General features: G+C 42.6%; 8 protein-coding genes and 2 non-coding genes across 21 annotated transcripts; 6 read left to right on the top strand and 4 right to left on the bottom strand.

The window, feature by feature from the left end:
* The first annotated feature begins 233,419 nt into the window (after positions 1–233,419).
* Positions 233,420–288,914, top strand: Rxfp2 (relaxin family peptide receptor 2). The gene is made up of 18 exons (XM_051205329.1): positions 233,420–233,571; positions 248,738–248,884; positions 251,268–251,345; positions 256,092–256,197; positions 257,354–257,425; positions 262,624–262,695; positions 263,372–263,443; positions 265,901–265,972; positions 267,225–267,296; positions 270,749–270,820; positions 271,479–271,550; positions 273,160–273,231; positions 273,342–273,413; positions 276,182–276,253; positions 278,692–278,921; positions 279,592–280,002; positions 283,123–283,341; positions 288,543–288,914. The coding sequence occupies exons 1-18, from the start codon at positions 233,529–233,531 to the stop codon at positions 288,800–288,802; spliced, it is 2,214 nt and encodes a 737-aa protein (XP_051061286.1). The 5' UTR covers positions 233,420–233,528; the 3' UTR covers positions 288,803–288,914.
* Positions 288,915–313,756: 24,842 nt separating this feature from the next.
* Fry (FRY microtubule binding protein) lies at positions 313,757–670,201 on the top strand. 9 transcript variants are annotated; one of them, XM_051205273.1, is made up of 63 exons: positions 313,757–313,900; positions 391,916–392,088; positions 493,934–494,133; positions 511,834–511,887; positions 523,327–523,466; positions 527,405–527,495; positions 527,691–527,770; positions 527,886–527,966; positions 535,695–535,863; positions 540,287–540,379; positions 540,474–540,572; positions 541,818–541,919; positions 551,380–551,483; positions 551,951–552,059; positions 553,901–553,987; positions 556,091–556,262; positions 557,970–558,102; positions 559,752–559,859; positions 568,508–568,766; positions 570,948–571,130; positions 573,052–573,138; positions 574,979–575,238; positions 575,639–575,828; positions 576,411–576,535; positions 578,929–578,986; positions 580,920–581,011; positions 581,261–581,433; positions 582,920–583,080; positions 585,002–585,112; positions 585,884–586,038; positions 587,404–587,503; positions 587,733–587,904; positions 594,291–594,547; positions 595,806–595,952; positions 597,641–597,809; positions 599,311–599,401; positions 602,090–602,172; positions 604,834–604,984; positions 605,687–605,790; positions 607,204–607,389; positions 608,543–608,741; positions 610,679–610,800; positions 612,700–612,887; positions 613,901–613,995; positions 616,736–617,343; positions 618,962–619,059; positions 619,768–619,938; positions 621,335–621,475; positions 623,455–623,634; positions 625,223–625,384; positions 627,832–627,906; positions 630,656–630,826; positions 639,127–639,327; positions 639,600–639,761; positions 642,496–642,662; positions 644,173–644,362; positions 648,516–648,665; positions 649,661–649,759; positions 653,154–653,237; positions 659,936–659,953; positions 661,498–661,608; positions 667,775–667,977; positions 668,724–670,201. In XM_051205273.1, the coding sequence occupies exons 3-63, from the start codon at positions 494,014–494,016 to the stop codon at positions 668,980–668,982; spliced, it is 8,910 nt and encodes a 2,969-aa protein (XP_051061230.1). In that variant the 5' UTR covers positions 313,757–313,900; positions 391,916–392,088; positions 493,934–494,013; the 3' UTR covers positions 668,983–670,201. The 9 variants fall into 9 exon arrangements, with proteins under 9 accessions (XP_051061230.1, XP_051061231.1, XP_051061225.1 ...); XM_051205274.1 differs by lacking the exon at positions 391,916–392,088 and having other exon boundaries at positions 313,766–313,900; XM_051205268.1 differs by lacking the exon at positions 313,757–313,900 and having other exon boundaries at positions 391,800–392,088; positions 642,496–642,647.
* A 3,383-nt stretch (positions 670,202–673,584) lies between these two features.
* On the bottom strand, positions 673,585–682,984 carry Zar1l (zygote arrest 1 like). The gene is made up of 4 exons (XM_051205582.1): positions 682,400–682,984; positions 681,800–681,892; positions 677,941–678,015; positions 673,585–673,792 (listed from the first exon to the last, which is right to left on the bottom strand). Exons 1-4 carry the CDS (start codon positions 682,982–682,984, stop codon positions 673,649–673,651), a joined length of 897 nt encoding a protein of 298 aa, XP_051061539.1. The 3' UTR covers positions 673,585–673,648.
* Positions 682,985–687,482: 4,498 nt separating this feature from the next.
* Positions 687,483–729,969, top strand: Brca2 (BRCA2 DNA repair associated). Its single transcript, XM_051205150.1, is given in 28 exon segments — positions 687,483–687,571; positions 688,073–688,177; positions 692,183–692,410; positions 694,247–694,355; positions 694,933–694,982; positions 696,082–696,122; positions 696,294–696,405; positions 697,807–697,856; positions 698,700–698,811; positions 699,482–700,564; positions 701,763–706,625; positions 708,076–708,171; positions 711,582–711,651; positions 712,102–712,511; positions 713,877–714,058; positions 715,245–715,432; positions 716,381–716,551; positions 717,432–717,786; positions 718,977–719,132; positions 719,217–719,361; positions 720,937–721,058; positions 722,305–722,497; positions 722,901–723,064; positions 723,154–723,292; positions 727,261–727,502; positions 728,011–728,163; positions 729,229–729,693; positions 729,695–729,969. Coding segments are annotated over 27 exon segments (10,017 nt in total). The 5' UTR covers positions 687,483–687,571; positions 688,073–688,110; the 3' UTR covers positions 729,746–729,969.
* Positions 710,769–710,912, bottom strand: LOC127237361 (U4 spliceosomal RNA). The gene has a single exon (XR_007835842.1). It is a non-coding gene; the product is annotated as a U4 spliceosomal RNA (small nuclear RNA).
* LOC127237364 (U6 spliceosomal RNA) lies at positions 715,973–716,076 on the top strand. The gene has a single exon (XR_007835844.1). It is a non-coding gene; the product is annotated as a U6 spliceosomal RNA (small nuclear RNA).
* A 1,577-nt stretch (positions 729,970–731,546) lies between the features above and the next one.
* N4bp2l1 (NEDD4 binding protein 2 like 1) lies at positions 731,547–754,343 on the bottom strand. Its single transcript, XM_051205148.1, has 5 exons — positions 753,954–754,343; positions 736,372–736,499; positions 735,975–736,063; positions 733,884–733,960; positions 731,547–732,897 (listed from the first exon to the last, which is right to left on the bottom strand). The coding sequence occupies exons 1-5, from the start codon at positions 754,127–754,129 to the stop codon at positions 732,648–732,650; spliced, it is 720 nt and encodes a 239-aa protein (XP_051061105.1). The 5' UTR covers positions 754,130–754,343; the 3' UTR covers positions 731,547–732,647.
* Positions 754,344–760,997: 6,654 nt separating this feature from the next.
* N4bp2l2 (NEDD4 binding protein 2 like 2) lies at positions 760,998–822,217 on the bottom strand. Of its 2 annotated transcripts, none has more exons than XM_051205147.1 (8): positions 821,740–821,918; positions 819,087–820,330; positions 811,253–811,377; positions 808,195–808,283; positions 807,745–807,821; positions 804,035–804,181; positions 763,238–764,958; positions 760,998–761,303 (listed from the first exon to the last, which is right to left on the bottom strand). In XM_051205147.1, the coding sequence occupies exons 2-8, from the start codon at positions 820,328–820,330 to the stop codon at positions 761,275–761,277; spliced, it is 3,432 nt and encodes a 1,143-aa protein (XP_051061104.1). In that variant the 5' UTR covers positions 821,740–821,918; the 3' UTR covers positions 760,998–761,274. The 2 variants fall into 2 exon arrangements, with proteins under 2 accessions (XP_051061104.1, XP_051061103.1); XM_051205146.1 differs by lacking the exon at positions 821,740–821,918 and adding an exon at positions 822,055–822,217 and having other exon boundaries at positions 761,000–761,303.
* An 8,981-nt stretch (positions 822,218–831,198) lies between these two features.
* Positions 831,199–960,196, top strand: Pds5b (PDS5 cohesin associated factor B). 3 transcript variants are annotated; one of them, XM_051205143.1, is made up of 35 exons: positions 831,199–831,347; positions 871,581–871,707; positions 876,126–876,329; positions 879,462–879,548; positions 879,650–879,747; positions 880,587–880,713; positions 885,949–886,029; positions 891,820–891,960; positions 893,662–893,777; positions 898,215–898,309; positions 900,481–900,626; positions 901,348–901,499; positions 903,092–903,205; positions 907,498–907,579; positions 908,198–908,246; positions 910,428–910,567; positions 912,531–912,646; positions 916,290–916,395; positions 921,591–921,751; positions 927,927–928,050; positions 930,660–930,818; positions 934,980–935,048; positions 936,356–936,492; positions 938,943–939,066; positions 943,581–943,785; positions 945,986–946,100; positions 947,636–947,768; positions 948,111–948,230; positions 949,068–949,130; positions 949,818–949,963; positions 951,595–951,694; positions 955,646–956,085; positions 956,188–956,298; positions 958,638–958,776; positions 960,122–960,196. In XM_051205143.1, the coding sequence occupies exons 2-35, from the start codon at positions 871,600–871,602 to the stop codon at positions 960,155–960,157; spliced, it is 4,344 nt and encodes a 1,447-aa protein (XP_051061100.1). In that variant the 5' UTR covers positions 831,199–831,347; positions 871,581–871,599; the 3' UTR covers positions 960,158–960,196. The 3 variants fall into 3 exon arrangements, with proteins under 3 accessions (XP_051061100.1, XP_051061101.1, XP_051061102.1); XM_051205144.1 differs by having other exon boundaries at positions 831,200–831,347; positions 956,191–956,298; positions 960,122–960,190; XM_051205145.1 differs by lacking the exon at positions 956,188–956,298 and having other exon boundaries at positions 831,200–831,347.
* A 135,439-nt stretch (positions 960,197–1,095,635) lies between these two features.
* Kl (klotho) lies at positions 1,095,636–1,129,094 on the top strand. Its single transcript, XM_051205291.1, has 5 exons — positions 1,095,636–1,096,486; positions 1,118,913–1,119,423; positions 1,120,750–1,121,018; positions 1,126,382–1,127,483; positions 1,127,880–1,129,094. The coding sequence occupies exons 1-5, from the start codon at positions 1,095,662–1,095,664 to the stop codon at positions 1,128,215–1,128,217; spliced, it is 3,045 nt and encodes a 1,014-aa protein (XP_051061248.1). The 5' UTR covers positions 1,095,636–1,095,661; the 3' UTR covers positions 1,128,218–1,129,094.
* Positions 1,129,095–1,153,433: the final 24,339 nt, after the last annotated feature.

The following is a 1,153,433-nucleotide window of genomic DNA, read 5'->3' as shown; positions in this document are numbered from 1 at the left end:
TGGGAGAGAGAGAGAGAGAGAGAGAGAGAGAGAGAAGGAGAGAGAGAGAGAGAGAGAGAGTTCCAGGACAGGCTCCAAAGCTACACAGAAAAACCCTGTCTCGAAAAACCAAAAAACAATTTTCTTAAATAAAAAAGATCAATGAAGGGAAAATACAAGTTCATACCCAGAACATGCAGAAAATTCCTGCAAAAAAGGAACATAACTCATTGAAGGTTTCCAGTTTTGGCAAAGATATAAACAGTGCATTTCCTAGAAGGCAGAACCTAAGTGGTTGACAAATGTGCTCAACCTTCATCAATCTCCACAAAAATTCAAATCCAAGCAGCACAGACATTACTACACACTGGAATAGTGAGACAGACAAATACTATTTCCACACAAAGCCAGTAAGTTCAGTCCTGTGGAGTGGTATCTGTGGATGGAAATGCAGTCATGCCCAGCAAGGCCACTTGATAGCAAATGTTCCATTAGTGCCTGCTTGCTGAAGCATCATCAGATCAACTCTCTGCTAGCTTCTGTTAACAGTTAAACATCAGCTTCCAGATGCCTGAACACAATTGGTGGAGGAGAGATCTAAGATTGAAAAATTATTTTCAGTCCATAGTGTTTCTCTCCCTGGATAACTGGGCTAAGATTGTTGTGGTAATTTTAGCATCTGAACATATTTGCTCAATTCATCTGTTGCAGTCCCTCGGAGGGCTGCTGTGTTAGTAGAACGTGGAAGCAACATACGGGTGTGAGAAACCCTGTCTCCCACATTCTCTCTCCTCCTCCTCCTCCCCAACCCCTCTGCAAACATTTGTTCAGCTCAAAGGTATGGGGTTTTTAGTTTCTTTGCCACGTTGACTCAGAAGCCAGTGAATTCTGTGTGGTTTGACAGCCTTGTTAGTTCTTGCTACAATTTAAACAAATAGAAAATAAGTAAATAGTGTTAGTATAGTACCCATACCTGTTCACAGTATGTAGCATTAAGGGGTAAAAGTGCATGGGAAAATGTCAGCCTACTTAGGTGGATGTCAACATTTCAGGTGGAGTTGTAAGGAAAGCTGCCTCATGTGATGACCACCATGATCAGCTTGGCCTGTAGCATACCTGCATGGGTAGTTTCTTAATTGCTGATTGGTATGGGAGGGCTCAGCCCACTGTGGGTAGAACCACCCATAGGCAAATGGACCTGGGCTGCTGAAGAAAGGTAGCTGAGCACACGAGCCTGGGAGGAAGCCCATAACCCGAGTCCTATAGCTTCTGCTTCAAGCTCCTCCTCTGAGTTCCTGCCCTGCCTTCCCTCCGTGATGGACCTTTTAAGTGAAATAGCAACTTTTCTCCCAAAGTTTTTTTTGGTCATTGCGTTTATCAAAGCAACAGAGATGGATGATTCTGCCTCTGAGAACTGTTAGAATCACTGAGCTGGAAGTAGAATCCAGTCCACAGAACCTACAAAGTCCTAGTCAAGACAGACGAAAGCCAATCTCTCTGCCCCCGCCCCTGCTTGCCGCAGCGGCACTTGACATCCACCATAGGCTTGGATGGCCAGGGATGACTGCTGAGCTGCCTGGAGAATCTCTACAAACTTCTCTCAGAGTCAACTGCTGTTCACTCCTACACCCAAGCATCTTTCTCCATGTGAATGGCCCAGTGTCCCGTCCCCAGTGAGGGAAGCATTTCAGACAAATCAAAGGTCAAACCCAGCAGGGCAACACCAACTCCTGCACTCTCACAGCCAGCACCTTGGCCTCATGGCGAATCATCTATGTTCTGGAAGCCCCACCCCTCCAGCTTTGCCACCTGTATGACACCTTATTGAACATTATCACCAAACCATTCTTTGGAACTCGTCCATATACAAGCAGTTTCCAGTTATGTGATTTTGAGGTGTGTGTGCATGCCTGTGTGTGGCGTGTGCCCGAAGTTCACCAGTTAGGCTGAGTTGACAGAGCATCTGGGACCCTCCTGTTTGTTTTTTGAGACAGGGTTTCAATGTATTGCTTTAGAGCCTGTCCTGGAACTCTCTCTGCAGATGAGGCAGAGAGAGCTGGGATTAAAGGTGTGTGCCAACACCCAGTGGCCTTCCTTTTATTGTCTCCCCGTCTCAGGGGTTACAAGCATGGACCACCATGTTAGGCATTTTTACCCGGCCTGGGATCTGAACCCAGGGCTTCATGCTCTCAAGTCCAGCACTTTACTTACTGTGTATTTCATTTTTGTTTAAGGCTATTAGAAACCACAGTTTCTAGCTGTTAGCTGCTGGTGAGTAGAAACACTTATTACAGCCTCCTTTTTTAGTGTTCTCAGTTCATAAAGGAGCTCTTCAGATTTTCTGTGTACAGTTAGGTCAGGTGTAATGGAGTCGGACGTCTTTTGCTTTTGATGTCTTCTGTTTTTGCCTTCTTGGCCTGACTGGAGTCTTTTGACAGTGTTGACTAGACCCTGATGGTGTACATGCCACTTCTAACATATGGGGGAGAAAATATCAGTACAGCAGCATGGGAGGTAAGGACAGCATGGGGTTGTGTTGCAGCAACACGGCTGTATTGAAGAATGTAACTTCTATTTTTACTTTCCTCGGAAGACTTTTTCTTTTAAATTACTTTTTATGAGTTCTTTGAGAGTCTATGTTTTGATCATATTCACTCCCCAAGCTAGAATCTTTTGCTACTCACTAATTTAATGTCGTTTTCTTTAAAAAAGAAAGAAAAAGATACCCTTACATATTCAAGATCAGTTTGTGCTGCCCAAATATTATTGAATGTGTGGCCTCCCACTTGAAGTGCAGTCAGCTTACTGAGGGCTACACTCTCAGAGAAAACCACCTCTCCCTCTCCCAGCAGCTAACAGCTGTCAATAGCTTAACTGCTAGGGGTGGCATTTCATGCTCGGCTCCCTCTCCCTGCTGAGCTTTGGTTTGGGATTGCACAGGTTTTGTGCATGCTATTGCAGCCACTATTGGCTCCTATGTCCAGAAGACACTGTCCTTGTAGTCATCACCTGCCTCCTCTGTCTCTCACACTCTTTCTGTCCCCTCTTCCTCAATGATCACCGAACCTTGGGAGGAGGGGCTATAGTGTAGATGTCCCTTTAAGGCTGAGCATTCTGTGGTCTCTTACTTTCTGCACCTTGGCCCATTGTGCATCTCTGTGTCCATCACACCTTGGCCCATTGTGGGTCTGTGTCAATTACCAGCCACTGCAAATAGGAGCCTCTCAGGTGAGGTGCATTGATGGGTGTAGCTGTAAGTCATCAGGAGCTGTTTTAATATGTGCCCATTTTATGAGAAGGTGTTTTAAAAACACACTTAATGTTGTAGTCATCCTTCTATCACTGTGAAGAGACACATGACCATGGAAACTCTTAGAAGAGTAAGCATTTAATTGGGGCTGGCTTACAGTTTCAGAGGTTTCAGTCCATTAGCATCACCGTGGGGACCATGGAGGCACACAGGCTGGTCCTGGAGCAGTAGCTAAGAGCGCTACTCACATGGGGGGTGGGGTGGGGATCTGGGCCTAAAGACAACCCCCTATGACATACAACAAGGCCTTCCTCCAACAAGACCACAGTTCCTAATTCTCACATGGTGCCACTCCCTACTAAGCATTCATATATATGAGCTTACAGGGTGCATTCTTATTCAAACCACCACAGCCATTTTAATATATCAAATGCCCCCTGCCCCCACTTTTTACAAAGTTACTGAAATTGTCATGTAAACTCTTTAAAGCCTTTATTCCTTGACTGTGGTAATGACTTGAGAGTTTAACACCCCACCTGCCTCTTGCATTAACCCTGTGGCTTCCATTTACTATCCCTTTTATTCCCCCATTGGACATTTTACAGTATCACTGGATTTCATTGTATTTAGGATTTCTGTCATTATGTCCATGAAAGATATTGGTCTATGTTTTGTTTTTAATTTTTCTGATTTTGATATTAGGGAAATTTTGTCTCTATAAATGAGTTTGGAAAATATTTTCCTTTTACTGTGCTTTGGATAAATGTCTGTAACATCAACTATTATGTAAATTTTTTTCTCAAATGCTGGGTAGAAATCACTGCTGAGATACCCTCTCCCTAGAGTTTTATAAGAAAATTTTAAATTAAACAATTCTTTTCCTTAAAGTATGGTCTAAGTATGTTCTATTAGGATTACATATATATATATATATATATATATATATATATATATATAAAAATCAAAAAAGCTGCTTTTGTTGAATGTAGTGTTTTGTAATCCTTAACAATTAACACTGGTAGCAAAGTTTTATTAACCTTTGAACCTCTGTTAGAACTCAACTCACTGAAATATGATAACATTCCAAGCTATGCTTATAGATATGCCCAGTCTTTCAATATTGTTAATCTTTATAGATTTTGAATTCATATTATGTTGCATTCCAAATTAGGGCAGGTGTGTCTTCCAACTGAATTGGCCCTTTTATGTATACAAAATATTATCTAAAAATCTTTTGTCCCAAATCCACTTTGTTGATGTTAACATAGCAAGTGAGTTTTTTGTTTCCTTGGTCCCATGTGCTCAGAACATGGTCCCATCCCTTGCAAGGGGTCCTTTACTTAATGCTGTTCACTAGGAGTTTAGCTTTAGTCCTGTGTACTTATTTTTTAATCTATATTTTGCTTGGTTGTCCTTTTGATGATGGTGGTGGTGATGGTGGTGATGTGTACTTACATGATGTGTGTTGTGGGGAGGGAGCACATGTCTGCCATGGTGCACATGTGGATGTCAGTTGTGGAGTTGGTTTTCTGTTTCCTGTATCATGTGGGCTCTGAGAACCAGATTCTAGTCACCAGTCTTGCATGGCAAGCACCTTCACCTACTGAGCCATCCTACTGGCCCCGTTTATGTTGTTGGACTAACTTTGCCGCAATAAAAGCAACTCCATATGGAGGTTCTTCAAGGCCCACCATCTTTTCTTTTTGAAGTAGATTGGTGCTGCCAGGAACAGACATATCTCACTATCATGAAAAGCCTTATGTTATTAAAACACCTTAAGTGTCATATTCTGTAGCTCTCTGAAGTGTTTGAAGACCACCTTCCTACCTAAAATATATCTTTGACCTTGAAAACCTCTTTAACATAACTGCAAGTTTGATTGTTATAGATGACTCACTACTAACCTGCATGTCTTAATTATTCTAAGCAGTTTGTAATAATAGCTTCCAAGGACTAGAACTTTACATTTTTAAATGAGCAGCATAGGTACAATACATTAAATGAGTAGAAACACATATACAGTATGTATAAACAAAAATAACCTTAAATTTGTATTAAGATACAAAAATCCACAGCAATGTGAAATATTTGATACTAGTAGGCTTTTTAGTTTAAAAGTAGATTCAATAATCTACCTTTTTGCTGGGCATTGGTGGCACTCGCCTTTAATCCCAGCACTTGGGAGACAGAGGATCTCTGTGAGTTCAAAGCCAGCCTGGTCTACAGAGCGAGTTCCAGGACAGGCTCCAAAGCTATACAGAGAAACCCTGTCTCAAATCCATCCCCCCCAAATCTACATTTTTATCCTATCATTCCCATATCCCCTGTTTTGTTTTCAGAAAAAAGATCCCCAAGCCTGATCTCCTTTGCTTAGTTTTTTCCTTGACTGTGACCATAACAATTTGCAACCAACTCCGCCCCCCAAATGATGACAAACATCTATAACCCAATGATCAAAGACCACTCATCCTACCTCTTGGGAATGTGGGCATTGTGTTCTTAAAATTATTTCCTTCTGTTTGGAGGTGATGGCATTTTTAGGGAACCCGGGAAACTGGATTAATGGGAGAGATAGCTGTAGTCTGGCCTCAGTGTGAGTGCAGAGCTTATCTGAAGTCCTGGCTGCAATAGTCTGTGAAGCAGGACCATCTTATCTAGCCACTTCGAAGTTGCTCTAGATGCAGAACTCAAATGTAACTGAGACATTCTGAGAGGCTGGGCCACATGGGCATTGTCTTCATCAGCATCTGGTCCTTTTTTTCTGAAAACACACAATTTTCAGGTGACATATATCTGTGTTAACACAAGTATGGAATGTGTAGTGTGCACAAATCAGCTAAAGATGCTTTTTTTTATTTTTTTTTTTTTTTGTTCTATGCTTGAGCAGATAAAAGGCATCTGTCAACTTTATAAATCTGTTTGGACTGCATAACCAAACCCTAATATAAATCTTCATCCATGCCATATGAAAGGATAGCATGAAATAAGTAAGTCATGAGAACTATGTAGTTAACATGATTTGTCATGTTTTATCCAGTCTGAGAGCTGTTCCCATGCAAGGGGCCAGCATATGCATCACTTGTCCTGTAGTCCCTCCTGGTTTCTTCCTTTATGTCTGCAGCCAAGATTTTCAGGACGTCTCCCAAGTCAAATCTGATCTTTATTAATTTAGAAGGAACCCACAGATTTTCATTTCCTGTGAAAACAAAAGCGTAACCTCTCCCCCAATTCAACACATTTCCTGACTTCTATTATGAAGTTAAAGCACCCTTAAAATACATACACTGGTTTAATTCAGTAGCTTTTTTCTACTATCCAATGTCTCTCAGCAGCTGCCAATTTTGTTCATTAGCATTTAAAACATTTAAATTTTTATGTGACCTTCTTTTTAAGATTACTTTTTTCTTTAAAGACTTTATTTTTAAACTATTTTTTTCATGACTGTCTATATCCATTTTCTTTTGTTTCTTCAACACCTAAGCACATTTTCAAGCATACTGTACCTGTTCAGAGGTTTTTTTTTTTTTTTTTTTTTTCCTCAGTCTGTCCCTGGCTTTTTTGCATGCCTGCAGTGTTCTCTGACCACATGAGTCAAACCTTAAATGGCCAGGCTGTCTGCTGCACATGACACTGGCAGCTGGCTCTGCCCTTTTAGGGTTGGTCCAGCAGGCTACCCCACTGATTCTGGGCTGCAACCACTGTTTGCTCTTTTGTGACAGCCGAGCCTCAAGCACACAGGTACTGGCAGGAAGCAGTTTACCTACCCCAGCTCTGGGAAGTTGGGGGGCCTATACCAAAGCAGTCCTTTCTACCTAGCTCTGGCTTCAAGTCCTTAGCTACACAGCAGGGCCTTCTAAAGGAGGTGTGCCTCTGTACGCTACAAGCATTGGGTTTGCTTGGGAGACAACAGTTACTAAGAAGCTGTCCAGCTCCGTGTTTGGTCCCTTTTCTTCAGCTTTCTCAGGCCCTATATGGATATATGTGGCCTGTATGTTGAACACCAAATGTTGCCAGTCTTTCTTGTTGGACTTTCTTTGGACAACCAACTCCCAAGTAGTGACACAGAGACTTATTCATTATGAAAGTCTGACATTAATTTAGGTTTGCTCCTAACTAGCTTTTATAACTTAACATTTCTATCAATCTACATTCTACCATGTGGTTCTTTAACTCTCCTCCATTCTGTACATCTCTCACTGGGGAAATCCATGCACCTCAGATTCTTCCAAGTTCTCTTCTCTCCCAAGAAGTTCCACCTATCCTGTCCTGCATAGATATTGGCCATTCAGCTCTTTATTAATCTAATTAGAAGGTACCTTAGTCAGAGACACATCTTCACAGTGTACAAAAGACTATTCCACAACACTCCCCCATTCACACATGGGTATAAGAAACACAAATTCACCAAAGGACATCAAATCCTGCTGTGAACAGGGTGAAAAAAATGGTTTTTTGGTTTTGTTTTTGTTTTGTACACTCCATGGTAGGGATGAATAAGAAATAGTACAGTCATCATAAAAGTTTCTGTAGAGGCTTTTGAAAAATTGAGAGTGATCACATGATCTACTACTGAATATAGATTTGATGGATATGAAACCAATCTGAGACACAGCTGCACCCTCAAATCACTGTAGCACCCTTTATGATCTCAAGTGTCCATCAGCTGGTGAATGGGTAATGGAAATGCATTATATATGCAGAAGAGGCCTCCATTCAGTCACAAGATCAAATCATGCAATTCTGACTTGTAATGAAGCACACAGTGTTATGTCACACAAACTAAGCAAGAAACTGAAAGATGCTGCATGACCTTGGAGTTGAAAAGGGTAAGGGCTGTAAAAATCAAAAGCACAGTGTTTCCCAGAAGATGTGCTTTATGAGATGAGGCAAATTTCTCAGGGGACCTTAAGTCACCATTAGTAACAGGAATAACTGGTGATCTGTTGCAGGATAGAGTGATGATAGAGGGTAGTAACGATAAAAAAGGTATGTTTGTAGGAAACTAGAACTTCTTTGAATATGTTAAACACAGAGAAATGTATGAGGAGATGTGTGTATACACTGACCTTTATGAAGATTGTTCCCTATGCACAAATTTCAAAACATCATGTACTAGGGCTGGAAAGATGGCCCAGTTGGTGAAGCTCCGGCCACACAAGCCTGAGGGCCTGCATTGGATCCTTACTATACACTAACAGCCATGTGTGTCGGTGCAGGTAGAGAAGTGGAGGCTTGGTCAGCCAGTCTAGCAGGATCAGCTAGATCCAGGTTCAGTGAGAGACCCTGCCTCAAAAAATGAGGTGGAGAATGACAAAGGAGGGCATTGGTCATCAACCTCTGGCCACACACACACCAGCGTGCACGGCCCCCACCCCCCCCACATCCATGCACAGACATCCAATCACATATTGTTCCATAATATTTTGAGCATCTGGCTCAGAGGTTAAGAGAACTTCTTGCAGAGGACCTGGGCTCTGCTCCTAGCATTATGTGGTAGCTTGCAACCATCCCTAACTCCTTTCCAGGGATCTGACATATTCTGTTGACCTTCTGGGCCACTGGGCAGCATGTGGTACACACACATACATGCAAACAAACACACATAAGTTTAAAAAAATTCAAAATCTGCTTAAATTGATGGAAAATATGAACATTAGTTCAAAGGAATCACTCTATGGCATTACAAAAGCTATGTGTAAATTATAGAAATAGGGGATTACAGAAACCATCCCTATGTGTAATTATCACAACATACACAATTTGACAGGATCTTTGTGTTCCCTCTGTGATAATAGACTTAGAAAAACACCATCAGATTCAAAGCCTGAGTCCACAGTTATAAGATTCCAAAGAAAACATCTTATAGCACCAAACCCAGGAGACCTTTCTAGTCTAAAGTTCTTTTATCAGTAATACCAATAAACACAGAATTTCCCAGAAAATCTAGTCTCATGTTTATTATAGTGCTGGTGTGATGTAGATAGCGAAGCCTCCCAATGCTGGCTTGGTCCTCTGGAATACAATAGACAGCCAATGGGCTGAGCTCATGAGTTGATTAACACCATTGTGTGTTTGCATCTTGTCTTTGCCGCAAAGGTGAGCTCTGTTCTTTGCTTTCCTACTCTAAGCACCTGCTCATATTAAAACTACACAATACCAAGAGAGTAGGTAATATATATATATATATATATATATATATATATATATATATGAAATTCTGTGATACAATGGATATACTGATTGGCTTCATTGTGGTAGCCATTTCAGAATATATACATTCATAAAACATGCACACAGTGAGCTCATGTAATTTTTGTTGAGTAAACCTTAATAAAGCTGAAAACTTTTCAAATACCTAGAAATAATTTAATAAAATAATGGCAAGAGCTTGGTGCTAGAAATTATAAAATGTTGAAGAATAAAAGAATAAAAAGATATTTATGATTTCATATACCCAAATAGTCCTGTTTGGACTGTAATGATCTCATATTGATCTGCAGCTTGTGTTCTAGTCGGACTCCCAGAAGAAGGCCAAGGATGGTACCCACTGGTACAGCACTGGCCTATAATGCACAAGGCCTTGATCAACAATCCAAACATCATTAAATAACTACCCCAAAGGATCTCTGTGTGCATGTGCATATGCGTGTGTTTACCTGGAGACTGGACTATCCCTTTGTTGTGTGACAGACTTTTCCTGCACGCACGCACGTGCACGTACACACACACACACACACACACACCCCTACTCACCAAATAGATAGGGAACCCATGACAGACCAAAGTATGGATCACACCAAAGTTCCATTTGGTGAACCAGTGAGTTGCATTGGGTTTACTTAAAGGAATATTGGTGAGGGCTTATTTACAGGAGCAGAAATGAGTCAAAGACAGCTGCATCACCAAAGCCCACCCCAACACGGTGACCGCTCATAAAAACTGGAGATCACTGCACAGCCTACAGGCAGCTTAACACATTGGACAGTGTCCTTTCCCAGTGGCCCAGTTGTTCTGAGCCTCTACAGGCAACTTGGCTAATCTCTGCTTCTCTAGGGGTTTGTTGGGAGTGACTCCAGCAACCTTTACTGGTTGTATTTTCTTTGTGGGAAAGGGAGCCTAGTGAATCTGCTTGGTTTCAAGGACTTCCTGGGGCTATTTCAAGTTATTTACTGAGCTTCCCTGAAGAGTGGAGTGCTCAGATCTCAGAAGAAACAGTTACACAATGCCCCTGAAGGAAGAGAACCATTTCTTGGCTAGCTTAGACCTGTGGTCATGATGGGAAACACCATGTAGTAAGACATGGAGGAAGACAGCCTTCAAGAATCGTATGGTACTCAGGCCCTAAAACTGACACCTTTCTAGGAGCTGAAGGCTGCTGGCAGCCATGTGAGAATGCAAACAGGTTCTTTGCCATGTGACACATGCATGAGACTTTACTCCGGGTTGCTAGCCTGACTACAGCTTCCTGACAGGCCCTGGGCAGAGGACCTGGTAAGCTGCTCTCTGGCTCTTCATCCACAGAAACTGTCAGATAATAATGAGTATGTGGCAATCCACAGTCCAGATTCATAACCAGAATGTGTCCTGCAGATGGGAGATGAGTTCAATCCATCAAAAATGTACCCAGAGATTTCCATCAACATATTTGAGGGGTTAATATACAGATTGAAGGCGCTTGGCATCATGAGTATCATGGGATCACAAGTAAAAACCACAACCAGTACAATGGCCAAAACAAGACCGGCAAAGTTGAGAAGCAATCATCTTGCTTTTGCAACACATTGCTCAGCACGTTAAAGGGACAGCCTCTAGGGAAACCATGTTGCATGCTCGGTTAGAACAAACCAAACACCTACAACAGCACTGCAGAAATAGGCTGGGTTTTGTAGACAAAACTGCTTTTGTAAATAAAATGTTGTAACACAGGTAGGCTTATTAGTCTTTGCATTGCTTAGGACTCATCACAATAGAATATACGGCTTGCAGACTCCCCCCCCCCCCACCCCAGTGTTTGCTATCTGGCGTTTACAGTAAATTTCCTGAGCCACAATCTTGACTATCCCTGCTGCTCTTCTCAGCCTCGTTCCTTAAAGCAAGATGCTCAAGGAAGTACAAGAGGCTGTGTTCAATGACCACAGCTGGAGCCCAAGTTCACTCCAAGAAGAAAATGGGTACTTGGTGTTGCATCTACGCAGCAGCGCACTTCACAGCTGTTAAAAGGGAGCAAATGGAGCCCGCTGCCTGGGCACCCTGGAAGAGGACGGACACACAAGTGCCCGCTCCGGTGCTACTACGATGAACAAATATATAATGGAGAGATAGAAAAGATAGAGTGCACGATGTAGAGATGGTAGAGAAAGAAAAGGGGAGCAGTTTGTGTGCTGTGGAGACAGGTGGGACTGGAGATGCAATGGCGGTGAGGAACAGGCCCACGTGAAGAGCCCGTGGGGCTACTTGAAGCCATGGGGATGCCTGGACCTAGGCTGCTGCCCAGGGCCATGTCTGGGTCCGTGACTCTGCCACAGATGGGGTCTGTGTTGATGTCCGTGGCACCTGTTAACCACCAAGGGCTACTCAGGTATCCATGATCTGGGCTGCTGCCTGAATTCACATTGATGTCCCAGTACTGTGCTTAGCTGGTTTGGTCCCTCAAGGTGTTGGCATGGGAAAACTGGCCCCAGAGGGTGTGAGCTCTGCAGAGCTAGTCTAACCCTCCTTCACTGTGCTGTGGGAGAGCTGGCCCTCCCCCTTGCTGGCTGTAGCACCCGACAGAGCGGCTCAGCAGAGTTCACCCTGCTGGTATGGACTTGGCAGAACTGGTCTACCACTTCCAATGCTAGACTTTTCTTTTTTCGTTTGTTCTCTTTTGCTGGGGAGGTTGTGGAGGGACGGGGAGATGAATGGGATTAGGGTGCGGGCTGTGAAATTCACAGAGGATTGATAAAAAGTGTTTTAAAAGAAGGAACAAAATGGTGGCTGGACATCAGATGTGGATAATTCTCACAGCTGTGTTGAGCAAGAGAAGACAAGAGAGATCGTAATCCGGCTCCATTTACATGAAGTTCAAGAATAGGTGGCTATTAAGTGGCTGATACGAGACACAAGAATGACAAAAGTCATGTCTTCACAGCACACCCACCTAACAGGGCGCATCTTAGATCCTGGCATCGTTTGATGTCTTAATGTCTATCTCCAAGTAAGACATGAAGTTCTGTGTTTTCTGTACATGATGATATCATAAAATCCTTTCTTTCAAAATGCATGTTTTTAAGCATATTAGCAAATTAAACTAGCAAATTCAATGAAGAATTCATTAGGTCATGGGTAATCCCAGTTCAGAGGTCAATCGCTCAGAGTACTTTGTGAGTTGAGACCCATTTATGGTTTTGGTCTTCTGGCCTACTGGAAAGAATTCAAGAACTGACCAAAGACATCCTTGGCCTTTTCCCTCAGATTCCTTATGAATGGGAGTCCTGGGGTTCAAACGTGTCCCCCAAATTTTATGTGTTGGAAGATGAATCCCCAGTGCAACTGTCTTGGTGAGTGGAGATAGGGAGGAGGCATTCAATGAGGTTGGCTGTGCCCCCCTCCAGGAATGAATGAGTGAATGAATGAATACCACTCTCATGGGAGTAGGCTCCTTATTCTGGAAGTTTCTACCCTTACAAGAAATGAGCCCAGTTGGTCCTCACCCTCTTGCCTTTAGCTATGGGATGGCACATTAAGAAACACCCTTATCAGCTGCCAGCACCTTGATCATGGACTTTCAGGCCTCCAGAACTCTGAGAAATACAGTTCTGTTCTTTATAAGTGAACCAGTCTGTGGTATTCCATTGTAGCAACACAAGAACGATCAAGACAGGATAGCTCTTCCCCCAAACAAAGAGACCAGCTTACATTATAACTATGTAAATTTGGGAGGCTCTAGCCATACACACAATTCATACAACATACATATCACAGCCCCATTGCATTTTACCCACTGCCCAGACTCTCTCTCTCTCCCAAGATCCTAAGAGATTATGCTGTATTTATTGTCATGTCTCATTAGCCTTCTTCACCTGTTATCTTAGATGAGCATAAAGAATACAGGATCTCTGGGTTGGTTGGATTTTCCCTTAACCATTTCCAACCCACATTTTTTTTTTTTAAGACGTAACACGGAAAGGGTGCTGGTGCCCTATAGGTGGGCTTGTGGTCCCCTCTGATCTCTCCGAAACCTTGTGGTCAGCCAGGCAAATTTGTGTCAACCAGCCCCAACTACCTCCACAGAAAGCTGCTATTTGGGCATCCCTCCTCACAGCATTTTGTGAAGTGTTCCAAAGGTTTTCTCTTTTTCTTCCCTTGTATCCTCTTCTCATCAGTTGACAAATTGTTCACAAACCACTTGATTCTGTGATGGTTTTCCCTCCCAACACATGTCTGTTAATTATGCATGCCAGTTAATTCTCTTCTAAAGGGGCGGGACTTTCCATCATGTCCTCATTCATCACCTTCGTATAGACCTGTGGGATACTATTTCATTCAATGGCTTGTCATTCTGAACTGTGCAGACGTCTCAAGACAGGGACAGCAATGCAAGCTCAATCTGTTTTGACTTTTTCAAGAGATAGGGTTCCCTTCTCCATTAACTAGCAAGGCAAAGAAACGTCAAAATGCACAAGGCAGACAGATTTCCTTCTTAATGGTCACCAGCATATGTCTGGCACATGCCAGTAAAGAGGAGGGGTGGGAAGGTTCTAGCCACTTTCAGGATCTCCATTCACTATGGAGCCCAATAATGGTGAAGAGGTGAGGCATCTATCAGAGAGGAGGGTGCTCCATTGGAGAAGTTTCCTGGACCCTTAACAGCACATTCCTAGCAGAGCCAACAAGTTCCAAGTAGGGAGACATTTTTTTAACCCAGTCTAACAGGTGGAGCAAGCACCAGTTCTCCCTTCCCTGCACAAAGGTATCCACTTCGTAGCTTAGAAAATAAGAATAAATAGGGAGTATAGTCCCTCCCAGACTGTAACCGGGAAGTAGGCCAGCTGCTCAAGAATCTGTCTATCACAAAGTCATTGTAAGAACTGCATTGGTTCTAAACAAAGAGAATCTTCTTGAGGTGAACCAAACAAATGGCTATTTTGTTTTCCAACCCAAGTTGGTTGTGTGATTGTGTGTGTGTGTGTGTGTGTGTGTGTGTGTGTGTCTGACAAAAGTATGTGGGTTGGGTGCAAGGTATTTGTCATTATTGCAAGATCAAATTTTAATTTCTGATCTTTTGTTTGCTTTAAGTATTATTTTCAGTGAGACTCTGCCAGGGCTTGTACAGCAGGGTCTCTGGAAAGATGCTCACGCCTATGACCTGGTGCTCAGGTCACACTCAAATACTCGGGCTCTGACCCAGAGGCCTTAGGGTAACTGAACATAGCCTTGCCAAATGCACTCATTGGGCCTTCTGTTGGGGAAGACTCCAGAGTGATTGTTTGTCCTCACTGTTTCCCAGCAGAAGAGAGGACATCTATGATGTGTGTTGATCTCAACAAGTAGCAGAGAGGGCCCTCTTAAGAATTACCATGTTTGGCCAATGTTTCCTGTATTAATGTTAAAATGGTCATCTTATCTATGACCCTTTCTGTGTTTGCCAAAAGGAAAACGCTCTAGCATCCAGAAGAAAAAATGAGTAACTCAGGTTCCTACGCTTTTTTTTTTTTTTTTCATATTTCCTCTGTGAGGACAGAGAGAAGCAAACCTAGGGGTCCAAGCTCATCTCCAAAGACTGGCCTCACAGGCTGTGTGGAGTGGCAAAATGTGGTAGCTAGATAGATTGTTCATTCGTTATCTAGTTGTATGTTGACACATTTTTAAGGACTGTTCACATTTTTGCCCACCTAAGTTTTGGAGCAGTTTCTTATTTTCTATACCCACCTATCTGTCTCCACCCCACCTTCCACCACACACACACACACACACACACACACACACAATCAAAGAGAAAGAAAAGATATCTTTTTCTTAACTCAGCCATGAAACCAGGTATTTCTAAGGGACCGTGTGTGATTCTTTGTAGTGGCGGATGATGCGTAGAAACCAAGTTTGAGTGTCAGTGTTGTCATCAGGCTGTCATTACATGCAGCTATGGCACAGGGATACCATTCTGAGACAGGCGCTGACATTTTCCAATGATCTGGAGGGTGAGGTAGATTCTGTAGTGATGCTCAGACCAATATCAAAGCTGCCATTTTCCTTGTCTCTTTGTTCATACACACAAAGAGGAAAGTAGTTATTGAACATGAAGGAAAGATACTTAGAAGTGTCAAAACTGGAATTGGAGAAAGACGCCTGACCGTGAACAACTCTGGGTGGTGTTACACTACACAGAAAAGGAACTTGGAAGCCACAAGACCAAGGTGAAAGCCAGCATGTCAATTAAACTTATCTTTTGCCTTAATTTCTTTCTTAATAGAATTGTGAATTAAAGTAACTGCATGGAACAGCTTTATCTGGGGGAAATGATTTATTTAATATCTGCTCCTAAAAATCTCCATATATCTTTTTGCTGAAACAAGAAAAAGATTTGCAAGTGTCACTCTGTGTGTTACCCCTGTCACATTATATCAAGTTAGACTTCTTCCAAAAACTGATTTCCAATTTAATTTCTACACTTGATGGCTGAGTGTAGTAAAAGAATATTAACATGTGGCTGTTTATGTCCCCCAAATTTGATTTGTGTGACTAAACAGGATTTATGCAATCATTTCTATCAATTATCTTATTGCTGAAGTCTGTAACTAAAGTTATTTAGTTAATGCATTTTCAAACTTAGAAGGCTTTTGGGTGGGTGTTTAGAGTAAGTCATAATTGCCAGCCTGGGTGTCTATATGCAGAAGATATTTCTCATAGAAGGGGTTTATCCACAGGTCTCTTCTCTAAGTAGAAGGGCTTTCTGAGACCAGAATGGTGGCTCATAGTTGCTTTGTTACACAGAATAAAGGAGGGTGCTGTGGTGATATATTGTTTATGATCTAATAAAGCTTGCATGAAGACCAGAAAAACAAAGCGGCCATCCACCAGAGAGTTCCCATCTCTACCAATGTTCAGATTGCATCTCTAGACTGCACTGCTCCTCACCAAATCTCAGACTGCTCCTGAGACTGCACTGAGCTCCTTATAGTCTCTCTAGTGCTGGGATCACAGGTGTGAGTTCTGTTTCTCTTTTAGACAGATTCACTGTCATGTAGCCCTGGGTGGCCTTGAACTCACAGAGATCTGTTTGCCTCTGTCTCCTGAGTCCTGGGATTAAAGATATGTGCTATCCCCTCCCAGCTTCTATGGCTGTAGCTAGCTTTGCATTCTGATCTCCAGGCAAGCTTTATTAGATAATAAACAGTGTGTCCCCACAGGGTACACGAAACCTGAATGTGGCCCCGAGTTTGGTAGCATGATGGTAGAAGGCAGGAGGTAATGAAAGGATGTAGCCCTGAGAAAAGAATTCTTCACACTCACAGTCTAACTTCCATAGCCTCTGTGTTTCTTACACCCATTTGCAGAAGCCAACAAGTGTCATATGGGTTCCTGGCACTGCCACAAGTAGCTTGTTCAATGTCACCTTGTGGTCTCAGTTCTCTCCCTCTGTCCCATGGCAGCCATGCTGCTAGTGTCAGGGTCTGCCATTGTCTTTTTTTACTGGGATACTGGGTGGTGATGTTACAGTCTCTTGGTTGAATAAGTTTTCAAAATTCTCAGTGTTCAAGTAACCCTCCAGCTTTCTGGTTTTTATTGAGAAAGGTGAAAATGTAGAAACAAGGGACACACATCCACACACACCTTCATATACACAGAGGAGGCAAGTGTTCCCCAGAATGGCACAAGAGGGGCTTCTCAGAGGGTAGCGCCCATTCTGCCCTTCATTTCCTTTGGTTCCATCACCATTTCTTTTACTTTAGGGGCAACTTCTATGGCCAATTGTCTCCTTTGTGAGCAGAACTCAAGCAATGAGAAGGAAAAACTCTGGGCCATTTGGGTTGAGGTGACAGAGGGGGATGAACAGGAGGGAATAGAAGTACGCAAAAGCTGACTCTCGGGATTGACTTGGACACAAAATGAGAAGACAAACGGAACTTTTTTTTTTTTTTTTTTTTTTTTTTTTTTTAGCATCTTACCCCTTTCCTTCTCTCCTGTACCCAGTAAACCAAGGAAGGACAAAGCTGTGTGGCAGAAAGGCTCAGAGAGAGTGGTGTCCAAGGGGGTATTACTTCATAAGGAGACATTCAAAACATGCCTCTTCCTGTAATCCCAACACTTGGGAGGCAGAGGCCAGTCTGATCTATAGTCTATATAGTGAATTCCAGGCTAGCTTGTGGTACAAAAAGAGACCCCATCTCAAAACAAAACAAACAACAAAAACAAACAAACAAACAAAAAAACCACCAAAAACCCAACAGCAAAACAACAGGAAAGTGCAGGAAGAAGCTAAACACACATTTCCCAGAGATCCCTTTGCAGAACTGTACCCAGTAGCAGCTAGACACACACAAGCAGAGATGTCCCTCACCCCATCTAACTCTGTTCCTAACTCTTCCTGTCCATCCCTGTCTTCTACTCAGCCTCTTCCATTGTCTAAAAAGTAATAGTAGAAGATTCTGATGACTTCCAAGATGGATGGGTTACATCCTAGAAGGAGCCTGAGTGATGTCACTATGTGGGTAGTGTGCCAGTCAGGCCTCATTGTACACTACTGGGAGAAAGAAAGAAATGCCTGTGGTTTCTTGCTGCTGGCGCGTTAAGAGTTCCTTAGGCAGCTGCTATGCGTATCTCTTGTCCAGATCACTGGATTTGATTCATGAACAGATTATCTATTACCAAGGTACTTCCAGAAGTTCCCTTTCAAGTCAAATTTCTCAACAACTTCTAAGTCCCTTTCGTCACATCTTTGCATCTTTGCCAGTGTCATTTCTGCCTCAGAAATTCAGGTCAACTGCCAAGTCCAACTTTGATTTATGCTCCTGGGTATGTATGGCATCATTAAGCATGCTCTGTCTGGATGCCCTTCCTCTACCCTGGTTCCAGAAACATGCTGTTTTCTATTCCAACACCACCACTCATAGAGCAGCAGCTGGCTGAGGGGTGGGAGGAGGGGAGAACTGGTCCTACTACCTCAGGGGAAACCCAAGGCAAGTAGGCCAGGGAGGGAGGAGGGAACGCTAGTTCCAACAGAAACAATGTCCTCTGAGAACTGAAGAATGGTCAGCCTTGTAAAGTGGCACTGGGAGCTAAAGGTATTTGTTCACAGGCACACTGTTGTCCCCATCATAACCTGGCCATTCTCTAGAGAGTTGCTTTGGGCACGGTCTCAGGGTTATGTTAGTGACACTGAGTCGGACAGACCTGATTCCTCTGTACACTGAACACCAAGGCATGCCATTCAAGGTCCTTAACTACCCTTTCTTAAATACAGCCATATCAGCCATACCAGGAATCAATCTGGCTAGCTTTTTTTGTTTTGTTTTGTTTTGTTTTAAGATGGATTTTCTAGGGTTATGAGCCCCAGGACATTGGACCCTTCCTTGAGAAGTTTTCAAAAAAGAGCTCCCAGCTCCTCTGATAGGGCAGGCTGGTGGGCCTAGGGTTAGTGGCAGCAGGTTGAGACACCACTTCAGCTAAGATAGATTTGAGTTACTGAGCTTAACAGCCCCGAGAGAGCTCCAGGACATTGGGTCTTACTCCTTAGGACAAAAGAATGCCAAGGAAGACAAAGGGAGACCCCAGGTACAGCGGCTACACTATGACAAATTGGAGACATTCTAGAGTAGGCTTAACTCTTGATGACAGGTTCCAGGGGTGACTGGGGACAGCTATGGAGTTTCTGTCATTACCCTTATGGAGGGTAGTGTTGTTCCTGGGACCTCTGGCCCCTCAGAGGTTCTGGTTGCTGTCTTTGCTATGAAAGACCATTAGGGATGAGATGGAGACATCTGTACCTTGTAAAGTGAAGATTTGGCACTAGGCTCTTTTAAACTAAAGTTTTTAGTTAGTATTCAAAATAATGGGTCTCATTATGACATTTTCATAAATATATATCTGTACCTTACTCATATTTACCTCCGTACTACCTGACCCATTTTCACCGATACATTCTGTTTTTTCACATACCCCCCCCCACCTTTGCTTTCATGCTGTCTGTCTCATTAGATTCAACTTTTTAGACATGGTTATGAAGTCTGAGTGTTTTATGGACCTGAAATCAATGCTATACATAAATTAACCAATATATCCCCTCAAAATTTCCCCTCAAATCTACCCCTAGTCCTTTTGGGGGATGAGTATGTACAGTAGCAATATCTGCCTTCTCTCTTCCTGACTTGTAGGACCCTTAAACTGTAGAGGCTTCTAAAACCTAATAAAATGACCAATGGTTTCTACGTGAAATGGAGATTTGGATCATGGTCATTTCATAGCTAGATAAGTTTTTTTAAAAAAATAAGGTTTGATGTGCAAAATAAGTACCATATATGTTTAGTGGATTTACAAAGGTGAAATTTATGTGCTTTTCCTACACTTCTCTTTCTAGTCTGAACCCAAGCAACAAAATGGCTCATAAATCAGACCATAGTGTCTATTCTTAATCCTAACATAGAAGGGGTGCTGTCACCCTCACCTCTGCATTTCTGTGGTGTACCACAAGAGAGTGGCTGTGTCCTCAATGCTCAAGAGGGACTTTTTCAGTGGAAAAATATTTTTTAGTCTTTAGTCTTGATGTGTTCTTCTTTGACCTCTCTCTCTCTCTCTCTCTCTCTCTCTCTCTCTCTCTCTCTCCTAGCTATTCCAAGTGTATGGGTGTGGGACCTAGAGATAGGGCGACAGTCAAGTTGCATGTCTCCTCTCAGTGGGGGCTCATGGCTCGTTATCTTTCTTTTTCCATAGGGAAGAGTTTGAGATCATTTCCTTAGACATTGTAGTGGGCTTTTGGGGGGTACTTTTGGAAGCCCAGGTCCCCAGGGTTCAGTGGAGAGCACAATTTGGAGTCTCAGGCTCACTCTCAGCCTCATCACTCTTGGCCCGTTCTACATCCAGAGCCCCCCTACTGGTGACTTGTGTGTGAATTCATCTTCACAGACAAACTGGATTAATTCCAGAAGAGGGGCAGTGATTCCCTCGAAGGTAGCAACTAGCTCCATTTGAGAGCGAGATGCTAATTAAAGTTGAAAGAGCCCTCGTCAATGTCACGTGGTATCTTCTGCCCAATCCTACCTCCCCATCTCCAAACCATAATCAACCAATGATCAAATGCAGCAGTCATTACCTCAGACCAGTAGTTGTTCAAAGAGAAAATATCACTATTGAAAAGCCCACAAAGAATATTAATCACTCAAGGGTGTACCCAATTTCTTGGCAGTAAATATGTATGGGTTTGTTCCCCCCCACCCACCCAGAGGTAACAAAATGTCCAGAGTGTACCCTTTGTTTTTCAGATTCCTGACAACTTATTGATCATTTCCCCTGGGCTATTATATTCACTTATGACTTTGGTCATCATTAAAGTATGTCATCACTAAGCATGCTATGTATTATGAAAGCATTATTTATGTGTATTAATGTTTCATATAAAAGTGGCACTTGTCCATTTGCTTTACAAAGAATGCTATATGACATATGTCCTTGCATCAACATCCATCATACATTTAAGTAACCATGTTCCATTTTTTTTGAAGATTTAGTTTTATTATTTTTTATGTATGCATGTGTGTATGTGGGTATATGCAGATGAATGCAGGTGCCTTATCCAAGGCCAGAAGGGAGTGTTGCATCTCTTGGAGCTGTAGTTACAGGCAGTTGTGAGCCACCCGGTGTGCTGGGAATTGAACTTGAGTCCACTGGCAGAGCAATCAGTGCTCTTAACCACTGAGCCATCTTTCTAGATTCCCTACTCCACTTTCTTCCATAGAGACCCACTCTTACCCTGTGAGACAGATTGCTATCCCTTTTGGAGGTGAAGACACTGCCCAATAGATTCAGTGACTTGATCAAGATTGCACAGTTGGTTACTCAATAGATGAATAATCAGCCCTCTGGTTTATCAGGTTGTCGTTACCCCCCCCCCCCCACTGACCAACTTGTTCCCTGAAAGGACATGAGAATCTTAGACCCTGGTGTGTATTTGCAGGACACGCTGGGTTTGATTCTTTTGCATTCTCCATAGCCAGAGTGTGTCTCTGCCTTGTTCCCAGACTATTATGGTAAACTGCTCAGTCTGGTCACAGAGAAGTGGCCTGAATGCAGTGCAGCATGGTGGGTGAGAGCCAAGGAAGGAGCACAGACTTGCTCCTTTGGTGCTTTGAGGAACAGACGGTAGTACAAGTTGACATGGATTAAACCATTTCCTAGAAGGTCCTAGAACCTGGCTTAGTGATGTCTCCTGATTTCAAAGGAGTATTGTAGAAGATATAATTTCAACCATTTGTTTAAGGGGTTTGTTTGGAAGCTGTGTGTGTGAGGCAGAGAAGACTCAGGCACAGACTCTGGGGAGTGGAATGGGACCCAGGCACTGTAAGTCTGCAAGTCTGCAATGATTTGTTCTTGGTCAAAGACCAAGCTGCACAAAAGGGCATATGGACGTCACCATGAATTTATAGGAAAGGCTATATTATGGTTTATTATGCTAGAAACTTAAAGTCAAACATCAGGAAACATCTTAGAAATCTTCCAAAATAGTTTCCACATCAAAATTGCCAGTAAATGCCTCTCATACCCAATCTGTGCTGCCCTTGGGGCACTTTTGACATTGCTCTCTTACATAGACCTTATACAGGGACAGAAAACTTAAAAGCATTGCAATAGTGAAGGATTCGTGAAGTAGTGGTGTCTGTATTATGCCTTCTAATGATCAGTAATAAAAATAGCACAAAGTGGGAACTGGACAGCTTGGAACAAACTGGTAAACATTTAATGGTCATTGTTATGGACATTCCCACCAGGTTCCCCAAGGGTACCATTTCCCTTTGCAAAACTCAGTGTTCAGTGGGTGTCAGGGTGCTCAACAAGCATTGTCTTTGTAATGGTTCTTTATGCCATCTACGCTGGACAGCCACATTTCCTTCTAATGGCTTTGCTATTAGGCTCATTAGGCAGAACTACATACATTCCCAGAATGCACTCTTCTCCTGAGTTTCCTGTTGTTGCAGGCCACAAAGGGAAGTTCTTTCTTGAGGGTTAGAGGAAGGAGGGGAGGAACTGAGGAATTTGTAGCATGTGCACATTGTTTCTTGGCAAGCGCTCTGCCATTGAGCCATAGACTCAACCCTTACACAGTGTCTCTAATCCATTGGTCCACTGTCTTGGTGTGAAGTAACAACTTGACCTGTGACAACTCTCCCTTTCTGCTCGACCCTCCCTTTATTTTCTCCCCCAGGCCTGTTAGGTCAATCTGTGTTCAGTTGTTGGCGCAGAAAGAACCCTGGCTTCGACAGGATATCCCTGTTGTCAAAGTCAGAAAAAAACAAACTGAAATGGATCAGACTGGCTAGGGAGGTGGCATGGCCTCCCTGCCTATTGCCCTAGAAGTTCCATTCTGCTTATGCTCTACTTTCCTGACACCAATGTGTGAGCTTTAGGCTCCAGCATTAACTGCAGAGATGGTTTTACAGAGGCACTTTGGTACGATATCCCAAGTGCTTAAAATCTGTACGTTTCTGTCTCCACAGTCTCTGCCTCTATGATTGAACCCTGACTGATATGTGCTTCTGGACCCATGAGCCTTTGTCATGGCTGGACTCCACAGGCCTGCTTTCATCTCCACTTGAAGCCTTTCCTGGCTGAGGACCCATTACTCAGGCATGTGCCATGCAGTTAAGTTCCCTGCCATGGTAGGACCCATGACTCCCTGACCCATCTTAGTGGGACAGGGATGCTGTATGGGCTCTGTTATCTTTCTGCCTGATTAGCAAAGGCTGTTTCTTAGTAGCTATGGCCTTTCACAGAAGATGAGAAGAAGGCATGAGCTCAGGGCCTTTCTTGCATCCCCAGAAAAGCCTCACTGTGTAACCTTGTCTTCTTGCAGCCGAGATGTCAGAGTGTGAGAAAAAAAAGGAAACGAGTACAGGTCCCTCCCACCATTATCCCATCTTAAGAGCTCAGAACTGAAGATAGGTCCAGAGGTGAGGTGTTCCTCAGCTAGTGGTTCCAAAGGCCACAAACATCCTTCTCAAACTCTCCATCTCCAAATGCAGACCTCCCAAGCCAGGGTCCTGGCAATCTGTAACTAAAATATGTTGCACAGCTGAATTAAGAATGGCTGCCTCCCACCGTATTCTCAATACTGCATCTAATTGTGAGTAGAGCCTCTCTGACGGTAGTGGCTAGCCCTTAGCCACTACAAGACTTTGGCTTGCTGGCCAAATCATACGGCTACATACGCAGTTACGTGCACCGGAAGTCAAAGGAATCAGAGATAGGATTGACAGTCTATTGTGAAAATTGAGAAAAATCTAATCTACTGTTCTCCTGTAATTGGGAGACCACTGCACCTGTAGGAGAACATTGACTACAAAGGTTACTGTCAAATAACATGAGTGTCAGGGTAGATTGGGCAGTGGCTGTCTTTGCAGCTCACAGATAGGGGATGATATAGGAGCCAGATACAGATGTAGCTTCTAAGAAGTAACAGGAGGTTGAAGACAGAAAAATTGATGAAGATGAAGTAGTTGAAGATAACTTCAACAAAAGTCTGGCCACCCATGGTCCTGTCCTCAGAAAGTTTTAAAAGAAGGAATTTGATGAAGTCTTTACAAAGGAAACAGTTGAATCCGTGAGTCTTCCTTCCACGGACATGGCACCTTGGGACCCTTTCCTAGGTTGGTTTTAGATAAGCCAAAGCTGTTGCCCAGTGCTAAGACATCTGAAGAGGAGAAGCCACTAACATGCTGCAGCTTTTAGCCTCAGCATGGACAGAGGCCTTAGAGGACCAGGAGAGGCAGGCTTGCACAGAGGAGATGGAACTCAAGAAACTAGCTTTCCAACTAATAGTAGCAGAGTTCAGATGACTCCTGTGGCCATGCGCCCAGCAGCATGTAACATAGGGACTTGAGAGTTTTATGAAATGGGTGTAATGATAGCTCTGCCTAGGACACGGGAAGGAGTCTGTTTGGCTAGTGGATTTACTGAATTCAACTTGTTGCCAGGGAGGCTTGTTTCAACATAGCAGCCCTTTGCTAGGAGGGCAAGTACAGATTTGGTTAGGCAGGACTAGGCGCTGAAGCAATGAATGGCTTTAACCACAAGCCTCTCTCTCAAAAGTGTTCAAACTCACAGAGGATGCTCTTTATAAGATACAAGGGGCCTCAATTGCTGCCCCAATTCTTCAGTGCTCTTAGGTCCTCCTCAGGTCCTCAGAGGCTTCAGAGGCTCTGTCGATGACCCATCCACAGAGCCGGTGAGAGAAGGCTTGGGGAAACCAGGAGCTTCTGCCTACTGTTTAATAAACTCAAAGTGGGGGAACCCTTGAGCTTTGCATCTTAATTTAATGACTGCACATACAGCAGAACTGGAGAGCGTCTCTTTTTGGTTGAAAACTAGCATGGAAAGCTCCCCTCCTGGACTCCACCACACAAGCTTTATCTGGCTTTTGTTTTTTTACGTCTGCTTCCTTGGAATGTTCTCAACTCAAGACTGAGTGATCCAAGATTGAGAACGTGGCTAAAGGACAGACAGGCCCTCAGATGACCCAGGGAGCTGCTGTGATATTAGCAGGCATTGTGAATCGCTCCTGCAGGAAACTGAAAACTACACCTCCACTAGCAGGCTGAGTTTTGATTTTTCTTTTTCAGAGTTACTCTGTCAAATGGAGAGCAAGCTCTTAACTGAGAATGACTCAGAAGACATGTCGAGACACACAGAAATTGATCAGCAGTCTGGTGCTCAAAGGGCCACGAGGCAAAGCCTCAGACCTGGCAGTATTTTGTGTCATCACCTGTCAGCAAGGACTCAGCATAGTACTTGCCCTGGCTTCAAAGGTATGTGGGGCTGAAGTTTCTAACTTCTCAGGAAGAGCTCTTCCCAGTGCAAAAAACCTGCAGTGAAAAGTAAAATGACAACACTGTTGCTGTGGGATGTCTGCTGCAAACATGATAGACAGCAAACCATCCTCTTCTTCCCAACTTTTCCCTTGAATAACAATTGGTCAACAATACTGGAAAATATGTAAAATAAAAAAAAAAAACTTTAATTTTTTTTTATCAAGTAAAGATGAATTCTCTAAGCGGATCCCCGTCCTTCCTGGCAAGCCCTTGTTGTGGATAGCACACAAGAGGCCCGCATCGGCTGAGTCCAGGGACCGTTTCCTTCACCTCATGTTCCTGTTGCTTGTCTGAGTCCAGGGACCATTTTCTTCATCTCATGTTCCTGTTGTCTGTCTGTACGTGGGGGAGGGGTGGTGGTATGGGGTACTTGCTATTTAAAAGCAGTATCTGATGTTCATAAAGTGAGGTTATCTGGACTGCATATTAATGTTGAGAACTGGTACAAGGCAGCTTAACTGTCCAACCTCAGATTGGAGGTGAAGGTAATTTGTTCATGTTTATTAGATGGGCTCTGAGAGGTTCCCCTCTCCCTTCCTTTGTAGTTTTAAAAAATAGAGTCGAGAAGTGTGCAGTGTTAGGGGAAAAGAAAAATCAGTCTATTTTGAAAGGCAAATATATTTCTGGGATATTTTGTTTGTGAGTCCTCTAAGTGGTTTGGGAGAGGAAGGACCACTTGAAATCTCATCTTCTCTAACACACACAGTCACACACAGCTGGAATAACTGTTTCCTTGGACCAAGTTTAAGATGGCAATAGTACAGATTTCAGACCAAAGTGCAGAGTAGACTGAACCCTTCAGAGCAAGCGTCTTCCTTCTTTGTTAGCCTTCACTGGGCGTAGGTGTTGCTCTTTATCTTTTCAATGCACTTTAATCACACATTCCAATGCTTGGAGTGTCCCACATTTGAAATTTGAATAGCTGACCAGCTGCAGGCCGGGGGTGGGGAATGGGTGGCGGTGGGGTGGGGTGGGGTGGATGGAGCTTGGATTTAACAATGCATCTTTCTGACCGGACCAATTAGCAGCTGAGCACTTCTGGAGCAAAGCTGGCCTACTCCATTCCATGCCAGCTCCCACCATGGCAGAGTAGAAGGATGGCGATCTGAGGGACAAGCCCTGGCATGGGAGAGCTCAGATAGGTCAAACAGTCACTCTAAGAGAGGGGAGAGCCTGTGCTGCTCTAAATCTCAAGCACAAATTTGATTAAGCTTTTAGGACTAAACTCCATCTTAATGGAAATGCAGGGAGCAGTGAGAGAAAGGGATGCTCTGGATATGAAAGTAACCGACACTGCACCAGTTACCTGCCTTTGTTCTCTGCGCATGTGTGTGTGTGTGTGTGTGTGTGTGTGTGTGTGTGTGTGTGTGTGTTTAACTGCAAAATTCTGAGGTCTACTAGGGAAATTGTAGCATAGACTAATAGATGATATTTGAAGCACTCTTTAATTTTTCAAGGCCTAACAATGACACTGTCACAGTTTGGATACATTATCACAGTACGTGCTAAGTGTTCAAAGGTCTAATGATGTCTATCCTATATTTACAATAATCTGACAACAAGAAAATCCCAAATAAGAGATCGTATAACTATATAAATATATGGCACATATTTATGAAGCAGATATGGTAGACTTACTGTTTGGCCACTTAATCCAGCTGACAGGCATGCTTTATGTTCTAGAGACTTTACATTTTTTCAATAGGAAAGGAAGTTACAAAAAAGGGGAGAGGCGTGGGGAGCCCCCTGACTTGAGCACAGAGGCAGCTTTTTCTTCCTGAGAGCTGGAAGCCGTTATTTCTTCCCACATTTTCTATCCAAGATCTGGGATCTCCCATTGCAGAACTTCTGAGTCAGAAACAGGAGTGACGTTTCCCTTTCCTCTGTGTCAGCATGTACCACAGTCCCCAAGTTCTTCTAAGTAAGTCAAGAATCTATTCGTATCTTTTGTCATTATCCTGGGATGTAAGGGCGAAGTCAGCCTGCTTACCAATCACACTGGTCCCTGACCATCTTCACATCAGTTTAGCCTTTAGAGCCATCTCTCTAGTATGTTTTCCATGCTGCTGCTTTCTTGTGACTCCCCATTGCTTAGAGGATAAAGTCCAAGCCCCTAACATAGTGTGTGATGCCCCATGAATGATGTGGTGTGTCAACCAGCCCTGCTTCACAGGGTGTGGTGCCTCCCAGCTCCGGGCATCTTTTCTCCTGGCTACTCTTTGCCTACTCTACCCTGGATGCTTTCTCATGAGCATGGGGAAATGTCTAAACTCAGGAAGTAAGCTTATATGTACATTTCAAACAGTACCTGGCACATTATAAGCACTCAGTAAATGTTAACTGCTAACTAGGGCCGTTTCCACTTCCTCACACTATGGTGAGGTCCTTGAATTCCATCCAACCCTCCCCAGTGATGTAAATGGCAGTTGTTCTTCCCTCCCTCCCTCCCCCTCCCTTCTTTTTTCTTCCTCCCCACTTTTCCTTCCTTCCACATCTAGTTTAGTGCCAAATGTGTGCTACCATCTCCATTTTACAGATGTGAAACTGACCTGCAGAGTGGCGTGTTCATATGCACACGGCTAGCTCACCTGCAGCTGGGAAACCCTGAATGCATGTGTGGCCACACCCTGTTATTATCCATACCAGGTACCCTCCTGACTGCTGGTGGTTCCCAGCAAGTATTTGTGAACTGAATGAATGAATGAAAGAGTATGAATACATTAAATGTGGGACAAATGAGTATGGGCATGATGAGCTCCAGGTTTGGGCGAAAAGACACCATCTTTTTAAAATACCTGTAGCAGCGGTCTTTGGGCTGTATGATGTCACAACCAACAATGCCCTGAGTAGGTGAAGGAACCTCGATGATATGCGCACCAGGCTATTAAGTCTTGTATTCTGCCAAGAATTCACATTAACGGTGGACTCAAATCCTCACATTTGTTTCCTCCTGTGTGTGTGTGGGGGAGTAATTGGCATATTTATTTGGGGCTCATTTTGTCCCCCATAATTCCTTGGTGTTCAAGATTGTGCGCCTCTAAATTCTCTTAAGACTTTTGTACTTCCGAGCAAAGACATGAAGTGATTAGCTGCTGGAGCCTCTCTCACTCACTCTCTCATCCCCTCCAGTGCTTTTTTTTTTTTTTTTTTTTTTTTTTTTTTTGCGCTACCTCTGCGGGGACTTTCCAGTTTGAAGTGCACTCTCCGGGATGCTGCTACTCTGGTTAGACAAGCCTGCTCATTCCCGTTTTGTGGGAAGCAGAAGGAAAACCCTACTTCTTCAGAGAAGCCCTCTTTCACTATCCCATCTGGACTTCCCTCAGTACTCATGGTTGTCATATTAGCCTGCCCTGTGGCCACAAGAACATTTCCTTCCTTACAAAGTCTCTTAAGCTGTCAAAGCACGGCAGCGGTGTTTTCATCAGAAGGCAAGCTCTCGAGGGGGAAAGCCAAATGCAACCTGTGCGGCACAGGTATGTGTCCTGAAGACCATCATAATCAGGCTTTTGCTGAATGAATGAATTGGGGATGGCGAGAGACAGAGAGAAGTGACACACCGTGGAAGAAGCACACCGTGGAGAAGCAACACCTTGGGCCTTGAGGGTGCTGGATTTCCCTGTCAAAGCTGTTCCCATCTCTCTTTTATTTCATTGTCTTCTGACCTACCCCATCACTAGTCTGCAGAAGTCAGGAATTTAATCACACTTCCTTTCTTACTCATTTCTTTATAAAATAGCATTGAGTTTGACTCGACTAAACAGTGTGCTGGGAGCTGGGGGTCCTTATGTAGTAATAAGAAGAGGGGCAAAAACTTGTCAGGCCCTCTCTTCTAACTTCACGGCCGTGATCCTGGCTGAGCCAGCAGAGCAGCTGCCTTTCCTTCGGCTGTTGACTGTGGGAGAACAGTCTGCTCCCCAAAGCCCGGCAGTCCCAAGGAGCCACAGTCAACCTGTTGATGAGGTAAAGACTTTTAGTTAATTCAAGAAGACACTGTGCTCAGGAGGCTGACTAGGTTTCAACAAGGCTAGTTGTGCTTTTTTGTTTTGGGGTTTTTTTGTTTTGTTTTGTTTTGTTCTTCTTGGCAATTAGAAGTAGATTAATTTGTGTTGCAAACTTTAAGCTCAGGCCAATGGCTTCTGTTTTTCATGTTTGTGGTAATACTTCACTTATTTTACTTTTTTGTTTAAAAGATGAACCATGTTTGGGATGTATATGAACCTTTTTTTTTTTTTTTTTTTTTAATTTCTAAGAAGTCCATCATCAGTGTAGTTTTTATCTGTGGTCCAAACCGAAGGTGCTGGCTTTGAAGGTGATACTCATGTTTGATGTTCAGAACAGCATCCCTGAAATGCCCATGAGCTGCTTCTTGGCAGTATTTACAGCTACTCCCTTTCCATCTCCCCCACCTGTACCCCCACAGCCCACCTCCTCCTCCCTTTACAAGCTTGTCTTCTGCCCATAGGGGCTCCTCCCCTCAAACTCATCCTTCGCTGGTGTGACCTTTCCCCACCGCTCTCCTCTTACCCTACCCCACACCTCCTAAACCACCTCTTTCCCCTCCCTCCGCAACAGTGAACACACATCCCCTTGGTGTGGGGTCTCCATAGATCAAAAGTGAGTTTCCCGGAGTCTTCCTCCCTACTACACACACCCTTCCCACAACTCCTTGCAAAAGGTGTGTGGGGTGCTCTCCCGGCAGCAACCCTGAGTGGTCACTTCCTGGGTGTGGTTTCCATTCCAGTTTCCTTAAGACATGGTAGAATTAACAGTGAACAAACTGCTCACTGAAAGTGTGACACGAGTACACTTTCCAAATCATTAGCAAGATCAGAGGAAGAACTAGTCTCCCCAAGTTTCTTTGTACCTCTCTACGCAGTGTTACCCTCACAGTTCTTGAAGCCCCTATCTCCAGGTAAGCTCTGACCTGCTTTCTGTCACTACAGATGAATTTGCCTAGTCTACGGTTTTAAGAAACTGTGAGCATTCCTATTTGTCTGCTTTCACTTAGTCTATTATTACCATGTTAATCATTACAAGAGAATGAAATTCACTATATTTGATACATGTGTGGTTTGTCCACTGATGGTGGCCATAAGCCCTTCCATACTTTCCTGTTCTCCCCCACCCCTTCCCAGCCCCCTTTCCTAGTCCTTGTGAAGCACCCTGGTATTTCGTCTCTCTAATTTTCATTTTTGTACATGCATTGAAACACATGCTATCCTCCCTCTTTGTGTGTGGTTTATTTTGCTTAATATGGCTATCGTCCAGCTGTGCTTTTCTCCCCCAATGCAGGATCCATTCTTTATTCCTCTCTTCACCTTAGCTATCCCCCCAGGAAGCCTTTCCCAGTTTCCTACACTAGGTCATGTGCATCTCTCATTATATATATAGCACCCTATCATCCCATCCTTACGTCTGTTCTCACATTGTGAGGCCAAAGACCATGCTTTACTCCTATTCTCACCATCTGGCATAAAGTACTTGTTGAATGGATAAACTGCTAGATGCTACAAAGGAGGACCATGCTGGCTTCCGTGGATCGTGAAAAACTTGAGAGGGGCAGATTGGTGGCTCTGAGTATGTGGCACTATGGGACAAGGGAACTTTTTATAAGGTTGTTTGGTTAGAGTTCCCAACTCTCATGGATAAACTGGTGTGACACGGCCCATAGGTCTGTGAGCACTCTAGAATATGGCGGAGATATACCAAATCCCAGGCTCCCAGAGCAAGGGGAGGGGTGAAGTCATCAGGAAAAGAGCTCGGTTTTTGTCTGGAGGTCTTCAGTGCCTGAAGATTGTGTTGGGCTAAGGACAATATTGGGACTGAGGTCTTGGGAGGCTATTGGAGGATTGCATGGAGGGCAGGCTGAAGGACAGCTATCCGACATACTCCAGTGGTCCATGTCTGGGATGAAACTGACACAGGTCTAGAAACCAAAATGAAGTTAGCGCTGTGTGTTCCCTGAGTCTGAAGAGTGGTTATGGAAAGCTTCGGAGACAGTTAAAAGGGCTTGGGTCTGTCCTGCTCGAGGGGTCTGTCAGTGTGGAAGGAGGCCCATGTAGCTTGGGGTGAATATAGCACTGCTTGATTCTCAGCTCTCTGTGGCTAGCTTCTGGACCTAGAACATGTATATTTCTCTGGGGCATTTTGGACACTCTAAGAGTTAGCATCTGTAGCTTGGGGCATTCCTGTAAAGACAGAAACCTTCCAGGAGTCCTGGGGCTGAGAAGTATCCAGAGAGCCTGGAGCTGCCATCACATACTCTGTGCAATTCCGCCCCTTTCGGGTAGGTGTCCCCATGGCTAGCTAACTCAGGTGAGTAGTAGAAGCTAAAGAATAAATAAAATAAAACTTCTTGCTGAATGGTTCAAAATGAGGCCACCCCCAGCCACCTTAATCTCTACTAAGACTCCTGGGGCCCTAGAAGAGAGAAGTGCAGAATGGTGTTGCCCACAGCTCATGATGCTAGTGGGAATGGAAGGCAGTTTTCCATTTCTCAAGATCCTACATTCATTTCCTAGAACATCCTATTTCCTGGCCTCTTCCCAGCCTCTAGCTACTCACCGCTCATCGTCATTGTAGGCTCTCTGTGTTCTGCACAATGTCTGTCCTTCCCCACACATCCGCCCTCAGCCCTGTCCAGGTCAAAATGTATGCTCCTTTTTAAAATGCAGATTTCTGCTCTGGATTCCTAGCTAGCAGAACTATCCAAGTGCCCCCAGGGGCCTCATCTTCAGCACACCTCTCCCCCTCTTTCCTACCCCCAGCAGCCCTGAGTGTCTTCAATGGCACCCTTTGAGTTTGCTGGTACAGACGGGTTGGTACCAGGAGTCTCTCTTGAACTTTCCCCTTTCTTTAGTGAAGTATCAAATTGCTCTGGCTTTCCACATTTCCCTTCTTCCTTGAGGATGCTTATGCCCTGGACAGTTAAGAAGGTTTGTGGCTTCTGTGACTCAAAAGCCGCCACCTATGACCTACTTTTACTGCTATTTTTGTGACTTTTCAAAGGGAAAAGTGCATCTGCTAAATGGCTTTTGAGTCTCAAAGCAATGCTTTCCTTCCCCAGTGGACTCTGGGGGGACACACCCTCCTGTGTGCAGATTCTCAGGTCTATACTGCTTGTTGCTATCTCAGTGTCTTTCAAGTCCCAGGTCCCCTACTTCTATCATTCCCTTCACCACGAATTATAAATCTATCAAGCCAGCGAGAACTGGGTATGAACAAATGGCGTTATTTTCTTATACTGAACTTGACTTAACTGGTTTTTTTTGGTTTTGTTTTTTGTTTTCTTTCTTTCTTTTTTCTTTGTTTGTTTTTAAGTCATACTACACACATTTTTCCAATCATTATCAAATTCAAACTGCATCGCCAACTCTTGGGTTTTCTTCTCCTTCTTCTCCCTGTTTTTCTTCTTAGAGGTGATATAAATGCCTGGAGATAGGGGCAGGGACTATAGTTATTTTACAGCCCCCCTCCCCTCTTCTCTCTCTTTCTCTCAAAAAAAGAAAACAGGTGTCTGAAGATGAGTGGGCATCCTTAAGTTGCTCAGCCCTGTCCAGGCGTATGAGTATGACTTGGTACTGTTAGTGCTTGCTGTGAATCAGTGTGGTAGACTGGGCATCAGGTATGCAAAGCTGTGACTCACCAGGATATAGGTCTCTTGTCAGCTGGCCAGAGTCCCTGAGTTTCCACCGTTGTCCTCTGCAACTTACCCCCCTCTGAGCAAGAGGACCCTTGCAGGATTAACACTCTTCCTTTCAGAACTCCAAATCTCTCCTTGGGGATTTAGAAACATTCATCTACTCCCAGCCCTAACCAGAACCCATGGGAATGCAAGGGTGGGGTACAGTTCTGAGGGTCCTCTTCAGCCCCCCCATCATACCATGCCATGGGCAGCCACACACCAAACGTGAAAACACAAACCCTTTAAAAACTCAACTCTCAACTATTGCAACCTCTTTCCCACCATTGCACTAAACTTGTTAGTGAAGAGGTCATCTTCAGCATCAATTCCCATAGCACTGCCCCCCCCCATGGTTCATGGTTTGCATGCTGTTAAGTGCGCACGAGACACATGTGTGTCTTGGGGTCATAGACCCCAGCAATCATTTTCAAATGTAAAGCTCACTTTATCTTGTAACTATCCATTTGAGATAACAGGAAAATCAGGAATTCCTTTCCTCCTTGGGTGCTTGGCCCAGGGGCTCGTCAGAAGAGCCAGTGAAGCCCACCCATCTCCTGCAGTAGCTATCTGTACAGTGTCCACTGGGGTGCCCACTGTTGCACTGGCCCACAGTTGGAAGTCCTAGGGAAACTAAGGCATATGTCTCTGGGCCCCACTGCACAGTGACCTTTCAGCCCCATTGATTGACAGTGTCTAAGGCACACAGCACAAACCCAGATTCCAGTTTTGAGCTAATCTGAGCCGTGTGGAAGTTTCTGAGGGTGGCCTAAGGACATTTCTTTATAGATACCCCCATTATCCATTTATCTAGCTTATTTTTTCTTGAAGTCTTCTACTTCTCTTAAGGATTTCTCTGGGGAGTAAAACCTTCTGGTCCCTCACCAGCCTCATTGGACTTGACCTGGAACACGGCATATGTAGGTCATCCCTCATGTTCTCTTCCAACCCCAGCAGAAGTCTTTTGTTATCACATGGTGGGACACCTGCTACTAGCTCCTTTAGTTTACTCCTGAATCTTCCAAGTCAAAGGTTGCCATAAGACCTAGAAAGAAGTCTTTAGGCTTTTGAAATGCAAGAGGTACAGCATCTTTCTTATTTTTTCCTTTTGCCTTTGCTAGCCACCTTTTAACTCTCTTTGCCCAGTGCTTTGAGACAGACTTACCTGGAGATATCTTTCTTGCACAAACAAAGCCTGTCTGGGGGTCAGAGAATGGAGCTTACCACTAGCTAACCATAGAGACCTGAGGTCTATATAGACAGACAGGAAGTGACATAGCTGGGCAGATATAAGATATAAGCAGGGAGAAACAGGAAATCGCTCTCTTCTCTGCTGAGATGCTTAGGAGGTAAGGTGTGCTGTGGCTTGCCCCTTCTCTCTGATCTCTCAGCATTTCCCTCTATATCTGACTCTGGCCTTTTATTACCTAGACCAATTAAGAGCTCCTTTCACATGCTTGAATGTTGGAAAGTTGGAGCTGGCTAGTGACAACCTAACATGAGCCCTTTGCTGTGTCTGCATCTCTGCACTAACTTGCCAAATGAGGAAAGCCTAAGTGTAAGTATAGTGACACGTGTACCTTGACCTATCTGACTCCGGTCTGAGGAAAGTTTGTCAGAGCCAAATGAAAGAGCTGAGCGTGGCATTTGATGCCTTTTAATTCTCTAATGTGAGATGCCCTCTAAGGTCTCATCCTCTGAGAAAGAACAGAGTGGTGGGTGACAACAGGTGGCAATGGTAGGACAAGTGCCCCCTTCCAAACTGATACCTGCTCTTTGTTCACCTGGGTTAGGTGGCTCTGGATTCTACGTACCCCAAAGAGAACAGTTAAGTGGGGTTTGGCCTGGGGAAGCAGGTCCCTATCTGTCGTAAGAAGGTCTCTACAATTTCTCATGGATTTAAAACCATGGTGAAGAGGCTCAGAGTAAATAAGTCATGAATCAAAGAGGAGAAAGCATGGCTTCTCCTCAGAGCCAGGCTGTCATATCTGCAGAGGATGGCCACCTTTCCTCAGATCATGACCCCTCCTCCACTGCTCCCCCTTCCTCATCTCCAGGGGTCCACTCCTCCTGCTGCTGGCCAGCATTCACTGAGTGCACACTCTATGCCAGGCACTGCTCCCTCAGGGACCTCAGATGAGTTAACCCATTTCATCTTCACAACAACTCTATGAGGTAAGTCTAGCTATAACCTTCCTCCTTTCGATTCTTCAGGATTTGTCTGATGTGAGAATGGCCCAGAATGAAGGCTGTCACAGGGTGGCAGAACTGGGACATATAGTCCCAGGTAGAATGGACCTGTGGCTCCTGGTGTGATTATCTCCATGGCACCTTCAGTGACTTTTCTTGTGGATGCTAATAAGGTCAGAGAGTATCCCCCGAGACTGGGACTTAAAGAGACTGTGATTCAAACGTTTAGACCACAGTGAATTCATATTGTTTTCCTCTTCCTGACATGGACCATGCTCTTCCGTACCCCACTGGATGCCAGCCCAGAGGACTGACTCCCATTTTTGGCAGCTTCATTATTTTGTTGTAATTTCAGGTAGTTTTGTAGCTAACTCCACAATATAACCATGTTTGTACTCCCACAATGTTGATGGGTAGCTACCATAGCTACAAGTTGATTTGGTCCAGGCCTGTCAATAAAAAACATCTACTTCTCTGAAGGTTAGAGAAGAAATCTTGGCAAGCAGGGCAGACAGAAGAGAGAACAGCCAGGCCCTCCAAGGACAGGTAGGGACGTGCCTCATTTCCAGGACCTCAGTGTAAGCTCCTGACAGCAAATTCACAGCCCTTGAACACTATTCCCTGCAAGCCTGCACTTAAGAGACTGAAGATTGGGTAATGCCGAGGTTCTGGGGACCTTTCCCTGAGCCACAAGCATGCTGTTACATAAATTATACTAGATGTAGCACAAGGGACTAATGGACATATGCTGGCATGAACACTCCACTAACTGGCCACACTTAGCTCTCCCTGAGCCTCTCAACCTCCCCTCCTGATCCTGTGGATTCCAACAAGGATCTGACATCCAGGATTCCTTTGGAGCACATTATGGGAACAATACTGCAGAGTAAAAAAATAAATAAATAAAAGCAAACACAGTTAGTGAACACTTTAGGAAAATACACACATTTTTATTTTTTAATGGCCCAATTATTCCTGACCGTTTATACTGCCTGTTTCCAGGTCTGAGCACCAAGCCTTATTTTTCCCAGAAGCCTGGAAGATTGCCTGACAGTACCAGGGTTACGAGCATAAGGGATACTGTGGGATAACAATTTCCATAGTGCCCGTGAACTTAGCTCAAGGACAGAGTCATCTATGCCACTCATATTCCTTGTGTCCAGAATCCCCACCCCCATGGATGACTAGCTCACGCTTGCCCATAGAGCAGAATAGTTCAGGCTCTTTAAGCCCATGTGCACACACAGAATGAAAGTTTCACAATAGGAGAAACTGAACTGTGTCAGCTGCATTGATCTCCCAGGTCCTCAGACTCACTGTCTGTTCAAGTTACTGTTTCTCACTGACAGACGGACACTCGTACAGGGACTTCAGAGTATTGGCAGCTATATTTCATGTGGAGTGAGAAGGCCGCCCAGGGAAGATGGAGTCACCTCTATATTCACACACTGATGTACCCTTCAACCACAACAAAAGCCACCCAAAGCCCTTGTTACTCTTCCAGCTAAAATATATTTTAGGCAGTGAGCCTAGAATGTGTTTTCACCCTATCCAACCCTGTAGAAACAGTTAGGTGAACCCACATTTTGCATCTTTCTATAGTCATGATTGGCTGACCAGCAGTTCTAGCCAGTGCACTCTTTAAATCATGCCTTCACGCCTGCCTTACAGTTACAGTCTCATGAGATGACCTTTCTCTGGATTCATCCCCAGGGAGTTGAGGGTGTCTGTAGGCATCCCAGCCTGCAGTAAGCTGGCATCAGAGGACCCTGTCAGCACTGCTGCGTAGGGCAGGCTTATGTCCTTCAAGGCCCTAAGGTCTCAGACCTTAAGTCCCACCTCTCAAGGCTCCAGGACACAGGGCATCTCCCTTTGCCTGCTGACACATTTTTTTCCATCCGTGGCTGGGCACAGCATGGTCTCCTCACAAGGACCGTCACAGATTGTCAGTTTAGGACAAGAACGCGACATTTCAGTGGCCTTTGTTTCAATTTCTGATGCTCGAAGTGCTAAGATGCAAGGAAGGAGGAAGGGCCTTTCTTTTACACCCTTGTGCCGTCTCCTTTTCAAAACTTTTTTAACACTGTAGAATAAACTTGAGGACCGAGAAAACAGAGTGTAGAGATCCATGGAGTCAAGTTAGTTTTTTTCTTTTTGTTTTGGGGGTGTGTGTGTGTGCGTGTGTGTGCTGTGTTGTGTGCTGTGTGTGACACTCACACCTGTGTAGTGACTGCTGAGGCCAAGGAGAGGAAATTCATAAGATCCAAGAGGAGCTCTTGTGCTCCTTTCCTGTCCTCCCTCCTCCCCATCCCTTCCCTGATTGATGAGAGGTTTGGTAATGAGAATGGGGTCTTGCCTTTGGTCCACACAACTTGTAAGTGATCAGATATGGCTGCTTTAAAGGACTTCCATCAGGCAGTGTGTAACTTTCCAGTAGCACAGTGAACCTAGCCCTGGAGAGTTGCAAAGACATCCTCACCACTGCCCACCTGCTTCCATATCCCACCACCACCTCACCGAGGATGCATGAGTTCCTTCCCCCTACCCCCTCCCAGGCTGCTTGCACTTTGCCAGGACAGAGAAGAAGGCTGGCCACGGTGAGACTTTTCCCAACCATGTACTTCTATGTCCTTCAACTATTTTTTTTTTAATCCATTTGATTCTTTTTCTCTTTGTGCCTCTAGGCTCTTTCCCATAAACACTTGCAAAGCCGTGCTGGTAACCTGTCTCTGGCTAGATTGCATATGTTTCTACTCATGTTCAGGAAGGACTCTTGTCCCTTCCTGGACAAATGCTTGAGTTTGGTTTAACTTCATTTTAAACTTGTTTTCAAGTCATTATGAAATGGCTGGGTGGATTCTTTAGGATCAACTTATCTTGAAACATCCTCATTTGTGGATCGGATATATTGATGCAGGGGAGGGAAGAAGGCAAAAGGCCCGTCTGTCCCTGCCATCTGGAGTAGGGTTTCCCAGGTAGAGAAGTGGCATTGGGGCCATCTCTGGGCCACTCCAGCCTCCTGCCTACTGTCTAGTCCCGTCATCACTTCTCACCAATAGACTGGTTCAAATTAGCTCTAGGAGATCTTGAGCAGTTTGCAACTAGGAATGCTGGGTAAGTTCTGTTTGGATCATAATTGTACCCAACTTGTTTTGGGGAATTCTGTAAGCAGTTATCTTTTGGACTTCATGTCATAAGTCCCTCACTCTCTTGTCCCATCTGCATAGGACATTCTCCTGACTGTGTGTCAAGCAACCTGGGAAGCATCAAACATCAAGGGTCAACCTCAATCGCCCAAAATTTTGCAGCAGTTGGGAAGATGCGACACATATAAAAGTGAACGCACAAGATGCCTCAACATAAAAATGGAAATGAATCCCAGTGCTTGGGGTGGAAGACAACAGATGCCTTTGGAAGAAGGGCTGGTATAGGAAACACCACAAGTGAGGACCAGAAAGGGCTCCCAGTCAAAGAACAAAATAAAAGGCTGACAACAGCCTGCCTTTCCCAGGACTCTGAACATATAAACACCCTGCCATACCCTGGCACACCTATTAATCAGCCAGAAAAATTCATGTACGTGAAGGTGTTTCCAAGGAGTCAATTCATGAGGATGTAGTAGATTGAATGTGAGTTACATAAGAAGATTCTTGTGGTATTAAGACAACTTCAAATTGAATATAGGTCATTAACCGGGTTTTTTGAAGTCATGAAGTCAATGAAAAATTTAAATTCCAACTAAATAAGTGGGCCAGGGTTATAATAGTAGGGATAAGAGCCACAGGTTAGGGAGATAGCACATCAGAATGTGAAATTATCTTCCTGAGTAACTCCAGAAGTACAATGCTTTTCCTGAGTGCCCATGAAAACTGTCATATTTATCACTGGTCAGTAGGATGAATCATAGCTTGTTTCCCCACATTATCCTCTTAAGAATTTAGAAAATGCAACAACTAGGTGCTCACTTTGGTGAGGTGGGTACGAGGACCACTACACTGCAGAAATTTGTGATCTCTTTGGTGAATTGTGCATCTTGTCAATGTGATCCTTTGTTTAGTCAAGACCAAGCCAAATCAAACAGACAGATGAAGAGAACACACTCATATCATTAGTGGACAGAGCCATTGCCCTGGGAGAGTTTGGCCTTGAATTTGAAATCAGTTTTTCTTTTCTTTCATGTCACCCACCACTCAGATTTGTCAAGAAAAGGGGAGGCAGTAATCAATGCACACATACCCTGATAGTTTATGTTGTGATATGGAGTAGCTGAATCCCATTCAGTCCCCACCCAAGGACCTCATTCAGACATGCAGACACAAACATGCTTGTAACTTATGTCAAAGGGAGGGTGTGGGAACAGAAGAGGAGGGGACAAAATTCCAAAGACAGAGAGACAAGAGTGCATACAGGCTGCCTGGTTGGTCTCTAGTGTGACTGGAGAGCAGAAGAGATTGTAGATGATTCTGGGAGGTGAGAAGGTTAACTAAAGCAGAAAGGCACTTATCTAGGACTAGATCATGCAGGGACTTGTAAGCCAAAATGAGGAATTTGGACTTCATCCTAGGAGCAATGGAGGACCTTCGAGTGCATTTAAGCTGGGGAGAGACATGGTCAGGTTTTCTCTGTACAGGACAGAGGAGCTAGGAGGGAATTTGGATAGCAGAGGAAAGGGATGGGGTCGCTACCATTCTTCAGCAGTCATATGTCTGGGAAATATACCAACAAAGTAAAAATAGAGAGGAAATGATAAATTGAAAGGCTATTTGATGAACTGTATCAGGCAGATTTTGACGTTAGTATCAAAGCCCTCCACCTTGGGCTCCCTCTGGTAGCTGTCTGAACAGAGTGTTCTAGGATGAAATTGTCATAGGCGTGGCCCCCTTCTCCAAATGTCTGGGAAGCACTAGGCTTTAACTAGGTTAAAGAAGGCAAACACTGGTATCTATCAATAATCATAGTAAATGAATTCTAGCCCCAACCTGTAGGTACTGTCAGCAAGACCCCGGGCTTCATAAAGGGTTGTATTTGAGAGTCATTTTGGCTTTGGAAAGATTTGCCTTTCTCAACAGAATTAACTTAGACAAAGTAGGATGTCTTGTACTTCCTTGTCCAATCTTGACTGGCAAGTTAATAGTACAATGTTAATGATTTTCTTAGGATTTTAAAGTTTGGGTATGAAGGCTTTCCTCTGAAGAGAAGAGGGAAGCCTTCTCTCAAAGGTTGTCCTCCACCACACCCCCATAATTTCACAGCACACTGGCAACCTACACTGTGTCTGTCTTCTGAGGAACTCTGCTCCTTGTGATATGTAAATGTTATTAGTTTCCTGGGAATTGATGGTAAGAGCCACCAAACTGCCACCAGCAGCTTCCTCTACTCTTTAAAGAGCATTCTCAATTACCCATAATTAGTCCTGCTCAGCCTTTGTTCATTGGAAAATCACTTGAGATCCAGACATTCTTTTCCAAACACAGATAAGCCAAGACTTTTATTATGTAATTTGGCACCTAGGAGATATCCAGGAAAATAAATTTTGTATTGAAATATCTACCCTGCTAATATGTGGGGGGGAAAAAAACATGCTTTGAACTTGGAGAACCAGAGTTTGTCTAAAGAGGCCCTGTACAGATTGTAGCTCTTGACCTCTACAGGTATAGCCCAGGCCATTCTTTTTCTCTTATTCCCAGAGAAAGAGCTTCACCTGTCTCTAGGTTCGGACTTGGTCATGCAGTAATACAACTGATACTGGTCAGAAGACCTGCATGCAAAAGGCAGTTGAAGATACACAGAGATAAAAAAAAAAAAAAGTGTGGCCAAGGGAGATATGTGTCAGGGTCAGAAAGAAAAGTTAAGGCTGACACATCTTCATATAGTTGGGTTCATGTGTTTATCTGTTCCCACATTTTATTCAACATGCACCTTATGGCTTCCTGTGTGTGCACTATCTGGCAATGTGTGTGTGACATGAAATCCAAGGACCATTCCTAACACTTTACAAAGAAATTGGCCAGGTGAAGATTAAGCCGTAAGAGGCTTAGGAAGAATGGAGGGTATTTAATGGGGTAGGTCAAGTTAGGTGTCATGGAGGAAAGCAGGGAGGATCACATAGTAGTGCTGATGTAGTTATTTATGGCAGAGACTTACTTGCCTTATAAACAGAGGGGTATTAACCAGAAAGACTAGGAACTATAGCACAGTCCAAAGCATAGAAACATGGCAAAGTTTAGTCTGGTGAGCCTTGATTAGAGGAATGGAGTAGGAGAAAGTAACAGGATATCACGATAGAGAAGGGAAAGCTTGGGCCAGACTGTGAAGAATCAAAAATTTTATGCCAAAGAGGATTTTTTTTCCCCAACAGTAGACCATCATGCAATGTTCTGAACCGAGAGAGCACTATACTGTAGTGAGATATTCACTTTGTCCACATCTGTGGCACTGACCAAGCCCAATGGGGGGTGGAGACAGGGGCAGAAATGACCTGGGGAACTAGGTCTGAGGAGGAACCTGGGAGCACTCTCTTGCTGGCAGGATGTGGAGAGGAGAGCATCCTGTGGAACCTGATGGTGTTCATCTATTTAGGTTGTAAGTTATTTCTCCCTGAATAAACATCTGTTCGGCCTATTTGTTTATCCTGATCCTTATTAAACCACAATACTATACACCTCACAAAGCGCATATGTTATAATACACAACATTTAAAATGACCAAAAGAAAAATTGAGGCCACTCTGGTACCAGACTTGTGCACCATGTTTTGCAGGCAAAGCTCTGCTGTGTTCAGCATGCTAAGGCATATGATGACCAAGAAGATATGTATGGAGGCATGGCCGCTACCAGACCCTCTCTAGCTCAGGGTGGGGGGTGTGTCTTGAATATCTTGGAAGCAAATGGCTTACTGAACTTCCCAAGTCAGGAGACACCAGAAGACATCATTGTCATTTTAAAGGACTTTCTCCTGCTCACACAGGAGCAGGACTCACAAAGCAGCATGGGAGGTCATGCTTAGCACCTTACCGGTCCTTACTTTTCTACCTCTAAATCTGAAGATCCACAGAGATCCCAAGAATCCCAGAATCCCAAGAATAGGAGTTTCCTAGTCTCCCAAATCTGGATAAAGGACCAAGATTAGAGTTTGGCCTGGCCAAACTCATCCAACAGATGACATGAAAATAATGCCCTCAATATCACAGGTCTCTCACCAGAAGAGCCAACACCACTGAAGGAACTTTATAAGAACCCAGAGTCTCCAAAATTCTTCCAGTGACTATACAATGTGTCAACGTTAATGTTAATTTCTCACTTAACCAGCTCAGGAGTTCAACATCCAGACCACACTTTCTAGAACTTCCCTACTATAAGCTAACTCCTTTGCAATCAAGGTCAAACCTGGGACAAATGGCTAACTGGGGTGCTTATTTAACATATCAAAGTGGGCCTGGCCAGCAGGCTCTCCAGCATCCTTCAATTCCTACCTCTTACAAGGGGTACTCAACCCTTTACTCTTCTAAACTCCTCAACTTTACCCTCTGACCCTACTCTATTTGTTCCAACAGATTTCCTATCAACTAAAGACTGCAAAGGGCTCCAAACAGCACTAGGTGCTCCTGAAGGAATTCCAACCAGCAGGAGCCTTGGCATCTTAGCAGCCTTGGCATCTTAGCAGACTCCAGAGCAGCTAGCCCCAGATGGTCCTGCAGAGCCTGGACAGTGAGTGAAACAGCCTGCTCCTCCCAGCCTTGGCCGGTGGGGTGGGTCCTCTAGCTTCGAAGACAACAAGGGTGAAGGGCAGTCAGGGCTGAGTCCAGTCCCAACAACAGATTAAGTATCAGGATGCTGTGTGGCATGTTAAGAAACAAAGAAGCAAAACGATGAGACGTGGCCCAGGACATCTTTAACGGTTAGAACTGGCCTTGAGTGATCTCCTCTGCAGGAATCACAGGCACTGAGGTGGCAAAAATAATAAAATAAAATAAATGTTTAAAACTGACTACTTTGGCCGGGATATATAAGGTAGATGTAAAGGAAGAGAGCATAGAAAACGTGCTATCGCCAAAGGAAGGCAAACTGGCTGGGGCCAGGCAGCCAGAGGGCAGCCCACAGAGGCCCTTGCTAACCTCAGCATAGAGAGGTGAAAAGAGGGTTCTGAAATATAAACTAACCCCAAAGACATTCCACTTAGAGTCTGTTCTCCCAGCAGCTACCTGATATTCAACAGCCTTGATTAGTGGGGACTTCAGAAGGCATTGATCTTCCTATAGTAGAAGTTATAGATTAGATAATTGGTCAAATAAGACACAGCTTAGTAGTATAATTTTCTTTTAAAAACACACTGACCAGGAATGCGCTCATCTAGTGAAGAGAAAAGGTAAGCTGCCCTCCTGCTGTCCATCTGCCCCTGGATGGGAGGCTGCACCCTCCCTTGAATACTTGCTGAGTCTGAGTGATTGTAAACCCTCACCCTTTCCTCACCCCTTTCTCAGAAAGGGCTGAAAGCCAGGAGAGCAGCTCCAGGGAGGAGCAGATCTATGAAACATGAGAGAAGCCAGCCTGGGCCAGGATGACTCCTTTATCCACCCTGGCTGTGGCACATCAATCCCTCAGAAGAATTCCAGATTCATACCAGTCAGGCCCCTGTACACAATGTCTAGTGCCCCTGCTCATTTACCAGCCAGTGCAAACAGTCTTCTGCCTGGGCTCCTGGCATGGTGGTGGTGTGGGAATTATAAAAGCAAAGGCAATGAGCTCCACAGCCTCTAGACACCCACTATACACACCCAAGCCCCACACTGCATCACCTCTATCCGGGTTCCCGCTCTGCTAGACTGGACCACCACTCCATATGTGGAGTTATGTATGTGGCAGCTTATGCCACTCCACCCCAACCCTCTCCTTTCTGAACACATTCTTCCTCTGGGCTGAGAGTGGCAGCAGGGACAGCTACAGTAGCCTTGTTCAGCTCAGTTTGCCTCTGAGCCCCACAGTTCCGCTGCTTGGCGGACAGGCATTGACGCTCCATCACATTCAACTGGCTGAATTTCTTTATTGGCACGAGTTTTCTCTAAGGACACTCCTCCTCATCCTCCTCTGTTTTCCTTCAGGATCACATGGTATAGCAGAAATGTCCTAACATAGTTTGGTTTCAAAGGACACTCAGGGGTCCTGCTTCTTCAGGTTTAAAAAGAGATCTGACTGGATAGGCTGTTGGTGGCAGTTAAGAACTCTCCCAGTATTCTGTGGCAGTTAAGGGGCAGGTGTGCCTGTAGTAATTGAAGCTGTCCTCAGGGGTCAGAGGTCACAGATCTTAAAGTTTCTTGGTTTCTGGCCTAGAAAAAAAAAGGGGGGTAGGGGGCAATTTTTATAGCTTTCATTTTGAAGTATGTGCTCATTTTAACTATAATTTTTGTTAGTCTCCTTAAAGTCCTAATAAATAATTTTCAAAATCCCTCAATGCCCATACTCAGGGTTCTCTTGACTTTACTGACACAAGTGACTTTGAGGCTCTAGGAATCCATACCTGCATGGGATGAGTGGTGTGGCCTGGTAGATAAGGCCGTGAGCAGATGGGACAAGCCCCATCAACAAGGCAAGAAGAATTCAAATTTTCCTCATCGTATAACTTCTTCACTTTTGCAGATGTGATACTGAAGAATATATACAAAAAAGGGAGTAATTATTGAGCTGTTAGCCATGTCACCCTGCGTGTGTTCTACCGAGAAGAGTCTTGCTTGTCTTTGAGTAGTGCGTAGCTTGTGAGGCAGTGAGTGGGAGGGAACCCTGGAATTAAGTGTGCGGTGGCATGAGTTTAGGGCAAGCAGGAAGGGAGATGGGTCTCATGTGTCCCATCAGGTCATCAGAGACTGAGCCAAACATACACTAACCAAGCATGATATGAGGCCATGCTCTAGGAGCAGGTCTGTTCCTAGTTTCTCAATCCTGTACATGGACACTGCATGTCATCCCAAGGAGCTGCAATCTCTTCATCTGTCACATAAGGCAATGGGACAACCCCCTACTCCCCGTGACTGCTGTCTAAAATTGAAAGCATTCAGTTCAGTTCTTTGAAGTATGAATATTATCACATTTAAACTATATGCTTCTCTTCTGTTTTCACGTTGTGTAATGTAATGGACTCTCTTTTACTATCACCAGAAAGTGGAATCTGATCGTAGATCTGAATTATCTTGGGGATTTAGGACAGGTGTGGGGATGTCTGATCATCTCCCAAACATCTGGTTAAGATTAGCTGACATGAACAGCTGTTGATAGAGAAAGCTCGATTTGGGTTTTTTTTTTTTTTTGTTTTTTTTAATTACAGACACATTCCTCACCTAAGGAAGGGCATGTTTGCCCTTTAATACTAGACTTTGTTCCTTTCCTCCTTCTTCTTGTAAACACCGGTCAAGAGATACTTCTTAGGTGGTTTTGTTATTAAAGAGTTATTTATTTTCCCTCCATGTGTTGTATGTACTTAAGTTTCCACCATCTCTGCTATAGTCCAAAGGGGTCTCAACTCACCACATTACCACCTATTTTGCTAGATTTAACACTTCCACTTATATTTATTAAAAATTCTGTAATTAGGGCCTGGAGAGATATCAGAGTGGTTAAGAGCATTAGCTGATCTTGCAAAGAGACCTGGATTCAGTTCCAAGCACATGGTGGCTCACAAACATCTGTAACTCCAGGTCCAGGGAGGTCCAGCACCCTTACCTGGCCTCTGCAGCACTTTTTGCACACGGCACACAGACATACATGGAGGCTGAATACTCACACATTTAAAACAAATCTTAAAAACAATTCTACAATTGAAGAAGTGTGTATAAAGGAAATAACAGCTGTACCCAGAAACCAATGGATGATACGTGCAGCTTGAGTGTACCTTATCAGGCCCAAGAGTAGGATGACCCATCTTCATGTCACTCTTATCTTAAAGCAGCCACCGACTTAGTTCTACCGAATGCAGATTTGCCTAAAACAACGAGAAAGGCTGTTCTTGGTTTGCCTTAAGTTTCTATTAGGTAATAATATATGAAGCAAATACAGCATGAAGAGCAGATCACAAATGAGAGACAGAGCATAGAGGGAGCCTTAGTGCTGCTCCTGGGGCAGCTCTTCCCACCCTCCCCATTGCTGAAGTGAATTTGGTTGCCACAACCATTCCGGCCCCAGCCACTGGGGCGAAGGCCCAAATCTATAGTCTGTGCTTCCAGAGAGATGGCCCAGAAGATCCACATATAGCTTATCATTTAGCTGCACCTCTCCAATCTCCCAGTGAAAAGATCAGGAAATCTACCTAGCTGGGTGGCCATGGGGCCAGCAGACTTTGAGAGTGTTCTGTTTCTACAAAGAAAATCACCGAAAGGTCACCATGAGACCTTAGCAGCCTGGTATCTGCATGGAGACCCTCCCCCCACATATACACACATGCAGCTTTATAAGATAATGCCAGGTTGTTTTCAGAGCATTTAACTTCAGTTTTACCCATCAGCAGAGCATACAATTTCCATTAATAAATGTCTTTAACAATCCAGTGCTCGTTGAATGTCTTGTTTTAGTCTGTGCTTAATAGGAATAAATTGATATTTTATTATGATCTTAAGTTGTATTCTAATGAGACTGGGTGTGTAATGCGCAATTGTATTTTCTACTAGGTGAAATAAATACCTGCTAAAATCTTTGGTTCACTTAAGCTCCTATTTGGCTATTTAACTTTTTATTCATTTGTGAAGCATTTAAAGATGTTTGTATAAATTGTTTCATCGTGGCCATCCATTCGATTACCTTTTGTGGTCCTGAATTATCTTTTCACTTTAAAATGACATTCGTCTAACATAAGTTCTGTTTGTTTTGTTTTTCAGGATAGGATTTCTTTCTATAACAGCCCTGGCTGTCCTGGAGCTCACTCTGTAGACCGCCTGCCTCTGCTTCTGAGTCCTGGGATTAGAGGCCTGAGCCACTACCACCTGGCAACAGAGGTTCTTAATCTTAGGGTCACAATAATTTGAGAGCACCCTCAAATCATCATGATCATCTTCTCCCAGACGCGGCAGTTTTTATGATGTCAGTACAACATCAAATTTGAGACACAGATGTTGTTGCCGTGTTGTTGGCTTGGGTGCACATTTACTTAGTTCCCATTGGTTTCATATGAGCTTATTTTGTGTATTTGATCTGGCTTCACAGGGCAAGCTATACCAAGCACATTTTAGAGTGTGCTGTAATAAATTGTAACTTTCATAGAGATATGACTTTTGTTACATGTATACATATGGGAATACATGTGTGTTCACATGCATGTAGACGCCAGAGGACAAACTTAGGTTGTTTTTTGGACATTTCAGGCATAGTCCATCTTTAAAAGTTGTTTTTTTGTTTGTTTTTTAAAGATGATCTCTCATTGGCGTGGAACTGTCCTAATGAATGCTAGTTTAGCTGGCCCATGAGCCCCAGGGACGTGCCTGCGTCTGCCTTCCCAGTGCTGGAAATTGCATTTTACTTTGTATGTTTCTCCATAGAAATAAGTGATTAGTGTCTTTGAAAGAAAGTGAAAAAATGGAGCAACATGAGCTGGGACCCTCGCACTGCAGAGGCAGACAGAGACACGATGTGGCCTTCAAAATCTCGTTTCAGTAAAAAATCTGCTCAGTGTTAGTTCAAGATTTTCATTCTGGGAATCTGGCATTCAAGCCAAGGCTCAAGGGAATTCTTAATCTGTTTTTGGTTAAAATAATCAGTGAAATTCCAAGTCACAATTATAACTGAAATATGTGCAGCATCCACTAAGACAGCAAGACAACATCTGGACATCGTCAGGAAGGTGAGAAGATTTGAACAAGTGTTGTGGCTTGAATGCTAATGACCCCCAGAGGCTGCTGTATTTGGATGCTTGGCCTTCAGATGTTTTAGGATTAGGAGTGTGTCTTCGTTGGGGGCAGGAATGTCACTGGCCGTGGGCTTTGAGGTTTCAAAAGCCCATGTCAGTCCCAGTATCTCTCTCTCTCTCTGACTCTGTCTCTCTCTGTGTCTCTCTACCTCTCTGTCCTGTCTCTGTCTTTCAGTCTGTCTCTCTGTGTGAGTCTCTTTGCCTCTCTGTGTCTCTCTCCATCTCTGTCTCTCTGCCTCTGTCTCTCTCTGCCTTTGTGTATGTGGATCAAGATGTTAGCTCGTAAGCTCTTAGCTGTTGCTCCGGTGCCCTGGCTACGAGACTGCCACCATGCTCCCTGTCATGATGGTCTTGATCTCTACCGCCCTCTGGAGCTGTTATCCTGCACATTCAATGTTTTCTTTTATAAGTTTTCTTGGTCATGGTGTCTCTTCACATCAATAGAAAAGTAACCGAGACAACAAGTGACTCTGAAATTATTTCAAAAGAGAGGCTAAAAAATATGGGCTGATTTTCCTACCTTCATTCTTGTTTCCCTTATTGTTTTGTAACTCTAAAATTGTTCCAGAGTAAAAAACCACATGAGCCCATTTCCTTTGGCTTTGCATTTTATTTCTTCTTAGATTCTCCGGTGAAGTGGATGCAAAGCGTGGAGCACCCACACATCTCGTTTTTGTCCACAGGCAGGCACGGAGTTCCACAGAAGGCCCCAGTAAAGATGCAGCTTCACCCTGCTCCTTCTAAGCTTTGCTCTGTGAACTTTGATAGCCACAATGGCAAGAATTGTGTATAGCACATGGGTAGTGGCTCCAAAACCAGCCTAAGGAGGTTACCATTGTCCTTCCTCAGAAAACCATCTTAACACACCAAGTCAAGTATATATGACTTTTGACCATCATCAAAGGGGTATCTCCTGGGTGATGGACCTGTTGACAGGAGGCAGGCTCTGGAGTGCCATGGCAACACATCCTGCAAGCTTTACACTTAGGGGTTTAATGCCAGTGGACAACCACTTTGATTTCATCTGGCGCCATCACTCCAAGGTTACATCTCCACTCCCTGCCATTTTGGAGAGCACTCTGTACTCGAGTTTAAAACTCCCTCAGCTCCCAAGCATAGAGACAGGCGTACAAATGACTGGAGGAGACCTTCTTGTTCCTTGTCTGGCTAATGCCATTTTAAGTGCACTCAGCCTGCCGTGTGGCCCTTTTGGCATGTCACTTTAATGGATTACTGGACAGAAGCTATAAAAGGAAGTACTATGCTTGGAGACCATATCCAAGAGAGTGGAAGACATGATTAATAGGAGGCTTTTAGCTTTTATGGAATGCCATCTTTCTTCAAGTGGGCTGCTAAAGGTTTTCAAAATAAACTACCTTGTGAAATGACACAGGTTCATACATCCTGGTTTTTCGAGGGATGGTGGACCCTGTTTCATTCATGCAATGCTTTAGGAAACTAAAAGCCCATTTTCTTTTGTTTTTCTTTTTGTTTGTTTGTTTGTTTGTTTTTTGTATTCCAAAGTGGAAATGACAGAAATGCTGTCATTCACTCCCTTTTCTGCCATTGACATAGATGGATGTCTTAACTGGGCTGGTGGTTTTGGAGCACTTCCAGTCCCCTCCCCCCCTTCTACTTGTGATTGTATCAATTTGCAGTGTCACCGACAAATATTCATTTATCCTACAAATATGCCATCTTATCTCTCTTATTGTCCACTCTTTGAAAAACAGGTGATGTTTAAGTATAAATAAAGCATTTTTTTTGCAGCTCATGGTCTTTATTTGAAGTGCCACCCCCCACACACACACGTTGAGGGCTCACATCTTTTTCTTGCCTCTTATCATCTCCAGTCTCCCAGCCTTGAGGTGAAGGAGCTCTAATGACATCCCCACTCCCCTTGAGTTTCTTTTTCTCCAGCCATACACGAGGAGCTCATAAAATGGAAGCTGGAGTCCTGGCTGACAAGCAAAAATTTCTATTCCTGGCTCTCACCTCATTACATTTCAATTTAATAATTGACAATGACTTGCAAGCCATTTGAAGAGAGTCGGACAGTGTTGGTTGACTCTCCAGCTTACGGTGGTTTGCTCGAAGACACCAGGAAATACTTGTCTGAGCCTGGAGCCATAGGGACAGTGTGACATGCTGCACTTCCCTTTGTTCCCTGTCTGTGGCGCTGTGCACAACTAAGCCAGAGTTATCCCAGACATTTTCAACATCCCTTGCTTCAAAGGAACCACAATTATTCAGAGTTGGTCCTCTAGATGAAAGCCACTGACCATCTTTGAGCCGACATATAGAAAGCTATAAAATCTATAGAGGTATCTCAATACTGGGTGGATTCTGGTGACTTCTTACAGCCACCATGCTCCTGCCCCTGGTTCCCATCCATTGCTCTGAAAGTAAGCCACATAAACTTTGGTGCTTCTGGGTGAACTTTGGTGGACTCACACCTTGATTTGTCGTCGAAGCCATAGGATGAACTGGAAGCTGGCATGCTTTGGGTTTTTTTTGAACCACTGCTTACTTAATAATTACAGGGCCCAGAGAGACAGCTCACTATCTGCAGGTAAAGGTCTCTAACACGAAGACCTGAGTTTGCTCTCCTGGATTGGGGGAGGGGGCACTTGGTGGAAGGAGAGACCTGACTCCCACATCCAAACTAACTAAATAAATAATAGAGGGGGGAGATGAATTATGGGCTTGTGTGGCCAATAATAAAAATACAGATTTATAGAAAATGATTTTTTAAAAATTTATTATTTATTCATTTGTATGTATGCGAGTGTTTATCTGCATGTATGCTCTTTGTTACACAGGATCAGTGCTCGTTGAGGCCAGAGAAGAATTCTTGCTAATGAAATTATGGACAGTTGTGAGATGCCATATGGGTGCTGGAAACTGAATCTGGGTATAAGAGCAGCCAGTGCTCTTAACCACTGAGCCATCTCTCCAACCCTGATTTTTTTTTTTTTAAAGAAGGACTCACTATGCAGCTGATGCTGGTCTCAGACTCTACCTGTTTCCACACCTCAAGTCCCAAGATTAATTTATTGATAACATTTCATCATTTCATGGGATTTCCCAGGGGATGGCTTTCAAGTACCTATATAGGCAGAAGGACTACAGTCAAAACCCCTGTGCACTTTGCCGAGCAGGCACTGTAAACCAAATGGAGAAGATTTGCTGGTGCTGCTTCATCTCTACATGGCTAATTGAGAATCCACGATGTGGTGTGACAAGTCAGTGAATTTGTATTGTATACTGGAAACTTCCACAGATATTAAAGCCAAGTATGTTGTTTAATGTTACCCAGTGAAAATTATTTCTCCAACATATGTGATTGCATTTTTGGTAAGTTAATATAGACTTTTTTCTCCTGGTACAGCTTTACATTTAATTAATTTCAAATATAATGAACTGATTTGTATCCTGAAGAGTTTTAGACTTAATGTTTATTTGATACAAGTACAACTGCATTCCATCTCTGTGATAGTTAGTTTTTTTCCAAGTTGACTACAGTCATCCAAGAAGGAACCTTCATCAGAAAATGCCTCTTCAGATTGGCCCTAAGCAAGTCTGTATGGCATATTCTTGATTAAAAATGATTGATGTTAAAGGGTCCAGCCCACTGTGGGTGGGGCAATCTCTGGATTGGTGGATACTATAAGACAGCAAATGAGCAAGCCATGGGGAGCAACCCAGTAAGCAGCCTGGGAAGGAAAGGGTTTATTTAGCTTACATATTCCTGGCCATATTCTACTGAGAGACTTCAGGGCAGGAACTGATTGATGCAGAGGACATGGAGGGCTGCTGCTTACTGGGTTGCTCCCCATGGCTTGTTGGTGGTTGACCCTCCCCCTGGGAGGGTTGGGATGGGGAGGGAGACGGGATCCCCATCTGAGTATTCAGCTGGCCCTCCTGACCAGCTAGCTGTGTGTGGTTCTGCCCTAACTGCATGTAGCTGCAGGATAGGGGTCAGAGTAAATAGATGGGAGGGAACTCCCATCTACACAGCTATGTAGGAGTTTATAGGAACAGCCGCAGCATGTGGATCCTTAGTTATGTGTTCTAATTATGCCAGTTCCACAGAGAAGCTGAGAGCTTGTCCTACTTTGCATCAGAGAGAGAATCGGTGATCACAGCCTGTTCTCTCATTTGTCTAGACAAATGCCTGCTGGTGAAGTTTTAAAGCATCATCGTTTGGGGGTACTTGTTGTATAGGGAGACACAGGAATGGCAGATTGATTTAGGGAGACGGTGCCTGCAAGTGGGAGCTGTGAACATCTGGGTAGTTGCTACACCTACAGATTTCTCCCGTGCAGAGTCTGACTCCCTGGATTACTGTAGAGGAAACCAGGGAAGAAGACCCCATGCCCATGGCTGTGAACACCCTGTCATACACTCTCACAGCTGGGGCAAACAAACCAGACAAGGTATGAAAAGTACCCCTTACCCCCTTTGAGGCAGTATCTGACTAGTTAGCCCTGGCTGGCCTGGAATTCACTATATAGACCAGGCTGTTCTCAATCTCACGTTGCCTCTACTTCCGGAGTGCTAAAGCAATACACCACCATGCCCAGTTTGTACCATCCTTCTTATTCAGACTCTTTCATAATATAACTTAACTTAAAGATGTTTTACTATTCTTATTAATCTTTTAAAAAAAACTATGACAATATATATGTATGTATGTATAATGAATTTTAGTAATTTTTCGCCTCCATTCCCACCTTTCCTCACCTTCTCTGTCCCACTGAACTCCTTCTCACAAAGTTTCCCTCCTATTTCATTTCTTCTTTTCATGTGTGACCCACAGAGTGTCACTAGAGTCACTTACATAAGTGGGAGGAGAGGAGAGTTATTTACTGGAGCACAAGGCTGTACCAAGGAAGAAAGTGACATTCCCTTCCCTCACAACCACTAACTGAATCTTGGCTGTTTGATTTGTTCCTCAGGCTACCCAGTACAGGCTAGTCAGAGGCCAGAAGGCCAGGGAGCTTCTGAAGTATGCAGATAAACCCCTTCTTAGGAGGACTTGAAGGCTGAGCTGAACCCGAGGTTTCAACTTCTAGAGGCACCTGCTTGGTTTACAACCACCTCTGTGTTCTTTGAGTTTCATCTTTAGTTCTTTGGTACCAAGTCTCTCAGCAACCCAAGCAAGCTTGTGTGTGTGTGTGTGTGTGTGTGTGTGTGTGTGTGTGTGTGTGTGTGTGTGCACTTTAAGGAAATGAAATGAAGCTAAAGATGATTCATTCCTGGTAATGATAAGCCTTGCACAGAGAGGCACATCCGTCTCAACTTTTCCCTATTGTTAGAGGTAGATGTCTCTCTCCAGTTATGTGGTAAGAAGGACTCTACTGGTTTCTGTTTATTCTTGGTGGGAATTGATCCACATGCAGGTGTTTGTACGGTGCATCCATGAAACAATAACAAGGACCTTTGTATTCTTTGGAGCTGTGCTGCAGAATATTAGTTTAAGATTTATTACATTAATTATGCTGTGGAATATTTGTTTAATGATACAAAGATGTGTTCCTTCCATTCTTTCATGTTTCATTTGTTCAACATTTGCATTTGTTCAGCATTTTGCTGGTCTAAAACACCTGATTGGTCTAATAAAGAGCTGAATAGTCAATAGCTATGCAGAAGAGAAAAATAGGTGGGACTGGTGGGCATAGAGAATATGTATGAGGGGAAAACCAGGGAATAGATCAAGGAATGAAAGAAGGTGAAGGAGAAGAGGATACAAGGGGCCAGCCCCCCACAGCCACACCCTAGCCATGGAGTAAAAAGGAAAGAAATATATTAAAGATATATAGAATAAAGAAAGATAAAAGCCCAGTTAAAGAGAAACGGGAGAATTTAAGTTAGAAAAGCTGGCTAGAAAGAAGCCAAACTAAGGCCAGGTACTCATAAGTAAGAATATGTCTCTGTGTATTTATTTGAGAACTGGGTGGTGGGGCCCCAAAGAGGAAAAAAACCAAAAACAACTACAGTGACGTTGTTACTTTTCAGGAATATATATATATATATATATATATATATATATATATATATATGTGTGTGTGCGCGCGTGTGTGTGTGTGTGTGTATGTATGTATGTATGTATGTATAAAATTTTCAGTATGATATAATGAATTTTAAGATCATAATATCCTGAAGTTAAGGAGATTATTCTAGAAAAATACATTTTAAGATCAATATACATATATAATAGTATACAGTTAAATGGCTACTAAAATTTAAGTGGTAAAGATTTGATGTAGGTGCGTTGTTTTCCAAAATAAATTTTAAAGAGTAAGTGGCACAGTTGGTATAGTTTATACACAATGCTTTTATATTTTTCTCCAAATAGGACTTCTTTTCTACATAAGACATCACATATTTTTGACTCCTGCATAAAAACATTTCTAAAACATCTAGTAAAAAAAAACCCTCTCTCTGTCCCATCTTTTCTAGATGGTTGAACATGCTACAGGCCAGCCACACGGTCCACAATTGCTTCTTCGACATTAAAATGATTGAATTCCCCGAGCAGAAAATGAAAACCATGAAACGGGCAGAAAAACAAGAATTTACTTCTGTTCCATCAAATACAGGGTTTAAACACACAATTACAGAGCTTTGGATTTTTGTGTTTTAACATTTAAATTTTATCCTATCCAATCACGGCAACTATCCTGTGGAAAATGGCCAACTTGACACCAACTGAAATGAGCCTGGTGGTCTCCGGGATAAGTGGAGTTAGCCAAGCGGTACCGGAAAAGCCCATTCTTGTGTATAATTTTGAGAAAAAGCTGTTAGTGCTTTGCGTTTGTATTGTGGCTGACAGTTAAAATAATATAGCCCACGAGAAGAGCAGAAATACGATGCCCTTACTCTCTCTAACTTCAGCCCCATCCAACCAGCAATTTCCACAGAACTGTCCCCCAAAATGTCAAGACATTTGCAAGGACAAGATGTTCATGGGCTACAATTGAGCCTCAACATGTCTAAAAGGAACACTAACTGGTCTTTGGAGTCCTTGACCCTCAAAGTGTAGTCCCAACATCAGGGCCAACATCAGGGACAGGGTCCCCGGAGCTTGGAGGAGGGCAACCCTGTTTATCTCCCTCCTAAGTGACTTCCAGTTAAGATTCAAGATCAGTCCAGTAGTTTTGTTTTAAGCTCCCTGAAGGAGGCTGTATCAGATTATGAGATAATTTCATATTTCCAGAGGTTCCTTGCCGCAGGGTGGTGGTGGGATGTTTGTCAGCTCTGCAGTTGAACTGCACATGTAGGCTAAGTATGAGAAGGAAGAGGCATCCAAGAGTGTACTGGCAGAGCTATCCATAAATGGGTCATAAATGGGCACCTGCAGTCCCTGGAGGCTTCTGGGATGTTTTTCAAGCCCCAGGGCAATAAATTCACAAATCCACCTGACTACAGCTGTACACACATGGAATTAATAATGATTCGGGGGGGGGGCTGTTTACCACTTTATGTTTAGTGTTGCACCAAGGGAAAAGTGACTCACCCTACAATCTGTCAGACCTTTTACCTTTTAATTATACGAACAGGGTCTCCCTCCCTCCGGAAGAGGGACACAGGATGAAAAGCTTTCTTTCATAATCCAGGACCAGGGCAGGTGGTAACTGAGTGGGGGAAATGGTCCAAACTCACCCTCGCTCCAGTTTCCCAAAGTGGGATCTTGGTCCAAGTCTGCAGACTCCCCTAAGGCCCGCCCCCTCCCCTGTTACACTCTGTGCTGTACAAGGAGCTCCTGCCCGTGTTAGCAGCTGGCAGGCAAGGATCTTCTACTCTGTTTCAAAATTAATTCTCTAGCTCAAACCTTGTAATCTTTGTTCCCAAAGTCTTTAAGGAGAGAACAGAGGGGTCCAGATGTTGAAGACAAGCTGAAGTCCAGGTGGTCAAGTGATCTCACCCGAGATCACCCAGGTTGTCCCACTGGCTTGGGTTTCTGTGTCTCCTCTGTGCTGACCTCCAGTTGACTCAGCAGCATGACATATAAATGATACTGACTAGGGAAGCTTAGCCACCTGCTTTAGTTCATTGCTCACTCTGTCATTTTAAGAGGTTCTTTCTGGGTTCTTAGATTCCCCCATCCAAAAAAAAATGTGTTCAAAAATTTGTTTTTTTATGAGTCACCCCAATGTTTCTGAAAATTGAATCATGTGGAGCCTTCATGGTCTCCCTAAGTCCCATGTCTTGATACTGAAGATCGTAAGAGACAGTGAGATGTACATCCCTTTGAAGCAAGACACACTGTGTGAGTGTGTGTGTGTGTGTGTGTGTGTGTGTGTGTGTGTGTGTGTGTGTGTGTGTGTAGATCAGAGGGCAGCTTGCCAGAGTTTGTTCTGCCTTCCACCATGTGGATGCCAGGGATTGAACTCAGGTCTCTGGCTTGGCAGCAACCACCTTGATCCACCAAACCATCTTGCTGGGGCATCTTGCATTTCTCTGAGCCTTACCTCAAAGTAATAAATAACACCTATTGTACAGTCTGCTGTGAGGATTTAAAGACACAATAAATGCAAGTCACTTTGTAAAGCACTGGCTCTGGCAGGAATGTAGAGGGTTCCCTTAACTTTTCTTGGTTTGGAACAAGGTTTTGCTAGCCTCATTTCTTTAGAAAGCAGAGCCCAAGACAGAACTTTTGTGTAAACTTTGTCACTGGTGGACAATGTAGAGAAACACATGTGAAGGAATCAGGTGAGTGAGGTAGAGAAGGCAGCAGCTAAGTCACAGGATGTATTAACAAACTGTCCCAAAGTGATTAGGATGCATGCAGGGCACTCAGTAGCATGGAGCATCGCCAGAGAGGTCAAGCAGACTTCTCTTAGGGAGGAGAAGGGGGAATGTCTCCCTCGACTCCTTTCTGTCTCCTCCACACTTGTCAAAGCGACGTCCATCCGTCCAACATTGGAGCCAGGGGTAGGAGCCGCAAGCTTTTTATCGATTTGCTTTCCCTTGTGGTTCTGTCTCGCAAAGTCTGTGAGATGGGAACTCGGGACGTGCCTGGCACTTGGACCTTGGCAATGGCGGCAAAGCTCCAAGGCAGGAGGCAAGGGCACTGCAGCAGAAATTGCAGGTAAGGGGCTAGGGACAAGCTGAACTTGTCCAAGGGTAGCCACTTCAGCTGCTTCCCAGAGCATCACCGACTACTGGGCAATCAGAGGCTCCCCCCAGAGAGGATGGACAGCTCCATGTAGCAGCAAGGATGCTGTTGCTAACAAATCTTCCCTGAGGGTGGTTTCCATACTACTGATCAGAAAATGGCGGCTACACAAATCCAAGTCTGTTGTGAGAACCTGTGTGGCAGGTTACAAAACTGGCTCATGACACTGCCATAGCGTTCATCTGATGAAAGCCCAGAACAATGGGTGGATTTAGAGGTTCTGATTTGCAGAATCAGGTGGACAGTCAACCACATCTCTGTATCTACTCTCAGGACAAAAGCTGGTGATGAAGCTGGGGGTCTACACAGCATTAAGTAGCTGGTACAGGTATGAGGACCCGGGATACTATAGACCAGAAAAGGCAAGATGAGGCATGGGAACACGGAGGATAGGGTAGATAAAACCTTACATTGAGAGCTGGGTCTGTCTATATTACCATCACTTGAGAGATGGAAATAGTAGGTCAGCATCATCCCAACTGAGCAAAGCACCCTGGGAGAGCACCTGTGATGGAAACTTTCTGCCAAGAAGATGTTTCTGTGATCATTGTTCTGAATAACCTGACTCTCCCTCCATGAAATGAATGTTTATAGTGTCTGTTTGTAATAATAATAAAAAAAAACCCTTCATGGTGAGATTGTAGAGACCAGTGCTGTGAACAATGTGTATACAAACTGTTACTATTCTCAGTAGACTTACATACAGCAAAAGGAGACATGTAGCATCCTAAATCTGACCAAAGGGATCAAGAGGCCAGGTTTCCAGTATCTGTCTCCTGGAGATTGTAGAGACCCAAAGTGGAGCTTTGTGAAGATCCTGATTGTCATAATAGATGGGGAGTCTGAAGTAAGCTATGCTTCCAGTCCAGAGACCCACTGCCAAGCCATCTGTTTGCTCCCATTGATTCAGGCCACTACCTCTGGGATGGATGAGACAAGCCAAGAGTTTCAGGTCCTGCATCCATGTATTAAATCTATTGTATAGCACAAGTTTTTGAAAAATAAGGCATTTGTACTCAACATGTACAGACTTTTTTTTCTCGTTAAACAACACATAGCAAGTGCCCTCTTAGAATGTTACATTACATCCATAATCTATTATAAGTGACCTATAAATGGCTTAAAGTACCCAGGAGGATATGTGGCTTATGCACAAATCACATGCCATTTTACATAGGGGACTTGAGCACTCATGGATTTGGGTATCCGTGGATGGTAGAGCCAGGAGCCACCCATCTGTGGATACTGAGGGGACAGCTGCATGGGGTGTCCAGTACCAACTCTTCTCTACCAGTGAGCTGTTTTCACTATTTCACAGTGATGGGAGATGTCTTTCTGTAAATCCGTTTCTCTCATTGGTTAATGAATAAAGCACTATTAGCCAATAGGAAAGCAAAATAGGTGGGATTAGGAGACAAGGAGGATTCAGGGAGAGATAGGAGGAGATTCAACATGTAGGACCAAGAGAGCAGAGGTCTGGATCCTCTCTCCAGGAAGCCAAGACCACATGAAATAATTAGATTAATAGAAATGGGTTAATATTTAAGACAGAGCTAGCCAATAAGAAACACTAGTAACAGGCCAACAGCTTTATATCTAATACAGCGTCTCTGTGTGTTATTTGGGGCTAGCCCAGCTGTGGGGCCAGGATGTTGGGGGGGGGAGGAGGGGAGAAACTACTTATAACATCACAGATTTTCAGTATAAATGACAACAAACACCAAACATCATGCTATATGCTTTTGGAAAGTATAGAAATACTGTATCCGATTTTTTAAAAAATTACATGTGATGTATTCTACAGAGACAGTCACAGTTACTCTTTCTAAGCCTTAATCAATGATTAATAAAAAACATAAGCTGTGGTCTGGAGAGATGGCTCAGTGGTCAGAAGCACTTGTTACTCTTCCAGAAGACTTGAGTCCAGTTTCCAGTACCCATACCAGGCAGCTCCACGGGATCTGATGCTCTCTTCAGGTCTCAGGGCATATCTGCCCCCCCACCCCTTCTCACTCTTTTTCTCTTGCAGACACAATTAAAATTCAGCAGTTAAGAGCACAGCTTGCAGAGGACCTGGGTTCAGATCTGAGTACCAGCACAGTGGTTCACTGTAATCTCAGTTCTAGGAGATCCCATACCTTCTGGCTTCTACAGGCACTGCACACACGCAGTACACAGACATCTGTGCAGACAAAACATCCATGCACATAAAATAATTACAATTATATTTTAAAAGTAAGCTGCAATGTTATGTGATAGTGTCAGTCTTGGATTCACCTCCTGCTTCTACTAAGGCCTCATTGTGCAATTTCAACAGTGGAATTGTTCTGAATCTTTTTTCTCATCTGCAAGACAGACAGAAGCAATACTCTACTTTTGAGGGAAGTCTTTGGTAGGCTGTTTGTCTGTTTTTGACATAGGATCTCCCGGTATAACCAGGCAGGTCTCAAACTTGAGACTCTCCTGTCCCAGTGATCAGGGATTCCCAGGTTCCTTGTTTCTCACTCAAAGAGATAAAGGCCCACGTGAATTTGCAAAGGTAGCAAGGTGACTGGATAGAATGGGCCAAGTATACTGTTAGGGGTGACAGTGGCCACATTTGTGGAAAAGTACCAACCCAATGGGGCTCCAGGTTACTTCTTTTTATGGGGTCTTAAGGAGAGAGAAGATTAAATTAGTTACCAGGGTGATATAGCATGGTTGGGTCTCTATTTTGATAGGCTTGTGTTAGGCCTCTGCTAACTGCACAAGACTCTTTCCATGATTCACCTGACTTTATCACACACACACACACACACACACACACACACACACACAAAGAGAGAGAGAGAGAGAGAGTATGTAAGAATAAGATGACAAATAGGGAATTCTCCCCAAAAGTTCACTTTGAGGACACAGCTTGCCTTATTGTTCATTCACTCCAAACCGGTTCAGGCTGGATTGCCCCTCTAGTCTCCTACTTGAACACAACTGACTGAATAAAATTTAAACTTGATGGCTGTTAAGGGGAGAATAAATTTACACGATTGTTCAAAGTGGGGTGTTCATGTGGCTTGGTGCAAGTGGGGTCTAGGTTGCTAACAGGTTGCTAGGTGCATTTTTAGGAGAGAGATATGTGCATAGCCCATACCAAATGGAGCCCTAGGCTGCTAAATTATTCCCCATGTTTACCTACTTCACTCCAGCTACAGCCTCTTGATTACTAGAACTATAGTCATGTGATATGGTGAGGCAGCTACTACAGCTGGTCCCTAAGGGTTATTGTGGAACGATACCGCCAAATTGTAGTGGCAGGTGTATAAAAAGCATGTTGTTAATAAGTGAGCACCTGGACACATGAGACATTTTAAACCTCAAATTTTGTTTGCTCTGAAGTACAGTGAAGACCATAAAATGTACACCCATGTTTATTACTTCAGTATTCACAATGGTTGAGTCATGGAACTGGCACAGGTGCCCATCAATTGCTGAGCAGATAAGGAAAATGAGACATGTATAGAGAATTGCACAATCCTTGGCCATTAGTAAGAACAAAAGCATGTTGGTTGCAGGGCTTGAGGTGGGAGGGATGGACAGAAATGCAGATCACCAGGGTAAGCAAGATAAATCAGATCCAAAAGATAAATACCACCCAAGTGTGGAACTAGAAGGAAGCTACTTAGGGGTGTGGAAGGGAAGGAGAGAAGTCAGATAAAGTGTTACACATGGTAAATCCAATCATAGCAAAAACTATTACCTACTTATAATGAATAAATATAAGAGACAAGTCAGTTTGCTGCATGGTTTACACCAAAAGCATTAATTGATGAAAATAATTCTTAAAATTCTTGTGGGATCGCACAACAGGATTGAATATAAAAGTAACCAATGCATTTGAACAAGTGAGGTTGGTCAGCCTGTCCCTGCCAGGCTTTCCCTCATGGTTTATTTATTTATTTATTTTTTTTTTGCCTGTTATTGCCCTTGTTTATTTGTTTGTTTGTTTCTTTCTTTCTTTGCCTCAAACAATCCACTGTGACTCTTTCCCCCTCAGTGGCCTCTGGAAATTTACAACTGCTTTTTGGAATGGCCACACGGAGAGTCATTGAGCACTGGCTATGACATTAAAGTTGACATGTGGTGATAATTCTCTTTTAAAAACACGATTATAGGGAATAAGAGTAGTTAATTAAAAGTTTTAGTATACATTGAATATAAAACACCTATTTATGTGAACTCTTTCAAAAGAATCTGTCTTTTAGGTTTTAACTTTTCCACTGCATTCAGCTACTAGTATTATAATAAAACCAACGAGCCTTACTGTTAAAAGTTGTGAAATACAACGTACAAATATAAAAAACAGTGCATAATTGACCAGAATAATTTGTTGGCCTCATTCACTGCACTGCAGCTCCTGGATACGTGGTTCAAATTCAACCTTGAGTTCTAGACATTTCCTTGGCCAAGATAAGGATAGTGTCTTCATAGTAGGGCATACCGGGCTCTGCTTATGTGAATAAGTCATTTGTGAAAGGTAACCCTGTAGAAAATATGGTGTCTCAGGAAACAAAGATTCCTCCCAAGTAACTGGGCAGCTGGTGCCCTGCTGTTTCCTTCCAGCCACTTAAAAACCAGGAAGGAGCAGGTGGCCATCATACATACAGCCTGCAAAGCCTACCCTTATGTACCAGGAACCGGTAGCCCAGGCATAGAAACCAATGTGCAAGCTAGAGTCACCTGAGAGGAGGGAGCCTCAGTGGAGGGATTGCCTTCATCAGGTTGGCCTGTGGGCACACGTGTGGGGCATTTTCTTGTTTGCTGATTGACGTAGGAGGGCCCAGCCCACCATGGGTGAAACCACCCCTGGGCAGGCTGTCCTGGGTTATATACAAAAGCAGGCTGAGCATGGCATGGGGAGCAAGCCAGTGAGTGCCTTCATGGTCTGTGCCTTCATGGTCTGTGTTTCAGTCCCTGATTCCAGGTTCCTGCTTTGACTTTCCGCATTGATGGACTGTAAGATGCAATAAGCCCCTATCTCCCCAAATTACCACAGCAACAGAAAGCCAACTACTATAAAGAACACAGCAAGAAAGTTTATACTCTCTTGCTCATATTTCAAGACTAGACAGCTTACTGTATGCTGCTCTGTTGATGACCAGACCAGCATATGTCCCCCCCAGCTCAAGAGAAAGGACTGCTCTATCCATTAAGCTCAAGCAGGGAGATCTTGGGGACACATTCACTCCCTGAACCCTGAAAACACCTATGCATTTTGCTAGCAGTGAGTTACAGATGCTTTTCTTTCACCAGCTGATACTTCAGAAGCTGACAGTAGGTGATCCCCGGGAAAGTGGCCCTGCGTCTTTGACTATGGTGCCTACAAGAGTTCAGAGGAGCCCTGAGCATTTTTATCGCTTATTTTCAAAAGATTTCCTGGAGGAAGCTTGCAATCTCCACATGGCCTGATTTTTCTCTCTGCTCTGAAAGCTGCATTCAGATTCACCCTGAAGCTACGGATCATGCATCAAAGGCTTCCATATAAGATGAGAGAAATTGCCTTTTCAATAGAAGTGATGAAAATAACTTAAATTTCCATGGTGCCTGTTTCTGAAGAGCTCATAAGGCCTCTACATGGCTTGGTGAAAAGGCGGAGGTTCCCCCTCCCTCCACTCCTCAGAAAATCTTCTAAGGCATTTGATTAGTAAAGTTTCTCAAAAGTTTAAATGTATTTCTCAATATCTCTCTCATCTTGTGATGCTATGTCTTCAGGTTCAGCACATTTCAGTTTCACTTACAGACATCTCTCTTTAAGGAGAATAAATTTGTGTAAGTGTTGACTCGTTTTTCTTAGTTCTCAGAGGCTTCAACACCTCTGAAGAGCCATTTCTTAGCTCTTTCTTCTGGATCAGTTGCTGCCAACTTTGTTCTTCATCTTATTTGGGATGGTCTCAGCCTGGGCCAACGAGACGATGGTACTGCAGTCCTGGGTGACAGCCTCAGGTGCCATTCTTCATAGCATTAGAATACTATATTCTTGACCTGATGTTTGATATCCTTGCACTTGGTTCCACTAGGTAGGTGAGAGCTGCGATTGTTAGTCAGGAGACTGTTGGTGTGAGAAAGACCATGGCCAAAAGCAACTTGAGGAATGTCTTAATTAGGGTTTACTCTGGCTGTGAAGAGACACCATAACCACAGCAACTCTTACAGAGGAAACATTTAGTTGAGGGGGCTTGTTTACAGTTCAGAGGTTCAGTCCATCATGGCGGGGAGCATGACAGTATGCAGGTAGTCATGGTACTGGATAAATAGCAGAGTGTCCTACATCTTGCAGGCAGCAGGAAGTTAACTGACTGTCACACTGAGGAAAGCTTGAGAAAAAGACCTCAAAGCCAACCCCCACAGTGATGCACTTCCAACAGAAGGTGTGGCCCAGGTCAAAGGTGTGTCCTCCAGCCCCCTCCAACAAGACCACACCTCCTAATAGTGCCACTTTCTGTGAGCATATGGAGGCCAAAAAACGTCCAAAACTACCACAGAGAGGAAAGAGTTTATTTCATCTTACAGCTTATAGTCCTTCCCCGAGGGAAGCGACCTCTTCTATAATCCAGGCCCACCTGCCCAGGAGTGGCAGCTGCCCAGAGTGGGCGGGGCCCTTCCACATCTGTCATTAACCAAGAACTGCCCCCACAAACTCGCCTATGGGCCAATCTGATGGAGGTCACTTTTCAGTTGCAGTTCCCCGCTCTCAGATGCCTCAGATGTATCAAGTTGACAAAAGGCTGTCTGATGCACGTCGTTATGACAATGTCCATGTTTTTGCTTTTAACCGCTTAAAACAAAACTCAGCATTCAACACATACCTTAGTGAGATGAAGTTTAAAATTAATTGGAACAGTAATACCAGATTATCTGGCATGAGGCACCAAGTACTTGCAGATTCTACATCTGATATAATTTTATGAGCATTTTTCCAGTTCTTATTACTTTAAAAAAATAGGCTCTGAAAATGGCATGAGTTTATTGGGAGAAAGAACTCTTAAGTTCCCCTTGACTCTGGATGTTGAGTCGATTGCAACACCTGACTCCCTGGGAGGAAAAAAACAGCCACGGACAAATGTTTCTGAAAATGAAGGGGTGCCCTGCTTGAAGACACATCTCAGGATAAATGCAATCAGACATCTCCAGAACAGACCATGATTACAGGTTTGTTTTAAGAAACTGGTACAAATGGTTTTGTAGTGGCAGGTCTGACCTCTGCCAGGCAGGCACCTGGGGACTCAGACAAGAGCTGGAGGCTCAGGTAGCACTTCCGAGTTACCATTCCACATTAAAGTCGACAAACTCGGCTTATAATTAGGCCTTTAAGAGATGGATTAATTCCCCTGCTGGTATTTTTCATCTACATGAAGAGATGATGTTCTTCCCCATAGCGTCTGTAGATTTCCAGCCAAAACATTAGGCTTCTAGAAGGGGAAGGGGACGTAGACTTTAGATCAAACCAGATGCTCTATCAACATCTGACTTGAACAGCATCCCAGAAGGAAAACATCAGAAGTCTCATGAACTTCACAGAAATATCTGGAATACCAGTTGAGCCCAGGGCTTGCCTAAACGTGTTGGCGCCACACAAGGGTATGATCCATGTGTGAGGAGTTCGGGGCATAGGGTTTGGTGGGATGAAGATGCTAAGCCACAGAGTCTGAATAACAAATGACAGAAGGGAAATGAAAAACATCAAATCTGGAGGGTGAGGAGAGGAACACACACACACACACACACACACACACACACGCGCGCGCGCACATGTGGGAGCAAAGGCAATTCTGACAGTTCTGTGATGGAATTCAGGGGGATGCACACAGGCGGCATGTGAGCCGTGAAGCAGGGCTCTTCAGTACAAGATACAGAAATGAGTTTTTATGAGACAAAACAGAGGTTTGGGGGACCAAAGGTTTCATCATCGCAGCATAAGATGACAATGGTGCTTCTGATGAAGGACTACCCGTAGTTACTGTCTCTGGAGAACTCAGAAGGTTCTGAAGTGTGTGCTGAATATCTTCCAGCTTGTACCTCATTAAACAGAGATAAGGGAGAAGGAGCTACTTATTGACGGCTCCTACCCTCACGGGGAGAGCTGGCTACAGTGGAAATGGAGGGAGACAAGAGAGGTTCAAGGAAAAGTCATTTGAGAAATTGGGACACTGGAGGACTAGAGCACAGTCAGCCCTCTCCTGGACTCTCACATGGCTTCCCTTTATAAGGACACTGGCTACATTAGATTGGGACCCTTCCCAATTATCTCATTTTACTCTGGAACCTTCTCTCTGAATGAAGTCATAGACTGAGGTATTACAGTTTAGGACCTCAGTGTGTGAGTTTGGGAGATGACATAATTCAGCCTAGAACTATACCCCCCCTCTCTCTCTCTGTGTAGTCTCAATTTTAAGCCTAGGTGGGTTTTCTAAAAGTCAGTTAAATTTTTAGCAAAACTTCCTAGTACAGGAACTTTACAAAATATCCTGTGAGAAGAAATCTCGAGAGAGCATGGCCAGGTCCCTCGGCGTCTGTGTCCTTGAGAAAGTTGGATGTGTCATCACCTTGGGAAAGGCACTCCTGAAATGCTGAGACCCTGTAAGTGGTGGTTTGGATGAGAAATTGCCTGCATAGGCTCTTATGTTTGAACACATGGCTCCCATTTGCTGGACTGTTTAGGAGGAGTTAGGAGGTATGGCCTCGTTGAAGGAGGTGAGTCCCTGAGGGTGGGTGTGTTCCATGCCATTCCCACTTTGTTCTCTGCCTCTTGCTTGCAGATAAGGACATAGGTAGGCTCTCAGTTACAGCTCCAGTGACATGCTTGCCTGCTTGCTGCCGCACTCCCTGCCATGATGGCCATGGACTGCAACCTTCTAGAGCCTTGAGTCCCAATGAACTCTTCTATAAGTTGCCTGCTTGCTGCTATGCTCCCTGCCATGATGGCCATGGACTATAACCTTCTAGAGCCTTGAGTCCCAATGAACTCTTCTATAAGTTGCCTTGGTCAGGGTGTCTCCTTACAATAGATAAGTGACTAAGACACATTAGGCTCTTAGGGAAATTTTGTGTTGTTCAAGGTGTTGTCAACTCTTCATGGCTAGGGAAATAATACATGGTGAATAAATGAACCTATCGATGTATACCACCTTCCTGGGAGCTCCTGGGCCACTGCTCAGAAGATGTTTTTGTGACTCATTTTTGTTCATCATACAATTTTCCAGCATGAAATTATCATCTGCTTTGTGGGCTATGAGGCTGGACCTTGGAGATGTTTCTTTGCTTTGTTTTTAGGCAAAACCTGGTTGTGCATTTTCCTTCATGTAAAACCTGAGGCAGTGAGCAGCCCCATTGGATGGAAGGGAGAATGGCCCATTTTTAGCAAGCACAGTATGACACAAAGAATATACCAAGATGTCTGACAAGGGAGGAGGCCAAGAGATCTGCAGGCTTTGGGGAGAGTAGGAGGCGAGCCCTGAAAGATGGGCCAGGGGGATATATTTAGTTACTGAATGTGAAATGACTAGTTCTCTTCCAGGAAATGAGTCAAGGGTGTAGAAGGCCAGGTGGCAGTTTTATGTAGCAGAAGAAAAGAGCTTAATGAACTGTGATGAGGAACGTCCCAGCAGACATTTGTGAAATAAATCTCTCAGGACCAGGAGGTTCTAGTGTAAGTTCACCCAGAGGGAAGTTACATCTTCAATGTTACTTAATGCTTGGTGTGTCAGAATGGACTGTACTCTTTGAAAAGACAATCCTGCCCACTTCTTTACTGCCATCACAGGAAACCACATGAGCTCACCACCACCCTTTATAGAATCCTTCTTCCCTGTTCTTTTGCCAGCCGTACTGGTCAGTTTCACAAAACTACAGGTATTTGCAGTGTGTTGTCTGTATGTTTTCACCTGGTGTCCCTTTCTGTCTTTTGAACATTCCTTTGATCTCTCAAAGGCTTGATAAATTCCCACTCCTTTACAAAGATTCCCTTGATCCTTCTAATTTGAATACTTTCCTATGCCTCCTCTTGAGACCTTATAGAATTTTATAGTCATGATAACGTACAACCCACAACATCACCTACTGGGAAGGGGGAGGTGTTCGGTCTCTATTAGAGTTCTAATGGATTATTTAATTTCACAAAGCTATAGACATTGGCTTTCATTTTCTTTGAAGCCTTGCCTATAGAACAATTCCTGTGCATAGAGGTGCCTATTAAATGCCCACTGAATGAAATAGAATCATTGTCTGTTGGATGATATTGAATGGGTGGGAGAAAACAACTTCCTTTCTGTGAGAATTTGCTTTATTGGGACGCAGGGCCTGAGTTTCACAGAGCATGGAAGTTCTAGGGGAGCCTAGACTGGAAATGTGAATGGGGTGGGTTTGGTGCTGGGCTGTAAACTTTGAAGAGCATGAAGTTTAGACATGTTTGCCCACTGTCTTGTTACAGTTTTATCAGTGCAGGTCGGTAGACTGTTTCACCAAGGAGTCAATAGAGGGTCATTTTAATGATGTAGTTAGAGTGAAATTTCCTTTCACAGCAAGCCTCAACATGTTCTTCCAACTCTGTTATCCATAAGTTGGTAAACTGGATGACATGGGGGCTTTCTTTACCCCTGGATCAGTGAAGTAGCCTAGACGAATCAAGGGTAACTGCCCTCTTACTAATCGACAGCTGAACTCATCCAAACCCCTAGAATCTGATTGTGGAGTAGTATCTCTTTTGCCTTCAGTTTTGAGTATGTGTGTACATACGGGTGTGTGAAGGGAGCTTATATGTGTGTATGTATTCGTTGACAAGTGTGTGGAGGTCAGGGAGGTGCCATCCATTTCTTTTTGTTTATTTTGGGTTTTGAGACAGTCTCTTATTGATTTAGAATTCACTCAAGTAAATCAAGCTGGCCAGACAGTGAGCTCCAGGGATCCTCCTGCCTCTGTCTCCTCAGTTCTAGGATTAAAAGCACGAACCAGCATGTCCCACTTTTTCTGTGGGTGGTAGGGATCAACTTAAGCCCTTAAGCTCACATGGCAAACACTTTTCTGGCTGAACTGTCTCTAGCCTGACTTTGATTTTCCTCGGGGTTTTAGATCTGGTGGCTGTGGTGATGTGTGCAAAAAGAGTTCAGAAATGAAACAAATGCATACCCCCAACTTCAGGTGGATTTCCCTTTTTGTTATTTCAGAATTTTTAAAAATTATTTTTTCTTAGTTTACATATTGATCCCAATTCCCTCTCCCTCCCTTTCATGCTCCTTGACCCCCATCCCATCTCATTCCGCCCCCCTCACTCCACAGGGAGGGTGAAGCCTTCCAGGAGGGATCAACAAAATCTGTCAAGTCATTTGGAGTAGGGACTAGGCCCTCTCTCCTGCCTCTAGGCTAAGGGAGTATCCCTCCATGGGGAATGTGCTCCCAAAGTCCTTTCATGCACCAGGGATATATCCTGTTTCCACTGTCTGAGGTCCCTTCTAACTGAGACCCATGTTCAGGGGGTCTGAGTCAGTCCAATGTTGGTTTCCCAGCTATCAGTCTGTGGGTCTATGAGCTCCCCCTTGTTCATGTCAGCTGTCTCTGTGGGTTTCTGTAGCCTGGTCTTGACCCCATTTTCTTATCACTCCTCTCTCTTTGCATCTGGATTCTAGATTCTAGGAGTTCAGCTCAGTGTTTAGCTGTAGGTGTCTACTTCTGTTTCCATCAGCTACTAGATGAGGGCTCTATGATGTCAGATAAATTAGTTATCAATCTCATTACCAGAGAAGGGCATTTAAGGTAGCCTTTCCATTGTTGCTCAGATTGTTAGTTGGGGTCATCCTTGTAGGTCTCTGGACATTTTTCTAGAGTCAGTTTTCTCTTCAAACCTATAATGGCTCCCTCTATTATGGTATCTCTTTGTGTTTAAGTTGTGACAATAATCACAGCTAATCCTTTCAGGAAAATCTCGATCCTAATCACTTGGTGTAATACAAGCCCAAGGGCCTTTAGTTCATTTAATTGTTAGCTCTTGAGCAGCTACTTGGGGTTAGGGTTAGGACAGCAAGACTGATACCCCCAAATACCACTTTCTGTCTTTGTGTTTCTCTCCCCATGAATTCATCTTGCCATCAGGAATCAATACTTTCCACAAATTTCTGCAAGTCTGTGAAATCTAAGAATGCTGCAGGTTGATAAGTAGAACTCAGCTCTCTGGATTTGATAAGCAATCCTGTAAAAATGAAGCTGGTTTAGGAACAAGAGAAATCATTTGATGGGTATTTGCCCGGGGTAAAATGAAGGTAACACTTGAGGGATTTGTGGCCTGAGAAGGGGCCAGAGATTTAAGCTGGCACTGGCTACACAGCCTTCTGCAAACCTGAACCAGACAACAAAGCAAAGTCCAGGACCTGGGTGACTTTCATACCACGCCTGCCCTCTAGTGGCTGCAATCCACGATCTCTTTGTGGAAACCGGGACTTGCAGGAGCTGAAAAGAGGAAGCTGGCTGGGTGAGCCAAATATTCAGTAGCAAGTCAGCCTTACCTGTGGCCACCTCCTCTTCCGGAGAATGCCCAAATTCCTCTAACCTGTTCCCAGTGCTTGGCATAGGAGAAGGCTCAGAGGTAAGAAACCACGATTCCATCTTTAGTCATTAAGAGGACTCAATTTACCTAGCCTCTTACTGTCTTAACCAAGAAGAATAATATCCAGTTTGAGAGTTGTGAAGATTCTATGAGCCAATTTATGTAAAACAGCCTGGCCTGGAGATGGCACATTTTAAACATAAGTTTAGGAATCACATACCCTTTAATCTTTATTCACTTTTTGAGTGCATAAACTTGGGGAGCTGAGAAAATATATTGATTCCTATTCAAATTACCTTTGAAGTGTCTCCAAGTAGCAGAATGTTCCATCTCTATCCTCTTCAAAGAGAAAATGGTCCTCTCAGATCGATAAGCTCTCAAGATTGCAGGTTTTGATGAATGGATCATCAAGTTTTTCTACCATCTTTCTCTTCAGATATACAAGTCTGCTGTTCCTTCTCAGCTGCAGACTGCATCCCAGTCACCCAGTCTCTCTCTCTCTCTCTCTCTCTCTCTGTGTGTGTGTGTGTGTGTTTGTGTGTGTGTGTGTGTGTGTGTGTGTGTGTGTGTGTGTAGTTTTGGTTGAGACAGGGTTTCTGTAGCCCAGGCTATCAAGGAACTCAATATATAGCCCAGGATGGCCTTGGCCATGTGGTGATCCCATTGAAGCATCCTGAGTGCTAGGATTACGGGCACGAACCACCACATCTTGCTCCAAAATGTATTTGAGTAGAATTTCTTGGGATCCACTTCTGAGGTGAAGGGCCGTCTTTCTGGGTAGGCACATGGCTGGAGTCAGTTTCTTCCCAGAGCAGAGCACAGGGCAGGAGGTGAGAGGAGGGAGGGTGCTCCCTAGCTAATACTGCCTCACCTTGCAGCTGGCCCACACCCTATAGTCAGGGCCTGAGGGGAGTCACAGCACTTCCCCTGAGCTTTGCTGGAAAGGGGCATATTAAAGTAAGACAGTCAGAAGCTGGCAAACTGCTTCCCCCACCCCCACCCCCCAACCCCATCCCCCACCCCCAGCAGATGTTGTGGTGGCATCAGAGGTGTTTAGGCATTATGAGGAGCTAGATCTGGAAACCTCACACATCTCAAAGTGATCCAGGCAAATGACAGCTTCTTGATCATGTGCTGTCATATGTGAGCTGGTTTGTGGGAGCTTGTACATCCCCTCCATCCCATGCTGCAGCAGAGAGCTGAAGGAACAAAGAGAAGAAGTTATGGATCTACAGGGGTGAGGATGGGGGTGGGGAGTGGGGAGGGGAGGGTCAGAATTCTCCAGGCTAGAGGGAACAAACAAGTATCTGGCATCTTTGGAAGCCTTGAGAAGGATGCTGTGCCTGGAGAACAGAGAGTGCATGTGTATAGGTGCATGCGTGCATATGAGAGAGAGAGAGAGAGAGAGAGAGAGAGAGAGAGAGAGAGAGAGGTCTAAGTTGAAGAACCCCTTCACCTTGTGAAAGTTCTGGCTTCTTCTGATAAGACAGAAATAAGATTTGAGTAGAAGAGTAAGCAGTCATATGTAACAGGATTGTGTTGTTTCTATTAAGCCAAGACTGAAGGAGAGAAGGCATGGAAACATAGAATTGGGAATTCTAGCACTCTCCAAGCAAGGCATGGGTAAAGTTTGTAGTTTCTATCTGTGTATTGAATCTGGAGTCTCCCAAAGCCCTATGTGCTAAAGGACAGGTCACCAGCCTGTGGTACTCTATGGAGTGGTGGAAGCGTTAAGGGATAGGACACAGTCACAAGTTGGTCTTTGAGGGTGTGGCTTTGAAAGGGACCCTTGTCTCTTTCTTTGCTTCCTGGTTAGCATAAGGTAAACTGGCCTCAGCCAGGAGCTCCTGTCCTGCCGTAATTCCAAAGCATCGGGACCAAGAGACCAAGGACTGCAACTGCTAACCGGCTGCCACATGAATCTTTTCTCTTCTAACTTCTTTTCTCGGCAACAGGAGGCTGACTGACTTGAAGAGAGGATGAGATTGTGGATGTCATAAGGCACCAGAGCCCAGGCTGCTCATTGTGAAAGAGTGTCAGATAGGATAGCTCACCTGTGGGGGCCGGAAGAAGCAGGCAATGAAAGACAAATGCAAGTGGTTTGGCTTGAGCCTCTGAAAAGATCAAGTTGCAGCTGATAAGGTGGGAAGGGTTGCTTTCCTGAGGGAGTTATGAGGTGGTGTTTTTTTTTTTTTTTTTAGACGTGTTATGTTTCAAGGTGCTAAGTCCTAACGCAAATGTCAGTGTGAAATTGTTTACACGACCTAAAAATTGGGCAGAATGATAAAGCCTGTGATCAGAATGTAAATGAGTTCTGCATACAGATGGCATTTAAGCTAGAAATTTGATGAGGTCACTGGGGAAATACAGACAGGAGAAATCCAATTATGGAACTCCAGGGCACTTCTGTGTTTAGAAGTAATGCGGGGCCATCAAACAAGACTAAGGAGGTCTATAGTCAACATGACAGAAGTTAAACTAGGTGGTGAGAAAGAGAGATTTGTAAAAGTGGGAACAGCTACTCCAAATGGTACTGACAGGCCAAGCAAGCCACATGAGGACATAGTATTGACAACCTAGCAAGGAAATTATTAGTGATAGTCATAATTTCCATGGAGCCTAAATCCAGATTATGAAGTCAACTTTGAAGCTAGTTAATTTTGTTCATCTTTTTAAAATAAGAACATGTAAGCTTTGGTCGGGTGTTGGTGGTGCATGCCTTTAGTCCCAGCACTCAGGAGGCAGAGGCAGGCATATCTCTGTGAGTTTGAGGCCAGCCTGGTCTACAGAGCTAGTTCCAGGACAGGAGGACAAGTTCCAAAACAATACAGAGAAACCCTGTCTCAAAAAGCAAACAAACAAATAAATAAAGACTATGTAAGCTTCTCAGATAGAACGAATATGATAGTTCACTCATGTCTTGTGTCCCAGAATGCTAAAAAGGGGTATTTGATAAATGCAAGAAAAGGAATATTCTAGACATTGGCCTTTGTGGCTGTTTGAATGAGATGCATCCCACATTTTTAAGGCATTTGAATGCTTGGCTGGTGGCACTGTTTGGAGAGGCTGGGAGGGTGTGCTCTTTTGGAGGACATGTGTTACTGGAGGCCAGCTGAAAGACTCACAGCATCTCTAGTTTGCTTTCTCTGACTCTTTATTGTGGCTCAGTGTGTGAGCCCTTTGTCTCCCATTTCTGTTGCCATGCTTTTGATCCACTATCATGGACTGTACTCCTCTGGAACTGTAAGCACAAATAAACTCTTCTGTAAATTGCCTTGGTTGTGGTGTTTTATTACAGCAACAGAATTGGAGTTACAGAGAGTTGTGAGTTGCCATGTGGGTGCTGGGAATTGAATCCAGGTTCTCTGAAAGAGCAGCCAGTACTCTTTACCACTGAACCATCCCTCCAGTCCCCTGGCCATTATCTCCATGGTCAGACTTCCAAGGACCTCTGATATCTTCTTTCTATACTTTATGCCTTCCTTGCTTCCTTTAATATTGAATTGGAGATGTTTATTGAATGGGACCATGGGTCATCTCTATGTTCCTCTTTGAAGATACAATGGTAAGAATGTTGAGCATGGTGACTGCCTCCACAGAACTTTCAGTGTAATGAGATTATATGGTAACAACCTTAAATGAGCCCTTATGATAAAGGTGACAAATGAAAGATGCCCTCTTTGTTCATGGTTTCCAGGGTTACCCTAGGTCCTCCTCTTCTCACTCTAGATATGTCCTCAGGGGAGCACAGTCCACCTCTTGGATTCCATGCATTACTCCCCAAAGTTGCCTCTGAGACCAATTTCTCCAAATATATCCAACTCATGCATATTTGACCTGCCTTGTTGGAGATCTCACAACCACCCTCAAAGTCTACAGAGAAAAGATAAAGGCAATTGCTCTCACAATGAGGCCAACACACACACACACACACACACACACACACACACACACACACACACAGACTCTCCTCCAGTGCCTGGTTCACCATCATCCACAATAACATTCCTGAGCCTGTTGCCTACTTGAACACAAGAACTTTAATTTGGACCTCCTGGTCAACCTCATCCCATTTTTATCAACCCACTATTATCTCTAATACTTACTTTTCTTCTTCATGTGTCTCTTGATGTAACCATTAAATGAGAACCATTAAATGCCACCATTTTATGATGTACCAGGCTCTGTAGTAAGTGCATTGATATGTTTCCTCAGAACAGCCCTAGGAGCACTGGGAATAAGCTCAAGTTAGCAACAGCAATGGTTTCATTTTGGAGGTAAGGAAGCTGAGGTACAGGAAGACTAAGGACTTTTCAAGTCACATGGATGTCAAAGGAAAGAACACAGCAGTATGGATCTATGTCATTAACTGTTGAGAATGTACTCAAGGTAGCCATCATCTTTTCTCAGGATTTCTACGACAACCTCTCACCATGTCCTTCTTAAGCTTTACACATACTATAAAAATATTTTGTTGTTTTTTGCTTTTTTGGAGACCAGATCTTACACTGTAGCCCAGGCTAAGCTAGAACTCACTGTGCAGCCCAGGCTTCCCTCAAATACACAACAAACCCCATCAGCCTCCAGAGTGATTGGGATTATAGGTTTGTGGTAGTGTGAATGAAATTGGTCCCTGTAACCTCATAGGGAATGGCACTACTAGGAGGTGAGGCTTTGTTGGAGCAGAAATGACCTTGTTGGAAGAAGTGTGTCACTGTGGGGGCTGGCTTTGAGGTTTCCTATGCTCAGTGTCTTAATTGACTTCTTGCCTACAAGATATAGGACTCTCAGCTCCTTCTCTGGCACCATGTCTGCCTGCATGCCTCCATGCTCCCCAACATGATGATGATGGACTGAACCTCTGTAACTGTAAGCCAACCCCAATTCAATGTTTTCCTTTATAAGAATTACCATGGTCACAGTGTCTTTTCACAGCAATGGAAACCCTAAGACAAGGCTGAACTTCCCCACTTAAAAATCTTCCTTTATTTTCTTTGTTTACTAAAGTAATTTTTTAAGTTAACATACAGCATAATGGTTTTTACCACAGAATCTGTGTGTGTGTGTGTACTGTTATATTTTATTCTCATCCACTCCCCTCTCCCATTATGCTGCCTTGTGTCCCACAACCCATCTTGTTTCCTTCCTTTCCCAGTTGGTCCCAGCTTCTGCTTTCTTTCACATGTTTCCCATATCTCTAGTCTCTCCTAAGAGCTCTTCATTCTTGTCCAAGATATCCGACCCCCTTCACCCTCCCCACCCCATTGTAGGCTCCACATGTAAGGGAAGACCCGAGTCATTAGACTTTCCCAGTCTGTCTTATTTCATTTAGCACAGTGCCTTTCATTTGCTTCTATTTTGCTGCAAGTGTCTCGATTCCATATCCTTCAAGATGCCATTTCTATTTAAAGTGCTTTGGTTGGTCCCTGTTGCCCTTGGGATAAATTCCATAGTCCACAATGAAGCTTTCAAAATTGCTCTCCAGTCTTCTGTTTGCCTTTTAGAACTTTCTGATCCCCGCCACCCCTCCCCTGAACAGCTCCAAAACACTTCGCTTTTAAAACTTTTATTACTTTTTCCAAAAGGAAATTACATTTTGAGCCATTTTTCTTATTGTAATATCTCCTCTCTAGGGCCACAGATTCTTTAAAATGCATTTTCCCTTTTTCACATTTATAATCAAGAAACAGTCATTATGTATATTATGGAGCAAGATTTGTTGTTTTGATGTATGTAAATATTATGGAGTGATTGAATCAAATGAATGAATGTTTCTAGCCCCTCATACTTTATCGTCATGAAAGCACTTAAAATCCCTTGGCAGTGTTCAAATATACAATACATTGTTATTCATTATAGTGGCATGCTGTGCAATCAATCTCCCCCCCAAAATCTTCCTTCCTAACCAAAACTTTGCACTACTTTATCAACATCCTTCTGCCCCCATCCCACCGAGCTCCCAGAACCCACTCATCCCCTGTGCCTGAATTAGTTCAGTTTTTAAATTTCATATATGAGGAGCATCATGTGGTTCTTGTCTTTCTGTTCCTGGTTTGTTTCACTTAGCCTAATATTTCTCCAGGTTTGTCCATTTTGTCATAGACACCAACTTTCTGTCTACTTAAAAGTCAAATTTACAAAGTTGTGGTGACTAATCTTGGTTGCCAGCTTGACTACATCTGCTATCAACTAAAACACAAGCAGCTGGGCAAGAGTACAAGGGATTTTCTTGATTTGATCATTTGAGGTTGGAAGACCCACCCTAAGTCTTGGCCACATCTTCTGGTGGCAGCCCCACACAAAGCATATGCAGGGGGCTTTTGCTTTTTGCCTCTTTGCCCTCGCTCTCCCTGGAAGGTTCATCTGTCCTGCTGCTGAGGCATCCCTTCCTTGGTGTTAGAACTGACTTCTTCAGGATGCAATACAGCAGCTCCCCAGGAATCCTCTAGGACTCCAGCACCACACAGGGATACTGGGATATCCACCCTCATGGAATGACCTATTCTTACTCTTTGTGTTGGGAGACAGCCATCACTGGACTAGCTGAACCACAGTCTGTGAAACACTCTGGTAAATCTTGTGGGGTGTTTGTGCAAGTGTGTGTGGTGTGGGCATGTGAGCATGTGTGTCTGTGTATTCATTCTATCAGCGCTGTCCTCTACAGAACCCTGGATTATACCAAAGATATTCCATTGTGCATATATATGTACTGCATCTTTTGGTTTGTACCTTGGACACTGAGGATGCTTCCATAGCTAGGTTATTGAAATGGATGCTGTAATGAACACAGACATCTCAACAAGATGCTGGTATCATTTCCTTGGAGCACATTTTTACAGTGGGCTTGGTGATACTATTCACTTTGATGCAAATAACATATATCACAGTGGAGATAATAGTGGTTTTAGGCCATGGCTTTAGGACCAGTGCTTCTGGGTTCTGGTGAGGACCATCCTGGTGTAGATGACATGATAAATTATATTTACCTCATGGTGGCCAGAAAGCAGAAGGGAGCGCTAGGAAGGGGCCAGAGACAAGGCTACCTTTCAAAGTGACACCCTAGTCATCTACTTCCTCCACTCTGGTTTCAGATCTTAATACCTTATATGATAATGGATTAAATTATTGATGAAATCAGTTTCTTCATGATACAGTGCCACCAGCCAGGGACCAAGCCTTCAACACAGGAGCCTTGGGGAGGCTTGTTTTCAAGACACCACAGCTGGTTCATTTGGCAACCCCATATTTTGATTTTGTTGTTGTTTTAAGTATCTACAAATCGATTTCTGTGGTGGCTGAATTAATTTTTATTCTAGCAGATGGTTAAAGTGTACTATTTAGTCTATACCCTTGTCTATTACACTAATTTTGTAGTACTGTCTCACTGTGGTTTAAATTTCTATTTCACCAGTAATTAGTAACTCTGAGTAACCCATATACCTGTGTATTCATTTCTTTTCTGTTACTGTGATAAAAACGCCATGAGCAAGGCAGCTTCGAGAAGGAGGGCTTTATCTGGTTTACAGTTCCAGAGGGGTCAGAGTCTGTTATAGTGGGGAGGCTTGGCAGCGAAGAGCAGGCAGAGCACATGGAGAAGGAAGCTGAGTGTTCATAGCCTTTAGAGTAAAAGCATGAAGCAGAGAGAGAATTAGAAATAGCAGGAGTCTTTAAACTCCCAAAGTCTCCCTCCAGTGACATCATTCCTCCAATAAGACCACACCTCCACAACAGCACAGCGAACTGAGGACTGTGTTCAGATACATGAGCCTGTGGGAGACATTCTTATTCAAAACACCACAACCTGCTTGGTTGGTAGTATTGCCCTCTTCCGAAATGCTTATTCATTCATCTGTTTTCCCATTCTTGATTGGGGTTTTAATTTTTATGCTATTGAATGTTTTAAATATTTTGGATATTAATTTCCAGTGTACAGTGTGCAGTTCTACCCTTCCAATCTTTAGAGCATCTCTTACTTTATCAACATTTTCCTCCGAATTAAGGAAGCATTTTTAGTTTGATATAATTTAGCTGCCCATCTTTTGTTTTATTCCCCAACCATTTGGGGTCACATTCAAAACATCCTTATCCAGGCCAATACCATGTGGTTTTCTTCCAGTTTTATAGTTTCTTGTCTTACGCTGTGTCCTCTAATTCAGTCTGGGTTGATTTCTGTTGATATGAGCAAATAGTTCAATTCCATTTTTCTGCATGAGGATATTCACATCTCCCACTGTCATTTACTGGAGACTGCTCTTTGTTTATTGTGTCTGTACCTGTGTTGAAATCAATTGGCTGTGTGTTGGTTTCTGGCCCAGAGTACTTTCTTTATTGCATCAAATATGCTTTACTTCTGAATCTCCTCATGGATTTCTTCTTTGGGGGAAACCTCCCTGTGACTGACCTGCTTCCTTCACTCCATGGTCTTTTCCTACTGGAAATACATATTATATAGTAGTTAGCAAATTAAATTTCTCTCCTACAGAGCCTCTCCAAATCTCCATGTCCAATAAGATGATGCTTTAGGTAGCATAATGGTGCCACAAAGATGCTCATGTCATAATGCAGATAAATTACCTCATATGGTAAAGCAATCCATTCTTTATTACTACAGCTAAACATCAGAGGCAGGCTGCCTTTGTAAAGAACAGTATATTTTTCACTTACAGTTTATAAACTGATTATTTGAAGAGCAGGGCACAAGCTTTGGCCAAACTCCACTGTAGGGACAGGCCAAGCCAGAGAGCCTGGATGGGGATAGGTGCAGGCTTGTATACCAAAGCTCTTGAGGACTAGCCATAGTCTTGTGAGAAGAAATATGGCATTGCCTTCTGAATGTGCCCACACTGCCCTGAGCACTGGGCACTGATCCCTACCTGCTAAAGGCCCCTCCACTTCTGATCACCACCACATTGGGCATTGTGCTTCCAACAAATGAGGAGTGTCCAAGTCACAGATAACCCACAGCACAGGGCAAGAGGGCCTGTGTGGATATGACAACTTAATGAGAGTGAGACTGGGATTTGATGTTGGGTTATCCAGGTGGGCCTAATGTAGCCCAAGTCTCTACTGAGTCAGGAGAGTCAGAATGAGAAGGCAATGAGACAATGGAAACCCCCAGCATCTGGAAGGGCTAACAAAACACATTCTTTCCTCCAGCTTCCAAAAGGAACCCAGCTCCAAGGAAATCTTGAGTCAATCATATTGGGGTGTCTTAAAGCAAATTCTTCTATGGTCTCAACTGGACACACAGACCCAGGTGTCTAGGAGAGGGATCAGCGCTGAAGCCTTTAAGAACACATGGTACACATCTTTAATCTCAGCACTCGGGAGGCAGAGGCAGGCAGATCAAGACAACCCACTGCTCTGTGAGGACAGCTGTCACACTTGCCATTAGATGTCAGGCTTTGCCCTCCTCCCTGCTAGCCACCTCCCCTCCAGTCCCCCCCTCACCCCCCCTTCCCAGAATTTAGAATGTTTGATTTTCATTGCTCCAACTAGCCACACACGTTCACTGCAGTTTCGGGGAGCCGCAACTCACATTTACAGTTGAGGAAATGGAGGTCTAGACACTAACTCAGTCACCAGTTAGACTGGAGAAATGACAGGAAGTGACATTCCATTTAGCCATACCATGCTGCCTTAATCTAGTCAGGTGCTTTGAGCCTGTGGATGTTTAACATAAGAACAGAGAAACAAAACACATGGCCCTAAGGAGAGAACCAAGAGAAAACTTTATGTTCCTTTCAAAGAAGTCTTACTACAACATTGCCATCCACCTTAGTTTTAGTCCTACTTTCATAAAAAGGAAAGGGGAAATCTTTTAAAGAGTTAAATATGGTGACTTCAAATTTTCTGAATACTCTTTGGATGAATAAACCAAGGTATAGTACTGAACATGTTGGAAGACATTCTGCGTGGCCTCTAATAGAAGAAGTTTGGTCTCTGAAACCAGGAAATATAAGACCCTAAGTCAGGTCTGTCCAAACCTACTGTGTCATCAGTGTGGTTGTTGAGGTATGGATGGTGTGTGTGTGTGTGTGTGTGTGTGTGTGTGTGTGTGTAAGGGAGAATGTTGGGGAAGATGAGCAAGGAAACTTCCTGCTTTTTGGCTCCTAAAAATTCCAACTGTTATGAACTTTGTGTTGATACTTCCCCTAGGATTCTGATTGAAAATCTCTATCACCACTAGCAAGCAAACACTCTCAACCCAGACCAATTCCCCAGATTCAGAGGGAAATGGTAATATTTTGGTTAGGATTCTCATCAACTTTATCAACATAAATAGGCACATTGATTTAATCTCATGAAGAAAAAACATCATAGAACAATTAGCTTGATCTAAAGGCTATTTAAGCAGGAAAATCTGGGCAGTTTTCTCTTCTGTTCCATCTTTTCCCTTGTCACATTCCAATAGGATTAACACAAATTATAGGACCAAAAAATAAGCCAATCTCTCTGTCCCAAATATATACAAACAACAGGAGCTTAGGAGCTTAGGGACACTCAGTGTTGAGATGAGGCTTACCCCAACAGCTCTATCATCAGTGACCCAAAACCCAAAGAAACCACCTGTCTTCTCTTTGGGAACTCTATTTTCCTCTGGAGTTCTGGGAAACCCAAGTGTCTAGTCCATCCAGCTTCCAGGCAAGGCCTTCTTGACAGGGCCCTGTAACTCTCTTAGGACCATCCTGTATGGTCTCTCCTTAAGCCACACCCATCTCGTCTTTGCATAAAGGACTATGCCTTTGAGAGCAGAAAGCCATTTCCTTCCTGAGGAAGCATATAGCTACATTCCCAGCCCTTAGGACAATCAGCCACAACAAGGCTTCTGTGCTGTAAGGAATGGGGATCATGAAAACAAAATCACCACACAGCTCTGTTAAGAACAATTTTCATTGTTTTCCTGCTTCCTCCTGGTTTCAAGTCCAAGTGTGCATACTTGAATAGTCCTGCATTTGGTTATTTGAAGATGAAGGGTTCTGTCCCACCTGGTCCTACAGTGGCTTTGCCCCAAATAAACACACAGACACTATATTAATTATTAAACTGTTGGTTATGGCTAGGGCTTCTTATTGGCTAGCTCTGTCTTAATTATTAATTCATTTCTATTAATCTATGTATTGTCATGAGTCCGAGGCTTACCTGTAATCTGGCATGTTCCTTTGGCAGCATGGTGTCTCTTTGTGGCCACCCTCTGCCCTCCTCTCCCCAGGCTTCTCCTGGTCTGGTAACCCTGCCTATTCTTCCTGCCTGGCTACTGGCCAATCAGTGTTTTATTAATCAACCAATAAGAGAAACATATATGCAGAAGGACATTCTCCCAAGAGTTAGTATTCATTTTACTTGGTTAGTTCTTTGCATCTTGAGGAAGGACAGCTCGCTGACTTGTAATGTAAATGGTAGGTGGTCCCTGAGCCCTGGGCCCTCCCTCCTTCAGTTTCCCTTCTGACAACCAGTAAGGTCATCCCATATTCATATCTGATTTCCTTTGGATTTGTAACACTTAACTGTGGAGGAAATGACTTTCCCATCGGAGTGTGTGTTTCATGAAGCTAAGACCCTAAAATGCACTCCCAACTAACAGTTCAGTAAGTTCGTTGGGAAGCAGAGAAGGAACAGGGGTAGACAGGGTCAGCATGTGAACTATGGTGACATCACTGACCATGGCCAGTCTTTGGAATTGAATGTGAGGCCTGCTTAGAGCCACTCTTGGTCTCCCTCTGGATGTTCAACTCAGTACCACAACCCAGACACCCAGATGCTTCCAGAATGTTTGATGACCAGGCCATTTCTTCCTTTGGTTCCTGGGATTGTCCAGTTCAGGTAATTGGGTCACAAGGTTAGCAAGAACCCAATCTCTTAGAGTGTCAAAAGCTCTTCGGGGATACAGAAAACATTTCTTGCATTGCAATTCTAGAGACAGAGACACAGAGTAATGAAAACTCATCAGGCTTTTTGCTGGGGATTCTGGCTGTTACACTCCCTTCCTCTCCTCTGCTGTCCTAAGTTCTTGGAAAAGCAACTCAAATGCAGAGCACACACGGGACTAGATGAGCGGTGCTGGAGACTTAGGGCTTTTGAAAGTGAAGTGGATTTTTTCTTGCTAAAAAAAGTCAACAATTTCCAATTTTAAAGAACTATGTTAAGGATAATTTAGCAAATAAAAGCTCACTTTTAGAACCTGCTAAGGGATATTGCATCGACTTAATGAGTTTTTAACTCAACAAAATGGCTTTTAGGAACCAACTGGTGGTGCTTTGTTTGTTTGTATGTGTATTTTATAAACTCAGGTTTTCTTCAAAAAGACTTTAGATTTCCTGACATAAATGGCATCTTCTGCAGTGGATTTTGGTGTGAATGTAGATAGTTCTCAAATCCTTATATTGATACTCCAGTTCTTTGTTCTTAAGTGGGCATTGAGCTAGGCAAATTCTTTTATTTACACAATTTCATTCAGCTGAAGAAAAATTGCCAACTCTTCAAGACTTAACGAATAATGAAATACTGAGTGTCATCAAGGGACAGATGAAATAAAAGGTTTTAGAAGCAGTTTTGACAGCTGCTGGTCTTGATTATCCCTGTCCTGTAATGTGCTGGGGTTGTTCCCTATGTAAGAGTGGTCCAGTGAGGTTCCATGCAGCCAGATCAGAGTCTACTGTACAATATTATAGAATGCTCTACGTCTTAGTCAGGGTTTCTATTGCTGTGAAGAGATGTCATGACCACGTCAACTCTTAGAAAGGAAAACATTCATTGGGGTGGCTCGCTTACATTTTCAGAAGTTCAGTCCATTATCATCTTGTGGGGAAATGGTGGTATGCAGGCAGATATGGGGGGAGATGGTGGTGTGCAGGCAGACATGGTTCTGGAGAAGTAGCTGTGAGTCCTACATCTTGCAGGCAACAGGAAATTGTCACACTGGGCAGTATCTTGAACATATATGAGACTTCAAAGCCTGCCTCCATAGTGACACACTTTCTCCAACAAGTGATAACTACTCCAACAAGGCCACACCTCCTAATAGTGCCATTCCCTTTGGGGTCATTTTCTTTCAAACCTCCACACTCTGGCACCTCACAATGTTGTAATCTTACCAGAGGGTGGTGAGCTTCCAGTGACCCAGGTTGTCATGTTTGTGTCACAAGCACTTTTACCTGCTGATTCATCTTCTCAGCCTTGTGATTAATTTTAATAGGAAACTCTAAATCACAGATTTTCATTGTCTTATGAGTCAGAGTGGATTAAATGACATATACCATATAATTACAATTAATATGCCAGGGATAGAAGTATCTATCATTATTCAATTTGTGTTAAATTGCCCATTGTGCTCAATTTGTATAGAGCCCAAAGTAGACTCAGAAGTGGTGGGATGAAGGAATTGGATTGTGGTTCTGGGATGGGTTTTTGTTTTTCCTCTTGTTGCTTTGGAATTTCAGATAGCGATTTGCAGGGAGTACCTGCCTCCCTCTTGTAGAGGTTGCTGGGGGTTATAGCTGTGAAGCAAATTAGAAATAAATTCCTGAGGGGTTTACCAGTTGTCCCCAGAACACTGCTAGGCTAATTAAGGCAGTCTCTTTAATTACTATCAGGTCCATTCACTGGCAAGCACTGTCCAATACACCCTGGTTTACATCCTGATCCACAGGCTTCTTGCTATCATGACCACTCTCAGTGTCACATAGGGCCCATTGATAGTCACTTCTGCACACAATTGCTTTCTGCTCTGGGTACCAATCTGCCCCAACAGAACAACCAGTTAGGATTATCTTTCCTTTTGAAAAAAAGAAAGAAGAAGAAAAAAAAAAAAAAAAAAAAAAAAAAAAAGAAAGGAAGGAAGAAAGAAAAGACAAAGAAAAACATCATCCAGCTGTAATGTGCTGTTTAGACCTCAGGCATTTGACTCAAAAATGGGTTTTCCTGGCTCCTAGATATTTAAGATCCTTTTTTGATAAAGAGGTGATGGACATATCTCTTGTAATATATTGGGCAGCACTCCAAAAATACTAGATTTGTTGGTTCATGATATATGTCTCCCCCCCCCATATTCTCAATACCTTTAGTTCCCTTACACCCATAGGCATATATTATAGTCATTAAGCAAGGCTACCCTACAGCGTAAGGTATGGTAGGAATCTAGACAGTACCAGATTTGCCTGTCCAGATGGTGGAGGTAGTCCACATTGTGGTATATAAGAAATAGATTCAGGGAGTTCTGATTGGTACCCAGCACCCACATGGAGGCTTATAATCACCTATAACTCCAGTTACAGAGGATCTGATATCCCTCTTCTGGCCTACATGGGTACCACATGTACATGGTGCATACACATACAGGGAGGCAAAATAAATCTAAAAAGGGAAATAGATTCAGGGCATTGCCCTAACTTCATACATGTAAATATGAGCCAACATAAATTGTAACTTAAAACCAGCAGATCATGACTGTAATAACAGTATCAAGATAGTGGCCTCTGATTTCTCATTTATTCCCAGCTGGAAATGTTTGACTTTATAAGAGCATGACTTTGGAATCTTTCAATTTTCTAGTTAAAGCCTTCTACCAATGATCATATTTTCTTCTGGTCACTTCAGCTTCACCTCTATGAATTCCTATCCAGTGTGTTGTCTCTTGCTAGCTGCGGTTTTTCCAGATTTACTGGTATATTTACTCTGTCCAGAATGCAATAATCATTCATCAAATCTCTTTTCTATTATGGCTTTTCAGGTACCAGCATTTTCTATGAAGCAAGATTGCGATTTGCATTTATAGTATCACATAAAGGATGCTGAATTTCATTCATCAGTGACTTTGCTGTATTTTTATATTTATTGTGATATCAATGTATTTCATGTTAGCCATCTGGTCTTATTCCTTTGCCTGGGATTATTGCACTATTGTGGCATCTACAGAATTATGATTTTTCTATTAGTTCCAGTAAATATACACCATATTTTTATGAGTAAAATAACATGTCTCCTATAAAATGACAATAAAATCACTCTCAATGCTAAAGCATGATAAAATATTTAATTTGGCCCCAAACTCATAAAATTTAGAAGTATCTTATACCTAGGCATGAACTATCTGTGTTTGTTTTCTATTGCTATAAACACCACCTCCACATTCAGTCTTGAAGCATTTATGAGACCGATGCCTTACCACTTGGCCACCATGCCTGCTCAGCTGCATTTACGTGGGACCTTTGGAATATCTCTATCACATACACGGCACATGCACATGGACACACACACATATGCACACATGCATACTTCTGCAGCAGGGCAGTTCAAATCTTCACCAGTCACAGTGTGGGGAGTGGTCCTGGAATGAACTCCCACAATGCATGTAGGATTTTCTGCAACCCCCAGGGCCAAGTTTCATCTCATCACCAGACTTTCTGCCATTGCTTCCCCTGAGCCAGAAATCTCACTGTAGGAGCGACATTCTTAAAAGTGTGACATGAGTGAATCTGTTGTCCTGGGCATGTTCGTATCAATGGGATCTGGGTTTTTAATTGGCTCTTAGTTGTTGCATCCATTTGAATTTCTGACTCTTTCATTCCTGTGTCAAAGTCACCTTCACTTAGCAAAGTTGTGTGTATCTTGAGTCATTTTTTTTTCCGGTTCAAATTCATGCACACTTTGAAGGGGAAAACTGTAGTGTGTGTTTTATGGCATTAGTGTAACACCATGCAAAAATGTCTCATTTATTTATAACGTGAGATTTATGCCACCATCCAATTCCAAAAGGGATCTGAGGTGGCTCACGGAGATGTTGACTTTGCTCTATCCAAACGCCTGAAACTGTAATTTATGTTGAGGACTCTGTCTCATCTATCTGCCTTTTCTCGGCATTTGGTGATTAATGTCGGTGAGTGGAAGAAAACTCCTACTGAAGATATAAAACATCTTCTCATTTGTGAGATTTTTGGCAAACCCTGGGAAAACTGCAAGAGAAAATGATTTGAAATTGCACACCAGGCAAGACAGAGTCAAATGGCAATTTAAATTTTAAAGAGGAATGTTGATTGAAAGATAAAAATCACCTTTAAAGAAGACGTTTCTAACTAGAAAACTGTAAATGCCTCCTGTAGCACCCACATGTATGTGACAATCCTTTGAGAGCTGGAAATGCCACTGAGGTAAAGAAAGTTTTTCATTTTAGTCACCACTGTGTTGTCACAATGACACACTGCAAAGCTGTTTTTATTTATTTACTTATTTTATTCTTTTTTTTTTTTTTAAAGAGTCAAGTTTGAGATTGGTCAAGAATGCAACTTTTGGGTTAATCTTTCTTCCTATATTTTGTCACATCCCACATTGAGGAGTGAAATGCAGATGACAAGGAATGGGGAAGGTGGAGAAAGGTTGGTTAGGCTGGAGGGAAAAAATAGCTAAATCAGATGTTTGTGCTATGTTTTATTAGGTAGCAGGCCAGCCACACATTTCATAGGCTGACAGATAGCTGATGGTTCTTCAACACAAGTTGACTGGATGTTCTGTCTCAGTAATGACAGAATTGTTAAGGAATTGAAGTTGTATTCACTATCCATACAGTCGCTAATCTGTGGCACCTTAACCAGTACCAATATGCTTTCCCCTTTGTCCCAGATACTCTTCTGGAAGCACATCGCACTTCTCACTGAGTGGGGACAGGACACACCCAGGGAGTATCCTAGACACTGAAGGGGGGAGTAGGCCATGTAGGGATGCAGCAACAGTCATCAGCTCCCATCTGTGAGGTAGGGCAGAGGACCATTGGGTGGGGGATTCCCATGCCTCATTCTTAGCTCCCACCTTTGCAGTGTTGGGAAGCATGAATGGATAACTATGATTCTGAGCACAGGGCTCAGTGTAAAGCCATTTTCCTGAGCTCTGTCACACACAAGTAAATCACCATCCCTCTTGGGAGGGTGTGTGGCTTTGAATTTTTAACAGCACCCACATCACAGTGATTTGGACAGATCTTAAATCTGGTGCCCACTGAACCCAAATAGATCATTTCTTGGTTTCCATTTTGTGCAAATATTCCATGGTTCCAAGGCCACTTGAATTTGCCTTACTTTGTCCCTTTAGGGAGAAGTCCTGACCACAAATGTCCAGTAGTCTCTGAGGACCCATCTTCATCAGCCCTAAGCTCTGCACATGGCTTCTTCGATGCATCATGGCTTGGCAGACATTGTATGCAGGTGTGGATGGGTCATGGTCCCAATTCCTGTGGAGACAGAAGTACTGGGGCAAGATTCCACTGGGAATGGTTCAAATGCAGCCCAGCTGTGGCTCTCTGATAATGGACAACCAGTTGGCATCAAGAGACACCTAGGAGAGGCAAAATGAAGCACCCTGCCTGCTGGGCGAGCAGGTGACTGCTCTCCAAAGAAAGACCATGCAACAAGATAGGGAATCAGGTCAGGTTGGAGAGAGAATATTGTGGATGGCATCAAGACTGCCAGGAAACAGAGAAAAAAGCATGTTGTGCTTGACCAGACCCCAAAACCTAGAAATGTCAGAAGTAAAGGCAGCCTATCCCTGGGGAACCACAGAGCCTTGCATAATTACCCACATTTTGGGGCTTCTGAGATGCTGTGGGGTACAGGAAGGGCTTGCCACCCCAAGCAGTCCCATTGACGTCAAGTTCTAGAATCACAGCCAGGGCTCTGACAGGAGCTAGGTCATCCTGTGAGTACCCCCTATGTCCCCTCTTTCCTGTTCCATGTCTCATTGGAATAAAATGCAGCTTGTGCTCTCTGGGCCTTCGTCTCCTCACCTGTAAGATGATGCAGAACTAGATCATCTGATGATATGGCCCAGAGCTGAGTTGCTATGGAAACAAAACAAATAACAGACAGGAAAAAAAAAAGGAAGAAACAGACCTGCTAAGTAAGATGGTTATGAGGAAGGAGAGAATTGTGTAGAGAGAAAAGCTGCTAAGAGGGAGAAAGGAATCTTATTGAAGACCAGGTAGAGCACAAATACTCCTGAATACACACATGCACACACACACGCATGCACACATACATACACATGCATTCACAGACACATATGCACACAGACACACACATATGCATGCACACGCATGCATACACACATACATGCACACACATGCATGCACACAAACACAGACACACATCCATGCACACAGACACACATGCATTCACACAGACACACAGATGCACACAGACCACACACACATGCATGCACACATGCATACACATGCACACACAGGAGCACGAATGCACTTGGGGTTTGGTATTTGAGAGAAGTGGAGGTGAGTGCTCACTTTGAAGCCATCTAAGGTCAAGATAGAAGCTAACTTATTCAACACTAGGGTATCTGCCAAAACAAACAGCCCCACACAAGGCAGAAAGCAAGAGAGGTTCAAACACCAGGCTTGCATTTTTAAATGACAACTTGCAGGAACTAATTAGGGTCCTACAAGAACTACATTAATCTCCATTGCAGTCCATGTCCCTAGTGATGTATCTACTCACAAACATCACTTTACACCACCATCTCAACACCTCCACCTTGGGGACCAAGCTTCTGGCACACAAACCCTAGGCTAAAGATACCTAAAATTGTATTCAAACTAGGATAGCCATCAAACCTTCTCTTTCGATAAGCTCTTTGGTTGTCAGACTTACCCCTCCTAAACACCCAGCAACAATCATGGAAGCCTCCCCTGGCTGAGTTCTAGCTGTCCATCTTGGGCTTGAAGAGACTTCCAGGTCACCCTTCCAATGGTTCACATTAGAATATAGGGGCGTGGTCACTGAATTGCTCTGAACTGCAGGCCCACACCCCCTCCTGTTTGTCGTCTGTACCTGAACATGAGGACATCAAAAGGGAGTCACTTCCCCTATTGGTTTAGATTTGTCACTGTGGTGGAGTAGATTGTGTGCTCCTGGACAGTGGATGACTGCATATGTAAATGTCAGTGTAGAGAAGGGAAAGGCAGGGCACACATGCCCTTAAAAAGACCTGCAGAGGAGGATGCTAAACGAGGCCTGGAGAGCTTAACTAGAACCAAAGTGGCAGATAGTAGGACTGTCCTTGAGGAAAAGGCCTGACCTACTATGTGTTTTATTTCCAGTATGAACTGGACTGAAATGAGCAAATTACTCAGCTTCCTTCAGCTCTGCCATACCTGCAGTTTATGTAGCTTTTGAAACCTTCAAATCTCCCTGTTTTCATTCCAAATGTGAAGCTCATTCTCTTTCCTTGCACTTGTACACGTTTCATTTCTCCTCGTTTCTGTTTTATGGGATATATTTTTTTTTCTAGTGTGAAGATGGCTTGTTTATCTTTTTTCCTCTTAGAACTTTTCTCCAACTTTAAGGCTTTGCCAAAAATAATCTCTGAAATTCATTCTTCAGCACATTCATGTTTTAATAGGTTGTTTTGTGGGCTGTCTCTTGGTATTGGATTTCAGGAGGTGTCTGTTTCTTCATCAAGGGTAGCAGATTTGCTTGTCCTGGTACTCTAGGCTTCTAGGAGCCAGAGAGGTTGAGAGTGCCATGGGCTGCTTGCTTCCCTGTGACGCGGAGACAGTTCTCATAGAGGACAAGCTTGCAGATGGTGTCATTCTGTCCTCGGCTCTAGGTTTTTGTTTATTCTCATTTCAGGACTAGGAAGAGTCTCTCCTCTGGCCCTGACTTCTAGTCAGGACCCCGCTTCCTACCCTGTGAGGGGAATTCTGGTCACCTCATCTCCCAGGAACTTTGTCTCAGGGAGCCCCTTGTGGTGTGAGCACAGCTGGCTCAGCGTTTTACACCTCTGGTCCACGGAACTTTTCTCATGCTTCTGGTTCTAAGTTGTTTTGTTTTCCTTTTAGGATCTCATCCACCTTCATTGCTGTTTCACTTATTTGACATCAGAGAGTCTGGCAGGAGTGCCAAAATGTGGTCAGAGTTTCAGGCTAACCTATGACAATCATTGTTCTACCTTGACAAGTTTCACAAACCTCACAATACAAACAGGCCATCTCCAAGTTCTGTGTGACTGTCCCTGTGGAGATATATCGAAGTTTAATAAGGATCAGGATAAACAAATAGGCCGAATAGATGTTTATTCAGGGAGAAATAACTTACAACCTAGACAGATGAACACCAGCAAGTTTGACCAGATGCCCTCTTCTCCACAACCCGCCAGCATTCCCCAGCTCCTCCTCAGACCTAGTTGCCCAGATCACTTCCACCCCTGGCTCCACCCCCAATGGGCATGGTCACAGGCACAGAAGGAGACAAAGTGAATAACCCACCACAGAGATAGCTGAGGGAAGGGTGACATTAGCCACTTGCAGCTCTTCATCATCAGGGATTAACTTTTACACTAAAATAAATATAATGCAAACACTACTACACCATATTCTGAACCCCAAAGCAGAAACTGTGATTGTAATTGAACAAATTTTCTAGTCCACATTCCCATTTGAAAAATTGTACAAAGGAATCATCCACTGTGGGGTTTTTACTATTGTTGTTGTTGCTGTTACTGTTTGAGGTGAAGTTGAAGTTTATTAAGAAAAGGTATGTTTTTTATTTATTCTCATCATTTTTTAAAGGTTTATTTATTTACTATGCGTACTGTGTTCTGGCTGCAGGTCAGAAGAGGGGGCACCAGATCTCATTACAGATGGTTGTGAACCACCATGTGGTTGCTGGGAATTGAACTCAGGACCTTTGAAAGACCAGCTAGTGCTTTTAACAACAGGGTAATTTCTCCAGCCCCATATTTTCATTATTTTTAATTATGTGCATTTGGGTATCTGTGTGTGAGTATGTGAACGTGAGTACAGGTGTCCATGGAGGCCAGAAGAGGGTGTTGGATCTCCTAAAGCTGGAGTTACAGGTGCTTGTGAGCCACCCAGTGTGGGTGCTGGGGACTGAACTCTGGTCCTTTACAAGAGTGGTATCCCTCTTAGCCACTGAGCCACCCCTGGTTCTGCTTTAGCATAGGAGAGAGGGGCAGGCTTAGGAAAGTAAGCATCTACTACTTTGAATTATTTTGACAATTAAATCATATACTCAACCATGGTGATTTGAACGAGAATGGCTGCCATAGGATAATTTATTTGAATACTTGTTCCTAGTTGGTGAACTCTGTAGGAAGGATTAGCAGGGATGCTCTTATTGGAGGTGTGTCACTGGGGGTGAAAAGCCTGGTCCCTCCCTGCCCCCCCCCACTCTCTCTGCCTCCAGCTTTTAGATCAGGTGGAAACTCCTCCAGCATGATGCCTGGCAGCCATCACACTCCCCACTGTGATGGTCATGAACTCAACCTCTGACACTAAGCAATCTCCCAATTAAATGTTAAACATAAGTTTCCTTTGTTGTGGTGTCTCTTAGTGACTAAGACACCAACTAAGAGACTTAGCTCAGTATCTGGCACAAAACTATTAGTTACCACTATGTCAAAGGCTCTATGCCTTTGGAGATCATGAACACTGGTCTGAGAAGAGACACAGACAGCAACACGAACAGAGATTGTTCTCAGAAATTGTTCTACGCTGGCATTGATACAGAGATACAATTGCCTATGCACATGATGGAGCTGTTTCTGGTAACAGGCTGTCCTGGCATCCGCTGCAGAAATAGTGAGCAGCGTTGGATTTCACAGGGGCAAAATCTTCCCCTGGAGTTCGGTGTCCTGGTATATCAGGGGCCATGGGATGCTTAGGTCACCATGGCAAAGGGAAGTATGAAGGCTAGTGCTTCTGGAAGCCACAGGAGTTTCAGTTCAGGAGGTGTCCTGCAGAATCTCCTTCAGACAAGACAAGTTAGAGCAGCAGAAAGATACACCTTCAGGCTCAGTGGCTCATCTGTGAAATGCTTGGGGTCTGAAGCATTACCCACCGGGAAGGTTTCTGATTTAGTATGACTTTTCCACTTGGGGCATTGTGGTGAGACTCACCAAGTTTATTTGGGATTTTGTTTCAGGGACCCTCTCAGCCTGCAGGTAAAGCTGAGATGCTTCTAGAAAGCCTAAAGTAAGTGGACACAGAGTAAGGTAAATGCCACCCATGTTGCTGGGCAAGAGAAAGCTCAAAATGACCAAAGAGGGTCCGTGCATGTTGTGCTCCTGTGCCTTTGGAAGGGATTTCCCAGTGACATGAAGTTGGACTACTGATGCACGAAGTACCAAGAAGCTAAGTTTTTATTTACTTATTTTTCCAGGTTCTATAACCACAAGCAGGCTCTTGGATGGTGGCCCACTGTGAACCAAAATGAGGAAGATGTAAAGGAGGCAAAGGACCTGTCCATGTATCCGAGTGCCAGTGAGATGCTATCTGACACATCTAGATCTTTCTAGAGGAAAAGGAAACCTTAAACACAGCCCAAGGGTTAGTGCATATTTAAAGAGGAAAAACCACCAGCAGCCACCTTCATTTAAAGTTCCTTGAGACTTTTGTTGTTTGGTGCACTGTTATTTTGATCACATTCATTCCTAACTCATCCCCTTACCTATTCCCAGATCTGCCCCACATTCCTACCCCCATGCTTGATGTTCTCTTTGTAAAAATGTTCATCCATAGTAACCTGTGAAGTCCAGTTTGTGCTTCCCTCAAACTCCTGGGTGTGGCACCATCCAATGGGTCATGGACTACCTACCAGGAGCCATGCCCTTAAAAAATTAACTTCCTAACCCAGAGGCCATCAACTGTCCACAGCTCATCAGCTAGGGTGAGGCATCACGAGCTCTTCCCACTCCACACTAGAACACTGACAGTGTCTTCTAGATAGGTTAGGGCTGCTTTGCTCATAAACAGATAGCCCTATGGTAGCCTGCTTAGTGGATCAAGCTACCTTCATTTTTATAGTCTAAAGGGGTCAGCACAAGATGGTTTTCTTTGATGTGCTGTGCATTGTTTAAAGTGCTCTTGGACTTGGTGTTGGCTAGGTGGAAGGTAACTGTTGAATTTTTAGCAGGGAGAATTTATTGGACACACTCAACTCCTAGGTATTGGGCAGCATCCCAAAGCTTCTGCAGGTGTAGCATGATTTTCTGTTTCCTCCCTGCCAGATGCTGAAGCTGGGGCTTTATTAATAGCCCCATGTAAGGAACTAGAATTCAAACAAAACAAACACTTTCCTTCTAACTCTCATCTCCCCTACCATGCAGTTTAAAAAGTTAAAATAACTCTTTCTGGAGTCGCAAATGGACAATTACCTTCTCATCTGGAAAGATCTTCCATTGCCTAGATGGACTCGGGCTTACTGGGGTTATGGGTGGTCTGACTCCCTGCTGTTCAGATTTATGTTTCCTTCTAGGAGTTTTAAAAATAAATTAAGACCCACTAAAAATGAAGCATGTGACCATTTCAGGCAGTCTAAAATGAAAGAAGTTAATTTAGAGCAATGGCAGTGTTTGCATTTAGCATAAATCTCATGTGACAAAACCCACAGAAGGCCAAACCCTAACCACAAACAGAGCAACACTGAGTCCTTTGGTCAAGCCCACGCCTGGAACACCCAGGTTTGGGATGGCTCAGGTTTTGTTTTCAAATTTGATCTGTTTCTCTATAGTCCCACCAGTACCAAGGCAATGTCAACGTTCATTCCTCCTACTGAATGAACAAGGGCAAGGCTGCCTGTACGGAAGAAGGTGATGAATCACATGTGGGAGAATGAAAGCACAGGTTTAGAAAGCTTTCCACCATTAGCAGACTTTCATCTCTACTCGAAAAGCCTTGGTGCCCGTAACATCTCCCACTCTAGTCTTCTTTCCATAGTCCATTAAAAATAGCATCAAATTGGGGTTGAAGAGATGGCTTAGTGCTTAAGAGAATGGACTATTCTTCCAGAGGACCTGGGTTCAATTCCCAGCCCCCACATGACAGCACACACTGTTTGTAATTCCAGTTTCAGAAGATGCATTGTCTTTTTTTTTTTTTTTTTTTTTTTTTTTGATCTCTGAAGGCACTAGACACACAAATGGTACACAGATATACATGCAGGTGAAACGCCAGTGCACATTAAATAAATAAATCTAAAACAATTCTAAAAAATTAACAATGTACACCTTTAAAGAAATACAGAAATATACTCTTTGTGAGCAATTCAAGCAATATAGGTTAGGCTAGTATTCTTTGACCTACCACTGCCAGTCCTGCCTTCCTTCTGAGCTAGAATTTTCCACTCTTATCAGTATTTAATCTCAGATCATGTGTAATCAGTTGACCTCTGAGTGCTAAGCAAAATGAATAACCCATTCATTTGAGCACAGAAGTCATGAAAATGTCTAACTCCTCGTCTTTTAAGTTGGCGTCTATGATGGCTAATCTCGTTGCCAACTGAACTGGATGGAGAGATGCCTCACAGAGTATTAGTAAAGCAAACTCGTGGGTGTGCCTGTGAGGGTGCTTCTTGAGAGGACTGGTATGTGGGACTGCAAGGGAGAGGAAAAGACCCTATTTAAATTTGGGTGACGCCATCCAATAAGGCTGGCAGCTATCGGATGGTTGGAATAGGAGGGCAGAAGAGGGAGCCGGCGAGGGCTGCACTGTCTGAGTGTGTGTGTCTATAGCTGCAGCCATGCCCGTGCACCAGAATGCAGCTCCTTTGGCAGCTCTCCTGAAGTTCCAGGCTTTGTCCTCAGACTTGGATGCATCACTGGTTCCCTTGCTCTGAGGGTTACAGCTTCTCTGACTGAGCAGCTAATAAGTTCTCTGACTCCCCAGCATGTAGCCAGCCATTTTTAGAATATCCAGCTACTCACATAATTGACTTATAAGCAAATAAATGACTTATAAAAATGCTTCTGAAAGTTAAATAGAAAAATATTCCTCCAAAATATGATGGTACACCAGCCCTCTGGAGTCTGAGGCAGGAGGATTGTGAACTCAAAGCCAGCCCAAACTACATGGAGAGACACTATTCTATACAGAATTAGAAAAACAAACTTAATTTTCACAAGGAAGCACAATTGATCTCAAATAGCCCTAAGCAAACAAAGTAAGGAGGAAAAAAATCATAATACCTGATTTCAAACTACAATAGAGAGCTACAGTACCAAAACTAGCATGGTCCTAGAACAGAATCAGGCATGTGGGCTGATGGAATACAATACAGGACCCAGAAGTAAACAAACACATGCAGTTATGGTGACTTCATTTTGACACAGATGTCAAAAACATCTATTGAAGAAAAGACAGATTCTTCAACTCACAGTGCTGGGGGGAAAATTGGTCCTACAGGTAGAAACAAACAAACAAACAAACAAAAAAACCACACAATCAGTTTCATGTCTATTACCTTGTACAAAGAGTTTTAAGTCAAGAGTGAGGAAATGACATAATTATGTTACAATCTCAAAAAAAGAAAACATTTTTAAAAATTCATATTCAAAATGGGTCCAGGACCTTATTGTAAGACCTGAGACTCTAGCACAGCTTGAGGGAAATATAGAGAAAACACTTGCAGATCCTGGAACGGACAAGAACAGTCTGGCTAGGACCGAACATTAACAGGAAAAGGTAACAAATAGGATCACAGGAAATTTAAAAGCAACTGCACAGTCAAGGGAACAATTCTCTGATTGAAGAGGCAGCCTACAGAATACGAGGAAAAGTTTTCTAGTTATTCATCTCACAGAGAATTAATGTGTATGATACATAAAGAACTGAACACTAGTAAATCATTTTGGTGAATAACTGGTTAAGTGAACTGAATTCTTTCAAAGGGAGAGGCACAAATTATAGTCACGTTAATGAGAAAATATTTCCCATCCTTGGCCATGAGGGAACTGAAAATCGAAAGCGAATGAGTCCATCTCACCCCAGTCAGGGTGACCATTGTTAAGAAATCAATCAAACAAACAAACAACAAAAAACCGCCCCTAATTATGTGGAAAGGGAAAGGAGCCGTCATATCTTGCCTCCATGTAAATTGGTAAGTTCTGTAACAGTTATATTTTGATGCTGTGATAAAAACACCATGACCAAAAATGACTTACAGAAGTTTGTTTTGGCTTTATGTTTCCAGAGAGGGAGTCTAGGATGGTGGGCAAAGCATAGCAACTTGTAGTGGCATCTTGCTTCGCAAGCTCGCTGTCGAAGCTCTGAGCACAATCCAAGAGATCGAGCCAGCTTCTCCTCTTCCTTATAAGGGGCCGCCACTGCACACCTGAAGCCATGCCCCTAGGATGTGGCCACCATTACAAGTTCACAAGCAAAGCAAGATGCCACTACAGCAACAGGCATGGTGGTGGCAGCAGGGAACGGAGAGATCACATGCTCACATTGAGAGAGAAAACTGGAAGTGGGGAAAGGCTTTAAAGCTTCAAAGCCTACCTCTAGTGACACATTTCCTTCAGCAATGTTCCGGCTCCTAAAGCAGTGGTTCTCAACCTGTGGGTCCTAAACCCTTGGGGGCAGGAATCAAATAACCTTTCACAGGGGTGACCTAAGACCATCAGAAAACATAGATATTTAGATTAAATTATGATTTGTAATGGTAGCAAATAGTTATGAAATAAAATTAAAAAATTCTGTGGTGGTGGGGGGCGTCACCACAACACGAGGAACTGTTTTAATAGGTGGCCGAGTTAAGATGGCTGAGGACCACTGTCCTTGAGGTTCCATAACCTCCCAAAACAGAGCAATCAGCTGGAACCAAGTGGTCTAATACCAGAGCCAAGAAAATGGCTTCAGCATGTTGTTGGCACAGCTGAATGAAAATGCGGTGTCATAGCAGCCTCAGTTGTCACCTTGGACCTTGGGCACATCTGGAAAGCGTTATGAATTTCCCCATCTGATTGGCCGATAGGTCATTTTTTTTTTTTTTTTGATCGTAGTACCACTGTGGGCGGTACTACCACCACCTTTAAACAGGTGATCCCAGGTTGCTTAAGAAAGACTGGGCAAGCCAGGGGAGCAAGCCAGTAAGCAGCACTCCTCCGTGTCCTCTTTCAGTTTCTGCCTCCAGGTTCCTGTCCTGGCTTCCCTGAATGACAGGCTGTGAGCTGTAAACAGAAACTAAGCCTTTCCTCCCCAGGTTGCTTTTATCATAGCAGCAGAGAACCAACTAGAACACATTGAAAATCAGTTATGTTCAAGTTCCCTTCTGTGGGAAGATCGACTCTGGCAGGTAACTTTGTGGTTCACAGTGAGCTGATCAGAACTTTGCAACAGGCAGTTGCAACAGAACTTTGCAACTGTTTCCTTTCAGTATGAACACTTCTAGAGCAGTTTGATGAATTCTGGTTTTATAAAACAAACATGCTCACCTACACCACCAGTGTGTGTGTGTGTGTATGCGTGTGTGCATATGTGTGTGCGCACTCATATGCGTGCGCTCATTGTTTAAGTATTTCATTTTTTACTTATTGAAATGTGGGTATCCACATATATAAGACATTTGTGTAACTTTCTCCTACTGCAAACCGTGGTCTTCATGAGGTGGTGGCCAATTAAATATGGAAAAGTCCTATCTGTGCAGACTTCTCTCTGTCATATAAAAATGATCTCATTCAAATCATACACTATTAGTGCAAGAATCATTGGAAATGTGTGAATGGGGCAGGGCCTGCGAGTGGGAGAAAAGTAGTATGGGGAGAGGCCCAAGACATGCTTGCTGGTAATTTTGACCAGAGTGCTTTTCATGGCCAATTTAGAGTGCAGGATTCTTGCTGTTTCCCTATTTTAAAAATGTCAAGCCAATTACTGGCTTTTGATGTTGCAGAGCCTGCTGGCAGATCAAATCCAAACTCCTTTCTTGGTTCTAATAGGCCCTATAAGAAAAGAACTAAGCCTGTCTGATCCTTAGCTGCTCTAACACTGAGAGTAGGGTATAGTCTGCAGAGGAGGCCCATGGTGTACAGGGAAAATGGAGAGGACCCAGCTCCATCACCTCTGCATCAGAGGTCCATGGTACACAAGAGTGATGGGGAGGACCCAGCTCCATCACCTCTGCATCAGAGGTCCATGGTATACAGAAGCAATAGGAAGAATTTGGTTCCATCATCTCTGCAGTGGGTGACAATTCATGGCATACAGGAACAAAGGGATAGACTCTGTTCTACCATCCATGCACAGCTGGCTAGATGTCTTTCTGGAATTCTAGTTCGGGGGTGTCTCATCTGGTAGGTTCTGACGTTTCCAGAGCTTTTGTCCACACAACATTTTTCTTTTTAATAAATGAATTACTAATATTTCAGTATAATATTTTTAATTAAAATCTGGATTCTTCAGGCTCTGGAAATATCAAAGGATCTAATGACATTAGATTTCTGCCCCCCACCCGTAACACCTGGCCACATAGACAAAACTGATCCTTCCTCTTTGAGGCCTCCTTGGGTTCTCTCCTGCTTCCTAGTTCTGAGGCCACACAGCATGTGGTAACCATGGTGCCAGCATCTCCCACAGCAGCTCAGCCTTTTTGGTTTTCTTAGTATGAAGCCAGATCCCAACACATAATAATATATGAAGCAATTCCATGTATGCCACTAACATTTGGAATTCTAAGTATAAGATTATAATAGCATTACAACAAGAATAATAGGTGATGTCATTTACAATTATAGATGGATCCAAGACCAAGAGTGGTACAGTTTGCTAAGAGAAACTCTATGGCTACCATTAAAAAAAACCCAAGGAGCATCCCCAATTAAACAACATCAGAGAAATATTCCAAAAGGGAGTACATACTCTCCCTTTTCAGTGTAGGTAGAAAATGTGATCACACTCTGGGGAGGGTCTATCTATGCTACAGACCTTGGAGATTCCATACACAAAGTCTCTGGACTGTTGGTTTTCAGAAATGGAGACTGAACCAAAAATATTAATAGAATAGAACCCTGTCTTATGATAGTCAGGAAGCCATCACATGACACTACTGGGCTTTATGTACCTATTAAGAACATCTGTCTTCCCTGGCCACTCTATCCTCTTTTGTTAATAATTTGTATGCTACCTTCCAGCTTGGAGGTCCTGGGAATCAGTGGATGAAACAGTTAATATTGCAAGGACAAGGGATCAGGATGTTACCAGGTCTTGCCTCACCTGCTTCCCAAGGTACCAAAGCATCTTTGAAGGATGCGGAGTCTGGTAAAATGAGTTTCAAAATATGGGTAAATATCATTGTAAAAGGCAGGGGAGGGGGGATATCAGGCAGACCAGAGTATGCCTACTGGTGAGAGGTTGATTGACATCTTGGGAGGGCAAGGCAGAAGCTTAGAGATCCCAGGAAGCCTGCAAGATGAATGAGTTACATTTTAGGGTAGAGAATTTAAGCTTAGGACCAGGAACATAGCTGAGTGGTTTGTGACTTAGTATGTACAAGGTCATGGGTCCAATTCCCAGCACTGGAAAATAAAAGAGAGGGGGAGAGAGAAGGAGAGGGAGAGAGGGAGGGAGGAAGAGAGAGAGAGAGAGAGAGAGAGAGAGAGAGAGAGAGAGAGAGAGAGAGAGAGAACTTAGTCTTAATCCAGAAAATAGTATTTTCTCTGGTCAATTCTACCGATCACGTTATACCCCTATATACCCTCTCCCCACAACACTAATGACTAAGTCTCTGAAACCACTTGGATCTAGTAGCATTGGAGTCTTAAAAGAATTGCTTGCAGCCTAAAGTTCATTAGGATATGATAACTGCAATTGATGATGCCCAGCTGTAATGACATTCAGCTACCCATCAGACAAGCATCCTTATAGACAGACTCATTTTTCTTTTTAAGCTAGTGCCTGAAGGCGTCCTGCAGTTTGAATGCGGTCTGCTTGAGTCCTAGGTCCTTTGTGATCTTCAGCTACTCTTCTCCCACGTCTGTCCGCCATGGATCAGAATAGAAAGAAGCAAAGTGAATCAACTGTCCAGCTCTCTGCCTGCTGCACCGCCCACCCACTTATTTCCAAACTGTAGGCAGGGTGTCATTTCTTATGTGGATGAAAAGTTTGATATTGCACATCCTAGGGCCTCTTACCTCTTTTTAAAAAGAGAGTGAAAGCTGAACTGTAATCATTACACTGGCAGCGTAGAATTGAGGCCATGAGATCCAAAAGGTTTCCAAGACAGTTTAAAACAGAAAAAATGAAACCAGCAGCTCCCCAGACATCATGGCTGCCCTAAGTGTTCCAGAGCACTGAGCTAGGCATACTTCCTTCAGCCCTCCACAGGGCCATCACAAGTTTTGTTCAATTACTTTTTATTCCATGGATTTGAAAACTCATGGAACTTAGCAGGATGCTTGCCATCAGAAGTCAGTGCCAGACTCAGTTTGAAATCCCTTCAAAACAAAGTAGGGCCCATCATATGCACTGTTGTCTGCATTCTGAGAACCACACTCATTCATCTGGAGGCTTCAATGCATCCCATTCTGCTTTGGAAATGGACCACAGAGAGCTTAATTAGTAAGGATAACTCAGAGCAAAGAAAAATGCCAGTCACCCTAAGGCCTGTGTGCATGGGCAGCATGGGCCCACACTTCATGTGGAGAGCAGACAAGGACATCAGATCACATGGAACTGGAATTACAGAGGGTTGGGAGTCACTGTTTGGGTCTGGGTGAGCCACCTCTACAGCCCCTTCAAACATTTTAATATTTATTAGTCTTTTTTGGTTAGTGAGACTGGATCTTGCTACATAGTCCAGGCTGACTTTGATCTTGGCAATCCTCCTGCCTCAGTGTACTGAGGCTGAAGATTATGGGTGTGAGTCACCACATCCATCTTTCCTGGGGAAAGAGAGGGACGGGATGGAGGACTGAATATGCTTGAATTGTTTGGCCCCATCATTTTGGTACCTGGGAAAACTGATGGTGTGGATGGTGGAAAATCAACCTAAGTCTATCAGATTCACGGATCAGCAGATGCCCTATGCCATTGCCAAGAGGAGAAACTAGACATTAAAACAGCCCAGCAGCCCTGGGCTCTCCCTAAGCTATGTCCTACTTAGCACAATAAGCCCTTGATCTAAGCAAGCAGATTAAAAAAAAAAAAAAACAAATTATACCTTAATTGCAAGGGAGATTCTACTTAAAGAATTCTACCCTTCAAACTATCCTCTATCATTTCCAAAGCACTATGTCTTTTTAAAGCAAACTGAAAGTCAGGCTATGTCACTCATCTTCCTGCTGGAAATGTCAGTGATAACTTGTAGCCTCCCCTTAATCTGTCTTCCGAACCTTCAATTTCTCGACTCCAATTATACCCACAAGTTCCTTGGTCCTGTGGCATTGTAGTTAGTGGTACAAGAGCCTTTAGCTATTATATTTAAGCGGTCCTTCTATGCTGGAGGACAATGCATGCAGAGGAAACTATGGTTACACGGTGTCTTTTTTTTTTTTTTTTTTTTTTTTTTTTTTTGTATTCACTTTTCTATTCTGCCATCCTTGAGGCAAGTTATCCTCTAGTGAACCTATTCATTTACACTGGAAACATCCCATTTTTTTTTTAACTTGCCCTGATCCTGCATCCATTAGCTGTTCTGCCCTGTAATCTGACAGTACTGGACCTTTATTGTAACAGTTGAGTGCAATTAATCCAGGCATCTCCATCACTCCTGAGCATCCTAGCCTGAGGCAGTGGGCCTTTTAAATTCAGTTTTGCATCCACGATGCCTGGAATATGCCACTATTTAACTGTTAAAAACAATTTATAAGAGTGAATTGTTTTGTAAAACCAAGAATTGTTTGTGTGACTCAAATAGCCATTCCTAAATCCTTCTGGGTATTTGTCTGTTAGGATTTCCTACACCGGAGTACAGCAATATGCCATGTGGTTTTGGAGTGGATGAAAAGACAAATTATGCACCATAGTTCCACACCAGATACAGTGACTCATCTACTCTAATTTCAAAGGTGACATGAAAGGAAAACCCTTATCTTTAGTACTTTTTTTTCAGACTGGAAAATGTGGAACCAAATTGGCTGGTTTGAGTTTTTTCCTCTCTCGATCCCTAGGAGAGCCATTTTTGAAGTTGTTGCTGCTTATACATTTTCAGCTGCCAGTTGTCAGCATCCTTCACTTTCTGGCTAGCAGCTCAGGTTCAGCAACAACACCTGTCAAAAATCTCAACATAGTCTCATTTAGAAAGCCTCCTATGCTGCCAACAAGCATATGCTTTAAACAAATATTTTCTATTTGTGGGTCTGTCTGTATGTGTGCCTGAGTGAGGTTTTGTGCACCAGGAGGGTGCTGGTGCCCATGGATCTCAAGGTGTATCAGATCCTCAGGATCTGGGATTTACAGGCAGTTGTAAGTGACTATGTAGGTGATGAACAAGCCCTGGCCCTTTGCAAGAGTTCTAAGCATTTGTAACAGCTGAGCCATGTTTCCCAGCCCTGAAAAAAAAGTCCCTCTTTTTTGGGAAACAGGGTCTCACTATGTAATCTGGGCTCCTCTGCCTCCTCTGCATAGGGCTGAGGGATGCACCAATGTGCCTGACCTTTTCCCAAACATTCTTAAGTATTTAACATGTCTTCCAAAGATCCCCAATTATATGGGCTCTTTCTCCAGGGAAAACATGCATATTCCATGTCTCCAATCCTCTTCCCACACACTAACACAGCTTACATGGCTCTACCTCACGTGAACCAGCTGAATATTCATGTCTAGATTTGTCAGCCCTCTTTGCAATAATCCTCCCACCCAGGGAATTACACATGCTTTTTAATTTGAATGATTCCTACCTCCCCAACACTCCTCAAAATCAATCAGGACTTCCAAATTGCTACAAAATCCTGTGATGGTGTATTCCCTAGCAGGCCAGGACACCTTGTGCCCTGTGTCACTTTGAGTTATTTTGAATCTCTTGTCAATTTGCTCATGTAGGAAGTGGGAGTTCTAATAGCATGCCACTGCCACCAATTGGGTGTAAGGGTTATTTACACAGAACAGGAACAGCCCTTGGTGCATCTACCCTTGTACACACCATGCAGGACACACTCTGTGTTGTGTCTGTGAACGAGCTCTCTGAGAGGAGACTTAACCCAAGCTGTCTGCCTGTCTCTGTGGAGTTAAATGTTCTGTGTTTCCATTTCAGTGACTGACTAGCAAGATGCAACGGAAGGAAAGGAAGTCTCTTTTGGCTCACAATTCAGAGGGTCCTGTCCATCATGTCAGCAGAAGCATGGCCCTAAAGGGAAAGCAAAAGAATGGAAATATCAGTGCTCACCAGCCTCTCTTATTCAGTCTAGACCTTGGGATGGTGCCACTCAAGTTTAGGATGGTGTCTTTGTTTGGGGTTTGTTTGTTTGTTTTATTGCTGTGAAGAGACATCATGACTACGGCAACTCTTACAAAGTAAACATTTAATTGGGCGCTGGCTTACAGTTCAGAGGTTCATTATCATTACAACAGGGAGCAGGACAGTATGCAGTCAGACATGGTGCTGGCTACATCTTGATCATAAGGCAACAGGAAGTCAACTGAGTGTCATACTGAATGAAACTTGAGAAAAGAGCCCTCAAAGTCCACCCCCACAGTGACACACTTCCTCCAATAGTGCAACACCCTTTGGGGGGCCATTTTCTTTCAAACCACCACAGATGGGTCTTCCTTCCTTGGTGAAACCTCTCTAGAAATGTCTTCACAGACATACCTAGAGGTCTGTCTCCTAGGTGCTTCTAATGTCAATCAAGTTGGTAATGAAGATTAATGACCACACCCTCCCAGTCGATTTCATGTTATATACTTAGAGACTTCCTGAGTGTCCTTGTTACAGGGTGACTTCAGTAACACATACAGCAGTAAGTGCATACATCTTAGGCACTGAGGTCATTGGACGGGAACATAATACAATGGCAAATCAGCCATTGTCAACGGCACAGACTGATGTTCATCCTCACCGTATATTACATAGTCCTTTCCTTATTATAAATAACTGGTTTGCCATGTGTGGATGCCATGAAATCAGGAAAATCCTGACAACCTATTTTTTTTAAAGACATGAATATCTTTCTATTTTCAACATCTAAGTACAATGATTGTGTGATACCATGGCCACCCAGCTAGAATTAATTGGCAACAGCACTTTCAGATGACTGTTCTATGTTTTAAATGGCACACAAAAATCTGGAGTAACAATTATTACTCTAGCCGGGGTTTAATGAATGCTATTCTGTGCTTCCTCACAATCGCCCAGTGCAATGTGTGTTTACTATTCCTCATGTTAGACCATAGGGGAGGGAACCCCAGTTCCTCAGCAGACAGAGGGAAGAGCAGGAATGTGACTTCACATGGCCTGCTGCCAGCCACCAAAGGTCAGCTCTTCCTATTTTCTGCAAACTGACTTCAGCCCATGTAAACCTATTCTGCAGGTGGGGTTAGCTAGTTGGGTGTACCATGGTGTATGCAGCTCTGTTAGTTTCTACTGTTGACTTTACAGCAGGGGGCCTTCTTGACAAAGACTACTCATTAAAGTAGGAAGCAGGTTCCTTTTTATTAACGGCTCATATACTCACCTTATCATCTGATTTAATTTAGATTTTTTTTCCCCTGTATGGTAATTGCAGGTCTTCCAGAACTTGATGTGTCAAGATTGAAGGAAAGGCAGAATACACATTGCACAAAGGCCTTTGCCTCTTTACTGTCCACATGGTGCTTCTGTCTCTGACCCCAAACAAGTTTTATTTGAGCTTTGATTTTTTAATTACCTTGGCTATCCTACAAACTGAACTCCACCGCCCCCCCCAAAAAAAAAAACCACAATAAGAGAAGAGAACAGAAACTCACATTAAGAGCTGTTAGGTTAGCAAGGAACATCACCAATGGTGTGAATTTGGAAGACAAATCATGTTTTTAAATGAGTTATATCATAAAAGGAGACAGAACATGGGCTGAAAATAATGTTTGCAACAATCTGAAAGCTTGAGTCTGGGCTACACTCGATGAAACACTAGGAAGAACACTGCTTTGAATTCAGTTTCATGCTATTGGCTTCTGAAGGGAAGAATTATCCTGTTGTGCTGATTGCTTAGTTGTCAAGGTGATTCTCTGAAGGGTTTGGGAAGGGAGAAACACTTGCAAGCCTGTGGAAGGGGCTTACCTATCTGTGGTAGTTTGAAAGAAAATGGCCCCCAAAGGGAGTAGCATTAATGTGAGGAGTAGCTTTGTTGGGGTAGGTGTTGAAGGAAATGTGTCACTGTAGAGGTGGGCTTTGAGGTCTCCTATGTTCTAGCTTCTCCCAGTGAGACAGACTACTTCCTGTTGCTTACAAGTCAAGATATAGGGTATTCAGTTACCTCTCCAGCACCACGTCTGCCTGTACACTACCATGATGACAATGGACTAAACCTATGAACATGTAAGCCTGCCCCAATTAATTTTTTTTCATTTATAAGAGTTGCCATGGTCATGGTGTCTCTTCATAGCAATAGAAACCCTAAGACACCATCTTTGCATGAAATGTATCACCAAACTTCCTTGTCAGAATACACTAATGAAAATATTTTCTGAGTCACTCTTCAATTTTGGCTGTATGCATAAAAATGTAAACATGATCTTCTTACAATATGCTGGTTAGTTTTTTTGTTGTGTTGACACAAGATAGGATCATCCTGGAAGAGGGGAAACTCAATTTAGGAAAGGCCTCCATCAGACTGGTCTATAGGCAAGTCTGTGGAGCATTTTCTTTTTGATTGATGATTGATGTGGGAAGGCCAAGCCCACTGTGGGTGGTGCCACCTCTAGGCTTGTGGTTCTGGGTGTTATAAGAAAACAGCTTGGACAAGCTCATGGACAGTGAGCCAATAGCAGCATTCCTCCACAGCTTCTGCTTTAGTTCCTGCCTCCAGGTTCCTGCCTTGATTCCTGCCCTGACTTCCCTTGATGACCATGACCCAGGTGTGTCAGGCGAATAAACCCTATCCCCCCACAAGACATTTTGGTTATGACATTCTCACAGCAATAGAAAGCAAACCAGGGCATGTAAGTAGCTATTGCTCTAAAAGCTGGATTTGATCTATAACTTCTTAGCACCTGGACCCTACAAGCAAGCAAAAGTTAAAAACCAAAACAAAACATTGAACTGGATGTGTTTTCACAAAATTTCAAATCATTCAAGCAACACAGAAGGGCTTAAATCAGATGGCTAGTTATCTCCTGGGAGTGGTAGAGGAGCTAGGGGCCTAACCATAAAGGATGAAGCAAAATCCTGAGATTCTTTTCCTTGACAATGAACAAAAGGCAAATCATCAAATCATTAATATATTAATTACTTCCCAACTTTAGAATTCCTTTGCACATATGAATGTTTTGCTTTGTTACATAACAGTTTCCTCCTAGACTGAAACATCCCATTCAGCTGAGAAGCTCCTTAAGCAGGGAGGTAAACCATTTAAACAACTTCAGGAAGTCCCGAAACCCAACCAGATTCACTGGGTTTCTCCCTCCCAGAATAACCAATAAAAGCTGAGCGTCCCCTCAGACAGAAAGAAGCAAAGCAGCACAGACTCTAAGACCAGCCATGCTGCTTGGAAGAAAAGGTTTAGACTAGAGTTACTTGGAAAGGACACACTCCAACCTGTTGAGCTGCCTGCAGGCTGTGCACTATGCTCCAGGTTTTCCAATTTTTGTAAGCTGTCATCCACGCTGAGGTGGGCTTTGGGAATGCACCCATCTTCCAGTCATTTCTGCTCCTGTAAATGACCCCTAGCCCATATTTCTGTAGGTAACCCCTGTTAGTATTCAGGCATCTGTACTGACCTGTCATTGGGGTTCTGATAGGATACACCTCAGCTGTAGCTACTAAGAGCACCACCTGTGCACATTCACTATGTTTCCTTTTAAAAGGACCCTGCCCACTTCCAATCTTCCTCTCTTTCTGCTTCTCTGCCTATCTCTATGTCTCCTTCTCTCTCTCTTCCTCTCTCTCTCTTTCTCCTTTCTCCCTCCCTCCACCCTCTCTCTCTCTCTCTCTCTATCTCTCTCTGTTCTCTTTTGCTGCTCCTGTCCCCAGAGGCCAGTCTCCTCTCTCCCTTCCCCCCTTTCCCATTCACTTTCCCCTAATAAAAATCCCTCCACTCAAGCTCTGTCAAATGTCATCTTTCATACACCACTTTTTAAAAATTGTAGCAACCCCAATAAAACTCATTGACTCACCAAGTTGAACTTTGGTGGTATCAGTACTTTGTTTCTGTAGTGAGTTCCCTACCTGATGTGAGTAGAAATGTGTGTTACATCTCACCAGGAGAAGTTTTGTCACACAACATGACTGCACACACGTCTATGCCCTCTGTGGGTGCAGGGCCCACAGAGACCAGAAGAGAACATCAGATCCCCTGGCTTGTAGGTGCTGGGAACCAAACCTGGGTTCTCTACAAGTGCAGTCAGTGCTTTTAATCACTGAACTATCTCTCCAGCCCTACTTCTCAACTCTTATAGCTAATTTAGCAAATGATTATTTCATAGTTACAATCTGTAAACATGACAATCCTTCTGCTATCAAATGAAAGGGTAAAAAAAGAAGAATGTTCAAACACTCTAAACTGGAAGCCCAGATATAACCTAAAGTTGATGGAACAAGCAACAGAAGTTTAGTTTTGACATTTAAAGTTATAAAGACAAATGATAGTGCTGATATAACTGTCAAAAAACTGGACAGACAGAAGTTTGGATAACTTAAGGTATCACTGGGGAAATGGTTCCATTCTGGGTTCTTAGTCTTGTGCATAAAAATTTTTTAAACTAACTTTGAAGAAAGATAAAGGATGATTTGTTAGCATTTGAAAGAAAAACAGCAGAAATGGAAAGCTATAAATCTCTGCAATGGTCAGGAGGAGGGGGACAATGGAGATGAAGGAGAGGTGGGGGGGACCTGCCCTAATGTGGGTAGTAGCAACAATAACTAATGGTTTGATTCTCTATTTTACAAAACTAACAGCTCCATACCTCAGCCTGTGCCCTTTAATTCAGAACCAGTGTTAAAGCATGAATTGATGAAGTGTCTCATTTTGGGAGCCATTATATTTTTCTAGCTTCGAGGACTGCTACAGGATCAACACCTCATCCCATCTATGTTCATTTAATACCAGAGAAATGCTTACAATGCTTCTCATCAAACAACGATGGGAAATTCATCCATTTATTCATTTATACTTTATATCTGGAAACCTTGAGAGTTTATTTTTCTTGGTCTTGACTCTCCTATCGATGCTTTGCCTCCAACTCTCATCCTTGCTCATGTCCATTGCTGGTGTTTCTATTTATTTACTTATTTGGTTGGTTGGTTGGTTTTGGTTTTTTGAGACAGTGTTTCTCTGTGTAACAGCCCTGGCTATCCTAGAACTCACTCTGTAGACCAGACTGGCCCCAAACTCACAGAGATCTGCCTGCCTCTACCTCCTAAATGCTGAGATTGAACCCCCTGGCTCCCTTAACTTTTGAATGGTGAATTGTCCCACCATTGTGACTGACTGTGGAAGACCTAAGACAGCTTCTGGATCTGTCCTGAGTCAAGGACATCAGAATGCATTTTCTCAGTGGCCACAGGCTCATCTGGTCCAGAGGGGCCCTGGTACATGCCAACAACTCATTCCCAAGTTGCTGAAACTTCAGCCTGGGTTATTTAGTGAGTTCCAGGCTGTCCAGAGCTACAGCATGAGACCTTGTCTCAAATATGTGAATAAATGAGTGAACAGATAAATACAAAATTGCCCTAGATTCTCCACTGCCCTACAGAAAATATTGCTGGACTTTAGTCCCATCCTTTACAATGAAGTATAATCACTTTATAAAATCATTTTTATTTTCCTTACATCATATCACTTTCACTTCATTGTCCCTATGAGGCCATCTCAGTATACCTAACCATTGATTAAGTTTCAGTTTCCATATGACACTATAATCACCTCTACAAACTATTGGGCAGAATTTCCCTACTATTATAAATACAATTTTTAATATAATGCTATTAGCTACTGTATTAGCTACCTGTCCTTTTATGTGTTTCTTCACAAAGCTTAAAAGAGATGATAAACAAGAATGCTTTCTTCTTTATTTACAAAATGTTGAAGCAGGAATGTCCTTACCTCTGGCAAGATCAAGGACATGTGCGTATATACAACATCATAGAGATCTTCACTCAGATTGCCAGTAGTGATTGTGTCTGGTGAGTGCACAATACCTTTTTAAATGAATGTATTTTTCATATAAAAGACACTGTCTTGCTTTTGAAATTTATAGCAAAGTGCTTAGGATTAAGGACAACACTAAACATTTAGAACATGTTCATTTGAAGACTGAAGAAATCTTTGAGAGCAGAACTATAGGCAATTGTTCATTAGAAATTCCATAGAAGCAAGTAGCCTACCGTAGAAATGTTTATCCCATATAATCGCAATCTTTTCAATTCCAGAAAAACATTAAAAATTAGTTAGCTGTCCATTGACAGGAGGTACATTAAAAATTGTGGAGCATTCACTTGTTAGAATAACAAATGGTGTATGCATGGATGGTGGGAAAAGAAACAGATTCTATTTACATGAATTTGAAGAATTGGCAAAGGAATGTCTGTGGATGGAGGGTGGAAAGTTGTGTTGGCATGAGGAAGACTAAATGGAAGGAAACTTTCTGGGCAAATGCAAAGTTCTGTAACTTGATTTTGGGTGACACAGACACTTGTCAAACCTCATTCAATCAGACGTTTAAGATGCATTGTTTGCATGTTACACAGCAATGACAAAGAACAATAGTTCAGAAATTTTTACATCAGAGGTGTAAGTGATGGCAACCCTGGACATGTCCTAACCTTTATGGAGTTATTTTCCCAGCACATAATTTGGTTTTGATATCACAGAGTTCATGAAAGCCTTTGATGACATCTTGCTGTCCTTGAGAAAGAGGGTACCCTTGCATCAGTTTGTGTGAAGAGACTGGTAGGCTCCCATTATTACCTGGTTATCCACCTGGAAGATCAGCTGAGAAAAAAGTGGGAGGCCTCCCTTCACTGATTTATTGTTGATGATGTTGAGGCAAACATTGCCAGAGAAACCAAAATTCAGTCCAAGGATGAGAGCCACATTTGGTCATGATAGACCATGCAGGTATATCTCTGGATACCTCCTATACACAACTACTCACAGAATCCTGCCATGTCTCAGTCCCACCTATGAAGAATTGTGTGGCTATCTTGACTAATTACTTATTTCCTTTGGCTTATTTATGATGTGATAATGAACAAATACTCCAATACTGACTGTGTGGATGGTCCTAAATAATCAACTCATATATGCAGCCTTGTCCTGTGACTCTGTAGTCCAATGCTACTCTAACATTTAGCTTAGCTTTGCAATATCTTTTAACTAGTAAATCACCTAGCAGAGCTGAAGTTGACCACAATTTCATGATGGAGCCCAGTAAAAAAACAGAATAGCTGTCCAGTTGAGTCCAACCCAAATCATTATTTCAGAGTCATGAAGTAAATTTAGTAAGTTTAGAGTAGTTGGTTATGCAAATAGCTAATACATTGATATATGATAATAAGTAAAAATTCATTTTGCTTTTTAAACAAGAAGAACAAGATGCCAATAAAGAGGTGGTGTGGTTCAAAACTACTTACTAAAGATTACTCCTTGTGAAATATATTTATAATGAGGAAGGTGAGGGGACTGGAGAGATGGCTCAGTTGTTAAGAGCACTGGCTTCTCTTCCAGAGGGCCAGGGTTCAATTCCCAGCACCCACATGGCAATTCACAACTATCTATAACCCCAGTTCCAATGCACCCTCATACCAATGCACATAAAATAAAGTTAAATTAAAATTAAAAAAAGAGGAAAGTAAAAAAGTCTTAAAATGGAAATTGTACTTTGCTGTGACGGTGGAGATGTAGAGAACTACTGTACCCTGGTATGAATGAACATTCTCACGGCATGCCCACAACTTTGTCAATGATCTCAGTGCCTCAGAACTATGGGAATGGCAAGGAGATCCATTGATGAGAGTATGGATGTTGACAAGAGTGTGCAGTCATTGTCAACCACACATTTTCCTCCACCATGACTGCAGCCTGAGATTATTCCCCTATTGAAATGCACTAATTGGCTTCCTCATTCAGCTACATATAGTTTCTAGGCTGCTTATGCGTCCCCATCAGAGTCCATGGACCACCAGCTTTTCAGTATATGTGTCTGTTACTGTTCCTTTAATCCCTGTAGCTCCAGTCAGATCAAGTGCAAAGCCATGCAGCTCATGATAAGGAGGCAATGTTCAAACAGCCATAGGAGGAGTGAATCAAGTTGTCCTGTGGTGGGGATCAAAATCAGTAAGAACAGAAGACAATGGAATGGCCTGGAAGCTCACTGGAAAAGGTGACTGCAGCTTATGCTCCAAGGTCACAGAAAGCCACGAGAATACTCAGTGGTGCCATATGCATATGTGAAGGGCAATGGAAGTCTGAGAGTGAAAAACCAAAGTGCTGGACAGAGTCATAGGGAAATTTGAGGCTAGGTAAAACAGAGACTGTTATAGCTATGGCATTAAATATTCTCACAATTGATTTCACACTCTTTGTTTCTATTTGAAGAGACTATGTTGTCAAGTAAGTAGATAGTTTACTGTCTCAGGTTTGTATAAGAAAAACACGCAAGACCAGAAAGAAAAAGCAATGTAAAGTCAAGGAAGAACTGTTAGAACTAAGGAGGACACAGTGGCATTCACACGTGAGAATAGTAAACCGAGATCTGTGCTTACGGCCATATTGCCACAGTGTTGTTATGCTCCCCAAAGTCTTGTGTTGGGAGTATTCTCCAATGCCACAGTGTCCATAAGTGAGGCCTTTGGGATGTGTTGATGCCCAGTAGAGAAACCCAGAAGCAGGGCTAGAGAGATAGGTGTATTAGTGGTTAAGTGGCTGCCCTTGCAGATGGCTTGGGTCTGTACCCTGCAATCACATGGCACATCACAACAGTCCTTACCTCCAGTTCCAGGGGATCAAACACCCTCTTCTGACTGCTTGTATATGGTGCATAAGACATGTGCAGGCAAACACCCATACATATAGAACTAAAACAAAATAAAAACAGGAAAAGTGAACAGAGAATTTCTAGGACCATTCACTGATAGATGGAAATGACCAATAAGCATAGCACTTCATCAGTATCACTGATGGTCAAGATGTCCAAGGAAGAATCAAAGGCTGAGACACTCTGGGTTTAGATTATTGAAGAATGTGCTAGGAGAGAACCTGACACAGGAACCAAAATGTCCACATTTGTTCTTGTGATTGTCACCTGAGTTAGGTTATTTATATTGGAAGAGTGCAAGCACTTAACATAAATTTGAACTGCAAAACAGTGCCTTTAATACCTTGCAATTATTATGCATGGATACTTCAAGTAAGAATTATTTTGTGTGCAGAAGATTGCCTGTTATGCACTTAATAGGCCAGCCAATAAACAGTGACATCCAATGCTATAAAATCTGATCTCTGTCCTGTAATTTTCAAAGCTTGGAGAGGCAGCAGGAACAATTTGAACCAAATGGTCATGCAACCTTTTCTTGAGGACCTTGGGAATATAAACACCACCAATAAAACAGAAAAGAAAAATAAGAAACTCCTACATGTAGAATGCAGATTATATCAGAAAGTGGAAAAGCTAGAAGCAGAAAGACAAGTTCGAGGTTGACTCCAGTAGCCCAGGAGAGACAGGCAGGGGTAGGTCTGAGCTAAGAGACAAAGGGAGGAGCCAAAAGGCAGAGGTGAAAAAGACAGATGCAACTGAGTCTGACAATTGCACACCTAACGTTCCCGGTTCCCAAAGAAGGTGTATACAGGAGTGGTTCTGAATTTGCAAAGTGAGAGGCTGAATACAGAAACAGTAATCCTCAGACCTGGGGTGGGAAAAGATGTTGTTTCTGGACCACGTTGAGTCAGAGCAGGTGAGGAACCCATATGTGTCCTCTGACCATTGCTTCTTATTCTCCCCCATCCCTCCCTCCCTCCTCATTTCCATCCTTTCCTCCTTCCATCCTTTACGCCCTCCCTTTCTTTCTTCTTCCCTCATTCCTCTTTCTTTCTTTTTCTGGCCCAGTACTTTCCATTGTCTTTTATGTACCTCACAGATGACCCTTTTAGAAATGGATACTTTAAAACAGTTAGTAGGACTTTACACCCTAACACACTATGCTTTAAAGTGGGATTTTAAATCAGCCCCCCTCCCAGCCCCATTACTAGGGAGAGAAAAGCAAGTCATTGAAAAGTACCATTTTCATGGCCTTTTGTTAGCTAGTCAAGTGCTAATCAGAATTGATTTACTCTGCCCCAGAGGCTCAATGCAGAGACTCACACCCCCCCCCAATAGAGAAGTAAAACTCCCTCTTCCTGGATTGACAAGAGTCATGTATTCAGGGACAAAAAGAAAAGAAAGATACAAGGAAGCAACACTTGCTTATAGGTTTGCAACCTGCTAAAGTCAGTTTACATAAAATTAATATAAATTTTAAAACAATACTATTTATTACTATCATTGTTGTGTGCATCTGATATATGCATATGAACACATAGGTGCATGTACATCACCAAAGTAAATTGCTCTAGGGTCTACAGGAATACATTGGGACCAAGGTAGACCTTTGGAGTCCTCAAATAGTTTGATGAATGAAGAATAATTGAGGCCTGGCACTCAAGGCCATTCACACAAGTAGCCTGTTCTTAGTGAAACAAACCACCATGGCTACATCTGGGTGCATGTTCATGGGAGCAGGGAGGAGGGGGAAGGGCTGGGAGCTGTTGATCAATTGAGAGCTCTGTCTAGGTTCTAAGGCAATGGTGCAGTTCCCACCTCTAAAGCAACAGGGAATCCATCCCCACTGTCCCTCAGGGAATTCCATCCCCACTGTCCCCCAGGGAGTCTTGCTGTGGGGTCTCTGGTCCACATGGTCATTTAGAGGCTCAGGGCCCTGATTCTGTCTTGCCGCTTCACCCACACCAAGGTTGCCGGTCTCGTTTCAAATCCTCGTGTTATCCCTGTATTAGATCACACAATGAGTGTTTTTAAAGAATAAGTGACATGCTGCTCATTTTATTATCCCCAATTGAAATAGCCTTAGGAGAACTGAATGTAATATAATCTTACCACACTAGCTTAAAAATGTTTAAAGGGAGGGGGTACAATAGTTTCCTTAGTCACTGTAAACTATCAAATAAAAACACAGGTGCGAGCCTTTAATCCCAGAAATGGGAGGCAGAGGCAGGCAGAGCTCTGAGTTTGAGGCCAGCCTTGTATTCACAGTGAGTTCCAGGACTGTCAGAGCTACTCAGATAAATCTTGTCTTGAAAAAAAAATAGTTAAAAAAACAAGCCCAGGGACGGGTATGAGTTATCTCTTTGGCTTTTTGGTCAATGGGGTCCCATAGACTTCCCCCAAACATTATAGGCTGTTGGTTACCTCCCAGAACCTAACAATAAGACCCTATCACTGAAAATACCACATGCCTGAGCCACAGAGCATAAAGAAAGCAAGATGGTACCAACCTGGAAATTTCATCCCTACAGGCAAGGGATGCAGTGCTGGAAGGCTCATTCCTACAGGCTAAAGATGCAGTTCTGGAAGGATATTTTTATGATACTTGGAGAGGAAAGTCCTCAACAGTCTTACTCATCTGTGAAACCTGGGAGCTACATTATCAGCTGGTTTGGTAAGTATATACTCAATGGTGCAATAATGGTACTAACATTATGAAGGCAACCAACCGCATTCTGCTTGGTTTTAAAGCCTGCTCCACAAGATGAAAACCATGCTTGGTAATGTTAATTGGACCACAGCCCTGTGGCTGAGCAGGCCATAGGCTCTAGGGGAGAACCCATCATGTTATTCTACTGGATAGACATAGTAACAACTGCCCATTGAGTTCTTATCTTTTTACATGTAGAATAGCACACCTCTCAGCCCTCACCACACTTCTTTTTGCAGTAGATGGCAATTGATACAGAGATCTACAAGCAGTAAATATGCAGAAAATGAGAGACAATGGAGTGCTTAGCCCAGAATGGGACACATCTATCACACTCTCTTCCCCAAGGTTCAGCTTATCATGGAAGAGGGTGTGGAAAGAATGTAAGAGCCAGGGAGATAGGTAGATGTCTGAAGAGGAACAGTGTTTGCCAGATGTGACAGTGCAATTGCACACATGAACACACAATGGCCATTACTGCATGCTTACTACACAACAGCAAGTTAGCCAAACTCCCAGCATGAATGAAGGGTTTATGAAGTCCTACCCTAGCTGAAGAGTAAGCAGACATTGAGGCTTCTGAGAGGGATGGGGGAGGAAAGGAGGGAGAAAGGGATAGAAAGAGAGAGGAGGAGAGAGAGGAAGTTAAAATGAAATTGGAAATAAAAAGTGGTGGGATGGGTAGAATTGGGGGGGAGAAATGGGGATGGTTTGATGCAAATACATTATATGCATATATAAATATTAAATATATTATATTTTAAAAGACATATCTGTCAACCAGAGGAGTCCACAGGCTTGTTCCCCTCAGGGTCTTAGTCACTGCTATATGCCATTGCCACCCGAGAGGCAACTGCCTGCTCAGAGGCTTCATGGCTGAGAAATCATCCTTGCAGAACCCACTTAAGGGAAGCTAAGGATTACAGTTTCCAATTAGGTTGGCCTTGGGCTCAATGTAATCTACATTAACATGGGGAGAAAGGAAAACCCAGTCACAGACTATTATAAATGAGCCTGATCCCTTAGCTATAAAGATTGGACAGCACACAGCCACAGAACAAGAGTCAGTCTGCTCCAGCTTCTAGAAATATGCAAATCAATGGATTAGTAAATATGTATCCACACAGACATAATGAGATCATGTTGTTCTGATAAAATCAGGAGGCTGTATTTGAATTACATTTCAATAATATTTCTCCTGACAAACAGAGGAAAAGTTCATTTATTCTTCCTGGTATAAGCACAAGGCAAAGTATTAAAATATAGCAATTTGCTTAACATTTGGAGAACCTATATTTATACAACAAGAGCATTATTCATGTACACACTGACATTTCCTTGGAGACTTTTAGCCCAAGGCCAACACTAATGAAAAAATATTTTTATACGGAGCAGCATTATGTAAGAATCCAGGGGCAAGCCCTCCTTTCTACCAATTTTCAATCAAATATGCAATGGTTGATAGAGACACCAGGGACACTGCTATTTTTGGTGACAGTCACAATTATCATCATTAATGTCAAAGAAGTCATTAATTACTCAGCCTCATCTGTCTAGTTTTATCTTATAACTAGGTGTTTAGCACTTCACTAATTGACAGGAGCGATGAGTATAATGCCAGGTGCAGATTGTCAGCATTTTGTATGGGTTTCTCTCCTGTTATTTTGGCTTCTCTTTCATGTATGCTATCTTGCAGGGCATAAATGAAGTTGGAATTCTAATTATCTGCATATGCTAGTTCCCATGAGAATAAGAAGTTCATTTCTTTCTAGTAAGAGGGGTTATTTACAAGACAGAATTGCAAACAGGAGTGTTTTCTTCTGTTTGAAAATGTGGATGGAGGGGCTGGAGAGATGGTTGGTTGGTTAAAAGCACTTGCTACCCTTGCAAAAGACCCAGTTTATTTCCCAGTGTTGTCATAGCAGCTCATAAAGCGTTCTAGAGGATCTGACACCCTCTTCTGGCCTCCATAGGAATTGCATGCACGTGGTGCACAGAGAACACATGCAGGCAAAAACGTCTACACAAATAAAAACAAATCACCGAAAAGATTCAAAACAGAAAGTGTTGATCGGCTACTGTTTGCATAGGCGGGAGGTCACACCCAAACAAAAGCGTGGTCGACTGTACTTGTCAGATCACTTGTCACTGTGCCAAGTCCCAGCTGACCACGGTAAAGAATGGTCAGTGCGCGTGCTGGTCTGAGTGAAAAAGGCCTTCCACAGACTTGTGCACTGGAACACCTGGTCCACAGTGGTGCTGTTTGGGAAGGTTTAAGCAGCTCAGCCTTGGTGGAGGAAGTACGTCATGGGGGCGGGACTTTACAATTGTGAGCTGTCCACTGCTTCCCACTCTCCCCACTCTCTCTATGTCTCATGCTTGCAGTTGAAGATGTGGGCTCTCAGGTTCCCGGCCCAGCCACGATGCCCACCTGCTGCCATGGGCCCCTGCCATAATGGATTCTTATTCCTCCGGAACCACAAACCAAAATAAACTCTTCCTTAACTTCCCTTGGTCATCATGTTTTATAACAGCAACAGAAAAGTAATTAACACAACTTCGTAGGAACAAAAGGGGAATTCAATCTATATGGTATATAGCATAGGGCAAGACAATTGATAGAAATGTCAGGAATCGATTTTCTGCTAATGTGTGGCCGCTTCGAAGAAAAGATCCACCTAAGTCACAGACTTCCAGAATTTTTCCTCTCAGGTTAAGCCTTGGTATCTGATTAATTCCCCAAGGCTTGTTTCTTCACCATCCCTGATGATCTGGGTGCTTCCGGTGGAGTCTGTGTCAGTACCTTCTGCCCGTCCAGTAGTGGCTGGTGTCTCTTACACGTTTTACTTCTCCTCATTATCTTTCCTGGAACAACAGAATATAAATCTGTCCTCATTTCCACGTTATTACTGGGTATTCAAGGAATGTCATTTTCCCAGTGAGACAGTTTCACGGTCACGGTAAGTGTGTCTAATCGCTTCTGTGCTCATGTGTTGAAATGGTTTCCCACCCCATTACAATTTTGACCATCTTCCCTGGACTCACATTTGTGTTTCCTTTTCTGTCATGGAGGATAGGGGAGTAGAGCTCGTCTTAGAAATCTAGTAACATGGTCTTCAGTGAACCAGGTATTAAGCATTTGTTGGTGAGAGGGACACTGTTTCATTAGCTCTTCCACCCCGCTGGCCTTATTGGAATGACATGTGGCAAGCTCCTCCTGGCCTTTTAGGAGTCTGCATTTCAATCTGAGATGTAGAGCAGGTTGTGAGGGCTAACATTATGTTTTAAGTTGTACATACTGTGCTTAGGGTTTCATATTGAATAAATGTTGTTCAGTCTCCAATGTGTTTATATTTATTTGTTTATGGGCCTGGACACTTTAATAATTTTTGTTATTTTACTTCCATATTGTTGTTCTTTTGCTTCAATTCCAGGATAAAGCTGGAGGTGTGTGCTTGTTGGGGGGGGGGGGTTCCGTGGCAGGTGAGGGTGACTGAGGTGGAGGGATCAACACTCCAGGCAGACAGAGCTTGAGTGAGAAGTTTTATTAGAAAGGGGAGTGAGGGGGAAGAAAAAAGAGGTAAAGAGACATAAAGATACAGGGAGGAGAAGAGAGGGGGGCGCTTGCTTAAACGGGGAAGCCTGCGCATGCACACTGAGTCCTTACACAGTTACACAGCCCCCTCATGAGTGATGTAGCTATGAGGTGGCGGGTGTGGCGGGTCGGGGAGGGGTGGAGATGTGTGTCCTGCCTATCCTTAGGGGGCAGGGTCAGCAAGATGCCACTTTCCAACATATATGACAGTATTCATAATAATATCCAATAACACTAAACAGTTGCTTTTGTCCTTTTAAAACTACTTTTTGTGTGCTGGGCACATAGCTCTATGTAGAAAGCTTGCCCAGTGTGCACAAGGCCCTGGGTAGATTTCCATCCCCCACAAATGAGCAGCATGAATATGCTCATTGGACAATGATCTAAATGCTGCTCCCAAATCTAACAGCCAGGAGTTCTAGAGTAGATTCCTTGTAATTCTGGAGGGAATAAAGCTCTGATAGTGTTTCCACACTAAAGAATGGGGTCCCATAAGCCTGCAATAGCTCCCCCTGCACACAGAGTCGTGCTGTTTGCTCATCCCCCACGCTATGCATTTATAGCTCCTTTTAACTCTTCATCTGCACAAGCCACTAATGGCTCTAAAATGTCTACCATGTCTCTGTACCTCTCACTGTATATTCAAATGAGAACATCTCTGGCTTCATCTTAGCCCCTATGACTTTAACTCATTCCTCTAAGCAGGGCTATAGGTTTTCTACAAAGATATTGACTGACATATAATCCTTTGTCTTTGTCTGCACTGCCGTTTGCTCTCCATGTAAGTTCATCATGCATTTTGCAGAATTATTAATATTCAGCTTAACTCCTCAAGTAGCTGTGGAAGTTTTATACACTGTGCCAGCATCTCAAGAGAAAGCCTGCCTAAAAACACAGACCCTACCTTCAAAGAGTATTTCTCAACCAGGTGACAGTTATTGGATCTACAGACACCTCTCTAAGACACCCAAATACATTCATGAAACTTAATGGACATTCTCAGTCTTTCAACATTTAGCGGGCATAGTAAAGATTTATTTGAAAAAACAAACATTAAATCTGAAACAAAAATGGAATTCTCTAGTACAAGGGCTCTCTCCATCACTCCTCTCTCCCCACCACATCCATTAATGCTTTTTCTTATTCACTGGTGGTGCCACCTCATTTCAACCATGTTGCTTTTGTAATAACTGCTTCACACAAGGCGGTAAAAAGCTCTGTCGATCTTTACCCTCTTGCTCACTCTACTGCGGCCTCTGATAGCCCTCCACCCACTTTCCTGGGTTTTCCCTTCTTTTCTGAGATATAGAAAAGTAATCTCAAAGAGAGATTTCAGAACCAAGCTTTGCACACTGAACCTTTGCCTCCGTAATTTCAAGTTGCCTCCTAGCCTTGTGCTTCTTAAGGGGAATTCTACTTTCAAAGGAGGGGTGTTTTTCTTGTGTCCAGAGCAATTTCAGCCCTACCCGCTGACCCTTAAGCATCTTAATCACTATTAAGATGTACAATGCTAGGCATGGTGACACACAGCTTGTATAGTATTTGTCATATACGTGCATCTGCATACTCTGTTTTTCGGGGTTTAAATAACTAAATTCTTAGAAGTACCATCTCAAGCAGGTACTGATATTTGGTTGATTTTTATAGCTAAAAGAGGGGAGCTTAGAAAGGACAACTAACAAAGTCATAGAGCTAAACGATAGGTAGAGTGGACGTGATGCTCAGTTAAAGCTGCTCAACATTCTATTCCAGAACACGTTACTGCTTCTTATTTATTTTCCCATCTCATTACCATCAAATACACCCAATCATCATCTACACACAGGCTTCAAATCCTGGAGTATTTTAGATCATACTTTCTTTCTTTTTCCTCTTCCATTGCATTCCATGCCCACATCTAGGGAAAAGAATTTCACATTAGTGGGCCTATACAGGACTGTGATGGCATGCAGCCTGGACTAGCCAAGACCCTGCCTCAAAAATGGGGGAAAATAAAATCACAAAGAAGAAAGGCCTTTAATTAGCTCCGAGCTTTTGGCTTTACTTTAGCATGATTTCATGTTACCTGGGATGCAGGCATGGAAGCAGACTCATTTTTCTCGTTTGCTTTCACATTTCCTGTCTGTATTCATAATTTGGTACTTTACCATAAAACCATACTGACCAGGAAAGATATTTGGTTCCTCATGAATACAAGACACAAGACAAGGTGGAGAGCTTTGCTGGCTGTGCACTAGACTTGACTGTGTTTGACATTGTATTTAAAAGTCACTATAGGCTGCTGCATACATTGACCAAGTCTGTGACCACATCCCTTGATCTGGTAAAATAATAAGATTCATTTCATGTTGTTGTAAGCAAGTCCCTTTTAGCTATTACAGAAGGAAAAACGAGGAAGAGTGGTCCAAATTCATGATCTAAACTGATAGTACATGTAAAAATCATGGTATTTAACATGAACTTGTTTTCATAATTTTTTTTGAGACAGAATCTCACTATGTAGATCTGTAACTCTCTATGTAGACCAGGCTGGCCTTGATCTCACAGAGATCTAGCTATCTATGCCTCCTGAGATTAAAGGTATGTACCACCACTTCATTTTGACTCTTTAGTGGGCTAGACATGAACACACAACTATAAGATTAAAGTGGAATGGGTGGGTAGGCTAGGGAATCTGTGTGTCCCTCTTTATTAAATAATATAAAATTGCTTTCCAGATTAGATGGACCAATTTATAGATTATTATTATTATTATTATTATTATTATTATTATTTGCATATGGGCATTTGCCTGCATGTATGTTTGTGCACTGTGTGGGTGCACTGACCACAGGTCCTGGAAGAGGGTGTCATATTTCCTAGAATTAGAGTTTCAGATGGTTGTGAGACACTATGTGTGTGCTGGGAACTGAACCTGGGTCCTCTGCAAAAGCAGTCAGTGATCTTAACCTCTGAGCCATCACTCCAGCCTTGTGAGATGGACAAATGTATAGGCCATACATTCTAGAAACACACGAGGACTCCTGTTATTCCAACAGTCGGTATTGTCATTGAAGTTTGAAGGATCCTCTCATTTAATGACAAACTGGCATTTATGGCACTTCCTTCCTGAATGCCTGTTACAGGAAGACCAGCTTTTCACGCCTCTCCAGAGAAAGCAACCTGCCTTATAGCTCTCTCATAAGAGTCTACTTACTCAGCTGACTTCTTTCAGTTTCACCTCTGCAGGTCACTTCTTGTCAATGCCCATCTTCAAGGAACTTCAGAGCAAACACTAAATGACACTGTCCCAGTGGTGGTATTGGTGAGGATAATGCAAGAGATAGGGTTATGGAGGTGTTCTAGTTGGCTTTCCCTTGTTGTGATGAACACCATGATCAAAAGCAACTTAAGGACGGGGAGAGTTTATTTAGCTTACACATCTATGTCTTCTAGGCCACAATCAATCACTGAAGGAAGTAAGGACCAAAATTCAAGACAAAAATCTGGATGCAGGGACCTTGGAGAAATGACACTTTCTGGCTTACTCTCTGGATTTCCTAGCTAGCTTTCTCATACAATGCAGGATCACCTCCCTAGGGATGGTACCTGCATATCAATTAGCAATCAGAGCAATGCCTTATAGACACAGGCTAATCTGATGGAGGCAATTCCTCAAAAGAGATTCCCTCTTCCCAGGTGATTCTAGGTTGTGTTACGTTAACGGCAAAACTATCATTGTATAGTGGGTAAAGAATGGATGAAGATGGCTCATGCCTTTAATCCCAGTACTCCAGAGGTAGAGACAGGCTGATCTTGGTGAGTTTGAGACCAGCCTGTTATGAGCGGTTTTTCCCGCCAGCCTGGTCCCAGTTGCCAGCCCCAAACACACAGAGGTTCTATATTAGATATAAAGCTGTTGGCCTGTTAGTAGCATTTCTTATTGCCTAGCTCTGTCTTAAATATTAACCCATTTTTATTAATCTAAGTATTTCCATGTGGTCTCATCTTACTGGAGAGAGGGTCTGGAGTTCTTCTCTCTCAGTCCTACATTTTGAATCTCCCCCCTACTACTTCCCGAATCCTTCTTGTCTCCTAGTCCCACCTACGTTGCTTTCCTATTGGAAAACACCAGCTTGGTCTACAAGAGCTAGCTCCAGAATAGCCTCCAAAATCACAGAGAAACCTGTCTTAAAAACAAACAAACAAACAAACCCCAAACCAAACAAAAGAATGGATGAAAGGTTCTAAAGTTGTGATGCACATTGCCACCATTGCAAAACAGTTCCAAGCCCTCTTGGAAAACATGTGTAGGTTCTTCTCTGGGCCTGCTGTCATGGAGATATTACCTGGGTGTGTGTATGTAGGCCCAGACACCCGAGAGGTGAGTATTGACAGGCCTTGTGAATGCCTTGTGTATATGAGGGCATTGGGGGTCTCCAGGCCTGTGTGAAATCTTTTTCTTCTTTTGGACTTAACAGTAAGTGAGGACAGGGAAGGCAGCTTAGAGGAACCAAGAACTTGGACCAGCTGTCTGTACTACTTTGTGCTACTTTAAGACTGAAAGAATTTTGAGAGTGTCGCATGGGAGTCACTAGTCAGGTAGGGGAATAAGACATCTTTTAGTCGAGTTAAGGAATGAAACATCTTTTAGTTAATTGTTTTATTATTTTTGCTTGTTTACTGTCCTTGCACTTGAACCAAAGCTTGGTTCAGCCAACTGAGGGGACATTTCAAACTTTGTACCCAGGCTGCCTCTTCAGTGCCATTCTGGCTCCCAGCTCAAGCGTCTTCTTAAACCCTATAGGTGTTGTTATTTCCTGGAAGAGTTCCTAAGTCCTTCTAGGATCTCTTTTTGCTTCACACCTTGTGTAGAAGTTTCTAGAGGTTGTAACCCTGCACTTTAAGCATCTTAGATCCTAGCAACCATGGCTCTTGATAATAATAGAGAGGACCGCTTGCTTCAGTCACCTTTACTAACTACTAAGGATATCTCCATGGGCTTCCTGATTAAGCACAGAATTATCTTAGATGGGAAGATTAATTATTAACCACTTCTTTAATAACTCAGAGAAACTGAGACCAAGAAAACCCTTCTATTGCCAGGAATCTCTCTCAGATAACACCCCACAATATATACTCAAAAGCTGGGCAGTCATTACCCAGTGCAACTGGTAATTAGAGAAAAAAAATTGTGTTGACTTTCAGGACAATTTAGAGTTACAGAAGATGTGGGACTTTCCTGTGGGTAGAACTGGGGCTCTGTGATCTAATCTCACTACACACAAATGATTGTCTACTGGCTTCGGTCACCTGGTATAAAACATGAAGGCATCAGCAAAGCAGCTCCGAATCCACCCACATTCACTCTCCGCTCCTGTGATGAGAGATAGGTGAAGAATTCACATGTGAAGGTAAAACAATGTTTTGGGGGCTGATGGAAAAATCTTTCTTGATCAGAGGGACACACAGAACACTGATGACTTCCTCTCTGTGCAGTGGGAAGGTGGCTTGGGTCGGTGTTGGAATTCATTGCTAGCTGGTTAGGGGCTGCAGTCTGCCATAGCCTAGCAGCTTTCTCTCTCTAAGCTGGGCAGTATGGAAACACCCTCCCTCCCCAGCAAGGCTTCCTGTTCTCTACCTGCTCTTATCTGGAGAATGTCCCTGTGCCTGGAGGATTGACCTTACCTGTCTCTAAAACCAGGTGCCTGATTCATCATTAGCTTGACCCTTGATACAGATCCCTGAGCTAGAGGCTCTGCAATAGGACCCTGATGCCACATACTAAGCCTCTTGATAGGAGCATGCCACTTAATGCAAATTAGGGTTTGTTCCCAGGCTCTCCAAACCTATATATTCCTTATACACTGGAATAAAGTTGAACTGGTTCCCGGAAGTTTGTCTCCCAGAGGCCCTCCCTCCATCCCTGCTCATGGGTCACATACAAAGCTTTCTGTCACCCCTTCTGCCTCTTTCCCTTCTCAGACTGATGGCCCGTAGGCCAAGAGAAAGAGGACTCCCACAGGTTGGGGTGAGGAAAATGGATTTTAAGCCAGAGGGGCAGCCTTTGAAGGGAGAAGTAAAAACCAGAGGGCAGCCAGCTGCAGGAATCATGGGAGACAATTAGGGTAGGGTGGGTGGGGATTGCCAAAAGTTCTTGGACTCCAAGGCTGAGAAAGGATTTCAAATGATGCCCTATTCCTTCCCTGCCTTGAAAGTGATGGAGTAAGACATCTGTACAGAAGAGTACTTCATAGCAATAGTATTAGTGGGAATCAGGAAAGAGAGACTGTGGGTGCTTAGGTCAGAATAAGATGAAAACCAAACACCTATCAGAGGAGAAATGCAAAAGAGCTGGAAAATCCTCACAGGCAAGAGATAAGAATGTGGGATACAGAAATGCACCTCCTTTACAATCCCTGAAATCTGGTGATGATGTCATTCCCTCTCATTTTTGGACAAGTAGATTTCAATATAAACACGGAAGGTCAAAATTTGGGTGCAGTCACATGATGGCACCAAGTCAGCTTTCACAGAATGAAGAACTTACAGAGTTGGTTAAAATTGTTTCATTCATTACTGAACACAAAGCTTCAAAGTTAATAGATGTGCAGACTACGGACTATAAGCAACCAATGGCATTTATGTCCCCAACATCATACCTGTGCTGTGGGGGACGGAGAGATCCTGTGTCAGGCTGAGTTGCAGTTCTGCAGCTGATGACACAGGTAGATGCATTACAGGGTCCCTTGTTCAAGTGTGTAATGTGACAACAGCTGAAATTCAGAGAGAGGAGGTAACAGAGAAGATTTGGATACTCAAAATTCTGGCTGTGAGCCAGACTGTAGGAGGAAGCTGGAATCACACATATGCGGGGACTCTGAACTCACAAAGGATGTCATATTCCCATGAAATGAACTAGTTGTTCTGGGCTCTTCCCCAGAGTGGCAGTTGGGTCTTGAGGTGCTTTTGTTTGTGGGGCAAGGGTGATAAAGAACACTTTGGAATACTGGATAAGGGTCTAGGAAAAGCAACAGGGAGCCACTGTGTAATACAGAGGGAAGAAAACTGAAGGAAGGGAATTTTTGAAAGACAGTCCGGCCGCAGGCTGCAGGATGGCTACGTAAATGAGAGACTGGATGAGGTGACGAAAAGAGTGGCTCTGATCCAGTCGGGAGTGGCATATAATGGGACCAGGATTACAGCTCAGTCAGGGGAGCAGGGCAGATTAGTTTTTACACTTGCAGCCCTACACTTGCAGCCCAGTAGACTTAGCATCACACCTTTAAAATCTTCCGAGTACAAAAATAAAACATGTGACAGAGATGTGGCTGTCACTGCACTTACAGAGCCAACATATTTTAAACTTCCTTCAGTTTAAACAAATCCTTCATTCAACTTTATGACAGAAGCCTATCTAGAAATGTCACCCGCTCATTAACTTTCCTGGTCATGCAGTTTTAGAAACTCAAGACACCTCCTTTCTCCAGTTCTCCTGCATCAAAGGCCTTTGGTAGAGAAGACTGACACGCAGTGTTTTATCTATGTGGCTTCCGTGAGTGGTAGCCATGGGAGTGGCATGCGGGCCGACTGCAAGCTCTCTGCTGCACTAAGGTTGTATGTGTCAGGGTTGGTGACCATGCCGTGGTTTTGTTGTGATGTTTAAAGCTTGATGGATGACCACAGAATGCCTAGCTGGTATTGTGTGAGTGATTATGGTGTTATTTATGTTCCAAATGTGAAACCCCAATAAGTCAATAAATTCAGTGTCAGGGCAATCCCAGATGTCAGGCCACTCTGCAAAGTGAGTACACGGGCCTCTGTGAATTTATGAGCACCGATTCTCACCCCTCCTTCCATTTGAAGATTGGTTCATCTCTTTAACTCTGTGCTGCAAAGATGTGGAGGTTACAGCTGCCTCAGGACTTTCCTCCTCATTAATCTTGGGATTCGTCTCTGCATTTGAAAATGCTAAGATGCCAGAATGCTAAAAAGAAAAACAAAATGGTGTTGCTTGCTGTTTTGTTCATCACTCATATCTTTGATCCTAGAGATAAGTGCAGCATTCCTAAAACATTCAGGGAAGACTTTCCCATGTTGATTGAAATGAGTTTCTGAAGTCACTTTTAAAAAGTACAAGATGCTTGTTTGCTTATTATTCTGCATTTACTATTAGCAGAGGATTATTTCTCACCTTATGTTCTTATAATTCAAGCTATCATTTTAGTCCTTAATTAAAAAGGAGTTAGGAAATAGGCAGATATTATAGAAAAAAAGCTTTAATTCTATTTACATGAAATTGTTTTTTCAAATGTAAACAGAATTTAGATGAAGGCAGAGAGATGGAAACTACTTGTCAATATCCCCAGAGCAATGGGTAAGTGGGATAAAAGGCTCTCTGAGATGCTGGTCTGGGCCCTATGTGCTTTACGTCTAACAAAGCTAAGCCTCAGGGTGCAGGATATTTTGCTTTTTCTTTTCAGCCACAAAGCTTGCAAGTTGGTATTTGTGTCTGATGAATGACATAAAGAAGCCAGGGTTTCCAAAGGTACCTTGGTTGGAGTGAAGATGATTTAACGAATATAATTGCACTCAAATAGCTCAGCATAAGCAATTATCTCTAATTACTGATAGAATTTCCCTCTCCTTCCTAATGAAGAGTACCAAGGGAGGGAGCTTATCTCCAGGCACCAATTTCATTTCAGAGTTAATGGGAAGAGTTCGTTCTGCCTGAAAGATTTTGATGAATTTTCATTTCCTCCAACCCCGTTCTAACGAGGAATTGCTGATGTCTTTAGGCCCCAGCTTTCCTGAAGCCCTATCTTTCCTGAGGCCCTTCCTCTGGGCATGTTCTAGTCCCTGCTACCATCTGCAAACCTAAGTGGCTCAGAAAGCTCCAGTAATCAGTGACAAATGCCTGGCAGCAGGTTCTGGAAGACAGCAAGATTTAGCTTCTGAAGACTTCAATCAAGAATTCAGTGCATCACCAATTGGAGGCATTGCTGCTGCTGCTGCTGCTGGTGTGTGTGTGTGTGTGTGTGTGTGTGTGTGTGTGTGTGTGTCTGTGTATCTGTGTGTGTCTGTGTATGTGTCTCCCAGCACTTAAAACAAATGCCTGTTAAATGCTTAATGAGTTTCCTCAAAGAAGGGTCAATGCAAGTTTTTAGTGTGTGTTTGGATTTGGGTATTTGAGTCATTTCTTTTCCTTTTTCTTCTCCTCCTCCTTGTCTCTTCTTTTTTTCTCCTCCTCCCCTTCTCTCCCTCCTCTTTTCCTCCTCCTCTTCTTTCAGAAAGAAGAAGGTTACTTTATGACTACAATAACTTGACACATAAAAACTGGTTGAAAACAATGACATATAAAATTGTCTATTGCTCCAACTGCCACCACCAAAACCACCTCTGGCCACAGTAAAGAAGTATTGGAAGTTCTGAGGCACCATCCCTCTCTGCCCCAAACCCCAAGAGATTTCTAGTTAGATTCTTTATCTCCATAATTTTAATCTTCATTAACCTCCTGCTTGAGTCACAAGAAAACCCATCTTACAGTTTTCTCAGAAGCCAAGAACAATGGAGAAGTGGGAAGACAGATTCTTTTCAGAACCTTCTAGTTCTAATGGTATCCTTAGTGGAGGTGTGTGTGTGTGTGTGTGTGTGTGTGTGTGTGTGTGCGTGTGTGTGCGTGTGTGTGCATGTGTGCGTGTGTGCGTGTGTGTGCACACGCACACATGCACATGAATGTGTGTATGTGTGAATGTGTGTTTGAGTGTATGAATGTGAGTGCCTGTATGTGTGTTTGAGTGTATGTATAGTGTGTGTGTATGTGTGTGGTATGTGTGAATGTGGTGTGTGTGTGTATGTGTGTAGTATGTGTGAATGTGGTGTGTATGTGTGTGTGTAGTATGTGTGAATGTGGTGTGTTGTGTGTGTATGTGTGTGTGTGGTATGTGTGAATGTGGTGTGTTGTGTGTGTATGAGTGTGTGTGGTATGTGTGAATGTGGTGTGTGTGTGTGTGTGTGTGTTTTGACAAAGGTGAAGAGAGACATACATATAGAGCAGGAGGGTCAGGAAAGCAAAGCCAAGGGGATGGAGGTAGTTAAGAGTACTGGCTGTTCTTGCAGAGAACCTGGGTTTGGTTTCCAGCACCCATGTGACAGCTCACAACCACCTGTAACTCTAGTTCCAGGGAACCCAGTGCCATTTCCTGGCTTCTTCTAGCATCGTGTGCACATGGTGTACAGTCATACATACAAGCAAACACTCATATGTGCAAAAGAAAAGTAAATAACTCTTTAAAAAAATAAGCTGTTAAAACAAAGTAAGAAGAAAACAAAAAGAAAGCCAAAATACATCTATCTAACTAGCCATTCATCTGCCCATCTGTCCATTCATCCACCCATCATCTAAATATCAATTCATCCATCCATCCATCCATCCAACTGTCCAACTACCTGTCTGTCCATCCATCCATCCATCCATCCATCATCTAGCTATTCATTCATCTGCCCACCCATCTATCCATTATCTAAACTATCTACCTAACAATCATCTCCTCATTCTGAGTCTCTGGCAATGGATTTTTGAGGAATTTTTTTTTAACTAAAAAGCCTGGTAATTAGTTTGGTCAAGTCCTTGCCTCTGCAGATTGTTGAAGTGCTTTGATGGCATAAAGTAGGAAGGAAAACAGGAAGATCTAACTTGGCAGGAGAGTAAACAGTTCAATGGACGTTTTCGAGTTTGACAGGCTGGCCTTGCTTTCTGAATCCTTTTAAGCAAAACTGACAAGGTTAAAATAAATGGTCCTGTTTCCTGGGATCAGGCCCCATACAAGTGGACACCAGGGTTTCTTCAAAACTTGATGAAAATGGAAATTCCTTTATACAGAGAAGCTGAGGATATTATGGAGGGAGTTTGGCACTGAGCTTACTTTGTGAATTTGGAGAGAGTGTAGTTGAGAACCCTGGATCCCTTGGAATTTGCTCTTGTCAAATGCTCTCCAGGAAGTGGAAGCTCCCCTGCTCCTCTGGGTCCTCAGTGTTTCCTGGCAAACACCTGTATCATTCATTCATCTAACCAAAAACCACCACACATTTTTTTTTCCAAGACAGTGTTTCTCTGTGTAGCCCTGGCTGTCCTGGAACTAGCTCTTGTAGACCAGGCTGGTCTCAAACTCACAAAGATCTGCCTGCCTCTGCCTCCCCAGTGCTGGGATTAAAGGCATGTACCACTGCTGCCTGGCTCCAACACACATCTTTAGCTAGCTTTTGTTTCCTCCCCAGTTCTCTAGTGCCTGAGATTCATTCTACACAAACCAGCTGTGCAAGTTTACATTGTTTCTTAGAATTCCCCTTACAGTCAGGCTATGTAATCTATGACAGTGACTAATCTTTTGTATCAACATCAAGTTTGGAAATTGTATTTCTAGAGCTCCTGGCAAGGTGACATTCCTGGCTCCCCTTTTTAAAATCTGCTTGGCTATGTTTCATCCTTGGGAACCCATCATTTCTTTACAAAGACACTTTGAAACAATTTCCTTTTGAGATAGGTTCTCACTCGGCATCCCAGGTTGGCCTAGAACTCACAACCCTCCTCCTCCGCCTCCCAAGTGTTGGAAACAGGGCTTCATTCCCGTGTCTGGATGTTTCTCACCTATTTTATTTTTGGTTGTGAGCCCAGCTTTTAACAGCTGAGCCGTCTCTCTCCAGCCCTATCCTTGTTTTAAAACAATGTTCCTAATGCCTGGTGAACACACAAAAGTTATACATTGTTTCAGATACAATTAATTTTCCATCCTCACAGTCAAAGAACACACACACCAACCAGTTTCTCAGACCTCTTCCTCAGCCAAACTAGAAATTCCATTTTCTTGTTGTTTAGTCATTACTTGGTGAGTTCCAGTATTATAGTAAGTGGCATTTTCCATCATAATGGATGTAAATGAGCTCATCACCTAATGTAAAACCATGTGGTTTGGAAATAGTGAAAAGTATTTTTTTTTCTACTAATCCATTTACTTCTGAATTCAGTTTTGAGCCAGTCATCAGTTGACTATTCTAGAACATGCCAAATAGTAAGATTATAGCAGTTACCTTGACTTTACACTAAGTTGCCATTTTAAGCATGGTGCTATCCTATCTTCTTGTTTTTTTTTCCAAGTGAGAAAGTCCCTAAGATGCCTCCAATGACTCCTGTCTTTTTGTATCCATGTCTATGTGCACTGCCTTCCCCCATTTAATTAAGGAGATGTGTAACCAACGAGAATCAAAGGGCATGGTGTTTTAGTCTAGTTCACAGCTGCCATAATAGTTTCTATTGGTAATTTTGCCAACTGTTCCTTCTTCTAGAGGAAGCCAGGGCAATAATTCGAGAACACTCAAGCAGTCCCGTAATGATGAGAAACAGACACTTCCTGTCAATAGCTAGCTCTAACTGGCTAGGAATGTGAGTGAGCCTCCTTGGAAGCCAACTTCTCTGGCTCCAGCCTACTCTCCAGGTGACTGAATCCCAGGACAATTACTTTATTGCACTCCCTGAACCACCCTTGAGCAAGAACATCCCACTAAGTCATTCCTGATTCCTTGGCCCATAAAAACTCTATAAATTAGTAAATTCCTGCTGTTTCAAACTGCTGATTTGGATAGGGCAATTTGCTACACAGCAGTAGATAAGGATCACACTTTCAAAGTTGAATTCAGAGATTCCATGGCAGATGTGGGGTTGAAGATGAAATTCTTAGGTGCACAGGGCTCTGCTCTCAGTCTCCAGCATCACTAGACTAACAGGTAAATAATCTTGTTTGACCATTAAGGCAGCTATCACATTGAAAATAGGATAGGACTTTTTCTCCAGTTGTCTGTCATATGGATCAAAGGTTGCCCAGGCTGGTCTTGAACTAATTACTCAAGCTCAAATAAGCCTCTCCCCTAATCATCCTGAGTAGTTGGAATTGCAGCTATATGTCACTGTTCTAATCTGGTTAGATTGCTATTTTAATAGACTTCATGAATTTTTCGAGGCATGGTGGCACACTCCTTTAATCCTAACACCCAGGAGATGAGACAGGGTGTCCTCTGTTAGTTCAATATCAGCTTGTTCTATACAGAGTTTTAGGCCGGCCAGAGCTACACAGTAATAACTTGTACCAAAAGAAGTAAAACAAAATTCTTTGACTTTATAATCTAGGTCTCTTTTTTGGAATTTTGTATATAGCTGTGGGGGTCTTAGCCCAGCCACCGAAAACTGAGCTAGGTCCTAGGAAAGGTAAGCCCCAGCCTCCAAGAATCTCACAGAAATCAGACGCAGCAGATCTAGTCAAGCAGGAACTTGTGTTTTGGCCTATAGCAGGCACCTTTTAAAGGAAAAAACCGTGTGTGTGTGTGGGGGGAGTGCACGGCCAATGGTTTTAAAGGTTAATATATCACATAACTAGGCACCTTTATGGTTTACCCAGTGATCAGGAGCTGTTCTGGCAGTGACCTCATCTGGTTTGATCTAGGCAACCAATCATCTTTCTTTCTTTCTTTCTTTCTTTCTTTCTTTCTTTTTTTCTTTGTAACTATCTCAGGACTTGCTCTCTTGACTTCCGCTCAGCACCATCTTTGACTGGCTTGTGTACCCTGCATATGACAGTCACCAGGATTGGCTTGTGCCTTTCCAGTTACTAAGCTAAGACTATTAGTAGTACTTTCACAAATTATGAGTTTTTTCCCCCTACACTTAGAATTCAAAAAGAATCATCCATCTCTTAGAAGCTAAAGGAACTTTATCATGGGGCCCTCTTAGCTAGGACTTTGTTGATAATTTTTTTCAATCCCTTCACTGCCATTCGTCTATCCAGATTTCTGCTTGAATCAACTTTTCAGGTCTGCTAGACCTTAAAGTCAATTAGGAAGTGTTTATGAAATTATCTTTCATATTACTGACCTATAGTTTTTCTTCTGTTATGAATTTTATAGTTTTTACAAATCTCGTTGAGATAAGATGGATTATCAGAATTAATCATGTAGGGGGAGGAATGGCTATTTGTGTGTGTGTGTGTGTGTGTGTGTGTGTGTGTGTGTGTGTGTGTGTGTGTTTCACTTAAGTGCAGTTCCCAAAGTGGCCAGAAGAGGGTGACAGATCCCCAGGGGCTGGTATCAGTTGTTATTGAGCCACCAATGTGGGTGTTGGGAAATGAACAGTTTCTTTGGGAAGCAGCAATCACTCTTAAGCACTGAGTCAGCTCTCCAGCCCCCTGGAGGTGACAATTGTCTGATGCAGGCTCTATAGTAAGGCATAGTCCAGGGTAAATGACTTGTCTACTTCACTAAATGATGATATAGTCAATATACAGTAGAAAGACTCTAAGAAATTGATCAGTAGAATGCTTGAAGCTAAGTTATTAAAGAAACATGCTCAAGCATTTTGCTTGTCATTCCTAAAGAAATAATGCTTTATTACTGATAGTTAAAGGAAGTTATACGGAAACATGGAGGCCCTGGCAAAGGGATTATATGCATGGTAGTAGTCATTCTTGCTAGCATGAGGTATCAAACGAAGTAAAAGGAAAGTTGAATGTATTAACAGGGATTTAGCAAGAATTTTCATTGTATGGTACTTCTCTTTATCCTTTACCCATGGAGAATTCTAAGAACTGTATGAATGCCAGAAAACACAGAGGGACCAAATTCTGAAGTTATCATATGTTCCATATATATGCTATGATAAAATTTAACTTATAAGTTAGGCACAGTGAGATATAATGATGGCTAATAATAGTCATGCTTGGCAATGCACTGTAACAGAAGTTATGTGGAGGTGATCTATGTATGTATACATGCATGCACATCTATAACTATATGTTGTAATTTTTCAAAGTGACCCAAGAGAGAAAGACACCATACAACAGAGAGAAAGATGGGAATGGGCAGAGCCCTTTTAAAAGGGAACATAGTGAATGTGTTCAAGTGGCGCTCTTAACAGCTGCAGCTGGGGCGCATCCTGTCACAACTCCCAAGGATAGGCCTGTACAGATGCCTGAATACTATACAGTGCCAAGTACTAACACTATATGTATAATCTTTCAATGCCTCTTTCTGGTTTATACTCAGCCTTCTTCTTGTGATGGTATGTGTTAATACAATATTTGTGTGATAAGATGAAGTAATGTGAAAGATACACACACATTGTGATGTTATGTGACTGTACAAGGGTTATATGGTCACAAGTACCATGAAACAGCAGCAGTCTCAGAGCAGAGATGACTACAGAGTGATTAGCATGAGGGTAACATATATAGTATGGATGCACTGAGTAGAGGAACCGTTCACACTTTGGGTGTGATAAGGCAGGATAATACGTGATTCCATCATGCTACTACAAATACCATGCAATTAAAAACTTTGTACTGTTTATCCATAGAATTTTCCATTTAGTGTTAGGATCACTGGACCATAGGTAACTGAAACTACAGAAAGCCAAGGCATGGATAAAGAGGGATTACTGCATTCCTTCATTGGAATAGTGGCACATGCCCTCTCTCCTGTCCTAGAGGGATACTACCCACAGCTCCATGCTGGCCACAGTTTCTCCTCCCACTCAGTATTCTCTCTGACATCTCAGTGGATGTGAAATAAAGGCTTCCCTTGGCCTATGACATTTAGAGCTATTCTTTATGGGATGGCTTGAACTAACTGAGCTCTGCTGCTTGCTCAGCACTTGAAGCTGCATCTAGAGAGAGGGTTAGACAGTCACTCCAAGTTTTCCCTTCCTTAAGACGTCTCTTAAAAAATTCTATCTAAGCAGAGGCTCAGTTTAGACATACGTTTTGACCCCACACTCTTGCAATTAATCAGCACTTGGAGAAGCCTTTGCTTCTCTGGTACAATTTATCTCAACATGTGAAATTCCACATGAGCTTCCTGGTAGACCACACACTGCAAGGACCCCCTGCAGGAGGAGGGTCTTCTCAATCATGTCCTGTGGCAACTCTCCCCTACCAAGCGAGACTGTCACCTTCCCGGTGGCTGGGGACATTGATGAACGCGCCACTGTTTCCCAAAGAGGTCATAACTCCAGAGCCTAGACTTTCTGGGGGGATATGTTTTTGAAGGCTCTCTCTCTCTCTCTTTCTCTCTCTCTCCCACCTTCCCTCCCCCTCCCTTGAAGATTTTTCTTGACATAACCAGTTTTCTGCTCACACCTGCAGAGGAACTGCAACCCATCCTCATTTGCTGAGTGTTCCCAAGGCCATGAGTCATGGCAGTCTCTGCTCATGACTCCCGGAACTACATGACAGTTGTCATGTCTTACCATTCTACATCAGTGGATTTTTTTTTAAATATATTAGTGATGCAAGGGCCTTACCATCATCACATTAAACTATAACTAAAAATGTAAGCCTCTGCCATCTAGAAGAACTTTCAGTGCTGACACTCGACATCAGATAGGAGGCTCAGGGCCTGTTTCCTTCATTGCCCTGTGACCATCACCCTGGCTGATGTGGTTTTGGAGGAGCCATCCTTTTTAAGAAGTCTGCTCTTGCAAACTGTGTCATGTAGTTTTTCTCTGCAAATAAGAATTTCCTTGTTCGGATTCAAATCACCTACCTCATTATGGGCTATTAACATATTTAGTTGTTAATGAAGATGTCCTTAGAGATGACCTTGCAAAGGGCTCTCTAAGTCACAGGGAAACTAATTAGGAAGGGTTCGATATATCACCAAAGCAGAGGTCAGGACTTTGACTCCATCCCAGCCTCCATCACTGTAGGACAAGTGTCCTTAGGATTGTCGGGGTTGGAGCATTGACCTCTTCCTGGCTTCCATCATGGTAAAATGGGATGGTAATTATAATACCTTCCCAGTTTGCTTCATAAAATATCAGATAACATAACATACTCAAATGTGTTTTATGAAGTAAAAATATCACAGGGTTGTTGCTGGAGTTTCTTCCCAGTCTGATCCCACCATGCTTCAGCCCCAAATAAACACATGGACGCTATATTAATTATAAAACTGTTGGCTGATTGATAGGGCTTCTTATTGATTAGCTCTATATTAATTATTAACCCATTTCTATAAATCTATGTATTTCTAAGTGGTCTTATCTCCTGGAGAATGCCCAGATCTATTACTCCTTCCTCGGCTATCTCCTCGGTTTCTCTCTCTGCCTACTTTTCCCAGAATTCTCCTCATCTCTTAGTCCCGCCTATCTTCCTGCCTCTATTGGCCAAACAGTGTTTCATTCATCAACCAATAAGAGAAACACTATACAGAAGCCATCCCTCTCAGAAGGTGTCAGAAAGTCTCTCAGCCTCTGGTGCGTGGAAGCATATGGCCATTGTTTATGGAGATTCTGCACCTGGAGAAGGCTCTAGAGTTATTCACAGCCAGGCCATCAGCATCATCAGTGTAACAGATACTGCCGCCCGCATCCCGTGTTTAAATATCTTGTATTGGTGTGAACTTGCACTGTTGCCTGTGGCTTAGAAAATGTAGTCCTAAGATGTCTTCTTTAGCTCTTGGCTTCCTGGCTGCTCCAAAGTGATGCTTCTGCTGTGAAGAACTGTGATGTCACAGACACAAATTCTCCAGAGACTGTGGCCTCCCCAAACCTCTGATACCATGAGCCCAAACAAGTCTTTCCCCCATTTAAAGATGACTAGCAGGGGATGAGGCCAGAAAGAGGAGAGAGGCTTCCTTTATCTTGGGGACTTTTACTCCAAGACACCATGCTGTTGACCCCAATTGCAAGTAGAGGGACCTCAGCAGCCTCGCAGCTTCCCTCACATTGTGCCTGTGTCACTCGCATGCTCCAACCCTGGATAAGCTTAGAACCCACAGCTCCAGTGAGCTTCCCCGCGCCCCCGCCCTGCCCTGCCCCACCCCTGTCATACGCAGTCATTCCAGCATAGGGAAGCCTCTCAGATTTCTCCACCAAAGAAGCTCCGCAATTGTTGTTCTCCCAGGAAGCTGCTTCCACACCTCTACCCGAGGACAAAGACAATCTCAGATCCCAAAGCTCCTTCATACTGAGCTGTGAACATGCCTGGGAACTCTGAACTGAACCGAGACTTTACTGTACCCTGAATAGAGTAGCGCATGCGGTAGTTACAATGATTCTCCCTGCCTGGATAAGTACATGAGACTCGGAGCAGAAACAATTCCTGGGGGAGGGGGTTGCGGGAGGAGCATACATAGGTTTGGAGTTCAGCTCCAGGAGGCCTCGAGTTCATTATTTACTTACTAATGATGTATTTTCCATCCATTGTGTGTCTGCAAAGGGCCTGGCGACAGGGCCACTGCATTGAGTAAGCGCTATGAAGATCACTATGGCAGCTTTGGGTGATGGAGGGAGACATCAGGTTCTGATGGGCACGGGCTGCTGGGTGTGGGATAGCTGGGTGGGTATGATGCACATGGCCTGTGGACACTGCATCAGCATGGATGAGGCAGATTCGATGCCATCACATCTCTCACTCAGAAAAGGCTTTCGGAAAGCCGTAGTATGGATCCATAGCGATGCCTTCTTGCGGTTTACTTACTGATGATCTATGATTGGAAATGTCAATCCAGGCATGCCAGGAGTCTGGCTTCCTTTCTTTGTTCCTGCCTCTTCTCAAGAAGGACCCAGTAGAGAGACAAACCAGCCAGAAACACTTCCTAGAGAGCACACCATCGAATAGTGTTAATTCTCCTCCAGCCAGGAGACAAAAACACTTGGACTTCAGCTGAATTGAAAAAGTAAGTTCGAATAAAACACCTGATACAAACACAGAAGTGCCTGTTGGCAAAATTCACACCGTGTTTCAAAATTAATTTCCAAGCATGCTAGCATTCATCTTTGCTTTAGAAGGAGGAAAATAGGCCTTCCTTTCCATTTTTTAATTTTATTTGACTATTACAGGGGAAAATTAGAGTGTATGGAATATAGAAATTGAATTAGAACCCAGTACAATGAACTTCTTTTTCCAGAAAATCAAATGCTATTTGCATTTAAGCTGACGTGTTCCTTTGAGATCCCTATAAAGATTTTACCCTTTCTTCCTCAAATACTGCTCAAATTAAATCGTCGAGACTTAATTCGACTTCAGTTGTTTTCTTTTTGTACAGACAGGGCTATTACAGTTATCAGGCTCTCCAAGATAAAAGTGGGCCATGCATTTCCAAAGACAGTTTAGAGTTCACAAAGAATGACTAGAAGTTCCTGGGGAAAAAAAAATAACATCCAGGCATTTGATGATGGTGGTGAAAATCTGGTTCTGCCTAAAGTGGTACACGAGCCACTGGGTTTAGAAACCAGGGCCCATCAATTTTTGACTTTAGAAAACCCTATGGCTATTTAGTGAGATTTATATCAATTCCTACTTTTTTTCTGATTACAATCATTATTCTAAATATGTATGGAGAGGGAGTTGGCTCACTATGCAATAGGACTATGGAGGGAAATCCAGCAGAGTTCACTCCCTGGCCTAGTTGGGCCACAATGACTCCTAAGACAGAGTTTCTAGCTACCAATAACTAGTGTGTGACAGAAACACAGTAAGATGGCCATCAATGCAACACAAGCATTTTGTGGAAAAAAAATAAAAGGAGGAGGCAGTAGATCAGTAAATGTGATGTCAGAAAGGAGACATCAAAGGCAGGGAATTCATGGGGCTGGAGGTTAAGGGCACTGGCTGTTCCTCAAGAGGACCTGGGTTCAATTCCCAACACCAACACGACAGCTCACAGCCATCTATAACTCCAGTTCTAGGAGACCTGATCCTCTCTGTTGGACTCCACGGGTATTGCATGTATGTGATGTGCAAATATGTGTTTGATTCAGGCACACACACAGGCACATAAATATTTTTATTAAGAATTAAATAAAATAGATGTTGGTTTGAAACCCAAACTTGTGGCAGCTGTTCCTCTCATGAACTGGTTGGGGCTATAGACATAGAACATTACTTCTCTTGAGGAGCAGGGCTGAGAGCCAAGCTCGTGACTGCACAGAGAAGAATTCTCCTGGCCATCCTGGTAGACCTCATAATGAGATTTGTCACTTATGAGTCATTGAAATAACAGTGAGGCGAGGTCAAACTGCCCCAGTCAATTGAGTCGTCACATTTGTGGATATTTTAAGCTCACCATGTCCAAATTTGCTGTCATTTCCCCCTCTTAGGCTAGGTACAGAACTTAGTGGTCGTAGATTTAAAAAGACAAACAAACAAAAACTGATTAAAAACTGAAATTCCCGTTTTGGGGCAATTTCTATCATATTTAATAAATAGGCTGATTGTTAGATTTTTTTCTTCCTAAGCTAAACCTTACTTAACCAACTAGTTGTTATTATGAGTTTATGTTGTTCTAGGTGTGAGGATTTAGTGTGTGTGTGTGTGTGTGTGTGTGTGTGTGTGTGTGGTGTATGCATGGTGTGTATGTGTATTGTGTGTGTGGCATGTGGTATATGGTGTGTGTGTGTATGGTGTCTGTGTTGTTGTGTGATGTCTTTGTGTGTGGTGTGTATTGCTGTGTATATGGTGTGTATGTATGGTGCATATATGTGGTGTGTGTGAGTGTGTGTATTTGTGGTATGTATGCATTGTGTGTGTTGTGTGTATGGTATATGTTGTTGTGTTGTAGCATGTGGTGTGTGTTTGTATGTGGTGTGCATGTGGTATGTATTCATTGTGTGTGTTGTATTTGTGGTATATGTGTGTGGTGTGTGGTATATGTGTGGTGTATGTTGTATATGAGTATATGTGTGTTGTGTTGTGGCGTGTGGTGTGTGTGTGTCTGTGTGTGTGTGTATGTGTTCTGTGCTAGATGAGAATGAAATGGCAGTGACAAAAATCTGTGAAGACAAACAATGCAGAAAGGAGTGCAGGACAGAGGAGGTGACCTTAGAACCAAGACCTGAATGAGAAGAAAGGTGAAGAGCCCAGGCACTGATGGCCACACTGATTTGCATTTTTCCTTGCTATAAGATGATTATTCTGTACTCTATTTGATTAGGTCACTGGCTTTCTCAGACCATTCTGCTCATATCCGTCTCTTAGTCCTCGGATCCTCCGCAGAGCATCAGTCTTTGGTACTGAGAACGGTGTCAATGAGGACAGTCACTCAACCTCAGTTTGTCATTCTGGCTTCCAACTTCCCCTTTTGTTCATGCCTCTGGCTCTTTGCTTTACATTTCTGTTGACTGCTCTTCATCAACTTGACACAAACCTATGCAAGTCTGGGAAGAGGGACTGTCAACTGAGGAGCTGCCCCATCAGCCTATCCTATGGGCATGTCTGTGGGGTGTTTTTCTGCTTAATGATTATTATAGGAGGGCTCAGCCCACTGTGGGGGTGCATCCCCTGGCAGGTGGCCCTGAAGCATGCTGATCAGAGCAAGCCATGAGGGACAAGCCAGCAATCAGTGCTCCTCCATGGCCTCTGCTTCCAGATTCCTGCCCCGATTCCCTTCATTGTGGATTTTGATTAGGCTGTGTAAGCCAAACAAACCCTTTCTCCCCAAGTTTGATCTGGTCATGGTCTTTATCACAGCAATAGAAAACAAGCTAGAACAACATTTAAACAGATCTTTTCCTATTTTATTCTTTGCTTTTAGATGTGGTCTTTAAGCAGTCCATAATATGCTGGAAACACTCCCTGCCTTACCTAGATGAAGAAACTCACATAGGTTAGTCCTGAGGCCCCTGCTTTATTTGAAGAAAATTAAAATTTTGGTCAACTAACTGATTAGTTACTCACATCACTCTTCTGTAAATGAAGTTTTTATTTTGGGTGCTGGAGGTCAAGCCTGGGACCTATGTAGGTATCTGGTCTGTGGACCTGTAACGGTGGCCACGCCCCTTTGGGTTGTGGTTTCAGGTGGACTGAAAGAGAGGAGCTTGAGGCATGGTTTTCCTTTGTGCCCCCTTTCTGGTGGGTCAGCGGATCCAGTAGGAAGACCAGGGAAATGCTCAAGTGGTTCTTTGTATTTTTCTATGTAATTGTTCCCCAGTAAACACCCATTTATCATTTACCTTGGGTCTAGTGATATAATCACATCCTGGCCTTCAGGCCTAGCAAACGTTCTAGCTAGCACTTTGTAAATTCTTTCTGCCATTTTCTAACTCATCCTCCCTCTTCCCTTGTCATTTCATCCTTAGCCCTTTTCATTGATCAACTAGAGATCAAAGGCTTCATTTCCATTCTAAGGGCGATTGTCCCTAAAAGTTAACACACTTTCAAAACCATCCAATGGTAAACAGCATTTCAACCTTACTCCAGAAATTCGGAATATTTTAACTCTCACATCCCCCTCACTATCTGCCATGTTACAATTGTCTGGCCCCAGACTTCACCTAGAAAATTAATCATGTTGTAGGATATTTGTAGTCAGTGTTTACCCTGAAACATCAGAAACTTTATCCTTCATTCTGGCTAAGTACTTTTCCCTCCTTCATTCTGGCTAAGTACTTTTCCCTCACACTCCTAGCTCTTTTATGTTCTCCTTCTACATGTGTGGACAGTGTGAGCAGTGTGTGTCATTAATCATCCTCGTGTTTTTAATTTCCTATGATATCACTGCTCTGTGGTTATTGTGGAATGATATTTAGCACGTATGTCTGTGTGTCACCTGCATGCAGTGTTGGGGGAAGCCAGAAGGAGTCACAACTCCCTGGGACAGGGGTTCCAGATGGTTGTAAACTGCTATGTGGGTGCTGGGAATCCAGCCTAGGCCCCCTTCAAGAACAACCCATGCTCTTATCCACTGAGCTTTCTTTCCAGTGCCCCCCAGTTATGTTCTTAACCAGGTTTCCCACCACCTTTCCGGTGTCATGGATTGAGATATCACACACGTTCATGTTTAGTGCCAAGGTGAGCTATTGCTACCTTTTCCTCGGTTTCTCATGCTTACCCACCTGCATTAAATTTTTTCAGAGTTATTATAACAAATTAGCCTAGGCTAAGTGATTTAGCAGACAGAAATGTATTAGCTCACAGTTCTAGAGATCTCAAGTCTGAACCCAAGGTGTAGTGTGTTTGATTTCTCCTGAAGTCTGCCCTTTTGCTTTGCAGAAGGCCACCTTCTCATGGCGTGCTTCTGATGTTAAACGATTGTTAAGGCAACAGAATCTAGAATCACCTAGGAAACAACCTGGGGCATGTCTGTGAACGGTTTCTAGATTGAGTTAATTAAGGGGAAGAGAGCCACCTTAAACATAGGTGGTGTCATCCCATGGGCTGGGGTCCTGCGCTGAGTAAACAGGAGAATGTGAGCAGAGCATCCAGAACTCCCCACTTCCTGTCTGCGGGCACAGGGTCACAGCTGTCTCAGGCTCATGTTGCTATGCTTCCCGGCACCCCCACACTTCCAGTCAGAACAGACCCTTCCTTAATTTGCTTTTGCTATTTTGTTGCTGTTGCTATGCTGAAGCAACAAGAAAAGAAAGTGTTGTAATGGTCAAGTAGGTTTTCCTAAGTGCCTGTTATGATTGCTCTTCTTCTGAAGCCACTGGGTGCCTGTTGAGTTAGTAATAAGGGATGTCCTTCTGTACGCTGTGATATGTGTTGCTTTTATTGGTTGATGAATAAAGCTATTTCAGCCAATGGCCAGGCAGAATAGAGCCAGGTGGAAAATCTAAACAGAGCTACAGAGAGAAAGAAGGTGTAGTCGGGGAGATGCCATGTAGCCAGTCACTGGAGAGGCAAGATGTGAGGTAAGAAGCCACGAGCATTATGGTAAAATATAGAATAGTAGAAATGAATTAATTTATAGGTAGAGTTAGCCAGGAAGAAGCCTGAGTCATTGGCCAAATAATTGTAATGAATATTAAGTCTTAGGGTGGTTATTTGGGAACTGGCAGGCAGGACCAGAAACCTCCAACTACAGGTTAGAGAGCCCTGACTGTCTTGTTTTAATTTCATCTCCTTTCTAAAGGCCCTAACTCAAATTCTCCAGTCCCATTCTGAAGTAATAGGAGTCAGGACTTCAAGATTTTTATCTTGGAATATTACTTAGCCCATACCATGGTCCATTTCCTGTTTTATTGTCTCCAAATCTACTCTTATTTTCTATTTAATACACACATCTCTCCTGGTGGCAGTTATTCAGAATGTTTAACCTTTAATCCTATCATATCCAGTGTTAACTGGACCATACTTTGACCTGCATCATCTCTCACACGATCTTCTTAAAATCCAAAGTATCATTATTTTCTAACTTCCTAGGTAGGGAAACTGGATTGCAGGGGACCATTTAGTCACCTCAGGCTGGTGACTCATGAAGAGCATGCTCACAGCCACTAACCCCCTCCCCATCTCTGTATAGGAAGAACACCAGCAGGAAACATACCCCAGTGCAGATAATTCAGTCACTTTCCTGCCTGCTGCCATCATTGAACTTTTCCATGCTCTCCGCAGGCTGGGAACCCATGTTTGCAAACCCCCTTGGAGAAACCACTGCGTGACCATGGCCTCTGTTTTGCTTATTCAAATCAGCACCAAAATTCCTTAGACCTCACCACAGTAGGAAGACCTGCCCTCTGATATGCTCTCTGTGCTGCGGCATTAAAAGCCTTGAGTTTATTGTCTGGAATTTCCAGTACATACTTTTTTTTTTTTTTTTTTGCATAAACCACCACAAAAGCAATAGCTTGGTGGAGGCTCCACAGCGTTGCAGGATGAGATACCACCTTGATAATTTTCTATCAAGAAACTTGTATATTTGTTATCAGAGTCCAAACTGGTACACTGACATAAAAATCATCACCTCAGGAGATTGTCTTGGCTCTGGTCTTTATAATGGACATTTCCTGCAGCCTTAAAAAAGCCTTACCTTCATCACAGAAGAGGGAATTGAGAAACACTTTTTAAAACTCACCCTGCTTTGCCTATGGCTTCAGGAATATGAAAAATGATCAGAAGTGGAAATTGTAGCTTTTCTTATCACTTGGCAGCCTACATCTTTAAAGAAAAAGAAAGAAAAAATGAATCAGGCACATGGGGACTATCATTGAAGGGCTTTAAAACCTTATTCCTAGGCTCTTTTACAAAGGGGAATCCTGCGCTATGCAGGTTCTCAAGGCTGGGATTCATAGAACAGAGCTACATTTTGGATTTCAATGGGTCTGATGGGCAGCTGTGGGTAGATCCCCATAAGCTTGGGCTTTTCCTGCTCTGCCTCTCAATATCCAACAGCCATACTTAGCATCTTTAGGTCTGGAAACACTCACCCTGCCACTCCAGAGAATTCTAATTGTACTTCAGTCGAAGCTCACTTAAATACCACTGGCCATGGGGAGAAAGGAAATAGATGATGCCTCTAATTTCTACACAGAGTTGGATGACCATCTGTTAGTTGCTCCATCACTGTCCTAGAGTCAGGTGACCATCTGTTAGCTGCTCCATCACTGTCCTAGAGTCAGGTGACCATCTGTTAGCTGCTCCATCACTGTCCTAGAGTCAGGTGACCATCTGTTAGCTGCTCCATCACTGTCCTAGAGTCAGGTGACCATCTGTTAGCTGCTCCATCACTGTCCTAGAGTCAGGTGACCATCTGTTAGCTGCTCCATCACTGTCCTAGAGTCAGGTGACCATCTGTTAGCTTCTCCATCACAGTCAGACAGGTGGCTTTTGGGGTGAAAAGCATACTGGGCACGCAAAGTAAATTTAGATAGAAAAAGTAAATTTGTGTGTGTGTGTGTGTGTGTGTGTGTGTGTGTGTGTGTGTGTGTGCCTGTGCCTTGTACTTCCTGACTCTTCTGGAAGTAGCTATTTCACTTTCATGAGTTGCTAGAAATCTAATCTCAAGAAAGGACATTTGAGACATCTGAATTTTGTTGTGAATTTATTGTTCTCTTGAGCATCTCCCACCAGGGGTTTTTTTCCCTCAGTCTTGCTGGAGGGTTAGTTCCAGAAAAACCCCCTCTATCACAAAGTACACAAACCTACTTATGGTCAAAGCTTCTTTGGAAAATGGTGTAGGATTTTCACAGAGCATACAGGTACCTCCATAAATCATTTCCAGAGGACTCATGAAACACTGAATACTCCACACGTTTCTTCTGATGTGCAGCTTAAAAAATGTTGACAAGCTATGAAGGACTTGAGGTATTCAGCACAGATACAATTTTTTTTCAACATGATTACTTGAATCTAAGGATATGGGGGTCTGGCTGCAAACATCACATAACATATTTAGGAGAAGAATGTTCAAAGCTGTATACTATTGCTGAGAGATTTTTTTTAATCCCCCAAAGAAAACAGCTGACACACATTCACAAAAATAGTTTTAGCTTCAGTGACAAGAAAAATAAATCCCTTGCAGAAAGATGGAAGAAACCACTGAAAAACAAGGAATTATACTTTACCGAAGACAAATTAATTCAGGGATGTTTGTTTTAAAAGCATCCTGTGCTTTCCACATGACTTAGCATAGAAGAAATGACCAAGTCAAAAGAGGATCTCGTGTGTACTAAAGCAAGCAGGATGCTCACAGACTGGCAGTCAGTTCTACCCATTACCTTCCTAAATCCTTGTTTTATGAATTCCTCATACTCCATATGACTTCTGTCCCTCCCATCCTGCTCAGAGCAGAGCACGCAGGGCCAAATCCAAGTGCTCTGTGGCTGTGTCCACCTGGAGATGAGAAGTGGCTTATTCAGACCCAGACCCTCTCACCTTTACATCTCACTAACTGATCTACAGTCAGGGAACTCAGCCTTGTTGATCCCAAATATAAGCTATTGATTGGTGAAACAATGCCACCACGGTGAATCATTGAATAATTATTCATGAGGCACCTTAATTGTCTTCTACTCCTTGGGACCCTGTGGAATACCCTTTATCTACCCTATAACTAATGCTATTGTGATTGGGAAGATGCGCTGTTTAATATGTATTAGACATGAAACAATGAGTTGGTTGTGCAGATCAATATTTTTAATACAGGGAATGTCGCAGAGATGAAACTTTCTTAGACTCACAGAATAGGAAGATCCTTGAGGATGTAAATAATTTAGGAAGGTTTCAATCTAAAAGGAGACCAAATGAACTGAAAAGGAAAGTAGATGCATTGATGGTTAAATAAATGCACAAATCTACTGAGGCAATATTTTTGAAATGTGGTAGCAAAATAGAGCAGGAAAGCCTTTTTTTTTTTTTAATGGTATCCTAGTTTGCTTTCTGTTACTGTGATAAAAACACTCTGTCACCAAATACTAGGGCAGAACTCTAAGCAGGAACTAAGGCAGAGAGCATGGAGGAATGCTGTTTACTCGCTTGCTCCCCTTGGCTTGCTCAGCCACTCTCTAATGCAATACACCCTCATCTGCCCCAAAGTGACAACACCCACGGTGGGTTTGACTCTCCTTCATCAATTAGCAATCAAAAAAAAAACAAAACAAAAATGTTCCATGGACATGTGATAGGAGAATCTGATGGAAGTTTCTTCTACCAATATTCCCTCATGTCAAACGTTTCTATTGGACAACCAAAAGTAGCCATCATGATGGGAAGTGAGACAGAAGGACAATATAGGGCCATCCTCCATGCTGAGAATGTGCCTTGTTGTACTTCCTGACTCATCTGTAGATTCTTACAAAGATTTCTATGCATCCACACATTTTTGTTACTTCTCATTGTATTCACTCATTTCACATTCATCACCCAAGAAACATTTGCAGAGTGCTCACCTGGTGCTAATACTGTCCTGAGGGATGAAGTTAGAAGAATGAATTTTGTAGTCAAATAAGCATGAAGTGAATTTCTTCCAGGGACTAACTGAGCAATTACTAACAGCCTTCTGCTTCCATGAGTAGTTGCACATCTACAGACTAAATCAATTATGAATCAAAAATAATTTTCAAAGCTTACACCTGTACTAACTATGTGCAGAATATGAAAAATGATTAGTCCTTAAGCCACACAGTGTAGCAGCTATTTACACAGCATTTGCATTGCGTTAGCTTGTACATGAATCATCTAGAGGTGACTTAAGGCTTATAGCAGGCTGTGTACAGACTCAAAGAAGATACTATAGCAGTTTATACAAGGGCAAATAAATACCCGTGCATTTTAGCATCCATGTGGGGGCCTAGAACCAATCCCCCACTGATACTGACAGCTATGTGTAATTTATCAGAGCGTCAATTAAACCTTATTTATTGGTGACAAAATTGTTTGGATTGTGGTAGTGCTTCCTTCTCCCTTGTCGGTATTCTATTATGGAATGATTCCTCTGTTTTCCATGAAGCTTTTGGATGTGTTCCCTGGAGAGTGTTTGACTTTTTGAGCCACACTGTGACAGTGTTCTCTTAGATGCTCATGAGAGCTTCCTGATTCTCATCTATCCAGCACCCTGGGCATTGAATTGCCTTTGATTCCATGAATTATCCCCATTTCTATACTCTCCCATATATAATTCTTGTTGGGCTATTTAAGTTAATGGGTATCAGAGTGTATTGACAATGGCTGTAGACCCTGAGATTGTCAAATAAGTTAAGCCCCATGGGAGATCCAGTAGAACAAATGACATGTGAATTCAGGACTGCTGTTTTCATCATGTTCTTTATTAAGGTCTCATGACCTCAGCTCTCATGTTCCCTATTGCCCAGTAGGTGTAGAAGGGTGAAGTGGGGACATGATGAGACTGATAATTTGGAGACAAAGAGATTCTTGGTGCATAGAGAAAAGGGAATTTACCCAGGCTAGGGCACTGGGGAATGATGATGCTAAGGGGGCATGATGCAAGATGAAAGATGACAGAAACAGAAGGCCTACAATCTGGGAGGCAAAAGTACCACTGAAGAGTGGGAGATGTGGCTGGAGAGCTGGAAGGAAGGGCATGCACACCCTGGTGGGATGCAAGCTTAACCTGATTCAGAGTCTACAGAACTAAATTAAGCTAAGGAATTTGCAGTTTACATTAAGGGCCAGGGAGAATTACAGAAGAAATATTTTATGATGCAGAAGAAACAAGGCCTCGTGTTTAGCTGGAGTTACAGCTACATAACCTAGCGATCCCCTCTCCAATGCCAGCATTAATACATGGAAATAATCAGGCTGGGTAGTCAAAGTACATCATCAAAACAGCAAATTCACATGGCATTCTTGGGTTGAAATCAATTAGAAAAAGAACCAGTCTTTTTACAATGTGAGGGGAAGAACACAATCTTCTATAAGAAATAATACAGTGTAAATTGCTAACTGGTTCAGCTCTGTAACTCAGAAAACCATTTGCCACAGAAAGCCCCTGTAGCTCTGCAGATCCCTGGAAATATAGAGAGACACTCCTGAGAGTGACAGCAAGGAGGTGCTATATGATTTTAACCTTTAGAAATCAGACCCCCCCACACACACAAACACACACACACACATACAACACATGTATACACACACACACACACACACACACACTCTCACACTGGCTGCCTTCCAGTGGTGCTTGTAACTTGTCTCTGTGGCCACAGGAAAGGAAGCATGCCATGACCTCTTCCTTGTCACCCACTGGAAGAGTAATCTCAGGGCAGCACTAATACTGTCATGTACATGTGTCCTCACTCGTCTTTCCAGAAGGATCACAGGCTATTGCACTAAGCACGCCTTCGTTAGCTTGCACATTCCTTTAAAAGTCCTAACACTTCACTTCAAAAGCAGTCACATTCTTAAGAACTGGAGCTTGGGGATTCACAATCGGGGTGCACGATTGAGTCCACAAGCATCACTACCCCTAGCTCTCCTGAGACAATGCTCACCTATTTTCCCGAGACAAGGGTAGGAGATGTAAGACAGTCATCGGATCCTTCTGGTGCTTAATTAACAGCCAGATTAATAACAATTAACTTAAGTTGAGCACTTACTGTTTACTAGATACTAACTAGGCAAAGAAGCTAAATCTTGGCGGCCAATGTGGCAGACTGGAGCAACCCAGGGGGGATGATGTAGTAGCTACCAAGACTGGTGTGGACTCACACCAGTGATGCATTGCATCTCAGGGGATCTGACTCTTAGGAATCTTGAACTCTTGAAATCCCACCTGTTCCAGCTTTTCATTGCAGGCATCTCAAGACCTCTCTAGGCCTGGCCTCCGACAACAGAAGCCCTTTGCAGTGAATGTCAGACCAAAGCGCGAGTCCCTGCAGAACCAATGCATACCAGCTCCATGCTGCTTGGGGAGAGGTACCTGCAGACTCCAGAGAACTGGAAGGTGACCCTACACACCACATGAGGAGGAGGGACTAGATGGCATCAATGCATTCCATGTGTCTGACAAGCAGATTGGTGGCAGAAGCAATGACTTTGGAATAGGGGGTGATTTGGGGGAGGTGAACGAGGGGATCTGGGACCCTTGACCTACACCTTAACCTTTGATATCGTGGATGTGGAACAAAAGATTCAGATTACAGAGAAAATAACTGTCAAGCACAGCAACTTGGTTTTAAGGGAAATTATTACTAATAAGTGTAGCCAAGGAGCCACCTCTAGCTTTATGGTTTTAGCATTTGTGGCTGTTTAAGACTTTTTTTCTAAGCAACACTATCCACACAAATCCCTGAGGCCATACCTCCTGTCAGGGTCTTTGCCGTGATGCTGCTTGACATCAGAAGTTGTGTCTGGCTTGGTTGAATGAAAGGGAAGCTAGCACTTATGATGCTTCCGAGATGGTTTCTTCCCTGCAATTGGTGGTCAGAGTTCTGGATTACGTTCCCCAGGCCTTCAGTCCTTTTTTTCTGCTTTGCATCCTGAAGGAATTACACACAGCAACCTTGCCCAAACATACCACCTGCAAATCAAAAAGACTTCTTAGTTCATGCCAAAACACAGCTCCCTTCTTCATAGGATGCCTGCTGTTCTAATTTTATGGGATTTTATTTTATTTTAAAGGAGGCTTAAATTACTTTGCTTGAACACTAATTTAGAGGCTTATAGCCTAAAGATCACAAATCCGGTAGACTCCAAGATTTCAGCTAATAGTGTCCGTATTTCTTTTTACCAAGGGTCTCATTTAAGGAAATACTAACTAAAAGAGATTTGTAACCACTGTAAGGTTATCTCAGAAGCAGTGCATCCATTTAAGTGTAGTTAATACAGAGTCTGAAACAATAAAAAAATATTTATATACATATATAAAGCTATCTGGGGAATCTACACTGAATGTTAAGACTCAAAACTACAGAGGTGAGAGCAAGAACAGGATATGGACAAATCTGGAACCTTTAGAAGTTCATGCTGGGGTTGGGGATTGTCTGGTTGTTTGGTGGTTCTTTTAGAATTCTTAATAGTACTTATTTGTGATTATGTGGTATATTCTTACAGCTAGTGAGCCAATATTGGCATGTTGGTACATTGACTGAGGCCCATAGCTGGCATTGTGTTGGGCAGTCTGTGGGGTTTGGACAAATGCATATTACATGTACCCATCATTAAATGGTCACATAGAACAGATTCTATACCCTAAAAACTTCCCTTCTGAGTTCTTCAGGAATTATTAGAGTTTATCACCTTATATTTAGGTATATGACCTGAATTTGTCTCTATTTTCCTCTTGCTGGAGAGTTTTATATTTTGATTTTGTCTTCTTCATATCCTCTTCCAGCATGGAGACTTGCCCTGAGTGTATCGTATAGGAAAGGTCTGTGGCAGAGACATCCAGCTTTTGCTAGGAGTATCATGGTCCCTCCATGTCTAGAGGACTTCTGGGCTGTGTGCAGTATCTGAGTTGGGAGGTTTTCTTCTTTCCCAGTTCTAAGAGAATCTTCTCATGCTCTCTCTGTTGAGAAATTTGGTGTGTGTGTGTGTGTGAGAGAGAGAGAGAGAGAGAGAGAGAGAGACAGACAGACAGACAGACAGACAGACAAAGGGGGTATCTTTCTTTTCTCTTGCTACCTTGCAAATCTTTTCTCTATCCTTCATTCTTGAGGGCTTTGTTAAAGTCCAGGCAGGAAAGACCTGGCTGAATTCAACATGACTTATAGCCTTTATGCTTCCCTCATTTCGATGTTTCTTATCTTGCTGTGGGTTAAGAGGTGCCTTGCCATCATCTCTTTAAATACGCTGTTTGCAACTCGCTCATTTTCAAATATTTCCCAATATCACTCACACAAATGTTTGTTTTTCAAAAGGCCTCTCAAAGTTCTTACAAGCTTTTGTTACTTATCTTTATTCCTATTTACTTATTTCTCTCAGTAGACAATATGTTTTCAAACAGACTGTATTTGATATCACTATTCTTCCTTTTGATCTTCTGTCATGTTTTTAATTTTGCTAGTTGTATTTTTCAGCTCAAGAATTTTTGTTTGTTTGTTTGTTTTTTCACAAACAAAACAAAACAGTGTTCCCACCAGTGCTAGTTGTGTTTTTGATCAACTTGAATAAGTCAGAGCCATCTGGGAAGCTGAAACCACAATTAAGAAAATGTCTCCATCAGATTGGCCAATGTACTTGTAGGTGGGTCATGTTTTTGATTGATGTGAGAGGGCCCAGCCCGCTGTAGGTAGTACCTCACCTGGGTAGGTAGTCCTGGGTGGTATATGGAAACAGGCCAAACAAGCTATAGCAGCCAGCCAGGAGGCAGTGTCTATCCATGGACTCAGTTCCAGCCCCAGGTGCCTGCTTAAATTTCTGCCTTGGCTTCCCTTAATGAGGAACAATGAATCATATATATTCTTCTAGAAGCCTGTTTACTGCTCTAGAGGCTGAGGGACCTGGGAAAATGGAGCTGATGAGTGAGATGGACTGAAGTCTCATGCAATAGCTAACTTTGTTTAGAGCATCAGACAATTTATATAAGAAAGGTCATATGAATAAAGTTCACATGCGTTCAGGCTGTCAACAATAGCTTGCTGCAATGGGCAATCTGAGCCAAAACCACTCCTCTCTGCTACACCTGGAAGGGCATGAAGCACATTCCAGAAACATTCCCATGGTTTTTAAGAAACTGAGGTCACAAGAGTCTTGTCCTGTTTTCTTGGAGTATTCTCACAAGCTCTCAGAATCCTCCTCTTACAGCTTCATTCCTGGACCTTGTTTGGACAGAAGCCTACCAAGCTTTCTTTAAGATGGATACTTTGAACTCTTTTGTTCAGCATTTCCCCATGCTATGGCATCTGCTCAGCTTTCGTTACCTGATTTTGACCATTAGGTGAGGCTATTGTTTCCTGAAGTTGTAGATACCTGTTGCCGTGTGATGTCACCTTATGCCGGGTACTTCATCCCCATCTTTCCAGCAGGCATAAGAGGGCTGCTTATTTTACCATCTCACCCCCATGTAGTACTCCATGCTGGCTTCTGCTATCTTACCACCACATAGAACTCTGTGCTGAGATTTTCTGTGGGTGTGATGTTGGTGCATTCCTACTATTTTAGTTGTGAAGGGTAGCAGAAGCCGATGTTTGTTTCAAATAGGGAGTAGGTGTGTCTGATATAAACAAGGGTACCTAAAGGGCTTATCTTTCCCTTCAAGTATCTTCATTGAATTTCAAACCCTCTAACTCACTCTTTTGTATTCAGCCCTTGTACTACTGTCTCTCAGAGCACCTGTTATTGGTTACTTTTCACATTGCCCTGACAAAATGCCTGGCAGAAGGGGGGGAGTTTACTTTGGCTCTTAGTTATGGGGGGTGGGGCGGGTGTTCGATGCATAATCACATGGTTAATCTGTATGCTGGTGTGGCATTGTGACCACAGGAGGATGTGGGAGAGGAAAACTATTCTCCCATGGCTAGTCAGGACAGAGAAAGGTAAATGCTAGATTCCAACCACATTTCTCCCTTTTCTCTTTTTATTCTATGCAGTTTTCATCACATAGGATAGTATCACCAAATCCAAGGTGTGACTCCCCCATCCATTACTACTGTGTGGGAATGCCCTCACAGGCTCACCATAAGTATGCTCTGACAACCTCCAAGATTTTAAATCCATCAAGTTGACAATGAAGGTCAACCATCATGTCTGATTTTTATTGCTAGAAATGAGCTTTGACTTTTCTATACATTTTGTTGCCTCCTCTTTATTCTTTGCCCTAGGATTTTTTTTTCCGTGGGTTTCTTTGTTTTGTCTATGTGGCTGCAAGAATGGAGTCTTATTTTTTTCATTGATTAGTAATATTCCATTGTATATGTATATGTATTATTCAACTGCTCACTCTCCCAGGGAAAATCATTTAGGTTGGTTTTTAGTTAGGGGCTCCAACAAATACAATGACTGTGAAAATTCATGAGCATGTTATTATTAAATATGTTTGTAAGTAAGTAAGTAGAGTTAAGTTAAAAGCACTGGCTGTTCTTAAAGAGGACTTGGGTTCAAAACCCAGAATCTACTTGGTGGCTCACAACCATCTGTAACTCCAGTCCAGAAGATTTGATGACCTCTTCTGACCTCTACAGACACTGTATACACATAATGTATAGACAAATATGCAGGTGAAATAATCATACACATAAAAATTTAAATAAAAAGAAAATAGAACTATAAGTAAGTCTATTGAATAATGAAAATAGCAAAACTCCAAATTGAACTATACCAAAAGCATTTCACAGCAAAACTTGTGTGAATGTAGCAAAATCATGCTTTGACGGAGATTAATATGCTACTATGTTATCATTTATCATCGTAACCACAAAAGAAAATCATAAGCTAAAACACATGAACAAATTAGGATTTAGTACTTGCCACGAGGGAGTACAATGCCTCATTTATCCTTTGATCACATACCTTCCCACTTTAATAAAATATATGAAGCAGCCATTTTCAGCCAATGGACAATAGGCACCTCAAAGTTCTCATTCTTGAGAATAAAAACCTGGACAACGTAAGCCCATATCTATCCTTGCCTCCAAATTCCAGCGCGCGCGCACGCACGCACGCACGCACGCACGCACACACACACACACACACACACACACACACACACACAAAGCAGATCATATCTTGTTACAGTTTGGATCCTCGGTGTCCCTCCAGAGCTCATGTCCCCTCAGACTAAGCTCCCCACTTAGTCTCTATCTAAATGCACTATCAGGGATTGGTAGGATCAGGGAAGCCTATCAGGAGGAGGGAGATCACTTGAGCATATATTTGACCTTTATCCTCATCCTTGGTTCCTGCTCACCATGAAGAGTGCACCCTTGTCATGCAGGGGGTAGGGGGTGCTGCACCCCACTTTGCCACGGACCCACAATAATGGGATCAAGCAAACACAGAACCTCTGAAGCTATGAACCAAAGCAAAGTTTTCCCCTGTGGTGGTTTGGATGAGAACATGTGCCCCCCCCAACCCCTGAGCTGCACCCCAAGCCTCAGCATTTGATCAGTTGATTCCCAGTTGGTGGAGCAGTTTGGGAGGTTCAGACCGACTGTGCAGCCTTTCTGGAGAAGTGTGCCATTGGGGAGGGCTTTGAGGGCATATATCCTCACCCTACTTCCAAGTCCCTGTCTCACTACTGTGAGCTTGCATTTGAATATGTGAGCTTGCAGCAGCTTTCTGCTTCTGTTGCCATGCCTGCCCCTGGCTGCTGTGCCTCTCATCCCTCTGGGTCCATTAGCCCAAATAAACTCGCTCTTTTGTAACTTGCTTTCTGTCGTGGTGTTTTTGTCACAGCAACAGAGAAATGGATAATAGCAAATAAGTGTGCTATAGTAATGGGCAGCTGACATATTTGTCACATAATCAGAAGCAGCAGTGGGGTAACAGGGAGGAAAAAAAAAAATCATCCACCTTCTAAAAAACCCATCTGCCTTCAATGCTACCAATGTAACAGAGCACTTAAACTGGGAGTCACATTACAACTCAGAAACTTGCATTGACATCCCATTCAGACCTTAAACACATATCAACCTGACTACACGTTTTATGAGGCTGGAATTATGAACAGGTCTGTAAAGCTTTTTAAACCATCATAATTTTATGCACATAAAGCCCATTAGGATTTATCTAAATACTTTGCATCTTCTTGTCTACCCATATGGTTTTGTTTTCCAGACTGTCCTTGTAGAATCATTTCCCCGGGTTTGAAGGAAATAATTTAACACTTCTCTCAGAAATAAGTCTTGTTAGTGAAGGCCCCCATTTTCTACATTTACAGAGTTTACTTTTATTCCTGCATCCTAGCTATACAGGATGGAGACTGGCTTCTTTTGTCTGTGTATTTTCAAATTATGAAGTCCAATGGATTTTAACCACTTTTTTTTTTTTTGTCACTGAGAAAGTTGCTCAGAAGTTACCATAGTGTGTGTGTGTATGTGTGTGTGTGTGTGTGTGTGTGTGTGTGTGTGTGTTTCTGGGTCAGTTTATAAACCAAGTTTTGTCTTTGGTTTGATGTTTTGAAGTTCCTCTACCATGTGTCCAAGCATAGCTATCTTTTTAGGATGCTGTGTGTGATAGAGTATGCTTCCTGGAAACATGTAATGTTTTTAAGGCTTGAAAACTTCTCAGTCATTATTATTTAAAACATTTCCTCTGATTTATTCCTCAGTTTTATTCTTTTAAGACTCCATTCATTACCACATTAAAGTTTCTCCTTCAATCCCTTTTGTTTCTTAGCCACTTCTGTTCCTCCCCTCTTTTTTCCTTTTAATTAAATGCTGGTTAAATTTTCCTGACATCCCTTCTCTTTGGCTGTATATGAGCTGCTATTGGGCACACTCATTGCATTTTGATGCAATTATAGTCTCCTGTCCCTGTTAATTCCTGGCATTTCCTTTTTGTTTTATTTATAGTCACTGTTCTGCCTCGATCTGATTGCTCTATCTAGACTTGCTGGCCTCAACTCACTGTCTACTGGTCCTGTGATTCCCAGCCAGTGTATCTTCTCATCTGTGTGTCTCCTGTTTTCTAAGTCACATCCCATTTTAGTCCTTTAGGCCTAAGTGGAAACCTTCCTTCATTCTTTCAGTAGAGTATGCCTTCTTCTGGGGACAATTCTGCCCTCTCCCTCTCCAGTGTTCCCATGAGACAGAAACACAATTCTCCAGGTCTACATTCACCTTCACTCAGCTAGCATCTAATAGACAACTTTATGTGCCTTGAGCAATTCTACATGCTTACAATGTGCTTTGAGTCTGTATCATCCATACCATCTGTATCTTCTATCTATCTATCATCTATCTACCTATCTTTCTATCTACCTATCTTTCTATCAATTACCTATCTCATTATAATTTACTTTGAAAAAATTACAGCAAAATTAGTGTATTGAACTATGTAGGCTGTTCTTAAGTTTTGAATAAGGTAGGAGCAGCAGCAGATGTGGTGCTCCTGAGGTAGAAGCATGTTTGAAACAAAGAAATCAACACAGTTGGAGGGGAAGGAGCATGGAGCAGAGTGGCTGAAGATGAGGTCAGAAAAGAAAGGAATCAAATCCTTAGGGTATCATGGGCAATTTATGGATGTTGAGGTTTACTTTGCATCAGATGGGTAGGCATTGGACATTTTGTGCAAAGATGTTCCTATCTGACTTAGGGTCTCACAGGACTGCTCTAGATTCTGTTAGGAGGGTCAGTCAGAAGATGACAGCAGTATTCCAGGTGACAAAGAACAGCAGCCTTGAGCACAATCGTACCAGTGGAGGTCAGCAGAAGCAATCAGATTCCGGATGCAGTCTGAAGGCTGAGCTGACAGGAGATGCTGATGGATGGGCTGTGGGATGAGACTGGGGACAAAGGATCCAAGATGGCTCCGAGGTTCTGAGCAGTCAGCAGAATGGACTCTTTGAGATGCCAAAATCTGCTGGAGGAGCAGATATTGTCATGGGGGAGGACAAAAAATGATAAATTTTGAGGATGAGTTTGAGACATTTATTAGACGTCCAAATAGAGATGCCAAATAATTAGTCAGATATATGGATGTGAAGTTCAAGGAGAGGTCTGGCCTGAAGAAATGAACTGGGAGTCATCAGTGCATTTTAGTACCTACATGCATGTATGACTGATTGGTATTATCTTACGATTGGATGGATTAGCTGGTCGGGGGCTGTGGGGAGTGTGAGGAATAAAGTCTTGGACTTTCCAACATTAAGGGGTTGGGGAACAGGAATAGGCCTAAGTATGAGAAAGACATACAAGAATCCCAACAAGCAAGTGGGCCAAAGAGGAGACAATGTACAGCCCCAGTGAGTGTAGCTGCATGGCCAAGTATAACGAAGACTAAGATTTGGCTTTTTGAAGATGGCTCAAGAGGCGTCGGAAGCTGTCTTTGTGGGGCTGCAATTGGAACCGGCTGAGCAGCCCCAAGTTCATACCTGATGGGGCAAGGGGAGAGAGGGGGATGTGGATGAAGGAAAGGCTAACTATAGATGATAAAGAAAAAACAGAGACACAGAATAAAATCAGGAGGGCAGATTCAATTAATACTGAATCCATGAGTTTATTTTTCACCACTCTTATATACCTTAACCAAAAAAGGGAAACATGGTATCATGTATACAGAATAAACAGGCTTTTCTTCCTCCTTTCTCTAATGGTTCAGTAACCACACCTTAGATTCATCTTCTTGTTCCCTAGCCTTGAGGGTCAGGAGTGGCCACACCTCAGACCAGTTCTGTTCTTATTTAGAAAAAGACAAACAAACACCCTACTGTAGCCACACCTTTGACTTTTACTATGACTTGGCCTTGAGCCAAGAGGGAGTGCATCCATCTTTATGGGCACCGGCAAAGAGGAAGTGGGCAGCAAATCTAAATGAGCCATAAAATTCACTATGCTTTAAAAGGAAGAAAAGAAATCCCAAGTATTCTTTGGGAGAAATGTGAGAGTGAGAGACAGTTCTTCCTCATAAGTGGGAAAAATTATAGACTGTTCTATAGAGATGGGAAGGGGCATTTTTAAAGTGATGTCATAGAAAAGAGGTTGATGGAATAGTCACTAGAAACACGGATGGCTAATTCCTATCAGGAGGGAGAGCAGGTGTTGAGATGGATGCTCATGAAGTATTGAACTTTCCCTGCTGAGAACTGTCCTCTGCAGCCCAGGAAGATGATAGTGCTGCCTGGCATTGTCAACCCAGGAAACAAATCTCAGTGAGTGCTTGTCTAGGTTGGCTTGTGGGCATGTGAATGGGGGAACACCTCAGTTGGTAGGAAGACCCATTCATTGTGTGTGGCAACATTCCCAGGGCACAGAATTCCAGGTTGTACCATAGTAGAAGCAGCTGCCTGAGCAGCATGCATGCCATTTGGCTGTTGTTCTCTGCCCTTGATGGTGGATGTAATAAGATGAGTTCTTTCAGGGTCCTGTCACTATGATCCCCCTGCCATGATATAACCTGAAGCTATGGGCCCAACAAACCTTCTCTCTCCAGTTGCTTTATTCAGAATATTTTATCATGGCAATAGAAAACAAAGATGGCAACTCATCCCCTTTCCTCAACTATAAGAACTACTGACTCTACAAAAACTTTTGCTCTAGGCCATAGGAAGAGAAATTTCTCTGAGACAGGATCTGCTAATGCTCAGAACTTCAAGTGTGGTGTGTCTAACTCTGTGGTTGGGAGAAGGTTCCTACTGGAGTGAAATTCACGAGGAATGAGCACACTTAGGGCCTGTGATGTTAGGCAATACTAACTGGGTTCTGTGCCTTCAAAGGAAAAGATTGGTGGAAACTAAAGTCATTGAGGCCCTTAGAACCCTAGAAGAAGAGCCAGTGATGAGTAATACTGCTTTTGTTCTTAACACAAATTTAAGCTGTGTCTGTATTACCAGAATGTTTGTAGAAAGGTGTTTTTTCTATGATCAGGATGTGTGAAAGTGTAAGTGCTTTTGTGGTTCTGAATTAGGTTTATTTCCCTCAAGTTCCCACATGGTTATTTAGGATGTTCAGAATGTTCTGTTGGACAGTACAAATGGGACATAATCTATTGTGAAAAGAAATGAGACCGCATCAGTTTCATGAGCATTGATTTAAAAAAAAAAAAAAAAAAAAAAAACTTCTAACACATCATTTTCCTAATGAAATACTCAGTTTTCTCTTATGAAATATAATTGGGATGTGATTAAATTATTTTTGCCCTCATTTTATTCTTCATCTAGTTTGCTTTGTAATTTCTCATTTCTACCACAGGTCCGTGCATCATAGACATTCAATATATTTTTTAAATGAATGAGTCTAGTCTAATTTTAAGCTTTTAAGTTTTTTCCCTTAATTCCCATTATTGCTTGATAGTAATACATCAGTTTGGGGAGGTACTTCTAAAGATAAAGGTTTTAAGATTAACAACATAAAACCTAAATCTTGCTAGAACAAATTAAGTATTGAAAGTCCAAATCAATTTGCATGACTGAATTGATGCATAAACACAAGCTTTAGTCATAGGATAGTAAATCTAAATATGTTATAGAAAGAGATTGGCATGCAGTTCAGAGGTAGAGATTAGTCTAACAAGCATAATGCCTGCATTTGAGTTCCAGACTGAGAAATATAAATTAAATAAGGTTGCATAAAATTCAATAGAGCTAGTGATGTCTAGGTAGCCATTGGATGAAGGGAGTGGGGAAGGAAGGAAGGAGATAGACTCAGAGTTGAAACTGGAATTTTTTATAATTTTATTCTACATTCAACTGTGTGTCTGTGCACCACCAGTGTGCTTGAACTTGTGGAGACCACTAGAGGGCGTCTGATCCTCTGGAACTGGAGTTACAGATGCTTGTGAGCTGCCATGAGTGCTGGGCTCTGCAATAGCAACCAGCACTCTTAACTGTTGAGCTTTCTCTCCAGCCCCGTATACTGGAGAAGTTCAGCTTGAATTATTTAGATTAGTTGTCAGAGTGTTTCCTACATGCAGCCTTTTTGCTTGTTTTCCTTTCTTCCTTCCTTCCATCCTTCCTTCCTCCCCTCCCTCCCTCTTCCCCTTCCTCCCTCCTTCCCTCTCTCCCTCCTTGTCTCTCTTTCCTTTTCTTTTCTTTTTATTTCTTTAATACTGGCTGCTTTGTTCAACTGAAGCCCTAACTTTTCTCTGGACAGAGCAGTACTGTACAGGCCTATGTTCCATTGCTGGGGCATATGTTCAGTCTGTTGCCTTTAGATGTGTCTGGGACTGTTGTGTTTAACACGTTTTCCTCTGCTTCTTCATTCCTCCTGACCTAGCCTCATAGAAAAGTCCTTTCTTTGATGTACAATCAAGAACGGAGATGACTCCATTTTGGAAAGCTAATTAATAAATTATAGAAATAATTGGAAAAACAACCAGTGTCTTTGAAGCATAGACAGAGGAGGGTGGCTCTCCAGTTCAGTTCTTCGGTACTAGGTTAACAGATCCAGCTCTAGAATGGCAGACTGAGGTCTTGGGAAAAGTTGAACCTCTAGAAAAGCAGCCGGAGCACTCACACAACTAGCAAAATCTGTTTTTTTTTTTTCTTTCTGGAGTCTGGAATTAACCAAGGTGCTGCTAAAACTACCAGGGGCTTGCCATGGAGTCAAGATCAGAGTGTGTGTGAGCTGGTGAGCCTAGTAGTTTTTACTTCCCTATTCCCAGTGGCCATTACTTGCTTCCCTGTAGCTTTGAAAAAGCAAACTGTGATAGCTGAAAAGCATTTGCCTCAGCTACAGGAAGGCAGGGATGCAGCTGAGCACCCAAAGCCCCATCCCATAGGGCTGTCTCTACTTGACTTGAATGGCCGCTCCCTTCAAAGCTCTTTCCTCAGCTGTCTTTATTTGAGCTCTCTCAGAATTGGTTCAGTGCAAACAGTTTCATACCTGAGGCATTTTTCAAAAACAACCTTAGCTGCCTGAGGGGAAAAGGCATTTGGAAAGAAGAAAGGACTGGAAATCTCTTTTTTTTTTTCAAGATTTATTTTTTTTTTCAGTTATGTGTATGGGCATTTGTCTTTGGGTGGCAATGTGCACATGAGTGCAAGTGCCTGTAGAGGCCAAAACAAAGCATTGGAACACATGGAGCTGGAGACACAGGCATTTGTGAGCCCCAACATGGGTGTTGGGGACTAAGTCAACTCTGGAAGAGCAGACACACTCTTGATCGCTGAGCCATCTCTCCAGCCCCTGAATCAGAATCTTAAAAGGCAAAATTTGAATGATACAGTCACTGTGTGATGTGAAAAAACTCTGACACATTCCTGGGGATTCAGAAAACCATGTTCAAATGTCCTTAGGGATAACCTCAGGTGACCCCAAAATCTCATTTCTTGGTAGCTTTATATCTTTAGGCAAGGAGTAAGTGATGGTTGGATAGTTTCTGAAATGCTTGCTGGAATGTGGACATTCCTTAATGTCTATATTAATTTCCACAAAGAGTGAAGTCAGTGCTTGTAAGGAGCTGGCCTTTGAATTATTGGCTGACCATAAAGCTAATGAAACAGAGATCTCCGTGGCCACATGAGACCGAGCAAAGACTTTGAAGAACAACTCCACATAAACAACCAGCCACAACATGAAACCCCAGGATTGATGGGGAATGCCCTTCTGTATATGTGTTTCTCTTATTGGTTGATGTATGAAGCACTGTCCAATAGAGACAGGAAGATAGGTGGGACTAGGAGACAAGGAGAATTCTGGGAAAGGTAGGCAGGGAGAGACCACAAAGAGATGCCATGTAGCTTTGAAATAAGTAACAGGTCTGGGCATTCTCTGGTAAGTCAAGGCCATGTAGAAATATATAGGTGAGTAGTTATAGGCTAATAATCAAGAGAGGGCTAGCTAGTAAGAAGCCCTAGCCATCGGCCAACAGTTTAATAATTACTATAAGTCTCTGTGTGCTTATTTGGGGCTAAGGTGGCAGCAGGACCAGGCTGAAAAGAAACTCAAACAACAAATGAAAGTGATGCTGTCTTGACCAAATAACTACATGCTTCCTTTCTAGACAGCGTGTCTTAATGGCATAAATCTCAGAGCTGTGGCAGCTCTTCTGTCACTTGAGACTAAGAACAATGGAAGATGTACAACAGTGGAGTGGGGGTATCAAGCCAGGCTCCAGCCATACCAGGGATCCATGCATGTGTTGATTGAATACTTTAATTTCTTTTTCTCTCTTCTTGGGCCTGAGATTAATCAATTTATTTACAAGCAGCTAAGACTATTGATACAAATTTTCAGTTGATACCAAATTGGGTAAACTTCCTCATCCACCCCCATTTCCCACCTTCACAACCCAGAGACACATTTCATTTACAGGTTATTTGGTATTGTTCCTTACATTTAAAATCTGCCTACCTACACTAAGGCATATCTAACTTTTTTCCCCTCCATGCTTTTTTCTCATTTGGAATCATGCCACAATACATTTGTGTGATTGGGTTAAACAAATTCTTGATTTTGCTGTTGGATTTATCCCAGTTCTGGCAATGATCTCAGGGTAGGGGTTTTGGGTTCACCCTGCTGAATGTTAATGATTGGACTCATAACAGCAGGATAGCCTTATTTTAAAATCATAGCTTGGGGCCAGAGAAACAACCTTGTTGTGGTCTATAAGGCTAGGTCTGGAAAGTAAGTCATGGTTTGAGGCATAGCAAGCTTCTCAGACTTAAGATACATACAAATCACTAGAGGTCATTGTTAAAATGCAGATTGGGGTTCAGGAAGAACTTTGTATTTCTGTATTTTAATAGGATCCCAGGTGATGCCTGGTCCATAGAGGATCTTGTAACCACAGAGGGGAGGGAGTGCTTCCTCATTAGAAACAGGTGTGTCCAATGGTGAGCGTCGAGGTCAGGTGGCAGAGAGAGCTGCACCTGCATTGAGTGTTAGAGTTAATATAACATGAGCTCTCAAGCTGGAAAGTGGGTGGGTGGCCAACAGCTTCCCGTTCCACCTGACCCACCAAGCATGGACAACTAGGATCCAAGGGTCACTTCCCCAAAGCAAAGTCTTTGTCCTGTTTTTCAGACCCCAGCCAGTTTTGAGAGTTGGGACACAAGGACAGAGAGGAGATGGCTGGCCTCAGAGAAAGGAAATGCCACTGTGACGACAGCAAGTGGGGTGGTGTTTTGGGCTGAGTTTCTATCCCCTACATGGCGAAAATTCTGCCAATAAACAAATATGGATTTTCTAAGTCTTGAAGTGCTAAACCTTTCAGGATAACGTCCCTTTCTCCTGGGCACTAAATCATGTTGATAGTCAGGGCACGGCACACGTCTACATGCATACTTCGCTTTTAAAACAGGAATTCTGTAGTTTTAAAAATACACTGGCAGGTGCTAGGCAGCACTGAAAAACAAAACAAATGTAGAAATAGCTAAATCGTGGAGAAACAGCTCCGAGCTGGATTGTAAAGTAACATGAGCAGAGCAAAGTCACGAAAGATCGATTTGGCTCTGGCAAACAAAAGAGGAAGTCATCCTGGCCACTTTGGGTCTGAGCAGGGCTCCTTCAGCTGTATTTTAAAAGGGGAATTCTTGGCCCCATGCCTGTTCCTATACACTGTTTTACTTATTTCATATAATTGACTGTTTATGAACCCTTCAGCCTTCCTAACTTGGTGATCAGACAGACCCAGCTAGCCTTGCTTATTTCCGGTTGAATGGCTGCCCGGTGGCACGTCCCAGGTAGTTGAAATCATGTTCCAAGACTAGGCCAAGATTTGGCTTTCAGTGGGTGCATCATTTCTGTAAATATCTCCCCAACCTTGGGCATCGATAGGGAGACTCTTCCTTTAGAATCTGCTGTGAATTCCACATGACATCCTTCCTTCCACTGATGCTATACGATCTGCAGCACAGCCTGGACCTGCTGGAGGATTCTTTCTTTTCCTTGGGGACAAGCAGAGCTGGAAGCCATTAAATGGCTCAGAACAGCATCTCCACATATATCTCACACAGCTACTGAACTTAAAGTTAAAACAAAGCTGATTTTGCAAAAGGTCTGCAATTGCCCTATGCTTATATAACAGGCTTTTATATATATACACACGAATTTAATAAGGATCTGAAGGGTGGTATTGTCTCTTAGTTGTTTGAGAATGACGTTAAATTTTGTCATGACTCATCTGCTTTTGCCAGAAAGGTAGCCTCCTCTACCAGTTCTTACTCACAGGCAAAACATTTGTGAATGTCTATGTCCGTTTTAATAATAATAGGTAGACTAGGGAGGCCAGTGGATCCTACTGTGAGCTGTACCTGGGGAAATGCTCCATTTGCTTCCTAGCCTGTAACAGTCCTACTTTTTTGTAGGTAGGTCTGGCTCTAATAGTCTTCTGCCTAAACACTGGCCCTCCTATAAATTGAGAGTGGGAAACAAGGGCCTTCAGGGCCATTTAGCAATGATGGTATGTTTCACCACAATCTTGAGAGCTAATCCCAAAGGAATGTTTTCAAAGCCTGAATGTTCTTGGAGACTCACGGACTGACTCTGGCTTTGCAAAGTCCTCATTTATCTGTTCTCATCTGACTAGTGTGCAATGCACATTCCCAGGTAAACCCTGCTTTTGCAGTCACATAATTAATACACGATTTCCTGGCCCATCCTAAGGACCAGGGCAGGTAGACCTTGCTCTGTGTTTAGCTGCAAAATGGACCACAACTCAGGCAGTCTGTTTAGTTTAGCTACCTACACTCTTGGGGTTAATTTCCACAGGCACTCAGATGATGTCTACAACTCACAGAAAACATGCTGAAATCTGGTATGACAGTAGTTTTGCTTTGTTTTGGTTTTGTCTTTGATTTTTTGAGACAGGGTTTCTCTGTGTAGCTTTGGAGCCTGCCCTGAAACTCGCTCAATAGCGCAGGCTGGCCTCGAACTCACAGAGATCTGCCTGCCTCTGCCTCCCAAGTTCTAGGATTAAAGGAATGCACCACCACTGCCCAGCATGACAGAGATTTTTAAAGCCATATTTTTCCTGTTTCCTTTGGCTGTGTAAGCTTAGTAACTTCTGTTTGTTCAGCCATCTGTATTTACCTTTGAGCTATGAAAAGAATGGAAAACCTCTACTCTCTCTACATAGTTCCGTGGAATGAAAGCAGGGCAATGTGTGTGCTAAGCACACATTCTCTCGTGGAGCCATATCTCCAGTGCCACCCATGGCCTTTTGATGACATCAGGCTATTACTGAAGCTATTGAAAGGACACTTCATTGTTTTGAGTTCACCCAGGGTTTGAATTCATCTCTCCCTCTCCTGTGTTCCCAAATACATGAATAGCATTGTCCCCGAAGAAGCTCACATTTAGGAGTGAGATTTGAAAGATCTGGGAATATTTTTATAACTATTTTTGTTGTTGTTGTTGTTTGTTCTTTGAGACCAAAGATTCTATGCTGATGGAAAAGTTTGGAATTAACAGCTCATTGCTGTGCTGCAGGGACCTACTGCTGAGGCCACTCGCTCTCTAGAAGGAAACCACTGCCCTCAAAGATCCTGCAAGTAGTGTAATTCTTCAGGTGGGAATGTACTGGCCACAGCTGGGTGAATCCAGACGGCTTCTGTCCATGAACATCCTTTGTGGTGCTGATGGAAAGCTTAAGGGCAGAAAACAAAAATAAACTAAACAAATTAAGTTTCCAAAGGGCCTAGGAATACTTTTATTGTCAGCTATATTTCTACTTTTTAAAAGATACTATTAAAATGAGTACAATGAGTTATTTCCTAATTCTTCCATAAGTATCCATTTGCCAGCACCCCTCGGGAATACAAGCACCTTTGGAGTTTTCACTCCTTGTTTTGGGTTTTCTATTGCTGTTTTTTGCATGCCTGTGTATGGGGGTGGAGTTTGCCTATGTGTTGGTGGGGACTGGTGGTGGAAGCAAGAGGAACCTTGGGTGCTATCTATCTTGTTTTTATACAAGATAGATGTTTTTTATACTTTCCATTGGCCCGGAGCTTGGTGGTTAGGCTAGACTGGCTGGCCTGGAACCTGCCTTATTTACCACTACAGGCTGGGGATGATAAGCATCTGGCTCTTTTGTTCTTTCTTTTCTTTCTTTCTTTTTTTTAAATGTGGGTTCTGTGTATCAATGTGATGTCCTCATGCTTGGACAGCACACACTTTACTGATGGAGCCATCTCTCTTGATGTTATGTGGCTCTGATGCCCCTACTGCTTTTAAACGTAGCCCGTCACTTGCATCTGGTTTTGGATTATGACTTCTGTCGGACTGTCAGCCTGATGCATGCAATATGCTATGTTTAAATTTTTATGCAGTGGGTCATGAAGGAGTCTTCCAGGTCATCACTGTGAGAATTAAAGGAAAGGCTAATTCATATCTGATTATTGGAAAGTTTCCTATCACTTTAAAATCTATGCCCCCGTCGCTGTTGTCAACTGCCTTCATCTATCTGAGTGTCAGGCCAAACAGAATTGGTTTGATTCCTCCTCAAGTCATTTGAAATAGCTGCTGTGGCTCAAATCATCTCCCCATAGGGCTGTGTCTTCCCTTGGTTTGCCAAACTCTCTTCATTGAAAAGGTTTGCAATTTTCCCTATTGACATCCCCATTTCTTTGGGGTCCATTGTTTCAAATATCTAATGCTGAGATTGAGTGTTTCTTTGGGTTGTTCTGCCATGCCTGTTATAGTGGGTACCCATACACAGACACACACACACACACACACACACACAGAGAGAGAGAGAGAGAGAGAGAGAGAGAGAGAGAGAGAGAGAGCACATGCCAAACTCACACCAGGTTTTACATACTTAATGTTTGTTCAGCTCTTATGTGCCAGTCATGGCAGGAGATTTAAAAGCATGATCATGTGTAGCAGGACCTCACTGAAGTAGACATGCATAATGACACACGCAGTATGGATGCAAGGCAGGTGATCTATCTTCCTAAGGTCAATCAGGAAGAGACGAGCCAAGTCTTGGACGGGACTTCTTGACCTCAATTCCTAGTCATTCTTACTGAATGTTCTGTTTCTACTTGCTTTGACTAACAGGATTCTTCCAGGACAGTTTTGCTCATGGAACATAGGAGGGTCACAGCAAACTTATGGAGACAGCCTAAAATACCTGTCTGGTCATTCTCAATGTCTGTTTCTGACTCACCCACACCCACATGCTTTAAGTATCACAAGGTCCATAATTTCTGAGATCTGACCTAGACCTGATCTGAGGACTACTGCTGCCAATGGGGAGGTGTTTTTCTCCAGGCCAGGTGTTACCACCCTCTTTCTAGCTTGGAAATTTTGGTATGTGTGGCCACCACATGGATCACCAACATAGTTGGTTACAGCAAGATGGCTCCACTCAGCAGGTCGCAAGAACAAAAGAAACGGGATCAATGTGTTTACTTGGGTTGAATGTCCAAGTACATGTATTGAATCGGCTCTCAGGTTTCTCAGAGAGTGTCTTTGTTGAAGAACAAAGAGTTCTTTTCCTCAGACAGGCATTCATTCTCACACTTGACTTTTAGGAAGCAAAACAACAAAATCCACTGAAGAAAAAGGGTGTGGCTCCAGTAGGCTCCTTGGAGCCAATGGTCCCAGGCATCCAGGAGACTGTTTCCTTCCGGCCTAGATAAGCGTCCCTGTTTTCCAGGAAATGCTGAGGCTCTCGTTTGCATTTGGCCAACAATTGTGCACCTCTTTCCTTATCAAAATCTGTTCTTAAAGGTTATTATTTTAAATTATATATGTATGTGTGTGTGTGTGTGTGTGTGTGTGTGTATGTGTGTGTTGGGAGGGATGTGTGCTCATCCTCATGGGGTGTCGAACCTCCTTCCTGTAACTGCAGTTACAGGTAGCTATGAGCCACAGGACTTGGGTGCTGAGAACCTGACCCATGTCTGCTAGGAGAACAATAAGTACCCTTAACCACTGAACCATCTTTCCAACCCCTCAAACTCCACTCTTACATAGTAGCCAAAGTGACTATGGATTCTCAAGGTCTCCTTAACAGGGAAATGCCAGGAAATGAAGGGAAAGAAGTAGTATCTTCCTTGGTTACATGCAAGTGGCTTTAACATGCAGCATGTGAAACAAAGTCTAAGGGGTTTTGATCGTCCATCCTTCAGGCAGAGCCAGTGCTATCTTCAGCTATGACAAAGTAATGACCTGCCTTTTCCATATCAAGATTGAAAGCATACTGAGGCTGGAGAGATGGTTCAGCAGTCAAGAACACACACTGCCTTCTACAAGGTTGTTTCCCAGCACTCAAGTTAGGCATCTCACAACCTCCCATAATTTTAGCATCTGAGGATCCAAGCCTTCTGGACTTTGTGGAGATCTGCACTCAGATACACAAACCCTCCTGAAACACACACACACAATTAAAAATAAGTTAATTAAAAATTTAGTGTGGTGGCACAAGCTTTTACTGCAGGTACCCAAGAAGTAGAGGCAGGAGGCTGGTATGGTCTACATAGTGAGTTCTAGGACTGCCAGGACTACAGTGAAACCCTATCTCAAAAACAATTGAGACAAAAAATATGTACACATTGAGATGAAGGGATCACTTTTCTAGACCTGGTTGTAACAAGGAGCCATTGAGTGGCTTAAGCAACAGAAGCTTATTGTCTCGAAGCCCAGTGTTGTCAGGTTAGTTCCCCTGGGGGCTGTGGGAAGGATTTATCCCAGGATCCCATCCATCTACACCTTGCCCCATGGTCACCTTCTTCCTTTCTCTTCACACAGTTTTGCTTTCCTCATATATCTTTCTATCCATATTTTCTCTTGCCATGATGTCATGAGTCATACTAGGTGAGAGTTCACACTAGAACTTACACTTTAAGTATCCTTCCTCTAAGTACCCTCTCTCCATAGGGTGGGTTATTGGGTCTTCCTGGGACTATGGAGGGAATAAATCTCAGTATTGCAAACTATTGCATCTTCTAATGACCCACAGGAGTTATGATTTCTTTATGACTTTGTTGGCATTTTTATTTTCCTTTTTTCTTGATTAGAGTTGTAAGAAATCCATGACATTTTTTTTCTTCTTTCCAAACAACTATTTATTTTATTAATAGACTCCATTAATTTTTATAGTCATTTTAGTATTTATCCAAGACTTTCTTATTAATTTGTGTGTGTGTGTGTGTGTGTGTGTGTGTGTGTGTGTGTGTGTGTGTGTACAACATGCACAAGTATATATGGTCTGAGAATCAAACCCAGGACCTAGTGAATACTGGGTAATTAAGGGCTCTCTCTACCACTGAATGCCACTTGTAGCCCTACTCTTTAGTTTTGTAATAAAAATGTTCAGGTCTATGAATTGACTTTAGATTCTGATTTAGATTATAAAGGACACAACAACCACTTGATCATGGGAGTCAGACAATGTGGGTTCAAATGTTACCTCTGTCTGTAATCTCTTAAGACTATGGTTAAAAAGCAAAGTAAGATCATTTGACAATTCTTGGTCCAACACTTCAGTAATTTGCTTGTCAGGGATTGTTACAGTAGTTTAATTATAGGAGTTTAATTATTTTGCATTTATCTTTCATTTTGTGTGTATGAATGTTTTGCTTGTATGTATGTCTGTGCACCATGTGCATGCCTGGTGTCCACAGAGGTCAGAAGAAGGTATTGGATTACTGGAACTGAAGTTATATATGGTTTTACCATGTGGGTGCTGCAATTCAAACTCAAGTCTTCTAGAAGAGCCACAGTGCTCTCAACCATCTTCCCAGCCCACTAAAATCATATTGAACTGAAGTTTTTCTGACCATGTGTTTTCTCTATAGTGCTCATCACTCTCTCCCTCAAACCTAGGAACTTTGCACAGCCTTCAGCATCTAGCTTAGGGATCATGCTAAACATGAAATTATGGGCAAGCTGTGAAAAACATGTCCCTACATAGACCATAGAAATGATACATGTTTATAGTATGAGAGCTAAAGCAGGAAAAATAAGTCACAGCTATATGTTTAACAGAGGATTAATGCATCTCTCAACCCCCATCAAAAAAGTTTTTTTTTTTTCCTGCTGTAGATAATGATTAACATGGAGGCCTACAAACAACTTACATGCAGCGAATAAGAGACTGTGGAATGTCAGCTCTAAATGTGACATCTGTCACAACCCTGTTTCCCAAGACACTGTGCATGCACAGGTAAGAATTAATAAGAAAGTCTTGAAATGATAAATACTAAAAGGACTGCAAAAAATTAAAACAGTAGCATTCATTGATAAAATCAATAGCTCTTTGAAAACAGAAAAATGGCATGAATTTCTATAAACTGTGCTGACTAGTCTTATGTCAACTTGACACACAAGCTAGAGTTGTCTGAAAGGAGGAACCTTCAGTTGAGAAAAATGCCTCCATGAAAATGCCTCCATAAGATCCACAGTAGGGCATTTTCTATGATTGATGGAGGAGAGCCCAGACCATTGTGGGTGGTGCCATCTCTGGGCAGGTGGTCCTGGGTTCTATAAGAAAGCAGGTTGAGCAAGCCATGAGAAGAAAGCCAGTAAGCAGTACCCCTCCATGGCCTTTGCATCAACTTCTGCCTCCAGGTTCCTGTCCTTTCTGAGTTCCTGTCCTGACTTCCTTTGATGATGAACAGCAATGTGAAATTGTAAGCTGAATAAACCCTTCCCTCCCCAACCTGCTTTTGGTCATGGTGTTTCATCGAAGCAACAAAAACCCTAAGACATAAACCTAATCAAGCAAAAAGAAAATAAAAGTGCCAAGGAAGAGGAAAGAGTGTAAGAGTCTGAGCTAGTGGATAACAACAAAAACAAACAAACAAACAAACAAACAAAAAAACAGTATTTTCTTGATACAAAAGGGTTGTTGTGCATAGGAGATCACAGCAATTATCAAAGCATGCACAAAACCAGCACAAGCTAAAGCCAGATCCCAGTGGGGGGGAGGGGCAGGAAGTATCACCCCCAACTGAGGAACTATTGGCAACTGACAGCTGCTGAGGAGGAAGAGAGTCAGTTTTCTTTGAGTGGCAGCTTGCTCTGATGGATGGTCAAACCCAAGAGTAAATGAACAGCACAAATTAGACTTGATGTGTTTCAAAACATGTGAGGACAAAAATTAGGAGGGGGTGGGTCTTGGAGGAATTGGGGAAGAGACATATGTCATCAAAATACATAGCAGAAAATTCTCAAAGAATTAATTCTTTAAAAAAGAACAAATTGAATTGTTGCTCTGCTCACAGCTGATATTTTGCTACTCTGTACATATCTCTATACACATCACCATGAGGGGTGCAGGGAGTTATAGGTGAATTTTGCAAGTCAGGTGACTAGCAAATTCTGGATCTGTGAATGAGGCCAAATGTGCATGCAATGGAAAATTACAAAGTCTACAGGTCAGTAGAAGGGAATACACACTATTCCAGGAATGAATGACATGGAGGAGTGATATGTGTTATTACATGAACGGGCTATGGAAGCATTATTCTAAGTGAAACAAGTCAGATAGTAAAAAACAAACTTATATAATTCCTCTTGCAGGAAATTTCTCCAATAAATAAGTTTATAGAAATCAAAAATGAAAACTACATATCCATATGTAGGTAGAGCACTGATTTTCAATCTGTGGGTTGTGACTCTTTTGGGTCTATTGTAACAATGAAAATATACCCTGCATATAGGATATTTACATTACAATTCATAACAGCAGCAAAATTACAGTTATGAAGTAGCAATGAAAGTAATTTTAGGGTTGGGGGTCACAACAACATGAAGAACTGTATTCAAGGGTCACAGCATTAGGAAAGTTGAGAACCTCTGGGCTAAACTTTTTCTCTCACTCTACACAAAAGAGCAACTCCAAATGGCAGACACAGTTGTAGCACTCCTGGCAGTTTAGCCAAAGAACTATATGAACATCCTACCACAGAGACATTTGCCCATCTATGTTCATTGTTCACTGTTGTTTGTGTCATGGTAGCAAGGAAACGAAACCAGCATAGCTGTCCATCAAATGATGAGTGGATAATGGAAATGTGGTACATATACACAATGGGATTTTATCCAACCTTAAAGAAAAATGAAATTATGCAATCTGTAGGGAAATGGATGGAACTGCAAAATATCATATTCAATGAGGCCACCCAGGTTCAGAAGGATAACCAGTCACTCTGTGGTCTCTCCTATGCGGAACTCTAGTTTCTGTTTATATGTGTATGTCTATGTGGGAGTTAGCAGGGCAGTTGTTCAGAAACTGAGGGAGAGAAATGACTTTCAGCAGAAAATTACCTTATAATTCAATATTAGTCATTTTTCTCTGCACTGTATTTAAAATGGAACAAGTCATGATTGATTGGATTAGGATCCGACCACTTATAAGAAACTTTAAATTCTTGATTGTGTGCTGTCACAGATTGCTGATCATATTTGCTTCTAGACAAACTTCTGATTAGCCATTTGATTTAAAAAAAAAAGTTGTAGTGTTCTGTTATTGCACATTTAACCATTCCCACTGAGTCTTGTTTTCATGACTTTTGTATTTCATTAGTTCTCATTACATACATTTAATCTAATAAAACTTTAAGAAAATAAAGTAAAAAACAAAACATTTTATTCATTAAGGATAAATATTTTAGGTTAGACAAAATATCTCTATATAATATACATCCAAAATCCATATATATGTGTTGTGTATTTACAACTGTAATAAAAATCATGCATATAATTTTAATACATAGTATACTTATATATAAATATACTTTACTATTATAATATACTTTAATCATATATATGATTTTTACTAAGGTTGTGAAACATAGAAAATGGCAGCTATGTATGTTTGCCAAAGATCTTATGTTTGATTCTGTTTTCACAATGAAATTACAGAAGAGCACAGCCCTATGAATGGTTGCATTCAGACTCTGGGTTAGCTCACTCTGTAGGTAATAGAAAATGAACTGAGGGCTGGGCTATTGCATGGTAAATAAGAATCTGGGAAATGATAGGCTGAAGGTTGTTTATTCAGGAAGAAATCACTTACACCAGAAACAGATGCCTCCGATGCTGTCTGTCTCCGATCAGGAAACAAGAGGGTGAATTGGGAATCCAGGACACCAGACCTAGTCCCCCAGGTGAATCCTGCACCTGTCCCCACTTCCCAATGGACCTGGTCAGTGTGATGGGTGCAGGCAGGGTGGATATTTCACTACACTGGGCTGTGGTGGCTCATGCCTTTAATCCTAGCATTTGAGAGGCAGAAGCAGAAGCAGGAGGAGCTCTGTGAGTTTCAGGCCAGCCTGGTCTACAAAGCGAATTCCAGGACAGTTAGAACTGTTACACAAAGAAAGCATGTCTCAAAAACATTTTTAATACATACATACATACATACATACATACATACATACAAGTAAAAAAAAAAAGAAAGAAAGAAAATGTGCTGAGCTTTTTCCGTTTCATGAGGAAGAGAGAAAAGCCATTTGAAGGGTAATTGGATTGCTGGTGCTGGGTCCTTCCAAAAGTATTAAAGCCAAAGGTGATGAAGAAGGAGGTTCTTGACACTAGCTAAGCGTCTTTTTATCTTGGCTCCAACTTATATTCCTTTTATAATACTGATTTCAGACAATGACTAATTTTAAGAATTTTTGCACAAGGTAAAACATATCATTGAAACCCCTCAAAGTTGAGGACTAAAAACAGGAAGAAGAGAACTGTAACCATCCCAGCAGGAGACTCTGAGGGGCCACACCTGGGCTCTTCCCTTCTGTCGTCATGAAATCGAGGTGATGGATCCCAAAGAATTAAAACTTCCCCTGGGCATCTCATGCTACAATGAGAGATGGGGGTGAAGATTTCACACAATTCTGAGCTGCTCAGATGGCCCTCTCTGCTCTGCCTCCCAAATGCATGAGCTAAGTAAGCCTCAAGATGCTGTTCAGACAATGGCCTCTAATGCCTGCCACCTAGAGATCCTCTACAGAATCTGAATCATAGCAACAATGTGACACATGACAGTTAAATTCTCTACATGGGGATAGCAATGTACTTTTAAGTGGAAAAACTGAGTTCTATGGCCCACCTAGGGAGCTGTTAATAAGGTACAAATAAGCAAGTTACTGGTGTTAACCAGTCCTGGGAGCATCCTGCTTCTCAACACATGGTCACATCCACACCATGCTCCTTCATTTTGTATTGATCCAGTCCCCTGCCTTGGTTCTGACTACTTCTCAGAGGTGAGGGGAGAACATATCGATCCCGGAAGGCAGCTCGGAGAGGCCCTGCTTTATCTAAAAGTGATCGATGGCAACAATTTTTATCTTTGTTACTCTCTCATTCTGAGAGGCTGAGCTTCAAAAAGCTTTGCAGAAAAGAAACAGCTAGCAAATGGGAGCATAATGGGAACATATGGTTCATACCTCAGGGGCAGGAGCTTGGAGGAGATTCCTGGATGGTACAAGGAGACATTCAAAATACAACTGGTGTGTTCGCCAGGGAAAGGATTTATAATGATGTTGGAACCAAAGCTGCATCTTTCATGTCAGATGTATATTCAGAAAGTGAGATTGGCTCTTGAGTTCCAAATGCAAATAACTGTTTTTCCCATGTTTTCTGGGAAACCCAGTCATTGCCTTCTGTTCTCGGGAGATGGGTGCTCTGATTATATTTTTCCATTAAGAAAAGTAGAGTGAGGCCTCTGTGGGGGCATTGGGCACCTGATGTACTTTGCCTTTCCTACAGTTTCTCCTACTTTTGTCCAGATGAGGAAATGTGCCCTTTGCTATTTTACTACTGAACTTTTTCATTCTAGTTCTGTATCATATAATGAATATGTATTTAGATGTTTATAATGGACTGAATGTTGGTGTTGCACTTCTCAACCAGATTCTTCTGTCAAAATCCTATGCCCAGTCAATAATTTAGACAATGAAGTCTTATGAAGGAGAAAAAAGCTTCTTGGGGTAGAAGCCACTTTGAATGAGGTTAGTTATGAAAGAGATGCTAGAGGTTATCTCACATTCTTTCTATTGTGTGAGATACAAGAGCTTAAAGGGTGCTTCACAGAAGCCTGGCCATCCTGGAATCTCCATTCAAATTTTCAATATCGAGATCTGAGAATTTTTTGTTCCCTGTATGACACTCAGCCAGCCTATAGTAATAATGTGTTACAGTAGCCCAGAAGACTAATGTAATATTGAAATGAACATCTTCATTCTTCAATCCAGTCGGGGGAGGGAGGATAGCAATCTTAAATCACGTTAAACTAAGAATTTGCTATTAGAGAATTAGGTGTTAACTTTGTTATTTCCATATCTTGTGACACCAGTTCAAACCTCTCACTGGTGATAAAGGATAGCTTTGTCTACCACTACAGTAAGTCAGGAGCAATAGGGAACTTTGCTCTCTGTATACCTTGTTATGTGTTCACAAACACGAGTCTCTTTTCTTTTTCTATTTATAAAACTAGACCCTGGAAGTCAGGCCAATTAGGGACCAATCAGCTGGGTCTCAGAAGTCATGTTCACTATGGTGACAGAGCCATCATAACAAGGAGAACTCCCTTTACTCTATAATTGTCTCCATTCTGGCTTTCTTCCCTCAACCTAACCTCGCTTTCACACTTTAGAATTTCAAGCCACAAAGTGACATAATGCCTGTAGTTTCCAGTCAAGATTGCTTTTAAAAAATTGCTAAATAGTGACATCTATTTTTTCAAAATTAGTAGTAAGTTTTAGCTCAATATTTTGGAAGGCAGGGTATAAGACAGACACTGATATTTTTTAGTGGTGTGCATATCTTTTAGGCAGTATTGTTCTACCCACAATCCCAAGCCCATCCACTTCTTGTTCACATCTATGGAAAGGTCAGTCAAATGTCCACATTGGAGGCTTCAGAGCAGACTGGAGCCATGGGTGAACACCAGAAACAGAGCCAATAAGAGGGGCACATGGTTAGATTGTGTGTGCGTGTGTGTGTGTGTGTGTGTGTGTGTGCCTAGTGCACCATATTGCATGTGATTTTACTATCAGCAATTGGTTCATATAATTATGGAGGTCAAAGAGACCCAGGAGAGCTGACAGTCTAGTTTAAGCCTGAGAAACTAAAATTTCAACTATGTAAATCCTAATTAGAGTTCAGACTCAAAAACAGAAGGCTGATGGCCCAATTTGAATATAATCTGTCAGGGGAAGCAAAATTTCCCTTACTTTAGCATTTCTTTTCAACAGATTGGATGGAGTCCACTCATACTGAAGAAGGCATTCTGCCTTACTCAATCTTTCAGTTCCAGAAATACCCTCACAGAGGCTGGAGAGATGGCTCAGTGGTTAAGAGCACTGGCTGCTCCTACAGAGGTCCTGGGTTCTGTTCCAATCACCCATATAGTGGCTCACAACCATCTGGAATTCCAGTTCCAGGGGGATCTGATGCCTTCTTCTGACTTCTGCTGGCACTGCATATACATACATGTTACCAGGCATATATTCATGAACATAAAATAAATAAATCCTTAAGAAACATCTTACATGCAATATTAAACACACATTCTTTTTTTTTTTTTTTTTTTAAGAAAAAGGAATGCCTCACAAAGTCAGTAAAGTTGACACAGGCTGAACCATCCCATTGCCAGTTTCCTCTCCATCCCTGGGACAGACTTTGGTGGCCGTCTTGAACTGTGCCTTCCAGTTTCACACCCTACATGAGCCCCTGTATCTAAATTTGGCCACGACATTAGTACATGTGACAAATGGGAATACATGTGACAAATGGGAAGCTTCTCTACTCACTTGTAGGAGGGTGTTTGTACTCTTAGAATATGCCATTCTGAAAATCAGCACCATGCTCTCCAGGAAGCCCAAAAAGCCTCGTGGAGGTTTGCATGTGGAGAACTGAGACATCTGGGTGAAACCCCAAGCAGTTACTGGCTAGTGGCCTGTGCCAATACCAGCCATGTGGATTAAATGACTTTAAACCCTCAGAGTATCCCATAATCCCACTTGATAGCATCACACAAAAGGACCTACCCATCACAAAAAAAAAAAAAAAATGCTAATTGTTGTTAGAAGCCATTTCATCTTAGGGAGTTCTATACCTTACTGGGTAACTGAAGCAAGCCCCTGCATTCTGCTTATCGGTCCAGATACTTGTCAACTTCCTCCTGGGCTACTGTCACAATCTTGCAAGTTGCACTCTGTGTTCAGTCACTCTGGTGCACACTCAACAAAGAAATCTTTCTTTAAAAAAAAAAAATCAACAGCTGGCTCCCTGGGGCCAAGCAGAGAAAGCCTCCGTTACAATGTGGAATTGTGGAATGTAAATATTCTAACCTAGGTCTGATTCACCTGTCCAGTTCATTCTGTCCCATTCACCTGTCCCATTGCTTCATTCTTCAGGTGCCAACCATAGTGGATTTCATTCTGCTTTGTCAAGGGCCAGGTTCTCTTGAATACTCCTACCCATATTCTCCTCACCCTGCCAACTCCCCTTTGACCCTCAGGACCCTTCAGTTCTCTGCCTTTCTCTAGCACAGTACTCACCTCCCACAGCAACTGTGTCTTTTTCTTATCTCCTTTCTTCCTTTCACTATCATAGTACTCACCTCCCGCAGTGACTGTGTCCATTTTCTGACCCCCTTCCTTGACAAATTATAGATTGAGAACATAGAGTAATTAATATGTTAGTTCCAAATCTAGAGTCGTCCACAGAGCTCAGACTATTCATGAGCCCATAATGTGTCCCCTCCATGAATCTTGTTTACTCCCTTGTCATTGTCCCCATATGACACTAAATTTTGCCTGGAACAGGCAGGAAAACTACTTCAAGACTGATTTGACTGAGTGTGACCTAGTGAGGCTGAATCACTGTGACTACATAAATTCCCTACAGAAACCACTTCAAGTAGGAGGGATGTATTTAGGTTCACTGTTCCAGAGAGCTGGCTCCATGTTTCTGGGTCCTCTGTGAGATAGTGATCTTTGAGGTGGTACAATATCCTGGCTGGTTTTATGTCAACTTGACACAAGCTGAAGTCATCTGAAAAGGAGGAAACCTAAATTGAGAATATGCCTCCATAAAATCCTCTGTAACAGCTGGGTGTTGGTGGCTCATGTTTTTAATCCCAGCACTCGGGAGGCAGAGGCAGGTGGATCTCTGTGAGTTCGAGGCCAGCCTGGTCTATAGAGCGAGTTTCAGGAAGGCTCTAAAGAAACCCTGTCTCAACCCCCTCCCCCCCCAAAAAAAAAGAAAAGAAAAAAAAAAAAAACCACTGCAAGGCATTTTCTTAATTAATGATTGATGGAGGAAGAGTCCAGCTACTGTAGGTAGTGCCACCCCTGGGCTAGTGGTCCTGGGTTGTGTACAAAAGCAGGCTGAGCAAGTCATGATGAGCAAGCCAGTAAGCAGAATACCTCCATGGCCTCCGTATCAGCCCCTGCCTCCAGGTTCCCACCCTGTGTGGTGACTTCCCTCAGTGATGAACTGTTTATACCTGGAAGTTTAACTGAAATAAACCCTTTTCTCCCCAAGTTGCTTTGGTCAAAGTGTTTCATCTCTGCAATAGTATCTCTAACTAGCCCATTAGGGTTTATTGTTACTATTTTGTTTATTTGGTTTTGGTGGAAGGAAGCACTGATGCTTGATGATGGGAACATGGAAGCTAATGACCTACTTTGCCAGCTTATATAAAATCACCCATCACTCTCCATACTTGCTTGGTTTTGTGTATCCCCTGATCACCTTTCTCTTCAGCCATTGCTGTGGCTACTGGCTTCATGCAAGTGTAGACATGTCACATTTCCCTTTATTGCCCCTAGCTGGGCTGGTGGAGTGTAAACAACAATAGCACATTCTAACCCTAGAACCAAATTGGAGAAACTCTTTTATCTATAGGGATGGGAGTGATGGGTGAAGTCTGCAGTCTTCACTTTATAAAGTGAAGTGACCATTATAAAGCGCATTCAATAAAGTTGCCATTATCCCATGGAGCTTGAGTCCCAGTCATTTACAATAATGTCCCTTAAGGAGAGGTTTCCCTCCTTTACTGTCTATGCCTTACAATTATCTAACCCCGTTTTGAGGACTCTACTCTCTGGGACAATTATACTTAAGTTACCGCCTTAGGTTGATGTGGTGATCAAGTTGGACACTTCATAACTGTTCTTTTTTATTCTTAGCATTTGTGGTGTGGTTTGAATTAGAATGAACCTCATAGGCTCATATGTTTGAATACTTGATTCCCAGTTGGTGGAACTGTTTGGAAAGGATTAGGGGATGTGGCTTTGTTGGTGGAGGTGTGGCCTTGTCATTAAGCCAGGCTTTGAAATTTCAAATGACTCACACCATTCCTAGTACCTCCACTTGCCTCCCATTTGCTGAGTTTGAGATTTGAGCTCTCAGCTGCAACTCCAGGCAACATGCTTGCTGCTGCCACGATGGACTCTAACCCTCTGGAACCACAGGCATAATTAAACACTTTGTAAGTTGGTTGTGGTGTTTTATCACAGCAATAGAAAAACAGCTGAGCTGTATCTCTGAGATACATCTCTGATCGATTTTATGTCTCTTTGTTTTCCTGTTCTGGAATATAAACAGAGTAGGGTTAGGTACCCTTCTTAATTTAGTAACACATTGCCAGTATTTTGCATAATGCTTACCACTTAGCACTCAATAAATACTTATTTTTTTTTAAGATTTTATTTATTTTTATTTCATGTGTGTTAGTGTTATGCCTGCATGTATGTCTGTATACCATGTATGTTTAACATCTATGGAGATCAGAAGAGGGCATCAAATTCCCCAGAACTGGAGTCACAGATGGCTGTGAGCCCCCATGTATGTATTGGGAATCAAATTAAGGTCCTCTACAAGATCAATCAGTGTGCTTAACCAGTGAGTCATCTCTCCAGCCCCTCAATAAATACTCCCTAATTGACCTGTTGGATGCTTTGGCTACATCCCAAACACTTTCATCAGTATGAATGTGAGTTAGTCAAGCTTATCACAAAACGTTGCTGGGGAGTGGGGTTCAGTTAATATATCCACAGTTAGTTGGGTTCTCCTGCTACCTTAAGAATGTAGTCTCTTTAAGCACTGTGCTGAGTGCCAAGAGTTTGGAGGAAGAAAGGGGGGAAGGTTTCTGCAAGCCAGGGGTGGGTAGAATGCAGGGCTCTCCTCAAAGTAGACAAAGTATCAAAGTTCCACACCACAGTTCAGACATAGCTGCCCCGCCCCATGTCTGGCCCGCCTAGTTAGTGTCCCAAAAGACAATATAAAAGACAATGTACTTGGAATCAGACTTAGTCCTGGTATTTGTAAGAAGGCATGAATGGTCCCACACTGAGCCTCCAGCCTCTTGTTCAAAGTGGAGCTGAGCAGTGCCTGGGCAGGTTGGGTTGGTTTCCATAGCATAAAGAAGAGAAGTTTCTCTCTTGGGGAGTGGGGGAGTCATAAATGCCAATGAGAGGGTGGCTGAACTCTGAAGGGGGACGTTTAGAGAATTAAGAGTGGGGATAGTGGGAACATTCAGGACCCAACAGATAGAGGCAGAGATGTTGCCTCTGGGCTTTCTCCTCACATTCCAGGCTAGTGATTGAGTCATAGTTTATACACTATCAAAAGGACAAGAAAGGGGTGGGATAGACCAGCTTCAAATACAGGTGTGGGGTGCCCAAAATACACAATACAGAAAATGACCAAGGCTCGTAGCCTAAGGAATAGCAGATTATGGATGAAAGGGGGACACTACTGTGGGATGTGTGGTCACCAGTTATGCTGGGTCACTCTTTGCATATTATCTCCTAGAATACTATAAAGTTTTATGTCTGTGAATTGCATTTAAAATTATTATTCATTATGCATGTGTGTGCACACATGCCGAATTGCGCCCTTAGAGGTCAGAGGACAACTTTGTGAGGTTGAGTCTCTCCTTCCACCTTTACACAAGTTCTGAGGATCAATTTCAGGTCATCAGGCATGTACAGCAAGAGCCTTTCTACCCACCCACCATCTCTCAGGCCCTGGGAACTGCAGTTTCTAACACTCTGTGTAGAGAGACTTCCGAGCCAGCCAGTCACAAAATGCTGCCTCTTTGCAAGTACCTACAATTGCTTAGAAAGAAAATGCCCCAAAACTGCCTGGAGAGCTTGATAAAAAAAAAAAATGCAAATTCCAGAGCATCATCTCAGCAGCGCCCTGATAAGTAGAGAATCAGCCTACAACCCAGCTCCCCGGGGCCCTTTGATGTAGGCTGCTGAGCGATCAGCTGAGGAAGGCTGGTTAATATGCAGCATGACTTCTCTACACAAGAGCTTTTCAAACGCATTGACATTTAAGAGGTGTACAGCAGTAAACAACTCTATAATTCTTGTGTCCCCGGACACTATTGCTTTCATCATCAGATGGAGTGACATGGCTTAGCATTCACAGCTCACACCGAACACTTCATTGATATTCTGAAACATACACAGCAGAGGGGCTTCGTTATGTTTCTGCTTTGATCAACTAAGAATAAAAATCTGTAACTCTCCAGCCGCGCCAAACCTCTCTAGAAAGCCTTGGAGGCTAGGGAGGTACAAACACACCTAAACAGATCAAGCAAGCAAAGTCATTAACGGATATTTCCAGAAAGTTTTTTCTTAGGCTTTGAACTCTGAACCCAGGAAATTCCAAGAAGGCAAAGTTTACTCTTGTGGGCTGAAGAGATGGTTCTGCCATTGTGAGTACTTGTTGCTGTTTCAAAGGACCAAGGTTCAATTTCCTATATGCACATGGAGGCTCGAGGTCACCTACAACTATACCAGATCATCTTCTTCCTTCCTGGCTGATGACTCATGGAATAAGACTTATTCTCTACCACTTAACCCAAAGTAAAGTGTATCTTCTCTGCCTGAGTAGACTCCCTGTGGCTCAATACAGCCTGTTGCTGTTCTAGAAGGTTCCATTGTCAGATCCAAGGTCAATGATGCAGGGCTTTACCCTCTAGCCAACTACACCATCTAACTGGTGTCCTCCGCCAGCTGGTACTATACAGTGTGTGCTGCTTGGAGTAAGAGAGATGATGGTCAGAGATGTCTGTATTACAGTGACGTCACCCTACACAGTGGATGTACATGACTAGATGCCCTCATTGCTTTTAAAGGTGTAGAGATGCCAATATTTGGTTGGAAATCAGGGCTTCTGGGGACTCGCTGTATTTCAACTATACCCTAGAATGTGTTGTTGTCCACAGGAAGTGCCCCCAGAAAAATCAAAGCTTGTTTTTTCTGTAATAGGCATTGCTTGGTTGGGACTGTGGCTTGCAGGTCAAGGGACCACCTCCAGAGCCTCGCTGCCTCTGACCTCAGTCTTCTGGCGATGCTCCCAATGTCTGTCATTGCAACAGTCCATCCGGCTCTGGCTCTTCTGCCTGGGCCTGCAGGTTCCAGCTGCCTTGCCCTAACACCTGTTAGGCCTCTCTTCAGGTTTCCTCCTCTGCGCGGAGTGGCCTGGTATGGGTCTCCTTCAGGAAGCAGAGCCTTCCTGTACCCCTGCTCTGCAGGCGTCTTCTGTGGGTGATCCTCACTCTCCCACTTCCCTTCGGCCTGAGAGTAGTAAGGACTCTGGCTTCTCTTAGTGCTAAGGAATCACTTCTTGTCTGCGAGAACTTGATTTTCTTTTAATCTGGTTGCACAGCTATTTAAGGACTCAGGCCTTCCTTCCTGCCTCACAGCCATGGCCTCCAACACATTGCTGGCCTAGTACAGCTGCAAGATATCTCAATACCAATGGATCTTCATCTCCTTCAGCTTGTGGCCCAGACTGAGCCAACACCACCAACGTCCATTGAGGCACTCTGCACTCACATTAAAGTTTTCTGGGACTTTCCAATGTCATGTATTGTTCAGTTCTTTTCGCTGTGGCTTGGCATTAGTTAAGGTTCTCTATAGGAACAGAACTGATAGGATCTGGCATGTAGAGGCCTGAAGGATCCCTGGAAGAAATTGGTTCTCATGCTGGCAAAGGAATGCCTCAGTGACAGTATAGATGAATTCATCAGTAAGAGTGTGGACAAGCAGGCAAAAAATGCCCACAAAAAATCTCCTTTATGTTAATAACCCAGATTAGTCATGCCTGGGCTGGAGAAATGGCTCAGTCATTAAAAGTAAGGCCCACGGCTTAAATATCAAGAATAACCCTTGCATCTTTCTGGTTTTCCATTTCTGAAACCATGTGGGTTACTTTCCATATTTACTTTTTGTCTTTATATAAATAACACTATACTAACCATTTTAAGTTAAGACCTGTAAGTTCATAGGAAATATTTTATATGTTATGGATGGAACTCCCTTCTGTTATGTGTGCTATGAGAGTGTAGCTTCAAGACTGCTTTATCTTTAGCCAGTCTATATGTATCAGTCCTTGGGCTTTTGTTATGTACCTGTTTATTTTTTGTTTCAATCAAAAAAGTCCCTAACCCCAAAGTCAAAATGGCACACCCCGATGTTGTCTTTAAAATTATCTTATGTTCTTTCAATCTCAAAATTTTAATCTAGCTGAAGTTAATTTTGAGCTGTATGTGAGCTACAGTGACAATGTCCCAGTGTACCTGTGCCTTGTCCCTCCATCCCCACCACATGCAGAACACACATACCACATACACAATATGCACACACACACACACACACACACACACACACACACACACACAACTACCACATATACCACATACAGAACACACATACCACACACACAATACATAAACATTATATATATTACTAGCTTCGTTTGGTTTGTCTATTTTAGGATTGTTTTCCTTTATCTTTCATGAATGAGGTTAGCATTACATTTTTCTTGTTCAGAATCTGTGTGAATTTTTTATCAGTATTAGACAATGTATTGTAAGGAGAGGCCTGTACATGACTAGAAAGCTTTATCTTGAATCCACGGTACAACTTCCTTTCAAGCCTCATGCTTTAGCTCCAGACAGAGATTTATGTTTTGTGTATTGCTTGCATCAACAATTTAAGGTAAGAGACCCCCAAAGATGTTATATAACTATCCTGAGACTAAGTTTGATCCTTGGGACCCTTGTGGTAGATAGGAGAGAACCAACTCCTACAAGTTGTCCTCTGACCCCCATATGTGCACTGTGGCAACACACTTACACATAGCAATGAATTTCTTAAAAATAATTAAAGAAATGATTGAGGAGACAAGATGTCATTAAAGCATAGAACACCTTTCTTAGCTGGGGGAAGGAACACTAAGCATGCTAGTGTATGACAACAGTGTCTAATTTGCCATACCAAAGGCAACAAAGCTGGATTGGTATACAGGGCGATAACAACAGTGCCAGGATGTGCTCCAGCCATGCTTTCTGTTCTTCACACATGATGCCACTGAATCTACATTCCTCTGTGAGATAGATAGTGTTTCTATCCCTGTTTTCCAAAGGGAAGATGCTGTGTGAAATTTCCTCTAGAGATGTGAGATTTTTCTGTCATCCTAGATAGATGCCAGGCTTATGTCAGATCAAAGACAGTATTCTGCCCAAGTCTAACCTGATGATACTTGGTAAACATGGATGGGGGCAGATATTACAGGAACATGAGTGACCCAAAGGCATCTGTATCGCCAGAATACACCTCCAAGCATAGTTAATGACTATCAGATGTGTGAGCCTCCTGCAAAGTATTCAGACAGCTCTACCAGAAAGGGTCCTCTCTCACAGCAGCTGCCTGTGGTTTATGTGACCCTATGGAAATTTTGTGAGTCTTGCCAGTGTCTCAAGCTTAGGAACCCTCCTCCTCCCTCCAGCAAGAAGTGGAAATAGACACACTACATTCCATCCTTTCATCTGGCTCTTAGGCTCTTTCTCTGCAATGTCCTCTAAACCTTTGAAGAAATGATATTGATATCTGATTATTTTCCTTCCTTTATTACCAAACATGGAACCACTATACCATGGCAAGCTAGCCACAGAATTTGAGACTGGATCCCAGAAACAAACATGGATTACCTCCTGTGACACAGGCCTTAAATCCATTTGGGAAGCAGTTGGTTGTATCCACTAATAGTCATACCACTGTTGCACAAGTGCACATATCCTGCCTGGCATGTTGGTAGAGCAGCACACGAGATCTGTGATGAGTAAGACTGTTAGCTATAGTTCTCACCCAGTCTGTACAATACATTTTTGCATTATTAAATCAGGCATCAAGGAGGAAGCCACCTGCTCTGTTCCAGCCAGATTTCTCCATGTTCTGCAGCCAAACCTTGTGGTGATTTCAGAATTTGTAACTGATGCCAAAAGACTGAATGTATTTACGTGTAAATTCACAGAATAAAAGATGAGAAAGCTGAATACTGCTGGGATTATAGAATATATTTTTAACCATTCCCTTGCTCATCTGTGAACTGATTCTGTTTCACAAAAGTATTTGCTTTGCATTCTGAGCTTGTCTTGTGAAACATGCCTCATAGACCCTCGGGAGCCATTCACCTCTCTTCTGTGGAATCTATGGTGTTTTATTTCACTCCAAACTCAAATAAAACCAATGTCACCCTAGAGTCTGAATTTCCTCTTTTGAGTGCCCTGCAGGAAGCTTAGCTAGAAAGAAGTCTTGGTGGAAGCCAATTATTTCTATAGCAGCTATTTAAATGAAGTAATTTCGTTCACACGATGAAGAGTGAGAAAAGCTGAACCATCTGGAATGTGGAAAATTACAGAAATGCATTGTGTGCAAAACAACCGGAAAGTGGAGAGGAAGGAGCCATTGACTTTAACAAGGAGTGGCTTAGAAATAACTTCTCTGAGGGTCCAACCTTGCCATACACATTCCAGAAAAGATAGTTTCTGATGAGTTCTACAGACCTACTCATCAGAGAAGCAACTATAACTTCAAAAACGAAAGTAGAAAACTACTGTCTTCTCCATCCTATTGACATATAGAACAAAGAGTTGTTCCAAACAACAGAAGACTGTCACTTAATTCATACCCTATTCAGCAGGATGTGAAAGCCACTCTGGGTGGGTGTGGCCAAAACAAGAGTCCTTTCCCCTAGAAACCTCAGTGAAGGCTGCTAAGTCTGCAGAAAGAACAGGGTACCAGTATTTTTTCATTCTCAGTTTCATGTTGGCAGATGTTAAATCCAAAGACGTGCTTTAATAATGGCAACATGGAAACTGATTTTACACACACAATTCCCACTAGAAGATTCTACTGTTAAGTCTCAAATCCTGGAACAAATGGCTGAGAAGTCTATTTAAAATGTCAAAGTGAACCTAGCCACCAAGTTCTCCCAGCAACCTTCAGCCCTGTTACAGGGCTCTTCTGGCTATCATACCCTGACCCCTACCCTGAACTCTCCAGCCCAGAGGATGGGCTGCCCTTCCTATATAAGCCGGCCATTCTGGTTACCCTTTCCCCTTTGGGCCTCCTGGCTGCTGCACCTGGTTCCCATCTTCCCCCTCTCTCTTGCCTTACCCCTGTTCCCACGTGGTTCAGGGTCATGTCCACTCTGGACTCTCCCAAATGTCCCTGACTCTGACCATGCTCCCTCCTTTATCTACAATAAACTTTCTCCTCCACCATACCTAGGAGCAGCCATGTTCTTTCCTTTGTATTTATTTTTTCATTCACTACCACAAATATATTAGAGACTCTTGAGGCACAACTGTCTACATGCCATCTTGTTCATAGTATGACCAGCCTTAGGGTTAGTGTATTTTGTAAAATTGTAATGCTGATTTTGAAAATAATTTAATTGAATCTATAGATTGTGAGACAGTGCTGACATTGTGTTACACTACATACACCTACCTGAGAGCCTGGGCTTCCTTTCTATTTGGTAATCTCTTTCAGCACTGTGTTTTTAGCTTTCATTGTACAAATCGATCAGGTCTTGGCTAACTTAATCACTGGGTATGTCATTCTTTCTACTGCTACTATAGACAAAAATATTTCCTAGTCTTCCTTCCCTCTCATTCTTTGTTACTATACAGAAACACAGGTAACTTTTGGGTGTTGGTTTTGCATCCTGGACAAATGCATTTTTAAAAAATGTACTTTTTTATGGGTATGAATGTTTGCCTCTGTGTGTGTGTGTGTGTGTGTGTATACATATATATATATATATATATATATATATATATATATATGTACACTACATTCATGACATGCCCATAGAGGTCAGAAGAAGGCATCAGATCCCCTGGAATTGGAGTTATTGACAGTTGTGAGCTGTCACATGGGTACTGGGAACTGAACACTGGCCCCCTATAAGAGCAGCAAGAACTCATAACTACTGAGTCATCTCTTCACCCCCTGGCAAATGTGTTTTCATGATTGTCTTTTGGTATATTTGTCTTTCAATAGTCCTACCATATCAGCTTTTAGTGAGACAGCTGAGAATCAGATACAGGGCTGTGAAACCTAGAGTTGATGCTCTATTCTCTAAGCCAATTTCCTTCCAATGCATCAAGTTCCCAATGAGAACTGTCTCATGTATATGTAGTGATGTCCAAATGTGGGATTCAAATGTTCAGATGTAGCTGAAAACTTTTATGTATACTACCCAGTCATGTATCCTCTTATAAAACTCTGAGGCTTAATATTAATTATAATCATTTGGTCAATGGCTCAGACACATTACTAACTAGTTCTCACAACTAAATTAGTCCATCTTTACTAATCTAAGTATCACCACTGGCCATGGCTTACTGGTAATGCTCTGGCATCTAACTGCTCTGGCAGTTACATGGCATCTCCCCAACTCTGCCTTCTTTCTCTGTGTATCTCTGTTTGGATTTCTTGTCTAGCCATATTCTGCCTGGCCATTGGCCAGATCAGCTTCTTTATTAACCAATAGTAATAAAACATACTTGTAACATACAGGGAGAATCCCACATCATTTGGAGCCGGGGATGAAATGTCTGGACAAGTGTGCTTGAAGTAAACTCCCTAAGTTTCAGTCAATAGAATATGCTGCAGCAGAATTTACCAAGACACACAACTACTAACCAAGACCCTATATTTACAAGTATATTCAATCTAGTCAATCATCAAGTAACTACTTTTGATGTGATGTTGGTGACACTAAGAGCTCCCTAGGAGAACCAGACGAGGGTTTGGCTATCCCTGGAAGAGATCTGGGGGATGACAAGATCTTTAGAGTTGACTTTCTGATTGGCAACTGGCTTCTTCATCACACTTCCATTCCCAAGATATCTTTAAATCCATTTGAAGTTCCCCAAATCTGTACTCTTAAATTAGACTTTCTTCAACCAACCCATTTGCTTCCTTGTATCTAAGAGACCGTCATGTTCCTAAGGAGCACAAACATGTGCTTTCTGGAGGCATTTTCCACAGCTGTTCAAACACTAGAAACGACAATATGAATAGAGTTCTTGCACAAGTACTATTTCTTAATTTAAAAGTATGGAGTAGATCCATATGAGAATTTGAAATATATATATATATATATATATACATATATATATATATATACCATTAAATGAAGATGTGGTCTACAAAAGAAATATATACATATTTGTGAACCCATGCACAAAAGCAAGCACAGAGATGAAACTCCTCCATGGACATCAACTCTACTCTTGCCAATCAGCATCATCTATGTTACCTGACAATTCTGAACCCCTGCCTCATTTTTATTTTATTGGCCAAAGTACATAAACATATCAGATGACAGCACCATTTTCCACTTAATAGATGGTGGGGAAAGTATGGGAAAAGTCTTGAGACATATTACCAAACCTCTGTTTGTATTAACCAAAAATTGAGGTTTCCCAACTATCAAAGCTCTAGGTAGACATTCCAAAGAGCCATGGCACTATGGAAGACAAAGCCAACACCACTGGAAAGCACAGGGAAGTGTTGTAAATGTATTCCGAGGTGAAAGGCTTAGAGAAAAGAAAGGAAGTTTGATTTGGGGGTTGATTTTTAAGGTTGATTTAATGTGTCAGCTCAAGTGTATTGATTGGCCTTACTGCCTGCAGGTTTCTGGAATCAATAAGATGGGAATCTTATAAACCAAAGTGGGTTTGAAAATGAACAATTAATAAAAAGGAACCAGTGTCAACTTGCAACCTCTGCCATCATGGCTTCTTTGCTGGAAAGCCACTGAGAATGTCTTAGAAAGACAAAGGAACAGAATTGATTGACATCCACCAAGTCAGCCATTTGCCTCCCTGTAAGGTGTTCGGTTTTTCTACCCGCAGCCTGGTCTTGTCCTGCCGCCGCGCCAGCCCCAATTAACACACAGAGACTCTGTATTTGATATTATGCTGTTGGCCAGGTGCTAGTTTCTTATCGGCTAGCTCTGTCTTAATTATTAACCCATTTCTATGTATTTCCACGTGGTCTTACCGAGAGCGGAGGAATGGCTGTTCTGTTCTCTCCAGGCTCTCCATCCTGACTCCTCCTCCCTACTTCCTATTTCCTCCTTGTCTCCTAGTCCCTCCTATCTTCCTTTCCTATTGTCCAACAGTGCTTTATTTATTAGCCAGTATGAGAAACATATACAGAATGACATCTCCCATCACCTCCCTGATTTGGAGCATTCCCTGGGCTTCGGAGCTCTCAGGGAAGTGCATGTGTGGAATTCAAGCTCTTACACTCTAACCTTTTCTAATATTCCATCCGCATAGCTATTCCCCAGTGCCCTTTTCACTGCACTTCCTACTTCATCCCATGTTTCAGTTTCCCAAAAGGGCCATTAGAACTAGAGTCATGATTCACTGAGATCATTTGAGGCGAAATAATTTAAATTTCTGTGCACAGGAGGATTTGCACTTACCACTGCCCTTCCGTGTCACCCCAATTAAGTCCAGTTCTACAGACACCAGTTCCTGGAGTTCACATATCATTTGGGGATAATTCCTGGAGGATCTACAATTAATGATACACTTACCTTCAGCCCATCTGGTGATAGATAATGCCCTAGAGTTCTCTGGGAGTGGGATGATGAAGGGGTATGGGCCTCTGGGGTTTCCAGGGTGACAGTCACTGAATTTCATAGGATATTATTACTGTATTATATTTCTCTGTAATCCCCGGTTCTCCCTTTTACTCAAACAATTCAGATCTTTGAAATGACTAGAAACAGCTATGACTACTATACTAGTTCAAGTTGATCCTGTGCAACCCAACTTAGGTGATTTTTCATGTTCCAATCGCCTTTAGTTTACAAAATGTTCAACTTCCTGATTCTAGAAACTCCAAAATCATTCAGGTGCCACTAAGGCCAAGCAATAAATAGGCTTGAACTGACATATTGAATCAAGCCTAAAATCTCATTCTTTTCTTCCTTGTACTCAGAAGTTTCTATCCCACATGCCACTCTGAAGTAACCACACAGAGGCTTAATATTAACTATAAATGCCCAGCAATAGCTCAGGCTTGTTACTAGCTAGCTCTTTACATTTTCAATTAACCCATATTTCTTATCTACTTTGCCATGAGGCTTAGTATCTTTTCTTAGTATGGCAGGTCAATTTTGTTTCTCTCTGCATCTGTTCCTCAATACAAAAGGACTAAGATCTTCTCTCAGCCTGCCTTACTACTTCCTGTCTCCTATCTGTCCCCAGTCCTCCAAGACTGCTATGGTTGGTTTTGGTTGGCTAGTGGCTAGCTCCACCCTTCTGACTCAAAGTAAACTTTATTGTCCATTAGAATGCAATCAAAATATCAAATAACACTTCCAAACCCATTTCCGGTATTTTCCGTGCACTTTTTGTTGATGTATGAGCACATAAGCATTGTTCTCTCTAGTAAAACTTTGTCACATTCCCTCCATGCCACATTGAGGTTAAACTCTGGTAATCGGTATAAATGGAAGAGAAAGTAGAATGTATGGGCTTTGCATTCCAGGTGCCATAGCTTTTTAAAATGCCCAGCCATAGCACTGGTAGATGGAAACCTGGATTTCAGGCTCATACAAGTATAAGCTTGGGTGATACATCTCTGGTCTCTCCCTTCACCCTCTTTTGTAGTCTCAGGTCCCTTTGTTCTCTATAGCTTAAGAAATAGAATTCTAGGCTTATTCCTAAATATCTAGCTACCATTGAGTTAAAAGCTATAGAGAAACTGAATTTATAAATATAATAACCAATCTAATATAAATCTAGCACTCTCACTCAGAATCTATGTGTCAAGTCTGAGAAATTAGATCATAACTTCTACAGCTACAGAGCCAAAGAAGACGGGATGTGTTCATAACTTACAGCTCCTGGGTTTATTTGTTTCCTATTTGGGATTCTCTAGAAAAGGCCAAACTGGCTCTGCCACTCACACACCCTCATTTGAGAGGATTTACGACTTTCACACCCTTCCATGACAGGCAGTATGGCCCTCCAAAGCCCCACCTCAACTGGTATTTCATCACATACAGATACTAATGATATTTTGTGGTTTGTCAATTATTATTTTTAAGGTGTATGGGTATTTTGTCTGTATACATGTGTGCACTCCATGTGTATGCCTGGTGCCTGCAGAGGCCAGAAGAAGACATCAAATCTCTGAGTTACAGATGGTTGTGAGTTGCTGTGTGGTGCTGGAAATCAAACCCAGGTCCTCAGAAAGAGTAGCCAGTGCCCTTAACCTCTGAGCCGCCTTTCTGGGACCAATATTTTGCTTTTTGGATTACTGAGAGACATAGTAGTCAGATTTCCATCCATGAATACTGGTTGGGATGTTACTGCCTTCAATTGTAAACCAGCTAGATAACCTCAGGTTGCATGAGTTTGTTTAAAATATAGTGCCAGCAACCATGTCTGTTACTGTGTATCTCCATCTCATTTGGGGAGGAGAGGGAGAAGGTAAAGAGTCAGAAGGCGTTGGAGAGGAGACAGCAGAAAAGAGAGAAGATAGAGAAAGGAAAAGGAGGAAGAAAGGAAAGGAGAAAAGAGATGTTACAAAGAGGATATTAGCCAGGTGGTGGTGGCACACACCTTTAATCCCAGCACTTGGGAGGCAAAGGCAAGTAGATCTGTGAGTTTGAGGCCAGCCTGGTCTACAGAGCAAGTTCCAAGACAGGCAGGACTGTCATACAGAGAAACCCTGTCTGGAAAAACCAAAATCCAAACCAAAACAAAAACAAAGAAGATGTTGAATCACTGTCAATCAACTAAAGTAGACAGGCTTGGGAAAATGGGCAAAACTGAGAAAGGGTCAAAGAAAACAAACCTCTCCTTCCAAAGAGATGGCAAGCATACCATCCATTCCCAACATTGGTAGACAGGGATGCCCCAGCATAGCTGCTTGCTCCATGATGGAACCCCCAGTGTGGTGATCACCATCACTTCCTGCCTCCAGAACTAGTCCCCATAGCTCCTGTCTCTTCACCTGTCTGGATCCTAGTTCAACAATTGAAACCAATGCTTCTGGTTGAAGAGTCAGCTTGAGGCCACCTACTCATGCCTAATCTACATGGGTTAAAAAAAAAAAGATGTCAAAGTAGAATTTTCAGTTTCCACAGCAGGAGGCTAGCTTCTAATGGAAACTTAGGAAGAGGTTGAAAATCATAACACATGTCTATTACAATTGTGTGGCTAGTGGGCACTTGATTTCTTGTGTTGGAAAAACCAAGGGATCAGGGCTACAACTGAATCCTATCAACATTCAGTAGTTTGAGTCTATACACAGGCATAGTTACCTTCAGAGAAGAGAGAAAGGCATCCAGTTATAGCTGGAGTTTTATTTTAGTATTTATTTTTATTTGCATATGTGTGGGTACCACATGCATGCATGGTACCCACAGAGGCCAGGAGAAGGTGACCCCCAACTGGGCTTATAGACAGTTGTGAGCCACCACATGGGTTGTGTTAACCAAACCTGGGTCCCCTGCAAGAGCAACCCATTCTCTTAACTCTGAGCCACCTCTCCAACAAATATTGCTATTTTTAAACAGTCGTGCGTGCAATGGTCATGGTTTAACTGATGTCTTCAGACCTTCCCACAACGTTTCTCTGTTGATGGCAAAGATGAGACACATTGGCCTTTCTGTGTTAGTGTGAATTCAACCTGTCATTTCTCTCCTTGCATCCTTTTGATTTTGTTTTCGCTACAGAATGGAGTTATATTTTAAATTTATTACTTCTGCCTTGAAGTGAACTTCACACTATTTGGTTTTACTTACGAGAAAAGGTAATGAACTCTCCAGGAATGTGCAAGATCACACTGGCAATTCAGAGGACATGACTTTCATTCATCTTGCTGACAGCCAGTACTCCTTACAGAGAACCTTCCCTGGATCTTTCCAGTTTCAGGCCAGAGGACACTGGCAGACAGATTTCTAAATATACCCTTCATTCAGAAAAACGCAGGCGTTGACTTCCACATCTCTGCTGTTCCTTATTTTTCCTTGAGCTCTGTAACCATCTGTGCACATATCCGACTTTTACATTACAATGCTTGAATTTACATAATATTCTACTTTGATAGTTTTAAAGAAGTAGCCAGAAAGATTCCATGATCTGCTCTAGTCTAGTGGTGGAATCAAGACTCATTCTTGCTACGCGTCTCTACTCTTCCTGGGCTCACATAGAGTATGTAATAGATGCATGCTGTTTGCAAAAGTAACTTGAAAATCAAATTAAGATGTGCCAAAATGTGCCTTGTAGTCTCTAGCTTCTTGGTTATAAAGGCCTAAGATATGTAAATCAATTAATTAAAATTCACTATTGATAATTACAAAGTGCTTAGTTAACACCTTCACTGTCTTGAAAGTCTGATGCACTGGTAATTAACTCAGAGCCTTCAGAGAATTACCTTAAATTTCTCGGTGTGTTGCATGCTTGAAAAATGCAGATGCTGTTTTGTCTGTTGGTTAACATGGAATCTAGGAGTGTGAATGAATCTTTAAGCTGGGAGCAGATGTTCATTCAGTCTTATCTTGAATCCTGATAAGGAGGATAACCTACAAATTGGTTAATTTATCAGATGTACCAGGCTTTTTTCTTTGGGACCACCAACCAGCTCCCAAATCATGACATGGAGACTTATTATTAGTTTTTGAAATTAGCCTGTTTCTTTTCATCTACCTTTTGTCTTGGGGCTTTTTACTTCTCTTTCTGCATGCCTTACTTTTACTGCTTCTCCTGTCTGTCTGTCTGTCTGTCTGCCTGTCAGGCAATAGCTGCTTGGCTTCTTGGCTCAGGCATCTCCTCCTTCTTCTCCCGAGCCTAGATTTCTCCTATTTATTCTGTCTGCCTGCCAGCCCCACTTATCCTTTCTCCTGTCTAGCTATTGGTTGTTCAGCTCTTTATTAAGACAATCAGGCACCTTAGGCAGACAAAGTGAAACAAATACCACACATCTTTACATAATTAAACAAATGCAGAATAAACAAAAGTAACATAACTTTACACAGTTAAAGTAGTATTCTGTAGCAAAAACAAATGTAATATGTCTTTGCCTAGTTAAAATAATATTTCACTACAGAATGATGTATTTATTGAGTGAACAAAACAGAAAATGGAAAGCAGGGAACGATTGTTCATAAAGGACACTGTAGGGAGTCAAAAGGAGGTAAATGCTACAGGACAATTAAAACAGAACAAAGTGAAAGTGAATTGGTAGGAGCAAGATGTGATGTGGTTTTTAAATAAGTGACTAGGCTAACTAAGGAGACCTTTGAACAAAAGAAACTTGACAACACAAATTTCTGACAAGAGGTTGTGACAGAGCAATAACTCTGAGGTAGGTTGTACTTGGTGTGTCTGAGGAACAAGAAGCAACTTAGTATGCCTGGATTACAGGGAGAGGAAGAGGTGTGTAGGAGAAAGCCAGGCATGGCCGTGCCCTCTCGTAATCCTAATAATCTGGAGGCTAAGGCAGGAGGATTAGCCATGAATCTGAGGTCCTATGAGCTACACAGTGTGGGCAAGGCCAGCATGAACATAGAATACATACTGAGATATTGGAGCAGGGGTGGGGGGGGGTGGGAGGGAGTGAAGGGATGGGGGAGACCAGCTATGGTGATTTCTGAAGGCAGGGGAAATACAGAATGGTTAGTGGAGGAAAGTACCAGCTATGACCCTGTGACCAGTTATAGTAGTGTGATTATTACCTGGGACTGAGTCATTAGCATGTCTTCCTAACTCATTACAAACATTCAAAGATAAAATATATGTAGATGGGGACATATTAAATATTTTTGTTTTATTTGTTCTCATTCCTTTGCAATATTACATAAGATGAATTGTCATAGTGTTTAAATGTTGTTTTAAGAAGAAAATATTACCTAAGGGCTTTACTTTGGAGAAGGTGTATTAATCAGGTTCTCTAGAGTCACAGAACTTTTGGTATATACACATATATATTTAAATGTAATTTTTATATGAGGAATAAATATATGTAATATATACATACATACACACACACACACACACACACATATATATACATATATATATGAAATTTATTGGAATAGCTTATAGCCTGCAGTCCAACAATGGATGACTGTGAATAGAAAGTCCAAGAATCTAATAGGTGCTCAGTCCTATGGTGCTGTGTGTCTCAGCTGGTCTTCAGTACATGCTGGAATCCCAAAGAAGCAGGCTCCAATGCCAGTGAAGGAAAGGATGTCCTGGCAGGGTGAGGGCCAGCAGGGGAAGAACATACCTTCCTTCTTCCCTTGTTCTTATATAGGCTCCCAGTAGAAAACATAGCCCAGATTAAAGGTGTGCATTCCTGCCTCAAGATCTGGATTGAAGGTTATGCATCATCCCACCTCAAGATCCAAATCACAGGTGTGCCCTCCATTTCTGGATTGTAGTTCATTCCAGATATAGTCAAGTTGACAAACAAAAACAGCTGTCCCAGAAGGCATTAGTATATTTTAGGTTATAAATAAGATAGTTGTATCATGTTAGACCAGATTATAATGTTGTTGTTATTGTCTTTATTTGGAGATTTAGTGTGGTTTATAGATATGCATATAGGCACCAATATGACAAGGAGTGTATTCATGATGAATATTTTATGTGTCAACTTGACTGCAACATGGCATACCTACATTATTTCTGTGTGGGTTTTGAACTGTGTCTGAGTATTTATGGAAGGTGTCACCACTTGAATTAGTTGGCTGGTTACGTGCCAATGGTCATCGTCTGACCCACCAATGGCCTGACAGTGATAAGAAGCTGCAGGAAGCCTGGAGATTTCCCTTTGCCAGCTACATGAGCCAGGATATCCGACTCATCCTGACTCCAACCAGGATTTAGCTATCTGAGCTCTTGCTTCTCAGGTGTTCGGCCTCAGACTGGAATTCATCCCCATTGGCTTTCTCATTTGCAAATGGAAGATGATGGAACATCTAAGCTCTTGTAAATACAAGTAGCAATTCCTCCCCATAAATCTTATCACACATTACACACACACACACACACACACACACACACACACACACACACACACACAGTTCCTTTGGAAACTCTAATTAATAAAATAGTAGCAGCCCAAAGCTCTTTCTTCATAAACCTTGTAATATTAATTGCATCCACATTTTGCTAGAGGTAAAAATTAATGATAAAACAATGAGATATATAAAATGTTGCAACATGGTTTGAATTGTTTTTTAAAAAAAAATTGATTGTACAGACTATACAGCAACTATCTTTTGCTAGAACTTTTGTAAAACTTGCTTGCCCCAACTTTTGTTAGGAAGTTTTCAGATCTTTTAAAAGTAGTGCAGAGGAGCTGGTGTAGAAAGCATGGATGTCTCACAGGGATTGGTGCCTCAAAAGCAGAGCAAAGCCCCAGGCATCCAGGAGACTCCAGTGGAAGAGTCTGCAATGAGTTTCTTGGGAAGCAGGCCTGATAGAGTCTGCTCTGATAGTTCCCTACAGGAAGATGCTCTTGGGTCCATCTGGTCCCCTGTCAGCTCTACAGCCCACTGACAGCTACTGTTGCTATACAGGCTGCTCCTGTGGAGTTCTACGGCCCCAGTGATGCTGAGGGTTAATCTGCCACAGCCAGAACTCGAAGTTTGGCATACATGGCATGGATGAAGCTAGGTTTTGGGCCAGGATTCACACTTTCTTTAAAATAGCTAAAATTAGTCCAGGTGGAGACAGAGTGTACTGTAGTTCTTTTGTTCTATAAAAACAAAAATCTGTGATTGTTTAAAATGGGAAAACAAGTAATATGTTTCCTAAATGAAAAATTGGATAGTGTAGTATCCTAAGAATGGATAGCCTGGCTTATGTTAAGTCAAGAGAAACAGATACATTTTTACAGTCAAATGAAATTCTTTGTTAAATGCATTATTGTCCAAAAGCCATGGCAAGGCGCTAACCTGGCCCTGACCAAGAGAAGAAGTCCAAACTGCTGGCCATTTAAAGGGAAGATGCGTGTGCACATGTCCAGAGACGCAAATTCAAAATAATCCAGATATGCCCTCGTTTCCCAAGTATCCACCAAGTTAAGACAACCTGAAAATAGACCTTTAAAGGATATTGTACGTTATTTGTTCCTCCCAGGAGAATGCTCAGAAATGTCTGTTTCCTTCTCCATACCCTTTTCATACAAAGAGCATTACATTCTATATGTAAAACAGATGAATGAAGAAACAAGAAAGTATATGCTTAGAGCAGGCATAGAAGTTAGGAAAATGAGAAGTAAAAGCATAATCTCATAGTTGTCATATTGACCTGCTGGAACAATAAAAAATGAGGACCAGGAAAAAAACAAAAACATAAACAAATGTAACCGTCAAAAGAACAAAAGCCAGAATGTATGTTCTTAGCAAAAACAAACACCTTGTTATTTTTTAATTTTTAGTTTTAATTTTTATGTGTATGGGTGTTTTGCCTTCATGTATGTCTGTGTGCCCCATGTATGCCTGTTGCCCGTGGAATCAAGAAGAGGGTATTGAATCACCTGGAGCTGGAGTTACAGACAGGTATGAGCTACCCTGTAGGTGCTGGGAAGGGAACCCAGGTCCTCTGTGAGAGCAGCCAGTGCTGTTAACTGCAGAACCATCTCTCCAGCCCCTTTTATTCTGTTTTGTTTACCCTTTTGTTGGTGGTGATGGATTAGCTCTTGCGAGGCTATTCCATACTGTACCTCACGACACTTTTTTGGTTGTAAGCCTAGCCTTTAACGGCTGAGCCATCTCTCCAGCCCGCCTCAGGGTACTTTTTAACCATCTTTCCGATCTTAGGGAAGCAAATTATTTGAATACAGCTGTATTTTTAGTGATTTAACTTTTAAAAAAAGATAATCCTGTATTGGTTTAACACACCAAATGGGTGTGAGGACCATTTGGGAATTAAGTGGCTTTTCTTACTTTAAAAACAAGTTGGGAGCGGATGAGTGGGGGGTCGATACAAAGCCTAGTTTGTTTACCAGCCTGTGAAAATAGCTAAATTCAGACCCATGTTCTACAGTGCCACCCTGTGGTCTTGAGGGGCAGGTTTCTGAACAGGGGGTGGATGTGACAGTCTCAGACATCTGATGGGCAGATACTAGCTTTCTTTGTTTAGTGAGGAGGACAGCAGTGGTGGGTGGCCTCAGGGAGGGCTGGGCTGCTGAGGCCACTTGGCGGGTCCCCCTTGCGCATGCGCCTATCAAGTCTGGACTGGGTTCTTTCCTAAAGCCCGAAGTCAGGGCCATTGAACTGGGTTTCCACATGCCTGTTATAAAACTGCCCAGCTGATTTGGAGATTTTCCTGTCTGAGGATGAGATACAGAAAACAACAGACCAATAGATATGTACTTTTATGCGCATGTGATTGCCAAGTCCTTGTACAAGATGCGTCAAGAGCTGGCCTCATTCTCAAATCATGCTCCGGGTTTCAAGTATCAATTGGTTATGACAACGGACATTGCTATTTGATTCACAAGTTGCCTGCAGTTTCCAGGACTGCCACTGCTGCCTGGACCCTTCAGAAACCATTCCTTACTGCTACCAACCTGCATTCTAAAACAGTTAAACAGCAGTCCTGGTATAAATTATTTAGAGATTTCTCTTGGCCCTTGGCACAAAGTCCAGTGTTCCTCGAAATACATAAGGTCCCTTAGTGTCCACCGTTATCTGTCTCCCACCCAAACCAACCCTGTGAGTGTCCACCTTGCTCCATCCTCCTACTGGAATATTCTTGGTCCTGGTTCAATTTCATTGTGAACTTCACACAGCCCAGAGTCACCTGGGAAGAAGGGATTCTCAGCTGAGGGATCTCCAGATCACATTGGCCTGCAGCCCATATCTGGGAAAGATTATCTTGGTTGATAATTAATATGGGAGGGTCCAGCCCACTGCGATGGCACCAGCCCTGGGCAGGTAAGCTAAGAAAACAGGCCGAGAAGTGGACTAGGGTAGGGCTGAGGGGAGGTAGGAGGAGGGGTGGGAGGGAGAACTGTGGTTAGTAAGTAAAATGAAAATCAAAAATTTTAAAGTGGAAAAAGAAAGAAAGAAAGAAAGCAGGCTGAGCATGAGTCGTTAGCCAGGAAGTAGTAGCCTTCCACCCCCATTTCTTCAGTTTCTGTTGAAGTTCCTGCCCTGACTTCCCTCAATGGCGAATTGTGGCAACCGAAAGCCAATGAGGACACTCTTCCCTCCCTGTTCTCATCGGTGTCATTCCTGCTTGTGCTCTCCCCACTGCCCCAGAGTGTGCCACGGATCGTCAATGCGTTCTTTAATATACTGCTTAATCATTGCCTGTATTTCTGCCCCCATTAGCCTGTTGACTCCTGGAAGATGCGCCCTGCATCTCAGCACCTCGACCGGTGCCAGAGACACACTTTAGCTTGATCAATAGTTCAGAAAAAGAAGGTGTGGATGTGGCCGAGCCCCCTAACATAACCAGTCAATCGGCTTAGTTCCAAAGGTAAGTTTAGCATCAGTCCTCCAGGGATTTAGCCGTGTCTATTAAACTGTAGAAACCAAAGGAAGTGTGTTGCATTCCCCAAAAAGCGCATAGTAGTGCACCCCCAGGTCCTGCACTAAGAAAACTGAGGCTCTGCTGCCTGAGGATTTGGGGACAGTTTCTCTAAAGGTTCTTAATTAGGGAAATTAGTAAGACTAAAATCTCTTAAACATTTTCCAGTAAACATGACAGGTGGATTTTCAAAGGAATAAACTAAAAATAATAATAATAAAATAATTAGTTAAAATATTAGCTCTAGCCAGGCTGTGGTAGCACAGGCCTTTAATCCCAGCACTCAGGAGGCAGAGGCAGGTGGATCTCTGTGAGTTTGAGGCCAGCCTGATCTACAGAGCAAGTTCCATCAGGATAGCCAGGGCTACACAGAGAAACCCTGTCTCAAAAATCCCAAATACCAAACATACATGCACACACACACACACACACACACACACACACACACACACACACACTATAAAAAGTTCTAAAACACCTTAAAATTAAGTTGTTTCCCTTCCAAAAATTCTATTTGAAATTGTTGTCAATATTTTATGAACACAAAATGCACTACTCCGGCTTCTTTTTTATTTTTTAGTGTTTAAAAAGTTTATTTTTATTCTTTTTTAGGATTTTTGGTTTGTTTGTTTGTTTGTTTGTTTGTTTGTTTGTTGTTTTTGAGACAGACTCTCACTATGTAGTTCTGATTGTCCTGAAACTCAATCTGTAGATCAGGCTGGCCTCAAACTTACAAAGATCCACCTGCCTCTGCCCCACAAGTGCTGGGATTAAAGGTGGGCATCACCACACTAGTTTCACATTTAAAAAAAAAAAGCTGTACTTCATATAAATTAACTCAAATATGAACCCCTTCCACATATTTTTTTAAGGAAAAGATTTGAGCTTAAATTATTGCTTCATTTTTTTCACAGTAGAAAACTGCGACTTGTATCTGGAAAAGCTGCCACCCCGTCCTTGATAAATACTAGCAATTTCCATTGGTTTAAATTGAAGTCCTTCTTCTTTATTTCCAATCAAATACTGATACAGAAGTAAATTAGATTATCACGGAAAAATATTAGGAAGTAATTTAATGTATTTGGTGTTGAACAAATAAGACAAATTTTCATGTTCTTCTCAATTGTATTGAAATGGAGAAAGCCACGGAGTTCTAAAATAAATATACAAAATGTATTTCAGGTCTCATAGAACTTATTTGGAGGCAATCAAGTTTTATATTGCGTGTCAGCATTTTTATTGGACTACTGACAAGTCTATTGCAGATGGAAGTTTTTACACATTCAATGTGCCAAGCCTGAGACTTTCCTCCATAGAAAATTTCATGAAAAATGTGGGGTTTTTTTCATATTTATATGAAACAGACTGAATGGGCTTTTAAATATCTTGAGTGGTCTTTAAACCCACCTTTGTGGGAGTTTGCATAGCAATACAGTTCTGCCACTGAAGTTTCAGGTTCCTTGCTTGTGGCATCCTAAAGATGTTTTACGGCATCTAAAAAGATCCTGTTGTCTGTTGTTCAATCCCCAAGACAGCTTACTTCAGAAAGGCCCATGAGCTGGAGTCAAATGTGCTTTCCATTACCCCTACTGAGCTGCTGAGCACAAATCACACGGATATCTATTTGATTTATCAAAGTATGTCCCAAATGCACAAATCTCAGTTGGCATCAAGCTATTTGTTCAGTGAATAAAGAGCCAGGGGACTGAGTCATGTGTTCTGGCCTCTTTCTTTCTAAGAAGCAATGTGATATGGGTAGCTTTGGAACCCTCCTTTATCACATAAATTAGACTACATGATCTAGTCTCCTTGTTTGCATCCATCATGAAATGATGTTTGAGATGCCATCATGTAAAAATTACACTTCACAGTAGTCCTATAATTTCCTTTCTTGAGTCACCAAATAATTTTACATTTTAGTAATTCAGAATTCACATGGGTTGTTCTCTGCAATGTTTAATTTAACTTAAAAAATATATATCATTGGAACCTATAAGGAGAAAGTACTGATCTCATTTTGTTCTGTGAAGTTATAACCAGAAGAATTTTACCCACCTGCTCTTTGCCAAAAATCTCCCAAGTTTTCCATTGACCACTGGCTCTCTGGTGAGTTTGCAAAAGTCTGCTCAGAGAAAGAGTCCTGATGTCAATGGTTTGGCCAAGTGATGGGTCAACAAGATTAAGGGATCTCATTACTACTTTCAAAACACTAAAAGGCGGGTGTAAATCAGATGTTTCAGCATAGGAAGCGGGGACACTGTCAAGTGTTGGCTTACTGCCTGGTCAGTCTTGTCCCATAGCTTCCAGAGTGAGAGACCAGATCCGTGGCCAGAACAGCCATGTGTACATATGATAAACCAGACTCTGTATTGGTAAGAGAAATTGGGAGAGCTGACCTTCAGTCAGTCCAGACAGGTTTAAGTTAAGGGATCTTCAGATGAATGTAAAACAAACAAACAAAAAAAAAACCACCAACTAACAAGCAAACAAACAAACAAACAAACAAAAAAACCTGCAAATTAGAGATGAGCAGAATGGAAAGGACTTCTGGAGGTAGTGGGTTGTGATCCCAGGCAACAACAGAGGCCACTGGGAAATGAAGAAACAAAGCATTATTCTTTATATATGAAGGGCAGAAAGGCCCCTTTGTAGAAGGAGTTTCATGGTGCATCTCTGCCATCTGTTCCCTTTTCTGAAAGAGTATGAAATGGCATTTACACAAGGCAGGAGTGGAGGTGAGATCGAGGGCATGGCCTCTGGGCCAAGGCTAAAAGCAGAGACCAGAGAAAGATTGCTGCATCTAGCCCTCTGAATCCCTAGCACGGCCTGGCCCCCTGAAACTTCACAGAGCCAATCTCATGAAGAAAGCAGCATAATGCAGAGATATGAGCACACAAGGCCTTGGGGTCAGCTCCTGAGTGAGTCATCAACCTTAGGACAAATTTATGTATGCCACATAAATCAGAGTTGTGCCTACATGGGGTCTTAAAGTCCCATAAAATTACGGCCTTAAGAACGGTTATAGAATGCTCTCCTAAGAACTGAGTTGGCCCACACAAAGAAATTCATGGGCATTATAATAAAGGGTATTTTGTATTATTACTAGGGCCAATTTAATTCTTGAAGCATTGCCAAACCTATCCTTCTATTTGAATCTTGCAATACTGTATAAATTATAGAGTGTTATGCTTGTATTCTTAAGACCAAGAAACCAAATCACATAGCATTTGAACAACCTGTAGCTAAAACTTCTATCACAAGAGAGGCTGGGTTTCAGTCAGATTCCACCATAGACTAACCCCGTAATAACAAGTAACTCAACCTGCCCTATCTCCGTTTCACATTCTCTAAAATGGAAATGGTCCACACCTCACAACGCGGTGGCCAATCAGAGAGTTCATCATAGGAAAGCCCTCATCGCAAAGCCTGACAAGTTGGAGGAATCAGGGTTCTTGCTATTTCTCCTACATTCTCTCCTCTAACCAGTCCTATTTTTGACCTTATTGTTTGGAAGAATAACTAGTTCACAGAGATGGTCAGTCATATTTCACTGAATGAACACACCCTAGAAGAAAAGATGGAGTGCCTCGAAGAAGTCTAGGAGATCGTGTGAAGGCAGTGGGACTTAGGTGGGTTTCACAAATGTTTGGAACTTAAATACAGTGTTGAAAGGGCCGGAGAGATACCTGGGAGTACAGCTCCCAGCACCCACATAAAAAGCTGGGTGTGCCCAATGCAGAGCACCTGTAACCCCAGTGTTCGCCATTATGGTGGACAGCAACCAAAGGCTCACTGGGCCTGGGGTGCCTGTCTAGCTCCAGGTTCAATGAAAGGCCCTGTCTCTAAAGGATAAGCAAGGGAGTGATGGTGCAAGACACCCAGACTCCTCCTCTGGCCTCTGTGCACACCCACCTGCACACACATACACATACATCACACATGCATCCACATAAATACCCACACACAAAATAAATGTGTGAAAATACATATTCACACACCTAGAGATGAAAGAAGAAAATGCATGTACTACCCATATGGTCTGCAATTACTCCAGGATTTAATCAATTCTACATTCCACTACTCTGTTTCCTTTGTTCCTATTCAATTAATGGTGAAAGCTGTTCAAAGTGCATTCTAGGATGTGAGGGCAATCTAGATGCTGTAAGACCCACGGAGGGCGTGGACCCTCACGCCCCAACTCAGGAAAGGCGCCCCCCCCAAATCACTCACGAGAAGCGGTCTTGATGCGAAAGCATGAGGTCTTTTATATTCCAGTGCACTGGGGTCCGCAGCCATACTCCACGTGGGGTACAGGACTGGGAACCCTGGGTACAGGGTTCAGACAGCTTTTATAGGGTTACAACAAAGCCCGCGCATTACAAACCAATCATCTAAATAGCATCCAGTGTGGACCAATCAATTTGAACTATCCAAGCCCGCGCTTTGCCCAGGAAGTCTGCCTTCGCTAGGGCTCCTGGGTAGTGTGGCATGGCTCATTTCCTGTTTTCATTCACTCACAGGTGCTGTCAGTAACCCAGCCTGTCGTAAAACAGTCAAGAATGACCTTTTGCTTACTCACTGCTAGGGGGCGGAGTCTAGGGAAAATTGGGCTAAATTTTTCCATCCTTACAATGCCACATCTGTCACCCCATTGATTGCCAGGGCTAATGTGACTGATCTGATTGGCTTGGGGAGTGTCCCCCTCCATCAGCAACCCATGCATGTCCCTCCAGAACTGAGATTCTTTTTTTTTTTTTTTTTTTTTTTTTTTTTTTTTTTTTTTTGAGACAATGTTTCTCTGTAGCTTTGGAGCTTGCTTGAACTCACAGAGATCCACCTGCCTCTGCCTACTGAGTGCTGGGATCAAAGATGTGTGCCACTGCCCAGCCAGAACTGAGGTCTTTAGTCAACTATATACACATACCTTCACTCTCCATCTAGAACCTCCAGACAAGTTCTCAGAATACAAGTTCTCTATTCTAAAATAGAGCATCATCTTATACTTAGATTTTAGTGTGCTTTTGGCAAATTTTACTTTATGTAATCAGACATCAAACTGAATTCATCATCATTATAAGACATTAAAAAAAAAATCAAAGCAAACAACCCTAGGGATACCATTCAGCTGCAGCAAGAAAATGATGTGCAATAATTTAATGGAGAACTCTCATTTCAGCTAAATGTTACCTTTGCTAAGTGAGTTAAATTACAGCTGTTTTGGTTTTTTTCTCTTTTCTCCCTGTCTGTAGGTTGGGATCTTTGTAATGGTCATTAGGCAAAATGGCTACGTCTCATCTACCTAGACTAAAACTCCCTCTTTAACTGTCAAACATTTCAGCTATTTGTATGTTTTCAGTTGCAATTTCCTCCCTCCCTGTAGGGTGTTGATTGCTTCATTCTCTAAGTGTTTGCCATTGCCATTGGGGACATCCTCATCACCCAGTAGCACACTTAACACCGGAAACATACCTGACACAGAAAGTACAGAGGGCCATTTTAATTTTTCCCTTTAACTTCGCGTTTGCTGCGTCTCCAGTAAAACATGAACCCGATTGAAAGTTCACACACATGGATGCCAACTGATCGTCAGCTCCGTTGGTGGTAGCCTCAGTGTAACCATGCCTGCAGATTTGACCTCCCCGCATACTTGTGTGGGTGGGTGTCTGACCTACACTGCCTGTACATGAGGAAGAAAGAAGTGGCGTGCTTCCTCTAATTTTCTCCACCTTATTTTATAAGACAAGGTTTGTCACAGGACCCGAAACTCGCCATTCGGTTAGACTGCCCTGTGGGGAGCCCTGAGCATCCATCCACCTGTCCCTTTATCCCTAGTGCTGGTCATAAGATGTGCACTGCCACACCTGGACTTTGTGTGGCTGCTGGTAACCTGAACTCCCACATTCTCGTTGCACAATGACCGCTTTACCAGCTGAGCCATCTCTCCAGCCTCTCTTGTCACTCTTGGCTCTTGTCCTTGTCTCAGATCCCTTCCTCTACTAGGAAGTTTGAATTTGTCAGCAGAGCTCCTTCTCCCATACCCCTCCTCTGCTAATATTCTTAACAACCTCATTGTCTACACAGCATCCAGGTTGGCCTCTCAAAGGCTTGGGCTTTATGCCTCCAATGATCGGGCCCTTTCTCCAGGCTCAGCAGGGTTTCTGGAACCTTTTAACAGACTTCCTCCATGACACCCACATTCTTTCCTTCCAGCTCAGCTCTCCCTCAGTGCCACTGGAGAAATTCTTGAACTACCAAAGCTTCAAGCCAACCACTTCCTGCCCGCACCCTTCACCTGGTATCTTATGGTCTTTCTAACTCAGAAGACAACTATCACGTTTAGAACTGACCCATTTTTTTTCAGTCTGTTATTTGCACCCTTTTTGGTGTGAAGAAATGTTTGGTAACCAATGTGGGGCACAACAGAGGCAAAGATGAGTTTTGAAGAAGCTCTTGTCAGTATCTGCTGTACATAAATAGACAAAAACCACCGGAGCAGCGGCAATTCCAATATGGCCGCTCTTCCCATGTGGAAAAGATTAGCATGCTTTCTTACTGCATTAATAGTTGCATTGTTCCTGCTATGAATAAATGATTTGCAAATGAGGTCTATCTGTGTATGTGTTGGGTGGGGACTCTAGGACATCAATTTTCCTATATGTGATATGGAGTGTGTTGTAATTTTAAAAAGTGGCTCAAGAGAAAGACACCATTCTACAGAGCTCACGTGGAGGGATGTTTTATTGGAGGAAAGTGAGGGAGACCGGCCTCTGGGAACAGGAGCAGCAGAAGAGAAAAGAGAAGTGGGGGCAGGGATAGAGACAGGCAAAGAAGCAGAGACACAGAGAGAAAGGAACAGAGAGAAAGAGATAGGAGGTGGGCAGGGCCTTTTTAGAAGGGAATAAAGTAAATGTGCACAGGAGGTGCTCTTAGTGGCTGCAGTTGAGGATGCATCCTGTCAGAACCCCAGTACAGATGCCTGAATACTAACAGAGTGGCAAGTCTCCTTGACAAATGAGGTCTGCCATCAGCATGTGGAAGTACCCTAAATGGCAGTTGGACTGGAGAATATAATACAATCTATAGGGATCAAAGCTAAGGGGGAAAAAACCCTGCCCCATGACTTGACCCAGAGCCCCTGAGGCTTGGAGTTTCCAGCCTCTATGACTTGGCATTATTGGCCAAAAAATAACCAGCTGTGCTGTATCTCTCTACTAGCTCACTACACATGCTCCAAGAACCCCATAAAAGCCTTCCATTCGCTCTGTCTCTGCTGATGCTCTTCCCGTTCACAGGCAGCCACCACCTTGTATTTCCCCCCAGATCTTTTGTGTGAGATTTGTTGCACAGTGTGACTTTGTGATATTTCTTGGTTCTGGGTTGCTAAGATACCCTTGTACCAGAAAAATCCTTACACAATCCCTAAAAGAACCATAATTAAAATGAGAGTATGAGCAGGGCGGTGGTAGCTCCTGCCTTTGATCCCACCTCTTGGAAGGTTGAGGAGGGTAGATCTATGTGAGTTCCAGGCCCAGCCTGCTCTACAGAGAGTTCCAGGACAGGCTCCAGAGCCTCAGAGAAACTCTGTCTCAAAAAATTAAACTAAACTAAATTAAACTAAACTAAACTAAAATGAGATTATAAAAGGGCCGTGGCATGGGTTGCATGGCCTTTGCTACAGGCAATAAGACACACTACTGTAGTTGAGCTGCCCTAACCCTACTCCATCAGAGAGACCTTGCAATGAGGAAAAGACATGCAGAAGCTCTTCTCTGGTCTAGCTTCAGAATTGGTAGGAAGGGTAAGGGGGGGGGGGGGAGAAGGGTAAGGAGTGGGGGAGGGGAGGGGTGGAGAGATGGGTAAGGGGGTAGAGGGAATGGGAGGGTGGGAAGGGGGAGGAGTGCGGGAAGGGGAAATTGTGAAGGGGTGGGGGAAGGGCAAGGGGTAATGGAAGAGGTAGAAATGTTGATTTATTGTTTCTTGTGACAGAAGGAGGTGGGAGACACAGGGAAGGGCACAAAATCAGCCTGTGCTAAGTATCACCTTGTAGACCCCCAAAACTTGCTTATGTGTGTGTATATATTTCTGTGAATGTACGCTGGGGGTGCTTGTGGAAGCCAGACTTAGGGGTTGGATTTCCCGGGGCTGGGGTTACAGGACATCCTGAGCTCTTTGATAAAGTGGGTCCTCTAGAAGGACAGACAGTGCTCTTAACCTTGGTGTCTCTCCAGCCCCCCCCCCACGTTGTTGTTGTTGTTTTTTCTTTTTAATCTGATCCTAGAGAGCTATGTTTTCAAGACACTGTGTGTGTGTGTGTGTGTGTGTGTGTGTGTGTGTGTTCTTATGTTGAGGTTTACATCTGGTGGGGGAAATATTCCTATCATGTTTGTACGGTGACCTCCTAGAGGGTAGCTTTCTCCTGAATGTGTCTTAGTCAGTTTTGCAATGTTCCCTTCAATTCTATCTGGACACCAAGTATAGTTTTCCTGAAGCTTCTTTGACTGGGACGAATGACTTTAGTTAGCTGCAGTGTGTTCCAGGTAGAGACACCGCCATCTTCAGAGGCCCTGCATGAGTGGGAGAATACTAGCCTTTCAGGTGGCTGCAATGTGGAAAATGACTGGTGTAAGATGCCCACTTTGTGGCTACTCCTACAGAGGGAGAGGTGACCCCTGCTGGGCAGTGGGTAGCTCCCTCCAGCACTGTGGGTTCTAGCTGCATTATTGGAAAAAGGATCTGGAGGTGGCAGTCCCAGCAGAGGGCAGGGGCCAGAAGCATCTGTATCTTAATGGGTCAGCACCATAGCCCTGCATGAGAGAGATGGGAGCTGGAGTGCAGGTAGCATCTGTTCTGTGTGGGAGTGACTGTTCGGGGAAACTATAGGTGGGACACCAAAGGACCTGTGACAGTTTGTACCACTCTGGTATGAGTGTCTGCAGAAGCAGGACACTGGCTACAGACAGACCAAGTTGCTTTTGATTCACTCAGTCCCCTGCTCCTACATCTCCCAACCCCCTCAGCTCGGCTCACTGACAGCTATGCATGCCCAGGCAGGACAACAGACAAAGCCACTGAGGCCCTCAAAATGAGAACCATGGATTTTCCTCCTTCCCAGCTGGTCAGTAATAAATGCAGAGCATGATGCAGTCAGTGGAGTGGCGGAACAAGAGGGGCGCCTGCCTCTTCAGTCCTGGCCATTGCACATTCCACGTGTGGTTATATTGCCTTGATCTTGGAGGGCAAGAGCCCAGATCTGATTCTCAATGGTGGTGTCCTCCATTCTCCTTCATGCCACAGCCCGCATTCCATAATGCACAAACCTAAAGGACTTCCCTTGTAGTCACTGTGCTGAGGCCAGGTTAGGGCTACGAGGCCCCTCCCCCACAGCTACTGCCCTAAATGTTTAAGGAGTCCTAGAGTTGGGGATGTGCAAAGGTTTCTGCCTCCTGCATCTGCCCAAGTTCAGATAACTGCTCCCTTCTCGGGACAGCTCCTGTCTATAGTGTCCTCGGGTCACTGGGAGGTGATAGGTGCTCTAGTCAGCTTTTCTGTTGTTGGGATAAACACTGTGGGCCAACATCACCTCAGGGAGGGAAAGGTTTACTTCATCTTTCAGGCCATAGCATGTCACTGAGGGAAGCTGAGGCAGGAATCTGCAGCAGAAACTGAAGTAGAGACCTTGGAGGAACACCTCTTACATGCTTGCTCTGGGTTGCTCAGCTACCTTTCTGATAGGGTCCAGTCCAACTTGTCTAGGGATAACACCGCCCACAGTAGGCTGGACCCGTCCACATCAATTAGCAATCACGAAAGTGCCTCATAGGCATGTCCAGAGGCCAATCTGAAGGAGGCAATTCTCGGCTGAGATTCCCTCTTCCTAGATAAGTCAGACTGACTACTAACTAAAGCTATCTATGACGGTATGGCTTCTGTTTCTAAAGCAAGGCTACTGGTTAGGTCTCACTTCAGTGACCCAAATGGGCAGTAAGCCTGTAAGGACTGCAGAATTTTCCAGCAGCTTGTTTGCTGGGACTCTCATCCCCGATCAGCCTTTCCTGCAAGAAGGATTTCCCCTTGTCTAGCCACAGCACCACAGTGGCAAAGGACACACAGACTGCTTCTCTTCCATCACTGTTGTTCAAAGCCTCTGAGTCCTCCACAGTTCCCGTTTCTCTTCTGCTGATGCTGTGTTTCCATGGTGACTTATCTCAAACTGTAGCCGTACTTTGCCTATCCCTTCTTTGCAGAGGTGATTGCTGGGAAGGGGGGGTGTGTCTCTTATTTTCCCATCTCAGCATACTTTGCTTTGATTGAGAACCAATGAATGCATTCATCACTAATGAGAATGCTAGGCAACTCCTCTATTTATCTTCCCACAGGCTAGTATGGCCTCACTAAGCAAGAGCAATGAAAACATGTTTCTTTTTTACATACGCATTGATCAAGGAGAATTCTTAATAAGATAATTAGCCTTTGTAAATTGAAGTAAGAGAAAGAAAAATGTGTTTAATTTTTTTTTGTGGCCTCTGGGGAAGTGATCTATTCACTGCCAAAGCTCTTACCTTCTGAAAGTTTGGGCCATCATCTAGGAAACAGTGTTCTGCTTCCAAACACGGTCTCTATCATGTTTTCACCCCTGTTTTCCATTTGACCTTTACCTCCTGACCTCTACAAGTATATCTGAAATATACTCTGAAAATAAGTCCAAGTCTTCGGTACTTACAGTGTCCTTGCCAGCATCTCAAAGAGTCTAGAAGAACACTCTTCACTGGTCATTACCATGACTCATTCCCGTGTGTATGAGCTGGGATGGACCGTCTCATCCCAAGGGCCACACCTTGTATTTGATGAAACAGCAACAGCAGCAAGGTCATTCTGCCCTTCCACTTTCTCTCCATCCCTGAGGCAGGTCACTGAAGCCCTCTTCCCAGAGGTGACCTGCCTGTGATCACAGAGGAAGTATCTTCATCCTCATAGATAGGAAAGCACCAAGATATACCTGAACAAACTAGCTTAACTCACTTCCCCCAGTTGGTCATTATTGCACTGAATCCCATTTGTCCAACTATCAAGCTTCGAATAAATATACAAAGGGTCTCATGTTGTCCTAGGGTCTCTTTGCTTAAGGCTGTCCCTCACAGCATTTACATGACAAATCAAAACGGATCGTGTGGTTTAATATAGATAAAGCCTTCTTATTTCTCAGCAGCCAGATATGTACCAATAGAGAGACATCAACCCTTGACAAAAACTAATTGTGGTAGTGTTTGAGTGATATAAAATTTCTTCACCTTTTCTTCTACTCTGAGCTCTCAAACCCCTTTGTTTTGATTTGATTTGACTCATATTTATAAAATATACTTGCTACATTTACTATATTTAGTGTGCCTATTGATTCTCTACAGTGTGATTTGGCATACCATGCTTGGGTCACATTTTCTATAAACAAAAATTCTCTGTATGCATATTGAAGAAAATAAAAGAGTTCTGGGCATTTGTCATTAACTTGTGGATTTTTAAAAGTTCATTTATTTATTTTTATTTTGTATGAGTGTTTGCCTACATGTGTATACATATATGCACCATGTGCTTGCTGTGCCCACAGAGTCCAAAAGAGAGCAATAGATCCAGTAGAACCAAAGTTACACATGGTTGTAAGCCAGCATGTGGGTGCTGGGAGCCAAACCCTGGTCCTCTGAAAGATAAGCAAGTGCTCTTAACCACTGAGACATCTCTCCAACCCTTATTATTAATTTGTAATGGCTATGGCTGCTAAGATTTCTTAAAACTTAGGAAACCTTGAATGTTACACTCTAAAAATCTACTTCCTCCCTCTGAGTCATAATGACCAACAAGATAAACTTCCTCAAAGACACAACTAAGGACTTGACTGTGACAGATTCAATTTTTAGAGTATGATGATTTTCAAATCCTACAGAATGAAATTCAAAATTAAATGAAGAATTTGTATGCCTAGTCTTTCAAGTACATGTCCTTTATTTTTCCTTGAAGAGCTTTGGCTTTGATTATCTATAGAACTGTGTATGGGAAGAGATAAGTGTATTGATTACCAAGATAAACTCAATTATAAGAGATTTATTCTGCCATACCTAAAATGAGATTTGAAGTTCTGTTTTTGTAGCTTGAAGCCATGAATGTAATAAGATTTTGAAAGATTTGTGGATTCTTCCAAGAGTGAGTAAATTTCCTGAGAAACTTATGTTTATTATGGAGAAAGTGACTGTTATTTGTAACATTTTTATTTAATTCAGGAATCTTTAAATGAAGAAAAAATATTAACAAGTAAGAAAGATCAGGTTATCAGTAGATTGATGAGAAATGGAGCAGAAAATACACAAAAGGAGAAAATGGCTGTAGAAGTAGCAACAATAACAACAACCACAAATTGAAAAGTTATTGACAGAATTAATGCAGAGAAAACAACATTGTGTTAAACACAGATGGACTAATGTTGCTTTTAAAGGTGGCCTTCAGGAATAGCCAGGCTGAGTAAAAGGAGAATCGAATGGGTTAGAAGAAGGCAAAGAGAAGAGGGAGCCCAGCTCTAGCGATGAAGGGAGTGATGGGATGGTCTCAGTGCACTGGTGTACCCAAGAAGAAAAGGGGTTTATGGTAGTGTTGGGGAATACTTGGTTAATGTTTTAGTCTTATGTCATCTTTTATCAAGCTGAGATCTTCTCCTGCCATGACCTCCCCTTCTTGCCTCCTGGGTCTAACATGTTTAAGAGAAATAATGAAAAGGAGAGGAAGGGCCCACACCTCTGCTGATCTAAGCAACAAGATCAAGAAATACCCAGGGGACAAATGTATTGCAGAATAGAATATTTACCTAAGGATGTAAAGATGTGTTGTTGTTTCACCTTGCCTGCCTACGGCACCTGATGGGCCCAGTAAAAAGCTGAACAGCCAATAGCTAGTCAGAGGAGGGATAGGCAGGACTGATGGGAAGAGAGAAAAGGGCCAGCTTCCCAGGGACCAGCCAGCCAGAGTGATGGACAGACAGACAGACATGGAGAAAGCAGAAAAACAGGATGGACAGTATATAGATGAGGTTAATGAACCTCAGGGCAGCACAGAGATGAACAGAAATTGGTTAAGTTTAAGATTTTTAAAAAGCTAGCTAGAAACAAGAATAAGTGAAAAGCCAAGCTTTCAGAATTAATAAGAAGTCTCCATGTCATGATTTGGGAGCAGAGAAAGCCTGTTATACAAATAAGCCCCCCAGATGTCTAGAAGTGGGCTCAGAGGACAGTGTGTTTCCACCACCCAAATGGATTAGAGCAATTTTGATTTAAATAAGGTGGATCCACGTGAATTCAGTTCCCTGAAGAAATCTCAACACTCTACAGTGTGAGCACAGCCTTAGAAAAATAATAAAAGCTATTCAAATTAAAACAATGATGTATTAGGTGCTACTTAGTCCCCATGTAAAAAAGCTATTCAAATTAAAACAGTGATCTATCAGGTGCTAGCTAGTCCCCAGGTCAGAGAGAGAAAAGGAAGAGGCTGGGTGGTCTTGCCCTTTATAACACTCATATATTATTAAAGCAGGCAAATTTGGGGCTGGAGAAATGGCTCAGTAATTAAGAGCTCTGGATGTGCTTGCAAAGAACTAGGGTTCCATTCTCAATACCCACAGGCACACAACCATCTATAACTACAGTTCTGGGGGATCCAGTGCATTCTCCTGGCCTCTGTGCACATACATACTTCAGACAAAACATAAAAAGTATTTTTTTAAGAAAAAGAACTTAGTTCATTCCAACTTTAAGAAAAATGAGTTACAATTATATATCAAGATCAAGAGTCCTGTTAAATACATCAACCTCTCCATAAGCCTGCAATGCCACTGTGGAACTAGATCCTAAGCAAACAGTTCAGACAGGCGAACTGCAGCATCATCTGTACAAGTTAAAATGAACTGAGAATGACACATTTGAGGAAACTGTTTGATGCCACTTATTTGTCTTCCTTGTGTCCCCAAAATCCCATGGCAATTTCTAGGCATTTAACAACAACAAACTGTCAACTCTGAAAAACTTGTTATAAACAAGAAAAAAAAAGTGTAGTAATTGCCAGACTATGCAGAACTAAGAAGAGCAGACCCATATGTCAGCAGGACTTGGAAATGGATAGACAGGAGCTCCATGGAGCCCCTCAAACAAGCTCTGAACAAACCCCAAGGGCGGAAGAAAAAGAACCTCTGGCAAGTTCTGTCAATGTCTATGGATCTGGACATGCAGGAGCCTATGTTCCCATGCCTCCACTTCTAATCCCACTCCCAACTGAAGCACACAGATGAACTCATCATAAGAGGTATCCACAGGCATTCTTACATCCTTACACTCAGATGCTATGACTGGCCAGACCAGATGGTAATCTGCTATGAGTGATGGATGGATCTTGACACCGTCTTGGGTAGAAACCAGTGACAACATTGTGGGATTTCCTGCACGCACTGTAGACAAGTGTTGCTGATGTGAGATTGAGTCAGGAGCGATTTATAGAGGGAATGCATGATTTCATTATGCAGAAAACAGAACAGACAAAAGTTGATGTGTTCAGTACTGTCCTAGCTTTCTTTCTGTTGCTGTGGTGAATATTGGGACCAAAAGCAACTTGGGAAGAATAGGGTTCATTTGGCTTACAGTCAGTCCATCATTGAGGGAAGCCAATTAATTAATCACTAATCAAGAAAATGTCCCCACAGACTTGCTTACAAACAAATCTGATAGAGGCATGTTTTCAACTGATTCCCTCTCCCAGATGGCTGGAGTATAGACAAAATACTCCAGAGGCAGAGGCAGAGGCAGGGGCACAAAGCTGAAGTAAATGGGTTACTCTGAGATGGGGCTGTGTTTTATCATACAGGCACAGGTCACACAATGAGCCTTGTTTGTTTTAGGGAAATGACTCATTTGTACAATGAAGAGTGTGACATTGTGTCATACTTCACAGACTGGGATGTGAATCCAGTGAAGACAGCTCAAGGAAAGGCAATTCTAAGGTAATATGGGAGAGAGACCTTTTTCATCATAATTAAGCTTTACTTAATCAGGACACAACTGGTTTTGATTCATACCACATGTTTAGAATAGGGATATTTTCCTAAGCAATTTCTCTATCTTTGAAAGTTGAATTTAAAAAAAAAAAAAAGATTGATGATTTTTTTCTAGGCAGAGTTGTAATACATCCTTTTCATAAAAAAAAAATAACTGAAAAGCCACCAGAGACAGAAAAAAAGGAAATGATATTTCTTGGTAAACCCCATTGGCATCTGCAGTAGTTTTATAGCACAGTTAAGCATTCTAGATTTTATGACTACCATGACTACCTGCCTTCGGTTCCTTAGTTCCTCTTTATAGAGTTGCCAGTTGTGAACATGGACTTGACCTCAAGCAAAATCCTGAATTTGAGCTCACATGCAAGAGTTCAAATTCTATGTTAATGGTATAGTTCTAATTAAAAATACTTTCTTGGGACAATATGACAAACAAAACTGAAACACAAATGGTTATTTCTGCCATGTTGCAGACAAATTCCATAATGAGTTTCTTTGATGCCCATCTGCCTCTCTGATGTAATTGACATTGACATAAATTGTGTTTCATTGTTAAAAAAAAAAAAACCCTAATAAACCATTTTAAATGCCATATTCTATAGGTCTTTGAAAGGTTTTGAAGAACACCTATCTATTCAAAACACATCTCTATCTAGCTAGAAAGCCCAACCAATGTAAGTTTTTACTATTACAGGTCAAAATATAATCTGTATTTAATTATACATTACATTTTTAAAAGACTTAGATAATATCTAAACAAGAGTAGAAATATACATATAACAAAATTGACCTTAAATTTATATCAATAAGCCAAAATCCATACAAAGGCCAAGTATCCGTTTCTATATCAGTACCCGTTTCCCACAACTGCACTACTAACTACCAACAAAGGCAAGAGGACATTCAAAGCAGTGCTGAACTGGTTTGTCTGAATTCAGCATCCCAGTTTAGGAAAAGTGTGTTTAATTCAACAGTACTGAGAAATTGTGCCTAGACACAAATGTGCCAGAACAGAAAGAGGTACAAGGCAAGCTGAATTATAAAGCCACAGTGGGGACCGCAGGGATGGATCAACAGTTAAGAGCACTGGCTGATCTTATAGAAAACACAGGTTCGAATCCCAGATTTCACAGGGTGGCTCACCACCATCTGTAGCTCCAGTTCCAGGGAATCCGACACCCTATTCAGACCTTCTTGGGCACTGTATGCATGTGGTGCACAGACATATATGCAAGCAAGTCACCCATATACAATGTACAAAAAATCTTAAAAAAAAAAATAAAGCCACAGTGCACCATTAAAAAATCTTGAAAAGTGTGTATTATATATTGCAGTTTTCAAAGAAAACATTCATTTATTGAATAAGACTAGAAGGAATTTTGAAAGTTACTTATTATGATTTATTATATAATAAATCCATATCAACGTAGCATTTTATGTACATATATAAACATGTGTTTCTGTGTAACTGATTTATTTGACAAGCTTATCAGCTAGGTTTTATGCTTTTCTGGATCTGAAATTTGTGGGAATGGAGAAAAAACTACTTTTGACTTCAGCATTCCATTTCCCTCCAAACTAAGAAAGCCACATTTATTCTAGGTAGGCCTGGGTATCTCCTCACCCCTCAAAGACTTCCTTCTGGAATTTTCCTTCAAGGAAGCAGAGAAACAAGGTTAATGGGATTCTAGCTTGGTGCTGTTTAGTGCCATTTTGTCAATTGTTTCAACAAACAATTGTATTTCACTGTTTACACTAACTGGTGCAACATTTTAACAGGGACAATAAGCTCTTCTGTGACTGACTAAAATGAAACCAAATCAAACAAAAAAGAAATCCAGTGGCCTACTCTAACTATATGCAAAGCTTGAATTTCACATTTCAAAATAAATTAGAGGAAGACTACCTTCAGGGTCCGTGACTCTATCAATATCAGACTGTCACTAAAGGGGAGGGTGCATATGTAAAGCTGCAACAAAACGTTTGACTTATGCTTTTCCTAAAAGAAATGTATATCTGACTTTCCATCAAATTGGACAATTTTGCTATTTGTTGGCAAAATTTTATTAAGTTAGCATATAAGATTCTATAAGGGAAGAGCGTTTATCAGATTTAGCAAATAAAACTAAGACATGCTTTTAAAATAATTTTTGAAAATCTAAATGGCCATGAGTCTTCTGTTGGCAGAAATACACAGCCAGTCTTTGTAATCTTTGTATTTATGTAGATACATCAACATCTACATAAATAGACATAGATAAAGGTTTGAAATGTGAATCATGATGTGATGGTTAGTTTTGGTTGACTTGGAACAAACTCGAATCACTTCAAGAGATGTGTGGGGAAGGGAGACTCAGCTGAGGAATTGCCTCCATCAGACTGGCCCATGGGTAAGTCTGTGGACATTTTCTTGGTTGATGATTGGTACAGGTCACTATGGGTAGCATGGACCACAGGTGGGTGGTCTTGGGTTAAATAAGAAAACTAGCTGAGCAAGCTAAGAAAATCAGCAGGTATGCAGCACCCCCTCCATGGCCTCTGCTTCGGTTTCTGCCTTGAGTTCTTGCCTTGGCTTCTCTCATGATCGACCGTCACATGAACGCAAGCAAAAAGAACTCTTTCCTCCCCACAATGCTTTTATCGAAGTGACAGAGATGCAGACTATGACAGGCAGATTGTTTAAGGCCTTCCCGTAACAGTTTGAAGGAGAAAACAACTAAATGGGCACTTCTCAATGCTCATGATTGAGGCTCCCAGAACAGACTGAGTTCAAAGGGCAAGACTGTGGGGCAGTTTTCTTGTGTTCTTCTATTGTCTTAGGGTTTCTATTGCTGTGAAGAGACACCATGACCACGGCAATTCTTATAAAAGAAAACATTTAATTGGGGCTGGCTTACAGTTCAGAAGGTTCAGTCCATTATCATCATGGGGGCACATGGTAGCATGCAGGCAGACACAATGCTGGAGACAGAGCTCAGAGTCCTACATCTTGACTTGCAGTCAACAGGATGTAGCCTGAAACACTGGGCATGGTTTGAGCACATGTGAGACCTCAAAGCCCACCTCCACAGTGACACACTTCCACCATCAAGGCCACACCTACTCCAACAAAGTCATACCTCCTAATAGTGCCACTGCCTATGAGCTGGGGGCAGACAGTTAGAATCAAGTTGCTACACTAATGTAAGCTAAACAGTTAAGTTCCCTGTAAAGCCTGGGCATGTGAGCTTGGTATGTGACCACTGCCTCTAGACAGAATGTGCAATTGGTTCTCAGACTCATCTCTGTAACTACTGAAGACAGGCAATTCCCTCTGGCAAGAGTTCCAGGACACCCTCCCCTCCACCTAGCTCTCTTATCTTTCTTTGAAGTAATATATATATTAATATATATATATATATATATCCTCCCAAGAAACTACGTCAGACACAGCCTCTGGGACCTCTGTGAGATGATTAGAGGCCAAATTCAATTCTTCCACAGTGGTCCCTCCCAGCTGCAAATTCCAAAGAATCAGTGTGAAGCAATTGTCCTTCATAACTGACTTCCTTTACACTTTCACTCGAGGGAAAATTTTACTGATTCAATTGTGCTCATGTTCAGCAGGGATAGAAAGTGAAAAACAGATGGATTACTGGCTGGATCTAACTGGAGCAGCTCTAGCTAAGGTCTAAATGTTTAGTTTTAAAGACTAGATTACATAGAAGTGCCAGCGTTCTCCAATTTTACTCTTAAGTACCTTGTATGTTGCTGCAATCTGGGAATCCTATGTCATCACAAAGCCATTGCAAATGGAACAGGTTTCCTCTATTGTCTGAGTGGGGTGGTGGTTCACTATGCTAAAGTCAAGGCTGGTCTTCTATATGCAGTTTCCAGTCTCCTTGGCAGGGGTTCCCGTAGATGGCGAGCTACATCCAGCATAATGGGGTGACAACATTCCCCAGTGTCGGCAGTTAATTCTCTGATTTTGTTCCTTGGGACGCCCAGCATGAACTTGGACAAGTTCTGTGGGTGAGTTCCCACAGCTGGTGTACAATTAAAGTCAATGTAGAGAATGAAGGTGTGGCAGACACGACACTGAAGGGATTTTTCTCAGTTTGTTCTGCTGTAGATAAATCAGGACGTGGGTTCGGTGTGTTATCAGGAAAGTCAAGCTTGTCAGTGGATTTTTAGTTGCAGTGGAGACTGAGGACACACTGGTCAGTTCTCCTCTGCTGGGAGGGATGGCACACTGTTACAGCGGAAGCAAAGCTCCATAGCTTGAGACGTCTAAACACAGTGAATTCCCCACCAGGAATGTGAGCTCTCTGTTAGGCATGGGATCCCTTGAAATTGCGCAGTCCAGGTGCTGGATTTGGCCCCTTGATGGGATTCTCAACAAAAAGCTACCCCTGCACTTGGTGGTAACCGAATCCTTGCCTCCATCGGTGACATCCTGCCCTTTGGATTTAGAACCAAGCTCTGCTATCTTTCCCGGAACCCCCTGAAGCTTTGCCTCCTGTTCTCTCTAATCTGTGGATGATACTTCGACATCTTTCTCTTTGAAGCCGTTTTCCTTCCAAAACTCACTGCTCATGATAACTCAAGCTTTGGATGAAAATAATGATGTGAACTTTGATTTCCCCACAAATCTGTGTTCAAATCCACCAGGGTCCAACAGTGACTTACAAGAAAGTGCTGGCATGAAAAGGTAATATGAGCATCATCCATCTGCTCCACAGTGAATTTACAGGCACCACACACTTACCTGGTAACCGGTTCCTCCCGATAAAATGGTACTGGCCAGTCAGAGATTCATTAGTGTTCTCTCGGAGCTGGAATTTCTTCACCCTCATCAATCCCCAAATACCTATTCTTAATGTTGAAAATAATGTTCACGTTACATGTTTGTGCGTTACATGTTTGTGCGTTACATGTTTGTGCGTTACATGTTTGTGCGTTACATGTGTGCAGTGCCCTTGGAGACCAGAAGTGGACGTCAGAACCCATGGAACTGGAGTTTGTGAGCTGCCATGTGGGTGCTGGGGACTGAAACCAGTTCCTCTGCAAGAGCAACTGGTGCTCTAACCACTTAGCCATCTCTCCAGCTCCCTTTTGGTACTTTTAAATTAGTGCTATTGACTATTTGTAATAAGGGAACTAAAATGTTTCTCTTCACTTAATCATAATGAATAAAAAATATTTTTCTACCACAGACTTTAAATATCAAAGAGAATAATAAATCACAATATTTAATAGGCAATTTCCTGATAACTTTTACTGTTTTTGTTATTTTGTTTTTTGAGACAGGGTTTCTCTGTTTAGCTTTGGAGCCTATCCTGGCACTCGTTCTGTAGACCAGAGTGTCCTCAAGCTCATGCTCCACGTACCCAGCGTAGTACTAGAAGGAAGGTAGGAAAAGAAAAATGGGGGAAAGCATCATTTTGACCCAGAAGAGGTCAGGGGTTAAGTGCTGTCTGCCATAACTATGGAACATCAGGTGGTTTGTCACCTGAAGGTTGTCACCACCAGCCTTCGACAAGTTCTCATAGCACACCCTTAATCCTTCCTCAAATGGAATAATCCCAGAAATAAAACCATGATGGCAGCTTAGGGAGCCTCTGTCAAACCCACACTCATATAGAGGACTTTGGCCAAGAACCAAGTGAACCAGGACCAGGCAGGTCAAGTTTTGCCCATGGGCTAGAGGTCTGCCAAAGTCCAAAATGCTCCAATACATTCTTCCAACAAATATTCTGAAATGTGTGGTCATATCATGAGTTCACAGTTTGATGTCCTGAAAATAGATAAATCACAACCCCCTGAAAACACAGACAAGGGCACAAAGAGGCACTTGGTGTCCTCTGCTCAGGGCACTGGGGAACCTCTGACACCATAGTTTCGTTGACTTGGCAACTATATTCAACCAGCTTATTCAGCATTCAGACATTAAGCTAAAATGGGGGGAGGAGAGGGTGTAAATGTAGTTTTCTCATGTTTCTTCAAATCCTATTTGCAGTTTACAAAATTATTTTACTGGAATTGCAAAGATCTGTATATGTAAAATATTTAAAGGCTTTACTGTATCACCAAATATGGTTTTCATGATGTCCTAGGGCCAAATGAATTCTGGAGAAAGACAGTCCTGGCTCATAATGCAAATCAGTTGGCTTGTAAAACTCATTGGGAAGATTATTTTACAGATGCTGTGGTGGGGACTATTTCAATATCTTGCTGCATATTGCAAACTCTGACAAGATTTTTAGACAAGGCAGCTGCTGCTGAAATTCTGCAGTATGAGATCTCTGTCATGAAACGGAAACCCCACACCAGGTTTGGTAATGCATAGGGTGGTTCCTGCATTTGGGAGGCCAAAGCAAGATCTTGAGTTTGAGGCCAGCCTGAGAGGTATAGAGAGTCCTTCCAAATGTAGCAACCCTTCTCCTCACTCACTCTCTAGTTAACTTTGGGGACTGTAATTTGCAGCAGTAAAATACTGTACAGGTGAAAGTGGTGGCAGAAGTCCAATTGGTGTGACTCAGTGTCTGTGTGTCTGAATACAGGGAGCTGAACCCAGAGAGCAATGCACGGAAGTTCTAATACAATGGGTCCCAGAAAGGCTTTTCACGGGGCTGAATGCTACCAAAGGGAGGCTCACCTAGTGCAGATAGACGGCTCGCGATAGCACTTCTCCCTTCGTCCTAGCAACTGACTCCCAATTTGCAGTCCTGCAACCAAAAAGGAAGGCTCTGCTGCCCTCCTCCTCTTGAGGAGAGAATCTCTGGTGACATGTGTGGCTACTGGTCTGACCCTAGACAATCATCTCTTTTGAATTAGTTTGTGTAAGAAAAGAATACCTTTTTCTTTTACCCTGTTATTGGGCACTCATCAAGTGAGGCCAAGTCAAGCTGACCCTGGGGGCTAGAAGGAATAGATAAAAGGGCAAAAGGAGGAAGTGGCTGGCTGAAGAGATGAAAGCAAAGGCATGGAATCCTGAGGAGGGCAGAGTCCTTGGGGCAGTGCATGCCACCGCTGTAGCTGGTGCCCAGCAAAGGAAGCATCCTATATCCTGCTTCAGAACTGCAGGGCAGGCTCCTCAGCCAGGCCTAATCACAACAGATAAATGCAACCGTGACCCTTTAGCAAAGGCTTGCATGGATCAGTGTTCCTGTAGGGGATGCTCTCAGAGCAGAGGAGTGTCCTAAAGAAAGCGCCAGTGGTGGAGATGCACGTTAGTGCTAACAATGCTCAGTCGAAGAGAAAAATGTTACATGTTAGGGTGTTATCCATGGTCCCCAACCCGTTGTATAACATGATTGTATTGAATTATCACAACTCAGTCTTGAAAGGAAATGTGTTCTGGAAGTTTCCCTTGCTATTTGCTATATACCATACATTGGAAGAGAAAACGTCATCAGGTCTCTAAAGATGAACCCCTGAACCATATCTAAAGCTCCACTCTAAACATTTCATATTTCATATTTTATTTCTTGCCAACCTGTGTAAATTTACAATCCTTAAAAATCATTATATATGAAAAAAATGGCTTCTAACTTTAATGAATGCAATAAATAAATCCAAGACGATTCCAAAGCATATTATTATCAAACCGCTTAAAAACAGTGGCAAAAGGAATGTCTAATTAAAAAGAACTAAGAGAGTAAAAGTCTATATTACAGGGCTGGAAATGGTTCAGTGGTTAGAGCACTGGTTGTTCTTGCAGAGGACCTGGGTTCAATTCCCAGCTTCCACATGATCTGTAACTCCAGTTCTAGGAGATCTAACACCCCCTTCTGGCCTCATCACCATGGTAAACTCTCCAGCATCTCCCAGGCCAGCTTACCCTATGCAGTAAGTAGCAAGGGGTGGGGCCGGCTCTGGCTCTCATGCCCTCAGTGTCAGCTCATCTGCACCTGTACCAGCTGGGCCAGCTCTACTGTGTTGCCCAGACAAGGTGCAGGGGCCACTGTCCCAAGTGCCACACTGGTGAGGGGCAGGGCCAGCTCTCTCTGTTCTCATGACCTCAGAGCCAGCTCTCCCATCTGCTACAGGCTCAGGGGGAGGGTCGTTTTCATCGACCACACCACTGTATGGCAGATGAATGGGTGGAGCCAGATTCCCAAGATTGCACTCTTGGGCTGACTCACTCGAGCCCCAACCAACAGAGCTCTATGGTGCTTTCCAGGCAGGTGCAGAACCAGTGAGGTCTCCAGAGTGGTGCAGGTGGTGGCGGACAGGACCAGTTCTCCTCAGTGCTGCTGCCAGTGAGAGGCAGGGCCAACTTTGTGTAGCCCTATCCTCCCAGCCTTCGGTGAGAATAGGAGCCACGGACATCAACACAGACTGCTGTGGCAGGGTCATGGGCCCAGACACAGCCCTTGACAGTAGGCCAGGCCTAAACATCACCATGACCCCGAGTGGCAAGCAGGCCACCCACCTCAGCCGGCTCCTTGCAGCCTTCACCCCTTCAGACCTGCCTCTCTCCACAGGACGTGATCCCTTCTGCCTTTCTCTCCTCCATATGCCACCATAGATTTGCTCACCATAACAGTGCCCAATTACTGGGCACTGGGCGGGGCACTGGGCAGGGCATGTTTTCTCTTGCCCAGGGCCAACCAACCCCAGGTGGGTTTGTGAACCTTCTGCAGTCTTTATCAGAATCTTTTTTTTTTTTTGCCTATCAGCTTTGGGAGAAAAACAGTCTAAAAGAATTTTAGATAGCAAGAATAATGGACAAGACCCTTTTGACTTGATATAAAAAGTACACTTTTTTTAACAGTCCAAATATTTATTGAATTTGTTGAAGCCTTCAGCAAAGTTAGTGTAGAAGGAAACCCTTTACTCAGCAAAGGACACTGACAAAAAGTGTCACAGCAGCATTTGTGGTGCAGGGTGAATGTGACCCCCGTGGGTAAGAACAGGCACACCTGCCCATTCTTGTCACCCATGTGGTGCAGGGTGAATGCCTGCCCACCCTTGTCACTCAGTTCAATACAGCACTGTGCCTCAGTTATGTGACAAGAAAAATATAAATGTTCGACAATGAAGAAGTATTGCTGTCTTTGCAGACTGATGCTTTACCATTAGAAACTATAAGGCTACAAAAAGTCACCCCAGTTGCCCGAGTGTTTAGCAAAGTGTCTCTGTATGGCGTCAGTATGCAATTCCAATATTCCAGAAATAAGAATGAAGGCGGGGTTTAAATGAGATCACCAGACCCAAGATAAATGATAAATAGGTGTTTTCTTGGGGAAGCGCTTACACAGGTAAGAGTAAATGACCACCGCAGTCTTCCTTCTCCAGAAGATGTAGTCTCTGCCCTTCTGATGCTCTCCATGACCCAAGGGATCATGCACCCGCAGCTCCTCTCCCTTAAAGGGGGTCACATCCGTCTGTACTTGAGACCATGCCCAAAGGGTGTGGCTACTACTACAAGTTCAATGGCCAGGCAAGATGCCACTACATAAGGCCTCAGAAATAAATGTAAAAATACATATAACTGGGCCGGTGAGATGGTGCAGCAGGCATAGTGCTTTCCCAAGCCTGACAGTCTGAATTGGGTCCCCAGATCCCACATGATGGAAGCAGGGAGTCGACTCCTAAAGATTGTCCTCTGACAATCACACCCACAGCACACAGATGCTCACATAAACACACACTCACAACGGTCACATGCAATAATAATAAACCAATTTTAATTTAAATTTAAAATTATACAACATCCTAAAGAATGCCACACTTAAGGATAATTTCCAACAAATATGTACAAGTTCTGTGCAGTGCAAACCACAGAGCGCTGGGAGAGAAAATTAAAAAGAGGAAGTGAACGGGCACTAATAATATGCCTGTCTGTCAATCGGAAGACCCTACATCAAAATAAACCCTCTGATTTGTCTCTCCATAGATCCCGTGCTTGGGAAGAATGACAGCAGAGGTATAATTTGAGCTAATCTTGTGGAAATACAGACAGCTTGGACTATGAAGCAACCTTCAGGTCTTGGAGCAGGTGACTTAGAGACTTGTCTTGGAGCAGGTGACTTAGAGACTTATCATGAAGCTACGGTGATAAACACAATGTAATAGTGTGGAAATGATAGATGAGGGATCAGTGGCACAGCACACAAAGTCAGGAGATAGACTTACACACACATACGCAATTGATTTTGTAGCAAAGCTCTCAAGATAATTCAATAAGGCAACGACAGCCTTTCCAACACAGTTGCTGGAGTGATTGCATAGCCAGATGTGGGAAATTAGCCTTGATTCATCTGGCCAAAAGCAAAAGAAGTTGCAAAATTGATCATTATGTAAATGGGCATTTAGTTGTATATACTCCATAATTCAATAAAGTTGTTTTGGTGTGTATATATAAGCCCCATTGTTGTATAGAACCTATTTTTGCTATATTCAATATATTAATTGGTAGGGCTGCAGAGATGGCTCTGTGGGGAACCAGAGTCAGTATCCAATTCAAATTCTGCAATACCAGCTAAGAGCAATCTTGCTATTGCAGAGGACCTGAACTCAGGTCCTTATATACTTAAAAACAAAACAAAAAAGACAGTGGGAAAGGCAACGACAAACTCAAAATCACCCAGTTGTTACCTGACAGCAAGTATTATCAGAGGCTTTATTTTGAGGTCATCAACCTTCTGGAGCACCCAATGCACTCTGGATATTTACAGTTAGAATCAAGCTACTGTTTAACGAGTATTTATTACGTGGGGTTAGCACACATGGGCTCCATTTGGGCACAGCCAAGAAAATGAGTTGAGGAAAAAAAACACTTCAGATGCCGTTACCTTCAATGCATGGCATCTGAAGTGCTAAGTCACATCAGTAATTTCATGCTGGAGTTTAGGTAGCTACTACAGTGTTACACATTTGAAAGCTGGCATTTTGGGGGACATGGATAACTAGCAGATGAATAGCAAAAATGTGAAATGTTAAAAAACGCAGTGTGGCTGCGTGTTGGAGGCATACACTGGGGAGGCAGGGGCAGCCCGATCTCTGTCAGTTCAAGGCCAGCCTGATCTACAGAATGAATTTCAGAACAGGCTCCAAAGCTACACAGAGAAACATTGTCTCAAAAAAAAAAAAAAAAAAAAAAATCCAAACAAAAAGCTGTGTGTTTTCAGAGGCAGTAGGACAGTGGCTGGAGCAGAGAACTGACACTTTGAACACACAAAGCTGAGAAACACCTGGAACCCTCCATTCATCACAGCCCTGTCTCCTAGGCTCCTGTGTGTGGGTAAAGGCAGCTTCCCGTGCTCTTTGGTTTAGGAATCCCCTGAGTTCCAATGAGAACTAGAAACAGAAACGGAAGAGCATCAACTTGTGCTTTGACTCAAGCAAAAGGCAGTATACGATGCGGGGAGCTTGGCGATGATCTTGAGCATTCAGACTGAGCCGACAGATTCGGTGAGTCCAACCAAGCTTCTGGTTTTCATGAGCTTCTTTCTACAAAGGAAAGATGACACAGTGAATTTAAAAAGAACTAGATTAAAAACTGCTCTGTGACTGTTGGGTGTAAATCAAAGGTCACTGCCTCACCGTGCTCACACCGGGACTCGATTAAGCCAATGCCGACCCAGCACTGGCTTGTGTGATGGGGGGCGGGGGGGGGCGCTAAACAGCCCACTGGTAAACATCGGATTCATTTTGTTACCTGATGCTTTAAAATGGATCACCCAGAGCCTGAAAATGTGCGCGCCAGGGAACAGTGGCTGTCCACTAAGAGTACATTTACATTCAGTTACAATTATTTGCATAATTCCCAAAGAGGAAGAAGTTAGTTAATATTTCAGGAGTCCCTTTGTGAATATCAAAAGGAGTGCTAGCTCTCAGATTAATTCTTGAATATATTTTCAGAAATTTGAGTATATTTCAGAAATTTGAGTGGCTATTAGGGGGAAAATTCTGAATCGTACACTAGTTCTATTTTCTGGGGAATTATCACATTGACATCAGTTTACGCTCACATCAGCAAAGGATATGTGTTCTTTCCGCACATCCTTGCTAACATCTACTGCCATTTACAGCCCTAATAACAGTCTTTTTGACTGAGGGTACATGAACTCTTAATGAAGTTTTGATTTGCTGTTGATTATCTTTCATACATTTATTGAACACTCATACTTGTTCATTTCCCCACATATTGATTAGGTTATTTGATTTTGGCTTTACTTTCTTATTTACATGTTCTAGAAGTTATCCTCTATTGGATATGCAGCAGGCAAGTATTTTTTTTTTACAAGAATGTATGCTAATTGTTTCACTTGTTGGTCAGAATATTTTTAATTTAGTACAATCCCATTTGTCAAAAAATAATAAGAAGAGAAGAAAATGCCTATAAGGAAAATTAAATTTATATATTAACTGATTCCATTTACATAGCATACACTGGTTACTTTTCTGTTGTTGGTCCAACAGACTCAGCTTAAGGAAGGAAGGAAGGCTTGCTTTGGCTCATAGTTTCATAATACAGTCCTTCAAAGCAGAGAAAACATGGTGGCTAGAGTATGAGGCAGCTGACCTCGTTATGCCCACAATAAGACAGTAAAGAGAAGATGGATGCTGGGTCTCAGCCTCTTCCTTCCTTTGACTGTTTGGGCCTGCAGCCCATGGAATGGGACACCCATGTTCAGAATGGGTTTTCCACCACCTCAGTAAAAGCTTTTTGGAAACCCTCACAGGCATGCCCAGAGCTTCGCCTCCTAGAAGATTCTAAATGTGATCAAACTATCAAAGAAGGCTGGTGAACACAAGCCCCCTCAATTCCCTTGTTGTCTTGACAACCAAGCATCTCACTTTAAATCATGGCATTCTATCTCTGGTCCTTGAAGGTATCTCATAATGCAAAATGTGTTTGGTTCAACTTCAGAAAGTCCCCATAGTCTTTCATGGTCCTAACACTGTTGAAAAAAAAAATTCCACAAAGTATTTTGTGTACTCAAAACAAGGCGCTCCCAATGGTGAGTCTTTATACAATCAAGAAGTTGCATCCCATACATAATGGGTAAATGGTAAATATTCCCATTCCCAAAGAAATGAACAGGGAAAATATGAGCACAGAAAAACTTGATCAAAACAATATCAGAACTCACCAGGAAAAACACCAAACCCTACCTCACCATGTGTAATACCAGCAGCCTGTGGCAACACCATATGGACCCCAGTTGACTGACTTGGGTGGCCCTGCCCCTCCAATTCTTCCAGGGCTCAGGAGGCAGAGGCAGACAGATCTGAGTTAAGGCCAACCTGGTCTACGCAGTGAGTTCCAGGGCAGCCAGGGCTACACAGGGAAGCCTGTTTCAAAAAACAAAACAACAACAACAACAAAAAAAAAAAGATTGTCTAATCCACCAATCCATCATTCTTCAATGGTGGATACCTGGGTAACAGATTTTTGTTTTTTGGTTTTTGTTTTGTTTTGTTTTTTTGGCTTCTGTGCTCCTGATAGCAGCTCTTGCCAAGGGTGATGATTCTTGATAAATGGAGCGTGACTTAAATTATTTTAGGTTTAGGACAGCACAGTAAGAATGCGAATCTTTTGACTATACAAGAGTAGGTGACTGATTGTTCAACTATAGGACATAAAAGGCTTATGGGGTTGTGTAATTTGGCATTTCTTCTGCCTGAGGAGTACCAGTGAGTACCCCTCTGTGGTCACTTCTAATGTGGTTATATTAAACACCAGTTTAGTGACTAATGAGTTAATTCATGGCCCCACATTGAGAAGCTAACATATAATTATAGTCATAGATGCCATGCTTCTACAGCAGAATTACTTAGGTTTTCCCCATAACAGCTTATGCTAAGCAAATTAGCAAGGTGAATACTGTCACTGTTGACTTGCTACAGTAAGCTTTAATTTCTAGAGTTTATTATATAAATTCATCTTTGTGAGGAAAAGTCTTGTCTATTTATGTAATTATGCACGGGATATCAGGATGCCCTTTACCCTTCAAACAGAAAATCATATTAAACTGGTAATAAATTTAATTTGTGAATAAAGGCAGTAGAATCTTATAGTAGGACTTTCTTGTCAGACTTTTTTGGACTGCCATCTCCCAGATAATGATTATTGTTAATTATTAATTATGTATGAAAGTGTGGCCTTTGCTTAGGTTTGTTCCCAACTAGCTCTTAAAGTTTAAGTTATCCTGTTTATATTAATCTACATTCTGCCACGTGGCTCACTACCTCCCTCCATATTGCATGTCTGACTTCTCAGTGTCTCACTGGTATTTCCTGCATGCCTAGATTCATACCCTGAGTTCGTCTGCCCGGAAGTCCCATCTAACCTCTCCTATCTAGCTATGGGCCATTCAGCCGTTTTTAAAACCAATCACTATGATACATCTTCACACAGTGTACAAACATCCCACAATAGAATCTGTAGAGATGAAAGTGATTCCATGTCTATACCATTCTTAAGTATACTGGGAGTGTGATGGTTTGAATAAGAATGTCCCTCACAGGCCCCTGTATTTGAATGCTTGGCCACCAGGGAGTGGAGCTGTTTGAAGGGTTTAGAAGGATTAGGTGTGGCTTTGTTGGAGGAAGTGGGTCACTGGGGGTGGGCTTTCAGATTTCAAATGCCCATGGCAGACCCAGTTTCCCTCCCCCTCCCCCACCATCTGACTCTCTCTCTCTCTCCTCCCTCTCTCTTTCTTTCTTTTTTCTTTTTGGCATTTCAAGACAAGGTTTCTCTTCATAGCCCTGGCTATCCTGGCACTCTCTTGGTAGACCAGGCTGGCTTTGAACTCACAGGGATCCACTTGCTTCTGCCTCTCCAGAGCTGGGAATAAAGGCATTTACTACCACTGCCTCACTTAACAAACAAACCCCCAGTTAAATGGTATCTTTTATAAAAATTGCTTTGGTCATGTTGTCTCTTCACGGCCGTAGAGCAGTAACTACAACAGGGCATTTGCTAAATGCCTTAATTGAAAACATAGTTTGGCAAGATAGTAAACAGTATAGGCAACCAACAGAAAAGCCATCAAGAAGTTCTGAAATGATGTTAAAATCAAGGTTTTCTGAGCATAGTTAGGAAAGTTGTATTCTTGATTTTACAGTTTTTAATTTAGATGCAGGGGGAGAATTTGTCTTCCACCATGTGAAAGAATGTCTTCTTTTTTATTTTGTTTTTATTTGATTTTGATTTGCTTATTTATTTTATGGATGTGAGTATTTTCCCTGTTATTTATATGAGCATGCCATGTGTGTGCCTGGTGCGTGCAGAGGTTAGAGACAATATCAGATCCCCTAATTACAGATGGTTGTGAGCTGCCACATAGATGCTGGGAACCAAACCCAGGTCCTCTGTAAGAGCAGCCAGTGCTTTTAACTGCTGAGCCAGCTCTCCAGGCTGAAAAGTTATCTTCTAATATGACAGAACATTGCAGTTCCAGTCTCTCTATAATGGACTGTATGGAACTCTTTGCTAACAGACAAAAGAGAAAAGCATCCTGTCTGGCTACATTTTTCACAAAATTAAACTAAAGTTTGGTTAATTTGAAACTAAAGCAACAAATAGAGTATTTGATGGTCATCAAATACCTGAGAAAGGGCTCAATACCTTTTAGCACCAGGAAGATGCAAATTCAAACCACACTGAGATCCTGAACTACCTATATTATCAAGAAAGAAAACACTAGGCCAGATGTGGTGATGCACACCTTTAATCCTAGAACTCTAGAGGCAGAGGCAGGCTACAAGAGAGAGACAGAGAGACAAGAGACAGAGAGAACTTGGAAGGTTCCTAGTGAGCTGCTGGTCTCCAGTCTGTGATGGAAGCCTGGAAATATGCAGCAATGGGGTAAATCAACAGAGCATGGAGAGAGAGGGGAAGGCCAATCTAACAAAAGGCAGCCATCTTCTGCCATGCCCTTTGAATCTGAGCTGTTAGTTACCATATCGCTCAGCAAATTGACTAAATCAAGCAACCTACCAGCCCATCCCTCCCATTTCTGAGGTCAGAATTACTACAGCGATACCTGTGGGTCTGTCTTCCCAACTGTTAAATTGGAGACTCAGCTTAGACACCCACCAACAAGTGAATGGACACTTCCTCCAACAAGGCCACACCTACACAAAAAAAAGGCCAAACCTCCTAATAGTGCCATGCCTTATGGGCCTATGGGGGCCGTTTTATTCAATCCATCACACACAACAATATGGATGTAAAAGCCTAATAAACCCTCTTCACACCAAGTTGGTTTTGGACATGGTGTTTTATCACCACAATAGAAACCCTATCTAATAGGAGAGAAGCCCTAGTCCCTACTTCACAGGACCTGTCAGATCTGCATGACCCCAACTGGATGGCATTCCCCTACATATGGTATTGTGGTGGGGGGTTGGGAGGGGAGGGTGTTTAGAGTGCATGTGAGAGGGCAGAGAGGATAAAAGGGAGGGAAGGAGGGAGGAAGGGCTGGAGGGGAGGGAGGGAGGGAGGGAGAGGGAACTGGGATCGACATGTAAAATAATAAATTAAAAAAAAAAAAAAAAAAAAACGCTTTGACTCCAAAATTTAAGTTGAAGGACAAGTTACTGGGGAAAAGGATTTCTATTTTTGTTTCCACAGAAAATGAAAAGATGTGGATTCCTTCCAGACTAATGTGGTTTGATCACGCCAGACCGCCTGAAACAGAGTACAAGCTGATCCTACATTCCAAACAGCGGGACAAAACAGCCCTACAGACTACAGCTAGGATATCTGAATCTTCTTCGAATCCCCCAAGACAGCGCCCCTTACCAGCAGGAAGTAGTTTGGAAAGAACGATGCCCAAATTCCCAAATATTGTGTATAAATGTTTGTTTTCATTTAATTGGACTTTGTTATATAAAATTAAATAAAAAAAATTATATAAAAAAGAAAAGAAAAGAAAAAAATCTTTGAAAGAGAAAAGTGTCACACAAAGTAAAACAAAGCCAAGTACTCGCACATATTGCAGAGTGGAAAATTTTCCACCCTGATTATCAATTAATTGGGAACAGGGACAAGTTTTCTTGTATTACGCCATGCTGAAATAAAACATGTTCCATTCTCAAAAAAAAAAAAGAAAAAAAAAGAAACCCTATCTAAGACAACCACACATTCAAGGGTACACAGCAGCACAAACTGGACTTAATGGGTTTAAAAACAAAAAGTGAGCTACACAGTGGTGGCCCATGCCTTTATTCCCAGCACTTGGGAGACAGAGACAGATGTATTCTGATTTCGAGGCCAGCCTGGTCTATACAGCAGGACTTCCAGGACTGCCAGCACCACATAGAGCAACCCTGTCTCCCCCAACCTCCCCCAAAAAAGATACAATGTTGGGCTCTAAGTAAAGGAAGGAGATGTGTCTTGGAGGAGTTAGTGTAAGGGTAGGATGAGATGAATGTGACTAAAATACATTGCACACAACTCTCAAAGAACTAAAAGTGAAAAGAAAGGAAAGAATAATGAAGGGATGGTGAAGGTGATCAAAAGACATTTGCACGTGCACAAATGTCACAATGCAACTCATTTGTCTGATTAGTAAAATGTTCTCAAGGAAAAGGGGTAGAATTTTGTATTTACAGCAATCTCTACAATGTATATAAAAGTCACTGCAGCTTGGGCAGACTTCACCGCTTGTCCAGATAGAATCGGGTTCCTAAATTTTCATCACACAAACTCTCCTCAACTAGTAAGAAGCTCCTTGAATCGCACTGGTTAATAACTCCTGTATTTTACAAGAACTCCTGCAGTATTCTTATCAGAAAGATGCTACTGACAGGAGACTGTAATGGCGGAGGGGGCAGGGGCGGGGGATGAGTTGATTGGAGTAAAGATCACTAAGGCACAGGTGTACTTCTCTGAAGCAATTTACCTAGTTCCATCCTAGCTCTGCATGAAGCACCCCCACCCCTGATCCTCCTTGTGGAGTGGACCTTTAGGGAGGAACTGGATTCCTTCACCCCTGCTCACACACACATATCATATCCCTGTGCATTTCAACCTCTCCAGTTGCGGGTCATGCACCCAGAACACATCAAAGATAAAATTAATTGACTGCCTTCAGACGTCAGTAATGAGCTGAAGGTGTTCTTAATTATTATTTATAACTACTGCATTCTGGATCTTTCTGTGTTAACATTTCAAAGATTAACTTGGAGCAGCCTGATACAGATGAATTGGCTTTTGTAAATTCAGTTAATATTAAGTTTGGCTTTAGCATTAATGCAGAATTCTAAACTAAATTCTTTGAAGTCTAGACACTGTTTTCTTTCACAAAAGATACATTTGTGTGTGTGTGTGTGTGTGTAGAATATATGTGAACTTCAAATAGCCTTGTGATGGCCAATTAATGGTACTTAATAGCATTTTTGAAAATTTATGTTTTAAATTTTAACACCAGAATCTTAGCCTCCCTGATCCTGGCTGCACACAAATGTGAGATTATTTGATCAACATAATGGGAGGTTTTCGTTTTTTGTTTTTTGTTTTTTTTTTTTTTTTTTTTTTTTTTTTGTTTTTTGGTTTTTTTGTTTTTTTCAGTGACAGGGGTTTTATGTTGTTTTCGCTTCTATTTTGTTTTTGTTGTATCTTAAAACATAAAAACAAAAAAAAATAACTTTATGTTCAATGTTCAGTGAACAACAGCGAAAAAGTTTCTTTAAACGTAAGAAAACCCTTCATGTTTCCAGTCATGTTTGACTTTGTTGATTTTTTCCTCTGGGTTGAAAGTCAAAGGAGCCTGGACCTCAATGTATCATGACTGTCAGAATTTAGCTCACTGCTTAGAAGGCACAAGAATGATCTTCATTATGTGATAAGTAAAAGATTTTGTGTCTCAAATTCTGTTTGGGTTCTTAGTCTGTCAGAGGCTGGAAGGACAGAGGCCAACTCCACCTGCCCACAGCCAGTCACTACACGCAGGGTTCCCATCCCTTCCCAAAGCCTGTGCTCTGATCCACACTTCAGCCCTTCTCCACAGACTGTTCCCAGTTAGAGAGAGAGAGAGAGAGAGAGAGAGAGAGAGAGAGAGAGAGAGAGAGGGAGAGAGAGAGGGAGGGAGGCTATACTCTGCCAAGGAAATCCTGCTTTTTGGAACATTCTTTAGGATTACACACGGATCAGCTGAAGTCCCTACGGTAGCTTACACGAAGCCTGCTGTTTAAAAAGCTGCCTTTGGGTGTGCATGAGGAAGAAGCCACAGTGGCTTTGAGTAGGAGTGCAAGTCAGACTTGAATGCCAGCAGGAAGCTGTGTGCTTTAAAACTCGACTGTGGTTATGAGGAAACTAAGCAAAGTTTACAATATTATTGACTATTCACCTGTTGAACGCAAGGCCACACTTGGAACCCTTACCAACTGTCTGAATGTCACTTGAAAACCTCTCGGTATGGTCCCTAGTGTCCTTCATGTATGTGCTAGCGAGGAACTTTTTGCTCTCATTTGCATCTTGCTTGAATACTGCTTCTAAAGAGTCACCAGTGCCTTCTTGGTAGATCTACATTCCTTCACGCTTTGGGATTCATACATAAGTTCACACTAAGAATGGGTGCTAGCTGCTCCAAGGGATTTGAAGAAAAGCACTGAGCTATAGAAATATTGGTTATCTAATGAGGCTAAAGTGCTGTTTACATCACCCTTCTCACACCAGCACACCAGAATGAATGTAATGGCCAGGAACATGCCATTGTGTTTAAAATAAAGCAAAGCAAACAAAACATAAAGACAGAAAGGGGAAAAAAAAAAAAAAAAGGCAGGCTTCCTAGTGACAAGCGTCAGTGTCCCTTCATGCCAGGGAAGTTTCAGCTGAGCATGCTCAGACACATGGGAGGCACCAGACTCTATCAGAACTCCTTCCGAGGAGGGGAGCAAGCAGGACACGTCTAAGAACGCTATTGCTGCAAGCCTACAGCTCTGTCCTCTGATACTGGACACCTCTCTAGCACAGATTGATTGCAATGTGGCTCCTACTTCATGTCATCATCCTGACAGAGGTCAAAGGTAAGGCTGCTGCTTTCTTGCTTTAAATGACTAGGATCCCCAAAGATTAGAAAACCAGTCTGTAGTTCTGTGCTGTTTACAAAGACGCTATGCAGGGTTTGAAAACTAGACACCCTGGTGTACATCCTACAGAGGCAATCACTAAGAGCTTGAAGCACCATAGAGCCTCGCAATTTCCAGATGCAACAAGCCTCTCTCGAAAACTTGACTTTTCATGTTGTCAGAACTAAAGATGAGCTGTGTTTTAAAAATCAAGGTTGACATACCTATTATAGCAGAGAAAGATGCATTTTAGTGTTTCCTTCTGAGAGCAGGGTTCATTCATGAACGGAAAGAAGGTTTTGTGCAAATCTAGCCTGTCAAAATGTACCTATAAAATGCATGTAATCAGTTGTTGGTGGCTATTTTATTTTTGTTTTGTTTTGTATATTTGTTTGTTTGTGTTCATCTAAACTAGGGACTGCAAACCAGAAGCAACCAAAATACCAGGCTCTCTAAGAGTTCACCTATGTAAAATAGTTATTAAAATTTAAAAATGCACATTTATATATAACTTTCTTTCCTCCTCTGAGACTTGGGAAACTGATGTAAAGTGTTCCGCTCCCAATCAGTACCTTTCATGTTTTTAGAGCTTGGACAGCTAAACTGTTTGAAATTAAAGTAAAAATCTGATTTTTGCCACAAGTTTATACATGTAATATCCACTCCAATGGCATATGAACTCATTGCTACTTAAGTTGAAAATGTATCCAGTTAATACACAGTTTTTCTTTGAAACTTTTGATAATAAATATTAGAATTGGGAATTATTATTCACTCCTGGAAAAAAATAAACCTTTTTTTAAAAACTACTCCATTTAATTAAACAAGTTCCTAGTGAATAGTTTTCATCTTTAAGTAAAATGTACAGCTTAAGAGCACAAACAGACATAGTTTCTGAGTATAAAATGCAGTATTTAAGAACAACTACCAAAAGATTTTTAAATATTGCAATCTTATTTTGAATTTGCAATGACAGTAAAACTTTGTCTCAAATTATGCGTAAAAGGCCTTACCCCAGAGCATGCAGCACAGGTTTGGGTTTTGTGTTTTAACCTCTCTTACATGAAAATCTGTTCTCAAAAGAGAAACCGTAAATTCGTCTTTCGAGAAACCACAGCTTTAGAAGCAGGGGTCTGATTTGGTTTAAGATCTTAATTTGTAAGTCAGTGTTCTGTCTCCGTCCCTAACACTCAATTTTGAAGGATAATTAAGAATGGAGGAGTAAAAAAAGGTCCTTGCTCTCTTTAAAGAGCCCTCTGTGTTCAGACGGTCATCAACGTGTTCATTTTAGTGCGCTTGGGTGTGCTTACACTAACCTCTCTGACCGCCAAGTCACTGTAGCAGTGTAGATAGTGGTTTACTAAGCAATGGGCTCTGAAAGGGGGTGGAGAGAAGAAATTTAAAACATTATTTTGGATTTTTTTTTCTGAGAGCCTAATTTTAGACGTATACCTCAAACCTAATAAGTAAATCATTGGCTAATTACAATTCTCTGATAAATTCTAATCTTCTAAGTTTACATTACTTTCTCTTACCATAAACCCTGATATTTGCAATGAGGAGCTTTTAGAAGTGTTAGGCAAAGCTGGCATCGTACGAAATTAAAATTATCTGTCCTATAATTGCTAAAGCTTTTATATTTTTCATTTAATTCTTGACATTTGAAATAGTGAGGTTCTTTCTCATTACTGAACAAAGGCCATTATTTCTCATTCTCAGAATAAAAATTGCTTCTGAAGTTAAATGTGTGGTCAGTTTTTAGGGCAGTTTAAGCTACACGATTGTTTTTTCTTTGTGCCACGGTCACTCAAGTGTTCAAAAAGTGAATTATATTTATTGTCCCAGCCAACCACTTAAGTTGTCTTAGCCAGCAACCTCCAGGCCTCTATCACCAAGTACACTTTATTATTGATTAATTAATTCACTCTGGATTATTGCTAACCTGGCACAAACCACCTTTAAAAGGATTTTAATGAATGAATAGAGACAGTGTTACAAACCCAAACAGTGCGCCCCTGTAGAGAATTAAAGTATCAAGTTCGAAGAAGGCTATTTGCTAACTACCAACTGCTAATGTCCTCAAATCTTTCCCTTCTTTTCAATAAATGTGATCACAGCCTTGGCGGCATTTTATTGTGAGCAGTGTTTGAGTGCCCCCTAGTGGCCAAGTTGCAGCTAGGCCTTGGGGGTGCTTTCCAAACCATGGGTTCCTTAACGACGACTCAGACAAGCTTTCCCAAGAATATTTTAATTTCACACAATTGCATCCATGCTGTGCCTAGCTGTGAAAATCAATTGTACTTCAAGCCAAGCCTCTTGAAAATCTTTCTCGCCATTAATGGAAAAATAAATTTGCCTGCTTGAGGCAAAAACAGAGCCTGCTCGGAGTGGATAAGTAAGGTCAAAATACTCTCCGGTGTGTAACCTCCAGAGGCACTAGCTTGCAAGGCCGCTACAGGTGCTTCCTCACTGTGAAGACGGCTGGTCAGCTGTTAGCAAAGACTTCCTTCCACACCACCTTTCACCTGAATCCAAGATACTGCATTAGAGCTAACGCCAGAAAGGAGGGGGGGGGGAGGCTGAATGCTTTTCAAATCATGAACAATGCTGCGTCAAGTAAATTTCAGCTAATAACCAATTATTTGGGGGTAAATTAGTTATGTGAAAATAGAGACACGATGCTTTTAGAGTGAGCCAGCATCGCCAAACTTGATGTTTTACTTACCCAATAAATGTGTAACTTGCTAATTAAGCAGAATCGATGTGTTTGTTTTACACAAGAAATACTAGTGGAGGTAGGGGGATAAATTGTGTGGAAACAAAACAAAATCTGTGTGTGTTTAATTTGCTGTGCGTTGATTTCTCATGGCTGTACTTCCAGGGGAGGGGACCTTGGAGGGTCTTTGTATAAAACGTCCTCCAAAAACAATCGAGTTTGCATTCTCCAGATAAATAGGCATTTGAAAGCTAAGACTAAAAAGAAATTGCAGTTGAGAAGGGCCATGAAAATGAAGATGATCGACTCTTCTCCGGCCCTCCTGCCCACTGAGCCATGGCATGGTTCCTTGCCTCGGTTCCTGGTGGTGCCTGCTCCCTTCTCTCCTACTAAGTAGGAATGTTCTGATTTTGTTGTGTGTTGTTTTCATTTGTATTTCACTTTTTAATTGGCTTGTACAACTTGTATCCATTTAAGGCAGGGGGGGGAATCACAAGGTACATCTGTAAGTGTCCAGGAAGCGATGTTCAAATGGGAATAAACAAATACTTTCCACCTACTTTTCATTTCTTTAGAGCTAAATCCTTCAGAGTCTTTTGATTTTACCATCAGGCATTGATTGTGCACATCAGTGGGGCTCGGTGAGGAGTCCAGGGTGCACTGATCAAAGCAGGGTAATTTGAATTTCCCTGCCTTTCACGGCTCCTCATGCTTGCGGTGTGTGAGCTTGCCATCCACAGAGAAAAATAATGTTCATTGCCCAGTGCGGAAGATAAGGGGATCTTCCTTGAATGCAGAAGTTGCTAGAGGCTGAGAAGAAGCAAGGAAAGGAGACTAATAGAAGTCACCAAAAAAGAAGGGACATATCGGCAGTGGCCTGACCACAGGTCATCATGGCCTGTTAGGTATTGAGGAAGCCCAGGCTTCAGGGTTCACTCCCCATGTTTTTCCCCTCTGCTCACCTTTGTACCCCTTCCTATCATGTCTACACCCCAGATGAGCACTCTGCTTTTCTCCCTGGCCGCCTTCCCCTGCAGTCTTTCTGGTTTCTCGTGTCTGTGTTTCCCAGCCCCCTTGCTCCACCAGTCCCTATTTCTCTGCTCTCTGGCGACCCAGCCACATCCTGTCCTGACTCCCGGGTGTGCTCCATCAAGGCAGTTCACATCTGCATCTCCACGTGGGAACCCATCCCTTTCAGCAAAACCCTTCTTCAAATATGTCTAGCCTCTCATCACCTCCCCAAGGGCTTCCTGTAGCTTTCGACTTCCGGTTTAGCTCCATTTCCTTCCTGGAGTTTGTGGCTATCCCCTGACGTCCTGGCCTAGTCAACAGTCATCACTCAGATTGTGTGAGCTAAGATTGTGGCAAAAAAATTCCCAGACAGAGCCAAATGATCATTATATCTTAGCTGTTACTATTTCAATGTCGGCATGTTCTCTTAAGGTCCATAGCTATTTGTCCAGAATTCTGAAATATGGGAAGCATTGGGAACCTGAATCCAGGTCCACAGCATGAACACCTAGTGCCCTTAGTGGCTGAGCTCTTTCTCTAGCTCCAATGTACACATATAAGTATTTATGTAGCTAATGATTGCATACTATTTCCTGCCAATTAAGGCACATATTTTTCAGTCAACTGAATTAATTTTCTATAGCACAAATTAATGTATTTTTACAATACACATATAAAGAAGGATTCTAGATCATCTCTTGTTGATTTAAACTAAATTTGTAGACAAACTTGATTAAACTTCCTTCCCAACAACCCCATGGTGGCTTACAACCATCTGTAACTCCAGTTCTAGGGGATCTGATGCCTTCTTCTGGTATCTTTAGGTATTGAGCATCTGTTTTACCTGAATGTGTGCTATGTGCACCATGTGTGTAGCACCCCAAGAAGGCCAGAAAAGGGAATCAGATTCCCTGGAACTGGAGTTACAGATGGTTGTGAGCTGCCATTCAGGTGTTGGGAATTGAACTCTGGAAGAGTAGCCAATGCTGTTAACCACTGTCCTGTCTCCCTAGCCTCTATTCATTGAGGATTTTTGAGGATACAGATTTTAAACTACTATTTAAAGCTCTTTTATACCCTACTTCTCCAATACAAATTCTCCCTGTGCTTGGCCCTGAATCTGTTTGTGAGGTTGGAGGTTTCTTCTGGCTGTTGAAAAATGGGCTCATTGGTGTATCCACACAGGCAGCTCATTCTATTACTGCAGACATTTTGTCTCGTGGATGATCCAGCCCCAACCCCATGTCCTATTTACAAAGGCTCCCCATTGCTTTCCTTTGGCTACAAGCAAAGTGTTTTATTGAGATCACATTTTGGATGGCCAGTCAGAACAGTTCTCTCCTGGCCCATTCAGGGGCCCAGTATCGGCCCCTGCACTCAGCCTTCTCAAGCTATCATTGAACCAGACGCTGATCATATGAACAAAGGCGGGCTTTCATGGGGGAAGGTGATATGGAAGCATGTATGAAATTTACCCACAGTGGGGTCAGGTGCTTTTCTGTCAGAAGACACCACATGCATGTAGTGCCCATAAAGGCCAGAAGGGGGCACCAGATCCCCTTGAACTAGTGGTTGTGAGCCATCACGGAGGTGTTGTGACATGAACTGGGGCTCTCAATTTTGACTGCTAAGTCTGTGCTGTATCTAGAAGTAAACATGAGAGGGCTCAGCTAGAACGTCACTGAGTGAAGCTTGTTCCTGGGACAGAGGGCTGCATAGACAAGGTGGCACTCAGACGTGGAGGCTGACTTAGGGTCAGCTGATCAGTGTGAGGTCATAGCCCTGACTCTTTGGCTTTCAGCATAGCGAGTGCCAAATGCTCTGTGCCACAGCACTGGTATTGACACTAAAGTTCTACTACCAGTGATGGTGTTAAACAGGCCCCTGTGTGCCAGAGCCAGAAGATACAATTGGTGTGGGAGGGGCCTGAGATCTGCACAGTGAAGAAGACCACTGGGTGATTGTGTTGCTTGGATCCCAGAGGTCACCCTTCATTTGTGTACAAGCATGTCAAATATATTGATTTAAAATGTTTAATTTCATTATACACACACACACACACACACACACACAATGCCCACAGAGGCCAGAAGATGGTGCCAGATCTCATTTGGATTTACAGATGGTTGTGAGCGGAAATGTAGGTGCTGGAAACCAAACCCAGGTCCTCTGGAAGAGCAGCCAAGGCCCTTAACTACTGAGCCAACACTTCACCCCAAGTCATTTTTCAAAAGAAGAATATGATAATTTTCATTATCATAATCTGTGTGTATCTGGATGGCTAATTGAATCCAACTGGATTATTTATCCCTTTAATTCTATTTGTAAAGTCTTTTTATTTTTTCATTTGGAAATGACAGGGACAAATCAAATATTTGTCGAAGAAATTGTTAATCCCACACTAACAATCAACATATCTGCCTCTTAGCAGATATAGATATAGTAACTCAAAATTTGAATGTGCAAGTTCACCTACATGACAATCTTAATGCTAATTACCACTCCATCCTAGAGAAGAAATTAATTATCTCATAACAAATGGCAAGGGGAAAGGGCTTTCTACTTTGGGACCTGAGTCTCTCCATCATTCGCCTGGCATTCCTTATCCACATTTTGCTTGATTGTGGTTGAGATGGAGAACATCTGGTTAGTCACTGCTTTTACTCTGGCTCTTATTTTATAGGGGGATGAGGGGCTGGATTTGAACCCAGGGCTCTGTCCACTCTATCACTGAGCTACATCTCCAACCCATTTCTTCCCCTCACAGTTTCTCTGGGTCATTCTGAAAACAGTCTATCTCCTGCTGTAGGTATTTCTATGCCCAGCTCCCTTTTATGTGAGTGTGTGAGGTAGTTTGAAACACAGAAGCCCTAGGTTCTCTTCCATTCTATCAGAGGGGCTCAGGAAGTGACTTCTGGAAGGAAAGGAGATGAGAGAATCTCGATGTAACCCTCCTCACAGGCAGGAAGAGATTTAGGGTCTCTGCAGAGTTCACTGAAAACCGAACTCCTTTATTGAAGCCATTTCCTTGATAGCCGTTTCCTCTTTCCCACTTTCAAATGCTGCTCTCGCTGTAATAAAAGCTAAAATCATCTCCTGGGAAAGATAAGGGATCTCCCTAACAGGGCAGGGGTTCACAAATGCTGGAGTGGGTTGGCCTGCTTGTGTGTGGGAATTGTGTATGTGTTTGTTCCTCTCTTGCAGAAACCCTCTTCCTATTCCTGACTATTCCATGTGTAGATGGTAACTTGTGAGCCATGTGTCAGGCGCTAGAAATCGAGACGTTTCCTTGCCACAGGAACAATCAAAATGAGTAATTAATTTCTTTCCACTGAACAAGGCATGGTGTACTATGGGGGAAAAACAATTAGAATCCAATGCTATAAGGGTCATCAGGGGAAAACATGCAAGGTGGTTTGTGAGGGAAGCTCAAGATCTGGAGCAGTCTTGAAGTCTTTGGGAGGTTTTCCCAGAAATGAATGACAAATAAAGAGAAAGTGGAAAAGAAAAACAAAGTGTATTTCCAGTGCAAAGAACAGTGCCTGCTAAAATCGCAGTATCTTTCCATCACGAAAGGCACACTTCCAGGAATGTTTTCTTGCAAGAGACAAGATAGCCAGGAAAAGTGAAGGAGGCTTGGCCAGTGCTCCTGCTGGACCTAAAATCACTTTGACACTTTCCCTGGTTCCTTTCCCAGACTGCATAGTATGTCATTGAGGGATCCTGCCCCTATCTTTTACACGTCTTTCAAAGACATTTAGGGTGTTGCCAGTTTGGGACTCTGGTGAGTGATGCTTCTGAGACTGCCCTGGTGGGCACGGTGTGGGGTGTCCAGGCACACACTCTGGTGAGGGATGCTTCTGAGAATGTCCTGGTGATGGGGCAGGGGAGAGGAGTCCAGGAACACATTTCTGCAGACTCAAGAAAGAGCCTGATGATTCATACAGTAGATGGTGAGACTCTGTTTCCCAAAGCAGGTGTTCTCATGAGAATTCCCAGAAGTGTAGTAGAGTTTGCATGACTTCATAGCTTCCCCAAATCATGCATCATTGCTTTTAAAGGAGGGCTGGGGAGAAGGCTTGGGTGTTAAGAGCACTTGCTACTCTTCTGGAGGCCCTGGGTTCTTCTTCCAACACCTACACAGTGGCTAACAACCATCTGTAACTCCAGTTCCAGGGGTCTGATGCCCTCCTTCCCCCTTTATCACTTTCATGCCTTTTTCTTTTGTCTCATGGCCACTAATTTTTAACCCAAGTCGCCCTTGTAACCACACGTTTGGAAGTATCTGTTGGAACCTGGTGGGCTCACGTTAGATACATAGCTGGAAACAATGACCTTCCCTGCCCCAGAATCTACCCATAACCACCAGTTCAGCTGGGCAAGAAAGTGTTCCCAGGAGCCCCGCCCCATTCCATGATTGACTGTTGACAGGCCCAGTCTTGTGTAACAGGGCAGGCAGCCACTGTGAGATGGTCTTGGCAGTGGCTGAGTTATACCCTGGAGACAGCATCTGAAGTCCTTCTCTCTGTCTCCCAGCCCCTCCACTCTCTGTTTACATCATTGCTTTTTCTCAATGGTAGCATATATTTTTACATGAACACTTTGTGCATGTTTTGGGCTTATCTCTCAGGATGTGGCTGTTGGTGGTACAAAAGATGGTTGTGTTGGTCATTTTACTTTTGAATTGTTTGCTATTGTATACAGCTGACTGTGGGGAAGACCTTGCATGTCTCACTATTAGAGTACTCCAGCACAATCATCATCCACAAACAGCAACAATTGTAACCCCTTCTGGTATTTGTTACAGTGTTTCACTCTCTTGCTTCCCTCCTTCCGCTTAATGCTCCAGTACAATATTGAACCCGTAGGAGCAAGCATCGCTCGCTGCCTTCAGAAACCTATCATGAAGCAAGCCTTGACTGCACCGATTTAAAGCAACTCAGTTGCCTTTATTTTCTGTTTGCATAGTTATTTGAATGCCAGGGTGCAGGAGTTTCAGCCCTGGAGCCCCTCTTGTGCATGAAGTCGCAGACAAGTGACAAATGAGGAGGCTGTATGCCTGAGTTATAACAAGAGACCTGACCTCCCTGGAGAGTTCCAGCCACATTTCCAGACTGTTTTCTCAAACAACATTCCACACACTGTGTTCCAAAGCCCTGCTGCTGTCAGAAAGGAACTTCCCACAAGCTCCCCTCCCTGCCGGCCTGGTCCCCAGCCTGAATGTTAGTGTCCCAGAAAGCCGAAGGATGAGCTTGTCTTCTCTGGGGGAAGAGTCTTGCTAATTGGTGAGAGTAGAATACTGTTTTTCTAAACAATGTGAAATGTAAGGTAACAGAGATTCGAGAGCACCCTTAAAAAGCTAAAATATTAATGATTTTTTTTTTGCAAATTCTGGTAATGTGTTGTTCAAAAACCTAGAAAGCTCTGGCCTCCTGCCTATCAAGTGACCTCCAGGATGCTGCCTTGTCCTGCAATTTTTTTTTCAATTAAAAGCAAAAACAAAACAACAACAACAACAAAAAGCAAACGAGGGATCACAAAGCCAGGGAAGGTAGCACCCTCTTCTAATGAAGGTGCTGGAATTTGTCAGACATTTCAGGGGATCAGATGGGTAACAGAAGAGGACATTAGGCACACATCTTTAGTCAAAGCACTTGGGAGGCAGAGGCAGGAGGATCTCTGTGAGTTTAACGTCAGCCTGGTCTATATAGCTAGTTCCAGGCTAGCCAGGGCTGCATAGTGAGACTTTATCTCAAAAAAGGAAGAAGGAGAATGGGAGAGAAAAAGAGAAGGACATCAAGCAGACAGGCATTATTGGTCCCGATAAAAACTCTGCCAGAGCAACAAGGCCAACAGCAGAAGCAATGGAGATAGTTAGTGGCTTTTGTGATTCATATGAGAAACGTCACTATAATGGAGAGAGAAGACTGTCTTGGTCCCAAAAGTGTCGGGGTATAATAGGATTTGGACTGGTTTGTTTGTTTACTGAAGGTGAGATCTGATGATTTTTCTGGTTTGTTTAGTGTGTGTGTGTGTGTGTATGTGTGTGTGTGTGTGTGTGTGTGTGTGTGCACATTGTGATGTGGAGATGGAACCTGGACCTCCTAGACAAGCACTCTATCTATAAGCTATGTCCAGTCTCTGTGCACTGACTAAATAAGACTAATGGGGCAGGAGTTTGACGTGAGAAGGAAAAGATACTGAAAACACAGAAAAGAAATGCTATAATTAATGTAGAGAGGTTTGAGATGCTGAGACAGCATACAGACTTGCGAGTGCAGGCAGACTTCTCTGTCCAAATAACCACACAGAGACTTAATATTAATTATAAATGCTCTGCCAATAGCTTAGGCTTGTTTTTGGCTAGCTCTGATAGCTTAAACTAATCCATTTCTATTCATCTATGTGCTCATTTATCTCAGGCATGTATTTCCCATCCTGCTTGCTCATGGCATCTCCTCCTCTGACTTTGTCCTTCTTCTCCCCAGCGTTCTCTCTGCCCTGAAAATCCCACCTACTTACTGGCCAGTCAGCTTGTTTATTAAACCAATCTTGGTGACATATATTCACACAGTGTAAAAGAATATTCCACAAGGGGGACTTCATAGTGAGCAAATAGGGAGGCCTTTGCCCTTCAGGCATCATCAAACATCATCCTTGACACTGGTCATGATCATGTGGCCTTCAAATGGCTCAGCACAGATGGTCTATGTGAGGGGTACCCTCCTTACATTTGTGCAAGGTACATCCTGCTCAAGTGCCTGGCAGGAGCCCTGGGCGCAGGTGACTTTGTGAACTAACATTAGTGGAATGTGGCTGAATCCTGTTCAGAGGCAGTACAGCCAATGACAGATCTAGGAGACAGGGACATCCACTCAGAAACTGAGGAGCAAGAGATGAGCAGAGGTCCCAGTGTTACCTGGGTCTGTCACCTTCCCACCCTGCCCTGCTCCTCTGCCCTTCACTCACCCTCTGGGCATTCTCTGAGTTCATCATTCTCAGGCAGCTTTCGGAAAGGAAGTAGACTCTGCAATCACACTGAACAAGATGGATATTTTAAACACTAGAACACAGCCCAGCAGGCTCGGTGATGCAGGCTTGTAATCTCAGCACCCATGAGGCTACTGTAGGAGAATTGTGAGTTTGTGGTCCGCCTGGACTCTAAACAACGCTTTTAGAGATGACCGGAATAGGACGGCTTCCAGAAAGTATGCCAATCCAGTGGGGGCTGCCTAGAGTGCTGCTGTATCCCACTTCATTGGAGTGTCCAGAGGGGGCAGCAGCACCTGTCTTGTTAACTGGCAACCAGTTAGCATCTCCTGGATGTTCCAATAATTAACTCTTAAATGAATGACAGAGGTCTTGTCTGTGACGTCTGCTGTGTCCCTACAGCTTCATGACCTCCCTCGGTGACAGTGTCACTCTCTCACAGGTGAGCAGCACCATTTAGCTTACCTAGGCCTCCTCAGCTAGTCGCTCCCATGGAACTTGCTCTCTGGCACCGGTGTGGGGAGTGTTACTCCCAAAGATGGGAGGAAAGAGACCACTGACCCAAATCACAGTGACCAAATTAATTAAAACATGCAATTAATTAAAGCAAGCTTTTTTTTTTTTTTTTTTTTTTTTTTTTTTTAGTCCTGTACAAGGGCTGCTTCCCCCTAAGGCAGGGTCAGAGAGGTCAGCATTGGACGTGTGGAAAACGAGGCTCGGGAGTCAGACGTTTTCAAATGGAGGAGTTGGTGGGCAAAAGAGGTGGGGTTGCAGGAGCAGAACATAAGAACAAGTAGGTGTAACCACCTCCTGAAACTAAAAGATTGCCAGGTGGTCAGAACAAGGTAGTCATAGCAACAGTTTGTCAAGGTAGTCGTAACCTTTTGAAACAAAGGTAGGTTTGCAAGATAGCCATTATAACTTTTTGAAACAAAGTCAGGATTGCCATTCCTAGAACAGGCAGTAAAGAACCATTTGTAGTTAAGGTTACAGGTGGGGCCTAGCCCAATGCTTGAGAACCACGTTTAATCATAGAGAAGAATGAATCTAGTTTGCTTTTAATATAATAAGCTTTCAAGCCCAAGATGGAGGCAGGCTGGCTCCGGAGAACCTCACTCAGTCCTTCCCCCAGTTTTTGAGGGTTTCCCTCAGATGTATTTAGTACAACTATTGTCAGGTAATCAGGACAGGGACCTGGCCATCTTTAATGATTCTTCCACAGAAAACCTAAACAGTCCTTCTAGAACACCACTTCTCAGAAGCCTAGGAAAATGTTGACTGAAAAAGCACTCCTGGGCACCAGTCCAGCTAGCTCCAAAAGGCATCTGCAGAAGAACCATTGTACAATGCCAGTGCATGGCCATGTCTGGAGTACTGACTAGAGATAGCAGGAACTGTGACAGCAGTTTCCTTTCATAAGTCCAAATCTCCTCTCTGATGTGAGTTTGGCTAAAGGGGGCCCCATAGAAACCTCTGGAAGCTACTAGTTTTGCTTTGATGTTGGCAGCCTCCGCTTTTATAATCTCCGAATTTCAATAAAACTGCCTCGCTCCACTTCCGCAGCTGACAGGAGCCACAGACTGTGGAATATGCCTCCCACAGATGGCCAGTGGGTCCCCTTCAGGATGTGCCAAACACAGCAGGGGCTCTTAATTATTATTCAAATTTCATGATTATGGGGCAGAATGATAAGTAGGGTACACAGAACACTGAGCACTGAATTTGATTCCATCAGAATTGAAGCCCGCAGCTTCAGGAAGGTTAATTTTGAAAGGGACTCTTTCCTTTTTCAGACCCCAAGGGGAATTTATCTTTTAAAAAGTTAATTGGGCACCAAGTAATACCAGTCACACAGGAGACAGAGGACAGAGACGGAGGAGGAGTTGAGTTCAGTCATTATTTTCTTTCTATATCCCGTTTATGCTTAAAATGTCCCCGGAAGAAGCCACTGCAGAATGGGAAACAGGCCCTCCTGACAGATGTGAGTAGCAGTTGGAGTCACTTGTGGTCAGCCTCTGTCCTCCACTTCTTTTGCCCCTCCCTCCCACATCCCCATCCACACCTCCAACAGACATTCTTCCATCTCGAGATTGGCCTCCTCGATTGGGAAAGTTCCGGAAGACGCATCTGTGACAGCCTCCAAGAGTGCTCCATGACATCACTGTCCCTGGGGAAGACCAGCTGCCCTGTTTTTGTGCTCTTGCTCCATCTCCAGGGTCATCTTGACTAACAAGATTAAAGTTCATGTAATCCAACTGCCCCTCTCCAACGATGGCCTTGGAAGCTTAGTGTGTGCCCTGAGTCAGACAGGCTGGGTGCCCACAACCAAATGCCTGCCTGTTAATAGATACAGCTTTGTGAGCAAGGAGGACCAGCAGGGAAGTCTCCAAAAATGTTTGTGGGATGCAGTCTCTGCAAGGCAGAAACCACTAGTGTTTCCCCAGACTCAGATAAGAGCATCTTTCCATAATGATTATATTACCAGTGGCTCCATTGCTTTTAGTATTCAATGAGATAATGAGGAAATACCCAGCACACAGACGATGCTCATGATGGCAAGTCCAGCTACAACCTATTAAATCCTATTGTTCTCTTCACTCCCCCAAATATCTTCCTGGTCATGATGGTGATTGTTGGAACCACTTGGCCAATACCTCTCCCCATTCCTTCAACAAATCCTAATAAACTGTAGCTGTTTCAGAGTCTGCTTGTTCTTTACATTTGTAACATTTCAGCATTGGACTTCTTATTTGTGCATTTATTTGCAGTGTCTAGTGGGGATGCTGTTGCTCTGTTATAGTGTGAACCAGTTAAACTCTTTGCTTGTGTGTATGTATGTGTTTGGATGGTAGGTTTCTATATGACTTTTTCGAAAGGCCTTCAGGCTACCTCTACTCCTTCCTCTACCCTGCCCTCTAACCCCTCACCCCACTTAAACCTTCCCCATCCCCCCCTCCACCCTTTATACCATTTCATTCTGTCTCCCCTCCCTTGAAATTTCCCAAGAGTACACAGGCAGCACGAATTGGACTTGATGGGTTTAAAGGTAAAAGAGGACACAGAGTTGGGTGGGAAAGGAGGGGGGAATCTGGGAGGAGTTAGGGGAGGTGATAAATGCAATCAAAACACATGGTACAACATTCCCAAAACATTATGAAGTTTCAGTTTGACCTCAAGACTTCCACAACTTTGTTAGCCAATGCATAAAAAGTATGTCTATTTTTCTGGAAGGCGTGCTCTTAAACTTGAATTCGTGTTTATTAGATCTAAGCATCTGGAATTGCTTCACGTACCCTGTTCCCTGCACTTTGTAAAGGGCCACTGGGTGTCTTGTTTGAACCCTTCTGTTCAGCTAGACGTGGCTACAGTGCTTGTCCATGTGTTAGGCCCTCTGCCCAAGACAATGGTTTTTAATTTGTCTTCATAAATGACTTCTCCTTTCTGAAAGGCAGATTCCAGAATGGATCAACTCTCTCCCAGCATAGTGGTTCCCAGTAGCCTTGGGAACCAGATGGGGGAACCAGACTTTAGCCAAGTCACTGAGGTGACAACAGCAGACAAGGTGCTTAGTTTACCCTCTGCTAAGACCCACAGCAAGATATAACACCTGCCCCACACTCTAGTGCAGTGATTCTCAACCTGTGGGCTGTGACCCCTCTGAGGGTCCAAGATCCTTTCACTGGGATAGGGGGTGCCCAAGACCATCGGAAAACACAGGTATTTACATTATGACTCATAACAGAAGCAAAATTACAATTGTGAAGCGGCAATGAAAATAATGTTATGGATGAGCATCCCCAGCATGAGGAACTGTGTTAAAGGGTCGCAGCATCCGGAAGGTTGAGAGGCACTGCTCTAGGGGGGAGTGAAGGAATAAATGAGATCGTTACCCAGCAGAATGCTGGCACTCAGTGACTCCTTAACATGAGAGGTTACTGCTAGGGTTGTCACCTTTATTTTAATGAAGGTCAGGCACTCTCGAGCTCCCCTTTAAATGGCCCTTCTGCATATGTACTAGGTCACCTTAAGTCTTTCTTATAAAAAAATTAATAGCTGCATAAATCAATTTCTTTGTTCCTAATTAAGCACGGTTTTACCCTCTGCCTCAAGCAGTGGATACCTCCCCAACTCCATGCAATAGTGGAGCAATACGTTTGGCTTTCTTTGCATTACCTCCCTGAATGAAAATTCAAGATGGGTCTTGTCTCACCCATGCTATGGCTACTGGGAAGTTAGACTGTGGTTACTGACAGTGCTGTTCCATATTGGTGCTCTAAGAATGACAAGCCTGGTGGAGTTCTTATCACATTAAATGGGATCTTGCCAGCAAGGCCTACCTGCATCCACATTTGGTTTCTCTTACGTGGGATTTTTTTTTAAATCTGCCCTGTCTCATCTCTCATGTAGACTTTGTACTGGCTGATGGCATTATGGTGGCTCCTCTGTGCCAAAAAGGGTATTTTCCTTGTGGGAATCTCACCAAGTGCTTGCCCCGAGCCTTTCACTGTGATGGCGTGGATGACTGTGAGAACGGTGCCGACGAGGACAACTGTGGTGAGTCCTGCCCCTTACTGTGCTCCACCGACCTATCTCACCACATGTGTCCCCAAAACCTGTGGGTCAGCCCGTGAGTGAGGCTAATAAATTGGGAGGAGTGGTCTAATAACCACTGCCGATGTGTTCGTGCCAATGACCTGAATATTAGGATATAGAGCTCGCTAAAGTAAAAAAGATGGTCCCATAAACATTGTAATGGCATTCTACATTCTACTCTGCTTCTCATAATTCAGTTTTAAGAGGCTTCCTTGTGGCCAATAGCTTTGTTCAGCTTTAAAAATATCTATAAGCTGCCCATGGACTAGCCCAGAAAACTAATAGATTCATGTCACCTATGGACAAGGACGTCACTGAGACACAGTGAACTCAAAAAGAAATAAGGAGGAAACAAGAACCTTGAGCTCATGGAACAACATATACTAAGAAAACAATAATGCTGTGCACAGATTACTGAGTACATCCAGAGGGAAAAGGGTCACAAATTGCAAACAAATAAAGAGACAGAAAAACATCTTAGAAATCCACTTGAAGGACAGAATCAAGGAAAACTTTCATTAAATTGACTTGAATTGAGAACAAAATGAAAGAAAAAAAGAAAGGAAGGAAGGAAGGAAAGAAGGGAGATATTCTGCAGGCACAGGAAAGATGAGCTGGCTGAATTAAGGTGAATAGGGTCAGTCTTGCAAAAGCAATGTGGCTTGAGCAAAGCCCACATCATACAAAATGTGAAGAGATTACACTGTTCATTACCAGTAGTCCCCCAGGCCAAGTTGAGGGCTGTGTGCTGAGACCATATATCTTGCTTGATCTAATCTGCTTATTTTCCCGTGAGGAGAACCGATGTCAGAGAGGTTGATATGTGAAGTTAGTCTCAGTCAACACCGGAACTCAGACCTTCTGAGTATGCCACACAAGGCCAGCTCTCTTCAGCAACAGTCAGTCAGCATCTGAGGGGGTGGCCATGTCCTGGCCCGCCAAGCAGCTATATTGCCCCTGAGTACTCATGCACCCTTTCTTTGGATGGGAAACAACTCTAACACCTTTCCACAGAGCACACCTACATGTTCCTTCCTTCACACTCAGTTCAGAGGTGTGGGATGCAGCTCAGGCAAGAATGCTTGCCTAGCGTGCAGGAGGGAGTATTAGGTTCAATCCAGAATAACTAAGACAAAAAAAAAAAAAAAAAAAAAAAAAAAGGAAAAAGACTCAGTTCCCTGAAGAGGACAAATCTCCCTCCATGTAGAGTCAGTCCTGCCTCTTTTCTGCCTCTTGGCAAATGTGAGTGCCCTGAGAAAAGGCCAGTCTTTGCTACCACCAGGATAGGACAGGAGCATACACAGTAGGCATTCAGTTTGTGCTCACTTTAGAGGCAGTTCTCCATTTGTCAGTGAACAAGCTACTCCAAGGGAGTTCTTTGCTACATGGAAATCAAGGATCACTCCCGTTTCTCTACCTGACGAGGATGTTCTGAACCCAACCTGAACAATGCACACGGAATAGTTTATAATATCACGATAGCTCCATTCAGGATATGAAAAAGGACAAAGATAAATTACAGATATCAGGGACCAATGGAATCTGCAACTGACTGCATGAATTTACTTCTTCCTTTGTATAGAGTTTGTTGCCATCTATTACGATGCAAATCTTACCATTTTTATAGCACATACTCAATTAAGGATGCTTCAAAATAGGCCCATTTTTGTAAATGTGAATATATACATTATTCATGTGTGATTTTTATAATATAAAAGAAATATCAAATATGAATATCATAATAGCTAACGACAAATTGACATTAAGGCACGAGAAACCAAGGCACTGTTATTTCTCTCAGTAGGATTCGACATTGTTCATTAAAAGGTATTTTGGCTTTTGCTCTCTTTAAAAATAAAACCTGGCAAGGAGTGACAGAGCCCATGCTGAGAGTATGTGAGACCCCGGGTTCAGTGTCCAGGAAGAAAGCAAGATAACAAAGGCTCAATTTTGTAAGAACTCAAGGCCCTCTCATGTTCACCCTGCAAGTGAAATCCAGAGTGTAGTAGTCATGTGAAACCACCAAAATCTACGTCAAAAATTCAAAACGTCAGCATTAGAAGTAGGTGCTATTTACCAAGACACTTAGGATTGCATGACATAATATTTGCATTACATATGTTGTGAAGCCAGGAATGCCCGCTTGTTCCTGTTTAACTCTTTCCTGCTATCTTCATATTTAAAAAAAAAAAAAAGAAGAAAGAAAGAAAACAGCAGTCACTCTGTTGCTTGACCAGGTTTTTTGTTTTGTTTTGTTTGATTTTGTGAAATTTTTATACTTTTGTTTTGTGGTATGCTATCTGATTTCTAGACTAACTGATGCGTATCAATCACCACCCCACAGGTGACACTAGTGGATGGGCGACCATATTTGGCACAGTCCATGGAAATGTCAATAGAGTGACATTAACACAGGAGTGCTGTAAGTGGTGTTGGTTCAAACATGGTATCGGCTTTGCAAAGAAAAAAAAAGTGATTGTGGCGCGTGGATTTATCCGGGAACAGCAGCCCCCTCTTATCTAAGGTTTTGCTGTTAATAGTTTCAATGAAATGCCAACAACTGTGGTCCCAAACAGTAAATGAACATTTTCAGGAGCTGGGACCCCAGCTCACAATGATGATGACGATGCCTTGAGACAGACAGACCTCATTCGCACAACATGGGTCATGGTGAATTGTTATGATTTCTCTATGAAGCTATTACTTACTCTTATTCTCAATGGCCTGATTTATAAATGGAACTTTTGCAGAGGCATGTAGGCATAGGGAAATCAGTAAATACAGGATTTGGTGTCATCTCTGGTTTCAAGCATCCACTGGGCATCTTGGAATATGTCCCATGTAGAAGGGGGGACTGCTGTAAAAGGTCAATTTTGTTTCAATGTACCCATTCTCCTGTCTGCCTGTGGGCCTGAGGGGAAAAATGGGAGAATAGATCCATCTCTATGCGTGCTCATTTCTCGTGTCACTGGATCAATCATGGGAATGCATAGAAAATCAATAATGGTGACAAATAACAAAATTCTATTTCCTTTGTTTTATTTTGCTTCCAACAAAGAGCTCATACTATGTTCCAGACACGGGAAGTACGGTACCAATTAAGGTGTGTCTCCAACTCACAAATAACTTACATGTAGCTGGAAAGACATTCTTACTAAGCTATGGTGATTCCAGGCTACATGGGGGAAGCCACTATAAGAAATGAGGGCTCTGCCAGAAATGGGAATATTCTCCCAATCAGTGCATTGGTGGGGGTGGGGTGGAGATGGGGGCAGGCTGGGAAGTCCCTGGATGGAGACAGAAGAGGTAAAACAAGATCGGCAGGTGAACAAGGCTAGGATGAGGTGCAGGTAGCGGTCCAATGCAAGTTGCACAAGGCCTTTACATAAGTGTGCTAAGATTCTTTAGGCATGAGCTGGGGGAGTAGAGGCTGCAGCATGTCTGCAGCTGTGGAGGTCAGCCTCTGTAGTGCTAGTGGAGTTCGATGTGTGTGTGTGTGTGTGTGCGGGGGGTGTGTATACGTGTACATATATAGATGAATATATAGGTTGATAAATGTTAGTACACACTTATGTGTGTAATGTGCATAAATTAAATACTATACTAACATTGGGCATGGCTGTGCACACCTTTAATCCCAGCACTCTGGGAGACAAGAGAAGGCAATTTCTGTGAGTTCCAGGCTAACCAGGACCACATAGTGAGACCCTGTCTCAAAAGCAAGCAAACAAAAAGCAACAACAACAAAACTCTGTACTAACAGCATATAGTCAGTGTACTCACATAGGGGTTACACAACTGTGCATTCAACCAAGGACAAATCAGAAATAGTCTGATGAAAACTGTACTGTGCTGAAATTGTACAAAAAATCATTAATATTATTATATATTATTCTATATTGTTATATTCTGTTATAGTCATATAACAATATAAAACATGTATATGGTGCAACAACGATATCACCAGATTTATATTATAATCAGTGTTCTGAAGTCTCTAGAGGTACACTAAAGGATGAGGGGTTTGTATGTGAGTTCTATGCGAATACTGCATCTTTTTTTAGAAGGGACTTGAGCATCTGTGAATTTAGGTATCTTTGAGGGCCCTGAACACAATCCCCATCCTGTACCTGAGAAAAACTGCAGTGTGTACTTCATAATACTAGTTCACAACTCATACACTTATACATGATTACATAATCTGCAAAAAAATGAAATTATGCCAGATATGATGCCATGCACTTCTAACCCCAGCAATCAAGAATCTGAGACTGGAGGATCCTGAGTTCAACGCCAACCAGGGCTGAGTAGTGAGTCCACATATCCAAAGATAAATGAAAAATTGGGGCTGAGGAGATGGCTTATTGGTTAAGAGCATTGGTTGTTCTTGCAGAAGACCTGGGTTTAATTCCCAGCACCCACACAGTGGCTCACAGCTGTCTGCAACTAAGATGATCTGACACCCTCTTCAGGCCTCTTCAGCACCACACACATGTGGGGCACACACACACACACACACACAAACACGCACGCGCACGCACGCACACGCACACGGGAATATTTTATAGCTGGAGGTAGAAATTGCCTAGGCAGTTTAGGGTAAAGACCCCAAAGAAAATGACCAGTTTCTTTCTTAGCTAAAAGCCAGAAATGTTCTTGGGACTCATGGTCCCTTGGTAGCTTCATCCTTGCCAGAGACCAAAGATACACCTTAAACTGTGCTGGTGAATAGATGTAATAATTCACTCTTTGTCCTAAGGGTCTAACTCAGACTTCTTGAGTCAGCTATAACTAAACAGTGCCCTGCAGTGTAGTAGTTTCTCACTCCCAGATAGGACAGAAGAAAGGAGCCTTCATCTCACAAGGTTTGAAGTGAAAAAAAAAAATGTTTAAAAGAGAAGGAATTGGTGAGGCTTTTAAATGAGTCTTTTCTCCCAAGGACTATACAAACTGTTTAAGAAGGGAATTCAAATCTTTTCATCTGCCCTACCTTGTATGCAAATGTCTTAATCCTGCCACCCCCACACCCTGAAAAACTTTTGTTTACACAAAGGCTCATTCTTGAGTTAAAGTGGCTGACCCCTTCTCCCTTTGTTTTCTTTGTGCCAATTCTTTAAAAAAGGAGCCCATCATGAAAAACCATGAGGTCAGGACCCCAGGCAAAGGGGAAAGCCACAGTCACCTGTGTGGGGAAAGCTAGTCACTTCCTGCCCAAAGTACATCTGCTTATCAAGACGAAAGTTTTGCCTCATTGAAACACTTTTTTTTTTTTTTTAAGTTTTCACTGCTTGGAAAAACAAAGCAACACAGAAAAAAATCTCATTTAGAAATGACAAGATTAGTAAGACATATAGCTGAAAATTCTAACAGCATCCTAATATGTCTCATTCAGGAGCTCACTTCATATACACTGGGAAATCAAATCACCAAATTTAGGGCTTTTCTGTGTGTTTGACTGGGTTGGGTCTTTGTTTTTGTGTTTTAGTTCCTAGTAGTAAAGACAGAAAGCTCAGAATAGACAAGATGTTTAAAAAGGGCCCCTTCAGACACAGAGCTTGGCTAAGAGAAGAAAGCCTTAGCTGGGTCACCATGCCTGGCTTTGACCGTTAGAATTCTTGGGTGGGTTGGATGGGTAGCTGCTGGCAGTGAGGTCATGAAGGCCAGGCAGGGACACCTGCCTTGTCTGGTGAGGACAGATCCACAACCAAGAGGGATCTGGGTCAAAACCATCACTGTGCCAGCTGAGCAGGAAGAATGAAGATGACATCGATGAGTATAGCATCAAGTGCAGACAAAGGCTACAAGTCTGAGCCCAAGGAATGTCTTGGGATGAGTGAGGTGGAAGGAGATGGGACAGGGAGGATGGAGAAAGACACACATTTCTGCCTTCTGAGGGATTTATTGATTTGTATCCTTTATGTTTGGATTTGACTGTATGCATGCTTACTGCCTGAGATGTCAGAAGAGGACACCAGACCCTCTAGAAATGGATTTATAAATGGTTGTGAGCCACCATGTGGGTGCTGGGAACTGAACCCAGGACCTCTGCAAGAACAGCCAGTGCTCTCAACCACTGAGCCATTGCTGCTTGAACCACTCAGCCCCATCATCAAGATACCCAACTTGACCATATCATATGAACTTCTTTTATTTACAAGTACTTTCTGGTCACAACCTTCACTCTAGTAATATGGCCATAACATTCCTGATATCAATAAATATTTTAAAAAATATATTAGCTCAACCCAGTAAAGATAACGCTAATATGTAGACCACATAATATCATGCAAAATGTTAAGTATTGAAACCATCTCTTGCATGAACTGGGGATCCAGGAATAACTGTGGTGGCTTTGCTGCCAAAATGCAGCTAAATTCACTTTAAATGTGATAGCAAAAAAAATAAATAAATAAATAAAAATAAAAAAGGATGGACAATTAGAAAGAATTTATACCCACAGTTCAATGCATAATAGTCATAGGCTGGGTCCACACCATGGCACATGCATTGAATGCCATCACTCAGCAGGTCAAGGCAGAAGGTAATATACTATAATGTACTATATAGCAAGACCCTGTGTCAAAACAGTTCACTAATTATAATAATAATGGAAATAGAAATTAATTTTCACTTTCTTACCTGCATCAAGTCAAATATTCATAGGGTCAGTGGAGAAATTAAAGATTCCATTAAAGTCCTCTCCATCTTTCTCTGCTCCTCTATCCCATATCCCATGTGACCTACTAAAGACAAATCAGTAAGCATTCAATTACCAGCTACTTCATACTATTGAACTCAGTTGGTCCAGCCATCACCATGGAGACTTACTCAAACAAATGATACTTTTCACTGAACAGAACTTTATCTTCTTTCAATGCCTGTTCTGATTTTATTTGTTTGCATCTGTGGTTTCTTCCTGTTCTTTGGGATGTTAAATGTCTTTGAGATGACTGCAGGAAGAAGTTAGAGATTAGCGGAACACCCCAGTGATCTATACTTGATTTGAAGAAAATTCTTATTTGTTATATGAAGGGATCAGGGTGTCTATTAATACATATGAATCATTAAGGAGTTGATTAAAAGAGAAAATTGTCAGTTGTTTTAATGCATAAATGTGTTGTCTTTTTTTGTTTGTTTTCTCATACAATTTTTTGTCTTTTTTCCCTAGTTCTCAGCCAGTATCCACAGCACTGTTACTGTAGAGAAAATGAACTGGAATGCATAAAAGCCAACTTAAAAGCTGTGCCAAAGGTTTCTAGCAATGTGACATTACTGTGAGTATGCTCTACATATTTGTACCTAAACTCACACACACAAAAAAACCCACAGAAAACTCTGTAGTGCCATAATAATAAAACATAAGTAATAAAATAAGCAAAAGATCAAAAGTACTTTTTAAAAAGATTTATTTATTTGTACTTTATATATGTATATGAGTGTTACCTTCACGGATATATGTGTACCACATGTCTGCAGTACCCACAGTGGTCAGAGGAGGGCGACAGAGATCCTGAAACTAGAGTTACAGATGGTTGTGAGCAAATACTGGGAATCAAACACAGGTCCTCAGCAAGAGCAACCAGTGCTCTTCAGCACTGAGCCATCTCTCCAGCCCCTGGAACTACTTCTAAACCAGTTACCAATGAGGTTTATATGCTCCATCTGCAGGAAAATACATTTTAAATATGATCTCCTAGATGAGCCTGGTTAATGTTCACCTCATGATGTCTGTCTGTGGCCGGGAGTGCTTTTCCACTATGCTCTGACTTGTGTACTATTACTGCTGTGGCCCTGCTGCTGAAGAGAAGGGAGCAGATTTAAGTCATCTTGTTTTTAAAGCTGACAATCCTCCTGAGACTGCAAGGATATAAAGATCTACAAAGTTAGCTGTTCTAGATCATGCCAACTCTCCTGAACTTTGTATAAAGATATTTAAGGCCAGGAAACTGTAGTCATGTCCTCGTCCAGCGTGTCTGAGATGGTTGGAGTCTTCTGTAGACATGCCCTCATTGGACATGCCCTAGGTGGTTGGGTTCTTGTGTAGTCATGCCCTCATTGGACATGTTTAAGATTGTTGGGATCTTGTTTAGTCATGTCCTCACTGGTTTGTCCAAGATGGTTGGGGTCTTCTGTAGACATGCCCTCTTTGGGCATGTCCTAGATGGTTGGAATCTTGTGTAGCTGGGCCTTCATGGAGCATGGATGAGGTGATTGGGATTTTCTGTTGTCTGGGCTTTTTCTTGTTCTTATGTTTTATTTACTTATCCAGAGATTAAGGAAGACAGTGAAATAATCATACCCTATCTAGTCTATTATACCAACTGGCTAAGGAAGAGGATGGAGACCAAGACAAGCCTGGGCTACAGAGTAGGACACATGAAAACTTGTTCCAAAGTAACAACAAAAAAATTGTTTTGATTTTTATTTCAGATCTCTTAAGAAAAACAAAATTCACAGACTTCCAGCCAAAGTTTTCAGCAAATACACAGAACTCGAAAAGATGTAAGTAACTATAAATAGTAGATTTATGGGGAGACGGTGGTGATGTTTTAAGGCACTTTTGATCTAAGAACAAAGTTGAATAGTTTTTGTATGTGTTACTAAATCTGGTCCTAAACCTAAGATTGGAAAGCAAAGCAATGAAAAGAAGGTGCTCTCATTTCATCATTTGGAGTATGGTTTCATTGAACCATTCTCAGAGGGTTGACTCGGACTTGAGGTAAATTATCTCACTACATAGTTTCAAGTTTTTCCTTAATATTATTTGAGAATGACACTGCAGGATCAGAGGGGCTGGATGTGCTTTTTAGTTTGAAAAAAAAAAAAAAGTGAAAGCATAGGCAAGAATAGTCATTGCTGTTAAAACATGTAAATAGGGTACAGCCTGAATCCCAGGATAATAGGATGATGATGATGATATTAGTATACTTGAAGAGAGAACATCAATAACTAGTGTGTGAATAAAATATAAATAGAAGTCAGTGAAAGAGACCGCATGCTTCCAGCATCCAAGAGAAGCAATAGCTGAGACTTGGAACTGGTAGTCATGAGAGACAGTCTTTTTTTTTTTTTTTTTTTTTTTTTACAGGGCAGGGTGGTGTGAGACAGGGTTTCTTTGTGTAACAGCTCTAGCTGTCCTGGAACTTGCCCAGTAGACCAGGCTTGCCTTGAACTCACAGAGATCTCCCTGCCTTTGCCTCTCAAGTGCTGGGAATAAAGGTGTGCGCCACCACCACCACCCAGCATCACTTTACTTTTTAAAAAGATGTTTTAAGTTTTTATTTTGTGTGTATGAGTCTTTTGCCTGCCTGTGTCTATGTGCACCAAATGCATACAGTGCCCATAGAGGCCAGAAGAGGGCATCAGATCTCTTGTAACTGGAGTTACACAGGGTTGTGAGCCACCATTGGGTGCTGGGAACCGAACCTGAGTCCTCTGGAAGAGCAGCTAGAGCTCTTAGTCACTGTGCCATCTCTCCAACCCCTCATTAACCTACTTAATATCTTCACAGTGGATTATTTAAAGAGTCACATTGGGTAGAGAATAATATTTCTACTAGTCAGCAATTGCCTCCTATTGATATGCGTGGGTAGGAAACTCACAGGTTCATAGTGTATTGGCCTTTTGTAGCTTGGGTGACTAGTCCTTCCAAGCCAAATTCCTCTGGGTCTCTAAAGATTCTGCACCTGGCAAGAGGACTGGTAATCAGTCTCATAATAATTTCAGCAAAGGGGTGTTGCACATGCTGGGTCCTTGGCAGAAATGGTTTCTTGTTTTATTCTTCAACACCTAGCATAAAAGAGAAGTCTCTGGAAACACTATCAGTGTCTCCACATTACAAAATTAAAGACAGGCACCCTCAAACAAGAAACAAAATCCCTGGAGGAAGACCGCTCACTAGAGCATCATCTTACTTGCTTTGGTTATCATGTATGTATTCCTAGACACTGCCAGTGCCTTCTGCTTTATCCTAGCATGTGTGATCATACTGTCATTGTCACACTGGCATAGCTAGGGATTAGCCCTAGGCCCTCTAGAGAGGAAATCAGAACCACAAAGCTTCTACATCTTAGCAATTCTTGAAGTCACATGTTCCTTCTGTCAATCAATCCTGTGCTTGCGGGCACACACAATATTCACCAAAGAAGCAATGGAACAGCAGTCACAGAAAGAATGGCAAGAACTTTATTTTTCAACCTCTGTTTAGTCAACTTTCCATCACTTATGCAAAGTACCTCAGGTGATCAATTTATTGAGAAGGAAGGTTTCATTGATCACAGCTTGGGAGGTTTCTGTGCAGAACATATTCTGGAATCATGCAGTGAGATGAAGGTGAACGTCCTTACCAAGAAACAGATGCGAATGAGGAGAAAGAAACTGGGGCCCCATTCTTTTCTTCAAAGTGACCTGAAGATCCCCCCTCTGGTCCGCATCTCTTAAAGACTGTGTTCCTCCCAACAGATGAGATGAAAGCCTTTGAGGGACATTTAGGATCCAAACTCTAGCATATTCTATTATTGGGTATCATATAAGTTGTTAAGAATTTCTAATTAGACTACCTTAGACTTGAGCCAGCCGAAGTGTACAAAGGGTAAGGGACTCAGTTAAGACCTGTAGTTAGCTAAGTCCTTCCTCATCTACTGTCCACATCCCTAGTTGAGGTAACTGCTATCCACTGGAAGGAGGAGTGCGGAAACAGTTGCATAGTTCAGCTCCCAAAGTTCCTCAGGGCCCCAAAAGTAGAGATTAACCCTCCTTGCTGAGACCACTGCTGTATATAAGCCTGTCACCCCTGAGACAGCATGGAACTTCCTGTCCACTGAGTCTCCAGTCTACATCCGTCTAAATCCCCATGGTAGAGCTGCGGTCATTCTGACATGGAGAGAAAAAAAATTGCTACATCAAAATTTCATTTTAATTGCCAGATGCATGAACATTGCTCAACGAATGTAAATTTTCTTTTACTATGGATCAATTTTGTTATCTTAACAATCTCCTAAAGTGCCAGGATTTTCTAAAGTTGAAGGAGAAGAAAAAAGTAGTTTGAGATGACCTTTCAAAGACATAAAATACAATTTATGGGGTTGACTCTAACGTTTTATCATCGCTGCCATGGAAACCAACAGCGATCTTGCTCCTCCTCATTGTAACAAGAACCTTATGAAAATTAGGTATTTCTTCTTAACCTGAATTCTTGTTGAATGCAATCAATCACTGGCAATGGGACATAATTAAAGGTACCTGCCTGGCTCTGAAGTACATAATACCACATTAAAAGTAGCTTATGAGCATGCAAGTCAGTAAGGTATTTATTTGCTTTAGTTTGGTACATAAGACCCTGGTGATAGCTGAAAGGGCCAGGATTCAGACAAGCTGTTTGGTGTGAGATACATTTAATGGACTCCTGTCTCGGTTTGGAATAGAAAGAGGCACCATTTGCCAAATTGTCATGTTTCCAGTCTCACATTCTCTAAATGGTTCTTCTGGAAAAAGAAAGTAGACACCAAGGAGAGGGCTTAAGTTCGGCAGTCTATGCCTGAGACCTGAGACCTAAGACTTGAAGTCTCTCCACAGCCACAGCCAACAGCTAAATCTAAGACTAGGGCCTCTCCATTATTAAAGGAACTGGATTCTTAGGTGATGTTGGTAAGAAGGAACCAGGTACAGGTGGCAGAGGGCTCAAACAGCTCCTCGGTCTGAATGTCTCTTTCCTTTGACTTCTAATGTGAAAGCACAAGGTCACATTCACAGTTTGCAATGGTATCCATCTCTTCACTAAGGAGGAAAAAGCATGTATTGTGCCCTAGGGTTAAAAATTATCTCAAATAAAATGGAACTGGCCTGACTGAGTAGTGGCCTTTATATTTCAGGGAAACTTCAGTGGGTCTTTACTAACATAGTATATGCTTTATTTGTTTCCCTTTGTTTTGCAATCTAATTCATCATATTCTCTTTCATTATGTCCAGACACTCCCTTGATGTTCAGACAGGTGCGATCTATGTCCCTCTGTCCTGTTCACGGTAGAATTATAAGCCCAAAGAAGGATTTCTGCTGTGTGTCTCTCCGCAAAGACATAGTACAAGAAGCAATTGGGCATTTGGGGTCACAGGGAGGGGTTAGGATGCACGAGCTCATACTTTCAGTCAAGTTTCCTTGGGATTGGTACTTTATAGGTGGGTGGAGGTGTGATACAGGTGCCCTAGATCAGGAACATTTTCCAAGTGAGGGTAAGAGTAGAAGTGTGATTGGTTTTGCCCTGAGGGTAACTAATAAACTAGAAGATGGTCTTGGCTTTGTGTCTTGCTGTCTTGAGGCATAAAGACATTCAACTCTTGTCCTTTTTTATAACACACTCATGACTCTAAGCCAAGGTTGGTATCTCAGTCACTGTTCTATTGCTGTGAAGAGACACCATGATCATGGCAATTCTTATAAAGGAAAACATTTAATTGGGGCTGGCTTACTGTTTCAGAGGTTTAGTCCATTATCATCATGATGGAAGCATGATGGTATGCAGGCACACATGGTTCTAGTTACATCTTGATCAGAAGGCAACATGAAGTGTCTGACACTGAAACAAAGCTTAAGCAAAAGAGACATCAAAGCCTGTGCCCACAGTGACACACTTCCTTCAACAAGGTCACATCTCCCAATAGTCCCACTCCTGTGGGTTTATGGGGACTGATTATATTCAAACTACCAGAGTTGGGAAGTTCTATTAGGGAATAATTTCAGCAGAATAAATTCATAGTATAGTTAGATACCAATCACATACATGTTATGTGCATGGTTTTATAGTAAAACACCATGACAATTAGCACAGCCTTGTGTGGTATTATAAGCATCAATTCAAATGGAAATGAGGGACGTCAAAGTCATAGATGATGTAGGGATTGGTGGTGTAGTTCAGTAGTAAAGCACTTGCCTTCACAAGGCCCTGGGTTCAGTCCTCAGCATATCACACACACACACACACACACACACACACACACACACACACACACACATACACACACACACACACACTACAAAAACAAAAACCACTTAAGTAGTAGTCACTACTGTTAGTATGGCTGTTTCCTGCCCCAGTCAACTTGAGAAGGTACAGATTTAGGGCTAACTTCTTATTTCATAATGAGAGCAGGAAGTGTATACTCTTACCATAGATTCCTCAACATGCTGTCATTGCTACTGGGACCCTGAGCACATGGCTGATTCCCTTGCTTCTTGCTTTACATCTAGAAAAGACTCAAAGAGTTCCTCCTTTGTCCATGAGAACACAATGAAGATGAATGAGGAACTAAAGGCTCAGCTTGGTACTAACGAGTTCAACAGAGGGGCAATTTGTCTCCCATGGCCAGCAGCTCCTACCAATTAGAAAAGAGGGTTGCTGAAGCTCTGAATTGAATAAAAGAAGACTAGATGCACCCACACACACACACACCACTAGCCTTTGGTAGTCCATATCACAGATAGTCAACCCTTGTTGCATGCCTTGTCTTACTTTGTAGCCACTATGCCTCCCTACAACATAAGAATAAAAATTCGTACTTTACAATCCAATTCCACCCTTCCTTTCGGTGGAAAAAGGGAAAAACTCATTGCACAGTGATTTAAGCTTAAAGCCTGTATACCAAAATCCCTTGACTTTCATACTTGACTTTCCAGATCACATGACTTTCCCTCCTTGTTCCTACAGATACCTCCAGCACAATTGCATCACACACATATCCAGGAAAGCATTTTTTGGATTATATAATCTACAGATATTGTGAGTAACTCCTTCATAAGTATATTGTGGGTATCATTTGAAGAAAGGACTACAAAGGTATCATTAGGGGTGTGTGTGAGGCGGGGAGAATGAAAGAAATCTTAAAGACTACAAGGTATTTGTGTTAAGGCTAGGGTGTAGCTCAGAGCAACTTGCCTAACATGTGACGTGAAAGACCCTGAGTTTGATCTCCTATATCACACAAAAGTACCTAAGTTCTTCATTGTACAAGAATAATTAATTATCCAAAGTTTCTCTCTTTAATATTGTCGTCTTCCTGTTCGATCACTTCCATAGATAGCATCTCAGTATTTTATTTTTCCCCTACCATTGCTCAATGAATATATATTTCTTAAAATAGTAACGTGCTAAGAATATGACCAAAAAAGGGCAGAAGTAAGAATTGGCCTACATATTAGTTGTCTTTCTCTCTACTCCAACCTAATGTAATATCGACCAATATTGTTCTTGGCCACGTTGCTTGCCCTGGTCACAGTGTGGCCCAGATTGGGCTTTTAGTTCTGGGTACCTTCTGGTCTCTCTAACCCCTGCTTCTGCTCCGTCAGAATGTGCTTGCAGAAGCAGGTACCCAGACTTCAAACTTGAATGGGTCTAATTGTGTGTGGCCGCCTGGGGTGTGGAGTTTGCCTAATGAATTCCCCCATACTGTTTGCAGATATCTCAGCCATAACTGCATTACAACTCTCAGGCCTGGAACATTCAAAGACTTGCATCACCTCACTTGGCTGTAAGTATCTTGGCTCCTCTCTCTCCTCCAAATGCTCCTGGTCTTAATGATTTACAACAATGCTTGGCTAGTTTCCAGGCTTGGATGTCTCTGGTTTTATTATGTTTCTGACTCACACACAATCAGATGTATTTTGCCCAAGCAATTCAGACACGAGTAGGTTGGGGAATGGCTTTATGGAAAAGAAACCTGACCGGGTTGTTACAGGGGAGACTCAGCATCCAATGGCATTCTTGCCAAGTCAGGCAGCCATCCAATGTCACCAAGAACAGAAAGTCCTTGACCCCAGCACTATTAACATCTTGACATCTTGACGTCTGTAATTCTTTGCTAAAAGCAGAGAAGACAGTGTGCCCCATGCATTGTAGGAGCCTCTGATCACTCGATGCCAGGAATGCAATTTCTCTCTGAGTTGTGACAACAGCAAAACATCTTCAGACGTTGCCAGGTGCCCATAGGAGGGTAGAATGGCCCTCTGTTAGAAACCTCTGAGTTAGGGAGCAAGAGGTTCAGGGCTTGCTCTGGTCCCCAGGGCATCCAGAGAAAGGCTGGAGAATCTAGTAACACCTGCCATTTCTTCACTTCCCCCTGAGCCAACAGCTCCATCTCCAGGCATTTCTCACCAGATGCTTGTGTTTTCCTTGGCACAATAAGCAAAGAGCCATGAAAGGCTCTGTGTTGTCTTGTTCATTGTCTGCAGATTGGCCTGGCTTGTGGAAAGTCAAGAGCTTCAGCTCCATCTAGACCTAGTGTGAGCCTGACCTCCATCTTAATAACTCCTTCTTTACAAGGACTGCTATGAGCTTCATTACATAACAAACAGGAAGTGACCAGGGCAGAGCTCCTGTCACATAGTAGGTGCTCTTGTAACTCTCTGCTTCTGATCCTGTGTACAAGGTGACACCCAGTCTCAAAGGTGGCTATTTCCCTTTGCCTTCTAAATAGAGTTTCAAACAGTGATTTGGCTGAACAACGTATTTTCTCTTCCCCCATCAAGGTTTCTTAAAAATGTGTTCATGTCCATTCGTTCACTTGCATAGACCTTACTGAATGCCTTATTTAGTCTCAAGATAAAGAAATCTTGATCTCAGGGCTGAAAAAAAAAAGCTCTGCTCAACGGTTAAGAGCACTTGCTGCTCTTGCAGAGGAACTGGGTTCAGTTTCCCGCACCCACATGGTTGCTCACAGCAGTCCAGAGGATTTGATACTCGCTCCCAGCTTCTGTGGACACCAGGCATGCAAATAGCACACACACTATACACCCAGGAAAAACACCCATGCACATGAAACAAAAATAATTTTTTATAATGTGATTCTCTAAGAATTTATACTATCATTTCTTCTTTTTGAAGGGCACAAGACAGCATTTGTTAAAGGACCACACCTGCCTGTTGGCGCTTTATTCATGTTGTCACAATTATTCCTCAGAAAAAATACATAGCAATTGAAAGGAGAGAAAGAAAAAAATGAGGAGAGGGAGAGGGCAAAACGTTAGCAAGCTCAAGTTAGACAAAATATCACAGCATGGAAGGGGGAGGTAGGCATGAAGTCCCACCCCACTGAGGAGCTGTTGGTAATTGATTGACAACTGCTAGGAGAGGGAGAATGGGTTTTCTTTAAGGGTGTGGCTGTTGGTGGGTCTGCCATTACCCTTCGGATGGCCCCATGGCAGAGAGTATATGGGCAGCACATACTGGACCCAAAATATTTTTATTTAAAAGGACATAAAGTTTGGGTAGGCAGAGAAGGGGGAGGGGAGGTGGATCTGGGAGAAGTTGGATGAGGGGAATATGATCAAACTACATTGTATAAAATCCTCAAAGAATTAATACAATTATTTTTAAATAAAAGAAAAAAAGCATAGATTTTTAGAAATAAAAAAATTAGCACTTGATATAGATAACCTATTTAGCCAGTCGCTAAGGAAGTACATCTTCTTATTTTTCTAACTGATCTATAAAAGCATTCAAGTTGTTCATAGTAGCAGGTACTATGTATGTAAACACTGGGTGATGTCTAAATCTGGTTCAACACATCTGTCTCTTCCATCATGTGTCTTTTCTTCTCTGTGATGAAGACATACATTTCCCTTCTACCTTTTAAAAATGAACCGTTCATAGCTGCTATGTGGCTTGAGGGGGAGTATGCAAATCCCCCCATCATTCAGCTAACCAGCAGACAGGGTGTTTGTGGAGACCATTTCAGCCAGTCAGTGCTTGTCAAGTGGATACAGAGAGAGATCAGTTCCCGCTGGGTAAGGGCTGGGAGAAGAGCTGCAGGAACTCAGAGAAAATAAGAGAAAACAGAATCTGCCCCCTCCTAGAATGAGAGCAAAGGCACCCAAGCCCCATGAGAAAGGAGTGAGCCAGGCATTGGTTTCTCGTGGTCCTTTTTTATTTTCCATGGGTTTATTTCAGGAATGTCTAACACTGGAAACATTTTGCTATGTCTTGTCAGAATTTTAGATGACAATCCAATCACCAGCATCTCGCAGAGGTCCTTTACAGGATTAAACTCTTTGTTCTTCTTGTAAGTATCCATCTCTTTTCCAGTACCCCTGCCTACGAAACAGAAGCCTTTGAGAAAATGCTCCAAACCAAAAACATCATGCCCATCTTTGCTGAACTTCAGTCCATAGTTACTGTTGCTAAGTCAAAGGCAATAGCAGGACTGATGGTGATGTGTAGCCTAAGATTCCTGCTCAATCCTATTTATCTTCTGTCATTTCCTAAAGCACCAAGTCATGTTGCTATTGGCAGTGGTTGAGCAAAGAGTTGTTTTTATTTCCTGACATCCTAGTTAAACTGAATGAAGAATAATAGACTCTCATGGGAACACAGTTCCAGCTCCATTTTTAAAAGACTGGTTCATTTTTATTTTTGCGTGTATGAGTATTTTGCCCACCTGTTTGCCTGTGTACCCTGTGCATGCAGTGGCCAGAAGAAGGCATTAGAACCCTTAGAATTACAGTTACAGGAGGTTGTGAGCTGCCATATTGATGCTGGCAACTGAACCAGGGTCCTCTGCAAAAACAGCCAGTGCTCTTAATCACTGAGCTGTCTTTCCAGCCTCCAACTCTGTTCTCACTAGAGAAAATATGCTTTTCCCCAAAGACAACCAATGAAAAGTCAAAATCTGGGCCCTACTGACAGATATTTTCAGAATTGTGCTTCTACTGTTAATATCCTAGGATGACTGACAGGCAGGGCATTTCCGTATTCCTTTACACTGGGTGATCCAACATCATGACTGGGCCATTTATCAAAGGGACTGCAGTATCATAAATTAATCAAGTCTCTTACCATGTTCACAAACTGTTTGCTCTCAATAATTCCCCTTGTTGTCACATCTCAGATTTAATGCCGTTTCCCATATGGTTTTTTAATGCTATAAATGATTAATGCATCCCTGAGAAAACATCTGAGAACTAATGGTGTTGAAAATCATTACAGGCTTGCAGTACACAAGGAAAATGATCATGAACTTCACAGTTACTGTCTGTGACTTGCTTTAGCTTTACCTCATAAAATTAAACTGAGCAACGATTTGTCTTAGGATGTGCACAGTACACACACAGCCATGGACTGACAGCACCTGACCCTTAGGCCTTGCCATACATACACTTAAACACTATTTGGAAGGTGTATATAGTTATATACAAAGACTTCATACTGAGATATAAATTATAGCAGACAATTTTAAAAATTGTAGTTGAGAAAAACCACTCTCTTTGATGTGGCATAATCATTGTGCATCTAATTGCCATTTTCTCTGTGTGGAGGTCCATGGTGAGTAACCAGCTAAAGGTCCTTCCCGAACGTCTGTGTAGCCAGATGCCTCAACTCAACTGGATGTGAGTATTCCTTAGGGATTGATCTTGTTGCATGCTAGGATTAAGGAGGCTAACTATAAATTTAATTCAGAATTGTCTTTAAAATGGATCTAAGATGTTTCTCCCAAACCGAGAGCTAATTGTTACTTACTGTTTTTAAAGACCTTGTTAGGAGAGTGAAGGCAAGCAGGGGACTGGGTGGGTGTACTCAAAGTACATTATACACTTGCATAAAAATGACCTTCCACCACCTTGTGAAATAAAATGATGAAATACCTTCCAAGAACAGCTGAAACACAGCACTTGGGAGACTGAGGCAGGAGGATTGAGGATTTAAGTCAAGCCTGTGTTACAGTGAGTTCTCTGTCTCCAAAAAAAAATATAAAAGAGAGCTGAAGAGACGGCTCAGTGGTTAAGAGCACTGGCTGCTCTTCCAGAGGACACTGGTTCAAGTCCCAGCACCCACACAGCAGCTCACACCACCTATAACTCCAGTTCCAGGGGATCTGATGCCCTCTTCTGTACTGCACAGGCACAGGACATATGCTACACAGACGTGAATACAGGAAAGACACTCCTGCATATTACATAAAAATAAATGAATCTTTAAAACCTGAAATAAACAAGAAAGTCCTCGGCATGTCCCCAAAGGCGTAAGGTCATGTTCAGTCTTCTCCCACCAAACTGTACCTGTCACATAGTCATCCTCCTACACAACATTTTCTGCTCATTCTTTTAACACCGGGCCTGGTCCCATGAGTCTGCTTTACCTTGCTCCATCTTCTCTCACTTGGTCTAACCAAACTGATAAACAGAAATCAATGGTGAGAGGGGCACTTCAAAGTCACCACATGTGGACTATGAAAAAGGCTTACTTTACTGAATCACTTTGTTTATTATCCCTGAACTATTTCCCCTGACATTGTCCACCCCTTGCCCATCTGCCCTTTGTAACCCCACCTTCCCCCACATGCCCTTCTGTCTAGATGTAGTAAACCACAGTTACAATTCTAAACCCATCTCTAGCCTCATGAGCGTCTCGAAGCTTGGAAAGTCTTTCTCCTTCATCCCTTTCAGTGTCCACTGAAATATCACCTCCAGATGCTGTCTCCACATACTGGTCAACTTGAGTAGATGTCTATGTGTTTCCACCACCCCTCACAGGAATCTACCATGCCCCATCAGGGCTGAGACCACGCCCACCACATTATAGGGGATCATTAAAACTTTACATAGAGGCGCTAAGCCACTCCCACTCTCTTGCCTTTTAACTACTACCTGCTTAGGAGTTTCATGACTTCACCAGCACCCATGATTCCCTGCTGTATACAGCTCTCTGATTTCCTCCAGCAACCCAAAGTTGCCCTAGTCATCAAACATATGCATCACCCCATAGCTCTTCTCATGGTCAAATTAGGTAACCCAGTCCCTGTAAATAGATAAAATGTCACTATCTCAGCTTTCACATTATCAGAATATGGGTGGGTTTGTGTTGATTTGCTGACTCTAACTTCTATGTATTTATTTATGTATGTTTCACTGAAAGGACTGTAAGCAATAGCAGTTTTATGTAAGTGTGTTACTATTAAAAACAACAGAAATGATCTAAAAACTATGGGAATAAAACTCATCAAAAATTAGTCATAGGTTTCTGTAGCTCACACCTGCAATCCCATCATTCAGGAGGCAAGAGGCAGAAGGATCAGGAGATCAAGGCCTTCCTCAGCCGCATAGTGAGTTCAAGGCCATCGAGCTACATGAGGATACTAGAATGGTGTGATTTTCTGGTTCCACTACATGTAAGGTGGAAAAGGAGGGGATCAGGAGTTCAAGGCCAGTCTCAGTTCCAGAGTCTGAGGCCAACCTGGGATCCATGAGACCTAATCCCAAAAATGCTTAGGAGTTGAGCACATTCATTTACATACAGGGAAACAAACAGAAGAGAGGGGGCAGATAGATCTCAAGGGGGAGGCCTGACCAGGTTGCATAGCTAGGCTCTGCCTCAAAAAGAGAGAGACCAGGTATGGTGGCAAACCCCTTTAATCCTAACACTCAGGAGGCAGAGGATGATCCATCTCTGTGAGTTCAAGGCCAGCCTGGTATACATTGAGTTCTAGGCCAGCCAGAGCTACATAGTGAGACCACACACACACACACACGCACACACGCGCAGAGAGAGGGAGAGAGAGAGAGAGGCATAGACAGAGATATTAAGGATGTTAGTAAAATGCCTGGGTTTTCTCACCCGCCTCACTACACTGTTGAAAGTGAGAGTTCCAGAGGTTCTAGAAGACATTTCCAGAGCATGTAGGATGCCGGCTGTGCCCAGGATCCAGCTGGTAGGAAGCAATCTCCCTGCTGGTGTTCATTGGAGTTCTAAGAATATTTCTGAGAAGCTCAAAGAGGAGGGCATGCTAAGAGGGGCTTCTGACCCAGCAGGCGCGGTGTGGAGCCTGGGAGTCTACACTTGTAGAAAGTTCTCCTGGTTCTGAGGCTGCGTCTCTGCACACTCACAGCTGTGCTATATTAGGCATTAGCACCCATGGGGCAGTGTAGAAAGGACCTACACTTTGAGATCATAGACCAAGATTTATGTCCTAAGGTTGGCGTACAGTGTGCGAAACAACTTTGGCTGGAGTTTCCCCTTCACTAAAACAGACTTACATGGGGAGGGAAATGGGACATTGGTCCAGACTGCCACAGTGTCGGGCTTCAGAAAACTCTGACTGGGAAAGGTTCTTCTGCCACCTAGCAACTGTATGGATGAGCCTGACTCACCTGTTAAACTAGAGATAATGATGGCAACCCTGCAGGGGTGCTCTCCTGGCAGTCCGTGGGGTGGTAGCTGATTAATCTGGCCAGCACTATACTGTCTTAGTCCTTTATGTTGCTGCCATAAACTGCTGTTCTTCCATTTCCAGAGGGTTAGAGTCTGTGATGTCAGTATGGAGTTGGCAGGCAGCAGGTGGCCAGAGCAGCGGTTCAGCACTCACATCTGGGATCACAGACAGGAAGTAAAGGACACAGTCTAAGTGGCAAAAGTCTTTTGAAAACTCAGTGCCCAACCCCCAGTGATATACTTCCTTCAGCAAGACCACATCTCCTAATCCTTCCCAACCAGCCACCAATGGGTACCAGGTGTTCAAATACCTGAGATTCATTAAAATCACAACTTACAGCTGACAGCATAGTGTCCAGCCCAGAGGGACTCTCCCATCCCAAAGAGTTAGCGTGCTTCCCTTTGGTTTTTGTGTTTTTGGTTTTGTTTTTAAGTTTTAGCACCAGTTGGAAAGAAGAAGGAAACATAATGTTAATTACAGAAATCCCACAAAAGTTAGGAAAGAAATATGAAAAAAAAAATGAAGGAAAGACAAAATTCAGAACTATTTTATCAACAACATCAACAAAAAAACACCCCTGAGCAAGTGGTTTATCCAAAGGTGTTTGAAGTGTTTTCCCTCCGTGGCTTTCAGGGATCTGGCAAACAATGAAATAAAGTACCTAACGAACTCCACCTTCCTTACGTGCGACTCGCTCACTGTTCTGTAAGTACACCGCACTCCAGTACGAGAGGAGCCCTGTAGCTGGGGAAAGTCAAGGAAAATGCTGGCCCTGGATTACAAAGTACTGTTTTGTCTCCAGCCTTGGTGTGACGGTTCAATAGTGGAAGGGGCGGGAGAAGTATTTATTTACTGTGAATTGAAATCCTTTATGTGAAATACTCATCAAGCTAGGTCCCCCCCCCCCCACACACACACACACGCCCGTCCCCTCCAAGAAAGTGGGAACCATCTAATGCATTCCGATTGGCCAAATAGTCTGACTGGCGATTCTGATGGCCGATTGTGCCTGTCCTGGGGGGGGGCGGGAGGGGAGGGTGAATGACCAATTGGCACATTTGCATTGGCAAGTCAAGAAACACAACTAGTTTGTAATTGTGGGTTTTCTGGAAATAGTAAGCACACAGCGATGCTTGTGACTAAAGAAAAATAGGGGACCAGGATTTTAAAAGAGACATATATAAACGTGATCAGAAAGCAAACAAAAATGTGACTTCACAGACCACACTGGGGGCCTGGAACTGTGCCCAGCATTACTTCCTAAGAGACAGGGGTATGACTTTCCCCAGTGGTGTCTTCCGGCAGGGCCTGACTGTGACCTCAGACAAAAACTCCCAGTGCTAATTCTCACCATGTTTTACAGGTTTCTGCCTAGAAATCAAATTAGTTTTGTTCCGGAGATGACATTTTCTTCATTAAGACATTTAGGAGAACTGTAAGTAGCACGCTCTACTGGGAAGAATATGGTTGATGAGGGAGATTGTCCTTCCACTTGGAACAATCAAACTTCTGTAGAATATTAGACATTTAAAACCAATTAAGGAAACCCACATGATCCTGAACTCAAGAACATGTTACAATCATATGCTGAGATTGACAGGGAGGTAGCCTGCCCTACTTTTTCTGCCTATCTTCCTTGGGTAAATTTTATGTGTATGTGTATGTGTGTATGTATATGTATGTGTGTTGGGGACTGGATGAGCATTCCATGGCCTCTTAAACACACGGATGGTATTTCTCTAAGGGCTGGTATGGTTAACTCTCAATGAATGCTGGATGAAACCAGACATGATTGCTGTGTTGTTAATTGATTATATCTAGCCAGAAGGACGACTGCTCTCAGTATTCCAAAGAGGTCGTGACTTCTGTAGCTGGTGAGGCAAAAAGACATGTACACAATGAGGACAGGCTCATGGCAAAATTTGAAGACACCTCACATAATTCTGTCCAAATACATATCTTATAGCTTTAAGACTTTGGAAAACATCTGTTTAGCCACAGAATTCATTGCTGCCCACATATCTGAGTCATTGGAAGTTAAAATTAAATCTGTGATATGATACACAATGGCAAGTAGGATAAAGAACTTACATTGCTGATGGGGACATTAAAATGGCTATTGATGCCTTAAGCAACCATTCCTCCATTTATTACGCCTGTCTCTGGAGGACTGGGGCTAATAACTCAATAAGGGTATTTTTAAAATAATTTTAATAATTTCATAAAATTAATGGTTATCATAAATGAAATCCAGAAATGTTTAAAGTGACTTATATAGACAATGTTCCATTCCTGAATTAAAAATCATTTTGTGACAAATTGCTCCAGACAGTTCATTCAGAAGGGAGTCTCCTGGGAGCTCACTCCTAGTCAGGTCTGGTGAAGGAACATGGATGTGGGTTACAGAAACCAGAGGCAGATGCCCAAGATGGTGAGGGGCTTACAGTGTGTGTGTGTGTGTGTGTGTGTGTGTGTGTGTGTGTGTGTGTACTCTGTCTCTGCCCTTCCTGGGCACATCGTCCTAGGTTTAATCCTCAGTCACAAGGGAGAAAAGATGTATTTAAGATATATAAATGTATCCACTCACGATTGTCTGAGTAGATGGTGAGTGGCTACCACTCATTTAGATGGAATGAAAAATAAATAGAAGATGCAAGTCTTCATCTCAAAAAGATTAGCTGGGCAAGCATTTGTGGAATATGGGAATCACAGACATGTAGGTGATAGATATGAGTCGAGTGTGCTTCAGACAGGAAAGTAATCAGGCATCTCAGAGCCAGAATGTATTGGCAAAGGGGTGAGCAGAAATTCCAGACAGGAACTGGATAAGCATGATGCCACATAGCCTGACAGTGATGACAAAACAAAAACAAAACAAAAACTCGGCTGACTCACAGAGTATTGTTGTGTCCCAAGTTCGAAGCCTGGTTGAACTGGATTCATATTTTCTCTTGCATCAAGTTGGAAGATGTTAACTGTGGGGAGAGATGCCCATGCCATTTATCCCCAGTGTAATTGCTTTCGGTTCTCACTGTTGTCAACAGGGATCTGTCTAGCAATATGATAACAAAACTACCAGCCCACATTTTCAGCAACCTGCATCTTCTCCAAAAACTGTAAGTTTCCTGCTTTGTCATCAGATTCAACGGGCAGCATCTTAGCCTTTCAAAATAATAATAACAGCCATACTTATCCCCCCTTCCCCTTCCTCTAATGGTAAAAAAAGGAACCTGTCATCCAACCCTCTTCTGTATGTCCACAAGAACCAGTTTGGAAGTCTCAAACAACTTCAGTCTCTGTAAGTAAAGCTCTCTGGTTATGCCTGTTATTACTGTCAGCCCCACGATGTATTTGATTCTAAGGGGCTGTTTCTCATGCTGGAGCAGGAGTTCCCATAAGGCATCCCTAGGAAATCCTGACCATCACTGTCCACTGCCAGTTATGAGCTAACTCACAGCAAAGTTGCTGTTATGACCACTCAATTGTACCACTTCTATCTGTGTTTGAAGTGGTACATGATCTGGACTTGTAGGGAAAATCCAGTCTCATGGTCTTCACAAAGAATTAAGTATGTAATAATTTTGTTTTGGAAAACAATGGCAAAAATAAATTCTCTAAGACTTCCTTCTTTTCCTCTGTCCTCTCTCCCTGGAGAACTTATAGGATAAAAATCGGTCTTTACGCTGAGTGGTGTGGCACATGCCTTTAATGCCAACACTTGGGAGGCAGAGGTGGGCAGATCTCTGAGTTCAAGGCCAGTCTACAGAGAGAGTTCTAGGACAGGCCTCAAAGCTACAGAGAAACCCTCTCTAGAAAAGCAAAAGGAAAATTGATCTTTATTTTTTCGTAAATGAAAAAGAACCCACAGAGACGAACATTTAAACAATTGGTGTTGTCTGGTATTTTATAACTTCAGCCAACTTAGGTTCTGTGGTGCCAAGATTTCTGCCAATTATTCTGCCAGTTACTCTTTAAAGTTTGTGGTTCCTTTCTCTGGTGGCCATCTGTTAACTAAAACATTGTTTGTTTGTCTGTTTGGTTTTTTTTAATCCAAGAACTGATGCCTTTATTTTGCTTTGCTTGTCTGACATGTAGTGACTTTATTTAATTTACTGAGACAGGGTCTCCCTGGCTCAGGCTAGCCTCAGTCTTACTCTGCAGCGAGGTTGACCTTGACTCCTAATCCTACTGCCTCCAACCTCCCCCCACACACATGCTAACATACCAGGCTCCTTCCAAAGACTAATTGTCAATATCACATTTCCATTTGTTAAATAGATTTCTATTAGGAATTAACAAAAGATTTTTTTAGCCAATATTAGTGGGCATCAGCTAATAGGCAGCATGATCTTTGCCCTTAGGAAGCTAGAGTATAAATAACCAGTCTATAAAATTATTATTGTGATTTTTTTAAAAGATTTATTGTTTATTTGTGGTGGAGGTAGCTATGTGGACATGCATGCCCGTGGTGGTGGAGGCCAGGGGAGGGCTTCAGATCTCAGGAACTGGAATGAGAGATGGCTGGGAACCACCATGCAGGGTCTGGGAGTGAGCCCCTGGTCCTCTGGAAGAGCAGCCAATGCTCTTTATCATGGAGCCAGCTCTCCTGCCCTAACCTGTTATTTGTAAACTTAACAGCAGACTTCAGGCTATGGACATGATTCTCCTCTAGGTGGACAATGCTATCATATTTCATTATAAATACTCAATTTCTTATAAAAAAAAGTAGTCCTGTGTAGGAAGATATTTAAAGCTCCGGGGAATGTAGCTTAGTGGCAGGGAACTTCACCAGCATAAGGTTCTAAGTTCACCAAGAGGAAGACTGTCCAGCCACCATATGGTCCCTTTCCAAAACTAGTTGCAGTTAAGTCCACAATCCTCTCTCTCTTTGTGCTCACATTTATTTATTGTCTAATTGCTGTTTCCAAGACTCACTGGTACATATACTTCACCCTGGACACCAACTCATAGATTGCACTGTTTAACACAAAGGATATAGTGGCCTCTACATTGTAGTAATCACACAGTCAGTCCACATAAAATGTCAATGGCAATAGTAAAGGAGAAAGCTGAGAATAGACAAAAGAAGGGGCAAAGGGCTTTTAGAAAGAACTTGGGGTGTTTTTCCAGAGCGGTCACACAATGATTCTGTAGTATCAATATCTCTTTAAGTTTTAATTCTGGTCTAGAAAGCAAGGGGACTCTTCTGTGAAGGAGCCAACGGGCCAAGGAAAACTCAAAACCGTGCTGCAAAATCTTCATTCGGGTCAGCCGAAAGCAACAGGGTAAACACCCGGGTTTTAAGGGCAGCTTCCAATCACATGCTGCATGCGGAAGGCTCTCGTGGCTTTACAGGGCCATTCCATGCTTGCTCCCGGAGAGGTCTGTGACTCTTCCTTCCCAGTGTCCTGAAGGACTCCGAGATCCATACCTTTAGAAGCTCCTGGAGAATTTCAGAATGTCCCGGTGCCTGCTGGGGCCCTTTGAAAATGCATTATAGAGCTTGGGGGGGGATAACACGAACAACGCTTCCTCTGGTTTCTGAGTAAATGATATCCTGAATAGTTGACTGGCTGATAGCTCTTCCCACTGCCTCTGTGGCCCCAGTCCCAGTGGACTCCCTTGAGTGATGTTTTCCAGTTAAAAGAACTAGCTGTGGAACAAAACCCTTTAACTTCCGAAGTATGAGAATAATGTTGTACTCACACCAGGCACCACTGCCATTTGACCTATAGATTGTTTATCACTTCTGGGGATGGATGCCAGAACCTTGTGTTTGTAGGGCGAGCATGTGACCACTGAGCCACTCTTCTGGCCCATTACCATTTCAGTATGTAACACTTCAGCATTATATTAGAACAGCATTCTGCTTTTAAGTGGAATGGAAGCTCCAACTTATAGGAGATTTTGTTGTGAATAATTATCTCAGAATGTCTATTTGAAATTTTTATCCATATTTGAGTTGCTAACAAAATTTCAAAGCATCAAATTTAAGGTGTGACAGTAAAATGAATAGTTTCGAAGTTTAGCCCTAAAGCCATTAAACCTATTGTATATATTTTCCAGAGACCTGGAAAGGATAGAGATTCCAAACATAAACACAGGCATGTTCCAGCCCATGAAGAACCTTTCTCACATGTATGTATGTCTGAAGAAATGGAGGGAAAAAAAGGCATGATGAGTTAATTCAAATAATCTCATGCTCAACTGTCTAATTATGGCTGAACTGTGTTTGTATGCAACCAACGTCTTCTTTCCTATTGAGAACTTTTTAATTTTGTCACCTTTGGTCCCTGTTCAAATAGAGTTCAATATAATGATGTGCCGACATGAATGACCCTTCTCTCTGGAAACACGATGTTTATCCAATTGAGGCCCAATAAGAGATCAGGGTACCAGAATGCCACATATTACATCAAATGAAGTCACTGGCTAAAGGGTACTCAGGAGACCTGGAAACATTAATTCACTTCACATGAGTGAGCAGTCGGCTGCTCTAAGATTTGGCCTATGTAGATTCCAGGTGTTGTTTCTCTTATTAAGTGCACTGCAAAATGGAGGTAATTAATCTTTATCGTAGTTTTGTTAAGTCACTTGAATATTTATGACTAAAGTGCACTGTGTAAGTTGTGTTCATATATGTGTTTTTTAACGTGATCATTTCTTTATCAACTGTATATAATCTATATGTTCCTAATTTCAAAATTAACCATTGTCATCCACAAAAATAGGGAGAAATGGATGTAAGATCCCAAGTTGGGTGCAGCCAGTCGATGAGAGAGTTGATGTGAATTCAGGTGCTCTTTCGGGGGAGAACACTTGGGTTCTGTCTGTGCCGGTGTGGTGCCTAAAAATCCAATGCCTAGCCCAATGCTTTTGCTCATTTTCCTTCCTGAGGCACCATTAGATAAATAATTAATGAGGCTATCCTTTACTTGCTACAGGCAGAAGGTGAGTTTTTCATAGACTAGAGAAATCCAACCTTTTCAGAATTTCTGAATGCCAAAGTCAAGGTCACAGACAGACCAACAAAAAATAGAAAACGAACTAGCTTAGCTACATCTCTGAGCTAGCTTAGCTACATCCCTATCAAATGGACTGCTTTCCTTTCCTTCCTTGGCCTTTGGTGGTTGAAACATCTCTACCTCCTCACCACATCCCTCCCTCCTGCCCCTGTGAGGACCAACAGGGCTCTCTCTGAAGATAATGGGCATAATGGGATCCTAAAAGAACCAAGGGGTCAAGTTGGTGCCAGGAGTCCAGAATAGGAAAAGAAAACAATCAAGTCAGATGCCAAATTCCTTTCATTGGATACCAACTGCTAGGAAGCTGGACTAGATATGGCACCTGGGGTAGAGGTTGCCTTACATGTCTCTGACACACCCAGCACTCAACAGTCCAAGGTCCTTTTGCTTATCTAAGAAATGTGGGTCCTTGGCATCTGACAGACACATAGTGATGCTGAGGACATAGTGATGGGAAAGAAGAATTGCCAGAAAACTTTCATTTAACTTTGAAATTAGAGTAATTGAGCCAATAAGTAAATGTCTATTAAATTCCCTGAAGATTCATGAAACAAAACAAAGAGATGGATGAGGGGTCTGGATGGTCAATCATGCGGCACTTGGGACAGTCCGAACACATCCAAAGGAAAAGCAGAGTCGAGGATCTTGGAAGGGGCCAGGCCTGGCTTGTGCAGGGGTTGGAAGGCCACCCTGTTAGGGTGGAAGGAAGGCAAGCAGCTAAGGACACCCAGGCAAACAATCTGAAGAAGGCTTCACATAGTGCAATGGAATCATCTAGTTGCTGGTGTGGAAACTGAGTTAGGAGGTGGTAAAAGTATATTGGGGGGGGGCAGGAGTAATGAACTGTAAGGTACCATAAAAAAAAGTTCAAATATAATGAGTACTATGGAAGAAAATCTAAATACACAAGTTTGGGGTGAGCTGGCCCATTCCAACCCTGAGATTCCCCATGCCCAGGTTACAAATGCATTGACCACAAACAAACCTTCATTTCCCTCTAGAATTTAAGTGTTTTGAAGAAATTCTGAAAGAGCCCAGCGTATAAGGTGACTGCATCTCCCATCTTCAGAAAGATGCAATATTCCTAGTCTCAGACTCTTCCCCTCTTGCCAGTATAAGGAGAAGGCTAGATACTCAGTGTTTGTTGAGGGTATTTTTGTGAATCATAGATCCCTTACAGTGAAAGCCTGGGATGTTGATTAGAGATTATATTCCTGACTGTGGTCTTCTTTGTAGAATACCTAATGAGAACAGAATACCGCATCCAATATGTTCAGAGACAATGTAGAACCCTGTGACTTCAGATGTCAACAGTCCCCCTACCCTTGAGTCTCTGCAGACACAGCCATGCACTTCTGAAGTCTGTGTCCCTAGGGTGCTAGTCATTTGAACAGTAACACCCAGACTAACAGATAGCATAAGAATAATAATACTTCAAGATAATAAACAAACTAGCAAAGCACCAACTCCTACTTCCCACCTGTAGGCCCGCTAGGAATCCCTCAATCACTGCTGCCAATGACTGTTGTCTTTCTCTCCTTTTGACTTCAGTTATTTGAAAACCTTTCGGTACTGCTCCTATGTTCCCCATGTCCGAATCTGTATGCCCTCGACTGACGGCATTTCTTCATCTGAGGACCTCTTGGCTAACAGTATCCTCAGAGTGTCTGTCTGGGTTATAGCTTTCATTACCAGCGTTGGGAATTTCCTTGTCATTGCTGTGAGGTCTCTTATTAAGGCTGAGAATACTACTCATGCTATGTCCATCAAAATCCTTTGTTGTAAGTATGTTTCTTATATAAAAAGATTGTCTTCAATCAGCTAATATGTATATATGTAATATATGTATGTGTATACATAAGTTTGTGTGTATTATATACAGGATTGTATATTCGACAAATATCCTTCAATCCAAATTGGCTTTGGTAGGCAAATGTTTCCTATATACGAATGGACTGCTCTTTGTGACTTTAAGTCACAGGCTTTTAGCATGAAACACAGCCCTGGGAATCAAGTTTTAGAAATGATATCACAGGTCAATGAGTGGGTAATGAAAAACACAGTAAGTTTTGAGATTTGTAAACTCACTTTTTAAAGTTTTAATATTATGAATTTAATTATTATTAATTTCAATTATAATAGCCCACATGCTTAGCAAGCTCAGATTCTCACTCTCTCCCCCCTCCCCCAATTAGGGAAAGGAGGGCTAGATATTCCTGTTAGTCACGACTATTTTGCTAATATACAAGTGGTACACTTTTACATTTTAGTACTCGCCCTCAGAAAATGTTACCTTTTCTGCCCTTTTAACTAGAAAACAAATTGGGCCCATTGGCTGGTTGGTAGTCTAGTAGGTAGTTACATTGGTTCGTTTAATACAGGAAGAAGAATCTGGGAAAATAAAAAGACTGATGCTGAATACAACTGCCATGGCTGCTTGGGTTCCCACAGGTGCCGACTGCCTGATGGGGGTGTACCTGTTCTTCGTGGGCGTTTTCGACATCAAGTACCGAGGGCAGTATCAGAAGTACGCGTTACTGTGGATGGAGAGTGTACCCTGCCGCCTCCTGGGCTTCCTGGCCACGCTCTCCACGGAGGTCTCCGTACTGCTGCTGACATTCCTGACCCTGGAGAAATTCCTGGTCATCGTATTCCCTTTCAGCAACCTGCGCCTGGGCAAGCGCCAGACTGCGGTGGTGCTCGCCAGCATCTGGGGGTTAGGCTTCCTCATAGCGGTCGTTCCCTTCACCAGCAACGATTATTTTGGCAACTTTTATGGGAAAAATGGAGTCTGCTTCCCACTTCATTATGACCAAACGGAAGATTTTGGAAGTAGAGGGTACTCCCTTGGGATCTTCCTAGGTAAATTTTATTTTTCGTTTCCCAGAGAGACACCGCCATCTTTCTAGAAATGAATCAAGCTATCAGATATGGATTTGTCCAGTCAGAAAGCAAAGTTCTTAGCATTTTGTAGGTGGGTTTTTTTTTTAATTAAATATTGTAATGCCAAGATTTAGAGTGAGAAACAAAGACAGACTCTCAGAGTCTTTGGGTGACTTTTTTTTTTTTTAAAGTCACCCCCTGCATCTTTTTTTTTCTTGCTTTTCATTTATAATAAACACGGTCTGGAAAAATTCTAAGGAAGTGTCTAGTCCTAAAACCCTACCAAATTACTCAAACTCCTTAATTTTTTTTAACAATGTAGTTACTACTTAAATAAATATTAATAAAATTCTATAATTTAAATATTTCAACATTAATAGAAACTCACAAGCAGGTTATCTAAGCCTGTGTTATGTAAACACAGCTCTTGAGACCACCCAGTACAAATCAAATCCTTTTCAACTTTCTTAATTCTCTGATTCTTTTTTCCCCTTAGAAATGGTGATATTTTCTGTTACAAATGAATGGCAGACTTAGACCTTGACATTAATTTCTTTATTACTATTGTGTGACACGTTTTCCTTGGAATGAAGGTTGATCCCAGAGCGCATATATACATATATATATATATATATATATATATATATATATATATATCATCACTTTCTTTCTTCCTCAACCTCCTCATGAACAAGCTCTTTGATGCTCTTTTGAAAATCATTTTCCTCTGCCTTTACGTCTCTACCGGCTGCTGACGCCTTGTGTGAGACCTTGCCTCTGCAATATATTCTTCCGCCTCCCACTGACTGTGACATCATCCCAGTGTCCCCTCCTCACGTATATCTGTTCGCCAGCCCTGTCACAACTGCCCTGGCTATGAAAACAACTGTTTCCCTCCCACCTGAAATTGTCAATGCCCCGGGGGCGACCCTGACCTCCGTTCCCTTTTCTCCATCTATTCCTTCTCCTTTTCTGAAAAGCAAAACTCTTTATTTACGCCATTTTGGTAATTCGCCTCAGATGTGTGTTCATAAGCATGTCCTTTCCAGGATGCTGTAGACTATTTGTGCTTCCTCTGGGGTCTCTTTTTTACAGCTCTTAGCACAGGTGAACCTCACAGAGATCTTCATGGATGTGCCTGTGAAACACATGCATGTGCCCACTAGAGTCTACTGACGGGGTCAGTGATTTACTGTGCATCTTCTATGAGCCGTACGCAATATTAAAAACTAGAGGCACACCGGCCCCAGCTCTCGCAGACATTAGAGAATAGGAAGTGGGATATAGACCCTCAGATGCATCCTTCTAGCACCTTGGGTGAAGAAAGAGTACAGGATATCCCCACATCTAAGGGCCAGCGAAGGCTTTGAAGGAGAAATGAAGCCCCAGAGACGGAAGCACAGCCAAGTGAAGACAGAGGATGGTGGGAGCGGGAGCTGTGTTCCAGGAAAAGAGTGGGTTCGCCAATTGCAGTGGTGTATTCCTTTACAGCGTTCAGGAGGCAGAGACAAGGGCCGGGCCCGGTAGAAGCGTTAAAGGAGTTGAGTCTGTCTGTATTTCCCAGCTAAGGCTAGGATTTGACTAAAATGGGTTAAGCACCTGCCACGGGATCATTTAGCTTTATGCCAAGCTAAACTTTCTGACGAGAGACCTCAGACAAACCAGGTTATAAAATTCTACTGTACCACAGTAGTGAGAGTCCGTGGACTAGGAAATGCTGTGGATAAAAATAACCTTGAATTTAAACCATGTTCCCTGCCATCACCAGTCTTCCACACAGTCTAAATTCAGATTAAGAATGTTTTTTAGCAGCTCTGGAAACATATGCAAATTTTATGCTTATTAGAAAGAATTTGATAATCACTGTTTTAGATTTTCTTTTTATTACATCAAGAATAAAGCAAGCTAAAGGAACAAGAAATTGATGTTATGGGAGATATCTGTGAAACTATTTGGCTCCAAAAGAGTGATTCATTTAGTTGTATTTTTAACATTTTTTTTTCTAAGTTGAGTTTAAAGGGATATGAACTACAATAGTTTAAATTACCAGAAGCAATCTAAGCAAAAGTAAATAAAAATGCATTTATTGAAGGGCCAAAACATTAAAAAAAACTGCTTCTGGGGCAATTATATTTATGATAAATTTTAAGATTCTTTTATTCATATGTATTAAGATAGGGAACTAAGATTGTTATGTACATTTTGAGACATGCACTATAATTACAGCAATACCTTAAGGGTTGACATTCCAGGAACTAAAAACAAAACTCTGTGTGTGTGTGTGTGTGTGTGTGTGTGTGTGTGTGTGTGTGTGTGTGTGTGAAGAGAAAGAGTGTGTGAGTAAGAGAGAGAGGGAGAGAGAGCATGAGTGTATTTTTGTGCTCTAGAAGAGCAGTCTCTCCGATTGCAGTGGTGTATTCCTTTACAGCATTCAGGAGGCAGAGACAAGCAGATGTCTGTGATTTCAAGGCCACCTAGGACTGCATAGTGTGACCTTGTCTTAGGAGATAAGAGGAGAGAGAGAGAGAGAGAGAGAGAGAGAGAGAGAGAGAGAGAGAGGGGGGGGGAGAGAGAGAGAGAGAGAGGAGGGGGAGGCAGTCTTGCTTCATAGTATTCCAGATCTGAATTTCCAGGCCTAACTCTTCATAAAGAACATATGCCTTTAATCAAAACCCAATTCTTGATTTTATTTCCTCAACTTGGGAAGTTCAACTCCACACTTGCCAGCACACAGGAGAAAGGGCTTCTGGGAAACCCCAATGCCAGACACAATAGTAATAGCCATGTAGCTAATGCTGACTTCCTGCTTGAAATGTCAAACTAGTGTACTTTTCCTGACAGGTGTGAACTTGTCCTCTTTCAGACAGGTGTGAACTTGTTGTGCTCTTCCTAACAGGTATGAGCTTGCTGTCCTCTTCCACACAGGTGTGAGCTTGATGTGCTTTTCCTGACAGGTGTGAGCTTGATGTGCTTTTTCTGACAGGTGTGAGCTTGATATGCTTTTTCTGACAGGTGTGAACTTGCTGTGCTCTTCCTGACAGGTGTGAACTTGCTGTGCTCTTCCAGACAGGTATGAACTTGCTGTGCTTTTCCCAACAGGTGTGAACTTGCTGGCTTTCCTCATCATTGTGTTCTCCTATGTCGCCATGTTCTGCTCCATTCAGAAAACAGCCCTTCAGACTGCAGAAGTGAGGAGCCACATTGGGAAGGAGGTGGCTGTTGCAAACCGGTTCTTCTTTATTGTATTCTCAGATGCCATCTGCTGGATCCCTGTGTTTGTCGTTAAAATCCTGTCTCTCCTTCAAGTGGAGGTACCAGGTGAGTCCCTTTCCTCATTCCCAGGTACATGTGCCTTCTTAGACCCTTTGTTTGACAAGACCAGAGTCTGGGAGAGTGTCTTCCATGTACCTATGTACCTATGGTGTCAATATGAAGAATTATCACCCCACCTCGGTGTTTTATAATTAATACTCTAAAGTGGGCAGTGGACAGTGGTACAGTCCAGTGGGGAAGAATAAAAAAACTAAAGCAAGAGAAAAAAATCAGTCTAAGTATCTTGCTTCTATCTGAGCTGGCTAGTGGTTCTTAGCCAAGATATGAGAAATAGATGATAGATAGATAGATAGATAGATAGATAGATAGATAGATAGATAGATAGATAGGACATACATAGATGATTTATAGAAGATAAATGATACATACATACATACATAGGTACATACTTAAGATAGATATGTAGATAGATGGGTGGATACATAGATATCCTGGTTCAAGCAGGACTTCTAGATTAATTCCTATAAACTAAAGCATGCACAAAAATATTCTGTCCAATTCCCCCACAGTTCAGATGCTCACTCCCAGATAGGACCACCAGCCCTGTTCCACAGTTCTCACCATGAAACATCATATCAGGCTTTGAAGTGCTATGTCACTCACAGAAACTGCTCAGAGTGGGAACTACATCTTAGTCATTGTGACAGCCTGAGTCCAGCACATGGGAAGTCCTGAGGCACACATGATAAACAGCTATGGAGAGCTCTTTTCCTTGGGCCCGTGCAGATATGTGGGGTCTGGTCAGATGCCCACTATAAACTGACACACAAGGCACAGTAGCCCCTCTGGCTTGTTCTCCACATCAAACACACATGTCCATCAAGTCATGTAAGATGTAAAATGGAGGATCCAGGAAGGTCAGGGCTGAGCACTTGGGAGACTTCACTGGTCTAGGCTAGCCAAGATCAAAGTATCTTCAGGTATTGTTTTTCCCAAGGCCTCTCATGTTGTCTTAAAGACAGCTGGCTGCCTTAAATACAGCCATTGTTTGCTATGTCTTCACCTGTGTAGTTTCTGTGTTCTTCTCCTAGGGTCTCTCCTTATTTGTCTAGTTCCTGAAAGGCTGTCTCCAAACCTAGTCACATTCAGGGGCACCGGCACTTTGCCCCATGGAATTTTCATTTTTGATGGTGGAAAGTGCATAAAATACATTAATACGGAAAGTATGAAATCCAAGCTCAATAGGTCCAGACAGGTTATTCTAATTATAGCAGTTCGTTGAGATGCACAGATTTCAGGTCTAATTAATTTCAGTGTGTGGTATTTTTTAATTTGTGAGGCTTTTATTGTAATAAAGCCTATTTTAAATTTTAAGGCAATAAGAATAGAAGTAACAGTTTGCAGAATACTTTCAGAGAATTTGCTTCTGTTTTGCCTTACAACAATCCAAATTTAGTCGATGAAACTCAAAAACACAAGTAATAAAACCTTGAATCCATAACTCCTTAAATATACTAGGCAGCATCCATATATACAGCATCAGCTGTAATGTGGTATGGGGTGTTGGATTTTGTCAAAGACTTTTTCTGCATCTAATGAAATAATCAATGTGGTTTTTGCTTTCAGTTTTTTTAATATTATTTTTATATTAATTTTTTGTATATTGAACCATTCCTAATTGATCATGTTGGATGATCTTTTTGATGTGTTCCTATATTCAGTTTTCAATTATTTTATTGAGTGATTTTACATCTATGTTCATAAGAAAAATTGGTCTGTAATTCTCTTTTTTTGTTGAGTCTTTATGTGGTTTGGGTATCAGGGTAACCATGGTCTCATATGATGAATTGGGCAATGTTCCTTCTGCCTTTATTTTGTGGAATAATTTGAGGAGTATTGGCATTAACCCTTCTTTGATAGTCTGGTAAATTTCTGTTCTAAAAGCATGTGGCCTTGGGGTGGTTTTTTGGGGGGGGGTTGTTTTTTGTTGTGGTGTTTTGTTGTTGTTGTTTGTTTTGTTGGGAGAATTTTAATGACTGTTTCTATTTCACTAGAACCTACAAGTCTATTTAAATTGTTTAGCTGATCTTGATTTAACGTTGGTAAGTGGTACCTATTGAGGAAATTGTCCATTTCTTTTAGATTTTCCAGTTTGGTGGAGTACAGGTCCTTAAAGTTTGTCTTTATGATTCTCTGGATTTCCTTGGTGTCTGTTGCTATGCCCCCCCTTTTTAGTTTCTGCTTTTGTTAATTTGGATATTCTTTCTGCCTATTAGTTAGTTTGGATAAGGATTTATCTATCTTGATTTTCTCAAACAATCAACTCTTTGTTTCATTGATTCTTTGTACTGTTTTCTTTATGTCTATTTTATTGGTTTCAGCCCTCGGTTTGATTATTTCTTGCTGTCCACTCCTCTTGGTATGCTTTCTTCTTTTGTTGTAGAGCTTTCAGGTGTGCTGCTGAGTCACTTGTGAAAGATTTCTCCAATCTTTTAACGCAGGCACATAGTGCTATGAAAATTCGGAGTACCACTTTCATTGTGTCCCGTAAGTCTGGGGATGCTGTGCATATTCATTTTCATTGAATTCTGGAAAGCCTTCAATTTCTTTACTTCTGTTTGTCTCATTTTTCATTCAGTAGAGAGTTGTTCAGTTTCCATGAGTTCGTAAGCTTTTTGTTGTTTCTGTCATTGATGGTATCTAATTTTAGTCCATGGTATCCTGACAGGATGCAGGGAGTTATTTCAGTTTTCTCGAGTCTGCTGATACTTGCTTTGTGCCCAAGAATGTGGTAAATTTTGGAGAGAGTTCCATGAGGTGCAGAGAAGAAGGTGTTTTCTTTTGTGCTATCTCCAGCATTTCTCTACTTAGTTTTTGTCTGGATGACCTGTCCATTGGAGAGAGTGGGACATTGAAGTCTCCCGCTGTTAGTGTGTGAGGGCCAATATGTATCTGAAGCTGTAGTAGTGTTTCTTTTACAAAAGTGGGTGCCCTTATGTTTGGGGCATAGATGTTAAGAATTGAAATGTCATCTTGGTGGATTTTTTTCCTTTGATGATTATATAGTACCCTTCTCTATCTCTTTTGATTCATTTTGTTTTGAAGTCTATTTTGGTAGCCAGCTTACTTTTTTGGTCCATTTGCTTGGGATATCTTTTTTCCAATTCTTTACCATAAGGTGATGTCTATCCTTAATGTTGAGATGTGTTTCTTGGATGCAGCAGAAGGATGGATCCTGGTTTTGTATCCATTCTGTTATTCTGTGTTTTCTTATTTGGAAATTAATACCATTGATATGGAGAGATATTAACAACCAATGATTGTTAATTACTGTTATTTTGTTGTTGGTAGTGGTGTGGCAGGTGGTGGTAAGTAGTGGAAACAAGATTACTTGTTTCCTGTGATTTCATGAGTGTAGTTAACCACCTTGGATTGGGGTTTTCTTTTTAGCAATTTCTGTAGGGATGGATTTGTAGGTAGATACATTTGACTTAGTCATGAAATATCTTATTTTCTCCATCTATGGTGATTGAAAGCTTTGTGTTGGATGTAGTAGTCTAGTCTGGCATCTCTGGTCTCTTAGAGTCTACAATACACATATATGACCTTCTGGCTTTCAGAGTCTCTATTGAGAAGTCGGGTGTAATTCTAATAGGTCTGTCTTCATATACTGCTTGATCTTTTTCATTTGCAACTCTTAATATTCTTTGTTTGTTCAGTGTTTTGATCCTTATATAACAAAGGGACTTTCTTTTCTGGTCTAATCTATTTGGTGTTCTGTATGCTTCTTGTATGTTTATAGACATCTCCTTCTTTAGGTTAGGAAAAAATTCTTCCATAGGTTAGGGAAATTTCTTCTATGATGTTGCTGAAAACATTTCTGGTCCTTCGAGCTGGGATTGTTTTCCTTCCTTTGTAACTATTATTTTTAGTTTTGGTTTTTATATGGTATTCCAAATTTCCTGAATGTTTTGTATCAGGAAATTTTTAGGTTCAACATCTTCTTTGACTGATGTATCAGTTTCTTCTAGTATATCTTCAATGCCTGAGATTCTCTCTCCCATCTCTTGTATTCTGTTGGCAAAGCTTGCCTCTGTATTTTCTGTTTGAATTCTTAAATTTTTCATTTCCAGAATTACCTCAGTTTGGTTTTCTTTATTGGCGGTATTTCCAATTTCAGGTTATGAACAGTTTTATTTCTTTTCTTACAACTGTTTGTTTGTGTTTTCCTGGATTTCTTTAAGGGATTTCCTCTTTAAGGGCTATCATATTCATGAAGGCTGTTTTAAGGTCTGTCTCCTGTGCTTCAGCTCTGTTGGAGTATTCAGAGCTTGCTGTGATAGGCTGGCTGAGCTCTGGTGGAAACATTGCCCTGGCTGTTGTTTTGTTTTTTTTATGCTGGCATCTGGGCATCTGGGGTCTAGGTGCTAATTTCTGGATTTGCTGTTTGGTGTTTGGTGTTTTTTCCTTGGTTTCAGTTTCCTCTCTGAATTTTTGGAGAGTGTGATTGCTGTGTTACCTGTTTTCCTGGCCTGCTCAGCTGCTGTGTTCCCAGGGAATGCTTGCTGGTGTTGGAGACTGGGATACTGGGATGAATTGGGGGAAAGAAGATTGGAGGAGAGGTCTTTGTGATCTGCTGGGAATGGGGTCAGACAGGAAATGGAGACCAGTAGGTTACCTGCTGGAGAGCTGGGGATGAGCCTGGGGGAGGGGTTATGCAGAGCAGAAGTGTGGGTTTGCCTGCAGCCTACTGGTTGCCCTGGAAGAGCTTCCTTTGGATTCTCAGATGATGCCTGCTGGAGTTGGAGTCTGGGATACAGTGACTATAGTGGTGGGAGGAAGGTTAGAAGGGGAAGATCTGTGAGGTCCACAGGAAACGGTATTTGCAGGGCAGGCAGGGAAGGCTGCTACAAATACTCTGCTGCAGAGCTGGGATGAGATTGCAGGCTTGGGTCTGGGGAGACAGAAGGAAGGGAGAAGGTCTATAGGCAGCCTTCCTGGTTTTCTCTCAGGCATAGCCTGTGGTTTAGCAGGAACTGTCTGCTGGAGTTGGGGGCTGGGATACAGCAACTAGAGCAGGGGTGGGTCTTGGGGCAGGGTAGGAGTGGGTGGTCTGTGAGACCATCAGGAGGTGGGGGTGTTGAAGCTGGTGTTATTTTGCAGTGCTAGGGAAGGGGATTGGGTCTGGGTAACAAAGAGGGGGGCACCACTTTCTATTGCTTTTCATACTCCGTTTCCTTCTCCAGGTACCATCACTTCCTGGATAGTGGTTTTTTTCCTTCCTGTAAACAGCGCCTTGAACCCAATCCTCTACACTCTCACCACCTCCTTCTTCAAGGACAAGTTGAAACAGTTGCTGCACAAGCATCGGAGGAAATCGATTTTCAAAGTCAAAAAGAAAAGCTTATCCACCTCCATTGTGTGGACCGACGACTCCTCACTTAAACTTGGAGTTTTGAACAGAATAGCCCTCGGGGACAGTATAATCAAGCCAGTTTCCCCATAGTGGCTCTGGATCATGGGACTCTGATGGTATTACCTAAAACAAGGTACAATTTGGGGAAGATGGTGTCCGAGACGGTTTCCATCTTGGCCAGCAGCCACCCTTTCAGCACCAAGGACACTGTGGAATGGCTGTCGACCCTGCATTCTGGTGACAGCTCTACGATCCATCGACCAAGCTGAGAACTGCACCAAACGCATCCCCTCTTCACCTGCCCAGGCCTGGCATACACAAGTGAATCCATGAAGGCTGACATACGGTGGATCTCCGGGTAGCTAGCACTGCCTGCCTACCCAGGAGTGTCCACATATAGCCACGGCCATGGCCTTCTTTTACATGGAGTCACTCTGTCTGTAAGTCAGGACATCCATGGCATCTTCTTCCAGTGTGGCCATCATGACACAGAATGTACATCTTTTTCCCTGCCCTTTCAGAGGCAAATGAACCTTCAACATCTTGCCGATGCGATGCCTCTGACAACTTTTGCAGGCTGCGGGAATAGTAACCTTGCACCTGGTTCTCCACACCAGTTATCATGCCTTACATGACCATGCTATGGGAGCTAGAGCGGGAGGCATGCTATGGGAGCTAGAGCCAGTCCCCTCTTGACTTCTACTAAGCTTCTATTTAAGCTCAGAAAAACAGAGATCTTAGATGCTTTTCTTAAAGTTACCCAAGGAGCAGAGGAAAATTAGGCACCCGAACAGTTGTGAGTTTCAAATATTTTAGAACAGTATTTCTATTGTGGGTAAGGTCTCTTTTCATTTAACACAGAGACAAGGAGAGTTAAAAAGAGACTAAAGGAGCCAGGCGTTGATGGTGCAAGCCTTTAATCCCAACACTCGGGAGGCAGAGGCAAGTGGATCTCTGTGAGTTCAAGGCCAGCCTGGTCTGCAGAGCTACTTCCAGGACAGGTTCCAAAACTGTACAGAGAAACCCTGTCTCAAAAAACCTAAAATAAATAAACAAATGAATAAGAGAGAGAGAGACTAAAGGAGATGGCTCTGATATAGGACCATTTGCTTAGTTGCACAAACTCCCATCTCCACACGAAAGGGTCAGATTTGTGCTTTGAAAGTGAAAAATGTTTATGAAGACTGGGACATTTTTATACTGGATGTTTATATAAGAGGGAAAGGATACTATGAGTAAATTTCTATTTTCCATTTGCCTGTATGCTGTTTTGAGCTTGACAAGGAATGTGGGTGTTTCCTGATGGCCTAGCGTGTTTGCCCAGGTAGGCAGTGGCACTTAGCGCTGAGTCTCACCGGACATGTCTTACATTTCTGTTCTTCCCATTGCCAAAGTGTGAAGCAGTAAGTGAATTTTATCACCTCCTCTCCCTTCTTTCTGAGTCCCTTGGAAGAAACAAAAATGCAAGCATCTTTCTGAACATACCATCTGTGTTGAGGGCATCTTCCCTTGAAAGGAAGAGCACACCCCCAAAAGTCCAGGGAAGCCTCAGATGGTAGTCTAGAAAGACGTGATAATTTTTTTTTTTCATTCTCAGATTCTTTTTCCTAACAGGGTTGTTTACACCCACCACACTGTCAAAAATGCCTACATTTTGGTCACAGGCAATCTGGTTAGTTTTTATCAACTTGCCACAAGCCTAGCCTGGAACACAAGCCAAACACACTTGGAAAGAATGAATCACAACTAAAGAATCGCCTTCATCAGATTGGACTGTGGGCATGTCAGGGTGGCTTTTCTTAATCGCTACTTGATATGGGAGGGCCTAGTCCACTGTGGACAGTGCCACCCCAAGCAGACAGGCCTGGGTTATATTAAAATACAGGCAGGGGGTGGGGAGAAGATGGGGGAGGGGAGGGGCAAGCAAGGCAGTAATCATCATTTCTCTGTGATTTGCTTCAGTTCCTGCCTCCAGGTTCCTGCCTTGAGCTCCTGCCTTGGTGTCCCTCCATGAACTGTAACCTATAAGCCACACTAACCCTCTCCTCCCCAAGTTGCTTTCTGTGATGATGTTTATCACAGCAACAGAAAGCAAACTACAACACAGGTTTTAAAGGTCTACAGATTTGAGCTTTACCTACAGACAATGGCAGCAGGACACATTTCTCATCCATCTTTAGGCCTCCACCTCAGCTCCTTTCATGTGGGCACCATAGCATGGGGAAGCCACACAGCTTCACGCTCTTACAGAAATTGAGAGCATTTTCAAGGGTCCTCTGGGGCCAGACTGAATCCATGATTGCTGATTCTTTTCCTCTTGTAGCACCCTCAGTCTAGTGAGCAATGTGCAGAGCTACAGAAAGCACACACACTAGCGAGCAGTGAGCAGAGCTGCCGGGTGACACACGGACATGAGACCCGAGTGACTTTTAACAAATACACGTAACCTAGACTCTCAGCTTCTAGCACCACCCAGGAACACATGTGAGGTGTGGAGATACATTGTGTTAGGGGCTTTTCGAAGAGCACAAGTGGACACTGTCATCATATTGCCACGAGTGGCCTCCAGTGGTCTGGATGAGAATGGTCTCCATGGGCTCACACACTTGGTTGCCAGTCGGTGGAACTGTTTGGGAAGGGACTAGGAGGAGCGTCACTGGGGATAGGCTGAGAGAGTTCAAAGCCCATGCCAGTCCCAGTTAGTGCTCTCCTCTCCCTCCTGCTATGGGTCAGAGATGAGCTCTCGGTTACTGCTCCAGCATCATGTCTGCCTGCTGCCTGTCATGATGATTGTGGAACTGTGAGCCTCCAAGTTACACACTTTCTTGTTTCTGTTGCCTTGGTCAAGGTGTTTTGTCTCAGTAATAGAAGAGTAACTAAGATCTCTGCACTTTGGAGACTGAAGCAGGGATGGCCACAAACTGAAGACTAGCCTGTGCTATTAGTTAGGGGCAGGAGGAAGGAAGGGAGGGAGGGAGGGACAGAAGGAGAGATGGAGGGACAGAGGGACGGAGGGACGGAAGGGTGGATGATTGAGGAAGAGCAGAGGGAGAGAAGGGGTTGGAGGGAGGGAGAGATGAATGAGGAAAGAAGAGAGGAAGTCAAAATACAGAAGGAGTTTCTGCTTTCTCTTTCCCTCATGAGTAATGATCACCAGTCTTTCCCTTTGTGTTTATCTATTCATATGCTTCTTACTAACATGGGTCTTTTGTCAGACATCCCATTGATACAAACAGCATATTTAACACTGATATTATTTATTTCTAAGCCACAAATTAAGGCTATCCTTTTATTTTAATTTATTTATTTTAACTTTGAATCTGGTTTTATATTCTTATTGAAAATAGATTTTTTTCATACAATATATTCTGATTGTAGTGTTCTTGTCCTTAGCACCTCCCAGTTCCTCCCAGCTCCTCTCTGGTCCTCCCCACTTCCCCACCCACCCAAACCCATGGCTTTTCTTACCCTCTCTCATTACAAAGCAGACATCTAAAGAAAAAACTAATAAGATGAAAACAAGCAGAAAAACAAAGAAGTGAAGAGAAATGCAAGAAACACATATAGATGCAGAGACACATATATTGGCAGGCACAGAAATACCATAAAAACACAAAATTGGGAGCCATAGCATATAAGCAATAGACCTGTAAGGTGAGAAAAAAATGCCCAGACAACAAACAAACTAAATTCATTTTGTATTGGCCATCTACTGCTGGGAATAGGGCCTGGTCTTAAAAGTTATTTGTATACCCAGTGTCACTCTGTTGAAGAAAGCTCATTTTTCCTTTGCAAGTAGTTATCAATTGGAGATAACTTCTGGGTTAGGGATGGGAGCCTGTGCCCACTTCCTCCCGCAGCACTAGAACCCCATCTGGCTTATACCTATGCAGGTCCTGTGCATGCTACCACAGCCTCTGTGGGTTCATGTGTGCATTGGTCCTGTTGTGTGTAGACAGCTTTGTTTCCTCCATCCCCTCTGGCTCTTAGACTATTTCTACCTCCTCCCATTGAATATGAAGAAGTTGAACTGGTACCTAGAGGCTTCACCCCAACTGACTAGCATTTAGGGTCCTGGAAAGTACTCTGCACTACACCAAAGAAGAAAGGTAAACACCAGAGTCACCTACAAACCCTATGATCTACAATGGTGACCTGCATGCAAGATAAGCTAGAGCTGTAGTGGCACAGGGCTTGTAGGAGTAACCAACCAATATTTGATTGACGTCTGATTGTACTTAAGGACCACTCCATGAGGTGGAACCCATCTCTGACATTGCTTGGATGACCAAGAACCTGAGACTAAACAGGCTAAGTACCAAAGGGAAAACCAAATTCTACTGTTCTGCTAAAGGAACATAGCAACAAAATGACTCATTGCTTATCAATTCTCTGTATTTGAGGGACTGTAGCAAGGGAGCTTGAGTCATTGTTGCATTGGGAATCAAAAACCAGCTCTGGCTACAGGAAAAACACATTTGGGACAATGAAACCCAGGGTGAGAAGAAAATGCAGCCTCACTTCAACCTACTACAGAACTGAGAAAAATCTCTCGGAGCTGCTTCCCTTGATGGCTGCTGAATTTCCTTGAAACTGCATCAGGTAAACGCATCCTATTCGCTCTCATGCGTATTTAGATAAATCCATACACAAAGGGGCTGCAGAGACAGTTCAGCAGTTAAGAGCACTGGCTGCTCTTACAGAGGACCAGAGTTCATTTCCCAGCACCCACATGGTGGCTCACAACTATCTGTAACTAAAGTTCCAAGGGACCTGATGTCCTCTCCTGACCTCTGTGGGTACCAGGCATGCACGGGATGAATGTTATCTACATTCAGGAAAACATTCATAGCCATAAAACAAAAATAAAATCTTAAATACACACAGACTGCCTAAGTGTAAACATTCACATTGAGTGTAAGATCACTCAATTGTTAACTTCCTTCAGTTATCACACACTCTTCAGGAAAACTTAAAGCCATGTGTGACACAGTCCTATATCACAGCTACTTGGGAAGCAGAGGCAGGCAGATCATGAGTTCTTAGGCCAGTTTGGGCAGTTTGTAGGAGCCTGTCCATCTTTTGTTGTCTTGGTGCTGGGGATCGAATCCAAGGCCCTGAACATGCTTGGTTGTCTTCATTACTGTCCTATTGCGGTGACAAAACACCGTGACAAAGACAACTTACAAAAGAAGGCGTTTAATTGGGCTTATGGTTCCAGAGAGTTAGAGTCCGTAGGTGGGCGACAGGCACAGTCAAGAATAGCTGAGGAGGGCTCACAAGTTCTGTAAGTAGGAGGCAGACAGGGAAAAACACTGGGGATCATGAAACCCCAAAGCTGGCCCTCAGTGACACACCTCCTCTAATAAGGTCACACCTCCTAATCTTTCCCACCAGCTGGGGACCGAGCATTCAATCCTGTGAGCCTTTGGGGGACATTTTCATTCAAACCTCCACAGAAGGCAATCACTGTACCCACAGGCCTTGACAGCCATTTTTTTCTTTTATTAATTTTATTGACAAATTATGCCATTGTTCTGTGTACATTTCTATCCTCCCCACTGAGAGTCAGCTACATTTATGACTGTGTGTCATGGTTGACTTGTGTAATCCCAGCACTTAGGAAGCTGAGGCAGGAGGATTGCCATGGGTTTGGGTCCAGCCTAGGGTACATAGAAAGAGTGTCTCAAAAAAAATATGATATGCTGTTACATATTTAATCAACTAATTTAAGACCTATGTAACTATCTTAACAGGCTAGAAAACTATACTTTTTTTTTTAATTTTTGGGTTTTGTTTGATTGCTTGTTTGTTTGTTGTGGTTTTTCAAGACAAGATTACTCTGTGTAGCTTTGGAGACTGTCCTGGAACTCACTCTGTAGAACCAGGCTGGCCTTGAAACTCACAGAGATCTGCCCGACTCTGCCTCACAAGTGCTGAGATTAAAGGCATTTGCTGTCACCACTGCCTGGTGAAAACTCTTACTTTTAAAAATAAAATTTCAGACTTGAGACCAGTGATAAAGATGCAGATAGCTATAAAGTCCCTCTCAAAGAATCCCATGTCAGTCTGGCCTCTCATGGCCCTAAGATGAGGATGCCCTAGGAATCAGCCATGGATAAAAGAGCAGGTTGCTGGGAGCCAAATCCTGCAGTAGTGGAATCTCCAACTAGAAAGTGCATAGGAAACCCTCGGCAGCTAAGAACAGATCTCCTAGCTGACAATAATGCTGGACTTTGCTATCACTGAGCCAACGCCATCAGATGGATCAGCCTCAGCTAGCCGTAGATCTGGAAAAGTCTGGAGCTCCAGCAGTGTGTTGGTACTGCAGTTGTCTCCCTCCAACAGGGTGATCAACACTGGTTAGTGAGAGTGTTCTGAAAGCACAAAGACAGGTCTTCCACCTCCCCACTTTGTGGTCACCTCCCATATTTACACTGCACTCGGAGGACAGCCATTTACAGGCTAAAACATTAGCCATCCCAGAGGATGCTATGTCTAAGGAGAGTCTGCCAGCCAGCCAGCCTAACACAGAGACTGCAAAGTTAGGTGTGGCCAGCAGAGGCCTCTAGTGGGCCGAGAAGAAACACGGCCAAGGTGAAGACAGCTCTGTTAGACATCAGGCTCCTGCCCAAGAGCCTGAAGGACAGAATAACCATAGAAAGACAACAGTCCACAAGCTGCGCTCCCTGTGCTGTGTAGGGTCTGGTAGTCCAGAATGTAGCTGCCTTAGACTTTTTTATTTTACTCTTTATGGCCCCACTTTTACTCTTTCTACTGCAATTTCAGCAGTAATGACACTATAGCATGCTTTAAATTTTTAATGCTTTTCTTATTCCCCTACATTCTTCTAATTCCATTTACTTATTGTATTTGTTATTGGCTAATGCTTTTTCCTCTCAATTTCTTTTTTATTCCATTTCTCTACGGGTCCTGATATTTTAGCATTACCTTTCTGATTATTACTTTTAATTCCCCTCCTTAGACTTTTTTCCAGGGTTTTTGTTTTGTTTTTTAACCTCATTATCTGCTCATATGTGCATGATATACATCTGCTTGCATGTGTTCTTGTGTGTACAGGTCATTAAACTATAAAAGAGACCATAGTAGGGTAGAAATAGACCTTAAGGGAGGGGAGAGAAAGAGAGAGGGATTAAGCACATATGACATCATAGCAAATGGAGGACTCTTGAGAGGCAGCCAACAAGATAGGCCAGGAAATGATGGGAAGAGGAACAGGTTACAATGCCATGTGCAGACACATGTAAAATACCACAAGTGAATCCTTTACTTTCCATGATGACTCAAAGAAAGAAAAAGAAGCAGAGTTTCTTCCCAACCCCTTTACTTTAATCTCAAGACAATAACATATGTAAAGTTCTTGCTTTTTCTTTATTTTATACAGTTCTGATAAGAATGCTCAAATACAGCCATTTAACATAGGAGTCCTTGTCAAGTCTAGTGGTTCATGGTTGGATTCCTAGAACGTAGAGCTGATGCAGGAGGATTGCTGTGAGTTTGGTGACAATATGGATTATACCAACTGTTCCTGCCAGGCTGGACTCCAGAGTGAAAACCTGTGTCAAAACACAGGAAAGGTGTGAGACCCTGACTGAAGGCGTGGCTCCCTGGTAAAATTCCTGTGTGAAGCCCTGAGTTCCAGCCAGAGCACCAACAAGCAAGCAAACCTACAGAAGTCCTTCCTTTAGCCAGATGTGTTTGTACCACCTGTCACTCCGGGGCTCAGGGAGGCTGAGGCAGGAAGAACATGAATTTGAGGTTAACCTATACTACATGCTGACTTCATGACCATCTGAACTACATAGTGAAGGTTAGCCACAAGGTTAGCCTGGGTTACATAACAAAGTATCATCTGAAATTTCTTTTTAAAAAAATTAAAAATTCATTGTTGACAGAGATTTCTGTCCTGCCCACTCAGTCCCCAGACTGTTTAATTCCAAATAAACACACAAAGGCTTATACTAATTATAAACTGTTTGGCCGATAGATCAGGCTTCTTATTGGCTAGCTCTCTTAATTATTAACTCATTTCTATTAATCAGTGTATCTCTACATGGTCTTGGCTTAGTGGTGATGCCAGGGTCCCTTTCTTCCTTGGTGACTACATGGTGTCCCTCTGACTCCGCCTACTACCTTTCTCTATCCCTGTTTGGATTTCCTGCCTGGCTAAATCCTGCCTGTCATTTGGCTGAAACAACTTTATTCATCAACCAATAAGAGGAACATATATTCCCAGCATACAGAAGGACCTCCCCCATCAAGTCCTTAAGTAAAAGAAGTACCAAGAAGCAATGACAAAGAGCATGATGTCAGTAGATCCCACTGGGGAGGGCTTACGGGCTGAAACACTGGTGCTGATCAGCTCTCCTTATTTTGTATTTTTGTTACAAGCCACAGAGACAAATATTCTTTTGCCTTTGATCCAGGAATCGTCCCAATGGGCTCTCATTCTGCAACTCATAGTCTTCCTCCTTATGAATTTTAAAAAGATTTCTAAATACTTATGTAGAGTGCCTATCTGCAACTCATAGTCTTCCTCATGAATTTTAAAAAGATTTTTAAATACTTATGTAGAGTGCCTATGTGTGTGGCACACAAGTGCAGTGCCCATGGAGGCCAGAAGATAGCGTCAGATCCCCTGGCTGGGGTTACAGTGGTGTTGATGCTGGGAACTGAACTTGGTTCCTTGGGGAACCTTGGGGAAAGCGAGCAGGACACACGCTTGAATGGTGAGCCATTTTTACAACTCCTCCTACATCAGCCAATAAGAAAAAAGTTGCACGTAAGGTTTGGCTCTAAAACAAGAATGTTTTTAAGAAAATGAATCACTCTATCTGGGCTGGAGAGATGGCTAAGTAACAGTTGGGAGCACTGACTGCTCTTCCAAAAGACCTGGGTTTGGTTTGCAGCATCCAAAGGACAGACCACAACTGGCTATAACTCTAGCTCTAGGGATCCATACTTGATAGTGTAGTCCTAAAGGCTTGGGAGTTGGGGTTTTAAAACTCTGTACTCCTAGCTGGATGTGGTGGCTCATAGCTGTAATCCCAGAATTTGGATAGCTGAGGCAGGAGGATTACAAGTTCACATTGAACATGGGCTGCAAACAAAACCCTGTGTCAGAAAACAGCTGGGTGTGTACATGCAGAGCTGATGTGCACTCTGTCTCCAGTAGGTACAGAACGCTCACGTGTATTTGATCAGATCCATGATAAGACAATGATTGGGCAGAGAGGCTACCAGGGAGGCACTAAGGAAGCTGCTCTCACACACACTACAGTGTCCCGAGTGAGATAAGCCAAATCCGTCTAGAGTAGGAGCATGCCACTGTATACCCAGCATGACTACTAGGGGTTTTATGAATTAAAGTACAAAACATACACTCCATGCTTAACTTTCTTTCATTCAATTTCTTCTTAAGGCTTCTTAAATTCAACTGTCTTTCTCATCGCATCCATTCATCTCCCTTTCCTAAACATTTGGGATACTCTAATCAAGACTCCTGAAAGCTGCCCTCAACTATTCTACTTCCGAGCCTCTCTCTACACTCCCCAGGCTGTGCTCTGATTCTGTGGAGCAAATGAGTCCTTCCCCTGCACTTTCTGAGAGCCGGGAACATTTTTTCCTTATGTTAGATTCATTAGATCTGTCATGCTTAGTATAGAAAGAACACTTCCATCCACACTCGCCCAAAGGAAAGACCATTTGGCACATAATGGTGGTTAGGCCAATTAAAACTAATATCCAAAAGACAATTATATTTCTGCATCTAGAAAGCTGAGGGAACTGTGTAATGTCATAAAAATGGGCATTCTTGCAAAAAGTATATAAATGAACGTTCTTGCACAATATAATTGTATGTATGCTAAGACCATGATGAAGGGTGTGTGTGTGTGTGTGTGTGTGTGTGTGTGTGTGTGTGTGTGTGTGTATTAAGGTTCAAAAAACTTACATCAGTGAAAACAGTTATTGTATTAAAATGGGGGGTTTATGGATGTTTTCATTTCTTTGTTTAAATTTCTTTCAAAAGTGCTATAATTTAGTTTGTGCAATAATAAGTATGTCATCCAAAGAAAAGAAAGCAAGCCACTAGTCTGTGGCTTTTCAAGCACAACAGTTGGCTCCAGAATGATCCTTGTGGGACCCTGCAGTAAGCTGGGATAAGAAGGTTCAGGACAGAACTACTAAATCCATCCAGTCATCCACCAGAGAATTCCCAGAAAGCTGTGCTTCAGCCCCAAAATGTGACTGTCGAATTACATCCCCAAGCACCTGTGAATACACATTAAGCGTAAGTTAATATATGGTCTACATTTGACAGCAGTTTAGAAGCTTCCTGTGGAAGCACAGCGAGGGTACTTGGAAGGATTGCTCAACCCGTAGGAAATGCTGAACCCTCCCCCCTGCACAAATCTCCGCCATCATATACACCTTTCGGGTGACTTAGTGACATCTGTCCTTTTTTTCCAAGGCAGGGATTGATTGCCAATAGGCATTATGTAACTAAAACAGACAACATGCTAGTTTCCTGCTTCTGGTTTTTGACAAAAGAAAAAATGCTTTTTAAAAAATATATCAGAGGAAAATAAAAATAACCCCTTCAACAAATGGTGCTGGAAAACTGGAATCCTCATGTAGAATAATTGAAACTAGATAAATATAGATGTGACCTACTGCTACTACTTCATGCATACTCTTTAATTTAGTTTTGTGTGTGAGTGGTTTGCCCACACATATGTCTGTGCACCTAGAGCACAGGCCACAAGAGGGTGTTGGATACCTAGAGCTGAGTTACAGATACTTGAAAGGAGCCATGTGGATGCTGGGAATCAGACCCAGGTCCTCTGCAAGAGAAGCTAGTGATCTTAACTACTGTGCCATCTCTCCAGCCACTATTTTCTCATTATTTTAATGGTATGTTTCATCTTTCCAAAGCACAAACATATAATGTTATGTCTTGATGCTGCTTCTCCAAAAGATACCTGCTTGAGCCTTAACCTCTGGCACCTGTAATTGTAACCTTATTGAAAAATAAAGTGTTAGCACAAGTAATCAAAGAAAGTAAGACCATTAGGTTGATCACTATGGCTGATGGACACAAGGAGATTGGAAACATGGACAGACATGAGTATATGAGGAATTTGGCCATGTAAAGATGGTGGCAGAGATGGTAAGGGTGTTGAAATAAGCACCTGAATGCCCAAAGCTACTAGAAACCAGAAGGAATTGTTTCTACCAGCTTTTGAGAAGAAACATTGACCATCAACACCAAGATTTCAGCCTTGTAGATTCCACCACTTTGGGAGAATTCATTTCTCACCTTGAGCTGGAAAGGGGCAGGGAGGTCACGATTAAGATACCAATTCAAAGAAGACCAAGTTAGATGAGAAATCTGGGATGCCTTGCTCTTCGAACTACAGGTCAGAGGAGTCAGCCACAGCAGTATTAACTGTGAAACCTGATGAAAATCAAGAATCAAGATCCTGGGCCCTACCCCAGAGCCCTGGGACATGGGTGACGGAATCCGGGATCATGGCCTTGATGGTGGACTTGTGTTATGTGTAAAGGTATCTGTTCTGATGCTTCTTAAGTACCTCTCTCATTCTCTGCCTGTCTTGGTTTCTCTGTCTTTATCTCTGTTCCCGCGTTCCAAAACCTACCTCCTCTTTATCCTCTGCAGTGGCTACCAAGATATGCCACCCACTTCCATGAACATACATACATATATACATACATACATACATGCAAACATATACATGTAAAATAAAAAAAATTTTAAACCTTTTAAAAACAACATAAACTTGAGTGGCTTACCTGTGGGTTTTATATAGCTACAAGTCTGTGTCTTAGTAGGTAACTATTGGACATTTTTACTTTACTTTACTTAATGTTTCTGGAAAAAACAGGAGGAGCTTTTATATTAGAAATGAGTTTAGTGAGTTGGACAGTGGTGTTGCATGCCCTTAATCTCAGAGCTCAGGAGACAGAGGCAGGCAGATCTCTGAATTCCAGGTCAGCCTGCTCTACAGAGCAAGTTCCGGAACAGCCAGGGCTACAAAGAGAAACCCTGTCTAAAATAAATAAATAAATAAATAAATAAATAAATAAATGATAAAAAGGAAGGAAGGGAGAAAGAGTATCATTGTCCTATGACTATATAGCAGATTAATTTTCTCAGTAATTTTTGAATAAACAAGATGATGGTCTGCAGTCAGGAAGACAAAGCCCACAGTTCTCTCTCATAAGTGGACCTTACCTTCTAACTCTTTTGTGTGTGTATCAATGAGACAGGGAGGATGGTAAATGCTAGGACTCCAAGCATGATAAAATGTCTTTTTACTTAGAACCCAGTCAGGGTTATCTGTGCTGTGTTTAAACCTGAAAAAGTCATGATTGATCGAATTAGCATCTGAGCCCTTATGGGAAACTCTAAATTTTTTATGAGATTCCTAAGAATTGCTGTTCACATTTCCTTCCAGATGCATTTCCTCTTCTCGTTAGTCACATGACTGAAGATGTTGTTAGTGGCGTAAAGTCTCTGCACATTCCTACGTATCTAACCATCCCCATGGTGATTCATTTTGACCATTATGCCTTTTGTTTTTTATTAGCCCTTATTACTAAATTTGACTCTTCTGATAAAGTTGTGGGGGGAAATTACCAATAACAAACAAACAAAACACCCTCTTACTACAGGACGATGATGGGGTTGGAGAGACAGCTCAGAGGTTAATACCATGTCTTACTGTCAAAGCAGACCTAAGTTCTGTTGCAGGTGCCCACACTGGGAGGCTCACAGCTGTTGGTTACTCCAGCTTCGAGGTTTCCAAATCTCTGACCCCTGCGGGCACCTGCACTCACGGTCACATAACTACCACACATATGTTTACATAATGGTTTTTTAACTTGCATTTTTATGGATTCTTTGGGAATTTCACATCATGCACCCAACCCACTCATTTCCCAGCCCCTCCATATCTGCAGTGTGTCAGCCCCACAAAAGAAAATAAAAACATTAATTTAAAAAAAATCAGTAAAAAACACTTAGCTCCAGCGTCTCCATCACCTCTTCATTGTCTCAGTGGCATTGGAGGCTGCAATGTACCCTTTCGTCCTGGCAGCTTTACTTGCAAACGTTCATTGTAATGAGTTGTTGGGCTAGTTCAAAGCTGCTGGTTTGGAGGGACTACCAGACAAATAATTCAAGATTATATGTGTGTTCAAGTAATTAAAAGAAGGCACAAATTTACTCCAAGAACTTAAAAATGAAAAGGTGAATGAAATAGAGAGGCCAATCCAAGATACAAAATGAAAAATAAAATTGCTAAAGAAAACTCAAACTGACACACTATGCTGGAAATGAAAACTCAGCTAAACTGAATTAAAAGCCCAGTAGAAATCCCCAGCAACAAAATCGGTCCTATAGAAAACAGAATCAAGGATGGGAGGCAAGGAAGAGGAACTGGAACAATCAGTAAAGGTCAACAATAGATTTAAGAAGAAATATTAACAGAAAATGGGAGGTGAAGGCTCGGAGTTATAATGAGTTCACCAAACCAAAATGAATGATAAATAGGTGTTTATTGGGGATGAACTTACACAGATAACAGTAAGTAACTGTCACCACATTCCTGCTCCAAGGATGTAGACCCTGCCTCTCCAAGGCTCTCTGCCACCCAAGGGGCTTCTGTGCCTTTCTCCTCTACCTCGGGGTCATGTCCTCACCTCTAACCACGCCCAAAGGGCGTGGCCACTGTTACAGGTTCACAGGCAAGGATTCCCAGATCCCACGAAAAGATCTATTTTTCAGATTATGGGTACAGAAGACAGCAGAATGTCACAGTGAAGGCATAGAGAATATTTTCAATAAAACGGCCCAAGCCTAAGGAAAAATATGCTTACCCAGGTACAGGAATCCTAACACAACTCCAAATATAGTCAAAAAAAGGAGCTCCTGTGATATCTCATGACTTATTATAGTTAAAAATACTAAAAGCAAGAAGGGATTTTTTTAAAGAATATTAAAAGCTGTGTGAGAGAAAGCTCAGCTACTTAGGTCTATCAAAATGACAACTGATTATGTGACAGAAAGTTTAAGCTAGAATGACCTAGAAAGATGTGTTATAAGTTCTGAATAACCATGAATGTCAACCCAGACTTTTATACCCAGGGAAACTAGCTATTAAAATTGAAGGAGAAATAAAAATGTTCCATGATAAAAACAGATCTATAGAAGTTATGTGAATGAATACTTCAATCAGAAGACAAGGATAAATATCTCAAGAGATCACAAGAAATAAATAATTCCAGAACAGTTAATCTAAGAGGTCTAAAGAAACACCACAAAACAGAATGACAGAAATTAATGCACATTATTCATTAATAACTTTTTTGTTTCGTTTTAGTTGTTGTTTTTCAAGACAGGGTTTCTCTGTGTAGTCCCAGCTGTCCTGGAACTCACGTTGTAGACCAGGGAGACCTTTAATCCAAGAACTCAGGAGGCAGAGGATGATGGATGTCTGAATTTGAGGCCAGTCTGATCTACATAGCTAAGATCCAAGAGAGCCAGGACTGTGTAGAGATCCTGTCTCAGAATAATAAAAGGAAGAAGGATGGAAAGAAGGAGGGAGGGAGGAAGGGAAGAAAGGAGGGAGGAAGGCAGTGATAGAAGAAGGGAGAGAGAGGGGGAGGGAGAGAGGGATGGAGGGAGGGAGATTATAAGAGTCAGAGGAAGTTGTCTGTGGAGAAACAGTGCTTCCCAGGTATGACAGTGCAGTTGCACACGTGAAGTCACAGTGGCTGTGACTGCATGCATGAGACCAGTACAAGAGCAATCCAGACAAAATCACAGCACAGATAGGGAGGGGCTCATGAAGACCACATCAGGCTGAGCAGTTATTGGCAATTGAAGGCTAACTGGGAATGGAGAGTCAGTTTTCTTCAGGGATGCAGGCTGAGGATCTGCCCTTCTCCAGTCCTACATGTGTGTGCATACAGGCAGCACGAAGTGGGTTCAATGAGTATCAAAAAGGGGCACATGGACTTGGGAGTCAGAAAGAGTAGAGGGATAGAGGAAAAACTGGAGAGGAAAGACTATGAGGTGGATTTGACCCAAGCACACATATGAATATTAAATAAAATAATTGTTTAAAGGGCAAAATAGAAAAAATATCTATGAAGAACAAGTGATAAATGATGAAAAGCATAATAAAAAACAAATATAATTTCAAGGTCACTTTAAAAATATATTTTTGAGACAGGGTCTTACTATGTAGACCAGTCTGGCCTTGAACTCACAAACATATGATTACTCTGCCTCCTGAATACTTCCTCACCCAGCTGTTCCTTGGAATATCCAAATACTGAAGGAGCATACTTATATCACTTTAGATCAGTGGTTCTCAACATCCCTAAGCTGTGCCCCTTTAATACAACTCCTCATGTTGTGGTGAATCCCCCCCAACCATATAATTATCACATTGTTGCTTCATAACTGTCATTTTGCTACTGTTATAAATTGTAATGTGAGTATCTGATTATGAAGGATATTTGATTTTTGACCCCTATGAAAGAGTCATGCAACCCCAGAGGGTCAAGTCAAGATGAACAGGTTGAGAACCACTGCTTTTGATGAAGTGCAACTTTTCAGCTTTCCTTTCTTTATTTTTAGAGGAATTGAGACTCTCTTTTTGAAGATTACACATTGCTCTGAGATTTTAAATGCATGCTCTGGTGTATAAATAGATGATAATCGACCTTGTTAATATGTTAATCTAATTCACGACAATCGGGCTGCTGCTGACTTGCCTTCTATTACACCACCACCTTCCTCTGAACTATGATGGAATCTAAAATTGACCCCCTTCCCCCAGAAGAGATGCTGAGAATTTTCTATTTATCTCTTTATTGTAGTACTGACAGTTGATCCCAGGTCCTCATGCATGCAAGGCAAGGGCTTCACCACTGAGCCAAATCCCTGCCCCTTTATCCCTTTATTTATTTCTAACAACTCATTAATAGCATCTTCAAATTCATCTAAATTCACTTGTCGACTCTGAGACACATTGAAAACTTGTAATTTGGGTATATTTTCACAATATTCCTATAAACTCCACATTTACAATTATTGTGGGGCTAGGAGAGTTTTTAAAGCATAGCCTCAAATCAGAAACCATATGTCTTAGCTTTCTATTGTGGTGACAAGACACTATGATACAGGGAACTTATAAAGGAAAATGTTTAATGGGACTCATGGTTCCAGAGGGTGAGAGTCCGTGACCATCATGATGGAGTTATAAGCATTGTGAGCATCCTGTTGTAGATGTTGAGACCCTAACTCAGGTCCTCTGGAAGAGCAGCAAGTGTCCTTAACCACTGAGCCATCTCTCCAGCCCCCACTGGAGACTTTAAGTGAAAAATGGTTGGAATTCTTGTCCTAACTTGATGCAAGCTTCCATTTGGCACCAAGTACTGTTTCTAACAGCCACACCCTGCTCTAATCAGACTCCTGTAACCCAGTCTTCACATGGGCAAGCACACTTGGGGTTGTTTCTCAAGTTCAAACTGAAAATCAAACAGAAAGAGAAAAAAGGAAAGAAATCTTTTATCTTTTAAAAATCATCCTTGTTTTCATATTTCCTAAGAAAAGCATTCAAATCACCCTCACCATTTTTGCATATCAAAAGGAAAACAAGACACATGCTGTTTCTGAAGGAGCTCATAGTTTGTGACAATGATTCTAAAAATTTGGGTCACTGATCTCTTTTGAATTGTAATGAGAGTCAATGCTCATCCTAGGAAAGTGAATGCATACATATAAATTCTCAAATAAATTTGTGGGGAGTAGATAATCACCTGTTTCCTGTCTTTGAAGCCCATTAGCAAACGAAATGCTTGTGTTCTACTAAAATTCATATTCTAACACAGAAATAGAATCTGGAGGTGGGGCTTCTGGACTCAATTAAGGGCTAGTTTAGCTCATAAAGCTGGACCTTGGCCTTATGTGAAAAAAAATGGGGGTGCAGGTGTAAAGGAAGAAGGGGAGACAGGAAAGGAGAGCTCTCGTGAGAAGCTAGAACATGCATATCTCCCTGGGAGAAGACAAAGGGAAGCCATGTACAAGGAACCCGCCTGGACTCCTGGCTGCTGCTTCTTTGGGCCTTTCCCTGTCAGGTTGTGCTGTGCTATACTGGATCCATAAACATGATGAGTTTCAGGCGGTTCTGTGAATCGCTCTAATGGGTTATCATAACTTGGGCATTTGGGTGATCCTCAGACTTGAACTTGGGGTGGTGTGTGAATGTTCTGTGTTTTGTGTTAGAAGTAAAGGTGCCTCCCTAAACTAGAACTTATCAACACCTTTAAACTCAGGCTGCATGATACTATTAATGGAAGTGGTGATGGGTAGGGTTCCTGGGGTAATTAGGACAATAACGGCCCATGAAACTAGTAAATAAATGGACATATAAGTATTTATTTTGCCTTAATTATATAAACTGTATCCCCAGGAAGTCAAATACTGGGTTAGAACAAGTGTACCATTTTACAAGTAATTCGAGTAAAAAAAAATGAGGCCACCATGGCAGAAGATGAGCTTTGCTACTTTGCAAGCCTTAATGAATTGATAGACCCGGGCACTGTAGATGTACGGTCCCTGAGTGACATAAACAGAAGCAAGCAGCTTTCCCTAATGAAGGGAGACCAGCAATGATTTTCCTAGTAACCAAGCCCTAGGGTAGACAAATATCCCAATGCAGCTGCCAATGAACAGGAAATAACAGTACTCTCTGCTCAGGGAAATTGTTCGTAGGTTTTTTTCTTGTGTTTCTTTCTCTTCCAGGAGAATGGCTAAAGTCGCTGTGGTTCACACTCACTCACTTACATAAGCCCTGGAAAATGAGGAAACAATCTGTAGGAAAGAACGGAAGTTTCTGCATGACAGCTTTGGAGAGGGAGGTCTGCAAATAAGAGCACCCCTGTTCCCATATTAATTACATTTATCACTGTGACCAGAGTACCAGACAGAAACAACTGACTGAGGGAAAGATATAGTTGGGTTCCTGTTTTCAGAGGGCCCAGATGTGATTATCTGTTCCTCATTTTTGATCAGGACGTCACGCCCGTGGAAGTGTAGGGCAAAAGAGAGCTTTTCACTTCATCGCCTACCGGAGCGGACACTCAGAGGACAGGGACAATATTCCCCATAGGACCTGCCCACTGTGGTCCACCTCCACAATTTCCCAAACTAGCATCACCAGCTAGGGGCTAACCACTCAAGTTGACAACCCATTGAGGGGGGCGGTGGTTGAAAACAATACCTATTCAAACAATGACAATTCCAAATATCACAAAATTGGTACATGAAGCCTAAAAGGTCCTAAGGATGAGTCAGTCATTCTTGTCCTCAGAGAAGCGAGTTCATTTTCACCAAAGCGGGTTCCTACAAAGCATGATGGGGCTTCCTCCGCTCTCTTTTCCTGCCTTTTTTTGTTCTTCAATTCACTAGGTTTGGAAGCAGTGACAAGGACTCCCAGAAGAGACTTTCAGTGTCCGTAACCATTAGCCAAACACATCTGGGTTCTCTCTAAATTACCTGTAGCTTTCTGTGGCAGCCATAGAAAATGGACTAGTGCAGACAATGCATCTGTATCTTAAGAGGGAAGCACATGCACGTTTCTTTCCTGGCTTACTTAGTCCATGGCTGTTGGTTATCTGAAACAGTGGCATAGACTATTGCCCAACTTGGTTACTTGGTTTTCTGCCCTACTCACACAGATGCTGCTAGCTCAAAGGTTTGCAGGTGGCATGCAGCGGTATAAATACATAAGTAGTCGGACACTAATAACTGTAGTTGGACATTAGCTTTACTAAGACCATTTAAATTAAAAAAGGGGGGATGGAGAGGTGGCTCCATGGTTAAGAGCACTGGCTGCTCTTCCAAAGGACTGGGTCCAATTCCCAGCACCCACATGACAGTTTGCAACTTCTTGTCACTCCAGTTCCAGAAGATCTGACACCCTCACACAGACACACATACAGGCAAAATATCAATGTATATAAAATACAAGCAAATAAATCATTTTAAAATTTTGAAACCCAACTTATGATATACTACAAACAAAGTATATCTAGCTTGTATCCTTTGTTTAATCAGGGTGATTTAAGGTTATTTTCCTGGCTACAAATTTGAAGTTTAAAGTAACCTAAGCACAAAATTCATTAAAGTTTATATGTCATACAAAGTAGGTTTAACCTAATATGTTATAACATGAGACTTAAAGACTCAGTGGCTCAGAAAGAAAATGGTAGTTGTTGCTTTCAAATGCATAGTCCTTCATGATGTCTTCTTGGGACTTGGGTCCCTCTGCCATACTGTTCTACCTCCTCTTGGTTCAACTTTCTTACCTTCTGAATCCTATAGAAAAGGAAAGGAAAGGAAAGGAAAGGAAAGGAAAGGAAAGGAAAGGAAAGGAAAGGAGGGGATGGGTGTTGGGAGGGAGGAAGCAATCTAGGGTCTGAACATAGCAGATATACCTAGCCTTGATAGAATCTAGGAAGTAGGGTCTCTACCCCAACTGCTTGACAAACAGCTAAAGCCTTGTAATGGAAAGAAGTTGGGGGGATGGTTTGCTAATTTGGGAAGCAATTAGCAACCTGTCACATTCACATTAGATGGATGTCTTTCTGATCTGTGATCCTACTTGGGGAAAGCCAGAGGGATGGTGGGACATCTGCTTTTCAGTGATCTTTGCATCACTCTGGAGGCACCTGTGCTCTAGTCAAAGTTTGTATGGCAACTAACTGCCCTAGGTCATTACTAGAGTCACTGTTACAGTAACAACCTTTGCTTTTGTTTGGAAAAATGAGGTTTACTTTTATAATTTTATCATCTCTGGAGAGCATTAACTCCTCCAAATTCTTCAAAGATCAATATGTCAATTTCCTTCCCACAAATTTCTGCTGCCATGAAATAGAATTCTCACAGATAAAGAGTTAGAAAAAAATATATATACTTTTAGCTAGCTGTTCTAGTTGGCTTTCTGTTGCTGATAAGCACTGAGACCAAGCAACTTGGGGAGGGAGGGATATATTTGGCTTATATGATCCAATTGCACTCCACACCTGAAAAAATTTGGAGCAGGAACCATGGAGGAAAGTTTCTTATTGGCTTGCTTTCCTTAGCTTGCTTACCTACCTTTAATTTTTATATACAAACAACAATTTTGGGGTTTCATTTATTTCTAGGTGATATATTGTGGTTTTGTCTACCTGCAAGTATGTGTAACGTGTATTGCAGTACCTGTGGAGGCCAGAAGAGGGCATCAGATCCCTTGAGATTGGCGTTTCAGACATTGTGAACCCCCATGTGGGTGCTGGGAGTAGAATTCTGATATTCTGAAAGATCAGACAGTGTTCTTAATCCCTGAGTCATCTCTCCAACTTCCAAGCTCCCTTTCTTATATTTATGGTTGTGAGCCTAGCCTTTAACAGCTGAGCTATCCCTCCAGCTCCCCCCCCCCCAGCAGCTCCCTTTCTTATACAGACCAGGCTGCCTTCCCAGGGATGGTATTGCCCACAGTGGACTGGGATCACCTATTTCTGATCAGCAATCAAGAAAATGCCACATAGGTATTCACAGACCAATCTGATTGAGGTAATTCCCCAGGCAAGAGTTCTTCTTCCTAAATATGTGTCAGGTTGAAAAAAATTGTGATGATAGTAATATAAGTAAGCAAAAGGGGTAGAGAGATAGCTAAAATTCTTTTTTAAAGAGATGTCTAGATACGGCAAGAAAAACCTTTAAATTATTCATCTTAAAGATGATTTCATGTTTACGTTTACGAGCACACATCTGTGGGGTGTGCTTTCTTCTATCATCCTCTGTGACGGTAGTTCTCAACCTTCCTAATGCTGCTACACTTTATGTTGTGGTGAACCTTAACCATAAAATTACTTTTTTGCTACTTCATAACTGTAATTTTGCTACTATTATGACTCATAAAGTAAATATCTGGTATGCAGGATATCTGATATGCAACCCCAAAGTGGTCACAACCCACAGGTTTAGAACCACTGCTCTAAGGTGACCAGAGCCACAATTGTCAGCTTTGGTGAGTAATTACTCCAAAGTTTTCCACAAGAAAGGGAAGGGCTGTCATCCTAATGTAAAGTTTTGGCTGTGTTCCCAGTCACATTTCACAAGAGTATCTGCCTTTGGGATATCTATTCTTTCTGTTCACAGAAGAGCCTCTTTATTGGAGATTCTGAATAATTGCATATTATGCTTTCCCTCCCTTCACATAACATGAAAATGGTTAATTTTCATTTTCTCTATGGTGATTGCTGGGATACTTCAAGCCTGTGTCTGTTCTCGCTAAAGTCTGTATCTGGTTTCCCAGGGCGTAAATCTGGAAATATATAAAAGCAGAGACAAGTGGGCTAGGTTAACAGAAGTGTGCATTTCAGGCTTCATCGCTGGGCATCCCCTCATTGACACAGTCCACTCTTCCCTGACACCAATGCACACCTTTCCATGCCGTGACTTTTCCAGTGCCATTTGTTCAGCATGGGATGTTTGCTCCTCTGCTTCGTAGACCTTTGCCCTGTCCATGTTTCCCCATCACCTCTGCATCCCTCTACATCATCATGCTCTCCAAGTCATCCCAGACAGGCCGTGTAGTCTTATTTCACCTAGGAGAGTGCTGTCTACCATTAATTGTTTAAAGAGTGTTGCTGTTGCTTATTTTTTAATTTTAAAACTTCACAGTTTCACATTTACACATCCGAGTCATTTTTAATTACTATTACATTATCTCTATGTGTTGATATGGTTCCTGTCTGCAAGATGAGCTGATGTTCCTAGAACAGCAAGGAACCCCAGCTAGGGGGCTGAAAGCACCAGGAGGCAAACAGCTTGTCAGGGAAGCAGTTTGGTCACCTCATGGTCTTGTTTTTGCTTGGCTTTCATCTACAGACACAAATCCCATAAGCATAGTAAGGGACAGCAGATGCTTGTGCCCATAACTCTGGCTAGTGACCTTGTAGAGGAAGGAGCCTGCCGGAGAAGGCTGCACAGCTACAGCTGTGGGGCAGAGTTGACAGCTGACAGCCAGCTAAGCCAAGCCAGTAGCACCCTTTCTCATTCCCACAGGCTACCATGTGGGGCTCAATTAGGTCAGTCTTTTTATTCAAATTAGCTTTCGCTGGCTAGAGTGAGAAAACTGTAGTAGGTACGTTTGTGCTTGGTTCTAGGAGTGAGATGTATTTATTTATTTACAGATCTACACAGCTAGTGCTAATACCATTTGATAGCATTCACAAAGTAGCTTGTGTAGTTTTATTATCTCTGTGTAGTTTTATTATCTCATTTCTTCCGACCCATAACTCCCTGGGGCGAGACAGCATCTGCTCCTGCAAGAGAAATAGCTGCAACCTTCTCCTTTTTTTTTTTTTTTTTCCTGAGCTTTTGACTCTTGGGAGATTAATACGCATTCATTCTTTTGGAGTCCCGGATTTCTGCACAGAAACCTAGAGACAGTCTATTATAATGCTGTTTGTTATATTTAAGACTCTTGTGGAAGAATTTTCTTAAAAAAAAAACAAAACAAAACAAAAGAACACGTGGGCCTAAGAAGAGGTATTGAAAAGGGATAAGAGGGAGTGGGATGTGACTAACTTGAGAGTGTTTGCCTAATATCCATGATCCCAGAAAGAGAATGTAAACAAGAAAAAAATTACTGCGTAGGAATTTAATCTCAGAGATTAAAGATCCCACATTAACTATCAATTTTTTTCTCTCCCAAATATTTAGACTATTTACTGCTAACATGGTAACACTGTGGTTTCTTAGACCAAGACTAAGTTAAATTTCAAGCATTTAGATTTAGCATTCAACCCATAGCTTGTTAAAGACACAGAAAGTGTTGACGTAATTCTCTAGTGATTTTGCAGTTGTCCCAAAGCTCGGGAGTGGGTATGCAACATGGGCCAATTAGTTTCTAAATTTCTTAGTGCATGTCAGCACTGTAGCCTGTTAGTGTGGGGAAATGAATTTCCTGTCTATGATAAAACTAGATTGGATGTTCACCCCAACTCCAAAAAGGATGAGAACAGGACAGGATGACAAGTGAAGAGAGAAAAATAAGGTTATCAAAACACAGTACAAGTCCTGCTTTTTAAAGGGGTTTAGACTCTCACCTGGGATGAAAGGAGATGTGGATGCAAAGGGAGCTAATGTGGGCATGCTGATGATTGCACCTGGCATTTGCCTGAGTATGTGTCCATGAACCACATTCATGCAATGCCTGCAGAGGCCAAAAAGGGCTTTAGAGCTCCCGGAACTGGAGTCATAGAGGGCTGTGAGCCCCCGAAGTGTGGGTGCTGGAAACTGAACGCAGGTCCTCTGCAAGAGCAGCCAGTGGTTCTTAACTGCTAAGTGGTCTCTCCAGTCCAGCAATGATGCATACACAGACCAGGATCCAGGGGTTTGCTAGGGAGTTAGATGAGTAGCTATGTTTTTTTTTCTGTCATATTTCTACTTCTCAATCAATAAATAAACAGGCCACCAGCCAATTTGAATGCTTCTGAGTACTTTGTATATCTGAGGAAGATTCCCAACTCCATAGACTGACAAGATAAAGAACAGGGAATGCATGGTCACCTCCAGCACTCAGAAGTCAAGGCCTTGAGCTCTGCCCACTCCACTCCAGTTCCTGGGAGAGAATTCAGAAAACTGCTTCTATTCTCTATGTTGAAACCGTACAATGGGTGCTTCCCTTGATCCTACAGGTGACAAAATGGGCTTAAATCAGCCCTGTTACCAATATCACACGCTGTGAGGAGTTAAGGAAACCCAGGAAGAGCCTCAAATTTACTTCTTAGTAAGCTACCTGTCTCTGGGCCATTTCTGTTCTGTCCCATGGCTGGTCAGCTGGGCTAACTGCCACACCTGTCATGCTTAGCTACCACCACTGCTCAGCCATGACTGGATCCAGAGCCTTCCTCTGGTTTCAGTTCTCTGGGTCTAGCACTTAGCTTCCTTTCTTACAGTAATTGTCACCTTGTTTTATTAACGACACCACACACACACACACACACACACACACACACCATCCCCGGGCTGGGCACCCTAAAGACTGAGACACATTTGAATCTTTGGTGAAGATGGAGGTAAGTTACTGATGCTTGGGTGGAAGCCAGCACATAAATCATATTTCTGCCCACCATGGACAAAATTGTGACGCACTCTACAGATCCATGTGGGTTTTATTGAACGCTATCAACTCAATACATTTTCTAACTATTTTATTGAGAGATAACTATAAAAAATTCACTACTTAAAATGGACAATCCAGGGGCTTATAACACAGTCAAGAGGCAGGTGTTCAGAGCCAACGGGGGGGGGGGTGGAGTGCAGTTTGCTCGTACCTCTCCCAAATAATGCCTATTCACTAGCAAGCACTCGCAATTCTGTGCTCCCCCCGCCCCACCCAGCAACCTCTGCTCCACTTCGATCACTATAGTGCTTCAATTAACTACTTGCTAGACAGCACATTGTACGTTAGAACAATCTCCGTCTAAGTCTACAACAGAACAACCAGCTCAATGACCTTGGCCGGGCAGGTTGTTTAAGTTGGTTTAGCTTCTTCATAGGATGAAGGAGTTGAGGTATGTGAGAACAATTTCAAGTTAGTTTGACAGGCAAGCCCACAAAACCACCCAGCCCCCAGCCCTCTAGCTACGATTTCAATATTCCACCCTAGGGAACCCGTCCGGTGGAGCCATGGCCCTCGCCCTGGAGAAGACGCTTCCTCTCTCGCCTTTCTTTGGAGCTGTCTATTTCTGGGTTGGCAAAGCAGAAGCTCCTGGTGCCCGCAGGAAGCCTCGCCCAGTTTGGGTCCCCACCCTCCAGCGCGCCCCTGGAGAGGGCCTGCCCCCGAGAGGCGGAGCCAGGCACTCCCGCAGCCAATGAGCGGGTGACTGGGCCGGCGCCGGGGGCGGGGCTGCACTTGACAGTGGCGGTCGCCGGGCAGCCGAGCGAGCGCAGCGGCAGAGCGCGGCGCGGGCACCAGGGAGGGCGCAATTCGGCGGCCCCGGGTGGAGGAGCTGGCGGCGGCAGTGCGATGCTGCGGGTGTTCCCGGGCTTTGGCATCGCGGCCTCTTCCTAAGGTACCAGCTCTGCTCAACCTCCCCCTCCTTTCTCGCCCCGAGAGACCCGCGCGCCTGGGCAGTGGCTTTGTGGAGCCGGTGGGTGGGGCTGGGCGGGGCCGCACCGTCGGGTCGCTTCCCTCTGAGGAAGAGGTGGGGGAGGAGAGCCGTCTCGCCAGCAGCTGACGGCATCCCCACGCTACGTGCACCTCCTGCCTTGTAGTGTTTTCAAGGAGGGTTTGTTAGACAAAGTTAGATGCGGAGAGTTTGATGGATCCCTGATTCCCGGGGCCCTGGAGGGACCGGTGGCGCTCTGCCCTGTACACCTACACCACGAGCTGAACTGTAGCGCAGCAGACCCATGCACTTTCGCACACGAGCCGCCCGGCTCATTTGGAACATTGCAAGAGGAAATTGCTCTGTGGGACCCTACCCGGGGGAGAAAGCTTTCTGCTGTCGCATCTACTGTTCAACCTGGTGGCTTTTGCTTTGCCACAATGCCCCAGGATAAAACGGGTTTAACCAGTGGCCTGTAAAATAGTCTTCATCAAGATTTATGGTTTAAAGGATTCAAATTTTATAACTCTTTTACTTTCGAACCAAAGATCCCAGATTCATTGAGCAAAACAGGCCAGCTACGTTTAATATTTCATTGCCCATTGGTTTGTATTGGCTAGTCTTTAATATTGCGACAGGTGCTGTGAAGCGCGCGGAGGGGGGGGCGGGGTGATAAGGTTTTCATCCACTTCTCAGGATGAGAAAGGAAAGCAAAGAATGCAGAATAATTGTCTCCATTTGAATATAGTCAAAGGTTTCAACTATCAAAGTAAGATGGATAGGATGAGCAGTATTTACAAGACGTGTAGAATAGATTCGACTTAACCATGCTTAAGAGAGATGGAGAGATGGCTCGGTGGTTAAGAGCGCTGGCTGATCTTGCAGAGGACCTGGACTGGATTCCCAGCATCACATGGCAGCTCACATCCCATGTAACCCCAGTTCTAGGGGATCCGATGCCCTCTTCTAATCTGCATGAGTACTGCACTACATAGCGCATATACTTATAGGTGAAACATCCATAAACATAAAATAAAAACAACTAGATCTTTAAAAAAAAACAAAAAACCCCGACTTAGCAAAGACTACAGGAATAAACCTATGATAAGATGACTGGGCAGCATTAGTAACATTTAGTTACTGCTTTGTCTTACACTTAGCAGATTTTAACAAACATGTCAAATTCTATCTGATTCTGATACTTTCCCAATGGCACATAGATTTTCACATTTATACTCTGCTTGTCATGATGCGTTCAGACTGTAAGACAACTTTCCAGTTTCCTTAACCAGGAACATCTTGTCCAGGTCCTTGTAATTTACTCCTCCACCCCAACACATCATGTCTCGCAAAAGCTCATCTAAGGAAACTTTCTGAAAGTGTGCAGCTCCAACTCCGCAGCAGGCACTCACTAGGTGGTATCTTTTTCCATTATCTCTCTTATATAGCATCATTGCCTTTCCAGAGTTGTCTTCCTGCATAGCTCAGGCTTCCCCTGCCTTCTCCTAAGGGGTGGGATTGCAGACTTGTGTCACCATATCCAGCTGCCTTGATTTTATTTTAGATAATTTCTAAAACCCATATAGCCAGTGAATTATCCAGGTAAGGTTTGAACCTGGGTCTTCTTGACTCCCTGCCACTGTTCTATGATGTCTCCCAACTTTTGAGAATGAGTAGCCTCATTATGATATAGTAGTGAATTGAAATGTATGTCATCTCCTGGCCTGACATGTCAGACTTCTTCATAGGATTTTTTTTCTCTCTCTCTCTGAGCTACTGTGTGCTCTGAGTATGGGAGGGTCTATCCCAGATCTTCCCTTACTCGCTGCTTCAGCCAATAGGGCTGATTTTGGGTGTCTAGATATCTGTGCTCTTGCTGTTTTCAAGCACCCCTTCCCACTTGCTTGGTGCTTAAGAAGCTAATCTACTGTCTCTGTCATCTGAGGCTATTTTAGGTCTGCATGGAGAAGCACACCTTTCCGATTGGCAGCAATACATCTCCTGCAGTGTTCACAATGACTCACGTGTCCTACTGTCCCACCTGTCAGAGAATTCATAACAGAGGCTGGCCTACTTAAAAGGAAAGACTGCAGTGAATTCAGTGGGGGGAAAGAAATATTAATCCAGGGGATCCCCAGACCCCCTAATACTGACCAAAAAGAAATGAATGTGGTACTCTATGGAGGGGAAGCAGGCCTCCTCTCCACAGTGGGAATGCCTCATCAACTTTGTGACCTATTAGCAACACTGCTGAGATATGTCTGTACTGACTTAGATACCCCTTTACCTGTTGTCTCGGTGGTGAATGTGGTAACAGACCCATTTCTAATTTGATATTTGCTTTTACACCAAGGGACTTGTCATTTGTCTGAACAGCATTAAAGCCTATGTCACAATTGTGAGCCAGTAAGTTTTGAAGCTGAGCCTGAGAAAATGAAGTCTGTTATAGTTTACTGTGTGTGTGTGTGTGTGTGTGTGTGTGTGTGTGTGTGTGTGTGTTCTTTGTGTGCTTTTCAACTCTCTTTGATTCAGAACGATTTCACAGCACTAAGGTTAAAAGGAAACAAATGCATTTTTGACTATGCTGTGACCACGCTGCCACGCTGCCTGGAAACATATCCTTGTTCTTGGCATCAGACTGCTTTCACCCTAAGTATTTAGAATCTCAAAGTCTATGCGGATACTTTGAGGTTTCAAATCGAGCCTCCTGTGCCATGATTTCCTCCCATCCTCTCCAGCCGCAATAAGGTTTGGGCATCTAACTCAGCCTTGGTATTCGCCGTCTCTTGCTTCTAAATCGGAGCACCAAATAACAAGGCAAGTAGAACATACAGTTTGATTGTTGTCACACTCTTGGCCCAGAATGGAAGAGGCGCCAAAAAAACATTTTTGGACTAAGTGTCACTAGACTTCTTTAAATGACTAGTGATCTGTGAAACTGTGTGTCACTAGTGACACTTTCCAGTTTCCTAAAGTATCCCATGCAAAGATGTCAAGCGCTTACAACTGTCTAAAGCCAACAGCCTTTCACTCAGTTCCTAAGACTTCTCAGTAAACAACTCATCTGTTTTCTTTAAAAAAAACTCGTATTTCATCAACTCTAAAATATCATCAGCTGGGAGACTCGGCATTATTTTTATGCCATATGAGAGAGTGACAATCTGGACAGTTTTATGGTATGTCACTCCTGACATTCTCTGTATAGAGCACAGCAGTTACCTGTGGTTTGGAGCCTCCTGCACAGTGTTGAAGCCGGCTTCCCCATTGCTGTGACTGGACACTCTGACACTCTGACCAAAAGCACCTTGGGGAGGAAAGGGCTCATTTGGTTTACAGGTTGCGCTGGTTAGTTTTTGTCAACTAGACACAAGGTAGAGTCATCTAGAAAGACAGGATGTCAACTGAGAACTTGCCTCCATTATAGTTGTTCATGGGTACATCTGTGAGGCATTTTCCTGATTAAGGATAGATGCAGGAGGGCCCAGCTCATTGTCTGTGTTGCCATACCCAGACAGGTCCTTGGTGGTGTTGGAAAGTAGCCTTGGAGAGCAAGCCAACAAGCAGCATGCTTCCATGGCTGGCTGTGTTAGTTCCTGCCTCCAGATTCCAGCCCCAAGCTCTTGACTTCCCCTGATGATAGACTGTAACCAAGCACTATTCTTCCCAATTTTCTTTTGGTCATAGTATTTATCTCAACAACAGAAACCAAACTAGGACACAGGTTTTTCTGTTACTGGGGGAAGCCTAGGTGTGAATCCGGAGGCAGTAATTGGAGCAGAGACTGCCTAGCAATACTGCTCACTGGCTTGCTGCCCCTGGCTCCTACTCAACCAGCTTTCTTACAAAACCCAGCACCACAAGCTCAGGGTTGGTACTTCTCACTAAGGATGGACTCTCCTATACCAGTTAGCGATCAAGAAAATGCCCTCACAGACATGCCTACAGGCCCATGTGATTGAGGCTATCCCTGAAGAGAGGTGAGCCCCCCCCAGCTCTGCTTGGCAGTGATGGGCAGATAATATATATGCATAAACCCAGTAGCCGACTGTAACAGCATCATCAGTGTCTTTCTTCAGTCTGCTGAAGCATTTATATCTTGCTTTGCAGAGCATGATGGAAATGCCAATCAAAGAGAAACCTGTTCTTTACTGATACGCTGTTTATGCCCCTCTGCTCTCTTACACACTTTGGCGCATACATAGTTAGATCTTGCAGTGCCAAGTTATACATACACTTTGTTAAAAAACAACTTAAACGATACATTGTTGCATTAACTTTCTGGGGGGGGGGATGTGAATGAATGTCTGTTCACTCCAAATAGAGCACCAGTGACAAACCAAAGGAATGATTTCCATGAGTTTAATTGGGGTTACTTGCAAGAGTGTAACAATTTACAGGTGCCTACTTCACTGGAGAAGATCCCCCCACCCACTCCCCGCAACTACCTGCTTATAGATCCTGGAGAGGAGTGGATCTTATACTGCCTATTGCAGTTTGCACAAGGGAATGTTAGCGGGCTCTATCTTGTGCTGGTCCACTCTGAGTAATCACAGTTGCTCTCATTTCAAGATAGCATTGTCATTGCGCCTAGGGGATGGAATCCTAAGACATACATGTGGGAAACAATGAAAACAAAATGGGCAGCTGTGGCTGAGCTAATGGACATGTGTGTGCTACCACTGTTGTCAAATTGTCATCCATGTTACTAGATTATCAGCCTTAAAACATACACGGTTTTCCTGTATGCTTAAGTGTGGATAAAACATCAACTTATGCTGATGTGCTCATTGGACTGTAGACTGTGGGAAGGCAAAGGCTATCTGTGTCCTGTCCTGTACTGATGGCCACCACTTGGGACAGTGATACACAGTAATCATGTATAGAATGATTGAGTTTGCATGCCTCATGGAAGGCATGGAAACTCTTCAAGTTGTCTTCAAATTCTGACATCCATAAAAATGCCAAACACAGGCCAGCAGTAAATCCTGCATCTGATCTACAGAGTCCCAGTTCGAGTTTTTGATGGTGTTACAAAGCTAGTATATAGTAGATTAAATTTCAGTGCTTTTGTTTTTTCTGTGGCAGAAATATATGTTTTCTATCTGGGCCTCTTTTATATGTTCGAAACTCTCTTTGTACTTGAACTCTATGCTTAGTCCAATTTCATGTGTCTCCCTTTTGTGCAGCCAGCATGTTGTGTAATGAGTAGAGAAATGAGGTTCCTTTTCTCCAGTTGAGCCACTGAAATGGGAGTCAGTGCCACTGTCTTCCCTGGATGTACAGCGTTGAGAACACATTGTGTGTTAATGCCAGAAAAAGCTATGTATATAGTTGACATGTTTCAGAGAAAAAGGAAGAATGGAAAGAGAGAAGGAAGATGGGAAAGAAAGGGAGAGAGGGACGGGAAAGAAGGAAAGAGAAGAAAGGCAGGCCAATCTTGCTGCACGGTGTAGACCTTCATCTGTCAGTGACTCAACCTCCTCACTGCACCTGTTTCAGCAGAAAGAACTTCTAGACCAGTGATGGGAAGATGGACAGTTGTGTCAACAGAAAGTGTGGTGACCATGCCAGCTCAGAAGCAGTCTCAGGGACCAGCAATGAATGCACATTAGTCCACATCATTACAGCTGAGCCTGCAAAGATACACCTGCTGTGGGGCCTGGACACATAGCTCACTCGTGGGTTTCTAAGAAACACCCAGGCTGCCCACTGAGGGGAGAATAATTGGTGTAGGTGGAAGGTCACCACAGAGTATCCCCGGCTCCGGGTGGCACAGTTAAATTGTAGGACTGTGAAGATAGACAAGGGCTAGGTCTTTTATCCAACAGGAAATAATTTTAAATGAATCTTTACATGCCAATAACATAGAGGATGGAATGACTGAAAGCTTATTCCACAATTTGGGGGAATGTTCTGATAACTCAGATCTGTTTTAACCTGGTGTACTATGGAACATAGAAATGATTGTCATTAAGCAAGATGTTTTTATTGCTCACATTCTCTTAGAAGGTTAGCTCGGCACAGTTACCAGCGCCTTCTACACACAGAAACACCAGGCCAGAAGGCAGAAGGAGAGCGGAGTAGTGTGGGCAGGGTAGGAGGGCAGGAGCTGGCTAGTTTGAAACATTTAAGCAGGAGAGGGACTGTCCCTGGCCCTGGAGTTATAGCAGCTTACAATATAAGTGCTACTGAAGGAGGTGGGATGGGCTCTGATTAGGTAGCAAGGCCTTGAGATGTCAGAATATCAGGATACAGAAACTAGAATCCGTAGTTAATACATGGGGGTTTTATTTTAATGTTTAACTAATGGATTAGGCCATTAGATACAGAGAATGTTCCATAAAAGAAGCAGAAACACCTACTTTGGGGTCTGATGGATGTACTCATTCAGTAAACATTAGGTATATGTGAGTCATCATTTGCCAGATGGTCTAGCCATGCTGCTCTTGGTCCTTAATGGCCATAGTAGTCAGGTGTGCAGTATTTATCCTGAGAAAGCCAGAGTGCATATACTGTATAATAAAGATCCCCGTGGGTAAGCCATCAGAATGAAGAGGAGGCATCACATGTATGTCCACTAAAAGCTAACAAACTGTGAACTTCCAGCTGTTGTGGTTGCCTGTACAAGATCTGTAGAAGATCAAGATGCTCAAAACTCCAGCCTGGAGATATTTGAAGTTGAAGTTGATGTCTGAGAGACAGAGAGTCGTTTTTCTTTGGGGTTATAGTCACTGTGCTCCAGTGGATGACCCCACCTCGTGTGCATGAAAATTTCTTAAGTATTTTCCACTTGCAACCTCTTGTCAGCCAACAGATTTTTACTTGGCCCTGAGTACAGAGGTGTTTTTATTACTCTTCTCTTTCTGTGAAAAAACACCATGACCAAGGCAACTCTTACAGAAGAAAGCCTTTAATTGAATCTTGCTTTAGTCCATTATCATCATGGTGGGGACCATGGTGGCAGGCATGGTGCTGCTGAGAGCAAGTCCTGATGTGTAGGCTGAGGGGGGGGGGCTTAGCAGGGCCTTTGAAACCTCAAAGCCCAACCATAACAATACACTTCCTCTAATTTGTTTAAGCCACACCTACTCAAGCAAGGCCACACCTCCTAGTCCTTCTAATCCTTCTCAAATAGTACCATTTCTTGGTGACTAAGCATTCAAATGTATGAGCCTATGGGGGCCATTCTTATTCAAACCACCACAGTAGGTATATGAAATAGATTTTAAAAAGTGAAGCGTTTACTAATAATAAATACATTTACTTTAAAACAATTCTTTGATGCACACACAGTTTTACCATTTATTAAAGGTTATGTCAAATTTGCATAATAATGGGATGAATCTGCTCATTTGTTTTGACATAAAGAATTAAATTGTGGACTAAATATTAGGTCCTACAGGACATGGTGCATCCACAGTATTTTTCAGAATTGATCCACATTTTGACTGATCCTCAATACTGACAATACTGCTTCTCATATATGCATAGTATAAAAGGATAGAAGTGTGTTAGAACCATCTTAGAAATGTTTGGGAATTCTGTTTTAAGCTTAGGTCAAAATTCTTTAGTGATTTCCTTTTTATAATTTTTATTTATTTATTTATTTGGGTATGAAGCTCAAGTCAGCAACACAAAGAGCAATTTTTAAAATCAATCATTCTAAGAACATGGTCCAAACATACACCAACGGGCGAGCTGCGTGATGGGGGACAATGGTAGGAAAATATTAAAATGCCTTTGTTTCCCATAACTAAGCCATTTACTTCTATAAAAACAAAAGGCTTTGCATGTTCAGTAAGAACACTACAATTGACAATGTGCTGCAGTCTCAAGTTAGAGTGGAGATGTTTCTGGCTTTGTCCCTTGGCGGACAGTGATAGCATGTGCTGTGCAGAGCATATTCTGTTCGCTGCCTACATCACAGTGAAATCACAGGACACAAGCGAATGCTGCTAGCAACATCCCAGACTTGTACAGGTTTGCTTTGGAATTCACTTTTGCTTGTTGTGTGTCCAGAAGCCTTTATACCATGACTACCTCTTTTGTCACTCACAGTTTGGGCAACTGGGTCCCGTGCAGTGATGTGGCTATCGGTATTTATCTGTGTTTATATCATATTTGGGTACTGCAAACCTTCTCTAGACATATGTAGGGCAAAATGCTTGTAATCCTATGCAAATCTACATCATTGTCTTTAAGAGGCTTAAGCATCCATGGATTCTGATATCCCTGAGGGTCCCATTCCCCTTGGATGATGATAACCGGTGTTCAGGGAGTTAAACAGATCTGGACTAGCTGTCCCCTTGTGCACAACATGAGAGGCAATCAATGTCTGTGGAAGGCTGTAGAGTTGGCATCACCCCAAGGGCTTTGCATTTCCTGTTTAGATCATTTAATCCCCCTGTGTGGTGGGGCCAGTTACTGTGGCTATCTTACAGACCAGGGAACTGGAGAGCAAACAGATTAGGCCTTTTCCCAGTAATGTGGGAGAAAGAGCCCAGCGTATCCTAAGAACTGTCACTTCAGCACCAGACAGTACTGTGCATGGGCACACAGGCTCCCTTGTCCATTACATGGGTTATTGACTCTACACGACACAGCCATTTGCATCAGGCATCCAATGCATGGATGCTTCCAATGCTACTGCTGATCTGCGATCACTCTTATATAATGATCTCATGACTGTTGAAGATGTTCTCTCTCAGATTCAGCCCAGCCTTGTCCACTGTCAAGGCAAGGCTCCCCTCGCCCTTCGCCAACACACATATGCACAACTCCCTTGCCTACCTCTTCAAGTCCTACTTAGAACTCTTTTCCCCCAGAAATCCATCTCTTCTCACATGAATAATTGGATGAGTGTGGGAGGCAGAAGGAAAATGAGGCACTTTTAAATGCAGGGGAGCAGAACACTCTCTATTCCCTTCAGGAGGCTGCACCCACTCCTATAGCAGTAGAATTGAATCCCCCAAAAGTAGAACAAGAGGAATGCGTCCATTCAAGACTCATGTGCCAAGACTGTCATCTTTATTTGCCAGCCTTTGAATTCTAGATTTGTTTTCCTCTTCAATAGCACAAAGGCCATATTTAGCTTCCAGTGTCCATTGAAGCAATAACTGAATAGTATATTTAATAGCAAAGTCCACAGCTCCAAGTACCCAGAGATCTTAAACATTCTTGCAAATATACTGGAGCCAGCCAGTGAAGGTATCACTGTGCTCCCTGGCCTTTCCTTAAAGAAATCTTTAGGTACTTGGGAATTCTGAGAAATCTGTTTTCACTTTGCTCTTTAATTCTCAGAAGCTGAGAAGTCCCCAATCGGTAAGTGACTTCTAGTCAATGCGATTTCAATTTTTGTTTTGTTTTGTTTTTCAAGACATCAGTTTTTTTTAAATGAAAATTCATTTTTGCAGGTGTATATGTATGTGATGTACATGCATATATATGTGTATATGTGTCCATGCATGTATAGGTGCATGGATGTGTGTGTGTGTGTGTGTGTGTGTGTGTGTGTGTGTGTGTGTGTGCACGTAGAGTCCCAAGGGTGGAGTAAGGAGCATTGGTCAGTCCTTCTCTACATTATTTACTCATTGAGATAGGATCTCTCGGTTGAGCCCAGAGCTTGCTGATATGGTTAACCTAACTTCCCAGCTTGCTCTAGGATCCCATCTTTGCACTCCAAGGGCTAAACTACAGCTAGCCACTACACCCACCCAACCCAATATGGGTTCAAGGGATCCAAACTCTGGGCTTCATTCTTACTTAGCAAGTGCTTTATATACACACAGGGCTATCTCTCCAGTTTTCAGTGCTAAAACATTTCTAGAATGTTCTCTTATGTAAGAAATGTATGTTCAATGAAGAAACATTTGAAGATTCAGATAACTAAATAGGAAAAGTAGGAACCATCCATCAGCCTATCTACCATGCATAATTGATACTTTACAAATTTTGATGTAATATTTACAAAAATAGATCCATTCAATATGTTGTTTAGTAAGCTGCTTTTTCCCCAGCAAAATTTATCCCAGATATCTCTCCATGACAGCAAATTATTATTAGATTATTTTAGGCAGACTGCCATTCCTGTGTTTGAGACACTGTAATAGTCACTTCTCAGGGCTGCAGAGATGGCCCAGTGGTTAAACGTGCTTACTGATCTTCCAGAGGACCTGGGTTTATTGCCTAGCACCCATATGGTGATTCACAATCCTTTGTAACTTCAGTTCCAGGCAATGCTACCTCTTCTGGGCTCTCTGGGATCCTGTACAGGGGTGCACATACATATACTCAGACACACCCACACAATACACATAAGCTAAATAATGAAAAGTATAAAAGAATAAGTAAATATAAAATAGTCACTTCTCAGTAACAAGGCATAAGTCTATATCCATCTTAACACCGAATGATTTGTGTGCCTCATGGACTGTTCTGGTAACCCAAGCTTGGCTTCTGCCTAAGTGAGACCTCTGCATTGGGGTCTCTTCTCTGCCCAGATCATAAGTCTCCCACTGTTTGTATGAAACTACATGGGGTCCCTGAGTTCCCAGTGGCTCTGACAAGGAAGTACAAATGGGCTTTTCCTGTTCAGCATCTAGCTGATGGATGAATGTCATGAGACACATGACCCATCTTAAAACCAAGGCCATCTGCCATGTGCCATTAAGAAAGCTGGCACTCCCCCCAACCCCCACCTCATCTCATAATTAACATTTCTTCAGCTGCCTTTTGAAGAGTACCTCTCCTGGGAGCAAAGCTACCAAAGGTAATGGAAGCCCATGGATGATACCCAAACTGCAGAGCCATTTAAGTCCCTGCATCAGTCTTGGGAACTGCTCACTATTGACTTTCTCTTCTATTGACTTTCCCTGGATTCAGAGTCTAATACACAGCTAAGTAGCCAAACTTTGGTTGCCAAAGAGACATTCAGAGGCAGCCTGTCCTCACTGCCAGCCCTCTGAGCAGCTCAGCATGTTACCAGTGAGACTTATTCCAGCATGGTTCTTCTACCTAGATACTGTGTCCTTGAACAAATGCATGTATCGATTTTGGTACCCAGTTTCTCCAAAAGCAGATCACAGCTCTTAAGCCATGTTCTAATTGGTATTCTTTTGTTTTAGGTGGGCATGACTTTGTTACTGTTGTTAATTTGATTTTCAAGACAGGGTTTCTCAGTGTAACAGCCCTGCCTGTCTTGAAATTTGCTTTGTAGACTAGACTGGCCTCAAACTCATGGAGATCCACTTGCCTCTGCCTCTGCCTCCTGAGTACTGGGATTAAAGGTGTGCACCACCACACCAGGCTTGACTTTCTCTTATCTGTGTCTTGTATCCACCTTGCCCCTCCAAAACTCCTGCTAAAACCACAAACAAACCAAAACAAAAACTATAAATGTAATATGTGGGTCTGGAGAGATGGCTCAGCCATTAAAGGCTAGGCTCACAACCAAAATAATAAATGTAATATGTGTGTATATACATAATCAATTTAATACATTAATGTACATGTTTTTAAATAAATGAGAGTGGTCCTTCTCTAGCCACAAATGGTTTTCCTCTTTTAGTTGCCCCATGGCTGAGCACCTTGAACTCACTATCCACGGAACTCGTTCTCCATCTAGCATTCCTTTTTTCTGGCCAGCATGAGTACTAATTCAACTGTCTCTCCATCCTTCCCCTCCTCTCCCAGAGTGAAGCCTAGGCCACCAGTTGTACTCTGTCAGCATCTTGGCTCTGAAACTTTGCCTGTTCTGCTTTTTTTGTCCCTCTCATCAATGACATGGATGTGTCTGAAAGAACAAAGTTTCCTGTATTTCCTGTGGCCATCCCAACTGTTAAGTTTCCCTGAGACTATATAACTAATGTAAAAGATCTTTATCCTTCAAGGATGGTGTTAACATTTCACATGGCAAGGTGCTTTGTGGCTAATTGGATGGAAGCCATAAGGAAGGGTCACGCCCTCTTACATCATGGGTGCTGCTCATTAGGGACCACAAAGCACTTATCTCCTAACATGATTTCCCCATCTTGGCTGTGTAAGTGCCTGATTCCTCTGCAGAAGTGGTTATTGGCCCAGGAGACTGCAGAAGCCTATTTAAATAACCCATCAATAACCATAAAATCCTCCAACACTGATGCACACCACCACTTACCGGCTAGTGCAAACTGGACAAGCACCTGCCTCGTGTTGTAGTTTCTCCGTTGTGTTTGCTTAAACAGACAGGATATTTATCAGAAACACCAATGACACACAAACACGTTATACTACATGCTTCTCCTTGGACATTTTTAACGGAAATTAAAACTTCATTCTTTGTTGTATTATGCCCTTCAGTCCACAAAGTAATACTAGTTGTGTTGAAGGAAAAATATGTGTGCTTCATCCCTAGTTAGGAGAAGAGAGTTGGAGCTGGTACAGCTTTCTGAGCTCCTAGGTGGGGCTGTCCAATGTAAGTCAGGAGGCAGCTAGAACAGGAGCCCTTCCTATTGTCCACTTCCATCTTGCACTAGCACAGCGCCTCAGTCCCACAGTCTAGAGTGATGGCCAATACTGGCTGGACACTCTCCCTAACCAGTAACATCAGTAGTGTCTTAAAGGACCCCAAAACCTAAGAAACAAAACCCTCATTCTCCATCTCCTGCAACCTCTTCCCTTCCCCCCACCCCTGATCAAATTTTACTCAAGTCTAGAAGAGAAGATATTTGAGTGGCCTCCTATACCCCTCAGTTCCACTGTGGGAAAGGGACAGACGGAAGGCATTTAAACCCAAATCCTTTGGCTTCCTAGCATAGAGTGAATCCAAGAAACCACAGATTTGAGGAAGGCTTAGGCTGTCCATACCCGGCATGGGCTTAAGGCTGGGGGAAGATAATAAGTTTCTTATGAATGGCCAAACCCATCTTTGTGAACAGCTCTTTATGGCTGTGGCTCAAGAGGACACATATCCCTACAACATTAGCTAAGACTCTGGATAGTTAGTCCAGGTATGCACTACTCAGAATTCTACAATTCTAAAGCACACCCTACAAGTGCAAACATTTGGATCCTGGACAAGAATCAATCACATTTATTTCATTTTATTCAGGCTGTGAGTTCCATATGAGTAATGACATTAGGTGATAGACTGACATAAATAAATACAACAAAACCTCCATTTAAAAAAAGGATGGGTCTGGGAACCAGAGAGATGGCTCAAGAGTCAAGAGAGCTTCCTGCTCCTCTGTAGGATAGTAATTGGGTTCCCAGAACCCACATCAGGAGGCTCCAGGGGGATCTGATGCACTGTCTGGCCTCCAAGGTCACCTGCACACACACACACACACACACACACACACACACACACACACACAACACTCACATAGACATACACCTACATAAAAATAAAATAATGAATCTTTTTTAATGACTTGTCTGAAATAGTGTATCTCAAAATCAAATAGAGTCACAAGCAAGCCCATTTTCTATTCAAATGGATCTTGAGAGCCTGAATACTGTTCTTTATTAGACCACACACCACCCGTGAAGAACTGAGCCAATTTATTCCCCAGGAATGGGGAATAAAAGCAAGAGTAGAGGTTATTTTATTCATTTTAGTGTCAGTTGTCAGTGCTGTAGAGAAGCCTCTATCATAAGAGGGGGATCCTTGGCAACTGAGTTTCCCTTTCTGAGCTTTTGAATGTTTAGGTCTACTCATGAGTCTTATATGTGAACTTGAGTGAAGTTTCTGACATTGTCCTAGTTTGAATCTGTTGCTGTGAGAAGAGGCTGACCAAAAGAAAATGGGGAGGGGTGGGGGTGGGTATCTTAGTTAAAGTGTCTGTAAAGGGATACCATGACACATGGCAACTCTTATAAAGGAAAACATTTAATTGGGTCTAGCTTACAGTTTCAGAGGTTGAGTCCATTTTCATTATGGCAGGGAGCATGGCCACATGCAGGCAGACATGGTGCTGGAGAAGGACCTGAGAGTCCTACATCTTGACTTGCAGGCAGCAGGGAGAGACTGTGTATCACACTGAGTATAGCTTGAACATATATGACCTCAAAGCTCTCCCCACAATGACGCACTTCCTCCAACGAGGCCACACTTCCTAATGAGCCTATGAGGCCATTCCTATTCAAACCACCACAGGTGGGAAAGGTTTATTTTAGCTTACAAGTTATAGTCCACCACCCAGGGAAACCAAGGCAGGAACTGAAGTAGAGGCCATGGAACAGGAAATCAAGAGTGTTGAAGAGCTCACATCACTACGCAGATAATGATACAGTTTTCACACACAGAGAGTTTTGAATATATGTAGAGTTGTGTGTGTATGTCAGATATGAAGTACTGGCCACGAATTAAACTGCTTGAGGCTTGGTGCATGTATGAGGAAGTCATCTTTCCTGACACACACTAACAATGGAACGAGTCGTTTTTATCCCTTTTCGATTGATTAATTCTTTGATGGAATAGGAACAGTCTGTCCATATTTTATTACACCTCTTACAGTGTTTATTCCATCTCTTGCTTTTTCAGTATTATGAGCAGACGCCTTTTAGCATGTGAGAAATTGAACATCTGTGGCTTGCTTAGTTAAAATTTCAATGCGGTGGTACAGCATTGGCTTAGGTAGGGTAATGGCATGCTGTTTTGTTAAAGCATGACAACTCTGTGACGTATGTTTGAGGCAGCAGCTTCCACTTTGGTCCATGGGTAGCACTGACCTTTTGCCCTACTTTCCAGTTCTAGACCAGAAGTGCTCAGCCTTTGCTTGTCTCTTTTCCACCCTGGCAGTCACCTGGAGACAACAATTGTTTGATAAAACTGATTGCTCAGCAAATTTAAACCAGGTCATTTAGGTCCCTGAACTGGACCGGGGAGATGGACAGATGTAATGGCTTTTCTTTATGACAACTGTTCTCAGGGTAATTACAAGCCACTCTTTCCTCATTTAAGTTTCTTTAGAGCACACAGTTCTCCATTCCTGTTCAGCTCAGTCTATTTTGTCCCATCATGAGCATATGTGATCATCATGCCAAACATCTCCACCTCCCTCACTGCTCAGTGAAGCTGTCCTGGGATTTACCATGTAAAATCTCTTCCCAGGCTGGGCAGTGGTGGTGTACACCTATAATCCCAGCACTCCGGAGGCAGAGGCAGGCCGATCTCTGTGAGTTTGAGGCCAGTCTGGTCTTCAGATCAAGTTCCAGGACAGCCAGGACTGTTACACAGAGAGACCCTGTCTCGGAAAAAAATAAAATAAAAAAAAAAAAGAGTTCTTCCCAGTTGTACTCAACTTTGAGAGTGGTGAGGGAAGGCAGTCCCTCTGTGTCATGGCCACCAGAGCAGAGTTCAATGCAGTGGATCCCTCAGTGTGTGGCCATTGCAGACAAAATGAGATTAGTTCCAGGGCACCCACTCTTCTCCAGAGTTCTGTGTGGTTCAGTTTCTATTGTGAGGGAACTCATGACCAAAGCAACTTTGGGGAAGAAATGATTTACCTCAGTTTGCACGTCTTGATAGCTGTCCATGGTTGAGGGGAGCCAGGGCAGGAACCTGGAGGCAGGAGCTGATGTGGAGGCCATAGAGGGGTGCTGCTTACTGGCTTGCTCTTCCTGGCATGCTCAGTTTACTTTCTTACACAACCCAGGCCCAGTTACCCACTGCTCACAATGAGCTGGGTCTTCCCACATCAATCATCATTAGTCAAGAAAATGATCCCATCCTGCATGCTGAAATGATGGTGGCATTTTCTTAACTGAGGTTCCCTCAACCCAGATGACTCTAGCTTGTGTCACAGTGACAAAAAAAATTAAGTAGGACAACTGTGGGGTTAAGAGGCCAGCAATAGGGACAGAGGAATTGCATTGCCAAATGGTAGAACCTGAACAGATAATTCCAGTGATCGGTTACTAATCTCACCCCCATGTCTGCACCAAAACCTGGCACATGTAGGTAGTTTGGTTTGGTCATTTACAAAATAGAGATTACTATGCCTGCTTCACAGATTTTTTTTTTTTTTTTGTAAAGGGCAAACGAGAGAGTGTGGACAGTGCCCTGAGTAGGTGAGCGGTTTAGATGCAGTGAAAAGTCGGGGCCATAGTGAGAGTTGTGTGCATCCCTGGGTACCACTCTTGATAGTCAGGAAAATCTATCTTCTTAGACAATGCCACTATGTCTGCTGTGTTCATCCCGTATCATCACACGTGAGTTGACCATAATGTCTTAACAAGACCTGTGGGGAGAATGATGTTCAGGGTGCTCATGTGTGTAAGTGACATCTTAATGACTCTGGCAATTACCCCAGGAAGATTCTCTAATCAGCTAGGCTATGCTGACTTATCGGCACCAGGCCATGGATTGTGTTTCTGCATTTCTCATGTGACTACCTGGAAACCCAAATCATTAAGGGTAAAGGCATCGTGTTTTGTGTCTTGATAGAGAACAAAAGACCAATGATACTTCCCTTCAGAAAATGATCCAATGCAGGAAACAATTTCTTCTCACTCATTCTATGTTCCAACCTCAAACAGCCCCACTGCGGTACTATAATTAGAAATACAATATTTGAATCCAGAAGCTAGGGGAAATGTCAGGCTCCTCTTCTGCTCCCCCATGTGCACTAGAAGTATTTGGTATGTTATTTTCTTGCCCAGTGAAGAAAATTTATTAAGCATGTATGCTAGAAAAAAAACTGAGTGGTTCATAGAACATATCATTTGGAGGTATATTAGACTTTTATCCTAGGTAATCATGTTTAGGGAAAGAAAATTGTTCTTGTGCTATTTCCATAATGACATTTCAGTCCACAGAAGTGTGTTGTATTTGAGCCCATGTAGCCAGTAAATATTACCCCCATGAGTGACTATAGGATGACAGTGGGACTTGTGGTACACGCAGGAGTGCCACAGGACACTGTGACCCAAGACATACCAAGCTGACGGTGCTGTTAGCTCTACTATGGTGAGACCAGCATTGGATCCAAAGGGACGCAAAACTGACCACTGACAAATAACTTCTGTTTACTATACTGATTTTTAAAGCCCACGACTTAGTGATTTCACTTCCAAATAACCTGCTGTTTGTTTGTTTGGGATATTTCTTTGGGAGGGAGGAGAGCTGTGCCTGTGGGAGCTATCAGACACCCTGGAGGTGGAATTACAGGTGGCTGTAAACCTCTCAGTGTGGATTCTGGGAACCAGACTCAGGTCCCTCTAGAGGAACAGCAAGTGGTCTTCACCACTGGGCCATTTTGAGGGCCCTCTTTCCAGACATTCTTTATTAGGCATGTTACCACAAGCAGACTCTGGTTTGTGGGAGCATTCCAGTATTGGGGGCAACTAGCTTCAAAGATAACCTTCACGCTGATGATAATTCTAGAAGAATGTAAGTTTCTTTGGACCTCAAGGCCTTGTACTCATAGACTATGTGCTAATCTCAGGATCCACTCACTTTTCCACTAACACAGCTCCTCACTCTGTTGATCATAACCCCATATGGGGTTCCAGAACTGAATATGCAGGTTGCAAAAGATTTGCCAGCAGTGAAAGGTTTCTGATTATACAATGGCCAAAATTTAATTGAAAACCAAATTCAGAAGGAGGCTGATGTTTTGGGCAGTGCTGGCTTGAGTTGCAGCCGGGGACTTCACAGCAGACTTGGGTCTGAGTGCACTGCCTGAAATACCTCAACTTGGATTTGAGGCCACTGTATGTTATAAATTGTGTGTTTTCCACACATGTGCAAAGACTTCTGCTCTTACAGAAACAGTGGTTTCATTACTGTAGGTGAGGGATTTTAAATTTTTCTTTCTGCCCATCATACTATAAATACCAGATTAATAATATGACTTTATGTTATATTGTGCCAGATGCACAAGAAAATCCATCTCATTAATGGGCAATTAATTTGCCTTCACTTTAAAAAAGATGATAAAGTTCCATGTGTACCAAAGGATTATTTTAAAATTAATTTTTCATGATTTATTATCAGAAAGTGGCCATAAAAGGCTCTCTAACTTCACCTGCTGTCACTTGTGTTCTGTGTCTGTAGCAAGAGTATATCTTTAACTGATGCTGGGAATCTGGGTTTTTGCCTAAATTCAATTTCTCCTTTCTAAAATACTTTTCAGTGGAGACGGTAACCTAACATGCCTACTCCAGTATAAACAGGAAATCTGACTGTGGTAACCAGACCAAGAGCAAACTTTACAAAGCCAAGTTTTAATGAGTTACTTGCAAAATCATTAATCAGGAAGTCATCATTCCTAGAAAACGGGGTAAGTGTACCCCAAACAGCTTCAGTGTCTTCTCTTGGCCACCAGAGGCCCCAGCTTCACATGGCTGATGCTCTGCCAGCCTGGTAAACGTCTCTGAGTGATCTGCCACTTCCAGAATTGGAAAAAGTTGTGAGCTCCAGGGTCCATGGTTTCATTGCTCTAAAAATGTTATTATCTATTAGTTTACTTTATGTATGTGGGTGTTTGCCTACATGCATATCTGTGCAACACTTGTGTGCAGTACCCATAGAAGCCAGAAGAGGGCATCAGGTCCTCTGGAACTGGAGTTACAGATTGTCATGGGCTGTCATGTAGGTGATGAGTAGAACCCAGGTCCTCTGGAAGAACAGCCAGTTCTCCAATCACTGAGTCTTCTCTCCAGCACCCACATTTCATTCTTGAGAATCTACAGAGTTAACTCACCAATGGATAAAAAAATTAGTTTTGTGAGTTAAGGTCAGCGAAAACAATTAAGTAGACTAGACTAGAAATACAAAGTGTTTACTGTGCCAGTTTGCAAAAACAAATTCTCTTGTGTATAGAGTAGCATAATGAAACGCATTATTTTGTATACCAACTTTAAAAAAAAATTTAAAAAGTATCTTTATACACTTATAATGCCTGTGTGGGTAGAGGTTCTAATCTACTATGGATATTGTTCAGAGAAATTTAGACCAGGGAAAGATGGCTCAGTTGATAAACCCTAACCCCCACAAGCATGAAGTCATGAGTTCAATCCCCAGAATCCACACAGAGTAGCTAGGTAGGAATGGTGGCTTGTATTATAGCCCCAGTGTTGGGGAGGTGGAAACGGGAAGATTCCTAGGCCTTGCTGGCCATGCTCTCAATCTCTCTCTCTCTCTCTCTCTTTCTGTCTCTGTCATTCCCACACACACACATACACACACACACACACACACACACACACACACACACACACACACACTTACATTCTTACATATCTACATGCATGCACGAAATTTCGGCACTGTTACTTTGGTATATTTTGTGAAGTCTGTTAGACATATTAATAGTATTTCTCCAACTACATTTGAGATACAAGCAATGCATGGGATGACTTATTTCTTTACTGGAAATGCCTTATAAAGAAGTTCTCCTAGGGGAATAAGGAGTGGACTTATGATTGCTATATTCAGATAAAATTAACTAATGCATTTATATCTTCCTAAAAAAAAAAAAGATATGTCACCAAGTGTAAGTTGGTAGAGATTTATACTATTGCAAGTATCCTCAAATATTTTAAAACTATACCTATAACTCTTTTATGTTGGCACTGTTAAAGTGTATGAAAGTCTATAATGACAACAAAAATGTTTCTAGATATTTAAACATTTTAGTCTTAAACAAAATTAAATAAATTCCGAAGCTGGAGAGATGGCTCATTGGTTAAGAGCACTGGCTGCCCTTACAGAGGACCTAAGTTCAGTTCCCAGCACCCATGTTGGGAAGCTTACAATCCCCTGGAACCAGAGCACCTGGTGCTCTCTTCTGGCCTCCTCATGCAACTGCACTCACATGCACATACCACACACAGACAGACACATAATTAAAAATAAAATTACATCTTTAATTCCTAGGCAGCCAGTTGGAAAATAGTGATGCGGGAAAGCTAAGCAGTAATTTGGTGACAGTGGAGGAAGTGCAAGAATGGGCTGTGGGGGTGACTGTTCAAGTAGTCCAAGCAAATTCTAGTCAGGAGGTGGCATTCATTCTGCATGGTAACCTGACTGGAGTTTCAGAAGGCTAGGATGACAGCGATGTAGCCACTCAGACAAGACTGCAGTGGCATCTGGAATTCTCAGTCCTGACCTATGCTGTCATTCCCACTTTAGTTTGCAAGCAATATTCTTATTCCTTTACTTCAGTACTTAGGCCATGCTTCAGAGAGTTTCAAATCATATTGGATACGTGGCGCAAATCCACTAAAGTTCATCGTGCCCATGAATGTGAAAGTCCTGGACCATTCCGGTATTGCAATCGTTTGTCACAATGTGCATTTGCTAATAAAGGTAGTACTTAAACATGGAGGCTGTTCTTTGAAGCCAATAGCTAGGATTCCAGGAGCCCTTTCAGGGGAATGGTATAACCCTCATTTCTTAATTATTGGTAAACAAACCCAAGCTGTGGGGATGTGAGTGTGAACCACTCAGGAAGCTGTGGGAACATGTTGGTTCCAAATGTCAGGCATGCCCATGCAGAACCAGTCATGTCTCCAAATAAATGGTCAGTGTGCTTGGGATGAGATGTGGTTACAGACTTGCTGTTAGATGGGAGGACCTGCGATGGGGTGCAGCGCCTGGGCTCTGTTACCCACCGAGATGGATGGGCAGGTGACTAAACCAGGGAGCTGACATCTGCCTCCTTCGTGTTCAGAACCCAACGAACTGAAATCATGTTCCAGCCATCAGCAAGCCTATAGTGATATCGTTTCTGTTCCCTGGGGTGGATGTAAAATGTCCCAAAACAAGCAGTGCTGAATGGACCACTACCAAAATGGCCTTGTGAAGCAAAAACCATGTGCCACAGAATGGAAACAATGGGAAGATTAGAGAGAGAAACTTCAAGAATGGCTCTTGAGTCAAAAGAGAAATGAATCCAGAGGGAAAGATAAGTGTAACACTTTGAAAAATAAAAGTGAGAAGGGTGCTGGGTGTTGGTGGCGCACGCCTTTAATCCCAGCACTCAGGAGGCAGAGGCAGGCGGATCTATGAGTTTGAGGCCAGCCTGGTCTACAGAGTGAGTTCCAGGACAGCCAGGATACACAGAGAAACCCTTTTTCAGGGGTTTGGGGGAGGTGAGTGAGGAGGTCAACATGATGCAAGCAGGAAGCATCATGATACAGAATTAAAATGAGGGATTGAAGCAGGCAGGGTTGCATTTCTTAGGTGATGGAGACATGGAAGGAAGCTGGGTCACACCCTCTGGGAAACAGGGACCAGTTCAGCAAGATCTGTTGAAAGGAAAGAGGGCCAGCCTCACTGAGAAAAGCAAAGCCATTTAAGAATGCACAGAAGTGACAATTCCAGGTTGGACCCAGGAAACCAAGGAGACTGAGTCAGCCCAGAATGCTGTGTTTAAAATACAATAAAGAAAGGTTGCTGTGTTGAGACCTCTAAGTTCTTATTAGCAGTGTGAATCTGGCTACTTTGGGACAGGAAATAAGAAAATAAGTAAATAATAAATAAAATATGATAAAGAAATTCCATCCTGGCTATAAGTCCCTTCTGGCAGGTGGTAGATATGCAAAGAGTAAGGAAATGTGTACATGACTCAAGAAGGTGACACAAAACAAAATAATAATAATAATAATAATGATAAAAGGACTGGAATAATAATAACAACAACAACAGGGCTGGACAGATGGCTTGGTATTGGACTTGCAGAGGGCCCAATTTCAGTTTCTAGCACCCACATAACAGCCCACAACTGTCTGTAACTCCAGTTCCAGAGGATCTGGTACCCTCTTCTAGCTTCTGTGGGCACTACACACATTATAGTGCACAAGCACACATACATACATGCAAGTAAAACACCCATACACAAAATAAAACTTATGAAAAAAAATTTAATTTAAAAAATGAGGGCCTCGCCAATTTGAACTAGGACTAGAGAGGGTGATAATGCCTGTTGGGATGGGGAAGTTTACAGAACACAACTTTTCCATAATAGGCCCTCTGGGTGTCGAGGCTGACCTCTGGACTCAGACCTTGTAGTTCCTGCCTGGCCGTGGCCTTGGTGAGATATGTGTTTGTGTTCCTACCTGTGAAAAAAAAGGGATTGGAATCAATGGAGCCTAAGATCCTTGCTATAATTCAAAATCCCTGTAAGGACATAAGGAATAGAAGCATACAAAGTGAACTTGGTGGATTTGCCCCTAGGAAATAAGGATCCATCTCTTATCATTTGGGGTTAGCCACATCACGTCATCTCTGACCTGGGTTCACAAAGGACGAGTCTCCCTCTTGTAGACTTTCTTGCAGAACTCCCTCACCTGCAAGAGATTTCTCTTCTGGTTTGAAAACCAAGAGGCACATTCCATGTGTGCAGGTACTTGTGTGCAGATTTCTCTGCCAATTGCACCCAGAGCAGTTCTATGAGGTGCTGGGAGCCTCTGGGGGTGTCACTGTTTGGTTGTGAGCCTAGCCTTTAACAGCTGAGCCATCTCTCCAGCCCGTGGATGTCACCTTTTAAGAATATATGCACCTGGGGCTGAGAGATAGCTCAGCAGTTAAGAGTACTGGCTGCTCTTGCAGAGGACCTGGATTCAATTCCCAGAACCCACATGGCAGCTCACAACTGTTTATAACTCCAGTTCCAGGGGATTTGACACCTTCACACCAATGCACATAATAGTAAAGTTAAATAAATTAAAAAAACAAGAAAGAATGTATTCATCCAACATTTAAATATTGTGTGGTGCATCATTTTGCTTTTGATGGTCCATAATCCAGAGTGGCTTGGAATGTGCCATGTAGCCCAGGCTAGCCTCAGCCTCCCAAGCTGGGATAACAGGTACAAGCCACAAAGTCCAGTCCCAGTTGTCTTTATACATTATCAAAGGCAAAGAAGAATCAAATGTTACTCTTTTCCGGTAACTGCATTGCAGCCAGGAAAGTGAAGGGTTGGGGGTGTGGCTTCTACACGTCTAACTTTGGAACTGTGCTGACTTTGTGTCCCCAGGTGCTAGGGCATCACAAAACCGGAGCCACTGTTCTTTTCCGTCTTCCAGAAGAATAGTGAGTTATTTAAGAGTGTTCTAGAGCCTTTCATAAAGATTCCCTCAGTGAGACCAAGGCTCGGTGGCCAGAAGGGCAAAACCATGAGAGTGGACCGGAGTCAGGTGACAGGGTTGAGAAGCTTTGCAGCAAAGTCTTAGACAACAATCTTGGTCAGGTTACATTTGAATTGCTGATGAGCTACTCAGAGGAGAGAACTCAGAGATCACAGGAAGAGATTCCACAGGATGAAGAGACCTGGCGGGTCATTAGGCTTGGGGACCTGCACTCATCCGGGCTGATGCTAGAACCGAGCGGATCACTAAGAAGGCAGATTGTAGGCCAACAGTGAAATCCGGTAGTTTTCAAACATTAATCCCAGCAAGAAAAGCAGTCTGGAAGGTTATGTCTACACCAAACTTGCAAGTGAAGTCAGAGGATCCGGAACATCTTTTGGTGATCACAGACATTCTGCAACCTGGAGTTACCCAAGAAATTTTTGAAGCGCATGCTCTGTCTGCATTCCAGGTAGGAGTCTGTCCTTGCTCTGGGGAATAACCAACTAAAGGGCAGTTGAGTTCCTTCAGGATCTGAAATAGGAGCCCTCTGATGGCACTGGTATGTAAGAGGCTTGCTTTAGCATGCAGCTGGTGACTCCTGGGAAACCCCAGGGTGAACCGTGCCATTGAAAACTGTTCCAGGACAGATACTTGACTATCTTTAAAATCCACCCCTTGTTTATTGAGCAGAAAAGTAGAATGGGGGCTATTAGCACTGTTTGCCAGGAGCCAAATGCTAACAAAACAGAGAGCAAGGGGAAAGCCCTCACTTAAAAATTCAGTAAAATACAAGAGAAGAAACTGGCAGTTAGCACATAAACTATCTCAGGTCTCTGTTAGAGAAGTGGGCTGCGAGTACTCGCAGAAACAGCTATGGGAGTCAGAGGAGATTTTTATGACAATTAGTTTGAGAATCTGACATTCTTAACAGATGTGTCAGAAGCTCAAAAACTATTGTCCGCACTCTAGCCTTTGTATTGAATTATGTACGGTCCCCGGAGTCACGTCAGGACAGTAAAGCTTTTGCAACATTCCTTCTCTTTCTCCAACTGAATATCATAGCATGGGGTGGGAGAGTGTTTGCATTATAGCATAGCATGGGGTTGGGGTGGGGTGCTTGGATTACATCATAGCATGGGGTGGGAGAGTGTTTGCATTACATCATAGCATGGGATGGGGGTGGGGTGCTTGGATTACATCATAGACCAGGGATGAGTTTGGGACTCCTAGACCACCTGTGAGAGTCTTAGCCTGAGTTTGCCTCATGAATAGGATTAAAGATGTGTTCAAAGGTCTTAGCATGTGGCTCAGCGATAGAATGCACAGGTCCCTTACATTGGACCTTAATACCTAAAACAAATATCAAATGCCAGCTGACTACATCTGCTCTAGTCCTTGGGGTTTTCTAAAAACTATTTATTTGTTTTTAATGTGCATTGGTGTTTTGTTTTACCCGTAAACTGTTTTGCCTGGAACTATAGTTACAGGCAGTTGTGAGCCACCATGTGTAGGTGCTGGGAACTGAACCTGGGTCCTTTGGAATAGCAGCCAATGCTGAGCGAGTTTAACATTTTTGTCTGATGGTTGCATATTAAGAAATTCTGTGTGCTATCAAAAAGGAATCTCATTTGAAATTTTAACTCTTTGAGATATACTCATTTTTCCCTTGCTAATATGGACAAATCCCCAGGGATCCCCCGTGGCCAGTCAGTTGGAAAAAAAATCTATTTTAGGAAGCAGCCTGACTATTTTTAAATAGTTTTCAACCATTTCTGAATCAGAGGCATGAATCTTGGTCTACTGCTTGGAGAAGTAAGCAAAAACTTAAGCATCAAGTGAAATGACAATAAATGCCTCTCATGTCCCATCCTTAAAGTCCTGTGATGATTTACTGAGGCTAAGACACATTTACATGGTACTGGCCATTTGTCTTAAGCACGGTGGTAAATGCTTTCTCTTGGATTTCAGATGTTTAAGAGGCATCTAGAATCCCACTGATAACTTGTGCTGGATAACTTGATCTGTGCTAGATAAAGTGTAGCTATGGGAAAGATATAGTTGGCAGAGAATAATGTCTCTCTAATCAGAGCCACAATTGACAGCTGCATGTGTTCATGTATCTACAAATATACGCAGGCCTTTAGCTTAAGTGTGGTTTAACCAACTGCAGATTAAGTAACAAATGGAATCGAGATGCAATAGAAACCTGAAACTACGTTAGATAGTAAGAACTAGCCTTACTCTGCAGCAGGGTGGGAGAGGAATCTGGGATCTCCATGTGATATGGAGCCCTGAAACTCAATGCCCACCTCCCCCACACCCCCGCCTGTGACGAGTCCTCAGCCTGGGCGTTCAGGCATGCATGCATAGAGTTTAAGCATCTCTCTCTATGCTGGTAGGATTCTTTCTGACTACTTCAGGGCTAAATAGATAGATCACAGATCATGCATAGTATGAATGTTTGCATAGAACATATGCACCTGTCGGTCTGTTTGTGAGTTTAATTTATGAATAGATGTGTACCTATAGATATAGTTGTGCATATTTAGATTTTGAAAACATAAAAAATTATTCTTGAGTTGTTTATCTGTGCTTCATTTACTTACTTATTTTTGAGACGAGGTCTTATAAAGGCCAGGCTAGCCTTACACTCCTGTATAACTGAGCTAGAATAATCACTGATCCCCCTCCCAAGGGCTGGGGTTACAGGTATGTGCCACCACACCCAACCTGCTTGCTCTTTTCTCAAGTACATTCCTGCACGACATGAAAGTGTTTATAAACAGCCCACAGCATGCAGAAGGAAGGTCAGTCTAGGTAGGGATGTGCCTGGCTGAAAGGACCCAGCTAGATAGGAAATATATGAGTATATTTACTAAAAATCTTGTGTGTGTGGTTTGGGATTTTGTTTTTGTTTTTGTTTTTTTGGTTTTTTTTTTTTTTTTTTTTTGAGACAAGGTCTCACATACCCCAGGCTGGCCCCAGACTTACTGGGTGGCCAGTGATGACCTTGAACCTCTTTACCTCCAAGTCCCAAATGTTGTGATTATTGGTTTGCTCCACCATACGATAGGGAAAATTTCAGGTGACTCTGGGTTGTTTTGTTTTGTTTTTGCATGTGAAATTGTTCCCAGTCCATCTTGAGTTGATATAGTACCCAGGACCAAACTGCAGTTCTCAGATTAGCTTTTCTAACTTGGCAACATTTCTAACTTTTCTGTATCCATCACATTTCTCATTTCTGTTTCTATTGGAAACTTTCGAGAGTCCCATGGTCATGAGCAATCCCGGTTCCCTCTTGAGGTTCTTAGTCTCATAAATAAAAGAATTTAAGACATCACAATCTAATATTAAAATATAAGTTCTGGAGAGATGGCTTGGCAGCCACCAGGGTGTACTGATCTTGTGTGTGACCCGAGTTCACTTACACATATCAGGTGTGTCACAACCACCTGTATCTCCAGCTCTAGGGGATCTGATGCCCTCTTCAGGACTCCAATGGCACCTGCATGTATGGGTACATGCTTATACACAGATACACAGGTATGCATGTAAATTAAAAATAAATTCTTAAAATTAGAATCCCATTTAATATTAATACATCACATTTGCTAAGAAAGTTGCAATGATGTGGGTGACTGTCTTTGTCCACACAGATCGTCAGATGTCAGACAGACAGACAGAAACACACTCACAGGCATACACACACACACACACACACACACACACACACACACACACACACACAATTCTTTACTCTTGGTTTAGAGCCAGTTCCTTCTGGAAACTAGTTTTGACTGTCAGTCTCCTACTTAAGTTTAAAAAGGTCTAGAAAGTAGTGAATTCACTAAGTAGTAAACTCTCTGAAGTGGCACATATGCTGTAATAGCAGCCTTAAGTGTTCAGTGAAAAGGGTTCACATGAAAAGACTAGGTTTCATTTGAAAATGCATGAACTACACAGGAACAGCTTAATGCATCACTTAAATGTTGGAGTGACAGTTAGGGATCAGTCAGTGAGCAATAAATGTGATTTAAAATAATGCAAGACTATGATGTCAGATTCTCCTACGTGCATAGCAGTTTGTTTAAAGAAATTGTCAGTCTTGGAACTGATTTCTTGCTTAGGTCATAGACTATTTTATTGTATGTTATAAAAAAAATTAGGACATATTTCAAATGACAATTTCTTAGGAGTAAAGTACCAGATGTGACATGCTGGCAGGGGCTATAGAGAATTGTCCAGTCAAAGAAGTATATAAGTTATGCGTATCATTTTACATTTTCCCATAGGCATATTATAAGGCAAAGAAAACAACTGAAATATTTTCATTATTAACAGTCTCACTATGCTACAGAGCATAGGCCAGGCTGAAACTCTTGATTCTCCTGCCTCAGTCTCCCTAGTGCTGGGAATTCAGGCCTGTGCCACAAACCTGCATGTAAATTACATATAACAGTACATTAAACAGTATGTCCAAGCTGGGCATCAAGGCACATGCCTTTAATCTCTGCACTCCGGAGGCAGAGTCAGGCAGATCTCTGTGAGTTGGAGGCCAGCCTGGTCTACAGACTATAGAGTGAGTTCCAGGACAGGCTTCAAAGCAATACAGAGAAGCCCTGCCTCAGAAAGAAAGAAAGAAAGAAAGAAAGAAAGAAAGAAAGAAAGAAAGGAAGGAAGGAAGGAAGGAAGGAAGGAAGGAAGGAAGGAAGGAAGGAAGGAAGGAAGAAAGAGATAGAGAGGGAGGGAGGGAGGGAGAGAGGGAGAGGGAAGGAGGAAGAAAGGAAGGAAGAAAAAAAGAAAGGAAAAGAAATGTAAATGGGCTTTTCTCCCTCTGCCCATCTTTGAAGTCTGGTGTGTGTTCTGTAAAAATGCATCTCCATCTCCATTCATACCAGCCAGGCTTCTTGTGTGTACGTCGTATGTGGTTTGTGGCAAGTGCTTGGAGCTCAGCAGTCAAGACAAACTATTCTCAGCTCAACTACTTAAAACCCTTCAGAACATCATAGGGGGCTGCCCTACAGGCTGCCAGTTAGCGTCCTCTGTTATTAGGTTTGGCCAAGGAGAGCAGAGAATCCATTTCTCATAAATAAAAATATATTTATGTGGTTTTTGACCACATGCATGTAGTTCCTGCAGAGGCCATGAAGACACTATAGGATCCTCAGAAAATGGAGTTACAGATGATTTGTGAGCCACCATGTTGGTTCCCAGTCCCCTCTAAGATCAGCCAGTGCTCTTCGGCCCCTAAATGTGAACTATGTTATATATCAGAGTCCACTGGGTGGACTCTGTGTGGCCATAGACGTAGAAGGTCTCTGAGACGCAGTTCTGACATTCAGCTTCACGCTCCCTTTTGTCACCCCTTCCCCCCACTCCCCCCCCCGTTCCTGTTCCATGGGGATCGAAGGTTTCTTGAGGGCAGGCAGGGTCTGTCTTGCTGTCCATTGTACCCCAGCACCTAAGTGTACTTACCGAATAGGGGCCTAGCAAACCAGGGAGCTTAAAATCCAAGAAGGATGTGTGGTGAGGAAGTGGAAAAATTAGAATCCTGTTCAGTGCTCTTAGGAATTTCAAATGCTATGGAAACCTGTCTGACAGTTCCTCAAAAAAAATTAAAAATAGAACTACGTTAGCAATTCTATTCCTGGTTCTAGAATTGAAATGGAAGAAACCAGAAGCAAGGATGTGGAGAGATAACTAAATGCCTACATTCTCAACAGTGCTGTTCACACCCAAAAGGTGGAAACAACATACTTTTGTCCAGGGATGAATGGGTCAATACAGTATGGTACACGTTTATGATGGAATGCCACTTTGCCTTAACAGGCAATCAGTCCATGCATGCCACATGTGAATTTAAAAAAAGAAACACTTTTATTTTTAATCATGTGTATAGATATGTCTCTGTGTGGGGATGTGCACATGGATTCATGTGCCCACATGACCTGGAGCAGGAGTTTCAGGTTGTGAAAAACCGATGTGGGTGCTGGGAAGTGAACTCGGGTCCTCTGGAAGAGCAGAATGTGTCTAACCACTGAGCCATCTTCACATGGTACATTATGTAAGTGAAATAAGCCATTGCAGAGAGCAAGTGCTCATGATTCCACTCATAAGAGATGCCCAGCGTGGGGAAATCATAGAGGAGGGAAGTCAGCTGGTGGCTGCCAGGCATGGGGTAAGGTAGGAGATGCTGAGCGCAGAGTTTCAAGTTTGGAAGGTAAGTTCTGTGGCTGGATGGTCATGATGGTTGTTTAGCAGTGTGACTGCTGTCACTGACCTGATACTTAACAGTGAAGGTGCTTGAAAAATTTTCAGAGGACTGTATGACTTTACCTAAGGTCACAGTACTGTGATCTGTAGCTTTTAAAACTAGTTCCAGGCTCTTCATAGTATGATTTGAATTCATATCATACTAGAAGAAAAGCAAGAGTTCAGAACACAAAAATCATGCCATTCTGGTTCACCGGCATCCTGTGTTGTTTCCTTGGGACTAGCTGATCAATAAGGCTAAGATGATAAAGTGAAATAGGCTTGATAAAAGTACATATACTAAATTAACCGGACTGCATTTACTGTGTGCTGGGAAAATAGTGGGTCAACCGTGATTTTAAAACACTTGGAAGGGTGGCAAAGATTCAAGAGCTTTATTGAAAGGAAGCCGCTATTCAGTAAAAAATGACTGAGTATGAAAGTTTGTGTGTCTTGAGCTCCAGTTCCGTGTTGTTTTTCATATGCAGATAATTTAAATATATTTCTACTCTATGCTCATACGTGCATGCGATGTATTTTGATCTTATCTATCCACACATCCCTCCAAGAACTCCTCCTAGACCCATACCTACCCCTTCCCAGTTTCATGTTTTGTTTTTCTTTTATATCCTACACAAACATCCGATTTGTGCTGCCCATGCTGGTGGGACCATTCAAAGGTCAACACCTGTGTCCCAGAAGCCACCAACTGTCAACAGCTCCTCAACTAGGGGTTGGGAGACTCCTGAACTCCTCTATCCTGGTGTGAACTGGCTTGATTTTATGGTCTTATACAGGCTGGCACAACTGTTGTGGGTTCATGGATGCAGTGATCCTTGTGTTCAAACCCCCTGATTGTGTTCAAATCCCCTGATTGTCCCCAATCTCCATCTCCTTTAGTCTTTCTACCCCTCTCTCCTTGATGGTCCCTGAGCCTTGGGGAGAGTGTGCGATGTCAATTTGTGTCACATTTGTGACTGAGCACTGCACACTCAAATGTTCTCTGCACTTTGATCTGCTGTGAAGGTCTGTGGTAACTGCCTTTCATTGCACAAAGACTTCTCTGAGGCCTGGGATCTACACCAGTCAATGGTTAGAGAGAGTTAGGACTTGAGAGGGAGTTTGGGACTGTAACCATTTAGCAAAACAATATTAGTCGGTTTACTTCTGGGACTTTTGAACCCCACAATTGTGTGCTCTTGTCCAAATTTAAGGTGGCAGGCATGTGTTTCTTCCTGTGGACTGGGCCTTAACTCCAATCAGGACATGTCTTAGCAACATCTGGACCACTATTGAACACACAGGAATATCTGTCATGCCGGTCATTGTAACTCACAAGGCTTGTGGCTGTGTAGGACTGTTGAAGACCCGTCTCCCGGAGTGTCTGCTACTATGAAAGTTAGTCAGCAGGGAGAAAGCTTCCAGGTCAATACCAGCTTGGTTTGTTCAAGTCCTGTCACCAAAGTGTGACAGTCTTCTGGTGGGCAGTTGTGTTGATTTGGTTTCTATTGCTGTGGTAAACACCGGGACCCAAATCTACTTGGGTAGGAAAGTATGTCTTCCTATACTTCCAAGTAATACTTACTCCCTGAGGGAATTCAGGGAAGGAACTCCAGGAGGGACCTGGAAGCTGGAGCTGACACAGAGGTCATGGAGGGGTGCTGCTTACTGGCTTGCTCCTCGTGACTTGCTCAGCCTGCTTTCTTATAGCAGCCAGGACCACAGTAGGCTGGGCCCTCCTCCATCAACCATTAATCAGGAAAATGCTCCCACAGACTTGCTTGTGGGCCCATCTGACCGAAGAGTTTTTCTCAGTTGAGGGTCCCTCTTCTCAAATGACCCTGGCTTGTGTGAAGCTGACAAAGCAACCACAATGACAAAACCTAAACCTGCACAGTAACCAAGAGCAATGACCATAGCCTGTATTGTTTAGTGGATCTCTAGAAAACTCTTGACCATCAACCTAAGGGGAGCGTCTTAGTTAGGGGCTTCTATTGCCATGATGAAATACTATGACCAAAAGCAACTTAGGGAGGAGAGGGTTTGTTTTGCAATATACTTCCAGGGAAGCCAAGGCAGGAACCCGGAGGCAGGAACTGATGCACAGGCCATGGAGAAATGCCACGTACTGATTTGCTCCCCATGGCTTGTTCAGCTTGTCTTCTTATAGCAGCTAGGACCACCTTCCCTGAGGTGGCACTAACCACAGGGACCCACTCATATCAATCATCAATTGAGAAAATGTCAAAGAGACTTGCCTACAGGCCAGTCCTATGGTGGTATTGTCTTAATTGAGGTCCTCCCTTGTAAATGACCCTAATTAAGTTAATACAAAAACTAGCCAGCACAGGGAGGGGTCATACACCTAGACTGGGGTTTTTATTTGGCAAACCTGTGGCTTCTGGGAAGAACCCTATCCCCTACCAAGAGTAATTCTAATTAAATTCATATGTAACATGATATGATATAATAAAAGTATATATACATATGTATGTATAAATGGAAGCTTGTAAAATAATAGGTACCAATATGACTTTGTCAAACATCTTTAAGGTTGGTTACCCCTCGGCCCACTCTTTCCTCTACTCCCCACTTAAACCTCATCCCCCACTAGTCCCCATATTTCCTTCTTGTTGACTTTATATGAATAACAAACTTCTTTAATCATCTTCCCCATGTGCTGAAACACCCAGGTCCTGAATTCTCTTCCTCCCGGAGCAGAGTGGGTGGAAAGAAAATCCCATGCAACAGACACGTTTTCTCTAGTAGCAGCACTGACCCCACTCTCAAGCCAGTGCCCCCAGTGGCCTTCCCTGACTCTTAAATCTGTGAATGTCTGTTATTCAAAGTAACCAGATTTCAACAATTGGGAAAAAACGATGTGAGAGGGAATTACTTTAGTAGCAAAGTAAAACTTGCAGTTTCTATCACATGCTGTCATGAGTTATAATTGTCCAGGAATGCATTATCTTGCAAAAGAATGCAAACAAGCCTCTCTGCCAGCTCTAAATTCATGCCCCAGTTTATCCACTCTGCTGCAAAAGTGGACACCGATGGATGTTTGCAAACATTTGTGAACAAGGAGCATCATCCGGTCTCTGACAGCTTTGTCATGTCATGCAGGAATTCAATTGGATTTTGAGGGTTGAAGTAGAACACAAGGCCATAAAGATCAATAAACATAATATATATGAAAAGCAAAGCTTTGTTTGTGGAAAGGATGCCAAGGCACCGATCAGTGAAAAAATATAAGAGAAAATGAAATGATATCATTTCTGAGTATGAGAAATCCAATAAAATATTTTTAAAAATACAATAAGAAGGATATACCTGCAGCAAAGATAGAGTTAGTGTTGAGTTGGTTTATATATTAGTCTTTCACATGGATTAAAAATCCTTAACATCTGTATTAGCTACTTTTTGGTCACTGTGACAAAACACCATGGTCAAGGTAACTTATAAAAGAGTTCGTTTGGGCTCAAGCCTCCAGAGGGCTGGAGTCCATGATGGCTGGACAAAGGCATGGCAGCGGGAGGAAGCTGAGGGCTCATACCTTAAACCGCAAGGGCAAATAGAACAGGCTGGAGCTCTAAATTCTTAAAGCCTAACCCGGGGACATACTTCCTACAGGATGGCCACACCTCTTAACCATCCCCAAGCACAACCAACAACTGGGGACCAAACATTCAAATGCCAGCGACTATGGGACCATCTTCAAACCGCCACACCATCATAATAAAACAGTGAGATAAGGTCAAGAATATGATGGGTTTCAGGAAAAAAAGAAAGGCAAATAGTTCATAAATATGAAAAAAAAAAAAACATCCTCAGGCTTTTTAGCAGTTGAAGGAATGAAAACTAAAATAAGATGAAGGCAGAGTCTTATCAAATTGCTCCCCCTACCCCTTTTATGATCAGTCTTGATTCGGGCCCAGTTTCAGGGGCCAGAATTCCTGCACTGTTTTGGGAGCAGGGCATGAGGTGATATAAGCTCTCTCAGTTGTTGAAAAACAAGCTGTAAGAGCTCTAAATGAGGAAGAGTGGTATGGGGGAGAGGAGGATGCCCTTTCAGGCACCTGAGCTTTGAGGTAATTGGCTGTGCCATAGAACTGTGTGGAAGGCTTTTCTCAGCAGGATATTGCATTGGTGAAAAGCTGGAGACCATGCAAAGCAACAAATGTAAATCATGACATTCAAAACTAGCAGTTTCAGAGCTGAAGAGGTGGCTCTGTGGCAAGAGCGCACACACAGCTCTTGCCGAGGACTCGGAGTTTGGTTCCCAGCATCCACACTGGGTTGTTCACAATCACCCGTTACTCCAGGGGATCTGGCATCTCTTCTGGCCTCTGTGGGCCATATGCACATCCCCACACATGAACACAAGTGCATACTTATTTTAAACTAAACCTTTTTAAAAAGGGAAAACTAGTTAGCAACGTTTATAACAGCAGCATTTATTTAAATGTGTTCACTGTTTAGTGGGGGGTTTTAATCCTTATTTAAATATGTTCAGTGTCATTTGTGAATGGTTCCATAATGTATGACTGTTTCTACAATTGTGCCATGTTACTGGCATGGTAGTACACCAATGTTATTAGATATAAGTGTATACAGTGGGGGGGATGCATAAAAGCAGGCAGCGTGTTAAAAACAGTTATCTCAGGATGGCCAGATGATGAGTAATTTTAGTTCCCTTTGTGCTTTCCTACCTGTTCTCAATTTTCTGGAATGTGCATGTGCAGTACTTCTTTTGTAAGTGGGAAATAAGGTTTTAGAGAACTAAATCATAAGCCAAGCCGAGTTTTTATGAAGAAGACATATACTCTTTGCCCACAGACTCTCTCTCTAGGCACCATTATCCACACAAGGTGTTTTCTTGCCTCTGTCATATTGTCAACTTCTGCCCTCTTCCTCTGCAGTGGCTTCTTTGAACTGGTTGACTGGTTGGTTTTGTTATTTTCTGTGTAACAGCCCTGGCTGTCCTGGTGCTCACTCTGTAAACCAGGCTGGCCTCGAACTCACAGAGATCCACCTGCCTCTGCCTCCCCAGTACGGGATTAAAGGTGTGTGCCACCATCTCATGGCTTCATTATTTGTACAAGGGCAGAAGCTTTCTCCAACTTCCCATAAGTTCCCTCCCCCAGCCTGGTGTCCAGCGTGCTCAAGGCATGCTTCTTAATTCCCCAGTCTTCAGCACACACCAGCTAGACTATACTGTGTTTTCATGTCTCTGAGATGTTCATTCTACCAGCAACCTCCGTTGTTCCTCTTTCCGCTCAATCCACAGACAGCAGCTGAGCAAATCCCATGTATTCAGGTACTATAGGATATACAGACAAATTATTGTAACTGTCTCCTGGGGGTGGGGAATGGTTTGCTGTGAACATACGTAGAATGCTTTTCACTTTTCTGTTACTATAACAAATACAAAGAAAATATTTGCTTTGACTCAAGTATGGAGGTGTGGCTGGCTGGCCTCGTCACTTAGAGCTTCAGGAAAGGTGCTGTTCATCTCAGGTCCAGGGAGCCAAGGAGCAGTTAAGGAAGGAAACAGAATTCCATGCTCTGCAATGACCTAAAGACCTCCAGTCCCCACTTCTTGAAGGTTCCACTGTTTCTGAGTAGCACATCCAGGGATCTAATATGGTCCAAATTCTACAAAGGAACAAAGATCTTTTCGTAAATGATACATCAGCTGGTTGTAGGACTGCTGCACTGGCCTCTAGAGCAAATCCACGTTGCTTTGGGACAGGATGGAATAGCTTGTGTGGCAGTCTGACACCGTGCAAATGGAGCTGGCTGCTGAGGGTGAGGAGGAGGTGAGGCGACATTGCCATTGTGTGTGCTCTGCTGACCTACTAAATCTATATCCTCTCACTAGCTAGAAAACAGTAATTAATAACTAATGTTCGTGTGCCCTGCACACCCTAATGTGGTTGATCCTGACAGAACCTCCCAGGGAAAAACAGTTCTATCATTTTATAGAGCAAGAAACTGAGACCCTAAAAATGTTAATTAAGTGATTTTCCCCCTGATTCACAGCAGTTATCAGCCTCAAGTCTAAGCTCCTTCATACTGTGTGTTACTAATTCATGTGTGTAGTTGTCTTGGTTCTACATATCACCATGCATGAAAAGTCAGACACCATCGCAGGCTCCATTAACCTAAGGACGCACAGTGTGCATGCAGGGAATGAATGAGGTGGAGTGAACCAGACACTTTCCAGGGCCTGATGAGATACTCCTACTAGCTTTGATAATTGTCCAGATCTATGCTTGGCAGATCACGGAGAGAAAGAAAACTGTACTCATCACACCATCACAAGCCCTTCCAAAGCATAACAAGTCAGAGCTGGCTGAATTCTCACACTTAGTCCCTACCTCGCAAGCTCCGGGTGTCTTTAAGTGGGAAGCCCTCATGGTGGGTGCCTTGTTGAACCTCCCACCCCTTCAAAACTGTGACTTGACTGCAAGGCTCCAAGAGCACAGTCTTATATGTGAGAGACTCAAGCCTTTTTCAAATATTCCTTTTTCTAAGCCGGAAGCTTTGGGGGAGGGGTGAGTGCGAGAGGCTGGATTCCGATAGAATAGAGTCATAACATACATGTTTGAAGGGGGTGCCAGGCAAACGAACACTTGCTTTGTCAGTGAACTCAAAGATAAACTGGCAAGCCAGGTGAGCATGCCGAATTGTATACGATGGGAACTAGTGGGCAGGCTGCAGGCCATGATGGAAATGCCGTTGAAGGCTTTCATGTCTGTGAAGAGTGACAGTGTAAGCCTTCTCTCTCCATCACTCACCCCCTCATCCTCGCTCACATTTGTGGGAGGCACCGGGAGGTCATGTAAGGACACTCAACCCATCTCATTCCACCCATAGCAAGGCATTTGTTTAAACAGTGCATGGAAGTGGAGAGGAGGGAGGGGGATGGTCACACACATGCCTGGCTAGTCCTAATGAGCCTACCCCACCCCATAAATGCCAGCTCTGGAGACCAGCCTCCGAGAACGGACTCTTTAATTACAGTGGTGGTTGGCATTAGTGGTGCTGCCCAGTGCTTTTCTATTCTCTGTGTTCTCGGGAGGTGAGCACATGTCACCTTGGAGTGATGTGCCGCCCCTGTCTGTTTTACTGCTTGTAGAGGCTAAGGCTCGGAGAAGCATGAATGGCCTGAGCTCCCAGTACCCAACAGAGGAGCTAAGGATCAGGTCCAAGTTTCTTACGCCTACCCAAGCCCAGACTTTTTGCCTGTGCACTCAACTTTCTTGGCCACTGAGCTCTGGCCTCTGTGCCCTCCCTGCTTTGTCCTTCTGCCAAATTCTCCCAAATTCCTACCGTGTTTGAGCTAACTGTCTTTGATGAGACTTGCCAGTTGTAACAGCTTATTACTGTCGTTTATGAACCTTGGTGTGTCTGCCACTTGTGAGGTATACCATCTGCAGACAAGATGTGGGAGATGGTGCTAATGAGGGCGGGTGGGAATTGAGGGATGTTCTGGGGTACAGATTTGCTAAAGGGCATATCCAAAAAAGATTGGATCATGGGTTCCTTAAAAACCAGGCAGATAACAGGGTATAGTCCTCCCATGCATCGTTCCCTCCATTCCCAGACCCCAGCCTCCCCCAAGAACCCTGCCCCTCTGAAGTTGTGAATGGCGTACTTTCCTCAGAACTCTTGCTCACAGCACAGACTTACCGCTCCCTCTCAGTTTGTTTCCTGTGGCGGAATCGAAGCTTCCTTAGATCCTTGAAGCTGACTTGAGAGACACCTCCACCTCCTTTCCCTTCACAGCCACACCAAAAGAGCTCATTGCTATTGGCTGTTCTTGTACAACACAGACTGACAGGCCATATGGATTCCCAAACACTGTGTGAAATGCCTGCTGCAGCTGTTCATTCTGCCAGGAATGCCCATTCCCCTGTCCCCTGTCCCCTGTCCCCTGTCTCACCTACTCATCCAGTTTGGGGCAGAGGAAAGATGTGCTGAGAGCAAACCTATTTCTGTAATTCCCCTACTCACCATCCTTAAACACATTTCTGGTGTACTGCTCAAGATTTTTGTATTTTTCTCTTTGATCATTTCCTAACCACTGGGTCTGAGCTATATGGGCACAATGTTTTCTTCATAACTCTACTAAAATAATTGTCAAAAAAGTTAGTAATGGGTGGGAGCCGGGGAATATAATTATCACCCCCGTTCAATATGCAGCCCACACAGGATGTCTAATCCTAGTGCCCATGCTACCAAGCCCTAATGTTAGGCAGTCATAAACTGGAGTGAGTTTGCCCTGAGGTTAGCCTACATGTACACGGACCTGTTAAAGGACAAGGCCTGCAGATGGCTTAGAAGGTACTACTCATTCCCACAGTGCAGCAAACACTTAGGACATCTGGAAAGTTGTCCTTGCATCTTGTTTCAGAAAGCTGCAAACTGCTACTCCCCAAAAGGAAAATTATAGCTTGTCTATGATATTCTTGCTAGAAAAAAAAATACCTAAGTTGGATTGCTTGGCCCCCTTGTGTGGTTATATTCCTACTCCAGCTCCTGCAGCCTAAGGGGGTAAATTCCCTGGGCTCCCATGGGGAGGAGATACTGATACTGTTCCTGGCACATCCTGTTGGACCTGATGCTCTGTGGCCATGGCCAAGGACAGGTGGGCTCATCTCTCTTGCTGCAATTCAGGAAGGCTACAAAGAAGTAACCCTATGTCTCCCAGTGCAGCTGATTGCCAATCAAAGCCTTGCTGGCTTTCCCAGGATGCACTGGCTTCTCACGGTGTCCATGTAGCTGCCCCTGCCCTCAGTATCATACTCTACCACTCAGGCTTCAGTGACATGCTGTCAGATGTCTCCCACATGGTCTGTGAGCTTTTTCCTGCCTCTTCATTGCACTTCATCATCCCAGCTTCGGTGGTGTGGCTTGTCTGATGTCACCCACAGGTTCTGTGAGAGTTTTCCCATCACTGCTACCACCTTCTGTGGAAAACATTTTAGAGGCCACTTTAAATTCTGAAAGCAACATCCCTTGATTGCCTAGGCCCTGGCAATAGATGAAATCCCTCTGGGCCTGTATCCTCCCAGTTGTCATGGCAACCCACTTATAAGTACCTCTTCCATCTGGTCTTGGTCAACTTTTGTTCACTCCCAAAAGAACTTCCAGCTTTCAAATAAACTACTAGGTGCGACTTGACCCCACCACACTCAGCCTGGGACATTATGTTCCAAATGTCAGCATATGAAGGGCATGGGATGGCATTCTTCTCCAACCCTGTGTACCCTGAGCCCAGGTATGGGTCAGTCTAACTCTGTAGACTTAGAAACATAGAAACAAGAGGAGGGATCTCACTCAAGATCCCACAAGTTTCTCTCAAGTCACTTAACTTTGTATGTATCTAGTCATCTCCTTTTGTTTGGAAAGTTGTTTGCTACTGATGTAAATTATTCATAAATAAGATGTGAATTGTTCATAAGTAAGCATTTGAAGAAAAATGTCTCTAATTTTTCCATACAGAAATAACTTAAGGAGTATTAAAATCATTTTTTCCAGAAGAAGAAGTTATAGAGATATGATCTGTAATTTGGCTGGTAGCATTAATCTCATAGAGAGAAATCCAGTGTCTCCCAACCCAGCATCGTCCACATGTATGGTGACATACATTTAGGGGTCTAGTTATCGCTTTTAATGGAGCAGAAATGAAGAAAAGAATTGTGGGTGCTCTATGTTTCCGAGGTGTTGTGAAGCTTTCAGTTAAGCTGTGTGTTTGCATATGTGTGTGCCCGCTGTGTGAGCATTTACGCATGCTCATTTGTGTGTGTCCCACGGGTACCGGGACTTTGTGCCTAAAGCACATCTCATCATGCTCCCCAGTCAAGCAAAGGCTGAGAGCTGCCTCCTAGGGGCCCCACAGCCTCCACCCAGCCACCTCTGTTGCCACTTCCCCTGGCCACTTTAGATGCTACTTCCCTTTCTCCAACTGAACTTTCAAATGGATTTCTTTTCGCTGAGAGCCAAGTCACGCATTCCTGACTGGTTGTGCCATCTTCGGGCCCTTGTTTTTTGTTCATTCTTACAAGATGACGGATGGGGGGAATTTCAGAAATTGCAATAGGCAAACACTAGATAAACGGCATTCGAGGTTCCCACTTGCGTATCATGTTACAAATGAGGCCTGCTACTATTTTTAAATGTTGCTCGACTTGATGTAGTGTTTCTGCTGTCTATTTGCATGCCTACAGACATGTGTAAGGCAGGCTGGTGCTATGTCATGGAGCCCTGATGAAGATTTGCAGACATCTGTCAGCTTTTGTGGTACTTGAGACAGGTCACTACAGAGTGGCCACAGCAATGCTGGGGGCTGTTGCAAAACAGCTGTCTTCACTACTGAATTTCTCTTTAGGAGTTATGCTGGTTTGCTGAGAAATATCTTCTGTAGACTTGGTATTTAAGCACTTGATCCCCAGTAGGTGGCAATGTTTGGGAAGATTATGGAATATTTAGGGGGTGCAACCTTGCTAGGGGAAGTACATCACTGGGGATGGGGCTTGCGGGTTTATAGCCCCGCCCCACTTCCAATACCCTCTCTCTGCTTCCTGTGCATGGAAAAAGATGCCATCAGCCAGTTTCCTATTTTTGGTGCTTTGCCATGCTGTCCCCAAAAATTACAAACCCTCTCTCTGGAACTGTCATCCAGCATCCATCCTTTCTTCTTTAAGTTTTTTTGGCCGTGGTGTTTTATCACAGCAACAGAAGAGTAACTAATACAGGAACTCATTGGGAACATGCAGTTCAGTGGTATCTGCGAACGGACATCTGAATGTTTGTAAAACTGGCAGACAGCTAAATGCCTCTAAGTGCCAGGCACTGAAGCCCATGCACACTGAGCTGGGTGACGTATGTAAATGAAAGGCCGAGAGGCCTCATTTAGTGCCTGGCAATTGCCATCAGACATGGCAGCTCATGTGCTTAAGACAGAACTCAGAGGTGACATGAAAAGGAATGAGACAGATCCAGCTTTCCAGCCCTTATCAACTTAAATATTAATGTAGACTTGGCATAAGGCAGTGTGCCTCCATTCAGGAGCCTTCGTGGTAGGGGCAGGCTTCAGGCTGGATATACGACGTTGCTAAATCTCCATTGGATTATACTTGATTGGTCATCATGGGTCCATGTCCTGAGGAGAGTGTGACAGATCAGTAAGGCATCACAAGGTATCAGCAGGTGGGGTGCAGGGGGAGTGGGGTTCTGCTGGACCTGGATTTCTTGCCCAAGTCTCCTGCTCCACTAAAATATAAAAGTAAGAGCATACATTTTAAAGGATGTGTTGCATACCATCACTTACAGAATTAGACAAAGGGCAACTCATAACTGCCTGTAACTCTAGCTCCATTTCCAGGGAATCCAGTATCTTGTGGCTTCATCAGACACACACCCACATACACACTTGACACACACACACACATATACACACACACACACACACTCAAAGATAAACACACATCCTTAAAAAAATAAAATTTTAAAGATTTAAATAAAGAGTGATTTATCTAAAAGTAAGAAGTGACATAAAAATGTTTTCAAAGCCAGGTACCATCAGAGGGGATTGTCTTACCAGGGAAGTGGTGGGGACCTCCAGCCCAGCCACTGTCCTGTCTGAGACACAATTCCTGCATCAATAATGCAGAGTAGCTCAGAGGAGATTGTGAGATGCTCTCGGGGCCTTTCCAGGCCCCTGAGCACCACTGTTGTTCTGTGGGCTGGCGAGCATCATGCCACCCACACAAACGAACAGACAAAACTGTCTCAATGGGGAACCCAGCTAGTGCTCCACGGTTAACAGACTAAAGCGGCAGGAAACATTTTTGCTAGGCTCCTTCTTTGCTGTTTGAGACTTTCTCAGAGACAACCTGTAAATTAGCTTTGCTAATCTTAGACCCCTGTCAGTTATTCCCTAGCTGGCTCCTCCTGTCCTTCTCCAATAGATGCCACAGGCCACAGTTGAAATAAATACATTATTATTAGTTTCTATGGCTTTGCTCTATTCTGTCAGCCCATTCTAAAAACATTTTCTCTCCTCTCTCCAAGCTTCACTTAGAGGAAACTTTCCATGATGGTTATGACTCTCACAGCAGGCTTTATCTCCTGCTCTTCGATACTGGTGATTACATTGTACTTCCAATGTATTGATCACTTAATGTTTGAGAGAAAAAGAGCATGGCTCACAACATTTCTATTTAACACGGTGTTGCTCACAGGGGTGAAGGGAAGGAAATAAAATGTCTCCATTTATCTAAGTAAATTTAACTCAAAAGTATACATACTACTCTATTACATTATTTGTATTGTGTAAGGAGACAGTTATGTAGAGTACCAGGCATCTATAAGCTTCATATGTAAAGACAGCTTGACCATTAAGTCCATGTTCAGAAAAATGTGAACATGGGAAATGCATCCTACTTGTCATTTTTCCTCGTTGAAAAAGCAAGGACATAATTAGTAAAGGACAACCACCTGAGGCAGGCACCATGTGGTGTTAATGGCTCTCTTGGCAGTATTCTCCAAGGTCTCAGATAAAAGATGGGATGGTTCCTAGACAGACTTGATCTGGCTCAGAAAGGGAACAGAGACTGTGCCGTTCCGTTAATAGTGTGTGAACTCACTTTTGGGGATGAGGCAGGGCCCTGGGTTCATACTCAGCCTTCAATGCCTATTGAGCAACTCCACTTTTTTTTTTTTTAAGGTTTTTGGAGACAGGGTTTCTCTGCAGCTGTGGAGGCTGTTCTAGAACTCATCCTGTAGACCAGGCTGGTCTAGAACTCACAGAGATAGTCCTCCTGCCTCCCAAGTGCTGGGTTAACAGCTACAAGAAAATCAAATCCGGAGATGATTCTTCACAAGGAGAGCACCATACTTAAGATCTGTCTGGGGGCTGGAGAGATGGCTCAGTGGTTAAGAGCACGTAATGCTCTTGCAAAGGCCTTGGGTTCAGGCCCAGCACCCACACTGCAGCTCACAATTGTCTGTAACTCAATTCCAGGACATGCATGTGGTGCACACACATGCACACAAGATAAACACTCCACATATGATATTTCAGAATAGAAGAGGTTTTTTTTTTTTTTTTTTTTTAATGCAGAGGGGGCCTGTTGTAAGGAGAGTCCTTTGTCACAGCAACAGCTGGCCTGTTGTGGATCTTTGTTCTGAAGCTCTTGTCCCTCCGAGGAGTGACTTTGTCTACTGAGCCAGGCAGGCCCACCTTCCATCCTGTTTGTGCTCCTGGAGGGGTTGTGAATGCTGTATTTTGACTGACAGTCCCTGCTGAAGAGAGAGCACAGGCTGTCTGACTGTTCAGTCCATAGCTTTGGGAGCAAGAACATTTCTCATCGTTTAGACTCCGCCCTGGAATCTGAGTCTTCGGAGCTACTCAGCTTAGTGGTCCCCAGAGGCTTCTGGGAGCTGAATGCCATAGGCCAACTTTCTCCAGACCTGGCATGGTTCTATGAAGAGATAATTTTAGACCTCAAACTTTGACCTAGTGAATAGAAGAATGATGTAAATTGGGAGAAACTTAAGAGGAAGGAACTCACAGAACAAAGCAGGAAATGATGGGATTTAAACTGTCTGTCTTGTGAGATGAGATCGTTTTTTCAAATTCCTTAGTAACTGATAGTGGAAAGGTTGATTCTTGTTTGATGATGCATTAATTTATGATGCTCCATGAGTTAAGAACTGCTAAATATTTGGTGCAGTTTTGAAATCCACTATAATTACATTTGGCTTTGTACCAATCAGTGTCTTCCATAACTACCCTGGGGCATTTATTTACTGTGGCCTCTGTGACAAATGCTGTAAAACAACAGTCATTCCTTTTACATTTAAGAGGTCAAACTGCATCTAAAAACCCTAAGCAAAATCCCTTTCCTTGACTGTTCTTGGCTCCAGATGACAGCCTGTCTTTCTGGACACCTAATGGCTTCCACTCTGGCCTCTGCTTGAACAGCTGCAGCCCCCTCTGACTCCAGCCCTCCCCACTTGATTTTATAAGCTCAGGGCCTTTGGGATTCACTTAGGACACACTCTAAATAATCCTGATCAATCTCTGCATTGCAATACCCTTGATCCCCAGAGAATGTTTTCTGCCACCTAAGGTAATACGTTCCCTTGCTCTTGGGATTACAATGCTGGCGCATCTTTAAAGAACAAAAAAACCTTGTGTTAAATTAGCAGCCTAGACAAAATCAACCAATTAAGAAAGGTGGAGCACAACAGTGGGAACTTTTGTGAGGCCAGTGGGTCCTTGTATAGTTTAGCACATGTATATGTCACAAAGAGAATCTTCAAGTGTTATGTGGGTCCTGGGGATCGAACTCAAGTCATCAGGCTTGGTGGCAAGTACCTTTACTTGCTGAGCCATCTCCGTGGTCCCTAGTCATTATTCTGCTGGTTTGACACATTGTCCACTTTTTCCAAGGGTCCACTATCCACCAGGGGCCTCCATAGACACCAAGCATCGGCTCATTTCCTCGGGCTATGCAATGTCTTTTCCTTGTATTCAGCATATAACTGGTTGTTAGCCCAGAGAAACAACATGAACTTGCAGCTTTGCATATCACTTCCTAGGAAAAGCAATAATGTTCTCTGGCTTCTCTTTGTGACTCCCTGAGCAACACAGTACAGAAGGCCCAGGAAGAGCTTTCTTAATAGATAGCTGCAGTCATGGACAAGGGAGCAGATACCACCATTGCCACAAAGAAAGTTCTGTCCTGGGTTGCTGGGTAACTGACACACAATGACAACACCTGAGGTGCTTTGTGTGTGAAGTCCCTGTGTTGAGGCAGATGGAAAAACTTGTAAAAGTTTGGCACTCCTGGGTGTTAAGCTGGGAACTTTAGAACAAACATCTGGTGACCATGGAGGGTGGGGGTGGCTTAATGACAGTGGGCGCAGAAGACCTCTGCAGCTCTATGGATGCCACTGGACTCACACCTCTCACCGAAGGGGCTTATATAGACATAGGTTTCTGTCCTGCCCGGTCCTGCAGCCAGTCAGTCCCAAATAACACACAGAGGCATATTTTAATTATAAACTGTTTGGCCTATTGCTCAGGCTTATTACTAATTAGCTCTTACAACTTATATTAACCCATTATCCTTATCTATGTTTAGCCACGTGGCTTGGTACCTTTTCTCAGTAAAGCATTTTTATCTTGCTTCCTTTGCCACTGGCTTGCAACTATCTCTCTGCCTTCCTCTTCCCAAAATTCTCCTAGTCTGGTAGCCCCACCTATACTTCTGGCCAATAAGCATTTCATTAAACCAATATGAGTGACCAATATTTACAGTGAACAAGAGCTTTATCCCATGTCAGACTTGTACCTGGCCTTTCTCCATCCTTACCTCTGTGGGGAGAACCAGGCTTCCCAGGGCTTCTTTCAATGGGTGATTGGAAACCAGCTCATGTCATAGGTTCCCCAACATATAGTGGAGATTTGTTGGGGTCTAATTAAAACTCATATTCATTAAGCATTTACTAATGGGTAGACATAGATATCGGCCCTTCATATAAATTAGAGCATTTAATACTCAGAACTATGTCAGGCTGATTCCACTATTTTAAAGAATAAATGGCCACAGGGTGACAAGGTAACTTTCCCAGGGCAACAGAGCTAATTCAAATTCTCACAAAACCCAAACAGCTTGGGGTTGAAGCCCACACGTTGCCAACCATTGTCCTACCAAAAGGCAGGAATGCTCATGTGTAAAGATTTTTTTTTAAAGAAAATTCTTCTGCTAAGTGGTGGTGGCACACACCTTTAATCCCAGAACTTGGGAGGCAGAGGCAGGAGTTCGAGACCAGCCTGGTCTACAAAGAGCTGGTATCAGGACAGGCTCCAAAGCTACATAAGAGAAACACTGTCTTGGTGGTTGGTGGGGGGGAGAGGGAGAGAGAGAGAGACAGAGAGAGAGAGAGAGAGAGAGAGAGAGAGAGAGAGAGAAAGTTCTTCTGGGACTGGAGAGATGGCAAGTTTGGCTCCCAGTACCCACATGGCAGCTCACAACCGTCAGTAACTCCAATTCTAAGAGTTCCTATACCCTCTTCTGACCTCTTCAGGTAGGAGGCATACACCGGGTGCACATGCATACGTGTAGACCAACACTCATGGACATAGAGTAAATCATTAGAAAGGAAAATTCTTATAATATTCAAAGTCTCTGAGGGTGTTGCATGTTCAAGTTCACTGGTTCTCTAAAAAGCCCAGATGCGTGTTTGGTTAGTTCCAACACATAGACGAAAACAGGTCTGTAGCTGCGACTCACTGGGCAGTTAACCAAAGCACTAGGAACGAGACTTCACCCTGAAACAGAAACACATTGGGACTGAGAGCAGAGGGAAAGACAGAAATAGCACCCAGGTTATATGCTAGCATGATGGAACTTACCAGGTTCTGCAAGGAACTCTGTCATACCAGGTACACACAGAGATATGAATCCAAGAAAGATAAAATCTCTCCCCAGTCCTCGGTGAGTTAGCAGCTGAGGCGGCTGGCTTCCATATGACCCACTGTAAGCACAGATAAGCTTCAAGACTCGGGAGACACCAAGGCAAGAGGACAAGGGCTCTAGAGTGTGTTTTCTAAAGACACAAGAAGATGTTATCTATGCACAGCCTCTTTCCCAAGAATATCATTGATAATCTGTGCCAAATAAAAGTTCAAGGGTGAGTGAAAGGAGTTGAGGGTGCTGGACATGAGGAAGGAGGTGATCTGGAGACAGAGATCCAGGAATGGTGATTTGAGAGGCAGAGGTGACCACATCAGGACTTCTGGGGCATGAACAAGGCAATGAAACAGATTTGAAATGGGCGATGACAATAATCAGTCCAAAACTTTTATGAAAGAGAGTAAGAAGTTATTGAATATGGAAGTTTAAAAACCAGAGTATCTGGGAGACTACAGTCCTGTATCTGGGGTCAACCCTCATCCTTAGTTCCAGTTTACAAAGAATCATCATTGGTGAGGTTCAGTTGAGTTTTTAAGTTACGATGATAGAACATGAGATCTGTGGACCAGAGTGGTGTTTACTGAGGAAAGGTGATGTGTTTCTTTCCCAGTGCTACCAACAAAGAGACACAGTGTAGTGGCTTAAGGAGGGGGATTATCCATGCTGGAGAGAGACTGTTCAGGCAAATTAGTTCTGAAGATTGATATAACCCCCACCCCCCATCTCATATAGTCCACTGAGGCCATAAAAATGTTCCAGGCAAGTGTGCCAACCAGGTCAAGACCTGGAACAGTGTGCATTCAATGTGTTCTAACTCTGTTATCTTTATCCCTGCTTCTCCGGGGTCTCACCATAGTTCTGAGCCCCAAAGAGGGACTCACTATTGCATCTATCCCCAGATGTCACCCCTCCCAGAGTAACCTCTTTCTCCCTAAAGCACTTGCCTTTCTAGGCTCAAAGATGCTATTCTTAGCTAGCACGATAGGGCACACCCAGAGTTCCAGCAGCCATGAGACAGACAAAACATTCAAGGCTATCTTGGCTCCATAGTGAGTTCCAGGTCATCCTCAGACACATAACAGGATACATAATGGGCTCTTCTTCAAAATGTAAACAAAAATTCTGTTTTCAGCCTCTTCTAAGGCAGTATCTTACAATTTCATGATTCTTTCCAAATTAAGGAAAATAAATGATGTAGAAAAATTAGACCTGTGATTTCAACTTGCTGTGTGTGCATAGTCACATGTACATACCTACAGACACATGCACTCACACATTCATGTCCATGTACATATTCATGTAGATACATACACCTAAATACATACATATGCATGCAGATACGACACATACATGCATGTACACATATATGCAGGCACACATACATAGACACAAACTCAAACACATACATACATACACACACACACATATATATACACACGTACAAATACATGCTACTATGGACACACACATGCATGTACACATGCATGCAGGCACATATACACACACATGTGTGTGTATATACACACACACACACATATACAGGCACAGGTGTATACACACATGTACACAATGTATGCGTACATAAATGTATGTATGCATGTATACACTCATGCCCATGCCCTTGAAAAGTTCTTTAAATTATTCAGAATTCTGCCTATGTGAAGTGATTAGAAATCACAACTTCACAGACACTCATCAATAGGCACCCAACCAAGAGGCTGCTGCAGGAAAACGTTCCCATTTTCTCTCCCCAGAGTGGACCAGAAGTAGACCAAACATTTGCTCATTATTTGCATGTCAGCTAAACACCATATAGTTTAGTCTGCTTTTACCAATATTTAGTTATTTCACACTGGTTTGTTAAAATACAGGTTCAAATTATTCTGAATAACACACAGATTAAAGGAATATTTTTATTTATGAACGCCTCATGAATCAAATTTTATTTTTGCCTTTGTATCAGATTGGTAATTCTGTGACTCTAAAGCTGCAGTAGATTGCATCACTCAGTGTGACCAAAATGACCCATACCCAGAAACACTTGCAGAACTAACATGCTTAGGAAAGATTCAGGCAGCAGTCAGGATGTCACAATTAGCATGAGTCTGGTCGGTCCGTCTTCTGACTGTATAAGCTACAGGGCTTAGGGATATTTGTTCTGACATGAGAATGCCCAGGCGGCTCACTGACCTCCGGGGTCACACTCAGCCAGCACAGTGCTGCCCTATAGACCCGTGGTTCTCAACCTTCCTAACTCTGCAACCCTTTAATACAGTACCTCATGCTATGCTAACCCCCCAATCATAAAATTATTTTAGTTGCTACTTCCTAACTGTAACTTTGCTACTGTTGTGTAATGTAAATCTTTTTGGAGATAAAGTTTGCCATAGGGGTCATAACCCATAGGTTGAGAACAGCTGCTTCGCATCCTCAGTGGCCTGTGTGTTCAACCATGTGGATGTCATAAGTATCACAAGGACAGGATGAGAAGGGCAGTCACCTCACGGTGTGAATCCCAGGATCCAACAATGTGTGCACGCACTTCAGCAGTCCTGAAACTGATGAGAACACGAGGAGCCATTATTAACTTTGTAGCTGGGACCTATGGCCTCAGACTCTTCATTGGGTGTTTCCATCATTACATGGAACTTTTGCTCTCCAATGTCCACTGAGGAAATGGAAGGTATGTTTCATTTACTCTCTACTTATTGAGGGATGGCTTGAAAATATAAAAAGTAAAAATGAGCCTAGCCTGATGATACAGATAATCCCAGCACTCAGTTGACTGAGGCGGGAAAGGCTAGCCTGGCCTAGTCTTTAAAAAGGGGTACAGCGAGGGCTGGAGAGGTGGCTCAGTGGTTAAGAGCACTGGCTGTTCTTGCAGGGGACAAAGTTTCAGCTCCCAGCACCCATATGGTGACTCACCACCATTTGTAACTCCAGCACCAGGATACCTGACCTGTTTCTGGCCTCAGGCACCATCAGACATAAAAATCAATAAATCCAAAAGCACAGTTTGAATAAGCAAAAGGCAGTTTTAATCTTTTAGTGTTGATTTCCTTATTTTTAACTGTGGGAGGAGTATGTACATGTAAGTATAGGTGTTGGATCTCATGAGTCTGGAGTCACAATCTGTTGTGAGTCCTCTAAAATGGTATTGGAAACTGATCTAGGACCCTTATAGGATGAATGAATTGTCTTAAGAACTGAGCCGTCTGTCCATCCCCAAAGGCTGTCATTGTTATGGGAGTTTTTTGTTTTGTTTTTAATTGTTTTGAGACAGGGTTTCTCTGTGTAACAGTTCTGGCTGTCCTGGAACTCACTCTGTAGACCAGGCTAGCCTCAAACTCACAGAAATCTACCTGCCTCTGCCTCCTAAGTGCTGGGATTAAAGGCATATGCCACCACTACTGTCCCCAAAGGCTGGTTTTGTTTTTTAAAGATTTAGTTATGTATTTAATGTTCATTGGTGTTTTGCCTGCATGTATCTCTGTATGAGGGTGTCTGATCCCCTGGAAGTAAGTCAGACAACAGTGAACTATCATGTAGGTGGTGGAAATTGAACACGGGTCTTTTGGGAAAGCAGCCAGTACTCTTGACCCTAAGCCATCTCTCCAGCATCCTCCAAAGCTTGTTTTTAAAGGAAGCTCTGAAAGGAAACAAGGGCGCATAATTTTTACAGATGTATTTATTATGTATGCAGTGTTCTGCCTGCACGCATGCCTACAGGCCAGGAGAGGGCACCAGATCTCATTACAGATGGTTGTGAGCCACCATGTGGTTGTTGGGAATTGAACTCAGGATCTTGGGGAGAGCAGCCAGTGCTCTTAACCTCTGAGTCATCTCTCCAGCCCAAGAGCACACACTTTTGCAGAGGGGCTCTTCAACTAGACACATATTAAAAAATCTAATGTCTTAGGCAAATGCCCCTTTTCTTGGTTTTTTCTCCTCTAAGAACAGGCTTTCCAGGTAACATTTCTTGTCCTGTCTCAGAATGAGATGAATTGTGAATTCTTCACTATGTTCCTGCTCAGACTTGACAGCTGAGTGTGACTGTCAACTAAAGCAAATGAGAACACCCCCCACCTTCTCTCTTCTGAGTGTGGGAGCAGCAGTATTAACTGCCTGTTGGGAAGGAGGTCATGTGGGGGAGGGGTTTTCCAAACAGCCTCAATGATGGGGGGAGGGGCAGTGATAACTCAGGACTGGGCCAACTCAGAAGGAACATCTTCATGAATCCATAAGCATGGAAGGAGTCACCTCCAGCAACTCCTCTCATGGTTCTACGTGATGGAATGTTCCAGGGCCTAAACTGTGAGGATCATGCAACCTCAGAAAACAGTTGTATGAATAAAGGCAAAACATGCAGGCGTTCTTTCTTGGCATGGGCACAAGCACGATCCTCAACGCTTACTAAGACTGCCAGTCAAACACCAGGCTGACTCTTGTTATCTGAGGAAAACGGATGTTGTCGGGGTCGTTGACACTCAGGAAAATTGTCAAATTTTATTTTAGCAAATGGCTTCAAGGTTTCTCAGGGAACATTGTTTTCAGTAAAAGGGAGAGTCCATGGTTGATACTAATTCGACCTCTCTCTTGAGCGTCGAACACCCTTACATCAAATAAGTAGCAGAGAAGGAAATGAAAGACAAGGGATATTAATAAACCAACTTCCAATGTATTCCATTGCAATCCAAGGTATTGCAATGCATTCTTATAAAGACAGAAATTTTTGAGTATGTATCTAGTTAGTTTGGCTACAGAAATTTCGTTGGCTGACCTTGGTTATCTATTTATCATTCCTGAAAGACAGAACCTCAAGTGAGGAATTGTCTCCATCAGATTAGCCCATGGGCACATCTGGGGGCACATTTTCTTGATTTATGATTGATGCGGGAGGGACCAGGACACTGTGGGTGGTGCCATCCTTAGGCAGGTTGTCCTGGGTAGTTGAGCAAACCAGATGAAGCAAGTCAAGAAGCATGTTCCTCCTCTGTCTCTGCTTGAGTTCCTGCCCTGGCTTCCCCTCGATGATACATAACCTGAAAGCTGACTAAACCCTTTCCTCACAGAGGTGATTTTTGTCAGTATTTTCTCTCAGCAACAGATGGCAAACAAGAACCGAACTAAACCTCACAGGACTTAGAATCTAGGTGTTTCAGGGCTTGTTTTATTTATTGTTGTTTTGAGACATGTAGACTAGGCTAACCACAAACGTATGTAGTCTGTGGCAGTCAAGTTCTCGTCTTTGAGTAGGCCAAGGCATCCTGCTAGTTGTAGTGTGGTTCCAGATTCCTTCTTCTGTTTGGCCAGTGCCTTATTCACCCTGCCCTCCATAGTCCCATAAGACCCCAGGAGTGGCTAAGTGGTGGCACTTCCCTCTTGTCTTGTCTGTCTGCTGTCTTAACCTGACATTCCTGACTTCTTCTTGGCCATCTTCTCTAGAAACCTCTTCTCTAGGAACCTCCACCCCTCTCTGCATATAATTCACTCCTCAGAAGTACCTCTCTGGTGCCCACCCTAAAACATAGTTGTTTACTAGCATGTTATTTGGCTTTTCTCTAGGCATCTGTTTCATTAACATTTTTGTATCCCTTCATTAATTTTTACTTATTGTTCTGGACCAGCAAGACCTCATCTGTCTTTCTCGTCGTGGTAACTTCAGGACTTAGGGCAGGGTTCATAGTAGATGCTCTTGTAAAATCCTCTTTGAACAATGAATGAACCACTTTAAGCAACAGAAAGACCAATGGAGACCTTTCCTCCTTCATCCTTTTAATGAGTTCTCTAGTTAGTCTAGCTACATTTCTAAGGACTGAGGAGAAAATGAAATGGATACTTATTCTCCTTGGCTGATTCCATTTTTTCTGACATCTGCATTTGTGGTCTGGGCCTCCATAAGGAGGCCTGGGCTGTGCCTGGTGATAGAACAGGCCTTCCAGTCCTTACCTTTATTTGGTCTTTCCTTGTGGGATACTATGGTAGACATAAACTCCAAGCTCTAACAGAAACAAAAAGCTTTCTGATGACTGTCCCAACTTGTCCCAATCCTCTCTACTTTTGACTGATGTCTGCAAGTAGGAAACACAGTAGGAAGACTAAATGGCCAGGTCCACTCGAGTTAACCTGTCAGAGACTCTCCCTCACCTAAGTGACGACAGCCCCTGACTCTCAGCCCACTACACCCTTCCCCTATGGGTATGGGTGAAGCCAAACCCATTGACCTGAGTAGAAATTCAGGGGTAAAGACTTTTTTGTTTATTTGTCCTTGAAAGTCTATTTATGGCATCTTAACCGTGTGACACTCTTGAGACTGTAGTTACAGTTTTGTTTGGGAAAAATCTAGAACATTCCTTGTTTTGATTTCTCCATTTGGGATTTTGTGTTAAGAACAGTCTTATCTCTGTAGGCCCCTCAGCATTAACTGGTAGCCAGTCCCCACCCCTCCTCCTTACACAGCCTCAGAGGCTACTGTGTGGTTTTCCTGATTTTGAAACACTCTTCCTGTTGCTAGGCAGCTGGACCAGATTGCATCAATTGTAGATTTCATAAGTGACAACGAAAAGGAGGGAATTGCAGGAGCTCCTTCTAGCATTGGGACTGGTCCTGGAGGATGGAGAGTAGAATGGCAGTGGGTGAGGTTTTGGGGAAGGAAGATAAAGGTGTATGGACTGATCAATCAGGAAAATCTGAAAACAAACCAAACTTCTCTTGCCCTAATTTTCTTTTTGTATATTTTAACAAACCCATGTGCAAGTTCATTCTCCATCATGGATGTTTATTTTTAAAAAATTTTTTCCTCTTTACAAAACAAATTTCCTGTCATGACCAATAGAAAGAAAAAAAAGATAAAAAGATTATAAGAGATAAATCACATGTAATTCTGCTTTATGTGTAGAAAAATTAACATTTGAATCTTTTCCCTCCTTGTTTTTAATAGTTCTTTGAGAATTTCATGTAATGTATGCTGTTAAGGACTTATTTATTTTTATTCATGTGTATAAGTGTTTTGTCTGCATATAAGTGTGTGCATTATGTGTGCAGTGCCCATGGAGACCAAAAGAGGGCATTAGATCCCTGGAACTACAAATACAGATGGTTGTGAGCCTCCATGTGGGTGCTGGGAATCAAACCCTGGACTTCTGGAAGATCAGTCAGTGCTCTTAACCTCTGAGCCATCTCTCCAGTCCTGCCTACAATTTATTTTAAGTGCATTCACTCCTCCTTCCTGAACTCTGCCCAGATTTACTCCTCCTTCCCTTCCTACCCAGCTCATTTGAGTCCCATTTTCTTGATACATTTGTACCCATTGTAATTTGGTATGGTTTTTTTTTTTTTCCTTCTGCATCTGTGGTGTGTATGTGCACTTGTGTGTGGTTATAATTTGCATACTTTTATCCCGTGTTTTAGAATATTTGCTGGATTTCAGTTAGCTCTTTAATACTTCCAGTCTGTTTGCCTTCTACATAGTAAGTCTATAGTTAGTCTAAATCTGTATTCACCAAAGGAGCATCTTTTTGTCCCTGAGGTGTGAACCAGGGCCTAGTGGCACTTTGGGATGTTAATTTTCACTCATTTTATCTGTTCAACTTCTTTATTTAGAGATAGGATCTTGTTGAGCAGCTGGAACCTCATTCCTCAGCCTTCTATGGGAATTACAGGTGTGTGTGTGTGTGTGTGTGTGCCACCACACCCAGCTATTCAACTTTTTAATGATAAAGTAAGTTTAATAATAGTGTTTCCCTTGAATATTCAGCTGTTATCAATCACCTGTGGCTTCTCCTAGAAATTTCCCACAAAACAAGCACTGTGTAGAATTCCAGAGATTTCCTTCGTGAGCCCCCGTATTTACCCACTGCATGTGACACCGGATCCAGTTCTATGTATGGGCATAATTAGCGTCTAGGCTGCTTATGATCTGTGTATGCCACGGGTTTGCTTTCCTTGATGTGTTCTTTAAACACATAGTTTCCCACAGTACAAATTTCCAAATGGCTATAGATGCAGCCAGTAATGACTGAAAAGAACACCAGAGGGCGCTAGAGGAACGCCCTGCCGTCATAAATAAGACATGAATTGCTTGTGGAGCCAGACCGGCCATGGAAAGCAGGTGATTTTATTTCCATCACACAGCAACGATAAGATGGAATTTCTGTAACCGTAAAAGGCTGGGCAAGGGCGGGGAGCAGGCAAGGCAAGAGACTGTCCGAAGTGGCCAGGATTAGATGATGGTGAGGTACTGAGAAATATTCTATGTGTGAACATGAACTGCCTACAGGGGGGCGCCCCAGGCTAGGTGCTTCACTGGCTATTGAGGTGCACTGTGTGCATTATGCCTGCTTTTCTAGAGGAATGCTGGCTGGTACTGTCCTGGTGGCCTAGCTGTATTTGCCTTTAAGGCCTAAATTCCATTTCTCCTCAGGGAGGCACAGCAGGAAATACATAGGAAAACATTGGAGCATTAGCTTCCCAGTCAGAAGGCCTTGGGATTGGGGTTGGGGGGGGGAATACTTTTCCCCCTGCATTTCCTGTTTGAAAATGGAGCCAAGTGGATCTGATCTCAGAATGGTGCAGTATGGGAACTAAAATGATTGATGCCCCTCCCCCTCTGTGAGCCTCTCTCTCTCTCTCTCAAATCTCAACAGAGGAAAGTGTGAGCAGTACATACTGCCTGAACAATCAGTCGGGATAATCTCACCCTATACCCAGTTCCTGCATGCACCCAAAGACTCTGAGAAAAATCAGCTGAGCGCGCACTCCAACAGCCAGATCCCAGGGCAGCACAAACAAATAAGCCCCCTGGCAGCAACAAAATGTTGCTGGCTAATGGAGAACACAAAGATCACCCATAAAAACAAAGGTAAAAAGTATCTAGGAATCAGTCTAAAACTTATTCAAGCTGGGCGATGGTGGTACACGGGAGGCAGAGGCAGGCGGATATCTGTGAGTTCGAGGCCAACTGGTCTACAGAAATCATTCTTGTTTAGCCAGGGCTACACAGAGAAGCCCTGTCTCTTAAAAAAAAAAAAAAGTTTTGCTAAAAGCCTGAGCCAGGTGCTTGTAACAGAGAGCTGAGGCTGTTTTCTTGGATGGGAGGTTGAAGATTGGAATCAGGTTTTACTACTGTGATTTTAAAGCTCCATAAAGCTCTAACCAGAGTCTAGAGGCTCTGTGCTGGCGTGTGAGCATAGAGTTTTATAAGTTGCTTCTAAAATTCTTACCAAAAGCACAGAACAAAACATTAATCAAAAAATTATAGAGAGCATTTTCAAAGACCTGTATCAAAATGTAATTTTTTAAAGATCTGATTTATTGTGTTTATGAGTGCTTCACTTTCATACGTGTATAGGGGCCACATGTGTGCAGAGCCAGGGGAATCCAGAAGAGGGCTTCATATTCCTTGGAACTGGAGTCACAGGTGGCTGTGAGCTGCCAAGTAGATGCTGGGAACTGAACTCTGATCCTCTGCAAGAGCAGACAGTGCTCTTAGCTGAGCTACTGAGCCATCTCTCCAGCTCTATCAAGTGTACTTTAAGTCTCTCTCTCTCTGTATCTCTCTCTCTCTCTCTCTCTCTCTGTGTGTGTGTGTGTGTGTGTGTGTGTGTGTGTGTGTGTGGTCATAGAAACAAAGACCAAACAAATAGTAAGGAGTGTATGCATGTGCCTGGCACTTGTCATCAGTGTCACAGATGACGACAGGAAATGACTGATGTTCAGTCATGGTACAGGGGCATTTGATTTTCTATACTGGAGATCATAGATGTTATATATAACGTATATGTGCATACAAATTTAAAGGGTGAGAGAACACAAATGCCTAACTCTTTCAACTTTGCTAACTGTAGAAAAATAATCCACTAGGGTAATGCAGAATTCTGTTCTTGACACACATCACACAAAGTTGTAGAGGAAAAAAAATGTAAATGAAACTCAGTGGTTCCAGGAGGCCCCACAAATGAACAAGACAAGGAGCACCCCAATTGGCAGACTGGGGGGAAATCTTAGGAGTCCAGGGTGCTGTGGATGGGGTGGACTGCATGCAGCCTGTGCCACCCTCTACTAATACAGCCTCAGTCCCAAGGCAAGCAGAGCCCAGAGGGAAGGTGGTGACCCCAAGGTGACCCAGCATGAACCCCGGGTCACCCGTGTCCACGCTGCAACCCTTTCTCAGATGATGCCATTTGCTTACTCAACCTAGTGCCCCTTGTAGTCTGTTGTAGATGCTTGAAGTATGCCAATGCATGAGATTCCTGTCCTCTTGGATCACCCATGCCACTGCAAAGGGGGAGATTTGTAAAGGATCCAATTAACAAGCAGCTTATTTACTCCAGCCCCCACCCAGGCATGCTACAATCCTAAGCCTCTGCATCTTTAAATATCACTCCATTACTTTGTTCACACATGAATGCTCGAGTGGCTGATGAGTCTAGGAATCCCTGGCCTTTGCATATGCAAAGCTCTGTTTAGTTGGTTGCAGTAGACCTGGCTTCATTCCAAAGCCAGACTGGACTTATGCTGCTTATGGGTGGTTATGACATCTCATGGAGGAGGCAGAAAAGGAACTTCTGAGCAAAGAAGCATTTGCCAAGTCATCCTTTGCCCTAGATATGCCTGTTTATTATACTAAGCAAACAGTGGCTACAATTATGGTGACTTTTAATAGCAGCCAGTGGTTTTATGATTTTTTTTACACACCTAGCTGCTTGAGATCTGTTCATTTTAGTTTTTCTATATCTGGTTATAACAAAAGCAGATCAAATCCTAACTGGGTATGGTGGGCCACGTCTTTAATCACAGCACTCAGGAGGCAGAGAGGCAGGTGAATCTTCGTGAGCTTAAAGCCATCCCATTATGCATAGTGTGTTCCAGGACAATCAGGGCTACACAGAGAGACCCTGTCTCAAAAAAAAAAAAAAAAAAAAAACATTCAAGATCTTTGATAACTAAAGGCACACTGTTTTCTTTATTGCTATTTTAAAAATAGGCAGGCTGGGTGGGGTGTTGTAAAGATGGCTGAGTTAAGAGCATTGGATGCTCTTGCAGAGGACCTGAGTTTGATTTCTAGCACCCACATGGTAGCTCACAATCATCTGTAATTTCAGTCCCAGGGGAATCTAATGTCCTCCTCTGGCCTCTACAGGCACTGCATGCACAAGATGTGTGTGTGTGAGTGTGTGTGTGTGTGTGTGTGTGTGTGTATGTGTATATGTATGTACACACACTCATACACATGATTGTTTTAAATGAAAAGGGAAAGAAGAGCAAGTACTAAGCAGCAAAGCTGATAATGGACAGTCCAAGCTGCCTGAGGTGCCTTCTGACCTCTATCCCACAACTTGCATTATTGACACTCTCAAAATGTTGTCTTCATGTTTCTCAATATCAATTCTATCCATTCTTTGAAGTCCAGTTTTTATTCTTCTCCATCAATAGTTCAGAAATGAAGTAATTGTCTTTCAATGTCACACAGCACCTGCAGCCTTTGTGATTCACTTTGAAATAAGCCAAGAGCTTTTCTGCAATTTAGATTGTTGTGCTTGTCTGCATGCATGCATATACACCTTGTGTATGCAGTGCCTGTAGAGGCCAGAAGAGGGCGCCAAATTTCCTGGAACCGGCATTATTGTCACATGGATGCGGGGAATAACCCGTATCCTGCTGGAAATGTAGTAGGTGTTCTTCACCACTGAGCCATCTCTCCAGCCCAATGTGTGTTTGGACATTTGTGCTGTATCTTTCACTGTAGTTTTAGGTTCTAGGGCTAAGAACAGTTTTAAGTACCCCAATGTCTATATAAAATACTTTGTCTTGTACAAGATAGTCATTCGGGTAAATACTTGTTGAATCTATAAATCTCTTCCCAAGGGTGAATCTAGTCTAAATTGTAACATTTGTGGCTGATAGCACACAGATGTCCCTTGTGGCATGGCTTCCAGATGAGAGCTTGAGATGGTAGGTAGAGGGTTGAAGCTGGATCATATTCATGGCAAGCAAGGTAAGTAGCCATCGCCGTCGAGAACAAGCAGAGAGGAATCTTGAGTTCAGATAGAATGCCACTTGTGTCCTGCATGGTGTTCCTCAGATAATGTTGTCCCTAAATATTTGAAAAAAGGTGACAAGTGTAGAGAGCCTTGTCACAAAATGAGAGAAAGTGTGAAACATAAAGGCTGTTTGTCCCATTGTAGGTAAGTTTAATAATGGGGAGCAATTTCATTGCCAGCAGTGTGGGATAGCTCACTACACGAAGATTACACCAGTTTGCTTTTGTGCAGTTTACCCAAGAAGAGATAGCTAGCAGGGACTAACAAATGACCAGGAGACACATCAGAGGGAGATCAAAGTTGCTTCTCCTGTGCATTATTTTTCCAAAGAAGGGTCCATCCATACATTGCACCCTTTCATTCTATCTTTTTCTATTTTATGAAAGAGAAAACAAAGTTATGTTACTGTTTGGTCTGTTTTTAATAATTCAACAAACCATTCCATGTATTATTGGGCCAACTGAATTCTACTGCCAAACTTCTAAGTGGGGGGGGAGCTGAAGCTGTCTGCAGAATTGAATTTTTTAGAAGATGGAAAAAGATAAAGCTAGACCCTTAAAGCTTGTCTCTGAGAAGTGCAGGCATCCTGTCTGTTCTCTGGCTTTTCTGGAGGTTCCCTTTGCTGCCAAGTTATTACTGAAAACTCCCTCACCTGCCTCTGTAGCCTGGAATAAACAGCAGGTAGGGTCCCAAGACTGAGCATGGATGGAGAGAGTTCCTACTCAAAATTTTGATTAAGATGTGACAAGAGATAGCTGACATCTCGAGGAAACAGGAGACTGTCTGGAAACAGCAGTTAAAATAACAAACCAGGTTACCAGCACCTGCCCTTCCAAGCAGGATCAGGTTGTTAGATGCCTCCCCACGACACACACACACACACACACATACTTTGCTTGTTTGGGGGAATGAATTGGGTATCTTTCTATCTTTTTCACTTCTTCAGAACAACTTGGAGAATATAGAAGCAAAAACATCCTTTTCTGGGGGGGCACAGTTCACGCAACAATTTGATACTAGTGATTTATGAGAAATTGTCTTGCTGTTTAATGATCGATACACTTCTCTAACGATTGGTATGTTGAGACATTGGAGTTTATGCCGGCCAGTTTTATGTCAGCTTGAAACAGGCTGAAGTCATCTGGGAGAAGGGAGCCTCAATTAAGAAAACACCTCCTTAAGTTCCGGCTGTAGGCAGACTTATAGGGCATTTTCTTAATTAGTGATATATGGGGTAGGGCCCAGGGCATTGTAGGTGGGGCATCCTGGGCTGGTGGTCCTGGGTTTTATAAGAAAGCCGGTTGAGCAAACCATGGGGAACAAGCCACTGAGCAGCACCCCTCCATGGCCTCTGCATCAGCTCCTGACTGCAGGTTCCTGCTCTGTGATGGAATATGACCTGGAAGTGTAAGCTGAAATAAACCGTCTCCTCCTCAGTTGCTTTGGTAATAGTGCTTAATCACAGCAAAGGTAACCCTAGCTGGGACAGAGTCCCTTCAGCTGCTTGGATACCAGCTTCTTCTGCAATTGTTGGCTTGGTTTTAAGTGTGTTAACTGCAGTTCACACAGGATCATCTCCGACCACCAGTGTGGCTGTCTCCTTTATTCCTAATGTCACATTATTCCTCAGTTTAACCTTAACATTAACATTTGGCAGTTTTGATCTTTTATTGTTTTAAAGAGCCAGCGCTTGGGCTGGAGAGATAACTCAGCAGTTAAGAGCAGGTATTCTTCTCACAGGGGACCTGAGTTCAATTCCCAGCACCCTCACTGAGTGGGTCATAACTGTCTATAGCTCCAGCTCCAGGGAATCTGGCCCCTTGTTCTGAACTCTATAGGAAGCATACACACACACACATACACTCACCTAAACACACACACACACACACACACACACACACACACACACACACACGCATGCGCGCGCGCACACACACACACTCATAATTAAAGAGAAAGCTCCAAAACTCATTGTGTCCACGTTTCTCTGAGTAATTTGCTTCCTATTTTGTCCTTTAAATCTTTTCCTGCCGGGCATTGGTGGTCCATGCCTTTAATCCCAGCGCTCTGAAGGCAGAGGCAAGCAGATCTTTGTGAGTTCAAAGCCAGCCTGGTCTACAGAGTGAGTTCCAGAACAACCTCTAAAGCAATACAGAGAAACACTGTCTCGAAAAACCAAAAGAGAAAAACCTTTCCTTGCTGTCTTTGGATTTCCTATTTCTTTACAATACTAAATCCTTTATTTAATTCACTTGCTTTACTTTGTTCCTGTTCAATAACTAAAATCTAAGATTTGTATTTATTTATTTATTTTTGGATGTTCGTCGTTAGGACCACATATTTCAAGTTTTTGCTATGCAGAATCTGAAGGCAAAAAGACTCAAAGTTTCCTGGCTTGATGTTTGAAGAACCAAAATGAGTTTCAAGTAATTTTCCAGTCCCCTCTTTCCCACTCCACCTGCCTTCTTAATCAAAACCCCCAGGAACAGGAAGCTAAAGTGACCGGTTCTGGTGGGATGTGGCCCATCTCTGCCATTCTGGCTGGGAGACCCTCCCCTGCCGCCACACCCCCCCCCCCGCCCCTCTCCCATGGCCAAGACATAAAGCAGCCAGCTGAGCACTTTCACACACAATTCTTTACCTTCTTCCTCCAAGACAGAGGTGAGTTGGTGTTGACACAAAAGGAATAAATAAAATGTGTTGAGTCAGGTAGGGCTCAGGGCACCCGTCTTAAAGCAGCCTCAGCACAATTCCTTCAGCTCTAAGCCGGAGTCCTGGTAAAGCAGAGGTCCGGTGTTGTTCTTTGCTTCACTGGGAGCCACAGGTGACCACACCCCTCACTGGGCACCATGGTTCTGTCATGTTGCTCTACATTTTTCTCCAGGACACTGGGGAAAGACTGCCACTTTTTTTCTGTTTTCAGAAAAACTTGCCATTGGAAGCAAATGCAAGCATCCAGGGATGCTTCCTCAGCAACAGCCCACTTGTGGCCTCCTCTTTCCTGTAGTGGGGCCAGCAGGAAACAGGTCTAGAGCAGACAGGGATGTGCAAGTGTGGTTTGCTTCCTTCAGTTATGTTAGATACTCGTGGAAGCCCGTGGTCTCTTAAATCCTGGAATTATACTAGGATGGGAGTATATACATCTATACAAAACATACATGGGAAGGCATATAGATAAGCATGTAGTATGCCTGTACATAGGCATGCACATATATGTATATACATATGTGTACATAACATCACACACACACACTCCCCACAATAGGAAAGTCTGAAACTCAAAGGAACCCTATAGAACCCCTTCATGTTAAGTGTGGAATGTTTTATTTTTTAAATAATTTATTTATTTTGATTTCATGTGCATTCATGTTTTGCCTATATGTATGTCTGTATAAAGATATCATATCCCCTGAAACTGGAGTTTACAGGCAGTTATGAACTGGCATGTGGGTGCTGGGAATTGAACCTTGGTCCTCTGGAAGAGCAGCCACTGCTCTTGACCATTGAGCTGTCTCTCCAGTCCCATGAGAATTGTTTTCATTCTCTTCTTTACATGTTGTCTTAGGATACTGTGACCATGGCAACTCTTACAAAGTAAACATTTAATTGGGGTGGTCCAGTTACAGTTTCAGGGGTTCAGTCCATCATCCGCATCATGACAAGGAGTATGGCAGTGCACAGGCAGACACGGTACTGGCTACAACGAGACCAGAAAGCAGCAAGAAGTTAACTAACTGTCACACCGAGAGAGGCTTGAGAAAAGAGCCCTCAAAGCCCTCCCCAACAGTGACACACTTCCTCCAAGACCACACCCCTAATATGCCACTCCCTTTGGAAATCATTTTCTTTCAAACCTCCGCAGGTCTTTCTTTTCTAGGCTTTCTGCATCTCATATAACCCAGAAAGGATTACAGCAGTTATATGTGTTCACATACTTTTTAATGCTCATTTATTTGTGTATACAAGATGGGCATACCACAGTGTACATGTAGAAGTCAGAGGACAAGTTGTGGAAGTCAGTTCTCACTTCCTGATGTGTGGACTCCAGGGATGGAACCAGTCAGATAGTCAGCAAACGCCCTGACATCTCTCTCTACCTCCCCCTCCCCTCCTCCCTCTTTTCCCTCCCTCCTTTTCTCCTTTCCTTTCCTGTCCTTCCTCTCTCCCCCCTCTCCCTCCCTCCTTCTCCCTCTACCACCCTCTCCCTTCCTTCCTCTTTGTCCCTCTGTCCCCTCCCTTACCCCACCCCCACCCTCCCGGCTCCTCTCCTGGAGTTACCTGTAACATTCTCTGCAAGTCTTTGCTTATTTCAGTGCCGAGCCCTGGACTTTCACCAGAGCCCTTTTGTCCCCCCCCCCCCCCCCCGTGTATCGATGCTATCACGTCCCCTTTAATAATAAAGACAGCATGCTGGAGAAGCTGCAGTGCCCACTCCCTATCACACAGCTAACAACACCAAAACCTATCTTCCAATTTCAAGTTTCCTAGTCCCCATACTGCCTCTGATGCAGCATCTTGCTGGATGGTAGAGCCTTTAAGGTCTAGGACACAGCCATGTCGGTCTTTGAATTATGTGTCTGTTGATGCTAATCTCCTGGGAGACTCTATATTGCTGCTTATAAGTGGCTTTTTTTAAAATCAGTGTTGCCTAAGCATTCTTGGAAAGGTCAGATAAAGCAACCGTTTTCTGACCCACCCTGCATTATGAGCTTCTGTTCCGGGATTATTCCCTTCCGTCTATATCAAATTTGAAAGGAGAGGAAATATGAAATGGCCTTAGCTTATCAATGCCCCAGGTCATGCTAGCTGAACTTGCTGGAGGTTATCTCATTTAATCTAAGGCCTGCAACTGGCCTAGTGTAGGATTCCTACCCCTGGGTGGAATCCACTTCACTGGGCTGATTTCCAGGGCTCGGGGAGGGAGACCCTGTTACTTTAGACTCTAAAGTCTAAATATGGGGCAATATTGTTAACAAGATGTCTGACCTGGCAAAGGAAAGCCTGGACTTTTTTGTTCTTCCTTCAAATTAGAAAACTGACCAGGTGGTGGCACACACCTTTAATTAATCCCAAAACTCAGGAGGCAGAAGTAGGTGGATCTCTGTGAGTTCAAGGCCAGCCTGTACACGACAGAGTGAGTTCCAGGACAGCCAGGGCTACACAGAGAAACCCTGTCTCCAAAACAAAACAAAAATATTAGAAAACTTAATGGCAGACACAAATCCACCCCCAAAAAGTTTTTAAAGGAAACGTACTGTTTTCCTCCTGCAACCGTGGTACTTCTTACTGTTTGATTTGAATGCTTTGAGGTTTTTAAATGTTAAGTTCTGTAGCTGTTTAGGAGCTACATGAGTTGTCCACAGTTGTAAGTCAGTGCTCTGGGGTATGTATTGCACAGCGTCTGTAGACAGAGTGACACAGAGATAACCCTGTGAACTTGAGAGCATCAGGCTGGTCTGCCTCACTGGTGGCATTCAGGGCCAAGCCTTGGTCATCTTGGCACAGGTTACGCTTATCAGTTTTATTCTGGTTTCCGTCCCCCGCTCAACTTGCCACAGCACGTACGCACATGGTGAACACTTGAGCTCGTCCTTCCCACTCCCTTTCTTGTTCTAGGGTCCCTCTCCACGGCTGTCCTTTATGTAACCAGGCAGTTCGCCTGGTCTTACAGCACCCTTCGTTCACTCATTACACTGTGTGTCCCCCACACGTGGGAACTCTCCCTCTCCCTTTACCCTGCCTCTCAACCTTGACGGAGACACATGGAGAACCCAGCTAAGTGCTACATGGAGAAGGACAGCACTGTCAGCCCTTTGTGGGTGGCCTGTTCCTACCTCTGCAGGCTCCAGACTCCTGGGGCAAACAGACTTCCAGAAGGCCTGTGGAGGTCATGGGAAAGGGGGGAGGGTTAGCACTCAGTCCAGGCATCCCATCCCATCTGCCTTCCCTTCCTCCTGCTGCTGAAGGTCTTGTCCTTTCCTTTGCTTTCCCCTTGGCATGGGCCGTTGTCCTTCTCCGAAGCTATTGTCATTACCCAGGGCCTAGAAATGTCCATTAAATGGAACAGCACTGACTCCACTTCCTGTTGTTTTGCCTCTTTTGTTTTTCCTCTGAAGTAGGAATTAAGAAAAAGTTGGGGGGGGGGGGAGCACTTTGAACTCATTTTGAAATATGACCAAAGCTGTTGTCGGAAGTTACCTTAGAGCCTTTTGTGACTCAAGATCAGCCTTAGGAGGCCGGGGTGCTGTGGTCTGGCATCTTGCCTGCTAGCCTTTGACCTGCATATTCCAGTTGGTCTTGAACTCTTCTTTTACCAGCTGCCTGTCCTCTGATGAAGTATCAGTATCAAGATGCAGAGCTGGGTTTACAGCCATGAGGCAGGGCCATAGAGGGGGGTGGAGGGAGCCACAAATGCCTCTTCATGGGAGCTGGGAGATGGTGGGGGTGGGGTGAGGACTGGGAATAGGGGAGTGATTTGGAGTCCAGGAAGAGGTGGAGTGGGGAGTCAGGCAGTACCTGAGAGCCAGCCAGATGTGGAGCTCCTGAGGGTCAACACCTGCAGTCAGGTTTATCAAGTGAGTGGCAGTCAAGAAATGGGTGTGGGGAGCAGAGGGGTCACAAAGGAAGTGCTTGGTCCCACATTAGGATGGAGCCGGCCCTGCACCAGGCTGTGGGGAGACATTCAGCTCTACCAACCGCAATGAATGGGCTTGCACTTGCCTTTCAGAGATTGCTATCCACATAACACTGAGAACAGTGCCTGAGAGGCAGAGCAATGCAGAAACGGTTGACAAATCCAGGCAGAGGTTAAAAGAGCTTTGTGTTGGGAGGAGGGTGCTGAGATACAGGATGTTATGAATTCTAAGAGTGGTTATTACTGGCATCTGGCTGTGGGATATATGTAGTGGGGTACAGGAGGGGGGTGTCAGATGATTTCCCAAATAAAAAATGCAGGTGACCAAGAAAATGCCAGCAGTTCAGAGGTCATAAAGATTCCCATTCTGGACAAGTTAAACCCGGGGGCCCTGAGTGCCCAGGTGCTCTGATGGGTAACTACCTATAAGAGCATGTGTCTTAGGCATTAATGAGGACTGGAGAACTGTGTGTATTTGAAATTTGAGAATGATAATATAGAGGTCAATTAACTTTAACCATTAATTAATAATACCAATTTAAAAATCCAAGGTTACATAAACATAGACAAAATAGGCATATAGCTGTGGTGTGTGTGTATGTGTGAGAGAGAGAGAGAGATATCTCATCCCTGCTAATGAGTAATATGAAATATTGTATGAAAACTTGCATCAGGAGATGTATTTGTGGGGCTAGAAAGGTGGCTCAGAGTTTAACAGTACTGACTTTTCTTCCAGGGGTCCTGAGTTCATTTCCCAGCAATCATATTGGGCATCTGTGACTCCAGATCCAGGGCATTCAGTGCCCTCTTCTGGCATCTGTGGGAACTGCATTCATATGCATGTGTTCCCACACAGACATATACCCAATGAGTAATTTAAAATAATAAAAATAAATCAAATTTTAAGTTCTACAGAGCACATGGGGAGGGGGACAATGAGTGGAGAGGGAACTAGGAGAAAGAGAAGGGGAGGAGAGGAAAGCATATGTGACTAGGAAGAGAAGACAGAAAAGAGAGAGAGAGAGAGAGAGAGAGAGAGAGAGGACATAAAAGAAGGAGCCATTATAGGATTGAAGAAAAAACTGAACCTAAAGAAATGTCCAGAGACCTACAAGACTGACCCCAACTAACAATTTGAGCAACAGTGGAAAGGCTACCCAAATGCCCTTCCCTGATAATGAGATTGATGACTAACTTATCCACCTTCATGGAGCCCTCATCTAATAACTGATGGAATCAGAAGCAAACACCCACAACTAAACACTGAGTCGAACTAGAATCCAGATGCAGAGAGGGAGGACAAGACCATGCTGCAGAAACACATAGAGACAGCTGACCTGAACAAGGAGCTAACAGGTCCCCAGACTGATAGCTGGGAATCCAGCATGGGACTGACACAGACCCCCTGAACATGGGTCTCAGTTAGAAGGCCTGGGCAGTGTAAGGGACCTCTGACAGTGGAACCAGGATGTATTCCTGGTGCACAAAAGGACCTTGTGGGCACATCCCCCATGGAGGGATACTCCCTTAACCTAGAGACAGGAGAGAAGTCCTAGTCCCTACTTCAAATGACTTGACAGATTTAGATGACCCCTCCTGGATGGCATCACCCTACCTGTGGAGTGGGGGTGGGTGGGAAGGGAGGGTGGTCAGGGTGCATGTGAGGTGGGGAGAGAGGGAAAGAGGGAATGAGGGAGGAAACTGGGATCGATATGTAAAATAAAAATAGAAAAAAAAATAAATCAATTTTTTTTTAGAAGATGAAGTGTTTGTGTGAGTCATGGTGATGCCTGCCTATAGTCCCAGTATAGAGAAACTGAGGCAGGGGAACTTTTATGAGTTTGAGGCCAGTGTGGGCCTAAATAATGAGTCTAGCACAGTCTAGGCTGCAAAGTGAGACCATGTTGGGGTGGACAAAACCAACATAAGCCAAAAGCCATACAACACTGGCCCTTAAAAAAAGAAAAACTATAGCCTTGGGCCCATGCCAAGACTGTGGGTTTTGTTTTGTTTTGTTTTGTTTGTGTGTGTGTGTGTGTGTGTGTTTTGTCTGCATGTATGTGTGTGCCTTGTGTGTGCAGTGCCTACAGAAGCCAGAAGAAGGCTTGAATTCCAGAGAACTTGTTATGGATGTTTATGAGCTGCCAAGTGGGTGCTGGGAACTGAAACAGGACCCTCTCCAAGAGTAGCCAGTGCTCTTTAGTGCTGAGCCAGCTCTCCCGCCCGAGGAAGACTTTTGAGAATGACACAATATGAAGAGGAGAAGACGAACACTTCATCAGTACACACCCCCCCCCCATCTGCTGATACTGACTGGCCACATTCCCCCACTAGGAGCTCTCACAGTGCATCTAATGTGCTCACCCCCTCCATGCTCCGTTGTCTCTCCTTAACCTGAAATCAAAACACCCTCTTTCTTTCAAATGTGCTTATCCAGGAGGGTTATTGTAAAGTTTTTATTTGTTTTTTGGTTTGTTTGTTTTTTTCCCCATTTGTATGTGTTGCTGTTGTTGTGTTTGTGTTTTAGTTTGTTTGCTTCTAGACAGGGTTTCTGAGTAACAGCCCTAGCTGTCCCAGAATTTGATCTGTAGACCAGGCTGGCCTTGAACTCACAGAGATCCATCTGCCTCTGCCTCCTGAGCTAGGCTTAAAAGTGTGTACCACCACTACTGGGCTATTTTAAAGTTTTAAAGAAGAAATTAAATCAGACGTTTTCAAGGGAAGAGTATGGGGTATGGTGCTTTCCAAACAGGATAAGGCACTTTTGTATTAAATATGGCTGGTATATACAAAGAACTTTTAAAACTATTTAATGAGTTTTACTTCTCATCTGCTTCCCCCAAATTGGCATAGGCTAAACATTCCTGTGACTCAGTTAAAATACTTGGAAACTATTCCTCTTAATTAATTAGTTAACTTATTTATTTATTGTACTGCTGAGAAGTGAAGCTAGGACCTCATACATGCTAGCCAAGTGCTGTACCATTAAATCACATCTCCAATTCCTGAAGAATAAACATTGAACAGTTGACAAATATGATATTTCAGTTTCATTTTAAAAAATGCATTATGAAACTCAGTTTGATTCTTTTAAAGGCGTTTCTGAAGATTTATTTTTAAGTATGTGTATGAGTGTGTGAGTGCCTAGGTGGATATGTGTACATGAGTGCCGATGTGTATATGTGTGTATGTGTGTATGTGAGGATGTGTGTGAGTGTATATGTGGTATGTGTGTAGATGTATGTGTGGTATATGTGTGAATGTTTGTGTGAGTGAGTGAGTGTGTGTGTGGTATGTGTGAGTGAGTGTGTGTGTGTAGTATGTGTGAGTGAGTATTGTGTGTGTGGTATATGTGTGAATGTTTGTGTGAGTGAGTGAGTGTGTGCGTGGTATGTGTGAGTGAGTGTGTGTGTGGTATGTGTGAGTGAGTGTGTGTGTGTAGTATGTGTGAGTGAGTATGTGTGTGTGTGGTATGTGTGAGTGTATGTGGGGGGGATGTGTGTGAATGTGTGTGTGTGTGTGTGTGTGATATGTGTGAATGTATGTTGGGGGCTGTGTGTGAGAGCAGGTGTGTGCAGAGGCCAGAACAGAGCAGGGCATCAGATGTCTTCGAGATGGAGTTACAGGGAGCTGGGAATTGAACCCAGGTCCTCTGGATGAGCAGCATGTACTCATAACCACTGAACCATTTTTCCAGCCCACTATATTTTTCAAAAGTCTTCCGTTTTTAAGAACTTTCAGTTGTCCCTCTACCATAAGTGTCTGAAGAATTTTCTCTCAATTTAGAAAGGCCAACTAATCCTAATAGTAAATAAGAGCCTGAAAAAAAGCATAAGAAAACTGGAGCTCAGGTATTTTGAGAAGAATCACTGTGGAAAACTGGGAAACCACAAGATAGTTTTTAGGAAATGACACATCAACCCCTGTGTCCTTGCAAAGGCTAAAATAAAGCCACGAGCACTCATCGGTGGAAAAAACCCAGCCTCCCTAATGGGATAACATTTCCTAGGAGTGGTGTAAGAGTTGATCCTTTGTGGACAAACTTGTTCAACAACAAGAAAAATACAGGTTTGTGTAGAGCAGAGGCATTACTGACTTAATGAGAACCTTGTTGACTTTTAGGCGTCTGCCAGCTCTGAGCACGATTGATGGAAAAGCATACATTGTATCATGACTTCACGTGCCTGCCGTGCAACAATGGACTCAGGGTAGTGAGGAGAAAAGTATTTCTTTGTCCACCAGTGTAAATTACAAAGTGAGCTCTTCCTGTTGTGTGGAACTCCTAAGCCTACTCTAAATTGTGTCAGGTTATTTCCCCAAGTCTACCTGACCATGAGTGAGAGCTGTTGGTTATGCATTAAGTGACCTGTAGGGACTGGGGATGGGAAGAACAGAATGCAAGAATTTAAGGCACACCTTAAAGCCTACTGCTAGTTCCCCAGAACTGCTCAGGTGGCTACTAGGAAAATGAAGCTGGTTGCAAATGCTGGATTTGTGGAAGAGCTAACCTGTGGGTCGTGACCCCCATTGGAGTCACAGATCAGATAGTTACATTACAATTCATAACAGTAGCAAAATTACAGTTGTGAAATAGCAACAAAATAATTTTATGGTTGGGGGTCACTACAACATGAGGAACTATATTACAGGATCACAGCATTAGGCAGGTTAAAACCACTGAATTAAAGGATAGTGATGATTGTTACAAAGGGAATGGGAAAGAAAGACTTGTATTGGCCTGCATTTGGGAAATGCTTAGGCTAGGTTGAGCAGGTTGGTTTGGGACTGCTGGAGTCCAGAGCTTTTTTGACAGGCTTCAGTTTGCGGAGTTTTCCATATATTTTTCACAAAGGTATATGTCTGAGGCTGGGACATTCAGTCACACTGTTTAAGAATAATGGCTGGGCGTGGTGGTGCTCGCCTTTAGTCCCAGCACTTGTGAAGGCAGAGGCAGGTGAGTCTCGAGTTTAAGCCAGCCAGGTCTACATAGCGGGGTCCAGGTCACCAGCTAATGCTATATAGAAAGACCCTGTCTCAAACAAAACAAAACATACAGCAGAAAAAGAAAAATAATGAGGAATTAGGTACTGACTTAAGACCTCTGGTGGAGATCTTTCTTTGTGGTTTCAGAAAGAAGACAAAACCAGAACACGCATACTATTTGGAAGGCTTTGGTCCACAAAATGTTTTTAAAATCTTAATAATGTTTACAAATTAGTTCATTTTATTATAAGATCTGGGTGACAGGTTTCTCTTTTAAATGGTAGGTGAGCTGGGTGTGGTCCTGTATTCCCAGTATTCAGGAGAAAGAGACACCTGGACCATAGTCAATTCCAGGACTGCCTAGGTTGCACAGCGAAACTCTGCTTTTAAATAAACAAATAAATATTGCACAGAGAAAGATGAAGTAAAGACGAGATAAACGTATGGACCTCTGTTCCTTCAGAGTCATGAGTCCCTGTCTTGGGGTCCATTGGGCCTTTGGGGGAAGGACATCTACCCCAGTTTTCATAGTGTCTTCCACTGTCCATTTGCCTTCGTCTCCTCCTCCTTCTAAGTTAGGATAATTAACATCCCATTTAATTTGTTAATATTTTATTCATTTTGTAGTGCTGGTGGGGTCCATCCTAGGGCCTCATGCATACAAGGTGAACCCTCTACCTCTGAGATCAGCCTCACGCCCTGCATTCCTTGCTTTTGACCCCAGCACAGCCTCTCTCACTCATGTCACTCAGTGGCTGGTGCCAGCTCCATTGGCTCCTCCGGGCCATCTGAGACACTTCACAGGGAGGCAGCTCCTCCGGGCCATCTGAGACACTACACAGGGAGGCAGCTCCTTCGGGCCACCTGAGACACTTCACAGGGAGGCAGCTCCTCCTGGACTGAGGCCAGGCTCTGGAATTGGACATGGGTGGGTAACAGAATGCTAGGCAAAGCCCAGTGGGAAACCAGAGATGTCAAAACGTCAGCATCACTAAGGCTGTGAGATTTCTTTTTCTGCTTCTTTTCCTTTCTTGACTTCATTGTGATTTCCAAATATTCTGCAAAAAAAAAAAAAAAAAACAAAAAAAAAAACAAAAACAAAAAAACAAAAAAAAAAAAAAAACCAAAACAAAACTATGTATTACTCCTAAAATCAAAAGAAAGTAAATGTTAAGATGGCTACATTATCTTAACTATGGATGTTTTCCACTTAGCTACCATAAAAGTATCACTCTTCTCTTACATCGTGGTCCAACTATGATTAAGATATTAATGGGGTGTAAGTTATTATGACTGGGTACAAGAACCAGCATTATATGGGCTTCTAGAGTTACTATAGGTTCTTGTCTCAATTATTCATTGTAAATTATAATATGTATTTATAGTTGTATCATACAAGAGTGGAAAATACTAGTTTGGTTTACATGGTTTGATATGAACCTTTCCTGGCCTCTAGGATATGACATAAAATGAATTACCTTTTTGTCTAGAAAGGGGGAAAAAGAACAGATGGATAAGCAGACTCACCTAAGTAAGAATTCTGAGGGAAATGAAAGTGAATATTTATTAAGGCCTTCCTTCTTGGAAGGAGGGTTGGCCGGTATTGATCAAGTGTCTTGATGCTGGGATTCAGGAAGAGACAGAGAAATGGACCACACATCACCATCTTACACAATACATGGTGTGTTCAGACTCTAACTTGGAATTTAATTTCGGGCAGAGGCAAAAATAAAATGATTGTACTTTTTTCCTTTTCTTTCTTTGCTTTTGTCAAGACAGGGTTTCTCTATGTAGCCCTGGCTATCCTGGAACTCACTCTGTAGACCAGGCTGGCCTCAAACTCGGAGATCCTCCTGCCTCACAAATGCTGGGATTAAAAGCATACACCATCACTGCCTGGTCAGATGGTACTTTTTACACTTGACAAGTAGCAAGGAAGTCCCCATTCTGCAAGGACACCTCTTGAAGTTTCCTGAACTTCCCCTAGTTGATCAGGAGTGGGAAACTAGGGGATGCTCTGTGTGTAGAGATTAGGGACCAGGGACAGAGGAGACAGAAGCAAAGAGTCTACAAGTCATTAAAAAAGCAAGTGTAAAGTGTGTGTGTGTGTGTGTGTGTGTGTGTGTGTGTGTGTGTGTGTGGCGGAGGAATGATACTTTTTTAGACTTTGACATTACAGAAAGACCAGTCTTGCCTGATGTTATTAACAGTTTCTCACATAGCTTTGTGGTCTCCTTTTTGGGTCTTCTGCTGGCCTGCATCTGCAGGGTTTCCTTCCATGATGCTGGGGAGGTTCCTTAGTCTTGGTACCCTGATTCGGAACATCAACCTCCAGTCAGATAAAATGTATATAGTAATGAGAAGGGTGCCATTTAAGTCGCCAGACACAACCACCTAGCATTTGTGTGTGTCCATGCTGTTATTACATGTTTTATGTGCCAATGACACCACTCATCTAAACATTCCAACCGTCACTTACTAGACTCCAGCAAGGCATGATGGAGAAATGAGCTGGCTTCCATTCCCTGGATCATAAAACCAAGACACCAGATCCTTAATGACTTGGGCCTAGTCGACAAGGATCTGTGTGTCTGTGCAGAGCCAAAAGTTTAGACTTTTAAGTCTGAATAAGAATGCTTTAAATACACAAAAAATTAACCCAAAATGGGGATAATATGAAAGATGTCTCTTAATGCCTTGCTGAGTTCTTTGCTAAAGTCCAGGTTTGAAAAGGTCCCCTTGTAACAGGGTAGGTGTTGAAGTTTGGGTCAACCCATTAATGCACAAGGGACGCAAGGCTTTAATAAAACTATGGTGGTGTCATATGAAGACACATGGCCATTCTTGCATTAGCCTTTGCCTCTCTGCCCTGGCCAGCAACCTCATTAGCACACCAGAGGTGTCCTGCCCAAGGCTGAGGTATGTTTTTAAGCAGGAGGGAAGCTATCAGGAGTGGCTTACCAAGGTATGATTGATCAAGAAGTCAGGATGGAGTGTGTAAGGAACTCAAGTCAGAGAGGTCAGGTCTGTGGGAGTCACAAGTGGCATTGGAAAGGGCAGGGGAACACCAACCAAAAGGACAGTTAAGAAGTAAACATGGCCTCATTTGGTGAGAGTCATCCCAAGCTCTTTATCACCTGGCAAACAGTAGTGTATTTCTGTCAAGTCAGAAATCCAGAAACTCGGGCACTGCACTCTAAAAGAACCTTTGACCCAGAATTGGATAGAATGCACTAGAGTGCTTTGATCCTGCGCTCTGTGCAGACAGTCAGGGACGGCTTAAATTTAGCTGCCGTGGGCACACAGGGGAAAGTTGAAATCTTCAGTTACAATAGCCATGATGACAGGCCACTGATGCTCCAGCCAGCTCGGTGACAGTAGTCACTCACCACTCTGGGTTTGGAAACCACCTTTCCCAGAACTAAAAATTTCACGAGGACAAAATATCTCAAAATCTTCCATTGTTTTAGGAGTGCAAACATCAGTTCCAACTACTCAGTACAAAAATAAAACATAAACTATTGGTCTTTTCCTGATGAGGGCCATGTGAGCGGATCAGAGGTAACCTAAGGTTTTTTGTGCTATGCCTGATTCTTAAAAGCATCTCCACATTCCCCTTTCCCTCCTAAAGAGTGTCCCCTTAGGCTTTTCCTTAGCTTGAGAAAAAGCCAGGCAAGGCCATTCCTGCAATTTTGCTGAAACTTATAAAACCGAATGAGGGAAAAGTGCAGGTGCAAATAAGTTGGGTTGCACGCCAGTCAGAGCTGGTCTGGGGCCATTTTTACAGGTTTTCTGTGCGTTGCATTATAAACCTGTGTAAGAGTGGGCCTTGGCTCATTCCCTTCAGTTCCTCAGATAAACAAAGATGGTTCAAGAGAAGGGTTACTGACTAGAACCAATTTTTTAAAATGTCTTTTTATATTTTATTAAGAATTACCAATTTGTTTTAAGCTTCTTAGTATGGAATACTTTTAAAAGTGATTATTTTCTACATGTCCAAATGACACTGCTGTTTAAAACATATGTTATAGGGGCTGGAGAGGTGTCTCAGGAGTTAAAATCACTTGCTGCTCTTCCAGAGGACACAAAGTGGGTTCCCAGCATCTATGTAGGTGGCTCACATCTACCTGTAACAGCAACTTCAGGGGATCCTGCAACCTCTTTTGCTTCTGTGGGCACCAATACACATAACCTATATACAGAGAGACATATAGATAAAACATTTAATATATATATATATGTAACTTTATGCAGACACATAAATAAAGTGTTTAATAAATATTTAATATATATATGTATGTATGTATATTAAACATGGAGTCGCATGGTTATTTTTCTGGCAGCCCCTCTGTTCTCTGGAATCACTCAATAGATCATTTTGCCAGTGTCTGTATTTTGTTTAATGAAAGGCCACATTGTATTTGTGAGATTACCTACCATATGGTTATCCCTCAGGAAGTTAGCTCCCAAACCCAAAGATGCTCAGGTCTCTTATTAAAAATAGCATAGTAGTCTACACATACCCTTCCATAGGTTTTTAAACCATCTGATGCTCTGTGCTGGCCCATCCAGCCTAAGTGCTATGTAAATAATAGTCCCATGTTTAGGAAGCAATGACAGAAACAACATGCTATTCATATATGTATGTATGTATGTACACACACACACACATATGTATATTCTCTGCTGATGAAATTACAAAATATTTTTTGTGTGTAGGCATGTGGTGTATGCACATGTGTCTGTGTATGTGGTATGTGTACCTATGTGTACACATCCATGTATGAATTCAGGGGCCAGAGGAGAGCATCATGTGTCCTGCCCTGTCACTCTCCACCTATTGCTTTGGGGCAGGGTCTCTTACTGAGCCTGTGGCTAGACTGGTACCTGGCAAGTGCTGTGATTCCTCCTCTCTCAACCCTTGTTTCAGATCCATTCCCCTCCCAATTGTTTCTTATTCTTAGATGTAAAGAGCTTGGACCAGACAGTAAGTACCTAATAAACAGGCATGCCTAAGAGGGAAAGCAAGTACAATATATTTTTATTGTTTCAGTACTGGGATTTGAACCCAGAGCCTCACACATGCTAAGCACATGTCCAGTGCTGTAGCTACAACCCTACCCCTGGAAAACAGACTTTGGAGAGCCCCTGAAGAATTTAGGCAGAAGAGAACTGAAGTGGGGATGGATAGATGGTAGAGAGAAAGCAGCCCCCAAAGAGCAGGAAATTCTAACATTAAGCATCTAGCATTTTTGTTAATTGTTATGAGCTATCTACCAAACATCTTCATTCCAGTTTTGGACTTGGTTTATTTTTAATTATGTATATGTGTAATCAGTCTTTCTCTGTACTGCCACCTCCCAAATAACGACATGGAGACTTCTTATGAATTAAAAAAGCTCGGTCTTTAGCTTAGGCTTGTCTCAACTAGGTCTTATAACTTAAATTAACCTGCTTTTATCAATCAATTTTTACCATGTGAATTTTACAATGGATAATTTATAATTTCTCAGGCTTCCTTCAGTCCAGAGCCTAACTCCTTCATTCTGTTAGCTGTCTGAGACAATAAATGAATAAAGTTCGACTTGGACACACTGGTAGAAAGTTTGTCTAGCAGGCATAAGGTGCTGAGTCCTGTCTCAAATGCTAGAAAACAAAAGCACAAAAACACAACAACAACCAAGAAAAAGGTGAAATTTCACTTTCACCTCTTGTCATAAAAAGAAAAGTCAAACTTAGCATCATAACTGAGAAACATTTGCATTTAAATAAACCAAGCTAAATTTTCTTTGGCTGAAGACCAGTCATAAGAACCAATTTAAATATTTCAAAAGGATCGTGTGTGTGTGTGTGTTCACAGATTCAATTGCAGTTTTGAATAAGTAAGAATATTTTTGTTTACAATGCCTTAAAAATTTAACAATGGCAAATTCAATATGTAGTCACTTTTCCCCTTAAGAAAATGTATTGATTGAGCGAGATTCCTGTCTGTTTGTATTCTTTTTAAGGGGAAGTGACTTGGGCAGGAAGGAAATTGTATATGGTATATTATGAATTAGCAGTTCTTCAAAATGTTAGAGAATTGGGATATCTAGGAGACATCAGGGATAGGATAGGACTTTGGTTAGTACTTTAATAATTTCCTTTCTAATTCTATTTATTTTTGAATTTCATTTATGTACTATATTTACATCATTTCTCCCTTTCTCCCTTCCCTCCAACCCCACTCCCCATGCCCCCACCCCACCAAAAACAGGGTTTCTTTTTCTTTTATTAGATACATTTGTTTTATCTTACATCTTACTTGCATGTCTGTGTGTGCTCCACATGTGGGCCTGGTGCCCTTGAAGGTCAGAAGAGGGTATCAGATCCTTTGTTGCCTCTGAGAGCCTCTTTGTTAGCTGAGCAAGCCTTGCCAATTCAGACCTGCAATTGCAACTGTAAGAATCTGCACTGAATCAAGAATTGTCCTAGGAAACTCTAGAGAGCCTTCCAATTCCCATTAGCATCAGGTCATCTAACTATGCCGTATGTGAGCAGTTATGTGATCTTGAAGAAGCCCAAATCTTGTCCCTGCAGCTCTATGTTAGCCCCTGTGTCTCAGGGTGCCCATCTATAAAACAGTTTATTGAGGGGAATCAGTGAGATGCCAGTACATGCCAAAGGCTTAGTGCAGGGCATGGCTAGCATTAAGCACTCAGCACACATTGGCTCTTAGAATGTGGTCCAGGCAAGTGCTCTCTCTGCCACAGAACCATAACCCAGTCTTTGAAGCTCAGGCTACATTTCAATTTGACGAAATAGTTCCCAGTCCTAGGTGGGGTGCCGCACAGGCAATTTTCAGACTCTGTTAACAAAATTTTAACCTTTCTTTCATTCTGTGTGTCTGACTCTCTCCATATCTCCTTTGCATCTCCTCTACACCTTGATTATCTCCTCTTACTTCCTCACAAATACTAGCTTGGTCAAAATGGCAACTCTAATCTGGACGAACTTGGGGAAAATACATTTCTCTTCAAAAAACCTGTCACAGACTTATTTCCAAAAAGGGCATAAGGAGATTGGAGGAGAACAAATAAAACTCTTGTCAGAGTGGTAGTGTGGCCTGGGTTAGGCAAAGAAATCCCATATCCAACCTACTTGGCGTTCAGGCAACCAGAGCAAGCAGGGATTTCTGAATCATCAGATCCTTTGTGATGCTTATGTCTACTGATCCCTGACACAGTTCAGAAAGAGAGAAGGAAGGAGAGAGAGAGAGAGACAGACAGACAGACAGACAGACAGACAGACAGACTGACTGACTCATGCAGCATGCAGCTAGAAAAGCTTGGTAGAGGTGTGTGTGTGTGTGTGTGTGTGTGTGTGTGTGTGTGACTGTGTGTGTGTGAACAAACAGCCATGGCCATGCATACACACAGATTGCTGATGGACACAGCCCTAGGGCCTGACTAAGGAGGATAAATAAAAGATTTAAAGTCTCTATACCAAGAAAAGAATGTAAGATATTACAACATAAATAGAGCAGAGGAGAAGGGAACATAGTACAGAAAAATGGAAAATCTGAAAGTGGAAGGAAGGAACTCTGTGACCACAGCAAGCAGGAAAGTGGATTTTCTCAGACTACCAACCCCTATGAGCATTTTAGTGGGAAGCCAGACAGCACCGGGCAAACAGCATTTATCTGTGGGCTGCCTGATGGAGGCTGCCGTCACTGCTGGGGTGGAGCCTGTGTTCTAGTCCTCTGGCTCTCCAGCCAGGCTTCCTGAACTTCTGGAGAAGCCATCTGCCAGGTGGAGCACAGGATGGAAGGGTGGGTCAGGGCAATCCAGGCTTCCCGGCACTGCAGGCTGACCGCACACACCCACAACCGGTTCCTTCCTGGTCACGGTGGCTGATCTCTCATCTCCCTCTTCCAGCCAACCTCAAGTTGGCTGCCGGCCAAATATGAATCAAGGAGGATGTGTTTGAGTGTGTAGTTTAAATCGCAAAGATAGAAGTGTAAAAATACTCCCCCTAAACTGGTTTTAAAAAAAAAAGATTAAACAACTAAGTGTTGTGGAAATCCTGGGTAATTATTATAGACTTGCAATTTGCATCGGCGTTTGTTGTGACTGGCTCATGTTTGCTTTTACAGCAGGACACCAATAAAACAGAAATCTCACACTTGATACCACTTTTACTGTCCGTACGCCTGTGTGTCACATCTGTTCTGATTCCCTAGTCTCCAGCACCAAATGATTTATTCTGGACACACCCCCACCCCTCCAACCCCACCCCTGTGCTATTGACTGTAGAGGGAGGGGCTATTTAGTAATTCTACACCTGTTCAAGTCTCCGCCCACCAACTTGTTAAGCTTCCCAAACAAGTGTAGGGCCAAGCATGAGAACTTCCAGGCTGGGGAGCTGGGGCAGGAGGTGGCTCTGGCTGCCGCTGGGTTTGGCTTCGGAGAGCTTTGGTCAGACCCTCCAATGAATCTACTACAATGGCAGTTGATGACAGTCATTTATATTCCAGAACAAGGAACAAGTTAAATTCATCGCAAAATGAGTATAAATCATTGAGACGGAGCAGCCTGCCGCCTGAACTTCCCATCGGAAATCACATTAAAGGAAAACTTCAAAGAAACATCAGAAACTTGGAACCTTTTCACCTGAGGCGCCCCAAAAAGAGACCATCCATATTCCCAGGTAGGAATTGTTTGAATGCATGTTTTCTTGTTAAAAATGAAGCAAACAAACAAACAACAATTATGTAACATATACAATCAAATTGAAACTAACTTAGGGCACTTTTGAAAACTGGAAATACCAAATAAATATGGCCTTAAGGAATCAGACCACCTTCCAATTATATTCTTCAAGACTTCCAACTGTCTTTGCATTTCAGAGCTCTGTGTCTTTTGCCTTTGATCTGATTGGCTGTGAGTCCTTCCAGGATCTGTTGTGGAGAGGTAGCTATGCTGTTTTAATTTGTTAGCATCCACGGGCTTGCAACCCTAAGAATTCTGTGTAGCATTTCCTGCCCAAGATCGGATTGTTGAGTGAAGATGATGTTGTGTGTGCACCAGAAACCACCAGCAATAAGAACTCTGCGCGTGCTTCAAATTCCAACCCTGCACCAGAGCCTGAGACCATTTGTAGTCACAGGCTCAATTCAGCAGTGGGGTCTGGGAAATGTAGTAGGTGACTGGAGAAGCATGAACCTCAGTCTTGACAAGGGATCCTGACATTGGCCTTTGGTGGTCTGCAGTGAGTTTGTAGAGAGAGGAAGACACCTGCTGCAGCGAAGCCTAACTGTTCACCCAGCTGAGCTAAGTGAGCTCTGCAGTCTGAATTATTTGCATGGCTTGATTTCAGTATCATTTGCATTGGAATTTCTAGGGAAAATTGGATGTAGCCTTTTTGTTGTCGTTCATTGTTTTATTTATTTTGTAGGGTTTTTTTTTTTTTTTAATGTAAAGTAGATGAGTGACAATGCTGAGGGCTGGCTCTGTTATGTTAGAAAATGGGAGAATAATTCAGTCCAGTATTATTTCATAAAAGGTATTCTAATTTCCCTAGTAGCTGACACTTCATACTGGCTTAGGCAACTAACTAGAAAATGATTTGGGGAGGTAGGGAAGCCAGATCACAAACCAAAGTTACATTTCTTTTATTTTTATTTTTGTCCATGAGTGTTTTGCCTTTGGGTATGTCTGCATCACTTTCATGCTTGGGGACTAGAGTTACAAGTAGTTGTGGGACACAGTGTAAGTGCCGAGAATCAAATCCAAATCTGTGCTCTTACAACTCCTCCCCCATATCACACACACACACACACACCACACACACACATACACATTCACACACCATACACACATACACATACACTATACACACACCACACACACACACACAAACCACACACACACCACCACCACCACCTCCACCACCACTAAAGAGAGACACTATTTTGTGGAGCTGTTACTTTCCTATTTCTTCCTGCTGTCTCTCTGGCATTGTGCTCTTTTGGTGGGGGATGAGAAGACCAAGGTTACAATGGGCCAGAGGGTGTGAGCCTTTGAATGTACTGGGTGAAGGGGAGGATGAGATGAAGGCTGCTAGGAGGGGTAGCATTTGGATGTCTAAGGTAAAGCCATCTTTGGACCCGGCGTCACTGTGACCTCCCAGTGGTGATTTGGTGGTTTGAGTAAGAATGCTTAGGGGGTGGCCCTGTTTGAAAGGATTGGAAGGTGTGGCCTTGTTAAAGGAAGCTTGAACCCAAAGCCAGACCCAGGGGCTCTTCCTTCTGCCTGTGGATCTGGATGTTGAACCTTCAAGCAAATTTCCAGCACCATGTCTGCCTGCCATGCTCCTTGCCATGATGACAATGAACTAAGCCTTTGAAACTGTAAGGCAGCCCCAGTTAAATAATTTCCTTTATAGGAGTTTCTGTGGTCAGGGTGTCTTTTCACAGCAATAGCACGCTAGAACGGGAACCAAGCGCTCACACTGGCCCTGTTTTCCTGATATCCATGGCGATCAGGAATCACTTTCTGATGGGCTGGGGATGGAAGGGGTTGGTTCTCAGACATTTCTTCTACAATCACCTGCTTTTTCTCCCTCCCTGCTGATGTTGGCTGGTAGTCAGACCTGGATTTACATATGTCAACGCCCTTCAGCTTTCTCTCACTATCTTCAGCCCAGCCTCTGCTCCACCACAGTCTTAGGGCACCTTGGGCCTGCAGCCATGATCCCTGCCTTGCCACACAGTCACCAGGCCCTGATGGGCGCAGCCTCTTATCCTGGACTTTGTGGAAATTTCCCTTTCTGACACTGAGTTGACAGAACTGACTTGGCAAAGTGGGAAAGGGTTACTGAGGCCTGAGGAGCTGGGCTGTGGGCTAGACAGTGCCCTCAGTTGACCCTGTATGCTACCAGCCTCCTCATAGGTTGCTAGAACCCACTATATTCTCATATCTGGCCCTGTGCTGTTTGTGGAGCATTTGTTTGTGTCTTTGTTTCTTTGTTTGTTTGGTTGGTTGGTTGGTTGGTTAGTGGTGTTTGCATTTCTAAGATTTGAACATAGTACCTCATGCATGTTCTGGGCAAGTACCCTACCCCAGACCTCTTTATAACTTTTTTAAAAGACTTTTATTTGTGTATGTATGTGTGCATGTGTGTGTGTGTGTATGGGTGTTTGCGAATGCATGTATGTGTGTGTGTGTGTGTGTGTGTGTGTATGTGTGTGCATGTATGTGAGTGTGTTTGGGTGTGTGTGTATTCATGTATGTGTGTATGTGTGTGCATGTATGTGTGTATGTATATACATGTAGACAGATGCCAGTGGAGGCTGGAGAGGGTGTCAGCTCCTCTAGAACTAGGGTTACAGGGGCTGTAGACCCTGATATAGGTGCCAGAAACTGAACTTGGGTCCTCTGGAAGACCTTAACTGCTCATCCATCCCTCCAGACCCCTCTTTTTGCTTTGTATTTTGAGACAAGGTCCACTAAACTAAGTTGATCAGTCTGGCCTTGATATCACTGTAGGCCAGGCTGCCTTGGATCTGTAATCCTCCTATCAGCTTCCAGAGCAGCTGGGGTGACAGGTCTGTGCAGCTGGACCCAGCTTGTTGGCCTATTTCTGCCCATAGTTCCTTCTATGGGCACAGCATCAGGAGATGGACTCTGTCCACCGCTGTCACCTTGATACTGGACAAATTAGAGTCACCTGCCCTAAGCCTGGACACACTGGCTGTTCGATGTCTACATTCCTCTCAGTTCAACTCTGGCTGTCAGCTAGGGAGCCTGCATGGGACGGACCTAGGTTGTCTGCATTTGTGTGATAGGTATGTAACTTGGTCTGTTTGTGGGGCTCCCAGTAGTGGGATCAGGACCTGTCCTTGTTGCTTAAGCTGGCTTGTGCTGGATTGCCTCCCTTGCCCAGCCTTGATGCCATGCTTTGTTGACTCCTATGGGAGGCCTACCCCTTTCTGCGTGGAGACAGAGGAGAAATGGATTGGGGGGAGGAGAGTTACTTGTTGGGTTGGGGAGGGAACAGGAGGAGAAGGGAGAGTAGAAGCAGGTCAGTATGTAAAATAAATGAAAAATGCACACAATTCAACACACAATACACTCAAGTGTGCACATACACACGTTATAAGCAAGTAGCTTTTGCCATTTCTTATGTAAAACTGATTTATCCCATCTCTTGCTGTGTGAGGGTTTTTTTTTGTTTGTTTGTTTTTGTTTTTTTTTTTTTGTTTTGTTTTGTTTTTTAGGAAATTATGGTAGGTATGAGAACTACAGCAGGAAGATGCTTTCTGACTGCTCTTAAGGTGAGCAGCCTCTGCCCAGGGAACTGCGGAGATGGGCAAGCAAACAGGCTACACTCAGAGCCTCTACCCAGGAGACTGTGGAGCTGGGCTAGCCCAAAGGTTTTGTTGTTGCTGTGGTTGTTGTTATTTTTTCTTTGTTTTGCTTTGTTCTCACTGTGAAGACCAGACTGGCCTCAAACTCACAGAGATCCACCTTCCTTTGCCTCCCTAGGAGAAAGGTGTGCACCACCACACCCTGCTCCAGGTTGAACACCCTCAATCCAAACATCAGATCCAGACTGTTCCTGACTATGAAACATTTTGGGTGTTAATGTGACACCTCATGTGGGAATGCTCTACCTGGCTTCCTGTAATGTCATGACCTAAATCAAAACCTAGGCTAAAATATTATGTAACTTAGCCTCCAGACTTTGTATAGAAGCTGGGTCCATAACTGAACCTAATCTGAGTTGGGTCCTGTCGTGTGTCTCCTCAAACCTTCTGCCATCTGAAACTGTTCTGGTCCCACTTCTGATGCTGGGTATTCACCTGAGCTATGTTCTCTGCTCTATTTTTTGTCATCTCAGCGTCCCACAGAGAGGAACAGTGGGTGGAAGGTCAGTGACATCTCTGGAGACAATGGAGAGTTTGGCCAGGCCCTTCATAAACACTGTTACAAAAGTGTTTCCTGGGGTTGTACTCAGTCACTTCAGACTCGGTGGCCATGATGGCATGGTGACAGCAGCTGTGGCTCCCTCCTCTGCACTGTCCCCACAACACCCACTCCAGTGCTTCTCCTGTGGAGGTGCTTACATGCTGCTGAAGTTGGCAGACCAGGGGGAAAGCTGGTGTGATGTGTGTCACGTGCCATGCCACCACCTCTCCAGCAGCCACACCCTGCCTATCTGGTCCAATGTCTTCTTTAGGAAGCCACTTAATTAAAAGCAAAATTTACTTATTGTCAAACGTAATAAGGGAATAAAGTTTTGACTTTGTTTTATATTTATATTAAATCAAATTTAATGATGCTCCACCACCTGTTTGAAGAACAAAATGCTAATAACTATGGTATTTTTTTTTAATTTATCGCCTATTTGCATATAAACAAGGAGAAATATTTTTATACATATACAGACTGACTGGGAGCAAGTGCAGGCAGAAAACTTCCGATTCCTGGCTCACTTTGAAGGTGCTTTCCTTGTGGAGCATGCATGTGTGTTTATGTCTACTACATAAGGTAGCCCTCTGGAAATATGTATGTCTCGAACTGTATTTATGGTTCTGAATTAACTGCTTTAACTGGGTCTGACCCAAACACTGCTCGTTCCATTTGTTGCTTTGCAGATAACATGTATGTGGGGGGAGCACTTGTACATGTCTGTGCGCCACAAGCCTGCAGTGCCCTTGGAGGCCAACAGAGGGCATCAGAGATGGTTGCAAGCCACTATGTGGGTTCTGGAAACTCAACAAGGGTCCTTTGGAAGGGCAGCCAGTGCTCTTGACCACCGAGCCATCTTTCCAGATCCTGAAGCATTATTTTAAGATTCCAAGTATCAAGAGTATACACTCAAAGGTAAATGGGGGAATACAAGACAGCCTCTGTTCAACAAAACCTGAACATCTTTTAGACAACATTTTATCACCTCTAAGAGGGCCTGTCTCTTTTTTTTTTTGCAAGACCATTGTTCCACACCTAAAAACCAAGTTCTACAAGTCTTGATAGACAATTTAAATGTTTTCTTATATGTATGAGTGTTTTGTCTGCATGTATGTTGTGTACATGTAGTACCTAAGCAGGCCAGAAGAGGGCATCAGCTCTCCTGGGATTGGAATCACAGATGGTTGTGACTCACATGTGAGTGCCAGAACTGAACTCAGAGCCTAGGCAAAAGCAGCCAGTATTCTGAACTACCAAGCCTTCTCTCCAGCTTCCAGTTCTGTTCTTACTTTTCAAATGATCGAATTTGTCACAGGCAGCCAGGGAATATTAAAAAAAAAAAAAAAAAAAAAAAAGACAATAGAAATAAGATAATGTGGCTGTCCCACCCAGGAGGGAGGCAGTAGATGAAGGAGAGAATAGATGAAGTGTCTATTATGAAAGGTTTGTTGACATAGCAGGGCAAGAGCATCTACAGATATGGACCTGTATCTGTGCTTGCCTGGAGCAAATGGGAAGCTTCCTAGATGTCACTTTACTTAGTTAGAAAGGGAGGGAGCAGTGAGTGGAATTGATGCTTTTCATGAGTATGTCTCTTTAAAAGGTTCTTCTGACCATTCCTGAATAGTTTAACAAGAGATCCAATGAAGTAAGAGGGAGAAGAGGGTATGGGTGGGTTATCAGCTCTGCAAAACAGCAAATGGGTCACAAATACCTAAATCTGTGGGGGTCTCATAGGAAAGTGGGAGAGATGGGGGATGCTGAGACATCTAAACAGTGTATGTGTGTGTGGGGGGGGGGGTGCTGAGACATCTAAACAGTAAGGGGGAGGGGCCTTTGTGTGGGTTTTTTGCCCCCTGTGTGATCTGAACCACACTGCTATCACAGTGACCACATCTCCCTGCGCTATCACTGGGCAAGAGAGTCAAGCATTCTTAACATAGGTAACTTAATTCCCCACACAGGAACAATGCAGGCTGCCTTTGCTGTCTTTGAAAGTAGAGTGTGTGGAGGGAGATGGAAAGTGTTCCGAAGTCCACTGCTCTATCGGGAGCCCAAGTTGGGTTACATATTTATGAGCTTAGCTTCTTTTAATGTGGACGTTTAGGATTTAAAACACCATGAAATGCATTAATGTGTGAAAGGGCTACACACGATCCACATTAGTCAGTCAGCCGGAACCCTGCCCCTTCCCTGAACCACAGTGTTTGTGAACCCTTAATCTCCTTACACTGTAATTACAATCTCAATGGACCACATTGCTGCATGCTACTCATTACTGAACAGGCTGGTTCCTAAGATCTGTTTCAATGTTGTGTAATAGACTGTGGAGTATCTTGGGACTTTTAAATAAAATTATAGAATGTGAAATGCCATGAATTTTATCCAGAATAGCAATGTCAGTGTTTCTCCTGTTAGTGTTTAAGCAATGTGATTAAGTAGTAGTCTTGGATGGGGGGGGGGGGGTAGGGAGAGGAGAGAGACTTACTCCTTTATTAGAAGCCACTCCTAACCCATTCACAAAATATTAGCATTAATCTGTTCTCAGGGTCTCTGCTCCTGCCCACTTGTCTGTGTATTTTGCTTTATCCTTGAGGCAGAATCTGCTATGTGGTCTCAGACTCAGTCCTACAGGCTGGCATGACAGAGGCTTCCACCAGAGTTAGCTAAATCCCTGCCTTTTATTACCACGCCCCCCAAATTAAACCAGCACAGGTTTGGAAGAAACATGCAAACCATAGAAATACTCCACTAAATTATTATATTTTGAATGATTATACTCTAAATTATATATTATTACAAAGATTATATAATACATAACATGTAATATAATAAAATAAATATATTCTGAATTAAATTATATTCTAAATTATTATTACTTGATTTTTGGGAAAATGGCATTTTTTTTTTATGCCCTTTGGAATCTTCAACCTGGGATCTTGCCAAGTCTGAACACCAATAGCTGTTTTAGTCATTTGTTATGGTCATTTTTCAAAGTCTAAAAGACTTGTGGTACCTCCCCAATAGACATTATTTTTTATTTAAATTTATATTTTGGGAGTTTCATACATGGGTGCTGTGTGTGAATACATCATTTCTATCCCTCCCTCTCTCCTTCAACTCCTCCCATGCCTGTCCATCCCTCTCACATGTATGACCTTTTTCTGTAACTATTATTACACACATACACAACCTACTGAGACCATTTAGTGTTGCTCATATGTACTTATGTTTAGGGCTGGGTACAGAGAGGGACTGGGTACCCTCTCTGGAGTCTGGACCCTGGTGAAAGTGGATTTCCCCCACCTTCATTTAGAAGTGGGCCCTGTGAAAGTTCTGCAACCTACACTGCTATGTTGACTGGTATTATCATTATGCGCCTTGTTTAAGTGACCATATTATTGATATTTCATGAGCTTCCCTGTCTCATCTAAAAACACTCTGTCCCAAAAAGTGCCCTGGTCATCTGGCTTACAATCCTTCTATCGCCTTCCCCCATGGTGTTCCCTGGGCCTTGTGTCTTCCTACTTATTAATTTTACAAGTGTGACTTTGAGTCTTGAAGATTATCTTCTATGGTTTTAATTGTAGAAAGGCATTGACGAGTTTTGAATTTTGGGTTTAAAAACATGTACAAGAAAGTAACTCCCTTGGTAGGAAACACAACACAGAATCAAAGATCCAATAAATTGTGAAAATATCCTCAGAGAAGGTCAGATTGAAGGCATTCTTTGTCAGATAGCTTGCATCGGGCTCTGCCAGAGTCCATCTGTGACATATTTCTCACAGAGACCCAGTGGGGACACCTGGAATATCTGTGGGCAGAAAGGGAAAGATTGAAAGGCACCCACACTTTTCTTGTAGGTCCAGGCATCACCCTACCATGACTAACATCGTATGTCCTTCACTGCTGCCCAGATACTGGAGGCTGAGTGCACTGGAGAGAGTGTGCCCTGGAGGGAGAGTGCACTGGAGGGAGAGTGCACTGGGGGGGGGAGAGTGCACTGGAGGATGAGTGCACTGGAGGGAGAGTGCACTGGAGGGAGAGTGCACTGGGGGGGGGGGGAGTGCACTGGAGGATGAGTGCACTGGAGGGAGAGTGCACTGGAGGGAGAGTGCACTGGAGGGAGAGTGCACTGGGGGGGAGAGTGCACTGGAGGATGAGTGCACTGGGGGGGGAGAGTGCACTGGAGGATGAGTGCACTGGAGGGAGAGTGCACTGGAGAGAGAGTGCACTGGAGGGAGAGTGCACTGGAGGGAGAGTGCACTGGAGGGAGAGTGCACTGGAGGGAGAGTGCACTGGCAGGGGGGGGGAGAGTGCACTGGAGGCTGAGTGCCCTGGAGAGAGAGTTCACTGGGGGGAGAGTGCCCAGGAGGGAGAGTGCACTGGAGGGAGAGTGCACTGGAGGCTGAGTGCACTGGAGAGAGTGTGCCCTGGAGAGAGAGTTCACTGGGGGGAGAGTGCACTGGGGGAGGGAGAGTGCACTGGGGGGGAAGAGTGCACTGGAGGGAGAGTGCACTGGAGAGAGAGTTCACTGGGGGGAGAGTGCACTGGAGAGAGAGTTCACTGGGGGGAGAGTTCACTGGGGGGAGAGTGCACTGGAGACTGAGTGCACTGGAGAGAGAGTGCACTGGAGGCTGAGTGCACTGGGGGGAGAGTGCACTGGAGGCTGAGTGCACTGGGGAGAGAGTGCACTGGAGGGAGAGTGCACTGGAGGCTGAGTGCACTGGGGGGAGAGTGCACTGGAGGCTGAGTGCACTGGGGGGAGAGTGCACTGGAGGGAGAGTGCACTGGAGAGAGAGTGCACTGGAGGCTGAGTGCACTGGGGGGAGAGTGCACTGGAGGGAGAGTGCACTGGAGAGAGAGTGCACTGGAGGGAGAGTGCACTGGAAGCTGAGTACACTGGAGAGAGAGTGCACTGGAGGCTGAGTGCACTGGAGGGAGAGTGCACTGGAGGCTGAGTGCACTGGGGGGGGGGGGGAGAGTGCACTGGAGGGAGAGTGCACTGGAAGCTGAGTGCACTGGAGGGAGAGTGCACTGGAGGGAGAGTGCACTGGAGGAAGACACATGGGTTGCAGCATCCATTTCTTAGGTGATCTCATTTGTCAGTCTGTTCTTCAGACAGAAAATATGTATTTCGTTGAAGAAAACAACATCATGTGGGAGAGAAAGGGTTTGATTTTCCTCAGAGATAGGAAGAACTCTCTGGACTCCCATATAAATATGTCTCTGGAGGTGAAAAGACAAGCCTTAGTTCATTGTTCTTGTTGACTAAAATCCTGACTCTTTCTCTCTGAGGAAACTCAGGCATATCTCACAAAATAACCTGGTAAAGATTAAGAAAGAAAATTTAATACAGGGCACAAAAAAAAAAAAAATACAACTTTGTAGTTTAGGGTTCACCTTCACTAGTAGTTTTATGTTCATTTCCATGTTCAAAATTGTATAATCAAAAGATTTTCAACCATGTGTTTTAATAGTTAAAATTTTAAAAGTACCACTTTCCTACACACAACATAACTAGATCTCTAATCATAAATCAGCCAGGCATGGTGGCACACACCTTTAATTCCAGTTCTGCAGAAGCTATAGATCTCTGTGGAGTTCAAGGTCAGCCTGGTCTACATAGTATGTTCCAGGCCAACAGTGGCTATGAGGATATACAGACTCAAAAAAAAAAAAAAAAAAAAAAAAAAAAAAAAAAAAAGAAAAAAAAGAAAAAGAAAAGAAAAGAAAAACAAGAAGAGGAGGTGGTGGCACATGCCTTTAATCTCAGCACTTAGGAAGCAGAGGAAAGTTGATCTCTGAGTTTGAGGCCAGCCTGGTCTATGGAGTGAGTTCTAGGACAGGTAGACCTACAGAGAAACCCTGTCACAAGGGGGGGAGGGATGCCTCTTGGTTAAAAGAGCAAAATGACTAGAGATGGAAATTTTTCTTCTGTCATTGAAAAGTGAGCACTGTGCAAGGAGAGGGTTCACTTCTGTTCTGTGGGTGATCAGATTTCAGTTAGCCTTACCAAAAGATGTTGCCTTATTGTTCTGTATGGTCTTCAGTTCTAAAAGCTATCCTCCTGAAAGCCCATGTATCGATGGAGAAGTGGTGAATGTTAATAAATATTTGGAAAAGAAAAAGAGAACACATTTGTAAACAAATAACCTAAACTCACTAAGTTCTGGAATGTGAAGATAAAGAAGGCATTGCTTCCTTTGATTTGGTGAACCTTAGTGGAGGCTGGGGAGGCTGCTCAGTGTAGACTGCTTAGCCTCTTTGCCCTCCCATTGTGCGCGTGCACGTGCACACAGAGGGGAGGGGGGAGAGAAAGAGAGACTGCTACTAAAAGGAAACAAAGCCAGAAAAGAACAATAGCAGAAGAGAATCAAAAGAACCCAAATGTAAGTTGGGGGCATTTTGCTCTGAAAGGTTTTTGTACCCCGATACTAAACCTCTCTGCCTACACAGCCAATCAAACCAAGCCGAATGTAGAATTAAAACTCCAGGTTTAATGAGCAAAGCAACTTTCTGGATGGTCTGGGGAAAAGAGAAAACCACATGGCTGATCAGAAGACTGCACCTCAGAAAGCCTTTGAACATGGTCTTGAGCATCTCTGAGGGAGGAGCCATGGATGCTGGGATGGTGGGCTTTCTCGGGGGTGGGTCTGCAATGGGAGAGGTGGGGCTGGGTGGAGTCTCCCAACATGCTCTCCTGGGCTATATAAAAATCAAGCAAGCTTCCCCTCAGTGCCTGTAGACAGTCTCCGGTCAGACCCCATGATTTCTGTGCTTTTCAAAGGTATGGTGTCATCCGGCTCCCTTGCTTGCTTCTACTAATGTTCTCCCTGTTCCACTCAGCCATTTATGGGTTTCTGTCTCACTGTCTTTCTTCTGTGGAGTCAGAAGTGAAATTCAAGTTCCTTCCTTGGTTTCTGTGAACAAAGCTCAACCATAAAAGTGTCTACACGCAAATTTCCCGGCTATCTGGAGAGAGCTGAATTTAGGGTTAATATACTCAGTAAAAGCAACTCTTGTTTTATTATTGTTTTTTGAGACAAGGTATCTCTGTGTAGTCCTTGCCAACCTGGAACTCGCTCTGTAGATCAGGCTGGTCTCAGACTCAGCCTGCCTTTGCCTCCTGAGTGCTGACACTAAAGGCATGGGCCACCACCACCCAGCAACTTTTATACTTTTTTGCTTTGCTTGCTTATTGACTTTCTTATTGTTTTGTTTAGATAAAGTTCTACTATGCTACCCTAGCTAATTTGGGCCTCTCTAGGTAGATCAGGCTGGCCTTGAACTCAGAGATCCTCTGCCTTCTGGGTGCTAGGATGAAAGGCTTTAACCACAACACCCTGTTATTTGTTCTGGTTTTATCTGGAGACAAGGTCTTACTATATAACCCAGTACAGCCTCAAACTCTTGGGCCTTATGTCAATATCGGGGTTGCAGGCATGTGTCACTGTGGCGGGCTAGAGTGCCTGCTTTTGAAAGGCCTTGTGGTCGGTCACCTTCCTGTCCGAGATTTCTTGGTACGTGCTCTCTCATTGTACTGCCATCTCTGCCAGTCACAGTGGGTCTTCAGATTCATGTTGGGCAATTCTGCTCTTTCCAGTGTCTGGACATACATGCTCTTTCTTCCCCCTGCCCCCCCCAGACCTGTCATTGACCTCCCAAAACCAATCAAACGGCTCATCAAAATCCAAGTCCATCGAGATTACTTCCTTTAAGCCTGTGGTCATCCTGAAAGGCCATGAGAGCCAACAGCCTATGCCTGGTGATAAATAAATAATTATGTATACATGTTATGTTTATATATGTAAATATATACTTAAATAAGTCTTGTGCACTGATATAAATAGAGCTTCATATATCTTCTTTTTTTTTTCTTAATTGTTTCAGTTTGGCTCTGGTAGAATGGGTCTTTCTAGAAAAGCTGTAGTCTGGGGAGGCTTTTCCTATACAAAGTGAACACCATCTTCTCTCCTTTAAACATACAACAAACCAGCTTGCAACTAGGTCAGCCTGTTTCCTAGGCCTCCTTACAGGGATCACAGTGTGTTAGAAGTCAGTAAAACTGTTCAGCACACTCCATTACTGAGGGTTAACACTCAGAATTTGCCTGCCTCAAGAGGATTTGCCTTGTTAAGAACACCTGATTCCACCTGAGCAGGCTCGGTGACCCTTTGAGCTAGGGTGCATAAATGACCTTTTGTTCTGGTAGAACCCAGTGAGCTCTGGGGCTCCCTGCCACCTGAGACTGTGGATGGTCTCAGAGGCCACCAGAGCATCCAGAGTTACCAGATTTCTACACTGTTTCGTAGTTTTAACATTCAGAGCAATCTGTGAGATATGAGGATTAACTTGGATGTTGTGTTGTAGGGAGGGTCCTTTTTTTTTTTTTTAACTCCAACTCAATTTATGCCTGTACCTCTATTGAAAGAAAAAATAATCACAGAACATCAGAAACTGATTGGAAGTCACTGCTAAGTATATTGCAAGATATTACACACCTATAAATCTTGTATAAATAATAATTTTATAAAAGAAGTAACTCAAAGTTTTCAAGAGCATACCAACTCTAATGCGTAAAGAAATACCTATATACACACATTCTTTCTAGAAATTTTTATTTATGCTCCTGGTATCTCCCTACCTTAAGTATTAGCATTTTCAAATTTTTATTATCTTTGATTACATTTATTTGGTGGGGGTGGTGGTATGTACACATGAGAGCAGGTGTCTGCAGAGGCCAGAGGATCCTGGACCCAGAGTTGCAGGTGGGTGTGAGTTGCCTGATGTGGGTCCTCTGAAGGAGCAGGACACACTCTTTACTGCTGAGTCATCTCTCCAGCTGTTTTGAATAGAACTGAGTTATTCTTTAATCTCCAGACATCTGTGCAGGTTTCTCCCAATGCACTCAGAAAATGCAGATGCCACCCTCCCCACAACAGCTGTACCAACTCTATCTTCTTTCTACCCATATATTAATAGAAGCCAATAGTTTGTCCCCATGCCTTAAGCCAGAGGTTCTCAACCTTCCTAACACTGTGACCCTTTAATACAATTCCTCCTGTTATGGTGACCCCAACCATAAAATTATAAAGTTATTTTCATTGCTACTTCATAACTGTAATTTTGATGCTCTTACAAATTGTAGTGTAAATATCTGTGTTTTCCAATGGTCTTAGATGACCCTGTCCCCCACCTCCCTGCCCAGGGTCAAATAATTCTCTGCCACTGGTAGATTATGTCCTGAAAGTGTGAGTTGGTTTTAATTTTGATTGTTTTTTTTTGGGGGGGGCGTGGATTGTGCCTCTCTTATGCTTAAGTCCTTTGGCTTTCAGAGTTGGGCCCTGTGAGCCTTTCCAGGTGGGCCCACGCACAGAGGCAAGGCTCTTATTCCTACCCCTTCTTCCAAAGTTGGTCAGGCCCCACTGAACCCCAGCTGCTCCCTCCCCGGATGTCTGCTCTTCACAAAGACACCCCTTCTTCATCTGTCTTCCTTCTCCTCTGACTCGTGTTCACCTTCAAGGCCAATCTCAAATACCATGTTTTGCTCAAACCCCTTTACAGCCTCACCCCCAGATAATGTATCACCCCTGTTGTCTCATGACATGATGCCTCTACACATCACGCTCTTAAGGCATCAGATTCCGTGTCTATGCCTTGGTATCACCACTTTCCACGGATGCCTCAAGCCTTTGAAGACAGAATCCATACACCACCAGAGTGAATGAGAGTGTGATGTGGGAACTCACAGAGGTAATAAAAACTGATTTGTTAAGGGGTGCAATGAAAAAAGGACAGACATGGATAGAGAGTAAGACTGAAGCTGCCACTGGCCCCACACTGCTTCTCGAATGCGTGGGTTTCCCACCATGCCAAGCACAAACCAGAGCAGGAGAGAGCGAGCAAGAGAGAGCATGCTTTCTCCTTCAGCCTTTCCAGTCCTCACATAGCACTCCAGGCCACGCCCCAAGGCTGGTACCCTATTGGTGGAAAGAATTCTCACAAGAAGAGTGAGTGGATGAATATTCTTCCTGTGGCCTCTTTAAATGTTCTTTTTCTGAGAAGTTCATGAAAGTACTGTATTTTCACTATTTTCATGGCTCCCTCTCCTCCTCCAACTCCTTCCATGACCCCCCTCACCCCCTCTCAAATCAGTAGCTTCTTCTGTAATTATTATTGTTATACATTTATGTATACACATACAACCTATGGAGATTACTTAATATTCCTGGTATATACATATGCTTAGGGCTAACCTTTGGGGGTTGATAATCAGGAATTCTCACTTAAGAAGACTGAGTCTCCCTCTCAGCAGCCGTTATTTACCTGTAATTATTCATCTAGGAGTAGAGCCTTGTGAGATTTCATGTCTATAGGTGTTGCCCTTATGCAGGTCTTGTTTAGGTGGCCATATTGTTGAGAACTCATGGGTGCCACTTCTCTGTCTCTGTTGTAACTCGCAGACATTATCTTCCAGCAGAATTCCCTGTCCTCTGGCTCTTATAATCACTCCACCCCCTCATCTATTACAGTCCCTGAAGCTTAGGTGTAAGGGCTGACACCTCACAGCCACTTGTTCTCGGCATTTTAACCAATTATGGCTTTGTGTAATGGTCCATTCATTGATGTTCACAGAGCCATTAATGACCAATTTTGCATATTCTTTTATTATAATAATCCCCTTCTCCAATCCCCTTGTTATTTGGGTTGTTGCCACTTCACTACTGCCTGGTCAATAGCAACTTTATTGGCTGTTCAAGCCCTGTGCAGATTTACGTAAGTGATAAATGTAATATTTTTCAGAAAAACTGAGCTAAGCAAAATGTTTTTTCTGTCAAAGGCAGTATCATGTTTTCTATTTCTCCTTCTCCCGCACCCTGGATAAAGCGGGTATCAGCTTATCACACATCAAATCAAATTGCCTAATGCTTTTTGACACATGTTCCTTCCTGATTTATCTGGTTCCTACATAGTACACTGCCCAAATCATCCAACAGTTTCTCTTCCAGAATCACATCACAGCTTTCCAGTGCACTTTCCTCCTTGCCGGATGCTGCCATTGGTGGGATTGGGCTGTAGTCACACAGAAGAATAAAGCAGAAAGAAGAAAAAGTGAAATTTGAAAACGATTACTATGGCCACAAGTACACAAAATGCTTGCACAGATAATTAAGTGCAACGTCTTCATGCTAAGAAAGCTTGTGAAAACGATAAGCTGTTGAGGGATGGACTGTTTACCTGATGAAGCACTGTAACACACATTTCCAGATGAACCAGCCTTATGGCTGACACAACTCCTTGGGGCAAGGACTTTATGTGTTTGGCACAAGCACACCTATTGTATATGAGTGCTGTTAAATATTTAATAACACTTCCACCCACACCTATTCCTGGCAAGGCTAGTCTTCCTGACTTCTCATGTCCATAATCAAATCTGGATATGTATATTAATCATGTGAGGTGTGGTGCCATTTTTTAAGTCCAAGTGAGGTGACACCATTTTCTGTAGGTCTGGGATCTGCTCTGAGTGATGACAATATTTGTAATTAGCAATAGACATTAAACAGTGGTCCTTTTTTCTGTCTTCTAATAAATCTTGATCTAGAGAGATGCCTCTGTGGTTAAAAACACTTGTCAAAGTATGTGACAGATAGATTGTTTATCTAGTGACCCACGGAACCCATGATGGGGGATGTCCTTCTGTATATATGTTTCTCTTACTAGTTGATGAATAAAACACTCTTTGGCCAATAGAGGCAGAAAGATAGGCAGGACTAGGAGACAAGGAAAATTCTGGGAAAGGTAGGCAGAGAGATGCAGCAAGAGATACCATGTAGCTGAGGAAGGAGTAACAGGTCCGGACCCTTCTCCAGTAAGATAAGACACGTGGAAATACTTAGATTAGCAGTTATGGGTAAAATAATAAAAGAGAGCTAGCCAGTAAGAAGCCCTAGCTATCAGCCAACAGTTTTATAATTAATATCGTGTCTCTGTGTGTTCATTTGAGGTTGAAGCAGCAGTGGGACATGGCAAGGAAAAACTAGAGCAAGAGACCCAGCTTTGATTCCCAGCACTCGTGTGGTAGCTCACAACCATCCATAATTCCAGTTCCAAGGGGTCTTCTACCTTCTACCTGACTTTACGGACTCTGTACACATGGTACACAGACATGCATGAGAGATATTCCTACAAAGTGAGCCACATTTTTGGAAGTGACTCTAGGCCTTGGGCTTTGTCATCCCAGTTCTGTAATTAGTGGTATGACTGTGAGTGGTTCACTTTAACTCTCTGAAAATCAGTTAACTAATCTTTGGATCAGTCCTACCAGACTCATCATAGCTCCCTACCTTATTGCCCATTCCCAGATGTGGAATTTGTGTTTATGGATTCAGAATGAAGAAATATGTTCATTTAAGCTTTTTGGATGAATACAAAGTGTGCTACTACTGTTTAATTTGCTAACTTACTCGTTTGTTTAAGGAGAATTTATCCAGTATTCATCATATGGAAGGCAGCAGTTGTGGCGATCAATAGAAATTCTGAAGTACATATGTAGAGAGAAACCTAATTATTTCATTATGTGCATTTTACATCAACAAGAGCCTAAACAAGATCTGAGAGATGATGATAATGGTTAACATGACACCATGGATGGGGCCCCCATTCCTAGATTATGAGCTATATATAATTAATGGCTGCTGAGAAAGGTAGAATAACTCTTCTCCAGGGATGAGCCCTCTAATTGGTTATCCAATCCCAAATGGTCAGCTCTAAAATCATATACATATGAACAATACCAAATGAACTCAACCAGTTATATTTATACATGCATTCATATGTGTGTGTCAACAATAATAATTAAAGGAAAAAAGGTTATGCATTTGAGAGGCATGTGAAGAAATGGAAAAACAGGAATAAATATAGCATATGTATTTATTTATAAAATAAATTTTAAAAAGTATGTGATGAGTATAAACAAATCAATGAGGCTTAAAATTATCAGAAAGAATAAAATCTCTTGCATCTGGGAGACAAAGTCTCCTAATCACGTGAACTCTGTCCTTTGGTTACTTTATCAGTAAAATGAAAATCTTATCTTTCTGTTTGCCAAAGAACAAGAAATGAAATAAATATATAGAGGCATAAAGGTTTGCTGTGTCCTTGAGCACTGGGCTTGAGAAGTTCCTTGTGTAAAGACACTACTTCAGTCTGGTGCTTTGAATTGTCCCTGTGGGAAAGCCTTCACCCCATGCACCCCTGTTCCCTCTCCCCTTCTCTCTTGTGATTTTTTTTTTTTTTTTGGTCAGATTCTTGGTGTCTGATAATGTTTGGAGCTTTCCACTTTTGCACATGCAAAATGGTACTTGTTACAGTGGTGCTGATGAATCCACAGAAGGATTTAATATGCCATTTCCCCCTGTGAACAGCCTCTTCCAAGCACCCAGGTTTGTCTGCCAAAAGTGATGTCATCAAGGCCCCTTGCAAAGGCTGTGGGAATCTCACTCTACTAGCCAGTCTTCTTTAGCTTAGCATCCAATGTTATGAACGTTTGTTTGTTCATGCTGATGTTTCCAAGGGTGACTCAGGTAAACTGGAAATATCTTATGGCACAGGCCAGCATATGCATCTTTTCTTCTCATAGCCACTTTCACAAAGCTAGACAACAGTCACAAAAAGTGAACCTCAATTATTTTTTCCTTGAGAACACCAAAAGCATGGCTTGCACTATGCCTTCAGTTAAATTATCTACAGTACCCCAACACTGTATGCCTTCAGTTAAACTATGTACTTCCCATTGGAATGACTGATGCCCGGGTTACCCTCACATTTAAGTTATTGATGCTACCAAGGAGCCTGTAACTCACACATTACAATTTTAAAGTGAAATATTCATCCTATTGAACACCTTTAACAATATCTATGTCTCATGTCATTGACAGGGATCACCTTGCATAACTCAGTCTCTATTTTCTGTTAATAATATTTGTAACTTTGTTAGGGTTTGCCTGTACTTTCCTTCCCATGATCATGATTCATAAATGCACACTAGATCATTCATGCATTCATTCTGCAAATGCTTTTTGAGTGTCTACTATGTGTCAAGCAATGGCCAAGAACTTGCTAGGAGGTACTAACATCTGCTATTACTATATCTAGAACCTTCTGTTTCTCCATTTCAATAATTTGCCTCCTATTTTTAAGAGTTGAATGATTATAGCATAGCATGTATATGTATCATTGATACATTTTCTAGGCAAAATGAACCTTTTACTGTTATGTCATTTCCCCCAAACTTACAGTCTATTTTTATATAATTTTCCCTCCTCTCTTAGAAACTATTTGTATAAAATATCTTTTTCCATTTTTTTCACTCTCAACATGTGTGTCCTTCCAGTACAACAAGTTCCTTTATTCTAGGATATAGCTGCTTTCTGTCAGCTTTTAAACTCCAATAGACCAATCTGTGTCTCTTGAATACGGAGTTTAAGCCATTAATATGTACAGCAAATGCTAATGGAAAAGGCTTCCTATTGACATTTTGGGTTTTTATTTCTTTGTTTTTTATAAGCCTTATGGTGTCCCCTCCTCTGTCCCTATCTGTTTAGTTGCTTGTGTGTGTGTGTGTGTGACAAGTTGGAACTCTCTACTTTCTCCTTTTTATATATTTGCCATGTCCTTCTGGTTACCATGGGGATTATTGTCATATTCTCCAGATTATAATCATATACTTAAAACTGACTGTGCACGCACATAAAAAGGTGTGATCTCATTTCTGCCCTACCCAGCTTGTGATATTGATGAGAGTGGAGAGACGGCTCATCAGTTAAGAGCACTTGCTGCTCTTGCAGAGGACCTGAATTTGAGTTTTAGCACTCACATGGCAGCTCACAATTATCTGTGACTCCAGTTCCAGGGGCCTCAGTGCCCCCTTCTTGTCTTTGTGGGCACTAAGCATGCATTACTACACATATAAGCATGTACACAAAACATCCCTACACATGAAATACAGTTTTAGAAAGAATTTAAAATTATCCCCTTAAATATTTAGTATACCCATTAACACAGGTCCATAGCAATAAAAATACCTTTATTTTTATGATCATATAAAAGACTAGTGAGGTTATAAACAAAAATGGCAATAATAGTTTTAAGTTTGACTGTGCATTTATCTTTATTGAAGATATCTCCATTTTCATGTGGGTTTGACTTAGCCTCTGATACCATCTTGTTTATCCTTTCCTATAGCATGCTTTGGGATAGATTCCTCCCTTTTTGTTTATACTGGAATAGCTCATACTTTCTTTTATTGTTTTCCTGATGTTTTGACAATGTCATTCAAGGGCATAGTATATTTTAATCATAACTTCCCATTGCTCTTTTGGCCCCTTCACCCCAGTATAATTGTTTTCCTCCTCCTAGCCAGTCCCTTTGCTAATGTCAAGTCTTTATTTTATTTAATAATTGATTTTTGTTTGTTTGTTTTTGGTGACCCACTGAGTAGTGTTTGCTTGCATGTACATGAGTGAGGGGTTATTTGCAGGAACATGTGTAGCTTTCCAGTGGCTGCACCACTGAAGAAAATGTAGACCACACCCAATAACCATTAACTACCTATAAATCCCCAGAGAGGGGTGGGACTTGGAAGTCCCTCTTCCAGCCATGAAGGGCTGGGGATGAGTCTAGTCCTGCTTGGGTCTGATGCAAGTAATGAGTAATCCATGTTGTAGTTCAGTAATGGAGTTCAGAAGCACAACAGCCATGTCATATCTGAGAGACCTGACTCCTCCTTTTCCTCTTACATTTTTTTCCATGCTGTCTTCTGTGATGTCCCCAAGTCTTGCAGGGGTAACATAAAGATCTCATTTAGGACTGAGCACTCAGCAGCCACTTACCCAGCACTTTAAGCTGTTATGAAACTCTACACAGAGAGGTTTCTCTGGTCAACACTAACTTTGTGTGTGTGTGTGTGTGTGTGTGTGTGTGTGTGTGTGTGTGCATGCGCTCAAGTGTGTGCATATGTGTGTTTGTGTGCACACATGTAAGCATTTGTGTTTAGTGGACTGGGAATTGTTGGAATTCCCTTTATTTGTCTGTCTGTGGTTCTCCTCAATGTTGGGAAGTTTTTCTTGTAGCATATGTTAGTCCCCTTGATAAGACTCTATAAATCTATTAGATTCTATTCACTTTATTTTTATGATTTTTTTTTGTTCTTGTGCATTATATTCAATAATACCAGAAGACTTTGTCTTCAGGAGTGTTGAGACCCTTCTGCATGTTTCAATGGGCTGTTGAGCCCTCTAGTAAAAATTTTAATTCAGTTTCTGTGCTTTCAGTTCCATAATTTCTGATTGGTTTCACTTTATTTCTCATTGCTTATAGAACCATTTTCTTGATTTTGTTTACTTAGTTGTCTTTATTCTTCTTCAGCTTGCTAAGCATATTTAATTTTTTTATACATTTATTTTGTTTGGGGAGGGGCGAGGCACATGTATGTCAAGACATACAAGAAGGTCACAGGACGACTTGTGGGTGTTAGTTCTCTCCCTTCCACCATGTGGCTTCCAGGATTGAACTCAGGCTGTCAGGCTTAGTGGCAGATGCCTTCACCTTCTGGGCCATCTTTGTCAGCCCTGTTGAACACATTTAAGACAGAGTTTTAAAGCCTTTGCCAAACCCAAGGCTGGTGTTTAATCTCTTTGTCCCTGGGAATGGACTCAACTTGTTTGCTTGTTTTTCTTGTGTTCATTTGTTGGTGCTACGACATGGTAATGCATGCCTGTACCCTGAGCTACTGAGGAGGCTGAGGCAGGAAGATTACAAGTTCAAGGCCAGCCAGGACATCTTAGAGAGACCCTATAGATGAACACCCTACATAGGGAGTTCATTTCAATGGGAAAACATTTGCCTACCATGTGTGACCTCCTGGGCACAACACCCAGTCCCACAATAAATAAATAAACAAATACATAAGTATATAAATGGGAAGGAGGGAAGAAAGACAGGCCTCCTTTCCCAGTCTTTACAGGCTCACTGCATGCAAGTGAAGGTCATCCAAAGCAGCCCACAGTCATGATGCCATTGGGTACTCTCTGACATTTTCTTGGAGTACATCTCCCTTGGGCCTGTGTATATAATTTTCCCTTGATCCCTGTGTGTGGAGGTGATTTTAAATGCATTGATTTCCCTTTGAGGATTTCTTCCTCTCCTCAGGACCACAGATCCACTGTATTCCTCTTCCCATAACTTCTGCTGTCAATGCTCACAGGGGCAGCATCTCTGCAGTTCTTACAACCCACAGCACTTGCCTCTAACTGCACAGCCTTCAACCTTATATCCGAGCTAACCTGTGCTACCTTTCTATTCAGTTCCCCTGCACCTGTCCCACACCAGACTGTCTGAACTGCTGCTCTGCAGCCGATGGGGGCGCTGCTGAGATAGACTGGGGAGAGTGAAAGGCCCTCTGGGAGTCTCAGATTGTGTTCTTTATATATGATAATAATAGACATTAGAAAGATCCTGTCTCAGGAGCTGTTCTAAAAATAAACTGTTTAAAGCATCTTAAAGTTACCATCAGGGTGGTGGTGGCACACACCTTTAATCCCGGCACTGGGGAGGCAGAGGCAGGCGGAGCTCTGTGAGGTCCAGGCTAGCCTGGTCTGCAGAGTAAGTTCCAGAACAGACTCCAAAGCTACACAGAGAAATCCTGTCTTGGAAACAAAACAAAAACAACAACAAAGTTACCATCAGGTTTCCAGAGCATCCTTGTTAAACTGAGCAAGGTAGCAAGTTCCTTTCAGCACCTGATAGACTCCCGTGGTTAGGTAAATTTGGAGCAAAATGATACATGTAATTTCTGCCTCTTGATGAGCTGATGCTCATTAGCATCTCTGAGTCCTTTTAAACATCCTGCAAGGCTTTCCTCCAAACAGCTCTGGTTTGACAGAATACGGCCTCATTGTCAATGCCTGTGCTTTCCTGGTGTTAGGTGTGGAAATTCTGAAAGGGAAATGAAAAGGGGGTTTCATCACCCCATTCCCTCCCACCCCTTATGAGCTTCAAATGGCGACATCTGAATGAAAGGATGTGTGTGCATGCACGCCTGCTGTCTTCTGAGGAAGATGGGTCTAGCTGAACCAATCCTAATGCATTTGTTTGCAAAGAATGAGAAATCATTCGAAAGTCCCTTCTCACAATGTTTCAAAACTGAGCAGGATAATTTACCTCGCCCCTGACAATTAGCCACCAGGATGTATATATTAGACTTTAAAAGGTGTTGTGTGTCAAGTATTCCGATCTGATGGGAGGCTGGCTTATAAATGTAACATCTAAAGGGCGAGAATGTCTCAGGCTTCTAACAAGGGTGGATATGTGTATTTGGTACAGTTCTACCCTGGGCCTCTGTCTCTAATCATATCCCACACTCTCTGTGCCACCAACAGTAGGAATTCTTCACAGTTTGGCATATCATGTATCATATTCTGTTTGTAATTCTTTTTGAGAGAAACCAAAGCTATGGAAATACCAAGTAGCAGCATGTAATTCCCCCCCCCCATGCTGTCATCTGTCCCGTATTGCCTGTCTTATCTCACGAAGTTGCCTCATATGTCAACAAAATGTCACCTCCCACACAGAACCAGCGTCCACTTTTTTTTTTTTTTTTTTTTTTTTTTTTTTTGGTCACAAAGCCTGATGTAACATAGATGGAATTCTTATTATAATTCAGTCTTATGTACAGAGAAATTTTAGGGGGAAGGAGGGAGTGCTCACAGCTGGAAAGACACAGCTGTGTCTTACCTGGTTCACGTGTGACATTGTATCACAGAGAGCTGCATTTGTTAGCAGTGATGCATGGATATGTAGACATAGGTAATCATTCTGCCTGGTTCAGCCCCATCTCTCTGAAGGCCTGGCCCAGACTCAGCCCAGCAATCCAGGCCTTCTGAACTCTTAGCAGGCACACTCAAAGCAATAGGCCATGGGGTGTTTGTTTTTGTTTTACCATCCCAGTCACCCAGGTACCCTCCCACTGATTTTGGGTTTTTGCTTTGTTTTACCATCTGAGCCATTCAGGTGCCTCCCCTCACTGGCTAGAATAGACCTGCTCCATCCTTGCTCCTCTGCTCTCCTTGTCCGGAGCTCAGCCTGGGGGCGAGGCCTTCAGGGAAGGTATGTTGCCATCCAGGCTGTATTGAGTCCCTTTCTAAACATGTCCCAGCAACTATGTAGGCCTTGATTAAAACCTGCCACCTACTTCCCTATCTGCCTTGCTGGATAGTGGGTGCTTCAAGGGTAAGAAATATCTAATTTGCCTGCTTATTAACAACACCTAAGCCAGGTTCAGTGGCACACCCTTTAGTCCAGAGGCAGAGGCAGACAGATTTCTGAGTTCAAGGTCAGCCTGATATACATAATGAGTTCTAAGGCATCCAAAGACTCTGTAGAAAGACCCTGTCTCAACACCCCTCCCCCCAAAAAAACATTTAAGAGAGTGCCTGGCTTCCAGACAGGATCTAATAAACATGTTAATGAAAAGGAAAGACTCAAATGAATGATTGAGTCTAGTCCTGTAAATGGGGCACTGCCATGTCTGTACAAGAATTATAATTATAACTAACTCTTATCAGCTTCCTCTGTGCACCAGGTATGGTAATTCTAACAGCCCCGCAAGGCAGATATGGCTAGGATTGTACCATTCAGCCTAGTTTCCACCTTAGACTTGTCCATACCTTTGTATCCAAGCTGTACTTGAAGTTAAAAGTCTGCTGATCTCTGAGTAAGTCAGCATCCTTAATGCTGAAAGGTAGATAAGAATCTGTCTTTTACCATATTAGCACAAAAAAAAAAAAAAAAAAAAAAAGACGTAGCCAATTGCCTGAACCCCTGAGCCATTTCTGATTTTCTGATGATACTCTCATGAATGTATTTGTGTCCATGGAGTCTGTGGTGTGTGTGTGTGTGTGTGTGTGTGAGAGAGTGTTTGCCTACATGTATGTCTCTGCACCAAGTATGTCCAATGCCTGTGGAAGCCAGAAGAGAGTGTAGAATCTCCACACTGGAGTTACAGATGGTTGTGAGTTGCCCTGTGGGGGCTGGGAATCAAACCCAGACCCTCTGCAAGAGCATCCAGTGCTCTAACCACTGACTCCTCTCTCCAGTCCTGACTGTGAATTTTGGCAAATGACTTTTTCTTGGCTTCTCAGAGGACTTGTGAACGACAGCCATAGGAATGGTTTGATAGTAAAAAGGCTCAGGGGTCAGGACACTTAGCATTATTTCTTGTTTCCAGAGATGCCCACTGTATGTAGGAGGAAAGACTTATGTAGGAATCCTTCGATTGACCTTATTAGCGACAAGCCCTTCTTAGAGACAAGACCTTGATCCACCAATTCACAAACCCAGACCCACAGCACAACACAGGGTAGAATCGGGTGAAAACAAGCATCCATCATGACCACAAATAGAAGTCAGGAGGACGTTGTTGGAGGAGGATCATATGTTTGGCCAAGTTTGTGTGGCCCTCTTGCATTGTGTTATAGTCTAGGGGACTTTACGCTGGAAATCCCCAGCTTCGGTCACTGACGTCTGCTTCTTCCACCCATGGCTTCAAGGCTTCAAGGTTGACTTAGGTTTCTTAAAGCCCACCAGACAGGGGACAAAGGGCCGTTTGGAATATTTCACACAATGTGTTCAACAGCGTATAGCGGATGCTTAGCCCAGTGCTGGCCACGTGGTGGGCACGTCACATTTGTCAGATGAATGATGGGCACAGAGCATTAAGTTAGAAACAGAAAGATGTGGCTTTGAAATTTAGATCTATCAACCGCTGGCTCTATGCAGAGTCCCTAGATGATAGGAGGACAAGATGAGTGACTTTACTAGGTGGCCTACACGATGCTCAGGTGCATGGAGACCAGTGAGGGCTGACGGCAAGATCCAGATTGCCTGTGGCAGAACAGCATTTTGAGTAAGAAATAAAGCAGATAAGATGATCTGAGAATGCACTGGAAATGTAACCTTACCCAGAAGAAAGGGACTGGGGGGAAGCATGGGGCAGAGAGGGCACAGAAAGACAACGTCTGTGCTCTTCTCTGGGACGCCTGACATTTTTTAACTTTCTTGTCACTTTCTAGGGTTCCTCATTCTTTTTTTAATGAATAAGAAACATTTCTACATTGAGATTTTGAAGTATTGTTTTGTGTTTTAGCAGTTCCTGTCATCATCATCACCATTGCTATTATAGAATGTGAGTTTTTTTGTTTTGTGTGTGTGTGTGTGTGTGTGTCTGTCTGTCTTAGGATTTCTGTTGCTGTGATAAAACACCATGCTCATCCACAACTTGGGGAGGAAAGGGTTTATTTAAGGTTATACTTCCAGGTAATAGTCCATCTCTGAGGGAAGTCAGGGCAGGAACTCAAGCAGGGCAGGAACCTGGAGGCAGGAGCTGATACAGAGACCATGGAGGGAAGCTGCTTACTGGCTTGCTCCCCATGGCTTGTTCAGTCTGCTGTCCTATACAACCCAGGACCACCTGCCCAGGGATGGCACCACCCACAGTAAGTTAGGCCTTCCCACTTAATTATTAATCAAGAAAATGCATCACAGATATGCTTACAGGCCAATCCAATGGGAAAATTTCCTTCATTAAGAGTCCTTCTTCCCAGATGGTCCTAGCTTGTGTCAAGTTGACATAAAAATTAGCCAGCATACTACATAGTACACCTTCATTTCTTTCCTGAATACTTTTATTAAATCTTGGAATATTTCACACAGTGTGTTTTGATCATAGTCATTCCTCATTCCTCCCTAGTCCCTTCCAAATCCACCCCTACCTTCCTACACCCTTAACGTCATGTCTTTTTATTTGTGTATGTATTTTAATTAAATAACCCATCAATTCCTACTTGTGCTGGGACTACCCAGTAGAATGTGGCTGACCTACCAGGAACCACACCCTTAAAGAACACTAGCTCTTCCTCCCCTAGAAGCCATCAAATGTCTGTCCATAGCACTCACATAGGGGGTGGAGATTCAGGAGTCCATTCCTACTCTATGCTAGACTTTTGTCTGGTGAAATCTGGTATTGTGATTCCTCAGAAAGAAAACTAGAAAGAGACCTACTGTATTATACTACCTCTGAACATTTACCCAAAAGACTCTATTTTCTACCAGAGACACTTGCCCTTGCTGCTTTGTTTACAAATAGCTAGGATATGGGAACAGCATAGACATCTGTCAACTGAGGGATAATGAAAATATGGTTCATGTCCACAATGGGATTCGGATCAGCTGTAGAGAAAATTAAAACCATGGCATTTGCAGGTGAATGCCCCCTAGTGCTGAGAGAGCTCATCTAGACTCAAGTTTGGTTTGAAATCCTCTTATCACTTCAAGGCACTTTCTGGAAAGCTTTTTAAGAAAATTAATCTGATGTAAATAGAGAGTACAGTTTGACCGGAATCCTTGATCCCGGTTTGTCTTTTGTTCTAGGAACAGCAGAGTTGGGTGTGGGCATAACCATGCATTACACAGACTTCGACACAACACTGGCAAATATTGGAAATGCTGGTGACTCTTAAGATACCTAAAGCTACAGCCAGGCATGGCAACTCGAGCTCACGGTGGCGGTGCATGCATGAGAGGCAGAGGCAGGAGAACCTCGTGAGTTCCAGGCCATCCTGGTCTACATTGTGAGATCATGTCTCAAAAATCCAAGCCAAAGAAAATCTACAACCTAAGATGACAAGTATTTAGAATATGGCAGATTTTTAGCATACTACTAACTAAATGAAAGCATGTAACTACATTAAATATTTTATAGTAATTTGGAATGAAAACACCTTTCCTTGCTTCTTTTACTTCCAAAAACAATTCTTTTTGAACTCTGAGGTTTTACTGAACTTTACACATTTTCTAAAATAAGTAAATAAGGACGTGAATGTTCGTGAGGGAAAGTATTTAGCATATGAACTCATGGATTTTAACAAGTTTATATTCTTTCCCTTCATGGTGGGTACTTTGTCTTCCTTTCTTACTGGAGCAGCTGCCTTTTATCTGGTTCTTACTCAAGACCACTCCTAAACTGTCGATTACGAGTAGTTGGGGGGATTGAAGCTGACTGACTCCTAGGAAGATGAGAGTAAATACTGGTTCATTTTCAAGCAATGCACTCTAGCCCCACATGGCCATTTTGCAGAGTCAATCTGTGATGAGACTCTGATCCTGTGTTAAGTTACAAACCTGTGTTCTCCTGTGTCCCTCGTGTCTGCAGCAACTTAATGTTGTTTGCTTTAAGGCCGCATAAATTTGTTTCTAAGTTTTCATTGTGAGGTTTGGGCATCCTTCCATAATGATCTTTATGCTCTGAGGCCATAATCAAACACAAAGATGCAGTGGCAAGATGTCTGGGATCTGCTACTCTGGGGATGAGGAGGGTTTCCTACACCACTGGCCAAGTCAAACATCCATCCACTCCATTCCTGGCAATTTCAAGTGGTGACGGAGGCTCTTTATTTTATTTAATTAGTTAATTTATTTGTTTTAAAAGATTTATTTTCTACGTATGAGTGTTTTTGCCTGCATACATGTCTGTGTCCCTTGTATGTGTAGTATGTGTAGAGGTCATAGGACCCTTAACAGCTGAAGCTAAAGACAGTTGGGAGCCAAACCCAGGTCCTCTGCAAAAATAACAAGTGCTCCTAAACACTGAGCCATCTCTCCAGTCTCTGAGACATTTTATTTTGAAAATCTTACTGGAAACTGTTGTTTCCCCCATTAAAAAATAATTTGCACTATGCCACTTAAGAGGATGAAAACAAGCTCAGGGAAACTGATTCTGTTGGAAAAGGAAGACCCCCTTTGAAAGGCAGGTTTCCACCCTCCTGCTGAGCACCAGTTGTAACTGGGACTTTCTTTTGAAGAGTTGCCATATGCAATGCGTAGCAGAGGAGACCAGGATCCTACTCTTTCTTCTGCTCCAGAATGCCGCCACGTGGCAGGGGGAGGGCAAGGACGATAAGACCACAGCTTTCTTCTGTTTGAAGAAAAGCAAGCTTTGTCCCAGCAGTGTGTACACATCCAGGTGCCATGGCAGTTGAGTGTTTTTTTTTTTTTTAACCCAGACAGATGGCTTTCCCTTCATGAGTTCCCTAGGACTTTGAGTGGGCCATCTCCAAAGCTGTAAGTCTACAACAGGGTGAGACGGGTTTGCAAGCAAAAAATGCAAGCCCTAGGAGCATGATCATGTGACAGCCACTCTGTGAGAACTCTAGATCTTATGGGATCACACCTGAGACAGCTCCCTGCTCCCTTGTATTCCCGAAACAAATATAAAATCTTTGTGATTTCTGTGGTTGTAGACAGTAGGCTGCAGATTATCTGCCTTACCCAACTCTTCAGGCTTTTCTCTTATTAGTTCCTGTCATTAATGTTCTTTATCCAAGAAGAAAAAAAAATTAATGAAAAGCCCCCAACCCCTCTCAAACACACCCTGTCTCTTTGGTAGCTCTCTTAGCAGCAGGCCGTTATCCATTTACACACTGATAATCTGTCTGTCTCTCCTTCCATTCCTTTCTCAGCATGTATTTCCTCTGCTTGAATTCCGTTTAATTGATAGGCACAGTTGGGAGAATTCACAAGTAGGAAGTCAAATGCCATCCCTGCTCTCCCAGAACTGTAATTAAATGATGTGTCAGAATTTTCCACTCCAGCTGCCTTAGCTCTTAATTGCAGGTACATCCCCTTCTTTTCTCTAGGCTAGATTCTGGGTCATTTTTTCAGATAATATCTATCAGCTCATCAAGTCTTTCTTTGAGCTCTCTTAAATTTGTCTTTCACTCCATCTGTTTACTTCTAATTTCAAAGACTAGATTTCACTCATGTCTAAAATTTCTCTCTCTCTTCTACTGTGTTTGTTTGGGTCATATATTTTAAAACATGTCTTTTATTTATTTATGGTCATTATGTAGTCTGTATCTCATAATACCATTGGGGTAAGGGGTGAGCCTATTTCCACGCTCTATTGTTTATACACATTATACTTTTAAAAATTATTTGCACCAAGCAGTGATAGTACATGCCTTTAATTTGAGCACCCAGGAGGCAAAGACAGACAGATCTCTGTGAGTTCAAGGTCAGTCTGGTCTATAGAGTGATTTCCAGGATAGCTAGGGCTACACAGAGAAACCCTATCTCAAACAAAAAAAAAATGCCTACATTTAAGTATGTGTGCCACCTGTGTGCAGTACCGGTAGAGGCCAGAAGAGGGCATCAGACCCCCCCCAGAACTGGAGTTACAGATGGTTGTAAACTGCCATATGAATAATGGGAAGCCAACACAGGTACTCTGTAAGAGCAGAGAGTTCTCTTCACTGCTCCAGCACCTCTAAAAGTTATTCTTTGTAATTCCCCGTTTCCTTGAATATTTAACTTGATAAATACTTAGGGGTGGGTTTTATTATATTTTTTCATCAACTACTTATTTTCCTTAGAATTTTTCATGGGAATTCTTTACACAAAGACAAGGCTGTGTGTTCCTTGGAGATGTTTTGCCTGTCCCTTTATCAGGAGAACTACCCGAGGGATCTTTTCAGTCAAGATTCATTCGAAATCAAATTTAGGGCCTGGTATATTTTGGACTAAGTAGTGTGAAACTGAAGCTCTAAGTTAAAATGAAGATGGACCTGTGAGTCCAAGTTTTCACTGGTAATCCTCCATCTCCCCTCAGTAGCACAATCTCAAACTCATACACACACACACACACACACACACACATACACACACACACGCGCGCACACACACACACATGACCTTGGCTTGGGCAGTAAGCTGTTTCTCACATTCCTAGACTCTCATTATGCAATGAAGCCAGCAGGCCTGTCTCTACAGGTCTCTATTCTCAAGGCACTGAACTGGCTTGTCCATGTAGCAGTCAAGATTCTGAGAGGCAAGAGAAAGCCTTTATGTCCTTACCTGGCCTTTGCTTGTGTCCTAATGGTTGTAGCAAGTCACTCACACAAGCTAAGGTTCTAGCAGATGAGTAGATTCGTCATCCTGATATTAGGTAAGTATAAGTCATATTGCAACAGATATGCAAGTGGAGATGGTTTGTGACATTTGTGTGCCATCTGCTCCAGCCATAGATGCCATTTCACAGAGAAAAGACATCTTACCCAAAAACCGTTAGAATAAAATTTCCTCAAATATAAAATAACTAGAATGAAGAAGAAAAACTAGTTGCCCTAACAAAACAAACAAAAAAAAATCTTAATATCCTGGACTACTGAGCATATCCCTTTTGGGAACATTTTTCTAGAGTGCAGAATTCTGTACTCTATGGTGTGACAATATAGTGTGGCAAATTTTTCTATGTTTGGAGGAAAGAGCAGAGCTCTATTGAGGAGACTGAACGAAATCCAGATGGATGGCAAGGGAAGGCCATGAGGTGGGTGAGTGGGTGGACCCTGGGATAACTAGGAAAGAGAAAATAAGACAGAGAATTGAGTTTATCAGCAGGAAAAGGTGGTGTGTGTGTGTGTGTGTGTGTGTGTGTGTGTGCGCGCGCGCGCGCGCGCGCGAGCACGCGCACGCACACACACCCCACCTGTTGCTTTACTACTGTTTGGCACATCATGTACTTAATGACATGGGAAGTTTGACCCTTTGCTCAAAGTCAGAACCAAAGTCTTGACCAACCTGAGCTCTCACCCAGAGACTCTGAGGACAATCTATTGCCTGGCTCATGCCAAGTACTGGCAACAATTCAAAGTGGTAATTCTTATTATTGGCCATCATGTTAGATGTGGTAACTAAGTACCACAGGCTAGGTGGCTTAGACAATCAACTTTTGCTTTCTAGCCATTATAAAGTGTGCCAGTGTAGTCAGGTATTATCAAGGTACATGGCAACTCCATCAACGTCTAATCACATGACACAGAGAGAAACAGAGAAGATTGCAGCTAGCACTTCTGTATGAGGCCACTAATTCTTTGAGACCAGGGTCCCACCCCCATGATGTCATCTAATCCTAGTAACATTCCCTAGGTCCCATCTCAAGACATCAGCACTCCCAGGGTTTGGACCTTCAATATAAACTATTTTGGGAAAATGATGTTTGGTACCTAACAGATAGATGTTTCTTCCCTTCTCTCATGGAACCTTCACCATGACTGGGACTTTGCATATCTCTCCCAGGCAGAGGAGTATGTTGTTGTCTGTGTTTATATACTTCCATGATTAGATTCTGCCCACCCAGAAAAATCTCATTTCATAGTGCAATCTTATTACAGTGTGGTTACCATATGTAAGAAGAAGAGAAAAACCTCACAGTGGACAGTCAGCCATTTAAGGATATCATAGAGAAGGTGGGCGGACTGAAAGTAAGCCTAGAGAGTCTGGAATTCTCCACTTAGGCTAGGAGACTTCAGGCATCCCTCTCCGTGTGTCCTAATTGCCACCACTAGGTGTCACTATATACAGCTGTGGAGAAGAACCACTCCCTCTGCCTCCTGGTTTATATATTCCAGTATGTTCACCCCTCATTCCTCGAGACACTCAGGAGCCTGAAATGATCTTGAGGAAAGTAGCCTTCCTCCATAGGTAGAGATTGCAGTCGCCTGGGGAAGGGACTTGTTGGCCTCACTGCACTGGAGCCAGGCAGATGAACTTGCAGCGCCTTCCTCTGACCCACACCACCCACTCCTGCATCCCAGGGCCTGGATTTTCTGTGGAGGTAGCCAAGTGCATTCTTGCCCTTCCAAATTTATCAGTGGACTTTGGCTACCCCTAGTCGGTGTGGTGCATATGAGCCAAGGCCAAATCCAAAATGCTGCTGACATTGACATCCTAGTGTTTTTCAGGGTCCAGGGGTGGTTCCTTGCGAAGTCTGCAGTGAAACTTGGTTTTCAGACCTTGGCCTGTGTTTATTACCAATTTTCACTGTGTGAGGCAAATAGACTACACAGATACAACTGGGAGCCTGGTGGTAGGGCGCAGAGGACCTCGGGAGACTGGGGTGCAGGATTAAGGGGTGGGTTAAAAGAATACGAATGATTTGCAAGAGACAGCCCTTGTCAAGAGCGCTCTCCCAAAGGGTTAAGGATGCAGACTTAGAGACAACTCTATAACTGTGTACTTGTTTTCTGCAGTAGGAAAATGAGCTACAGTAGGAAGGAATAAACGTCTTTGAAGGGTTCTTTAGAAATAAACGCTAATATTAAAAGGCTTTGGAAGTAACTATGTGTAGCGCTCCTGACCAGCACAGCTGAGATATACAGAAGCTTTACAGGCCAACTCTATTACATTTATTTATGGATGGGGATACTTGTCACAGCCTGTGGGTGGCAGTCACCCCCACTTCTTCCATCAGGGTTTGAACTGGCCCAGGGTGGCCAGAGCTTTACCTGAGTCACCTCCCTGGCCCCTACAATTCAATGTATTAATTTATTAATACTTTAATAACTTCACATGGGACATTTCAATATTTTAAGAAACCAGAGAATGTACAAAATACATTTTAAAGAAAATGGTGATTGTCTTTCTTTGGTTCATGACAAAACTGGACTTGAACGTTATCCCTGGGGCTGCTGGGTTTGTCGTACCATGGTGGAGTGTTTGCAGAGAAAATTCACGGCCCTGGGTTTAATCCCCAGCATAGCCAAACCAAGGAAAATGGAAACAAGCCACAAAAACTAGAATTATTCCTGGGAGCTGGGACCCACAACTTACTGGGGTCTTTATTTCGTTGTTTGTGGTACTGGGGATCAAGCCCTGGGACCCTCTTTCACTAAGACATGCCCAACATACCTCTGATGTTCCTTCCTCAGAAAGGAATTCAAATATGAGGAAATAACAGGAAAGATTGTTTGTTTTAGATCTGCCTGAGCAGCCACTGCAGTATCAAAAACAAATGAAAGATGGATCAAAACAATTAGCAGCTGGTCAGTCTGAGCCTTGCAGAGTGTCTGTAAAGGAGGGGGGGCAGGCAGAGCATGTGTGTGTGTGTGTGGGGGGTGCTGAATCCTGTCCTGGCTGCCTGCTGTCTGACAGGGACCTGTTTCCTTCTTTCTTCTTTCCTTCCTTCCTTCCTTCCTTCCTTCCTTCCTTCCTTCCTCCCTTCCTTCCTTCCTTCTTTTTTGGTTTTTTGAGACAGGGTTTCTCTGTGTAGTTCTTGTAGACCAGGCTGATCTTGAACTCACAGAGATCACCTGCCTCTGCCTCTCCAGTGCCGGGATTAAAGGCGTGCATCACCACTGCCTGGCAACACCTGTTTCTTTGCTAGTGAGTTTCCTTTCTGTCCAGAGAGTAAATCCCTGAAGTCGTGAAAGGGTGTAAATGTTCCCTTCTTTAAGATAGCTTATAATCAGATGATCCGCATTAGACCCAGAATATTTTTATAGTGGCAATGTGAATTTTGATGAGAGCACTAGCCAGGGCTTGCAAAGAAATTGGTGGTGCATGATGTTCTTTCAGGGAAATCACTGACCTTTCCCTTACATCACTGAGGTTGCCCTTTTTGTCTGTTTTTCAGTGGTCTATTTCAAAAGGTAGTATGGGTCTTCCAAAGCTTTGCATTCGAAACTGGTAAATGGATCTATTTTCTCCCCAGTTTACAGATCCTGGGGGATATTATGAACATGGGAAGGGATCATGTGTAGTCATAACCCATCTCAAACTATCTGCTAGCAGACACCATTACTAATATAATTATAGCTTAAACTTGTTCCTTACTGTACTGACAAAGCCTGAATCCCACTTTATCCTTCAAGTTCCCAAGGCATACTCTGATAAAGAATTAATACCTTTTAGTTCCTTTTAGTCTTGAGAAATGTTGTGTTTTGCTACCTGGCAGAAGTTCTCTGAGTTCTGTCTGTCTCCTGTGGAGGGAGGAGGGGTGGGACATCACTGATGCCAATCCTCAGGCGCTTGCTAACTCCTCTCCAAGATGGCATAGAATTGGCAAGCTTCTCTCCAGCTATGTGCAAGCAGCTCCCCTCAGCCTGGTGTATAGGAGCATTCTGACATACATTCTCTTAAACTTAGTTTATTATTTATGGGTGTTTTGTCTGCATGTGTGTCTATGTACCATGAATGTGTCTGATGCCTTCACAGGCCAGAAAAGGCATCAGATCCCCTGGAACTGGAGTTATAGATGGCTGTGAGCTACATGTAGGTGCTGGGAATTGAACCTGGGTCATCTGCAAGAGCAGCCAGTGCCCTTAACTGCTGAGCCATCTCTTTAGGCCCTTGAGATAATTCTCTCTCTCTCTCTCTCTCTCTCTCTCTCTCTCTCTCTCTCTCTGTGTGTGTGTGTGTGTGTGTGTGTGGGTGGGTGGGTGTCATCGTCGTCGTCATTGTAGTAGTTGTTATTTTAAGACAGGGTTTCTCTGTGTAGCCCTGGATATCCTGAAACTCTGTAGATCATGCTGGCCTTAAACTCAGAGTTCCTCCATCTGCCTCTGCCTCCTGAGTGCTGGGATCAAAGGTGTGCCTCATCACCACCAGCAAGGTACATTCTTAATCATATAGCAAAAACTATCTTCAAAGCAGGGGTTAGGGGGAAGGAAGTATGCTTCTTGGCCTTAATTCTGCTCTATTTCTGTATGCCAAAGCTCCCCTCGTAGACCCTTTTTTTCCTCTGGGAATGTGGGTTACACAGCTGAAACCGCAGTAAATCAAAGCTGGTCACCCAGACATCAGTGAGAGTGGTAGTGGCTGGCTCTGTGACAGTGACCTAATTACACAGAAGAACCCTGCTGATTGGCTCCACCTGGTAGCCATGGGGACAATCAAGTGTCACTTCAGAAACAGACAACAGGCCAGGGTGCTGTCCATGGTCAAAGCAGCCAAGCCACAAGTAACAAGCCTTCAAACTGACCACCCATAAGAGGGGGTTGTCCTTGTAAAGGCACTGCGATCCTTTGTTTTCTGTTGAAGGAGGAAAATTAAAGTTATATTTGCCTCCAAAGGCAGCAGGTTTCCTATTTCAGAAATAGTTAGGGTTAGTAAAACTATTAAAGCAGGGTTAAAATCACTTCAGCTGCTGATATGCTTGTGACCTAGCATGGTCCTTTTCTTCTTGATAACATTATTCTTTAGCTGTGATCTTTGTTCAGATAATTTGTCTAACTGTACACCCAGCTATCATGTTTTTACTTGACTGTCTTAAAATTCCAGGAATGTCTGTGTGACTCAGATTCTACTGAAAACTCCCTATGTACACCCCAAAGTCTAAAATTATACACCACAAGATAATCAGTATATAGAAGAGTACTTGCCTAACATGAGCGTTTCCTCTTTAATATTCTTAAGACCTTTAAAAATGGTTGTTTAAAATGTATATGTGTGTGCTCCTAAGTGTGTGTCTACGCACCACACACATAGTACCAGCAGAAGCCACAAGAGGGTGTTAGATCCCCTGTAACTGGAATTACAGTTGGTTGTGAGCTGCCAGGTAGGTGCTGGGAATTGAACCCAGATCTGCAAGAACAGCCATGTGCTTTTAACAGCTGAACCATCTCTCCAGCCCCTGATAGAGGACAGCTATCCCTGGTGAATGCTTGGAAGTCAGCATGTTCCTGCTCTTCCAACAGTACCTGATGACAAACTGATGGTTGACATGTCCTCTTTTGCAAAGCTGCCCTAACTGCACAGTGTTGCAGGTACAGACCAAATTAGGCAGACATGGCATTGCCTTCAATATTATAATCTTCCAAATCATCCACTGATTCCTGTTAACACCCCAAATAAGACAAGCCCCAGCCTTTCTCGGGGAAATGGAGAGAATATTAGTCTTGGGAAAAAAACAGTCTCATTTCCCTGTCAAACAGATTTCAGACTTACATCTTCAGATGTGAGTTATTTTCAATCAGTTGACAGTAAGGTGGTCCCGGTACACTTCTTCATTCTTCAGGGAAACTCCTCACCTGCAGAGTTGCTGTTAATTCCTCCACCTACCTATGAAACGCCAATATGGCCTTCGCCCATCTCTGAACAACCAAGCCCAAATCTGAAGAAGCTCACCCAGTGAGAAGCATGGGCACAGACCATTGAGGGTGCGAATAGACCTGATTCTATTTTATCAAAGAGTGTGGTTTCTTATAGAAACATACATGGCACACACTTCATGATGGTAGTGGCTGTTTGTCTTGCTACTAGCTTGTAGCCTTCTGAAGCCAAGACCACATCTTCCAGCACCCATGGAGGTACCACACAATGTTCAGGGAGTTAACTGGTGTGTGGAGTGAAGAAAGTCTTCTAGACATATACCCTGTTTTCAGAAGAATCGATAACATTTTCATTAGTAATACTCTCCATTGTCTATTAGACCTCATTGGTAAGATGTTGATAACAAACCATTCTTCACAGAATTGTGCAAACTAAACTAAACCAAAGAAGTCAGGCACCCTATAGTGATCTGTGCCTACTTGGAGCCAGCTTTTTGTTGACATTTTTGTTACTGTCATTTAAAATACAAGGTAAGAAAGAGGATGCCAGCAACATTTTACACTCTGTAGCTTTTTCCTAATTTTAAAAAAATTCTCCTTCCGGGATTGGAGAGATGGCTCAGTGGTTAGGAACGCCTGAGTCCAGTGGTTCCAGAGGGCCCAAGTCCGATCCCGCACTCATATCAGGCAGCTCACCACCTCCTGTAACTCCAGTTCCAGGGACCATACCCTCCCATCTGGCATCGCCAGGCACCCACACACTCTTGGTTTACATTCACACAAGTGCATACATAGACATAAATAAAAACAAATTTTTTTAATTTTATTTAATTTTATGTAACAGTCCAATTAAATGAAAACAAACATTTATACACAATATTTGGGAATTTGGGCGTCGTTCTTTCCAAACTACTTCCTGCTGGTAAGGGGCGCTGTCTTGGGGGATTCGAAGACGATTCAGATATCCTGGCTGTAGTCTGTAGGGCTGTTTTGTCCAGCTGTTTTGAATGTAGATAAAAACAAATTTTTAAAATTCTTTCTCCAGTATTATAACACTACGGAGATCTTGGGTTCAGTTGTGCAGAAAAATCAATAAAGAGGACCTATGTCTCCACGGATGTCATACCCGTTTGGAGAAACGGAATATGTGCCTAGAACAGTTATAGCTAATTACCAAGTACTGTACTGTGATGACATCATTAAACACTGGAGGGGATGGTAAGTCACCAGGAGACCCAGAAGCCTGTGGAATCTTAGCCCTTGAAGGGTAGAATTTTAATGAGCACAGAGGAGAAAAATTGGTCAGAGTTACCTTGAAAGATGTGATGTTAATTGTATGCTATATTTAAAAGAAATAGTCTATTCAGAGGTTGTTTACTTTAAATATATTTTTGTCAGTAAGGAATCATTTTAAGCAAAGTGTTCAAAGGCAAGAACTGGGTGAGAGAATATGTTATCTTTTGATGTTTATTCTATCATTTTACTGTTATCTTTTGTGATTTAATTTTTTATTAAGATGTTATTTTAAATTATTTTTACTTTCTTTTTTGATTGTTTGTTTTTTGTTTGTTTGTTTGTTTGTTTGTTTGTTTTTCAAGACAGGGTTTCTCTATGTATTCCTGGCTATCCTGGAACTCACTCTGTAGACCAGGCTGGCCTCAAACTCATAGAAATCTGCCTGCCTCTGCCTCCCTCATGCTGGGATTAAAGGCATGCACCACCATGCCGGTCTATTTTTAAATGTTTATGTGTGTTTCTGATGGTGATTTTTGTTGCCTTCATTTGTCTGCTGGAACTGACAAGACCACAAACAGGGAGTCTGGCTGCTGAGCCAGACATGAATTGGAAAAAAGCATCACCCATAACCATGCCACCTTCATCAGTAACCTGACTGATGAACTTCAATGTTCTCATCTTTAAAATGGGCATAATTCCTCGTTCATAAACACGACACACAAGTGTGTGGCTTGAGCGCAGTCATGGATGTAAACACCCATCAGGGTGCATGTGAAACAGAGTTAACACACATCTACTCTGTTGGTCAGGCAGCTGATTATTGAGGCTGGGATTCTCAGGTGATGTTTTTTGAGGGAGGGGGGAATGGGTGTGTGTGTGTGTGTGTGTGTGTGTGTGTGTGTGTGTGTGTGTGTGTGTGTGTTTTCCTTGTTTGTTTGGTTTTGCTTTCTACTACTCACTGGTTTCCAACCTATGTGAATCTTTAGGAAAGGGACATCCAAAGGCAAGGGCTACTCTGGCCCTTCGCAAAGGCAAGATGTAGCATGGCAGAAACTATGGAGAAAAACATAAAGGTACTTGTTTTGTTTGTTTTGTTTTTTTATTAGGTTCAAATAAGACATTCAGTCATGGAATCATTACACCTTATTAAAAAATGCATCTCATCGGGCAAGCATTCATTATGAGTAACCTGGAATTCACACTTTAGCCTCTCTGTCTATATAATAATGTGTCCAGATCATGTGAAGAGGGCATGAGATGTCCACACATGCTCTTTCTCGCTTTATCTCAGCTGTCCAGACTGGTGTGTACGGTTCATGTCTATTTTCACACGGGTAGGAGCTACCCTTCAGGGATGGCAGCCCACTTGCTCTAGAGCTCAAGCTTTCCATTTGGTTAGTTGATGTGGTTGCACTGGAATCCCAATCAGATATGGCTTCTACTACACAGATGCTGGCCTTTGCAACGTGCCAGGGCATACCTTTCCTTCAAATGCTGCTTTATGAAATGAGTTAAGTGACGGTTTTGAAGCCACTGAGCAGAATAATGAGCATTGCTGGACAGTTGTCACAGTATCTAGCATCTGTCCCCCAGAGCTTTCTATTTGATGATGAATTGAATGTGCAAAGCAGATCCACTGTCTGCAAATACTCCCTTTTAAAGGGACAGATCTCCTGAAGCAGACCCATTGTCTGCAGGTACTAGGGACAATTCTCCTGATCCCTTCACTGGAACCTGGGACTCTGGTGGGATGTATTGAACATAATCTACCCATGAGTACTGTGCATTACTTCCTGGGATTATAAATGTGTTTGATTCTCATCATCTATTTTTCTGAGCAAGCTTTTTAAACTGGTTGCCACCCAATGTTAGTAGTGTCTTTGGTCCCACCATGAATGGCAACAATCCTCCCTGAAGATACATATTTTGTAGAGACAACTAAAAGAAAAACAAAGGTACTGTATGCAAACTTTGGCATATGGTGGATTACTAAAGCTGCCATCTCAAATCTGTACATAGTATCTCTCTTGGCAAGTGACCAAATTTTAGCAAGTCGAAAATAAAGTTTATGGGAGCAGGTAAATGTTCAACATCTGCCAAAGTGAATGATGAAGAAAAAAATTATTTATTGAGGATGTTTATGTTGTTTAATTTCCTATACATCACTATGCATAGAATGCTGCAGTTTTAATTAAAAGTTTATTATTAAATTTTTTTATTTTATGTATATGGGTATTTTGTTTGCATGTGTTTCTGTGCACCACATATGTGCTATGCCTGCAGAGCCCAGAAGAGATTGTAGGATCCCCTGGAACTGGAGTTACAGATGACTGTGAGTACCATGTTAGTGATGGGAATTGAACCCAGGTCCTCTGTAAGAGCAGCCAATGCTCTTAACCACTGAATCATCTCTTCAGTCTAAGATGTAAGTCATGACAGTCTGCCTTGATTGGAGCTCACATTTGTAAGGAGTGGATATAAGAGGGAGCTCTGCCCTGTCCCTCTTTCTTTTACATTCAAGGACAGGCCTGTAAGTTTGACTGGTTTGGTTGGATGTTTGTTGTTGTTGTTTTAAAACTGAATTCCTGTGGGAAAGGATACAAGCTCATCTGCCAGTAAAGTCTGTGCCAAAAGGAACCTTTGGAATAACAACCGTAAAATGCTTGAGACTCTGTGAGATGCTGTTCTGTGAACACTGGCTGTCTTTAAGATCTATGGGCAGCCGCAGGCACAGCCAAGACCCACCATCTGCCACTGCTCTTGGGAGTAAGGGTAAGGAGATGATGATAATTTTTGATATTATTAATTATTCATCTTCAGGCATTTATTAAGACTCTACAGTCTTCTACCCTTGGAGCTCATGCTGGGAATTACACAGACATAAGAGACTGTGCTGGAGCCAGATGTACAGCTCCTTAAAAAGAAAAGAAAGGAAGGGGATGGGTTTTTAAATAAGCCATTTACAGGACTGGAGAGATGGCTTGGCAGTTAAGAGTGCTGGCTGCTCTTCTGGAGGACACTGGTTCAGTTCCCAACAACCAGTGTTCACTAGGCAATTAGCCTGTAACTCCAGTTCCAGGGAATCTGATGCCCTCTTCTGGCCCCCGAAGGCACACACACACACACACACACACACACACTTAAATAAAAATATTTTAAAAGAAAGCAATATTGAATATAACTTTATTTTTGCTCTTATATTAGGAGATGCAATGTGTAGCTAATACACTCAAGTTGAACAAATGCAAAATAGATCCTCAAAGAGAACAAAATATTTTCCAGAGAAATATATTAACACAAACCTTTCCTATGAGGAATAGTTGTGTTGTTTATCATCAAAGTAAAATCAGATTAATTACATTTCAACTTTGAAAAGTGTTCTTGAGTTGGGCAGTGGCTCAAACACCTTTAATCCCAAAACTTGGGAGGCAGAGGCAGGCGGATCTCTGTGAGTGTGAGGTCAGCCTGGTCTACAGAGTGAGTTCCAGGACAGCCAGGGCTACATAGAGAAACCCTGTCATGAAATGAGAGTAAAAGTGGTCCTTGAAGTAAGCTAAACTCCTGAGAATTAAGACACCCCTCAATGGCCTGGTCATCGGCTTAAATACCTCCATGATGAGAGACTCTATCCTGAGTCTCCACTTGGCTTAGTTACTAGTCATCTACTGTGTGCCTGTGCCTGATTCTATGGAGTTTGCATCTATCCAGAGATGCCAGACAATAGACAACTGACTAAGCAGGCCTGCTTGCAGATGCCTCAGTAAGAAGGTTTCCTTCCCATTTTAATTTAAATAGCTCTTTAAAGACCCTGATCTCAGGTCCAGTCACATTCTGGGGATGGAGTTTATTGCCTTTAGATTATTTTATTTTAGGTGTATCAGTGTTTTCCCTGCATGTATGTACACTGCACACATGCCTGGTGTCCATGGGTCCAGAATAGGACATCAGATTCCATGGAACTGGAAATAAGGGATGATTATGAACCACCATGTGGGCACTGGGAGTTAAATGTGGGTCCTCTGCAAGACCAGCCAGCACTCTAACCCACTGAGCCATCTCTCCAGCGCCCCAAGGATGGAGTTTACAACCTCAGAATATGAATGTAGGGAGATAGCACAGGTCCCTAAGCTTAAGCACATAGAATAGTGGGAGGAAGTCAGGCAGCGGCAGCCCCAGCCCATGATCCAGGCATAAATTACCTTCTCTGAGTTCAGCACTGTTGACTGAATCTGCAGTCGGATAAAAACCTGAGTCCCTAAGCACACTTGCTCCTAATGCTGTCACCCTTCCCCTCTGTATGTTTCATTCATTCATTCACTCACTCCTTCATTCATTCATTCAGTGACTCCCAAGAGCCCCCCTCCTGCCAGGCACACACTGGAGCATCATCAAGAGGACTGGCCAGTCTTTGTCTCCTTTGTAACTTACAGTGGGTGTCTGCTGCCTGGAGATCATCCTGAATTACTACCTCCCACTGACCCTTTCTTGCACATTACACTGTATGCACATGCACATCTGTTTACATGCGTGCATAGCTCTGTTACAGGCTATGATTTGCATATGAGTGAGACCACGTGGGCTGTCTTTCTTCCTGAGACTGCAAACACACGTCATGAAAGATGATAAAAAGCTAACTGATTTTCTAGGTTTAACACTCATTGATTTTTCATTTTGGGTGTGATGTGTGTGTGTGTGTGTTGGAGACGGAATTGATAGTGAAAGTGTAAGGTTCCGTGTGAACACTGCAGCTTCAAAATTGCTGTTCTAGCTGCATAGAAGTTCACTGGAGCCGGGCGTTGGTGGTGCATGCCTCTAATCCCAGCACTCGGGAGGCAGAGGCAGGCAGATCTCTGGGAGTTCCAGCCAGCCTGGTCTACAGAGTGAGTTCCAGGACAAGTCAGAGCTGTTCTACAGGAAACCCTGTCTCAACTAACAGAAACAAAAAACATTCACTGAGATGTACAGACTTTGAAGGCTGACTAATCTTGCTGCATTACAGTTCTCATTTGAAAGTCCTTTACTTTCATGAAGTTCTCATGGAAACTAATAAGAAATAAATTGGTAAAAAGCTGTCTGTAAGCAGGTGAGCAGCAAATGTGCAATTCCCCATGCTGGAGAATGAATGGCCATATCAGACACCTAAGCTGTGCCTTACCTTGGGTGGGAGTGGCTTTGGGCTCTTTTGGGTCTTTGTTGCTGTTTTTGCTAGGAGGTGTGGCCCAAATGCAGTTTGCCATTTCTTCTGCAATAAAATACTGTTTTGCATTTGATCTTGTGTCTCTCTAGACCTCAGCCATTAGAGAGACTGAAGGTCATTTGCTATTTTTAGTGCCCTCTACCCTCACCTCAGTCTCAACTGTAATCAGTGTGAAACCTCTGCCTTCATCCAACTTATGGGTGGGAACATCTAACGGGTCACAATAGCACCACTGTTCTTGCAGAACTAATATTTATATCCCTTCCATGCACACAGCCAAAGGGTTAGCCACCCTGTGTAAAAGGCCCTTCATTAGAAATATTATCAGAGTAAAGCCGCCCATGGCTGTTTCCTGAATCTTGAACTGAATGCTCCCCAGGCTGTCTCATTTACTGCAAAGGCCTTTCCAGTCATCTGCTTGAATCTTAAAAGGTCAAATCCATTTCAAGTGTCTCTTTCATCAGGTTGGAGAAAGAAAGTTGTTTTCAGGCTTAACCAGATAGAAGTCCATTTGCAAAATAGAACACGTGCATTTTGCACTGCCAAGGTTCCCAGAGGGGCCCAGCAGCTCTGTGTGGTCCTAAGCTGCAATGAAGACCATGTCCAGTCGTCAATGCCAACTTTGGGATGCGCTAGCGGCCCACCCTCTGCCCTGGGTTCCCAGCTTTACTGACCTGTCTGCACTCACCACCCTCTCTTAGCCTGCCCTCACCAGAAGACCCACCACAGGCACCCCAGATCTCCCACTGTGTGTACACAGAATGCCCTTTCTGATCTAGAGAAGGGGCATTTCATTCCATTTGGAAACCTAGGGCATAAGCAGATCTGCTGAGACATGAAGGCGCCTGGGGAGCCATGGGCTTTCTTGTAGCACGGGCTTGGGTGTCTTTTCCTTTCTTTTCTTTATATATGTTTATTTGTATTTTATGTACATTTATGTTTTGCCTGTATGAATGTCTGTGTGAGGGTGTCAGATCCCCCGAACCAGAGATATAAATAGTTGTAAGCTGCCATGTGGGTGCTGGGAATTGAAACTGGGTCCTCTGGAAGAGCAGCCAGTGATCTTAATAGGCTTGGCTTTCTTAAACTTTGTATGCTCAAAACTCCTTTACCTCTGAGAAACTTTAAACAACTTCCAGTGTATAGGTATGTAAAATAGCTATATAAATCAAACATTGGCTGACAAGAGATCATAAAGGAATTTATTTGAAAATTAGTGCTTTGATAAACTTACGGTTTTACCAGTTTTAATGACTACAGCAAGTTTGCATGCTAATGAGAGGATCCTCTGGAAGAGCAACCTATGTTCTTAATCTGCATCAGGTGGCTCACAACTGCCTGGAACTCTCTAGCTCCTGGGCTCATCCCCTTTAAGGAAAGTTAGGGAGCTGTGGTGCCCAGCACAGAGCTGGGGCTCACCTATCAGCACTGGTGGCTCAGGAAGCCTCCCTCATAACTGATTACTCTTCGATAGACAACAAAATGTTGTCAGCTAAACCGTATATGAGAATATTTGGCTGAGTCTATCTCTCCTCTGTGTGTGTGTGTGTGTGTGTGTGTACATGCATGCACCCACAAGCGTGCATATTGTACATGTTGGTGCTTGTGGATACAGGTTTCATTTTATGAAAATCGAAGAGAAATTTAGAGAAATGTTTTAATGGAAGAGCTTGGGACCAACCTGGTGGGTCCCCTCCTCTCAGTCTATCACAGAAACTGTTCTGAGACACCCTACCAGTGCTGTTGTTTGCATCCTACCCCGCCCCATGCACGCGCGCGCGCGCGCACACACACACACACACACACACACACACACACCCTCCGCCGTGGAGCACAGGCTGTGGATAAGGGCCAGTATGGAGCAGAAGAGCTCCTGCCCTTGCAGATTTCCCTACGCCTACATGTCTTTACTCAGGCGCTATCCCTAGGTAGTAGGTGATGAGATAAAGCAAGAAGTGGATGAGTTTCCCTCCTGGGGCCAGGCTTGTTTTCAGTTTTAGCTTGCCTCTGGCTCCTCTTGGCACATGCCTGGGCATTGCACATCCTTAGACATGACAGTTAGTTTTGTTTTTTTGTTTTGTTGGTTTTCATCCCAGTTACAATGCAAACAGATCACTGTTTTCCCAGTGTTTAAGTGTGCCAGGAGCAATAAAGCCACCTGGGTAGGAACAGAATGTGCAAAGGGGTTAGGCTTAGCTGGTGCCAACCCAGAATAGCCCTAGCTGTCCACCATCCTGTTAGGTACCACAGGGATTGGGGAGAGGTCTCAGATAACTGGCTGCTTTAGAAAATGACCCCATTTTCATTCTCAGGGTTCTGCGTAGAAGCTCACAATCAGTTGTGGGGGATCTGACACCCCCTTCCAGCCTCCATGGGCACTGTACATATACAGAGCAGAGACATCCTATTTGACTACTTCATATTCTTGATCTATAAAATCCAAAACGCTAAGGCGTATTAATTAGCTGGCCAACTATTGGCAAGAAAAGCATCCATTTGGGATGTTTCTTTATGGATGCCCAGCTAGATGGTTTAAGATGGTTTGCTCCAGTAAGGCTGGGCCTTCCCACTTGCAAGCAAACATTCCAGGGTTTACAGTCCCATCTTCCTTATTTCCAAGGGTTGAATATGCAGCATTTAAAGCAAGTTTAGATTTCAAAATTGGCTTCAGAAATCTCTACACTTTAATAACAACATATCCCATTCTGTTGTGCAATGTTTTGTTTTAATGAATTTGGCTTACAAGGGTTATGCTTCTGCCCTTTGCTTCTTCCCATGAAGACCCCCAACCCTGCCACTTTGCTCCAGCACCCATTATCTTTCTTACCCATCTGACAGTTGGGAGCAAGACGGACCCTCTTGCAAGAACAAACCATTTTGGTGTACGTTTTGTAAGCCCTTGCTGTCCTTGAAAATCCAAAAGGACAGGAGAACACCCACATGTGTTAACTGTGTTTCTTGGGCTGTCTTTTCTTAGCCTCATAGGAATACTGTGGTGGGGGCAGCTTGTGCCCATTGTACAGACAGATGATCCAACCCCAGAAAGCTTCAGAGAGCTTTAAGTCCATGTTAGGCCCGGCCTTGAAAACCACGCTTTTTCTCCTGCCTAGACACCCATGAGACAGCCATCCCCACTGGAGGTGTGGGCTGTGGCCTGGCTCTAGATCATGGTTCTCTGTGGTGTGGCAGGCAGGTGTCTTTGTCTCAGAGCCTGATACAAGGGGTTTTTGTCACTACGTGGAGATGGAGCAGCAACCCAAAGGGCAAGATGCAAATCGGAAGGTACCTGGTGACCAGCCTTCCCGAAGTGACTGACACACTTGTCCAGGGCGTCAAAGTGTCACGTCAGCAGCTCGTGTGTCACAAGGCTACACAGATGCCAACCTACTCAGCTCTCACACATTTCCGTCATTCCAGAAAGAAACCCCCTGACTATAAACCAGATTCCCCACACCCTTTCCAGTAACCCTGGCAACAGCCAGTCTGCACAGCCTGCAGTGTTTCTCTGGAGTCTTACCTATTCTGTATATTTCTTTCCTTTTTTTTTTTTTTTTTTTTTTTTTTTTGACACAGGGTTTCTTTGAGTAACAGCCTTGGCTGTCCTGGAACTCTATCTGTAGATCTGTAGATCAGTCTGGCCTTGAACTCTCAGAGATCTGCCTGCCTCTGCCTCCTGAGTGCTGAGATTAAAGACATGTGCCACCACCACCTGGCCTGTATATTTCTTATAAATGAGTTCATAAAATTATGAGTACCTGTGCCTTTAATCCTAGCAGTCGGGAGGCAGAGGCAGGTGGATCTCTGGAAATTTTTGGCCAGCCTGGTCTACAGAGCAAGTTCTAGGACAGGCTCCAACGCTACAGAGAAATCATATCAAAAAAAACCAAAAAAAAAAAAAAAATAGTTTTTGTCAACCTGGTACAAACCTCAGACATACTTGGGAAGAAAGAAGCTCACCTCCGTCTCACTGGCCCATGGGCGTGTCTGTGAGACATATTTTTAATTGCTAATTGGTGTGGGGGGGCAGCCTACTGGGGGTACTGTATCTCTGGGTGGGTGGGTGGGCCTGGGCTATATAAGGAAGGCAGCTAAGCAAGCCAGGGGAAGCAAGCCAGTCAGCAGTGTTCTTCTGTGGTCTCTGCTTCACTTCCTGCCTCTGGGTTCTCCAACACTCAGGGGAAGACTGGCAGATCCCTGGAGTTCATTGGCCAGGCAGCAGGCTCAATCAGTGAACTCCAGATTCAATGGAAGACCGTGTCTCAGAAAATAAAGTGGGAAGCCATGGAGGAGGACACGTGATGTCAACTTCCGGCCTTCATACACTTGCACACGCATGCACACCAACACATGCATAGACCACCGAATTCCACTCCTGACACATGAAAATTTACAGTACAAAAGTAGTAGGAAGCGGGGGCTGGAGAGATGGCTCAGTGGTTAAGAGCACTGACTGCTCTTCCAGAGGTCCTGAGTTGAATTCCCAGCACCCACATGGTGGCTCACAACCATCTGTAACAAGATCTGGTGCCCTCTTCTGGCCTACAGGAACACATGCAGGCAGAACACTATATACACAATAAATAAATAAATCTTTAAAAAAAATAGTAGAAAGTGCTAGAATTGGTCTGTCAAAGAAAGAAGCCTCTAGCCACTGATGAATGTCATGCTCTTGGACTGTGGTTTACATGTGCCATAAAATGCATGGGGTATTTCAAATATTTAATACAAAAGAAGAATATTAAATCTCACATTAATAGTTTTAAATCTGTTGCATACTGAAATGATAATGTTGTGGAATATTGGGTTAAAGAAAACATTGAAATTTCCCACTTATGTTTAGTTATCCAAATGTTGCTCAGATTTTGGAGAAGCCTATGCTGCTACATTGAGCATCACTGGTCTCACATTGTGGCTCAAGGCCAATTTGAGTGGTAACCCATGACTACCAGTCATCAAAGTTAAAATTGCTGCTGTTTCTTTGGTGTGTCCTCACCGGAAGAAAAAAAGTTACGGTGGCCCTGTAACTTTTGTTTCCCCATTAGTAATAGTAGTTTAAAAGCCAATGAGTAAGAGGATCTGCTGTGTTCATGTCAGACTCAGCTTGAGACTGATACATTTCTCAAGAGAAAGGCTCGCTGTAGGGTCTTCCTTCTGACAGTCCAGTCACAGGGTCTCATCCATGACCCTGGCCCTTCGTCTTCAGCTACTGGGAGTTTTAGTGAATGCAATATGAACTGTGTGAAGAGTGGTGTGCAGAGGGGAGGGTTGATAGGCAAGGCTGGTATCTAAATAGAATTTCATAGGGGAGAAAAGGAGCTAATTGGGGAGAAAAGGAGGTGGAAAATAAATCTCGAGGCAGGGTGGAGTATTCTCCGGCTGCCGTTACCACCCATCCTGTATTTATCCAGGGGCGGGAATGACATTTGGATAAAATTCAGGCAAACCACTAGCACATTCCTGGAGTTGGTGGACGGCCATTTACAGAGGCGGGACACCCCTAGTCTGTCCCTAAACTAACATTGCCAGTCCAACAGGCTGGTCCCACGACCAGGAAGGTATCCAAGAGCAGGGAGACTCTGCTGTCTTCCACATCTTGCCCTGGTGGAGCACTGAGCATCTCATGCTAGTATCCTGGGGTGACAAACCTTCCCAGCCATATACTTTCCTTTGAGAAGTGAAAACAATTTCACGGGAAGGGCACATAGTGGAACGGTTTGTGTACCTCATAGAAAAGAAAGAGGGGGTTAAACATGGAGGTAGAGAATTGTGGCTTGTGGGGTGGGATCTGCCCCTGAACTTGGGTTTTCTTCTAGTTAACATGGCTGAGGGCCAAAGTCATGCCCCCCCTACACCCCACACCCCTCCTGCATCTCCTTGGGCTTCTCTGGGTGACCTCACCCAGCCTGCCTGTCTGCAAAGCCCATTACTTTCACCTCCCCTCTGACTGTGTCACTGAGCTTGGCAGTTGGAACCTCTCTCCCCACCAGCCTCTGAGCTGAGCAGCCTCCCCTGGTCCAGTTTCTGACGGCCCCACCCTCCTACACAAAGCCCGGACTGTTACTCACATAGGTTGGTGATGTCCCACCCTTTCTGAAAACATGCGTCGTCCATGGCTCTCTGTCCTACAGAGCTGACTTGTCAGTAACATACACTCTCCAGTGTGTCTGAGCCCTGCCTGCAGTGGACACATTGCTGTGTGAGCTTCTGAAGCCCCGCTCCAGGTTGACAACCTTTTAAAAGGTGGGGGGCCTGGGGTTCAGCACCTGGGAGCTTCGGGTACAGGTGACCGTTTGTGGACTCTGAAGATACAGTAAGAGTGTTTAGAGAGATAGATGTAGCCAGAGCACATGATGCTCTCTGTACTTTCAGTTCCCACTGTCCTTAAGCTCCAGGAAAATAACCTGGCTTCATCTATTTCTACCCACCCTGGACTTATAGGAGTTCCTTGGTGTCTAGTTCTGTCATTTCCTCTAAAATGAATAGAGCGCTCTCATATCGCCTCAATTAATCTCATGGTAAACCACTTGCTTGCTTCAATCGGTTAATTTATCATTCTTACCCCCACCCCCAATTTTGCAGTTCTAAGGATATCTCCTGCCAGCCAATCAGTGTGTGCCTTCATGAATACCTTGAACACTTGCCTTATCCAAAACACATCAAGAAGGTGGACTTGTTGCCAGAAATTAAGTCCTGTGATTTATCACCCAGCATGCAATTTTCCTCTTATTCTGGTTCCTCCCCCCAAATATGGAAAATAAATGGCAGCTTGTGCACAGAAACACTGGGATGGTTTTAGAGAAATAATTTGCCCAGGATCATGGCACCAGGTCCAAAACAGAAGCAGAGTAAACCTTCCTGATCCCTGGTGTTTCAGCCTTTGTTGATAGCACTGTAAACGTGCAATTACACATAGAAGGAAAGCATCACAGTATACATTGAAGTGTAAGTACTGTATCCGTTCATTTTCCATTGCTGTGATAAAACACCATGGCCAACAGCATCTGATGGAGGGAGCAGCATGGTGGCAGGTGGTTGGAGAGGGAAGCTGGCTGATCACGTTTGAGGCCACAACAGGTAACAGAGAATGAACTGAAAATGGGGTGGGACTATACTCCAAGCCCCCACTGGTGGTGTACTTCCTTCAGCAAGGCTGCACCTCCTGAAGCTTCCATAACCTCCCTAAGTAATGCCACTAACTGGGAACCCCGTGTTCAAATACTGAGCCTGTGGGGGCCAAAAGTAGTAAGTGTAGCACAAATCTAGGGACTGGAGAAAGACTGGCTGCTTCGGTAAAATTTGGTTCCCAGCATCCACATGGTGGCTCGCAACCACCTATAACTACAGTTCCAGAGGATCCAATGTCCTTTCCTGGCCTTCTTGGACATTGACACACATCATGGACATACATACACATACCTGCAGGCCAAAAGGCCAAATACTACCCATATATACATATACATACATACATACATATATATATATATGTGTGTGTGTGTGTATACATACATACATATAATCTTCTATATATGTGTGTACATACATACATATAATCTAAAAATAAGAAGTTACACACACACACAGGTGTGGTATACATGAGTTATAGTAGCTCTCAGGGATGGCAGGATTTCTGGGTTCCCTCCCTCTGCAGCAGGTAGAACCCCTTTCTCCCACTTCTTCTCCTCTGACTGTAAGCTTACAGGGACATTTTGTACCTGACACTTGTCACTTGCCTAAGTGCTCTCTGACTAGCAGGACCATGTGAGCCACCTTAACTGACAGATGCATGAGGAAACCTCAACAGCTTTGCTGACAGCACATGGATGTGTACAAAGCACAGACACAACTTCGACATATGATGGTGCCCCACCCCCTCTATCTAACTCATGGATTCTGAATATTTTTTTAAGTCACAGTTCAGTGTCTGGAGCAGTCTGCGGAGAGGCCCAATTCTCCTTTCCCAGGGTGGACCCCTCAGGTGGCTGGCACCATAGTTCCAGTTTATTTTATTGCTATTCCTAGGCCAGTCCAAGAGGTGCCCAGCAGCCACTTCATCTCAGTGGCACAGTGTAACCTGAGGCTGTTAAATGCTTAATAATTGTCACTTGTCACCTTGGTAAACAATGGGCATGTGGAGGGCTGGTCCCTGTGCTCACAGGAAATGAGATGGGTCACCTTTTCCCTCACTTCCTGCCACCATTTCTCAGGGTCTTTACTGCCTTAGGCTTAGAGAGACAACTTCCTTATGCAAGAGCCCCACACCTAGTTCATTTGTCTTGTGTTTCCGTATGAAATTCCTTTGCAGAGGAGCTGAGTAAAGAAGGATTTAAAACTGGCCTCTGCTGCTATTTTTAAAATGCAAACCATTTTAGGAAACATGATTTTCCCTGTTTGTGTCTGAATCTACTCAACAACAAACTCCGCCTTAATGAAATTCTGTTGCATTCAGAAAAGTTAAATGTATTTCAATCCATTGGGGAGAAAATTATTCACAGTGGAAAGGAATTAAACCAGTGTTTTCAACACTCACAAATCAAGTTCTGAGTGGCTTTGTGTATGTCAGTTGGGGTTTTATAAGGAGCAGGTCCATACTTCCCACGCTGACCTTGTCACAGGCTGTGGAAGCTTTCACAGGCTTCCCTAGTTAAAATCTCTTCACTCAAATAGATCAGCAAATGCTGCATTAAAAATGGATCAGAGAAAAATTTATCATTTATTCTAACACTTGATTCTCAGGCTATCTCCTTGTGAGGCTTCTTTTTCCATCCCCATACTTAAAGAAAAAGGATGGCTTTGGGGCACATGGCTCAGTTGTAGAGCATGTGCCTGACACATCCAGGGTCCCCAAGTTTGATCACCAGCACTGCAAAATGATGGGGGGGGGGCTGGGAGATGATATTTGACCTTGTCATCAGTGAGATCAGCTCGTGCTATTTGAACTCAATCTAGGCGATGCTTAATTTGCCTCAGAACAGATTGTGTTGTCATTTGCTTGTTTTTCAAGATAGGGTTTCTGTGTGTGTCCCTAGCTGTCACAGAACTCACTCTATAGACCAGGCTGGCCTTGAACCAGAGATCATCTGCCTCTGCCTCCTGAGTGTTGGGATTAAAAATGTGCGCCACCACCACTGCCCCGATGAGAACAGACCTTTTTTGAAAATTACATTTACTTATTGATCTAAGTGGGCATGTTTGGAGGCCAGGCATCAACTTACAAGAGTTGATTCTTTCCTTCCAGCATGTGGGTTCTGGGGTTGGAGCTCGGGTTACCAGGCTTAGTGGCAAGCCTTCTTATCCCCTGAGCCTTGATGCTGGTCCCTCAGAAGTTTTCATGTAAAATCATGGGACTGTAGCATGCATCAGATTTCTTTGGATCTGACACCGCTTCTGTGTTTTTGTTTCTTTGGGTTGCTTGCAAAGTATCTCTCCTCTACCTAACTCTATGACAGAGACTGCATGTGGTACTCACCAGCACCTGTCCACAGGGAAAGGTGACACACTCCACCCCAATGCAATCAACTCAGCCAGATGCTTGGAAACAGCTGGGTAATGGTTTCTGAGGCAGGCAGCCTCAAGACAACATTTGTTCTCCTACTTTACTTTTTTAAGTCCACACAATTTAGCCTCAAGTAATTGTCCAAAATGCTAGGAAAGCATAAATAAAATATGAATTAGAATACAAACTCATTATACTTCTGTTTCATTTGTGTGTGTGTGTGTGTGTGTGTGCATGTGTGTGTGTGTGTAAATCTCAAAATAACTTGTGAGACTTGGTTCTCTCCTTCCACCACATGGGTCCCAGGGATCGAACTCAGATCATCAGGCTTGGTGGCAATCACCTTTGCCAGCAGAGTTGTCTCACTGGCCCTGATTGTGCTTCTGTTAGCAGATAATCTTTGATAGGTATGAAGAGTGTGTTCACTTAGCTGCTAACATGTTTACAATTTGAGGACTATGTGTTGGGAGACAGAGCTTTTGTGGAGGGACAGAGAAGCAGATGGCTGTAGCAGGGATCAAGGCAGGGGAATGGCAAGTGGCATCGATTCTCAGAATTAGTCCAAGTACCTTCTACTTCCCTCCCCCTGCATTGTCACCCAGTAAGTGGGGACACTGGGGACATATGGATCCACCTGCCCATACCTGTGTCTTGATCCTAAGATGCACACTATGCCCCTGGTCTGTGTCTCCAGCTCATGCCATCCTTCAGCAGGGTAGCAAAGTCCTTTCTACCCTTGACGTGGAAAGCAGAGTCGGGCTGGATTTTCTCTGCAGTCATCTGACCTCCACTCCAGGTCAGGAGTCCCTGTAGAGACACAACCTGTACAGTGAGTCAGGTTACTGTGAAAAATAGTTGCATCTTTCTCTCCACTCTTCAGGGGACTGCAAAGACCCAGGGAGCAATTCATCATGCAGGAAAAAGCTGGGGACATGGGCAGTGACTAGGCTATCAGCTATCAGGGGTTCTGGGCGCCGCTTCCTGAACTTTCTCTAGGGAAGTTGACTCTAGTCTCGCTTTGCAAACTGACAGTGATGAGATGACGGCGATGATTTAGTGGCAAATGACAGTATGAGCTAGATGTGAATTGTATTAGCCATTTGACTTTCACCTTAGACTTCTTTAAGTCTCCTTTTTCTCATCCAGAAAGCGGACTCACAGTCCCTGTCTTGCAGGTTTGAAGTGAGGATTAAATATGATTTTTAAATATGTACTTTAGCACAAAGTGTATGTCCTGTAAATATAGTTGATCTCATCAATGGCTAGCCTGTGTCTCGGGCTACTTTCTGCCCCCCACAACCCCCCCATACAACTCTCCCACCCACCCTGTCCTTTGATAGCATTTTTGGCAGCCCTCCACTTTTCCTCTTATCTTTCGGTCAGCCCCCAGTGTCTGTTCACTGTCTAGTCTCTGAGAGACTTTTAAGCATTGAGCCCTCAGACTTTTAGGGACATGAGAGAGCTGGAGGTCGCCTTAAGTGACAGCTAAAGTCAGGAAGCAAGCCAGGGACACGTTCTGATTTTATTGTTTTACTTCAAAGAGCCTTTGTTTAGGCGTCTACAGTTTTGTTTTGTTTTCATAAGCCATTCCCACAGGAGAAAGGTGACAAAGTGGTGCAGCTTTATCCCAGCTTGTAGCGGGTTTCATTCCCTTTGATTTGCCAACCTTTGAGTGGATTAAAGGCCTCTTCTGTTCATTTAGGACAGATATCCTCTTTTTAAAAATTTATTTTTATTTTATGTGCATTGGTGTTTTCCTGCATGTATGTCTGTGTGAGGGTGTCAGGCCCCCTGGAACTGGAATTCCAGACATTTGAGAGCTGCCATGTGGGTGTTGGCAATTGAACCCCCGTCCTCTGGAAGATCAGTCAGTACTCTTAATGGCTGAGCCATCTCTCCAACTCAATATATAGCCTTTTTAAAGGTACTAAAATAAATGATGGGGGCCTGATACAAAACAGCCAATCCACTCTTCACAGGAAAAACTAAACGCTATTAATTTTTTTCTTCTAAATAAATGTAGTTTTTATCATAGCTTCCTTTGAAATGCAGTGGGGATTTTTCTAAAGGATTTACCCATTTCTATTTTATGTGTACTGAGTGTTTTGCCTACATGCTTATCTGTACACCATGCATGCAGTACCTGTGGAGACCAGAAGAGGGCATTGCACCCCTGGAACCCAAGTAAGGGATGGTTGTGAACTGCCTGCCATGTGGGGACTGGGGACTGTGCCTGGGTTCTCTGGAAGAACAGCTTGGCCATCTCTCAAGTCCCAAAATAAGATTTTTAAAATGTATATATTTAAGGCTGGATATAATGATGCACACCTGTAATTCCAGCACTCTCGAGGCAGAGGCAGGCAGATCTCTGTGAATTCAAGGCCAGCCTAAGCTATACAATGAGTTCCAGGACAGCCAGGTAGACACAGAGAGACCCTATCTCAAAACAAACAAATACTTAGAGGGACAATATAGAAGAGCTTGTTTACTTATCACAATGACTCCAACCTGCTGTCCTCCAATAATTACTACTGGTGTTTAAAAGCAATATACCTTCTAATTCACAAAAATAGCTTTACCTCAGGAAAAGTGAATTCAGTATAATGAAAACAATAAATAAAATAATAAATTAGTTTAGTAAGTAAAAATATGAGAGTACTATGTGTAAGACACAGAGTTAAACCTTTCTCATAAGGTTATTTACTCTTTTCCAAAACACTAGGAAGTGGGTGCATTGATTATGCCCACTGTAAGGATGAGGGACTGAGATTTAGCAAGGTTAATGATTTTTCTCAGGCTTCAGTGCTAAGGAGCTGGTGTCAGGTGGGAATCAGGACCTCCTGAGGGCCAAGGTAGCACTTATTCAGTATGGCTGCAGCCTGTTCATCCACTGCGTGGTAAGATGGGGAGTGCCACCCAGTTCTTAATTGATATTTTTGAAGGAAAGCCTTCAGAGCTCGTATGTCCTCAGAGATGCTGATAAAATGAGCTCATCCCTAAAGTATGCATATGAATTAGAAAGACCTCTTGCCTGTGACTGACTTGGGGGCTAAAACCCTGGGTTGTGTCAGGATTAAGAGTGATTAAGTGCCTGCCTTCCAGTAATGTGAATGGTTTTCAAATGAGCTGAGAACCTAGGACATTTCTATAAATGTTATTTAGTTTGATTTTGAAAGTTCTTTGCCTACAATATAAAACTTATATTATCTTTCCTTTCATTTCTCAGATGAGTTAGTTAATTGGGAAGTCTTGTTGGGTTGGGCTGGTGGGGGTTGGAGTTTGCACATTTGTGTGTGTGAGTTTTAAATAAGTATTACATATCCATTCTGCTGGAAACTCTCAATCATGAATACACTGGGAGAGGAGGGCCAAATGGCTTATAGGATGACTGGTCAAACCTCATCCTGATAGTGCATAGCCAGTCATTATTAAAATACAATACTCTTATTTAATCCTCCCACCGAGCTCAATAATAATGGGAGACAAAACCGACTGGAATCAGGACACATGATGTCAAGAATTCAGGAAGGAGAGGGCAGGATCCTAAAGCCTTTGAGTCCTAGATCCTTCTTTTTTATGAAATAAGGTGTACTGGGCTGTGAGTGATTCTTTGAAATGACACCATGAAGAACCCGGTCCATGGGGTTATCCGTGCGTTCCACAGACAAGCCGATTAAGCACGTGTTCCTTCCCTTCTGGAGCACGCACTGGGACTCGGGTACCCCTAAAAAAAAACCTGCATTGCACAAAATGCAGATCCCGGTCTGCAGAGGAAGGAAAGGCCAGGCAGGCAGACGTCTGGCTTCTCGGTTGCAGCGAGGCTGACGGATCACCCCCACCCCCCTACACACACACACACACACACACACACACACACACACACACACACACACACACACCCCTCCCCAAACGCTGCTACACACACCCCTCCCCAAACGCTGCTGCATCCAAATGCAAGGGTGCAGCTGGCTTACCGCAGAGTGCCGCAGTTGAGTGTTTTCAGGGACAGACACAAGGGGAAATCGCAGTCGCAGCCCGAGCACAACCGGGCCTTCGCCTGCCAACCTTTCTGCACCGAGGAGCCCGGGCAGCTGGCACATTTCTCGTCTGCGTCCCTGGGGCTGCGAGGTGGAGGCTGGGTGGGAGCTCAGGTTGAGAACGGCAGGGGCTGGGGGCGGGGCTTCAGCCCATCCCTCAGCAGGGGGCTGTAGGGTAGGCAGCCAAGAGGCCCAGAAGACAGTCCGCCCCTGTACAGCCGCTCGCGGTGCAGGTGGGGACTCCTTTGCTACCATACCTGGCTGTGGCTGAGCATGTGGGCAGCCGGAGGCAGGCGGCAGGCATTGCTGCTATGTCAGCTCTGAAATGAAAGCCGCTGAGGCCTCTGCCTCTGTAGGGTTACAAGGGAGATCAGCACCCAGCAAATAAGAAGCCAGCCCTGGCCCCCGGAGGAGGAGGAGGAAGAGAAAGAGAGGCTGAGCATCCCTCTCCCGGTGTCCTTTAAATGAGGAGCGTACCTCTTTGCTTCTGACCCTTGCTTACATCACTAACCTGTGACAGGCACACATCTCCACGCCCGGTACCTGCTCCTTCCAACAGCAGCTTCCAGTCCTCTTTGTATGCGGCAGACATGGCCAGCCAGCAGGATTCCGGCTTCTTTGAAATCAGTATCAAGTATTTACTGAAATCCTGGAGTAACAGTGAGTAATAGAACATAAGCTTTTTGTTGTTTTGTTTTTTGGATGCTGCTAAGGTTGGAGAAATCAGATCTCAACTGGACACATATGTTTGTGAGCTGTGGAAGTTTCTCTCTCTCTTCTCTCTCTCGTTCCATCTGCTGTGGAAATCAAAACGTCAGAGTCTGAACTAGCCTTGCTCAACTTTGAAGGCTGTAATAGAATTATAGTAGATGTTGTTTGCTTCAAATATCCAGAGATATGGCCCTTCAGACTCCGGGCAGGGCAGGCTGGGCATCCCAGGCTGCACTGCCTGCCTAGTGTTTATTTGGTTTGTTCAGGCTTTCTCTAAATATTTTGTGAATTGCAGTTCAGTGGAAGGGGTGTGGCAGGGTGGCAAGTTCTTTGAGAGGAATTGTTTTATTAGGGTATTGTCTGAAGAGAGAAAACTACTTCGGAGACTCATCCTTGCTAGGCACAGACTTGTCTGCAGATCGATCTGATCTTCCCCTGGTCCCTGTGGATGCTGTTCAGAATGCTGCTAACTGTTTCTAGACATTTCTAGACATCTCAGTTGCTATAGTTCAAGCACGAGTCTCCGAAATGTAAACAAGTGCCGTTCTGACCCAAATGGCTCCTTAGGCTATAAAATGTCATTGTTCTGAAGTTGCCTTTCTGACCTATATAATTTCTTTTTTAAACAATTCACTCTTTTCAGAAGACAACCTTCCAGCCATCCTGGGTACAGGCTAAACCCGAATGAGGCCTTCAGGTGCTCAGGGTACCTTGTATATTTCTGCACAGTTTAAAAGCCCAGACTTATTTTGTACAAAAAGACTGTCAGGTCTTAGCAATGCTTGATGGCTTCAAATTAAAAAATTGTTTCTAAAAATCATTTTCCATATTTTATTAGGTATACATTAATTAACCTGCCCTGGACTCTTGAGGGGTGACTAAATGTCTCCTCCACTAATGACCTGTAGCCAAAAATTGTTTTAATGTAAACAAATCTAGGCAGGAGAACTTGGGCTGGACTCTTTGGAGAAGAGTGAAGTCCCTGCTTGAAGGTATTTGGGGGGGGGGGCACATCTTGGAATGCTATCCACAGAAGCCATTTCCCCAGGTCACCGAGCCACTGTGCTCCGGGACTTGTCTCGACTGTTTCTGTACAAGTGGGAGGCCATTTGGGAGCAATACTGCTGTTTTGTTGAAGCCGTAAATCATTTCACTTGGGTTCATTTTCTGTGTACTCCAGCTCCCTGATGAATCTTCCTTTGTCTGTCTACCCTTTGATTAGTGAACAGAATTTGACACAGTGGACATTATAAAGAGTGGTTTGTCTCGTTGGAGGTTGGGGGGACAACCCAGACAACAAAAAACAAACAAAAATACCTGACAAGTTTGACATCAGTATGTAGATTTTAAGCTCCATTTGGTTATCCCAGAGCCTGCTTTCTTCTGTCAGTTTCTATCCTGCCTTTAGATGGAAAATTATGCTGTGACAACACCTGATGGGATTTCTTTAAAACCCTCTTGTCTGGGTCTGCAGAGATGGCGCAGTGGTTAAGAACACTACTGCTCTTTCAGAGGACCCGGGTTCGATTCCCAGCACTCACATGGCAGCTCACAACTGTCTGTAACTCCTGTTCCAGTGGACCTGACACCCTCACACAGACACACATGCAGGCAAAACACCAATGTACATAAAATAAAAATAAAACCCTCTTGTCTATCTTCAAATGACTCTAGTCAGAACAGGTAATTGCTTCATCTCCTTAGACTCCTTATTTCTCCCTATTTTCCCACACCAGGAAATGGTTCAAAATGACTGTTTATCTCAACTTAGAGTATCTGTGACACAATTACAGTGTCTCCAAGTTCATTCAAAGATTTACTGAGTTCCCTATTACATGACAGTCTGTGGGGTGTGTGAACGAGATGGCTACGACACTGCCCTGACTGTCCTAATTCCTTTATTTCAGGACAATGAAGTTGGTAATGTTCTTGGGGGCCCTAGCAGGTCTGGATGGTTTATACTCCTTTCTTAACATAGAAAAGGGAAATAGACTTACTGCTTTATTCCCCTTGAGCTTGTTACAACACTTACCTGCATCCAGCCTGGCATAGTTCTCATCTCTAAGTTTTAAATGTTTCCAGTAGAAAAGAGAGAGAGAGGAATTTACCTGTACAAAGCACAGCGTGGAAAACAGAAGCCTCAGGGCTTCACCTAGGAGTATAACCTGAAAGGATACATCCAGGGCAAGCAAGCAGCTAGCCGCGTGCTTGCGCATGCCTAGCTTCCCAGGTTGGAAAGGCAAGGATGCCCGCCCACATACCTGAATGGAGAACCAGCCCCCTAATTATACGGTGGTGCTTATTTACACAAGTGCAGCAATTAAAAAGCAATGAAACAAACTCTGTAGCTACAGCTGACTGCTTTACTGGGCAGGAGTAAAGGGAAAGATGACATCACAAACACAGGTTAAGGTTTCCATCTGATAGAGAAAAGGGCACGTTGTGGGGCAAAATGTCAGTTTATACACATCTTTGTCTCATCAGAAGAATCAAGAAGCCAATTAAGCACACCAGTGGCAGCCTGGAGAAATGAATTAGTTTTTACTTGGTGTAGCCTTGGCGCTCTCTTCTTCCTTGGCATGCCACACCACACCCATCCTGTCAGCTGCCCTTTGGTTTGAATGAAGCTGGGACTTGGAGTGGCCTTATACAGACCTCACCAACAGCTTTTTCTGCTTGTACAACTGTCCTGTTGTTACCTCCACTTGTATCCAAATCTTCCTGGTCTGATCATCTGTGCCTCTGGGTGGCCATGGCCCCCTATGGACTCCTCAGCCTCACTGGGAATATTCATTGGTCTTCTAATATCAAACTCTGCTACCCATATCCCTCTGGGCAGTCTCTTCTGCGGCTTCCTCTTAGGACCTCGATACCCCTCAACTGTCTTCTTTCATCTTGTTTTCCTCTCTGTCTCCTGCAGTTCAGTAACTTGTTCCCACATCCCTGGCTGTTCACATCTCCACCCCATAATCTGGCAGGCTCACACCACAAGTCACAAAGCCAGAGGGGCTAGCTGCCAATCTCCTAAGTCCTGTGCTTGTGTGGCCTTGGGTTAGCCACTGACTTTGTTTCCTCATCCACAGAAAGGAAGCAAAAGTAATAGGTGCCTTGTAGGCATGGGGTGTCCAGACATGGAACACTGGGAATAACATCTAACACACAGTAAATGTTTGATAAATGCTAAAATGATACAAATGTAGTATTCTAATGCTCGTCTGCCTTCTGAACCTACTTAAAACGTGGCTTAGATAGTTGGCATCCTCTGTGGGTTATTTTATGAATAATAGACACTTACTTCACCCTTGGGCAAGGAAACACTGTGGAGAGATGACAATTGGGATTTACTTTTAAACTTTACCCCTTTATTTTCTATCTCAACTACTATCAAATGCTACTGCTCTTCTTAAATGCGTGCCCTTCAGCCTTGTGGAGTTGGCTTGGGAGCGTCTGGTGGCAGGAAGTTGCTGTGGCCTTTAGGACAGTGCCAGAAGAAGTTTGAACTGGGTAGCTTCAAGCTGTATAGCAGGGTAGGAGAGTTTACACAGGGAGAGTGAGTGTGTGGACTTCACCGTCGTCGTCTGAAAAGTCTAAATGGCTTCCTTGTGCTGCTAACCACCCCGGGACTTGCAGGGAACATTGACCCAATGAGATGAGTGAAGTACATTCAGAATCGCCACCGTGAGCTCTCCAGAGTGTGCACCCTCCCTGAGGTGTCTAGCCAGTCCTGCTACTCCCTGAGGACAGTGTCTTTATTTTTATTAACTCTTCCAGATCCTGATACTTTCCCACACAGTGAACTGCTCTGGGAAAACTGAATGACCTCTTTGCACAGAGACTGGTGTGCACCTCAAAATGGCTAATGTTGTTCTAAGGAAACTCGAGTGTGTGAGCAGAACCAGAGTCAGGGTCTTCCATGTGGTGACCCCCCTCTTATCATCCCATTAATTCAGAGGCAGAGAGTTCAAAGTTAACCTCATCTGTGTGAGAGCTATTCTGAAAGAAAGAGTGGGGGGGAGAGAGAGAGAGAGAGAGAGAGAGAAGGAGACAATATCCATTCAGCATAGAAATGCTGGCTTGATGATGCTGGTTGTTGGGCCAAAGAACTCATGAACAAATACGAACTGGCCATGAAGCCATACTTACTGATAATGTTTAGGTGTATGTATAGCAGGTAACCCTCAAGAGCACTGTGAGAAAGACCTTTTATAAAAGCAGTTTAAAGATGTGGAAAATTAATATAAATAGAGTTGTCTGAACCTATCAATAGGTACTATTCAAACACAGACATATTTTGGTGTGTGTGTGTGTGTGTGTGTGCGTGCGTGCGTGCACACGCGCGCACATGTGTGTGCATGCTTGCATGAGCGCACACACTGGGGTTGGAACCCGGGGTTTCATGCAAGATGAGCATATGCTCTGCCACCGAGCTACACCCCTCCCCATTCGGTCATCATAGTGGAGGAGTGACCAAGCACTATTGTCTGCATTCAGCAGGGGAGAGGCTGCTGCATCCCTGAAGCTCACAGCTGTGTGATGGTGGCATCCCCTCAGAGGCCACCGGGTCACTTCTGCTGAAGCAGTTATAGCCTCCTGAGAAACAATACCCTACAGCAGCATCCACACTTTCCAGGCAGAGAGGACTCTATTGCTGGGTTTATTGTTGAGAAAAATTGGAGGTGGTAGTTGGCAGGTCCAAAGGCAACTTAAGCCAAATGACTATCTGTGACCTGTCAACATACCAAAGCTCATGCTGACCTCCAGGACCCTTCAATATCACAAGTACCTGTTACAGAGTCCATGCTGGCATCCTGGGCTCTTCTAGCCCAGCTTCTACCCTTCCCTACCCCCAGCTTCTCATTCCTATATAACCCTGCTATTCAGGCTTTATGCTCTCTTGCCCCGCCCCCTCTTGCCCCGCCCCTCGTCCCGCCCCTCTTGCACCTCTCCTTTGCCGGAACTCGGAACTCTCTTTATCTTCCTTTCTTGTCCACTCCTTCTTCCTTCTTCCCTTGGCCAAATCCAGGCTGCTGACCATGCTCAGTCTACTTGCTCTGGACTCTTCCAGGTGCCTCTGGATGCTCTCTCTTTCATATCTACAATAAAATCATTCCTCTCAGCCATACCTTAGAGAGGTCATGTTCTCACTGGTGCCAAAATCCTCAGTTTATACAGCAGTTATTGTTATTTGTTTGTTTTGAATTTAAATACTAGATTCATTAAAATCGAAGCAGACCCTGCTCAAGCAGTCCTAGTATAACAGACATTGCCATTCTGTGTCAAATCCTATGCGCAATGACTTCTATATAGGGCAGTCACATAATTATTCAGCCAAAACTGGGGCAGTTTGGAGAGTGAGAGTTAATAGTGACACTGGAATACTGTCATCTGAGACTACCTTTGGCAGAAGGGCTCAAATGGTTGTTCTTTTGTTCTTTCTGACAACCCTATGGGCTAAATATTATCCACATTTTACAAACGGGGCCGGGGGGTGGGGAGCAAAATTGAAACTTAAGAAAGTGATTTGGTGGTTCAAAACCCGGAGTTCAGTAAGTGCCATCCACCCCTTCCCCAACACCGAAATACCAACTGCATTGTTTTTGTTTATTTTAGAGAAGTTTGATTTTTGTATGAGTGTTTTGCCTGCGTGTGTGTATACATCACTTGTGTGCCTGGTGTCTGTGGAGGCCAGAAGAGGGGATTGAATCCCCTGGAACCGGTGTTCAGGAAGACTGTGGAAGCATGCGGATGCTGGGAATCCAACCCCAGTCCTCTGGAAGAACAGCCAGTGCTCTTAACCACCGAGCAGTCTCTCCAGCACCTGCATTGTGTTTATATTTGCCAAAAGGATTGAAGGAGCAAGAGCTCTGCTGGAAACTTGGTGTTTTATAGGTATTTAAATTTTTATTGGTTAATACTGTGCTAGGTCTTAGCCTCAGGCACACCCTCTGTGTGGTTAAGCGTATACAATTAATCTCTCCTCTCTCTACGCTCTTTCTCCTCTTTCTCTCTCTGACACACACAAACACACACACTCTCTCTCACACACTCTCACACACTCTCTCTAACACACACACACACACTCCTGCTTTCTTTCTTTGCTGTAGAGGACCCTTCTCTTTAGCAAAAGCCTCTTTGAAGGTCCTAAGCTAAAGATGTGCAAGTGTTCTCCATTTGTTTTTCAAATACTACAGGGCATTCTACCCCCACCTCCATCTTTACATCAAACACATGTGCACATGTGATAAGATTACTTCAATTATTTACTTAAGTTTCTCTTGACTGTTTTACTGTGTAGGCCAGGCTAGCATTGAACTCAGAGATCCACCTGCCTCTGCCTCCCAAGTGCTGGAGTGTTAGGATTAAAAGGTGTGTGCCACTTCTTTTATGTTGATTTCTTCCTACTCTGAAAAGTGTATGCAATTAAGTCACTTAGCTAGCTCCACAGCTAGGGCTGTAGCTTAGTAGTATAGAGCTTATCCGGCTTTCCTGAGACCCTAGATTTGAGTTCCATCACTGATACAGATATGTGTGTAGATAGGTAGGTAGATAGATAGATATACAGACAGATAGATAATTAATAATATAGATAGATAGATGATAGGTAATATAGATGGATGACAGATAATTAGATAGAGGGATATAGACAGATAGACGACAGATAATAGGTGATAGATAAGATAGATAATAGGTGGATGATAGGTAGATAGACAGACAGATAGATGAAAAATGGGTAGATAGATGAAAGATAAATTGAGCTCCCAGTTAAATTAAGTGAATGAAATAAAAATGTGTGTATGTTTTTGGCTTCTTTTAGAATGATAGTTTGCCTCTGTTTCTGAGGTTTTTCTGGTGGGGTACATTTACTTTTAGAAACTAGTAGCAAACTCCTAATTGACATAAATATTGAGAGGATGGAGAATGTTCCCATTTTCTTCTGGCCTCCAGGGCACTGGGCCCACATAGTGCGCAGACATACATTCAAGAAAAATACTCATGCAACTAAAATAAATAAATCTAAAAAAAAAAAAGGAATAGAAATGCTGGTCTAAAGGCAGACAGGGGGAGGCAGTAAAGAGACATGACCTGAATAATTTTATAGGTTGGGATCAGGCCAGAATATTTGGGAAAGTTGCTGAGGTTGGGATGCCTCAAATGACAAGATGTACCCTCTAAAAGACTTCTGTTTCAAGTCATTTGAACATCTGTGACTCAGTCATTTACTTTGGGGTACAGTCTAAGGAGCTGAGTCATTGTATTAGCTGCATCTTACATTTCCAGCCTTCTGTAATAGCCAGCGTGAGGTGCAGTATGTATGAGCAGGAGGTGCTGGGGGGGGCTGGTTTTGGAAGGGGCTGTCCTCTGGACTGTTTGTGTACCCTTTGTGCAGCCCTTGCTGGTGCAAAGCCTTATATTTGGGTGGTCCCCAGTGGTCTGGTCAGCATCTACAGGTGCCTCGCCAATTTTGATGAATTGATTATGGGCAAATCAGCCTCTTTCCAGTGACTGGATAAAGATGATGATGCTCAATGCTTCCTGAGTATAAGTTCTGTCTCAGGAGATATTTATATGACATCGTGAAGATATATTTTGTAACATTTCAGGTTAGATTTACAGGAATAAGTAATTTTCTTAGTTAAGTACTTCATCTGATAAAGGCATTTAAAAATGTAGTGTAGGGCTGGTGAGATGGCTTCATGGTTACAGAAACTGGCTGCCCTTTCAGGGGACTGGGGTTCCATTCCTAGCACCACTTGGTGACTCACAACCTCCTGTAACTCCAGTCACAGGGGATCTAACATTCTCTTCTGGCTTCCATGGGCTCCAGGCATGCAAGTGATACATGGGTGTGTATGTAGGTAAAACGCCCATACACATAAAGTAATTTTGGATTTAAAAAAATTTTAGGTATAATGTAAGTTGGTATCTGTCACTTAAATAGTTCAGAGGATCTGGGCAGTAGTGGTGTAAACCCAGTACTCTGGAGGCAGAGGTACCCAGATCTCTGTGAGTTCAAGGCCAGCCTGGTCTACAAGGTAAGTTCCAGGACAGCCAGGACTACACAGAGAAACCCTGTCTCAAAAACCAAAAACAAAAAGGCAGTTCAGATATAAATCTAACTTTTAATAAATGTGTTAAGATTTTTCTGGGTTTATTAGCTTTCTTTTCTGAACTCTGAAACTTCTATAATTTTCCACAATGTGTTGCTATGAAGGATCCACCCAGTATGAACACACTACCCCAATACCGAAGGTTTTAGCAAGCAGCCACTTCCTGGAAATGTGGGTGGCATGGATGGAGCAAGGCGTACTCAGGTTGACCTCATTTTTTTTTTACTGTCTCTTACTTTGTAGATCCCATTTAACAATTTATTTTATTTTATTTTTATTTAAAACACATTTCTTCATCCTGGAGTTAGGTAATCTCTATATGAGAGTGTTCCCCCCACACCTCAGAATTGCTTATTTTTATTTTGTGTGTTGAGTGTTTGCCTGTATGCATGTATGTACACCATATGCATGCAGTGCCTGAGGCAGTCAGAAGGGGGCATCAGATCACCGGGAACTGAAGTTACAGGTGATTGTGAGCTGCCGTGAAGATGCTAGGAATCAAAACTGAGTCTACTAGGAGAGCAGCCATCTATCTACCTCAGTTACTTAGGCTGGAAGTTCTCTCTGGCTTGGAAGAACAAGGGAATGACCTTTTCTGGGGTTCCTTTCTGGCTTTTTATATTGGAACATCTTTTCCCACTTTTACTTGATTGCACCACAAAACTATCTATTTGAACATGAGGGGTATTACACAGATGTGTCTTGCTATTTCATAGTGTGAGACATACAGGGCCATTCATACATACAACACTATTTAATACCTCTTATTGATCATCGACTGTATACAAGACACATATCGTTCTGGCAGCATCATAGATGTGCTCCCCTTGGATTTAGGTATATTCATGCTGAAGTCCCCTTGACTTTTGGAACCAGAAGAAGTATCCCATGATCCAGAGACAGTGTGCAGAGCAGGCCTTGGAGAGCATCCTTTTGAAGGATGTGTTTGATAGGTCTATTGATGCTAGCTTTGTATATTTTTGCATCCTCGACTTCAGATGACATTTGGAAGGAAGCCTGGTGTTTACAAGGCTGGGTTTACAAGAACATTTTGAAATATTTCTCCTAGCAGGATGGCTAAAGGAGAAGAAATTTAAGTTCTTTGCAATAGACCCAAAAGGAACACTTGACTAAATTTTATTAGATGTGGAAACATTTCAGATAGGCATTCTTTACACTAAAACATTGGGGAAAGAATTTACCTTCGTTTTGTTTGTGTGTTTGTTTGTGGTCCGCCCTTTTCTTCTTCTCCTCCTCCTCCTCCTTCTTCTGTTTTGACAGCATCTTGCTATATAGCCCTCACTGCCTGGCCTACAACTCAGTACACAGACTGTGCTGGCCTTGAACTAGTGTCAATCCTCCTGCCTCTCTGCCTTCTGACTCCTGAATCACCAAGTGCCCCTTCCTGGTTTTGTTTCTTGGTTTGTGTGGGTGGTGGCATTTTGAGCAGGTTGGTTGAAGCTTGCTATGTCACCAGGCTGATCTTGCACTCTCAGATTCTGTAGTTCCTTCCACTGAACTCCCCTGAGCAGCTGGGATTACGGGGGTGCACACGGCAAGCTGCCATGCTTAGGAGAATGTTTGCCCCTGAGACAAATTCAAAGGCAGTTAGGCTTCATTTTGGAATGGTTCTGTCCCTCTTCTGCGTGTCTTGGAGATTAAAGAGGTGTATGTGTGTGCATGCATATGCCACCAAGAGACAGAATAAATTACATATTTCTGTAAGTTAACTTTCACGATCCCAGAACTTACCTATAATCATACAGTCACTCTCTTTCACTGAACGCATTTAAAATGTTAGTCACCCCAAACTCCAGATGCTAAGCAGGGAAAGTTTATATTCTCCTAGCACGTCGACTCTGTAATGAGTCTGATTTGGCTTAATTCCTTTCTACTGTGCAGGCATTTGATGAGCTGCAGATGAAAGTGTAAGCCAAAGCCACACCGTTTTGGCGAATGCTTTTTACACTGCTGAACGTTTGTTGTCGTGTCAATTTAAGGGAGTTAAAGTCTTTTTCAGGAAGGCATTCAGAACTACATGGAATGCTGTTTATCAACCTTAATTTGATCTACAACCTGGACTGTTTCTGCCATTCTTAATCAATGACAAAGAACACAGTGATTTAGCATAGCCTTGAAAGTTCAGGATTTCTCAGCCAATGCCATGAAAGCAAGACTATGGAAATATATAACCAAATCCCCATCTGACACTTTATGCCCAAACATCAGAACCACTAGCCTGACTTCTCTGAGTGTGGTTTTAAACTAGTAAATATGTGTTTTGGCAGCCAGGGAAAGGGTAGGGTATTCGATTAACTAGGAAGACACTTGAGTAAAATTCCATCTGAACCTTGTATTTCTGTAGGTGGGGCTTGGTCATCAATAAAATGGTTTGCTTGTTAAGAGGCAAATCAATCAAATGCTTCTGAGTAAAGTTTGGGGCTTTTATTCTCTCTCACCCCCCCCCCCGTGTGTGTGTGTATGTGTGTGTGTGGTGTATGCATGGTGTGTGTGTGTGTGTGTGTGTGTGTGTGTGTGTGTGTGTAAGAGACCTTGGCTGTTCCCTCTTTCTTACTTCCTTATGAAGACAGAACAAACCTTGCTCTTTGTCTCCTGCTTATGAATATGAAGTAGTTTTAATAGCCCCTGAAAACAGATGCTTGTGTAATCATTTTATTTATCAGCTATTTCTGGGACTCTGTGAATGTGGAGCTGAAAGAGGGGTAGTGAGGGATTGTGAACTTTACTGATCAAAGGGGGTTGGAATCTCAGACCAGCTAACCTGGCTTGCCTTTCTGTAACCTTAATAAGAGAAAAACTGTCACCCTGTACAGCCTACCAGATTCTATTGTTTTACACACACACGCACACACACACACACACACACACACACACACACGTATATAAACAATGAAGTGACTGTGTTTAACTCAGTAAAATCGAACAGGGTTGTTTCCGATGTGACAGTGATCTTCATTCCTTGGTGTAAAGATGCACCTTTTTCTTTCCTTCCCTGCAACTTGAAGTGTGACAATTATGGAAATTGCTGGCATTCTAGAGCCTTTGAAATATATAGCCATGTAGCTAAAGGATACTAGCGTTTAGTCACCACTCAATTTCATAAACCATGTTGAATATCCATAAGGCCATATGGGTTACAGTTGACTATTGAAATGTGAAACATTGATCTGTTAACACCGGCATCTTTGCTTATCAACAACTTCCACTGTTAAAAATGACTAAAATTGAGGAGAAGTTGTTTTGCATGAATAGGTTACCCATGAACCTGAATTGGAGGCAACTGATGGATTATGAGTATGAGCCTCTATTAGGAGGTCAGTTACTGTGTGTGTGTGTGGTGTGGTATGTGATTGTGTGTGTGTGTGTGTGTGTGTGGTATGAATATGTGTGTGGTGTATGTGTGGCGTGTGGTGTGGTATGTGGTGTGGCATGTGAATATGTGTGTGTGGTGTGTGAGTATTTGTGTGTGGTGTGGTGTATGGTATGGTGTGTCTGTGTGTGTGTTGTGTGCATGATATGTGAATATATGTGTGTGTGGTATGTGTAGTATGTGTGCTGTGTGAATATGTGTGTGGGGGGTGGTGTGTGAATATTTGTGTGTGGGGTGGTATGGGGTGTGTGTGTGTGTGTGTGTTGTAATAAGTTTACTTTTCAATTGTCCTTTCTGATAATCAGATCTTTCATGACTCTCCTCTAAAACTGAAGCCTGGAAATCAGATGTCAACATGGTCTTGCCTGGAGTCCCCCTTCCACTTTAGCACTGCTAACATTAACCAGCTACTTTCCTAATGAGACTCCTGCATCTTCACTAGTCACACACTGAGGGCTTGGGTTTAATTCCTCATGGTGGGCTTGGCGGCCCTAGGGCTGTTCTCAATGCAAACATGTGTGCACTCAAACCACGCATCAGGTTGAGAGTGAAACCGTGTCTCCTTATTTATTATTTTTAGTTAGATTATAGTCATTGTGCAGCATGATGGCGTTAATAAAACATTTTTGATTATATACTTGGGCCAGATTCATCTCCTGTACTGGTTAGTTTTGTCCACTTTGAACAATCCTAGACATATCTAAGAGAGACCTCAGTTGAAGAAGTGTGTCCATCAGATTGGCTTGTGGGCATTTTCTTGGTTGACGATTGATGTGGGAGGGGCTGGCCTACTGTGGGCAGTGCCATTCCTGGGCACATGGGTGGTCCCAGGCTGTATAAGGAAATAGGTTGACCAAGTGATGTACAGTAAGCCAGTAAACAGCATTCCTCTAGTTCCTGCCTCCAGGTTCCTGCCTGGAGTTCCCTGAGTCATGGAGTATAACTTGGAAACATAAGTTGAAATAAACCCTTTCCTCCCCAATTTGGTTTTGGTTAATGTTTTGTCAAAACAAAGAAAAGGAAACTAGAGTCATCCCCATTGCCCTTCCCTGTCCTCTCCCACTGGCCCCTTTTCATTTCCCAAGTAATCCTCTCTCTTCGTCCTATCATGACACAACACGTCATGTCATGTCATGTCTTATCTATGATGCATGTAAACACATGTTAATTCTGGGTTACAGAGATGACAGGGAGTATATTTTTGTTTCTGTGGCTTGGCTGTTTTCTCCGATAAGATGATCTTCACACCCACACAAATGGTTCCATGGGTTAAACCACGGAGTTTTCCTGCCAGGCAACCTGAGTTTGATCCCAAGGATCTACTCTATGGAAAGAAAAAACCAATTCCCACAAGTTGTCCTAGGACCTCCCTACATGAGCCATGAGATGCACATGTTGAAAATTGTATGCAAATAAGGAAATAGAGGATAGGTAGGTAGACATCTAGATAGATAGATAGATAGATAGATAGATAGATAGATAGATAGACAGACATGTAGATAGATAGATAGACAGAACAATTAAACTGAAAAGCTAGCTGTAATTATCTGAGTAATAAATGGGCAGGAGATAGCATAACTCATTAAGTGTGTGTAGAGGACACAATCAACAATACTCAAGTGTCCCTGGGACACAGAACAGCAGCCATCAAACTGACCCACTGAGCTCATTAATCATATTGTCCTGCCAGACAAGGCTTTTGTTTTAGGGAGTGACTAAGAGACTGTCACTCCTTGGGCCAGGAGAATGGAAATGTTCCCAGGCCCAACACTGATAAACTGTTGATGCTGCTCCTTGGATGGCTCTGCCCCTTTGAGTCTATGATTGGACTGTGTTATACATCAAATGACAGCCACACAGCTGGTCTAGTCAGCTTCATGACTGCCTGGCATTTCTGCTATGGACACACACAAAGGAGACAAGATACTGTTTTTAATGGGCGATCTTAAATCAATGTTAAAAGATCTACCTATGTCTAGATCAGCCAAGAGGGCCAAGCTTGAGGCGGAGCTTCAGTCACCCCTATTGTAAGTAGGAAGTTGAAGTCTTGAGGAGTCAGCCAGGAATGTCATTCTGTTTGGGGGATTAGCTTTTATTCTTTGTTGCTGAAAACAGAGGTGAATCATGTTCCTCACTGAGTCCTGCTGCAGAGAAAAATGATGCAATGGGGGTCATGTGGCAAGAACAAGGAAAGCCCACCATATGAGTGGGGTTCTGCATTGTGTTCTGGTGTGAGGAGAGATCTAACACACTGGGAGACGGTTCAGAGGCCTGATTCTTCCTTTCAGCACTGGGGACCAATCCAGCACCTTGTGCATGCAAATCTCTCAATCTACATGCCTGAACTGTGTCCAGATCCCCAAGTTCTGCTTCTGAACCTTGTATATTTCTCTAGAACGGAGAGCTATGTGCTTTACTTTTTTTCTGTCATTCTTTTCATTTTTATGATCTTCTGATTATTTCACAATTCTTTTCAATCAAACCCAGTCCTTTGTGCATGCTAGGCAAACCCTCTACTCCCCTGCCACATCCATTAATTTTTATTGTAATATAAAATGGGAAGAATTTACTAGGCTTGTTTGATTAACTTTTTGGCTAAACAAGAATTCTGTTCCATGATTTGGAACACTAGAAATATGTGCTTTGCCCCAGCTATATGTGACACTGAAAAAGTTCTGTTTCTGGTAAAAAGTTAATAATACAAAGGGCCGGAGAGATAGCTCTGCAGTTAAGAGCACAGGCTGTTCTTCCAGAAGATGAGGGTTCAAGTCCCAGCACCCACATGGTGGCTCACAATCATCTGTAATTGTATTTCAGGGATCAGACACCCTCTTCTGGACCCTGTTGACATTGCATGCACATTGCACACATAACATGCACAGGCAAATACATTCATAAAATAAAAATGAATTTCATAAAAACTTAATATTAAAGTCTAAATAACAAAAATGTTGTGTTTGTAAATATGTGATATATGTATGTATGATATGATTATGAAGTTTAACTATAAAACAAGCCATAATCATTAAATGAGTTAATGTTTATGAAGTACTTAGTGTATGCTTTTGCAACCACTGAATGGTAGCTGTTATCATTAGTTTACTGAATCGATACTTATTTACAGGTATTAATACTAAGCTCCCGAAGAGTTCATAGCCTCTTAGCAAGCATATAGTCTGAAGCTTACCATTCCATAAAGGACATTTTGATAGCGAGATGTTTCTAGATCATTGGAAAGTTAACCATCTGAAGAGGACTAAAATAGAACATCTCTCTTCTAAATTCTAAGACAGTGCCATTGTTTACAGGTGTGGCTTTTTGTTGTTGTCATCGTCGTTGTTGTTTGGAGATAGGCCTATACCATGTAGTCCACAGTGGATTCACAGTCCTGCCTCCCCCTCCTTCTCCCTCCCAAGTAGTGTGATTACAGGTGTGTATGGTCACGTCCAGCTGAAGTCACACCTGTGGCTAGGGTCGGTAATCCAGCCAGGCATGAGTGTGGCTTGTGGTCCTAGCATTTTCTCTGAACTTTCCACAAGAGACCTGCAACATGAGCCTTTGGGACATGGGACATGCTCTTGTCTCTTGATCAATCATGTTTTGCCCAAGTCCATTCACACTGAAACTCATCCATTTTTCCACTCCTTTGTACATTTCAGCCTGAATGGTTCTCACTCGAAATCTGCTAAATGAAAATGATCATGTTAAGAGGTGTTATAAATCTGTAGTGAAACTTAGCTAGCATGTTTGTTATCAGTAGAAGAAAACATTGCCTTACCGTTCGTTCGTGTTCTTTCTATCTCACACTCTAAGCATCAAACTCAGTTCCCTCACCTGATTTCTGTGCCTGGATTCACCAAGCTAAACTTCATCATTACGCTCACAGAATCCTGGGAACACACGTTTGTGAAGCTCATAATGAACCTGGGGTGCTTCTTTGTCATGTTTCATGATCAGCCAACTTGAAAGGGTACTTCTGAGATAGTCAGTCCTTTTTTATGTTTTCCCAAGGGCTGGCACCATCAAGGACTGGCCACTGCAAAAATATTAACTTTTCCTACATGCCATTTATAATCCAGGACTTCATTTACTTTCAAACCTTTCATCCACTTTAGCCAAATTGGCTTGGAGAGAGCTTTCTCTGAACTAATCTAATTCCTTACTAACTGATCAAAGCCTCCTCCCAGTGTAGAGGATGCTGGCCGCTCTATTTACTTGAAGGAACTAATTGCCTAGCTAGAAAACTAGATAAATTCTGGACCCAAAGATTTTTATCATTCATTAAAGTGCATGTGTCCTAAGCATGTATGCAATTGGGACGTGCCTGAATGACCGTTCCTTTCCCTTCGTTAAACACGTACAAGGTTCTGTAGTGTAGTGGTTATCACGTTCACCTAACATGTAAAAGATGCCTGGTTTGAAACCAGGCAGAAATAAGGGGACACATGTATCCTTTTTGGGCCTGGGAACATGGCACAGTAGTTAAGACCCCTGGCTCTCATTAAACATGCACATGTGTGTTCCACAATGAGTGGCCAGGCCCAGTTCTTAGCTTCTGTGGACTTCACACACAGGCAGTTTTGACAAAAGAGGAGATGTGGGGATGTTGCAGAGAGAACAAAAATTCTGATCCACTTGTGCTAGGAGCCAGGGACACTGGCCTGAAGGGTGTTCAGAGGAGGAAGCAACTTGTCATCAGGGAGGGGATGGGCTGAGCAATATTTAGGAGAAGCTGTGATGTTGGAACCTGAATAAAACTGCAGATCAGAGGGGAAGGGCAGAAGAGAGAATGCAACCAAGTGCTGGAGGCGAGAGTGTGCCTGGTCCAGGGAGTCCCTGAGGAAGAGAGGTTCTGGGTTCCTGCCAAAGGATCCTGCTTTATCCCATCTACTCTGAAGTCACTGGGAGGTCCATGTAGTTTTTAAACACACATCAGCTTGGCCTCATTCCTACTCAGTTTCCAAGTCTTGGCTAAGAACACAGGGACGAACCATAGCCAGGACAGCTCAGAAGAGTGATGAGAAGGACCGAGAGCAGGGTAATGTTGGGAGAAGAGGGGAGGGGGCAGACTCGAGCCTCTTGTTTGAAGCAGAACTCTCAGGGTTTGTATCTTCCATGGGTCCAGCCTATGTTTTATATTAACATGGGATTTATTTTTTATGTATGAGTGTTCCCTGGGGAGATGACTCAGCAGGCAAAGTGCTGTGGCACAAGCATGAAATTTGAGTTTGGGTCCCCAGAACCCATATAAAAAGCCCAGTGTTTTATGAGTTAGGTGGTCCATCCATAAGCCCAGTGTGCAGAGACAGAGGGAGCAATGCTCAGAGCAATCTGGCTAGACACACGAGATGAAGTGGCAAACACCAGGTTCATTGAGAGACCCTGGCTCAATATGTAAGGTGGACTGAGAGCAAGGAAGACATTCAACATCAGCTTAGCTCTACACACACACACACACACACACACACACACACACACACACACAGAGAGAGAGAGAGAGAGAGAGAGAGAGAGAGAGGGGTGCATGCACCCACCCAACATGTGAACATGCATACATTCCACACACATAAAAAAGTGTAATTTTAAAAACCATGTAGCTCAAAATTGTTTTAGAAGCTATGAGTAGCTGGGTGTGATGGGGACATGCCTGCACTTTTAGCACACAGGAAGCAGAGGCAGGAGGATGACAAGTTACATAAAATCCCTGCCTCAAAAAAGATAAATAAATAAAATAAGGCAGAAACAATTTCTAAAGTAGTGTTCTTAAATGATGCTTCAGAAAATATGCTCTTTAAATAAGACATAATGGAAGCAAAAGGCAATGGTGGTGTTATTCCCTAGTAATAATTGGTTGGTTTATGGAATCAAAACAACAGACACCTTGTAGCAACTGGGTACAGCCCCAAATTAGTCACCTCGTGCTATACCAAATAGAAGACACAGCATCAGGAAGGATCCTGCAGATAGCACTCTTAAAAAACAAGTTGAGGTGATTTTATTATATCTGTGGGTAGCATGGTTCGGTCCTTCAGTCAGGCATATTCTTTGTGTTCTCCCCTCTAGGGACAGCAATGTATTTTCTGAGGTCAGGTGAAGTTTCAGAAGTCACTCCTGGGAAATGGCTGAAAGCCTATGTTTGTCTTTTTGTGTAGGTCATATGCCATCCTGTTGGGCTAGGTCTCTAGTACCTCTTCGAAACCTTTATGTGAGGAAGCTTCTAGAAGCTGTAGTAACTTGGTCTGACGGTGACAATGTTAGACTGCCACAAAGTGCACTGGTCACAACTACCAAATAATGACCCTTGATTAGTTGTCACAAAAGGAAGGGAGGCACAGATGCAACTGATACCCATAATAAACATTGGATTGGAGACTTTGTATCTATACCAATTACCTATAATAAACACTGGATTGGAAACTTTGTATCTATGATTACCGTAATATACACTGGATTGGAAACTTTGTATCTATGCCGTGAAGACTATTCTCAGTCCCTAAGTGAGTATTGCAAAATGGGCAGGCTCAATTCTTAAATCTATGTTCACCAATGGTAGTGTTTCAGGACAATGTGTCCATATGACAGGCCAGCATTCAACCTACTCACAGAACAGGACTTAATTAGGATCATCCAAGTAGACAGACTCAGAGCAATCCAGGTGAGGATGGAGGTCAGAATGCAATGGGGAAGGTGGGCTGCTCTACTCCTATAAATGCATATTTAATGATTCATAATCCCTTCTGAGTCCAGAGCCCCAACCATTTCAGCCCAGAATATGGTCAGATGGAGAAAATTACTGTGAGCCTTCCTGTTGGCAAGGGGAGGAGGGTTCATGGTACTGTGTAAGTTTTAAATGATCTTTGAAGGAGAAGATGGTTGGCAAGGTATGGGGAAAAGTCATCTCAAGCAAAATTACGTGTAGTTGAGAAGTGGAAGAAGCCCAGGGAGTAAGAAAGTGACTGGAAAGAGTTGATGGAAGGGAGTTAAAGGAGTATCTGCCGGAAGAAGAAGGGATCCGACAGGAAACCACACGACTTTAATATGGGAAAATTTAGAAACTAATTTCTTAATGTAAGATACTGACATTCACAGTCTGGATTTCATTTGAGAATTGTCTTTTCTTGGCTATGCTTAGTAATGACTGACACTGAGGCTGTCATCCTGTCCACCAGACTCTTAAAAGACCTTCCTTTTTTGTCATTAAAAAAATTTCATGATAAATGTATGTGCACCACATGCATGCATTGCCCATGGAGGCCAGAACAGGGCGCTGTATCCCCTGGAACTGGAGTTACAGATGGTTGTGAGCTGCTGTGTGGGTGCTGGGAGTCAAACCTAGGTCCTCTGCAAAAGTAGCCCATTCTCTTAACTGCTACACCTTCCCTCTGGCCCCTATGAGATCTCCTTTGAGCAAAACTCTCTTGATTAATTGAAGGACTATATATTTACTTCTAAATGTTGCTGAACAATTTCCACTTTCCATGGTTTGCATTTTAGTTCATAACCTTTGTGAAACAGTACATTTTCACAGCCTTTGACCATGGATCTATGGGACCATGGGTCTATGGTGTCCACAGTTTGCTTATTGGCTGCAGTTGAGTCTCTGATACCCTGCTTTGGACAGTTAGAGATGTCCCTGTTGAAGGACCCTCTTTCTCAGGCTTGTGTTTATTTTCAGTTGTAAAAAACATTAACAACTGTAAGAATACAAGGTGGATGTCCTAGTGTGCTTTCCTATTGTCGTGCTAAAGCACAGAGCAAAAGGAACTTGAGAAGGAAAGGCTATTTTTGGCTTATAGGTTGCAGTCCATCATTGAGGGACACTAAGGCAGGAAATGAAGCAGAGGCCGACCATGGAGGAATGCTGGTTAGTGGCTTGCCACGTTTGGCTTGCCTGGTCTGCTTTCTTTCTTTCTTCCTTCCTTTCTTCCTTCCTTTTTTAATAGCTCAAGACCACCTGTGTAGGGATGGCAGTGCCCACCGTGAGCTGGGCCCTCTTTTGTCAATCTGCAGTCAAGAAATACCCCCACAGTCATGCCCACATGCCAACAGATGGAGGCAATTCCTCGGCTAAGATTCTCTCTTCCCCTTGTGTCTAGGTTGAATCAAGTCGACAAAAGCTAACTGTGACAGTGGCGTTGAGAGAGTTAAGTAGGCTGGTTTGTATCCCAGACTCTTTTGAAAGCAGGGTAGATATGATGGCTTGAGTGTTAAATGTTCCTCATAGGCTCAGATATTTGAAATACTGGTTCAGTTGACGAAGTGAGCCAATTGAATGGTTTGTACAGTTGATGGCAGTGTTTAGGGAGATTTAAGTTTGGCCATGCTGGAGGATATATGTACATGGGGTGGTCTTTGGGAGTATAAAGCCTCACCTACTTTGCTTTCACCCTCTAGTGTGAGATCCCTTGCTCCTGCAGTCATGCCTACAGCTTGCCACTGTGCCATGATGGAATCTCACCCTCTGGAACTGTAAGCCCCAATAGGCTTCCTTCTGCAAGCTGCCTTGGTTGTGATGTGTTATCACGGCAATAGAAACATAACTCATACAGTGGAATAATTAGGTATTTGTGTCGTTGCTAGGACAAAATACCTGACTGAAGAAGTGCAAGGAAGGAAAGGCTTATGTTAGCTCGCAGGAAGGGAAGGTGCAATTGCAGGAGCTGTGGCAGGTAGCCGGGCAGCAGACAGCGGTGAATGTCAGCCCTCACCTCCCTTTCTCCTCTTAATTCAGTCCAGGATCGTATGGGAACAGTGTTAGGGCCGGTCTTCCCATTTCAGTTAATAATTGAACTAGAGAATCCCTCACCAGCATGCCCAGAGGTGAGTTTTTAGGGTGATTCTAAATCCTGACCAATGTAAGGTCGTGACCAACTGCCTCAGGGATGGTGAGTAGGGGATTGCATAGCAATAAAAAGCTGGAGGCTCTGTGCCCTTTTGCCCTACTTATTGCATTTGGTTGTTCCTTTTTTTGTTAGAGATAGGGTCTCTTATGTATAACCCAGGCTAAAACTTATTGTATAACCCAGGCTGGCCTTGATCTCGAAGTGACTCTCCTGCTTCAGCCAAATGCAGGAATAGGTAGGTACAAACCACCCTACCTGGCTCTTTTAGAAGGTCTTTAAAGGCAAAATCACACAGCCGGGTATAGGAGCTGGAGAGACGGTTCAGAGGTTAAAAGCATTTGTTGCTATGCCAGAGCATCCAAGTTTGGGTCAAAGCACCCATGTCAGGTGGCTCATAACAATCTGTAACTCCAGCTCTAAGGTACCACGTGCCTCAGAACACTGCAAGCAGCTACACTCACATACCTACATGCACACACACACACACACACACACACACACACACACACACTTACACATAATGAAAAATAATAAAAACAGATTTAGAAGTTAAGTGTAGTGGCACACATTTATAATCCCAACACTTAGAAGGTAGAGAGAAGGAGATCAGAAGTGCAGGGTCACCCATGGCTTCATGAAGACTCAAGGCCAGCCTGAACTGCATGAGATCTTGTCTCAGAAAAAACCAAAAGACGAAATATAACTTAGCAGAAAAACAATAATGAAGCTTTTACTCAGCCCATTGTTAATTTCTCACTTAGATTTGCTTTTAACTAAAACCAACATAGGGTTTGAAGGAATCGGGGCTTAATGGGTGTGAGACACAGGAGGTGTCCCTATGTGCAGTTTCATTTCCTATAGTTTCAGTTACCATAGTTAACTGCTGCTTGGAAATATAAAGCAAACTTTCCAGAAACAATTCATAAATTTTAAGTTGCTGCTCAGAATATTATGGTGAAATTCTTTGCAACCCTACATTATTCCATCCCAGTAGATGCTTACTATATACACTGCAACTGAGATCAAGCCCACATTCAGGAACTTTTCATCTATTTCACTACTAATAATTGTTACTGACTTCATAATGAGTCTAATATGTAACTGAAATTCCAGTGTTGCCTCTGAGATTCCATAGTATCCTAGATCTCGCATGCAGCTTCTTTGTACACAGCTCCTCGTGGGATGTCATTGTACATGAATGAATGGCTCTTAGTTACTTTTCTATTGCTATGAAGAGGCATCAAGACTAAGGCAACTAATAGAAGACAGAGTTTATTGGGCGCTTGCAGTTTCAGAGGGTGAGTCCATGACCATCATGAGGGGAGCGTGACAGCAGACAGGCAGCATGGAGCCACAGCAGTAGCCAAGAGCTCACATCTTTAAGACAACAGCCAAGAGGCAGAAAGAGGTAGGGATGGGGTGTGGGTGGGTAGGGTCTAGAGAGTTAACTTGTCCTGGCCTGGACCCAAACCTCAAAGCTCATCCTCTAACAAGGCCATACCTCCCGATCCTTCCCAAATAGACCCACCAACCAGGAAGCAAGCATTCAAATATATACAAATCTATGGAACCATTCTAATTCAAGTTGCCACAGTTCTCGAGATTCAGTGTATACAGTTCTTAAACACACATGTTTTCTAGATGCCTTCTTAATAACTGTGAGGAGGCCCAACATGAAGCTCGGCGCTATGGGCATTAGCTCTGTTTCAGTTTGACTTCTGTTGCTGTAAGAAAATAACTGTGAAAAAGCATCTAGGGGAAAGGGGTTCATTGGCTTACAATTCCAGGTTGCTGACCATTGTCTGGAGGTCAAGGCAGGGACTTGAAGCATCAGAGAGAATGAATAATCATAGGGATCCTTGCCTACTTGCTTGCTTCCTTGCCAGTATTTGTTGTCTCTACTTAAACAGTCAAGGATCCCTGCCTAGGAAGTGGGCTGGATCTTCCCACATCAATTAGCAATGAAGACAAGCCCACAGACCACCTGATCTAGAAGATTCCTTACTCCCTTCCCAGGTAATCCTAGGTTGTGTCAAGTTGACTGGAAGAAACCAATGTGAGGATTCACACTTTAAGAAAGTGTTACTGTTGCAAGACCAGCTATAATTTCAGATTTGCAAATTCTGGGTCAAATGATGCTTTGTTGGATGCCAATGGTCATTTGTTCTCCCTGTCCCTGTGCCGAACTGGACTCCAGGAAAGGGGCCATTCAGAGCTAGTTGCCTTCTGTCAGCTGTTTAAGGACTTTAGAGATTGTAAATGAAAACCTCATAGATATTTTCATCCTTTACTGTTGGCAGGGTGTTGTTTGAACACAGCTTTTTTGCTGTTGTTGTGGGTGGCTACTTGAGAGCTGCCCTAAGCTGTTAAGGGGTAATAAAAAAATACACTACACTCAACAGCTCTGCCTGCCTTTGTAGTCATTCGCTGTGTCAATGCCTTCTGGAACAAACGTTTGTCGCATGATCTTGCTTACCTATTCTTTGAGGGTTTAAAAGCTAAGCAAGCTTGTTTGGCTTATGTGGAGGAGTTAGGCTTGCTGGTGCACTTTGCATTCATCCAGGTATTAATCCATGTGTATAGTACATAGATTTTGTGTAGTGCCTGGATTTTGTGACAGTGTTTGAGGTTCAAACTCTGCAAGGCTGTACAGAGATAAGAATTAAACAGGGAAAGCTGGAGCAAACCTCACAGGATTTTTCTTTTTCTTTTAAGTTTACTTCTCTTTATTACATTTTCTTGGTGATGTAACTTGGCAGCTAGACAGCTTTGCTCAGACAGGAACTGTTTTAACTCTTCTTAGGCATTCCTCAGCAAGGGAAGACAATTGTGACTCAATTATCAAATATTAGTGAATACCCTCCACAGGCTACCTTACAGGGCCTTTAAAAATGGCGCATCTGAGGCTGGAGGAAATGGCTGTGCAGTTAGGAATCAGGGCCAAAATAGTGACCTTAAGACAGGAGCATGGGAAAGGCCACACTGGGGGTCACACAAACACTGTGGAACTGGGGGGGGGGGCCTGTAAGCTGATAGATGGAAACCACCAGAGAAAATGTTTGTGTGATTTTGTAACAAATTTTTAGGGTAAAAACCTAGATCCCAGCAATCCCAATAAACCTGGCTTGGCCACTTATCCTAATACGTGGACTAAACTGAGAGATAATGGAAAAAGATGGAATGAGATTTGTCCAATGTGGCCACATGAGAAAAGATAAAGGAAACTAATAGCCCCCTCTTAAAATTTAAATGTTTAATATTCATACATGTATACAATGTATTTGGATCAAATACTGCCCCCATTCCCTCCTCTCCAATTCCCTCCCTACTCCTCCCAACTTCATCTGTATTCTTCCCCTCTCCCTGTGTCCCATCTCTTCCCCCTCCCTTCCCATAGCCACCACCACCACCACTCACAAAGTCCGTTTAGTGCTGCCCGTATGTGCATAGGTATGGGACAACTATGTACTGGAGCATGTCATGGGCAGGTGTGGCTCAGGGGCCACATCTCTGAAGAAAACATGTTTCCCTCTCCCAGCAGCCATCTATGGCCAGTATCTCCTCAGACAGGAGTGGACTCCATAAGCCCCTCCCCGATCCATCCACCCTGGGATTTTATTTGCTGGTCTTGTGCATGCCATCCAAGCTGCTCTGAGTTCATGTGTACAACTACATCCACACATGTGTGACTACAGACAATTGCTCCCTCAGACTCTTACGATCTGGTCTTCCTGTCCCCTCTCCTGTGGCAATCCCTGAGCCCAAGGCTGTCTTTAGGACTGAGCTACAGGCTTAAAAAGAGGAAGAATTGTGGCAAGGGGAGAGGGCACGCAAAGCAAAGAAGTACAGGAGTTCTCATCAGTACTGTTTCTGCTGTGGTCCTGTGAGGTCCTGTGTGCTCCAAAGAAGTCCTCGTTGCTCGAGGGACAAGGTGAACTGTCGGGGGATGATGGGTTCTGCTCCAGGATGCATATCACCCTCACGGACAATTGCTCTTATGGGGAGTTGAGGGGAGGTTGCTTTGCCCTGGGTTTGCTATTCCTGCCTCCCAAGATGGCTCACAAGGCACCTTTTAACCTTTTCTGGACACTGTTTCGTTTCTCTGTCTTCAGGCAAAGTTCTAGCACACAATACAAACAGAGATGCCAGTTTTTCACTGTGGGCCCAACTGAGGAGCAATTTCTAGGGGCTGAAGAGATGGCTCAGTGCTTAAGAGCACTGGCTGCTCTTGCAGAGGACCCAATCATATGGTGCCTCACAACCATTTGTAACTCTAGATCCAGGGAATCCAACGCCCTCTTATGGCCTCCAAGGGTTCTACAGGCCTATGGTGCACAGACATACTCTCAAAACATGTATATGTTCAAAGCAATTTTAAAATTTAAGAAAAAAACTTAAAAAGAAGCTTCTATGTTCCTGTTTCATTTTTCCTTCTTACTCATAGACCCCCTCCTGAGTCCCCTCACCAAGGCTGGGGCTAGTGGACCTGATAATTTCCCTTGGAAAGGCTGACTGTTGGAAGATTAATGATCATCTCTGAGTTAGTGAGTGTGGCACACCTTACCAATGGCATGGGTCCAGAGGCACACACCTTGTGACAACACAAGCCAGTGTTCTTTTAGAGGCCCCTGTGTTGATTTTCTCAGTTCCCTTTGTTTTTGGTGTTTGTCTGTAGTCAGTTGAGAGGCTGATCTTCCTGGGTACAATGACGCATTGTCTTGCAAGGGTTGTCTGCCCTTGCTGTGGTTTCCACAAGGCTGCAGGTGATGTTTGCTCATGTGACCCATGTGGTTTCTTACAGAAACCTCAGAGGTCTCTTGGTCCTCTGTTTTTTGCTTGTTTGGGGGCTTTTGTTTGCTTTTGCTTTTTCAAGACAGGTTTTCTCTGTGTATCCCTGGCTGTCCTAGAACTCAGTATATAGATCAAGCTGGCCTCAAACTCATAGAGATCCACCTGCCTCTGCCTCCTGAGTGCTGGGATTAAAGGTGTGCATCACTACTTCCTGGCCCAAAAGCTTTCTTAACTGACTAAATGAATGTATTCTCTATAATGGAACAATGGAAAGACACAATCCTGTTGACATTGGCATCTCTTATGAACTGTTGTGCTTATTCCCATATCTTTTTTATTTTATGGGCCTTGGTGTTTTGCCTTGTGCATGTCAGTATGAGGATGTCAGATCTTGGAGGTATAGACAGTTGTAAGCTACCATGTGTGTGTTGGGGATTGAACCTGGATCCTCTGGAAGATCAGTCAGTGCTCTTACCCACTAAGCCACCTCTCCAGACCCTCATAGCTATATCTTAATATGTGTACCTATTGCATTTTTAGAAAGGCTAACATATTTGTCATTGGATAAGTTAAATGTAAACACTTAGGGGTTGAGATTTGTTCTAAAACATTACTTTAAAAATATTTTGTCTATTTTTAAAATTAATATAATCTACTGAGTGTTGCTCCTAAGTACATGTGCTGACTGCTTGGGACTGGGTAACTTATCAGGGGGCTCATTCCTGGGAGAGTCTGTTTTTTTCTCTCTCAGTAGCCATTTGTTGCCTGTGGCTCTTCATCTAAGGCTGGGGCCTTGGGAGATTGCCCCTCGACGCTGGCATGTCAACTGGCACTGGCACTGTACAGAGCTTCTGTAGGCAGCCGTATTGTTGAGATGTCACAGGTGTGGCTTCCCGGAATGTAGAGATGACAGTCTCGGATCAGACGTCCTGGACCTCTGGCTCTTGTGCTCTTTCTTATCATCATCCATGATGTCCCCAAGATTTAGATGTAGGGATTGTGCTGGATACCCATGGTTAGTTGTTGGCCGCATTTTTATCAGTAGTGACATTCTGTAATGTCTCTGTCTGGTGCGAGAAGAAACTGGTGATGAGGGCTAAGAGCTACATTTACCTATGGACTTACAATATTTAGAACGGGGTTAGGGTTGCACCGTAAGCCTTTCTTTAGAGACATGTTGCATTTATCAGGCCAATGAAGAAAACGACAATGTCGGTCCCATTAATTTACCTTTCTTCTCAAAATAGGGACTTGGATTATGTAGGTGAAGGCGCCAACTTCTGGCTGGAAAAATCAGGGTACAAAAGAATTGAAGTGCTAGTTTGAGGAAGCTTTAATTTTTTTTAAAGTTATTATTAGTATCAGGGTGTGCATGCGCATCGCGGCACGTGCAGCTGGAAGGACAAGTCTCCTCTCTCTGGCACTTTTACCTTTACTCCATGATGGAGCTCATGAGGGCTGGCTTGTGAGACGGCACCTCCATTCGCCAGACCCTCGGCAGCTTATGTCCCCCTGCATTTGATAGCAATAAGATGGTAGCAGTGTGCAGGAACGGTAGCCGGTGGCGCCCTCTATTGGTATACCTCTCACACAGATCCACCCACCCCGTACCTCGAAACCTAGTGGCAGTTATCAGTGTAGCTCTAGGATGCCTGTGGTTGCTAGAGTTCCCGCTGCAGTCACTGATATTTCCGTGCTGTTGCCACTGCCATGCAGTCACCATGCATCTCTTCTGTTACTACAGCCCTGGCTCTGTCTCCTCTGCTTTCAGGGTCCGCTATTCCTTTCATTGTTTTACCAGCTTGGCCTACTGCACTGCAAGTCAAGAAAAGACCACTGGGAAACCTGGTGTGGCGGCTCATACCAGTTATTCTGACACTTAAGAGCTAGCCTGGTCTACTAAGTGGATTTAAGACAAACACTACTGTAAGGAGTAGGTTTTTCCTCCCACCGCTGATCTTGTCCCGCCGCCGCACCAGCCCCAAATAACGCACTGAGACTCTGTATTTGATATAATTCTGTTGGCCAAGTACTAGTTTCTTATCGGCTAGCTCTGTCTTAAGTATTAGCCCATTTCTGTTAATCTATGTATTTCCACGTGGTCTCATCTCACTGGAGAGCCGGCTGGCGTCCTGCTCTCTCCAGAGTCTCCATCTTGACTCCTCCTTACTACTTCCTCGAATCCTCCTTGTCTCCTAGTCCCACCTATCTTGCTTTCCTATTGGCCAACAGTGCTTTATTCATTAACCAGTATGAGAAACATATTTACAGGATGACATCTCCCATCACACAACAGAGGAGAACTTGGTTTAAAAAAAAAAAAAAAAGGAAAGAGGGATGTGGGAAGAAGAGAGAGGGAGGGTAAGGGTAGAGAGAGAGAAAGAGGGAGGGAGAGAAAACAAAGTGGAGGAGGGGAAGAATGACCACTGGGGGAAAGACCCTTTTGGTTTTGTGTTTTTGAGGCAGGGTTTCACTGTTTAGTGGTTGGCCTGGACCTCACTATGTAGACCAGGCTAGCCTCCTAGCTAGGAGTTTCCTGAGTGCTGGGATTATATGCCTTTTTTATTAGACCCAATTTTACAACACCAGGGGAGTCAGCCCAAGAGGGTGTTCCCCAAGCCTGCTCAGAAAGTGACTAAAACAGTCAGCTAGTATAGTCTGGAAGGGGATTTTTACCCATCACTGCCGACCTTCATGAAAATGAAGTATTTGTTTACACCAATCATGGCATTGTTCCCTTTGTACCAGTCACTACAGTCTCTCTGCAAGGCAGCTAGGGATAGTGTCCCACCCTCTATCTGGGTAGGAAAGGCTGTGGGGTCATCCAAAGTTCACTGAGGTTTCTCCTTAGCAAAAAGGCTGGTACAGGACTGCAAGTTATTTGAACAATCCTGGCTGGGGCTGCATTTTTGAGAGTGGGGTTTGTACTGAAGTTGTCGTTGTCGTGTGGCTTCCTCTGGGCCATAAAGCAGCAGGTGCCAGCATGAGGGCAGTCCAGCTGACTGTTTGAGTGACAGTCCTCTACTTAAGACGGTTGGTGCACCAGGAAAGAGTTTAACAGATGTCAGTTGGGAAGTCAACGTCTTGCATATTTATGGGATAATAAACATCAGGAATGCTAGCAGTAAGCAATAAAAGCTTATTATTATCCTATTATTGGTATCAACCATGGTGTTTGACCGTACTTCTACAATGCCTAACTCCTACCCAGTGCCCCAGGGAAAAGTGTATACCCCACCCCATGCCTGGGTGTATTTCTTAAATATGATTATTTTAGTGCAGACTTTTCTCCAAGCGTCACTTAAGCTGGTGTCTAACTGATTTTGTGGGAAAGCTATGGTAATCAGAGGAACTGAGTCAAGGTTATTGAAAGTAGCTATATGAAAATAGACAGTGCAAGCTTCATTGGACTCCATGTTTCTCTCCATTGGCCAGGAACCTGACCACATCCCTTCCCATAAACACAGGAACTCCCTTCCTTGGGATGTTGACTACCTGGCTGCAAACAGAAAGGACACATTTTGTTTGTGTTTCCAGACAGGGGTCTCACCGCCCAAGTTATCCTGGAACTCACTCATGATCCTCTGGCCTTGGCCTCTTTGATGCCAGAATTACAGGCATGTGCTTCCATACTGGAAAGGAACCGTTTTTATGAATATTAGATTAAGTATTAAAGAAAAATAATCTTTATAGCCATTCATCCCATCAATGTTTGAGGGTTGCTGTGGAACTATTAAACATGCCAGCAATCCAGTTCATTTTTTTAGAGTTAAATGTAGATTATGATAACATAATTAAAAATATATGGCATTGTGTAAACTTATTAATAAATGACTTGGAAGTAAATTTCTTTGACTCTTCTTGAATTTCTTTTTAAAATGTATCTTGTAGTTTTTATTATTTTTACTCTTATATATGTGTGTATGTTTTTACCACACGTGTGGGAGTCGGTGAAAGATGCTGGCCAGAAGAGGATGCTGTTGTCCCCAGAACTGGAGTTACTGGCAGTTGTGAGCCACTCAATATGAACGGGTGCTGGGAATTGAACTGGGGTCCTCTAGGAGAGCAGCAAGGACTGTTAACCACTGAGCCCTCTCTAGCCCCGGAAGATCTAGTCATTTTTATTTGCTGTATAAGGTGTTTTGCGTGTATTTCTATCTGCACACTACTTATGTGCAGTGTGCAGTGCTCCTAGAAGCCAGAAGAAGGGGTTGGATTCCCTGACACTGGAGTTACAGGTGATTGTGAACTAACATGTTAGTGTTGGTACTCGACCCATTGTTCTTTGCAAGAACAATTAGTGCTCTTAACCACTGAGCCATCTCTCCAGCCCTGGTTTCTTCTACTCTTGTTTAATGTTTATCCCCTGTAATATCAAAACTTTCAATTTATAGTGATAATTTTAGAGTTCTTTCTAAATTGTTTCACTGTTTTCTACCTGTATCAGTAGTGGAGAATAAATACCTACCAGCCATGCCCAAACAATTCAGGATATCGGGCGTGTATGTATTCTTTCAGTGCATTGTTATCGTCAGGGTTTCTGAGCTGGCAATGTCTGCCTTTGTTATTATTATTAAAATGTACATGTGTTGTTATTCTTTTTTATTTGCTCTCTTCTGATTTTATTATCAATGTTGGCCATTGACTGGCAGCTGTCAGGAAGCTGGCTGTCTCTTCATGCCAGTGAACTTCTACCCATAATTTGTCACCATACATTGCAGCTGGAGACCAGGGTTGTTAGTATTGTCTGATATAGGAGAAGGTGGGTTGTGTGGAGCTGTGGATGTTTCTAGAGTGCTTGTTTAGCTTTCATGGAGCCCTGGCTCAATCCCAGCAGTAAGCAAACAGGGGTTACTGCGCACGGATGATCTCAGCACTCAGGAGGTGAAGGCAGGAGTGTCAGACATTCAAGGTCGACCCTCAGCTACACAGTGTGAGTGAGCTGACAGCCAGCTGAAGCCTGATGTGGGCAGAGGAAATGGGAGGGGAGGCAAGAAGCTGGGATAGGTCAGACATGGAGGAGGTCACCAAAGAATTCACTTTTGCGGGACATGATAGCACATACCTGCAATGCCATCCTTCTTGAGGCTGAGGCAGGAGGGTTGAGAGGTCAAGGGCAGCCTGAGTTACATAATGAGGCCCTTAATCAAGAAGCAAATGACTTTCTGGAAGACAGCTGCCCAGGTTTTAATTTTGTGACATTTCTGCCTTAAACAAAAAATTAAAACTTGCAAGGGATCGATTCTTAATACGAAGACAGAACCTCTGAGATTGCCATTGTTTAGCAGCTCTAGTACATGTGAAGGAAAGAGATACTAGAATGAAACTGACCTACTATAGCGACGCGGGGCCCATTTGAACAACCTTGGACAATCGTGATTCTACCATTTTTTATCACATGGAGGGCAGTTGCCTCCCTTTCAGGTTGCTATGACGATTTCAAATACTACATGGGAAACACCTAACATGGTTGGGGTCAAGTTCAATTCCACTATGAAAAGGGGCTCCTTCTTATTGGTTGAGACGATTCTGCTCAGTGAGCTTGGTGTGCAAGCAGGACCTGAGTATAATTAGTGAAAGCTTTACCCCAGCCCCTGGCATTCATACCCAGAGTCTGGAATGTTCTGGTGGAAGTTCCACCCAAGCTCCCTCCCCCATCTCCCTCCAAACCCTGTTGCACCTCAGAAAGCAGGCCAAATGATGACCCCCTCCCCCAGAGATGCTTAGGACCACTCCCACAGGGTTATTTAAAATGTGCCCTAGAAAACAGACTGTGGTTTTCCTGTCTCTCTTTCCCATCTCCTCTCTGGGGGGACTGGAAGGCAACCTGGGAGCGTTGCATCCATTAAACATGGGCTTTTTTTCCTAATTTGGCTTGATTTGGTCTAATTGGGATTGCTGCATCAGCAGAGAGGCTTATTGGGGTGTAGAAACTTTTCACTTGGCACTTGTTAGGCTAATAACACAAGAGCCATAAGGCTTACAAAGGACACTTTTTTTTTTTTTTTAACTGATTCTCAAGTTAGCAACAGAGAGTGGAACTCCAGCTTCAGACCTCCCAAACACGGGCACCTCCACAGGCACACTGTTGTCTTAGAATTGTTTGAGGGTCCTCTACTCAAGTGTCACCAATGCCACATTGCCGTTACAGCCAGCTCTGTAAAAATATACTCTAAGTCCCAAATATGCAGGCTGTAGGGGACATAGGGGCATCTTTGCTGCCATTGGCCTCTCCAAGATCACTGTAAGTGCTCATTTAGATAATTGGACATTTCTCCCCTCCCTGGGGAATGTGTCGGTTCATCCGGCACCTCTCCTCCCATGCTGCTTTGTAATTCCAGCCTCCATTACTGAAGAAAAACATTCAATTAGTCCCAGTCAAGAATAGAAAATGACTTGGGTTTCCGGCTCTTCACAGCTGTGTCTGTGTCGGGGAAGATTTTCACTGACCTCATAGAAATCTTCTGAGAGAATAATGCTATTGAAAGATCAACTTGTACAGCCAGGTGGTGGCGGCTGCTGCTGCTGCTGCGACGCACGCCTTTAATCCCAGCACTCAAGAGGCTCAGGCATGCCGATCTCTGTGGGTTCAAGGTCAGTCTGTTCCACATAGTGATTTCCATTACAGCTAAGGTTATATAGGGAGACCTGTCTCAAAAACAAAAGAGATGGATCAATTATCTCCTTCCCTCATTAGCCTGTTCCTGGTTTCTCAAGAAACAATTGCTAGCTTCTTTTTATTATTATCATCAAATTGGAATCCAGTCACTTTTTAAATTTATGAGTTACGATCAACAGGTGTCCAGTGTTCCATTTTCCCTTGGGGGTTTGTGGTTTCTCACAGACTCTTGGCTTCCAGGAGGAGTTCTCCACTTTGAGTCTTGTCTGGACGGATATAAGCTGTGTAAAGCTGTTTGTGCTTGTAGCCCAGAGGCCCCGGTTTCCAAAGCAACCATTTATCACCCACCGTGTCTTATCTTTGCCCCTAGATTGCTCCAGCATGGGAACTCAAGCTCTGCCTGTGGACTCTGTGGGGTGGCATGTGTATTTGGTTTACGTGGACTGTTATGACACACCATGGGTCGGGCTCATGTTCCTGGAGTGCCCGGAGCGGCTTCACTAATCTGTCAGCATAGTATGTTCTCGTGGATAAATATAGACAGACGGGCACTCTGAGTTATAGCTCACTGTCAGCTGGCATGAACAGCCCGCCCTGGATGGGAGGCCTGTTTTAGTTTGTCTTCTACTGTAGGTTTTTCTCACCTGGCTAAAAATACACCTTGGACCTTATGGTAGCTGTAACCAGCGGGAACATGGACCCCACCGCTATGCTTTTTGGCTTTGAAACATAGACCGTGTTGCTGGTGTCTGGAGTGTTTGGGTTTCCCTTCAGGCCCATGGAGATTACAACGGCTTGTTGGAGAAGATCCTGTGTGATCAGCCTCATCAAAGGTCTGGGTAGGTTTAAGGGGGTTGTTCTGTAAGGTGGTAAGCAGTTTTCAAACTAAGAGAGGAAGCAGTCTCTGTGTGCTTCAGGAGATGGGGGAAGGGAGCCCTTTCCCCTAAGCATAGGGACTGACTTGTGATGGCATTGTTCAGACAGGGAGGAGGCCCTTTAGGCCTTCTGTTTGGGACTGTAATGTCTCAAGAGTTAGAACTCTGATTTCCTATGACTCCATGGACAGGCAGCTGGGACGTGACGGGAATTTTCTGTGCACACAAACTTCACTAACGGGTTCTGCACGTCTGTGCTGGAAAATGGCTGACCCAGAGTAACTGTAAGGATTTGGAAAATTGTTGATGCTACAGAATTTGATATTTCTGTAGAAGTAGGGTTTAAGCTTTCGGTATTCTAAATATTTGTGTACATCACCTTGTTTTGTTCTAAATACAGAAAGTGTCCTAAATTTAGCGCTTTTTCTGTACTTCTGATATTTAAAACATAAAATGCTTCTCTTTTTGGTCGGTGAATTTAAAATCAGAGTTTGTGTTGGTCAACACTCAGTCGGCCTAGACTGCATACCACTGCCTTTCCTTTATCAGTCATGGTCTCGCTAGCTTGGATTTACAACTACATCTATTTACTTTATATTATGTGTATGAATGCTTTTCTTGCATGTGTGTCTGTGTAGCACATGCATGCTTGGTGCCGGAGGAGGTCAGAAGAGGGCATCAGATCCCTGGAGTTGCAGATGGATGGTTGTGAGTCACCATGTGTGCTGGGAACTGAACAGGGGTCCTCTGAAAGAGCAGCTAGCACCCGTAAACACTGAGCCATGCCTCCAGCCCCAGTAGCCTTTTTTTTCAAGTACATTTATTGTTTGTTTTGTTTTGTGTGTGCATACACATAAGCTTTTCAGGCTGTAGAAGTCACAGGATCATATTTGGGAAAATTCTTTCCTTCTACCATGTGGATCCCAGGGATTGAACTTGGGTCATCAGGCTTAGCATCGGGCATTTTTATATGATGGGACATTTTCTAGGCTCTCTACACTGAAATTCCAGAAGATTACTGAGATAAAAGTCCCATGACAGAGTTAATTACATGCACCCTGGATATTGTCTAACTCTCTCGTGGTGGTAGGAAAAAATAATTTGTAAATGGGAAATCTTAGCTCATTGCTCTAATAGAGGCAGAACAGTTTGTTTGTTAAAGATTATTCATTAAAGAATCAGTAGACTGAATGACTTGCTAATTATTCCACAGTGTTGTCTGTAATGACACTGTTAGATACCTGGATATGACAGCTTTCCCATTTCCAGGAATAAAATCCCCCCTTGGCATTATTTGGTCTCTTCATCTTGTGGTCTACAGAGTGCAGGTTAGGGAAGTTTTTGCCCTGAAATTTTTGTCAATGTGTGAGAAGCGCATACGTTAGGTGATAAACCTTACCGTTTCGGGTATTTAATAAAAAACGCTAACTACAGCATGACAAGGCTCGATTGTGAAACGCTTGCGGCTTCTATTGTGTGGTTTCCTGGGTTGGTAGAGGGATTGCTGAGGATGCTCTTGTTCTAGCTATGCAGTCTTCTCCCACCGTCTCCCTGGCTTCTGCCTTCCCTGCTCATCTACCCTTTGCCTCGCCTGTCTATCTTTCTGTCTGCCTGTCTTTCCCTTTCTCTTTCTTTTTCTTTCCCTTCCTCTCTCTCTCCTCTCCTCTCCTCTGTCTGTCTCTCTGTCTCTCTCTCTTCTTGTTTTTTGTTTGGTTTTGTTTTTAGTTCTGTTTTGTTTTGTGTTTTGTCTGTTTGTTTTGAGGTAAATATTTCACACTGTAGCCCATGCTAACCTGGTACCCACTGTGTAGTCTGTACTGACCTCAAACTTGTAATAGTCCTCCTGCCTCAGTGTTCCCAGTGGTTCTAAGATTGCAAGCATGAGCTACATGAATCTCACTAGGTAGCCCATCTCTCCAGCCTCCTGCCTCAGCCTTTCAATTGTTGGTCTTACCTGCATGAGTCACCAGGCCCTGCTCAATTGTCTTCCTTGTTCTTAGATTTTGAAGGGCTCAGTATCAACAAATCCACTTGAATGGCTTAATAGATTTGGCTCCATCTTAGATTATAAATGTGTAATAGGCTGCATTAAATGAATCTGACTGTCATTATACATTAGAAATTGATAGAGCCTAAAATATTTTAAAAGATTTATTTATTTTTATTTTAGTATGTGAATGTTTTGTCTACATGTGTAAGTGTGAAATCACGTGTTCAGCACCCAGAGGGAAAAAAAGGCCACTAGAACCAAATTTCTTAAATACTTCAATGTTGTTAATAAGACTGAAGTACTAACCAGCCCATAATGATGGGCACTGGAGCTCCTGGAACTGGAGTTACAAATGGTTGTAAGCTGCTGTGTTGTGCTGGGAATTGAATCTGTGTCCTCTGGAAGAGCAGAGAATGCTCTTAGCCACTGAGCCATCATCCCAGCCTAGTTTGTTGAGCTTCTACTGCATCCAGTGCCCTGGAACCCCATTACATGCTGTAGATATTTGGAGTGTGTATGTGTGTGTGTGTGTGTGTGTGTGTGTGTGTGTGTGTGTGTGTGTGTTGTAATGCACATATACATTTCTCCTATATATTTTCATGTTATTGCATGCATAGGTATGCTTACATATACTGCAATGAACATTATAATATGTACCTGCATGCAGGTATAGACTGCGACTGTGCCTATTAGATCAATCCAGCCGCTACTACCACTTTGAATTGCAGCCTTTTGTTTGTCAGAATGTAGCAGCCGCTGACACATTAAGTGGCACACCCACAGACACCATGGGCATAGTCTTTACACTGTGTGTCTGTATAATATGCCACCAACCATTCTTCTCTTGCCCCTGAAGCTTGGTTTATGTGTCCAATAGATACTTCGAAAAGCTACTTTGTCATCCCAGTAGGCCTCCGATAACTGTGAATGGCTCTGGTTCCCTCAATATCTGGAGTCTTTTAGATCATTACCCACAGCAAGAAACACATTCCATTTAGTCCCCGAACACACATATGCCTGCCTATAGACACAGCCAGAGACTGAAGGCAAGCAGAATACTTCCTGCTACTATCTTAAATTCTCTATTCTGGTTCACCAAATTTCAAATTGTCTGTATTTGCCACAGTGGCCCTGTATCTAGTAATAGACCACTTCTGCTCTCTAACAAACTTAGCTTTAAAGAGTCAGTAAGTCAGGCGGTCCCAATACAGCATGAATTGTATTCTCAGTTGCAATTACATGCCATATATTATGTGCATGCAATATTCTCCTCCTGGGGACACTGGTGCTTGATATGGAAAAATATTGTGTGGCCACTGAAATAGCTCCCCTGGTGTTACTGAGGGCAGCCTTACAAGGTTGAATGTAGGCTGTCCAAGCTGGAGATAATTCATGATCTTGTACTTCTTAATGCTTCTATAGCACTTAATGCACCAAATATCCATTGAGTTCTGAGTATTAAGCCTCAGACTTATTACCGTGTAGTGCCAGACAGGGGGAGTACAAAAGGAATAGGACAAATTCCTCACCCCTGTGGCACTGAAGCATAGTTAGGAAGACAGAAAACATATCCTCCATGCATCGGGAGGCAGCGGGAAGGGTGATGCTGAGTTGGCATGAGTGAGTACCAGGCGGCTGACTAGAACGGCCTCTTGTAAAACTGGAAGAGAGCTGGGATAAACCAAAACTTCTTCCCCCACTTTGTAATTCCTGTAACCCCCAGGCTCCCCTTCTTCTCACCCAGAAGCCCCCTTCAGCTGTCAATCACCAGCTACTTCTGGCTCTCAGTATCAGCATCACTAGCTCTGGAAAGCCAGCAGTAACAATCCCCAGTCACAGATGTGTGTTCCCCTGATCCCAGTCACAGCCACCTGGCCAGCACTTGCCTTTGGGTAGCCATATGTCTGTGTGTATTCGTGTGGAATGCCTGTCTCCCTGCATGCCTGTGGGTTATGTGAGAGCAAGGACCAAGCCTAGGAAAATGTGTGAAGTAGAGTGGGCCCTCAGGAAACATTTGATGACTGAGTAAATGAACACTTGAGTGATCTCCTAAATTCGGGATCTCTTACATTGCTGGTTCGACCTGAGGGTGCACACTTGTAGCAAGCATTGTGTGCTTGCGTGCATCCATGTGTACATCTTTGAACCTGTCTTTTATAACCTACCTTTGTTATGTTTGTAGAGCTTCGCAGAGTGCCTTGCACACAGTAGAGCCTTAATGAAAATGTGTCATTTAATGAACTTGTTAATCACGTTACTAGTATTCAGAGGCAAAGAAATATTTCTGTAAGGAAACCCTATTGGCACATGAGTGTGGCAAAGAATCCCTGAGTGACATCCTGCCCTAGATTGTGTGTGCCACATCTTCCTGTGTGACAGTTCTGAGACTACACTGCAGCTTGGGTCATGCAGTGATATTGAGGAGCTGAACCCCTACTGAGCCCTCGTGAACCAATCAGGAGTCTACTGTTCAGGTTTTTTTCCTTAGCAGTTTGTTCACACTAAAGTTCTAACATAGAATCCCTTGGCTATTGCTATTATAAGATATAGGACACTTTTCAAAAGTAAGTCATATCTTAGTGATTGATTGATTGATATTTTGGTTTTTCTCTGTATAGCCCTGGCTGTGCTAAAACTTGCTCTGTAGACCAGGCTGGCCTTAAACTCAAAGACACCCCTGCCTCTGCTTCCCACGTGCTAGAATTAAAAGACATGTGCCCTCACACTTTTATTTTGTTCTGATTTCTTTATCCACTTTGGTTTTGTTTTTTTTTTTTTGTTTGTTTGTTTGTTTTGTTTTGTTTTTTTGTTTTTTTGAGACAGGTTATTGCTATGTAGCTCAGGGGGCTGTGGAACTCACTGTGTAACCCAGGCTATCTTGGAACTGACTGTAGTTCAGGTTCATACCAAACTTGTAATCCTCCTGATAAATGCTGGGATTACATATATACAACTTATGTCCTGCTCCTGTGTTTTTCCCTTTGTTCTGTTTTGTTTCATTTTGTTTACTTGTAAACTATCTTATTATGAAATGTTTAAACCAATATAAAAGGGAAAATAATTGTAAATATGCTATATATTGTCATATTCCAATAGAACAATTATCAAGATTTAGTCATGTAGGTATACTTAGGGCCTTGGTTTTTTTCATTAAAGTAATTTTGAATCAAGTATAAGCATCATTTCTCTGAAGCCCTATAAGTATCTACTCTAAAACACAGAGCTGTTTTCTTAGCTACCCATAATGTTATGATTATATCTAACAAGAGTACCCATGATACTTAGTTTTCACCTAATACACATTCCATATTCAATGCTTTCTTATCATCAAAGTATGTTTTCAACAACCAGTTTGATTGAATCAGGATTTAGACAAAATTCATCATTTTGTTGTTACAAAGTTGTGAGTGTCCTATGACCATCCTGATTCTTGATTTGGTGACTCAAAGTGACTGGCGCATGCATAGAAGGAGCTTAATTCTGCAGTATCTCTCTGCTTCTTTATGATGACACCAGTCCCAGTAATGACACATCCTATTACTCCTGGGTGTGGTATTCTCTATAGCGCTTCTCAGTCTTGATGAAGGCAGAGACAGGGATGCAATCCATCACTCTCTCTGCTGTAATGTTCCTGTTCTGTGACTCAAGACCAAGGACCATCCTTCCCAGGCTAACAGATAACACTTTTCAATGTTTGGGTACAAAAATTCTAGTCAGTGTCCTTTGAGGTAGCAAGTTTTAAGAAAGTACTGTAGGACAGTCATCTAAACACACTTCTTGAGCACCTTAATCATGGTGCCGTTGGGCCAGGAAAATAGCTTGTGTATTCTCTTTCTGAAGAGAAAGCAACATGGCAGGATTTAAATCCATTTGTCTTAAGGTATAGATTCCAGCAGGTACCTATGATTCATTTCTACCTTAAATATTTTTCCTCACTGTAGCAACTGTAACATCATCTTTCATCTTTTCTTGTGCATTGTTACTCCAAATTGTTCTCCCCCTGCCCCTGACCCCATTCCACATAGCCACATCTGTCCTGGAATTTATTGGCTCTCTCTTGCCCTCTAAATCAAGTCTGTGTTCATTGGCTTGCCACTCAAGACCTAATTCTAACAGGAAAAATGTAAAGCCTCCATTTTATACAACTCAAGGTTGAAATTGGTCTGTGCTCTCTGATGATCTCATCCACACAAATTCTGTATTGTGGGATTGGATGAAGTCATTGACAAATAAAAAAGAGCCACCGTTTTGCAGCTGATGGTGCCAGGCACATTGCTAAGTGTTTATGATAAAGACAAGACATCCCTGCTCTTAAGGACCCTCCAGCCACTGGGTGACAACAAAGCCCACCCATATATACAGGGATGTATGGTGGGAAGAGACCATGGGAGGAAGATTCTCAACAGATCCTACACACACTGTAATGCCATTCCCTCTGCCTAAGGAGCCCTTCCCCATCCACATGTGTCGGAACTTTGTCCGTCCCCTCTGACCTGGGCTAGACACCCATTATTCTCTACTGTCAACCTCCTGGTAACCCAGAGCAGAGACTATACCAGCACAAGGTGTATGAAACACAGACACTCAACAATCATGTGTTTGTTTGTTTGTTTTTTAGTGTTAAATGTTAAAATGAGTCTTGATGTTGCAGCCTGGAATACCAGACTACCTCCTGTGACTGTCTGCACCATGGGGAGTTTCTAGTCTTTATTAAAAGGCAGGTGAAAAAAGAGCAGGGGTAAAGGTGTACCAGGGAAATTTAGGGTGTTTGCAAAGCTTTTGTCTGTAGATAGATAGGACATGGACCTTCATTAGCTCATGTTAATTGGAGAGAAGGTTATAGATGGTTGTGAGTCACCATGTGGATGCTGGGTATCGAACCCAGGTCCTCCGTCAGAGCAGTCAGTGCTCCTATGCCTGAGCCATCTCTCCAGCCCGTACCTCCCCAGCACAATCTTGCCCAGCCTCTTAAAGAAGACCAGGTAAAAACCAAGTGTCTGGACACACCTGTAACCCTAGGACTTGAAGTATAGGCACGAGAATCAGGAGTTCAAGGCCATTCTGGGCTATGAGGCTAGCCTGGGCTATGAGGCTAGCCTGGGCTATGAAGCTAGCCTGGGCTATGAGACCCTGTGGTGGGAGGAAAGAGAGCAGATGAGAAAAGGATATATGAATGAGCCTTTTGTCAGTTGTCTTGGAGAGAAAGAAGTTGAAAATCAGGATTATCTGCCTCTTGCAGGTTATTTGATCTCCTTAGGCCTGGAAGGGACCTTGAAATGTCACTGTAACCTCATCTTCCTTTGCTGGCAGGTTTTGGCAGACATTCTTTCAGGCTCTGGGGACAGTGCCTACTTTGAGAATCAGGGGGACATCTATGTAATTGCATCTTAGCGGATGACAGACAGTTAGTAAAAGGAGCCACAGAGGTGTTGTGGTCATTTTTCTAAGATAGATACCAGACGGCAGGGAAAAGAGGACGGGCCTTGAGGCAGGCTTTCCTGGACTGAACTGCCGCGCTTGCTCTCTCCCCTGTTCTCGGATCGACCAAAGACAGAAATGGTTTTGTGAGGACACGGATGGAAGGAAGGAAGCAAGCGGAGAAGTGTGTGTCATCAGTGTATCTAGGGATTGCACTGTCAGTAGCCACGTTTCTAAGGTATGTCATTAGTCAGATTTCAGAGGCTCCCTAGACCCTCAGTGCCCAGTTCTCAGTGCACTGTGGGTCAGGAGGTCATACAAGCCTGGCAAAGGGGTCTCTGTGGCTCTGTAAACCTATGGTGCTGTCTAGAAACTGCCTGACTATGTATGTAGGTAAGAAAACTCATCCTCCAAATCACTCGCTTTTAAATGTTCTTGTCTCCTCAAGTCCAAACCCCAGCTTTTGCTAGAATAAAACCCACATTAGCGGACTTGCTTTACCCACCTCCAGCATAAACAGCAGGTGTCACTGACTTTTTGAGGATCCAGCTGGTCTGGGGGTTGGTCAGGTTTTTACCAGGGCCACCTCTCATGTCCTCTTATATAGGGATGATTGGCTCTAGTACAATGTCTGAGGGTATGGCTAAACATATGCTGAGGTCCTCTGGAGTGCCAACATGGATTCTGGACCAGACTGAGCCAGACTGGAGGCTCCCCTCCCCCCCCACACTGCCCCTTGGGGGCTGGGGATATGGGATAACTTGATGGTCAGCAGGTGGGAGTATATGGTTATTATCAAAATCTAGATTTTAACGTGTGTGTGTGTGTGTGTGTGTGTGTGTGTGTGTAGTAGTAGTAGTAGTAGTAGTAGTAGTTGGCTTGTGATAGTCTTGACTCAGACTCCCAGGTGCTGGAGTTATCAGCATGGACCATCACACCCCACATTTAACTTCTGCAAGCAATTGGCATAGCTGACTACACAACAGACTGTGTATAATTTTAGGGTCTGGTCTGATAATACTAGCTGATTTTAAAAGACAAGGTGAGACTCGTGTCTGCTAATCATAGATGTCATGCTAGAGACTGTGACTAGATAAACCATCTGTGGGGGCTGGAGAGATGGCTCAGAAATTAGGAGCACTAGCTGCTGCTGAGGGGGACCTGACCCCCTACACAACTACTCACAACTGTCTATAACATCTGTTCTAGGGGATCCAATACCTTCTTCAGGCCTCCAGATGTTCCTGCACACACTCACCCACCCCCACACATCCATACATAAAAATAAATTTGAAATTATTTTGAAAAGAGGAGAAAGCAAAGGGAATTAATGTAATATAATTCCATTTAATTATACCACACTAAAACTCAAATTGTTTTCCAATTTAAATTTAATTTCCAAATTAAAAGGTTAAGTGATGTAGGAAGTTTAGGGAGGCAGAGGCAGGCGGATCTCTATGAGTTTGAGCCTGTCTTACAGAGCGAGTTTCAGGATAGCCATGGATACACAGAGAAACCCTGTCTTGAAAAACCTGAAGAGGGAGAATTCCTGTTATCCAATGGGTGTCTTGTGGGACCCTAAGCATGAAGGAATACTGCGCTCTCAACTTCTGGGTGTTTCCTGGGGATCACCAAGGCTGGCTTTACCATCTTTCCAACAGCATTATAAAATGACAGCTGAGATACTGGCTGTAAGGGGTATTAGAGTCGGTCCTGCAAATCTTGGTAACGTAGGCAGGACTATTAGGAGTTCAAGGCCATCCTCAGCTACATGAAGGACTTGTGGCTTCCCTAGCTAGAGATGGCATCTCAAAAAGCCAAAGAGGGAGAAGGAAAAGAGTGGGAAGAAGATTGTAGTGGACTAAGAAACTCTACAACAGATTTTTTTTCCCACTTCTTTCTTTTTACACAAATGAAATTAGTAATATGTAGATTAAGAGCAAGCAAACAGGAGGGCCTAATGATTTTTATCTACAGTAATGATTAGATAAGGGTGGTCTTTGTGTTGCTATATTGTGGGTGTTTTGTTTTGTTTGGTTGGTTGTTGTTGTTTGAAATGGGGTATTCTGTAGCCCAGGCTAGCCTCAAGCTTCTGCTCTTCCCACTTCTACTTGCTAAGTGTTGGGATTACACCAGGGTTTGGTAGACTAGGGAGGAATTGGCATCAGTTTTGATGGTCACGGTATGCAAATGTCCTGATTCTCAAATACACAGTCACCCACAGCTGCCCTGTCAATCTTCTTCCAGAAAATAGCGTCGAAATTGATGTTGGTAATATGAAGAGGATTTTCTGAAACATGGGAGTGGATTCAGTTCAAGGTTGCTCAGCTATGACCTTTACTGTGCCTCCATCTCGCAAGGCTGAGCTTTGTGAACTCACATAGAACAAGAGGGGTTTCCCTTCCTTCACTCTCAGATTTGGCTGCTTGGGGGGGTGTCTTTGATCACATGGGTAGACTCTGACAAAGATTGCAAGTTCCTGTTTAAAACAACTGTGGATGGGTACTTTGGACTTGTAAATGGAGGGCTTGTAGGAGAGATTGGTGCCCAGGTTTCAGCTGTGACTTTGCCAGAGGTGTGCCAGGGTCACTGTCCTGATCATCCCCTCACTATCCTTATGAATTCAGTTCCAGCATCTTGTCTTTTCCATCAACTCAGTTACCGCTGGCTTTTAGAAACGTGTTCAGCACTGTGGGACACCAGGGAGAATAAAGCATTGTTTCCAAATGAAGGCTTTTGATTGACACTCAGGTTTCTGGTTCTGAAACATGGTGACCTTGATACAGTAGGAAGATAGTGCAGATAGGATGTCCCTCTGAGCTGCAGTCTGGGCATGCCCCACTTCCATGAGGTGTCCACTTGCCAAGAGCATCGGAGACCAGGCAGGCCCGAGCATTCCTGACCTCTGTCAGCTGCCTTGGGATCTTTGCCTATAGAGTAAGCATTCTCAGTGAGCTAGGATTTCTCCTCCTTTCCTTAACACCTGGACCCAATCACCCAAAACTCTATATACCCTATAAAGGCCATATTTTACCCCTGTCCCACCCTCTTCATTCCTGGTATCTCTATCTTAAACTCTCTTGATCTAATGTTTGTCATGGGACAGTTGACACCTGGCTAGTACTTCCCTGGCAGATGATAGAATTTTTTTTCATCTCTTCAAAACTCACAGATCTCTTAGACAGTCAGGATTACAGATAGCTATAATCTCAACATTTGAGAGGCTGAGGCAGGAGGATTGGCTTGGGCTTGAGTCCAGTCTGGACTATAGAGTGAGACACTTTCAAAAAAAAAAAAAAAAAGAAAGAAAGAAAGAAAGAAAGAAAGAAAGAAAGAAAGAAAAAAGAAATGGAGGTGGGGGAAAGAATTTGGAAGCCTTGTTTGCCAGGCAATAATGGCACACACCTTTAGTCCTAGCACTCAGGAGACAGAAGCAGGCAGATCTCTGAGTTCCAGGCCAACCAGATCTACAGAGCAAGTTCCAGGACAGTCATGGCTATACAGAGAAACCCTATCTGAAAGGGGGGAGGCATTTGCGTTTATAAATAATATAATTTTCAGTAACCATCTGATTAAAACACATTTCCATTGTGTTCTGAATGGAGACCACTGCTACTCCCCACCCTCCAGGAGTCCTGATGGCTGCCCCTGCTTGGGATAAGTGTAAATAGGATTCTGCACATTTTGTAAAATTCAAAACAGGCACTGCAACTTGGTTCAGTGGTGGTGAGAACAGAAAATTCTATCCACACCTTGGATGTCATGAACAGAGTCTCTCTTCCCTTTTTTTCTATTAGTTTTTTTGAGAACTCTGAGTTTCTTACAATGTGTTTTGATCACATTTGCTCCTCTAGCTCCTCCCAGATCCCCCCTTTGTCTATCCATCCACCTCTGTGTCCCACAAAAACCTCCAAAACCATTTTGTGCTTGCCTGCGTGTACCAGGGGCTACACTCTTAAAGAAAATGGACCTTTACTTCCCCAGCAGCTCCCCTCTCCCTGTGGGGGTTTGGTCTGGCTTGGGCTTACACATGTCTTGTGTGTGCTGTTACAACCACTGTGAATCATATGCACAGCTGCCCAACTGTGTCCTGACGTCACTATTTCCTTGTCACCACCCACTGCCTGTTACATACACTTCTTCTGCCTTCTTTTCTTGGATGATCTCTGAGCCTTGGGGGTGGGGCTGAGCATCCTGTGTTGTCTCATTCTCTGAACTTGGTCCAGTTGTGAGTCTCTGCTAATCATCTACTGCAAATAGCAATTTCTCAGATGAGGGTTGAGAGATGTATTGCTCTAAAGATGTCTATAGAAATTGGTGTAGAAAGGCAGGCGGGACTTCTTTCCCCACATATGAGACAAGTGCTCACTGTATACCAAGCTGTCCTTGAACTCACAGAAATTCTCCCATCTCAGCCTCCCAGGTGCTAGCATTGCAGGCCAGAGCTTCCAAGACCTTCTCTTTGTCAACATGCACCCCTTTTGAGAGCAGCAGCCAGATGAGTTTTTGAAAATTGTTTCACAGACATTTGCAGAAGCAATGGCCCAAGAACTTCTTTGACTATGAATCATGAGAGACAGGGAGCCTGCCATTAAAAACCTAGAGAAGAAATCACTTTCTCGATGTTCCTTAATCCACTTGCCTAGAACACTCAAAAAGAAGCCCCAAACACCATAAATGTTGTAGAATTTATCAACTATATCCATGTGGTAAATGGGACCTTTTGAGATGATGCTTTGATCACAATAAAAATATTATATAGTCAGAACATTTTAATTCCAGCATCATATCTGAAGAATAAGGCCCAGCTATCATCTGAAGCATGACCTCTTACCGATTCATAGTCTTACATTTATGGTTTATTAACATACACCTTCTGAATAGTTATGACTTTCTTTTCATCCATTAAAATCCATCATGTTTTTCAGCTTCTCCAGTTGGCAACGGTTACATCAAGCCTCCGGTTCCACCTGCTTCAGGTACACACAGAGAGAAAGGACCACCGACCATGTTGCCCATCAATGTGGACCCAGACAGCAAGCCAGGAGAGTATGTCCTCAAGAGTTTATTTGTCAACTTCACCACTCAGGCAGAACGGAAGATTCGAATCATCATGGCAGAGCCTCTGGTGAGTATGGACCTTGGAAGGACCGCTTTAGTCTTCTCTGCTCTGAGTATGACTGCTACTCTAGATCCATGGGCCCCAGGTCTGTTGACCCAGCCAAGCTCAGGTCAAAAGACGGGAAAGATGTAACTGCATATACTGAACAGGCCATGAGTCCCTAAACAATACAGCATCATAACAACTTCCTATGAGCATTTACACTGCAGTGAACATTCTAAGCCACCTAGAGATGATTTTAAAGTTCTTGGGAAGATGTACATAAATGATAAGCAAACACTATCATTGTGGTTTGGTTTCCTGTTGCTGTGATAGACACTATGGCCAAAGCAATTGGGAAGGGAAGGGTTTATTTCATCTGACAGCTCACAGTCCTTCATCAGTGGGTAACGTGGCTACATGCTGAGCAGGTTCTTCCAGGACAAGCATTTTGTTTTTAGTTTATTCTGAGGTTGGGATATCACATACTTGACCTCCTGGAACTATTTCCAAACAGGAATATTTCTTTTATTCAGGCTAAGCCTCACAGAAACATGCATGCTTGTTAAACAAATGATGCAAAGAGCTGAAGACTAAGAAAAGCTCTTACACATTTGAAGGTCACTAGATAAGTTAGTGCTAGAAATCTAAAGAAACATCATTTAGCTGTTGTTTTTTTGTTTTGTTTGTTTGCTCTTTTATATTCGTTTGGGTTTTGTTGTTGTTTTGAGACTGGGTCTCAGCCTGGATTTGTAGCAAGCCTGCCTTGAACTCATGCCCCCATCTCTCCTCAAGTACTGGATTACCGGCATGCACCATCATGTCCAGGTGTACCTAATGCCTTAAACAATTTGGTGTCACTTCTACTTCTAATATAGATTAATGGATGAGAGGCAGGGGGTAGAATTCTATCTAAAGACTTAGGGAGAGGAGAGAGCCTTGCAGAAGGACAGAGGGAAGGAAGAAAAACAATTTTGATGACTCCCAAGAGAGAGCTGCTGTTACTGTATCAGTTCAATAAATGGTGGACGATGAAGCCTTCACCATGACACATTAAAGTTCTATATATGAATTTTGGTACCCAAAGAGCTATCCTTAGTGGAGGAAACAAGATGGAAAATAAAAATGTCCTACAGAAATCAAATCTGTTTTCTTCTTCGTTAATATCTTTATAAGCATCTTTCACTCTTTCAGCAATGTTTTTCTATTTGTACCCAAAAGATGCTCAAATCAGAGTCATTAATATTTATGGAAAGGTCAATAAGGTCTTCTATTTTTTAATGTTTCATGGGGGACATTTAATCTCTTTTGTTCTCATTCGTTATTACCCTTGTGTGCTAAGCAAGCTAAGTGAGGCCATCTATGCCATTTTTGTACTTTTACGTCAAAACACAAAAGTCAGAAGAGGAGTTCACTCTTGCTCCGCCCAGCGTTGTCATCGCCACTCAGTCATCAGTGATAGTTCAGCTGGATATAGAACTCTGGGTGTACTTGCTTGTCCTCTGGACCTTTAGACCAGACCTTTGATGTTCTATTTCACTCAGTTGCCTCTGCGGTTCCTGTTGAAAAGTCTCTGGTTTCTTTGTAGATTGTTTACTTTTTATTCTGTTTGCTTTGATGGTTTTCTCCTGGCCTTTGGAGATCTGTGCTTTAACTACACTGTGTTTGCATGAGAATTGCTTATTTTTGTGCTTGAGACTCTGCTTTCTGAATTCAGACTTAAATCGCTCATTCATTCAGCAAGTCTGGGGAACTCTTCACCATCCATTATCTGAGTACAGCTTTTTATCCTCTTTACCCTTTCCTAGGACACATTTTCTGAGCCCTCCACCCCCAGGGTCTTGCTGTGTAGTCCTAGCAGTCCTGAAACTCACTCAGTAGACCAGGCTGGCCTCAACTCAATGCTCCACCTGCCTCTGCTTCCCGAGTGCTGGGATTAAATGTGTGCACCATGAGTGCTTGGACTGTGGTTTTACCTCTTCATGCTTTTTGTTATGTATCCTTTACTGTTCTCCTATCATTGCTAACACTTCATCTCGAAAACATTCTGAGTGATTTCCTTAGGCTTGTATTTCAATTCATTCATTACGTAAGCCTCCTAGGCAGAATTTTAATTTCAGCAATTATATTTTTAATCCCCAGAAGTGCTGTTTATTTCCCTTTTAGTGTCTCTTTAAAGATTTCTGGGGTTTTACTGTATTTTGCTCCTTCCTTGCATTCACTAGTCTCTTTTATTCATTCAGTCAACTCAAACAAGTATTTTCTGTCCTTCTGTAAGTAACTGGGCTGTGGCACCTGCTTCCAAAGGTCCATGTTTGTGGTTTTTGTACCTGGTAGCATTTGCAAATAGCAGAGTTTCTATAAGGTCTTGTATTTTCAGTATCCCACCACTGGGGGCCCAAAGCTTCCTTTTTGTTCCTGTAGACAGCAGAAAGAAGGCTGGGAAAATAAGACAAAGAGCTCTCCCATGGGCAGCCATAATGCCATCCCATTCCATGCCCTTTGTGTGTCTTGTCAGCTCATTTCTCAACATTTCCGAATATTGCACGGAAGATCTGTGGTCCACTTGGTGCATTTTTCTGCTTTTATTATCTGTGGGATTTTTTGTTAGCTTCACTTGCTGATAAAAGTAAGAATAAGCCTCTCTGTGCACAGGCATGAGGGCCCAGAGCAGGGCAGTGCCCCCAGAAAGTGACAAGAATGTCACCGTCTCTCCCCTCTGTTGCTTTCTGATAATCTTCCCTAAGCACACTTTGTCTCTTTCCTCCTGCTTAAAACTCTCATTTCATGTTCTTCTAGCCCTTGATTCTGCCCTGTCCTTACTTCTACCATGCACCTGTAGAAACCCATTTCTTGCCTGCTGCCATGCATCTATGAATACTGAACCTCCTGGAATTCTCAGCTTCACATGCACACATGTTCATGCTTCATTAGGACTACCACATTATCCTCTTGGGCCAGGTAGTGTCTTCACTGGATTAGAATAAGTCATTGGAGTAGAATAGAGAATGTTACTGTTTTAAGAGTATGTGCTGCTTTGCGGGACTTTATGTGTGTTCACATCAGACCATAGTATAAACTGCATTTTCACAGGGGTGGAATTTTCCATTGGAAAAGCACCAGGATCCTACAGAGAGACAATTCCTGTGTCTCTGTGTCTCCTCTATCTTTTCTCTGCCCTCCTCTCTCTCCCCAAATCACCATTTTTTAATGCACTGCATATAGTAAATAGTAAATGTTTTGTTTTTAAAGATTTATTTCCTTTCATTTTATGTGTATGACTTTTTTTTTTAAGCTGCAGGCATGCTTGTTTACCACATGCATGTGTGTGTTTGGTGCCTTCAGAGGCCAGAAGAGGGCATCAGTTACCCTGGAGCTGGAGTTACAGATGGTTGTGAGCCTCTGTGTGGATACAGAGAACTGAACCCTGATCCTCTGGAAGTGCAGCCAGTGTCCTTAACCACTGAGCCATCTCTCCAGCCCCAGTAAATGTTTTGTGGCTAAACGAGCATGCTAATAAATGAATAACTAAAACATTAAACAGAGTAGCTAAAAAGGGAGACCTTTGTGGGAACCGATGTTTTTTGAAGACCATCTTGGTCACCTCTACACTGATAACCAGGCCCTTTCTCCATCCTTCCTACTTCATAGATGAGTGTTCTACAATAAACTGAGCAGAAAAGCCATTGGTTCTTGATCTACTGCCTCAGGGCATTTGCAGATGCCTCATCATTCATCATTAAGGCCACTGCCCTGCCCCACTCAATCAATAGATGATCTCAGCCACAGAAGGTCTACTCTCACAATATACAAGTCTCTATATACAGGCTATTACTTTCTCAATAAGCTTCATTTAAAAATTAGTCTCTTCCTTCTTTTTTTCCAAATTCAGGAGCCTCATCAGTTTCAGCTTGGTTAATTGAATAGATATAATTATAAAATTACATGAGTGAATAAAAGATACAAAGTTACTGCCAGGCAGTGGCGCATGCCTTTAGTCCCAGCACTTGGGAGGCAGAGGCAGGCGGATCTCTGAGTTCGAGGCCAGCCTGATCTACAAAGCTACACAGAGAAACCTTGTCTTGAAAAACAAAAAAGCAAACAAACAAAAAAAAAAAGCTATAAAGTTACTTTGAGCAAACTGATTATGATTTCAATCCCTTCTACCTCTTTAGGCATATTTAGGCGTATGGTCCTGAGCAATGTCAGCCTCTTTTCCCCATTTGCAAGACGAGTGTCAGTGCCTAATTCCCTGGGTGACTAATGGGGCACAGCGATATGTGTGGAGCATCTGGAGGACTTGTGTATGCATGGGAGTCGCTCCGTCCTTATCACCCTCTTCATAGCTATAATCAGGGTGCAAGGATTGACTAACTCCATCTTGTAATGTTGCCTTGGAAGCCAGCCTCTCTTGGTGTATAGTCAAGCAGAGAGGAGGCTTGAGCAAGCAGTTGGCTGCCCACTTCTGGCCAGATTCTTCCCCCTGAACTTGGCCATGATACGTGGTATAGGCAGAACTATTTCAAATCAAGTCATTCGGGGCCCTCTGTGTACGTATGTATTGGGAAGTGACAGAGGCCAACAAATAAAAGTGCTCAACAGAAGACAACAAGGCCACCCTCTCACTAGGCTTCCAACAAAGTACTTAAGGTTTGCACAGATGTTGTCTTACATGATTTTGTTTGTGAGTGAACATCTTGGAAAAAAAAAAAAGAAAAAGCAACTTGAGGAAGAAAGAAAGCATTTACTCGGGTATATGGATCCAGAGAGAGACTTCATAATGGTAGAGGAAATATTGCAGCAGGCAGAGGGGTAGGAACCTGACATATCACAGCTTCAACCACAAATGTAAAGCTGGACATGGGGTGGGGCCATAAACTGCCAAAGCCCGCCCACAGTGATGCACTTCCTCCAGCAAGGCTGTACCTCCTAAAGGTTCCACAGCCTTCTAAAACAGTGCCACCTACTGGGGACAAAGTGCTAAACACATGGAGGGTGGGCCTTCTCATTCTAGCCACCTCATATGTGAGCAGTGAGGACCACGATAGTGTAACTAAGATATGAAGAGATTCCGACAATGGTGGTTGTTTTCCAAGGCCGGCAAAGAGGTACTGTCGTAAGTTCCTGAGAATAAGCAGGCACAGAGACAACCATGAACAGTACGGTCCCAGGTCATACTGAAAAACCTAGTAGCCCACCATAGGAAAAGATGGATTGTTCCAGTAAGCCCAGACTTTCGAGAAATTTTCTGTTTTCCAAGACTGACTCTTTTGTCTGACCCCTCTCCTATAGTCTGGCTGATGTTCAGAACACTTACTTTTCCATAACAGAGCTGCAGGTGACCTATACTTCTAGTAAGTCACTTAGTCGGGACCCAGCATTATCTCCTATAAGGTGAGAGCAGTCAGGCAGTCAGTTGTAGCCCTATTATGTGCAGTCATAGCCCTAATGTGTGTAACAGATGTTTTAACTCTTGCAACTCTGGAACTTTCGATTGTCTCTGTAAAGAACCACAGTGGAAACTATTTGGGGTGTTGGCAAAAGGCCTGCACCTAGAACATGGAACTGGAAGGATGCTCAACTCACTTGACAAGAGTTAGAAAGAGCTGTGGTTTTGTTTTAACCCTGGAATCTCGGAAAAGGCAAATATCCACGTGATTTCAAAAGCAGCCAGAACATGGAGCTTTCACCTTGTCCTTCAGCAAACACTGAGATGGAGGGAGAGAGACAAGTTTCATAATGAAAGGTTTTGTGAAGGTGGGGCTTGCCTGAGCCAGGTAAACTGTCCCTTATTGCTGTGTCCTAATGGCTCTGGGGGGCAGAGGGGTGGGGGTTTAGAAGACACAGTGTCAAAGGCACAGACACTAGGAGTCAGGTAAAAGGCAAACAGTAGGCTCATTTATTCAGCAATGAGGAGAGCCTTATAACCCCTCCTCCCAGCACCCAGGCTGAGATGACATTGCATGGTCGCCCCTCATTGGCTAGGCATGATCAGGACCTCTGACAGCACCTGTTGTTAGGCCCACAGGCAGACTCTGGTTGGCTCATCTTTCAGCCTTGTAGGCCTTATCTTCTTCCTGCAGTCCTTCACGTGATACACACTGGCTCAGACCCTGGCAGGGTCTTCCAGATACTGGCCCTGTGCCCACTCGGGAGCTCAAGGCTGGACTGGCAGCTGTGATAACTCATTAAGATGTTAATTGACTTACAATAGAGCTGGAATAGAGGCTTTTTAAAAACAGCACAACATGACCTAGCTGGTTTGCTAACAGCAAAGAAATGAACGAGACTGAACATAAACTGGAAATATCACAAGCTATTCTCTGGAGGCGGGAAATCTTTGGAGAATCTAGGATACCAAAGTATTGCAACACCTAGTGTGTGTGATGAAGGATGCCTTGCCTTAAGACCAAACCTGCATGAACCACAGTCACAGCCAGCTAGCTTACGGAAGGCCAAGCAGTTTACTAAATACACCATCACAGCATGCTAAAGTTCCAATTACTAGAAGAAGGGTCTATGACAAACCTCTTTCCCTAGTCTCAAGCTTCATGGGGACACCTTGGCATCCACCTGACACAAGCAGGATGCAGTGCCGGGACTGAGAACACCTCGTCCCACCACCAGCGATCTATATGGGACCAGTGTTTCCAGTTCTCACTAAGTTTGATTATGACTCCAAGTAGAGAAGCCTTGGGCAAGTGAAGCACACCCACCCTATCTTACCTACAAGAGAAGCAGACCTAGGTTAGGATGTTTGCTCTTTGTACTCACAATAGAACTTTTTCATTTTTGTCTAGGGTTGTAGCTCAATGGTAGAATACTTGCCTAGTGTGAACAGGGCCCTAGTATCAATCCCCAGCAACAGTACCCCCAAAATAAATCAGCTAATCAAGGCTGGAGAGATGACTCCACCCCTAAAAGCACTGACTGATCTTCTAGAAGACCTGGGTTCCATTCCCAGCACCCATATGGTGACTCACAACCATCTGTCACTCCGGTTCCAAGGGATCTGATGCCCTCTTCTGGCCTCCACAGGCATTGCATGCACATGGTACACATACACACATGTAGACAACACACCTTTACATGCAAAATAAAAATAAGTGCAGAGTACCAGGTAATCCTACATTCAAAACAGCTGGACAAAGCAGCCTTACAGACTACAGCCAGGATTTCTGCATCTTCTTCGAATCCCCTTGACAGAGCCCCTTACCAGCAGGAAGTAGTTTGGAAAGAACAACGCCCAAATTCCCAAATATTGTCTATAAATACTTGTTTTCATTTAGTTCATTTAAATGAACTAAATAAAAAAAGAAAGATTTAAAAAGAATAAAAATAAGTGACTCTTTAAAATAAATAAATAAATAAATAGCAATCAAACAATTATTCTATAGATCCATTTTATTTTCCTCAGGACATATAGTCCACAGACTGAACATTTAGCCATTGTTTTTGCATTTCACCATCAGATGACCTGTGTTGCCCTAGGATTTCCAGGTATCAGAAACATCATAAATATTGCACCCTTTCCTCTGGAGCCCTTCTTAAACATGTAAGGAGTTTGTGAGTTGAGCAATCCTTCTGTTCTAGGGGCCAGAATTACTGCCTCTAATTAAGTGTGAATCTTTGTATGCCAGATCCTCATGTAGCCCATTGTACTCAATCATATTTAAAGATTCACAAACCTCATCCTGGTGTGTTCAGGATGGCCAAGCCTGAAGGAGGGCAATTTTCCTGCACCATTGTTCCTGCCAGTCTTTCTGTTCTAAGAAAACAGTGTGTGTTTGTTGCCTGGGGATGTGTAAACAGTAGGGACACAACCTTCAGATCTCTGCACAGTGGTTTCAAATCTGCGTCCCTTCTTTTTACCCAAAGCCCTCTGTAACCTGAGGTCATTGCTGCTTCAACATGTCTGATGAAAGAGCACAGAGAACAATCTAGACTGAGCTCCCTGTTGAGCATAGTGATAAACATAAGAGTCACACTGTTCAGAACAGAGACTGGAGGATCGCTGGTCATATGCAGAATATTTAAGTCATGCCTGACGAGGAACTGGCTTATTTTTCCATATATAATTGAACCAGTAACTTCGGAACTAGCTGGTTGGTGGTGAGGCACTTTAGGTTCGCACCCCCCTTGTTCTCTCTCAAGTCATTCCCAGGACCATAACTCAGAACCAGAGCATTGCTAGTGATTAAAAGTGGAGATGATGGCTGAGGAAAGATTCCACTGGGCAGCTGAAAGAGATGCTCTCACAAATGAGAGCATCACAGAACCACGTTTCTCTACATGTGGCTAAACCTGAAGTCTGTTTCCATGATTATGAATATGCCTGGAATCATGCAGGTGAAAAAAACAAAAAACAAAAACATTTCTGTTGTGGCTCCTAAATAGAGTTTTTCACCAGTGAAATGAAATTTAATGCCCCACCATAGTCCAATTGAAACTTATGACAATGAACAATGTGAAAAGTATTTTGAAATAGGAAACAAAAGTCAAGGGGCTTTGTATTCCATTTTAGTAGTGTTCAATTCCTCCATGGGTAAGGTTATAATCTGTTTATTTCAATATTTGTATTTATTCTTTGAAATTTTCATACATGTATATAGTGTATGTTTATTGTATCCATCCCTACTCCCTCTCTCCAGCTTCTACCAGGACCCCAAAACACATCTTCCTCTCAAGTTCATGCCCTTTTTAAGTAACTCATTAGATTGAATTAGTGCCCATATGCGCATGGATGTGGGGTCATACGCTGGGGAATAGGCAATTACCAGTTGCCATTCCTTCCACAGAAAAGTGGCTCTCTCCCTCAGGAGGTATCTACACATACACACATACTCTCTTTCTCTTCCTCTCGATCCCCCCAACCTGTTCGTGTGTGTGTGTGTGTGTGTGTGTGTGTGTGTGTGTGATAGTATACACATGGAAATCAGAAAGAACTAATGGGGGTCAATTTTCTCTCCCCACCATGTGGGTCTCAGAGCTCACACTCACTCAGGTCAGCAGGCGTGGTGGCAGGCTCCTTTACTCACTGAGCCATCATAACACAGATGCCAGAGAGATTATCAAAGTTTCCTCTTTGTGAGTATATAAAACGTGGTAGACATTATTGCTCAACCTGGTTTTTTGTGCTCACATCTTGCTTTACCATCCACAGTCGTACCTTTCTATTCATCAAACAGATGAACCTTATTATAAGTCTTTCATATGCATAGATAACATGCTGTGATCATATTCCCCCCCTTACCCTCCCCTGTGTTTGCACACCTCCTCTGGTCCTCCTCCTCTTCTCAAATTGTTCGCCTTCTGCTTTCATGTTCTCTCTCTCTCTCTCTCTCTCTCTCTCTCTCTCTCTCTCTCTCTGTGTGTGTGTGTGTGTGTGTGTGTGTGAGCTACAGTCTACATATGGGAGAAGGCATATGCAATGGTGCTCTCCAGCTCCATTCACCTTTGTGCATATAACACACCTCCATGCATGTTTACTGTGTGTATGTACCAGGTTTGCTTCACCTTCGTCTGCTAATGTGTTTAACCAGGGCCCATACGCTGGCTCCTGTAAATAGTGCCACGATCAACTCATGTGTAGGTGTTTCTGCTGTATGTTGATCTAGATTCCTTCAAGAATCTACCCGGGAGCAATATATGTGAGTCACATGCTAATTCTATTTTTAACCTTTTGAAGACTCCCCATGTTGTCCCACTGTAGACTCTACTTTGCAGTGGGTGGGGTTCCTTTCCCCCACAGAGTCCTTGCCAGCCGTTGCTTTCTCTTCTTGCCTGGATAGGATGGAATCGCAACCGATTTGATTTTCCCTTTTCAGCTGTGCCTTTGCCTTTCGTTTTTCTTTTGAGAGCTAACAGAGGCATCGCTTTTTAACATAAGAGACCATATGAAAGTCCTTCATGTTTTGTAGTGACAAAAAAACAGTAGTGAAAATTAGTTCTAGGGCCAGCAAGATAAATAAAGTCTTGAATGTTCCTCTTTTGATATAATATGTTTTTTTTTCCATGCAGCATTTAAAATTTTGACGTTTCTAAAAGTCATCAATATAATTTTGGCAGTAGGGATTTTGCTGTGGCATGGTAGCAATTTTAACCCACACAAATCTTGATGTCTTCTTGTCATGTCATCAATTATCTGACTCATATTTTATTAGCTATTTTTATTGGTATCTGTGCATATTTCCAGTACATTGCTTGACACACAATATCCCTTTCGGTGTTCCTGATTCCTGTGGGGATTTCTTTCTACTCAATTCCTTGGAATGCTCCAGGAGGTTTTCTCAAGATGCTTCAGCACTACAGAGTATAAATATTTTAGAGGGAAGACTAGCCTGTGAAGGAGAAAAATGAGAACTGGCTGGGGGTGGTGACGCAAGTGGAAAGAGGAAGGACCAGGAATGGCTCAGTGCAGCTGGAGGTCAAAGGGTAAAGCACTGAAAATGGCCACCACTTTGGAAATTCCTTGGGTCTCTGGGGATGCTATTTTTAGTGATGAGAGAAAAGCCAGCTCGAAATGATTTAAGGAAGAGCAGAGGGGAGAGGAGAAGACGGAAGTAGGAGAGTAGCAGAAAAAGAACAGCTGTGTGTGTTTGTGTTTGTGTGGGTTCGTGTGTGTGTGTGTGTGTGTGTGTGTGTGTGTGTGTGTGTTGTGTGCGTATGGTAAGGAAACTGAGTCATAGTAAGGAAGTAAAGAAGTGAGCTAGGAGCAATAAAATAGGAATTACCAGCAACAGAGAATATGATTCAGAAACAAATGAGTGAAGGTCCTAGTTCCTGTTTCATGGTAGCTATTGAAGAAAGAGAAGAGTGCCAGGAAGCCATTCTCCTCTTCTTCAATTAAAATGAAAATTAACTTTGTAGCCAAATTTAATTGAAGTTTCCCCTTCACTGTTCAGATAATGGATTTGGTCTTGGGACTGTTAAATTTGACAGAGAAATAGGCTCCGCTGACATGAGCAGAGCCAGCTGCAAATAGGACAGATCGTCTCAAGAGGTTTTATTTTCAAAAAATCAGTACCCAAATGGTCTTAATAATGGCTTTGGGTCTCCCGTCATGCTTCACAGCATAGCCTCACCCCACCCCTGCGGAGAATTGCCTGCCTGTATCTTTAACTTCTTTGGGACCGTCAGTATCATTCTCTTGATCTTGAATTGTTTCCCCTAATGCTTTGGGTGAAAGCCAGTGTTATTTTACTTACAGAAACTCCTTTTGTTGGCTGAAGGGAGTAAGAGGAAAGCAGCTGGGTGGACCTCTGCAGGCACACAGGCCTGTGCATCCAAGGATTTTAACTAGTGCTGGGTGGTTAATACTAGAAGGTGCTCAGGGTGCCAGTGATCTGTGCCGTGGACAATCCACACTCCGATACATCATCAGTACGATTCACACCCTCAGATGCATGGCTACCCAGCCCCTCTGTCCCCCCACCCCATCACAAAGAAGTTGCTTGGGACAAAAGGTTATCATTATTCAGACCATAGTTTTTAAAGTCAAGTCAGAGCTGCCCCTAATAAGATATGGAGAAAAACATGACAGCCAGGAAGGTATTTTTGCCCCGCTTTTCCTTGGTTCAGGCTGAAACAGCACTCCTGCTACTGCCGGAGCTGATAGTTCTGGGCTAAGTGCTTCGGTGGATTTGCAACAATTGGGCCCCTAGACCTGTACTCTGAAAGACGCTATCACCATGGTAATGGTTACCATGTGCCTCAGCATCTTCCTCTGCCTGGTGAAGAAGGGGGACACTAATCTGAAATCAGTTTTGAAATTTTTGACAACTGAAATATAATGTGTGATAAAAATTTAGATGATGTAAATTTTCCATGCTTATCATATTCAGAGCCTTTCAGGCAATGGTGCACCAAACATGTTCTTATAAGCAAAAAAATAAAAAATAAAAAAAATGCAAGTCTTAAGACTTGCAAAGTCTAGTGCTTGGTTAAGTGTGATTTTGGTCATTTTAATAATCACCCCATCATTCCATTAGATTGCCTCTAAATTAACAATTAAATTAATGTTCTGGGGCTCACAGTTAGGAGCACTGGCTGCTCTTCAGAGGACTCAGGTTCAGTTCTCAGCATCCACATGGTGCTCACAACTGTCTATAATTCCAGCTCTACAGTACACACACACACTCACACACACATACACACATACACAGCTAAACAATTATACACATAAAAATGAATAAATATTTATTGAAGATAGTAAAGTATTTCTAGCAATGTGGGCTTTTTGGTTTTGCTTTTTGTTGTTGTTGTTTTAAAGAGAGAAGGGCATTTGCACTTTGTAAAGTACCTTATACTTCTTTTTACAATAGAGCTTTCTGGTTATAGAAACATTTGAGGGAGTTCAAGTTAAAATCTTAATGTTGATAGGGGTGTAATGAATTATCCCTAGAAAACATGTGGGATTTAGTTTTAGCTCCTGGACATTATACAGAAGGGCACATGTCTGTCCCAACATAATCCAGATAGTAATGAAACTAAAAGAAATTTCCCTAAGAGAGAGGCAGCATTCTCATAGGTTACTAACAGAGTCACTCCACACTCTATGCTGCAAAGCCTTTGTTTGTTTGTTTTCTCCTCATTTTACCTAAATGGGAACTGAAGCTTAGTGACGACAAGAGCCTTCCAGGTTACCAAGGATGCTGTGGATTCCCATCCCATGTTTTCACATGTCCCTCCAGCTACTGTCATAACTAATGCCTAGGCAGACGACACACTCAACAGTCTGAGTATCCAAAACCCCATGCCCCTGCTGTGTTGAACATACTGATGGGTGCGACTCCAAAGACGGTATAAATTGAGTCTGCTAGCTTCCAGAAATCTAGCCTGTGTGGGTACCATTTGGAACTTGGGGGACCCACTGAAAAGTCAGAAGTGAGAAATGATTTATTGAATGTGCTCCTTGAATTCCTAAGATAAAGTTACCGTTGAGCCATAGGTCTCTTGAGACTCCTAACTATCTGAGCTCTGGCCGGTTTGGCCGCCTTTCTTCTTAGGAGTTACAGAACACTTGGTATAAAAAGTGAGGTGACTGAGGAGCTAGAACGCCCTGAAATTATTTGAAAATAGGGTAGATGTCTGTGGTTTCACTCTCCCCTTTTTAGGAAGAAATTAACAAAAAGCATTAGAGGTATGTTTTCTTAAGCGGGTGAGGGGGTGGGTGGAGGAGAGTGGGGGTAGGGATGCAAACTCCATAACATAACAAGTAAGATGCCTGCCCTTTCCCTGTGCAGAAGCCTTCTGACCATAGGCAATTGTTCTGGGGGATGGAAGAGCCTTGCTCTTTGATTCAGGGGGGGAAACCCAGGTTCGGAGAACTGTAGCATACTGCATAGTAGGCAGGGAGTATCCCCCCTCACTGGAAGAGACAGAGGGGGACCAGGCTGCAGCTAGCTCCACCGGAAGCCATGAGATACAGGCTCTTGAAGTGGATTTAGAGAATGATTGACAACCATCTTCAACAGGGAATCACTGTCTGATTTAAATGTAAGAAAAAAAAAAAACAAACAAACAAACAAAAAAAACCCCCAAAAAACGGGAAAAGAAGTAGATATGTCAAGTCTGTATATTAGTCGTTTGTTTAATTATGAAGAATTCAAGCATAAACTTTGAGACTGGAGTATCGTGTCAAGCCAGGTGGTCGTTTCCAAACACTCGTGGCTGACTTGTTGCAGCTCTCTGAACTTGCCTCCAGCTTTGTATGGGGTGTGTACAGTTGTCCTTCAGAGTTCACAGGTGACCGGGCTCCAGGAGCCTTCTCACCCACAAACACCAACTCCACAGGTAGTTGAGACCCTTGTGTAAAGGATGTAGGATTGGCATAGAATGTTCACTGCCTTCCATGCCCTTTCATTATCTTGTTTGGAGATAAGTCCTCACTATGTAACTTAGGTTGGCTTTGTACCCTCTCCTTTTTAGAACACTTTTCTGTTTTCTTTGACATCTTATACATGTAAACAATGTATCTTAATCATAGCCTTCTCAGCTTCCCATTTGCCCCAGACTCCCAACAATCTCCTCCAATTCCCTAGACCCCCAACAATCTCCTCCCATTCACTCAGGCCCCACATCACCTCAATTCACATTCCCTCAGACCCTGCAACATACACCCTCCCATCCCCCAAACCCTCCTACATACCCTCAAGACATACTTTTCCCATTCTCCAGACACCCCCAACACATCCCTTCCCATCTTCATGTCCTCTTCTTTCCAACGCCCCACCATGTTCCCTCCCTCCCCCATGTTCCCTCCCCCTCCTTCCTCTAAGCTCCCCCTCCCTCCATTCCTCCTTTCTCTTAATCTAATATAATGTTCTTTCTCCCAGGTGTGATCCTAAAACCCCTGATAAATCCATACTGATACAAAGATGATATTTGTAAGATGTAAATGTCAACTAGATTCTCTGCCCAAAGCCATCTTCCAGGTCACATGTGTAGCACCTCCCCTCAATAGTGAATTCTGTGTATCAAGGGTGCAGGGAAGTCAGACAATTGGCAAGAACGTGGGACCACTGACCCTAGCAGCTGCAAAGAAAGCACCGTGTGTGAAATAACAGGTAATGTTAATCCCACTGAGTGAGAATAAGACCACCACCACAATTTATGATCCAAATTTAAAGCAAGCTTTATTAAACACTGGCCAGGGTGGTGGATGCTGTCTATATCCATACCCCAGATTTCCAAAATATGGTGCTAATTACATTAGTCAGAGGCTTATAAAGGCAAAACCCACAAGGCTACCCATTTACCCCCTTCATCCAATCAGGGGCAAGCATACATCCTGATGTACTTCCTGTCTCCTTACCTCCCACCTTTGTGTGATCAAGCACATCCCACATGGTTGGGGCAACCAAGCTTGTTTACAGAAGGAAAAACATGTGGCTTGTTACCTTACACGACCAACAGCCCCCCACCCCCAGGATTCCAGGAAGTTATCTGTTCCTGGGCAAATGGGACTTACAGGTCAGAGGCTTTTCTGTTTTATAGATCTCTTAAACACAATAATTTAAACTTAAAACATAACTGTAACCCTCACAGTAATAGGGGAGAAGGAGAAATAGAGGGCTGTAATTTTGAAAGTGAATTTAATCCAAGTCGTCAAAGAAAATGATTAAGACAGCATATTTGAGTACATATAGATAAGAAAGGGAACTCAGTATGCTGTTTTACTGAGTCATCAAGCCCAGTAAATCCTTAGCTAATGGATGTGAGGATCATGTGTGGCATAACTTATCCTATCGGCTGGACCTGTTTGCGGAGTATTGCTTCCTTCCTGTGTGTGTGCAAATGTGCACCCAAGAAGTACCGTGTCTGTGAGCTCCCCACCATTTGTAGTAAGATAAAATTACTTTGGGGTGTGGGAAGCTTCAGAGTATGGCTAGCCTGGTCACAAACACCCAGCCCCAGCACCCAGCAACAGAACCCTGATAGGTGACAACAGCATTTGCTTTGGGTTGACATTGGGTCTCATGTTTTGATACATTCCCACTTTTTGAACTCATGTAGCTACAGTACAAGCCAGAGAAAATTGTCATAGATGCCATGGCACCTACTCCATCGTCATGTTTGACTTTAAGCAACAGATACTAAGAATTACTCTCTTGCATGTTGGGGGTCTCAGTGTGAGCTATGTTTGAAATTAAAACTTCCAGCATTTAAAGAGCTCATAAAATTGACAATGGAGGTGATTGACAATACCATACATCTACTTAATGGCACAAGATTATCCATTTAAAGTGATAAATTTATCAATGTTTCCCACAATAAAGTTTTACTATTTGTTTACTGAGACAGGCTCTCACTATGTAGCCCTGGATGGTTTGGAACTTAAATGTAGACCAGACTGGCTATGAACTCACGGAGATCCTCCTGCCTCTGCCTCCCAAGCCCTGGGATTAAAGGTGTGAGCCACCACACTTGGCAAATGATATATATATATGAACATATATTTAATTTTTAGCTCACGTGCACACATAAATAAGAGGAAGACTTCATATTTAAAGAGAGAATAGGCTCCTAATCCAGCACCAAGCCCCATTCTTCTCCAGGACTTACTTACTTTTTTAATTTTTCAAGATAGATTTTCTCTTTGTGTAGCCCTGAATATCCTGGAACTCAATCTGTAGACCAGGCTGGTGTTGAACTCACAGAGATCTGCCTACCTCTGTCTCCCAAGCGCTGGGATTAAAGGCATGTGCCACCACTGCCTGGCTTCCCCAGGTCCTTTATGTGCTGAGAGAAACTGATGGAGGTTTCTGCCTGTGTGGAGCTTCCTGACTAGTAGGAGAGGCGTGTGGGGCATCACTTGTGCACACATCGCTCTGTAATGTGGCCTTGTTCTGTGAAAGAAGAATGATGGGGCTTGCGGGCTTGAAAGGTGGGGCGCGGAACTGGTGGCTCAAAGAGACTCCCCTGAGGGACTAATGCTGCAGCCAGTGTTTGAATGATAAGCAGGCATCAATAACACAATAGGTGTCACTGACCACATTTCTCCCCAGACTCCCTTTCTTGGTAGAAAGAACCACGTCCTCCCAGCCTGGATACTGGGCACAAAGTGACCCCCTCAGTCCAGGATGAATAGAGAAAATCCCAAGTAGAAATTGTCACCCCACAATTGTTCCAAGGATGTCTGTGGGACCTGATTGCCACCTGTCTTCACTTCGTTATCATTATGGCTAATGTTTGCATCTAGCTGGCTTTACAAAAAACATCACTGTGAGCTTTATAGAAACAGACAGTGCGTTCCAATTTAATCAGAGAGTGGACCCTTTCTCTGCAATGAGCCAGAACTGTTGTTCCTTTCATTGTTCTTTCGTCTCGCCTACATTTCTATATCCACTCCCCCAATTTGTATGCTCTAGACAGTAAACGCTGAAGAGAAAGATTTACTAGCCAATAAGAACACAGTGTTCTCTTTTGTTTAGGTGTATACTGTTTGATGCTGTATAGTCCCCAAATGAGAGAGGGCAGTTGCTTCCTGAGTCTCCTGGGGAAAGCTTAGGGCTGTGGACTGAGACTCTATAATGGCACCTTTCATGCCAGTGCTCAGGAGTCTGTGGCAAGAACTGCCACAAGTTCAAGGCCAGCCAGAGTAGGGATGGACTTGCATCAGCCCTGGGTAGATGTCAGCTTTGTGACTGGGGAGCATTGGAGAAGTGAGGGAGCCATGGGTCTGGGTGATAGATTAAGTGTATATGAAGTTTTTCTACAACATTTATACTGGCCAAATACAAATTTTATACACATACATGCATTCACATGTATGTGCACACACACACAGACGCACACACACTCACATAACTCTTATGTTTCTTTTTATTCTTGTACTAGTTTTCTATCCGTGTTGTGATAAAACACTGACCAAATACAACTTGGAGAAGGAACAGGTTCAACATGTTGAGAAGCCATGGTAGTTCTTGAAGCAGAGAGCACAAAGGAACACTGTTTGTTTCCCCCATGGCTTGTTCAGCTTCCTTCCTCATATAACCTCACATAACCCAGATCCACCTGCCCAGTGAATAGCACCATCCACATGGGGCTGGGCCCTCCTCCACCACTTAGCAATGAAGGTTAAGGTCAGACTAGTGGAGGAATACAAGCATCCCTTGCTCTATAAAGGGAAAAGTGAATGAGAAAATTATAACAGTAATGCTGTTTCTCTGTTTAAAATACTAGATAATTACATTTGTATATGTTTTTTTGTTGTTATTGTTGTAGGAAAAACCATTGACAAAATCTCTACAGCGTGGAGAAGACCCCCAGTTTGATCAGGTATGTGATAAGCTGCTACACGTGTTCTGTGTTTCCTGTTTATTTCAAAATGCACAAAGTAGAGGCTGGAGATTGGTTCAGTGGCACAGGGCTTGCCTAGTGTGAGCAAACATGAGCTCAGGGGTGGTGGAGGGGCTTTGAATTGACAACTCTGAAAGAGAAAAATTGCCTCAAGAATTAGTATAAAAATGTGGAACCTTAGGTTCCGTGGAGAAAATAGTAAATTAAAAAAAGAAAAAGAAAAGAAAGTTGAGATTAGGACAGGACATCACCATCCAGCAGCATGTACTGAGCATGGGACATCAGAGGGGAGAGACCCTGGTCTGTCACTTCAGGGGCTTTAGGGACATCTAGGATGATGCATGGCAGGACACTGGAGGAAGTTGGACGGCGTCATGGTGCTACCCAGACTTCAACAGTAGATGACACACAGGATAAAGCATCTTCAGAACCTGTATTGGGTGCCTGGATCTGAGGCCAAATACTGATTAATGCCCTATGGCCTGATAACTCTAGGGGGCTTATGGCCTGGGAACCATGCAGAGAAAACACACTTTATAAGGCTTCCTGTTTTGGGAATTTTGCAGAGCTACAATCCTCTGTGGCCCAAGAGACAGTCATAAGCTGGTGCTCAGTTCCATCTTCTGGAGCTGCCGTGACCCTGACAGACTTGGCTGTTTATCTGTGCTCTGATGGGATGGAGGGTGAACCCCCACCCCTCTGCCCATGATGCCCCTTGTGGTCGTCACCATTACCCAGTTAGGGAAGGTGTTCACCGTGGTTGGTGTTTCATTTTGTAGGTGGCAGATCTCTTTCTGTCCCCGTCACTATTTATCATTTGCTTTACATGATTTTTCATTTCCGTTCATATTCGGAGTCCCTTTACCCTACTGTCACTCACTACCTTTTCTCAGGGGAAAAAAAATGGATTTTTCTCTAGCTAAATGTATCTCCTTCCTTCTTCTCCAAATTCTTCTAAATAAACACTGCAGTGAGTACTTCTCCCAAATCACTGAGCTTGTAACACCACAGTGAATAGTTATCACAAACCATTCGCCTCAGCTACAGTTTCTTTTCCACTCAGGGATTTCACTCAGCATTATAGAAACACAATACCATTTGGAGTTAGACAGACCTGGGCTTAAATCTCAACCTCCACACTGAATTCACTAGATTATTTTTAACCTTGCCACACAAAGTGTGGCCCATGGTCCTGTGTTGTGAATATCACCTGGCAGCCCCAGAGCTACAGGCTCTGGAGCTCAACAAGAACCCCAGTTGGGGGGGTGGGTAGAGAACGATGGTGGCCTATGTTGTCAGGTCTGTGTTCTGATGACAGTTAATGAAAGCCTGGGGGGGTAAAGAGACTTTTGAGGAGTTGTCAACTAATAAAACATACTTTTTCATTCCAGAAGAAGGCTGCTGACCAGGCCATCACCAGCAGCCCCCAGGCACATGCTGGCACACATGGGCCATAGAAAAACATACACGGGCAGGCTGCCTAGGCTATAACTGCCTTCAAGGCCATGTTCATACACTCTGCCAAAGATAGCTATGCAGCAGATTACATCACTGTTAATTTGGGACCCCAGATATCTGGTGTCAGCCGTTTTGTGCTAACTCAGAGCCACCCCCGTCCATGCCAGTGTCAGCTAACTCATACTGGATAGCCATATTGGCGCCATATTGTCTAAACATAAACTGACTCTTACAGCTTTCTGTTCCCTACACACATATGCACCGAAAACTTGAGAAGGCCCATTCTGTACCAATGCTCTCTGTGCAGATGCTTCAAGTGTGAACCAATAGTAAGATGGTCATCCAGAATCATAAGGCATGGAGAATTGCCCCCTGACCTAGGCACATCCCAAAGTAACCCGGACCTCTTCTATAAAGAAGAGTCATAGACTGAACCTTTTCTGGCTGGTTCCTTCACATCTATAACCAGGACTCTTCAGCATTGCTATCAGTAATCACTGTTGGAATGGTTTAAAGGTAGCTAAAAGGTCCTGGAAGGTCCCTGAACTTGAAATCACTTAAGTTCCAGAAAAGGGAGTGCTCCAAGTTTTTTACAGTCTGTGTATGTTAAGAAAGAGGACAGCTTGAACAGGTGGGGAGGGCTAAGACGTGGAAGGCCCCAGTGCCAGTGGGATGGGGCTTCATTCCTCAATTGTCAGTATCAAAACAGCCTGAGTGACAGTCTCATGTTAACACCAGGAGGCTGTGTTCACTGAGGCGCAGTGGGGGACCTTTGAAGAACGGAGGTATTGGGAGAGCTTGGAATCACTGAAGATTTGACATGAAATGAAGCAGAGGCAAGGAGACCCATACAAAGGATGCTTACTACTAATATTATTGAAGAATAGCCAGTATTGGTGAAAGAGGGAAAAGCAGGGTAACCTAATGCAAACCAACTTTTGAAGTAATTTCCACTCAGTTCAACAAAGAGTGCCCGGGATATGCTAAGCTGTGTGTGATGGCTATAATCTTAGCTGTCAGCCTCACACACCTGGGGAGAGAAAACTTCAATTGAAGAATCACCTCCATCAGGATGGCATGTGGGCATAGCTCTGGTGCATTTTCTTAATTGCTAACTGATGTAAGAGCTCCGCCCACTTAGGGTGGTACCACCCCTGGGTAGGTGGGCTAAGAAAGGTTGCTGAGAAAGCCAGTAAGCCACGGTCTCTATATCTGTTCACAATTCCACGATTGTGCTGAGTTCCTGCCTTTGCTTCCTTTAAGGATGGACTGTAAGCTGTAAGCCAAACAAACCCTTCCACAGATTGGTAGTGACCAGAGTTTTATCACAGCAACAGAAACCTACCTAGATTTTGTACCATGCATATGTACAGATATGATAGAGGTCTGAGCCTCAAGAAATTCCCAGTCCCAGAAGGAAGACAATGCCTTATGCTTACTATTGCACCATGGGAAAACTAGAGGTACATGCCAAGTTATCCAGAAGTTCAGAGACGAGAGTAGCGGGTAAATGTCACGGAGAGTCATTGAAGCGCAGTGACTTCATCATCCAGATGAACAAGATGGGCCAAGGTATGGACACAGGTGCTAAGGGAGGGCGTAGAGTGAGTGGAAGGCACAGCAGTTGGAAGTTTGGAGGATGCTCCATTACGGCGGGGTCACAGGAGCCACGCCAGAGATGCCTGGCTGGGTTCTGTAGATTAGGATTACCAAATGGAGGATAACTGCTTTTGGGGAATAGTGGCAAAGGCTATAAATTACTTTTAGATCGGGGATAGGAGAATCTTTCTAGAGAAATAACAACTGTCTCTTTATATGATCACTCAACAAACAGATCTGAGAGGGGGAGCTAGTGGCTGAAGAAGAGAGTCATGGGGAAACATAAAAGGGTTCAGATTAAAAGTGCTAGACACTAACCTGCCTGGGGCAGAGCCCCAAGGAGGAAAGCCTTTCAAGGAAAAACCCACCAAAGAAAAGATTGCCAGAAACTGGGGAAAGCCTAAGAAGATGTGGCTGTCCAGGGCACAATTTGGGATATTGGGGACATTGATCATAACAAAGGGGCATTGGGGCTACAGAAAAAGCAAAGGGGTGCATTGGATTTAAGCATTCAAGGGGATTGGTGCGTGTGTGACTGAGTGTACATATGGGTACCATGTATGTTCAGGAGCCCAGGGATTCCAGGGGAGAGAGAACTGGGGTTGCATGTGGTTGTGAGCTGCTGAATGTGGGTGTTAGGAGGCAAACTCAGGTCCCCCGAAGGTGGCAACTGATGTTAACTGCTGAGCCACCTCTCCAGCCACTAGAGATGCCCTTTGTTCGGTTTAACGCCCCAGGCATTAGGTTTCTTGATTTTGCAATCAAACAGCAGCTTACGGGGGTGGACCTGGGTGAGTGGCAATCAAAGGCAGTTAAAAGAGAAATGAACGCCAGTGTTCATAAATGTCCCGTCACTGGGGGAGGATTGCAGCGCTTTCCTTGCGGAAGGTTCATGGGGGGCACTAGACACATGCACAAAAGAGACAGCTGCTGAAGAATCACCTGCTATTCTTGCATGTGCCTTCCAACTGTGTCCATCTGTTTTCACCATCCTTAGCTTTTAGACTGTTGCCTGTGCACTGCCTCATGATGGACAAACAAAACTGAAATGCTGGATGAATGACCCTTACTCAAAATTCTTTAGACCAGAGTGGGTTTGGAGTTCTGATTTTTACATACACAATGATGGGATAGGACCTACGTCTAAGTATGGACTTTGTGTATATAGCGTATACACTTTCTACACACAGCCTCAAGGTAATTTTACACACACACACACACACACAAATCAAGTAATTGTATGTATTAGTGATTCAGACTTGTAGCGTTTTTCCACCTGAGATGTCAGATACCAGCACTTTAAAATTTTCAGATTTGGGGGCTTCAGGAGTGCTCAATTTATAATTCAGATATTGTATTCTCCCCGCTGTTTCACTAGCTGGACCACCCCTCCCCCACGTTAGTGCCTGGAGCAGCCTCCACTGGAGATCAGAAGTCATTTCCTCTTTATCTCTTATTACTCCCCAAAGAAGCCTTGGCCAGACCATCGGGTGTCCAATCAACCCAGACCGCACTTGTCATGGGTAAAACTGTCCCACTGTGCTTTGGCCTTTACATGAGGATGCACTCAGGAGATGAAAGTGCTGGAAGCTAGCTGGGACAGGGCAGCTGGGACAGGGACCCTGGAGAGGAAAGACCTCCTAGGAAAACCAGTCCCTGCTGCTATGCCAGATAAGAGACATCACTAGTATGGCCAGGATAGACATCAGATTTCAAGGATTAAGGAGAGAGCTCATGGCGATGCAGGGAGAGGAGGCATCTCTGATGCCAGAGAGATAGGACAAAGATGTGGGGGTGGGGTGGGGATGGGTGAGAGGGGGAGAGAAGAGTCAGGCGAGGCCTTCAAAGTTCTCACAGACCTGCTTACACTAGTGAATGCCTGGGCCAATGGTTGTGTTCATTTTTCAGCCGCTGCCATGGAGGTAACTAAGACTTGTGGGTGAGCTAGACACTGTAGTAACAGGTTTTAGCCAGGCAACAGCTTCTGGTTCCAACATAGCTCTAGCTACAATGCTCAATGTCATTTCTTATTGCCTTAAAGTGATTTGTAGCCCAAAGGGAACTTGGGCTAAGGATGTAAGTCTAAGGATGTGTCGCTCAGCCCCCTCTGTATCAAGCATCAGGGATCTGGCAGGTGGTTGACATTGTGCTTATATGCTGGAGTCGGAAGTCTGGGAACATAAGTTAAACCTCCATGAATTCACAGAGAGGCCCTGAGAACCAGTGCTTGGACAGGAAACAGCTAAGGCTCTCCCGACTGCAGTTACCCTTCAAACGTATTCGTTTAGCTCTGGTGGGTAAAATTCTACCAGCAGCTTTGGTTACAGCCAATAATCTCATCAGAATCATTTAAATTGTATTCATTAGCATATAAAGTAGCAGGCTTTCTTATGGCATTTTCATACATGCATGCCTTTGGTTGACCCTCCCTTTCATACCAAACACTTTCTGTTACCCTCCTCACCCTGTCTCCAAAAGTCCTTTTCTCCCCATCTTATAGACCCTGTTCTAGTTTTTCTACCCACTCTCACTTCCACACAGATGTGCACATATAAAAGGTAAAACTGGGTCCACACATGAGCGAGAACATGCGGTGTTGCTCTTTCAAAGCCTGGGTTGCCCAGGCCAATATACCTTCCAGTCCCATCCATTTTCCTGCAAGTTCCTTGATTTCCTCTTTCCTAGTGGATGAATAAAATTCCATTATGTATATGGGCCACATTTTCATTATTTGTTCATCTATTGATGGACATCTAAGCTGCTCTGACTTCCTTGCTGTTTTGATGAGAGCATCACTGGACATGTGACTCTGAGATAAGGCAGAGAACTTTTTGGGTATATGCCCAGAAAAAGGGTATAGCTAGGTCATATGATGGTTCTATTTTCAGTTTCCAGATGTTTTCTTAATTAATGCTGTACAATGATTGGTTTCATGACAACCTTTTCATACATGTACATAATGTATTTTGATCACATTTACCCACCATTACCCTCTCTTACCATCCCACTCATGTTAATCCCTTTCTTCTTCCAAGCTGGCCTCCTAATGACAGCCATCATGACCAGAGTGCAGTGGCAGCTCTGGGGATTGTCAGTTTGTCTTCCCTCAATGCCTAAGGATGTTGAATGCTTTAAAACATTCTTTCACACTGGGCGATGGTAGCACATGCCTTTAGTCCCAGCACTCAGGGGGGCAGAGGCAGGCAGATCTCCATGAGTTTGAGGCCAGACTGGTCTACAGAGCCACACAGAGAAACCTTGTCTCGAAAACTAATTTAAAAATTTCTTTCACAAGTCCATACATATATGTGATCTAGGTTGATTACAACCCCTATTATCATTTCTTCCCTCTCTCCCAACAAGTTCCCTTCCGGGATTCATGTCTGACTGTGTCTGCCTGTCAGTGTGTCTGTCTGGGCACCACTGCTTTTACTCTGAGTTGCATGCAGGAACTTGACTGGAGTGTCATTTTCTCTAGCAAGGGCAGCTGTACTACCCATGCTAGAATGTCCGTGGCATTGTATCAAGCGCAGATAACCACTCCGGCTGGGAGGTGAACACTTTAAAAAGTATTTACTGGCCCTTTGTTTTCCTTCTTGGGCGAACTTTCAGCTGAGCTCATTGGCTTCTTTACTGATGGGCAGTTAGCACCCTTGACTGAGGGGTATTTAATAGTTGCTCACCCTCTCCACACTTCCTTTTGTTGTGCAGAAATCAGATGTGCTTTACATCTGGGCTTTTGTTCCACTATCTGGAAATGGAAGAAGGAAATCGACACTCCTTGAGGTTGATTATGTGCCCTGCATTTTATAGAGTCTCACTGTTGTCCTCGTTAAAACCCAGTGAGATTCAGTACTCCCGGCCTGGGGTTATGACTCAGTGCTTCAGAGAATGGTGCTGTGCCGGGCCCATGGAGCTGTAATGTGAAGCCAGGACCTTCTGAGCGTCTTGGTGCCCTTGGGAAATTATAAAAATGTGCCAAGCTAAAGGTCAGTCATCACCTGCTGGGTTCTGAGGACATTCAGCTGCAAGTGTTTGCCGGACAGTATGTCTTACATTCTTTGCTTGTGCTATTTGATGCTGTGATTTCCAGATAATGCACTCAAATGTTCCGAGTACCTTCTTTTTAGGCTTTTTTTTTTTTTTTACAGGTATTGTCTGTCTCCTGCACTGTTGGGCACCTTATGTTGTTAATATGAAAAAAAAAAAAGGTCACTTAATAACAAGAAACTCATGGTAAAATGAACCCACATACTACAGTTGAGACAGCATTGTGGGCATGTATGGTTTTCTTTAAAAGGAAACATGGAATTGCTGTGTTACAACATTCACTGTAGTTCTACAATGCAGTGAACATCTATTTAAAATGTGTAAGTGATGGAGGGGCTGGAGAGATGACTCAGACATTCAGAGCCCTGGCTGCTCTTGCAGAGGACCTGAGTTCCCAGCACCTACATGGAATCTCACAACTGCCTATAGCTCCAGCTCCAGGAGATTTGATGCCCTCTTCTGGCCTCTGTGGACACTGTATGCACGTGGTGTACATACATACATGGAGGCAAACATATACAAAACACAAAAAAATTACTAAATTAAAAAATGTGTAAGGGAAAATTAATAAGCAATTAAAAATAAAAATAACCAGTGTTGGATTTATACATTATTAGTGTTATGTGGTATTTCTGAAGTCACTCTTGTAGAATGGTGTATGTATGCCATAAAATAAGCCGAGATGTTAAAATAACAAAAAAAAATTATTACTGATCTTCGCCCCAAAAAAAGGTACTGAATTAAATCCTTAAGCCCATTACCACTTAAACAGATTATAATTGAACAGTTGCGCAGAATATGGTTGAGTAAAAGCAAACTGCATATACAATGGTTTACAATGTCAGTATCTTACAGAATTTACACAGTAGGTACCCTGACCCCCAGTGTTGCTTGGCACTTGAACTCATTTGAAAAACCAAACCATCACTGGACTGAATTTAAATTGTACATCAAGTGCACCACTCATGACAAATCTGTCTTATTACTATAAAGTATGGGGTGACCTCATGAAGTAAGTATTCAAACATTTATGCGTGAAGCTTCCCTATGCATTCAGCAGGGATAATGAAATGTTTCAGGAAAGCCACCCTCTTCACGGCCACATAATGGACACTCTTATTTAGCCTATTTACACATAAAAAAGCCAAAGCAAATATTAGAACATTTGCAAAGTACATTTAGTACTCTTCTATGCACTCCCCAAAAGAAAACACCCTTTCAAATGAGCCTATGATCCCATACACTCCGTCTCCACCTGCTGCCCAGTCTCTGGCCCATCAGTGGTGGAGGAGCGTAACAAGGACATCCTTGTGCCCAGCCTGCCACTCTCAGCAGCAGAACAGTGCTGGAATTCATGTGGCCATTGGCTCCACTTCCCATAAAGGGAGGATTAGGGTAGCCAGGCAGCCAGCAAGACCTTCCTCCCTTCCCGGGCTCTGAGGGCTAGGCCCCTGCAGATCCCTCTCTTCCTCCTTAAAAGCCTGGCTCCCAAAGGGTAGTGACAGAGAGATGAGAAAGACACATCCTTCCCCCTGCTGACCTGCCATTCCCTCTGAAATGCTGTCAGCCCTGTGCTGTTGGAACGTGCCTGCAGATGCTCTCAAACGGAGACAGGCTTTGTGATGACTATTTCAACGAGAGAGAAGTTTGTCTTGATTCTTATAGAGGGGCTTGCAGAATCGTATGGGCGCCCTCACCTGAGACTGGGGAGAGGGTTACTTTGTTTCTTCATTCCTGTGATAAAGACATGATCAAAGCAACTTGGGGAGGAAAGGGTTATTTGGCTGACACATCTGGATCATAGTTCAGTATTGAGGGAAGCAAAAGCAGGAACCTGGAGGCAGGAGCTTATGCAGAGGCCATGGAGGAACGCTGCTCACTGGTTTTGCTTCTTGTGGCTTGCTGAGCCTGCTTTCATGTAGAACCCAGGACCACCAGCCCAGGGGTGACTGCCCAGAGTGGGCTGGACCCTCCTACATCAGTCATTAATCAAGAAAATGCCCACAAACTAGCCCCCAGGCTAATCTACGGAGGCAAGTTCTCAACTGAGTTCCATCTTCCCAAACGACCATTGCTTGTGTCAAATTAGTAAAACAGTAATAATAGCTAATAAATAAAATCAAAATTTAAAAATAAACCTAACCAGCATAGGTTATACCTAAATGAATCAGCTGACTACAGTGAGTTCTACCCAGAGATGTTTGGGAAGGAGGTCTAAGTCTGTTTTTTATATAGGTTTGTAACAATAAGAGACTGTAATGTGCCACACAAGAGTGGTTTTGATTTACCGTTTTTCTCTTCCTCTCTCTCTCTCTCTCTCTCTCTCTCTCTCTCTCTCTCTCTCTCTCTCTCTCTCTCTTTATCTATCTCTCTTTGTTTTTTGAGACAGGGTTTCTTTGTGTATCCCAAGCTGTCTTAGAACCTACTCTGTAGACTAGGCTGGCCTCAAACTTGGAGATCCTCCTGCCTCTGCCTCCCTCTTTAAAAATGTTGTATATGAGTGTTCACTTGCATGTGTATATGTGTACTATGTGTCCAGTGCCCATGGAGGCCAGAAGAGAGCGTCAGTTTCCCTGGAATGAGAGGTGTGTGCAGATGGGTGTGAGCAGCCAGGTAATGGCTGGGAACTACACCCAGGCCCTCTGCAGGAGCAGCCAGTACTCTAACCATTGAGCCATCTCTCCAGCCCCAAGAGTGTTTTTAATAAGCTTTATTTTAGAATGGTCTGTGATCTATAGAAAAGTTACAGACTATACAGCATGGCCACCTTCCTCTGCTGCTAACACCTCATATTCCCATGCTACATTTGTTGGGAGGAACCATCGTGGGTGTATTATTACCAACCAACTTATATGCCTTATTTACAGTTCGTTGATTTTTCCCTGATACCTCTGTTTACTGTTCCAGGATATCATCTAGAATAAAAAACCATGCTTCAGCCAATGTCCATGTCTCCTTGGTCTTCCCCAGATTACTCTTAATTACAGGAATAACACGATTGAGACCATTATCCTACCTTAGGGACCATGAATTCTGATCCATTTAATCTCTGTATGAAAATCTACTTCATCTCCCAGATCAAAATATTCTGTTTTTTAAATAGTTACTTGTGTTTTACTGGATTAGGGACTGAACCCAGGGCACTCTACCACTGAGCTAAAGTAAGATCCAAATTTACAGCATTTTAATCAGTGGCAATTTGGAAAAATACCCTTTCATTATCTTTTAAAGATTTATTTTTGTCTTATTGTATGAGTGTTTGCCTACATGTATGTGTGTAAGATCATATGTGTGCAGTGCCCATGGAAGCCAAAAAAGGGCATGAGGTCCGGTGAACTGGAGTTAACAGGTTGCTTTGACCTGACAAGTGGATGCTGGGAACCAAACCTGGTCCCCTGCAAGAGTAGCAAGTGCTCTTGACTGCTGAGCCATCTCTCCAGACCCAAACTATGTCTTCCATTTTTGGGGTAGGGGGTGGTTTAGAGACAGGGTTTCTCTGTGTAACAGCTCTGGGTATCTTGGAACTCACTCTGTAGACCAGCCTGGCCTTGAACTCACAGAGATCCACCTGCTGGGATTAAAGGCATGCACCACCACCAACTAGTCTTATGCTGGAATAACTTTAGTAAAAATTAGGAGACCTTTGCCATAACCCACTATGATTTACTTTACTTGCTGTTATGTGGACAGTCACATGAGGAAAATGTATTGTGGCAATTGGCATAGCCAGGGTGGATAAAAGGTCACCTTTGTTTTTTCAAATGAATGGATTGGTTTCAGTTTGGAAAGGCCGATAACCAGATTCACAGAATGATCTAAATGCAACATCCTGTTCAGGGTTAACTTCTGTTAACCCATGACTCTTGTATGTGTGCTTACAACTATTGTTACAGAAAAGGAGATTGCGGTATCGGGTAATAATCGGGAGCCTGGTTTACCTATTTCACTTGAACAATTTATGACTGAGTGATACTGATTTACACTGTAAGAATTTCTGAAGACCCAAGCAATACAGTTATTATGGTAGACGTCAGTGGTGGCTAGTGGTGGTGGCTTCATGCAGAGCCCAAATGCAATGAACATCTGATCCGTATGGTGAAAGGCATTCAGAGTAATGAACTGTCTTGAGCCATAGAATTATTATGTGAGAAATGTCTGCCTCCCTAGAATATACTAACTCCTGAAAGAAATGGCTGGGCATGTGTAAGGAAACTTGGCGGTGTGTATTGCTTTTGGTTGATTATTTATGCAACAGCCAGTGTCTCGGGAGCTGGACAAGTCTTCTGATGGCCTGTGTCTCTTTCCCTGAAGGTCATCAGCTCCATGAGTTCCCTCTCTGAGTACTGCCTGCCTTCCATTCTTCGAACACTGTTTGACTGGTACAAAAGGCAAAACGGCATTGAGGACGAATCACACGAGTACAGGCCAAGAACGAGCAATAAATCCAAAAGGTACTTTCTGTGGGTGTCAGGCTTCTCGTTTCCCATTCCCACCTCACTCGTGCCCTCTTCTTTCAATACACATCAAAACGAGACTTAGGTGGCACCTGGGCCTCCCCGACTTTGCACGAGGAATCCCAGAAAATGCTGTGGGCCCTCTGGTCTGTATTATGGCAGGCATGTGGAACATCCTGTCACTGCCAGCTGTCACTGTTTGGAAATGCACGGGGCCTTATTGATATGTGTGTTGGGACTGGCTAGAATACAACCCAGGTCATCGTGTTGCTTGCTATCTTCCTCTATGGTTCCCTCTCCCCGAGTCTATACCCAGGATCAGGCCACTGAAGGCTCAATAGCTCCTTCAGACATTTTCACCTGTTAGCTTAGTAAAGCATGGCTGAAGGACCATGGGCTGCAGCGGTCCTGAGGCTGGCCATCTCTCCTTACCTCAATGTGAGGATGTGAATGAGGAAATTAAATGCACGCCTGTGACCTTCGCTGGCAGCTGAGAACTGTGTCTGTGTACCTTGTGGTCCCTCTTCCCTGTGGGTTTGAGAAGCGGAATTTACTGCTGCTGGGGCCATTCAGCCGCTCACAACATTCTTGTGGGCTCAAGTTAATGCATGTCTACCAAACACTAGGCAAACATTTAATTTCCTAAGTTTGAAATGAATGTATTCTACCTAGGCAAGGAAAGAAAAGGATTATGGATATGAAAAAGGATTAGTACAACTTTTAAGAAATAATAATAAGATTCTGGGCATGGTATTGTCTATATCCCACAACAGCGGATGCTGTAAAGTGTGTGCTCAGGGCTCTCAGGCTCTGTGCAATACTCACCACCATCTGCTTCCACAGTGTTTTCTGATTATAAAGCGAAAGCCTATCTGCATTAACAGTCCCTCTTTAATCTTTCCCTTTGTTTAGTTTTTAATTTTTTATTTTATGTATATAAGTATTTACCTGCATGTATGTATGTGCACCACACACATGCAGTGCCCATGGAGGCCAGAAGAGGGCGTCAGATTCCCTGGAACTAGAGTTACAGATGGTTGTGAGTCACCGTGTAGGTGCTGGGAACCCAAGTCCTTTGCAGAGCAGCCAGTGCTCTTAAGTGATGAGCCACCTCTCCAGACCCTTAGCAGCCTTTCTTCGAGAATAACTTTTTAATATATTACATTTTGAGGGCAGAATTTCCATTGTGTGTCTGAAAATGGTTTGCACTAAATAAATGCATGAGATCACTTCTTCCTTGGTTTGTGAATGGGAGACTCCCCTGGGGGTGATGCCTCAGGGACCCTGCAGCCATATGGAAGAACTATACCGAGTGAGTTTGGTCTTTTTCCTCTGCCCTGTCAGAACTCAGTTACCAAAACCAGATTCTGTGTGAGTTGATCTCTTGATGAACTGAAAATGCAGGCTTCCTTATTGATTTTGTCATTGTCGTTGTTTTTGTTGCTTTCTGTTTTTTAAACACTGCTGGTTCTTTGCGGGTAACCAGGGTCCGTTTTGAGGTCAAATGCCCCCCAGAATTAGAACAGCAAAATTTCCCTCAGTAGTGTTTTAGCTACACTTCAACATTTAAAATAAGACCATCTGTGCCTGGGAAGAAGCTAAGAGAACAGGAGTCTCGAGAGTATGACGCAGCTAGGCTGTGACTAAAATGGGAACTTGGGGGAGAGGCCTGAGCAACTGAAAATAGTTGAGTGGGAGGAATTGACACTGGTCATGACTTCTCGGATTAGTGTAATAGCAACATTTTCACTGCCAAGTGTTTATCGGATGCCTCTGCCCGCTATCAGTGGAATCTCAACTAGGTAATAAAATTGAATTAATTATTAGAAAAGCATGTTTTTATCTGAAAGCACAATTTGCCTTATTATATACAATCAGAGATTTAAAAGGGTTTTTTTGTTTTGTTTTGTTTTGTTTTTATTTTTTGCCCCCCTCTGTCAAGAATTACCCCTTTTGGGGGGTTCCTTGGGTACTTTTTGAAACAATTCTGTTTCATTTATTATTATCATCATCATCATCATCATCATTATCATTATTATTACTAGGTGGGGGTGGGTGAGGGGGTAGGAGTGAGGGTGGAGGCGGGAGGGGGATGGGAGGGGGTATGAGTGTATACACGCCCTTGTGTAGAGGCCAGAGGGCGGCTTTGGGAGTCGGCTCCATGGTGGGTTCTAGGGTTGTCAAGCTTTCCCTTCATAGCAGGTAGTGTAGAGCCACCTCACTCGCCCTCTCCGGTCACCTTTAAAGGACTTACCATCTGACAAGAAGGCGCTTCCCACCAGCCGGCTGTCTTGAGAGCTTGCTTCTCTTGCTTCTCATGTGCTCATGCTTAGGCCTCCACTGGGGAATACTCCTTTTGAATGTAGCATTGTTCAGTGTCCGCTCCAGGCTACCATAGCACTTTCTCGAATCTGGCTCAAGTGGCTCTCATAGGACTTTCAGACAGGATTTGGCTGCATTCTTCCTCCTGGCTGGCTGGCTGCTCCTAAATGATCTGAAATGATTCCCCTTGGAAAAGTGAAACCATAGCTTTCCTTAATGGCTTTCCTTCTGTGACTTTCCACAGACACTTCCAGAAGTTTATATATGTATGTCTGGGTATATATATGTGTGTGTGTGTGTGTGTGTGTGTGTGTGTGTCTTAAATCCCACCTTTCCTTCTAACCCCCTCCTGCCTAAAGACAAAAGCATTCCATGCTTAAAATTCCTTTGGCTTATTTTAAAAATACCTTCTTGCCATCCTCAACGAATACAGACCCTTTATGTGCTTAGGAGATTACACTAAATACTGTATGTACCTGGCCACCCTAAACCCTTCATGTATGTAACGTTAACCACTCCTAATTGGAAAAATCCAAACACTGAATTGCTCAAAAAAAAAAAAATAGTTTGATGCCAACAGGAAGTCAAAAGTAAAATGGTTCCATAGCTGATCTTATGCCACAGATAGAGACGACGCAGGAGTATGTTCAACACACTCTACTGGCCATCAGGCTACATAGGAGGTACTCATGAGATGTAAGTGGATTCCATGGTTAGATTTGGGTCGCATCCCCAAGATTATAGGTACAAATACCTCAAAGTCAGCAAGCATCTGACTCTGGTTCCTGGCATTTGGGATAGGGGACACTCCGCCTGCATCATTATCATTTCCGTTCAGAGATGGAGACACGGCTGGCAAGTAGAAGAGTCATAACTTCAGGTCAGGACCTCTCACTGCAGATACTGCAGCAGCCACCACTAAGGGCCGAGGATGTCATTCAGTTTCAAGGGGTTCTCAGCCAGCACCCATAGGTGGGAAACTGGGACAGAGATGGCGTTTCTGCCCTTGACATCCCTTTTTCATCTCCCTAACTTTTGAATGAGTGCAGATGATCGCCTCTCCCTCCCCCTCCTTCTTCCCGCTTCACCTTGGTCTTCTGACTTCCATTCCTTCCTCCTGGCATTAAATCCCAAGTGATGAAGGGATAGTAAGAAAGAACAGAAAAGGCAATGCTGAATTACCTCCATTCCTTGGTCTCACTCCCATTGATGATGACACTAGTTTCTTATTACTTAGGAGCCTTTGTGAAATCCTTCAGTTAATTACATCACTATGTTGTGTCCCAAGATCCTTGAATACACACCTCCACCGTGGAAGCTCCATCTCATGTGTGGATCATATGTTATGAACAGTATCATGGCCGGGCTGTAAGGGGACTGTGCAGAAATCTACAGAATGACATTAGACCCACAGAGAGCTACTTCAGCTTCTGTGGTTGGAATTTTTGAAGTCAAGATATTCTGGTAGTATTTGCCCACTAAACCAGATAACATGTGATCTCATATTAACAGAAAGGCATGTAGTCCATGGGGCTGGGCACAGTCTGCTGATGAAGTATTTCACCCTAAAAGTGCCTTCGGTGCCATTTACTGTGACATTTTAAATTTTGCAGTGATGAACAGCAACGAGACTATTTAATGGAGAGACGAGACCTCGCCATTGATTTTATTTTTTCTTTAGTGTTAATAGAAGTTTTGAAACAGGTGAGCAATTCTTTATCATCGCTTTTTTGATAACACTTTGTAAAACTAAATTTTAAAGATCTGAGTTTATGGTTTATGAATTCCAGTGATGTAAATCATTGACGGCAATGGATCATGTGTAATTATTTGAATCATGGTTATTAATAGGCCATTTAATAATCCCTTCCAAATTCAATGTCATCTTCTCTTTTTCAGATCCCCCTTCATCCTGTAATAGACAGCTTAATACACGACATTATCAACCTGGCTTTCAAGCACTTCAAATACAAGGAAGGGTAAGATGACTTCTCTCCTCAGGGTATTGACAAAGTTGAGTGCTTAACACTAAATTAGCTGTGTGATCTTTTCTGGGCAGCAACTCCCTAACTTGTCTAATTCTGTCTTGCTCAGGTACCTGGGTCCCAACACTGGCAACATGCACATTGTAGCCGATCTGTACGCAGAGGTCATCGGAGTACTGGCACAAGCCAAGTAAGGGGACATCGGAGCCCAGAGTGCCCTAACTTAAAGGAACATTTGCATAGGAACTGGCATTGATCTTGGTGTATGTGCCCATCCTATAAAACCAACTAGAGCAGCGGTTCTCAGCCTGTGGGTCGTAACCCTTTAGGGTCAAATGATCTTTTCACAGGGATTGCATATCAGATATCCTGCATACTAGATACTTACATCACAATACATAACAGTGGCAAATTTACAATGATGAAATAGCAAGGAAAATAATTTTTTGGTAGGGGGGTTGCCAAAACATGAGCAGCTGTAGTAAAGGCTCACAGCATTAGGAAGGTTGAGAACCATTGAACTCCTTCAAAGCAAGTCCAAGAGAGCTATTCCATCTTGGCAGTTGGCCAATTCCCACCACATCTGACAGTCTCAGGACATAGCTTCCAAGAAAAAAAAAAAATGGACCTGACCAAATTACTTTTCTCTGTGCTCAAATATTCCAAAGACGTCTATTGGTTCCTCAAGTTTTATTTATTTTATTTTATTTTTTTATCTTCCAGGACCAGATAGTTACAATCTATCTTCTCTAAGTGGGTAGATTCCATTCTACAATGTCCCTTTTACTCCAGACCTTACTTAATTCAACTGAGCTAAAAATGCCCCAGACATTGCCATGGAAACAAGTCAGGGGGGAAATTCTCATTGCTAAATTTATCTGGCCCCAGGATGCTACTTAGCAAGCTAACACAGAGCCGTGTTAGACTGTGAGCAATGATAAACGTATTCCAGAAGTGACGTCATGCCCTACTCACCAGCCTTCATTTTATGCAACCCAGAGGCAAGTCAGCCAAGAGACTGGATGTCTCGATTATGTAAAATGAGCTAAGGATGGTACAAATTCAAGCCAAGCGAACAGCTTAAAGCAAGTGATGCCTCAGCCCTTGTGAAGCACAATTCTCAGAAAAACTTTTATCTTCAAGAGATGGAATTTTTCCCCCCAGGACAGGTTTTCTCTTCATAGCTCTGGCTGTCCTGAATCTTGCTCTGTAGATCCACCTGCCTCTGGCTCTTGAGTGCTGGGACCCGACAGGATGGAATTCTTCATACCCACCCATACATTAGTGCACCCCTTACCCCTCATCAGAGACTTCTTTTTGCAGTAGATGACAATGAATGCAGGGACCCATAATGGATCAATGTTCAGCCAGAGACTGTGGAGGGATCAGCTCTAACTGAGACAGCTCTAACTGTCGCTAAGGTTCAGGGAGCATTGGGGAAGAAGGGATGTCTGTTAAGAACCAGAGGTGATGGGCACCTGCAGTGAAATAGCATTTGCCATACATAACAGGGCTGTTATGTATAAAGTCACAGCAGCTATGGCTCCATACGTAAGACCTGTATAAGACCAAGCAGGCCAGAATCCCAGCATGGATGCTTGAGGGACTCATGAACTCCCTCCCCTGTCTGAGGAGCTATTGGCAATTGATGGCTGCTGGGGAGATAGATTCAGTTTTCTTCAGGGATGTGGGACTGGAGAGTCTACCCATATCGTAGCAGATGTCCCACCTACTCACATGCAGACAGGGCTATGTGAACTCAATGGGTTTTTAAAAAGAACACATAAAATTTGGGGGGGGGGTTGGGAGGGACAGATATATCAAGATCAAAGGCCGATAGTGACAGAGTGGATACCAGACAAAGCATACATAAAAATTAAATGACAGGTACTAGAGAGCTGGAGGACCTGAGTTCAATTCCCAGCATCCATGTGCTTGGCTCACAACCAATTGTAACTACAGTTCCAGGAGGCTATGGCGCCCTCTTCTGGCCTCCACAGGCACTGCATGGCATTGTGCCTGAGTCTGGGTATACTTTAAAAAAAAAAACTATTATGATAATTGTGGTTTGTGAGTCACTAAGGAAAGGAGAAATAAGGCCATTTAATTTACAGGCATTAAACTGAATAGAGCTGCAATTATCTGGTAATTAATCCGTGTGTACCTAGAAATGATTTTTAGAGGAAGGTATTAATATGTGTTTTTGCTGATTTATCAGACTTTGATAATCTCAGTATATTTCCTTGTGATTGTTCTAGCATAACTTTCTCATACTATAATTTGTGAAGTTTAGTATGCTAAAATAACATAAAAGTAAAGTTTTATGATTCTCTTAGTTTCTGTGAATAATGCCTGATACTAGATATTGTTAAATGGTTGCCCGTAGTTTTGTAGACTCTGATCAAGTTGAGAAGTGGTTCCATGCCTGACATGATGGCTCATGCCCACAGTCCCAAACTCAGGCAACTAGAGCTGAAGGGTCACTACAAGGGGGAGTCTAGCCTGGACTTCTTAAGTTTCAAGCCAGCTTGGGTTACACGGTGATACCTATCTCAAAAACTGAAGGGAAGAGACGGGGCAGAAGAAGGAAAGAGTAGAGGAACGGGATAGGAAAGGAAAGAAACAGCCCTTCTAAGCAACAGGCAACATCCCAAGATTACAGTACTCCTATGCCAGCTTAGATGTATGATCCACTAAGCACACACACACACATATATGTTAATGATGCCAATTTGTCCTGACTCTACTATAGCTGATTGTAAGAAATTCCTCAAAATGGCTATATGCTAGCTCTTTCATTACATTGACAAATTCCTTAATTCCTAACATTAAAGTTTTTTTCCCCCTCTCGTCAATGATGTGTTGATGTTTTCAAAGTCAATTATAACTTTCGAAGATACTCTGGCCAGTCTGCTCTTAAAGTGATCATAAGCCCATGACCTGTCCTCAGTCAGAAAATGTGCCATCTTTATTGATAAATGGTGCCACCTTAGAGTAATATCACACCGTGAAGTATGTCTACATACACTGCTTTATTATCTCACTGGAGAAGTTCTGCTTGTTTGTTGTTGTAGGAGGAGGGGAAGATGAATGGTTAGCTGGGATGGTGTGATAATCGTACTGCTCTTTATAAGTCTGAGTGACGTCATTCTATTTTACACTGAACATTGCCCCTGTGACTTCAGTTTTCAGGGCTCTGTTTGGTCTCTGTGCTTTAACTTTACTGGTGGCAACACCGCTTACTCCCTGGCTTTAAGGTCTGTTTCGATATTGAGATACTCAAAGATAGTACTAATTTCTTTCAAAGAGAAATTAAGTTAAAAATAGATTTTTCTAAGTACTTACTTAAGTTAAAATTTGGTACATTTGTTTAGATCGCGGCTGCTTCAAAGATTCATAGACGTGAAAAGTGGGTTTTCCTTTCTTCTGTACCTACGTACTATATCTTCTAAAGCAAAGTCTTTGTGTTTTTCTCTTCTTCCTTTTTCTAATGTATATGGGTGTTTTGTCTGCATATGTGTGTATGTTCTATGTACATGCAGTACATGCAAAGCCAAAGATGATACTGGATTCCCTGGAAATGGAGTAATGGATATTTGTAATCCTCCATGTGGGTGCTGGGAATCGAACCCAAGTCCTCTGTAAGAACAGCCAGTGCTGTTAACTGCTGAGCCATTTCTGCAGGCCCCTTTATGTGAGTTTCATAGAATACCACAAATCAAGTCATTGCATATGCTGTATATATACTGTATATGCTAAATCCAGCACCAAATGAAGTTTTAAAGAAAAGGCCATAGGTAAACTTGTTTTTCTTTAAACACATACACATACTTTAAAGGAAAATAGATTTTCAGGTTACTTTTATCCTAAAATAACATGTTTATGCCATGTGGAGCTTTCTTCACAGTAAAAATAATAGTCAAATCTACTTTTAAGTGAAAATTAAAAATTTAGCCATCATCTCATTATAGTATTGACGTACTGAGTTACATAAGCAAAAGCTGGATTAGGATTAAAAAACTAAATGTTCTACTGTGGACCTTTTCTATGGGAAATGCCTGTGCTCATCAGAAGTGAACTGATATTAACAATACTGCAACTTTGAAAAACGTTCTAATCGTGTTCCCTCTATAAGACCCTTCCCAATGACATCCTCAGGATGGGGTGTGCAAGGCTATGTGTAGCTTGTGCCTAACCACCTCCATGTGGACAGACTTAGCACTCCTAGGCAACTAATGCACTCGGCATAGTTACTTTGCATCTACTCTGTGCCTGACCTAGTGGAGCTTGTGTCCAGCCAAGAAGTGTCAGACAGTAAAACATATTAAAACAGTGTAATGTAACATATTCAAGTTAGGGACCTTTCTCCTCCACACCTCCACCCTCTTTCTTCTCCTTCCTTCCTCCCTCCCTCCCTTTCTTCCTTTCTTTCTTTCCTTCTTTCTTTCTGTATGGTGGGAATTAAACCCAGAACCTTGCATATATTATGCAGACATCTGCCATTGAACCTAGGTCCTCAAGCATGCCAAGTAAACTCTCTACCCTGATCTATATCCCAGCCCTCATGTTGTTGCTGTTTGCTTGTGGCTTTTTCTTTTAAAACAGGGTCTCTCTAGCCTGGAACTCACTCTGTATCCCAGGCATCTTGCCTCAGCCTCCTGAGTAGCTGGGATTATAGAGCACAGGCCGGCATGCCATTTTCAGATGTCTCTTTGTATTCATCCACGCAATCGTTGTTGGGGTAGTTGAGGAAAGTGTCTCAGCCTGGCAGGTCAGCCCACTGTCCAGCTGTATGTATCAGCTGACTAGGCAGTTGCCCACATTGTGTATCCATATGCTGGGGATGCTGTATCAAAGACAACACACTTGAGAGCTTTGCTGTAGAGATTTCCTCAGAGTTACAGGCATCAAGTTCAAGGCATTGGCAGGGTGATTTCCCTGTAGAGGAGATGCCTTCTTTTGTTATTGTTATTGTTTTGTTTTATTTCTCAACACAGGGTCTTTCTGTGTAACCACTGTGGCTGATCTGGAACTCGTGTAGACCAGGCTGGCCTCGAACTCATGGAGATCCTCCTGCCTCTGCCTCCAGGAGAGCTGGGAATAAAGGCATGCGCCACCACTCGATGACCTTTTTGCTGGTCTTCATTGTGGTTTTACTTGCCTGTGCTTCATTCCAGTTATCTTGCCTTTAAAATGTCCCATGCATACTGAGTGAGCACCCACCCCAGATTCATCTAACCTTACCTCTGCAAAAGCCCTGACTCCTAGTATAGCCACACTCATTGTGTCTATGTGTTTTGGGGAGGGAAGGGGAGGACATAAACAACCCATAATACTAAATGTAGGCAAGAGTCAGAGAATGTATTTTTAGCAAGTTTTCAGACCATGCCACATAGGGAACATACTTTTAAAATCCCGTATTTAGCTTTATTGCATAGCATGTAGCACGAGGATTAGAAGAAGAGTCTGAAGTCGGCTATGGCCTTCGGATGCCAGCTCCATCATCAATCAGCTGTGAAGCTTTATGAGGCTTTGAAGTCTTGATATTTGAAAAGAATACAACTGTCCCCTTCATGGGGCTGCCCTGAGGATTAAAGAGTGACAATGTGTGGCTCAAGTGCTGTACAGTCCTCTTAAGATGTCCATTTGCCTCCATGATCACCATTGTCATCTTAATCAGCACATATGTCATCTATGACATGTATGTGTGACATGGAAAAGAATGGTGTTATAGGAGTTTGGAGTTCATATCTAAAATGTGTAAGAGTACAGTTTTCAGTCTCCACTCAAATGGACGTTACCTGACACCAAGTCAAGCTTCTAAATTTAATAAAATTCACATGTTGATCTTTGCTGGTATCCTCATCTAAAAGACAAAAACCCAGATTTACACAATCCCTGTGATATTTTTACTTGTAAAACATAATACAACTAATATTTCCTCCCTTATTTTCACAGTGTTCAAGAAATATCAAAATAGACTGCTTTGGAATGTTGTCTTGAGAGTAGATGTTTTATAGAAGGCCATAAAATGCCACCAAAGGTCAGGAATGAGCCCTTAGCCATGTCACCAGCCTGCTAAGGCATACCTCACTCAAAGTTTAAATCCTCACATAACTGTTAAGACTTCTGCTCTACTGCTTCTCTAAAAGTCCATGCAGTAAACATAGAAAACCTACAAATTGCCAGGCAGTGGTGGCACACGCTGTTAATCCCAGCACTTGGGAGGCAGAGGTAGGCAGGCACATCTCTGTGAGTTCTAGGCCAGCCTGGTCTACAAAGCTACGCAGAGAAACCCCGTCTCAAAAACCAAAACAACAAAACAAACCAGAAAATCTACAAATTGTAACTTCAGTAGGCTCACCAGGAGGTGTGCAACCACTCTCATGTCTGCTGGCAGAGTGTCCCTGTGCCTGCTTCCTCTCATACATAATGTAATTTCTACTTCAAGACAGCAGTTGTTCTGAACTAGAGTATTCTAATGGTTGACATTCAGCTTTCATGATCATAGTTGCCCTTCCTAAGTTAGAAGGTTTGCTGCACTTTCTGTCCTCCTGGCCTTAAGATTGATTCTTCCAGTATTATTACCCACTAAAACTTTATTATAAAGAACTCCCAAATAAAAAACAGCGTGTCCCAACATCTACACATCTCAATGAACTTCTGTCCATTTAGAAGAGCCACCGGAAGCTTCATGCTGGATGTTGCACTTTCAAGTATGTTTTCACGTACATATCTGCCACCAAAGCCTGAAACACCTATGACAGAGTTAGAACTAGAAAAGCAACTAGCTTAGGGTTTTTTGTTGGTTTGTTTGGATGTTTGTGTGAGGCAGGTTCTCACTATATAGCCCTAGCTGTTCTGGAACTCCATATGTAGACCAGGCTGACCTTGAACTCATGATACCCACCTGTCTCTGCCTCCTGAGTGCTAGAATTAAAATTGTGCACCACCACGCTTGACCCAAACAAGTATCTTTATAGCCTTGACATGTTTTTAAAAACCCAAATGATGTTACAGGTGTAATTAGTATTAATCTTCTTTTCTAATGATAGATGACTTAAGTAGAGAATAGAAACTGTGTCTTTTGTATCTGCCATTGTTTACCAGCTCAAACCCTACAAGCCCATGCATATAGTAGACATCTCATTCCTATTTATCTTTTTTGTTGGTATGGAAACCAGGAAACCATGACTTTGCCATGCTGGGCTAGGGCTGTATGACTGAGATGCTTCCCCAGTAGTTGGTTCTTTGAATCAGTCTTGCCTTATAGCCCAGGCTAGACTCAAGCTCATCACCCTCCTCTGCCTCTGGAGTGTGGGAGTCACAGGCATGCACCAACATTCACCTTTTTCTCTCAGATATAATTTCTATTTTCCCATTACTAGGCTTTTCCCTCAACTTAAAAATATATTTTTTCCATAATCATTAACCTAAAATTATACAAGAACAACAGAAAACATTGGCAATGGAAATTGGGGTATTTTAGGCATTATTTGGGATACAGGTCCAGAAATTATTTGTGGTCACTGTCAGAAATAGCCAATCCCGTATGCTGCACTCAGATGCTCGTAGTCAGACACTTGGGCCCCAGGGACCTGCAAGTATTTCAGTAGTAGCTAAGCCTGAGAAAATGGAGGGGGGGTTTGTTTGTTTGTTTGGTATGCTCGAGTTTAGAGCTAAACTGTCACAAGAGGGTTTAAACAGCAATGTAGTTCAGTCTGAAAGAGATGTGGGATGTCTCATTGAACAGCGGGAGGAAAGGAGACTGTTGGACTCTGTCAAATCCTTATGGGCTGCCTGCCATTGCACTTCACCTGAGGTGAAAGGTCCACTCACCGCGCCCAGTCACCCTTGGATGCTAGAGACCCTCGTGATAGTGACTTTCTTGACTGTCAGCCATCTTTTGTCTTCTTAGGTTCCCGGCTGTCAAGAAGAAGTTCATGGCAGAGCTAAAGGAGCTTCGGCACAAAGAGCAGAGCCCCTACGTGGTACAAAGCACCATCAGCCTGATCATGGGGATGAAATTCTTCCGAATTAAGATGTACCCAGTGGAGGACTTCGAGGCGTCCCTCCAGTTTATGCAGGTAAGGTCCCTGAGCCACAGCCGTTTACCTCTCGGGGTTCCTTCCAGCCAAATACTGCAGCTGGAATGTGAAAACCCTACACAGGCAGGCAGAGCCCAGCACCAAAACTGTCAGCATACGCGTTCAAACTTCTCGATGCTACAGCGTGATGCCCACTCAATAGAAACCATATTTCCCATTATAACGAGTGTTTACAGGACTGAGGGTTGACTCTAGGGCCTCACTCACACTAAGTAAACTCTACCACTGAACCATAACCTCAATACTTCTTCAAGTTTTCATTGTATAACCAACCAGGTCTCTCTTGGTTCACCAAGCTGACCTCAAATTTGCAATCCCCATGCCTCGGACTCACAGCTCTCATTTTGTACTTGAGTCTTTGGCTTGCTGGCACTATGTAGTCTAAATGTCTTGTGATGCTGAGTAGTAATGGCATTTTTCAGGTGAGCCACAGCCAAGAAGACCAAGGACTGTGCTGTGTAATCTTCTGGTGTGGAAAATTGGGGGGGGGGTTGAGTGAAAGTTCCTTTTATGATGTGTTCCATTTAGGTTGAACATATTGGTACAAAACACCATTATTAAATCAAAGAGTATCTGCACTATATATAATTTCTACCTTCTAGGTAAGTCACAAAATGCCTTGATACCAAATAATCAAGCTGCCAAGACATAATTTCATTTTGAAACTTTCAAACTACCTTGGAGGTTGTCAGCACCAGAGGATTTCTTGCTGGTTGGCTTTTCCCTTTCTCCAGTGCCTTCTGATACACATCACTCTGTAATTACACCATAGCAGATTCTTTGGCCATTTAGTCAGCAGTGCTGTTCTGGCCATAGTGGTGTTCACAAGCACAAGGTCTTTGATGAAAGGAAAGAAAAAAATCTGTCTTCTCTATACTATAAATGGGGTCTTAAGTTTGGATACACCCCTGAGTTCACCATGGTGTAACTTTGGATACAGCCCCCTAGCTCATCATGGTGTAACTTTGGATACAGCCCCCCCCCAGCTTATCACTGTGTAACTTTGGATACAGCCCCCTAGCTCATCATTGTGTAACACCTGAGAATTCAGCACAGTGCAAGTCCCCACTAAGATGTGAAAGGAAACTGCTGTATCTGAAGGGATTTCTCCACTGCTGCTGTCAGACGGTTTGGTGCTGATCTTACTAGAATTGAGATGTTTGAAACAGGAATACAGGCTGTATGGCATCATAGTTCCAAAGGCCACAGTCAAAACAAAGTCAATAGCTATGGGTGAGCACATGGGGAAGTTGGGATCCTTTTGTGCTGCCAGTGTGAGGAGCTGGAATGCAGTACAGCTAGCCTTCCTGTCAGAAATAAGTTCGGGGTCAAAAGAGACATCACTCCAACAGAAGTGTCCGCACAAGGCAAAACTTGATCAAGAGGGTATGTTCCAAAGAGCAAGCCTGCTGGAAGAAAGTGCACCAGGTTTTTATTCTTTTTTCAATCTTGTTTTCTCTGTGTAACAGCCCTACCTGTCCTGGAACTTACTCTGTAGACAAAGCTGGCCTTGAACTCAGAGAGATCCACCTGCCTCTGCTCCCAAGTGCTGGGATTAATAGTGTGCACCACCACTGCCCAGACACACAAGTGGTGACTGTCTTTTCCTATATCACAGTCATTCAAGGTTAGCTAGTTTTAGAAGAATCAGCAAAGGAAATGAAGGGGGAAGAGGGAAGGGACCAGCCACTTTAACCCTTTAAATTCTGAAAGTGGGGCTGGGTCTTTGGGTAAACAAAGGTTTTATGGGGGGGACAGAGGATTAAAACATTTGCATAGGCACTGGAAAGATAAAAAGATGTTAATTTATGGATTTGGTAGAAAAGATTTGTTTATTGCATTCAATGGCTAAAACCAGAATTTCCAATTGATCCATCAGGCCCACTCCTCAGCTCATACCCAAGAGAAGTGAAAGAACAGTCTACACAAAGGCTTGAACACAAATGTTCATGGCAGTATTTTTTTTTTAAATAGTAGTTGAAAATTGGAATCAGTTTAAATATTTCTGAACTGGTAGATAGATGAAAGAACATAGTATTTCCATGCAGCATGATCATCACTTAGCCTAATGAGTGCCAGATATCTGCTGCAACATAGATACAACCTCTAAAAACATCATGCTGAAGAAAGAGGCTAGTGTTAATCCCAAAGATGGGAGAAGGGTCACCAGCCCAAGTCATCATGACCAAATTAATTAAAGCAAGCTTTGTTTTTATTTGTGGACACAGGCTGCCTCTCCTTAGTGTGAGGTTTGAGAGCTAAGCATTAGACATAAGGAAGACAAGATTTTTATAGCTCATGGGTAGGGGGTTTCCAAATGGAGGATTTGGTGGGCAAAATAGTTGGGGTTACAGGAGCAGAACGTAAGTATAACAAGTTAGTCATAATGACCTCCAGAAACAAAGACATGATTGCAAGATGGTCATAACAAGGTAGCCATAACAAGATGTAGTCAGTCATAACAGCCTTTTTTACAAAGGCAGGTTTGCAAGATGGTCATTACAACTTTTTGAAACAAAGACAATGATTGCCATTCCTAGAACAGGTAGTACAGAACTGCTTGTAGTTAAGGTTATAGTTGGTGCAAACTTGAGAAAGTTTTATATGCTTGAGAAACAGGTTTAATCATAAACAGGGATGAACCTGGTTTGTCTTTATTATAAGATGGCCTTCAAGCCTAAGATGGAGGCTGGGTCTTCACTAGACACAAAAGGCCACGTACTACATGAGCCTGTGTCACTGCAGTGTCCCCAGTAAGCAAAGCTGCAACAGAATGTATCATAGGTCGCTTCATTGCCTAGATGGAGGACCAAAGTGGATGCTGAGATTGAGAGAGAATGTCAAACAGCATGGTTTCTTGGGGGTGAGGGTGTTAGTAAAAAGTTGTAGGTTTGCTTGTAGAATGGGAAGACAACTATAAATAGAGATTAAGACTATGAATTAAACACTGTGTGGGTTGCATTGATGTGAGAACCCTATCCCAATAAAGCTAACCCATAGGGTGGGCAAAGGAGAGGTGACTGCTTCTTCGTCAACCTTTCTGGGTTTGGGCTCAGGGCCAGGCTCCCTCAGCACCTCCAAAGCACAACCTCAGATACCTCATCTGCAGGTGGTAACATCACTGCCTTACAGAACAGCTCCAAGGTGCGTTCCAGAACTAAGTGGCTGCCAACTGTTATCTTCTCAGTTAACAATGCACATATCCACCAGGGTAGTCCCAGCACTCAGGAGGCAGAGGCAGACAGATTTCTTGAGTTTGAGGCCAGCCTGCTGTTCTCTATAGAGTGAGTTCCAGGATAGCCAGGAATACACAGAGAAACCTTGTCTAGAAACAAACAACAACAAAACTCACACTCAAAAACAAACAACAACAACAAAAATACATATATATTTGTACCCGAATGCCCACTTGGTTATTCCTTACTGACCTGTACAGAATAATGCAGAAAGGGGGACCAGGATCCTGGCACCCAGAGGCTCCATTCCACACACTCAGTCTGTCTTAGGGACTTCGTAGGCACAGACCATCAGCCTGGGGTGAGAGTAGGTACAGCACTATATGGAACTTAGGAATGACTGAAAATGAAGGGTGGGGGCTGGTATCCACATAAACATGATAATCAAAGCCACAGGAAGTCACCACATAAGGGAGAGGCTGGCAGGCCAACCTTCCTCCAAAATGAGTCCCCAGGCAACCAAAAATACACTCCCTAGTAGGCAGTAGCTTCGAAGGCAAAGAAAGTAGGGAAGTGTTCCAGAAGCTTCCTTGCATGAAGGGAAGCTGTCCAGACCTGTTTAAGAAATTATGGGAATAATAAACACACCTAAAATGTCAGGCTCACAAGTAAACAGTTTTGTAGGAGGGAGGCTGTCCAAAACCAGACCTGACTGGAATTTACTACCAGCTGATTCTCTTCTGGGATCTCTGTTTGCAGTCTGATCAAGGGTTCAGGACCCCACAGAGGGTTAAGGACACTATGGAAATCTGTTGAGAATGAGTGAATGAATAAATGAATAAATGAGTGACCCAACCAATGACCTATGCCTACAAGTGTGGCTGTTAGTCCTTCTGGGTGCCTTTTTTGAAGTAGAAGCAGTTAGTCATAATGACCTCCGGAGACAAAGACATGATTGCAAGATGGTCATAACAAGGTAGTCATAACAAGATGTAGTCAGTCATAACAGCCTTTTTTACAAAGAGAAATCAAGTCTTGAGAAAGTCTGCTGGGATCCTCATGGACATTTAATTTAGACCCCATATGAGTCCTTGAACACAGTGATTTTTAATAGATCTCAGAATATGCTGTGTTCATGTACAGGATAATTGTGTTTATTCAAACACATTTCTCATGCATATTCCAATCCCTGTTCCCTTCCCATGCTCTTTTTCTCTGCTTTCCAGGAATGTGCACATTATTTTCTGGAGGTTAAAGACAAAGACATCAAGCACGCCTTGGCTGGGCTCTTTGTAGAAATCCTCGTCCCTGTGGCTGCAGTGAGTTGCGTTTTCATTTCTAACAATGTCTTCAACTTGGACAGCACACCCGACAGTGTCTTGAGTGGTGTATTCACACAGGTCTCTATTGTAGGCTGTCAAAAATGAAGTCAACGTCCCCTGCCTCAGGAACTTCGTGGAGAGCCTCTACGACACAACACTGGAACTCTCTTCTCGAAAAAAGCACTCCTTGGTTAGTAACCATGCGGGGAGCCCAGCGCTGTCCCAAGTGGAGAGCCTGGAACTTCTAGGAAGAAATCAACTTGAGAACAGGAAGAGCTACACACATCAGAGCTTGCATTTAGCACAAACCCATCAATCGCTGTAACATAGAGGATCACTCCATATCACCTCAGATGAACATTCTAGTCCCATGGATTTAGCTCTTTAGAGATTGGCTAAACTTGAGGTTTTTGTTCGAATTTTTGAGAAGTTTTTTCCAATCTAGAGGCTAAAGTCTTCTCTAGCTGCTGTGGGAAAGGAGCCCAGTTAAGCAGGAAAAGCACAGTAGCACCTCTGTTTATTCTATCATGAGCAAATTCCTGCTGCGGTTACATTTGTCTTGGTAATGTTTACCAGGACCATAACAGCTCTTTCAGGAATCTCCTTGAATTACAGGGAGATTACAGAAGAAAGTAAACATGTATGTCTGCTGCTAAGACAAGGGCCAACGACTACATGTTTATGAGAGAAAAAGCCAATAGCATTTTCAAACTGAGTGTGCCTTCGTGGCTGATCTAGCTTGCTTCTCTGTTGCTATGATAAAACACTGACTAAACACAGCTTAGGGGAAAGAAGCATTTATTTGGCTTACAAGTTATGATACAGCATGGAGGGAAGCCAGGGCAGAACTGGAGGCAATAACTGAGGCCGTGGAGGAACATTGCTTCCCAGTTTGCTCCCCATGGCTGGCTTGCTCAGCTACTTGTTTTTATATAGCCCAGGACCCATCTGCCTAGGGATGGTACCGCCCACAGTGGGCTGTGTTCTCTTATATTAATTAGCAGTTAAGACAATGTCCCATGAACACACCCACAGGTCAAACTGATGGAGGCAATTCCTCTTCCCAGGTGACTCTAGTCTGTGTCAAGTTGACATAAAGAACCAGCATGAAGGTTGTCTTGTTTCTCTCATGGTTGACAGTACAATCAGAGATTGGTTTTACAAGTTTGTAAGTGAAGACTAAGTGAGTGAAGCAGCTTTCTGTATTATTATGCACGAAACAAACATATTGCTGTATGTATGTTACTAGTCAGAGTTCTAGATGATTTTGTCCAGTCATTGCCAGGAAGCACCTATGAGTCCTTGTGTTTGTATTTATTTTGGGCCAGATGGTCACAGAGGAGGTAAGGAAGTTCTGGGTGCTGTGAGTGTTATGTTTCCTGGTTTGCTGAACTGTCAATCATCCTGTGACCTTGGCCTGCTCCTTTCTTCTCAGGCCTTGTACCCCCTGGTGACCTGTCTTCTCTGTGTCAGTCAGAAGCCCCTATTCCTGAACAGGTGGCATGTTTTCCTCAACAACTGCTTGTCCAACCTCAAGGTTAGTATTTATCAACTCAATAACAACAAAAATCTTTTATATAAAAAAAAAACAACTCAACGAACAGTTGTTTATTTTTGTTTGCTACAAGGACTTAACTGTGCTGCCAAGGCTCACCTCAAATTCACAGTCCTCCTCCCTCTGCCTCCCAAAGTGCTGGGATTACAGGTGTGGGTGAGCCACAACACTGTGTTAAGATAAAATTCTTAAAAGAATATATTCATCTGCCTAGAAATAAAAGACATCTCTGCAGAGTTGGGGAAACATATCTGCTTTAGAAAGGATCCCTTTGAGGACAGAATTAAAGCAACCACACAGATCTACGTAGGTATACAACTGCTGTCATGTGTATCTGAGGGATGGGAAAAATGAAATAATGTCTGCACTTAGCTGACCTAAACAGGTGGGATTATTTCAGCTATCCTGTAACACCTGCCCCTTTTGGTCTAGGAAGAATTGCTCTAGCACAGAGTATTGCCTCCTGCCAGTCTTATCCGTGGATGTTTGTGTCCTAAGCAACTACTGCTGTCCCTGTGGCAGCACAGGTGTTATGATGAGTGAAGGCACAGCCCCTGGGACCATGAAGTCCATAATTAATATAGTTATAATAATTAGCTTCCAGATTGGCTTTGAGTCAAGTAGGAACATGCTTTTAATTTTAGTGACCAATTGACCCAGAACAAGCAGACGAGAGGCCCCTATAATGTAAGAGTATAGACACTCCTGGTGAACCGATGCATGCCGATAATCCAAGCACTGGAGAAGCTGAGGCAGGAGGATCACATAGTTGAGGCTAGCCTGAACTACGTATAGCAAGACCATGTTTCAGAAAGAAGAAAACCAGGGCCTGGAAAGATGGTTCCTCGGTCAAGAGCACTGGCTGCTCTTGCAAAGGACCCAGGTTCAGTTCCCAGAACCCACATGGTGACTCACAGCCATCTGCAACTCCAGTGCCAAGGGATCTAGTGCCCTCTTCGGGGCCTCTGTGGATGCCAAATGTATACAGGTAGTACACAGATATACAGTTAGGCAAAACATAAACTAAAAGAAATGAATCTTTACAAATCATTTTTTTAACACAATCAAAAAAGATGCAAATCAGATGACTTCTTCACAGTCATTCTCACCTGTGTCCAAAGCTGTGGCTCAGGTTCCTTCTCTGGTCCAATGTTTGCTACTTTCATTTAAAAAAGAAATAACTGAAAGTTCTTGCATGTGCTTATACATGCTGCCTTGTTTTGTGGTTTCCTTTTCCAAGACCCTTTAATTTGGAGAAGTACTTAGGATTAATTATGTTATTTTGTCATTTACTGTAATTATATAATAATCAAATGAGCTTGATTTCAGCACTGACTGTGTCCTGGCTCTGAGAGCTGATTGTGAAATCCAAGTTCCCGCAATCGTTCGTGTCCTCCAGGTTGGCAGAGAACTCTAAATGCAGTGGGTAGAGAACCAGGCTTCCAGGGACCGCACAAGCTAAATACCTTCCAGGGTCATCAGCCATTGCACAGTGGCCACTCTCGGGCCTTCATCCGTTCACTTAGCAGTGGCCTCCTAACAGCCGCCCACTTTCGCAGTTAGTAATTCCAGTATTTAATCGCATCTTTTCTGGATAGGAAAACTGCACTAGTGAGTTTTTGTCAACATGACACAAATTAGAGTCACCTGGAAAATGGGACCCTCACTTGAGCTGAGCTGCCTCCATCATATTGGCCTGTGGACAAATGTGTGGGGTATTGTTTTCATTAATGACTGTTGGAGGTGATGCCATCCCTGGGCTGGTGGTCCTGGGTTCTACAAGAAAGCAAGCTGAGCAAGCCATGAGGAACAAGCTAGTAAGCAATGTCACCAGATTTTTCTTTGGGCCACCTGCTCACAAAGAAACCACATGGAGACTTATTATTAATTATGAAAGCTCAGCCTTAACTTAGGCTTATTCTTAACTAGTTCTTACAACTTAAATTCACCCATATTTTTAATCTGCGTTCTTTTATGCAGCTCAATTACCTTCACCCAGCACTGCCAATCCTGCTTCCTCTTGGTGTGTCCTGGCATGTCCTGTGCACCTAGATTCTCCTCCTCTTCCTCTCTCTCCCCAGGAATCCCTCCTATATCTCCTGCCTAGCTGCTGGCTAGTCAACTTTTTATTACACCAATCGCGGCAATACATCTGCACAGTGTACAAATCTCCCACAGCATCCCCCATGGCCTCTGCATCTGTTTCTGCCTCCAAGTTCCTGTCTTAGCTGGATGATGAACTATAAGTTATAGGCCAAATACATTTTCCTTCAGTCCATGTTTTATCAGAGAATGGAAAGGAGCTAGAGCAGGATTTTTTAAATGATGAAGAATGATTGTAACACAGCTTTCTAAATATATTTAATGCATCTGGGGTTAAAGTTAAAATACTTTATACAGTGATTTATTGCTGTGGCCAAAAGAGCCATGTTGGGGGGTGGGGGTCCAAGTTGTTTCTGAAACAGTGGAGCAGCTTGCTTTGAAAATCAATTATTTCAAAATTATTCTTTAGCATTCCTGTCAAAGCCTACAGAAAAGCTGAGGCCATTAACCTCCCCGAAAGGAAACCAGTGTAGGTTCAGACAGTATTTCCCTACACAGGCATTGCACCCATTAGAAAGTTCTAAAACAAGAATTGGGAAGATTGGGAGGAGCCTGTGGGATCAATGCTACATTCCAAACTCCTGTTCCAACATCAGGGTTTGCACCATGCCGACTGCTGACATGGAGTGCTAGTTGGCATGAGTGGGCTGCATCGGGAAAAAGCCCTATGTCAAGGTGGGCACTGAACAGACTCCATCTATAAAGAGCTTGGTGTTGCATTTTACAGAAGTTTTGTACTCCAGGAAACACAGAGGAGCCACTTTTTAGCCAAGATAAAGACAAGGAGGAGGCTGGTGCTCTGTATGGCTCAGTGGTTAAGAACACTTGGTGCTTCCAGAACCCACCTGTAACTCAAGCTCAAGGGGATCTGTTGCCCTCTTCTAGCCTCTATGGACACCTGCACACATGTGCGCACACACACTTAAAAATAAAGATCTTTAAAATAAATAAATGCTGGGTTTGGAGAGATGGCTCAGGAGTTAAGAGCACCAACTGCTCTTCCTAAGGACCCAGGTATAATTCCCAGCACCTACATGGCAGCTCACAGCTGTCTGTAATTCCAGTTCCAGGGAACCTGACATCCATGGCAGGACACCAATGCACATAAAATAAAGATAAATAAATTAAACAACAAATAATTGTAAGGAAATCTAGGTTTGATAATGGGCATTTATGATCCCAGCTTTTGGGAGACTGAGGCAGGAGAATCCACGCCCCACCTTTATCTTCTTTCATCTATGAATTTAGAAAAAGGATTTGGTTATATATTCATCCTCAGCTACATTCATCTTCAAACCAGCCTGAGATGCGTGACAAGACCCTGCCTCTAAATTCGCAAATAAACGTGAGGCTCTCTGTATGGGTAGTAAAACGATAGACTTCACTATCCCAAGGACAAAAGATGTTCAGAATGCTTGCTGAATTTCAAGCAGAATAAAGTTATATCGTTTATGTTTATATCTGAGCCCAGTGGGGATTTGAATGAGACTGCTCCTAATGTCATGTGTATTTATGTCATAACATATAAGCACACTCTAACCCTATCTTATGCATGCCATGGAGAGGAAATGCCTGCAGCAAACCTCATTACTTCAGAAGCATGTACCTGAAGTCTTTGCTATTTGTATTTAGTTAATATAGTCACCCTTGTTTATCAAGGTACCATTGTGGAGTGACATAGAGCGTAGTGTTCCTTGTCTTTGAGACATTGCCACCTCTCGGGAACTCTTGGTCAGAGGTTTTTGTCCGTTGCATTTTATGTCATAATCTGGACACATTGAGCTGTGTACAAGTGATGCCTACCTTCCTGAATGTCATACAGCACCTAAATGGACAGAAGGATGCATGCTTGGAAAAGTTAGTGGTGCTTTTAAAAGGTCATATCCACGCACCGGTGATGCTTGTATGCTAATTTCTTAGCCTCCAAACTGTGTAGTTGGGATCACTTTAAATTCTCTTTTCTTGAGCAATAGCAATAAAAGAATTTACCAGTGAGGTCTAGATTTTTTTTAAAGGAGAGAAAAAAAAAAAAAACCTTGGCATTCAAGAAATTCCCTTACTGAGATGGCCCAGTGCTTATGAGCATTGACTGTTCTTCCAGAGGACCAAGACCTGGTTCCCAGAACCCACATGGTGGCTCTCAACCATCTACAACTCCACCTTTAAGAGATCCAACTCCCTTATCTGGCCTCTGCAAGCACTTCACACATGTGGTATACATGCATACGTTTAGGCAACCACACACATAAAATATTTTAAAATTTAAGAAATTGAGTTATATAATCAGTAGTCACAGATCTCATTAACTACATATCTATTAAGATCTGGGTAACTAGTGGAAGCTGTATATACATTGTCATGAGGTCATGACAGTGTCCCGGGCCACACTGAGCATTGCCAGTGTTTTTATATGTATCATTTGCTTTTCTGAAACCTTTGCATGGGTCTTCAGTTGAAGATTAGGCACTTTCAAGTTGGACAACCCAAAATATCTAATAAAAAACAGTTCTCAGGCTTGAGAGATGGCTCAGTGGTTAAGGGCACTGACTGCCCTTCCAGAGGTCCTGAGTTCAATTCCAAGCAACACCATGGTGGCTCACAACCATCTATAATGAGATCTGGTGCCCTCTCCTGGCATGTAGAACACTGTATAACAACAAGAACAATATTAATAGAAACATTTGTCCATCTGTGTCAGTCACCACCGTGTTTAGTTAGACTCGACTACACCTCCCTTTGGTCAGTGTCTGCAGGCGCAGTTCTGAACTCTGCAAGTTTGTAAGCAGCCAGGTGACTTGATACAAAGAGTCATCCAATAGGCCAGGGGAAGCATCAGTCAGTAGCAGACACTGTACCATTAGTGAGTTCAGCCGCCCCTATTTGTTGACATCGATCCCAAAAAGCTTTAAGTGAATTCAAAGCAAAATGTGAAGAAGGTGATCATGTCTCTAGCTTGGCTGCCACATCACTGAAGAGTACCAAGGTGACGTAATGTGTCTAGCCAAGATTTGCACTAAAGCCCACTAGTTTCCTAAATGATTTTCTCAGCAAGCCTCAGAGTCATTCTAAATCAATCCACATTCATTAGTGGTTAATCAATGGAGACAGATTCTAAAGAGGGGGAGGATCTTTGACTTAGAAGCTGAAGCCTTTGACACTAAAATTAGTGGTTCAAGAATATGCCAAAACAAGCTAGGTGGTGGTGGCGCACGCCTTTAGTCCCAACATTCGGGAGGCAGAGGCAGGCAGATCTCTGTGAGTTCGAGGCCAGCCTGGTCTATAGACCGAGTTCCAGGACAGGATCCAAAGCTACAAAGAAACCCTGTCTCAAAAAATAAAAAATAAAAATAAAAAAAAAATGAGAACATGCCAATAGTGACTTCATCCTGAACACGTATGTTGAATATGTAAAGGAATATGTAAAGACAGGTGAGGAGGCAATGCTGTCTTCACGGAAAGCAACACACTGGGCTGTGTAACCCCTGAATTATTTTAGGCTGCCTTAGAAATGTGCATGCTGTGACTATACCGGGGCTAAACTGCCTAGGTCAAATTCTGGCTCTGTCCTTAATTAGCTGTGCGGGATTATGGAAGTCATTTGACCTCTCTGTGCCTTGATTTCCTCATCTGTAAAATGTGAGCCATTTGTCTACTCTGTATATATTTGTGAAAATCTGAGTTACTAGCTATCAACAGCATTGTGAGTCAGCATTGCACCGCCTAGCACGATGCCTGAGGTAATCCATGGATAAGGGGAAAACATTCGCTTTTGACTCCTAGTTATGGAGAGTCCTGACAAGGGGCCCTTTGCAGTGAGTCTTTGCTAAGCAGAACATTTGGATGTGACAGGGCAAAATGGCTCACCTCGTTGCCAAGGAGATAAACAAGGATCCAGCTCCCACAATCCTCTTTGAGTGTGCAAGTCCAGTGAACTACTCACTAACCCTCTGTCTCCCAACAGCTCCATCTCCCAATAACTACAGTGGGCAGGAAGGTTTAAATTCTTGAGTTTGGTGGGGAACTTAACCATAAATCGATGGCAGTGTCTGACATACCAAGCTACATGCAACTCATGCATTCCAGCTTCTGAGACAATAGTTCTCACTAAAGCAGAAGTCCCAGCTGTCCCTTGCTAGTGATTTGTCACTTGAAGCCTGAGCAATGTATTAGTGTCTCTTAGATTATGCCATGTTAGTATTAAAGGGCTTTGGGCATCCAAATGCATTTAAATGCACGGGACTTTGTATCATCATAGTATCTCGAGGACCAGTCCTCACACCACTACTACACACTTCTTTCTGTGCCCAGTTATTCTGCCACAATTTGTTTGGGGTTTGATTCATATTTAACCTGCTGGACATTGGTCACTGGGAATGGAAAGATGAACAAGCGAAGTTGCTCAGAGCTCTCAACCTGACAGGAAGTGTGTAAAGAACAGGAAACCATCAGGAGAAACACCAGGGACATTGGCGGTCTCTCCAGGGTCCCTGGGAGGAACGGACAAGGCGGGTCATATAGTAAGAAGGATGGCATCTGGGGCTTGCTGCCCAGTCACAGTTTTCCTAGTAGCATGTGCTAGGGAAGCATCCAAGCATTTAGGGAATTGCAGAAGGATGCTATGATACGAAGAGTACCTTTACATGAGGTAGGGACAAAGGTGGTCCTCACCAGGCAGGTCCAAAATACCCCCTCAAGTGTCACATTCTGAATCTGGATTATCCAGTGGGCTGCCATAAGTCCTTGGGGTGAACTTTAAAAACAAACATGATTTTTAAATTTCTTGCGTTTGAAGGGTATTGTTTAACTGTACAAAGAATAGAAGAGAGATGAGGAGCCAGATGAGGCGCCAGATGCAGCAACCACTGATAACATCCTGAAATGGCAACAGTCAGTTATCACTACCTACTCCATTGGCAGAGCAAGTAAAAAAATTAAGTCAGCCACATTGCTGTTCACTCTTTAGGAACATTAGAAATAGGCAGCATAATCTCTCCTCCCTCCTCCCCACCCACCCCCGAGACAAGATCTCGTGTAGCCCACACTAGCTAGAGCCACTTCTTATCCTCCTGCCTCTGACTCCTAGTGCTCGGATTATGAGCCATGCCCAGCTTTATGCAGTGCCAACTATTGAAACCAGAGCTTTGTACATGCTACCCAAGCATTCCACAAACTGAGTTAAATCCGCAGCCCAAGCATAGTCTTATGAATTGAAGAACATTGGTGAAGATCTGCTGCACCAAAGAGTAGGAGACAGAAGTTCAAAGAGACTACTGAAAAGTTGAGGGACTGGAGAGGTGGCTCAGAAGTCAAGAGCACTGGTTGTTCTTACAGAAGACCCAGGTTCAGTTCCCAGCACCTGCACAGTGGCTCACAACCATCTGTAACTGCAGTTTTGGGGATGTGATACCCTCTTCTGGCTTCTGCAGGTACTGCACACCTGTGGTACATATATACATGCAGGCAAACTTTTATACACAGAGAATAAACTTAAAATTTTTTAAAGTTGAAATTAAACCAGAAAGCATTGAGAAAAGCCACTGAAACTAGAGCTTCCAGTCCACAGTCAGGTTGAGATGATATGAGTTCTCACGATTCACAGTTTGAGCTCTGGTACATGAGAGAGTTTCGAATGAGATACCACACACGATACATGCTAAGAAACAACTTGGTAAGGGAAAAGATGGTTCCACTGGGACAGAGACAGTTGCTGATGTGGGTTAAAGTGCATAGTATCATTAAAGGAGAGGAAATTTTACATGTAATTTTATTAGTTTCAACTCCATTTAATGAATTGAATCACACAAATCAGATCATTAGCAGGCAAAAACCTGTCTTAAGCTTTGTATTTAAACAGGCACACCTCAAAAGCTGGATCCCCCATCCCTCCCTGAGCTACACAGGTACATATAACATTTATGTAGAAGAGTAAGCATGCAAGAGTGTGAAAAATTCTTAAAATATTTTTTGCTTTTAATTACTAATATATCTGTTATTTTTATTGTTTTTTGAAATCTGGTACTGGGTACTGAGTTCACAAGTATTGTGCATGCTAGGCACCCATTACTAAGGCACACCCTCAGCCTTTACTGTACAATTTCTTTTTTTCTTTAAATCATCTTACAGGTATATATTGTATTTTGAGCTATATTCGTACATACACCCCTTTCCTCATACCCTCCCTTTTTTTTCCCATTACCCCTCCTGTCAATTCTCTGTGTCCCCTGGGTAACTTCACTTCTACTTTTATTAATATACACATACTTGACTTTATGTGACTACATAAAATTTAGGCTCACAAATGAGTGAGAACATAAAACATTTGTCTTTCTGAGACTGGCTTAATCCAGTTAATTTGATTATCTCCAGCTGTACCCACTGGCCTGCAAACATCATAACTTCACTCTTCGTTGTGCCTGAAAAGGAATTCTCTTGTGTTTATGGATGACATTTTCCTTGTCCGTTTCCCTGTTGCTGAATGCTGCACAAAACACTGATGGACAAGTGTCTCTATGATGGGACTAGGTCTAGTCCTAGTGCCTAAATCAGCTAGGACTGGATGAACACACAGGAGTGGCTTAGCTGGGACTGATGGTAGATCTACTTAAAAAGCAGTAGACCGTGAAAAGTAGATATACCAGATATTAAAATGTATTATGAGACTTTACTAATTAATACACTATTCACATTTTGTTAGGTAAAATTAATTAATTAATTAATTAAACTAGGAGCAGTTATAAACACATAGTAATGAACTAATATATAACAATTAACTTTATATTAATTAATTTTATTTATTATTTATTACAATGGTATAATTTGACATGTTAATGTTTGTTATTAACATTAATAATACAGTAGACTAAGTAGGTACAAACACAAAATCTTCCCCACCCTACCTTAAGACACAGGAGATATTTTCTCTATGGCTAGGTTATATTGTGGTGTGTAGTACATACTGGTCTCAGGAGGCATTCATTAGAGAATAATCAGATGGAATAGGGGATAGAAAAATCAAAACAACATCAGCTGTCATGGGAACAGCATCCGATTCTTCTGTAAATGCTATACAATTCTATTGGTTGCTTGGCAGTCTCTTCAGTTTCTGTTTTGGCAAAAGACAGAACAAGGACTTCCTATGGCATTCCTGTCTCGCCATCGTGGTCACAATCCTCATGGATTAGTTATCCAATGAACACTGGAAGGCAGATGGTCCAGGAGTCCCTGGTGATGGCATGGGCCTGCCCGCCAAGCAAACCAGCCTTTCCCAAGCTGTTTAGGAACACTCTCCTGAATGGACCACCATTCAACAAATAATCCTACATTTTGGATTCTGTTACAGAATAAAGATCCCAAAATGGCTCGCGTTGCCTTGGAATCTCTCTACAGATTGCTCTGGGTTTACATGATTCGAATCAAATGTGAGAGCAACACGGCGACTCAGAGGTAAGGACAGCAAGGACAGGTGTGTGCCCTGGGGAACCTGTCCCTGGAGTTGGACTTGGACCCCTATCGCTGAGCCACTGCAAGTATTCCCCTTCATTGTTGCCTACCCTGGCCCAGCTAAAACATGCTCAGAGCTGACAGTTCCTGCAAGACCCGAGGCCTCCGAGATTCACAACTGCCTTTGCAGCCTTTGCCAAAGCATTAGCCTCTGCCAGGACTGACCGGGTTTGCTCAAGGTGTCATTTGGCACCTTGAGAGAGGAAGTATCTGTCTATCAATTTCCAACTGCCCTGGGTTTGGAAAAAAAAAAAAAAAAGAATGTCCTTTGTGGAGTAATTATGCTAATGGAAAGAGTTTGGCTCTTTTTATCCTCATACTAAGATAAGATGAAATATATACCATCTTCCTGACAGCTAGATCTCAGCCAATCTTGCTTGTTTTCTCTTTTTCCCGCCCTTATCTTCTAGCCGACTCATAACCATCACCACCACGCTTTTCCCCAAAGGGTCCCGAGGCGTGGTACCCAGGGATATGCCTCTGAACATCTTTGTGAAGATCATCCAGTTCATAGCCCAGGTAATGCACACATTTCTGCCGGTCTTCTTCAGGTGAAGTCATAGATTTAACAGGCCACGGTGATCCTTACTGTGTCCAGACTTCTTAGAAAGGGGTTGTCTTCCCACATAGCTTACCCTTTTGCTTCAAAACAGTCAGACGAATGCATCAAGCGGCTTCAGCATCTAAGAAAGAAACTGAGTGATGGAGATTTAGTGATTCATCTGAGGTCATATTGCCCACCAGCAAAACTGCCTATAGCGCAGATCCAATCCTGGCTCAATCCCAACCCTGACAGAGGAGAGAAAATTTCAGTGATACTCTTGGTTATCCCTTCCCACTATCCCCAGATCTCTGCTCTATATCCTACAGTTTAAAAGTGAGTCAAAGTTCTGGTATTTGGTAGGAATTTAACTTTTAAAAAGAGACAATATAGTGAAATTTGAAGAGTAAATAGTCCTTTTCCGATTCTTCTCTGAGAAGAGAAAGTAATTCCGTGGGGAGATTAGCATTTATCAGTTTTGTACTTTGTTCACAATTATTCTAGACACTTTACACATGGATTAATTTACTTTAAAAAAAAGAGATTCTAGGAATATTAAAGCTAGTTTTCTCTAATTTATTATTTAAATGTATGAGTTTTACTTGGGTGAAGGATTGGTCGGCTGACCTAAGATTCCATTCATGCCAGATGTATACTCTTATGAGTCATATCCCAAGTCCATTGTTTTATTTATGTATTTTTGAAGCAGTGTTTTAACCTTGACTGACCTATAACTAGCTCTGTAGACCAGGCTGGCCTCAAACTCACAATCCGCCTGTCTCTGCCTCCCGCATGCTGCGCTTAAAGGCATGCACCCCCCATACCTTGCTGCCTTTTTCTTTTGAAAAGACTTGATGAGTATGCTCTTTGACCCCTGCTTTGACCTCTGTGGCTTACAGAGGCATTATGAGTGTCCTGTCCCAGCCCAGCCTTTGGCATGAGTAACCCTTCCACTTCAAACTGAGAATCATCTGCCGTCTCGGTTTCTTTATCTGTAAATCGAGGGTAGGGTTCTTGTCCAGTATGCCACAGAATATTATACAATGAGAAGAAATTATTGGTATGTAGATATTGCTGAAATGCAGTTGATATTAAAATAAAGATAGAATATTCGGTGCACAGACCATTTGATGCCTAGCATCTCTATATCGGGTCCATGAGAGGCATCTTCAATAATATTCCTAGAGAACATATTACTTACTCTGCAGATGGAAAATTCCATATGACTTTTCTAAGTATAGTCATGAGGTGTAAATGCTTTGACTATTCTGGAATATTGTATATAAAACCAACAAGCCATATCTTAGTAGTTATTATCTTGTATGGCCTGGCCATACAAGTTTAGATGGTATGTCTTATGTCTTAATTCTTCTCCCCACTTGTAATTAACTTTTATATATGAGCCAGAGGATGTTTTCAAAGTTAAAAAATAGAGGAAAACAGCCATTGTGTAGTAATATTATTAAAATATATATTTCTCAGTTGAGTTTCAAACTTACAGTACTAGTGGGAAGAATCTGGACTGTTTTTAGGTCCAGATGTTCAGGTGTTGTGTTTTTTGGTGTTTAGTTCTGTACCCCCAACCTCATTGTACTGACTGAGCTGATTCTCTGTGCTACATAAGGAATGCAGCTCCTGGGACAGTTATGATGTACCTGGTCTTCCTTCAGGGGCTGTCCATGACCCCTAAAACTAGGGGACACCCCAGTCTTTCCAGCAGCCACCTGTTTACTGCATAGGGAAAAGTTTGCATTTTGTGTTAAACTCAGCATTCCATGTTTTTATTTTGCTTGTTTCCTCCCACCCCAACCCCTGCCAGGAGCGTCTGGACTTTGCAATGAAGGAAATCATTTTTGACTTTCTTTGCGTGGGAAAACCAGCCAAAGCTTTCAGTCTCAACCCAGAGGTACGTCTATGGGAACAGAGCACTTATTCACAGAGCCACACCTTTGCTCTGAGAGGCTGGGGGGGGGGGGGGTTTCGGGTGAGAGAGGAGTGGTGCCACTCAACGGTCTTAAAGACACAGGAGCTATTTTCTCTGCACCCCCAATTTGGGTGTTTTGTTTTCTCAGTAGTAAAATATGAGGTGAACAGATTCAGGATGACCCCAATGCCCACACACTGTAGTCTTCTGTTTCTGTAAAATGGAATCATTCTTGCCTCAAAGAACATGATGACATAGATTGGCAAGTTTAGTGTTGGGACGTGACGAAACAGATGAGTGAATGCAGGGAGTGCTGAGATTACTACAATGCAGTGACATCACATAACCAGGAAACAAATGCTCTTCTGTGACAAGGTCCCAGCTCAAGGGCCAGGCAGTTCGTGGAAATGAGTCCCTGGTGGGTGCTATATTCATGTGGAGCTCTTGGGTATGCAAATGAATGGCAATTCAGTCTTAAACTTAAAAAAAAAAAAAAAAAAAAAAAAAAAAAAAAACACCAGCAGCCGATAGAAACATGCCAGCCAAGCTGCCTCCTTACAGCCCTTTTCTGTGCAATTCTGGAAAGAACACAAGACCAAAAGCCAGAAAGCTAGTTTCGCCACTGGTCACAGGCTCACCTTCTTTACCTAGCCGTGTGACATTTACTTCTGATTCTTGGCTTTTCCTCCAGTAAAATGGACAAAGTGCTTTTCTAAGTCCCTTCACAGATGAGTGATACTGGAACTAAAATATTGCAAACTAAAAAGGACATGATGGAGAGAAGGAGAAAGAAAGTGAAGCAAGGGAAAAAAAATCCCTCACTGTAGAGTATATTGACTGCTTCTCTCCATCACCACAGTAATGGCCTGCTCCTTCATCCCGGCATTAAGGAAAGAGGTCCAGAGCCCACAGCATCACTCCTTAGCTAAGGAGCTGATGCACAGGCCATGGACAGTGCTGGTCACTGGCTTGCTTCCAATGGCTTGCTCAGCTTGCTTTCTTAAAGAACCTAGGACCACCAGACCAATGATGGCCCCACCTACAATAAGCTAGACCCTCCCACATCCATCCCTAAGAAAATGCCCTTCTCTCAATAAACTCCACGTGGGTGCTGAGTCTCGTGTTTGTGTTTCTTAGGCATTAGCTGCAGCAAAAGAACAACAGTTTATCTGAACATTAGAAATGGCATTTCTTCTCACATACCTATGTGTTTTCATAGGTGATTGTAGCCCTCAGGCACTTACAAAATAATCACTCAGGATTAATATTATTATTTGTTTGGTTGATGGCTCAGGTTTATTACTAGCTAGCACTTACAACTTGAACTAATCCATTTCTATTAATCTATGTATTGCCATGTGGCAGTGGTGTTACCTCATTTTCTACACATTTTGCTTCTTTGGTGGCTACTGGCATCTGCCTGAACTCCACCTTCTTTCTCCTGGTATTCAGTTTGGCTTTCCCACTTAGTTATAGTCTGCCCTGCCATAGGCCAAAGCAGCTCTATTCATCAACCAATAAAAGCAACACATATTCACAGTGTACAGAAGGACATCCTGCTTCATTTCATAACCTTCAGTTTTTAAAATGTATTCTCAGACTTGCTGGGTTTTATAATCAGATTCCAATAATAGATGTTGGCTGGGTGTGGTGGCACACACCTTTAATCTCAGCACCTGGGAAGCAGAAGCAGGTGGATCTCTGGAAGTTGAGGCTAGCCTGACCTACATAATGAATTCCAGTGACTTATTTATCTCAAACAAATAAAATAATCAGAGATAATTATTTTGTGGTTCATTTTGTAACCCAATATCTTTACACCGTCTTTGAATTAAAACCTATGGTGTCCCTCTCTGTGACTCATTTGAGGCTGTTGTATGACTCAGTTTACCTTAATTGTAGCTGCTCACGGGATGAGTACACATCTCTTTGATGTTCCCCCTTCACACATGCATCCCTTTAACAGATGCATGCCCCTTTCAAACATGAACTCTGAACTTGGGGAACTTCTTCCTGGCTGTTTCCTCATGATACATCCTGTCAAATTCTTCTAGATAACTAGGTCTTGGCTTTGGTCTCTTACAGAGAATGAACATTGGTTTGCGGGCATTCTTGGTGATTGCTGATAGCTTACAACAGAAGGATGGAGAGCCACCCATGCCGGTCACAGGAGCTGTGCTCCCGTCGGGAAACACCCTGAGAGTAAAGAAAACATATTTGAGTAAGACGCTAACTGAAGAGGAAGCCAAAATGATAGGTGGGTATGATGGAGGCCTGGATATCACAGTCAGGTCCTCCCTGGAAGTGAGAGGAACCCAGAGAGAAAAATAACAGATCTGTGCCAAGTAGCTAGTGACACATTCCTGCACTGTTGTGTTGACATATTCCTGCTGGGTTCCTGTCTTGGGGCCCTTTAAACTCTTTAGGACTTCCTGGTAAATATTTTGCCAGGTAATGTTGGCCTTTCATCTGGTTCTCTGTAAAGATCTAATATGGGTTATTGGTTATGTATATTTACAGTAAGCGGTCAAAATATCTGTGTGTTCGGGCAAATAACCTCATTTATAATTTGTTAATTCATTCATTCATTTACAAATTATTCTTTCTCCCTTTCTTCTTCTTTTTTTTAAGTAACATTGATCTAATTTGTATTGTAAGCATGCCAATTTCCACAAACACTTCAGCCATTTTGGTTCTCTCTCTCTCTCTCTCTCTCTCTCTCTCTCTCTCTCTCTCTCTCTCTCTCTCTCTCTCTCTCTGGTATATCTTCCTGAATCCAAAGAGGTAAATTTTTTTGTACTTGTTGATTCCCTTGCAAGTACTCAAATTTAGAAACTATTATAAACTGTGCTAAATAGTTTCTAGATTCCAAAGATAAGAGAGAAACATGTGCAGAACTCTTCACTCTCACATTGGTTTTATTATGCTCAATGAGTTGGAAAGTCTCCATGCATGAGAAATGGCTATTGGTACTTATTCTGGTGTATGTGTGATTTTGTGTGTATATGATCGTGTGTGTGATTATGTGTGTGAACACTCGCATCACATACAATGGGATCAATACATTTCCCTCACTTTAAAGTTCATAAAAGGAGTCAATTTGTTTATTTTACTGAAGAATCTGCACATGTATTTCAGAGAAGAATACATAATTATTAAACTCTTAACCCCAAATGGGAACTATCAATTACTCATGTAATCGATAACGCCAGTGGGTTTTCTTGTTAATCAGAAGCTTAAAAATTCAAAAGCAAAATGAATTACTTTTACTTTTGTGGAAAATATTTCTCATTGAAATATTGGAATTAGGAAGGCCAGAGAGTTTCCTTACTGGTTAAGAGCACTCGCTGTTCTTGCAGAGGACCCAGAGTGAGCTCCCAGCACCCACATGGCAGCTCACAACTATCTGTAACTATAATCCATAGGATCCAATGCTCTCTTCTGGCCAACATGGGTACTGCACACATGTGGTGCACATATGTGTGTGTGTGTGAGAGAGAGTGCAGACAAAAGCACTCACATACATAAAACACAAATAAACAAATCATTTAAAAAGTATTACAACTCAAGCCAGGCAGTGGTGGTGCATGCTTTTAATCCCAGAATTTAGGAGGCAGAGGCAGGTGGATCTCTGTGAGTTTAAGGCCAGCCTGGTCTACAGAGCGAGTTCCAGGACAGCTAGGGCTGTTACACAGAGAAACCCTGTCTCAAAACAAACAAAGTATTGCAACTCTTGTGTTAAGTTGAAACAGTTATTTGGTAAATACCTGCCCTCAAAGTGCATGCCAGTGCACCAGAGGCTAGCTGGGCAGACCGCAATAGAACCGTCCTCAACACTTCTGTTTAAGGAAATCCCAGGCCCAGAGGACCCTCCTGGAAGAGGCAATATTGTGGAGCTTGGGTGGTCCAAGGCATTATTCTTTGATATATTTAGTTAAAAGTGTGACAAACTCATGCTTTTCAGGAATGTCCTTGTATTACTCTCAAGTCCGCAAGGCCGTAGGCAACATCCTAAGACACCTTGATAAAGAAGTAGGGCGGTGTATGATGCTGACCAATGTCCAGATGCTAAACAAAGAGCCGGAAGACATGATCACGTGAGTACAGGCATGATGATCTGGGGAATCCAATGGGACATTCTTCTCTTCTCCTACTTGATCCCGGTTCTAAGGGCAGTAAGACATAGGTATTGACCATATTTGCCTGAAAGTGAGTTCAAAACTGAGGCTGGTCTATTTTGATTATATCTTGGGTACCTTTAAGCCAACAAGTTAGAAAATGGGGCTCATAGCCCATTACTGATCCATAAAAGGGCATGCATTTTGTGTGTTTGTTTGAGACAGACAAGGTCTCATTATGTAACCCTGGCTGACCTGAGTGCGGATAGGAAAGACATATACCCCCGTGCCAGCCATTTTACTTGTTTTAACTGGTGCTTCAACTTTTTGTAACGTTCTCCTTTCTTTAAACTCAACCAGCTTGAAAACTCCAAATAAGTCTAAGAATTTTCTTCACAGTAAAATATTCTAAGGCAGATTCTTACGTGGAAAATAACTTGTTTCTTTTCTTCCTTTCTTCCTTCCTTTTTTAAGGGGAAAATTTCAGGGAACCACACAAACGCTAGGAGCAGAGGGTAATGGGAGGAGTCACCTGAACTGAGGTAGTGTTTGAGGCTGATCCACCACATCCGCTGGCCCTGAGCAGAATGGCACACAGTATTCTCCCTGACCCCCATCCCTCATTTCTTTTGTGCCACATTAGGAAAAAAAGTAAAAAACTGAGCAGTGGTGTCTCACTCTTTTAATCGCAACACTCAGGAGGCAGAGGCAAGTGGATCTCTGTGAGTTTGAGGTCAGCCCAGTCTACAGAGTTCCAGGACAGCCAAGGCTCTACAGAACACCATGTCTTGAAAAACATCAAAATAAATAAATAAAATAACTAGTAATTTTGCTTTGTTTTTCAGGACAGGGTTTCTCTGTATAACCACTCTAACTGCCCTGGAACTCACTCTGTAAACCAGACTGGCCTCGAACTCACAGAGATCTGCCTGCCTCTGCCTCCCAAGTGCTGGATTAAAGGCATGCGCCATCACTGCCCAGCCTAATAAAAATTTTAACACTGGAAAACATTCAAATATTAGACATATCCATGATGGTCATTACTTTGCTGCTACACTGAGGCTGTTTTATGATTCAGGTGTTGAAAAACAGCCCTTGGGGACGAGTCCCCATGAAACCCTACTGAATGGCCATCTTGTTATTAAGTTCTCTTGATGTCTGTGCATTTAGAGATCTGTGCCTTGTAATTACATCTTGACTTTGTTTTTAATTAGATTTATTCATTTTCTTTCATGTGTGTTTTGCCTTCATATACATTCATATTCATGCATGTTTGATGCCTTCAGTTATCAGAGGAGAGCATTAGGTCCCCTGGAACTGGAGTTATAGATGGTTGTGAGCCACCATGTGGGTGCCGGGAATCAAACCTGGGTCCTCGGCAAGGACAGTCAGTGCTCTAACCACTGAGCCACCTCTCCAGCCTTACATCTAACCTTTTACAAGCTCACTGGCCCTACTGAAGCTTTGAAGGGATAAGCATCTGGTAATGGCGAGGGGCCAACAGCAGGCTGTACTTAGGAGATCTGCATTACATGCTAGTTTTTGTTTACATACTTAATCATTTTTTATTTATTTTTTTAAATTTTCATAATCTTTTGACTTGCTTCAATTTTGTCCTCAAATTCTAGGGGTGAAAGAAAGCCAAAAATAGATCTCTTCAGGACCTGTGTCGCTGCGATTCCCCGACTGCTGCCTGATGGCATGTCCAAACTTGAACTTATCGACTTGCTGGCCAGGTGGGTGAACACAGTCTTAGATGTTAGTCAATCGATTGATGTTTAATCTTTTGTCATTTTTCAAAAGAGAATAGAATGATTTCTTTCATTTGATGGAGATTTACTCAGTAAGGCATTGTCCTGGGTCTTATGTGTGCACAGGAATGAAGAACTTAGGATTTTTTTTGATGGGGGGAGGGTTGTTTGTTTTTGTTTTCAATAACAGGGCTTGAACCTAGGGACTCTCTTGTGCTAGGTAGGTTCTCTGCTACTGAGATATATCCCCAACTCTCTCTACTCCTTTTTGAAACAGGGTCTCACTGTCACCAGGCTGGTCTTCAATTACAGCCTTCCTGCCTCGGCTTCCTGGGTAACTGGGACTACAGGCCTGCACCATAGACATGGCTTGTACCTCTTTAAGATATTTGTTACTTTTTTTTTTTCCATGCTCAGGGGGTTTAAAATAATTGTAGAAATGCACAAGGTCACTAATGCCCATGCATTGGTTTGCATAAATGATTATCACAGAGTAGGCCCTTAGGTTCAGTGGGTAGAGGGGACAACTGTAGACAGAGGAAGCCAGAGAAATAAAAGGTGAATTTGAGAGGCTCGCGGAAAAAGATAGAGTTCAGAAAGGTGAAGAGAAGGGCGTGGTCTCCCTGTGAGAGCTCATCTGGGGTCTTACCCTCAGTTTGGGGTCCCTAGGTCAAAAGAGACAGTCATAATAACTTTAACAGTAGTTCTCCAAAAGCTACCAAAAATCACATTTATCATCCTTCCCATCCTCCACCTAGCTGCACAGCCCAACTATAACCTAAAAACTGTTGGCTTTGAGTCACAGTATCTCGCTGGAGTTTGGGAAAATTCGTCACCCCCTGTAAACTAAAACTCCAGTTGACAACACATGTCTTCTTTTAAAAAATCAGAAAATCAACATAGAAAGCAAAATCATTACCACTAGGATTTGAGGAACAGGTGGGAGAGTAAGAATCATCATTGGATTGGAGGAAAGAAGAAAAAACAGTTAGGAAAGCCAATAATGAAAGGACATAGACACATGCCCAGAGAGAATTTTAACAGCAGGTGACGCCATTAATAAGCCATTTTAGGGCCTAGCAAGACGGCCCAGAGGGCGAAGGTGCTTGACAATCTGACTTCAGTCCTCAGGGTCTATACCATGGGGGGGGGAGAGAACTGACTCCTCACCCCTGACCCCTGACCTCTACACACATGCCATATCATGTATGTACCCACACAAGCAGACACACAACCGCGCATTCACAGTAAATGTAATTTTAAAAATAATTTGATTTGGATGGAGAGGTAAGCTCTGTGGTTAATGTTTTGCCCGAGTCATGACCCCCACCCCTGCCCCAGAGACCAACAGGAGTCCAAGTTCCTGTGCAAATACAAAGAGCCTTCATAGCAAGCTCCAGCTTGGTCTTTCCATCTGCTCCGACACAGCGGCTGGATCAGGGAGAGCTCAGCTGAGGCAGGGTTTTTAAAGAGCAAAGGATGGGCCAGCAGGTAGGGGAATTCCAGATTCAGATGGGGGTTGAGCTCCTGACTGGGCCAGAGTGGGGCAACAGAAGCCCTGTCAAGCAGGATTGGTACTGGCATCGCTGCAAGGAAGTTGGCAACCTATATACAAGTTATGTAAGCTATCCTTAATGTTCTGGAGCATCTAGTCTTTGTCTCAATTCTGATTGGTCCCCCACAGGGTATAGTCTGTGATTTTTTTTTTTTCCGGTTAATATAAGGGTGAGGCCTAGTCCCAGTATTGTTAGGCTGCAGCCTGTCATGGCTGCACTGATGTTAAGTTATGCCTCTTCAGTTAAGAGTACTGACTACCCTCTTGCAGAGGAATCAGATTCTATTCCCAGCGTGAACCTGGCATCTCACAGCCATCTGTAGCTCCAGTTCCAGGGGATGCAATGCCCTTATCTGAACTCACCAGGCATTCACAAGGTACACAATCAGCATCCATATACACTTCCAGTGATCTGGGTGCTCAGAATGAAACCCAGCTCCTCTGGAAGAGCAGCCAGTACTCTTAGCTATTGAGCCACCTCCCCAGCCCCTGTAAATGTAAATATTTAAATGCCATTTTCAGGCATGTTAATCTGCAAATGATGGCAAAAAAAAAAAAAAAAAAAACCTAGGAAAGAAGGAAAATATTAGTGCCTAACCCCCTAGGGAAACCCCAAAGCCTGAGGATGTTCACTTCATTTATTTAGATTCTGATAGGATGAAATTCTCAAGCTAGAGAAAGAAGCAACCTTGGTTATGCACAGGTCATCGTTTCCCAGGCCACCAACTGCATGAGAGCCAGAGGACATCAACAAATGGGCTCAAGCTAGCAGTCTATGACTGAAGACCCTCTGGTCTTCACACAATGGTTTTATTGCCTAACTCCCTTGCCACCCTTTTCCCAGGCCTCCAGCATAGGACAATGCTGAGTGTGAAGGCCACTGAAGACCCCTGACTTTCAAAGCCACTCTACTAGGACTGGTGTCCTCTGCAGCTGTCCCTTCTAGCTCATGTGTGTTTGTTACCTCTCATCTGTCGCCGTAGCCTGCGTGTGGCTTGTGCCAACAAGCTGCGGCCCATGTATTCTTCCTTCTATTCCATGCTTAGGAGTCACTTTAAGAAGGACATAGCCTGGGGACAAAATACAGTATAAAGAGTTTGCTTTGCATGAGCAAGTCTCTGAGTTTAACCCCCAGTCCCTCCAAAATCGTATAGACAACTAACAGCCTAAGGCCCAGGAGGCAAGGGGGCTGAGGCAAAGAAAGGAACGTGGATGTGAACTGAGATGAGCTTCCAGTTCTGACGAGACCCACGAGGAACAAAAGAGTGAGGAATGAATAGTTTGGGATCCCGTGAGGGTCATCCACCCAAATATTCTCCTGGGATGAAAGCAGGGACTAAGAACAAAGAAGATCTCTGGACAAATTCCTCATTGGCCCAGAAACACAAGCAGTCGCCTGCCAGTTTGCTGTGAACAACAGTAGAAAGGTTGACAACTAGAAGTCAGTATTTTTGTAGTATAGTATAGGGGGATAGGGAGAGGCTCAGGGATCAGGGGGTCAGGGATCAGGACCCTGAGGAATCAATAGCTAAGGCTGCTACGGAGAGCCACATGGACCACCAGAGATCAAGGTGCTGCTCTCTGATAGAAGAACACAGGATGGGAAGAATGGAAAGGTGGCAGAATTTTCTGGAAAGTTTGAGCTTGGTATCCCTGATTGTTGTTTTACTTCCTGTTCGAGCCAGACAAATTATTTAAACCCCCACAATACCCTTTGTCCCTGGTTGTAATCTTGTAATCTGGTTATCTTGTAAGGACTCTGCTTGTCTCTTAGGACTTTTGAGAGGGCTAAATAACACTGAGGCGACTGCACCCTGGTTAGTCAGAGGCAGTCTGTGGGAAAGAGCCAGTTATCAGTTAAGGGTGGAGGGGATTGGCTCTATTCAGAGATGTAGCTGTAACTGGCTACACTGAAGCCTTTGAAATGCCAGGCTTTTTAGATAACATGGAGCTTCTAGCACCGCTTTGCTACAGGGTCTGTGTAGAAGGCTCTTAACCTCTCAAATCACCTTGACAGCCTAATCCGGGGATGCTGGGATCTGCAGACCGTGGTGCCAGACGGGAGGGGAGGGAATTGTTAGACATAGCTGGAATGTCTGGGCTATTTATAGCGTCCTGTTTATTATTGTGTACATTCTTATCAAGCCCAAAGCCATGAGTACTGTTTTTTAGAGGGGAAAAGGACAAAATAAATATTCTTGAACGTTCAAGAAAAATGGCCAGACTGTGTCAGAAGCTTGTGAAAGGGATTTTTTTTATATATATAAACTTCAAAGGGAAGGTCAGAGGGTGTTCTCAGAGGGAGGTAAAGAGCCTATGACCTGTACACTGGGTCCTCTGTGCCCTGAGAAAATGAGGCACTTCAGATGTCCCCCCAGAAGTGGAGAGATAAAGGTGTAGTGATCCACTCACAAGAAATGTGCATTTCGGGTGCCACATGGGAAGTCTCCCATCGCTTTGCATCCTAGTCCAATCCAGGATGCAGTATAGACAGCCTGGCCAGAGGAGGGTGCTAAATGCTTCACACTTACTCCAAAATGCATTTTTACCAGTTCAGCTCCCGGTAGGGGCTTTCAAGGATGCAACCCACATAGCTGCTGCAGGCCCAACACTTCTGGTTATAGCTAAATACTGCAGATACACAAACCACAGACAGTGGTGTGTGGAACGAGGCTGGCAAGCCTCCTTCTCCAAGCTACTAAATTTCTGACTTCATATGTATTGTTTGGTCAATTAATAATGGATGAGTCTGAGAAATCTTACCCAGTGGGCTTCCTGAGGCTGTGAGAGTGTCCTGACCTCATGGTCAAACCTCAAGTGGTTCTATATAGGGTCAGCGCTACGATCTGCTCCACTAATCAGGAGAAGGCCTAGAGATTGAAATAAGAGACAAGACAGTGGGTCATTCCTTCAATAGCAAGGAATGCTGTTTCTTGAGGGGATGGAGTGGGCTTATACACTGACTCAAAACACAGTGGAAAACAAGAGGGTCTTCAGGCTTAACTCCTCCCCAGCAGATGGGTGTTAGTAAAATAGGCAGAGTACCAATAACAACTCCTGGGCAAGATGATCCAGCCAGCAGTTTCAGACTTTCTCATGGTGCCTCTGGGGTCCATGCAGGGCCCTACAGTTCTACATTCCTGTCTCAGCTCAGAGCCTGCCTGGATTGGCTGGAAGGGTACCTCCCAAAGATAGATCCTGCCTCCACCTGCTGGAAGGGTACCCCCAAGGAATGTCCACATACAAAGTTGGAGCTTACTTCTCCCCCCCCCCCACCTATTTTTCCTCTCTTACTCACCTCCCAGATGAGTCTTACTTCCTCCTTAGACCACACACACACACACACACACACACACACATACACACAACTGTCCCCAACTGTCCAAGGCTGTCACCAGTCACATTCTCAGTCCCATGTATGATTTGATATTCAATATTTACTCCCCCTTCAAAAATTTGACTTCATTAGTATGACACCCACCTCACAGGGTTATGAGAATTAAATTAAATAATGCATAGAGATCACACAGCAAACTCGCTGTCACACAGGAAACTCGCTGACAGTTATTTTCAATGACACATATATTGCACGATATAGTCTATGTAATATACTATCGTGAATGTTTCCTGATTTTAGACAGAGATTGCATGTTAGGAATTAAAACAAGACCTAGAGAAATGACTCGGCTTTTAAGAGCACTGGCTGCTTTTCTGGGGGACCTGGGTTCGGTTCCCAGCACCCATAGCTCACCACTCTCTGTGACTCCAGTTCTATAGGATCCAGTGCCCTCTTCTGCTCTCTGCAGGCACCAGGTCCACAGATCCACACAAAGTGAGAACACCTACACACATCATTTTTTTTTTTTTTTAAGATCTGGTCGCTTACATTTATAGAACTTTCCTGAGACTGAGCATGGTGTTTCTGCATAAAAATAGAAGAGTGTCTTCTATCTAGTGTTTTTGTTTATTAGTGGATGCACCTGAAGTAATGAATGATACATATTTCAGTAACCTGTGATCCCGGAAATGTATTAAGTACTTCCTCCACTTTGATTTGTAAGCACGCCGTGTTGTGAAAGGTGCAGCAGGAAAAGAGTAAGTTCCAACTATGTGTGTTGCCTCAAAAACTGTTCGAACTGACGTGTAGTGCAACACACAGCAAATGGGTGGCAGTCACCTCTGTGATGCTCCCTACACAAATATCCATGACTTCTGCTAAACTAGAGCCGACCGGCAGCCGCCCCTCAGCCTCCCGGGTTCCCTTTGCAGCCCATGATGGTGTCACCAGGCTTTCTTGCCTCTGCCTAATAATATATTATTTATCCCTTCATAATTTAGATGGGAGTGTCTCTGCCAACTGAAGCAATCTTTTTCTTTAGCTTATGGCTCATCAATTTGAAATGCACCCAAATAACGGAATTGTTACAAGCACTTAGCTAATGATGAGCATCTGGAGCTTGCCTTGGTTAGGTTTGTGCTATGAGTCATTTGTCTGATGTGATAACCAAAGGTCAGCTTTGTCCAGGATGTCCCACCCCACAATGCATCTGTACTGGTCCAGCTACACCTTTGTACATGAAGCATGTGCCCTGGGTTCTCATGCCAATTACTTGCGCTAGGTCACTGCAAATAGAGCCCCAGGGCATCTTGCCTTGGCACACATGGCCTGAGGCAAACATGTTCTTGTTAGCTTGCTTACCTGAGCCACTAGACCAGTGCCAGGTCCTGCCCATGCTCCCGATGCCATCTGCCTGGAGGGATGGCCCCAGTGATGTTGCAGTGTTGGTTTCTTTTGGTCTGTTCCATGGCTAAGTCCCTAAGGAGATTTCTCTCCCCATCTTTGGTGCATTTATTTGGTGTTTTACTTATTGTATTACACATGTACCTAAAACTGTTAATCTCCCACCCCCAAAACCAGATCTATTTCTTAAAAATGTTTTTTTCCTTGAGTCTTCAAGTCAAATCAGACTTCTTCACAGGTTGGTTCTTTCTTTCTTTTCTTTCCTTCCCATCCCCCTCCCCTTTTTGGTTGTTTTTTTTTTTTTTTTTTTTTTTTTTTTTTTTTTGAGACAAGTTTTCTCTGTGTAGCTTTGGGGGCTGTCCTGGAACTCACTTTGTATACCAGGCTGGCCTTGAACTCAAAGAAATCCACCTGCCTCTGCCTTCTGAGTGCTGGGACTAAAAGCTGTGCACCACCACTGCCTGGCCAGATTGATGCTTTTTAACTTTATCTCTCTGTGTTGTCTCTAAGCTACTGCATCCAATGCTCTTGGAAAATGGGGGTGGGGTCAATTGCACTCATTTGCTTAGTATTCAAGACCTACTCTATTGGAAATATCATTTCAAGAGACTTGGCCACCCAGAATAGCTCCTGGGGCCTTTTAAATGATCTTGCACTGTGGACTTGAAGTGAAGACAGATTCCAGATTTTAGGTTGTTTGTGAGCACATGGTAGATGAGGACTGAATTAATGTCATTGAAAAAACTCAAGGTAAGAATGCTCGATGGCTTCCTCTGAGCAGTGTGGCACCGCTCTCGCTCTCGGCGTTGCCTGGTTCCAGAACTGGGCTACTTTGCTGGAGTAGCTGCAAGAATGTGCCACAAACTGGGGACTTCAAATAAGAGCAGCTGATGGTTTGGAGAGTGCAAGTTCAAAACCAAGGTGTAGGCAGTGTTGTTTCCTGGTGAGCCCTGGGGAAGACTGTTTGCTAGGGCCTCTAGCCTCCCTTCTGGTGGCTTCCTGGTGATCTTTGGCATCACCTGGCTTGTGGAAACATCACCATGACTATTGTTCTGTCTTCACATCGCACTGTCCTGGCATTTGTCTATCTCCAGTCCTCTTGCAGGGATTGCCAGTCCTACTGGATTTGGGTCCCAGCCTACTCCTCATATGGTCCTATCCTTATGTAATTGTTTTTTATTTACCTTTTTTAATCACCTACTTATGTAATTATGCAGTGGTCCTAATGCCAAATAAGGTTTGCTTTATAAAGCAGGGGTGTGGGGGTCAACACTTGAGTTGTATGTGTGATGCAATTCAATCCACCATCTTTATCATTGATTAACATTTTTCATTTAATGCTAATTCCCAATTGTTACAATATTATACTTCCTTAAAATATGGTTTGATGTCTATGAAAGATTCTGGTCCCAAATGCCTTAGGAAACAAACAGCTATAAATGCAATAAATTAAAAATCATAAACTTGAAATAAGAAAAAGGCCATGTGGTGGCACACGCCTTTAAACCTAGCACTCAAAAGGCAGAGGCAGGTAGATCTCTCTGAGTTCAAGGCCAGTCTGGACTATAGATGAAGTTCTAGGATAACCAGCCAGGGCTACACAGAGAAACTCTGTCTCAAAAAAAACAAAAACAACAACAAAAAGGACTTGATGGGTGCTCTTTTCTTTCTTTCTTTCTTTCTTCCTTTTTCAAGTTAATGAGTTCAAACCATGAACAACAAAGATAACTTGAAACTATTTAGAGAAGGGCTGGAAAGATACCTGAGTGACTAAAAACACCTGTTACCCTTCCAGAGAACCTGAAGTCAAATCCTGACACCCATGTGGCAGCTCACAAACCATCTGAAACTCCAGTTCCAGAGCATCCAATGCCCTTCTCAGATCTCTGCATGTACCAGGCACACACATGACACATGCAGGCAAAACACTCATGTACATAAAATAAAAATAAAGGCAGGCATGGTGGCGCATGCCCTTGATCTCTGCATTCAGCAGGCAGAGACAGGAGGATCTCTATTGAGTTCTAGGCCTGCCTGGTCTGCATGGTGAGTTCTAGGTTAACCCATGCTTTACAGACAGTAATAACAATAGCAATAGAATCTTTTTTTAAGACGGTAATATTGGGAGTGGCTCCTTGGAGGCTTGGGGTGGGGGGCAATACTTTTGAAACTTTTAAGTAAAGTTAGACTTTGTAAAAAAAAGTATTCATTTAGGCCACTTATTAAGAACTAAGGGAGACTTGTTTTCAGCCACAAGTACAAATAGAGAATTGCATATCGTTTCTTCCACCTAGGAGAAAACTGAAAGTGGCCATCTCATCCCCTTTCTTTTCCCAGACTCTCCATTCATATGGACGATGAACTGAGGCACATTGCACAGAACTCTCTTCAGGGACTGCTGGTTGACTTCTGCGACTGGCGGGAAGATGTCCTCTTCGGTTTTACTAACTTCCTGCTCCGGGAAGTAAACGACATGCACCACACCCTCCTGGATTCCTCCCTAAAGTTGCTTCTGCAGTTGCTCACCCAGTGGAAACTGGTCATACAAACACAGGGGAGAGTCTACGAACAAGCCAACAAAATCAGAAACTCAGAGGTGATTCCGCAGTCACCCTACCTATGTGCACACTTTTATCACACACACACACACACACACACACACACACACACACACCACATACACACACACAAAGGCAGCTTAGGGAACCTTCAGAGTTCTTCCTTCTTATTGCCTAGGAACTGCCTCTGATGCTAGCTAGCCCTTAGTTCTTCTACCAGCCACATTGTGACCAAGATCTCAGGATATAATCTGCCATGAGGCCAGACTTGTTAACTCCAACAAAGATATGTAAGAAGTAGACATTGTTTCTGTTTTTTTCCCCTCAAAGAATCATGACCACTCATTTATTTGTCAGAATAAATGGCCACTGTACTGGAGAGATGGCTCAGAGGTTAAGAGCACTCTCTGCTCTTCAGATGTCCTGAGTTCAATCCCAGCAACCACATCTGTAATGAGATCTGGTGCCCCCTTCTGGGCATATATGCAAGCAGATCACTATATACATTATAAATAAACAAACAAAGTGAGTGTATACTGCTCTTTCAGAGCAGCCAAGTTCAATTCCAAGCACCCATGTCAGATGGCTCAAAACTTCCTGTAACTCTAACTCCAGGGGATTCGACACCTCTGACTTAAATGAACACCCACAATCTTGTGGACACACACATCCATGTAACTGAAAAATAAGGACAAATGACTAGAAGATGTAGATAGATCCCACAGTTAGCTGTCCACCCGGTTGTTTGTTCCTAGTTAGCAACCTATTTGTCACTTCCTCCTGTATCCACGGAGATGAAAGTCTTAGGGTTTTCTTGACAATGGATGCCAGCAATCTGGAAAGTGCACTGAGGAGAACCAGGTTCTCAGTCCCTGTGATGAGCTGACACTAGCCATGCACATGACTCTCGTTCTGAATGGACAGCATCATCTGTGGCTCTGAGGCCTGTGTAGACTCCAGGCAGCATAACAGTGTCCAGTGAACAGTGGGGATTGCATTCAGGTCCCCAAGTGCTACACGAACAAAAGACAACTAACTGACAAGAACTCTGTATGCTTTGAAAAGGAAACCGAGCAGACATCAACCCTAGTGCTGTAGTTGCTTGAGGGTCTTGTGATTGCAATCTGGGAACTTCCAGAACCAGCCATGTAAACATACAAAACTTGGATTAGATTCCTCCTTATGTAAATGTAAATTAGCATGGTGGCTCACACCACTAATTCCAACCCTGGGGAGTCAGGGGTAGGAGGATCATGAATTCTAGGCTAGTCTGAGCTGCAGAGTGAAACCCTGTCTCAAACAAGCAGGTAAAGGGGAACTGAAAGAGGTAGCTCAACAGTTAAGTGTGTGTGCTGTTCTCCCAAAGGCCCCAAGTTAAATACTCTATGAGGTAGCTCACAATCTAACAGTTCCAGAGGGTCTGATGCCCCCTTCTGGACTCAACCTGCACTCAGATGCACATACCCCTACCCAGGCATATGCATGCATTTAAAAACTAATACAAATATTTTAAAATTATAAAATATTTAATTTATTAAAAATATATACAAATAACAGTGACAACCCACCTCCCTCCCAAAGAGAACCTAAATTCTCCTCTAAAAAAACTCCAGCTTTGGGCTTGAGCTGTCACTGGGAGTAGAGAATTTGCCTAGCTTATAGGATGTCCTAGATTTAATATTCCCATACACATATATAGCAATATCCCCTAAATATATATGTTATATACATATATACAAATATATATGTTATGTACATACTATATAGCATATATATCAGTTAAAAGTAAATATATGTTATCTATTATATATATGCATACATATATATATGTATATATATATAAGTAAAAAGTAAAAATCTCTGAAAATCCAACTAAGTTGTGTCTTTTGTCCGTAGAAAACTTCAGTGAAAACAAATTAGACTGCTTTAATTGCATAATCCCAAATGGTGTGGCCAGAAGCAGTATTCGTTTTTTTTTACCATGAGCAGCCTTTAAACAGTCATTTATCATCAGAGATAACAGATGGCCAGTGTTATCACAAAACACCTATTGATCTGAAAAGTGAAAGGGCGTTGGAATATTTCATGAGTAATCATTTACACACTCTGTCTCGAAGCTGTAACAATTTATTTTTAACCTTGCAAAGTCAACTATGTGAAAAAGCTGTGTGCCTTTCCTTGTTATTTTGCTAAACTTGGAACATTTTCTTGCATGGCAGCTCATTCCAAACGGCTCCAGCCACAGGATGCAGTCGGAACGAGGCCCCCACTGCAGTGTCCTCCACGCTGTCGAAGGCTTTGCTCTCGTCTTGCTCTGCAGCTTCCAAGTGGCCACACGCAAACTATCCGTGTTGATACTCAAGGAAATCCGAGCTCTCTTCCTTGCCCTGGGTCAGCCTGAGGTATGGTGTGTTCTCAGGAAGTCTCCTCATCACCCCTTTCTACAGCTTTGGATTAAAAATTAGAAATAGGGTCTGGAGAGATGGCTCAGTGGGTAAGAACACTAGCTGGTCTTCCAGAGGTCCTGAGTTCAAGTCCCAGCAACCATCTGTAATGAGCTCTGGTGCCCTCTTCTAGCCTGCAGGCATACATGCAGACAGAACTGGATACATAATAAATCTCTTTTTTAAAAAATTAGAAATAATGCATTACTATCCCTTGTATGAAATATGTGTAGCATCAAGACTTCATTGATACATCATTGGAGTTTTAGTTAGGTAGCTGTTTTTTGTTGTTTGGTTTTTGGTTTTGGGGTTTGTTGTTATTGTTACTTGTTTTGTTTGTTTGTTTGTTTTGTTTTCTTGGCTTTATTAGGTTTTTAGACAGGGTCTGGAACTCTGTGGACCCAGCAGGCCTTGAACTCATTGAGCTCTGTCTGCCTCAGCCTTCTAAATTCTGGGATTAAAGGCATGCCACCGTAGCCAGGTTTAATCATGTAAAGTGTTTTTTAAGGTTTTCTTTATTGTTATTTTCTGTGCATGAGTGTTTGCCCTGCATCTATGTGTACCATGTGCATGCAGGGAACTTGTAAGCCATAAGTTGTTAAACCTGCTAGAACTGGAGTTGCAGACAGTTGTGAACTGCCCTGTGGGTACCGGGAACCGAACCCTGGTCCTCTCTACTGAGCCATCTCTGCAGCCCCCTATAATAGCCTTCTTTTTCTTTTTCCTTTCCTTTTTTTTTTTCCTGAGCATTTCATTCTGCATTTATATGATTTCCACACTCTCCCCTCTTCAACTCCTTCTGTGCCCCCAAAATTTCATTATCTCTTCTTTAACTACTATTGTTGCATGTGTGTTATGTATAAACACAACCTGCTGAGCCCACCCACTCAGTGTTGCTCACACAGACATGTTCAGGGCTGACCACTTAGGATCAGATAAGCTGTGGGAGGAGTGTTCATGGAGACTAACTCTTTCTCAGCAGCCATCAACTGCCTGTAGCTCTCCATCTAAGGGTGGGGCCTTGTGAGACTTCTCCCATCCACATTGGAATACCAACTGCTATTGTCATTATGTGATCACATTGCTGCAATTTCCTAGGCATGATAACATTTCTTAATCTACTAGAGGCAAATCCTGTATTCTGACAGTGATTGAAGAGGTCATTTCTAATTTACTAAATGACCCCACTTTACTGAGAATTTTAAGATTAATTTAGGTATGGTTCATTTTTCTCAGGGTTCACCATACATCTAATCAAGAAGATGCTACATATGCATTAGAGAATAAACTAGGGAAAGCAATACATCTCCTTTAAAACGTCATGGTGCCAAACCAAACAGCTTAATTTCAATGATGATGGGAAAACATGTCCTTCCAAGAAAAGAGGCACAATTGCTCAGTCTGTGGGAAGCACAGGATGGGGATCCGTCTGTAGTATGTTTTCTTTGGGACAACCTGCCAATCACAGACCACATTATCAGTTAGCCAGTTGAGCCAATGATCTAGAACAAGGAGCATTTTAGTGTCCCAGCAAGGCATGTGTTCCTGCAGGGTTTCTGTTCCTTAAGCTTTTATCACAGAGGCATGAATGTCTGCCTCTGACTAACATACAACACTGGTATTTAGATTCTTGGGTATGTGCAAGTCTTTGAAACCAGAGCTTTAAATATCTTGCCTTGGAAATTGAAAGCCTATGTATCCTCAGGACCAAAAGGTTTTTGTCTCTGCCTTCCCTTTCATGACACTCACATCTCTGTGAGAAAACCTTTATCGATAGCTGGCAGACTGCTCTGCTCCATGTCCTGTCCTGAAGCTTGGGGGTGGGAGGAAAGGACGCATTTCCCAGGGGATGTAACCAACAAACTCCTCCTTTGTACAGGATGATGACAGACCAATGATTGATGTCATGGATCAACTAAGTTCTTCCATTCTTGAAAGTTTCATTCATGTAGCAGTTTCAGATTCGGTGAGTAAACATGTGGTCCCAAATACTATCTGTTGTCTGATGTACGTTCTGAGCCTAACTCTAAAACAGCCAAAAGTCAACTATGTGTATAAGCATAAGATTCTCAGCAGATTAATAACCTGAGGCACAGATACCTAGGAACAAGATTCACTTTTCAGATAACTGCACAGGATACTTCTGAAAAAAAAAATTCCAAACAAAATTTGAGTTCATATTTTTGGAAGACTTCAATTTCAAGAAAAAAAATCACTCTAGATTCTCAAAGAAAATAACTTGCTTTTAATTATTTTCTTTAATATTTAATCTTTGTTTAATTTTGTACTTAACATTTTGTATTACAGTATCCCAATATGTGAATTCTACTTATTTACTTGGTAGTTTACAAGATGGTTTCGTTTTTACTACCTCTGACCCTCACAGTTATTAAAACTCAAAAATATTAAGAGTGAAAAGGCTCAGGGGCACAGCACTTGTTTCTTGCACACAAGACATTGAGTTCCGTCCTCCCATTGCCAAACAAACAGAAAACAATTGCTGTAGAAGATGGATACCCAGTCCACCGGTACCCTTGTTTGGGCTCAGATTCCAGCAGAGCTCCGTCTGCTACACAAACTCTGTTTTCTTTGGAAATGCACAATGGCAGTTTTCAATGCCTTGAGCAAGTAGAAGGAAAGTCAAAGCTGACTTCTGATATCCATCTGTCAGAACAGAAAAGTACAGTGCATGAGCCTGAGTCTCTTTCAGCTCCGCAGATAGACAGGGGAGTCTAGGAGTGACTAGAGAACACACAGCTCATGCCTAGCAAGATACCTGGCACATATGCAAATGGCTACACTGTTGGAGGGAATCTGTAAGCTTTTTATAGCCTTCCCTGACACTGAACATAAAGTGTTTTTGTTTTTGTTTTTGCCAGTAGTAATCATGATAATGACTAAAGCCACCAGCCAGGCACTGCAGACCAGAACAACCAGAGGAAAGACACATCCATTCTCTTATGTTACAGTTGTTTGGACATGAGACAGAATGGTCACTGTAATTCTTATACATGCACATCTCCTTATTCACACGATTGCCTTCTGTATTTTCTAGAATCAGATTTTTTAATATAAATTTTTATTATAATTAGAAACAATCTTGTTTTACATATTAATTCCAGTTTCCTCTCCCTCCCATCCTTCCACACCCCCCATCAACTCCCCCAGCCACTCCCCAGGGAGGGTGAGGCCTCCCACAGGGATCATCAAAGTCTGTCACCTAATTTGGGGCAGGACCTAGGCTCTCCCCAGTGTAGCTAGAATCAGATCTTAAGCCAGAGTCACCAGATCAGCATCCTGTCCTTCGGAAGAGAAGGGAGTACCAGCATTATAAAGGCCAGATCTGTAACATTTACCCAGGGGAATTCACGCACAGATAAACTGGGCAGTGTGGGGGTGGGGGTGGCGGTGCATGCCTTTAATCCCAGCACTCGGGAGGCAGGGGCAGTTTGAGTCCAGACTGGTCTTCGAGCGAGTTCCAGGACAGGCGCCATAGCTACATGGAGAAACCCTGTCTCAAAAAAAACAAAACAAAACAAAACAAATAATAATAATAATAATAAATAATAATAAACGATTATACTCATTGAACTTCGCACTAACTGATGCTTCTGGGCTGGCACAAAGGCTCAGCCAACTCACCCAGGTTTTGTATGTGATGGGTGGAGGATGGGTGTTGTAGATCTAAAGCTGGCCCATGGCATCGGAGGTCAAGAAAGGCATTGTGGAAACAGGAGCGGCAGGCTGAGCCCTGGGTGAGAACAGCCATGTCTGCTTGTTTTGACCACCTACTTCTTTGCCTGCAGGCAACACTGCCGCTGACCCACAACGTGGACCTACAGTGGCTGGTGGAATGGAACGCAGTCCTGGTCAACAGCCATTACGACGTGAAGAGCCCTTCCCACGTCTGGATCTTTGCACAGTCTGTCAAAGACCCCTGGGTCCTCTGCCTCTTCAGCTTCCTTCGCCAGGAAAACTTGCCGAAGCACTGTCCCACAGCCCTCAGCTATGCCTGGCCATATGCCTTCACCCGGCTGCAGTCCGTGATGCCGCTGGTAGACCCAAAGTAAGGTGTCCATGTGTTTTCCTTGCTCATCATTGGCTCTCTTAAATTTTCATTTCATTTAATGGGTTGAACATCATAATCTCTAATTTATTATTATTATTATTATTTTCATCATCATCATCATCACAGACAAGTTTCTCTGTCGCTTTGGACCCTGTCCTGTACCTCATTCTGTAGACCAGGCTGGCCTTGAACTCACAGAGATCCCACCTGCCTCTATCTCCCAAGTGCTGGGACTAAAGGTGTGCACCACCACTGCCTGGCCCAGCTAGAATTTTTAATGTATATTAGAGATAAAAATACCCTCTCAAGAACACACACAATTAAAAATACAATAAGTCAAATCAACCATTAAATTGGGAATTTAGTTCTACCTTTCTTTTTGTCTCTATATCCATAGCAGCCCAATCAATGCTAAGAAAACCAGCACTGCGAGCAGTGGAGACAACTACGTTACCTTGTGGAGAAATTACCTCATTCTCTGTTTTGGAGTTGCCAAACCCAGTATTATGAGCCCAGGACACTTACGAGCGTCCACTCCAGAGATAATGGCAACGACCCCGGATGGGACAGTGAGCTACGATAACAAGGTGACATGACATGCTTCAAAGGGATTATTCTGTAAGGATTTGGGGGGGATTGTTTTGTTTCATTTTTTAGCTCATCTGTCTAGCGTTCCCAGTGCAAATCTCACTGTGCCTGCCATCTGGAAGAGCATGGGATCAGATTTTCTTCCAATACATTTCCAGATTCCATTAAGCATCTCTGTGAATAATTTATTGGTCCTCTCCTGTGAGTGTGGAATGGAGGACTAAAAGATTAGGAAGCTTACATTAGAGTGCCTTGCATTCATCAGCGCCTCAAAGTTGGACTTGTCTCCTCCATGCCCTTTCCCTCTTCACCAACTGAATGCCTCAAAACCATAACTCTTCCAATGAGTTTGTTAAAGGTAGTTTTGTTGACTTAGATGATTTAAAAGAAAAGCGGGTTTTTCTTTAGGAATTGTGTCCCAGATAGGAAACACTTCAATTGTACTGCATTAACTATGTGGGGTTTTTAATTTTTTTTTCTCCTGAAATGATGGCAGTGCCTTGGGATGTGACTCAGGCACTTGAGACTATTGTCATTCCATTACCAAGTTCTGTTTGTCACTTCAAGTCACCTTGTTTCAGGCCATCGGCACTCCATCAGTAGGCGTCCTGCTGAAGCAGTTGGTGCCTTTGATGAGGTTGGAAAACATCGAGATCACAGAGTCCCTTGTTTTAGGATTTGGAAGAACAAATTCCCTTGTTTTCAGGTATGGTTGTCACAGTACATTCTTCTGGATCATACTTGTGACCGTGGTTTATAGTTATCTCTTAACTCAAGCGTGGGGGTGGCAGATGCCAGTGGGTACCTGAGGAGCTGATGGCCTGTTTGTGACGTCCTTCATGCCATTGGTTGAAGATAAGCAGCCTTCCTTGCAGCTTCCGTTTTATCTCTCAACTTTTATTTCACTTGCAAGCTTTGTCTTAGGTAACTAAGTGAAGATGGTTCCCCGTCCATCCCCAGTTAGCCAGACTTTGAGAGGCTGCAATACCAAAAGAAGGGTAGGGTGTGATTCCCTGCCATTCCTCCAGCAGACTCGAAAGTGACACATGAATGGGACCCACCAGGCGCCTCAGTTAGCATGATCCATATTTCTATAAAGCATGTTTGTAACTCAGTCAACCTGGCTTTGTGATCTTGTAGTTAGATGTCTGAGGCAGTGGCAAAGCCTTGTGGTAGAGATGGCATGAAGTGTTATTGCACACTAGTTCTGGTATTTACCCATGACATAAAGATGAATATGAATGAGGGTAACATTAAATAAAAGATTCCTAACATCTCACCCTGAACAGTTAATAAAAATTACAAGTTCTCATCACCAGAGTACCAATTAACTAACATTCAGCCAGTTATTGATTAGATTAGCTTTCAAAAGATAACTCACAATTCCTGAAATCAGTCAATGATCTTTCCCAAAGAATGCGAAGTCCCCTAGCACAGCTTGCCTTCTCTCTGTATCCCTGGAGGTAGATGCTGCCATTCGGCTAACCAGACACAGGCATCTGGAAAAGCTTTGTGAGCCTCGGTTTGCACAGCTACAAGCTTAGTACAACAACTGAAATAAAATATTTCTCCCTCCCCCTGTCCCTCTCTCCCTCCTCCTCTCCTCCCCCTTTCCCTTCCCCTCCCCCTCCCCTCCCTGATAAAACAATTTGAGCATCTGGACCAATGCTCAGAGTTAGTTAAGAGCACTGACTGCCCTTGCAGAGGATCTAGGTTCAATTTGCAGCACCCTCTTCTGGTTTCCATGTGTACTGCATGCATGTGGTTCAGCTACTCATGCAGGAAAAACACCCATACCCATAGAAGTAAAATTATTATTTTTTAATTTTAAGTCAATTTGATGCAATGGAATCTGCCCCATAATTTGCTAAGAGGATACATTAGGTGTGTGTATTCACATAAAAAAATTGGTAAATAACTGACAAGTAGAAGAGGGTTGTTAATATTATTAACAATTACTAATATTACAGATTATTAGTGTTACATATAGTTATACTCATAAAACATCCTTTGATATTTTATTGTTATTGGCATTATGAGATTCTTTGATGAAGGAATTCTGTCTTTATCTGAGCAATGGAGACTAAACAGCAGATTTTTTCTCTCTGTGCAGAGTGGCATAGACTCTCATTAGCTTTCCTGATTTCCTAGAGGGGATGCTTAGTAATCATGAGTATGGCATGCAGATTCCAAACTTGTCTAGCTGCAAGCTAGCTCTCTGTTTTAACATAGCAATTCAGAAATAATTTTCCAAAAAAGACAATTTATAACAAGTATAAACAATAATTGGATATGGGAGGGTGAGATGCATGTGTATATATGGGGTGTATAAAGTATATGTATATACATATGCATATAATACACATACAAAATAATTATGTAAGCCTGGCATTGGTGGCGCACACCTTTAATCCCAGCACTCGGGAGGCAGAGGCAGGCGGATCTCTGTGAGTTCAAGGCGAGTCTGGTCTACAGAGCCAGTTCAAGGACAGCCTCCAAAGCAATACAGAGAAACCCTGTCTCGAAAAAACCAAATAGTAATTATTATTATTATGTGTAGATACATACATGTAATATATTTATAACACAGAGAAATGTAATAAGATATATATTAAAACGTTTTCACTATACATGGAAGGTTTTAGTGAAAACTGCACTATTTTATCTCTTGCTCTGATTTGCATCTATTGTATAATCCAAGTATAAGCTTGGCTCTGAAATACAGGTTTCATGCTTTAAATTTGTTGTGTGTCTGTCTCCTGAGTACAGGCCCCCAAGGGAGTTGAATATTGACCCTCTCTCCTGCTGATTGGACTGAGATGTTTTCTAAGAACAGAGACTCATAGCCAGTCCTGAAGTACACTGGATTTAGTAAATACTTAGGAGAAACTATTTCATTGTCCAGACACGGTGTTCTGCCCAATCCATGTGCACAGCCCTGGAATGGGGACAGATAGATAACATATGTACAGAGAAACACCCATGGAGATGTCACAGGAGGTTTTGATTGGTAGCCAAGTGAAATAATTACATTATTTATGCTGAAATGGATATGTTGGTGACAAATTTTATATCAACATCAAACTTTCCCCTCTGTAGAGAACTGGTTGAAGAACTCCATCCACTAATGAAGGAGGCTCTAGAGAGAAGGCCAGAGGTAAGGTTCAGAGGTCCCATCTTGAAGGCCCGGCCCATTTGGACAGTGGTGTGAACCTTAAGTCCCCTTGTTGTCCTTTAAAAAACACAAACACTCCACCTTGCTTCTAACAGTGAACCGTAATACAGTGGATTTTGTCATTTTCATTAATTTTCAAAAGTTAAGTAATTCAAATTTTAAAAAAATCTTCTTTTTTAAATGCACAAATGCAAAACAACTTATGTAGCCATGTGGGTGTGTTTATATTATTTTGCAAAATTTAATTTTGGTTTTTAGTTTGCTTGGGTTTTTGTTTATCAAACCAGAGCCAGGCAGCGGTGGTGCACACTTTTAATCCCAGTACTCAAGAGGCCGAGGCAAGTGGATCTCCATGAGTTTGAGGACATCCTGGTCTGCAGAATGAGTTCCAGGACAGCCACGGCTGTTAAGCAGAGAAATCATGTTTTGAAAAAAAACAGGAATCAATTACCAAGGATACCTTGTCTCATTTAGCTTATAAGATATATATATATATATATGTATATATATATATATCCCTCAATGTTATTATCCCCAAAATGAATCCATCCCAGAATTTACTTACAATGCACCAAGACTGAAAAATAGTAATATTAAAAATGAAGCTTCCCATAGATGTAATACAAGAAATAGCAGAAATCTGGGGACACAGTTCTTGAGAGCACACTGCCTGCTCTTCCAGAGGGCCCAAGTCACTCACAACTGTCTGTAACTTCAGTTCCGGAGAATCTGGTGCTCTCTTCTGGCTTCCATGGGCACTGCACACACTGGCTACACTGGCATACATATAGGCAAAATGTTCATACACCTAAAAATAAGTACTTTTAAAAAAAGAAGAAGAAGAAGCAGAAATTTAGCAGCCTGAAGAATAGCATGCACTCACTGAGCAGACAGTGGAGATTGTCAACATACTCTGTCCTCTCCTGGCACTCCAGTCACTGGCAACTTGGGACATGAAATGCACACTCAACATTTCCACCTCTTATATTCTTGTTTTTAAGATTTATTTATTTACTTACTACGTACACGACACTCTGCCTCCATGTATGCCTCACATCAAGAGAGGGCACCACGACTCATTATAGATGGTGGTGAGCCATCATGTGGTTGCTGGGGATTGAACTCGGGACCTCTGGGAGAGCAATCAGTGCTCTTAACCAATGAACCATCTCTCCACACCCTCTTATATGTTCTTACTTGCTCACTTACATATTGGGAGCAGTCTTTGGGGGGGGGCTTCAATCAGAGCCAGCTGAGCGGCCCCAAGTACAAACCTGATTGGGGGAGTGCGGATGAGGGAAAAGCTAGCTATAGACAATAAAGAAAGAGAGACAGATAAAGGGCAGGAGGGCGGATCAGTCAATACTGAAATGCCATGAGTTTATTTTTCACCACTCTTATATACCATAACCAAAAAGGGGAACACGGTATCATGTATATGGAACAAACAGACTTTTCTTCCGCACTTATTCTAAGGGTTCAGTAACCACACCTTAGCTCCAATTTCTTGTTCCCTAGCCTTGAGGCCAGGAGTAGCCACACCTCAGATTCAATTCCTCCTTCCTTGGCCTTGACAGGCAGGAGTAGCCACAGCTCAGATTCAGGTCTGTTGTTATTTAGAATAAGACAGCCAAAGCATCCTTCTATAGCCAGGTCTTTGACCTTTAGGTCTTATGACTTGCTGACAGCTTTGAACTCTCTGCCCTTGCGCCAAGATGGAGTGCGGCCATCTTTATGGGCACTCACACTTATGTTGCTTTCCTGACAGCTTGTAATAACTGGCATTGTCTCTACTGACTAGGAAAATGGGACAGTACATCCCCCTTACTTAGAAAACTTGACAATACTAAATTACACCCTAAAGTTCCAATAGTATTATCCTTGACTATAAGTGGAATTACCTCTTTCTACACAGAACAAGAAACGTCGAGAACGGAGAGACTTACTGAGACTACAGCTGCTTCGGATATTCGAACTTCTGGCAGATGCAGGGGTGATAAGTGACAGGTGGGGACAAATGACTGAGCTCACTTCCTTTTGCCAACACCCCCTTTTCCCATTCTTCTTGTCCTTTCATATATATTTCGTCAACAAAGGTTTTGCTAAATTGCCCTTATCTTTTTCCGTACTCCATTCACAGTACACATAAAGACCAGATGTACTACTGTGTGAATTCTAACGGTTAGTACTGCCTTCATGATGCATTTGATACTTCGTTATCACGTGTCTAAAGGCTCCCCTTCCCCTTCCTTCCAGCACAAACGGAGCCTTAGAGAGAGACACCTTGGCCCTTGGGGCGCTGTTCTTGGAGTACGTGGACTTGACCCGAATGCTCTTAGAAGCTGAAAATGACAAAGAAGTTGAAATTCTTAAAGACATTCGAGCGCATTTTAGCGCCATGGTTGCCAACTTGATTCAATGTGTTCCAGGTAATCCGTCATTTTAAGTTACCTTTGGACTGGATAAAGCATTTACATTCCTCATGACCGTTCTTTCCTAATGGCCTGCGTATAGGTCTAGGTTAGTTTCTTTGTTTATTCTAAGACACTGAAAATATAGATGAGACCAAGTCACCTTGACTTAGCGGAGTCACCAAGGGAACTGTCAGGATCGCTTTGGTATTGTGCATGTCAGTTCTGTCTTGGCTTTGGTCCTGGTCTGAAAATGAACTGATGTCATTTTAAAGGAAGGGATTCAGAGGAACCTTCCCACAGGCTTCATTTTCTCCTGTTACCTCTGTGCAACAGCCCCATTCCTTCAATGAGGACACTAGCTAGAATTCTGCAACACGGAATACGTTTTGCATATGGTTAAACTGTTACATCTTGCAAAGCCTAGCTCCCAGGCCACATAGATATGAAACGTTTTTCATTCTGATAGAGGCATATGAAACCAAGTAAATGGTTGACTTGCTATAAAAGTTACTCAGATTATAAATTTGGGGTATAATTGTAAAAACAACTTAGCTAATGTGCCTTTTTGTTATTTTGATATTGTTATTGACTGGATTGGTCCACCTCATTTTTACAAGCCTTAAAGTACAATTTAAGCTTGACTTCCTCTTCGGCAATGTGAAGTATATGTTTTTGAAATGGTGTATATTATATTCTACTAGGTTCTCCCAAATAACAGGGAACAGTGGTCACAAAAATTCATTCTATATACACAAAACCTGAGTTACAGCAGTGATTCGCAAACTGTGGGCGGTGACTGCTTTGGGGTCAAATATCAGATATCTTACATATTCAATATTTACATTATGACTGTCATAACAGTAGCAAAATTACAGTGATGAAGTAGCAACTAAGTGATTTTATGGTTGGGGTCAGCACAGCATGGGGTATTAAAGGGTTGCAGCATTAGGAAGGTTGAGAAGCACTGAGTTAGGGCTTCTGCAAGTCACAGTGTCTCTCTCTCCTCTTACTCTGAGTATAAAGGGTACACACATACAAAGGAAAGTTGTTTTGTATTTAAAAAGTCAAGCTTCTGTAGCTAAAGAAAACCGGACTTAGGCTGCTGGCAGCAAAGCTCACTGGGAAAGCGTGTGTTGCGCATGCTCAAAGCCCACTTTCTAGCCCCAGCTCCAAGCCAAGGAAAGGGCTGACAGGAGAGATGGGATCAGATACTGCTGCTCATGCAGAGGGTCTAAAGTAAGTTCCCAGCACCTATATCAAACAGCTCACATGTAACTCCAATGCAGGTGATACAACACCTTCTGGCCTCTGTGGGCACTTGTATTCATGGACACCTACCCACCCACAGAAAAACACATATACATATAATTAAAATTAAAAAAAAAAAAAAACTTCAGGAAAAGTGGAAATTTTTCCTTCCCCCCACAAGTTGAGCATAATATTCAATAGCGCTACAGTTGTCTTCATCTAACGGACACTGGCTCTGTGTTGTTCTCTCTAGTTCATCACAGAAGATTTCTCTTCCCCCAGCAAAGCCTGAGACACCACCTTTTCATCTTGTTCAGCCAATGGGCGGGCCCCTTCAGCATCATGTTTACACCTCTGGATCGCTACAGTGACAGGAACCACCAGATAACCAGATACCAGTACTGTGCCCTAAAGGTTGGTTCTCAGCACCAATGCTTTTCTTTGTCACGTTAACAGCCGTGCCTTAAAAACAGCTAAAGAAGCAATATAATACAATGAAATACGCATACAAATAAAAAGAAAATTTAGACAGATATGTGCACACACCTGTCAATATAAATTCAATAATTTCAAATGCATAATTGGAGATGTGTCCAAAGACATAAGCACTCCAGCTGGGCTCACAATTGCAGAATGTAAAATGTTGTCAAGTTATTGCTTGTATCCACAGAACAGCTTTGCCTACTTACCCCTGAGGTTACTACATTCCTAATTAACACCCAATCTAAGAGAGGGGGAAACATAGTCAACCAACCACTTCATTCCCTTTTCATCTTATCCTATCCTAGACAGCCACACTGCGAAGAACTTCAAATCTGAAGCAGTGTGGTCATTGTATCAGTTACTATTCCATCACTGGGACGAAATGCCATGACCAAAAGCAACTTACAGAAGAATAAGTTTGTTTCTGCTTGTGGTTCCAGAAGGCTGGCATCTGTAATGGTGGGAAAACATAGCAGGCTGACAGGAGCATGGAGCTGGCAGTCTTTAACACACACACACACACACACACACACACACACACACACACACACACACACACACACACACCACACCCGGAAAGCAGAGAAAGCAGGAAGCAGAGAGGGGCTAAAAACTGCCATAGCCCACCCACAGTGATGATGTACTTCTTCAGTCAAGGTTCCTTATCCTCCTCAAGTGCTACCAACTGAGGGACATTTCTCATTCAAACCATTGTGGTCTTGCAGCCTAACATCCTTTAGAGAGGTAACTGTGTCGGCTGTTATCTGCACCATAAGTTATTGGTTGACACTTATATACAACCCATTGGTTGCCTTTAAATGGTTGGCCTGACAGCCAAGCGCAGTCAAAATCTCCTTCTCTTACTCTCTCTTCCCATTCCCCCTCCCCCCAAAGGGACCTAAAGTATATATTCTTATTTTTTTTAAACTTTTGATCAATGATCACAAGTATTTCCATACTATGCAAAATAAAACAGCTAGATCTGCCTTACAAGCAGAATTTACTCACTTGAAACAACTAAAAGAAATGTGATTTGAACTATGGTAAAATAATCATTTTGTTTTACTCGTTCTTTATAAACATGCATTATAATCACAAATATATATATATATATATATTTATATATATATATATATATATATTTATATCCATGAAGCTATAGAGTATGATTCTTTTAATCTTTAAAATTGAAATCTGGGCTGGGTGTTGGTGGTGCTGGCCTTTTATCCAAGCACTTGGGAGGTAGAGACAGGCAGATCTCAGCGAGTTTGAGGCCAGCCTGGTGTACAGAGTGAGTTCCAGGGCAGCCAGGGCTACACAGAGAAACCCTATCTCTAAAAACCAAAAAGAAAAAAAAAATGAAATCTCATGGTGGAGGAATTTTTATTGACTCTACTAAAGCATGCTTTCAAAACCCAGGAAGAATAACTGTTACTAAAGAATTGCCATGGAGCCAGGCATGGTGGCACGCCTGTGATCCTAGCATTCAGGCAGTCCAGGCTGGAGGATTGCAAGTTCAATGCTAACCTGGGCTACATACTGAGACTTTGTTTCTAAGGTATGAAAGAGGAAGCCCAGATTTTCCTCTTGGCATTCTTTTTGTTTGTTTTTATTTTTGTTTTTTGAGACAGGGTTTCTCTGTGGCTTTGGAGGCTGACCTGGCACGAGCTCTGTAAACCAGGCTGGCTTCAAACTCATAGAGATCCGCCTGCCTTAGCCTCCCGAGTGCCGGGACTAAAGGTGTGAACCACCACAGTACCGGCTTCCTGTTGTATTCTTTAAATCCAGTTGGATACTAGCTTTGTTTGTTACTCCAGACTCCACCTCCAGGCTTCACGGTTTCTCATTCCAGGCAATGTCAGCGGTGCTGTGCTGTGGCCCTGTTTTTGACAATGTCGGCCTCTCTCCGGACGGCTATCTGTATAAGTGGCTTGACAATATTCTGGCTTGTCAAGACTTACGAGTAAGTATGAGTCAGAAATACATTGCTTTTCAACATTTCTGAAGTTCTTCATGGGTTGAGTTTCTGAAATGCAAGCACCATGCACATACTACCTTTCCCCCACAGCCACAGGAGTTCGGATATGTATTTAGGTACATTGTGCTCTAATGTGCCAGGCTCAGAAAAAGTACAGCATCATTTTCCCAAACTGACCGCAAACCCAAGCGATAAAGGGAGTCTCCAAACAGCTCACATAATTTGAATATAAACGACATCCCTTATTCTCAGTACCATTAAACTAGCAATGAGCTGGAGAGAGATGGCTCAGTGCTGAAGAGTGCTGGCTGCTCTTGGGGAAGACCTGGATTGAGTTCCCACCACCCACACTGGGAAGCCCACCACCACCCCCCTCCAGAGAATCCAATGCCCCCTCTGGCCTCCTCAATCACCCATGTGCATGTACACAAATACACAGAGAGACAGGCCCCCACACACATATAATTAAAAATTAACCTTTTATATATACTTCCAGATAAATAGCAATGCTAACTGGAAATCATCTTTAAGTGAAACATAATGGAAATATTAAGTTAGTGATTAGTAAACAAAGCCTTACTTAAAATGAAATTATTAAAAATATAAATGCAGCCGGGTGGTGATGGCGCACACCTTCAATCCCAGCGAGGGCTCTCACTCCACTTTGTTCACTTATATGAACTACATTCCATCATATGAATTTCACTAGAATGTTTCCTCATGGACTAGGAAGAACTGATTTGTTTCCGTCCCCAGGTTCATCAGCTTGGCTGTGAAGTTGTCATCTTGCTCCTGGAACTTAATCCCGACCAAATAAACCTTTTTAATTGGGCCATCGACCGGTGCTACACAGGTTCCTACCAGCTTGCATCCGGCTGCTTCAGAGCCATAGCGACTGTGTGTGGAAACAGGTATGAGTTTCTGTAACTAGTGGTTAGTGGCAGTCTCCGTGATGCTTGCTCTCCATGATGTGAGGAGTAGCTGAGTGTTGGGCAGTTATCTTTACAGTGCATCCTGTGAAAGCCCAGAACTTCTGTGTCCCCACAGACAAGCTCCCCGCTCTACATGTCCATGGTACTGTTAATTGCATTTGCTCAGGGGATAGTTCTCATGGTGTCCTTCCTTTGAAGTGCCCGGACAGTCACTGTGAAGTGTGAGACCCGAATTTGAAAATAATAACGATGATATGCTGAAGGAATGAAAGACATGTGGATGGGTGTCCTGATCGTGTTAATGGTTAGCCAGCTGCCCACCAAATCAAACCCAGGAGACACAGGATGGTTTAAATCCCCTGTGCTCAGGACTTCAGAAGGAAAGCAGGAAGGAGAAGTGGTGGCTAAGAGTCTGAATATTACACTTATTTGGAAACGTACTGATTGGAACCCAGGGCCTCCACCACCGAGTCACACACCAGCCCAAAGAGTAGGCTTCTAAAACCACCGTCCTTATTGTACAACAAGCAAGTTCATGAGCCGGCGGTTGGTGGCGCATGCCTTTAATCCCAGCACTTGGGAGGCGGAAGCAGGTGGATCTCTGTGAGTTTGAGGCCAGCCTGGTTTACAGAGCGAGTTTCAGGACAGCCTCCAAAACAATACAGAGGAACCCTGTCTCGGGGGGAAAAAAAATCAAGTGTGTTCATGAAGCCATTTGGCACTACAACTTAATAAGTATAACGACATCATGTCTAGGTTAAACTCCTCAAGAGAGAGCATATGGTTTAGGAAAGTGAAGAGAATAGAATATTCAAAAGGCTTCATGTAGGGACTGAGAGATTCCTCCATAATTAAGAGCATGCATTACTGTTGCAGACAACCTGCGTTCAGTACCACCTCCCATATCAAGGAGGTCACCACCTTCTGTAATTCCAGACCTAGGTGATCTGATGCTGGCTCTCCAAGCACCTACCCGCATGAGTGTGATGTACATACACACACTCAGATACACAAGCTCAGATACACATAACAATATATAAATAAAGGAGTCTTCCCAAAAAAGGACAGGGCAGTGTCAGTCCTAAGGACTCAAGTCAATATGCCACCCTTGACGGTTTTCTTTTCTTGTCTTTTTGAGAAAGTGTTTCTCTGTGTAACAGTCCTAGCTGTTACACTTGCTGTCCTAGAACTTGCTCTGTAGACCAGGCTGGCCTTGAACTCAGAGATCTGCCTGCCTCTGCCTCCCAAGTGCCAGGATTAAAGGCATGCTCCACCATAGACTTTTGAGAGGGGACAATCTATCCAGCTTACCAGTCAGGCTGTGTTTTGCTATTTCCCCCCCAGGAACTATCCCTGCGACATAGTGACCCTGCTGAACCTTGTTCTTTTCAAGGCCTCTGACACCAACAGAGAGATTTATGAAGTCTCCATGCAGCTCATGCAGGCACGTATCGTTTACCCATGTGTAAAAGCTCCATCCTTATGCCCAGAGTGTGTTTACTTGTTTCTATGCATCATGTGAAGAGGAAGCGTGCATTCAGTGTTCTCCAGACATAGTGGTTAACTGATTCTGTATGAAGGGAAACGTATTTGTCACATCATTACCAATTTTGGTTAGATGTAAACCTTCCTGAAGTTAATCCTGTTTTGGCGTGTTTCTTAACTCCTCGTAGATCCTTGAAGCAAAGCTTTTTGTGCACTCCAAGAAAGTTGCTGAACAAAGGCCTGGCAGTATTCTGTATGGAACTCATGGGCCGTTGCCACCTCTCTACAGTGTGTCGCTAGCCCTCCTGTCCTGTGAACTGGCCCGGATGTACCCCGAGCTCACTCTTCCCCTCTTCTCAGGTACCAACCAGTTGTCAGGAGTGACATGTGTCCTCATGTCTCCTGTTTCTATTACAGTTTACTGTCAGACATTGGTGCTAAATTCGTGGGTCAGAATTGCTAAGGGCTGAATCTAATTACATATAAAAGCAAATTCAAGAAAATCTTTAAGCTTTTCATTTTATGAGTATCTGCCTGATTGGGTATCTGTGAACCATGAGTGTAGTGCTGATGGAGGCCAGAAGAGGGTGTCGGATCCCCTGGGAGTGGAGATACAAACAGTTGTGAGCTGCCCTGTGGGTGTTGGGTGGAACTTAAACCCAGGTCCTCTGGAAGAGCAGCCAATGTGCTTAACCACATCTCAAGAATATCTTTAAATGTTTTTTTTAAAGCGTGATTAGTTAAAGCAACATAAGTATAAATATGAACCTGACAAATGCAAAAGATTCTTAGGTCAGTAAACACACGTACGTGTGTGTGTGTGTGTGTGTGTGTGTGTGTGTGTGTATGTGTTATATATGTGTGTATATCCCAAAGAAATTCTATTATATACTTAAAATAACTCATAATTATTTACTTAATTAATAATGATGTTAGATATTTTATCTTATTATACTTTATATTATTATACTATTATGCTATATTATGCTATTAATATATCTATGTAATTGTTAATATATTTTAAGTGCTATATTATAATATAAATTATTATATTTTATATTATTATAGTGATGTTACACATATAACTTGCCCCCTCCTCAGCAATCTATCTTCACAAATAACTTTTGTGAGAATGGGATCTCAAAAGGTGTTTTTCCTGACTAAAGCTATGTGGCACCTTGCCAAGAGGCAGACTCTGTCCAGACTGTACCTCATCTTCCATCTGCATCCCCAGCACCTAAGCCCCACTCCTCCTCAGCCACACCTGCTTCTGCTCACAGTTCTTCAGCTACACAAAGCCACATCTGTAGGATGCTTCCCACTCAAACATCTCTGCATGACTGTACTGAAATAATTGGTAATAATAGTGCCTTGCATTTGTTGGGTGCCTGAAGTGTGCAAAGCTCTCTGCTGGACCACTCATGTGCATTGCTTGCTTGCATTTTGATTATTGAACCAGAAGGGCCAGGAAAGACTTCCCAGCTGGTGTCTGAGCTGCAGTTGGAAAGAAGAAAGTTACTAGGCAGAGAGGCAGGTGATGGAAACAACAGGCCAAAGGGATAGCACATGGCTTGGTTTAGAGCAAGGTTCTCAACCTGTGGGTTGTAACCCCCTTTGGAGGTCAAATGACCTTCACATGCCTGGGTTGCTTAAGATGATCAGAAAACATGGATATTTACATTATAGTTCATAACAGTAGCAAAGTTACAGTCACAAAGTAGCAATGAGATAATTTTATGGTTGAGGGTCACCACAGCATCAAGAAGGTTGAGAACCACTGTTGTAGGGGAATAGAACAGCACAGTGTCCTGGGAAGTTGCATAGAGGGCAGTGTGAAAACCATTGACAAATCCCATAAAAAGACAAAACTGGAAGCCATAATATATAGTCAGAAGATCTGGTGCAGACCCGAGCAGGCCCTGGGCATGTGATTCAGTTTCTGTGAGCGCATATGAGCTTTGGTCATGTTGACTTCGAGGGCCTTGTTCTGGTGTCCTGCATCCACTCTTACACTCTTTCCACCTCATCTTCCATATGACTCCCTGAGCTCCGAGGGGAGGTATTTGATGAAGACACTCCTTTTGACTGAGTGTTGCAAGGTCTCTCATTCTCTGCATAATGTCTGGCTGTATGTGTCTGTGTTTATTCCTATCTTCCACAGGAGGAAGCTTCTCTGAGGATAGCTAAACAAGCCACTGATCTTTGAGTACATCAGACTATCATTAGGAGTCATTGTATCACTACATTTCTCTCTCTCTCTCTCTCTCTCTCTCTCTCTCTCTCTCTCACTCTCACCCTCTCTCTTGCTCTCTCACTCTTGCTCGCTCTCTCTCTTTAGACCAGTATTATTTGGTTTTACCTTACATCTCTGGGCTATCTAGTCTAAGGTTCTTGGTCACCCAAGCAGTGTTGGGTATGAGATCCATCTCATGGAGTTGGCCTGAAGTTGCTTGGTTGCTCCTACAATCTCGTGCCACTATTGCGATAGCATATCTTGCAGTCAGGACACCATTGGAGAGATAAAGGATTTGTTGCAGGCATGGTATTTATGTTTTTCTTTTTACATGTGCAGAGTATGCTTCTGTACCAAAGATGTTGGAATATAGGGGTAAAGGCTTTACTCAGGCACTGGCTCAACTTCTCCGTCTTCAATGAGTTGTGTCGCTGTTGTCTTCGCAATGGGGCCTTGATGTTAGTTTGTGGAGAGCAACCTATAGTCTTGGCAACAGCCTGGGTTATTTGGGGATTCCCATGGGGCCCCTTTGGCCAACAACTCCATTAGATGTAACCTAATTGCGGTACTAGAAGTTTCATTTGGTGAAAGAGATGGCCAACTGGGACTCTGTCTCCCCCATTATTCAGCTATTATGTTTATATTGCTTTCATATATGTATGTATTTTAGGGAGTTTCTACTGCATTAGATTTCCATATTTTTATGGTATTCTTTTTTTTTTTTTAATGGTCTCTGATTCTTGTGCCTTCTGGGTTCTTTTCCTTCTGTTGGTTTGTCTTGTCCAACTTCAATGTGATAGATTTTGTTTTATATTATTGTATTTTATTTTGTTACTTTAAAAAATGAATGAATAACTTAAAAACCTAACTACTAGGGTAAAGGTGACTGCAATCCCAGGATGAGCTTTTTTGGAAGAGCAAGATTGGAGCCAGTTTATTAGCTGGGATGCCGAGCTGGTAAAGAGGGGGCAGCTGGCAGATGGGGAGGGGAGAGATAAATCTAGGCTGACAGGCAGCAAAGCCCTGAGGATGAAATGCAACGGTTTCTCCCTTCTTCTAAGCAACCCCCACCCTTGATTTATGGAGAAATTTTGAAAGGACGTGTAAACATTAACAGGACCTAGTGGCTTCCTAAACTGCCTGTGCTGTTACAGACCCTGTGGTGACAGTTCACTGCCTGTAACTTCAGGTGACCTAATTACTTAAAAGCAGCTGAACAAGTTGTACAGGTCCTACCTAAGGGACCTGGGAAACATGCACAGCAGCCCCCAACATCCCCACCCCCTCATATTTTGCTTGCTTTCTGTATCTCCCAGAGAGTTGACTCAATATTGAAACCCAGCATGTATATCAGCACTAGTCTGATGCCTCCAGCCAACACTCCACTTTCTTGGCCCTCGCATCCAGGACACAAAATGCAATGAACAAAATAAATGATCTGTGTCATGTGTTAGAAGCTGGCCATTGCTACAAAGTTAATACACTTTTCCTCTTAAGATGTATGTATTTATTACGTATGCAGTGTTCTGTCTGCATGTGTTCCTGCAGGCAGGTCTGAAGAGGGCACCAGATCTCATAACAGGTGGTTGTGAACCACCATGTGGATGCTGGGAATTGAACTCAGGATCTCTGGAAGGGCAGCCAGTGCTCTTAACCTCTGAGCCATCTCCCCAGCCTAGTCCATACATTTTTATGCCATTGTTTAGAGACAGATATTTTTAATGTTCTGCTCTCTCTTCCTCTCCCCTCCCCTCTCCCCTCTCTCTGTCTTTCTCAGATAGATTTTTCCTATAGAATGTAAACAGCTCTTCTGTGACAGAATTATATTTTTGTAACCAGAAATCATTTTCTTCCACCAAATCCTCAGTTTGGTGCCCTTTGTCACCTGTCACTTTCTCCCTTGCCCCTGAGTTATTTGTCAGTGTAATTTGTCACAGAGGGTCTTTCCCAGGCCCAAGAACTTCACTCCTTTTTTACTTATTTAAAAAAAAAATTGTTGAGAATTTCATACACTAGTAATGTATTTATATGATTTCCACTCCTTCTGCTCCAAGTCCTCCCGTGTCCCCTCAGCTCCCACTCAAAGTCATGACCTCTCCTTATTACATCCATATTAATGTATACATACATATAATATTGACCACACCCCAAACACACATACATCAGTGGGTCGATTATGTTGCTCATATATTTAGGGCTGATCATACTCCTAAGAAGTCTTCATCCTATCAGAACCAACAGCTTGCCCTAGTGAATGCTCAGCCAGTGGGATTAATGGATGTTCTGATGCAGTAAGATGCAAGTATCTATCAACCTAGCCAGAGTGTGTGTGTCATAATGTGTAGGCTATAAGTTAAATACTCTGGGGACCAGCCAGATGGCCAGTTAACTCCTGAGCCCCATGTGGCAGAGGGAGAGAATCAACTTCGGCAAGTGACCCTCTGTGTGCCATGGCATGGAACCCACACATGCACAGTAGGTAAAAAATAGAGGGGATGGAGAGATGGTTTGATGGTTAAAAGCATTGGCTCTTGCAAAGGATCTGGGTTCAAATCCAGTGCTCTCTTCTAACCTCTGTGGGCACCAAGATTGTGTATGGTACACATACATACACACATAAGTGCAAGATAAGTATTCATAGTCAGCAGGGTGTTGGTGGTGCATGCCTTTAATTCCAGCACTTGGAAGGCAGAGGCAGGTGGATCTCCGTGAGTTCGAGGCCAGTGTGGTCTACACAGCTAGTTCCAGGACAGGTTCCAAAACAACAAAAGAAAAACCCTGTCTCAAAATAACAAAAATATGAAAAAACAAACAAAAAAACTACAGTATGCATAGTCATAAAAAATATATCAAGCAAATAAATAAATGTAATAAAAATATATATCACTATTTTAAAAAAAGGAAAATTAAGTAATTTTGCATTTTTTGCCTATGTATAAAGTTTTGCACCGTCTGATTGGAACTTTAATTTTAGGAACAGGGCTAAAGCAACTAAATTTTCTATTGGGGACTATTGTTCTTTTGTATTAATGATAGGATAAAGCTGGAGGGGGGGTCCTGCGTGGGGAACCATGGCGGATTCCATGGCAGGTGAGGGTGACCAAGGCAGGGAACAAACATGTCAGGAAGACAGAGCTTGAGTGAGAAGTTTTATTAGAAGGGGAGGGGGGAGGAAGGAAAGAGAAAAGAGGTAAAGAGACACAGAGACATGGAGAGTGGACAGAAGAGGAGAGACAGGAGCAGAAAGACAGGAGAGCAGAGAGAGCAGAAAAGGACATAAGAGCAGAAGAAAAAGCATAAGTGGGCGGAGTCTGTCTTTTAAAGGGGTCCTTTACGCCTGCATGAAGACTAGTAGTCATGGACCCCTGGGCTGATCAGAGCCCTGTCTGAGTGCATTCTGCCAGGTGACAGGAGCAGGCCAGCATGATGCCTGAATCCTTATAGGAGCATCCAAGGGGTAAGCGCTGGATAGTTTCTGGTGCCTGCATTGTTTGGTTACTTAGCAGTCAGGAGCACTGTGAACAAAGTTGCAATTGATGCTTGCTAATAGTGCAGGCTCAGGACTGTGCTTCCTAATTTCTCTTTGGGTAAAACTGGTTCTCTGATAGATCTAAGATGATATCTACCGCATGTCCATAGAGCTGAGCTTCTCCATCTGTAGGACATTTATTCAGACTATAAACCACCACATAGCTGTCAGCACAATAGTGCAGAAACCCCATGGAGAAAGTAACCAGTGAGTGGCCGAGCTAAACAGAGCTTTGGCCTTCAGAATCAAAGCTGACAGAGTGAAATGCAGCGCTCTGTGACACTCCCACATTCTTGGCCATTGCCAAAGAGACTCCATAAGTGGCTTTATCACTTGAGGAGTTCCACATCTCTCTTTATAACAACTAATTCGCATGGGAGACCCTTTGTAAGTCACAAGATTGGAAAGAGTGACCCTGCCCGTCACCGGTCCAGAGCCTGCTAGGAGATAGGTGCTGTATGCTCTGAGACTGCCCTGTAGTGTGTGTGTGTGCCTGGTGTCCCCGTCCCTAACAGTTGTGCAGTGTGAGACCCAGGCATAGGAGATTGCATTTACTTTCCTGACCAACAGATAGAAGAGCCAAGAGGTCACTTCCATGGCTAAGTCACACAGCCGCCCATTCAGCCAGTGTGTGATGGAGCTGGGAGTCGCCGCATGTCCCGCTGACACCCTGCCCCATCCTGTCCCTTATTGTGTATACTCTTTTACTCTTTTTCCACTAACACTGTGAGACTTGTGAGACTTGAACTTGTGAGACTTTCAGCTCAATCCGTGCTTACCAGCCTGCCCTGCCCCTAAGGCACTTTTCCTGTACACAAGGGATCATAGATGAGCCTTAATTTTGTGATTTTGCAGTTCTGAATAGCTATGCTATATGGCAATTCTTTGAGTAAATGCAAACTACTGTTGGCTCAGCCAACTGGTGTTCCTGTTGAATTAGTTTTGGAAAATAATATATAACTTTCCTTTGCCCTGTCGCTTCAGAGGTGAGCCAGAGATTTCCTACAACACACCCAAATGGACGTCAGATCATGCTCACTTATCTGTTGCCATGGCTACACAACATCGAATTGGTGGACAGCAGACTCCTCCTCCCAGGGTCAAGTCCCAGCAGCCCTGAGGAGGAGGTTAAGGACCGGGAAGGAGAAGTGACCGCCTCTCATGGGCTAAAAGGGAATGGCTGGGGCTCTCCGGAAGCCACGTCACTGGTCCTGAATAACCTCATGTACATGACGGCCAAGGTAACTCAAATAACATGGCTCCACCAGAAACAAAGCCCTGGCTTCACAAAACCTTCACCACAAACCAATAAAATGGCACTTATCATTAAAATAACACAGAGAGGGTGAGTGGTGGTGATGGGTGTACATTTGTACACTGTGATGGTGCACACCTTTAGTCCCAGCACTTGGGAGCCAGGGGCAGGCAGATCGCTGTGAGTTCAAGGCCAGCCTGGTCTACGGAGTGAGTTCCAGGATAGCCAGAACTGTTACACAGAAACCTTGTCTTGAAAAAACAGTGTGTGTGTGTGTGTGTGTGTGTTTACAATGCCAGATATGGAGAGTCTAGAGGTCTAGACCACCCACACCTACATAGTGAGTTTGAGGCCAGCCTGGGCTACATGAGACCCTGTGAAAGGAAGAAAAAGGAAAAGATGTTCATGATATTGCCAGAATAAACTTCCACTTTTTCCAGTATTTAATAAAGAAAGATGATACTATATTCATGGTAACACATTCCTGGTTCAGTTGCCCCATAGAGGACCTGGATTCTGTTCCTATTGTCTAGTTGTGTATGTGGTCTGATAGTTTTGTGAGTTAAAAATAGTTATGTAGCCAGGTGATGGCACATGCCTTTGATCCCAGTACTGGGGAGGCAGAGACAAGTGGATCTCTGTGAATTTGAGGTCAGCCTGGTCTACAGAACAAGTTCCATGACAGCCAGAGCTGTTACACAGACACACACAGACACACAGACTCTCTCTCTCTCTCTCTCTCTCTCACACACACACACACACACACAAAACCTGTCTCACAAAACAAAAAAGAAATTTTTTAATTAAAAAAATAGTTATGATGAGAACTGGGGATGTATCTTGGAGTAGAACTCTTGCATGCAAAAAGCCCAGAGTTCAAACACCCAGCACTGCAGCTAAAGCATCGGGGCATTGTGATGCAAATTTTAGATAGATGAATGGATGGATGGATAGGTAGATAGATGGATGGATAAATGGATAGATGGATGGATGAATACAAACATACATACATACATATATACATATCATGTGTTTGGGGGAAAAATATGGCCTAGTGTTTTTAAGAAATGCTTACATAGGTATTTTACCTAACTTACCTGTGTATTGTAAATTGCTCTCCACCCAAAAAGTGGTATTTTTCTTTCGAATGTTCATCTTCCCCTCCAAATGATTTTAACCAATCATAACCTTCAAAAAAAACTGCACACATTCAGGAAGGCTGTTTTTTCTCTTGTTTGCATTAGTATGGTGATGAAGTCCCAGGACCAGAAATGGAAAACGCTTGGAATGCCCTGGCCAACAATGAGAAATGGAGTAACAACCTAAGGATCACACTACAGTTCCTCATCAGTCTGTGTGGGGTCAGCAGTGACACTGTCCTCCTGCCCTATGTAAGTGACATCCAGGTTTCAGGAGTGCTCATCCATGTTGGGGTTCCCCCTGCTATTTGCAGCTCATACTCTTGGCTCCCACTACAACAGAAGCCTGGTTTTCAAATCCTGCAAACCCCTTGGGGGACCATCCAGGTGGTGCACAAAGGCTCTTTTCTTCTTCCCTAACACAGGCTTCCTGTGCTGCTGTCAGAGGCCCCTGTCAGCCCCCTGGATTAAGTTTCAGGACACAGACACCTGTGAATTGAGAATTAGTCCTCATTCTCTTTTAAATTATTTATTTTTATGTGCATTGGTGTTTTACCTACATGTAGGTCTTAGAGTTACAGGCAGTTGTGAGCCGCCATGTGTGTGCTTGGAATTGAACCCAGGTCCTCTAGAAGAACAGTTAGTGCTCTTAACCACTGAGCCATCTCTCCAGCCCTGAGAATTACTTAAGCTTCCTTTATAAACAGCACCAATATAAAAAAGGCTGAATGTAAAAGATCATATTACTAACAAAAAAAAATGCTTCTGGTTTGCATCTTGACATTATTGAAACAAAAGTCAGCAGACCTGGTGTTTTCTTTTCTTTTTTTTTTTTTAACATTTATTTGTTTTTATTTTACGTGGATGAGTGTTTGTCTGCATGTGTGTATATGCACCGTGTGCATGCAGTTCCCACAGAGATCAGAAGAGGGTGTTGAACCCCCTAAAACTGGAGTTACAAGTTGTGAGCCACTATGTGGGTGCTGGGAATTGAACTCTGACCTTTTCAAGAGCAGCCAGTGCTCTTAAACAATGAGCCATCTCTCCATCCCCAACTAGATTTTTCTTTCCAAGAGTAGGTGATAGGAGAGAAAACAAAGCAGAGATATCTTTATAGTATATGCTGTTTTTACTTGAGGAAGGTTGATCAACAAAATGATAGTAGTTCTAGCACAGACTCGCTTGGCTTCTCTGTGTGTTTTGTGAGTTTATGACTTCCTGTCAATCTGAGAGGCTTTAGCCCCACTGTGGCACATGATTGTAGGGATAGACATCAGGACCTACACTTACTTGACACATTAATATTGTTGATTTTAAAACCTAAAACTTCACAGACAGCTTAAACTTGTTTCTTGTGATAAAGAGGATAGGAGATATCCTGGTTACTACTCTAGTGCTCTGAAGAGGTGACATGACCAAGGCAACTCTTACAAAAGAAAGCATTTAATTCGGTCTTGCATACAGTTTCAGAGGGTTAGTCTATGATCATTGTGGCAGGAAGCACACAGGAATGGTGCTGGGGCAGTGGCTGAGAGCTTTACACCATCTAATCCTTCTCCAACAGTTCTACTATCTGGAGACCAAATATTCAAACATAGGAGACCATGGTTCTCATCCAAACCACCACAGGAGGAGACTGTATTCCATTTTTAGTTTAAAAAAAAAATAGCAGTCATTTTCCCAGAGTGGATACAATAAAAATCATTTTGTCTTATAAGTACCTTATGCCACTAGACACCAGTAAAATTTTACAATGCTTTTGGCTTTAACTGACTCAGTTCACCCTAAGAGTAATTTTTAAAATTGAACCACTCAAGCAGGATAGCAAAGTTAGTTGTCAGACTAACAGTGACAGATGACAAATGTGTTCCAAGATGAGTTAGTTTCTAGCCCAAAGATCTGATGGAAAATACATCTTCCTCTTGTCTTCTTCTTCCAAGATTAAAAGGGTGGCCATCTACTTGTGCCGAAACAACACCATCCAAACTATGGAAGAGCTTCTCTTTGAGCTGCAGCAGACAGAGCCAGTGAATCCCATTGTTCAGCATTGTGACAATCCACCCTTCTATCGATTCACAGCCAGCAGCAAGGCCTCAGCAGCTGCTTCAGGTAGGGACAGGCCACCTGGGCACACACCTTGTCATGCACTGAACAGGTTTGAGCAGGTCTTACTATTCATTTTCCTGGGAATGTGTTCATTTAAGAAGTTGCTTGAGCACAGCTCTCCGAGACCCTCAGCGCATTGTAATTGGGTGAACAGATGACTGGTAAGGATATCATGAATCAATGACCCAGTGGCTTCCCTACCACAGAACTTACTTTACTTTACATAGATCCCAACCAGGATACTTCAGTCACTTAGGAATCTTAGTTCTGAGCTTTCTGTATACCTTAATGGATTCTCTCTGCTAATATTCTCCCAGGATTGATTAAAATATTCCATGAAATCCAAAGTGCTCAAAAAATCTGAAAGTATTTCAATCCTGGCACAACAACCCAACATGAAAGCTTAGTGTTCAAACTTTGCTTATTTTATTTTGTTCGTATGTGTATGTGCACCACGTGCATGCAGTACTTATGTGGGCCAGAAGATGGCAGCAGATCCTGGAACTGGAGTTACAATGGTTGTGACCTGCCATGTGGCTGCTGAGAACCAAACTCGGGTCCTCTGAAAGAGCAGAAAGTGGTCTCAGCTGATGAGCTATTTCTCCTGCCCCAACTTTTCTCATTGTTAAAAACATATAAAATTAACTTTGGGCACTGTGCATAGAGGATGCATAAAACAGAATCCAATTTCATGCTTAGATTTGTGTCTCACCCCCTGAGACAGTTCCGCCATAGTACACAAATATCCTCAAATCCAAAATATCTGAAATCAGAAACATTCTTGATCCTATGAATCTGAATAGCAGATGTCCACAGTGTTTTATTGCTGTCAATCAATTGTGTCTGTTCATTTCATGAATATGTGCAATTCCTCACATTTCCCAAAGCTTCTCTTCAGTTTGCTTAATACTGAATCTTTCTTCAACTCTGACATCTACTCTTTTTTTGCTGTCTTTATTCTACTTCTTAGTGAAGTGTTTTGTTTTTGTTTTTCAGAGAGATACTAGCCTAGGAATCAGAATCCTACTTAAACTTCCTTCCATACCATTAGTTGAATAATTCCTCGTCCCAGAAACACTAAAAGTACAAGATATGGTGGCACCTGCCTGTAATGTCAGTGTTGGGGAAGCAGAGGAAGGAGGGCATACATTGAAGGTCAGCCTGGGCTACGTAGCAAAGCCCTGCCTAAAGGGACAGTGATCAAAGAAATCCTGGTGTAGCTGCAGCAGACCCACCTCTACATAAGGTCATGACCTGAGGCTAGAAACTTCTAAGATTGTTGTAGCCCCACTTTATAAGGAAGAATGAATTGGGTTTGACAAAAGCAGAATCTAGAACTGGATGCTGTGCACTGAGGCAGGTATTTGGAATGCCTGAGATGGTACGGAAGATAGGGAGAGTGTCGAGTACAGGATTTTTCAGGAAATTCTTCCCTGAATTACCTACAACCTGAGCCTGCTCCCCTTCATGCACTGTGGCTGATGCCTCCTAATCCCTTCTGCAGGAACCACCTCAAGCAGTAACACCGTAGTCGCAGGCCAGGACAGTTACCCAGACCCGGAGGAGAGCAAGATCCTGAAAGAGTCTGATGACAGGTGAGTGCACACATTTGGCTTACTGTTGCTCTAACTTTCAGCAGGAGTCTGCCCATGCAAAGGCATTCCGTGTTAGTCATGTTTCCTGAATTCATAGGAACTGAAGCCCATCTTTATGCTTAGGGACACAGACTAACTTCCCAGCCCTGCCCGATGGGTCCCTAAATGTACATCCTTCACAAAATCAGAGAGGAAGATATTGTTCTGGTGGCTGAGTCCCACTCACACTAGAGCATCATGAAAACCTCTGGTTGGGGCAGGAGAGATGGCTCAGTGGTTAAAAGCACCAGCTGCTCTTGAAGGGACTCTGTCACCATCTCATACATGGCAGCTCACAAGCACTGTAACTCCAGTTCCGGGGATCCAGCGCCCTCTTCTGGCCTCCACAGGTACTGTATGCACATACATAGAGGCAAACACTCATCTGCATAAAATAAATATAAATCCTTGTGGAATTTGAAAAAAAAATGTTCTTCTAGTGGGCACAAACCATTTGGAATTAGGAGAGATTTGGCATGTGAAGCTTTCAAACCTAATTATTGCATAATTTTCTTAAATGTTTTGAGGTACGTTCTCCGCAGGAACACTGTCTTAATTTGCTTTTGTTACTGTAGCAAATACCTGAGGCTGGCTAACTCATGAGGAAGGAAGCTTAATTATTTGTAGGGGCTGGTGCTCTAAACAGAATAGTGAGGGCATTGGCATAGGCCCCAGCTGGCTACATCATATCATAACGGAAGCGTACATTTGTACACTGTCTCTCCCTCCCCCTCTCTCTTGTTCCTCATACAAAGTCCCAGAACTACAGGGGCTCCCACTTAATCATCTTACATAATCTAGTTATTGTCCTAAGGCCCTCACTTCTTCTCATACACATAAATGTATATTTATATTATACCTGAAGTGCCACGTAAATGAATGAATGTTTTACATACTAACATCCTGCTAGAATTATTTTTTTTCCTAAGCTTCTTCTTTCTAAACACCACAAACATGTGAAGTTTCAGGCTCTTAATGCTGTTAACATAAGACTTGAGAGTCAAGCACCTACATGAGTTCATGAAGACAGCCACATTCAATACACAGCAATGTCCTTCTCCTTAGACTTTTGTTTTATTCCATCTTAATTAACCAAGAGCAGTCTTTCCTTGTGGCACCTAGAACCCAGCCCATCGTATGCGCTCTGTGAAGCTCTTTCTCTCTCACTTGCATACCTACTTCTCATTGCCTGTGAATAAATGGCTAAAATCTGGGTCTCTGGAAAGGATTGGTGAAGAGCAGGGAGATGAATCAGGCCTTTTTGTTTTGTTTTCCTTCATTTTACTGTGTGTGTGGTGTTTTGTCTGCATGTTGGTGGGTGTACCACTGGGTGCCTGGTGCCTGCAGAGGCCAGAGGTGAACATCAGATCCCCAGGAACTGAGTCATAGATGGCTTTAAGCTAGGGGTCAAACTGAGGTCTTCTGCTAGGCAGTGGTGGTGCACACCTTTAATCCCAGAGGCAAAGGCAGGCAGTTCTCTGTGAATTCGAAGCCAGCCTGATCTACAGAGTGAGTTCCAGTAACATCTTGTTACAAAATCTTTTTATGCCATTAGAGTTCTGGGTGTCCTGCCTAGGGATTTTGGTGACAGTCTTTAGCACTGAGACGGCAGTTGTCTGTGTAAGATGAAGATCAAATAGCACTGTTGGAGAGATTGTCCTCAGAGGCACTGTCCTTGGAGACATTGTCCTGGGAGTACCTTGTAATTCCAGGCTGAGAAAGCTGAGGCAGGGGATCATCATGAATTTAAGGCTACATTATGGTTCCCATATTCCCCAGTCTCAGAAGGACTTGTTTCTGCTTCCTCATGGCTTCATAAACATTATATAAGAGCCTTTAGATCCATCTCATAAAGAAAATGAGAATACCAGCTAGTGTGTGGTACCTGCCCCCATGTAGCCCAGCTCTTTTCCCTTAATTGGACAATCTACAAGAGAGACAGATGAAAAAGTCCTTCCAATTATGTGATTACATTACCTCCCAACTATCACTTTCCTGAAAATTCTCTGAGTGATTTGAGGGAAGCTTTAATTTGCCCACAGCTCCAGACTGCTCATGAAACGGCTCCATGTTTTTCTGCTTCTTCATGTCTGTACTTGCTCAGCCAGTCAGCAGGTTCAGTGGACTGACGAGCCTGTCCTGTCAGGGATATTTAACATCACGCTCATCTTCATTCCAAAACAGATGTTAGATTTTACAGTTGGAGAATGTTATCCTAACGTATCCTTATTCTCCCAAGGTTTGAGCTTTTACTAATATGCAAGAGGGGACCTCTGGCCCTCTCAAGGGTAAAAGGACATGTTTCGGGTATAATGGGCTGTAATAGTCCTTTAAGAAAAACATACCAACTCAGGTGGCATTGACCTACAATCCCTGCACTCGGGAGGCAGAGGCAGGTGGATCTCTGTGAATTCAAGGCCAGCCTGGTCTACATGGGGAGTTCCAGGCTAGCCAGGACTGTGTAGTGAAACCCCCATCTAAAGAAAGAGGAGTAGGGAGAAGAAGGAAAAAAGGAAATAACCATTATTAGAACAAAGCCCCGCCCCACCCAAAGAAAGGAAAAAGTCAACCATTAAATTGTAGAATCTGCTTTTGGCAACAGCGCTTTGACACACGTCACCAATTCAAGGCTGTGTTTTGTCTTTGAAGGTTTAGCAATGTGATCCGAGCCCATGCTCGCCTGGAGTCACGATACAGCAACAGCTCTGGAGGGTCATACGATGAGGATAAAAGTGAGTACCCAAGGCGGCGGGCTTAAATCTGCAAAGGTCAAAGAGTCCACCCAACCCTGTGCTTCTGTATTCCTGGTGTTTTCCACAGTGATGCCTACTTAGAGAAAGCCTAGTGAGAACCCTTCTCTTTGGAAAGATTGTTGGAGCTGGAGAGATGGCTCAGTTGTGAAGATCTCTGGCTGCTCCTCCAGAGGTCCTATGTTAGGGTCCCAGCACCCATATGGTGACTTACAACTGTTTGCAACTCCAGCTCTGAGGGATCCAACCCCTCTTCTAGTCACCATGGGCACACACAAACCCAACAGACAGACAGACAGACAGATAGATAGATAGTTTTTTTAGAGAAAATATGTTGAACTTTGGAACTGTCTTGGAAGTGAATTTAAGTTTTCAGCCTAGTTCATCTTCAGTCTCAGGCTAAGATATGATCTCCCTGTGGCATAGCCCCAGAAACCCTTGTTAAGCTGAGGGATGGCTTTGTACAGGAATTTCTTTAAGCCATGGGCAGTGGATGAACCAGAAAGATTAATGCACTCTTGCTTTTGTCTGAGGCCTTGGCAGCTTCTGTGGATTCTGTCAGTAGAAATATAAATTGTCTAGGAGTTAAATAAATTCCGGAACAGACACCCCAGAGACATGAGTCTGTGTCATGGAACTTTCTGGGAAAAAAAATTGTTATATCTCTAATGTTTACATTGGGTTGTTCTGCCAGCATGCATGCCTATGCACCATGTGTGTGCAGTACCCATGGAGGCCAGAAGAGGGCATCAGTTCCCTGGAACTGGAGTTACGGATAATTGTGAGCTGTCGTGTGGGTGCTGGGTATTGAACATGGGTCCTCTGGAGAAGCAGCAGTGGATTCAGTTCCCAACATCATATTAGCAGCCAATAATCCTCTGTAACTCCACATCTGAGCATCCAATGTCTTCTTCTGGGCCCCTTTGGGCAGCTGTACACATGTGGTACAAGACATTTAGGCAGGCATACACATGCATATAAGTAAATAGGGGCTGGAGAGATGGCCCAATGGTTAAGAGTACTGGCTGCTTTTGCAAAGAACCCGGGTTCAATTCCCAGCACCCACATGGCTGCTCACAACTCTCTGTAATCTCAGTTCCAAGAAATGAACAGCATACTGACAACTGCCCCAGAATGTAACGAACATGGTGTAACGACACCCACTTCTCTGTGATGGTGAGGTGCGCATGAAGGAAATCACTGTACCTCAGCCAGCCGATTCCTCTGAAGGGTGTCCCTGTGTTGAGGGTGCAGGGTATATATAGCCTTGGATAGAATATTGCCATGCCTTGCAGGGACTGGTGTGGTGAGCCTGGTACTGACTCGAATGCTGTCATCTTCCAGAGGCAGGGCATTCTAGGGCCCCCTGCCAAGCCTTGTGGTCAGGCAGGTTCAGGAAACCCTCACATCATTGCTTTTGATTTCTCGAAACAGCCAAAGCAAAAGAGCATAAAGTACTTTCTCCCGTGCTCTTTAACAGCACTGAGCGAAGTAAAGACCAGACAGAGCCTAGAACAGTCCAGGCAGGGGGGGCAGCAGGAGTGAAGTTCCCGAGGCTCGACCAAGTCTTGTCTAATCTTGTACAGAACATCAAGGGAGTCATCATGACTGAGGTGGAGAACGGTGGGGAAAGGGAGGCACAAGAGGAACATGGCAGCCTTGAAAAGACTTCTGTGGTCGTTGAGTGGGCTGTGGGGCTTCCTTCTGAGTGTAAAGGCAACCTCTGGAGAGTGAGTGTTGAACAAGGAAAGGTACATGGCCAATGTTTCCAAAGAAGGGCTCTGGTTTCTCCATGGAACACAGGGTGAATGTGTAGTGTTGAGAGGACAAGCAAGATGACAGTAAGGAGCCGTGAAGACAGGAGAGGGTGAATTAGACACAAAGACAGAGCTAGGGACAAGTAGCCAGATGAAAGTTGTGTGTTTGGGAGGCAAATATCTCTGAATGTCTTGAGATGTCAATGTCCTCAGTATAACATAGGGATGATGATAGTAAACACCCATATTAGACTCTTAAGACGCAAAGTACAGAGGACAGTACCTGACATGTGCCTGCCTGCGTCAGTCCCTGGTGTTGTTATTACTGTTGTCATCTTGACTGTGAGTTGGATGTGGGATGAGAGGACATGCAGGATGGCTCTCAGGCTCTTGCTCTGAGTTAACTAGAAATAAGAACTATTTCGGTTGCTCAGTGGTCAAGAACACTGACTGCTTTTCCAGAGGACCCTGCTTCAATTCCCAGCACCCACAACTCCAAGATCTGATACCCTCACACAAACACATGCAGGCCAAACACCAGTACACATAAAATAAATTATATATAAATACACACACACACACACACAATGTGTGTTTAAAAGAACTGCATTTCTCTGCAATGGGAAGACTGGAGACATTTCCCATTACAGGAATTATGACTGAACATTTTCTTGACCTGTATTTTTCTTTGCTCTATAGTGAATAACTCTAAATCATCAAGTAATAATTAATGAAGTAATTACATAAACAACAAATCCTAACTCATTTGATGATGTGAGCTGTTGTTCTGGTAAGCATGCATTTGCAAGATGCATGTTTCCACTATGGTACACATAAGTTTTTTGTTCCGGGAAAATAAAGTAGCCATGCCTTTCTTATCCTCCAGATGATCCGATCTCTCCCTACATGGGGTGGCTGTTAACTATTACGGAGGCCAAGCAGCCACAGCCCTTACCCATGCCGTGCACTGGAGGATGCTGGGCCCCCTTGGTGGACTATCTCCCAGAGACCATCACTCCACGGGGGCCGCTGCACAGGTGAGCAGCATGTGTAGGTGGAGGAGAATGCACACTCTGCTCTCAATGGACTTCACCAGTGAGATGAGGAACTTTGGCCTGGTCTCACTCAAGGAAGTCCCTTTTAGATCAGTGGGACCTTCCTGACTTTACGTCAGCTCCTAGAATATTAGCAGGGTTTAGTTAAATATCAGCCTGTGACCCTTTGAATTCTTCCTTGATGTAATCTTGAAACTAATTCAGCGATGCTTGTTAGACTGCATACAATTTGAGGGGATGGATTCCTCTTCGATTTCTCCTTTTTCTTCAGCTCTTGTTGCTACAAGACTCGCTCTTCTGTGATAAGCTTAACAGATGTTTCTTGTTGTGGGGCTCTGTGCTGTCTCTGGAGAGCTGGAGAGCTGGCTCAGCAAATAAGAGCACTGGCTGCTCTTGCAGAGGACCTGGGTTCCATTCCCAGCACCAACATGGCAGCTCAAAACCATCTGTAACTCCACGCCCAGGGGTGCGCAGTACCCTCTTCTGGCCTCTATGGGCACTGCATGCATGTGGTGCACAATCAGGCACTCACTTCTACACACAGTAAAAATACACAAATCTTTTAAATATTCTGTCTCTCTTGAATAAATACCTTTATATAATTTTTCATAATTGTGACTTGACCTGTTGTTGTATTTTCATCCTCTATGAAAGTTGCATCCATTTCTCCATTTTCTTGGTCAGATGCAATATTGCTGTGATTTTTATGACTGAGATGGTGGTGGACCACAGTGTGAGAGAAGACTGGGCTCTCCATCTTCCATTGTTACTTCATGCTGTCTTCTTAGGTAAGACTGGGCCTAAGGGGAATTCTAACCAACGGGATGATAAACACGTAGAGGCCTTGCATAGGCATGGCCTTCATCGCATATAGGTTAGCTTCAGTTCTGAAATCAGTGATTTCCTTTTTCATGGAACCTTTCTACTCTGCAATATGCCTTGTTCCAGGCGATCAGTCATAACTTAACACTGATGTAAACAGACACTTTTTTTGGTCCTGCAACCACTTTTCAAATAATCACTCAGAGGCTCAATATTAATTACAAACTGTTTGACCTATTGCTCGGGCTTATTACTAACTAGTTCTTACAACTTAAATTAACCCATTTCTATTCATACATATTTTGTCACATGGCTTTGTGGTGTCCCCTGTTCTCTAGTACATCTTTTTGCCCTGGTGGCTTGCTGGCATCTGTCCTGACTCTGCCTTCTTCTCCCTGTGTCTCTGGTTGGGTAGTCCTCACCTGGCTCTGTCTTACCTCGCTATAGGCCAAATCAGCTTTTTTATTAACCAATGGGAATAAAATATATTCACAGCATGCAGAGGGGTTATCCCACAGCACACTAACATGTCTGTGATCTAAATATATTAATGATGTATCATTAAAGATACCCAGAGTAGTATGGACTTACCTGGGGATCCTCAGCTGAAGAAATAATGGAAATCCATGAAATCTTGCCCCAAGCAAACAGAGAAATAACAGGGAACGTGGTAGGCTAAGCACCTAGCTTTAGATGTCCAAGGGGCAGGCAAAAAGTGGAAGAGGAGCCATCTAGAGCATCAGTTAAGTTGGAAAGGCAGAAATAATTATAGACCCTTTAAATCTGGTATGGAGGCACATTATCTGTGATCCTAGCACTCAGTGGCTAATGGAAGAGCTCAAACTCAAAGCCAACATGTACTTCCTAGCAAGATATAGCTCACAAACACATTTTTCAATAGCAGCTCCAGGGAACAGAATAAATCAAGAAGAAAGAATACAGCTGAGCAGTAGTGGTGAATGCAGTTAATCCCAGCACTCAGGAGGCAGAGACAGGCAGATCTCTAAGAGTTCAATGCCAGTCTGGTCTACAGAGTGAGTTCCAGGACAGGCTCCAAAGCTACAGAGAAACTCTGTCTCAAAAAACAAAACAAAACAAGAATATGAACCACATTGAATATTACAGAGAATTCTAGAAAAGGCCTCCTGTCAGCATTTTATGCAAACATTTCATTTAAGTCACAAAGCATCTTATCTTCCCTAAGCCCAACTTCTTTATGTTGGTTACCCAAATACTAACAAAGACAACTAACGGTTCTCCCGACATGCATTCCTGCTGGCATCCTGGAGTCTTAGCCATCCCCTCACCCCACCCCACCCCTGAAACCTCAAGGGGCTTTAGCATTTGTTTATGTTAGGAGATTGTGCCCTCTGTTCCAGGTTTGGACCATTATCGGCCTGAAGTCTTCGAGCACAGCAAAAAGCTGCTCCTTCACCTCCTCATCGCCCTTTCTTGCAATAGCAACTTTCACGCCATTGCCTCTGTGCTCCTGCAGACCCGAGAGATGGGGGAAGCCAAGACATTAACCATGCAGCCTGCTTACCAGCCAGAATATCTCTACACAGGTAAGAAGAGGTGGGTGTGGCAGCGAGCGTCTCCAGTGGGGAGATGACTGGGCGAGGCCGTGGAGCCCACACTCACTTCCCTTGTGCTGTTGAGTCAGACTTTTCTGCATGATAAAATGACACCCTGTTTCTTGTGAACATGCCTCTAAAAGGCCTTTTCATGGTTGGGTATCTTAAAGTGCATTTTTCATAATCCCTTTGGCTGCTGCCCCCAGTGAGTATGTGCCTATTAATGTAGTGACATGCTCACTGGGCAAGAGCGCTGGCCTAGAACACTGAAGGATGAGACTGTGGGACGAAGTGACTATGCTCCCACCTGAACAGGTCACAGCGAGCGTGTCAAGTGTGTCTCTGTGCCTCCTTGTTCCCCTGGAGGGGTTTTCACTTCGCTGACTGACTATCTGTGTTTTACAGGAATCTGATGGGACACAGATTTCAAAGAGAGAAAAGGGAGATGGTTGCATGTATACATTTTCAAGCTACAGTATTACTAGAGATGACCAGTGTTAAATATGTAGTGAAAAACAGTATTTTCTTATACTATAGTTCTTTGACTATCATGTCAGATAGCTCATTAAAATATGCTAATGCATGGTTAAAGCGTAGATCAGTGATAAAATATGCACTTAGCATGCATGAGGTCCTGGGTTTAATCCCAAGCACTAAATACATAATGTGTATGCACATTGTATGTTCATATGTACATATGTGTGCATACACATATTAGATACACACTTAAATTATTCATAGCCACATTTACTCAGAAGCATTAAACATAGCGTACCTACCAGCTACTGAGTAAGTAGTGTTTTTTTTAAAGGAGTCATTTTAAATATTTCAGTTGTCCATTACTTGGAACTAATTTGCTGTTTGCTGGTCTGGCTAGTATATGTACAAAACACACACGCACCTCCCTTTTTTCACAGCGTGAAGTCAAAACCCAGTGTGGAAGACAGGCAGTATATCTCCCCATGATCCCCAATACACAGCGATACACACTGACGTACACAGCAGTGCATCTGAGGCCATGAGCAAAGAAAAGTGATCCTTATCGATGACTCGTAATGTTCTTTAATGTCACACTTAGGTGTGTTCGCCTCCGGTCAAGCTTGTTGGCACCCTAGCCCATTTGTCCACTGTCTTCCCCCATCAGGTGGCTTTGACTTCTTGAGAGAGGACCAGTCATCCCCGGTGCCAGACTCTGGCCTGAGCTCCAGTTCCACGTCCTCCAGTATCAGTTTAGGTGGCAGCAGTGGGAACCTCCCACAAATGACCCAGGAAGCAGAAGATGTGGACACAGCGGCTGAGACAGACGAGAAAGCCAGCAAGCTCATTGAGTTTCTCACAACCAGGTGATGGGGGCGGGGAGTCAAAGTGCCAGCATTTTAAACCACACAGCTGGGAAATTATCTTGGTGTTTGGAAGAAGCCCTCTTTTCTTCTGACTTATTACATTGATCAGAGCTGAGGGCAGATGCCGCGAAGGGGTGTCTCATGTCCCGTTGACGAGATGACAGGTCAGCAGGGAGATTTAGGGTGTATGATGAGATGACGCAGCAGACAGCAGATGGTAGTGCCCCACCATGAGTCTGACTTCTGACATCTCCAGAGATGCCAGGTTCTGGAAGTTCTGAACTTAGCCAAGAACTTCACTCTGAAGAGCAAGGATATTCGCCATAGTCCGCCGTAGGCCCTGCTTGGAGGCTGTTTATTTGCTCATCTGCTTTAGAGTCAGAAGGCAGAAAGGATGGGAAGCAGAATAGGAACTAATCCATGTAGTCAGACATCGGAATCAAGGAAAACTGCAAATGGTCCTATTTTCTCAGGTCCTCTGGTTCTCCACATGAATCATTAAGGCTTCAGAACTACAGGTGCCCCGAGGGTCAGTGCTTTGTATAAACCTGATTCCTGGGGTCATGCTGTCCTTTCTCTGGGCCTTAAGTCATGCGCATGCAGCTCACAGCTGTTAACAGTTATAGCTGCTACTTAGAGTCTGCCAGTGCCACATGCTGGCACTCAACTCATCTAACTCCATCCTACTCTTTAAAAAGAAACTGTTTTAACTGTTTGTGTTTGAGTGTTCTACCTGCATACATACATATGTGCACTATGTATATATAGTACCTATGGTGACAGAAGGGGCCTTACAGCCCCTGGAACTGGAGTACAGATGGTTGTGAGCCATCATGTGGGTGCTGAGAACTGAACTCAGGTCCTCTGGAAGAGCAGCCAGGGCCCTGACCACTAAGCCATCTCTCCAGTCCCCTCCATCCCATCCTTACTGTTCAAAACACAAGTTTAGATAATAGAAGCCATTTTCTGTTGGTTCCCAGGTATCTCACACCTTGATAATGTAATTCTGAACAACAATAAACTTTCATCTTGGCAAACTCTTGGCAAACATATTATGTCACTTCCCAAACAAAATATAGCACCTACAGTATGTCAAGTACTATACTTTTGAAATAGAACATTTTACACTTATTATTTACTTATTTGTGGGGGAGGGTGCCTGCCAAAGTGTGTGCCTGGAGGTCAGAGGACAAGTAGCAGAATCAGTTCTCCCCTGCTAGCATGTGGGTCCCAAGGATCAAACTCGGGTCCTCAGGCTTGACAGCACATGCCTCATCTGTTAAGCCAACTTGCTGGCCCAAAATAGATTCTAATTGTTGTAAATAAATTTAAAATAATGACTGTAGGGCTGGTGAGATGGCTCAGCAGGTGAAAGCACTTGCCTGGAAAGTGTGGCAACAGGAACTCAATCCAGGGACCCTTGTAAAAGGGGATAGAAAGAGCAGACTCCGACAAACTGCCCTTACCCCTACGTGTGCACCATGGCATGAACACCCACACACTCACACCATACTTATGAACAATAATGAATTAATTTTAACTAATTGAAAAAAAATAAATCCCTGCAAACCAGGGTTATTTTTTAGTATGTGAAGAAGTTTTCATATGCTTCCTCTAGTTAATTAGTAAAGTTTGAGGGGGGGGATGGCTTAGCAGTTAAAAACACTTGCTGTGGATCCAAGTTCAGCCCCTATCACCAACAACGGGTAGCTCACAACTGTCTGTAAATCCATCTCCGGAGGATCTGACGTCCTCTTCAGGCCTCTCTGAGCACTGCACTGCACTTATGGCACATACCCATATGCAGATACACACACCTAAACATAATTTAAAATAATAGAATCTTTTTTAAAATACATTTTATCTTTGGAGTTAGAACCTCCCATTTTAACGCAAAATGATGGTCATGTGTTTAACATTAGTATATTTTGTTTTAGGGCATTTGGTCCACTTTGGTGCCATGAAGACATCACACCCAAAAACCAGAACTCGAAGAGTGCCGAGCAGCTTTCTAATTTCCTACGTCATGTTGTATCTGTATTTAAAGATTCCAAATCAGGTACTTTATCCTGTTTCCCCAAACCCCTCTCGAAGAATTCTTCTCTCATGGTGATCACTACAGGAGTTCGACATATAGTGCATCATACATTTCCAGCTAACGGCAATAAAATTCATTACTTTTTGTCCATGCTCATGTGACATCCAAATATGTCAAAAGGCCTCCTGGGCCATAAAAAAATTAAAATGGACTATTTTTATTGAGTCCTCCCTAAAAAGAGGAACCTCAGTTTTACAACCTAATGACCCCAAATAATTATGTGCTTTACATTGCATTTCTTCCCAACCTGGTCAGATGGTTCTCTTATGCCTGAGATATTGCTTTCCGGAGAATGGTCAGGTGATGTCCCTGCAGTGTCTGGGTCTGGGATCTGTGCATTGATAGAACAGACCGGACTCTTTGGTACCAGGTCTTGGATGTCTTTAGAACTAGTTAGATACATCCCTGTCTTTCTTTTACTTTAAAGGAGTATTTCAAAACAAAACAAAAAAAAAAACTCTTTTTTAAAAAGAAATAAGTCAGGCATGGTAACTCAACCTATAATCCTGGCAGTCTGAGGCAAGAGGACTATTTCAAGTTCAAGCCTACTGCATAGTAAGTTCCAGGCCAACCTGAGCTACAGTGTGAGATCCTTTCCCAAGAAAAGGGAGGGAAGAAGGGAATGAGGGAAGGAGGGAGGGAAAGAAGAAAAGAAGGAAGGAGGGAGGGAGGAAGGGAAGGAAGGCAGGAAGATAGTCTATAAAAAAAAAAAAAAAAAAAAAAGGAGTCCAGAGGCTGAGGAAATAGCTCGGTCAGTATGCAAACACATGAGGACCTGAGTTTGGATGCCCAATGTGCACACAGCTGTAACCCAGCACTGGGGGAATGAGGCAGGTGGATCTCCAGAGCTCCTTGACCAACCAGTATATCTGAAATAGGCAAACTCCAGGTTCACTGAGAGATGCTGTCTCCAAAACACCTGGCATCATGTGACCTCCCACACGTGTGCTTGTGTACCTGTATACACATATGCATCAACATGCACACAAAAATAGAAAAGAAAAGGAATTATAGAAGAAGAGGATAAAGAATAGGAGTGTTAAACAATAATGCATTTGTGCACATGGGTTGTAACATCCCTGTGAGATACAGCCTGATGCTCACAACTCAAAGAGAAGACATGGGCTCTTAGGAAAGAAGGGAGGAAAGGAGGGAGGGAGGAAGGGAGGGAGAGAGAAGGAAGGCAGGCAGACAGACCTGTCTTTCCCAGAATCACAAACCCTCTTATATAAAACTAGGACCATCCTGCCTCAAAGCCTCTGCTGCTCCCTCACATCCCATAATTCATACAAAGTTTGCTTTTTACTTTGAAATGGCTTCAGGTTCTATTGTTCACTTGTCTGTGTATTTACTTTTTCCTTTATTTTTAAATGTTATGTGTCTGGCTGTTCTGCCTGCATGTTTTATGTGCACCATGTACATGAAGTGTTTGTAGAGGCCAGAAGAGGGCATCATATCCCAGAACTGGGTTACATATGGCTGTGAGCCTCCCTCCACATAGGTGCTGGGAACTGAGCCCAGGACCCCTGGGAAGAGCAAGTGCTCTTAACTGATGAGCCATCTCTCCAGGACTTTATGTTTATTTTTAAGTTTCAGAATGCCTAAGGCCTTGCACATGCTAAGCAAACTTTCTGTTCCTGAGCTAGATCCACATCCTGCTTGTTTGTTTCTGAGGCAGGGTCATCTGGTCCATGTCACTGTTCCCAGCTTAAAATAGTTGATTTTTAAATAACTATTACCAGGAGGTGTATGGGGGAGGGAGAAGGGGACAGGGTGCTTTAGCAGGTTCTAATCCTACTCACGACTGAAGCACACTGGAGTGAAGCACCAAGACTGATCTGTTCACTGTTCTGGCCATAGGTTTCCATCTGGAGCAACATTTGAGCGAGGTTGCACTACAGACAGCCCTGGCAAGCTCTTCCAGGCACTACGCAGGCCGATCTTTCCAGATCTTCAGGGCCCTCAAACAACCCCTGTCAGCCCATGCTTTGTCTGACCTGTTGTCCAGATTGGTAGAGGTGATCGGAGAGCATGGCGATGAGATTCAGGTATGGAAGGGAGTGACTGCATAAGTAGCCCCTCCATGACATAGCTAGCACTCTGTTGGGAGTCCATAGAAGCTGGCTTTAAGCCCCAGAAACACACACACACACACACACACACACACACACACACACACACACACACACACACACACACACACGATTTTATAAGTTAACCCTTATTATTTCCAAATCACTCCAGGAGACATTCATTGTTCTACAGATTCAACAGATGTGATCACATTGTTGTGACATGAACATGGGAAAGTCTCTGGGTGGTTGGTTCCTCCTGTTTATCTGTTTGGTGGTGGTAGTGCTGTTCTTACATGGCAGGTGGCAATGAGTTACATTGTATTGTTTGGGGTCATTTTGTGTTGTTTTGGGTCGTTTTGCTTCTGCTGAGGACTCAGTTATACAATCTGCCCAGCCAGAGCCAGCGGGGATCCCCACAGTATGTGGGCCAAGCTCTATCCATCTCAGTATGGATGATATGGAGAAAGACTCCCTGCTGAGAGACCCTGTAGGTAGAGCTCAGAGCCTTGGGGGGCACTGAGTGGCCATGAGGCTAAGACCAACCCCTTTTCCCTGTGAGACTTACTGTCTCTCTTCCTTCCATCCACCAGTTCTCATAAAATTTCACAGAGCAGCTCTCCTTACACCTCACCTTGCCCGTGGCTTCCACACTTGTCAGTCCCTACATTTCAGTGGCCTGCCCTTCCCCCTCAGCAGGGGAATATTCATCCCCACTCCGCTCCCTCCCCCCCACTGCCCTGTTGTATTTTTAACCTCATAAGACTGCCAGACTTGGGGAAATAAACCCTCATGGGTATCTGCTAACTCCTACGCTGTGTGGTTTCCCCAGCCAGCCTTATACTTTGATCTTAGACTTTGTAAGTGAATAGCATCTGGATTGACCAGTGTTCAGAAATTGGGTTGTGGATGGAAGGGAGTTTGTGCTGGGTGAGTGAGCTCCGGCTCAGGGAGTTAGCAGCACCCAGTGTTGTCTGTGTGCTTTCCAGGGATATGTGATGGAAGCCCTCCTGACCTTGGAAGCTGCTGTGGACAACTTGTCTGACTGCCTGAAGAACAGTGACCTCTTCACAGTGTTATCTCGGTGAGGATCCATTTTTTGATATCTGGATATCAGATTTACTATGCTGAGTGTCAGCCAGAGTACAAAGAACAGATGTAGGTTTGAAATCTACTTAGTACCTAAAAAGTGTGTTTGATATATTCTTTTATTAGGAATATTTTTTTATTTATGTGTATGAATGGGCAGTGTCTGGGAGTTATAGGTGGTTGTGAGCCACCACACAGGTGCTGGGAACCGAACCCCAGTCTCTGCAAGAACAGTAAGTACTCTTAGTCACTGAGCCATCTGTACAGCCCGGTATTATTTCCTTAAGTTTAAAAAAGGAAAAGAGTGTTACAACAATCATAATATATATATATATATATATATATATATATATTTTTTTTTTTTTTTTTAAACATGGTCCCAACACCAACATGGGAGGTCATAATCACCTGTAACTCCAGTTCTAGGGGATCATAACACACAATTCTAGCCTCTGAAGGCACCAGGGATGTATGCAATACACATACATATTTGCAAGCAAAACTCTCATACATACAAAATAAAAATAATTTTTAAAAGAAGACACTTTGGGCTAGTCTGGAACTCAACTCTGTAGAGCAGGCTGACTCACAGAGATCTGCTCGCCTCTGCCTCTTGAGTGTGAGGGGTAGGTATATTCTTGTGTCTCTAAACCTTGTTATATTTTTTAAGTAACTGTTGCATGCTCCTTTTATGAGTAGATTTTCCCACTGGCCTGGTCCCAGAGCCAAGCCAGCCCCAAATAACACACAGAGACATTGTATTAGATATAATGCTGTTGGCCAGTTACTAGTTTCTTATCGGCTAGCTCTATCTTAAATATTAACCCATTTCTATTAATCTAATTATTTCCACGTGCTCTATCTTACTGGAGAGAGGATCTGAACCTCTGTTCTCTCAAGTCCTACAAGTTGAATCCCCTCCTACCTCTCCCTGAATCCTCCTTGTCCTGCCTATCTTGCTTTCCTATTGGTCAACGGTGCTTTATTCATTAACCAATAAGAGAAACATATTTACAGAATGACATCTCCCATCATGCTCCAATATCTGTGGGGGGGGGGGGCGCAGAAGAGTATATCAGATCTCCCAGAACTAGAGTTAGGAACAGTTATGAGCTGTCCAACATGGGTGCTAGGAACCAAACTCAGGTCTAACCTGCAAGAGTGATATATGCTCTTAACTGCTGAGCCATCTAGCCCATAAGTCCCAATCATTTTAAAAAATACACAATAATGGTCCAATTTATTATATCAGCAAGCGGGAACTAAATGAATATGCAAAGTTCATCTAAACTACTCCTAGGAAAACAGCTAGAAGTTGGCTTAAGTAAACAAATACTTTAAAGCCTTTAAAGTGTGGCCCTTTGTTGTTCACTAATCATTTCAAAGTATTTGTGATTCCATACTCTGAAATTGAGCTTGTTCTTGAAACCAAGCCAGTAAATTTACCTTTCATCCTTTTGAACCTTCCTTTATTTAAGATTAATTTCATTATTTTAATTATATATGTTGTGGGGGTATTTGATTGTGAGTACTGATCCTGGAAGAGGCTAGAGAGTTACAGGTGAGCTGCCATCTGGATGTTGGGGATCAAATTCAAGTCCTCTGCTAAAGCAGCCAGTCAGTGCTCTTAGCCACTGAGCCAGCTGTCCAGTCCCATAGACTGAGGTCTTGAACTCAGAGATCCTCCTGCCTCTGCATCCTGAGTGCTGGGATAATTGAAAGGTGTGCATCACCACTGCCTGGCTAATATTTTATTATTTTTAACTTCAGCATTTTTTTATAGCTTTGATGCCATCAATAACATTATTGTCATCTATCTGTATGAGCCCATGTCTCTAAATCTGTAAAAGTGTGATAAGTAAAGCTCAGTATGACACTTGTAATCCTAGCACTGAGGCTGAGGCTGCCCGCCTAGGATGCAGTCAGACTCTGTGAGATAGGGGTGGGGTAGAGGGAGGGAGGCAGGCAGGCAGGCAAGCAAGCAGAATGCTAATAGTTTGACTATTTCAGTATAGAGTTAAAAGACAGGTCTCTCTAAGTTCAAGGGCAGCCTGATCAACATAGTGAGTTCTGAGACAGCCAGGGCTGCATAGTGTGCCTGTCTCAGAGGGGGAAAGGGGGGGAACCATCAAATTTTATAAGTGCAAAAACATTTCCTTTGTCGGGCATTGGTGGCCTTTAAGCCCAGCACTCAGGAGGCAGAGGCAGGAGGATCTCTGTGAGTTTGAGGCCAGCCTGGTCTACAGAGCTAATTCCAGGGCAGGTTCCAAAGCAATACAGAGAAACCCTGTCTCAAAAAAAACAAAATAAATAAATAAATAAATAAATAAATAAATAAACAAACAAACCCACATTTCCTTTTCCCTGTGCACTTACCTTTTTCCTTCTTGATAACTTTCTATTCTAAGAGGAGATAAACTTTGCACTTGTTGGTATATTTTATTTTATAATTATTTCCATCCAAATTCAAATAAAATACAAATATTAAAGTTCACTAAATTGCTGGGGTTTCAGACTTTCAACAAATGAAAGTTAGTATTGGTTTTCAGAGATTGTTCTTGCTCAGAGTTATTCTTCATAGCTTTGCATTAAGAATAAAAGACATGTTTGTTCAGGGTGATAATGGTCATAGACTAAGGTGGTCATGTCTGAGAAATGAATCTCCTCCTTGGCTGTTTCTCAGAAGACAGTGGCGCAGGCTGGCATCCTGCTGACTCACCTCTGTTTATACCTAGCTCTTCATCACCAGATCTGAACTCCAGCAGTAAGCTGACGGCGAGCAGGAAGAGCACTGGCCAGCTGAACGTCAATCCCGGGACTCCAGCCGGCAACACCACAACTGCGGAGCGGAGCCGGCACCAAAGGAGCTTCTCCGTGCCCAAGAAGTTTGGTGTGGTTGACCGCTCCTCCGACCCGCCTCGGAGTGCCACACTGGACAGAATCCAAGCTTGTACCCAACAAGGCCTTTCCTCGAAAACCAGGAGCAATTCCTCCTTGAAGGACAGTCTCTCAGACCCGTCCCACGTCAACCATCCCACCAACCTGCTGGCCACCATCTTCTGGGTCACCGTGGCCCTGATGGAGTCCGACTTTGAGTTTGAATACCTCATGGCGTTGAGGCTCTTGAACCGCCTGCTGGCACATATGCCTCTGGATAAAGCCGAGAACCGAGAAAAACTAGAGAAACTCCAAGGGCAGCTCCAGTGGGCTGACTTCTCGGGGTTACAGCAGCTGCTGCTGAAGGGTTTCACCTCGATGACCACCACAGACCTGACCCTGCAGCTTTTCAGCTTGTTGACGCCAGTGTCCAAAGTGCCCATGGTGGACTCATCTCAAGCCATTGGTAAGGCCAGTGTCGTGCATCCCTGTAGCCCTGTAGCCCTGACGGTGGTTGCATTCAACCTTAGAAAAATAAGATAATACTGTATGTCTGTATCTATACTTTAGATACTGGCAATCAAATAAAAGGAGCAGCAATTTACATAGGTGTGTGTGTGTGTGTGTGTGTGTGTGTGTGTGTGTGTGTGTGTTTTGGATATGTATGGATATGAATGGTTCCTGTGTCAAATTCCCAAATCTTTTGGGTTTTGTTGTTGTTGTTTTGTCTTTCTTTGTGCTCTTGAAAAATACATTGGTTTTCTATTATTCTGAATTAAGCAAAATTAATATATCAGCTTTTTCATATCATAAATAATTAAGAATGCATTTCATTAACTAGATTTTAACTTAGCCATACTAAGAAATTCTTATAATCTTGAAGAACCTTTCCAGTTGTATGACTAAGGCTTAAATATGTTTTATTTTTTGCGACAGGCTCTCACTAGGTAGCTTAGGCTAGTCTGGAAATCTATGTAGACCAAGCTGGGCCTCAGAGATCTGCCTGCCTCTGTCTCCTAAATGCTGGGGTTATAGGTATATTTCATCATGACCTGCTTTAGAATGAGTTGGGTTTTTGTTTTGTCTTGTTTTGTTTTTTTTGAGACAGGGTCTCTTTGTAGCCCTGACGTCCTGGAACTCATAGAGATCTGCCTGCCTCTGCCTCTCTAGTGCTGGGATTAATGTATATGCCACCATCCAGCTTTCATTTTCACATTTAAAAAATCTTAAACTATTGCTTCAGTTCAGTGTATGTCAATAAAATCTGTATGAGTCAAGGTTGCTCACAAACAGGTGACTACTCTATGTTGAAATCACAAGTGTAATTCAGTGGCCTCTTTGTATTCATGTCATTTTTTGTGGGGTTTTTGTGGATTTTTTTATCAGATCATATTTACCCTCCTTCCTGAAGCTCCTTGGGGGCTGGTGATGTAGCTCAGTTGATGAAGTACTTGCCTAGGTTATACAAAGCCTTAGCCTCACATACAACCAGGGGTGGTGGAGCTACACACCTATAATCCCAGCACTCAAGAAATGGAGGCAGGCTAGGCAGTAGTGGCACACACTTTTAATCCCAACACTCAGAAGGCAGAGGCAGGCGGATCTCTGTGAGTTTGAGGCCAGCTTGGTCTACAAGAGCGAGTTCCAGGACAGCCTCCAAAGCCACAGAGGAACCCTGTCTCAGAAAAAAAAAGAAGAAGAAGAAAGGAAGGGAGGCAGGCAGGAGGGTCAGAAGTTCAAGGTCATCCTTGCTCATGTTAAAGATCGTTTTTTGTTCAATAGGTAGTAGTGGCACATGTCTTTAATCCCAGCACTTGGGAGGCAGAGGCAGTCAAATCTCTGTAAGTTCAAGACCAGCCTGGTCTACAGAGTGAGTTCCAGGACAGACTCCAAAGCTACACAGAGAAAGCCTGTCTGAAAAAAACAAAACAAAACCAAAAGATCATTCTGGCCTATGTGAGACCCTGTCTCAAAACAACAACAAAAAGACCATTTTTGAATCACCTTGGAACAAAACAAAATCTATGTATGACTTCCCACTGCTGCCATACTCAGCCACCGCCATTGTATCTTCTCTCAACCAGGATTTCCGCTGAATGTCTTGTGTCTCCTGCCCCAGCTGATCCAACATTTTGAAAACCCCAATCAGTTCTGTAAGGACATAGCTGAAAGGATTGCCCAGGTAAGCATCAGGGTTTCACGTGCAGCACAACCGTATGCATTAGGATCCCACATGCAGCAGATCCTTTCGGGAGTCCCGGTGCCAGATGGAAATGGCCGGATTGGAGAAGGCAGTGGTTGTCCTACAATCATACCAGACATCTCTAAGTGGTTGACACAAACCCCACCCCCTTTCGTTATTAAGAAAAGCAAGCAGACTGGGTGTGGTGGCGCATGCCTCTAATCCCAGCACTCGGGAGAAAGAGACAAGTGGATTTCTGTGACTTCAGCCTGGTCTACAGAGCGGTTTCTAGGACAGGTGGGGCTACACACAGAAACCCTGTCTCAGGGGGTATTGAGGGGGGAAATGATGGAAGGAAGGAAGGAAGGAAGGAAGGCCAGTGGGAGCTGTAGAGCTGGATCCCCAGGAAAAGGTGCTTGCTGCTAAGCCTTCCATCTCCAGAACCCAGATGGTGGAGGGAGAGAGCTGACTTCCACGGGCTCTTCTCTGACACACCACCTGTGCTCCCTGATACTCACTTGCTCACACACCTACACATCCACACAACTAAATTCCAGAAAGCAAGTAGGAAAGTGTATTCGCTAATTACTGAATGAAGTACTTCATACAGTATCCGGGGCTCTTTTCCAGCCTGTTAGGACTTAGAACATTTACTGACATTCCCTCCTGCCCATGGGAATGCTCTAATTGGTCTGTTTATCTTCAAAGGTTTGCTTGGAAGAAAAAAATCCTAAACTTTCAAATCTGGCTCACGTCATGACCCTTTACAAAACACACAGCTACACAAGGGACTGTGCCACATGGGTCAATGTGGTCTGTCGATACCTTCATGAGGCCTATGCCGACATCACCTTGAACATGGTCACCTACCTGGCAGAGGTAAGCCTTGACACTAAGGATCACATTGATTTTAGCATCCTTGGTTCAAATGTTTATGGGGCTTCAACACTGAATATCTACCATGGGTTATCACAAATGTTAATGGATTGATTTGAAATCCTCACAACACACCAGTGATTGGGGATTCTGCAAAGAGGCTTGGCTCAGTTAACTGCTGAGCTCTAACTTTAAGGTAACTGACCCTAGATCCAGCTGCCCCCTAGTTACTACACTCATACCCACCAGAGTATGGCTGAGGTAAGCAACTTGATCCTAGCTTGGCATGGCAGTGCACGTCTGGAATCCCACCTGTAATCCCAGCACTTGAGAGGTGGAGGAGGTGGGGTGGGGTTCAGATCTTATCAAGGATATGCTCATGATGAGTTGTTCTCAATTCATTAACAAAGTATAATCTTGAAATAAACTCTTTATCATTGCCTTGTGTCTGTGAACCTAGAAACATGCCATACAAATGTATTTTCTAGCATGTTCCTTGCACACCCTTACTCTGACCTCTGTACCGTGGATGTAAGACATAAGTAGCGTTTCACAGGGCAACAGATGGCACGGATGGCACCTCCAGTGTTTGATACATAGGTCATTCTCTGAGCACATGACTGGTAACAGTGAACTTCCTTCAGCCTCCTCAATGTTTCTTTTCTTCCTGGGATGTGCCTTCCTGACCCTTGTCAGTGTCTTCCCCAAAGAAAAGAGGACAGCCTGCCCTCATTCTTCTTGATGTAACTATCCAGTTCCAGGTGGCTTGAGACATCATTTTTTTCCCAAGGGTTCTATAAGACCCAAATCACCAGTCTAATAGAGAGTACTGCCCATAGCACTGGTCCTATAGGATTTTGACTTGCGATATGGATCAGCAGTGTATATCCATGCCAGACTGTCACAAACTAATTCAACACTCGCTCAAGTGCCTTCATACATAGCACTTGGGAGGCAGAGGCAGGTGGAGCTCTGAGTTTGAGGCCAACCTGGTATGCAGATCGAGTTCCAGGACCATCAGGGATACACAGAGAAACCCTGTCCCGTAAAAAATAAAAAAAATAATTTTATGAAATTGTATCATATGATCCCATTTCTTCAAGTAGGAGGATCCCTGAATTTATTCAATAATTGGGATTTTAGCCTGGAGTGCTTGAACACGCCTTTAATTCCGGCACTTGAGAGGCAGAGGCAGGAGGATCTCTGTGAGTTGGAGGCCAGCCAGTGCTGCATAGTGAAGCCTCTTAAAAAAAAAAAAAAAAAAAAAAAACAAAACCAAAAAAACTACTGTTTTGTTTGCCCCTGTAAGCACACTGCATTGACAGGATGTGGGAAAGCCTGGGTATTTATTCCCTGGGGAAGAGGGTAGAACTGACTGGCTGCACTTTGCCTTCTACAGTTGCTGGAGAAAGGCCTTCCCAGCATGCAACAGCCGCTCCTTCAGGTCATCTACAGTCTGCTCAGTTACATGGACCTTTCGGTTGTTCCTGTCAAGCAGTTTAACGTGGAAGTCCTGAAGACCATTGAAAAATATGTTCAGGTGAGTGTTCCTATAGATTCACTCACCAGTCAGAGCTACGCAGGAGAAACAAAAGAGCATTGCTTGTAGCTTGCCCTCGGGAATAAAGCCACCTGGCCCAACCCCACATTCGTGCCTCTATATCCATGGCACATCATTGGCAAACAAGCATGCTAGTTGGTCATACCCTGAGAGGTGTTTTTAGGAGAAAGACCCTAACACATTCCTTGCTTCAGGGGCATAGCTGTCTAATGGACACACAGGCTGAGTATTCCAAGCACATACCTGGCTGGGAAGTCAAGGGAAGTTCCTGTCAGAGATGGAGAAGAGAGAAAGAAGGTGTGTGCATGCACAGTTCCAGGCCAGATCTTTACTTTGGGATTTAGAAAGCTAAGGCTGAAAATGCTCCAGCAGCCAACCACAATAGAGGAATAAATGAAGAAAAATGACAAAATGTGAATAAATGATAAGAACATAGTTTGTTATACTTGCCTCTGTTTCTGTATATATTTTAATATTCCTATAACAAGCAGTCCCTAAAATATTAATAAAAGTGAAAACAGCCCAGACATGGTGGCACATACCTTTAATCCCAACACTCAGGAGGCAGAAGCAGATGGATCTCTGTGAGTTCAAGGACAGCCTGGTCTATATATGGAGTTCCAGAACAATCCAGACCCTGACTCAATAAATAATTAATAATAAAATGTATATGCACACACAAACCAACAAGAGTCTGGACCAAGAGGTCAGCTAGCAGACTTGGAGATAGCATTTAGACCTGGCTCCAAGGCATTGCTTTTATTTCATTGGACCAGCAACCTGCCCGCAGAACCCAGGATCAGCATCAACAAACACCCACAGACTGCTTCTTCAAGCCCTGTCCTGAGACTACATCAGAAAAACTAATGAATTTCTAGCGCCTGGAAGCTGATCTGTTATGCGCAGCCACAGACAGAAGGGAGTCCATGTTCCTCCTCCTTGGGTCAGCCCAGAGCAATCTGTTTCTCTGCAGCCCTTAGCCTCATAACCCTTTCTTCTCAGGGTACATGCCAGATTTCAAACACTGGACTTTTCTCTGGTTAATCACATTGACAGAGCTGTAGAGTGTAAGTTTTACACACTGTTTTCCAGAAAGTATTTAATGTTCCAAGGTTTTCTTTTCCTCCCCCTCATGTTTCAAGGACTGATAAGAGATGTGTCCTCAGTGTGTGTTCAGTCATGGGTTAGCACTCATAGGAGGCAAGGGCATTTGTGGCACATGGCCTTCTCTCTTGCAGGCTCACTCTGGACTCTGGAGAAACGGCTCATAGGTTAAGAGCCCTGGCTGCTCTTGCAGAGGACCAAAATTTAGTTCCCAACACCCACGTGGTAGCTCATAACTGCCTATAACCCCATTTCCAGGAGGACCTAGAGCCCTTTTTAGGCCTCCAATGACTCCTACACACAGTACATATAAAATTACACAGGTACACGCAGAAACACATACATACACAAAACTTACAAATAAATCTTTTTTTTTTTAAATCCATTAAAATGATCCAAGCAAGATAGAGAGGATTCAATTGAGTTACAAGCAGGGCTGGTAAACAGGGACCAAATTGTTGGAAAGGAGTGGTACGGGAAGAAGCGGGAGGGGTACCCATCCCTATCAGTTAATGAGGAGGATGTGATGTGAGGAGGAAAGAGATGAAGATGCCCGTGAACAACCAATAATCTAACATGCATGGGAAGCTTTTGTCTTTTGACCATGCAAGATGGCTCCTTAGCAAAAATAATACCCTGCGATTTTTAACTCTAAGTGATTTGAACATGGCCACAACGAATCTGTGTTATTTTCTTATTTCCATGGTGTGGTTCACTTCACTTACAAATGCTCTTTGTCTATCACTCTCGTCTTTTCCTGACTACTGACTTTAAATCAGTGAACTCTGACCATCCATGAGATGGTTCAGTAGTAAGTACTGGCTTTCAGATTAACCCTCGATGTTTATTCACAGAGCATCCACTGGAGAGAAGCATTGAATATCTTGAAGCTGATCGTTTCTCGATCGGCTAGCCTGGTGCTGCCTTCCTACCAACACGGTGACCTCTCCAAGATAGAACTCCACCGGGTGTGGACCAGCACCTCTAAGGAGCTGCCGGGCAAGACCCTGGACTTCCACTTCGACATTTCAGAGGTCCTGACCTCCTCTGTCTCTTCCTGTGAACTGTAGCCCGAGTATATGGTGACCAAGGGTCAAAGTGGTTGCCTAGAGAGAGGATGACATATTTGCTTTAAATGAAGAGAGCCTAAATTGGTTTTTGTTCATTTAACAATGCATGAGTATGGGGCTTTCAACTGGGAATTATTAAAAATGCAAACCACAGGCTGGAGTTGGCTCAGTGGGTGAGAGTGCCTACTCTCCAGGCACAAGGATCAGAGTTCAAATCCCCAGCACCCATGTGAAAAGCCTGGTATAGCCTTTGACTTGAGTTTGTTTTGATCCAAAAAGAGAGAAAGCAGTATCTAGTTGGTTGCATCCCTTAGCTCCCAGGGACCCAGAACTGCTCCAGACCTAAGGTCTAGGTAGAGAAGGTTCTGGTCACTTTCTGCCACTTCAAGGATCTCGAGTTGATGTCTGTGAGACCTCCTTGGAGGCAAAATTTTAAAAGTTCCCCCTGCCTGACCACATAAGGCAGGACTCTCAGAAGGTGAACTTTCCAAAGTGTTGTACACTTGTACACTGCTTTGGCCATGACCTCGTTCATTTGAATAACTGAAATTATAGAATAATTTAGATAAATGAAAGTACATAAAGATTGAAGACTAGAGATAGGAGAGAAGGAAATGAATTTTAATCTTTTATTACAAGAAATGATTGCAAGTTTGGTTCAATGAAAGAGGCATATAATCCCAGCACACAGGAAATAGTTCAAGTTCAAGGCAGGCAGACCAGAGCTACAGAGAGAGAGAGACAGGTTAGGGGTGGGAACGAGAAGAAGAGGGGAGACAATGATTCTTTCAAGCTTACACATCTGACATTTGACTTAGCTGGCCTCGCTTTTCACTTCAGTCTTCATCATTAGAGTCTAGAGCAGTGGGTCTCGACCTCTCTGATGCTGAGACCCTTTAATACAGTTCCTCATACTGTGGTAATCCCCAACCATAAAATTAATTGTGTTATTGCTTCAAAACTGTAATTTTGCTTCTGCTAAGAATCATAATGTAGTCAGGTGGTGGTGGCACACGCCTTTAGTCCCAGCCCTTGGGAGGCAGAGGTAGGCGGATCTCTGTGAGTTCGAGACCAGTTTGGTCTACAGAGCTAGTTCCAGGGAAGCCAGAGCTGTTACAGAGAAACCCTGTCTTGAAAAAACAAAAGGAAAGGAGGAAGGAAGGGAGGAAGGAAGGAAAGAAGAAAGGGGGGACTTAGGAAAAGAGGGAAAGAAGGGAGGGAGGGAGCGGAAAAGATTCATAATGTAAATATTTTTGGAGATAGGAGTTTGTTGAGGGGGTTGTGACCCACCAGTTGAGAACCAAGTATAATGTATAATGAAGTCATTGTATTGGTTCCTTGCTGACAACCAGGGTGGAGAGATATCCAATGTGCAAATGGCCCAGAATATACATTGAACACCAGGAAAAGGAGCTTGCATGAGACACTGAGTTTCTGTCTGGACTGGTTCTAACCACATGATCAGTTTTTAATTCTTCTGAACTGAGCAGTTCCTTATACTGTAGAGGTGTTAGGGTGGAATAATAGTGTCTCTGCGTTGTTCTTTCAACAGACGCCAATCATCGGGAGACGGTACGATGAACTGCAGTCCTCCTCTGGACGGGATGGGAAGCCTAGGGCAATGGCTGTCACCCGGAGTGCATCATCCACCTCCTCAGGCTCTAACTCCAATGTCCTCGTTCCTGTGAGCTGGAAAAGACCCCAGTATTCTCAGGTATAGCTCCCTATGTGCAGCTAAACTGCCATTCACCACCCCCCCCACTAATAACATTGCCATGTAGACCCTGATCCCTCCAGCAGCGGGGTCTCACAGCATTGAACGATCAATCCTTTTTTTTTTTTTTTTAAATCAGGAACAGCCCATCGTGTTTAGTTGTCTGACTCTTGCCTCTTCACTCATTGGTTCTATGCCTCCTATGGCTTGAGAAACAAATCTGAGCTTCCTTTCACGTGGCAGCCCTTCAAATGTGTAAGGCAGATGAGTGTTTGCTTCTGTTTCCTAAAGGTACTCCATGATAGTGGATAAGTTAGTTGTTGATCCTACTATCACGGAAGGGCATTTATAGTAGCCTAGAAAGAAAATCTTAAACTGGGTGTAGTGGCACATGCCTTTAATGCTGGCACAGGGGAGGCAAAGTCAGGTAGATCTCTGTGAGTTCAAGGCCAGCCTGGTCCATATAGTTCCAGGACATCTAGGGCTACATGAAGAGAACCTGACTTTAAAAAAGGAAGAGGAAGAGGATCTTAGCATGAATAGCAGCTTCTAGAAGTTGCCATCTAACAAAACAAAAATCAGATCAAAGGGGATTTGCAGGATTATCTTATGACTGGATCTTAACTACATTAACATCTCTGGGTTCACAGTATTTCTTTTCATTATGAATCCCTCATCTTGTTGAAAAATGTGGTTGATTCTAGAAGAGTCTCTGTATATAAGAGGCTACTAAAGGAAGTTCATGAAGAAAAACAAAGGGATTTAAATCAAACTTAATTCAAACTTTACCATGGCTTATGAATGAATGCTTTAAGTCTACAGAGAGTAAAACTATCCTCTCATTGGGGCCAGAAAAGGCTTGTTCTGTAACAAAATAGAGTTTTCTTTCTGATGGAAAGCCAAGCCTTCCTGAAACTAAGTTATAACATACAAGAAGAGATATCCAGGAAGTCCATGGATGGCCTAGGAATTGATTTTCATGGAGGCACATACCCACCCTGGATAACAGGGCAGCCCTGTATAGTTCAAACATGGAGAGAACCTTGTTTTAGTTAACAGTCACTTTAAAATAAATAAATACCACAGGGCTGGAGACATGGCTCAGCAGTTAAGAGCACTGTTTGTTGTAGAGGACCCAAGTGCAGGTTCCCAGCACGCACAGCCCAGCTCACAACCACCAGTGACTCCAGTTCCAGGAGATCTGATGCCCTCTTCTGGCCTCCATGTGCACTGCATACATGTGGTGCACACACATACATGCAGGCAGAACACCCATACACATAAAATAAAAATGGCTTTAATTTTAAAATAAATAAATAAGCCGGATGTTGGTGGTGCATGCCTTTAGTTTTATGTGAACTCCACATTCACTAGAGTCACCTGATTGAGGAAAGGCCTCCAAAAGACCAGACTGCAGGCAAACCTGTAGGGCATTTTCTTAATTAATGATTGATGTGGGAGGGCCCAGCACATTATGGATAGGAACACCACTGGCCTGGTGGTCCTGGGATCTATTAGAAACCAGACTGAACAAGCCCTGGGGAGAAAGCCAATAATCTGCTCCCCATAGCCTCTGCATCAGCTCCTGCCCCCAGGTTCCCGTCCTGTGTGAGTTCCTTCCTGACTTCATTCAGTGATGGACAGTAGTGGGGAGGCAAACCACACAAACCCTTTCCTCCCCACGTTATTTGGTCCTGTCACGTCATCACAAAAGTAGTAACTGTAATGAGGACAGTGAACTCTAAAAGACTTTGAATGTGCTATTGTTATTTAACAGTTATTGAAAGGATGGAAAAATACAGCCTAACTCTCCAATGACTCCAGGAAGCTAAAAGTTTAGAAATACTATCTAAAAAGCCCTAAAAACCTCAAATTCCAGACCCTGTCCTCTGCCAGTAAATAGGCAAGGTCACACTCCTTGCTGTATAAGACAGACAGGGCTCTTGAGTAGTAATCTTGGCCTACTAAGATAACAGAAAATGAGCTAACAAACTGCTTATCTGACTTGGTAAACTGCTTGTGAAACCCCCGCCCCAGTGACCTATGTGTGGGCTTTGTTGTAAACCCTATAAAAACTGTCTCAATTCTGCCCTCGAGGTCCTCAGTCCTCAGTCCTCTACCCCTGCGTGGTGTATGACTGTGGACCCCAGTGCACTTGGAATAAAAATTCCTCATGCTATTTGCATCGTGAGTGATTTGGGGTGTCACCTTTCCTGAGTGGGAGCATGAAAGTCCACTCTCTGGGGGTCTTTCATTATCAACAGGTTATTTTACATTCTTGTTTGTGCCAAGCCTGTGTTTTAATCCCAGTTACCTGGGGCTACACCATCCACTTTTTGTAACTGGGATCTATAGCGTTAAGGCAGATTTGCTCATGGGACCTCAGAATGAAGACCTTACCTGTGTTTTGTTTGTTTTGTTTTGTTTTGTTTTGTTTTGTTTTCCAGAAAAGAACAAAAGAGAAATTGGTTCACGTCCTTTCTCTATGTGGCCAAGAAGTCGGACTAAGCAAAAACCCATCTGTAAGTTCTATCCTGTACCATGGTCATTTTGGTATCGTATTGCTTTTGCCTTTGGTCTGTTCTGGCATTGATCTGGAAGATTCTAGTGTGAATGACAAATCTGATAGCCAGCATCTACATTCAGCCCCCTTCTCCTTCTCACCCCATGAATTGTAATCTTAGTGCAAGGACAAAGGAGAATTTAACTGCTCTTTACTCCAGTTTGCCTTCGAAATCAGTTATGTTCAGACCTCTATTTATTTGTGTAAACATGCCCAGACTATGTCGCCACATACGTGATGGTGTCTGTCGCATCTCCACGACATACAGGCAAATTCCTTTAATTCCTCTTGAATATAGTTTTGTTCACTACACACTCACCATATTATGATGTCACCGTAAAATAACATGAAAATAAGTATGTATCGGCCAAAATTTACTAATATGTTATGGTCTTCTCACTAGTCACATCGAAATGAAAAAAAATGAAACGTTACAAATATTTATCAAAAATATTTGTCAAAGCCAGACAGTGGTGGCAGCACACACCTTTAATCCCAGCTCTTGGAAGATAGAGACAGGTGGACCTCTGTGAGTTCAAGGCCAGCCTGGTCTACAGAGTGAGTTCCAGGACAGCCAGATCTACAAAGAGAAACCCAGTCTCAGTAAATTAATAATAATAGCTTCAAATTTAAAAGATTTTAAGATTTTGAGTTTTCAGATCTGAGATCTTTCATCTATGCAGTCCAAAACACAGGGCTATTTTTACACACAAGAGAAAGAGGGGGAAAAATACTATGTTCAACTCCCATTCAGTCTTTTTTTTTTTTTTAATTTAAATTTGAAACAAGCTTGTTTTACATGTAAATCCCCATTTTTTTTTTTAACCTAGAGAGATATTTGTTATATTTCTGTTCCTACAGTAACTTGTCCTCTTTAAGGGAACAGGGGAATATTATAATGGTTATATCAAGTATTAATACAAAATACAGCTCTCCGCTCAAAAGAATTAAGACACTTTATTCCTGAGCCCTTGAGCCACATTTTGGTGCTTGTGGCCTGGGAACACAGACTCAGGTTGGCTGGAATGTTGTGTTCCACCATGGAACTTTGCTTGTCAGTCATGACATTTACCCATTTACCAAACACACTGGTGGAGACAGCAGGCCGGTCACAGCAAGCAGGGGACTCCGCTGTTAGACATCATCTGATGACATTCTTAGCTTGGATTGGTGGAAGCTAGTGACCTGCTAGTATTGTATTTCAAGGGTTTTGCTTGTTTAATCAAATGGATGTTGGGTCAGGTTCAAAGGCTAGCAAAGAATAGTCATTTAGGTGGACTAAAATAGCCCAAAATGATTTCAGGTCTGGATCAGCAGCATTCCAATTCTCCGTAATAATGAAGTTCTAATTGGTCATTCATTCCTTTGGGGGGTGGGGTGTATTTTTGTTTCTATTTTGGTTTTTGTTTTTTTCCAGACAGCTCTGGCTGTCCTGGAATTCACTCTGTAGCCCAGGCTGCCCTCGAACTCACAGAGATCTGATTGCCTCTGCCTCCCGAGTGCTGGGATTAAAGGTGTGCACCACTACCGCCCATTGGTCATTCGTTCTTGCAGAATCTTCAACAAAGAAGTGTGCCTCCCTGCTTCCCCTTTTTCCCCTGGGAACTTCAGTTCACAGAAGAAAGCTTTTTATTTGGTTTCAAATCTGTATTCAACAGAGACTGGCTAGCAAAACATTTGCTGTTTATTAGTTCTTCAAATTAAGCCAGGCATGGTGACTTACACTTGGAAACCTAGTAACCCAGAAGTTGAGTCGAGAGGACCCTCCTCCTGAATCAGAGGCCAGCCTGGGCTACATAAAGAGTTCTAGGGCAGCCTGGGAGACAGAAGGAGACCTTATCTCAAAACAAACAAACAAACCATTTTTAAAAATATGTCTCAGTAGCTGAGCTTGGTGGCATATCTTTAAGTCTAGCACTTGGTTTTATGTTTCCTTCCTTTTTTTCCTTCTCTGGTTTTGTTGGGGTTTGAGCCCATGAACTCTAAGAGGCAAGTGCTCTGCCACGAGCTATACCCTCTGTTAATCCCAGCACTTGGGAGGCAAAAGCAGGCAGATCTCTGAATTTAAGGACACCCTCGTCTACATAGAGAGTTCCAGGCTAACCGTGGCACATAGAAAGACCCTGTCTCAAAAAGTTGATAAACTAATTAAAAAATAAAATGTCTGAATAAAAAGAACCTAAGATAAGAATTTGGTTTCTCTTCACTAATCCTTCCCCAAACTCTGCTTTATCTCTCAAAGAGTTAAAGTCTTTGTTCCTGAGGTTCATTTTACAATAACATAGCTTGACGTCATCCTTAAAATATTATTTATGTACATTTGATGTGGGGAGGTCTATAATTTCTAACCTCGGTCAGTTCAAGAAGAGTGGAAAATTTCAGCTGCTCCGGTTTGTCTGTGAACACACACTTAAGTTGTTACACACACACACACACACACACACACACACACACACACAGAGTATCCCACCATCCACACCATTCAACTCTAAAATGCTTTTGTAGTGTAAGCACTGGAGTGTTTGCAGCGAGTTTAATCCGAAGGCACCTGTCCAACATAAATAATAAAAGAACATTCTAAAAATACCCACTTAAGGAATTAGGTGTGTACTGGAGACAGTCCCTCCAGGGAGCCAATGGCCATCATTCTTTGCACAAACAACCCATGGGAGGTGAGTTTCTCAAAAGAGGGCTCCTTTGATTCATAGGTGATTTTTTCCTCGTGTGGGGACCTGGATCTGCCAGAGCATCAGACAAGCCTGGTGTCGTCTGAGGACGGCACCCGGGAGCAGGAGAACATGGATGACACCAACAGTGAGCAGCAATTCCGAGTCTTCAGGGACTTCGATTTCCTGGATGTGGAACTGGAGGACGGGGAGGTACGGTGTATATTCCCTGTCACAGTCACCCTCTTGGCTTGTCCTGGACTAACAAAAGTGTCTGTCGCTTTTCTCACTGCCACGCTATAGCAAGGTCTCTAGTTGGGAAGCTGTAAGTAACTCCGTTTTGAATCAACTTCTCCAAAGCACAGCTGCTTTACTTTTGCAAAAGTTACCCCACCCTTCCTGTCTGGGCTGGCAGTAAAAGCTGCCAGCTTATTTCTAAATGGCAAAGATCTGAGTGGTAATAACTACACAAAGGCATTGTGTGTAGGCCATGGGGGATTTCTTTTTTTTTTTTTTTTAATTATGGGGATGCATCATTTCTAAGCCTGTTCCCCGGGACTGAGGCAAAATATGCTAAACATTTCGTTCCAAATGTAAAGTTGCTATGATGTAGGTACTTCAAAGCCTGCTTGCCACCCCCTGAGATCAGAGCCTGAGGGCTCCTGCATTCTTGTCCGGTGCTTGATGAAAACAGTAGAGCCCGGAATAAAATATAAAGTATGAGACAGAAACCTGCTGCCTTTGCCCTGCTTTGGGTTAGTTGGTGGTCAACATTCCAGACCTCTGGAGCAGCTGAATTCAAGTCCTGGCAGGCATGTACAGATAGATCTGTTTGTTTGGAATGGCAATCATGGTAATAAGATGCTTTTCTGCTATCTGTGGGCCTGGATGGAGGAAAGGAATCACCTTCATTTGTACAGCTCAGGGCATGTTCCCTGGGAGAGGCAGTGTTTTGCCTCTAGGGAATGAGAACTCAACTGATTGAGATTGTGTCTCCTAAGGCTGCATTGGTCTGTTCTGTTTAATGAAATGCATTCTTGATTCCAAAGGGCTTTCTCCTGCTCTTACAGTTAAAGTAGAGTCGAAGTTTATTACAGCTGCAGTAGGTGGGTGCCTCCTAACTTAACCAAACTCTTACGGGAAAATGAGTCTGTGTAGCTTCCTGAAAGAATGTGACTACTGGTAAACCCACTTATGTCTAGTTGAGGCTAAAGTGCTGTCTTCTGTTGACCTCCCAGGGCCACATCTGCCCATAATGTCCCATCAGGAGAGATGAAAGTACATAGAATAATCATTATTTCCCACATAGCACACTGATCAAACCTAGACCTAATAGCACTGGCTGAGGCTGGCATATCAGTGGTGAGTATTTGCCTATTATGCCCAAGGTCCTGGGCTGTTTCTCCATCACAGTCCCGCCAAAAAAAAAAAAAAAAGCAGTTTCAAAAAAAAAAAAAATACTGATGGGTGCATACCTTTGATCTCAGCACTGGGGAGGCAGAGGCAGGCGGATCTCTGTAAGTTCAAGGCCAGCCTGCTGTTCCAGGAATCCAGGGCTGCATAGTGAGACCCTGTCTTAAGAAATAAAAGAAGCCAAGCTGTGATGATGCATGCCTTTAAGCCCAGCATTATGGAGACTGAGGAAGATGAATCTCTGTGAGTTTGAGGCCAGCCTATCTACAGAGCAAGGGTCAGGACAGCCAGGGCTACACAGAGAAATCCTGTCTTGAAAAAAAAAAAAAAAAAGGAAGAGAGGAAAGAAGGAAGGAAGGAAAAGAGAGAGAGAGAAAGAGAGGGAGAGAAGGAAAGAAAGAAAGGAAGGAAGAAAGAGAGAGAGAGAGAAAGGACGGGAGAAAAAAGAAAGGAAGAAAGAGAAAGAAAGGCTGGTGCAAGGCAAACTTCAAATGAATGCCTGCATAGTTTCTACCTTAAACTGTTCTCAAGAGGATGGATGACAGGGGATTCAGCTAACTATAATCAGTGACCAGGAAGGAATTCACTAAATGCAATGATGTTTGTTTCAAAAAACATGAAGCACATCACCTTGAGTTCTGAAATGTCTGAGCCAGAGCTGAGTGTTCAGCCAAGGTCAAGGGCCCCTCCATCCAGCAGCTGCCCAAAAGCTGTTCTTAGGCTAGGGTTCAAGCCCAGCACCTCTGCATTCTGGAAGTTAAACTAGGAAGGGGAAAAAAAACGGACACCAAGAGAACCATCCTTTTCCTGTCTCAGTCCCAGGACAGGGTCACACCACAGAGTATGTGGCAGAATACCTGTCTAACAATCTCATGGGCTTGACTCCTGGGGCTCCATCCCAGCCCTGAGAAAAACAAAAACAAAAAACTAATGTTTTCCAAGGACAGTTAAGTAGTGAATACCAGAACTCATCTGTCATTGTCTCTCTCTCTATTATTCTAGTCAGCAGCAACTGAAAATGTCTGTTATTTTATCATCTAGGATTAAGGTGTTAGGGGACTGGAGAAATGGTTCAGAAGTTAACAGGACAAGCTGTTCTTCTAGAGGACCCAGGTTCAGTTCCCAGCACTTGCCTGGTAGTGCATAATCGTCTGTAACTCCAATTCCGGGGGAAATCCTACACCCTCTTCTGGCCTCTGCAGGCACTGCGTGGGCATGGTGTACATATTTACCCACAGTCAAAACACTCCCTACACATAAATGAAATAAATATTTTTAAAGGTTGGTTCATATTTATAAAAGGAGCTTGAGAGAATAGGAAAAAATCTATCCAAGCAAAGTGGTATACATCTGTAGTCCCAGATACTTGAAGGTACTCTTGAGCCCAGGAGTTCAAAGTCAGCGTGGTCAGCACAGGGGAACCCCAGTCTCCAAAATGAAGAAATAAACCCTTAAGAATGTTTTGCAGCTTCTGAGCTAAAATGAAATAAAAGACAGAGATGTGGACAGAATAGTGACATGGAAGAATTCCAGCATCATCTTGAATGTTAGGTCTGACCCTTGGTCCAATGGGTATAATAAAAACCCGGCATGAGGAGTCACACGGCAGTATATCTTGGGCCATGCTGAGAAAGCTCAGTGGTTAAGAACACAGTGTCAGTGTCAGACACACAGCCCATGTTCTCCACACCAATCCATCGGACAACCCCACCAGTGGCAGTAACTGGCGATGAGGAGAGTAATGTAAGCATATTCTGGCTTCTTTATCCAAACATGGTTGCCAAAACAAAAACAAACAACAGAAACCCATGTTTTTGTTGTGTCTGTCCCTTGTCATTAAATAGCTTCTGGAACTTGAATAAAATCTTCATAAGGGCTTTTGCCCTTGAAGTTGCCCAGAATCTTGCAAAGGTGCTGTGTCTGCGCCATTAATTTCACATCCGAGGTAGGAACCGCAAACATTTTTAGCCCGTGAGTGGGGTCGGCTGCTGCCACTTTTTAAACCCTCTTTTGTCTCCCGAGATATTTAACCATTTTGTCAAATCAAGGATTCAAGCATCCTAAATAATCAGGTATTAAAGAGAACATTATTGTTGTTGAGATGGGGGAGCAGCTTCTGAAAGTGGGCTCTTGATGAGATCCCTTCCAGGAAGATGTGCAGGAACTCTGATATTGAATATTGACTTTCTCATTGGAGTTTGTGCATGTTTTCCTTCATTTTTAAATTTATTTTTATTTTTTGTGCATTGGTATTTTGCCATGGTTGTCTGGTCCCCTGGAATTGGAGTCACGGACGGCTGTGAGCTGCCATCTCTTAACAGCTGAGCCATCTCTCCATCCCTTTTCCTTCATTTTTTTAAAGTTATGTCTACTGAAGACTATGTTGTTAACACCACTAGTTGCTGCATGAAAACTAAAATGCGCTGGAGTATTTTATACAATCATCTTAAATAGACCTTTTGTTTGTTTTTCTGTCCATTCACACTGCTCCCCAGGAACTTCAGGTAAGTCACTGTTATTCTTCATTCTGGTGCATTGGTAGGTGGATTGGATCGTTGCATAGTTATAGAACATGCGTGCTCCCCCTCCCCCGCATCCTCTCCAGCTCATGTATGCCTGTTTGTGTGTAGAGCTCTACTTAAGTGTGTGTGATAGAAGGTTTGTTTTGTTTTGTTTTGTCGCCCTCCTTGGCTGCTCTATCTAGTATGGAAATATGTTCTAAAATACAAAAAAAAAAAATGCTTTATTATCCTTAGTCCTGGAAGTTGCATGATTGTATCTCTTTCTAGGAGACAGGTCTTTGTATATGGTCTATATGAATAGGCATCTTACAGTTCCTGATGAGGCAGCTACACTCTGGATGAATTTTGTTATCCTGTAGAAAGTGAGATTGGGCTAAGGATATACCTAAGTGATAGAACGTCTACTTAGCATGAACGAGGCCTGGGTTCCATCCCTGGCATTGCCAGAAAATAAAAAAACAAAGAAAAAAAAACTAACTCTGCCTGGCAACTAGATCATTTTTTCATTCAAAACGGGTGTCCATCGAGAAAAGGGCAGTTTCAGGGGTGGGATGGGGGTGGCATCGGTGCATGTTTTCAATCCCAGCACTTGGGAGGCAGAGGCAGGAGGCTCTCAGTGAGTTTGAGACCAGCCTGGTCTACAGAGTGAGTTCCAGGACAGAGAAACTCTGTCTTGAAAAGACAAACTCAGAAAGAGAGAGAGAGAGATGGTGGCGCCTGGCCTAAGTCAACATCATCTTAAGCAAGCTGACCCATGACCCTGTCACTTCAGGACTCACTCTAAGTAGCTTCATTTGAAGAAATATGTTTGAGAACAATTTTTTAGGGGGAGGATGCTAGCAGTAGAGCTTGATGGCAGAGTGTTTTCTTAGCATGCGCAAAGACCCGCTTCAGTACCCCATAGTCACAACAGTCTTAACAGGTTTGTTTCAAATCATTTCATGAATATCACTTTTGACATTTCTGGGGTATTTGTGAATATTCTGCCACCTCAGTATAAACTCTGGGCATTATGTTTAAGTTTGATAACTGTATGTACAAATGGTTCACCTGAAATAGCCGCACTCTGTATTTTTACACATATAATCTGGCATCATAAATAAATAGGGTTTTGGCTTTTAACTTTGTATGTGACTTAAGGTACAAACTGAGCATCTGGTGGAGAGGCAGGATGGGTGGCTCCCACTGAATAGATTTTTGTGCCATGCTGAGGAAGCTGAGCTAGGGGCTAGAAAGATAGCTCCATGGTTAAGAACACTGGCTGATGGGGCTGGAGAGATGGCTCAGAGGCTCCAGAGGTCCTGAGTTCAATTCCCAGCTACCACATAGTGGCTCACAGCTATCTGTAATGAAATCTGCTGCCCTCTACATGCAGTAGACTACTGTATACATAATAAATAAATAAATCTTAAAAAACAAAACAAACACTGGCTGATTTTGCAGGGAACCCAAGTTCAGTTTCCATCGCATGTACATGGGAGTTCACAACCATCCGTAACTCCAGTTCTAGGGGATTTTACACCCGTTTCTGGCCTCTGCTAGTGGAGCATAAGTTCTATTAGGTCTTAATAATTAAAGCCCAGAGTCAGATTTAGAAATCATGCTACACTCTGGCACAGCATACACACGGCACACAGGCACACATGCAGACAAAACATTTATACACATAAAATAAAAATATAAATTAAAAAAAAAAGAAGTTGGGCTGACTTTTACCCACAATAGAATTTTGTTGTGCGTGCTAGAAATCCAACCCAAGAACTGTTAACAAAGCTAAGTACATATGCTACCTCTGAGCTACCCATAACCCTGGTACCATGGGCCTTACCTGGGGCTAGACCTTAACCCTGCTCCAGTTGACAGTGCTAAGTATGTGTTCTACTTCTTAGCTGCACCCATAGCCCTACCACCATTGTGGGCTTTACCTGAGGCTAGACTAGGTAAGAGTTGCTCCATCTCAACTCCTTAACTACCCCTAGGGAAGTAATTTCAACTCCTTTACCTGGAATGGAGCTGTTATATCCTCTGTTGAGACAGCTATTATCTGTGCCTACCAGTTCTCATGCCCAGTGGGTCCAAGCTGTCCCCAGGTCAGGGTCCCCCCCCCCAGAGCAACACAAGCATCTCTGCCCAGTGTAGCAGCCTGTTACCTTAGATACCCTGTAAAGCTTCGGACTCAGGGTCAATGGGGGCGATCCCCAGAGCTGTTGCTTGTGAGAATCTGTCGAACACACCTGTTCATTTGGTACAAGAAATTTGGTGGCATGTGTTTGTGTGTATTATTTCTCCAGGATCTCAGCCTTCCCTTGTCTTCATCTCTCTTCATTTTTGTCCCTTTCTTCACAAATTACATTTTTCTTTTCTTCCAAGATTTTTTTGGTCTTATACATGTTTTTTCATATTCCAACTCACAGTGGTTACTTTAAGCCAAAGAATTAACTGTTCCCACCAGGAAGAATAAAACTATATTATTTAGTGGTAATTAATCACATCCATCTGGGAGGGGGTAGATACAGGTTGAGTTTCCTTATCTAAAATGCTTGGGACTAAAAGGATTTCAGATTTGAGTAGTTTTATTTATTTACTTACTTTGGAATAGTTGTATACACATAATATACACAGTTTCTTGAGGTTGAGACCTGAATCTAAACGCTGAATTCACTTTTCCTCTGCATTTCACCTGAAGACAATTTTGTGCAGCATTTTTAGGGGTCCTGGGTTTTTGACTGTGATCTGTACCATGGATTTTCTACTTGGGAATTCCATGATGGGGCTCAAACATTTAGGATTTTGGAACACTTCAAATTAGGGAAGCTCAACCCATGTAACAGAAAGGTATGAATATAGACCCTGGTTCAGTTCCCAGCACCCAAGCAGCTCACAGCCATCCATAACTTCAATTTCAGGGTTCTGATTCCCTCCTCTGGCTTCTGTGGGCACTGCATACACGTGTGCACACACACATATATGCAGGAAAACACTCATATCTGTAAATAAGAATAAACAAATCCAACTAGGTGGTGGCAGCACACACCTTTAGTCATAGTACTTAGGAGGCAGAGGTGAGTAGATCTCTGAGTTCTAGGCCAGCCTGGTTTACAACATGAGCTCTGGGACAGCCAGGGCTACATAGAGAAACCCTATCTCTAAAATAATAATAATAATAACTAATAAATTCTAAAAATACCATAACAGGGACAGATGACAGTGATAGTTTCTTTATTTGGAGTGATATGTTTAGGAGTCTTACTATTGCTTTCCCCTACAAATAGCCAAATTAATACTTGTTTGAGGGGAGGTCTGTGACACTGAGGTCTGTGACACTCAGAAGAGGTCTGTAACATCGACAACCCTGCCTCATTTAGAGTCTGAAACAAGAGACCTGAACTAGCAGAGGAAACCCAGCCTCCCGTTCACCACACTTAATGCTCACCCCCAGCTCCTAGGGGTGAGCTGCCGGCTGACCCCTCATCAGGCCGAGTTTCAGATGACGGATTCACAAGGTTGGATGCCAGTTCTCACTCAGCTGACCTTCTCGTTTAGATTAAAATTCATTATCATCAGGGTGGACATCTTCCTGCTAGTCCTGTTTTAAGAGACAGAAAACCCATATTCTTTTCTGCAGGAAAAAAAAAAAAAAGTTATGTTAGCCAAACAGACTTATTTAATAATAGCTGGTGTTTCATAGAGATCTGAGGATCTGAGGTAGGACTCCAGGCCTTAACACTCCATTGTCCAGCCAGCCCGGTTCTCAGAATGGGTAAGCCAGCAGGAAATCTTTGATGCAAAGGCAAGAAATTTAACCAGTTCCCAGCTTGGGATGATTTAAAGATGAGCCTTAAACAAAAGCCCATATGTAGCTTCCTCGTAGTGCATGGCCCGCCAAAAACTGTCTGACTCTTACAAGCCTTTAACGCTGCATTTTATCTATGGAATCTGCTGTGGCAGACAGTCTGGGATGTTTACCTAATGTTCTTCTACTGAGTAGCCAAGGAATTCAGGAATGTGCTTCCAGCAAACATGTTTCTCCTTCTGAAAACTCTACTAAACAGGAGCTGGTGGGAGAAGGAAGTGTACACTAATTTTAAAGTTATTTTAATATTAATAGTCTCCCTTTTTGGACAGATTTTTGAAAACACAGTAATTTTCCAAGGTTTACCAAAATCATTGACTATAGATATAAATATAGATATGGGTATGGGTATAGAGATAAATATGTATTGGGTGTGGTAGTTCACACTGTTAATTTCAGCACTTGGAAGAGAGAAAGAGATAGGTGGAGCTCTATGAGTTCGAGGCCAGTCTGGCCTACAAAAGTCAGCTCTAGGCCATCCAAGGCTACACAATGAGACTCTGTTTCATATATATATGAAGAGTGCCACCACTTCCATCCATGAGATAACACACTTACAGAAAAGGTCTGCCTTTTTGTCTCCTCATGTTGGTAATATGAAGTCTGGGTACCACAGCAGATGAGGGCTTGGGAGTTGATGCTGACCATGTTCATTTCTGACTGACAATGTGAAGACGTGTGCCTGAGGCCTGGGGCATGAAAGGCCGGCTGTGGTGTGATTTCAGGGGGAGAGTATGGACAACTTCAACTGGGGAGTGCGCAGGCGTTCCCTGGACAGCCTGGACAAGTGTGACACGCAGATCCTGGAGGAGCGCCAACTCTCGAGAAGTACTCCCAGTCTGAATAAAATGAACCATGAGGATTCAGATGAGTCATCCGAGGAGGAGGACCTCACAGCCAGCCAGATCCTGGAACACTCAGACCTTGTAAGTAGGGATGCTCCCACAGGAAAAATGGGAAGCCTCAGATTTTGTTTTGATTTGTTGGTAATTAAGTCAGGAGTTTTATTTCCAGCTAAATACACTTTCTATGGCTGCTGAACTGAGATCTGAATGCTCAGATTCATGCTGGGTTGCCCACTGCTGTGTTGGCGGTCCAATGTCAATGGCATATAGAACTCGGAGAAATCACACCTGTCTGCCAACATCTGGAGAGTAATGGCTTGTGTCACATTTTCTTTCCATTGCTTTCTAAACAGATCATGAATCTGTCCCCCTCCGAGGAGGCCAGTCCTCTTGAACTGCTTACCACCTCCTGTGACTCCACTCCCGCCGACACCCATTCCTTCAACACCAGAATGGCAAGCTTCGAGGCTTCCTTGCCTGATATAAATAACCTGCAGATCTCAGAGGGGTCAAAGGTGAAGAGATGGGGGGAGGGGTATTGTGGTTTCCTTAAGTGGGTGGGGAAAAGAAAAAAAAAATCCTAGTTCAAAATTCTTCGAGGGAAGGGGTTCAAAGTGTGTGGGTGGGGGGTGGCTTTAGTCCTTGGGTTTTAGTGGAATGATGGAGGCTTACCCCCCTGACCCAGTGCTTCGAAGTTGTTTTCTGCTCACAAACTTGAGCAGACTTCCCTGTGGTTGAGAGAGTTGGCCTGGGGCCTTTATAAAGTGAAATACTTGACTTCCAACTGATGGCAAAACAAAGTGATGTCAAGAGATCGCTGTGGCTAGGAGAGTATGCATGTTAGAAAACAATACACTATACACCAAGGGAGGTGTGGGAGCGTACATGCACTGGGGGGAATTTTTTCTCGTGTAGGAACTGATTATACAATTTGCTCATTGATTCAGCGCTTGCCTTTTGGCAAACAATAGGAATGTTTAAAGTCAGTCACACAGAATCATGCCCGATTTGCATAAAACTCTCCTAGCTAGACTCCCTGAGGAGAGTTATCTAATGCATAGAATTTCCGTATCTAAAACGATTGGCTTTAAAACAAAAAAGTCTGTGTATATTTCATTTAAAGTTTATCTTATTAAACTTCACAGAAAATAATCCTGTTCATAAAACCATCCATTTGTATGCTATAACCACGTATATGCCCTTTAGTATAAAATTTGATTACTTCCTACTAGAAATACCAAAATAGTCTATCACAGTTTGAATAGAATTAGAAATTCCTGATCCTCATTTTGGCTATGGTTTTGCAACTTTGAAGAGAAAGAAAGAGTGTGTGTGTGTGTGTGTGTGTGTGTGTGTGTGTGTGTGTGATTTTTAAAATAAAACTATAACACTTTCTATACCATTTTACATTATACTAAAAAAAAAAAAAGTTTGAAATCAAGAAACCCCTAAATGCTTCAAACCAATAGCAACCACTTAAGTTAAATCATCTAAAAAATTAAATAAAAATTACTTCTAAGATTGCCCCAACTCAAAAGGGAAAATGAAAACTGTAATTGGGATTCTTGGGGTCCTTTTTTGACCAAAAAAATAACACACACACACACACACACACACAAACACCCATCCCCCCCCCCCCCCCAAAAAAAAAAATCTTGGTCTACAGTCAAAACCTCTAGAATCCTAAGGTTAAAACATTTTAAGTTAAATTTCTTGGGAAAGCCTCATGAAATATAGGTGACTTTTGAGCACGTTATTTCTCAGCATGAATACATTCTCTTTATTTTTCTTTTAAATGTTAGTAGATAAGTAGGTAGGTAGGTGGGTAGGTAGATTGATTTCTCTTAAGAAAAATAATCTAAATTCTATCAAGAAAACATTAGCTCTGATTTCTAAAGACATATCTACTTTCTCATGACCAAAATTTCTGTAGTATTTGATAGGCTTAAAAAAAAAAAAAAGACTCATCCATAAGAACTCGGCACCTCCAAAGACATGACCTGCCCTGTGTCTCCAACATAGCTCTAACATCTGGCTAATTTCTCCTCATTAGTTCTAAATTCAGGATATTATAAACCAACAGCCAGATGTTAACCCACAGTAAGGGTCTAATTTCCAGACATTTCTGTTTCATCCTGATTGTATTTTTGTTTTAAGATGACTCACAGAAACACACACAAGGACTTCCTGCTTTTCTGATGTGTAGTCCAGTTGCCTTCCTTCCTCTTGCAGAACAGGCTGTTCTCCAGTTGACTTCCTCCCTGGCCTCAGCTCAAGTCCAGCCCCTTTGTCCATTTGACTCTCTGTAGCTCTTCTCTACCCAAGATCTGCCTGCTCTAGAGCGGTTACTGTTACTGTTTATTGAACACACTATGGTGAGCTGAGAGCCACACTCTCACCTTAGCCGCTGCCCTCAGAGGGTGGCAAGGGGAAAACACTCATGCAGATGAGTGGTAGTGTGCCTTTTCTAGAGAAACCCGTCACCCAGAGCAAACACACTACAGACGCTTGCTTCTCTGAGCATCCATTGTGCCATGCACCGATGCTTCTATATTCTAGCTTTTGTTGGAAAAGGGATTTTCTATTGGAGCCTGTCTCTAGCTGGGGCTGGAAAATCAAAGTTTGTCTGTGTCTGGCTTCTGCTGGGTTTGAAAACTACAATGGCCCTGTGAGCTGGGCCTCCAAGGACAGGTCCAGGCATTAGCGCGCGCACACACACACACCATCTGATCTGGGTGTGCTGACTTCTTATGAATACAAAGGCAATAGCTTCTCTTCCAGATCCCACCCTGATGGCCAACTGACATTGAGCAAACACTTGACAGGTGATGCAGAGGTTGCAACTCTTTAAGCATGAACACTGGACAAGGGAAAGGAGGTGTTTCTCTGACCATATCGAAGTTAGCATTTGTACACTCCAAACACAGATCAAATGTGACAATCTACCAAGCCCCTTAGGGATGATTATGGAAGAGAACGGGAGGAAGACAGTAGAGAAGGGATACTTCAGAGAATTTCTGAATGCAGTTCTAGAAATTAAATGTCCCCTTGTCTATGACCATACCACCCTGAATGAGCCCGATCTCGTCTAATCTTGGAAGCTAAGGAGGGTTGGGCCTGGCTAGTACTTGGATAGGAGAAAATAAATGTCCCCATTTCCATCCTGCTCAAGGGTTTATTTCTGCTTCAGGAATCCAGTTTTCCACTATATATTCTTATACATTGGGGTTTAACATTTTGTTGTTGCAGGCTGAAGCTGTCCCGGAAGAGGAGGACACCACCGTGCAGGAAGATGATCTTTCAAGTTCCATCAACGAACTCCCAGCAGCTTTTGAATGCAGCGACAGCTTCAGCCTAGATATGACAGAGGCAGAAGAGAAAGACAACCGAGGCCTGGACCGGTACACTCTTGCAAGGCGAGGCAGCCCTTGGTGAAATGGGTGGCATGAGCATGCGTGGCACGTTGTGTGGCATTCATGGTACTTACTAGCTTGAGTATAAAGCTACATATCCACACAGTGCTGAGATTCCTAACATGGAACCTGGCAGGGCCTCGATTCGATGAACCTGGTAATCATCCAACCCCATGTAGGGCTTTCCATCATGGGACTAAGAAGGATGCCCATGCAGGCATGTATAGGTCCAGAGAGCAACATGAAAAGCAAAAAAAAAAAAAAAAAAAAAAAAAAAAAAAGGTCTTGGGGGGACATTTGAAGATATGAACAAAACTTGAAAATTAATTCCTTCCATTTAGAGTAGAAAGACACACACACACACACACACACACACACACACACACACACACACACACACACGGGACTCTCTACAAGCTAAAATACTGAACATTAACTGAGTGTCTTGCAGCCTGGTGCCTTATGCCCTAAAATTAGTGACTTACATAAACACAAGAGAAGGCAGGATAGATGAAAACATCACACATTGCATCCATTCAATGTCTACAATAAGTCACAATTATAACACTGTTTGGATCTACTTTAGAAGAACGTTGAAATGCTATATTTACATTTTTGGATGTTGAAAATGAGAGCTAAGTAAAAGCCTGTGGCTAGCCATCAAAAGAAAAAGACCAGGGAATATCCCGAAAAGAGCTGGACATCTCTCCTCTTGCCCACCTTTCCATCTGTCACTCTGCATTTGCCTTCCCTCATCCCTGTCCTGCCCTCCCCTTCCCTTAGTATTCTGAGCGTTCACACACATGCATTCATCGTCTGCATCAGGGTCAAGTTTGACGAATCCAAAGTTGAACTAGAGTTTATCTGAATGCGAAGTGCAGAACAGTGGTAATGCAGAGCTGGGAATGGATGTTTGGTCTGAGGCCTGACCTGGGAGAGCAAGGGCTTGCTGGGGGCTAGGAGAGATAAAAGCCTGTGCAAACTAATTAGGAATGGAGGAATCAGCCAGGCATGGAGGCAAATACCTTTAATTCCAGGACTCAGGAGTCAGAGGCGGATCTCTGTGAGTTTAAGGCTATATTGGACTACATAGTGAGTTCCAAGCCAGCCAGTACCAAAACAACAACAACAAAGAGATGAATTATAGCCAGGCTGTGGTGCTGTACACCTTTAATCTCTGCACTTGGAAGGCAGAGGCAGGTGGATCTCTGTAAGTTCGAGGCCAGCCTGGTCTACAAAGCAAGTTCCTGGGCAGGCTCCAAAGCTACACAGAGAAACCCTGTCTCAAATAAACAAAACAAACAATCAAACAAAGATAAATTATAGAAATGTGAGAGGTAAAGTCTTATTTTATTGGAACCAAAATATCTCAGAGCCCTCTGGTGAAAGCCAATTTCCCAGAGGGCCCTTGAAGGGAAAAAGGACCCACTTGAACACCACAGCGGGTTGACACTCAGGTATAGAATTTCTTCAAGGGGCTGTCACTTTTTAATGTAGTGGTTTTGTTTTCCAGCTTTGGAGAAGGTGACAGGGGTGTGTCACCCCCTCCCTCGCCCTTCTTCTCGGCCATCCTTGCTGCCTTTCAGCCCGCTGCCTGCGATGATGCCGAGGAGGCCTGGCGAAGCCACATTAACCAGCTCATGTGTGATTCAGACGGCTCCTGCGCTGTGTACACGTTTCATGTGTTCTCCTCTCTGTTTAAGGTATGGGCGTGGGAGCATCCTGACGACAGTGCCTGGGAGCTTCAGAAGGAGTAGTATTCTGAAATAGTTATTACCTCCTCTGGAGACTAGTTTCTCTACCTACTGTTTCTGCTCCACCTGTATTGCCTCCCCCTTTGGAAGAGGCTGAACTCAATTGAGTTCAGGTGGGCTGCCATAAAAGGACTATGTAAGTAGCATAAGCTACACTTAACTCTGCCACTCCGTTTTCTGTTGACATTCTGGTTCGGGTTTCTGTTGCTGTGATTAAAAAAACGCCATGACCAAAAGCAACTTGGGGAGGAAATAGTTAATTTGGCTTACAGCTTGCAGTCCACCTTGAGGAAAGCCAAGGCAGGAACTGAAGTGGAAACCCAGGAGGCACATTGTTGACTGGCTTGCTCATGTGATTTACTCATATGACTTCTATGTAACCCAGGATACCCTGCCCAGGGTTGGCACCACCCACAAAGGTCTGGACCTCCCCTCATCAGTAGTTAATTAAGAAAGTGTCCCATACCCTTGCCTAAAGACCCATCTAGTGGGGGCATTTTCTCAATGGAGGTTCCCTCTTCCCAAATGACTGTAGCTTGTGCCAAGCTGACAAAGCAGTAGCTAGCACACGTGGCATTGGGACCTTCAAAGGGATCTTCAGCTTGGCTATTCTAGTGTCTCCTTTTCCTTGGGACACACACTGAACATTTTCATAATGGTTAAAAATGGTTTTTTTCTGATACCAGGCGAGGTTCACATAATTGTAATGCCAGCCCTTGGGAGGCAGAGGCAGGCAGGTTGTTGGGAGATTGGGGATAGCCTAGGCTACAATAGACAACTTTTATTTTCCTCTTTAACATTTATCTTATTTTTTATTTTTTTATTTTATTTATTTATTTATTTATTTATTTTTGAGAACTACATACACAGCACTGTTTTAGTTAGGGTCTCTGTTGCTGTGAAGAGATACCACAACCATGGAAACTCTTGGAAAGAAAAACATTTAATTGGGGCTGGCTTACAGCTTCAGAGGTTTAGTCCATTGTCGCCATGGCAGGCAGCATGGTGGTGTGCAGGCAGACATGGTGCTGGAGAAGGAGAGTTCTACATTTTGAGCAGCAGGAAGAAAGTGAGACTGGGCCTGGCTTGAGCATTTGAAACCTCCAATACCTACCCAACCAACCCCCCAGAACACACTTCTTCCAACAAATCCAAACTACTCCAACAAGGCCACACCCCCAATAGTGCCACACCCTGGTAACCAAGCATTCAAATCTATGAGCCTATGGGGGCCATTCCTATCCAAACCACAAGTATTTATTTCAACCCCACCCATGCCCCTTGACTCCCCCTCAACTTCACGACCTCTTCTTTAATGGTACATACATGTATACATATTTGTAAAAACAACCTGCTGACTCCATCTAGGGTGGCTCATATGTACATATGTTCAGGGATGACCATTTGGGGTAGGATAACCTGTCTGGGAGCTCATCTCATTTTTCCTTTCTCTGCAGCCATCGATTGCCCGTAGCTCTTCATCTAGGGGCAGAGCCCTGTGAGACTGTCCCAACTTAATCAGTGTGTGAATTAGTGTTGACTTTGTGTGGGTCTTGTTTAGGTGGCCATATTGTTGAAATGCCCTGAGTGCATCTTCCCTGACATAACTAAAAGACGCTGTTTCACGGCAGATGCCCTGATGTTCTGGTTCTTACACTGGCCCTCTCCCTTTGCCATGATGTTCCCTGAGCCTCAGGTGCAGAGGTTGTATTGTAGACACATCACCTGTGAGTGTAGACACATCACCCACACTCAATTGTTTGCTGCATTTTGACCAGTTGTGAACGTCTGTGGTGGTTTCCCTCTGCTAGGAAGAGACTCTGCTTTGATGGGGGTGAGAGCTACGCTGACCTGTGGGTACGAAGTCTGGATTACGTCACACAGTATAACATTTTTCAGTCCCATCCATTTGCTTGAAATGTTCCTAATCTCATTTTTCTTTACAACTGATTGGCACACACACCCTGAATGGTGTAAATGCACCACAGTTTGATTGGTCATTGATCAGGCGAAGGACATTTAGGTTGTCTCCGTCCCCAGCTATTGTGACTAGATCAGCAATGAATATTGCTGAACGGGTATTTCTGGAGTAGGCTGCTGGTTCCTCTGGGCACGTGCCGCAGGGTGATGTAGCTGGGTCATATGGTGGGTCTATCCTTAGTTTTTGAAAATCCTCCACATTGATTCCTAGAGTGGCAGCACCAGTTTGCAGTCCCACCAAATGGTTGTTTCTCCTTTCCTCGACAGCATTTGTTGTCCATTGTCTTCTTGATTTTTGCCATTCTAGGTAGAGAAAAATGAGATATCAAAGCAGTTCTAATTTGTATTTCCCTGGTTACAAAGGATGTTGTACACTTAAGATATTTCTTAGCCATTTTTTTGTTTCTCCTTAAGAACTTTCCATTCAGCCAGGCAGTGTTAATGCACACCTTTGATCCTAGTAATCTGGAGGCAGAGGCAGGTGGATCTCTGTGTTCCATGCCAGCCTGATCTACAGAGCGAGTTTCAGAACAGCCACAGCTACATTGAGAAACCCTGCTTTAAAAAACAAACAAACAAAAATTTTTTTTTAATTCTCCTTTTTTTCACTGGGTTATTCATTTTCTTGACTCTTTGGTTTATTTGGTTTTAGTTCTTTGTATATTCTGAATATTAATCTATATCATTTAGATAGATAGATAGAGAGAGAGAGAGAGATAGAGGGTGGAAGGTTCTGCCCCACTCTCTGGGCTTCCTCTTCACTCAGTGGATTATTTCCTTGGCTGTACAGAAGTGTTTTAGTTTGTGGGGTCCCATATGTCAGCTGTTGACTTTAGGCCCTGGGCAGATGTTGTCCTATCCAGAAAGGCGTTTCCTATAGCTGTGAACTGCAGGGCACTGCCTGTACCTCCTCCTAGCACTCTGAGTGTGTCGAGTTTCACAGTGATGCCCTGGGTCCATCTGGGGCTGATTTTCTGTGCAGGGTGGTAGATATGCACATAATTTCAGTCTTCTGCATGTGAACATTCGGTCTTCCCAGCAGCATGTGTTGAAGATGCTGTCTTTTCTCGGTGTGTATTTTTTACCTCTCTGTCAGCTATCACATGCCTGTGGTTACATGCACTCATGTTGGATTTTCTATTTTGTCCCACTGCTCTGCCTGTCTGTTTCCATTACTTAGCTCTGTAATGCAGCTCAAAATCTGGGCTGGTGATCCCTGTAGCATATAATTCTTTTGCTCAAGATTGCTTTGGCTCCCTGAGGCCTTTTTAGGATTTCTTTACTAAAGGTGTTCATCATTTCCAGTTTTCTGGTAGAATTCTTGGTATTTGTCTATCATCTATCTGTCTGTCTGTCTATATATCTCTTTTGGGTTTTTGTTGTTGTTGTTTTGGCAGGCTTTCTCTTTGTAGTCCTGGTAGTCCTAGAACTTATTCTGTAAACCAGGCTCTGTCTCACAGGTGCTGGGATTAAAGGAGTGTGCCACCACTATCCTGCTTAATTTTCTTCTTTTGTCATATTGCTCCGGCTAACGTTTTCAGCACTGTATTGAAAAGGAGTGGGGACAGGTGACAGCCCTGTCTCCTTCCCAGTTTTAAAGGAATTGCTTTGAGCTTTTCTCCATTTAGGATAATGTTGCCTGTTGGTTTGTCATAAATAGTTTTTATTATGTTGAGGTGTCTCCTCTGGATCGCCTGGAGCTTGAGTTATAAGAGGTTGTGAGCCTCCCAACACGTGTACTAGGAATCAAAGGGGTTCTCTGCTCTCAACTGCTAAACCATCTCACTAACTTCATTCTTTTCCAGTGGGTGGAGAGAGAAGGTTCAAGACAAGGTTTCTTTGAGTAACAGCTCTGGCTATCCTGGAACTCCCTTTGTAGACCAGGCTGGCCTCAAACTCACAGAGATCTAACCTCACTTTTTTTTGTTTGTTTGTTTTGAGGCATCTCATGTACACAGGCTGGCCTCAAATTCCTGATCCTCTGCCTTCCAAGTTCTTGATTACAGGTTTGCACATCCATGCCCCAAATTATTTTAATGTTCTGCCCCATACACACAAAATGTACTTTCCAGTGTACAAGTTGAGGTTGGCATTTGTGAATGATCCCTCTCCTGCCTTACAGAATATTCAAAAGAGGTTCTGCTTCCTAACCTGTGATGCAGCCAGTTACCTTGGAGATAACCTTCGGGGAATCGGGTCTAAGTTTGTCAGCTCTTCCCAGATGCTCACCTCCTGCTCAGAATGCCCTACACTGTTTGTGGATGCTGAGACTGTGAGTATCCTTGCCCTGCCCTGGTGGAATACCAAGCCTGTAGAGAGATGTGTGCGTGTGGTCCACACACTTGTGTGTGCACATGAGGTTGCACACATGCTCATGGGTGGAGGCCAGAAGACAACTTTGGGTTCCAGGGTTATCTCATTGGCCCATTTTAAAGACACCTCCAAGGCTGTGAGCAGCATGGGGTTGTGACATGCCTCCTGGAGGTCTCTGGATCTGTGGAGTAATTAGCAAACATTGCCAGCTGGAGCCAAGGCATTTCAGAGAATTAGGAACAACCTACCTCTGTGCTCCTTCTATGTCCTCAGCCCTTCTCCCAAGTGACTCTGACTTTGCCAACTGTGCATATGAATGTATGGCCCTCACAGAGGTCACCTGGAAATCTCTAACTGACTATCAGGCCATTATTTATGAAGAGAACTTTGCAATACTGGCCAACACTTTTAGGGCAGGGGTTACCCATGACCTTCATTTCTACCATGTCACATCCAGAACCATCAAATCGGCTGCGTAACTACCAGTGTTTATGACCTAATGAAGAACTGCATTGAATTTTTCTTTTCCAGACACAGCCTCCCAAGTTCTCTGGCTTATAGATAAGCACCCCTTGAAGTGTCTTGAAATTTCATTTCCATAAAGTCAGTCTTTGCAACAGCCTTATTGGGCTTTCAGCAAGGAACACAGTATGAAAAATAATTCTACCTTAAGTCATTTTAAATGCAAATTGAATAGAGTCAGTTTGCAGATCTCTTTAGAGGTCTGTCTTCCATAATGAAACATGAAATATTACTGATAATGATAATAGAGCCATGCATAAAATGGGTGTCATAACATAGGTTTCCAGTGCAAGGCGTGGGTTCCAAACTAGTATCTGGTTCCAGCTGTGAAGCCAAATTAGCTATCCACTTCTACATCTTTTCTGCTTGTGTAGCTAGGCCTTGCTGTCGGTGTTGCCATCTGTCTTTAAAGCAATTTGTTCCTGTCTTTAGCTCCTTTCCTGTGGGCTCCTAGACAAGCTGAAGTTCAGTGTGTTGGAACTGCAAGAGTATCTGGACACATACAACAACAGAAAAGAGGCCACTCTGTCGGTAAGCTGATGTTTCTAGGCATGGTAGTTCAGCTGCAACTGAGAGAGCCCAGCTGTGGGAGGTCCTGGGGGTGTTGTGAATAATGTGAATGGGCTCTGTTGGGGTCGCAATTCCTATTTAATATCCACAGGACAGCACATACTCCTGGTTATAGTTAAATGCGCATGCCTTTGGTCAAAAGGCCAAGAAGCTCAAATAGAACCAATGAAAAAGCAATGGTCAGCTTTCAGCTATATCCCCCTAGTGTCCCCACCAAGAAATCAGCACATGTCTTTTTATATATTTGGTATGTCCTTTGATGTGCATTAGAACAATTTTCTTTTGTCCAAGATTTGAATTTATCTCCTATTAGGTTTCTATTCCATGATAAAGATCATGGCCAAAAGTAACTTGGATTAGGAGAGTGTTTGAGCTTAGAGGTTACAGTCCATCAGAAGGGGAAGTCAGGGTAGGAACCTGGAAGCAAGAAATGAAGTATAAGCCATGCAAGAGTGCTGCTCATCCCTTGTGTCCCATGGCTCACTTAGCCTGCTTCCTTATATCACCCAGAACCACCGCCCACAGTGGGCTGGGCCCTCCCATATCAGTCATTAAGGAAATGCCCCCACAGACTTTCCTACAGGCCAGTCTGATGGAGTGAATTTCTCAATTGAGACTCCCTCTCCCCAGATATGTCTAGGTTTGTGTCAAGTTGACAACAAGCTAACCAGTACATCTCCTTCCAGTGTCAGCTTCTCTCAGATCTATTTATGGTGGGTATCACCTCCTTCTAGCTCCTGACCACTATGATAGCTTTTTCTCCTTGTCCTTACAGCTTCAACTGGCCCTAGCTGTTACTCTTAACGTCTCCCCACCCTCGACCCCCACCTCCATTTTAGATATAGAAAGCATCCATGCAAACCACCTGCTTTCTGACAGGTAGAGGCCCAGAGAGCTCAGATGTCAGTAGTAAAAATATGACAAGAAGGTGTGTGCATATGATACTTACTTGTAGCTATGACAAAGTGAATATATATAACACCTGCTTGTGTCTGTGGCCTCCTATAAAATTTCCCCGGGCACTATAAGAAATGTATGGATTTTGAAGACAGATGGACCTGAGTTCAAATCAAAGCTCAGTTACCATCTTTCACTGGCCATCTGATACTAGCTCATTTGCAAATTACTGTGAAGACATAGTTATGGCAGGCATAGAAGCCATCCTTTCCTCGAGTCCATTTTGTATGTCTGACAGCTTACTGAGTTGTAGGTTTTCCTTGTTATTATTCTTATCTCTCAGGAGATTTCTGGGGCTGCACCATAACTCTGCTCTCTCGTATTTCTGTGGCTCTCTACCTATCTTTATGTCCTAGCTTCTTAGCTCAGAAAATTGAGCCTCTCTCTCTGGCTGGAAGCAGGGTTTACTGTATCATGCCCAAAGATCCCATGTCACATCTATGCTACTTAATATCCCAGATGCTTAACCCCAAGTGAAAGCCCCATCATGAATAAGCCATTTCTGTAAGAATCTTTCTTCCAGAGGCAAAGACCTGCCCTGTGGCAGTCTCCTGATCATAACAGAGAAATGGGATGTGGTAAAGCCAGAATCATCCCACCAGTGATAAGTGTTGGTCCTATCTTCTAATTTCCACCATATAAAATGTTTCTAATCATAAGAGATTATTCATTTTCATTCATACACAAAGCAGGAATGATCGGTAAAAAAAAAAAGAAAAAGAAAAAAAAAAACATTTTCCAAGGCAATATATTACATTCTTGAAATTATGATTTTGGGGAGGGTTTTCGGGAGACAGGTCTCACCATGTAGCTCTGGCTGGCCTGGAGCTTGCTATGTAGTCTCAAATTCAAAGAGAATTAAAGGCATGAGCCACCACATCTGGTCATGCAATTATATTTTAAAGGCAAGAGAGATGGCTTAGCAGTTTCCAGTCCTGGTTTGGTTTCCAGCACCCACATGGTGGCTTACAACCATCTATATCTCTATCCCAAGGGATCTAACACCCTCTTCTGAGCCACAGGAATGCATATGTTCAGACAAGCACACACACACACACACACAGAGAGAGATAGAGAGAGAGGTAAGTAAATCTAAAAGAGAATTTTTTTCGAGACAGGGTTTCTCTGTATTACTTTGAAGCCTGTCCTGGAACTCTGTAGACCAGGCTGGACTGGAACTCCACCTTCCTCTGCTTCCTGAGTGCTGAGATTAAAAGTGTGTGCCACCAATGCCCAGCCTAAAAGAGAATTTTTTAATTTTTTTAAAGGTCAGGAGGGCAGATCAGTCAATACTGAAATGCCACGAGTTTATTTTTCACCACTCTTATATACCTTAACGAAAAAGGGGGAAACGGTATCATGTATATGGAACAAACAGACTTTTCTTCCTCACTTATTCTAAGGGTTCAATAACCGCACCTTAGCTTTAACTTCTTGTTCCCTAGCCTTGAGGTCAGGAGTAGCCACACCTCAGTGGCTACACCTCAGATTCAACTTCTCCTTCCTTAACCTTGACCTTCAGGAGTAGCCACACCTCAGATTCCGGTCTGTTATTTAGACTAAGATGGCCCAAACATCCTTCTGTCTCCACACCTTTGACCTTTAGGTCTTGTGACTTGCTGACAGCTTTGAACTCTGTCCTTGTGCCAAGATAGAGTGCAGCCATCTTTACGGGCACCCACAAATTCCCCCTTCTTAATATAATTAAAAAATACCTGTGCTTCTGCTACAGGACAGACAACTGTGTCTGTCTTAGGTAGTCTTCTTCAACCTTCCAGCCTTAACCGTCATGGGAAGCACACATTCTGTCATGTGTGTCCTGGCTTAAGTTGCCTGGAAGCAAAAAGACTTTCCCCGTCCCTGACTACCAGCCTCTGTAATAAAGAACATTAGAGGATAGTGCATAGCTCGATGCCAACACACCTGAGCCAACTTTTCATCGAGAGTTCACAAGCAAGCTCGATGATGTATATGCTTTTGTGGCTACAGCATCTCCTGCAAAAGAAGTGGATGAATCAAGATAAAATGGCCTTTTTAAATTGGTCTGAGATGTCTTGAGTGGCTTTTGCTATATCAAAATCTAAATCTGCCTATTCAATTGCATTGTATCTAAGGATTCATAAGCATCATGTCTAAATCTTAACAGAAGAGCATTTTTTTAATTTTAAAAAGAAATTGTATTTTGAAATGGCCATTACTGAATCTACGCAGATATTTTTAGCTTCAGTTTATCTTTAAACTTCCACATAGGATCCTTTCCTAAAAGTCATTCCAGCAGAATTTTTAGTATTGTTAGAAGCATGATCAATTTTCCTGACACGTGTCATGATTTAAATGTTCTCTGGACATCTGTGGATCTACCCATGCGCTGTCTCTCTCTCTCTCTCTCTGACAACAGTGGCTTGCCAACTGTAAGGCAACATTTGCAGGCGGATCGAGAGATGGAGTGATTACCTGTCAACCTGGGGATTCTGAAGAAAAGGTAATGAATGTCTGTTAAGACTGTGCCTCTCCTGTGGCCTGGCTCTGTGTTGGGCTTGCTCCTCACAAGCAGCATGGAACTTGAGAGAGGAGGAGGTGGCAGGAGCCCATCTCCCACATTCACATAAACCCAATAGAGGAAGGTGTGTGTCCATACCATGCATGGCTGTGTGTTGACAGGACTGGGGGACTTCCTTTTTCTCCTTTCAGGAAAAATAGACATAAAATTAACCTTTTTTGCCAGGTGCTGCTAATCATGCTAATCACTTCCCAATAAACCTGTTCTTAATCCAGAATAGAAGACCACATGTCATCTTTCTCTGCGGGACTGTTCAGTTCCTTCCCTGAACCTGTTGACTACATTTTATCAAACAGTGCAAAACAGGTTTTCCCATTTAGAATAGCCTAAGTACACACCGTATGCCAGCAACTGATTACAAAGTCATTATATTAGGAAGGAAATCAGGGAGAAGAGTGAGATAAAACTATTCATTCTGCAAGTAGGTGTGAAGGGCCTCCTATCAGGCTCTTAGGGTTACAACTGCCCTCCAGATGTTATCAGGGAGATGGATATCAATCAAGGCATCATAGGAGCGTAGCCTGCGGTAAGTGGCTTTAAGAGCAGAAAAGAAAAAAGTGGGCTGTGAGCACTGGGAAGGCTTCTTGGTTGGTGTAGGAGACAGAGTGAACTAGAGCTAACTGGGGAAGGGGGGGGGGGAGAGCGAGGAAGGCTGTGTGGAGGTCCTGAGGCAGAGGGGAGCCTGCTGTTCTAAGAACTGATGAGAGGCTGTAGGACCAGAGTGCAGATAAAAGGCAAGCCTGACAAGCTTCTACAGACATTGGCAGAAGCCTGGCTGAGAAGACTTGGCCATTTCACAGCAATGGTAAACAACCAGCAGGGACGTGGTCAGACTGAGCATTGCCATGCTGCACGTACCATAGAGACAAACTGAAGGGGGCAAGAGGGCACAAGGGAAGCTAGGAGGTCACCCCTGTCTGCGAGGAGGAAGTGTGACCAGGCATTACATCATTACTCAGTGGGCATTTCCTGTTATACACCCTCCGGTGTAAGAGACAGGATTTAGCTGGGCAGTGGTAGTGCTAGACTTTAATCCCAGCACCTGGGAGACAGAGGCAGAGGCAGGAGTTTCTGTGAGTTTGAGGCCAGCCTGGTCTACAGAGTGAAGTCCAGGACAGCTAGGACAGTTTCAGAGAGAGATACTGTCTCTGGATAAACAAAACAAACAAACAAACAAGCTTTATTAATGTATAAAGAGCTCAATAAAATAGCTGGGCGGCGGTGGTGCATGCCTTTAGTCCCAGCACTCGGGAGGCAGAGGCAGAGGCAGGCAGATCTCTGTGAGTCCGAGACCAGCCTGGTCTACAAGAGCTAGTTCCAGGACAGCCTCTAAAACCACAGAGAAACACTGTCTCAAAACACCAAAAAAAATAAATAAATAAATAAATAAAAATAAGAGGCTAATAAGGTTTGAGGTTAATTTTTTTTCAACCTAACACCAGTAATTCAATACCAAGTTGGTCATTGTCACCAAACAAGTTTAGAGTGCTGAGAATTACCCTCAGCACTACCTTGTTCCTCCATAAGCCCAAGATACATGAATAAGGAAAAATCGCTACTGTAAGGCTGAGAAATAATCTAGATGGGGTTTTTAAGGCAGTTTCCACCCTTTTTGAAAACACATTTGTATTTCACTCTAGTTTCCATGTTTTTGTTTTACTTTTTCAGACAGGGTTTCTCTGTGTAGCCCTAGCTGCCCTGGAACACACTCTGTAGAACAGGCTGGCCTTGAACTTACCACCTCTGCCTTTCTAGCCACCACTGCCCCCCACTGTTTCCAGAGATTTTAAGATTGGGGCATCATGGTGCTGTAAGGTAATGCCTTCAGAGCAATGCTTACTCAAATGCGGAGTTCAGAACCAAGAGTGCCCTAGCATCTCCATCAACATGTGTATACATGTGTGTGCATTCCTGTGTGTGTTTGTGTGTGTGTGTGTACCTTATACCCTATGCTCTTAGCAAGGACCAGAAGCACAACTTTTTTGCTATGTTGATCAGTTGGCCTCAAACTCAGAAATCTGCCTGCCTCCTGAGTGCTGGGACTAAGGCATGTGCTACTATACCCAGTTTGAATTATTTTATTTTTTTAAGATTACACATGCATTAATATTTTGCCTGCATGTATGTCTGTGTGAGGATGCCAGATCCTCTGAAACTGGAGCTACAGACAGCTGTGAGCTGCCATGTGGATGCTGGGAATTGAACCTGGGTCCTTGGGAAGAACAGCCAGTGTGTTTAATGGCTACAACATCTCTAGCCCCAGCTTGGATATAAAATACATATATATTACTAAGTTTCACATTTTTATGGTCACCTAAGAAGACCCACTACTGATTCAACTTAATTACCCTGTTAATTCGCACTTGCTGGCCAAAGTCAGCCCAAAAAATAGTCACCGGGCTAGAACTTATAACTAGCAGAGGTCTAGCCCAGTATATATATATATATATATATATATATATATATATATATATATAGTGTATGAAAATAGTTATCTAATCATTTACTCTCTGTTATCAAATCCTATGACACACTGTAACGAAGACTCATTTGGGAAAGTGCATTAATACGTTACAGACTTTCTAGGAATAAAGGTAGAAATCATATCTCTGATCTGTGTTTGGTCAGAGTCCCCTGGTTACCCCTACAGATAAATGGAGATTATCAACAAATCACCCTAGTCCGCATATCCTAACTTTGCTTCCTTACTTCCCCTTGCCCTCCATCAGTCTTCATTTTGAAACCTTTGGTTCTTGGCTTCCACTTGCCTTTTGCATTCATGCCCTCCACCACTTCTAGCTCTCTTTGCTTCCACACTCACGTGTCACCCTGAGAATTCCTTTGTAGGAACATCATCGAGTTTACTCACACATGCTAAGGAGGTCCTCATGTGGCCTGTGTATTTGGGAGAAGCCGAGTGGCAACCTGCAAATGCCATATTCCATCTCTCCAAATTGTCTCTAGCCTATTCTTAGAGTCAAAACACACACATGGACAAAAACAAAAACCCACAGAGAGACACCCAGCAGATACTGAGTTGTGTAAGGCGGTGTTTAGAAATCTACAGAAATAGTGAGGCTAACCAGGCAGTGGTGGTGCACACCTTTGATCCCAGCACTCAGGAAGCAGAGGCAGTTGGATCTCTGTGAGTTCGAGGCCAGCCTGGTCTACAAGAGCTAGTTCCAGGACAGGCTCCAAAGCAATACAGAGAAACCCTGTTTCAAAAAAAAAAAAAAGAAAGAAAGAAAGAAAAAGAAAAGAAAAGAAAGAAAGAGAGAGAGAAGGAAAGAAAGAAGGACAGAAGAAAAGAAAAAAGAAATAAATAGAAATAACGAGGCTATATACAATGTCAAGGAGTGATGATTGTGGGGTTAAAAAAAATAAAAATGGGGGAAAAGCAGCATCTAGTCTGATACCTTCAACCTGCTAGTAAAACCAACCAGGTCTGCCCCCAGCTAGCACTAGCTTGAATTTTCATGGACACGGTGGTCACCAGGGAACTTAGGCAACAGCCAGTTGTCTGGAGAAGATGCTTTTAATCTCGTGTATAATAACTTTGAAGTCTTAGGCCAGTGAATGGTTTGGGTTTCCCACGGCTTGTATTAACAATTCTCTAGGGTAAGATCCAGCATATGCTAAATATAGTGCAGAAAGCAGGGTGAGCAGTTTGCTTTTGTCCTACAAGATCAATTCTGTTCACACGCACAAACTGTTCAGGAGTTTTACCCCGTGCCTTCACCTGTCAAGACAGAAAGAAAAACCTTTTCATGGCTTGTAACCAGCACCACATCTCTAAAAGACCGGTTCCCACAGGCCTCTCTGTTCTGGAGTTGCGGCCCCTGGTGGTTGAACTGACCAAGTCGACCAGCTCTGATCTCGACAGGCTATTTTCAGCCTCCACCCTGTAAAGTAGCCCCAGCAGAGCTGAAGATGTATCTTTGTTAGAATCTTTTCTGGGGCAGGGGGTTGTGAGTATGTGTGGGGAGGGGTTGTCCAGACAGGGTTTCTCAGTGTAGCTTTGGAGCCTGCCCTGGAACTGGCTCTGTAGACCAGGCTGGACTCAAACTCACACAGGTCCCCGTGACTCTGCCTCCCTGAGTGCTACTACTTTTTTTGAAACCCTAAATGCAAATGAGGCCTAGTCTATGGCCTAGTGAAGGAATTCCAAATGACAAAAGCCAAGAAAGCTGTCACTATTCCACCTGGAAAGGAGTGTTTGGGAGAAGCACTGGGTACTTGGCCACCTCCCAAGAAGCACAGTTGTGCCCTAATTACTGAGTGGGAGGGATCCGGTGACATTTCTCAGGACCGAGCCGGAGCCTTTACTGACCTGAGCCGACTTCACTGTCTTCATGACACTTAAATGTAATGTAAAAACTGGCCCTGTGGTGGTGGTGGTGCACACCGTTAGCCCCAGAACTCAGGAGACAGGAGAATCTCTAATTTGAAGCCAGCCTGGTCTACAGAGCAAGTTTCAGCGCAACCAGGGCTACACAGAGACACCCTATTTCAAAAATCCAAAATTAAAAAGCCAGGCGGTGGTGGCACACGCCTTTGATCCCAGCACTTGGGAGGCAGAGGCAGATGGATCTCTGTGAGTTCAAGGCCAGCCTGCTCCACATAGTGAATTCCAGGACAGCCAGGGCTACACAGAGACAAAGTCTATCTCGGGGAAAAAAAAAAAAAAAAAAAAAAAAATATATATATATATATATATATATATATATATATATATATCCAAAATTAAAAAATAAACTGGTCCTGTGTACCTAATCTGACAGCAGGCTATGTGTCAGCACCTAAAAATGGAATTTGTAGACATAAATTTTTCCAGGGTCATATAATATCCAATACAGGGTTTAAGAGATTTACTTCCCTTTCAAAGCTTAGAGATGCTGACCAGAATCCATTAAAAAAAAAAAAAAAAAAAAAAATCTCAGTAACTTTACAGTCACCTTACACAGGTCACTCTCGTGATAGTGACCACAGGTGAGGGAAAGGGGGGGACCAGGAATCAGAGGTGGGGGGGGTCTAGGTGCATCTGTAGGCCCTGGTGATGAGTTGACACTTTTGTTATTCACTGGACCATGTGTTTAAATACACTATATGAAACTGACAGCCCAAAAGGGTTTCTGTGGGGGAGGGGGTGTTTGTTTTTAATAATTTTCCTTGCCAGGGATTAGTAAGGGAGTGAGGTGGGCGACTGTATATATCTGGACTCACAATTGGAATTAATCAAGCAGGTACTTGGGGTGGGGCTGAGCCTCCAGAGTGTGGAACCACAGTTGTGCTCCACAGGGCCTGCTTTAGACAGATTTTAAAGTCACAAACATGTTCAAGTTGTGGTACCCCTCCCCACCTGCCAAAACTTCCGCACCCTGCTTCGGTAGCTACTGGTACATTTAACTGTATCACTGGTAACATTTAAGAAATGGCAGCTATAGCTGAACATGGCCCACCTTGTAAATTCTCTGCATCTTACGTTAATAACCAGTTTTAGATTGTGTTTTAGGAATTACTTAGCAGATAAAAATAATTAGAAAGATCTTGGTTTTTGTTGGTGAGATGGTGGGGTGCTCACACCATTGCTGGTCATGTGCCTCCCAAAGACCTTGTTGCAATATTGGCAATTACCTGTGAAAAAAAAATTGTTATCATACAAAAGAAAATACATAGGGCTGGAGAGATGGCCCAGAGATTAAGAGCAGCACTGGCTCTTCTGGAGGTCCTGGGTTCAATTCCCAGCACCCACGTGGCAGTTCACAACTGTCTGTAACTCTAGTTCCTGAGGTTCTGGCATCCTCACTCAAATATACATGTAGGCAAGACGCCAATGCACATAAAATAAAAATAAATATAGTTAAAAAGAGAAAAAGAAAATACATGGTAATATTTGCCTTGCATATTTGAGTATATACACAGTTTGATCCTTTGAAATAGCACTACCTAGCAGCCTATTGCATGTTCTCAATCTGAGAGCTGGAGAGATGTGATGGTTCAGAGCATACCATGCTTTTGCAAAAGGCCTGGGTTTAATACCCAGCACTCAAGTTGCTGTAACTCCAGCTGTTCAAAGAATCCAACGCCTCTGGTCCCCAAGGGCACCCACACTCATGTACAAATGAATACCCACACATACATGATTTTTTAAAGACATCCATACATATTCCCAGTCTGAAAAGCAATCCAATTAAATAAGTGACACTGTGGTTGCCACCTGGGCACAATCCTTCAAATTGCACAGCTATCCTCATAACTTATCATGTTCACTTGCTATTCAGTTAATACACAATGCACTCAAATCTTCAAGAAGAAAAAAAAAGTTACTTCTAATCTCCCAGGTGGACTCAAGAGAAAATCCAAAACCAGCTAATCAGAGAATCCCAGGACGAAGAGCCCTGTTTTCCGGTGCCGTTGCCCACTAAAGCTTGTTTTCTAACCAGACTGCTGTGCATGTTGAACGGGTACAACACTGGCAACTGCTGGCCGCATCTGGGCCAGCAAAGCTAACACCGTGGCAGCTCTGCTCCTGGAAGAGGGCTGTGCTTTCTGTTGCATGCCACACTGACCCTATACTTTCTTTCCTTTCCTTTGTTTCCTGCGCCATGCTTGCTGCGTAGCAAATGGAATCTCTTGCAGTAAGTTAACTTTCTTTCATATTCTTTGTCCACTGAGGCATGGACTCCATAATGAGCCTTATTTTTACTGTTAACTGTTTTATCTTTTAGCATGTTTTCCCTTTTTGGTTTAATTTTCTTTTCTTTGGTAGATTGAGATGTGGCAGCCCTACTGGTAGCTTTCTGGGATGCTTTCTCCCCAAAACAGAAACCTCCATTCCTATGAATTCTCATGCTCTCCATGGAAATTTTTAAAAAAATAAATACCATTGCTTGGCATTTAGGAAAGCTAAGAGTTTTCATAGCTAGGTTTTACCCTAAATTGGGAAGATAACATCAAACACTTTTTTCATATTAATTTAATTTACAAGATCCTGGCAGTTGCATTTCAGACCAGATTTTATTGGGTTTCCATTTTTTAAAAAGTTTAAATTAACATAAGAAATTTTACTGAAACAACCAGAGACCCAGATTTAGCTAATTAGTGAACTCATTCTTCACTCTAAAGCTATGTGCTTTGCTTAAAAAAGAAAAAAAAAAAGTCTAAACAAAACTGGTTTTCTACTAGAAGGAGGAAAGTTGGAGACAGGGGAAATTTTCTGCATAGTCTTAGCATGAAATATACATATATATGGACATATATATGCATCAATTTTAGTAAGTTAAAAATCATAATCAAAAGACATGTCTGTAATATTCACAGAATATACTCCAGAAAATGGAAAACTCTTGCAATTTATCTCCTTCACCTGATTTGGGGAAAGTGTTTTAAGTTTCCTCAACTCAATTCTGAGATGAGTTCTGTGTAGCTCCTTAGGCAGCATAAGATCCCAGTTACCCTGCCTTTTCTAAACCCAACAGTGGAGTGCTTCAAGTCTGTCCAGGTGTCATTTGATTTCCCTGGAGACTACTGAGCCATTGACTTCTGCCTGCTGGAGGCTCGCCCACCCCCACCCTACCCCACCCCTCCACCCCGTGCTGCCCCATACACTATGGAAGCTAGCCCGTCGTTGACATAAGATAGGCTTCTTAGAGAACACTGTTGTTCAAAGAATGCTTCAAACCCTGGTAGTAGGAATGACTTGGGCTTTCTCATCACCATGTGGCTGTAATTTCTGCCTTCAGGAGTGGCTGCCTCCTCCATGGCAGCCCCGACTTACACAGCTGTCTCCCAGGGAGCAATTCAACTTGCAAACTTAACACCTAGAACCAGTGTTTTTGCCTGTCAGCTTTCCCTTTGATAAAAAGGATTCTTGGCTGTTTAAAAGCAGTTTGTAGCTCATAAAAATTAACACAACCACTCAGCTGCAATTTATAGGTATTTCGTTGGCAAATGCAACGGAAATGTGGTTCCTTCTGTCCTTTTTCTAGTAATCATACTCCATTGTGGAAAAATGATGTTCTGTGTTGTACTGTGCCAGTCTCACTGATGTTATAGAATGGGTTCTGAGTTTGTTTTGTATAGAATGTAAACAAATTGGAGTGTGTGTGTGTGTGTGACTTGTCACCAGTACTGCAGAATGAGCTTTCACAGCAGTTCCTTCCCATGCACCCTCCCTCTCTAGCAACTGGAGCTCTGTCAGAGGCTGTACAAGCTGCACTTCCAGCTGCTCCTGCTCTATCAGTCCTACTGCAAGCTCATCGGTCAGGTGCACGAAGTGAGCTCCATGCCAGAGGTGAGTCCTCCACCCACTCCCCAAAGCCATGTGGTGTCTTTCTTAACATTTTGGTTTGGGTTTGTTTGTTGTTGTCGTCTTCCACCCCCACCCCTGCTTAAAATGGTGCAAATTGGGTTATTTTCCTTTAGTTTTTTTTTTTTTTTTTTTTTTTTTTTTTTTTTTTGCATACAATTATTTTGTTCAAGCACTAGTGAGGAAAAAAAAATATATTTCTATTTTCTTTGACAGGCTTTCTCTGTGTGGCTTTGGAGTCTGTGTCCTGGAACAGTCTGTGTTCTGTAGACCAGACTGGCCTCGAACTCAGAGATGCACCAACCCCTGCCTCCTGAGTGCTGGCTTTAAAGGCGTGCACCATCAATGCCCAACTATTTTTAACTCTGAATGGTTTTCTAGAGCAGGGCCGCAACTAAGGTGAAAAGAGTAAGGTAGCCTCACATTTGGGGACAGTTCCACCCCCAGCCAGTACAGGGACAGCCCAGTGCCACACTTGCCATCACCCTTGGGAAAACTGAAACAATTTGAGCACACTGCTTCCAAATGGGCTCCCATTTTCCTAGGGGTCAAAGCCCAAGGGTGTCAGTGTGCACAGAGGGTTAGCACAGAGCATGTATGTCTGATTTGCTAAAGGTGAGGAAGTTTGGAGTCTAAGAACAGTCCTAAGGAAATCTCCCCTAAGCAGTCTTACAGGAGGGCAGAATACTCAGAAAAGAACCATCTTTGGCAGGCTTGGTGGTGGTTACTCTCTCCTCTGGGCATACACTTGGAATGCAGATTCTTCAGTCATAGAGTAACTAGTTTTTATTTCTTCAGCCTCCTGCATCATGTTTTCCACAGTGGCTGTGTCAATCCTCAACATTTCCTAACTACATTATTGAAATATTTTTATTTTACATGTATTCGTGCGGGGCTCTGCATGGGAAGTACAGATACAGATGCACAAGGCGGCCAGAGCTGGGTACTCAGTACTCAGAAGCCTGGTCCCTCCTCCAAAGCTTGGCTTGTCGTTAACCACTTCTGTAGCCCCGCCCCTTTAATAATAGCTAATCTTGTGTGGTGAGATGATAGAGAATTATGTAGATTTAAGAATGTGTCTTTTTATTTATGTGTATATATACCCAAAGGGGCAATCAGATCCCCTGGAGCTGGAATTACAGTTATGAGCGCTGGGAACTGAACTCAGGTCCTCTAGAAAAGCAAGATGTGGTCTGAACTGCTGAGTCATCTTTCCACGGAGTGGTATGTTACTTAAGAATTTCCCTGGCTGTGGTGGTGTGCTCCTTTAATCCCAGCACTCGGGAGGCAGTCAGGCAGCTCTCTGAGTTCAAGACCAACCTGATCTACAAAGTTCCAGGAAACCTAACTGATACACAGAGAAACCATGTCTTAAAAGGGATTGGGGGCTGGAAAGACTGCTCAGTGGTTGAAAACACTGACTGTTCTCCCAGAGGACCTGAATAATTCCCAGCATTCACGTGGCCTTAGGACTCCAGTTCTAGATCTGACACCCTCATACAGACATACATGCAGGCAAAACACCAATGCACATGAAATAAAAGTAATACATACAACACAGCCTCACATGCAGGCCTGTTGAGATTCATTAGCCTTTGATCCACAGACTCTACAGATAGCTGTTGTCTCAGTCATGTGGATGGCCAGTTTGTAAGACAGTATCAGGTAACTAGAATAGCTGGTCTGAGCCTGCTTGAAATTTGACCAGTTCAACCCATTACGGCAAATCAACTCTGTACAATTTGAAGGGGTCCTAGCTAAATGAATAGAACCACATATTCAAATGAGGTCACCTGTGCCCCATTGTGGGGAGAGTGCATGCTGCATAGGAATGACTCGAAAGGATAGCTGTACCCTCCAAATGAAAATTTAGACTCTTTTGAGTAAACTTTCTGGGTACTAATGCTGAGTGGGAGGATATGATATATGCCTTCAATCCCATGAGTTGGAGGGAAGATCAAAAGTTCAAGGTCATCCTTGACTTTTTAGTGGGTTCAAGACCAGCCCAGGCTGTTTTGGGGGATTGGTTTTTTGTTTGGCATTTACCAGGCTGGCCTTGAACTCAGATCCACCAGTCTCTGCCTCCTCAGTGCTGGGATTATAAGACATGTGTCACCAACATCCAGCAGTTTGTTGACACAGGATCTCTATAATAGCACCGATTGTCTTGCAACTATGTAGAACAGGTTGGTTTCCAACTCAGAGATCCCCTGGCTCTGCCTTGAATGCTAGGATCAAAGGCATGTATCACCACATACAGCCTCTGCCCTGGCTATAGAAGACATCTCAAACAATTTTATCTCCTGGCATAGAGGAAATAGACAGGAGAAAAAAAAAATATATATATATATATATATATATATACACACACACACACATGCATATCACTGACAGGCTCACACATACATGCACAAACACACACACCATATCAGCTTTGCAGTAGCATAACAAAATATTTGAAATCAGTTATTTTATGAAGAGCCACTTTATTTAGCTCACAGAACTCTCTCTCCCCACAGAGAGGTCACTAGATTCAGTCTAGGGTTCCACTCTATGATCTTAATTACTTCCCAAAAGTTCCATTTCTAGACACCACAGCCTTAGTTCTACTCTCTTACTACTGTTAATGCAAGATTTAGAGGAAGAAAGGCCTTGACTTGAGAGAACAAACCGGAGCATTGACACCGGACTCTCACTGGCTCCTGAAACTTGTGTCCTTCTAACAGGCCTGGAAAAAAAAAATCCATTAAATAGTCCAAAGTCAACTCGTCCCAATATTGGTACACAAGGCTCAGAGACAATTCTTAAACTCTTGTAGCCAGTAAGCCTGGAGTATCAAAACAAGTTACATTCTAAGATTCAAGTGTGGAACTAACACAGCATAAACTAACCTTCCTGTCCCTAAAGGAAGGGCTGGGCTAGAGATAAGGCTCATTATTCAATCCAATGAGGCAAACAAAGTCACCTTCTGTCCTGTGGGGCTTTGCTGGCCTGGGTCGCTGCTCCAGTCTTGGCAAGCTGGAGTCTCTTCCTACACCTCTTCCAGCCTGGTCTTCCATGCTGGTAGGTCTGTAGTCCTACCCCTATAACGGCAGTGGGCACTGCCGCGGAGGGGGCTCTGTGCCTCAGCTCAGTTTGGACGTTTTTGCTCAGGCTTGCAGCTGTATGGGCTCTCCTTGGTGTTTCTACCTCAGGGATAGATCCAGATGTTATCTGAAGCCCAGGTGGAAGAAGTCTCCGTGCTCTGTCGGTCCCCACCCTCGTGGCTGCTATGGAAGGCTGCAAGCCGATGTTGGCGGCTTTCAGAGGCGTGTGTTTCACACTGCTTGCAGCTTTCTGTGGCTGTCTGAGGACACTGGCATCACTGCTTTTCTTCTGGGGTCTCTGGTGTGGCTTCACTTGAACACCAATAGGAGGCATCACTGTATCAGATGTTCTCCACAGAGACTCCAACCTGAAGGCCTCCTTCTTCCTGGCCTCCCAGGGTTTCCTCTTTGTAACAAAGTTCTTCCTGCTTTCGAAATCTCCGGTACTGAAGGAACACTGCCAAGGTCTGTGGCTTACAGGTGCTACATGCAGGCCCATTGGAATCATGACTGAAGTCAAGGATCTTTTTGCCAGCAAACCAGAATCCCCAGTCAGCTTTGGGAATCTTTTCTTGGATCCCCTAAAGGCCTTCTTATTATTATTTCCAGGATTCAACACCATCAACCTCTGTTTGTCGGCTTTAATCCTCTTGGCCAGATCCTGTTCAGGCCAGCCTTTCCTCTTCATACCCTGGCGATTCCTCCTCTGGCTAAGCTGCTCTGTTTCCCATTTAAGTAACTCTGTCTTCAAATCATCCCGTTCCTCTCTCATTAGACTATAAGCGGTTAAGAGTAGCCATGCAGCAGCCTGGATGCTTCTCTGTTTGGAGACCTCCCCTGCTAGGCACACTAGTTGGTCACTTTGAAGCTCAGCCTTCCAGGGTGCCTCTGGACAAGGACACAAGGAAGCCAAACTCTTCGCCACAATGTAACAAGGATGGCCTTTATGCCAGTACCCAAGAGAATTCTCACTTCCATCAGAATCCGCATTGGCTTGGCCTTCACAGTCCTGGTTCCCAGCAACATTCTGGTTCTCCGAGCCCTCACCCAAACTGTCTGCAGTGCAGAGGCTGGAGTTCACAGTAGCCTGCTGCTCCAAACTCTCCTGGCCTCTTCCCTTTAACCAGTCCCAAAAGGTCCTCCACATGTTCAGGTACAGTAATAGAGAGGGCCACATCCTAAGTAAAGGAAAAGAAGTCTACTTAGCTTTTGGGTTCAGATGCTGGAGATCCAAAAGACAAGTTGAAGGTGCTGGTAGTCTTCCAGCATGGAGCCCATCTAACTCTGTTCCTGTCTCTGTCTCCCTCCTCCCTATAAAGCCACCAGGATTACAGAGGCCCCACCCTCTCCTAATGCTTAATCTAATTTTATTTTTTAAAGGTTTTACTTCTAGAGACAGTCACATTAACTGTCTCTTTTAATGCATTAACATAAGACTGAAGATTAGTTTATGGTAGTATACACCTTAAACCCCCAGGCAGAGGCAGGAGATCTGAGTTTGAGGCCAGCCTGATCTACTTAATGAATTCCAGGACAGCCAGGGCTACACAGAGAGACATTGTCTTGGGGGAAAAAAAATTAAAAGGACAGGATTTGCACCAGCTTGTGGCACAACAGGTAAAAGTGCTTGCATCTAAACCTGAAACCTTGAGTTCAATCCCCAGGTCCCCAGGGGAAGGAAAAGCTCCCCAAAGCTGTCCTCTGACTTCTACATATATGTGTGGCATACACACATTCAAACACACACACACACACACACACACAAATACATGTAAAACAACAAAAAGACTAAGGATTATGCTTCTGTATAGTTAAGTGGAAATGGATAGCTTTCATTTAGACTTATTGTTACTCTAGCTTTTTGTTTGTTTTCTTTGAGATAAGGTCTACACTATGCATCCCTGACTGACCTGAAACTTAACTATGTAGATCAGGCAGGCCAACTCAGAGATCTACATGCTGAGATTATAGGCGTTTTCCAAACTGGTCGGTGGTAGCACGCCTTTAATTCCACTACTCCCGAGATAGAGGTAAGCAGATCTCTGTGAGTTCAAGGCCAGCCTGGTCTACAAATCAAGTTCCAGGACAGGCAGAGCTACACAGAGAGACCCCATCTCAAACAACCAAACAAAAAAATGTTTTCCACCACCTTTCTTATTAATTTTTAATCTCTTACTGGATAGTGCGTATTCATTGAAAGTTCTCAGAGGTGTTTATAAAGAAAAAGATAGGTGGGGCATGGCCAAGTACACCTTTAAACCCGGCACTGGGAAGCAGAGTCAGGTGGATCTCTGAGTTCAAAGCTAGCCTTGTCCACATAGTGAGTTCCAGGACGGCCAGGACTACGCAGTTAAAAGACCCTTGTCTCAAAAACAAAACAAAACAAAACAAAACAAAAAAAGCATGGTGTTGGGCTGACACTTGGTGGTTGGAGCTGAATCTACCCCACCTCTTCATTTATGTTCTTTCTAATTAAACAGAAGCTGCAAGTACCAAGATTGAACCCAGGGACACGTGCATACGAAGCAAGCCCTAACATTGAACTACATCCCCAGCCCAAACTGGACACTTTTTTTTTTTCCAGACAGGGTTTCTCTGTCCTGGAACTCACACTGTAGACCAGGCTGACCTTGAACTCACTGAGATCCACCTGCCTCTACCTCCCAAGTGCTGGGATTAAAGGCATGTGCCACCACCACCCTTACATAGGAAACATTTTAAATGGTGTCTCTTTCCTGTGAGGAGAGCATCTCTTCTCCTGACACAGAGTGACTCAAAGCTTCTAACAACCCAATCCTTTACATATGCCTTGTAGCTCAGAGGGGTTTTGTTGTTGTTCTCTTTTGTCTGTTTTGAGGCAACATTGCACTGGATAGCCCAGGCTGGCCTCAAATTCCTGGTGATCCTCCTGCCTCATTCTTCCAAGTACTGGATTACAGCCATGTACCACCGAAGCCAGCTACCCTTATTTATACTAAACTTTTGATTAACCAGACTCTCATGACCAAATTTCTTTGGAGGTCATACCAGTCTGCACCTAAATCCATTGCATTTGTTTTAAACAGCTGCTGAACATGTCCAGAGAATTGAGTGATCTAAAGAGAAACCTAAAAGAGGCTACCGCGGCCATTGCCACAGACCCACTTTACATCGAGGGAGCATGGTCAGAGCCTACCTTCACATCCACTGAAGCAGCTATCCAGTCCATGCTGGAGTGCCTGAAGAACAATGAACTTGGCAAAGCACTACGGCAGATCAAAGAGTGCAGGTGACTCCACTGCCCCTCGCAAAGATGCTTATAAAGAAACATAAACTTAATCCTGACCGTGTAGTGGTTAGAGACATACTCGCCAAGGTTGGACTGTCTCACCTGTCTCCTGTTAGTTTCTTACCCACAACCACAGACCTTGCATGTTACATGTATTGGGGTTAGTTCTGATAGTTGAAGAACTTCAGAACATACCCCCATATAATTGCAAACTAAACTGAATGTATATTTGGGGTTGTTTAGGGTAGGCTTCACATATGGCAGAATAAGGTGGTTATAACAAATAGGAGTATCATCAAAGCTGGAGAGATAGCTCAGTGGTTACAAGCACTTGCCGCTCTTCCAGAGGACCAGGGTTCAGTTCCCAGCACTCCCATGGCAGTTCACAGCTGTCTGCAACTCCAGTTTCAGGGGATACGATGCCTTCTTCTGATCTCTGTGAGCACTGCATATATGTGGTGCACATAAATTCATACAAGCACATGTACATATAAAACAAGTTTTAAAAGAGTATCGTATTCCATTCCGGTATTTTTATCAATAGTAACCAACTTTCTAAAACTGATGATAGCAATATTTGAACAACTCTAAATATACTAGGACCCAAGGAGTTATATGCTTTAGGTGAATCTATGAAGTGCTGTGATTACACGTCAGTAACAGGTTGAAGTATATTTTTATGCTAACCTAGACTCACACCTCCCACTTCTGTGCCTCTAATCTCCCCTGTTCTTTCTTCACCACAGAAGCCTGTGGCCCAATGACATCTTTGGGAGCAGTTCTGACGATGAGGTCCAGACACTACTGAATATTTACTTCCGGCACCAAACTCTGGGACAAACGGGCACTTATGCCTTGGTGGGTTCTAACCACAGCCTGACTGAAATCTGCACCAAGCTGATGGAACTAAACATGGAGATCCGAGACATGATCCGCCGAGCCCAGAGCTACCGGGTCCTCACTACTTTTCTCCCAGACTCCAGTGTTTCCGGCACTAGTCTCTGACAAGAGCCTCCCGTCCCCCATGCTTTCCAAGCTTGCCGTGCTGCCATGCTGGGGCGACGTCACTCAGTGTCTTCTCAGCCTTCGCAAGGCTTGGACAGAGTGTTCTCCTTCTTGTTACCTGTAGGACTCTTTCTGAAGAAGATTACGCAACTTCCAATGTGTAGCAATACTGTCCACAGCGAGGCAGCGTAGGCTCCCGAGGCAGACTCTACCCATCATGCTGTGTGGCTGTCGTTCACTAAGTGAATGCAACCCACTACTGAAGAAATGACTTCTGTTGCATTACCAAAGTTGACCACACTGAACGACACTGTCCTTTCTAGAAACGGTTTTAGATTGGCAAAAGTGCAATGTTTTTCTTCACATGAAAAAAAAAATTTATATTCTAAAACTTGTACATTCATTCTCTTTCTCCTGTTTTTCTTCCTTTTTTGTGGGATTTTGTTTGCTTTTTTTAGTGAGTTGTTGGGGGTGGGGCAGGCAAAATGAAGCTGGCCACTGAAACCTGTAAGACGGTCCAAAGCTGACAGCCTGTGTGCTTGAAAAGGGAATTGTAAATGGACTACAATTTAATGTACACTGTATCTAAACGAGGCTGCTATAAAGTATCTTGCTTATGTTGCTAGGCTACTGTTTCTGAATCTGGATACTGGACATCTCTGTACCAAGAATGGTCCAGATGGGTTCTTTTAAAGGATCTTGGCTGCTTTTTTACAAGAAAGTTGCTTTAGAGTGTTATTTATACTACAGAAGAATGAGTGTTCGTTTGATTTAACTTTGCTGTTTTGTAGAAAGACAAATTATTCACATAAATCCCAAGTCCTCTCATCTGTCCTGCATGCATCTTTTCATAGCCATTTGGATGGCCAGAAGTAGAATCATAAAGGGACGATACGAGTTGCCACTTGAATAATAATGTCCTGTTTTATTTGTAATATAAGTGTAAAAGGCCATTCTTACAGTTTCTTCCTTAAACCCCATGCTGCCGAGTGTTAGATGTGGGCATGTGACTCTGTCGCACATCCAAAGCATATTCAGAGTTTATCTATGTAACTTATTCACTGTGTAAATACATTTAAAATTTTTGTGATGTAATCTTGATTGATAATTATGTTCAGAATTGCTTTTAGACTAAAAAAGAAAAGGAAAAAGAAGACAAACTACATGTTGATCATGGATTTTATTTCTAGTTAATTAAAATATTTGCTTTTGACACATACTTGTGGTTTTGCCTGTGGCTGGGAGGTATACTGCGTGCTTGTGTCCTGTGACTGACACACCCTGCAGTTGTTTAGGGTGTGGTCCCTGAATCCAGACAGAAGTGCAATCTTTTTGGAAGTAGACACCAAAGTAAGAACATGACTTTTCTTTATAGACCTATTTTCCTTATATGTGTGCCTGAATGTATGTGTGTATGTATGTGTACCATGTACATGCAGTTGCCCGTGGAAGTCAGAAGAGGGTGTGGGAGATATAAATTGTTATGGGCACCATTGGAGTGCTAGTAATAAAACCCTGACCCTATGCAAGAGCAACAAGTGTTGAGCCATCTCTCCAGCCCCAATGCCTCTCTCTCTCTCTTTTTTTTTAATTTTTAGTTCTGTGTGCTATACATGCCTGTGCATGGGAATGTGCACTTGAGTACACATACCTGCAGAAACCAGAGGAGTCTGGTCCCCCTAGAGCTGTCCTTCAGGCAGTTGTGAGCCATTTGACACAGTGCAATGAATCAAATTCAGGTCCTCTACAAGACCAGTTGAGATCTAACCACTGAGCAATCCCTCCAAACCTAAGACTGTAGCTTTCAATCATCTTATTGGCCAAAGAGAAAAATCAGAGCTAAGAATGGTAGCTCATGCCTGTAATTCCCATACAGAGACACAGACATATAAATGATTGAATGAGTATGGTGCTTCTTTGCCCCTCAAAAGCCCTTCTAAAGCCACCAGAAAAAGTTTCCTAAATCTCCATTCTGCCTCTATCCCATCCCTATGCACCATCCCACTGAACCTTCCCAAGGTCCCCTGTCGCCTCCACATTACCCAACCTGCCTTGACTTTGTCTACATCATTCTTGACATGTCTCATCTTCGCTTTTATCACTCCTCTTTCCTATGCCTCTTGCCTCTTTTACTCTGTTGTTGCTCGAAATGATGGAGCGGAGGGTCCCCATGGCACCAGGAGCCTCTGGGGACATGTTAGATTTGCAGTGTCACAGACACTATCTGAATTAGAACCTTCACCCGAGTTCACCAGATAGCTCCTGGGCTGTTAAAATGGTAGGCATCTTGCAGTAAACACTGGTATATCCCAGGATTCTATGGCATACAACTTTTGTGGTCCCATCCAGGCTCATGACTCCAAATGCTGTTTCTTTCATTTCTATCCCTGATACACATAAATCAGCCTTCAGACATCTGCTTGGATAGATGTCTCGGATGCTTCAAACTTAGTATGTTGAAGGCAGAAACTCATTCTATGCCATTAAAAGGATCCACCAAAATATGATGTCGGGCTGAAGAGATGCTTTGTGGTTAAACAGACTTGGGTTTGGTTCCCAGCACCCACATCGTGGCTCGCAACTACCCATAATTCCAGTTCCAGGAGATCTGATGCCCTCGTCTGCCCTCTGTGGGCATCAAGATATATATGTACATGCAGGCAACATGTCTATATGTATAAAATAAAATTGAAGGCTAAAACATTTAAGAGGCTAGAGAAATTATCTCAGTAGTTAAGAGCATCAGCTGCTCTTCCAGAGGGCTAGGGTTTAGTTCCAGAAACCAACTTGATTGTTCTCACAACCATCTGTAACTCCAGTTCAAGGGGACCTGATGTCCTCTTCTGGCCTAAGCAGGCACTGCATGTACATGGTCTGCATACATTAATGCAGATAAAACACCTGGTACACAAAAAATAAAGGTTAACAAATTTTTCTTTCATTTCTCAAGACATAGTTTCTCTGTGTAACATCTCCTGATGGGAGATGTCATTTTGTCAACATGTTTTTCTTATTGTTTAATGAATAAAGTCCTGTTGGCCAATAGGAATGCAAGATAAGCGGGACTAGGAGACAAGGAGGATTCTAGGAGATGTAGTAGGAGAGAGAGAGAGTCAAGATGTACAGACTAGAGAGAAAGAGGTCCAGACCCTCTTTTCAGTAAGACAATACCATGTGGAAACACTTAGATTAATAGAAGAGCTAGCCAATAAGAAACACTAGTAACAGGCCAACAGCTTTATATCTAATACAGCGTCTCTGTGTGTTATTTGGAGCTGACACAGCTGTGGGACCAGGCTGGCAGAAAACTGCTTGTAACAGAGGCCTGACTGTCCTGGAACTCCATTTGTAGAGCAGACTGGCCTTGAACTCACAGAGATCCACCTGCTTCTGCCTCCAGAGTGCTGGGATTAAAGACATGGGCCACCACTGCTGGGCCTATGGTAGCTTTTCTAAAGGGAGGCCTCATAACACAGTTTCTTCCACTTGCAATGCTTGCTATTCTCATACATGGCTCCTACAAAACACCACTCAAGGTGCTGTGACACAGCCAGAAACAAATTCACGGGAAGCCAAACAAACTCAGCTCCATGATCTTAAAGGTTCAGCTTCCACATATGAGAGCCAAACAAACCTCTGTTTTTATAAGGTACCCAGGTTCAGCTCTTTTGTTACAGCAACACAAAGCAAGGGTGTGTTGGCTCTTTTTTTACTCACAGCATCACCAAGAGACAGGAACTATTTATAGATAGTGAGACACAGAGACCAAGTGACTTGCCCATAGTCACACATGGCTTAAATACTAATGTCAGAAGTGGGACCAAGATAGTGTGTGGCCCACATCCTTGCTAGCCGGTACAACTCTCAATGTCATCCCCCTCCATAGCTGAGAGTCACCATCTTGGGGGTGGGGGGTGACACATGCCTTTAATCCCAGCATTTGGGAGGCAGAGGCAGGCTGATCGCTGTGAATTCAAGGCCAGCCTGGTTTACAGAGTAAGTTCCAGGACAGCCAGGGCTGTTACACAGAGAAACCCTGTCTCAAAAAACAAACAAAAAAGGAGTAACCATCTTTTCTCTCCATCACCCACTGCCAAGCCTTGGGCATTTCCAAACATCTTGGATCTATGGATTCCTTCTCTAGCTCCATAGCTACCACTTTTTTTTTTTTTCCAAGACAGGGATTCTCTGTGCTGCCCTGACTGTCTACATAGCAAGTGTCAGGCTATCTAGAAACCTGTCCCAAAAAAATGTTGGTCACTTTAAATTTTTTTTTTTCTTTCAAGACAGGGTTTTTCTATGTAGCCCTGGCTGTCCTGGAACTCACTCTGTGGACCAGGCTGGCCTGGAACTCAGATCAACCTGCCTCTGCCTCCCTAGTGCTGGGATTAAAGGTGTGAGTCACCACACCTGGCTTTTTCGCCTCCTTATAAATGATGTCAACAGCTACTGTTTCCAGTATCATGGTGCTGCTTTGACCCAGGAATTCCTCATTAATGTGTTTCCCATGGTCTAGTTCACATGCATTTATTTTATTCCATTCACACTGCACACCTGTTTCCCAACCTATGGCATATACAAACGCTTAGACAATGCTCCAGTCAGAGCCAGCTTCACGGAGGGCTACACTGCTGCCGAGTCTACAAACCAGAAACTGCATCTGCTGTCACAGGATGAATTTAAAGCTGTAAATATTGCTACAGGAGAATTTCTTGTCTTTGCAGCGACCGCAGAGCTCCTGGCGATGTGGCCTTCTGATGTCAATGTGTCTTTTCTTTTGAGGACAGCAACAAGAGGATTTGGAGCAGGTCTTTGGGAGGCAAGTTAGGACAGTAAATGATCAATCAATGTTCCAAGTGCAGCCCCCCCAAATGAAAATACTCCTTCCCTCCCCCTTTATCCCATAGCTGTCCCAGTCCTGCAAAAAGACTATTCCTAAGATACACAAAGTGTCCACATCCCTTCAAAAGCCACCTGAGTGGTCACAGAAGCTGTTCAAGAGAATGTCACCATGCCAATCAAGACAATAGTAAAATCTGGCGAAGGGGGCATTTTATCTCTGTGTGTAATTTTATGTATCTATAACCAATGGGGATGAGAAGCAGTGTGCAGGGGTCATTTAATCAAAAGACAAGAGAGCTGTGTTCTCAACCAGGGGTGACTTTACTCCCTAGGGGACATGCTGACAAAGACAGGACACAGTTGGAGTTGTTACAACTAGGAAGAAAGTTCTTCTGAGGAAACTAAGTCCACTGTCAATGAGTTTACAATATATATAAGCTACAGGTGTATTTATTCATTTATGTTTGCATTTATTTATTTAGCGGGGGCATGGGTGGGTGTGGTGTGTGTCGTGATTTGAGTGTGGAGGTCATGGGACAACTAGGTTCTTCCGCTTCCATCTTTGTGGGTCCTTAGACGTGAGTCTGGTCAGGCTTGGTAACAAACACCTTTTCCTGCTGCCTCATCTTGCTGGGCCAGAAAACTAAATTCTTTTCTTCCCAATATATACCATCCTCACTGATACTTAAAGCCACACCCTTCAGTCAAGAGCCCTTCCTAGAGAGCCTGCCACACCTTCCTAGTCCGTGCCAACCTTAGATGCACACTGACCCACCATCTGCCACACTGAATAAGGCAAGGTTTACCTTTTGAAGACAGAGAGCTAGCATTTTCCAAACAGGAGTCTTCAGTTGAATGTACTGAACATCAGACAACAGTCACATTCTCCTTCCTCTAGCAGAGGGACACCCTTCCCTACAAATTAATTCCAAGTGTTCCACTTGGCTGGCACCATTCCAAGAACCTCAAGTAAATTAATTTATTGAATTATCCCCCTTCTTCAAGAAAGAAAATGAGGATTTTTTTTTTGTTTTGGGTTTTTGTTTGTTTGTTTGTTTGTGACAGGGTTTCTCTGTCCTGGCACTAGCTCTTGTAGACAGGCTGGCCTCAAATTCATAGCAATCTGCCTGCCTCTGCTGCTCAAGTGCTGGGGTTAAAGGAGTGAGTAAAATGAGGTTGTCGTTAAGACTAGATTTCTACTCTCTCTATAGTGGGTTAAGTAACACCAAGCTTCCTGGACAGCTAGAAAAGCTGAACCTAGAGCAATTGCTTAAGGCAGTGGGGGCAGCCAGAGCATTAAAGAGAAAACACAGAAATGTAAGTGAACCTAACTTAGGGACTGGTTTAAAAACTAAAAGCTGTAAGGAGGATGGACAGATGGCCGAGGGGTTAAAAGCCCATGTTGCCAGTCTGGTGGTAGTGGTGGTGCATGCCTTTATTCCCATTACTTGAAAGGCAGGGGCAGAAGGATCTCTGTGAGTTTGAGGCCAGTCTGGTCTACAGAGTGAGTTCCAGGAGGGGACTCCAAAGCAATACAGAGAAAAACCTGTCTCAAAAAAGGCAAAAAAAAAAAAAAAAAAAAAAAACCATGTTGCTCTTGCAGAAGACCCAGGTTTGATCCCCAGCACCCCACATGGTGGCTCACAATAGACTATAACTACAGTTCCAGGGGATCCAGTGCCCTCTTGTGGCCTCAGATGATACTGCACACATATGGTGCACATTCATATCTGCAGGCAAAACACTCACACATGTAAGATACAAATAAATATGAAAGCCCAGCAGTGGTGGTGGTGGTGGCACATACCTTTAATCCTGGCACTCAGGAGGCAGTGGCAGGCAGATCTCCGGAGTTCAATATCAGCCTGGTCTCCAGAGTGAGCTCCAGGACAGCCAGGGCTACATAGTGAAACTGTCTATCAACAAAATGCTCTCATCAAGTTCTGGGACTTTCTAGACTTTGGAGATCCAACCACAGTTCTAAAATTGTCTTACAGCACTGACTCTATAATCTGTTGAATGGAGATGACACCTGTCACCAATGTGAGGGCTACAGGAGGAAGCATATGGAATAGTACCTGCCAAGTCTGTATGAGAGAAAGAGGGTAGGAAGCTGAGAAGGAAATTAACAAATGGATGGGGCTACAAGGGTATATAGCAGAGAGAACCCTTCAGAAAGCTCAGTGCTGGCCTTGGGACCCAGGGCTATACCTACTAAATAAGAACTGATCAAAACTAAGCCTGCCTTAGCAGATCTGAAGATCTGTTTCAAAATAGATCAGCCATGACTGGAAGAGATGCATGGTCTGAAATGGCTAGGGTCATCTATCTGCCAGTTAGAAGCAGGCACAGATCCTCTCTGGAAGATGATATTACCCTAAGCCATGACTCATCACTACAGACTGTCATTTGCAATTGTAGCACACAATAAAAAATAACTAAGCATAGACAGATGGCAGTGATGCACGCCTTTAATCCCAGCACTTGGGCTTAGAGGTACGTGGATCTCTGTGAGTTCAAGGCCAGCCTGGTCTACAGAGCTAGTTCCAGGACAGCTTCCAAAGCAATACAGAGAAACTGTGTCTCAAAAAACAAAACAAACAAACAAACAAGAAAGAAAGGAAGGAAGGAAATAAAAAAGAAAAACCAACTAAATAAATAAATAAGCATATGAAGAGACAGCACACTTGAAAACCAGGAGAGTGACAGCACATTGGGGGTTAACTTAATGGATTTATCTGATACTAAATTTTAAAAGCTATGGTTAAAATGGGAATCAAAGTACATGCCAATCACAGCATTTCAGAAGGCAAAGGCTGGCAGACTAATTCCAGGCTAGCCAAAAAACAAATTTTAATCTGGGCATTGGTGGTGTACACCTTTAATCCCAGCACTGGGGAGACAGAGGTAGGCAGATCTCTGTGAGTTCAAGGCCAGCCTGGTCCACATAGCTAGTTGCAGAATAGGCTCTAAAACAATACAGAGAAACCCTGTCTCAAAAAAAAAAAATTTAAAAACCACATGAAAATATCTATCTTTGCTGGATGATGGTGGCACACATACCAGAGAGGCAGAGGCAGGCAGATCTCCATGAGTTCAAGGCCTGACTCTACAGAGTAAGTCCCATGCCCAAACTCAAAAGAAAACAAACAAACAAAAAAAAAAAAAAATAAAAAAAAAAAGCATTAATAGAAAGCCAAATCTCATCTAACTCAGAGACTTTCTAAACACTGAGGACACCATGAAATCCAATTAAGAGTTTTAACTTTTGGGGAATCTCCCTCGGAACTGCTCTTAGTGTACCAAGCTGTGACCTCTCCCCTAGAGCTGCCCTCTTCAGACCCTGCCCCTGGAAAAGCCCACCAAGGGTCAGCTCCTCCCTCTAAGATGCTCAAGACCACACCTACAGGCTATTTTCGATACAGTCACGCTCCCCTCCCCCCCCCCCAGGCCTGCTACTTGGTTCTCCCTCATGGTTTCTCCTCTTCCCCTGGGACCACCTGTAAATGCTTTGCTCAAATTAAAACCTGGACTTTAATTCAGCCTGATCTGATTTATTGCATCAGCAGAGAGACTTATTATCAAGGTAAGGAAGTTATCATTAACCTAGAAATCTGACCTCTGACAGCCTATCGTATCGTATTTGAACTGGCATTGTGATCTGCAAAACACCCCAGCATTTGGATGGTTATCCATCAAAAGGCAGACTTCTAAAGACACCCTGCATAAACACACTACAGAAGACAGCTTTCTACTTTTGTTTTGGTTGCTGAGGCGGAGTGTCAAGAAGCCCAGAATAGCCTTGAACTCGAATCTGTTGCTTTAGCCTCCCAGGATCATGACTATAGGTCATGATGGCTCATGCCTGGCTGATACAAGGAAACTTACAATACTGGATCTTCTCTCTCTTTCCAAAATAATAATAATAATAATGATGATGATGATGATGATGATGATGATGATGATGGAATTTATGCTTTTATTCCTTTTCTTAGAATAATCTAAGCTTTCACAAATACAAAAGACCAGAAGCTAGGTTTGTAAGATCCAAATACTTTGTGATGAAGGCTTCACACAGACACACAGAAATATGACAGTTAGAACATATGCACTTACCTGACACTGGATTGCTTCTACTCGGTAAGGATTAAATTTCTTTCTGCACTTGCAACACAGTTGTTTGAAATAAACCTAAGAGAATTTGGCCTTTTTTAATACAAGTTAATATATGTATATATTTCCTAGGTTCCCAGTTGTATTTTTTTAAAATACAGTTTGCTTATTGCTTATTTTTTACTTAAAACTTTGTGTATGAGTGTTTGTTTGTATGCAGACTGAGTATGTGTAGTATCCACAGAGATCAGAAGAGGACACTGGATCTTTTAGAACTGGAGTTGCAGGTGGTTGTTATCTGCTCTGTCCTGTCGGGAACCCACCTGGGGTTGTCGGCAAGAACTGTGTAAGTATTCTTAGCTTTTGTGCAACATCTGCAGCCTAGCCCCCCCAGTTCCTTTGATACAGTGTTTTCTTTCACTTTGTTACTTTGCTTGTCTTGTGTGTAACCTCTACCCTTGAGGGATTTTCCCCCCTTTTTGTTGTTGTTGTTTTGTTTGCCTCCATGTATATCTGTGCACCATGTATATGCACTGCCCAGAAGAGGCATTGGATCTCTTGGGACTGGAGCTACAAAGAGTCACCATGTGGGTGCTAGGACTCAAACCCAGTTCTTTTAACCAATGAGCTAATTCTCCAGTCCCGTACTTTGAGGTTTTAAGCTCTGTGAGTTCCATCACTCATTTTCCATTTTCCTCAGTTGTAAAATTGAGATAGCATTATTTTTTCTGTACTCTGATAACTACTCAGCAACGCATAGAGAATCATAGTATTATAGTAATTTCTCCATAGGAAGCAGCTGTTACTAGTTTTGTCGAGGGTTATGAGACATTCCTCCTTTTGTCCAGGCTCTGCCTCCTAAGTGCTGGGACTAAAGGTGTGCACCACCACTGCCCAGCTGGTTTTCTTTTTTTATTGAGAAAGAAACTCCTCTGTACGTAGCCCTGGCTTGCCTGAACTTGCTTTGTAGACCAAGCTGGCTCCAAACTTGTAGAGATGACCTTTCCTCTGCCTCCAAATGCCACCATGCCTGGCCTTTCTGTTACTTTAAAGCAGCGACTCTCAACCTTCCTGATGCCACCCTTTGCTACACATTTTGTGGTGACTCCTAACCATCAAATTATTTTTATTGCTACTCCATAACTCTAATTTTTGCTACTGTTATGTCTGTGTTTTCTGATGGTCTTAGAATACCCATGAAAAGGTTGTTCTACATCCATGGGGGCGGGGGGCTTGGTCCACAGGTTGAGAACCACTTCTTTAAAGTTTTATTTGGACACCAGGATCAGGTCTGTTAAACAGGTTAATCCTCCAGTACTGTGTCATGTCCTAATTGCTTCCAAGCCGTGGGCACCATTGAACCTTTCACTACACTGCATTTTTGTTTGCACTCTTCCTATCAGAATACAATTATTTGTTGTTTTGAGTTTAAGAAAGGAGTCTTATTATATTATAGAGCCCCTGTACAGCTGGAGGGGCTTCCCTAGTTTTTCGAGATAGGATCATATGTAGCTCAGACTGGCCTTTAACTTGAGATTTGCCTACCTCTACTTCCCAAGAGCAGGGGTGGAACCCTGTGCCATCACACCCCGCTCCAGAATATGTTTCTTTGACTTCTCTAGCCTGTTCTTTGTACCCTACTACTTCAGAAGGGTCTGGATGCAGCCCTTTGTCTTTTCTTCTGGCAAGAAAGAGATGGGAAGTTAATTTAACTTGGTTTTCAATTCCAACCAGGTATGAAGAAGGCACACACCTGTAATCCCAGCAGCAGGAGCCTGAAACAGGAAAATCCTAAATTCAAGACCAGCCCATGTGCCTGAGATCCTGGCTCAAATGAGAACAAACAACAGGATAAGCAAATCAGTAAAACTGAATGAAAACGTCTGCTGCCCTTGGGTTGGGTCTCCTCTTGCCCAGGGGCTGAGGTGTAACTGCACGGAGCATAGACCAAACCCTACGCTGTGAAAGAGCTCTCTCTAGTGCTGCCACAGGCACACTTGTGGAAAACAAATTTTTCAGGCTTTGAGGAGTCTAACCAGTCCTCAAGAACAAAAACAACACTTCAAGAAAATAAGCAGCAGCTGGGCTGGAGAGATGGCTCAATAATTAAGAGCTCTTGATGCTCTTCCAGAGGTCCTGAGTTCAATTCCCAGCACCCATATGATAGCTCATATTGTCCTCAATGAGATCTGGTGTCATCTTCTGGCCTGCAGGCAGAACACTGTATACATAATAAATAAATAAATAAATAAATAAATAAATAAAAATAAGCATGGCACAGTGTCCCAGCACTCAGAAGGTAGAGGCAAGAGGAGCTCTGAGAGTTTGAGGCCAGCCTTGTCTACACAGTAAATTCCAGGCCAGCAAGGGCTACACAGTGAGACTCTGTGTGGAAACAAATGAAAATTTACCCTCAGTAGTGATACAGCAAGTCTGAGACCAAACTGGCTTCATGAGACCCTAACTCAAGGAAAACAAAAAGAAAGGGAAATAGCTAGGTTCCCCAAGAAGTAGGTAGAAAACTGACTATACTATAAACAGGAATACAAATAAAATACCTGATAATGAATTTAAAAGACATTTTCAGCAGTTTTGTTTTGTTTGTTTGTTTTGTTTTGTTTTGCTTTATTTTTGGAGACAGGGTTTCTCTGCATTGTTTTGAAGCCTGTCCTGGAACTAGCTCTGTAGACCAGGCTGGACTCGAACTCACAGAGATCCGCCTGCCTCTGCCTCCCAAGTGCTGGGACTAAAGGCATTTGCCACCAATGCCTGGCTTTGTCAGCAGTTTTTATGAAGAGGTTTAATGTCTTGACAGAAATGCAAGACCTGACATCTGGAGAGATGATAAAAACTCTTAAAAATAACCTTACACTATCTAGGCACAGTAGCACACACCTTTAATGTCAGTGCTTGGGAGGAAGAAGCAACAAGCAGACTCTGTGGGTTCCAGGCCAGCCAGGGCTACATAGTGAGACTGTCTGAAAAAAAAAAAAAAAAGGTAAAAGTAATTTATACTTATATATGAAGTGAGAAATGCAAAGAACTCTAGCAATAAAGAATGATAATATTTAGTCTCAGAACAGCCTAAGTTGGTAGAAGAAAAAAAGGGGAGCTCTCTAGAGTAGATGAGGACACCCGAAGTTACCCAAGACAAGAAATAATAAGTAGGAAATTAAGTTTATAACAGTATTTAAAGCACAAAGTGTCACCTAGAAAATCTCATCACAGACCTGAATGACTAGGCCCAACTGAAAATGTGCTTTTAGCATAATTGCTAGACACAGGAGAGTTTCTTGTCTTGTTTCGTTTTGAGATAGGGTCTCACTATGTATCTCTGGCTGTCCTGAAACTTACTATGTGTACCAGGCTGGCCTTGAACTGGCAGATCTGCCTGCCTCTGTCTCCCAAGTGCTCAGATTAAAGGTGTGTGCCACCATACCCAGCTTGTTGTTTGTTTTTGAGATATGTGTAAAGGTCCTCTTATGTAGCCTCAGCTGGCCTCGAACCTGATTGTACCCCTCTCAAGTGCTGCAGTTACCGACTTATATGTTACCACTCCTGGTTAGTTTTGTGTGTGTGTGTGTGTGTGTGTATTTACTTATTTATTTAGTCACTGATGCTCACACTCAATGGGAGTGTCAATATGAAATTCATTGCTGCCTGTCAACAAGAATGCAAAGGTGAAGGCGGGAACCCGAGTCCTCCCACTAACACCTGTGGCTTCCAGGCCTCTGCGCCACTCCCCCCATGCAAGCACAGTTATGGGCTTCTGTGTTGCCATTCCTGGTAGGATGTTTATTTATTTATTTAGTCACCTGCCCTTCCAAGCCTTGGCGCCCCTCCCCCACAGCAGTTCACTTACTTTGTTGGTACCAGAGATGCACCACACGTAGGCACTCTCCCATCTGGTCTTACAGTCTTTACAGTGAAAATAGCCATATTTTGGTTCCAGAAACTGAAAATAGAGAGAAACGGGAGTCTTTTTACTAATGGGGGTGGGGTAGGGTCTAGATCCTCATATCCTGTTTGACAGGGCCTCACTTAAAGCTATTCCTTATGTAGCTCTATTGATTTAGCTTCTGGGCTTGCTCAAGGACATTTCCAGACCATCCTCCACAACACCAACATCTCCCAATATAAAAATCTAGGTTCACCTTTCACACACTTGAAGCCCATGGTGCCCCTCATCATCGCCAGCAATAGTGACAAGACTTTTAAGTTAGGCTCCACCCCTTATCTTACCAAACCCTGAAAAACTCCAGACCACATAGACAAAGTACATGCTTGCAGCACGCCACCTTCCTCGCCAAAGAAAAGGTAGAAACTAGACAGTTAGCACTTACTTACTGCTCTGGAAATGGAAGGAGGGAGGATAGTACTGGTGAGGGCTTGAATAGAGAGAAGGCATGGTCCAGATGGAAGCTGGGCTTCCCAAGTGGACTGAGACTGTGTTTCCACATACCAGCTTGCTTTTCCTGTCCTGAGGGCTGGGGGCATCTTCCTCCCTGACTTCTTTCAGCTCTGGGAGTTTCTCTTGCTTATCACCATCTGGCCTCAATGTAGGTGGCGGCAGCTGACTGGCCTCTGCAGGTCCAATAAGCTCTTGGCTTTCTCTGTCTTCCCCATCCTTGGGGAGCTGGATCAAGCCTCCATGGTAAGCTTCTGCAGGCTTCCTGAGGTTGGTTCTGTCCCAGTGGGAGCTGCTATGTAGGGTCTGAGGCCCCAGTGAGCACTGTACCGACTTGTCCACCCGAAGGCTCACCTGTACACCCACCTCCTTAGTATTGGCCTTGCAGAGCCGTAGACTCAGGTTGGGGTTCATCTGGGTGAGAATGGCCTGAAGCTGAGCCCTCTTGTAAGGGTATACATGGGATTCAGGAACATTCACTGCTACCATAGGCCCTGGCCTAGCTAGGAAAACGGGATGACCCGTGTTTTGCCTCCAGTCTTGTTGTTTACAGTGTCCCCAGAGGCCAGGGTGGCTCAAAGGCTGTGTGCTCCCATAGCCTTGGTGTAAGCCACAGTGAACTCGGACAAAGCGCTCCATTTGGGGTAGTTTCCTGCTGGGGTTTGCGTTCTTGTTTTGCTTTCTGTCCTCACCTGTCTCTTCTTCCTTGCAGATCTGGTTCAGGTTCACCCAGGTTTCTTCATTTATTCCAGAGTGGGAGCTGCTCCCCTAGCTCCCTAATTGAAGGAGGGAGCTGTCCATGGGCTACTAATTGTTTTCCTACCTTCTCAACTAGCAATTCTCAATTGTTTTCCCCCCAAGGCTGTTTTTCATTTCTGTCTTCTCCAGCAGGCTTTGATTACTCATTTCATTCATGTATTCTCTTGGTGACTATTTTGTTGATCTGGTATTTGTTGATGGGAATGTAAATTAGTATAGGCATTATGGAAAACCACACATGGCTTCTTCCTCAAGAATTAAAAGCAGGAGGGCAGGAGAGATGGTCAGTGGCTATGTGTGCCAGCTTCAATTCACAGCGCCCACATTGGGTGGCTCACAAACACCTGTAACTCTAGCTCCAGAGTATCTGACCTCCTCTTTGGACTGTAACTTGCACGCATAGACACACTTATATGCACATAATTTTAAAAATATGTAAGTAAATCTTTTTAAAAAAGAACTAGCAGATGACCTAGTAATCCCACTATTTGTATGCATACTCTAAGAAAGTGAGATCAAGAAAGTAAGAGATTCTGAGCATCCAAGAGTCAAACTATGGATGCAACAGATAACTAAAGAAACAATCCTATATGGGAATTCCATTTAGTCATTAAACAAAAAAGAGAAAGCAGGCATGGTAGTGCAGGTCTTACAATCCCAGAACCTGGAAGGCTGAGGCAGGAGACTTACAAGTTTGAGACCAGTCTGGCTATACATCCAGACCCTGTTTTGCTTGTTTACTTGCTTGTTTTGTTTTGGTTCTGGATGAACCTGGAGGACATTGTGTTAAGCGCTATAAGCTGAACAGAAAAAAAAATGTATTATGTGATCTCATATGTAAAATCTAAGGAACTCAAATGCATAATCACCATTGGGGTGTGGCATTGGTCAAAAGGCCTAAAAGTGAGTTAAGTGGGATGGGTAAGTCTGGAAGTCTAAAACACAGTATGATGATTGTAGTTAATAATTGTTGATGTAGAAACACAGCCTTCATCTCAAAACAAATAAGAGTCAGTTTATTTGGGAGGTAAATTTGAGTCACTGTGGTGGTCCAGAAACATGAACTTAGGTTACCCCAAATTCTGTTTTCCAGTGTGGAGGTAGTTTCATGAAGTATCTATAGTAACAGAACAAAGAAGGTCATAAATCAAGGCATTTTTAAAAATGAATTGAGGCAGGTGTTGGTGGTGCTTGCCTTCAGTCCCAGCATTTGGGAGACAAAGGCAGGTGGATCTCTGTGAGTTTGAGGCCAGCCTGGTCTACAGAGATAGTTCCAGGATAGGTTCCAAAGCAATACAGAGAAACCTTGTCTCAAAAAAACCAAATAAATAAATAAAATAAATAAAAATTTAAAAGATGAATTGATGGGGCTAGAGAGATGGCTCAGCCATTTAAAAAACTATTGGTAAAAAACACCAGAGAGATGGACTACAGACAGGGAGAGATCGCAGCTACTGGCCTCAAATGCTATCTGATAGCATTCTTGGACCTTTGGTTGGTACAATTTTGTTAATACGTTCCAAAGGTTTTTGTTTTGTTTTGTTTTGTTTTTCAAATCTGCTCATTAGAATATTAGGTTCCATACCCCAGAAATGGGCAAAGAATACATCTTTGGGGAACTAATGACAGCATGAGATAAAGTTTAATTAGGCTTTGAACCTATAACATTTCCAAACTCTCCATGGTAATTAGGTTTTAATCAATAGCTTTATAGACACAACCTTTTCCTAGGGATTCCCATTCACACAATATTGTGCCATATCATTGTTTTGCTAAGAGACTAGATTTGGTACTATGACACACCTATACATAGAATGTAACTATGTGAGTGTGTGACTATTGTTAACTATGTGACTTGTATTCATTACTCACAGTGTATATGAGTATCAAGACATGGTGCACATTAGATACACTTTTATGAAATTGATCATTTAAAAACAGTGAATTGAATCCTATAAGTCTTGATAGTAAACAAGCTGAGCAACTGAACTCAAAGATAGGGAGTATGCCAGAGTAGATGCAAGGGATGTGAGCTTCTTTGTACCAGTAATAAGGGACATAGTTATAAGCTGGTGAGGGCCAGGAGTGTGTGGTAATGAAACATCTTTCAGAGCATGAAATGGGGTTCTCTTTACCTCAGCTCCTCCATCTTAGTGAGACACCTCTCTCCTCCAAATTCCCCAGAGAAGAAAGCACTTATTTATTTATTTTTTAAGTATAGTCTCTTTTGTTTTGCTTTGTTTTGTTTTGAGACAGGGTTTCTCTGTGTAGCCCTGGCTGTCCTGGAACTCTCTCTATAGACCAGGCTGATCTTGAATTCAGAGATTCACCTGCCTGTGCCTCCCTGGCATGCACCACCACCACCCAGCTCTAAGTAGAAATTTAGTATTATGTTTATGTGTTTTATGTATGAATGCTTTATCTGCATGTATACCTGCACACCAGAAGAAGGCATTAGATCCCATTATAGATGGTTGTGAGCTACCACATGGGTGCAGGGAATTGAACTCAGGACCTCTGGAAACGCAACCAGTGCCCTTAACTGCTCATCCATCTCTCCAGTCCCTAACTTTTTGTTTGTTTTTCAAGACATGGTTTCTCTGTATAGCCCTAGCTGTCCGGGAGCTCACTTTGTAGACTAGGCTGGCCTCGAACTCAAGAGATCTGCCTGTCTCTGCCTCCCTAGTGCTGGGATCAAAAGCGTGTGATGTGTGACACCAACTCCTAGCCCTAATTCTTATTTATATGGTCAGTGCAGATTTCACAAGGTAAGTATATGATGTCAAATGGATTCTAATTCAAACTTGGAACTATTACCAGGCTAGTTATCTACTTGATGAATTTGTGACCATTGAACAATACTAGACATTTTATAGTATTTTAAGAAACATTCAGTAAGTAGTAATTTATTACTAGATAATACCACACTTGCCTCTTCTTTGCTAACTAGACCTACATCCCAAGTTTTAGGTTTTTTGTTTGTTCATTTGTTTTTACATTAATGAGGCTTCCTGCTACAACTAAGGTTTACTGATTACCAGACATGTTCTGGAAGCAGCAAGGCTCCCTAAGATTTCACTTGCTGAATTAAATTGAAGGCTTTCTAAGGTTCAAACATTAAACCCAAAGCCATGCACTAAGCTAGTTAGCCTGTAAATTCAGCTCAGTTTCTAGCTCAGTTTCCCAGAGAGTCACAAAACATGGTGATCATATCCTGAAAGTGTAAAAGATACTACCTAGGCCTGCAGAAAGGAGTACTGATGTGGCAGGACGTGGGGGCAGGGATCACAACTTGTGTCCCAAGCCAGGTCCTACCACCAGTCCCTCAATAAGCCAGCTAAAAGAGCCTAATTAAAAGTGGAAAGCAGAACGGGGTGACTTTGGGAAGGGGGCAAAGAGATCCAGCAAACCCTTCCAAAGTCCATCTTCAGAGTAAAGTGTCTTTGGATAGAGAGGAGACAGATGTGTCCAATAGAAAAATCCCAGCACTTGGGAGGCAGAGGCAGATGGATCTCTGTGAGTTTGAGGCCGGCTTGGTCTACAGGGCAAGTTACAGGACAGGCTCCAAAGCTACAGAAAAACCTTGAAAACAAAGAATAGAAAAGGGGGGGGGGGAGCAACTTATAAAAGTAAAAGGGGAAACCCCATGTTATAAAGAGGTGTTTACTTTTTTCTTCCCTTTTTTTCTTTTTTGTTTGTTTGCTTGTTTTGTTTTTCGAGACAGGGTTTCTCTGTGTGGCTTTGGAGCCTGCCCTGGAACTCACTCTGTAGACCAGGCTGGCCACAAACTCAGAGACCCATCTGCTTCTGCCTCCAGAGTGCTAGGGTGCGCTTCCAATGCCCGTGGGATGTTTAATTTTAAACTGGGCATGTTAAGTAGGTAAGCCAAAGGTGGCTTTGATTGCTGGCCTTCAATACTGTGAAGGCTGGACCTTGGTAGTCATCCTCAGGAGGAAGTGTCCAAATAAGGGAACAGACTTGGTGGCTAGCTTTAGGAATGTAACTTAACGGTCTTTAGCAAGGCAGAGGGAATGGGGGAGAAGGGTAAGCCCTGCCAGAGCCGTGTTTGCCATGCTAGAGATGGTCTGAGACCGTTCACAACCCACATCGATTAGGAAAGAAGAAACCGCAAGGGACCCACCCGCATGTCCCCAGGGCGCCGAGACGGGCTCGAGGGTTAAAAAAGGTGCCGGGGATCTGAGTGGCTGCGGATGGGCAGGTGTTCTGGGAAAAAGGCGCGCGCTCAGACCCACCCGGTGGGGAGAGGGCTAAACTGGGAAAACTCAAAGACCGCCGCGAATAGCTGCAGGGAGACCCGTTCCCCCGACTTCCGGTCGGCGCTGGGGCGGCGTCGCCGTCGCCGAGTCATGACGTCAGGGCACAGCGCGGGCTTTTCGCGGGAGCATGAGAAGTGAGACCGCGCAGTGTCTGTCAGCGACTGCAGCCTGAGAGGGTCAGTGCGACCAGGTACATGCGGACGCTGGCTCCGGGGTCTCAGGGGCCGAGGGAGGCACGCGTGGCATCCCGGAGGAATCCCTCTACCTCCTTCAGGGCCGCCGCCCACCCCGCTCAGCCCCGGGCAGGTTCCCGCCCACCCAGCTCCTTGCAGCCCGCGGGCGTTCCTCCCTGGCGCGTCCCTAGAGCCCACTGGAGCGCTTTATTCTGTAGTTACTGCATTACCTAACGTGCCTGTGTCAACTCAGCTCCGTAGTTAAGTGAACGTGATTAGCTTTAAAGAATATTAAAGACTTGTTACTGACGCGCACCATATCCACTTTCTGATGCATACGATGTACCTAGTCGCCGTTTGATTTGAAGCACAATTATAAACTTGGCCCCATCCTCATGGTAAATTCTGTTCTTGTCCCAAAAGATGGGCCTAAGGTAGACAGACTTAGCAGCGCTTCTGATTTTACCCGTCACCAAGAAAGCAACCCTGTGAGGTGTATTTTACTTTCTCTTTTGCAGATTCTCTACCAAGCATCGGAGAAATCCTGTAGAGAAAAATGCCCATTGGATACAAAAGGAGACCAACTTTTTTTGAAATTTTTAAGACGCGATGCAGCACGGCAGGTATTGGTGAGATTTTAGAAAACTTGGTAAATTAAGTCACATCAAGAAAATGTTTTCAATAAAGTGTGTCAAGGTGAATGCTTGCTTTAAAAAACAAACAAATTAAGACAGAAAAAAACAACAAGGGCACTTGGGAGACAGAGGCAGGTAGAGCTCTGTGAGTTAAAGCCAGCCTAGTCCACATAGCAAGATAAAGGATAGCCAGGGCTACACAGAAAGACCCTGTCAGAAAAACAAACAAAACATACTTGAGCTAGGTGTGATGGCACACATTTATATCCCAGGCAACTTGATGCAGAAGACTTAGCCAGGTGGATTAAATATGAGTTCAAGGCCAGTTTGGGCTACATAGGGAATTCCAGAATGGGCTGAGCTACAGAGTTTAGACCTATTTTTTTTTTTTTTTTTTTTTAAAGAGGAGGGATAGGAGTGACATTGGAATGCAGCGCAATTAGTACAGTGCTTGCCTAGCATTTGAGTCTCTGGCTTTGTTCCTCAGCTTCACAGAAACAGGTCATTAGCAGATGCCTGTAGTCTCACCAATTGGGAAATAGAGGCAGGAGGATCAGAGGTCAAAGGTCATCTTCAGCCACCTGGTGAGCTGAAGACCAGTAAGGAACACACAGGACTGTTTCTAAAGTTACCAATAAAATAAATGAGTGCTTGACAGTTTTCTTTGTGCTGTAAACAGCTCTAGGTAATGTAGACCTTCCCTCACCAACCAGATGGTATAGATGGTGAGATTAGCCCTGTGACTTCCAGTGCAAAGAATTGTTCTCAAAGTGCTCCCAGAAGATCAGAAGCACTGATGATGTTACTGGTGGACAGTTATCATCACTTAGGATTTATTTCTAATATTTTAAACCTTGCGTGTGCGTGTGCCCCTGTGTATAGGTGCCTACAGAGGTTCAAAGAACATCAGATGCTCTGGGACTGGAGTTACAGGTGGTTGTGTGCTGCTTGGTGTAGGTGGGTACTAGGGAGTGAATTTGGGTCCTCTGCAAGAGCAGTAAGCAGCCACTGTGCTGTCTCTCCAGCCCCATTTTTCCTGCTTTAAGGACATCATCTTGCTATGTAACCATGGCTGATTTAAAGCTTGCTATGTAGGTTAGGCTGGTTTCAAACTTGCAGTGATTATCCTGCATATTGGGATTGCAACATGAGCAGCCACACCTGGCTCTGAATTAGATACTGTAAGTATTGACAAAGTACATGAAAAAGAAAGTCACATCCATCAATATTACAGCTGGTCTGATCCAATAAACCTTTTGGAGTTGGGAAGAAATCAGCCACTGTGAGTGTCTAGAAATGGTTGATATCATTTTGAAAGCTTGAGACGAGTTTCTCTGTATTGCTTTGGAGCCTGTCCTGGAACTAGCTCTGTAGACCAGGCTGGCCTCGAACTCACAGAGATCCACCTGCTTCTGCCTCCCCAGACTAAACAAACAGCCAGTGAAAGCTCACATCTTGTCATTGGCAGCAAACATTTTTCTTTACTATGATGCACTCACTGCATTCTTGAGAAAATGTCTACCAAAATCTTCAGATTGGAACACTTGGTTTGACAAGTCAAGAAAATGGCCTTTTGTGAAGAGTGCAAGTTCTGCTCACAGCTCATCCCAAGTCCTTTTTCTGTCAGGTTCAGTCTGCAGACATGCTATTTGCATGCTGTTTGCTGAAGAATTCAAGCTTGGTCCAATTTTGGTGGCTTAATGGGTAAAGGTGTGTACTACATAGGTCTGATGACCAGTTTGTTGCCCAGAAGCCACATGAAGGCAGAAGGACAGAAGCAACTGTGCACAGTTGTCCTCTGACTCCCACCCCACCCCCACACACATCATACACGAGGTAATAAGATTTAAAGATATGTTTCATGCGGTTCATTTGTACTTTGTTAGTGAGTCCCTGGCTTTCCCCTTGGGTTGGTAGGAAATGTTAAGCACTAGTATAGTTGGGTTCACTGCCTTCTGTTATAGTTGTTTACATACCTTCTCCTTATTCAGCTGATGCACATGGATGTTGTGAAAAAGACAAGGACACTGTGTCTAATTATGAAAATGTATTTAACCTATTGAACCTCCTAAAATATGAGAAACTGCTGTATAGATAGGGTGGGTGGGTCATGTTAGACATTTGTTGTTGCCATGTAAGAATCTTTTTCATACTTATTTGAAAGTGTAGAGTGTTTCTTTAACCCATACTGGTAAAGACATTTGTCATACTGACAGAAGCTTCAAAATCATTTTCTTTTTAATCTATGGAGTACATGCTTACTATGGATAGTTTGGTGGATTTTTCCCCCCTGAATTAATGATTATTGTTAAGAAAGTAAAAAAGATAATATAGCTAAATTCTATCTCCTTTTACGTTTTTTTGGTTTGTTTGTTTGTTTGTTTGTTTTTCTTGAGACAGCATTTCTCTGTGTAGCTTTGTAGACCAGGCTGGTCTTGAACTCATGGGAATCTGCCTGTCTCTGCCTCTGGAGTGCTGGATTAAAGATGTGCGCCACCTCTGCCTGGCCTTCCTTTTAAGTTTTGAAATTATTTGCTGCTTCACTTTCAAAAGCGTAGGTTAATGATATTGCTTAATGAACTTTAAAGTAATCCACAGTTACAATTCTTGTTTTTCTTCTTTTTTATTTTGTTCTCTATACTTGGTATGCTCTAGATTATAGAGTCTTTTCTTTCTTCTTCTTTTTCCTTCTTCTTTTTCCTCCTCCTCCCCCCTTCTCCTTCTTTCTTTTTTCTCCTTTCTTCTTTCTTCTTCATAGGCTTTTGGGGCTGGAGAGACCTCTCAGCAGTTAAGAGCACAGGCTGTTCTTCCAGAGGACCCAGGTTCAATCCTAGCACCCATATGGCAGCTCACAACTGTCTGTAACTCTGGTTCCAGAGTTACAACACCCTCATCCAGACATATATTCAGGCAAAACACCAATGCATATAAACAAAAATTAAAAAAAAAAAATAACCCTCCTCTTCCACCCCCCCCCACCCTGTGCCTTTCTTGGTTAGTTTTTAAGATAGAATCTCACTCACTATGTAGGCAAGCTAGCCTCGAATTTATGATAGTCCCCTGCTGAAAGCCTCCTAAATGCTAGAATTACAATTGTATGATACCTTACCCAGCTGAGAAATGGTTTTCATATAGCTAGCCACAAACCTGAGATCGTCCTGCCTCAGTCCCCAAGTGATAAGATTACAGGCGTTTACCACCATGCCTTGCTAGTCAAAATTTCAAGTTCCTTTTGTTAAATTTTTATTATGTATACAGTGTTCCTTCTGCATATATGCTTGTAGTCCAGAAGAGGGTATGAAATTTTATTATAGATGGTTGTGAACTAATATGTGGGTGCAGGAATTGAACTCAAAACCTCTGGAAGAGGCCAGGTGGTGGTGGCACACATCTTTAATCCCAGCAGGTACTTGGGTCTCTCTGAGTTCAAAGCCAGCCAGGTCTACAAAGCTACACAGAAAAACCCTGTCTCAAAAAACAAAAAACAAAAAAAACCTCTGGAAAGCGGCCAGTGCCCTTAACCTCTGAGCCACCTCACCAGCCCCTTGTTTGTTTGTTTTATGTGTCTAAATTTATTTGGTGGTAGGGACGGGGTGGTGGGGAGGTCAGAGAATGACTTGGAAGAGTCAGTTCCCTACTTCCACCATGGGGATTCTGGTCTTAAGCTGAGGTCCCCAGACTTGTCAGGAAGCACCTTTACCTGCTGAGCCATCTTGCCGGCACTGTTTTGTTCATAGAAACTGGAATAACAGGCAAGTACAACCGTGCCTGCTCCTTTATTCTTTACTATTCTTTGGGCCTTTTTTTTTTTTTTGCATGTTTTATTGATTTTGCAAGTATGTGTGTATGCATGTGTTTTCTCACACATATCCCATGACACAAAGTGTGTGTTAAAATGACTTTTACCAGCCATGTTCTTTATTACAATCTTCATTGCTCATGAGTTTCTGTGTCATTGATTAATCTAAGATGGAATTTTTGCTTTTCTTGCAGACTTAGGACCAATAAGCCTCAATTGGTTTGAAGAACTTTCTTCAGAAGCCCCACCATATGATTTTGAACCTCCAGAAGAATATGAATATAAGCCTCACAATTATGAACCACAAGTGTTTAAAACACCACAGAGAAAGCCCTCTTACCATCGATTGGCTTCAACGCCAATAATATTCAAAGAACAAGGACAAACTCTACCGCTAGACCAGTCGCCTTTCAGAGAACTAGGTAACTGTAGCCAGATGTAGTGGTGGTGCACACCTTTAATCCCAGCACTTGGGAGACAGAATCAGGTGCATCTCTGTGAGTTCAAGGCCAGCCTGGTCTACAGAAAGGGTTCCAGGACAGCCAGGGCTACATAATAGAGAGACCCTGTCTCAAAAAGAAAAAAAAAGTTAACTAGAAACATTTGATATGATGGAGGGGACGTGAGCTAGAACATCAGACAAAGTTGTATGTGAAGTCACAGCTCTGTGATAAACTGGGTTTTATTGTGCTAATCAATCTTTCTCATCTCTTTCATGATTGGAGAATGAAGATGGTGGACATAATATGTGATAAGTTTGGGTTCAATGAAGTAATTTTGGTATTTAATAAATAATGCTTCTTTTCCTTCCTCCTATGACTAATATGCTAAGTATTAGTAAAAATACTGAGATTTTTCCTAGTTAGAACTCTGATTTTTCAAAACAAGCCTGTGGCTTGTTGCTAATATTGATGAAGCTATGTTTCTGCATGTTAGGACAGGATGGGGGATTTTTAAACCGTTTCTTGGGAGTATGTTAATCTGACAGTAGTTCCTCTGACTCAGTGCCAGGTGTTTGTGAACACCTGTTTAGTAAGGTGTTCATTTATCATTTTTTAAGTCTCCAGAACATTTATTTCCTACTTGCTGTAAGTGTGCACTTTGCTTTAGAGTACTACTTCTTGATGCGCTCAGTGAGCATGGCAGGTGGTGGTGTGATTGCTATGGGTGTGGTAAAGAACAGACTCTACCTCAGGAAGCTCATGGCACTGGTGAATCTGAACAGTGTGAGACCCCCCCAGGGAACATAACAGGAGGGCAGGCACACACTCTTACCCTCAAAACCACTAAAAATTTCTGAATTGGGTGGTTCCTTCTTGTCCATGGAATCTCTCCTACTAGGTGAGGATTGGATCAGTTGGTTTTCTTAAAGTCTGAAAGTAAATGTTCCAAGTCAAGAAAAAAGTGAAAGAGATAGTTGGCTGTGGTGGCAGCCGCCTTTAATCTCAGCATTTGGGAGGCAGAGGCAAATGGATCTCATTGAGTTCAAGGCCAACTTGATCTACATAGCAAGTTCCAAGACAGCCAGGGCTGTAACCCCAAACTAGCAGGGGAGACAAACATCTTGCACATGGGTCTACATACAGGTTTAACAGCATTCTTTCAGAGTAGTCGTTGGTGGGGGACAACCAGAAGTGAAATGGGAATGAACAGTATCTTACCAGCCAAGTCAAATGAAGCCATCAGGCTAGTGGGATAGTGCATGTGCTTATAATTTGATTATTTATTTTTATTTTATGTACATTGGTATTTTGGCTGCACATACGTCTGTGTGAGGGAGTTGGCACCCTTGAACAGGAGTTACATACAGGTGTGAACTGTCATATGGGTGCCGGGAATTGAACCTGGATCCTCTGGAAGAGCAGCCAGTGCTCTTAATGCTGAGCCATCCCTCCAGCCCTCACCCCCCACCACCAGTTTCAGTCTCTGGCTCCAAGGAGAAGGAAGGGAGGAGAGGAAGTTGCAATCATGAAGGCCTTATTTTCCCACTTTTTTATTCAGGAGTCAGTCTGAAATTGAATGATGAAAGCTTTTCACAGAATGATATATCAGGTCGGACTTGGTGGGTTTCCATTCAATGTCTCCCTTTGTTTTTACCCTCCATGATGCCATAGCATAGGGAATACGTTATCTCTTGGCACACATTTTTGTAGGAGGTATCAGCTCCCTATACATTCTTTTTTCGTTCTGAAGTTCAAAAAGTAAAATTTCAAAGTTCACAGTGTCTACACCCTCACTGGATTATTTTACTGTTTCAGGGAAGATTGTTGGAAATAGTAAACATAAAAATCACTGCAGAATGAAGGCCAAAATGGACCCCGTGGTTGATGTTGCCAGTCCTCCTCTGAAGTCTTGTCTTGGTGAAAGGTATGATGAGCCTGGTGTATGTATATTTTATAAATATGTACAGACATACATGTTGTATTGGTTTGTTTTCAAGACTTGGTCTCACACTTCAGTCCAGGCTGGCTTTGTACTCAAAATTTCCTAGCCACAGCCTCCCATGAGCCTGGGGATTCTGTCATGTTCCACCAGCTCAACTCTTACTAAAATGTGTTTAAATGAAACATTTTCTTGCATGTTTGTCTCATAGAACTGTCATCCAGATCACTTTGAGTGAGGACCTCCTGGAAGCACTTCTGTTTTTAAATAATGTACCATGGATTCCTTAGCGGAGTAGTTTTCCTATTAGAAAGATTTCCTTTGGGCCAGGCCTGGAAACCCACTCCTAAGATCCTAGCACTAGGGCGGCTGAGGCAACTGGGTCCCAGTGTAATGCCAGCCTAGGCTACATAACAAGCTGGCTTCCAGTGTAAAGCTAACCTGGGCTACATAACAAGCTCTTATCTCCAAAACCATAAAAACACTAAGAGTCGGTGCAGAATTATCTCTCTGCTATTGCTGTTGTCCTTTTAACCTAAAGCCATTGTTTCATTTTGTCTAGCCCTCTTACTCTGCAGTGCACACAGGCTGTACCACAAAGAGAAAAGCCAGGTATGAACACAGCAAAGGTTCTTATTTTTACTGTCTTTTAAGACCTCATTTACTTTTAAATTGTCTGTGTCAGTGTTTTGCCTATGTGTATGTGTAAGCATTTTGATGGCTCGGATGGTATGGACAGGGACTCTAGCACTTGGGAGCCAGAATACTGAGTGTTACTGCTCAGATGGAAAGGTATTCTGGCACTCGGGAGCCAAGGAATACCACCGGTCACAGTAAACATAGCAGCTTACAGCCCTGCTTCAGGGAAGGATTTCTCCAGTTTATTAGCTCTGCTCCAGCAGGAGAGGGTTTTCCGGTGAAGTTGTTATAGTTTTCGGTTCCAGTCCCGCAGAGAGTGGAGTGTAACAACTTGACTTTGCCTGCATCACTCAGGGTACAGGAAGAGGTGGATGAGGCTGCATCTCTGCTCCTGCAAAAGCAGCTAAAGAAGGTCTCACCCAAACCTCATTCAAGAGATTTATTGGAAGAATCCAGAAGAGTGGCTGCCCTCTGCCAGGGTGGCAAAGGACAGCTGGGCAAACCGAACAGCCACGGGATTTATATAGGGCTTCTTAGGAGGTGGAGTTTTCTTTCCTAGGGAGATTTCCAGGGTGGGGATTGGTCAGATTTCAGTCCTTGAGCTCAGACTGGCTAGAACCTTGTGCTCAGGGATTGGTTGGTTTTCTGCACAGGTTTAGGGTCAGATTTGGCTCTGATTTCAGGGACAAAGTGTGTTTCTTTCACTGGTTCTTTTTGGCCTTTTGGCTCTAACTTTAGGGCCAGGGTGTATTTCTTTCACTGGCTCTGATTCCAGGGACAGAGTGTGTTTGTTTGGCTCTGCTCAGGGTGTGTTTCTTTGGTTGGGCCTTTCCCCTTACAGTATGTATGTATACCACATGCATGCCTGGTGTTCAGGGGCCAGAAGCAAGCATTAGATCCCCTGGAACTGGAGTTATAGGTGATTGTGAGACACCTATTGTAGGTGCTGGGAACCCAGGTCCTCTGCAAGAGCGGCCAGTGCCCTTAAGGGCTTCAGCCCCCTTGGTTTTTATTTGTAGATTGTAGAAATGTTAATGAAAACCTAATAACTTTCTGTTTTTTTTACCTGCAGTGATGTGTGGGAGTTTATTTTCTACACCAAAAATTGAGGAGGTAAATGTTCTGCTTGGATTACTTACAGTATGTAAGTTGAGAATATGAAAGGGTTACCCCTTAACTTGAGAGTTGCAGATTTGCACTCAGCATGCTATGTCACAGAGGCATGAATGGAAAAAAAAAAATCATCAGTGTTTCTGTAAATTAAACTGTTGTCTTTCTTTGTAGGGTCAGACACCCAAACCTATTTCTGAAAGCCTGGGAGTTGAGGTGGATCCTGATATGTCTTGGTCCAGTTCATTAGCTACACCACCAACGCTTAGTTCCACTGTGCTCATAGGTAATGGTGGCAGATGTGTGCTATACAGGAAGAGGTGGATGAGGCTGCTAAATGGTCGTCCCAGCTTCTGTGTTAAAAAGAAAACAAGCAAGGGCTGGAGAGATAGCTTAGTGGATACAAGCATTTGCTGTCTTGCAGAGGATCCTGGTTTGTTCTCAGAACAACTATCCATAATAATTCCAGTCCCAAGCCACGCAGTGATGACACATACCTCCCAGCATTCTGGAGGCAGAGGCAGGCAGATCTCTGAGTTCAAGGCCAGCCTGGTCTACAGAGCGAGTTCTAAGACAGACAGAGCTATACAGAAAAAAACCCATCTCGAAAAACAAAACAAAAACAACAACAAAAAAACTTTAGTTCCAGGGGATCTGATGCCAGGGGATCTGATGTCCTCTTCTGGCTTCCACAGACTCCTGCATGTATGTGGTACACATACATATGTGCAGACAAAACATCCATACACATAAAATAAAAGCAAATATTAGAAAAGTAAGTAAACACAAAAGCAAACTCAGATATTGCTGTGTACTAAATGTGTTTGTAGTTCAGAATAATTTTTTTGTTTTGTCCAAAATGCTACCAAAGAATCACATTATGTTTTTGTACTATGTCATCTATGTATGATAACTTCGTGTTCACGTTCACTCATAACATTTAACCACATTATGTAGATGTGCTCATTCACCAGACATTGTGGTGCTCTTCCAATTACGAGTTTATACTCAAACCATAATTCTCTAGTATTTTAAGTCTTTTATTCTGTGCATGTGAATACGCACATGTACACATGCCACAGCACTTGTGTGAAGGTCAGAGGATAATTTTCAGGGACATTGCTCTTCTACCATGAAGTTCCGGGGATCGAGCTTAGCATATCAGTCAGGCTTGGCAGCAAGTGCCTTCACCTTCTGAGCCATCTTGCCAGCCCTCAACCAGGGCTTGGGTGATTCTAACCAAATAACACTTCACTTTGATCCATTTATCCAGAAATGATTGGACTTCATTTTGTTGCTTATGTAAAATAATAAATTAAAAAGGCTGAAAGCTAAGAAGTACCTAGTATTAATTATACCTTTAGGCTGTATCATTGTCTAAACAGAGGGTAAAGTTTCCCAGGGCAGCTTTGAAGTCATAGCCTTATAGGTCTTTCACCTGCCATTGTAGAGAATATCATGATAAAGCATGTGTCATCATTTCTTACCACCCTACAAGTGGCATTAAGAAACAGTGTGACAAGTCAGTCCAAGTTGGCCTTCCTCATTGCAGGCTTTGGTCACTTAATTTTGTTTTAGATATGCTACTTATCAAATAGTGTGTGGGGCCAGGGTTGTTTCCAGAAAGAACTAAGTTTGTATACAATATATAATACAGTACAGCTAAATTTAATTTCTCTTTTTACAGCCCGAGACAGGGAAGCACGAGGAATTGTGTTTCCTGAAGACTCCCCTGCTGTAAGTCAGTGTCAGACTGGTGATACTCATGGCACTCCTGGATCAGAATACTTTCAGTTTTTTTTTTTTTTATTTTTATTTTTAATGCTTTAAAGTGTGTGTGTGTGTGTGTGTGTGTGTGTGTGTGTGCGTGCGTGCGTGCGTGCTTGCTTACATACAGATAGGGCTACACAGAGAAACCCTGTCTCAAAAAAATTTTCTTTTAATTCTCTGAAGTGGCCATACATGTATATATTTTAATCATATTCAACCTCTTTTCCTCCTTCAGTTCCTCCATGATCTTCCCCGACAAGACACACTCCCAACGTTAATAATATATTCTTTTTCTTTCATTTTAAAATGATCCCCCCACATTTTAAAATGTGCCCCAGATACACACGGCTGTGGGCCACGCATTGGAGGATGGGCAGCCCACCAGTGGCTATACTCTCCATCCAAATGACTCTCCCTTCCCCCGTAGCCATCAGCTGCCAGTCGTAGCTCCTCAGCTGGGTTTTGTGGTGGTTTATTTTTATTTTTGTTTTTGGCTTTTTTGAGATGGGTTTTGCTATACAGCCCTGGCTAGCCTGAAACTGGTTGTATAAATCAATCTGGCCTCAAACGTGTGGTCTTCCTGACTTTGCTTCCCAAGTGCTAGGATTATATGTAGTGACACTCTGCCCCAGCTGTCCTGCATTTTCTTACAATTCATACTTTTCTTAAGCTTTCGGGAATGTTTCTAAACCTGATACCATATGTAATTTCTTTCTACAAAATTTTCCCATCTTTCTATTTGGCAACATGCATATATATGTACAATGAAAGGGTTATACTATGTAATGATTTTGAAAATAATTTCACCAGGTTTTGAAAAGCTACTTTTCCAGCCACGATGAAAGTCTGAAAAAGAGTGGGAGATCAGTTCCCTCTGTGACTGACAATGCGAGCAAAAACCAGAGGGAAGCTTTTAGTGATGGTGAGTATTCCTATTCATTGAGTTGCTGATCTTAATTGATGTCATTGTTCTTTTCTCCAGGGGAAATGCCACTGCTTTCATTTCTTAGCCTCTGACATCAGGATACAGAAGATAGAAACTAACTTGATAGGTTTTCTTCCTAGTTGTAGTAATACAGAATTGAGTTGATAGTTTTTAGACTACTAAATGAAGGAGGAGATAGCACTTCCTCCCTCCCTCCCTCTCTCTCTCTCTCCCTTCCTTCCTTCCTTCCTTCCTTCCCTCCTTCCTTTCTTTCTTTCTTTCATTTTGGGTTTTTCCAGAAAGGGTTTCTCTGTGACTGTTCTGGATGTCTTGGAACTTGATATTTAGACCAGGGTAGCTTTGAACTGACAGAGATCCACCTGCCCCTGCCTCCCAAGTGCCTCCCTGGTGAGATAGTACTTTCCAACAACCCTTGATTGTGCAGAATAAGATGTTTTAGAGACTGGAGTCTGAGTAAAGACTTTGAACACATTGGGATCAGGTTCTAGGAGATGAATGACTGGCCAGAAGAGCTGGCATTCAGAGTAACCCCTTATTGCAGAGTTGTGTATTATTTAATATGAATCATCTCTGAGAAGAATTGTGAGATAATATAAAGAATATGGTTTCATTATAAATAATGTGCTTTTGTTTTGAATTGTAACAGGATTGGGGAAAATGTTAGAGGATTCATCTGGCAAAACACACAGCTTCAAAGATTGCCTTAGGCAGTCAATGCCAAATGTTCTAGAAGATGAGGAGACAGCTGCAGATACTTCTGAAGAAGATAGTTTCTCGTTATGTTTTCCTAAGCATAGAACCAGAAAAATACAAAAAGTGAGAATGGGCAAGACCAGGAAGAAAATTTTCAGTGAAATAAGAACTGATGAATTAAGCGAAGAAGCTAGAAGAGGAGCTGATGAAAAACATTCATTTGCACCTGAAATTGACCCAAGAGATAGTGATTCCTTAGATCCAGATGTGACAAACCAGAAGCACTTTGATAATGGCAATGAGGACATCTGCAGGGAAGTTGTACAGTCTTCAGACAGTGGATGGTCTCAGCTAACCCTTTCTGGTCTAACTGGTTCCCAGATGGGAAAAATACCTCCTGCTCATATTTCTTCCTGTAACCAAAATAATTCAGAAAAAGACTTCACAGATACGAAGAAAGAAGGCATTGACTCTATAACTTCCGAAAATTCTTTGCCTCATATTTCTAGTCTTCCAGAACCAGAAAAGATGCTCAGCGAGAAAACTCTGGTAGATAATAAGGAGCACGAGGGACAGCATCTTGAATCACATGAGGGTCCCATTGCAGGGAAGCAAGTGGTGTCTGGAACTTGTCAAGCAACCTGCCTATTGAGGGAGTCACTCGGGGAGACTCTGGGTGTTGTTTCCTCCAAGAGTGTGACCAGCTCAGCCTTCACAGAAGAGCCCAGCGGCTCTGCAGGTGGAATGGAAACGTGTGCTGTGTGCTCACAGAGAGAAGAACCTCTGTGTCCTAGCTCAGGTGACACTGGAAGCTGGCCACCAACTCTCACTCACACCTCCGCAACTGTGAAAAATGTAGGTCTAATCTCCACTCTAAAAACTAAAAGAAGAAAGTTTATTTACTCTGTAAGTGACAGTGCATCTCATCAAGGAAGAAAACTACAGGCGGATAGACAGTCAGAGCTCACTAACCCTTCAGCTCAGTTTGAAGCAAGTGCTTTTGAAGTGTCATTCACATTTACAAATGGGAATTCAGGTATTCCTCTTTATTCCTTCTAGTGTATATATATAGTTTTATGAGTGAAATTAAATCCTTTCATTTGAATATGTGATTTTTTTTTTTTAGAAGTTTTTTGAAAAGAAACACCTGCTTTCTTCCTGTAGTCTTTTAGGTCTCTTATTAATCTCAAACAGTGCTTATATACATTATTGTTGAGACTTTGGATTCAGGGTTTAGAATTGTGTCATTCAAACTTGTTGAATCATTTTGCACCGTGTGTGTGTGTGTGTGTGTGTGTGTGTGTGTGTGTGTGTGTATGTAAATATATTTCTATATGTATAATTGGCTTTTTTATAGTATGTATTGTGCATGTGTGTGGGCATATGCATGGCACACAGTGCATGTGTTAAGGTCAGTGAACAGCTTGCTTGTGTAATTGTGTCTTACCTACCATGTGGATCCTCAGGTCCTCAGGCTTCATGGCAAATGCCTTTACCCACTGAGGCGTCATGCTATCTGGCCCCCTTTTGTGCTCTATGCTGGCTTTGAACTTGACCTTGACTGACCCTCCCTGCCTTAGGCTCCCAAGTAGTGGGGACCACAGACTTGCACTGATGTGTCCTGCTTCATGGCTCCTGAGACAGCTTTCTATATAAATATGGAAACTTACTGCTTAGCTGCTGCTTAAAAGTGTTTATTATGTGCAGATTGGAAACCTCAAAGTGGTGTTTACTTGGGAAACTGAAGCACAAGGATCATTTGAGCCTAGAAATTGGAGGACAGACCTTTTGCCTCCATCCCACCCCCAACCCCCACCACCCAAAGTAGGCTTTATCTCCCTAGGAGAAAATGTAAATGGCTTGGTGACTAGGTTGGTGGTCCTAGAGTACTGAAGAGTTGTTTGTGCTACCTGCCTCTGTTCCCTGTCCTACAGCACTGAAGTTGACAGATACACACTGCCACACCCCACTTTGTATGTGGGTACATGTGGGTACTGGGGATGTGAATTCAGGTGTGCATGACGGGGCACTTTACTGACTGAGCTAGCTTCTCAGCCCCTTCATCTAGAAATTTAGTAACTTCAGTATTGTGACTATGTAGGGTTCTGTTTGGAATCTGTTAATAGCTCTTACTCTTCCTATTTTAAACACTTTTAATGGGGTGAAAGCATTGAGTGGATGTGATTATTAGTAGCAATTTAACCTGTTCTGTCACTGTGTATTCTTATGTTTAGGTTTATCAGATTCTTCTGTCCAAAGAAGCTATTTACAGAATGACCCTGAAGAGCCATCTTTGTCCTTGACCAACTCTTTTGTGACTGCTTCCAATAAAGAAAGTAGTTACACTAATGCATTGGTATCCCAGGATCCCCATGAAAAAGAAGCAATAGTCAGTGAAGAAAAACCGAAGCCATGTACAGTCCTGGAAACTGATTGTCTATCATGCTTGCCAGAAAGACAATGTGAAAATGATCCAAAGGGTCCCAAAGTTTCAGACGGGAAAGAAGACGTCTTAGTCTCAGCATGTCACCCTGAAGGACAGCACACAGCAGCGGTGCAGCCCAGCAGCATTAGCTTTGAAATACAGGAAGACCCTGTCGGTGGCCACAAGAGCACAAGTCCTCCTAAAGTCACTCCCAGCTCAAAGGTGCCTCTGTCAAAGCCACTTGTGCTTTCTAGAGGAAAAGTGTCATGTAAAATGCCAGAGAAACTGCGGTGTGAGAGTTATAAAGATAGTATTAAATTAAACAAAAACATTCCCTTGGAGGAAAATAAAATATCCATCCTAAGTGAAAATTCTAAACCCCCTGAGCTTCTACCACCTGGAAAATATGTATCAGAAGCTTCCTCTACAGTGAAGTCTCAGTTCAATCAGAATTTAAATCTAGCAGTCATAAAAAAGGACCGAGAAGAAACACCTTTTATTTCAGAAGTAACAGTCAATGTGAGTTCTAAAGAATTTTTTCCAGATGATGAGAATAATTTTGCCTTTCAAGTAACTCGCGAAAGTAATAAGACTGCCTTAGGAAGTACTGTGGAACTGCAGGAAGAAGACCTCAGCCATGCTAAAGGGCCTAATCTCAAGAACTCTCCCACAGTGGTAGATCGAGACATAGGTGATGAGCAAGCCACTCACACACTGATTACAGAAGACTCAGATTCCTCAACTCTAGTCCGTGAGTGTACAGAGGACAGTAGAAATACTATAGAGCAGCATCTGAAAGGAAACACACACAAAGATTTCAATCCCTCCTTGGATGTGAAATCAGATGGGAACATTGACTGTACAGACAAATGGCCAGGATTCTTGGATCCAGTTTTTAAGCATAAATTTGGAGGTAGCTTCAGAACAGCTTCCAATAAAGAAATAAAACTTTCAGAGAATAATATCAAGAAAAGCCAGATGTTCTTCAAAGATATTGAAGAGCAGTATCCTACGAGTTTAACTTGTATGGACATTGTTAATGCCTCGCCGTTAGCAAGCCAGAAGAGACTAAGTGGACCTTATACATTTGATTTGCCGTTAGTCACTACCATGTCTGCCCGTTCACAGAATCAGGCACCTGTTTCTCGTGAAGATACTCACACATCACCTCAGGTATTATCTTCAAAGCAAGAATTTCATTCGAATCACAATTTAACACCCAGCCAAAAGGCAGAAATTACAGAACTTTCTACTATCTTGGAAGAATCAGGAAGTCAGTTTGAATTCACACAGTTCAAAAAGCCAAGCCATGTAGCACAGAATAATACACCTGAAGTGCCTGGAAAACAGATGGCTGCCATAAATACCACTTCTGAGGAGTGGAAAAGTGTTGGTCTTCATCTCACAGTGGACCCCTCCTCTGTAGCTCAGACAGACGACAGCAAGAAATTAGAAGGTTCTGTTGGAGTTAGACAAAGCTTTCCTTGCCTATTGAAAGGCAGTTGTAACAAAAGTACATCTTGTTTTTTAGCAAATGTAAATGAAATGGAGTTTGGAGGATTTCGTTCCGCTCTTGGCACAAAGCTTAGGGTGTCTAGTGCAGCTCTGCAAAAAGCTGTGAAGCTCTTCAGTGACATTGAAAATGATAGTGAGGAGACTTCTGCCAAAGTAGACCCAAGAGCTTTGTCTTCAGATGCAGGTCATGATTCTGGTGCTTCAGTGTTTAAGATAAAGAAACAAAACAGCAATAAAAGTTTTGATGAGGAAACTAGTAAGTGCCAAGTAACATTACAAAATAATACCGAAAGGACTACTGGTATTTTTGTTGACAAAAATCCTGAAAATGTTGTAAGAAATACAAAATATGAAGATAACAGCTCTACTGGTTCTCAAAGAAGTCCTTATAAATTAGAAAACTCAGAGGGTAGCAAATCAAGTATAAGCAGCACAGTTTCTATTTGTAAAGATGATGGTGACTTACCATGTGCTGATGATCAATGCAACAAGTGCCCCAAGCCGTGTACCCAGTATGCAAGGGAAGAAAACACACAAATTAAGGAATGTGTATCAGATTTAACATGTTTGGAAGTCATGAAAGCTGAGGAAACATGCTATACTCAATCTTCAAATAAAGAACAATTACCTTCAGGAAAGATGGAACAAAACATAAAAGATTTTAATATATCCTTTCGGACTGCAAGTGGGAAAAATGTCAGAGTCTCTGAGGAGTCATTAAGTAAAAGTATGAATATTTTTAATCAAGAAACAGACGAATTGATCATCTCTCCAGATTTTTTGAATTCTAAGTTTCATTGTGGCATAAATAATAGCAAGATGGGTATTTCATGTCACAAGGAAGCTGCCAGTATTAAAAAGGTATTTGAAGAACGTTTCCCAGTTGGAACTGTCAGTCAATTACCAACTCTCCAGCAGCATCCTAAGTGTGAAATAGAAAGTATCAAAGAACCTATCCTGTTGGGTTTTCATACAGCTAGTGGCAAAAAAGTCAAAATTATGCAGGAATCTTTAGACAAAGTGAAAAACCTTTTTGATGAGACACAGTATGTTAGTCATCAAGGGTCAAAACCTTTGAAGGACAGAGAGAACTACAAAGAAGGGCTTGCAATAGCATGTGAGACAACTGAAATACCTGCCTCCAAGTGTGAAGAAACGCAGAAGGGCTTTCTCTCTAAGGAGACTGGAGTGCCCTCCAAGCAAAGTGATTATTTGTATAGGCAGACTGAAAATCTCAGGCCATCAAATGGTACCTCTTCTAAAGCTAAAGTACATGGAAACATAGAAAATGAAATAGAAAAAAGTGCTACTACTTGCTGCGTTAGTCATTTGTCTTACTCAGTCACTGAAGATTCTGCTTTGACATGTGACACAGGACATGGTAGAAAAACTTGTGTCAGTGAGTCTTCTCTATCCAAAGACAGAAAGTGGCTTAGAGAAGGACTGGGTGATAAGCTTCAAAAAAGAAATGCTGCCAAAATTGAATGTGTAAAAAAGCATGCTGAGGGCTGTGCTGAAGATGCCTCATATGTACATAGTTTAGACAGCATCAGAAATGAAGTTGGTAAAAGTTGTGTCTCTGAAACTCAAACTTCAGCCCTCTTTAGTGACCCTAGCTTGTGTCATAGTTGTCAGTCCCATTTTGGTTTTTGTCATTGTGATAACATGCATAATGATTCGGGCTATTTCTCAAAAAATAAAACTGATTCTGATACTCAGCCAGAAATGAAGGATGAAGACACTGCCAGTTTTTCCAGTGTATCTGCTACAAAAGAAGGAAATACGTACTCATTAACTGTAAATGAAGATATTTGTGTTCAGAAACTCGAGACTAACACTTCACCATGTACAAATAAAAATGTAGCCATTGACTTGACTATATCATATTCAAGGAATGGTAAGGTACGCTCACCTATGTTCATTACGGCTCATTCACACGAAACTGTGAAAACAGTGAAAGCAATATTCACAGATAATGGTGATAAAACAATTAAGCAAAACACCAAGAGTAAACCAGATACTTGCCAGACAAGCTGTCAGAAAGCATTGGATAATTCAGAGGGTTTTATCTGTCCTACCTCTTTTGAAAATAACTATATGAACTCACACAAGATCCATGATGAACAAATATTACAGCATAACCTAAGTGTGTCTGGACTGGAGAAAGCTCAAATACCACCTGTTAACTTGGAATCTTGGAATACGTGTGAATCTACAAGGGGACTTTCACAGGCAGCCTGTTCTTCACACACTCAGGGGATTTTTAGCACAGCAAGTGGAAAAGCTGTGCAGGTATCAGATGCATCACTAGAAAAGGCAAGGCAAGTGTTTTCTGAGATGGATGGTGGTGCTAAGCAGTTACCTTCCACAGTGTCTCTGGAAAGTCACGAACAATCAGACCACTCTGGGAGAAGAGAAAGCTGTGCCATGCATAACCCGGAGGGTGTATTGTCACTCCCAAAACCCTTTGCAAGCAATGTCAATTCATCTGTATTCTCTGGGTTTAGTACAGCAGGTGGGAAACGGGTCACAGTTTCAGAAAGTGCCTTACGCAAAGCTAAGGGAATGTTAGAGGAATTTGATTTGATCAGAACTGAACCTACTCTCCACTGTTCACCAACATCTGAAGATGTATCAAAAATACTTCCTCAATATTGTGTTGAAATGAGAACCCCAGAATATCCTGTAAACTCTACACTGCAGAAAACCTGTGATGGCAAATTCAGTTTACCAAAAAGCTATAAAGAAAGTGCTTCTTTGGGCAACACTCACTCTCTTGATGTTTCTCCCCAACTCTCTCAGTTTAAGCAAGACACACAATTAGTATTAGGAACCAAAGTGTCCCTTAAGAAGGCTTATCTTGTGGAAGAAGAACAAACCTTCCCTCAAAACATAAAAACAGAAAGCGATGAAATGGAAACTTTCCCTGATGTTCCTGTGAGAACCACTGTAGGAGACTGTTCTGCTTTCACCAAAGAGCCAGAGAACTGTTTTGAAACAGAAGCAGTGGAGATTGCCAAAGCTTTTATGGAAGATGATGAGCTGACAGATTCTGAACCAAGTTATGACAAATACTCAATGTTTACCTGCCCCCCAAATGAGGCTTTGTTAAATTTGAGAACTAGGAAGAGAAGAGGAGTGGCTGTTGATGCAATTGGTAAGGGTTTGCTTTTACTGTGGTTTGCTGGTCTCTGTCCTCAGTAGTAGTCTCATACGCTGGAGTGTTAAAGTTTTTTTTTTTTTTTTTTTTTTTTTTTTCTGTAGAGTTTAGAGGACAGTGATTTTGCTCTTTATATCTATAAGTCTGTATCCATACGTCGTCTTTTAAGGTTCTTTAGTGTATTTTTAGAGATTGCTAATAGTTACAATTGAAAAGTCATGCCAGGAAGTTTCCTTTCCATCAAAGCTGGTGTAATGTTAACTTTTCCCATGTGTGTAAAGAGTTTCCAATCCTGGCAGTTAGAAGCTGGTTTCTAGAATAGCCCAGTGACTTACTCAGTTCTTACTGAGTGTATTACTTAGTTATAGTACTCTTCCTGTCACCTCAGTTCTGAGTCTGTTTCCATATCCTTAAGATGTAGTTATTATCTCTCAGATAACTGTAAAGATAGGTTTGTGCTTTGTTCTGCCAGACTTCTTGTTTGATAGCTGTAATCCCAACATTCAGGAGCCTCAGCAGGAGGAGTGCCTTAAAGTCAAGGTCAGCCTGGGTTAAATAGCATAGCTCTTGATTCAGAAACATCTGTCAGTTAATTGATTAGATTTTTTTAAATCGCAGAATGTAAAATAAGATACTTAACATTGAACCTGACACATTACTTATCTATGCAGAGAGCTTAGTGTTTGCTTGCTTCCCTCACAAGTATTCTAAGTGCTGGTGTATTAAATAAGTCCTCTTCTTTTCCACAGTTCTTTATTTTATGAATATGGGTGTTTTCTTACATATATATCTGTATACCATGTACATGCCTGGTACCCACCAGAAGAGGCCATTGGATCCCCTAGAACTGGGTAGCACCATATGGGTGCTGAGAAGTAAGCCTGGTTCCTCTGGGAGAGCAGCCAGTGCCCTCAACCATGGAGCCATCCATCTCTCTGGCCCCATGTCCTACTCTAAGTGCCATTGGACAGTATTCTAATTCTTAGTGAAATTATTTATTAGGTTGACCCCAAATGTAAATTTTTGGTGGTGTTTCAGACTAGAAAGAATATTTTTAATATTGAATCAGCTGACATTGCAGTCATGATAGTTGTCAAAGCTAACATTCCAGCCCTTAAGTGGATGGTTTAAACAAGCTTGTGGACTCATAGTATCGGAGTAACCATTTTTCTTCTGATCTAGCCCTATCATATTGCAGAGGGAGGCCTGGAAGCCAATTCATTATAAGCCATCCTGCCAGAAACAGGTTTACGTCATCAAATATTCTATAGGATCCATCTGTATGAGCAAATTTAACTTTATAATACTTAAACTGTGGAGGTTTGTTTTGTTTTCACTGCTTAACATGCATGAGTCAGTACTTCAGTTTTAAAAAGTGAAATCTAGGTTTTTTTTTTAAAAGGTAAAACTGGTATAATTACAAACAAGTATGAACTTTTCTTTTTAGGACAACCCCCAATCAAAAGAAGCTTACTAAATGAATTTGACAGGATAATAGAAAATAGAGGAAAATCCTTACAGCCTTCAAAAAGTGCTCCAGATGGTAACGTTGTTTTTATTCATCTTTCCTCCTCAACAAGTACTGTGCATGATGCTCTTCAGCTTCTCTCTCAGTTCTTGTGTTTGCCTTGTTATGAGAATGTCCCAGTGATACCTAGGAGGGTACTGTGAAAGCTTGGATAGCAAAGGGTAGGATGCTTATGAAATAGTGACGTTAAACTTAATGAAACCAGTAACTGACTTCAGCATTTTATCAAAGTCAGGCTACCCAGTGAGGTGGGCATTTTTTAGCCCTGATTTGATTCCATCTTTTTTTTTTTTTTGGTTTTCCGAGATAGGGTTTCTCATTCTCAGTATTGCTTTGGACCCTATCCTGGAACTAGCTCTGTAGACTAGGCTGGCCTCAACTCACAGAGATCCACCTGCCTCTGCTGGCACTAAAGGCATGCACCACCAACACCCAGCTCTTGACTGACTCCATCTTTCAACTTACTACATATAGTTGATTCCTTTCCTCTTGGTACACTACAGTCTATTGATGTTCCTCTTTTTATTTCCCAACAAAAACATTTTATGTGTGTGTGTGTGTGTGTGTGTGTGTGTGTGTGTGTGTGTGTGTGTGCATGTGTGTGCTCGCATTCACAGGAGTCTGTCTGTGCATATGACTGCAGTGCCTGAGAAGGCCAGGGCCACCAGGTTCCCTGGAGGGGATGTTACCTTCAGTGTATGCTTCCCAAGTCCTATGCAAGAGCAGTCAGCACCCATGAGTCATCTCCCCAGTTATAAACTGACAATTAATTTATTTATGTGGGTTTTCTTTTTTATTTATTATATATACACTGTTCTGTCTGCAAGTATTCCTGCATAGCAGAAGAGAGCACCAGATCTCATTACAGATGGTTGTAAGCCACCATGTGGTTGCTGGGAATTAAACTCAGGACCTCTGGAAGAGCAGCTAGTGTTCTTAACCACTGAGTCATCTCTCCAGCCCCCTGGTTTTTGGTTTTTTTTTTTTGAGACAGGGTTTCTCTGTGTAGCTTTGGAGCCTGTCCTAGAACTCACTCTGTAGTCCAGGCTGGCCTCAAACTCACTAAGATCTGCCTACCTCTGCCTCCTAAATGCTAGTATCAAAGGCGTATGCCACCACCACCCGGCCCAAGTTGACAAATTTTAGTACCCAACATTATCCACCTTTGTCAATGACATCATTTCTTAGTCTGAAAAGTCTTACTTACTAGAAAATGTACAGAACTAGACACAGACTTTCCTAAATTTTACTTGTCACTTGAAAGCTGAGTTTTATTTCAGACAAAATATTGTTACTGTCATCCTTGAAGTCATAACCTTATTTCATTTATTTAAGAAAAGCGTCAGGCCGGTGAAATGGTTCAGCTGGTATAAGCATATACCACCACCACCATGCCTTATGACGAGACAGGGTTTGGCTTTGGAGGGTGTCTTGGAACTAGCTCTTGTAGATCAGGCTAGTCTCGAACTCACAGAGATCGGCCTGCCTCTGCCTCCTGAGTGCTGGGATTAAAAGCGTGTGCCACCAACGCCTGGCTCCATGATTCATATTTTAGGAGGACAAAACTGGCTTCCAAAAGTTGTCCTGTCAGCTCCACCAGCATACCATCATGCACACAGGCACACACAGTACTAATAAGTAAAATCAGCTCTTTTAAAAAGACAAAAGTCTGCTGAATCCCCAAATCTGAGTAACTAGTTTGGTGTTATTCTCTCAGATACCCGTGGTGATCCTGTGGCAAAACAAAAACAAAACAGTAGCTACTGTTTCTGAGCCCAGCTGTGAAAATAGACTCTTGAGGTCAAGGTGGTGTCTGTAGGAAGATGTACAAACAGTGCAGAGGTTCTCCTTGACAGTGAACAGGCAAACGTAACAGTGCCGATAGCAGGTCCTTTTAAGAGCATTGTAGGCACTCACCCTCTGTTCCACAGACCAGCCTTGATAACCACCTCCCCACAGTATAGACATAATAGTTTCAGATAGATAGATAGATAGATAGATAGATAGATAGATAGATAGATAGATAGATATAGAGGGAGAATTCTTTGCAGTTTTGTCTTATAAGTCCTTAAGGATGTGTTATCATTGTGCTATGTTCAGATGTCAGGATAATTCTGCATGTGCAGAATTGATAGTTAGCTTAAGTTTATTTGTTTCTAGCTTTAGAGTTTTCTGGGATTTTTGTTTGTTTTGTTTTTATGTGTATGGATGTTTTACATGTATGTATATATGTGCACCATGTGTGTGCCTGGTATGTGTAGAGGCCAGAAGAAGGCATCAGATCCCCTATAACTGGAGACAGTTGTGAGTCACTATGTGGGTGGTGGGAATTGAACCCTGGTCCTCTGCAAGAGCAGCCAGTACTGCACCATCTCTCCTACCCCTAGTTTCCTTACTCTTTAATCATACACTTGAACAAAACACTTGCATAACTCATTCATAAATTCTGAAGGAAGGTATACTTGGAGGAGACTTCAATCCACCACAGTCACACTCCAGGCTATTCTCCAATTTCCCCACCTCTTACTCAGTGGCTTTCAGTTTGCTCTTGCAGACATTCTCTAATAACATCTGTCTACATATTGTACCTTATTTGCTTTTTTTTTTGACAGTCTCCATAGAGAAATATGGAGTTGCCAATGCCAACTGTATTTCAAGTCCTCATGGCAGGGTATTGGGAAAAGTTTTTAATTAGCTATAATCATTTATGCCTCAGATAAACCTCACTGACTACAATGTTGGCATTCTGCAAAGCTAGGGAATGCTGCTTAATGAATATGTAAATATCTTTATTCATTTGCATGATTACATAGTTACATTCTTGATCGTAGTTTATTCAGCTAATCCCCAATTAATGAACAAATTGCATATTGAGGATGAATACTATCTAAAATGTTGCTTCTGAACCTTCATAAAACCAAATTTCAGTGGGCATTGGTGTCGCACACCTTTAGTCCCAGCACACAGGAGGCAGAGGCAGGCGGATCTCTGTGAGTTCGAAGCCAGCCTGCTCTACAGAGCTAGTTCCAGGACAGACTCCAAAGCAATACAGAGAAACCCTGTCTCAAAAAACCAAAATGATTGATAGATAGATAGATAGATAGATAGATAGATAGATAGATAGATAGATAAAACCAAATTTCAGAGTTGATATTAAGGCTGGTGTTAGCTAACTGTAATGATTGCTAACACTACTAAATTTAAAACTGATTTCCCTGAGGTTTTAAATGTGGATTATTTGGTTTATAGTAATAATTAGCTTGCAAATTATGTGTAATCAGTAATTACTAAGTATCCATAATGTGCATTGAAAATGTCAATGTATTAAAGTTTTGTGAATATTTACAGTAATGTGTAATAAAGAAAAGTGGCAACGGAAACCTACTTTTCACTAATGATATAGGGTGTTTTTTTTTTTTTTTTAGGTACGATAAAAGACAGAAGATTGTTCACACACCACATGTCTCTAGAGCCAGTTACCTGTGGACCCTACTGGTAAGATATGTGTAATTTCTCTTTTAGTATAAATTGAGTATAATTTAGGAAAAAGGTGATTTCTTTTTTAAGTTAAGCTCTCTAATTCATTTAGAATGAATTAGAAATGTGTCTAGTTGGAGGAGAGAAAAGAGATTGGATTGGAAACTAGAGAACAGGGCTCCAGAGGAGACTACTTACTAGCAGGCACGCCCCCTACAGGAAGAGCTGTGCAGAGCAGGAGAGGCACAGGCTGCTGTGGGAGGTAGGCTGTGGAGTCAAAGGCTGGGAATAAAGATACAGAACAGCAAAAGCCTTAAACACTGTGGTATCATTCTATAATGACTACACTCAGGACAGCAAAGCAGTCACCAGAATAGTGCCGGGTAGCACTGAGGATCTGGGGGAAAGGCACGCATGCAAACACTTTGTGTCAAACAAGCCCACTTAAGTGCTCTCTCCCCAATGCAGCTCAAGCAAAGAAAGGCAAGAAATGCAGAATCCACATTTCACTGCACCTGCTCAAGGACTTCTGTCTAAGGGCCATGCTTCTGTGCATTCGGCTTTGGAAAAATCTTCAAGCAGTCCTGCAGTTTCAGACCAGCAGGCAAACAAAGTCTCTGCTACAAGAAATGAAAAGACAAGATACTCAGTCACAGGCAAACCCCCCAAAGTCTTCGTCCCACCTTTCAAGATGAAATCACAGTTTCCCAGAGATGAACATTGTAATAGCGAGAATATTAATTCAGAGGGAAAGAACCAAATGAGCAGAGATGGAGGCAGGGGAGGCGTGCATGACGGCGACATTCGTCACTTTCACAAAGGCAGCTCCCATCAGAAGGCCGCTGGAATTGTCGCAGAGTGTGAAGAAGAGGCTTTAGGTATTGGGTGACATTTCTTTGACATGTTTTTTGTAATAATTTTTTAAAATCTTTCTGTGTGTGTGCAGGTACAGGAGCCACGACACACACGTGGAAGTCAGAAGACAACTTTAGGGAGTTGGGGGTTTGAACTCAAGTTGTCTGGCTTGTGTAGAGAGCACTTTTCCCTGCTAGTCCTAGTTTTCACTTTTTGATTATAGCAGTGGTTCTCAACCTTTCTAATGCAGTGACCCTTTAATACAGTTACTCTTGTTTTGGTGACCCCCCCACCATAAAATTATTTTCATTGCTACTTCATAACTGTAATTTTGCTACTGTTATGAACTATTGTGAAGGGGTCATGACCTACAGTTGAGAACCACTAGATCAGCTAGTTTGCCTATTAATATTATCCTGAGCATTTCCTTTTATGGTGATTAGTAAGTTCAGAACCTTTTTTAACATTTCAGGTTTCTTGATTCCCAAGGTTAGGTTCAAATAGTTCTAGTGATTTCCTTGAAAGAAATCTTTCTTTCCTTCTTTCAAGGGTAACTGCTTGCAGACTTTCTTATTTTCTTCTATTTTGTTTGTTTTTTAAGCAAAAGCCAGGAGCTAGGATAAATTGCCTGTCGTACATGAATAAGACCTTGAGTTCATTTTTCTGGTAACCATATAAAATCAAAGTGTGGTGCCACTTAAGTAATTCTGGTGCTGAGGTGGCTGTGGCAGAAGCATTCCTGGAGCTCTCTGGATAGCCAACCTGGTCAAATTGGTGAGCTCTGGAACAGTCAGAGACCTTGACTCAAAGACACTCCATATTAACCTGTGGTCCTCACATGTGTACAAATGTACCCACAGGGCAAACAGAATAGTGGTTCAAGACTAGGAATGATGTGCTCTGGCCTGAAATGCTACCACTCAAGAGTATGAGTGAGGAGCATTGTGAGTCCCAAGAGAGCCTGGGCTGCAGAGCAGGACACTATCTCAAAAAAAGAATAGCTTCTGGTGGATGTCGTATAAACCCAGCTGTCAGGACACTGGGACAGGAAGAATTCTGGGAGTTCAGTGCTAATTTAGGCTTGAGTGAGACCTGTCCCAGAAAATAAAGTGACCATTAGGTGTACAATTCAGGGCTACTATGACTTACTGGATATTTTTATTTTATTTGTTTATTTATTTATTTGGTTTTTGGAGATCTGGTTTCAGTGTGTAGTCTTGGCTGTCTTGGAACTAGCTCTGTAGACCACATTGGCCTCAAATTTGCTAGAGATCTGCCTGCTTCTGCCTCCCAAATGCTGGGATTAAAGGCAATCTCCACCAATGCCCAGTCAGGCTGTGCCTTTTAACTTTGCACCCATTTCACTTTTGCAAACTGTCCTCTAACAGATTTAACGACAAGCCTTCAGAATGCCAGAGACCTACAGAATATACGAATTAAAAAGAAAGACAGGCATCAGCTCTGTCCACAGCCAGGCAGTCTCTATCTTACCAAATCATCCACCCTGCCTCGGATCTCTCTGCAGGCTGCAGTAGGAGGCCGGCTTCCCTCTGCACGTTCTCATAAGCAGGTATGCTCTGGTACAGCAAAGGGAAAGCCTCATGCCCTTAGCTAGAATTTGCAAACTGTCTTGTTTAGAGAATGAACAGAATACTGCTGATAAAATGAAAAAGCAATTCTGCTTCCTCATCAGCCTGCAGTGGCAGCCTCCCTGTCCTCTGCCAGGCATGTCTTACTCTCACCAAACTGATCTGTGCTTTATAACTTCTGTTTGCGTTTTAGCCCTTGCTGGTGGTGATGGTGTAAGTGCTCTGAGCTAGGCATTGGAAGAGTCTAGTCAGCCCTGAATATAAAGTATGAGTGGCTGATGGCCCTGTGGTGTCCAGAGGTTCTGATGTTTGAATCTAGTGAAGGTGTTACTGTTTGTAGAATATTCCCGAATAGAAGGCTGGATGTGACAGCAGTGGCACTAACGGTGTGGACTGGAGCTTTGTAAACTCTGGGTACTCCTAAGAACTTCAGATGGCTGGCCCAGTGACACAGAGACCTTCACCCTCTTCTGAGAAATGTCCATCTGTCTGGCGAGAAGACTGAAACATAGAGAGGATTAAGTCACAGCCCAAGTCATCTCCGGGGTCAGAGCCACTCTGCTTGAAGGGAAAGACACTTGGCTGGGCATGGGGGCAGGGTGAGAGCAAGCTCCTGACAGCACCCTGCCTTTAACTATTGCGTGTTGTTTGTACAGCATAATGGGTTGAAACCGTGGAACACTAGGTGAATTGGCATGTGTGCCGGTGCAGGGGGCATGCTAACGTGTGCTCCATTCAGTTTAGTATACATACTGCTAAAGAAGTGCAGCCTGGCCCTGTGGGTAGCAGACGCGGGGCCTTCTTGTGGCCAATTTGGCAAGAGAAAGATACGGAAATGGAGAGTGCAACCACCTCTTAGATACATGAGCTGTTTACAAGCGTTATAGTTTCAGTGCAGAGGGGGTTCATGTTCATGTATGTGCATGTCTGTGTGTGCGTGGTGTGTGTGTGTGTGTTTCACAACCAGTGCTTTTTACATGCTAAGCACACACTTTATCAAGGAGCTATACCCCTGGGCCAGATAACATCTTATAGTGACTATTTTAGTATTTAAATGAAAAATTTTGGATAAATTTAGTTTTGTTTATATGCTAGGATGGTGTTTGATTTTTTTATTAGAACTGTATTGATTTTTATTTATTATAATTTTTCTGTTTTGTTTTACAGCTCTATATGTATGGTGTTTCTAAAGAGTGCATAAGCATTAACAGCAAAAATGCAGAGTATTTTCAGTTTGACATTCAGGATTATTTTGGTAAAGAAGATCTGTGTGCTGGAAAGGGCATTCAGTTGGCAGATGGTGGATGGCTGATCCCCTCCAATGATGGGAAGGCTGGAAAAGAAGAGTTTTATAGGTGCTGTGTGCAGAAAGATTTTGTGTTAACCTTCACCTGTTCTGTTGTCCCTCTCTCCTTCTTTCCATTTCTTTTTTTAATTTTATGTGTATGAGGGCTCTATCTGCATGTGTATATGCCTTTATGCCAGAAGAGGGCATGACTGGAGATGGTTGTGAACCACCCTGTGGTTGCTGGGAATTGAACTCAGGTCTCTGGAGGAGCAGTCAGTGCTCTTAACCACTGAGTCATCTCTCCAGCCATCTTCCTCTTTCCTATGGCTCTTAAGCTAAAAAGTTGCTGTTTGTTTGTTTTCTTAAACAGGAGTCTTTTAAAATATATTCTGGTTTACTAAACACTCTTTTGAAATCTTTTGAAAATTGATGTAATTTATCCTGGGACTTAATGAAGTATAGTATATTTTTTGTTTATTTGGCTATATTTTTTACACATTACGGCAGAAACAGTTCAATTTGAGTTTCCCTTATGGTATTCCCCCATTTGTGTCATTTTCCTCTCTCACTCTCTAATTTAGTAAATATTAAAAATATAAGCACTAGTGCTTGTTTGGACAGACATACACTAAATCTGGAACAATACAGAGAAGGTCAGCATGCCCCTACACAAAAGATGACATGCAAATTAGTGATGAGTGGGAGATCAGTGGGATCACAAAGAGTCAATAAAATGTTTTTTAAAAAGTGAAGAGTATATATAGAGCGTGTGTGTGTGTGTGTTTGTGTGTGTGTGTGTGTGTAGTAAAATACTAAAATTTAAACAGAGCTATTTAATGCTCAGTAAATAATTAGCAAATCTCAATACTTAGACATCAAGCGCTTAGTTGTACAGCATTGCCTTACTAGTGTGTATGTAGAAAAGCTTACTGCATGGTTTTGCACAAGAGAACAGTGATGGTTGGGGAACCAGATAATACTGTGTTTTTATTGTATTGTATATTTCTTTGCTCAGGGCTCTATGTGACACTCCAGGTGTGGATCCAAAGCTTATTTCTAGCCTTTGGGTCTCTAATCACTATCGGTGGATTGTATGGAAACTGGCAGCTATGGAATTTGCTTTTCCTAAGGAATTTGCTAACAGATGCCTAAACCCAGAAAGAGTGCTGCTTCAACTAAAATACAGGCAAGTTGAAAGCATGGCAGTAAGTGACTGTGTCATGCAGTCTACAGGTTCCTGTGTAACCTGTGACTTCCATGTCAAAGATGTACATGAACCAGTTATGAGTGACAGCCCCTACTTAAGGAAAACATTCATATGCCTCCATCTCCCTCTTCTCCCACCCCTCTCTTCTGACATGTGAATTACTAACTTGATCCAGTAGTTAAAGATTGTTAATAAAACATTTTGTCTTGTTGGGTTAATCCTAACATTCAGGAGGCAGGGGCAGGTGGATCTCTGAGTACAAGGTCAGCCTGGTCTACAGAGTGAGTTCTAGGACAGGCTCCAAAGCTGCACAGAGAAACACATGTATGTATACACACACACACACACACACACACACACACTGTCTTGGGAAAAAAAAAAGAAAAATGTTTGTCTTTAGTATTCTTATATTAATGATTAAAAAAAAAAGCTAAACAGTGTATATGTAGCTAATTTTTTTTTTGTTTGTTTTTTGTTTTTTGAGACAGGATTTCTCTGTATAGCTGTGGCTGTCCTGAAATTCACTCTATAGACAAGGCTGTCCTTAAACTCAGATCCATATGCCTCTGACTCCCAAGTGCTGAGATTAGAAGCGTACACCACCACCACCTAGCTTCTAACTAAATTCTTAAAAATTCTCTTTTCAGTATTTCTTTGGTGAGATATATATATATATATATTGATATATTGACTTTTTTTTGTAGCGGGGCTTCTCTGTATAGACAATGCTGGCCTTGAACTCAGAGACTGGCTTGCCTCTGCCTTCCAAGTGCTGGGACTAAAGAGTATGCAGTGCTTTGTTTACCTTGAAACCCCAGGGGTACAATTCCTAAAATAGCATTTTCGTCTCATTTTTCAGATACGATGTGGAAATTGACCACAGCAGCAGATCGGCCCTAAAGAAGATCCTGGAAAGGGATGATACAGCTGCAAAAACACTCGTTCTCTGTGTTTCTGACATCATTGCATCAAGCACAAGCGGACCGGAAACCTCAGGCAGTAAAACTAGTGGTGCAGATCCCAAGAGCATAGACACAGTTGAACTCACAGATGGGTGGTATGCTGTCAAGGCCCAGCTAGACCCTCCACTTGTGGCTCTTGTGAAGAGCGGGAGACTGACTGTGGGTCAGAAGATCATTACCTACGGGGCAGAGCTGGTGGGCTCTCCTGATGCCTGCACTCCTCTAGAAGCACTGGACTCTCTTAGGCTGAAGGTAAATCACACTAGTGCACAGTCTAGGCAAGAACCAGCCATGACTCTGTTATATCCTAGACAGGCAATTAACTGAAAATGTTGTGTTTTCTTTTGTCATAAGGGATAACATCTCTTGACGATGTGCTGGTAAAAGCAAATTTTTCTAAGGGTTTTTCCTATCTAGGGAAGACAGAGCTATCTCTTGAGGTAAATGCAGTTGCAGTTACTGAATAAGAATCAGTCTGTACCAAATTGAATTTAAGTGCCTGTACTTCTCTGTCTCCTTCTCCCAGCACTGGGGTTACAAGTGCCTGCCACCCCTCCTGCATTTTCACAATGGTTCTGGGAATAAAACTCAGATCCTCATGTGTACAGGGTGAGCGCTTTACCAATTGAACCATCTCCCACCCCCTAATCTATTTTACTAGAAATATTTAAATAACGTTGATCCCTTGTAGCAGCAGTAAGTGTGCCTGTGTGGGTGTACATACATGTGTTGCCAAGGGATCAGATCCTACACATGCTGGGCAAGTGCTCTGTAGTAGATTACACCCCAAGCCCTTCAGTAGAAATGTTCCTGAGAAGTACAATATAGAAGTATTTTCCCTTCTGTATCCTTTTTCTGCTTACCCCCTTTTTTTTTTTAACCTTTATCAATTATCTTTATGAGATATGTAAATGCTGAATTTTTTAAAAAGTTTATTTTCTGAATATGAGTGTTTTGCTTGCCTGTGCACCATATGCATGCAGTTCCCTCAGGCCAGAAGAGGAAATTGGATGCCCTGGACCTGGAGTTGTGAGCAATCCTATGGGTGCTGGAACCTGAACTCAGGCCCCTTGCAAAAGCAGCAAATACTCTTTACTGCTGAACCAGCTTCTTATTCACCACCTCCTACACACATACAAGTGAATTATTTAGTTTTTATTTTTTTAGGTTTTAGGTTGTGTTTTTTGGTTTTGTTTTGTTGTTGCTTTGTTTTGTTTTTTGAGACAGGGTTTCTCTGTGTAGCAGCCTGGAACTTGATCTGTAGATCAGACTGGCCTTGAACTCACAAAGATCCACCTGTCTCTACCTCACTAGTTCTGGGAATAAAGGCGTGCACCACCACTGCCTGGCAACAAGTGAATATTCTTAAAGCATCCCAAAAGATTGAAAGTTGCAGTGTAGAAATCAGTTTGTCTTTAACTTCTCCTCTTTAACTTGTGCAGATTTCCGCCAACAGCACACGACCTGCTCGTTGGCACAGCAAGCTGGGGTTTTTTCATGACCCCAGACCTTTCCCTCTGCCCTTGTCCTCACTGTTCAGCGATGGAGGAAGTGTTGGCTGTGTGGACGTCATTGTTCAGAGAGTGTACCCTTTGCAGGTATGGTACATTTGAAACTTACCATGTAAGTTCTTTCCTTGGAGAGAGTCTGAATGTCCCTTCCTGTTTTCGGTAACTTGTTAGTGGGTGGAGAAGACGGCATCTGGATTGTACATATTCCGTAATGAGAAAGAGGAGGAGAAGGAAGCAGTGAAATTTGCAGGGGCCCAACAGAAGAAGCTGGAGGCCTTGTTCACCAAAGTCCAGGCAGACTTTAGAGACCATGAAGGTAAAATGGCTTCACATTACAAATTGTTACTTCTCACAACATTTTGTAATTACATGAATTCTCATTGAGTAATATATTCTTTTTTAATTCTGCATCGGATTTTTTTTTAACCTACAAAAGACAACACATATACAGAAATGAAAACTGAGCTGACTCTCATTGTCATTGCTTCTTTGAGAACTGAGCTTTTAGATTACTGTCTGAGACAGTGAGAGGTGACAGATAAGGTGTCGTTTTTCAGGGTCCTTAAATAAGAGCCCTCCTCTCTCTCTCTCTCTCTCTCTCTCTCTCTCTCTCTCTCTCTCTCTCTCTTTCCTTTCTTTGGTAGGATCTTACAAAGTTGATCAACTCTAGCTCAGGCAGTCTTTCAACTTTTGGTCTTCCTACCTCAGCGCACCCCAGGCATGAATTCATAAGCTGAGTTTGAGTGTCTGGGGAATCCTTGGTATTAGAAGTGTGGCCATAAGGAGCCAGCCACACCTCTTCCCCAGTGTTCTGTCCAGTCGTGCACCAGCATGTGTCATTGAAGTTGTGAGTTTCTAAGGAACTTGGTAGGACTTATTCCCACACATCAGCATCCGTGATCAACTCTTAAAGTGCCCTTTTCTAATCTACCTTTTTGTTGCTAAGATTTTGCTTCCATGTTTTTGCTCAGAATATTTCTGTAGGTATTAAATATGTGCATCTGCAGGAAGATTAGGGAGCTGGAGAGATGACTCAGTAGCTAAGAGAGCTTTCTGCTCTTGCAGAAGACCTGAGTTCAGTTCCCAGCACCCACAACCACCAATAACTCCATCTCCAGGAGATCCCATGCCTCTTCTGGCCTTTATGGCACTCCATACAAGTGTCGTGCTTTTGTGCAAACACACGCATGCACTTACTCAAACAAAATTTTAAAACATAGATTGGCTCTCACATAACTTATTTATTTAAAGTTATCACCAGATGATACTGTTTCCATGAATAAGTAAGTCAATGTGAGAAGCAATGATTTAAGTTATAAGTTACAAATCTAATTACATCAACCCATGTGTGTGATGTTTTACTGGAGACTGCACCAGTTTCTCTCCTCTTTTAAAAAGGAAGATTTTAGTGAATAGGTGATTTTTAAAATATTTTTTGTTTGTTTTGGCTTGGTTTTTTGTTTGTGTTTTCGTTTTTTGAGACAGGGTTTCTCTGTAGCTGTGGAGCCTGTCCTGGAACTCGATCTGTAGACCAGGCTGGCCTTGAACTCATAGAGATCCACCTCTGTCTGCTTCCCAAGTGCTGGGATTAAAGGTGTGCACTATTCCCACCACCTGACTAAAATATTTTCTTATTTCACTTGTTCATTGATTGTATGTGCATGTCATAGCACATGGACAGAGTCCGTTCGCTCCTCCCTAGTGGGCTCTGGGGATCAGATCAGGTTGGTAGTCTTGGTAACTGATTTCATTACCAGCTGAGCCATCCTACTGCTCTTGGTGACTCTTTATTGTCCAACCTCCCATCTCTGGGTGTTTTTGCTTGACTTTGTAGTGTTCATTCCTAAATTTTTGGTTTAGCTAATCAGTGCTGCTCCCTTCCCTCCTCCAGAAGACACAGCACAGCGGCATGTGCTGTCCCGTGCTCTCACAAGGCAGCAGGTCCATGCTCTGCAGGACGGCGCAGAGCTCTATGCAGCAGTGCAAAGTGCATCCGACCCAGAACACCTCGAGGTGAGGAAGAGCGAGGAGACAAGCTCAGTCCCCAGCCCTGTCAAGTCCATGTTGAAATGCTACATCTTTCAGAAGGTTGACTTCTGTGGCATGTGTTTGATTTGTTAGCAAGTTGACAATGAAAGTTTTATGAGTTCCATATATTAAAATAACATGGTTTAAAATACCAGGCAAAAGAACAGGGAGATGGCTCAGTGGTCAAGTCTCCTGCTGCAAACCCTGGGACTCACATGGTGGAAGGAGAGAACCAACTCCTCCCAGTGGGGGGATTTTTTTTTTTTTGCTTTTTCAAGACAGGGTTTCTCTGTATCCCGGAACTCACTCTGTAGACCAGGTTGATCTCAGTCTTGGACTCACAGAGATCTGCCTGCCTCTGCCTCTGCCTCCTGAGTGCTGGGATTAAAGACAAGTGCCACTACTGTGTTTTGGTTTGGTTTGGTTTGGTTTTTTTCATGCAAGCAAAGCTTTCTTTTTAGCCAGCTGTGTGGTACATGTCTGTGTTCTCTGGGGACCAAGAGGCAGGATGCCAAGATGTATGCCCGGGAGACACAGCAAAATTCTGCGTGATGAGATGGCTTGTTGGTTAAGAATGTTCAGAGTTCTTGCAGAGGACTCATATTGGATTCCCAGCATCTGTGTTTGGCAGCTCACAACTGCTTATAACTACATTTCTACATGCACACATAAAATAAATAGACAAAACATACAAAAAACTTTAATAATTAAACCTGCTGTTCCAAAGATGAATTATTAAACTAAATTATTAAATTAAATTTATTCCACGGGAGATGAGGATAAAAGCCACTGAGCCAGCCTCTCCCATGTCAGTTGTGCAGTTAACTGAGTCTCTCTGTGCCTCAGCTTAAATGGAAACAACAATAACACACAAATCATGGCATGCTTGTGAAGATCAAGTGAATTAGGACACTTACCATGCATAAATCCATGGTTCTGTTAGTGTACAGTCATGTCAGCCATTTGAAATGTAGGTGTGCTGGTTGTGGCTAGAGAACACTTAAGTGTTAGAGGTTTGGCCCTAAGGAAGTCTGTCCCTAAGACACTTTGAGGTCCCTGAGACAGTGTGATGAGTACTCAATACTTCGACTCAAGTGGGACAGATCATTCTATTTCCTTCTCGTATAAGGCAGCTGGTTAGGGCAGGCAGGATTGCTATTGTATAAGGCAGCTGGTTAGGGCAGGCAGGATTGCTGTTGTGGCTGCTCTCTGATGTTTCCAATGGTCACAGGGTTGTTTCAGTGAGGAACAGCTGAGAGCCTTGAACAAACACAGACAAATGTTGAATGATAAAAAACAAGCACAGATCCAGTCAGAATTCCAGAAGGCCTTAGAGTCCGCTGAGCAAGAGGAGGGCTTATCAAGGGATGTTACAACTGTGTGGAAGCTACGTGTTACAAGCTACAAGAGAAAAGAAAAGTCATGTGAGTATGCAAGGTTGTTATTATTAATTTTGTTAAATTAAAAAGTGAGTTTATACCAGGAGTTGTTAGCGCACACCTTTAATCCCAGAGGCAAAGGCAGGTGGCTCTCTGTGCATTTGAAGCCAGCATGATCTACAGAATAAATTCTAGGACAGCCAGGACTGTTATACAGAGAAAAACAGTCTCAAAAAAACAAAGAAAAACCACACACCATGTACACACATAAAAAAGTTTATGGGGGGGGAACTTACAAATGACAAGTTAAATATAAAATTCATGTAAATTCAGTGAATATAATGGGCTATGAGCACCCACAGAGCAGGGGGAACCTTGGGTCTTGGTTGTTGCCATGTTTCAGTAAATGATGGTCACCAATGTGCCTGTCATGTCTTTCTCTGAACAGCTCTGTTGAGTATCTGGCGTCCATCATCAGATTTATACTCCCTGTTAACAGAAGGAAAGAGATACAGAATCTACCATCTGGCAGTATCAAAATCTAGGAGTACATTTGAACGACCTAGCATCCAGTTAACAGCCACGAAAAGAACTCGGTATCAGCAGCTACCGGTCTGCACCTGTCCTTATACATTTCCATTTGATAAATGCACAGTGCTTCCCAGAGTCTCAACACACTGACTGATGTCTGTCTCCCGTAGGCTGCCAGTGAAACCGTACTCCAGGTTTACCAGCCAAGGGAGCCGCTCGACTTCAGCAGACTGTTAGAGCCAGCCTTTCAGCCTCCTTGTTCTGAAGTGGACCTCGTAGGAGCTGTAGTTTCTGTTGTAAGAACAACAGGTAGTGTGCAGTGGGTTTAATATAGCCTTTCGTTGATTCTCTTGAAAAACATTGCCTTTCACGCTTCTAACCCTGTAACTAGTGGGGCTACACTGGTAATCTTGCTAAGTAGTGATGTGAATCTTCCTATTTACTTCTGTGTGTTTTTCTGTATGTGTGTGGGTGTGTCAGCATGTATGTGGAGGTCAGAGAACAACCTACCGGAAGGAATCTGCTCTCTCCTTCCATGGGGCCCAGAAATCAAACTCAGGCCATGGGACTGGATGGCAAGCACTTTTACCCACAGAGCCACCCTGTTGGCCGTTAGCCTCTCTTCTTAGTAAAAAGCAATTCAATAGAATTTTGGGAAGAGGGTGTATTTTATTCCATGCTGTTTAACTTTGTAAAGTATTGGTTGTTTTGGGGGGTGGGTTTTTTTTTTTTTTTTTTTTTTTTTTTTTGGTAATTATGATGAAATAATTATATAGTGGAACACTTAAACCTCTGATCTCTTCAGCTTTTAATGTTCCGCAACATCTTGTCCTGATTCTTCACTCTTGTCTGTCTGTTTGAATGTTTGCTTTTGTTTGTTTTGTAGCTCTGGGGATCAAACGCAGGGCTCACAGTGCTAGGCATACATTCCACCACTGGCTCAGCCCCCCTGTTTGATTGTGTACTTGATCTACAAAGCTCTTTGCTTCCCTCTGAGTGCTGCCTGATGTCAGAGTCCAGTTGAGAGCCCTGCGCAGGCACATGCCTTCCATTCCTGCCTACTTATGGTATCCAGACACCTCAGCCTTAGCTCCTAGCTCTCTCCCAATGCACTTCAGCCATGTGACATGTCTTTGCTGTGACATCTCTGAGGCTGCACTGACTGTTCCCATAGACAGTCACAGTGGCTCTTGGTGCCTTCATGTTGCTGATCAAATGTAGCCTGACAGGAACGGTGTCCATTCCTCTCCCAAACCAGCACTCTCCCTTGGGCTTCATTTTCTCCTTGGCCCTCCTCAGCACCTCACAGTGTACCCCACATACCTGTCCCTCTTCTCGGGTGTAATGCTGTAAGGACAGGGCACTGTCTCCCACTCTTAAAAGCAATGCATGGTGTAGGATAGGCTCCTCGCTGTTGGCTGTCACTGTTTCCCCTTCCTCCCTTCTCTGGCCGCTCACTGTCCTTCCTGTCGTATTTGTGGTTTTTTGTTTTGTTTTGTTTTGTTTTCATTTGTTTGTTTATTTTTTGTTTTGTTTGAAGTCCTCTGGATGAGCACACACCCTCAACTAAGCATGTCTCAGCCCTGACACAGCTGCTGAGCAGTTCTCCCTTAAGCGTCACACTTAGTGCTGTTCGTGTCTCTGACCTGCATGTCCCCTTCTCAGGAGCCCTGTGTCAGGAATGCCAGTTGTCTGTGTGACTGGGCCTTTCTGTCTGCTTCTATGTGGTTCTTTTCATTATGATCATAGCAGCCTTTATGTCCTTAATTGCTGTCTGTATACACTGTTCAGCTTTGTCGTGTCTCAGGCCTGAGTCTGTCCTGTTGTGGTGCAGTCCATGTGCTATCAGTTTCTTTCTCTGGTCCTGCAGCCTCCTTCCCATCTTACAGATGGATCTGTAAGATTTGATTGTTATAGGAGGCGGGTAGCTTATTTGTGCATTCCATCAGTATTTATTGAGTAATTGTTACATACCAGGTGCATAGCACATAAGAATTTCTTCCCAGGAGCACTGGGGTGGGAGGAGGAGATTACAAACAAAACAAAATAATATGAGTCCCAAAGGAAAGCAATGAAGTCAGAAAAACAGAGTTCACAAAAGACCTCATTGATGTTTTTGTTAGGAAGAAACAGAAGCATGCAGAACCTGGGGAGAGGTCCAGGCTGGCTGTGCCAGGACCTGTAAGCTTTGGCAGAGGATGGAGAGAGGCAGAAGAACCAGGTTTTGTTTTGTTTGTGTATGTGTGTGATATATGCAGAGGTCAAAGGACACTACTACTTTGATCTTTGATGTAGGGTCTGGGAATTGAACTCAGACCGTTAGGCTTGCACAGCAATCACCTTTACCCACTGAGCCATCTTGCTTGCTTCCTTCTATATATTCTAACTTTTACTTAAAAGGTGATGGGACATCATGGGAAGGTTCAAGTAGAGGAGGGATGGGCTTTGACCCTTTCACATATCACCTGAACTGTTACATTGGAAATCGGGGACAGAGGATGTGAGTACACACACAGGAACTCCAGGAGAAGGCCATAATAAAAATCTAGGCAGCGAAGGATGGTGAAGCTTCAGAAGCCATGGACATGGTGAGCTGCAGACTCTGGTTACACCCTGAAGGTGGAGGAAGAGTGCGGGATGTCCGAAGCTATGGAAGATGGAAATTGCCACTTGCTGAAAAGAGACAACTTGAAAACAACTCACGGGGAGCATGGTTTGTAAGTGGTGTCCCGGCCACACAAGAAGCTTCTGAAGGAGACATGGTAGATTGACAGCTGTGTTTACAGACATCTGCTCAGAGCAGTAGTCAGAGCTGAAGATACGATTTTGAAACCATTGGTACACCAGTAGATGCAAGCCACGAGACTAATGAGGTCACTGAGGGGACTAAGGACTCCGTTTTGACACTTGGACGTTCAGGGATGGGGTTGACAGACAGGAAGTAGTGCTGTGTGTGGTGAGGCGCATCTGAAGTACTGGTGTGAGGTGAGGGCTATGACGCTATGACTTGGCTCTGGCATCATGGAAGAACCCTGTCCATGAAGAGAGGGACTGGCTGACTGAGTAGAACAAGGAAGCAGAGGGTGTGGTTCCTTCATGGGTGTCTTGTTCAAAGAGAAGGAAAAGAAAAGCAGTTGTTAGAATCATGATCAGAAGAGTTTTCAGATGAAAGCGTTACACTGCAGAGGAGGCTAGTAAGAGAGTAAAGACTGACACTGAGCAGTCCGCGCATGACATCCAACACTGTGATGAGACAAGCCTCAGCCAGCAGCAGACAGGCAAAAGCACTTAGGGCCACAAATGCAGGGACTGATGGAGAGGTAGACATCTGCATAGATTCCACAAGGCAGGAAATTACCCAGGTCCAGTGCAGGAGAGACTGGCCTGTGTACATCCTGGTGCCTGTCCAGGTCCAAGCCAACCACAGCTCTTAATAAGCCTCCACTTTTTGAGCACTTCATTGCTTTTTGGCAACACAAGTTGCTGCCAGTTGATCTGTGTTCCTGCCACAGTCCTGAATGAACTCATTCCTTTTGGGTCTATTGTTGACGGTAACAGTCGGAAAGCTGCACTTGGAGAAGTGGCTTTCCCTCCTAAGCAACTCTGCCCTGATGCCTGGCCCCTTTTGCCCCTCCAGGCCTCACCTGTATGGTTTTTTATTCAGCCTTCCTCATTTCTTGGCTCAAAGTAGTAGAAACGTGCATGTATTCTGTCTGTCTCCTTCCTGCTATGCAGGGTGACACTGGTGGGCTCTTGCTAGTTAGCTCTGTCTTGGGATTTTCTTCATTCTTTTCACAGCTGCCTAGGAAACCATTGTGTGGGAGCAACACAACCACTCGTGCATGAGCTGATCAGGGTTGCTTCCAACATTTTATAATTGCAGACAGTAAGAACTATAGTAAGTGACCTTGGTGCAGCTGTTGCCATGACCCTTGCTCTCATGAATTTTACTATTATTGGACATGTCTTATTTCTAGAGTGGACTGCTAGAAATAAGAATGCTGGGTGGAAAGGTAAGGTGTACATAGTTTTGCTAGGCAATGCCAAGGTTTTCTCCTCAAGGATGGATCAGGTCTACACTCCCACCCACAGTGTACCATGTATCTGCCGCCCGTGGCCTGGGGATGTTTGCCATTGAAACCATAGCACCTTAAGCAACAGGTGATTCTGGAAATCCCTTGTTTTCTATAAACACAGGGTTTTTGTCTACTAGAACAAACAAGTGTATCACTGTCCTAGCAATTGTGAAGATAACAATGATTAACTTTTCATTCTAGGTCTTGCTCCTTTGGTCTACCTGTCAGATGAATGCTTTAATTTATTAGTGGTAAAATTTGGGATAGACCTTAATGAAGACATAAAGCCACACATGCTAATTGCTGCAAGCAATCTCCAGTGGTACCCGGAATCCAGATCGGGAGTGCCGACATTATTTGCTGGGAATCTTTCCATAGTTTCTGCCAGTCCAAAGGAGGTCTACTTTCAGGAGCGAGTCAGCAGAATGAGGCAAGCTGTTGAGGTAAGATTAGGGAGTAGGAACCAGTAGTACAGGTGTCTGGAGAGTTCCTGGAGCCCAGTGTTCCCACACATGAGCATGTGAGCTCCTTCACACCCTCCTCCCCTCACCCCAAAATGGGGAGTTGGTTTTCACTGATGTGTGTGCTTGACAGTTGCTATCGAATTATGCCTCACCAGGCGTGGTGGCACAGGCCTGCAATCCCAGATCTTGAGTGCCAGCCTCCTCTCCAGAGTGAGCACTGGGCCAACTGGGTGCTCTCTCCTCTCTCTCTCTCTCTCTCTCTCTCTCTCTCTCTCTCTCTGTATGTATGTATGTGTATGTGTATATATATATACATATATATATACATACATATATGTATGTATGTATATACATATATAGCAAGACCCTAGCTCAACAACAAACAAAAATGTGACTCATCCTTTCGTTTTGAATGTTTTATTTCTGAAAGGAAATTCTTTCTGAGAACATCAGTGTGTGAATTAGCTTTTCCAATTTGCTCTCTTAGAATATCGACACATTTTACAAGGAGGCAGAAAAGAAGCTCTTACATCTGCTTAATGGGAACAGTCCCAAGTGGTCCACCCCAAATAAAGACTCCACTCAGCTGGCCGCCACTTGCCCCGCTTCAGAGCCTCTTGCTCCAGGAGGCCAGCCAGTGGTAAGTTATCAGTTTGAGAAGTCCCACTGGGTAGTAACAGGTGTTCTGGCAGGGCTTAGCAAACAGGAGGTGTAACTAGACTGCATTTACTCTGTGGCAGGCTTGCTGTAGCCGCTGTGTGTGGGAATTGTAACCAATTTGCTGAATATAAACCTTTGGGAGCAAAAACTACATTGTCGGTACTCCAAGTACATGTGGGAAAAAGCCTCTGGCATGTTTTATCACTAGAAGAGGTTCCCATTAATGGGGAATGCCCTTCTGTATTGTAAAGCAAGATATCGTCACAGCCAGTACATAGCACATTCTAGTTGTTAACACTGTTTCTAAACTCAGCTGCCTCATTAAATCCTGGCAGGTGTCTGATTGCTAGGACTGACTGACCGACTGGCTGGACAGGTAGCACTGCACAGCACCCTAACTCAGCAAAACAACTCTCTGTACAAGAAAAGCCATTGTTAGAATTAGACTGGCAAAGAAAGAAGCTAAACTGTGACTCAGGACTAGAAAAAAGAAAGGTGTTAGAACTCCACGCCAGTCAGCTGTGGCCCAGCAGGTAGAAGGCTTGTGGCTGAGCCTGATGATTCTGCTATCTGTGATCCACCTGCTGGAGTAGAGAACCTACTCCTCTGACCTCCATGGGCGTGCTGGAGCATGTGCATGCTCGAATGCACACATACACATCATGTACACACACTCCATAAATGTCCGGAAGAAGAGGAAGAAGTAGTAGTGGGCAGGATGTGTTCTTAAAATGATTTTGAAAAGTCTGACATTTTTTGCTTTATTACTCTTTGTAAGGAGTACGGTTTGGGTTTTTTAAAATCTTGTATTAGGATTTCTTCATTTTCCTTTTCTAGTCACTGTTATATCCTCTTATGCAGAATTATTTCCTGTGAAATGGGAATAACAGCATGAACATCTTTGACATCTATCCTTCAGCAATTGGATAAGAAAGAATGTGTCCCTCTGTACTTTTTAATGAAAGGTTAAGTTTTATTTTGTTTACATACAAGTACATATTATGATAGGCTCCTTTTTTATGTTTTTTTTTTTTTTTTTTTTTAGAGGTTTTCACCTAATAGTGAGCAAAGTCCTCGATCACATTGTACACCAAAAGAGAAGTCTACACCCCTGGCTCGGTCAGCCCAGGTGGCATCAAAGTCCTGTACCAAGGAGAGAGAGATTGATGACCCGAAAACCTGCAGAAAAAGGAGAGCCTTGGATTTGCTGAGTCGGCTGCCCTTACCTCCCCCAGTCAGTCCCATCTGTACCTTTGTCTCTCCGGCCGCACAGAAGGCTTTTCAGCCGCCACGGAGTTGTGGCACCAAATACACAACACCTATGAAGAAAACAGAACCCAGTTCCCCTCAGAGGAGGGCGCCATTTCAGAAGGGCAGTGGTGTTTCTCTTCTGGAACAAGATTCAGTGGCTGATGAAGAACTTGCCTTGCTCAATACCCAAGCTCCTGTACCTGGCTCACCAGAAGGAAATCAACAAGTATTTCCTGGTGACTCCACAAGGACCCCTATGTCCCAAGGACAAAAGAACCCCCAGCCAGCACAGAGGCCAGACCAGCATGTAGGGCCCTGATCCAAGAAGGAGTCTATCTCCGGGATTACAAAGGTTTACAACAGTGATGGAAAATTAGCTGTCTTAGCCCCCCACCCCCAGTTTGTAAGATGTGTACAGTTCTAAAACTACATGTTTGGGTGGCAAGACACGAATCACTCATTCCTGGAGTGTTTTTTACTATGCAGATGTTCTGCTTGGTTCTATATTTGTGTAACTATTTAGTTGTCTAAAGCTGACCAGATACCAACTAATTTAAAAATCTTCCTATCTTTCTGATTAGATTTAAACACTACAAGCATTATTTTACATGCAAAATAAACATATTTCTACTTTTAGTCAATTAGTCATTGACTAATTAAAGTAAGGTCTCTAAGAACTTTTACTTTACTAGGTACTTTGTTTTAGTTTGGTTCCTGTGTTTAAGGATTTTATAGGTAACTCCTATGAAATAGTGTCCTTTCTGCTAGAGTTCCATCCTGTCGGATAAACAGACAGGACAGTGGGATTTACTTCTGGCCAATTTGTCATCCTTCTCAGCTCTAGGAACCTTCAAAGTCTATAATCTCTCAAATTACTCCAGCTAGAAATCCAGTCGGGCATAATGATGCACACCTGTCCTCCTGCACCGAGGCAGAGAGGACATTGAGAATTCCAAGTCACCTTCACTACACGGCAAGTTAAGGCGGCCTGCTATGTGGCGCCTTCCCAACCACAGCACGATCTACAGACAAATGCCCTCTCACTGAGCTTCAGCTACTCTTATTGGTGATTGAGGTTTTCTTCATAAAATAATTTGGTCTTCATGTCCTAGATCTAACCTAGAGCATAGTAAACAAGTCTTACATATATGGGAATTATGCCATTTATACAACTTAACATTTTTGTTTGTTCTTTGGAAACAGGGTTTCTGTGTGTAGCCCTGGCTGACCTGGATCTCACACTGTAGACCAGGCTGGCCTTGAACTCAGAGATCCACCTGCCTCTCCCTACTGAGTACTGGGATTAAAGGCGTGCACCACCATCACCTGGCTGAAAGTTAACCTTTTTTCTTGTGAATCCTATCAAAAACACCATTACCTTCCCCATCCTGTCTCAGGTTACCTAGCACAGACAGCTTTTACACAGACCACAAACATCCATGCCGCATGAGTGTGAAGCTTCAGCCTGTGCACATTTCCCCCAATGAAAGCCAACAGTGTATGCTGCATGACCACGGATAAATGGCAAAAGCATTTGAGTTACAGAGCACTCTGCTAACTCTATAAATGATGGGAGTGGAGATACAGTAATGCAAGCCAGTAATGGCAGTTACGGAACCAAAGGAAGGAAATCCCATGTGGGCTCTCTGACATTTCTCCCCTCTGCCATCCATACCAAAGTCATTCTGCAGGCACATACAGGCTCTGATAGCCACAATTCCGTGGGCCCGGCAGGCAGGAAAACTAAGTGAATTGCTACAGGACTCCTGTGTGTTGTGCTAAGCATTCGAATTTAGCAGAGTTAGAATGGCAGATTCATACCAACTTACTATTACTCATCAGCTGAGCTTTCTGTTACTCCTAAGACACCAATTTTGGAAATGTTAAGGAAATGCATTGCTTATTGTTGTGAAGATGCTGAGTGAACTTCAACAGTGTTGATAATGGAATGGCAAGTAGGCCTTCTAATGTGCAGACTTCATTCCTAGTTATTAACAATGATTCGTGAATAAGCTTATGATATGTGCAAAGGTTATTTTATGGTATTAGTTTTTGGGCTTTGGTAAATGTTTTGTTGTTAAGCCAAAAATAAATTCAATGGCAAACCCAATATAAATGCAATACCATATACAATTTTAATAACCATAAAAGCACCATTATATAAGACACTTAAAGTAATAGTTCACAAAACATTAGAAAGAAGCTGTTGGCCAGAAAATAAATACAGCGTATATCCCACATGGTCGTGTCATGGTCTCGTACCAAATGAATCTGATTCCAGCCTGCTGAGATTTAATTTGGACTCATAAATTCATAGCTGATCTGAGGGGCATTCCACAGTTCACTGTCAACACCACATGAAATAGCCTGTTCACCTCCGTGAACATGACTTCACATTTCCTTGTATGACCTACACCCTAGCTGCTCCATTGCTTTGCATTCCTAAATATCCAGGTTGCTAATTAATTACACATTATAGGCATCATTTTAGAAATCACTTGATGATTCTCTAAAACTGGCGTTTTGCAGAAGCAGGTTTATTTTACAGTTAGACTACAAGCCAGAGGGAGGGGGTTTGTCCTGCTGAGCAAAGGGTCTGACTGTAATGGTAGCGATTCTTCTTAGTTGCCTTTGTCCCTAAGAGTCCACAGGCTTGTCTAACAATGACTCGTCATTAAAATAAGATAGGAAGTCCCCTAATGTCACCTTGAAGGACAACATTCCCTTCTGTGCTTTAAGTCTAAAAGAAAATCAGTGCCATTAGAGTGAGGGCTCTAGTCTCCAGATGCAGACTATGGGAGTAGCTGTGGCACAAAGCTGCCTCCACCTCTGCCTCCGCCTCCCTCACTCTCCAGCTCTCTGGAGGTGGATCTGTCTAAGACAGTGGTACTGTAGTCCACAGAAACGTACCAGTAACACCTTGTTTATGACTACGGGTAGCTAACTGATAATCTTAGATTTCAGGTTCAAATCAACTCCTTCCATAGAGAAAGGCCCTCAAGCCCTCAGCAAAGCCTTCAGCGGCAGGCCACATGGGCACACTCCGACATTGCTTGTTGGACATAACAAATATAATGACCTCTGTTCAGAAACTTCTGGGCTTTGGCTATTTACACTGGAATTAGAGCTCTGGCTAAAACTGAACAAAGAATAAATACCAAAAATCGAAGTAGAAACTTCTTTAGGAAAACTGCAGTGGCTGTGCACAGACTGCTAATATCCATGGTGACAGCCACCTCTTCTGAAGCTCTCGTTGGAGAAGCCGCCATGAGCCCTTCGGTTGGGGAGCTCTGTGTAGGTGCCCCAGTACCCGGAACCACTGGAAGGCGCGCTGTTCCTGTCCTGGTTTCTGTTCGCTCTGCTTGGCTTTTCTGCATGAAGGACACTGTGAAAGGTAACATTGTGTTCATACCGTTCTTTCATCCGCTGTATTTTTTCTCTTGGGACTCCATGGATGTTTCTTCTACATAGAAGAAAAACCCCACAGATGTTTAGTTAAGGCGGGCTATCCACACACGTAGCTTACATTACAAACCCTGCACTGCATGGCTGCTGCTCTGCCTCTGGACAAAAGCATATGTTCTATTGTTGAGGGCCCTCTGAAGCTCTCCTGGTTCGTGTATGTCCCAAAACAAGCCTGGGGCTAGCTTCCAAAAGCCTTTGTTTCTTGTGATTTTGACATGAACAAACACCATATGATATACTACTTGTGTGTTTAGTGATATGCCTTGGGTGACATGCATATATCTATTATCTGTTTGCATCAGCTGGTCTCTGATACCATCAAATGTCACTTACTAAAACAACCTTAAGTTCTAGAGGGCACAAATACCATCTAGGGATGTGGTTAGAAATGGAATTGCCAAGATTTCAATTACAGAATAGAGTTCATGAACCATGTCAGGTTTAACAACTAGGCAGTTGAGGGGTGGACCACAGACTTGCTTTAAATACTCTGCTTCTGCTCCGTCACTGGCCTCAGGGAACATGGAGTGTGACTATCAGAAGCCATGCATTGAAAACCAGTTAGTATTATTTGGACACATGTTGCTGTGTAAATCAAAGCAGCACTTGTAGCCACATTCTGCTTAACATTCAAAAGTCTTGCTTTAGCCTAACACAGAAGCACCCGCTGACATGTGCGTTCCATGCAGAGGAAGTGTTTTCAATGCTCATTAATGAAGAAGCAACTGAGCATAAAGAAAGGTAAGGGCATCCTTTGAAAGGGCCAAGTTCAAGCCAAGGGTTAGCACTTAGCATTATATTAGACATCTGACTCAAAACTAAAGCCTTCACAGTAACAGTTCCAAATTCATCAGTCTCTAAGAATTACCATTTCTGGCCTGAAAACTACAGTCCATTTCCAGCCTGAAAAGATGCTTTTGTTCAGTCTGAAATACCTGAAAATAGCAAGATACAGAATGAGGAACTAGGAAAACAAAGAGGTACCTTGCTAACTCTTGAACGTTGAATTTCCAGCGAGTGTCGGGTTCTCGGAATATAACTTCATAGTTATTCTCAAGTGCCTGATTTTTCAAAAGTACATAAAACATTGAAGACATGGCATGTATGCTTGGAGATGTTCGCGCTCCATTTAACATTCACCACAGTCATGTCCAAATGTCCCCGGTGTACGAGTCATCCAGGCCCCGAATCTATCTACTGCATTTTGTCCCTGTACCTAGCCACTCATGTCTCACTGACAGTTTGTCAGTTTTATCTAGTATGACTCTAAGCATCCTTAGGACAGATCACTGACCTCATGGTGAAATGTCCCAAACACAGGTGTGAGCAATGAGTCTGGAGAATTCCTAAAGTTATCTCCATGCTCATTGTGGATTTACTTCCTCCCGTCTTGATTTGTAACTGAGACTGCCACATAACTTATGAAATCCAAGTGATTTCCACATATTTTATATAGTGTTTCCTGCAAACACAGCTCTCCCTGCTCTGCAATGTGAGGCCTAATGTCCTGGACCCTATTTCTGTGAGTTTAGATGATTAGTAAGGCTCTCGTGTCAACAGCTAAACATTCTTTGCATTCATAAGCTGACCGCTTTATTCAAACAGCCTTCTGTTATCACTAGTGCTCAACATGTTATAAAATAGAATTAAATGAGCTAAGCTGAGGGACCCCCTCAGAAGGAGGCAGCATGCATAGGGTCTGGTGTGTTGTTACAGCATAAGAGGTTACAGTTAATACTATACAAATCAAAACAGCCAGCAGAGAATTCTGAGTGTTCCCATCACACACCAAAATGGCATTTGTAACATCCACCAAAGCAGCTCACTGTAACCATGAATGTGTAAGATTATTATTTATCAACTAATGAATACATTTAAATACCTAAGTTTCTTCTTTGTCCTTTGGATGGTCCATTCTATTTGGAAAAGAATTCAACCACTGTGTCTTAAGAACCGCTAATGACAGGCGTCTCATTAACAGCATTTGGGTGGCTAATACCCAAAACTAAGAAGTGAAATGACTTCCCGGAAGCCACTGCCACATGCTCCTTAATGCTGGTTTGGGCCATGCCTACATGCATCAGTTCTGCATGGCCCTGCTAGTCTCAGATGGCCTTGAATGTGAACTGAAATTGAAATACAGGGTCTGTATTCACCCAAGTTTCCACCCTGGGCTTGAGTAGACATTTCAGGAAAGCATCTATAGACAGACGCACAGCTGTCTATATACTATTCTACGTAAAAGCAGAAAGAATCCTAAAGCTAAACTGCCTTGAATCCCATGGAGGAGACGTTACAACATACTGGGGGCCATGTGTAACTCAAGAAGCTGTCTGCTCCTGCTCTGCCCCATTTGTGGAATGGAAACTTGTCCTTGTAAGACACAAACAATGTCTGAAGAGATCAGGATGGAGCTGATTCTGTGTTGATATTTGTAATCTACTGCCTTAGTAGTCTGTTCATAGACTAAGAAAGCCTGTTGAACTGGAACTCTCAGCAATAGAGGACTGAAATCCCCAGCCTGCAACAGGTAGACCTGGCTCACTGGGACCCATAACCCTGCTAGTACGTTCTCTAGTCTGTAACTCCCTGAAAGTATCAGCAGATGCTCACTCCCCTGAACAGAAAGTAGCCCAAACTGAAAAGCTAACAAGGAGGGAGGCAGAGGCAGGCAGATCTCTATCAGTTCGAGACCAGCCTGGTTTACGGTTTACATAGTGAATTCTAGGACAGCCAGGGCTCTGTCTCAAAAAAAAAAAAAAAGAGAAAGAAAGAAAGAAAAGGAAAGGAAAGAGGAAAAGAAGAGAAAAAGAAAAAAAAAGAAAGGAAAAGAAAAAGGAGAAAGGAAGGAGGGAAGGAGAGAGAGAGAGAGGGGACTCAGACCCTTGAAGGTAAGAGCACGCCCTCAGCAACTGAAGAGCAGAGAAACCCTAAAGCAACCTTACCAGCCCCTTGGGAGAGCTACCATTAGTGAATGTGAAATCATGGAAGGCCAGAAAAAGAGAAGAGAACACAGGTTTCAACTTTCTCACAAAACACCCCAAACTGAAAATTCAGAGTGATGTTTCTTCCTACCATGACTGCATAGGGCTTCATCTCCCAGGCGTGCAGGTTGGTGTTATCAATAATAATGGGGGATATGCCATTCTGCATTGCTTTCCTTGCTGTAACACAATGCAACACAACAGTGAACAACATGCAGCAGTCACCAGAGCGAGCATCACCCACATTTTGTCACTTGCACTGCAGGAGGCCTCCCTTGCACAGCTCAACACTACCTAGTGCAGAACCATTCTCAGGGGTTTCCTTTTGCTGGAATCTACTACAAAGGGCAAGCCCTGCCATCCTGCTTGGGTAGAAAAATGGTGGTGCTTTTGCTTAAAGCTCCTTCCATGGAATGCATTCCTTTTGAAGCTGCTACAATCTACATGTACAACAGGGTTTCCCGGGAGTTTGGAAAGGAATTTGTCACCTCTCTTCTGGTTCCACTCATGAGCTTCCTCCAAGAAGTCCGGGTTGAACTCATAGGCACCATCTTCCCTGAAGAAAAAATCATCGGTGCTGAAAATCAGAGCCCTGGGAAAGTCACGCTGCAGCTGTCTGCAAAGTGGAGAAATGGAAAAGGGATTTCCCCGTTACACGTGGTCGTGGGACAATGGTTCCTCTCCATCTTTAACAGCGAGCAGATTATAATTCTGAGATCTCCATGTTTTGAATTTCCCACTCCACTTAGGAGGAGAAGCAATCATCCCAGAAAGTCATCGGTCCTCAACGGGAGGCAGAAGCCTGAGAGGCCGCTGTGCACGTGCCAACCCTTGGAAGTAAGAGGTCACTGGTCACGGCCACCACCTTGTGCAGCATCCAGGATGGACTGACACTCCAAAGCAAAGTTGAAGGCATGGCGACTGTTTCCTGAGGGACATCAGTTACCAGGGCCACTCCTCTCCAGGGCACATCAGTGCCCTCCCAGACCTCCCCTCGGGCACCGTGCCCCCACGCTGCAGCCCTTCCCTTAGCCCCTAAACTCTTACCTGTCCTGGGTCCCATTCCTCGGAGCTCTGATCTCTGTAAGGACCCATCTGAGCAACTAGTTCTTGCTGAGGTATGAAATGTGGATAAAGGAGATGTGTGTGAGCTACCCTCTGAGTTCTAACAAAACCTAAACCAATGGAAAAAGCACAAGAGAAGGAGAGAGGTGAACCCAATAGTGTCCCTGTGCCTTCGGAGCTCTACCACTCAGGGGTTTAAATATGAAAATGTCACAGGAAACGATAACATCACAGAGAGCGCCTTTACGAGACACATAGGGGGAGGGGGGAGTTCTGCAGGAAAGTATTTCAAAAGAGAGGTTTCCACTTGGGATTGCATTACATTTGGGGGCAGGTGCTATTAAATCAAATAGTGAAGGGATTGGTACCAAACTGCCGTGCCTCCTTTTAAAAAGAAGATGCAGAAGCTGGTTACCAGGTAATGCATGCCGGCAGCACAACTGGAAACCACTCCTACAGCTGTGTGGAGAGTGATAGGTGGGAAACACAAGCAGAAAAGCAGGCGGAGGCCCTGTGTGCCTTCTAAGTTTTATTCTCAGTAGAGATAGAGGTAGTTTATACCCTCCCCCATCTTTTTTGCTATTTTTCAAGACAGAGTTTCTGTGTAACAGCTCTGGCTGTCCTGGGACCACTCCATAGACTACCAGGCTGGCCTCGAACTCAGAGATCCTCCAGCCTCTGCCTCCCAAGTTCTGGGAGTAAGATTGTTTTACTCCAGCAATATGGAGCCACAGAGCTGGGTTTCATCCTCAGGCTTCTACTCCAGCCATCATGAACTCGTCTGTCTAAACTTCTTTCCTCAATTATAAAACAGAGACCAATCCTAAGGGCTCAAGGGAAAGCACTTTGTAAAGGGTGAGATGCTTAGCAAATGTGAGCAGCACTGTTAATTCTAACAACTTACCCCACACAGACTGATGACGGGGACAGGGACAGGGACAGGGACAGTGCACTTGCTTGGGCATATGGCAATATAGGGCTCTTTGGGTGTTGCAGTGGATGTGGCAGAGGGGAAAGGGTAAGAGCTTCCACTTTGAAATGCTGGTAAAACATTCCAGAAACAGCACACCAGCATCTCTACCTGAATTCTTCAGAAGTCCTGCCAGCAGAGTTGGAAATAATGACAAAGTAAACGAATTTTGTTACAGGTTGTGGTGACACATGGGCAGTCCCACGGATAGCTTGATTTTTAACAGCAACCTGATTGTCCTTGGGAGACTTGTGAGAAAATGTAGAAATATATTTTACTTTTTTGTTTATTTTTCGTTATATCTGTGTGTGCCACCTGCATGTGTGCCCATGGAGGCCAGCAGAGGGTATCAGAGATTTCCAGGAGCTGGAATTATAGGCAGTTATGTACCAGCATGTGTGTGGTGCTGATGATCAAACCCAGGTCCTCTGCAAGAGCAGCCAGGGCTCTGAGCCATCTCCCCAGGCCCGAGATAGTAAATTTCAATATCAAAGGACTAGTGTCAGTTACAACCTATTAAACCCTGATTGACAACTACCAGCCACAAGTGTTACATGGAGTGTTAAGGCACAGAGTTACAGGAGTTTCTTTCCACAATGTATGAACTGGCTGAGGGGCCGGGCCTCCTACAGTTTGTGTGGCACATGTGGGACCAGCTGTACCGGCAAACACAAAGAAAATTTGGGTCAGAAACAACATTTTGGCAAGGGAAAACATTGCAAAGGGGGTGACATTTGACTTGCACCTTGCGGGTGGAGGAAACTTTTACCTCGTGTGGGGGGGTGGGAGAGAAGGAGGGAATGTTATGCCCAGGGTGTCTCTACACTGCACTTTCGTTGTGGTAAATGTTAGACACGTACGAGTTTTCTTTCCCTGTGTAACCCTTAAGGACTCCCGCCTTGCTCTTAGTGCTTCGGACTACGGACACACGTTTCCGTTTCTAATGTTTTCTCTAAACAGACTTTAAGACAAGGTGTGCACTTCACACTTCCTTTGCTCCTCAGTCCCTTCTAGACAACTTAAGATCACTGCCCTTTTTAACTGCAATGTTTTACTCTGAGGAAAACTGCCCAGGCCACCACAGGGCAGGAAAAGCTTTCCATTCCTGCAACACAGCTAGCTGACCGTGGGCTCTGGAGTCCTACCAGCAAACTGGCAGACAGAAGTTGGAGGTGCCCCACATGGGTGGCGCCAGTGGATTCCCCCTTTGCTCTGTCCTTTTCATATTTTTTTTCTACTTTCACCTAGATGTCAAATTAGTACCAACCGCCACAGCAACGTCTTGCAAATTCAAGACAGTAAAAACACCAGCTAAGCGGAAGTGCTTAAGTGGCAGCATTTAGACTGTAAAACTTAAGTGTGAGCAGTAAGTATCACTCCACCGGCACAGGGAGATGAGGGAAGGCCTCAGGGTTAGCTTTTCTGTGACAGTCAGGAGCCTCATGCATTAGGGGAAGTGAGAAAATAAAATGCAAAGTAGAAGAGAAAATAGACAATTACTTCTGAATAGCTTCCCCTCCTTCACAGCCCCTCTCCCAGTCACTAAAATTTCCAGAAACTCAGGCACTAATCTGTATTTCATAACTTATTCTCCCACAATTATTTAACCATCAAGAACTACCAGGCTGTGGTGGCACATGCCTTTAATCCCAGCACTCAGGAGGCAGAGGCAGGTGGATCTCTGTGAATTTGAGGCCAGCCTGCTCTGCAGAGTGAGTTCGAGGACAGAAACCCTATACTGAAACCCTCCCCCCTAAATAGATTACTTGAATTTATGGTATAAAGATTTCAAAATTTCCTCTCATAGTCTCATAATTTAAAATTATTTTAATTCATTTTACATTTAAATACTTAAGATTTTTTTTTCTCCTACAGATACCAAAGTATTTTTCATTTGTTTCAAGTAGCACCTTTGGTAATTGTATCTCACTGGGGTCTTTCATCTATAATTGTCCTCATGTCTCTATGGATTTCCTTTTGGAAGAGTTCAGATGAGTTTCTGGTTGTTTGCTCAAGATTGGGTCAGACTAAACATCTTTGGAAGGGTGGTATGGAGAGAGGTGTGCTTCCTGACCTCACATGACACCCTGCCTGTTGTGCTCATGCAGACATGGCTACAAAGCAGCACCAGCAAGCTTTCCACTACCAAACAAGCTCGCTGGCTTACTTAGTGATACTAACGTGGGAATGCAAAACGGGGACCACTCGGCTGTCCTGGTTTCCAGCAGCCTTCCCTGGGCAGCCCACACCTTTGAGATCCTGCAAGTCTTACATGGGGATCATGGAATCATTTAAAGTTCTTTTCATATCCCCCCTTTTTTAAAGATTTACTTATTTATTATGTATACTGTGTTCTGTCTGCACGTACACCTGCAGGCCAGAAAAGGGCTCCAGATTTCATTATAGATGGTTGTGAGCCACCATGTGGGTGCTGGGAATTGAACTCAGGACCTCTGGAAGAGCAGCCATCCTTTGAGCCATCCTCTCCAGACCCCTCTTTTCATATTTTCTAGGTAGAATTTTGTTGTAGTTTTGGCTTGGTTTGGTTTTTTTCAAGACAGGGTTTCTCTGGGTATCCCTGGCTATTCTGCTCTGTAGACCAAACTGGCCTGGAACTCACAGAGATCCACCTACCTCTGCCTCCGGAGTGCTAGGATTAAAGGTGTGAGCCATTACCACTCAGCTAAAATTTTTTTACAAGGAGCCTTCTCACTCCTCTTTTCATAATATTTATTAATTTACTTATTGCTGTGTAGCTCACACTACTTTTGGATCCATAATCCTTCTGCCTCAGCCCCGCCCCTCAGCTTGGGGATAACAGGCAGGTACCACCTTGTCCAGCCCATGCTACACTTTGTTTGTTTGTTTGCTAGGTAACACTGACAGGCCTAAAGTTTGATATACAGACCAGGCTGGCCTCACGCTTGTGCCAAACCCTCCTGCCTCTGTCTTCCAAGTACTAGGATTATCAGTATGCACCACTACAGCCAGTCCTCTTAGAGTATTTTTTCCCCGCCAGCCCCACAGCTGCACCAGCCCCAAATAACACACAGAGATGTTGTATTAGATATAATTCTGTTGGCCAGTTACTTGTTTCTTATCGGCTAGCTCTGTCTTAATTATTAACCCATTTCTATAATCTAGTACTTCCACCTGGTTTTATCTTACGGGAGAGAGGGGCTGGCGGTCTCTCTCAAGTCTCTCCATCTTCAATCTCCCCCCTACTACTTCCTCTCTCCACCTTGTCTCCTAGTCCCGCCTATCTTGCTTTCCTATTGGCCAACAGTGCTTTATTCATTGACCAATAAGAGAAACATATTTACAGAATGACATCTCCCATCAGTCCTCTCATTATTCTTTCTAATGGTCCAGCTGTCCCGTGTTTAGCTAGTGTACCCTTCAGGCTGGCTCCTCTGTCTCTGTTTAGGAAAAGTCTCCTTTTTCTCTAATTAGCAAAGACACATGTCGAAACATTAAAGTCATAAGTAAATAAATAAATAATAAGGATAGGCTCTTATATTTCTCCATCTAAAAATAATTTCTAACATTGGTTTTCTTTCCAGTATGTTTTCTTTAAGTTGTCTTTTCATTTATCAATTGTGTGTGTATGTGAACCTGTGTGAGGTCAGTTTTCATTTATGAATTGTGTGTGTATGGGTACACGGGTGAGGTCAAAAGACACCTGCAGTCATTTATCTCCCTCCTCCAGGATCAAACTAGGTCCTTAAGCCTTGGTGGCACAGTGCCATTACTGAGCCCAAATTTTATTTGCTTGTTTATTTATTCATTTATTTATTTTCCGAGACAGCATCCCACTAGGTAGCCTCCAAGTGCCTGGTGAGTGCCTCCCATGGTATATGCCTGGATACCCACACATCTTTCGTTTTAAAAACAGGAATGAGATATAAAGCACACCAATTTTCACCAAGTTTTTTTTTTTTTTCATAGAAAATTGTTTCTCACCCCATGAAATATTCTTCTATGACTTTTTTAGTTTGGTTAGTTTTGTTTTGTTGTTTGTTGTTTGTTTGTTCGTTTTTCGAGACATGGTTCCTCTGTATATTCCCAGATGCCCTGGAACTCACTCTGTGGACCAGGCTGGTGTCAAACTCATGGGGATCCGCCTGCCTCTGCCTCCTGAGTGCTGTGATTAAAGGCATGTGCCACCATTGCAGGGCTTCTGTGACATTTTAATTCATGATAGTTTACACTTATTCACAGGGACGCAGCACAACTTACCTAACAATTGTCCTATGACTAGCCAATGTACCTTTCCCTTCATGACCATCACGGCCATCTCCTCTGGTGTGTCAACCAGGGACTCCTTATCAGTAGGGCTAATTTACTGAATTTCAATTCCCAATAGAACAATTGCCTTTTAACTTTGTTTACAGTAATCTCTAGATGATAAAGTTTAAATGTTTATAAATAGACTCTAGTCACATGTAGCATCCTGCATTTTCAAATCCATGTCTTTGAGGTACATTAGAACAGTCTTTCTCACCCCAAGATTATGTCACGTGTCTATAATTACATTTTCCTCCTTGTGCCATCTAAAATTTTGCTTATATATAGTAGCAGTTGAAGATCTAACTTGATTATCTTTCTACTCAGGGTCCTGGTTGTCCCCAAATCATTGCCTAAGTATTTCATCCTTTCCTATCATCCTTAACCACTTCCTACACCATACCCAAATGACTGCGTATGATTAGAGCTGTCCTGAACTTATTCCTGTGCTTGGATCCATCTTCTTGCCTTCTTTTCTAATGTTTTTATTATATTCAGTAGTTGAGGATATTTCCTTTATAAAATGTATACCTTTAATTTATTTTGATGCAGAAGTGTGTCCGAACAACGTCAACTAAGAACACATCTTTTTGCTCCATGATGATTCCTGTGACCCTTCTGGAGCAGTGAGCAGCAAACAGAAACCCTGGTGCATATGATCTCTCCTTAACCTTTGTACCACTTTCCTGAAGTAAATAATGGTTCCTCCAGTTACGGATAAGGAAACTACCACTTGGAGAGATTAAATAACTGGCCAGGGTTCAGGGTTCTCAAGTGGCACTGCCAGCATTTTACCTCAGGTCTAGAGAGAACCAGCCTGAGTGGCATCCCTCTTAGCTCTTCTAGGTCTGAGAGAACGCATCTCATGGTCTCGCATACTGGCGACATGCAACCACAGTCTGGCATGTATCTCAGCCTGCAGCTACCATTCTGGATTTATTATGACACTTCCTTATTGGAAAAAAAAGAAACAACTGATGTGTGTATGTATGTGATGTGTGTATGTGATTGTATATGTCTAGGCACCGCATCTGCCGGGTGCGTGAGGAAGCCAGACAAGGGCTTCAGGGCCATTAGGACTGGAGTTCCAGATGGTTGTGAGCCACCATGTGGGTGCTGGGAATTAAACCCAGGTTCTCTGCAAGAGCAGCCAGTGCTCTCAGCTGCTGAGCCATCTCCAGCCCTAATGAGGATTTTCTTAGACGTCTTGTCACTGAACCCTGGTCACATTTCTCCCCTGGCCGCTCCACCCCTCTGCAGCCACCATTCATAGGGGCCTCTCAGCACCCCTGCAGCTCCACCTTTCACACCTATCCCACAGCACAGGAAGAGGAAGCAACCCTTGAACCTGCAGCTTCAACCGCCCACTGCCACAAACACCCGCCCACTGCCACAAACACCCGGGAATTAGCAGCTTTTGTGACAGTCTTCTGGGGTTTTTTGAGACATTGTGTCCTGAAACTAGATCTGTTGACCAGGCTGGCCTCGAACTCACAAACACCCACCTGCCTCTGCCACCTGAGTGCTGGGATTAAAGGTGTGCATCGTCACTGCCTGGCCCTTTTCCTTTCTAGCCTTCTGCCTTTCAGTCAACACTTTTCCTCAGAGTTGTTCCTTTTCTCTTTGCATCCTAGAGAACCTTGCAACATAAACAGTTAAATACAGAGGCTGTGAGGGCAAGGCTGTGACCCTGCAGGCCCTCCACCTAGGGTTGCCCAGGTCAACACCATCTCATGTTTGCTCTGTAGCTCAGTTGGGCCAGTTGCACGCTTGAACCCTGCTACCCCCAGTCTCCTCTGTGCCTCACTTCTGCTCTCATGGTAACTCCTTACCCCTGCACACCACAGAAACCACAGAATTCCCTTTCCTGAATACCATTTCCCCACTACTGCCATTATGAAGTCTACCTGGGCAGGACCTCTTTTTTTTTTTTTTTTTCCTTTCCACCCGCACTTCTCAAGTACCCAGAACACTGCCTGAATATGGTAGACACTGTAGATACCTGTTGAGCGGAAAGATGGAGGAGTATTACATATTTCATGTGTGTCTGTTCATGTTGATAAACAGGCTGAGTTCTTTCCCTTCAACTGACATGTAGCACTCCATTATCCACAAGATTAAAAAAAAAAAAAAAACTATCATTAAAAGCTTGCTGTGTGCCAAGTGCTATTCTAATGGCTTCTGATTTCCTGTATAATGCTCAACTAGACCAAGAAGATAAGCAGCATTAAGGCCACATTACAGGCCAGTGGGTGGTACCCTGGATTACAACCCAGGCTCTGACCCCACCCAGAGGTCAGAATGCTATACGATAAAACACAGCAAATCTCTTCTCTACAGACACTGGAGTGCCTGCCATGGTGTCACAAGCAAACTTGAAGGGCCAGCACTGTGCTGACCTCATGTGCACATGTAGGGTGTGTCTGGGGTGCACACCTCAAGTACAGTGGCTCTGGAAGGGCTTTGGGGGTTTTATTTGTTTGTGCGGAATGCTTTACATGGTAACATCAATGCTCTAGGAAATTACTTTATTCCTTCAGGACAAAAGACATGTTCACTGAAGGGTTTCTGTGTGGTGTCTGCCACTCTAGCTGCAGCATCTAGAATAAATGCCAAGCACACAGGAGGTAACAAATACTTAGACTATATATATATATATATATATATATATATATATATATATAGTCTATATGTATATATAGTCTATATGTATATATAGTCTATATGTGTATATAGTCTATATGTGTATATATATATATATATATATTTTAATTTGTTTGTTTGTTCCATCATTAGAAAAGTAGCCTTCCATTTCCTGAGAAACCTCCACTGTGTCACCAGGCCACAGAGGCTGAGGGAACTCTGGTAACAGTCCCAGGCTGGCCTCTGGTTCACACGTTATCTCTCCCTTCCAAAGCAGGCCATGTTCCTGAAATCCAGCAGCAGATCTCTACACAGCCCTCACTGTCATCAACTGGCAGTGTGGGCCCACTTAACTCTAGACAAGCTCCTCTTGTTAGCCAACACGTGGACGGCTTGTCATCTGCTTAACTATGGAACCTGGGCCCCCGTGTCTGCAATCTGTTCATCAATCGTGTTTGCCAGTTCTCAGAAATGGGGGAAGGAATCAGAACTGAAGTCAAGACTTACAGTTTTTGCCTGTATTTTCTCCAGATGTCATAGGTCAGGGACAGCCTTTAGAGTACAGCTCTCCAGGCAAAGGGTCACTCTAGGATCTCACATGACTGCTGTTTACAGGCAGCAGCAGCCACACCTTTGATCTTAATTTTAAAATCTTTTTTTTTTTTTGGGGGGGGTAGGTTTTGAGACAGGGTTTCTCTGTGTAGCCCTGGCTGTCCTGGAACTTGCTCTGTAGACCAGGCTGGCCTCGAACTCACTAAGATTTGCCTGCCTCTGCCAACAGAGTGCTAGGATTAAAGGTGTGAGCCACCCAGCCTTAAAGTCTATTTTTAATATAAATACCAAATAAAGGGGCTGGCATAGCAGATGTTTTCACGCATTTGGGATGAGGGCATAGCCTGTGTGAGCTTCACCCTGAGTGTGCATCGTCTGTGTCATACTCACTCTCCCGCACAGCAGCCCCTTTTTGCTTCCTTCTTTTCTCAAAAGTGCTGGTAGCATCTGGGCTGAGTCTCGGGGAAATTTCTGGCATTGCCTTTTGTTAACAAATCCACTCAACTCTATAATGAATGCCTACAAGATGCAGGGCTTCCTTCGGAGGCAGGACAGAAAATAAAGTTTGTCGAGACGGGGTCTCACTGTGTAGTCCAGGCTGGCCTTGAATTGACAGCAATCCTCCTGCCTCAGCCTCAGTGAGTGCTGGGATTACAGGTATGTAACATACCTAGCTTAGATGTAGTTCCTGTCTCAAAGACTTTACATCACAAAGAAAAAAATAATTTATATCGCACCTGGTGGTGGTGGCGCACACCTTTAATCCCAGCACTGGAGAGGCAGAGGCAGGCAGATCTCTGTGAGTTTGAGGCCAGCCTGGTCTACAAAGTGAGTTCCAGGACAGCCAGGGCTGTTACATAAAGAAACCCTGTCTTGAAAAAAGAAACAAAAAGAAAAAAACAAGAAGAACTTACATCTCATGAAGCTTACAATCTATTAAAAAGAATGTGTGTGTTGGGGGGCGGGACAGCATCTATTTACAAAAAGAGTTCACGCTAAAAATACTGCAGAGTCCCTTCGATAGCAGAGGAAGGCCCTCCTCCCCTCCTCCTTGCATCCCCAACTCTACAATCACACTTCAGCAGGGTGCCCAGTAACTGTGGGAAGTGGCAGAGGAACATTTGTGTCTGAACAGTCCCAACCCCATGAACTCACTATCACATAAGTGTGCTGTGTCCCGACCCCAGCGTTCCCATGTATGAAATAAAAACCACAAGGCTGGGGCATGAGAGACAGCTCGGCAGTGAGGAGTACCATCTGCTCCTGCAGAGGAGCACAGTTCAGTTCCCGGCACCCACATGGCGGCTCACAACCATCTGGAACTCCAGTACCAGAGCATCTAAAGCCTTCCTCTGGCCTCTGTGGGCACTGTATGCATAAGGTGCAATGCGGACATGCCGGCAAACATCCGCACAAAATAAAAATGAATAAATCTTGGGAGCACCTCGTCACTGTGTGCTGAGCCCTTCTCCATGGCTCCCTTCCTCTTGCCGGATCCTTACCTTGATGCAACAGAAAGCTTGCTCCCCAAGCCACGCACAAGATGCAAAGGAAGTCTTATGAAGGGAGAGTTAGGAATCTAGCTCATTTGTTCCTCACACTGCTTCCCCCAGTCCCACAGGGTTAGGCAGATTTCAGATGACTTGAAGGAACCAAAAAATAATGTTAGAGTCCAACGGGCCCTGGAAAGACACCCTTTATAAGTGACTTCACTGGAGCTCCAGGAAGGAAGTTAAGCTGAATCATAAACATCGTATCATGTGAGCCGATTTAGCCGCTTGGGAGTTGGCATTCCTCTCTGATACACCATGCTCGGTGTAAATACAAACACTTCAAATCTAAAATCAGCTCTCACTGGAATGCATCAGCCAAAATAAGAAACCCCTCAGTAATATTTTTAATTAGAATGAACATCTCTTATCAAGACTGACAATAGTAAAATGTAACTTCCTTACCCTGAGACTTCAAATCCAGGCTCAATTAGACCCCTAGCTGGGAGGGTGTGGAGGGTTTTCTGTCACACTTGGTGTTACAGCACTGTTATCAGGCCCCTCCCACTTCCTGTGCTCTGGCTCAAGCCTGGGGATGTAGGTCTTTGGCAGTGTGGCTTCCCTGCCATGGGCGGAGCCCTAGGTTTCTGCCCAGGTGTTGATGGACAGCGGTGGCAGGGAGCTCAGGCTTGAGTTAGAAGGACACTGGAGGAGCTTCTTGTGTACTTCCTTAGCTTTTGCTGGCCCTCTTTCATTTTCTCTCAATCATTATACAACATCATCTACAATCCTCAAACCACACCTGCAGTACTACATGCTACCACCAGCTGTGTCTTCCCAGCAAGGTCCCAGCAGTGCCCGGAAACATGGTGATGAGATTCCCATATAACGGAGGCCACCTTCCCTAACACGCCTTTTAGCGAGTGATTACAAACCCATATGGCATTTTAAACTCCTACTCCTTATAAAACGCATATAGCAAGCAGTCAGCCTCCAATCATCTACCCGCCAGAGGGCAGATGCAAGGACCCTGGTCAGCAAAATTCAGGAAAACCATAAAAAAATCTGAAACATTAGTTACCATTCTCCAAGGTGGCCTAAATGACCAGAGATCTGAGATGGCATCTGCCCACTACTATATTTTGATATGCAGAGTAGGATGCTGCAAACTTCTGTCCTGGTCTTCCTTTAGTTTGGGAGCCAATACCTCATGTATAAACTGGTTCCTGTTCTCAGTGCCTCTATGTTAGCATCCCTTTCTCCCTACCTGCTTGTCATTGGATCTTATTAGGAAAGCACCCTTCCATGTCCTGAGAAATGTCTGGAGATGTGAAGGAGGAGAAAGGACAGTCATTAGGCAGCAGTCTTTGAGACTAACTGAATACGCATCAGGAGTCACTTGTGATGGTACCTAAGGGACAAAGATTGCAAAGAGACCAGCATGTACTACAGGGAAGTTGTCCCATCTGGCTTTCACTGGTAAAGGTAAAGGTACACAAAATAAAATAAATAAATAAATAAATAAAAATTTTAAAAAAAATCCATGGAACTGACAGAAGAATGAAGAAATTTAATTTTTCACACATGGCTAATTGAGCGAACAAATGACTAAAAGGACCCCTATTGCATTTCACACAAGGCACGGTAGTAGTACAACCACACAATGGAATATTTTATTCAGACATAAAAATTGTGACGATCTCATACATGGCACAAGCATGAACCTTGAAACAGTACTCTTAACTGAGACAAAGGACAGATGCTTATGACCCACACACAGAATCCTTAGACGAACAAGAACACAGAGACACCTGGTAACTCTGAGGTTGCAGGGATAAAGGAGAGGCATTAGGGGGCACACAGCTTCTGTTCAGGGTGATGAAATACAGTGACAATCGCTGCATCTGTACTGATCTGAATCCTTTAAAGAGGTGAAAGCTGAGGCTGAAGGACAAGTCAAGTGTAGCATCAGATGACTGGGTCATGATGGCAGTCCTGGACCACAAGGCTAAAGTAAAAAGGGTCTCAGGACTGGAACTCTAGTTCTGCTTCCCCACCCGACTTTTTGAAATGTCTTTTACTCGTTGTGTGTGTGGCGTACGTGTGGCATGGTGTACCACAGAGGCTGCTGTGACTGGAAGATGACCCTGTGGAGTCAATTCTTTCCCTCTACCTTTCTGTGGGCTCTAGGGATTGAACCCAGATAGTCAGGTCTACCCAGCAAGCACACCTGCTGAGCAACATGTCCTGGGCAACATGTCTGACATCTAGTTGTCTCCTAGATCGAGTCCTGGGCCTACCTAGCCAGTGGATTTGCTGCTTTAGTCAAGCCCAGTAGATCGATGGGCTCTTTCCCATCCTCGCTCCGCTTCTTATTCAAGGCCAAGACAAAGACCACCCCTATGTGGGGGGACTCTGTCCTTAACTGGCTTTCACACTCTGCACAGTCTCCCTTAGCCCTGAAGGCTAGCAGCACCAATATGCTGTTCCAGCCCACCCTATTTGCCCACAGGACAAAATGGAAGGCTAATTGTCAACTTGTTTCCACTTGTTATCTGGAATAGGCACCTTCTGTAGCCTTATTGAGTATAAGTCTCAGTCACCGTTGATTATTGGTTGACTAACACTGGCCACAGCTGGTACCCACACATCCCACAGTGTCTGTTTACTATGCTACCTATGATCTTCACAATGAATGGATTTGTGGAGTGTTAGCTTGTGTTACTAGAGAAGAATCTCAGGAGTTAAAGAGTTAAGATAAGGGCTGGAGAGGTGGCTCAGCAGTTAAGAGCACTGGCTGCTTTTCCAGAGGTCCTGAGTTCAATTCCCAGCAACCACATGGTGGCTCACAACCATCTGTAATGAGATCTGCTGCCCTCTTCTGGCCTGCAGGCATACATGCAGGCAGAATGATATACACATAATAAATCTTTTTAAGGAAAAAAAAAGATTTGAGATAAAATGTCATTGTTGTTAAAAGTTTGTCTCCTCATAAGTGAGTTTCCTAGGCAATGTCCAATTGGAAATTAACCCTTGAAAGACATTCATTGACAGAGTGATATAGTTAGCCAGGTTATTAAGCAAACCTTCTACTCAACTGTGTCTTGATTTCCTTTTAAAAGTTGCCAAGCAGGCTGGAGAGATGGCTCAGAGGTTACAATACTTGTTGCTCTTCAGAGGGCCCACGTTCAGCTCCCAGCACCCACATGATGGTTCATAACCGTCCTTAACTCTGTTCTGGAAGATGTAGTGCCTTGTTCTGGCTTCTCTGAGCATCAGGCACACGTGTGGTAACATACATACATGAAGGCAAAGCAATCATACATACATATCTTTAAACTATTTTTCTTTAAGTTACCAAGCAACAAACAATTATTGTTGAAAACTAAAAAAACAGATTCAGGAAGTCTATGATCCCACTACTAAAGGTCAACACCTATGGGTGGGTACTTATCATTTCACAAACTTTGTTTTCCTAAGAATCTATACAGATCTTTTCCTTGAGTATAAAATGGGATATGTGTATTTGTGTGTACCTTTCTTATTATTTTTTTTTTAATTTTTGAGACAGGATCTCATGTATCCCAGGCTGGTCTTGAACTTGCTATGTAGCCAAAGATGACCTTAGACTCCTGATCCTTCTGACTCTACTTCCCAAGTGCTGGGATGACAGGTGTGCACTGCCACAGCTGGTTTCTGTGATGCTGGGCTTTGTGCATACTCTGTATCCACTAAGCCACATGCCCAGGCTTGTGTGTATCTTTAAGACAGGAAAGAACACATCTACAGGTCAAATACACATCTTTGTTTCCATCAGGGACTGTGTGACTCATACTCCAATCTACTTTTGTATTTGCTATTTAATATTTTATATTTAGTACTTAAGTTTTCTGGCATTTTTTCTGTCACAAAAAATTCCTGATGAACATTCCTCTGTACCCGCACGCTTGTCCAAGCATTTCCTTAGTCACAGTCAGTAATAACCACGTCTCCCCAGATGATACTTAACTGAACTCAGGTACTAATACACATTTAGAGAGTGCACTGGCTAGAGTACTACAATGTGGTTAAAAATTTTAAACCAAATATAATCCAATTTAAGTGTGGGGGGGCACACGCCTTTAATCCCAGCACTCAGGAGGCAGAGGCAGGTGGATCATGAAGAGTTCGAGGTCAGCCTGGTCTACAAAGTGAATTCTAGACAGCCAGAGTGGTTACACAGAGAGACTCTGTCTCAAATAAATAAATAAATAAAGTCTAATTTAAAAACAAAAGAAGAAATCCAACAAATTCAGAAAGATATTTCCCAATTTCCAACCACTTAGACATATGAAAAGACATAGGTGAATATTCTAGAATATAACATTGACTTGAAAGACAAAACAGATCCTATTTTTAAAAGAGATTTTTATTATTTAGTCAAATGAGATATAAAAGTTAATCAGGAAAAAATAAGCTCATATTTGCAAAAACTAACTTCCTCCAATGTTAAGGAAAAAAGTTTTATTAGTCTGATTTAAGAAATACATGTTCATTATAGAAAGTGTGGAAAACATGTAGAGAAAGGGACTCTCAGAATCTAGCAAATACATAACAATAACCTTACAGTTTTCTATTTTCTACACAAGTATATTTTATTGTATATTCTCCTCTCTCCTTGCCCTGTAAAACATGGTTGGAGGAGGCCAGGCTGTGACTTCCTGAACAGTTCATCTTACTCTGGGCTACAACTCACCCCACTGAACTTTATAATCTACAACCCATCTGGAAGCATGCAAGTCTCCTGAGCCCTAAGGCCGACAGTGCCCAGCACCCCAGCACTGTGGGAGCCTCCTCCATGGCACAGCCAGGCTTTGCCTCCATAAATGGAGTTCATCTCAGCCTCTCCTGCACCTGTCTAGTAACTACACCTAAAATTTACATAACTACCACCTTAAAGTTTCAGGGGGCATCCTCACTGATTCTATCTTTACAAACCCCTGCAAGGCAGGAAGAGCCAGCGTCCCCCACTGAAGAGGAAAGGGAACTGAGGCATGCTGGACGTTGGTGAAGGCAGCGAGTGGCAGAGCTTGGATATGAAGCTGTAAGTTGACTCCCAGGCTATCACTTTTAGGTCTGACAACAGGAAGGATCCCCATAAAATCCTCTAACTTAATCACCTCTTAGTCACCACAGAGGCAACAAGGGGCATTTACAGCAGGTGTCCCTCTTCCAGGCCAGGGCTCACCACATCTGTCCCTACAGGGGTTTAATGAGATATTCTCTTGTCCGGTATCTTCTGTTTAGTCAGATGTCAAGCAGGAATTCAAATATTAAACACGTAGAAAATTAGAGACAGAAAGGAACCTTTAAGACCACCCCAGCCAAGGCCCTGGCTTCCCAGTGTCTTTCTCATCTCTAATCCCCACACTACATTTCTTCCTTTCTCAACTAGTTTAGAGATGACTTGGCCAAAGGAGTAACTTCCTTCTCTTACTTTCAGTGTGTGATGGTTTACAGGCTGGCAAAGTGAAAGTGAAATCGAACAAGATTTCGGCATACTGGAAACGTCTGGTAACAGATGTACCCACCGTGAATTGCTGTACCACCAAACAATCAAACAAACAAACAAAAAACTGAAACACCAAAAAGCAAAAAAAAAAAAAAAAAAAAAAAAAAAGCTGTGCCGGGTTTTCCAAGGAGGCTCTCCACATCACCCACTCCTGCCACTAGCCAGGAGTCTCCCAAAAGGACCTAGAGAAGTGTGTCTCAGAAAGGGGTACCAGGGTGGCCACTGTACAAGTCACGCATCCCTTTAAAATTTGCAAAGGTAGCAATTTCATGGCTGGATGCTTATACTTCACAAACCAACTAGAACCCGTTTACAAATGTCAGCACCTTATAGGCCATCTCATTTTCCTCTTCATTCACATCCAAGACTCAGGCCCTCCTCCCGCTATGATCACTACCTGATGCCATGGAAATCAGCATGTGACCGTAGGCCACCTTGATTCTTCAGCGGTTCCAGGGTCCTATGGCTAGCCTTATCTGATGAGATGGAAAGCTCACAGGTGGCAGGCAAGTGCCTGCTTCTATCGACTAGTGTGTGCCAGATAATGTTCACGGAGGGTTAAGACATGGCCCCTATCTTCGAGTATCTCACAGAAGGAAAAACCAATCCTGTGCAAAACTAAGCGCAGTCACAGAGATGTAAACAGGAGCCAAGGCGCTGAGAAGAGTGGCTTCTACGGCAGGGTGAGGCAGCTGCGAGGGGAGGTAACAGAACCGGTTTTTAAAGACTAGTGCAATCAGTCGGGCAAAGGGTGGCGGTGGGCAAGCCAGGCAGGAGGACCAGCACCATCAAGCACAGCAAGGAGAGAAAAAGTCCAACGTTGCTGGAACACCAAGTGCAGGGCAGGGAGTGGAGGGCGTTCAGGCTGGAGCGGTGGGCCTAGCAAGGTGCAGCAGGCTGCAAGCCCGCGCAGTTCCCGCTGACCCGGCACCAGGAGGGCCGCTTACGCAATTCGCAAGTGAACGAATTTGGGCGCCCGCGGAGAGGCTGTCAGTGACGATCGGTGGTGGCGCCGCCAGCCCCCCTCCCCAGAGCACCTGCGCGCCTTCGCAGCGGCCAAAGCAGACGCAGGCTGCGCCGATCCACCAGATCTCAAAGCGGACCCGGGCCATCGCCGCGTGCCCCCTCCCCCGCCCCCAGCCCCGGACCCCCGAACTCGCTCCGGTGACAGCGCCTGTTGACGCACCGTGGCGGCTGCTTGCGCACCAGCGGGCGGGGAGCGGGTTTGTTTCTCTGCAGTCGCCACCAGGTTTTCCCGAAGAGCAGTCCCCGCGGGCCTCCCCGACCCGGGGCTGGGGGCCGAAGGCTACCTCGGCCCGCCGGCGGGTACAAGGCCGGGCGCGGCGGGGAAGGGCCGGTGGCGTCTGGGGTTTTGCGCAAGGCGCAGTGCCGAGGTCCGTCCTCCCGGGCCGGCGAGCGGCAAAGGTCTCGGGCGCGCGGGGCAAGGGCAGGGGCGGCGCGCGGAGCCGCTCGGGGCAGGGGCGCGCGTGGGCGCCAGGCCGCTGTCATTACCTGGCCAGCGTGGTTTTCCCCGAGCCCGGGAGGCCGCGCAGGAGGTAGAGGTGTTTCCTAAAGCTGTGGCGACGCGGAGGTGGCCCCCGCGCGGGCGGCGGCCGAGGAGGCGGCTGCTGCTGCCGCCGCTGTTGGAGGCTCAACCTCCCGAACGATTCCAGAAAACTGTCCTCCATGGGGAGGGGGTTGGCGGCGAGGGCCCTGGGTTCCCTTTCTGAAGTCACGGTCTTGGCCAAAGCTGTTGTTTTTGTGACTCTCCGGCCATGTGATAGATGGAGGGGCGGGCGCTCGGAGCCCAGCCCCTCCTTCCCAGCCGCGCGAACCGCGGGAGGGGGCGTTTCTACCTGCTAGGAGGCCGGGGTGCTAGGAGACTGACAGCCAGGGACGCGTGGGTGACTCAGCCCGCAGCGCCCCTTCCTGTCCCCTACTGTCTTCTGCTGTCCTTCCCGAGAGAAGGGGCCCGGCCCGGGGGCACAGTGGGAGGTTTTCCTGCAGTCGCTGTGGAAGCCCAGCCCTCTGCTACATACAGCTCTGCCTCATCTCACTTCAGACAGGCCTAGACCTTGAAAATAAATAGTTTCCGTTGGCGATTAAAGAATGTGACAAGCACATCTGAGCAGTAACAGAAAGGCCATTGTCTCCCTACTGCGTGTGTACCAGCATCTGGCTGGTATCCCAAGGGCTGATACACACTCCTCCAGGGTACTGTCCCATTTCTTAGTACCTTTATCGGTCTGCCAAAACTATCCTTGGAAAGCTTTAGGCAACTTAAAGTCTCTTCTTGCTCCTTAGATATCGGGTGGACTTAGGAGGCTGCGTAGATACTTCTCTATTGCCACATAGCAGGGGCGATTGTCCTGGGACCATTTGTAAAAAAAATCAAGTTCAAGTTGCAGGAGTTGGTGGCACCCATTGGCAGGCACTGGTTGTGACTCTCCCAACTGTTTCCCTATAGAAGCAATAGGATGATCCTGGTTTTTGGACCGAAATAGATAGTGTTCAAAATTTACTTCCTAGAAAATCTGAGATATTGGTGACTTTGGTTACAATTATTATGAAATGAAAACATTTTATGTCTGGCACTTAAGGTATGGACATTATGAAAAGGAATTGTGGGGAAAGAAATGATGTCCTTCTAAGACTTAGAATCTATGTTAAAGACCAAACATTTCCCGACCAGACCAGCCTCAGGGAGGGGCCATGCAAGCAGGGAGGGGGGCTGCCTAACGATCTCACTAGCTTTGGGCTTCCCCTGGGTTGGGGTGTGGGAGTGAGGTGGGCTGCTGTCCCTGGGAATTCCCTTTCCAGCATGAAGCATACTTCCTGGGCCCTTAGTACTGCTAGAGCTGCTGTGCATGTTGAGGACAGAGAGGAACAGAGAAGACACATTTGTCATAGAGTACTGACCTTTAGTGTGCCTATACATCCCTGACAGAGTTCACATGTGGGGAAGTGAGCCTAGGCCCTCCCGCTCACTGAGCACATGTTGCTCAGCCTCAAATTCTACCTTTCTCATTCCAACCCTTCTCTGTCCACTAAGGATCTACTTAGTCACCTGAGGCTGTATCACACATGGAGTGTGAATAGGACAAACTGGGATTGAAACACACAGTGACGGTGTAAAAAGAACGGCATGGTTGCACATGCTGTAACTCTGGGGTTGAAAGGAGGGTAGATAGGTGGCTTGCTGGAGCTCATTGATCAAGCAGCCCAGTAGCTACAGTTTCAGTGAGAGTCTTAAAAAAAGTAAGACAGGGAGCATGAGACACCAGATGTCCTGCAGGCATGCACCGGCACACTCTCATATGTGCACATGTGTAAACATACATGAGGCTAGAGAGACGGCTCAAGGGTTAAGAACACTCGTTGCTCTTCCAGAGCACTGGGTTTTGGTTCCCACAAGCACCTTAACACTAGTCCCAGGGAATCTGTGTCCTCTGAGCCAAACAACCCCCATCTTGAGGTATTCCGCCATTCCAGCTTGCAGAAATTGTAGCTGGGTTGGTGACTATTCATATCTGCTATTACAGGGATGGGGGGGGAGTGTCAGGAGACCCCATGGGTGTATTCATCCCCCTACCACCTGTTGAATGCGACTATGTCCTAACAAGATGCAACCTTGGGAAAGGGCTGGAGGATATTGGCCCAGAAGACTAGTAGAGAGAGTTCTATCTATGTGGCTGTGGGAGAGCCCTCATCCCTGCTGGGTGAAGACTTTCTGGTGTGGCCTTTTAGGGAAGGAGCTTTCACACCCACAGGTGACCACTCATCTATGGCTCTGTAAGAAAATCTGATAAATTCACTGGATGTCCAGAGTGAACTTTGGTGGAGTCCTGTCTCAGTTTGCTGTTAGGGCAGTAAGAGGAGGATGTTGCTTATGTCTCCCCTAGGGAAGGAATTTTAGCAACAGGACCTAAGGCCCCTCTAGTCTCCATGGGCACCCAAACATGTGTGGCATATGCATGCTCAGACTCAGACACACACACACACACACACACACACACACACACACACACACACACACTCGAGTTGAAGATTTAAAAATACAAACAAGGCATGGTGGCACAGGCCTTTGATCCCAGCACTCAGGAGGCAGAAGCAGGTGGATCTCTGTGAGTTCCAGGCCAGCCTGGTCTACAGAGAGAGTTCCAGGACAGATAGAACTACACAGAGAAACCCTGTTTTGAAACATAAAACAAACAACCAAGCAAAAAAGAGTCAGAGAAACAAGAAGTACAGTGCAAAAGAGAAGCTGGGCAGACAGATCTTCTGCATAAGCCTGATGTGGACCTCCTACCTGGCCCACTCCCCTCCAGTGTGCCCCACCCAACTCCAGCATGCCCCACCCCACTCTAGAATACCCCACCCACTCCAGCATGCCCCGCCCACTCCAGCATGCTCACTCCCACTCATGCTTTTATGAGCTTATGAGGTTCCAGGGACCAAACTCAGCAGTATGGCATGCTCAGTGTACTAAGCACATCCCTAGCACCATAGTTCACTCACTGTCAGATACCTCCCCAGAGGTTAAAGACTGCTTCTTCCATTTCAGTCAGTACCTGATGTCTGTCTGCCACGGGCACAAGGACTTGGTGTGACTGCATGAGTTTTATGAGGATGCCCACGGAGGGGAGTAGTCCTAACCCCTTTCCCTAAAGGTTCTTTCTGGAAATTAGGTGATAAATGCGAGGAAAGGTGTAGAAAGCTGTAGCATTCTGAAAGTCAGCATAAGGCTTGTGGCCATGGAGCCAGTAAGCATTATTAAACAATAAAGATGGTCCAAATGGTGGCTGCCCACACCATGCCCACTGTTAAGTATTCCCAATACTATCCTTAGGCACAACTACAGTGGAGTGGAGTCTAACGTGTTCACCAGAAAGCCGCAAATGCTGTGCTGTTTAAGGCACCAAAGAAAGAATTTTCCAGATGCCTGTCTCCTCCCTGGCTGGCTGGCTACCCTGCCTCCCTCCTGGCTCTTCCCTCATCCCTCTTCTAGATGACTTACAGAAGCTGTAGGAGGCAGGGGGAGGCTAGGGGACCACAGGGCTAGTTTAAATTAAATTAAGCATATTTAGTCCTAGCTAGTTGGGAGGCTGAGACAGAGCACTGAAAGTTCAATGACTGCCTGGGGAACTTAATGAAACCCTGTCTCCAAACAAGGCTGCAGGAAGGGAACAAGGACAGACAGAAGAATACGTCAGCCCCCTTAGCATGGGATGGATCTGTGCTGCCAGAATCCTGGGTCCTGGCCAGATATGGGCTCTGTGGAGGACTTTTGGTTTTCTTGGCCTTTTGGGATTTCAGAGGACAAAAAGACTCCTCAAACTCTGGCTCTTGTCTAGACCTTCTGTCTAGCAACAAAAACTCAAACCTGCACAAGGCAAACACAGAGGAGGCACGGAGAAGCTTCTTTGAAGAAAGTGATCAATATCCATGACAGAAGGCAGGATGGAGGCAACTTTCCGCCCTTACTGCTCTTCCTTGAAACCTCATTGAAGAGCAAAGGAAGCTGCTTTGGGGTTTCCCTGGGGGCCCTGGTTGTTCAATTGTCACTTTAAACAGAAGCTAGGGAGGGGTCATAGCAACAGGATTCTAGACAGCAAAAGGCCAAACACTGACTGATTTGATCAAAAGTGCCCTAAATTAGAAAGAGTCAAAATGCACAATTCATCCAACAAAACCCGTATATCCAGGCACTGGAAGGTGTGGGGTTGTGGGTGGGGCTTAGAAGAGGTGAGTTCAGAGTCCAGTAACAAAACAGAGCTGAGGGCTGGTGGTGTGGCTAGGCCCTGAGGGCCTGAGTCCTCCTGTCCCTCCCCCCTCCCCCAGGCTCTGAAGGCCCTGAGTCCTCCTCTCCCTCCCTCCCCTTCCCCAGGCTCTAAGGGATGGAGGTGCAGCTAGGCACAGAAGGCCCTGAGCCCCTCAACCCCCACCCCCACCCCAATAGAAACACACACACACACACACACACACACACACACACACACACACAGCATCTAGAGGGCTGTTCCTGTTCCTTGGAGAATGTCAGACAGGTGGGCTGCAAAGGAAGGGCCTATTCTGAAAGTGGGGTTTAGCAAATGTCTACATGTTGAACAGCGCGGAAGTAGATACGCTTCTTCAAAAAATGATTTTTTTTTTTTCTGTTTTAAGTACAACTAAATCAAAACCTCTAGTTATATTATAGGTCCAAGCAAATGTCTGGAGATCAGATAGTCTGAGAACTCATCAAATGTGTATTTGCCTCTCAGGCTCCCACAAACTCCTTTATGCAATTACATACACTTCATGCACACACAATTAAAATACATATTTTTAAGAAAAGGGCTAAGTTAATTATTTTATTGTATATTTTACCACTTTTAAAGGTTGGATAAACAAAAGGACATTTGGATATTAGAGCCTTTTGGGATTTCAGAATTCTAGAGTTGTGGCCACAGCCCAATACTTGCATATAGGCTACCATCCCAATGTTGGAGTAATTAAAGAGCTTTCTGTACCTCGTTTTCTTCTGCAAAATGAAGCTGTGACAAAACTCTTAGCATCAGGCAGTGCAGCATTCAAACTATTATTGCTTGCTGAGCTTTTTATATTATTGACATAACTTATCAAGAGCAACAACTGGAGTGATTATACACACCCGTGCTGATGTCCCATGGGCTCAAGCGGGGAGGCTCTCTGAGAGTCAGTGATGGGCACCCTGGCTTTTCTTGGTGATCAGGATTGCCAGTAGCAGACAGGAAGCAGAAATTACCGCTGCAAACAAGCACACCCCCAGACAGACAGGGCAGACAGGATGCCGCAGGAAGGAGTCTGCTCCCAGGTCCTCTTTGCTACCCTGGTCATGCCAGTCTTCTAGCATCTAGGATATGTGCTGTCCCCTCAGTCCCTCTGCCTGGTTCTGCCCATTTCACCTACCTCCTGTTCTCATTCCCTGAGGTACATACAGCTCTTTACAGTACAAAAGTTATTAATGATCATTACGAGAATTTATGCAAATTTGTAAGCAAGTTTCTGGCTCAATATTTTCCTCTCCCAAGATCACAGGAGCTCTATTTTGCCAGAGGGCTTTGCCCAAGGAGGTGCCAAGAGAATGGAAATGAACCGGTATTAAGAGCCCATTACATCTCAGGCACAATTCTAAGTACTTTGCACACATTATTTCATTTAATCCCCATTTAAAATCTCCACTAGAAAGTGATATTGTCAACTTATCTTATCTTTACACTTAAAAAAATTGAGACTGTGAGGAGATTAACTTTTCCAGGTCACACAGCATACAGCAGCTCCAGGACAGGCAGGCAGGAAAACATCCTTGGCCCAGCTCAGCCTCTACAAAGGACTGCGTCTACAAGTGCAGTGTATTCTGACCTAGGCAGACATAGCCTTGGGACTTCTACAGTCCAGAAGGATCTCCTTATAACTGCCTCTTCCTACATTTCTATTTGCCCTTTAAAACCTATTTGTCAGGACATTATGACAAACCAAAGCAGAAGGCTCTTTCTCAAAGTAACTGTAGTTAACACATTGTTGCTATAGCCCTCAGAAATGTTCAAATGAGATGAGATTAAGCATTAAAATAAACCCGGCGGTGGTGGCACATGTCTTTAATCCCAGCACTCAGGAAGCAGAGGCAGGTAAATCTCTGAGTTCGAGGCCAGCCTGATCTACACAGAGGAACCCGGTCTTGAAAAAAATTAATTAGAATGAGGCTGAAGGCCAGAGCCATGGAGAGCAGAGCAAAGGAGGAGCAACTTCAAAACTTAAAGTACATACAGAGCATGGCCTGAACACAAAATATTCACACTCAGCATGGAGAAGAGACTCAGATTCGCCACAGCACATTACTTGGACAGGTGCCTCCTGTGTCACATTAGGCCACCACACTGAGGTGAAGGAAGACCTTCCCTAACTACATCTCTGTCATGTAAACCACAGGAGGGCTGGAAGTCTCAGCACTTCCCCGCAGTATCCAAAGCAATGTCTAATATGAGGCAACACGACACATTGGGGAACAAAACGGAAGTTCCGTCCCTTTCTCCAGAGTCCTCACCGACTCTAGGCACACTCATCTTATTCTACAGGTTTCTCCAAATCTCTATAGTCCTACTAAGCATCTGCTGTTGTCTTCCAGCAGAAGCAGGTGAAAAGTAAAACATTTCTACTGAGTATACACATATTTCTCAGAGTCAAGCACAGATTACTCTTAGAAATGAGTTAGATGAAGAGAGAAAACATGTGCAACACATGTGCTTCCCATTCTTACCAACCACAGACATGTACACACTGGCAATCCCAGCAGATGTATTCACTTCATAACATCAGATTCTGGGGAAAGTATGGTATGTTTGTTTTACTGTCACTCTCAATGTCAAGGGTGACATATGAGAAGTGTCTATCCATGCTACCTCTTTTCTTAGAGCATCTGTTCACATACAGTATTTACACATAATTCCTAGCCCTAATTACACATAATTCCACAGCCCTAATTCCTAGCTCTGGTCACATACCAGTGGCGTGGGGGGGGGGGAGGCAACCTCTCACACACTGTGTCACCAGAATGCTCTGAAATGCATTCTAACTAATGAAATATGGACTAAATCTTGGGAGCAACAATCCAAGCTTTGTTGTGGTTCACAGAAAGATGTACGATTGAAGAGAAGCATTGAACACGCAATAGCACAGGCAGGGTTGCCATGGTAACAACTCTTCAACTGCAATACATCTGTGCTATTACAACCAGGCGATGTCAACACTCATTTCCTTCTGACCATATTGGGTTCTCTGCGGTGGCGAGAAGTACTTACGACTCAAGGGATTTTCATTTTTGCCAAGATTCTTCTTCCTTTTCTAGAAATGATAATTAAGATACATAAAATTAATTCTTCTGTGCAGGCATTCCTCAAATGTCAAAAGAAACATAACAAGTGCAGTGTCAGTCTGACATGTCAAGCGCTGCTCTCTGTGTGTGCATGAATGACAATGCGGCCTCCCCAAAGACTAAGGAGAAAAGTAAGGTGGTCCAAGAACATAATCCCAGCATGTGAGATACTGGTGCAGGAATGTTGTTACAAATCTGAGGCTTCACAGGTGTACGTAGCAAGAACTCATCTCCACAACAGAAAAAAACAACTTATAAAAATGTACATTTGGGTCAGGCTAGTGGTGCTCATCTTTAATCCTAGCACTTGGAAGGCAGAGGCAGGTGGATCTCTGTGAGTTCGAGGTCAGTCTGGCCTTCAGAGGGAGTTCTAGGAAAGGCTTCAAAGCTACACAAAGAAACCGGTCTCAAAAACCAAAAAAAAAAAAAAAAAAAAAAAATGTACATTTGGTTTTAGACACAAATGTGCTTGTCAGAAATACCTGCTACCCTTAAGCAACAGCTCTACATTTTATTATCTTTAAACTTAAATTTTACTGCTAATTCCAAAATGTGCCATGAGTCGCCTCTAGTTTCACTTACATCACTATTAATAAAATATACAAACTAACTAAAACAAAACAAACAAACAAGGCTGGAGGTGGTGGCATATACCTTTAGTCCTAGCAGAGGCAGGTGGATCTCTGTGAGTCCAAGAAACAAAAACAAACAAACAAAAATTCAAAACAACTATGCACTATTCTTAGAATCTACTGTGTAACAGTCCAAGCCAGTCCTCCATTAGCTACCTGCATTAAGTGAGCAGCCCTCAAGGTCAGTGATGTTGCCCACTGTGGACCAAAAGATCACAACAATGATGAGATGCTGTTTCAAGCCAAGTAAATCTGAATCTAACGTAACTTAGGGCTGGATACAGGATATATGCAATGAATGAATGACTCTCCTAAATGGCCATTTCAGAGTGCATAGTCTTCATTATCCTTAGAGAATTAAATGCAAGTTTCTCTTAGGATGATTGATAGAATGAGGTTGTTTCTTTGAAAATTTTGAAGGTCACACACCAAAGAAGGGAAATGTACTAAGTAGAAAGATACACAGAGTTTTAAAAAATGTGTGTGAGGGGGCTAGAGAGATGGCTTGGTGGTTAGGAGCACTGACTGCTCTTGCAGAGGACACAGGTTCAGTTCATAACACCCACATGGCAGCTCACAACGGTCTGTAACACCCGTCCCAGAAATCTGATGTCCTCTTCTGGCCATGTGGGCACCAGCCATGCACGTGGTATACAGACATACGTGCAGACAAAACACCCATACATAGAAACTAAATACACAATAGCAAAAACATGTGTATGTATGTTACATCTATGCATAGTACCCATGGAGGCTGGAAGAGGGCATCAGATCCCTTGGAACTGGAGTAGTAGATGGTTGTGAGTCATCATATGGGAGCTGGGAACCAAACCTGGGTCCACAGCAAGAGCAGCAAGTGCTTTTAACTGCAGTGCCATCTCTCCAGCAGCGAAACTCGGCCACTTACAAAGACCGGATGCGGGGAATGGCGGCTTGATAAGTCAAGCAATGTTCACTATGGGTCCTCACTTGTCCTGTGGCAGTGACACCCGAGATCAGCACTACATGATGTCACTAACACAGGACAGAACCCATGACAGAAAGCATTTGTATATGTTAAACTGAACTTTTGGTTCTTTGTTAGTTTATGTTTGGGGGGGGAACAGGGTTTCTCTGTATAACAGCCCCAACTTCCTTGGAACTCTCTTCGTAGGTCAGGCTGGCCTTGAACTCAGAAACCTGCCTACTTCTGCCTCCTGAGTACTAGGATTACAAATGTGCACCATCATGCCAGCTTGGATGGTTATTTTTCATAAATAAAAACAATTTACCTTTTGGAACTCTAGGAGATGCAAAATGTTTGACCAGGTGGAGGGCAAGCTCTTTCAATAACGGCCCATGACACTGACGATTCCTGCTTATTAAATCCTGGCTGTCCTCAGCTGGTAAACACTGCACTGGCTCCCTGTGTTCCCGTGTCTTCAGCTCTTCATCCAGTCTCTCACTTGGAAACTGAGTATCAGAGGAAATCCTCAAAGAGCAAAGAGCAGCAGGCTGGCCACTTAGTATGTCTGAGGGCATAAACCCTCCATCGCTTAGTGTCCTATCCATGCTTTTCTGAGATTTGAATGTCAAAAGTGCTCTTTTGTTGTTAAAAGAGAGCATGCAAAAACTAGATAGATAATGTAGCATGAGAGAAGGAACAGGGTTTTTATAAAAATACACAGCACACCCGACTCTGTTAAATGATAGGCGATAAGAACAAGATTGCTGGATAGTACCTCGAGGAGAATCATGGAAGGTATCAAGGTAAAACAATGGCAGATGACTGTCAAAGATCATCATTTTTTGCTTTGTCTCATCTTTATTGATTATTGTGGAAATATCTTCCTCCACCAAAAAAGTGTTCATCTCATGATTTTCTGTTAAGGGGTCACATTTCTCCTTTGCTTCAGGGTTGATAGGAGTCTGTCCCAGTAACTTAAACTTTGGGGGCAAATTGCAAATCCTCTCCTGCATCCCTTGGGTACCCTTTGCTGACTCTAAGGGATGCTCTGGGGAGTGCAGATGGGGGATACAAGTACTGGATATATTTGCCTCTGGGTTTCTGGATAAATCTACCATTTCAGCTCTAGGTGACAAATCGCTCAGTTGCTTCTCCGTTGGTATTTCTGGGCCACTTCCTGAGCCTGCTGCTCCTTCAGAAGTGGAAATTAACTTAGTCAATTGTTCCTCACTATCAGGACAGGTCAGTCTCCGAGATCTATCTTTCTTGGGTCTCTGTTCATACACAAACTTGCGAGGTCCCTTGGGCCAACTGCCAAAATAAGGCTGGCTCTCAGACCTTATCCATAATTCTTCATCAGACAAACTGGCTGTAAGAAAAGCCCAGCAATCGCTTTGAACTCCTTTTTCTTCTCGTACAATCTCCTCTGACATTCTGGTTCCACTCTGACAATGCACAGCAAACTCATCCGGGCAACTTTTATCTGTCACCTCCATCTTCTGCGAAAATGAACATGGGGTCTCAGCAAATATGTCCTGCGTATCTAAAGCTGACTGAGGTCTATTCCTCATGTGTCTTTCCACCCTCATGCCTGAGCAGCCATCCCTCACTACTACACAAGAAAGATGTTCAGCGCTTGTGTGACAAGAGGCAGAACTTTCACTTGGTACCAATGATAAGGCTAGAAACAGGTCCTCCTCCTCCTTGGGAAAGCAGTTTTTAGGTGTGTGATCCAATGCAACTGTAGACACAACATTTTGGAAACTGTCTGAGATCTCTATGCCTTGGCAACTTTGCTCTTCACAGCGATTTACACAATCTCCTGCTTCCTTCTGTAGGCCGCCAGTAAAGGGATGAGCCGGTTCTGTCCTGATCTCTTCAAAATCTTCCCCTTTGCTTTGAGATGAACCCTGAATGCCTGGTGCTAGGTGACCTAAGGTTGCAAGTGAGTTCTCACTAAAACTGAAGTTCCTTTTCTTTCCTTTTCTGTTTCTCTTCCATTTGGGTTTGTCAAGCCTGTACCCACTTTTCTTCAAAACTCTTTCTCTGAAATATAAAGAACAAACAAAAGCATAACTTAGTTTTTATGTAATATTAGCAAACTCTAAAATATCACTGTGCAAAAGTCATTAGTAAGAGTGCCTGTATACTTTGTACTATATTTACAATCACTTTTATTTTCTTGTTCAAATGTGCTTGAGTAACAGAAATTGTCACTGGATAAAGAAAAGAGTTGGACAGAGAATTAATATGGGCTTTCTATCCACAGGCCTTAGCAGCCCGGCCATGGATCTGCCGAGTCTGTTAGCATCAAGAAGTTAATCTTTTGAGTCATTTCCCTGTTGTAAATCCTCTGGCATGTCTCAAGCTCTCCTGCTGGTGGTGGCGACAAGGCTTCCTATAGTGGTATCATCACTTTATGACTTCAGTATGCCCATCAGTGCTGAGGAGTCTATTCAGGATCCTGTATGAACGTTCTACATTCTCCACCTGAACCATCACAGTCCTGACAGTGAATTTCAAAAGTTTAGCTATGGCCATGTATTCAAATCTTCCTTCTTCAGGACCTGTAGACTTCAACCTCAGCACACCTTACAATCACTTTTAATGAGATCTTACAATCTGCTACACAAAATATTAGTATACACTGAGGAAGTTAAACTCACATGTACACACTCATCTCATAAGTCAACAACTTTATGAAAACATATAAATATAATGAAGAAAATGTTCCATGTGTACAAAATAAATATTATATTTTGTGATATTTTATATTTTAAAAGAATTGATGCATTTTAACAATCCTTTTTTGAACCTCAACAACAAGAAAAAAAACAGTTTTCTTAGAATTAAACAGATTTTATAATAGTTTAGATTTGATAAGAAGTGGCTGGAATAACCTCAGTACAGCAGATTTTTTTTAAAGTGGTTTTAATGACTGGGTTAGTTATACAAAAGACTGATGATTAAGTTGTCCCATGGAATTATATGAACACCTGAGTCCAGCATTTGGTGATTTTGAATTGTCTGGCTAGCAATGACCCTAAGCCAGAGGCTACGGCACTATTTTCACCGGTGTTGGAAATGTGTGAAGGCATTTTTGGTGGTCACAGTGACTGGCAATATGTTACAACATACGGCACTGAAGCCAGTCTGCTAACCAACCTATGATGCACAGTGACAAGATAACACATGCAAGAGAGAAACAGAATTCTCATCACTCACACTAGAAGTGCATGGCAGTTGTGGAATAATCTTTTTGTACACTGTGAAGATGTTCTTTGCCAAGGCGCCTTCTGATTGGTTTAATAAAGAGCTGAATGGCTAATAGCTAGGCAGGAGAGGATAGGCAGGACTTTCAGGCAGAGAGAGAGGAAGAGGAGATAAATAAATCTAGGAACTAGAGAGACACCACAGGATGTGAAGAGGAAATAGGAGGTGCAAGACGGAAGAGAGGTAAAAAGCCACGAGGCAAGATGTAGATTAAATGGGTTAATTAAGTTCTAAGAACTAGTGGGACAAGCCTAAGCTATAGGCTGAACTTTCATAATTAATAATAAATCTCTGTGTAGTTTTTTGTGAGCTGGTGGACCAAAGAAAAATCCCTCTACACATAGCTCTTCATAAATGAAGATAATGCTTGACACTGCTGGCCACAGCCAACCTGCAGTCCATGAGCTGTATGCATCCCAGAATAGTCATGAATGTAGCTCAACACAAAATTGTAAGCTTACTCAAACCATTATGAGATTTTTGAGGGTGTGATTTTTTTTTTTTTTTCTGTAACTCAATTGTAAAGTTCTCAATTGTAAACTTTATAGATAACATCATGTCTCATGTCCAATGGGTGACACTCCTGAGAGATGATGCTAAGGATAGTACTTGGTCCTTTTCGATGATTTAGTAAGCTTTTTACCTTTTCACAGAGAATGACCAGAGTCAGAGACAAGGTACCAATGAAAGCACACAAAACCGATTAGAAGGAGAACCTTAGAAATAGGCGATGGGATTGAAGAGAGGGCTCACTGGGCAAGAGCACTGCTTTCACAGAGGATCCAGGTTCGGTTCCCAGAACCCACACGGCGACTCACAACCAACTGTAACTCCAGTTTCAGGGGATCAAATGCCCTCTTTTGGCCTTTGAAGACAGCAGGTACATACGTAATACATATACTTGGATACAGGCAAAACACACACATGAAATAATTAAGTAAAGTCTGGTGGTGGCTGCACACCCCTTTAATCTCAGCACTCAGAAGGCAGAGGTGGATGGATCTCTGTATGAGTGCATTCCAGGACAGCCAGGGCAACACAGAGAAACACTAGTTAACAAGCCTACCTACCCAACCCAACCCCCCACCCTGTGTGTGTGTGTGTGTGCCTGCCGGTGCACTGGCCTGTGAGTGGTGTGTCCAGAAGACAGAAGTCAATGTTTATGTCCTCTCTATCATTTATCACCCAAGTTTTTGAGACAAGGTCCCTCATTGGACCTAGACTGGTGGTACCCCCCAGGATTTACCTGTCTCTCTCTGCCTTCCCAATGCTGGCACACCACTGTCTGGCTTTCTGTTTCCTTATAGAGGTATAGGAGATTCAAACTCTGGTCCTCATGTTTATGCAAGCGCCTTACCTACTAAGCCATCTCACCTCCCCCACCAGTATGCGCTGTAAACCTCCCTTGGTCACTAAGCAGTATTCTATGAACACCCTGTGTTCATCACATCTAATTGTTGCCGCCCTTGCTCATGTCTTCCTGGGTGCTGGCTTGGAAAGAACAGGAAGGAAAGTAATGGGCCTAGAAACAGCTGTTTAAAAGACACTGCATAAAGGATGCCATTGTTGGTAACAGACCTCATTTATGGTCAACTCTGTGAACTGCAGTCATCCATTGAGCATTCTAGTTAAGTTCAAAGTACAACTAGTTATTAAATCCATACCTGAGCTGTCCTAGAACTATGTAGCTTTATCTTTCTCTGAATTCTTGATTTTTCTGCCCCAGCCTCTCAAATGTTGGGATTTCGGAAATGTGCCATCAGGACCAGTTGCTGTTCTTGCTGCCGATTTTGGTTTTCTGAGTCTGGCACTGGGAGGCCTAGAACTCATGTAGTAGTCCAGGATACCCTTGAACTCATAGAGATCTACCTGCCTTTGCCTCCTGAGTGCTGGGATTAAAGACATTTGCCACCACACAGCTATTATCATTTTGCTGGCTAGTTTTATGTCAATTTGACACAAGCTAGAGTCATCTGAGAGGAGGGAACCTCAATTAAGAAAATGACTCTGTCTTAGTTAGGGTTTCTTTTGGTGTGAGACACCATGACCATTTTTTTAATTTATTTTTTATTTTTTGGTTTCTCTGTGTAATAGCTCTGGCTGTCCTGGAATTAATTCACTTTGTAAACCAAGCTGAACTCACTGAGATTTCCCTGCCTCTGCCTCTCTAGTGCTGTCATGCCTGGCTGTAGTGACACATAAAGGGAAATATCTAATTGAGGAGAAATTACAGTTCAGAGGAACATGGCAGTGTGCAGGCAGACATGCTGGAGAAGGAACCAAGTGTCCTATATCTTGGCATTCAGGCAATAGGAAGTGGTCTCTGTGTCACACAAGGGAAGCTTGAGTAAAAGAGACCTCAAAAAAGTGACACACTTCCTCCAAGGCCACACCTACTCCAACAAAGCCACACCTCCTAATGGCTCCTCTCTCTATGAACTTATAGAGGCTAATAATTACATTCAAACTATCACAGCCTTCAAAAGATCTGGCTGTAGGCAAGCATGCAGGGCATTTTCTTTATTAGTGGTTGATAGTGGAGAACCCAGCCCATTGTGTGGTGCCATCCCTGGGCTGGTGGTCCTAGGTTCCATAAGGGAGCAGGTTAAACAAGCCATGAGAAGCAAGCCAGTAAGTAGCACCCTTCCATGGCCTCTGTATTAGCTCCTGCCTCCAGGTTCCTGCTTTGTTTGAGTTCTGTCCTGACTTCCTTGAATGATAAACAGTGACATGGAAGTGACCCAAATATATCCTTATGGTGTTTTATCACAGCAATAGTAACCCTGGGCAGGACAATTAAGTTTTGAAGAATATAAATGGTATATGAAAATAGCTGTGGATGTGGCTGGTGGCAGAGTACATGCCTCCATTCACAGGGTCCTGCATAGGTTTTATTATGAATAAATTGAGGACATGGCTGATGATGATAAGTCACCATGCCTGTGGAGGAATGTCTACGGGGGTCAGAAAAAAAGGGGGCTGCTCTAAAACAGCAAGCAAACAAAACCCAACTCTAAATCTGAACCACTGGGTCACGTATTTAAAGCATTTTACTGTGAGGTCATCAAAGGGTTCTGTAAGGATTGAAATTTGATGAACACAGAATATGGTGCAAATATGTGAGAATCAAAGAAGTGTGACAGAGATGTGTAGATGTGTACCAATTCTTCATCAGAGACACTTCTGACACAGTGATAGTGCATGCTGTGTAGCCCAGGCTAGCCTCAAATTCTCAGCGATAAGGCTTGCCTCAGCATCCCAGGTTCTGGGTTTAGAGACATCTTGAATCCACTGATGCTCTTTGGAGTTACTGTCCTTTTTTTCTAGTGAGCCAGGCCACCTGGAAAACACTCATAAACTGGCAACCTTGTGAGGCTCCTGTGAGATAAGAGATGTGGTGATGGTGGCTTCCGTTGGAACGCACTCGCCTCTGACGTAGCTGATCAGTAGATGCATTTCCATCAGGAACATGGAACTATAAAGTGTAAGAGGCTCATCAGAGCTGTGTCAAGGCTTGGTAAACCTGATCTCTCTTATGCTGACTCACTTAAGGATGAATGGCCCCGTTAGGAAAGAAAAGCATCACTAAGCACAAGTGAGTCATAAGCAGGAAGTGGGGAGAGCTAAAGGCTGAAGCCTTGAAAGGAAAGAAGAAATGAGAAATAAGCAAGGTAAACACATCTGTGATGAGTAAGACTAGATGATGGCTCAGAATCCAACCTCATGGGCAGGAGCACAATGTAGTTCTCGAGAAGAGGAGGGGGTGTTTCTCAGAGGCGAGCTAACCTGACCAAGGGAACTTGACCAGGGCACAATAGTAAGAGAGCATACAGGTGAAGCCCAGACTGACTATGGAGGAAAGTGGGGAAAGGGAGAATAAAAAGAGGGGGCATGGTAAGTAATGATTCCATGAGAAAAAGTAACCAGGGGAAAAGGCAGACACTCCATCTCCTCCTGCAGAATCCTAACAGCAGCATCTCCAGTGAGTGCTTCTTCCAATGAGAGATCAAAGCACATGCAGATAGAATTCTAATGTAGAATGACTACAGTTGGGCCAGCCCAGGTCAGCCTGCACACAGGCTCAGTATTCTGCTAGCAGGTGGGATCACATGTAAATGTGTCTCCTTTATTAAACGGGGCAACATTTCCTTCTTGCAGGATGGTATACAGATCTACTAACACAGGCGCTCTTCAATGACATCCATTTAACTGATAGGGCAGATGACTGGATCTTTCCTTTTCCTCTATATGACACTGACAGATACCAATGGCACCCCGAGTGTTCTCAGCCAGATGGCTGCTTTCTGTAATAGCTATCATTCAGCTCGGTGTTTACAAGGAGTCAATGAGTTTATCCACAGACTTGTCTACATCAGTCATAACGGTTAGGATAATGTTAAAGTGCTAAATCAGTTGTTAAATTAGTTGTGTGGAGGATCGCTATAAAATTTGTTTCAGAAGTCATAAAACCCTGCTTTCATGCCCTCATACTGTTTTGAAAATGCCCGTGGGTTCATCTTACTGTTTTTCTTTTCTTTTTTTTTTTAAAATCAATATAAACTAGAAACTCTTGGCAATGCATCACAGGCAGGCATGGCTTAAGAGTGAGGCAGGGAAACAAGAGAAAATGCAGGAGAAAAAAATGAGAATTAGTATTTTTTTTCCTGTCACTGTTCATAATGGACCAGGTTTTTAATTTTATTAGCCATGAGTTCCTGGCTAATAAAATGGGGCTGTTTTGCCTTAAGGTTAAAAGAAAAGAAAAAAAAAAAAAGAAAGAAATTAGTAAAAAGAGAGCTAGGGGTGTGGCCTGTAGTAGAGCATTTGCCTAACATTCATATAAAATGTTTACAGTAATGTTGACATCTTTTCATAAGAATTTCCCATAATGTTTTTCCTTCAATGGTTGGGACCTAATTCAAAGCCTAATACATGTTAATTAAGTGGTCTTTAATATCATCATCCCTGAATCCTTATATTAATTTTTTCAGGGAACTAAATTGAAAGGAAGAAAAAAAATGTTATTCTGGGAGATGACATAATTATCTGAGTATACAAGCTAAAAAGTCTGTAGACAAATCAATAGCATTAATAAGTAAGTTTGGGAAATGTTTATAAATGGTATAAATGATATAAAACTAACATTCAAGGCAACCATATGGCAGAGTAACAAACTCCAAAATGCCACCGTTCCACAACAGCAATGGGTAAAGACTGTCAGAATGAATTGCTTCAGGGTTCTGAAAACAAGTCAGATTTACTAACTGGGCACACCTGGTCCCAGGGTTGAAAAACACCACATCATGCCCCTTGAAGAATGAACATTGCTCTAGTGGGTTTGTTTCTCAGGATTCAATGTCTGACTGCTTCTGACACAACTGAGACTCTATAGGAGAAGGTTAAGAAGGCACCTGCAGGGGTTACATTGGAGGACAGTAGGCAGGTAGATTATCGCTAAACTTACTGGGTTTTGCTCCTGAAAAATACTGTGATGATGTTGATGACTGCTTTCATCCTGGAATCATTAAGCATGCTTTCAATATTGCTTGTGGTTTAACTATAATGCAATTATAGAGTATATAAGGTGTTGCCTACTTTCAACAAACAGGCAGCCACCCTGATTTACCATCAGATTATGTCAAGTCTCCTTTCCTCACCACCTCTTTGGGACCTGAACCCCACTGAAGCTAGATTCTGGCAGTCAACTGTGTTCACCCTTTTGGATTTAATGTTTTCTCTCCTCTAAGGATCTGACCCAACTTTGACTTCTACCACATGCTATGACAAAAAATACATAGGACAGGGAGGCCACTGAACTAACCTTCAATAGAAGGGGATTTGAAATGTGTTCCACAGGGCCTCAGTGTGCAGAGCATGTGGCATCTACTTTAGCAAATGAGAAGCATCTCAGGGACATAAGTCACACCTCAGTGTTAATAAAAAAAAGACCCAGACATAAATCCAGATATCTATGGACACCTGATTTCTGATAAAGAAGCCAGAAATACACACTGGGGTTAAAAAAGGCAGCATCTTCAACAAATGCTGCTGGTCAAACTAGAAGCCAATAGATCTATACTCACCACCCTGCATAAAACTCAACTCTAAATAGATCAAAGACCAGCATCAGCATAAAACCAGATATACCAAATCTGATAGAAGAGAAAGTGGTGTCTTAGGGTTTTTATTGCTGTGATGAAACACCATGACCAAAAAGCAAGCTGCAAAGGAAAGGGTTTATTCAGCTTACACTTCTACATCATAGTCTATCACTGAAGGAAGTCAAGGCAGGAACTTAAACAGGGCAGGAACCTGAAGGCAGGAGCTGATGCAGAGGCAACAGAGGGTTGCTGCTTACTGGCTTGCTTCCCTAGTCTTCTTTTTTATAGGACTCAGGACCACCAGGCCAGAGAGGGCACAATGAGCTGTGCCCTCCCCCACCAATCACTAATTAAGAAAATGCCTTACAGTAAATCTTATGGAGGCATCTTCTCAATTCAGGTCCCCTCCTTTCAGATAACTCAGTTGGCATCAAATGACGTAAGACTAGCTAGCACAGTGGGGAATAAGCTTGAACTCACTGGCACAGGAAAAGACTTTCTGGACAGAACACCTTGCACAGGCACTAAGATCAACAAGTAATAAATGAAACTGCATCAAACTGAAAAGCTTCTACAAAGAAAAAGATACTACCATTCAGATAAAGTCTCACGCTACTGAATGGGAAAAGATTTTTACCAACTACACATCTGACAGAAAGCTAATATCTAATATACATACACATATGTATAGATGAGAAAAAAACCAAAAAAGATATCAAGAAAACAAATAACTCAGTTAAAAATGGGGGTACAGATCTAAACAGAATTCTCAAAGGAGGAAACTCAAATGACTGAGAAACAGCATCCTTAGTCGTCAGAGAAATGCAAATAAAAACTATTTTGGGATCTCTTAGCCATAATCAGAATGGCTAAGACCAGTAAAACAAATAACAGCCCATGGTGGTGAGGATGTGGAATAAGGGGAACTGTAGGGAGATATTCACTCTGTCCGCACCTATTGCGCTGACCGTGCCCATTGGGGGTGGGGACAGGTGTGGACTGACCTGGTGGAACTAGGTCTGAGGCAGGGACCCCAGAGAGCTCTCTCTTGCTTGCAGGATGGACACAGAGAGCATCTGGAGGCATCCTTGGGATGGTGTTCATCTGTCTCTGTTGTAAGTTATTTCTCCCTGAATAAACATCTATTCAGCCTATCTGTTTTTCCCGATCCTTATCATTCCATGATAGGTAACACTCATCCATTGCTGGAGGGAGTGCAAACTTGTACAGCTACTACATAAATCAGTGTGGTGGGTCCTCAGCTCAATGGGAATCAATCTACCTCAAGATCCCTTCTTGGGCATATACACAAAGGATACTTCATCCTACCACGGAGACTCACGTCCAGTGCTGCTCTAATAACAGCCAAAACTGGAAACAACCTAGATGTTCCTCAGCAGAAGACTGGATAAAGAAAATGTGGTACATTTATACAATGGAGTATTACTCAGCCATTAAAAGAAAATGAAATCATGAAATTTGCCGGTACACAGATGGAACTAGAAAAAAGTCATTTTAAGTGAGGTAACCAGAAAAGAACTTTTGCCCCTCTGTTCCATATTATTTAGACTATTGGTGTATGACTTACATACAAGTTGGTGTGTTTAAAAACTCAGCAGGGCCAACAGCTCTTCCGTAGTGTACTCCTGGGGTGCTTGGTCATCTCTGTCCACTTGTCAGTCACACCTGACTGAGTTCTCCCAGCCCCAAGCATCTCCCATTTGCAGAAGCGGCTCAGAACATGGTCTTGTTTCCTCCTCTTTTGGGGAACTGATGGGGCAACATAGCTTTAAGCCGTGCTTCAAAATACACCTGGGTTTTTTGTTTGTTCAAGGCAGGGTTTCTCTGCCCTAGATGTCCTGCAACTCACTCTATAGACCAGGCTGGTCTCGAACTCAGAGATCCACCTGCCTCTGCCTCCTGATTACCCTGCCATACATCTGTTTTTTTCTTTTCCCGTGTGCAGATTTCACTGTTTGCTTCTTAGGAAGACCCTAGCACATACATACCAGGGAAGTGATCTTGAAACTGACTTTTATGATGGGCAGCTGACTTCTTGGAGCTGGCCAGTAGCTTTGTATATCCTGTAAGTTCAAAGGATTTATGTCTAAAAGGTTGAAGACATTGATCATAGAAAACAGATAGTGTCATTTTCTGTAGGCTTTTTTTTTCCCCAGAGGATGCCCTGTCCTCCAGCTTTGACTTCTCCTTGTCTCCATGTTCTTTATTAAGTTACATATCTAGAGCTGTGGGGTTCTGCTGGAGGTGGTAGTGGTGCTATTTTGGTACTGGAGCTTGCCCCTAGAACTGCTGAGCTACACACAGCACATGACTTCCCATTGTACTACTCATTAAAGGCATCCCTGTGAATAGTATGTTCGTGGCTTTAGTTTTCCTTGGGCTTTAGCAGCAGCCAGTATTACCACATTCATTCATCAAAATCACTTATAAAATATACAATATTAATAGTTTCGGGTGTTGCTGAGTTGGATGGGGACCCTGGCCCTTCAAAAGCCAAATTACAAAGAAGTTTCATGTCAAGGTCTTTTATTTAAAATGTAGGTACAAAACCAAGTGGTTAAAAGTGAGTCTATTTTCAATCATGTTCCATGTTTTTAACAGATAAAGAAAAATCAACCTTCACATTATTGCCTTAGAGCCTTTATGAATTTCCATTCACAGGCAGGTTGACTCTGGTGAATCACTGGACCCTACCAACTATTACTTCACGTGACACGCAGTGGCAAGATGTAGGCATGGACAGAATGACTGAAAGGCAGGAGTCCTGGAGGCTCTGAGTCCTCACCCTCCTCCCACTGACTCCAGGAGTAAGTGGGTTCAGCTGAGAACTTCCCTTTCCTATCTGTGAGCCCTGAAGGAGACGCCTTACACATTTAGCACTAAGGGCCCAGTTCTGGAGCCTGTCACATACTACCAAACAGAAAGCAATAATGATCGTTGGTATCTATAAAAGCAGTATCTCAGGAAAAAACAAAAATGTATTCTCATTCTACACTGTAGAGAGCAGCTAAAGCCCTGACTGAGCTAAGTCCTAAAAGAATGTGTGCGTTGATTGTGTGCACTGAAAAGCCGGATATGGTAAAGACTCCAGAGCCTCAGACCCATAGAGAAACACTCATCCCCACCCCGCTGGGGTGAGGCTCAAAAGGATGGCAAAGCCTTCCTGGGGTGACCAAATGTGAGTGTTGACAGTGTGTGCAGAAATTGTCTACACCAGCTTTCTTCTCCTGATGTTTCCTGCCTGAAGACTGTGCCCCTACAGGAACTTCCCCTGCTGAATCAGATAAACCTGTGTCATGTAATCAGCCCTGCTCCTTGTCCAGCTGAGTGCAATAACTGTCTCTGTTCAACTCTACAGTAAACACATTGAGCTTCCAGGGTGCTGCAGTTCTTCCAGCCAGGCATCTGGACAACCTGATCCCAGCCTTCTGTCTGTCTGTCCATCTGCCTGTCTTCTCTTAATCCCCACACCACCCTAGTCAGTGCAGCATGATGCAAAAGTCATAACTAGGACAGCAACAGTACAAACCTGTAGCATCATGACAACGGTGACCTCCCTTCTTGACAGGACTGAAGGGCTTACGGTACTGTCATGGCTACTCTGCTACACTCAGCAAGGTCTGAACATTTCCTCACCACAGTTAGCCACCTTGCCATCTAAAGTTTAGTCTTCCCTTGTTCAAATCTTACAGTTTGATGTTTCCACAATACCCTCTTGCCTTTAGTTCTTATCTTAGCATAATTACCAATGATTTTTATCTTGTTTGTTTCCTAAGGACCCACCTTTCATTTTAAACATAATTTGTAGTAATTGTCATATAATTTTTACCACCAATACTGTCCCTGTCATTTCTACACTTGACACTTGCTTGAAACCTGTATGTTTAAGTGAATATAATACATCTAAGCATCAAGTGGCTAAAAAGCTATCAGATTCTTTGCACTATTTGTCATAATTGGTTGTGCCTTCCTCTGTGACTGTCCCTTCATTCTCTTTTCAAGGTCTCCTAGCTTCTCACCCTAGAAATGAATAAATGAAATTTTCTTGTTCTCTAAAGACAGTGACTTAGGCAACCCCTCTGGCTCCCCATGTAATCACTCTGCCCAGCTGTGACCTCCAGGACCTCAGCCCTAACTACTAATAATATATCTGACCACAACATCAACCAAGTCTCTTCGCCCCCAACACTTTGGTTCCAGTTACAGCTAAGACTGGGAGACATAAAAATACATGTAACTATTAATCATTAACATTACAAGTATGAAGTTATCCTCTATTCTCTGGATCCAGGAAAGATTAAAGTTGGTTCTAGCAAAAAAGCATATTGCGAAGGGCTCATAACAACTACTGACTTCTCAGTTCTCTGAGACTTGCTCCATACAAGAATTAGGAGAAAAATGAAAAAAAAAAAAAAAAAAAGCAGAAACAATAGTGTATACTTGAGAATGAATATATGCATCCCAGACATCAAAGGGCTAACAAAGGGCTAGCTTGTAAGAATACTGAAATATTGGGGCTAGAGAGATGGCTCAGTGGTTAAGAACACTGGCTGCTCTTCTAGAGGACCCAAGTTTAATTCGCAGCTCACAACTGTCTGTAAGTCTAGTTCCAGGGGATTTGACACCCCCACCCGACATATATGCAAGAATAAAATCAATACACATAAAATAAAATAAATCATAGAGGGACTGGAAAGATGGCTCAGAGGTTAAGAGCACTGGCTGCTCTTCCACACATCCTGAGTTCAGTTCCCAGCGATCATATGGTGGCTCACAACCGTCTGTAATAAGAACTGGTGCCTCTTCTGGTCTGCAAATATACATGAAGGCAGAACACTGTATACATAATAAACAAATAAATAAATAAATCTTAAAAAAATAAATCATAGAAAGAAAGGAAGAAGGGAAGGAAGAAAGAAAAAGCTGGGTGGTGGTGGCACACGCCTTTTATCCCAGCTCTCGGGAAGACGAGCTCTCTGAGTTCGAGGCCAGCCTGGTCTACAATGTGAGTTTCAGAACAGCCAGGGCTACACAGAGACACCATGTCATGAAAACCCTAAAACCAGGGGCTGGAGAGATGGCTAAGAGGTTAAGAGTACTGGCTGCTCCTCCAGAGGTCCTGAGTTCAATTCCCAGCAACCACATGGTTGCTGTAATGAGGTCTGATGCCTTCTTCTGGTGTACAGATATACATGCAGATAGAGCACTTGCATGCACACAAAATAAATAAACCTTAAAAAAAAAAAAGAAGAAAAACCAAACAAAACAAGCCCCCACCCACACACTCACACATACAAAAAAAAAAAAAAAAAAAAAAAAAAAAAAAACCTGAAATACTTATTAGGCAGAGCCTTCCTCTTTCCTTTGGTTATTTGAGACAGGGTTCCTCTGTATTGCTTTGGAGCCTGTCTTGGAACTCTGTAGACCAGGCTGGCCTCAATCTCACAGAGATCTACCTGCCTCTGCCTCCTGAGTGCTGGGACCAAAGGTGTGCGCCAACAATGCCCGGCTCCTCCTTCCTAATTATAGAGCCCTATTCTTCAGGATTTCTATGGAGTCATCAGCTAACAGAGTAATGACTGGGACTCCAAAGAGCCCTTAGATTCCTTGTCTAACATAGCAACCAAGCTACATTCTGGCTGGTTAATATCCATGCCTTCAACTCTCCCTTACAACACCCTTCCATGCCTTTGTGCCCTTAGCTTGTACTCCTCCTCCCACCCAGACCTATGGAGACTAGTGGGTCTTGGCAGGAATGGAGCTGTCCTCTAGCTCAGATATGAAACCAAAAGCATGAGCATCTCAAAAGGTACATGTTTGGTTATGCTCAGAGGCAAATCTTAGGCTGTCACTGCTAACCACTGACTCCCCAGTGTCTTCGTGTAGCTACCTGTAGCAACTGCAGCTTCCCTGGAGTTTTGAAGGAAGCAGTCAGGAAGAGAACAGATGTGCTGGCTGTCAGACAGCCCCCTATGGTGTTCTATAATCTTGGTATTATCTTTCCATAGAGGCATATACCAAGCTACCTCTTTTGACCTCCCTTCTGACATATCTATAGACTGTTCCGGTGAGAAAGTCAGACATTTACTTGTTCACTGTACCAAAGGGATGGGTTAATAAGTAGAATACTACCAAATTCCTTCGAGCCATTTTGGGTCTGTCAGCTACTCTCGTGATATTCCAAGGCATGACAAGTCAGCTCCATGCCAGGACAGGCAGGATGGGAAGGACTGGGAGAACAAACCAACTGAAGCAGAGACAAACAAGGAAAAGGATCACACTTCGGAACCTGACATCCTTGTCAAAGGGTGAACCCATTTCCCAAGTAAAGCTCATGTCTTCTAATATAGAGAGGGGAACAGAAATTCGGAGAACCCATCTTTCATGCTGGTGCTTTCTAACAGAAAAAACAGGAACAGAAACCAGGAAATGGTGGCTCTCAGGACCAGGGCAGAGTACTAACTGGAAAAGGACTAATGATTCAACTAGTGGGTACACAGATTCAGAGAGACTCCCATGCTACAAAACTTTTTTTCCTCTTTTGTTTTTCCAGTACTGAGGAAATCAATTCAGGGCCTTGCACAATCTAGACAGACCCTCTCCTCTATTATTGAGATAACACCATGCCCTTGTTTGCTTTGCTTGTTGAGATGGGTCTCACTAAGTCACCAGACTGGCCTTGAACTCATTGTGTAACCCAGGCAGGCTCTGAACTTCTGATCCTCTTGTTTCTTCCTCCCATGTGCTAGCTGATAGGTGTGTACCACACCCTGCTATCTTTAGTTTCTCCTAAACTAGATGCTAGACAGTTGAAAACTAAGAGCTGATTCTCTGTCACAGGATCTGGAACACAGGTAGCAGAAACCACTCTGCCCTGATGTCAAACCCTTGAGATTTTTATAAGCACCAAATAATCAACTTGATTAGCATGCAGTTCCCAAAGTAAGCCATACCTGACCATGATCAGTGCATAGTATTAGCAGATAAATGGAAAATTACACTAAAACGGCCAGATGTTTACTCATTAGAGTAACCCCCCCCCCCCACTAGCCTTTAATCTTACCTAGTTGCCCATCTGGTGCTGCCAGGCTGCCTCGGCATCTCAAGCTGTTCAGCAGTATAATGTGTTTAGCCTCCCAACTGGTAAAATATCCAGAGGTGCCCTATTTCTACTGTTATTAAACAGGGCAATTTAAATTGCTACCATACAGATGTTAAGAAGGGAAGAGTTTTGCTACTTTTGTTATAAGATACACTATATAAGATACAAAAGTTGTTGTTGCACTGTTTTAAAACATCTTTTAGAATTGACAGTAATTTTATATATATTAAAGTATTTTACAATTTTGTGTATTGACTTGTATTTTAATCTTTAATTTTTCTAGTCACTCACTTGTAGTGTACTTGACTAAAGTAGACAGCCTATCCTTGGTAGATTTTTTTTAAAGGCAAGGTCTCAGGTAATTCTGGCTGGCCTCAAACTTGCTATGTGGTCAAAGATGACTATGAACTTATGATCCCCCTGCCTTCATATTCTAAGTGCTTGGATTAAGGCACACAGCATACCCAGTTTTGTGTAGTGCCGCTTTTGACCTTGGGGCTCTGTACATACCAGGCAAGCCCTCTATTGACTGAGTTACAATTTTAGTTCATGGGAAATTTTAGAAAGCCACTCTTAGCTGGACTGAGAAATACCCACTTAAACCAGAAGACCATGCCTCACTTCTGCGGAAAGTCTCAAGGACTTCTAGGTGATTCCCATTGTCTAGGTCTTGATCTAGTCTCTAACCACTGCTCTAGAGCAGGACTTTCAAATGCATGTGGGGGACGAATAGAACATGCAAGGGGAGTTCCCAAGCTTTGGGTAGGGAAGCCTCTTCTGTCAATTCTAGCAGTTTTTTGTTTTTTTTAATTATGCGCTTTGGTGGTTTGCCTGTATATATATATCCATATGAGGGTACCAGATGCCCTGGAACTGGAGCTACAGACAGTTGTGAGCTGCTGTGTGGGTGCTGAGAACTGAACCTGGGTCCTCCGGAAGAACAGCCAGTACTCTTAACTGCTGAGCCATCTCTCCAGCCTCCTCCAGCATAGTCTTTAAGTGGAAGGGGCTGAAGACTCACTGATGCCTCCTACTGCATATACCAAATAGTATGCTCCTGTCTTTTCCTCACATGGCCATTTGCATTTCGAACTCAGAGTCGTCTGCACTACAAACACAACACATTCAGCACCTGCATCTGGACATCTAGAATGTGCCTCAAACTCAACATGTCCCAAACTATGTTTTCCTTCCCAAATGTGCCCTCCTCCTTATACCACAGCAACCCCCAACTCACCACTTCTCATACCTATCACTCGTGTCGTTCAATAACCTGTCCCCTCTTCTCACAGCACCACCTTTTTCTTCCTGGTTTTTCGAAACAGGGTTTCTCTGTGTAGCCCTGGCAGTCTGGGAACTGGCTCTGTAGAACAGGCTGGCCTCGAAATCAGAGATCCGCCTGCCTCTGCCTCCCGAGTGCTGGAACTAAAGGCGTGCGCCACCAACGCCTGGCTGCATTTCCACCCCTCGGTTTCAGTGTAATCATTTTAGAATGTTGTTTGTGTACATTTGTGTGGCATATATGTACACGTGTGTCGGTGCACAAGTAGAGTTCAGTGGAAGATACTAGTATCCTGCTCTCTCTCTCACACCCTACTACCTTGAGACAGGGTCTTTCAGTGAACTGGGAGCTAGGCCAGCAGGTATCAAGCCACAGTGATCCTTTGATTGCCAACCCCTACAGCCACCATGATTACTGGTGCACCTGGCCATATCTGGCTTTTTACATGGGTTCTGGGGATTTGAACTAAGAACCCCATGTTAGTGCGGCAAGTGTTTGTTCTTACCAGCTGAGACATCTCCCTAGCCTCCAACTCTGAACTTAAATCACAGTTTTATTACATGAGTTACCAAAAAACTCATATATATTTAATCCTGCCCACATCCTATCGCTTTGCTCAGAACTCTCGGATGGCACCCCCCTTCTCAAGCATGACTTCCTTCAGTCACTTCTGAGGCCTCATGTTACCTCATTCCTTGTTCTTTGACTGGCTTCTTTACAGTTACTCTGCAACAGCCTCACTTGACTATACACACAAACTGGTTTCCTTGACCACACCATTCTCATCTTACCAGGACCCTCACTTGCAGGATTCTGCCTGGAATTCTCCTTCACTGCTCTCTGCAATTGCTCTCCAATTTCTTCTCAGATGTTTTCAGTCACTCCAAGTAAAATGGTGGCCATTTCCTCAAGCCTTGACATTGTACTCAAATTCACATTGCTTTATCACCCACCATGGCAGACCACATGACTTAACCAGTCCATAGCAGAGGCTGCTTCTCCACACTGACTGGGGAAAGGCAGGGGCCATTTATCTGGCCACTGCTACATCTCTACCATCCAGAACAATGCCTCTGTAGTAGGCACTCAAGAAATGCTCTAGCATGAACAACTTCTAATCTCCTATCACAAGGGTTTTGACTCTCAGCTACTGTCACCTATACCTTTTCTATATTCTCGTCCACTTGCTATATCCTAAATCCCACTTCTGGATGAGGCTTAGCTAACATCGATGCCTATGGAAACTCTTCCTCTGAACCTGACATTTTACTTCTTCCTCTGTGTGTAAATTCCTATCTACTAAGCAGTGGAGACAATTTCACTGCTACACATTTGTGCACACAACAAACTTTCTGCCTCTTTTCAGTACAGGTTCACATTCTTCCAACCAGGAAAAAAGGTTTTTGTTTGTTTTCTGCTCACAAATTTCAGCTTATACCCATTACTCTCCTATGGCATTTATTCTTAGGAAAAAGCATTCTGAGCTGTGTATGGAAGCCCATGCCTGTAATCCCAGGACTAAGGAGGCCGAGGCAGGAGGATCACCACAAGTTCAAGGCTACCGTTGGCTATATAGTAAGTTCCAGGAAGTCTGGGTTACATACAAACCAGAATTCAAACACAAAGGCATTTTTCTTTTCCACACATCTCATGGTGGCATAGTTACTAGGCTACCTCTTTCTGGGCCTTGAGTCATTTTCCTACTCAGTCTATACTTAACTATATTCTTCCCTACTTTGGCATATGGATTCAATCTCTATACCTCTGCTAAATTTTTACCACTAGAGTCAGACTAAATTGAGGAAATTTTCCTGTGCTGACTGCCTACCAAGCTCCATGTCTTTCAAGGACAATCAAGACAAAGAAGGAAGGCTCTAGTCCAACCTAAAAATTATCTCCCAGGTTAGATGTCGTGGTACATATCTGTAAGGCCAGTACTTAGGAGATGGAGACAGGAGGATCAGGTGATCAAGGTTATTCTTAGCTACACAGTGAGTATGGGGTCAGCCTGGATTACAAGAGACAGTGTCCAAAAGGAAAAAAGAAAGACAGACAGAGAGAGGGGGGGGAGGAAGGGAGGGAAGAAGGAAGGAAGGGCCTAGAGAGAGCTCAACAGATGAGAGCTTTTTGCTCTAACAGGGGATCCAGAGTTCAGTTTTTGGCACCCATATCAGTCAGGTCACAACCACCTGTAACTCCAGCAACTGTGGGATCCAACATCTCCAAACTCTGCAGACACTTGCACACATGTGCACATATCCTCACTGACATACACATGCATAATTAAAAATAAAATTGTAAAAGTACAATAATTAAATCCTTACCATAAAGCCACAGTGTACAGCCAAATAAAGTAAGCCTGGGAGAGGCCCAGACAACTCATGGCAAGACTGTCATTCTTCACTCCATCCAAGCTTGTTGAGCTCCAGTTTGGTTCCTGACCTCAGAGTGTCTCTCATGCCCTCTTCCTGTATTTTCTCATCTTAGGTTTTTCTCAGCACAACATGTGGTGTTAACCTTTTACTCTGGCTGCCTTAGACAGATGCCCACCAGAGCTTCAGGCCTGGGTATCCATTATGAGTTCTGTGCCTACTTAGCTTCCAAAATGGATGAATTCACAAACACAGATCTATTCATGTGCTGAGGATGTTAGCTCAGTGGTAGAGTGTGTTATTAGCATGCATGGGGCCAGGTGATTTAATTCACAGACCACACACCTGTGTGCACAGACACACACACACACACACACACACACACACACACACACTTTCTCTCTCTCTCTCTCTCTCTCTGGAGAGTTCTGTATCAATTCTATACTATAAGAACTATTCATATCTTCCTTATAAGGTCTTAATGACTAATAAAAACTGATATGATACCCTTTCTTGATTTCCTTTCCCTACTGAATACTATATGTATCTTACCTACTAGCCTTTTTCTTTCTTTCTTTCCTTCTTTTTTTTGAGACAATGTCTCCCTGTATAGCTCAAGTTCATCTCAAACTTACAATTCTATTACTTCTACCTCTCAAATACAGGGATTACAAATGTATACACCACACATGAACAACTAAAGCCACATTTCTAAAAAAAACAGTTCTAAATTTTTTTTTCTACTTCTGAGTATGGGAATCTGAGAACACTGGCACATTCTAAAAAATTCAGAGCAGAGTTAAATTTAAAAAGTAAACAGGCTGATAGTGATGACATTCTAGTATCTTAGGAACATCTCTCCTGCCCCTGCAATGCTTGCTCACCTACTGTCTACTGAATCTTCTGACAACCATGTCACTTCCTCAGCTATTTATAGAAATAGAGCCTGCGTCTGCTCAATCTGATGTTCCCTTCTTGAGTGACTCATTCACAGGAGCCCAGGCTGCAATTAACTAGCAATTCCACATGGGTACATGAACATCACACAGAACATTATGTACTCTGTGTGTGTGTGTGTGTGGTCCTCCATGAAAAATAAAGGACAGGAAAAGAGTTTTCTATTTTCATTAAGCTTTGTTTTTAAAGTCAACCCCTAAGCCCCCAGATAGGCTCTATGTAGCCCTGGCGACCCTGGAACTCACTGTAGACCAGGCCACCTTGAACTCAAAGAGATCAGTCAGCCTCTGCCCCTCTGTGCCCCTCTGTGCCTCTCTGTGCCCCCCCGCCCCCGCCTCTGCCTCCTGAGTGGCTTTTTTTTTTTTTTTTAAAGAATGTCATGCAAAGCCTAACTTTAAAACAAAACCTTTCTTTCTACTCATTGGTAAATCAAACACACAATCCACAAAGACAGCAACAAAATACTTTGCAAGATAAGTGACAGCCTAAGTAATTTTTTCCATCATATTCAATTATAAACAACTAAGCATATGAACTTTCCAACCTTGAACAAGATAGCAATTTTACTGGACCCTACTAAAAATCCATACAACGTAGGAGAAAAAAAAATTTGCTAGTACTCATAAAAAGGGACCATATAGGGGCTGGAGGGATGGTGTGGCAGTTAAGAGAACTTTCTCATTCAGAGAACTATGGTTCAGTTCTGGCACCTCTGTTACTCACAATGACCTGTAACTCCAGTTCCAAGGGGCTCTGATGCCCTCCTTCTGGCCTACACAGGTAGTATATGTATGTTATGTATTTACATACAGGCATACAACACTCATATACCTAAAATCAAAATGAAACTTTTCAAAAAAACATACATTCATCAGAAATTTAATTATTCTGTAGGTTAATTCTTGACTTTGATAAGTAACTTTGACACATTTAAAAAAAATTAAACTTTTCTCTTCTGGGCCTTTCACAGCATCTCTTAACTAGTTTGTTCTCTCTCTTGCCCATACTTAGTGCACTTCATTACAGATGGTTGTAAGCCATTATGTGGTTGCTGGGAATTGAACTCAGGACTTCTGGAAGAGCAGCCAGTGCTCTTAATCACTGAGCCATCTCTCCAGACCTGCAACTTGGTGCATTTCAAGCATTAAAAAGTGATCACAGGGGCTGGAGAGATAGCTCAGAGGTTAAGAGGCCTGGTTGCTTTTCCAGAGGTCTGAGTTCAATTCCCAACAACCACATGGTAATTCCCAACCATCCGTAATGAGATCTGGTGCCGTCTTATGGCTGCATGTACAGGCATACATGCAGGCAGAATGATGTATACATAATTTTAAAAAGTATCATAAGCAAACAAAAACACAGAACTTCATGACTAAACTGTTAAATGTTTTGGCTGGAACACTAACATAGTCACAGTGCTTATCCTGCCCAAATGACAAACCTGTTATTAAGTATTACTATTTGTAAGGAAATCTCAGAAAACTAGTCACTTGCTCAAAACTGCAACTTCTCATCATGCTGTTTGAAATTCTACATCATACTGGTAGTTTCTCTTTCCCATTGCCCACAAGAATCATCTGAGGCAGCTCCAAAGATGTCTGAAGCCACTTAACCACCACACACAAGTGCCTTGTGAACACTCCCAGTGACAGCCTTCTCAGAGCTCTTGAGGTTTGATTCTGTACCTTTTCAAGAGAGCAAGTCACACAAACATTTTGGTTGTGTCATATTCAGAAGACATGTTTATACTACATGGTAGTCTACCCTGTTTACATTATTCTAGTTCATTCTTGTGAGTGGGTTCTGCTATGAGGTCTAAGTTCCAAGGATATAATGTTGTTGTTGCTGTTGTTTAATAGACAGGAAGTGAGAGTGCTTTCTAACTTAAAAAAAAAAAAAAATCCCACCATCCGGGTGATGGTGGCCCATGCCTTTAATTCCAGCACTTGGGAGACAGGCAGGTGGATCTCAGTGACTTTAAGGTCAGGTTGGTCTACAGAGAAAGTTTCAGGACAGCCAGGGCTACACAGAGAAACCCTGCCTGGAAGGGAAAAAAAAAAAAAAAACAAACAAACAAAAACCCCAAACCCACCACCAATCGACTTGGAACAACTGTATTTTTGCTATTGACAGTACTGCCTTGATCAGCTGTTGACTGATCACAGTAGTGGCTGCTGGTAGTTGTGGGATCTGTGTCAATGTCTTAAAATGATAGAGTATCTGTATTGACTGACTCTTCCATTTAATATGTGGTGCTGTTTGATAGCATTCTGTTCACATGATTTACTTCAAAACTGAAGTCTAGCCCCTCAAAGGCCTACTTACCATCCAAATTGATACAATATTCTAAAGTGTTTGCTGTCATTTTCTCAATACTCATATTTCCTGAGGAATAGCTCAGGAACTATAACCAGATATGCTGTCATCAAGGCTTTCTTGACCCATTTGATCATCTACAGGAAGCAACTGCAACCCCCAACGACTACATTTTACAGTGGGACTGAGGTCAATTACATCTTCTAGCTCCTTCCAATTCTAGGTCTGCTTTTCCCATCACTTCTGCAGTTAGTCTGTCCCCTGAAGTCTAACTATGCAGTCATTCATGAAGACAGAAATCCACTTCCTAGTTGTTTCCCTTGTGAATGACAAGTGTTCTTAGTGACATCTTGTAATGGTGAGTCATTTGGTGGTAAGGACTAATGCAGCTAGAGCCTTAAATGTGTCCCTTTAAAAGCCACACTTGGAAGCTGGAATCACTCCTTGATGCACGTGCTGTAGAATGATTTTGAGCAGGCGCAATCACACTGACCTCACGAATAATGCTTCCATCAGCATTCTTGAATGACTGACCAGGTTTATAGCCAAGGAATGCTTTTTTCTCAGCAGGTCTTGATACTGGACTATAACCAGATATGCTGTCATCAAGGCTTTCTTGACCCATTTGTTCAGCATAGACAGGATAGCTTCTAAATGACTAATGGCCCCAGGACTTTTGAATTTAGTAAGCAACTTAAAAGACAACAGTTGCCATCAACCGCAATGAGACATTTAGCTTGCCATGGAAGTTCTGAAGCCAGAGCTTCTCAATAGCTTCGAAAACTCTAAATGGTATCTTCTTTCAATAGAAAAACCATCTTGGCGCTGGAGAGATGGCTCAGTGGTTAAGAGCACTGGCTCTTCCAGAGGTCCTGAGTTCAATTCCCAGCAACCACTTGGTGGCTCACAACCATCTGTAATGAGATATGGTGCCCTCTTCTGGTGTGGAGGCACACATGCAGGTAGAACACTGTATATATAATAAATAAATCATAAAAAAGGAAAGAAAAAGCATCTTAATTTACAGTGAAGGTTATTTAGTGTGGTCACTTTCACCAATTTACCTAGGTCTTTATTAGCAATCAAAGTACCACATGACATCTTCTTCCAACAGAAATGTCAGTCAGTGTGGCCACCTCCGCACAATGTCTTAGCTAGTTTCTGGATGATTTGCTACAGCTTCTGGGTCAACATTTGCGTCTGTGCCTGCACTTTTGTTAGAGATAGTGTCTTTCTTTAGCTCTTATGAACCACCCTCAGCTAGCTTCAGATTTTTCACCTGCAGCTGCCTCAATTCCCTTAGCTTTAGTGGACCCGAAGCATATTAGAGCCACCGCTTATTGAAATCTTGTGGCTAATTTAAGCTATGCATACCAAATTTTATCATCAGAAAGGCTATTTTTTTTCTTTTGGTTTTTTGAGGCAGGGTTTCTCTGTATTGTTTTGGAGCCTGTCCTGGAACTCGCTCTGTTTACCAGGCTGGCCTCGAACTCACAGAGATCCACCTGCTTCTGGCTCCTGAGTGCTGGGATCAAAGGCATGCACCACCTACACCTGGCTCATAAAAGGCTATTTCTTAAAATTTATGAGTGTGGGCTAGAGAGATGGCTCAGTGGTTAAGAGCACTGGCTGCTCTTCCAGAGGTCCTGAGTTCAATTCCCAGCAACCACATGGTGGCTCACAACCATCTATAGTGGGATCTGATGCCCTCTTCTGACATAAAGATGTACATGCAGATAGAGCACTCATGTAAAATAAATAAATCTTTGAAAAAAAAAATTCATGAGTGCACTGGAGTACCGCTTTGTAATTTTCTTCAAGATTTTTTATTATGAGGAGCTAGAGAGATGGTTCAGAGGTTACGAGTACTGGCTAATCTTCCAGGGAAGAGTTGGGTTCAACTCCCAACCATGGTGGTTTAACAACTCTAATTCCAGTTCCAGGGGATCCGACACCCTCTTCTGGCCTGCATAGGTTCCTGCATACACATGGTGCACTGACATACATGTAGGCAAAACACTCATTCACATAAAATCCCTTAAAATAGACAGGCAGTGGTGGCACATGCCTTTAATCCCAGCACTCAGGAGGCAGAGGCAGGTGGATTTCTGTGAGTTCAAGGCCATCTTGGTCTAGAGAGTGAGTTCTAGGACAGCCAGAGCTGTTAAAGAGAAACCCTGTCTCGAAAATCAAGGGGGTGAGAGAGGATGGGGCAAATTGTGAGCCAGGTGGATCTGTGAGTTCAAGGCCAGCCTGGTCTACAGAGTGAGTTCCAAGACAGTTAGGGCAGTTACACAGACAAATGCTGTCTTAAAAAAAAAAAAAAAAAAAGCACTAGGAGGTGGCATAGTGGCATGCACCTTTAATCCCAGTGTTTGGGGAGACAGAGGCAAGTGGATCTCTCAGGTTGAGGCCAGTCTAGTCTAGAGTGAGTTCCAAGGCTACATCAGAGAAACCCTCTCTTGAAAAGCCAGACCCAAAACCAAACAAAACAACCGCACTCCCCAAAATAGGAAGTGAGAACATGTAGTTGAAAAAAAAAAAAAAGATAAATATCCTTGCTCAATTCATACAAAATGCAACATGTGAATGATATAAAGTACTACACAGTAAAATATGGGACACGTGATTATTGTTACTTCTCGTCACTGGACTGAGAAATGACTTCGGGTAGGAAACTGTTCATTCCTCCATCAAACTGTCAATGGCTAGATCCCTAACATCAAACAAACCAAAGCAAACAGGTATTTGTTTATTACGTGCTGATGGTGCAATATTATGAAAATCTCTCTTATCTAAGAGACTGGAACTTTTTGCTGGACCTCACAGCCGGAGTTAATCTTGAGGTCACTTAAGGCTGCCATCCTACTGTGAACACTGCCTGTTTTTTAACAAGCCTTTAAGAGAACAATGTAACAATCAACCGTACTTGCCTTGGATTTCTCACTTAGTCAACTTGTACAGCTTGTACACTTCCATGCCCTTCCCAGAACAATGCACGTGTATCATTTTCTTGGAAATAACTTCCTAAAATTTACCTTAAATGTTGAAACTTAAAGATATTGGTTGAGAAACAATGTTTGTCATCTGGGGCAGTTGCTGCCAGTGACTTAATCCTTTCTAAAACTGTTAACAGATTCCTGTAAAGTGTCCTAGTCGCTCCCCATGTGATGCTTTCTGTACTGTCCAATAAACAGAGGGAGACAGAAGACAAGGGGAGCACAGAGAACAAGAAGCAGAGAATTCAAATCTGGAATCCACTTGCTTAAATGACTCCGAGGAGAAATGCTTTCATTTTTTCCCCTTAATTCAACACCTATGTGTTATTGGTGACAGTTATTCACTAATGTGCTTGATCCATGGAATATATGTTAGCACTGAGCAAGACCTAAAGGATACAAAGACAAAGATGAAATAGTTGGTAAACTAAAAACCCTCAATCCTGTAAAGAAGACTATTCCATGTCTGAGAGCCATCAGGTTGCCACCATATTTGTACTGTTCCCACCATGTACATGTACCATGTGCTCATCAGTCAGTGTGTTCACCAGTTCATGCAAGTCTGGAAACGCCACAGGTGACATTTTAAAACTTCAGTTAGGGCTGGAAAGATGACTTAGATGCTTCATAAGCACAAAGACTTGAGTTCAACATCGAGAACCCGGGTGTGTGTGTGTGTGTGTGTGCGCGCGCGCGCGCGCGCCACGGCTGAATAACAAAAAACCTGGACATGGTGGTGGGTCCTGGGGAGGGAGGGTACAGTTCCTGGGCTCACTGTCCAGCCAGCTTAGCCTAAGTGACCCTATGATTTGTCACCTCTTCAAAGGCCTTCCCCAAGTGGTCACATTCTAAGCACAGGGATTAGGACCTCCATCTTCAAATGTGAGGCTGAGGTTGGGCATCATCTAGCTTACAACACTGCCATCTGGCTCACCAAAATGTCTTTCTCCTATGCAAAATACACAGGACTCTACCCCAAACAGCCTTCAAATTTTGGTCAATTTTACCAACTTTCACATCCCCAAACTCATCTAAATGACATTCAAATCAGTATGGCTGGACTCATGATTCATTCCAAGGCAGAATTTTCCTCCTGCTATGAGCCTGTGAACCAGAAAAAAAGTTATCTCTTTCCAAAATTCAAATGGTGAGATAAAGATGGGAGAGACATTCCAATTTCAAAAGCAAGAATTAGATGATGCTGGAAGGTCACAGTAAGTCTTGCAATCTGCCATTAGATGGTTTATTGTGGTGATGGTTTTGAGACAGGGCTTTTATAGCCTAGGCTATGTAGCTAAGAATAGTCCTGAACTTCTGATCCTCCTACTCCCATTTCTTGAATTCTGTGATTCTATCTACCACCACAGCCCATTTTGTGTAGAACAGGGGATTGAACCTAGGGCCTTGGGCATGCTAGGCAAGCACTTTTTTGTTTTGTTTTTGTTTTTAAATGTATACAGCATTCTGTCTGTCTGTATACCTACATTGCAGGCAAGAAGAGAGCACAAGATCTCATTATAGATGGTTGTGAGCCATCAGGACCTCTGGAAAAGCAACTAGTGCTCTTAACCTCTGAGTCATCTCTCAGGCAACCACTCTAGGCAAGCACTATTACCAACCGAGTTACACCCCCAGCCCTTAGATTTGTAAGTCTCACAAATAACCCTCCTCGAGCAAGGTCTAATGGATAACACCTATAATCCCACACATTGGGAGACTGATGCTGGCTACTTATCACATCTGTTTAAAAAGAAGGACAATTTCTTGGTTCCACACTATATTGCTTGGCCTAATGAGTGGCAACTTTGCCTTTTATGCCCAGAGTAGTAAAACACCCTCTTCCACACTAGGGAGTGGCTTAATTTATAACATGGACCCAACCACTCTAATCCTGTGGCAATAATGGTGGCCCTGATGACATGTTCTTGATCCGTCTTCCCTTTTGTTGAAGAATAATGAATGCTCACAACTAGCTCTCTAGACCCATCTGTTGGAATTCTGGAACTTTGAAAGATGTCCTTTGTCTAGTTGTCGACCCTTAAGCTTTAGCAGGCAGCAATCCAATCCTACTGACATAAATTCTATTCTGGCTTTCACTAGTTTCTAATAATATGGCCATCTAGATCCATAAACCATAAATCAGCTAACCTGTTTAGTAAACAAGTATCTAGCCACAACCTGCTGTTGTTTCCAGAACATTCTTTGTAATTTCTTAAATATGATCTGAGTGTTTTCTACATCGTCAAGTTTTGGTTCTTCTGTGTTTAACAAGTTCTTCCTCAACTCAACTATTTTACTATAAGCAACTAAAAGACAAGGCCACACCATTAATATTTTCCTTGGAATTTTCATCTAAGGGGCTGGCAAAATGATTCAGAAGATTAAAGTGCCTGCCACCAACCTAACAATCTGAATTTGATCCCCGATCCCACATGGTGCAAGTGTCAGGTCCAAATGAAAAACTCCAAATCCCCAAACTCCAGAAAAAGGCTCAACAGGAAGATTTCTGTAGATTAAAGCCAGCATTCCTCAGGAACTTGTGAAACTGGTTCCTGTCTACCAAAAGGAGTCATTTCCCTTATCTATGGCAAAAAGGACATAATGGCTACCTGTGATGCCTATTAGCATTTCAAAGCACTTGCTGGTCTCTATGCTTCCACAGTAGCACCAGGACCTGCTACACATTTCAAAGCTCATGCCAGTAACATCCTAGCCCTCCTCACCTCTTTCTCTACCCTCAACTTCCCCCAGGTCACAGGCTTCCCTCCCCCAGCAGTTACTCATTCTCCTTATAAGCACATTATTCTGTTTTCTCTCTGCTCTTGCTCTGGGTCTCACACTATGTTTCTCTATTTGCTCCTATTCTCCACACTGTCCAAGACAGCCTTGGCCATGTCCAGTTTGCTGACATGTCCAGTCTTCTTCTTTCTCTCTATACTCTGGACTCTTCAGGATGTTTCTGCCTGTGCTCTCTGTTTCTCTCTCATCTACAATAAAATCCTTCCCTTTAACCATACCATGGAGCCATCATGGTGTCAAGTTTATATAATAAGAACTGACTCTCCTAAATTGTCTTTGGCTACCACAACACACCATGGCATGCATGTCCCCGTCCTTACTAAGGTGCACATACAAAACACTTATTACAATGTAATAAAATTCAAAAGGTTCAGTTAAATATCCAGATTCAGTTATGAGTACATTCTCTCTTTTTGTTTTGATTTTTGTTTTTGTTTTTGAGACAGGGTTTTTCTGTGACTTTGGAGGCTGTCCTGGAACTTGCTCAGATCAGGCTGGTCTCAAACTCACAGAGATCTGCCTGCCTCTGCCTCCCAAGAGCTAGTATTAAAGGTGTATGCTACCACTGCCCAGCAAGTGCACATATTTTCTTCAAAACCTAAGAATAATAAGGAGCTAAAGAGATGGCTCAGTGATTTAAGACCATGTACTGCTCTTCCTCTGGTATCTTCATTTATTATGTAATAGTGGTCTCCCTGCACATATGCCTGCATGCCAAAAGAGAGCACCAACTCTCATTACAGGAGGTTGTGAGCCACCATGTGGTTGCTGGGAATTGAACTCAGGACCCCTGGAAGAACAAGTCAGTACTCTTAACATCTGAGCTATCTCTCCAGCCCCTCTGGTGTCTTCATATAATCAGCCCTGGGGTGGTATGGCTCAGTGATAGAGCATTTGACTGCATATAATCAGCCCTTTGAGTAAGTCGGTGAATCAATGGCCTCTTGGAAGGACATGGTCTTAGTTTTTTATGATACTATTTACGAATGCAGACACATTCTGAACACTAGAGGTTAGAATTTCAATGTATTCACTTAGGAAATTACAGTTCAATCCAAATCAAGTTGGAATAAGTTAGAACTTATTTTCACTTGTCTGAATAATGAGTATCATGTTTTCCAGCCAACATGCTAGCTGATCATACAATGGGGGGAGGGAAGATAAGACAGATACAATCCATGACTCACAGAGTTAAAACAAAACAAAACAACAACAACAACAAAAAACCAACTGACAGTTTGGTGCTATGGACCACAGGCAAGTGAAGAAGGAAGTACATATGAGAACATACACAAGATGTGATCTGGGACTCATCAACCCGGGACTGTACACATGAAGAGTATGGAAAGGCAATGTGTATACTGAAACTTGCAGAAAGATGAGACAGGCAAATACATTCAAGGGATAGTAAAAAAAACGAGAAGACCTAAGGTTCGAATTGGATGAAAAAGCAGGAGGACATAACCCAACTTAACTACATTATGGATATCAGACTGTACTTAGAACAATGGGAAACAACTTAAGTTTGAAACACAATTATATTGTAATTATATTATGAAAAGACTACTGACAGGGAACATGGGTATTCCCTTTACAAAAACCTGTGGCATGCTGGCTGTTTAAAAACAAGAGTCAAGAGATATTTTAGGTGGCAAAAATTCACAAATCCCTTTTGATGGACTGAAAATGAAAACTGAACATCAAAGAAAACTTCAAGTTTTTCGTTTGCAAAAACCAGTGGGAAGGCCAATGTACACATTATTCCAGAAAATCCTGGAGACCCAGATTTAGAGACCATAGGTTTACAGGAGCCTTTCAGGACTTAAAAAGGAAAAGTTGGATAGTTCAGTAAAATCTAGAGGTCAAAGGACAGGTATGAGAAAATATATTTGGGGTCAATACTGTTCACTCCCAGTATGATATGCACTGGCTTTAATTTTTGTGGATACAGCTATGAAGCAAACAAGTTCTAGCAGGGTATAGTGGGCATGCTAGAGGCAGAAACAAGCATCTCTCTGTGAGCTCCAGGACAGCCTGTTCTATATAGCAAGTTCTAGGTCATCCAGGGCTTCATAGTAAAAAACTGTTTCAAAACTAAATACTTTACTTAATAGTATTATGACAGGACAGTGTCAAGAGGAGGGAGTGGGTCATTTTATTCTAGATTGGGTCAGAGGTCTCTCCTGTAGATGATGACGTATCATTTCACAATTGGATATTGAGAAAGTTCTAGCAATAGGGAGAACAGAGATTAGCATCTCAAGCAGAGAAAGCAGCTACTGTTGAAAACAGAGACAAGCAGACCATGGTCTGAAAAGAACAGTAGAGGCAGACAGTAATATTGTAAATGAGGACTGGTACAAAATGAGGTTAAAAAGATGCCAAGAACCAGGATTTAAGAACAGTTTTAATTAATGTATATGTAGATACACAGACATTACTTCCAAGTCACAGCTCCAAGGCCACACACACTCACAAATTTACACTAACTAGTTGCTGCGTAGATAAAATTTATAGGGTAGCAAAGAAGGGGGTGGGGAGCTACTACTCCTACTACGTCCAGTAAGAAATAATGAGAGTAACAGTAACAGTAGAGCACTGTCTAGAACTCAAATGTAAGGAATTCGAAAATCAAAGAGTAAGAGCAATAGAAGGCAGCAAAGGAGAATAAGAAACATAGCCAGAGATACTATCAGACACCACAACATCAAAGAAGCATATAATATGTGCCAAAATACTGTTTAGTTTTTATACATGTGTGGCTGTGGGTGTACTTGTGAAGGCCAGAAGTCATCCAGTCCCCTGGAGCTGGAGTAAGAGGTGGTTGTGAGCCTCCTGATGTGGGTGCTGGGAACCACATTCTCATCTTCTGGATGAGTACCAAGCACTTCTAACTGTTATCTATTACAATGGAGGTGGGATAGGGTGTGGCACGGCACACATGTCGTGGCCAGAGGACTGAGCAGAGGTGGTTTTCTTCCCACTTTAGACAGGCTCTGCAAACTGACCTGACATCTTCAGGCTTGGGCACAAAGTGCTCTACGTGTTGAGCCATCCCATTATGGCTAAAATATCTTAATGAAAAGGTTCAAAACTCAAATGTTATGAAATAGCTAATCAGGCCAGGCAATGAATAATGCTAACAGATATAGACACATACTCTGGAGACTCCTAATTAAAATGAAAATGTCAGACTGGGTTGAACACATTCAGTGACAAACAAGGAAGTAAGACCTTAAGTACAGATTGTTTATGAAGTTTATATGTAAGTGAATTATACCAAGGGGGAAAAAAGATTTAACAGAGACTTGCTTGTGTTCAAATGCTTAAGGAAAAATGTTAGGAACAAAGGTAAGGTTGGAGCTATTGAGAGGAAGAAGACCTGGGAGTAACTTTGACCTGCAATGCAGGGGACAGAACCTGCAGTACTGAAGCCTTAGTAATGAAAGAACTACCCTCTACTGAAAAGGAGTGCAGACAGGGTAAACGTGGACTCAGAACAAATGATTCAGTAATAAATGATTCATTTGCTACTAAAATCACATTCCATAGACATTTTGAAAAGTGTCCTAAAACAATAAAATGGTGACCAAAAAAGTTAGACTGGGATTCACTAGCTTGAATCAGTTAAATAATAAACTAATTATATGCACTTTAAAGATAATTATGCAGACACATGCATTGGAAAACACCCTCTCTTCACTGTCACGTAAGTGTAAACTTCCTGCTCTGGGATTCTGGGGGAAATGAGAGTGGAGAGAATTTTTTGACATTTATATTTGCAGATCACAGTCCTTTGGAGAACTTCTGAAAATGATCATGACCTTTTCAGTGGATCACTTAAGAGTAGGATAACAAGTATGTGGGTGTTTTTCAGATTTATCTAGGAGGTGCTAAAAACTAGAAATGACCTAAAAGGCATAAATAAAAGCAACAACATCGCTCTCCTCACTGATAGTCTAAGCCCTGATCATAGCTCAAGACATCTCTAGAGACCCCTGGTAATATCAATCAGGAGAAAGGGGCTCTGGTATGACACCAGATACACCATGCAGCATCAAATGTGACTGATGACAAAAGAAACTCCCTATAAGCTACTCTATTTGTTTATTTTGTTTTGGTTTTTCAATACAGGTTTGTAAATCAGGCTGGCCTGGAACTTGCAGAGATCCTCTTGCCTCTGCCTCCTGAGTGCTGGGAATAAAGGTGTGCACCACCACTGCCCGGCTATAGCTGCTTTATTCTGATCAATGTTCCCTTCCTTCCTATTTGATTGTTTCAGGGAGAAGCCTGAGGCCTAGGTCTCATTCATTTTTACTCACTTCTATTAAAGAACAAAACTGTACAGATGTCACACATACAAAGGCAACAAGATCCAAGCATCTGAGGCACCGAAATTCTTGAAATTATGGCAAATTTCCTTATTTCATTCCAGTCTCTACTGGTTTTGAACAGCAAATGACAAGGTGTGTGTGGAGGGATATACCACTTTTAACAACTATCCTTAGATAACTGTTTCTTAGCTATCTCCCTACTTCTGAATATTTAAAAATGTTAGCATTTCTATGCTGGAACATAAATACGACAATACAAGTGGATCTGTAGCCAGTGTTACAATTTACTATTTTCCAAGAACAACACATGTGCTGCTTTCCAGTTTTCTGAGCTAAAAGTAAACCACAATCCACCCATAAAACCGATGCCATCTCTTCTTTCATTTAGCCTTTCCTACTCAAAATAAAATCTAAACTGTATCAATAAGTGATACAAAACTAACACAAACTACTCTTGAGCAATTAACTAAAAACAAGTGAGACCCAATTCCTTAATTTTTTTGTTTTGTTTTTCGAGACAGGGTTTTTCTGTATTGCTTTGGAGCCTGTCCTGGAACTAGCTCTGTAGACCTGGCTGGCCTCGAACTCACAGAGATCCACCTGCCTCTGTCTCCCGAGCGCTGAGACTAAAGGTGTGTGCCACCAACTGTAGGAATTAAGACCTCAGCTAAGAATTCACTCCCCCTCCTGCTGCCCTCAGGGCAGGACAACAGGGAACATGCTTTCTAATGCAAAATGCTAATGTTCTTTTGGCTCCCACAGCCCTGAAAGCACTCTTGGAACCTGAGATTGACTAATCGGCCCCCTTCGCTTCCCCCTCCTCCATCTGGTGCTAGGGTATATAAGCTAGCCCCCCCCCCCCAGCCCCGGAGTAAAAAGATTTAATAAAAAGCCTTCTTAATATCAAGCAAGAGTCCTGTGTTATTAACTTCGACACCCTCCACAGTTTCTCGGGCTTCGACAGCAGCGCAGGCGCCGCAACCAACGACCAGCCTATTATTATTTTTTTTTTTAGTTAAAACACGTAAGTCAAATACTTAAACCCACTTCATTGTATAAACGTTTTCCTTATAATTTAATTCTAAGTGATTTATAATGCTAACTTAAACTGCCTCCTTTATATTTTAATTTTGGAAAACTAATTTAAAGCATCAAAAAAGGAGAATGGATGCAATTTCCACAGCACCCACAGCTGATACAGCTAAGATAGCAAGCAGGCATAACAGAAAAATAAATAAAACCATGCATAATGTTAACCTATTTTAGAAAGCACTATCTGAAAATGAAACATGAATAAAAACCCCAATTTATGTAATTTAATAATTCATTTATTGAATACTACACATTTCAAATGTGAATTAAAATGAGAAATTTCCAAATAAATGTTAAAGCACAACAGCAAGTACGAACATTTTTATATCAACATATAATCTGTATAAAAATTTAAACATTAAATGGTATAAATTTCTCCTTTGACTTTTCAAAAATTGAATTCTAAATAACTACTTACAGATTCCATCACTCAAGTTGATTGAACCTCAACATAGCTTCTAGTCCTGTGAAAAGTACCATAAAGACACACAAATTCTTCACCAGAATTTCTCTGCCTTGAAAAAACATCTAAATCGAAAAGAGGACTGTGTGGTTAATGTAGGGGACAGTCCTCCCTAGATCTAAATTTTTCCATCTTTTACTAGAAAAATATATAGAATAAATTGCTTAACTTAAAAATAGTGTTTCTTTTTATAAAAGCCCATACTAGGACTATGGCTCAACACTGATAGGTATTAAACTGACAGCAGTCATTACAGAAATGGTATTAAGCTAAGGCTTGCAGCTCTGGAGAAAGCGTAATCTCTGTAACAGTGAACTCTGAAACATTATTCTTCAACTACAACCTATCAACTGATATCCCCCCCTCATTGTAATTCCATTGCTGAAAAATCACCCTTAAAATCCATAGATCAAATTGTTGCACCCATGCTTATGAGAATCTCAACCAATGAGTATCACAACAATGGATTTTTAAAAAAGTAAACCTTCTAAATAACCATTTCATATCAAAACTGTACTAACCCATAGGGTCAAGAGAATAACTGCTGAGATGTGGCCACAGGTGAAGTTCATGCACACACTGAATTCAGCGGAACCCAGGAAGAAAAAATCAGTTAGTTTTGCCAGGCACTTACCCATCATCCTCACTAAGAATGTCATGTGGTTACAGGAAGACTGTTGAGCAGAAAACAGAAGAAAAGAAAAGCATAGACAGAAAGACTATATGAAAGAATAGAAACAAGACTTCTAAGACCATTAAGAAAAAAAAAAAAAAACCTACAAGCCTTGCCTATACAGATTTTCTTTCATTTTGATATACAAAAACAAAACAAACCAGATTCAAAATGACAACTGAAGATGGTATATTATAATTACTAGCTGTGGGTGAATTTGTTAATCCTAAGAGCAGAACTTTAATTTCAGAATTCCTCATATGAAAATAAAAATAAGACTACAATATAACCCCCTCAAACCCAGCCTTTTAACTAACTCTATTAAATGTAAACAAAATTTTAACCACAATAAGAGAACCCAGGAGCTTCTCTAAAACGTCTCAATCTTTCCATTAGTGTACAAAGGCACTTTAACTTAAATACAAGCAAGAATTATTAACAGTTAGACCATGCCTCTAATCTTAGCACCTGGGAAGCAAACACATGTAGGTCTCTGAGTCCAAGGCCAGCCTGGTCTACAGAGAAAATTCCAGAACAGCCAGTGTTACGCAGAGAAACCCTATCTCTAAAAGAGAGTGCTATAGACTGACACCCTCAAAGTCCTCACTTACCACCAAACAGGGGTATAATGCTGGTTAATGTGGTTCTGTCTTGTTCTAAGATTAGTGCCTATGGGTGTGTCCAAACTATATAAAACATTCTATTTTTAATACAGATTACTGAAGTTAACTAACCATGTGCTGAGAGGTGTATTATGTGTATAATCATTGGAATATTACACCTGAAACGTGACAGGGTTACTAGTAAGAAATCTTTGAAAAACAGATTATTCCTAATGAAAATGACTAAAACTTCCATTACATGTCTAAAAAATAATCAATTAAAAATTTCCAATCCAAAGAACAGTTAAGTGCCTGTAACCTCAGCACTTGGGAGGTGGCAGAAAGAAGGACTTGGAGTTTAAGGTCAGCCCCAGCTATGCAATGAATCTGAAGCCAGCATGGTTTACATGGAACTAAATCTTTTTTATTTTTTCTTTCTTTAAAGAAAGGATAAGAATCATTCTCTTTACTGTTGATGATCTTTTCCCCAAGAATTATCTTGTGGCCTTGTAAGATGGCTCAGTGGGTAAAAACAGTTGCCAACAAACCCAGCTACCTGAGTAGATAGATACTCATATGATGGAAGAGAGAACCAATTCTTCCAAGCCATCCTCTCACCTCCATGTGACAGCAATGGCACAGGCACACGTAAGTCTCCGTGCACACACATGCTGGCATGATTTAAAAAATGCGAGAAGCCAAACAAAAACAAACCACACTAAAAGTTATTTGTGACACAACATCCTTTTCCTGTGCATACCGTGATAGTGATGATGTATTAAGAATTTCCCTAAAGAGGCTGTTCTAAATAATCATTTACACACATACTCCATTCACTACAATCTAGACTCTGTCAGCAATAATCATTCTCCCACAAGTTTTTAAAGTTTAGAGGCATTCAATCAATAAATACTTACCAATGTTTCCTCTGAAATTAACAAAGCACAAAACTGAAAATTTTTTAGGTTTAAAATAGTAAACAATTTGGAAGTTAGATAAATGGTTCAGTGATTAAGAACACTGGCTGTTCTCAAAGAGGAGCAGGTTCAGTTCCCAGCACCCACATGGCAGCTCACAACTATCTGTAATGCTAGTTCCAGGAGGATCCAATGCCCTTTTCTAGCATTCTTGGGAACTGCATGCATAGTGCACATACATACATAAAGGTAAAACACTGATACACTTAAAAACAAAAACATGACAATCTGAATCAACTAAACTGAAATCAATCTAACTATTGCTTTACAAAATAAAAAAGAACAAAATAGATACAGATACTAATGGCTCTTCTATAATCTATCTCAACAAATCTAACTCCTTGTTAACTCGAGGACAGTTTTTAAAAAAAATATGGCATGTATGCGAAGAAGCTATGGTTTTAATGGTACCTTAATTTAAAACTTAAAATTGTTATGCCAATAATTGTTTTTTTGAGACATTGTCTCACTGGAACTTGCTATGTAGACCAGGTTAGCCTTGAACTCAAAGATACCTGAATGCCTCCCCATGTTGGTGCTGGGATTAAAAGCATATCACCATGCCAGCATGTCAATATTATTCTGTAAAGACAGCCATCTCTAGCAGGCTGTCAAATGCCTAATTTAGTTTCTCTTTCCCAGTAAACTTACAAAAATACAGCCAGTAATTTTAATAGAAAAAATATTCATAAATTGTGTAACCCATAGAATTTAACTTTAAAAATCTACCCTTTATACACTCACTAAATTATCTCTTCTAAATGATCATAGTACCAAAATGAAACAAATTCTTTCCCACAACTCTAGTGTAATGTATCACCCACTGTATATGGAGTGTAGATTAACAACAGTTATAACTTTAGCCCTTTTCAGTTGGAGGATTCATGTCAGTATACATTTATACAATGGATCTAGAGGTAAACACACAGCTCTGGACACTGGTAATAACAGTAACAACTACTTGTACTTCTCCAACATTTCAACTGGACAACAACACACTATTCATTTCGTTTATCTTTACCTAGAAAATTAGTTTCTGGCAAGTTTGTAATACAAGTTTGAATAAAATATGAACACTTCAAAGAAAACTTAGTCACTCCAAATTTCATTTTAAATTATGAATCAATATGTAAAACTAAAAAGTTCAATAATCTGTATTAGAGATAAACAAACTTAAAATACCTAAATCAACTGTCACTTCAACAACAAACCCAATTATTTTATTTTATAATTTTACTTTAAAAAACATAAATGTATGAAACAATGGTTTTTTTGAAAGGGGGGGTAATGGAAATAAAACTACCCTCTTGAAAAGCAGCACCAAAGTTCAACTCGAGTGCTTTACTTCCAAGATTATAACAAAGGTAATCATTTTTACTCAATGGCTAAAACCACAAACCCCAAGTAATTCTAATTTGTTCATACAGAATTAGAATAGAAGCTTGTGACACATCTTAAATATATCACCTAACAGCTACACAATTCTTTGTAATGGAAACCACACTAAGGTGGGGCATGGTACTAGGGGCATTAAAATTACATTCAAATAAAAGAAAAAAAAATGCTAAAAACTAACAGGTAAATTTTACATTTTTATTAGCTTTTTGCAACCATAATTAGTTGATATTAGTTATCTTTCATTCCATAGTTATTCATAATTGTTCTTTTTTTTAAATGAGGCACAATGCTTATTTTCTACCCTTAAAAAGTGAGAATGCCAATTTCCCTGCCTCAGGAATTCCTAATTTTAAAAATTACACAGCAGTGATTATTATTAGTCAGAAATACAAGAAGATAAAGTTGAGTCTATAAAAGAAATCTAGAAAGTGTGTATTCATAGTGTGTATCTCCCAAAGGCAATCTTCTTTTCTGTCAAAATATAGTTGGATAACTAAGAGCTTATTATCTGTAAGTTCAAGATTCATGGCACTAAGATTCCTAAAGGAAGCTTCTTTTCTTTTGGTTTTACAAGACAGGGTTTCCTCTCTGTGTAGCCCTGGCTGTCCTGGAACTCACTCTATAGACCAGGTTGGTCTTGATCTCACAGAGATCTGCCTGCCTCTGCCTCCTGAGTTCTGGGATTAAAGGCCAGCTGACAAGAATTTCCTTTAATCATGGGTGCATGTGGAAGTCTATGTACAGGAGCACACAGAGGCTAGTGGAATTCTGTTCCCTGGAACTGGAGTTACAGGTGGTTATGAGCCACCTTTTATGGGTGTGGGGATTCAACCTGGGTCCTCTAGAAGAGCACTTGCTCAAAAACACCCAGTCATCTCTCCAGTCCTAAATGAAGTTTCTTTTTCTTTTCTTTTTTTGGTTTTTCAAGACAGGGTTTCTTTACACTATACAAAATTTCGAAAGACACCAGCATATCTAACAGTTGATTCACCTATCCCGAAGTTTAACCTTTTAGTATGGGTTTCAAACTGTGCTAAGTTAAATAATATAGTGGAAAACACAAATCTAAATTAAAAAGCAATCTTATGTTAAAAAGATATGTATATAACATACATCTACAAACAGAACATGTGTTAGCATACTCCTACTACATGTTTAGTTAGGATGACCAAATATATATAAACAGACATGTGCTGAACAAGGTAAGATGTAAATCAGGATATACTCAATATGAACAGCAAAAAGCAACATGATTAAAATTCCTAGCTGAAGATACTTTATCTAGCTTTCAGTCTCACAACTTTAACAAAGAATACATGATTTAAAATAGGCTATTTAAGAAAAAAAAATTAACATGCAAAGCATACATAGGATCATGATAAATTAATTTTTGAAGTTACATTGTAATCAGCTGGAATTTTTCTTAGAAAAATAAACCAGAGAGTAAAAAAGCATTTTCTATATAACACTGGAACAAAGGTGAGAAGTGGAGTTGCTTTCCTCATACTGCTCAATAGGAAGAGAGGAGGCAAAGCTGTGTCTGAAGGAGAAAATGAATTAGCACATCTCAGTTTTAAATTCTAAGAAAAGGAATTTAATCTAACAAAGGAAGCTACTCAGTGGGGGGGGGGGGAAGCAAAGCTGGCTCCACATTAAGAATTAGAACCAGGAGTCAGCCTAAGAAGGGTAGGGTGTTGTGTGTATTACTCGATTATGTGTCCCACCTGGAGAGGAAGGGGTCTGAATGCAATATATGACCCACAAGATGATTAATATACCTGCTGTCCAACATTTACTGAAAATTCTGTTTGAACTAGGTGAGATGCTAATTACGGCTTAGAGCTAATTTTGTCACACATAGGAATTAGCTGAAACATGATTTCACTAGTATGCCAAATTAAAGGAATCAACTATAAAGTCTTGTACAAAAAGCTGGTATTTCTGTATATTTAGGGTAATGAAGGAAAAATGTTGGTTTTTATGAAAATTTAAAGTATGAGCTATTAAAAAAGCAGTTCAACAGTACTTAAAATAGATAATTAAAAATTCAGTTTTAGAAAAAAACCCTAGTTCCCTTTTAGTTCTACTATTCACAATAACCAAAAGTAGTATCACAAAAGATTATAAAAAACATTTAAAATACAATTTTATGCAATTTTTATTTGTACTTTAGGATCTAAACAACTGTAGGGAACACCCTTGTAAGACAACAGAGTGGTTTTCTTTTTATTTGAAACTACTCAAAGTCAAGACAGGCTCACTACTTTGTTCTCAAAGTAATCAGCATGCCAGCTAACCCAGCCAACTTAAGAGCTATCTGTGACAGGTGGTTCACTGTGTGAGCCTAGAGAGCCTCCCCACCTCGGCTCCTCCGGGAGAGGGAGGGGTCTCTGTATGCTTTTCTGTGATGGTTCCACTGAATTCATCACAATAGAGATGGACATTTGAAATTCGTAACGATCCAACATCTGAGCAATCTTCTTCCGAGACACACCATGTTTATTCCTCCTACCAAAAAAGAAGAAAAAAAAAAAAAAAAAAAAGGAAAGGATTTTAAATCCTCTTTTCTTAAGAAAGCATACGTTTAGAGATTCAGCTATTTTACAGTAACAGAATTAAATCTAAATGGTATTTTACAAACATGAGAAGACATACTTTATTCATTCTTGCTTTATAGAAGAAGATTTGTTGCACTTGCTATTTTCAGAGGACAAAGTGAAGTGATTACAGCTTCTTACAGAACAGATCATTGAAAACACTAGGTATACAGCAAACTAGAAGATGTTTTCTCTACATTTCTTTTTATGTTTGTTTTGTTGTTGTTGCTTTTTGAGATAGGGTTTCTCTGTTTAACAACCCTAGCTGCACTGGAACTAGCTCTGTAGACCGGCTGGCTTCTAACTCAACAGAGATCTGCCTTTCTCTGCCTCCCGAGTGCTGGAATTAAAGGAATGAGCCACCACAGCCTGGCAATAGATTTGTTGTTTTAAAGAGAAAGAACATGAAGCTGGAGGGTGGAATCTGGAAGGAATTGGGAGAGGGGAAAGAATATGATCAAAATATATTACATGAAATTTTTTTAAGCATTCTAAAATGGAAAAATTTTTAAAAATTAAAAAAAAAAGAGATTGAGATAGTGTTTTGAGAATTACAGAAGAAATGAATGAAAAGTATTTATCAGTTACTTTATGGTACTTCCTTTTGTATTTATTATTATTGGGTTTTTTGAGACAGGGTCTCTCTGGTTGTCCTGGCACTCACTATGTAGACCAGGCTGGCCTCAAGAAATCCTAGAAATCAGTCTGTCTCTGTCTCTCATGTGCTGGGATTAAAGGCATACACCATTATGCCCAGCTTTTCCTATTGCATTTTAAAATTTCATATTACTAGTACCTTATTATTAGAAATATAATAGGATGTTGATTAAAAAATTAGATATAAATATGATTTACTTCATATATGTATATGTAAGTTGAAAAAAGGCAAAATCAAACAATGATATTAAAGCAAAACTACATGGTAAAACTTCCAAAAAACATAAGCAGTATAATCAGGTCAAAAAACAATAAAAACCAAAACCAATAAATAAAAAAAAAAAAAAATCCATAAAACTGGACCGTGAGAAGCTGCTGAGGAGCCAGTCGTGTTCTAACATAGGTAACAACTAAGTATATGTGTCATGTAAAGACCTTGTTCAGCTTTAGTCTCCTTAGTGCTGGGATTACAGACCTGTGCCAACAAGCACAGCTCTTCCTGTAATTTTCTTTATGTGAGTTCTGGATAAGAAAAGTTATTTAAGAACTATTGTATTTAAAAACTACTGTTGACACCCAGACCTTTGGACAGTTTATTTACTCTCACAGTTTTCAACAATACGACTCCGACTCTGCAAGATTCTACAAGACAACACACAGGAACAAGCTTTGTATCTGTAGTATAGTTCTTGCTTTACTAACTCATTTTTCCTAGAAATAACACACACACACACACACACACACACACACACACACACACACACGCACGCACAAATCTACTTTTCTAATCTGATGCTTTACATTCAAAGTTTAAGAACAACCACAACAGAGACAGAAGGGAAAAATAAACCACACCCAAGGTTAAAAATTGGCAAAAAACACACTAGGGGAATTTATCACTACTGTGGCATGCTTAAAACTCTGAGTTCAATCCCCAGCACAAATTATACAACTTAAAAAGTCAGCAAGTCAGTAAAATATAATTAAATCCCTAAAATGCCAAAATTAGTGATTTGATTCTACCCAATTCTTCCAAAATTCAAAATATGCTGCAGTTCAGTTAAAATAAAGTAGGCTGTTAAATATTAAGAAATTATTCTGCAGGGTGGTGGTGGCACATGCCTTTAAACCCAGCACTGGGGAAGCAGAAGCATCAGGCAGATCTCTGTGAGTTCGAGGCCAGCCTGGTCTACAGAGTGAGTTCCAGGACAGCCTCCAAAGCTACAGAGAAACCTTGTCTTTGGGGGGTGGGGTGGGAGGGGATCCTCTGGCCATGGTGGTGCACATCTTTAATCCCAGCACTTGGGAGACAAAGGTAGGTGGATCAGTGTATGTTTGAGGCCAGCCTAGTTTACATGGAGATTTCCAGAACAGCCAAGACTACATAGTGAGAGCCTGTTTCAAACAGAACAAAGCAAACAAACAACAACAAAAATTAAGTCACAATAGTCTCTCAAACATAAATGAAGCCATAACTATAGGACAGTTAAATTGTTCAGTAATTTGTATACCATGATTCAACTAGCTTTAGTTTCAAGTTTCCAATTTAAATTTACACTCTTCCACTGTAACATACACGGTTTGGTAGGCAAACAATACCAGTCAGATATTATTATCATCAGTATATAGCACACAAATCACAAAGAACATAATCAAAGGAATGAAAGGTGGGGAAATAAATGATTTGGGCCCCATATACAGGACAACAGTCTGAAGGCTGGGAATGCAGTTTATGGCAGAATGTGTTTACTGTATGCACACGAGGGCTCTATCAACAGCACCAGAAAATTAAAGAGGGCTCTATCAACAGCACCAGAAAATTAAAAAATAAGAGTGTAAAGCAGGAAGTAGCAAACTTTGATGGAAGATAAAAAGTGAAAAAGTTTAAAAATGGAAGTGACATTTATACACTTCTATGAATACATTAAAAAGCACTGAACTATATATTTTAAATGAGTAAATTGTAAGCTTCCTTTCTAGAAAGGAAGGGAAAGAAAAGAGTGACAACACAAGCAGTAACGGAAGGACATTGGCAAACACAAATGAAGAGCTAGGCTCCAAGTCCGAGTCCACATTCTCTCACAAAGGCTCTCATTCTGAAATCTAGAAAGATTGGAAGAGTATCTGCCTACCATATATAAAACTCTGGACTTATTTTCCCAGCATGCTGCATAAATAAATAAAGAAAGAAACAAATAGAAGAAAGAAAAGAAAAAAGAAAAACCTCCAAACAATCCAGAAACAAATCCCACAAAACCTTAGTTTTCCTGGCAGGCAACTACCCATTGACTAGAGCATGCAGAGTCTTCCTTATTTAAAGTGATTGGATATAATTTGCAACAGAAATGTTAAGAAGAAATGACACAGTGCCCCTAATTCCAACTGAATAATAAAACTAGCTAAACGCACATTTCCATCTTAGAAAAAGAACAGAAAAAGAATTCCTAAATACTGCTTTCAAGGCTCTTGGATAGATTTATGGAGAGGGAAAAGTCAGAGGAAGATGAAAACACAAGGGACAAGCTGATGATGGGTTCTACAAAAGGAACGTGGTGGTGGAGGGTTGAGGGAGAAGCTCTGATGTCAATTACCAGTCAATACACTTCATTAAAGAATTCACATTAAGTACAAAGCATATTTAGTAAAAGATAGTTAATACATTTTGACAAGGCAAAGCTCTTCAAAAACTTGTTCCCCTGGGGAAAAAAAGTCCCTGCTCCCAACTAACAAGGATGACAAGAAAGCCAGAAAGAAACCAAACACACAAAGACAAATCAAAGAAACAAGATAAGGATTCAATAAAAATAAGGCTCTTACTTTTCTAATTCTTCAGGGTCAAACTTCCACCAAGTTTCCGGTTCATGAAACTCTACTCTGTATCCTTTTCCTATGGCCTACACAGGGGAGGGAGAAGACAAAACCCAGACAGCATTCTTAAGAAAAAGAAGACACACAGGTATAAGTCATCTGACGACTGGAAGGCCGCTCAACCAAGAAAAATGTTTCTTGGTAAAATGTGGCTTAGAAAATGTTAAGACTATGTAACTGGATTAATTCTATTTACTACCTTCAAGTTCAGGGGTAACTAAGAAGAGCACATTCAATCATCATGAATACAATTCCCAATTTTTAAGCTAAAAAAAGCCAATAAAACTATTTAGAAAACAAGGGAAAATGTCTTAGTAATAAAGATCAAACAGACCAACATTTCAGGATATGAAAATCTGTTAAGAATAAAAAACAAAAACTTGGATGTTTATTATTTACCATTTCTACATATGGTTTCATTTCCCAGGCTTGTGTATTAGTGTTGTCTATTATAACTGGAGATCTTCCCTGATCAATAGCTTGTTTTGCTGAAATAAAAACATATAAGTAAAATTTAAATATTTGGTACTAAGAAATACATCTTTGCATTTAAAATGAAAATTGCAATACATCGTCAGTAAGTGCCATGAAATATAAGACCTACTAGACATAAACTACAAGATATTTTCTGGACTGGATGCTGGTTTTAACAAAACAAATAAAACCAACAAATTGCAAAAACACACCTTGTAAAGTTTTGTTCAATTTATGACTAATGAAGCTTTTAGTCTAATCCCAATTTTCTTTTTTCTTTTTGGCTTTTCCAGACAGGGTTTCTCTGTAGCTTTGGAGGCTGGCCTCGAACTCACAGAGATCCACCTGTCTCTGCCTCCCAAGCGCTGGTATTAAAGGCATGTGCCACCACTACCCAGGTTAGGCCCAATTTTCATTAACAGGAAATACAGGTGGTAAAGAACAAAGTACAGTAAAAGCAAAGATTTACTTACACAGGAAGAAATTTTTAAATGAAAAAATCTAACAAAACACTGAGGCAATTAAGAATGATCTTTTACAGGTCAAGACAGTAAGTTTTTCTGTAATATGATGTGAGACAGAAGGCTCACACAGAAAAGCACTTGCCATTGCCATGCAAGCCTACAAACCTAAGCCCATTCCCTGGAACCTACATCAAAAAGCAGGAGCAATGCTGTACATCTATAGTTCTAGAACTCTTACATGGAGATGGAGGGGAAGAAAGGAAAACAAGCCTAAACTTATAGTCAGCTAGCCTGGGACAGCTAGAGTGGGACAAAAGAAACAAGAGAGACCCTGCCACAAAACAAGATGGAAGGAGAGAATCACTTTTGAAAAAAGTTGTTCTTTGATCTCCACACACAGAGTACATGTGCCCCTGCCCCACCCCTACACACACACTAAAAATAAAAATGAAAAAGAAAGCTGAGCATGGTAGCACATGATTTTAATCCCAGCACTCAGGAGGCAGAAGCAGGTGGATCTCTGAGTCTGAGGCAAGCCTGGTTTACAAAGAGTTCCAGGTCAGACAGGGCTACACAGAGAAACCCTTTCTTTAAAAAAAAAAAAAAAAAAAAAAAAAAAAAAAGACAGGTATTACTCACAAGTAAAATTTTATCAATCAAGTAGCTCAACAGTACAGTTCAGCTATTTTTGTAGATTTCTTAAAATCATGATTCTCAAATGTGTAACTTTAATAAGAGAATGCAGGTTTAATTCTAAACTCTAATCTCTCTATCCCAATGTCATCTCTTGACCATGAGGGGAAAAAAGTCACTGTCACAGTGAGCCATTTATTAATGACAGCAATAAATATATACCTCAGGGATATCAGACAAGAAAATTAACTTCTGGCAGGGCAGTGATAGCACACACCTTTAGACCCAGCACTCAGAAGGCAGAGGCAGGCAGATCTCTGTGAGTTCAAAGCCTGCCTGGTCTACAAAGCAAGTTCCAGGACAGGCTCCAAAGCAATACAGAGAGACCCTATTTTGAAAAACCAATCCCCCACTCCAAAAGGGAGGGGGACTAACTTCTAAAAAATTATCAAAGTTGAGTGCAAAGACAGAACGTTTCTCGATAAACTGGATTCAAACTACTAAACTGAACAAAATGAAATGAGGCCAGGTCCAACCTGCACTTCATGGGCCACGTGTGGCTGACAATAGTCATGGTTTGTGGCCCAATACAAATTTATTTTGTAATGGCTGAAAAGTTCTCAAGTGTGAACTTTGCAGAGGATAGGCTTGTGATGCAATGTCAAAGGACTGAATTATTTGTCTATGGTGTGAAGGGGAAATGCCAACAATTGATCCCCTAATGGTAGGAACACCATTTTGGAAGGCTGAGATAACTTTAAGAGAGGGGGGCATGGCTAAAGGAAATGGGTCCTCCATCTCCTTCCTGACAGTAGTTACTCTATGACCAGCTGCATAGTGTTCCTGTCATGCCTTTCCTGCCCCGTATCCCTTCTTAAACTATGAGCCAAAATAAGGCCTTCTTTAAGTTGTTTCTTGCTGGGTATTGGGTCTCAGCAACAAGGAAGTACCAAATACAGGTATGTTTAGGGCTGGCAGATCCTAAAGACTAGTTAATGCCTTACTCACTGAACTATCTTGTCAGACCCAAAGTAGCACATGTTATAGAACAGGTTTTTAGATAGTTCTATCACCATTATAATCATTTAGAGAACTTAAAAACAAAACAAAACAAACAAACAAAACAAAACAAAAAAAAAAAAAAAAAAAAAAAAAACTAGAGCCAGAGAGATGGCTCAGCCGTTACAAGAAGCACTGGCTGCTCTCCCAGAGGATGCAGGTTCAATTCCCTGCAGCCACTTGGTGGCTCACAACTGCCTGTGTCTCCAGTTCCAGGGATCTACATCCAAGTAAAACACCCATACACATACAATTTTTAAATGAAACTATTTTTTTTAAAGGTCCACTTTTTGGTCCTCATTCTAAATCAAACTGAAGCAGAATCTCTAGGGCTGAGCCCCAAGGACAAACCCTATCCCCATGTGATTCAAATGGATTATGAGGATTGAGACCACTATTTAGGATGGAAACAAACCGACCCATGTCTTCTAAAACTGAAGTATTTCATAGTGTTCTCATAACACAGTATCAATGAAGAAAACTAATACAGGCACTTTTATTAAAAGACATCAGTATTACACACAGGGTGGAAACGGCTTTTGGAATATAAAACAAAGGTAACAGAGTTCGTAAGATGTGGGGAAAAGGCATAATGAAATGTTCCCCACCTGTATTTTATCAGCTTATATTGGTATACTGTCTATAGTTCATCCCATTTCATCTAAGTTCACTGATTCTTACAACCTTTACCTGAGAGGGCAAATGGGACTCTGGGTTATTAACAGTCTGTCAAAGTCACTCAGCTTGTAAAAGTCTATGTCAAAATAAAACCCAGGTAGGACTTGAGGTCAAATACTCCATCCCAGGAGCCTTAGCCCAAAACAAACCTCTGCTCTGGTTCCAGTCATGGGCATCACCAAGCTGATTAACATTGTACCTGTACCCATCTTGATGATGAAAATAGTCATCAGTGCTGAACACGATGCCATCGCGGCTCTGACCAAGCAGAATTCTGTTAACAAAAGAAATCATAAGATCTATGACTAAATAAATAAACTGTAGACAAGTTAGCAATGAACACCTGGCACTGACTCAAGGACCTTGCAGGCAGAACAGCAGAGGAGACAATCCTTTTGGACTGTCCAGATTCTAGACATCACCTCATACTTCACTCTATCCAACTACAGATATGAAAACTTTAAACCGGCATTTGTATTACGACTTCAAACACCATGTATTGCTTCCCAAATAACATCAGCTAACGATTATGCATGTTTTAACTTTCTGTGAATTAGTCTTGAATACTTAGAACTGTCTGCCTTTGGTTCTAGTAAGCTAAAAAGCAAGTAAGATTAAGTAAGTGATCCATTTGGGAAAAACATATTTGATCCAAGACAGCTTTCATTGAACTCATTTGCATTAAACACAATCATAGACGATCCACATGACAGAGTATGAAATAGCCTAAGACATAAGATTACAAATAATCTGTGATCCTCCAAAATACAACAAAATTTAGAGATTGTTGCATGAAATTAATCACTGAATAAAATAAAGATTTCTCAGATCAGTAACCAGTAAGATCTGCTTTGAAAAAGAATACCATCTTACAATGATAAACAGTTAAGTGGGGATATGTGGAAAGACAAACAATAGAATTTGAAAAGAATTCAGAACCCTAGACCACTATTTATAATCTACAGTGCTTAGCTATTCAATCACAGTATTTTTTTCTGTCTTTTTTGAGACAGGGTTTCTTTGTGTATCTATTCTTGGCTGTCCTAGAACTTACTCGGTAGATCCTCCTGCCACTGCTTCCCAAGTGCTGGGATCAAAGGTGTGTGCCACCACTATCCAGCTACATAGTATTTTTTCATGAACAAACAAACAAACAAACAAAAAAAGGGTCAGGCGGTGGTGATGCTTGGCTTTAATTTCAGCACGGGGGTGGGGTGGGGGGGGAGGCTGGCTGGGGGCAGAAGTAGAGGGATCTCTGTGAGTTCAAACCCAGCCTGGTCTACAGAGCTAGTGCGGTTACACAAAACCCTGTCTCAAAAAACAAAACAAACAAACAACAAAAACAAACCCCCAGGAAACCAAATCCACTAAACTTACCTTGGCCTGTACAAGTAATTTACATTACTACATAAACCAATTTAATCCCAGCACTCACAGGATCTCTGTGAGTTCTAGGAGAGTCTGATATACAGAACATGTTCCAGAACAGTCAGGGCTACACAGAGAACTAGGGGGGCACGCACAGAGGGAAGGGACAGGACCCTGCAGATGCTCAAACCCTGTGTATACACTTGTGTCATATTTGCATATGAACTATATACACTTTCATATACTTTAAGTCATTTTTGGACTACTTATAATACCTAATACAGTGTAACTGGCCATGTATACTGTATTGTTTGAGGAATAATGGTAAGAAAAGAAGTCTGTAGCAGTAAGAGTTCAGAATATCAAGAGAAGTCCCATAATCAACAAGATTGGGACTGTCTGGAGAAAAGGAAAACACAGTACGGCAAGAACTTAGATCCTCCAGAAACTTGCAGTTTCATTCTTCCCTCTCAACTATTAAACAGACAACCAGGGAACATGTGAGAGTGTGAAGGAGTTGGAAGGGGTAGATGGTAGGAGAAAAGTGAAAAGTAAGACAAGCCAGTTTGGAATGAGTCAAGAGTACTTCATACCAAAAAGTAGTAGGGAGGACTTCAACTATTAACACACGAAATACCATTGCTACCTCAGGTTATGAAGCTTCACTTCTGGGAATTCAAAAAATGCCCATGAACCTAGGAAAATGGGATACTCTATGAAAGAAGCATCTGAACTCAAAATAAGTTGTGAGTATTTTCAAAATTCTTATACTCAGAATTATCTCATCAGGTCTTCTAAATGGATTTTCAAAATGTTAGTATCTTGCGACTTAGTAAATCAAGCAACCAATTAAACACCATCAGTGGCCATTTGAGTCACAGTTTCTCAAAAAAGCTATCTTTTGAGAGCTTACCACAACTCACGTATATTTATGATCTTATCCAATTCTCAAAACACTGACAACTGCTATTAAATAAGTCCAGGAAAGAAAATAAACACAGAAGGTCAGCAAGTGGAGTTTAATATGCAGCAGGAGGTAAGGTTATGAAATGAAATTCTCAGTGCTGGGCACAGGATACCTCTGACTCACAAAGCAAGGGTCTACAATGATCCTTGTACAATCTCCCCAGGAAGGCTCTGAATGGACTTGGTTACTAATATGGTGAATCTCTAAGTTCCAGGGTAGCTATGAGACTTACACAGTAAGTTCTAGAGTTCTAGGCCAGATAGGGCTTGTACCCCTAACACCCAAAACAATCTAAGTGAACCCTGCACAGGCTGAGACCCTGGTGCAGGAGCACTGTTCCCAAGTGCTACGAAGTAGCTACCTAATTTACTCAGGTAAAACATAAAGAACTTAGGACCAGAGACAAGTACCTCCTAATGAGTTCCAAGAAAGGAAATAAATATCTCTTCCATCACTTTCAAACAATACTTTTAATTCCTGTAGTTATTGGAACAAATGATCTGAAAACAACCAGAACTTACCATCTTACAGTTTTGAAGGCCAGGAGTTCACAATCTCTCTCTCTGGCCCATCTTTCTCTAGGCTCTAAAGAATGCTCTCGTCTTTTCTAGTTTCTACAGGTTAGGCACAAACACTATCTTGGTTTGTTGGGGCCTTTAATCATTAGTACAAAGTGGGCAATGGAGTCTTCTCTCCTCTCTGACCTCTGCTTCTTTCGTTTCTATCTGTGACCTTCATTCCTACCACCTTCATATTAAGAAGCTCTGTGATTACACTGGGTAATCACTTCATCTCAAATATTTAACCTCAAGTGCCTCAGAAAACAATATGCACAGCACTTACCACACTAAATGGTTTAAATAAAATTGTTAACACCAGCTTGGAAAAAAAATAAAAAACCAAAAATAAAGAATAAAAAGTTTGCACCAGTTATTTTCTCAAATTTTTTTGTAAGTTTCCTAGATGACAAATTATAAGGTATTTTTAGCAGCTCTTTACTCTTTAGCAACATTTATTTTATTGGGGGGGGGTGAGGTGGGGCACACATGGCATGTAGGTTCCAGGGATCAAATTTGGATCATCAGGTTTGATAGCAGGTGCCATCTTGTTAGCTCAAATTACTATATTCCTTCAATCTTTTTGTTTTTTCTAGATATTTCTTAAAGATTTATTTATTTATGTATGCCTTTATGCCAGAAGAAGGCATAAGATCCCACTATAGATGGTTGTGAGCCACCATGTGGTTGCTGGGAATTGAGCCAAGGACCCCCTTCTAGATATTTTAAACTTTAGTCCTTTATTCATCTAGTAATTATTTTTTTAATGACATAAGACAGAAGGCAGTTTTAAATATTTTTCTCCAAACTCTGTTGTCAAATATATCCTATTACCATTATTGAACATTTTCCCAACTGCTCTAAAATACTAGTTCACAAAAAGCAACTAATTATGAAGCATCTACATGCATTGGTATTTTAAGGAATCCAGAGATCATTTAAGAACACATGTGAGAATATATGCATAAGGCATATGCAAATGTGATATCCTTTTATTCAAGGGACTTAAAAGTATCAAAGGAATTTGATAACTGTATAGAAGCCTACAACCCAAGAACCAAGGGATAACTGCAGTTTCTTGCCTTAGAATCCTCAGCAAAAGCTAGTTATGGTGGTGCAGGGGGTTGGGGATAGGAGAATTCTTAAGTTTTAGTATGTTCTGTACTACTGAGACCTTGAATGAATGAATGAATGAGGTCATCAGCAAATGTTTAGGACACTCATGTTGGAGACGGTATGGATTTGGAAAAAGTAGGCAATTTTTGAAGTTACCTCTAGAAGTCTAAAGTGCTAGTGCTTATAAGAGATGCAGTGAGATTTATTAAACCATTTTATATCCTCATTTGTATAATTATTATCTACCTCCTCTTGGGGTAGAAGCTCTGATACAGACATTGAAAAAATTATAGCTGCTGTTGCCAAGCTTGGTTCTCTGCTTATGATACTGAACAGACTTGAATTATTAAATATATACTGTATTCATAATTGTTGTAATTTACCTTAAAATACTTTAGCACAGATTATGACATTTTGTTTAAACTATATCCTAGATAGTTGCCTACTCAGAGAAACTGTATCCTTTGCTAGCAAGAACTAGTCTCCAAATGTGGGATACAAGATACTACAAATGTTTCAACCTCCTTTTATCTTTGATAATGGCTACACATTTTGCTGATGAGATTGATGGCTTGTTTTTGAAAATATACTCAAAGGAGAAATCATCAGAGTACAACATATTAAGTAAATAACATATTTTAAACCTACCTCTTTTGCTTACATGATTTAGTAAAAGAATTTTGATTAATATTCTTTTTGCCTTTCTAAAACAAACAAAAACCACTCAAGGCTGAGTCACTAAATGGTTCTATGTCCAAACACTGGGTCAGAGCACTCTGTTTAGCTAAAGACAACTATGATAGTAACAAAATTTTATTTCAAATATCCTTAAATTCTGCCTCAAATGAACCTGCCAGTGTTGTCAGGAGGCCTGGAAGAGCAGTTTCCACTTCACCATGCCTACAAGAATTGTATGAAATACTTTTCTCTTGCTTAGTCCTAAGTATTGAAAGTCAGTATCTGTCTTGGAATTCAGTGTAATATGTTCATTAAAAGCTAGCAGCAAGCCAAGTGGAGTGAATCATGCCTGTAATACTGGCACTCTGAGGATTCTAAGTTTGAGGCCAGCCTCTAATACATGGCAATTTTATTCAGGCAAGCCTGTTATTTCTTGAAAGACCTTACCTCAGAAAACCAGGGGCAAGAGATGAAGTTCAGTGGGAAAATGCTTGCACAGCATGCAGGTTCTATCTCCAGCAGCCCCTCCCAAAATCAAATAATAATAATAATAATAACAATAACAACAACAACAATAAAAATTTTAACAAACAGGTCACAGAGTTTTCCAGGGAAAAAAAAAAAGAAAACTGACCCAAAATGGCTTAAGTCAACCAACATGAACAAAAAGATAATGCTGTCAATCAGGTGGCAGTGTCACATGCTTTTAATCTCAGAGAGGTCAAGGCCAGCAGATCTCTGAGAGTTTGAGGCCAGCTTACTCTATAGAGTGAGCTCCAGGACAGTCAGGGCTACACAGAGAAAGAGAAACCCTGTCTTGAGGAACTTAAAAAAAAAAAAAAAAAAAAAAGTAATGCTGTCTTGTATAGCTTATACTGAACAAAAAATAGAAAAGGTAAAAGCTATATAAATTCAGAAATTACTAAAGACACAAAAGATAAATAAAAGCTTCAAAAATTAATGATGTATGCCTATAATTCCAACTCTTGCGAAGCTGAAGTACCAGAAAGCATGGGTTCCACAACAGTTAGAGCTTCTCAGTGGATTCTGAGACATGCTGGACTACACAGTACACTATGTGAGGAATCACACAGAGGTACATATGTAGTACATACTAAAAATGAAGGTATGGACACTGAGACATACACACGTAGATAGATGGATAAATACAATTTTAAAGCCTTTAAAAAATGAAAACATTAGGGGGAAAGCAAAAACACATCATTATGATTTCATAACTTTTCAGTTTGGGGGGTGGTTGGTTTTTTAATAATAGTTTCTGTTAACCTCAACTATTTCTTCTAGGCTTTGCTCCTATAAAATGAAAACACAATTCATCTCACCAAACTTTCCTATGTCAAAGTACTCTATAATTGGAAACTGACAAAAATGGTACTTGTTATTAAACATCCACTTAGGGGAGTGGTTCTGTTGCCCAGGAGAGCCTAGCCCAGATTGGCCTTGAATGAGATCTTGCCTTGACCTCCTGAATAGCTGATAATTGCTGCATCTTTCCACTTTTAAATGTTCTACCTTTTCCTCAAGCAAACACCCACAGACATAATCACCTCTATCTAACCTCTCAGCTTTTCTTGAAATTCTATTGAGTTTCATTCCAACATTATTCAACCTGTTGTCATAATTTTCTTTTGTTTTTCTATAGTGAGTTCTAGCTAGTAGATCCCACTTCATACAATTTCCAAATCTCAACTGTTTTCTCTAATACAGCCCAAATCCATAATATTGTAGGACCATTATCACTCTTCTGAGTCTCAATTTCATATTCTTCTACAAAACCTTCACAGAACCATCATGAATCAATTAAAATAGCTTAAAAAAAAATCTTACTTGAAAATCTATACTATAAACTAAATTTGTTTTGCCTAAAGAAATTTTATTTATTTAAACCATACTACAAGTAAATATAAGTATCTGTAAATTCCTGATACTAGTCTTCACCCAAAGATATCAATTTTTTAACCTTTCCTATATAAATACAAGAAATTTATTTATCTGTTTATTCATTTTTTTTTTTTTTTTTTTTTTTTTTTGAGACAAGGTTTCACTGTTTAGCTGTGGCTGTCCTGGAACTCACTTTGTAGACCAGGCTAGTCTCAAACTCACAGAGATTTACCTTCCTCTACCTTCCGAGTACTAGGATTAAAGGCGTGTGCTACCAATGCCCGGCCAAGAAATTTATAGTTTGAATTGTTTTCCACAACTGAGCAAATTGTGACAATGTTGTCTTTAAATTGTAAAGAAAATTAGAAATCTGAAATATTTTGTAACAATAAAAATACCACCAGTTCTAACCCACTAATCAGAGTACTCATTTCAACACATTAAAATTTTAAAACTAAATATAGGGATGAAGTGATGGCTCAGTGACTAAAAACACTGTTCTTTCAGAGGACCATATTCAATTCCCAGAACTCACATAGTGGCTCACAACTATAACTCCAGTACTGAGGGTTCTTCAGAAGCCCTTTTCCAGCTTCCAGGAAGTGGTACATAGATACACATGTAAACAAAACACTTTCCCAATCAGGTATGAAAACGGCATAATGCTTGACACACTCAAGATCCATAATTTGTTTTTCAAATTCTAAGAAAATTATCACCCATTCAATTAACAAGCAGTAAAACTGTTCCAACAGCAGAGTGAAAAAGTATCAAAGTCTGTATCTTCTAGTACCTACCAAGTCCAGCTTTTCTTAAACAGCTGACTTATACAGCCTAGCCATTTTCTTAAGTAGCATTGTTTGTTGTTGTTTTAATTACAGTTTTCAAAATATTTATTTATAGCCAGGCATAGGTGGCGCACACACCTTTAGTCCCAGCACTCTGGAGGCAGAGGCAGGCGGATCTCTGTGAGTTCGAGGTCAGACTGGTCTACAGAGCGAGTTCCAGGACAGCCTCCAAAGCTACACAGAGAAACCCTATCTTGAAAAAAACAAAACAAAAAGTTTATTTATTTAATGTATATGGATGCTATGTCTGCATGTCCATCTGCACAACAGAAGAGGGCATTGGATCCCATTATATATAGTCAGTTGTCAGCTGTTATGTAGGTGCTGGGAATTGAACTCAGGATCCCTGGAGTATCAGCCAGTGCTCTTAGCTTCTATACATCAATTCTCCCTTTCCCACTAGAATACACCTTTTAAAGTATTTCCAGTCAGATGTCATCCCCAAATACAACATATAAATTTTCTACTAGAAACATGAATGCATTTATCATTGGTAACTCATTTAAGTAATGAATCATTAAGTATTCACTTAGTATCCTTTACTTACCGAGACAATGTTGTTTTTCCAGAACCAGGGAGGCCTCGCAAAAGAATAAGTAATTTCTGCAATTTATTTAGCTTCTCCTCTTGAAACCACTGATTCACAAACCTGTCTGTTCTATTGTGTTCTTCCATGGAAGGATCTCTCCAGCATTCTCTGATTTCACAGAAACCATTATTCACACTTTCATCTTGTATACTGTAGCCATTTCTAAAGGGATGAACATTACTGCTGGTCAAACCATAGTTAGTATACTCATCACTCTGATCAAAAGTCAAACAGTTCCAGCTATCCTGACAACTATCCACATAACACCCATTCTGCATCAGACAATCATCTTGCCCATGGAAAATATTTGGTGGATTTAGTGGGGCATCGAATCTTTGAATATTAAAATGATAATTAAAACTGGGAAGAGGAGGACCACGGGGTATGACAAATGGATGTACTGACTGCCACTCAGGTCTGAAGGAAGGAAACGAAGAATCACAAAATGTAGGTATCACTTGTTCATCATAGGGATAGTTGTCTGGTTCATCCTCCAAGTAACCCAGGTAACCACAATGTAACTGAAGAGCATTATTGAGATCTTTATTTTCTTCCTCAGATTTTAAGGTATCATTGGTCTGGTCAAAAGGAATCACTTGCTCCTGGGAAGGCTCTGACACCTTACAACTGCCCTGTGAAGCATCATTTTCATTTTCCAGCTCTTCAATTTCTTTGTAAAACTGGGATAATTCCGTGTCAATCTCTAATTTTTTGGAGTTACATTTCTGCTTTTCTTCTTGTCTTCTTTTGTCATCTACACTATTGGAAGTGCCCGTCTCACTTTTCCTTTCCCGGCATTTCTTTTTTTCAGGGGGTTTGTAAATGGGGCCTATGAATGCTTTACTTGTGCTATAGATTTCATCGTCCCTGGACAGTGATGAAGGTTTTCCATCCTGCAAAGCTTGCGAACTACCGGATTTAGCACCATCTACTTTGTTATCAGGTGTCTCCTTGCACAAAGGCTTCAACACATCTGTAGTTCTGGTTTTGTCTTCCTCAGGACAATTCCGTCTTCTGAAGTTAATGGTGGCCACAGGGAGCCTATTATTTCTAGTTTTCTCTTGGAGTCTGTGACTGTCAGGACTACCTTGATGGGGCAAAACACAATCATCTGCAGCTGACTTCAATTTTTTATAGCATGGTTCCCTTGTGAGTCCTTTTCCAGGTCCCAAAAACTTAGCTTCAATTTCACGATAAGGCATCTGAGGAATGAAGCATACAATTATCAGGTTATATTTTTAAAAATTTAAACAAGGCGGATGCACACTTTTGATCCTAATGCTTGGGAGGCAGAAGCAGGCAGATCTCTTTGAGTTTGCGGTCAGCCTAGTCTACAGAGTGAGTTCTAGGACAGTTAGAGCTATTACACAGAGAAACCCTATCTCAAAAAACCTCCAAAATAAGTAAAAATTAAAAATTTAAACAAAAGTTATTTTCACAGGGAAGGGATTTTTCAAATAAGTATATGTGACATAAGCATCAAACTGTAATTTTATAAGTCATAACAATCATTTACGGGAGGAGAGTTTAATTGAAGTTAGTATCATTTAAAAATGTATGTGCAGCTCAGTTTTTTTGAAGGTGCAGAAGGTGAACTTATGACCTCACACATGGCAAGCAAACACCCTATTACAGAGCTATGTCACAGCTTTTTTCATGCTGTGAGACAGTGCCTCACTAAATTGACAAGTGTGACCTTGAATTCTCTCTGTAGAGTCCAGGAAGGCTTTAACTGTCCAACCTTCTTAGTAGTTGAGATTACTGTCCCATTCCAGAGTTCATGGACCTATGTTTGGAAACCTGAGTCTGTATAGATACATAACTGGCTAAGGTATACTGCATCAAGAATAACTTCCTGTTTAAAAATCACTGTGTTTTTTGGAGTATAGGCTTTAGCTTCCACACTCCACCATCTCTCTTTAGGATCCAAACACTATATGAACTAAATTACAGCCTTTGTGGACCTTTCCTTCCCAGTAGTGAAAAAAGCAGGTCCAAACTAAGCATAGTAATTTGAAAGAAATAAGGGAGTTTGAGTTTCATTGACGATACGAATTATGCTTAGGACAAATAATCAGGAAACTCTTCAAAATCAAAGCATTCATCTTTTCTAGCTGTTTCTCTTGCTTAAAAAAGAAATTCTGCAGGCAGGTTGGTTTATAAGGGTAATGCTAGCATTTGGCAGGAGTTCAAGACCAGCATCGACTACAGAGTTCAAGGTCAGTCTGCACTACATAAGATTCTGTCAATAAATTAAAGTAAAGCTACACTTCTCTTGACAGGTACTGCTTCAAACCAGTAATCCTATCAATAACCCATTTCAGACCGGTATGGGCGGACTAAAGAACATCCTGGCCTACAGATTACGTCTTTAAAACAAAATACAACTTCTCTTAAAATTTCTTTGGACCCTTAAGAAACCAAAAGTCACGTTTTGGTCTGCACTTCATTCGGCCCGCTCTTGGAATCAAAACCAAAACCCCACAAACTAGGGGAAGAAAGCAGCCAGGCCATTAAGAGAACCATTCTCCCGGAAACTGACACATCTTCCCGTTTCCACATTCAAACGTCAGAGACACCCGAGGAAGAGCGAAGGGTGAACTAACACTGCCTGGGCCTCGAGGCCTCCTGGCCGCCAGGTAAGCTGCCTGGCCAGAGGCCCCCCAGCTCCTCCGCCCCTAAGGACAACGACAAGGTCCCGTCTAGAATCCCGACTGGAAGGTTCTCTCCGGGCTTCCACGCTCACAATTAGACCAAGCAGTCGTGCCAAGCACGGGTGAAAACGTCTCAGACGAAACCGGAAGCACCTCCCCTATCTACACTGGGGCGTCTGCTTACCTCAAACCACAGGCCTGCATGTCCTTCCACCTCCTCCCAACCCCACCCGACAATACAAAAACAAAACAACTTCCGCAAAGACACGAACCTCCGAGAGAGCGAAAGATCGTCCGAGACGCAACTACAAAGCAGAGATGGAGAGATGTGGGGCTGGAGGAGCCCCATACGCAAGATGGCCGCCACCGCTCGGATTTCCCATGCAGCGCCGCGGGCTCGCGCCGGGCATTGTGGGAATTGAAGTCCAGCGTTCCCTACGATGATAGTTTACCTCATGGCACAAAGACTCGGTCTTCCATAGTCCATTGCGTGAATTTGGCAACAAACGCAGGCGCAGGCTTGTTCCCCACCCTGGAGTGGGAAAGTTATTTAAAGAAACACTAACTTTGATCAAAAAAAAAAAAAAAAAAAAAAAAAAAAAAAGCTGCGGTCTCTGGCGTTCTCGGCGTTCTCCACTTAAGAAAAAGAACAAGAGTTGTTGGCGCCCCCAGGTGGATGCTCAAGGCCCTCGCAGAGACTGAACTATTTTCAGGCTTTTTAGGAGACAAAGAATCAACCTACGTTTCCAAGGAGAAAACATTTTGTATAGCAGAGTTGAGTTGCTATGGTTTCAAAGAAACGCTACAAAGTATAATTTTAAACTCTTGGAAGACTAGAGTGCCTGCACTGCAGAACCCTGTGATAGACAGGTGACGCTTAGGGGAGAAATTATAAAGTGTCTTCCGTTCAGGTAAGAAAACTGTTATATAAATGTGTGTTGGATTAAAAATAAATACCAACCAATGACAAGTTTCAATTATGGGCCTTTTTGTTCTCTTTTCTACTACTATTAGCCTGCCCTCCACCCCACCCCCCATGTTTCATTTGGGTCTCCACAAGGAAATAGGCTGTCTCTTCATATTTGAATAATTCTTCTTTTGGAGGGGTGAGGGTGTGGGGGGGGTGAGGGGAGGGAGTGGGGGCGAGATAGGGCTTCTTTGTCAATCAGTCTTGCCTGTCCTGGACCTCGCTCTGTAGATCAGGTTGGTTGAAAAATTCTTGACTCCAACACAATAAAGCTTTAATGTATGAGTATAAAAGCACAGTGTAGGATACTTACATCAGAATAACACGATTGTGACCCAGTCACAATCTATCCCTTTGCCAAGTCTTCCTGAAATGCAACTTTCACTGCAACCTTTGCTTCTTCTTGTTTAGCTTCAGGTCATTTATCTTTTATTTTTCTCTTTAATAAGCACTTATTTTACATATGTGAGTGTTTTACTTGCATGTATATATGTGCATAATGTGTGTCTCCGGTGCCCAGGGAAGCAAGAAGAGGCGGGCTCTCATAGAGCCCAGGCTAACTTCAAACAACCTACAAGTGAGAGGCTCAAAATTTTTGCTTGTCCTGCTGGAATTACAGGCCTGCACCACTATGCCCACCCTAAGAAACATGAGCTTTTTTTTTTTTTTTTACATTCATGGTGATATCATATCATTGTAACATCTTACATTTTGATAGCATGCCATTTGTTTGAGTTTAGAGATGAAAGGTTAAATAGCAGAAATTTTTTTTTCTCTCTCTCTTGGGGTGTGTGTGTGTGTGTTGCTAGGAGTTGAACTCAGACCCTTGTATATGATGGGCTGACAGTTTTCTACTGCCATACCTCCAGGCCAATATTCAGTCACATGTTTGGGTCCTGGAGACCGAACTCAGGTTGTCCAGGCTTAACAGCAAGTACCTTTGTTCACTGAGCCATCTTGCCATCCCAAATAAAATTTCAAAGATGAAGCTTGCATGTACTCATTTTATTAGTCCATTTAGGTTGTTAAAATGCCTTTCATTTCTAAATATTAGAAATTTATTTCCGTACTTCTGGGGTATAGAAAGTTCAACGAGGGTCATTGGATTTGTTGTTTAGTGAAGGCGTCTCTTCTGGAACACAGACTGTATATTCTGGCTATATATTTTCACATGACAGACAGAGAAAACAGCACCCTCTTCTAAATTGTGCGTGTGTGTGTGTGTGTGTGTATGTGTGAGCACATTCTATGAAGACAACTTTTCAGGAGTTGGTTCTCTCCTTCCACCTTGCTTTGGTGCAGGATTTCTCGTTTCTCGGTTGTTGTATGTATTCTAGGTTAGCTGGCCTGTGAGCTCCTGGCTAACTCTCCTGTCTGTGTGACCCACCTTGCTGTAGGACTGCCAGGATTACAGATGTGTGCCACCTCAGCAATCCGGCCCCACACCTCTTTTTTGAGTTCACTAATCTCATTTGCCTGGGCGCTACAATAAAGTTTATCACCCTTAATATTATCAGTTAGTGATTAAGTTTTGAATATGGGTGGGAGGGACACACATCTAGACCATAACATCTCTGCTCAGAGATGAGAGCATCAAAGACTCCCCCAAGCAGAGTGAGGTCTCAGAAGGCAAGTGTCATAAAGAACCCCAGAAAAGGTACTTGAGTGAGGGAACAGTGACAGTAGACACTGCTGTTGAGAGTAATCAGGGCTACAGAAAGGTCAGAGGTGAGGGTGACAAAGAGGAAGGCCATACTTAAGAATATTATTTAAAAGAGAGAAAACCCATTTACTTCTTGAAGCAAAGAAAAGCTGTAACCAGGGTCCTTGCCCTGATTGTGTCTAATCATGATTTTTACCCTTCAGTTGTGAAGAATCTGGTAGAGTATTCTAGAAGGCAACACCAAACCTACTGTCTCTTCAACACATTGATACCTCTGTACCTCTGGTACTCCCCTACCTCCCATCATTCCACAGCAGCTGGAAACATTCCAGACTGTTTATATTCCTTTCTTTAACACCTACTGGCTTTTTTTTTTTTTTTATCTTCAATGTTGAGAATTGAACCTAGGACCTGAAGTATGGAAGACAAGCCCTCTACCACTGAGCCACATGTTCCACTCCCCACTGATGTAACATATTTGATATTCATAAAAGTGTATCACTGCCCACTTCAGTTTATGCTTACTATAGAGGACCAGAAGCTGAGAGCACCCTCTGAATGTAAATGCCCTTGTAAATAAAGCTGCTGCTGTAATTGTCATAGATTACATCTGTGATGGCTTCCTTCCTTCCTTCATTCTTTTCTTTCTCTTGTTTTTGGTTTTTTGTTTTGTTTGTTTGTTTTTGTTTTGTTGTTTTTGAGGTAGGGTTTCTCTATGTAGCCCTGGCTGTCTTGGAACTCAATCTACAGACTAGGCTGGCCTTGAACTCAAGAGATCTACCTGCCTCTACCTCCCAAGTGCTGGGATTAAACGCGTGTGCAGCTGCCGCCACCACCACCTGTCGTGATGGCTATTCTTGGTTGTCAACTTGACTATATGTAGCATGAACTACAATCCTGAAATGGAGGGGGCACCTGTGAGAGATTTTTCTGCTTGTTTTGACATGGGTAAATCCACTTCTAGTGTGGACCTTTGATCTGGATCTTGAGAGTTGGGAAGATATAGGTCTTTAGTCCAAATCTTGAGGTGGGGAAGACACCTTTAATCAGGGTTACTTCTTCTGCTGGAAGCCGAAGACATAGAAGAAGGAAACTTTTGCTCTTTTTTTCTGCTTACCCTCACCTTGCCAGCACATCCAATCCTTCACTGGCATTGGAGTCTACTTCTTCAGGGTTCCAGCATGTACAGAAGACCAGCTGAGACACAGCCCCTTGTGGGACTGAGCAACTAGATTCTTGGACTTTCCATTCACAGCCAGCCATTGTTGGATTAGTTGAATTGCAGCCTGTAAGTCATTTCAATAAATCCCCCCCCCACACACACACACAGAGAGAGAGAGAGAGAGAGAGAGATATTGAGAGATTTCATTCCATAAATTCTATGGTGCTATAGAACACTAATTCAACACATTACTTACCATTCCCAATATGTAGCAGTTTGCTGTGTCCTTTTGTACAGTCTATTACTGATATTTTCAGAACTACTGCTGCTTATTCAGAAAACTCAGTTGCTCTAATCTGTATTCATAAATGATGGGTTCTCATTCCAGAGCACTTATATAGAGTGTGTCAGAAACTTTTCTAAATGTATTATACATTTGATTCAGTATAATTTAAGTAATGCTCACCTTGTTGGCTATCTCATTTTATGTACCCTATCTGCCTTTATCCACTTCTACATTGTGAACTGAAGTTCCCAGAAAAAGAAAAAAAGAAAAAAAAAAAAAAAAAAAAGAAAGAGAGAGAGAAAGGAAAAACAACAAACAATGGCTATGTTAAAGATTCTAAAAGGGCTAAAAGATTCTAAATCAGTATTCAAGATGCTGAGACACACAGATCTCTGTGAGTTTAAGTCCAGGCTGATCTACATAGCAAGTTCTAAGCCAGCTAGGGATACCAAGTGAGATTCTGTTTTTGAAAAAGGAGAAAGATTCTAAAAAGGTGATTGATTGATTATTACTTTGTGATAAGACATAGTTGAAATTCTGTAAATCTAGACAAGAATTATCTTGGGCTCTTTTAAGCCTCCCCAGTAGCCATTCATGCTTATCTCTATGTCTGATCTAACTTCATTTCAATTATCAAGGAAAAACTTTGGGATGTAGCTACTTAGCCAACCATCAGCCTTTCCCCAACCAAAGAGCTAAGATTTCATCATATAGTATCTGAGACATAGGAGCTGGTTTTAGCAGTATGTTTCTGTAACACTGGCACTAGGAGGTCAAGACAGGTAGATCCTGCGGACTTAGTGGCCAGTCAGTCTAGCCAAGACATCGAACTTCCAGTTCAACAAGAGACCATGTTTCAGAAAAATGTGTGTGGAGCAATGATAGGGGAAGGTATCTGACACCCACGTGCACATATGGGTGAGTATACCACACACACACACACACACACACACACACACACACACACACTCGCCTGTCCTGGCGAGTTCCAGGACAGACTCTAAAGCTACAGAGAAGCCCTGTCTTGAAAAACAAAACAAAACAAAAACAAAACAAAACAAAAAAATAATTATTTGAGGTATTCCAGACATTGAAGAAAATCTGTAAAGTATAAATGGCTGTGGAGACAGGGAAGCCTATTGGGTATCTATAGTGGCCAGAAGAGGGCATCATATTCCCTGGAACTGGAATTAGAGGTACTCATGAGTCACCACGTGGGTGCTGGAACGGAACCCAGGTCCCTTGCAAGAGCAGCCAGTGCTCTTAACCACTGAGCCATCTTTCCAGTACAATTAAAAAAAAAATGTGTCTGAGTGTTTCACTGGCATGTATGTATGTGCACCGCATGTTCGAGGAGGCACAGATGAGGGTGTGGATCCCTGGAACTGGAGTTACCAATGGCTGTGAGCCACCATGTGAGAGCAGGGAATGCAACCCAGCAAGAGCAGCAAGTGCTTTTATCCCCTGAGCTGTCTCTCTGGCCCTAGCTTTTGTTTTCCTTTATTGAATACTGTATTCTTTACTGATTGCTTTAACTGTAGTTATAATTCTTGTATCATGGGCTGAAAAGGTACACAGAGTCTGTCATTCTCCCACTCCCTGCAGTCTAGATCCACTAGTTGTAGTCTAGACTGCAAATAATAAATATGGCATCCTTTTGTGGTCCCCTGAGAATTTTAGTTCTGCCACAGACTGTCAGGGATCATTTGAATGGCCTTTGGGACATGCTTTGAGTTAGGTGAGTCTCCTCATTTCCCAGTGAGCTGCTCAGCCTGCTTTGTGATATGTAGTAAGTTCTGCTGCTACTGGAAAACCATTTAGAGTATGTATAGGTTGTATTCAAAATTCAATAGGACAACAGAGGCCTATTCAGGGTAGACCTGGAATCTTCCAACTTCCTAATCGCTTCAACCTTCACTTTGGACCCCACCAATAATAGCTAGATAACCAAAATAGGTATGATGTGGTTAGCAGAACAGTGCCTCCCAAGATACTCATGTAGAGCCTTTTAATATGTTAGGGGACGTTACAGTTAAAGATGGAATAAAATTTTCTTATCAGCTGATCTTAAACTAGGGAGATTTTTCTGGATTACTCACCTGGGTCTGAGTAATCAGGGGTTGAAAAGTGAATGAGATGGGTAGAAGGGAGCCAGAGACACAGGGCAAAGGAGGCAGCCTAAAGACATGCTGTGGTATTGACTTTGAAGACAGAGAACAGACACATGAACTGACAGTCAGTGTCCATAGGCCACGAAAGGCATGTATCTAGCATCTCATCCAGCAGTCTGGAGAAGGGACGCATACTGCTGTGGATCCTGCAGTAAGTAGCTCAGGGAGACACCTGTCAGACTCCTGAGTTCCAGCTGAGAAAGGCAAATTGGTGTTACTCTGTTTACCAAGCATACAATAATTTGCTATGGCAGCAAACGTGAGCCAGGCTAGATGGGCACTGGATGTGTGCTTTTCATGATCAAAAAATGTTGTAACCATGTCTGCATAAGACCAGCATTTTTACACCATTCCGTCTCCCAGGATTAGAAAATACAACTGAATTTTGGAATACTTCCAATTCCTAGTTATCTGGAATTTTAGCCCATCAGTTATTGTATCCTGATTAATTCCAAGTTGGCTATTTTAAAATCGCCAAATATGAAGTGATATTGTTTTGTGGGGATGGAGAGATGGCTCAAAGATTAAGAACACTTACAGTTCTTGCAGAAGACCTGGGCTTAGTTCCCAGCACCCACGTGGTGGCTTCCAGTTTCCTTTGATTCCAGTTCTAGGGGCTCTGACACTGTTCTGATCTCCAGTCTGGACTCATCTGATGGCATTATTGGGAACTAGTGGAAACTAGGATGGGAACTATCATAGGAGGAAATGGTCATGGGGCCAGGCCCAGGTAGTGTAAACTATCTTCAGAGATACGTCTGTCTGGCTGCTTTTTTGCCTTCCAGGTGACCTACTTTACCATGATGGTCTGCCTCACCCAGGCTCAGAAAGAATGGATCCAGCCAACTATAGATGGAAACCATGAACCAAGATAAACCATCTTTCTTTATCAAGTATTTTGGTGCAGTGTTGAAAATTGATTAATGCACGGTAAAACTGGCAACACCTTGGCAAATGATATGACAACTCTAAAATTCTCAAGCCCCACCCTGTCCACATATAAGATGAAAAATATTCTTAACCAAGTGGACCCCCAACAGAACTATTTTCTGAGGACTCAGTACATGCTAAGTGCCTGTTATATATTAAACAAGAGTGATCGTGGTCCTGAGTCCCAACATTCTTTCTCTCACTCTGTTGCTCCTAAGAAACTTACTTGGTTTGTGTATGTAGGGGGTTCAGAATTGAGAGGGAAAGAAAATAACAACAAAGAGCTGGACATTTCCTTCTTTCTTTCTTTCTTTCTTTCTTTCTTTCTTTTTTCTTTTTTCTTTTTTTGTTTGAGACAAGGTCACTATGTAGCTCTGGCTGTCCTGGAGTTCACTGTATAAATCACATCAGGCTGGCCTTGAACTCACAGAGATCCACTTGCCCCTGCCTCCCAATGCTGAGATTAAAAGTGTGTGGCACACCATGCCTAGTCAAAGAGCCAGAGCTGCCTTTTTATTTATTTATTTATGTTTGTTTATTTTTAAGACCTCATAGGTTTCCTGTTCTGTCCTTTCAGGGAACTTTGAAGTTGTACAGAAAGCTTCCTAAGGCTTAGTGGATGGGTAAGATGGGTAGGAGTCTGTAGTTCTGGCTACCAAAATAGTGGGTGGTGAGGACAAACAGAGCTACCCCAGGAACACGCTGTGAAAGGAAATGAATAAGATGTGAATATCTGAGGTGTGAGTATTTGTAGGTGCTTGGCCTGCCAGGCTTTACAGCTTCTCTTTCCTAGCACAATAACGTTGGCTGCATTGCCTATCCTTTGTTTGGAATGATAAATATCCTAGCATAAGCTATTAATTCACTTTTTGTTTGTTCACTGTTAAAACGAACCCTCTGAAACAGTCAGTACCAGACACTTGATAGCAGGGATATCCTGCTCACTGCAGGGATGGACTCTACCAAAGGGCACAAAGAGAGCAGTTAGTCAGCTCTGGCAGAGCCCTGGGGTGAAGAGAAACATCCATCCTAGCTCACCCAGCCCTCAGCTGCAACAGGGATGCCAGAAGTGGCAAGAGAGGATGAACCTCATTTTCTGGATGGCATCCTTGTGGCCTTCAGATTACCCCCCACCCTGAAAGGGGAGTTTTGTGAGCAGAGGGATGCTTTGTCACAGGTCCCTAAGTCAGCCACCTCCTAAGAAGGCAAGTAGATATCAATGCTCATTTCATCTACACAGCCCAAGATCCAGGCTGTATCCCAGGGTTTAAGACATCACACAAGGTGGTATACACCTTTAATTCCAGCATTTGGGTGGCAGAGGCTGGTAGGCCTCTGTGAGTTCCAGATTAGCCGGGGCTACATAGTGAAACCCTGCCTAACTAAACAACAAAAAAAAGCCAGGAGTGGTGGCACAATACCTTTAACCCCAGTACTCAGGTGGTAGTGGCAGGACGACTGAGGCCAGCCTGAGTTAAATAGTGATTTCCAGGTCAGTCAGAGCTGCATAGTGAGACCCTGTTCTCAAATAAAATAATATACTTTACAATTTTCTTCCAGGGCGGGGGGGAAGCCGGGCATAGGTCACATGCCTGTACTAGGGAGGCAGAGGCAAGCAGATCTCTCAACTCGAGGCCTGCCTGGTCTACATAGTGAGTTCAAGGCCAGCCTGGTGAACACAGGGTTTCATAGTGAGACCTTGTCAAAAAAACGAAAGAAAAGTCGGGTGGTGATGACACTTTAATCCCAACACTCAGGAGGGAGAGAGAGAGAGAGGTGGGGGGGAGAGAGGGGCAGGCAGATCTCTGTGAGCCCGAGGCCAGCCTGCTCTACAGAACTAGTTCTAGGACAGCCTCCAAAGCTACAGAGAAACCAAAAAAAAAAAAAAAAAAAAAAAGCCAGCGGTTTACAGCAATCTACACATTTCCCGCCAAAGGCTGGGAGGCTGTGTCAAAGCTGAGAACGCATTGACAGCTGTCCATCTCTCTGCTGCCAGGGAGACAGCGGCGGCCGCGCGGGTAGGGCGGAGCCTGCGCGTGCGCGCTGCCTGGCGGGGGGGGCGGAGCCCGGAGCGCGGGCTAAGGAGCGCATGCGCGAGCGCCTGGGCGAGAAGCTGTCTGGCCGGCAGGGGGCGCTGAGGACCCACGCGCCGCTCTGCCTGCCCCCCGGGCGCCGTCCGCCGCGGTTCGATTGGAGCAGCCGCGGAGCAGCTCTTGGCGCCATTTTGAAGCGGAGAGGCGGAGGAACGGCCTGGACTGGCTGCGGAAGGGGAGGGGGGGGGAGGAGGCGATTGGATGCGGCGGCGGCGGCGGCGGCGGCGGCGGCGAGGGCGGCGGATCCCGGAGAGCGGCGGAGCGCGGGGAGTGTAGGAGCCGGGCAGCCGGAGGTAGGAGCGATTCGGGTAACGGAAAGGGAGCGCCTCTTCCTCGCCTCGGCGCTCCACGCTCCATTTTCCAGCGGGGCGTGCGCGCGTGGAGCCGCCGCCCGCCGAGCCTCGCGTGTCCCGGTGTCCGCGGGGCCGCGGTGGGGCCGGGGCCGGGGGCGGGGAGGCCTCGGGCCGCCGCTCGCGCCGGCCGCGAGTGACCTTTGCGGGGGCCGCCGCCGCGCCCCTCCCCCTCCCCCGCCTCCCGAAGAGAAGCCCCCCGCACGGCTTCCCCCTTCCGGCTGCCCGAGGGCCGGGCGCGAGGGGAGGCGCGCTGGCCGCGCTGATCGGGAGTCGGGGGAGCAGGCTGCGAGCCGGCCGAGCGACTCCCCGGGCGAGAGCGGGTGCAGCCCCACGGCGGTGCGGACGGAGGGCGAGCGGTGCGGGCTTGCCCGCCTCTGCACCGTTATTCCACTGACACTTGAAAAGTTTGCGGTCCGGGAGAAGCCCGGGCGGCGGCGGCGGCGGTTGTGGGTCTGCTTTTTGTTTTGTTTCGATTTTTGCTCTGTACGTTCAAGACTGCTGTTAGCACGTAGTAGCAGGCATGTACCGTGCAGCCGACAGGTGTTTGCAGGGCTGACTCCGAACCCCGAAATTCAGCACCTGCCCTTCAGAGCTGCATGCTATTCCGGCGTGAGCTGCGGCGGGGTTTGAAAGAGGAGTAAACCACCCGCTCCATCCTCAAGAACCTGATCTAGACTCAACAGTCCCCCCCCCCCACCCCTTTTTTGATCTCGAAGAACGCTCCTCTGATACTTGTGTTAGGAACGGATGGGAGGCAGTAGTGGCTCCAAGGAGCGGTGTCTCGATTGAATACTTGCGGGAGCTTTGAATGCTGTGGTCTGGGGCCTGGAGAGAGTCGGGGAGTCCTGTCTACCTCCCTGGTAACCTTTAAAAAGCCACGTGTATTTAGATGTAGCTGAAGCATAATGACTGAAATCGTGAATGGCAGTATAAGCATTGTTCTCAAGGCACGAATGGAAGAGTTCCAGGAGAGGGTATTTTCTGTGTTAACTCTTGTAGAAGTCAAGTAAAATCGCACAAACTCGGGCTTCATTGCTTTGCTGTGCAGTAGGCATGTCAGATGTTAGTGTTTGGGGGACAGTAAAAAGAATACTTGTGTGGTATGGCAGGTCACTGTGGGACAGTTAATCTTCCTCCTCATGGAGACAGCATAAAACCGAACTGGATTTCCAGCGGTGAATTTGGAGCTGAACGTTGCATGGCACATAAGATTAATACGATAAACTTATTCTCAAAACTTAAATGTAAGTCTTTTTTGGGGGTGGGAGTATTGGAACTGGCAATCCTCCCGGCTTGGTGTGCTGGGATTATACCACCACACCCAGTTCATAAAAACACATCTTGAATCAAAACGTTATTTCTTTGAACTCACATTTGCATATGATGTGAATTTACAAATATATATAGAGAAAAGATTTGTTTCAAAGTCTACTACTAAAATAGTAACTTTTCCCTTATGGCACTGATGTTTTCCTCTTAGCTGGGTTCTGTTGGAAGTGTCCCTGATGGGAAGGTATTGCTAGTCTTTTTGCTTGCTTTGTCTTTTTGGCTGTAGTTTTAATGCAGGTTCTTCATTACCTTTGCATTGCTTTTACTGCAGCTTTTGTTAATGCTCCCAGTTGCCTTTATTCCCTGGCTTTGGTCCCCTCTCCCTTTCTCCTCAGAGTCAGAGGAGAGTGTGTGATACTGGTGATTCATGTCATATCATAGGATGGTGTTTGTACCAGGGCTCTAGAAAGCTGTTTGTTGCTCGTAGTTTTAAGTTTATCCTGAAGTTCTGTAACTTCGTTTAACAGAACAATATTCTGAGGCTAGCTTTGTCAGTAATTTGCTAAATCTAAGAAAAGTGACCCCGTGGTTTAGATTGGTCTTGCTCAGGTGAACAGAGGGTTGGTGGGATACCTAAATTTTGGCGAGGGAGGGAATAATTCGGGGGCTGTGTTTTTCCTTATTCCCCTTGGCACATATTGAGATGTCCTTTGGCTCCCAGAGTGCTACTTCTTGGGTCACAAATTTGTTTAGCATTAAGAGTTGAGCTCACTCTAATGGCTTACAGATTCTTGGGTGACATACTGTATATAACACTGTAAAAGCGGAAATATATGTTTCCTTTGTAGGTGTTAGAAAATCACAGAGGAACTTGAGAATGGTTGCCAACCCTTTTATGGATGAGAAGTTGGGTTCAGATTATAATGTACCTGAAATTAGCAGGGTCACAGTCCTGCCAGGTGGGGAGTGAACGCTTTTAGAGCGTTGGAGACTGAGAAGTTAGTGTCTGTGTTGCTTTGTTTGGGACTTACTGGAACTGAAGTCATTGGGCTACATCAACACAGTAGTCTCCATCCTGCTCTCACTTTCCACTCTCTCAGCCATGGAGGTGCAGCTTCGAGGTCAACTGTTGGCTGTAGACTCTGGCTTCAGCAACTGAGTCCAGGATTTACTCCACCTAGCTGCTCTCAGGAGGTAGCTGTTTTGCAGCCTCTGTTTTCTGGAGCTGCTTGCTTCCTCTTTTCATTGTTTTGATACTGTTTGACATTTATTTACCTGTCTATTCATTTGTTTGTTTATTTATTTGAACAACAGTTTTTAAACTTGTAAGCCAAAGTGATGTGGAAAAGTTAGCACTGAGCTGGTTTTGTGACTGTGTATGAGTATACTGCATATAGATATTCATATATTCATATATACAATATACTTGAGTATACATATTTATGTAACAAACTCAGTTTATGACACAAGTCATGTGTCCCTGTCATTTACAACACACATTTTATTCCTTTTTTTGTGTTCCTGCTTGGCTTTGTTAAAGATTCCAAAAATAATTAGTTTAAAAATTCCCTGAGAATGTTAGTCTTTTGAGACACTGTCTCACTCTGTAGCCCAGGCTGTCCTCAAATTCAGCAGTCAGCCCTCCCACCTCAGCCTCCTGAGGGCTAGGATTACAGGTGTGAACCAGCGTGCTCTGCTGTTTTGTAGGTTTGCGGAGAAGCTGCCAAGTGCTTTTCAGTCCTGACACCTTGGAGAGTTAGCACTTTTCTCTCATTCCGCTTTCATGGGCCACCTGATTGTCACCGTTTCCTTCAGTACTTGAAAAATACTTTACAATCCTTTCTCACTAATTAGTTCAAAATTAATAAGCTTGCAGCATTGAGAGTTAGTTTTTACTGGCACAGATTGTTGTGTGTCATGAGAAAATTAAGATGATGAAGCTCAGTGCATAAAAAAGTTAATGCTTTCAACCATCAATGTGAGACATTTAAAAATATCTGTAATAGTTATTGCACTTTAATGATTACACATGAATAGTAAGCAGCTGTCAAACTGGAAAAGTGGAGGACAAACTGAGCAAAGCTGGATGACATTTTGAGGCATCGAAAGTCCTCTTGTGCTCGGCTGCACCTTGTTTTGAAGAGAAGACTGTAAACTGATTCATTGGAAATGTATAAATACCAACTTGGTGTGCATCCCATCCTAGGGATGCTGAAGCAGCCTGACCTGTAGCAGTAGGGAATAATGGTTAGGGACCTAGACCTAAATGATGAAAGCCGAGCAGAGTAGCATCCCTGCTGCTGCTGAAAAGTGAAGTTGCTGTTCCTGTACAAGAGTGAAATGGGCCAAGACTAGGAACTGTAATATAATGACCATGAGCTGTCACAGCTGTCTTAGAGACAGTGGTTAGGGTCCAGAAAGGAAAGGAGAGTTGTAGGCAGTAGCATAAAGTGTTTGTTTTCTTCCCCTCTTATTTTGTTGCACAGGTGATGTTAGGAAACGTGAAGGGATTTTTAAAGGAGAAGTCCATGTTACGAAGTGTGTCTCTTACTGAGATTCTTTGAGGCAGTTTTAGTTAGCTTTCAGACTTGAGACTGGTTGGGGGTGGAGGTTGGTGCTGGTGAGATGGCTTAGTAGGTTAAAGACACTTGAGCCAAGCCTGACAACCTGAGATCCATCTCTGGGATCCATGTAGGAAGAACCAACTCTGGCAAGTTGTCTTATAATCTCTACATATATGTGTGTGTACACACGAAATAAAGGAAATGCAATAAAAATTGTATATTTTAAGCTAAAAAGCTGTACATATAAAGAAAAACCAAATCCTTCTAGTGGTACAGAAAACTGAAAAAAAAAATAATAGTTCTTTTGGAAAAGTAACTTACTGTGCTCTCTCCCTCTCCTTCCCTTTGTCCAGGCTGGCCCCAGAGATCTATCTGCCTGCCTCTGCCTCCTGAGTGCTGGGTTCAAAGGCATGCACCACCACCACCCAGCTAGAAAATACAGTATTTTATTAACGTGCATACCATTGTTGAGTAATACTAGTCAGCAAGGGACTAGACATCATTGGAGTTTATTACGCTTTTTTGTTGTTGCCAATTTGAAGTGTCATGTGCTAGCTAGTCTTATGTTAACTTGACACACAAGCTAGAGATATCTGAAAGGAGGGAGGCTTAATTATGCTTTATGCCTACATAAGATCCACTGTAAGGCATTTTCTTAATTAGGGATTGATGGGGGAGCGTCCAGCTCATTATGGATGGTGCCATCCCTGGGCAGGTGGTCCTGGGTTCTATAAGAAAGCAGATGGAGCAGGCCATGGGAGGCAAGCCAGTAAGCAGCACCCCTTCATGGCCTCTGCATCAGCTCCTGCTTCTAGGTTCCTGCCCTGTTTGAGTTCCTATGCTGATTTCCTTTGGTGATGAACAGCAGTGTGGAAGGAAGTGAATAAACCCAACTTGCATTTTGGTCATGGTGTTCCATTGCAGCAATAGAAACCCTAACTAGGGCACCACACATATCTTAATTTGGGTTTGTATTTCCAAGAGACTATAAACATTTGTCTTTATACTCTTTACTGGGAAGTCACTGCAGACCAATTGCAGTAGTTTATCTGTTGAGCCTTCCCTCTTACCTGGGAGCTAAGGTGTGACTTTTGGGCTTTTGAAGAGGAATAAGATTTGGAGCACCTTGAGGATTGATGCTCTGAAGGGAGAGGTCACTGTGGTAGGCTTTGAACAACTAAGAGTAAAGCTGAGGGTTCTGTAAACCCAGAGGAGAGGCAGAACCAATAGGAAGGGTGGGAGATCTAGAAGCCAGAACAAATGAATTTTGTGCAGAGTCAACTCTGCTTTGTACTGTCCTATCACTCACTCTTCCTGCCTTCAAGTGTTGTTGCATTTTATTAAGATTGCCATTTGATTCACTACTCTACCCTGGCATGGGTGACAATCTGGACCTTGCTTTTCCAAATTTGAGGGTTTAGCTTTCTTAAAAGAGAACTTGAATTTCCTTCAAAGCAGTAATGGTAGCAGTTGTTTTCTTAGCATTCTTTAGTTCTCTTTCCTAGTCCTTAAGCATAAGTGTATGGAAAACTTGAGACGTTGGTATGTTTGTAAGCCTTTGGCTCTGTTCAGTTCCTATATAGTGCATCTCTCTCCCCCCCCTTCTCCCTCCTTCCACTTAAGGGCAGCATCAAGAGCTTGACTGTTACTTGCTTAATATAAAGTCAGGACTGCTAGAGTTTCATGTTTCTGTTTCTAACAAGCCACGTGTAAATCACCTATTTGTGAAAAATCTTAATTTTTAAAATCTGTAACTAACAGATAATTCACTTTTAAACACAGCTTTACTGAGGTATAATCCACATATCATATGGTTTTGCCTATTGGAAATATATAGTTAATTGTTTTCCAGTATATTTATAGATCCATTTAGCCATCACCACAGCCTGGTTTGGGAACATCTTGTCTCCTGTTACAAAGAAGCTCCAAAGCTGTTAGGCATTACTTTCCATCACTCCTTATGTCTTTCGGGATAAGCTAGAACAGTGTTTAGATTGTGGACAAATATGTAAGGACAAAATAAAAGATGTTTTTAACTTTTTGTGGGGTGGCAGACATGGTGCTACATGTCTGTAAATCCCAGCATTTGGCAGTGTGGTGTGCTGAAGCAAGAAAATTGGGAGTTTGAATCACTCTGAGCTATATTTGATACCCTGTTTTAATCGAAGAGAAACAGCCAAACCTGTTTGCAGGGAGAATATTGGTGATAAAAGATCTAACTTTATAGAAGACAAAGTGATGTAATAGTTGAATGTATCTTTGCACGTTTTATTGTTTGAGAAAATTGCTCTCAGTTCTGATTCGAGATAGAAAGATGGAAAATATTCTTGTAATAAAAAATAGACCGCACACATATATTAATTCTAAAAGGACAGTTAAAATCATAAACAGCCTGGCAGTGGTCGTACAACATGCCTTTAATCCCAGCATATGTGAGGCAGAGGCAGGCAGACCTTGGTAAGTTCGTGGCCAGTCTGGTCTACAGAGCAAGTTCCAGGACAGTCAGGACTATACAGAGAAACCCTGTCATGAAAAACAAACAAACAAAAAACAACAAAAACAAAATCATGAACAAGGTAGAATATGGAAGGCATGTTAAGCTCCAGGAAGGAATCTTGAAAAAAAAAAATGAACATGTTATTCTGTGTAGGAGTCATGAAAGATTCTTTTCAAAGAGGGACATTTGGTCAGGCGTCAGTCAGGTGCTGTAGAGCTGGGCTTTTGGTTGTGGTGATGGCCCCTTGAAGACAGGTCTTAATTTTCCCTTATGTTGCTGTTAAAAGATTGCCTCTGGTAGCTTCATCCACACTTAGATGTTTCTAGTTTACTTGGGAAAGTGTTTCACCTAAGCGGTTAGGGAGTGGTTGATGTCTTTAAGAAGTTATCAACCTATCTTGGGACTGAGCATCTTGCCTTTTTAGTTTATGCTCTTGAGGTTTGGTTTCATAAAGGATAAGTAATTCCTAAATAAATTAGGTCCTTATACATATTTTCTTTTGTCTCCCCTCCTTCATTAATTGCATCCTGTGGCTTCTTCCAAATTTCCTTTTTATAGTATACTCTTAGATGTGCTGTTTCTAGTGTAACATTCTCAAACTCAATTTTCTTCCTTTCCTCTAACAACTTCCCAGTGTTTGCTTCAAGACAGTATTAGACTCCCCCAACATCTGTTCTGTGGGGTGACTGCTTTTACACTCATGTCAGAAACCTGAGTGTTATCCTGATCCCTTCATTTCTTCCATCTCCCACCAGATAAGTTACCAAATGGTGTTAAGGTTTTAAGAATCTATAGTCATATATAAAAAACAACCTATACTCTTTCCATCCGTCTCATTTCCAGATGGCTATATAATTTGTACATGGTAATGATTTCTTTTTAAAGAATTATTTGTTATTTTTAACTACAGGTAGGGGTATGTGTGTGTCTGAGTCTGAGTCTGTGTGTCTACACAAGAGCAGGTACTTGTGGTGGCCAGAGGTATTAGATCCAGTGGGTTGTAAGCCACTTAACTTGGGTGCTGGAAACCAAACTCAGGTCCTCTGGAAGGGCAGCAAGTGCTTTTAAACCACTGAGCCATCTCTCCAGTCCTCTCTGGAGATACAGCTGTGTACAGATATATCCCACCTCAGTCTTCTGTCATTTTTTTCACTAATACTGGGAACCATTAACTTCTCTGCCTTTTATTTTATTTATTTTTTTCACATTGAAAAGTATACCCTAAGCTGGGAAGTGGTGGTGCACACCTTTAATCCCAGCACTCGAGAGGCCGAGGCAGGTGGATGGATCTCTGTGACCAGCCTGGTCTACAGAGTGAGTTCCAGGGCAGCCTCTAAAGCTACAGAGAAACCCTGTCTTGAAAAACAAAACAAACAAACAAATAAACAAACAAAACAACAAAAAATGTTCTGGGTGGCTCTAGTTCAAACCCTTGCATGAGCATGGCTCCTACATTTAGTTCTTTTGGTTTCTTGTAGCTTCCCTGAGCCCCTGCAAACACAGAGTTGCTTCTAGCTTGCTAACTGGGTTAGACCCTGTACTGGCTGTATCTTCCCATGTATCTTTGTGCTGAGTTTCCATTGCTCATGTGTGCTTGTGCACATAACCAAGTTGAGCATTTCACTTACATTTACTCCAAATGGTCAGGGTTTTGTGATTTAACTCTAGCTCCCATATTCCGTGTTGTTATTTAGGATCTTTGTGGTTCTTTACCCTGGAGTTATTTTATTTATTGTTGTTATTATTTTAGACAGGGGTTTTCCTGTAGCTCTGGTTGGCTTGGAGCTTGACTGATACCTAGTTCTACAGCAGTGCTCCTGCCTCTCTTCTATCTCCCAAATGCTGAGATTATAGGTGCATACCTCCATCCTACAGCCTGCATAGCTTTGCTATGGTTATTGGTAATGATACTGAACACCTTTTCCTATAGTTACTGATAGTTACTGTGCATGTTTTGGTAGAATTTCTTTTCCTTTTTCCTTTTTTTTTTTTTTTTTTTTTCCTTTTTGAGATAGGGTCTCACTATGTAGCCCTGGCTTTACTGAAACTCTCTCTGTAGAGTAGGCTGGCATTGAATTCAAAAAAGGTCCACCTGCATCTGCCTTTCAAGTACTGGGATTAAAAGTTGTGCACCATCACACCCTCCTCTGGTAGAATTTTTCCTCAGGTGTTTTACTTGTTAAAACATTGCTTTGCATACTTTTAATCCCAGCACTTGGGAGGCAGGCTGATCCCTGTGAGTTCAAGGCCAACCTGGTCTACATAGCAAGTTCCAGAGCAGCTAGTACTGTTACACATAGAAACCCTGTCTCAAAAAACCAAAACCAAAACCAAACCAAACCAAAATTGCAGTCTAACTGTTGTAAATGAATTAGTATATTTATTGTGTGTGTGTGTTTGTGGCACAGTGCATATGGCGCTCAGAGGACTGCTTTACTTGCAGGGATCAGCTCTCTCTACCATTGGGCTCTGGGCACCACACTATCTTGTTGGCTCCTCATCATTTTTTTATTGTTGACTTGTAGGATTTTTTTTTTTTTTTGTGATGGAATTCAAATCTATGGCCTCTTGAATGAGAGGCAAACATTTTGCCAACTAAGCTAGGTCTCCAGTCCTTCCTAAATACATTCTGGATATAAATTCTTTACTATATCATTGACTTGAGTATTTTTCCCATTTTGCTCCTTATCTTGTTCTTAACATGGATTTTGATAAGGTGAAGGTTTTAGTTGAAGTGTTCTAATCAATGTTTTTAAGTAGCCTTTACCTAACCCCAAACCATGCTTATTTTGTGTAGAAGATTCTTAGTTGTGTTGGTTAGGTTTCCTTTACTACACCAAATAAGTGAGATATTAGGCAGTAAAGAATTAGGTTGCATTTAATTACATCTCAATAAAAGTAAACAATAATTATTAATGAATTTGTGATCTTGGTATTGTATTACTCTTCCTTTCTTTAGTTACCATCTCTGTATTTGGAGGTTCCATTCTGTGATCTGGTAGCCATTGCTGTTGGTTTTCTGGAGAAAGTGCTGGATGGTAGTGGTGGGTGGGAAGGAGCTAGAGTCCCATTACCCCTTTTGAGGGACTTGAAGGCCTCCAAATAGGCAGCACTTTTTAAACCTTCCACTACCACTTGGGGATCACATGGCCTTTGGACACCTAAAGATCCAAAATGTAGATTGTTTTTTTTTTTTTTTTTTCTCAATTTTTCAGTTTGAATAATTCCTGCTGTCTCGTCTTTAAGGTAACTTTTTTTGGTGTTATTTCTTGTGTGCTGTTAAGGCCATGTTCAAATAATGTACCTTTTAGTTCCTGTATTTCATTTAAAAAATTCTGTCTACTTAGATGCTTCTTTTTTTTTTCTGTTTTTTTTAATTTATTTTATATAACAATTAGATACTTCTTTGTGACCATGCTTTTCTTTATATACTGAATATTTATAATAGGTACTTTAAAATTCTTGTCTTTAAACTTTCCTCGTCTAGGATATTTGAAATAGTCCTTCTCTGTTGACTGCTGTCTTCTCATTTGCCATTGGTTATATTTGTTTCTTTTCATGTCTAGAAAGATATAATTGTAGAAAGTTGTAATTGTAGAGTGAACTTTGGATCAAATGTATCTAAATTCTCTATATTCCTCCTTAAACATTGACTTATTTTCAGTTACATGTGTGAGTGTGCATGATCATATAGTGTCCTTCAGAGGCCAAAAGAGCATCGGCTCTCATGGAACTGGAGTGACAGGTGGTTGTGAGACATCTGAAGATGCTGGGAACTGAATTTCTATCCTCTGCAAGAGCAGTACATGAACTTACTCTCCGAGTCATCTCACAGTCCCCTCTTTGTCTTCCTTTTCTGAGTATAGTTATGACTACACTTAATGGCAGGCTGATTGTCTTTCTTGAGCTTTAGTTCTTCCTTTTGGGCTCCCTGAGATCTCAGAGTGTGTGAAGTTCAAGGGTCAATGAAGAACCTGGAGGGATTTTTAATTTAATGCTACTCTGACCATTTTGAATTTTACCTTGTAATTTGCTACATTGTAGTTTTAATTCCAGATCACTTGAATCTCAGCTGTCCTATATTGCTGCAGACTCTGGAAATATTTGTGGGGAAAGCTGGGTACACAGTTAAAATGCCCTTTACCTTTCTTTTCTTCCAGTGCTCAAACCTCTGCTGATTTCTTGCTCAGCGTTGCTTTTTTTCTGCTTTCAAATTTTCCTTAGACTACAATTTAGAGGAAAAGTTTAACTTAATGAGTTAAATGGGTACTATACTCTCATACCCAGAGAACTTTTCACAGATTCATATTTTAATCAAAGTATGTCTTTTTTTTAAAAAAATAATCTAACGTTATTTTATGTGCATTGTTGTGAAGGTATCACACCCTCTGGAACTGGAGTTACAGACAGGTGTGAGCTACCTTGTGGGTGCTGGGATTTGAACCTGGATCCTCTGGAAAAGCAGCTAGTGCTCTTAACCACTGAACCATCTCTCCAGCCCCCAAAGTGTGTCTTGAAAATCACTTCTGACTTTATATGCAGTGTGTTTTAAGGTTGTGTGCTGCCCCTCCCCCAAGACAAGGTTTCTCTGTGTAACAGCCTTGCCTGTTCTGGAACTAAACCCTGTAGACCAGGCTGGCCTTGAACCCACAGGGATCCGCCTGCCTCTGCCTCCCGAGTGCTGGGATGAAAGGCGTGTGCTACCACCGTCCAGCTTTTTGTTAAATTTTTTTCTTTTTTTATTTTATGTGCATTGGCGTGAAGGTGTCAGATCCCCTGGAACTGGAATTAGACAGTTGTGAGCTGCCATGAAGGTGCTGGGAATTGAACCTGGGTCTTCACCACTGAGATATCTGTCTTGAGTCCACATGGTTGTGTGTTTTTTAAGACATGGTATAAACTCACTATTGTTTTCTTATACATTCTTGGTCTGAACAGGTAATGTAGGTACCAGGCACTCAGAGATGTCTGATGAAAGGGACAGCTGCATGTCTACAGTTGTCCTTACTAAGGCACCATATACACAGCATTGTTACATATGATGTTATTAGATGATACTGGAAAAGGCAGCATTTTTCATTTTTCAAGTTTTTTAATTTTAGCATTTGTACTATGAAGGAAAAAAAATCACTAAAATGTTCATACTTATTTGAGTTGCTTCTGTCTCAAACTTGGTAAAGTGGTCATATGCTTATCTTTAAAGTAGTTAACTGATTAGCCCGGACTAGCTCAAGTCCTGAGGACCATCAGGGTTATATAAGTTGTTTATGGACCACTATAGAGATAGTGAAGTATATTTAAGAGGTAACTAAATGAGTGAGTTTTAGAGGTGGTACATGTGTATTTTAATGGATTTGTTTTGTATTGTTAGCCCAGATGTATCATCAAACACATTAAAATTTGACAATTTTCAATTCTTTAGAATGTGATTAGTGATTCCTTGATTGTTTTGGAGTATATCAATTGTGAGAGGGTATATTAGAACCTTCTAACATTTATTTACAATCTTAGTTAGGGTTTTTATTGCCATGAAGAGGCACCATGACCACGGCAACTCTAATAAATGAAAACATTTACTGGAGTGGTGTTACGAGTAGATTTTCCTGCCAGCCTGGTCCCAGTGGTGTGCCAGCCCCAAATAACACACAGAGATGCTGTATTAGATATAATACTGTTGGCCTGTTACTAGCATTACTCATTGACTAACTCTGTCTTAAATTATTAACCCATTTCTATTAGTCTAAGTATTTCTACATGGTCTTATCTTACTGGAGAGAAGGCCGGGTGTTCTGTTCTCTCAAGGTCTCCATGTTGAATCTCCTCCCTACTACATCCCCCATCCTCCTTCTCTTCTAGTCCCGCCTATCTTGCTTTCCTATTGGCCAACAGTGCTTTCTTTATTCATTAACCAATAAGAGAAACATATTTACAGAATGATATCTCCCATCAGGGTGGCTTACAGTTTAGAGGTTTACTCTGTAATCACCCGGTGGAGCATGGTAGTGTGCAGGCAGACATGCCATTCCCTTTGAGCTTATGAGCAAATTACATTCAGACTACCACATTTATTTGCTTGTGCATGCATGTGCGCACACGCGCGCACACACACACACTGTGGCATATATGTGGGGGTCAGAGGACAACTTTTAGCAGTTTAGTTTTTTCTTCTCCCAGTGGGCTCTGGGGATTTATTAAGCCAGGTGAGTAAGGCCCAGTAAACATCCCAGGATTTCTGTACACCCGTATTAAAATATCATGCCACAAATCCACATAGGTCAGCCATTAGGCACAATTATAACTATATTCAAAGAAGTGTGTGTGTGTGTGTGTGTGTGTGTGTGTGTGTGTATTTTACAACTGTTGGACCATCTTATTGGTGAAGAAGGTACATTTAAAAATTGGAACTTGTTAATCCAAGAAATAATTACCTTTGAACTATGTTGGTTTATTTGTTGTTTTAAAACTTAAATCCTCAGATAGTTTTGCTGATAAGTGAAAATGAGCACATGGCCATAGCCTGTGGCTTTCTGCTTATTTTGGTTATATGGGCAAGAGGCAGCTGGAAATAGTCAGTATATATGGCATATAGAGTAGTCTAACTCACAGCTCTAGTCTCTTCTCTCTCAATTTGAGTTTGGTCAGAGAAGGAAATTGCTTTATTTATGTGGGGATTTATTTATTTATTTATTTATTTATTTATTTATTTGTTTGTTTATTTTTATGAGATATAAGAATTCTCTCTGTTCAGTTTGATGCTTGAAGTGTGTAGGACTGGCATTTTGGAAGGGAATGTAGACATGAAGCTGAGAGCTAACTGGAACCAGCAAGGTGGACATGGAAGTCATGGAAATGGGCTGAGCCATTAGCCCAAACCTGTAACTTTGACATTTGAAATTATATGGGCAATCTGTAATAGGCAGAACACACTTTGCTTTGAAGGTAGGCACAGACTTCTCAGTACTGTTTGAGACAACCAAAAGAGATCCGAAAGAAGCTAGAACAGCTGTGAGCCCAGTTACTATTTGCAGCCTATGAAGGTGACCCAGGTGAACCAGAGACCTAGTTGGTGTTAGTTTCTGACCTTTTCTGTTACAGAAGCATGGCTACTTCCTTTTTGTCTCAGGAATTTTTTGAGGCCATCCCTAACCCATAGCCATGCAGAGAGAAGAATTAGTTACAATCTAAAGTCATTGATGCTGTCATTCAGTCTGTCCCTTGTAATCACACCTTTGCTATGCATCAGATGAATGTTTGTTCAGATAGCACACAAACTTAAAAGAGGATACTGTCATTTTCTCCATTTTTTAGAAGTTTCTATTTACATAAGTCAATGAATACTAATTGTTTTGTAACTTAAATATTATACCATGAAGTTAGCTTTAGTAGGTGGATATAGAAAGAAAGATAAAAATGCAATTTGGTTAATATATACATTCTTTTGTATTAAGATAGAGCAGAAATACTTTTATTTCTGCAGCTAGTTATGTGGTTATAGCCATCTATAATTATCTTCTTCCACTGTTATTCCATAATCCCTCTGTCTTTGGCAGGTGTTCCAGCTGTTTGTGGTTTGTCTGGGGAGGTTAAGGGTATGGCCAATTAGCAGTTCTCTTGGGCTGTTTCACTGACTTTAATTATAGTACATGGAAATTGTCAATGCATCAGAGGAGCTTCTGATTCCAGACCCTTTATTTTATTTATTTATTTAGTTTTTTTTTTTTTTTTTTTTTTTTGTGTGTGTGTGTTAGTCTCCTTGTACAGTAGAAGCCAGTCAGTCTAGTTAGTTGGTTGATTCATGACATGAAGACAAGGTCAGGTGGCAGTCTCAGTTTATAGTTTGGTGATGCTATTGCAGCATCCCTTTCTTAGGAGCCAAGAGCATACCCTCCTGAACCCATTCTGGGCACTGAACCTTGTTTTTCAGGGATGCTAGGCAAGAGTTACTGCTGAGCCATAACCCAAGCTGTGACTAGGATCTAGATGAACAGGAAATCTTAAGTTGTGAGAATAGGCAGAAATAATAACATCTCTATGTCAGTAGAAAGAAGCTGATAAAGGAAAATAAATGATGAAGATTGAAATTTATGGTTTGCTGGAGTAATGCCCTTGAGTAAGAAAGGGTTATTAATGCAAGGGTTGGTTTGATTTGGAAGTGGTGACCCTTTCTTGTGTGAGGACATACATGTGAGCATAGATACATGTAGACTGTGACAGATGATGACATGCATTTGTTTCAGTGACTTAGGAAGCAAATCTAGTGGATAGAGTGAGAATGAAAGCCTGGAGTGGTGATACATGCCTGCTGGGATAGATAAACAGATCACTAGATTTGCCTTTTAGCTGAGCTGATATACCTGCTGGGGTATCTTTTACTGGGTAGGTTGTCTAGGGGACCTGCCTGGTCTAGGATAGTCTTTCATGTTTATGGTGGGTTGGTTGGTCTCTGCTGGAAGAGGGAGGGAAAGTGGAGGCAGGATTCTGAGTGAATAGAAACATGTAAGATCTTGTTGAGTCTGTACTTGGAGCTGCCTGATGTTACTTGCTGCTGGCCAAGGCAAGTCTCAAGACCAGGCAGAATTCAAGATGTAGGAAAACCAGCTGGTGATGTTTCCTAATCTATTGAAATGGTTAGGATAATAATACTTTCTGAAAGGTGATTTTTTTTTTAATGTGATTTTTTTTTAATGGATTAAATAATCTATGTAAGTTCTTATGGTGTAGTTTTCCCTTAGCTAAGGCTTTGCATTTTGTTATCTGTGGTTAGCCACAGTCAGTCCAAAATTTCTAAATGAAAACTTGAGTAACATTTTATAAATTTTAGATAGTGTGCTTCTTTGAGTGGTGTGCTGAAATCTTGCATTTGTGATGAGAGCCTTCTGTCCAGTGTGTCTTTGCTTGTGTCTGGTACCTCTCTGTGAGCTCTCCTTATGTAAGCATCTCAGTTACTAGATTGGCTTTCCTGGCATCATGAGCTGTGTTCAGGTAACACCTGTTTGGCTTAGTGATGATCTAAAGTGCAAGAGCAGTGATGCAGGCTATTTTGATGTGCTTGAGGTGAGAGATGGAAATGTTTGGCCTAGTAAGAAAAGAAAGAAAACCAGTGCTGAGTTGCTAAGGTTAATTTATTGGGTCTAGTTGATAAGTCATGTGTATGCATAGGAAATGCATTGTGTCTGTGTATTTGTGCATGTGTATATGTATATGGTTTGATATTGTGGTTTCAGTCATCTTCTAGGGATCATTAAACTTACCACTTCCTATTGGGGAGGAGACTGTTGTAGTGTCTAGATGTATGCCAATAATGTTTAGTACAAGTAAACAAATATTCTGCAACATTTTCCCCTTTTTTGTCCAAATAAAAAGGAAGGTTTTAGTTTTAACATAATATGGCAATATACAAGCTGGGTGGTACATAAATCCCAGCACTTGGGAAGACAGGTGGAATTTTCTGTGAGTTCAAGGCCATCCTGTTTATAGAGCAAGTTCCAGGAAGGACAGCCAGGGCTATTACAGAAAAACCCTGACTTAAAAAAAAAAAAAAAAAAGTTTTGAGGCCAGCCTGGTGTACAAAGCTGTACAGAGGAAACCCTGTTCTGAAAAGGAAAAGAAAAGAAATTATATTTGCAATAGCCAGTCTATTTTCATTTGACAAATTACAATCTTTTTGTACCTCAAAACATTTTCTTAGATAAACAATTTAATCTTTTATGTTTTTCAACCTTATAAACTTGAAAAAAAAATGTATATGAGTGCTCTGTCTGCATGTAGACCTGCAAACTAGGAGAGAAAATCAGATCTCACTGCAGGTGGCTGTGAGCCACCATGTGGTTGGTTGCTTGGAATTGAATTCAGCACCTCTAGAAGAGCAGCCAGTGCACTTAACCTCTGAGCCATCTCCAGGCCCCTTATAAACTTTTATAAACTTTTATGAGTTTCTTTTCTGAGTTTGGTAACAAGGAAAACTCTGTCTTGACTTCAACTCTGTCAGAGACCTGAGAAGGAGATATTATCTGAGTGAACAGTAGGTGAAGAATAGCAGCTTCCAAAATGATAGAAATGACAGAAGTGGCTGGCTGCCTGGATGGTCACCCAAGATTGCTGTGCAGTGTTGGAGCATTTATCTTCCACCTACCAGCCACGAATATTTGACAGACTTTTCTGTGAAGCAGGAATTTGAAGGACTGTCCCACCTTCTCTTGGCAAAGTTTGACTTCTTTATGTCTAATTTGTACAGTAAGTATACTGTCAGCAGTCAAGGCAAGGGCAGTTTCTTGCCAATATGGCTAGCTTTGCCACAATTAAAATGAACTCCGTATGGAGGTTCTTCAACACCCATTATCCTTTTATGAAGTAGACAGGTGCTGCCAGGAACAGACATGTCTCACTATTGTGAAAAGCCTTAGGTTACTAAACATTTTTAAATGCCATATTCTGTAGGTCACCTATTTTAAAATAGGTGATCTTCAAATGCTTTAACTTTGAAAACATACCTAATAAGACTACAAGTTTGATTGTTATAGATGATTAACTACTAACCTGCATTTTTAAATTATTGTAAACAGTTTGTAATATTAACTTTCAAGGATTAGAACTTTATATTACATTTTAAAATGAACTGGATAGGTACAGTACCTTAAACAAGAGTAGAAACATATATATGGTATAATAAAAATAACCTTAAATTTGTATCAATATTCAAAAAGTCCTTACCAATGTATTTGAGTTGAATCTTTATACGCTATTCCTGTATTCCCCAAAGTCAAACATTTATAATCCACCAAATGACCGAAAATCACCCACCCCATGTCTTTGGAATATAGATATTGTGTACTCAGGACTGCTACCCATTTTCTGAAGAGTTGGATCACCTGGACCACTCATTTTTATTGGTGTCTGTTCTCCTTCCTCTGAAAATACACATTTTCAAAGGTAATATACATTTCTTCATTAACATAAGCATGAACAATGCATTGTACACAAGCTAGCCAAAGATGATGTTTTGTTTTATATTTGAGCAGGTAAAAGGCATCTGTCAACTTTATAAGTTTGTTTGAACTATATAACTAAACCTCTATCCAAGCCATATAAAAGGATGGCATGTAATACTCAATCATGAAGTCTCTATAACTGTCAAGATTTATCATGTCTCATCCAGTCTCAGAGCTGTTCACATGTCAAGAGAGCAGCATGTATATCACCTGTCTTGTAGTTTTTCTAGCTTTATTTTTTTATGTCTGTAGCCAAGACTTTCCAGGGGGTCTCCCCTGATGAATTCTGGTCTCTGTAATTTTAAAGGAATCCACAGCCTTGGATTTCCTGTGGAAATAAAAGCATAACCTCTCCCTTAATGAAATACATTTCCTAAATTCCATTTTAAAGTTAAGACATCTCTAAAGTATCTAGGTTGGTTTAATTCAGCAGTTGCTTTACAATCCCATGTCTCTCATCAGCTGCCATTTGCTCATTAGCATTCAAAAAATTCAAAGTCAACAAAGCACTATACAAGATCCAGATGCCCTGTGTATTTCCCATCTTTACGTGGCTTATTCTTAACGTATTTGAAGACTTAATTATTTTTAAACTATTCTTTTCTATGACTGTCTATTCCCATTTTCTTAAGTACCTCCTGCTTAGAAGTTTTTTGTTTATTTATTTATTTTCTATGCACTTGTAGTGTTCTTTGACATCTTGAACCAATCTTAAACTGCAAAGTAGCAGCGAGGCCCTCTGCCATGTGGCTCTGCCAGCTGGCTATGCCTCCTTCCCCAGGCCTTGAGAACTGAGTCTTACTTAGCCCACAGGACTAGCCTAGAGTTGTGTTTAACCGAGAGATACATTTAACTGTTCTAGCTGGAGGAAGTTGATGCCTGCTCTTTGGCAGGCATTTTTCCATAGCTTGTGGTTTCTACTTAGCATACTGGCTGCTCAAGTGCTCTGCTGCACAGTAGCACTTATTAAAGGATCTGAATCTGGTTGGTTTTTTTTTTTTTTTTTTTTTTTTTTTATTTTTATTTTTAGTTTCTTAGGCCCTATGTGGAAATTCAATTTGGGCTCCAGGTTGGGCACCATTTTTAGTTGGAATTTTTTTTTGGACCACCAACGAGCTCCCAAATAAAAACATGGAGACTTATAATTATGAATGCTTGGCCTTAGTTTAGGCTTGTCTCACTAGCTCTTTTAACTTAATTTAACCTGTTTCTATTCATCTATGTTTTGCCTTGTGACTTTTCACCTTTTTCCATTCTGTATGTCCTGCTTTCCCGCTTCCTCCATGTTTGGCTGGCCCCTGGTGTTTTCCTGCCGTCTCCTTTTTTTCCTACCATGTCTAACTTCCACCTCCTACTTCCTCTACCTGCTCAGAAGTTCAGCCTATACCTCCTCCCTCACTATGGGCCATTAAGCTTTTTATTAGACCAGTCAGGTGTCTTAGGCAGGAAACGTAGAACAGCAACACAGCTTTACATAATTAAACAAATTCAGTACATCTTTGCATAGTTAAATATTCTTCAACATGGGAAGCTTAACATGTTACAGGATTAATAACAATTACTCTTCTACTTTTTATTTATAACTAAATTCTCACAATATTCCTGTAATACTTTCATTATTTCCTTATATTTGAGGAGACAGCACCTAAGTTACTAAAGCAGTGGTTCTCAACCTTTCCAGTATTGTGACTTTTTAATATAGTTCCTCATGTTGTGGTGACCCCCAACAATAAAATTATTTTTGTTGCTGCTTCATAAATGTAATTTTGCTACTGCCAGGAATCATGTTTAAATATCTGATATGTAACCCCTATGATAGGGTTATTTGACCTTCAAAGGGGTAGTGACCCATAGGTAGAGAACCACTATACTAAATTGTTAGTTCAAAAAATTGCTGGGCAGTGGTGATGCATGCTTTTAATCTCAGCACTTGGGAGATAGAGGCAGGCAGATCTCTTTGAGTTTGAGGCCAGCCTGGTCTACAAAGTGAGTTTCAGGACACCCAGAGCTAAACAGAGAAACCCTGTCTTGAAAAATTTTTTTAGCTAATGTAAACTGGATTTAAAGTTGGTATACACACACACACACACACACACACACACACACACACACACACACACACACCCCTACCTACCTACCTACCTACACCTACCTTTAAATATGTCCCCCATCCCCACCCACAAGACTCTATGTAGCCTGAATGTCCTGGAATTCACTATATAGATATACCAGGCTGGCCTGGAACTCAGATCTGCTTGCTTCTGCCTCCTGAGTGCTGGGATCTCAAGGCATGTACTACAACACCTGGCCCAGAATTCTTTCCTCTGAGGAGCAGAAGTTGTTAAATACATGGGCACTGGAACTTCTACTAAGTTTTGGTCCTGCCTTTAGTAGCTACTTACCTTAGGACAAACAGTGAATCGGTCTTACTGTCTAGGAAGGAGGGTGCTCAGATCTTGGAGTTGTTGATGAAGTTGAAGAGGATTAATGTATATTAAATGCATTATTGTATATTAAATGCTTAGAGTTGTGAGCTAGGACTAAGTGCTCACTATGTTATTTTTCCATTAGTCATACTCATACTGTCCTGCCTTTATTTTATCTAAACTTTTTTTTTTTTTTTTTTTTTTTTTTTTGAAACAGGGTTTCTGTATATAGCCCTGGCTGTCCTGGAGCTTGCTCTGTGGACCAGGCTGGCCTTGATTTTGCTGTTTGGCCAGTGTGTGTTGTTGTTGTTGTTGCTGCTGTGACCAGGCTGGCCTTGATTTTTGTTGTTTGGCCAGTGTGTGTTGTTGTGTGTATGTGGTTGTGAGTGTAGGTCAGAGGATTATCGTGGTTTAATAAAGATCAGGAAAAACAGATAAGCTGAATAGATGTTTATTCAGGGAGAAATAACTTACAACAGAGACAATTGAACACCAGCAGGTTCCTGGTCCTAAGGATGCCTCCTGATGCTCTTCTGTCCCTGTGCTGCAAGCAAGAGATCGCTCTGGGGGCCCTTTCCCCAGACCTAGTTCCCTCAGGTAATGTCCACCTCTATCCCCACCTCCAATGGGCATGGTCAGTACCACAGGTGTGGACAAAGTGAATATTTCACTACAGAGGATGGTGTTGGATATCTTCCATGGTCATTTCATCTTATTTTTGAAGTAGGTATTTTATTAAGCCTGGAGCTCATTGATTTGGTTAGACTGTCTGGCTGGTCAGTGAGTTTCTGGGGTTTGCCTGTGTCTCCTCTTTCAGTGTGTGTCTGTGGGTGGGTTACAGACAAGCACTGACACATTCAGCTTTGATATGAGCATTGGGGATTCAGGCTCACAGGTTCTCATGCTTGTTCATCTGACTAAGCTAAATCTTCAGACCCATAGTTAACAATTTATTAATTAAACTTGTTAGCATCTCAGAACAACAGTTTCTAAATCACATGCTAACACAGTGCAGTGCAAAGAAGACTTAGTATTTACATGTAGAGGCATGGCAGTAGGCAATAGTAACTAAACCCCTACAATTCTATAAGAACAGGAGACTGTAAGTGAAAACAATAGTCTACTGCACCTCTCAGAATTGGGCCGAGGTACTGTGAGATGGTGGTGGTGGTGTGTAATGTGACCTCACACGTAGTGCTGTGTGTTTAGAACCAAGGCTCCATTGAAGTTGTGTGTTGGAGAATGGGTGAGGTCTCATTTGTGGTTTAGTTTTGTTTTTTTTTCAAGACAGGGTTCCTCTGTGTAGTTTTGGAGCTAGTCCTGGAACTAGCTCTGTAGACCAGGTTGGTCTCAAACTCACAGAGATCCTCCTGCCTCTGCCTCCCAAGTGCTGGGATTAAGCCGTGCACCACCATTGCCTGGCTTCATTTGTGTTTTATATTCATTGTGTATATGATTTTGGTCATTATGTCCTGAGAAACATTTTAATACTGCCAGAGTTTCTACAACCCTCACATTCAATTACATGACCCCCAGTGGGGCTTTTGATCCATAGCTTAAGAATCTGGGCTCTAAAAATTATTCAAATTTGTTAATTATGGCCTCTAGTTTTTCTAGTGTATAATCTATTAGTAGTGGAAAAGATATTTTAAAACTTGTTCTGTGAGACAAATAAAAACACCCCCAAAATTTGTATGTTTGTATCTGATATAAATTAGTCTGATTACTTTTCATGTTTCATGTTTAATAGTTTACCTAAATTTGAATCACTTTGCTTGTGGCTTGAATCATAATCATTTCTGGGAGGAATCTTAATCTAGGCTTCCTCGCTGGCCAGAGAGTCCTAGGGATCCTCTTAGCTCCACTTCCTCAGTGCTAGGATTCCAGGGGGAGCTTTATATATGGTCTGGAGCTCAAATTCACACACTTAACTTTCAACGTGAGCACTTGACTGAGTCATTCTCTCCTGCTCTTGTGTTTTAAAAGCTGCTTGGTCTGTTAAGAATATAGGTACTAGCTGGGTGGTGGCGGCACATACCTTTAATCCAAGCACTTGGGAGACAGAGGCAAGGGGATATTTGAGTTTGAGGCCATCCTAGGCTACAGAGTGTATTAGTTACAGGCCAACCAGGACTGGCCTGTTTTGAAACAAAAACAAAAAGTTATGTATGCATAAATATATAATATACACATATATGGGGCTCAGTGGTTAAGAGTGCATACTGCTTTTGAAGGAGACCTGAGTTCAGTTCCCAGCACCCACATTAGGCAGCTCACAATTGACTGTAACTTTAGCTCTCTGTGATGTATAGCCTCTTGTGGACTCCTTGGGCATTGTATGGGCAACCACATATCCAGACACATATATACATATTTGAAAATAAAGTAAATGTTAAAAAAAGAATATAGCTACCTGATATTTGTTGTTGGCTTTCAATTTATTTTTTCCTTTCTTGGTTCCTTTAGACAGAGTCTTGCTGAGTAGCCTAAGGTAGCCCAGAATTTTCTGTAGCCTCAGTTTCTAGAATTTTAGTGGCAACTTCTGCTATTATTTAACATGCCTCTCTTTTGTCTTTACTTGCTTGCTTTAAAATGGTTATTTGCATTTGTCCTATAGTTTTTTTTTTTTCCTGGTAGGAAATTTATAGTCAATGACTTCCTTTTTCTTAAAATATCTTTGAAATTCTGGCTTGTTAAAAAATTGACACTAAAGTTGTGCGGTGGTGGTACATTCCTTTAGTACCAGCACTGGAGAGGCAGAGGCAGAGGCAGGCAGATCTCTGAGTTCATGGCTACCCAGCTCTGCTGAATGAGTTGTGATACAGCCTGGGTACAAAGAGGAACCCTGTCTTGAAACAAAACAACAAAAAATTTGACACAAACACAAAGGCTTCTTTGATCAATATCCTCTTTCATTATACATGTTAATGTTGTTTAGTAATTTATTTTAGTTTTTTTTTTTTGGTTCCCAAAATTATATTTATTATATTCATTGATTGATCTTGTGTGAGTATTTTTTATGTTTTTGAAGAGGAGTTCCCATTATGTAGTCTTGGCTGACCTGAAACTCTATATATACCAGACTGGCCTTGAATTCACAGAGATAGGCCTGCCTCTGCCTTGAAAGTCCTGGGACTAATGTGCTTCTATCCCTAATGCAATTTTTAAAAACCTGTCCGTCTGTCCGTCCGTCTGTCCGTCCATCCATTCATGTGTGTGTTTGTATAGTGAGACCCTACATTCCTGTGGAAGTCAGAGGACAAACTGTGGGAATCTATCATGTGTGTTCTGGGGATTGAAATCATTTTGTCAGGCTTGATTGCAGGTGCCTTTACCTGCTGAGTCATATTCACTGCTCCTAGCATGTTTTGATTAGTATTATGGGTGCTTGTTTTACTGAAAATGTCGTATTCATATTATCCATATATTATATATACATTTAAGCACAGATCATAGCATATTGGCTTTGTCAACACAACTTGTTCTTTTAAAAAACATTTTTCTTACATTTATTCTGTTTGTGTTTATGTATTACATGTATGGGCACATATGAGGAGGTCAGAGAACAACTTGGCGGGGGTGGGGGGAGGGAGTAGGTTCTCCTACTGTGTAGGAAAATCATGTCCTCAGTCTTTTCACCCTGTAAGTCATTTCACTGACCAGATAGATGTACAATGGTGTAATGGTTGTATTCTGTATTCCACAGTAATAGTAGTCTATACTTCATGAAGCTATAGCCTTGTTGATGCCAGGTTTTTCTCATTTTTACCATAAGATATTTTTATTAGTGTGAGACACTTGGAAGAGAAGAATTACTGGATTCCAGGAAATGTGTTGTAAAAGTTTAATAACTATTATACACTATCCCCTTCCCCGCCTTAAGAAAGGTTGTAATTACATTAGAATATCTGACAGATGAGTGGTTTTCAGAATGTTCCCCAAGTACTTCTTTGACATAGAAGGAGTGTGTTCATTTAACTGCTCTTCACTCAGACAAGCACTGGGCATTGTTACCAGGTTTTGGTTAGAATGGCTTCATGAGTGAAGTGAGTTTGATGAAGCCGCCTTCTGCAGAATAGATATCCTAGATTAACAATACCTTGTGATCACTGGCCTTTGACCATCTTATGTTGCCACACGTTGATGTATCACTTGCTGAATAGTTCCAATTGTACTTTGGCTTGTATTGAGATATGAAAATGAGTGAATAAAATGAACTTCTATGCTTAATTCTAGGTATAGTGCAACTTTTTGTTTTATGTCAGTCAATATCTCAAAGGAATTCAGTAAGACTCAGTTGTCAGGAAAAGGCCTTGTTTAAAAAACTCTTGTTTTTTAGCTTGTAGATGATGTTGACCCTATAGTTTATTTCTGTATTACTTATTTTAGGATCTTTGAAGTTTGCTTAATTATTGATTACATATTTAAAGTGCTTTATATTTTATTTTGAAATATATAAAGCCAAGAAGTTAGGAACTATATGGTTGCTTCCAGTCATGCACACATAAGCAGCAGATAGGTGTGGTTCTCTCATTTCGTCATTCTGCCATTCAGGAGCTTTTGGGTGTTCTTGGCTCATTTGATTTACAGAGATAATTAAAAATTGCATTCCCCAAAAGAAGTTTTAGCAAATTCAAGGTCTGTGTGTGGTATCAAAAAAGAAAAACAAGCAAACAAAAAAGAAGGTACAAAGTAAGGCAGCGATCAAATTGTAATCCTTTCAAAGTGAGTATTTGCAAAGGAAGTAGCTCAGAAAAAGTTTATAGGTGTTCCTCTTTATAACTTTAAATGGTAACACAAAACAACACATTCATGGGCCATAGTTAAAGGTGCTTACCTTGGAAATCCCTAGAACCCATGGTGGTAGGAGAGAACAGACTCTTGAAGAGTTGTCCTTTGAATCATCTCTCTAAAAAAAGTACACATTTCCTATGTATACAAACTTTACATATATATACTTTCACATATCTATCTAGACCCTTGATGGCTTTCCTACATGAACTTCCTTCCCTCCTTCCTTCCTTCCTTCCTTCCTTCCTTCCTTCCTTCCTTCCTTCCTTCCTTTCTTCCTTTGTAGCTGTTTATTTGGCTCTTACAATTTTTCACCTCCTGTGCCCCATAGATCCCTGAGCCTGGAGGGGAGGTGTTTGATAAAGACATTCGACTTAGTGCTGAGTGTTCAAAATTCTCATTCTTTGCACATTGTCTCGTTGTGAGTTTCTCTGTTGCTGTCTACTGCAAGACAGAGCTCTGATATGGGTTGAAGGAGACATTGATCTATGGGTATAGCAGTGTGTTTTTAGGACTCATTTTATTGCTGTGCATCTGTTTATGAGATGACCTAGTGTTGCTAGGTCCTAATGGCTTCCTCTGGAGAGGGGTAAGAAGGAGGGGTGCCAACAACACAGACACCAGGAAAAAGGAAACAGCAGACTCACTTATTTAGCAATGGGTAGAAACTCCCAACACCAGGCATTTCCATCCGTTCACATTGTCTAATTGCCTCTCACTGGCTAGGCATGATCAGGACCTTTGACAGCACCTGTTGCTAGGTCCTCAGGCCAGATCTCATGGTAGATAATTTGCAGTTGTAATCACTGGGTATCAGTCTGTCTTACTTATGCCTATAATTTTGTGTAGTTTATTCTCATTCCTTTAAAAATATCCCCTTAAATGTCTTTGTAGTTACTTTTAGTCTATGTGTCTTTGTAAAATGAGTTTCTTGTAGACAGCGAACAGTTGACTCCCCTCCCCCCCCCCCACTTTTTTTTTTTTTTTTCTGTCCATTCTGCCATGCTGTGTCCCAGAGTTAAGGTAATGGTTACATTTGTGGCTGTTACTGAAAGAAAGATGTTTTTCCCCTGAAGACAGGATTTCTCCTAGTAACAGTTCTGACTATTCTGGAACTAGCTTTTGTAGACCAGGCTGGTCTTGAACTCACAGAGATCCATTTGCCTCTGCCTCACTAGTGCTGGGTTTAAAGGCCTGCGCCACCAACTCCCATCTGAGGTTACTTCTTTCTTGGGCTTTCATGACTGTATCTCTCTTACTTGTTCTTCTGAGTGTGTCATTCCTTAGAGTATCTTCTGCTATGCTAGTTTAATGGACTTGATTTTTTTTTTTTTTTAAAGCTTGTGCTTTCATATTTTACCTTTCATTTTAAGGGATAGCTTTGTGAGATGTTTGTAATCTTGATTGGTAGTTATAGTGTGACTTAACTTGAAATTCACCAGTCTGTGCTTTCTTGGCTTTTAGAGTTTGTACTAACAGGTCTACTGATACTCTGTTACGTTTGCCTTTGTAAGTAACTTAGTGTACTTCTTGTGTAGCTTTCTGGACTCTTGGCTCTTCAGAACAATATGACAGGGAAAGGCATATTTCTGGTCTTGTCTGTTTGGGATTCTAAATGGACATGTATTAATGTATATATATGTATGTGTGTGTGTATATATATATTTTTTTGCTTCCCCATACCAGTTATCATATTTATAAAGGGACAGAGAAGAGACATTTATTTAGGTTATTGTAATTTAACAGAAGTTTATTAAATACATGTCTTAGAAATCTCCACTCGTGAGTGCATATTAGCATTAATTGAGCTAATGTTGTTGCTTCTGATGCTTGCATTAGTTTCTGTTTTACTATTTCCTTCCCAAATAGGAATTGAAAAACAGCAAATCATTTTCAAAAATACATGGTTGTGTTGAACAGGCTGGAATTAGTACAGCCTCCTTCAGTTCAGTTGTTCTCTCATTTACCTTAGCATAGCAGGCCCAGCCTCCTTGGTTAGTTTGGTTACTTGATCACAGACATCATCCTTTTCTTTCCTTAAACTTCTTTGTGGTTTTCAGTTATTGTTCATTTGTTCTGCCTACTGTCTATGTGTTAATGACGGTTTTCCTTCTTCACAGTCATTCATTTGAATGATTGCCTGTTTTTTTTTTTTTTTTTTGTTTTTGTTTTTGTTTTTGTTTTTGTTTTTTGCTTTTGCTTTTCAAGACAGGGTTTCTCTCTATAGTCCTGGCACTCACTCTGTAGACCAGGCTGACCTCGAACTCACAGAGATCCGCTTGCCTCTGCCTCCTGAGTGCTGGGATTTAAGGCGTGTGTGCCACCAGCATGAATGGATTCTCACTTTCAACTTGATCCTCTAAGTTCAAGCTTTCCCTTGGTTAATTTTCCTTAGCATTTGCAAGTTTTTGCATTTTCTTTTGCCATAACTTCATATTCAGCTAACACAGAAGTAAAACTGAGAAAAATAAAAACATAAGATTTTAAAAAGGATAAAAACAGTACTAAAAGTAACAGTAAAAAGGAAAAAAAAAATACCAAAACAAAAACAGAAAAAGATGATAAAGAATTAGGGGAGATTCTTCTTGGAGCCATAATTTCGGAACCTGCTAGTAGGAGAGGGTAAAGTTACTCAAGGACAATAGGTTGTCATTGAGCTCTGTTGTAGTTTCTTTGTGTTCTCTGTACAAGTTTGTGTTTTATGCTGACTGAACCCAAATCAGGTAAGTGGCTGGGAATCATTCACTTTTGACTTTTCCTTAGTAGCTGTTACTGGCCTCAGTGAGCTTTATAGCCTGGTGTCTGGGCACCACTAGTTAGAGTACTGAGCTCTTGACTAGGGTGGTGTAGTGTGTCTGTGTGTGTGTGTGTGTGTGTGTGTGTGTGTGTGTGTGTGTGCGTGCAACTGAAGGGATCAAGCTTTCTGCCTGCTGTTGGTCTCTTAGTGCTGTGGAAATTCAGCAAGTGCCTAGAATAGGGCTTAGTGCTTACAGAACTGCCTGGCAGTAAACTCAGGATGGCAGAGAGGCGCCTCTGAAGGCCTAGAAATTGATGGTTGAAGGCCTAGGAATTCACAGGCAGCTGTGCTTGCTTTGTGTCATATAGTGCACCAGCCTCCGTGCCTCTATAGCTACATCTTCCTGCTGCATAGTTATTCTCTGTGGGTTTGGGTGAGACCCCTCTGCCCCATGTCCCACCACAGTTCCTTTTTCTTCTTTTGAGACAGTCTTAGGTAGTCCAGGCTGGCCTTGAACTCACAGAGATCCACCTGCCTCTGCCTCCTGAGCCTAGGTTGGTTTTGAACTCCCTATGCATTGAAATGGGGGCTGGCCTTTGACTGCTCCTCCACCTACTTCTACCTCTCAAGTACTTGGAAATACAGGCATATTCCAGCACATACAATTTCGAAGACTATTTCTTGATTTTTTTTTTCCCCTGCTCAGAAAGTATGGTTAAATGTATTCTCAGGCTCTTCGAGTCTAAAAACATTAGAGAATTAATACTTTTTTGGTAATTATTTGAAAGAGTAACAAAGGAGTGCTTGGAGAACATGCAAAGATCTACTTTAGACTCAGATTTCATTGGCTTATGAGACTTGAAAAATCAGTGCTAGCCAGCCATGAGGACTAATAAGTTTCTCCATGCAGGATAGCATATCCCCAGACAGAAAGGTCTTGGTTTGATACTTTAAGGGTTAGACGTGACTGAGTGTAATGAGAAAGCATTCAGATTGGTATATTTGGAGCATATTCTGGTAACAGAACTGTCTAAAAATTTTAGTGACAGTGATAGAAAGATGTTGGCATACTAAAGTCTTTCTAGCTGCTGTTTTGGAGGTAGCTCAGAGTTTGTTTGAAGAGATGGCTAAGGAAGGGAGGTGGGTTTAATTTGTGTTGCAGGCAACATTTATAGGACTTATTAACTTTCAATATGGAAAAGCTATTGTCAGGGATCATTTCTAGTTTCTGTGAGATAGAAGTAAGGTACACAAAGGTAACACTGAGTCAGAGACAAAAGGATGAGGACTTTGTGGGGTGGAGGAAAATTTGAAGGCTATTGATTAGTTCAGGTCTCTTAATTTCTCCTTGTCACTGACTATCCAAATGTCAATATTAAGGAGCCTATTGTATACATGGACTGTATATTCAGAGATGATAACTTGGCCAGTTTCCTCCATTATTTTGAGGGTTTAATAACAAAGCTTGTCAACATGGGGGAGAAATTTGTACAGTCAAAAAGGGTAGAGTAGATGAATTAAGCACTGGTAGACTGTTGATATTTGGAGGTGTTGCATGACAGACATTTCTTGGGGAGACTCAACATACACATCTACTCACCTCAGATAAGGAACCCATGACAGACTAAATATGGATACCACCAAAGTCCACATTGTTGAACCTATGAGTTTTATTGGGGATACTTACAGAACTGAGGTGAAGGTGAGGGGTTCCTTAGAGGAGCAAAAATGACCCAAAGACAGCTGAACCATCAAAACCTACTCAACATGGGTGATAGCTCATAAACTGGGAGCCTGGAGCAGACTGCACAGGCTGTAGACAACTCAGTATGTTGAAGAGTGTCCTTTCCAAGGTGCTCAGTTGGTCTCTGCTTCCATGCAGCTTGGCTGTTTTCTGCTTCTTACAGGGAGCTGTTCTGGTCAGTCTTTTTCTTTGCAGCTTGTCTTGTCTGAGAGCGACTCTCAGTGGTCTTTATTGATCATTCTGGGAAGAAGGGGACTAGTGAATCAGGTCAGTTTCAGAGATTTCCTGAAGCTAATTGGAGTTGTTTACCATTTGAATTAAGGAGCTTCCTTGGGAGATGGAATGTTTCAATCTCAGAATGTTTCCAATCTCAGAGAAAGCTGCCATACAAAAAAGAGATTGGGTAGAAGGGAAGGAAATAAAGGGGTAAATGTGACCAGCAAAGTAGGAGACAAAGAACTCAGCAAAAAGTAAAAGTGCATTACAGATTTAAGGAAAGTAGTGTCTTAAGAAGGAGGCTCTGGTCAACTCTGTCATATTGCTAAAATAGTACATAAGCATGAGAAAGTGTTTCATTTGATTTAGTCACATAGAAAACCATAGCATTTGTTTAGCTTTCATTGTGTAGCAACTCACCTGGGACTTAATTCCCAGTTTCAGTTCTGCAAATTGACAATTTGTATTTGGATGGATTTGGATGATCAGGGTGGTTCTACTGATGTGGGTGAGGCTTTTGCAGATATGTATATGTGATTACTTGGTGGTTTGTCTAGGGCTGATTTATATTTATTTATTTATTTATTTATTTATTTATTTATTTATTTATTTATTTAGAGACAGATTTCTCTAGCTTTGGAGCCTGTCCTGGAACTTGCTGTGTAGATCAGGCAGGCCTCGAACTCACAGAGATCTCCTGTCTCTGCCTCCCGAGTGCTGGAATTAAAGGTGACCAGGCCTGGATTAACTGGTTGCTTTCTTTGTATGGTTTTTAATTTTGGTATTTTGAAATGAGGTCTCATATAGCCAACAAACTGTTCTTAAACTTGGTATGTAGCTGAGGATGATTTTGAACTCCCCAATTTGTCTACCTTGTTTGGATACAGGTATATGTCACTATGCTTGGCTCTCTATTCTTATTTGACAAATGGATAATTACAAACAGATGTTGTAGGCTTGCTCAAATAAGTGTCAAGAACTCCAGGCTAATAAAGTCAACACAAGGACCTTAATTGAATTTGCCATTTTCTGGTCAGGTCAGGTAAAAGCCTGGTTAGATTCAGATTCAAGGTCTAGAAACCGTTCTTAACTTGGTGGTCCTATGGATCAAACCCAAAGGCCTTGGTCATGGTAGGCAGGTGTTCCACTGAGCTATGGTCCCTAGCCTATCCTCACTTCTTGATGGGAAAAGGAAGTCACATTATATGTTTGTAGATAGAGGGAAATTGTTACCTTTTCTGCAGTCTACCACAGTCATGGTGAAAGCATTACAGCTTACTTATTTCAGTGGACCTGAGAATCTGTGTTGGATTAGTATGAGAAATGTAGTTTGTCTTCCTTCTGTGAAAGGTATCCTGTCTGCCTTCTATCCAAGAACAGTGTTTGAATACTGAAAAGATATAGTAGATGCAGTGTGGTAGATGGTGGAAAGACAAGAGAGCTAATGAAGTGAAGCTCTCAGGAAACTACAGAGCCTGAGATCATGTGTACCGCAGTGGGTTAGTTTTTAATGTGAAGAAACTTGTTCCTTTCTGGGAACAGTAGAAGATGGGTGCAAATGTATCTAGACATTTTATTTGGTGATGGTAGGCTAAGGAAGTTTCTATTTGAGCTTCCATATTCTCAGTGAAGTAGTTTACCAAGAGAAGAGGTATAAGAATGTCTGCCTGAGATTTGATAGTAGAGAGGTTCAATAATTTCATTGTTTTCTGTTGTAATGGACATTGAGTTGACTACTGACTATAGAAATAAAGGGCTTTCAATAAATGAGAGAGGTTGCTACTACTTATATAAAACATACTACTTGTAAAAGGTTTAGTAGAACTTTTTTTTGAGACTGGGTTTCATTAAGTACTCTTGGTTCTGGAATTCACTGTATAGACCTAACTGGCCTGAAACTTACATGGATCCATCTACCCTCTGCTGGAACCAAAGGTGTGTGCCACCATACCTGGCTTTGTAAAAAAGATAAACACAAGATATGACCATGTCTTTTTTTTTTTAAAATAACATTAACAAAATGTGAACTCAAAAATTGGCCTGTTTTCTAAAAGAACTATTGGAAACTGCAGTCATTTCCCTGTGTCTTTTGGACTGGTTCCAGAATCCTGTTAGATTCCAGAATTTGCAGATGTTCAAGTCCCATATATAAAATGACCAAATATGTGCACTAGACTCTCCACATTTCCTTTTATATTTGGTCTCCTATCTAGTGAATGCATTAAGTAAAAGAGTTGTTAAAGCTGTACAGCTTTGAGAATAACGAGAAGTCTGCACACAGCAGAGAAGTAAAGCAGTACATTTCTGTTCCATATTTAATTGAGCCTCAAATGTGCACCAATGTAGAGGGAACAGCTGTGTTATATTTTATTGGTACATATAAGAATAATCAGTAAAAAAAAAAAAAATATTTGCACTGGAGAGAATTAATTAAAACCAGATATGTTATAGTGGTGATTTTTCTCTCTTTATCAGACAGGGCTTTGAGCATAATACTGACACTGAGAAATAATCATCTTTCAATACATGAGTGCCATTAACACTAGAAGTATTAAGGAGTTTTGACAATGCCTATGCTATTTGAATTTGATGCTGGCTGAATTATTGCATACTGTGTGGAAACAGCCTTTTGTTTAAACAGTTGGAATATAAATAAATGTTGCTGTAAGGTTATGTATTTAAAGGAAGATAGCTTTATTTATTGATTGATTGATTGATTGATTGTCTCAGGAGTTTCTCTTATTACATTTTTTTCTATTGTCCTTGACAAGTTTAAGCCTAATTTCTCATTCTGTTTAATTGCTGTATGGATTGTCTTTAATGAGTGTGCCACCTGCTGGTTCTCATATGTACAGTCTTGGGGAAGATTGCAGTTTGGAGTCTTTACAAACTCTATAGTTGTCCTAATTCTACCTTAAACTGGGAGGTGAAATCCCAGGAGAAGAAACAGCTAGAAATAAACATGACCATGTAGGGATTCTAGTAGTAGTAGTAGCTTGTTTTGATTTGTGAAAGTGAACTTAATGAAACATTGTGAATCATTAAGAAAAATCACGAAAATGTCATACTCATTTCTAACTAGATCCTCTGAAAAAATAAGCTGTTGTCTTGCCCTTGATTCCTCCCAGTGCTATTTTTCTGTTTTATCTATTAGAAAGCTCTTATATATCTTTTGAGTCAAGAATTAATGATTAGATTGATTTTTAAATACACATTTCTTTGAGATGGTGGAGTGCTCATCCCTAAATGGAATACGCCTACCATACTCCTATCCCTAAGGGATCTTTGAGGAAGAGGGGGCAGAAAAGATTTTTTGAGCCATAGGTGGTGGATAACTTCAAGGAAGGAAACTGTTTTTTGGACACAGTGGGGACAACTGCATATAAGAACTTGACAATTGAAAAAGAATAAAATCCCACCATTAGCTGAGGAGCTAGTGACATTTGATAGCTACTGAGAGAGAAGAGAGTCAGTTTTCATAATGGCATTACCCCTAGTAGGTCAGCCATCCTGAGGGCAGGTCTCACTATTGTGAGTTGTTGAGTAGCACACATTGGACTCCATGGGTTTAAACAAGAAAAGACAAAAACAAACAAAACCCCACAAAGTTCAAACTTGGATAGATTGGGAGGTGAAAAAGGGATGCCGATATGACCAAAATACATTGTATTAATAAAACAACTTTTTAAAAACAAAATACACATCTTTCTTGTGTGTCTCTGTGTGTCTGTATGTGTGTGTGTTGAGTCAGGGTCTCACTATGTAGCCCTGGCTGTCATGGAACTCACAGTGATCCTCCTACCTCTGCTTCCCCGGTGTTTGCTGCTGTACTTGGCTTTAAAAATAAAATAAATGTTTCTTTTAAATAACTGAGTTTTACAAATATTATAATACTTAGATTATTTATATCTATTATTTATACCAGATGCAAAATGCAAATGTAAGAACATATAACTTTTAAGTTTAAAGGCTTTCTGAAAGTTTCAAATCACCCACTAAAAGTAGGAGACTCCTAGGTTGTCATCTTTTTAGTATAAATTAGTGATAAATTCATTTGACATTTTTTACAGTTATTTATTTTTATGTATATGGATGTTTTGCCTGCACTTAATGTAAGTGTTCCACATGTATGTAGTACCTGCAGAGGTCAGAATTAGAGGCAGTACTGAGAAATGAACTCAGGTCCTCTGTAAGAGTAGCTAGTAGTACCCTTAACCACTGAGCCATCTTTTCAGTGCAATTAAAGAAAAATGTGTGTGAGTGTTTTGCTGCCATGGTATGTGTGCACCGCATGCATGCAGTGCCCAAGGAGGCATAGAAGAGGATGTGCATCGCCTGGAACTAGAGTCACTGATGGTGATAAGCCACCATGTGGGTCCAGGGAATGCAACCCAACAAGAGCAATGCATGCTATTAACCACTGATCCAACTCTCCAGCCCACAAAATTTGTATTTTACTAACTTATTTTTCTGCTTTTGGAATGGAGTCTTACTGTGTAGCCCAGACTGGCCTTAAACCCAAATCCTACTTTTTCCACTTCCCAAGTACTGGGATCATAGGCATGTACCATCACCCACAGTTCAAATTTGTATTTTGAAATGGAGAAGGAAGTTAATAAATTAGTACATTGTTTCCTAGTATGTGTTATATATAAAATAGATTCTATTAAGGTTCATTTTTATATAAATTCTTCTTAAAGCAGTTACTCTTTACTCTTGTTTTATGCTTATTAGGTGAATAGTTGAGATTCTGTTAGGATGAGCCCTAACAGATCTCCCTGGGTCTGTCAGTCTGGAGCATATCTGTCTCAGTCAGTTTTTTACCCTCAGCAGGTATGATCTCATTTCCTACTTTCTCTTTTCTTCTGCCTTGCTTCCTTTCCACCCTTTTACCTTGTGATTTGGTTTTATCTTCTAAGAACATTTAAAAAGAATTCATCCAAGTTTAGGGAAGTATTTGCTGAGGGCATTTTGTGTGTTTTCACTAAAGTATTTGCCACTGTATATGACCCCCTGTCTTCAGACATCCCTTGTGTCCCCAGGCATTTATTTGTATCTGTTATGCTCCTTGACTCTTTTTCTGATTTCTCCCTGATCAGTGTATTTACTTTCTTAAAGTTCAGTCTTGGATTCTCAGCTCACTTATACCCTCCAAACACACCACGCCCCCCCCCCTTCAGACAGTCTTACTCCTGGCTGGCCTGAAGTTTGCTACACAGACAAGGCTGACCTCGGCCTTTTAACAGCCTTACTTCTGTCACCTGAGTGTCTGCCACTGTGCTGGAGTTCATGGCTTGCCCTCCCTCCACTCACCTCCCAATCTGTCTTCTCCGCCCTCCCTTCTTGTGTACAGGTATGTATGTTTGTGCATATGTGTTTGTGATTGTGTGTGCAGGTACATGTGGAGGTCAGCCTTAGGTATTGTTTTTCAGGAGGCTATTTCTCCCCATTTTTTAGGCAGTAAATCTCAGAGATCTACCCATTTCCATCCCTGCCTCCCTGGTTCTGGGATTGATTACAAGTGTGCATCATCACACCTGTCCTTTTATGTGAGTGCTGGGGTCAGACTCAGGTCCTCATGCTTATGTGATAAACCCTTTACTGTCCAAGTGGTTTCCTCAACCTCACATTCATTTTTTTATGTGAATGGGTGTTTTTTCTTTTTACCACATATGTGCAGTGCCTGCAGAGGCCAGAAATGGGCATTGGCTCCCTTGGAATTAGAGATGGTTGTTAGCCTCCATGTGGGTGCTGGGGATCTAAGCTGTGTCCTCTAGAAGAGCAGCCAGTACTCTTTAGTGCTGGGCCATCTCTCTATCCCCGCCTCACATTTCCTTCATTAAACTTTTAAATTTGTATAGCACAAGCGGGAGATGTTATCAAAACATTGTATAGTCTTACTTTTCTTTAAAACTTTAGAACCTAAAGTTTAGTTCTGTAAACTAGAGTTGCCTTTTAGATGAAACTTAATTTCCTTAACATCTCATCTGATCTGGTTTTTCTACCATCTTTGTTATAACCAGGCACACATTTTATATGTTAGCTTATCATCACATTCATGAATGTGTGTTCACCTGTGTGCTCTTGTTGTAGCCAGAAGCTACTATTGGGTATTTGCCTCTTTTGTTTTCCATTAGGTTCCTGTTGAACCTGAAGCTCACTATTTAGGCTAGATTGTCCATCCAGCCCCTTATTCCCAGTGCTGGGCTATAGGTTATATCGCTATGACCTCATCTTTTATGCACGTGCTGGGAATCAATATTCTTATCCTTAGGCTTATGCAACAAACCTCTCCCACATGGAATTGTCTTTTGAGCTGCTCGTTATTGTAGAGTTAGTATCTAATACAGTTAGTACCTAGTATATTGCCCCAAGTGAATTCTCAGTTAATATTTCAATAAGCCACTCTTCAGGAACAAATACTTTGAATTTTATGGTAATCTCCTTTTTCTATTAGAATTATTTGTAACTCTTTGAGTCAGTTTTCTTGTATTGTAGCCATTGCTTTATTATCATTTCTTAATTGGTCTCACTCTGTTTCAGTGATTCTCTTGGAGGTCAAATGACCCCTTTTGGGTTGCCTAAGACCATCGGAAAACACAGAATGTACATTATGATTCATAGCAGTAGCAAAGTTACAGATAAGACGTAGCAGCAAAAATAATGTTTTAGTTGGGGGTCATCACACTATGAGTCTGCACTATTTATTATAACTACAACTTCTCCAAGTACTTTCTGAGTACTTACTAGTAATGCCTGTCAAATGTAGTAACAGCAGCATAAAATGATGCCTGTGCTTGTCTTAAGGAGTTAATATCTAGGGGAGAAAGAAGTGTAGTGAGTATAGTGTGATAAATGCCATTTGTGTGGGCCCAGAATAGGACTGGGTTTAGAAGAAGGAGCTAAGTGCAGGTCAGGGAACATGTACACTTACACCTTTAAAGTTCATGGAGATTGTTTAGTAGGTAGGGTGTAGTAAGTGTGTCTCACTCTGAGGATAGTCTGTGTGCCTTCACAGCCTTTTAAACTCTGCTTGTAAGACTACAGTGCCAACTCAGAAACCTGCCCCAATGAGGGCTCTTACTTCTCTTTTAGCTACATTTACCAAGTGTTGTACCCCCCCCCCCCAGCCCCAGTGATAAATTCTGAATCGTACCTTTTTTGTTGTTGTTGTTTGTTGTTTATACCATCCTCTCCTCTCCATACCTATATAGAAATGCTGTTTGCTTAAATCCTCTCCATAGGCTTCATGTTTGCTGTTTCTAGATGTTTCAAAGGCTACTGTGGTTTAGTTATGTAGGGTTATGTATTTCTCTTGGTAGACTATGAGGTCCATTTTAACTCATTTCTCTCATAGTTACTGCTGAGATATTATGTGAAAAGTAGGTACACAGTAACTTGAATACACAGATGCTCACATTCTATGCTATCTACATGTGAACAACTCATCTGCACCACTCTTACATTGCAGTCTTGTGGACAGTTGTGAACCCTGCTGCATTCAGGTATGCTCCCCCAGAGTGACTTTCCTAGGCCGCAGGTGGATATGTCGTTTAAGGGAGCACACCTGTGAGCTTGGACCCGGCAAACTGCTTTTTCCCTCATCACATTCTAAAGGCTTTTACATTTGTTTTTGATACCGAGATTACTAATGTACCCAGAATTCATTTTATGTTTGTGTGAAGCATGGGGACAGCAATACTTTTGTACTGTCCTTACTGACTGACACTGTCTTACCTTGTCACTGTTTTCACAAATTTTCATGTTTGGAGTCTTGTTTTTAGGCCTTCTCTTACATTCCATCGGATCCTTTTCCCCCTCACCAATGCCACATTGTCTAAATTACTTTAACTTTGTACTGGGTTTTAATATTTGGTAGAACCAAGCCCATTCACTGTATTCCTTTAATGTCTTGGTATTTGAGGCCTTTTAAATATATTTGTAGAATGTGTGTCTGTATGTGTGTGTATTGAGACAGGGTCTCACTATGTAGCCCTGGCTGTCCTGGAACTCACAGTGGTTCTCAACCTTCCCAATGTGTGTGACCTTTTAATACAGTTCTTCATGTTGTGGTGACCCCCAACTATATATACAGTTACTTATTTTTGTTGCTACTTCACAACCGTTATTTTGCTACTGTTATGAATTGTCATGTAAATATCTGTGTTTTCTGATGGTCTCAAGTAACCCCAGAGCGGTCATGACCCATAGGTCAAGAACACTGCTGTAGAGCTTCAATCATGCACAATTGCAGAGAGGGGAGTGTTGCCTCCTGTTTCCCCACTCCTCCACCCTCGTTTCCTTAAAGCTGCTCATCTGCTCGCTCTTTCTCGGTTTTATTATTTTGAGACTGTTAAATAAAGAAACGATACCACGTACAACCCTTTGAGCCCGACTCTTTCCTTTGTGCATAGTGGCTGTTAAATTACTGCATTTATTCTTTTCATATCAGTTTTCACCCATTAAAAAACATTTGCAATGCTTTCAATTTGGGAATTTTTTCTTTGTTTTTGTTTTGTTTTGTTTTCTGAAATAGGGTTTCTCTAGCTTTGGAGCCTGTCCTAGAACTGGTTTAGTAGACCAGGCTGGACTCAGACTCACAGAGATCTACCTGCCTCTGCCTCCTGAGTGCTGGGATTAAAGGCGTGAGCCACCACCACCAGTTGTGGATATTTTCTATAAATGTAAATTTTCATTTTAATAAGAAAATTGCCAGAATTATTTCCACTGTGGCTATATGAGCAGTAATATCTGACAGATTAGCTTCTTCAGACTCTTGCCTACATTTGGTGTCATTGTCATTTTGTTCCAGTCATTTGTGTGGTGTATAATGGTTGAGGTTTAGTTTGTGCTCTTGGAGATACTACTGCTGAATCTTCACATGCACTTACTGTTGCTTATGTAGTCTCCAAACATCCCTTTGTTTCTATTGTCACTTTATGATTGTATTTATTTGTTTGTTAGTTTACTTATTTGTTTATTTTACATCCCAACCGCTGCCTTCTCATCCGTGCCCCCTCTGTATTCACTCCGAAAGGTGCAGACATCCTATGGGCATCAACAAAGCATTGACATAACACAATGCCAGAGGATCAAGCGCCTCCCACTGTGTTCAGGCTGGGCAAAGCAATCCAGAATGAGAAGTAGTTTCCCAAGAACCACCAAGAGCACCAGGGACATTCCCTGCTCCTATTGCTAGGAGTTGCGCAAATAGACCAAGCTACACAACTGTCACATATATGCAGAGGGTCTAGGTTGATCCCATGTAGTCTCACTGGTTGTTGGTTCACACTCTGTGAGATCCCATGAGCCAGGGTAGCTGCAGGGGTTTCCTTGTGATGTTCCTGACCCCCTTGGCTTTTACAATCCCTCTATGCTCCTTAGCAGGACTCACCGAGCTCGGCCCAGTATTTGGCCCCAGTGTTTGGTCATTGGTCTCTGAATCTGCCTCCACCAGTCACTGGATGAGGGTTCTTCGATAATAACCATAGTAGTAGTCATAGTAGTCACCAATCGGATCCCAGGGGATGGCCAGTTTAGACTATGCCAAGAGTCTTAGCTGGGTCCATCCTTGTAGTCTCGTGGAAGTTTCCCTTGCATCAGGGTTCTACCCAACTTGTAAATCCTCCCTTTCCAGTCAGTATGATCGTATTTTTATAGTGTCGGTTTGGCGGAGTGTGTGTGTGTGTGTGTGTGTGTGTGTGTGTGTGTATGTATGCGTGCATGCATGCATGCATGCATGCTGTCTTATGATACTTTGTGCAGTTATGTGGACTGGTCACTCTTCTGTGAGTCATAAGATAGACTTACCTGTCCTCTGTGTATTTTAGTTTCATGTTTGTGTTATGCCCTGGATAATTTTTTTTCTTAATTCTAATATTTTTACTATCTGCAGATGAACATGTCTGTTGAATGTTTGTTTATTGCTGCTCTGTTTGCATGTTTGAGTGTTTGTTTTTATAATTATTCCTTACAGATTTTCAGAATTGTCTTTTATATAAGTTTATAAGTCTAGTCATTTTATGATCTCCATAAATGTAATAATAGCTGAAGGATTCTGGCCCTGTTTGTGGTTTCTGTTATTTATTCTTGTTCTAAGAATACCCTGTTTCCTTAGGTGCCTACCTATTGTTGACTTTATACTTTAGAAGTGCCATGCTTGAGTTTCTTCTGTGCTTAGGATGAAGATACTTTCTTTCAGACAGGACTTCAATTCAATTATGTTGGGTCCTTGGGATTACTACCAGTTGGTTGCCCATGTGTTTCGAGGGTCTCAGGACTGTGTATGTTCTATGTCTCTGAACAAATATGTAGATTCATGACCAAAGCTAGTGACTTCTTCCCTGTGTTTTTATTTACCGTCTCTGGTTTCTGTAGGGCACAGATTGATTTCTGGTTTACCTTCTTGCTTTTTTAAGTGCATCTTTTCCCTGGGCATGGTGGGGGGCAGTGGTAGGAGTGGCTAGAAGTCCACACTAATCTCAGGAGATTTTTTTTTTTTTTTTTGGGTACAGGTACAGATGTTCTGTCCCTTTTGTCGAATGTGAGCACTGAAACTGAATCTTGGTTTTGTCAGTGTTGGCAGATAACTTTAGAGACCAGATAGATAGGAAGTTCTCTGGGTTCCTTGGAGAATTTCATACAACTTATTTTGGTCACCCTCATTCCTGTCCCTCACTTTATATATATTTATTTAATTTTTTTCTATTGTGTTTTGTTGGGGAGAGTTAGTGTAAATTATACAGCTTGCTACTAATGGGAATAGAATAAGTTTGTTTTCCTCAGTAATTTTGGGAAATGTTCAGTAAAGTAGTTTTCATTAGATGACCGAATTACTCTGAATTGGAGGCTATTACAAATTGTTGGGAAACAACTTATCTTTTACATTTATTATAGTACATGCCTGTTTTTAGTTTGTACCTAACACTTTTCTTGCTTTAGGGGTACAGACATTTCCATCATGGCTCATTCAAAGACAAGGACCAACGATGGGAAGATTACTTACCCTCCTGGTGTCAAGGAAATCTCAGATAAAATCTCTAAAGAGGAGATGGTGAGGCGCTTAAAGGTGAGTGAACAGTGTGCCGTTCAGACAGCTGGGCAGTGTGGGGCTTTCTTTTGAGGATCTTCACGTAGGGCCATGTAATTTGTTCTGCTAAGGAAAAAAATTTTAAGACAGCAAATGGCAGAGAAAGAGTTTGTGGGGATAGGGTAGGTAAGGAACAGTGGGGGCCACTTCTACTTGGAGAGTGATTGGCAGGCGCATGTCCCATGATATTTTTATATTCTCCATTACCAAGTTATCTGCTCTGTCTTCCATTTGATGCTCACTGTCGTTCCCCTACCTCCACCCTCCCCACCCCTAACTCTTCAGGTGTAGGAAAGGAAGTTGTATTTGTAGGAGTCCTCAGGTATAGGTTACCTCCTGTGACTGTTAGAATGTTTAAAGTAGCATTAACAGACAAAGTACATATGAACCTGGTTGACCAGTTGCTCAAGATCACTCTTACACTTGAGCACTTTTTTCCTTCTATGTGTGCATTATCTAGACATTTGTTTGCTACAGTATTAAAATACTCATTTTTTTTCAACTGATGCAAAGCATAAAATTAGACTTATTAGTGAGTCATATGTAATGTTTCAACATGTGCATTCTGTAATGTTATTCTGATTGTCAGTGTTGGAAAACTTCAGCACTGAAGGTCCAGAAGCCTTACAAAACAGTGATATATTAGGTTGCTGTGTGGTGTGTGTGTATTTATGTATGTATGTATGTATGTATGTGTGTGTGTATGTATGTGTGTGTGTGTGTATGTATGTATGTATGTATGTATGTGGTGCTAACACTACCATAAACTTCACTTGAGGTCTGGATATTGTTTACTTTTCCTTAAGCTATTAGAATGCAACTGTCAGAGGTTTATTACTTGAAAGAAAAGGAACCTTATCACAGATGTCCATCCACCTCCTGACAAGCTCAGTCCCATTAGAAACTGGTGTCTGTCTCATTCAGTAGAGCCAAGCTCAGTTCTTTTATGTACGATGTGTTTACTTTTCTGTGTATTTAATCTTTTTTTGCCTGTTGAATTTTTGTGAAACCAATACCTTTACTTTCTTAGGTTTATCCCAGAAATGATAAGAAAAAGTTCTGTGGAGACAGCATACACATACAAGCTGATTCACATTTAGTAACTTTTATGCATACTATTTTCTCAGATATATTTAAAATTAGAGGCCTCATCTGAGTTATAATTTAGGGCTCCCCTTCTCCCCCTTAAGGCCATTCTTGCTGTGTAGCTCAGGCTGGCCTGAAACTCCATAAAATGTAGCCGAAGCTGGCCTTGAATTTATAATCCTGCCTCAACTTTCTGAATGCTGGGATTTGTGATAGTTGTTAATGGGATTTACAACACTGTTTGAGTACACAATAGCAAAAAGTTCCTGTTATTTGGGCTTGGAGCAAATTCGATTGTTTCATTGTCGTCATATTCAGTGTTGTATAGCATGCTTTTACTCTCAGTTGCTTTCTGCGTCAGCAAGCTGGCTAGTACACATTTTCATCATTTTCCATATTTATATCTGCTACAATTTTTAGCCTCCTCCTCCTCCTCGGAGAAATAGAAAATAGATTTAATTTTGGATAATACTTTTTGCTATTTACAAATACATAAGCTTTATGAGTCATGATAATTTGTTAACTTATAGGTTGTCATTCTTATAATTTCTTGGTTTTCCTATAACATTTTATTCAAAATACACTGTTTCCCATTCTTGTATGAAGAGATTGTAAGGAAAAACACTTAATTCTGTGCACCTTTTTGTCCCCTCTTATGTCTTTTCAATAGGCATAAAGTTGTTGAGCTTACATATTGAGAATAGTGCAGTTTGTCCATTTTGATTCTGTTTGGCATCGGGCATGGCAGAGCAGAGGGGTTGCTGTAGCATTGTCCCCACAGCTGCTCCATGTGTTCAGTGTGAATTCCCAGGCCTCTAGCAAGTGGAAACCACAGGCTGTGATGCCCAGTGGCTCTGTTCACGTTTAGTATGTGTAGCACCACCTAGTGGATGCTGTATGGTTACCTTTTGTCAGAGTGAGAGTGAAATGTCATGTTCTTTCAGGTTCTACAATTTTCTTGATTCTTATTGGAAGAAAGAATACATTTTGTTGAATTTTATTTGAAGTAAGGGTAGCACAGCTTTAGATAATCATTTCTACTAATGTTAAGTTAGCGAAAACGTTATAGAATTTAAACTATAAATTATCATTTAATTTGGTTTCAGTTCCCCTTTTATAAAAATAATTATGAAGATAGATCTGTTTCTTGCAACTTGTTTCTGTGTAACATGTACATGGGTTATCTCGTTGAACCAATGAGATGTCCATTAGTATTTCCTTTTAATGTGGGCCAGAAATACATTTTTTTCCCTCCCTTGCTGTACATAGTCACTTCATGGTAACTGAAGGATGCATTTTTATTTACGAATACATCTTTGACATCTTTTTAAAACAGTGTTTTGTCTTTCATGTTTTAATTATGTGTGTTTCTAAGCTGGGCATGAGCACATATACTAATGCAGTGCCCACAGAGGCCAGAAAGAGGGCGTTAGATCCTCAGACTCTCGAGTTACAGGCAATTGTGAACTGCCTGATGTGGGTGCTGGCAACTGACTTTGGGACCTCTTAAAGAAAACAGCACATACTCGGATTGTTGAGCCATCATTAAGCCCCAGGCATTCTTTCTTGAAGCTGCTTATACAGTCTGTTGGGGAGGCTGAAACTTAAAAAAAAATCACACCTCGAGTGATTTAGTGGCTAAAATGATACATTTTGCTTTGGCAAAATACTTGACAGAAGCAATTTTGGGAAAGGAGAGCTTATTTTGGGCTCACAGTTTGAGGGTGCAGTCCATTATGGCAAGGGAAGGCTCGGTATCGGGAGTGTGAGGCAGTTGGTCACATTATCTTCCACCCACAGTCAGGAAGCAAAGAGATGAATATAGCTCTACACTGTTTTTCCTTTTATTCAGTCAGGAATCCAAGCCACCCACATTCAGTAGTGGGTCTTAAGTCTTCAGGTAAACCTTTCTGGAAACAGTCTCATAGACGTTACCAAAGGTAGGTTTCCATGTGATTCTAAATCCAGCCAAGTTCATAGTGAAGATTAACCATGATAGATGGAAATTGAAATTTTTATTCTAAGGTTTTCTTTATGATTAAAACTATTAGAAAAAAAAAGAAAGGGATGTGATTATTTTTTAAATACATTTTTAAAATTTAAATTAGAAACAATCTTATTTATCAACCTCAGTTCCTTCTCCCTCCCATCCTCCCATGTCCCCTACTAACCCCCCCCCATCCCTTCCCATACCCCATCCACTCCCCAGAGAGGGCGAGGCCTTCCATGGGGGATCATCAAAGTCTGTTATCATTTGGGGCAGGGCCTAGGCCTTCCTCTGTGTATCTAGGCTGAGAAAGTATCCCTCCATGGGGAATAGACTCCCAAAGTCCATTTGTACACTAGGGATAAATATTGTTCCAGTACCAGAGTCCCTATAGAATGCCCAGGCCTTCTAGCTGACACCCACATTCAAGGGGTCTAGTTCAGTCCTATGCTGCTTCCCCATGGGATGTGATTTTTAAGTGCTATAGAACTGTTACTACACTTGTACAAGTGAGACAACAAATCTCCACAGATAAAGACACTGAATAATGAATGGTCCCTGCATAGGCTACATTTCAAACTTAAAGTCTAGTCAGCAGATATGTGGACAAATGGCAAATTCTTACTCAAAACAGTGGTTCTCAACTTCTTGAGTTGTGACCCCCTTTGTGGGTCAAATGACCATTTCACAAGGGTTACCTAAGACCCTTGGAAAACAGATATTTACAGTACGATTCATAACAGCAAAACTACGGTTATGAAGTAGCAATGAAACAATTTTATTTATTTATTTGTTTTTTTTTTTTTTTGGAAACAGGGTTTCTCTGTGTAGCTTTGGAGGCTGTCCTGGAACTCGCTTCGTAGACCAGGCTGGCCTCGAACTCACAGAAATCTGCCTGCCTCTGCCTCCCAAGTGCTGGGATTAAAGGCGTGCGCCACCGACGCCCAGCCATGAAATAATTTTATAGTTGAGGTCACCACAACATGAGGAACTGTATTAAAGGGTTAAAACAGTAGGAAGGTTGAGAACCATTGCTTTAAAATGAAACATTAATGAGTCTTTTTTGAGATGGAGTTCTGCTTTGTACCCCAAACTAAACTTGAAATTGTGATCCTCCTGTCTTATCCTTCTGAGTCTTGGGATTATAGGCATGTGCTACTGTGCTTGATTAAAAATATTTTTAAAATCGTTTGCCTTCCACTTGTAGAAGAATTTCATTCTTTTCTGATGAAAGTGTATTTTGAGTGAACTTTTGTATTATGGCTTTTATCTGTCATGAATGATCATAGAAAGTATTTGACTATTTGATGATCTTTGTGTATAGATGGTTGTAAAAACTTTCATGGACATGGATCAGGACTCTGAAGAAGAAAAGGAACTTTACCTGAACCTAGCTTTACATCTTGCTTCCGACTTTTTCCTCAAGCACCCTGATAAAGATGTTCGTTTACTGGTAGCTTGCTGCCTTGCTGATATTTTCAGGATTTATGCTCCTGAGGCTCCTTACACATCTCCTGATAAACTAAAGGCAAGTACTGATGGGAAGCACTGCAATGTTGACACTTTACTTTTCTGTTAAATTGAATGGGATAAAGTAATTTTCTTCAAATTCTGTTATATTGGCCAGACTGATTTGGCATTAAACTTCTGTTTCTTGTGACACTTAACTGTTTTTGTTGTTGTTTTTTTGTTTTTCAAGACAGGGTTTCACTATATTGCTTTGGAGCCTGCCGTGGAACTAGGTCTGTAGACCAGGCTGGCCTGGAACTCAAAGAAATCCACCTGCCTCTGCCTCCCGAGTGCTGGGATTAAAAGCGTGGGCCACTGCCCTGCCCCTCTGTGTTTATTTTACTATACTTTTAATTGATATCTTACTTCATATTTTAAAAAGTTGTTTTTGACAGACACACCCACACACTCATACTCACACACTCACACCCACCCACCCAAGCTCTCAACCCTAGAAGGAATGAGTTTATATTTTGTTCTGGGACCAAATATAAATGACTGTGGCTTAAGAACATGGGTTTAGTTTACCTAAAATACCATGTTCTCCATGTGGTAACAGTTTCATGAGGCTTTTATAGTAACAGAACAATAGAAAGTCATTAATCAAGGCCTCCTTTAAATACATTGGTGGAAACACCAGGTAGATTGATTACAGCATTGTGGAAAAGTCTCTGTTACAAGCCTGAAGTGTACAATCTGTTCACATATTCCAGAAGGCACAAGAATATTAGGTAAACATGGAGGTCTGGGCTGAAAATTATGAAGGGGGGGCTAAAGAGAGCCCCAGATGGTTTGTCTGTAGACCTGCTCCATGCAGTCTTGCTACAGCCACAGAAGTTTTGTTAAGTCAGTTACCTTCTAGAATCTTCAGCATCACCAAGGCTTTTTTCTGGGAACTTTGGCTTGCACAATGATTTCATATGACACCATGGTGCTGTGTTTTGCATTATGATTTTGGGATGCTCCTTTTCCTTTTGAACATTTATAATGCAGACCATGTTCATTGTTTAAAAGATAGCACTTACTAGAAACCTGAATGAGAGCTGTTTGAAAGATACCAAGTGACTGTGTAACAAGTCATATAGTAAATGATTTTGGAAGTTATTGGTCAGAAAATCACTTTCCTTAGTAAGATTATTCATCCATTGTAAGAAAAAGTAGCAGACAGTTTGCTTTACTTAAGAAATGTTATTGTTAGTTATTTTTCATGAACTCAGCATACTTGGGTAAGGGAAAGCAACAACATCCAAATCAGACATGAACCTTGGGCTTTTCTAATTTCTTCTTGATAACTGGAATGAGGTATGTGCTCCCTTAATACCTCTGCCAACTGTGTAACATCCCCAGTCTGGTTTGCGATGATACTGTTATAAAGGATATCAATCAACATGAGGGAAGAGGATAACACAATGTTATTGGACAGTTAAATTTGAGTTGTGTCAGACTTAGAGTAGGTCATGTGAACTGGTTGTGTAGTTACTTTTCACCTGGATTGCATGCTATTTAAATGGCTTAGAGAATGATATATTTGTTTGGTGTAAGCCAAGGTTCTTCCTTACCAGTTTTTTTTTTTTTTTTTTTTTTTTTTTTGATATTCTCTAAACAAAAGTAGATCTTGCTGTGCAACTTACTTACTTCTTTTGTGAACTTTTCAGTTTGTATAAATATAAACACTGACCTAGCTCAAGGCTTAGGAGTGATGAAAGGTATCCTGAAAGAATAGGTACAGATCTGTGCTCTCTGTATCAGGACAATTATGAGAAGAATACCCAATAGATGAGGTAAAGGTCTGCGTGAACTATCTGAAACATTAAAAAAAGTCTGTCTCTCTGTCTTGAGAATTAATCTGTTGGTTTTAATTTACAGACCCCCTTTTCTGTTTTGGGGATAGAACTGAAGAATCACTGTGTTTTTAAGGATGCTTTCTAAGTATTTATTGGATAGTTTTCATTCTGATTGGCTTCAAGGCCACATTTTTGTCCACATTAGTGCCATACCAGTTAGTATTACATAACAGAAAATAGTCAGTCTCGATTTTTACTTTTCAGTCTCAGTTTGTTACTGTCATGAGCAAACTCTGATTGGACATTTGGCTTGTTAAGAGGTTATGAGTGAATTGACAATTGTTTCCAACTTCTGATAAATCTAGTGTGCCAGTACTCTCTTTCAGACAGTAGAGTAAGATTGTCAGAAAAGCTCATTCATGGAGATTTTGTTTTATACATTTTTGCTGTCAAAGCAGCCATTTTCAAAGAATGTACTTTTAATAGTGCTTTTCTTGAAATATTACTCAGTCACTTGTATATAATATTTTTGCCTTTTAAAATGTACATTATTTTACTTATAGAGAAACATTTTTCTTACGATTGGTAAAAAAATTCCTTTAGGGAATTAGCTTTTACTGTTACTTTGTTTTATTTTATTTAAGTCTTTTCACAGTTTTCAAAAAAACTGAAACTCAGGAAAATTTATCTGAAAGTGACTTTTGTCTGTCTTTAAAGACTCAGGTACCTACAAAGGGAAATATTAAAAAAAAAAAAAGTGTAAAATAAGAAATAGGGAAAGATTGAGAAACGATTCAGGGAAACAAGTGACTCCAGTGTAATGATGACACTAGACAAACAGACATCCGTTGTTCTGTTTCAAAAGTCTAAGCTTCTGGATGTGATGTGTTGTGCTGTTACTTGGTAATTTTGTTTTGGGATTTTATGACTCCTAAATTGTCTTCTTGCTATGTAACTGTTGTGCTGTTTCATGTGGTGAACTTTTTCAAGGGAGTCCTCAGCTCTCAGTTATTGCAACACCTTTATTCTAATAATAGCATGGATTTTATTTGACTCACTTTTTAAGCCTATTTGTTTAGTTTGCTGTATGATGAACATTTTCTTTCTGTACATTAACATGTGATCTGTGTAATGATTTACTATGAAGGATAATAGGTTTATCATGGTTTTTACACATTGTATTTAGAAGATACTAGAGTCTTTATGTAAAGTTGTACTATAAAAAATTCTGCCTTTCTTTTTGTTCCTAGTAGTTTATCCTAATATGTCTACAATGTTGATGAATAACTTTAGCTAGTCCTACTAGTATATTGTGTACTTCCATTTAGCATTCTTAATCTAAGCAAAACTTTGTTTTTTTTTTAAAGGATATATTTATGTTTATAACAAGACAATTAAAGGGACTAGAAGATACAAAGAGCCCTCAATTCAATAGGTATTTTTATTTACTTGAGGTAAGCAATATATTAAAACTTGAGGTTATATTTAAACTTTATTTTTGTTATTGTATATTTTTAGCAACTAAAATATTTGCTTTTTCACGTCTTTCTTTTAGAACATTGCATGGGTTAAGTCATATAACATATGCTTTGAGTTAGAAGATAGCAATGAAATCTTTACTCAACTCTACAGAACATTATTCTCAGTTATAAAGTAAGTTCATTTTCAAATGAGTAACATTTCTTAATTGTAAAGATTTATTCTCTATCTGAATGGATAGAACTTATTATATACTTTTTGGCTATAGGAGCAAATTAGACTAATTTTTTTGGGATTATTATTTGTTTACATACTATATTGACTTTTTATTATTGTTGTCATTGTTGAGATAGTCTGTGTAGCCCTGGCTGTCTTGGAACTCTGTATAGGTCAGCCTGGCCTCCAACTCACAGAGATTAGCTTGCTTTTGCCTGTCAAATGTTCGGATTAAATGTGTATACCACCATTACCGACTTACATTGACTTTTTAATATATATGGTTGTTTAAAATTTTTGTGTAGGTATAAAATTTAATAGAATTTTAAAATGCTTTGTTTAAATTTAAGATGAAACTGAGATTGTATTTCATTTAACTACTTTGGTTGTGAGATGGCTAAAATTAGGGGGAAGTAATTTAATATAGTATTTTTCTTCCCTTGGTGGTTTTTGTTTTTTTTTTTTTTTTTTTTTTTTTTTTTTGAGACAGGGTTTCTCTGTGTAGACCCACCTGTCTTGGAACTTTCTCTGAAGACCAGGCTTATTTCAAACTCACAGAAATTCACCTGCTTCTGCTTCTGCCTTTGCTTAAGCCTCCAAAGTGCTGGGATTAAAGGTGTGTACCACCACTACCCGGCTTAGTAATGCAGTTTTAAAAATAAGTTTTGCTGTAAGAGCAGAGAGAAAGAAGCTTGACAGTAATGTAGTTTTATCTCACCATTTTTATAAAGTAAAATGTTTACTAGTATCATGTCTATCTCGGATACATCTGGATAAATAACTGTTTTGGATTTCAGCAATGGCCACAATCAGAAAGTGCATATGCATATGGTGGATCTCATGAGCTCTATCATTTGTGAAGGCGACACAGTGTCTCAGGAGCTCTTAGATACGGTTTTGGTAAATCTGGTACCTGCCCATAAGGTATGTGAAATGTGTTTAAACTGTACTAAGTTAGGATTCAGAATTTATGTTTATGTTGTAAGTAGAATTTATCTTGCCTGAAGCTTAGTTTTGTAGACTCTTAATTAGTATTAAGACACTGTTTGAGGTGTAACAAACACATTACATTTTGTAGTCACCGATTAAGTGAAGAAATAATGGACTTAGTTCATATGATAAAATATTTGTGGTCAATGAGTTTCCTATAGGAAACATTTTACACAGTTGACAGGGCCAAAAGAAGTTGGGGAGAAAAAGCTGTCTGTGATGCCTATTAGTATTCCAAAGCACATGTCGACATCCTGGCTCTTCCTCCGCCTCCTGCCCTAATGGGCTTCTCATTCCTATATAACTCTACCATAATTTTGGCCATGTACTCTCTTTGCTCCCTCTGGTCTTTATCTCCCTCCTCTCTTGCTCCTCCTCCCTCCTCTCAAGATCTGATCCACTCTGCTTACCATGTTTGGTCTACTACTTTTCCTGCTCCGGATTCTTCCAGATGCCTCTGGCTGTACTTTCCCTCATACCTACCATAAAAATCTTCCCCTTAACCATACCTTGGAGAGATCATGCCTTTACTTTTCTGATGCCAAAACCCCCACTTTATATAGCAGTGAGTTAATAACTGCTTAAGTACTGTTATTTGACTTTATGAGTTGGCACATGGAACCAGTTGGGATCGCAATTGAAAGATAGGGCTAATGTAGAGACAGAGAGGTTAGAGACCAGTGTTTTTACCTGAGTGTTGTCAACTAAGAGATGTGTGTGCATTTCTCTTGTGTGTATGCATGTTTCAACTTTTGAAAGTACTCGACTCTGGTAGGTAGTTGTGATGGCAGTTGTATTATTGAGAAGGGGTTAAATTTCTAACCTTTACTCAATTTTTTTCTCTGCTTAAATTTAAGGACGTTAGCATTATATTGTCTTAGCATACATTTATATAATATTGTCACAAATAATCCTTTATTGGAAATGAACCCTTAATCTAAAATTTTAAAACATATTGGAAATCTATTAATGCTGAGAGTAAGCAGGCTCAATAGTAAGCTAACATTAGACCTCAAGTTAACATTAGATCTCAAAAATTCAGGTGATGTATTTATTAAATGAAAAATCAGAGGTGTTGATATGGGCTCTGATTGCCTCCATCTATTCTGTTGCTATGCAGGTGTCTGGTTTGCCTTTTCGTAATTCTGCCCAGCCCAGCTGTATACCTGTCACTGATAAACAAGCAAGGGAAGGAAGGCAGGAGGTAGAGAGAATAGACCCCACTGAAGCCTATTGTTCCCCCTCCCAGGTACATTGTACCCCTTTCTGAGGCTCATAGCACTTCCTCCTGAGGCATATAGCAGCACCTCCTTTGCCCTCAGGGCCCACATTGTTAGGATTCCTGTTATCCTGTTATTTGAAAAAACTGTAAATTCTAAGTACCAGCCCAACCTGTTTCTTTCAGGCAACCCACCAGGAAACTTGCCTGTTGTCTCAAGCTCTTAGCTCTCTAGTGAGGCAGGAGGGCCAGCCAGTATCATGAACTCTATCTACCACAGGGAAACTTAGGGAAGCTTTCAAGAGTTGATGAAGCAGGCTCCCCGTGGTTAGCATAATAGGATTCATATCCATGCCAATACCTTGGAGAAAAGGCTTTCCCAGACACAGATTAAGTATCCATCTTGGTTTTTGCACTCAGAGCCTCTGTCTCTCTGAACTGTTGTCATGAAAAAGTCCATTTATCAGGAAAAATAAATAGACACTTTCTGGGCTAGAGGATGTAGTTCAGGGGTAGCTCAGTTTGCCTGGCATGTGTGAGATCCTAAGTGTAATTCCTAGCACCACTTAAGTAACAATGTACACAAATAGACACTTCCCAAGCCCTGTGTTTTCCTTGGCCCACTGCACAGAAACACTTGTAGAAACAAGGATGCTGGGATCTGACCTCTCATCTTTGAGAGCAGCTGGATTCTTTATAGTTTAATACTTTCCTGAGATGGAACAATTTTGAGGGGTAATTTCTGTTTTTAGTCATTTGTACAATGTGTAGTTCCTTATATCATAGTGGCTCAGTGATAACAGCTTGGTGACCTGGAGTGTAATCCCTGGGGCCCACAGGAGAGAATCGTTGCTGGAAGTTATCCTTTGACCATCATGTGCTTCCTGTGGCATGTGTATGTACACACACATCATACACTGTCTATGTAAACAAAATAGAATAAAAACAGGAGTTAAAAACCACAGCGGGACATTTAAAAAGAAAATTAGGAGAAGAGCTTATTAGGAGTGAAATATAATCATTGGGCTAGTTGAATGTAGACTGTGATATACTCTTAAAATTTTAAGGATTTTAAGAGAAGGAAGATTGGCAATAATGTAAATGACTTAAGTTTATCACATAACTTAAGTTGTTCCATTGAGCTGAAGATTAGTCCAATTGGTTATGATAATAAGGCAAATAGCCAAAATATGGCCATGGAAAGAGCTGATTTGCAAAATTCTGAGAAAGATTTAAAAGGTTATTTTATATTAATACTAATGACAGGGACATAGCTCAGTTGGTGAACTGATTATGGGCCCTAGGTTTGATTCCTCCAAACCCTAAGAAAGCCCTATGTAGTGAATGTTGTTAGCGTTTAATCTGGGTGCTGGGGAGTTGGTGCTGGATAGATCAGCTAGTCTAGCCTACTGAAGAAGAAAAAAGCAGAGGAAGAGAAAAGACAATTGGTGTCTAAGGCGTGACATCCAAGGCTGTCCTCTGACTTTATCATGTATGAGTATTTATTCCCTCTGTTCTAGAACATGTATGTGCATATCCCCACACAGTATATAGTAGGCTTTTGAAATAGACAGGCTTCAGACTTATTTTGGAACTGACTATAACTTGAGTTTTTGATTCTCCTATCTCAACCTCTTGAGTGAGATGACAGGTCTGTGTCACCTTATGTAGTGTTAGAGGTGCTAACCCAAGCATTCCCTCGTGTTAGACAAACTAACTCTGGAAATGGAGTTACAGACAGTTGTGAGCTGTCGTGTGGGTTCTGGGATTTGAACCTGCGTCCTCTGGGAGAGCAGTCAGTGCTCTTAACCACTGAGTCATGTCTTTAGGCCCCTGATCTTTATTTTAGCCCCCATGTAGTCTTTAATTGGATAAAGACAGAGTTTATCCGCTAAAATATGTAAAGCAGAAATTAATGAATTATGGAGACAATGAAACATTCACTATTTATTGGGTCATTTAAAGGTATTTCCTAGTAGATTATAAGTCAGACCAAGGGTTTGTAGAAACACTGAGTATTTGAAACACAGTACTACAAGCTTAATGACAAACATCATTGATTTGATAAATTATAATGACAACTGTCTGGTGCAAGAAGTCAAGACAATATCAGAATAAAGTATACAAGTAAAACAAAAGCAGTTGAGCAGAAATGAATGAGATAGGAAACAGTAATGTTACTTAAACTACACATTCATAATTTTAAAAATGTATTAAGTAGACAGTGGTGAAGTATGAAGACCATTAAAGGATAGTTATGTGAATAATAATCTCTGAATACATTTGAAATTAGAATAAACAAATTCTCAGAAAAAATATTACTTGTCCAGTGCCCTAAGCAATAAAAAAAAAAAAAAAAAATTAGTTGATTCTTGAAACTCTACCTAGAGTATAAGGCAGCAGCAGCAGTAGCAAAATGTTTAAACAATAAAGAACCTAAGCTGACATGGGAGACTTCATTGACTTCATGGGGCAAATACTCTAATATATAAGTTATCAGAGTTCCAGAGCATAGGAGAGGGAGAGGTAAGTACTGTATGTGAAGAGAGAGCAAGTCACAGACACAAGCATTGTCTTTCTGGGGAAACTAGCAAGAGCTAACCCACAAGAACAGATACAGGGATAGCGGACAGCTTCCAGAGTAGTAGAAGGTAATATTGATAATGACCAATTGTTTTTATTTTAGATACACAAAGACAGACTGACATTACAAAATGGTAATGATAGAATAATTATTAGTAACATGCCAAAGAAAGGACTTCCAGTGATTATGACTAGGAGCAAAAATAGGTGTAACTTACCATAAAAGCTTTTAATCAGTCTGAAAAAGAAAGCAGCTTTTAACACACTGAAGTATTCTCTGTGCAATCAGAAATGTGAAAAATACTGCTTCTGTTTTCAATAACAGTTATGTTGTTTCTAATTAGGATTTTATTAGGGGTGTTAATATATATATAAAATGAGGCAAAAAGTAAAATGATTAGAAAGATAAAAAGCCCTGAAATTATTTGTAAATGATGCTGTCCAGAGAAGTACAACATAGTATACAGAAAAATCAGAAAAACTGATACAAATCCATTAGTATAACAAGTTTTCATTTGTAACTTTAACAGAGATGTTATGTACTTAGCAGTCTAACACATGACTTTAGAGTTTATGCATTACCTTTGTGTCAAACCATTGTAGATGGCTGAGAATACACAGTAGAAGACTTAATATGTTGAGAGAAATGCAGTTAGTAGAATATGAGACAGTGTTATGACGACTTCAGTTTTCTGCATATTGTCCTATAATAAAATAGAGCTGCTAATTTGACAAATGGAATCTAAAATTCACATGAAGGGGGAAATGGCTGATAATAGCCAAGTAATTTTGAAGAGGAGTAAAGAAAGTGAGGACCTTCTGGAGTTAGCGGGTTGTGAGCTGACTGATGTGGGTATTGGGAACTTGAGTTTTTTGATAGATTGGAAACTGCTTTTACTCCTGAACCATTGCTCCAAGATTCAGCCTTTGATGTTTTGGTTTTTCTGGACCTAGCATGTAACAGTCTATATTTGTATTCACCTGAACCAATTTGAATTGGAGATGGTATTTAGGATGACTAAATAATTCTTTTATCTAGTAAACATTCATTGACCATTTCTATATGGTTAATCTATTATAAACAAAATCTGAAAATAATGTAGTTAATGTTTGGTTGGAAAAGAGATTGTCCTAAGAAAAGTGAGTTTACTTTCTTTTATGGATCACTTTCTCATTCTATTTATTCAAGAGGCTTTTAAAATATAAATAACATCTTGCTTTTCATAGTTGAGGTCTAGGGCTTGGGGTTGTGATTCAGTAGGGGAGTTCAGTAAGCCCAGCACATATGAGGCCCCACCACTGTAGATAAACCCGCTCACTTTGTAAATACATGTATATATAATACAGCTGCTGTTTGTGTTTTCCAGAACTTAAACAAGCAAGCGTATGACTTGGCAAAGGCTTTGTTGAAGAGGACTGCTCAAGCTATTGAACCATATATTACCAATGTAAGTCTCACAGATGGTTAAGAAGGGTTAGGTTGGAATTTTAAAGACTCTTAGAAGTAAGTCTCAGCAAGTAGCCCACACTTCTTAGATTGCTATTGCAGTTTAACCAGTGAAAGTTTCATTTTCTTTCTCTCCTTTCTTAAAAAGGTACTTTTGCTTAATATTTCTGGGAAGGCTAGCTCTCTTGTTTATGCCTTTATTTGCGTCTTTCAAGTTCCTAGCAATAATAGCTTTTTTTTGTCTTTGGTTAGCAAAATACAGTTTCTAATGTTAGCAATAGAGTTAAAGGTAAATTAGGTAAAACATATGGTATTTTTTTGCTATTCAGATAAGTTGATTACTGCTTTTTCAAGATTAAATTTATTTGTGAAAGAAGATAGGAACCATAGCAGGACCTGGAAATTGAAGACAAGTATGACTGCTATGACACTTTGGTGGAAGTTACTTACACGTTGTTATTCCTGAGGGAGGTTTATATAAATGTGCCCTTTCTGAGGAAGAGGGGATTCGCAGTGAAGTGAACCCTTTTAAATATGATCCCAGCTTTGGTCACGAGTGACCATCTTCTGTTTGTTTTAGAAGAAATTGTTCTTAGTCACATCACTTATATTAAGTTTTATTTTCTCTCCACAGCTCTTTGAGTTGTGTCACTGAAGGTGGCACCATCCATATCATACTGTATGTGAATGGTGGCTGCCTCTTGGAGCACAAATCTAGAGTACAGTGTTAATGATAGCCCTGGGCTTGTTTAACAGTTCTTTCTACTTGTCTTCTGCTCTCACCTACCTCAGCAGCTAGAAGGATGTAAATCTGTCTGCTTGAGAAAAGTGAGACAGTCTTTTATTTATATGTATTTCATTATTCTGAAGTTTGTTGGTAGAGAATTTTGCTTTATGTAAAAATTTAAGGTCAGGTCATAAAAGATGCTATGAAGTGACTTCCTGAGAAAAATAAAGCACACCGTAAGACTGAGTGAGCCTTGGTAAATCCTGCTTTTGTTTCTGATTTCAAAGAATTTCAGCATGTGGTGGTTTGGAAACATAATATTTATTTTTGAGGTGAACTTTCAGAATCTAGAGGATTAATGCCATGACTTAATAGCTCCAGGATTGTCAGTAGGTTCCAAAATTGCTTTCTGCAGTATTTTGACACTTGGGTGTTGCTTGACATTAATTGATTGGATTGAGTTTGTCTTTATCACTTTATGGCACCCCTGGTATGTAGACATAGACTGGGGCTTTCTAATCATCCCTTGCCTTTGCTTTCTTAAGTGCTTGTGAATGTAGATTCCCACTCTCAGCCTAGCACAGAGGGTGAATCCTGCTGGGAGTCTTTTACTTAAGCCAGTACTTCTAAGTCAGATGTGTTTCAGAAGAACACTTACCTTATTTTCATGCCTTTTTCTAAGATTTAGAAAAATAAATATTTGATTGAGCTTAAATTAAAGAAAAATTAGTAAAACAGTGTTTACTGGGACTACATGATTTAAATTGATTATACTGGTCTTTGAATTTGGGATTGTGTTTGAAAAGGCAATGAAAGATGGGAATGGAAAAAAGGCCCAAGGGAATGTTTTCAGTAATCCCAGATAAATGAATGAAAAACAAAAAGCACTCCCCTGTCACTTATGTTAATTTCCTGCTGTTCTTACCTGTAGACCTAGCATATTTTCAGTTACATACATACTTCTGGTACCTTGTCCATTGTTTTTTCTTTTTATCCTCATTTGTCTTTCCATTTATTTTAGAGAGAGAGCGCATGTGTGTGTATATCTGTACTGTGCACAAATGTATGTGTGTTGTGTACACGTGTATATGCCCACCCATGTGGACGTTAGAGTGCATGGTATGTGCACATGTGGAGGCAGAGATTGATGTTGGCTGTCATCTTCTATAGTTCTCTACCTTTTAAAACTTACTTATCTGTTTATTTTCAAGGCAGGGTTTCTCAGAGGGCCTGGAGAATGGCCTTTGGGTTAGGCTGGCTGGACAGTTAGCTACCTGGATTCTTCATTTCTGCTTCCCCATCACTGGGATTGTAGGCACATGCCACTGCACCCATGTGTGCTGGATATTCAGGCCTAGCTCTTCGTGCTTCCTCAGCACACACACTGTCCACTGAGCCATCTCTTCAGTTCTTCCATGATTATGTTTTCCTTTTTATTCCTTGCTTTATTTGAGGGTCAGTAATGAAGTCATTGGGAATTGCTTTTGTACCCTCCCCTTCATAAAATTGAGTTTTGTGTACTTACATGTGAAATTACTTTTTTTTTTTTTTTTTTTTTTTTTTTTTTTTGAGACAGGGTTTCTCTGTGTAGCTCTGGCTATTCTGGAACTTGCTCTGTAGATCAGGCTGGCCTTGAACTCACAGAAGTATGCCTGCCTCTGCCTCCTGAGTGCTGGGATTAAAGGGGTGCACCGTGAAGTTACTTTGTAGTGAACTGAATGGTGTAGTATAAGATCGGTGCAGTGGTAGGGTCAGTCTTTTTGGATGTGCTAGGTGAAGTAACACTACTTACCTTCCTTGTACAGCATGGACAGGAGCAGGCGCTGAGGTGGGGATGGTACTGCCTACCTCCTTTCACAGTGTGTGGTTTATTCTCTTGTGCATAATAACATGCTGAGGTCTGGGTTTTGTTGTTGTTGTTGTTTGTTTGTTTTGTGTTTTTAATGTGCTAACTCTACATCCATGAATACTGAAGAACTCTGTGTTATGGTTTTCTCTTGTGATGGGGGTCTCATTGTATTGCTCAATCTGACCACACACTAACAGATTCAAATTTTACTTCTGCTTCAGCCTCCTGAGCAGCTAGAAGTACAGATCTCCCCCATAATACCATGCAAACTATATCTTTCAAAAGATAGAATTCATTGTGGACAGATGACTCAGCAGCTAAGAGCACCAGCTGCTCTTCCAGATGGGTCAGGTTCAATTCCCGGCACCCATGTGGTGGCTCACACCCATTTGTAACTCTAATTCCAGGGGAGCCAATGCTCTGTTTTGGTTTCCAAGGGCTAGGCATCCACAGGATGTGCAGATAGACATGCAAGCAAAAATGTTCATGAATAAGATAAAATAATAATGATATATTTTAAAAACTAGAATTAGTTCTTATAGAACACACAGTGAGAAAAAATGAAAGGGCAAAACAAAGACTCAAAAAGAAAACATACATAGTGTCAATTCAGAAATTTCTTAAATAGATTGCTTTTTAATGATGTTATTATTTATTTTAACCAGATCCTTTTAGTCATGCAATTTAGGGTACAGCCCAAATTACTTTGTTGAACTGAAAAATATATCAGATCTTTATTGAAACAACTAAAAGATTTTTAAGTTGCTTAATCTCAATAAGTCTTTTTGCATATGTAAATTGGGGTCAGTGCTTGGGAAGGTAGGAGAAAAAAATGTTACTTAAATAAAATCATTTTTGTAATTTAACTAGGTTTTAATTTAGGCTTACAAAGATGGAATGTACAGCTCACTGCTTTTGTTCTAATACAGGAGTTTCTGATTGTTAACTTGTGCTTTGTAACTAACCATTGTCAAATAGTTTTTTGCTAATTTTTGGAAGGGAATATTTTAGTCAAATCTGCATGTTGTCTCTACTAAATTTTAAAATATGGAGGTCTTGAGTTGTTTTACATTTGTATAAAAAGAACTGTTACCTGTTTATTCATTTCTCAGATTATGTATTTAAGGCTCACTTTGTGCTGGTCCTGTGCCAGACTCTTATTTCCTTGATCACCACTCTTCTAGAGATGGAGTCTGTAGATGCTCAATAAATATTTTTCTTTTCCATTGTAGTACAGTTTCTCTTGATTTTTTTTAAAAATTCATTTCTTAGTTATTATAAATAATGAGTTTTATTATAACATTTTCATATAGCACTGTGCCTTGTTAATTTTTCTCTCTTCTGCCCATGTATGTATTTATATTTACTCTAGATATATGTCTCATCTGTATGCCACATTATTGAATGTTTGTGATGGAATGTGTGTGCAAGTTTTTTCCCAGGCTAGTAGGGAAGGTTGTGGTGGCCATATTGGCAAAGGATTATTGCTCTTTAATAAGGAAAAGGTAGACTAAGGGACTTTGTTTTAGTGGTTTTAAATTTAATTTCATTATTTTGTTTATGTTAAGTGTTTTGTCCTTATGTATGTCTTTGCATGACATGCATGCAGTGTTTTTAAAGGCCAGAGAGGGCATCAGATCCCAGGGATTGGAGTCAAAATCAGTGGTGAGTTGTTTCATCATAGGTGCTGGGAATTGAACCTTGGTCTTTTGGAAGAATAGCCAGTACTCTTAACCACTGAGCCATCTCTGTAGCCTCCTTACTATTTTTTATAAGTAGGAGAAATTTTATAAATGCACATTTTTAAGGACAATAAAATTTAACCTAAAGAATTTAATATCTTGATATCTTTATGTTTATTTTCCACAAAATTGATGAGTAGAAAAAACGAACAAGTTGTTTTAGAAAACCAATAAATAAAAGATGGACATTTGTCCTTTAAAAAAATGATGTTTTTATTCTTTGGGAATATCTTAATCACTGTTATATTTCTGTGAAGAGATACTATAACCACAGCAGTTTCTAAAAAGAAAGCATCTAATTGGGGCTGGCTTACTGTTTCAGAGAAGTAGTCCATTGGTGGAAAGAATGGTAGCAGGCATGGCAGGCATGGTGCTGGTGAAGCAGCTGAGAGCTACATCCTGATCCCAGGCATCAGGCAGAGAGGGACAGAGCCTGGCTTGGATTTTTAAACCTAAATGCATTTCCAGTGACAAACTTCTTCCAACAACACCACACCTCCTAATCTTTTAAACAGTTTCACTCTCTGGTGACAAATTGTTCATACATGAGCCTATGGGGCCATTGTTCTTCAAACCCCGACAGGGAATGTCATACAGTGTATTCGATCTTTGCCTTTCTTTCCCCATGGCCCACTTTTTTGGGCTAGGCAGTCTGCACTGTTCATAGTCTTCATTTATAACTGAACTGCCCAAGAGCTACAAGTAAGACAAGCAGGTGTGAAGTGAAAGTCATCGTACTTTCAGTATGGAAGTACAAGAGAAGCCAAGTTATGTGTTAATTGACAGGGGCAAGCAATCAGAGCACCTTGTGTGATTTGGATCCTTAACTCTTTCTCTGAGGATGCATAGGAAGCTGCTAAAAATATATATTCTGGGTCAGTTTTAAACATTTTTAGATTAACTTATTTAAAATTTTTGAGACAAGAGTTTTCACTGTGTAGCTTTGGCTGGGCTGGAATTTGCTATGTAGACCTGGCTGGCCTTGAACTCACAAGAGATCTGCTTGCTGCTGCTTCCAAAGTACTGGAACTAACGGCATGCACCACTGCACCTGGATCCAGTTTTGGAATATTTTAAATAGAAAGGAATATGGTCATTATACCTGGTATATTTGTTCATTTGAGTTGTAGCCTGATGAATGGTTTGACTTGGAAGTTAAAAGCCAGCTGCCTGTTGGTGCATATTCGTGGTTGGATTTTAGTGTTGCAAACTTTGTAAATGTACACATTGTTTATCAGAATGCAAAGGAAGAGGAAAAAGATTAGAAAGACATTTATATTATAAAAATATATATCTGTGCAGTTGAAAATAGAGTAGGAGCTACTCTGCAGGTATAAGCAGCTTTATTTTAAATGCTGTAATTTTCCATATGCTTATTGACTTCACTTATAACAATAAAACTTTAATTGAATAATAATCAAAACGAGACAGTTTCTCTGTGGCATTTCTTTTAATGGCAGATTTTCTTGACAGTTTTTTAACCAGGTTCTGATGCTTGGGAAAACATCTATCAGTGATTTGTCTGAGCATGTCTTTGATTTGATTTTGGAACTCTACAACATCGACAGCCACTTGCTGCTCTCTGTTCTACCCCAGCTTGAGTTTAAATTAAAGGTAAAAATAAGAAAAATAAAAAACAAAGAGCATTGCTTGTTGCCTTTTAACTTTTTATAACCGGTTTACTGAATACAACATGAGAAAGAATATTGTTCTTTGATGGGTTTGTTTCTGGATCTCTAGTGCTTGGTGTGATGTCTACCAGGTTATTAATCCCACTTAAAAAATGATGGGCAGGATGGCATCATCCGGGTTAGGTTAACTTTTGAGGCAATCATTTAGCTTCTATTTTCAAAGCACAGTTTGTAACAGTGTCCTTGACCTCTTGATTGGACATTAAAAGTAGCCTGGAACTCATCTGTACTATGGCATGCTTTTTCTTTCTTGACTTAAATGTGCTGTGGTGAAAATCTGAAGTTTTTTTTAGCATGTCTTTATTGCCCTGACATTAAAAGATACTATAAATTGCATTTCATTTGAAGAATTGGGGAGTATGATTTCTCTCCCAACTCATTACAAGACTAAATACAGCTTATTATAATTACTAGTTTTTGATGGATCCTAGTATATAACCCAGACTTCATGTAGCATTTCCTTATTTCTAAAAATTTTTGATCTATTAATTTCAAAACCAAATAAAACAAGCAGTTTATATTGGTATTATGTGGACACTAAATAACCAATAACTCATTCTTGTTTTAGTCTATTTTTTTTGATATATTTAAATGAGCCCTTTGATTATGTGGTCTTCCTATTCCCTTTTAAATATTGTTAGTAATTTTGGTGAGGCAAGAGAACCAATGTTTCTAATTACTTGTTAATCTGGTTTTCTCTATAAAATCCTAATTGCATTTTCCTATTCTCTGTGAGGAATAAAAAATAAGTAAACTATCATCCCTGCTTTCAGCCAACTTAACATGCAGTGTGGGAAGAAGAGGGGAATAGTGAGCTCTGTTAGAGACTAGATGCTGTAAGACTCAGAAAAGACGCAGACAGCCTCAAAAAAGGCACCATGAGGAAGCACACAGGAGTCAGAAGGGGCTGGGTACATTTGGTCTACAGAGTGTCAGTCATTCATGGCGCTATTTACAGCCTTCCATTTGTGGAGGAGCAAATGAACAAGTAGCCAGAAGAGATAGGTTATACCCTTGGGGGAGGGGAGGAGCTCTTGGATGCTAGCCTGGGGCACTGTCTTAAAATTTGAATTTGGTGCTATTTGTATGGCCCGTTCTCTCTGTGGAAGTTTAGCCTTTGAGTTGGTCATTTTAACCATTGTTGATTTAATCAACAATAAAACTGGGTTTCATCTTGAGGGTGCCTGTCATAAGGTGATTCAAGCAGAAGTGTGTTTGCTGCATGCTCAACTCCATCACACTGTTGAATTTCTTTAGGAATCTGATGTTGTACAGTGTCTGTTCTTAACCACATCTTTTGAAGAATCCTTAGTAGGTTTTACATTTACTCTGAATAGGAAGTAATCTTAATTGTTGTAGAGGATTTTAGTATTTAGTGGGAATCTTGAGACACATTTTCACATCACAGTACTGCTTTAATGTAACTTGAGATAATTAAAGCTTTTATTATAACATTCCATTTTGTGAAAAAATTTCTGAGCATCATTACACACTTTATCATCCGGAGTCATAGAATTTTTTTGTTTGTTTGTTTTTTGTAAATTAGGGAATCTGAAAAATCCTAGGTATAGGTCATGTTTTGAGTGTTCACTTTGAAGTTTAAAGAAATTGTGCTTTGTTTTAGAGCAATGATAATGAAGAACGCCTCCAGGTTGTTAAACTACTGGCAAAAATGTTTGGGGCAAAGGATTCAGAGCTGGCTTCGCAAAATAAACCACTTTGGCAGTGCTACTTGGGCAGGTACATGATTTGATATTTTTATTTGTAATAAATACGTGTTTATATCTATTTCTATTTTTTTTAATGATGCACATTTAAACTATGTTCTCAAAAATTATAATAAAAGGTTTTCACATTGGGAATATGGCTCATTTGATAGAGTGCTTAACTGGTGTGCCCAAGGCCCTACATAGGTAGGCGTCCCCAGCACCTCTTTTCATTTTATTTTGTCTTTGGTGATTTTTTTTTTTGAAAGATGGTATATTTTAAAGCCTATCTCATAGTTTTTTTGTTATAATCATAAAATAGAAGTAGTAATTCTAACTAAAAGTACGACTTGAAGTGATACAGTCCCTACCCCCAAAAGCTATATTTAACTATATTGTTTGGCTGTATTGGATGGGTAAGGATGCTAATGAAATTAACAAATGACTTAGCTGAATGTGGTGATGTTCATCTTTCTAGCACTCCCAAGCAGAGGCAGACAGACCAGGTTTTAGACCAGCCTGGTGCACCCAGCCTCCCTTCTTCCTATGTAGACCAGAGTCTTTGATTCTCCTGCATTAGCTTATCCAGTGTTCAGGCTCCATCCTATAAGTATGTATTCCATCAAATACTGCTTTGGGGGGGGCTTTTTTTTTTTATTTTATTTTTGCTTTTCGAAAGAGAGTTTCACTATGTAGCTCTGCCTATCTAGGAACTTGCTTTGTAGACCAGGCTGACCTCAGACGCAAAGACATTCACTTGTATCTGCCTCCCGAGTGCTGGGATTAAAGGTATGCACAACCATCACCCAGCAGTTTCTGTATTTTTAAAGGATGATGGCTTTGGTTCTTTATATGCTTATAGTAGTCCATGAAACTCCTGAAATAGTTTGAGGAGTGTGTTTGTATTTGTCAATTTTTTTTTTTTTTTTTTTGGGTGGGAGAAGCTCATTACTTTTCCTAAAGAGATCTTTGACCATAAAAGTACTAAAGCACTGTAGATACTGTAACTGAAACTACTTTGACCCTGTTAAGGGAAGATTTTGTTCCTTCAAACCATGCTCAGAACAGATAAAGCAGTCAAGTCACTAACAAACAATAGGATTGAAGACTTTGATTCCATTTTCTTTGTGTTTCAGTATTGGCATTGCTTTTACTGTTTTTCTTTTTCTTTTTGATGACTGTCAGTAGTTTTACTAAATCTCATCTTTTGAAGTAAATGTTCTTCAACCCCCTCTCTCTTTCTCTGCCTTTTTACTTATTTGTTGGTTTCTAAATTCCCAGTCTGAGCTCTTAGCTTTGATTTTGTTCAGTGACAATATTAAGTGAGGAATTTAGATTAATAAAGGTAGATTCACCTGCCTCTGCCTCCTGTGTACTGGGATAAAGGGCATACGCCACTACATGGCCATTTTAAAATACACACACATACACACACACATTCTCTCTCTCTCTCTGTCTCTCTGTCTCCTCTCTCTCTCTACCTGGCCATTTTAACACACACACACACACACACACACACACACACACGTACGTGTGTACACTTAATATATATATTCAATATACAGTTAGTTATGTGTGGCTGAGTGAAAGAGATATATCTAAGATGCTTCCATAGGAAATTCCTTATGCAAAAAAATGTACTATCTGTACTTAGGAATTAGATTAGGAATTATATTAGCCTGGCTAATGGCCAGGTAGTGGTGTATGCCTTTTATCCCAGCACACAGGAGGCAGAGGCAGGTGAATCTACCTTTTATTAATGTTAACATGTTTGTCTGGAAAATAGTCCACAGTAGCTGTTGCTTTTAATTTAATGACATAAAAACTCTCACAGAATTAAATATCGCTAATTTTAGTCTGGAAATGGAGGTCAGTGGTAGAACACTAACCTAGCATGTATAAGGACCAGGGTTTGATTTTCACCACCACGAAAAGGAAGAAACCAAAAGCCCTCTAAAGCTGGTGTGGTGATGCACACCTTTAATCCCTGCATTAGGGAGGCAGGCAGATCTCTGTAAGTTTGACACTAGCCTGGTCTACATAGTGAGTTCCTGGTCAGCCAGGACTATATAGTGAGACTGTATCAAACAGAGCAAAACAACAAAAACAAAAGTCTCCCATTGAGCTTGAGGAGCCAAAAAATATTTTAACAGATGTATTTATTTATAATGATTGTAAATATATGCTTGTTTGAGAAATGCTGAGTGTTGTAATGTAGGACACCTGGATTCAAACACCCCTTACAGGAGCCATAAGAGAGTGTTGTACTTTATAGAATAAACGTGTTTGCCTGATAAGAAAAGTTTAAGTAGTGTGCTGCTGTTGGTTTCGCAGACATGGTTTTCTTTTAAAAACATGCTATTTTGAGGGGTCTAGGAGTACTGAGGATTGAACCAGAGTCTTCTGTGTGCTTGGTGTTCGCACTGCTGCTGAGCTCCAGCCTCAGCTTCACCTTATGCTTCCGTGGGTTCCAGGGATTGAATTCAGGTGATCAGGTTTTCACGTGTTTTAACATGCTGAGCTAGCCCAGCCTAGATGTTGTTTCTTTTGGTGCTGAATGATAAAATTACCTGAGACTTTTGATTTTATAGAAGTGAGACTCAGACTTACTGACTGGAAACTCTTGACTTCAGTGTTACAGACACTTAACCAAAATTTAGAAGTCACTGTTACTCATTCTCTGATGAACAGCTGTGTATAGATTTTGAACGTTAGTAATTGGAGCACAGTTAGTTAGATGTTATGTGCATGCTATATGATGATATATATTAGTTTTGCTAATTCAAATCCCAATACCTAATCCAGTCATGTGTCTAATTCTTGACTACCAGTTTTTAAGGTTAGGTAGGAGTGAACGATTCCTGCTAATTGACATTAAAATCAAAAGACAAATAATGGGGGGGGGAAATCCTTCTGTATATGTTTCTCTTATTGGCTGATGAGTAAAACTGTTTGGCCAATAGGCAGGAAGATAAGTGGGGCTAGGAGAATTCTGGGAAAGGTAGGCAGAGATGTGCCGGAGAGAGAATGCCTTGGTGGTCCCGGGAGGATAGGACGTGCCAAATGTTCTCCAGTAAGATAAGGCCCTGTAGAAATACATAATTAATAGAAATGGGTTAATAATTAAGAGAGAGCTAACCAATAAGAAACCTAAGCCCAGCCAACAATTTTATAATTAATATAGCATCTGTGTGTTCATTTGGGGCTGAAGTGGTGGGACCTGGCGGGACAAGAAAAACTACTGCAACAGACAAAGATTGAGTCTAAATTGTAGGAAAGCACTGTATACCTGCCTACTCATATTAGGCTTACTGTTTATAGATAAATACATTGTAGATAGAGTATAAAGATAGTCTTCTTTTTAGTTAGAAATGAAATAATTCTGATGGTTAATTGGATAAGAACAATTTTTGGATATAGTTTATAATCATAGAATACAAACTAAAATTATAATAAGGTTTGCTGTATGTTAATTTATGGCCTATAATTAAGAAAAAAAACACTTCAAGGAAATCTCAGACATGATAGGAAATTGAAATGTTTTTCTGAAATATAAACATATATATATATATATATACACACACAAATTTATAAAACACATAACATATACAGACATACTCTTATATTTAGTGAATGTACATATTTGAAATACTTTATATATGGGAAAATACTTAACACCTATTATTATTCCAATGGAAAACACAGGCTCTTCATAATTTTACAGCCCTAACATAACCTAACTAGAGATTGTCCTAGTTTATGTATGCCTCCAGACTGTTGAAATGGTCTTGTTATGCTGGGCAGTGGTGGCATACGCCTTTAATCCCATCACCTGGGGAGGCAGAGGCAGGCGGATCTCTGTGATAGGAGTTCCAGGACAGCCTGGTCTACAGTACAAGTTCCAGGACAGGCTCCAAAGCTACACAAAGAAACCCTTTGTCAAAAAAAAAAAAAAAAAAAAAAAAAAAAGGGGGGGGGGTGCCATGTAATACTTACAATTTTCTTTAGTGTGTCTATGTACCTGCATACATGTGAGTATGTCCTAGGGTATATGCTTGTATACATTGAAGACAGATGTTTATCTTGGGTGTCATCCTTTAGAGGTTGCCATCTATTCTTGATTGTGAGCTAGAGTACATCTGCAACGCCTGAGATAATACCTCAGCACTCAGCAGTACCTGTGCTTGGGGATTGGTTTGGACTGGCTGGACAAGCACTTTGGTTTCTACTTGCTCAGTTGTGGGGTCATAAGTGTGTGTCACCAACACCCATCTTTTTATGCAGATGTTGGGAATTAAACCCCAGTCCTTTAATAAGTACTTTACTAATACCATTTATCTTCCTAGGCCCTCTTTGGGTTTTCATATATACATTTATTCATTACTAAGAGAAATAAGTACAAGTTAATATAGATCAAATTTGTCTATTGTGGTTGTTTTAGAGTTCTGTTTTGTTTTTAATCTTTTGTCAGGTTTAACGATATCCATGTACCCATACGCCTGGAATGTGTGAAATTTGCTAGCCACTGTCTCATGAACCATCCTGATTTAGCAAAGGATTTAACAGGTAATAGCACATATTTCTGGGTGCTCTTCAGTGGGAAGAAAATAAACTTTATAGGGAAACCCTTTCTTTTAGGTGGTTCTTGATCACTGCCTTCTCTCTTCAATTATCGCCATGGAAGTTTCTGAAGCTATGGTTTTTACCATGTTGTTCTTTGTGCACACTAAAAGCAGGTTTTTGTTTGTTTGTTTGTTTTTGTTTTTTTGAGACAGGGTTTCTCTGTTTTGTTTTGGAGCTGTCCCGTAACTCGCTCTGTAGACCAGGCAGGCCTGGAACTCACAGAAATCCAGCTTCCTCTGCCTCCCAAGTGCTGGGATTAAAGGCGTGTGCTACCAAAGCCCAGCTTTTGGAAGTAATTTCATGATTTAAAGTATTTTGTTTAATAACAGTCATGCACAATTTAACATTTTTGGGTTTGAATGGGTTTTGATTTTGAAAATGCCAGTGCTCTGATAATTTGAGAACAGTGAAAGTCATTGACTATAAATTAAGTTAACATAATTGAGATACCTTAAAATCTGTATAAGCATTAAGTATTTCTCTTCCAATTTTTGACACAATGAGGATATCATTTACCTGTTTAATTTTGTAAATTATAAAATAGTCCATAAAATGGAGGTTAGTATAATAGCCATGTGTATGTTCTGCACAAATATTAGCATTTACTGTGCTTATGAGCTAGAAAAGCAAAGAAAAGATAATTACTGCCAGAATCTTCGTTCACTAAGCTTTCCTTAGTGTCTCCACAGGCACAGTTATCTCTGGAGTTTAGTCTTTGTTGTTTTTGTGTTATTTGTATCGTTGCGTAGTGATGGAGTGTAGTCCTGTGAAAAGGATTTCATTGAAATCGTGCGTGACTTTGGAGTTGAACTAGTATTTCCTTTTCTTGTGTCCCATAACTTTTCTTTGCTCTACTTTTTTCTTACTCTGCTTTCTCACTGTATTCTTTTGTATGTACATTTCAGGCTGATTTTTGCTCATCAGTGTTCCTTCAAGCCTTCTATTAACTTCTGAGTTTCCTCCTTGTAAAGAAAGCCATAAATTATCCATCTGTAATATTTTAAACAGTAGCTTCCAAGTATATTGAATAACAGCCCATTTTTTGTTTGTTTCATTTTTAAGCCAGTATCATCCTTTTTTTATGGAGACATCTTACTTGGAACTGTCTGTCTTCCTACTTACATTTGGACCATTTCTTTGTAGCTGCTGTACTGTGTTGCTTCTTTCCTCTTTTGCCCTCTGCTCTCTTGGTCTCCCCACCAACTCTCTGTGTGTGATGTCTATATTTCTCTCACTTCCTGCTCACCTCCTTCCTTCTTTTCCCTCCCTCCCTGCCCCTTCTCTCTCTATCCTTGGTTACTCTTTGGGAAGGGGACTTGTAAGTCCCCTTTCTTGTGTTATGATGGATGCAGTATTTTCTGAGTCTGTTAATATTTGTTTTGGTGGGAGGGGGTTTCCTCTTTAAAAAAAAAAAACTAGCAATGACTTCTATTTTCACCGTTTGTTTCTGTGCATTAGAGCCTTTCCTCGGAAAGCTTAGTAATTCATAGCCAAGCCCTCCTGATTAAGTATGTGTACACTAAACAAAATCCATTTGAAAAAATGCTAAGTATAAGCATGGGTCTATAACTGCTAAGATTCCCTTACTGTGGTGAGTTGTTTTCCAGATTCTTAATTTAGGTACTTTTACTTCTGTTGGATCCTATGGAAGCAAGGTCTTCTCAGCCAGAATCTTAGCTTTATTCCTTCACTGACTGTATTCAGGTTTTCACTGATTATAGCATAGAAATGATAAACACTCCATTATTTCTCAGTAACATCAGCTGAATACTTTATTTATTTATATGGAAAATGATTGAGCCATGCTTAACAGTGATACACCTTTTTGTGTATATGATCAGCTTAATGAGTTAGAGGCAGCTGTATCAACTTTGTTGCCCTGATATGGAGCAGAATTTCACTTTTCATTTGTACTTGACATTTAGTTTGTGAAAGAAGGACCAGCCCCACCTCTTCCTCCTTCCTTCCCTTGCTTTTATAATTATCTTGAAATATTGAACATTTTACTTAGGGTTTGTTTTTATTGTATTGACTTATAAAGGCCTTTCCAGTCTTCTAAAGCAATATGATAATTAATCAAGTTTCCATTTTAATCAGAAACTCTTACCTTTCAGAGTATCTTAAAGTGAGATCACATGACCCTGAGGAAGCTATTAGACATGATGTTATTGTGTCTATAGTAACAGCTGCTAAAAAGGATATTCTTCTTGTCAATGATCACTTACTTAATTTTGTGAGAGAGCGAACACTTGACAAACGGGTAAGTAGGACAGTAGATAAATCTTGGAGGGTTTTGTCTTGTGCTTGCTCTATTTCATTTTATTTTTGAGATAGTGTCTTTATGTAGTCCAGGATATCCTGGAACACTCTATGTAGACTAGGCTGGCCTTGAACTCACAGAGATATGCCTGCCTGTCTCATGAATACTAGTATTAAAGCTATGTAACAACATATTCAGTAGAGTTTTATTTTTAATACTTGAAGTTTAATAGTATTACACTTGAAAATACCCTTTCTTTCCTAAATAAATTATAAATGGAAAAGATCTGAGATCCGGCTAAAGTAGGGCGTGTAAAATGAAGACTTGTGTACTGATGCTCAGCTAGCTTTCTTTTCTCCTTCAGTCAGGTCATAGTCCGTGGGATGGTTCTGCCCACACTGAGTGAGTCATTCTTTCTCAGTTAAACTTGCCTGGAAACACTCTTAACAAACGTGCCAGTTTGTTTCCTTGACGATTAATGAATTTTTGTAATTGAAGCTTTTGGCTTTTTGTTTTGTTATGTTTTTTTTCAAGACAGGATTTCACTGTAGCTCTGACTGTCTTGGAACTCACTATGTAGACCAGGCTAGCCTTGACTTCACAAAGATCTTTCTGCCTCTGCCTTTCAAGTGCTGGTATTAAAGGTGTATGTCACTGTGCCCACTGGTAATAGAAGCGTTCTTACCTTATAAAGAGAACTTTTATATGTTTTTATTTTAAGTGGAGAGTACGCAAAGAAGCCATGATGGGACTTGCCCAGATTTATAAGAAATATGCTTTACAGTCAGCAGCTGGCAAAGATGCTGCAAAACAGATATCTTGGGTCAAGGACAAGCTGCTCCATATATACTATCAGAACAGCATCGATGACCGGTAAGTCAGGGTCTACATGCAGCTGCACATTTCAGTTACTTGGTGAGTTTTGGGTGTTATATAGTTTCTTTGTGTTTTCTTTATGACTTTAAACACCCTCCTGTTTCTAGTCCAGGGCAAATAGGATGCATCGTTTTCTTACCAGCGAAGCCACAGATGAAGCAGTGATGTCCATGGGACATGTAGAGCTTTTTCATTTGTTTCTGTACCCTAACTTTTTACAGGGTAATATCTAAAAGTAGGAACATAGCTGTTGTAATTTAAAGTTTTGTTTTATAGAAAGATGCAGTAAAAGGATTTTTTTTTTTTTTTTTTTTTTTTTTTTTTTTTTAAGAAAATGTAGCCCTGGCTGTTCTGGAACTTGCTGTGTAGACCAGGCTGGCCTCATACTCAGAGATTTCCTGCCTCTGCTTCCTGAGTGCTGGAATTAAAGATGTTCATCACCACCTCCCAGCTGTTTGTTAAATTTTTAAACACAGTTCAAGGGAAAATCATTTGGAAGTTTGAAGTTAAAAAAATTCCTACTCAAAACTGGGTGGTGGTGGCATACACCTTTAGGCACAGCACTTGGAAGGCAGAAACAGGGGGACCTCTCTTCCCACTTGAGACTAAAAGTAGTTTATAAATTTCTAAAAAAGATGTTATCTCCCTAAAAGTAGATGGCTATTATACGCATAAGAGCCAGTCAGCCCTTAGTAGATCTGTAAGCTCTGTTTAGAATTTGAGTTGACAAACTGTTAGTGTATCCAAAGGTGTATGCCTGTAGCAAGCCACTTGGAAAAGTAGCCATAGAGCAGTGTTTCTCCGCCTCCCTAATGCTTTGACCCTTTGATACAATTCCTCATGCTACTGTGACTCCTCAGCCTTAAAATTATTTTGTTGCTACTTCATAATTGTAATTTTAGTACTGTTATGGGTTGTAATATAAATATCTGTATTTGCTGATGGTCTTAGGCGACCTCTGTGAAAGACTCATTTGACCCACAAAGGGTCATGACCCACAGATTGAGAACCATTGCCATAGACTGTTAAAAATTTATGATGTTTTTTAGGGAGTGCTTTTTGTTAAATCAGTTTTTTCACTTGGGTATGTGGCACCAGTGCACAGATCCCTGTTATGATTTGATAAGTCATTTCTGTGCCCCATCCCTGGGAGTCTGGATGCAGTGGCAATGAGTGTTGCCCTGGTATTCTACAAGAGCCAGGGGCAGGCCTGCAGCAACTTCTGGCCTTTCTCTTTGTACTTATAATTTAGCCATGTCTTGTTTTACATTGATCTCTTTTCATAGTGATGAAAAGTCAAAGGAATCTTACAAAGTTCTTTGTAGCTTTAACTTGTAAAAAAAAATGATACTTGGATCTTTAGAGGGGCTTGGTGTAGTTTCCTGAACCTTAATGAATAGATATGGACATTTAGTCCTTGATACACAGTTTCCAAGGTGTAGGATAGTTGAAGACATACAGAGCTAAGTCCATGCCTTGGACCCTCTTAGGCAGAAAGAACACTCTTCTCCGTTCTGGAAAGAAGGGACTTGCTTCATCTGTGAGTTTACAGTTCTTTTAGTACACTTAAAGAGGCTTTCCTTTTACAGGTTACTTGTTGAACGGATCTTTGCTCAGTACATGGTCCCTCACAACTTGGAAACCACGGAACGGATGAAGTGCTTGTATTACTTGTATGCTACACTGGACTTGAATGCTGTGAAGTACGTCTCCAGTGTCTTGCTGTTCTTTCTTTTTTGTAGTATGTGGGTTGGGCATGGGACTGGGGAATAAACCTTAAATATTTAATGTAAACTTTATCATGTAAGCATTGTTTAAAGGTTCAAGCCACAATAAATTACTGGGCTATTTCTTCTTCTTTTTAGAAAGTTCTGTCGCCAACACTTGATTAAGCAGATGCAAAAACAGTTAAAGCTGGCTATAGCTATTTGGCATGAATCATTAAGGATTTGATTTTTCTTTCTCTCTAGATTTTCATGTTGATGGCATTTCAAGAAAGGTGATATACCTATTCCCCCTACCCCCCAGGTGTTAAAAAGGTCCACATTATGAAAATACTATCTTCCTACTCTTAACACGGTACTAATTTAAATTATTCTGTAGTGCAGTAGAGTACAAATTTCTATGCTGTTTGTCCTCAACATAGTGTTGTAGGTTAGCATTAGGGCAAGTCTCATAAATACATTTTTATTCCCATGTTTTATTCAGAAAGTACCTTTGGATGTGTGGGAAGGGAATTGGCATTTTATGTATGGTAAAGACACTGCTAATCTAACTGAATCATCTTATGTCCTAGAGATTTAGACTCATGATATTCTAGTAAACACAATTAGAGCTATTGAGGAGTAAGCACTCTGAAATTAAAATTTTTAATGGACTTTTGTCTTCATTTCTATAGTTACATGCACTATTGTTACTTTATATGGAGTTGTAGTTTCTTGTTGCGTGCTATGTTTGGAGCACCGGAATGTGTACCTTCTCTCTGCTTTACACTGCAACTGAGAAGTAGCAGCAGAAGTTTATGTTTTATATAAGATAAATGCAGCCATACAGAGCTTAATTTGACAGTCAGGAAGCCAGGATTTGATAGCCAGGATCTGAAGTCAGTGCTCTTTGGTTACTGCACTTAAATCTTAACTACAAGTAGCAACACATTTTATTTTACTCTGTTTGAAATTGTTCTCAATTTGGAATACATTCTCAAATTGTTGGTTTATGTTATTTTAGTTGCTCATCCTTTTCCTTTGGTGCAATTGATGGACTTTTAGAGTATATGAAGTATGATTGGTATGTGTCTTCTTAGAGCACATGTTAATTACAAATCCCAGTAACTCTGGCCTTGACCAATTATCACTTAAGAGTAAATTAATAAAGATCCTTTTAAGTAAGAATCTAGAAGTAGCACTCAGATCCTATGTGAAAGAACTGGAATATGAGTCTGTCTATATATTTATTTTGAGAAAGGAAGGCAGGGATAGATGGAAGGTATTGTCTTCAAGAAGCAACAAAAGTTTCAAATATTTTTGTAAATCTAAATGTGGCTTTAGAAGGAGAAAGTAGGGAACATGTGGGCTGGGACTTAACCAAAACATTCACTGCAATTGTGCATTCTTGCATGTGTCCTGGAACTCTCTTCTACACAGCAGTAAGGTCCTCAGGACCTTTCTTAACTGCCCACTGTTGTGACTGGTTGATGCCATGCCTTTATGGAGGGAAATTAATATCGTCAGATAACACATAAGGAAATAGGCAAGAATAAACATTTAAGTATTCAAGTGGTTTTTTTTTTTATCATATAAACACAAGGACAAATGTCAGCTAATTGATAATTTGTCAGGTGATACATAAAAAAGTTGTTAATCATCCCTACCAAAACAAACAAACAAACAAAAAACCCTCAGAACATGTAGCTTCTCAATTGAGGGAGGGAATGAAAGTCAGTTGGTAGAAAGTTAATGCCAGAAATAGAAATGAAAAGAAGAAAATGCCTTTACGTAAGAAGACCTTATAAATAGCAGCGATAACACTTAACAGAAACTGCTTTTTACTTAAATTTAAGTGTATTTCATTGAATTTAAAAGTAAAGCACTCATTTTTAAAAGCTGTGTTGGGCGTTGGTGGCCCACGCCTTTAATCCTAGCACTTGGGAGGCAGAAGCAGATGGATCTCTGAGTTTGAGGCCAGCCTGGTCTACAGAGTGAGGTTCAGGACTGTTGCACAAGAGAAACCCAGTCCTGAAAAACTAAAAATAGATAAATAAATAAATAAAATAAAAAAGAGGTGCTGTGAAATAATGTCACTAAAAAGCTGAAAAAAAAACTATTTGAACTATTATGTTAGGGTTTTAACTTTACAAAAATGGTTCATGAATGATATTTAACTGTTCAAGGTGAAGTATTTAAGGTAGGTATTATTTAAAAGTGACTTTTATTGTCATTGGTGTTGTGATCATCTACATTACCTTAATTTTTAGAACTTAATTTATACTTATTTTGTTTGCCTCCAAAGCCTCATCATTTTCTTGTGTGTGATAATAGCAAAGACCACATACATGTGGGTGATGAAACCTGGTGATAGCTAACATTGAGTGTACTACCCAACTATTTTATCCTTTCTTCCTCAGAGATGCACTGCAGTCTTTTTTTGCCTGTTAAAAACAGCGTTAGAGTACTCACATGCATGCCTGTTTCCTTACATCACTTACCTTTGCACACTATGCAAGTAAGTTTAACAGGTGTATATACTCTTCAGCTTTTCACTCTTTTTGTTTTGTTTTGAAGCAAGGTCTTACTTTGTAGCTCTGGCTGTCCTGGAACTCACAGAGATCTGCCTGCCTCATCCTTCCGAGTGCTGGGATTAATTGTCACCCCCATTGCCTTCTGTTATCCCACTTCGACTCAATAAACTCCTTCCCATTAAGACAATAGTAAATTCGGGCAAATTGTTTTACTATTTAATATTTCAATTAAAATCCTTAAGAAAATTTTCTTAAATATATTATAATACAAATTCATAGTCAATGGGTTTTTTTTTAAATGTCAGCTATGGTCATAGTTTATAATAGTTTTAGAATTTCTTAGTATTTCATATGTCAGTGGTAAATATACTAGATTACATAATTTCATCTGTTTGAATTCAAGATAAGTTTTAACATGTGACCTTTTAGAAGTTGTAAATCATGATTTTTCCAGGATACAGAAAATGTCTTTGGAGTTTAGAAGTAATTTCTCAGATTGTTTTCTTGAAAGTTTTTGTTTTATTTATGCAATACATGCTTTGTTTTAGATTTTTCACAGTTACCTGTTAAGTGAATTTACATTACTTAATAATGCAATGAAACTGTGGAACTTTCACACTCAAAAATAATAAAATGTTACTACTTAAAATTTAAGATGTCCAAAGATGAAGATGTTCCACTACTCTTACTGTTAGCAAGTACCCAAGTTGAAAGTAGGTTTTATTCTTTAAAAAAAGGGCTGGAGGCATTTCAAACCCTGATAAAGAGGACAATGGGAACTGAGCAGCGCATTGTCTTTTCTGTGCAAGGGAAAGCTTGCGAGTGCAATTCTGCATTTTGTCACTGCTGTCAGTGCTTCACACATGTTGTGTGAAGGCATTGGAGGCCTAGGGCAATGGGATAAACCACGGGCTTAGGTGTCTGTCCTTCCAGTTATGCCTGATGGCTTCTCAGTTGTGAGGTTCCCAGGAGCCATGGGAAAAGCCTGATGCTAGCAGTGGTGAAATGGGAGGTACTAGGATCCCTGCAGTTTCTGGCCAGCTAGCCTAGATCACTTGGGAGACACAGGCCAGTGAGAGACCCTGTCTCAAGCAGAAGACAGAAGGTACCTGAGGAATGACCCTTGAGGTTGTCTTCTGACCTCCACATACATTGGCAACCTGCACACATGAACATGCATATTATATATTTGTGTATGTAAATGTCCACAACATAAATGGCTGAACAATACTTTTAAATAGAATTTCCTTAGAAATATGTGGTACTGAAACTCTTTACAGTGTAGTTACTGGAAAGACATTCAGAACAATAGGTAATTTCAAGTTTATATATGATGAGATAATTATGTCACAAACATAGACCCATTTTCTCACAGGTCTCACTCTCCTGCTTCCCTTAGATTCCATCCTCCGTCACCTATTACAAGACAGTGCTCTTGTCAATTCTTCCTTTATTTCTGAGGGTTATAGTCTTGTCAGTCCTACTTCTTAACTTACAGATATGCTCTCCTTTATGTCTTTATACAAAGCCAAATGCAGCATCACAAGTTCCTGCCTAATAACCTTGCTACTACTATACATTTGAGTCTTTGCCTCTGGGTTGCTGGTTATTTAGTCTGTGAATTTTACCTCATTTCTCTTGTCTTGGTTTTTTTTTTTTTTTAATCTCCCTACCCCTATTTTATTAAAATTAAATAGTTGGAATATTCTGAAAGGACTTTCATCCTGTTTTTTTTTTTTTTTTTTTGGTATTTTACAGAGCATTAAACGAAATGTGGAAATGTCAAAATTTACTCCGTCATCAAGTGAAGGATTTGCTTGATTTAATTAAACAACCCAAAGTAAGTTCAGTTTTAGAAAGTTTGTATAATCTTTAACTGTAGCTTTGTAAGTTTATTTGGAATGAATATCCTAGTGATTTTTATTATGTGATGTATTCTCTGTGTGTCTATAGGCTTGAGAACAGTCTCGGGTTGTTTTTTTTTTTTCAGTGCTGTCTATGTTTCTGTTTTTTGTGAGTTTTGTTTTGTTTTGAGACAGGGACCTTGATTGATTCTGAAATTGCCAAGTAACTTGGGCTGGATGGATAGCAGTAGTCTGGATTTTAGGAGACATTGAAGCTGTAATAGGTTCCAGGGAATACTTAGGCGCTTAGATCAGGTGTAGAGTGATTCATTTGCAAACAAGCCTGCCGGCTTTTGAGATTTTTCACTCTGGAGCTGCTCTTTCTTGCCTGTTGATAGAAACTTAGCCAGAGGCCAGTGGAGCTATGTGAGTTTGAGGTCAACCTGGTCTACATGGCTTCTGTACTTTTCACTACATCTATTTATCTAGGATTTAAAAATAACTAAAGAAAGATACGGTCATGGGGAACTAGTGTGGGTTTGGAGAGTTGTTGAAGATGCCGTGAATTCTTCTTAGGGAATTTTAATTGTGCATTTTTTGTGTGTTATTTACAGACAGATGCCAGTGTGAAGGCCATATTTTCTAAAGTGATGGTTATTACAAGTAAGTTGTTTTAAATCTTTATATAGTTTAAAAGTTAATTGAAGATTTTATGTAATTTAAATTATGTTAGATTGTAGTAATCTAAGAAATTATTAAAGTGTTTTTGCTTGATATACACCAGACATTTTAGTTTTTCTTTTTCTCTCTCATTTTCATTTATTCTGTGTGCTGTTCAGAATTTTAAATTCTCTTAAGTGTCTTACATGAGGAAGCTTATTTTTGAGAATTGCCATTACATGACATTGTTAACCTGGAGCCTGTGCATTGGTTCCTCCTCCGCTGTCAGTGTCTGGCACTAGTTGCTTTCCTCTTACCTTAGTGGCCACTGTAGCTTGCTGACAAGATAACCCGGAACACCTGGTAGTGAGCGAGTGTACCACACTTCACTTGAAGATAATGAAGAGGCCGTGGGCTGAGCTAAATACTGCAGCTGCATTGGCACGAATACCAGACACTAAGGAGAGCAGTGACTTAGTGACTGTGTCTTGGTTGCTCACTTACACTCTATTTTGAAGATAGCATTTAGAACTATGGTGCCACTGAGAGGGGCAGCCTCAGCCAGTCCTTTCTTGGAACTTACCAGCTTTCGGGTTTGTCCTTTGCGGCTGGCTGTCTGTGCTGTTCTCTGGATGGCTTCATTCTCTGTTGTCTTTCCAATGTTTTTTCAATTCCTATTCAAAAAAAAAAAAAAAAAAAACCCTACAGTCTGTTCTAGTTCCTGTTTCCAGGAATGCTAGTGTCCTGCAGGTGTTAATAGTGCGAGGTAGGGAGCAAAGGGTTCCCTGTGCACTTATAAAATGCTCTTTTCTCGTTCTCTGTCACTATTCTTTATTTCCCTAAAGAATAGCCTTTAATACAATGCCTATCTGTGATAAAGGGGCTCTTAAATGACATTTTCTAAAATTATTTAATAGCACTATTAAATCCTCAGTACTTTTAAATTCCGGTGAATTACAAATCTTTGGAATATAATTTATAAAGTTCTACACTAGAACTTTTAAAAGCTTGTCCCCAAATGCTCGTATTCTTACACTTTATACTGTTTTAAAATGATTATACAGATATTTGTCTTTTATTGGTCATCCTGTTTATTTATTTTTGAGATAGTGTCTTACCATATAGCCCTGGCTGGCCTGAAGTCACATTGAAAACCAGACTCAGAACTCAGAAATTCACCTGCCTCTGCCTTCCAAGTGCTGGGATTAAAGGTTTATGCCATCAAGCCAGGCCTCCCTTTATTTATGCTAGCTTTTTTCTTGTATATAGAGATAATAGAAGGTCATATAGCAAGTGTTTAGTACAGTTTGGTATTCTTTTTTTGGGGGGGTGGGTGGGTGGTTCAAGACAGGGTTTCTCTGTATTGCTTTAGAGCCTGTCCTTGAACTAGCTCTGTAGACCAGGCTGGCCTGGAACTCACAGAGATCCGTCTGACTCTGCCTCCCCAGTGCTGGGATTAAAGACTTGTGCCACCAACGCCTGGCTCAGTTTGGTATTTTTACCACCGTCAGTGATTAGCCATTTATGTTATCACTTAAGGATTTTCAGAATTATTTGTTAATTTGAAGAATAAATTTACTGTCATTTAAGATATTTCTAATTTCTTTTTATTAGTTATCCTAGTCTAGTTTTTTTTCTAAGCAGCTAAATATCGAGGAAAAACAAAACCCGTTGAGGCCAGCACTTAGCTGTAGGATCTGCGAGGCACATGTGCGGAGGTTTCTCCAGAGAGTGGCTCTTTCTCACCAGTAGGACTTAACCCAGCAGTGTGTCTGTCACCACCACATGCTCCATATCTGTATGGAGAATCGGGGAGTGTTTTAATAGTGCACAGGTAGACACACAACATACTGAGCTGTCTGTCCCTCCTGGGGACTTCTGCAGGACAGTGTAAGCAGCACTTTAAGGAATATATGTTTCTACTTAGGCTGACATTTGATATCTTCATATGCTGTAAGGGACTCTTCAGAAGGAGCTCATCTTCACCTGCAGATGTACCTTTGCTCAGATGCTGTTTCATATTTTCTCCAAAACAGATTTCTCTCCCAGATTTTGTGTATAGATGATACTTCACAAATTGTAAAACTAAGGGCAGTTTGTAGATAAATATTAGATTTACAAAATAGAAAGTACATTTTAAAAAGAAATAGTTGGAGAAATTATGAAACTTTATTTTATTTTAAGGAAATTTGCCAGATCCTGGTAAGGCACAGGATTTCATGAAGAAATTTACACAAGTGTTGGAAGATGATGAGAAAATACGGAAACAGCTGGAAATCCTTGTTAGCCCCACATGCTCCTGCAAGCAGGCTGAAGGCTGTGTGGTAAGGGGGTAACAGGGATAGCCTGTGTGGGAACACAGACCAAAGTCTCTTAGTATATCTGCCTCATTTTACAAGTGAAATTTATGTTTATTTCAGTTTAGAAAATGTTAAGTAACAACTCAGGTCAGTTATAGTCCTTCTGCAGAGAGAGTTGTCATTAATACTTTGATATGTATCCTTTCAAAATGAAATCATGTTATATATGGATTTTACACATTTCATTTTTTAGTAGGATTTTCTTTTTGGAGGGGACAGTTTGGCTTTTTTCCTTTCCTTTCTTTGAGATAGGATTTCTCTTTGTCACAGCCTTGGCTATCCTGGAACTTGATATGTAGACCAGTGTGGCCTCAAACAGAGATCTGCCTGCTTCTGCCTCCCAAGTGCTGGGGTTAAAGGTGTACAACACCACTGTTCATCATTTCTTATAGTATTAATCATAGCTCATAGCATGCCATTCATATGTGCACTATAACTTACTGAATACTATCATTCAGGGGGCTTTTTACCCTTCCTTTCTCTCTTCTTCCTTTTGGTGTGGGGTCTTGCTGCTCAGACGAGGCTGGAGCATACACTCCTGCCTCAGTTTCCTAAGATACTGTAGTTTCACACTGTGCCCCTTGCTCTGCTATCCTACACTTTCATAGCTGAGTATCTTTACACATCTTGATTCCTACATATTCTTAGATGTCTAGTCACATAGGTTTAAAGGTCCATTTTTAATGCTGTCTGCTCATTGTTGGAAACCAAATCCAAGTTAAAAAAAAAAAAAAGTTATTTGGTAGGAATTGTGTTTTTTAGTTGCTTAGTTTTTGACCACTTTTCTCCTTCAAATTTGTTTTAACCATTTATATTTCTTTTGTGAGTTGAATGTTTATAATCTTTACCCATTTTTATAGTGTTTTTTTTTAATCTTGCAATTTTTAGTTTGTAATATGTCATTGTTAAGTTGCAAATAATTTTTGTCAGCTATATTTTGCCCTTTCCTTTTGTTCCAGATGGCCTTTTATATCATGATTTCTACTTTTGTCTAGCTGTGAATAAAATATATGCCTCTTGAGCTTTGGTTTTGGTGTCTTGATCATGAAATTCCATTCTATTGTACATTACAATGGTTAGTGATTGGCCCATAATATGGTCTCTGGACATGAATGTGAGGGATTATCTTGATTATTTGAGGTAGGAAGATGTACCCATTTGTGGGTGGCATCATTCATGGCAGGGCACCCTGAAAGATGGAGAAAGCTGAGCACTAGCATGCCTGCATTCATTGCTCTGTTCATGACTGTGGGTGTGGTGTGATCGGCTCCTTCAAGCTCAGCTGTTAGCCAAAATCAGTTGTCTTTCCCTTCAGTCGTTTTCGTCAGAGTATTTTATCATAATAGCAGGAAAAGACAGTAATACAAGTTAGGCATATTTATTCATGTTTTTTTAACTCATATCTTGAGATGCATTTTAGAAAAGGATGATTTTTGGCTTTTTCCCAGGTAGGCCAAATTAGAACCTTCAGAATGATATCTAGGAATTTAGTTTCTAATTCTCTTTGTTAATTTGTTTGCTTGCTGGTTTGTCTCTGTACCTCTGGTTTTATTCCTAAATTTTTATTTTTTTGAACTATTTTTGATGTGTGACATGAAATAGGTACCTAACCTTGTTTTTACTCAAAATATCTGTTCAGTTTTTTTCTTTGTTATATTGGATAATGTATATCTTATTTGCATGGAATGTCAATAATGCACATATTATTTGCTTAGGATAATGTACATCTTTGCTTAGACTACTAATAATAATGTACATCTTACTTATTTAGGATATACTCAGTTCTTAATTCTAGTTCTTGTTACTTAGCTCCTCTAGATTTGTGTTTTTTAATACCAGTACTACAGAATGTCATAGGTTCTTAACATTTTCAAGTTCTGCTATGTTTAAATGTATTCTTATAATAATTTACAAATCTTCTTTTCAGCGTGAAATAACTAAAAAGTTGGGGAACCCTAAACAGCCTACAAATCCTTTCTTGGAGATGATCAAATTTCTCTTGGAGAGGATAGCGCCAGTACACATAGATACCGAGTCCATCAGGTATTTGTCCTTATGAACATCACGGTTTCTCAGTCATGCATTTAATTGGTCACTCACAGTCACCAAAGTATCTGCTTATCAGTATTTGAATGTGCAGTCATCTATGCACTATATTTGTGAATACAGCTTGTGTCCATTCATGTTCAGATGGGTAGCTTTTCTCGCTTCTCATTTTGCTTTCACTTTATTACTTTACTTCAGAGAGCTCAAAAGGCTATCTGTGGGAGGCAGTATTTTATCTACGAAGAGATCCTAGGTGAGATTGTGCTTTTTCAGATATGGGAGAAAGAGTATTATATTATAGGCTTTAAGATTATCATAAGCCAAATTAACTAGATAGGGAAACGGGTGTTTGACAGTAACTTCTGTCTGTTAGCTATATTATAGACTAGAGAGGCTTGAGTGCTGTGTGCCCAGGATCAGCTATGGATGCTGTTAACACTGAACTTTGGGGCTCTTGTTACTCTTTTAGTCTTTGAGGTGGTGAGTGGAGGGGAAAGAAGAGTGCTTCCTTGAGGCTTTGTTGTGGTAGTCTCTGCATAGATGCTAGTATGGTGAGAAAGAAAACATGTTTGAGGAAGGTTTGAAAAGAGCATTCCTAAGTTACTGCTACCTGACAACACATGAGATAAGGAGTCAGGATACAGGGGTTCAAGTGCAAATAATGAATCCTCATACCTTGAAGGGGATAAAAAGGGCTTGTTTTCTTTTTTTGAATTAGATGAGAGACAACATAAAATTATTATTTTGACATGGCAAGAAATTACTTTTTCCCTTCCTTTCCTTCCTCCCCTTTTTGTTTCTGTCTGTCTTTATCTTTATTTAAATAGGTACTCAGGTGGCTCAAGTTGTTTTTGAATTCACCTTATAGCTGAGGGTGACCTTGAACTTCTAATCCTCCTGTTTTTACCTTCCAAGTGCTGAGATCACTGGAATAAGACACCACACCTGGCTACATTTTTTTCTGTAATCAAGTAACATTGAGTTTAAAATGAAATTACGAGAATTGAGTGGTATGCTGAGGTTAAGTAGAAAATGGAAAATACTATGGACAGATCCAGAAACCTGTTTACAGTAGGGAAATCAGAGATTGAGAAGACCAAGTTGTTTCAGAATTCTAAAGCTTAAAAAATGGTGAAACTTTTCACAAGTAAGGTATATGCTGTGTATTAGTTGACAGACCGAGGACCAAAAGAGCAGCCCCTTGGTTTCAGCAATCAGGAACTTCCTTCCTTCAGAAGGGTGTTAAGGCATAAATAGCAGCAAGAAGTAGCAGTTTCTGCTTATAATATATGTGGGTGAATTCTAAGCATTGGTGACTTTATAGAATGGGAACTGCCTCCAAGTATGAACAGTGGCTTAGGTGTCAAATTAGATTCATTAAGTGGCTGCAGAGTCACCAGAGAGATGCGGAAGGTGTCCTTTCAGTCTTGGAATGGAAGGTAGCATCTTTAAGTTTCCTTTTATTATTACTGCTGAACATTTGCAAATAAGGAACAAAAATTTCCCCCAACATTACTTAGCTAATTCCATTTCTTTAGGGAATTTTGTTTTTTGTTAACTGATTACAAGAATGATAAGGCTAAGATCCCAGTGTTTTCTTCTAAATATATTAATAAATAGTAAATTACACAATTGTATTTGGATTTTGTTTTTAGTTTTTCTTTTTTTTGACTTTGGTACATTAAGTAGTTTTACTGTCTACATTTTCATCTGTAATTGGTCTGGAGTGTAGTGTAATATGTGCATCAAGATTTACTGTTTTTATTGTACATGTTAGCTGGTTGTATTAGCTTATTCATTATTTTTAAAATTGATTGAATCACATTTGATTTGTCGTGTCTATTCATTGTTGAACAAATTCTTGTATGTTTTGCATGTTGATTTTCCTGAGGTTTATTTATTTATTTTTTTTTTTAGCAGATTTGTCTTAAAGAGGAAGCCTTTATCTCCTCTTCGCCACATGTTTGGCAATAGGCATACATTGGTCTTCCAGATGGTCAGGAGTATACATGGGTCAGACTTCCCTTTCCTGAGGACATGAGGATTCTGTTTGCAACTTGTATTCCTAATTATTTATGTATTTTGACTTCTCAATGTGAATACATTTCCCCCTTTGTGCTTTTTAGCTGACTTTTGCTGATAGAGAATATTATTGTTGTTCTGAGAGCTTTGGTTATATCTCCTTGCTGACTTCTCTTGTTAATTTCTTAGACTAACATACTGAGTGTGTCTCATTATATATGATGTTGTTCTTGTCATTTGTTCCTCACTGAATACTTAAGTAGCCTTTAAAATAGTTTTTCCAGTTTGTCATTTTTCTGGCCGATGCCTCCCCCAGGCTGTGTGTGTGATTAGATCTAGTTCTGCTGCTGCTTTCTATCTTCTTCACAGCCCCCATTCTTAGCAGCCCAAAGAAGGAACTTCATTTTCCTTCATGACTTTCTTTGCAGTCCTGTGGGCTGATGCTGTTAATGTGTGTGCTCATATACTTGTGACCTTCCTACCCATTGTTATAGAAGAAACTAAAAGTTAAAATTTTTTAATGTTTCTACTGTACAGAAGAATCTTGGTACTGTTAGAAATAAGACTTAGGTTGGAGATATTCATTTGAGCAATTGGAGATATGAGAATAAGGAAAACTAATTTTATCAAAACAAGGAAAACTTACTTAGGAAAATACATAAATGGAAACACTTGACAGAAATGTTTTTTACTGCACACACACACATACATGCATATATATACATATATATGTATATATATATATTGTACATACATACATATAATAGTACATATACAAAGACCCAAGTCAGAATAACTTGCAAGGTCTCAGGTCTTTCCTACTGTGTGTGTCTTGTAAATTAAATTCAGGTCATCAGGCTAGGTGGCAAGGGCCCATAAACCCTGAGCTATCTTGTTAACTAGAAATAGACTTCGTAAGTAAGAAAAAGAAAATTTTAAACTCTTGTTAGACAGATATACTTCATTCTTTGTTTGATACTAAATTTGAGCATAAAATATTTTTTTAAAGAAGTGGCTCTACTTAATATTTCAAGAACCATTGCATAAATTTTATTTTGATATTTTTTATGTTCACACTGTTACTTTATTACTTGATTTGTGGTGTGAATGATTGCTTTAAATCATTGTCAATGAATCACTGAAATTTACTTAGAATAAGATCAGGCTATCTCTAAAGTTGGAAAACACTGCTGTGCTTTGCCAGGTGTTCTCTTTTCCAAGGTTTTTTTGGCCTCTGATGCAGGTTTAGCAGCAGGTCTGTGCTTTCTGACTCTTGGATCTTTGTCTGACACAAATCCATGTTGCAGTTTTAGAGTGCTTAATGCTGCCCTTTGATTGTCGTTTAGACAAAAATCATTTGTCTGATACTAGGCCTTCTCTGGAAAAGACACTAATAAAGGTACAGGTGACATTCAAAAAGGTTTCATTTGCATGGGTGAAGGAAAAGAACTGATTTTGAAAAGATTTTTCTGTAATTTGTTTTATAATAATGTTTGGTTAATAACCATATAAAATATGTACTGTGTAGTTATTTAATATTTTTAGGGACTTTTCTTAGATACTGCTCACGTATTCCAGTTGAAAGAAATAACCCTTTCGTTTTCTTGTCATACTTCAGTGCTCTTATAAAGCAAGTGAATAAGTCAATAGATGGGACTGCCGATGATGAAGATGAGGGTGTTCCAACGGATCAAGCTATCAGGGCAGGCCTTGAGCTGTTGAAGGTAAATACTTGTCTAAACTTGTTTCTAATTAGACAACTGGGTTTTTTGTTGTTGTTTTGTTTTTTTGGTGTGTGTGTGTGTGTGAGAGAGAGAGAGAGAGAGAGGGAGAGAGAGAGAGTTTAAAGGCAGGGTTTCACTGTGTGTGTCTGACTCGTTGAGAACTTGTAGTGTAAACATAGGGATCTGTTTAAGTTCCTTTCCAGGTTCCAAAATTGGGAGTTTATATTGCTTGTTCTAAAAATTTGCTTCTCCAAGTTTTACAGCCTATTTAGAAAGATTTCTTGAACCAGGCAGTGGTGGCGTATACCTTTAATCCCAGCAATCAGGAGGCAGAGGCAGGCGGATCTCTGTGTGAGCTCGAGGCCAGCCTGGTCTACAAAGTGAGAGTCCTGGACAGCCAAGACTACACAGAGAAACCCTGTCTCATAAGAAATTAAAGGGAAAAAAAAAAAAAAGATACCACTGAAAAATGCTTACTTTTAAATGAAAAAAAAAAAAAAAAAAAAAAAAAAAAAAAAAAAAAAAAACAGAAATCAACATGGTTTTAAGCTAAATAAAACTGCATCTTTACTAAATAAAAAGATCTTCTGCCTCTACCTCTCCAGTGCTGGGCAGCTATAGGCATGTGCCACCACGCAGAGCAATAACAAAATTTGGGTTTTGTGGGGTTTTTTCTCTTTTTTAATTTCTGGTTTTGGTTTTTCAAGACAGGGTTTCTCTGTATTGCTTTGGAGGCTGTTCTGGGACTAGTTCGGTAGACCAGGCTGGCCTTGAACTCACAGAGATCTCCTATGCCTTCCGAGTGCTGGGACTAAAGGCATGAGCCACCAACTCCCGCCTAGTAATAACATTTTTAAGCATCTTGGTTGGGTATTACTGGCCTGTGAGCGCTTCTTCCCATGTAACATACAGAGAGCTACATCATATCACACGTTATCTTTTACTGCATACTGGCTCCTAGCAAAAATAATGAATGTGAAATGGTGACTACTCCAGTGTATCATAACTTTGCTTTGTTCTTATTGTGTAATGTCTTTTTTTTTTTTTTTTTTTTAAAAGACTGAAAGTCATAACTAGCTCCAGGAGAACAAGATCTTCGAAATTCTTGGAAATATATACAATTAAAATTTTTCTAGACACAATTTTTTTGTGTATAAATTTTTATGTTGTCTTACACAGAAATTGTATATAATACATTTTCCATTTTATTTTGCAGAGAAATAGTTCCTATATGCCATCTATAGTGTGTGAAAGTACCACTCTCTTAATGTTCACAACCATGTGATGCTGCTATTTTAGAAAATGTGCTAATCTGCTAGGCACAGGCAGTATTGTAATTTCTGCATTGTTACTAGTGATCTACCTTTGTACATTAACAAGTTCTGTTTCCCATTCACTCACCATCCTTTATGTATCTACTGATGCCTTAATCTTTAAACATTTGATTTGAATGAACTTCTAACTTACTTTGCTTTCTTATGGAAACTATTTGATGAATAAAAATTATTATAATTAGGTTATAGACTAGTATTACAATTAATACTCATGAAAAGTAAGTAGAATGTTATTTGGTCAGTTTTATCACTTTGACAGATTATCTAAGAAGGTAAATTGAGGGAAGGACTTTTCCTGGCTCCTGACTTCTCAGCCCTTTGTCCAGAGTCACTGGTTTCCTTTGTCTCTTCACCTGTGGTAAGGCAAGATTATCGTGGCAGCAGGGGGCACCTTATAGCAGTTGAGAAACTCAGAAAAGAAGGGTGTGGGGATAAGTAAGGTATATACCCTTCCAAATCACCTTATCTGTGAATTCATCAGGGAATTAGTCCATTGGGGAAATCAGAATCCCCATGGTCCAATTAGTTTTCATGTGCCAATCATCTTGTTATTAAACTCCTAATGCAGGAGCCTTTGGGAGGTACTTTTAGATTTAAACTGTATTATTCCCACCGTGGCTTCTATACAGGGTTTCTCTATAGCTTTGGGGCCAGACCTGGAACTGGCTCTGTAGACCAGGCTGGCCTTGAACTCATAGAGATCTGCCTGCTTCTGCCTCCCAAATGCTGGGATTAAAGGCATGCACCACCACTGCCCTGTAGGACCTGTAATTATTCTTATGGGCTGGTTCTGTACATTGCCTAGAATTTTCTCAGCAGACATTTTGTGATCTGGCATTTCTGACATCCTAGGGTCTTCAATACAGCAGCTCTGGATTCACTTTCAGGGACTGTCAATAGGAAATCTGATACTGCTTTGACATCTGCATGGAAATCTCCATGACCTTACAGCAGTTGCATTTTTGCATGTCTGAAAGGCTAGCATTACATGGGAGATGACAGAGTTTGCCACCAGATCAAGCAGAAGCTGGGCATTTTCAATTGTGGCAGCAGCATTTTGCTGGGAAGTAATTTCTGGGCAAACTACTACTTATATGAGCAGGACATGTTAGAACTCTCTTGCTAAAGCCTTTCAGATGATTTTACACTCTCATATTCTTGAGTCTATGTTGGGGATCTGGTTATCCCTCAAGGCATCTTTCCTATTGTTCTAATGCAACATATTTGGCTTCTTTTTGCCATCTCTTCAGTAACCACACTTTCTTCAACACACCTTTCCTTATAGGTAAACTGCAATTTTTTTTTTTTTTTTTTACATACTTTGTTTTATCTTTTTGTTCCTTCTTCTTGCGGTGAAATTGACTAGAAGCAGCCAGTAATCTGTATGCTATATTCTAAATACCAAATTATCTCTGCATTTTCCCTACCAATTCCCTACCATTCTTTTAAATATAGTCTCACACTCATTCTCAGGGCACCAACTAAACAAATGAGTTGCTGGACTAACATGGCTGCCTGTCTCCCCCCCACCAGTTCCCAGTAGAACCCTTGGTTAAACCTAGAGTCCTTTCTGTTACTGTCAGCATCTGCTTTTACACTCCCACTGGAATCTCTCAGTACATTCCAGCTAAGGCATTTTAGCCTTTCTTTAGCCAGCTTTCCTAAGCTTTTCCTATTCCTCCCATAAACCAGCTTCAACACTTTCTGAACTACCTGATCAGATGTGGTCGTAGTAACGGTGCCACTTTTCAATACCCGTTTTCTGCTTCAGCCAGCCTTTCATCACTGTGACAAAATACCTCAGCAAACCAAATGAAAGGATGAAGGACTTATTAGGCTCATAGATTTCACTCCGTGGTCACTTGTCTTCATTGTTTCTGCCCATTGTGGTGGGGCAGAAATAAAATAGGAGTACAGAGTAGACTGTAGCTGCTTATCTTCTGGCAACCAGGAATCAGAGACAGAGTAGAAGAGTCATATTCTTGAAAGGCGTGCCCCCAGTACCTATATTTTATATTTAAAAGCTTTATGAAACCATAAATTATGTTTACTCAAATTCTATTGGTTATTCAAAATGCTAGATTAGCTTCCTGAGTGTTTATTTTTAAATCCTTGTAATCAAATATATCATATAATTTCCTGAAATTTCTATTTATTCTTTTGAACTTTTAGCTTTCTTATTTGCATCTTTGTATATAGCTGTAAATAACATTATTATTTTGATTATAAATCTTTGAAAATGACACTATATAGTATCTTTTGTTACTTAGTATTTTTGCATTCTGTATTTGAATTCCATTAATCTACACTTGTAATCCTATAATGGGGCTGAGAAGATGGCTCAGTGGGTGAAGTGCTTGCTCGTAAACAGGAAGACCTGAGTGTGGATCCCCAGGCTGGTGTGCCTGTACCTTCAACTCAGTGAGGAAGAGACAGGCAGGACCTGGGGACTCACTAGCTGACTCTACCAGTGGAAATTGAGCTCCAGATTCAGTGGGAGACCCCAAAAACAAAGGTTGGGAGTGATAGTAAAAGACACCCAGAGTGACCACTGACCCCACATGTTCACAGACAAATGAGCATTCTTTCTCTCTCTATGCCTGTATGTATGTCTCTATAAGGGTGTTAGAAGTCCTAGAACTGGAGTCATAGGCAGTTGTGATTGCCATGTGGGTCCTGGAAATTGAACCCAGGTCTCCTAGAAGAATAGTCAGTGCTCTTAACTACTGAGCCATCTTTCCAGCCCTAATATCTGCTTCTCTCTCTCTCTCTCTCTCTCTCTCTCTCTCTCTCTCTCTCTCTCTCTCTCTCTCTCTCTCTCTCTCTCTCTCCCTCTCTCTCTCTCTCCTCTCTCTCTCTCTCTCCTCTCTCCTCTCTCCCCCCTCTCTCTCTCTCTCTCTCTCTCTCTCTCTCTCTCTCTCTCTCTCTCATCCAAAGGGTTTTGTTTGTTTTCAAACACAACCTATTATTTTGCAAGAATTTATGATGGAGTGTTTGATATGATTTTCTCATACTAGATGTGTGGTTTTCTTAGGATTATTTTCTGTTTCCTGTTTTTGTTTGTTTTGTTTTGAGACAGGTCTCACTATGTAGACCTGGCTTGCTTCAAACTCTGATATCTACCTGCCTCCTGAGTGCTGGGATCAAATGTGTGTACCACTAGGCCCAGCTCAATTGCAGTTTTTGTTTGTTAGCTTTTGTTTTTGTTTTGAGACAGGGTCTTGTATAACCAAGGCTGGCCTTATATTGCAGATAGTGAGGATAACCTTGACTGTCTCTTTATATACTCCCTGATGATGGGTTTATAGTCATGTACCACCAATTTCAGTTCTACGCAGTGTGGAGATGAAACTCAGGGCTGTGTGCCTGCTGGGCATGCACTCTCCCAAGCTGAGCTACATGCTGTTGCCTTCTTTAAAGTCTATTGTAATATGTGTCTAGGTTCTTATAAATCTTGATCTGGTTGCTTTATCTTTTTGTTAGATGATTTTCTTTACTACTTTTTCATTGTTGATTTGATTTGACAGTGTTCCTTCTGACCTGATAAGTATACATTTCCTAATTTACTTTAGGAAAAAAAAAAACATCTTTACCTAGTCTCTTCTAATGATTATTTAGAAAAATGAGTGATGTTTTGTTATATTTCCTATATGTTCCCTTTCCTCTTATCCTCATGTCCTTCCCCTGAAGAAAGTAAGTGTCAATCCAAATACAAATTATTTTGACTAGGAATGTGTTGACATTCCACACAGGAATATAGCACAGTTAATCTTGAATTATTTATTGATTGGTATTATTTCTAAAAGTGTATATTACAAACATGAAAAGATTTTACAGATAATGTTTATAAACCCTTTGCAGGTACTCTCTTTTACACATCCCATCTCATTTCATTCTGCTGAAACATTTGAATCCCTTCTGGCTTGTCTGAAAATGGATGATGAAAAGGTGGCAGAAGCTGCCCTACAGATTTTCAAAAACACAGGGAACAAAATTGAAGAGGATTTCCCACACATCAGATCGTGAGTTGGGCTTTTCCTGATAAATGCTTTGGATATACTTTTGATTGAGTTTTGAGGAAAATTGCTGTATGTTAATTATGCTAGAATGTAGACTTGATTCTTCTGAGAAAGCATTGGTTGGTATTTAAGGTTTTGTTAGATAGACGACAAGCATGGTACAGCTTTGTGACACTTTGCTGTTGCTTAAGAATTTAAAAACCATTTCATAGAGTAGTTCCTGTTGTATGCTAGTATAAGATGGACAGTTCACATGGATCTAAGGCACAATATGAAATTTCAGAAGTGTTAATTTAGTGTGTGTGTATGTGTGTGTGTGTGTGTGTGTGTGTGTGTGTGTGTACACCTTGCAAGCTCACTTGTACCTGACACATGGGCAGGTCAGAGGACAACTCCGGAGAAGAGTCAGTTCTCTTCTTCCTTGTGGGTTCCATGAGAAATGAACTCAGATCATCTCTCGTGCACTGAAAGTGCTTTTATCCACTGAATAATCTTGCTAGCCAATGTCCTCTCGGATTAAGGGTACTCCATCACTTTTATGACAGGGCACTTAATACAGGGAAGTAGGAAAACATGGAATACTCATCTTTAGTATAGTGTTTCAGTACTCTAGTATTTCCAACAATTGGAAATTTATAAGCTATAGAGAATCTCTACTAAGTGCTAGCAATGTTCAAGATACCATAATCTCCCAGCAGACTACATCTTCATTCTTTTTGTCATTGCTTGTTTGTTGTACATCTTCCTTCCTAGTTTCTGGAGAGATCCACATGTGGTCCTGATGTTGCAGGTGATTGTTTCACTTCTGGCCGAGAACTACCCCTCCAGGGATCTGTGGTCTGGTTTAGATGCTTCTTCAGAATTGCCTGTGAACTATTTTTCCTTGGTCCACATTAAGCTTTTAGAGGGAGGTGTAACTTTTGCTCTTCTGTTCTGGTTATATGAACTGGAGTGAAATGAAGAACTCATTAGTAAATAAGACCAAGCTATTATTTCAATGGTAATTCAAACCTACCAGAATCGGGGCCTGGAGAGATGATGGCTTAATGGTTAAGAGCATTGGCTGTTCTTGTAGAGGACCTGACTTTGGTTCCAAGCACCCACATACTGGCTCACACCATCTGTAACTCCAATTCTGCAGAGTCTAATACCCTTTCCATGGTGTTAGACAAACATGCAGATTAGCCGTACACATAAAATCTATAAACCAAAAAATCCTACCAGAATTTTATAATAGTAGTCTTTTTGGTAATGTTTGGATCTGTCTTACTAACTTTTTTTTTTTTTAAAGATCTGTTTGTTTATTTTTTAGTTATATATACATGTGTGTATCCCTTCAGACCAGAAGAGGGCACCAGATTTCATTATGGATGGTTGCGAGCCATCATGTGGTTGCTGGGAATTGAACTCAGGACCTCTAGAAGAGCAGCCAGTGCTCTTAACCTCTGAGCCATCTCTCCAGTCCCTGTCTTATTAACTTTTAAATGAGTTCATGATGTATGCATCTCTATGGGATGATGCTCTTCCTATACAAATCAGATCAGAGAGCAGTGTGACTTTACCCATGGACTGTGTGTAACTATATACTATGTATTGTATCTTCATCTGATAGGCTGTCTCTGTTAAACTGCCTGCTATTCAACAGAATGTGGTTACTCATCTAAGTGAGGAATCTAACACTTAGACAGGCAAATTGTTCTAGGTCATAGCTAGCAAGTGGCAAATCTGTGACTTGAATTTGGGCTTGAGTCCATTATCCATGGAACTATATCCCTTTGGGCATAGTTTCTATTTTCTTCTTATATCTCTTTCTTACTGATTTTTAGTTAGCATGCAAGATAATGGGTCTCATTACATACACACACATTCAAACACACACGTGTATATGTTTATGCATGTATCTCCTTTTACCTCACTTATATCTGCCCATTCCATTACATAAAATCTGTTTTGTTTTGTTTTGTTTTTTTCTATCCACTGAACTCTTGTTGGACATTTTGGATATTGTGAGTGGTATAGCAGTAACATGAATTTACAGATGCTTCTATGACATACTTAATACTCTTCTGGTATATACCCAAGAGAAGTACATCAGGATCACTTGGTAGTTCTATTTTTAGTTTTTTGAGAAAACTGCTTACTGATTCCCATAGCAGCCCTTCCAACTCACATTCCATCAGCCATGTATAAGGTTCCATTTCTCAGATGTCCTTGATAGTATTTGTTGTTTCTTAATGAGACAGAATCTCTGTGTCTTAGTCAGGGTTTCTATTTCTGTGAACAGACACCATGACCACAGCAACTCTTACAAAAGAAAATACATTTAATCGGGCGGCATACATTTTCAGAGGTTTAGTCCATTATCATCATGGTGCAACATGGTGGCATGCAGGCATGCCGGCAGACATGGTGCTGGAGAGGCAGCTGAGAGTCCTGCATCTTGATTCACAGGCAACAGGAAGTGGTCCTTCTCACTGGACCTGACTTAGGTATATATGGGACTTCAAAGCCTGCCTCCACAGTGACATACTTCTTCCAACAAGACCACATCTACTTCAACAAGGCCACACCTCCAAATAGTGCCACTCCCTTTTGGAGCCCATTTTCTTTCAGACCACCACACGTTGTAATTCTACTATGCATTTATCTGATGGCTAAGGGGGTTGGGCACTTTTCCAATAATTTTTGTTTTTTGGTTTTTTTTCCTGATCTTATTTTGGTTAATGTCTATTAAATTAACTGGCCATCTGTGATTCACTTTTTGTTTGTTTGGTACTTTAAGTTTTGGGATACTTTATAAATTCTAGATCCTAATTTCCTATCAGATGCCTAGTTGGTAATTTTTTTTTTCCTCCATTCTGTATACTATTGTCAGTGTTTCCTTTGCTGTACGTTAGGTTTTGAATTTCATGCAATTCCATTTCTTGATTCTTGGAATTATTTCCTTCCTGAGCTATTAATAGTCCTGTCCTAAGCCTGTATCCTGAAGCTTCCCTCTAGACTTTTCAGAATCTTACGTTAAAGTGTTTAATCCACTTTTATTCAGATAAGATTTTTCTGCATGCTGAAGAGATCCAGTTTTCCTGTACCAATTGAAGAGCTGATCCTTCCCAATGTATGCTTTTGTTACCTTCATCAAAATTCAGGAGGCAGTGTGTGTTTGTAAAACCTTTCTTGTATAACTAAGTTTGGCTTCAAGTTTGCTTCATTACTTTTCTAGTGATGCCAGCCTGATTTGCTTCCATTCACTCTTGAGTCTGTGAATGTATGCCATTGAAATGTTTCCTGGCTACAGCAGAAAGCTGGATCTTGTTTATTATTCATGCAGCTACTGTATGTCTTTTAATTGCAGAGTTAACAATATTTGCAATTGGTTATTGAGAGAGGTTTGCATGTGTTATCACCCTGCTTTTGCAACCCTGTGGAGGGTTCTCAGTAGTACAAATCTTCTGATCTTAACCCAGCCCTGTAGGTTTCATCAGGTTCTTGACTTTCTGTAAGTTTCCTAATCATAGCCTCCTGCTTCTTCCAGGAGGAAAGGGTTCAATTCTGTGAAAATAGCTATACTATAGCTGGGTTAGTGCTAAGGTGTGGCTTTAGTTTGTCCATGTTTTGGACTCTCCCTATCTCCTGATCAATTTTGAAAGTTACCTTTGTTGGATCTAGGAATCTGGTTGGCATAAAATACATGAATCTGCTGCCCTGGCTATCAGGGATTTTGTGGGGTAGTCTGATAGAATTCTATTTGTTTTTATTTGTGGGTTGCTGCTTTCCTCCTAAGGCTTTAAATGTATTATCTTTATTTTACCCTTTCTGTGTCTTGACTGTGATGTGTTTGGAAGAGGTTCTGTGGTCATGTCTATTTAGGGTTTTAAATCCCTTTTGTGCTTGGGTGTCCCTTTTGTTAGGTTTGGGAAATAGTCTACAATTTTATTGAATAGACTCTCCGTGACTTTACTTTTTACTGGCTTCTGCATGGATCCCTAAGTTTGGCATCTTGATCATATCTGAGTGTTGTTGGAAGTTGTCGTCAGGATCATTTATTTACCTGTTTTCCTTTCAGTGTCTGAAAGTGTTTTCCTGGTCTTTTCACAGTCTTAGATCTTCATGGTCTAGTCTAGTGGTGATGTTTTCTGTTGTGTTTTTTTATTTTGATTCCTGAACTTTTCATTACATTTCTAAACCTCTTCCTCCCACCCAGAATTCCAGATTCTGTTTTGATTGCCTCTTCCGTATTTCTGGCTTTCTTACCCATACCCATTTTGCTGGCTTTCTTTCTCTCCTGTGCTGCTGGTTTGCTTTTCCTTGCTCCTGCTGCTGATTTCCTAACTTCATTCACTGGCTTATATCCTCTTTGAAGTCATTAATACAAATAAACTTTTGAATTCTTCATCCAGTATTTACCCATCTTAGTATCCTTGATCTTTTTGAGGACTCTGATTGGCTTTCTTTGTGTTTCCTGTGTTTCTGAGTTATGATTGTCATATCTGTTGTTTTGGCTGTCTTGTAACCTGGGGATCTACTTAGTGAGTAGCCTTACTCCCTAACACTACCCAGAGAGGACAGAGCAAACTGCTATTATACAACTACACCAAACTAAAGATAAAAAAAGATTTAAAATAACTAAATGCCACTAATACATCAGTGATGTAAAACTGAAAATGACACAAAAGGCATAAAATGTGCAACGGGTTAAATCATTTAACCAAATGTAGATTAGCAATTGAATGGGTTAAGAAAGGAGCCAGGAAAAGGCGGGGTGGGGCCATGGGGGAGGCAGGGCAAGTAGAGCAGAAGTAGAATTAACTAAAAAAAAGAAGCCAGTCATGGTGGCACATGGGAGGTAGAAACAGGCAGATCTCTGTGAGTTTAAGGTTAGCCTGATCTACCCTAGCAATTTCCAGGACAGCCAAGGCTAAGGGCAACCTAGGGCGACCCTGCCTCTACAGGTTCAAGCCGGATGGAGTCCCAACACAGAGATGGGGAAGTGGACATGGGCCCCCACTAATAAGAAGCTATCTCCAGTTGATACCTGGTGGCAAAGGAAGAATTATTTTCCTCCAGTGTAGTCTCACTGGGAATATTAACAGCACATTACTATAAGCCCCATGCCTCAGAGAAGTTGACCAAGACAAAATGGATTCATTGGTATTTTTAAGGACTTTATTTCTTGTTTTGCTTCATTTGGGCATTTTTGTCTTATTGATCTTTTGCTTATGTATTTTGGTTTCCATTTATGTGTATATTGCTTGTTGTTTAAAGAGAAAGAGAAAAACATAAAATTATCTGGGAACGATATCAAAATATATTGTATAAAAATTTTCAATTAAAAAAGGAAGAAAAGTAATGTTATGAAGGTAAAGAGGAAGGAACAAGAGATTAATAAACAGAAGAAAAGGAAAGAAGATTGTTCAATAGTCAAAACTGTGATACATGATAAACAGAAGAAAGGTAGTAGAAAGTAAAAGCAATCTAAAATTTTATTTTTAAGAGTAATAAGATAAATCCAAATAGTACTAAAAATACAGTGTGTGTAGTGGGGGGGGGGATACAGGTTAAAAAAAGGAGAAGACATTACCAACAATGGGTGATATGTGGGTAAATGTAAAAAGGGGGAAATACAAAGTCAAAAACAGCTTTTTAAAATATGAAGTAAGATATAAATTAAAGTATAGTAAAATAAATACAGAGGGGCAGGGCAGTGGCACACACACCTTTAATCCCAGCACTCAGGAGGCAGAGGCAGGTGGATCTCTGTTAGTTCGAGGCCAGTCTGGTCTACAGAGTGAGTTCCAAGACAGCTTGCCTCTGTCTCTTGAGTGCTGGGATTAAAGGCATGCACCTCTACTGTCTGGCTGATGGGCTCGTCTCATGCAGGTACCCACCCCTGATGTGGCTTCATGGATGCAACAGTCATGTCATGTCTTGAAGACAGTATTTGACAGACTTCTCCTATCCCTTTTGCTTCCTTCTGTTCACTGAGTTTTGGAGAAGGTGATCTAGATGTCCCCTTCAAGACTGAACACTCAACAATGACTTGACAAATTATGAATTTCTGTGTTAACTGTTCCCTCCTCACATAGAAGCTTCTCTGACCTTGGTTGAGATGGTATTAATCTGTGGGTATAAACATAAAATTACCTTTTTAATGTATTGTTTTTATTTCCTGTTGTTTTAGAGCCTTACTTCCTGTATTGCATCACAAATCCAAAAAAGGACCACCTCGTCAGGCCAAATATGCCATCCATTGCATTCATGCCATATTTTCTAGTAAAGAGACCCAGTTTGCACAGATATTTGAGGTAATGAAAAATTTTTTAATTCATTAAGAAATATATAGTGATTTTGCAGAATATTCTCAATGGGAAATTTACTGTGTGCTATCAGGATTTGAATTAGTAAAATCAACATTGGCAGTAGTTAAAATAGGAAAACTTTTTTCATGGGTTTAAGGCTACTGCAGATTCAAAAGTCAAATACTGCATTATACTTTTTGATACTGCTATATGTATTGGTTTTTGGAGGGTTTTCATTGGGTATTATATAATCACAGTCAGTGATAGTATGTGACAGTAATGAACTTACTCAGTCAATTTGCAAGTTTAAGTTTGAATTTTGAATGTAAATTTGTTCTAATGGGTAATACAAACAAGTTTAGATTTAATGACTAAGCTAACTGTGCTACATGAAGTGTATTTTTAATGTTTCATACTATTTTCTGTACATGTTAATTAACTTTCACCTTGAGGAGGTGTTTTATTACAGCCAGCCATGAGAATAGTCTCTAGCATTATTATTAAAACAGAAACTAGCAGAAAAGTCTATAAAAATGATTTAAAATTTTATTTCTGGAGCTTTAAATGGAAGTCAAAGCAATTTGGAGACCATAGTAAACTTTATTTTGACACTTTATCTCTGAGGTACAAACTTGTATGGTTATTTTATCATATTTTCATGTATCATGTTAAAATACCTGAATTCTGCATTTTCCAAATAGCACTTTGATTTATATAGCAAGTAACTTATCTTAATTTATATGCATTTGGGGATGTCTTGTTTTTATTTATAAAGATGACTTCATTAATTAATGTTGGTTTATAGAAAAATTTGTTTTTATTGATTAACCTTTTTTTCCATTAATGGTGGTCACTCTGAGAACAATAGTGATATGACCTGGCTTTGTAAAGATTTTTGCTGTGTCGCTCTTACAATGTAGAAGGTTTGCTGGTTTTCTGAGAAAATACTTTTTCATGGTCACTAGCCTTTTTCCATGATCTGGCCTTTAATTTTTCTCTTCAAAAATAATTTCATTAATACATTGTGGAGATTATCAACTAGTAGTAATAAAAGAATTGAAAAAATTTATGCAACCATGTTTTTGTTTATAGTGTGACCAGCAGAGTGATATTTAGGTATGGACACAGTAGAAGTATTGAGGGAAATGACCAGGAAGGAATAGCAAAAGGTCAAGTCATCAAATGTTCTTGTTGGTTGCTTAAACCTCATATTGCCCTTGTGTATTGGAAGATCTTAGTTATATTGGTTGTCAAGTTTGCAATAGTTGATTTTCAGTGTTAGAAGATAGAACCACATTTACTTTTGTGTGTGTGTTCCTGTGTGTTTACATGTGTGCATAAGTGTGTGCCGTGCTTATAGAGACCAGAGGTCAGCACTGCTTGTCGTCCTCAATTGCCTTACAACGTGACTTTTGAAACAGTGTCTCTTACTGAATCTGGAGCTCATTCATTCATCTAGACAAGCTCTCCGGATAGCTTCAGGGCTGCTCCTGTCTGTTCCCACAGTGTTGGAGTCAGTCACTGATGCACTCAGCCTTTTCACTTATGTAGTGTTGAGGGTCTGTTGTCAGTTGGTGATGCTTGTGCATTAAGCATTTTGCCCACTGAGCCAGTTTCTAAGCCCTCAATATTTTCATTAAAGTGAAGCATTGGTGTTTCTGCTAAGTACCCTCTGCCCATTCTAGCCAGGTATTTACTTTTCACAAGTTGTCAATAATGTGCTTTTCCAGAGGCACTTTATTCATACTCAAGTAAGGATATAATAGACACACACACATTTTGTGTGTTCTCCCCCTTAACGCTTAATGATGGTGTAATTTAGTCACTCTTCTGATTTTCCCATTTTTAAAGTTTAGCGACACTCTTCAGTAATCATTCTGAGTATGACATTCTTCTGTTGTAATAAGGCACTAATGGTTTGGTTTTAAATCACATGAACAATAGTTTTGTTATAGAATTTAGTATTTGATGCTATCATTCTTCAGGACACCCAAAATTCAGTTAACTATACATAGGAAAAATTGGTTTTGCTACTGAAACTTTTATTTCGGTGTTGAAAAGGCTTAGGGACACATGTTCTTTCTGACTAGTGGTTCATTGTGGTCCTACTGGAGTCTTGCCTACTGGACCTAAGTCACGTAGAATGTAGACTTGTGGGGAAGACACAGTGCTTCTGCCTCGGTGTGGGCAAGTGTGGCCTACCTCATTTTCACTCCCATTTCCTTGACCAGAGCTCAGATGCCCTCCTCTGACTGCAAGAGAAGATGCAAGGCGGATTCTTCTTTATTCTTCAGAAGGAGGAGCAGAGTGAATATTAATTAGCCCTAGCAGTCTTTGACATTCATATACATGGTTGTAAGATATATGCTACATAATAAGATTGATGCTAAAATGCTTTCTTACCTATTTCTAAAATATGAGTTATGCAGAACTGGAAATGTCTAAATTTAATGTCTTCTAAATGACGGTAACTATAGAGGTCTACACTTAAGCTTGAGTTGCTGCTTATACCAGATCTGAAATTCTGTAGTGTTCATAATTAAAAGGTGAAATACAGGAGCAGTTTTATTTGTATCTATAGAGAACTGAATATATTTTCTTGCCTTCATTTTCAGCCTCTTCATAAGAGCCTAGATCCAAGCAACCTGGAACATCTTATAACCCCACTAGTCACTATTGGTCATATTGCTCTTCTCGCACCTGATCAGTTTGCTGCTCCTCTGAAGTCTTTGGTAGCAACTTTTATTGTGAAGGACCTTCTCATGAATGACCGGGTAAGTTATGTCTTTAGATTTGTTACCTTCATAGTGTTCTGCATGTGGTTTTATATTAAAGAGAGGTGGGATACATAACAACACTTCCACTTGGTTGCTTTCATTTAAGGTTTTCATCAGAAATAAAGTAACACTGGTACATCTTTGTTTGAACCGGGCATTTGATCTGCAATAGACCCCCCTGGGGAGTTGTAAGATAACACCCAATTGTGGCTGTTTTGGTTTTACATGAAACTAAATTATACAAGGACATGGAGTTTTGATTAAGTGGTGGACTTTTGGGGAGGAGACAGATAGGATCTTACTCTGTGGCCCTGGCTGGCTTGTAACTGGAGATGTGGATGAGACTGGCCTTGAATTCACAGTGATCAGCTTGTTTGTGCCCCTTGGGTGCTAGAATTAAAGTTGTAGACTACCATACCTGGCAGTTTTTTTGTGTGTGGGGATGAAGAACTTAGAATCTTGTGGGGGCACTTTGCCACTGAGCCATATCCTGGCCTGGTTGACTTTTTAATATGAAAGTAGAGATAATTTGAGGTTCTCAAATTTATGTTCAGCAGTGAAGATTTACTCTAGCTCCTTGTCAGATCATTTTGGTCCTGTTGGAAACTGGGCTTCAGGCTTTTTCAATAGTTTGTTTTTCTGGTGCTAGGAATCTAACTCAGGAGCTCCTGTGTTAGTTCCATTGAGTTTCCCTTATCTATGGCTTCAGTTATTGGTCAGTTGCTGTCTTTTCTTTGTGTCTAGGGTATATTTGTTTGGGAACTCTCTAAAATTCTCAGGTACTCATTAAGGCCTCTGCTACTTACTGGGCCCGTGATTCCTAATTTTATCCTTAAGTCCTGTGACGTGATGACAGGGTTGGTGGACCTCTCAGACTCCTCATTTTCCACTTTTAGAACAAGAAATCACCTTAGTCAGAAAAGTAATTGTTGTGCCAGGCTCAACTCTGTTGATGTATCCCTTCTTCAGATCATCTGTTCTGCTAATTGTTATTACTTTGGTACTTTTTTGCTGCTTACATACTGACTTTACAAAACCATTTGTTCTATCCTTTCTAATTGTTTTAGTAGGAAAGTTTTTAGAATAATCTAATCTGTCTTGTCAGAATAGATTAAATTCTTTCATGCCACCATTAATCTAACAATTTATCCTGTTTTATGTCATATAGGATATGGGCAAATGAAAGAATGTTACATTTATCCAATTTATGTTGAATAATATTGTTCACTCTTTGCTTTATTACTCACTCCGTAATCCTTGTTTTCTGTTTCCTTCCTGTTTATTTCATACTTATCACCTCATACTCATCTCATGCATGTCTGACTAGGATGCTCCTTTAGTTTTGTTTGTTCTTGATTCTTGTCAGCATTCTGTCATATGTTCTGCGCAGATGTTCTCAAGTCTGGGCTCACTTCACTGCTGTATCACTTCTCAGTTACTGCTGACGTTTCCTACCAGCATTTATTATCAGATGACTTAATCTCTGCCCACCTAATAGATACAAAGTTAGACCCTCCCTCCCTCCCCTCTCCCTCCCTCCTTCTGTCTCTTTTGGATTTTCCAGACAGGATTTCTCTGTGTAACAGCTCTGGTTGTCCTGAACTCACTTTGTAGATCAGGCTGGCCTCCAACTTACAGAGATCCTCCAGCCTCTGCCTCCCTCTGAGTGCTGGGATTAAAGGTATTTTCTCCCCCCCCCCCAACCAAAATTATACTTTTAATTTTCTTTTTTCTTTTTCTTTTTTTTTTTTTAACTAATGCTCAAGTTCATTTGACCAGTTATCATTCATACTGCCTTCTTTCTGCAATTACTTACAATGCCCTTTGCATGTTAAGTAATCTTTCCTTTATTGAGTACATGTTGCATAGTAGCCACAAGGTCCTATTTACAATGTATCATTTTCACTCTCTTTGTGTTGTCCTTTGAATAAAAGTTTTAACTTTAACATTTTTTCTTGTTATTTTCACATCCTGTGTAAGAAACCTGCTCTGTCCCGCTAATGTGTGAGATCTGATGTGTTATTTAAGCTTCAGTAATGCTTGTTTTACAAAAGTGCGTGCCCTTGCATTTGGGGCATAAATGTCCAAAATTGAGATGTCATTTTTTTCTTTTCTTTAATGAGTATGAAATGTCCTTCATCTCTTTTGACTAATTTTTGGTTAGATGTCTATTTTGTTAGATATTAGGATAGCTAGACCAGCTATCTATTCAATTGGAAAATCTTTTTCCATCCCTTTACTGTGAGGTTATGTCTATCTTTGATGTTGAGGTGTGTTTCTTGTATTCAGCGAGGGGAGGGGATGGGTCCTGATTTTTGTATCCATTCTATTACCTGTGCCTTTTTATTCTCGAATTGAGTCCATTGATTTTGAAAAACGTGTGTGTGTGGTGTGTGTGTGTGTGTGTGTGTGTGTGTTTCCCTTTGGATTTTACTGGTGTGAGATTATATATTGCTTGTGGGTTTGTAGGTATAGTTAACTTCCTTGGGTTAGTATTTTCCTTCTAGTACCTTCTGTAGAGCTGGAATTGTGGATAGATACTGTTTAAATTTGACTTTGTCATGAAATACCTTGCTTTCTCCATCTATGGAGTTTTTCTGGGTATATTAGTCTGGGCTGGCATCTTTGGTCTCTTAGAATCTTCAAGACATCTGTCCATGCCCTTATGGATTTTAGAGTCTACATTGAGAATTTGGGTGTAATTCTGATAGGTGCCATATATGTTACTTGGCCTTTCTCCTTTGCAGCTTCTAATATTCTTTCTTTATTTTGTATGTTTAGTGTTTTGATTATTATTTGGCATAGGGGCTTTTATCTGGTCCAATCAGTTTGGAGTTCTGTAAGCTTCTTGTGCCTTTATAGGCATGTCCTTCTTTAGGTCAAGAAAATTTTCTTCTGTGAGTTTATTAAATATATTTTCTGTTTTTTGTTTGGTTGTTTGGTTTTTGTATGTCTGTTTTTGTTTTTTTCCAGACATGGTTTCTCTGTGTAACAGCTCTGGCTGTCCTGGAACTCTCTTTGTAGACAAGTCGGGCCTCTAACTCACAGAGATCTGCCTGCCTCTGACTCCCAAGTGCTGGATTAAAGGTATATGCCAAAATGCCTGCCTTATTTTCTGGATTTTGAGCTTGAATTCTTCTCCTTGTTCTATTTCTGTTATTATTAGTTTTGGTCTTTTCATAGTGTTCCAGTTTGCCTGGATGTTTTGTGTTAGTTTTTTAGATTTAACATCTCTTTGAACAGTGAGTTCATTTCTTCTATTGTATCTTCAACGCCTGAGATTCTTTCTTCCATCTCTTGTATTTCGTTGGTGATGCTTGTGTCTGTAGGTCCTGTTCACTTACCCAGACTTTCCATTTCCAGAATTCCCTCAGTTTGTGTTTTCTTTATATTGCTTCTTTTTCAATTTTCAGGTCTTTAGTAGTTTCCTTTTCTTGTTTTTCTTGCTTCTTGGCATTCTTTAAGGGATATATTGATTTCCTCCAATTTCTTTAAAAGGGTTTTTCATTTTCTCTTTAAGGACCTCTGCCATCTTAATAAAGTTGGATTTATGGTCATTTCTTGTGCTTTGGCTGTATTTGTTAGAATTTTCAGTTCTTGGTGTCATAGGATAGCTGGACTCTGATGGAGACGTATTGCTCTGGCTATATTGACACTTCGGCGGCATCTGGATTTGCAATGATTATAGGTCGTGGTGTTGGTTTCTGAGTTTGAGGTTTTTCTTTATTGGGTGGGTGTTTTGTTCCTTGGGTTTTGTTTGTTTGTTTGTTTTGTTTGTTTTCTTTTTGGTTCTAGTCTTTGTGGCCTCTTTCTAGCAGCTGGTGTGACCTTCCTTCTAGTGGGGAGTCACTATCCAACTTGGGAACGGCCTTCTGGTGGTTAGCTTGGCCTTTGTTGTAGCAGGGCATCTCTGTTCTCCGACTGGTGCGGCCTGCATCTGTTTTTCTGACTGGTGTTGCTTGTATCTGGCAGTGGAAGTCTGCTGGGGTTAGAGGCAGGGATGATGAGGTGGGAGGGCAAGGGTGAGGCCTGGGATGGGTTTTGGGGAACAGAATCTAGGGAGTGCTGCAGTTTACCCTGCAGGGGACTCTTATTTAGTAAATATTAACTGAACATAAGATTCATGCTTATAGTTTAATGTTTCTACCTTTTGTCTAGCTTCCAGCAAAAAAGACAACTAAGCTTTGGGTTCCAGATGAAGAAGTCTCTCCTGAAACAATGGTCAAAGTGAGTACCATACATGGATTTCTTTTTCTTAGTATACTCTCTGTATCAAGTAATAGATGTGGGTGGATATTAAATGTCAACAATTTGTATCTTTTTTGTGTTACAGTGTTTCATGTATTGTGAAATTGTAGGAAGATGATGTGCAGTCTGTGACCTTGAGAGCAATAGCATGTAACCTAGTTGAGGGGAAAAGATTTGAAAGCTGCTTCCCTATTTCCACTTCCTAGAAATTGGCCTTTTAATGGAGTGACAGTGTCTTTTCCTGAATGTACTTCTGTTTAGTAACAATGCCAGTCCAGGTTTTAAAATTGTCTTTTCCTTGGGATTTAATAAAAGTTTTTATTTAAAACACATTTAATAATTCTTGAATTTGGGTTTATACAGAAGTAATTGCTTGTCACTAAAATACAGAGCGTCAGTTTGTTGGAGTCATGTGATATGTGTCATCTTCATTCAGTGTATTTGTCCAGGTTTAAAAGTTAGGAGCAAATATACTGAATGTTGACTTTTCCTAGAATTTCTTAGCACCCTTCTGAGCTCGCTCCCACGTTGTCCTGCCTTCTTTCTCTTTGTATGTATTTGGTTATGCTCCATATCCTCCTGCAGCCTCAGATTCTGATGTGTTTGCACACCTGTTGAGCAGCCCTTCCTTTACATCTGTTGTTTTCACTGTGTGATACCAGTTGCATTTGGGTCTCAGCACTAGTCTTATGTCACCAAGGCAGCACTGGATGAGAAGATGGGACATTTAGGCTAAGTATGCACTCACCAAGTGACCAGGGAAGGCATTTTTGGGACTACTGTGTGTTAGCACTATTCAAGCTCAGTTATTGTTGCCTTTGTCTTTTAGAAAGCTGAGATAAGTCAAACAAAACAAAAACATAAATAAGTATGTCAAAGACTACAGTAAGTGCAGGAGTACTCCCATGCTTCATCATCATAAGATGTAGAAAGTGGGGTCCATTCTTAGGTAGACAGTGGGAAACTTTCTGCTTGGGGAAGTTAGCATAATTCTAACTCTAGGTCATACAGGATGAAGTGCACACTTGGGAAACATTAACGTTAACAGCAACAAACGAACTCATCTTTAGTGAAATGGCTTTTGTTTTTTGTTTTGTTTTGTTTTGTTTTTTTGCCACTTTCCTGGAGATTGAAACAGCTCTAACTTAAAACACCATGTTATCTTCCTGTATATATAGAATTTTGTGTTTTCTTAAGATGCATCCTCCTTTTTCTACTTTTTAAAGTTGATGTGGAAATTCTTTAAACATAACAATGCTTTATTGGTCAATTTGTCTTTTAAATAGATTCAGGCTATTAAAATGATGGTTCGATGGCTACTTGGAATGAAAAATAATCACAGTAAATCAGGAACTTCTACCCTCAGATTACTAACAACCATATTGCATAGTGATGGAGATTTGACAGAACAGGGAAAAATTAGGTATGTAGTTATTGTTTTTAGATATTTGGGCTGTATAGTATTTCAACTCCTGGTATTACTGTTATATGTTAGAATTTCTTCTTAAAAAGATAATTAGATTTAATTTGTAGGTATTCATGTGTTTTTTTAAAATATGCATTTACATGATGGTTATTGCAGTATAATAGTTATGTGTCTGACAGGGTTCTACCATCTAGACACTGCAAATATTTTAAAGGATAGATCCTTGCTCTTTATCACAGTCTATGTATAACTGCTAGTATAGAGATCTATACTGTTTGACAAATTTGCTAGTGTTTCAAGGGAAAAAACAAGTTATTGAATCTGTTTCTAGAATACAGTAAACAAAAAATTTTAAATGTATTCCATGCATGTCATTTAAAATATACAGGCTGTTTTTGTTTATATGATGAAACATAATTTAGTACTCCATGTTCATAAGTCCACATCTGTGGATTCAACTACTTATGGATCTAAAATAACCAGACAGCAGTTCTCTTTTCTGTACTGAGAATGCATAGACGTCCCTTTACAGTTTCCTGCACCATGCAGCATAGCCACCGTGTGCGTTGTAATCTAGAGCTGAATGAAGGTTGCGCATAATCCATACAAAAATGATGTCATTTTCCTATGAGGGGTTGAAGCATTGTTTTTTTTTTTTCTTTTGTCTTAGGATACCCAGGGTTAACTGATTGTACTGTGACGAAACTCAGATTCAGGTCCTGAAATTGTATACTCCAGGCAGATTCAAACCCTGACTCTTAGCACTTTCTAGTTAGCTGAACGTTACTAAGTTACTTCAGGTTGTCAGTGCCCCTGACACCAACTTGTCTTAGTGTACCACTGTGGTACAGTAATGTATGTTAGGCTATTTGAAGTATTCACAGCATTGTATAGCATATAGGAACATGGATGATTTTTTTTTTTATAGCATTAGCTGATAATGTAGAATTGATCTCAAATGCTGTTCAGCGATGTTTCTTAGCAATCAAAAAAATAGAATCATTTCCCTCATTAATACATCTAGGTTCTTTAATGAGAAAACCAGACACCTTTTCTTCTCCATTCTCTTCTTCCAGCACCTTCCCCCCCCGCCCCCCCGCCCCAACCTTCTCCACTCTGATAGTGCTGGGCATCAAACCTAGGACTTCCATGCTAGGCAAATAGTATTAACACTGAGCCCCCCTCACCACCACCGCAATCTGTTCTCCTTATATGTTTCATTCATAGTGTCCCCTGTGCCTGGAATTTAACACTACATATTTCTGAAATGAAGTAATAAAAGTAGAACTTAGTGCTATAGACACAGATCATGAGCTTACCATTTTTAACCTAATTTGTTGCTTTCCTCCAATAATTTAGGCATGTTCATTACTTTTAATAAGGATGCTTTTGATTTAAAATTCATACTGCATTTGAGATAAATTTGTATTGCTAAGCTCAGCCTGGCAGAGAAAATCCTTGGCATTAATATGTTTAGTCCCAATTTGTTAATTACATTGTTTTTATACATACTTATTTATATTAATTATTCCTGGCTGTACTTAAGAAGTCGAGAACAGCCAGGTGTGGCTCACAGCTTTAATCCCAGCACTCAGGAGGCAAAGACAGGAGATCTCTGTGAATTCAAGGCCAACCTGGTCTACAGAACGAGTACCAGGACAACCTCCAAAGCAATACAGAGAAACCCTGTCTTGAAACCCCCCCCCCAAAAAAAAAGAGAGAGAGAGAGAGAAGTTGAGAACATTGACAGACTGAAGGCAGACTACAGACATTCAAATTCAGATCTACCATTTATCCATTGCTTTTATTGTGAGCTATTTCTTCTGCATGCCTATGGAGGTGTTTTAGCTACTACACCTGCTTTCATGGTTCTTGTTTTATGTTTACTACAGTAGTTGTGATACACAAATTAGCAAATAAAGACATTCATGCTGACCTGTGAGTAAAGATCACACACACAAATCAGTAGTACTGTAGTTAAAATTGAACAGGTGAACCAACATATAAATAAATGTCTTTTATTCCTGCCTAGGTTATGATGTGTAGGATCAGAAAACTTGAATGGCTTTAGTAGGAACTGTCAGCAACATATTTAAGAGACATTGGCATTGGTTGGGTTCTCTTGAGCTCTGTGCCGTATGTAGACTGACTGACTACTGTGGCCCCATATGCCAGATAGTAAAAACAAGCTCCACCTTCCTCCTCTTTGTAAGTCCTGAGGGTTTTGCCCACTCAACCTCATCACCTTCTAGAAAACTCCCTTGTAATTCTGCTTTGGCCTAGGACTTCAGAGTATGTAATCTGAGGAGGTGAAGAATGTTCAGACCATAGGACTTTCTGCTTTCCTATAGAGGGTTATTTTAAACATTAGGTGAATGAGGTAAGAATGATTCTCCCACACCAGGCATGTAGAAGTCTTGCTTACATTGTTTTTGCTTCTCTTTTAGTAAACCAGATATGTCTCGCCTGAGACTTGCTGCTGGGAGTGCTATTGTGAAACTGGCACAGGAGCCCTGTTACCATGAGATCATCACGTTGGAGCAGTACCAGCTGTGTGCACTAGCCATCAATGTAAGGACAGTGGCTAGTGGGAATACTATCACGTGCTCTTGGGCTTATAGGAAGAAATTGCTGCAATAGCATCAGAGCCTTGAATGTTTGTTTTCTTTCATGAGAAATTCTTCAGAGGTCTAAAATGGCCATTGGTTTCCTAGCACAGTGTATGGAACTGCTTTGGTGTTGTAGTCTGCAAAATCCCACACTCACTGAATGAGTCTTGCACTGGCTGAACCATAACTCCTCAAGGAGATGGGGCACAAACTTCCATCCACTGGTCAGCGCACAGCCTTGCTTTCTGGGTGTCTGCTTTAGGACACCTCATTTATGCACATAGCTCTTTGATTAACACTGAGCTCATAGTCAACAAACAGCATCACCACTCAATCCTCGGTGAGGCTTTACTATAGCCCATGCATTTTTCTCTGTAAGGCATAGTGTGGTCTTATATTTCGTCCGCTGCTGTATTTGGTCACTTGTTGGGAACTGTTTAAATGTCAGTCACCAACAAGAATAGCACTATACAGTGTGTCACCAGGTAGACCAAGGAGACAAAGCTGGGCTTCTCTGTAGGGATGAGCACAACAGGCTCCTTCCCTGTTTGATGCTCCGCACATCTGTTTGCTAATGACTGGATCATTGCTGCAGGTGTTGATTTTGGAATTAGAAATAAATGAGTAGGCAAATCCCTAAGTGTGGACAGAATCTGTGAATAAGGAGGAACAACTGTTACCAAAATTTTATAAAGCTTGTTCCTGGGCTTTTATTTTTTTAAGACATAGGGTAGATAGTTTCAAGGTAGAAGTATTCTAAATAAAATTTTTTAAATAAAATCTTTTAAAAGTGAGAATACATAAACACATGTATCAGTAAATCTAAAGACATGACATAGGCTTGCCTCCCTTTGTATTTTTCCACTTGTTGCAGAAGCCTTGACTCTCAGAACTACCTTCTGGTATGCAGCAACTGTCCCACTACTGCACTCATCCAGGGCACTTTGTCTATTGTTGGATAAATTTCCCCAACCACAGTTCTCATCAAGTTATTCTCCTTGTCAAACACATTTAAGAACTCATACTTGCTTGAAAGAAAAGGAAAAAAAAAAAAAAAAACAACAACAACAAAAAAGAAACAACCAACAAATGTATTTTATAACCTGACATTTGAGCCTCTCTATTGTTTGAATCTAAACACATATTTTAATGTCTTTAATACTATCTTTACAACAGTGGTCTCAACTCATGGGTCATGACAATCAGAAGACTACTGGAAAACACAGCTATTGATATTGTTATTGATAGGGGTAGCAAAATTACAGTTATAAAGTAGCAACTAAAATATTGTTATATGGTTGGGGTGACCACAACATGAGGAACTGTATTAAAGGGTCGCAGCATCAGGAAGTTGATTAACGATGCTTTACAGTGTACTACCTTTCCTCTACTTCATTGCAGTGAAACTGAGCACTTGTGTTTAGCCTGTTTTTGATGCCTCTGGTTTTTGTCTCATCCTTCCATGTGTGCACTTACTTAACCGTTTGACAATGAAGGTTCAGATGTGATCTTTCCCACAATACTTGCCCTGGTTTTCTTAGCTGGATGCAGTCTCTGTTGTTTTAATTCCCTCCAGATTTTATTTTCACTCCTTTGCCACACACAAAGCTCAGCCTTGTGCTTTGACTTTTTCTGTACTTTTGGTTTGTTTTCTTTCTTGAGGTGAGGCTCTTTTAAAAGTACTATTATTGTATATTTGAACAGACATTAAATGTGGGGGGTAGATAGAGATTGAATAGTATGACAACACATTTAATAGTTGCTTAGGTATTTAGAATCTGAAATTCAATTCATGAAAAAATTTACTTTGTGCTATTTTGAGGAATATATTGTTCTAGATTCTAGAAATACAAAGCTGAATAAGTCATGGTTGTAGTCCTGAAAGCTAACAACCTCTCAGAATAGAAAATACAGATAAGTGTTGATAACATAAGGTACACAGAATAACTCAACTATTGCTAAGCTACTAGAGGAAGTTATAAGGATAATTTGTGTTCAGAAGTTCTCTGAAAGTAGACTGAGGTATGATGAAAACAAAACGAAACTTGTAGCAATGAACCTGTTTTGACTGGAACTTTATATTAGGAAGCAAAAAACTGTAGTTTATTTTTCATATGCCCAATGAATTATTTTTTTAATAACCAATGGTTATGAAAGTATAAGTATTTGCCTTTGTGAGAATTTCTTTTTGGTAAAATTGTCTTGCTGTTTCTTATTTTACATCTTTATGTAATATTGTTAATTCCCCTGTAACATCTCTTGAAACACCCTATGTATTCACAGTTTATCTTTTCTGTAGTTAATTGTTAGTTTCTCCTCTATGAGCTAATAGTTTTCTAATAACTGAAGGCCGTTAGTTTTTTTGTTTATTTGTTTGGGTTTTGTTTTGGTGGTTTTTTGTTTGTTTGTTTGTTTTTAGTTTTTCGAGACAGGATTTTTCTGTGGCTTTGTGGAGGCTGTCCTGGAACTAGCTCTGTACACTAGGCTGGCCTCAAACTCACAGAGATCCACCTGCCTGTGCCTTCCAAGTGCTGGGATTAAAGGTGTGAGCCACCAACGCCTGGCTTGGCCATTAGGTTTAAAGTGATTGATAAGTTGGCTTTGTAACAAGTTTGCATTTGGTTATTAAATACTGAGCTGTCAGTGAGAGGGACAGAACTGTCATTAAGGGGTGTGTCTCAGTAGGAAGGTGAGATGTCTTGAATGGTATGTTTTTTTTTTAAAGAATGATCTATTCACTGGGAAGTATGTTGAAAATAAGTTGACTTTGATTATAAAATTTTAAATTGGCATTTGTAGTAAATTGGATATTTTCATGAATCATGTGTGAATTTCTCATTAATACTGAAGGATAATTTTATTGAGTTTGATAGTAGAAAGACTTAATTTTTGTGGACACTTGAATAATTTTTTTAAAGTAGTAGGTATGTTGAAATTGAAATTAAATGAAAGGGAATGTATACCATAAAAGCTTAAAGATGGACACATGACACATCCCTACCCCAGCTACATTAACCAGGCATAATGGTACGTGCCTATAAGTTCAGCATTAAGGAGGCTTGAGTGATACCTTGTGTCAAAAAAACCTAAGGACCAAGTGATGGGTCTGGTTAGATGGCTCGCCCTTCAAGAGTACTGGTTGCTCATCCAGAAGAGTTATGTTTGGTTGACTCAAAACTGTTTGTAACTCTTGTTCCAGGGAATCTTACTTTCTCTTCTGGTCTTCACAGGCACCCCGTACCCACATGATACACAGTACATATGCATGCAAAACATACATGCACGTAAAAATAAAACTTTGAAAGAACAAAATCAGAAAATGTCCAAGTGCTAGTAGTAGAGTCCAGCTAGTGTAGAACTCTTGTCTAACATTCTGGGGCCTCTAGGCTCAATCCCTGAATTACAGAGGAATAGTAAAGATAAATGCAATAGTACATATGTACATATAGTACACGCACGCGCACACACACACACACACACACACACACACACACACACACACACACACACATTTTGAAGAAAAACCCAGTTGTCATTAGAGACAGAAGAAATGATGTGCCTAAAGTTGTAATAATAAGAGAACACACAAGTTGAGAGGATATAATTATGAAGGTATTTGTATGTCATGGAGACAAATTGGAGCTGTGTCCTTTAGCTTTGAAGAAATTCTGACCCATTGTATGCTGGTTACTGACTGTACTAGCCCTAGATAGGAAGGTACATAAAAACATTATTCCTGTTTTTGAGAAATCAGCAAATGAATAAGGCAGACAACTAAAAAAAAAAAAAAAAACAGCCTCAGTCTGTGCTAAAGATATGCAGAGTGCTCAGAACATGGGCCAGCATAGGATACAGATTACATGCTGTTTTTAAATAGATGAGTTGTTCTAAGAACAAGGAGATGATTGCTAGAGAGAGAGATGATTTGGATGAATGAAGCAAGTCATAAGGTAGTCAGACACTTTGCCTAAGACACCAGTGCTGTGCTGAGCTATATGCTCAGCCCCTTACTTTATTAATACTGTTTTAATTATACTCAGTTGAGAGAGATGTACTAGTTTCATCTATTTTAAGAATATACTTATTGTTTTTTTTTTTTTTTTTTTTTTTTTGGTTTGGCTTGGTTTAGTTTGGTTTTGGTTTTTTGAGACAGGGTTTCTCTGTGTAGCTTTGGAACCTGTCCTGCAACTAGCTTTTGTAGGCCAGGCTGGTTTCGAACTCATAGATCTACCTGCCTCTGCCTCCCAAGTGCTGGGACTAAAGGCATGAGCCACCACTGCCTGGCAAGTATACTTTTTGTCGTCTAACAGATGTAATGTAGTTAATGGATCTAGTTGAATACTCCAGCCTTGAGGTAGAGTCAGTCACAGGTCTGTTATGAACATAGACTCGGGTTGTTTATCAACTTGGTCATATCTGAAATTGTAACTTCTTACTGCGTTGTGGATAATACCTAGAATAATTTTATCTTTACAGGATGAGTGCTATCAAGTCAGGCAGGTGTTTGCTCAGAAACTCCATAAAGGGCTTTCCCGATTACGACTTCCACTTGAGTATATGGCCATCTGTGCACTTTGTGCCAAAGACCCTGTGAAGGAGAGAAGAGCTCATGCTAGACAGTGCCTGGTGAAGAATATCACTGTGAGGCGGGAGTATCTGAAACAACATGCAGCTGTTAGTGGTGAGTGCATGGGTGTGAAAAATGCCCCTTCCAGTCACAGAGCAAAACATACAATTGTCCTTTATTATGGTGTACACTTAAAAAGTCAGTGTCTTTCAATAGCTACTTTTCCCTTTCTCTCTCTCGCTCTCTGTGTGTGTGTGTGTGTGTGTGTGTATATATATATATATATATATATATATATATACACACACTTGTGAGTATTTGAGTTTCATTATTTTTGTGTAACTCACTAAATCTGACATTGGTGGTACTAGAAAACAGCCAGATTTGCATATATATTTGTACTGTGTCAGCGCTGTCTTGGATCTTTGTTCTCAGGTGTAGCTAGCATGTCAGTTGCTTATTTGCCTGCCTTCCCTGTGCTCTCTGCCTCCTGAGGCAGTTGGTATGCCACTTTATCTCTGTGCCTTAACAGACAGGAGGCATCAGCACCTACCTGGTTATCCAAGTCAGATCAGAGGCTTCTTTTTTTCCCTCTCTTCAGCCACCAAAAACCATTAGCCCTTGTTCTGGATGCGCGGATAATCTGCTGCTCTCCTACTTAGCTATACTTGACTTGAATTATTGTAGATGCTCTTAATTCACACCATGTTGTAAATGCCTTGCTTCTGTCCCTCCCTTCCCCTCCCACTGTACCACACTGTGCATTACCCTTCCAGTACAGACCAGTCATCCGTTCTTGTAGGTTGAAATACATGTAGGTTCTCAACTGCTCATGAATGACATTGAAGCACCCGGTGGCTACTCATATTTTATACTCAGCTCAAGTTTAAATTCTTCCCTGGTCGCTTACCACTGCTGCTCCCTCCTATGTGCCTATGCTCAGTGTGCAAAGTTACTTGAATTTTTGTGCAGCCTGCCTCTCCCTACTCTGTTAGTCTGGAAATCTCTTCTCTTCTTTTAGACAGACAGAGCTGGGGGACATACATACATACAGTTTACCCCTTTGAGTCATTTGGGATACAGTTTTAGTATCAGTTGACCACTGTGATCCTCTTTCTCTTTTTCCTCATCTTGGAAAATGTGAAGGCTGTGTAGTCACATCCCACCTCTGCTGTTTATGGGCTGTGTTTGGCCAGGTTATGTAACCCATGGCTTAGTTCGCTTGTTTTTAAATTTGATATAATTATACTTACTTATTGTGGTTGTTACATGGATTGAAAAATGATGTGTAAAGCACCTAGAATAAAATAAATGGCCCAGAGAAGTCATTAGTAATGCTAGCTACTCTGTTACTCTTTTTGGGGGGGGTGGGGGGGAAGGTTTTGAGACAGGGTTTCTCTGTTGCTTTGGAGCCTGTCCTGGAACTAGTCTTGTAGACCAGGCTGGTCTCAAACTCATAGAGATCCACCTGCCTCTGCCTCCTGAGTGCTAGGATTAAAGGCATGTATCATCAACGGCCAATTTAGCTACTCTCATTTTAAGTTCTACTTTAGTATGAGTGCCTTACCTGGTTTCATTTATCTTTATATATATTTATATAGATATAAAGTAGTAAGCACTCTATAATTATTTGACATAATTTAACTTAAATATCACTGAAATTTGAGCCTTGCAATTTGTTTCTCTCATGCTTGCTCTTTAATTACCAATGACTGTCTGATGCTTTTTGACATGCATTGTGCTCCTGGTTGAACATCTGACTAAAATGGATTACGAGACTGAATCTAAGTCTTTTTGAATTTGTTTGCCAAATAAAGTTTGCATGCCATTCTGACCTCTACAGTATAATTTGATAGTCTCAGTCAACAAATAAAAAATACTTGAACTTAAACTGAAAAGTTGTTTGTTATTTACACTGTCCTTGGACCTCTGCTCTTTTGTATGATCCTTCCATTACTTCTGTCCTTATGTCCACTCTGATAGCTTGTCAGAGAATGTCAACACACCATTGCTTATAGAATAAAGGAGAATAGATCTTACATCTCAATCTTAATAGTGTGTGTGGATCACTCTTTTCATATGCATTTGAAAACTGAAATATTTGTCCTTTTTTGCTGCTCAGCACTTGGCGTGCTAACTAGACATTTTAAACAGCTCACCACGTCTCTCATCACTGGGTGTTTGAGTGTGCTGTTCTGCCAGCCATATTGAGGCAAGTCACAGGGATATAGGAAACATACAAAAGAGCATGTGATTTGATCTTTCTAACCTGGATGTTTTTGTTTGCTCTTTTCTTTATTGTTTTGTTTTTCAGAAAAGTTATTGTCTCTTCTACCAGAGTATGTTGTTCCATATACAATTCACCTTTTGGCACATGACCCTGATTATGTTAAAGTACAGGACATCGAGCAACTTAAAGATGTGAAAGAGTAAGACTTTTTTCATCCCATTTTCCTATTTCTGAGCATTGTTTTTTACCTCCTTGCTGCTGATAATGGGATATTAACTATAGTTGTTATTTGTTTCATTTTATTAAGGTTCTTTCTTAGTCACTCTCTTCATTTGTCTTTGTTATTTCATCTGTTCACATTACATTTCTTATCTAATTTCCAAAAACTCTAGTTATTTCTCTGCAGTCGTGGCTTTGCTTTCCTATGGAAGTAATGCACTCGGATTTTTCTCTTCCAGTCTTTGTCTTTTATTTTCTTCCAAATTGTAGCTTTTCATGTGCAGAGAATTAGTAATCTCCTTATTCAGATAGTAAGCACATTTATCTTTGCAGTAACTGTCTTTGTAAAAAGAAAGAATAGCTTCTTCATAATAGGCCACATTTCACAAGCAAGGGAGTGTGTATTCTTAGTTTTAACTTAATTGCTGTTCTCTAATTACAGTAAAGATTATTGTCTGTGTAGAGAGAGAATAGGGGAATATGATACTGAGAGACATTTGAAGACCAGCATAATTCCTAGAATAAACTTGAGACACTGGTCTTATTTCTGTTATAATAAAATGTGACTATTGTGATTGGGAAGCAATTAATTTAGTATGTCATTAATGCACTAGTAAAATGATAGTTAGTCTCTTGATTCATAGAAATATGGCTGGTTATTTAAGATATTGCAGGAAAACAAAATTAGATTATCATTAGGTTACTATGACAAGGGGAGAATTCCAGTATTGTTTACCATAATATTTGTTTTTAATATGCTATCTAAAAATGGGTTGTATGTTAGAGTGATTACCAGTAATGAGGAACTCTGGCTGCTTTATCTGAGAGCACTGTCTTTTTTTCTTTAAATAGATGAAATGCCTTTTCTGTGGAGTACAACCTGAGCAATTGCCTCACATTTCCCTTTCTTGTTGTTTTTGTCCTTGATGTATCAACAGTAATTGATTCCTTTCTTAGAGGGGAGGGGTATTTAAGTGTGTTTTTCCTCAATAAGCAAAGGCAATGTGTATAAGTGTTAGCCATGCTTCCCTTTCTCATTTATTTGACTGTTCCTAACCATTGGCTCAGGTATCGTGGTTTTTTTTTTTTTTTTTTTTAAAGCTGTCCCATCAGGACTTAAGTCACCTCATTGTTGTATAGCCAGTCTTTCTTTACTGTCATATGTCATATAGCACAGAGTTAAAACTGTTTCATTCTTTCTATTTCTGTGTTTCTTTTATCCTTCTTCATGTACAACCTGCTGAGATTCTGAGCTTACATCTGCATTGCTGATCTATTATAGTGCATGCGTACATGCTTGCTTGCATGCATGTATGCATGCATACGTACGTGCATGTGCAGTATGTAACTCACGCATTTTTCCCTGCTGTTTGATTTTAAGTTTGTAGCTGCCTCTTTTAAATTTTTCCTCTTCTGGAATTATAGTCTAGATTCGTTATGCTAATATTGAGAATCATTGTATCTGTATTTAACAAAAGATTTATTCTGTATTTTTCTTGGTTTTTGTGTTCATAGATGTCTTTGGTTTGTTCTGGAGATATTGATGGCTAAAAATGAAAACAACAGCCATGCATTTATCAGAAAGATGGTAGAAAATATTAAACAGACAAAAGATGCTCAAGGACCAGATGATACAAAAATGAATGAAGTATGTAATTTATAATAAGTAATTTGATGCCATGTTGATTTAAATTTTTTGGTATAGGGTACAACATCCTTAATATTTTTAACAGTATTATTTTTTCTACTAATGATATTTGGAATTGCTAACGCAAAATTATATCAACACTAGTATTAATTTAGTAGCAATTCTAACCCTGAATCATATGGATCTTGTTGTACTATACATAATAATAGAAGCCACAATATCTATCCTAAAGATTTCTTTAATTTGTTTACTGTTAAGTCTTAATACATGTTCTAGAATCACTACTAATTGACAGAGTCTAAGGTACCAATCACAGTAACTAACGAAAGCATCCCATTACAGAAATTGTACACTGTTTGTGATGTTGCCATGAACATCATCATGTCGAAGAGCACCACATACAGTTTGGAGTCCCCTAAAGACCCAGTGCTACCAGCTCGGTTTTTCACCCAGCCAGACAAGGTAGTTACTTTAGGGTTTGTTTGTGGGAGTGAAGATGAAGTGTGTGCTCAGCGCTGGGCTGTAGGGAGACAAGGGAGGACCAGTACTAACAGCTGCCGACTCTCGATGCTTGGAAAGGGCGCTGGGCTCAGAAATGTGACTCGAGACCAAGTGTGGACCAGAGTGGAGCCATGAAGGGATGATCCAGAATTTGTTTCAAAGTCTGAAGCCATGCCAGGAGCAGAGAAATCTCTGCCAGAGCATTTGTGAATTAATAGCCTTTGATCCAAAACAGGAGTTGGAACACTAATCTGTAGTCTGAAGTTGCAAGCCCTGGGTGAGGACTTAGAAGGTGGTGCAAGGAAACAGCATAGACCTGGGATAGTAGGGCCCAAGGTTCCAGTGCTGCAAGGGTAGTCATGAACCATGTCCTACCTGATACAGTATTACACAGGCCCTCACAGAGACTCTTCTCTGAGCTGATTGAATAACAGCGTGAAAAGCTCCATTGTCCCGTCTGTATTGTAAGTAGTATACCAGTTAAGATCTTGGCTGTGGATCGAGATTTAAAACGGCCTTGTGGGTTTACATAAAGTTAAAAGACTTGTCTCTTAAGCATCCCCTTAGATATGAGCAGCATAGCCAGGGACTGTGGGGCTTCGTCCCTTGAGTGCTGTGCAGGAATGTGTGTTGCTTGGCACATTTCATATTGGAATAGCTATGAGATTGGTCTGTCAGAACCACTGCCTGAAGTTTCATGTTCAAACTGATTTGTTTAAATAAATATGAACTTTGTTGGCTTGTGTCTCTCACAGAGCTGTCTTGGTGCTCACTGACTGCTTTTTCTCTTGCTTACAGAATTTCAGTAACACCAAAAATTACCTGCCTCCAGAAATGAAATCATTTTTTACTCCTGGAAAAGTATGTTTTGAGAATTGTTTTAGTATTTATATGGTAATTAGTTTTAGTGTGATTATTTGCCAACTTGTGATATTTTATTTCTTTGAGAATTTTTGTGTCTCAAGATAGGAAATATAATTAGCTATCTTCCATTTGTTGATTAAAAAACTAATTGTATTTACTATTTAGATACCAGCTAAGATGCTTAACAACAAACAAACAAACAAACAAAAAAAACTTAAAGACCTTTATCCTTTAGACTTCTTATACCAAGCTAGATAAAAATCTTAAAGATGATGTCTTACCACCCTTCATAGCACAAGGCTCTATTTTCATGATTGCTTTTCATTTCATTTGTTCTCTTACAGTGAAAACCTTTTCCTACAAATAATTACAGCTCAGTTGATCTGTTGCTTTTGGGGTTTGTTGTTTGTTCTGAAATGACCTTGCTAGGTAGCCCAGGATAGTTTTGAATTTGCAGAACTCCTTCCTTCGCCTCCTAAGTGCTGAAGTTACAGGCATGCACTGTTTTACAAGTTTTTGATTTGTGTAAGTGATAATTCAGTTCATCATCTTTATTTTGCTTAAGGATAGTTATACATTTTTTATTTGTGTGTAAAGGTGTTGAAATTGTTGCTAGAAGTTCTTGATATGTCAGTTTCTTTTAGTGTTGATTAAATAGAAAGAGTTATGTATTTCTCATTTCAGCCTAAAACAGCCAACGTTCTAGGAGCAGTTAATAAGCCGCTTTCATCAGCAGGCAAACAGTCTCAGACCAAATCATCAAGAATGGAAACTGTGAGCAACGCAAGCAGTAGCTCAAATCCAAGCTCTCCTGGAAGAATAAAAGGGAGGCAAGTGCACAAGAGACATCTCATTTTATATTTGATTCCAACAAGGCTGTGAGGTCTAAAATAATACAGTTATAGATAATTGATGGTAGTGAGTAGAGATGAGTTGGTAGTTACTGACAAATAGTTGACACTTAGTTTTTCATATGTAAGCTTCCTGGGGTGATCTCTTTAGTATACACAATAAATATTTGACCTCATTGTTTACCATTTATACAGTTAGTTGTTCACTTCCGGTTCATTCATTCAGTGGAATACCTGAATAATGAGATCAGGGCCTGAAGAGATGGCTGAGCAGGTAAGAGCACTAGCCACTCTTCCTTTTTACCCAGGTTTGGTTCCCAGCAATCCATAGCTGCTTACAGGCATCTGTAACATCAGTTTTGGGGGATTCAACACCCTTTTCTGGCCTCCGCAGGCACTGCATACATATAATCTGTAGATATACGTGCAGGCAAAATATACATACACATACAATTCAGGGGGCCAGAGGATTGGCTTAGTGTGTAAAGGCATTTTCTACCAAGACTGATAATCTGGGCCCTGGGACTAACATGTTCTCTGTCCACACGTGTTACAGTACTGGAATGCACATGTATATGCACAGTAAATTAAGTGTTTTGTTGGCTTTTTAAAAAAAATTTTATTACCCATTAGATCTGCACTGTGGTGGGGGTCAAAGAGAGATCAGTGTTGCAGGCAGGGCCTTTATTTTGGAATGGCTTCCTAATCACATTGGTTTGCATTCAATAGGAACTTTTTGGGAAAAAAGCATCTTAATAATGTTCATAATAACTTAACATGGGGTGTGTATTCTATACTGTTTTTATTTCTTTTATATATATATACATATATATATGTATATATATATAAACTTTGTTTAAAAAGTTTTAACAAGGATTCTTTTTTCTTGTAAAAATGCACCTTCTTGTTGGCTAGAGCTTGAGATTTATGAATTCAGCAGTGTATACACAAATTGATTTGTTTGTTTTGAGACAGGGTTTCTCTGAAGCCCTACTGTCCTGGAACTTGATCTATAGACCAAGCTGGCTTTGAACTCAGAAATCTACCTGCCTCTGCCTCCTGGGTGCTGGGATAAGCAGTTACTAAGGATGATGCAGAAGACTAGAATTTTCTAAGCTTATGAGAGCATGTGTTTTACTTCATTCAGCAAGTCTGTTAAGTGCCTGCTGTGAGCCCTGCACAGGTTTACACACTAAGTAAAATTGTCAAAATCAGTGCTTACATATGTTAACAGAAGGAATAAGTCAAGTAAGACACGCCATGACTTTGCTACAGAGAGAAGTAACGATGGGGGCAACAGAGCAGGGTTAAGCTGCATGTACGCCAACTGACACGTATTAGCAACAGGTTTTAATTTCCATGCTTCTGCTCCAAAATAGAATCTAGTTTTCAAAACATCATGTGGTAAAATGAATGTATTACTTATTTCCTTAATTTATTAAATGGACTACATTGCTTACTGTTTTGGTGCTAAATATGATAGGAAAAAACAATTTTTTAAATGAATGAAGTCCTTGCTTATGAAGTTATAATGCTATACAATGAAACAATCAAAAAGGCTTTTCAGGTTATGTGATTGTAGAAGTAATTACAGATGTCTCTATTCAAAGGCTTGATAGCTCTGAAATGGATCACAGTGAAAATGAAGATTATACAATCTCTTCACCTTTGCCAGGAAAAAAAAGTGACAAGAGAGACGACTCTGATCTTGTAAGGGTGAGATGCTTGGTTGACTGTGTCATGCTGTTAATAGTAATAGTTTTAGTCATTTTTGCTCTTTAGCCAGATACTATAGTCGAAGTCAAATTTGACATGTGATATACTTTTTGTGACTTTAGCTTCAAATTTGATATTATAGTTTATTTGGAGTTTATGTGATATTTGCCTTCAGTTAAATAGTATTAATTCTTTGTCTTTAGAGTCAAACTTGTTAGTTTTATATTCAGAACTGTTGCTTTCCTTTTTCTGTTTATACCCAGTATTTTAGTCACAGCATTAGGAAAAGAGTGGAATACAGGTCCCAAAGTCTACGTCCTCCTTTTAGAAAGCCCTTGATAAGTTTCAATATATTAGTGGAAGTGGCTATAATTTGTAAATGTTACTTGAAGACAGACAAATTTGGTGATAATTTCAGTGAGACACGGAATTCGTACTTCAATATAGCCCAGTGGATTTGGTGACTGGGCCCGGGTGGACGCCCCAGTTGAGCTCTGAACATTTCTTGAGTAGCTGACTGAGCTTTCTGAATCTGTTTTCTTGTCTATAAACTGGATAGTTTAGGCTTACCAGCCTAATAATAATGAGTTATTATTCATTAATTGAATAAATGAATTAGCCCAAATAAATTGTTGATGCTGTCTCATTGTTAGAGTGATTTATGCTGTTGAGCAGTGGTTACTATAAAACAAGTATGTCTGTCTCTAATTCAGAAACAGAGGCATGAGTAATTAATAAAATAATCATTTTGGCTTTCTTTGGAATTTTATTTGCCCTTTTTGTCTCCCACTGGCATATTTCCATTATTTTCAAGTTTCTTCAGTTTATCTAGCCAATTGTTTTAAAATTAAAATTTTTACTAAATCCTTATTAGCTATACTATCAATGAGCTTTTAAAAGTTTTACCCAGCAGGCTGGCTCAGCAGGTCAGAGCACTTGGCTATTCTTCCAGAGGCCCTGGGTTTGATTCCCAGCACTGTCTCTAACTGCAGTACCAGAGCATCCAGTGTCCTTCTCTGACCTCCACAGGGACCAGATATGTGTGTATGCAGAACACCCTTTCACACTTTTAAAAGTTTTACCCAAGTAGAGTTAAGAACTTAGAGAAATGTAGGATCTATAAAAGAAAGGAGTCCTATTGCTGGGTTTCTAGATAATCTTTAAGTTAGTAAAAATGGTTATATATTTTTATTTCTTAGTTAATCAAAAAAACCCTTCTTTATTGTAATCATGCTTAAAAATGGAGTAATTGACTAGTTCATGATTTCTTTCTTTTGGTAGAAAAATCAAGAGTGTTTGAAGTTTGAGGCCAGTCTAAGCTTTATAATAAGCTCCAGACCACCATGAATGCTACAGGGAGGCTATCACATGAACACATGAGCGTATGGATGCGCGCGCGCACACACACACACACACACACACACACACACACACACACTCTTTCACACTGAAGGGCCAGGGGTGTAGTTTGTGCTCAGCTATCCTATAAAGGCCCCAACTTTATCCCCAGCGCTGGAAAAGAAGTCTGGAAAAGAAGATTATAGAAGGAAGGAAAACATGTCCATGTATGTATGTGCTCATGCATATAGCTCACTTCCCTCTGGGTTTTACTACACACCAGATGGATCCTGTTCATCATAGTACCTCTGTGGTACTGAAAGACAGGATGGTATACAGCCTCAGACAGAACCTTAAACACAGTACTCAGGTTGGCCCTTGTGTTGAAGAGCCTAAAACCAAGAGACTTATATGTTTTTCGGGGGGGGGGGGTGTTGAAATGGTGGTAATTTTCTTCCAGCTGAATATGTAGTAAAAATTTTAATGATTTTTTTTAATGTGGAAACATTAATGGACATTCAAAGGGGACAGTATAACCGGCACCAGCTCAACAAGACACAGGTGTGTTTAGCTGTGGCCAGTAAGATACAGAGTACTGCTGCTGCAGCTTCTAGACACTCTTCCCTAGGGTGGGAAAAGAGTCTATAATCTTAGAAAGTAAGTTCCTAGAAGGAAGAGGGGACTCCATCTTCCTAACTCACCTCCATCAAATTATCCCCCAAAGGCCTCATCTCACATTGGGGTATAAAGTTTTCAGACTATACACACAAATTCAGACTATACCAAAAAGAAAATAAAGGGTAAATATATTTAAATGAGTAGGTGAATATAGGTAAAAGTACTAGGTTTCTCAGAAAACAATCCAGACAAAAGAAATAATACCAAGAACACCACCACCGGGGGCTTTTATTTTTAGGACAGTTTCACGGCACTCATTCTGGCTTTGAACTCAGTATGTAGCTTCTGATGCCTCCCCTTGTGCATACTAGAATTACTACTGAGTACAGCCGTGCCTGGTTTTATGAAATGCTGAGGCTCAAAGCCAGATTTGTGCATTCTAGGCAAGCACTTTCCCAGCTCAGTCACTTCCTCCAAGTTAGAGTTGTTGTTGATTTTTTCCCCCTTTTTTAATCAATAAGATTTTGTTGTTTATTTGATGTGTATGGGTATTTTACATCACATGTCTGCCTGGTGCCCACAAAGGCCAGAAGAGGGCATTGGATTCTTCTGGAACTGGAGACACAGATGGTTGTGAGCTACCATGTGGGTGCTGGTAATTTTTTTGTTTTGTTTTGTTTTGGAGACAGGGTTTCTCTGTGTGGCTTTGGAGCCTGTCCTGGAACTCAATTTGTAGACCAGGCTGAACTCAGAGAGAGTGCTGGGACTAAAGGCATACGCCACCACAACCCAGCTTCTGTTGAAATTTTTTAAGAGTATAAATTTGTACAAACTTTTTTGAAATTAGGTTTGCCTATAAGAATTCATATACACTCTCATTCTTGGCTGTCTGAAGAATTTTCTCTATCTCATTTGTTCATTTATACATAAACTCTCAAATATAAAGTAATATTTTAAATGTAATACCCTGGAGCTCTTTGTTTCTTTGATTTTTTTTTTTTGTTTGTTTGTTTTGTTTTGAATTATTCAAATCTGGAAAGAATATCTCTGATTCAGAGATGTTTCTGGGTTTTTAGTGTGGAGTGAATGTGTTAAAGCTTTGTATCCTGCAACCTCCATTAAGAAAATAAAACAGTTCTTTATGACATCACAAACATATACAATACCATGGTTTTTTTTTTTTTAATCACACACATTGTGTGGTCTAATTAGAGCTAGGTGAATGAACTGTGGGATTGGATGCTTTAGTGTCATCTCTATACCCAATGACTGCATGTGAGGTGTTCATCTTAACTAAGAGACACATATAATAAAGTACTGATTTGAAAGGGCTCCTGTTGATTCTCTGCATTATAAATTTAAAAATAAATATGTATCAGTTGTACACCAGTGGGTGGCCCCTTACCCAGGACTATATGGGCAGCATAAATTAGAATTGGGGGTTTTAAGAAGTTGGAGGGATCTTGGAAGGGTTGGGGTGAGTGTGATCAAAATATATTGTATCAAGTTCTCTAAGAACTAATAAAAACTGTTGTTTGTTTGTTTGTTTTAAATGAAATTCTACTCTTACTCCAAGGAATTTTAAAAATCAAATTCTAGTAAATACCTGGGGAAGTGGGCACATGTTTGTCATCGCTACCACTCTGTACTCTTAACATGAGAAGAAAGTTTGATGTCAGCCTGGGCAACCTGAGGAGGCCTTGATTTCTACAAACTAAATAAAATAAAAGTAGTAAATAGTTGTGGTTGCACTATATTTAGAGCTGTGTATTTAGGTACATATTTATAACAAAAGTAGATCACACATTTTTAGCAGTTGTCACATTGTTCAGAGTGCTAACAGTTTGTTTACTTACCTTGATGGAGCTTCATCCCAGGACCTTGCACATACTAGGCAAGCGCCTTTCCACTAAACAACACACACCCTAAACCCTAATAATTTTATTTTTCAAAACTTAATTTTAAAAATTGTGATCCTCCTCCCTCCAGTCTGAGTTGGAGAAGCCTAGAAGTCGGAAAAAAGCAGCTGTCACAGACCAAGAAGAGAAATTAGGTATGGATGACCTGACTAAGTTGGTACAGGAACAGAAACCTAAAGGCAGTCAGCGGAGTCGGAAAAGAGGCCGTGCAGCTTCAGAGTCAGATGAGCAACAGTGGCCAGAGGAAAAGAGGCACAAAGAAGAGCTCCTTGAAAATGAGGATGAACAGAACAGCCCACCCAAAAAGGGCAAAAGAGGCAGGCCGCCAAAACCGCTTGGTGGAGGGACATCAAAGGAAGAGCCAACAATGAAAACATCCAAAAAAGGAAGCAAGAAAAAACCTGTACCTCCTGTAGTAGATGATGATGAAGAAGAAGAAAGACAAATTGGAATCACAGAACAGAAGTCAAAAAGCAAACAGCACCGAACATCAAAGAGAGCACAACAGAGGTGAGTATGTGTAACCCTAAACTGAACCATCGATGCAGTAAATGTACTTACCACAGTGTAAATCATAATTTGATGCTATCCACATTTGGGTCTTCCCCAAAGCAGAGCAGAGTCTCCTGAAACTAGTGCAGTTGAATCCACACAGTCCACACCACAGAAAGGACGAGGAAGACCATCAAAAACGCCATCACCATCACAACCTAAAAAAAATGTGTAAGTTGTAAATAATATTAAACTTCAAACCAACTTCAAATTATTTTGTAAGCTTCATAAATTTATAAGCACAATTATTACTGTATTTAAATTCCAAATATTTTGTCCCATTATACTAGGTAAGATGTTTTTAACTGGGGTTAATAGCCCAGTTAATAGTTACAGGTCTAGAGAAATCTTTGTAAATAAATGCCAAATAGTTATGTAGACTTATGGTATATTTTTCAGTTATCACTATACATCAGCCAGGTTCCCTCATTGCTGCAGGCTATGATTTTTTTCTTAATTATTTCCCTCATCAATGTTTCCATTGGAGAAAAGGAAATGGTACTACACCTTGGTTTTCATCCTTTGAACTTGTGTAAAGTCATAGGCATTGCCTTTCTTAAATTGTGTCCATAGATATGACTGTAGTTTGCTCTTAAGCTCTTAATGTAGTTGGCACTTGGATCTGTGTGTACTTTTGGATACTTTGCATGTTTAAGTGTATTCATAAGAGAGGCGGAACAATGAATCTGTCCAAAAACATCACCATAATATGAGCACCAGCACTGTTAGCCTCAAACTGGGCAGAGCTGTCTTCTCTTATGAAAGTAGAACCAGGATAGCACATCCTACTAGCCAAAAATGTCATCTCATTTCCTGAGCATGCTCAATATATAACTGTACCTAGTACTTGACTCTTTTTTTTTTTTCATAATTAAAATTTTATTGAAATATTGGCACTGAAATTGGAGTTCATTGCTGGGTACCTTCAAAATCAAACATAGTTACATTATCTTGGTAATTAGTCTACCAAGAACTAATATTATGCTTGACTTTTTAAGAGTTTCCAGCTCATCTCAGCTAAATACTTGGATATCATAGAGTTTTTCCTGTTCCTATGTGCTACACAGGAAGAGAAAAACTTTCTTGAGTGTCAATCAGTGCTTTATGCCTTCTTCCATATTATTTTTCTATACTTTAGAAGTAAAGGTAAGTACATTATTGTAACAGCTTCCTGAATGTGTTTGGTTCAGCAAGCAAAACCAGTGTTTCTTAAGGAATAGTCAGTAGCCTGTCATGAATTTCACAACAGTCATCTGATAACAGTTTTAAATATATCACCCCTATAATTCACCCTTTTCCTACTATCTGGACATCATAAAATTAAGGGCTCAAGTGGTTGTGATTTCAAGTTTCATTGCACTTCATGAACACTCAGAACCTAACTTTATCTTTTCCAAAATCAGGGCAGAAGGAACCTTTTTGTTCTGTTTTACACTTTCTAGACAGTTCTTTTTCAGAGCTGAAATAATAACATGTTATAATTTGTCTGCGTTTTGAGTTCTAATGGTAATTGAAAATATTATCATATCACCCATGTAATTCTGTATAGTGGCAGATAACGAACAAGAGTGGGCAGGCAGTCACTAAGGAGTCACATAAAAATATGGAACTATAACTCTGGTATGTGTCCTGAAAATATTTAGGGCATTATAAGAGAATATAGTGAAGGGATTTGGGAGTTGGGAAAGTTTTCTTTTGGGAATGTAACAGTGAATAGATTACTTGAAAATACTAGGAGAGATGAGATGAGATGGCTCAGTGGTAAATCCATTTATTGCCAAGCCTGACTGACTGAGTTCAATCCCCAGTACTCACATGGTAGGAGAGAATGAACTCCCTCAAGTGTCCTTTGACTTCCATAGGTGCACTATGGCACAAAGCAGTGCAAAACAGAAGTAGGAGATAGTAGGGAGAAGACAATTTGGATAGAAGAATACTATAGTTGAATTTTCTGAAGGTGTGAAAAAATTGGTAAATCCAAGAAACTGGAACAGTCGGGGATTTACTGGATTGTAACTGGCAGGAATAGATGGGTAGGCCTGGACCATCTGAATGAATGGACAGAGTTATCTTCAGGTCCATGCAGGGGTTTGTGTGTAATGATACCACCTGTTCTGTGTTTTAGAGGTCACTTGGTAAAAAGGAAAAGTCAGAGGTAGCATATCGGTGGGGAGGAGTGAGTGGGTTCAGATTCCTGTGAGAGGAAAGGTGCACAGCTTACTCAGAGGATACTGCTCTGAGTGGCTTAGTGGGTCAGATGTTCTGTGAGGAGAAGGAAGGATGAAGTAGGCATCAGCTTTAGGTTGTCATGAAGTCCTTTCTGTAATCTCTATAAGAGTCTCAGAGTAATGCCTATGGGTCAAGATAGAAATTTATTTCTTATGGCATAATTGAGGGTAAAAATGACAAGAATGCATGTATAGGCAGGCTATTTTAAGACATTTCTTGCAGTGGGTTAATCCACAACTTAAGATTGGAACTCTCATTTCATTTGATGTGTTTTGCTGTAGCCGTATAGGACGCTCCAAACAGACAGCTACTAAAGAAAATGATTCGACTGAAGAAATGGACATGCTTCAGGCCAGCTCTCCTGTCAGTGATGACACTGCACAGGAAGGGGCAGAAGAGGAGGACATTTCTGCAGGAAACGTACGTGCTTACTCAAGTGTCTGTAGGCTACAAAATGTACAAACAGAGCCAGCCACTATTTAGTAGCTCCATTAGCACTTGCTGTGAATTGTCTCTAATTCTAGGTATCTGTGCTTTTGTTCATTAGTTTGTCATGTTATTTACTTACCAGCTTGAATTATGGTAGAAACAACTGTGAGGGGAGCTTGAACTTACAGGACAATGATGGATGTTGTAATGTCAGCTGAATTCTGAGTGGTCTGAGGAGTGTGGCGCTGGCATCCCTGAAGTGTTTGTTTTTGTGCTAGAAACCAGAAGAAAGCCACACTGACTAAAACTAAATCTTGAAGTACCCTGGGCCTTTGGGATTGAAGTGTGACCTGGCTTTGTATTGTTGGCACTGGGTGCTGCTTCTTGACTTTGTTCTTGTAGGGAACATGGCGGTGCTAGTTACCACATATTTCTCATTGGAAGAAAAGGAAACTAACACAAATAGGAGCTGTTTTTCTTGACACATTTATGCAAAGGTTTTAGCAGCTCAGTTTTCTTCATCTGGGAAACTTGAGTTCGGTCAGTTCCTAGAGTTGGGCTCTGCAGGTTGTCTGCCCAGGGTTGGTTCATATGAGTCTCACTAAAGTGTCTCAGAGCTGTTCTGCTTTGTTTCATAAGGTGTTTGGACAGGGATTTGAAAGGAAGATGGAATCATCCACATAATGGAGAACAACTGTATGCTAGATCGGTTCACTTAAAACCCTGCTCCTTTTACTTACACTGTTTTATACCAACCTTGCTGGATTTGTTTTGGTTTTAGTTTATTTGGTTTGGTTTTTTGAGAGAGGGTTTCTCTGTATAGTCCTGGCTGTCCTGGAACTTGCTATGTAGACCAGACTGCTGTTGAACTCACAAGAGATCCAGCTGCCTCCTGAGTGCTGGGACTAAAGGCATGTGCCACCTCTGCCTGGCTCCTGATCTTATTTTTGAATCCCAAGTTTTAGGCTTCCTTTAGACATTGCTGGTAAATGTAGTGTGTTTGAACTTGAAGTTGTATAGATGTCTGCAAGTGCTGGGAGCCAAACTCACTCACCAACCAACCTCTGTCCCAAAATGGCCAGTCCAAGATTCAAGTGTTTCTTAGCCACAAGAAGAAAGATGATGAATCTGAGAGTAATTGCTTGTGGGTTTGTACATCTGCAGATGTCACAGAGGCCCAAATACCTGAAGATAGGAAGAAAGAGGGAGACAGTTTTAGGGAAAGAATACGGAGAAATTCAGAAATGTGCGAGAATAAAGATTATGTTAAGCTCAGTGGCTGTTATCGTGAATGTGATTGTGCTCACCTTAGTTATCTGTTGACTTTTCTCTTCAGGTACGACGGAGAAGTTCCAAACGAGAGAGACGATGAACACGCCATTAACTTGCATTGTGAAAGCTTTTGGGGGGGGGGGAGAGGAACAACTTTTTTTTTTTTTTTTTTTTTTTGTCAAGTATGAGGCTAAACAAAGCCTTTGATGCACAAAACAGGACTGCCAAAGTGTGGACAGTTGGACCTTTGACCATGGATTTGTGGTCACATACGTCAGCCATTCACACAGTGATATCATTGACTATGAAGTCTTGTGAAAGTGTCATGTGTGATGGCTGTGTAGACATAAACTAAAGAAGAACCCTGTAAATACGCCCTCCCCTATTTCTGACTTCTAAAGTGCTTGTATAGCTTTTCTCTGCGGCTTTAAACTGACAGCGCCCAGCTGCTTACTGGATCTCTTAATCTGAGAAGCATTTGTTAGGATGGATCTCGAGCAGTAGTCTGTCAGGGTTTGTATTTGTATTCTCTGCAATTTTACTGTGAACATTGGTTTTTCAACAGTTGGTGTCATTTCCTTGATGTCACTGTTTGTTGGAGTTAAATAGTCTCTTCGTCTCTCTGTATCTCGCCTGTGTTTATCCGGGGCACCCTTCATCCCGAGAGGTGCAAGAGTGCCTGCCATTACACCAGAGCAGCACCTGTGTCGGGGACACCATGCAGATTGTGAAATAGTCCTGAAGTTATTGACGCTACACCTCAGTATTGGTCCCAGAATTTTCTGGCCTTTTGTGGCAATGAAAATTTTAAGAAAGAGATTTAAAATATTTTAATTTTAAAGAGTGTGTTATAAAATAATGTACTAAATTCTTTATACCATTCTATCATCTTTTTTCAGTTTATATTAATCTACTGTATCAATAAAATTGTGTAATTTGAATGGGCTTTTAATAGTCTAGAATGTTATTGTGTATAGATATTACTTCTTGAACATTATGTTCAGAAAATGCAAATTATTACACTATAATATAAAATCTGATATATACACATTAGAAAAGTTCTCATTCTCCATAACCATGTAAAGTTAATCACAAACAAAAAATTTTATTGATGCAGTGTATCTTTATAAATCTGTTCTTGAAAGCCAAGTGTTTTGTATTTTATAGTGAGTTGCATGTTCATGAAAAAAATTGCTGATCATGAGATGTGCTTTTTCTGTAAATTCATACTTAGCCATAGTATATGATAGATGACCCCATAACATAGTTTTTCATCAAGAGTTTATAATTGTACTTTATTTTGGAGCCAAAAAAAATTGTTTTTTGGGGGGGTGGGAGGGTAGCAGTGATATATGTGGTTTGGGCTGACACTGTAGGTGTCACACTCTCATAAACAGTGAGTGAGTCCCACTGCATCCAGAACAGAAGAAATGGACATTTGCCTGGGTTTATCTTAGAGATCTGTTCTGTTGTCATTGTATCTACAAAGTCTAAAAATGACTATTGAGGCAGTGTCCTTTATATAGTTGTATAAACTGTATTTTGAACCGAAATGTATTGGTTACCACCTTATGCTCACCTAAACTAACTTTAGATTTATGGGTGCTGGGTTGTTTTTGCACAACTGTTAACAACAACAAAGAAAATCAAATTCTAAGTTACCAAGTTTATTATATCAAATACAGAGCATTTTCATATAGTACACCTTTATGTTTAAGGTATGTTTCCAAAATTGGCTATAATAGATTGGGGATGCAATAAAGAAGTGACTATTTTAGAAAATGACACGTTTTACTATTTTCCAGTATGTATTGCAAATAATGTGATTATTTTTCTTTTAAACATTTCCTCATGTTTATGAAACACTTTATTTTTAAAAAAATGTTTGAATTGTGTCTTAATCTTTCAGGGTTGAACTTTTCTTCCCAACAGTGCTGACAGCAGCAATGGGTCGGGAGGCTGCTGTCTATCAGGGCCGCTCACATTGGATTATGATACTTTGGATTTTAAATGTTTCATTAGCTCGGCTCTCCAAACAATGTTGTTTCCATTTCAGCAGTACAAAAGCATGTTTTTAAATCTATGGCATAAATAATAAAGGATAGCTTTGTATTTTTGTCATCAACTGAACTGCATTGGAAATATTTATGGAAATATATCTTTAAAACCATTTTATAAAACATACAAAAATTATTATGGAGGGTTTTTATTTGTATGATCATCGTTCACCAAATTTCATTGCACATTAATGCTGTGCATCCATTTATGACAAAACTTGGTCACTGTGATTTCGTTTGTGTTCCTTGCCACTAACTAAGTCTGTACTTTTAACCTGTCTGTTCACTTTTTGGGAGGATTATGTTGTAAAATTTTCAATTTTTGTGTAGAGAAGTAGGTGCAATGATGATGAAAGTTTCTGTCCTGAGTCTTCACTCACTATTATGTTTGAACTTAACACTTCATTCACCAATATTTGGGGAGCCACATATTTAAAAATAAAGCTAGGTATGTGCAACATTAATTGCTGACATTGTTAGCACACTGCAATGATCATACTCATCTTGAGAGTGTGTACTGTGACATTAAGGAACTGTGTAGCTCATTGCAACAGGCAGGCTTTGGGATCTGTAGACTCACAGTGAGCTTTGCTCGCTGTCCTGCAGCACTAAGCTGCCTTAGTGCCCTACAATGTATGTGAGGATGTGCTGTAGAACTTGGTGTAGACGTTAAAGCTTAAGTGACTTTCTAGATCTCCTACACATTGCAGGTTTGACTCCTAAGAGTTCTTTTGCCTACTGGGAGAATATTGGGAGTTTAATGATTTAACGTAGGCATCTTTCTACCACATAGTATTGTTACCATAACAAAGGAATGGTTCTTAGACAACCAATTTTTAGAATTCCTGTGAAGTTAAATAAACATAAAAGCTCATGTAATTATATTTTTATGTGACTCAATATATATTTGCCAGAGAAAGTCATGTTTGTGATTTTTAATTTTGGAGTCTTTGTTTCCTGGTGACATTTTTCTAAAATTTATGTTTAAACTTTTCATGCAAAATCTTGGCTGGCAGAAATTTACTTAAACAAAAAAAAACGTTAAGTTAAAGAATTATACTTAACTAAAAATAATGTAAAATTTGAAACTAAGTACAATGAAAATAAGTTGCTAGGTAGCTTATTTACTCAATAAACATTATGACCTTATTGCATGCCAGTCATTCAATTTTTATTCAGAATGAAATGGAAATTTGATTAAGACAGACTAGTCCCCTCCCTTTGTGATATTTATGTTGCTTTGGGAGTAAGTGAATTGAAAAAGAAAAGTTGTGAAGGATGCTGTGAACAGCCCCGGAAACGGTGATTTGGGGAAGAAACTGCTTACACAGACTTAAATAGTTGAGTTATTCAGAAACTGAAATCTGGAGCTGCTGTGTGTTCACACTGGGATCTGTAACTATGGCTATCTTGGGCTAGCTGTGTGTTACCTGGTTCTGAGACCGTCGTACAGTGCTGCTGTAGCTGCTGTTTGCTGTCCTTTCTTGTGTTTGCATCCTCGTGTTGATGTAGGGACCTGTCCTCTATCTAATTGCTCCTCTAAAGAGGAGAAATCCTTTTGATTAGTTGTAAACTTAACTTTTGTTTCTCTTGTTCCTTTTTTTCTCCTCCATCTGTCCTTCATTGTCTTAGACCTTTTAGCTCTGTAAAATGCTTCAGTTTTATTGATTTCTTCTGGTAGTTAATTTTAAGTTTATACTTGGTAGTTTGATGTCCTGTAGGCTGGCATACTATTTCCACAGGTGAGAAGTTCCTAACCATTCAGCTGCTTGCTGCTACTTTGTGCAGTGGCCCCTATACTCTGCAAGCATGGTACATTGGTTACTTTTTCATTACTCTGACAATATCTGACAAAAGCAGCTTAAGGGAGGAAAGAGACTATTTTGGATGTAAGAGGGAGGCAGAGTAGCTGCACCTTCATGGTGAAGAGAGTGTTGAGACTCCTTACCTCTCCTACTTCCCCGGCTCCAGCCCGAGAGCCTGTTCCTGTAGCTAGACATCACCTTCCAAATGCTACCACTTCCCCAAACCACACAAACAGCTGGGGGCCAGATGTTCAAACATGAGTCTATGGCCCACAATTTATATCCAAACCATAACTTCCTACTTCTTCTGCCTGCTAAGGTTTATGGTCCTCTCATGATGCAATATGTGTTCAGTCCAACTTCGTAAGTCCTCACAGTTTCACAGCTCCAATGCTGATCAAAAGTTCAAAGTCTCATGTGAGAATCAGGGCAGTCTCTTAGATCTCAGTCCTCAAGAAATGAAAATCCAAGTTAGCATACATGCAGCATGTGAGGGGGCAGACTAAGACAGCATCCCAAAAAAGGAAAAGTGTGACGTAGCAAGAAATACACCAAGACATGGCTGGTCAGACCCCAAGCCCTGCTGTTGTCCGGTGTCTGTTGATGCCATCTGTGACTCTGGCTTCCCTAGATCTCTTGGCTTCCTTGCAAAGAATCAGATCCTCCTACATGATGCTGCCTGCCCTTGGAGCCTTTATGAGACTTTGACACAAGCTTTCATGACCGTCACTCATTCTTAACCTACAAAACCAGCACCATGGAGATAATAGCACCAAGTTCTGCTGGCTTCAAATGCAGCCTGGTTCAATGAGCAACTACAGGCAGTTAGTTTTCCAATAGGGAAGATTAGAGCCTTTGATAGGTGGGGCCTTAACCAGTGCACTCTGTTTCTTTAATGGCGTCACTTTCTCTGTGGCTAGAGCTCCATTGCTAGTGTCTGCCTTGTCCACAACTGTAACAGTGACTTGGAACCTTTTTCCTATATTTGTGTTCTCACTAACTCTTAGCACGAGTAGTAACCATGTTGTAGACTGGCTGTTGCTCCTAGTTTCTTCTGCCAAGCTCTGTTACACTTCTAGGATGCAGTCAGATTCCTGCTGTAACAAATGTGAATGCCCTCTAGCTTAGTTCCTATAGAGCAGTGGTTCTATGCCTTCCTAACGCTGTAACCCTTCAATACAGTTCCTCGTGTTGGGATAGCCCCCAACATAAAATTATTTTCATGGCTACTTCATAAACTGTCATTTTGCTACTATTATGAATCCTAACGTAAATCCCTGTTTTCCGGTGACACCAAAGAGTCATTCAGCCCCCAAAGGGCTCCCGACTCACAGATTAGGAACCACTGCTGTAGACTCTTTCATCTCTGAAACTTCCTGATCTGGGGTCCCTGCTATTCATGGTGGTCTTGGCATGCTAATCTTTTGAGGTGAATCTGCTTATAGCATAGGGTTTCCTTGCCTGAGACTCCAACCTCTTCAGCTTTTCTCCTGCAGACCATTTCCAAGAGCCCATGAACTATGTGGTCAGGTTTAGGAAGCAGTGGCCCTTCTTCTCCATACCAGTCTCCTCTCATTTCTGTGATAGGCAATCTGATGAAAGCAATGTAAGGCAGGAAGGGGTTTTTTGTGTATTTGTTTCTGCATTCAATGGTTTGAGAGACTCCAAGTCCACGTGGGCAAAACAGGATGCACAGCCTGGCTATAAACCTCAAACCTCCTTCTTATTCTCAAGTCATGGCCTCTAGATAGGCTCCCCTCTTCCAGACCCAGAACAGTGCCAGCATCCATAGACCATGTGTTGAGACACATGTGCATGTTGAGGACATTTGACATCTAAGCTGTAACACATGGCATCGGAATGTCAGGGGCTTTGTTGTGGTTTAGGGGAAGAACACTGTGGGATATTGAAACCAAAGCTGGTGAAAGGAGTGGTGGCAGCTTCTAAAACAGAACGGCAGTGTGAGGCAGAGGCGCTAATGTGGGTTTTTTTTTTTTTTTTTTTTTGCTTGTTTGTCTGATTATTATTATTATTTATATATAGATGTATATAGTGTTCTGCCTATGTGTATGCCTGCACGCCAGAAGAGGGCACCAGATCTCATCATAGATGGTTGTGAGCCACCATGTGGTTGTTGGGAATTGAACTCAGGACCTCTGGAAGAGCAGCCAGTGGTCTTAACCTCTGAGCCATCTCTCCAGCACCAAGTCAATGTGGTCTTTTGAGAGAGGTTTGGAACAGCTAAGGGACAAAGTTGGCAGTGCAGCTGTCATATATGAGGAGCAGTTTAACTGCCTCAATGGTTGTCTTCAGAAGTTGTTTGCAAATAGAAATTGCTAGGACCAAGTTCTTTAGTGCCGTTATTCAAACAGCAAATGCTGTGCATAAAGTCCTGAGATGAGATTTTGGGTGGGTATTTTTTGTTTGGTTTTTGGAGAGAGGTTTCTCCGTAGCTTTGGATCCTATCCTGGAACTCTCTTTGTAGACCAGGCTGGCCTTGAACTCACAAAGATCCACCAGTCTGCCTCCTGAGTGCTGGGATAAACACCACTGGGTGTTTGTTTTTATCATTTATTTATTTTATTTTTTAATGCCTAAGCCATACTCAATACCAGTAAATTTTGTTGTTGTTTGATTTTGATTTTTCGAGATAGGGTTTCACTATGTAGCCCTGGTTGTCTTGGAATTTGCTCTGTAGACCAGGCTGGCCTTGAACTCACAGAAATTCACCTCCCTCTGCCTCCCAAGAGCTGGGATTAAAGGCATGTGCCTCCACCACTCACCAGACCTTGTTTTTAATTTATTTATTTAAATAATTGTTTTCTCAAGGATAAATTTTAGTCATACCTTGTGTCTTACTTTTCTGTGAAGAGACACCATGAACCATAGGTTCTTCTATGAGGCAACTTATAGAAGAACAAGTTAATTGGGGGCTTACAGTTTCAGAGGGTGAGCCCACGATCGTCATGCCAGGAAGCATGGCAACAGACAGGCAGGTAGTTTGGGTCTGTATATATGCTATGTGAGTGTGTCATCTTCATAGGATTCTTTACACACTAATGCACTAAATCTTTCAGCATAGAAAGGTTTGGCTTTTTTTTTTTTTTTTTTTTTTTTTTTTTTTTTTGGATATGTTGGGGATCAAATACAGTCAACAAGTGGACTACTACTGAACTACAACCCCGACCCAGTACCCCCCTTTTTACTCTATTTTGAAAAAAAAATTTTTTTTTTTCCTATGTTGCCTAGGTTATCCCTGAACTTGCTATTTTCCAGACAAACCTTGATTTTGAAATCTTGCTGCATCCTCCCTAGTGCCTCAGTGTAACTCAGCACTACCAGGCCTAGTCCAGAGTCTTGTTGCTATGAACTCAGGTGTGTCTGTATGTTTCATTTGGCTTCTGTTTTATGTTTATTATAAAATGTTAAGAATACCTTTCTATTTTTCTTGTAATACTTTGGCTCTTTACATTGTTACTTAATCCCGGGACTAATTTTGCCTATTACATGTCACTGTTGTTAGAAACGACAGACTAGAAACTGAGTCTCCTTACACCTCAATCTGTTTCTGAACTTACATCATGGGATGGGTATGTCAGCACTAACTTCCTACATCTATCTATTTGATATGTTTTTTAGAAGATTTCTTTCAGTTTTGGTTTTAAAAATACCTTGATGTTTCTAAGTCTTGATTCTTTCTTAGTCAAACCACCAACTTGCATTTTGAAGATCCTGGTGGTATCTTTAGAAATATATAAACTGCTTGGCAAATAGAAATCCTTATGCTTTCCTCGAGGGAATGGTTGTCAGGGGTGTGGTACGGATGTCCCATTAACAAGTAGGCAGTTAAGCTCTGCACTTAGACAGGTACAGGTTTCTCCATCAACTGACATTCATTACACAAAGTCTGTCTGAGCAGCTTTGAGAGTTGCACTAATCCTTGTGTCCTGATGCTGTCTGTCCATCTGGGAGTTGCACGGATCTGTGGTGTCCTGAGCTGTACATTTGGCTAAGAACCCAAGGCTGAGCTCACTCTCCCAGGGATGAACAAATTAGTATTAGTTTGAAAATAGTAGTAGAAATAGAATATCAAGCTGCTTTCTAAAACTCTTAACCTAATGAATTCCATTAATAGACTGCACATGTAGCCCTTGTCAATTAACCAGCTCTATGGGCTACTAGATTCTGTTTGTGAATATGTTAGTCGTCTTACATGCATGTTAAGCCCAGAAACTTTTTATTCATATGTTCTCATTCCAGGTTTGGTGTATTCCAGGATTGGGTAGTCTAGAATGGACTGAACTGAGAGAACTTTGCAGTTTTCTGTGAAATTAATTGTATAGTGTAGAATTGTTTCCAAACTTTTTTTTTTTTTTTTTTTTTTTTGGAGACAGGGTTTCTCTGTGTCTCTGGCTGACCTGGAACTCACTCTGTAAACTAGGCTGGCGCTCAAACTCACAGTCTGCCTGCCTCTGCCTCCCGAGTGCTGGAATTAGAGACAACAATTAAAAGAGCAACAAAATAGCTTACCCTTTCTGTGGCTCAAACCTTTCAAGCTACAACTAAAACGGGATGTGGCTTTTGAAAGCCCTTCACAAAACTGAAAGTTGACCCAGCTTCACAATGGATAGGCTTTTTCCAGGAGTGACCTCCTCACTCCTGGGGGACTCTCCACCCATGAGTTGGGTTTCCAGTGACCTCATATTCCTTCTCTCTCCCTGCCCAGATTGCTTCCATCTGCCGTCACTGTGACCATAACTTTGTGCTTCCAGTCTTCTGGGGGATAACCTGCATAGAAGACTGTTTAATATTTTCAAACCACTGCAGCCCTTGAAAACAAAAGAACTAAAAGGAGAAGATTGTATATTTTATTAAACAAATTAACAGCTGTTCAATCATATCCCAAATGCGGAAGAATATTTGCCAAGTTACTAAACCAAGTGAGCCCTCAAACACCAAGACCTTCTGCATGGGGATTCAGGTCCCAAAGGGGGGGGGGCACGGCATGATCTGAGGGTGAATCAGGTTGGCTGCCAGTAGTCCTTACATTGAGAAAGGATTTACAGCTTTTGTACTATATAGTTGCACATAGATTAAACTGGAGACAAGGGGACATGTGAGCTGGGATGTGGTTTGAGACCAGGAGTTGAGAGATCCAGCTTTGACCTTGACAATAAACACCAGTCATATGCTAAGGAAGGGGCCACAAGTTCCTCTTGTCAGAGATAAGAATGACTGCTTTATCAAGCAGGAACTTTCCTCAAGCCCCCAAGGGAATGGAGACACTTATCCAAATGCCTGACCTTGGGAAAGGACTTTGGGGAGCAGACACCATACTACAGTTTCTTTTGTAGCCTTACTGTTTGGACCTGTTCTCATATGCTAATGAAAGAGAAGGTCCTAATGTAAAAGGGCACTGGAGAAGCATGGTCTGCAATGTTGAAATGCTGGAACTTCTGTCAAACAGCAGTGGTCACCACTCAGTCCATGCCATCTAAAGCAATTAAATAGGTTGCTCAAGCTTGGAAAGAAAATCTGAAAATGTCACCACCATGAAAAGTTCATGTAAGGACTCAGTTCACATCCCCTGTGACAAGTGACACAAGATTTAGGGGAACTTTGATGAATCGCTTACATTTTCTCCATCCTCCAAATGGAAGGAGAATTAAACGGGAGAACTTGCCAAGGGGAGCCACAGCAGCATGCCTCACTTGGAGCTGTGTAGCGCCCGCGCTACAATCTGTTCCACGAATCGGGCGAAGGCCTAGAGATTGAAATAAAGACAAGACAGCGGGTCATTCGTTCAATGGCAAAGTCGGAACGCCAAATGCCGAATGCCGTTTATTTAGGGGCAAGAACGGGCTTAAATACCGACTTATAGCACAGTGGAAAATTACAGGAAATTTTGGCTTAGCTCCTCCCTGTATTGTCACGAGGTATGCTTGTCACAGGGTGTGTGTCACGAGGTGTGTTGTCACAAGATGTGTTGTCACGAGGTGTGGTATCAAAACGGGAAGAGTACCAACAACAGCCTTGGGGCAAGGAGTTCCCGCCAACAGCTTCAGGCTAGCTCAAGGTGCCTTAGGGTCCTACAGAGCTGTCCACTGAATTCAGCCCAGGGAAGCATCATCAAATGGGCTCTGGAGTCGCCAGGGCTCCACTGTAAGTGGGCTGTCCTCTGGCCCTGAGGGAGGGATGCAAAAACTGAGTATGGATGCAGCCCACTGCCTTCCTTGACAGCTTTGTGAAACCCAAATGGAAAGGGCCAACTGCTTCATGCAGTAGCCAGTCTCTCCCACGGTGCTCTGGATACTGTAAATGGCAGGCCTGTGCAGAACTGTCTTTAGTTCTCAGGAGATGAATGAGAGGGACTGAATAGTCACCCCAACCTGACATCTGTGTCCTCCCTATCTCCATTACCCCCTCCCCACAAAAGGAGCCCAATAAGGAAAAGACAAGGGAAGAAAATGAAGGACAGACAGTATCGGGGATATTTAGTTGATATGTTCATCCTCAGAGAATTAGAGGACTTGGGTTCTGGAAAAGAACTCACAGAAATGAATGTGAGATAAAAATGGGCCTGCAAGCCAGGTGGTGGTGCACGCCTCTAATCCCAGCACTCCGAAGGCAGAGGCAGGCAGATCTATGTGAGTTCGAGGCCAGCCTGGTCTACATAGCTACACTGGGGGAGGGTGGGGAGGGAAGAATGGGCCTGCAAATAGAGTGTGTTAGGATCAAGATAATGTTAAGTCCTGTGCCCATAAAACAACACCCAGTCTGACCTCCACTTAAACGAAAATACAAGAAAACCACCCCACACTGTAGCCATGGCTGTCATGGAACTCACTGTGTAGACCAGCTGATCCCAAACTCTGAGATCCTGCCTCTGCCTCCCAGTGCTGGGATTAAAGGTGTGTGCCATCATGCCTGTCTAACATCCAATCACTTGGGAAATCCCTGGCTCCTCCTCAGACCTAGTTCCCCCAGGTCACTTCCACCACTGTCTCCACCTCCAGTGGGCGTGGTCAGTGCCACAGATGTGGACAAAGTGAATATCTCACTACAATTCCCCTATTAGTCTAAAGAAAAGATTTAGGTTTGTTACAAAACTATATACAAAACAGTGAATAACAAGCGTGCTCTAAGAAAAGGAAAGGAAAATCGAGAACAAGCAAACCTACATATCTAGTCCTAGGGTGAAGGCATAATGGAATTTACAATAGAGTTGTCCTAAGCTGGAAAGCTTAAGTCTGGTACCTGATATCTAATTAGGAAGAGAGAATAATAGTTGTGATAGTTTAATCTTCAACCTCATAAAAAACCTGAGAAGGAAAATAACAATACTAGGGTAGACAGGAAGTGCGGATGGGCAACTTCCAAAAGGTGCATCGAGGACAGAAACAGCAGGCTACCTGGACAGTCACCCAAGGTCTCACAGCAATGTTGGTACAGCCAGTTTTAGCTAAGGCCAAGAGTACCTGACAGACCACAGCAAAAGCAGGGAGGTAGAAAGGCTGTCTTACCCTGACTTGGCAAGGCTCAGCAGTCTTCTATGTTTGTCTCCTGCAAGCACATAGGACCACACATCCAAATCAGTGATTGAGGTGGGGGCAGTTCTTTGCCCAAGAGGTCATAGCCAAAGCAAGGATGGACTCCAGAAGGAGCAACAACAGTGTCCAACATATTTTCGTGAAAGTGCATGGTGCTGTCAGGAGCAATAGTGTCTCATGTCAATGGAATACTAATATTAAAACATTTAAATGCCACATTCTGCAGGTCTATGAAGTGTTTGAAGATTAAGCATCTATGTCTGACTAATCTTATAGGTATAGGAAACATGGATAAAGATAATCTGTAATACTCAGGAATTAGCTAAAAAACTGATTGAAACTTTCCTGAATAAAGCAGGGACAAATACCTAAGCAATATAACTATGTACGTGTATATATACATGTAAATGCCTAAAACAGAGGGAGAGTAGAAATGTCTAGACCAGAGGTAGAACTTTAAAGTGTAACAAGATAAAAAATATCCTAAATTGTATCAATATACAAAATGTCTTGAACATAAGTAAAAGTATACATACATAGAATGTGGTAAGGATAATGTGCATAAAACATCATAAATGGAAAGATTTTGCACTATATGACAAAATATAATATACAATTCTTCTGGGAAGAAAATTTAAACTTAATTTTGCATAGGTTACCACATATAAGAATCTATAACAATGTAAGCTGTATAATACTAATATCTCACTATTACTAAAATAATTCACAAAAAGATAGGCTAATCTACCTATATCCCATCTAAACCATACCTTTCCCAACCATACCCTAACCCTGTCTAAAAGAGATACCCGAGTTTATAAACATCACCTTCCATGCCCAACCCTAAGTAACTAAAACCAATCCTAAGAAGATGAATATTGTACCTAAATGACAAGAGTAGGGAAAGGGGGCATCGTTATCTTAAGATTTACTTCCTCCTGAAATGGGACGATGATTGCTCCATGGGATCCTGTAGGAAGATAATTTTTAGCAACAAATTTCTCGACAGGACTGGGGCTGTGAAATATGTAGGTAGTCACTGTGTGGCAGGAAATGCTTGAGTGGAGTTCTATCTGAAATTCTGGCCAGGGTGTAATAAGAAGGTGCACCATTACAGCTAGCTAGTCAGGAGTTGTCTCGAGCAAAACAGTCTCAAACCGGTTTTATGGTGATGCTTGTAGTCCAGATGCATCAGGTTGAGTCAAGTGGAAATGACGACGTGGGGCCCCATCTTCTTTTGGAGAATTCAAAGATTGCTGTTAGAAATTGTTATTATTCCTTGTGGAAAACTTAAACATCAATATCAACGTAAAAGTTTCAAGTTTTAAGGTATGCATTAGGGAAAGGCAACAATAAGCATTAAAATGTATATGAGAAAATTAGAATTTCAGAGAGAAAATTGCATATAAGCAAATGAGTCTCCAGATTTTGTTTTCTTCTGCCTTACACCAATTGGCTTCTTAATATAAGGCAGAAACTGTGAATTTAATCTTAACAACATGCTTGAATTTAGAGAAGGAAAGCCAAATCCAACTCAAAAGCCAGCATTGGTTTACATGAATTGGGACCAGAGGAATACTAGATAGTAAAGAGATACAGATTTCTGTATAGAAATAGTTTACTAGAATTAAATGTTTTTTTACCATAAATCAGAGTCCTCTTCATTAAGTGATTCTGGAGAGCTACCTTCTCTTTTATAGGTACCTTTTTTTTTTTTTTTTTTTTTTGCACAATATGTTTTGTGTTCTAATTTTAAGGTCTCCCTTGTCATTTTCAATATTCTGCACCCTGTTTTTTAGCTCTCTATTGTCATTTTCAATATTTTGAATCCTTGTTACTAAGTCTCCTATGGTTTGTACAAGTTCCTTATTGTTTGCTTTAATCTCAAACCATTTCTTCAAGAATATCATATTAATGATGAAACCCATTGCTATTACAAAAAAATGTATATATTGGTTAAGTCATGATTTTCTTCTATTAAAATTCTTTCTATATATGAAGTAAAAGAATTCCTAAAGTCCTGCATTATAAGATTATCCACTATAGGTATGGAACAATTGATCTCAGATATTATATTAGCTTAAATTGCGAAGGATATTGCAATTACCTTAGGTGTAATTCTGCTGTCCTGGAACTTTGATGCTTTTAGTTGTAGATGTCAACTCGTGGTAGTTACGCCTGGAGGTGTACCACCAAATAGCGTCCGGCAACAGATGATCCTTCTCATCCCAGGGTTCCTGGAGAAAAGCTCTTAACAAACTAAGGCAAGTGAAATATTGTTAAATGAAGGAGTGAAACAAGACTTGTGCAAATTTCTGGGACTGCAGGGCTAATAGGTGTTGCCTCCAACTGGCACAGCTGGGCCACAGGAAAACACAAGCCGGGCAGGCCCAGAGGCTGGGCCGAGGGAACATAGGAGTGGGGTAGACACCACGGGGCTCTGTGCAAATGCAGTGTGAGGGAATGGGCAGGAGATGAGTAGTGTTCTCAGGGCCTCTGTGGAGATAAAGGAGTTGTAGGGCAGACACGAACGTCTCACAAGCTGTGGCGTGTTCACCTGGTTAGGCAAGGGACCTGCCTGTTCAGGGATGGTGGGGGAAGGGAACAGCATTTGCTGCCTGGGTGAAACCCAGGTCCCGTGAAAATCCTGATCCCACTTCTGACACCAGATATCGTGGTTTACTAAGGATCAGGAGAAACAAATAGGCTGAATAAATGTTTATTCAGAGAGAAATAACTTACAACCTAGTCAGATGAACACCAGCAGGTTCCTGGCCCCAAGGATGCCTTCAGATGCTCTCCTGTCCACCTGCTGCAAGCAAGAGAGCAATCCCTGGCTCTTCCTCAGACCTAGTTCCCCCAGGTCACTTCCACCCCTGTCTCCACCCCCAGTGGGCGTGGTTAGTGCCACAGATGGGGACAAAGTGAATATCTCACTACACAGACTTGTTCAACATCCCTCTAAAATACAGAAAATGTCCATATTACAGTATCACTGTAGCTTCTCCACATGTGGGCAAACCATACTCTTGTCTGACCCTGACCCAGCAGCGCTGCCTCTGCCTTCCTTACTTAACACCTCATTCTTGTACATCTTTCCAGTTTTTACTTTTTCCTCCCTGGAGTACAAGCTGTAAATTTTACGTTTTATTGCCTGTCATCCACTATTTGAATGGGAGAACCTGGCAGGCAGCCTGCACATATGCACACGAACAAAGGGAATTCACTTTGTAAATGCTGAACACAGAACAAAGAAGCCAGGCAGTTTTCAGCATTAACTAATGTGTTGGTAGCAGCGTTAGGAGATGAACCAAGGCAGCCTTGGTTCAAAGCCCTTTGTAACTTTAAACAGAACATAAACACTTTCTTTATTATACTGACACCGATATATATGCTAATGAAAATGTACAATTCCTCTAAAGCAATACAGAGAAACACTGTCTCAAAAAAAAAAAAAAAAAACCAAAAAACAAAAACAACAACAAAAAAAAAAAAAAAAAAAAAGAAAGAAAAGAAAAAGCAAAAGAAAGAAAGAAAATGTACAATTTAAACTTTCATTTCTGCTTTGAAGCCTGTCTTCTGCTCCATAAGGGTATTTTTTCCCTGCTAGCTAATTCTGCTTATTGCATTACTCTAATTAATCTCTAGTCTGTATAGCAAACACCATGAGCATGACCCCTAAAACAAACTTCCTCCATTGCTGCCATCGCTGTCTCGAGATCATTATTGAACCAGTAGTAACTTTTGTTAGAGTTTTAAAGCTTCTATAAAAAGTGTAGACCTGAGTCTGTTGGTGCCTTTCATCCCACTACTCAGGAGGCAGAGGCAGGCAGATCTGGTCTACAGAGTGAATTCCAGGACAGACAGGCTCCAAAGGTACAGAGAAACCCTGTCTCAAAAACAAAACAAAACAAAAAGTATAGACCTGATTGGAAAAACTAAGGGTCCTCTCCAATCAAATATGTCCTAGACTTTCCCACTCCTCACTATGCTGTTCCCCCAACTGCCTCCAAGCAAAAGATATCATCATCTCCACCACCAAAACATGGAGCCTCTCATTCTCCAACCACCACCCCCCCATACCAATCTCCGAAGTCACCAAGAGGCACTGCCTACATACCATGCAAGTATGGGAAAATGTGTTCTCTCTCTTTCTTCCAACCATGGCCAAACCAATTGCCTTTGCTTTTACCATAGCCTTAAGAGGCCTTTTCAAGTCCTCTACCTATTGGAGGAGAAGCATCACCCCAAAGCAGGGAACGCCTCTTCCTAGAGGGAGACTCTCTAGGCCTGTGTAGCTCCCAGTGGCTGGCTCACTAAACCCTGGTAAGTAAAAAAGGCCTACTCTCCCTCCTGCCTCATAATTGACCACCAGCTGTTGAGATCAAAAGACTACAGCCTATCAACTGGCAAGTGACTGGATTCCAAGAAGAAGGAAGAAAAGAGAAGACAGGAAAGGACAAGAAACAACAACAACAAAAAGGTCAAAAGAACAATAAACATGAAAAGAAAAACTAAATGCAGCATGACTTGCCCATCAGTACAGGAAGTATAAGGATGAAAAAATTTAGCCTAATTCTCCCTAGACTCTACCCCCTAGCAGTGAGTAGGCAAAAGGTCATTCTTGACTGTTTATGACAGGGCGGTTTATGGACAGCACCTGTGAGTGAATGAGAACAGGAAATGAGCCATGCCACACTACCCAGAAGCCCTAGCGAAAGCAGACTTCCTGGGCAAAGTGCGGGCTTGGATAGTTCAAATTGATTGGTCCACACTGGATGCTATGAGATGATTGGTTTGTGATGCGCAGGCTTTGTTGTAACCCTATAAAAGCTGTCTGAACCCTGTACCCAGGATTCCCAGTCCTCTACCCCACGTGGAGAATGGCTGTGGACCCCAGTGCACTGGAATATAAAAGACCTCATGCTTTTGCATCAAGACCGCTTCTCGTGAGTGATTTGTGGGGGGCTGCCTTTCCTGAGTCAGGGCGTGAGGGTCCATGCCCTCCGCGGGTCTTTCAGAAGAAGGGACCCGAGCCTGAGGTGGGGCTTCAGTGGGCCTGAGGATATGCTTGCAGGAAGGCCTGGGAACCTTGGTTAAGGCTTAAGGGGGTCACACCCACCCTCTTAGGTGGAAATGTGGTGTAAGTTTTGTTTGGTTTGGATATAATTTGATTTCAAAATTACTGAAATGTGTTTGTATCTTAGACTCTTACCACTTGCTGTAATGGCCCAGTTGAAGTTTGCTTTGTGAAGAAGGAAGGCCCTGGGTTTTCGTCGCCAAAAGTGTCCATAGTGTATTGGTGATTCTCTCTTATTGATACCCAGAGTCAAGAAAAATTCCCTTTTAAAAACAAATCGGACTACACCGGGTAATGGTGTACATACCTGTAATCTCAGCTCTCAGCGAGTAGAGGCAAGGTGATCTCTGAGTTCCAGGCTAGCCTGGTTTACAGAGTGGGTTCCAGGACAGCCAAGGCTACACAGAGAAACCCTGTCTTGAAAAACATACAAATAAAAGCAAACAAAATCAAAGCAGGCTGGGCATGGTGGAGCACTACTCTAGTCATAGTACTTGGGAGGCAGAGGCAGGCAGATCTTGGTGAGCTCAAGGCCAGCCTGATCTACATAGTGAGTTCCAAGCTAGCCAGAGCTACATTATGAGACCCAGTCTCCAAAACAAAAAGAAAACAAACAAAATAAGATGGGCTTCAAATGTTAAAGGCATTCTTACTGTCCCTTTAAATATCCCTGGCTGTCTCCTTTTCCCTTTTTTTGGTGTTTTTCCCACTTGAGGCTTAGTACTCATTATGTTATAATTCTCCTGACCTTGTTTACTTTGTCAGTGTGCCCAGAAATAGTCCTGGTACCTCCCACACACAGCAGAGTTTCATATTTTAATGCTGCAATTGTTCCTATAGTCTATGGAATCTGCTGTCATGAATCAACATTTGTGTTCTGGGAGACAGAAAACAGACTATGTTGCTTGCCAGAAAACTGAGTTTATTTTGATCGGAACAGGTTGATTTGAAATCATGGAATTTCATGCTCCTAATTTTCTTTTGAAATGCATTTACTAGTTCCAGAGATACCATTCAGTCATATCAGATCTCACTGGATGACATGCTTTGGCTCCACTGGTAATTTTGTCTTGTTCTCTTGGTTGCTATATGCAACTTTCAAAGCTCTTGTGTTTGGAGGATGAAAGGGTGCAGACTTTGAACTAGTAACATATTTTAGTGTTTTACCTTTTAAACTAAGGCTATATAAAGCTTCTGACTAAATAAAACACTGTCCAGGGTACTGTGTTCAAAGATTGAAAAGCCAAAGGAAGAAAATATGCAGAACAAATAACAACAGGAAAACAATTACAAATGCAAAACAGGTATTCTTGAGGCAAAGCATCAGCATTTATAGTATTTATATTTATAAATATGTATTTAAATATGTAATGCTTATATTTATTTTTAAATATTTGTTTATTTATTGTGTATACAGTATTCTATCTGCATGTATGCTTGTAGGCCAGAAAAGGACACCAGATCTCATTACATATGGCTGTGAGCCACCATGTGGTTGCTGTGAATTGAACTCAGGATCTCTGGAAGAGCAGCCAGAACTCATACTGCTGAGCCATCTCTCCAGCCTGTAACATTTATATTTATAAACAAAACATTATCACTTAGAATGATAAAAGGTTCATTTCCCTGGGGCCATAGATCGTCCTGTCTGAGTAAAATAGCTTCAGCATGAAAAGGTTGGTAACGAAGAGAGTTATGAAACCTGTCACCAAAACGTGAGGTCGGAGATGCACCCATTCTCCACCAGAAAAGCTTCTTACTACAGCAGCCTATCACTGGCCAGAGCACCAGCATAAGTGAAGGTGGGATGCCCTGGGTGGACATCTTCATCATCTGCTCCAAGGCTCCAGGGACATCACAGAGAGAGAGTGAAAGGAGTAAGAGCCAGAGGATGGTGCAGGGCACAGCAATAAGATACCTTCTGTATGTGACAGAGCTATTGCACTCATGAACTTGCCCAAGATGTGGTGATCTGCACAAGACCCACATCCAACTGGACCTGTCCGCATTGACTCATGATGGACCAGGAGCCCATCAGAGCCTGAGACTGGCAGTTAATGGTTGCTGGATTCTGTGATGAAACACTGATCAGAAGCAATTTGGAGAGAATTTATTTGGTTCACACGTCCCTATCACAGTCTAACATTGAGGGAAACCAAGGTGGAACCTAGAGGCTGGAACTGAAGCAGAGGCCATGGAGAGATGCTGCTCACTGGCTTACTCAACCTGCTTTTTTAACAACCCACTGGCCCAGGGGTGGCTCCACCCAGAGTGGGTTGGGCCCCCTCTTTATCATTAGCAATCAAGAAAACACCTCAGAGACTGGCATATAGGCCACCTGGCAGAAGCATTTTTCTTAGTTGAGGTTCTTCCCATTTAACTATAGCTGTGTCTACAGAGCTAGTTCCAGAGAAAACCTATCTTGAAAAAACAAGAGATTCAGTGAGAGAGGGAAGGCATGGTGGGGGGGATAGGGGTTAAGAATTTAAAATGGAAATGTGAGTTGGGTCCTTTCTATTATCAAGGTAAATACTATAGTAAAGATTAAGAATACTCACGTGTAACAGTAAATATGCACATTTCCTTACCATTGAGAGAGAGAGAGAGAGAGAGAATGTAAGTTTACATCTCATCATGTATTTCTGGGTCAGAGAACAACTTAAAAGATTCATTGGATTCCAGGGATCAAACTCAAATCATCAGACTTAGAGGCAAGTACCTTTACCTGTTGAGCCAATTCACTTTGATAATGCACATTTTTCTCAAGCACAAAAAAAAAAAAAAAATAATTGATGTACTATTGGCTCTTAAAACAATTCTCCACAAAGTTAAGAGGACATCCATGGAAAATGTTGTGTAGTCTGACAGTACCACCAATGAGATAATTAAATGTCCCCCCAAGGATGGAGAGGCTGTACCACAAAGGGAGATGTCAATAATAAACCAAGAAATGACAATAACATGACATTTGTTATGGTTGGGACAAAATCCTTGGGAAAGACATAACATTAAACACATTACATATAAAGGAAACAAGGCTAAACATTTATAGTTAAGCAACTGAAATGTTGGAAAACAAAAATTAGGATAACCATTTAAAAAGAAAGGAAGTAATGGAACACAAAAAGAATTTGGAAATGAAGGCACACTAGACAGGCAGTGAATTCTTTTAAAGGAACTTGTAGGTATTAGATACAAGTATGGAGAACGTGATCAAATTAAAAAAAAAAAAAAACCCTACAGAGAAGGAAGTACAAATTGCATTAACAAAGCAGACACAATCACAGAGGCAGGAACAACAAAGAAATAACTCTATCCAACTTTATATTACTTAATTTGAAAACTTTAGGGAAATTGACAATTTTTCTCTTTAAAAATCATCAAAACTGAAGGGGGGTGGTGGGAAATACAGCTTGGATGGCCTCACTGGAATCAGTAAGGTATGGTATTCCTAAAAATAAGCAGATGGCTCCAGATTGTATCACAGGTGAGTCCTAACCAACCTTTGAGATTTTGTAGACTAGAGGGACATAAACGATGCTCCTCAAGCAATTAGAAGTCATGATACCATTATAACCAAAGACAGTATGCAAAGACATATGCAAATATGTACAAATAATCAAAAACCAACCAAACAAAAAAACTTGTGACACATGCTTATAATCCCTGCTCTTAGGAGTCAGGGGCAGAAGGATTTGCACAAGTTACTTAATGAGTTTCAAGCCAACCAGGGTTACATACAGAGATCCTGTCTCAAAACAATAACAGCAACAAAAACACAGGAAAGATGCCTGGCAGAATTATACATTGCAAACCACAATGAGATATAGTGTGTGATTATAAAAATAGATACTGGTGAGTATTGGGGAGGACTGGGGAGGATCTAGCTCACATACTGCTGCTGGGACCCAGAGTCATCATGACCCAGCAGCTTCACACCCAGGGATTTGAAAATACATCTCTATGCAAAAGCTTGAATAGGGATGATCATTCATTGTTCTTAATAATTAATAAATGGAAGGTGCAAGACAAATGTCTTTCATCTAATGAGCAGAAAAGTACAATGGGAGGCATAGCTCTACAATGACCAGTTCATTTGTGTCTTAGTTTTACACTGTGAAGAGACACTACAGCCCCAGTGTACTTACATGTTTAGGGAACTTGGTTATAGTTTCAAAAGGTCAGTTGATGGTTGATTAAAGGGCCCTGGAGCTCTAACATACACCATGGAAAGCATATTAATGTTGGCTTGTGACATGACTAAGAGTTGATCTCTTAACTGTTTTACACACACACACACACACACACACACACACACACACACACACACACACACACGAAAGCATACTCATACATACAGGAGCTAAGTGAGGTACTGGCTGTGTTAGTCCAACAAGGACAGCATTTTATCCATCATGTGTACTGTCAATCTGTGACAAAAAGCTAGGGAAACCGAACCTGACCTTCACGACAGAATTCTTCTGTTTTGTCTATATCCACAACAAGGGTGCCATTTCTCTATACGTGCTGTGGCTGCATGTGTTGGGTCCCAGTAACTGCTTCTCTCTCCTCTTCCTTCCCACTCTGGTCTACTCATCTTCTTTTAGCTCTGGGCCCTCCATCTTTGCAGTGGGATGTTGCTTTCCCCGACAGTTTGCTCCCTCACTTGGTCCAAGGAGTGGGCCTGTTCCCCGACCAATGTTCTGCCTTTGTTCCCAGGCCTGCGGTGTGAATAAGACATTACTGCTTCTATTTTGCCCTTTCTCTGGTATTGTGTTTCTTAACTTGACACATGCTGAACAAATCTCTTCAGAACCTTCATATAATTATCTATGTTTTATGTGTAAATGCCAAGGTTGACAAACTGTTCTGAGAAATTCAATTACAAACTGAATATGCTTAGTTAAAAATTGAGAAGTGGCATTTCACTTGCTTCTAAATATATTTACATATAAAGAGGATGTCATCTGATGCTGGAACTCAAGAGATACTGAGCACGTATGAACAGATGCAAATTATGAAGATTCAATCAAATTCAACAATGCAGACCTCGGTGTTGCTAAGGCAGGGCCCAGTAGCAACCTGTGCTGAGCTACAGGCTGCATGGGAAGCGATGGGGGTTGTTTCTGAGACTATGAAGTGGCCTATTCTGGCATGCCCACCAATCAATACATTGATGCTTTAACAGTTACAGCTGTGAGCACAAAGCTAGCCTTCTGTAAAGTCAGGTAGAAGACACCCTTGGCTTCCAGAAAAGCAGCTTCGTTAGTCCCCCAGCTCTGTTGGGCTACTTATTAGAACATGATTAGATCTGTTGTCAACATTATACAAACACTGACTGTTGCCTAATCTCTGTGGATCCGGAGAGTGAACGCTCCAATCATAAATAATACATGTGTGGCAAGAACGGCTTGTATCTTAATAGGGATAATTGATGTGGGTGTATTTTTAATATGTTTTTGAAGCTTCTCAATCCATTTTAAAGACCCTGGCATGAAAAAGGAACCATGAAAACACATATTTCTTTACAATTGTAGCTTTAGTTAGGCTTAGGTCTTTTGTGATTATTTTTTAGGGCTCCATTCTTTGCTTCATGTGTTAGGAACAGAAGAGACAGAATGAATACATATTGAAAGGGGATTTATTAGATTGCCCTACATTGTGTAGTCTGGGTAGTTCAATAATGGCTGTCTTCATATTAGAAATGGCAGTAGTTACTCAGTCCACACTGCTGAATGCTTCATTAGTCCCAATCTGATGCCGAAGGCCTGGGGACTTCATGAGGAGCCACTGGTGTTGGATCCATGTTGGAAGGCTGAAGAAACCGTGTTCCATGTCAGGGAACAATACTAACAGTGACCACAGAGTAGACTCAGTCCCAGCAAGGCACACAGGAAGCAAGCAGGTAACAAGCAAAGCTTTTCCCTCAGAAGGTCCTGCCCACATTTAGGGTGGGCCCTGCCTTCAAATAACCTTAACAAGAAAATCCCCACAGGCGTGCCCAGTGGCTTAGCTCTTAGTCAATAAAGAAATTATCACATTCCAACAATACAACCATGACAGGGCACAGGCTGGAAATCAGGAATTACTAGCCAGGTGTAGTGACACATGCCTTTAATCCCAACACTTGGGAGGCAGAGGCAGTCTCCTGTGGGTTTGAGGCCAGCTTGGTTTACAGAGTGAATTCCAGGCCAGTCAGAGCTACATAGTGAGACCCTGTGGCAAAAAACGAACAAAAGTATAACTGTTAGTATCTTACACTGTAATGTTCAAATTTAAAATAGTATCCACAAGATGAATTGTTGGCAGAACAATAAAGTTATGTCAATCAGGAATATTCTGCATTTGGGTCTTATGGTGGTAATGGCTTGAGATCCTGAACATACACAACAGTTTTCTCTGCCACGGTTCTTTGTTATATGTGAACTGCCTAGTTTGATCCTAGAAAAACCCCATTTTGTTGGCTTAAACAAAGACAATGTATTCTATGTGACCCTAACTTTTTCATGAACTAATTCATGGTCTGTAGGTAGTAACGAAGAAATGATTACAGGGTATCACCAGCACGGGGGCGCTGAAAAGTGGAATGATGCAAGAGATAGCAACACTTCCATTTTGTGAGTGAATATTCAAATCTTTTGGGGAACACACGAGTAATTTCATTTTAGGTAATCTTTCAGTGTATTGACAATATTAAACTTGTTAAGTAAAATCTGTTCTGTGTACGTGTTTGCTCAGGGAAGTAGTGATTTTTTTTGGGGGGGGGGAAATGTTCTGAAATAGGGTTTCTCTGTAGCTTTGGAGGCTGTCTTAGCATTCTCTCAGTAGACCAGGCTGTCCTCGAACTCACAGAGATCTGCCTGCCTCTGCATCCCGAGTGTACGCCACCACTGCCTGGCTGGCAGTGTTGTATTTAATGCTACTTTGGTATCCAGAATTGGACATTTTCTACTGGTCATGATTATCTTTTTATATTTCTATATGCATTTCCAATAGGCTTTAAAAATATTTATGTGTATGTTTATGGCATTTTATTTGATTTGGTGATGAAAATTCTTCCATTGACATGCATATTAATTAACATGAGAGTATTGGGATCTTTACAACAATGAGTTTTTCAATTCATGCAAGTGAGATCTCGATGTGTGTTCCATACCTCAGATGTGTGATTCTCCTGCTTCAGGCTTCCCAGATACGTAGATTATAGGAGTGCATTACTGTGCCTGAGGTTTATTATTATTATTATTATTATTATTATTATTATTTTATTCTCTCATATATTACATCCTGATTAAAATTTTGCCTCCCTCCACACTTCCCAGCTCCTCCCCTCACACAGCCCAGACTCCCCCATGGGGATCTTAAGGCATTGAAATTGGCTTATGTTGCCTCTTGGGAGCATGGGTTCCCAGCTAGTATATTGGACTGCCTCTTGAGACATGGCAGAAGCTAGAGCTAACTGTAAGAACCTTAAACTTATTGTTATGCTTATTAGTTAGTTAGTTTGTTTGTTTTTCAAGAAAGGGTTTCCCTATGTTTCTCTGGAATTTGCTCTGTAGATCAGGCTGGCCTCGAACTCACAGAGATCCTCCTGCTTCAGCCTCCCCAGTGCTGGGATTAAAAGTGTGTGCCACCAATGCCCAACAAGAACCTTAATTTATGAAAGCATGAGATTCCAGTGCACAGTGTGCATGTCAGACTCTGCTATTCCTGTAGGTGGATTCTTCAGATACAGGGTGTTACTTCTGTACCACTGAGGTGTGTCATATGCTAAAAGCAGAAAAGGGAAATAGTCAGCATAGTTTGTATTAGTCCTGAAGGGAAGAATACTTTATTTTTTAAAAAGAGCTATTTATGTGTGTGGATGGTAGCATGCCTGTTTAAAATATGCACCATGTGCATGAAGTGCCTGGAGAGGCAAAAAGAGGGCATCAGAGACCCAGGAATTAAATTACAAATGGTTGTCAGCCTTGATGGGACCCAATCCCAGGTTCTCTGCAAGAACAGCCAGTGCTATTAACAATTAAGCTGTGTCTCCAGCTACCAGGAGGGGAGGATAGTTTAATCCATGCCTCCTGAATTCCTACCTCTGTATTCAGCCTCAAATGAGAGCTCAGCCATTTCTGCTGTGAACTGGTAGAATTTGTCCCTCTTGGTCTCCGGGTACCATGGAAGCCACATTCTTATCTGCAGAGGTGGCCCAGTATCAGGAAGGCAGCCATGTCACTAGCCTGAACTGCAATGGCTTCTTTATTTATTTAGGTAAACAGTGCAGCTGCACTGCATATACTGAGCAAGGTTGCTCTGTGAAGTGGACTATATCTGAGTGCACGAGAAACTGCCCATGAGGTTTGCAGACTTCTGATGGAACTGAAAGTCAGAAAAAAAAAAAAAAAAAAAAACCCAACCAGATACCGACGGTGCTGCAGGCTCATATTCTTTTGATTTTAAATAAAAGTGACTCATATTTTAGTCAGATATTTGAAAATAGTGCATTGTAGAGAATCACCTTCTGGCATATTTATAAATGGACAGTAACACATTTCTTTTCAGATGGCCTGCAGGGCGCCAAGACCTGAAGCAAAGACCCCAAAAAGCAGGTTTCTTTTTGACCCTTCTTCAGGGCTGCACGTGTGTTAGGTAACAGTGAGCTACATCCTCAGCCTGCACAGCTCTACATCTGGCAGGAATACTGTTATTGACAACCAGGAATGCATGGTTTTTTAAACTTGCTGTGAACACCAAATGAGTGAAACCACCATAGTTAGATTCGATTCCCTTAAACATCCATGTATAACCTCCTCCATGGCTAGATTTAGTTCCTGTGAGTCACTGTGTACAATCTCTGTTGATGTGTATTTCTATATGAGACACCTTATTTAATATATATTATTGATTCATTAAGATTGAACTCCAGGCCAAAAGCACTGTGACTCAGTCCTGAATGAAGCTTCTAGAATGCATACTTTATCTCCACGAGGCACATCTCAGCCTTGCACTTAGAAACAAGAGGCACTGTGGTTGGGGAACATTTAAAAATATTTTTATTAATTCTTTAAGAACTTCATACAATGTATTATGATCATCCTCATCCCCCATTGCTCCCATTAACTTCTCCCAGAAATACCCCCACCTGTCTACACTGTCCCCCAACTACCTGACCTCTTCTGCCTTTTGACCCATTATACTACTGTGTGTGGGACCATTCACCCTAGCATGCTCGACTGACTACCAGGCCACACCCTTAAAGAAAACTGATTCTCCCTCCCCAGGAAGCCAGCTATCAATAGCCAGTCAGGTGGGAGTGGGGGCTCAGTAATCCCTCCCCAGTCCCAGCTAGGATGTTGAGTGCCTTGGTCTTGTCCAGGCCCTGTGCAGGCAACCTCAGCTGTGAGTTCATAAGTGCCCATGGTCCTGTGACGTCCAGAAGACACTGTGGGGATCTGGTCCTCCCAAACCCCTTACAGTTCTTTCTTCTTTTTTCATCATGGTGCTCAGGACCATTTTAAACAGTGATGTTGCCAACAAAAACCACAAAATGCACAAAGAGTGGCTGTGGATATAACACTTACTTACACCTCCAAGGCTGGCTATTGAAGCATCTGCAGCATTGCCCGTGCCCCTGAAGGTCTTCCAAGATTTGGGGGAACAGATAAATTTTAGTGACAGGGTATTCGATTAGTGAAGGCTGAGGCCTTCAGCACTCTCCTTGTACTTTAGGTTTTTGTTTTTGTATCAGTGAACGAGAAATTTCAGTTCACATCAAGAGACTTCTGAGAAGGGTCAATGATGTAAGGTTGGCTTGTCCTTTGTGACCCTCCTACCTCCTCTCCAGCTTCATCCTGACCTTGTCCTGTCTACAGGCACACCCCTCTGGTCTCCTCTCTGAGAGCCTGATGCCTGCATTTCTCTAATCTGTGTCTTCAGGACTTGCTGAGACAAGTTGTTTAAGTGGCCGATGCTTGAATGGAGCTTTTATCTCTTGGTACCTCACCCTCCCTGAAGGCAGATGAAGACAATGCCTTCTCTACTTCCTGTTCCTTAAACCATGGTTAGCAGTCTTGAAGGCACACCATAATGACAGCAAATTCATGCATGAATGTATGAGACATTTTATTTTTGTGTTTATTGTCTGTCCCTTTGTCCCTAGGACATTGCTTTTGGAGTGTTTGCTGAGGCAATGGGGGAAATATACTTAGGTTTCTCTAAGTATAGGGCTCATATGTATCTCCTTTGTTAGTAGTTATTTTGTGACTTTCATTAAAGTCCAATTTTCTATTCTCATTTAGGTGAAAAGTGATTTTGGCATTTAAATGTCATGATTACATTATTGATTTTTAAGCTTCTATCCACATCATCAAATTTTTCTATGGTATTTTGTTATCCTTATATATTTAGGAACACCTTCATCATTTTCTCCTTTCTCTTGAATCTAGGTTGCACTCTGACAAAAAAGAGGTCTGTGAATGCAAAAATAGTTGTATTTTTTATTTGCATTTATCTTCCTCACCATCCAACAGAGGCTAAGAACATGACTTTTCAATAACAAAGGGGTCTCCTGCTATCTTTTTGATTGACCGAACAGGCAAAGAAAATACCATAATAGTGTGAACTGGTCTGGCCTAGAGACTAATTATAAGGCACCCCATTATCTACTCATAAAATATACATATATAAAGGCCCCATTTCCTGTTCCAGTATGGATGTGGGCAAAAGCAGAGTAGGCAGTAAACTTGCATAAAGTAAAAACGCATCCATTTCTAGGGCATCTGGGAATCTCATGATGGGCAACGTATCAGAACCAAAAACGAGGGTTCATTTTCTCCTGCAGCTACCTCACTGTCATTGGACAGTGCTTGTGTGTGCATTTGTGTGTGCACACCTGTGTGGCACCTGTGTGTGTGTGTGTGAGTGCACCCGTTGGGGGGCATGCTGGTGGTGCAGGGTAAATGTCTTATGGTCTCAAATTAAAGTTCAGAGTCCCCCCCCACCCCTTCTGTCTATAGATGGTTCCTGAATCATCTTAGGTTACAGGTAGTTCCTAATTTCAGGCCATTCAGGGTTTCAATATCAGCACTCAGGTTCTCTTTCCACCTTAAAGATGAAAACAGCGTGTGTGCGTGCGTGCGTGCATGTGTGTGTGTGTGTGTGTGCGCGTGTGCGTGTGTAGACGGTCCCTTTGATTCTAATAGCAGATGACTCATTAAGAAACAGATGTTGGGCTGGGTGTTGGTGGTGCATGCCTTTAATCTCAGCACTTGGGAGGCAGAGGCAGGCAAATCTCTGTAAGTTTGAGGCTAGCCTGGTCTACAAGAGCTAGTTCCAGGACAGCCTCCAAAACCACAGAGAAACCCTGTCTTAGAGAGAGAGAGAGAGGGAGAGGGAGAGGGAGAGGGAGAGAGAGGGAGAGGGAGAGGGAGAGAGAGAGAGAGAGAGAGAGAGAGAGAGAGAGAGAGAGAGAGAGAGAGAGAAGCAGATATTAGGGCTGGAAAGATGGCTCAGTAGTTAAGAGCACTGACTATTCTTCTAGGAGACCTGGGTTCAATTTCCAGGACCCACATGGCAATCACAATTGCCTATGACTCCAGTTCTAGGACTTTTAACACCCTTATAGAGACATACATACAGGCAATAAAATAAACTTTAAAAATATGGATATTATCCATTCAGCTTTCCCAAGCTATGCATGGAGAAAGGAGGAAACTACAGGCCATCGCTTTCCCAGTGTAATGCATGGATGTTTTCCTCTGGGACAAGACAGACAGGGACTGAACTTATGCCCTCTCCTTCCTCCATGGAGAACTTTATGACAAACGGGGTACAATAGAACAGATCAAGTGACGTAGGCAGGGCCAGCAGCAACATTTGCCACAGGCCTTAGGTGATTCAGAAGAGGATGGTGGAAGGTTAGATGGGCTTCAGAGGCCCTTTGCCCCCCAAATGTTTAGGTCATGAAGTGACTGCTGTGCCCTAGTCATGAAGATCCCCAAAGAGACCACCTGGGAGACAGACACACCAAACTGTAAAAGCAAGGTTTATTGTTCATCCAACTATGACAGCGATCCTGTCTAGCTGGCTGATGCAGCCACCACCAGAGGAAGTGAAGTTCCTTGTCTATTGCCAGAATTTAAAAGGGAAAAAAATATCACAGGATTACATCAGTAAGTATGGGTTGGTTTCTGATTGGTTGACATTTGGGAAAAATTAGGGGAATTTCTCAAAGTCATATTTTGGCATGAAATACCTGTGTACCAATTATTCTCATTGGTCAGTGCTGAGGGAACATTCTGTGGTTTCTATGGCTTTGTCTTGTACTTGCAGGTGACTGTTGTTCATACATACCAATAGTTTTCAGAACTGTATCCTGGAGACTACAGGGGAGGTTTTCGTCTCCCCTGGAGTTTCTTTTGTGGCCAAACAGTTCCAAGGAACCAAATATCTAGGAGGCTGGGGGGATGGGGTGGGGAGGGGAGCTGGAGTTTCCTTGTGTTCAGTTTTGGTCCTAGGTTCCAGGAGACCAGGGTTTCTTTGTGTCATGTGCTGAGTCAGAGGCCTGCATGTCCTTTCTGTAGCCTGTCATGGCTGCTAAAGCAGGGGGCTGAGTGAGAGTCTGGTCCCTTTATTTCTCTCTAGTATGAATTATAAGAGTTGAATGGGAACTTAAGGCTTTGCCACATTTATACAATTTTCCCCCAGTGTGAATTATTAGAAGTGAAGCCTTTGAGTTTAGTTTACCCCTTTCAGGGACCAGACCCTCACTCAGCCCCCTGCTTTAGCAGCCATGACAGGCTGCAGAAAAGACCCAGCAAGACCAAAGCCAGACTCAGCAACATGTGCTGAACTTCCAACCTTGCCCCTCACTAGGAAGCCAGATATCCTCCATGTGGTAAGGAACCAATCAGAAGTTAGCTGCGGGTTCTGGATGTGCTTTAAGAGGGCCTATATGCCATAGCAACCTACCTGTTGCAACTGGCCAATCAACACAGGACAGGTTGTCCTGTAAGACCCTCAGAATGAGGAGTCTTCCAGGTTCGGTCGATACCCCAAGAACTCAATGTCCAGTCCAGTTGCTGCAAAATGCAAGAGGCTTTAATGAACAAGAAACGTGTGCGCAAACGGGCTCCTCCGGCATGCAGGCTAAGGAGAAGCCCCCTCCCCTGGGCCCAGGTGTTTTTTTAAAGGCAAACCTACAAGCTTGGGGGGGACACCCTCTGTTGTCCATTGAGTACATGACCCTTGGAGGCCGGATGGTCTGTTATTAGGGTCAACAGACCTTAGGGCCTCAAGGTGTGCTAATTAATTTTGTCTGGGCAAACCAGAGTTACAGCTATCTCTTTGTTTCCTAAGGACCCTATTTACCACCTGTTGACTCACAGGAAAGGAGGGGCAGTGTGAATTCTTCTTATCTCAGGGCCTTGTGAGAGAAAGTTAGCAAATTCCAAGGAACCGATATTGGTTTCCAGGTCAGTCCATCATTAACATTACTTTTTAGGTCTTTCAGTCCAAGCTCAGAAGTGTACCAATCCTGAGGCTTTTGTGGATGTCCAGACACTTCCCTTGCTCATCCCAATAAATTCCCTGCCCTTGGTCCCTCCAGGTCCTTTATGTTCTATCCGGTGTGTCAGAGTATATATATGTATATATAATTTAAATAAGTACACACACATCTATATTAACACCACTGAGAACAGCAGTAAACCTCGGGCTCTGGAGTTCACTAACTTTCTTCTTGTGACTGTTCATCTGTCTTTGGAGCTATCTTTTTCTTTAGGAAGAAGGGCGTGGTGAAATAACTCCCATGAGTGCTCAAGAGATGAGACCCAGAGTCCCCAGCAGAGATGGGTGGGGTCTGCTTGGGGCGTTGGGGGGGTTGGGAGTAGTGAGTATTACTGTACACCCTTGCACCCCAGCAGCTGAGCCCCTCTGTGCTTGCTTGTTTGTTTAGCAAAGGAAATCATCCCAGCCCAGCACCCAGCACCAACTGTCATCCGGAGACAATCAGAATAATCGCACCACCTGGAAGGCAGGAAATGGTGCTGGGAAAGAAAGTAAACTCTTTCTCAAAAAGTATTTAAAAAGAAGTGGCTAAATAATGTATCGGTGTTCCAGAATGAACTGTGTTCTTCCAGGCTTTATCTTCCCAGCCTTGTTTTGTTAGTGTCACATAGTGGGCAGTCAGAAAACGTAGCTCGATACATTTGCTTCCTGTCTTTGCCTCTGTAAACGATTCAGGAATCATGGGTACTTGCAAGCCATGGTTTTATCTGTTTTTCTCTTTCTAATAATAATTTAAAAGAATCTTATAAGTAGCATATAACTGAAAAAATTCTTTTTCTAAGACAGGAACTCACTATGTAGTGCTTCCCTTTCCTTGCCCCCTTCCTTCTCCTACTCACAACAGTCCCCTTTCTGTAGCTCAGGCTGTCCTTGAACTCACATTCCTGCTTCAGCCTCCTGCATTCTGGGAATTCAGACACATGCCACCTTGCTGGATTCTACGAATACATTTCTGAGAACAAATTATCGCCCTGCTCCTTAAGCAGCATCGGTCTCATCTGGAAAGCCTTGGTTCCAGGGTGAATTTAATTCTCTGGGGCTGCGGTGGGGCCTAACAGTTTGCACTTATATTTCTGGATCATTTTATATAAACTTCCGAGTCGTGTCTATCCCGCTGGGCTCACCCAGGCTTTGCAGAGCTCAGCTACAGAGGCAGCTCCCCTCCTAGACACAAGATTTGCATGCAGCAGGCCCCTGGGTATTCAGAGAAAGGAGGAAACAGGTTTTCCTAGTGTCAGCTCCCAGTTTTTACCAGTTTGGATTTTCTTCTGCTTCCATGAAATGTCAGAAGAGGTAACAAAGTTTCACTGACTACCACTGTCAGGCACTTAGAGCCGAGTAGTTGCTCTGCCCCCCCCCCCCCCACATTAAGAAAGAGAAGATAAGGGTTCGCTGGCCCCTTGCCAGTTCCTCTTAGTGTCCCTCCCAGCAGCACACGGAGAGGTCCTTAGAACTCTGACTCCAGGCTGCTGGTGCTGGGGACTGTCTCACTGCAGTCCCTCCAGCTTGCTCCTCCCTCCTTCCTGGTCTCCATGGTGTCGCCCTTCACCCCTGCAGCAGATCACCCTTACTCACCGGAGAGGTTTGCCCCTTGGTGCGCATTTTGTGGGGCAGCCAGAGAAGGGCACACCGTTCAGTTCAGGAAGGCAGTTGATGTTCTGGCAACTTCACTGCCAGGAGATCTGAGTGGAATCTGAGCTCGGGCTTCTGATGTGGTTGACCTCTGGGGAGGGCTTTAAAAGCTGCCATGATTTTGTTAAGTCTCATCTGGTTTGATTTGGAAAGATTTATCCCAGAGACGATTTTCTGTCTGTGTCCAAACTCCTCCCTCAAAGGAAGGCCATCGAGAAAATGTACCACGCCCTCCTCGAAGGCATCTGCCACTAAGCTGAAGGCAGCGAGAAGACAGTGTACTTCATTCAAATGCAGGATTCATTCCCTGGCAGTCTGCTGTCCCCCGTTTTCCAGCTGCTTCCACTGCCTGAGGGGGAAGCTTGCCTTTTGCAGGCGCCGCGGTCCTGCACCCACCGCCATCGAGCCCCGCAGGAGTACAAGAGAGCTTTCTAGGGCAGTGGGATTTGCAGCAACTGACTATGTGACACAGCTGCAAGACAAACCATAGCCACATCAAAGGCCTGGGGACTCAAAGCCAGAACTATCCGTTGGCAAGAGTAAACAGAGATCTGCCTCTGACCTACACCAGCCTAGCTTCCCAGGCTGGGTAGTTCCGACTCTCCTCCACTCCTCTGCTTTCCAGCTTCACAAAGGTTACTTGATGAATCGGTCTTAACTCCCTAAGCTATACATTTCTTCACCACTTCGTTGGTCTTGTTCAACCTGGGAGCTGGTTAGGACTTTCTTTTTCTTGTCCTTTTTTTTTTTTGTTGTTGTTGTTTTCAATGTGACACCGCCCTAGAGACATAGCTGGCAGGAGGGAATCTCAATTGAGGAGTTGCCTCCATCAGATTGGCCTCTGGGCATGTGTGGAGGGCAGTTTCTTGTTAATTACTATAGGAGGGCTTAGCCCACTGTGGGCCACATCATCTCTGGGCAGGTGGGACTGGACTGTAGCTGAGAAAGCCAGTAGGGAGAGTTCCTCTGAGGAGACCTTCAAGGAAAGAAGAGTGGCCACAGTCCAAGGAGACTAGGAGATAAGCCCAGGAGACTACAAGATAAGAATGGAAGGAACTAGGGGATGACCATGACCGATGAAAAGTTTGTACAAGCAGGATAAGCCTCTCCACTAATGCAGCAATCCAAATCAGACCAAATGAAACAGAATTAGAAAAAGCCCGTGTTTAACTAATACAGTGTTCCTGGGTGTCCTTTCAACCCCCCAGGGAGGAGATGGGAAATGAAGACCGAAAAAACCACGAGTATGGTTTCTGGGGGGCAGTTTAAATACCCTGTGGGAGTGGTCTTGAGCACCTCTGGGGGAGGGATCATCATTTGGTGGGCTTTCTGAGATGCAGCAGGGTTTGGAGGGAGATGGGGGAAGGGGCTTGGGTGGAGCTTCTACCATAACATCCATCTCTCTTTCCCGTTTTGGTTTTTCGAGACAGGGTTTCTCTGTAACTTTGGAGCTTGGCCTGTAGCTCACTGTGTAGATCAGACGGGTCTAGAACTCACAGGGATCTGCCTGCCTCTGCCTCCCGAGTACTGGGATAAAAGGCATGTGCCACCTCTGTCTGACTGGAGTGGACCCATCTCTAGCTGATCCTTCAGATGAGGGAGTAGTGCAGACGATACAATCACAGCTTGGTGGAAGTCAGAAGCAGGACACTGTACTTTGTGCCGAGCTCCCGACCTACAGAAATTGTGAGGAAGTAAACAGTTGTTTTAAGTCACTGGCTTTTAGGATGAGTTGTTACATAGTAACTCTTAACTGCTGGGCTATCCAGACTGAACCGAGCCCCTCTGTCCACTTTCCCAAGTCTGCTGCTCTTTCTGCCATTTCTGCCAACCCCCCTCCCCCAGGTTTCTGTCTACTTGTTACCGGTACATAGTCACACACTGTTTGGGTTCCCAGCATTTAGAAATAAGTTAGGAAACAGAAAAATTGGTAAAGGAAAATGGATTTATTTATAGCTTGGTAGAGAAGAGCAAAGCCCAGTTTCCTCCCCGTAGTGCCTGAGGCTATCCTTATTTATTGGAGCCCAAGACCAGGGCAAACACACTGTGAGACAGGTTTATCAGTCCTATTGTAGGGGGAAGGGGACCTGGGCCCCAGCTATCTCAAGTCAGCTTATTTTGTTTAAATCTGGCAGAAGAGAATGGGGTCTTCTTGTAATCTAAAGAACTGGGTTTATCAAAGAAGTCTACACCCTCCCATTGAGAACCTCACACATCTGTGTTCTCTGCTGTTCTATTCAAGATAGCTGGGAAATGGGATCTGCCTAGATGTGGACAGATAAATGGACAATGAGATTGTGGTACATTTACACATGGGATTTTATTCAGCTGTAAAGAAAGAGAAAGCCATGAATTTTTTTGGGGTGGGGGGAATGGGTGATTTGTGGAGTATTTTGTGAGAAAGCAGACCCAAACTCAGAATACAACACACGTGTTCTCTCTCACGTCTGTCCTATTTTAATATTTGTACGTATGAATATAAATAGGCGTGAGTGTGGATACAGATCATGAAAGCAGAAAAGCAGCCTGGAGATGGGAGCCTAATATTTTGTGTAACAATTAAAAAAAAATTGAGCTTGTAGAAGCTCCCCCCATTCTGGGCTTGGTAGGGTTCTCCCTGAGTGACTTCATCTGTTTGATAGGAAGATACTTTTTGTATCTTTCTTGGGAGGTCAGTGTCAAGACCCAGATTGCTAAGCTCATGTTAAACACACTAATTTTGTGAGAACGGGAGACCAGGTGATGGTGGAAGGGAGGGATGCAAGTGTGGAGCTAATTTTGATTAACATGAATCTCATCCCTGCCAACCTGGCACTCAGTCTGGCTGGGGAGCCCTGGGAGGGGGAAGCCTAGGGGTGGGGTGGGGGTCTGGGAGCCCAGAAGCAGGAGGGGGGGGGAGAGCCATGAGAACAGGGAAGGGGGAGCCGGGATGCAGGGGAGCCCAGGAGCCCTTTCTCATTTTCTCCTTTTCCTTCACTCTAAGTCTTTTGAAGGCCTGTCAGCCACCACACTTGAGACTTCCTCCCCTTCTCCAGGCCTGGCCCACATCTCCTGCTCACTTTTGCTTCCATGGGTTTCCCCCTCATCCAGTTAAGTCATCCAGCATCACTTTCTCTGGAAGAGTCTATTAAGAACTTTCAGCGACTAGCTATTTTCTTCTCCTTCACCACTGGCCTGCCTCTGAGGTCCTCTCAGGTCTGACCCCTCACACTTTTTCCCCTCCATGACAGGTAAATGTTGCTCGTCCACTTGGTTAGGTTGAGCAGCTGCCTGAGAGATGGAGAAGCACACCTCCCTGTGTGTCTGTGAGGGACACCTGCTGGATGTGGGTGGTGGCATCTCATAGGGTGTGGAACCAGACACTATTGAAGGGAGAAGAGAGACCCACCAGCTTGGCTTCACAGGGTTATTTTCTCTCTCTCTCTCTCTGCTTCCTGGCTGCTTTCTTCTGATATGAGCTGTCACTCACTCTGTCATATGATAGGATTAAAAACCTCAGGAGCCAAGACCCATAACAGGTCCTTTTATCCTTCTTTGGTTTTCTTGGTTTTTTTTTTTTTTTTTTTTTTTTTTTTTTTTTGGTTTGGTTTTTCGAGACAGGGTTTCTCTGTATTGCTTTGGAGCCTGGCCTGGAACTAGCTCTGTAGACTAGGCTGGCCTTGAACTCACACACAGAGATCTTCCTGCCTCTTCCTCCCGAGTGATGGGATTAAAGGCATGCACCATCCCTGCCTGGGCACTGTTAATTTCTTTAGGATGTTGAAGAGTGATGATGAGAACAGAGTGGGTTAAGATTAGGAGGCACCAGCTGATGGTCTGGAACCCAAGATCCCAGGTCCTGGGTAGCTCCCAGTGCAGGTACTAAGCAGGTACAGAGCAATTGGGAAAGTTTCTGTCTCCAAGAGGGGAGGGGACCTCCAGCCACAGCCCTGGTGACCCCATCAGACCCTCTCTGCATAAAAAATATAAAGAAAACAATTTCTAAGGCTATGCATATTTTCTGAACCTTTTCAGAAAAAAAAAGGCACTAGGAACGAAAGAGGCACATTTGTGCCTCCTGTTTGTTCCTAAGAGATGAGGACTGCAGAGTGAGGATGCTCCTCCCCATGGGGTAGTTTTCCTCTGTGGAACTTGGTACAGTCCATCAGCAGTGTGCAATGGTCCAGCCAGTTGGAGCAGGTTCTCTTCCCACTGTGTGTCGGCATCTGCCAAACTCAACTCCTTTCTGAGCATCATCTGCTTCTATTTCCCATGTGATATTGTCTCAGTTGATTGCAAAAATAACTGCACACTTACACTAAGTAACCAGTCCCTCCCAAACCCTTCCAAGCAGAAAACCAATAGTATCTCTCTCAAAAGTAGTTATCCCAGGGGTACTCAGGAAGCTTTCTGAGGCCCTTTGCTTTGGAGGCAGCAGGGGAGAGGCAGTGCCAAGCCAGACCTGAAACACCTGCCTCCTTTGCAGTCTTGATGGCCTTCCCTTGGAGCTGTGTGGTACGCACGTGGGAGCAACTTTATGGCATAGGCAAAGGAGCCTATGGGAGCGGACAGGAGCAGAATTAAAGACATCCCATTTTCTTCAGGATAATACCTACACAGTATACATTAAGCCAACTGTAAATGGCCAAACACACACAGTGCATTGTGACAACATCATCTCTGAGTCCCTGTGAGGAACCTGGTGGGGGGGGGGGCAGGGGTAATCCTCACTTGGCAAGGGGACATGAGCTGAGGAAAAAGAACTGCAAAGGAATCAAGCTCCTCCTTTAGCCCAGATGTTCCTGAGGCTGTGTCCTCAGTGCGAGGTGACAAGGCACATCTGTGCCCTGGCTCAGGAATACAACAGGAGTGCTTCTGTCTGTGATGCTATCTCTCTCTCCCCTAATTCCAGAACCTCAGGCTCCTGTCACATCTGAGATGTGATTAGTGACTTTATACCCCACAGGGTTCAGCAATTCCAAAAAATTTCATAAAATTATCTCCTAGATTGGGCATGTTTGCAGGAATAAATGCAAAAAATAATTACATTTATTTATTTAGTGTGTGTGTGCGCGCGCACGTGCGCGCACGCGTGTATGTGTATGTGTGTTTGTTATACAGTTGCCCTGACAATCCAGTCCAGGGCATTATGCATGGGAAAAAAGTTTAAGTTTATTCTTTTAGGTTACTGTAATCTTGGGTCCTCTGATGTAATGGTTTAATGTCTCTTAGTTAGTGGTCAGTCTCATAACAGTTAACAAGGCTCAACTAAGAAAGCCAAATTACACTCAAGATTTCTTCTCTCCTCTTTTCCTTTCCTTTCCTTTCCCTCCTTCCTTCTCCTCTCCTCTCCTCTCTTCCCCTCCCCTCTATTCTTTTCTAGACAGAGTTTCTCTGTGTAGCCTTGGCTGTCCTAGAGTTAGCTCTGTAGACCAGGCTAGCCTTGAACACACAGAGATCCTCCTGCCTCTGCCTCCTGAGTGCTGGGACTAAAGGCATGTGCCACCACTGCCTAGCTTCAACATTTTTCTAACTTTTTATTTTAAAGCAATTTTAGGCTTTCAGAAACAATTTTAAAAATTAGCAGGTGTTTTTACATGAATTCTTTATGGCCATCCCCTAATATTAACTGTCTAATGTATCTATGGAATAGTTATGGATACTAGGAAATCTAATATTGCTATAATATTATTTATAGTAACATTCTCTTCTCCAGTTAAGGTCCTTTTTGTAGGCCAGAATTCAGCCCTGAATCCCAGTTTTCTTTACGCTGCCATGTGCCCTGCTTTTGACAATCTTGGCTATTATCTCAGGCTTTGGCAGTTTTAAAATGCTTAGTCAATTATGTTGAGAAATACCCCTCAGTTTAGGCTTTTAGATACTGCCTTACAGTTAGATCAAAGCTATGAATTTCTGGCTAGATACCACCAAGACACTGTGACCTTCTCTGTCTACCAACTCAAGAGGTAGGTGCTATTGACATGCCTCACAACGTGTGATCTGGTCAGTTGTTTAAATGGCATTTCTCTATTGACAGGCTACTGTTTTCTCTATTTAATACTTTTGGGATGTTGGGAGATGGGTCAGGCGGTCAAGTGCTTGCTGCATGAGCACAAGGAAGTGAGTTTGGATCCCAGCTCCCATGTGAAAAAAACTAGGCAAGCCAAGGAGCCCCCATAATCCTAACCCTGAAGAGAAAGATCTCAGACTTGCTGGCCAGCTGTTGACTGAGTCAGTGAACTTCAGGTTCCATGAGAGACTGTGTCTCATAAAGACAGTAAAGAGTGATCGAAGAAGACACCTGATGCTGACCTGTGGCCTACACTCTCTCTCACACACAATGATCACATGCACACAGACACACACACACACACACACACACACACACACATACACACATACACACGCAGATACATACACACATGTGCACAGACACACACACTCACACATACATACACACACATACATGCACAGACTCACACACACACACACACACACTAACACATACATACACACAGATGATGGGAGATGTCATTCTGTAAATATGGTTTCTTGTATTAGTTAATGAGTAAAGCACTGTTGGCCAATAGGAAAGCAAGATAGGCGGGACTAGGAGACCAGGAGGAGAGAGGAAGTAGTAGGGAGGAGATTCAACATGGAGGCATCCCTCTCTCTGGTAAGATGAGACCAGTGGAAATATTTAGATTAATAGAAATGAGTTAATCATTAAGAAAGAGCCAGCCAATAAGCAATGATAATAATAGGCCAACAGCGTTATATCAAATACAGAGTCTCTGAGTATTATTTGGGGCTGGTGTGGCAGTGGGGTCAGACCGGCTGGGAAAAACTACTCGTAACCCACAGAGAAACAGACACACACTCTAAATACCTAGAAAAGCAATACTTTTAGATAACATAAACACCCTTCCATGTCTCACACTTTACCTCTTATTTTACCACTTATAAATTTTACCTGCAACTGGCGATGGTTATTTGTCTAGTGGTTACTCCTCTATCTTTCCCTCCCTCTCTCCCAAATCCAGGTGAACTCGGTGTTTGGAGGCTGCACCTTTTAGGCAGTGCATACACGAATCCAGGTAGGAGTGGCTTTGCTATAATAGCAAGATTTGTCCCACTCACTATGCCTCCATTATGCTACCAGGCCCCAAGAAGGCCTTCAGCAGGCATCAACACCTTGACAATGGATTTCACAGCCTCCCAAATCGTGAGCCACATAAAATGCTGGTTTAAAAATGACCTAGTCTCAGACATTTTGTCATAGCAAATGAAAATAGATTGCGACCACAGGGGACCACCTTTGAATTCAGTTCAGAAACTACTTGTTCAGTTCTCCAATGCAGGACTGTCTTGGTCACTGTTCTATTTCTGTGAAGAGACACCATGACCACGGCAGCTCTTGCTAAGAAAAACACTTAAATTGGGGCTCGTTTAGCGTGCAGAGGTTTAGTCCATTATCGTCATGGCAGGAAGCATGGAGACATGCAGGCAGAGAGGGTAGCTGAGAGTTCAACATCTGGATCAGCAGACAGAGGGAAGAGAGAGATACTGGGCCTGGCTTGAGCATTTGAAACCCCCAAGCTCACCCCCAGTGATACACTTATTCCAATAAGACCACACTCACTCCAACAAAGCCACACCCATTCCAACAAGGCCACACCTCCTAGTCCCTGACAGGCTGCATCATCCCCTAATAACCAAGCCTTCAAACATACAGGTCTATGGGAACTATCTCTATTCAGACCACCACAAGGACCATGCTCCAGCAGGCAGAACAACCTTCTAGTTGGGGCTGCTAGCTGTGGAGCCTTCAGAACCCAGGGAGAGGAGGAAGCAGGACAAGGGGTTGTCGGAGCTACGGAGCTCCTTTTAACTGGGGAAAGAGCAGTGTTCTACTACAGGTATAAAGGCTGAGGCTTGCCCATCCATCACACCCAGCTGCCAGGATGACAACTTTTTCATCAAAGCTTAAGAAAAACTAGATTAGTTTTTGAAGAGAGTAGGAGGAAGCTGAGTGTTATTGGTGGGTGTCATTGACCTCAGTGACTCCAAGCAAGGTTCTCTCTGGTTTTACCACCCCGGGGCCAGGCTCTTTCTACAGAAGAGTCAGTCTCCTCCCACTCCTTGTCTGCAAGGATGCCTGGCTGGCCACCGTGGGGCCAAGCCAAGTGTGTGCCCTTGTCATTTTAATGTATCTTTTCCTCCACAGAAGCAATCAAGACTCCTAGAGGGACAAAGGCAGAGGCCAGTTTTCTGGCACGATTCTTTCTAAGCTTGTTTTCTAAAGCCCCAGGATGGCAATTCAGGATGGAGAGTAGCTGCGAGCCACTGCTGAGAATTACGAGGACGGATTTATTAATTATTAATTTATTATAACTTATTAATTAATTCGCCTATAAATAGCTTTAAAATCCAGGTGACCAGAGGATGAAACTGGGGTCTGTTTGATCTCTTCAGTGAGCTGAGGGCTGGGGCCAGGCCTGGGAAAATTGGGGTGGGAGTGATTGGCGGAAGGGGATTTGGTTGGGTCTGTGTAAGGAAATATAGAGAATGTCAGGTCCATTGAGGTTCTGCTTGCTTCTTCCAATAGGAAGGCCTGTATCCACGTTCCTGCTTTCTTCCTATCCCTTGGATGGAAGGGAACTGTGTTTGCAGGAGTTTGGCAGGTTGGGGCCTAGGGTATCTCATCTTCTGTCCAATGCCTCCAGCTCAGGAGGGACCAGTGCTGTGGTACTGTTGTCTACTCTCTCTAGCCCACTGGCCCATTATAGGGATGCCTCAGGGGCAGGACAGAAAGGGATGTGAGGAAGGACTCAAGGGATTACAGGGCTATGAGACTGAAACACCCCCTGCCTGCTCTGCCTTTATATAGCCTGCCCTTGTTTCTATGACAGAGGGAAAATCCTGACACCCAGACCTTGACCCCCACCCCCACTGCCCATTTGTGGGGCTCGGAGAAGGTCACTTGATTTGGTGGACAGATCATTAGAACAAATTTTGGAAGTCTGAAACATGGCACTCCCCTATTTCTACAAAACCAGCAGCTTTCCCCTCCCCTCTGGCTCACTGTGAAGTACTGGGGAGTATAGCTGGTAGTTCATCCTTTGACCTGGATTTAAAAATTAAATGTCAAAGTAATGATGCCTAATGATATTCTGCTCTACTCATAGATTGGTACCTAGCCCATTTGTCGTCAGAGAGCCTTCATCCCACAACTTATGCTCAGGTAGAGCTCTCAGAATCCTGCAGAAGAGGGGGAGAAAGAATTGTAGGAGCCAGAGGGATCAAGGACATCACAAGGAAACCCACAGAATCAACTAACCTGTACTCATAGGGGCTCACAGAGGAATCAACAACCAGGAAATTGCATAGGACTGACCTAGGCCTTCTGCATATGTGGGGCAGTTGTGTAGCGTGATCTTCTTGTGGGACTCCTAACAATGGGAACAGGGCTGTCTCTGACTCTTTCTGCTGGCCTTTGGGACTCTACTCCTCATACTAGGTTGCCTTGTCCAGCCTTAATACGAGGGGAGGTACCTGGTCTTACTGCAGCTTGATACGTCATATTTGGCTGATACCCCTGGGAGGCTGCCCTTTTTCTGAATAGAAATGGAAGAGGAGTAGACATATGTTGGGGGAGGGGGCAAAGGGGAGGTGGAGATAAGGACTGGGAGGGAAGGAGGGATGGAAAACTGATCAGGATATAACAACAACAACAATAATAATGATAATGAAAATAATTTAAAAATAATTAAGACTCTTAGCTAGATGTGGTAACACAAATCTTCAATCCCAGTACTCAGGAGGCAGAGGCAGGTAGATCTCTGTGTTTGAGGCCAGCCTAGTCTACTGAGCTAGTTCCAGGACAGGGCTGCCCATTAAAAATAAAAAATAAAAAAACAAGACAAAGCAATGAAGGCTCTTCATAAATTATACCACAACAAATAGTAAGAAGAAAGAATCAATGAGACAAATACTAAATAACCAATAAACAATGAAACTATATGTTTAGTTTGATTTAGTTGAATGGGCTACATTGATTGCATATTACTGTTATCTTTTTGTGGTCAGAGACATACAAATGTATGTTAAGTAATAATTGCAGAAGAATCCCCTTGGTTTCTTTTTATACTGTCTTCAGACTTGTTCATCTGAACTAACAAACCTCTTCCTTTCTCCAAGCTAAGACTCATTGTGCCACCAATGGGTCCAGATCTCTCTGACTTGTCTATAGCATGCAGGAACACCACCCTCCATGTCTATTATAGCCTCCAGGAACACCACCTTCCCTGTCTACAGCCTCTGGGAACACCACTCTCTTCCTGGATCTTCAGCTCCTGTAGTTTATTCATGATTCCATCATCTTTTGACATTATCAGTGCTGGTGATAATGGCATGTCAAGGGAAGCATTTATGGCAGCTGGTACTCATGGGGAGACATCGATGGAGTCTTCCTCAGTGGGTTAATTCTCCACAGTAGTTTTGGAGACCATTCTTATTTCTCCAGTGGATTATGTTCTGAATTTTAAAGCCTGCATAGGGACACAGGTGTTTTAGTTACTGTTCCATTGCTGTGAGGAGACCTCATAACCAAGGCAACTTACAGGAGAAAGCAACTAACCAGGAACTTGCTTACAGTTTCATAATTTCAAAGGATGAGTCCATAATCATCATGGTGGGATGCATGGCTGTAGGCTGACAGGCATAGAGCTGGAGGAGTAGCTGAGAGCTCACCTCTATCTCCGCTAGCTGAGAGCTCACCTCTATCTCCGCTAAAACCAGAAGCAGAGAGAAAGAGAGAGATTAGGTCTAGTGTGGGCTTTTAAAACCTCAAACTCATCCCCAATAGCAACATTTTACCCAACAAAGCCACACCTCCCTCATCAAGGCCACACCCAATCATTCCCTAATCAGTCCACTAGAGACCAAACATTCTAATATGACCCCATGGGGGCATTCTTACCCAAACCATCCATGTGGGCATGTTGGCACACATGTATAATCTTGCACTCTGGAGACTGAAATAGGATTGTGAGTTCCCAACTGGTCTGGGATATACAGCAAGGCCTGTCTCAAAGGCCAAGCAGCAGCAGCAGCAACAACAACAGGAACAAAAATAATAAATAAAATGAATAAAGCCTTCCCGGAACTCTTGCCCAGCCAGACTCAGCTAACAGAAGGGAGTCCTGGGCAAACTTCCTCAGCCTGCTTGGCTTTGCTTGGCTTCCTACTCAGCCATACATTGCTACACACACTGTGCTGAATACACTGGCATTGAAAATTGTTGAAGGAATGAGTTGTTGGTTTAGGGAGTGTGTAGCCTCCAAGACAGGAGGAGCCAGGCAGAGCAGCAGGGTGATCTCTGTATTACCCCAAAGTCAGGAGGATTACCAGAATTCAGGGAGCCTCAAGACCCTTGGCATTGAGTTTAGTGGTTGGGGTGTGTAAGTCTCTCCTATCTTTATCTGAGCATCGATGGCTTCCTGGGTGCCATGCCCCTCCCCAAAGTGGCACTTGCCTTTTCTGTATCACCTCATTAACATATCCACTGTTGCTTCTCTTGGGTCCTCACATTCAGCCCTTGTGTGACCACCTGTGTGTGTTTGTGTATGGCTCATTTTCCCTGCTGGCTCGGGAACTATAGGAGTGCAGAAAGATGGGCCCTCGCTGATATGTAAGAGACTGGCTGCTCTGTAGAAACTTCTGGGGCTGACATCTCAGGGAAGATGTCTAGCTGTGACTTCTCACTTGTGCACTGAGAACAGCTCCGCTCATGAGGTAGGGTCTTAGTGATCGTGCTCTGGTGCCTAGGTTTCTGTCAGCATTTTCTCAGATCATAACCTGATCTGCCATTCGAGTGACTTCTGAATTGTAGCGAGATTTAATTACATGGTTATTGGACAGAAAACACCCTGCAGGCTGTGTGTGCAGCAACTCACTTAATGTCAAGGATTGCAAATGAAGCTAGATTTCTTACATTTTACAGATGTGGAGATGTATAGATGGTAAATACTGTGCTCAGGAGACATGGCTAGCCATTGTGGAATTGTGAATTTAAACTTAGAATATCTGACTCCAAATGCTGCAGGAGAAATGAAATAATTTTAAATACATGCCCACCCATCCACTCGCCCATCAGTAATCTAAGACTCCTTTGGTAAAAACAGATTGTTTAAAATGGCCAAGGCTTTAAGAAAGACATTAAATCCTTTAGTCCACCTGCTCTTAGCTGTTAGCCTGGGCAAAGAGCATCTTCGGTGAAAACGTGCCTGATAAGGACCTCAAGAGTAGAACATGTGAGGGACACTGATCTGTCTACAATTGAATGTTCTAGAAACCATTGCTTTTGTGTCAGCCATATTGGGAAGAAGGAGTTTTCTCTATCCTGTTCCATGTGTTAATTTGCGGTTATGTGCCCTCTCTCTCTCTCTCTCTCTCTCTCTCTCTCTCTCTCTCTCTCTCTCTCTCTCTCTGACATTGTCTCCCTATGTATTCCTGGCTGCCCTGGAACTCGCTCTGTAAACCAGGCTGGCCTTGAGCTCCCAGAGATCTCCCTTCCTTTGATTCCTCAGTGCTAGGATTAAAGGCGTGTGCCACCATGTCGGGGTGTAGTGTTGTATCTTCTCTTTCTCAGAGCCTGCAGAGGCTTTCTGTCCATTAAACATTAAATAGGGTTATCCAAGAATTACCTTTGGTCTAATGCAGTAATTCTCAACCTGTGGGTCATGACTCCTTGGGGGTCAAACAACCCTTTCATAAGGGTCACTTTAGGTCTTTGGAAAACAGCTATTTTACATTACAGTTCATAACAGTAACAATTACAGTTATGAAGTAACAACAAAAATAATTTTATGGTTGTGGGGGTCACCACAACATGAGGAACTTAATTAAAGGGCCACAGCATTGGGAAGGTTGAGAACCATTGCTCTAGAGAAAACATCATTGGCTGTTTAAAACAGGAAAAGGGACTTGAGATAAATCTGGGACTCAGCTTCCCTAACTGTAAGTGAAGGAAGTGAATGAGGTGACCCAAAGGCATTCTTTTGTTCTAATAATCTTTGATTCCCAGCTCTTCTAGTCCTGTGTTCAGAGAGCCAAGCACCCTTCTTGTACATTTTTCTTACTGTGTCTGTCAAAATATCACATCTTTGGTACTGAGTTTTTGGCATCACTAGGCTTAGACAATCCTTTCTGTCTTGGAGAACAGCATTCTGGGAAAGGGATGATTAAAATTCTCATTTTAGACCAGTTAAAAAACTGCTCCCCCTCTGCTGTTTGGATTTGTTTGTTCTTTACCCTGATTGCCAAACTTTTGAGCCAGGGCTGGGGGGGGGGCGAGGCGGGGTGGGCTGGGGTGGGGTGAGGTGGGAGGGTGTTCCCATCATCAAGTAACCTTTAATGCTGAACTTGACCTACAGCCGCTTTCTGAGCTGCCTGCAGAATCACTTTGTAGATTAGCAGCCTTTTAACAGGGATAAAATGCTGGTGCAGCCGGCTGGTCTATTGGCTCTCATCCCAGACTTTTGCTAATGTTGCCCTCCTATTCCAGATTTGGCTCTTTTGCTCCCTGTTACCTTAACATATCTTTGTTGTTAAAAAGGAATTCAACATCATTGAAAACTGAAAACAATGGAGTCTGAGATCAGCAACAACTCAGTGGCATGAATAATAATATTTAACATCTACTGGAGACTCCCTTGGCAGACACAGACAGGCTGGCTCATCTGATTTTCTAGGAAGCAGGTATTATTTGTTCAAAGTTCCTCTACCAAGGCACAGAAAATTAGGTTGACCTACATCACATGATTAATTTTAATGGTGGAGTCCAGCTAGGTTATAGGTTAAAATATTACTCAAATTAAGGAGAGTGTAGTCCAGTGGTTCTCAACCTTCCTAACACTGGTGACCTCCAACCATAAAATTATTTTTGTTGCTACTTCATATCTGTAACTTTGCTACTATTATGAACCATAATGTAAATATCTGTCTTTTGGAGACTTACAGATTGAGAACCAACCATTGCTGTAGGTGATGAGATACTGGCCAACTATATTCCAGGAGTTTGACATTAGCATTTATTGGGGAGAAATAAAAAACATTTCTTTTTCTTTTAATGTTTTTTCTTATTTTACATATTGCTCCCAGTTTCCTCTCCCTCTCACCCTCCCGTGTCCCCCCAGAGGTCCCCCCATTCCATCCCCTATCTACTCCCCAGGGAGGATGAGGCCTTCCATGAGGGATCATCAAAGTCTGTCAAATCATTTGGCAGAAGGCCTAGGCCCTCCCCCATTGTCTCTAGGCTAAGGGAGTATCCCTCCAAGGGGAATGGGTTCCTGAAGTCCATTCCTGCACTAGGGAAACATCCTGGTTCCATTGTCAGAGGTGCCATACACTTCCCAGGCCTCCTAACTGAGACCCACGTTTGGGAGGGCCTGGATCAGTCTTGTGTTGGTTTCCCAGCTATCAGTCTGTGGTCCATGAGCTCCCCCTTGTTCAGGTCAGCTGTCTCTGTGGGTTTCTCCAACCTGGTCTTGACCCCTTTGCTCATTACTTCTTCCTCTCTGAAACTGGATTCCAGGAGGTCGGCTCAGTGTTTAGCTGTGGGTTTCTGCTTCTGTTTCTGTTAGCTACTGAATGAAGCCTCTAGGATGGCATATAAGGTAGTCATCAATCTCATTATCAGGGAAAGGCATTTAAGGTAGCCTTTCCACTATTGCTTAGATTGTTAGTTGGGGTCATCCTTGTAGGTCTCTGGACATTTTCCTAGTGCCAGATTTCTCTTCAAACCTATAATGGCTCCCTCTATTATGGTATCTCTTTTCTTATTCTTCTCTATTCTTTCCCCGACTCAATCTCCTGCTCCCTCATATCCTCCTCTCCCCTCCTCTTCTCCCCTTCTCCTAACTTCTCGCCCGCCTCCCCTGCCTGCTCCCAATTTGCTCAGGAGATCTTGTCCCTTTCCCCTTCTGTGAGGGACCATGTATGTATGTCTCTCTTAGGGTCCTCCTTGTTTCCTACCTTCTCTGGTGGTATGGATTGGGATCCTTTGCTCTATGTCTAAAATCCATATATGAGTGAGTACACGAAATTTAGTCAGACACCAGAAAGCCAAGGAAAGGAGACTAATAGGTAAGTAGAGAAAGTCTAGGGCAGCCCTAGCAGTTAGATTTATTTCCTCTGACTGTAGTCAGGTTCTTTGAGAGATGAGTGGGTGATGTAAGCTAACATGAATACCAAGTAGCTAAAGCCCAGGGTAATGTGATCAAAAGCACACGGCAACATAGGCATTCTAACTAAAACTCCTGGAAGACGAAGACAAAAGGAATGGATGGTCTCATTTTCAGGAGGCATTGTGTAGTTTGCCTGCCCACTTTAGGGTAGCCAGTGTTGATACAAGTCCTCAGATAGTGACAGACAATCTACCTTAATAGGGTTCTTCATTGCTAGGGTGATAGGGTTTTGGGGGGGGGGGTCAGTCTGACTTCAGCTGTGTGGACAGCTGGACTGGTTTGCCATTTTTGTTTTTGATTTTTCATTTAAAATGCTATCAGTATTTAGCATAAACAAAGAAAGATTCTATGCTTTGTTTTCAGCTCCCATCATTCTTGCACCTCTCTGTGTGCTGTTGGACATGTATTGGAGTCCTTTAACCTGGAAGCAATCAGACACAATCAAGTTAGAATTAAATGAGAGATTTTCTGTCAAGGACAGCATGCTGGCATCTGGGAAGACGGCTCAGTTAGTACGCATGGAGACCTGACTTAGGATCCCCAGCCCTCATTTAAAAAGCAGAGCGTGGTGGCACACACCTATAATACCAGTACTGGGGAAGCAGAGAGACGAAGATCACAAGGTTGCCCGCCAGACAGCAAAGCGGAATCAGTGAGAGCCCTAGGTTTGCTGAGAGGGTATGTCTTAACAATAAAGGTGATTGATGAAGACTTCTGACAGTGGCACAGACACACACACACACACACACACACACACACACACACACAGACAGACAGACAGACACACACACACACAAAACAACAAACCTTGTCCCTAAATTCTTCTCGTTATTTATTGCCCATCTCAGGACCTGTAGCGCTAATAGGAGTCAACAAAGACCAAGAGATGCAGAATTCATGGAGAATCATCCGTATTGGCTTCATAACCCAGCATCTTTAGATGATTCTGCCTGAAGGGTTTTGCTTCCAGTCACAGAAGGAGCCTCCGCTCCATCACTTGGTCGCCTGGACTGCAACTTTTCACCTAGATCAAATTGTCTCCAGACTGAACTTTTCTTATTCTCTGTCCCCAAATGTCTCGGTAATTATCTGCCTCGTTTCCAGGGTGGTCTGGGCTGATAATGTTCACACATCAATAAAAGAGTTTTTATAAAGAGCTAAATGAAGACGTTGCCTTGTCAGTGTCATTAGAGCTTCAAGAAGTGGCTCATGCCAAGGCCATCTGCTTTACCATCTATCTATCTATTCCACGAAACCAGCGTAAAACTTTTTGAAGTTACCTATTGTGAAACGATCACTGTTCAACATCAGAGATAAAAGTATTTATTTTTATGGTGATGATGACAATAATAATTTTTAGTAGATTTGAGTATTGTGGCAAAAGCAGTGTTTTTTATTTTATTTATTTTGTTTTACGATTTTATTTTTAATTTATGTGTCTGATATTTTGTCTGCAGAATGTAAGTGCGCCATATGTGTGTGCGGTGCTGGTGGAGACCAGACAACGATGTTGGATGCTCTGGAACTGTAGTTGTAGAAGGTTATGAGTCGCTATGTGGATGCTGGTAACTAAACCTAAGTTCTCTGAAAGATCAGCCAGTGCTCTGAACTGCTGAGCCATCTCTCCAGTCCCAACAATGACTCTTACTAAATGGGAAACATATGGAGCATGACAGAATGGGTTGTCAGGCATGCACACTATATTGCTTCACCCAATTAAGTTGCAATATTTTGCTAATTGAAATAGAAGCTGTGATGTTACAATGTTAATGTTTATACATTATCGCAGTTATAGTAATTGAGCTATAAAACTTTTGCGATTATTACTTTTTTTTTGCATTCATCAAAAATTAATGACACTTTGTCTCTGCTTTGAACTATGAGCCAGTGTTTGGATACATCTGTGCCTTTGAGGGATGACTTTTTGTTACAGTGGCATTGAACTTTCTGAATTTTGTTCACAGTTAGTTGGCAATTTTGACTCTTATTCAAAGGATGACACACAAAAACTTTATTCTCATGAAACTTTTGGTGAATTGTAATTATTGAGAAAACAGTGTATAAACAAAAAGGTCTTGCATATCCCTTTAAAGAAAAAAAACACAAAAACTAGACAATGATATCTCAAAATATTTTTAAAATTTAATTTTGGATTATTCTATTTTCACCTTGGAATGTATTGAATTGCACAAAGATTGTTTTTTGATGGTACTCTCACTTTAATTAAAAATTTACGTTCTGTACCAAAAGAAAGTCTTTGACTTTGCAGTCTTGACATTCGACGAAACCTTGAAAACAGAGAGGGAAACAATGTAGTTGTTAAATTTTTTTTTCTCATAGAAATATTTGATTAAAATAGAGGCCAATGATGGTTCCTTTTAAAAATATTTGGTTGAAATGCACCTACACATTTCAGGATGAGAGTAGCAGAGGATGAAGAAAGCCTTCCATGCTTCTAAGAAAGGTATATGTTCAAAAATGTTGAGAGAGGAGAATGCATGCCCTTCTTATGACATCAAAGCATGGCTCCTCCCATGGTAGTGACCAGAGACTTTGGAGGTCCAGGTCATGTGTGGGGGGGGTGGATGACAACTCAGTGTTGGCTTCTGTTTCTGGATATTGGTTAATCAGGAGCCACTAAAATCAACTAAAATGTTAAAAGAGGAGGCCACATGGGCAGCATGTCCAGCCTTGACGAGCCAGGCTGACTGACAGGCACCAAGTGTGCTACTTTCCCTACCGGATGACAATGAGTATCCTCCATCTCCGATGTGTCTGTCAGGCATGTATGTGGGCTGTAGACATGTTCATGCTCCATGCTCATTCTGAAAGAGCCACCCACATGTTGTCACCCAGTCTTCTTTGTCACCTATTTTTCTCTGAGCCTTTGAGCAGACAGTCAAATGAGTCATTATAGATTTGTCCCCAGGTCATTTCTCCTACAGGAAGTGGGTGACTGGATGTACCCACTCAATATTCTACCCACCAGGATAATTACCCTTCATCTCCATCTTACTGCCATCCCCCGGGGTCCTGTGGTGCTGTAGGTATTCACTTCTGGCTGATGACCACATAGCAACCTGATTCACCTTTATCTCCTGATATCTGGATGTACTAGATCACCTCAGTGCCATGGGCATGGGCTTAGGAGTCTCAAAGCAACAGAGCTAGGACCGTAGAAATTAGAGCCAGTTATGGCCATGTTTTCTCCATCTATTTGGACAGAGTTTCTTGTGTGGCATTAGCAGTTTACAAGCAAGTGTTGATATAAGTGCTCAATGCAATAGTTTGGAGGACTGAAATCACAGTGGAAAATCAGGTTTCAACTTGATGTAAACTTCTATTGGGGACCAACAGCCAGAACTGGCTTGCTTTCAGGATGGAGAGGCAGGGCAGGTGGGGCATTGGGCTTTCTGCCCACTGCACTGGGTATCCTCTGGCACTTATGTGCCATTGAGTCTGCTGTGATAGATTTAAATAGTGGCAGGGAGTCTTGAACCTCAGCCTAAATCTGCGCTGAGGAACCCTTTCTTGGTGTCTACACTCACATCTGCTAAAATCCTGGTTTCTTAGTAAAAGAAGTATGACTTGCTACCCTACATGAAAGTTGACCCAGCTTCGTGTTTCTTTCCTTCTTTTTTTTTTTTTTTTTTTTTTGTATTGTTTTCCTGGTTTCTACTTTATTGATTTCAGCTCTCAAATTGATTATTTCCTGGAGTCTTCTCCTCTGGGATGAGTTTGCTTTTTTTTTTTTTTTTTTTTTTTTTTTTTTTTTTTTTTTTTATATTTTTTTTTTTTTTTTTTTTTTTAAAAGAATTTTTAATTAAAAAAAAAAAATTTTTTACAAATATTTTGGGGTTTTGGGGCGGCTTTTTTTAAAACTCTTTTCCTGGTGGGGGGGGGGGCTTTGGGGGGTTGGGGGAGGGTTTTGGTTTTCTCGGTGTTGGTTGTGGGGGTTTTTTTTTCCGGCTTTTGGGATGTGGGGGCCGGTTGTTCTTTGTTTCAGGCGGTCTGGTGTGATCAAACCACATTAGTCTGGAAGGAATCCACATCTTTTCATTTTCTGTGGAAACAAAAATAGAAATACTTTTCCCCAGTAACTTGTTCTTCAACTTAAATTTTGGAGTCAAAGCGTTTTTTTTTTTTTTTAATTATTTTACATGTCGATCCCAGTTCCCCCTCCCTCCCTCCCTCCCTCCCCCCAAGCCCTCCCTCCCTCCTTCCCTCCCTTTTGCCCTCTCTACCCTCTCCCATGCACTCTAAACACCCTCCCCTCCCAACCCCCCACCACAATACAATATGTAGGGGAATGCCATCCAGTTGGGGTCATGTAGATCTGACAGGTCCTGTGAAGTAGGGACTAGGGCTTCTCTCCTATCTCTAGAATAAGGCAGTTATCCCTCCATGGGGGATATGTTTGCAAAGTCCTTTTGTGCACCAGGGATACATCCTGGCTCCACTGTCTGAGGTCTCTTAGACTGCTCAGACCTTCTGGCTGAGACCCATATTCAGGGGGGTCCGAGTCAGACCCCTGTTGGCTTCCCACCTATCAGTCTAGTGGCCCTTAGCTCCTCCTTGTTCAGGTAAGCTGTCTCTATGTACTTCTACCGCATGGTCTTGTCCTCTCCATCTGCTTCTGGGTTCTAGTTTGACTCAGTGTTTATGTATGGGTGTTTGCTCCTGTTTTCAACAGGCATTAGTTGAGGACTCCATGGAGAAGTTAGTTGTTGATCTCACTCTCCGGGAAGGGCATTTATGATAGCCTTTCCACGGAAGCTGAGATTGTTAGTTGGGAGCAGTCTTGTAGTTCCCTCGACCTTTCTTTGTGTTCAACTTTATCTTCAAACCAATATTGGCTCCCTCTTTTATGTTCTCTCTCTCTGTCTCTGTCTCTCTCTCTCTTTCCTATTTTCCATTCCTAACCAGGCTCAATCCTCCTGGTCGCACATGCCTTCCTCTCCTCCCTCTCATTTTCTCCTACTTCTCTCTCCATTAGCTGTCCTCCCCCACTATACCTGAGGTCTGGGGGACTTGTCCCTTCCCAGTTCTGTGAGGGACTTTATATGAATCTCTTAGAATACAACTTGTATCCTAGTTCCTCTGGTGATGTGAATTATAGGCTGGTGATCCTTTGATCTAGGTCTAAAATCCATATATGAGTGAGTACATACTGTGTTCCTCTTTTTGTGACTGGGTTACCTCATTCAGGATGGTTTCTTCAAGTGCCATCCACTTGCCTGCGAATTTCAAGATACCATTATTTTTTTCTGCAGAGTAGTATTCCATTGTGTAGATGTGCCACATCTTCATTAACCATTCTTCAATTGAAGGGCATCTAGGTTGCTTCCAGGTTCTTGCTATTACAAATAGTGCTGCTATGAACATAGTTGAACAGATGTCTTTGTTGCATTGATGTGAATCCTTTGGGTATATGCCTAAGAGGGGGATTGCCGGGTCCTGTGGTAAACTAATTCCCATTTTCCTGAGGAACCGCCATACTGATCTCCAAAGTGGCTGTATGAGTTTGCACTCCCACCAGCAGTGGAGGAGTGTTCCACTTTCTCCACATCCTCTCCAACATAAGTCATCACTGGTGTTTCTAATTTTAGCCATTCTGGCAGGGGTAAGATGGTATCTCAAAGTTGTTTTGATTTGCATTTCCCTGATAGCTAAGGATGTGGAGCATTTTCTTAAGTGTCTTTCAGCCTTTTTGATTTCCTCCATTGAGAATTCTTTCTTCAGTTCTGTACCCCATTTTTTAATAGGGTTATTTGGTGTTTTGTTGACTAGTTTCTTGAGTTCTTTGTATATTTTGGAGATCAGCCCTTTGTCGGATATAGGATTAGTGAAAATCTTTTCCCAGTCAGTGGGCTGCCGTTTGGTCTTGTCAACTGTGTCCTTTGCCTTACAGAAGCTTCTAAGTTTGAAGAGGTCCCATTTATTAATTGTTTCTTTCAGTGTTTGTGCCCCTGGAGTTATGTTCAAGAAGCGGTCTCCTATACCAATTTGTTCAAGGGTACCTCCTACTTTCTCTTCTAAGAGGTTCAATGTGGCTGGATTGATGTTGAGGTCTTTGATCCATTTGGACTTGAGTTTTGTGCATGGCGACAGACATGGGTCTATCTGCAGTCTTCTACACACCCTCATCCAATTGTGCCAGCACCATTTGTTGAAGATGCTATCTTTGCCCCATTGTATAATTTTAGCTGTTTTGTCGAAAATCAGGTGTTCATAGGTGTGTGGATTAATATCAGGATTTTCAATTCGATTCCATTGGTCTACCTGTCTATTTTTATGCCAATACCAGGCTGTTTTCAGAACTATAGCTCTATAGTAGAGCTTAAAGTCAGGAATGGTGATGCCTCCTGATGTTCTTTTATTGTATAGGGTTGTTTTGGCTATCCTGGGTCTTTTGTTTTTCCATATAAAGTTGATTATTATCCTTTCAAGGTCGGTGAAGAATTGTGGTGGGATTTTAATGGGGATTGCATTGAATCTGTAGATTGCTTTTGGTAAGATTGCCATTTTTACTATGTTTATCCTACCTATCCAAGAGCATGGGAGGTCTTTCCATTTTCTGGTATCTTCTTTAATTTCTTTCTTTAGAGTCACAAAGTTCTTATTATATAGATCTTTTACTTGTTTGGTAAGCGTTACACCAAGATACTTTATGTTGCTTGTGGCTATTGTAAAGGGTGATGTTTCTCTGATTTCTTTCTCTGCCTCTTTGTCGTCTGAAAAAAATAGGGCTACTGATTTTTTTGAGTTTATCTTGTATCCTGCTAGTTTGCTGAAGGTGTTTATCAGCTGTAGGAGTTCCCTGGTAGAGTTTATTGGGTCGCTTATGTAAACTATCATATCATCTGCAAATAGAGACAGTTTGACTTCTTCCTTTCCAATTTGGATGCCCTTGATCTCCTTTTGTTGTCTTATAGCATTAGCTAGAACTTCTAGTACGATATTGAAGAGATATGGAGAGAGAGGACAGCCTTGTCTTGTTCCTGATTTTAGAGGAATTGGCTTAAGTTTCTCTCCATTCAGTTTGATGTTGGCAGTTGGTTTGCTGTATATTGCTCTTATTATGTTTAGGTATGTTCCTGTTATCCCTGACCTCTCTAATACCTTTATCATGAAAGGGTGTTGAATTTTATCGAAGGCTTTTTCAGCATCTAGGGAGATAATCATATGGTTTTTCTTTTTCAATTTGTTTATATGGTGGATCACGTTGATAGATTTTCGTATGTTAAACCATCCCTGCAATCCAGGTATGAAGCCTACTTGATCATGGTGGATGATTTCTCTGATGTATTTTTGAATTCGGTTTGCCATTATTTTATTGAGTATTTTTGCATCGATGTTCATCAGGGATATTGGTCTGTAGTTTTCTTTCTTAGTTGTGTCTTTGTGAGGTTTGGGTACCAAAGTTATTGTGGCCTCATAAAAAGAGATTGGCAATAAACCTTCTGTTTCTATCTTGTGGAACAGTTTGAGGAGTAGTGGTATTAGTTCTTCCTTGAATGTCTGGTAGAATTCTGCACTGAATCCATCTGGCCCTGGACTTTTTTTCGTTGGAAGGCTTTCGATGACTGCTTCTATTTCATTTCGGGTTATAGGTCTATTTAAGTTGTTTGTCTGTTCTTGATTTAATTTTGGTAAGTGATAGTTATCCAGAAACTTGTCCATTTCCTTTGAATTTTCAATTTTTGTGGAATACAGATTTTCGAAGTATGACCTGAAAATTGTCTGGATTTCCTCTGTGTCTGTTGTTATGTTCCCCATTTCGTTTCTGATTTTATTAATTTGCATGTTCTGTCTCTGCTTTTTCGTTAATTTGGATAAAGGTTTATCAATCTTGTTGATTTTCTCGAAAAACCAACTCTTTGTTGCATTGATTTTTTGTATTGTTTTCCTGGTTTCTATTTTGTTGATTTCAGCCCTCAAGTTGATTATTTCCTGGCGTCTGCTCCTGCGGGTGAATTCGCTTCTCTCTGTTCTAAGGTTTTCAGTTGCGCTGTTAATTCATTTATGTGACTATCCTCTGTTTTCTTCATATGGGCACTTAGTGCAATGAACTTCCCTCGTAGCACTGCTTTCAAGGTGTCCCATAAGTTCGGGTATGTTGTATCCTCATTCTCGTTGAATATTAGAAAGTCTTTAATTTCTTTCTTTATTTCTTCTTTGACCCAGGAGTGGTGCAATTGCTCATTGTTAAGTTTCCATGAGTTTGCAGGTTTTCTGCTATTTGTATTGTTGTTGAATTCCAATTTTAAAGCATGGTGGTCCGATAAGATACAGGGGACTATTTCTATTCTCTTGTATCTGTTGAGGTTTGTTATGTCTCCTAGTATGTGGTCGATTTTAGAGAAGGTTCCATGTGGAGCAGAGAAGAAGGTATATTCTTTTGTCTTTGGATGGAATGTTCTATAGATGTCTGTTAGCCCCAGTTGAGACATAACTTCTGTTAATTCTTTTGTTTCTTTGTTGAGTTTCTGATTTGTGGTCCTGTCTAGTGTTGAGAGTGGTGTATTGAAGTCTCCCACTATAAGTGTGTGAGGTTTTATATGAGCTTTGAGTTTTAGTAGTGTTTCTTTTACGAATGTGGGTGGCTTTGTATTAGGGGCATAGATGTTCAGAATTGAGACTTTGTGTTGATGGATTTCTCCTGAGATGAATATGAAATGACCGTCTTCATCTCTTTTGACTAGTTTTGGTTTGAAGTCTAGCTTGTTAGATATTAGGATAGCTACGCCTGCTTGCTTCTTATTTCCATTTGATTGGAAAATCTTTTCCCAACCCTTTACCCTGAGGTAATGTCTATCTTTGGAGCTAAGATGTGTTTCTTGTATGCAGCAGAAGGATGGATTCTGTCTTCGTATCCATTCTGTTAATCTGTGTCTTTTTATAGGTGAGTTAAGACCATTAATGTTGAGGGTGAGTAAGGACCATTGATTGTTGATGGTTGTTTGATTTAGGTTTGTTGTTGGCAGTGGTATTGTGAATATATTTGTTCTGCTTCACCCTAGGTTTCTGGTGTAGTTGGATTTTTTTTTTTTTTTTTTTTTTTTTTTTTTTTGTTGGGCTTTCTTTCGTTGGTATTTTTCTTTTTTTTCTTTTTTTTGTTTTGGATGGATTGATTAATAATAATTAGATATTGTTTTTTTTTTTTTTTTTTTTTTTTTTTTTTTTTTTTTTTTTTTATTGAGTTTTTTATTTATTTTTGGAGGGGGGGGGGCCGCCTTCTTTTTTTATTTTTTATTATATCTTCTCGGGCCCTCCCGGCCTGGGGGGTTTGCTAAGGGGAGCAGGGTGGTATTTTTATTGGTCCGGCTTTTTATGTTTCCTGTTCTTTTTCCTTCGCTGCTCTTAATATTTTTTTCTTTATTCTGTATGCTAGGTGTTTTGATTATTATATGTCGAGGGGTCTTTTTTCTTTGGTCCAGCCTATTTGGGGTTCGGTATGCTTCTTGTACTTTCATGGGCATGTCCTTCTTCAGATTTGGAAAGTTTTCCTCGATGATTTTGTTGAATATGTTTTCAGCTCCTTTGAGCTGGGCTTCCTCACCTTCCTCTATGCCTATTATTCTTAGGTTTGGCCTTTTCATGGTGTCCCACATTTCCTGGATATTGTGTGTTAAGGATTTGTTGGATTTATGGTTTTCTTTGGTCGATGAATCTATTTCTTCTAGTTTATCTTCTGCGCCTGAGATTCTCTCTTCCATCTCTTGAATTCTATTGGTTATGCTTGTGTCCGTGGTTTCCGATTTTTTGCCCAGCTTTTCAATTTCCAGCTTTCCTTCCATTTGTGTTGCCTTTATTTTCTCAATTTCGGTTTTCAAATCTTGAACCGTTTCCTTCACCTGGTTAATTGTTTTTTCTTGGCTTTCTGTACTTTCCTTAAGGAATTTGTTCATTTCTTCCACTTTTTTGTTTGTTTTTTCCTCTATTTCTTTAAGGGATTTTCTCATATCTTCTTTGAGGGCCTCTATCATTTTTATGATGGTGATTTTTAAGTCGTACCCTTCTGTTTCCTCTGCTTTGTTGTTGTGTTCCATTCTAGTTGGTGTAGATTCCCTAGATTCTGGTGGTGTCATGTTTGTCTTTCTGTTGTTAGGTGTTCTCTTGTATTGCCTTCTTCCCATAGTTTCTTCCTGTAGGTGTTGGTGGTGTCTCTTCCCTCTCTCTATGGTCCTTCCCAGATGGGCTTATGTGGATCAAAGATTCAATGTCTGTATCTCTGTGTGGTCCAAGCTCTCTAGGAGGCTTCTCTCTGGCCAATAGCCGGCAGAAGAGGACGAGGGCTGGCCTGGAACTTGAGAAGGTTTTGCAGGGTAGTGGGATCTCACTGGAAACTGGCGCTCTCCAGCTGAGACCTCGTTCTTTGGCAGGGGCCCGGATTTGTGGGTCAAGGATCTTGCCTGCAGGAACTCCAAGTGGACCCGCAGAGATAGGCGGATCTCTGGGAGGGGCCTGGGACTCCAGCAGAGGACTGGAGGCGGGGTCAGGGACCAAGCCGGTGGAAATTACAGGTGGTCCCACGTGGATAGTCAGGTCTCCTTTGTTCGGAGTTGCTCCAAGAGGTCTCCGAAGTAGGGTGGACTGTTGGCTCCACCCTCTGTCCCAGTGCTCAACCAGAGCGGCAGGACCGTAGGTGGGGTAGGGCACAGGGTGGGGGGCGGTAGGCTGGAGGTTGGGATGGGTGGGGGTGTATCAGAGCTCCAAGGGTGCTCTCAAAGGGGACCGGAGACAGGAGCAGCAGGATCAGGGGCCAATCCAGGGAGTTCAGGCGGGGGAGGGGGGAAAAGAGGTTGAAGGGGACAGGCAGCCCCGATTGGGCCCAGACTCACCTCTGGCCAATAGCCGGCAGAAGAGGACGAGGGCTGGGCTGGAACTTGAGAAGGTTTTGCAGGGTAGTGGGATCTCACTGGAAACTGGCGCTCTCCAGCTGAGACCTCGTTCTTTGGCAGGGGCCCGGATTTGTGGGTCAAGGATCTTGCCTGCAGGAACTCCAAGTGGACCCGCAGAGATAGGCTGATCTCTGGGAGGGGCCTGGGACTCCAGCAGAGGACTGGAGGCGGGGTCAGGGACCAAGCCGGTGGAAATTACAGGTGGTCCCACGTGGATAGTCAGGTCTCCTTTGTTCGGAGTTGCTCCAAGAGGTCTCCGAAGTAGGGTGGACTGTTGGCTCCACCCTCTGTCCCAGTGCTCAACCAGAGCGGCAGGACCGTAGGTGGGGTAGGGCACAGGGTGGGGGGGTAGGCTGGAGGTTGGGATGGGTGGGGGTGTATCAGAGCTCCAAGGGTGCTCTCAAAGGGGACCGGAGACAGGAGCAGCAGGATCAGGGGCCAATCCAGGGAGTTCAGGCGGGGGAGCGTTTCTTTCCTTCTAAGTAAGCAGTTTAGATGCAACACATTGGTGAGAGAGAGAGAGAGAGAGAGAGAGAGAGAGAGAGAGAGAGAGAGAGAGGGAGGGAGGGAGAGAGAGAGATGCCTCCTGAGATTTGGAATGCAGCTATAATTTTAGACATGAAAGCTACTTGATACAACCTTCTCATCATGACCAACATGTGTGTGGCCATCAGAATAATGGAAGCACGAAAAGATCTGTAACATATCATGGCAATCTTAGGTGCATAGCAGCATTCATTGTACATGGTCTTGGGAGCTAGGGTGGGTAGAACTAACTGCCGGTCCTGACGATGAAGATTCTGCAGATGGAACTAAAACTGTGGGAATCATTTTAACAGTGGGAGACATACTGCCCAACCCAAAGTCATTCTGCACAACCGATCTGACCTTTGCACCTACCAAAAGACTAATTAGGAATAAGAGGCCATCACCCTTTTCCCTCTCAAATCTTTGATGATGGCATTCATGCTTACCATTCCAGCTTTTCCTCCATGTGTGATGAAACTAGAGTAATGTCTGGTTAGTTAATCTGTCAGCTTATTTCTACTGCATAGAGCCACCAGCTATGCCTACAGTTTTACAACTCCTGCAGTTAGATGGACAAAGACCATGACTCCTTCTACCACCTGCTTCCATAAGTCATCACACTAACTTGTGGTCCAGGAGGATTCTAAGTTTCTGTCTGGTGTGTGCATACTTAATTGGAGAGATCTTCACGTCTACAATTTGTAGCTGTGCTGGTCTCTTGATTGTGACTTTCTACTGTGTTGGCCAAGATGCATAGGGGGCAGGGAGAGTGTACAGGACTCCCTGGAAGTGTAGTCCTTCATAACCTTCTGTGTATAATTAGTCCTAATGGACTAAAGAGCTCTTGCTTTGCCAAGGGATGTAAATTAGAGAAGAATGCAGCAAGGTCGGGGTCTAGCACAGAGCACGGACCCATATGCACATACCCACACATTTGCCGCTCCTACTTTCCTACCAGTGAGGTATGAGCTTTGAGCTATCTATCCACCACATTTAACTCTGTAGTCTTTGCTTTGGACCCAGGACACCTGATAAAGCAGTTGGTGAAGATACCCCCCCCAAAAGATTGGCCCCTAACCAATGTAGGTGAAGGCATCATGACTTTCTGAAGTCAGGCATGCTGGAGCCCCACATCTATCCTCTGGGAGAAGCTGTACAATGACGCAGCATGTGGAGGTTTATGTAGGTATGGCCCCCATAGATTCATGTGTTTAAATGTTTGGCCTATAGGGAGTGGCACTGTTAGGAGGTGTGGCCTTGTTGGAGTGGAAGTGGTCTTGTTCGAGGAAGTATGTTACTGTGTAGGTGGGCTTTGAGCTCTAATATGCTCAAGCTACACCTAGTATGGGACACAGCTCACTTCCTGTTGCTTGCAGATCAAAATATAGAACTCTCAGCTCCTTCTCCAGCACCATGTCTTCCTGCACCCATTGTGATGATAATGAACTAAACCTCTGAAACTGTAAGCCAGCTGCCAATTAAATGTTTTCCTTCGTAAGAGTTGTCATGGTCATGGTGTCTCTTCACAGCAATGGAAACCCTAAGACACAGAGGGTAGTGGTGGTGGTAGACACAGTTAGAAAAGGCTCTGTGAACAGAAGATCCTGAGATGAGGGTCCTGGGAAGAAGGATTGAGAAAAAAGAGACTTCTCATCTGCTCAAGAGTCAAAGAGCTCTGATTCTGGCTCAACTAGAATCATCTAGAAAGATGGGGGCTGCTCTTTATCTCCTGGCTCAGGCTTGTTGAAGAACTTGGGCACAGAGTCTAAATACGTAATTAAAGTTAATCTTGTTGCCATTACCTTATTCATTACTGAGATTTACTGATTGCTTTCAGGGATCATTGTAAAACCAGTTTCAAATGAAAACTGTTGCCTCACTTTCCCCCTGTAATTTCTAAGAGTGCCTATATTCTTCGGTTGCTAAGAAACACATGGATAATGTGTTATCACACTTCTATCTGGAGCTATTTGGATAATTTCAGTAACCACTCGAGAGATTGCTTTAATAGTATATCATCTTAAATGGGAAGAAATGACTAATTCTAGGTTGTTTGGAGAAAAATGACTGAAGTGTTTCCTCAGAGGCAGGAGGTTCATCAGCTAAGGGAGAGAGGGCAGTGCAGGCTTTACCCCCTGCCTCACCGCTGCAACCTTTCACAAGTTCACCTCTGCTATCAGTGCCGCAGCACGCACCCACAGGCATCCAGAACTTTCCAGACAGTGAGCAGGCTGGCAGATCTAGAGGAGGAATTTTTTTTAAAAAGGACTATTTTGTTCCAGTGACTCTATTATTCTGTGTTAAACTGTGTAGAGATACAAGCAGGGATTAAATAAGGAGATACCACCCTTGTTGTCACTGATTGGAGTTACTGAGACTTGCTGGTCTTGTCAAAGGTGTCGCTTCTGGATGGCATGTTTTCCTCTTTGTCTTACATGAATGTCCAGGAACAGGTGGCCCAAGCTCAAAAACTGCTCACCCAGGCACAGGATCAGGTAGACATTGTTTTTGTGCAGATCTTATCCCTGAGCACAGCACCAGGCTCACCCATCTCCTCTCCAGCTCCCACAACGCTAAGCAGCTCATGGCCCATTCAGGTTGTAGGAATACCATTAGACCCAGCAGGTTTCTTCACCCACACTTCTCTTCCGTTGCCTCGCTGTTCCTTCAGCCTTCATCAGGGCACTAATCTGTTCTTTTCAAGGTCAGTGGTGACCTCTGTGACCCTCATCCTGCAGGACATCTCTGTGGCATTTCTCATGCGACAGTGTCTCCTTATCCCTGGGTCTCGGCTGTTCTGTTAGAAGCTCTCTTTTCTCTTCCTTTTTAGTTCTCTTTTGCAGCTCTTCCTTTCCCCCCTCTACAGTTGTGGTGTGTGGAGAGTTTGTTTCTTAAGCCTTTCTGCTTTTACCTCTGTCTTGGATACCCACTGGCCCAGACCTAGAGCTGTCTGTCATCTCTGTCCACTTTGTGCCTGTACTGTGCCAGTGCTAAAGACACACAGATGACTAAGCCTTTGACCTCACTAGTGTTCTAGGTCTAGAGAGAAAGAAGGACAAAGCTACAAAGAAGGGCAAGAACATGTTAGCTGTTAGTTGTTCCACAGTCCTCGTGGGGGCCAAATCAAGTGTACATGATGGGCTAGATGACACCCTAGCAGGCACTTATTTAGCGTGTTGTATAATAATTAGAAGTTACAGCTTGGATTGCAGGCTGCCATGAAGGTGATGAATAGAAGCATTATATAGCAGCAGAATGAAGTACTTACTATTCACTTACAAATTAGGGGAATTCCATCATCTGCAATAATGTGAATGAACTTGGAGGATATCATGCTAAGTGAAATAAGCTGCTCTCAAAAACAATGGATACCGTTCACTTGTGTTTCTCTACATTTGTGTGGTTCTGGGGATGGACCCTGGGCCTTGTGCATGCTGGGTAACTGCTCCACTATGGGACTTTTTTAAACATGGCTTCACTTCTATGTGGAATCTAAATCAATTAGACTCTTGGAGAGTAGAAATGTGGTCACCAGATGCTAGAAGGCGAGGGGATAAAGAAATGTAACTCAGTGCGGTGGGTTCACACCTTGCTAGTAGCCAAGAAACACAAGAGCAGAGAAAGACTAACTTGTGAGGTAAGGAACACAAGAGTCACATCCAAAACAATTCCCCTGACCCCTAACAGAGGAAAGGGAAATGTTATTGAGGCAAGTATATGTTCGTATAGATTAACGTACCAGGCTTTTTCTTTTGGGCCACCACCCAGTTCCCAAATCATGACACAGAAACTTGTTAGCTTTGAATGCTCAGCATTAGCTTAGGTCTTTTCTGGCTAGCTCTTTTAACTTAACCTATTTCTCTCCATCTACCTTTTGCCTTCGAGGTTTTAAAAATGTCTTTCCTTCTGTATATCTTACTTTCACACTTCTCAAGTCTGCTGGTGGCTGTCTGGCTTCTTGTCCCGGGTTATGTCCCTGTTCTCTTCCCTTTTCTTTTCTCATCCCTTCTCTAGTTCTTCCTGAGCCTTGATTCTCCTCCTATTTATTCTCTCTGCCCACAAGCCCCACATATCCCTTCTCTGCCTGGCTATTGGCTTTTCAGCTCTTTATTAGACATATCAGGTGCCTTATGTGGGTAAGGTGAAACAAATACAACACATATTTTCATAATTAAAGAACTGGGGCACAAACAAGTGTAGCACATTCTCACATCATTAAATAAATGTAGCAAAAAAAAGTGTAACACAGCCTGGTTAAAATTATATTTCACAACAGGAAAGTCCTTTCCAGGTGAGTTCTTCCTTGAACATACTCAGTTCTAGAGGGAATGATGCTGTACACATTTGGGGGCATGCACAGCCAAATAATATTTGAAAGGTTAAAATAGTGGAGAGAACACTTGGACATGGTCAGCTCATGTCATGAAGATGACAGACAGAAATAAACACAGGCCTGCTCAATTTCTCCAAAAAGTTTTAGCTGAGAAAAAGGAAAACCCACTCTGAAGGTTAATACAGAAATTTGCCCCTAACGTCGCCTGCCTTATTTGGTGGCTGACAGGAAGGTACTGGTGCATGGTTCAAAGCTGCAGCTGGAGAGAGGGAATAGGTTGGAGTTAGAGAGAAGTCTCAGCAGTTAAGAGCACTGGCTGATCTTCAAGGGGATGGTACATCCACATAGCTGTTCACAACCATCTGTAAATCCAGCCCCAGGAGATTCGAAGCCCTCTTTTGGTCTCCACTGGCATTGCACACATATATGAAGACATACATACATGCAGATAAAACTCCCATACACATAAAATAAAATAATGAATCTTGACCTATTGCCCAGTGTGGTGACTATAGGTAATAACAATGAACTAATTTCCTTTTAAAACTGCTAAGAGTTTAAATTTCAAATGTTATTGTTTCAATCAATAAGTTTCAATCAATCTCGAGGAGATTGATATGCTAGCTTGATTAAGTAATTTTATACTGTGTACATATATTATAACATGACCTCACTCCTCATAAGTCTGCATTGGTTAAATTACAATGGTAAAACAAATAAAAGAGCGGCCCTTATTTGGAAACAGTGTCTTTGCAGATGTGTTTAATGAAGATAAGGCTGGGTTGGATTAGGGGGCTGCTGATTCAATGACTGGGATTCTAATAGGAAGAGGAGACAGAGTCAGAGGAGGCATGTGAAGCACCAGCAACTGTCGGAGTTGAGGAGAGGCAAGGAGGGCCTTTCCCTGGAGCTGCCATGGAGTGTGCCCCTCTGACGCCATCACTCTGGGCCTCTGTCCTCTAGATCTGCCCTTTTAGGCTGCTCAGTTTGTGGCATGTGGTTAAAGCAACCATAGGGAGTGGACATGCACATTGCTGTGGCTTTGCTCCGGTAAAGGGGGAGGTGGCCTCCATATCACACAGTGCTCCCTAGTCCCAGCTCCCAGGCATGTATTCCAACCTCCCAATTTTTCACATGACTTGACCCCAAACTGGCTCTCAGGGCTCTGCCTTCATCTTTCTCAGGAGGCATTTCAGAGAAGAATATGGAAAGCCAACACAGACATCTTTTTCTTGGGTCTCTACAGGTGGGAGGGGCATGGAAATTTATATGGAAATTGTTCCAGCCTTGCTCTCTGGGGTCCCGTGAAGATGGGAAGTGAAATGGTCTAAGACTTCGTGATAAACAGCTATGTCCTATAAGCTCTGTGTGTTGCTACCACCACTTTCCTCTTGTTCTCTGCCATCCCTGTCCCATTCTCCACTGCCCGCTACCACCTCCCCAACCATAGAATTAGATAATACTATTGAGATGCCAATAGCTAGCATTTGTTAAATATTGGTGTCATACAATCTATTAGTGACTTACAAGTAGCAAGCCATTTAACTCTGTGATGCTAACTTCCTTCTCTAAGGGAGACACAAACAACATCTTTCATTCCTTCTGAGGTCCCAAAGACACACCGAGGCAGGACACATTAGACTTCAGATTGGGGATCAATGAGTTTACTGAGCTCACTTACAGATCAATGGGTAAGGGGTAAGGAACAGGGACATGGGTGACCTGCAGGTCTGCATCCAACAGGGATGGTGGCTTCCCCACGGCTGGGTGACATCCTTCACTACCCATGTCCTCTAGCCCCTCCCACAAGTGCAATTAGGAAAAAGTATATACAAGTGGTTGGAAGTGGGGAGTGCATACTCAGGTGAGATCCCATGACTTTCCCCATTCCTCCATTCTATGAGGGAAGGTCACCAGTCAACAGGATACAATGCTCTTGTGTGAGTAGGCCCAACAGAATTCCAGAAGATGGCAGCAGTTTGGCCAGGAGGATAGTCCTCTACATCACCCTCACAACAGCCCTGTGAGCCAGAGAATATTGTCCCCGATTGTGGATGAAGAAGCAAAGACTCATGGAGGCTAAGTGACTAGCCCAACATCACACAGTGAACAAGTAGCAGAGAAGCAATTTGAATCTAGATATTTCAACCAGAAAGCTCCTGTTCTTAGTGCCCCATGTCTTAACAGGTATGTTTATCACAATATCCTGCTTCTGAAAGATTCTAGTGAATGGCCATTTTCAATGTCTAAAAAGGCTATTTTATATAGTTCAAATGAGTATACATTGAGCATATTGGGCTCAGTGCTACTATGTATATATAATAAGTGCAAGGTGCTGGGGGCCATATCATTTCCTTTTTCTTTTCCTTGGGTGCCATGCATAGCACATTACACATGCTACCATCCAATGTGGCTAGGGTTAGGGTAGGTTTTAATATGAATCTTGACTCTGCTATTTCCTAACTAAGTGGTGTGTGTGTGTGTGTAGTCATGTATGTATGCAGATATGCTCACGTGTGTGTGTGTGTGTGTGTGTGAGAGAGAGAGAGAGAGAGAGAGAGAGAGAGAGAGAGAGAGAGAGAGAGAGAGAGAGAAAGAGAGGCAGAAGGCCAGAGCATAATCTTATGGGTGGGACTGGTCATTTTTCAGGCACTTCCCTGTGTGTTTTTATGCACAAATTATTTCTCTTGTTTGAACTCCAGCTTCAATTCTGTGTCTGTATGGGTGGTAAGGAATAAGTGAGTTAGTGCTGTCAAGTACCTAGCCTGTAAATAAATGCTGTCAACGAGAAAGGACACACTGTACCCAGCACCCCGTCTCTCCCATTCATAAATGGTCCTTACACAACACTGACTGACAAGTTGAAGAACAGCTCCGGCCAGCTGGCTGACCACAGGATGGCCCTCGAAAAGAAACGGAGATTCTTTGTTTCTCTTGAGGGAAAGTCACAGGCCATTTTTGCTGCAGATCTGGGAACAATGCCATGATGTCAGGCGGTGACCCTGGCTGTCCTGGAGAAGCACAGGACATACACCTTTGCTTTCTGAGAGGCCAAGAAAAAGACATAATAGAGTCAGAGGAGCTAGGGTTTCCTGAGGAGAAACCATGACCCCAAGCTGTAGACACTGCTGAAACAAAGGCATCATGGGAACTCAGCACAGAGCAAGAGAGGCAGGGTGGTGGCCAGAGGAGGAGGACAAAGGGGGTTTGTGAGGGGGTGTCCCCAGGCCTTTCTGTTTGTTTTATGCTATAATTACTACAGAAACAAAAATCACCGCGAAGTAAGATTTACTCTCAAGATTACCCTCAGGGCATCTGTGAAATTATTGTCTTTTCAATGGTAACCTTATTCTGGAGGAAAGAGCATTAGCCTGAAGTGACCCATCTGAGTCATCTGATAGAATGAGAAGGAGAGAGATTAAATTTCGCCAATTAATCCTGGGAGGAATGACTTTAGCATAGCTTGTCTTCCGAATTATTCTCAGTAAGTCCTGTAAGGATGGGGGTTGGGACAGTACAGGATGTCTGGATGCAGATCAGTGGTCAAGGCCACACATTGTGTCACTTCAGTAATTCTCCATGGCATACCACCAAACACTGATAGAAAATCAGTTCATACTGTAATAAAATTCAATGGCTCAACACAGCACAAATGTATCAACACAAGCTCCAGGTTGGGGTGGGGTTGGAAGCCTGGGAAGTGTCTCACTAGGCTAGTACCAATGTGGGAAGTGCTGCACTCCAGAATTTGTCCACATCTTGCTTCTTGGACCCTTTTCTGCAGATGTCATCGAAAATGCCCTAGTTAGGGTTTCTATTGCTGTAAAAAAACACCATGACCAAAAGGAAAGTTGGGAGTGAAAGGGTTTATTTGACTTACATTTTCATATCACTGCTCATCACTGAAGGAAGTTAGAAGAGGAACTCAAACAAAGCAGGAACCTGGAAGCAGGATGATGGGGGATGCCCTTCTGTAAATATATTTCTCTTATTGGTTAATGAATAAAGCACTATTGGCCAACAGGAAAGCAAGATAGGTGGGACTAGGAGACTAGGAGGAGAGAGGAAGTAGTAGGGAGGAGATTCAACATGGAGGACAGAGAGAGCAGAATGCTGGCCCTCTTTCTGGTAAGATAAGACCACGTGGAAATATTTAGATTAATACAAATGGGTTAATATTTAAGATAGAGGTAGCCAATAAGAAACAGTGTCTCTGTGTGTTATTTGGGGAAAACCTGCTCATAACAGCAGGAGCTGATTCAGAGGCCATGGAGGGGTGCTGCTTACTGACTTGCTCCTCATGGTTTGCTCAGCCTGCTTTCTTATAGAACTTAGGACACCAGCAGCCCAGGGATGTCACCACCCACCACGAGCTGGGCCTTCCCCCATTGGTCACTAGCTGAGAAAATGCATTACAGCTGGATCTCATGGAGGCATTTCCTCAAATGATGTTTTTTCCTCTATGATTACTCTAGCTTGTGTGTCAAGTTGACACACAAAACCAGCAGTACAGCATGAGTCAGCCTCCCTTCTTCCTCCCTCTTGCACAGAAGCCTCCATGACTGCATTGGGTGCATCTGGGCAACTGACCACAGTCTTACTTTAGGTGAGGCTGATTAGCAGACTGAAATCCACTGTCTGCCTTCACAATTCTTGGCTTCCCGATGTGACGTATTCCCAGGTCCTAGGAATTAGGATGAAGATGTCTTTCTTATCTTTTTTTTTGTTTGTTTGTTTTGTTTTGTTTGAGACAAGGTCTCACTACGTAGCCCAGGCTGGCCTCCAACTCATGATTTTCCTGCCTTAGCCTCCCAAACACTGGAATTACAGGCCTCACCTACACACTGGGGTCTCACTCAGGCTTTTCCTGTGACTACATCCTCTCTGTCACGGCATCCATGGTATGGGTCATTCTAGTGTGCTACAAACACCAGTCTAAGTGTTTCATTTCTCACAGACCTGGAGGCTAGGCAGTCCAAGCTCAAGACTGGCTGACTTGGTTTCTTCCTGGCTTCCAGGTGGCTACCACCACTCTGTGGCATCATACAGAGACTAAAGCAAAGCTTCCTGGTGTCTTTCTTATACAGTCACTTATTCCATTGTAAGGTTCCATCTCCAGGTTAAGGGGTTGAAGGTATTGTGTGTGTGAGTATGTGTGTGTGTGTGTGTGTGTGTGTGTGTGTGTGTGTGTGTGGTGTGGTGTTCCTGTGTATTGTGTGAGACTGTGTGAGTGTGAGTGAATGTGTGAGACTGTGAGTGAATGTGTGTGTGTGACTGTGTGAATGTGTGTGTGTGTGTGTGTTGCATTCACACACACAAGCCAGGGATCCAGGTTGGATATCTTCCTCCTCTGCACTTAAGATGGAACATTCCAGTTCAGCTAGCCGGGCTGTCCAGTGAACACACCAGGGACTCTCCTGTCCCTGCCTTCCCAGGGCTGAAATTATAGGCATGCACTGCTGTGCCTGGCTTTTTTTTTTTTTTTTTTTTTTTTTTTTCTGGGGATCTGAACTTGGGTCCTTATGCTTCTGTGGCAAGCACTTTATACTGACTGAGCCATACCCGCAGTCTCAGGGATTAGGGTTTTCACTCAGAAATTTTTGGTGGGGGAGGGCAGGTATAGTCCAGCACACCCCCATCCTTCCCCCACCCTTGCCTCTAACTTCCCTGCTTTCTTTTCTCTAGGGACCCTGGAGAGACTGTGTGATGCCCAGAACTATGGTAGCCATCTTGTCACCTTGAGGCTTAAAGGTTTAAAGATAAAAGTTCCACATACTCTGGATACTCAAGAAGGCTGATATTTTATTTGTATAACTGAGCATTAGCACAAACCTTGGGACTATCTCTTCATTCCCTCATTATAGAAACTGGGACTGTTCTTATGGCTTAAGCCCCCAATGATCACATTTCTATGGGTGTGGCAGTCAAATGCATTCTTGGGCAGCAAGAAATGTGCTGAAGACAGAGAAGGCCAGTGTAGGTGATGAGTGAAAGGAGCATATGGGGAAATGAATGCTGTTCTGGAACTCAAGAATCTTCTCTTGGTGGCATCGTAGCCTTGAATAAGCCCACAATGCCTTCAGAGAGGAGAGCCACATAGCTAGATATCTCCAGGGGTTTTGCAGATCTCTCATGATACTGAACACACAGAGAGGGCTCCCCATACCACAGCTGGGCAAATAGTCACAAATGGATTTGAAAGACACTGAATTACTTGTGGAAAGGGGAGAGAATGGTTGTTCTGCAGCCAATGCTCTGCTCTGGACTTGGAGATGGTGGGTTTCTTGTTTCCATCTGGACTTTGTCCCTTTTCTGTGTTACCTGCTCTGGGGACACTTCAAGAAGACTCATGGCACATCTCGTGCATGGAAAAACCATGTGCATGTATGGAGCAAATGCTTCCCATTAGGGAGCAGGTGTTGTGGGGTGGGCATGCTGGCTAATGTCTTGTCATCCAAATGCCCAGAAATGTCTGAGACCCTGGACAGTTTTGACACTATTCTCAGGAGAGAACCACAGGGAATCTGTGGGCATAAACAAGCCAATTTATTTAGCTTCTGATTCTGCAAAACAGAGCGTTGGCGGGAGCCCAAAACTCCTGTTATTTCAATCACCAGCGCCTCCTGCCCAGACCCTGCAAATCAAACTGCTGCTCTCGGTGTCCTTAGGCTAAGGCGCTCATCTTTGCCTTTGCATCCTTCCCCACTCCTGCTCAATCAGATATCCTCAGTACTATTGCTTGCCCCCACAGCTACTTTTCTTTTGGTCCTTCTTGCTTTTTACTGCTGCATCCTTTTCTCTCCACGTCTGTCGTTGCTCTCTCCTTTCTTGCTCACGGACTCTGGAAAGCTCTTTGCCTATTGTCCCTAAAACCTACCAAGAATTCTGTCACCACTATGATATAGACACAGGCAAGTATTGTAACCTCTGCCACTTGCTCCTTAGACTGAAGTTCACAGCCACCCTCTTGTCCTACTTTCTTCAGGTCCATAATTTAATGTTTACCTCTGTTCTCATATTGGAAAGGAGTAGTGTGGTGGTTTGAAGGAGAATGGCCCCCCATGTGTTCGAATGCTTAGTCCCCGGCTAGTGGAACTATTTGGGAAGGATTCGGAGGTGTGGCCTTATGGAAGAAGTTGTCACTGGGGGTAGGCTTTGGAGTTTCAGAAGAACATGTAAGATTCAGTTTCCCTCCATCCCCTACCTCTGCCTGATGCCTGTGGACTAGGATGAGCTCTTAGTTACAGCTCTAGCACCATGCCTGCCTGCCTGTGATGATGCTTCCTACCATGATGATCATGCATTCACCCTTTGGAACTGTAAGCAAGCTTCTGGTTAAATGCTTTTTTTTTTTTTTTTTTTTTTTTTAAGTTGCTTTGGTCATGGTGTTTCTTCACAGCAATAGAAGAATGACTAAGACAAGTAGGATTCAGGAAGCCAGGGCAGAATAGTGGAAGCCAGCTGACCACCAGAGTTGTGTTCACACACACTTAGCTCTTAGTATCTGCTACCCCTAAGCCTATGCATTAGTCAGCTGCAGGTGCAAAATATTTAGGGAAAAAATGTGTCCTGAACATAGACTTTTCTCATCACTCTTCCAGAAGAGCACAGTCACTAGGGAGCACCATCTAGTGACTGTTTGGGTAGTGACTGTTTGGGGAGCACAGTCTAATGACTGTTTGGGGAGCACAGCCTAGCAACTGCTTAGGGAGCATTCTTGTTGTGTTGGGTGTTACAAGCTAACTATGATTCAAACTCTACATAGGTTACATGCAGGTACCAAACTACTCTATGTAAGAGATTTGAGCATCCTCAGATTTTGTCATTGGCCACAATTTTTGAATCCATCTGAGATACATTTCACATTTGCAGTGTGTAACTGGAAGATTCCGGTAAGAGGACACAAATTATCCAAGGCATTTGCTTGTCATGAATGGAGTTTCATGTTAGGTATGGTGGCTTGGAACTGTAATCCGAGCACTTGGAAGACTGAGGCAGAGGGATCACCAGGGACTTCAGGGCTATAGAGTGAAACTTTGTCTCAAACAAATAAAAACAGTTTCATAGAGACTGAAATTTGTAAAACTAAATCAATTCATACATAGATAATACTGCTCACGTTCAGCTCCACTTGCTTCTGATTTCAAAGTGAATGTCTGATGTGAGATGTCATTCTGTAAATATATTTCTTGTATTGGTTAATGAATAAAGCACTGTTGGCCAATAGGAAAGCAAGATAGGTGGGATGAGGAGACAAGGAGAATTCAGGGAGAGGTAGGAGGAAATTCAACATGGAGGACAGAGAGAGCAGAATGCCGGCCCCTCTCTCCGGTAAGATAAGACCATGCAGAAATACTTAGATTGATAGAAATGGGTTAATATTTAAGACAGAGCTAGCCAATAAGAAATGCTAGTAACAGGCTAACAGCTTTATATCTAATACAGCATCTCAGTGTGTTATTTGGGGCTGGCGCAGCAGTGGGACCAGGCTGGCAGGAAAAACATACTCCTAACAAATGTCTTTCACCCCAATAGACTTCTGATCGACTGAAAGTAGACATATAGACACCAAACCTTGACTGGACCCAACCAATGAACAAACAGGTTTCACTGGGCCATCTCCAGAGGGTTCATGTCCAAAGTGTAGTCTTAGCCTAGTGAGCCCCTCTCTTTAGATTAACTCCCCCCTCCCCCCAACTCTCCCACTGCTGTAGTCCTCAATGTGGTAGTTGAAAGGGACCCAGACCCTCACCCAGCCCTCTGCTTTAGCAGCCATGACAGGCTGCAGAAAAGACATGTAGGCCTCTGACTCAGCACATGTCTGACCTTGCAGGACCTGCTCCAGTCACTAGGAGGTCAAATACCCTCCATGTGGCAAGTAACCAATCAAGTAACTGGTGGGCTCTGGACATGGAGTAACTCAGTGGTGTACAGAGCATAGCAACCACCCTGGGAGGGCCTATAGTCCATAGCAACCAGTTGACCAATCAGCACAGGCCAGGTTGCCTAAGCCTGGAAGTGCACCAATCCTGAGACTGTCGCATTTCCCTAGACACTCCCCTTGCACACCCAATAACCTTGTGGTTCTCCGGGTCCATCTCACTCCATGGTAGTAAACTGAAGTTAATTAGCAGTTAACTTGTTAAATAATAAAATACTCTTTGTTTTTGCATCAGAATGGGTCTCTTGGTGACTTTGGGGTTCAGAATTTGGGCACAACTGTAATGTTGAGAGGTGGTGGAACCTTCAAGAACTGGGAGTTTTTAAGAGGTCATGAGGGTGCTGCCCGGGAAGAGGATTAAGTAGATCTCAAGGGAAGGGCCCCAGTTAGTTTATTGGGAGAAGTTTATTTTAAAAGAGCAAGCCTGTAACACCCTCCTCCATACACATCCTTCTGCCCCTAGAGGCCACTTGTCACCACTGTGATGCAGGCAGGGAGTAGCCACCCCATGCTGTTCACACTTTAGGCCTCTATAAGTGAAAGCTAAGTAAGCCACAACTATTTTCTTGTAAGCAAGGCGAATGAACCACTACTCCGTTCTGTTACCTTTATGGCATGCACTTCCGTGCCCAGCAAGTTAATAAACTTGGCTTTTATTTTTATTACTGTGTAGTACTAGTGGTCTCTATTTTACTTCCAAAGGGCTCTGCAGGGGAGTCACACTAACTAACAAGTACTACCTGGCTGCAGCTCATCCAAGCTTCTGAACACGGAGAACAACTTAACCCCAAGCTGAGAATGCAAAATAAATAAAATAAAATAAAAATGCAGCAATAGCTGACACCTTTCATCAGACAGCACCCCGGATTAAACCCCAAGGAACTTCCTAGGTCATCTAATTTCCAGTTAGGAATTTCAACTGTACCAAGCTAGTCCCCACCGTGGTTCAGATTGTCTGTGGTTTAACATTTTAAAGTTTAGCAATGATAAAGATCAGGAGCCATGATTTCTAAAAAACAAACAAAAAACTTGTAACTTAATTATTTATCACATGTGCTACAAAGTCTAATTAGTTTAGGCAGGGCCTGCGCCTGCTCAATTCTCATGATGAGAAAACGAAACCCAGATTGTCTCAGAAGACATCCCCCGCCCCCCATCATTGCTCATCTTATTTCCCAGTCTCATTATGACAACCTGGGAGACTTCTGTTCTCCGTGCTAGTCAGGTTTCTACAGCATAACTTTGAACTTGGGGAATTACCTGAGTCCTCTGAGTCCTGAACATGCCTCAATAAGAAAAGCATCCCATGCGCCAACCCCCTCTCCCTCCAGTGAGAACACTTTCTTCCCACTTCAAGAGACCATTATAATTTGTTTCTTTCATTGGAAGACTTCTAGTGTACTTCATATTCGGAAAGGAAATATACTGAACACATAACAGAGTCTATTTGATGTATTTCTTGCTATAGCCTTAGCTATTCACACCAATCGTATTTCTGCCTCTGTTTCTGCCTTTTAGTGAACTTGTCTCTTGCTATAAAATGCAGAATGCTTTGTGTGTGGTTGGACTGATTAGACTCCATATCTCTAATAGTGAGTGGCTTTCTTTGTAACTGTTGTTCTTTTGCTGCAGCTATTGCCTATGAAACACAAACATGAGACTCAGCGCCCATGTGGAGTTTATGGAGAGAGGGAAGAGAAAGGGGAGTAGCTGGTGGCCAACCGAAAGCAGGAGAGAGAGAGCGAGAAGAAAGAGAAAGAGTGGAGAGAGAAGGCCAGAGAGAAGGCAAGAGGGAGGTGCACACTTGGCGCACTTGCTTCAAAAGGAGGGCTTGCGCATGCCTAACTCAGTTCCCTGGGCAGCCAGGTAAAGCTTGAGCAGCCAGGTAAAGACTGAGGAAGCGATGGCCATGAGCGTCCCGCCCATCGTCGGGGGTTGGGGTCAGCAGACTGCTGGTTCCCAACAGTAACTGTTTATTCCCTAATATTTATTCCTGAGAATTATGTTTTTAAAAAAGTGATAAAAGAAATCGCTATGCCTTCCTTCAAACGTTTGGTAACAGGCTGTTGTTCTCTGATTGTGAGACATCCCCTGTAGGTTGATGTATTTGAACATTCAGTCCCCAGTTGGTAGTGCTGTTCTGGTAGGTTATGGACCCTTCGGAAGGCGGAGCCCTGATAGGGGAAGTTGGTCACTGGAGGTGGGCCTTGAGGCTGTGTGGCCTGGCTCACCTTCCTGCTGGCTCTAACATGTAAGGAGGCCAGCTCTCCTCTCCTGCGGACATGGAGCCTCTCCAGGGGTCCATACCTTCTCCATCATGATGGATCCCTTCAGACTGTGAACCAAAATAAACCATCCCTTCCTCCCTTCCTCACTCCTTTTGTTCACATTCCCTCTCTCCCTCTGCTCCTTGTCAGGTATCTAGTCATAGCAACACAAATACTAACAAATGCACAGTCAGATGTTTGAGCTTCTCTTGATGATTCTAGGCAAACCAGACAAAGCCTGCTGGGGTTGGAAGCCTAGGGTCATGATGTGTTTCTGGAATGTAGATGCAGGGCTTGGACAGTCAGTGCCATGATGTTAGTGATGCTTATTTCTGAACCTTTTGTAGAAATCTTTCTCAGCAGATGGGTTAGGTGCTGTCGCGCAGCCATGCTCAACCTCCTCCTGTGTGCTTAGGGTTGGTTTATGGCTATTGCCACCTGGTCCATTGAGGTTGAGAGTCACCGCTGAGAGTTGGTTCTGGCTGAGGGCTGAGGGCTGAGGTATGGATGTGGGTATTTGGGTATATGTGGATATATGGGGGAGGGTGTGCTATGTGTGGGTGTGTGGGTGTGTGGGAGGGTTACCGGAGGCTGTGTATGAGAGGCTGAGTTACATATCAAGTATGTGTACATGCATGGGTGCCTCTTTCACATGTTTCTTATCCTCTAGTGAACTAGAATATGTTTTCTCACAGCATGAAGTCTCAGTATTAGTCCTGAACTCACACACATGTTCAAGGTTTACAAGAGTGACCCACATCCTTCCATTTTCAATACTTTCTCTTTTTCTTGAGTTGGATGAGTAACAAGGTAAACAAGGAAATAAAACTTATTCTGGCCTCAAACTCACAGAGATCCACCTGCCTCTGCCTCCCGAGTGCTGGGATTAAAGGTGTGCACCACCAAACGCTCAGCTACCAAGCTGGGAGATCTTCTTGCAAAGTGTTGTAGTTCTAAACAAGCCTGCCAAACTGTTTTCCCTCCATGCCTCCTGAGAGGGGAAACAGGTAAGTGTTCTTGTCCATCATAAGAGGCCACCCTGCACCCACTAACCCTGCACCCACTTTGAGTTGCCATGTGGCATCTTTATATGGCTTCGTGGCCAGGGATTTTGTCACTATATTCTGTGTGCAAGTGTCAAAGATAGGTTTTTTTTTTTTTTGAGGGTTGCGGGTCTTATGTAGCCCAGCTTGGCTTCACATTTGCTACATAGCTGAGGATGACCTTCAGCTTCTGTTGTTTCTGCCTCTACTTCTCCAGTTAGTGCTGGGATAACAAGTGTGAGCCGCTACTCACAGCCTGTTGAGGATTTTCTTGTTTTCTGGTGTTCTGGAGAGAGTTTTGGGGGCATAGTTGGTCCACTCCAGTAACAGCAACCCCAGACTTTATTTCAGTATGGCAAAGTCTTAGTAAAATTTTGTCTTCATATAAGTCACTTAACATAACTTACCATATATTTATAGTTTACATTTTACAAATACGTGAGTGTGTGTGTGTGTGTGTGTGTGTGTGTGTGTGTGTGTATGTGTGTGTGTGTAAACTTTTTTTTTTTTTTTGAGAAAGTGTTTTAATGTAGTCCAGGCTGGATCAAACTTATGACTCCCCTGCCTCAGCATTCTCTGTGGTAGAATCACAAGTGTGAAGCAGGACAGCTGGGAATCTAATATGTTTTGATTATTGTTATCCAAATGATCCTTGCATCCCAACTTACAGCTCTCTAGCTGGCTTCATTGAAATAGGTGTAGCCATTCAGTCTTGATTTCTCCAGGTGACTGGCCATTCCAGCTCAGGCCTGAGCATTGATACCTGTAGGAGGGTTCTGGGTCACCCCTGCCCTCCACAGAACTGTCCCAGCAGGAGGGAGGCATTCTAAAGAGAACACCTGAGGCTCTCAGACTATAATAATGCCCCCCCGGAACTGCAACCCCCTGTTGAAGGAAGGAAAAAGCTGGAACCTGATGCCAGCCAGAGAGGAGCTTCCTCCAGGAAGAGATTCCACACAATTCTGGCACATTGAATAGATCTCCTTTTTTGCTGTCACTGTCATGTGTGTCATTAATGGCATATTGAGAATGGGTGGCAAAGCTGTCCAGGCAGTGTCCCTGCTCTCTGTCACTCTGTGGGGTGGTGCGGTGCATACTACTGCCGTCACCAGGAAATATGGAACAGTCAGCGAAGTCCACAAAGCTGTGAAGTGACCAGCAACCAGAATAGGGTCTTGATTCTAGGTCACTGGTACCCTGTACCTGGGCTAGTTAGCTCTGTCCCAAGGCCCTGTCAGCTTGGAAGGTAAGTTGATACTGGGGGCTTCGTAAGGAGCTCCAGACCATAGGCATCTGCTTGTGCGCCTCAAAGAAAGCTCACACTCCTTCCTGGGCACACACTTCCAAGCTGGGGAAGGAGGAAAGATGTTGGGACCAGAAAGGCTATCTCCATTCCTGCAGGAGCCAGAAACTCCCCGGGGCTTGGATTGGCAGACAGAACAATTTCTAGGGACTTAGGTTTGGTTTTTGTTCTGATTTTTATCTCAATCATTAAAATTCAGGCTTTAAAGAAAGGCTCTATCCATCATGTTTTAATAATCCTTGCTGGCTATAAGGTGATTTATGATGGAAAGTTTTGTTTAACTATTAAACATTAATGGTTTTGTTCTGCTCTTAAGAACTGAAGGCAGGCCATTGGAAAGGGGCTCACAACATGCTCTGCCCTGAGGTCTCTGTTGATGACTAAGGTGACCTTTGAGAAATGGCACCGTCGTAGGGATTGGATACACCCCACCCTCTGCATACCATTCCCATTGGGTCTTGGGCTGCACCCCTTTCCTAGCATCTAGGGACTTCATTATTTTGAAAGCGGCTTTTGAAATTTTGTTTGCCCAAAATGACTGATGGATGGGTTAGGAATCCGTGGTCGATTGCTTCTTTTCTGTTTGATCCTGCAACATTACCCCAAGGCTCAGAAAGCCCTCCCCACCCTTACCCCCACTTCTCAGTAATAGTAGTTGCTGTCTGGCACTGAGCTAACTTTTTTTTTTTCATTTTCTAAAGAAATATTTTATTTATTTTTTGATATAATTTTTTAATTTAAATTTGAAACAAGCTTGTTTTACATGTCAATTCCTGTTCTCACACCCTCCCTTCCTCCCCTGTTTTCCACACCAGCCCCCATCTCATCCCCTTTCTGCTCCCCAGGGAGCAGACTTCAATGGGGAGTCTTCAAAGTTTGTCATATCATTTGAAGCAGGGCCTAGGCCCTCCCCCATGTGTCTAGGCTGAGGGTGTATCCCTATATGTGGAATGGGCTCCAAAGTATACTATGCATAAATACTGATCCATTACCAGAGGCCCCAGAGTGAGCTAACATTCTTATATGTTATTCTATTTAAAGTCTTCAAAATATCCTGAGGTCTGTGTCATAAAATTCCAGTTTTAAATATGATGGATCCTGGTTTAGACACGTTGACTTTCTAAGGACAGCTTGTAATGAAGATTTGTAATAGACTTGTTGTGTCCAAATACTGAGTCCTTTCCATTGCTTTGCTTGACCAAGTAAATTCCCATTACATGAATGACAGAGCCCCTGGAGACATTCATTTACTTTGTTGGAAAACCTGCATTTTGTTTTTGAGTGAGCGATATGTTAAAGGTGATCTCGGAGTGTGGTTCATTGGGAGTAGCACAAAAGAAAACAATTGCATTGAGCTTGACCAAATCCTGGCCACTGTTTCAAGCATTTTATCCATGTTAAATCATGGAATCTTCTGTCACATCAAAGTACAAAAGTTAATTTATTCTGGAGCTAAATGTGACTATGGCCCAGGAACGCAGACTCAGGTCACTCCAAATTCCATGTGTTCCAAGTTGTGAAAGCTTTAAAGTCCTTCTAGTAAGAGAATGAAGTCAGCAGTAGAGGTACTTCTAGGAAGCTGAGCTTGAGTCTGGCGCCTTAGACTGCTCGGCCACCCTTTAGAGGTACTTCTAAAGACATTGGTGGAAATGTTAAGCAGGCAGGTTATAAAGCAAGAGGGGAAACTTATGCTTTAGGCCTAGAAATTCCCCAATTTCCTACCCAGAAGTCTTTCCCATGGCCTGCTTTAGCTTTCTTGTTGCTTCACACATTCACCATCTAACACCTCTAGATATTAGTAAACTCAATCGGAGTGGGACTTTTTGTCTATTCACTACTGGGTCCCTAGTGCTTAACAGAGTGCTGGCTCTTGGGAGACCTCGACAGATAGTTGAGAACGAATAAATAGTTGACTATGAAGTAGTAGGTGTGAGTAGGAAGACAGCATGGAGATAGTGGAGTCATAGAACCCGTTTAAGAAGGAGGGCTTCCTAGTGGTGGTGACACAGACCCTTAAAAAAATCCCAGCACTCAGGAGGCAGAGGCAGTCCTATCTCTGTGAGTCAGAGGCCAGCCCGGTCTACAGAGCCAAGGATACAGAGAAACCCTGTCTCAAAATACCAATAAAACAAAACAACACAGCAAGAAGGAGAAGGAGAAGAAGAAAGAAGAAGAAAAGAAAAGGCGTGCCATTCATTGATATGCTGATGGGAGGTCAAAGAGATGGACAAGGGACACTGAATTTGGATGTGAGGCCAAAGGGGCAGGGACACTTTGGATTGGGATATCCGTCCACTTTTCCATTACTGGTGTGATAGAGACTGGTTTGCAAGGTTGATCATTGTAGCAGGACAGGTTAGCACAACACCGAAGCAAATACATATAAATAGACATCGTTAATGTCATGGAGGAATAAATTTTTTGATTTGTATTACAGAAAATGATGCAATCATCCATAAAGAAAGACAGTTTATAGAATTTTCTAGGAAGATAGCTAGACATGTTAAATAAAAGAGTAAGTTAGCCATGTAACCCAGGTTTAACTACTGTTGTGGGACTATTAAAATTTAGCTAAGTGTGGCAATGCACACCTTTAGTTCCAGCACTCAGAAGGCAGACACAGGTAGACTATGAATTTGAGGCCATCCTTGTATATATAGTCAGTTCCAGGACAGCCGGGGCTACATAGTAAGACCCTGTAAAAATAAAGTTGGAACCCAGGTTTATTTTTTATTTTTGTTAGAATATTTAGATGTCTGTGGAAAATTATAAATATAACTTAATTATAAATATAAATAAAACCATAAACTAATTTCCTAAATTGTCTCTGTGAGGTACCTGGGAGATTTGTACATGTGCTTTTATATGGTTGCTTCTGAAATGGTAGGATAATGGGGACTATTGTTACTCTGTTTTCTGCCAATATTTTTGAAGTAATTAAAACGAATAGGTTGACTTTACATACACTTAAATAACTAGATGAAGGGGCTGATGTGAAGCAACTCAGAGAGGTCTGAGGAAAGAGTCAAAGCCCAGGACACACGAGTCTTTCTGTTTACTTCTGCTCTGAATTCACGCAAGGACTCATACAATTGTCTCTTCTGGAGACTTAGCTATCAAGAAAACAAGCTGGTCTTGAGCTATCCCATCACTCCTTCCATGGACCCTTCTGGTTATTGCCACTGGCAGTGGGACTTCAGTAGTCTGTGCAGAGATGAAACTTGAGAAAGACACTGTCATTTACTTTGTTTAATTGCTGTCGTTCCAAGGCTCCTGGGACTTGCAGAACTAGCTCTGATGAAAACACAGCACACTAATGTGGCTTTTGGCTTTCTTCAGTTTTTCTGACTGCCAGAAAGCAGTGTGCACACTTGGGTTACCTCACACACATTTTGTGGCATCATAAAATTCACTTTTATTGAGCCGGTAAGAGCCAAGGTCAAACTCTAAAGTCAATTTCCTTGGAAAGTGGAAACTAGTAACTGACCCTGTGACTTGTATTATTTTTTAATTGAATTTTACACTAATGAGAAGTTGCTATTGTTTTGCCCTTCTCACTGTGTTGAAGAATCAAGACCATGGGGCTGGAGAGATGGCTCAGCAGCTAAAAGCACCCGATGCTCTTGCAAGGGACCCAGGTTTGATTTCCAGCACACACAGTAGCTCTCAGCCAGCCAACATGACAGTTCCAGAGGATCCGATGCCCTCCTCACCTCCATAGGCATACAAGTGACACACGTGCACTTGTGCAGACACACCTGTGGGTATAGACACTCAGTTTAACACATTCCTTCCCTACTCAAAGCTCTTGAGAGTGGCTCATATTTACTATTTCCCCTTTTTACTTCTTGTTTCCCCAGCACCCGAAGCACGACTTTGCTTCTCCTATCTTCTCATTGCTCTACCATCTCCACCATTCACATGTCAAGAGGCTTCTTGTGTCTTTGGAGCCTCCCCTGACCTCTGGCATGGAGCTGTCCTTCCTCAAAGTACCCCGGTGTTCCAGACACTCACACTGTCCTACCTTTCTCAGTGTATTGCTTTGTTGTTGTTGAGACAGGGTTTCTTTGTTTCTTTGTGTAGCCCTGGCTATCCTGGAACTCATTCTGTAGACCAGACTGGGCTGGAACACACAGAGCTCTGTCTGACTCTGCCTCCTGAGTGCTGGGTTTGAAGGCGTGTGCCACTACTGCTGGGTAGTTTGTTCCTTTTGCTCAGTGTAATTTTCTCCCTCATTTTTCTACTGCATTCTCTGATCTCTCATGACTAGCTTAGCTGTATTTTCCTTTGATGCTATTCTCCATTCTGTCCAAGAAGACCCAAGATTTCCCACCTCTGTGTCCCGGAAACACTGAACAGTCGAAGGTGATAGGATCAAAAAACACCGATAAAAAAGATGTGTTGGCATTGAGCTATATTTATTTATTTATTTATTGAGCTATAGGAAACACCTGAATCTTTAGAAGGGGCTTGTGTAGAGGAACCTGAGGACCTAAGGAATCCTCCAAACATTGAGATACTAGTCTCCATAAAGTTCCTAAAACTTGTGCACCCTGCAAAATTCTCGAATCGGGTGATTTCTAGGGTACCTGCAGACTTCTCAGTCATCCGAGAATAGCTGGCTGGCGTCTGGATGGTTCGAGTGCATGGAGCTATTTTAAGGGAGGCTTATAAGACAGTACACACAGGAATGCATCTGCCCTTCTCACTTACGCACAAAGGCAGAGTGTAAGTCCCCTGTGTTGGTGGCCCTCTTTACAGTCATCAGCAGGGACCCGCACCAGCTGCTGTCTGCCTGCCTCATCAAAGCCACTCATTTCCTCTGCTAGTGTCCTTTGCATGTTTCACTTCCTAGATTTGCTGCCCGGAAGCCACCTCTGCACCTGTGTTGGCTACTTTTCTCTTTCTGTGATAAAACACCATGGTCTTATGACCAAGGTAACTTACAGAAGAAAGAGTTGATTTTGGCTTGTGGTTCCAGAGTGGTAAGAGTCTGCCATGACAAAGAGAGCATAGTACCAGTCAGCAGGTCCAGTGGCTGGAGCAAAAAGCTGGGCTTCACTTCTTAACCGGCAAGCATAAAGGACAGAGTCAACTGGAAGTGGAGTGAGTCTTAAACCACTAAAAACCGGTCTCCAGTGACCTATGACCTCCAACAAGGTCACAACTCCTTAACTTCTCCAAACAGTGCCACCAACTAAGGGACCAAGTCCTCAAATACGTGAGTCTATGGGGGACATTTCAATTCAATCCACCAGTCAGGCTGGTTCCCAAGTCCCTGTCCTGGTCCATAGGGGGGCAGGAATATCTTTTGTCCAAAGCTCACATCACAGTTACTATGACTGTGTTGTCTCTAGGCTTGGTGACGATATGTACATTTTGGACATGATTTTGTTGCAGTCAGTGGTCTGCAGTGTAGCATGAGTGTGAGCTTTATATGCTCTGAGAAACCAAAAATTCACTTTAATGTGGTTTTCCCTTCATTGTGGTGGCCTGGATCCAAACCAGCCATCTCTCTGGGAGTTTGCCTACTTTCCATGCTGAGTAATATCTGTTTGTCAAATAAAGGAATGATTTGATGATTTCCCATGACCCATCACCTGTCTGTCACCTGGATGATAGCAACTTTGTGGAGGCATTCTCAGGACTCTTCTAGTTACCACCACGTCTCCTTCCAGGTCTATGCAAGAGGTGCCCCAAGAGTTTTAAGGCTTGTCCCTGACTGATTGTGACTCACTCTTTCTATGTATACAATCCGCTTCCGGTCTGTAACGGTGTTTGTGAGTTTATAAAGCAAGGTGACCCTTGAGAGATGATACAAACTCAAAGCTTATTAACGCTTCCAGAAAGCCATGGGATGATGAGTGCTGTTATGAGGCAGTGACGTGGATGGGTGAGTCGGAGCCGATAAACTCTCTTCTGGATTGCTAACTGCTTTATTTGTCAGATGAAAGGAGTGCTTAAGTCACCCCAAGGGGAGAGATTTGCTATTCACTCTTTCTCATGAGTGATTTCTTATTAAGAATAACAAACACACAGGAAGCCAGAATTCCAGACGACGGGAGCAGGGATGGGGTGGGACCGACCTCAGTACGCTAAGCTCCACCTTTGGTGCATATAGGCAAGCACACATCTGTGGAGATCGTGGTGCATTAAGCGATGGGTACATAGGCAGCTCAGGAACAGTTAGAGGCATGCTCTCTGCTCTGAGAATCTTCTTAGCAGTGTTCTGAGGGCTGGGAGTGGGGGCAGGGCTCATTTTCTGGGGGAGGGGCGTACATCAAGTGCTGTTGGACCTTTGGCCTGCCCCTCGACAGCACCTGATGTATCAGAAATAATTAGCTGCCTCATTCCATGGCTGGAGGCTGAGGCAATGCCAAATGCCAATTAGCTTGACTTACAAATGCACAGCTTCCTGGCAGTCAGGACAAATGAAAATATATGGCAAGGGCTAAAATATGACAGGAGGGCTTTTGGAGAGCAAGGCTCTTAAGCGACTACTGGCCTCTCCAGTGTGAGGTAGACACTGTTGAAATGCTTGGATTATGTGCAATAATATCTGATGAATCCCATACACATGTATATATTCTTTCTGTCAGTTCTGTTCCATTAGAGAACCCTGACTAATACTGACAGGGTTGTGTTTTCATTCTTCTGCTTTAAGATTTATACTTTAATGACATATATATGTGTGTGTGTGTATTTATATATGTGTGTGTGTATATATATATATATGTATGTGTGTATACACACATACATATGTGTGTTTGTATGTGAATATATATATATATAGTTTAATGGCTAGTTGTTCTAGCTTAATGTGTACACACATAATACACAAATGCACACACACAATTCACATATACATACACAATTCACACAAAATGTGCACACACAAGGTACGCATACATATACCCACAATCCACACATTCTCAAATGCGTGAGCACCAATACACACTACACTACACACACACACACACACACACACACACGCATGCATGCATGCAGGTGCTCGTACACACCAGGGATGGCAAACAGCTGTTACCCAGGATGTCAGTAGACATCAATTTGAGGTCGTTATTTAGAATTGTGAAGCTGGGGAAAATGTAATAGTTGATTAGAGACATCTGTGAAGAGATGTGGTTTGCTCTTGTATCTAAACCAATGTGGAAGAATTAAATATCACATTGACTTAGGTTTTTGAGTCTGTTGGGTGCATTTTTATTTGATTTGAGCTTGTTAAAATAATGGTGGCAGGCACTGAGTACAAAATAATAGCCTCCTCCGAGCATCAAGAGTTCGACTAGAATTTGTGTAGCAAGTGTAAAATGAGTGACTCAATTTTAGGCAGGAAGTAGAAAAGGAAACTGGTGAGCTCATTTAAGCTAATTATCTACAAAACAATTCACACCCAATGAAATGCATATATTATCCCTTAACTGAGATTAGCCATGTTTCATGATTTCTCACTACCAATTTAAACATTGTTTCATAACCCTTAATCCTCATGAACAAACAATGGGGTAAAGATGGGATTTTATAGCAAAATAACTTCTCTTTAAATTGGATGGTGTTTCCATTACTCTTCTGTTGCTGTGATAAAACAGCGTGACCGAGGCAGCAGATGGAAGAAGGGGGGAGGTGTGATGGCTGGAGTAGACCCCACGAAGAAGAGAGAGAAAACTGGGAATGGTATGAAGCTTTGAAACTTAAAAGCACCCCTCCCCCCAGTGACATACTTCCCCCAGCAAGGCCACAGCTCCAAGGGGATCAAGTGTTCAAATGCCAGGGCCTATGGGGGACATTTCTCATTTAAACTTCTGCAGAAGGGATGGAAGAAACCTGTGACTTGTGAAAGAGAGAGAGAGAGAGACAGAGAGAGAATGTGTGCACGCGCTCATGCGCTCCAGGGATGCTTCTGTCTCTGCCTCCCCAGTGCTGGGATTACAGTGTATGTCGCTGACTCTTTTAAGGGAGCTGCGTATCGAACTCAGGTCCTCACGCTTGCACAACAAGCACTCTACTAACCTGCCCAGCTCCTCAGCCCAAGCTTACAGTCATCTTACTGGCTAGTAGATATTTTTATTTTAGTTATTTAATTTTCTAGGTCACCTTGCTTACCAGCACAGGGCCAGGCACTTACAGCACAGCATTGGTCTCTGTTGTGGTGATAAGCAACTTAAGGTAGAAAAGGTTTGTTTAGGCTCACAGTTCACTGTGCTGGTATCAGGAGCCCATCACATCACATCTTCCTATCACACCAGGAAGAAGAGATGAATGAGCGTACACTGCTTCTCAGCTCTGTTTCTCCAAATATACAGTCCAGGATTCTGGCTAGGGGATGGAGCCACCCACAGGGGTGCTGGTCTTCCCATATTAATTAATGCATTCAAGATAATTTCCCAAGGAAATGGGCAATCCCAAGCCAAGTGGCTCTCTATGCAGTGCCAAAAACACAAACCCCTTGTAGCTTCTTGCTTTTCCATCTTCTTCAAGTGTATCTCATCCTCAAACTTGCCTCATGGTATGAGATGGAAGCAGCTTGGACAGCCATCTCATCTCCATTCCAGAGAGGAAGCAGGGTGGAGAAATCCTACTTTAAGAAGTCACATTCAAATGTCCAGATGACTCTCACATTGCCTCCTCCTACCTCACCTAATTTCAAAGCCCTCAGACTAGTTTTCTTTGTAGCCTGTCATCCAGACTGACAGTATCTGGCTTCCTGACCACACTCTGTACTTCTTGTCCCAAGGCTTTCCCATCGCCATGGAAACAGAGATGTGTGATTCCTCAGGCACAGATGATCTGCAAGTGCAGGCACAGGGAAGATGGGGGCAGTTGTCTCGAATGGGAAAACTCCAGTCTCCTCCTACTAAATGGCCAGCCTAAGGCTTGACAAAACAGGGCGTACATGGCTTGATGAAGTGGCTCTCTTCAGTTGCTGGGACCTGGATAGGGAAATCTTTCAGCTAGGGATATTGATATTTCAAACAAGATCAGATTTCTGGTACCAAGGAAGGAAGGGAGAAGCTTCCAGAATAAAAGAACAGAAACAAGAGTAGTGACCAGGGTGACCTAAGAAGGCTCATAGCTAGTGACTCCATGAGGGTGCAAAGGGGGTGTGTGATCTGCATCTAGTCTTCACATGGTACCCTCAGGACTTAGACACAGAGATGGATCAGGGAGACAAACGAGGTCCCAGGCCAGGATGTCTGGAAGCGGGCATGGATGGCCCTTGGAGGCCTGGAAGAGAAGCATGTTTTAGGGATCCTGGCACTAAGAGAAAAGTTGGCTAAGAAGGAGCCAGAGTTACTGAGGCTGGAGGGCCAGTGTGGGGTTGCCAGCAAGCCTTGGGAGTGATGATGAGCCAGAGGTACTGGGGGTTCAGAGCATGTTCGAGCTTTCCTAATTGCTCACAGTGGGCTGATGTTGCAGAGAACCAGAGAGTCCACAGGGATCCCTTGAGTCCTTGGGGTTCAGCCATCTTTATTCTGTTTGGAAGTGACTTTCAAAATACAAAATCCCCTGAAAGAGTCATATACCTAAAACATTCGTGATCCCACTGGGGGTTGGCTGACCAATCCTGAAAGCCATGGGGCCATAGGGTATGAGGTGTGGGAAAAAATGGATCAGTGTGTATTCTGGAGTACCCACAGGCAGGGTAGGGCTTGGCGACAGCAGTGAAGCAAACTCTAGAATGCTAGAAATATAAAAAAAAAAACACAAGCTGCCAATTATACCACCAGCCATTTGCCCCAAACCTCATCTCCACAAAGCTAGGTCAGACAGCTCACAATGTCACTGAATTAGGCACTTCTCCAACTTCAGAAATGAGGGTAAAATCAGACAGGGTGCTTTAGCCTGCGGGTAACAGAAAACAAACAAAGTCAAAAACAGGTTAAAAGATACAGTTTAATGCTCTTAAGTGTCGCAGACAGATTCTGGGCTCTTGGAAGCTCATGGTGTCACCAGGATCAGTTTGGTTTCCGTTTCTTTCCTGCCTTATCCACTCTGCTGTCCTTGGTATTGCAGATAATCTTCCCTCCTGTTGCCAAGACGGCCACCAGGGGTCCAGACCAAAGAGATACAACAATGTCCACTGTTGGACATTGCTCTCAAGTTCTATATCTACACCAGAGCTGTTCCCATCCACGCTTCATGCTGTGCCTTAGACAATTGTCTGCTGCGGAACTGGAAACCAACTGCTGAGTAAGTTATAAAGAACAGAGATTTCTCTCCTTCGTGGGTCTGGAGACACAGTGCCAGTGGACTGGCATGGCCTTCTTTCTAGGCCGTGCCATAGTGAGGACACCATGGAGTACCAGAGAATAAGCTAGCAGGAGTAGGCTCACTTCTTGAGAAAGACAGGCACTGCAATAGTTATTCCATAGGTCCATCAGGGAAGACAGAGCCCTGGAATCCGGTCACTTCTTTCAAGTGTTTTCACAGAAATTAACACACATCTCTGGGGATGGCATTTTCGACTTGAGTTTTGGTGGGGACAGGCAAATCCTGGCAAGTGGAATGGGGGAAGGAGTTGCCAGGATTTGCTTAAGCCCACCATGCTACCCTCCTCAGAACAGAAACTGGGGCCCACCTCCTCTGAACCACTTGGCCCACATGGGAAGCCTGAGTGTCCCTGTCACAGGCCGGCTGTGTTGAATAGATACGGCACCAGACATGAAGTATGGACACCAAAGCAAACAGCAAGTGTCTTGGATTTCCCATTCAGATAGCTTCAGCTGCTGAGCAAAGGTTATAACAGGGACAGTATCTCAGCTGAAGTGCCCTGGGCTCTCAGGAGCATCCTCCTTTTGCCAAATGCAGAGGCTCTGCTCACCCTCTGTGTCAACCTCACTGTGTGACATCAGTGACATTTCATGACCTGAAATAACAAATCTCTTCCATCATCTGCCTTTGCAGCACACGGTACCCAGGCTGCCTGCTTGGGACAGCGAATTAATGGAGGATTGAGCACATGACATTCAAGAGGGGACATATATCCTTTGGAGGTCTCAGTTGCCACCATTGCTGTGCTCAGTAAGCTTCCTGAATATAGTGACCTTCATGTTCGGACTGATTCAAGCCCTCCTAGGCTGCAGGCCTGTGTTTGCAGCTGCTCTGGCTTCCTCAAATCAGGGTTGTGGAATAGTCCTCACACTGTGTGAATATATGTCACTATGATTGGTTTAATAGAAAAGCTAAATGGCCAATAGCTAGACAGGATTTGTAGGGCATGTATCTGTGCTTAATGCGTGTGCAGTGTCCACAGAGGGCAGAAAAAGGTGCTGGTTGTCCTGGGACTGGAGTTACAGATGGTTGTGAGCTAGGAACTGAACCTGGGTCCTCTGGAAGAGCAGCCAGTGCTCTTAACTACTTAGCCATTTCTCTAGCCCCCGGCCTTTTTACTATTCAAACCTTCTGGAACAAAGTGGAGAGAGCACGTGATGTGGCACCTGACATGTAGATTTATATAAAGACGGAGGAGAAAGAGGTATAGGAACGTTGGATGATGGAGAATGAAATGGGAGTATTATCACCAAGAGAAAAACCCAGGGTTCAGCTGGAGCACATGAGAAACACCTGGCCTCTGAGAGACAAGGAATGTGGGGAAGCTTTGGGAATTTAGTTGAGAGCCTTCCTTATTCACCAGCAAACTGTACAAAATTGTGCTGCTACAAAAAACAAGTATGTGTCTTAGCCACTTTGAATATTTTATAGCCGAGAGTACACTGAGCTAGAGAAAAATCAAGCAGCTAAAATACTCAGAGGTGTTTACATGGTGGAATGGTAGGAAAGAAAATAAACAGGAAAAGGAAGACTGGAAGTAAAATGAACAAGAGGTCTAGTTAGTGTAAGGGCCCAGAGGCTCGGCCTGGCAGTACAGTGCTTGCCTGACGCACATGGCCCCGGCTCGATCTCTGTACTAAGAAAGGTATCTCATGGAAAGCCTCAGTTTGTGGAAGAGGAAAATAACCATGTTTTGAACAATCTGTACTTTTGGGGTGAATTAGCAAATTCTGTTTTAATTTTCCTCCTTGTTAAACACTAGCAAGTGATGTGTTTTCTGCTTTGGTCTCTGTGGCTCCCGGGGAAACTTGTACCTAATGTACCTTTCTGTGGCTCAAAAAATTGCCTCTAATCAGCTGGAAGATGTCAGTAGCAAGGGATAAGGTGAAGACCTGGTTGGTTTGTTAGATGAAACCTAAGATGGGTTGGCTACATTCAGTTTCCAGGGTCCTCCTGTTATAGATCTGGTTTGTTGCGGTACAGTATTTATGGATGTGGAGTTTGTCTTATGCAAAGGAGTTTTCCTGTCTTATTTTGTTGTTTGATTTAAAGGGTTCAATAAAAACTATTTGCATTAGGATGCTTAAAAATGCACTAATTGCTTTAAACTATTGGAGGTAAATTTAGGAAGATAAGGTTAATAAAGAAGCTGGAAGGACACCTTTAATCCTGGTACTTGGGAAACAGAGGCTGTTAGGTCTCTATGAGTTCAAGGGTGGCCTGGTTCACAGGGCGAGTTCCAGGCTAGCCCAAGCTTCCCAGTAACACCCTGTGTAGAAGAGGAAGAGGACGAGGGGAGGCAGTGGTAGCGGCAGTCTTCATCCACACGGTATTGTCAGGGTTAACGCTGGACATGGTGACAACCCGAAATGAAATGGTTGACAGATGAGAGTAATTCCCTGTCTTGTGCAGCTCAAGGCTCTCTGTACACTCACTTGCTAGTGGCACTGTTGGGGGCCACAGCCACCCCGATAGCGTGCATTTTATCGTCTCTTGCCTTCTCTTGATGGAGGACCCTCAGCCCTTTACAAAACCACTTCCAAAGTGTGCTCTTGTATTCCTGGGGGTCTCATGTGAGTGTTTCCGAATGACCTTTCTCAAATGGCTTTGCCACGCTTCTCTTCTCTACCAAAGCCTGCAGCAGCAGCAGCAGCAGCAGCAGCAGCCGCGTGGGAGGCAATTGGCATCTCTCCTTGTGAGGTGTGTGGGATGCAAAACTGCACACTCCATGCTTTTGGAAATGGCAGGGAGCCACTTCTACATCCCTCTTAGCCCCTCCCTCCCTGGGATGCCATCTATGAAGGATGGGGGTAGCCCGAGGGCAAACACCTAGGCACTCAAATAGATTTGACCTTGATTCTGAGGCCTGACTGCTTGTCCAAATGGGATGTTTCTGGCATCTTGGTCCCTCACAAAGTCCTAGAGCATTTGTTCTCAACCTGTGGGTCTCAACCCCCTCAGGGGCCAAGCAACCCTTTCACGGGGGTGGCCTAAGACCATTGGAAAACATAGATATTTACATTGCAATTCATAACAGTGACAAAATCACAGCTATGAAGTAGCAAGAAGAATAACTTTGTGGTTGGGGTCAGCACAGCATGGGGAACTGTATTAGAGTCGCAGCATCAGGAAGGTTGAGAAGCAGTGCTCTAGAGCGAGATTCTCTGCTCTGTGGAAGCAGAGGCCACACTTATCCTGTTCGGCACTGATCTCCATGGGGCAGGCATGCAGCGAACTCTCACGGGTTCTGCTTGGGGCTCTGAAGACCTTCGGTAAGTCAAAGTCTTCGGAGTCTGCAGCCATACATTTGCTAGAATCATCTAAATTTCACTTTTACCGCAAGCTGGGACCTTAGTACATTTCAAATGTCATATAAACTATTCTATTGTCATTACTTGAGTCTAAGTTGCTTTATTCTTGGTGAGTTGGAAACTGGCAAAATTGCTGCCCATATTCAACAAGATTTTCCCGGTAACTTCACTTTTTTCCTTTTTCTTCCTTCCTTTCTTTCTTTCTTTCTTTCTTTCTTTCTTTCTTTCTTTCTTTCTTTTTAACAGAAAGTAAACTAACACAGGCCTTTCAACTATTTTTATCATAATAAATAACTCTCTCCCACTTCTTAGTGTTAAGACATGTGAACTTGGGCTAGGGTTGCCAGAGAAAGCAACTCTTTACACTTCAAATATCACATGCCTTGCCTTTAGTATACACAGGACCTGTACATCTTGCCAGAGGAAACTGTGTCAAACTTGGGATCTGGGGTGACAGGTGTGTCTCCCTCCCTCACTCCCTCCCTCCCCCAAAGGGGAGGTGGTGGTGGTGCACACTTATAAATCCTAGCACTTGGGAGGCTGAGGCAGAGAGACTGTGCAAGTTCAAGGTCTGTCTAAGCTGCAGTGGTGAGATCCTGTCTAAAAATCAAAACAACACAGAAAGAAAAAAGGTAAGACGAAGGAAGGAAAGGAGGGAGGGAGAAAGGAAGGAAGGGAGGGAGGGAGGGAAGGACTGAGGGAAAGAGCAAGGGAGGAGGGAGAGAGGGAGGCAGCAAGGCGTGGAGGGCGGGAGGGAGGGGGGAAGGACAATGCTTTAAAGCTTCCAAGCTCAGCTTTGAGAAGCATGTTTCCTGGAGCTACTGTAGAGGCCTGTACCCACAAGTAGCAGGATCCTGAGGGTGGCAGAATGGGGAATGTCTGAAAAGCTGTTGTGGTTCAGTTGTTGTGTAAAGCTCCGTGCAATTCCCCATCCTCAATCCTCGGTACAAGATGATCAATCAATGTTCTTTAAATAATTTTGGTGTGACTCTTCCCAAACCAACACAGTCCCTTCTGCGAGGTGGCTCTGTGGCCTCCACTGTCCCATTTGTCTCTTCCTCCCTTCCCAGAACCAGCTACAGATCCTGGCACATACATCATAGGTGCCCCATGCGTGTTTGCTGAGTGGGTGGATGGAGGCCTTTACCGTCACAGTAGCTTGGTGAGCAGACTTGAACTAGCAGTCCAGCCCCGACATTCTGAGGTCTGGATCTGTGGATGTCCACTTCTACAGGCCATCGCTAGGAGAGTTGGGTAACATCACTGGCCTGCTGTCTGAGACGGTGGACTTCTTGGCATCCCGAATCCCAGAAAGCCCAACATCTCCTTCAGATGTGTTAAATTAATGCTTTTCAGACCTTGGGTTGTGATTTAGGTATGGCTTTTTTGTTTGTTTGTTTTTGTTTTTGACACAGGGCTTTCTCTGTAGCTTTGGAACTTGCTTGTAGTCCGAGCTTGCCTTGAACTCAAGAGATCTGCCTGTCTCTGCCTCCCAAGCACTACAATTAAAGGCATGCTCCAATACTGCTCGGCTAGGGTTGTCTTCTTAAAAACTAACCTGAGTGGGTTAAATCATTGTTTAAGAGAAACAGATTAACCCAGAAGTGAGGCCATCAGAACACATCCACATCCTGCATTCTAATCATGTGTGGTTTTGTGAGTTGTTAATTTCAGTTATATGTGAATATATTTGTGATGTTAGGTTTTCTTTTTCTTTCTTTCTTTCTTTCTTTTTTCTTTTTTTTTTTTTTTCTTTTCTTTTTTTTTTGGTCAACTTGACACAAGCTAGAGTCATTAGAGTCATCTTGGAAAAAAAAAACCTCAATTGAAAAGATGTCATCAGATTGGACTGTAGGCAAGTATGTGATGCATTTTCTTGATTAATGTTTGATGTGGGAGGGCCCAGATCACTGTGGGTGGTGCCATCCCTGGGCTGGTGGCCCTGGGTTCTATAAGAAGGCATGTTGAGCAAGCCATGAGGAACAAGCTAATAAGCAGCATCCTCCATGACCTCTGTATCAGCTCCTGCCTACAGGTTCCTACCTTGTTTCTCTAGGTAATGACCTGTGATTTGTAAGCCTAAGATGAAGCAAATTCTCTCCTCGTGTTGTTTTGGCCACTGTTTTATCACAGCAACAGAAAACAAACCAATAGACTATTTAAGATGTAAAATTTACTTCTTACTCAAGGTTGTGGCCATAATGGTTGGAAAACATCAGTCTGTACCAGTTGTCCACTGAGGGTCTCTGTACATACACCCCTCCCACAGGACCTTAAACCTAGCTAACTCTCTGTTCCCTCCACCTCTAACCACCAAGTCCCAGGCCAAATGGCCAGCCCAGGGACCGGTCCTCTTCTGAACTTTTAGGGGAACCCACACTGCTCATTCATTTTTTTCAACTGTATCCTGTCTTTGGCACATAGGCTGAGCCCGTGAGTAAGCCTGCCTCTTGCCTGCTGCTGGCAGTGCATCAGACCACCCAGCTTGAACCTGGAGCTGCCCAATCCTTAGATGCAGCTGGCTGGGCCCTGCCCAGCAGCAAACTGGTTTAGAGCCAGAGCATGGTGTAGCGTTCCAGGGGATTTTGACTAGTTAGTGGACTGAATGTTTGCACTAGGCCTCACTTCACCTGCTGCTGGGAATGCTGAGCACATGCAATGATGGGACCTTAGCCCTGGGTCTGGGGGTCACTCTGCAGTCTTTTGGGGAGACAGCAGATATGCAGGTCATTTTCAGGCTCATAGAAATCAGCTCCTCACTTTTCCCTCCCCTCCCATCCCTGTTCTGGTTAATCTTTACTGACAGTGTCACTGGTTTGGAGTTGCTCCGGGGACATACCTTTGGACATGGCTGTAAGGGCATTTCCAGAAGTGTCTGACTGGGGCTGACTATGAAGAAAGCCAGCTGAACACCGGAAGTCACCTCTCTCTCCCTGCTTCCTGATGGCGGTCACAGCGTGGCCAGATACCCTAAGCCCCTGTCACGGTGCCTTCTGGGGCAGACGGATGATGCCCTCCACTGTGAGCCCAAATAAATATGGCTTTCCTTAAGCTGCTTTGGGCAGGTATTTTGTGCCAGTAGTGAGACAAGTAACAAATTTCAGCCCCCAATCCCACTGTATCTGAAAGTCTGAGCGATTTGGGGTTCTGGAGAGGGAACATATGCGTGTGAGTCTTAGCCATGTGCAATGAGGAAGCCTCTATCCCCAGTCTTTCTTGCTGGATTGAACTACACTCCCCCCCGGGGGGGGGGGGCTCCTCAGGCTTTGTTTGTGACTCTATTTGCACACATGTCACATCTTGCCTCAAATAGTCATGGTCACTCCATTGTAGTGAGAGGGACAGGGTATGAGTGGAGCAGGACAATAGGAGAGTTCTGATGTCCTGGATTTATGAGGACAACGCCTCGTCCTTACGCAGGGTGTTTAGTTTGTAAAATTGTAATTTTATAGTGGTTTGACAACTTCCTACCCCAGCGCCTGGTACCAACAAAGCATGTTCTGTTCCTATGAACTGGACTTCATTGGGCTCCTGGTGTCAGGGAGTCACGTGATATTTGCCTTTAGTGCCTGGTTTATTTTACTTAGCATGTCTATTTTACGCATATATTAGTGTAGGACCCTAAGGCACCTTGAGCTAGCCTGAAGCTGTTGGCGGGAACTCCTTGCCCCAAGGCTGTTGTTGGTACTCTTCCCGTTTTGATACCACACCTCGTGACAACACATCTTGTGACAACACACCTCGTGACACACACCCTGTGACAAGCATACCTCATGACAATACAGGGAGGAGCTAAGCCAAAAATTCCTGTAATTTTCCACTATGCTATAAGTCGGTATTTAAGCCCGTTCTTGCCCCTAAATAAACGGCATTCGGCATTTGGTGTTCCGACTTTGCCATTGAACGAATGACCCGCTGTCTTGTCTTTATTTCAATCTCTAGGCCTTCGCCCGACTCGTGGTAGAGATGGTAGTGTGGGCGCTACATATTAGACCTCTTCTTTCTCCTCTTCCTTCTTCTCCCCTTCCTCTTCCTTCTTCTTGACACAGAGTCTCACCATGCAACTCATGCTGGCCCTCTAACTTACTGTGTAAGCTAGCCGCATATGTATAGGGAGTTCCAGGCTAGGCAGGACAGCATAGGAGACACTGGGGGCAGCGGGAATTGTGATGTTTTTCTGGAGTTTGAGGCTGACAGTTGTAGCTCTCTGCAACTGCCAACTGACTGACAGTTCCCTTTGCTCAGGTATTTTCCAGGGCTAGAAGAAGCAGCAGCAGCCGAGAATCTTATCCTGACTCATTTCAGAAATCTGAAACAAAGAAACCACAACTTAATACTGGCTGAGGTTAGATGCAGGGGTGGGGGTTGGGGTGGAGATCAGAGAGTGGAGGAGTGCCATGAGCCTTGATGGACATGGGAATGGCTGTTAGGGGGTTGAGGCCTAGGGGCTCAGTACCTCACCTGTGGGACAAAAGGCACGAGCTTCCAGGAGTAGAGAGGGTAGTAGCTCCAGCCTAGCCTGGAGCGGGGATAGCGGTAGCAGTGGATTTGGAATGCTCCTCAAGGGCCTATGTGTTGAAGGCTTAGTCTCAAGCTGATGGCAATTGGGAATTGGTGGAGCCTTCAGTAGAAGGAAGTTAGATCACTGGGACATGTCCTTGAAAGGGACCCTGGTCCCTCCCGTCTCTCATTTCCTTTCCAAATTCATGAAGTGAACAGCCTCTTTTACCACATACTGTTATGTTATATGTGTCCCCAAGCAATGACTGACTGAAAATTCCAAATGCAGGAGGCAAACAAACAAACAAACAAACAAACCTTTCTTCATCAGGTGCTTGTCATAGTGATGGAGAGCCGACTAACATAGAGAGCCTTCATTTTCCAGGTTCCCTGGAAGCCTCTGGATTCCGGGGGCAATAATGACCTTTTCTTCCAATCAGTTGGTGCAGAACCTCAATCCAGAACTGAGTTGATGTGAATAGCTTTATTTCTTTTGCAATGAGTTTTTGGCACGAGGACCATTCCCTTTGTGCTCAGCAGTTTCCTCCTAAAGTAGCATACTAACTTCCCTGTGATAAAGCCTGAGGCTGAGGGAATGCACAGATAGGTTACAAGCAACAGGTAAGTGTAAGGGAAGACACAGGCATGCCCCAACAGAATGAAAACGACCGCCCGTTGACCTGGAAATTGCCGATACACCTGACACCTGTCCCAAGCCGAGCACAGTTCTCATCTCTTGCTTGCACACCAACAGTATTAGTTAGTTTGGTGTAACTACATCTTTTTATCACTAGAGCTTCCAGGAAAGTCCGAATTGGTACAAAGCCAAATGTCCATGCTAGCCTTTGTAATAAGCAAACAGGAATTGACAGAAGAAAGGCAGAATAGAAATTGTTTTTGGTTTGTTTGTTTTTCTCTTATTCTGAAAATCCTTGCATCCTAATGGGGTAAGAGGAAGGTATCATCGGTCATTTGTCTTTACTTTTGGCTCTTCCACTGAACCCAGAAATCTCATCATCAGTTACAGGAAGCTCCCTGCCAGAGGGGAGCACCAATCTCCCCCATGTAATTTAGGGTGATGACAATAAACCTGGGCCACTTTGTGTTCTGGCTCAGGGCACTCTTATAAGTGCCAGGCTAACCTGCCTTTGGTGTGGATGGGCATTTGGTAACTTCTGGGGAGAAATGCTACAGATTCCTGATCTCCTCTCTGGAGCCTAGGCTGCAATCTCAGCATGCCAGGTTAGTTTTTAGAGAAACATTTGGTTTTTTTTCTGTGAGGTCTTCAGTTAAGCAGCCAGGCTTGCCTGAGCACGGGTAATTCTGCACGTTGCAGTGCCCTATCTGAATGGAAAAAAAAAAAAAAGTCCCTAGGAAACATTAATCAGGTGTGAATCTTGCAGATGAGAGCGTTGTGAGGTCTACAGGGTAGCAGAGGTAAAGCATCTGTCTAGTGTTTGCTGCATCACCAAGCCCAGGAGGATGTGTTGCCTAGCAACACCTAGTCACTCCAGGCTGGTGCTAGGCAACAAGATACAATCTGTCAGTTGCATTCAAGACTGCTGTTTTCTCCTGGTTTTTAGAAGACACATAGGCATTTCAGAAGCATCTAATTATCTTCTATTTCATTCACTTCACTGTGTATGTTGGGGATCTTATCTGCACCCCATCCTGTCCCACCTCCCTCCCATTGTGGTGCTCAATACTCCTGTCTCACAGGAGAGGACTCAAGTCTTGGAGAGAAACTGCTTCCATTCCAGGAAACAGGGAGATGACAATGTGTTGTGTTTCTCACTTTTCATTACGTCACTATGCTGCAGTCATTTCCCTAGGCTTCTACACACACAAATTGTTTCAGGCAAAGAGGAATCAACTAAAGGGTGCCAGGGGAACCAGCCTTCTTATTTTGTCATGGGGGCAGCCCTGCTATTGACTGCATCCTTTGATATGGGGAGATGGGGGGTGGGTGTGCTGTGGGCTCCTCTGACTTCTGTCTTTATGGAGCTGACTGAGCACTCTCTTTATGTCTATTCTTTTGTTTCTTTTCAATTCTTCAGTTATTATTTCCACCCCATAGCAGAGGAACTGGAAGCTCAGGGAGGCTGAGTATCTAAGGCACACAGTTCCTTGGTGGCTCTAATTGTTACGCTTTGCTTCCCCAAAGGTGTAAGAGATGTGGGCTCTGTTCATCGGGAAGACTGTAATCTAGTTAGGAGATTTATAATGATTTCTAATTGGTTATTTTTTTGTTTTGTTTTGTTTTAAACTGAAGATAATGTGTACTTTTGAAGGTTTTTGGAGGGAACGTCTGCATTGGGCATTCTGCAGGGACCAACCTGGAGATACTGAAGAATTGAGGAAGGGTGCTTGTCTGAACCTCCTCCCAGCTGACTCATGAGAGCATGCAGGCTTTTTTTTTTTTTTTTTCTGTCTGATTTTCAGACAACTGTGAAGAAACTGGAGACTGGATTGCATTCTGACTCTCAGTGACAGTTGAACTCACAAGCCCTGGAATGCATGGGGTTATGTGTAAATCACCTCCTCATGCAGGCCCCAGATGCAGTACAAACATCTACTTGTACAAAAACTGGCTTGCAAGTGGGATTAAATATTAATCCTCTGTGTCAGGCTCCCAGGTAAGAGTTAGACAAGGAGTGTGTGTGTGTGTGTGTGTGTGTGGGAGGGACCAAGTGACCTACAGATCAGAAAGGGGGCATAACAAACAACTAAGAGGATTCAGTCAAGGTCAAAGTGAGTGAAGAGAACTCAGAAGAACATGAGCTCTCCCCTTATTTCTAGAACAATCTCTTAAGGTAATTCTGCTTATGATTGGAATGTTCTAGCATCTAGACCCTCTCCCCCTCCCACACATATGCATACATGTGCATCCTCTGCATACAACACATTCAGACCACATATACAACACACACATAAATATACACATTACACATACACACATCTGTACACACACACATAAACACCCACATACACATACACAACTCACATATACAAAAACATATGTATATATGTATATATACACACATATACACACATATATGCACATATACAAATACACATGTGCACGCACAAACATATATACACACATAAACACATATACCCTCACACACAATATATACATATACACATAAGCATACACATGTATAGACACATTCACACATATGTACATACACACAGACACACATAGACACATTCACACATATGTTCACACACACACACAGACACACACACATTATGGGTTTGTTTACCTACTGGTTCTTGAATCACCTGACAGTTGATTAGCTAGGTTAATAATTATTAGTCTTTAAAGTATATATAAATTATTATATTAAAATGCAAATTCTTGGGTAAGAACCTAGGATCCTTTTTTATAACAGACTTCCAGGTAACCACATTCTGAGTATCAGGGCTGTAGAGGATATTTTTATAGTTAGAAATTGAGCTAGAAGACCCATGAGGCCCTTTTTACTTGCAGATGCATATATAATTAGAATATTTAAATTCAGCCCACCAGGTTTGTTGATTTCTAGTATTGGAAGTCTCTCTTTGTTCTCTGGAAAATTCCTTATTGATGTCAGCTATTCCTTTTTTCCCCTGTCCCTAGCACAAATAAGGTTTGAAGTGAGCTTTGATACTGTGGTATAATTCCCAGAGACCTAGCCACAGTTCTTTGAGGCTGCTCTATTCACCTTTATTTTCCCAGTGAGGAAGTTAATGGGAGTGACCACACAGTCTGAGCATAGACAAGAGAAGCAAACAATTATTAATAGCAACGCCTGATGTCTGCTTCAGGGATCTTTATTACATTTGATCTAACGGCTTCATTAATGGTCTAGAAGAGGTAGCTGCTAACAGAACTTTAATTAAATTCATGGTGGATATTAAATTGGAAGTGATTGTGAATTCAGGGAAGACAGAAAGGCAGCTAAGGCTTCTTGATGAGTTAAAAAAAAATCAAATAGAATTCAACAGTAACAGGTGAAGAGACATACTAAAGGTTTCAGAGGTGTGTGTGTGTGTGTGTGTGTGCCAGGTTCATCCTGGGCATGTCAGAAATGGTATGCATGTTATTTCCAATAACATGATAAAGTAGGTGCCTTTGTGAATCTTTGAAGATAGGATGCAGGCCTTGCATTAGGTACATGGATGGCAAGTTGTATTGGTCACTTTTCTGTTGCTGTGATAAAACACCAAACTGAGGCACCTCGTAGAGAAAAAGAGTTTATTTGGCTATGATTCCAGAGGGATGAGTTCATCATGGCTGGGAGGCACGGCAGCAAGTATGTCAGTAGGAGTAGGGAACTGAGAGCATACACCCTCAATCATAAGCACAAAGCAGACAGAATCAGAGGGAAGTGACATGAAGCCATACTCTCAAAGTCCATCAGTGACATACTTCCTCCAACAAGTCTATAGCTCCCAAACCTCCCCAAACAGCACCACCTCCTGGAGACCAAGTGTTCGAAGTCTGAGCCTTTGGGAGACATTCTCATTCCAACTGATGCACATATGGTCTAGAAATCTTTTCATCTAGAGTTACAAAGAAGTGATAAAATAATACTTTAAAGATGCTTCTTGTTTTTAGAGGAAATGTGTACTCTGTGTGTGCCTGTGTGCGTGCATGTGTTAGCCTAGGGATAAACTATCTCAAGAAATTATTTACCCTTTGATAGGTTCATGACCACCCCGGATTTAAGTATGTAAGCAAACACCTCCAAAAGGGATTTGTTTTGGTCTATCAGAAGGCACTGCTGGTTGGGTGGGAATCTCATCCGCTTGCTTGTTAGGCATCTCCAACTTTTAGAAGACTACCCAGTGTTTCACCATTGTTCTAGAAAGAATTACCAGGTTCTTTTAACATTAGCTTTAATTTTGAATTCAGAAGAATTTGGGTAGTGTTTTATAATGTACAGGCAGGTTTCTTAGACTTTAGTATTAAACAAGACAGTTTAGAAGGCCCTGTAGTAAAAATAACACTCAAGGCTCCCTTCTTTCATGTTTTGAGGGGGTAGGAGAGTCTACAGGAACATGTTGTAGCTGGATTTTCTTCAGACCACCACTTCCCAAATAATGACTTCTTATTAATTGTGAAAGCTTGGTCTTAGCTTAGGCTTGTTCTCAACTAGCTCTTATAACTTAAATTAACCCATTTATGTTAATCTACCCTCTGTCACATGACTTGTTACCTCTCCTCCATACTGTACATTCAACTCCCTCTCCACACCCCACTGTCTTAATTTTGAATGCCTCAGATTTCCCCCAACTTCCCTTCTTTCTCCGTAAGCCCCGCCTATCCTCTCTTGCCTAACTATTGGCCATTCAGCTCTTTATTACACCAATCAGAGGGTGCTTTAGCAGAGACACATCTTCACAGTGTACAAAAAGATTAGCACACAACAACATGCAACTCATTATTTATTTCAGTTACCATCCTATGAGGTCAAGAAGCTCATTTCCCCCATCTAACTGAAAATGTGTACCCTTTGATGCACACACTCCTCTCTTAACTGCTGGTAGCATCATTCAACTCTCTACTTCTGTGAACCTACTGTGTTCAGAGCCCTGCATGGTAAGATCATATGCTATTTATTTTTTTCCCATTTTCCATTTCAATGTAACATCCTCCACGTTAATCCACATTGTCACAAAGGGCAGCATTGCTTTCTCTCTTTAATTTTATTTTTATTTTATGTGTATGAGTGTTTTGCCTGCACCAAATGGGTGCAATGTCCACAGAGGCCAGGTGAGAGTGTCAGATCTCCTGGAACTGGAGTTTCAGAGGGTTGTAATCCACCATGAGGGTGCTTGGAATGGAACCTAGGTCCTCTGCAAGAGTAGTCAGTGCCCTTGACCACTGAGCCATCTCTCCAGCCACACAATTCCCTTCTTTCTAAAAGAAAGTGTACACCATAGGGTGTCTGTACATGTTCTTTACTCATCTGTTGATAGATTCTTAGGCTGTTGTGAGCAGTGCTACAACAAATATGTAGGTAAAACTACAGCTCTGATGTACTGAGTTTGTTTCCTTTGAAGGTTAGAATTGCTCCATCATGTGAGAATTTGTTCTTCACACCCTGAATGGCTGCACTGGTTTCCATAATTGGGGGGGGGACTATTATGAAGTAGTGGTTTGAAGGCAGCAGCCATCATGAGGTCCTTCACTCCACTCCTTGTGCTTAGAGATGTGTGTGTGGCTCTAGTGTCATTTTTAGTGTGTAGCCCGAGAAAACGAAGAGACAAATGCAGGCTTCCCTGCCAAGAAAGGAGGACCATGGCTGTGCACTTTCTCACGTGTACAAGTTGGGAGGGCCAGATGAAAAGAGGGCAGGGAGGACATGCTGGCAACTCAAAGCCACTCTGGAAATGTTCGTTGCTATCTCAGTCTAGGCCCTTACCCGGAATTTCTCAGAGCTGATATCATCCCCAGCAAAACCTCAGGGATGTTAGCACTAAGCTTCACCTGGACAGTGTGGTTTATCATTTAGGAACAGCCCAGTTTCCTTCTGGAATCTTTGGGGATTAAGTCTGCGAATGCTGGTTTAAAAAATAATGTCTCTATGTGATTGTTTCACCAGGCCGAGGAATAGTGACAAGTTTAGGGGTTGAGATTTGCCTACATGGAGATGGTAGAGTTAGGGCTGGAGGGGCCAGTGTTTAGAAGGGAGGCAGATGGCGACAGGATATCAAGCTTTGAAGACAACTGGGCAATGTTGAGTGCAGATGGAGAAGTCAAGGCCAGAGACCGCAAAGTTCCATTTACAACTGAGAGTCAGATGTGACTCATGTCTGTGTGTGGATGAGTAGATCAAGATTCACTGGACTAGGATCAATATATGTTAATATAATTTTATTCGGGGGGGGGGGCCGTAGGTCATTTATACAAGAAACATGACCACCGCAGGTTCCCGCTCCGAGGATTCCTATCCTGCTACCAGGATGCTCTCTGCGACCCGACCAGGATGCAAGAAGGTGAACAGGGTCTGGACCCTAGACCTAATCCTACTCTTGGTAGTCCGAACCTGTGACCACGCCCAAATGGATGTGGTCAGCACTATAGAGGTGTGTGTGTGTGTTTGTGTGTGAGAGAGAGAGAGAAAGAGAGAGAACATCTCACTGCATCTTGTGTAAGAGTCAGTATTTATTAGTCCTGGTGATAGAAGACCCTCTGCAGACAGGCGAGATGTCCCCACGCTGGGTTCCACCCCTACCGGTGCTCCCTCGGGACTTGCAGCCTCACTGGTTTCCCTTCTAGGCTCAGACCCCTGCACATGGCCACAGTAAAAGTTAGCCGCGGCCACATGTTGATGTCACAATTATTTGTACCTCATCTTTCCCCGGCCTTATGTGAAGTCTAGGTGAGTGCAGGAGGCAAAACAGACACGGCCCCCAGACTCTTGGAGCTCACTGTGATGTGTGAGGGGGGTGCTAGGCACGAAGGCAATAACCAAAATCATGCAGGCCCACTGCCCAGAACTCTGAACACGCAGTGAGGGAAATGCCTGGGGCACATGAGTGTTTGTAGACAGGCCTGTGCAGTGAATTGAGGAATCTCATTACTCAAGGTGGGGGCACCGCTGACATCCGAGGGCCTGAGGAGGCAGACTGCATGAGGAGTTTGGGAAAAAGCATCTTTGATGAAGGAGGAACCATTTCAAGGTACTCAGGGACAAGGAGCTGTCACAGGAAGCCAGGCATTGCCCAGGGGCAGAGGGGCCTGATGGGGCCTCAAGTCAGGGCTCTGGCAGCACTCAAGGTCCAGGCCTCTCTGTCCTGAGGGAAGGAGACCCTGGAAGTTCTTAAGGATGCCTGTTCTTTTTTCCCCCCTTCATTTTATTTATTCTTTGTGTCTTTCTCATCGTGCATCTCCATCCCATTCACATCCCCATCCCTTCCTACCTGTTCTTAAGGATAGGGGCAGAAGGGGGAGGAGGAAGAGGAGAGGGGCAGGGAGAGTTGGAGGAGGAGGGGGAGGAGGCGGCAGCTGTATTGGTTTGCTTGGGCTACCATACAAAGCACAAGCGATTAAACAAAGGAAATTTCTGTCCTCATAAAGCTGGGTGTGATGGTTTATACCTATGATCCCAGTCCTTGGGCAACAGAGGCAACAGAAACAAAATGTTTGTTTCTTTGTGCTTTCTGCTGAAGTATCCCTTGTAATAAAAACAAATAAACACAAGATAACCTTGCTTGAGTGATTTGTCAGTAATCATAAAGAACGAGGGAGAAGGAAAAATGATATCATTACATATTGGGACACATTTTAGGTGCAGGTGAGAGGACTCTGTATCACTGTCAAGTCTAAGGACCTGAGTTCAATCCTTGAATCCACATGGTGGAAGAGAGAAGCAACTCTTATAAATTGTTCTCTGAACCCCACACATTTACTATGACGCATGCCCAAACACGTGTGCGCGCACACCCACAAATGCAAAAAGAAAAAAAATCCATTTTGATGCTTGATAGTATAAGGGAAACTGGACCAGCAAACAGCAAACCGAAGTCATCCACTAACTCCTATCATCACCACACAAGGAAGATGTGTTTCTAAAGCTTAAAAAGAAGCCATTTTGAAGACTTGCATTTAGAGACATATGGTAACCTTGATGAGGAAAAAAAAAAAAAGGATGTAAGAATTGACAGCCAGTCAGTGATGTGTCTTTGGGACCCACTGTGCATCAGAGCATCTCTCAATTCTAGTTGGTGGACCATTTGCATTAGCATCACCCAGATGCCACTTTGCAGGGTTCTTTCCAGACCAAACCCAGATGTTCAAGCAAGTAACCCAGGGATCAGCAGCTACATGCATCCATAACAAATTACTGCCAGCGATTTTTAAAGCCAGCAGGCCTGAGGACCATTGTCATGGGCAATGCCTACTGTGGCTGTGAAGGGGAAAATAAGTCCATATGTATGCCCCAAAGGGCACATGATTGACCTGGGAAGCCTACACGGAAATACGAAACCATAAGGAAGTAATGGCATAGAGCAGAAGCTGTCACTGGTTAGCCTCATCCTTTTTCCCTGCATGTGAGCAATTGACACAAAGGTGCATAATTTGAGTCACACAGGGCAAGCGCTGGTGACTGAGTCCAGGTCTCTTGCATGCCATTTGGTTCCCTCTCCAATGACACAAGGGTTCTTGGGCTGGAGGGATGGATGCCTCATTGGTTAAGATCACTGGCTGCTCTTCCAGAGAACCAGATTTCAGTCCCCAGTACCCACATGGCAGCTCACAACTGTCTGTAACTCCAGTTCCAGGGATAGATCTGATGCCCTCTTCTGGCCTCTGTAGGCACTGCATGCACATGGTGCATATACATACATGCAAACAAAACACCCATACACATAAAACAAACAAACAAACAAACAAACAAATAAATAAATAAATCTAGGCAAATACACAGTGACTAGCTCTCACAGCAAGGGCAGGTCTCACTGAAGATGTTGGGTTTGTTGGATTTCATTTATTTATTTATTTATTTATTTATTTATTTATTTATTTATTTGGAAATATGTATCATTTCTCTTTTCCAAGTTTGGAAAAACAGTCACACAGACATCCCACAAAGCATGTCCCTGGGAAAGAGTTACCATCTGAGCCATCAGCTGGAAAAAACATAAAGGTCACCTGGGCTGTGCGTGTGGCATGTCGAGCTTCACTGATTCCTGGAATTCTGTAGTCATTTCCCCAAATTAATTTTTAACTTATTTAGGTATGTTACTTAAAATAAAATTTTTATCTCCCTAAGGAAAAAAGGGAAGGGAGGAAGGAGGCAATGATTTAATCTTAAAGTATTAGTTGCACACAGAATTCAACATGTTTTACATAAATCAGAATCAAGGAAAATCCAGGCATGGTGGCATAGGACCATAGTCCCAGCTACCCAGAAGACCGAGGTGGGAAACCACAGGTTCGAGGACAGACTGGGCTACAGAGTGAATTCAAGGCTAGCCCAGGCTAGACTTTTCCACCTTAGTATCTCCTAGGACTTCAAACCCAACTTCTGAAAAGTCCAGTTCAACTCCCTCCACTCCCTTAACCATCCAGGTTAAAATTGAGGGTTATCTACAGTAGAGCTACAGTGAGAAGCTCCTGGGTCCTCTTTGACAACATCTCTCCATCCACATCTTATTTGTCAATGGGACCTTTAATTTTTATTTATTTATTTTTGTGTGTATGGGTGTGTGTTTTTTTTAAACCTGCATTTCTGTATTTCACCATGTGTATGCAGTTGCCCATGGGGGCCAGAGGATGACAGATCCTCTGAAATGAGTTACAGATAATTTTGAGATACCATGTGGGTGCTGGGAACAGAAGCCTGGTCCTCTGGAAGAGCATTAGCCAGTGCACTTAACCACTGAGCCATCTCTCCAGCTTCACAGTCAACCCCTGTAATCCTATGGTAGAAATATCTTCAGTAGAAAGCGCCCAGTGGATGTTAGCTAATGGCTTCTCAGGGAAGTGAGTGTGTGAGGCTCACAAGGGCCCAAGTGCCTCCCAGGCTGGAATGAGGAAGGCAAGTCAGGGTGGGGCTGACTCATCTTGTAACTGGTCCCCTGGGGCCAAAGTGGACTTTCCTGGGTAGGGAGACACTGAGATGGAAATAAGTGCATGGACAGCTACGAGGTAGCCTTCTCAGGGTGGGTCTCTGTTACAGAAGGGAAGGGAGCAGGACAGAAGCAGGGAGAGACAACAGGCTTGTCGCCCATGTTGGCTTGCCATAACAGTTGAACTGCTTCAGCAAAGAGGCAGGGTCATGAGAGAAGCAACGTTCTTCAGACAAAGTCAGTGTGTGAGTGTGTGTGTGTGTGTCTCTGTGTGTCTGTGAGTGTGTGTGTGTCTGTGAGTGTGTGTGTATATGTGTGAGTGTGTGCATATGTGTGAGTGTGTGTCTGTGTGAGTGTGTGTCTGCGTGAGTGTGTCTGTATGTGAGTGCGTGTATATGTTTGAGTGTGTGTCTGTATGTATGTGTGTCTGTGTGTGAGTCTGTGTGTGTATATGTTTATTACCTATGTTAGTCTGTGTGTGAGCGTGTCTGTATGTAAGTGTGTATGTGACTGTGTGTGTGTCTGTGTGTGTATATGTCTATTATCTGTTAGTCTGTATGTGTGTGTGTGAGTGTCTGTATGTCTGTGTGTGTGTCTGTATGTGAGAGTGTCTATGTGTGTGAGTGTGTCTGTATGAGAGTATGTTTGAGTGTGTTTCTGTCTGTATGTGTGTCTGTCTGTGTGTCTGTGTGTGAGTCTGTGTGTGTGTGTATATTAGTCTGTGTGTGAGCGTGTCTGTATGTAAGTGTGTATGTGTGTGTGTGTGTGTGTGTGTGTGTGTGTGTGTGTACACATGCCAGAGAGCATATGTGGAGGTCAGGAGACAACTTTTAGAAGTAATTTCTCTTCTTCCACCATATGGGTTCCAGGAATCGAACTCAGGTTGTTGGGTTTGGCAGCAAGCTCCTTTACGAGCTGAGCCATTTCATCAGTCCAGCCAAAGTCATTCTTAAGGGTTATGCTAGCTAAGAAGTATTCTCCAGTCATATTCCTAGAAAGCGAGTGAATGTCCTTCCATCCCTGGCTAGGAGATTTTGATGGATAGTACTGTTTATAGCTAGACTCTCTTGGAGCCTTTTCTTCATATAGGTCTTGGGATTCGGTCCCTTAGGGCTCTGGTGAGCCCTTTGTCCTGGATAAAACTGGAAGGGAAATGGCATGGGGGCTCACGGCCCTGCTGCTGCAATTTTCTCATCCCCTGCTTTCTGTGTTCCATTCCCACCTCCCCTGAGCCTCAGCTGGCAACTCTGCTGCTCAAACAAGCTCACCCAGGGACAACCCAGACCTTCACCCAAGGGATGCAAGTCCTCACTTGCATTTGTTTCTTGGGCCATGGATGCTGCACTGTCCTAAATCAGCTTCTATTTCTGGGATAAGGACCCTGACCAAAAGCGACCTGGGGAGGAAAGGGTTTATTTGGCTCAAGCATCAGAATCCATCATGGAAGGAAGTCAGCCCAGGAACTCAACACAGAAATCAGGAGGCAGGAACTGAAACAGATGCTGTGGCGATTTGAATAGGAAAGACACCCATAGACTCAGGTATGTGACTACTTGGTCCATAGGGAGGCACTATTAGCAGGTGTGGCCTTGTTAGAAGAGGTGTGCTCTTGTCGGAGGAAGTGTGTCACTGGGGGCAGGCTTTGAGGTCTCAGATGCCTGTGGATTCAGATGTAGAACTCTCAGCTCCTTCTCCAGCACCATGTCTGCCTGCCTGGTGCCATGCTTCTTGCCATGACAATAATGACTAAATCTCTGTGCGTTGCTGTGGTCATGGTTTCTCTTCCCAGCAAAAGACACCCTAAGGAAGACAGCTGCTGCCTGGCTTGCTCCTCATGGCTTGTTCAGTTTGCTTTCTTATACTACCCAGGACTACCTGCCCAGGGATGGCACCACCTACAAATGGACTGGGCCCTCCCTCATCAATCATTAACGAAGAAAATGCCCTACATACTTGCCAAGGTCAATCTGGTGAAGGCATTTTCTCAACTGAGGTTCCTCTTCCCAGATAACTCTAGCTTGTATCAAGTTGACTAAAACCCCAACCAGGACATGAACTTGCCCACTTGCTGTCAGTTGGCAAAGACTGGCAATTGGAGATGCCCATGTGGCTGAGTTGGATGCCAAACTCATTCCTCCTTGCCTCTATTTATAACAGCAACTTGATCCCTTCCTGCTGACTAGGGTCTGTTGTCTCTGTCAAAAAAGTGATCCTGGCTTGGTGTCTGGTGTCTTGGCATAAGGAACACACACTGCCCTGGTGGCAGAGTGCTAAAAATTTGCTGGGTCTCTTCTCATGGAGATATGGACCTCTTACGTGCCAGACACTGCTCATTCAGAGAGGTTAGAGGTTCAAGAATTTGGGGCGAGTGAGGGTACCCCTGCTCCTACATGTGCTCCTAGAACATGTATTCTTCCAAGAGGGGACAGAACTCTCCAGACTGTTCTGGCTGAACATAGAAACTGTGCCTTGCAGAATGTCCCCATCTATGTCAGGGACACTATCCAAGATGGCTGTTCAGGTACCCTTGTAGATGGCTCTATTGCTCTGCTCTCCCAGAAGTTTAGGAGGCTAGCGGCATGTGAGATGCCAGATAGTCATGCCGTGTCATGTCTTCTGTGCTGTCAATTGGGTTCTTAAATGTTTCACAGGCTGATGGGCTGCCTGGGATGGGAGAATGTGAAACAAACACTTGGTGTGTGTGTGTGGGGGGGGTGTCCAATAGGACTGATGCCTGAGGCTCTACAAGCAAGTAAGGCCAGTCTACATCAGAAAACAGTCAATCCCATCAAAACCAATTGCTGGCACTTCTAACATGGAAGGGGTACCATGCCCCGGTTTCACACGAGGATGAAAAGCTTCCTTGAAGGAGGTGGCCTTACAGGGGCACAGTGCTGACAGGGTTTCATTTGGCCTGGCAGTACCTAAATAAGGTGAGAGAAAGGCTGCGTTGCTGGGCCTATGTGTGGTGTCCACTCCTGCCTGTCTCGTAATGTCAATAGAGTAAATATTTGCAAGCCTAAATTACCTAATCAAAATCCCTTGTTGTCTCCAAAACTCACTTTTTATGAGTGTTAGTAGGCTCCAAGACCCACAGGTTTAAGAAACATGAGCATGGGCTTCTCTCTCTCTCTCTCTCTCTCTCTCTCTCTCTCTCTCTCTCTCTCTCTCTCCTTTCAGAACACTGCCACCCACAGGATGGGAATAGGGGAACTAGTAGAACCCCTTAAGCCCTGGACTTTGAATGCTGGATAAGGGAAGCCCCGACAGAGTACCAGGAGCGGCTGTCCTCAGAAAGGAAGACACAGACATTGCCTTCAGCCAAGGAAACCACAAAACTGACAATGAGTGCTTCCCTCTTTTATTTTCACCTAGTACAACTAGAAGCAGTTCAATGGCTGAGGGACCAGAGGAGGGATTAGAGAGACAGAGGGCTGAGGGATGAGTCTGATATCTTCTGGGGCTCCTTTAGTTCTCTGAGACTAACGTTATGGTGTTCATAGTTGTTCATGTGTGGGAGTGGGTATTGGCATGAAGCAGGTTGGTCAGTGTGACCAGCAAGATGGCACTTTTGAGGCTTCCACAGTCAAAGGGGCACAGCAGCTAACTAGGGAGCCAAAACCAACTGGCTGGTTGAATCACTGGACAGCTTTCTGCCTCCTCACTATGTTCCAGAACAAGCAAGGCACAGGGATGACTCATCAGAAAGTCCAAAGGTGGCAGCTGGGAGCCCAGTGTAGCTCTGAGGAAGAGGGCGGGGAGTTCTCAGGCAGAAGGCAAGAATGGGTGCAATTTTAGATAGCACAAGTTCATGGAACAGCGAGCTACGCTTATGTATTTAGGAGCAGTCACATTTTGCAAGTGACAACACAATGTCCTTGTAGTTGAGCCAGAGAGATGTAAGTCAAAGGATGAACATGAAGGGACCCAGAAAAGAGCATGCTGACAGAACACTGTAGAGCTGGGTGGATGCCAAACAGCCATGGGCACACAGTGGTGAGAGGGGAAACCGCAGAAACGCTTCTAACAGATAATTGCAATGTGAGGGTTGAAATGAGTTTGCTGCTCACATGCAGATACTGAGCCACGAGCTCCCTCCCTGGCTCTCGGGTGACTGCAGCCAGATATCTGAGCATGACATGTGCACAGATGTCCCTCTCCCTCTGCAAGAGAAGCTCCAGTGACTCCCTGGTTCTAACTGCCCGAGGCTGAGTTGTGTGAGACTGGGTACTGCTGGCAAATTTACAGAAGCCCAACAACACATGACATTCTGCTCCCAACTCCATTGCCTGTCAAAGGTGGGCGGACTCACAATACCTGCAGAGAAGGTTTACACTACAGCCAAACCCAAGAGGGGTGGTGTTGGGAGTCGCCTGTATCCCTCTCTGCCTGGTGCCATGTCTGCACTCTCTGTGTGGCTGCACAACTCAGAAGTACCTGGGCTTGCTCGCTCGGGTATCCAGTGGGATGAAGCTCACTTCATGTGACCTGTCGTCATGGAGCAAGGGCTTGCCCACAGAAATGAAGAGATGTATACAAACATGTATGTTCGTGTTAATAGAATGAAAGCTGGCTGGGAGACCAGAGTCTTTATTACAATGGTAAGTATTTAAAACACAGCCAGTGAGTTGGGCTTCGCTTCATCTAGACATCTTCTATTCAAGCTATTTGTGTAGAAGAAAGGCCTTTAGAATAGATGGGCAGACAGATCTTTATGTGCGAGACCACATATATGTTTTTAAAGGTAATACAGGTTTCCAGTGTGTCGTGCAGATGTGGTAGCTAATACGCTGAGGTTTGGGAAAATTGAAGCCAATAATACAATTATACGACATTAAGGCTGCTGGCAGGAACCAGGGGTGGGAGGAGACTGACAGAACAAAGAAGTAGGGTGGAGGTTGTGAGGTGTGCATGCATTAGAAAGGTTAGGCTTAAATAAACACAGTAGGGAGGTGGGGCGGAATGGCCTGCAGACATCTAAGCAGGGCCATTACAGTCAGCTAAAAGCAGAGGAGAAGGGAGAGGCGGCCAGCAATCAATATGGCCGCTAGCCTTGCTGAGCCTGATTAGTTCCATGATCTCGCATTGGCTCCATCCTCATTAGAGTAGAATGCTGCCTGCATGGTTTCTCACAGCCTCAGAGAAGCAAAAGAAAGCTGTCAGGGCCCGCAGGGAGCTTGTGGGTTGGGGCCCATTGTACGTGTGAGTTTTCCAGAGAACCCGAGACTGCTTATTCTGTCATTAACATTGAGCTAAGGGAGTACAGACACAGGCAAGAGGATGGCTAGGAATCATTTAAGGCAGTGTGATTTAGATGCCAAATTGGAGGCCTGAGTGATGGATCTGAAAGGAAGAAGGGAGTTCGTGGGTGGTACAGCGAAGTGCAGGGTCCAAACACAGGCTCACAGACACAGAGGATGCTGTGGAGACAGACTTGGTCTCAGGCTAAAGTCTGGATGAAGAGGAGAGAGGCCAGAGTCAGGGTGGTCTACGACATGTAGAGGGCATAAAGGCCTGAGCATTGATGGTGAGGTTCGGATGTAAGACACCTAGCAGAACGCTGTGGCAGATTGGATGTGGAAGGCAGAAAAGGCATAGACAGCCTCAGGCCTGGGAACAGCCAGTCATAATCTCTCAGGAGGAACAGATGCAAATTTTGAAGAGACAGCCTTGAGCTTGAGATGTGGTCAGTTCAGGTGTCCCTCAGACTACATCCAATAGGCATTTTGTGGTGGACTCTGGTGGTAGTTCGGAGCGAAGTGGCCAACCCAGGAGTCCTTTGCACCAAGGCCTTGTGATGGGAAGTTGAGAGTGAGTACATTCTCTGCAGGGAGCAAGCTTGGAGAGGAGATGGCTAAGGAGAATATTTGAGGGCCAATAGGCAGCTCCAAGGAGACAGAGTAAGAATATGTAAAATAAAAATAGATAAACCTTTAAAAGTAGACTTTATCTTTTAGAAGAGTTCAAGATTTACGGTGGGATTGAGAAAAAAAGATTTCCTGTTTGTTTCCTATCCCCGTGAGTGTGTGGCTTCCCCCATTACCAGCTTCCTCCATCACACTGACACATCCGATAGAGTCTAATTTGCACCGACATTATCATCATCCAAAGTCTGTGTTCTACATTGGCATTCACTCTCGGAGTGACATATTGTATGGCTTTTGACAAATGTATAAGGACATGTGCCCACAATTACCCTGTCACACACAATAGCTAGGCTGCCCTCAAAGCTCTCTACGTTTCACTTATTAGTCCCTGCCGGAGTCCCTGAAGAGCACTCCTCTTACTGGCTACATAGTTTCACCAGCAGGAAACTGATTCAGTTGCACACTTACACACTGTATCCATGTCCCAAGACATGACAACTCGCCACTCAGCAGTTACACAAGACATCCCATACTTTTCTTGTTCCTGGACGCCACCTCTCAGGTCCTACGAAGCAGCCTGCCCCAAACTATCAGAGTCACACTACTTCCTTCCTGGATGACTTCAGCCTGAGACAGCAGGATGGTGTATGGCTGTACAGTGACCTGTCCACTGTGGCCCTGCAAAATATTTTACATTCAAAGACCATGCACTGAGTTTTACCCTGTATGCATGACAACAGAAGTCCTGTGACTGGAAAAGGGCTTCTGTGTCTAACCACTTTGATCTCCAGGCATTGGGAAGGAAAAAAAAAAGCTTCAGAGAAAGAAAGGGAGCCCCAAGGCTGACCCCACCCCATTGGGCCCCAATGGTGCGGTTCTCACAGTTGAAAAGATCCCAGAATGATTGTGGTTCTTGGCAGTTTCATTCACAATTTGATCAAAAGCAAGGGCCATGTAATTCGAAAACCATGTTTTGGCAATTGCAGTAACACCTCATTCTCACAACAGTGTTAAACATTCTCATCTTTTCCATTATTTGTCTCATAAGCCAATAGTTAGACCAAGAGACGACACCAAAGGCAGCGTCTTCGCTGAATAATGGTGGTCGGAGCTTTGGCCATAAGCTATCCAACACACTTGCTACTGACTGAAAGAAGTTTGTTGTTTGAGTTTGCTTACTCTGCAGGGGCTTTGGGTCCAGCTGGAAAGCATGTGAGACACTGGCCTATTTTATGCCGTCCTGAGGTGCAGGAGGCTGGGAGTCAGGTCAACCCACAGCTGATTGATGGCCTCAGAGAGTTCACTGCCACAGCCTCCTGTGTTTGGATTTTCACCATTCAGAGAGATGGGTGATGGTCTCTTACAGTTTCAAAGACTTACCTTAGTTTATGTGTGTGAGTATGTGTATGTGTGCTCTGGTGCTCTTGGAGTCCAACAGATGGCATGGGACACCTCTGTCTCCCTGGCAACCCCCACCCCCAGCCCCCACCTGGAGCTGAACCTACAGGCTGCTGTGCATTGATGTAGGTGCTAGAAGACCTCCGGGAAGAAGAGCAAGTGGTCACTATTGAGCCATCACAATCACCGCCTCTTCCTGTTTTAAGTCTTTAATGGCATAGTCATGCAAGATGGAAAGACAGGAAAATGAAGGAAACATGGGAAAAGAAAGAGCCCAAGTGTCCATCACTCCCGGGATCTGGTTTATGCTTCTTGCTGGCTGAAAGTCAAGAATTTTGGCACCGATGAGCAAACCTGAGATTGTGGTCCCTCTTCTGACAGGTGTCTTTGGAGGCTGTCCTGGAACTCGCTCTGTAGACCAGGCTGGTCTCGAACTCACAGAGATCCACCTGCCTCTGCCTCCCAAGTGCTGGGATTAAAGACATGTTCCACTCCCGCCCGGCTTCTGAGAGGCATCTTAAATAAGAATATTACAACACCTAATGAACTGTGCTGCGGGTCTAAACATATATCCTAAGCCCTTGTGACCTTTGGTTTAATCCCATTAGCACTCCCATCTCACTTGTTAACCTGAACATTACTTTATAATCCCACCCTACAATTTTGCTTACAGAAGGAAATTCAGTAATAGGAGAGAAACAAGTAACCAGATCATTTTTTTTTTTTTACTTAATTTTAAAACTTCACTTACTTTAAAGTAGTTATAAATTTTACCCTTTAAACAAGGTGGATGCAAAATCCACAAACACATCTATGGCTGTTGTAAAGTCATCTACGCTGCCTTAATGGCATGTGTTATGTCTATGTGCTTTCACTCTCTTAATGAGCACTAACCTTGCTTCCTATTTGGCCATTCCTTCTGGGACGTGAGTGGGGATCTGGGCTGCAGAGCTGCCAGTGTTGAGTGGCAGGTCCTGACAACACGGGAAGCATTATAAGGATATATTCTCATGTCTTTCTCTTACTTTAAAAAATGGTTTACTTTATTTTAAGTGTGAGTGCCTACCTGTCTGTGTACTATGTACATGCAGTACCTGGAAGCCAGAATAGGGTGTTGAATTTCCCCCAGAACCGGAGTTACTGTCAGTTGTAAGTATCTGATGTGCATGCTGGGAATCGATCCTGGGTCCTCTGCAAGGGCAGCAAGTGATTGTAACTGCTGAATCATCTCTCAAGCTCTCTTGTGCTTATTTTCTAACTTTACACTGTCTTTGGTGGAGTGTCTGTTCAGCTGATTTGTTTTCTTATGGTTGAGTTTTAAAAGTCCTTATAGTTTGGCTAATAGTTCTTCATCAGGTACTTAGATATGCAAGTATTTTCTCTAAGTTTGTAGTGTCTCTTTTCCTTTCTTGGCAACGCCTTTCATAGAGCAAACATTTCCAATTCTACTGAAATCCAGTTCATTAAATATGTCTCTTAGGGAATTTGCCTTAGTGCTGTGCCTAGTCAGTCATCACCCAGCCCACAGTTACCTGGATCTTTACTAACCCTGGTATCTTCTGCGAGTTTTATAGTTTTGTACTTGACATTTATGCCTGGGATCTGTTTTTAATTAATTACTGAAAAGGACATAAGGTCTTTGTGTAGATTTAATTAGCTTTGAATATGACTACCCAGCAGTTTTAATACTGACCACAGATTAGTGGCTTTCAAGATGGTCTCTTCACAATCTCTGCCTCCTCTTCACCGCTCTCTCTCTCTCCCTCTCTCCCTCCCACATCGAGATGAATATAAAGGAACACTTGGAAGTCATTTTTCTGATGCAATAAACTTTGGATAGTATTATTTGTATCCAATATTAAGCATTGCATTTTTAGAATTTGGGGCTGGAGAGATGGCTTTGTGGTTAGGATTGCTTCCTGTTTTTCTAGAGGATCCAGGCTTAGTTCCCAGCATCCGTGTTGGGTGGCTCACAACCTTCTATAACTCTGGCTCTTGGGGGATCTAAAGCCCTTGTATGGCCTCCATGGTCACTACACACACACACACACACACACACACACACACACACACACACACACACAAATAAAATGAAAAACTTTAAGTTTAAAATGCATAGTGATTGTATTATATACTTGGATATGACTGGCATGTTTTGAAATATGGATGATCTAAGCTTTATGATATGAGAAGTGTAGATGCAGGACACTGAGATGTGACAGGAACCACAAGCTCTTCCTTCCTGTATACAGCGTGTCCCTGTCCTTCTTTTGATAGCAGTGCTTGAATTCCCTTGTTCTATCAGGTGGTGAGATTTATGAGTTCTGTCTAACTTATCTTCCTCCCTTATGGGTCTCTGCACACACCTGTTAAACACCTAGAACTCCTCAGCACTCAGCCCTGGATGGCATGCTGGTATCACACCCCTTCCCCCAAAGCTCAGTGATCTGTGTGGAAGACGGGCTGGGAACATTGTAAGAGTGGTTGATGACTCCAGGGAAACAGCATCTTCTAGACACAACAGGCAGATGCACATAGGAACTCACAGACTATGACAGAATGTACAAGGCCTGCACAAGTGCAAACCACACTGAAGAGGGCACTGAGTCCCACTTCTAGCTGAGAAGCTACTTGCAGGTGATCACTTCTGGGAGACAGGATATTGCTTTTCTCCAATGGAGTGACAGTCCAGGGAAGGCCCTGTGCCCAGGAGTAGTTGGCCAACACAAGTCAAACTTCATTGTTTGTATATGTGTGTGTATGTGTGTGTATGTTTATGTGTGTTTTGGTTTTCTCTTGGGTTTGGATTTGCTTTTTGTTTGTTTGTTTTTTGAGACAGGGTTTCTCTATATTGCTTTGGGGCCTGTCCTGGAACTCTGTAGACCAGGCTGGCCTCGAACTCACAGAAATCTGCCTGCCTCTGCCTCCCTAGTGATGGGATTAAGGGTGTGAGTCACCACTGCCTGGCTGGATTCGCTGTTTTTTCAAAGAGACAGAGAACATGAAGTTGGTGGGTAGAGGGGTGGGGAGGACCCAGGAAGGTTTGGAGGAGGAAAGAGAATGATCAAAACATATTGTAGGAAATTCTCAATAAACAGATTAAAAACATATAAAATATTGAATTCTACAGAAGCATCTGAGGAGAAGACATGGTAGGTCAAATAATTACAACTTATTTCTAGATGAAAAATTAGTTCTCCCAAAAGTTCTCCTTCAAAGGGAAAGATGGATTGTGACTCCCTGGGACAGTGAAAATAACAAGAGACAGAGATCTGTGTTCTGAATCCTGTTGAGATAATGTCACCAGTGCCATTGGCCAAATGAGACCAAGCCCTGTGGGAAAGACCTTCAGGCTTTCCCTGAAGCCTGATTCCTACTTAAAGATTTTTAACATTTAACTCTTTGAAATGAAAATTCTCATCACCATCAATCCCTATACACACCCCCACCCATCCCTACCCCCTAAGAAAGTCATCCCCACCAATCCTTACCCCGCCCCCAGGGTCACCTCCACCAATCCCTACAGGGTCATTCTCACCAATCTTTATCCCTCAGGGTCATCCCCACCAATCCTTACCCCACAAGAGGGTCATCCCCACAATTCCCTACTCCCAAGATGGTCACTCCCACCATTCCTTACCCTCGAAGAGTGTCATCCCCCCATTCCCTACCTCCCAAGAGGGTCATCATGTAGTTACCCACATGAGCAGATGTTTCTTCTTATTCTTTGGAAATGACTCTTTTCTGCCCATGACACCCAAGCAAATTTGATTCGGAAGATTAAAAATGTGTTCTTGGCCACTGTAATTATAAGATCAAAGCCACTGCACCTCATTTCAACAAGGACTTAGAGAATTAAATACATTTGTCCTGATGCTTAGCGAGCTTCAGAGTGTGTGTCTCACAGAATGGAGCCTGCCATGTGCTCAGTGTTGCTAGCCATGCACAGCTCATGCAGTATGGTCGCTGCAGGAGCACAGTGACACTCACCTCCAGAACCAGGGACTGGAGAATGTCAAGAGACACCCAGTATTTAAGTGGTGCAAATATAAAGCATTCAGTGTGGGGTTTTGGTTTTTCATGCTTGATTGTATTTGTGTTTTATTTTAGTCAGACAAAACCAGAAATTTCTTTTGATGTCTGAGTACATAAATTGATCAGGGGATAAATGTATCCCATATGTGTTCAAAAGCATAGAAAAATGCTAAATTGAGGATGTCACCTAGAGTGGTAAAAGTAAAAATAATTAATCTTCATATTTATTTATTTTATGTGTAGAAATATTTTGCCTGCACGTATGTGTGTGCACCATGTGCATGCCTGGTGCCCCTGGAGATCAGCATAAAAGGGATGGATTCCTGAGAAACGGAGTTGCAGGTGGTTGTGACCAACATGTATATGCTGGATATTAAATTTGGGTTCTCTGTAAGGGCAACAAGTGCTCTTAACTGCTGAGCCATGGCTCCAGCCCTGATAACTTATCATTGCTTCAATTGCCTTTGATCTGTGGGGCTTCCTACCTAGTTCCTAGAGTAGCCAGGCTCCTGGGATGGTTAAATTTACATGTTAGTTTTGAATATTCATTTTGCTTTATTTTTTTGAATTTTGGAAATTAACATTTTAATCAATGACCACCATAATGTATTGTGGGCACTGTAACCCATAATGTGTTGTGGGCCCATCCCATCATTCCTCATATTCCTCGCAAACAAGAGGGCATTCTTTGGCATATGTACAAAATATAATACACATGTGTGCATGTTTTATATGTTCCCCAACAGTGTTGCTTCTCTGGAGAGCCCTGGCTGAGGTTTTTATTTCTCTCAATTTACATTTATTTTTCTTACATTGAGTTCCTACCTTCACAAGGTAAATTAATGCTATTTTTTTAATTTAGTGGAAAACAAGATTGACAATGTATTCTATGTGACTATAAAGATGACTATAAAGGATAAAGATCCTATTAGGGCAATCAGTCAGGCCTCAAACGAGAGAGAGAGAGAGAGAGAGAGAGAGAGAGAGAGAGAGAGAGAGAGAGAGAGAGAGAGAGAATTCCACTCAGTAGAGCTTAACTAACTAGTCAAGGGGTTATTCATAGACATGTAGGCAGAATTGAGGGGCCTTGCCAGGCAGAGCCAATCCTTTGAGGAAACATCCCTGTGAGGATGTGGTGGTTTGGATAAGAATGTTCCCCATAGGAGAAAATGGTTAAGTTAAATACTCTAATAGCAAATGGAAACAGTGTATGCTTAATATATGCTAGACCACCCTAAAGAAGTTATATCAATTAGCTAATTAAAGAGAGAAAACAAACATAACAAAAATATACCTTTTATTCTTAGCTAAGTTAATGAAGTTTTCAAAATCTGGATTTAATAAAATTAATAGAATGCATGTAAGGTCTAATAGATTATGTTGACACAAAGGGGTGAAATATTTGCAATGCTTCAATCTGAAAAGGGGTTGTTATCTGAAACATAAAAGGAATTTCTGCCATCAGCAGTAAAATAACTAAAGTTAAAAAAAAAATGGGCAACAGAGAGTCTTGTCACAGAAAAGAGGGCTTGGGGGCCGATGCCCTGTGAGAAGAGATTGAGACTCAATAGTCTATGCGACCTCTGACAGTGGAACCAGGCTGTAACCCTGGTGCATGGAAAGACTTTGGGAGCACATTCCCCATGGAGGGATACTCCCTTAGCCTAGAGACACCAGGGAGGGCCTAAGCCCCACCTCAAATGACTTGATGATTTTGATGATCCCTCCTGGAAGGCATCACCCTCCCTGTGGAGTGGGTGGGGAATGGGATGGGAGGGGGTGAGGAGAGGGAACTGGGATCAATATGGAAAATAAGAAAATAATAATAATAATAAAGAAATGAAATGGAAGTTAACCTTGAAATGTTACTTGGGTTAGCTTGACAGTTATCAAAGGTCTGGAGGAAAGCCTTCTATTGGTGAGGGTGGGGGTGTGGTTAGGTGCTCTTTTATCCTGTTGATAGGAGAGAAGACTAGGACAGCTCTCTTTTGGTTTCCTGTCACTGTGCTGAAATACTGACGAAAACCCACTTGAGGAGGGGAGAGTTTAATTTGGCTTCTGTTTCCCTGGTATAAGCCACCTTTTAGGGAAATCAAGGCAGGAACTCAAGGAAGAAACCTGAAAGCAGAGGCCATGGAGGAAAACTGCTTACTGGCTTGCTCCTCACGCCTTGCCCAGCCTGCTTCTTACAGCATCCGGGACCACCTGTCCAGGGTGGTGCCACCCACAGTGGGCTGGGCCTGCCCATGTCAATCACTAGTCAAGAAAATACCCACAGTCTTTCCTACAGGCCAATCTAATGGAGGCAATTCCTTGATGTTCTTTCTTCTCAAACAAGTCCAGCTTGTATCAAGTTGGCAAAATAAAACCAGTTAGCACAGAGATAATGGCAGTTCTCAGCCCTGCTATATGGACACCGACTCTATGGTCTTGGCTGTCCCCCTGTGGGGGTGTTCATGGAGGTGTTTTCATCGCTAGGCCATGATCAGATTGTACACTGGTATGAGCTGCAGGGTGTGGGTGGTGGCAAGTTAGCACTCTGACATTTATCACTGGGAATGGTAGATAGGTGAGGGTCAGACAAGCGGCGAGGGTCAAGCCACAGTCACAAGAACAGATTCAATTTTCATACGGTGACACTAATGTGCCTCAAGATACGGCTGAGTAAAAGAGGAAGAAATAGGAGTTTTTAATTCACGGGCTGGAATCTTAGTCCCAATGCAATCACATTGGGAGATGGCGCCTAAAGGCCAATGAGAATTGATCACAAGAAATCTACCCTCATGAATGGATGAGTGGCAGGTAGGAAAGGGCTTGAGGCTGCAAGTTCAAGCCATTGCTCATTTATGCATATCCCTCCTCCTCTCCTGGGATGATATAACAAGAGGGTCTTCACCAACTGTGTGCCCATTAGCTTGGGCTTTGCAACTTCAAAACCCCTACTCACTGTAAATTACCAAGGCTCAACTTCTCTTATGGCAGTACAAAACAAAACAAAACAAAACAACCTGATGGGAGATGTCATTCTGTAAATATTTAAATATGTTTCTCTTATTGGTTAATGAATAAAGCATGGTTGGCAAATAGGAAGGCAAGATAGGTGGGACTAGGAGACAAGGAAGTAGTGAAGAGTCAAGATGTAGGGACTTGAGAGGAAGAGGTCCGGACCCTCTCTCCAGTAAGGTAAGACCACGTGGAAACAATTAGATTGATAGAAATGGTTAATATTTAAGACAGAGCTAGCCAATAAGAAACGATAGTAACAGGCCAACAGCTTTATATCTAATACAGCGTCTCTGTGTGTTATTTGGGGCTGATGAGGCTGTGGGACCAGGCTTGTAGGGAAACTGCACATAACAAAGACCAACATAGATATATGGCCTGTCTCCATTCATATCAGCTAAGAATATATCCACTCCTTAGGAAAAACTGTTAGAGCCAGAATACCAGGAAGTGTGTTCTCTCTCTCATTCTCTCTCTTTCTCTGTGTGTGTATGTGTTGTGTGTAACAATAAGAATCCAAGAAAAAAGAGGCTATCAACTTGGAGGGCATGAGAGGGGTTAGAAGGTTGATAGTTGGGAGGGACTGTGGAAGGGGAGGCAAGAGGAGATAATATAATGTCATGCTATTTCAATTTAAAACATATTTGAAAAATCATGCCTGGCTGGGTGCTGGTGGCACATGCCTTTAATCGCAGCACTTGGGAGGCAGAGGCAGGAGGATCTCTGTGAGTTCGAGGCCAGCCTACCTACAGAGCGAGTTCCGGGACAGGCTCCAAAGCTACAGAGAAACCCTGTCTTGAGAAACAAAACAAACAAAAATTATGTCTGCTTCAAACAAATATGTGTACTTCAAAAGAACTCACACTAGAATAGTTGATGAGAGATGAAGGTGTTCTCTACAGAGGTAAAAAGGAATCAAAAAGTAAGTGGAAAGCCAGGCATGGTGGCTCACACCTCCAGTCTCTACACTAGGGAGGCAGAGGCAGGTGGATCTCTGTGTGAAGCCAGACTGATCTACATAGTGAATTTCAGGCCAGCCAGGGCTACCTGGTGAGACCCTCAAAAAACAAAAACAAAGAAAACCCCAGCAACAACAAAACAAAACAAAACAACAACAAAAACCTGCCAAAGTGTACAGAGCCCATGCCCGTGGTTCTGCAATTTAATTACACTTGGTAAGCATTGGCTAAGTGTCCATGCCTTGTTCCAGACTTGTTGTGTGATCTGAAGCTTCTTGTCCTATACATGTCTAAATATGATTTATTTAGACTTTATAATTTGAGGCAGAAAAGTACATGTGCCTAAATAAAAGAGAAAAACAAAACAAAACAAAACAAAATTAATTCCAGGAGAAAAATTTGCTTTGAGTGCTTAAATGGCAGAGTAAAAATGATCTGAGATAAACGAGATTCTATCTTTGTCATAATTTCCATCTTATGTGACACCAGAAACCGTGAAAAGCCAAGAAATAGAATTAAGATAAATTAGAACCTAAAGCACCACGGTGGTTCCAATGACAATTAAATGCTACTTGGTTATTTGCACAGTTAATCTTCTATAGAAATTAACATTTTAGAGGTGTACTAAGATGTATCTCTTTATTAGTTTCTAATTACCACAAAGCCACACACACTAATAGGTTTCCTCCTGCTTGTTAGTTCAAACATGTGGGAAGCACCTACCATATGCCAGCTACTGGGCTCAATAACGTTTACATGGAGAGGTCCAACTTTCTCTTTCTGCATCAGGTTTCTATTGAGTTCCAAACCCATTCTGAACCTCTCAAATCCACTGTTGGCCCCAATCAATTCTGGTTCATCAAGGCAAACTGTGTGGCCTTGGTTTTCCCTGAGAATTGCCTCAACATCCATCTAAGTGACACAAACCAGACACCAGGTGGTCATCTCAACACCTCTTGTTTAGTCATTTTGCCAACTTCTTGCATCTAATCTTGTAAACACCTCTCAGCCCATCACTTTCATCCTTCAGGTGTCATCTTAGTAAAGCTGATGCAAACTGGCCCCTCTCATTGCCCCCAGGCCCCAGATGTGCCCAGCCCTCCACCACGCTCTATGCTGAAACCAAATATGGCTATGCCAGTTCCTACCCATCCTCTGCTCTGACATTTGTCTCTGAAGTTGAAGAGCAAAATCACCAAGACGGTCAGAGACGTACTTGTTTGGTCTTGTCAATTGTTCCCATCTCATCCTCCCTTTCTTTCCCTCAGTTCAAAGTGCCTTTAGTCACCTTTCTCTATTTTTAACATAGTTCTGCCCTTTGCTCACTAATTCTATTCTAACATTGATTTGGGTGATGAATTCAGTGACTAAGTAACTCCCCTGACGGATTGGAGCTATACTTTGATTGAGAGCTATACTTGACTCTGGTGGACAGATTGATTTAGTTCAACATTCTTTCTCCAGGATAGTCACATCCCATAAACTATACCAAGCCTCCTTGTCACAGGCTCTCAGAACACTGTGTTCACCTCCCAGCCTCTTACCATGCCTCCATGTATTCATTTCTTTGAGGCTTTGTTTGACTAGCACCTGACTCACCTATGAGTCTCAAGGTTTTTCAGGATGAGGACGTGTCTACTTTTATCCTTGAAGGTGCCATGAATATGCTCAATGTGGCAAATCTTTATTGACCAAATAGAATCTGAACAGAAAGCAGGCATTGCCCTGAGTGAAGTGGAAGACTGGAGAATCACTACCTCAGAGGGAGAGACAATGCTAGTCTGGAAGTGTGTACAGGAACTGGAGGAACACATGCCATTCCTTATTCTTAGCTTTTTTTTTTTTTTTTAATTCATTGGTGTGCTGTCGGCATGTATGCCTGTGTGAGGGTGTCAGAAGCCCCGAACTGGAGTTACAGACAGTTGTGAGCTGCCATGTAGGTACTGGGAACTGAACCTGGGTCCTCTGGAAGAGCAGCCAGTGCTCTTAACTGTTGAGCCATCTCTCCAGCCCCTATTTGTAGCCTTTAATGGTAAAGCTAACACCAGTGTATAATTAACCACCAGCAGGGAGAGGAGACAGTCTTAGAAAGAAGACACCAATGCAGAGTGAGAATGAAATGGGGTAGAGCTCCACGGAGGGACAGTCAAGTGAGTGGCAGAGGTTAAGAGCTGAGTCCCGGCTGGACCTGTACTGCTCAATAAAGTGGTTAACTTCACCGGTGCCCACTGAATGCATGAAATGTGCCCTAGTTCTGAAAGCTTACTACACATATTACTTCTTATTAATTATTCATCGAGAGCAAAATGCACCCAGTTATCATTCTCCGAGAAATTTTGTTCTGTAAAGGCACCAAAAACACCAAAATCACCAATCTTGGATGCAATCCAGAGCTAGGTTTCCATAAGGTCTCTAGACACAGTATGAATTAGTGAATATACAACCCTGCTTTTGTGTATTTCTCTTAAGATAAACCTTATTTAATCTGCATCATTGACCAAACAGCACTTTAATTCATGCTTGAATGAAGGTGAATGTGTGCATTTCCTCCTAAGCACATTACAACCTTCCTGGGGTAGAGATAGTAAATGGTAACATTTAAAGGCAGGACCTGGCGGTACATCCTACAATAGCAGCACTTGGGAGGTGGTGGTAGGAGAATCATGAGTTGAAAATCATACTGAGCTACATAGTGAGTTTGGGACAGCCCAGGCTACAAAAAACAAAACTCAAACAGCCATAAATAGATAACATTTGAACATTGTATTTTGTGTCTGAACAAAAGGAAAAATTGGGAAATCATGGCACAAAATGTAGTGATATATTATTTATGATTTATTAAAGCTTGTCTGAGGGTACAGAAAACAAAGCCAGCTACATTAGTTAGGTATAGAAGCCAGGCAGTGGTGGTACACAACTTTAATCCCATCACTTGGGAGCTAGAGGTAGACTGTTCAAGGTCACACTGAGCTACACGACATTGACTCAGTCCTAAAGAGAATCAGCTCACACAAAGATGATCTCAGCACTTGGGATCACACGCCTTTCATCCCATCACTAGGGAGGTATAAAGAGCAAAGGGTTTAATTTTCTTTGTATTTTTATTTCAGCAAGTGGCTTTCCAGACAGTTGCTTAGATAGTGATTTTAACAGATTATAAAGTATAAAAGACCAATTCCTTTCTCACCATGTGAAAAATATCTGTCTCTATGGTTGCCTTGGACTCTGTTGTGTTCTTTCTCATTCCATGGGAACGGCTGCTTTCTGTCACTCACAGCTCAGTGTTCAGACATCTATGTAAATGGTCACTCTTGACCTGGAGATGCAGACTCACATATTGTCGATGTGTTAGTTCTTGTGTATGATGTGTTTTCACAGATCACCAGCTTGATTTCTTGGTGCTTATTTCCTGAGGAAGGTATAAGGTGAATGTATTTGAATGTAATTTCAAGAGATGATATAGCTTCTAATTTCAAAGTAACTTCAGAGTTAGCATTGCCGTATATTCATGGACTCTATTGCTACTCTAAACATGAACCTACGTCTCTTTTGCATGTTATGCTTCAGGAGGTTCCTGTTGACACCGAATGCTTCCAGCAAATGCAGTGAGGAGAAACTGCTCATTAACTAATGCGTGCATGTGTGTGTGCGAATGTCACACACACACTATTAATCTTCCCACAGAGGTGCTCTATATTCTTTCTGTAACACGCTCTGATGTCTTTTTACCTCTGGCTGACTTTCTCACTAGGCAGATGTCTTCATTCTCTGTGATGACTCCTCAGGCGCTCCCCACATGGGTCCAGTTGTTTCCGAGACTGTTGGCACACATGTGCAACTCGCATCTTTTCTCCCCTCCTCAATGAACTTTGTGAAGCTTGAATTTCATCAGACAACCTGTTAGCCAGGAGTCAGTTTTGCTCTGTGCTCTCCACTCTTGGTGAACTAATGCTAACACCACCATGCTGGCCCCCTCTGATTTTGTTCCCTGGTGTCTGCTGGGATTGCGCAGAAATAGCTGCCAGCCTAGCTCGAAAACATGATGCAGATGGTTTTAATTATTTTCTTATGTGCCTTCATTATAAAACTAATAATCCAGAAACTTTGAAAACTGTAAAAAGAGCAGGGAAAATAATGAAATGACTTGTAATCACATAGAGGGGGTTACTGTTAGTGTTTTTATATATTTCTTTTTGGCTTTAAAATAGTTGTGTGTCCTTCAGCAAGGCTGCACCTCCCCAAAAAGTGCCACCAACTGGGAAACCAGCATCCAAATTCCTGAGCCTGTGTGGGACATTCTCCGTCAAACCATCATTGCAGGCCTCAGAGTTAAGTGGGGACTCAACCCTCTATGCACCAGCATTCCTGTGACTGGAGCAGAATTTGATTTTTCTTAGATGGCTGATTATAGTGACAGAAAGCTGAGGAACAGCAGGTTGGGGAAGGCTTTGAGAGGACGATTAGAAGCTCAGCTTCAGACATGTTGACATGCAGGGAAGAGAGAAGGACCATCTAGCTAGCCATCTGCATTTCCATGCTTCAGAGACTTCCATAGTGGTGGGGGAGGAGGGGAGGACACTCCCGAGGGAGGAGATGGGTTAGCAAGCTGTTCTTGGAGGACTAGTCTGTACTCTGAGAAGAAATAGCCAGCAACTCTCTCGGTTGTCATACAGCAGGTTTCTGTAAATACCATGCAAATGAATGAATGAATGGATGGATGGATGGATGGATGGATGAATAAATGAAGGTGTGTATAAATGATAGGATTTACAGAAAGTGAACTATTGACCTGCACTTAGAACTGTCTGTAATATTGTGTTCATGCAAGTTACAACTTGTATTGAACTTAGTTCATCTGGCAAGTATTTATAAAGACCATATATATTCTGTATCTGCTATACTGATTTAAATATTTTGGAAACCTTCAAAGACTTATCAACTAGACAATTTAATTTCAAATAGAATCTGTAACAGAGATTAGAATATATATATACATATATATACATATATATGTATATATATATCACTATATATCATCTGAATTTGCATTAGTGGGGGAAACATCACTATATAGTCAATGCCATGCTTGGAAATGGGCATACTGGGTAGTTCCTTTAAAAATTAAGTTGTCAAACACAGAGGTCATAAGCACACAATTACAAACATCTGGAAGAAAAACCCAAGCCAAACAGAGATTTTCCACATCACCAGTTTTAATATAGAGTAGGCAAAATTAATTAAAAACCTCTATGGACTGCCTGGTATCTCACTGTGGAACCATGGTGACAAATCCATGGACCTGAATCCAGAATTCTGCCAACCAACTTGATACACAAATTTGTGAGGACTTTTCTTTGTAGTTATTGAGTGTACCTTAATTTGCTCTAGCTCTGTTCTTTAAAATTACAGACTCAATTTTTTAATCAGCCTGCTTGTTCTCTCTACTCTGGTTTTATGCTGTTACAAACCAGTAGAACAAGTGGATGGCATGTGCATTCACTGTGGTGTCTTTGTCTTGGCTGTCACGAATGCTCACCTCCCAGAATTCAAGATGGAAATATGATCCTGTAAGAAACATTATGCTAATACCATTCGGATTTGGAACCTTTGGGAGGTCATGATGGATCCATCCATAGGTTAGATTAGTGATGTCATCTCAGGAGTGGTTTATGACATGTCACCAGGACTCTGCAGAATCCCCACCCAGAAGATGCCTGTCATCTGACATGGCCTCTCCACTTTGGACTTACACACACACACACACACACACACCTGTAAGGAATTTCTCTATGAATTATTTTGTTATAGCAGCGGAAAATGAAGTCACTTTTGTTTCTCCAGGGTGACATGGGAAATTCAGGTTGTGACCGGGGGATCACAGGTTTCAGGGATGAGGTCATGATCAGCAATGTGCCTACTATCACTACATTATAGAATATGAAATGCATTCCTGGTATGGGCCTACCGGTTATAAATGTGTTCCAGCTCAGGCCAAGCTGTCCCCATCTTCTGGCATACTAATGTTCCTTTAGGACTTTGGCCATGGACTTACCCACCCCAAATTGGGGTAGAGCCCCAGGTCAGCCACCCTGGATCATCAATGTGAGCTCTCTCCAAGGGACTTTACCAGCTCACTATACACTGTGTGTGATCTATGTCTGCTTTTCAGGTTTGTCAGCCTTTAAACACTTCCCGGTCCGTGTCTCAATATCATACCCTCGAACTTGGAGTTGATATCATCTGAGACCATCCTCAGGGGCAGGGGAGTGCTTTCCTCGGAGGTGCTGGGGTAGGGCAGGAAGCCAGGCCTGTGTCAGTACTTCAGTGCTGAGATGCTGAAGTAGTTTGGAAGAATGGGTTTTATAAGAAGGGTGACTATAAGCTGAGTCACACTGCAGTCCCCACTACACTTACAGAGGACTGTCCCTCATCCTTTACTACTCCCATACCACTGGTCATTTTGCAGATTGAGAGATTGGCACTGGCTTCTTACAAATCACAGGGAATTTCTACACAAAATTAGAGAGGTTTGTGTGGCTCTTGGGACAGTGTGATTTCTGTCATTGTGATAAACCAACTTCAGATAGGAAAGTGTTTGTTTTAGCTTATGGATCACAATCCATCACAGAAGGACATCAAGGTAGGGGCTTGGAGTAGAGACCATAGAGGAATGCTGCTCATTGGCTTGTCGAGCACTTGAGTGCACGCGCGCGCGCACACACATACACAATTAAAAATTATTTTAAAATCTTTTAAAAGGGAAGATAAGAGATGGAGAGAGGGCTCAGCCATTAAGAGCACTAGCTGCTCTCACAGAGGACCTAGGTTCTGTTCCTAGCACCACATGGCAGCTCACACCTGTCTGTGACTCCAGTTCCGGGGGATCTGATGCCCTCTTCTGGCCTACACAGGCACCAGGCATGCTGCTGATGTGTATACATACATGCAGGCAAAACACATGAACAAAATAAAATTTCAAAAAATTAAAAGGAATGTAGATTCCGTGTTTGAGATTCTGGTTTGGGTTCTTGTTTTTCTTTTTCCCCACATCATCTCTCTGGAGATGAAGTTGGTGAAGAAAAAAGCAAATGAGCCATTGGCCGCACTCTGGTATAGCATTGATTTCTGTTGGTGTCTATATCCCTGGCACTTACAGAACAGTTAATCCCATTGTGAGTCCCTCCCCTGCTTGCTTTTCTTGCTTTGTTTTCCTCTTGAGATGTAAAAAGAATTGGAATAATTCATAAAGTAAAAACATTAAGAAGAAGAAAAAATTTCACCTCCAATTGTATACCTCAGAGGCTAGCATGGGACATATCTTCAACTGTATACTTAAAAATCTGAGTTTGTATGCAATTGATGTAATTTTCATGACAAATCTGAGTTTGTATGCAATTGATGTAATTTTCATGACTGTTGGGCAATGGGGGTTTCTTTGGTGTTTTTGTCACAGGTGGGACATTTGTGCACACACATCCTTATTCATTGGCTGCTGCAATTGCCGGGGGGTTCATCCTTGGGGTTCATGCTTCTGGATCTTAAGACATGAGCATGTGAATTTTCCTAAATAAGGGCAAATCACTCCCCTAGAGTTGTCAGATTTAGAATCACAGCACTCACAAATGGGCATGTCTCCCTGCATCTAACATTGGTTCTGTCTTTGTTCTTCCTAAGTTTTTATTTTAGGGCATCTCTAACAATTTCTATGATTTTGGTAAGTCTGTTTTGCTGTACTTATGGGTCTGTTTCTTCTTCTGTTTTTCCTTTATGGCTTGCTTGTCAGTGTCTTTTGATGATTTACACAATTAATTTATTTATTATTTAGCAGAACTAGTTATGGTCGGTGATGTTAACCTTTTCCAAATAACCATCACCAGTTCTGTCTTGTACCCAGCTCTCTTAGCAGCACATTTAACTACCACTCACTTCAACTGTAATTAGGGTTCCAGGTTGTTTCTGATGCTCAGAAAGGCTTCCTATAACCAAATGATCATAAAAGCATACCACTGTGCCCCTGTTACTTTTCTGAATTAAAAAATTTGCTTCTATAGTCTATTAGAGAGACTGTAGTGGTATGTGAATCCAGCTTTGTTTTGGTTTTTCTTAATGAACAGATATTTTCCTTTAAAAAAAAAAGTGTTCCCTTCCCATATCTTCATGCACACTAAGTTACTACTCATTTTACAGAGCTGTTTTCAACATTATATATTTTCAGTACTTTTTTTTCATGATTTCTATTCCAGGAATACAGTTTTTTTTCTACAGTTTTCTAGATTCTTTTGTGCATCTTCTATCATCTCATTGTTGATCATGTTGGATGCTTTGGATCTTTGTACCCATGTGATGTTCTCCTGGAACTTCTGTGTGTGCTCTGCCAACTAAACCTGTTGGCTTTAATGGAGGCTTGAAATGTTCCAGGGAGAATTCGAGACAGACACAGTAGTTTAAATCTGTGGCTCAGTCTCACAAATCAAGGAGAAGCCAGCTTTTAGAAGGATGTCAGGAGAGAGCTAAATGGAGGGTTAAGGTGAGGTGATGAGGACAGTAAACAATGGGAGGAGAGCCAAAACGAAACCCCAAAGCTAGGTACATAAGACTTTGGCCATAGAAAAATATACTGTGTCTGCTAATGAAATACACTCCAAATAGTTAATTCACTTTTGGTTCCAGCCAATGCCCTGATACCCAGGGTACCAGTTTCAGAAGTATGGCAGACACAGGGTGTTAATGAGAATGTACTTGATGGATGTGTTGCAGAATGATCCATTACATTGTGTGAAGATGTGTCTGCCATGGAATAATCCTCTGTGAAGACGGTTGATCTCATTGTTAATACAAATCTCATTGGCTGATAGCTGGGTAGTATTTTCAGGGCAGAGAGAATGCTGGGGAGCAGAAGGGTGGAGTGGGAGGATATGCCATGAGACACGGAGCAAGAAGGGTGGGAAGTATGTACACCAGGTAAGTGAGCCCGGGAACAGCACACAGGCAAATAGAAACGGGTTAATTTAAGCTGTAAGAGTTAGCTACAAGACAAGCCTAAGCTATCAGCCAAGCATTTGTAATTAATATTTGGTCTCTGTGTGGTTATTTAGGGAGTGGCTGGTGAGATAGAACTGGCAAGGGTCTAGATAGAAAAGTCTACCTACATGCGTCACTGTGATTGGTTTAATAAAGAGCTGAGTGGCCAATAGCTAGAGCTAGGCAGGAAGAAGTTAGCAGAACTTCTAGAGGTAGAGAGGTCTCGAGGGGGAAGAAAGGGGAGTCGCCAGCTAGACAGAAAGGATGTAAGGCATTCAGGAAGAGAGGTAAAAGCCACAGATCACACAAAAACACATAGATGAATAGAAATGGGTTAATTTAAGTTATAAGAGCTAGAGGGACAAGTCTAAGCTGTATGCTGAGCTTTTATAATTAATAATAAGTCTCTATGTCATTTTTGTGTGTATGTGCTGGAAGCCCAAAGAAAAAGCCTGCTACATGGATGTTCATTAAACTGTCCAAATTATGAGCTATTGGCCTTAATCCTAATAATCAAAACACTGATTATATCTGAGGAAATAGCAAATCTGTTCTTCAGTAACATGAGGAACATGGCTGTATTGTTCTCACTGAGCCTACAGAAAAGTGGATTTTAAACAGCATATATAGAGGACTTGAAACACCTGAGTAAGGGAGTCAAGATAAATTGGTTTATAGAGATGATTTTAATTTTTTAAAGATTTGTTTTTATTTTATGTGGAGGAATGTATGTATGTATGTATGTATGTATGTATGTATGTATGTATATGTACCACATGCATGCAGTACCTGTGGAGGTCAGAAGAGGGTGTTGGATCCCTGGATCCTCTGGAATTGGAGATACAGATGGTTGTGAGCTGCCATTTGGTCCATCTCTCCAGCTCCTAACAGATGATTTTAAAATGAGGTACTGAAGCCTCAGTCTTGCTGCTCAGTGATGCTACCGTCAACTTCACAAACTCTGAAGGAAATTAGCTATGTTGGCTTCTTTTTCAGACACACTGACTCTTCCCTTCTCCTCCTTGGAGGATCCTTCTGCACTTTGGACCAAGACCTATTGACATATGTGCATGTCCCTTAACACAAGCTGAAATGTCAAATAGTGCTGAAAGGCTTAGTAAAGGTCACCGGCTCTCTGATTTTATACCTTTTTTTTTTTTTTTATTTTTTTTTTCTTGAGATTTTCTAATGACTCCTGAGTCTGTTTTTCTCTAGAAAGCCCTGCAGCATCTGTCACCCTCCTGAGAAGCAAATGCAGCTGTCGTGAACTTCCCCAAAGTTCTTCTCTGTTGCTCTCATTACAGCTTTTTGTTTACCTCCCAACATGGTCATTACCCTCCATCATGCATTCCAACTGTGCACACCTGCGCTTCTGGTCTTTTTGTTATTTCCAAGAGGCTTTCCACAGCTGGTGTTGCCATGCTGTTCTGTTTCATGGCTCTCCTGAAGGCTGCAGAGCATCTTCTCCTTTGCCCTCCTTTATCTGCACACACACACACACACACACACACACACACACACACACACACACACAGAGTTTACCATCCAGGATGTTTTTCTGTGTTCTGTAGTTTTCCGAGTGACATATTTGCTCTTTCTTCCACTTCCAACCTCTCAGAAGACCGTGTTCTGTGGACAATATTTTTTGCCTCCTGTAAATCCTCATTAATACCTTGTAATATGACCTGGCTTTATTCCACCAGAACTGATAAAAATCTGTCCTCAAAGTCACCAAATGAGCTAACTTCTAGATCAGCTACACTTTCTCAATAAGTGTGATCTTGGTTTTTTTGTTTGTTTTCCCCTCCTTGTTATCTCCTAAGCTGCAAACCTGTTATCTCCTAACCTTCATTCTGGCATTCCTGGGCCTCCTCTGTGATTTATTTATTTGTTTGCTTGTTATTGTTTCCAGCTGTCAAATCAGGGTTTCTATTGTCATGACTAAACAAAATGCCCAAAAGAAACTTGGGGAGGAAGCTGTTTATTTGAAAGGGTTTATTTCTACTTACAACTCTCAGGTCTTATCACTGAGGGAAGTCAAAGCAGGATCCTGGAGGCAGGAGCTGATGCAGAGGCCATGGAGGAGTGCTGCTTACTGGCTTGCTCCCCATGGCTTGCTCCCCATGGCTTGCTCAGTCTGCTTTCTTATACAATTCAGTACCACCAGCCCAGGGGTGATAGCACCCACAGTGGGTTGGGCCTCTCACATCAATTATTAATCAAGAAAAATGCCCCACTGGCTTGACCACAAGCCAGTCTTACAGAGGCATGTTCTCAATGGAGAGTCTCTCTTCCCAGATGTCTTTAGCATAGGTCAAGTTGATGGAAAAAGAAGCCAGCTCACTATTTCCCATCTATCCCATCCCTCTCCTCAGATGGAGATGCACACCAGCCAGTGTTCAGCCTTTTGCTTTTACGTGTTTCTCATTTACTACACTCACTTCATCCCATAACTTGGAGTCAAAATTTCTTGTCCAGTTCTTCAGTCTGTACCCTGAGCTTTGATTGTATATCTCAATGGGTATCCTTGACAAACACTTGATGCCCTACTTAACATTGAACTCATCTTTCACCAAATGAACCATACTTTAATGTACTTAAGTATAGCTATGGGTCTTTCTTTTTAAATCTTCAATTAAGCAGTTCTTAATCTTCTGTCCTCTCTAGAACCCCATATGCAGGTGATATTCCCCTGTGTGTCTTCCTTCTTCCTTTTTGCATTTTTTCACCATGCTAGGTATGAGGCTATCTTAATTTGTTATCCAAGTTATTATGGCTCCTTTCTGGGTAATCCTTTAGATTCCGGTATTTTCTTTTTCAGTCAAGTCTGTATACTACTGTCAAATTAATTGACTGGCTACTTATTGTTGTCTCTATTAAAATTGTCTCCATTGAAAAGCTCAAAACAGGGCAATTGCTCTTGTCCCCTAACTTCTTGGTGTCATTTATTGATACCTAACAAATTAAACAGCTTATTTTCAACTTGCCTGGTTGTCTAATTCCAGATTGCCTTTGAGAGCAGGGATGCTTGTGCCTTGATGTCTCTGAGTACCTCCCAGTCACATTACTTACCACTGTGACCACAGTTTGCTGCTGTGGATAGAAATGCAGTCCCAATGGAAGGTGAAGGCCTGTGACTAGAGAACTGAGAACCTGTGAAGGTGGCGTTGTGCTTGGGTATACTAGAATCAAGAAAACCTATTCTGTTCCCTTAGCTGTAGAAGTCCTGTGGCCTGAGGGGCACACAGGAGAAAAGGTCTGAGGAGAGTGGATAAAGGGATGTAGAAGATGGAGACAAAGATGATCGCACTGTTCACATTTTTTCAGTTTCGTGTGTGTTGTGTGATATAGATGTGTGCATGAGGATACCCTCAGGCCATCACCCTCCATTGCTATTCCACCGTCTTTACTGAGGAGGGGCTTCTCAATAAAGCCTGGAGTGCCCAGATATGCATAGTCTGCTAGCTAGCCTGCTCTGGGCTGGAATCACAGGCAGGCCATCATGCCCACTAGGCATTTATGTGGGGCTTTTGGGCACCCAAACTCAGACCCTTGCACTTGTGAAGCAAGCAATTTAACCACTGGGCCATCTCTTCATCCCCTGCTGACCTCAGTTTGCCTGTTGAAAATGATCTCATCACCATGTCAAAAGCAATAAGCAAAACTTACTGCATCTTTTCCTTTGCTGTGGTTGTAACATTTTTTTCATATTCAGAGAAGAGCAGCTGTCGCTCATGCTATTTCAGACTGCAAGACATGAGAAGCCTACATGCTTGCAAATAAAATGAAATAAAATAAAATATGATCATGTCTCCAGTTTATCATTCTTGTCTTCTAAGCAGGAAAACACTTTATTCTGAGGTTCCTAGTACTCATCCGATTGATTGGTTGGTTTGCTTCATGTTTTTACTTCATCCCACCTATCTCCCCAAATGTGAGAAGGGACACAGGAGTCTTTACTCACGCTTTGGGAGTCCAGAACCTAATAACCACAAGCAGAACCTCAAGAAACAGAAAGTTCTGGAAATCAATGGTTGGAGAGATGACTTAGCAGTTATGGGCATCAAGGGTTGAAGAGATGACTCAGCAGTTATGGGCATCAAGGGTTGAAGAGATGACTCAGCAGTTATGGGCATCAAGGGTTGAAGAGATGACTCAGCAGTTATGGGCACTTGCAGTTCTTGCAGAGGACTGAGGTTCAGTTCCTAGCACTCACATGGTTCACAGCCAGCTGCAGCTATAGCTCTAGGGGTTTTGATGCCATCTTTTGGCCTCTGTGAGTACTGAACACATGTGGTACACATACATACATACATGCAGGCAAACACATACATAAAGTAAAAATAAATCTGAAAAAAATTATAAGAAAGTTCTGGAAATGAGGTTTAATTTCCACAGACTTGCTCATGTTTGGCTGAATTAACTGTGATCTGGGAGTCCTGCTATCAAGTTTGGTAGTTTTGGAGTTTATCCAGTATATTCATATACCACAAGTCTCTCTTGCAGGTGAATTTCAAGTGGGAAGCATTTAATTACCTTTTTAATCACTGCTAAAGGGAAATTCCCTTTCCTTGTATTGTTGGTAAAAGTTTTTTATTTTTAAACAAACAAAAACCATAGATGGAGTCTGTTCTTCATAAGCAGACTAAACATCAGGAAGTGAGTAGACACCCAACCCCAACTGTTTTCCTTAAGACTTATGAAGCCTCGGGTCTAGAAGAGGTTGTTGTTTCCATGATGCGGGCAGACATGTGTGCTGCTTCATCTCCTGGTAAGAGATGGTGACTGGGGAGGGAGTGATTTTCCTTAATTGTCCAGGCATCATTGTTTGTTAATTTTACATTTACTGAGCAGAATAGTGGCATCGCTGTTCGTGTCTGGTGACTTTACCTCACTAATGGTGATAACATAAGCTAGCTGGAGTTGAGAATAGTTCATCAGATATGGGAATGAGTTTCCTGGGACTGCACAGTAACATCTTCAACTGTAACACTTGTAACTTTACTGGCTTCCACTTTGTATGAAGTTCCGAGGACATGCTCTCAGAGTGCCTGCACCCTGCAAAGGTGTTACTCATCCCTCTGTGGGTGGGTGGATGGCAGAGGCTGAGCTGTAACTTACGGAAGAGGATGGTGAGGTCTTTCATTTTTCTGGGCTTCCCATTATGGATTCACCTTGGTGTACATTTGTCTTTTGTGTTTTGTGACATTCCCCAACAAACGCATATTGTTCACAAATCACATGTATGCATATGTATATGATGTATGCGTACATACAGAGAGGTGTATAATGGATTTTGTGGCTGGAAACTTCTGTTTGAAGGGCTTTAAGAGAACTGGAGACAGTGTGCTGCCTCTATTTCATTCTAGGCATGGGAATGTTTGGGCTAACTATCCCTGCACAGTGTGTATGTGGGTGGGGCAGAGGTCTCCCATTCAGCATTCCTGCACGGAGACCCCACTTGCGAAGTCTGGGCTGGAAGCTAAAATGTGAACAGAAATTAGAAGGATGACAGCGGATAATAAATTGGATTCAGTGTCGTGGCAGTTGAAATCTGAGTGGTTTGGAGTTTTCCTTTCTTTCAGAAAACAACCCGCCCACTGCTACAAATTCACCAGCGAATTCGGGGGGGGGGGGGAATCTAAGAAACACTGATGATTTAAAGGGTTAAAGGATAACAGGGAGAGGGGAGGGGAGGCAAGGGAGAGGGGAAGGGAAGAGAAACAGCAGTCCCAGCCAACCCATAAATCTTAGATCCACTGTGTTCTTAAAGGCTTCCCAGGTTGGGGTCTGACGCAGGGCCAACTCTTGCCTTTTCTGATGGGATTGGGGACTCCCTCATCAGAAGGGAACTGCCAGAACTTTCTGAGACCCGTCAAAGTTCCAACGCGAATTCCTGAATTCCCGCTACGTTGAGACACTGGCAAAGCTCTCCAGGGATGTCATCTGGAAGCTCCTCCTGGCTAGAAAGCTCCGAATGGGAGAAATGGGAAAGCAGGTGTTTTATCCTGTGGCTCCAAAGTTGGACAGCCGCTTTTGTCCTCCATGAACACCAGTCCCAGGAAGGCAAAGAGAGCAGGAGCAGGGGAGTGGGCGACGTGGGAACATCCCAGGATGGAGGATCTGGGATTGTAGGGTGTGACCTGCACGATGTGGGATGCGCTGCTTCCCTCACTGGGCGCAGCAGGTGCTTGTTCTCCGACGTCCCCAGGACACCAATAGTACTCTCTCCAGCACCCTGGCTGCCTGAGCCCCTGTCCCGCCCCCCCTCCCCTCCCCGTTCCAGGCTGGCGGGGTGGGGGGCGGTGCCTGCTCTGGGTAATCATTGTCCGCCCGGCGGCGGGAGCGGGGGTGGGCACCGCGGGGGGCGGGCGGCGGGGCGCGGGCATAAAGGGGTGCGGCGCGGTGCCCTCCCGGCTCCCGCAGCATGCCAGCCCGCGCCCCTCCTCGCCGCCTGCCGCGGCTGCTGCTGCACCGTCTCCTGTCGCTGCATCTGTTGCTGCTCTCCCTACGCGCCCGCAGCCTGCGCGCCGAGCCGGGTCAGGGCGCGCAGACCTGGGCTCGCTTCGAGCGCCCTCCCTCCCCGGAGGTCGCTGGCTTCCTCCACGACACTTTCCCCGACGGCTTCCTCTGGGCGGTGGGCAGCGCCGCCTACCAGACAGAGGGCGGCTGGCGACAGCACGGTAAAGGCGCGTCCATCTGGGACACATACACTCATCACCCTCCGGCCACCTCAGGCCACTCCGCGATCGCTGTGGCGCCGTCGGGTGCCCCGCCACCTCCTCTGCCCTCCACCGGAGATGTGGCCAGCGACAGTTACAACAATGTCTACCGTGACACGGAGGCGCTGAGAGAGTTGGGGGTCACTCACTACCGCTTCTCCATCTCGTGGGCGCGGGTGCTTCCCAATGGCACCGCGGGCACCCCCAACCGCGAGGGCCTGCGCTACTACCGGCGGCTGCTGGAGCGCCTGCGGGAGCTGGGCGTGCAGCCGGTAGTCACCCTGTACCACTGGGACCTGCCGCAGCGCCTGCAGGACGCCTATGGCGGCTGGGCCAATCGCGCCCTGGCCGACCACTTCAGGGATTATGCAGAGCTCTGCTTTCGCCACTTCGGTGGCCAGGTCAAGTACTGGATCACCATTGACAACCCGTACGTGGTGGCCTGGCACGGGTACGCCACCGGGCGCCTGGCACCGGGCGTGCGGGGCAGCTCCAGGCTCGGGTACCTGGTTGCGCACAACCTACTTCTGGTGAGTGCGAGGGGCCAGGCAGGGGGCCATCTTGGGGGACTGAGGGCCTCAGAAGTGCCAGGGCCACTTCCAGGAAGCCGCACTTGAACCCCATTGCGAGGGCATCCAGGACTTACCGCTCGCGGGGGGAAGGGGAGACATCCCTCAGCAGCTCCAGTGCTCCCTCATAGAAGTGGAGCTAGAAACGGGGGAAATACCGTGGTAACCCCGCGCTCGCGTTAGGGCCACTAGAAGAGGACATAGGACTCTCTAGTGAGGAAAGAAGCCAACGCTTTTCCCTTGGTGTTGGGAAGTTCCTAGAGGTAAGAGCCGGAAGATTTGTTAGAAGTAGCTTCAGGGATGGAATAAAGAGGTTGAGCAACATCAACACGTTTGTCCACAAGCTGTAGACAGGCTTTACACCCTGTAAGAACTTCGTGTTAATCCAGTAAAATCCGTCTTGCTAGTGGCACAAGGTTACTTTGCATCTAGTGCAGAGGTGTCAAAACCTCATTCCTGAGCTGTTTGGGCTTAAGCTGTGTTTAGAGTTCCTTTCTGAGGCAGAGTTGGATAGGGAACTGGCTTGCCTCCACCATCAGTAATTAACCATCGGACTGAAGACCCCCTTTGCACAGTACAAGATGGACATAAAAACACAGAACTAACTACAGCTTGCTTATGGCTTCACCAATATCTGTGTTTCCAGAATACTATCTTTAGTTGAAAGGATTCCTCATGGATGAAGTAGTTGCCTGGTTTAGCCAGTGGTTCTGAATGCCTTGAAGATCAAGGCTAGTTCTAAACACTTTTTAACCAGATGGGCACTTTAACCTAAGCTATGGTGCCAGTCCTGTTCTAAACACGTTCAATTAAAGCCTTCCACAGTTGAGGCAGAATAATGCTGGCCTATTGAGTTGACAACTCTGCTATGAGGTGCTGGTCACATGATATTGCCTAAATGACATTGGATGCCAACTTCACAAAATCTAGGTTTGCTTGTGTTAGGTGTGTCTTTTTATCACTTTTAGGATAGTGATTCCCAAGCATTGTCAGTCTGGCCGTTTTTAAGGGAACCAATGAGCTCTGAACCAGATCAGCTCAGTGGACAGACTGGTCTAGAAAAACAATGGTGGGAGTGGGGGTGGGCAGGATTGCACTAGCTTTTGAAGAAAAGAAAAACAAATGATCAGTTTCCATCAGAAACAGATTAGGGTTCAGCTTAAGGCTCACTCCTTAGAATTTAAGTCATACAAATTCTAGTTTTTAGAGTGCACATAATAAATAAACACCTTGTCTAAGGAAGTAGACAACTGTTAATCTGGTGGCTAGTGATCATTTATAACATGAAGGGTGGCATGAGCATTCTCTCCTGCTCCCTGCCAGTCCCGTGTTTAACTTTGCAGTTGCATTTTTGAGGAATTACACAAAATGCTGCCAAACCCTAACTGCCCTTTGCAGAATTGCAATGGACTTTGTAGTCATGAGAAATTAGTAACCGGCAGGCACGTGACTCATTCTTGTTGATGTCCTACATGAAACCCCAGCTACTGTAAAATATTAATTTTATCTTTTAAGTTCTTTTGGGTTTAGAATTTAGTCACCCTGTTACTATATGTAGAAGTGAGGGGTCGCACATGAATGCCATTGTGTAAGATTATTTTATGGAGCTTTGGGTGCTATTTCTCAGTGCTAGTGTGATGGGGGGGGGCACTGTATCTGAAAAAGTCAAAATGTGCAGAGTTTTGGTAATGGGAACTTTTGGTTTAGATACTGATGGTTTGGGGAAGAGTTAGGGGCCCCTGGACCCTTGGAGTATTAATTTGCATTTCAGAGTGGAATGCTGGGAAAGATACAGTGAGCCAACATCTCTCCCCTGTGCTTCCACTAATCTACAGGTGGGCTTTGGAGACCAGGGTGGGGGATGGAGTCTCCACCTCATGGGGATTCAAGAATCACTTTCCGATGACTTGGAGAGCCTGGGTAAACTTCCTGCAAGGTTGGAAGCCCTGCTCACCATGGAGGTCTCAGTAAATTCTTTTGTAGCTTTCTGGTGCAAACTTGGACCTTGGCCATGGTGTGGGGTGGGATAGGATGAAGGAAGGTGCTCCTTGCAGAGCATGGAACTGGCTGTTTTGCTCATCTGAGTTCTATAACAGGGTATGCCTTCCTCCTCTGGCTGGCGGGCAGACATCTCAATTTTCACAGCTTGTGAGATAAGGTTCTTGGTGTAAGACCCTCAGAATGTAAGACCCTCAGAATGAGGAGTCTTCCAGGTTCGGTCGATACCCCAAGAACTCAATGTCCAGTCCAGTTGCTGCAAAACACAAGAGGCTTTAATGAACAGGAAACGTTTGCGCAAACGGGCTCCTCCAGCACGCAGGCTAGAGAGAAGCCCCCTCCCCTGGGTCCAGGCAAACCCACAAGCTTAGGGAGGGGGTGGGACCCTCTGTCCATTGAGTACATGACCCTTGGAGGCCGGAAGGTCTGCTATTAGGGTCAGCAGACCTTAGGGCCTCAGGTGTGCTAATTAATCTTGTCTGGGCAAACCAGAGTTACAGCTATCTCTTGACCCTATTTACCACCTGTTGACTCACAGGAAAGGAGGGGCAGTATGAATTCTTATCTCAGGGCCTTGTGAGAGGAAGCTAGCAAATTCCAAGGAACAGATATTGGTTTCTAGGTTAGTCCATCATTAACATTACTTTTTAGGTCTTTCATTGGGACCCCTCTGCACACACCTTCCACCCCACCCCGAAAAGTCTGTAGCTGGAGAGTCTATCCTGAGGGTGCCACTGAGATTTTGTTATGTTTATGGATTTCTGATAGGCCCAGAACCAAGTTGGCTCCACCCCTCCTCATTCAGAGGAAATTTCTTGCATGTCTTGGTATCAAAGCTCACATCCCGGCTGGTCCACCACATCCTGTTTCTAAACCATTGCTCTTACTTTCTTAACTCAGTTCCTAAGCTTAATTTTCAGATCCCTACTGTCTCATAGTTTCTGTGCTGTGATAAAGCACATAACTAATAGTAACCTGTGTGTGTGTGTGTGTGTGTGTGTGTGTGTGTGTGTGTGTGTGTGTACGGGGGCTGTATTTCAGCTTATAGTTTGTAGTTCATCATCCAGGGAAGTCAGGGCAGAAACATGGAGGGAGGAGTTGATGTAGAGGCCATGGAGGGGTATTTACTGGCTTGCTCAACTTGCTTTCTGATAACACCCAAGACCACCAGCCCAGGGGTAGCACCATCACCTACAGTGGCTGGTTCCTCCTGTATCTATCACCAAATAAGAAAATGCCCACAGGTTTGCCTACAGCCCGATCTTAGAGAGGTGTTTTCTCAATGGGGTTTCCTCCTCTTAGATGACTCTAGCTTGTGCCAAGTTGGCATAAAAACCAGCCAGCACACCCACTTTCCCCTGTGCATTTTCTTGATAACCTGGACATTCCTTTCATCTCCAGGGTGCCTTCTTCACTGCGCCTGGAGAAGATGAAAGATCCAGAGCTCTGTCTTGGGGTCTCCCATTGAGAAGCCCTATGTGTGAATCTTCCCACCCCCCCACCCCCACAATCCCAAACAGCCAGATTCAGTCTCCAGCTGGCACTTCTCTGAGCACCTAACTCTGATAGTCTTGTCCACTTGGATAGTAGGCAAGGCAGGTTACAACCAACATGCCCAAGACCAAACTCCCATTTTTCCATCTGTCTTGGTTAGGGTTTCTATCGCTGTGAAGGAGAGACACCATGACCATGGCCACTCTTATAAACTGGGGTGACTTACAGTTCAGAGATTCAGTCCATTACCATCATGGGGGGGAACATGGTGGAATGCAGGCAGGCATGATGCTGGAGCTGAGAGTCCTGTGTCTTGCAGGCAACAGTAAGTTGAATGGAGACTGGGTGTTATCCCAAGCATAGGAAACCTCAAACCCAGCCCCCACAGTGATACCTTCCCTTCAACAAGGCCACACCCACTCCAACGAAGCCACACCCCCTAATAGTGCCACTCCCTCTGAGCTTATGGGGGCCAGTTGCATTCAAACCACCACACCCCCTATGTTATGGTGCTTTACTCTTTCAATCGGTCAGGCCCCAGCCTAACTCTTCCCTTCCTCCTCCTTCCTTCCTGTTCTTATGTCTCACTGGGGATTGGACCCAGAGCTTTGAACTCAGGCAAGCACTGCACCACTGGGCTATATCTATGATATGATTAAGACTCGGGCTATCCTTGGATTTTGCCTCAACAATGCCCTGGCTTAATCCCTTGCTCCCTGCCATGTGTCCTGATGGGTGTATTCTGAAGGAGCATCATTGTGTGTGAGGGGCACAAATCTCTGCTTGCTGGAATCCTATCTATGCCCTGAGAACCAGTTTGCTTATGCCTTTGATCTCACACTGGAATATCATTCCTGCCTTCTATGGAATTCCATGATACTCTGGTGCCTCTTAGCATAGTCTCTATGTTTAACCCCCTCCATCCCCCCCATTTCCACCCCATTAGGTGGTCAGTTTCTTAAAAGCAAGAAAATCTTGTTCCCTTCTGCTTCTTTCTTAAATGTCAACCTGGGGCTGGAGTGTTGGCTCTGTAGGTGGGAGTGCTCGCTGCTCTTGCAGAGGATCAGGGTTCAGTTCCCAGCATCCACAGGGAAGCTCACAATGTCTGTAACTCCAGTTCTGCGTGACCCAAAGCCCTCTTATGGCCTCTGAGGGCTCCTGAATGCTGTGATGCACATGAATTCAATAAGATCACACACAAATAAATGAAAAAAATATCTTAAAACAAAAATCTAATTTCCTCTTGGTGGGTGCTGGAGTTGCACCCCAGCTATTCAATGGTTTAGCTTTGCTTTTATAACCTTACTCTTGGGGAAGCTGTTCCTTGTGTCAGTGTGCCTATCGACCTAGCCATCTTCTGGTAGGATGGGGGATACCAAGCCTAATCAGAACCTACCCTGAGTAGTTAAGATCTGGCATTCAGAGTGGACTGTTGAAGGTCATTGATGTATGCTTCATTGTAAACACTCCCAGTCAGAAGTTGTCAGAAGTCTCTGTGCTGCATCATGAAGATGCTTCCAGAATGAGGTGAGTGGTGAAGTCGGTGTTAGCTTGAGTGACTATTGGAGAAAACGTCATTTGGTTGAATTTCCATCTGCCTATTAATTAATGTGCCATGCATTCAAATGATACACAATGTGTATTTTCAAGCCACTCTTCTGGAATTTCCCTCTTATTAAAATGCCTCTGGAAGAATCAATGGGGTTGGAGGTTAATATATTTTATAGAACATGGCTGAATTCAGTGTGCATTTAATCAGAACCAGTTAGGCTGCATCTTACGGTACCTGACTTGCGTCTCTATGCATACCTGATTGAACACAGTGTTCTCTGGAGGTTAAAGTCAAGTCCAAGATAAAGATTAGTGAAGTAATTTTCAAATCATACCAGTGTTCTTAAAATGTCAATTGTGGGGTTGTGGCGGTGGCTGGGTGAGAGCGAGCACACACTGCTCTTGCAGAAGATCAATCACAGTTTGATTTCCAGCACCCACACTGGCTGACTCACAACCGCTTGCAACTACAGCTCCAGGGGAATCCCATGCCTCTAGCTTCTCCAGGCATGGATGATACCCCCCCCACACACACACACACACTCCCACAAGTACATAATTGAAAAGTAGCAAAAGCAAATTGTTGCAATGTCAGGTGCTTTCAGGTAGAGAGGAAGAGGAAATTAACTGCTAAATACTTAAATGATGCCAGGGTCCATTTTCTGGGCACAGCCACTGTAGCCAAACTGTAGTCAGGCCTGGCGTCTGTATACTCACGACATAGGTTAATTTGTCGTTTTTAAAAATACCATTGTTCCACACCACTGTTTGTCACAATTCATTTGTGGGCAAGGTGCTTTATTTTCCCCCCGAATACTATTTCTGAAGCAGCTAGTGTAAGTGTAAGAAGAGAATGCATGTCTGCTCACAGGAAGCAAGGTAGAGAGTAGGAGCAACACTGCCTACAGTTAGTGTAAGCTCTGAGATCTGCACCCTCTGCAGAAATGCCCCAGGAGTTACACTTACAGCACACACTTAAGTGGGAACACAGTGTGCGTTTTGTAATGTGCTCCTGTGCTGTGTGGAGGGCTTTTGGTGTGACGTTACTTAGTGTCTCGGGATGCGTTCTTACTCACTGTTTAAAGACAACACTGTGGCCACAAGTTGCGAGTCGGGACAGGCAAACAGACCCTTCTTATACTTGTGACTCTTTGAGGTGACAATCTGTATGTAATCCTTCTATTTTTTAAAGATTTATTTATTTTATTTTATGTATGAGTGTTTTGCCTGCATGTGTGTATGTGGTTACATGCATGCCTGGTACCCTCAGAGGTTAGAAGAGGGTGTCTATCAGATTTATTTCCATGTCAATAAGTGCCTTTTTAGTTGCTAAATAGAATGGGAGAAGAGGGAAGGGGCTGGGAAATCCACATCAAATTTCCTCCCAGGATGAACCCTCTGGGGTCCTTTAACTTCTGCCAGACTCAGTGTAGCCGCTAAACCCCTCAAGTTGCCCCTGGGTTTCATCTTTTGTTTTGAATTGAAACCTTCTGTCACAGAGCTCAGTCCCTGGTTGTCTCTTTACCTTCCTAAATCTCAAAGAATAAAATAAATGATGTTTGCTTAGGGCTGCTGCTGTTGAGTTGTTACAAGCAGGTTTTCCAAACGGCCTGGTCTCAGAACCGAGCCAGCTCCAAATAACACACAGAGATGCTGTATTAGATATAAAGCTGTTGGCCTGTTACTAGCATTACTTATTGGCTAGCTCTGTCTTAAATATTAACCCATTTCTATTAATCTAAGTATCTCCACGTGGTCTTACCTTAGCAAAGAGAGGGCCCAGACCTCTGCTCTCTTGGTCTTACAATGTTGACTCTCCTCCTACCTCTTCCCGAAAACTCTTTGTCTCCTAGTACCACCTATCTTGCTTTTCTATTGGCCAACAGGGCTTTATACATTAACCAACAGAATGAAGTCTCCCATCATTGAATGCTCTTCTCCCTCCTGCTGTAGTAGGTGGACCCTGGTTGTCAGCGATTAATGCTTTTGCAGGTGGGGTGGATGGTGCACCCTGAGATTGGGTCTGTTGCAAAGGAGAACTGGGCTTCTGCTTGCTGTGTCTCTTGAGTAGGGTCTCTTGCCACATGGCACCCTCTATCCCACGATGCATTGGGAAAGCTGTATGAAGCTCTGTGTATGTGTGTGTCTCTTTGTCTCTCTGTCTGTCTGTCTCTCTCTCTGCCTGTCTGTCAGTCTGTCTGTCTCTGTCTATTTCCTGATCTTTCAGCATGAGATGGAGGCAGAGATGGGAAAGTAGACAGAAAAAGCAGTCTGTGTTGTTTGGCTCCTCCCCTACCCATAGATAGAGCTTCACAAGAGGAGGTGACGGATGTATGAGATGGGGCATAGAATCAGAACAGGATCTGCAGAGAACACAGATGGCCTGGCGCCAATGTGCATTTATGGCTTTCTGTAGGGTGGTGTGTCCACAACCTCAGTGGGCAGGAGGCCCTTGTAGAGTCTGTGGGACCCTGTCGCTACCCTTAGTTCCTTTGAATCCCAACCACAGGCCCTCCCACTTCCACCCTGCTCCCACTCACTGTCCCAAGTTCTCCCACAATGCTGTGCACTTCTCTGCACACCAGGATGCCTTGCTTGCCAGGAGGTGGGGGTAGAAGGGAGTGGCTCAGATGTGCTCTTCCGAAAGTCAAAGGCCAGCATGGCTTTCTTACTGCTCGGAAGACCCCTGGCCTTCCTTCCATTGTATGTGCCATGGGATCTCTGGGGATGCCGTCATATGGGGGACTTTGCACCTCTTGCTGAATAGGGCCATGTAGCCAAGCCTGTATTACCCCACATAGGACAACAGGTTCCTTTTTCTCTCACCCTTGACTCTGGGAGGGGCTGGGTGCAGGATGGCAGGAGTTTAAAGCAACAGAGAGGGACAGGAGAAGACTCCTGCCCTACCTCACTTACAGATTAATAGGCAGGGGCGGGTGCAACAACCATCAGGCAGTCACACTAGAACACTCCAAGGCCTTAGTAGAAATGAGTACTGACAATAGTAGAGGCACCAAGGAGAGACAAGGCATTTTTGAAGGGTGGGAGGGTAGGGCAGTGGTTAGGGAAAACTATACAGGGGAGATCAAGGGCTGCCAGGCTCTCTCACTTTGTGGAGGCTGCTTTGAGCTTTCTGGGCCAGGCAGTATCTATTGGGTGGGAAATACTCTGTAGTCATGAGAAGAGCCCCAGATAGTGCATCCTCAGATGGGCTGGCATAATGCTTTTTGTATGGAAATAGCTGGCCTGGCCTGTGCTGGGCGTGGTGTGTCAGACACACCAAGTAGGCAGCACTGAGTGGAGTCTGTGAGGCAGCCCCTCACAGTGTGGGTGAGTAGGCCAAAGGTGATCCTTCATTCGAGACTCAGTATTTGGAACACGTGGATGGGAAAGGACCAGAAGCTGGAGGAATGGAGCCTGGGGATCTTCAAGGCTTGCCACATTTGCTATGCAGAGCAGAGCTGTGTTCTAATGTGCAGAATGCACAGCTTTCTGTACCTGCCGTACAAGACTACATTGGTAGTTTTGGCTGCCACCTCACTGAGGTTTGGATTAGTCTACGGTCAGCTAAAATCCTCTCGGGCATGTCACTCCTGGTGCATTACTGTCAAGCCAGACTGTGCCCATCATCACCCATGGGAATTTATCTTTGCATTTGCAGTCTTAATAAAACCCATTGAAACAGAGCTTCCCACAAGTGGAAAGTTATTTTTTTTAATTTGGAAATAATAGAAATGTAGGAACATTTCTGGATCAACATAAGGAGTGGTATTACATGAATTTGGTGGAATATTCTTAACTGGCTGTTGAGACACCGACATTTGATTAGAATGCCACCCATGGTCTACTGTGAGAAGGGAAGAGCTGGCTCTGACACACATCTCTGCTGTAGAGATGTGTGTGAATAACACTGCGTCCTTCACAGTTCTCTGACTGGGGTGTTCTTTCCTTTCCCAGGAGCACCACTTGCCATGCAGATCCAAGAACAGAGCAGGTCTTTCCATTTGTCCCCCAAATACTGTGCCCCCCACCAGTGCTGGGAGCCCGAGTCTTACTGCAGTGTCTGTGTTAACACCACAGACATTGTCTTTCTGTCATTTGGGAACAGCCAATGACAAACATGGCCACAGTACAGCTGCAGTGAAGCCCCCAGTGAGACAGCAGCTGGTGCCACTCACTGGTCAAGTGTGCTCCTTACAGCAGGAGGGCCCGGTGACATGTATTCATGGCTGCTAAAAAGACCAGTGAGCAGTGGCATCCCAATGAAAAATATTTCTAGCTGGGCACTGGTGGCACACACCTTTATTCCTAGCACTTGGGGCAGAGGCAGGTGGATGGATCTCTGTGAGTTGGAGGTCAGCCTGGTTTACAGAGCAAGTTCCAGGACAGCCAGGGCTACATAGAGAAAGCCTGTCTCAAAAAGCCAACGAATAAATAAACAACAAGTAAATAAATATTATTTGCAACCTAGAACTTACCTATACTATCAACTATTCATGAGGTTAAAATATGGAAATTCTCAGATAGCCAACATCTCAAAAATAACAATAGAAACCATCACCACCACCACCACCACCACCAAAATTCTCTTCCATGAATCATTTCTCAGGAAGCTTACAGAGTAGTGGTTCTCAACCTTTGCGTCTCAACACCCCCCCCCCCAAACAGGGGTTGCATATCAGGTATTTACATTATGATTCATAACAGTAGCAAAATTATAGTAATGAAGTAGCAATGAAATAATTTTATGGTTGGGGGGTCACCACAACATGAGGAACTGTATTAAAGGGTCACAGCATCGGGGAGGTTGAGAACTCTGCTCTAGAGAGTAACTCCCACGTAAAATCAAGAAACAAAAGGAAGAAAACATGGTATGCGTAGACCATGTTTAACCCTGGACTGGAATGAGGAAGGACTGGCCCAGGAGGCAAGCTATGTAGCAGATATAGAGGAACCAGAGCAAGAAGGAGGAAGACTCCTGAAGTGTGTCTCCAGGTTGATGGGAGCCAATGGGAGTCTGTGCTGGAAGGATGCTGGGGAGGGTCAGATCAGTGAGCCACAAGCACAAAGCAAATGAAAAGGCTATGTGGCTCCTAATGTCAGTGAAAACAAAACTAAGGAAAACAGACTTCATTGCCACATAGCTCACCTGTAACTAATATTTATGATGGTGGAACAAATCTACACTGGACATTAGTGAAACAAAAAACTTGCAAGGGTGATTAGTCAGTGCAAGAGGGCCAAACTGTTGGTGTCCACAGTGAATACTGTCTACTACGAGAGAGTATGAGCAGTGTAAATTTAAAAATAGGAAATCATGATTGCATAGTGATTTTTTTTTTCCTCTGTGGAGGAGAGAGATAGGGAGAAATAGAGTGAGAAGAACTGTAATTTTTCATCTAGATTTCTCAGAATTATGTTTGACTTTTTTAAAGATTTATTTTTATTTTATGTCTATGTGTGTTTGCTTATATGCCTGGAGTTACAGACAATTGTGAGTTGCCAGGTATGTAGGTGAAGTTTTTTGTCTCGTTAGTCAGCTCCCAAATAACTACACAGAGATGTATTGTTAATTATGAAAGCTTTAGTGATAGCTTAGGCTTGCTTCACTACTCTTATAACTTAAATTAGCCATTTCTATTAATTTACTTTCTGTCTCATCTGTGTAGTGCTCAAGCTCACTCCTTTCTTCTTCTTCCCAGTATCTTCTCTGCCTGAAAATCCTGCCTAGCTATTGGCTGTTAGCTTTTTATTAAACCAATCAGAATGACATATCTTCACAGTGTACAAAAAGATTACTCCACAACACATGTGGATGTTGGGAATTGAACTGAGGTCCTCTGTAAGAGATGCCGGTGCTATTCACTGCTGAGCCAGCTTTCCAGCCCCAATGTTTGTCTTTTAAATCACAGATATATATTACTGCCATAAGAACAAAAAGGAAATAGGTATTTTTATCATCACTTTAAAAATCAATTTGGCTAGTTATAACATTCCGGCCCATAGATCTCATTTTGAGTCAAGCTTTCAAACATTCCTGTGTTTTCATAATAGTGACTTGTGAGTTTTCATGTCTGATTACAAACAGTAAAAGGGGAATATAGCCATGAGTCCACCCTGTGGGACAGTATGAGTCACCTTTTCAAGTAGAGCTCTCCCATTAGTCAGGGTTCCACATTTCTATCAGTCTTTTCGTTAAGAAGGAACCATCACATTTTTTCAAATCATTGACTGCTCTTCAAACAGAAACTGTCACACAAAGGTTTATCAAGTATAAAGTTATGACATATAGAGATTTAACTGTTGTGTTGTTAGATAAGCACTACAATACTGTAAGATTATTTGAGGTGAATTATTTGAGGCTAATTAGTTTGTGCTGGCCTCCAACTGTCTTTTCTTTGGTATCAATGCATTGTCTTTAACTATCACATTACATTTTGCTCATGGGTCTATCACTATGAGATCTACATTTGCTTCCTTTTAAATTTAAGAAGGAGCTGGAGAGATGGCTCAGCAGTTAAGATGGCTGCTCTTACAGAGGACCTGGGAGGGCCCACATGGCAGCTCACAATTGTTTCCTGGGGATCTGATGCCACCTTCTGGCTTCTTTGGACACAGCATGTATGTGGTGCACATACACACATGCAGGTACACACTCATACACATAAAATTAGAATAAATCCCCTAAATGGAAGAAAGTCATCTTTTAAGTGGCCAGTGTTTTGTGATCTTTCAGGGTGTCTGATGGCTGCTGCATGGCCCAATGCCGGTTCTGTGAGGCCACTCCTGGAGCTGATGGCTTTGGAATGGATGCAGACTCCTACAGACTTGTGGTCTTTGGTGCCTAGAGACCACATCCAAAAGGAGGCAGGTCCATAGGGGCACACCAGGTCATAGAACCCAAATGCTGCATTCTTTCTCTTTCTGCTCGTGCTTAAAATGTCCCCTTTGTGCCAGGGAAAGACAGAGGAAGCATCTGTCCTGCAGTGTCCCCTGCCCTCGAGACAGTGAGTCAGACACTGCACCAACGTGGCCTCCCCTCTGCCTCTGGTCCCCACTCAGCCCTTTAGCCACCCCAAGGGTCCTGCCCTTGTGTATGGGGGTCTTGCTCTCTTCTTTCTTCTTGAAACGGTTTCCCTGCCTCACCCCGCTTCTCTAGTCACAGAACCAGAAACCTTGGTGCAGAGAGCCATTTAGTTTCATAGACACAACCAGAGCATCATGGAAAAAATTGGGAAGCCAGTCGATAATGGAAAGCTGATTTATTTACACTTTGGCCCTAACTGAGACAGGAAGATGCCTACCTTTCTCCCCTCCTTTTCTGTGGGAGTTCTACAATTTCATGGAGAAGATGGGGCAAAAGAAAGATCCAGAAATGACGTAGTCAAAGCTGTGAAATCTCTCCTGGAAGACATGTTCCTCTTCTAGCTGGCACCAGGGCCCCACTTTCCTTTTCCCAGGGTTTATTGTTATGGGAGCCGGGATTTATTGCTTTGTGGTCCATTGTTTTAATAGCCCAGCCACTCAAGGGGGGGAGCAAGCGTGGCTCTCTTTAGAACATCCTCTCCCGAGAGTATCAGCCCTATAACCTTAATTTGTGCTCATATTCTCCACCAGATATACCCTGACCTCCAGTTTAAAACAGTTTCTCCTGGTGGCTCAGCCAAACAGGAAGTGAAGGAGATAACTTGGGGGAGGGGCAGAGCTTCTGGGAGACCAGGCAACATGCCACTCACAGGTGCTGCTGGTGAAACTCATCACAAAGTTTTAACGACTTGCTACCTCAACTTCTGAAGAGAAGACTCAGTCCCACCCACTTTAAAATAAGAAAACAAACAAACCCCTCTGGGATGACAATGGTTCCCCAAAATACAATCTGAGGGTTCTTGGGACCCCCCCCCCCCAGGCGCCACCACTGTTAGGAGCCACTTTGTTACACTGTGCTGCTGTTAAAACCACCGGATGAATGTTCGAAAATGAATCTGGGCAAAGACCAGGACATCAGCAGCTTTTTCTTTAAATGATCAAAATCATCTTTGGGAATTATTTCTGGTCACAAAGGCAGGTTGTAAGGAACACTGTCCCTGGGTCTGGACACAGGGCAGAAGGATTGCCTGGGTCTGGGGTTGAGGCCTCTGAGCAGCAAGACTGTCTGGTCAGTCTGGTTCTCTGATTCACTCAGCTATTTGCTGTGGATGAGGGAATTTAAAATCCCCGAAGGCGTACATTACCGAATAGAAAATGAAGAGGCTGCTGGTAGGGGTATGTGTGGAGTCTCCCCTGCAGGGGTAGAAATAAAGAGGTTAAAACCACATCATAGCAAGGGAAGGGAAATTAACAACACTAAACCACACATCTCTGAAAAATCTCTTTGTCACACCAGGCCTTTGTGTCCCTCCTCCTCCCCATTTCTCTCCTTGTCTTCCTCCCCCTCCTCTTCCCCTCTCTCTTCTTCTTCTTCGTCCCCCTGCTCGTCCTCTCCCTCCTTTCCTCTTCTCCCCCTTGCTTTTCCTTCTCCTCTTTCTCTCCTCCTTCTTTCCCCCTCCCCTTCCTTCTCTTCTTCCTCTTCTCCCTCCTCCCCTCTTCCTCCTTGAAGCACCCGTTGCTCTCTAATTTTCTTCATAACTCGCGTTTTCCGTGTTTGTTGATGCCTGTCATTCCCCCTGCTTGGAGAACACAGAAGGCCCCAGAAGCACACCACTGTGACTGTCTGCACTGTATACTCATGTCTTTCTGATCATGTCTACTTCAGTGGTCAGAGTCATCAAGGCCACGCTTGGGGTGACTCTGCAGCCTGTGGCCTGAGTAACATTCCACCACACACAGGAAGAGGGTGGGAGGGTGAATGGACACCACATTTGTCTATAATCTTTCCCTGCCCGTTGATGGAGAAACACATCTACGAATCATCCCCAGCGCCCCTCCCCCTCCCCCGGGCAGTTGAGGCGCTCTCACCTGGGTTTGAGAGCCTTTGGCCGGATCACCAGGGAGGCTCCGGGAGAGTGGGGCTGCCTGGGTGATGGAGGCAGAGCAGGAGAACCTGGTGAGGAAGGTGAACTTGTAGAGAGTCAGGTGATAGTTATGGGAGAAAACACTTACCTCAGAGTAAAGAGAGAGAAGCTGCCTGGTGAGGGTGTTCCAGAATGACCCCGGTGATGATTGTGGTAGATGTTGACATGAGAGATCCTGTTTTGACAGATGGACTGCGGGTAGCCTTCGCTGACCTTGAGACGGTACTTCCCTCAGATCTTGTCTCTGTTCTTCGTCTAACAGTGTGCCTCCCTCCCTGTTCCTTCATGGTTCACGCTTTTAGAAAATTAGAGGTACAGACTGGAATATTGACACGCCTCCTTGTCTCCAGGACTGACAGTGGGCTTGCCACCTAACCCAGGGACAATGAGCTGGGATGTTTTATTAACAATCTTACACCAGTGATTTGGGAGTGGTTTATGTTATTTACTTGTATGCATGTGGGTCTTGCCTGTGTGAATGTCTGTGCATCACGTGCAGGCAGTAACTTAGGTCAGAAGAGGGCACTGTACAGCCTGGGATGGGAGTTACAGATGGTTGTGAGCCACCATTTAGGTACTGAGAACAGAGCCCAAGTCTTCCACAAGAGTGGCTTGACTATGGAGCCCCACCTCTTCAGGCCCTAGAAGGATTTTTGTAGAAACGTGATTTAGTATCAAGTAGAATGATTTAACGGATATAGGCAAGTTCTGCACAGATAAATACTAAGGCACAAACCTTAGTCAAAGATTTACTGATGTTTGCCTAATGTGAGCTATGAATCCCCCCCTCCCCACTGTCCTGGAACTCCCCATGTAAACCAGACTGACCTCAAAATCACAGAGATCCTCTGGCCTCTGCCTCCCGAGAGCTGAAATTAAAGGTGTATGCCACTATACCTGGCTTCCTTTAAAGAATTTTGAAGCAAGTGAAAAAAGACCTTTTACGTACTCTACTTAGCAAAACCAAGACAAGATGATCTCAAGTGACAAAATTCTAAAGCTACAACTTGATTTAAAAACCTACCCTGGCTTTCATTATGGTGCATTTCGAGAGCATGCCAATTCAAGAACTACAAGTAAATATGTAAATCTATGTAAATATATGCATTTGAGGAGTCTGGATTGGGATCAGCTGGAAGAAAAGATGGGCTTCAGGAGGATGTGGAACTGAGCAAGAGCTTCAAGGACCTGACTGCGGGATGTTACTTCCATGTGTCAGTAGAATGAAACACCATCTTTCTCTTACAGACAGACACACATATCCACGTGCATGTGCACACACACCTGCACACTGCTCCTTAGTAACTGCTGTGAAAATGCCAGGACTAGTGCACAGTGGGATGAGCCATGTGGAGCAGAGCCTGGTTCATCCCAAACAAGCATCCTGCATCAGGCAGGTGAAGCTAGATGATGCTTGCTGAGCTTAACCTGCCTCCCAAGTAATGCTTGATGGTGGGTGTGGGAGCGATGTTTTTTTCCATCCTGTGCTTTGAGCCACCTCTCAAAACTCCTACAGCTGTCACCTTCATCAGGAGTATAGTAGTGTCTACATTTTTGGGAAAAAAAAAAAAAAAAGTCGTCCTTGCTTCCAGCTGCACACAATTTTTCCTGCAGCAGGTAATTTGAGCATCGAGCCTGTGATCATGTTCTCAGAATTTCAGCTCACCTCTTGGTGCTCCTGCCAAATCCACATCGCTTCACATTAAGGACTTTTCATGCCAGCAGTGGTGGCACACACCTTTCATCCCAGTGCTTGGGAGACGGAGGCAGGTGGATCCCTGTAGGTTTCAGAACAGTCTGGTCTACAGAGCGAGTTCCAGGACAGCCAGGGGCTGCATAGTGAGAGCCTGTGTCCAAAAAACAAGACAAAAGCAACATTTTTTTTTTTAACACATAAGCAAGCAAACACCTTTCCATATTCTGCTTCCATAGTCTCTACGATGAACTTATTTCTTAAAAGCCATGAACTACTAACCCTTTATGCTAGTTATATGGGTAGCATTATTTTCACGGTGCACTGGACATGTTCTTAGGTCTGGCCCTCCAATCTGTAGTTTCTAATCATGATATTGTACAGAAGATGTTGTAAAGGTTTTTTTTTGTTTTGTTTTGTTTTTTTGTTTTTTTCTTCCAACATGTCTTCCCAAAAAGGTGTCAGAAGTTTGAAAAGAGAGCCAGTTGTTGACTTAAACGATATGGTCTTACGTTTCTTTTGGAGAGGTCTAGGTGATTTGGTGAAATAAGAGCCAGTCAAAAAGAACGATTCAATCAATGAGACCACTTGGTAGACAAGAAACTAGAATTGCTAGAGCAATGGTTCTCAACCTTCCTAACGCTGAGACCCTTTTATACAGTTGTTTTTGTTGTGGTCCCCCCCACACACACCATAAAATTATTTCATTGATTCTCCATAGCTATAATTTTGCTATTGTTATGTGACTCCCAAAGGGGTTGTGACCCACAGGTGGAGAGCCCTTGCATTAGCCCTTCCAGTGTTAATACTTTAGGAACTCTGGGGACAAATTAAGCATTTCCAGCTATGATATTTTTCAGACATTGGAAGGTTAAATGCATGCAACTGTTGCGTTTTCACATTTGTGACAGTTAGGGATGACTGAAAGGTTCAGGAAGGGGAGATCAGTGAATCAATAATTGCTGAATGACAAGGATTTAATTAGTTGAACGATCCAAGGCTTCCAGCTAGGGAGAAATTGAAAACAGCTAAACAACCAGAGTAGATGAGTGTCAGTGGAGAGAAACAGAGCAGTGGGTAATTTGCAGTAGAAATTTTCTAAGCTTGGAAATCCAGGGCTTTAAGATATTTTTTTTCTTGTGTGATGAGCAATATGTACTCATTACATAATAGTCAGAAAAATCAGAGAACTAAGAGAGCATTAGAAATGCCCATGTTCCTCCAGGAGAGACAATAGATATTAATCATGCCCTTGATACAAACCCTTGAAAATGCTGGGCTAGGTTTTTTTTTTTTTTTTTTTTTTTTTTTTTTTTTTTTGTCACCTTGACATATTAGAGTCATCTGAGGAGAGGGAACGTCAATTAATAACGTACCCCCATAAGACTGGCCTCTCTTGATTAAGGATTTATGTGGGAGGGTTCAGCCCACAGTTAGCAGTGTTCCCCTGGGCAAGTGGTTGTCCTGGATTGTATAACAAGCTAGGCAGAACCAGCCAGTAGGCAACATCCCTTTATGGCCTCTGCTTCAGTTCCTGCTTGAGTTACTGCCCCGAGTTCCCTCAGTGATGGATGGAGTGTGACCTGAAGTATAAGCTGTAAGAAACCCTTTTCTCCACAAGTTGTTTTTGGTCATAGTTTATTACAGCAACAGAAGGAAAATGAAGATACCTGTCCTATGTGTGGCCCTTTTACACATGTGTATGGTCCCATGAATTAGCTAACATTCTGCACAGTTTTCTGTAGGTAAGTATAATTCAGTTTGTTTCTGTCTTGGCTTCCCTCAATGACAGACTGTGATAGGAATATTTAAAGCAAATAAACTCTTTCCTCCACAAGTTGCTTTTGGTCTTCGTGTCTTTATCATAGCAACCAAGAGAAACTGAACAGAGTCCTAAGCAGAGGTCTGAGTGATGCTGTTGTCAGTAAGGACCTTGCTTGAGTTTGGTCTATAGAACCACGTGGGGGGGAAAAAGGTCATAGTTTGTGCTCTTGGCTCTTGTAATCTCAGCACTGAAAAGGCAGAGAGAGACTGCCCCCTTGGGGGGTGGGGGATGGGTCATAGGTCCAGCCACCTATCATAGTTGGTGGGTTCCAGGCCAATGACAGACACTGTCAAAAAATAAAATAGAAAGCCCCTAAGGAATGATACCAGAGGCACACACACACACACACACACACACACACAACCTCAGTAAAGGCAAGGCAAGTCATCCTAGGTGCCATGATTTGATTCTATTCTGTTTGTCTACCTGATTGTCAGGTTTGGCACTGTGCAAATTTTAAGGAACTCTGTGTGGAGACAGCTGGCTGTTTTGTGGATGGAAAATATTGAAGGTTATTTTGGGGAAATCATTAGATGAACGTTTTCTGGGAGACTGATTGAAATTCTGTTGAGGAACTACAGTTTATAATCCACAGGATTGTGCTGATACAAATAAGAGGATAATTTGGTCTATAAACATGGGCATGAGGCCAGTCAGCAAGCTTTCGTAACTCACTCAGTATAGCAGTGACCTTGAGAAAGTCCTCAAATGTGTCATTGTTCTTAAAGTTGAGGTAAGGATGACAAAAAAGAAAAACAAAAGGAAAGAAAACAAAGACAAACAAACAAACAAACCAGCCCTATGTTCCCTTAAAATGTTTCAACCATTTGTCTTTGTAAGAAGTTCCCTCTGGGACCTCACATCACGGCTCTTGAATGTAGATATGCATGAATAACAATTATTTTCTATTTATGGGCTATACTTCAATTCTTTCACCGTTGGTCACAGTTAATTTAATTAAGATTTTAAATTAATTTTCACAGGATTAAGTTAATCTTCTAAGAATTATTCCATTTTCATTTTTAGTTTTAAATCTAAGGAATAGTCAGGACAAAGTGACCCATTGAGTATGGTCCCTGAGATGTATTATGAATGCTAATATCACCTGTGACTTTCTTACTTTTAGCTTCAACTGCCCAGCTTTCTGCCAGGCATCCTCCTTGAGACGGTGGTTCTCTGACTTGAAGATAATTTGATCTCCTTGATTTGGGGCATCCTTTGTTGTCTGTGATTTCTTTCTTCTCTTGCATCCCTTGTGTAGCGTCTGGTACATCGGCAAGCTACACTGATTCCTTTATCAATGATAACCTAAGTCTGGCCACTTGTCAGTATCTCCTGGTCCAGCATCATATTTCACCTGGACTGATTGTCCGAAGTGTCATCATCTTTTGCCTGAGCCATCATTATTGCAGTAGCTGCCTAACTGGTCTGTTGGGTCCCCTGTTGCCTTCCCATTCTCCACCTCATATCCAGATATCCAGTCACCTTTCAAAATTCATAAGCCAAGTGACATTGCGACCACAGTCAAAGGATAAACACATGGGGCTCACTAGGTGACAGTCATAATGGCAGCCATCTTTGTAAAGACTGCAAAGACTGTGTAAGCCTCACCCCAGGTGGCCGAGACAAGAAGTCTTTCAGATCCTGGTCTTTGTGACATTTTCACACACATGATGAGACATCTTGGGGTGGGACCCAAGTCAATACAGGATTCATTTGTGTGTTGTGTGCAGACGCTAGTGTGGTCGGTTTTCACAGGACCTCTGCCTTTTGACTGAGAACCCTGGCATGAGGGCTGATGGGCCTTTTCACCTGTGGTGGTTGGATTGGGTCTCAAGGAGTGTTGAGTTTTGGAGCATTTCAGAGTTAGGGTTTTGGGGGCTAGATATATTCAACCAGTATCAACGTATTCAATCCTCATAAGGATGGGAAAGGGCAATGTCATTGCTATCCCTATTTTATATTCTAGTTGTAAGCCTAGCCTTTAGTGGCTGAGCTGTCTCTCACTGTTTTTTTTTTTTTTTTTTTTTTTTTTTTTTTTTTGTTGGGGGGCTGGGTCTCTCCTCAAATGATGCCCTGTCAGCCCTTCCTATCTAATCACACCCCTCCCCATCCTATCACTTTCTAACCTCCTCTGTCCATCTCCTCCCTGGGATATAAGCTCCATGAGAAGACACTTGTTTGAACCTCTCAGCAAACTGCAGAGTGTGATATTTGTTGCACAAGTTAAAGAGTCTTGATTCTTGTAATTAAAAACAAAGTAACTGATTTTTTTTAATATAATGAATTATCCCTGTAGCTGTAGAGTTGAATTTGTTTCAGAGGAAACTGGTGTTTCTTGTCACATAAATCCTGGATAATTTACAACTGTATCTTTATGACCAGTAACACACTCACAATCTCTTCCCCCATAAATCTTTAATCTTTTACTCCACAATTTGATGACTTTTGGCAACTCCATGTGTGAAATATAATCTTGTTTGTCAACTTAATACCCCTTGGAAGAGGAACCTCAGCTGGGGGACTGCCTCCATCAGATTGTCCTGTGGGCACATCTGTGTGGCATTTCTTCATTGGTGTGAGAGGGTGCATGGTGAGCAGACCATCTCTGGGCAGGTAGGCCTGGGCTCTATCAAAAAGCCAGCTGAGCAAACCAGAAAGTTCCTCTGGGGTCTCTGCTTCAGTTTCTGCCTATAGGTTCTTGCTTTAGTTTCCCTCAATAATGGGCCTGAGAGCCAAATAAACCCACTGCAACTAAGAAGGCAACTAGGACACCATCCATGGGGGGGGGGGCAGACACCCTATAGAGGCACAGAACCTTCCCACTGTCGTATAAAATTTCCTGTGACTCCTCACTGATCCTCACTGTCCACAGGCAACCACAGTTCTGCTTCCTGTCACTAGACACTAATCTGGAGGTTTACAAATGGAGTCACACAACAGTGTGAGTGTCCTCTGTGTCCTGACTCTTTTGTTCTAGGTAGCATCTTTTAGATCGATCTCCATTGCTGTATAAAGGGCAGATCATTTTCTTATTGGGTGATTTTTGTTTGTCTCCCCAGATTAAACCTAGGGCCTTTTATGAGCTAATAAGCACTCTACCCCTGAGCCTCAGTGTGCCTGCCCCTCCTTCCCTCCCTCTCTCTAGCCCTTTGTAAAGGTTTGGAGACAGGCCTCACCCTACAGCACAGGCAGGTCTGGGCAGTGTGATGCTTCTCCTGAGTAGTTCTGGTTCTGCCCTGTTCTGTGGATGGGTGCTTAGATTCAGGACACCAGTGGTCAAAGGTCACAATCTGGGTCAAGGTAGGAGCATCCAGTCTCAGCTTCCTGAGGTTGGATTCCAGCCTACTCACTGTCTTTTCTCTTTGCCTCTCAATATTCATGAGGTTTCCTGTCAACTGCCAGGGGAGCGAAAGTTTGATATCGAGCAAGGTAGAGAAGAGTTAACACCCAGCCAGCATCGGTGAGGAGGGAATCTCTTAGTGTTCTCCAGCCACATAGGCAAAAGGCATTGTAACTTTGGTCAAAGGTTTAGCTTTTGTTTTTTCTTAGCTTATAGGCAGCTGCTTCAGATCATGAGAGAGTACGGTCAGTGAATGAGGCATATTGTTAACAAAAGTCAAAACGAGACACGTAGACAAATTCACTTCAATGAATGGTTCGCTGAACTTATGATAAAACCAGTCTTGGGTGGCTGCACTGAGACAAACCAGGAGAATACTGGAGGAGAATGAAAAGGATATTTGGAGCAGTGAGCAGAACATCCTCTGGCTCATTTGGGGATAGGAAAATTGGACGAGTCGTTCTGGAAATTACATGGTGTGGAAAGGCAAATGGGGGGAGAGTTTCCCAAATGTGTGTCGGGGGAATAAAAGGCTGACAAATAACCCTTGTATTTGTAGGAGAATGGGAAGAATTAATCCAGAAGTTCAAAGGTAAAGAGGGAATAAAACCCAGGTTAGCTTCAGAGTTTGTTAAGTGAAAAAGAAACACATGAACTATTGGGAGGCATCGGGTTTTCTGGAAGCGCAAAGTTGGCTGTGAAAAGCGACACTGTAAGGGACTCCGGGCCAAGGCGTGCCAGCCCACATCCTCACAGCTGCAGTCAGTTGTCTCTTGCTCCTGGCTTGAATCTTGCACTCCAAGGAGCCAGAATTGTCTCAGCATTCTGGAGGATGGGCCAAGATACTAAGTTTCATCTTTCAATTTATGATGCTGATTCTCAGGGAAAAGCTGATTGTGAGAGCACATGTTAGGATTCTGGTGATGAGAGACAAATGAGAAATAGATGATTGACTCAAACAACTGGAGTCCATTTGGAAACTCCCAGTCTCTTAGAGTAAAACATTCCTATTTAGAAATTCCTGGTATGTCCACAGATGGGAGAGTGGTCCTTTTTCTTTCTTTCTTTCTTTCTTTCTTTCTTTCTTTCTTTTCTTTTCTTTTCTTTTTTTAAATCAAACTCATTAATTAAAAGGGACATAATCCAAAGACAACTTACCAGTAAGCTATTATAACACATTCTTATTTTATTAATTTTTCCAGTGTGAACCATAATTACACACTCAATACAACACATTTCCATTTTTTCCACTGGCTGCTCACACACACTGGAAATCTCTCTGATCATGGTGACAGTTTTCTGCGGGGTGGTCTTCTTTGACATAACTTGTTGGCTGTAGCTGATTGCTCTACTGTGGACGAGTCACCAAGCCCCATGGAAGGCAGACATCATCAGTGGGGCTGGGGAATCCATTAAGGATTGCATGTCTCCTCACAATCTGGGAGAAATTCACCATGTTTTTCTCTCCGTAGGCTCATGCCAAAATCTGGCATCTCTACAATACCTCCTTCCGCCCCACTCAGGGAGGCCAGGTGTCTATTGCCTTAAGTTCGCACTGGATCAGTCCCCGAAGAATGACCGACCATAACATCAGAGAATGCCAGAAGTCTTTGGACTTTGTGCTAGGTTGGTTTGCCAAACCCATATTTATCGATGGGGACTATCCAGAGAGCATGAAGAGCAACCTCTCCTCACTTCTGCCTCATTTTACCGAATCTGAGAAGAAGCTCATCAGGGGAACTGCTGACTTTTTTGCTCTTTCTTTTGGACCAACGTTGAGCTTTCAACTACTGGACCCTCACATGAAGTTCCGACAGCTGGAATCTCCCAGCCTCAGGCAGCTCCTGTCTTGGATAGATCTGGAATATAACCACCCTCAAATATTTATTGTGGAAAATGGTTGGTTTGTCTCAGGAACCACAAAAAGAGATGATGCCAAATATATGTATTACCTCAAGAAGTTCATAATGGAAACTTTAAAAGGTAAGCTTTCAAGTAAAATTCCCATTTCCTGCCAAAATTCAGGATCCCCTCCATCACACACACCACACATACATACCACACACGCACATACACACACCACATACACATCACACATACCACACATCATACTCATATGCACACACTACACATCATATACACACACATCACATATCATATATACAATATCACACACACACCACACATATATCGTACACATATCACACACATACACACACCACACATCAGAGACACACATACATACCACATGTTACAACACATACAACACACACACATTTGCATACACCTTTAAGACTATTGGAAAAGCATAGATACATATTTTTGTCACAATGTAAATAATTTGGGCAGTAGCAAAAATGTATTTATGTAACACCTTTCTCATTTGGGCCCTTAGTTTTCAAAGTTCCATAGAAGGAACTTTGATAATTTGTTGATAAAACAACAAAACAGGATTAATATTTAAAATTAATTGACTCACAGCATCTCATTTACATTGTTAGATTATAAAATGAAATATTGAAAATCTTAGGCTATCTAGCTTCCTGACCATGTTTCTAGTTCATTTGTTTTAGCTGAATAAAATGTTTTTTAATTTTTTTTTATTCTTTGAAATTTCCATACATTTATACAATGTATATTGGTCATTTATAACCACCACTCCCTCCCTCCACAATAAAATGTTTTTTTAAAGCAAGAGGAATATCCATATGATCTGGATAAATTAGTAGGTTGAAGGTTAGAGACGGGAAAGTGGGTCAGGTATAGAGTACGGGCCTGGCACCCTAAGACCCTTGATCCCATCCGCAGTGGAGGAATAAAGAGAAGACACGAGTCACAATGCATGGTGCCCAGGTTATAGAGGGAATGAGAAACTGCTACTGTGGAGGCAAGACTGTATGACTGGCAGAGGTATCTAGATTTGATGTAAGCCTTTTGTGAGCAAGGAAAAAATAATGTGTACCACACAAGAAGCATTATATCTGACTTGTTTCTTTTACTGTTTTGAGATTTTTATTTATTTTTATTTTATGTGTGTAAATGCTTGCTTGCATATGTGTATGTGCACCACATGCATTCGATGCCCACAGAAGATGGCATCAGATCTCCTGGGACTGCAGTTACAGATGCGAGCCGCCATGTGGGTGCTGGGAACCAAACCTGGCTCTTCTAAAGAGCAGCCAGTGCTCTTAATGGCTGAGCCATCTCCCCAGCCCCTTGCCTTGTTTCCTTATGAGTAAAAACCCCTCAGATGCTCTTGAGTCACCCAGTGGAGGATGACACGGCTCTTGTCCTCTCTTCCCTCTGCAGCCATCAGGCTGGATGGGGTCGACGTCATTGGGTACACCGCGTGGTCCCTCATGGATGGTTTCGAGTGGCACAGGGGCTACAGCATCCGACGTGGACTCTTCTATGTCGACTTTCTGAGTCAGGACAAGGCGCTGTTGCCGAAGTCTTCTGCCTTGTTCTACCAAAAGCTGATAGAGAACAATGGCTTCCCTCCTTTGCCTGAAAACCAACCCCTAGAAGGGACATTTCCCTGTGGCTTTGCTTGGGGAGTTGCTGACAACTACATTCAAGTAAGTCAGCTGACAAAACCCATCAGCAGTACCAGTAAGCCTCTCGCCAGTAGGTAGCACATCCTCGCCAGGCTCTTGCCATGGCCCAGGGTCTGGACTTTGAGCCAAAGTGGGTTCCCTACTGAGCATGTGAAGCACATAGTCCAGAATGCTTCACTAAGTCCAAAAATTTAAGATCTGCTAAGGCAATACAAAGACAAGGCACCAGGCGGCTCTCTGTGAGCTCGAGGCCAGCCTGGTCTACAGAGCTAGTTCCAGGACAGGCTCCAAAGCAATACAGAGAAACCCTATCTTGAAAAACAAAAACAAAAATATAAAAATAAAAAAAGACAAAGACTCAGGAAAGGCACATTCCTTTAGTATTATGGTTGAAATTCTGGTCCAAGAAGTCAAGGTTTTCACAAAGAAGATGCAACACGGAAGTCCAGAGGGTCTCGGGGAAGCTGATGAGAACAAGGCTGAGACATTTAGCAGATCCCTCTTAGCTGAAAATGTCCCACCCCAGGCTGTTGGAAACACCTCAAAGTAGCAAACCATTGCTCCAGTGGCTTATTGCTAGCACTGGGGTGCTTCTAAACGATCACTTAGTATTTTTTGAGTATCAACTATAGCTAGGCCTCAAAACTGTTTTTAATTCCCCCAGTTTTAAAAGGACTTGTTTCTTATGGCCCGACTGAATACTTTATGTAAGCACTTCGTGGTTGCCTATGGTGTATAAAACCTTGTGTGAGTTACTGGGTCACCCCAACGAGCAAGACAAAAGTTCTGTGCTTATAGTCAGATCTTGAGGTTCCGCATATTGGATTCTTCTAGCCCAGTGGTTTTCAACCTTCCTGATGCTGCAGCCCTTTAATACAGTTCCTCATGTTGTGGTGACCCCAACCATAAATTTATTTTTATTGCTACTTCATAACTGTAATCTTTGCTGCTGTTATGAATGCAAATATCCATGTTTTCCAATGGTCTTATCTGTGTATCCCTGTGAAAGGGTCATTCGATCCCCAAAGGGGTGGCTACCCACAGGTTGAGAACTGCTGTTCTAGCCAATTCCTTGGTCCTACAAGTTGTAGCTTCAGAAGAAACATTTGGAAGGATGCTTAGGCCCAAGGAGAGGCTTTCTTACAGAAAAGGATTTTTGATTTCTTATAGACATCACAATTCTTTCTTTTGTTAGGAAGTACCTGTCCCTGCTGCTATACATTGTTCTTTTGGCTTTTAGACTGTGTCGCTCATTATGGAAGTGATTTAAATACTCTCTTCACCTTCAGGAGACACCTGGGCAGTGCCGTCTGGAGCTGCACTGGAGCCTGGGATGGCTCCTGTGGAGTTTCTTGTTAGGGTCTTGTTTTCTAGCTTGGTGCTATTGGCAGCTCTTTGAAGACTGAGGTGCTGGGACTGCTAGGAGAGGTCTTAGGTCACAGAGGACATGTCCTAGAAGAGAGTAGTGGGACCTCTGCCACTTTCTTTCCTTTCCCCCACCCCCTTTTAGCCATGACAATTTGTCCTACTCTGTGCTCCTCACTGTGGTGTGCCAGCTCACCACAGGCCCCAAGACCATGAGGTCCATGATTACGGACCAGAATGTTCAAAGCCATGAGCCCTAATCAGCCTGCCTATTTAACTCAATTCTCTCAAGCTTGCTAGACATGATGGTATGCTGGCTAACACCACAGGGATGTATGAGACACGTATGGGACATTATGGGACATGGATGTAGACAGCCATAGTAGCACCATCCTTCTCATCCTCCTCATCAATCTCCTCCTCTCTCCCTCTACTAGGCCATCTGGAATGTCCTACCCTACTTTGTCAGCATCTGTAGGGGAACTTAGGTAGGTAGGTTCTAAGGTGGCAGAAATGGGGTCGTTGAAGGGGGAGGGCAGAAGAAGCTCGATGCCTCCTACAACCCCTGCCTCCTTACCTTTGTTGGAGTCAGAAGTCAATTAGATGGTTCCTGGTCTTGCTTTGATCTCTCTAGCTCATGAGAGGTCCCTGCTGGCCACGTGCCTGCACGGGAGGTTCATACATGCTATCTCTCATGGCAGCTGGAGTCTGGCAAATGACAAGTTCAGATAACACTCAGACTTGTATCCATGCAGGGAGGCAGGGCTACTGTGGAAGCCACCTTTTTCTCACCCTGTTCCATGGGGCAGGCTGGTGTCTTCACTTTGGGACCTAGAAAATAGTGAGCGAGTGTTAGGCATATGGTCTATGTTCTTGGAACCCTATGCTCCAATCCTATTGGAACCAAAAATGAGGAGAGAATTCCTTTTTTATACCTTTGGAAGCAACTGTTTTCGTAGTCTATTCATTTTGCCGGATCTCGCACTGAGTCCAACGCCCCAGCTCTTATGGCTGGGTCAGGATCTCATCCGAGGTCAGTCATGCAGTGGCCCTAAACCCCTCTCTCAGGTTGCACTGTCCTTTGAGATCATCCACTCAGGGTGTTCATCCCTCTCGCATGACCTCTGTGTCCTCTGTGAACCCAACATGAAGCCACTCTCAGTCCTGCTGTGGTGTGAACAGGCTGTAAGCTCGCTGGTGGGAACAGTCTACAGCTGGCACTTGCTTCTGTCTGCACATACTGCCGGCTTTCCCTCATGCTGTCTGTGCTCTTCTCAAGATGACTCCCTGGCCGACAAAGACAAACACCGAATCCTTTGTTCTCTCCGTATGAGCTGGGTGTCTTCTCCACAAGCGGTGCTCAGCATGTCTACAAAGTTATATTAGTGTCTCGAAAAGTGAGGGTTTTTAAAAATGGTTTTATTAATTCTTTGAGAATTCTATATAGTGCATTTTGATCATATTTACCTCCTAATTTTTCCCAGATCCATCCATACCTTCTCAAGTCCCCAAACTTCATATTCTCCCCCCCCCCTCCTTAAATAGGCACTGACCCTGATTTGTGCCTGTGTGACCCTGGTGCAGGGCCATCCACGGGAACATGGTCCACCCACCAGGGGCTACACCTTTAAAGAAAATTGATTCTCCCTCTCCTAGAAACCATCAGCTACCCATAGCTTCTTAGGAGTGGGTGCTTTTTAAATTTTATGCTAATTTGCTGACTGGCTTGATTCTGTGAAGACAACCACAGCTGCTGGGAGTTCGTAAGTGCAGGGATCCTGTCTACCTGGAAGACGCTGTCTGCCTGGACGATGCTGTCTACCGGTGATCCTTCCCAACCTCTGCCTTTGCCATCTTTCCACCCTTCTTAGATGGTCCCTGAGTTGTGAGTTTCTTCAGTAATCACTGTCCCTGAATCACCAAGAGAGTTTGAGAGGTGATTTTTAAATCACCAAGTTTCTCTTTTCCCTCCTGGTTAACGCTCTCAACTCAAGAGTTGAGGATTACATTTCACACAGATGACTTCGAAAACATCCCTGTTACAAGTTTGCTGGTGGGTGCACTCACAGGAATGCCACTTGGATTAGACCCGGTGTCCCAGTTCGTGGTTTGTTTGCTCATTGCTACCGATGCCTTCAGTTAACCAGTTAACAGAGGTGAAACATGTTACACACAACACAGAGCTTCTTTGCTGTCCACTCCGGGAGGAGAAACTTCCATGAGTAACAAATTAAACACATGTTTTGTACCCATCCCTTCTCAAAGTTTTTTTTTTTTTTTTTTTTTTTACTTTTTAGTAAAACCTAAGTTAATAAATTACTAAGTTAGACAGACTCAATTTGCCTACACACTCATTTCTAAGTGCCCCATATTTTAGAGAACTGATCCCACCACCCAAAATCTTATCATGATCTTTCATATTTGTTTTTAGTCAGACTGAGCAGAAACTGTTATTCTGGGATGATTCTGGGAGAAAAGTTATGAGTTTAGCCCAGTCAGAGATGAATAAAAATAAAAGCACGCAAGTGTTTTCTCTTGTGAAGCATTTGTGGGCATTCGCGGTGGAAGGGAACTTCTGACCCGTTCCCTCCAGCATCTGGAGAAGCTGGTGGGTGAGCCATGGAAGGTGTCCCTCAGACCTGTGGCTGTTTATTGCTCTCCTTTGTAAATACAGCACCGGCCCCGCCCCCGCTCCGCCCCTCGCATGATGACAACAAAACCTCTGCCACAGATTCAAGATCAGGGTTTATCTGAACCCCTGCTCTTCTAGTCAGGTCAGATGAAAGCTTCTGTGCTCGGAGGATAATTTCCGCGAAAAATTCAGTTTAGGTCGGTTGTCATTGGCAGGTGGGGTTTTCCTTCCTGTGCAAGCCACTTGTTGCTCTCACATTTGGCCTACTTTTCCTAGCGGCTATTTTCGATTTGGAGGTGTACATATCTTGTCTCATGGCTGAGAAAAGTTATTGTTAATATCGCTACAGAAAAAGAATAGTTTAGAAAACTCAAAACCTAAAACTACACTTAGGATCTCCCCCATCCCCCTGGGGGTCAATGACAAAACTGCTTCTTAGCATACTCAGACGTTTTTTTTTTGTCATCCTTTGTGTTTTCTAAGTTTTTTCATTGTCTCCCAAGCCAACAAAAGGCAGGGTTACACATATTTGGCACCAAGAACAAGCCTTAATACAAAGCATAATTTTAACAAGTAACATGTGTCATTTTATTTCCCGACTTTAGACCACTCATAACCAAATTTTCTTCTTTTCCTATTTTTTTTAAACAAATTTGTTTTTGTTCCTAAAAAGCAGTCTCAGGGCTAGAGAGATGGCTCAGTGGTCAAAAGCACTGGCTACTCTTGTAGAGGACCCTGCTTTGATTTCCAGACTCCATATGATAGCTTACACCCATCTGTAACTCCAGTTCCGGGGTAATCTGATGCCCTCTTCTGGCCGCTATGGACACTGCATGCACGTGGTGCACAGACACACATTCAGGCAAACACCCACACACATAAAACAAAAATAAATACACCTTTAAAAATAAATAAAGAGCTGCTTATACTATTAGTGGCTTCTGATATTAAATCCAGAACATCCATGCTAGTTTCAGAGGTACACACCTCTAATCACAGCATTCAAGAAGCAGAGGCAGGCGAGACCAGCCTAGGCTACATACATTATATATATATTTTTTAATTAAAATAAAGCAATTTAAAAAAAACTCTGCTTGTATTCTAGAGTCCCACGTATAGAAATCACTAGTGTCTGTTATCTGACATGACAAAATTCAGACTTAAAAATGCATCTTAAGAGTTTGAATTAGCAAGAATTATGGGTAATAGACACATGCATTTAAGAAGGGGGGAGAGTAACTTTTTTTTTCTCGTAAATAGCAGTTAAAGCATTCATTTGGATGAGAGCCTAATTGTGCAACCCTTGCTTGCTAAGTCTGTTGAAATTATTACTTCTGAGTATTTTCGGGTCTATCCAGGTAGGTAACAGTTGCTTGGTTCTTTGTAGGTGGACACCACTCTCTCCCAGTTTACCGACCCAAACATCTACCTTTGGGATGTGCATCACAGTAAGAGGCTTATTAAAGTGGACGGGGTTGTAGGCAAGAAGAGAAAACCCTACTGTGTTGATTTCTCTGCCATCCGGCCTCAGATAGCCTTACTTCGAGAAGTTCATGTCACCCACTTTCGCTTCTCCCTGGACTGGGCCCTGATCTTGCCTCTGGGTAATCAGACCCAAGTGAACCGTACGGTTCTTCACTTCTACCGCTGCGTAATCAGCGAGCTGGTGCGCGCCAACATCACTCCAGTGGTGGCCCTGTGGCAACCAGCATCCCTGCACCAAGGCCTGCCTCATGCCCTGGCCAAACATGGAGCCTGGGAGAACCCGCACACAGTCCTGGCGTTTGCAGACTATGCGAACTTGTGCTTTAAGGAGCTGGGCCACTGGGTCAAGTTCTGGATCACCATAAATGAGCCCAACACACGGAACATGACCTACCGCGCCGGGCATCACCTCTTGAAAGCACATGCCTTGGCTTGGCACCTATACGATGAGAAGTTTAGGGCGGCTCAGAAAGGTAAAATATCCATTGCCCTGCAGGCCGACTGGATAGAACCGGCCTGTTCTTTCTCTCAAAAGGACAGAGAAGTGGCAGAGAGAGTGTTGGAATTTGATATTGGCTGGCTAGCAGAGCCCATTTTTGGCTCTGGAGATTATCCACGTGTGATGAGAGACTGGCTGAACCAAAAAAACAATTTCCTTTTGCCCTATTTCACTGAAGACGAAGAGAAGCTGATCCGGGGTTCCTTTGACTTCCTGGCATTGAGTCATTACACAACCATCCTTGTAGACTGGGAAAAGGAGGACCCGATAAAATACAACGACTACCTGGAGGTACAGGAGATGACTGACATCACGTGGCTCAACTCTCCCAGTCAGGTGGCGGTGGTGCCTTGGGGGCTGCGCAAAGTGCTCAGCTGGATGAGGTTCAAATACGGAGACCTCCCCATGTATGTGACCGCCAATGGCATAGATGACGATCCCCACGACGAGCAAGACGCTCTGAGAACCTATTATGTTGAGAACTACGTAAACGAGGCCCTGAAAGGTAAGCCTTCTCTGCTTAACATTATGATCTCTGTTGTATACATTTTCCTGCAAGTGACATCTTTTCATTGAACAAAACCCCAGCATGTACGGGTGCCACAATTCCTTTGTCCTTTCATCTCCTGATAGAGGTCCCTACAGCCATTTTAACTGCTTGATGTGCTAAAAATAAAGCAAGTGTAGGTTTGATTGTGCAAAACCAACTGTGTAGTGTATTTCCATGTTGTCTTGATAGTTTCCTGTTTGTTCTTGGGCAAAACCTTCCCAGTGAACTCTGGTGAGCCTGAAGTTTTATTGGATGGTACTGAGGCTTTTCTTTATCGTCAAGCTGTGTAAAAAGGGCTGAATTGTGTGCAAAAATGTTTCAGTAATCCTCTCCTGCCTTTTGTTTTCCCAGCCTATGTGTTGGACGGAATCAACCTCCGTGGCTACTTTGCTTATTCGCTTAGTGATCGTTCAGCTCCGAAGTTTGGCTTTTATCGATATGCTGCGAATCAGTTTGAGCCCAAACCATCTATGAGACATTATAGGAAAATTGTGGACAACAGTGGCTTCCTGGGATCTGAACCAAAGGGAAGGTTTTGTCCAGAGGAGTACACCGTGTGCACCGAATGCAGCTTTTTTCACACCCGGAAGTCTTTACTTGTCTTCATCTCGTTTCTGGCATTTGCTTTTATTATTTCTCTCTCTCTTATTTTTTATTACTCCAAGAAAGGCAGGAGAAGTTACAAGTAGTACAAACGTCTTCTTGGCCATTTGCTTTGGGATCATTTTGCGCAAGACATCAGCTTGTTAGCCATCTGTACCTCTCTGTGTTGTGAAGCCATGTTGCACACATTTGGATTCTAGATTTTTTTTTTTTTTTTTTTTTGTCGCAGATGGAAGAAGCTTTGTAACAGATACTGGTGACTGTAAAATAATGATAAGATGAATAGTACCTGAATTTGCCCTCTTTAGGGGCGATTAAACAACTGTACTCACCGTCGTTTTTTACAGTACCGCTAGGTAAGACAGGAAGCATGGTACCATAGCAGACTAACTGACGGAAGTTTGAGCATCAACATTAGGAACACAGATGAAAATCTACCTGTGCCCAATATTAAACTTCACATGCCTTTGGAAGTGACAACCTCAGTTGCCATGGTACCTAACAGCTGTGACTTTCCCTGATCCATTTTCACAAGGCAATGATGGAAGGATGTACAGTGGAGATGGCCAAGAGACTGAAGGCTAAAAACAGTCCTTGTAAGAGCACTATTTTATCACATGCTGCTAATATTAATTTATGAATATGCTCAGAGAACACATTATGGAAACTTACATTGCTGTGTTTTTGAGGCGCCCTCTAAATCCCAGATTCTTGAGGGCTTTCTCACTTCCTGTCCTTTGACAGCCTGCACATTGGAGAATGTTTTTGATAAATGTTCCGCAAAAAATAAAGATGAGTCATGAGCGCTGGCCTCTTTGGGAAATTGACTGTGGAATCCATTGCACCTCGGTGGTTGCAGGAAGGAGAAAGGAGGGCTTTTCTTCTTCTTCTTCTTCTTCTTCTTCTTCTTCTTCTTCTTCTTCTTCTTCTTCTTCTTCTTCTTCTTCTTCTTCTTCTTCCTCCTCCTTCTATTAAGTGAGCAACATGAGTGTGTTGATTGAACATCCTTTTCTCTTTGAGCAGACCTTGTAATGAATGAAATTATCTTTCCCACAAGAAGAAAGATGAACTCTTACTGAACCTGTGAAGAACGCCTCTGTTGTAGATCTGAGCACTATCTGGTGAGAACGCACTGGAAATCTGTCTTTGGGGTCATTGAGAGCTGCTCTGTGCTGCTCTGCCTGCAAGTGAGCTTTGAATTAGTCTCACTTGGAGCTTTGGCATCGACCATGCTACTGATTTCTATGGAAAGGCTAATGGGGTCTTCTCCTTTAACACCCTCCACCCTTAGTCTTACTGAGTCCCACATGGGGACGCTTTCTTGCTACACCTGAGTGGTCTTAGAGATAAGCCTATACCAGGCAGGCAGGATAAGCCAGTCAAAGCAGGCATAGCTACCCCTGCTGACACAGGGTCACAATGCCTAACTCATTACTGTGTCATACTTCATCTTGCGATGCAGTATGGTTTTCCTCATGAACAATCAGCTTTGGCTGTGGTGTTCTTTATACAACTGGACTTGTTATTGAAATCAAATGTTATAGAATCAATAGTTTATTTTATGTGTCTATTTTTCTTGATTACAGAGTAATATATACGAATTGTAAAAATTTAAAAGACAAAAACTATATATAAAGAAAAAGATCACCTCTAATACAATACAGAGACATCATTGACAGTTCCTATGTGCTGTGTCTTATGTAGTCAGATCATGCTATAGGTATATGTCTTCTTTATTCATTTTTATTGAATAATTTTTCTGTCATTAGTCTCCTAGAGCAAATTTTTAATGGTTATGGAAAATATTGTTAGACTAGCTCAAAACTGTTTCATTTGTTAGGCTAATTTCCCATTAATCAGTTTAATAATAAATATCATTTAAAAATAATTTTCTTTCTGCATCATTTATTCTAACCCTTGAATGTAAAGAAAAATAATTCTGTTTCTTGATATCATAGCCAACTTTGCGCATTTTCATTTTATATCATAATTATGTGTCTGTAGATTGCTAGTGGATTTTGTGCCTATTATTTAGTACTTGAAAGGCTGAGACAGGAGGATGTCTGGGAGGTCAAGGCCAGCCTGGACTTCAGAGTGAGACTCTGTTAAAAAAAAAAAAAACCATGGGGGAGCACCTGCCCCAAATGATGTAACAGCCTTTGATGACCCCCCATGGGAGGCCTCACCCTCCCTGGGTAGTATATGGAGGCGGGTTGGAGGTTGGGGAGCATGGGAAGATGGGAGGATAGGAAGGAGAGGGAACTGGGATCAGCATGTAAAATTAGATAGTTTTTAATTTAAATTAAAAAATGTAATAAAGTAAAAAGTACTAACAATTAGCTAAAGTACACTGAGGTGACCAGTGCAATAAGGACATTCAGATGGCCACAGGAGGTGAGACCTGAGAGAACAATAGAGACAAAAACCAAAGATGACAGAAAGAGAATGTCAAAGTGCTTAGGAGGAGGAGGAGAAAGGACACCTCAAAACCCTTCAGCAGAATGAGGTCATCATGGGAGCTTTGTGTCCAGTAGAAATTCAGAGAATGCCAGGCACTGGCCCGATGGAGTAGGGAGGCAGACAGAGATGGACTAAGGAACAGGGCTTTTTGGTCAGTGGGGTTGTATTAATTTTCTACTATGATGAATGAATACTTCAGACTATACAACTCATAAATAATAGAAGTCTATTCATCTTAAAGGTCTGCCAGGAACTGCAGTGCCAAGGTCCTGGCATCCGGTACAGACCTCTTGATGTACAACATGGCATCAAGACAGAGCTAGTTAACACTTGCCTCCTCATAAAGCCACCACCTTCATCATGGGAACCCCATCTTCCTGACTCCATCTAATTCAAATGACCTCTAAAGACAAAATACTATTAATGTGTCTTGGGGAATTACGAGTCTAGTAAGTGAATACCTAGGGAGACATAGTAGGAGAGATAAACCAACTCACCCTCTTTCCACATTTAATTCCCAACTAGGCTAAACTGTTGGTGAAACGTATCTTCTAAAGGTCTGTATGTGGATTGCTGCTCTTTCCTTTGCAGTGGTCAAATACCTGGCCAGAAACAACTGAGGAAGTAATGTTTATTTTGGTTTAAGATGCAAAGAGACACAGTCCATCACAGCAGGTGGGATGGCAGCTGGGGTGTGAGTCTGGTTGCAGCCTCCATGGGGCAAGTTGTGGAGGACAAGATGTAGGGCCAGGCTGTCCAGATTCAAGGCTTGCCCCTAATAACTCACTTCAACCTCCTAATGCTTCCGGAACCTCCTGAAACAATGCCATCAGCTGGACACCGAGTGTTCAAACACATCGGCCTATGGGGAGCTTTTACATTCAAACCATTGCTTTCTCCCCGTGGCTCCCATAAAAGTCCCTCATTGTATTTCTTAATTTTTTTGAGATTGTATTTATTTTTATCTTATGTCTATGGGTGTTTTGCCTGTGTATGTCTGTGTACTGCATGTGTACAGTACCTGTGGAGGCCAGAAGCAGGCTCAGATCCTCTGGAACTGGAGTTATAATAGATGGTTGCCAGTCACTACGTGGGTACTGGGAACTGAACCCAGGTCCTTTGGAAGAGCAGCCAGTACATTTAACCACTGAACCATCTCTCTAGCTGCCCCCCCCCCATTATCTTTAATAGTCCTAACACTGAGTAAAATTCTTAGGCTAAGGGTCGTTTTGGGGGATGGTAGTATTATTTTACCTTGGTGATGAAAAGCCTATGATACACTCAGACACAGTATTTTTCTAGATTAATTCTACTTACTCTCAACATGTTTCAGATTTGTTGATAACTCAATATTTAGAGCATAATATTGTAAAAACAAAGTCTGCAACTGTCAAAATGGTTTATTTACCCTGGAGCACTAGTTATTTTATCTGTGACTTTCTATAGAAATGTTCATAGATAGACTCCCTTAGTAAAACTGAAAAGAAAATTCAGTTCATACATTTACTTTATGGTACTAAATTATTTTTTGTGTTATTTTGTTTAATTATACAAATGTTTTATTGGTAGAATCCTGAAGACCATTTGGCAGAAAATGCTTTTATATTTGTGTATTGTACCATCTGCTCTTTTGAAACAAGCTAATGACACAGACAAAATATTACAATTTGTGTATTTGTCATTTAGTTGGTAAATAGTTGCAGACTTAATTTCTTTTTCATGTATTTCCAAAACCTTTCGTGGAGGTTCTGAGTTTAGTACAATATTTCAATATGCCTCTTTTATGGTAAAAACAATTTAACAGGATATGACCTTATTTATTTTGTATAAATAATTTTAAATAGAAACACCCCTTTCTCCCTGAATAAATTACTAGAATTGAGGAGTTGGGCTGTACTATTTGCTCTCTAAGCATAGCTTTGAGCACAATGTCGCCTAAGGCATTCATATTGTTTTGGTCACCAACTGCAAGGGACTCAAAGCTTTGACTGATCACACCCAAGACACTAGATGGCAAAGTGTACAGTGTTCAGGGCCACAGCGCTACGTTTATGACACGAAGGCTTTATAGACTGTTTCCACCTTTAAATTACAGGCTATCATGAATCCCTGATACACAGTCCCAAAACTTCAAATAGACATGTTTCAATAGATAGGGTAGGGGGTGAGGTGGGGTGGGGGTCGAGATGGGGTGGGGGTGTGGGATGCCTGTGGGAGTGGGGGTGGTACAGAAATGCTAAGCCAGAAAGGAGAGTAATCAACATAAAATTAGAAAAAAAAATGACAGTTAAGATGAACTCATAGACAAGATGATAAATCAAGCCACTTTTATTGTTATTGGTACCATGATATAATGGCTTTAATTTTTCCCTGCCTATCAATGACTTACCAACCCACCTCACAAGCACGGTGCAGATTAGTAATCCTGCAAGACTGAAGGTTGAGCTGTAATGATTCCAGCAGACCTGGAGACACATGATGTTACCACGATTCACCCAGAGAAGGAAGGACAGGGACAAAGCAGGAAAGTGGATGAGGGGTCCGCTCTGGGGGCTCCTGAGTGAAGCAACACCACAGGTCTCAGAGCCTGTGTGTGTCAAAATGCAGATGACTTTGGCCTGTTCTGAAGTGCCTTGGGAAATGGTGACATGTGGGCTGGCAGGATGGCTGGCAAGGGGCCTGGGGGAGTAATTCTGGTAGCTTGCTCTCTGAGACCCATGGTGCTCTATGGAAGACGGACAAGAGCAGATTCAGTAAGTATAAGAAGGCAAGGTGAGGAGAGGAAGACAGAGTATAGAAGGGAGACAGTCAAGTGCATCTAGGAAGTCAGCACGAGCTTTTCCTGTGTGTGCTTGTGTATGCTCGCATGTGCAAGTGTGTGCACATGTCATGTGTAATCCTCCCCACCCCCACCCCAGTGCTGGACAGCATCTCAAACCTCAGCTTGTTACTCCTTATCATATGCATCACTATTTACTGCACTAAATCCCAACCACAATGTTTTTGTTGTTTTCCGTCTGAGACAAGGTCTCATGTATCCTAGATTGATATTGAACCACTAGATAGCAGAGGATGGCCTTGAACTTCTGATCCTCCTGTCTCTACCTCCGAAGAGCTGAGACACCTGTGGTGCTGGGGATTGAGGGCTCTTGCATCCTAAGTAAGGACACTTTCAAATGAGCCACAGACCCTTCCCCAGGAACACTCTTGGAAAAAAAAGGATTCTGCCAATTCCTACATGCAGAGATAAAGGGCTTGGGGTGTGGAAGTGTCAGGCTCTTGGGTAGTGGAGGCGGCCCCAAGTCAGCTTGGGATCTTGGAATTGCTAGCTCTACTTGCAAATTTGCTTTATAACCTGGAGCAAGACACCTTTTCACCTGGACATTGTTCTTGTCTATAAAGAGATGGAGTTGATTATGACCAATGGGCTCCAGCCTTGGTAATATAGTCCAGTCACCCTGAGCTTTAAAAATCCTCAGACCTATTACAGCAGCCCCTCTGAGAGTAGGATTACCAAGGAGCCCAGAGTGAGAGCCAGTAATCTTGTCGTGGCTTCTCCAACTTTTAATATGTTGAGTCAGTCTTATTCTGTAGCTCAGCCTGGCCTGGTACTTGCTATGTAGCTCAGGCTGTTCTGGAACAATCCTTGTGCTGAGATCATGCCCAGCACCAACTTTAAAACACATGTGAGTTACTTGGTTAGGGTAGTTTGAATGAGAGATGGGCCCCCCAAGCCCAGGCATTTGAACACGTGGTTTTCAATTGGTGGTACTGTGTTGAGGGACAGTTAGGAGGCATGGCCTTGCTGAAGGAAAGTTTGTTACTGGAGGCAGGCTCTGGGAGTTTAAAACGTCCCACACTTCCAGTTCACCATCTCTATTTCACCCCTGCAGTTAAGGTGTGTGTTCTCAGCTGCCCTCTCCTGCTGCCTGCTAACACGCCTACTCATCATGACAGACTTAGTCCTCTAGAACCATAAGCCAGAATAAACTGTATCAAGATGTAGCTCCTCCACTCGCAGCTCCTTCTCCAGCACCAGGTCGGCCTGCAAGCTGCCATGTCCTGCTGTGATGGCAATGGACTAAACCTCTGAAACTGTAAGCCGCCTCTTCACAGCAAGAGAAAAAAGTATCTAGCAGGCATGGTGTGTATCTCCTAGAACACCTATCTAGCTATGGCTGATGGGTGTGAACAGGAACGTTAGCTATATTTTCCCTCTTGAGTGCCTCTCTCCCTCTCTCTTTCTCTGGTTGACTTGCCAGCCTTGGAGCTGTCTGAGTGTAAAATTGGACAGATTGTGTTCCTTGCAGTGTTTCTTTCTAGCACTCCCCCACCTTCATGCCTACAGCAATTTCTCTCTTTGGATTTTTTGGTTAGACCTTTCCAATCATCGATGACTGGTTTGCTGTGTGCCAGAGATCATGTCTGTCTTTGACGACTTCATTGAGCAGACCTCAGTCACTGCATAAAATGACCTCTATCTCTCCAGCTTGCCCATCTGGAAACCTCACAGAACACCCTACTGGGACTTGCCTGGTGGATTTTTTCCATTTGATAAGGTTGTCCAAAGCAAGATCTTTATCTTACTTGTCATGCTACTCTGTAGGAGGTTTATTAGCCTCCCAATAAACATCTCATATAAGTGGAACATAGAACTGTATTACAGGTGGTCCTTTAATTAGAGGTCAGGTAGCTGCTTTTCCTCCCCTCCCCGAATTACCTGGAGCCCAGTGGGATTCTCACTGGCATTTTGCCAATTTGACATCTCGTTAACAATATTTATGATGGCAATGGTGTTCATGGTGACCACCTCCAGGCTGTAAAACATCTTTAGTTTCTATCTCAGACATTTAAACATGATCATGTTAGGATATTTATTTCATCTTAGCAGATCATCATGGACTATAGTTTTTTTTTTTTTGAGAATTAAAATGTAATAAAAGATACCATAAAACACACTGACCTTAATTGGTTCATTCAACAAATAATTAAGATATAATAAACATGCACAAGATGCTAGAGTTATGAAACACCATGTCCTTACCTAGCCAATTTAGATGGATTTGAAAAGCTTTGGTCACCAGTGGTGCTAGAGAATGGTTTGTTGTCATTTATATACAGTGTGATATTTAGTTATCTTCTCAGTAGACATTCAGCAAAATATAGTTCTTTAAAACAGTGCTATGTGGGGCTGGAGAGCTGGTTCAATGTTTGTGCTCTTACAGAAGATGCAGGTTTAATTCCCAGAACCCACATGGTAGTTCACTACCATCTGCACCCCCAGTTCCAGGGGATATAATGACTTCTTCTGGTTTCCATGGGTACATGGTGCACACTTGCTACACAAGCATGCATACAGGTGAAACACTCATAAAACGAAATAAAAATAGCAATATAAAATAGTGTTGTGCTGGATAGCTTTTTGTCAACTTGATGTAGGCTAGAGTCATCTGGGAAGTGGGAACCTCAATTGAGAAAATGTCTCTGTCAGATTGGTCTATAGGCAAGTCTGTAGGGGCGTTTTCTTGATTAACAATTGATGTGGGAAGGCCCTGGTCACTATAGATGGTGCCACCCCTGGGCAGGGTGTCTAAGAAAGCAGGCTGAGTAAGCTAGGGGGAGCAAGCCAGTGAGCAGCATCCTTCTACGGCCTCTGCTTCAGTTCCTGCCTCCAGGTTCCTGCTTGAGTCCTTGCCCTGGCTTCTTTCCACGATGGACTGTATCTAGGACATGGAGTTAGAGAATCCCTTCCTCCACAAGGTCACTTGGAGTGTAAACTGGGAGCACTGTGTATTAAGAGTGATTGCTCTCAAGTTATCTATGAAGTAAACATCTACAAAACAGACCCACTTCCCAGAGATTCTTCAGTGTGTTGGTTGCCTGGTCTACAGCACCTTTGGTCTCTGCTTCCCAGCCTTGAGTTCATCATTTTGATGTTTTAATTTCCTCTTAACAGGTCATACTTATATTTAGGAGGCAGAGGTAGGTGAATCTCTCAGGATGCGGCCAGCCTGGTCTACAGAGCGAGTTCCAATACAGGCAGGGCTACACAGAGATACCCTGTCTCAAATAAATAAATAAATAAACAAATAAATAAGAAAGAAACGTATTTAACATGGCCGTCTATTGTCATACAGTACCGATTAATTAATCCTAATTCACCTTTTAGTATCTCCCAATGAAATTGATGTAATTAAAATGTGGAACCTCTGGTTCTATTCTAAATTCCATTTTGCAAAACCCCAGTGTTGGCTTATGTTTCAAATTCAGGCTGAGGCATAATGTATGTCTGAGAGCTTCATCTCACTCAAAATCAAAGCAAGGCATTTCCAGAAACGTCCGTGTTCTGTTTTGTGTGGGGAGGAGGAAGTGCTGTTCTAGACTCAGACATGGAATAATCGCAGCCATGCAGTGACAGCCATGTGTATGTGTTGTTGGTGTGCAGGGAACCTCGTGGCTTTTTTCAAGTGAGTATAGGCTTTGCCATATACACAGACCCGGAGGCTTCTTCCTGTGTGTGTGACACAAACATATTTACCCACAGCTAACGCTCAATTTCATCTCCTCAATGCCCGTCTGAAGTAATCTCCGCTCCTTGGTGAGCCCCTTTAGAAAGAGAAAGGAGAGTCCATTAAGGCATTTATTTTAAAGGAAAAAAATCTTAATTTTCAAAAATTGGGGTAAAATACAATTTGTCTGGAAAGCTTAAAGCCAGTTGTAAAAGCTTGTTTCATGTTTATAAACACCAGATTTGTCTTTTCCATTTCATCCATCATACGTCATCTTCATTTACAGCTGTAGATAGGTATGGTGGCTTGGATGAGAAGTCTTCCACAGGCATGCCCTGTGTTTGAACACTTGGTCCCTGGTAAGTGGCTCTTGTTGGGGAGGTTATAGAACCTACAGCATGTGGGATCTTGCTGGAGGAAGTATGTCTCAGGGACAGGGTGTTTGGGTCCACTCTGCCTCTTGTTTGACCTGCCTTCTGTATGAACGAGACCTGACCAATCAGCTTCCTGCCCCACCACCACGCCCTTCCCCTGCCTTTCCCAACATGAAGAACTCTAACCCTTTGGAACCATGAATGGTTCCTTAAGTCACTTCTCATCATGGTGTTTCATCACAGCATCCGAAAAGTGACTAATTGAACAAGCTCCCTAAAGAACTTAGTATAAACCTGGCGTTTTATCTTCTGGGAGCATCAGTGCTGTAAGTTGAGAGATTGTACCCTGAGTGCTGAGGACCGGATGGCAACAAGCATTTTTCATGCTCTATTTTTAAATGTGTTTTATCCCCATTTTACATATATGAAAACTAGGGTTTGCAGACATTAGTAACATGTGGAAGGTTCAGTCCAGGCAGGTGAGGAGCTGGGAACTGAGTAGGACCACTCCAGCACTTCTGCTGTGGGCTGCATTCATGACTGAGAGCTTCTCCAAGCCAGATGACCAGGGGCTCAGGACCAACAACCTCCTTGATTCAGTAGTGACAGTTCAAAGGTAGGTGATCTGGTGAAGATGGCCAACTGATTTTTTATTTTATTTTATTTTATTTTACATAACAAAGTCCAATTAAATGAAAACAAACATTTATACACAATATTTGGGAATTTGGGCGTCGTTCTTTCCAAGCTACTTCCTGCTGGTAAGGGGCGCTGTCTTGGGGGGATTCGAAGAAGATTCAGATATCCTGGCTGTAGTCTGTAGGGCTGTTTTGTCCAGCTATTTTGAATGTAGGATCAGCTTGTACTCTGTTTCAGGCGGTCTGGCGTGATCAAACCTCATTAGTCTGGAAGGAATCCACATCTTTTCATTTTCTGTGGAAATAAAAATAGAAATCCTTTTCCCCAGTAACTTGTCCTTCAACTTAAATTTTGGAGTCAAAGCATTTTTTAAATTTAATTTATTGTTTTACATGTCGATCCCAGTTCCCTCTCCCTCCCCCCCAACCCTCCTTTCCTCCTTCCCTCCCTTTTTCCCTCTCTGCCCTCTCACATGCACTCTAAACACCCTCCCCTCCCATCCCCCCACCCCAATTCCATGTGTAGGGGAATGGATGGCCAACTGATTTACAAGGAGAGGAAAAACGGCCTCTGGCTTTGAGGGCTCCACAAAGCCTCAACCATTTCTAAGAGATTATAAACAGCAGATTTATAAGGTAAGTTATTTATCAGATTGGCAATAAAAAAAAATCCACCACATTAAGCACATCACCCCATACCACTAGGGGGTGGGAAGACAATTACTACCATTGTATGCCTCTGAACACCCAGGCAGGGAGGTTTCGAGGTGTTACACTCCCTAGCGGTCATTCTCATTGGTGTCCATTGGCTGAATGAATGTCCCTCTATAGCTATCTCAAAATTAAGGACATTTTCTTTTTTGACTTGTGATTTTTTTTTAAAAGAAAATGTATTCAACTTTATTTTATGTGCATGAAGGTATCAGGAGTTCTGGGACTGGAGTCACAGATGGCTGTGAGCTGCCATGTGGATGCTGGGAATTGAACTCCGGGTTCTCTGGGAGAACAGCCAGTGCTCTTAGCCACTAAGCCAAGTCTCCAGCCCCTTGACTTGTGATTTCTCATGAAGCCTGATGGGCCAGTGTACCAGTGCCTTCTTTACAGCAGCTGCAGTGTGGATAACCGTGGATCGGAAGCAGGCCACATGCACAGGACCTGACTCGGTATCACACGCTTGCCTTGAGGCAGGTCAGTGCTGTCTTGGGTGGAAGCCAGGCGTGCCTGGGTGGTGATCTCAGCAGCAGGCTCAGAAACCACCATTAAAACCTCACAAATCATAGGGACATGTCAGAGGCAAAGTCAGAACCTTCTATGAAATCATCGTGTGCCTTTGCATTTCGAGTTGCTGGAGAGAGATGGCACAGGGTTGAAGAGCACATACTGCTCTTTCAGGGACCTGAGTTCCTTTCCTAGCACACTACAAAACCAGTTTCCCTGTTTCTTTAATTAGGACGTTACACTCCTTACCCTCACAAAGTTGGGCACCTCACCGTTTCATCACGGAAGTGGGTAGGTTGCCCCACCTTGCTATGGGATATGGACAGTTAATGGGGGCTGAAGAGAAGGACTGTCACTGTCTTCAGTGTGTAACTGCTGATGGCGTTGTCCAAACTTCAGTCATAACCTCCTACCCATGCTCATGCAAGCAACCCTGCTAAAACTCAGTGGGACGGACACGAGTGCGTGCGTGCGTGCGTGTGTGTGTGTGTGTGTGTGTGTGTGTGTGTGTGTGTGTGTGTGTCTCTCCTCTTCCTCAGTCACAGCTCTTGTTAAAGTGCAGGTGCATATTTGGTGTGCTTTCATTCCCAACCTCCTTTCTTTCTCTAAAGTAAAGTGTTGACTTTTATTACAGGGAGGGTGTGGAGGCTTGAAAGAAAATGGCCCCCAAAGAGAATGGCACTATTAGGAGGTGTGGCTTTGTTGGAGTAGCTGTGGTCTTGCTGGAGAAAGTATGTCACGGTGGAGACTGGCTTTGAGGTCCAATGGATGCTCGGGATAAGGCCCAGTGTTCCACAACACTTCCTCTTGCCTGTGAGTCAAAATGTTAAGGGCTCTCAGCAGGTTCTCCGGCACCATATTTGCCTTCATGCCGTCATGTTGCACCATGGCAACGGACTGAACCTCTGAAAACGTATGCCGGCCCAATGAAATGTTTTTCCTTTATAAGAGTTGCCATGGTCATGGTGTCTCTTCACAACAAGAGATACCCTAACTAAGATGCAGGGTGATCTCAGAGCAGCCTGGCTACCACAATGCTGGGGAGGGAGGCCAGCTTCCCTCCAGTGTGGCTGACCTTTTCAGTGAAGCTGAGTCTTTAATTCTTCACTTTCTCAGTATGTGACATAGTAACAGTTGATAAATTTGCATGAAGTTGCTTTGACTCATACTAAAGAAGCAGCGTTTTTTCCTTTTTTTTTTTTAAATCATTAAAGCAGATTTCAAAATGATGGGAACAGCATGTACCTTGCCCACATTATTATAAAAACATTTGTGACCTTGCAGACTCTGAAAGGGTCCTGATTACTCTGTCTCTGCAGAGCATGCTGGAAAGCATGGTGCCACCTGAAGGGATCTAACATGTGGACCTGGTCATATTGTCTAGTAAGGCCTAGTTCTCTGAGAGGAAAGCCACGGAGAACAGTCTAGAAAGATCTTACAAGGCTGGGTTATACCTGAACCAAACTGAGGAACATCTAAGAGTAATTAACAAATATTCAAAACATTGATTAATTGATGATAAATAATTGCACTGAAAAATACTAACAAATGGCCAGACTCGGTGGTGGGCACCTTTAATCCCAGCACTTTGGAGGCAGAAGCAGGCAGATCTGTGACTCTGAGGCCAGCCTGGTCTGTTGAGTGAGTTTCAGGCTGCATGGTAAGACCCTGTATCAAAACCAAACAAGAACAATGAAATGCTAGTAAATGGGTGGAAGACAGTCTCTTTTGAAACTAGCATTAACCGCCTAGGTAACAGACCGAGAGAGAGAGAGAGAGAGAGAGAGAGAGAGAGAGAGAGAGAGAGAGAGAGAGAGAGAGAGAGAGAGAATGCCAAGGCTGCCAGAGAGAGGCTTGATTCTTTCTTGACTTCATCTCGAATAAGCTAACCCATATGAAAGAAGATCCAGGGAACGAGGAATGATGAGGAAGTGGCTGCTAACCCTGAGGGATAAGAAAGCATCTCTGGCATTAAGGACAACCTCCCTGTGCAGAGTGGAACCGTTCATTAAGTTCCAGGCACAAGGGATGAGACAACAGTAAGTCACCGATGCTGGTCTGGGAAATGTTTTAAGCCTTAAGAATGAAAAGAAAACAAACAAACTTCCAGATAGAAGAATTTACCCCAAGCAATAAACTCAGGCGATATTTGATGTGTAACACCTTAAATGGACTTCTATGGTGTGGCATCCCTGTACACACTGAAGATGCCACATGCCTTTCTCGGTAGAGGGAAAGATGAAGGGCTGGGATTCAGAGATCTAGTGCCAGACACTTGAGTAGATTAAAAGATAAACTCTGTAAACAAACAGTGCCGTCAGCACATGTAGAGGCTGTGTGTGTGTCAGCACATGTAGAGGCTGTGTGTGTTGTAGTAGAGGCAGGAAGGTCAGAAGTTCAAGGTCATTCTCAGCTGTTACAAGTGAGCTCAGGGCTGTCTGAGCCTTCTCCCCTGGTCCCCCCTCCCAAAAAAAAAAAAAACAAAAAAGTAAAAAAATTTAAAAAATACATATCATTGTGTCATAATATTATATGTGATATTTATGTCAGCATTATTCATGTTGAGTAATAGTCCCCATAGAGAAACAATGTAATCAATTTTTATCTCATAGTATCTTCAGCCATTAAAAAATTTAATCACAGCCAGACCAGTTAGTGGGGAGTCCTTTGGAGCATTATTGAGTGAGAAACCCTAGCTGCAGAGGTACATATTGCACGGGAAAGATTGGGGTTGAAGAGATCACAAAAGGAAGAATAGCAAAGGATTCGGTTTATGTGGGAAGCAATGCAGAGTCCTTATTCTTAGCCACATTACAGTTACAGCACTGATCACAGCATACATAAGATGCCAATCTGTAATGTTTGCTTTTTCTCACAGGCAAAGAGCAGCTTTTTGTATGTTACTAACTGAACTTCTTCCCAGAAGACAATTGTGAATAACATGATGCCTGGCCAAGGAAATGCTTGTTGAAATGTGAAGGCAGCATTCTGCCATAAGTCCAAAAACAACCGTCTTGTTCTCAAGGGGCATCTGGAAAGTGCATTGTCCTGGTACCAAATCAATTCTGCAAATCTCCTTCAATTGCATTTATCTAAACAGTGCTAATAAATAGTGAAGCGTGTCCTTGTGTCCAGAGATCTTTACATATGTGGGCTGGTGAGATGGTTCAGTGTGTAGGGAGATCTTGCCACAAAATTGGATGCCCTGAGTTCAATACCCAAGACCCCTGGGATAAAGAAAATTGACTCCTATATGGTACCCTATGACTTCTATACATATACCATGACAAGTGTGTCACCCCCACAAAATAAATAAATAGAGTTAAAAATCAAGGGCTGGAGAAATGGTTCAACATTTCTTGCTTTTACACAGAACCAAGGTTCCATTCCCAGTACACATATGGTGGTTCATAACCATCTAGAACTCCAGTCCTAGGGGATCTGATGCCTCCTTCTGGCCTCTGCAGGCAACAGGCATGAAGGTAGTACACATTCATACATGCAGGTCAAACACTCAAACATAAAATAAATGTAATATATATTTGTTAAGGAATATTTATTTATGAGATTGATAATGGGTTTCTTTTAAAAATTTATTTATTTTTATTTTGTGTGTTTTGCCTGTATGTATGGCTGTGTGAGGGTGTCAGATCTTGGAGTTATAGACAGTTGTTAACTGCCTTGTGGGTGCTGGGAATTGAACCTGGGTCCTCTGGAAGAGCAGTCAGTGTTCTTAACTGCTGAGCCATCTCTTTAACCCTGGTAAAAATTGGGGGCTGGAGAAATGGCTCAGCTATGTCTTAACATACTATAAGAAGAAAGAATTTGGAAGGAAAGAGATAGATAAAGAGAAGGGAGGCCGTGTATCTGAATCTGAAATGACTCTCAGAGGCTCATGTTTTAAAGGTTTGTTCCTTGCAGGTTGTACCCTGTGGGCCCTGGCTGGCAGAGTAGGTCACGAGGAGTGGGCCTCTGAAGGTTGTACTCACCCTGGCCGGCTCTGACTTCACTCACTGCTTACTTACCTGTTGTCATGTACATGGTCTCCACCATTTTCCCCCATCATCATGATCTTTGCCAGTCCTGATAAAGTGATACACTTCTCTATGGAGTAGGTTTTTCCTGCCACCGGTCTGGTCCCACCGCCATGCCAGCCCCAAATAATGCACAGAGATGCTGTATTTGATATAATTCTGTTGGCCAGGTACTAGTTTCTTATCGGCTAGCTCTGTCTTAAGTATTAACCCATCTCTGTTAATTTAAGTATTTCCATGTGTTCTTATCTTACCGGAGAGAGAGGCCGCCGGCATTCTGCTCTCTCCGTTTTCCATCTTGACTCCTCTTTACTACTTCCTCGAATCCTCTTTGTCTCCTAGTCTGGCCTATCTTGCTTTCCTATTGGCCTCTTTGTTCATTAACTGGTATGAGAAACATATTTACAGAATGACATCTCCCATCACACTTCTGATGCAGTTATTGTCTTATTGGGGGTTGCTATTGCTGTGATGAAACATCATGACAAAAGTAACCTGGGGATAAAAGGGTTTATTTGCCTTACATATCCCAAATCATAGTGAAAAGGCTGAGCAGATGCCATAACAGGCAGCCCAGTCTTCTCCAAGAGATCAGGCCTCAATTTTAAAGTCCTGAGACTGAACAAGCAGTTTCTGAGGAAAAGCCATAAATAAAGGACAATCAATCTCCAACACCCCCAACTGCAAGGAGGAGGCCTGGTACATGCAGTACTAGGCCAGGCCAGGCAGGAGCCAACCTCCAGAGCATCTCAAGGACAAGGCCTGGGACTTGTCCAAGCCTGCTCAAAAATGGAAAACTGTAGCCCCAACCAGCTCTTGACTAGCCCAAGCCAATTAGAATGCATTAATATAATTGTCATTTGCTTAAGTCAATCATATCTAAAATGTGCTAACTTCCTTAGACACTCCCATCAGTAAGGCTTAAAAGAAGCCCCTGTCTCCTTCTCTGAGTAGTAGCCATCTTGCCTTTGTGTAGGATGGTTGGCCCCAGCATGCTGGAATGATAAAGAAAATATTCTTTGCTTTTATATCAGATCTGGTCTCTTGGTGGTCTTTGGGTGTCCTGACTCTGGGTACAACTATAGTCCATTGAGGGAAGTCAGAGGTGGAATTCACACAAGGCAGGAACCTGCAGGCAGGAGCTGATGCAGAGGTCATAGAAGGATGCTTCTTACTGGCTTGCTCCCCATGGCTTGTTCAGCCTGCTTTCTTATAGAACTCAGGACCTCCAGCCCAAAGGTGGCCCCACCACAATGGGTTGGGAGCTCACTAATTAAGAAAATGCCTTCCAGGTTTGTCTGCTTACAGCCTGATCTCTTGGAGGTGTTTTCTTGGTTGAAGTTTCCTCTTCCCCTCTGATGACTATCACTAGCATCATATTGATGTAAAAATAGCCAGCCCAGTTATGGGGACACACACACACACACACACACACACACACACACACACACACACACACACACATACACACACTCCCTCTAAAACCATAGATCTGAGTAAATCCTTCCTCCCCTGAGTTTCTGTCAGGTAGGTGTTCTGTCGGAAGTAAACAATTCAAAATAGCTTCAGGAAGTCCCTGAAACTCACCAGATTCACCAGGCCCCTCCCTGCCATAAAAAGCAATCAAAGCTGAAGGTCCCTCTAAGACTAGTGAAATCCAATGCTTTAAAGACAGTCAGACATGACAAGCCGCAAAGAAGATGCAGACAAAGCTGCAAAAAATTCTGAGACCAGACCACCTGCTGGGAAGAAGCAGAAACCAGCTGAGATGCCTGGAAGAGGCTTAGATGAACTGAGGCACTCTGAAAGGGCACTCCCCAATCTGTTGGCCTGCCTGCAGGCCCTGCAGTGTGCAACAGGTCCCCAGCTTTTGTGAATCATCACCCATGCTGGGGTAGGTCTTTCTTGCTGATTTGCTGTCCTTGGGTCATTTCTGCTCCTCACCCATATTTCTACAAGGAATCCCAGTAAAACTCATTTGTTCGCCAAGTTGGACTTTGGTAGTATCTATATTTTAGTTTGTCATGGGATCCTTATCTGGGCTTGTGGTGATATATTATTTATGATTATTATAGCTTGCCTAAGGATACAGAAAGCAAAGCCAGCCACATTAGAAGCCAGGTGGTGGTGGTACACACCTTTAATCCCACCACTTAGGATGTAGAGGTGGATGGATCTCTGTTAGTTCAAGGCCACACTGAGCTACACAAACAGCTCACACAAAGATGAGATCTCAGCACTTTAATCCCAGCACTAGGGAAGTATAAAAATCAAAGGGTCTCATGTGAAGCTGTTAGTCTCTAGCCACATTGAGGAGAGCATAGCAGTCTGAGTGAATCTGAGGATCGGTGAAGTCGGGAGCAGTCTGAGTTGAGGTCGAGTAAGAGCTAGTGGCCATCTGCTTTGCTTTTCTCATCTTCAGCTTGAAGCTTGATCCCCAATATCAGTCTCTGGGTCATTTATTTATCTTGCTACATGGGGTGAGTGGAAATGTGCTGCATTTCCCCAGGAAAAGTCTTGTCACACAACAACAGGGAAGAACACACACACACACACACACACACACACACACACACACACACACACACAGAGAGAGAGAGAGAGAGAGAGAGAGAGAGAGGCAGCGATAGAGAGAAAAAGAGGTAGCAAGAAACAGTAATAGAGGGAGAGGAGAGAGAGAAAGGAGGGAGGGAGAGAAACAAATTCGTGGAAAAGGCAGCACATGTGCTAAAAGCCAGTACATAAAGTATGGCCTTCAAATACATTCTCTTCTTGGAATATAAGAAATAGAACAAAACCTAGCTGTGCGAAGCAAGCTTTTCCTTTCCTCTCTTCACCGGACTTTCCTTCCTCGTTGCTCTGGTAGCTGTTACCTGTCAGCAATTATTTTCCACCAGGCATGCTGGGAGACCCCCCTTTTTTTCATTTCCCCAGCCTATTAAATAAACACAGGCACTCTGAATGTCTTTATGGCATCATTTGCCAGGCTGCTTTCTTGCCACAGAAAGAAAGAGAACATTATATGACCATTTTGCTGAACTTGACAGTTTAATGGACCAGCTAGCTTTTTTTTTTTTTTTTTACCACCTCTGTATTTCAAAATATTTTAATTCCATGGAAAAAAGTGATCTTACATAGCCACAATTCTCTAAACTCCTTGAGGCTTGACACACTAGGAGAAGAAACAGGAATCTAGGAAGGAGTGGAACCAAGTCTTCAAAGCTCTGCTGACTCCTGGTCCTTAACTGGGGGGCTAAAGAGTGCGTGCGTGCGTGCGTGCGTGTGTGTGTGTGTGTGTGTGTGTGTGTGTGTGTGTGTGTGTGGTAGAATTGGCCTCCTCCTGCAAGCTGCTTCAAACCCAGCTTTCTAGAGTATCCATCCTTGGACTTTTCTCCTGTAAGGCCATTTCCTCCTCCTACATGGCCACTATTTGTTTTGGCTCTTTACTACAAGTCTTAGGAGGGGCTGGAGAGATGGCCCCGTGGTTAAGAGCAATTCACTGATCTTACAGGGACCTGGCTTAGTTCCTAGGATGCACAATTGCCTGCAACTCTAGTTCAAGGGGAATCTGATGCCCTCTTCTGGTCTCTGTGAGCATTGCATGCATGTGATATACTCAGGCAAAAACTCATACATGAAAAATAAAATAATAAATCTTTTTTTTTTTTTAGAGTCTTAGGAACTTTGAAGACCCTTATTGATAATCCCTGCTAATCTTTATTCATAATTTATCTTTTTTGATAAATGCACATCTTACGTTATGCACACTTAAGGCAAGTGCCCCCTTTAAATGACTCCCTTCTAAGCTAAATGTGCAAGATGAGGCTTGGAACTCACTCCATTTGCTTTCAGGAGAATGTCTGAGAACAAATCCTTTATAGCTTGTCCTTTAAAAAGAACACACACACACACATACACACACACACACACCACCCCAGGCTTTTGTGGGGTTTTTGGCTGCTTAGAAACTGTACTTAGCAGGCTGCCAAGAACAGCTCTGCCCCTGCAGAGGTGGGTGATTATGGGAAAGTAATTTTTAGAATGGCCACATTAAACAATAACGAGAAAAGACTCCCTGGTGAATTTTGCCACTTCGCATGACCTTCCTTAATCTAAATTTCAGAGGTGTTAATGTACCAATCAGAACAGCCACCGTGATTTTAATTTGCATAATGAGGCTCTGAGCCTAAGCCTTGGGAGATAGCTGGAGTGTGAGGTTGGTAGTGTCACCGGGATTCAGCAGGCCCCTCCTGTGCCCTTGGATGCCCACTCTTGAGGACTCTACCTTCACGTAGGGCTCTTATTTTGGAACATGCGCAGCCTTGCAAACATCCACTCTAGTTGAGAGTGATTGCTGTTTATCATTCCGTATGACCTTCCTGCAGCCCTGCCTATTAAGAGGTGTTTACTCAGTGGCTCAGGGAAGCATCATAGGAGGGTTGGAGGAGGCAATGCTCTCAGTAACCCAGAAGCCCTATCTATGGGGTGGGGGGGAGGATGTGGGGGTAGGGCCCTGTGTCATTCATCTTTCTCTTCCTAAACCCCTTTCCCTTAACTCTTTAATCTGCCACTCTGCTTGGAGGTGAGGTGGAAAGAGTCCTGGAATGTGAGCTCACACTGCCTCTCCCTGAGGGAAACATTCCCAGATGGTTGCTGTGGGGAACACAGAGCAGAATTAGGTGAGGTAGGAGGGAGGGATGCCTGAGAGGACTCAGGGGGGATGGATGCAGGCTCTGGCAGCCATCCTCCCATTCTGCACGTTAAAAAGTGGCACCTTTCTGCATGGTCCTCACAGTGCCTCAAGGTGCCTAAGTCTGAGGGTGTCTCCCAGGATCCCAGCTCTGGCTAGTTGGAGAGGAAAATGAGTTCCTGCATATTCTTCTTCTTTAATGAAGGTAGGAGGAGTGTGAAGAGGAAGACCTCATCCAGAGAGAACAGCGCCAAGCATGGATGGAACCCACGGAGCAGGACAAGGTTGGGTTCACTGTACTTCAGCCATCACTGCCAGGTTCAGACTTTCCAGTGGCCACAGCCTTCTGACAATCTATAACAGTGAAGTGTCAAACATTTACAATCTACACACACACACACACACACACACACACACACACACACACACAGTGCACAGACATCCACCCAAGCATACTCATACATATTAAGTAAACAATAAATAAATAAAAATGGTGTGTGATATTGAAATAACAACTCACACCCACTAACATGGGCATCCTTCTAAAGGTGACGGTGACAAACGTTGGTGTTGACAGTGGCAGTGACAAACTGGAATCCTCAGGCTAGCTGACAAGGAGCATAAAATAGCACCTCGACTTTGGAAGTTAGCTTGGCAGTTGCTTAAAAACATTAAGCCCGAATGAATCAACGTGACTTTGCAAGTCCATGGCTGAGAATCTACCAGAAGTTCACTTCCACCTAGGCAGTCACTCTTGGGGCTTTCTGCCACATTCTAATGTTAAAAGCAAGGCCAGCTGGAAAGAGGAAGCTTTAAGTAACCATCATGCCCTTGGGTCTAACTGCTAACAGTCCTTGTATCAAAGATGCCACAGGCCTACACGGAGGGCTCCGAAGGGTTCCGAGGATGAGGACCATTCTGGGCTGACCACTCTCCTTTCTTCAGCCAGGCAATTTGTGCCCTGTCCTCCCTAGCTCATACTGAGACTGTGGTGATATCTTGTGTGTATACATAAAGTGTGTCTGAAGATCAGAGGGTGGAGCTAGCCACTAGCTAAGCATAGAGGTCTGGCGGTCTGTATAGACAGACAGGACGTGAGATGGCTGAGTAGAGAAGGGAATATAGGTGGGAGGAAACAAGAACTTGCAATCTTTTCTGCTGGAAAGCTAGCGAGGTAAAGATGGCTTTGGCTTGCTCCTTCTCTCTGACCTCTCAGCATTTCCCCCTATATCTGACTCTGGGCTTTTATTATTAAGACCTATTAGAACTCATGCTCCAACTGTGGGAGCCTGCACCTGTTCCTAACTTACCTGAGATGGGGAGCCTGAACTTGTTACATCTGTGCCTGATTTGTTTTTAAGATGGTGAGGGTTATAGCTCATACAAGCAAGGAGTTGTTTGCCTTTCCTCTGCTTCCATTGGCATGATGGGGCAGAGCTGGCCTTTCTCTTCTCTTTATTCTGTACTAAATTTGTTAAAAAATTCTTTGTATTATTGGTTTCATGTTGTGCTGTGCTCTGTACAGCCTCAAAATCTGGGCATATTCAGCGAGGCAGCTGCTGCCACGCCTGCCAGTTACCGCCACCTTTGAACTTGTTCTTAGTGTTCTTGTTACAAAGAAGCAAGATGGGACTGGAGACTCAGAAATGTTGAATTCCCAGTTGCCTCTTTATCAGTCCCTCCCACCAAGGGCTGGATAACCTACCTAGGAGCAATTGGGGACCCGAGAGCATTCCATTGACAGTTGTTCAGATGAAGACTGTTGAAAAAAGCCAGGGCTCCCACTGAGTCTCAGTCTGATGTGCCACCAGGTGGGAGCTAGGAGGGTACCCTCCCAAGTTTTCGGGCCTTCAGGCTGAGGCACATAATCAGCGATTTTCTCTCAGCTGCCCGCACCCCCCCCCCCCACCTCCACCGCTCTCTGTAAAACCCGAATTCATCAAGGAGCTTGCTGTGCAGGACTCTGTCTGCAGCATCTTCATTATAGAGATTATCTGCAAATTACACGTAGTTTTTTTTTTGTTGTTGTTGTTCTGTAGAAGACCCTGGCTCCTGTCTCAGCAAGAAAACTCCAAGACATTTACCCTGGGTAGTCATCACCACCCCTCTGGAGAGCAGCCTCCTTCTCTATGAGGCAACAGCACAAAAATTTATTTGCCAGAGTTTCTGTCCTGGGGGTGGTGGTGTTAGTTTCAGGAGAGTTTTTTTTTTTTTTTTTTTTTTTTTTTTGTTTTGTTTTGTTTTTTTTTAACCTGTACCTCAATTTATTCTTTGAAACACAATGTTGTTGAACTAATACATATTTTATGTGTATGTTTAAACTATATGGATGCGGAGATCATGGATTTGGCACATCTGCCATGTGCTCCTATATCCAACAAAGCCTCAGTGCATGCTGTTGTGGTCAGTTTTCCCTTAAAGGGACTGAAACTTTCAGCCCTAGAGACACTTCCTAGCTGCAGAGCCCACAATGTCACCTTGAACAACCTATTTTCAATCTCTGCATAACGTCTTGACTTTGGAATGTGGGAACTGGAGTCTTTGTTTGTTTTACACTCCCAAATCCTTGAACCGGAATTACAGCGTGTTCTTCTGTCTTCCCTGGGAAAGCAGGTCCCCACCCCTTCCTAGTGAGTTGCACAGCACAGTGGCCCTGTCCAGAGAGCTGCTGTTTAAAATCCCTCCTCTGGAGCCAGTGTGTGTCCAAGTCCCCTGCTGAGTGTCTGCTTTGCATCAAGCTGAGCCCAGAACAGCATCTAGTTTGCCAGGACTGGACAGGGGTGGGGCCCTGTAGACTTTGGGATTCATGGGGGAAAGCAAAACAGTTTCTCAGCCTTTGGAGTAGTGCAGCGCAGCTGACACCTGCACGTCTTTGAGAGGCTGCAGAGCTGGTTGGATGTTTCTATGCCTTCAGCCTGAAGCTGGTTATAAACACTGCTGGGGTTATCCCAGAACTCCTCAAAACAGTCTGACCTTGAGAATCTGCCACTTCCAAGTTGGTGTGGGAAATAGGCATGTCCTGGGTCTTTCTCTCGTGAAAAAAAACTTGACAAAGTCAAGGCTGAGTCAAAGCAGACTCATCAAGTGCTAAAGCGGGGTAGGACTTCCTTCAGCAAAGACAACAGGGTTCTCCTAAATGAAAAGAGGAGGTTTGTGTAGCTTTGAGGCAAAGGAGATGGGAGAGATCAGTGATATTTTGTTGTTAATCATAATTGTGACCTTAATTGGACTGAGAAATACCCAGTAGATGAGCGTAACATGATTCTGGGTGTGTTTCCAGGGCTCTAGCCTAATGAACAAGTAAATTCAGTGATGGACTCAGGATTGAATGGACTATTGAGGATCAGTGGAACTGTGGAAGGTGGGTCCAGACTAAAGTGGGGGGGGGTGCCCTTTGAGCTGAGCATGACCCAGGCCTCCAGCTCTGCTTCCGCTCCACCCTGAGGTGAATGAATGACTCAGTCCCCCACCCCAGGCTTGACGGACTGAAAACTTTTGAGCCAAAAATATAAATAAAAATCTCTTCTCCCCATAGGTTATTTCTGCCAGGTCTTTAGAGGGATGATACAATTAATACACAAAGGAGGAGGGGTCAGGTAGGAGGAGCCTTCCAGAATGTGCTCCTCTGATATCAAGGTAGAACTCTCCTATCCTAGAATGTTCTGGAAAAGGACAGCTTCCAGACCTCCATGGCAATAGGAGTTATAGGGTGTGGTAGGGTAGGGGATACAGAAATGGTGCTGCCTTGCCCCAGATAACATGGAAGACAACAAAGTCATGTTGCCTTTCAGGTTGAGGTCTTTTTATGCTTTGCTGTAATTTCAGGTTTCTCTTCATCCTGAAAATAACTCCTAGTTACCTGCAGATGCCAGAAACCTAAGTAGCAGGAAAAAAGGCTCTGATTCTCTGCAGAGGGAAAAAAGGCTTAATTATGCAAATATGTAGCAGAGCAGCTCATTCATATTAAAATGTCATCAGCCCACTTTTCTGCACATGGAGTGATTGATACTGACTGGGATGGGGAAGACATTGTAGACCAGAGGGACTGATGGCTGATTGGCACTCCTGGGAGGAGGGGACCAGGGACCTCAGAACAGCCTCCACCTGATTGGCCATGGACATGTCTGGGGGGGCATTTTCTTGATTGCTGATTGGCATAGAGAGGGCTCAGCTCACTGTGGGATCTCCTATCCCTAGGCAGGTGGACCTTGATCGAGCAAGCCAGAGGGAGGCGGTCAGTAAGCAGAGCCCCTCCTGACCTGTTCTCTTCTAGCTCCTGGCTCCCTGGCTTCCCTAGATGATGGTCTAACCTGCAAGATGAAATATCAAACCCCTTTCTCCTTAAGTGGCTTTTGGTCACAGTGTTCATCACAGCAAGGATAACCTAGGACAGGGACCCTTCAGAGAAACCTGTCCAGCCTTGATGAAAATGTGGGACCCCAGAAAGGGAAGGCAGGCAAGCCATGCCCACACATACTGCACTTCCCAGGGCCTTTGGAGGGGCTGGCGCCTCAATCGTGCCTGTAGGAAATGATGTGGTGCTGTTTCCTGTGAGATAACCCAGACATAGGGAAATGAGTCAACACTGCCCATTGTGTGTGATGTCAGGTGAGCCACGCCCCTCTGATAAATATGTGAACTTAGGCTTCTCCAAAGGTGAACTGGTGAACACGTGACCTCATATTCTGAACACTGGGTGTACTTGGGCCTGAGATCCATGTGGGCTTGGGTTCCTTACGGCCCCTTTCCCTACAACTGCTGGTAACCACCCATATCCCAAGGTCAATGCTAAGACAGGGCAGGCTGTGAGCAGCACCCTAGGTCAGGTTTGGGGACTCTCTGAGCAAATGTCAATCTGTGCCACATGGTGTACCTTCTCTTCTCCCAGTGTATATAGACTTGTTAGTAAATTATTATTTTCCTCTTTAGGAGTTAATCCAGTTGGGCTAGCCAGTTACCTGGTACAGACTTGCTTGGGAAAGCCAGTACACCTTAAGCCTCACTAAAGTGATGGGAGGAATAATTATCCCTTTGCTGAAGTAATGCGCTCTTGCTTTCCAGAAAGCTTGGCCTCAGTGGGCTGCTTACAGAATTACCGTGCCTCTGTTTCGTCCAAGCTTGTGTGAGCACTAACTCGGAAAATGTAATTCATCTCTCTCTCCCCCTGGCAATGCTGGACAAAACCTGGACACTTTTGGATTGGTCACTCGTCCTCCAACTCCAAGGCTCCCTTCCTTTGCCATGTAGCTGCTTGCTGATGGCGAGCTCTCATGCCTGCCTAGCTCAAAAGACATCGCTTTCTCTCTCTTCAGCTTCCTTCTCCTGACTATGCTGAGATTTACAGCTTGATTGGGATGCTCTTGCTTTTGTTTAAATTCT

This window comes from Phodopus roborovskii, unplaced genomic scaffold, assembly GCF_943737965.1.
Source record: "Phodopus roborovskii unplaced genomic scaffold, PHOROB, whole genome shotgun sequence".
NCBI classification, from domain to species: Eukaryota; Metazoa; Chordata; class Mammalia; order Rodentia; family Cricetidae; genus Phodopus; species Phodopus roborovskii.
The sequence above is the reverse complement of the archived record's forward strand: the minus strand, read 5'-3'. Positions and strand labels throughout refer to the sequence as shown.

Excerpts from the sequence above, each read along its gene's own strand:
- Zar1l (XM_051205582.1), bottom strand. The coding sequence starts at position 682,984 with ATGGAGCGCTTTGTCCGAGTTCACTGTGGCTTACACCAAGGCTATGGG. Across the intron at positions 678,016-681,799 it reads GCATCTCTGGTACCAACAAA|GTTTATTTCAAACAACTGTG; the intron begins GTAAGTGAACTG and ends AAATTCTCTTAG. Across the intron at positions 673,793-677,940 it reads TAGAAGCAATCCAGTGTCAG|ACCTGCTCCAAATCCTCTTG; the intron begins GTAAGTGCATAT and ends TGCCTCCCAAAG.
- Pds5b (XM_051205143.1), top strand. The coding sequence starts at position 871,600 with ATGGCTCATTCAAAGACAAGGACCAACGATGGGAAGATTACTTACCCT. Across the intron at positions 949,964-951,594 it reads CCTGGAAGAATAAAAGGGAG|GCTTGATAGCTCTGAAATGG; the intron begins GCAAGTGCACAA and ends CTCTATTCAAAG. Across the intron at positions 956,086-956,187 it reads TCAAAGAGAGCACAACAGAG|CAGAGCAGAGTCTCCTGAAA; the intron begins GTGAGTATGTGT and ends TCTTCCCCAAAG.
- N4bp2l2 (XM_051205146.1), bottom strand. The coding sequence starts at position 820,330 with ATGCCTTATCGTGAAATTGAAGCTAAGTTTTTGGGACCTGGAAAAGGA. Across the intron at positions 811,378-819,086 it reads GGAAAAACAACATTGTCTCG|AATTCTGCTTGGTCAGAGCC; the intron begins GTAAGTAAAGGA and ends TTTTGTTAACAG. Across the intron at positions 804,182-807,744 it reads GACCCTGAAGAATTAGAAAA|GAGGAATAAACATGGTGTGT; the intron begins GTAAGAGCCTTA and ends CTTTTTTGGTAG.
- N4bp2l1 (XM_051205148.1), bottom strand. The coding sequence starts at position 754,129 with ATGGAGGACAGTTTTCTGGAATCGTTCGGGAGGTTGAGCCTCCAACAG. Across the intron at positions 736,064-736,371 it reads TGAGTGGAACCAGAAGAGAG|CAAGGAAAGCAATGCAGAAT; the intron begins GTGACAAATTCC and ends ATTGTGTTACAG. Across the intron at positions 733,961-735,974 it reads TGAAGCCCTATGCAGTCATG|GCACTTGAGAATAACTATGA; the intron begins GTAGGAAGAAAC and ends TTGAAAAATCAG.
- Fry (XM_051205266.1), top strand. The coding sequence starts at position 391,884 with ATGGCAGTTGATGACAGTCATTTATATTCCAGAACAAGGAACAAGTTA. Across the intron at positions 605,791-607,203 it reads ACTTCATGCTGTCTTCTTAG|GTTTGGACCATTATCGGCCT; the intron begins GTAAGACTGGGC and ends CCTCTGTTCCAG. Across the intron at positions 639,762-642,495 it reads AGATCTCAGAGGGGTCAAAG|GCTGAAGCTGTCCCGGAAGA; the intron begins GTGAAGAGATGG and ends TTGTTGTTGCAG.
- Kl (XM_051205291.1), top strand. The coding sequence starts at position 1,095,662 with ATGCCAGCCCGCGCCCCTCCTCGCCGCCTGCCGCGGCTGCTGCTGCAC. Across the intron at positions 1,121,019-1,126,381 it reads TTGCTGACAACTACATTCAA|GTGGACACCACTCTCTCCCA; the intron begins GTAAGTCAGCTG and ends GGTTCTTTGTAG. Across the intron at positions 1,127,484-1,127,879 it reads CGTAAACGAGGCCCTGAAAG|CCTATGTGTTGGACGGAATC; the intron begins GTAAGCCTTCTC and ends TTGTTTTCCCAG.
- Rxfp2 (XM_051205329.1), top strand. The coding sequence starts at position 233,529 with ATGTGGCTCCTACTTCATGTCATCATCCTGACAGAGGTCAAAG. Across the intron at positions 257,426-262,623 it reads TACACAGAACTCGAAAAGAT|ATACCTCCAGCACAATTGCA; the intron begins GTAAGTAACTAT and ends TTGTTCCTACAG. Across the intron at positions 271,551-273,159 it reads TTAAGACATTTAGGAGAACT|GGATCTGTCTAGCAATATGA; the intron begins GTAAGTAGCACG and ends TGTTGTCAACAG.